Below are 875,400 nucleotides of genomic sequence, written 5' to 3' on the forward strand. Positions count from 1 at the left end.
GTTTTTCTTTGTGGCTATTATGCTTATTTAATGTCAAGTATTTTAAAGTTAATCTCCTTTATTTTGTTTTTAATTGCCATGGCCCTAGGGCTTAAATACATAAAACCTACTTATATCCATTGATTTTCTTTAAATAGATAGGAGTTCTGTGTGTCCTAGCTTCAGTAAATTTAAATGTAATTGTGAGACCAGGGATTACAAAGTAGGTGAAAACTTGCAAATGGACCTCTGGTATCAATAAAAATTTGTAAGAAATGGATATCAATTTAAAGATTAAAAATAAACTGTTAGAAAACAAAGAAGACTAATGAATAAACAAAAGTATCCCTTTACAACCATTTAATGAATTGTCACAAATATTGGTCACCCTTAAGATTGAAATGAACAAAGCTTCAATTATGAATCCATTTTCCTTTAAACAGACTGAAGGGGCAAACCTCCAAGCTTTGACAAATTCAATCTCACTTTTGGGCAATCTCACCTTTCCTTTTCAAAGGAAACTTTCTTTGGATGTTTCCAATCCAACTAAAAACAACAGGGACAGCATCAGGTACAAGTGATCTTCTACTTAGCCTACATACCAAAGGGGAAAACATGCATCTTTATACTATAATTTACCTCCAACCTGCCTAATGTGTAAATATATAGCCAAAATTATGTAGTTCCAATGTATTCTGTCACCTGTTACCTTTTCCGCCATTCTTGCTTTGTTGCAATTGCTTCAATTAACAGGGAGTTAAAGGTTGAGGGATAGATTGACAGAATCAACAGGTAACATGTAACTTCAGCTATATATTTCTATATTAGGAGGGTTGGGGGTAAAGTAGAGCAGGACTGCATGTAAAATTATGTAAGCTATAATTATTGTGCAATTATAAAAATCGGTTTTCTTAACATATTTTTCTCTAGGCCTACAGGTCCTTTCTTTGGTTTATGCCACATCAAACATTGTATTCCCAGAGAAAAATAAGTAGCAACAAGCTATATATATACAAGCACATATTATTTATCAATGAGGACTCTAGTGCTTATCTGTGACCCCTCAGTAATATTGACAAGAAATGAGCAAAAGACAAAATGAAATTTAAATGGCTATCAGAAACTGGATACAGGCTTAAGGGGGGTAAAAAAAAACAGGGCTGTATAATTGAAGTTCAAAAATAGGTGGTGAGTTTTTAGTGGAATAAATATTTCCCTAGCAAATTTCAACTATAGGTCATGAAAGGAGATTAATGTGAAGCTTGATCATTTTTAAACAATAATATGCACATAAAGAAAGAGAGTATAGCCTAGAGGGTTGTATACTCAACCATGCAGCTTGCCAAGACAATTTTAAGCTCCCATTATAAACTATGCACTCATAGCAGCAAATAGCAGCTACATCAGGCTAAAGGACCAATTACTACAACTTATCTTGAGGTTTTTGTGCAAGTCAACATGGGATTTGTGTTTTATTTTGGTGAGAATAGAAAAAGCATAAAAGGCGTTTCAGACTTAAATTCCATACTTTACTCATTGTCAGACCTTTTGCCACTGTTGAAGAAGCAGCAAGCAAATTCAAGTGTTTTGACTCCCTAGGTAGGCTAGTTTGCTTTATACAGGCATTTTAGCTAATATCTTACCTCATAATGGCAATTTTAAAAAGCAATTTTTTTGCCCCTGTATAATTAGAGCATATCTAAAATTTGAAGGATGTTTTTTACCAGACAGATAAAACGTAAAATTCTAGTTGAGTTACTTCTTGCTATCTCAGAAAGAAGTTAGGTTAGGAAAATGAAACTTTCAGGGATGGGTCTATAGGCTAAAGTATATCCTGGGAAGGTATTTTAAAGTACCCACCTCCACTTCTTCTCCCTCTAGAGAGCCCAAAAATTTGACTCCATGACAGGTCTATACCTATTGAAATTTTGACAAAACAACATTTTACCTTAATTTTCAGGTACCATTTGCTTTTTCTCTGCCTTTAGTTCTGAAAATTCAATTCCTTTTATTTGAGTAGAATTCTGAGCCATATCAACATTTTTTTTTTTTTCAAAATTTAGGAAATGTTTTTTCATATCTTTAAAACCTTATAAATTGGGATTGAGCAAAGTTGTTAAGCTGAGAACAACTTTGTTGTACTTCATTTCAGCAGAAGATCTATTTTGTAAGGTTTCACTTTTATAACACAGATAGCCTATTTTTGAAGGTCATCAAGGGTCAGGGCCCTCTAGAGCAAGAATGAGTAGAGATATGTACTTTGAAATACCTTCCCAGGACATACTTTAGCCTGTAGACCCATCCCTTAAAGTTTCATTTTTCCTAACCTATCCCCTTTCAGTGATATTTCAGAGAAAATTTCAGTGATATTTATATCACTTATATATTTCTCATATTTTATATCACTTTATATTTCAGTGATATTTTTCAGAGAAAAATAATTCAAATTTTTTCTCAAAAGAAGCTTGATTTTTAAAAATAAATGTATGTTTAACAGAAAGCAACTGACATCATATGAAATCCAATAAAAAAAAAATTCATGGAGAATAAATAATATCTGCAAAATATTTAACCTATAGTGAGGTGGCATAAAAGATTATTTCTAAATTTAGAAAACCCAGTGTTATGGCAACAACAGTATGGCAAATCAACAGGAATTGTCTTTTCAAAACTAAAGCCAGAGAAAAAAAAACTGATAACCCAAAATTTCAGGACCATTTAGAGGGAAAAGAAATGGAGGTAGGTACTTCAAAATACTTTCCTGGGACATACTTCAGCCTGCAGACACATTCCTGAAAGTTTCATTTTCCTAACCTAACCTCTTTCAAAGATAGTCAAAAGTAGCCAAAGTAAAATTTTGCCCCTACTTTATGTTAAAAATCTAGTTTAAACAGCAATCTCAATGAATACAGACTATATAACTAGGGAAAAGGGTAAAATTGGTGCAAACAGTATTACTGGCTTTCATATAAAGTGAATATACCACTTGATGCCGGTTTTAATGCTGTTTACATGTATAATAATCGCTTTTACTGCAAATTCAGATTTAAACAATTTTTGGCCTCTTAAAAATGACCTAAATATGGGGTATAAAAAATCTGTAATAGATTAGAAACAAATTTGGGCTATATATTTGCACATCAGGGGGGGGGGGGTAAAGCATAGCATATATTAAATAAGAAAACTAATCTTTGCCATATTTTTTTTTTATGTGTTTGTGCACATTGAATTTTAATGAGAAGAGAAATCACCAGTGCAACAGCACAAACACAAAAAAAATACACCAATGGTTAGTTTACGTATTTAATATATGCTATGCTTTACCCCCCACCCCTTGATGGACAAATATATAGCCCAAATTTGTTTCTAAGCCATTACAGATTTGTAATGACCCCACATATAGGTCATTTTTAAGAGGTCAAAAAGTGCTTAAATCTGAATTTGTGGTAGAAGCAATTATTATATTTATAAAGAGGATAAACAAGGGCATGGAGTGGTATATTCACTTTATTTGAAAGCCAGTAATACTGTTTGCACCAATTTTACTGGGAAAAGAAGCCAATAGTTTTTAGTTTTTAACTAACCTATAATATAAAGTTACAAACCAACCTATAATTTTAAATTTTTTCATCTAAAAATTATAGGTTGGTTAAGAAACTAAGCCTGTTAGATTTGGTAATATTAGAATAACTCACCAATGTGATAGCTGCCTTCCTGAGAATCAACGTTTTTAACAACATAAAATTTTTCTTTTCATTCCTTATTAAGCTTAGCCTATGCAAGATAGGCCTAGAACACCAAAAACCCTTTAAATCCTAAGGAATATGCATAAGATTACTTACAGGTCACTGAAAAGCTAAGATTATTTCCACTAGGCCTATTAACAATTTCCTTGTCTTTTCTTTAGACTAAACAATTTCATATTTCTAAATTTTTTGCCATTGAAGCGTTCGATTCGCAATTCTGTGTTGACTTTCTAGGTCAACTTTTTACTAAATAAAACGGCAGCAGAGAAAAAAGTCAACTTTTAAGTTGACTTTTTCGAGTCGATTCGAACGCAACTCTGAGTTGCGTTCGAATCACATTCCAAGTTGACTGAAACCAGCATTCTGACGTTTTATTTGTGATTCCGAGTTAACTTTTAGCGTTCGATTTGTAAAAGTTGACTGAAAGTTAATGAAAAGTTGACTTTTAACAACTTTTACATTTTGTACGTTCGTCTCAAGTTAACTCGGAAAGAGGGCAAAAGTTTCAATTATAGGTAATCATGGAGTATGTGTTCAGATGGATCCAGGATGAAGGCACCACTTTTGTGTACCAGTGTGGTGAGTTATTGAGCCAGATTTTTTGTTGTTGGGTAGGTTGCACTAAAATAGACTTAGAAACTATGTTATTATCCTTGTTAAAACTGGCTTTTTTCTTGTGTGGGTGGGTGGGTTTTATCTTTTACTGGGTGGGGGGATAAATAGATAATAAAATGGTTAAGAAAAAACTTATAAAGTTATTGCAATATTAGTTAAAATTACTGCAAAGCTACTTGAGCAATTATTTCAGAGCTGGGTATCCTAATACAATTTGTGTGGCCAGAAGTTTAATTGTTAGATTGCAAATTGTGATTTTCATTTGTCTTCTTTTAGTCCTTCCATTCAAGATGCCTTGGATATTTTTTTTTTTTTATTGTGATGGATTGTCTTAATGCTCTGGAAAGGTAAAATATTTCAATTGCATAGGATAGGTAAATTCCAGTAGGCTAATCAATTTAAAGTCCTAAATTAGCAAGGGAAGCGTTTAGTTCACTAAAAAATCACTTATATACAGTGATTTTTTTTTAAATCACTGTATAATTGGAGTTCTTTGTTCCAATTATACAGCCCTGTTTTTGGCCCCCTTTAGCCTGTATCCAGTTCCTGATTGCCATTTAGTCCAAATTGAATTTTTTCTGTTACTCATTTCTTATCAATATTGCTAAGGGGCCATATTTAAGCACTAGAGAAGTATGCAGCTCTGCTTTACTTTAGCACCAACCCTCCTAATATGGAAATCTAAGGCTGAAATTGCATATTTCCTATTGATTCTGCCAATCTATACCTCAACCATAGTACCTGATAATTGAAGCAACTGTGGCAAAACAAGAACTGGAAAAATAAGTAGGCTAAAAGGTGGCAAAATACATTTAAAATTTATAATTTGGGCTATATATTAGCAAATTAGGCAGGTCGGGAGTAAATTTTTTGTTTTTTTCATATTTTGACTTAAAAATAAAGTGAATATACTACTTGATGCCTTTTTGTATGTTCTTTAATGATATAATTGCTATAAGATATAATTGATATAATTGCTTATGTATATATGTATAATATAATAATATAATATAAGATATATAATTGATATAATATACAGATATAATTGCTTATGGGTGTGTTCCAGCTGATGGTTTTTCAGTAACTGCAGTTACTGCGTGGTAACTGCCCATTTTTAACTGCAGTAGAGCCAGTGGGAACAGCACAGTAACCTGACTAGCAGTAGCATCATTTTCAAATTAAATACATGTGTTCAAATTTAAGGGACAGTTTAATGCTGATTAGTATAATTTTTTTTTTAATTCCTGCTGTTTCAGAGCATTTAGAGAGGTTCTAAGCCAACCATGGGCATTTGGCTGTCACAAATGAGTTGGTGAAAAATAAATAGAAAATATAAATTTTCTCTTTTTTTTATTATTTCAAGACTAGAATATCACAAAGCTGAGCATTCACATAGCTTGATTGTATTTTAAGCAAATACAATACCTGATGGAGTTTTGTTGATACCTGTCTTAAATTGATTTGTCTAAATAAAATGGGCATATAGCATTTATAGGACAGTAGTGGGACAACTATAGCAATTTTTTTTTCAAATAATTATTGTTCTCTGGTCAAATTTGTGTTCCTTGCTAAGTGGTAGGCGCTTTGGGTCGGAATGCTTTGTCCAAGGTGTATAGGTTTAATTCCTGGCATTGCCAGTTTATTTGGTTTTGGATAGGGGTTGGTGATATGACTAACTTCAGCTAGAATTGGCCCAACTTTAAATGAGTACAGATGGAAATCTAGGGACAGTAAGGAGGAAGGGCATGCAAGAGAATAGGCTGGCTGGTCCTTAGCTTCCTATTGCACTACCTGGCTAAAGGACCACCAGGTCCTTTACTGGCCTACTGACTTAGCCATAGAAACTTTCTTTCAAACCCATTAAATATAAGTAGAAATGAAGAATACCAATGTGATGGTCCTTCCATTTCCCTGAAATGTGGATGTATGGACAAATTTGTGGGTCATGAGAGATAGCTTGTGAATGTAATGGGGGTGAATGTTCTGTAAGATTTAAAAATTTATGACAGTTGCTCAGGTTGGCAACTGAACACAGAAGTATAATTTTGTTATTTGTTTTTCTTTGTGGCTATTATGCTTATTTAATGTCAAGTATTTTAAAGTTAATCTCCTTTATTTTGTTTTTAATTGCCATGGCCCTAGGGCTTAAATACAATAAAACCTACTTATATCCATTGATTTTCTTTAAATAGATAGGAGTTCTGTGTGTCCTAGCTTCAGTAAGTTTAAATGTAATTGTGAGACCAGGGATTACAAAGTAGGTGAAAACTTGCAAATGGACCTCTGGTATCAATAAAAATTTGTAAGAAATGGATATCAATTTAAAGATTAAAAAAAAAACTGTTAGAAAACAAAGAAGACTAATGAATAAACAAAAGTATCCCTTTACAACCATTTAATGAATTGTCACAAATATTGGTCACCCTTAAGATTGAAATGAACAAAGCTTCAATTATGAATCCATTTTCCTTTAAACAGACTGAAGGGGCAAACCTCCAAGCTTTGACAAATTCAATCTCACCTTTCCTTTTCAAAGGAAACTTTCTTTGGATGTTTCCAATCCAACTAAAAACAACAGGGACAGCATCAGGTACAAGTGATCTTCTACTTAGCCTACATACCAAAGGGAAAAACATGCATCTTTATACTATAATTTAACTTTAACCTGCCTAAGGTGTAAATATATAGCCAAAATTATGTAGTTCCAATGTATTCTGTCACCTGTTACCTTTTCCGCCATTCTTGCTTTGTTGCAATTGCTTCAATTAACAGAGAGTTAAAGGTTGAGGGATAGATTGGCAGAATCAACAGGTAACATGTAACTTCAGCTATATATTTCTATATTAGGAGGGTTGGGGGTAAAGTAGAGCAGGACTGCATGTAAAATTATGTAAGCTATAATTATTGTGCAATTATAAAAATCGGTTTTCTTAACATATTTTTCTCTAGGCCTACAGGTCCTTTCTTTGGTTTATGCCACATCAAACATTGTATTCCCAGAGAAAAATAAGTAGCAACAAGCTATATATATACAAGCACATATTATTTATCAATGAGGACTCTAGTGCTTATCTGTGACCCCTCAGTAATATTGACAAGAAATGAGCAACAGACAAAATGAAATTTAAATGGCTATCAGAAACTGGATACAGGCTTAAGGGGGGTAAAAAAAAACAGGGCTGTATAATTGAAGTTCAAAAATAGGTGGTGAGTTTTTAGTGGAATAAATATTTCCCTAGCAAATTTCAACTATAGGTCATGAAAGGAGATTAATGTGAAGCTTGATCATTTTTAAACAATAATATGCACATAAAGAAAGAGAGTATAGCCTAGAGGGTTGTATACTCAACCATGCAGCTTGCCAAGACAATTTTAAGCTCCCATTATAAACTATGCACTCATAGCAGCAAATAGCAGCTACATCAGGCTAAAGGACCAATTACTACAACTTATCCTGAGGTTTTTGTGCAAGTCAACATGGGATTTGTGTTTTATTTTGGTGAGAATAGAAAAAGCATAAAAGGCGATTCTGACATATTTCTGTTGAACTTCTGAAGATTAAAGATATTCATACATTACACCTCTCTTTCATTGCGTTTCAGTATTTCCGTGGAGACCTTCCATCAAGTTTTTCCGGGCTTTTTGAAATTGTTCGAAATGTCAGTCCTTATGAAACTAGAAACAAGGATGATGTGCTAGTGCCATCCACCCCTGCAGTGCGCTCGGACTTTGGTCTGATAGTTGCTGTCGGACGTGCCTGGAATTCCATTCCTGTTGGGATTCGATGGTCCTGTACGATAGGATCCTTCAAGAAATGGTTGAAGAATTTTTTAATAAAAAAAAAAATAAATTAAATTATAATATTGATCAGTTATTTATATTGTTTAGTTATCAAGATTTAATTTATTTATTTAATTATTTAGATTGAATTTATTTATTTAGATTTGGGTGGTGTGAGTGTTGGAAACGGGCCATTGAACCCTTTGGGATATTTTTTGTTTATAAATGGATGGATATTGGTAATAAAAGGAACTTGAACTTGAACTTAAATTCCATACTTTACTCATTGTCAGACCTTTTGCCACTGTTGAAGAAGCAGCAAGCAAATTCAAGTGTTTTGACTCCCTAGGTAGGCTAGTTTGCTTTATACAGGCATTTTAGCTAATATCTTACCTCATAATGGCAATTTTAAAAAGCAATTTTTTTGCCCCTGTATAATTAGAGCATATCTAAAATTTGAAGGATGTTTTTTACCAGACAGATAAAAGGTAAAATTCTAGTTGAGTTACTTCTTGCTATCTCAGAAAGAAGTTAGGTTAGGAAAATGAAACTTTCAGGAATGGGTCTATAGGCTAAAGTATATCCTGGGAAGGTATTTTAAAGTACCCACCTCCACTTCTTCTCCCTCTAGAGAGCCCTAAAATTTGACTCCATGACAGGTCTATACCTATTGAAATTTTGACAAAACAACATTTTACCTTAATTTTCAGGTACCATTTGCTTGTTCTCTGCCTTTAGTTCTGAAAATGCAATTCCTTTTATTTGAGTAGAATTCTGAGCCATATCAACAATTTTTTTTCTTTTTCAAAATTTAGGAAATGTTTTTTCATATCTTTAAAACCTTATAAATTGGGATTGAGCAAAGTTGTTAAGCTGAGAACAACTTTGTTGTACTTCATTTCAGCAGAAGATCTATTTTGTAAGGTTTCACTTTTATAACACAGATAGCCTATTTTTGAAGGTCATCAAGGGTCAGGGCCCACTAGAGCAAGAATGAGTAGAGATATGTACTTTGAAATACCTTCCCAGGACATACTTTAGCCTGTAGACCCATCCCTTAAAGTTTCATTTTCCTAACCTATCCCCTTTCAGTGATATTTCAGAGAAAATTTCAGTGATATTTATATCACTCATATATTTCTCATATTTTATATCACTTTATATTTCAGTGATATTTTTCAGAGAAAAATAATTCAAATTTTTTCTCAAAAGAAGCTTGATTTTTAAAAATATATGTATGTTTAACAGAAAGCAACTGACATCATATGAAATCCAATAAAAAAAAAATTCATGGAGAATAAATAATATCTGCCAAATATTTAACCTATAGTGAGGTGGCATAAAAGATTATTTCTAAATTTAGAAAACCCAGTGTTATGGCAACAACAGTATGGCAAATCAACAGGAATTGTCTTTTCAGAACTAAAGCCAGAGAAAAAGAAACTGATAACCCAAAATTTCAGGACCATTTAGAGGGAAAAGAAATGGAGGTAGGTACTTCAAAATACTTTCCTGGGACATACTTCAGCCTGCAGACACATCCCTGAAAGTTTCATTTTCCTAACCTAACCTCTTTCAAAGATAGTCAAAAGTAGCCAAAGTAAAATTTTGCCCCTACTTTATGTTAAAAATCTAGTTTAAACAGCAATCTCAATGAATACAGACTATATAACTAGGGAAAAGGGTAAAATTGTTGCAAACAGTATTACTGGCTTTCATATAAAGTGAATATACCACTTGATGCCTGTTTTAATGCTGTTTACATATATAATAATCGCTTTTACTGCAAATTCAGATTTAAACATTTTTTGGCCTCTTAAAAATGACCTAAATATGGGGTATAAAAAATCTGTAATAGATTAGAAACAAATTTGGGCTATATATTTGCACATCAGGGGGGGTGGGGGTAAAGCATAGCATATATTAAATAAGTAAACTAATCTTTGCCATATTTTTTTTTATGTGTTTGTGCACATTGAATTTTAATGAGAAGAGAAATCACCAGTGCAACAGCACAAACATAAAAAAAAATACACCAATGGTTAGTTTACGTATTTAATATATGCTATGCTTTACCCCCCACCCCCTGATGTACAAATATATAGCCCAAATTTGTTTCTAAGCTATTACAGATTTGTAATGACCCCACATATAGGTCATTTTTAAGAGGTCAAAAAGTGCTTAAATCTGAATTTGTGGTAGAAGCAATTATTATATTTATAAAGAGGATAAAAAAGGGCATGGAGTGGTATATCCACTTTATTTGAAAGCCAGTAATACTGTTTGCAACAATTTTACTGGGAAAAGAAGCCAATAATTTTTAGTTTTTAACTAACCTATAATATAAAGTTACAAACCAACCTATAATTTTTAATTTTTTCAACTAAAAATTATAGGTTGGTTTAGAAACTAAGGTTGTTAGATTTGGTAATATTAGAATAACTCACCAATGTGATAGCTGCCTTCCTGAGAATCAACGTTTTTAACAACATAAAATTTTTCTTTTCATTCCTTATTAAGCTTGGCCTATGCAAGATAGGCCTAGAACACCAAAAACCCTTTAAATCCTAATGAATATGCATAAGATTACTTACAGGTCACTGAAAAAGCTAAGATTATTTCCACTAGGCCTATTAACAATTTCCTTGTCTTTTCTTTAGACTAAACAATTTCATATTTCTAATTTTTTTGCCATTGAAGCGTTCGATTCGCAATTCTGTGTTGACTTTCTAGGTCAACTTTTTACTAAATAAAACGGCAGCAGAGAAAAAAGTCAACTTTTAAGTTGACTTTTTCGAGTCGATTCGAACGCAACTCTGACGTCGTGTGCATCTCAAAACGCTTGGACTAGTCGGATAAGTAATCGGACAAGTAAAAGAACACGGGGTACATTTCCTTAAAGTAGAGACAAATTATTTGAATATCATAGCCTAGCTCATCAGTTGGGGCAAAATCTAGAGAGAAAAAATAGGTCCTGGACATTGTTGAACTAAACCTTAGGCCATTGTCAAACGGTAGGCCCTGTAAACATCTTGTCCCAACTTCTAACTCACTTTTTTTACAGGCTAGTTTAAATGAATCATCACTATGTATAAATTTGCCTAGGCTATCTGTCAGCCTACTTTTTCTAAAAGAGAAAGTTAGGGTCAAAAAAATAGGATTAGCAGGATTTGGTAAAATTCTTGTTGATTGACTTCTTGCTATCTCAAAAAGGGGCTAGATTAGGAAAATGAAACTTGGGGATGGATCTACAGGCTAATGTATGTCCCAAGAAGGTATTTTGAAACACCTACCTCCTCTCCTTCTCCCTCTAAAGGGCCCTGACCTTTGATGACTTTTAAAAATACATGTATTATAAAAAAGTGAAATCTTGCAAAACAGATCTTCTGCTTCAGTGAAGTACAACCAAATTGTTTTCAGCTTCACAACTTTGCACAATCCCAGTCTAGCCTATAAGGTTTTAAAGATTTAAATATATTTCCTAAATTTTGAAGAAAAAAAAACATTGATATGGCTCTGAATTCTTCTCAAATAACAGGAATTGCATTTTCAGAACTAAAGGCAGAGAAAAGCAACTGGTAACTGAAAATTAAGGTAAAATGTTGTTTTGTTTAAATTTCAATAGGTATAGGCCTAGACCTGTCATGTAGGCTAATTTCAGGGCTCTCTAGAGGGGGAAGGAGTGCAGGCGGGTACTTTAAAATACCTTCCCAGGATATACTTTAGCCTGTAGAACCATCACTAAAAGTTTCATTTCCCTAACCTCTCCCCTTTCTGAGATAGCAAGAAGTTACTCAACTAGAATTTTACCCAGGATTCTTTGTGTAAGATCTCGTAAAATTCTAGATGAGCTACATGTTGCTATCTTGGAAAGTGGTTATGCTTGGTTTGGAAAGTAAAACCTCCCCTAATGAATCCATGGCCAAAAACATACTCCAGGAAGGTATTGCCAAAATACTATCTTAACCCTCAATAAATGTTGAGGGTAAATATGTCAATACCAACATCTGGTAATTGTATCACAGTTCATATAAATGGCTTACCAATAAAGTGAACATACCACTTGATGCCTTTTTGGTAAAATTCTAGTTTAGTGACCTTTTGCTATCTCTAAAAGGGGTTGGCCTAGGAAAATGAAACTTTCAGGGATGGGTCTACAGGCTAAACTATGTCCCAGGAAGGTAATTTGAAGTACCTATCTCTACTCCCTCTAGAGGGTCCTGACCTTTGATGACCCTTAGAAATATGGGTAAAATTCTAGTTGATTGACTTCTTGCTACCTCGGAAAGGGGTTAGATTAAGAAAATGGAACTTTCAGGGATAGATCTACAAGCTAAAGTATGTTCCAGAAGGTATTTTGAAGTACCTACCTCAACTCTTCCTCTCTCTAGAGGGCCCTGACCTTTGATGACCTTCAAAAATATCTATATTATAAAAGTGAAACCTTGCAAAATAGATCTTCTGCTTGAATGAAGTACAACAAAATTGTTTTCAGCTACACAACTTTACTCAATCCCACTTTATAAGGTTTTAAAGATATGCAAATACTTTTCCTAAATTTTGGAAAAAAAAAACATTAATATGGCTCTGAATTCTACTCTAATAACATGAATTGCATTTTCAGAACTAAAGGCAGAGAAAAGGCAACTGGTAACTGAAAATTAAGGTAAAATGTTGTATAGATGCAAATGTTGTATGCAAAATGTAAAATGTATAGATGCAAAATGTTGTATGCAAATTTCAATTTGCAATAGAACCAATTGTTGAACCAACTTTTACAAAATGGATTCATAATGAAATAGTGAGATTGAAACAGATGTTTTGACCCAATTTTATATTCAAAAAATACAGAAAGAAATTATCATTTTAATGGGTCCTAAAAGGGCTCAAATTTGAATTTGCAAGAAAATCAATTATTTTATTCAAAAAAAGTATAAAAATGGCATTGAGTAGTATGTTAACTTTATTTGTAGGTCAATTATATAAACTGTTCTATATTTACCTAATCCTCTTCTGATTTCTATGTTTTTGAAATTCAACTACTTCACAGGCTGTGTGTTGGAAGTTTTGACAAAACAGCATTTTACCTTGATTTCCATTTTTCAGTTTCTTTTTCTCTGGTTTTGGTTTTAAAATTGCAACTCCAGTTATTTGAGTAGAATTCCAAGCCGTATGAATTGCTGTTTTCTAAATTTAGAAAATTATTTGCAGATCTTTGAGACTTCATAAATTGGGATGAAGCAAAGTTGTGAAGCTGGGAATAATGTAATAGTGTGAATAGGGAATAGTGAAGCTGGGAGTACTTCATTTGAGTTGATGACCCATTTTGCAAGGTTTGACTTTTATGAAATAAAAAATTTTATGAAATAAAATAAATATTAAAGGTCAGTTCCCTTTAGAGAGGTAAGGAGTAGAGATAGGTACTTCAAAACAATAAATATCCTGATTTACCAAGTATTCAAATAGCTAAGAAACAAACTTAGCTATCTATAGGATCAGAAATTTTTCCTGAATCCAAATATGACATTTGTTTCTGTTGCAAAGTCAATTTTAACCTAGCCTAACTTAACCTAAATTTTCCTTTCCAACCTTGTCCAAATACATATCCTATACTACATATTTTCCATGCATTTATTGATTCTTAGTTATGTTGGTGCTGATTCAATTTGTGGGTAAACGATTTTAACAAGATTGATGCTAACACAGGTATATAAGCTTTATCTAATCTAAGAAAAAAGGGTCCATCTTTGTGGGTCTGTAAAGGGATTAAAATTGAGTTTACAACAGAATCAAATGTCATTTTTAGATTCAGGATGAAACTCTGATTACAAAGTTAAGTTACTTTCTTAACTATCTGAATGCTCTGTTAATCAAGATATTTACTTTGAAGTTCCTTCCAGGACATGCTCTAGTCTGTAGTACTATTTTGAACAATTAAGGAGTATATAACAATGGGCAAAAGTCTAGAATATTGGCTCACTTGAAGGAGACATGCTATAAAAAAAACCTTTTTTACCACCCATGCAGCCTTAGTGGGGGATTTGTGATTGTGCTAGTGAGTTTTTTTTGGGGGGGGGAGGGGATTGAAATATATCATACCTATCTAACTGATTTTCTGGATAAGGCGTATCAGGGATCGGACCAGATGAAATTAGAAATAATCGTTTTCCCGATTTGACCATCTGAGGGGAGGGAGTAGGGGGCCTGTTAATTCAGAAAAAAATAGAAAAATTGAAGCATTTTTAACTTACGAACAGTCAATCAGATCTTAATGAAATTCGATATTTTGAAGGATATCGTGTCTCAGAGCTGTTATTTAAAATCCCGACCGGATCTGGTTATATTGGGGGGAGGTGGTATGGGGAAACCTAAAATCTTGGAAAACACTTAGAGTGGAGGGACCGGGATGAAACTTGATGGGAAAATAAGCACAAGTCCTAGATACATGATTGACATAACCGGAACGGATCCGCTCTCTTTGGAGTAGTGGGGGGGGGGGTAATTCTGAAAAATTAAAAAAATGAGGTATTTTTAACTTATGAATGGATGATCAGATCTCAATGAAATTTGATATTTAGAAGGATATCGTGTCTCAGAGCTCTTATTTTAAATCCCGACCAGATCTGGTGACATTGGGGGGGAGTTGGGAGGGGGAAACCTAAAACTTGGAAAACACTTAGAGTGGAGGGATTGGGACGAAACATGGTGGGAAAAATAAGCACAAGTCCTAGATACATGATTGACATAACCGGAACGGATCCGCTCAATTGGGGGGCGGGGGTTAGTTCTGAAAAATTTGAAAAAATGACATATTTTTAACTTATGAAGGAGTGATTGGATCTTCATGAAACTTCATATTTAGAAGCACCTCGTGACTCAGATCTGTTATTTTAAATCTCAACTGGATCCAGCGTAACTGGGGGGGGGGGCAGTTGGGGGAACTGGAAATCTTAGAAAATACTTAAAGCGGTGAGATCAGGATGAAACTGGATGGTAAGAATAAAAACCTGTCTAAGATACGTGACTGACATAACCGGACCGGATCTGCTCTCTTTGGGGTAGTTGGGGGGGGGGGGATAATTGTGAATAACTAAAAAAATGAGGTATTTTCAACTTACAAATGGGTGATCGGATCACAATGAAATTTGATATTTAGAAGGATATCGTGTCTCAAAGCTCTTATTTTGAGTCCTGACCAGATCTGGTGACATTGGAGGAAGCTTGGGGTGGGGGAACCTAAAATGATGGATAACGCTTAGATTGGAGGGATCAAGATGAAACTTGGTGGGATAAATAAGCAGAAGCCTTAGATACGTGATTTACATAATTGGAACGGATCCGCTCTTTGGAGGGGGGGGGTTAATTGTGAAAAATTAGAAAAAATGACGTGCTTTTAACTTACAAAGGAGTGATCGGATCTTCATGAAACTTCATATTTAGAAGGACCTCGTAACTCAGATCTCTTATTTTAAATCTTAACCGGATCCAGTGTAATTGGGGGGGGGGCAGTTGGGGGGAACCAGAAATCTTATAAAATACTTATTGTGGTGAGATCAGAATGAAACTGAATGGGAAGAATAAAAACATGTCTAAGATACGAAACTGACATAACCGGACCGGATCTGCTCTCTTTGGGGTAGTTGGGGGGGGGGGGTTAATTCTCAAAAACTAAAAAAATAGGTATTTTTAACTTATGAACAGGTGATCAGATCCCAATGAAATTTGATATTTAGAAGGATATCGTGTCTCAGAGCTCTTATTTTAAGTCCCGACGGATCTAGTGACATTGGGGGGAGTTGGGGGTGGGGGAACCAAAAATGATAGAAAACGCTTAGATTGGAGGGATCGGGATGAAACTTGGTGGCAAAAATAAGCAGAAGTCTTCGATACATGATTTACATAATTGGAACGGATCCGCCCTATTGGGGGGGGGTGGTCATTCTGAAAAATTAGAAAAAATGACGTATTTTCAACTTACAAAGGAGTGATCGGATCTTAATGAAATTTCATATTTAGAAGGACCTCGTAACTCACATCTCTTATTTTAAACCTCAACCGGATCCAGCATAACTGGGGGGTAGCTGGGGGGTACCAGAAATCTTTGAAAATACTTAAAGCGGTGAGATCAGGATGAAACTGGATGGGAAGAATAAAAACCTGTCTAAGATGCGTGACTGACATAACCGGACCGGATCTGCTCTCCGTGGTTGAGTTGGGGGGGGGGGGGTAATTTTGAAAATTGAGATATTTGTAACTTATGAAAGGGTGACCAGATCTTAATGAAAATTGATATTTAGAAGGATCTTGTGCTTTAAAGCTCTAATTTTAAATTCCGACCAGTTCCTGTGACATTGGGGGGATTGGAGGGGGAAACCATAATTCTTGGAAAACGTGAAAATTGGGGTATTTTTATCTTACGAATAGGTGATTGGATCTTAATGAAATTTGATATTTAAAAGGAATTCATGTCTCAGAGCTCTTATTTCAAATCCCGACCAGATCTTTTGACATTGGGGGGAGTTGGAGGGGGAAATCTTGGAAAACACTTTGAGTGGAGGAACTGGGATGAAGCTTGGTGGATAAAATAAGCAAATCTCCTTGATACGTGATTGACGAAACCTTACTGGATTCGCTCTCTTTGGGGGAGTTGGGGGGAAGGGTTCAGTGATTTTTAGAGTTTGGTGCTTCTGGACGTGCAAGGACGATGAAAATTGGTAGGCGTGTCAGGGAGCTGCACAAATTGACTTGATAAAGTCGTTTTCCCAGATTCGACCATCTGGGGGGCTAAAGGGAGAGAAAAATTAGAAAAAATTAAGTATTTATAACATACGAGTGGGTGATTGGATCTTAATGAGTTTTGATATTTAGAAGGACATAGTGACTCAGAGCGAGCTCTTATTTTAAATCCTGGCCGGTATTAAGCCTCTTATTTTTGTTTTAAATCAATCTATTGATTCATAGAATTTTATTAGAGTTCATTTCATATGATCTATTGGCTCTTAGCTCTTCATGCCTCGTCACAATGCATAGGATATATAAGCACAGTTTGTCAACATAGTGGAAATTTTATTCGGGGTAGGCTATATATTTGCACATTGGGGGGGGGGGGAGGATAAAGCTCATTTCCAATAAAAATGAATGTTATATTTAGATTCAGGATGAAATTCTGATTCAAGAGGTATTTGTATATCTCTGCTTTGTTATTAGTGAGTTAATGAGAAAATTTACCATTTTACATTCATTTTCAAGGTGTTATAATGAATTTTGATAATTGGTATTAAAGTAATAATAATAATAATGCTATTTAAGATTTAAATAAGGTAAATAATTCAGTATTTGTAAGGATTGTGACTAGCATGTTTGGATAGGATGCTAAAGGTGCATCAAGTGGTATGTTCAATTAGTAGCCAGCAAATTAAAAGTAAAAGCACACAAATCCACAAAAACATCAACCTCAACCCCTTCCTCCTCCAAAGGGGCCTGACTTTTAGTGAATATGCACAGGCTTTGTGTTGTTAAATAAAACTTCCAGGAAAAGATCCACCACAAACATCAAGGTGCATGGAAACCACATGTTCTGAGTCCTGTAATATTTTCAAATCTTGGTTTGTAAGAGTTTAAACCATTTTGAAAATGATGCCTTGAATTGGAAAATAAATCGTAATACAGCTTAAGTTCTTTTCAATTGTATTTTCTAGGTAAATATTTTGTTGTTCATATTATTGACTTACAAATAAACTGATCATACCACTAGATACCTTTTTTTTATACTCTTTCTGATTAGTATAGTCACTTTTCTTGCTAATTCAATTTTAAGCCCTTTTAGGACCCTGAGTAAAATAACTTCATTCTATTTTTTTTTTTTTTTTTACATAAATGTGGGTTTTAACATTTGTTTCAAACTTGCTATTTCATTATAAATCCATTTTGTGAAAGTTGTAAAATTCAAAACATTGATTTGTTAAGATTAGGTCAACTAAAAAAAAAATCAAAACAAGTCTGTCATGTTCTCTTCTTTTTCTGTAATGCTGCTTAAAAACTGCCATTACTCTTTTATGTCAAAAAAATACCAAAGCCAACAGAAGAATCATGGCGGACAGAAAAACGGAGAAAATGTTTTGAATATTTTATCCAACTTATTCATGATAAATCGATGCTTTTGGATTATATAACTTCAAAAAAATGGATTTAAAATCAAAAAGTTAATTTGAAATCCCTAGTTTAAGCCTTCTTTACACCTACAAATTAGAAATACCTGGTTATTTTTAAGAGTTCAAAAAGGGCTAAAATTTGAATTTGCAAGAGAGGGGGTTACTGTATCCATAAAGAGCATTAAAAAAGGCATCAAGTGGTATATTTGCTTTATTCGGAAGTCAATAATATGAACAACAAAATATTTACCACTTTATATGCCTAGAGTTAAAAAAAAGGAGACTCAAACCAAATTTGTAGAAAAATATGATATTTTCAAAGTTAAGCTGGGTGTAGACATCCTCTCTGTGCAGTATTCTAAGCCTTGAAAATAGGAAAGGGGTAGAGATGAAACCTGGAAAACACTAGCATCCCTCTTTTCTATGGGCATTTTCAAAGAAAACACTATAGTAACAATAGAATAGCAATTCCATTCCCCAATCAACATTCTTTCCTAACATATTTGCTATCAGGACAAAAGTACGCCCCACCTAATAAGGCCAGAAATAGCCCTAAGCTACATACAGAATAACAAGAAACCACAATCATAACAAAATTCTTACTGTATTGTCTGCAGAAAATGTCTATTAATTAGGTTCTTCATTTCCTTTACTTCCCATCTAATTTTCTAAATATAGTATCTAATTCTCTTTTAAGTGCGTTTATCTAGCTGTTACATTATTTTATAATGTCAATATGCTATTAACCAGACTAAGAATAAAACGCCTGTTAATAAAGAGGTGTACAATGATCCAAGCAATGGACAAATGTATTATTTAGGGCTGTATGTAGCAATTATTTAGTACTTTTTCTGTTCTGTTTTTTTTTCTTTGTGTCTTGAAGGGCACTAAAACATCATAGAGGGTTGTTTAAGGACTTGTCTAAAAGCTAATTTGAATATCTAATTTGTTTTTAACTTTACATTGTAGTCTAAATACTATAATAAGTTACGTTTTGGGGCTCAATTGAGGGTTCAAAATGAAATTTGCCCAGAAATAAAGGGACTGTCAAATTTAGAAAGAACATTAAAATAGGCATCAACTGATGTATTCACTTTCTTCCTAGCTAAATTATTTGAAAAAGAATAAATTTGTGGGGTATTTTACATTTTATATCTTCAATACATCCATCTTCTGTATTAATAATAGTACTCAGGTAAGTGAAGCTGATCATTTTTCTTGTTGCCTAATATTACCTCTTCACCCTTATTTTTTCCTAGTCTAAACAAATGTGTCTTCTTACGTGAATCTTCAAACTTAGCTTTGCATTCCGGATCTTCAAAACCACCAAAAGTCTGTTAATTTTGCTAAAAAAAATTTATCTGAGGTACTACAATCATTTGTGAAGTCCAAGTCTAGGAGATTTTTTCACCTTGTCATTTCATACCACGTGCTTCTTTAGCTTTAGTCATGTTCCTTAGGACAATATCATTCAAAATAATCCAGGTAAATAGGAATAGGACAAAACCTTGCTGAACTCCTGATCCCGCACCAAACCAAGTACTATTATCACTTTATGTCTTACCTTTCTATAGAAACCTGTTTCTCAGTTATAAAGACAAAAGAAAATACTTGTCTGTGCTTCTTCAGGTTTTCCAAATACCTACTTCAACACCTTGCAGTCTGAAATTCATTAATTTTTTTAGTCTCTCAGGAAGCTGTAACCTCATCAAATGGAAAATATAATAGAACAATATTGAAACTCCCCCTTGGCACTATGGTTGTGTATAGCTAAGTTTGTATTATAATGTAAATATAGCTTGCTGTTGTTTTTTATCTGTGAAAGTGCAATTTCCATTTTTTTTTATGAAGTCAGTTTCTTTTCTTTCCTCTTCGTTTTCTGTTGTATTCAGTATATACCAAATGAGCGCCAATAGTAATAAGAAGAAATTAATAAATCATTGAGTGAAATAATATTACTCTTTTTAACTCTAAATAAGACATCAGCATCCAGTAGTTTTCAAGATAAAAATGTTTAAGTATTATAATGGAAATCATGAAATAAGGCTGGGTATCAGTGCACTTTGTGCTGTAATAATTAGGTGTAATGGTAATGAATGAAAGCACTCTGAATATGCTAAAAGATATTAGTCTTTCTTAAAATATCAATTATTTAGACTTATATCAACCTGAGGAGAAAGGAGGCAAATAACCTGCAGCCTAGCTCTCAAAGTAAAGTTTTTTTTTTTTTTTTTTCTTACTAGGGAGAATTTCCCTCTGTCCCTACCCCTGCTGGTATCTTTACACCTTGTAAAGTTGATAGAAAAAATACTGCTTGAGTCAAATAACATGTATTTTTTTTTTTTTTTTTCTGAACTCATTCTGAAGAAGCTGATGCAGTCAAATAAAGCATCTGACAGTTCAATACCATGTTAAGGGAAAATAGAGAAAGAGTATAAAGCGCTGCTTTTTGGAGAAAAAAGGGATTTTCAGAGCAAAAAGAAGCTTTTAAAGGAAAAATAGTGTTTTAACAACATTCTTCACATACTGTTTTCTGTAAATGGTAGGCTAGCACAATACTAAACCAAAATTTCATGACATCCAACACTACTACCAATATTTCATTAGATTTGATGATGTTATGATGGTGATGTTAGATGAGGATCAGTACATGTGACCTGCTATTGCAACTAACCACTATGGGGTTTGGTGTAAGATAAAAAGAAACGATTAAAAATTACAAAGTTGGAATGACCATTGGTTTTCTTTGAGTCCTTATATTCTGCTGAATGAAAAATCTGTTGTGAACTTGTTGTCATGTTTGTATCAGTCATGTTGCCAAGGCATATGTCTCAGGGTAAAATGAGCCCTCTCTTCTGCTACTATATATCTCTGAAGAATGTGCTATTTGCATAATTTTGGGTCCCTATTAATTTGTCACTGCACTTGTTATAAACTATTTTTTAATAGTATTGTAGTACTAATACTAATTGTGTACAATGAGTTTACAGTACAAGCATAATACTTTTACTTGGTATTGCTTCTATATTTTTCTTCTGGGCTCTTCATGGCTGTGGAATTTCTTTTAGTATAATTTGCTTGTTTACAATATAGTATATTTAGTTTATTAGTTATTTAGTATATTAGTATATTTTTTACAATATATTTCTGCTGCTTTTTTATTCTTGTTTCTTCTTCTCGATGGTTGGCTTGCATTAGCCTGACTTGGAAAATACAGTCATTTCTAAATTCTCTGACAAATTTTAAATTCTACAGTCTCTTAGAATTGGGTTTAATAATATAATGTGAAATATTATTAAAGTAATTGAAATAGTCAGAAATGTACGCAGGGACTGGGAATTTCCCTTCCAGAAATATTGGAAATAGTCCAAAAATGATTTTTTTTTTCTCTGATAAATCTTTTCTTTCTTCCATTATTCCTTGATTACTGTTTGTTTGATTATCTCTATTTGTTTTAGATCATGAAGAATGTAGTAATAGCATACATTCTTTTCTTCATTGGTGGTCTGTTTGGACTCCATCTGTTATACCTAGGAAGACTAAAACATACGGCCTGCTTTCTCACAACTTTCTGTGGATTTTTTGGTCTGTCTCTCATATATGACCTCTTCTATATGCCATACTATGTCCGAGAAGCCAACTTTGAAAAGGAATTTCAGAGGGAATGGCGCACATTGAAGGTTTCTAACCCAAAGGTAAATGTCTAGATAGGTCCATGGATATACCAAGATTGCCTCTCACCCACTCCATTATGTACTTAATGTTATACAAACGCCATTTCTCTGACCTGTCTAGGCCTCATGTCTAGCTATAGTATATTGGAAAAGGCTAGATGATTTTAAAAGTATTTAGAAACAATTTATAAAAAAATAGAGAGATAAGGAATACATTTATTGAAAAAAAAGACAAGCAAAATACAAGCTACTAAGAAAGGCTGAAAAAAGTCAATAAAAATAAGGTATAAGATATATAATATATAGTATAATATGATATAATATAATATGATATATAATATAAATATGAGATATATAAGCTAGCTGTTCAACAAAAACTATGCACCTTGTTTCAAAACTGTCACAAAATTATGTTATAAAATTCAATCGGTTAAAATCAAGAAGCTATTCTGAAAACCCTAGATTATGAATTATATTGAGAAAAATAAACCTGTTTGAAATCTGTTTTCAAGATATTAATCACAAGAAGGAATGCTTAATTTTGTGTCAAAGCTATAAATGATTAAAACTGAAAAAGGTCAAAATTGTTGTCCCAACAAGGAGGAAGAGTTGCAGTTAAAACTGAAATAGCCAAGAATTAAAATAAAAAAGTAGAAATCATAAAATTAGGTAAAAGTTCAAATCAGGAAATAAAACCAATATCTTATTAATAGTTACCAAATAAAACCCTGTCAGTATTTCCCCAATGTTAATAGATTTGTATATGGAGAGAAGAGGGGTTAAAAAAATCTGTTATATACAGCCCTTTTTGATTGATATCCTTTTATCATTCTTGAACAAGATTTGTGACTCTTTGCTCATGAAAGGATGCCTCCCACCCCAGGCGTGAAACTAAATAAGCGGAAAACTAAAGAAGGAGTAGATGTCATATTGCAGCAGAAGTTTAGAATTAGCCAAACAAGTGGAATGCTGACGATAATATACTATTACTGCTAACAACAACTCACTACAGCACCAAGACGCATGAGACCAACACAGCTACATTCGCTCTTCCTCCATCCCAATTTATTTAAAAGCCTCCCTCTTTACAACCTCCCTGGAAGTTTCCCTTTTCCTTTAATCTTTCTTTATGACTTCCTCCCACCCCAGGCGTGAACCACCTACTTTCTGTTTAGCCATAGACGGGTGGCGAATAAGCACAATCTTTGACAATCTGTCTTCATTCATCTGCAGATCGTGCACTAACATTTTTATCATAATAGCCCTAGAAAGTGGGATTCAACTACATTTTTTCGTACAGCCCACTGTTTCAAATATGGTCAGTCAGCTGGGTACCCAGAATAAACCATAGGCAATTTCTCTGGAAAGCATCTAGCAAATCTTCATCCGCTATTCGGAGCACCCATGTTTCGGAACCATAATTGACCACTGTCATCACTGTAGTTTCTAATATTCTAATTGTGTAGTAATTGTTGTAGTTTCTAATATTTGTGTAGTAATTGTTGTAGTTTCTAATATTCTTGATTTGCAGACATATCTTCCTATTCCTCCAAACTTTTTTTTTCAACCAAGAAAAAAAAAAAAACACCCTGAGTCTTGGCTATTCTTCTTTTAACATCTTCCTTGCTCCCCTATTCTTTACTGATAGTACTACCAATGTAGGTGAAGGTGTCCACCTGATCAATCTTTTTGTAACCCAAAGTAACCTTTTCATCTTCACTTATTCCTAGCCTTAGCGACCTAGTCTTTGTAACATTATTCTAGCACCCTGAACCCCCCAAAACCTCTATTGGCTCATTCATTTTGCTCACACTTTCCTCTAGGATGCTTAAATCGTCAGCATAACATAAGTATAGGATAGTTTTTCCTCCCCATTTTATTCCGTGGTCACCCATTGCCTTTCCTGTGATCCCTAGGACAGAGTCCATCAAAATGATCCATATAAAGGTGGATAAAGCGCAATCCTGCTTAACTCCTGATTTAACACGAAAGCTGCTTACCTCATTTCCAACTTTACTCGTAGTAGTGTTATTCTCGCACACATCATTTCTCTGGTATACCATACAGGGATATGACCTTCGCTAAAGCTCTGCAACAGAATCGAATGCTTGCTCATAATCTATAAAACTGAGGACCAAAGGTGTTTGATAACTCAGGCACTTCTCAGTCATTAATTGAAGAGTGTAAATTTGGTCAACAGATCCTCTTCCCTCGTTAGTTTTCGTTAGTTTTTCGTTAGAGTGTTTTTATTGCCTCCAAGTTTTGGAAGCTAAACAGGTGCGTGGTTATACACTTGTCCCTGAACATACATGGAGTGTATAAAAATATTATTGTTAAAATAGATCATTTATACAATAAAACTAGCAGTTATACAGAATCGCATGGTTGCACAGCAGCTCTTAGGGGAGATCTCTTCTCTCTAGCTCTTTCAGCTGGACCACGCATTTTCTGCCTCATCTGGCATTCAAGAGTAATGTTGCGTGGTAATTTATTTAACCGTGGGTTCCCCCGACTCAAGGCGGTTGAGCTTGCAGAGTTACACTATAGTCCCCCACCTCAAGCCAAAGGATGTGCTACATCAAGACTCGAACGCTCGCCCAAAGGACATAGGATTAGAAGTCCAGCATGGCATCCACTCAGCTTGGGTCGACCCCAAGGGAGCGGGCCCAGAGGATCAGGGGAGCCTATTAGGGTAGATTTTAGAACCATATTAGCAAACTTTGAATGAGAGGTGCTTCAGAAAATTAAATGGTATTCAGATTATTATGAGTTTAATCTTAGTCTTCTTTAATTTAGAAGAACATAGATATGGATGAATTGAGGATTGAGCGTGAAGGTTGCCAAGGGAATAGACACTCTTGGGATTGCGGAAACAATACTTTACATTGAAAAAATCATTTTATTTTGAAAAGATACAATAAATAAGCCCTTTTTCAGCGTCGTGTAAAAGTTGAAATTTAATTTAAAGAGCGGTGGTTGGGAGGTGCTAGTCTCCTTATATTTAGGATAACCCGAGATGCGGAATTAAAGAAAAGAGAAAGTAAGTTTTTAAAAGACGAGTTTTTTAAACGAAAATAAAGAGCGACATTCCAACTTAAAGTCAGCGGAATTTATCTCATATGTAAGGGGACTGCCCCGCCCCTCAACCTCTGCCATTCGCACTAATGTTTCTCTACTTAGGGGTTTCTTCAGCAATTCGTCAAGAACACCTACTCGAACACTGAGGCAGTGACATGGGATAAAATGTATTTTTTTTCAGACAGCTCTGAAGAATGGAATGACTTATGAATGTGCAACGGCTTTAAAAAATCGAATGTTTAGTAAGTATCTAGATAAGCATTTGATAAGAGAAACACTTTCAACTACCAAGTGGCTATATTCGCAGTATTCACAAATGGTCTCAGTTTAGCTGTACTAAAGCTTAAGCGTATAGAGCGGGGCTTTGAGGGGGGTGTGGGTGAAACTATCTTCGCATACAAGGTATTCTAAGCGTTAAGTCTTAAACAAATCACCACGCAACATCAGTTTTGAATCCCAAGTGAGGCAGAAAATGCGTGGTCCAGCTGAAAGAGCCAGAGAGAAGAGATCTCCCCTAAGAGCTGCTGTGAAACTATGCAATTCTGCATAACTATTGGTTTTATTGCATAAATGATCTATCCTAACAATAATATTTTTATGGACTCGATGTATGTTCAGGGACAAGTGCCTAACTAGTGTATACAATGTATTTTTAGCGTTAATTTTTATTACCGCCATTTAATCTAATTAAAGAAAAATACTGTTCAGTTTACTTTTTTTTATTAAAGGGGATGACTCAAGATGCAAATTAAATCACCTGTACTTTTGCAGTCTTTGAGGTTGATTTCATTTTTTAATGGCATAAGAAAAAGTTTTTAGTTAAATTTATGTAATTTAATTTTTTTATGCCACCCGCCCCCAAATTCTAATAATATAATTTCTGTTTTTCAGCTTAAAACAATTTAACTAACTATTTTATTACTCTTTCGGTTAATTTGCCTCACTTGAAAAACAAAAGGTATGTTTGGAATCGATCACCAAGAGACCAAGACTCCAAGACTTGAGTTGGTTTCATAGGCTTAAAATCTCATACAGCAGAACCAATCAGGAGGAACTTAACTTTTTTTCTTTTTGTTGTCTTAAAATGTCTTTCAGGAAATTTTAAAACCAAATAGGTTTTTAAAGAGCGGAGTTGTTCGTTTTTTCAGTAAATAAAAAATACTTACGGAAATGTGTCACAGATGTATACCAATTAAAATAAAGCATAATTTTTACCACGTAGCTATAATATAGGAAAGTAATATCTCTTCTTTTCTTTGCTGAAAGTCTGTAGTAAAGTTAAAATAAAAGATTATGTTTTCACAGCCACCCATAGACTGGGCAAAGCTGATATGTCAATTTTCAGTGGGTAATTTATGGGCAAGTCTTTTCGTTTTGGCTATCCCTCTTGAAGACTATGAAGAACGATTAGTAACAACCCTTGACTGGTTTGCGCCCCTCGTTTGTGCCTTAGGTAAGTGCTTGATGATCATTATAAATTTTTTTTACTGCTTTTTGACTACATTAACCCTTGGCTCACACAACTGAAGTGAATTGAAGTGACAAAGCCATGTACCAATTTTCTGAAATTTGATGATTATGGTTAATGATAGTATTAATTGTCGAAGCAACAGTAATGTTAAAAATTTAGAAGCGTCGAATGTGGATTTTGAAGTGTTTTTTACGGAGCAACTCCACCGAAGCTATGATGTTGGGATAGCTGGTCAGTATGTTTCTTTTAATTCGGAATATTTGTTTAAAGATGATATTAATCTTTAATATCTTAATCTTTGGACATTAATCTTTAGATAATAAAATCTTTAAAAGATTAAAATCTTAAAAGACAAAAAGATTAAACTCTTAATCTTTAATGTATTAATCTTTAGATATTAAAGTGACCTTAATATAAAGTGTAACTTTTATATAAAGTGTTTTAGTTGATCTCTTAAAACGCAAACAGCAAAATTTTACAGCAAAAAAATAAAAATTTTTGGATTGCTTAGGAAGCTATTTGTTTTTGTTTTTTTTTTGCTTCTTTTCGCCCCAATTATGTAAATATTTCTCTATTTGTGGTTTAATAACAAATCAAACGTTAAAAGTTCCAAAATTAACCTCAAGATGTTTATAAAATTGAATGCAAGTTTATTCTTGAAGTGGCTCATGTGTGTATATGTATTAATATCAATGATTAATGTATTCTGTGCAAAGAGTATGGAAAACTGATTAGTGTAGAAACTGGCGGTAGTGTCGGCGAAACCATCAACACCATCTAGCATTTGACGTTTTTGGAATTCTGTCCTTGTAATAGTAAGGCAAATTTTTTTAATTAGTGTAGTTGTGTATTTTGCACAACTACACATACGTCCTGTGATGGCGCAGTGGATTTGACCTTAGCTTGGTAATACGGGACCCAGAGATCGAATCACGCTGGAGGATTGCACTGCAGGGCCGACGCAGGGACCGTAGTAGTCAAGAAGCGTCGTTAATTCTTAAATAATAAAAAAAAAAACATTACTACACAAGCTCTATTAGTCTAGTTATAAGTGACTGATCTCAGTGTCTGAAAAAAAATCAACACAATTACGAACCTTGAAAAAATGCCAAGAAAATGTAAATGCTAGATGGTGTTGGTGACTTTTTTGTCGGTACAACCATGCTTACTTTCTTGAAGGTCAGTAAGGAATTCTAAGACCAATCGTATCATAACTCTTAGAGAAATCCACAGTTTGTTCTTACACAAAGGTCATATATTCTATCAACCACTTTTGCATTGTTAATGCTTTGTTAATTGGTCTTTTTCTTTATTAATCCTCTATTCTACTTATGCCTGCACATGGTTATGTGATGTACGTTTTATACAAGAAGATCATTAAATTTTTCTGCTTTTCTTACTGCCTCAGAATTTGACATAGTAGTAAGGTGTAGTTACCAGTAGGACTAATTTGACCAATTAACGAAAATGTAGCTGCCAGAGAACAGGGATTTTTTTTTAATGAAGAAACAAAAAAGTTTTTTCAGGATCTATGGTGGGTGGGGGAGTCATTAGAATATTTTCTATTTTGACAACGAAGTTTACCAAAAAAAAATTCATCTCAATTTCTGAATCGAAATTGATGAAATTAGTAGATCTGAGTAGAAACGCTGGAAGACAGAAGTTTTTTTTTGTTGATAGTATATGACAGTATCTTATGTATTCAACATATCCTGACACTTTATGTATGCTAATCTATTTGTATATCATTTTTCAGGGATATACACTGTTGGTAACATTGGGCTTCAAGAAAGCGGGCTATTGGCCCCAGTCGTTGGGGCATACATTCCAGCTATTTTGACTGGAACACCAACTAGTTCATTGACGCTTGAATCCTTCTTTTCTTGCTTGGGTCAAATTTTGTTTTCGCGACGCTGGAAAAAAGAAAAGGTATCCGGATTTTCTTTGAAGTAAGAGTTTTTTTTTTTTTTTTTTTTTTTTTTTTTTTTTTTTTTTTTTAGTTCAAAACTAAATTAGTCTGGACGACGAATTTGTGTCTTAGGTATGATTCACTTCTCCGATCCTTATGCCGTTTTTTTATTTAAAACTCTATATAAAAGCAAATTTGAATGTTGTTAATGTTAAATCCGTGAACACACTTTTGGCTTAACAGTATTTTGGTAGTCAGCACAGAAATAAACACAGAAATAAACATACACCATAAAAAAAAGAAAAAAAAATAGGCAGAAGGAGAAAGGAAGACTGTTTTCCTACATTAGTAATTAATATAGATCAGTACTTGAATGAGGCCTTAACCCTACTCATCCATTCAATTACATAGGTCAAACAGCATAGCCATACATAATCAACCATAAAGAATAATCCATAGAAAGGCAGTCGTGTCGTAAGTAAATATAAGTCATCATTTACCAAATATTAAAAACAATAAAAAAGACAAATAATTCAGAGGCGACAAACCAATACAAGGGCGTATCAGGTGTATACACACCTCCCATATAGGGTTTTGGCACTTTAAATTTCCTACCCAGGCAAGTGGCGTGCCTAACATAAATTATCTATGGTATCTCCGTGCTAGGTATCATTCCCAAAATATACGCCTATAAAAAAACAAATGTAAACAACCAAGTAACTCCAGAACTAGCTTATCGTACCTTGGTTATGTCCCTCGTGTATTCATAGTAATCTGAATGATCTTACCCATCTAAAATCCATACTAATATTGAACAATTATTAAATTTTTTTACACCATATCAAATCGTCTCTATTGATGCAAATGTGACCTAAATTAAATTCAAAGAAATGATTGTGCTTAAAAAATGTGGCTGCTAAAACGAATAAAATAATATCATTATTGAAACAAATCAGTTAAATCAAACGTGCCGCAGAAATGATCGAAGAGTCAAAGAGGCGATTGAACCCCTTGATTTTGAAAAATACCTGTATCGACGACATCAAAATGCCCCCCCCCCCTAGTTTGTAAAAAACACCTTTATGGATCTTCATAAAAGAGATGGTGACAAATCCAAAAATTAAATCATATTCCAATGTTATACAATTAGAAATATATGATAATACGATATTGCAAGTAAATTTAAACCCCAATTGATTAAAACATGGTAATTGAAAAGATTAAAGTTTGTTCTTTACTCTAAAATAGTGAGAAGTTTCACTATGAAAATTTTCATTTTTTCATAAATTTTGGTATTTTATAATAAGTTTGGGATTTTCTTTTTACCTATTTAAAGGATATTTACGCAAGTTTTTTGCTACAAACATTCCCTCATTACTCAGACGATTCTTTAAGTAGTTTTGAAAAGTTCCTTAATGTACTTTTGTCGAGTACAAACTAAGCTTTTCTGTGAAAAAGGGTCCTATTAGAAATTGAAAAGATGACAGAAAAAACGAAATATTCTTTTGGCAAATGAGAATACTTTGGTGGTAGCCTATTGGAAAGTTCTAGGCCGTTCAATTTTTTTTGTCCCTTTTGTTTTCAGCTTAACTATCCCACCTCGCTTCAGCTTATCATTACGAAAGTTCTTGGCCTTTTCAGGCCCATTAATTCTAGGACCCATTAGTAGGTAGGTTCTAGGACTATTGGAAACGTCTAGGCCTTTCAGTTTCTTGGCATTTATTTTGTTTTCAGCTTACTAGTTATTCAGCTGATCACACTGATAATCTTTTCAGTGTTTTTAGTCACTCGTCAGCTCGCTTCAGCTTATTAGTAGGAAAAGGATTCTTTGTAAAAGTGATAGCTATTCCCCACTAATTCGAGCAACACAACTAGAAGTAAAAAAAAACAGTAATAAAACAAATAAAGTATTTTAACTGTAAAACTAAGCGAACATAGATGAACTCCAGGCTAAATACTATTCAAGACATCAGTTGATCAGTTAATTATTATAAGTTTCAAATTGCGCGCCAACTTGTGGTCAAGGTACCTGCCGCGAGTCATCTAATTTTGCTTATCATCTAAAAGATCACCAAAATTCGTCGGTAAATCACCTGAGTTGACCACCTCGTAAAATAAAAAATTACTGAAGCTCTCGATGTCTCTAGAAAAATCTTGTTTACTATTTTATTCTAGTTTGTCATATCATCTGATTCTAAAAAAAAACTTTTTTTAAGTGCTATTTTTTTCGATCGCCACGAAAACCGCCAGAAATGTATTTTTGTATGCTAAATTTGGCAACGCTTTGTCATCCGTACAAGTTCAAACATTTACAATATGTTGATTCCCATAGGCTACTACACCTTCAAAGAAAGGTTGCACCTTCTTGAACTGTTTTTCCCAGATGTTTTAGCTTATTTTTTGCTGATTTTCAACCCATGTTTTGCTGTTTTTTACTTAGCGCCCTTTGCTACAAAAAGCTGAATGTGGAGATTTTTCTTTTTGCAAAAATTGAATTCCCGATTTTTATTAATTCTATTAAGGCATATACGGTCGTGGAGGTATTAGCTTAAACAAAACTAGATTTAATTTTTACTGTCCTTGGTGCTTCAAATACTCAGTTTTTTTGCATGGTCTTTTTTTAGGAATGTTTAAAACGGATTATGGTCTTTGGATACTTTAAAACATCTGACAATTTATCAACTTCAGTTGAAGTATTGGTTTTGAGTTGTTGTTTAGCCCTTGGTGGAAGCCTATCTGTGTTTTTTGTTAGATTCTTCTTTAATATTTTTTAGGAATGTACTGTATTTGATAATTTGTCTAATGGCGTTTTGGGGGATGATTTTGTCCTACTTCTATTTCAACGCTGAAATCCTTGACGGCGAAACGGGCGAATCAGTCAAAGTTCGAGATGCCCTTCGACATTTTTTCAATTCACCATTATGGAAGAATTTCTATCGTCTAATGGAAGAATTTTTTCATATGCTCAGAACCAAAGGATTCAGTGAAGCATTTGAATTCTTATCTAAAAAATTAGACCCTTCTGGCCGTCACCACGCCTTAGAAGTAAGTAAATTATACCAGTTTTGTTTCTTAAAAGCAGCCAGTTGCAGCATAAAATATTCCTTCTTATTTTACATATTAAAAAAGCATGTGATTCATTTTAGCAAATAATATTTCTTTGATACTGCCAAAACGAGAAAACATTTTTATCGAAGAAAAATTAGGTGCACCAAAGTCTGTGAAATAAAAAAAATGCAAAAATTTTCGGCCGAGACTCAGCCATCCGTAGTGGAGAAAAAAGACTAAATAAATATAAGATTGTCCTTTTTGACCACAGTTATTAGAGGGGAAGTTTTGGTCCCAAGTTTGCTGGACCAGTAGTGTGGAATTCTTTACCAATGAGTATAAGGTTATCTGAAAATGTTAGCCAGTTTAAGAGTAGACTGAAGAATCACCTTTTGAGTAGAAAATAAATAAATAATTCAAATGGGATGGCTTATTGATTTGTTTTTTTAAGTTTTTTTTTTTTTTTTCTTATTCTTTGTTTTCCTGTTGTTTTCTTTTTCCCACTTTTTTTGTTTCATTTTGTTTCTTTTTTTGTTAATGTTGTTGGTATTGGTGCTCATTAATGTTTATCAGCCACTACTAACAAGTCTCTGACTTTCTAAAGTGGCTGATGTGGTTTTTTTGTATATTGATGATATGTATAATAAAAAGTGTCTCTCTCTCTCTCTCTCTCCTTTTTGACCAACTAACTGGGGCTAAATAGAAGGTAGGTCGTCCTCGTCTGGGGTGGGAGATGTCATAAATAAAGATTTAAAGGAAATGGGAACTTCCTGGGAAGGTATAAAGAGGGAGGCCTTGAATAGATTAGGTTGGAGGAGGAGTGTGCGTAGCTGTGTTGGCCTCAGGCGGCTTGGGGCTGCAGTGAGTTAGTAGTAATAGTAGTAGTAGTAGTAGTAATTTATAGATATATATATTAATATATGAATTGTTAAAAAACTGCCTACAAGGATGGTGTTATGGTGAAAACTCAAATGTTTGAGTGGTTTCCCATTTTAAAGGTGGTGAAATGTCAGTTGACGATCAAATTCGCTCTGGAGGTCCTCCAACAGCCTGAACTGACACAAATACTAGACCTACGTTGCCTGAGCAACGTGAAGTGTTGCGGCAATCTTTCTCCGGCTTCGCCGAATAAAGTGTTGCGAGAGCAACACTTTGGTTTTGTTTCTTTGTTATCGGTTAAACGCTGAAGTCGTCAGCCTATCGAAGCTTTTAAAACGTTATGTTCAAAGAAGAACGCGATAGTAATCACATGATCAAAGGCTATTCCTTAGCGTTGAAAAAACAACAATAACAAAAGAATATCAAAAGAAGGGACTAAATTGACTTTGCAGCCAGTTGAACTTTATCCTTTTCAATCGTAGACATCGTGACGGATCAAGACTTGGAACAATATCTTATACAATCTAGTTGGTATTATAAAGCTATCCGCCGACCACTCGTCTAGGATGGCTGAATAAAGGTTTTTTTCTGTCGCCTCTCGATCTGAACTGTCGATTTTGAACTGTCGCCTCTCGATCTGGCAAGTGCATTGTCACCTCTCCAGGTGGTTTTTTTTCCAGCTTCCAAACCAAAATTTACCTCTCGCAAGAACCAAGCTTTACAACAAGATTCCTTTCAGGAATGAGGCGAAAAGATTAACCCCTCGAGACTGTATCAGGAGAGCTATGAGTATAAATCTTCAAAAAAAGGAAAAGAAAAAAATTCTTCAGCTGGTGACTAGTGGCCATAAAGAATATAGTATATAGAGCAGATAAAATCGATTTTAAAGGAAGCCTAAGCTTGTCTCGAGAAAATAAAACATACAAATGTACATGAACATACTATCTGTATTCATTTGTTTTGTTTTTTTCGCTCTTTTTTTGCTTTTTCCTTATATTTGTTTAAGAGTAAAATATTTACTTGATTTTTAAAATGTAATTTTGATTTTTAATTTTTTTTTTTTTTTTTTCAACACAATTTGACAATTTTTCTCATTTTTTTTGTTTGAAAACGTATTTTAAACTGTATTGTTTTTTCTTCTGGGTGGTCCATTGTCGCCTCTCCGACTGGCTTTTTTTTACCATCCTTTAATTTGGCTGCCAAAGCAAAATTCGCCTCTTGTAAAAACATAGCTTTTCGACAAGATTCCTTCCATGGATGAGGCGAAAAGATTAACTCCTCGAGACTGTATGAGGGTACTTACGAGCATAAAAAAAAAAAACTTCATCTATGACTAGTGGCCATGTAGAATGCTATATAGAACGAGAAAATAGATGGTAGAGGAAGCCCAAGTTTGACTTCAAACTTGGAAACCCCAGTAGTAGTGTACACATTCGTACAAACGCCGTATTTGTTTTATTTTTTGTAATTTAGTTTTAATTTAGTTTTTTTCAGTTTTCTAAACAAATTGACTATTGTTTTCCAAGTTTACTATCGTTTTTATGGCACTTGGTATTAACCAAGTGACATATAGCAATCGCCAATTCTGTCGGTCTGTCTGTCTGTCAGTCTGTCGGTCCCGGTTATGCTACTTTAGGCACTTCCAGGTAAGCTAGGACGATGAAATTTGGCAGGCGTATCAGGGACGGGACCAGCTTAAATTAGAAATAGTTTTCCCAATTTGACCATTTGGGGGGAGGAGTGGGGGGCCGGTTAATTCGGAAAAAAATAGAAAAACTGAAGTATTTTTAACTTATGAATGGGTGATGGGATCTTAATGAAATTTGATGTTTGGAATGATATTGTGTCTCAGAGCTCTTATCTTAAATCCCGACCGGACCTGATGACATTGGGGGGGGGGAGTTGGGAGGGGAAAACCTAAAACTTGGAAAACACTTAGAGTGGAGAGATCGGGATGAAACTTGGTGGGAAAAATTAACACAAGTGCTAGATACATGATTGACATAAACGGAACGGATCCGCTCTCTTTGGGATAGTTGGGGGGGGGGGGGTTATTTCTGAAAAATTAGAAAAAATGAGGTATTTTTAACTTACGAACGGGTGATCGGATCTCAATGAAATTTGATATTTAGAAGGATATCGTGACTCAGAGCTCTTATTTTAAACCCGACCAGATCCGGTGACATAGGAGGGTGGAGTTGGGAGGGGGAAACCTAAAACTTGAAAAACACTTAGAGTGGAGGGATCGGGATGAAACTTCGTGGAAAAAATAATCACGAGTCCTAGATACATGATTGACGTAGCCAGAACGGATCTGCTCTCTTTGGGGTAGTTGGGGGAGGGGTTAATTCTGAGAAATTAGAAAAGATGAGGTATTTCTAACTTAAGAACGGGTTATCGGATCTCAATGAAATTTGATATTTAGAAGGATATCGTGTCTCAAAGCTCTTATTTTAGATCCTGACTGGATCTGGTGACGTTGGGGGAAGTTTGGGGTGGGGGAACCTAAAATCATGGAAAATGCTTAGATTGGAGGGATCGGGATGAAACTTGGTGGGGAAAATAAGCAGAAGTCTTACATACGTGATTTACATAATTGGAACGGATCCGATCTATTGGGGGGAGGGGAGGGCGGTTAATTCTGAAAAATAAGAAAAAATGACGTATTTCTAACTTACAAAGGAGTGATCGGATCTTCAAGAAACTTCATATTGAGAAGGACCTCGTAACTCAGATCTCTTATTTTAAATCTCAACCGGATCAAGCGTAATTGGGGGGGGGACCAGAAATCTTAGAAAATACTTAAAGCGGTGAGATCAGGATGAAACTGTATGGGAAGAATAAAAACCTGTCTAAGATACGTGACTGACATAACCGGACCGGATCTGCTCTCTTTGGTGGAATTGGAGGGAGGGGTAATTTTGAAAATCGAGGTATTTGTAAGTTACGAAAGGGTGACCAGATCTTAATGAAATTTGATATTTAAAAGGATCTTGTGCTTTAAAGTTCTTATTTTAAATTCCGATCAGATCCTGTGACGTTGGGGGGAGTTGGAGGGGGAAACCGGAATTCTTGGAAAACGTGAAAATTGGGGTATTTTTATCTTACGAATAGATGATCGGATCTTAATGAAATTTGATTTTTAGAAAGAATTCATATCTCAGAGCTCTTATTTCAAATCCCGACCAGATCGTTTGACATTGGGGGGAGTTGGAGGGGGAAATCTTGGAAAAATACTTGGAGTGTAGGAATCGGGATGAAGCTTGGTGGATAGAATAAACAAATGTCCTTGATACGTGATTGACAGAATCGTACTGGATTTGCTCTCTTTGGGGGAGTTGGGGGGAGGGGTTCAGTGATTTGGCGAGTTTGGTGCTTCTGGACGTGCTAGGACGATGAAAATTGATAGGCGTGTCAGGGAGCTGCACAATTTGACTTGATAAAGTCGTTTTCCCAGATTCGACCATCTGGGGGGCTAAAGGGAGAGGAAAAATTAGGTATTTATAACTTACGAGTGGGTGATCGGATCTTAATGAATTTTGATATTTAGAAGGACATCGTGACTCAGAGCTCTTATTTTAAATCCTGACTGGCATTAAGCCTCATATTTTCCTTTTTAAATCAATCTATTGATTCATAGAATTTTGTTAGAGCTCATACCATATGATCTCTTGGCTCTTAGCTCTTCTCGCCTCGTCACAAGTGCCATATGAGCTCTTAGCTCTTGTTCCTTTTTTATTTCTTTTTTTATTTACTTTTGGAAATTTATTTTTAACTGTGCTATTTTATTTCGACTTGGCAATGGGGCATTGGTAGGGGCCCTAGTAGTTATAATTCCTTTTAAATTTATGTAGTTCTAATTTTCTTCTTTTCAGTTTCTCGGAAGCGCTCCAAAGATTCCTTCCTATTTAGTTTCCTTGTAAATTTCACTCAGGGAACTAATATTTCCAAAAAAAAATTTTTATTCCTCTAATAAGAGTTTCAATCGTTTAGTTCGGGAAAAAATTTATTAATTACCAAAATAACAAAAGCAAAAAAAAAAAAATCCTCTGTACTCAAGCATGTCGCAGTTTTCCCAGCTAGATCCACTATGGTTTTTTTGTAGATTTGCTAATATAGGGCTCTGTGCCATTCAAATAATTGCCCTGTAAGATATTTTCTCTTGATGCACTCGCTGAAATGGAATCCGAGCTACCTCCCTGTTCAGAACAGACCTTTAGTAGGTTTTTTTCAGGTCATGAACTTGACAAAAGATGTTAGCATGGACGAAATTCGACAAAGATGGCGAGAGTTGTCTAAGGTGTGGCACCCTGACCGGTTCCAAGACCCCAGGGAAAAAGATCTGGCACAAATCAAATTTATTGAAATTAATGAAGCCTATTCTGTGTTAAGTTCCAAAAAAATGAAACGATCCTAGGCTATTACCTTTTTTAGTTACTATTTCCGTCCATTCTCAGTTTTTTAAATTATTTAAACAGTCTTTGGTGATTTTTTAATTTGGTGTTTTGTGATAAGGTGCTTATTCTTTTATCATCCTGCACTACGCATGTCGCTATCTGCACATAGGGGATGTGGCATGTATTCCAGCAATCAAGCTATTGAAAATTTCTTATAACAAGTTTTAGTAAGAGATCAAAATTTCTTCCGAAACTCAAATCCTCCTCATCATCCTCCTCCCCCCTCTTTAAATCTTAAAGCTTTAAAACTTTATTTTTCCTGTAGATTTTGACTTATTTTGATAAACCTAAACCTAAGTTTTATATCGTTCATTCCAAAATGGACTATGATGGCTACTTGTTTTATAGTTACAATCGCAGTCGGTCTGAAAAAATGGTTAATAAAATTATTTATTACGAAGTATATAGTCAAAATGTGAAATTATTCTGGGTAGTTTTTGAGCTAAAAGTACAAATTCCAACACAACTGTGGCTTGTTACAATCTCCGTCCATTCTAAAAATTTTTAATTATTTATAAGATCTTTGGTGCTTTTTTACTTTTGTATTTTATGTTCAGTTATTGGTGCTTAGTGGTTATTACCAGATATAGCTGCATGTAGGGGCTTAGGAATGTAAATTCTTCCGCTACGAAAAAGGGTTATACGGCTCTTATAGAAATATTGACAAAGAACAAAAATAAGTAAAAAAAAAAAAAATTCAATGCGACTGTTTAAAATCCAGAAATAGTAGATACAAAAAATATTGCCTGCAAGAAAATATTGAGATATTTCTATATTGTTAATATAGATATGTTGTTAGTATGGAAACTTTATTATTTAAAAATTAAAAAAATAATTTAATTTTTTTAGTTTAATTTTTTACAGTTTTAAAAGAAATTTTATATAAAATTGTATTAATATAGAAATTAATGTAGAAAGTTAATATAATTAAAATAGAAATTTTTACTGCAGATAAATATACTGCAAGAATATTAGCTTGTGAACTTGAAACTGAAGAATTTGAACTAGCAACAATCTAAAATGGCTTTTAATATGTGCTTCATGGGTAGGCTTTTTTGTGTGCAGGTATTACTACTACTCCTAATGTTCATTTAAGATCGTTTTACTCCGAGGTGTGTCCTTTACCGGAGTGCAGCCGTTTTTGTTAGATTTATTTTTGCGGGAATAATTTTAATATGTATATGGGTTGAAAATAACAGGTCTAATTTTTTAGGCCCAAATATCGCTGCAGCATGCATTTCAAGGTACCCATTTCAAATGGGTACCTGAAGAAATCTGGGGAAGGTAAACAGGAAGGGTGTGCGAAAGCACAGGATGGTTGGCCCCCAACCCCCCATTGCACTTCCTGGCTGAAGGGCCAAGAAACGGAGATCAGCACCGCCGGTAGGGACTGTAAAGTCTAATGCCGTATCCTTTACCTTTTTCTTTGCCTTTTATGCATTTCAAGGTCCAAGTATCGCTGCACTTAAGTGCAACGGTTTTAGTTAGCTTTATTTTCATGGGAAGGTATTTGTTGAAAATACCAGGTCTAGTTTTTTTTTTTTTTTCAAATCGCCCACTTATTTCTCTCCTATTCCTTTGTGAATCCATTTTTTAGGCTTAAGTAGTTGAACGTTCAGGCCTACTTTTTGTGTATTGCGCACAAGTGTCGGAGCAGCATGCGTGTCAATTGTTCCATACGCAACTATCGATTTACTTATTTTAGTATCTAGGTTTAATGCGTCTGTTGAACAACGAGGAATGACGAAGGACCTCGATGAGATTGTCCCCCAGAGTGTTCACTCTGAGGGGCTCATCTCAGGGTGCTTCATATCCAAATGGATGTATAGAACCAAAAAAAGATTTTTTCACATACTTATTTCTCTTGTGATTAATCACGTCGAGCTGTGTTGCTTAAAGTCAAAAGATAAATGCCGAAAGATGTAGCTCTTTGATTTGGATACTAAAATTGGTGGGATAATGTCATGATATCCAAACAGGTCCATATGTAGGATTTTGTTGGGGGTGGGTGGGTAAGATTTTCAACTTATCTTCTTGATATCTCAAGAAGATAAGAGAAATAGCCTTTTTGCCTGCAATTTGCGACCAACTTACCATTCGGAGAAATTGTTCCGAATTCAATTGGAATATTTAATGGGGGAAAGGGGAGGAGCTAAGCATGGTACCCCCCTCTCTTGGATATGTCTGTGCATCCAAATGAAGTCTTCTATACGTTTCTAGATTTCTTAGTTTTAAATATGCAATTAATTTACCCACTCCTCCCCCCTCTCGGTAAAAATCATCTCACTCCTTTGCAATGTTTTGACTGTGTGGACCCTTGCTGCCAGAGATGTGCTTACAGTGTAAAAGAAAGAAAGACCCCCCCCCCTGCACTCCGGTTGATGTCAATGATATTTCGAACTTTTATTTAACGTTTTTCCGTATGTGATCCCTCCCTCCCTCAATACACACACACATAAAATCCTTTCTATACCGCATGTGCTCGTAATAATATACGGACTTTAAAATATATACCAGTATGTGACTAATTTCATTTCAATTGGTTTTATGATTAGACTAAAGAAAATTAGACAGACACTATTTCTGTTGTGTTTAGATTTTTCTGTGATTAAAATGGTGAAACAAAATTTCGAATGAGATAGCTTAGGTTAAAGTGGTGCCTTAGTGGTGCCTTTCCCACAAAGAGATTACTGGTCTACCAAGTGTTTAAACAGTATTTAAACAGTATTTAAACAGTTAGACCTACTTCTCCCGTGATTTTTTTGGGTGAATATTCGAGCTGTCCCCGAGATGAATTTCTCCCTATTTTTCTTTATTTAGGCATTAATGCTAGCTCTAAAATTCGTGAATAGATTTGTGTGTGTATTTGGGCCGAAGTATTAACACATCTAAGACTAATTTTTCCATGTATTCTTAGAGGGAGTCTTTGGGGGGTCAATGGAACTGAAATTTCCGTATGTCGTCTCTGTGCAGGTAGCATTGCTAAACTAATTGTGAATCTTTTAGGCCCAAGTATTTGTACATTAGGCCTAATTTTGCACACTTTTTTGGGAAGGAGTTTATCGTTGGTTCCTGGAATGGGTTTCTACCTAGTTTAAGGGTATTATAACTACCCCTTAATATTCATTTAAGATTATTTATTTAGTTTAAACGTTATGCCGCAAAAGGCTATTCTAATTTCTCTTCAATCTACAACTGTCTTCTGCACAAGATGTATCAGTAAGAAAAAAGAACCATAGAAAGATTAGTTTGAGATGTTATGCCGTAAAAACATTATTATTATTTCTCTTCAATTAAGAACGTATCTAGGATTACAGGACAAAAAACGCATACAAAATTTCATATTCATTTTTGTTTTTTTCATATTCAAGTTTTTATGAGAAGGACAAACCTTTTCCAGGAGGGCGGTTCAAACCCTCTCATGGATACGGCCTTGTCTTCAATGTACGACTGTTTCCTACAAAAGATGCATAAGTAAGAAAAAGGGCCGTAACGTTTCTACGGCATAACGTTACTCTTATTTCTCTTCAATCAAGAATGTGTCCAGAATTTTTTTTTTGGGGGGGGGGGACTTACAAAAAAAATTCAAAAAATGCATAAAAAAATTGTTCAAATTCATTTTTTTATGTTTTTTTACGAGTAGGATAAACATTTCGGGGGAGGGGGGGAGTTTGTAGTTAAAACCCCGTAACCCTCCCATGGATACGGCCTTGTCTTCAATGTAGGACTATTTTCTACAAAAGATGCATAAGTAAGAAAAAAGGGGTGTTAGAAAAATTAATTTAAAGTGAAAAATCAATTAGTTTTTAAGACTAATTTAAATAAAGTTTTATTCTCGGTGTTTGTTTTTGTGATGGTGCTAGACGATATAACTCCCGGAAAGAAAGCTAAAATAGTCAAAAGGATCTATTTTAAATTGTGTGTTTTCTCCAGGCGGCAGTCGTTTAGCCTTGCAACAAGTGTATATAAAATTGTTGGTTTTTGATGAATAAAAAGTTTAATATTTTTTTGTCTTATTTGTAATGTCTTAATCACTTCACAAAAAAATGTTGTGTAGGCGCAGACTTCAACTTTTACGCATTTGTGTATAAGGTTTTTAAAGGCTTAATGCAATGATAAAAAAGATGAAAAAAATAATAAAGAAGTTAAGCAGAAGATAAAGGAGTTAGACAATAAAAAGTAATAAAAAATAAACAGTTTAACAAAGAACCGACCAAAGTCAGTAAAAAGAAAATATTGTGATGAATATTTCGGTCTAATCTTAGGGAGGTTATTTCCGCTATCCACGAAGCGGAAGTGAAAATAAATCCTGGGAAAGCAAAGCAAAAAAATGGACAAGGGAAAAAAAGTTCAAATTGAGTTGGTCTAGCTAAAAGGTAAGGTTACTGTAGAACATTTAATAATAATTAAAAAAAAAAAAAAACTGCGAAGACCATACTACCTTTTCCATTAACAAGTTAAATTTAATTCCAATAATGAATTTTGATAAATCTTTTGGTTATCAGAAATTATCCTATATGAAGAAGGCTCCTATCCCTATAAACCCTAGTCTTTACGCTAAGGTTTTAATTTATGCTTATTTGAAAACATGATCAATATCTATAATGCAGGTATAATATAATACTTATGTTGGGAGGGTGGGGAGAGCCCAGGGGTGTAATTTGCTATGGGACAGGAGCGGGTGCAACTGCCCCTCCCAGTCCTCAGCCCCCCCCGGCCTGATTCCGCCCAGCCGAAATTTAATTTCTTCAAAAATTTTCTCAAAACTAACAAGCCTGCATAATTCAAAGGTCAACAGAAACGGATCAGTTTTCTTTAGTATATATTTACTTCTATAGTACTGAAAAGTATCTTTATTGTACTTATATACTACTATATAGTACTGTCATGGTACCAAATGGCTCATTTTTCAGTTTTTACTGTCATTTTTACTTGATCTGGGAAAATCTGGCTCCATCTTTGCCCTCTCCCCAGGATTTTGACGAAATTACGCCACTGGGAGAGCCCCCTCCTATGAAGGACAATTCCAGTCTACTAAGGTTTAATGTCGCTCTAGATCTTAATTTTAAGCTTCCGAGTCCAATTAGTCTAACAGTAAATCTTCTATATAATTTTTTTCTATGTCCTCGGTTATGGTTACTTAACGAGAAATACAAGAGAAACAGAGCTAAACGTTATTTTAGGTGCCTATTAGTCCATATTTTGAAAATATTTTTAAGTTTAAAGGCTCCACAGATGGGGAGAGAGAGAGACTTTTATTTTAAAAACGATTTCCACAGCGCGTTGCGCCGAATTAGTGCTTTACGTCACGTATTACAGTCAGATAAAACTTGTCAAATAAAAAAAAAGGGAAAAACACAGAGATCCTGTGGAAGCGCTTGGTGATAGCATTAACAAAATTAAATTTTTCATTCACTTTGGCAAAATGGATAATCTCTTATCAAACTGTTCGTGGTGACAAACTGTAAGTAAGGAGTGTGTTGGGTCAATAGCAACCGAAACACTAAAAAACGAAAATGAGGCAAAACTATAGGTTCTATCACTATATTAGCTCTTTGACTATCTACCTTGGTTCTACTGTTCTAGCAATGATGCATGGACGGTTAATAAATAGGCATATCTATTAACAAATGAACTAACTTCCTTTTTCTACAATTAGCCATGAATTGATGCCTACAGCTATTTCATTTTAATTAAACATTTTAAATAACAGGTTGAGAAATTTGCCTCATTTTTGAAATATGGAGGAGAACCCCGGAAAATCTCAAGGAATCTTAATGATAAACGTACTACCAGATTCAGTGTATCAGAAAACCCTACTGTTGAGGCTTCAAGCTCCCACTCGTTTAATGTTTGTTGTTGTTTTCGTTTATTTTGCCCAGGGGTAATCGTACTGAATTCAATTGTCCTAGAATATCGAGAGAGGGCTCATTGAAACGGGAATCAAAATTTCTAGCGTCCTTTCTAAATGACCGATAGATTGGAGGCAGCTAGCCCCCTCCCATGTCCCTTATTTCCTCGGTCGTCTGGTCAAAATTTTTAGATAGCCATTTTGTTCAGCATAGTTGAAAGGTCCAATAACTATGCTTTTGGGGATAACATGACCCCCAGAGCCTTCGGGAAAGTCAATCAATCAATCAGCCATTTTGTTAATATTAAAACACTATTACAAACGTAAAAGAGATCTGTAAGTTAGGAAATTCGCCCATTATTTACGCATAGTATTCGTTATTAGAAGTGTGCAGACATTTTTCGGGAAGGAAGGTGATTCTTCTGCGAGTTTTTTCAAGGGGATAATTTTCTGTTGGTAGGAAAGTTTCGGAGGGGGGGTGTAAACTTACCCCCCCCCCCCCAAAAATTGCCCGAATTTCCATATGAGATTTTCCTTTACCGAAGATTTTTCTTACTTTCTCTTTACCGATTCAGTTTTACATGTGGAAATGTTAAAGATAATTGTCCAGGAGAAAATTTCAACGGTTTGGAATTATTAGAATGGTTTTGCTTCAGTTTAACATTTTCTATCGATCATACGGTGATTTTTGAAATTCCCTTACGCTAGGTTCACACGGATGCAACTTTGTTTCAGCACCAAACCGCTCACTGGTAGTGGATGGAGAGGAATCACAAACATTTTCCACACAGAAACGGTTCATTGCAGCCGTCGAAGTGCGAAAACTAGTAAGGCAAAATTAAAAATAAAAATCAAATTCTGGAAGTTGAGAAAAATACTCAAACGGCTAGCCTGTATTAGTGTAGGCTAGCTATGCCTAATTACTAATTTCACAACACAGTTATTTGTATTGTACAGATCAGAAAACCGTAGGCTCAACAAAAATAAAAAAATGCATTTTTCAATTGTTCTGTCGAAATGTTTTGACGCATCACGTAAAAACGGTTGTTTTTGCTTGAAAATACTGCAGTGTGAAAGGATTGGTCAGTACAACTAAGCATATAGCTAAATTTTCTAAGGCTCATAACGCTGAAAACATTGATCAGCCCCAAAATTTCATTTTTGAAAGGGCGACCAGTAGCATTGTGTTAAGACCTACTATAGATGAACTCTAGAGAGCATGTTATCTCATCCCAAGAATAAAACTTCGAAGCAATTGTGTCTTCTGGAAGCAATTTTTGTATTAACGTGAGTTTCCCAGGAGTGTGTTTTTCTTAGGGGGAAGTTTTTGGGGTTTTGTTTCATCGAAAGTGACGTTTCTTAGCTGCAATTTGCCTAAGTACAAGTTTGTAATTTTTAAAAGACCCTTCTTGTCGTTTCAAATAATTTTTCAATTGAAATTTACTCACTGAAATGTTCTTATCAGTTACCCCCGACTAATATAGACATTACCCCCGACTAATATAGACATTATCCCCGACTAATATAGACATTATACCCGACTAATATAGACATTACCTACGACTAATATAGACGTTACCTCCGACTAATATAGACAATACTCCCGACTAATATAGACATTTCCCCTGACTAATATAGACATTACCCCCTACAAATATAGACATTACCCCCTACAAATATAGACATTACCCCCTACTAATATAGACATTACCCCAAAAATTTAATATATTGGTTTTAGTCTTGGATTTGTACCTTTGGTATAAAAATATTTGACGGTGAAATAGCTTTCAAGTCATTCACTAATCGGTAAACTGTCTATCAAAATAAAATTTTTAGCAAAATTGCAGCAAATACTAAAAGCAAGAAAACATGGATGAATCATACTTATGAAAGATACTAAATATCATACTCACCGATCTCCCGAGGCATAATTTTCACAGTCAATGCCCCCGCACTGAGTTTGTTTTGTAACGCTGCATGGATGAGTCGTTTATGCTTGGCTTTTCCTATTGGCTTCCCAAATATCCATCTCAGCAGAGCAAGTTCCATAGTAGCCTTTATCAGAGTTGGGATCTGTTGGTTAAGGCTCCCAGCTCCCACTATTAGCTTTTCCGTTTAAAACTTAATATCACGAGGACACTGTGCATCACAATAGCCAGCACCATATTTTGCACCACCTTTTTTTGTTGTATATTTGGTAGCACCACCATCTTAACGAAAAGCGCACCCATCATGCCACGAGCAGCTTGAGATACATCATCGTCACAAGTTAACTCACGGTTGAGAAGGTTGAGCATATAGTACCTATGAAACACAAAGGATATTACTGATAACCAAGGTTGCCACCCAGTGAGAAAAAATCATTGTATTCTAGTGATCTTTTGTTTGATTTAGTAATTTCCTTCAATTACATAATGGTTTATGTGCTGATTTACTGATTTTTTTTTGATTTTTTTCTTTGGTTTAGGCAACATAAAAAAATCACTAAAAATAGTGATTTTAGAATAGAGAAAACATTATGGGTGGCAACCCTGCTGCTCCCTTGCCCCAAAAAGTATTACTTTTTAACGCATTCGGAAAAATTTTCTTTGTTTTAGTTTTCACTTAGCTTATTTTGGGAATACGGTTTATATGCTATAAAGAGCAAAAACATTTTCTATTACTTTACTTACGCGCTTCTACTACAAATAAAATTTTTTTAAATAATACTAAAGGTGTTATTAGCAGGTTGTGGAGCAAATATTTACTAAAACTCCGACTCCACAGCCCTGGTGATAAAATCAATCCCCTTACATTCACGGGTTTTACACTAGCTTTGAAGCTTGACCTAACTACAAGGAAAGGTGATGCAGTCATTAATAAATTAGCATTTGCAAGTAAACAAGGATTTGAAAAGGTATATTGTTAGACAAAATTTACACCACGGAAATGTGGTGAGGTTTGGAGAGCAAACACACTTTTTATATCAAACCCGTCCCCAAGGGCGCATCCAGAATTTTTGCTCGGGGGAGGGTGCAATAAAAACTTTAAAAATATCAGAAAAAAAATTATATGCATTTTTGTTACATTTTACCAGTCGAAAAAATATCAAAGGGAGATAAAGACCCATACCCCCCCCCCTATGGATACGGCCTTCCCGTCCAAAAAAAGGTTACACCACAGACATATTTTCCTCTCCAACTATAATGTCACGTTTTTACTTCTTGATAACCACGTTGGAATTTAATAAGGTGAGGGGAAGGGGTAAAACTGAAAGTAATTAATATATCCTTAGGGACAAATTAGACACAATTAAAGGAGCTTTTCGACAATATGCATTTGAAAGCTAAGCACTGAAGTTCAAAAGCTTCTTCTCTAAATATGAAGTTCAACATTGTGTCTGTTCAAACTGAGAGAATAATCAAAATGATGAATTAACTTAAAAATTTTGATCTGAAAAAAATCGCCCGAGGCTTTAACCTCATTGATTTGACTTGAAGTTGAGGGGGGGGGGGTATCATTACATTTTCAGTTATTGATTTCCCCTGATTAAGCAAGTTTTGCAGGTTTAAAACTCCGAAATTCCAGGAGATAAGAAGCAAAAGTTGGAAAACTATAGATTAACAGAACTAACTAATTCAAGACTCAACATTCAAGTAAAAGAACTCTGCGATTTACAAGTTTGTATTTTATCGAATAACTAATCCAAGGTGGTTAAAGAAGATTAAAATAAAAAAGATATTAATGGCAAATTATTTAGTTTCAATTAGATACACTAAATCGATCTATGCGATGTAGAAACAAGTGAATTGATATATTTTTATGATAAATCTGCTGAAGGTTACTTTATTCTTAATTCTCTATTTATTATTCTTTATTCAGGTTCTTCGTTTATTATTCTTTACTCAGAAGATCCTAAAGTGGGGGTTATTCTTTAGAGGCTCAATTCATTATCCCAAAACTCCTTAAATGAATTACACTTAATGGGCAGGCTTATCTGAAAGAGTTGGGTATTTTACACGAGAACAGTTGAAAAAAACTTCGTAAGAAAAGTTTCTTCGACGACTAAAATAAATTTATAAAAAAATGTTTTTTAGCTGCGAATTTTATTTTGGTAAATTACACAAAGACTTTCAACTGTTTAAGGTTGTTATGAAATAAGTATTTATTACATCATAATTATTTATTACATCATTGCTATTAGTACGCTGATACGTTTTAAGCAAGATCCGTCATGTGTTTTGGAAAAGGGACACAACTGAAAAAAAACGATACTTTTAGATTGCACGAAAATAATTTTGTCCTTTTATAGTAATTCCCGTATAAAAAAAAAAGTTATTTTACTTTTTTACAAAGATCAATAATTCTGATAGAAATATTTCGAAGACCACAGTGCCTTTCTATGATGCACAAATAACCATTCAAATAGGGATAATCCTTTTACAAGAGAGTTAAAAACAATGATAAAAATTCTGAATATTTCGATCCCAGCGACCGTCATCAGCAGATTAATTCGATTCTGCTGATGACTGTCGCTGTGTATGTGATCGAAATATTCATGATTTTTATCATTGCTTTCCACTGTCTAATAAAAGAATTTATCCCAATTTGAAGTGTTATTTTTAGGACTAATTATTATATGTGGGATTTTAGACTAGGGTGACTCTAAGGCTGCACTTTTCATTTCTATCTGATACCAATTTTCGTGTTGTTTCAGGGAATTTTTCTAAATTGCCATAGTTTTTGTTTTGCTATAAAATTTTACCATTAAGATTAATCGGAATAACAGTTACCATATCTGGATCATATCCAAATTGTAACTTTCCGTTACTTGACAGTTTCTTTTCAAAACTTTTTTTTTAATTTCCAGTTACTATGGGCTGGAGCTCGCTCTGTTCTAGATTGCGTTAGACGCTGCGGCCATGATTTTTTCAACAACCCTGATGAATATTATTTTGTTCAAATCAAGTTTATGATAGTATATTAACAAATAATTAAGATTATTTGTGAGAATAGTTGTTATTTTCATCCTTAAAACCATGAATCAAGCAATTATGATAACTAATTATAATAGGCTGTATTTAATATAACCCCCCAGTTCCCCTTAATGCGGATAAAATATATTTGGTGGATTGATAAGTGTTCGTATAAAACAAAACCTATTTTTTCACTTCTGAAAAATGTGTGCGACGCACAATAATATAGAAAGCTTACTTTTGCCTACTAGAATCAAGTAAATAAGTTCTGGCTCCGACATTCCTTGAATATTAATCCTGGGTCACCATCTGATGGATAATTTGTTCCCAGTGTTTCCAACACTTTAAGTTCCACTCCATTTATTCTGATAATTTCCTTCAATAACACAGTTAGTGGTAGAGGAGGCAGGCTCAGGATAGAGGGCGCTATCCCAAAGATTACCCGTATAACAGTTGAGTAATCACTGACCTGAAATATCATAGGAAGTTAACGGCAGTAGCGGCTTAGGCCTCGTGATCTAGGGGGTCAAGGTACACTATCGGAGTGTAATATACAAAATAAAAGAAATTCAACGCCAGATGTTAAAGAGACTCAGGAGGGGGGTAGCTTCCTTCTGCCAGGGGCCTAAAACCGCCACTGACTAAAGACTAATAACAGAGTAAAATATTTTAAATCCCTAATAAACAGGGGTGCCAATTGTGGGACAAGCGTTTGGAAAGTACAATGTATTTTCTTGTATGTTTATTTTTGTAATAAAAGAGTCATTCCTTGATTTCGGAAATCATCTTTTGTGTACCTTTATTAACAAAGACACAAGTGAGACCCCTTCCCCAACAGGTCTGTGAATTGGTGTCACTTCTAATAACTTTTTTTTTGACAAATTCTAAAATAATTTTGACAATTTTATTGTTGCACGAAAAAGATAGGGTACCAACGAACAACTATTTTAAAATGATAATAAACAGTGCTAATAAACCAGAACCTCTGGGTCTCGTAAAAAGCACAATTTTATGTTATGAATAAAAAATAAAAATTTCTTTTATAAATGAATAAAAACACTAAAATTCAAACAGATAGTTCTTTGTATGCCTAAGAATATATTTTGAAAATCAGTCAATCTACTTACCTTGTGAGTCCATCTCCGGTTGGCATCTAGAACTACGCCTCCTGCTTCATTCTGACAGCTTCCTGGGGCGTAGCAGACCTGCATGTTCATAGAAAGAGGAGTCTCTAAATTGCCCGTAATTTGCGACGTGCCCGTAATTTGTATGTCCTTGCGAACGTGCCCATAATTTGAGACGCACACAGCGTGAGAGATATAGCAATAACTTATGAGGAAAACATGGCTGTTTTGTCCTCACTAACCAATTCTTCTTTTCATAAATATTTATATACACATACGTGTTATTAAATTAAAATAAAAGTATGATCTAGTCAAATATAACTTATAACTTTCGCTTTACGACTTTTTCAATTCGTTTTACAACGAATGAAGCCAGAGGCTGGAAAGGGACGTCAGCAAATTTTGAGGTTTACCTGAGTTCAGAGATCAGAGACTTCAGAGTTTATCAATTCATCAATAAATTTACAGCAAGAGCACATCAACACAGTCTCCCTCGTAAGGCTCTATGACCAGCAAAAAAAACAAGAGAGAAATAAAAATGAAACAAGTACATGAAAAAAAAACATTTTCAACACAATGCATTCATGCCTTCAAGAGACTCGACACGCACACAAAAAGAAAACCCAATCATCCACCTCAAAGATCCCAAGTTTAAAATGAGGATTATTTAAACAGATTTGCAAAAATAGCTAATTTTGGCAAATTGAAAATTGTAACAATCCATGTAAATTTCCTGACGATTTTCCTCTTTAGGATACTTTTAGATTATAATTCTAAGAACCTGAGAATTTAGACTACAACAATTCTCTAGATTTAGTTGGTTCTGTCAGCGTAATGATTTTATTTTTCCATGAATAAATAATAATTGACCATAATTGACCCTGTACAATATTAAAGTTTTTAATAATAAATGTAAACTTGGGAAGCTAAGTAAAGAACGATGTGGGCACAATGTATTAATTATTTCTTTGTATCTTGTGACCAAGGCACTTTGTATAGAAGGAGTTGTGTAACAAATTCGAAATGGGCTCATTCGAGTGAAAATAGAAAGTTATATCGCCATTAAGGTTTTTATGGAATAGGTGATCGTATAAACATCGGACGGGGCTAATTTGAATTTTAAAAAAAATGAAAGTTATGGTACCATTTTTAAGAGTGAAGGCAACTACCCCCCCCATCCCCACCACGCTCATCATTTCCTAAAACACGTCCAATCAAAATTTTGAGACAGCATTTTTTTTATTAACATTTTGAAATTAACATTATTTTGATTAACATTATTGAAAGGTCCAGTAATTATGCATTTAGGGGTGTCAAATCCTCCACAGTCATAATGGCTTATTGAGAAAGGTGAGCGTGTCTGACCTTTACTTTCCAAAAAGACGAAGGGCATTTAAGTGACCTTTCAGAGAATGTTGAGGGGAGTGTTGAACTAATTCAATACACGTTATGTGCAAATCGGTTGTCACAAGGGCGTACCTAAAAAAAGACTAAGTGTATTAACTTGGAACTTTCATGAAATGACAAGCCAGATGATCATTCGACCCAAGGTAATATTCGCACGCTACTACTACTACTAATGCTTCGACTACTACTACTGCTACCACAATTACTACTACTACCACTAAAACTAAAGCTTCTGTTGCGAGTACTATCAAGACTGAGGATATTGAGGATTTTGGAATAAACATCTGAGGTAACGTTAAGGGGAAATTTGAACTAAATCAAAACATACTCTGTACATACAGATTGCTGATACGGACGGACATATCAGCAATATTTTTGGAACGGCTTATCGTATCAAGAGAAGAACTTCTGGGGCATCGTGAGTTGGATGTTCAACTGACCAAAAGGAAACATTCAGTTGCTACTAATGCTATCAATACTGCTGCTGCTACTGTTACTACTATACTAATACAGAACTATCACTGCTCGTACTGTTCCTACTACTACCAATACTATTATGATACTAGTCTATGAAAATGAAAATTTTAGAGAACAGTGGAAAAAAATTGGAAGTAAATCGAAAGACTTATGTGTATTAAGATTGGCAAAAGGGCGTATCTCAAGAATTTATTTTGGTATTAAGTTGGAACTTTCAGAGCATGCTCAAAGGGGCAGATCAATGGACCAAAAGGCAATATGTACACGCTATTGCTAAAACTACCAACACCGTCATATTTACTAGTTCTACTACTACTCCAGTTACTACTTCTATTGCAACTACTCGTAAGACTAAGACCATTAAGATGAAAATTTCAAGAGAGTACATGAATATACAGGTTATCAAAAGGACCAATCGACAATGTTATAGCAATGGCTAATCGTATTAAGTTGAAACTTCCAGGAGTTGTTGAGAGGGATGTTCAACTGACTAAAAGGTAATATGTTAATACTACTGCTGCTACTTGTACTAGTGCTGTTTTTATTATACTACTACTAATATTACTACTGTGGCTACTATTACAAATATGCCAGCCTTCAAGGCAGGGGCTCTAAATTATATTAGTTGCCCATTATAAACATGTGAGGTTTTATGGAAGGGGTGGCTGTGTAAGCTTGAGATAGAACTCATTCGGTTAGAAATCAGAAGTTCTAGTGCCCTTTAAGAGTCAAAAATGGTCGGAGGGTTACTAGCCCCCTCCTCTCCAAGTCCTCTTTTCCTCAAATATATCTGTTTGAAATTTAAAACCTAACCTTCAGGGATGAAACTACCTCCAAGAGCTTGGGGCAAGGGTTGTAAGTTATGGCCCGGGGGTGTATAAGGTTTTTGTGGAAGCGGTGACCGTTAAAAATTTTTGAGGAGGCTCATTTGATTGTAAATTCTAATTCCATTTTAGAATCCAAAAGTGATGGAGGGCAACTAGCCGCTCCCCCCTCTTTTCCCAAAGCGCATCTGATCGACGTTGTGAGATAGCAATTTTGATCCAAATAGTCCAAAGACCAAATAACAATGCCTTTGGGGATGACACAACCCCCCAGAGACCAGTGACAAGGGTAGCAAGTTATCCCCGAGGAATATAAGGTTCTTATGGCATAAGTGGTCAGTTAAGGATTTCAACTACTGATTCCTTAATTATTTTTTTTTTATTCATCGATTTGCTTACTCACTTAAAAATATGCAAATAAGCGGTAGTGGTGGTAGCATCAACAGATCTGTGAATTAGTAAGCTAGGCTTAGATATAAACCAAACGTTTGGCCAAGTTGACCTTTTGTAAACCAACGCATTGTCAACAAAATTCTTAATAAGATGTTTTTTAAATATATAGGGGTAAAAAAAAATGTTGGGAAGGGAGGTGAATGCCCTCAACGAGGTCCATGAAGGAAATTAACCAACGATCGTAATTACCAATTAATTAGCAATAGGGTCTATCGGACAACAAGCAAAGCAAAAAAGGAACTGCCAGCATAGTCTTTTGTGAAAACTGGAGAAAAAACATTCTGCTCCCTTCTCCCAGGGCCAAAACTGTAAGTCCCTTTATTCATGCTTTTGAATATGAACTAAACGTTTGACCACGTAAGGACGTTTTTTTTTTATTGTACGTCATTTTTTTCAATTGGGTGGGGTTTTTTTTCGTTCAGATCCACAGAGAAATTCTACTCCGGTTAGAATTTAAATTGCCAGCTTTAACTATTCGCTTTTAACTATATAATGTACCTTTTCTTTACTTTAAGTCTTACCATTGACATGTCCTATAGCTTATATTTGGCACGCACAATCAAGACTTGTACGCGCCTAAATTAAGCTATTCGTTGCCAATTTTTATATCTTTGAGCTATTTTACCCTTATATAATGGATCTTTCCTCATTCTTACCTGTAACCACCCTTTTTCCACAAATAAACTTTACCATTATCTAGCAGACTCTGATCCTATATACCTTCGCTGCAATATTCCTTAGTATGCTAGATTCTCGGCTTTCAGACTCCCCTTCTTCCATATCGATTTACCCCACTGTTGCGATAATTTTTATTCTGTATTAATTTTAAGGAAATCTTTCCAAAAAAGAAGCTTTTAAAAGAAAAGTAAAAAGTCATATTAAATTTCAGACGAGCAGAAATAAAGTCACATTGTAAGTCCAATTTGAAGCGGCAGAAATAACTGTCTAAGAATAAATGAAACCTAAAAGGATCAGAAATTAAAATAAACAGCCGTACTGAATATAAAAGATGCTGATATAGATGAATAAATTAATCCAAAATCGAAATCGAGCACTCAAATCAAACTCGAAACGAACAAAAATAACTTCAGACAGGAGTTTGGCTACTCGCTTCCCTTTCCTTCCCTAGTCGTAAAAGTTCTAGGGCCTATTAAGTCTTCGTTTCAATGAAAATAATATGCATTTGGAAAAGGGTTTTTTAGTTTTAAAAATATGGAAGGAAAATAGAAAATAAATCACAGTATTAATGAAGACGGCTCAAAAAAAAACTCATGAAAATGAACTAAATATTTAATATAGAATGATGTTACTTCTGGAAATCTTTGCAAACCACAACTTTATTTAGCTGCATTTTTTTTCGATGTTATAAATATAAAGAATGTTTGTTATACACCTTATTTTCAGCTAAGCACAAATGGTGCAATAGGCTTTAGAACTTTTACGGTTAGGGAAGGGGAGTAGTATCCAAATACCTGTTCGTTGTAATTTGTACTCGTTTTGATTTTGACTAGAATATTCAATTAAAATTTTACTCGTTTTAGCTTTATTTATTCATCTGTATCAGTATGTTATTTTTATATTTGATTGTTTGTTTTAATACCTGTTCGTTTTGGGTTTCATTTATTCTTTAATAGTGATTTTTGGTCGTTTTAAACTTGAATTATTACGGAACTTCATTTCTGCTCGTCTTAATTTTAATCTGGCTCTTTACTTTTCGTCGAGACCAGTTTTCTGGAACTTTTTTTTAATTAATTTCTATTTCCTTTTGGTCGCCAGTGTTTTAATTGGTTAATTTAATGAATATTTTTCCAGTTTTTCAGCTTTATAAAAAAAATATCCTAGCTTGCGAGATATTCATTGTCCTTATGTTCAACCATCACTTGAAATTTACGAGTGAAAGTATTCAAAAAAGTAGAGTTGGAGTATGGTTTTTCTCAGGGAGGAGAGGGGGGCAAATGCAGAATTTGCCGCCCCCTGCCGTACCGTCAATGCTGTAAAAGTTCAATTTTTAACAAGAAATACTACAATTTAATCTGTTTTGACAGCCGAGGCGCTTACCCCCTCTGGCCCCCCTAGAACCAGCCCAACAAAAAAGGGCTCTGGAAATTATTCTCGTTTTTTTTCTTTACATCTTATCAAGATGGTCTGAATCAGCTTCATCTAACTTCCTTGGAAATACTTACTTGTCCTTGTTGCACGTTCAAGCCACATCCAGGCTCATCATGACGTCCAGAAGACGACGACATGTCTCTTTCCAGAGATTGCGGTCGAGGGTGGCAGGCTCCATAATTTCAAGCCAGTGACGATCCCTGGGTCACCCCAAGTTTTCAGAAACCGTCAATAGGCTCTAAGCCAGCCTTGACTGTCGCAAGCCATGTTTTCATCTGTCCTCCTGCTTTCTTCTTCCATGCTGGTAGTGGAAGGCATATTTTGGTAATATGCTCTTCTGATCTCCCCAATGTGTGGCCAAACCACCTCAGACGCCTCATTTTGACAACATCAGAGACAAGTGGGCGGTCACCACCTCTTCTTCTGACCTCTTCGTTCGAGACTCTCTCTGAGACGCGAATGCCTAGTATATATCACAGGCATATCTGATGGAATACGTCCAAGTGTGACGTTTCTGCTGCTTTTATTGACCAAATTTTACACCAATAGAGAAGAATAGAAGAACAATAATATAAACTTACCATGGATTTGGACTGAAATACCTACAATCAGACTTTCAATGTTAAATTCTTCCTCATTTGAATTGGTCAGCCAATCAGATAATTATGTGAAAAATTTTATGGGCTCAAAATAGCTGTAACTCTCAGTATTAGTAAAACTTCATTGCGAATGGGCCAATATTCGACTAACTTGAAAGAATGGACTATTAATCGAAAGCGGATTTCTTTAACAGAAAGTAGACTTTTACTTCGAGGGAATTTCACTACGGCAACAAAACGATACCATAGATCCTGTGCACAGTATTTTGTTCAATGATTTTAAGTAACGATTTTATTGCTTGGCGTTTCCTTGGACATTATTGTATTGACCAAAGTAACACACAAGAGTGGAAAATGGCAATGGTGTCGAAAAAGAAAACAACGCCATCTAGTATTTGGCGACAATTGGTATTTTCTCAAGCTTTGTACTCGTTTTTTGTCAAGAAATGAGATCGAGAATTTAGTATATATATATATATATATATATATATATATATATATATATATATATATATATATATATATATCATAATATTATCATAATTTGGCTAATTAAGTTGTGCTGTTACATCCAAACTCGATTATCCAGTCTATAGGAGTAATATTCGCCCTGTTTAAACAATAAAGAGAAAAGTTGATTCAATACTTTTCTATGAAAGGTTGAACTACACATTAGAATCACCCAGGATACACACACCCCTCCTCTTATTTTTTCATCGTATAAACTCTGGAGGAGGCTCATTCGATTGGAAATCAAAATCTCTAGTTCACTTATTAATAATCAAAAATAATCGAAAGGCAACCAGCCTCTCTTTTCCAACCGCTATTTTCCCCAAATGCATCCGGTCAATATTTTGAGACAACAATTTTATTTAAAACAGCCTAAGCTTAATAACTATGACTCTAGGGTCCAAAACTTCAAACCCGTGTTGCAAGGGCTATAAGCGTTGCGCGGCACCTATTGTTAACATATAAGATTTTATATCAAGAAATAAGGGCACGTTTGTACCTGCTTTGTACGGTGTATTCCCAGGCGAAGGCAGAGAACCAGGAGACCGGTAACTTTGCTGTGCTGACTGTTGCTCAGCATGGGATAAAAGTTTACAGGTCGTATGAATATTACAGACTAAAACAGGATTGTCTCTTGTTAATTTTTCCTGTTGCTTGGTTTTCTGACTTAACCAATTTGACTTTCGAAGGGACTACCGAAGAATCTATTTTTCCTGTTGCTTGGTTTTCTGACTTGACCAATTTGACATGCGAATAATACATCAACTCTTAAATAAGGGATCACCGAAGAATCAGGGTTTTGTCAGAATCAGAATCAAGAGTATAGCCTCAACAATCATTTGATTCCAGATATTTGTGCCTAAGCCATATTAAAGCCACATCTGCATATAATAACCAAGATTACCGTGATCTCCGTTGATTCGAATGCCACATTCTACGTATCATCGAGCATTATTCCTGATATTGAAAACATCAGGATGTGGCTTTATTCCAGATAAACATCCCCCCCTGGATACAATACAGCCTTGCCTCTAGTGGTTATTTTCATAAACGTCTTAAAATTTATTATTACAGTCTCACAAACTTGATTACCATAAATTTTCTTTTTTCTTATCTGGTACTGTGTTAAATGTAGCACTTTCATATATCGCGCTGTTTTTAGTTGCAGAATTACGAAATAAAATAAATAAACAATTAATGTAGTATGACATGTTTACACAAACATGTGTTCATTAGCCAAAAACAAGTTTATAATATTTATTAACCAAATAATCGAGGCAATTGTGTTTTTATCTAGGTAACTGTGCTTACATCTAGGCAACTACTCTTTTATCTAGGCTACTAGATATTAAAATATCTTGGCAACAGTTCTTTTAATCTATGAATTATTCAGTTGAGATCCCTAGCATTCAAATCAATTAATGCCTATGTTTTCTTAGTAACTTTTATGTATTACGACAATTTTGATATTGTTCAATTGCTAAGACTCAGTTTTATCAATCTATCAAATTATATTTGAAAAGTTCGCCTGCATTTTGAAAATTGAAAATAAAACGTTGAAAAAATACGAAAAAGGGAAATTTTTTACTAACGATTTCAAATCATCTCCAAAGAATAAGCGTAAGCAACATCAAAATTTTGGGCTGGGTGAACATAAAGATCTGAAACTAATGAACGAAATGACATAAGTACCTTGTCCCCTTAGTTCCAATTACAGCTTTAAAATTGCCTATTTCACAGGGAAACTTAATCTTAAAACACTTGTCACATAAGGCAATCTGTGTTCTTTTTATTCCTATTATTCTACCAGCTAAATCACAAAGATCATGGAAAGACATTTTTTTTAGGAGTGGGGGGGAGGGGCGTATAAATGAAGAAACAGGTTAATCAAATGAGAACAAGAGAAACATAATAATGTTTGAGGATCCTTTAAGCAGGGACGTGATTTGCTATGGGGGATGGGTCAACTATTACCCTCAGACTTCTATTTGCCCCACCCCCTTCCTATATGAAATTTAGTCTCCTCAAAAACCTCGTCAAAACTAAGATAAGCCTGCAGTATTCAAGGATCCACAGAAACGGGTCAGTCTTCTTTAGTACATCTTTGCCTTTATGATATATATATATTTATATGCTTTATATATATCCATATATATATATATATATATATATATATATATATATATATATATATATATATATATATATATATATATATATATATATATATATATATATATATATATATATATATATATATATAATCGAGTGCTTGTCTTTTTGTCTATGCATCCTGTTACTACGCTGTTAATCCGATCGCGAAAAAAAAAAAAACAAGAAATTATTGAGTATGCTCTTACGAAGGTTTTAGGGCACCTCTCCAAGGCTCTTAATACTTTTCGCGCAGACTAAATTTTCCGCGGCGAGGGGGAGGGGATTTCAGAGGATGGTCCACGGAAGGACTTTTGGGGGGGGGATTATTCAAACCCTTTTAAATTAAAAAATGCGGCTGTTATTAATATGTGGCTGTTATTAATTTTCACGGGGAAGGGGAGTGAAATTTTCCGCGGGGAAGTGAGGATTTCAAAGGAAGAAAAGATTTTCGGGAACAATTTTCCCTGAACTTCCTTTCTTCTAAGTTTGCAGTAACACTCGACGAGAAAGCTAGATAATGATGAAATCTAATGTCATGAAAAAATGTTAGCTGATAGAATACATTAATTTGTTACAGTGAAAATGTTAATTAATCATTCACAACACAAGAGGACAAGATCATATTCTAACAAACCCGAGAGACCAGTGAATTTTCATAATATATTCTTGACAAAATCCTGTGCCTACAAAAATTCAAAACATGTTGATTAATAATAAGCAATTGGAATGTACTCTAGTAAACCAAAACCCGATACATAAATAAAAGGGTTAGTACTCTAAGTACAATTTATAACTAGGCACTCTCGATAACATTTAAAACAAATGGCGCAAAAGTACAAACAAAATCATAAGGAAAATACATTTTAGATACTTATTATTTTAGTATCCGAAAGCATTGAATATCAAACTTTGGCAGCTCTTTAGTAGAAACTTGGGAATTTTAATTTTGTCAGTTTCTTAACGAAAATATGGTCTTATTTAAAATAAAATTCCGGCGAGAAGGGGAGAGGTCTCCTTCTTGAATAACAATCCAATTAGTTATCAATAAAATTATCCTTCATAATTGATAGTTATTAATAGTCAAATGTCACACAAAAAGTCAATTTAGGGAAAAAGAAAGAGAGAGAGAGAGAGAGAGGGAGAGAGACCAGGGAGTAGGGCTAAATGTGAACTAAATTGAGAGGCTTGAAAAATATTCATAATTCTTATTAGATTATGGATTGTTAGGGTTGAAACAGAGTTGAATTTTTAATTTTAAAAAAGGGAAGAATTTTCAATTATTGTAAAACAAAACTTTAAGTCTTAATCGTTTCAGATTTTTTAAATATGTGAAAAAGCCAAGTCAAATCTGCTAAAAAATTGACGTTTTCCGATTTAAAGAAGACACAAAAAAGTAAAGTTAAACCATAAAGTCTAACAATACAATCTTGATGTATAGATTTGACCGCAAACCTTATCGAACCTTTGCCTTTGTCTAACGCAAAAGCAATGTCATACAAGAGAAATTAAATCAGAGTGAAAGATAAAAAGGCTAGAACAAAACTTCACATTTCGCCACTTAAATTAGCAACAAACTCAGCTTCGAATTCACTGTTCATCTTTATCGACGGCTCCGTGCTTCAGAATCCGAGTAAATTCAATGTAGTCAAACATTCCATTTCTAATTGGCGCTTCTCTATACATTTCATCGACCTGTAAACCAAACTTGAATCAACATCTAATCTACATCATGCGTAATCTGCTTACTCTACATCATTCATAATATGCTACCAATAGATGGTAGCATGCATCGGCACTGTTTTTGTTTTTCAGAAAAACCGAAACGAAAAAAAAACAGATGAAAAAAAAATAAATAAAAACAGAAGAGAAAAGAAACGGAAACAGGTCCGTCAAAAACAGATGACCTATTTCTACTTTCTGTTCTTTTTTTTGGAAAACAGAAATAGAAGCAGGTTAGACAAAACAGAAGTAAAACAGAAACGAAAAAATAGATGAAAAAAAAAGAACAGAAACAGGTCTGTCAAAAACAGGGGACCTGTTTCTACTTTCTGCTCATTTTTTTTTTGAAAAAATAAGATAAACTAGAAACAGAAACAGGTTTGATAAAACAGAAACAGAAGTGAAAACAGAAACGGAAAAAAAACAGATGAAAAAAATAGAACAGAAACAGGTCTGTCAAAAACAACCTGATTCTCCTTTCTGTTTTATTTTTTGGAAAAATAGAAACAAATCAGACAAAAACAGAAACAGAAGTAAAAACACAGTCGATACTTAGTTGATTGTAGCCCATGGCTTCCCTAAAACACTACCTGACTTCTCTTACTTCTTCCTTAACCCACCACCTCACTTCTCTCACCTTAACACACTACCTTACATATTCCTTAACATACTACCTCACTTCACTCACTTCTTCCTTAACACACTACCTCACACCTTCCTTAACACACTACCTCACTTCATTCACTTCTTCCTTAACAGATTCCTCCACTATTTCCCAATTGGTAACATTAGGGCAGGTTCCTGTTTAATGTTTAAGTGCTTGATGTTTTGTATTAATGAAAAGAGTCTTATTTGTTTTAAATGAGTTTGCTTACTATATTAACATCATTGGGATCATTTTCTAGATTAATATATGGTTAACATAGGTCCAAGATCCTTGGGCCCCAAAGAACTTTACCTTTCCTGAATTGGACTTGGGTGCTGGGGCTAAATTTATTATATAAATATATAGGAAAATCACAAATACACGCACAAACTGAACAAAAATCACAACTTAAAACGTATCTTTCTCCAATTTTATTAAAATTAAGATTTTTCCACTGAGAGGTAGCAAATAATTTACTGACAATATATTTGTAAAACAGTTCATATTTTTTACGATATACTAGAGTATCAAAAACGACTATATCATTGAAGAGTTCAACCAGTGTAATAATAGACGAAAAATAAAAGAAAGAAAGAACTTTCTTTGTCGATAACATGCACCGACTTTAATGATGGCCCAACAAAAGCTTTAATTTGGGAATGGAGAGGGGGTAGAGGGGGGGCCTTCCCTCTAGATTTTGTTAAGTTCTAGGGGTATTTTCGTCGAAAACTCGCCTTGTGAAAACAAGAATGTCGTAACCGCAATTTTTAAAATTCCGAGAAAAACGCAATTGAAAAAATCCGTTTTTGTCGAGCTGAACGTATGGCAGATAGAAAAACGAATGAAACACCAATTTAAAGTCACTAGTCAGGGAGACCTGTTGGTTGAATTTTGGTCCTGTTGGATGAGATTTACTAGGTCAAAACGTCGAACAAAAACAGGATATGACATTTTAGCCCACCCTTTTCCGCTGCTAAAGTAGTTACGATAAAGTGCAGACAGTGCTTGCGTTCCTTTCCATTTTGTTACGACAATTTATCACCAATATTGCCTCAGGAATAGGCAAACCTTATTTTCGAGCCCAAATGTGGCGTTTCCACCTTTTTGTACTACTTTGGTCTTTTAAACTAAATTTAATACCAATTGATTATAAAACAACTTCAAAAATTTCGACTACTTGGTAAAAAAAAAATGCAAGGCAACTTATTTAGTCTTTACTGGCTGCCTTTCCCATTTCTCAGATTTTTTTATGAAGGGAGGGGATGGGGGTTTTAAGTATATATACTTTTTGGTATTTCATATTAAAAAAAACGACAGCTCCCTCTCCTAGATAAAACAGCTATTGATTGTATCAGAACCCAATACTGTAGGTTCAATGTCCTAATAAGCCCAGTCCCATTTAATTGAATTCAGTTAAGCTTATCATAAGTAGCCTGCTTGGGTACTGATGCCAGATTCTGTCTGTTCACAAAATGAGTGATGCTAGAAATGACATCCATTTGAATCTATAGTTGCTGGATCAGTTTAGTTAAAAGTAAAGACAGTTTAAACAAGAGGGTAGAGTGGAGCTAGAATCGTTAAAAAAAAACAATATCAACCCTCTTATATCATTCGTCAATACCGAATTGGTATGATAACAAAGTAGGTATTAAAGAGAAAGAAAATGAAGTAAGTTAAATTTTGCTAAATTCTAATGAGAAATGTTTGCTTGTGATAGTCACAAGTGTAAGAAAACGTAGTTTTAAGAATTGGGAAAATTCTTGATCTTTTGGAAGATTCCCAGTTTTTATTGTAGGATAAGAGATGACCATGACCGTTCGTTGTGCTTCTTACTAAAAACAATTTTAAAGTATTGCGCACAATTTCAAGATTTCCGCAAAGGTTTTTGAGGTTAAAGTATTGTGACTATGGACAAAGCTAAGGATCTTTCTTAGGGGGCAACCACCCAGCTGAGGAGGGGGGGGGGCTTTCATATCCCTCAAAACTTCGCTTTACATTCGCGTTTGAAATTCCGCAACTCCTTCCTAAAATGTTCTTTGCCATGCACATAAGCTGAAACTGAAAAAAAAAGGTTTTGGCTGGGCTCAAATTCTGGTAATTTGAAAATATTTAAAGAACTATTTTGTGCCTGAATTGTAAATTTACAAATCTATAGGTTTTGGGCTCTGAAATAACAAACAAGGCTTGAAATTAAACGACACCTAGTTATACTACATAAAGTAAATTGTAATCCATTTTTTTCACACTAGAACGCAATTTAGCAGAAATAAAAAAAGAGCCTAAGCAGCAGAAACTCATCACAGGATAAAGCCCCCAGAGGCCAACTCAGTACCCCAAAATAGCGTTAATTCGGAGAATCAGCTTTCCATACTCTTTTTCGACAGGGCTCTTATTTAAATAATATTTTTGGTTTTCTGATGCCACATACCGTCAATATGCACTATATGGATTAAATCTGCCACATTAGGCACCCTTAATTAAGCCAAATTAATATTTTTCGTACAAGGTGCGACGAATATTTTTAAATATAAAAAGTTGGCATGACAAAAGTAGATTAAAAACTGTTTGCGGTCGGAAGCAAGATAAAAAAAAATCCCTAAGCATCATTGCGGTTGAAATAAGAAATACCTCAAAAAAGCAATAATAATTAAGATAAGACGCAGGAGATTTTTATATAATTGTATCGCAAATAAAACTTGAATTGTTAACGCTATACTTGCTTTATAAATTGAGCCTGACCAGTTTCAAGAGAGGAAGGTATCTTTCTACGCTTCTAAAAATTTATAAATGGGTTTTTATCAAGGAAAAAAGAACAACTATTCATTGTTTTTAAGGATTACCTTTCCTTGTTTTAGGTTAATTTACTTTTTAATGTTCAATATGGCTAGGCCACGTTCTACGGATGAAGGATGACAGATTACCGAAGATTTTCCTTTTTGGCCAACCGTCCGGGGCTACACGGAAAGCAGGTCGTCCTTGTCTGGGTTGGGAGGATGTCATAAATAAAGATTTAAAGGAAATGGGAACTTCCTGGGAGGGTGTAAAGAGGGAGGCTTTAAATAGATTAGGTTGGAGGAGGAGCGTGCGTAGCTGTGTTGGCCTCAGGCGGCTTGGTGCTGCAGTGAGTTATTATTAGTAGTAGTAGTAGTAGTAATTTCATGCTGGTAACTGGCGTAAATCACCCACTTACACCTAAAAAAAAAAAGATCCGAGATTTGAGCTAATTTGGGTAGAGCCAAGACAGATTGTCTCTGTGAGAGGCAAAGCTAGTATAGCTTTTTCAGAGTTGTTGAAATATCAACCTTATGGAAGCGATGAAAGACTTGAGAACCATAGCTAATTTAAGTAGAACCAAGACAGATATTGTCTTCGTGAGAGGCAAACTGCCCAGGGGTAATAACACCTATTTTTAACATGGTATCTAGCACTAGCCATGACGCTAGCAGGAACACTACTAATTGCCTAGTTAGGATATTTGCCCAATAAATGTCCAATGCACAATATGTAATTGGCCGCATCTGTGAGATTCAGGCAGCAAATGGCTAAACTGAAAACTACCGCCTGATGCTATATAGCTGTTACTGAACAGCTTCTCATGACGGCGGAGATAAGATCAGTCAGTTGGTTTCTGAATCCTCATATGGAGAGCATACGGTTCTTTCTCCCTTTAATCTTGCCTAAAGGTAAGTTTGTTTATGTCATTATAAAGATTTTATGCGATCAAGATTTAAATAAAAGACCATAAATTTTATAAGTAGTTTGGTAAGTATAGTTCGTTTTGTCTCACAGCTTGGGGATCGAATCTGAACTTTCAGATAAGGGCTGTGTTTTTTCAAGCGGGGGTATGAAATGGGCAAACTATTTTTTTGCTGGACTAAAGAAAATATAGGCTACGCTGTTTTTCAGCCTTTGGTCCGGTAGGCTTTTCGGTTAATTTACTATGTAAAGTATTTTTTTTCCCTTAGGAGGGTAAGAATAGGAGGGGGAGGTAAATATTCTGATATTGATAACGAGAGTTATATGATGTCTTAATTAGAAAATCTGATAAATAGAAAATGACGACTGCAAGTCGTCGAAATTATGCCTAAAGATCGTACCTGTCACTTTTACACGTTGGAGATAATTTCCAAAAACCGTATGCTATGCTGTTCTCAAACGGATGGCCGGTTTGCTTGTCCTGTACTAAGAAATAGTAGGAAATATTCACCAATTTCAATTTTACGACAAAAAGAAAATGGAACTATTTTTTCTTCAACAATGATAATTTTAATTTAAAAACGATAATCAAATTTTACTTTCGCCACTTCCTCTGAGGAGTTTAATAAACGAGCTCCATATTACACGTTTCCTACATGAATTACCAAAAGATACCAAATTACCAAAAAGATTACCAAAAGGTACTTGCAGGGTCGACCACAAAAGTTTTGGTTTGATCCCGCATCACAACAGTGCCGCATCAGCACATTAGTGATATTCCTTATCGCGATGATGGGTTTATATATTGCGGTTCAATTGTTAATGATAATTCATTTTTGTGTATAATTCATTTGATTGAAACAAATTTTGCACTTGGGGTCTAAGACAGTGTTTAGAAAAATTGGAGCTCTACGGGAGCAAGTAAAATGTGAAACTTTGGGCCAATTGGGATAGAGAAGAAGCGTGCGCGACTGCTGAGGTGGCTTGTTCTGTAATGAGTATTTAGTGTGTTGCGATTACTCATTATTTGCGAATGAATCACTTTATTCTGAGGTTGTCATAAATTCCTTGAGGCAACGCCAATAGGTCGAACAGTTGCCCAGTCAAACATGGGAAATAATCTAATGTTCCAAGTGTTATGACTGAAAAAAACCTTACCATAATTTTAAGTTGTCTGCAGACAACGTAGTGCAGAGCACGCCCCCATTCCTGCTTCATTTAAAACCAGTTTAGCAAACAGCAAACAAATGACCAAAAAGTCTTTTTAAAAAGTCCAAGTGAAATCTCCCGTTTGCATACAAGAAGACGTTAACTATACAAACGCTTTGGAAAGAAGAATATATCATTTACCCTCAAATTTTCCCCACCTTCACTGTCTAACTAGAGTGAGAATACCCAGAAACACCCAGGCAGTACAATTTCATTTCATTTGACAAAATTTAAACATTTCAATGATCTACCTATTTTCTCCTGCTTTGATAAACCCACCCATCTCCCCCAAAAGATAACTTATATATGCAACACATATTTTTCTGATTTTTTGATTAACTGATTTTTCTTCAAGGTTTTCTTGCCCTGCATTCTACCTTTTAAGAATTTATACAAGTTTTATTCGCCCTGTTCTTGAATATTCTTGTCCGGTTTGGAATTTTGGCTTAACTACTTCCCTATCTTATTCAATAGTCAGTCCAGAAGCGAGCATTAAGAATTATCTATGGTCAAGGTAAACTCCCATATCACTTTCATCTTAAGCATTTCCAGCTCACTACCTTATCAGAGAGAAGAACCCTCCTGTGTACCCGGTTTGGCAATAAAGCCATGACAAACCCCTGTTTCCAAGTTTTATTCCCGCCCTTTCAACCTTTAAGATCCCGACCTTTCAAGATATCCAACCTTTAAGTTGGATATTCTATAAATGAATAAAATATCCAACTAGTTTCTCCCTTTTTTGTAAGGTGATGCATAGGTCGTTGCACTTATTTTCTTCCCCCCCCCCCCCTGTTTTTGGTTTAGTTTCCCTTTTTATTCATACGTGCTTTTCATGTGTTTTATGCTTTGTTCTTTTTTTGTGAGTTTTTTGACTTCTTTTAGTGTCTCTTTCAATTTGTAGGTATACATATTTATTTCTTGTTCTTTTTTGTATTATTTGATTATTTTGTCCCCTTCCTTTTTTTCTGACTTATTTTGTTCAAGTTTAGTTTGACTTGTTTTTTTGTTTTTTTTTTGCTTTGTTAGTCGACTCCAAAGTCCGAATTCGGCCCTTTGAGGGCTTGATAGAGATTTTTTTTAAAATAAATATCTTATCTTATCTCTTACCTCAAAGACCCAATTCCAAGAAAGTCCCAATCCTTCGACCTTTCCCACCAATCCACAAGAGATACAGGAAGGGTTTCATTCCTGCATTTGTAAACATTATTAATCAGTGAATTTGTTGTATTGACTCAGTTTTTTAGATGATGATCGGTTGTTTTAATCTGACATGTGTCTGTCTGACACTGTGTTTTTCCTTTTTTGTTATTTGATAAGTTTCATCTGACTGCAATACTTGACTTAAAGCGCTAATTCGACGCCACGCGCAGTGAAAGTCGTTTTAAAATAAAAGTCTCTCTCTTACATATTTTCTGTGGTGCATCTATGAGCACCATTATGGGGCACCATAGAATTTTAGATCTTTAGTCAAGATCAAATTCATTCAAAAATATTTTGGGAACTGTCGTGATCATGTTGCTTAAATTATTAAGCTATGTTTTCCTATTTTTACCAATCACATTTTTGAAAAATAGGGGAAAAATAAAAAATCCTTTGTAAAACTTTCAAATTTCAAATATTAATAAAGTTGAATAGCTTAATTTTAACAGGGAAAACTATTAGCATATATGGAGACCCATTATCATAAAATTTGACATGCATCAAGATTGAACCCAATCAAAACCTGAATGAGGCATACTAGTGCTCAGGTTATAATAACTATTTTAAAACTGAAACAACCTATACCCTAATTTTCCATTGAAACTTTGATACGCCAGCTAATCAGAATTTTTATGAAAACTTTTTTGATTGGTTGAACCAAGTTCATTAATTTGGACAACAAGTTCATAATAATAGAATTTGTATTGTTGTTATGACAACAACGCATAGAATATGTTCTAATTTATTCAAGGGGGAGACTTTGGATGCTAAGATACAAAAGCAGCAACTAGCCGCCCTACAGTAATAATTCATAATTTATAATTATTAGTGAATTACTAAGAGATAAACCAACAAGAGACACAGATCAACTACAACCCTAAAATTTATAAGTTGATTATCTTACTACAAAAAAAAGTCATTATGTTCATAGCACTTGACAAACAAAAAATAAAATATTAAATAAAATAAAATGTTATATAAAATAAACACATAAATACCTCTTCATCAGTAAATCTATCTCCCATTGTTGTAAGAAGCTCTCTGAGTCTGTCCTCAGTAATAATACCATTGTTTTCTTCATCAAAACAGCCAAATGCATTTTTAATAACTTCCTCAGGGTCAGTGCCTTGAAGTCTTTCGCCAAAGAGCGTTAGAAACATGGTGAAATTAATTGGACCTGGGGCTTCATTCATCATACCCTCTAGATAATCTTCTGTTGGATTTTTACCTGAGAAAAAATTAGTCAAGTACTATTTTATATTTTGTATATTTTCATCAATATTCTATATCCATCCTAATTGTATTCTTCATGTCATTAAACACCAATCAAAACAAATAAGATCTGTCACATATGATTTGATCTGTTTTCTCTTCTTTTTTACTAAAGGTTTTCATAAGCTTTAGCAAGCCACAATCCCATACCAAAGAAAATTGCCTAAGCACCATGTTTACACCCCTCCCCTCCCCCCTAAAAAAAACAGTTCTTAAACTGTACATGATCCCAGGGTTGCATCCAGGAGAGATAATGTCTAGGTTTATCCCCACCCTCTCCAGGAAAGAAAACAGATTAATTCACAGCCAAGTCAACTGAATATCTCATAGCATGCCGCCCCCCCCCCTTCTTGACAGGGGTAAGAAAGTTTAGCTAAAACTCTCCCTTTTTACTGCAGGAATACTAACGAGCAAATCTGTCAGTTTTTTCTTGTATTATGGCATTTTACACGTTTTAACAGCCAATCTCCCATAACACAAAACACTGTCATAGTATATTCCTTATCTGACACCACTAAGTTATTTAATCTGTGCTTAATATCAAAATGCAACCCTGGAATAAACCCCATTCCTCATAAAAATAAACAATTAGACAGCAGACAAAACTAAATGTTTCACAAAATATCACCGCTTAAAATGTATGGCTGTTTGCTTGACTAGAAAATCAGCACATGTTTTGTGCAATTTTTTTGTGTTTTGTGCACATGTTTTGTGCTTTTTCTGTTGTGTTGTTCCATGTTTCAGAAAATGTCACTGCTTAAAATATATGGCTGTTTGCTTGACTAGAAAATCAGCACATGTTTTATGCTTTTTTTTTGGCAGTGGTTTACAAGTTTTTGCAAGAAATTATTTCTTAACCCTTAAAATTGACCCAACACTCTCCTTTTCCAACATTGTGAGACAAAGGATCTTAAGGATGCACCCTGGATAGACAGGACCAGGCTTACTCATCACCCCCCCCCCCCCCCCCGAAAAAAAAAACAGAACATACTTGAACTATAAGAAACAAAATATTTTGCAGCACACCTCTGTTTAAAATTGGGATGTATGGTTTGCTTTAAATTCTCATTCATTCATTTTTTTTCATTCATATTTATTTATTTAAATGCAAAAAAAACCTACAAAATATGACATTCCTGCCAGGAAAGCATTAAATGAGTGCTTGGATAGGGCATGGAAATAACTAATATTAATTAAACAGAAAACAACAAACGGAACAAACAAACTGAACACTAAAAAAAAAGAAGTTATAACTTCACATAAAAAAGAGGAAATTATGGAAACAGGTAACCAGAAATAAAGACAAAAATCGGGGGGGGGTCTAAATGAAGAGAGCACTAAACGACTTTATAGTAATGACCTTCAAATGCTTGCTTGAACAAAGTAAGATGATTCAAATTCTCAGTTCATTGAGACAAAATACACCAAATACCAAAGAAATTGATTTCTAATGTTTCAGGGTTTTCAGCACCAAATTTAACTAGACAAAGACAAAAGAAAGACAGATGAAAACTCATGTACAAATAGAGGGAGGGGATTTGAGCCCTCAGAATGGTATAAAATACTCCTTCAGAAAAGACTGAAAAATGGTGGCACAAAATATTAGGCTACAAATTTCATATATTAATCCTCATCCATTTGTGCATGACAAGTAAATTTAAAAAAAAGAGGTATTACCCAAGGAGGCAAGCATGTCATGAAGATCTTCTTTATCAATAAATCCATCCCTATTTTGGTCAATCATGTTGAAAGCTTCTTTAAACTCTTGAATTTGAGCTTGATCAAACATAGCAAATACATTGGAGGTTGCCCTTTGAGCCCTCTTTTTTGTTGTTCCTCTTCTACCAGCTGTTTTCCTTGATGACATTATAAATACTAGAGATTGTCAATTAGCCTGAAATATTGAAAATTGCTATAATTATGGATACATGAAAGTGGATTAATAGCACCAACTGCAGAAAGCTTGAAACCAATGGGTGATGAAAGCTTAGGTGGCTAAAACCAATCCTCCAATCAGGGATGGGATGGTGGGAATTCCCCTAAGCTTTTCCATTTCCCAAATTTTACCTTTTACGTACCACATTTCCACAGAATAAATATTCTGGTCTTCCTACTAAGAATGAAATCTAGGTTCATCTATGCCTTGGAGATGCAACCAGGATGAACAAAAACTATAATTTTTTTTAAATAAATACCCCTTAACAGGGTGGAATAAAGCTGGTTCAAAGAGTTTGGGAGACTGACAGGATAAATCTTTGGTAGAGGAGTTTTATTGGAATAGAAAACTAGTAGCATTAGTGACAATGCAGCATCACCAAGAAGAGCTAGAAAAATTCAAAACAAGATTAATGATAATTCTACCAAAACATGAATTCAATCTAAAGTTATTTTTTATTCAATCTGACACCTTCTGAGAGTAGCTGGATTCTTTTGCTTCTAAAATAGTTTTTTAATAGTCTAGGCCAGTTTTTTTTCATAAATATAGGCTACCTTCTATGACTTTTGACAAAAGATGTCCTCCTTCTTTAGCTCAATGTAAAACAAAAGTATGAATTAAATATAAAAACAAACCATTTGCTGGGACATACAAGATTGAACTTTTTTTTTATTGAAGTTGAACTTGAGTCTCCTCTCTTATTTACTTCCCCTGCTCTTGGGGATAGAACCCTTCTGATTCTGCTAAGTGATCAACAAGAGGTCATGCCCACCCCAGATTTTCCAGGGGGCCCAAGCTTCCACCAAAAAGGGTCCTTTGCCGGCCATAATAATAACACTATTTGCTATCAACCATTGTAAACTTTGAAAGCAGGTTAGATACATAATCTAATTCTCAAGTTCTGTCAAATGCCTGTTTCCTAGAGGATTATATTAATATTATAAATTCTGAATATTTGCAGTAATTTCTCTAAGCTGATAGACCAAATTAGGTCAGTTCCTGGCCTATCATTTCTTGATGGAATCATTCCTTGTTATCTTCCAATTGCAATACATAGAAGCAATTATGCGAGCAACAAAATCGCTGTCTCAGCAACTCCATGCCATCGCCGTCGACTTGGTTATTTCTCGATCGTGCACCTTGATTCAGGCCACAAGAAGCAAACTCACCGACCTGCATTCAGATGCTTCATTTGTATCGCTTTTCAAGAAGGCTAAAGAGTTTGCAACAGAACTCAAAACTGAAGTACCTGCTGTGAATGGACCCGTGACTAGACCCTCCTCTGTTGGTCAGAAAGGACGACCATGAAGAATTCAAAAGATCACCAAGCATCGGAAACAATTTGTGACAACTTTGACACAAGGGAAGAATTTCATCGAATCTGGGAATTGGACTACTACTTTGGCAGATGAAATGAAGCAAGAATACTTTAAAACTTTTGACCAACTACTAGCCGAATTTGACAGAAGGTTGACAGATAACTTGCCAGTGCTGAGTACGCTCGAAGCCTTGGATCCAAGCTCAACCAAGTTTATGGACACAGAGCTGCTTAAGCTTTTCTCTTCTCTTTATGGCGAGCTGGATATCGACAGCATTCTTCTCGAATCTTAAGCTGGTATTGCCAAGCGTTTCTTGCTCAATGAGGAGAAAAAGCCGGAAAACTTCCTAGACATTGTCGACCATCTTCAGACATTACCAGTGGCTTACTCAGAAGTAATTAAAGTACTTTGTATTGCTGCCACACTTCCTGAAACAACAGCGAGCAATGAGCATTTGTTTTCTAGCCTAGAAATAGTGAAAAACTACCTGCCGTCTACAACAGGAGATGATTGTCTCAGTCACCTCCTTTTAATATTTGCAGAGAAGGATTTAGTAAAAAATTTGGACTACAACCAGCTTGTTGACAATTTTGCAAAGATGAAAGCTCGGCGGTTCCCCTTGTTACCTTGAATGTTGTCATATTTTTTTTTTCTTGTTATGTTTTTCCTTTTTGTAAATATATTTGATCTAGAAGATTTCTGCTGAAGGGACACTGAGATTTTGGTTACAACCCTCAGCATAACAATGAAGGTTACTTTCACTGACGTATCGTTTACTTAAATAAGAAAGTTTCTGGCCAAGGAATGCCAGCCTGTAGTCTGGTTGAATTTTCCACTTTCAGTTTAGTCACATAACCTTGTTGATTGTATTCTTTGTTGTTATAATTAATCTTAGAGGTCAGTGTGGCCGAGTTCCACATTTGGTTCCAGTACATTTCCAAGCAACACATGGATGCTGAAAATGCATTTTTACTTAGAATATTCAATCAATGTGCTGCCAAAACCCAAATTTTTCTTACGCAACACAAAGTGAATTGGGGGGGGGGGCAGATGGAGTTCATGCCCATCCCAAGATTTGGCCCAAATGGCGCCTCTGTACAAGCCCTTTGTCAGACTGGAAAATTGTCTCAAATTTATTTGAGTTATAACAAGTAAACTCATAAATTAAATTGATACATCTTCAATGCTACAATCAGACAGGCAAAAATCAACAGACAAAACATTCAGGCTAAGTACCATTCAGCAGTCCTCAGCAAGCTAGACATGTATTCACTTTAATAATGTGCAGCTAATTAGGCAAAATATACTTGATATCTTGGCTGATTTTTTTATCCTCCTACACAGGATGTGGGCTCTTTAACAGCCACTGATTAGTAATAATCAGGCTGTGAGAAAGTATATTGTTTCTGTTATGCCTATAAGTCATACTTGACATTAAAATTCTCAGTTGAGTGGGAAATTGAAATAAATCAAAATGCACTATGCACCTCCAAGGTTGGCAAAAGGATGTATCTTCAGTGTCTCAGGAAAGTTTACAGGAATTAAATTGAAACTTTCACAGCATGTGGAGGTGGATAGTGCACAGAGACTCCTCCTCAGAATAAAACATTGTAAAGCTGAAAACAACTTTCATTTTTTTAAAAACACTGACTTATACCACACACAAACGCAGTTCCCTTTAATTTATCCCCCCCCTTAATGTGGAAAAATAGAGGTTAAATTATGTATTTTCTCTGCTTTCTTCTAGTTCTTCATTTTACTTCTTTGCTGTTAAATCTATTTGATGAAAATAGAAAACTATAAAATAGTTCAAGTATAAAATGAAAAGTGATGTATAGAAAAGTTTAAAATAGTAAACTAGTTAGCTATCAAAGTTATTTGAAATGCAAATTAATTTATATTTTTGTTCCCCATCATTTTTCCATGATTGGTTGGGAGAGGTCAAAGGTGGGGATTCAGAAAATGTTGTTTCCACTCATCATCTCTAGATAATATCTAGACTACTTGGCTAATATCAAACTGCTTTATATATATACATCCTAAATACACACAGCCAGTCAGGTATTGAAAAACAGTTTTCCTTCCCCATTATTTTTCCATGATTGGCTGGGAGAATTCAGAGGTGAGGATTTGGAAACTGTTGCTTTCCACTCATCCTCTCTAGATAATATCTAAACTACTTGGCTAATATCAAACTGCTTTATGTATAAACATCCTAAATATACACAGCCAGTCAGGTATTGAAAAACACTTTTAGCATACACAAAAATATAAAATAGCAAACAAATTGACTTCTGAATTGTGTCTATCTATATACTGAAAAAGAAATTAGCAAACAAGGATTGTCTACCAACAAGTGCTGACAAAAGGGGGTAAGGATAAGGTTGTTGACTTGACTTCATTTAAGTAAAAGGGGGTAACAAAAGGGTTAGAAAAACGGGGTTTAGAAAAGAGGTAGCCAAGATCAAGAAAAAAAGTATTATTTTAGCAGAATGCAAATTATAATTGAGTTGAAGTGCTTGTTAATTTAAATTTTTTCTTTCCTATCATTTTACTATGATTGGCCAGCAGGTGTTAGAAATGGGGATGTGGAATATCTTGCTTTTTGCTTGTTCACATGATATTTGAACTACTTGGCTAATATCAAACTGCTTTATGCATACATATCCTAATAATAGCCAACCAGTTGGCTATTGAAGAACAATTTGAGTAAAATAGCAAACACTGGCCCACAGCTAGGTCTTGAATGATGAATTATATTGGTCAATTTGCAACAGAATTGCTTCTTCAGGGTTGGCAACACTGTACTAGCACATAGCATACCTATTGCTTGTCCACAGTGGTAAATGCAGCAAAAACTTTGCATACTTGTAGTACATTGAGCCTAATTTCAGTTTTTATCTGTAGCTGTAAAAATGCACCAAAATGGGCAAGGTACATATAATGAGGGAAAATCATAGCATTGTCCACCTGGGCCAACAGACAACAATCAAACTTCCACTTATATGCCACTATACAGCTATATGTAAAAGAAGACTGTTTCTGAAAATGAGAAAGCAGTAACTGCTGTGTCTCTAGTATTGACTGTCCAATAGGGAGGCCCAGATATACAATATCATCCACAACCTCAACAATAAAATCACCAAGTGTGACACTCCAACCAGCATCTGATTTTGAGTCAAAAAGCAGCACTTCAGACTTTTCAGTATTAAACTGGAGTCCAATATGGGTATACTCTTGTTGCAACTTAATAAATTTAGCTTCTAGCCCATGTAGAGACCAGCTCAGGATCAGCACATCATCTGCATAACCTACCAAAGAGAAATCAATGCCATGCAGAATGTAAGTCATAAGAGACTTTGTGGTTTTACAATGCTGTTATTAAATACTATCAGTGACAAAATTGCACCTTGTCTTAACCCCTTTTTTACTGAGAGAAGGGGATTTCCATACAGAGAAAGAGTAGAATCATATAAGAGAATAGTACACTCTTTAGCTAGCAGAGGGATCCTAAGTTCCACTTTCAGATTTTCATACATGTCAGCCAGCAGGGCTAGGATGCAGGGATCAACACTAGCCAAACCCAAATCAAGTCTAATCTCCTTGTGGAGAAACAAATCAAATGAGTGTCTTACATCATGGGCAGCTAAAGCAATACTTTCACTATATATTTCTGTATCAAATAAAGCAGAAAGGGCATGACTATACCCAAGGCAAGAATGAAAACCAAACTGGTAAGCCTGAACTGTACATTTAGTTCTCAATTCATCAGTTATCAATATCTGAAAAATTTTACAAAATAAAGTTTCAACTCCTATTGAACAAAAAGACAAACATTCAGAAGGAGGTTGATTCTTCTTAGGGATAGGAGTCAAACATCCAATTGAAAAAGAATCAATGACAAATCTTAGATTAAATATCATTTGGAAAAGGATTACTAAGTGTTCCATAAACAGTTCACCACACAACAACAAATTCTTTGCAGATATCACATCAAATTCTCTAGACTTTTTTTCTTCAGTTTACCAATTGCAGAAATAATCAGGCTCTTTGTAATAATCAAAGGTTGATTCTTCTTAGGGATAGGAGTCAAACATCCAATTGAAAAAGAATCAGTGACAAATCTTAGATTAAATATCATTTGGAAAAGGATTACTAAGTGTTCCATAAACAGTTCACCACACAACAACAAATTCTTTGCAGATATCCCATCAAATTCTCTAGACTTTTTTTCTTCAGTTTACCAATTGCAGAAATAATCAGGCTCTTTGTAATAATCAGTCCTAGACTAAAAGAATGAATGTTAAAAAAATTAAACAGAGGGGGAGGGGAGGAGTAGGGACAAGGGTGCTGACTTGACTTTATTTAGGGAAAAGGTGGTAAAGGGAAAAGGGGATTACAAGAGCAGTGACCAGGATTAAGAAAAAATGTGATTGTTTTAGCAAAGCATGGATTAATACTGATTTGAAGAGCCAATTAATTTAGATTTTCTCTTTCCCATCATTTTACTATGATTGAGCAGGAGAGGTCAGGGATATGAAATATCTTACTCTCTTCTTGTCAACTCCAGACAATATTTAGACTCTGGCTAATATCAAGATGGATATCCACCACAGAGAAGTATAGTTTATGCATAGAGAAAAAATTGATTTTTTTTTTATGGGGAGTTGATGAGCCAACAGAATTTAGTTTTGGGAAAGCAAGCTGTAAAAGGGCATTATCAAGCCAGGATTGTCTACCATAAAGAGAAAATACACTTGCAAATTGTTTTCTTTGTGAAGTAAAGGGGGTATCTGGTGGTATCCCTATTAAACAAATACAGAAGTCTTTGTCAGTATTTGGTAAGCCTATTGATAAGCCACTTCCAGTACTTAAATCAATAAATTCAGAAAGAATTCATTAATCTATTGTGCTGGGATATGTAGGCCTATACTCTAAAAAAATTTAATGGGGACAAATGAATAAAAAAAGATAATGCACTTTTTATTAAAACAAAACAAGACTGAACAATATCTTGAGATTCTTGCAAACAAAGAGCATGTTCAGAAGTAATGGGGTAAATATTGTGCTGGTCTTCTTCCACTTGACAAAAAGAATATATTATTGGTAAAGTTTTTTTCTCTCTTACCCAATTTAAAACTAAGAAAGACAGGTAATAGTTTTGTTAGTATAGTGGAAATAGAATTGTTGAATAAAACATCTCCAGAAACAATGTTAGCTAACAAATCACAGAAATGTAATAATTTTGTGGATTAGCCAAACTAGTTAGCTAATTCTGCATATACACTGTTAGAAGCTATATGTTTTTTCGTGTGTTTTATGCTTTGTTCTTTTTTTTGTGAGTTTTTGGACTTTTTTTTAGTGTCCCTTTTAATTTGTAGATATATATGTTTATTTCTTGACTTTTTTTTGTCCCCTTCCCTTTTTTCTGACTTATATTTTTTTACTTTTTTTTCTGACTTGTATTTTTATACATAATTTGATTATTCATTATTATTAGTGTTTTTTGCTTTGTTTGTTTTATTGGTCGACTCCGAAGTCCGAATTCGGCCCCCTGAGGGCTTGTGATAGTGATTTTTTTGAAATAAATATCTTATCTCTTATCTTATCTATATATATCATTCAGGTTTTTTGCAAAGAGTTAATATTTGTGATTTGGTAAAATTTATCACATTTGGTTTACCTACTGTTGCTAAGCAGAGGAATATATTAACAGGATAAGCTTGTTTTGGTGTTGCTTGGTTGTTCTACATTTGCTTGTTTTTTTTTTTTCATAGGCATATATTTTGGGGGTGATGCCTAACATGGGGATACCATAGGTATTCTATGGTAGACACAACACTTGACTGGGTAGAGAATTTAAAGTGCTGAAACCCTATAGGCAAGTGTGTATTCTCCTGATGAGCCCTTGTGTTGGGTTGTTGCCTCTGAATTATTTGTCTTTACTTTTTTTATTGTTTGGTAAATGACAACTTATACTTATTGACGACATGACTGCCTGTCCATGGATTATTCTTTATGGTTGATTGTATATGGCTATGCTGTTTGACCTATGTGATTGTATGGATGAGTAGAGTTAAGGCCTCATTCAAGTGCTGGTCTATATTAATCACTAATTTAGGAAAACAGTCTTCCTTTTCCCCTTCTGTCTTCCTTTTTTTTTTGTATATGTATGTGTATATATGTGTGTATGGTAAGTGATGACTTACACTTATTGACGACATGACTGCCTGTCCGTGGATTATTCTTTATGGTTGATTGTGTGTGGTTATGCTGTTTGACCTATGTGATTGTATGGATGAGTAGGGTTAAGGCCTCATTCAAGTGCTGGTCTATATTAATCACTAATTTAGGAAAACAGTCTTCCTTTTCTCCTTCTGTCTCTCTTTTTTTTTTTTTTTTTTTTTTTTTTTTTTTTTTTTTTTTTTTTTTTTTTTTTTTTTTGTGTTTGTGTTTGTGCTGTTGCATTGGTGATTTCTCTTTTCATGATATGTGTATGTATATATGTATGTGTATGTATATGTGTATATGTATATTAGATATGATGTATAATGTGTATATGTATATGTATGTGTGTGTTATGTATGTATATGTGTGCATATATATATATATATATATATATATATATATATATATATATATATATATATATATATATATATATATATATATATGTGTGTGGCCTGGCCTATATGTATGTATATGCATACATGTATATGAGTGTGTATGTATGTGTATATGTGTGTATATGTATATGTGTGTATGTGTATATATGTATGTATGTATGTATATGTATATGTGTGTATTAAAAATATGTATGTAATATACATGTATGTATATATATATATATATATATATATATATATATGTGTATTATGTATGTATGTGTACAATTATGTATATATATATATATATATATATATATATATATATATATATATATATATATATATATATATATATATATATGTATATATGTGTGTGTGTATCTATATATGTACATGTATATGCATATGTGTACACATACTTATATGTATGTGTGTGTATGTGTATATATATGTGTGTATGTGTATGTATATATATATATATACACGTATGTATGTGTATATATATATATATATATACATTGTAAGGGTGTATATATGTGTGTACGTATGCATGTATATATTGGGTTATATATATATAATATACTAATTTTTTTTTTTTTTTAATGTGTTTGTGCTGTTGCATTGGTGATTTATCTTTTTGTCATATATATGATATATGATATATATATATATATATATATATATATATATATATATATATATATATATATATATATATATATATATATATATATATCATATATATAATCATAATAGCCAACTACTTAGCTAATTCCTTAAGTATAATAGAAACTTTATGGATACCAGACTTGTTTGCTATTTTAAACTAAAGTTTATATATGCATAGGACATTAATAGCCAACTAGTTAGCTAATTCTATAAAGTATACAGGCTAAAGTTCTCTTATTATCTAACTAGTTGGCTAATTCAGGCTGAAGCATTTAGCCTAGGCCTATATAGGTGAGATCTAATAGCCAACTGGTTGGTTCATCTAAACATGTGGATATAGGTGAGACTTTAGTAGCAAATGAGTAAGCTAATTATAGTGTGTATTAAAAACTGTATTGATAGCTGACTAGTTTGCTTTTTGAACTAAAGTTTATATTAGGCTAGTTAGGCTACCTGGATAATAATAGTTGGTAAAATTCTAGTTGAGTGACTTTTTGCTATCTCAGAAAGGGGTTAGGTTAGGAAAATGAAACTTTAGGGATGGGTATACAGGCTAAAGAATGTCCTGGGAAGGTATTTTGAAGTACCTACCTCTGCTCCTTCTCTCTCTAGAGGGCCTTGACCTATGATTACCTTAAATTGCAGCTTGGAGCGATATAAGGATTATCCATCCTTGCGATGCTCCATGAGAAAAAAAAAGAATTCGTTTGGTGTAGATTGTGGCTGTTAGATTAGACTCTTGTGGAGGATTCTTCAGCTTCCCAATTGTAAAGGAACTCCTGGCAGAGCCATTCCCTATCAAGGTGGGACTTGAACATGTCAATTGAAGTAGCAGAAACTGTTTCTTCAGAGAGCTGGTTCCACATATTGTTGATTCTTTGGCTGAAGAAGTGGCTTCTATGTCTACTCGTGGAACGCTGCATGGAGAGCTTCAAAGAATGTCCTCTAGTACCAGAATGCAAGGGCTGTGCAAAGAGACTGGGAAGGGTATTTTTAGAGAGGATTTTTTTGGTTAAAATAATGTCACTTCTTTTCCGTCAGCATGTCAGCGTTGGCAGCTTCAAACGACATAGTCTTTCTTCGTATGGAAATTTATTCATGTTGGTAACCATCTTAGTGGCATGATGCTGGACATCCTCAAGCAACTTCCTATATTTTTTGAAGAAAGGGGCTACCAATGACATTCCAACCTCCAGGCATGGATGTACAAGCGCCTTATATAACTTCATAAGAACTCTAGGGCATTGGCTGGAGATGGTTCTTTTTATGATACCAAGGGTTTTATTTGCGGAAGATGAAACAGACTTAGCATGGCTGCTAAACTTTAATTGGTGATCTACAATAACCCCAAGATCTCTTTCATTGGAAACAGCAGAAAGGAAGTTGTCTTGAAGGAAATACTTATGATGCTTGTTATTTTTGCCAAAATGAATTACATGGCATTTGTCAACATTGAAAGTCAGAAGCCACATGTTAGCCCATCTTTCTAGACTATCAAGATCTGTTTGAATTGATTGCTGGTCAGAGGGAGTAGCCGCTTTTCCAACTAGTTTTGAGTCATCAGCATAAAGGGTAATAAGATTTGAAAGAAGGGTGGGTAATTCGTTAATATAGAAGTTGAAAAGTGTTGGTCCAAGAATAGTGCCCTGGGGCACGCCACTTAATACAGTTGTGGGAGAAGAGAAATGAGGAGTTCCTTGCAAATCAAAAACTCTGACACTCTGTGATCTTTCAGAAAGGAAGCCCATAATCCACTGTACAAAACCTTTGTTGACACCTGCAGCCCTCAATTTGATTATGAGGAATTCATGACAAACTTTGTCAATTGCTTTGGACAGATCAAGAAGAATCATGTCAACAGGAAAACCCTCATCAAGCAGTGTAGTCACTAATTCATATGTTTGGGTAAGGTTAGTGTCCACAGATCTACCAGATCTGAAACCATGTTGTGATGTGGAAAGGATATTATTGACCTCAAGATGTTCAATTAGAGCTTTATTAACAAATCTCTCAAGCACCTTAACAACTGCAGAGGTGATGCTTATGGGATGGTAATTCTCTGCTGAGTCTCTTCGTCCTTTTTGTGGATCGGGGTTATATAAGATGTTTTCCAATCATGTGGTAGTTCCCCATTTTGAAGAGATAACCGGAACAGCATGCACAGGGGGTAGCTGAGAGCTTTTCAACACTCCCTAAGAAGACATGGATGAACACTGTCTGGTCCCTTTGACTTATTTACATCAAGCTTCTCAAGGCTATTGAAAACCATTAATTCACCTACTGACAGATCAGGCATAGGGAAAAGCACTTCATACAATGGAGGATCTGGTGAGGAGACCTTTAAAAATATGTGTGTTACAAAAATTAAACCTTGTAAAATAGATCTTCTGCTTGAATGAAGTACAACAAAATTGGTTTCAGCTTCACAACTTTGCTCAATCCCAATTTATAAGGTTTTAAAGATATGCAAATACATTTCCTAAATCTTGAAGAAAAAAAACATTGATATGGCTCAGAATTTGGTAAAATTCTAGTTAATTGACTTCTAGCTATCTCAGAAAGGGTTTAGGTTAGGAGAATGAAACTTTTAGGGATAAATCTACAGACTAAAGTATGTCCCAGGAAGGTATTTTGAAGCAACTACCTCTACTCCTTCTCCCTCTTGAGGGCCCTGACCTTTGATGACCTTTAAAAATATGAGTGTTATAAAAATGAAACCTTGCAAAATCAATCTTCTGCTTAATTGAAGTACAACAAAATTGTTTTCAGCTTCATAACTTTGCTCAATTCCATTTTATAAGGTTTTAAAGATATGCAAATACATTTCCTAAATTTTGAAAAAAAAACATTAATATGGCTCAAAATTCTGCTCAAATAACAGGAACTGCATTTTCAGAACTAAATGCAGAGAAAAAGCAACTAGTAACTGAAAATTAAGGTAAATGTTGTTTTGTCAAAATTTCAATAGGTATAGACCTGTCATGTAGGCAAAGTTCAGGGCCCTCTAGAGGGAGAAGAAGTGGAAGTGGGTACTTTGAAATACTTTCCCAGGACATACTTTAGCCTGTAAACTCATCCCTGAAAGTTTCATTTTCCTAACCTAAACCCTTTCCAAGATAGCAAGAAGTCAATTAACTAGAATTTTACCCAGAATTCTACTCTAATAACAGGAATTGCATTTTCAGAACTAAAGGCAGAGAAAAGGCAACTGGTAACTGAAAATTAAGGTAAAATGTTGTTTTGTCAAAATGTCAATAGGTATAGACCTGTCATGTAGGTGAATTTCAGGGCCCTCTAGAAGGAGAAGGAGTGGAGGTGGGTACTTTAAAATACCTTCCCAGGATATAATTTAGCCTGTATACCCATCCTCAAAAGTTTCATTTTCCTAACCTAACCCCTTTCCAAGATAGCAAGAAGTAACTTAACTAGAATTTTACCTAATAGTTAAATAGTTAGCTACCTTAATAATGTGTATTCGATATAATTTTATTATTAGCTGACTAGTTGGCTAATTCAGGCTGAAATTCATACTGGGATGAGATCTAATAGGCTAGTCAATTGGTTGATAAATTTAAAAATTGCTATATATATATTTACTTTCATCAATTTTAGCCACTTAGTCAGCTAAAGAATATATATATATATATATATATCATGATTGGCTAGGATTTTTTATCTATATGTTAACTGTAGCCTACTATTTTATATGAATAAAGTGAACATACCGTTCTAATGTTCAGAAAAGGGCAAAAACTGCACTATTACCAACAAAGACTAGCCTATTATCACATTAAATTTATTAAATGAGAAGCATTTCAATAGTAATTACAAACAAACGATTTAAGAACACACCCAAATAATCTTCTTCTTATTCAGCAGACGGGCTTTTCAGTAGATACTATTTAGCCCTTTTCCTTTTGGCTCACTCTGTGAGATCGACAGAGCTATGGAGCTGGTTTGTCTTGTATGATTTGTATCTGCTCAGATTTCTTGGAGTATATCTTTTGATACCAGCAGTTGAATTATAAGAGAGTATATATTGATCTCTGTGCTCTGCGGGAGAGTATGGTCAGCAAGACTCTTGGCTGTTAGTGGAATTTTGTGGTGTTTGAAGCATTCTACCATTTTACGTCGCAGGGTATACTGTGCAGACGTCAGCATATTACATTCAAATAGGCAGTGATCTATTGTTTCATTCTTAAGATTACATGACCTGCAAAGGGGGGACGAGGGAACTTCGCCACTTGAATTAGGAATCTGATATGAAAATGCCTGAAAATTTAGCCCATTTGAACCTGACCGAATCCTATGATAAATCTTGGAAAGGTGCTTACTTGGGAAAGGTGATGGGGTAGGATTCTTATTAATTATCAGTACCTCTGTAAATCTCCAGCGGTAAATATCTCTAATGGGGATTGGTCTCCCACTTGGCTGGTCAATATTTAAAGCATTTTTGGCTATTTCATCTGCCTTATGGTTACCTATTATACCTGAGTGGCTTGGAATATACTGTATATGAGTTAAAATACCTTTTGAAGCAAAAATATCAATAATCCTAAGACAAAGAAATGTGTCAATATCCATCTTATTTTGAGAAGCTGACGAAAGAAGTTCTAGGCTTGACAAAGAATCAGAATATATTATAATATTATTAATATTAACTTTCATATATTCATTAACCATGAGGAAATCTAGTGCCATGATTATGGCGTTTATCTCGGCAGACATTACAGATGAATTATCTTGTAATCTCTCTCCTAAAGCGATATTATGGGTTGGGAAGAAAGCTCCGCTTGCCACTTTCTCATTCATTTTGGACCCATCTACAAAAATTTGGAAATAGTTTTTATAAGCAACATTATTTAGTTCGGCAAATTTTTTCTGAATAAAAGAAATGGGGGTAAGTTCTTTGGTCCACTTTGAGAAGTCAGTCTTTATTATGGGGGTTGACCAACTCCAAGGGGGGGTTTGGGGGAATGTGGGTGCAATAGATTTTACTGGCACTGGGAACTTCTTCTGGATATTTGCATATTCATTTGCAACGCCTCTAAACATAGATGGATTTCTTAACCAGTTATGCAGGGTATGAGAATCATTGGCTTCAATTTTTGTAAGGTACTTAATTAGTAGAGATCTTCTTCTTTCATTTATTGGTGATAGTCCACTCTCAGTAAGCAGAAACTTAGTTTTTGTTGGTTTCCTAAGACCAAATATAAGACGAATTATATCATTTTGTGTCGTTTCGATTTTTTGCATGTGGGTCTTAGCACAAGCACCATACACTATGAGGCCATAATCAATATGGGGTCTTATATATGATTTATAAAATTGGATTAGTGTTTTCTCATTACAGCCCCAAGGTGTGGCTAGTAGCCTTTTAATTATTCTTGTTTTTCTATAGCACTTTTTTATTGTATTTGTGATGTGGAGGTGGAAATTTAGTTTTTGGTCAAGTATGAGCCCTAGGTAATTAATTTGATTGTCCTCTGGGATAAGTATTCCATTTAATGTTAGCCTAGCATCATAATGATTTCGCTTATGGTGGAATTGGATAATTTTTGACTTTGTGGGTGCAGTAGGTAAAATGGACTTTTGGGAGAACTTTTCAAATTGGAAAAGTGCATTTTGCAACTTTGAATGCGTAATCTCGAAGGTATTGCCAGTTGCCCATAATACCAGATCGTCAGCGTACTGTAGATTGGTATGTGGGAGGTTCATGTCCCACAGAAAAAGTGAAAATAGGAGGCAGCTCAGGACTGCACCCTGTGGAAGGCCTTTGGTTATTGAAGTTTTGGGTGAAGAGGCTGAACCTACACAAACAATGAAACTTCGGTTTTCTATAAAGGATTTTATGAAGGATACAAGTTTGGGGGGTAGTCCAAGGTTTGTAAGTTTAACTAATAGAATCTGGTGGTCAACATTATCATAAGCACCTTCAAAATCTAGGAATGCAGCAGTTAAGACATTATTTTTTGATAGGGATTCATTTATTGCATTTGTTAACACTATGAAAGCATCTGTTGATGAGTGGTGTTTCCTGAAGCCAGTTTGAGTATGAGGTATCAGATTATTCTTCTCAACAAACCAAAGCAGCCGATGGTAAATCATTTTCTCCATTAATTTTCCCAGCACTGGGGTAATCATTATGGGTCTATATGACTGAGGGTCATGTTTAGGTTTATTTTTCTTTAAAATTGGTATGAGAGATGAACATTTCCAGATGTTAGGGAATGTGGATGTAGCCCATGCATGGTTATAGCAATTTAGGAGCTCCTGTTTGTACAAAGGGGAAAGATTCTTTATCCATATAGGGTGTATATTATCATAGCTACTTGTAGCATTGGCCTTGATATGCTGAATTGCATTATTCAATTCATGTATCGAGAAGGGATGGTTTATATATTCTGAACCTGGTCGGGGCTGGTAAATAGGATTTGTCATGATTTGTGTGGTGATATTTTGGTTTTTTGATGTTAGCTTTTTTGAGAAAAGGGAGGCAAATAATTTTGCCTTATCAGTGTCGTTATCATAGTGGGAATTCTCATGTATTAGTTCATACATAAGGGGGTTGGAGGATGTTTTTTTCCCACAGATTTTGCTTATAAGTCTATGTATTCTTGGCTCAGATATTTCTCTGGAAAGATTATTTGCAAAATTATTCCAATAATTATATTTGGCATTAGTTATTGTTCTCTTGAGGTTAGCCTCTGCTTGTAATTTACTTAAATATGTGTCAGGGGATGGTTTTCTTAGGTATGCTCTCCTAGTTGCACTTTTTATTCTCCACATAATTTGGCAATCTTTTGTCCACCATGCTTTAGGGGTGTGTTTAGGGATGGTTTTCCTAGGTGAAGTTCTGGGGATAGCTTGATTAGCTGCATTTGTTAATATTGATGTCATAGCTTCAGCACACGTGTCAGCAGTTACAACTGAGGTATGAGATTTCTGGGTTAAACTTAGGACTTCTTCATTAAGCTTATTTCTAAACATGGTCCAATTTGCTTTGGTGTTGACATATTTAGGGATATGTGGGAGAATGTTGGCTGGTTCATTTAAAGAGGATACTATTGCAAAATGGTCAGTGCATAGATTTTCAATTTTCTTAATATAAATTTTATTTAGTATATTTATTGAAACAATTTGTAGGTCAATAGTTGAAAATTTACCACTTTTGGGGTTAAAATATGTATTTAGATTAGGAGGGGTAGCAATTGCTAAATCGGCATTATTTGAAATCAATCTTTCAATGAGCTTACCAGCTTTATTTGCTGGCTTATCCCCCCACAGAAGACTGTGGGCATTAAAATCCCCGCAGATGATTATGTTTTTTAGCATATTAGAATTAGTAATATAAGTGAAAAAATCCATGGCATCTGTAGTCTGGCCATTGGGGTTATAAAGACTTAATATGTATGTTTTTGTATTATTTATCCAAACATTGATGCCAATAACATCAACATCATTTGAAAAATCTGGGAAATTAATACCGCAGAATTTAATATTATTATTTAAAATTATAGCTACGCCACCTCCTTTTCTCTGAGAAGACCTATCCTTTCTCAGGATAGTATATCCTGGAAACTTTGTTTGTTGGTTATTAGTCAAATGGGTTTCTTGAAGGCAAGCAATATCAATGGAATTTTTATTCATAAAAGATAAAAGTTCATTTAACTTATTTTCTGAAAGTGATCTTACATTCCACTGAAGTATTGAAATATGCTGCTTTGTTGTTTTAATTTTCATTTTGCTGTGTATCAATCTTTAGCTTTGCTAGGAGCAGAGCAAGATCTTTTTTTGCTTGGATATGCATGTGATTGGGTAGGTACAACTTTGCCAATTCGCTTATTATTTTTGCTTTTTGTGGTTGTTTTAGGTTCATTGACTGTACTGCATTAGAATTTAGTATAAATAGGCACATGTTAGGTGTTAATTCATTTGGATATTCATCTGGCTTTTTGTTGATAATTTGATTAATACCCGTTAATACTTCTGATTCATTTCTACTCGGGAGAGGTGGCCATTCTGTTATTCTATCATTACTTGTAGAGCCTGGAAGGTTTGTCCAGGGTGAACCTCTCTTATAGGAATGTGAGCTTGGTTGCTTTGAGGAAGGAGTTTTATTGGGGGTGCTTGATGCTTTTGGTAGAATGGTTGGTCTGTGGGTGAGAGGGTTGGGTGGTTTCATAAAGTTTTTGGTCAGGTGTGATTGAGCTGCATTTGCTTCCATTGCTGCAAAAGGGTAAGGTATGTTTTTTTCTGTTGCTATTTGGAGTGTTAGTGCTCGTTTTTTATATACAGGGCATAAAGTTTTATTAGTAGAATCGTGGGGACCATTGCAGTTGATACATTTTGGCTGATTGTTTTTACAATTTATCATTCCAGTGGGGTGGGAGTTTTTACAAGAATTGCATTCATGTAATGTTTCACTGCATGTGTTTTTTGTGTGTCCTAGTCTTAGACATTTTTGGCATTGGATAGGTTTTGGCTTGTAGGGCTTGTGGGGTTTCCTTTGTCCAAATAGGAATATCTGATCCAGGTTATTATTTTCTTCTCTTAGTGTGAATAAGAAAGACTTGCTTAACTTTTGGCCATTGGCATCTGGTTTACCCAATTGGGTTACATCAGCTACTGGGATTGGGTTACCAGTTCTGTCAGAGAGTCCTTCTTTTAGATCCTGAATAGGAATTTCTGGAGGGATGTTATACACTACTATTTTAGTTGGGTTTTGGTTTGGGGACCAGAGAACAGATTTTATTGGTATGTTAAGAAGAGATTTTGAATTCTGTAATATGTCTGCTGATTTAGAATCTTGAAGGGCTATTAGCAGAGATCCATCACGGTTAATGTTTAATGAAAACATTGATTTTAACATTTTAAAGATTGCAACCCTCAAAAGAGCTACCTTTTTTATCTCAAAGGGGGTATCTGGAGTGATTTTTAAGTAAATTCCAAGGTTTTGTGAGGGGAATGTTGGATTATGGGAAGGGGTATTATTTTTGATTGGTGAAATCTTTTTCCTTTTTTTTGATTTTCTTGATAGGACCTCTTGAAATTCATTTTCAGTATCATCCTGTATTGTGACATACGCCCCGACTTCCACCATTGTATTATTCAATGACCCCTCATGTGAGCTTTGAGAAAGTTGACTTGACCAGCCAAGGGGTTGAATGTTTTCAGTGGTACTTGGGGTAGGGTCAGGGGGGATTTTTTTAGGTGGTGTTCTATGCATTGCCTATTGGAATAAGCTTTAATACAATCAAAAAAAAGAAGGGAAAAATTGATAATATAAAACCAGACTGTCTGCCACTCTTTCAAAGGGAGGACTTCACCATCCACAAAAAAACACTATAGTGTTGTCTAGAAGATGGTTTGGTATAAGATTGGTTCAACTGACTGCTGATAAATCTGGGTAAATATCACAAGAACTTTTGTTATAAATTTCTTTAAGCGTTGCTGCATAAATGCATAAATTTGCATAAAATATCAAGTAAGTTATTTTTCTTTTCTTTCTTCAACCAAAGAGCTATAAAGTCGAAATCAAAAGTAAAATAACTAACAGCTTGAGAAAAATCACTAAATGACCGAATTTATAATTTAAACATTTTTTTTTATAAACATAATTAACCCAATGTCAATTTCTTTAACATAAGGTATTCCAGAAAAAAATGATTTTTGCTGTAACAATCATTTGAACAACCAATCGATCATCTAGCTAATGTGTTTGGAAAATTTTTTGGTAGCTCTTGATGCCTCTGGGGTATAGAATAGTTAACCCTTCATTTTGTTAAAAAGTATCTGGGTTTCAATTATAGAACCGTATGTTAATTTTTTCAGAATATAGTTCTAAGGTAATCTATTATTTTAAAAACTATGATCAGAATCTCTGATTTCTATAGAATCCATGCCTTTTTCCAACCACACCTTAGACGTCTATAGCATGGAGAAAAAACTTCCGGTCATTCAACGAGGCGGCTGTAGAATATAGAATCGCCTGCAACAGTGTTAATTCACATTGCCAAGGTTCTTGGTCAGTTGCCTTTTTTGTTCTCCTTACGACAAAATTTATCAAAATTGTACATTTAAATGACGACAGAATACAGCCCTTTTAACTCCTGATTTAATATATAGCCAGCTACCATCCTCATTTAATGCTTTTGTTGCAACAGTGCAATTTTCGAACAAGTATTAATCACTTTAATGTATTTGTCTGGTACATTATTTCTCCCCAAATTTCTCCAGATACCCATTTAGAACTTGGTCTGCTCTGGCTGAGCTTACAGAATTACACCATTAACCCCCGTCCCAAACCAAACAATTGGCTACGCCAGGGATCGAACCTGTGCCCCTTGGACAAAGAATTTTCAAACCAGCGCGCTAACAACTCAGCTAGAACCGCGATTAGCATAAGATTATGGTCAAAAAGATGCAAAAAAGAATATAAGACAGATCTTTGCTTTCTTTTGCTGACTTTTCAACGACGTTTTCTTCGTTTTTAACCTCTATTGCTGCAGAGATAAATAAAGGCCAGGTACAGTTTTACTTATGGCTAGACAGTGCTTCCGCATATCCTTGATAGTAAAAACGTTAACCACAAGGGTTTAATTAAGGTCTATAAAATAATAAGTCAGTTATAATTGGTGGATTATTTTTAGTAGACAAATCATAATCCATTTTATTTTGGTCATTTTACCATTTTTTTAAGCAGCTTGCGCCGTAGATGGGTAAATTTTTCAATGAAATGAAGTTGGCAACAACAGCTTTACATAGGAATAAATTCAAATCCAAAAATAATGATCGTTTTGTTATGGAAGGAAATTTCAAAATTCAAAGAGTTTTAAAAGAAATTAGAGATTCTGAAGAAGCCTACTTAAAGCAACTTACACTACTTAAAACAGTAAATTTTGTTAAACTTATTAGAGTGCAATTTGAAACAGGCTAGGTTCAATAAATAATTATCAGTTAGGCTATGGTAGGCTATCCTATTTTTGGATAAGTTTGAATGTATAATATTTGGGCAGTCAATCTTCTTTTGGGTTCAACAAGGGTGTGAATATATGAACTTCCACTATATAAGGAGACATGTTAAGAAAACAATTCTTACTTCATAAAATGGAAAATAATCCTAGTTGAAATATTTTGCTGTGAGAGAACCTTTATCATGACTTCATTCACTATTGTATACATTTTTAACAAATTTTTGAAAAATAAACATAGTCTTGACTGCACTTATCCATTTTCAAACAGTCCATACATGAAAGTTAAACACCATTGCTGCATATACCAAAAAGATATTAAGCCTAATAGGCATATATTGATAAATAAGGTTAAGTTCAATTAGATTAGCTAGATGGCTCTTAGGTGTTTGTTTTATAAATGATCTTCATGACTTGGTGAATAGACATCAATATCAGAAATATGATTGAAAAACTAGAAATACAGTGAAAGAAGTGAAGATGAAGGTTCTCCTGCTGGAATATATGTTAATTAAGATTGTTTTGCTTATTATGAACTAAGAATTGTTTTCTTAACATATCTCCTTATGTAGTGGACTGGTATTGCATTTATACCACAATATGTACTTGAAAACATGAAGACTATTTCAACATAGCTAAAAACTTAGTAAACAGTTACTAGACCTTCAAGAGAGAGCATTAACTTGGGTAAATATAGAGCAATCCATAATTCTGCCCTATGAATAAAGTGAACATACCACTGGATGACTTTTTTATGCTCTTTCCAAATATAATAATTGCTTTTGCTGCAGAATTTAATTTTAACCTAACTCTTTGGATCTTATCCCAATATATAGCCTTGATCCTCAATTTTTTTCTCTGTTGATTCAATTTGAGAGTAAACCAGTTTTAACAAGAGTAAAATTAAAAAAAGCTATCTTCTTTGAGGATCTGTAAAGTGATTAAAATGTAATTTGCAATAAAAGCAATTATTATATTCCAAAAGAAGATAAACAAAGCATCAAGTTCTGTGTTCACTTTATTTGTAGAGCAGAAATAGTCTATGGACTGCTCCATATTTACCAAAACTTGAGTACTTTAAGGCCCAGACTAATAAAAAAATGGTAGCCAATTAGTTCATTGGTTAATCAAACCTAAAGGAAACATGATAAAAAAATATACAAAACTAGTACCATTAAACCCCTTTGTTTGTGTTGTTTCCAAATTATCATGGTTGCTTTTCTGAAGACTCAATATTGTTAGCTCTGAATATTATAGAGTAGGGGCTATTGAGAAGAAAACATGTTAAGAAACCAGCTCTTACTTTATAATATTAAAAATAATAATATGGCTAACAGATCTACTTTACCCAACCTCCCACCCCCTAATTTGTAAATACATAGTCCAAATTATATATTTCCCATGCATTCTGCCAATTAGTCTTTTGTTTCAATCCATGTACCCATAAATTATGGTAACTGTGACAAAACAAGAGTTATAGGTGACAGAATATAATGAAAATATATGTTTTGGGCTATATACTTGCACATTAGGGGGGCTGGGGGTAAAGTTTAGTGGAGCTACAGTCAAAGTGTGTTAGTTATACAATTATTTTGCATATTACAAAGCAAGAATTGTCATCTCAACATGTTTCCTTTTCAATAGCTCTACTCTAGACCTTTGCCAAATAGGTTTCTACATTGCAAACTGGATGATATCCAGTTTTGTCTATAATTTATTACAATATTTGATGTAAACACCTGAGTAACTGCAATTGAATTATGCATAAAATGCTATTTGAAATGATTTGAATATGCAGAAAAATGGAAGGCAAAATGATAATCTAGTTCATAGAAATATACTGGAATTGTAAATTATCTTAATTACCTTAATTTGAACTTCAGAGCAAAAAAAGGTCCAATGTTCAATCTGTCTGGCTATGTTGTTGAGATGGCAGTTAAAACACTTTACACAAAACATCAAAACAGGATTGTGACTGAGTTTACAGCCCAGTGACATGCCTTCCAACTAAGAGTTGGCTAAGGTAAATGCAATTTAAGCCCACTTGGTATATGTAACTACAGATAGGTATGATCAAGGGGACCATTCTTCTGTAGTTTAGAGTAGAAACTGCCACACAACATCAACTCCTGATAGAGTATGTGAGTTGGTTGGGTATTGCAAGCAGCATCAGCATCCTAGCACAACTCTTTTGTATATACATATATACTAATCACTATTTATGAGACACAGATGATAGACAGCTCCAGTTCTATCTTGAAGGTTTGGCTTCCCATTCTTTGTTGAGTCTCCTTTTAAAATCTTCAGCTGATGTTGATACACTATATCCTCACTTAAACAGTTCTAATCATTGATGACCCTTTGGCTAACAAAGTCTTGTCTTATTCTATAGTTACTCTGGGCTTATGAAGCTTCTTAGAATGGCATTGTGTTTGTCTTTTGTGGGGTAACTGGCTAAAGAGCTTATTTTGGGATTGGTTGAGTTAAATGTTAAATGAGGTTGATGTTAAAAGAGAGAAGCCATGTAAGGTGAGGATAAGGAGAAGAGTAAAGATTTCATTGTTTTCTTTTAGTTTTTATACATCCTAGGTTAATTTCTAGGACCATTGGTGAGGAAGTTTGGTGCTGTGTTAGAAAAGCAATCCTGATATTTAGAGAGAACATAAAGTAAGGAAACTAATTGTGCTACTTATATCTTATTAGCATGCTCCCTTCAGAGAAGATCTTATTCTACAGTGTTACCCAGAAAAGCATACCCTGAAGTTCTACATTCAATCCAGTTTCTAAGTAGCCAAGCCAATAGTAAAATTCTAGGTGTTGGACTGTCGTCTGTTGTGAAAAGCAGTTGGGTAAACCAAACAAGACTCTCAGGAATAGATTCAGAGCCTTAGTAATCTTTTAGCTAGGTATTTTGAAGTACAGTCTCTCTTTCTTCTTCTAAAGGGTACTAACTTTTCACATATTTATGTTATAGAAGCAAAAACCTTAAGAAATATATTGATGCTGAAATAAGGCACAAGGAAAATATTATGAGCCTCACACATTTGCTTGACCCTGATTTATAATGTCTACAGATTTGTAAATATATTTCTTAGATCTTAAAATAAAGAAATAACATTTAGCATAAAAACATTGTTGACCAAAAATCATGTTCTAATAACCAATAAAGGTTTTTTTTATTAACATTATGGATGAAAACAACCCACAAGTGAAATCATTGTTTGTCAGACTTGTTGGTCAAATTTAAGCAGGAAATTTCAAGGATATATATAATTAGGGAATATTGTTTTTGTTTATACAATTTTATAAGAGAAAAAATAGTTAACAGGCAAAAAAGATTGCTGTATTTATTGAGTTGATTTCTTATCTAAAATAAGACAAAAGAAAGTAATAGTAAATGGTCAAATGGTAGGTTTGAGCTTAGGCTTTAGCCTATACAAATGTTGGGTGATTTTGCAGGTTTGGTGTTGTTTTGTGCTCATCTCTGAAGAACAGTTTGTGTATAATGCCCAATAAAGCCAGTAAAAGGGGGCATTTTTTTTTCCAGGATTCCAAAAGTCTATCAGAAATATAAAGGCAGTAATTCAGTGGTATATAATGAACTTTCAACAAAGCTGTTAAAGTGCATTGCTGGCGCAGTTTTTAAACCAGTTATTCATATCTTCAATTTATGTATTAGTTCAGGTATATTTCCAAATACATGGAAAATTGCCTGGGAAATTAGGTTATACAAAAAAAGGCAATTACCTTAATTACCTTAATTCGCACTTCAAGCGAATTAGTTGCGAGAATTGTGATGCTCCGTAGTTGATGATGGCGATAGATCTGGTCGCTGTGCTAAGGTCAAGCAACAAACCATAGGGACTAGAGAGTGCTGGAGAGATGCAATTTAAGCCCACTCGGTAACGGTGATCACATGGTAGGTATGGTTCAAGGACCATTCTCCAGTGATTTAGAGTTGGCACCACCGCACAACAGCAACTTCGGATAGAGTGTGTGAGATGGTTGGGTATGACAAGCCGCATCATCCTCCAAGCTAACTCTCTATTGTCTTCCACGACTGTTATGGTAGTGAGGGCTGGGAGGGGTTTTCCCACTGGAATCTCCATGGTTTGGCCTCCCATTCCTTGTCGAGCCTCTTTTTGAATTCCTCAGGCGAGGTTGCCAAGACTGTCTCTTGGCTTAGTTGGTTCCAATCGTTCACCACTCACTGGCTGAAAAAATCTAGTCGGACTTTGGTGTTAACGCTGGATTTGAACAGCTTTTTGGAAAGTCCTCGTGTTTGCTTTTGGTGGGGAGAGAAAGTGAACAGCTTCTGATCCGCTTGCTGGAGGTACCCGTAGGTGAGCAGCATGTCGTTACGCCTACGCCGAAAAACGAGTGTTGGGAGGTTAACAGATTGTAATCTTCTGCAGTAGGGCTGACTGCGTAAACCGTCAATGCATTTGGTGGCTCTCCTCTGGACACCCTCAACAAGCTGGATGTCACTCTTGTAAAAAGGACCAGCAAGACATGTTCCGAAATCTAGGATTGGCCTGACCAGAGCTTTATATAATTTCAGAAAAACTGTGGAGGATCGACTACTGAGGGTTCTGTTCAGGACTCCCAAATTTGCATTTGCTTTCGAAACTGCTTGGGCGGTGTGCTCGTGGAATTTTAAGCTGTCATCCAACAGAACTCCCAGGTCTCTACCACTACTAGAAGTAGGAATCAAGACTGTCGATGACGTTTTGCCGTTGTACTAATGTACTGGTGCTGCGGATTACCACGGCCGAAATGAAGAGTGACGGACTTTGAGATGTTGAAGGACAGAAGCCATTTATCTGCCCATGCTTGAATTTGGTTGAGATTTGCTTGTAGGCTAATGTTGTCCGCGGTACCAAATAGCTTGAAGTCGTCAGCGTACAGAGTCAAATGGTTTTTTTGTTTCAGCTACCAGGTCATTGATATAGATGAGGAATAAGGTCGGTCCGAGGACAGTTCCTTGAGGGACGCCGCCCAGAACTTGGCAAGGTGTTGAATAGATCTTTTCTCCGTCCGTGGTAAAGAACCGAACCTTTTGCGTTCTGCCACCGAGGAAGTCCATTAGCCAGTCGACTAGTTTTTTATCAATGCTCGCGGCTGTAAGTTTGGAGCAAAAACGACTATGGGGGACTTTGTCGAAGGCTTTGGCAATGTCTAGTAGAATTAGGTCGACAGGAAATCCTCTGTCAAGAAGCTGAGTAATTAGCTCATAAGTTTCGAGTAGGTTGGTTTCGACTGACTTCCCGGGAGGAAAACCATGTTGTTTTTCCGAGATAATGCTGTTGGAAACTAGGTGCTTGAGAAGTGCGTCGTTGACAATTCTCTCTAAAACCTTAGCGACAGCGGACGTAAGGCTTATAGGTCTGTAGTTTTCAGCTTTAGACCAGTCACCCTTTTTGAATATGGGTATAACATAAGCAGTCTTCCATTGTGAGGGAACAACTCTGCAATCGAGAGAAAACTGAAATAGATGGCACAAAGCGGGGGAAATCTCGATGGCTGTTTCTTTGAGCAACCTCGGGTGGATTCCGTCGGGGCCGGCTGATTTGTTGGCATCGAGGTTTCTTAGCCTCTTTTCCACTATAGGTACAGTGATAATATCCGTACTCATGGGAAACGGTATGACGTATTTAGGAGGGGGTGGAGGCTCACTATCTGGTTCTGTTGAGATGACGGAAGCAAACTGGTTGTTTAGTAAGTTTGCTAGTTTCTGGGTGTCAGTCACTTCTCCTCCATCATCAGTAGTGAGGCGTTTAATACAGCGCCTAGCGTGGTCTTTACTAGAGACGTAATTCCAAAACTTTTTTGGGTTACTCTTGCATTCATTGGCAAGTCCAAGCTCAAAATTTTGGTACAGTTGTTTAGTTAAGTTTCGTAGTCTGTTCCGAGCTTGAACGTACTTTTCATAGTGACCAGGCTTATCTCTTTTTTTCCAGTGGCGCAATTTGCGATTTCTTTGTCTTTTAATGCTAGGGGTCATATACGGTAATGTCTTCGGTACGGGAACCAGCCTTTCTGTCGTGTTTCTACTCTGAATCTCAGTGACAGCTGTCAGGAATTTCTCCCACTGGTCGTCGACATCGCCCTGAAGTAGCTCATCCCAGTCGATAAGTCTTAGCTCCTTTCTGATCGCCTCGTAATCCGTGTAGACCTTTCTTTTGTATTTACTTTTCACTGGACGTCTAGAGGTGATAATTTCTATGGCAAGATGGTCGCTTTTCCCAACTGGTGGGAGATAGTTTACCTTCTGAATCGCTTCGATTCTGTTTACAAACACCAGAATCTGATATAAATATCTATTGTTCAATTGCAATTTTATTGCCATTATCTAACATGTTTGCAACATTTTTTAAAGAAAGGGCCTGTTTGAAATAATTATTTGGATATTTTTCTTCCCAAATGTTAGTTTGGATTTAATGCAAGGCATTTTACAGAACATGCAGTTGCACCTCTTATTAGAAATAAATGATTGTTTAGATGGCAATTTCCATCTGTCAAATGTTTTTATGATGTTATAAAGCATTTGACCCTTTAAACCATGAAATTCTTTTTGATGAATGGACGATTGGGGAACAAGAGGGAAAGGACTAGAAATGTTAAAATCATTCCTATGTAAAAAATCATCATTCCTATGCAATAAAATCATTCCATTAAATTGTAGTAGATGTTGATAGAGCAGGAAAATATTAGTCTTGCAATTATATTTGCAGATGACACAGCTATGACTGTTAAAGCAAGGGGTTCATCTGAAGTGATTGAAAATTTGATTAGAAATGTTTCTTCAGTTAATTTATGGTTTGTTTCCAATAATATAGTACTAAATTTGGCAAAAACTGGATTTATGGTTTTGGTTCTTCAAAACGTGTCTCTCAAGAGATTTTTTGTCAGGAGCTTCAGGTTGGTGAACATAATGTCTGTTGGGTTCAATCATGTTGTTATTTAAAAGTTTTCCTTGATCCCATTTGTCATTTCAAAATCATATTGATCATTTAAGGGTAAAATTCTCTCAAAATATTTGTTTAATGTATTGTGTGAAAAATGTTTTTCTATATTAAAAATAGTTTACCACTCTTTAATTGCTTCTTATTTGAATTACTGCTCAATTATTTATTTTAATACTTTTTGAATGAATATAAAACCATTACAGGTTCTTCTAAATAGGGCAGCAAGAATACTTGGAAATTTTTTCATGTCAACCTTCAAAACTTGAAAATGCATCAGAAACAAAAATGATATTTTTTTCTTAAATTTGTTAGATTTGAAACATATATGAGCAGTTGTTATTTCCATATGGAATTTTTTAATACAAAACCATAATGATTAGTTCTATAAAAAAAAATCTCTGCAGATTTTGCCCCCTTTTTCAGCTTGTTGGCAGTCTGGAGCATATTGAATTATTGTTGTAAATTCTGAAAGGTCAATGTTTTACCAGGAATATTTGATTCCCAACAAATTCTAGATGAAAGCTAAAAATTTAATTGATTCCAGAATATTTCTAAAAAATGACATACTAAAGATTGTTCATTGATCACTGATGATGGGATATTAAAATATATTATATATTTCTGTGTGTCTTTTGTGTCCCAGTGTTGGGATGACCTCCCACGCCTCTCCTGCCCAGCATTTCTTTATTTCTTTATTTCTTTGTTGTTTTTTTTTATGTTTTTTTGTCATTGTTTTTCTTTTGGTACTGTTTTTGCTTTTATTATGAAAAGATGTATTATTTCTTCTATATGTTGCACTATGTGTATACCCCAACTTTATGAGCTCTGTTCTATGATGGAGTTTAGTGTTTTTTTTTGCATCTTTAAATAAATTAAATAAAACAGTATAACCTAGGGCAATCATTATTCTTCAAAAATGAATTGGATTTAGAATCTAACAGTATTTTTATCTGATTTCTGACATGTACAATTAAATACTGAAACAGAGATATAAGAGCTTAAAAATACTTTTCTCAGGCATGACTTAGACTTAGAGTCCATTCTCGAATGTCTTACTTTCTTATTTGCACTCCTTTTCAAAATAGCCTAGCCAAAAATTGATGAAGAAAAAATAAGAATTTAATGCCCAATCTTCAAGGTTCTTGACATAAATATTTGCCAGTAGCCTGGATAAAGGTACCCTCACAAGTAACCCGTTTTTTTGGGTTACCCATGAAAAAAATGGGTTACCCATGGGGACACCTTTATCTGGGCTACTGGCAAATATTTATTTCGAGAACCTTGAAAATCGGGCATTAAATTCGTATTTTTTTAAAACACTTCTATTGGGGTTGCTATATGGATGACGTAATTTCACTTTGAAATTATTGGGAAGCTGAACTTCAGGGCTTTGTAGATCATCTTAATACTTATGACCAAAATTTGCAGTCTACCCTAGAAGTTGAAATTGAAAATAAACTACCGTTTTTAGATGCGTTAATTATTCGTAATACTGATAAACTGGATTTTACTATCTATCAAAAGCCAATGTAAGAACAATATATATTTATATATTTTCATTTTCATTCAAATCACCCCCCACAAGTTAAAAGAGCAGTTGCAACTTCACTCATTGATCATGCCCTGAACATTTGCTCTGAATCGTATAGAAATATAGAAAAATTTTTTATCAGAGATATTTTTTTTGGTAATGGATATCCCATTCGTTTTTTTCAATAAGATAATTAACCGTAGACTAAAAAGACATTCCCGTAAAATCGAAGATACGTCACAATGTGATGCTTCTGATAAGCCCTGAATAATATTTATCTTCCATACACCCCAAAAATCACAACAAAATTAAAAAATGTTTGCACAAAAATAATCTGTATGTAGTGTTTACTGATAATTTTTAAAATCATTAATTTCTTAAATTCTGGTAAAGATAAAACCCCAGTTACTTGCCAAAGAGGGGTCTATTCAGAATCCATCAGGACCCATCAGAATCTAGAACAAGAGCTCATATGGCACTTGTGATAAGGTTGGAGGAGCCAAGAGCTCATATGGCATTAGCTCAAGCAAAATTCTAAGAATCAATAGATTAATTTAAAAGGAAAAATCAGAGGCTTAATGCCAGTCGGAGTTCAAAGTAAGAGCTCTGAGACACGAGGTCCTTCTAAATATCGAAATTCATTAAGATCCAATCACCCACTTGTAAGTTAAAAATACCTCATGTTTACTTATTTTTACTCTCCCTTCAGCCCCCAAGGTGGTCAAATTGGGAAAAGCAACTTTATCAAGTCAATTTGTGCAGGTCCCTGACGCGCCTACCAATTTTCATCATCCTAGCATGTCCAGAAGCACTGAACTCGCCAAAGCACTGGTCCCCCTAACTCCCCCACAGAGAGCGGATCCATTCCGGTTACATTAATCACATATCTACGACATTTGCTTATTCTACCCACCAAGTTTCATCCTGATCTCTCCACTCTAAGCGTTTTCCAAGATTTCCAGCTTCCCCCTCCAGCTCCCCCCAATGTCACCAGATCTGGTCAGGATTTAAAATAAGAGCTCTGAGACATGAGTTCCTTCTAAATGTCAGATTCCATTAAAGTCTGGTCTCCCATTCTGAAGCTAAAAATACCTCAATTTTTCTAATTTTTCTGCATTAACCCCCCTCCCAACTCCCTCAAAGAGAGCGGATTCAGTCGGGTTATATCAATCACGTATCTAGGACTTGTGCTTATTCTTCGCACTAAGTTTCAGCCCAATCTCTCCACTCTAAGTGTTTTCCAAGATTTTCTGTTTACCCCTCCAAATCCCCCTAATGTCGCCAGATCCCTTCGGGATTTAAAATAAGAGCTCTGAGACCCGAGGTCCTTCTAAATATCAAATTTCATTAAAATCCGGTCACCCATTCATAAGTTAAAAATACCTCATTTTTTCCAATTTTCCTTCCCCCTCCAGCCCCCCAGATGGTCGAATCGGGGAAAAGACTGTTATCAAGTCAATTTGTGCAGGCTCCTGACACGCATACCGATTTTCATTGTCCTAGCATGTCCAGAAGCTCTGAACTCGCCAAAGCACTGGAAATCCCCCCCCCCCCAACTCCCCCAAAGAGAGCGGATCCGTTCTAATTATGGCAATCACGTATCTAGAATTTGTGCTTATTCTTCTCATCAAGTTTCATCCTGATCTCTCCACTCTAAGCCTTTTCCAAGATTTCCAGTTTCCAAGATTTCTTCCCCCCCCCCCCCCCCTCTAACCCTCTGTGTCCCCGGACCCGATTTGAATCTAAAATAGAGCATCTGAGATATAAACTCTTTTTATATGTCAAGTTTCATTAAGATCCGATCATCCATTCATAAGATAAAGATACCTCAATTTTCACATGTTCTAAGATTTCCGGTTTCCTCCTCCAACTCCCCTGAATGTCACCAGATCTGGTCAGGATTTAAAATAAGAGTTTTGAAGCACAAGATCCTTATAAATATCAAATTTCGTTAAGATCTGATCACCGATTTGTAAGTTACAAATACCACTTTTTTTTCTAATTTTTCCAAATTACCCCTCCCCCTCAACTCACCCAAAGAGAGTGGATCAGGTCTGGTTATGTCAGTCACGTATCTTCTACATGTGCTTATTCTTCCCACCAAGCTTCTTCCTGATCTCTCCACTCTAAGCATTTTCCAAGATGCCCCCCCCCCCCGAATCCCCCCAACGACACTGGATCCAGTCAGGATTCAAAATAAGAGATCCAAGTTACAAAATCCTTTTAAATATGAAATTTCATTAAGATATGATCACTCCATCTTAAGTTAAAAATTTTCTAATTTTTCAGAATTAATCCCCCCCCCCCAACTCCCCCAAAGAGAGCGGATCTATTCCGGTTATGTCAATCACATATTTAGGACTTCTTCTTATTTTTCCACCAAGTTAGATCCTGATCCCTCCACTCTAAGCGTTTTCCAAGATTTTAGATTTCCCCCTCCAACTCCCCCCAGTGTCTCCGGATCATGTCAGGATTTAAAATAAGAGCTCTGAGATACGGTATCCTTCTAAATATCCAATTTCATTAAGATCCGATCACCAGTTCGTAAATTAAAAATGCCTCATTTTTCTAATTTTTTCAAATTAACTGCCCCCTATCATTATAATCAAACTTAATAAAAATGGATCTAACAAAATATTTCACCATACCAATTTATAATAGTATTGAACCAGTTACAAAAAAAACCTTTGAGGTAGACTGCAAAAAAACGCAAGGTTAGCTTTGAAAACTTGCATTTAGTCATTTTGTTCTGTTTTGTTTGAATGAATTTATCATCTCACTTCATTCTCTTTATCAGTTCTGGTTGAACTTTATTGAAGTAAGAATGATAGGGCTGTTTTTAAAAAGTTTTTAAAAAACATTATTAGTTTTAATTCTCACATTTCAATGTAAGTTTATATATATATATTTTTTTTCTTTCTCGTGTTGTGCTGGTGACGGCCCTTGGACATAGGGCCGAAATATCTACTGAGTTGAGTTCTACTGTCTTGAAAAGAATTTTCCTATCGTTTCTACTTTGTGTTTGTTTGTTATGGAAAGGCAGTGTGGTCTTCATCGCTATTTTTTAGATTTATATTGCTGAAATTCAGATCTTGAAACATATCATTTAGCCTGTTAAAATTAAAATTTCCTTTTTTTCAACTTAAAGTAAAGAGTGACACTACAATATTCACTTAAGTTTTATTTTTCTTATGCAGCAATGGTTCTTGTGTCTGTTGTATCAGCAAGCCAGGGTATGCAAAGGAATACAAGCAATATAAATGCTCAAATTCTGACACCATTTATTCTGCCTCTGTACCCTCATGCATAAATCTAGAAACAAAAAATCTACTCTAGAAACAAAAAATGTAAAATTTACAGCTGCCATAAATATATTCAGAATTTAAAGGTGGCTGGCCTATTGAGTTTTGTTCTGTTTTGCTTAAAAATGTTCCATCCTGCCTGAATAGTTAGTATGCTAGATTCACAAGCAAAGGGTAACTGGTTCAAGTCTTACTACTACTACTACTAACAATTCACTGCAGCACCAAGCCGCCCAAGGTCACTGTCATCACTGTAGTTTCCAATGTTCTATTGTATCAAGTAATCTGTTAATCATAATTTAGTTTCAAAAAGTATATCTGGCTTGTAATTGCAGGTCTCTTATTTATGTATTACATTGTCTTTTTAAAATATTTTAGCTGACAATTTTATTCTTTTTTGTACAGCATTATTGAAAATCCTAGATATTAAAGCAAGCACTACTAAGTTAGTTGGTTCATTCCCAAAGGATTAGGGATAAAAAAAAATACATGTTTGAAAATATGTTTTACAAAAACTCTTATTAAATTTCAGTGTAAAAAGTTAGGGCTGTTAGCCACTAACTTGAGGGCTATTAACTTGAGGGATATTAACTTTCAAGAGGGCATTAGGGTAAATTAGCCTCTTGATATTTAGGACAATTTATCTTAGATTTCACATTACCATTTGCTTTCATGTGAAATTATTTTTAATTGATACTATTACAGTTTGTTCATGTGAGGTATGCATGTCATGTTTGTGTGGTAATTAATTTGTTTTGTATGACAGTTTATGGAGCACCAGCCACAAATTCAGAAATATTGAACATGGAATGGATGAATGTAGAAAAAGCATGGATTTTAGAAATGCTGTCAAAATGCTAGATTTTTTAGGGGGGGGGGCTTAAACCCTTTTCCCATTGTTATATGCCTGACATAGGCACTGAAATGTCCTTCTTAGATTAAAATTCAGGCCTGAATACATAGGATTAAAGATTGGTTCAAAGCTGTGAGGAAGAGTGATACCAAAGTAATAATAGTCGAAAATAGAATCTTGAAAATCTAGAAAATAGAGATAGCTTTAGACTAAGTAGGGTTTAAACATATAAAGCAGTAAAACTTGACATACTCCTGAGAATAAACTGAGAATATTCCAAAGAGCATACCCCAACAAGTATTTTTCTAAATCTAGGCATTGACAAAAAAAAGGGGACACAGGCCCCTCCACCCCCCCCTCTCAAATGATGCTGCTAAATCAGGAAACTGAAAATGTAGAATATAGAATACAAAAATGTTTTCAAACCCAAAAATCTTAAGCATATATACAGCCGTAGACTAAGTAGGGTTTAAAGATATAAAACAATAAAACTTGACATCGCAATTGTACAGAAACCTCCATGAACCCTAAATTCCCAAATTCTGGTTTAATAGATAGTAACTAAGATCTTTGCAGATATTAAAGGATTGTAAAGAGGGCCAAAAGGAACTATTCCTTGACGAAAAAAAAAGATAGAAAATGAGTTTCGTTACATTATGAGCTATGCGAGATAATAAGATATTTATTCAAAAAATCTCTATCACAAGCCCACAAAGGACCGAATTCGGACTTCGGAGTTGACAAATCACATGGTTGCACTAAAACTGGTAAAAATGTAAAAAACAACAACGAAAAAGAAAAATCATAATGAATAATCATTTATGATTCAATAATTAAAATGTAATAAGTCAATTAAAAAGTTAAAAAAAACTTATCAACCTAAACTTAAGGAAATACAAGTAAGAAAAAGTATTGAAATAAGCTAATAAATAATAAAACCGAATATAAAATATATAAAACTAAAAATGAAACTAAATAAGCAGAGGGGGAAAGAAGCAAACAGGTACAACAGCCTGAGCAGCACCATCAGCCAATAAAAAAAAGAAAAAAGAGGGGAGAAACTAGGGGGATATTTTATTAATTTTTTCTGTGATGAAGGGGACAAAAGTTTTTCATATCTGGAAATAACACAGCAAATCGGGTACAAAATAGGAACGGGCTCAGAAACAGCTCGAGGGGGCCGTAATCTGGATGGGGAGTGACGTTTGGGAAAAATACTTGCCGCCCAAGGGTTTGCTGTTGCATTTTTTACAGAATGAAGGCACAGCGAAACCCTTCTTAACTCAAGGGTTTCCAAACCAGCTTTTTTAAGAGCAGAGAGTATGGTACCTTGCTTCCTTCGAAAATTATTCACAAGGCTCTTTTTTGGATTGATTCAATTTTTTCCGATTCTTCCCAAGAGATACCAGGGTGCCAAACTGGACAAGCGTATTCGAGATGCCGGCGGACGAAAGATGTGTAAATCCTTAAGGAGTGGGAAGGGGGGACGCTAAATTTATTTAGGAGTTTAAGGAGGGCGATAGACACATTAGATCTATGGATGATGTGTTTAACGTGGATATTCCACCTTAAATTTGAAGAAATTGGGACGCCAATTAGCTTAAATGAGGACATAAAAATTTCACGAAGGGATAGGATTAAGAAAACAGGGCGAAGATTTGAAGAAACAAGTCAGCATTATCATGGACTTAGAGGGGTTTACTGTCATGTCAAAGTCCAAGACCTCATCTCCAATTTCATTGAGGATGCTCATGGGGTCGCTTATTAAACTTCTGAGGCAAGTTTCAACAACTGTTAGGTCATCAACAAATTTCCATCGGTCAGAAAATTCCTTCGTGAGGTTGTTAATCATGACTGAGAAAAGGAGGGGACCTAGGAGAGTACTTTGGGGTATCCCATTATAGACAGGGACAAGATTTGAGTAATGATGCTGGTATTTAACAACCTACAATCTATTCGTTAAGAAAGAGGCAACCAATTTCACATGTAAATTGAATGACGTTAAAAATAAAACTTATCAAACAGTTCGTGGTAACGAACTGTAGTAAGGAGCGATCCGGCTCAATAGTAACCAAAACTCAAAAAAATTGAATTTTGATATCAATAGCTACATCAAAAGAATCGCATTTTAATGCTGATTTTAAATATATAAGTTTCATCAAGTTTAGTCTTACCCATCAAAAGTTACGAGCCTGGGAAAATTTGCCTTATTTGGGAAAATAGGGGGAAACACCCCCTAAAAGTCGTAGGATCTTAACGAAAATGACACCATCAGATTCAGCGTATCAGAGAACCCTACTGTAGAAGTTTCAAGCTCCTATCTACAAAAATGTGGAATTTTGCATTTTTTGCCAGAAGACAAATCACGGGTGCGTGTTTATTTGTTTGTTTGTTTGTTTTTTTTTTTTTTTTTCCCAGGGGTCATCGTATCGACCAAGTGGTCCTAGAATGTCGCAAGAGGGCTCATTCTAACGGAAATGAAAAGTTCTAGTGCCCTTTTTAAGTGACCGAAAAAATTGGAGGGCATCTAGGCCCCCTCCCACGCTCATTTTTTTCCCAAAGTCAACGGATCAAAATTTTGAGATAGCCATTTTGTTCAGCATAGTCGAAAATCATAATAACTATGTATTTGGGGTTGACTTACTCCCCCACAGTTCCTGGGGGAGGGGCTGCAAGTTACAAACTTCAACCAGTTTTTACATATAATAATGGTTATTGGGAAGTGTACAGACGTTTTCAGGGGGATTTTTTTGGTTTTGGAGGTAGGGTTGAGGGAGGGGGCTATGTGGGAGGATCTTTCCTTGGAGAAATATGCCATGGGGGAAAAAATTCAATGAAAAGGGCGCAGGACGAATCTGGTCACGTTAGAAAAAAACGTTAAATTCAGAGCTTAATATACAATGCTGGGTGTTCGGAGCCTCTCTATTATGGAGTATAATTTGAAAATAACACAACTATACGAGCGATAAAACATATATACCACAACCATAACTCAACTAACGAAAGAACTGCTAAGAGATAACACAACTATAAAGCGAAAACAGGTGAAAACTAACGGGAAAATAAACGAACTAAGAGGTGGAAGGGGCCCAGAGAAAAAATATAATTCTTTTTCAATTTTGAGCCTAACTTCCGCAAAGGAGTAATAATGTCAGAAGCCCCGAAATACCGAATTATTTTCTTTTCAAACAGTTCGTGGTAAAGAACTGTAGTAAGGGGCGACCCGGCTCAATAGTAAACGGAACTCTAAAAAACAGAATTTTGATGCTAAAAGATATATCAAAAGAATCGAATTTTCACGCTGATTCTAAATATATAAGTTCCAATTAATTTAGTCTTTGTCATCAAAAGTTACGAGCCTGAGAAAATTTGCCCTATTTTGGAAAAAAGGTGGAAACATCCCCTAAAAGTCATAGAATCTTAACGAAAATCACACTATCGCATTCGGCATATCAGAGAACTCTATAGCCAAAATTTCAAGCTCCTATCTACAAAAATGTGGAATTTCATATTTTTTGCCAGAAGACAAATCACGGGTGCGTGTTTATTTGTTTGTTTGTTGTTGTTTTTTTCTTTTCCCCAGGGGTCATCGTATCGACCAGGTGGTCTTAGAGTGTCGCAAGAGGGCTCATTCTTACGGAAATGAAAAGTTCTAGTGCCCTTTTTAAGTGATAAAAAAATTGGAGGGCAAATAGGCCCCCTCCCACGCTAATTTTTTTCCAAAAGTCAACAGATTAAAATTTTAAGATAGCCATTTTGTTCCGCATAGTCGAAAACCATAATAACTATGTCTTTGGGAATGACTTACTCCCCCACAATTCCTGGGGGAGGGGCTGCAAGTTACAAACTTTGACCAGTGTTTACATATAGTAATGGTTATTGGGAAGTGTACAGACGTTTTAGCCAAAAAAAATTAATATACTAATTTCATTTCAATAATTTATGTGCGGAGAGCCAAAATCAAACATGCATTAATTCAAAAACGTTCAGAAATTAAATAAAAAAAACTAGTTTTTTTAACTGAAAGTAAGGAGCGACATTAAAACTTAAAACGAACAGAAATTACTCCGTATATGAAATGGGTTGTCCCCTCCGCAGTCCCTCGCTCTTTACGCTAAAGTTTGACTCTTTGCCACAATTCTACTTTTTAAAACAATTAAAAACTTTAGCGTAAAGAGCGAGGGACTGCGGAGGGGACAACCCATTTCATATACGGAGTAATTTCTGTTCGTTTTAAGTTTTAATGTCGCTCCTTACTTTCAGTTAAAAAAACTAGTTTTTTTTATTTAATCAAATAAAGTTTGACAATATAATTAACTAAAGAACTTTTTACACCACACAAGATTCCTGATTACTATGTCAGAATGTTTCCTTCCTGAGGGAGGAGAAGTCCTGGGTTTGCACGGATACATTAGAGGGCAGCCAGTCCTTGCCCCCCTCCTTGCACCTCCTATTCCCCCATAGACAATTTTTTGTAGACAAACACTTTTCACCATAGTTAATACTTCCAATAACTATGCCTCTTGGGCTGAAAACTCCTCCCCCTACCCTTGGAGCAAGAGCCGCAAGATATGCAAATCACTCATAGTCTACATATAGGCTTGCAGGGTCGTTGCTAGTGACATTCAAATAGTAAATAGACAGTTCATGTCACTGTTTTATTGCTGTTTATTTAACCAAATAGAAAATTGTGGCACCATCTGTAAAATCATGGCAGGAGTCAGCAAAACTGCTGCTTTTACCAGCTAAGTTTGAAATTTCTGTACATGACATGTCAGTATTTTCGTGGTTTTTATTGAACCAAACAAAGAATTTTAGTGGCGTTCGTGGCGCGAAGCGCCACGGTTTTTCTGACTTCTTTTTTTTCTCATATCTCAGGAAATGCATTGGGTATTACGTTGGAACTCTCAGGGACTAATGAGGGGTGATTAATTGACCAAAAGGCAATATGTGCATGGTACTGCAATTACAACTACTACTTTTGCTGTGACTGCTGTTAAGGCTAAGAGTATTAAGGTGATAGTTTCAGGGAGTGTCGAGGGGGAAGTTGAACTAAATAAAAACACACTATGTGCATAAAAAGTGTTTTTAAAAAGGTTTTAAAAAGAGTATATCAGCAACATCATATGGCTTAGAATATTAAGTTGAAACTTTCAGGGCATGAAGAAGGGGATTTCAACTGACCAAAAGGCAATGTGTGCATATTGCAACTGCCACTAGTACTGCTGCTACTACTCTTATTACCACTGCTACTACTACTATTGCTGCTACTGCTACTAAGGCTAAGTGTATTAAGATGAAAATTTTCGGGAATATTGAAAGAGAAGTTTAACTAAGTTAAAACAAACTATGTATTGCGGGTTTTGAAAAGAGTGTTGTAGTTATATCTTTGGAACATCTTAGAGTGTTCAGCTGAAACTTACAGGACATGTTGTGGGGGATGTTGAGCTAATGAAAAAACAATGTGCATGCTACTACTGCTATTGCTACTGCTGACAATACTGCTAAAGCTGAGAGTATCAAGGTGCAACAAAAAGGAAAAGTTGAGGAGATGTTACACATTGTAAGTTGAAACCTCCAGGGTAATTTGAGGGGGATGCTGAACTAACCAAAAGGCACCATGTGCATACTACTACTGCTACTATGATTACTGCTACTATTGACTCTAATGGTATTAAGGGGAAATTTTAAGGGAATGTTTAGGGAATGAACTGAATCAAAACGTACTATATGCATGAATGTTGTCAAAAGGGTGTATCAGCAATTTCTCATTAACAGCTTAGAATATTAAGTTGAAACTTTCAGGACGTGTTAGGGGGAAGTCAAACTAACAAAAAAGGACCTGTGCCCATGCTGTTACTACTACTTCTACTGTTATTCTGCTTCTTTTACTAAGGGTAAGGGTACTAAGGTCAAATTCTCTGGAACTATTTATATGAATGTTTGGGGAATGAACTGAATCAAGACATGCTATAGGCTGTCAAAAGGAGGTATCAGCAATATCTCAAAAATAGCTTAGAGTATTAAGTTGATACTTTCAGGGCATTTGTAAGGGGAAGGTTGAACTAAGCAAAAGGCATATGTGCATACTACTACTACTGCTGCTGCTGCTTCTACTTGTAGTGCTGTTACTTTGGCTAATGGTATTAAGGGGAAACTTTTGAGTATTGTTGAGGGGGAGGGGGATGTTGAATTAAGTCAAAACAGTATGTGCATGCTGGTTATCAAGAGGGCATATCAGCAATATCTCAGGATCACCTTAGGCTATTAAGTTGGAACTATCTGGGGATGTTGAACTAACCAAAAAGGCACTATTTGAATATTGCTACCGCTACTACTACTCCCACAGCACTTGTTCCCACTGCTACTATGATTACTACTATTGCTAATTTTTATTAAGGCAAAATTTTTGAGGAATTGTGATTGCAGTGTTGTGCTAAATCTAAACGCACTATGTTCATGTAGGCTGTCAAAAAAGCACGTCAGTACCCTCTCAGGAGCAGCCTAGAGGACTAAGTTGAAGCTTTCAGGTCATTTTGAGAGGGATGTCAGACTAAATTAAAGTAACATATGTTCGTTATTGAAGGGGTGTATCAGCAATATCCTACCCTGGCCAGTCATGCCTTAGGGTATTAAGCTAAACTTTCAAGACTACTAATATTACTACCCCTTTTGCTACTGCTTCTTTACTATTTCTACTGGTACTATTGAACTAAATCAAAATAGTTTAAGTACATCCAGGTTGTCAAAATGGTATAGGCTGTATATTCTATGACTGGAATAGTATATAAAGTAAAAATTTCAGGAAAGGTGTACTGGTATGCTGCTATAAAAATATCAAAAGGCACTATGTGCATGTTTGTTGTAAAAAAGATGTACCAGTAATATCTCGGGAACCACTGAGTGTATTTAATTGAAACTCTCAGGGCTAATACTACTACTACTCTTACTACTACTGCTGCTACTGCTAATGAGTTAAATTGAAGGGTTTAAGGGAATTCCGATTGTCAAAGCTGCATAAATACAATGCCCCAGGAACAGAAAAGGTCTTTAAGTTTTTATTTTCAGGGAAACTTGAGGTGGTGTAAATTAAATCGTAAGGTACTATGTGTGTCCAGATTGTCAAAATGGTATATGGGCAATATCCAAGGAATTGCTATGGGTGTTGCGTTGGAACTTTCAAAGCATGTTACTGGGGATATTGAATTCTATCGAAAGACATTATGTCCACTCATGTTTTTCATAAGGGTATATTTGCAATATCTTAGGAACTGATAAAGTAATTGAGCCCAAACTTTCAGAGCATAACTAAACTTTAATTATATAAGGATATTAGAAGGGCGTATCTGCAATATCTCTTGAATGGTTGAGGGTACCAAGGTGAAACTTTTGGGGAATGTTGGGGTGTATGTTGAAAAAAACCAAAACGCATTATATGCATGCAGTTTATCAAAAGAGCGTATCAACAGTATTTCAGGACGGCTGAGGGTATTAAATTTAATTTTCAGGGCTACTGCAACTGCTACCTATGCTACTACTATCAATTCTACTGTTGTTGTAATTATTTAAGGCTGTGAGTGTTTGCGTTTGTGACTACTTTTGACTACGAATGTTTGTGACTGCACTAATTGTTACTCTTACGCCTTGCAACTGTGACTCCAACTGCTTGTGACTGCAAATGTGACCACTTGACACAGTGACAGTGAAAACTTGTGACTACTTTAAACTGCGACTGTGTCACATGAAACATTAGGCTAGAGGATGCTAAACATTTTCTTTCCAATTAGATCTTATGACTCTGCGTTAACATATAATTAATAATTATTTCTTTCTAGTTTTTTGCTGAGCCCTCATCGGATATCTTGGATAAGAAAGATCATTTGTTGATATTTGGTCACTTAGATCCAATATACGAAACTAATGCTGTATTAATTCATGCTATGGACACCACCATTGAAGGCATTTCTAAAGCCTTCATATCAACCGGACCCTTTTTGAAGTTATATTCAGCATATGCACAAGACTATGAAAGGATAATTGCTCGTTTAGAAGTAAGTTAATGGCTTTTGATTCCTTAATATTATTTGTACCAGTAAAACTCTTTTTTCTTGTTGATCATGGAGCACAAACATCTGGGGCATTATAACAGGAGAGCTAAGCTAAGTTTTGTGAGAAGAGAGTCACTTTATTAGAGCCAAAATTACCATGGGAATTCTCGATGGAATTCCTGACTAATATCTCTGAATGAAAGCAAAATCCGCTGAAAAAAAAAAAAAAACCTTAAAGAAACTTAAAAAGGGATGTCTTTGAAGAATAACTATATTACATTTTCACCAATAGCTAAATAAGAATCTTTTCTCTATTTGAGAAAAATTCTTTAGCTAAAAATGTTCATTTTAAGAGGCTGATCCAAAAAAGTTGCAAAACTAGATACTTGCCTGCATACACAGCCGTTCCTAGGGTTGGTAGTGCCCTGTGAAAAAGTATTTAAAACGCCCCTCATAACTCGTAAAAGACGACTCGTGAAGAAAGAAAAGCCAAATAAAAGTGAACAATTTGGTCAAAGTCGGCAACCCCTCAGCTGCAGTGTCCCCCCCTCTACTGACATGACGCCAGGGCAGCTACCCAGGTTCCTCCTCCCTCCTTTGAACGGTTTTGCCTGAATGACGAAGTTTTTGATGCAAAACTTCTCGAGCCGTGCTTAAGATTGCTGCACTTATATTGACTCATTTGAAAAATAAAATAATGGCACCATCTAAAAATAAATTTGCCGCATAGAAGCTAAGTTTTGCTCTGTCATTAGGAAGTTTTGCTCTTCAAAGTCAGGTTTTGAAGGTTCATTATGGAGTTTTCATTGGCATTATAAACACATAATTGGAAAACTAAAAAGCCACAGCTTGAATTCGCCACTGTCATCTGGTTGCTGTATCTCGAAAAGGATATTGACAGAATAGAACGAGTTCAGAAGCTCTTTGTAAAAGGACTTCAAGGATTCAGAAACCTTCTGTATGACGAAGCTCTAAGAAGGCTCACTCTCCATAAGACAAGAAGAACGGTCTTAGACTTAAAACCCTCTTCAAGATAGTCCACGAGAATTTTGGGAACGTAAAAGACAAGCTTGTTCAAATAACTCCCCAAAGCAACTCAAGATCGTACAGTCTGCAATTGGAGCCTGTGAAGATCAAGATTGCAAGATCTAATTCTTACCATCATTCGTTCATACCCTGGGTCATCAGGACCTGGAACAAACTGCCATTCCCAGTCGAAAAGATGAAATCACTGGAAGCCTTCTCCAATAGGCTAAACATAAATATACCATGTCTCGAGACTTTCAACGTAGGACGACTTTAAATGGCAATCGTGCCGCAGTCGATCCGCTCTTCACCCTGCCATAACATTTTTTTTAATAAGGTGTCAGTTATGTGAAAATTTTGTATTGAGAGGCATGAGGAATAAATTATTATTATTATTATTATTACTATCTTAATATTTGATTTGTTAATATTGTATTGTGTTTAGTACTGGCAGTAGCCTCTGGGAATTGTTTTAATGTATGTATTTTTTTATGAATTAACCAATCATAAAATTAACAAAGAATTAGTGTTTGCATCTTCAATGCCTCATATTCCCTAGTGCAACTGGAAATTAATAATTATATGTTCCCAGTTTTTGGCATAAAAATTATCTTGCACCCCCTGAAGATGGGATCACAAGTTGTAGGTCATGTTTGTTTTAAATTGCAAGCTCTCTAAGAGGTTGCATATATTGACATATCTCTGTGTATTTGGAAGCTTGTCTATTTAAAGTACCCTATTAACCGGACCCCACTCATATTTAAAGTAATTATTTAAAGTACTTAACCGGACCCCACTCATATTTAAAGTACTTATTTAAAGTACTATTTAAAGTACTTAACGGGACCCCACTCATATTTAAAGTACTTAATCGGACCCCACTCATATTTAAACTATTTAACCGGACCCCACCTTTGCTGTTTTCAAATCTTTTTGAGTATCTTTTATTGTGTAGGGTGATAATCTTTTGCTTCTGAGTTGGCCAAAATTTCCTTTACCAAAGTCGGGTTTAGTCGTCTCATATACCAATGAATCGGCTCAAGTCTCAACGCTGAAAAATGTAAATACTTACCCTTGAATTCTAATTCCCAGTTGACTCTTCGATTTTTTATAATTTCTGTGAAGCGTGTCTATAGTTTTCATTGGCCTGTAATGAAAATTTGCAGATTGACATCGTCATTTTGTTGACTGGCATCTTCACTGAACTGTCTGAGCTGCGGAATGAATGTTTTGGACGATTGTTTGAAAGTGAATGTGTTTGAGAGTGAGTGAATTGAGCGGATGTCGGAGAGGAACGCGTGTGCTATTGGACAGTTGTGTAAGTTTCTTCGTTTAGTGATTAAACATAGAGAATTGTGTTTGAGGGGATAGTTGGTTCAGGATTTTAAAAATTGAGTTTTATTGTGTTTGTTGTTTGTCGGTTAAAATGTTGGACCTTGTGTTTTTTTCTTGGTTTGTATTGTTTAAAAGTGTATTTTGTTTCTTGTACTCTGTTTTTAGGCTGTATTTTGTGTTGCTAGGGCCCACATGCATTTTGCAATAAATCTTATCTTATCTTTCGACTATGACCATGAGCATATATTAAAGGTAAGCTGAGACTAAGACACGTTAAAATTATTGCAGTTCGTGGAAAATCAGTAGAAAGGTGGTGGCTAAACATGACCATGAGCATATATTAAAGATAAGCTGAGACTAAAACACGTTAAAATCATTGCAATTCGTGGAAAATCAGTAGAAAGGTGGTGGCTAAACTATTCTCCAGCTTTTTGCTGGGCCTGCAGATTCAACTTTAGTAAGGTTACGAGGCCTTCTGTAACTCCTGATATTTTAAGTTATTCTGCCAGACAAAGCACCAAGCACAAAAAACAAGTCTACTCTGATCTGAGTGTTTTACATTTCCTTATCTAGGTAGTCTGGGTCAGCTCAGCAAGTTAGTTTTTATGTATATTTTGCCTGATATTTTTATTTTGGTGCATATATTAATGAGATGTTTATTTACACTGTGAAATGATATGTTTTGCTTAAATTGATGAAATACTATGCAATGAGTTTTTTTGCTATTTTGTTGGTACTTCACTTGTTAACTTCTATAGTGAGTGAGAAATAAATTACTATTATAAAGCTTTCTAACCTAAACAAAACTTAGAAATCTTTTCAGTCACAATGGATCTTACTCCCTCTCTATACCCATACCGGGCCTATTTGAACACGAAGTGTGGCTATCAAGTAACGAAGCTGGTGTTGTAGTTTTTCTTAGATAATTGATTATTATATTATATATATTTTTTTATTATTATTAATCTTATTTATAGGAATCTTATATATTTTATAAAAATCCAATCTTATTTCTTATTCTTGTTTTATACAGTACACTATTTGTTTCAAACATTAGACATATATATTGTTAATATTTATACATAATTAATTATTATAAGGTTCAATGTGCATTGCTTTTATATCCATACAATGCTCCATGTAATTTTTCCATTGTTGAAAACAGTGGTGGAAGTCAGCTTCTGTCAGCTCCTTCAGTAGTGACAAAATTGCCACATTTGATCAGTAGTTGCAGAATTTTGCAGAATTCCAGAATTTTGTCAAAATTCTAGGGTGAGGGCAAAGTTGGAGCCAATTTTCCCAAATCAAGCGAAAATGACAATGCAAACTAAAAAACGAGTCATATATTGCTATAAAGGCAAAGATATACTAAATAAAACTGACCTGTTTCTCTGGGTACTTGAATTATGCTGGCTTATCTTAATTTTGACATTATTTTTGCAGAAACTAAATTTCAACTGGGAGGGGGGCAAGCTGAGGTCTAGAGTGTTTAATGTAGGTTTTACCATAGGGAACAGAATAAGTCACATGGTGCAAGATCTAGTGAATTAGATGGATGTTCTAACAACAGGATGCTGTACTTGGCTAGGAACCTCTTGACAGATACCCCGGGTTGGTATGGCTCGGTATCTTGGTGGAAAATCCGTGATTTGTGCTTCCATCTTTTGGGTCGTTTTTTCCTTTCTCTTCACGTAGTTTGGAAAGTAACTAAATAACTAACAAAGTAACTCAGGAACCCAATGAAGATGCATAATCCAATGGATATAAAAAAACAATCATTATTGCTTTAAATTTTAATTTGATCATTCGAGCTTGTTTGGCTTTCGGTAAAGTTGGGCTCTTTCAAGGAGGCACACTCGTGCCTCTTTAAAGAGGCGAACCACGACAATGTTAAGCGATCTTCGGTTCTTGTGGTCGCAGAGGGATGGGGAGGGATGCATTTCGTAGCCCGAGCTCCAACTAAGAAACCTGCCAAATTTCATCCCCCTCCGACTTTTCCTTCGTGGGGAAAATCTGGCCGAAAGTTTCGACCTGCCAACCCCACCCCCCCCTTTAACGTTGTCCGATCGGGCTGAAATTCACAAGTTAAGGTCCCCTAGGGCCCAGGAGCTTATCCGATAACTCCTTCCCTGTTTTCCAGAAACCACGCATAGCCACTTAATGTTCATGTTCTTTTTTTTCGCCACGCCTGCAGGTCACAGCCGACATCGGATCTGGGTGTACGAAGACTCATTCGACGCGGAATTCTCCGAGTAATTTTCCTGGAAAGTTTTGTCGGAAAATCTTAACCCCCCGATTTTCTAGCTTAGAAAAACCCATTTCCCCATAAAAGCCCATGTTAATTTTTGAAATTCTTAAAAGTTATTTAAAAGTTATATTTATACCCATGCAGGTATTTCGACTTCAAACATGCCCGGTTAGCTCAGTCGGTAGAGCGTGGGACTTTTAATCCTAAGCTCAAGGGTTCAAGTCCCTTATCGGGCGGTTTTTTTTCACAAAATATGAAAAAAACTTCGTTTTCTTAAAGAGTTAAAGAGGCTGCGTCCCAAAGTTGAACCTTAAAACGTACAGGAATTAGGAGAGGCAGTCCTAATTCCTGTACGAGTAGTACAGGAATTATTAAATCACATCCACCATGGATTGTAGAAAAACGTACAGAAATAATATGAAAAAAACTTCGTTTTCTTAAAGAGTTAAAGAGGCTGCGTCCCAAAGTCGAACCTTAAAACGTTCAGGAATTAGGAGAGGCTGTTGGGGGGCCACCGCCCCCCAAACCCCCCGCTTTTAAAGACTCTTTTGTACATTTTTTTTTGTTTTGTTAATTAAAAGAGGGCCTTACCGAAGCCAAGATCGGGGGGTTAGGGGGGCGGTAGCCCCCCACAACAAAAAAACTGTACAAAAGAGTCTTTAAAAGCGGGGGGTTTGGGGGGCGGCAGCCCCCCAACTGCCTCTCCTAATTCCTGTACGTTTTAAGATTCGACTTTGGGACGCAGCCTCTTTAACTCCTTAAGAAAACGAAGTTTTTTTTCATATTATCAATATATGGATTCAATTGGCGCTTCGTTTCCGGCGATAATGGAAATAATGGACATAGGTGGTTCCAGAGAAAACCAGACATTGGCGCTTTGTTCTTGTATATGAATTCTTTATAATCTAAATTTATGTTTTTTAGCCCGGGAACGAAATTCTAAAACACCAAATTCCTTCAATATTGTAGCGCATCATGTCGCAATTTTCTTATTATTTAAACTATTGAAAGCATCATGAGCAGCAAACGACCCCTGGCTCCTCCAAGAAATTAGCCACTTCTCATATCTGCACAAAGCACTCGAGATAGCTTACGCCTGGGGAGAAAGCTATATTTAATTTTTCAGGGTGGGGTTGGCCTGAAGACTAGAAACCCACCCCTACTGTCTACTATCCTACCTGAAGGACTCTGTGCCATCAACAATTTTCATCAAGAGATAGTTTTAGAGCCTCGCACAACCCAGTTGATAAAAAACATACATCGCTTTATTAGTCTCAATAATAGTGTTATTTTGCTAAGGAGCACGTTATTCACTAGATTTTGATGAACGCGGTTGGTAATGTTGGTCATGCTGACAGTGGAGTAACTGGTCATGTTAAAACAACAATAATGGTGGTCGAGGTTCAAAGCTGGATCCTCAACCATCACTAGTGTTGGTGATGGAAGTAAAGGTTATAATGTGGTGGTTGCTGATGATGCTTCTTGGAGGCGGAGGAGCAGTTATGATTTTTCTGAAGCTTGATTTTTGAAAATGATGTTGCTGAGCAATAGTTATGCTGTTGCACCGTTTGCTGTATTATTTAGTTCACCAGGGTCCATCTTCTCTTTCTTCACCACATTCATCACGCCTCTACTACGAACTTATAAACCACGAATTAAAAATAGTAACAAAGAAATTGGACTAGACTTGACCAACAAAAGAATTCGATGGTACACTGCAGAAAAAGTTTTTAATTCAGGAACTTTAGGAACTTTAATTCAGAATCCTTTCCTTTCAGGCCTTAAAGAAGACAAGGAAAGACTTTTTATGCTTTTTACTGCGTCAAGAATCTCGACCAGAAGTTGGCTGCAAGCTCGAGTCTCTGTTGATAACACCAATCCAGAGAATACCCCGCTACAAACTACTTCTCAGTGAGCTCCTCTCTCTATGCAATGAGGACGACAGAGGCTATTTCCATGGACTCAAAGGTAAGATATTTTTGACCCGAAATTGGTTTGTGAAGAAGATAGGGGTAACTTTGAAAAGAAGAGAACAGAAAATATGTGAAAAGGTAAATTAGCTACTGAAAATATAAAAAAATTGTAGGTTCCAAAAATTTATGACAGAGATTTAGAAGGCTTTGGGACCAAAGCCTCTTCGCCTCCCTAAATACATGCCTAAATCTGCCATACACAGCTTTCATCCAACTCTTGTCATTTGTAGGTATCTAAAACCTCCAGATATATCGATTCCAATCAACTTCAGTACTCTGATAGACTATCATGGCGACAAATTTTATATCCCATCCTAGAGCCGTTCTTGTCGAGTTGTTAGCACGCTAGACTTAAATCCTTTGTCCTTGAAAACGGGAGTTCCAATCCTGGTGTCGCTGATTATTTAATTTGGAATGAGGGTCGGTGGCTTGACTCTGTAATCTCAGCCAGAGTCGACCCATCTCTAAATGGGTACCTGGAGAGATCTGGGGAAGGTAAGTAGGAAGGGTTAGCAAAAAATACGGTACTGCCTAACTCCCTAAGTCTGGGCCATATCCAGGATGTTTGTTTCTAGGGGGGGGGGGGGTAGACAAAAAAACTTTTAAAAACGCATCAAAAATTTGTTTCTGTTCACATTTGTTACGTTTTTGCGAGTCGGGTAAACACTTTCGGTGGGGTAGGGAGGAGTTTCAAACCCCTAACCCCCCACCGAATTATACTTAGATTATTGACTATTAGAATATATTATTAGATAGATTAGATTATCGATTATACTTAGTTTATTGTACCTATAAGACTGTAGCGGTCTATTACCTTTGCTATTTTCCTTCTCTGTGCACAGTCTGTCTGAAATAGTATGCCATCTCCTCATTTGCATTGGCCTGACTTACCACTACTACTACTACTACTAACAACTCACCGCAGCACCAAGCCGCCTGAGGCCAACAAAGCTACATACGCTACTTGTCCATCCCAATCTATTCGAAGCTTCCCTCTTTACCCCCTCCCATTTCCCTTAAATCTTTCTTTATAACATCCTCACACCCCAACCGCGGATTACCTGCTTTCCTTTTAGCCCTTGACGGTTGGCCGAAAAGTACAATATTCGGTAATCTGTCATCCTTCATCCGCAGAACGGGTCCGAGCCGTCTCAACCTTTCGCATTATACCCCTAGAAAGCGGAATCGAACCGCACTTTTCGTACAGCCTATTGTTTGAAATATGGTCAGTCAGCTGGGTGCCCAGAACAATCCGTAGGCAATTTCTCTGGAACACATGTAGCAAATCTTCATCGGCTTTTCGGAGCGCCCATGCTTCAGAACCATATTTGATCACTGTCATTATTGTAGCTTCCAACACTATAATCTTTTTTTGCAGACTTATCTTCCTATTCTTGCAAACTCTTTTCAACTTCGAAAAAACACCCTGAGTCTTGGCTATTCTACTTTTAACATCTTCACTGCTTCCACCGTCTTTACTAATAATGCTGTCAAAGTAAATGAAGCTGTCCACCTGAGGAATCTCTTCGTTGCGCAACGTCATCCTTTTATCTTCACTTATTCCTAGCTTTAGCGACTTAGTCTTATTAACATTAATTTTCAAACCTATTCTAGCACCTTAAACTCGTAAAACCTCTAAAAGCTTATTCATTTTGCTCACACTTTCATCTAGGACGCTCAAATCATCAGTATAATCTAAGTCCAGGAGAGTTTTCCCTCCCCATCTGATTCCTTGTTCTCCCATTGCCTTTCCTCTGCTCCTTAAGGCAAAGTTTGTCAATATGATCCATATAAAGGTGGATAGAACATAACCCTGCATAGTTCGAGCCATTAGTAGTCTCCAACGTGTTCTGTCGTAGGTGAGGGTTGGAGCTTCATCGGGTTTGACGCTCCTGATAGTGAGTCGAATGCGTATGACTTCCGCCCAGCTTGTGCGTGGCCTACTTCTGGGGCGTTTCCAGTCATTTGTAGTTGGATCGAAATTGAAGATGGGTCAAGCGTGCGTTTGTGTAGGCAGGCTACCCGTGCCAACACAGTGAGCGAGACTCGAGCTGCTCAGAAAAGGGTTGCAATTCAAAAGATCAAAGCAACCGAAGGACCGAAATTCTATACCAAAACATCTAACGCGTTCGATTTTGCCGAGGTGTTTTGTCTGGACAGAATCTACCTTGATCATCTGCGTCTGAGTCACTGGCCAAGTCTCTAACGAGTACAGCATAAAGCTAGCTTCCGAGACTGAGTAGATTTTCATTAAATTGCTTGACTTTTTGGTGGTTTTTCCCCCTCTTTCGAAAATCAGGCAAATTTTCTGAGTCTCATAGCTTTTGGTGAGTAAAATTAAACCTAATGAATTTTAAATGTATTTGGAATCGGTGTAAAAAGTCTTGAATCGGTGTAATACATCAAATTCTTTTGATGTGTTTATTGATACCAAAATTTCTTTACAAGCATATCTGATTAGTTCCGCAATGAAATAGTTTTGTTTTCGATATTCTAAAACTTAACAAAAGAAAAAAAAGCAGTCCCGAAGAAAAGAAACTGGGCATGTTTTGGAACTTTTGTTTGTTGGTTATTTTGGTAACTGTACCTCTCAATTTTTAGTCAATCTTTCTTCCTCTTCATTATAGCCGCTCTTAGTAACATCGAAATTGTAGCTAATCATTTAAATATGTCGATATGTCGGCACGACGATATTAAGAGAATGGTTGAACTTCAAAAACGACTGCAGGATAACGACCCCCAGATTATTGCTCCTGGAAGAAAAATCGTCTATGAAGGGAAAGTCCTCAAAGTGAGTGAATTTTTATTTTTTTTTACTAGAAATTCGTTTTAGTTTTTTGTTTAATATTTTGTTTTTATTTGTATTTACTAGAAACATTAGATCATTTAATCCATAGTACCTGGCTTCTCAAGATTACCCGCAGAGCATTTGTATATGGCATAAGATTTGGTTCATCAATGCTTAAATTCATAGGCTTTCGTACAAAGTATTTTAAAACCAATACAGCTGTCACAATCTGTACCAAGCGTTCTAGTTGAGGAATGGAGGCAATTATGCCTTAGATTTTGAAAATAGCCCTAGCCCTTAGGTTATATTCATTTAAGAAAATTGGCAAAAAGCCAAATATGCTCTATTCCACGCTAAATTCTGAAAAATACCTTTTTTGTATCTTTTTAAAAAGGTTGAAAAAATTCTAACCCCCCCCTACAGTTTTGTTATTTGGTGATCCTGATTGTTCCTCGTATTATTGGTGTTTCGATGAGCTGACATTTGGGTTGCTTCAAAAATAAATGACAACTTTAATCATTTAATTATAATGAGTGTAGTCAGTAGGTTTCATTAAAAATGGACGGATGTTATACGTAACTTGGTAAGTCTATTTTGTTCTGCGCTAAGACGATAGAGTTAGAACCTTTAGGAAAGTTTTCAGGGGGGAGGGGTTAAAGAGGCTTAGGAATCTGGGGGAAGAGGGCAAACTTTTTTTTCAGTCACGACTTACGGCACTTTTTTCTTTTATGCCCTAAGTCTTTTAAGGGTCTTTTAAGGCTCTTTTGCTAGTTGTGGTCAGTTTACAGGCCGATTTGACCAAGCCTGAAAAACAAAGAATATGATATATGATATGAAATGAATAAAAGAATTTAATAGAAAAAGAAAGAAGTTTCATTAAAATCAGAGGAATGAGTCTAAAACTTGCCTTGTGCACTAAAATCATGTCTACTTTTAGATTTCTAAAACTGGCTGTGGTAAACAGGAGAGGTATATATATCTATTCAATGATGTTCTAATGTATACTAAGAAGAAGCAGAATAATGGCCTTGAATGTTGCTGCTTATTACCCCTGAAAGAGTGTACAGTTGAGAAATATGCCGGATCAATATTCAAGGTAAGAAACAGAAATCCAAGTCGACAGGTTTAATGGTCATATTTCAAGAAAGAAAAGGAGAAACGCTAACCACTTAAATTATTACTAAATTCAATACTGAATGATAATGCCAGTCATTGACATTTCAAAACTGTCATGGTTATGTCAACTGATAGTCGAATAAATTTTTTTCATATAAATTAAACTTTAACCTTAATCTTAATGTTAAATTTATCCTTAAATTTTTTAATTAAATTTGACCTTCAATGTAAGATTAATTTTTTATGTTTTGTCCGTAGGATAACTCGTAATTGTTTTGAAAGCTACTTAGGTGTAGCGAATGTTTGTTTTATCGAGGTTAGCATTAGATTTAAGGGGATCTAAGTAAACAAGTTTATTACTAAAGATTGTTCTATATCTTTGGTAAGAGACGAGAAATAAAATTAGCTACATTTTGTTGTTTGAATATATAATTTTAGACACTTTTTACTTTGTTACATATTTTTCATTATATTTTTTTGTAATATGTTTAGTGTAAAGTAATATATTGAATAATGCTACAAATATGTCTAATATATGACATTCATAAACACAGAGAAGTGTGAATATGTAACATAAATTAAATAGTATATATAAGATAATATAACATATTTTCTTATATATATATATATATATATATATATATATATATATATATATATATATATATATATATATATATATATATATATATATATATATATATATATATATATATATATAGTTTTATAATTTATTTTATGTGTCAAATAATCTAAAAAATTTTTTATCCTGCTAAAGGGTCAAGGTTCTTTCGTTTTGAGAGCTTAGTTAACATTGCAAAGAGTCAATGTGCTAGATATGAAGGAAATTTTCCCATAAAGTCGATCCGAAAACCTCCCCTTGAAATTTCTACCCTAGAAAGCATTATTTTGTACCTCCTCCCCTTGCAAAAAATCTCATACAGTACAATCCCTCTAATCTCTAAAAAATGTAAAAATCATGGATTTGAATTCTATGTGACAGTTCATATGTTTCGTTTATCTCCATTGATGTTTGTGTGGTCTTTCAACGACAAAATGAAATGTTTGTTCGAATCTCTGATGACCAAGAAACTTTTTATTTTGGCAAAGGATTCAAAGTTATATATCCTTTAGGTTATGAAATATCCTATACGTAGCTTTCGTAGGGTACTTAAGCTGGACTTAATTAATTATAATTTGTTGAATTTCTATAATAAAATATAATATAAGTATTGTACTACGTAGATTATGCTAATTGTGTATAAGTTACAAATAACGGATCATTTTGGGTGCCCGACTGACTAACCATTGCTCAAACAGTAAGCCGTATCAAAAATGTTCTCTAATCTTACTTTATAGGGGTGTAATGAGAGAAAAGTTGAGATCCCGGTCGGGATTTAAATCCCGACCGGCATTAAGCTTCTGATTTTCCTTTTAAAGCAATCTATTGATTCTTAGAATTTTGCCAGAGCTCATACCATATGAGCTCTTGGCTCTTGGCTCTCATCTCAACAAACAACCTTTTGATGGCTTAATAGCCGTCTTCTTTTATGACTTCTGTAATGTTATCAAGTAATCAACAATGTTTTGAAATACAGAAAATGATGTAGTTCACTTATCGTTTCTTTAAGGGTGCCGGTTTCTTTAATGCTGTTTCTATAAGGCTGTGGCAGTTTTCACACTAATCAGATCTGATTCCATTTCTCTGCCCTTGATGTTTAAGTAACAAATTCATTAATTTTCACTCAAACTCTTGATTTTGCTTCAATTGTAAATACAAACCTCTGAAGGAGACAGTATTCTTAAGATACACAATATTCAAGATTATTTAATACTATGAATAACATTACGTTTCGAATATAGAGGAATTGTAGAAGAGTATAAATTCTTAAGTTCTACTGGAAGAACAACAGCGCCATCTATTAGATACACGATTTGAAAAATTGATGCATTAGAAGAAGTTTAATAGTCAGTTTTAACTAAGATTCTTCAATGTAATACATTCCCAAATAAATATACTACTACTAACAGCTCACTTCAACACTAAGCTGCCTGAGACCCACACAGCTACATACACTCCTCCTCCGTCCCAATTTATTCATAACTTTCCTCTTTGCACCCTTTCAAGAAGCACCATTTTCCCTTAAATACTTGCTTACGACCTCCTCCCACCCTATTTGGGGATAATCTGTTTTTTTTTGTTCGGACCTTGATGGTTGGCTAAAATAAACGATCTTTGACAATCTTTCAGGCTTCATCCGCAGAGCGAGTCCTAGCCATCTCAACTTTTTTCTCATTATGGCCCTAGAAAGTTGGAAAGAACCGAATTTTTCGTACATTTAAAAATTTGGCTGGTCAGACGGGTATCCAAAAGAACCTGTAGACAATCCCTTTGGAAAATATTCAACAAATCTTCCTCCTATTTCCGAGCGCCGAAACAAACAGCCCCAAAAAAGCCCACCAACACAAAAGCTCACAGGAACTGCCCATCAGTCAGAATCCTGTGCAAATGGCGTGTCATCGAATAGGGTATAATTTCCTCGAGGAGTGCCTTTCCGTAAAGTCGTCCTGCAGAGCCGTTTGCAGTCACGGTTCTGGTTAGGCAAACTCGTGAAAGGTCCGCCCGAACGCAAGTATGAGGCCACGCAAGCAGGATTTCCCTTTCGGGGATAGGGAGGGAGGGAGGAGCTTCTTCGGAAATGAAGGCCCCAAGCTATCTCACAACAACAAAACAGCTACTGGCGGCCTTGAGGAGCGGCACTGCTCAAGGAAAACATAGCCTCGTAAACGACACAGTATGACGAGATGCGAGTTGAAAAATAACTGTCTCATAATATTTAATCCTATTATAGTCTAAAGTGCTGAATGATTCTAAAGTCCCTTTATTTGAGTTTCTAAGAAAAAATGTAATTCACATTAATATTAACTGGAGAAAATTTTGCAAAACTGGTCTGATAATATTTTCCAAAAATAAAGGTGGGAAAAATCCTCTTTTATTTCCTATAAAGTTGTATGTCTTTTATTGCCTGATTATATGGACGTAAAGTTTCCCTGCTTTTCTGAGGTTACTTCCCAAAGATTTACGATAAAAGTAAGAAACCTGACTATGGAAACCTGTTCAATCTTAAGTAGTTGCGGTTGTATGTGAGCACAACTCAAGTATTTCCGATAAAATTTGTGGATTTTTGTAAAGAAAATTATCATTTTGTTCGATTTTTTGATTTAGTTGTGCCATAAATGAATTAGTGTTTTTGAGGTGGATTGTAGCCTGTCAGCTGGAGTTATTGTTTCGTTTGGTTTAATTGTAGGTATGTACGTGTTGGATGTCGGGGTTGGCTTAACGAACGGAAAGATACTTTGGCTTTTATTTTTTGTAAATGTGTCTAAGCAAAGTAATATTCTAGGAACTGAATCACTTTTTTTACTCTTTATTTTGCATCTTTTATATATATATATATATATATATATATATATATATATATATATATATATATATATATATATATATATATATATATATATATATATATATATATATATATATATATATATATATATACACTATATATATATATATATATATATATATATATATATATATATATATATATATATGTGTATATATATATATATATATATATATATATATATATATATATATATATATATATATATATATCCTAAGAGTTTAGGAGAATAGAAACAAGAAGACCAGATCAGACTCAATAAACCAATGTCTGATAGGGATTGAATATCGCTTTGGCTGCCTCATTTCACCGTTGTAACCTGATTTCACCCGACTGTAAAATTGATCGGATTAGGTATCCGTTTCTTCTTTCTTTTGAAAATAGAAGCTTTCTGTTGATACACTGGTAAAATGTACCATTTGCATTACTTTGTAGACAGGGATTCAAAGAACACATTTATTATCGATATTTTGGGAGGGAAATTTTAGAGAAATCAGTTTTCAGTCATACATACCAGCTTTTGGCATTGCTGTGGTGTTGGAATTTGAATCATATTATGGCACTGCTTGATTGTTTTTACTGTTATTTACGAACGTTTAATTATAGGTTGATTTTCCTTCAATTTTTTACTTTCAATTTCAATTTGTCTACTCAACAGGTTCAGTGCAAAGACGAGACTCTAATATTCCTCCCAGAAAAGCCTGAAGATGCTGTTGAATGGATTAAACAAATACAAAATGCTATTGATCAAGTAAGCCATTTTTTAAATTTCAATTAACAGGATTTTCTTAGGGTAGGGACTGAAAGTAAACTACTTTAATTAACTTTGGGTCACAACAACCCAACCGCATACATTCGTTGACAATGCTACAAGTAGAAAGAGCATGATCGTGCCTGTAGCTGAGGGGTCAAGCACTATTAGTGCAAATCTTACTTGGGACCGCTAGAATTTTCCGTTAGTGCATACTGCTAGCCTAAAGTGTTATAAAATCAGTTTTGTAGTAATTTTTTAAAACAGTCTCTCTCTCTCTCTCTCTCTCTCTCTCTCTCTCTCTCTCTCTCTCTCTCTCTCTCTCTCTCTCTCTCTCTCTCTTTCTTTCACTCTCTCTCTTTCTTTCTGATCCTCTCTCTCTCTCGCTTCCCGTCTTCCATTCTCTCTAATTCTTGACGATCTTGGTCGTTTTTGCTTTCGTTTTCTGTTCTTCTCTGTTCAGCAAATCTCAATATGCTTTTCTTAGGATGTAAGTTGACGAAAGATAGTAATAATTCTTGAGTAAAATATCAGAGTTTTTACCGGACCCCCTAATACCCTCCTATTATCAGCTCAAATGGAAGGATAGCTCTATATATTGCTTGTGAATGGTTATCTCTTGTGTAAAGTTATTTTAGTTTTTTAAATTAAATTTGTTCTGTTACTAAGTTTTAGACAAAAGAAAAATAAAGGTCATAAAACGGACCCCCTAATATCCTCGCATTACCAGCTCAAATGGAAGGATAGCTCTATATACTGCCTGTGAATCGTTATCTCTTGTGTAAAGTTATTTTAGTTTTTTAAATTATTTTTTTCTGTTACTAAGTTTTAGACAATAGAAAACTAAAGGTCATAAACCGGACCCCCTAATATCCTCCTATTATCAGCTGAAATGGAAGGATAGCTCTATATACTGCTTTCGAATGGTTATCTCTTGTGTAATTTTTTTTTTTTTTAATCAAAATTTTTTCTATTACTAAGTTTTAGACAATAGAAAACTAAAGGTCATAAACCCGATCCCCTAATATCCTCCTATTGGCAGCTCAAATGGAAGGATAGCTCTGTATACTGCCTGTGAATGGTTGTCTCTTGTGTAAAGTTATTTTAGTGTTAAAACAAGTTTCTGTTACTAAGTTTTTGACATTAGAAAACTAAAGGTCATAAACCTAACCCCCTAATATCCCCCTATTACCAGCTCAAATGAAGGATAGCTCTGTATACTGCTTGTGAACGGTTATCTCTTGTGTAAAGTTATTTTAGTTTTTAAATGGATTTTTTCTGTTACTAAGTTTTAGACAATAAAAAGTTAAAGGTCATAAACCGGACCCCCTAATGTCCTCCTATTAGCAGCTCAAATGGAAGGATAGCTCTATCTATTGCTTGTGGATGGTTATCTCTTGTGTAAAGTTATTTTAGTTTTTTAGATTAAATTTGTTCTGTTACTAAGTTTTAGACAATAGAAAACTGAAGGTCATAAAATGGACCCCCTAATATCCTCGTATTACCAGCTCAAATGGAAGGATAGCTCTATATACTGCTCTCGAATGGTTATCTCTTGTTTAAAGTTATTTATTTATTTTATTTTTTTCTGTTACTAAGTTTTAGACAATAGAAAACCAAAGGTCATAAACCCGACCCCCCTAATATCCTCCTATTCCCAGCTCAAATAGAAGGATAGCTCTATATACTGCCTGTGAAAGGTTGTCTCTTGTGTAAAGTTATTTTAGTTTTAAAAAAAGGTTCTGTTACTAAGTTTTTGACAGTAGAAAACTAAAGGTCATAAACATAACCCCCTAATATCCCCCTATTACCAGCTCAAATGAAGGATAGCTCTTTATACTGCTTTTGAATGGTTATCTCTTGTGTAAAGTTATTTTAGTTTCTTAAATTAAAATTTTTCTGTTACGAAGTTTTAGACAATAAAAATTTAAAGGTCATAATAAATATATTCGCAAATTTGATGGCAGGCCGTTAAGCCTCTACAAAACAAAATCTTAATTTGCATTTCTTCTAAATTTGCATAAGGAGAAAATGTCACTTGAATAATATTCATCAACTTCCTTCTTGAATGTCCGTAGGTTTGTGGAGCAGATTACTCTTTCTGGTAAGTTGTTCCAATGCTGAACAACTCGGTTGCCGAAAGTCCATCGGCCCATGTCCTTGTAAAAACGTTCCATACTCACTTTGTACTGATGTCCTCGGAGATGATTTTTATTGAACTGCACGATTCTCTGGGCTGGTACGTTATCATAGGCTCCATTGCAGAGCTTGTACATTTCAATAAGATCACCGCGATGGAATCTATATGCGAGGGTTGGGATTTCAAGCTTTCTAAGCCGCTCTTCGTAGGGAAGGAAGCGTAACCTGGGAGAGAATTTAGTTATCCTCCTCTGAACATTTTCGAGAGCATCTATGTCCTTGTTGTAGTATGGTCTTGTAGAACAATGTCCATACTCAAGAATCGGGCGGACAAGGGACTTATAGAGCGTAGCAAGCATTTTGTCGTCCTCGCACGAGAAGTTTCTTCTGATCATACCAGCAACTTTGGAAGCCTTCTTGACGACAGCTTCATAGTGGCTACTGAAGTTCAGTTCAGAATCCACTAAGATGCCTAGGTCTCTTTCTTCTCTACTAAGAGTGAGTGCAGCGGAACCAAGAAAGTATGAGGACGAAAAGTTTTGTGGACCCAGAGTGAGGATATGACTTTTCTGGGTATTGATTTCCATGATCCACTTCCTCATCCAGTCATCGATTCGTTGGAGATCCGCCTGCAGGTGGTGAATGTCTTCACATGACGAGATGACGCGATAGAGCTTTGTGTCGTCCGCGTAGAGAAGGATGTCAGATTTGATGCCCTCAACTAGGTCGTTGATGTAGAGATTAAACAGAAGGGGGCCGAGAATTGACCCCTGGGGTACTCCGCTAAGAACTTCTTCTTCGACATTGCTGAGACAACCTTCTACGCACACAACTTGCTTTCTGTCAGTTAAGAAGTCCGTAATCCATTGAAGAAGACTGAATGAGGACCCGGATGATGAGAGACCGTATTTCCTGAGCTTCTTGACGAGACGCTTATGGGGAACTTTGTCAAAGGCTTTCTTGAGATCCAAGTATATGAGATCAATCTGGAACCCCTTGTCGATGTTTTTCTTCCAATCATCTGTGGCACAAAGCAGTTGGATCTCTGCAGATCGTTCCTTAAGAAAACCAAACTGCTTTTCGGTAAGTATTTTTTCTCGTTTTAAGTGTTCTAGGGTGTGGTCTGCAATGAGAGACTCAAGTACTTTACACGTAATACAAGTGAGGCTTATAGGTCTGTAGTTTGATGGGTCTTCTCGTTTCCCACCTTTGTATATTGGGACGACAATAGCTTTTTTCCAAATAGTGGGAAGCTCACCGAGTTCAAGAGACTTTCTGTAAATGTAGACTAGTGGCTCTGTTATTACCGTTGCAAGTTCTTTGAGCAGTTTTGGATGTAGATTGTCTGGGCCTGTGGACTTGCTTGGGTTAAGTTCTCTGAGTTTTTTTAGAACATCGCTATGTTTGATCTCTATTGGTCTTATCAATTCGCTTATACCCTGAATTGGTTCCTCGCGGCTAAAGTGGTCTTCGTTCTCAGGTTCCTGAGTAAAAACAGAAGAGAACTGGCTGTTGAGAAAATTTGCCTTGTCCATGGGGTCGTGTACCAGCTTTTGTTTCACGGGATCGTAAAGAGATGAGACTCCACCTTTGTTTTTCCTTTTGCTGTTAACGTATTTCCAGAAAATTTTTGGGTTTTCTTTCAAGGAGAAAGCTAATTTACGTTCTCTAAGCTTTCCTTCTCTTCTTGTTGCTTTTCGAACCCTGTTGCGGAGCCTCTTGAATGTTTTCTCTCGGTCGTTACTTAGTCGATTACTTTTGTAGTCTCTCCATGCTTTTTAGACCTCCATGCTTTAGATATTAGGGATCCGGTCATAGACCGGATCCCTAATATCCTCCTATTAGCAGCTCATATGGAAGGATAGCTCTATATATTGCTTGTGAACGGTTATCTCTTGTGTAAAGTTACTTTAGCTTTTTAGATTAAATTTGTTCTGTTACTAAGTTTTAGACAATAGAAAACTGAAGGTCATAAAATGGACCCCCTAATATCCTCGTATTACCAGCTCAAATGGAAGGATAGCTCTATATACTGCTCTCGACTGGCTATTTCTTGTTTAAAGTTATTTATTATTTTATTTATTTTTTTTCTGTTACTAAGTTTTAGACAATAGAAAACTGAAGGTCATAAAATGGACCCCTAATATCCTCCTATTCCCAGCACAAATAGAAGGATAGCTCTATATACTGACTGTGAATGGTTGTCTCTTGTGTAAAGTTATTTTAGTGTTAAAAAAAAGTTTCTGTTACTAAGTTTTTGACAGTAGAAAACTAAATGTCATAAACCTCACCCCCTAATATCCCCCTATTAGCAGCTCAAATGGAAGGATAGCTCTATATATTGCTTGTGGATGGTTATCTCTTGTGTAAAGTTATTTTAGTTTTTTAAATTAAATTTTTTCTGTTACTAAGTTTTAGACAGTAGAAAACTAAAGGTCATAAAACGGATCCCCTAATATCCTCTTATTACCAGCTCAAATGGAAGGATAGCTCTATATACTGCTTATGAATGTTTATCTCCTGTGTAAAGTTATTTTATAGTTTTAAATTAATTTTTTTCTGGTACTAAGTTTTAGACAATAGAAAACTAAAGGTCATAAACCGGACCCCCTAATATCCTCCTATTACCAGCTCAAATGGAAGGATAGCTCTATATACTGCCTGTAAATGGTTATCTCTTGTGTAAAGTTATTTTAGAAGGATAGCTCTATATACTGCTTGTCCCGGTTTGTCTGTCTGTCTGTCCCGGTTTTGCTAGTTTAGGCACTTCCAGGTAGGCTAGGACGATGAAATTTGGCAGGCGTATCAGGAACCAGACCAGATTAAATTAGAAATTGTTGTTTCCCCCATTCGACCATCCGGGGGGGGAGTGGTGGGAAACCAGAAATCTTGGAATTTGCTTTAAGCGGAGAGATCAGGATGAAACTTGGTGGGAAGAATAAGCACAAGTCCAAAATACGTGATTGACACAACCAGACCGGATCCGCTCTCTTTGGTGGAGTTGGGGGGGGGGGGAGTAATTCGAAAAAAATTAGAAAAAACGAGGTATTTTTAACTTACGAACGGGTGATCGGATCTTAATGAAATTTGATATTTCGAAGGATATCGTGTCTCAGAGCTCTTATTTTAAATCCCGGATCCGCTGACATTGGGGGAGTTGGAGGGGGAAACCAGAATTCTTGGAAAACGTGAAAATTGAGGTATCTTTATCTTAGGAATGGGTGATCGGATCTTAATGAAACTTGATATATAGAAGGATCTTATGTCTCAGATGCTCCATTTTCGATTCAACTCGGATCCGGGGACATAGGGGGCTGGAGGGGGGAAACAGAAATCATGGAAAACGCCTAGAGTGGAGAAATCGGGATGAAACTTGGTGGGTAGAATAAGCAAATGTCGTAGATACGTGACTGACATAACCGTACTGGATCCGCTCTCTCTGGGAGAGCTAGGGGGCGGGGTTCAGTGCTTTGGCGAGTTTGATGCTTCTGGACGTGCTAGGACGGTGAAAATTGGTAGGCGTTTCAGGGAGCTGCACAAATTGACTTGATAAAGTCGTTTTCCCCAATGCGACCATCTGGGGGGCTGAAGGGAGAGGAAAGATTAGAAAAAATGAGGTATTTATAACTTACGAGTGGGTGATTGGATCTTAATGAATTTTGATATTTAGAAGGACCTCGTGACTCAGAGCTCTTATTTTAAATCCCAACCAACATTAAGCCTCTGATTTTCCTTTTAAATCAATCTATTGATTCTTAGAATTTTGCTAGAGCTCCTACCATATGAGCTCTTGGCTCTTCCGGACTCGTCATAAGTGCCATATGAGCTCTTAGCTCTTGTTTAAATTAATTTTTTTTTCTGTTACTAAGTTTAGACAACAGAAAACTAAAGGTCATAAAGCCAATAAAGTTTCCATGTGTTATTGTTTTTTTTTAGCTGTGCACTAAGATTAGTGAAAACAGGGCTACTACGGGAAGCCCCGCCCACCCCTTAGCATTAAACCCGACCCCAAATATCCTTTATATTATATCTTTGATATTTATATAATAATATAAATATCCATTTATATTATAAATATATATAAACTATATATTCCATATGTGGGACCTGGTACTACCAGGGAAGGGTGCATTTGCGAGTGAATGTATAATTATATTTGGCAAGAGTATAAAAAAGATAATTGAGTAGTGTTTTCTCTTGTCCCTGTGTATGTTGTGAAATGCCGTATATATTTCAGAATCAAAATTTTCTTTCAGCATCAAATGTTCATCATTTATCAAAACTAGTATCAAAATAACGATATCAAAGTAAAAAATAACAAAGTAAAGAAAGCATCAAAGTAAATAAAGTTGCCACGTAAATCACTAAATCCAAGTATTGAAGTAAATAAAGTGTCAAAGTAACAATAAGCAAGATCCGTAGCTCAGAGCCATTTCCTCGGGGTTGGGGTGGGGGTTTAACCCCGGAAGAATAGTTATTTGGCTTTTGAACTTTTTTGAACAAAATGGTAATCTCCAATTTTGACCAGGTGTAAGGGAGGGGTGGGGGTTGGTAACCCTTTCGTAACTTTTGACTCTTAAAAGGGAACGAGATTACAAGTCAAATGAGCTGTTTTTAGAAAAAGACCCAATAAAACATCAAAGCCTTATGGTCTTTATGTTTTTTAGTTTTCTATTGTCTAAGACTTAGTAGCAGAAAAAATTAATAAAAAAAAACTAAAATGACTTTACATAAGATATAACCATTCATAAGCTGTATATATAGCTATATACAGCTTATGTAAATACTAATATAGTATACTAATATAGTATAATATATATTTATAATATAAATATATATTATACTATATTTTACTAGGAATATATAAAAGCTGAAAGAAAACAGCGCCCCTCCCGACTCAAATATAAGCAAAAAAAAGCCGAATCAGAGTGAATTTTCATTGAATTGGGCTACCCCCAGCTGTGGCGCCCCTCAGCCTTTTGATAATGGAAGGCTCCCATTATTATCCACTTTTTTTTAAATCCTTTCAAATAATCTTTTGGTAAATTACGCACTCATCCCACACGGAGATGAATTCCAGACCGACTAGATTTATGTAATGGAGAAATACATTAGTAGAGCCATTCATGGAACCACTAGGGGAGAGGGTGTGTTAACGAGGAAATTAATTATTATATTTGCAAAGAGCATAAAAAAAGGGGTAAAATTCTAGTTAATTGACTTCTTGTTATCTTGGAAAGGGTTTAGGTTAGGAAAATGAAACTTTCAGGGATGGGTGTACAGGCTAAAGTGTGTCCCGGGAAGGTATTTTGAAGTAATAAAGATTTATTCTTGGCATGGAGCAATTTTCGCAAGGAGTTGCGGTTTTGGGAGGATCAATTTGGAGAAAGTATTTTTAATAAACAGCTACATATTATATCTTACTGTTTACATGTAATCCCATATGGTCTAGTGGCTAGGATAGCTGGCTTTCACCCAGCAGGCCCGGGTTCGATTCCCGGTATGGGAAATATTTTTAGATAAAATTCTAGTAATATGGACTAATCTTGCTTTTTCGACACTATTTCCAGAGATGTTAATTTAAGAATAAAGACTCCTAATTAAATTAATTAAAACAGAACTTCCTGAAAAAGAAGTTTTTCCAAGAAATGATCGCCATTTTAACCTTAAGATCAGCAGATACAAATATCTGTTAAAATTCAAACTCAAAACAACCAGCAATTACTATTAAAGAATAAATGAAACCCAAAACGAACAGAAATTAAATAAAAAATCAAATAGCAAAAAAACATACAACAAGTAATACTATAAATGATTAAACAAATCTTAAAGCGAGTAATGCTTAAATTGAATATGCAAATCAAAGCTTAAACAAAAAAAAATATTTTGCTATTGAAGTATAAATGAAACCCAAAACGAACAGAAGTTAAATAAAGAATCAATGCAAACAAACATACAATAGATACTAATATAAATGAATAAATAAATCTGAAAACGAGTGAAACCTAAACTGAATATCCGAATCAAGATTGAAAGAACAAAAGTCACCACAAACAAGAGTTTGGGTATCGCCTCCTTCTCTCAATGTAAAAGTCTAAAACCCTCTGCGTGATTGGCGCTTTACTGAAAACTATATGTGTCTTGAACAGTCTTGGAAAGTATAAAGAAAATCAAATTGAATATTTGATATATAATGGTATAAATTGTTGAAATATCCATCAGTTCAAGACATTATTTTCATTTTCAATGCTGTAAGAACTGGAAAAGAAAATAATTGTAACATAATTCGTTTTCAGTGAAGCACCAATGACGCAGTAGGCTTTAAGTTTTTACAGTTAAGGAAGAGGGCAGTATCTAAACCCTTGTTTGTAGTGGAATCACTGTATTTTTCCCAAGTCTTGATCTTCGTTTTTTCTTTATTTCTTTATTCCTAGTCTTTCTTTTCTGCCATTTTTTGCAGTTTTGCTTGTTCCCCTTTTGTATTTTTGTTTGTTATTTTTGTTTTGTTTCTTTTCCTTTCCTGTTTTTAATGCTCCTTTTTTCTTTTTTTTTACAGTTTTGTATAGTGAGTGGAAACACTGAATTATTATTTGAAACGTATATTTAAGTTTCAAATCCCAATTCCGTTAAATTTGAGCTATAATACACATTTCAGGTACAAGAGAAGAGTAGAACCTTATTGAAAGATGATAGCTTCACAGAACCCTTACGAAATGAGAACCTAAAGTCAGTTAGACGTGCAGCAGAAGTTGTTCTCAGACACTCCTTTCACTTCTCACCTACCAGAACACGGAATAGTGCTGAAAGTCCACGACCTTCCAGTCTGATGGCAACGAGTTTAAGTCGGCTAAGCTTCTTCAGTGAGGTTAGCTCTCTTTGTTTTCAATTTTATCTCTCCTAGACTTCCTCTAATTATGCAAGTTGTTTAGTATATGCAAGTGTTAACGGTTATTTTCTGGTATTAATAATACCACGACTACTCCTGGCCATGGCTACTAAAGCCATGACTACCATTGCTACCATTATTAATTAAAAAAAAAATTCCACAAAACAAGTTTTTCCAAGAAAAGAAAAGAACTCCATTAAGCCAAGAATAAGCAAAAATAAATTCAAATAATCTTCCAAGAGCAAAACAACCACAAATAACTATCAATAAATAAATGAAACTCAAAACGAATAGAAATTACAATAAATAGCCAATTCAAACTCAAAACGAATAAAAATTAACATGAGTAGGGCTGATAACCCCCATGGCTTCTCAAGACCAGAACAGAATTTGCGCTTTACTGAAAAACAACAACAACAAAACAAATGACCGTGGATTGTCAGTTTAATTGACGTATATTGATATTTATACCTTAAAAGTTTTGATATTTTTTTATTTATGAAAGTAAGAAAAGTGAAAACATTTTAGACGTAATTTGTTTTCAGTAAAGCGTAATTTATGTTCTGATCCTGAGAAGCCATGGGGGTTATCAGCCCTATTCATGTGCCCTGCTCTAAAAAAAATAAATAATAATAATACATTGTGCCCATATTGCTCTTTACTTAAGCTGCAATATTCCTCTAGGATTATGGGTATGTGTACTTTAAAGTCAGTCCTATCCCATAGATAACTTCGAAGACCACACTGCCTTTCCATGACAAAATTATAACAGTTCAAAACAGGTATGAGCTCTATCCCAATGTACTATTGAAGCTAAAAATCCTCCATATCCCCTCAATTGGTTTAAACTTAGCCCTATCCCGATGTACTATTGGAGTCGATAAACCCTTGTATCCCCTGAATGACTTTAACGACAGCCGTATCCAGGGCTTCCACTTGAAAATTGTCAAAAACATGTTATCATAGCCAAAAAACATGAGAAAACATGAGAACGTTGAAACTTGAAAAACATGAGATTTCGCATGAGAATTTTCTTTTGTTTATATTTTGAATTCAGTGTTCAAACGAAACCCAAATTTGGCAGCAGATCATTATATCACTCATTTCTATTTAAACTCAGTTTTCAACTAATAGGCACGTATTCTGCGCTCTTAATAGTGTCTGATTTTTACTCACTGGAGTTTGGTGCTGGTTTGGTGTTGCACCTACAAGGGAGATTCTTGGTCTCACCTAATTACCATATCCCACTTACTTCTTACTAGAACCTGACTCCCGAACAAGTTTTGGGAAGTCTACAACGATGAGGAAAGACTAGCCACTAATGAGCCCGAAAATTGGTTAAAGAAGTCACCGGCGAATAAAAAAAGCATATATAGGAAAAAAACAGAGTACCTTCAGTTAGTTTGCTCGTTACTAAAGAATACAGTTAATATAAACTTCCAACTAAGATAATAAATATAAATCACCGGACTAAGGTTTCATAATAGGGATTCCCCTAAATTCTTCAGAAGTTCTTCTGAAGAACTTCTTCCCCTAAATTACCCCTAAATTCTTCCCCTAAATTATTAAGAAGTTGCACTGACTTTTCGTGAAGCTACTCTGAGATTGCAGACATGCACCTAAAGATTCAGATGACAGAGAGTTTCTATTGTCTGTCTTGATGTTTTGTAGAGTGCTGAACAACCTTTCCACCACTACATTTGAAAACGGAAGTGAAAGAAGATACCTTCTGAAGGTTCTTAAATCTCAGTGATCCACAAGGTGATTTCATTGACAAGATTTTTCGCCAGAAAAGCAGAGGACTTTCTAGTTACTTAAACGGAATTTCTAGTGTACTGATGTTCCTCAACCCACTCTATTCTCTTCTTGTCCCAGTCTGGACTGCTGTAAAAGTGGAAGAACGGTAGCAGCGTAGGTGGTTCCATGTTTGCAGCCTTACATGGTTCTAGCATGACCAAGTGCTTAAATATAGGTGCTGAAAAATCGAACCTAATCTGCACTTGATTAATAAACTCCTGGTAGAACTCCCTTGCTGTTGTGAGAACAATTTGGACATTAGCGTCCTCGTATGTGAGGTTGCTTTCTTCGACATACTCTTGAAGAATTGTAGCTGCCTTAAAGCCAATATAGATATCCTTAATTGGCAAGAATCCAATTTCAGTGCTTACATCCAAACACATTATATCAGATCCTTTGATATAATTGGATAACATCAAAGAAGAAGCGAAAGTACGAAGCAACCCTTCCGTTTCCATTTTGAGTTTGAACATAAGAGGCTCTTCGGTCTGGAAGGTCTTATTGTATTCTTCTTCTTGTATCTGGAACATGAACCAGTCCGAAAGTATATCAAAGTAATCCGGAAAAAAAGGGGCTTTTGAACTTCCAGGTTTCCGGAATTTCGGGGAATTCCGGAAAAAGATGAGGGGGGCTGTACCCCCGGTCACCCGTTTCAAATTTATGCATGGCTCAATATTCAGGATTCCCCCGTCCTCCACTCCCCTCATGACTATCAGACCGAGTAAAGTTTTATTTACAAGTCAGTTTGATTGGATTCTTGATGCACCGATCCCTTCATTCTAACCGTTTTTCGAGATTTCTGGTCTCCCCAAAACAGACCAAAATACCACACTTTGAAAAGCAAAATAATGCACTTTGAACACAGTGACTTAAAATTTAAACCTATCGGCACTTTGAAAACAGATTTATTCCTTTGAAAACAGATTTGGTATGGCCTGCTTTGGCTTACATTTTAAAAGCCATCCTCCTATATTGTGAATCAGATTTTACTGGCACACGAAATCATTATTTTGATATAGACTATGCTATTAGTCTGACAAATACCGAATGTCTTTAAGATCCGTAAGAATAGTGTATTCGAATTTGTACTATATAATTCTTGAACTGGCAACAGGTTAAGAACTGGTTTCAAGTTAAAACATGTTATTTTGGTTAAGAAACAGATAATCGAAGTATAAAAGCCGCCTAACCCCTTAGAATAGGTCAGTAGCCTGCACACGTGCAGGCATGTATAATTGTCCAGTTCCAGTAAACTTGGTACTTACCCTAAAAAAAACCTTTCGCGTAAGGTAAACCACGTCCTTATTCTACACAAATTATCCAGTGAACCTGATCTGGTCAGATCAGATGAAGTTATGAACACAACAGTGGTGAGTCACGGGACAAGCTGCCGACTAAGTCATTAATTAAGGTTCGCGGGATTGAAATTCCCCTTTTACGGGCAATAAAGACATATTTTGTAGTTTGCCAGAAAATTGCGAAAGATCATAAACTTCAAGCTGGACAGAGCTCAAATCAACAGAAATCGGGAGATTATATCGAATGAAGGTAAACATGAGAAAAAAAACCCTGAATATCTCTAAAAGTGTGAGAAAAACATGAGAAAACCTCTAAAAACATGTGAAAAACATAAGAACATGAGACAATTTTTTTCCCACGAGAAATCTTCCGAAAACATGAGATCTCATGGGAAAACATGATAAGTGGAAGCCCTGGCTGTATCCCAATGTGCTAATGGAGTTGCTAGTTCCTCATATCCAGCTAAAAACGTTTATGAGTTTATGACAGTATTAACATTTTCTTGGAGCAATATATGCATATTTTCTCGGTGAAACCCTTCAATGAGTTTAACGACAGCCCCACACATGTGAGGCTATCTCAACTTCCGGGAAGTATTTCCCGGAAGTATTTTAATACTTTCTGAAGGAAATTTCTGGAAGTTGTGTTTGTCAAGTATGTTGTTCAATAATTGAAATGAGCTTGAAGTGACATGATGTCTGATAAACGAAAATTTGATATAAATTCTAATGTACAATTGAAAGAGATCTTTTTGTACTCTAGTGGCATCGAGCCGATTATTGATTATTGTTTATTTATAATTGATTATGACTACAACCGGCCAGGTGTCGTTTTTGAAATGTATTGGTCCTGAGCACATCTGCTTCCATTACCGGGGCTTGCGCATGAGCTTGGGTCCCTACATTCCCATCCAGGGCCCCAATGCCCCCCCATGATTTGTCCCCCATTTTTTCAAATTTTTTACATGTCTGAAAATCACATTAAGGTTCTTAGAAATACATTCTAATACAATCAATGTATTGCTTCTGGGACGCTGGGCAACTGATGTTAAGCGTCAGAATATCGTAACAGGTTAATTGCATAATCTATTTCTCAATTTGAGCTGGATTTTTGGTAAATGCTACGAGTGATTTGTTTCTGGACACCTTTTTTAGCATCATTCTGATAATATGCATACCATGGTGATTTGAGATGCTTGCTGGACAGACATATTCTTTTGACGACCAATGGAATTTGTTTCGATCTCTAAAAATTGTAATGAGTACAACCGGCCAGATATCCCTTTTCTAATGTAATGGTACTGAGCACATTGGTTTTCCATTACCATACTTGCGCATGAGTTTGGGTCCCCAATTCCCATCAGTGGCCCCATGTCCCCCTCTAGGGTCCCAATGCTCCCTCTGAGTATTCTTGGTGACCGAGTTTCAAACATTAATAAAACAAAGCACTTTTGCATAGAACAAACTAAGTCACTTGGTAAATCCCAAGTCTTTTAATTGGTGATTGAGCATCAAAAATTAATAAAAAAAAAGGCACTTTTGAATAGAATAAACTCAGCTACTTAGTAAATTCCATGTCTTTTAATTGGTCACTGAGAACCAAAATTAATAAAAAAAATTAAATAATTTTGCATAGAACAAACTCAGCTGCTTGATAAATTTCAAGTCTTTTAATTGGTGACTGAATATCAAAATTAATAAAAAAGCACTTTACATAGAACAAACTCGGCTACATTGATCCATTGATCGTCAAAAGAGTATGTCTGTCCAGCAAGCATCTTAAATCACCATGGTTTATATGTTCTCGGAATGATTTCGAAAAAAGGGCCCGGAAACAAATCACTGCTAGAATTTGCCAAAAATCTAACTTCAATTGAAAAATCGATTGCGCAACTAACTTTTTACTATATTTTGAAGCTTAATAACTATATATATATATGTTTATTATGTTTATTATTCATTGATAATCTGAAAAAAAATTGATTTGAACTTTTTTTCCAGAAAGTTAGAATTTTGAATATTTCAGGTTTTAGTTTGGCTTTATTTATTTTACATTTTATCTCATTATTTAGCTAATAATTTTGTTCAGTTGCGTATGAATTTTTGTGACGATGGTTATGGCTGTGATTATTTAGAGACCGCACAAAGCGTTTGATAATAAAATTGTTTGAGCTTGAGTTGAGTTTGAGAAGAAAAGTTGAAACTAAAACAGTGTCGTTTAGTGCATTTTTTATGTGTCGCTGATAGCTGTTTTGATTTAATGATTCTTATTCTTTGTAATGCTTCAGGACTGGAAATCAGCAGAGAACGAGAGAAAAACAAAAGAAAGATAAAATGATATAATTGTGATAAAACTTAGAAAAAAAGATGCTGCCATCATTCAACAGTTGTTACTTCCAATGCTATTTATATAAGCCAATAAATGCACTAACTTACTAATACTTCTAACAACCAGCATTAAGACAACCATCTAACAACCTGGGGCCACACAGCTGCACACGCTACTCCTCCATCCCACAGAAGAAAAACAATAACCCCTAACCTGCCTTGAAGATATTAATTAAAAAATTAAAGAAAAAAGATGAAAAAATAAAACCAAAAGAAGTTTATGCCTGTAAACGGGGGGCTTGCTTTGGTGTTAATGACTGTCTTTATGTGATGAATTTAAGTCATAAAATAAAAACTGTTATAAAGTAAATAAATATGTAGGTACAGTGCTAACTTCGACCACCTGCAATGTAAATAAGTAAGGTGGCGCTTGAAATATAACATTGTTTGGGCACGTACTTATAATCCAAAATAGTCCTCATTAGGAGTTTATTTCGTTAAAGCCACCTATTGGTTCTTTTAAGTGAAGGTTTAACGAACCCATAAATTATAAGTTCATTACTATTATACGTCATTTTTTCAGATTTTGTCATAGCACTGTTCGTTTTCAGTTATTAATTTCTAATCTATTTGTCTAGCTATCTTACCTTTTTTATCTAATTGTCAACTTGGTCTTCTGACCGTGGTTTCTGCTTTTTCTTATGTCTAATTTGAGCGGGGGTTTTATGCAGTAATGAATATCTTGTCAAAATAGATATATTATTAACTATATTTATCACATTTTATAAATATATATATATTTTGTATAGTACGCTTTAAAATATATAATATGCAATACGACTATAATAATATAAATAATATATTATTTATTCAATAAATGGATAAATATATTATTGAAATAAATAAATATATTGATTAATTTTTTTCAGGGCTTAAGTGAACTGCCAAAGGAATCAAACACGGACCCTCAGAGGAAGGAGTTTTCATCTCCTAGGATAGTAAGTGAAGAAGAAAAACTAAAGAGACCTGTATCTCCTGTGCAGTTGCCAAAGTTTTTCCCTGTTTCGTGCCCTGGAACCTCTCCATTGAAATTTTTTTCCCCAAAGCGAAAGAAAAAGAAAGAGGAAAATGCTACAGACACAAAGAGTTCCTTTCCAACGGTATGTTCATCATGTAAACCAATCCCTTGAGTTCTAAATAAAAGATGAGAGATTAGCATGGCAGGATACAGGGAGGAGGGCTAGGGGGTTCGGACCCCTACCCTTCCTCCCTGAAAGGTTTGTCCGACTCACAAAGACGTAACAAAAATGTATGTAAACAGAATTTTGATGTGTTTTTTATGTTTTTTTGTGTGTGTAAACCCCCCTGAAAATAATACTCCCCCCAAACAAAAATCTTGAATACGACCTTGGAGATTAGTCAGTCGTCTAAAAAATTTATTCTGATTTCGTAGTTCTTTATTAACCTATTTCAATGGTTGAGTATACTCACCTTCTTTGTAATTGGACTAAAAAAGATCTGTGGAGATATACTTAATCCTTCCCGAGAGTGAGCTGCATGGACATCTATACTGGAAGATAGTATCGTAATGCCCACTCAGTCATACTAGAAATGTGTATGACGAGGAAACTATTTCGGTGTTTTACGACAATTTTTTTGCTTAGAGATCCCCCTCAAAAGAGCCTGAAGCCTCTCAAAAATTAGGCCAAATTGAAATAAGAATTAGTACACCACCGAAATTGTTATTGTTTAAAATTGTAAGTCGCGGGTACGCACCCCACTCCCTCTCTTAGAACAAAAAAAATCACATTTTTGAATGGGTAGTACTAATGTCCTTGTTTATTTGTTTGTTTTTTTTGTTGTTATTTTTTTGTCGGAGATGATTGTACCTAGCCAGTGGTCGTGGAATACCACGAGAGGGCTCGCTCTTTTTAAAGAACAAAAAAAATCCAATATGCAACAAATTGGTGTTTTCTGCCTTTTTGTGCCGCGAAACATGAATTTTGACCTAAATAAAGCCGAAATGCTGGAGAATGGAAATTCTGACATTGCAAATTGATCTTTAATGATCTTAAACGATTAATCGGGTGAATGAAACTTCTTTTTTTTAAACCATGGGAAATTTTACTTCAGCATGTTGTTGCGTTTCCTTTTTTGCAACGGGTTTTAAGGGAGAAATATTCATTTCAGAAAAAAACAAACTTCATATGGCAACTATATGGAGCAGTCCCTTTTCCGAAGCATTTCTAGGAAGCGTATCTTAACTGTTCTGTACGGAATTATAATATTAGAGTAAAGTAGAAAAATAGAAAAAACTAAAAGATTTTAGTATGTATTTTGCTGTGGCGTTCTCACGCTGGAGTGGCCTTTTCTATTATCTCCTACCTTGTATGTTTTTTTTTGGTCTTAGTTTTTTTTTGCTTTTTGGAATTACGAGCTCTGCTCTCTGTTGGGGCATAAAATAGTTTTGTATATTTTTAATTTGAATTAATAAATATTGATTGATTGATAGAAAATAAAGGAGTAGAAGTAGTTTATTGTAGTGTCGAAACAAAATACAGTATTTGACGTTTTCGTAATTTTACTGATAGCAGGAATCGAGGTTTTCGTAATTTTCGTTGGAACAGTTTTTTGTTAAAGGCTTTAAATTAAGAAAACATATAAAATCCACAATTAAAAAAATTTATAATGTATAAATGAAAAGCTAAAATTCGATAAATTCTATAGCAGTTATTTGGTTACCTGGTGATTAGTATTTTACTTTGTATTTTACTAGTATTTTACTCAACTCTAAGTCACCACGATTAACTTAAAAAAAATTTCTTTGCATGAAGACCAATGGTCTGCGTTGTGCAGGTATCGATCTCCTGATTCACCGCCTTCGACCGTGATTACAACGTGTGATTGGGGACAAATCATTCGACGCATCCCGTATTCCCCCCCAGATTTCTCCAAGTATCCATTTAGAGCTGGGTGACTGAACTTACAGAGTCCCACCATTGACTTCTGCTATAAACCAAATAACCTGCGACACCAAGACTCGAACCCCTTGTTCTCAGGAATACAAGTCCAGTGCGCTAACCACTCAGCTAGGACGACTCATCAGTAATTTTTTCTTTTCTAGGTTGTTTTCAGTTCCCCTTCTATTGATGATTGGTGAAACCGGGCAAGAGTTTGTGTCAACTAGGCACTCCATTCCTAATGTAAATACACTTTTTTCGACCCAGCCTCTATTATCACAAAGAATGATCTCTAGTTAGTTTTACCTCACTGAAATTCTGTGTTGTAGCAGCCTTTTTTACAGGTATATGTATCTGGTTTAAATTACATATATTTTACAATAAACTGTATTCTTTTTGTAACCAGCCTCCATTATCACGGAGAATAATCTCTAGTTAGTTTTTTCTACTGAAATTTTGCGTTTTAGCAGCCTTTTCTCGGGTATATGTATTTGGTTTGAAACTACAAATATGATGAAATAAACCGTATTCTCTATGTTGAATAAAACGAGGAAGAAATCGAGGACCCTTTTAGGATGTAAAGCACATTGCAAGCCGCATGGGGGAATGTGGTAAGAAATGTAAAAGTGTAAAGATCGGGATGGATTTAATAGATTGGAATGGAGGAGGGGAGGAATGCATATGCAGTTTGGTGCTGCAGTGAGTATTAGTAGAAGTAGGAGTAGTATTAGGTTTTACAAAGTAGTCATACTTACCTTTGGCTAGCCAAACTAACGATTTATAACCGCTGCCGTTAATGTCAAGACGATAAACACAGTTCGGTTCGACTTTCTAGGGCTGTGAAAGAAGGTTAGGATAGCTAGGCCAGATGAAGGACTATAGATTGCCAACGTTTCCGCTTTTCAGTCATCCTTCTGGGGCTAACGAAAAGCAGGTCGTCCTCAAAGTGACAGGAAAAGGTCACTCCCTCTTGCGAAATTGATCCTCCTTCGCTTCTAAATTATGAATTTTTTTCCATTCTTTGTTATACCACTCCCAAAAAAGCTTAACAAATTTCCAAAAAGTTCTGTACATCTCCTTTTAGAATCTCCTTTTACTACATCTCCTTTTTTGTCACTAATTGAACTCCTGTTCGTATCTTTAATTGGACATTTCAACTGGCTGCTAATATATTATTTTAGTCCTATTGTGTCGCCTGAGCGTCTTCCAGATCCTCAGCAATTTGTCCATAGCCTCCATATCACATCTGCTTTATCAAATTTTAGTGCATTCTCTGTTTCCCTTTCTTTCCTCCTATTTCTATAATATCTATTAATTAGAAACTTCTTATACAAAATTTTTCTCTTCTCTATTAAGCTTCAAGCGTTTTCGCTAATATTCCTAGCTGATTTTCTAATTTTCCACAGTAATACACCTTTTGTTACTTTGCGAACCACTTTCTAAAGTCTTTCCTACCATCTTCTACATTGTCATGTTCTTAACTCTTCATTTTTGTATCCGAATGTTCATATAAAATTCCTTTCAAATTCTCATCCTGGAGCCTATTGACATCATAATTACGTGACAGGATGTTACCGCTTCTGAATTTCAACTTCAGATTTTACCCTAATTACTACTAGATCTTTACTTTTAACATAAAAATACCATTCCTATCTACTCTAGCGCCTTACATCGATCCTGCCAATTCTCAGTTTGCGACAGTATGATCAATTATATTAGCCCTTTTACCATTATCTGATTACCGTGTTAACTTGATTATTGAAGTTATTGCACCCAAAAAATTGTAGCAATTCTATTTTCCTTATTATCTTCCTTCGCTACAAAAAGTTTGTCTAAGTCAGGATTCCATCTAGCCCTATTTATATCAGTCTGGTCATTATTCCACCAATAAAAATTTTGTGAATTTATTTCTGTAACAGCATGCAAAATTCCATCCGAGTTACAAGTGTTTCAGTCAGATGGTCCTGTTGGGGCACTTACCACTGTGATTGATACCTTGCACTTTTGATGAAAGTGCGCAAATACAATTCTATTATTAACACATTCCTCACCTAAACAAGACTATATACTCAATGGCGACAATTAATGAAATATCGGGAGGGGGAATTATTTTTCAAAATCTAGGGGATGGAGCGGGGGCAGTTTTTTTCTAATTTTGTTTTTATAAAATGCCAAAAATGGTATTTTCCAATGATAATACCAAAAAGGGTATTTTTCAAAATCTAGGGAGAAGATGGTGGGGCAAGGGACCCCAATTGGTGCCACTGTGCCTAACAATCCTTCCTACCTTAATAACTAAATTCTCTATCACCTAATTGTATGTCCTCCAATCCTGGGAGACCGGTTTCGAAGACTTAACAAGTCTAGTTCATTACTTATGAATTTGTCAGTCAAAAGTCAATATAACAGCTGTATTTAAATGCTATAACATTCCCTGTAATAATTTTCATATGATTTAAATCATTGGACTTGTTATGGCCTTAATAAAAGCAGTGGGTCCCATCAGTACAGGTCAGGGACTGATATCTCCTTCTCAAGTCTATGCAAAGCTAGCTCACAACCGAGAGGCAAGAACTCTCGGGGACCTCAGGTTTAATACAGGCTTTGTGCAGGCCTGGGCCCATCTTATTCACTGCGTATTCATGCCTGCAAATATTATTCTACGATGGGAAGGCATCGATAATAAATAAAGTCGCCAAGCAGATTTTAAACAGCCTAACCAAAATAAACAAAACACAGAAGAACACCACTCCTCAAGGTCAACCCGTGGCGCTGTTCACATTACGATTCTGGTTATGAAAATGTTTTAAAAAGTTTACCCAGGCACCATCATGAGGCTACAGAGTTAGGGTTTCCCTTCCAGAAAAAAAGATGGGAAAAAAACTTTTGGCAGAAAGGAGAACTGTAACCATCTCTTAACACCGAAACAGCTCTATCCTATCATCTACGGTATTTTTTTTTTTACCGGAGCGACAATACCTTGAGGATGTACCCTTTCAGGAGTGATTACTGAAGCGCTGCTGCAAATTCCAGAGGGTCGAGATGGACAGAACCTCCCCTCAAATTTGAAATAAAGTGGACAGAACCTCCCCTAAAATTTGAAATAACCCTAAAAAGATATTAAAATGAACAAAAAGTTTTCAATTCATTGAAGTAAAGAACTATATTTTCAGCTTAAAACTATCAAAGATTATCTTACATATAAGGGCTGCTGTCCCTCTAACACCTTCTCTTTACGCTAAAGTTTGAATTATGGTTTACTAAGAGTATATTAGAAGCTGAAACTTCAGCGTAAACCCCGTAAGCCCGCCTCATATCAAAAAGTTGGTGGTTGACGAACTGGAAGTATAGAGTGACCACTGCTAACACTAACCAAGTCTGTAACAAAAGTTTTGACCACAACATGTCATGGTTGCAGTGGTAGCCGTAATCTAGTAAATAGCAATCCACGGCTCATAGTAACCAAAAATTTAAAAACGTGTTTAACAAATATGGCTTGTACATTGAAAGAACCTATATTGAAAAAATCTATGATGATTCCAAATCTGTAAAAAATATCAATTTTAAATATGCCCACGAAAAATTATTAGTGTAATTAAGTTTGCATAATTTTATTAAAAGGCTGTGCCCCCCAACCCCCGTTGTGATGTGATGGAAAATTGCACCGTCAAATTCTTTATACCTGAGAGTCCATAAGAGGAATTTCGAGCCCCTAACTGCAAAAATGGGAGATTTCATATTTTCCTGTCACGGAATGGTTCTACCAGTCGGAGCTATGTTGAAATAATATGGATTCATTTTTCTTCTAATGAATAAAAGTTTTTCTTCTTCTAGAATCACTTTTTATTACTAAATTAATATAACAGCAAACTAGGCCTATTAGGATAGAAAACGTGACAAGTACCAGGAATACATGAGTATATAATGATGAAAATGTATTCAATTTTACTAACCTTTGTTATCGAATAAAAAATAACAATTTGTAAGTAAGTAATCTGACTAACGATGCTTCTTGACTACTAAGGTCCCTGCATCGGGCCTGAAGTGTGGTGCTACAGCCGGGTTCGATCCCTGGATCCCATATTATAAAGGTAAGGTCAAACCACCTGCGCCACAACAGGACATAATCATTTGCATTTATTTGTAATCAAATTTTAAAATTCACATGCGGGCTCCAAAGCTGGGTAACAAGTTTGAGCATGCTAAAACACAAAGCAAAAAAAAAATAAAAAATCAGGTAAATAGAATCAGATAACCCACTTTTTAATAACACATCTATCAGCCTTGAAAATTTATGATGGATACATTAATCTTGGTGAAGTGATTGTAAATATCTAAGTATTGAATGAAGTTGCAGTCAGTATGGCAGCAGTGACGAACGAAATATGGATGAAAACCCCATCTAGGTCGCTTCAGTTTTTTTCTTGTATTTTGAGACATGTTTTATAAGATTTTATATCTTATTATGTTTCCTGTTATGTTTCCTTTCTTAAGACTTAAAGCGGCACTTAGGCTTAAAGAACTACTCTATAGGTCGTATTCCACACCTCATAGGCATGAAGCTGACTTTGGGGGCATAAGAAGTAAACCCAGAGACATGCATCCATAAAGCAGACTTATCGTCCACCCCCAGAACTATCCTCTAAAACAGCAAATCTTTGTTAAATTGATGGACAACACATGTTCAAACAATTTATTTTTTAAGTTAACATTCTAAACTCTCCTGTTTCATTTCCAACTGTTCTTAGAAAATTCCTCTTAAAATTCTCATCCTTTAATTTACAGCTGTTCTCCATCCTCAGGGAAATTCGTTATTTCGTTTTGTTTTCTCCGACTCGAAAAAAATAATTGTTTGAACATGTTTCGTGAGTCAATATACACGAGACATGTTAAAACAATTCTTCTCAGCAGTTCATGTAGAAATTTATGTTGATTTTACATAATTCGTAAAACGATTCTTCTACATTATCAAGTTCTAAGCTCTCCAGTTTCATTTCCAACTGTTCTTACAAAATTCTTCTTAAAATTCTCATCCTTCATTTTACAGATGTCTTCTATTTTGAGAACAATCTGTTCTGAATTACACAACTTTATTTAAAAAAATGCACAAGACATTCTCAAACATTCCTTGCTTGCACTTGATATAGCGAAATCTGCAAGTTGAGCACAATCTATAAAACGAGACGTTTTTTTGTTCAAGCTAAAAATCTATAGGTTTGTTCATCAGCTTATTACCTTAAAGTAAAGGCTAGAACAAAAAAATACAGGCTAAGAGGTTCTTTATAAATCAAACTATGGTATTTAGATTCTGGACAGAATTCAATTTATTTATATATTGAAGATTTATGCAGTTAAATTGATAAATGCTGTTTCTAATTATGGTTACTTTTAGTGCTTATGAAACATAAGTAACTTAATCCTACCTAGGCCAAAACGAAAAGCAGGCCGTCGAATAGAACAAAGACATATAGGAAATAGAAACTTCAAGGGAGGAAGAAAAGTGAAGGTTTCAACGTCTTGGGGTGGAGAAGTGCGCTCTTGGGTTGCTCTCAGGTGGCTCGGTGCTGCAATGAACTGGGTAGCAGCAGTAAAATTACCAAGTTGCTGTCAAAACTAATCACAGTAGCTTCTAAAGAACTTGCTTAATATAGCTTCAGGATTTTCCTAGATTTCGAGAATCTTAAAAATAATTAAACATCCTAATTTTATTCAGATATAACAACGAAATGCAACTAACAAGAATTGTATACTGGAAATAAAGAACTTCAGCAAAAGAAAAAAAGGTAACTAAGATGATAAGATAGGTCCAAAGAAAATGGGATACTTGTAAGAGTGGAAACTGGCACTAAAGTAAACAAAAATCACTAACGCCATCTAGCGTTTGGCGACTTTGTTTAAACCGAACTGCTACATGCCTGTCTTTTCAGGTACTTTAGAGCTCAACAGAGCGTAATGAAAAGTGGAAATATTTATAAAATATAGAATTATATATAAAATATAAAATGTGTAAAAAATACAGAATCCCTTTAGGTTTTTAAAAGAGAGCGGGATTGTTTTGAAAAACTATAGCATACTGTTTAAAATGCGTAGAGTTTTCAATAAAGCGCAAATAATGCAAAAGGCTTTAGAGATTTTACGGTTAGGGGTAGAAGTAACCAAACTCCTGTTTGTAGTAATTTCCGTTAGTTTTAAGTTGGACTTGAATGTTCAATTTAATTTTTAATCGTTTTAAGATTTATTTATTCATCTAAATCAGTATCCGTCATCTGTATGTTTGATATGATTATTTAATATTTTCGACCGGCTTGCCATCTTAAACCCAACTAATCTGCTTAACCTAGCAGGATTTTCCAAGCCCTACCTTGTACAGATTGGATTCTGACCTTTAACATTTCTTGAAAATGGAAAAAATCTGATTAATTATCGTTTACGGAAAAATTTCAGCTTTAATCCTAATGCATTGCATTTTGATCTTGTTAAACATCCAAAGTCGCCAGACGCTACAATATAGATGACACCAGTAGTTTTAATTCCTATCTTCTTATGTTAGATCGCCGAGGATCAAAATCTTATACGTTTCCCATTCTATCTAGGTAGGCCTACAACTAATTTTATCGACTTCATACACAATATAATAAAAACTACAAATATTTCAGTGGTATGTTATCAAATAGAAGTTTTACGTTAGCATTCTCCAATAAAACTAAAAAAATGTATATTTATTAACTCTCACACTTTTCTTTAGTCATTAGGTACAATTCTTAAAAACAAAATGGAAATCATTCTATACTAAATTATTAAGCTAGAAATGATCAAGAAAAATATCGGGGATAAACATAATGAACGAAAAAGTTTACATGGATAAATGATTCGATTAAATTACCACCAAATGAAAATATAATAAAAACCATCAATATGCCACAATTGTACCACGCTGGCTACTTCCGGTCTTCAACTGCATTGCAACTAATTTATTTGAAAAAGTGTTCCGATTGAGGCAAAAGAAGGGTCCATCTAATTTCTGGTCCTTAAAACGAAACAATGCCTTTTTCAGTCGAAATTTAATTTTTAGAATTATGTATTTAATTTTTTACCAAATAAAGATAAAAGCGTACGAGATGAAGAACATCGCCCTGTATAGGATACATTACTACTACTACTAAGAACGCATAACTGCACAAGAGGACATGCACCAGTACAAAGCCAATAGGTGCAAGGAGAGAAATCATGGTTGCAACTGCTACTTTATCCTAGCAAAGATTTAACCACAATCCCGTTATAGCTGAAAGATCAAAATCACATTTTGCAAAAAAAAAAAATATCTTTTGTGAAAAAAATTGCCTTTTAAAGCTGATTAGGGAATGGTAACTACTATTTGGTTAAACTTAATATAAAAAAGTCTCTCACAAAGACAAATTAAGAGGATCTACTTAAGGTAAGGGTAAGTTAAAAATTGAATTATTTCAATTAAGGTAAAAAAAAAATTTCTCAATTGAGAAATCTTGGAATAGTTTTGAAGAAAAACAGAGAAAAGGCATTTAAAACATGAATATCATTGATTCAGTAATTTATACAAACTATAATACCAAATAAATAGGTTTTAATGCAATCGATAACTTTTCTCCCAGAGGATACAACCAGAAGACCTAACCGGGCTTATCACTTTACATCACACTTCAAGTCAGTAGTATACACACAAAAACTGCCAAAATCAGATCTGTAGCGACTTTAATTATGGACATATCAATAAGTATCGATGAGCAAAGTCAGGATTCTCGTGCTACAAAAGATACCGTCATAATTCACAGTTTGAAATCGAAAATGTCATAGTTAACAAGGCGAAGTCATAGAGATTGGAGTCCCTTTTCTAACTGAAAGCCAAAGTAAATTTGAAACCGAAAAAAGTGCGTCTGAATAATTTCTAGGGTAGTCTTTTTAAGACGAAATAACTTCCGTGTCCTAAAATGTAATTATTCTGATCAATAACCTGATTTATTTAGTGTCGAAAGGCATAAATGACAACATTGAAGGATTGGGGCTGCATTATTGGGATTGCGATTGGACCTTAAAAGTCTTTTACCGATAAAGAATATAATCAGTGCTTCTAATATCCATGAATTTTGGGTGTTTCCCACAATATCCCCAAAAGAAATTTGGGTGCTCCAAAAATCTACCCAAACTAAATATTAACGAAAATTTACGTCAATTGACGTCCACGCACGTCATAAAAGATACAGATGAAATAAAAAAGAAAATAAGAAGATAAAATAAGGAAGAAATTAATCGGTAGCTACAGTCAATTTTTTTCGATATTTGAACTCACTTCTGTCTCATGTTAATATTAGTCCATTTGTAAAGTCAAGAGCAAGCTCAACAGATGGCCAAGGGGGCTGGACCCCTTTTACAGAATTGGGGTGAACCATGTGGTCATTTTAAGACGATACGGAAGGGATTATAAAAATCGCTAGATCACGGAGATCACTCTGATTAAATTTCTCTAAGGGAGTTTCTTTAAAGAGAAACGTTTGGATTACACTTAGTGTTCCTTGATGGATTAGCCCCGTGTGTTATCCACCATTTCCTAAAATGTCTCTTATATGCTCGAAAACCCCACTCTGTAGACGTTTTCAAATTAAATATTCATGAAAAACGTCATCTAAGGCATTATTGAGAGACACTGTATATAGTAGGAACACTTGAATCCTTTCATTTTGACCAATATTTCAGAACAGGCACATACGTCGGGTGGGGTGGGGGGTAAATGCCAGAAGTAAGTTATTTGATAACTTGAATAAGAAATGCCAAGAAATTAAAAACAGATGATTTCAGGGGGACCCGGGGCCCTTCTCCTGCATAATTTCCTATTTCATAATATATGATACAGTTTTATTTCTAGGGCCATATTTATAGATATTGTATACACAGATGTCGATGAACATTATGATTCGTATCGTAACAAGTAGGAAACTTTTCAAATAGTTATAAATCTTATGCTTATACCCAAGGCCAAAGAAAATAGGTAACTTATAAGAGTGGAAAATGGCACTAGTGTCGATAAAAAACTATTAATGCCATCTAGCGTCTGGCGACACTTGGAATTTTTCAAGTTTTATAATCGTTTTTCTGTCAGGAACAGAGATCAGACAATTATTACTACCCCAATTTTACCTATTGCACTAATAAAATAAATTAATTATTCTAATAATAACACTGAGAATAATGTCAAGTGTCGCCAAATGCTAGATTGTTTTTTTATTATTTTTTTTTATCGACCCTAGCGACGATTCCCACTCTTATAAGCTAAACCTCCTCTTCGCCCAAGGCTGCATCCCATTGCGTATAATAAATCCGTCAATTATAATGGTTCCTAGGATACAAGAAGAAATTTTTTCTAAATAGCAAATAAAAACAACCATTCTTAAATAACAAGGTCCTCCTAAGTCTCCAAAGCCCTTGGTATATTTTTTCGATCAAAACCGGAGTTGTCAATTTACTTTTTAACAGAAAATTCGGCCTTTTGACAAAAATTTGACTTGTACAGCTTTTGTTTGACGCTACTGAAATGGCTTATGAAGGCCAAAACATCGACAATCCAGAGTTGTCAATTTATCAGATGCCAGTTGTCAACAAACCGGTCAGCAATCAATCAGCTGTTAACAAGCCGGAGTTGTCAATTTACTTTTTAACAGAAAATTCGGCCTTTTGACGAAAATTTGACTTGTAAAGTTTTTGTTTGACGTTACTGAAATGGCTTATGAAGGCCAACACATCGACAATCCAGAGTTGTCAATTTATCAGTTGCCAGTTGTCAACAAACCGGTCAGCAATCAATCAGTTGTTAACAAGCCGAAGTTGTCAATTTACTTTTTAACAGAAAATTCGGCCTTTTGACGAAAATTTGACTTGTACAATTTTTGTTTGACGTTACTGAAATGGCTTATGAAGGCCAACACATCGACAATCCAGAGTTATTAATTTACCAGTTGCCAGTTGTCAACAAACCGGTCAGCAATCAATCAGTTGTTAACAAGCCGGAGTTGTCAATTTACTTTTTAACAGAAAATTCGGCCTTTTGACGAAAATTTGACTTGTACAGTTTTTCTTTGACGCTACTGAAATGGCTTATGAAGGCCAGCACGTCGACAATCCAGAGTTGTCAATTTATCAGTTGCCAATTGTCAACAAACCGGTCAGCAATCAATCAGTTGTTAACAAGCCGGAGTTGTCAATTTACTTTTTAACAGAAAATTCGGCCTTTTGACGAAAATTTGACTTGTACAGTTTTTCTTTGACGCTACTGAAATGGCTTATGAAGGCCAACACATCGACAATCCAGAGTTGTCAATTTATTAGTTGCCAGTTGTCAACAAACCGGACAGCAATCAATCAGTTGTTAACAAGCCGCAGTTGTCAATTTACTTTTTAACAGAAAATTCAGCCTTTTGACGAAAATTTGACTTGTACAGTTTTTGTTTGACGCTACTGAAATGGCTTATGAAGGCCAACACATCGACAATCCAGAGTTGTCAATTTATTAGTTGCCAGTTGTCAACAAACCGGTCAGCAATCAATCAGTTGTGAACAAGCTGGAGTTGTCAATTTACTTTTTAACAGAAAATTCAGCCTTTTGACGAAAATTTGACTTGTACAGTTTTTGTTTGACGCTACTGAAATGGCTTATGAAGGCCAACACATCGACAATCCAGAGTTGTCAATTTATTAGTTGCCAGTTGTCAACAAACCGATCAGCAATCAATCAGTTGTTAACAAGCTGGAGTTGTCAATTTACTTTTTAACAGAAAATTCGGCCTTTTGACGAAAATTTGACTTGTACAGTTTTTCTTTGACGCTACTGAAATGGCTTATGAAGGCCAACACATCGACAATCCAGAGTTGTCAATTTATTAGTTGCCAGTTGTCAACAAACCGGTCAGCAATCAATCAGTTGTTAACAAGCCGGAGTTGTCAATTTACTTTTTAACAGAAAATTCGGCCTTTTGACGAAAATTTGACTTGTACAGTTTTTGTTTGACGCTACTGAAATGGCTTATGAAGGCCAACACATCGACAATCCAGAGTTGTCAATTTATTAGTTGCCAGTTGTCAACAAACCGGTCAGCAATCAATCAGTTGTTAACAAGCTGGAGTTGTCAATTTACTTTTTAACAGAAAATTCAGCCTTTTGACGAAAATTTGACTTGTACAGTTTTTGTTTGACGCTACTGAAATGGCTTATGAAGGCCAACACATCGACAATCCAGAGTTGTCAATTTATCAGTTGCCAGTTGTCAACAAACCGGTCAGCAATCAATCAGTTGTTAACAAGCCGAAGTTGTCAATTTACTTTTTAACAGAAAATTCGGCCTTTTGACGAAAATTTGACTTGTACAGTTTCTGTTTGACGCTACTGAAATGGCTTATGAAGGCCAACACATCGACAATCCAGAGTTGTCAATTTATTAGTTGCCAGTTGTCAACAAACCGGTCAGCAATCAATCAGTTGTTAACAAGCTGGAGTTGTCAATATACTTTTTAACAGAAAATTCGGCCTTTTGACGAAAATTTGACTTGTACAGTTTTTGTTGACACTACTGAAATGGCTTATTAAGGCCAACATATCGAACGTCAATACTGAAATGGTAATAGCCGAAGCAAAGTTTATAAACTTAAATTTAGTAAATAATTTTAAAACAACGACATCAGAGATCAAAACAATAAAAAAAAAAAACGCAAAATTTAATTTACAACAAATCACAATCAGTAAAAATCAACGCGAGTAGGTAGCATGTGTCAGCGTAAAAAGACTGTTTATCCACTAACTTCTTAGGGAAAAAAGTAATGTCAAAATTAGGGGGCGTACCAATTGGGGGACGGGGGAAAGTGCCCACCTAGATTCTAAAAAAAGCAATTTTTTCTCTTATTCTATTTTTAAAAGTTGAAAAATCAATGCCCCCCCCCCCCACAAACCTTACATTTTAAAAAATATATCTTTAAAGCGCAAAATATATTTTGTGCTGTCAGCAACGATTTTAATGAAGATAGAAGAAAAGGATATTTTTCAAAAGGGGAGGACAATATCCTTCCTACCCCAATTACCACCCCTGCCACCCATACAAGAAACCTTGCCAAAAATATCACCAACGAGATGTGTACAAGATCACCACAATAGGTTTTGGCGATTACAGAATACATCTGGGGAACATAAGACTAGTCAGATAAGCAATCCTTTTGACGCTGAAACTCACTGAGACTGAACCTTAATTTTGACCAAAAAAGGGGGTACTATCCGGCACCAAAAGGTAATAACACACATTACAAACTTTTGCAGATCGCCGATTTGGGCCACTGTAGACGGTATACTTCAGACAATCGCCACAGAAAATATGCCCACAGTGCCTGCATCGATGCTGAAAGTATGAAAAAGCCAAATTAAAACTCTTAATAAGTGTATTGTGAAGGACAGATTGAGGATCACCGGATACAATGAAAACATTCCCTAAAAGCAGAAAACCAATGAAATATAGCAATTGTACATCACTAAACCAAGACATTTTTCGGTCAGCATCTCTCTATTTTTCAAGGGGACTATGGGACCAATCAAGGGAGGAGAATGTTATTTGTAAGGGAACTCTATAGCAGCTGGAAAGAAATCAATGACCATTGACAAAATTTGGTTAATGTAAGGATAATTTCCAACAAAAAAAAAACATATTATAAACAAGTAACTAATATGAAATTACAATTACAAATGTGATGCCCTAATCAAGGCCGTATTTAGAGGCGAGGGGGGGAGGGTAGGGATTTGAACCCCCCCCTTAAAAAGTTTATCTGACTCGTAAAACAAGAATCAATATAAACAAATTTTTAAAACATTTTGTAAAGTTTTTTTTATAAGCCATCCACCCCCCGAAAAAAGATAATGGATACGTTCTTATTCCTAATAATAAAAAGTTCTAAAATAAATATTGTATATGTTTTTGATGTTTTATTTTTGTACAACCCAAAAAGAATAATTGAAGCATCAAAAATGAATTTAAAGTCAAAATTTTTATCTTTCAAGGGACTGGTTTGTCCTTAGAAGGGATCGCTTGGAAAACGCTGATATTCTCCAAGAACAGAAAACCAAGGAAATATAGCCATTTTATAACAGCAGAGAAGGAGACAATTGGACCAACTGAGGGAGGATTCCACGGTACTAAGAAAAAAGAATATAAATATAACACTTAATGTATTGCATATATATATATATATATATATATATATATATATATATATATATATATATATATATATATATATATATATATATATATATATATATATATATATATATATATATATATATATAATTGCTATTGCTTAATATATAACACTTAATATAAGTATATTGCATTCGCAAAATAGCGACCCGAAATTTCAAAATAATTACAATTTTGAGGGCTGAGTTTCCATTTTTTTTTTTTTTTTTTTTTTTTTTTTTTTTTTTTTTTTTTTTTTTTTTTTTTTTTTTTTTTTTTTTTTTTTTTTTTTATTTAAAGATTGGACGTAATAAGTTTTTGTTGTTGTTCGCCAGGTATTCGCAATGTTTCGAAAACTCGTTTTTAATCCTTTTTTTAAGTGTTTTTATATTTGTCTTTTATTAAGAAAGAAATGCTATTTTGAATATTTTTATTTGTTCAAATAGATATTAGGAATTCATCTTTCTTCAATTCATGTTTTTTTGTAAATAGTCTTTTTGTATAAATTTTGAAGGTGCAGTTATTATCATTATGACTCTTTACTGTCATAACTATCATTACTCTTTATCATTATTATCATTACTCTTAAGATATTATCATTTATTTATCAATTAGATTTATCAATTATTATCATTACTTTTAAGATATATTTACTTCCTTGGGTTATGGTCATCAATAAGAAACGATTAGGACTAATCATGACACCACAATTCCAGTTTTATTTTGTTTTATTGCTTGTTGTCACCTCCTCAACGACCCGCTCTTTACGCCAAAGTTTGACTCTTTCACACAGCTCAACTTTTAAAACAATAAAAAATTTTAGCGTAAAGAGCAAGGCGTTGAGGAGGAGACAGCCCCTTTCATATACGGAATAATTTCTGTTCGTTTTCAGTTTTAATGTCGCTCCATCCTTGCAGTTAAGAAAAACTTTTTTTTTCCATTTAATTTCCGAACGTTTTAGAATCAATGCATGTTTTGATTTTGTCTCACCGCACATCAATAATCAAAACGAAATGTGCACATTAATGTTTTTTTTTCTAAATGGCTTTCTCAAAGTTTTGATCGGACGATTTTAATAAAAAAAAGGGGTGAGGTACGAGGCCTAGTTGCCCTCCAATTTTTGGTTTCTTAAAAAGGCAACAGGAACTTTTTATTTTTTTACGGATGTTTTTATTCGTAATAAATATACGTATTTTACGAATTAACTTACGTAACAAACTTCTATATTTGTATATTTTTATTACGTATATGAGGGAGTTCGCCCCCTCGTCAATACCTCACTCTTTACGCTAAAGTTTGAATTTTGTCCCAATTCTTTAAGAATGGCCTCTGAATCACAAAGGCTTTAGAATAAATAGTTGAAATTTCTAAAAATAATTTGGCGTAAAGAGCGAGGTATTGTGGAGGAGACGAACCCCCTTGTATACGCAGTAATTTCTGTTCTTTTTAGGTTTTAATGCTTCTCCTTACTTCCAGATGAAAAAAACTTTATTTTTATTTATTTTCTCGTTTTTTTTAATAATGCTAGAAAATCTTTGTGGCCCATTCATGGAAATTCTCTTCCCTCATGACAAATTCCTCCATGGAAAGATTTACATTTTTGTAGATAGGAGCTTGAAACTTCTATAGTAGGGTTCTCTGATACGCTGAATTAGATGGTGTGATTTTAGTTAAGATTCTATGACGTTTAGGGGGTGTTTCCCCCTATTTTCTAAAGCAAGGCAAAGCCGGGTCCTTCCTTACTATAGTCCGTGAACTGTTTGACTATACAAGTGGCAAAACTGTCTGAATCTCACCTTTTTTTTCATCATAGAAAATCCGGTGTTACACGTTGGACAGTCAACGGCATCATCTTCGTGTTGCCACCTAACTTCTTTTTCAGATAGCCTCAAATTTTCAAGCTGCATTTGTAAGGTCTGAGATAACTTCACAAAATCTCTTTGAACTTCTTCACTTGTCTGCAAATCCGTTTGAAGCGATGCAATTCGGTTCTACGAAAACCAAAAAATGTTAAAAATGTCTGGCGAAGCACAAAGACAAATAAAACCCTATAACTAACCAAGCTAATCTTTACTAAAGGTGTAAATTCACGGAAAGCTACAAACAAACAACAAAAATCAGAATTATTATTATCATGTTCATTATCAATAGTAATCATGGTCATTGCCGAATCCAAATTAAATGCCTTTTTTCTGAAGAACAGCACTGTAGACTCTGATGTTATTACTTTTAGTAAATTTTTACTTTTAGTATTATATTACTTTTGGTATAAACAGTGTTTCATTTCTATTTATTAATTGTTTTAATCTGCTTCTTTGTTCGATGCTTTGAATTAAGTTAGTTCATCTCAATGTCCCAGTTTCTATTTCTTGGAAAACCAAAGTCGGTATTGAACCTTGAAAGCCATGTCTTTTGGGGTTAAAGAGAATATAAGAGACAAGTGTCCTTTTGTGTAATTAGTTTTGATTATGTCCTCAAAATATGAAAAGTTACTCTTCAAACTCTATTATATATATATAATAAATAATTTTATGCTTCACGAAAGTTAGAGACACTAGAAATCCTCCAATGTTTGAACCCTCTATTGTTGGCCAACGCAACCATAAGACTGACAGAGAATACGCACATATTAATAGGAATGTAAACGAGAATATTAAAGAAATGAATGACATAAGGAAAAACTTTATAGTAAAATAAACTCCTTTCGGCTTTTAACAGGAATTTCTTTTGATGCTTATTCTTATTACTCTATTCTATAACTTTAATGTATTACACTAATGCCATTACTCTATTTATTCTTTTATCCTAATGCTTATTCTATTATTTCTATTACACTAATGCTTAACGTAGATAACTTCGAAGACCACACTGCCTTTTCATGACAAAAGTAAAACAGTTCAAAATAGGGATGATACCTTTTTATTGACAGTGAATAGATATAAAATTATTTAACTGGATATTTCGAACACATATACAGTGTTCATCATAAGCAGTAAATGAACACTGTTTTCAGTAAATGAACACTAATGTCAGCTGATGATGAACACTGTATATGTGTTCGAAATACCCAGTTAAATAATTTTATATCTATTCACTGTCAATAAAAAGGTATCATCCCTATTTTGAACTGTTTTACTTTCTAATGCGTAATCTTCTGAATTTTCTTCTGATGCTTGCATCATCAATACCTTTTAGATGTAACAAAATTGTTTTTTTTTATTTGCTTCTATTACCAAAATAATCTTGATAAAAACTAAAATGCTATTCTTTTTTTCCTTTTTTTTAGCCATTCGAGTATGAAAGATTATAATCCTTCTGGTTAACAGATAAAAAACCTAATAACACGAAAAGGGAATCCAAAGAGAAAAAAGAAATATCTACGATATATTATATTTGCTCACATTTTTGAGTTAGATTAAATAATCAAATAAAATTAATGAACTTAATTTATCACAACTTATAATAACTTAATTCAGTATATTTGGCTTTTCACGTTTTTGTTAACCATGACATGTTCCACTCTCCCAGTCCCCTATTACGTATCTTCTTTCTATCTTTCGCCGTTTTTTTTTTCCTGATTTTTAAAGTACCTTTTACTTTTGGAAAAATCAGACTATGGCATTCTTCATAGCTATTTTTGACTTCATACGAGTTTCTAGACACTATCTAGAGGCTACTCAACTGCTCCTCCATATCCTTTTCCATTTTCAATGGTTTTCAACTTCACAAAACATTTATAATTACTTAATTAAGTATTATAATCAATATTAACTAACTATAAATATATAAATAATTAAATAGCTATAAAATTCCCTGAGTTTCCTCTGGTTTTCGCGTAAGAAATGTGATATCTACGATATATTATATTTGCTCACATTTTTGAGTTAGATTAAATAATCAAATAAAATTAATGAACTTAATTTATCACAACTTATAATAACTTAATTCAGTATATTTGGCTTTTCACGTTTTTGTTAACCATGACATGTTCCACTCTCCCAGTCCCCTATTACGAAGCAGAGATTGATCCCACTGCGCCACTATAAGAATTGCACTTAGGAACGAAATGGGCATAACCATGACATGTTCTACTCTCCCAGTCCCCTATTACGAAGCAGAGATTGACCCCACTGCGCCACTATAGGAATTCCACTTAGGAACGAAATGGGAATAACCATAACATGTTCTACTCTCTCAGTCCCCTATTACGAAGCAGAGATTGACCCCACTGCGCCACTTTAGGAATTCCACTTGGGAACGAAATGGGAATAACTATGATATGTTCTACTCTCCCAGTCCCCTATTACGAAGCAGATTGATCCCACTGCGTCACTATAGGAATTCCACTTAGGAAAGAAATGGGGATGTCACAATTTGTAATTCAAATTCCTCTAAGATTGAAGGAAATTAACTTTTTTTTTGTCGATATGTATGATTATCCCTCCTCCATATAATAGGATATCGTCACCCTGTACCATATCCTGTACTGCAGCATTTGAAGAGGATATGGTTTTGTTAAAGTTTTTTGTTAATAACTGATATAAAATAAATGTGCTATATGTAACTAGAATCTTCCAAGTTCATCACAAAAGTTTGAGCTTTTAATACCATCTGTTGGCTTATTTGCGTCCAAAAAGTCATACATGTCAGAACGAAGATGGCGCTAACGTCAAATGTACGTGAATTTGGTCATGATAACTGGGCTTTCTCAAACCATGCAGTCATATTAGTGTAATAATGAAAACTGGGGTACTGATCATGGAACTGAAGTGAACCTCATTTAGGGAAATATTGCTACCGTAGTACCATAAAAGGCTGTAACCTTAAGTTTGTACGGCACAATATATAACGGCAAAACTCAATAATAGCCACTCGAGCTGCAAGCTTTTCCTGTTAAACTCAAGGATGAACCACAAGACCCGAACCCGGAATTTCAAAGAATATTTGCTTACCGTCCAACACCTTGCTGGGCTGAAACATTGACTTTGTATAGTCCAATGAGAACAGTAAAAGCTCAAAAATACCTTTACACCTGTTCTTATAACCATATCAAACATCAAATTAAGTATAAGACAATGAGAACAATAAAACTACCAATGCCATCTAGCGTTTGGTGACAGTTTTTCAATCTCTGTATATTGTTTTTCTGTCAAGAACTGAGATCAGGCACTTGTTATTACCCTAATTTTACCAATCAAACTAATTATTTTTATTACTACTCTGGAAAGAAAGCCAAGTGTCGCCAAACGTCAGATGATGTTGATATTTTTTGTTATATGGAGCGCCAGTTCCCACTCTTGTAGGTTACACGTACTCTTCAATAAGAAGTACAATCGTCACAGAGAATCTTTCGAAGAAATCCCATCTTTGGTTCTAAATTCCACTTACGTGTGTAATGCTAGGATTTGTTTTTTTTTTATCACAAAAGGATCTAGACCTGTGCTCATTCGGTAAATTAAAAAGCTGCAACGCCTACATTTTTCTAAAAAAAAAAACGAATTTGTCAATGCAAATTTGCCGAATTTGTTTGGCCTTACCTCCAGTTTGAGGTCGTTTTTGTTTCCACCAGATATTAGGAAATACGTTTGTCCGCATTGTTCCAATGAGAACAATAAAAGCTCAAAAATACCTTTACACCTGTTCTTATAACCATATCAAACATCAAATTTAGTATTAGACATATTTGGACTCTAATTCATGAAGATTTTCTCATCGAATTAAGGTTGTATAATGTCCTACCAAAAAAAATTTGAATTATTGAAGTTTAATGTTTTGAGATTTGATGCGTTTTTCATAGCCTTCGAAAGTCTTTTCTTTCTTCAATAGTAGTTTCTGGTTGTTTTGGGTTTGAGTTATTGTAGGTATATATTTCTTCTGGTCTTATGGTTATTATGGCCTTTACTTTGCTTTAGAAATTTTTTTCCGAATTGTTTTTTAAATTAATACAATGAGAAATAAGATGTTTTATATTGCTCAGAACATCTATGCTTTTACCGTTTTATTACCGTTACACCGTGTGTTTTTTTTTTACCGTTTTATGCGTTTTCTCTTCTTTACTCTTGTACAAGAGTACTTGCCTTCCGAAAAGGTTCTAAGGAATATGAAAAAGGGTGCCTATGCTACGATCAGTTCTTTTTAAAGTCCAGTAAGCACAAGATAAGTGGAAAGAGTAAGCACAGGGAGACTTTCGTCAAGTTTGAATTTTTGGTGCTCCTCGGCAAATTACGGAGAGCGAGGAAAATGCGAACCGTAAAATTACACATCTATTTTTCTTCAGAAAAGAATGAAAATAAAATGAGGGTTTGATTTGATGAAATACATTGCCATGGGTTTGAAGCGGGTACATAGACTCGAAAGAAGTACTTTCTAAGGATTTTGCATGAGTGCTTGTAGTTTTTTCCTTGTTTTCTTAGTTTTATGTGGCCCCCGTACTTTTTCTTCGGAAAACGGAGATTGGTAAGTATTTTGTTTCGTTTTTTTTTTCTCTAGTTTATCTAAAAAGAAAATACTACCCCCCCCCCCCTAACAGCTTATATGTCTGAGGCTGGGCTGTCTTGAATATGACATCTCAAACCTTTCTCTATAATGATGCCAAAAAGTCTTTAAGTGACAAAAATTAGTTCTGTAACTTGTGCACATGTTAGCGCAGAGGGGGGGGGGGGGTAATTGGGAAACGATAAAAGATTAGCTAAAATTTACCAAACTCCCAGGAAGATAAATAAGCCAAAGCGTTAAGATGGAGGATATAAATATTTTTATGCTTGAAGATGGAAAATGATAATATATTTTACGATGTATAACTACCTTCAATTCTTTTTTCTAAATTGCTAATTTTTTTATTATGCAGAGAATTCACAAACTGCTATAATAAATCGGATATTTGAGAATTACCTTAGTTATCATGCAAAAGTGTTATGTTTCTAGCTTGCTCAATTTAAAGAGGGCCAAGCTTGTCATTGGTAAAAACGCTTTGGCTTATTTACTTTCACGGCTTACCGTGGCAAGGTAGACGAAAATACGGTACTGCACTAAAAATTCAATAATTTTGAAACAATCAGTGAAAAATCTAAACAATTATTATCTAACCTTGGACCCTATTAGATGGTGATCTTTACTTTTAACATCAATTAAGGCACTCCTATATATCCTAGTATCTTATGTTGATCCGGCCAATCTTTGGCTTACTATAACATAATCAATAAGGTCTGCTGTCTTACCATCATATGAATTTCATGTTAACTTATGGGCCATATTATGACCAAACATCGGATTGGTTTTAACTACATTGTCATACCTGCAAAATTGCAAAATGTCTGTTGATATTGCTCATGTTTATATTTATTAGGTGGCAACTCGGACCGAATCTCAATGTCCAGCAGCAATTTTTGTCTAAATTTGATCAACCCCTTTCACTTTTTTGTGCAAATTTGAGGATGAAATCTACCATCTTTAAAAAAAGCAATTTTTTGCTACGATACATTATAAGAAAGAGTGACAAGAAATTAAATGATAAAAAAAAAAACAAAAAACAAGTTTTTTGTCAAAATAGTAACAACCTAGACTGAGTACAGGCATTAAAATTCACCATAAATTTTACCCATTTCATTAATGATTTTTTTTGAAGATCAGTCTTAATGGTTGTTACTAAAGAAGTTTTTTTTTTTTTTTTTTTTTTTTTTTTTTTTTTTTTTTTTTTTTTATGAGTGATAGTGTGTTTGCGAGGAGACTTCATTACTATCTTTTAGTATGTGTTGGATATGTTTTTTGTCTTGATTTTTTTTTTGTCGGATGACCGTCAGAATGTTTGCGCGGAGACTTCATTACTATTTTATAATATGTGTTGGAATTTTTTTTTTTTTTTTTTTTTTTTTTTTTATGACTTGCAGTGTGTTTGTGAGGAGACTTCATTACTATCTTTTAGTATGTGTTGGATATGTTTTTTTTGTCAGATGACCGTCAGAATGTTAGCGTGGAGACTTCATTACTATTTTATAATATGTGTTGGAATTTTTTTTTTTTTTTTTTTTTTTTATGACTTGCAGTGTGTTTGTGAGGAGACTTCATTACTATCTTTTAGTATGTGTTGGATATGTTTTTTTTGTCAGATGACCGTCAGAATGTTAGCGTGGAGACTTCATTACTGTTTTATAGTATGTGTTGGAAATTTTTTTTCTTTTTTTTTTGTTGGATGGCTGACAGTGTGTTACCATGGAGATTTCATTACTATTTTTTAGTATGTGTTCGATATGTTTTTTTTGTCAGATGACCGTCAGAATGTTAGCGTGGAGACTTCATTACTGTTTTATAGTATGTGTTGGAAATTTTTTTTCTTTTTTTTTTGTTGGATGGCTGACAGTGTGTTACCATGGAGATTTCATTACTATTTTTTAGTATGTGTTCGATATTTTTTTTTTGTCAGATGACCGTCAGAATGTTAGCGTGGAGACTTCATTACTGTTTTATAGTATGTGTTGGAAATTTTTTTTCTTTTTTTTTTGTTGGATGGCTGACAGTGTGTTACCATGGAGATTTCATTACTATTTTTTAGTATGTGTTCGATATGTTTTTTTTGTCAGATGACCGTCAGAATGTTAGCGTGGAGATTTCATTACTATTTTATAATATGTGTTGGATTTTTTTTTTTTTTTTTTTTTTTTTTTATGACTTGCAGTGTGTTTGTGAGGAGACTTCATTACTATCTTTTAGTATGTGTTGGATATGTTTTTTTTGTCAGATGACCGTCAGAATGTTAGCGTGGAGACTTCATTACTGTTTTATAGTATGTGTTGGAAATTTTTTTTCTTTTTTTTTTGTTGGATGGCTGACAGTGTGTTACCATGGAGATTTCATTACTATTTTTTAGTATGTGTTCGATATGTTTTTTTTGTCAGATGACCGTCAGAATGTTAGCGTGGAGACTTCATTACTGTTTTATAGTATGTGTTGGAAATTTTTTTTCTTTTTTTTTTGTTGGATGGCTGACAGTGTGTTACCATGGAGATTTCATTACTATTTTTTAGTATGTGTTCGATATGTTTTTTTTGTCAGATGACCGTCAGAATGTTAGCGTGGAGACTTTATTACTGTTTTATAGTATGTGTTGGAAATTTTTTTTCTTTTTTTTTGTTGGATGGCTGGCAGTGTGTTACCATGGAGATTTCATTACTATTTTTAGTATGTGTTCGATATGTTTTTTTTGTCAGATGACCGTCAGAATGTTAGCGTGGAGACTTCATTACTGTTTTATAGTATGTGTTGGAATTTTTTTTCTTTTTTTTTTGTTGGATGGCTGACAGTGTGTTACCATGGAGATTTCATTACTATTTTTTAGTATGTGTTCGATATGTTTTTTTTTGTCAGATGACCGTCAGAATGTTAGCGTGGAGACTTCATTACTGTTTTATAGTATGTGTTGGAAATTTTTTTTCTTTTTTTTTTGTTGGATGGCTGACAGTGTGTTACCATGGAGATTTCATTACTATTTTTTAGTATGTGTTCGATATGTTTTTTTTTGTCAGATGACCGTCAGAATGTTAGCGTGGAGACTTCATTACTGTTTTATAGTATGTGTTGGAAATTTTTTTTCTTTTTTTTTTGTTGGATGGCTGACAGTGTGTTACCATGGAGATTTCATTACTATTTTTTAGTATGTGTTCGATATGTTTTTTTTGTCAGATGACCGTCAGAATGTTAGCGTGGAGACTTCATTACTGTTTTATAGTATGTGTTGGAAATTTTTTTTCTTTTTTTTTTGTTGGATGGCTGACAGTGTGTTACCATGGAGATTTCATTACTATTTTTTAGTATGTGTTCGATATGTTTTTTTTTGTCAGATGACCGTCAGAATGTTAGCGTGGAGACTTCATTACTGTTTTATAGTATGTGTTGGAAATTTTTTTTCTTTTTTTTTTGTTGGATGGCTGAGAGTGTGTTACCATGGAGATTTCATTACTATTTTTTAGTATGTGTTCGATATGTTTTTTTTGTCAGATGACCGTCAGAATGTTAGCGTGGAGACTTTATTACTGTTTTATAGTATGTGTTGGAAATTTTTTTTCTTTTTTTTTGTTGGATGGCTGGCAGTGTGTTACCATGGAGATTTCATTACTATTTTTAGTATGTGTTCGATATGTTTTTTTTGTCAGATGACCGTCAGAATGTTAGCGTGGAGACTTCATTACTGTTTTATAGTATGTGTTGGAAATTTTTTTTCTTTTTTTTTTGTTGGATGGCTGACAGTGTGTTACCATGGAGATTTCATTACTATTTTTTAGTATGTGTTCGATATGTTTTTTTTGTCAGATGACCGTCAGAATGTTAGCGTGGAGACTTCATTACTGTTTTATAGTATGTGTTGGAAATTTTTTTTCTTTTTTTTTTGTTGGATGGCTGACAGTGTGTTACCATGGAGATTTCATTACTATTTTTTAGTATGTGTTCGATATGTTTTTTTTGTCAGATGACCGTCAGAATGTTAGCGTGGAGACTTTATTACTGTTTTATAGTATGTGTTGGAAATTTTTTTTCTTTTTTTTTGTTGGATGGCTGGCAGTGTGTTACCATGGAGATTTCATTACTATTTTTAGTATGTGTTCGATATGTTTTTTTTGTCAGATGACCGTCAGAATGTTAGCGTGGAGACTTCATTACTGTTTTATAGTATGTGTTGGAATTTTTTTTCTTTTTTTTTGTTGGATGGCTGACAGTGTGTTACCATGGAGATTTCATTACTATTTTTTAGTATGTGTTCGATATGTTTTTTTTGTCAGATGACCGTCAGAATGTTAGCGTGGAGACTTCATTACTGTTTTATAGTATGTGTTGGAAATTTTTTTTCTTTTTTTTTTGTTGGATGGCTGACAGTGTGTTACCATGGAGATTTCATTACTATTTTTTAGTATGTGTTCGATATGTTTTTTTTTGTCAGATGACCGTCAGAATGTTAGCGTGGAGACTTCATTACTGTTTTATAGTATGTGTTGGAAATTTTTTTTCTTTTTTTTTTGTTGGATGGCTGACAGTGTGTTACCATGGAGATTTCATTACTATTTTTTAGTATGTGTTCGATATGTTTTTTTTGTCAGATGACCGTCAGAATGTTAGCGTGGAGACTTCATTACTATTTTATAATATGTGTTGGAATTTTTTTTTTTTTTTATTTTTTTTTATGACTTGCAGTGTGTTTGTGAGGAGACTTCATTACTATCTTTTAGTATGTGTTGGATATGTTTTTTTGTCAGATGACCGTCAGAATGTTAGCGTGGAGACTTCATTACTGTTTTATAGTATGTGTTGGAAATTTTTTTTTCTTTTTTTTTTGTTGGATGGCTGACAGTGTGTTACCATGGAGATTTCATTACTATTTTTTAGTATGTGTTCGATATGTTTTTTTTGTCAGATGACCGTCAGAATGTTAGCGTGGAGACTTCGTTACTGTTTTATAGTATGTGTTGGAATTTTTTTTTCTTTTTTTTTGTTGGATGGCTGACAGTGTGTTACCATGGAGATTTCATTACTATTTTTTAGTATGTGTTCGATATGTTTTTTTTTGTCAGATGACCGTCAGAATGTTAGCGTGGAGACTTCATTACTGTTTTATAGTATGTGTTGGAAATTTTTTCTTTTTTTTTGTTGGATGGCTGACAGTGTGTTACCATGGAGATTTCACTACTATTTTTTAGTATGTGTTCGATATGTTTTTTTTGTCAGATGACCGTCAGAATGTTAGCGTGGAGACTTCATTACTATTTTATAATATGTGTTGGATTTTTTTTTTTTTTTTTTTTTTTTATGACTTGCAGTGTGTTTGTGAGGAGACTTCATTACTATCTTTTAGTATGTGTTGGATATGTTTTTTTTTGTCAGATGACCGTCAGAATGTTAGCGTGGAGACTTCATTACTGTTTTATAGTATGTGTTGGAAATTTTTTTTCTTTTTTTTTTGTTGGATGGCTGACAGTGTGTTACCATGGAGATTTCATTACTATTTTTTAGTATGTGTTCGATATGTTTTTTTTGTCAGATGACCGTCAGAATGTTAGCGTGGAGACTTCATTACTGTTTTATAGTATGTGTTGGAAATTTTTTTTCTTTTTTTTTTGTTGGATGGCTGACAGTGTGTTACCATGGAGATTTCATTACTATTTTTTAGTATGTGTTCGATATGTTTTTTTTGTCAGATGACCGTCAGAATGTTGGCGTGGAGACTTCATTACTGTTTTATAGTATGTGTTGGAAATTTTTTTTCTTTTTTTTTGTTGGATGGCTGACAGTGTGTTACCATGGAGATTTCATTACTATTTTTTAGTATGTGTTCGATATGTTTTTTTTTGTCAGATGACCGTCAGAATGTTAGCGTGGAGACTTCATTACTGTTTTATAGTATGTGTTGGAAATTTTTTTTCTTTTTTTTTGTTGGACGGCTGACAGTGTGTTACCATGGAGATTTCATTACTATTTTTTAGTATGTGTTCGATATGTTTTTTTTGTCAGATGACCGTCAGAATGTTAGCGTGGAGACTTCATTACTGTTTTATAGTATGTGTTGGAAATTTTTTTTCTTTTTTTTTTGTTGGATGGCTGACAGTGTGTTACCATGGAGATTTCATTACTATTTTTTAGTATGTGTTGGATATGTTTTTTTTGTCAGATGACCGTCAGAATGTTAGCGTGGAGACTTCATTACTGTTTTATAGTATGTGTTGGAATTTTTTTTTCTTTTTTTTTTTGTTGGATGGCTGACAGTGTGTTACCATGGAGATTTCATTACTATTTTTTAGTATGTGTTCGATATGTTTTTTATTTTGTTTTTGTATGACTGACAGTCTTTTTACGTGGAGATTTCATGATTATCTTTTAGTATGTGTTGGATATGTTTTTCTTTTTGGATGACTGATATTGTGTTTGTGTGAAGACTTCATTACTATTTTAAAGTATGTTGGATATATTTTTTGTTGTTGTTGTTGGATGATTGACACTGTATTTGCACGGAGACTTCATTACTATTTTTAAGTATGTTGGATATGTTTTTGTTGTTGCTGGATGATTGACAATGTGCTTGCGTGGAGACTTCATAACTATTTTTTAATGTGTTGGATATTTTTTTTTTGTTGGATGACTAGACTCCATTACTGTTTTTAGTATGTGTTGGATATGTTTTTTTTTGTTAGATGACTGATAGTGTGTTTCCGTGGAGACTTCATTACTATTTTTTAGTATGTTTTGGATATGTTTTTTTTTTGTTGGATGACTGACAGTGTGTTTGCACGGAGACTTCATTACTATTTTTAGTACGTGTTAGATATCTTTTTTTTTGTTTTAGCTGGACGACTGAAAGTGTGTTTGCGTGGAGACTCCATTACTATTTTATAGTATATGTTGGATATGTTTTTTTGTTGGATAACTGACATTGTGTTTGCGTGAAAACTTCATTACTATTTTTTAGTAAGTATATATGAGGCTAATGATAATAAAAGTCCGAAAATTTCGGCTTTAACCTTAATGAACCGAAAAATAACAACAAAAACCAAAATTATTAGCTTTAACAAGCATTAAAAGGAAACTGTGAAAAAAAATGAACAAGCAGGATGTGTTTTTTTTCAATTTACTTCCGATGTTTGGATTTTTTTCAATTTACTTCCGATGTTTGGATTTTTTTCAATTTACTTCCGATGTTTGGATTTTTTTTCAATTTACTTCCGATGTTTGGATTTTTTTTCAATTTACTTCCGATGTTTGGATTTTTTTTCAATTTACTTCCGATGTTTGGATTTTTTTTCAATTTACTTCCGATGTTTGGATTTTTTTCAACTTACTTCCGATGCTTGGATATATAAATAAAGTCTAGTAGGCGCACCATCCACGAGGCAGGAAAATCAGGTTGGGCTTCTGCATACTAAACAAGATACTAGTTTTTCACAAGCTATAGCTTCTCACAGGCTATATCCACTGACGTATGTTTTATTGATAAATGAACCCACATATATAACCGCACGAGGCTCCGAGTCGGCTTTTTCTTTTAGCATTATACTATAAGAACTTTCGAATGATGTCTATTCAAATACCTGGTTAAACCAGATTGATGTGGTTGACGGTTGAGTCAGTAGATTGATGGCTACTTACTGATCTATTTACGCATAATCTAGATCCGACTATGTAAGCTACAGCTAATTTTTCAATTACCTTAAATGAGATCCATAGTCAGAGCCCAATATTGGTCTGATTTGGAAGATATGTTTAATCATTAAAAACTATGGTATTTTAATTATCAGGTCCTCAAAAAAAAAAGAAAAAAAGGCTATGGTATGAAATAGTGAATGTGATTTTTCCTTTATGTGATTCCTCAAACTAAGTATAAAATGTTTCCACGTTTTTCATAGTGTTCCAATATGACCGGCATACTACCCCCCCCCCCCTATTATAAATGCACATTAGTCTAACCTTTATGCGGTGTAAGGGAATTTAAAATTTTAAAAACTAAGTCACAACTTTTAGCTTTCTGGGAAGGATTTTCGGGGGAAGAACAATATGTTACTACCCAAATGTCGTGCTAAATATTGATATGTACATGTTTGCATGTTTGATGCGCCAAACATTGTGAAATTTGTAAATAAACGATACTTGACACCATAAGATACATAAGCTAATACATACTCCCTTCAAATGACTAATAAAACTGTATCCAACAAATATATCCAAACTATATCTTATAATTATATCTATAAAACTACAATTATAACTAGTAAGCTACATCTAAACAGGGCCATACACTGAAAACTCTCTATTTTACAACAACTATGAATAATCATAGTTGTTATTATACAATAACACTTACTATAGGGGAACCCTGCTCTCTTATCAATTTGAATTTCCGTTTCTGACAGCCGGTCAATGTATTTAGTTAATGTCTAACGTATAAAAGCGAAATGCTTTATTATTCATCCCCAAACACAAAATCTAGCACCTTGAACAATCCATTTTCTCTGGTCCTTTGCCCATAAGTTTTATGCAGATTCGAGGAAAAAAAATTGGAGGTCGGAGCTTCTAAAGTTCATCATTGTCATATGTATTAGTTTAAGGTAATTATCCTATGAAGTTTATCGTGATCAGTAGAAAAAAAAAAGAAAAAAAAATATGCCTTCGATCATACAGATATAGTAATTCTTACGGCGAAGGCGGAGATATTTGCAAAGAATCATGGGCCATTTTATGCCTGAAATTATACAAATTGAAAATCTTGCACGTTTTCGATTTAAAAAAAAGGTGGTATATGTCTACCCTTCCACTATAGATTTGGAGGTGGGAGAGGTGAGGTTGTTTAAAGGGCAATTACCCAACCTTTGTTATCCAATACTGAAGACTGAGAGTCTCTGGGAGGTTCCTATTCAAAAATGTGCGACATACCAATCGATAGGCAAGAAAGAATAAAAAGAAAAAAAGATTGGCATAGCAAGGGCAAAAGGGTTTCAATCTGAAACCCCTTCAAGGGAGGGGTTTGAAGAGTTTCAGGACCCATCTATGCTTTCATCAATACAGACTGAGAATTTTTGCATGAACCCGCTTGAAACATGGAGTGACGAAAAGTATCGGAGGAGCCGTTTTTTTTCCTTTAGCTGAAAAAATTAAAATCCTCATATGACTCCAGTTTGAAAAGTCACAACATAACTTTAAAATAAAACGCTGCTGTAGGAGCTTGGATTATTTTTAGAGGTACAAGGTTCTTTGGTCCTCTAGTCAGCAAACAGAAATTCCTTCCACAGTTCCATTCAAACAAGGTGCAACATGCCAGTCTTGACTATATACCTAAATCGACTATATCTTTGGTGATACGTTTTAAAACCCGGAAGGTGACGTTAACTCCAATGTTATATACCGTGACTCAGCTCCAGGATAAAGCATTTTGGTTTATCTACTCTTAAACTATCCCTTTTCACAGAAATGTCTAAAAATCCCTAAAAACTAAACTTTTCAGGAAAAAGGGGAAACGAATTTCTTACCTAGACAATGTCTTTAGTTAATTTCTCACATATAAAAGCTAAGTGTTTTATTAATTATCCCCGAACATAAAATCTAGCACCTTTAACGATCCATATGCTCTGGTCCCTTACCCATAAGTTTCACGCAGATTCAAGGTAAAAAAGAAACAAATTGGAGGTCGGAGCTTCTAAAATTCATCATTGTCATGTGTATTGGTTTAAGCTACTTGTCCTATGAAGTTTAATGTGTTCAGTAAAGGAAAAAAAAAAATATGCATTCGATCATAAAGATACAGTAATTCCTATGGAGAAGGCGGAGGTGTTTGCGAGGAATCGAGGGCCCATTTTATGGATGTACATTGAGGAAAATGTGAACCTTGGAAAATCGGAGTGTTTCCCCTCAGAGGAAAGTCATAAAAAATGTCATCCCTGGAATAGGCCTCAGTGGCGCTGCCATACCCCCCCCCTTTGCTGTATATGATCACATTTTGAAATTATAACTCAAAGATTGTAGATGGGTCAAATGACAGAGCAATTAATCTCCTGAAAGAACTCAAACAAATAAACCTTCGAATGGAGAATTTGAAGATTTGAAATTTAACGTGATTAGTAAATAAAATGGTTCAGGAAAAGAGGAAAACGAATTTCTTACCCGACATCAGAAATTTGGACATTTCAAATAACTTTTAATGCGAAAAATTATTGGTTTAATACTTGACTTTTTAGTTTCTCGAAACAAGAACGACTTCAAACTGGATATAAGGCCAAACAAACTCGACAAATTCGCATTGACAAATTTTTGACAAATTCGATAACGTTACAATTTTATTTTAAAAAAAATGTAGGAGTTACAGTCTTTTAACTTACCATGTGAGTATTGGTCTAGATCCCTTAGCACTGAAAAAACAATTCCTAGTATTACACACCTAAGGGGAATTTAGAGCCAAAGCTGGGATTTCTTCAAAAGATTCTGTGTGGCGGTTGTACTCCTTATCAAAAAGTACGTGTAAGAGTGGGAACTGGCGCTAGTGTCCATAAAACAAAAAAATATCAACATCATCTTACGTTTGGAAACACTTGGCTTTCTTTCCAGAGTAATAATAAGAATAATTAACTTAATTAGTTTGATTGGTAAAATTAGAGTAGTAATAAGTGCCTGATATCAGTTCCTGACAGAAAAACGATATGCAGAGCTTGAAAAATGACAACTGTCACCAAACGACAGATGGCGTTGGTAGTTTTTTTTTGTAGACATTAGCGGTAGCCCCAACTCTTATAAGTTACTGATACTCTTTGCTTCTTATGGAAACATGAGCCTACTTACCTTTAGCACAGCTATTTCTTATTTTGGATAATATATATTAGATAATATTTTGGATGATATATAATAATAAATTTTTTATTATATTATATTTATATATATTATATTTATAATATATAAATATAATATATTATATATATTATATATATATATATATATATATATATATATATATATATATATATATATATATATATATATATATATATATATATATATATATATATATATATATATATATATATATATATTATATTATATATATTATATTTTTTATTATATAAATATTTTATTATTTTTTTGGATAATAATAAATTTATTATTATAATAATAAATTTAGATTATTTTGGATAATATATTTATAGATAGACATATTTATTAACAAACGAACTAACCTCGGTTTTAAACAATCCTAATAAAGGGCGATTAATGCCAGAATTGCCTCTCACTCAATTGGACTATTTATCTTGGCTTTTTCTGCAATTAGCTATGACTTGATGCCCACAACTATTCCATTTTAATTCAAAATTCACTTACCTTTAATTCACTCTTTACTCTTAATTCACATTTTAATTCACTTACCTTTAGCACAGCTATTTCTTTATCCTTTTCTTCTTTGTCCCCTTCAACATCTTTCAAATCAGACATTAAACGTGACACCTGATCCTTTAAATTCTTTAAAGTTAATTTAAGAGATTCACTTCTTTTCACTTCTTCTTCCCACTGGCTCTGATAGGAGCAGGCAATACCCAACTGCTCTCGTAAGTTGTCCACTTCAGCCGTTAACGTCTCCTCTCTTTGTTCACGAGATGATGTTTCGGATTCAGCTGAATCCTAACATATGAAAAGAAGAATTTTAACCAATATTTCAAAAGATATATTAAAAAGGGCATTAATAATATATCCACTTATATATATCCACAATATATTAATATATATCCACTTCAGCCGTTAGCGCCTCCTCTCTTGTTCACGAGATGATGTTACGGATTCAGCTGAATCCTAACATATGAAAAGAAGAATTTTTAACCAATATTTCAAAAAAAGGTATATTAAAAAGGGCATTAATAATATATCCACTTATATACATCCACAATATATTAATATATATCCACTTCAGCCGTTAGCACCTCCTCTCTTGTTCACGAGATGATGTTTCGGATTCAGCTGAATCCTAACATATGAAAAGAAGAATTTTTAACCAATATTTCAAAAAAAGGTATATTAAAAAAGGGCATTAATAATATATCCACTTATATACATCCACAATATATTAATATATATCCACTTCAGCCGTTAGCGCCTCCTCTCTTGTTCACGAGATGATGTTTCGGATTTAGCTGAATCCTAACATATGAAAAGAAGAATTTTTAACCAATATTTCAAAAAAGGCATATTAAAAAAGGGCATTAATAATATATCCACTTATATACATCCACAATATATTAATATATATCCACTTCAGCCGTTAGCACCTCCTCTCTTGTTCACGAGATGATGTTTCGGATTCAGCTGAATCCTAACATATGAAAAGAAGAATTTTTAACCAATATTTCAAAAAAAGGTATATTAAAAAAGGGCATTAATAATATATCCACTTATATACATCCACAATATATTAATATATATCCACTTCAGCCGTTAGCACCTCCTCTCTTGTTCACGAGATGATGTTTCGGATTCAGCTGAATCCTAACATATGAAAAGAAGAATTTTTAACCAATATTTCAAAAAAAGGTATATTAAAAAAGGGCATTAATAATATATCCACTTATATACATCCACAATATATTAATATATATCCACTTCAGCCGTTAGCACCTCCTCTCTTGTTCACGAGATGATGTTTCGGATTCAGCTGAATCCTAACATATGAAAAGAAGAATTTTTAACCAATATTTCAAAAAAAGGTATATTAAAAAAGGGCATTAATAATATATCCACTTATATACATCCACAATATATTAATATATATCCACTTCAGCCGTTAGCACCTCCTCTCTTGTTCACGAGATGATGTTTCGGATTCAGCTGAATCCTAACATATGAAAAGAAGAATTTTTAACCAATATTTCAAAAAAAGGTATATTAAAAAAGGGCATTAATAATATATCCACTTATATACATCCACAATATATTAATATATATCCACTTCAGCCGTTAGCACCTCCTCTCTTGTTCACGAGATGATGTTTCGGATTCAGCTGAATCCTAACATATGAAAAGAAGAATTTTTAACCAATATTTCAAAAAAAGGTATATTAAAAAAGGGCATTAATAATATATCCACTTATATACATCCACAATATATTAATATATATCCACTTCAGCCGTTAGCACCTCCTCTCTTGTTCACGAGATGATGTTTCGGATTCAGCTGAATCCTAACATATGAAAAGAAGAATTTTTAACCAATATTTCAAAAAAAGGTATATTAAAAAAGGGCATTAATAATATATCCACTTATATACATCCACAATATATTAATATATATCCACTTCAGCCGTTAGCGCCTCCTCTCTTGTTCACGAGATGATGTTTCGGATTCAGCTGAATCCTAACATATGAAAAGAAGAATTTTTAACCAATATTTCAAAAAAAGGTATATTAAAAAAGGGCATTAATAATATATCCACTTATATACATCCACAATATATTAATATATATCCACTTCAGCCGTTAGCACCTCCTCTCTTGTTCACGAGATGATGTTTCGGATTCAGCTGAATCCTAACATATGAAAAGAAGAATTTTTAACCAATATTTCAAAAAAAGGTATATTAAAAAAGGGCATTAATAATATATCCACTTATATACATCCACAATATATTAATATATATCCACTTCAGCCGTTAGCACCTCCTCTCTTGTTCACGAGATGATGTTTCGGATTCAGCTGAATCCTAACATATGAAAAGAAGAATTTTTAACCAATATTTCAAAAAAAGGTATATTAAAAAAGGGCATTAATAATATATCCACTTATATACATCCACAATATATTAATATATATCCACTTCAGCCGTTAGCGCCTCCTCTCTTGTTCACGAGATGATGTTTCGGATTCAGCTGAATCCTAACATATGAAAAGAAGAATTTTTAACCAATATTTCAAAAAAGGCATATTAAAAAAGGGCATTGATAAATAAGGTATACTATACAGGACTGAACAATATAGATAACATACAGGCTTAGGTAGGTTTTTAGGTGGGATAAGGATCGCTACTTCTAAGACTCAGTAGCAAAATAAATTCGTATCAGCACTATTAGCAGGAATGGACATTCTTTCAGATTGTCAAATGGCTTTTGAATTCTACAACTGAACTTGAAACACTTCAAAATGAGAAATGCATAACATTTCAAAAGGAGAAGAGTAAATAATTTAAAACTATAATTTAATAATAATTTAAGTAACAATAATTCAATAATAATTTAATAAATAATAAGTAATAATAATAAAGAGTAAATAATAATTTAAAGAATGAATACCATCGTATGATAGTATGATACCATTGTATGAGCTTATCGTATGATACCAGATTAATTTTTCCCTGCTTGTTCATAAGATGTATATAAAAAAGTAAGTAAGTAAGACGGCACTAGACCCTTAAGGTCCAAACTGGCGGTGCTTATCTCTGTTTCATGGCCCTTCAAAGACGTATATTTGACTCAGCTGAGTCCTAAGATATAAAAGAAGTATGAAAAATTACTGTAAATTCACACTTTCAAATTCATTTTCACCTAATCTCCAACAATACTTCAGCGTATGGTATTAAACATTATCAGATACATTGTAGTCATATCGTGAGACTAGGAAAAAAGATTCTTGTGCAGGTGTTTAAAATCCTTGTGCAGGAACTTGCAATGCTCCTGATGAAAGACGTTAAAAGGTCCTTACATGCTTTGCACCACCCTCGACAAACCAGGTTTATGGAAGCAAGATTGAAAGCTGAAAAGAGACACACAATTAGATCGATGGTTGTCAACCCCCTGGGCTTCAACCAAAAACCAAAGTTTTACAGCTTATACAGTTTTCGTCGACTTCTTTTCTGTCGTTGATACTGTAGACAGACGAACCTTACGGCAAATCCTGGAAGCTATAGGCCTACCTAGAAAAATAGATAGTCTCTTTAAAGAACTCCGCCGCAACCCAGAAAGCGCCGTTCGGGTTTCTTCTTCCTCCTACATCAAAAGTGAAGTACACCAAGGATGCACTGCTGCACCTGAGTTGTTTAACTCACAGTCTGAAAGTGTGTCTACCCTTTCGCCAACAGTTATGCCGGGAGGACTCTATCTGATGTCGACTTCACGGGTAATGTAGCTGTCCTTCGTGACAATCTGGACCAGCTTAAGTCTGTTACTCAAGACATTCTCCTCTATAGCTTCAAGAGTTGGGCTGCAAATCAACTGGAAGAAAATGAAGAATATGTCTATACATAAGAGTGCATCGGCGTCAACAATAATTGTAGATGTTAATGGCCGAGTTGTCGACATGGTAAGGCAGTGCACATATCCCAGTTTAAGTCCATCACAACATGACACACTTGACGCCAAAATCTCTGCCGGACAAGTTAAGGCAGACTCTGGATTCCAACAACTCCCGAGAGCCGTCATTCTCAAACTCCATGTTTGTCGTCACATCAAAGCTAAAAATTACAAGATTGCAGTGTCAAGCATCATCGCTCTTCTGAGATGTGGTTGATAGCTTAGCCACAGCAAAAAGAAAAGTTCAACCTAACCACCTGGATCAATTTTAAGGCTTGAAACCGAATGAGAAGATCCACAAAACTGCGATGCAAATGACCTTGAAGCTGGCAAATATGTCTACTCAAGTAGGAGCCCGTTGTTTAAGGTGGTGAAATCTCCTACTCCCTGTCCCGACACGTACTCCTCAAGGATTATTTATGAATTTCAATCCGTCAGAAGATGGCTGGTAGCATCCTGGAGAAAGGCCATACACTAGATGGGCTGATGCAATACACTAATGCCTCCTTAAGCTTAATTTCAACACAAATGAGGCCCTATCCCTATCCCTGACGGGACTGCCAACAAGTTCCCTCTACGCTGGCAACCCTGTTGAACCAGAGGGTTACGTCAAATTCAAGAAAGTCAAGACGAAAGAAGCACTTAAAAAAAGCACAACGTCCATAGAAAAGATGCAATATTGGTAATAAGGTGTGTTAAAAGTGTGTAAAAATAACTGCGTAAAAGTGCGTCAAACAATGGTAGAAAAATAAGGCGTGATAAAATGTAGTACCTTGTAATATTGGATTTCGGACGACAATTTTTCTTCGGTACATTCTCTGGCAATTTTTGCCGCTATCAATTCGTCTCTCATTTTCAGCAGCTCTTCTTGCAGCTCAGTGACATCAGACGGCAAGTTAATTTTCTCATTACAGAGTTCCCTAGAGGTTTGACTGTGTTTACCAATTAATCGATCATTTTCTTCCTGCAATCGAGCCATCTCTCTTGATACTGAACATCGATCAAATTTTAATTCCCTGGAAAAAAAACAATATTTATTTTAGCAAACCCATTCCAAAGTCCAAGGAACCTTTAGTAAAAGCTATTTTTCATTTGGGGTTCATAAGAAATAATCAGCGACGATAACGAAGACCTCCAATTTCCATAGATCACGGGGTCCACCACCCATAGTTCCAGTAATAAACAACGATCTTTATAATAAAAAAATGAAAATAAAGCACGGTTTTATAATGTCTTCATTGTTAAATTCTTTGATTAGAATGTTGGTTTATAAAAAGGAAACAAAGCTACCAGTAATTTTGCAGCCAGGTAAAAAAAAAGAAAAAAAAAGTAACAGGGGCAACAAAAGACGATGGGATGTGGAGAAAAATACCATAATTTTTCAAAGTTTCTCCATGATTTCATTTGGTATTCGTGTAATTTGACTTATTTCAAATTCGTCATACTAATCTTTTTCGGCAGTTTTACCCCCCCCCCATCCCACAAAAAAATTATAGACCAGCAATCGACAAATCTAGCTTCAAAAATAATAAAATACTAGCTCAAAGGGATTTGAACCTGGTCGTTTACAGAAGTAGCAGCTATCGGAGTAAGCTACTGCGAGCTAGGTGGCTAATATTTTCGTTGGTTAATTGGGATTTTATTCATTAAAAGTGCTAATTTTCATGATGAATTTTCATCTCCTTTTTCCAAAATTCAGCACGAACTCTTCCATTGCCCAAAGTTTTACAAAAAAAAAAAAAAAAAAAAAAAAAAAAAAAAAAATCCAGTGCTCTGACTTTAAAAATCCGAAAGATATTTTTCCGTGTTTTAGACTTTTAAAAAGTTTAAGTTTTTAGAGAAGTTTAGCAAATCAAACTCCAAAATATGGTTTACATGTCCTAGCCCTAGAAAACGGGATTGAAGTACACTTTACGTACAGCCTACTGTCTGAAAAATGTCAGTCAGCAGGATACCCAAAACAATCCGTAGTCAGTTTCTCTTGAAAATATCTAGCAAAATATCAAGGCGCCTATGCTTCAAGACCATACTTGACCGGTGTCATCACTATTGGTTGCAATATTCTAATCTTAGTTCGCATACTTATCTTCTATTTTTCCAAACTGTAACAAAATACCTAGATTGGCTATTCAACTTTTAATATCTTCGTTGCTCCCATGGTCTTTACTAATAATGCTACCAAGGTAAGTGAAGCTGTCTGAATCAATCTTTCCGTTACCCGACGTCACCTTTTCATCTTCACTTCCAGCCTTAGCGACTTAGTCTTCTTAAGATTAAATTCCAAACCTATTCTAGCACCTTGAACTCGCAAAACCTCTAAAACTTCATTCCTTTTGCCCAAATCTAGAATGCTTAAATCATTAGGACAATCTAAGTCCAGGATAGTTTTTCTTCCCCATTTGATTCCGTGTTCTCCCATTGTTTTTCCAGTGTTCCTTAAGACAAAGTCCGTCAAAATGATCCATATAATGGGGGATAGAACACAACCCTGCTTAACTCCTGGTTTCATACGAAACCAGCTGCTAATCTGATTTCCTACCTCAATAACCTTAGGCAGTAAGTAACCTACCTTAAGTAGTGCTATTCTCGTACATAGCCCTAACCACTTTAATGTATTTGTCTGGTATACTATAAAAGGATAAGACCTTCCAATGCCTCTATAATTACCACACTCACTCTTATCACCTTTCTTATACGGTGGTTTAATTATGGCTTTCCTAAAATCTTTAAGAAATTCGTTTAACACACTATCAGCACCTGGGGCCTTGTTATTTTTGAATATACTTTGAATGTAACTATGCATAAAGAGAATGTATTAGAAAATTTGTCCGATTCAATAGAGATAAAAACTATCGTTGAAGGGATGTGAAAAGGAATTTACAAAATTTGATGAACAAGACCCTCTGTGAAATTATTTGAGATTACCATATTCGCCCTTATCACCTTTCTTATACAGTTGTATAATTAGGGTTTTCCTACAATCGCTAGGTACTTCCCCTTTTTCAAAAATCATGTTCATAATCTTCAGTAGCTTATTTCTAACCTCAGAGCCACCATATTTAAGAAACTCATTACCACACTATCATCACTTTTGGCCTTATTAGTTTTTAACCCTTTTAGTAACGTTGCTTAGTATCCTCGCAAAACAAATCTTCCTTCACATCTAAGGTATCACAAACTTTTTCATTTTCCTCTATATCTTTTCCTGCAACTCTATCCCGAATTAGCACATTCTCAAAATGTTCTGCCAATCTCTCTTTAACTCTCCCCTTATCATAATTATGGCCCCATTCCTATCTTTCACAGGGACAAGTCTGGATTGTCCACTCCCTTTCAATTTATTAACATGCCAGTACAATATTTTACTATTATGTCGTCTAGCTGCATCTTCCAGATCCTCGGCAATTTTATCCATGTTCTCCGCTTCAAACCTCGTTAGTACATATTTTAATGCTTTCTCCAATTTCTTTACACTTCTCTTATTTTCATAGGATCTATCACTCACATAATTCTTGTACAAGCCCCTTCTCCTGTCTATAAAAAATAAAGCCTTTTCACTAATATTCCAAGCCGCGTTCTTAACTTTTTTCCTTAAGACACAGTCAGCAACTTCAAAATTATTTTCCTAAATTGTTATGTCCATCTTCTACATTGTCAAGTTTTAAGCTTTCCGGTTTAGTATTCAACTGTTCCTGGAAAGTTTCTCTCAAATTCTTATCCTGGAGCCTACCAACGTCATAACTTCCCGAGAGGTAGTTACCCTTCTGAAATTTCAGTTCTATATTAACCCTATACACTACTAGATGCTAACCTTTACTTTGAACAGCAATAACATCACTCCCATAAGCTAATGTATTGTATTGATACTGCCAGTCTTTGGTTTACAGTAACATAATCAATATGGTTAGCTGTCTTATTACCATGTTAACTTATGGGCCATTTTATGACCCAATACTGTATTGGTTATAACTAGATTGTTACACCTAAGAAATTGTAGCAGTCTGTAGCCACTACTATTTTCCTCTTTCTACCAACCTGTGCGTTAAAATCTCCTAATAAAACACCAAATTTCTACCTGGGACCCTGTCTATTAAATCCTGTAACTGCAAGTAAAGTTCATCTGAGTCATTACTATCTCCATCAGTCGATTCTACAGGGGCATATACTACTACAATTGATACCCTGCACTTTTTAATCATAAAATGAGCGATTAGTATTCTATTATTATATCTTCCCAGACTAAACAAGACTTAGCAGCTTCCTTATTCATCACGAGGCCTACTCCCACTCTACATACTCCATCCTTCCTGCCTGAGTAAATAGATTCTATTTCACCTAATTTCATGCTTCCTATCCTTAGGATAAGACTTTCTGAAATTCCTAATACGTCCATTTCGAATTGTCTGAATTTGTCAGTCAAATGTATATACGAGAGTTATTTTTTAACGTCACAACATTTTAAGTTACAATTTTCTTATTGTTTAAATCATTTAAATTATCTTGGCCTCAGGAAAAGCACTGGTCCCGGATATCAATGCAGGACGGGAACCAACACATCTTCTCAAATCTATACCGAAACGCTTAAACCGGTTTAGAACCGGACAGCAAAAAGTTCCAGGGACCTCCAGTATGAATGGAGGCTATATGGATATATATATATATATATATATATATATATATATATCTTTATTCTGTTTTCAGCTTATTCTTTGCTGATTTTCCTCAGGTTTCTTTTTTTAATTGACACCTATTACTGCTAAATTGTATTTGGTTTGTTTTTCATCAAAATTGAATTTCCTATCAGCCAATTGAAAAGAAATCTGGTCTCACTTCTACTGTCCTTGATACTTTAAAACTTGCTTCCGCAAGAACCAAAGGCGTTGGCAAGGTGAGGTGTACTACAAATAAGGACATCCCTTTCTCTTCAGTCCAACTTAGGCTGTATAGCAGCTTACAGTACCCAACTAGCTATATGGAATTAACTGAAATATCACAAGGATAAAAGTGATATTTATTTATATGAAAAACTGTGAATGGGGGGAAGGGAGGGTGGTTGAATTTGAGCTTTGGCCCCAAAATTGGATATAGCTTTTTCTTTGGTCTTAAATTTATCTGCGTTTTAATTTTAATAAGACGTAGTCTATAGTCTAAAAATACGCCATAGTAAGAAAGAAATTGAAGAAAAGTTGAGAGGTAAAAGAAAGAAACTAAAGTTTTATAGGCTTAAACATTTCTGCTGAAAAAAAATGCGACAGCAGCGGTTACTTTTCATAGAAGCAAATTTGAATAGTGAGTAAATAGTCTTTTTTATTTGGAACTTTCGGGCTGGATAAAAGTGTGAGATGAATTAAGAAAACTTTTTGCCATTATTCTCGACTTCGAAGAATTAGCCATCATATTTGGAATCAAGGCATTAAAGGAATTTCATTCAGAATTCCTGCTGGATTAATTTCGTAATTTGCATATTTAAAATTCTCGAACAATTAAGAAATTTATTATACAGGTTTTTATTCATGAGTAAAAAAAAAGAAGAGGCCAAATACAAAAAAAACATATATCTCCGTGGGCGGGAACGCATGCGTGGTGGAGGTAACTCCAAAAATGCTGCATCCCCTACAATTTTCAATTTTGTTCAATTTGTCTGATGTTTCTGAATAGAAATTACCCCCTCCTCCAAAGAGCTACCCTCATCTTCCAGAATCTTATAGATTTTTAAAATTGTTTATTAGTCACCTGGTTCTTAATTATACTTCGCCTCATTTTTGTGCATTGGAGTTACGTTTTGATGATTTTTTCCACCTTCCCCAGTCACTATCCTTTAGTGTGCTATCCCAAATTGAGAGGTATATACAATGAATAATTTTCTGTTTTTTGGTTTGCTAGCCATCAATATTTCATCCTAACCAGGATATTAAACTTTGGTTTTATGCGCTTGTAAAAGCGCTTATTAAGAAGTTTCTTTTTTTTTAGATAGCCTTTTTGCTATCAAGGGGAAAGTACTTTCAGACTAAGTTTCAGAAATGTATTTAAAGAAGCATGAAACTTAGAAACCAGGCATTTTAATGAGTCATGCCTACAAAAAACAGTTTTTATGGCACTTGGTATTCAGCTTTACTTTAGCTACTTTGCGAGGTACCTCGCAAAATGTACCTGCCTCAATGAAACATGCTATTCCGTTTGAAAATATCCCATACTACATTGTTTTTATTGACCATTTGAACAGACTCAGAGACAGTTAGCAGGGTTGTTGTGAACAGTTCCATGGTGCTAAAGCTGATTTCCACCTCGCAAAATGTACCTGCCTCTATGAAACATATTATTCCGGTTGAAAATATCCCATACTACATCGTTTCCCCGTGACCAGTTGAACAGACTCAGAGACCGTTAGCAGGGTTGTTGTGAGCAGTTCCATGGTGCTAAACCTGATTTCCACCTCGCAAAATGTACCTGCCTCTATGAAACATGCTATTCCGGTTGAAAATATCCCATACTACATTGTTTTTATTGACCATTTGAACAGACTCAGAGACAGTTAGCAGGGTTGTTGTGAACAGTTCCATGGTGCTAAAGCTGATTTCCACCTCGCAAAATGTACCTGCCTCTATGAAACATGTTATTCCGGTTGAAAATATCCCATACTACATCGTTTCCCCGTGACCAGTTGAACAGACTCAGAGACCGTTAGCAGGGTTGTTGTGAGCAGTTCCATGGTGCTAAAGCTGATTTCCACCTCGCAAAATGTACCCACCCCTATGAAACATGTTATTCCGGTTGAAAATATCCCATACTACATCGTTTCCCCGTGACCATTTGAACAGACTCAGAGACCGTTAGCAGGGTTGTTGTGAACAGTTCCATGGTGCTAAAGCTGATTTCCACCTCGCAAAATGTACCCCCCCCCCCCCTATGAAACATGTTATTCCGGTTGAAAATATCCCATACTACATCGTTTCCCCGTGACCATTTGAACAGACTCAGAGACAGTTAGCAGGGTTGTTGTGAGCAGTTCCATGGTGCTAAAGCTGATTTCCACCTCGCAAAATGTACCTGCCTCTATGAAACATGCTATTCCGGTTGAAAATATCCCATACTACATCGTTTCCCCGTGACCATTTGAACAGACTCAGAGACAGTTAGCAGGGTTGTTGTGAGCAGTTCCATGGTGCTAAAGCTGATTTCCACCTCGCAAAATGTACCTGCCTCTATGAAACATGCTATTCCGGTTGAAAATATCCCATACTACATCGTTTCCCCGTGACCATTTGAACAGACTCAGAGACAGTTAGCAGGGTTGTTGTGAACAGTTCCATGGTGCTAAAGCTGATTTCCACCTCGCAAAATGTACCTGCCTCTATGAAACATGTTATTCCGGTTGAAAATATCCCATACTACATCGTTTCCCCGTGACCAGTTGAACAGACTCAGAGCCCGTTAGCAGGGTTGTTGTGAGCAGTTCCATGGTGCTAAAGCTGATTTTTTGCTACTTTAGGCACTTCCAGGTAAGCTAGGACGATGAAATTTGGCAGGCGTATCAGAGACGGGACCAGCTAAAATTAGAAATAGTCGTTTTCCCAATTTGACCATCTGGGGGGGAGTGGGGGGCCGGTTAATTCGGAAAAAATGAAGTATTTTTAACTTATGAATGGGTGACGGGATCTTAATGAAATGTCTCAGAGCTCTTATTTTAAATCCCGACCGGATCTGATGACATTGGGGGGAGTTGGAGGGGGGAAACCTAAAATCTTGGAAAACACTTAGAGTGGAAGGATCGGGATGAAACTTGATGGGAAAAATAAGCACAAGTCCAAGATACATAATTGACATAATTGGAACGGATCCGCTCTCTTTGGGGTAGTTGAGGGGGGGGGGGGGGGTAATTCTGAAAAATTAGAAAAAATGAGGTATTTTTAACTTACGAACGGGTGATCGGATCTCAATGAAATTTGATGTTTAGAAGTATATCGTGTCTTAGAGCTCTTATTTTAAATCCCGACCGGATCTGGTGACATTAGGGGGAGGGGGAAACCTAAAACTTGGAAAACACTTAGAGTGGAGGGATCGGGATGAAACTTGGTGGGAAAAATAAACACATGTGCTAGGTACATGATTGACATGAACGGAACGGAGATCCACTCTCTTTGGGATAGTTGGGGGGGGGGGGGTTATTTCTGAAAAATTAGAAAAAAATGAGGCATTTTTAACTTACGAACAGGTGATCGGATCTCAATGAAATTTGATATTTAGAAGGATATCGTGGCTCAGAGCTCTTGTTTTAAACCCAACCAGATCTGGTGACATTGGGGGGGGGAGTTGGGAGGGGGAAACCTAAAACTTGAAAAACACTTAGAGTGGAGGGATCGGGATGAAACTTGGTGGAGAAAATAATCACGAGTCCTAGATATATGATTGACATAACCGGAATGGATCCGCTATCTTTGGGGTAGTTGGGGGAGGGGTTGATTCTGAAAAATTAGAAAAAATGAGGTATTTTTAACTTACGAACGGGTTATCGGATCTCAATGAAATTTGATATTTAGAAGGATATCGTGTCTCAAAGCTCTTATTTTAAATCCTGACTGGATCTTGTGACGTTGGGGGAAGTTTGGGGTGGGGGAACCTAAAACCATGGAAAACGCTTAGATTGGAGGGATCGGGATGAAACTTGGTGGGAAAAATAAGCAGAAGTCTTACATACGTGATTTACATAATTGGAACGGATCCGATCTATTGGGGAGGGGGGTTAATTCTGAAAAATAAGAAAAAATGACGAATTTTTAACTTACGAAGGAGTGATCGGACCTTCATGAAACTTCATATTTAGAAGGACCTCGTAACTCAGATCTCTTATCTTAAATCTCAACCGGATCAAGCGTAATTGGGGGGGGGGGCAGTTGGGGGGGGGGCCGGAAATCTTAGAAAATACTTAAAGCGGTGAGATCAGGATGAAACTGGATGGGAAGAATAAAAACGTGTCTAAGATACGTGACTGACATAACCGGACCGGATCTGCTCTTTGGTGGAATTGGAGGGGGGGGGGGGGTAATTTTGAAAATCGAGGTATTTGTAACTTACGAAAGGGTGACCAGATCTTAATGAAATTTGATATTTAGAAGGATCTTGTGCTTTAAAGTTCTTATTTTAAATTCCGACCAGATCCTGTGGAGTTGGAGGGGGAAACCGGAATTCTTGGAAAATGTGAAAATTGAGGTATTTTTATCTTACGAATAGATGATCGGATCTTAATGAAATTTGATTTTTAGAAAGAATTCATGTCTCAGAGCTCTTCTTTCAAATCCCGACCAGATCGTTAGACATTGGGGGGAGTTGGAGGGGGAAATCTTAGAAAAACACTTGGAGTGTAGGAATCGGGATGAAGCTTGGTGGATAGACTAAACAAATGTCCTTGATATGTGATTGACAGAATCGTACTGGATTCGCTCTCTTTGGAGGAGTTGGGGAGAGGGGTTCAGTGATTTGGCGAGTTTGGTGCTTCTGAACGTGCTAGGACGATGAAAATTGATAGGCGTGTCAGGGAGCTGCACAACTTGACTTGATAAAGTCGTTTTACTAGATTCGACCATCTGGGGGGCTAAAGGGAGGGGAAAAATTAGAAAAAATTAGGTATTTATAACTTACGAGTGGGTGATCGGATCTTAATGAATTTTGATATTTAGAAGGACATCGTGACTCAGAGCTCTTATTTTAAATCCTGACCGGCATTAAGCCTCTTATTTTAATTTTTAAATCAATCTATTGATTCATAGAATTTTTTAAGAGCTCATACCATACGATCTCTTGGCTCTTAGCTCTTCTCGCCTCGTCACAAGTGCCATATGAGCTCTTAGCTCTTGTTTTTTCATTAATTTTAAATTGTTTATTATTCTGATAAGTGATCACATTCCATCACCCTGTTCAGGACCGACAGTTAAAACAAGTAGGAACATTCTGAAAACTCCTGTACAACCCAGTGTGTAACACAGCATGTTAATTTTCTCTAGCACAAATGTGTGATTTTTCCAATTTGACCCCCCTCTAGGAAAGATAACATACAGTCAGTAGGAATAATCATTTTTAAGATTTCTCAAAGCAAACTTTCTTAGTATAGAAAAACTATTCTACTCAGGAATATTTATAACATAAAATTGCTGAAAAAATAAACAATTAAGATTGAAAATATACAGGCTCAGTATTGCAGTATAGAAGCACTCATTACTATACAAAATTTTTAATGTCTATCTTTTTAATAGTTATATTTTCGCAAATAGTTTACGGGTTATTTTTCTTTCCACAGAGAATTCGATTAAGAGATGTGAGTTAAAAAGTGTGTGTGTATCATGAAGATAAATAAGGATATGTGCAATCATTGTAAAATAAATTATAGAAATTATATCACACGCATTATTATAATTAAACTAGAATAAATATTAATTAGTCATTAACATAAATTGGGTCATAATACAAAAAATAAAATTAATATATGAGATTTTGGATACTTTTAACTATTCGTAGATGAGACAGTCAGCCAATCAAACAGTTTTAACAAGCCAAAAAAAATATATCCCCGTAAGAAAAAGTCAAACCTTGCTATGAAACTATTAGCATTCATTAATTTTTGATTTACTATATCAGCTTCCCAAAGTATTCTTTGCTATACTTTTGCAAAGTCGCGGAATTGTACGTAAAACGCAAAAATCTGCTGATCCACGGAATTCCTAATAAGGATAGTGAGAATATTGAAGAGACAGTCCACGACTTTTTATCAGGAATGCCAGTACAAAACTTGAAGGATATAAAGTTCACGGCAATGTACAGAATTAGAAACAAGACCAAGCGCCCTTCCCGCTCAAACTCTAGCCCCGTTTCGGACCCTATTTTTGTCTCTGTTCTGAATCTTAGGCATAAAGATAATATCATGACTTGTGTTAGTAGCCTAAAAGGCACAGGAAAGAGCATCAGTAATGACCTACCATCTGAACTTGCAAAGCGTCGGAAAGAACTTTTGAGTACGGCTTACAAGCTTCGAAATTCCAAAGTAACCGCTGAGAAAGTATCTCAAACTAAAGTCATGCAACATGATACTAAACTATGGCTAGAAACAAAAAAAACTTCTAGCTCAAACTGGGTTAAGTTCAGTGATGCATGCCATGACCCCCTCGCCTTGGTTTTATCCGCAGTTATTAGTGATGGTGCTTCTGACAAGTGACATAAACTATCGAGTATTTTCGCCTCAGTAAAGTGAGGGGATGCAATTTTGCTGCTCTTTTTTTGCAACGTCCGTATCTGTGTGTGTTTTTTTAGTTATTGTCTTATTTTTCCTTTTCTCTATTTATTATATTATTTACTCCTTTTTTGCTTTCTTTTGCAATGTGCATATTTATGTTTTTTTTTATTTATTTTCTTATATTTCTCTCTTTCCATGTTATTTACTCTTTTCTTTACTTTTTTACTTGTAAATATTTTTCCGTTCCAGAGCGAAAATTCAAGTTCGTGCCTTCGCCTTATGAATTTGCTGTCATTAGGATGTCTGCGTCGCCCGTGTTCACTCGACTACAGCGTGGTCTCTATTCATCACCTATATTGGTAAGTAGTAATGTATGAAATTAGGTTTTCATCGAGGACTGACGCTAATCTCACGAAAAGGAAATTAGATGAATATTAAAGTCGTAGCTTAAATTTTAATGAAATTTTGAATAACCCGATAGGAAGAACACCGAATATGAATTTTGATGAAAATTTAGATAATATTATTGATAGTAATTTTGTGGAGGAGTTTGGGTTATGGGATGTTGGAGCTCGGTGGGAGGATGTCCTCCGGGTTGTGCATTTGAATGCTCAAGGGCTGAATTCTTCCCTGGATGATATACAGCTTATATGTAGGAATTCTCGCCCTGGAATTATTGGCTTATGTGAAACTTTTTTAAATGAAAAGAACCAGCTACTTATGGATATACCTGGATATAATTCAATATTTCTAAATAGAAAGATAGCAAAAAGGGGGGGGGGGCTAGGATTTTATGTATTGAGTAATCTGGCAGTTGTAAGAAGAGATAATCTGTCTATAAACGTTGAACGGGTATTTGAATTTCTGTTCACATAATTGGCTACTAGCTCCAATGAAAAGATAATAATTGGCGAAATATACAGATCTCCAAGGGGATCAATGAAACAATTTATGGAAATATTAGAGATTGTTCTTGGGAAAGTATTGTCTGAAAAGGCAGAAATAATTTTAATGGGTGATTTTAACGTTGACATGATGGATATGTCATCGAGTCAGGCTTGTGATATACTGGCACTAGTATTCTCGTCTGGGTTAACTCCCTGTATAAATATCCCTACACGAATTTCGAACCAATCTGCAACCCTAATTGACAATGTGTTCTCATCTATACATTCTGTAAAAAATGAAGTGCTACTATCAGATATATCGGATCATTTCCCGGTATGAGTTTTACTTCCACTCCCCCGGCTTGCCCGCCGAATAGCCCCTGATAATAAACCAAGATTCCGATATACACCAGCAAACATCGAAAAGCTCAAAGATGATTTATTCACTACGTCATGGGAGTTTACAATACCTGAGAGGGTGAGCTTAGAAAATTATAATAAGGTATTTGATTTTTTTTATGAAACAGTAAAGGAGAAATTTATCCACCATTGCCGAACACCTCAACCAAGTCTTTCTAAGAGATCAACACCCATAGCCCCATGGACTACAGCTGGAATACTGAAGTCAATAAAGAGGAAACAGAACCTTTGGAAAGAGTACAGGGACAGACCAAGTGATGCTAAATTAGAGGTTTTTAAACTATACCGGAAGATACTTAAAACTCTGATTCGAAAAGCTAAAATTACATATTTTTCCCGAAGATTTGCGGATTGCGGCAAAAATTTCAAGAAAACTTGGGATGTAATTAAGGAAGTTACGCAACCATCGGCAAATGACCTAGAAAGATCCCTAAATCACTTAATGTTCAGAATCAGCTTTTCTTGGATGAAGACCAAGTGCGACATCAGATGACAAAATTTTTTGCTGAGGTTGGGAAAACAACGGCGTTAGGTGTGGTTCCTTCTTCAAGTTCTCGATCTTGGAAGCAGTTCCTCGGTCCTTCCTGTGCAAAGTCGATGGTTCTTGAGTCAGTTCCGGAGCAGGAACTGATAATAATAATTTCGTCATTGAAAAATTCTTCATCTGGATTCGACCAAATTCCTGCCAAATTAATTAAACAAATTCTTCCCTCAATTATTACACCACTGTGCCACTTGGTTAACCAGTCATTCAAGCTCGGAATATTCCCTCAGCGTCTCGAGTTGGCACGAGTGATAGCACTATTTAAAGGAGGTGACCGGGAGGACCCGGGGAACTATAGGCCTATATCTCTTCTGTCTGTTTTTTCTAAAATATTTGAAAAGACTATGCTAAAGCGTTTGCTGAGTTTCCTAGACGCGAAGAAGTTTTTTCATCGGCACCAATTTGGTTTTCGGGAGAAGTGCTCAACAGAACACGCATGTAATATGCTTCTTCATTTTGTACGACAGTCTTCAGACTTCGGCCTTATCCCTGCGGCAATATTCCTTGATGTGAAGAAAGCTTTTGACAGCCTCACACACGAGATACTTATTGGTAAGTTGTCGCATCAAGGCGTTCGTGGAGAAGCTCTGTCCTGGTTTTCTTCATTCCTAACTGGCCGATCCATTGCAGTTGAAGCTTCTGATGAGCATGTTCCAGTTGAATATGGAGTGCCACAAGGCTCAGTTCTTGGGCCAACCCTTTTCCTCATATATGTCAACGACCTCTATCGACTACTTAGCAACCCACGATCTGATTTCTGTTGTCATTTGTGCCAGAAAGGAGATGCTGTGGTTGGAGCCTTGGATACGCCTGGTCAACATGAAAAACTCTTTGCATTCGCCGACGACACCACCCTGGGGGCTGCAGCACCTGATGAATCATCTCTTATCCTCAAGCTACAATTGATGACAGAAAACATATATCGTTGGTTTGATGCAAATTTGTTAGCTTTGAATGTAAAAAAATCGTTTCTTCTTATATTCCCCCGCATAGGCAAAAGCTGCCCTACAGTGACAGAGCTTAAAACATCTAAGGGATCCATATCCCGCCCAGCTGACCGGTTTATTCGATTCCTTGGGATACATCTGGATGAAAATCTATCTTTCAAACGGCATATTGAGTCAATGAGATTAAAGGTTTCTCGAGGTCTTGGAATTATTCGGAAGCTGAAGCGAGTCTTTCCTTTCTCTATCATTCGTCTATTATACTTATCTCTTATTTACCCTTATTTATGCTACTGCTCGTCAGTGTGGATGTCAACATTTCCATCTGTACTTGCACCTTTACATAATCTCCAACTGAAAGCAGCAAAAGTCCTTCAATCTACCACCCATATTTCTGTTGAACTTCTGAAGATCAAAGATATTCATACATTACACCTCTCTTTCATTGCATTTCAGTATTTTCGTGGAGACCTTCCATCAGGTTTTTCCGGGCTTCTTGAAATTGTTCGAAATGTCAGTCCTTATGAAACTAGAAACAAGGATGATGTGCTAGTGCCATCCACCCCTGCAGTGCGTTCGGACTTTGGTCAGATAGTTGCTGTCGGACGTGCCTGGAATTCCGTTCCTGTTGGGATTCGACGGTCCTGTACCATAGGCTCCTTCAAGAAACGGTTGAAAAATTTTTTAATTAAAAAAAATTAAATTAAATTATAATATTGATCAGTTATTTATATTGTTTAGTTTTCAAGATTTAATTTATTTATTTAATTATTTATATTGAATTTAATTATTTAGATTTGGGTGGTGTGAGTGTCGGATCCTCGATGTATATTTTTTTTTATTACTATTTTTTTTTTAAGTAGGTGGTGCGGAGACCGGTTGTACTCGGGTGAGGATTGGTGAGTAGACTCTAAATATATTTTAAGTGTGAATGTATTTAATAGTTATTTATGTTTTTGTTTTGTTGTTTTTTTCCCAAATAACGGGCCATTGAGCCCTTTGGGATATTTTTGTTTATAAATGGATGGATATTGATAATAAAAGGAACTTGAACTTGAACTCTGAAATAAATTAATAAACTCATATAAACCAAAAAGCGTGAATCTAGACAAAGGCTTCATATAATTTAAAAAGCGACAGGGGGAGGGGGGAGTCTGGTAGAATGATTATTCAGAATTTCGGTCAAACATCCGAAAATTAAGAGAAAAAAATATAAGTAGGTAGAAAACTTGACGTCTAGGGGAAAACTAAGTCGTAAACTGTAGAATGTAAAAAGACCTCCCCAAAAAAGGAAATTGTTCCCATAAATAAATTGAACGATTTCAAGATCCTTTTTTAAAAAAGCTTTTAAACAAGCATTGCAAGATCCCTTCTCTCCCCTTCACTGTTCAACTCGCTGAAATCTTAAATATACAAACCGCAATGATTCACCTCAAATGTTGATGAACTGTCTTTTTAGTTGACGCTAATTCTTTTTGTAACACCTCGTATTTCTTGAAAAGGTCATTGTATTTACTTGACAAGGAGCAAACAATCTTCTCACTTTCGCGAGAGCCAGCCAACCATTTTTCCTCGTTGTCTCGGAATAGCTGCATTGCACTAGATAATTCTTTTTGAATTCGATCTGATTCAGACTCGGCCTTACTGCTTCGACTGGTTAAGCTAATTTGCTGTTCCTAAAAAGTAAATAAGCCACATAAATAAAGAGAAACTGTGCCATTCGGAACTTGGGTAGTATGGTTGAGTTTACTGTATGGTAGGTTGGTGGTACTAGTTTGGAAGATGGTATACGGTAGTTGGGAGGTAAGAATCGGTCTTACTGCTTTGACTGGTTAAAATAATTTGGTAGATAAGATGGTAGATGGTATACAGTAATTTGGAGGTAAGACTCGGTCTTACTGCTTTGACTGATTAAGATAATTTGCTGTTCTTAAAAAGTAGATAAGTCACATCAATAAAGAGAAACTATTCCATTCCAAACAAGGATAGTATGGGGAAGTTTAGTGTATGGTAGAATGGTGATGGTAGTTTGGTAGATGGTGTATGGTAGTTTGGAGGTAGTATGGTCAGGCTTCCAACAGCATGCAAAATGGGTTTGAAGATGATTTTCTATTCATGAGAGTCTTAAAAGATATTAGCAATATTGTAGATGTCAGCAGATGTGTTCTTATACCAAGGACATTCAAATAAAAACATCTTTTACCCCTAGAACCATCTCAGGTTTATTCATAGCAGAAAACTGCAATGTTTGAACTATTTATACCCCTTTTCTACAGAATTACAAATTTTTTTTAAGGCAGTATCATATTTCTGTTAGCGTTGCCACATTAAGCCGTGAAAAATAAATACACAGAACTGATTAGCAACATTTGGCAGCACTTTTCGTCCATAAAAATGCAGACATTAACATTCTGTTGATTCCCAAAGACAGCTATACATTCAAAAAAAAAAAAAAAAAAAAAAAAAAAAAAAAAAAAAAAAAAAAAGCACCTTCTTACGCTGTTGGTGTCGTATGTTTAGCCTTTTTTTAGTTTTTCACTCACATTTCCTTATCTTAAATTTGGCGCCCACTGCTAACGAAAACTACTGCATATCCAGGCCTTTTCTATGAATGATTGAATTATTTTTTTTTTTTCCTATTTTTAAGAAATAAATGGTCGTGTATGTTATCAATAAATCAATTCAATCAATCTGATTCCATTTTAAATTTCCTTCATACTTTTGGTTCAAACGCCGATTATGAGCTACCCGTGTAAGCAAACAATATATTGCCTATATCTTCGTAATCAACCGGGCAAAAAACGAAGTTTGGGTAGATGCAGTGTTCAAAGATGCGAAATCTGTAAGTAAATAAATAAAATAAATCTATAAATAAAATAAATAAATCTATAGGTAAATAAATAAAATAAAATAAAGTAAATAAATCTGTAAGTAAATTTTGAAATGTCTCTTCAATTGATACTTCTTATCATAAGTAGAAACATTACGGAATTTTAGACAATTAGGGGAGGATGAAGGCTGTTAAGAGGATGGTTGGGGGGTTGGGACAAACCCACCAAGACTCACCCCAAATTATTGGCAGCGACATTTTATGAAGAGGGTATTGCAAAGCTTGCTCACAGATGCGACAAATATCTCAACCGTCAAGGTGATTATATAGAGGAGTAACCTTGATTATATGTTAGTTCTGACAGTAAAATCACCATGTTACATTTATCATTCTTCTTTTTTACTGTGAGTCGGAGGCTGAAAAAAAACCTTGTAGAAAATTATCTAGATATAGTCCAGGTCTGCAAAAAGGGTTGCAGTCTTATAGTTGACAGGTTGACACTATCGAAAAAGAAATACAAGGAAGTACTAAGAAACTCAAATTTCACAAAAAAAATACTTTTATAATAGCCCAATTTATAGATTTTTGAACAGCCAATATTATTTCCTTAATTACTACTTACTACCATTACTAATGATTAATCACAGAACAAATAGATCTGAATCCAATGCATCTGCAAAATTTCTTTCCCCTTCCTCCCCATACACTACTCTGCCGAAAGCCACATAATTTACCCTTTCCCCTCAGTAAGACTCTACTTCTTTTCAATCTTTCTTATAACATCTTCGTGCAACAATTTTCTTCTTCGGTAAAAACCGCACAAACTGTCTTAATCTTTCTTTAATCAATTTAATATGAAAATTGAACATAATCTCCACTAATAATCTTAATCTATCTTGGTGTTAGAGATCTAGGCCAATGAGATCAAACCAAATCTATATTCACAAAATACCAGCAATTATGCTTAGACAATGCTGCTTAAAACATCTCAACGCTTCCACCATGAAACATCAACGTTTCGGAACAATACAAAACATCTATCACCAACACAGCTCACCAGCACTATAACTTAATTTCTCACGTGCATTTCCAAAATGAGGGTACTCCAAAAATTGAAAATAATCCGTATATTTTAGCAAATTTTTTTTTTTAAACCTTCCCTAAACTTCTTTTTTTACTTTGTTTTCGTTTGCTTTGTTTTTTTCTTATCGATTTTTACTTAGATCTTTAATTACATTTATTTTCTTCCGTGCCGTTTTCCTCCTTCATTACTAATCGTACAATCTGTAACAATGCCCTAGTGTCTAAGCCCCGTGGGTTCTCGCGTCTAAGTCCCGCGCATTAGCGCGAAGGCTAGCAAGGATGTATATACTACGAAGACTGAAGACTTCAGGAATCATTGGAATACATAGGTTAAGCAAAGAGCTTTGGCTATCTTTATTTTCCAGGAGTCAACTTTTAAGAAATTAGCAAAAAAAAGAATCGTAGCTTTAAGCATTCAATACTTAGGGCATTTTTTTTCTATTTTTTCAATTTGAATTTTCTACATAGAATGACATCTTCTCTTCATCTAATGAAGATAAAACTTCGTCTAATTTCAACTTACGTTCCCATGAAACTTCATCCATAAAATAGCATAAAACTTCATCTATTTCAACTTACAGTTCCATGAAATTTCATCCATGAAACAACATGAAATGTCATCTAATTTCAACCTACCTTTCCATGAAACTTCATCCATGAAGCAATATGAAATTTAATCTAATTTTAACTTACGTTTCCATGAAATTCTATCCAAGAAAGAGCAATAAACTTCATCTAGTTTGAACTTACCAATTCAATTTACGTTTCCTCTTTGCAGCTAAATATACTTTTTTCGTTCGCGAAGCGCGGAGCAGAAAGCTTTAGGAGTGAGGTGAAGAACTCTAAAACTCTTTTTGCCAAACCGTAGATGAATTTTTTTTTGTTGACACTCGGTTTGCAAAGCCGATTGGTGAAGAATTGGTTAGAGATCTTTTGGATAAGCCATCAGATTATACACGATTTATGCCCCAAAACGAAGATAAATCACTGTATATGCTACCAGTATCATTTGATGAATACCAAAAAGCTATTAGTGATTTAAAGAGAGGAAATTCGGCTTCAGTAGATGATATATCGACAAATCTCTTAAAGTAAATATCAGGAGTAATATATAAACCTCTTGCAGATGTTATAAATAAGAGCATAAAAAATGGTGTTTTCCCTGATCTTCTGAAAAAGGCTAAAATAATCCCTATATTTAAAAAAGGGGAGGCTCAAGATCCCAATAATTACCGTCCTATTGCACTCCTTTCCCCACTGGCTAAAGTTTTTGAAAAAATAATGAAATATAGACTTACATCATTTCTGGAAAAGATAAATTTTTTTTCGAAGTTCCAGTTTGGTTTTTTAAAAGAAAGATCGACAGAAGATGCTGTCGCCGCAACACATATTTTCATTAATGATGCTTTAGATGATGATTGTTTAGCAGCTACATTGTTTTTTGATATTAAGAAAGCTTTCGACACTTTAAATCACGAAATTCTATTTAAAAAACTTGAAAATACGGGAATAAGAGGAGTACCTTTAAAATTAATCAAATCATATTTGCACAATCGAAGGTTTGTGGTAGATATTGATGGTGAATATTCGTCTGAGACGTCGAATAATAATATCGGTGTACCGCAAGGCTCAATTTTAGGACTTCTATTATTTTTAATATATATAAATGATCTCCCAAATTCTACTACTGAAAATGCCTTAACAATTATGTTTGCGGATGATACTGCAGCAAGTTTAAAAGCACCAACATTAGATGCACTGAAAGAAAAACTGATTGAAGTTGCAAAATCCGTCACAAATTGGTTCCAAATTAACAAACTTGTCCCTAATTTTGTTAAAACAGAATTTATTATTTATGGAAGATCAAATCAAAAGTTGAAAAATATTCTCTGAATGAAATTACCATTGATACTATTCATGAAATCAAAAGAGTATACACAGCAAAATATTTAGGTATCGTTTTTGACCCTACCATGAATTTTAAAACACATATTTCGTTGTTGAGATTAAAATTATCAAGATATATAGGTTTGCTCCACGACTAAAATTTTTATTCTCATATAAGGTTCTAAGAATCCTATATTTTTGCCTAATTGATGCACAAATCCAATAGTGCTCAGCTATATTTTTGCTGACTTTTAAATCACATATTAAACCACTACAACAAACCCTGCAAAACAAAGCTATTCGAATTCTAGATAAGTTTTTACAACACCCAAGGAGTACAGATATCCACTCTGAAACACGTACCTCTTACCTGTTTCTAGACATAATGACTCTCACACAGAAATCTCATCTCCTATTATCTAGTTGGTTTTTTAAGATTCAATATGTACATAATTTCTTTTTTGACCAGAATTTACTGTCCAAACATCAAAATTCACTGACAACTAGATGTGTTCACCCATACAAACTTCCTCTGGTGAAAAATGAAAGATCCCGTTTCAACCTCCGGTATATGATCCCATCAATAGCCAACAAATATTCATTAAATAAATTTGTTGAGTTACCAAAAGGATCTTTCAAGAGACGATTAAAAAGTCTAATAATGGGATCTGCTTGCAAGAACGGTTGGTAAAAATTTTTAATTCTTAATTTTATTTTGGACTCACTCCACTTACTCCACCTTAAATACTCTCATTAAAGATACTCTTTATTTATTGATGAAATAGTGGTTTATTTTTTGTTTGTTGTGTATCAATCGAGGGTTGTTAAATTTTGTTTATATGTCTTGCCCAGTAGTCGAGCTTGTCTCTCCATTTGGGCAAGTTGAACATTTTGATGAATATGAATTTTTGAATAAATGAATCTGAATCTGAAAGCTCCGTTTTTACGTAATAACAGACAATCTGCGGTCGTCTTGGCGTTTTTTCAGCTGGGCTGAAACGTTATAAATGATTTGTTGAAAAGCCTATATGTTCTACAAGTTTAAAATTATATTGCAAAAAAAAAAAAAAAAAAATCACTTTACGCAAGCAAGGTAAGAACCTCAATTTTCGTTCTCGTAGAGCGTTTATTTCCATTTAAAAAAAAGAGACAGTCCTAATTTTTGCACACAGCCAAAAATCGTATTGCCAAAAAATGACCAAAAAGCAGCTATAAACACACAAAAATATTCTTAAAATATCGATCTTACCTCGAGTTTAGCACACTGATCTTTTAAAGTAGACAGTCGGTTACAAGTTTGTAGAGTCATTTTGTAAACTGATTTGAGTTCGTCTTGCAATGAGTCCCATAAACACACAAAAATATTCTTAAAATATCGATCTTACCTCGAGTTTAGTACACTGATCTTTCAAAGTAGACAGTCGGTTACAAGTTTGTAGAGTCATTTTGTAAACTGATTTGAGTTCGTCTTGCAATGAGTCCCATAAACACTCAAAAATATTCTTAGAATATCGATCTTACCTCGAGTTTAGCACACTGATCTTTCAAAGTAGACAGTCGGTTACAAGTTTGTAGAGTCATTTTGTAAACTGATTTGAGTTCGTCTTGCAATGAGTCCCATAAACACACAAAAATATTCTTAAAATATCGATCTTACCTCGAGTTTAGCACACTGATCTTTCAAAGTAGACAGTCGGTTACAAGTTTGTAGAGTCATTTTGTAAACTGATTTGAGTTCGTCTTGCAATGAGTCCCATAAACACACAAAAATATTCTTAAAATATCGATCTTACCTCGAGTTTAGCACACTGATCTTTCAAAGTAGACAGTCGGTTACAAGTTTGTAGAGTCATTTTGTAAACTGATTTGAGTTCGTCTTGCAATGAGTCCCATAAACACTCAAAAATATTCTTAGAATATCGATCTTACCTCGAGTTTAGCACACTGATCTTTCAAAGTAGACAGTCGGTTACAAGTTTGTAGAGTCATTTTGTAAACTGATTTGAGTTCGTCTTGCAATGAGTCCCATTGTTCAGTGGCAAGAGCAATTGCAGAATCGTCCGACTGAGAACCACACGAATTGGAACTAGTCTCACTAGATAGCTCAGCTTGATACTGAACACCAGGCGTTGAAAATACTTCTGAACTTATTGTGGACGCAGATTCGCCAGATGTAACTATAAATAAAACGAAAAATAAGACCAAATAAAGGGGGGTGGGTATCCACAAAATTTGCACGGGATCAGGGGGAGGGCAACATTTCAATGGATGAGGAACCTATAAAAAGCAATATCTTTGGAAAGTACATCTACTCTTCTCCGTGTGACAGCACTTAGGTTAGTTTCACAGTCTTGAATAAGCATCGGCACCGTTTCTGTTTTTCAGAAAAACATAAACGAAAAAAAAGATAAAAAAAAACAGAACAGAAACAGAAACAGGTCCGTCACAAACAGGTGACCTGTTCCTAATTTCTGTTCTGTTTTTTTTTTTTGAAAAACAGAAATCAGCTGTTTTTATAAGAAAATAGCTGCTTTGAACAGCATTTTTTTTTATTTTACTCTTTTTTAAGATGTTTCACCCTGTCATCTATACTATGCAAGTTATACGCTGTAAATCCCAAACTTGCATAAAGAAACCATCTTGAAACCATCCCAAATCCACGAATCCATCTTATTTTTAATCAACTATATGTGCATACAATACGACTCCGACTGCAAAAGCGATTCTAAAACCTATTAGAAGACCTGGGAATAGCACGATTTCGTTTTTGTCACCTCAAGATGTTGGACAGCCGAGTATTAAACAAAAGGAATAAAATTTTCTTTTAAATTGAATTAAAAAAAAGTTTGTTTTTAACTGAAAGTAAGCAGTGACATTAAGAATTAAAACGAAAAGAAATCGTTCCATATATGAAAGGACTGTCCTCTCCTCAACGCCTCGCTCTTTACCCTAATGTTTTTTTATTACTTTAAAAAGCAGAGTTGCGACAAAGAACCAATCTTTAGCGTAAAGAGCGAGGCGTTGAGGAGGGGATAGCCTGAGTCATATACGGAATAATTTCTGTTCGTTCTAAGTTTTAATGTCGCTCCTTACTTTCAGTTAAAAAATAACTTTTTTTTTTTTATTTAATTTCTGAACGTTATTTAACTAATGCAGGTTCGAATTTGGCTTACCGTGAGCGAACAACTAAACCAATTTCAGAGTTCAGAGTTTTATTTACCAATACATACAAAATGAAAATACAATACTCTTATTCCCCCAGAGTTTTACAATACTTACAAAAAAAAATACAATATAAGCAACAACTAAAAAAAAGAGAGAGAACAATAGTCAAGTAGCATATAAGATTAAAAAGAGAACATGAGCCCTGGGAGTCAAAAAGCAGACAAAGACAACCATACATCATGAAACAAACACTGGAGACGTCAGCTCCTCAGAGGAAAAGGAGAACAAAATGCTATTCTGTCTCATTCCTAACTAAATGGTCCTTAAGAATCCTTTTCAAGTCCCAAACGAGTTGCATCTCTGTACTGAAGAAGATGAATTCCAGACCTGTTGACAAGCAATGAAGGGATTGAAATCTGATCGAATAGTAGGGATAGGAGGAATGCAGATATTATATAGAGAACGAAGGCTATATGAACCTGAATCAAAAATAAACACAGGAGTTTTTTTTGAAGAGATTTAAGAAGATTGTCGTGAAGCTGATGAAAGACAAAAGCAGGTTATGGACATTGGTGTCCATAACCAGAAGCCGTACTTTATTATCCATGACAGAAAGCGACCGCAGCGTAGACAGAAAAGTAGACATCCATACAATGGGGCCATAAGAAACGTATGGCAGGCAGACTGGACAAGGCAGAAAAAAGAAGCTTCAGAATAGATCCAGGAAATGTGTGTCTAAGTTTTTGAATGATACCAAAACTCCACGAGACCTTAACCCTAATCATGGCTATATGGTTTCTAAATGAAAGTTTCTCATCAAGGAGGATACCAAGAAACCGGACCACCCGATAATCTGGTCTACATAAGGAGCCTTGTGACACCTGAATTTGTGTAAGCTGAGGGAAAGCTATACCAATTCGAGAAAAAATAAGAAAATGTGACTCACCAACATTCAAGGCAAAGTAATTTGCATCAAACCATGAAATAATCTCTCTCGAATATTGGCACAAGGTTAGACTTGATATCACATTCCGTCTTCCCAAGGGTCCGAAGAGTGATGTTATCAGCTAAAGCAACGAGAAAATCTTCATTACAAGTAGTATTGGAACACGAACGAACATCAGGATGACAGCATTTGATGATTTGTTTTTGGCAGGATGACGGCCGAAATCCAATCATTAAGATAAATCAGAAATAAAACAGGGCCAAGAACAGATCCCTGAGGGACGTCATGATATACTTCAGAAGGGTTCCGGAAAAGCGGATCAATTGAAATAAGCCTACCAGAAATATATGATACAAACCAAGAAAAACTGTTTGATGTTATACCAATTTGCGATAGCTCCCAAAGAAGAATCCGATGGGTCAAGGAACCAAGAGCTTCACGAAAATCCAAAAATAAAGTTGCCGAGATATGACCAGAATTTATTGCCGAATGAATGAAATTCAAGAGAGCTTCACAAGCATGCTCTGTAGAGTGATTTGCTCGGAATCCAAACAGGAAATCGGGCGAAAATTATTTTGCATCCAGAAAACTAAGAAGCCTAGATAACATAGCCTTCTCAAAAATTTTGCTGAAAACAGATAGGAGATAAAGTGGCCTATAATTAGCAGGATCACTCCGGGAACCACTTTTATACAGCATTATAACTTTAGCTCGCTTTAGAGATTCAGGGAAAATCCCTATTTTGAAAAACAGATTGAAAAGCTTAGCCAATGGTGACAGAATAGCTGGCAGAATGGCAAGGATAACCCTTGTAGGAATTCTGTCTGGCCCTGAAGACGATGATCCTTTAAGAGTATTCACGATACGAGCTCAAGACCATTGACTTTAAACATGAGGGTCCGAAATAGGCTCTGAAATAGCAACGAGAAGTTGCAGAGCTTGCAGAGGAAGCAGTTATCTTCCCTACATTAGCAAAATATATTATATTAGCTCTAGCTGACCATCTTCTTCTCCTTTGACGGTTTTACCATCGATTATCAGCGTTGTTGGAACTGAAGGCAGAGGGGGAGTAGGTCTAAGAACCAAATTAATTAAATACCATGTCTACCTAACATCCTTCCCACATTCAGATAATTTCCTATGATAATACTGAGACTTTGCCTTCCGACACAGAGAATTAAATATACTCCTATAGGCCTTGCACGGCTGATGATTAGCTAGAGATGATGAAGCCTTGTAAAGCTTCCACGAATAATTGTTCCTTTTCCAGCTTTTATGGAGACCTGAAGTCATCCATGGATTCAGCGGTGCTAAATGGGGCACTGGACCTTGATGGCAAACTTCCAGGATACCTTCTTTCACTAAATCATAAAGGAAATCAAAAGAGCGGTTAAAATCCGATTCAGAAACTAATCTATCCTATGGCTGATCAGTTAGAAGATAATTAAGTAGACTCAGATCAGTATCACCAAAATGGAAAAATGGGAGATTAGATGGTGAAGCTATACACTGCCCTTCATCAGCACTATAATATCGTGAAATAGCAGGAAAATCATCAGAAATATCACTAACCAGCACTGAATTATCTAAGACATCTAGTGACGAAAAAATATTATCAATAAGAGACGCATGCGTGTCAGTAACTCGGGTTTGTATACAAACTGAAGGTAGAGTTCCCGAAGAGAGCATCATAGACAAAAAATCTATAGCTGAAGAAGAATTTTGATCCGGCAGGTCGAGGTTGAAATCACCCATAAGGATTAGTTCACAGAGATACTTTTGGACTCCAAAACCTCTTCCAGAATTTTCATAAACAAAGGAATAGATCCACCAGGGACCTGTAAACCAAACCCACAGCTTAGCCCTTACACACTGACTTAATCTCAATAAAAAGGGATTCTAAGATTCCTTCCTCATTTCTACTCAAATCACTTCGGGCATTGTATAAAACAAGATCAGCAATATAAAGGACAAGACCACCTCTCACAATATGTTTCCTGTTCAGTCTCTCCATCCTATATCCTGGAATATCTAAAAGTATATCTTTATTTGAATCCAGAAAAGTTTCACACAATTCAATAACATCAGCAGTTCCACCACTAACAATCCGTTTCAGCTCATCAAAAGACAATCAAAGTCCCTGAATCTTAAGGTGAAGCACAGAGAAAATACCATCTCGTTTAGAGGAGACAGAACCATTTAATTGCGAAACATACTTACTTTTATTAGCCGAATTCCTCTGGAGAGTTCACCTCTAGAAACTACCTTCCAAACGTAAAAATTTTCCCCCATAAAACCAAAATTATTTATTATATGTATGAGGGGGCTGTCCCCTCCTCAACACCTCAGTCCTCACGCTAAAGTTTGCCTTTTGTCCCAATTCTTTATGAACGACTACTGAAATTTAAGGATTGTTTGAATAGAATAATAAGAACCTTTCTTAAAAGTATAGAAAAGCTTTAGCGTTGAAAATATTTTCAACTATATGTTGAATGTCGAAATATTCCAAGAGGAATGTAAAATAATATTAGCTATTCTTAAGCAGCGCATTGCTAAAAAAAAAAAAAAAAAAAAAAAATAAAGAAAAAAAAAAAAAAAAAAAAAAAAAAAAAAAAAAAATTAAGGAATGCCGGGAAATCCGGCTCCCCCTCCATGAAAATTCCTCCATGCAAAGTTCTTCTCACACCAAATATCCCCACTAAGAAAATTCCTCCCAGACAATCCCATTCTAGCTGAAAATACCCCTGGAATATTTCTTGCGGATGATTCGAACTGAAATTTTCCTTAGCCCGCTTTCATTTGAAAAAGACTTTAATTTCTTATTGTTTTTAAAATCATACCGAAAATCCCCCTTCGAGGAAAATTCTTATCACAAATACCCACCGCAATTTATCATATGGAAAATTCTCCCGTGGAAAATCCCCCCACCTACGGAAAGACACTTTAGACAATTCCAACTCGGTAAATATTTCCCCGGGCAATTCCCCTTAATATCTCCATATGTAAAACCGACTCGGCAAAGAGAAAGGAAGACAAATAAAAAGAATTTTGTACAGGAATCTCCTCCATTGTATAAATTTCCCTTGGAAAGTTCACCCCCAGGAGTTTCACTCCCCACGATAAATTATCCCTATATAAAATCGCCCCTGTAGAAAAGTCTCCCCACTCCCCGGAAAATGTCCGTATGCTTCCCAATAAGAAATACTGTATATAATTAATCTGCAAATTTCCTGACTTACAAACCTTTCCCCATGGGCTGTGGGGGTTATGATATCCTCAAAGACATAGATACTGGGCTTTTCAACTATACTGAACAAAATGGCTATCTCAGAATTTGATCAGTCGACTTTTAGCAAGGTGGGCTACTTGCCCTCCAATCTTTTTGGTCACTAAGGAAGGGCACTAGAACTTTTAATTTCAGTTGAACAAGCTTTTTTTCGATATTCTAGGACTAGTGGTTCAATGAGATCCCCCCTGAGAAAATAAAATATAAAAATAACAGCATCCGTGATCTTTCTTCAGGGAAAAACAAAAATTCCACATTTTTGCATATACCTCTACATCAGGATTCTCGGATACGCTGAATCTGATGGTGTGATTTTCATTAAGATTCCTTGACTTTTAGGAGTGTGTCCCCTTTTTTCAAAAATTCGGCATATTTTCTCAGGCTCGTAGCTTTTGATGCGTAACACTAAACATAATGAATCTTTTATATTTGGAATTAAAATTATAAGCCGATTCTTTTGATATGTCTATTGATATCAAAATTCCGTTTTTTAGTGTTTTAGTTACTGTTGAGCCACGTCGCTCCTTATTTACAGTTTGTTGCCACGAACTTATTGATACAAAAGCACAACATCTTTGAACAAAATTGAAAACAAACAGAAGTTCAAACTTTGAATTTGTCACTTAGAAACATTCTTGTTTCGAGTGTTCCATCAGTTGTTCTTACACATAGAATTGCTAGCACTATTCATGCCATGAATAATGGTTTTGGGGTGGGGACTGTATACCTCTGGTTAGGGTCTGGTTCTGGTATACCATGGCAATTTCAATGGTGTACTTTTTATTTCGATCCGAAGCCATATTCAAGGGGTTTTGGGCTTTTTTTTCGGAAATAAGGGAAACTTGTTTTTGTGCAAAGATTGACGCTCAATGAAGATAATAATTAACATTGCTGAATCAATATTAAATAGTTTTTTGCGTAGAACAGTTTTTCTAAAATCACATTTTTTTCATTTTCGGTTACTAAAAGCTGAGATTTGCCGTTTACTAGGTTGCAGCTACTGATGTATCCATGGTGTCTAAAATTTGTTGAATACAAACACTGATAAATCACTAGGGCCACTTTTTCTACTAACTTGTACTATAAAGCCCTTTCCACTTCATTGCAAACTGCCCAACCTTACTTATTTTGTTCTAAGATCTTATCTAAAAGTACTGCAAGCTTCTGGCTCTATTTAGGACCAGCTTTAAGGTTAATATTGAGCTACAGGTTCTCAATCTCCGGAGGATGTCTTGTAGTTAGACTAGAGCTTCTTCTTAGCTGAAAAAGCATTAGTTACAAGAGCTAGATAAATGAAATAAAAATTATGTCTCTAGTGCTGCCTCCAGAGTCAGATATAGTTTCAGCCCACTCACCACATGTATTTTCTTCGTCAAACTTGTCAGGGTCATCCATATCAGAGGCGGTATTAGAAATATCATCATTTATGACATCGGGTAGATCATCTTCGTCTGCATCAATTTCTTGCTCTCAACTCGAGTCTTCTTCAAGCTCATCATCATCGTCATCAGATTCACATGCTAAATTTGCTCTACATAGATTTCTCCCCAGAACTTGAGAGCATTGGTTAAACAAAGGTGAAGGAGGTGACCAAAGCAAGAAGACCTTTCAACACCCCAAGGTAGCAAGCTTTAACCATAGCGAAAACGCAAGCACTTGGTTAAACAAAAAACCTCGACCCCTTTTTCTGTACAGCTTTTTTGAACATATTCTGTACATATTTTTGTACGGTATTCTGTACATACATTTTTCCTTTTTACTTAATATACAGTCACCCGAGTGAATTCTAAAACAATTTTTAGAAATTGGCAATAGATGATACATATCACATTTTTCTCGACTTTTAACAGCATTTTCCAGAACGGCTATTTAAAGGGCAAGAAAATAGCAGTGCTTACGTCTTAAAATATATAGCTAGATCACTGTAAAAGAATTACTCACAAGAATTGGTCAAGCTAATGGAGCCTTCAATAGATTACAGAAGCTTTGGCGGTAAGCTTCTCTCTACGGCTGAAAATGCCAATTTTTCAAAAGCAATGGTATGGAGCCTTCAATAGATTACAGAATGGAGCCTTCAATAGATTACAGAAGCTTTGGCGGTAAGCTTCTCTACGGCTGAAAATGCCAATTTTTCAAAAGCAATGGTATGGAGCCTTCAATAGATTACAGAATGGAGCCTTCAATAGATTACAGAAGCTTTGGCGGTAAGCTTCTCTCTACGGCTGAAAATGCTAATTTTTCAAAAGCAATGGTATGGAGCCTTCAATAGATTACAGAATGGAGCCTTCAATCGATTACAGAAGCTTTGGCGGTAAGCTTCTCTCTACGGCTGAAAATGCCGATTTTTCAAAAGCAATGGTATGGAGCCTTCAATTGATTACAGAATGGAGCCTTCAATAGATTACAAAAGCTTTGGCGGTAAGCTTCTCTCTACGGCTGAAAATGCCAATTTTTCACAAGCAATGGTATAAAAGATCTCCTGTTCAAAGCCAAGTCCTGGCACCTGAACCAATAACAAAAGAGACGACTGTATGCTTTCGAAAACTCATGTCAAAAAAGAATCCTATATAACCACCGACAGCAGCAGCGTCTTGCAACAGATGCCACACTAAATCGTAGATTGAGCTATTTTGGACACATACTACCTATGGGCAGTGTCCAACTACCCAATGCAGCACACCACTTGCAACCAAAAGGTCCACACTGCAGAGGCAGACCCAGAAAGACCCTGTGACGAATATACCAGATCGACCTGCATTACCTCCACACGTCAATCTGATTTCTGTGGAGAACATTCTGGCAGCGACAAACCATCAGAAAAAATAAAAGATTCTTCTTGATGCTCTTGGCGCCTCAGGAGGCACAGGGGGATCTAGGGTGGATGCTGCAGAGGTAGACCCAGAAACACCCTGTGACGAATATACCAGACCGATCTACATTACCCGCATATGTCAATCTAACCCCTGTGGGAGGACATTCTGGCAGCAGCAAACCATCGGAAAGAATGATGGATCCTTCTTGATGCCCTCGGTGCCTCTGGAGGCCTTCTTCAGAACTTTGCAAGTGAAACATTATTTCGTCAAAACTATTTGGGCTATTACTATTTATCACTATTTTATTGCTACTTTATCACTCTAGTATTAACAATCTTTGCAATTGCTTTTATTAAGAATAAAATGGTCATAACCTGCATAATAAAGCACAGAATGGACCAAAAAGAAAATAATTTAGCCTTGATATCTACCTGATAAACTTTCCATCTTAGAAGTTTTCAGACAAGGTTTGGACCCTTTCAAAAATTGCTGCTCCTGGTCCCAAGATGTAACACTAACATTCTCCTCTTCTTCGTTTGTAACCACATCTATAAATAGCAAATTTATGATCATTTATTCACCAGAAACACAAAGCATAAAGTTTAAGGAAAAGGGAAAAATTGTGACTTTCCGCTAATGCATATGGAAATGGGCATAGACCCCCAATTACTGCCCAAGAAATTTTTTCAAGCTCTAAGAGCTTACAGTTACTCATTCTTATAAAGGATTCAATATAATCAAAATCTAACTTTATATATATATATATATATATATATATATATATATATATATATATATATATATATATATATATATATATATATATATATATACGACTAGCAAAAAACTATGCTACTCGCACAATACTAGATCGTAGATTTAGGGCGAGTGGTTCGATTTCGGAATTAAGATATTTGGCTTTTCAACTTTTAATTCTGCTAATTTTTTATTTTATCTGTTTGTTACTTTTTATGGTTTTCCGTGTTGCTTGGCTTCAAATTTTCTTTGCGTTTTGTCTGTTTTTATCCATTTTGTTTTGTTCTGATTTTTGTTTAGACAGTGTGAACGTGCTTCCTTCCAACTTTTATTTTTATAGTGCTGAAGAAGAGAGGCGACTGTCTTCTTGAATTTTCCGTTTTGTTTCATCCAGTTTTTTTGTTGGCCTTACAAAACCCCGTTCTTGCTTTTCTTATACTACTTTTTTCGCAGTATCCGTATAAGGCTTATTTAGTTTGCAATTTTGGTTCCTTCTAAGTACCAAGTTCCTTCTGGCCTACCGTGGAAATAAGTGGAATAGGGTAGTAGCAATGCTACTTGGCAGTTTTCATTGCCTAGTGAAATTTTTTACTCTGTCACACTTTTGACTTCTGTCAAATTGTTCGAACTCTGTCAAATTTTGCTACTGGCAGCTTTGAAACTTTTTTCAGAGCTGCTTCTAGCTCACCTCCAGAAGAAGGAAACAGAACAAGAAGTATATCAAGAAGCTGTAAGAAAACCAGCTGCTAGATTTTTAACATTATTGCTCTCTATTCACTCTCAAACTATTCTGGTCATAATATTGACGTTGTATGAAAAAAAATTGCAACAATATGCTATGATAGTTTGAATAAAGTCGTAGCTGAAACTGAGAACCACTGAGGACACAACACTGCGATGCGTCGGCCTAAGGCGGCTGTGCGCTACAATTTTTTTCTGGGAAATAGCAAAACAGAGTCGCAACAAGGATATTCTCTATTTAAACCATTTTTTCATCTGTTTTTATGGGCGTAGGACAGCCAATTTAGCTCTACTTTTATCGGGATCGGAACAGAAGTCAGATCGGAATCGGAACAGAACAGCCAACAACCATAAAAGATCACTAACATGCGCAACAAAGTCGGCACTTACTGAATATTTTCTTCTGGAAATGGCAAACAGGATGAAACCAAGGATTTTCTATTTTATTTCATCTTGTCATCTGTCTTCATGACCATGAGGGAGTCAATTCACCCCCATCCTCTCTTCTCGGGACATTATTTCCCAATTCTAAATAGCAGGGCAATAATAATTTATGGTCAAAAACAAAAATTATATCTCTAACAAAGGCGGAAGAGTACTTTGTTGAAGGAAAACAAAATTGTTCAATTCTGAAAAGTTATCATTTTAAAATGGAGATTATTTTCAACCAAATTCAAACTCAACACAACTATCTCTTTTTGGATTTTAAAAATACATAATGGCTACCGTAAAAATAATTTAGGTACCAGGGGTGGGGGCCTAACAAATCTATGCTGGGGTGCGTAACAAATCTGCACTGCAAAAGCTTGCATTGCATTTCAGCTATACCTTATAGTTGGAGTTTTCAGCCTGTAATGTTTTTAATGTGCCTAAACAGCCAATATCAGGTGGTTCGGAATAGCTCATTTTTCTCAAGATGACACGAAATAAAGTGCGGGACCCCACAAGGATCAATCTGAATATTCATCCTGGTCGTCAATGACACTTTGCTTTTCCTGACATGGCCTTCACTTAATGCTTTGTATGATTAAATAAAAAAAAACAAGTTTTTTCAACTGAAAGTAAGGAGCAACATTAAAACTTAAAACGAACAGAAATTATTACGTATTTGAGGGGGGTTGCCCCCTCCTCAATACCTTGCTCTTCACGCTAAAGTTTTTCGACACTTTAAAAAAAGTTACTTATTGGGACAAAATTTAATTTTAGTATAAAGAGTGAGGTTGAGGAGGGGGCAATCCCCCTCATAAACGTAATAATTTATTTTCGTTTTAAGTTTTAATGTTGACCCTTACTTTCAATTGAAGACTTGTTTTTTTTTATTTAATTTCTGATCGTTTTTTTAATAACGCCAGGATATCTGGCTGAACCTCCACAGAAAAATCCTCCTTCCATGGAAATATCCCCTGGACAATTCAAGCCTGGCAAAAATTAGCCAGAACAATTACCCTTAACATCTCCACGAGTAAAATTGAATCGATGAAGAGAAAGCAAGACATATAAAGAAGTTTCGTATAGGAATTCTGGTGAATTCCCTCAGCGTAAAATTTCCCCTCTGGAATCTCGACTTTCCATGTAAAATTCTCCCCGCGCAAAATACCCCCAGTAGAAAATTCTTCCTCCCCTCCCCACCCAAAAAAAGTATGTATTCTTCCCAATAATAAATACTATACGTAAACAACGGGCAAATTTTACAAATTAAGGACCTTTCCCCGGGAATTGTGTGGGGGAGGTCATGTTATCCCCAAGAGCATAGTTATTGGACCTTTCAACTATGCTGAACAAAATAGTTATCTCAAAACTTTTATCGGACGATTTTGGCAAAAAATTGTGTGGGAGGAGGCCTAGTTGCCCTCCAATTTTTTGTTCACTTAAAAAGGGCACTAGAACTTTTCATTTCCGTTATAACGAGCACTTTCCCGACTTTGTAGGCCCACTGGGTCGATACGATAACTGTGAAAAACAAAAACAAAAAAAACACAAACTTTCTTCTGGCAAAAATTACAAAAATTCACGGGTACCTGGAAAAATCTGATGAAGATAAACAGAAAAGGTGCGTGGAAGCACAGGATAACTGCCCCCCAATCCCCCATTGCACTTCCTGGCTGAACGGTTATAAAACGGGGATCAGCACCAAATTTCCGCAACGCGGAATGCCGAAAATGTCAGAAAAAAGGTCATGTTGCAGCAGCATGTCGATCCAAGCCTGACAGTGTTGCCAGAAAAGAAAAATATAAATTCAAAGTTCGCCATGTAGCGGAAACTGGAAAATTCGAGGAGGAGAAAACAGATTCGGCAAGTGCTCCTGATCTGAAGAAGCCTCCGAACGAGGATAACTAGACTATTTTCTCTATAAGTGGTGAGTCACCGGAAATTATTGTTGGACTTACAATAATACAGTCTAAGCTTGATTTTGAGCTAGATACAGGCGCGGCCGTGTCGTTAATCTCAGAACAGACTTACCGTAATTGTCTAAGTAGTGTAAAACTGAAAAAATGCGATCGGAAGCTGATTGCATATGGTGGCCACGACATCCCTATTCTCGGGGAAGTTAATGTTAAAGTGACATAAAAATAACGGCAATGTAAGACTGCTGCTGGAAATGGACCATCGTTGTTAGACAGAAATTGGCTGCAGGAAATCAAACTGGATTGGAATATGATTAAGGCGGTGAAAAAAATGCCTGATATCAAACCCCAGATTATGAACGAATTCAGTGAGCTGTTTTCCGAAAATTTGAGAAAAGTGAAACGGGTGAAAGCGCATCTAAATTTAAAGCCGGATGCGAAGCCGAAGTTTTTTAAAGCTAGAGTTGTGCCGTTGGCTATCCGTGAAAAAGTCGAATCGGGGTTAAACCGACTTGTGAAAACCGGAGTGTTGGAAAAGGTCGATTACAGTGATTGAGCCAGTCCGATTGTACCGGTAAATAAACCTAATGGTAGTGTTAGAATTTATGGTGACTTTAAAGCTATAGTTAGCCCGTCTCTAAACCCAAAGGAATACCCAATGCCTACGGCAGGAGATCGCAAATTTTCAAGGGGAACAAAAGTTTTCTAAGTTAGACTTAAATGGTGCTTACCTGCAAATTGAGTTAGATGATGAGTCAACACGCAGTGTCTAAGCAAAAGATAGTTTACCTGTAAATAACAGCTTCAACTGCCTTACTTCTCGGAGGCGACTTTTTTGTTGCGTTGCATATTGAATGCATGCTTTCTTCCACGCTTGTTGGAGTTTTAAATGTTGTTGCCTCTCTAGCTCTAGTGCTTTCTGCGCTTCTTCATATTGACTTCTACGAAAATCAAAGATTAGCACACTCTTGTTGACCAGAATCAAAAATATTTTGACTCGGATTTAAACAAAACAGATCCATATATCTGTCCGTAGGAAGAATTTTTTCTCCACTGGGCATAGTTGGCAATATCGGATCTGGCATCCGAAGAAAAATGTGACCGCTATCAAAACCTAGCTTTAAATATATAATTTATATTATTATAAATATATATAAATTATATAATTAAATTAAATTTAAATATATAGCTATATTTAAATATAGCCTTATACTACTAAATACGTCAAGTTCGAACTAGAAAACATTCTCTCTTCACTGAGGAAAAAAAAATCATTCTGAGTTTATTCATCGGCCTTTTCAATATATTTTGGGCTATAGCAAAGGAATTTTCAATTTTGCCACAGTATATGACTTGTATATATGCCACTTGTATGACAGTATAAGTACATTCTTTACTATTTAAGCCCCTCGTTCCCATTTTATCGCTATAAAAAATTATCGTTTTTCCAGAGAAGGCTTTGGCTCATCATTCGGATTTAGGTTTACTAGAAATAACCGTTCATAGATTTAAATACTCCTTTCAAGTCATGCGTATAGGGGACGAATAACCAACCCCCCTCCCCACTAAGAAGCATTTCAGAGGTTTCTTAGTCCTAAACTTTAAAAGTAGGTTCAGCGTCATAAAACCTACAAAAAAAAAAAACAATATGCTTACCTGATCTATTTTTGTAGTTTGCCAGTAGTCATGTCTTTTAGCAAATCAATAAGCTAAGATCTTTTATCTTTTAACAGAAAACAATTTTAACAAAAATCTGAGGACACTGATTTTCCTTCTTTCTTCAAACACCTATCTTTATTCTACATTGATCAGTGATCGAAAGACTTTGATGAGACTGTCATCCAAGTTCTCTCTTAAGTGTTGTATTTGGCAGTGAGCTTTAGGATCTTATCACTTTGAAGAAGCGAAAAACGGGCTTATTTTAGTCTTCGTCTTTACAACGTATTGCTTTCATGTGTTGAAAACTGTGTCTTCTCTGTGTTTTGAACGTGCTGATTTACTGTTTCCTAACACAGTTTTACTGTACGTTAAAAAGATAACCTGCTTTCTTTCTATATTGCTTTCATGTGTTGAAAACTGTGTCTTTTCTGTGTTTTGAACGTGCTGATTTACTGTTTCCTAACACAGTTTTACTGTACGTTAAAAAGGTAACCTACTACCAGCTTCCAAGTCACGGACAAATTCGTTCCTTTTTATCTTGGGGATAATTTTGGTGATTAATCCGGTATAGGATATCTTTCCACTCAAATTATTCTTCTCTGCTTTTTTGTCAATTAAATTTTTAGTTTACAAGCAGTTTGTCATGTGGAATACTGTGTTATCGAGCAATTCTCATGACCAACACTAAAACTAAGTGTTCATGGGTTTATACAATCTTTTCAAGTCCTTTGTAGAGGGGTCAAATAGCCCCTCCTCCTCAGAAGTGTTTCAGAGGTAGATTTAGTCACAACTTATCGAGTTCAGCGTCATAAAATTCGTAGCATATAAAATTTTTACCTTAATTTGACATTTTCTTCCTGAAGAATGGCCTTTTGGGTGTTGAGCATTCCGGTGTAGAGTTCTAGGTCTGCTATATTGGTGCCTACTTCATCTCCAACTGCCACCTGTGGGGGGATAAAAGACAAAATCTATGTTTATTTGATCATTAAAAAATTGTTTGAACTCCAAAAACTAATTGTATGTCAGAATTTAAATATGCGGTGCCCTAAACTTGGCAAAACTTAGGATTTCACGAGAGGCCAGCCCTGAAGCAGTCTTATTCAGGGAGGTTTTCAGGGTCTGAACCCCCTCCCCCATAAATTTGAAGTTCTAGGTGTGCTTAGGTCCAAGGTAAAAAAAATTGAAATTACACAGATTCTTTTTTCGTTAAATTATTATCCATTGACTAAAAATACTAGGGCTAAGCTAGGAAAAAACAGGGAATTTTCAAAAATATGCACAAATATACCTTTTGTACAATTTTGTTTAAGTTAGTCATTTTAACTTGTGACCAACACAAAGCAATAGTAAAAAAAAAAAGGTTAAAAACACATGCAACTGATAATAAGCTACTGAAGCACTTTTATTATTAATTTTTTTTACAAAAAGGGGATTGATTCATAAACAAAAACACAAGAAAACCTGAACTAAAGCTTGTCTAGGTAAATAATCATTTACCCAAATCAGCCAGAAGAAATGGACCCTAACAATCAAGCAGACAGCCAAAGAAGTCACCATGCCCAGCCAAAACAGAAAATAAATAAAATACAAACATTAAAGCTCTGTTTAAGCCCAATAAACAGATTAGTATTACTGATGGGATCAAAGGCAGATCAACTAAAGGCAGTAGAGTAGCTTAAAGGCAGATCAACTGACCGATAATTCAAAAATAGCAATGAGCAGGGACAATAAGGTAAGTCAAGAGTAATGCTGAAGCAGCAACACATGTACTATAAATGACGACGATTTAAATTGGTTGGAAATTACTTTTGTTCTAGGATTTCTTTTACATTTAAAAAACCGTAAATCGAACAATCAATATGTTTTTCACATTGATTTTAAACTTTAATATCGCCCCAAACTTGTTTATTAAGCAAGTTATTTTTTTTTCTAATTCAAGAATGAAATTTCACGTTTCCATAACAGGGCCGAAAATTCTAAAAACCAGACGGGAAGTGGCCTCAGAGAATATTTCATGCAGTCATAAGATTGCATTAGCTATATTTGTGAAAAGACCTTGGTGGGGACTCTTCTTCCCTGATGACGCTGAAATATCTTGGATGACGCTAATCTAACGTTCTGTCGTTCATACAAGAAGTTGCGTCTTTCATAAAACGGGACAATACTAAATCGTAAAATATTTAATCTCCTTAGCTCGGCCCCATTCTTAGTCCTCATTAATACAAACAGGATGAAAGAAAGTTTCTCAGGGACATATGTAGTTTATCTGTTTCAAAAATAAAGCTTGCTTCTAGAAACAGACATCCGTTAAAAAAAAAAAAAAAATACATGTCTTTGTTTTTGTTAGTCGGGGGGCACTCTCCAGTCGTGATTATTTCTTACCACATTAAAGACACGAGATATGTTCCTAAACCACGTAAAGATAGTGAATGTTGAATCAGACCTAATTGGATCAGAGGTAAGACCCACTGATCGGCAGATTCAACATCAAACTGTAGTTTAGTCACACTATATAAGAACATTTAGTGAAGCGGTGAATTAGGAACATTTATTTATGCTACGTTGTGACCATTATTGAGAATAAAGAGAAATTCGTTGAAAAGATTCTGATTCGTTGAGTATGTACGTCTATTTTTGTTTTTCAAGACTTTTGAAGGAAGGATTTTAAAACCAATAGAGAATGCATAGAGGAATTCAAAAGGTCTGATGAATTCTAGCCCCCAAAAATGCAGCCTGAGGGTTGGCAGCTTGGACGGCCGGTCGTCACAATCTTGATATTCTTTGGCGCTACATTTTTGGTTTCTATTTATTTATTTTTCGTTGTTTTTTTTTTAATTTTATTGTCTATTTTTATTTTCATGGTTCCAAAATTATTCTGCGTCAATTTTCACTTTTCTAGCTTTAACAGTTTAACGGCGATTTCATTTGAAGGATAAAGAAATTAATGAATTGATAGACATACGCTTTTACATTTATATGAAACCGAAAAAAAGCGAAGTTTTCCCATGAAAACCAAAGAGTGACTTTAAATCTTGAAACAGGTATAAATTACTTTATGTAAAATGTAGAGCGGGAAGAAGGAGAAGAACCTAGATTTACATTCTCAGGGTTGCAACTTCAAGTATTGGAGCAGTCTTTGGTCAGCTTCATAAATAAAAGATTCACGGGACCAAAACTTTTATTTGCTTCTTAGCCATCAATTGAACGCTGCAGTCCTTAAACACTCAAAACTTTAAGAGATTGTAATTCCCAGGAAGAATTGTTTAAGGCCCACTAAAGTGCGATTTTATTAAAGCTGCTATTTAGCTACAGCTAATTTGAGCTAATCAGACTTTTCAGCGGATTTTTATCAGCTGTAAAATTCAATAAGAATTTTGATTGGCTCAAATCACAGCTGGCTAAATCTAGGTATTGGTCTAATCCGGGCTGGTCAGGGCCGAGCTTAAAGCTTTGACGCTTCTAGGCCCAACCGTTTTTGCCACTCCGTTTTTGCAAGATTTATTGAAAATATCATTGTGAATGGGGTTGTATGCTCAAATATTACTAACTGAAATTCTTCGCATAATTCTGCTTTAAAGAAGGTACAACAACTCTGCCCCTTTACAAAAAAAAATGGCAGGGAGAGATAGACGAACTTTGGAGGGTCCAAGGACACATTTTATGCCACCAATCATAACAGCTGAAAATTATTGTGTTATCCTGGTTTAAACACGGCAAAATCCCTAAGTCCCTACTAAAAGCAGGTTACGCAGAATGGGGGTGTCGGAGGTTCCCTTGGTTCCCAGGTCATACAGACTCAAAGTACTTGCATGATTCCAGTTCAAACAAGCTGCGACACACCTGACTTTCTGCTAAAAAGTTGGCTGTGGGAGCAATGGGGAAACGGTACTGGAGGGGCCGCATGCCCAGTTTTCACCTCCAACAATACGGACGCAGAATGCCTAAGTGATTCTGCATCAAACAATCTGCAAACTACCTATCTTGCTGCTAAAAAGTTGACAGGAAAAGGAAAGGAGTGAATATGACAGAGGGGACAAGGGCCCACTTTATGTCTCCGTTTTCTCTGCGCTAAGTTAGGACTTGGATCGTTCAAGCATTGAATTAGGAATTAGCTTCGTTTTCCATTAATTCCTAATTCGACCTTTTTTCCCTGAATGCACCATAATAATTAAGTTATCAACCCTTAATACTTTCGTCAGTTCATTAAAGATTAACAGCAAAAAAAAAAATCATCTCCTATTTTTTTTCTTGTCGCTGGCTAGCTTGCTAACAGCACTACTAAGAAAGGAGCAAAGGGCAAGCTTTAATTTCTTAAGCAATTAAAGGACAATTGAGGTTCAGGAGGGATATGATATCATTTCCCCGCCTCAGTCCCAAACGCAAAAATTCAAACATAATCATAGGCAACGCAATAGCGCTGCATAAGTAAGAGCGATGCGGGCACAATGCATTATTTATTTATTTATTTTTGTTTAGACCTAGGCACTTCGTATCGAAGGAGCTGTCATAGAAACTTCGAAAAGGGCTCATTCGATTGGAAATTGACATGGCCAGTTCCCTTTCTAATTATGGAAAGTGATTGGAGGGGAACTAGCCCCCTTCCCACGCCTACCATTTCCCAAGCACATTCAATCAAAATTTTGAGATAGCCATTTTGTTCAGCATAGTTAAAAGATCCAGGAATTATGTCTTTGAGGATGACAGCCCCTCCACAGCCATCAGGGCGAGGGTTGTAAGTTATGCCCTCGGGAAATTTAAAGTTTATTTAGAAAGGGTGATCGTACAAACTTCAGAGGGGGCTCATTGGATCAGTAATCGAAAGTTCTAGTGCTCCCTTTTAGATTCAGAGCGATCAAAGGGTGGATAACCCCCCCACACCTCGTACTTTCCCGAAACCCATCTGATACGAATTTTGAGGTGGTCATTTGCTGTCGTAGAAACTCCTAAAAAGGCTTGGTTGATTGGAAATTGAAGTGGCTAGTGCCCCTTTTAATAGTCAAAACTGATTAGAGGGCAACGAGCCCCCTACCACGCCCACCATTTCCCAAAACCCATCCAATCCAAATTTTTAGATAGCCATTTCGTTTAACGTGATTGAAAGTTCCGGAAATTATGTATTTGAGGATGACGACCCCCCCCCCCCCCCCCATGAATCCTCAGGACAAGGGCTGTAAGTTGTGGCTGTAAATAAGCAAGGGCTGTAAGTTAGGCCCTTTTTAATATTCAGAGTGATCAGAAGGTGGATACCCTTCCATACCTCATATTTTCCCGAAATGCATCTAATAGAAATTTTGAGATTGGAATGGATCATTCGGTTGGAAGTTGAAAGGGTCAATGCCCTTTTTAATATCCGAAAATGATTGGAGGGCAACTAACACCCATTATGTTTTTGAAGATGACACCACCCACCAGCCCTTAGGGTAAGGTAATTTATGCCCTGGGGGGCATATAAAGTATATATATAAAAAGGGTGATCGTATAAACGTCGAAGGGGGCTCATTGGATTGGTAATCAGAAGTTCTAGTGCCCTTTACAAGATTTAGAGTGATCAGTGGGTGGATAACCCCCACCCCTCCAAACCTCGTATTTTCCCGTACTGTATGTGGTAGAAATTTTTAGATGGCCATTTGCTGTCGCAGAAACTTCGAAAAAGGCTCATTCGATTGAAAATTGAAAGGACTAGTGGCCTTTTATTAGTCTGAAGTTATTGAAGGGTAACAAGCCACCCCCCCGCGCCCATCAATTCCCAAAACAAATTTAGTAAAAATTTTGAAATAGCCATTTTTTCAGTGTAGTCGAAAGGTCTGGAAATTACATCTTTGACATCCCCCATTGACGACCTTCTCAAGATCAGACCCTTATTTGCACTTTACTGAAAAAAAAATGGCTGTGGGTTTTCAGTTTAGTAAACATAAACTGATACATACTCCTTAAAGTGTTAAGAATTTTTAATTTATTAAAGTTAAAAAGTTAAAACATTTTAAACGTATTTTGTTTATTTAAATAATACAATAAATAACCGAGTAAAACTCAAAACGTACAAAATTAAAATTATTCAAAATACCACATTTACACGGAAGTCACTTGAAGGTTTAATGTTCTGGTAGTTCCAGGACTTCATTTAGACCAAAGCCCATCCACAATATAATTGGTACAACAAAATTGGTATAACATAAAATTGGAACAATATACTGACTTAAACCACATTTAAGTAAATGTTAGGCACTGTGTATGTATTTCATGGTTGTGTTTCCCTATCAAGGAAAAAAAGAGCCAAACCTTTAAACAAGGTAGATTTTCACCCTAAGATTGACATGATCAAAAAAAAACGTTTAAAGCCAACGAAAACCAATATATTCAGATTAAAAACAGCCCTTTTGCACACGGGGATCGAAATAACCAAAAATCAAGCTCTACAATTTCAAAGTTTTTTTCCAGAAATCCCTGGAAAATCTCTTGACATCGATCCTTCATATCTTATTTTAAAGAATCAAATTGATTGCTTCAATCACCAAAATCCAACGTTGAAGTTCAAAATACCTTTTTAGACTATAAAATAAAGACATAATGTATTAACGATACTTTCACAACATGTTGACAATTCTTTATAACAAAAGAATACGCTGGGCTCATAGCCCTCTTTTAGCCCATGCACAGAAACAACGGTAAATTAGCCCTTCATGGGGTATAGCAGTTTAGAACAGCACCTTTTAATACGAAGCAACGATAAAACCAGCAGACATACTCGATTTACCCGAAAGTGAGTTACCTTAGACGAAATTTCATGAAGGATTTCTTCAATTGATCTGCCTTTAAGAATTTCTGCGGCGGATTCCACACCTCTAACAACACTCACCTAAAAGCAAATAAGCTTAAAGCAATTAAACGTGAGCAGTGAAATTTATTACATCCATTTACTATTAATTCATGGCATATGATTCAGATATTTAATTTAGTAGGGGGGGGGGGCAGTGGTACCAATTCACCAAAACGTAAGGAGAAGGATTTTTTTATACGGAGATACAAAAAAGGTAATTTTCCAAATTTCGGGGGGGGGAGGCATTTTTTCGATTTTTAAATAAAACATAAAACGATTATTTTTTCAAAATCTAGGCTGGTAATACCGTTCCTTTCCGATTGATGTCATGTGGGGGGGGGGGGTTTAAACCAATAAGTAGTCTTTCATTATGAGCTTCACTTTAGGACAAATACAGGCGATGAGTCTTAAAGTTACATAAGGTATGATGCATTCTGGGTAACAATTTCACAAAATATATAATTTCATAGCTATCTAATGATGTTCCGTAATTTTTGAGGGGGACTTAAAATCAGTTTCAAGAGAACAGATTTCATGACGAAATACCATAATGACTCTTCATTTTCGAACATTATTTCATTATATATTTTGTTAGCGACATACAAATTGATAAATTCTATACATTTTTAATAATTCGCTAGACAAGCTCATACTCAAATGTAAAAGCCTGAAACACTGGAGATAAAGGCCCTGAAACAAGCGCTTACTTGCAAACCCAATATAATTCACAATCTATCAATTTGACTACCATCTAAATGGCTGTCAATGGCTTTACTGAAATTAAATACATTTTTTCTCTCCTTCTCTCTATGTCAGACATAGCCTACACATTCCCTACAAATGTAGAGCATAGAACAAATAAAAGCATAATAATTAAGCAGGTATTACTCTTAAAGAAACAGTTGTACTAATATTTAGTTAAAAATAAGCAGAAGAGAAACACTACATTCCTCTGCTTTTTTACTTATTCGGCTTATTTTTAAACACGAAGGCAATGGGTCTCCGCTTTTTGTGGCCTGAGCCTCAACTCAATTTTGTGAGTCCATCCGTAATAATATAATAAACTTGGTTAGCAATGATAAGAACGTTGAAATGATTATCATAGTAATAAGGTTGTTTGGCAGGCCAGTTCGGCATGTCCTCACAAGAGCGGACGCTGGCGCAAGTGGCCTAAACAGAAACTGGAGCAAGTGTCGAAAAAAACTCGCCAATCTCATATAGCGTTTGGCGTTTCTTGACCTGTTTTTTCAAGCTTCGTATTTATGTTTTTCTCTGATTGAGATCATCACTATTTACTACACTAATTTTGCCAATTACATTTATTTTGCTTTATTTATATTTTTTTATTTATATTTAATTATATTGAAAAATGCCAAAAACACCAAATACTAGATGGTGCTGGTGATTTTTTTTGTCGACATTAGCTTCATTTTGCACTGTTATAAGGTACTCATGCTCTGTGGTCAAGAATTTTTGTTTTGAACAAAAGGCGTTTATTCCGAAAAGGGTATTGGTGACCTTAATACCCAAAGAGCATAGAGAATTGAAGAGATTCGGATCTCCAGCGGTAAAACATGACTTTTAATGCGGTCCAATTTTCCAGGTGAATCTTAGTATCTAAACTTTACATATTTTGTTTAAAGTAAATTCGACCGTGGAGATCTTTCAAATGCTTTCAACAAAATGCCATTTCTACTCGGTCTGGGTCTCGTCTGTTAATCCCTTTGCCAAAATGTGAGAGGTCAAGATTTACAATGCAGTAAATGGTTCCTTTGATTTGGTCGAGGTGTGCTGCATCTGCAGATAAAACATTGTCACTTACTGCCGTTAAATCTCAGTCCCGAACGTGGCTCATTCAACGCTTTAAAAATTAAAAACTTATTTCGGTGAAGGATGGTGTCATGTATTTATTGTTTTTATTATTTTGTGATTGTTTGGATATGATCTTTCTTCACTCCCTGTCCACTGTTGCCTAATAATTTATATTATTAAGTTAAGACTGTCTCGAAATAGACGCTTGTTGGCGGTAGGTCCAAGTGGCATGTCAAAGTTCAAAGTTTTATTATTAATACCATATTCACACAATATATTAATTTTTCGACAGAGAGAAAACTCGACAGATTCGGGAACATGTCAATGTTATTACTTTAATAAGAAAAACAGGCAAGAATGATTCTGTTTGTTTCAGTGATAAGAAATTTTTTTTTCTTGCTGGCATATGAGCTCTGCTCCGCACCAACGAAAAAATGTTTAAAATTCTGTAGTTTATTGCTATTATAATAAAGAACCTTGAGCCTCCAGAAAAAGGAAAAAACCTATAAGAGAAGCATTATAAGCGGAATAGCAATAGACGGTAAAATTTAACAAGCAGAGACAGCATGTCAAAGCTATTATAATAAAGAACCTTGAGCCTCCAAAACTAGTATCGTCACAGACAGTGGAGGAATGTCCTTTCGAAATAAAAAAAAGGAAAGAAAAAAACCTATAAAAGACCCATTATAAGCAGAGGAGCAATGGACGGTAAAATTTAACAAGCAGAAACAGCATGTTAAAGCCAAACACATCCCTCAGACTCTTTATTTACAGGACAAAATTGCAAATGTATTGTATGATAATTTAAGGAATAAAAGAAGTAAAACCTGTACTTCTTTTTTTCCCTTAAAAAAATCATGTTAATTTCTTAATCGCCTAAGATAAACAAAGATCTAACGTTTATTGTGTATATTGGAAAAACAAATTAATTAAAAAAACAAATTTTTCTTACGTAAAGAACAAATTTGAAACCCATTTCTAGCTTTTCCTTCACTGCTTTGTCTCCAGATAAAAAAAAAAAAAAAAAAAAAAAAAAAAAAAAAAAAAAAAAAAAAAATATCTCCTTCATTATGGAAAATAGACAAGACATCCCGCTAGTTTCCCTTTTTAATTATTTAGCGCTGATGTTGTCCATATTTTTGTATTTTCTCGCTTATCTTGTTTTCCCCTACTTTTATTTTATTTTGTTAAGTTTAACCAGTTTTTAAACTTTTTAATTTATTTTGATATTTCCCAGTTTAATTTATTGACTTAAATATAATTTTTTCCTTCTGATATATTTGGCATTCTTTGCCACTTTTTTCTTAGTTTTTGTGTGTGTTTTTTTTTTATGATTTTTTGTTGTCAAGTTGTTATTTACTACTGCTTGTAATTTGTATTTGTTCGCTTTTGCCCTGCTATTTACGCTGTTTATGACTCTTCCAAATTTATCAGTTTAATGTCATGACCCCTATATTGATATACATGTTTTTTAATTTCTTTTCTTTTTTTTGTGACGATATTGATAAAATGACAGTACGTTCGGCTGCCAGTTTTAAGCAAATTAAGTTTTAAATCTATTTGTGACGTTTGTTTGTTTTTTTTTTTTTTTTTTTTTTTTTTACTCTGGAATACAAATTCTGCCCAGCCTTACTCCCTAAAAGCGATAGCTATTTCTTTTAAATATATCTTATCCTAAACATGAAACGAACAAGAATTATTGCTTCGGAGATTACACAGAGTATACCTATAAAACTATCTCAAATAAATGGTCACTTTATAGCAGAAACTGGAAATGCAGTTAAATAAGCTCGGTTTACAGCCAGGGACGTACATATAGGCCCCGCCCCCAAGACATTCTAAATTTTTTCGAGCTTCTGGGCACTTTCTATTCAAATTATCAAATATTATTTAATATTGCCCTCCTCCTTATCCAAAAAAAAGCATGAGTACGTGCCTGTTAAAAGCAAACTAAGCTATAAGTTAACAGCGAAAAGCTAGAACTAAAGAAAAATCCAAGCTGTCGCCATTGAAAGCAGCCCACTTACGTGCTGAGATTCGTAGTGCTGCAACTGTTGGTCTTGAACTCGTATTTTGTCTTTAAGATGTTTCACTTCTTCCTCCAGGGAGGCTACAAGCGATAATTCATCGTCACTTTCAACCTATTGAACAAATGGATTAATGCTTTAAGAGAGTCAACACATAAATTGTTTAATTGGAGGATCGATAGAGCCTAGATCTGCATATGATATGTTAGTCTTTTTAAAAGAAAAACCAAATTATAATTTGGCAGGTTAAAATCTAATGTTATCACCAAATTTTTCAGAAGTCTGTGTGGCAAAAATAATCCTACGACGTTTGCCTCTGATGGCACAGACAATTCAGATCAATCATTTGAAGACCAACTGCTAAATAGTGTATAACTGGAGGATCAATAGAGCATAGATCTCCAAATGATATGCAAGTCTTTTTAAAAGAAAAACCAAATCATAATTTGAGAGGTTAAATTCTAATTTGATCAACAAATTTTTCAGAAGTATGTGTGGCCAAAACTATCCTACAATGTTTGTCTCTGATGGCACAGATAATTCAGATCAATTGACTGAAGATCAACTGTTGAATAGTGTTTAAATGGAGAAACCAATAGAACCTAGATTTGCAAATGATATTCTAGTCTTTAAAAGAAAAATATATATAATTTGGCGGGCTAAACTCTAATTTTGTCACCAAATTTTTTTGTGCGTAGCCAAAACTATGCTACGACGTCAGCCTCTGGTGGCACAGGAGATTCATCTTAATTGAATACTAATATCTATTATAATTTAAGGTCAATTAGTTGAAGATCAACCGTTAAATGAACAGTGTTTAATCAAAGCATCAGTAGAGCCTAGACCTAAAAATGATATGTTAGCCTTTTTAAAAGAAAATCTAAATTACAATTTCGCTGTTTAAACTCTAATTTGGCCACCAAACCTTTCCCAAGTCTATGTAACTAGTTCATCTGAAGACATCGACATTGATCGATTCATCGACATTGATCGAAAATCTGACTATAGGTGTTACCTCAGTTAATCGATGCTTTGTTTCTAATAATCTAGTACCAAATTTTAAGAAAACTAATTTTATGGTTTTTGGTCGTTCAAAACGTTCCACTTGAGAGATTTCTTGTGAGGAGCTACAGGTTGGTGATCAAAAAATTTGTAAGGTCCAATCATATCGTTATTTAGGAGTTTTTCTTGATCCCCTTTTGTCATTTCATAATCATATAGAGTATTTAAGATTAAAACTTGCTCAAAATATTGGATCGATGTACCGTGTGAAGAATATTTTTCCTTTTACCATTTTAAAAACAATTTACCACTCTCTAATTACTTCTTATTTGAATTATTGCTCAGTTGTATATCTTAATACATTTTGGAAGCATATAAAACCCTTACAGGTACTACAAAATAGGGCAATAAGAATACTTGGAAATTTCTTACATCGACCTTCAAAACTTGAAAATGTTTCGGAAACTAAAACATTATTCCTCTTCTTAAATTTGTTGGATTTAAATGATATACGAATATTAAATACTTCCATATGGCATTTTCAAATCCAAAATTCTAAAAATTATTTCTATGACAAATCTCTGTTAATTTTACTTCCTCGTTCAGATTGTCGGAGGTCTAAGATGTATCGAATTCCTTTTGTAAGCTCTGAAAGGTCAAGGTTTTCGATTAGATACCAAATACCCTTCATTGCTAACAATTATAAGCTGAATGATAAAATTCTGTTTGATCCATCCCAAAAATCTCAGCAAAAATCTCAGCTAAATTTAAAAAAGCAAATATTAAAGATTGTTTGCTAAAATTTTGATTATTCACCATTGATGATGGAAAATTAAATTATTTGATCTTCTTATTTGTGTGTTTATTTTTGTGTCCCTGTGTCTGGGATGGCCTCCCACGCCCCTCCTGCCCGATATTTATATATTTACTTATCTTTTATGAGTTTTTTTCCATTTTGTTTGTCTTTTACCGTATTATATTTTGAAATCATTATTACGATGAGATGTAGACGTTTTTTCTTATGTTTTTGCACTGTCCCAGCCTTACGAGCTCTGCTCTCTGTTGGGGCATAATATTGTTTTTGTATTTTTTGAGTTGAATAAAGAAAAAGTTGAGTTGAGTTGAGTTGAAGACACTTGCCTCTGGTGGCACCACGGAGGATTGTCCTCTGCTGGGCAATATGGGGCTCAATCCCTATTGATATAATTGGCTGACGCAAGGGCTTTTGTATTTAAGAAGGGTCGCCAATCGATGTACTACAGATACAACGATGTTTCTGTACTAAGCAGATTCAGGAAACATTTGATATCCAAATTAGGATTTTAGATGTCTTATTCGTGGATAAAAATTGGTAGTTGAATTGAGCAGAAAGAATTTCTACTGAAATTTAAAAGTTTTACATTAGCATTAGAAGTTTTCACAGACTTCACAATAATAATTAGGTTTTAAGATAAACATGATTATTAGAATACCATAATTAACAAGATTAGAATATTAGAAGCTACAGTGATGACAGCGGGTCAAATATGGCTCTCAAGCATGGGCGCTCCGAAAAACGGATGAAGATTTGCTAGATGTTTTTCAGAGAAATTGCCTCCGGATTGTTCTGGGTACCCAGCTGACTGACCATAGTTCAAATAGTAGCCTGTACGAAAAATGCGGTTCAATCCGCTTTCTAAGGCTATAATGAAAGAAAGGTTGAGATAGCTAGGGCGAGCTCTGGAGATGAAGGATGACAGATTGTCCTTTCGGACAACCGTATAGGGCTAAACAGAAAGCAGGTCATCCTCATTCGACGTCATAAAGAAAGATTTAAGGAAATAGGGACTTCCTAGGAAGATGTAAAGAGGGAGGCTTTGAATAGATTGGGATGGAGGAGAAGCGTGCGCAGTTGTGTTGGCCTCAAGCGGCTTGGTACTGCAGTGACCTGATAGTAGTAGTAGCAGCAGTAATGTAAACTTGAAGCACATACTTTAATAGAGCTTTAATTCAAATATCGGCGTAAAAACCCTAAAAAAAGTGTTAATCAAAATAACATTTCTGAGTCAAAAGAAGGCACACGTATAAAGAAATTGAGTAAATAAGTCGAATACAGATAATCGAGCGTTTGTAACGTTTTGACCGGCAGTCACATCGCCGTTCAGACTGAGCAAAACTCGTTTGTCATGACAATTTAGTTGCAGACTCTCTGCATACTTAGTTTTAAAGCAATGCTGCACTATGAAATGAAAATAGGAACTTCAAAAAAATTTATCAGGCCACAGGGCTTTCTCTCCCGCCATTTTTCTGAACAGGAGTAATAGACATGGAAGAGACAAGGATTGAGAGTAAAGTATGACGTAAAAGTCATGTAGGGTGCATTGTATGACGTGGTGGCAACTAATATTGCCCAAAAATGCAAGCCATAGATATTCCCTATCTTTTTCTCTTTTTATCTTTAATTCTTTTCTCTGTGCCGCGTTGTGTCCACAGTATCGTGGGCACAATTATATTTTTGTACGCGTTGTGCCCACATGTATGGGCAAATAATATTGCCCACACATGCAAGCCGTAGATATTGCCTATCATAGAATTCTTTTCTCTGTACCACGTTTTGCCTTTTTTTAATCACTTAAAATGGTGTTTTTTTAATCCAATATTCAATCGATCACTTAGGCTAAATCACTCACTCACTCAGTATAACTCAACTGAATCAATCACTCAGGGGTATCTTCGACCCTACATAAAAACTGCTCGTTTTGACGCACCAAAACATGGAAACAACAACGAAAAATTTTGTTATTAGGGCTGAGTCCACCAGCGGGGAGGGGCAAAGTCTGGGTAACGACTGTTATGTTGAAAAGGAGCGTAAAAAAGGAATCTAATGGTACTAACTTTATCTTGTTAAGATGTTTCTTTTAGAAGAGGCGTAACTCTACAGTGTCAACCTACAGTAGCTAATGATTTATTGACGCTTATCGTACTATTAAGCAAAATAAGAAAAATCGAGAAAGAAGTGACAGTGAGCACTTAAGGACAGAAAAGTTTTGGTTGTTCAGAGATTTTTGAGACTCCAAATAATTGGATTATTGATGAATGAATAATTATAAGGGAAGAATAAATACGAACTCAGGCTGTAGAAACTTGTCGGTCTTTTTTTTCCTAGCGTTCCCTGCAATTTTTCAAAAATATTTTTGGTGTAATTACCCTATTTTTACAGATTTTTCGATATTTTAAAGATTTTTAAGGATGTGAACTAATTTTATTCATTCCAAAATTAATTGGAATGAGCAATATACGCTCAGACTGTAGTCCAAAACAAAGAGCATCGAAAATCTATAAGAATGGAAACCGGCTATAGTGTTGGAAAAACACCAACGCCATTTAGCATTTGAAGCACTTGACTTTTTTAAACTATGTAATTGTTTTTTCTGTCAGGGACTGAGATCAGACGCTTATTACTACACTAATTTTACCAACAATTTAAATGAATTATTTTACTATTACCGTGAAAATGTCAACAAACGTTAGATGGCGTGGAAGAACTATTGTCGGCACTAGCGCCATTTCCCGCTTTTGTAAGTCACAGATACACTTTGGTCCAAAACAAAACAAAAAAAGCTAGTGAAAAGATAAACAAAAAGTTTCCAATAGGCCTAATAATTATGTCCAAATTTCAACTGTTATCTTAAAGCACTAAAGATAGTGAAAATGAAATCTGATTCGTAAAAATGGCCAAGTGGAAAATTATACAGCCGAGAACATTTGAAAAATTAGGAAAAAACTGGGGAAAAAGTGCTAATGAAAAAGACCCCCATTTACAGCTATGCAGTCTTTGGTAGTAGCTGGGATTAAATAAAAAAAAGCAATAAACATATGGTACCAGACCCCCAAGAAGGTACAACTTCCTTTTAAGGATGTAACAGCCTTAGAGATTCAGCAATTTAAATCAACATTTTGGTTGTCAAATATAACAAATCAGTTTTGCTTTTTTTTTCACGGTTCAGTGTGGCAACACTGACGAAATGTCAAACTGTCCGACAGGCTTCATAATATTGAGACAACCGAGACAAAAATCTTAATTACGGTGCTTTGAAATTACCTAAAATAATTTTGATTCAAAATAGTAACTTCTAAGAAATTAATTTTACTAGAATTCAAATGAATCTACCTTTTTTAAACAAGAAGCACTCAATTGCTCCTTGTCAATTGAATCATCTAAGGACAGGAAACTATTTGTTAGGGATGTGGCACTAAGCATATTGGGAGTTAAATTGCCAACTTTTCTTGCAAAAGTTTTCATTGTAGAGAATACGTTCGTGTCTTTATCAGCAGCTCTGTATTCCTAAAAAAAGAAATTTTGAGACACTCAATTGCAAAAAAAATCAAAAGTCAATAAATATGAATATGGAATTGATGGCAATTTCCAAAAGAGTGATTACATTACTTTTTTTTCTCTTTTTTTCATTTGGTAAGAAAACAAGAAGCTGATGTGGAAATTTCTACTTTTGAAATTTTAGTGTTTTAGAAACTTTAGGAAATACAACTTTGGCAAAATTGACTTGAAAATTGCTTTGGAGTGCTGCACTAGCAAAAAGACCCAAAATTATTATTTTACAATGAAATGAAATGAATGAATGAAATTATTTTTCAAGAATGAACAAATAAACGTTCAAATGGAGATCAAATTTTTATATTTTTTTTCAGGGAAAATAGGTATTAAAGTCAAGCTATTTCAATCACATATACAGCGATCGTCATCAGTAGAAATACTAAAGTATCAAAATTAAAAATAACATATTTATACAAAACAAAATAATAAATCTCTGGTTTATTCACAGATTTTTTTTTCTGAGATTATTTTCAGATTCTTGCACTCTCTCAGGAAAATATCTTATATGGGATGTGATTAGGCAATTGAGCTTTAATTACATACAATAACAAGAAGCATAAAAATATTTTCAGATTTACCCAATCGTTATAATAGAACCTGTAGCAATTGATTAAAACTAAAAATAGTTTGCATAGTGTGTATAGTTTGCAAATAGTATATATATGTATATATATGTATATATATGTATATATATATATATATATATATATATATATATATATATATATATATATATATATATATATATATATATATATATATATATGTATATATATATCATGAAAAGAGAAATCACCAATGCAACAGCACAAAAAAAAAAAAAAAAAAAAAAAAAAAAAAAAAAAAAAAAGACAGAAGGAGAAAAGGAAGACTGTTTTCCTAAATTAGTGATTAATATAGACCAGCACTTGAATGGGGCCTTAACCCTACTCATCCATACAATCACATAGGTCAAACAGCATAGCCACACACAATCAACCATAAAGAATAATATATATTATATATATATATATATATATGTATATATATATATATATATATATATATATATATAGATATATAGATATATATATATATATATATATATATAGATATATATATATATATATATATATATATATATATATATATATATATATAGATATATTGATATATAGAGATATATATATATATATATATATATATATATATATATATATATATATATATATATATATATATATATATATATATATATATATATATATATATATATATATATATATATATATATATATATATATATATATATATATATATATATATATATATATATATATATATATATTAAGCAATTAAATAAGCAAAGCCATGTTCTTATACGATTTCTACAAACTTGAACGACAAAGATAAAAAAAAGTTGTTTTTTTTTTTACTTTTTTTCAGGTCAAACTTTTGCAAAACTTACTGATAATTCAAGTTCAAGTCGGTTAACGATGCCTTTTAGTCTTCTTATCTCGCTTTCAGCTTCTAGCTTTGCAGCCGACCCAGCAGCTTGAACGTTTTCTAGAATAAAGCAAAAATAAGTAGGTTACCCAAATTGCGTAAGTGTGCTTGTCCTCTCCCAAGCATAAAGATGGAATTTGTTTGAAGAAAGATATATAAAGATATATATATATATATATATATATATATATACATATATATATATGTTCATTGCACGGACCTGATAAGCGGATGTGCATATAAAAGTTGCGCTCCTCAAGCCGGGAGATTAGTGTCCGATCTACCGGATTTACCTATACTCATCGTTCCGGCTATAAGCAGTAAACCGGATCACTCCTAAAAGTTATTAATACAAAAAGCTTTTCTGAGAGAAGTAGAGAGTAAAGTTGAAAGTTAAAACGAACAGAAATTATTGTTTCTCAGTCTATCTAATCTGTATCGATACAACTAGTGCAAATAAACCAATTTAATAATATTTGTGTGATTATAGAGAACTAGTGCTTGTTCTCCCAATCACAAGATTTACATAACATAAGACTCGGCATAAAAAGAGCGCATACATCGACAAATTATCGACAAAGTACTGAGATATCTAAATTCGCTCCCTTTGTGTCGATAGCCCGGTGCTGCAATCGTCACAAGGATCTTATTGATTAATTTACTTTTATTCAATTAATAAAAAGGAATCTTAAATATTATTTAGTTCAAAATTGTCTTTAATTTAGCGTTTATTAAATAAGCTAAAGTTGTTTGCATGGTTTGTTGCTCTGTTTGAAAATGGGCCTCTCAGCTATCTTCTAGTATTAATTAAATTAAAAAAAACAAGTTTTTCAACAGACAGTAAGGAGCGACATTAAAACTTAAAACGAACAAAAATTACTCGATATATGAAGAGGGCTGTTCCCTCATAAGCGCCCCGCTCTTTACGCTAAAGTCTGACCCTTTCTCACAACTCCACTTTTTAAAACTATATAAAAAAAAACTTTAGCGTAAAGAGCGGGGTGCTTAGGAGGGAACAACCCCCTTCATAAATGGAGCAATTTCTGTTAATTATTAAGTTTTAATGTCGCTCTTTACTTTCAGTTGAAAAACTTGCTTTTTATTTAATTTCTGAACGTTTTTGAATTAATGCATGTTTTGATTTTGGCTCTCCGCACATGAATAATTAAAACGAAATTTGCATATTAATTTAGGGCACTTGGTATTAACCCAGTGACATAAAGCGATCGCAAATTTTGTCGGTCGGTCTGTCTGTCCCGATTTTGCATGTTTAGGCACTTCCAGATAAGCTAGGACGGTCAAATTTGGCAGGCGTATCAGGGACCAGACCAGATTAAATTAGAAATAGTCGTTCCCCGGATTCGACCTTCTGGGGTGGAGTAGGGGGCGGTTAATTCGGAAAAATTAAAAAAAATGAGGTATTTTTAACTTACGAAGGAGCGATCGGATCTTAATGAAATTTCATATTTAGAAGGACCTCGTACCTGACCGGATCCAGTGTCATTGGGAGGGGGGACCGGGAATCTTGGAAAGGCTTAGGAGGGATCGGGATGAAAATTGGTGGAAGAAATAAGCGCAAATCCGAAATACGTGATTGACATAACCGGAACGGATCTGCTCTCATTGGGGGAGGGTTAATTCTGAAAAATTAGAAAAAATTAGGTATTTTTAACTTAAGAAGGAGTGATCGGATCTTAACGAAATTTCATATTTAGAAGGACCTCATAACTCGGATCTCTTATTTTAATTCTCGACCGGATTCAGTGTCATTGGGGGGAGTTGGAGTGACAGGAAATCTTGGAAATGCTTAGAGCGGAGAGATCAGGACTAAACTTGGTGGGAAGAATAAACACAAGTCCAAGATACGTGACTGACACAACCGAGCCGGATCCACTCTCTTTGGGGGAGTTGGGGGGGGGGGGGGCAATTGAGAAAAATTAGAAAATATGAGGCATTTGTAACTTACGAACGGGTGATCAGATCTTAATGAAATTTGATATTTAGAAGGATCTTGTGCTTCAGAGCTCTTATTTTAAATCATGACCAGATCAGGTGACATTGGGGGGAGTTGGAGGGGGAAACTGGAAAATTAAGGTTTCTTTATCTTACGAATGGGTGATCGGATCTTAATGAAACTTGATATATAGAAATATCTTATATCTCAGATGCTCCAGTTTCATTTCAAATCGGATCCGGGGATATAGGGGGTTGGAGGGGGAAACAGAAATCTTGGAAACCGGAAATATTGAAAAACACTTAGGATGAAACTTGATGGGAAGAATAAGCATAAGTTCTAGATACGTGATTGAAAATTGGAACGGATCCGCTCTCTTTGGGGGAGTTTGGGAGGAGTTAATTCGGAAAAATTAGAAAAATTGAGGTATTTTTAACTTAAGAACGAGTGGCCAGATATTGATGAAATTTGATATTTAGAAGGAACTCATGTCTCAGAGCTCTATTTTAAATCCCGACAAGATCTGGTGACATTGGAGGGAGTTGGAGGGGGAAACTAGAAATCTTGGAAAACGCTTAGAGTGGAGAGATCGGGATGAAACTTGGTGGGTAGAATAAGCAAATGTCGTAGATACGTGATTGACGCAACTGGACTGGATCTACTCTCTTCGGGGGAGTTAGGGAAGGTACAGTGCTTTGGCGAGTTTGGTGCTTCTGGATGTGCTAGGAAGATGAAAATTGGTTGGCGTGTCAGGGACCTGCACAAATTGACTTGATAAAGTTGTTTTCCCCGATTCGACCATCTGGGGGGGGGGTTGAAACGAAGGAAAAATTAGAAAAAATGAGGTACTTTTAAGTTACGAGTGGAGACGGACCTTGTGTCTCAGAGCTCTTATTTTAAATCCCGACCGGCATTAAGCCTCTGATTTTCCTTTTAAATCAGTCTATTGATTCTTAGGATTTTGCTAGAGCTCATGCCATATGAGCTCTTGGCTCTTCCGACCTCGTCAAAAGTGCGATATGAGCTCTTAGCTCTTGTTTTGTGGCTAAATGGCTTTCTCATACTTTTGATCGGACGATTTTGAGAAAAAAGGGGTGTGATAGGATGCTTATTTTCCCTCCAATTTTTAAGTTACTTAAAAAGGCAACTAGAACTTTTAATTTTTTACGAACGTTTTTATTAGTAATAAATATACGTAACTTACAAATTAACTTACGTAACGAGCTTCTATATTCGTATATTTTTATTACGTATATGAGAGGGTTCGCCCCCTCGTCAATACCTCGCTCTTTACACTAAAGTTTAAATTTTATCCCAATTCTTTAACCAATTCTGAATCACAAAGGTCGTAGAATAAATAGTTGAATATACAAAAAATACTTTAATGTAAAGAGAAAGGTATTTACGAGGAGATGAATCTCCTCATATGCGTAATAATTTCTGTTCGTTTTAAGTTTTAATGCTGCTCCTTACATTCAGTTGAAAAAACTTTTTCGTATTTATTTTTTCATTGTTTTTTTTTAAGAAATATCCTGCGCCCCCTTCATGGAATTTCTCTTCCCCCATTATAAATTTTCCATGGAAAGATCATCCCACGTAACCCCCTCCCCTCGACCCCATCCCCCCAACCAGAAAAAATCCCCCTGAAAACGTCTGTACACTTCCCAATAACCATTTCTATATGTAAATTATGGTCAAAGTTTGTGACTTGCAGGCCCTCCCCCAAGGACTGTGGGGGAGAAAGTCATCCCCAAAGACATAGTTATTAGGTTTTTCGACTATGCTGAACAAAATGACTATCTTAAAATTTTGATCCGGTCACTTTGAAGGAAAAATGAGCGTGGGAGGGGTCCTAGGTGCCCTGCAATTTTTTTGGTCACTAAAAAGGGCACTAGAACTTTTAATTTCCGTTAGATTGGGCCCTTTCGCGACATTTTAGGACCACTGAGTCGACACGATCACCCCTGGAAAAAAACAAAAAAGAAACAAATAAACACGCACCCGTGATCGGTCTTCTGGCAAAAAAAAATACAAAATTCCACATTTTTGTAGATAGGCGCTTGAAACTTCTACAGTAGGATTCTCTGATACGCTGAATATGATGGTGTGATTTTCGTTAAAATACTATGATGTTTAAGGGGTGTTTCCCCCCTATTTTTCAAAATAAGGCAAATTTTCTCAGGCTCGTAACTTTTGATGGGTAAGACTAAATTTAATGAAACTTATATTTATAATCAGCATAAATATTCAATTCTTTTGATGCATTTATTAGTATTAAAATCCAGTTTTTTTAGAGTTTTGGTTACTATTGAGCCGGGTCGGTCCTTACTACAGTTCGTTACCACGAACTGTTTAATTTATACATAATAATATTGAATTTTTTTATATTTATTTATGAATCCGGCTAGCTGCTACTTTCATATTACTGTTGTGTCATTATAACTTTGTCGTTGTGTCTATCTTTGTACTGTAGCGTTATTTGTTATTTTATTTTTGTCTAGGCCTAGTTTTTTTAGCTCGTCTCCCCATGGGCCGAGTCAAATATATACATGTATATGTGAATAATAATTGATTGATTGAGTGCTTTACTGAAAACCCAAAGTAATATAGGAGTTTTGGTACAGTAACAGCAAACCGATTAAGGACACTTTTTACAGTGTAAAAATAGAACATTTTAGGATTTCTGCTTAATTTTTTTTTCGTTTAATCTAGTATCATTTCTGCGTAATTTGCTCAGTCCATCGTTTTGGTTCTGAAAAGGACATTTCATGAATAGTTTGTGGACAAATTTGAAGTGAAGCCATCTTGACAGTATTAGGAATACAGACTAGCTTTAGAATTTTTATCATGACTTGAAATTTTATGTTAGAAATGACGTCATTTCCGGAGTTCATATTATGGTGTTCTTCATTTCATGAATCACCAGTTGGTTTGTTTGCACCAGCTTTATCCATATATGTTAGATACAGAGTGAAGCAACAACTTCTGTTTGTTTTAAGCTTCAGCTCTTCACGTCCCTCAAAAAAACTTCATTTTTTACTTAATCTTTTTCCGTTTTTAATTTAAATTTAATGTAGAAATAAACATTGTAATGATCTTTCTTATTTTTATTATTTACGGGGGGGGAGTTGCCTCCCTCATATACAGAATAATTTCCGATCGTTTGAAGTTTTAATGTTGCACCGAGAATTTTTCAATTTTTTTGAAAAAAAAATATTTAATCTAAGAAAAATGTCCTAGTTTCGAAAGTATATATGTATCTTTTTTAATCAAATAACTTTGAATATTGACGGAAGTTCATATTCTCTTCAATAGTCTAAGCAAAATTTCCATATCTCTCATTATTTTTGGTGGAATAATACTGCACATACTCATTTCGAAATATGGATATTCCGATTTTTCAAAAATTTTCGGGATTACCGTTTTAATATATCTTAGAGGTTTAATGCCATGCAAAGTAAGCAAGAAAACATGCAATCTTCTATATCAAAAATGAACAGCACACTAAGATATAATTTATTAAGTTGCTATAGCGCATCGATTTTTTTGGCATTCTAGAAGTAACTTTTTTTTAATCAAGAATTTCAAAACATAAACGAATTTCCGTATTGCTCATAAACTTTCACGAAATGATACCGTATAACCTGATTCCGAAACACAGAAGTTGCGATTATTTGTAATGGGTTACTTGATACCAACACAATTTTGCACATTGATCGCCCGCATCACTCAATTGTCACTCCTTGGTCCTAATTATCTCCGCGGTACCCCTAAATGCGATAATACAAGGAGCATTCCAAAAATACAAACTATTTCTGTCAACAAGATAATGGTAACCGTTTTCTACCACTGATAAGGACTTATATTTTGTTTATTACAAGGACTTTTTACAAGGTTGAGAAACTATCACAAGAGTCTATAACGTAAAGGTTTTGAGGAAATTGTGAGCCGAAAAATTGTTAGCAAAAAAGTGACCAGGAGAGCTCTATCGTGAGGACATTTTTTATCATGCTAAAAAGGTTTGAGAGAACTTTGGTGGGAATTGCTGGCACATCCACCTTATAGCCTAGATCTAGTTCCATCTTACTTTTGTATACTTTCTTTTATATCTTTTCTATTAGATAAATAAAACCAAAAGCACAATTTTTAGATTCATGAGGCACTTGCAGATGGTGGAAGTGATACAAAGGGATTAGACATGAGTAATAGCTTTTAAATGGGAGATTAAACATGTTTGTGATGTTCTGGTAGCCCTAATAGATAAGAGACAAATCAACGCTGCCCATGCGAAAAAGGGATTTTCTTTGTTGTTCAAGGTGAGACTGTAATTCTCCTTTAAATTGTTTTCGATCATGCTAATTTCAATGGGGAGGGGGTAGATTTTGGACTGTGGTTCACCCTTAACTAGGTTTCAGCTATTACTGCAACTTGGTCCCTTTTTTATCCCCTATTCAACATCACCTATTTTACTGTTCTTCCTAAATACAAAAACAGGTTAGGATAACCTTGCATCATGTTTTTTAATTACCGTTATTGACTACAAAAATAAAATGAACAACCTATTTTACTGGTCCTCCTAAATACAAAGACAGGTTAGGATACCCTAGCATCATGTTTTTTAATTACCGTTATTGGCTACAAAATAAAATAAACAAAGTACTTCAGAGATACATTTCATTTGCGGCCAGGGCCGAATCTCCAGCATTTTATTGGGGGAGAGGGGCAAGAGAGGCCTATATCTGGATAATCAAGGGGCATGGACTATATAACAATTTTTCTCTACGTTATTGGGGCAACTGCCCCCTCCATCCCCCCCAAAAAAACGACACTCCTGTTTACGGCTAAAAAAATATGTTTTTGCTCATTTAATGAAATTTTCGACAAAAGAACATGGGAAGCACATGGAGGTAATTGCCCCACAACCCCGACCTCAGAAAGCAAAAAAAAATTAATCGCATTTATAATGTTTTCACCTATCAGTGAAATGTGAGAGCTGGAGAGAAGTCATATGCACTTTGTCAGAGAGAAGTATCTGAAATTGTTTTCCCTTTTAGTCTTTAAGACGTTAAGTATTTAATTTGTTTATACGACTTTCTGTTTTGGCGAACAAGACGATTTCTATTAGAAAAAAAAAACTAAAGCTGAATTTCAGTAGAAAAAAAGAAAACAGTCACACCTTTTATACAATTTGATAAGTCAGGGAAAATCAGAATCCATCTCAGCTACAGAGATCATTTCGGTACTAAAGGTTAAAAATAAACATGTTTTTATATAGAACTTATTTTTCCTAAAACTTAAATTTCAAATAAAATGTAAAAAAAATGCGAAAACTAGTTTTAATTTTTTTTTCTGGTAAGAATATTATAATGTATCTTAGGTTGCATCAGATATTGATAGTACACGTATCTAACTAGAGTAAGCTTTCTTAAAATTTGATTTACGTGAAATTCAAACATCTTCTCATAAAACACAATCGGCCAGTGTATCGTTTCTTTGCTTCCTACTTATTCTTAATCCCTGATTATTAAAAGGTTTTTGCTTTATCAACTACCACTAATTGTTTATTTACAAAGCGTTTCTACCTTACGATTTCAGTTAATTGACGATTTAGCTCAAAAGGCAGATTAGCCTACTCCATTCAAGCCTTGGTCATCTCGTAAGTTTTTGCGAAGCTGAACCTTCATCAACATTCGGACCAAAAGACTTAAGAATAGACTAAAACACATATTTTTAAAAGGTTCTCCACCTATATTTTTAACGAAGTGACTAAATTCTAAAAGTTCTCTACCAGCAACTTCTTTCGCTATAACATAGCCTTCATGAATATCCAAGCCAAGAAAACTGGCTATCCAACTGATAAAACTACTTCGACACCACATTTGAGGATTGTCAATCACTTTTTGAGGAATTCAAGTGCCATTTGTTCTTTATTTGTAACTAATTCAATTCAATGGATTTGAGTTCTCCTCTGCTCTGTGATAGACACCTTGGGAACCAAGTCACTGGATCATATTACTTCCTCACTTCAATATATTTTTAGAATTTATAATCTTTTCCAATATCACTCAAAAACTGTACCAATATTCTCACTATTTCCAGGTTATCAGTTAATTTATTTGTGACTAATTTCATTCTTACGGAAACTGATTAAAAAAGGCATTCATGACATAGCTGACAACTCAATAAATGGGTCACTAACCTCATTTGGGATAACATTAAAAACAGGAATTTCCTTAATCATAAAGCACATCACTTAGCCAGATTTGAAGCAATGATAAACTTGAAAATGAGAACTGATATTTATCTATCTTCTACATTGTCAAATCTTGAACTTTGTATAAACTCTTCAGTATAGTATTCACCTGTTTCTCTCAAATTCTCATCCTAGAGTCTACCAGCATCATTACTTCCTAGGAAGTAGCTACCCTTCCGGAATTTCAGCTTTATATTAACGCTTGAAACTACTAGATGGTGATGTTTACTTTTAACATTAATAACAGCACTCCTATATACCCTAGTATCTTTTATTGATAGATCCAACCAGTCTTCGGTTTACAAGAACATATTCAAAGATTATCTATCTTTCCATTATGTGAATACCATGTTAACTTATGGGCCATTTTATGACCAAATAGAGTATTGGCTAAATTATAACGCCTACAAAGTTGTAGCAGTTTATAGTCATTACTTTTTTCTCTTCCTACACCAAATTATTTCTACCGACCTGTGTGTTAAAATATTCCGATGAAAAAACAAAACATTTCTACCTGGGAACCTGTGTTTCTGCTCCTGGAACTCTAAGTAGAATTCATTTGAGGCATTACTATCTCTGTCAGTCGGTTTTAGAGGGCATATACTGCTATGACCGATACTTCGCAATTTTTAGTCATAAAATGAGCGATTATCATCTTATTTTTGATTGAATAAAAAAACAAGTTTTTATTAACGGGAAGTAAGGAGCGACATTAAAACGAACAGATATTACTTCGTATAGGGAAGGGGCTGCTTCCTCATCAACACCCCGCTCTTCGCTAAAGTTTGACTCTTTCTCTTAATTCTACTTTTTAAAACAGTAAAAAACTTTAGCGTAAAGAGCGGGCCGTTGATGAGGAAGCAGCCCTTTCATATATGGAGTAATTTCTGTTCGTTTTAAGTTTTAATGTCGCTCCTTACTTCCCGTTAAAAATACTTGTTTTTTTATTTGATTTCTGAACGTTTTTGAATCAATGCATGTTTTGATTTTGGCTCTCCGCAGAGGAATAATTAAAACGAAATTTAAATATTTTTTGGGGGGACTAAATGGCTTTCTCATAATTTTGATCGAATGATTTTGAGAAAAAAAGAGCGGGGGAGGAAGCCTAGTTGCCCTCCGATTTTTGGTGACTTAAAAAGGCAACTAAAACTTTTAATTTTTTACGAATTCTTTTATTAGTAAAAGATATACGTAACTTATAAATTAGCTTACGTAAAGAACTTTTGTATTCTCATGTTTTTATTACATATATGAGGGGGTTTGCCCCCTCGTCAGTACCTCGCTCTTTACACTAAAGCTTAAATTTTGTCCCAATTCATTAAGAATGACCCCAGAATCACAAAAGCCGTAGAATAAATAGTTGAAATTACTAAAAAATACTTTAGCGTAAAGAGCGAGGTATTAGGAGGAGGTGACTTTTAGGGGGTGTTTCCCCCTATTTTCTAAAATAACGCAAATTTTCACAGGCTCGTAACTTTTGATAGGTAAGACTTTACTTTAAACGTTTTTATACGTAAATTTTGATAGTAAACTTGATGAAACTTATATATTTAAAATCAGCATTAAAATGCGATTCTTTTGATGTAGCTATTGGTATCAAAATTCCATTTTTTAGAGTTTTGGTTACTATTGAGCCGGGTCGCTCCTTACTACAGTTCGTTAGCTCGAACTGTTTGATACCTTTCCAGCCTAAATAGGACTTAGCAGCAGGGGCGGATCTAGAGCAAAATATTGGGAGGGGCTATGTGACAAGGGCGCCAATGAGACAAAGGTGCCAATATTGACCAAATTGACAAATTTAATCTAAAAAAAAGAGCGAAAAAAAGAAAGAAAAAGAGTGCATCAGAACAAATTAAAGGGGAAGGGGACCCACTGGATCTGCCGGTGCTTAGCAGATTCATTATTCATCATGTCTACTTCCTATTTATATACCCCATCCTTCATGCCTGAGTAAATAAACTCTATATCCCCTAATTTCATATTTCATACCCATTGGATATGAATTCCTGAAGCTCCTATAATAAGTCCAGTTTGAAGCGTCTGAATATAACAGTCAAAATGTTTGCAAGAACTATCTTTGCTTTTTAAAGTCGTAACATTGAAAGTTACAATTTTCATATTCTTTAAATGAATAAAATTATGTTGACCTCAGAAAAAGCAATGGTGCCAGAAAAGGAACGGGATGGGAAACAACACATCTTCTCAGGTCTACACAGAAGTGCTTAACTCGGCTTAGAACCGGACAACATTAAGTTCCTGGGACCTCCAGTTGAATGGGGGCTTTGTGCAATCCTGGGCGCATTTTGGTCACAATTTGGTTTTCGGCACTTCGGCTATGCTCTTCTATCAACAAGAGTCAAAATCTTGCACAGAAAATCTCAAGCCTATTACCTCCAAACCATTATATATTCATGCCTATAAATAATGTGCTACTAAGGGGAGGCAACCCATAGTAGATAGATTAGCTGGGAAGAGATTTTCCAGTCCGAAAACGCGCACCAAAACAGACAAGGCTAAGAATAATTATCAATTAATCCGAATCCCGTGCAAATGCTGTGTTGTTAATGAGTGCGTCACTCCTCAAGCGGAGATAGAGTAAACCGCAAGGTCCCCAGTCTTGCAAGTACCCCGACAGGGTCAAGGTAGCCCTTTGCAGAGGCCGCTGTCCTCCCCGTGCATTTACGGTCTCTGGGCAAGGGTGCCCCAGTTTTTATTATGGACCCCCAAGGACTAGGTTCCCCTTGTTTCACGCCTTCTACGAAGGTACCCTACATATCTTTATAGCATTCCCCTATCCACCACATGGGGACTCGCTGATTGGCCTGAGGGAGATCCCTACTGAACAATATACTCAGTAGTTCTTTGGTTTTTCCTAATTGTGTGCTTTTTATATGCAATCTTCAAATTTTCAGGTTTTACAGTTTTTTGCAAACCATGGTTGCCGATAGAGCAGAAAATAGGTGATTGAACCTAAATCCCCCCCCAAATTAAGAAAAAACACCTTGGTATAGAAAATACATGGAATTCTCATTATAAGAAAAATTCCCCTTATGGATTAAGATATATCCATTTTTTACATGTTTATTATTAGACAAATCCTTACCCCACACCATTTTTGTGAATTGGTACTCCTTCCTCCTACTAACAAATCCTTCCTCCCTCTCATTTTTGTGGATGTTTGAGGTTTCAAATGACATCCCTTGCAGGAATGCAAGAAAACCCTTCGCTAAATGGTACGGTAACTATTTTCTGTGAAATGCAATAGTCAATTCACAAAAATTTAAGGGATGGGAGCAAAGTGGCAATTATTTTGCCACTAGAAATAATTACAGTGACAGAATTAATGCGACTAGAATTATTGTCTAGTTTTTGCATTTTTTTTAAACTAGACATAATTTATCACTCAATGTGCGTACAGAGGGACTCACATGTAGGTTATTCAATAGAAACCTTAATAGTAGGTATTTTCAATGAGGGACACACATGCAATTTATTTAATGAAAACCCTAAAAATAGGTATTTTTTAATGAGAATAAAGCCGAAGAAATTTTCTTTTCAAGTCTTAGAGGAAGTGGCAATCGTATCTGGGAAGATAGCCCCCCCCCCCATTCCTTAAGTAAAGCTACACGTGAAATTTGGTTCTACACATTTCTAAGGTGTAGTGCAACTGTAAAATAAACATTTGGCACCTCTCAAAATAGCATCCAAATCCCAAAATCCCCAGAAAAAACACAAACAGTAATTGATATATGGGAATAATAATAAAATTGTAGCTATTGAAGGGAGTGAGTTGGACCACAAGGTCCCAAGTCATGCACAACTATCCACAACTCCTTGCAAATCCCTATGCATAATGCATTTTATTTGAGGGGAACCATATTTGTTGGGGAGTCAATCCGTCGCAGAAGCAGATAAATGGTGTATATCACTAGGAACCTTTAAAAACTGGACATATTTGAACATAATTCAAACATTTTGAACTTGTTATAATTTGAAGATGAACATATTTTGACTATAATGTTATTATGATTTGAACTTGTCATAATTTGAACACAAGACCTTTTGAATCACTACCCATCTTTAATTCTTCAATTATATACCAAAAATATGTAATTTTTCTAAATGATTTTGCATTTTTCCGGATCATTCGTCATAAGTTCAATAATCTCCAATGAAATTTAAGACTTCTTTCCCTATCAGCAGGCATTGTGCAATCAAATAACCTCCCTGGATGAAAAAAAATCCCGTGTTCAATGATGATTATTTGCTTTAAAATGTGTTACAATACGTTCTTAAGGCGTAGATAGAAAGCAAACACTTAGATATTCTTAAAACCCAAACTAAAAAATTGATTTCAGACGCAAACGTAATACATTACTTTTTGGGAAGAAACCAATCAAAAATCACAAAAAAATGGCAAATTAAGCAACAAATATGGAGAAATCTTCAAAACAGTAACAAATGGAGAGAGAGAGAGAGAGCGTCCACCAGAAGGTCTTACTAGGTTCATTATCATTCCTAGAAACAGAACATGTTTCAAACAGTTCGTGGTAACGAACTGTAGTAAGGAGCGACCCGGCTCAATAGTAAACAAAACTCTAAAAAAACGGAATTTTGATACCAATAGATATATCAAAAGAATTGGATTTTTATGCTGACTTTGAATATATAAGTTTCATCAAATTTAGTCTTACTCATCAAAAGTTACGAACCTGAGAAAACTTGCCTTGTTTTGGAAAACAGGGGGAAACACCCCCTAAAAGTCACACAATCTTAACGAAAATCACACCATCGCATTCAGCGTATCAGAGAACCCTGCTGAAGAAGTTTCAAGCTCTTATCTAAATGTGGAAACTTAGTATATTTTGCCAGAAGACCGATCACGGATGCGTGTTTATTTGTTTGTTTTTTGTTGTTTTTTTCCCCAGGGGTGATCGTATCGACTAAGTGGTCCTAGAATGTTGCGAGAGGGATCATTCTAACGAAAACTAAAAGTTCTAGTGCCCTTTTTAAGTGACCAAAAAATTGGAGGGCACCTAGGCCCCCTTCCATGCTCATTTTTTCCCAAAGTTAACGGATCAAAATTTTGAGATAGCCATTTTGTTCAGCACAGTTGAAAAACATAATAACTATGTCTTTGGGGCTCACTTACTCCCCCACTGTCCCCAAGGGATGGACTGCAAGTTACAAATTTTGACCAGCGTTTACATACAGTAATGATTATTTGGAAGTGTACAGACCTCTTCAGGATGATTTTTGGTTGTGGGGGGGGGTTGAGGGGAGGGGGCTTCGTGGGAGGATCTTATCTTGGAGGAATTTGTCATGGGAGAAGAAAAATCCCATGAAGGGGGCGCAGGATTTTCTATCATTATTAAAAAAAAAATGAAAAAATAGATATGAAAAAGTTTTTTTCAACTGAAAGTAAGGACCAGCATTAAAACTTAAAACGAACAGAGATTATTACACATATAGGGGGTCCATCTCTTCCTAAATAGGTCGCTCTTTACGCTAAAATATTTTTAGTAATTCCCACTATTTATTCTACAGCCCTTGTGATTAAATTATGGAAAAAATACAAATAGAATAGAGCATAAGAATACAGCTCGGAATTAGGGCTTGCATTGGCAGACTTTTTTTTAAACAAATCTATTTCTAAATCTACAGTATATATATAAATATATATAAATATATATATATATATATATATATATATATATATATATATATATATATATATATATATATATATATATATATATATATATATATATATATATATATATATATATATATATATATATATATATATATAAATATATATATATATGTATATAAATATACATATATATATACATATATATATATATATATATATATATATATATATACATATATATATATATATATATATATATATTTATATATATATATATATATATATATATATATGTATATATATATATATATATATATATATATATATATATATATATATATATATATATATATATATAAATATATATATATATATATATATATATGTATATATATATATATATATATATATATATATATATATATATATATATGTATATATATATGTATATTTATATACATATATATATATATATATATATATATATATATATATATATATATATATATATATATATATATATATATATATATATATATATATATATATATATATATATATATATATATATATATATACTGTAGAACGGAGTAGCTTTGAACGCTATGGGAAACTTTGAACAAAATCAGTAACGACAATGACCGCTCTTTTGCAGACAATAGTGGAATTATTCGCTCGTACTTGTTACTAGACAATTGACAGACGAGATCTTAATCAGTTGGTAATACTTGCATTCGGATTAACATGAAATATTAGCTTTTATTCTTAAAAGAATTCGAGTTATCCAAAATTGTCAAAAAGTGCTGAAAGTAAGTTACCCTTTTTTACTTTCATAAACTAAACTACATCTTTCAATCTTACATTTTTCTATAGCCAAGGAGCCGAATGGTTAGGTTTTTAGGTTAAATCATTTCCGTATTCCATGGATTCAAGATGGCAGTAGTGTTAAATGTTAACCGCAAATATTTCGTTTTTTTCGGGGTAACTTTTATATTGATTTCAGTGTTCTGTACTGGCCAGTTGTTCAACTTTGCATTGAATTGAGGTTTACTCTGTTGTTTAGACTTTCAGCAAAACTCTTTTATTCTATTGATCCTTAGGAAGGCGCAAATCAAATTCATCTCTTTAGCTATTGTTAAAATTTTTGACCATTTCCTAATTCCTTCAGACCTACTTTTATTTCTTCTTAGGGGAGAAGTCATTAAAGAGACATTAATGGAATTATAAAGTTAATTATAGTGTAAAATATAAAAAAGAGAAGTACGATTTGCGCTTTGAAAAACATGAAAATTAAGTTAAGGCAATTTAATTTGGGTCCTTTGTAATTTAATTTGATGCATTTAAAAAAAGACAGTTTTTAAAAATATTATTTTCAATTAAGGCTCATGCCTTCTGCTTTACCGCTAGAGGTTTACTTATCAGGTCGTGGTTTATCACGCAATATAGCAGAGTAAATACAGGACAAGTGAAATTATGTATAGGCACCCAAAATGGAAACAAAATCACAGAAACAATTAAATCCTTGGAACTGAGCCTACCAGTGGCAATGCTCTACCGTTGCCTGTTGTTAAAACAAAAAGCCTTCATTGTACTATTTTTGTTTTCAGTCGCTTAGTAGAGAAGCGATGGTGGTAAAAACTGTGAAAGAAAGTCATTTGAGAGTCTTAATCAAAAATTTTTATTTTGGTAAATGGAAGTAATTTGGTAAATGGCGATGGTGGTAAAAACTGTGAAAGAAAGTCATTTGAGAGTCTTAATCAAAAATTTTTATAGATGTCCAAGACATATAGGAAACCAGTGAATGCAAGAAAGTGTGCAGTTATGACGAGGAAGTGATGGAAAAAGCTCTGGAGGAAATAAAGAAAGGAGACCTAACAGTGAGAAGGGCTTCAGGGAAATACAGGATTACTTAGGGTACTCTTTGTCACCGAATGAACAAAAAACACAACAAAAAGGTAGGAAGACCAACTGTATTGACGGAAATTGAAGGAGAAACTATCGTATCCCATTTGCTTACATGTGCTGAGTGGGGGGTTTCCTGTTAATCGCTTCGAGCTGAAACTTATAGTCAAAAGTTACCTTGCATCAATTGAAAAAAACAGTATATTGCTTTAAGATCTATATACCTGGATAAGACTTTATGAATTCTTTTCTAAATTGACATAGTTCAAAGCTTCGAATGATAACCGTAGCGAACTACTCCATAAAAGAGCTTCTGTTTCATCTAAAATGTTGAACCAGTACAACAACCATTTAGAGATGACTATTCAGGATGTGTCTTTGTCGAATTTTTACCATTACGATAAGACTAACTTAACAGACAACCCCAGGAAAAACAACTGCATTGTGAAAAAAGGTGCCATATACCCCTCAAGAATAATGAATGAAACAAAGAGAGCAATATCCCTGATGATATGTGGAAATGCAGAAGGCGGACTGCTGTCACCCGGCAGCAGCTTTTGCTGCTGCGGACTTAGCTTTTTTCACATAAAAAGCTAAAGACATGTTTAGCTCGTGGCGTACAGGAGGCCCTAAAGAAGTTAGCTATGCTGCATTTAAATCAGGATGGTTTGAGAGTGAAATTTTTGAAGAGTGGTTTATGTCACTGACACACCAACACTTAAAAAAAAGAAAAGGGGTGAAAGTTTTTTTGGGTGACAGCCTCGATTCCCACATTTCTGCTAAAGTGTTGAAAGTCTGTAGAGAAAACAATATTCACTTTGCATGCTTTTCACCAAACGAAACAGATATACTGCAACCTCTTGATGTTACATTTTTTGCTCCAACGAAAAGAGCGTGGAGGAGAATGCTTGATCATTACAAAATAGATAGTTCACAAGAAACTGCAGCGAGAAAAGACAAATTCTCCCAGCTTCTGAAGCTACTCCTGGAAGGTCTAGCAGCAAACGGAAAGGCAAACCTAAAGATTGGCTTTGTCAAGCGTTTATCACGTTCCAGCACATCCAAGACCATCAACTTCCCGTCCAACAAACTCCACAAGAGGTTGTGGACAACGTCAGCAAAGTTTTATTAGATGTCTGGCAAGTCCACAGAGTTGGAATATCTGTAAGGAATATCACGCGCAAACATCTTAGCATCATACCAGGGAAAACCATTGGGGATGCAGAAGATGCAAGTTGTGAGTCTGATATGACTGACGCATCCCGATGCAAATGAGTCTAAAATGGAAGTTGATGAGTTGACGAGCGCTAGCCCTTCTAATCTGTCAAGCAAGGCAGCCGCTAATATGGGTTCAAATTATCCACCAAAAACCATGGATGGACGCTGTTTCATTGCAAAGTTCTTCGTGAGTTGTATTTATAATAATTTTGTAGTGTTAGAGGTAGATGCTCCTTCTTCTGACGGCTTGCTGAATGTGATATGCCTGCGAAAAAACAAGGATGGATTCTTCTATTTTCCCAGGGCGAAAGACTCAGCATCCATCCCTTCCGAAAAGGTAGTGGAAGATCTTCCAGCCCTTCGACTCACTAACGGCGGAAAATTTGTAGTTGATTATGACTTTGGTTATCTGCTACTTCACTAATTTGACTTTTTCTTTGCCTTTTTATTTTAGAAGTAACATTGTAGTTCTCTCAATAAACGAGTTTTTTTTACTTTAAGTTTGATGTCATATGCCTTCCAACTCCTCCAACTCTTGTTCAATATTACCCATCAAATTTTTTAGTGTTCTAAGTTAAACACCCCATGAGGTAACTTTGAACACTGGGGTAACTTTGATTGGTGTAACTATTATGTAACTATAGTTATGTAACTATTATGTAACTATAGTTACACTTTAGGATTGGTGTAACTATTACAAAATGAAGACCAGCAGTTTCGGACAGTTGCCATTCGACGTAAAATGACGTATTCCCCAGATGTCAAAAATATTATTAGTAAATTCTAGTTTAAAGAAAAACATAAAGAAATAACCTCGATTTTTCACGATTTTTAGTTCAAAGTTACTCCGTTCGACGGTATATATATATATATATATATATATATATATATATATATATATATATATATATATATATATATATATATATATATATATATATATATATATATATATATATATATATGGCTACAGTATCTTATCTGGAAGGCGTATCTTAACGGCAAGAATAATTTTCAAATATCAAATGGAAAGAGAAGACGAGGAATAAAACCGGCTGGATATTGAAAATTATCGCAAATATCTAATGAAACAGTAGGATATTTTAAAGTCGGCCTGCTTCCATTCCATAACAATTTCGTTAATCCTTAAGACCAAGCAGCTTCAACCAGCAGACCAAGTATGGGCTCTAGAGAGTACTTTAGTTAATGTAGAGAGGCCAATTTCTTATGCTGTGCTATTTATGATTAAATAAAAAAAACTAGTTTTTTTAACTGAAAGTAAGGAGCGACATTAAAACTTAAAACGAACAGAAATTACTCCGTATATGAAATGGGTTGTCCCCTCCGCAGTCCCTCGCTCTTTACGCTAAAGTTTGACTCTTTGCCACAATTCTACTTTTTAAAACAATTAAAAACTTTAGCGTAAAGAGCGTGGGACTGCGGAGGGGACAACCCATTTCATATACGGAGTAATTTCTGTTCGTTTTAAGTTTTAATGTCGCTCCTTACTTTCAGTTAAAAAAACTAGTTTTTTTTATTTAATTTCTGAACGTTTTTGAATTAATGCATGTTTGATTTTGGCTCTCCGCACATAAATTATTGAAATGAAATTAGTATATTATTTTTTTTTTTTTGGCTAAATGGCTTTCTCTTAGTTTTGATCAGACGATTTTGAGAAATAAGGGGTGGGGAAGGAGGCCTAGCTGCCCTCCAATTTTTCGGTTACTTAAAAAGGCTAGTAGAACTTTTAATATTCAACGAACGTTTTTATTAGTAAAAAATATACGTAACTTAAGAATTAACTTACGTAACAAACTTTTATATTCTTATATTTTTATTATGTGTACGAGGGGGTTTGTACCCTCGTTAATACCTCGCTCTTTACACTAAATCGTAAGTTTTGTCCCAATTCTTTAAGAATGACCCCTGAATCAAAAAGGCCGTAGAATAAATAGTTGAAATCACTAAAAATATTTTAGCATAAAGAGCGAGGTATTTATCTCCTCCTAAATACCTCGCTCTTTATGCTAAAGTATTTTTAGAACCCCTCATATGCGTAATGATCTCTGTTCGTTTTAAATTTCAATGCTATTCCTTACTTTCATTTGAAAAAACGTTTTCATGTTTATTTTTTCATTGTTTTTTTATAGTAATGCTAGAAAATCTTGCGCCCTTTTCATTGAATTTTTCTTCCCCCATGACATATTCCTCAAAGGAAAGATCCTCCCACAAAGCCCTCTCCCATCAACCCCACCCCCCCAAACCAAAAAATCCCCATGAAAACGTCTGTACACTTCCCAATAACCATTACTATATGTAAACATTGGTCAAAGTTTGTAACTTGCAGCCCCTCCCTCAGGGATTGTGGGGGAGTAAGTCATTCCCAAAGACATAGTTATTATGGTTTTCGACTATGCTGAACAAAATGGCTATTTTAAAATTTTAATCTGTTGACTTTTGGAAAAAATGAGCATGGGAGGGGGCCTATTTGCCCTCCAATTTTTTTGGTCACGTAAAAAGGCAACTAGAACTTTTCATTTCCGTTAGAATGAGCCCTCTCGCGACATTCTAGGACCACTTGGTCGATAAGATGACCCCTGGGAAAAAAAAAAACAAATAAACACGCACCCGTGATTTGTCTTCTGGCAAGAAATACAAAATTCCACATTTTTTAGATAGGAGCTTGAAAGTTTTGCTATAGAGTTCTCTGATATACCGAATGCGATAGTGTGATTTTCGTTAAGATTCTATGACTTTTAGGGGATGTTTCCCCCTTTTTTCCAAAATAGGACAAATTTTCTCAGGCTCGTAACGTTTGATGACAAAGACTAAATTAATTGAAACTTATATATTTAGAATCAGCGTAAAAATTCGATTCTTTTGATGTATCTTTTAGCATCAAAATTCCGTTTTTTAGAATTTCGTTTACTATTGAGCCGGGTCGCCCCTTACTACAGTTCCTTACCACGAACTGTTTGAAAAGAAAATAATTCGGTATTTCGGGGCTTCTGACATTATTACTCCTTTGCGGAAGTTAGGCTCAAAATTGAAAAAGGATTATATTTTTTCTCTGGGCCCCTTCCACCTCTTAGTTCGTTTATTTTCCCGTTAGTTTTCACCTGTTTTCGCTTTATAGTTGTGTTATCTCTTAGCAGTTCTTTCGTTAGTTGAGTTATGGTTGTGTATATATGTTTTATCGCTCGTATAGTTATGTTATTTTCAAATTATACTCCATAATAGAGAGGCTCCGAACACCCAGCATTGTATGTTAAGCTCTTAATTTGACGTTTTTTTTCTAACGTGACCACATTCGTCCTGCGCCCTTTTCATTGAATTTTTCCCCCATGGAATATTTCTCCAAGGAAAGATCCTCCCACATAGCCCCCTCCCTCAACCCTACCCCGAAAAACCAAAAAAAATCCCCCTGAAAACGTCTGTACACTTCCCAATAACCATTATTATATGTAAACACTGGTTGAAGTTTGTAACTTGCAACCCCTCCCCCAGGGACTGTGGGGGAGTAAGTCATCCCCAAAAACATAGTTATTATGATTTTCGACTATGCTAAACAAAATGGCTATCTCAAAATTTTGATCCGTTGACTTTGGGAAAAAAATGAGCGTGGGAGGGGGCCTAGATGCCCTCCAATTTTTTTGGTCACTTAAAAAGGGCACTAGAACTTTTCATTTCCGTTAGAATGAGCCCTCTTGCGACATTCTAGGACGACTTGGTCGATACGATGACCCCTGGGGAAAAAAAAAAAAAAAAAAACAAACAAATAAACACGCACCCGTGATTTGTCTTCTGGCAAAAAATGCAAAATTCCACATTTTTGTAGATAGGAGCTTGAAACTTCTACAGTAGGGTTCTCTGATACGCTGAATCTGATGGTGTCATTTTCGTTAAGATCCTACGACTTTTAGGGGGTGTTTCCCCCTATTTTCCTAAATAAGGCAAATTTTCTCAGGCTCGTAACTTTTGATGGCTAAGACTAAACTTGATGAAACTTATATATTTAAAATCAGCATTAAAATGCGATTCTTTTGATGTAGCTATTGATATCAAAATTCAATTTTTTAGAGTTTTGGTTCCTATTGAGCCGGATCGCTCCTTACTACAGTTCGTTACCACGAACTGTTTGATAACCATTTAAAAGGCTGTTTTAACAACAAAATTGCTACGCCTGTCCAACCCTTTAGATACCATTCAGTTCAGCTAGTGGAAACCTTAAATTAATACTAGCAATTAAGCTATCTATGACCCATCCGTATCGAGGGGATTTTGACCCAACCCCCTCCTCAAAATGTTTGTCCAACTCGTAAAAACGTAATTAAAACGGAAAAAAAATTGATGCGTTTCTAAAGTTTTTTGTACCCCCCCCCTCCTCTCAAGCCCGAAAAAACCTTTTTGTAACCTCCCCCCTCCAGAAAAAAGTCCTGGATACGACCCTTCCCACCATACAAACACTTAAGACGGAATAAAAATAATAACGTAGGGAACCAAAAAAAAAACAGAAATCGAAGATGTTTTAGCCATTTTGTTACCCAAATGTGAACAAAAATCAAATTTAAAACACAATTATCAATGATTTGCACAGAAATAGGGTTTCGGGTCTTCCCCCCCCCCCCTTATACCAAGGTATTAAACGATCTTTTATAGTATCTTTTCTATTTTATGGTAACCAAAATAGCTTATTCAATAGCATGTAATCCCAATTGGAAATAAAAATAAGTTTACCTTCCAGTAATGCCTGAATGGTTTCTAGTTCCTCTTTATATCGTCTTTCCACTCTCTGTATTTCATCACTCCATGTTAACTGGGCTATAGCGTTGATTTGCCTAGCTTCTTCAAGTTCAGACAACAATTTCTGAATTTGGTTTAGGTGAAGAGCACAGGCTCCTTAAAAGAACAAAAGTACAGCAACTTGTGTGTTAATCTTTTATGAAAATTTAAGTCCCTGAAAATGAAACTACTTTTTTTTATACAAAAGTATTGACAGTCTGAAGACCCTTTTATCCAAACAAATGAGTTTCAAAACTACAACACACATACAAGACCGTATCCAGGGGGAAGGGTTTGACTCCCACCCCATTTTAGTCCAACTCATAAAAGCGTAACAAAAATGAATAAGAACAATTTTTTGGTGAATTTTTAAACTTTTTTTGTACGCCGCCCCCAGAGAAAATATTTTGTACCCCCCCCCCCACCCAAAAAAGATATTTTGTACCCCCCCCCCCCCCCCCGATAACGGCCGTGCACACACACTTCAGAAGGTTAGTGTTTGTTTCTCGTATTTGTGTATGTGTTGAGCAACGACGGCTTGGCGGAGTTCCAATGTCTGCTTTTTATTTCGTTTAGCATCTTTTCCATAGACTGAACGTTATTCTCGTTACTTGTTTCTTTTAGTTATTTTTGTATTTCATCTGGGTTTTTTTTTTTTATTCGTTTTGATGGCACTTGGTATTAACCAAGTGACATCTAGCGATCGCAAATTCTGTCGGTCTGTCTGTCGGTCTATCCCGGTTTTGCTACTTTAGGCACTTCCAGGTAAGCTAGGACAATGAAATTTGGCAGGTGTATCAGGGACCAAACCAGATTAAATTAGAAATAGTCTTTCTCCCGATTTGACCATCTGGGGGAGGGGCGGTTAATTTGGAAAAACAGAAAAATTAACGTATTTTTAACTTACGAACGGGTGATGAGACCTTAATGAAATTAGATGTTTGGAAGGATATCGTGTCTCAGAGCTCTTATTTTAAATCCCGGCCAGATCCGGTGACATTGAGGGGAGTTGGAGGGGGGAGCCTAAAATCTTGAAAAACGCTTAGTGTGGAGGGATCGGGATGAAACTTGGTGGGAAAAATAAGCAGAAGTCCTAGATACGTGATTGACATAACCGGAACAGATCTGCTCTGTTTAGGAGAGTTGGGGGGAGGGTTTAATTCTGAAAATTAGAAAAAAATAAAGTATTTTTAACTTGCGAAGGAGTGATTGGATCTTAATGAAATTTGAAGTTTTGAAGAATATCGTGTTTCAGAGCTCTTATTTTAAATCCGGACTGGACCGGTGACATTGGGGGGAACTGAGGGGGGAACCTAAATTCTTGGAAAACGCTTAGAGTGGAGGGATCGGGATGAAACTTGGTGGGAAAAATAAGTACAAGTCCTAGATACGTGATTGACATAACCGGAACAGATCCGCTATCTTTTTGGGGAGTTGGGGGGGGGTAGTTCTGAAAAATTAGAAAAAATGAGGTATTCTTAACTTACGAAGGAGTGATCGGATCTTAATGACATTTAAAACTTGGAAGGATATCGTGTCTCAGAGATCTTATTTTAAATCCCGACCGGATCCGGTGACATTGGGGGGGGGGAGTTTGGGGGAAGGGACCTAAAATCTCGGAAAACGCTTAGAGTGGAGGGATCGGGATGAAACTTGGTGGGAAGAATAAGCACAAGTTCTAGACACGGGATTCTTCTCTCTTTGGGGGAGTTGGGGGGAGGGTTAATTCTAAAAAATTAGAAAAAATGAGGTATTTTTAACTTACGAAAGAGTGATCGTATCTTAATGAAATTTCATATTTACAAGGACCTCGAAACTCAGATCTCTTATTTGAAATCCCGACCGGATCCGGTGTTATTAGGAGGGGGGGGCAGAAATCTTGGAAAACGCTTAAAGTGGAGAGATCAGGATGAAACTTGGTGGAAAGAATAAGCACAAGTCCAAGATAGGTAACTGACATAGCCGGAAAGGATCCGCCCTCTTTGGTGGAGTTGGGGGGGAGGGGGAGTAATTCGGAAAAATTAGAAAAAATGAGGTATTTGTAACTTACGAACAGGTGATCAGATCTTAATGAAATTTGATCTAGAAGGATCTTTAGAACTCTCATTTTAAATCCCGACCAGATCCGGTGACATTGAAGGGAGCTGGAGGGGGAAACCAGAGATCTTGGAAAACGTGAAAATCAAGGTATCTTACGAATGGGTGATCGGATCTTAATGAAACTCGATATATAGAAGAATCTTATGTATCAGATGCTCCATTTTCAATTCGAATCGGATCCGGGGACATAGAGGGTTGGAGGGGGGGAAACAGAAATCTTGGAAACCGGAAATCTTGGAAAACGCTTAGAGTGGAGAGATCGGTATGAAACTTGATGAATGGAATAAGCACAAGTTATAGATACGAGATTGACATAATTGGTACGGATCCGTTCTCTTTGGGGGAGCTGGGGGTTGCTAATTTGGGAAAATTACAAACAATTGTGGTATTTTTAACTTAAGAACGGGTGACCGGATCTTAATGAAATTTGATATTTAGAAGGAACTCATGCCTCAGATTTCGTATGTCAAATCACGATCAGATCTGTTGACATTGGGGGGAGTTGGAGGGGGAAACCGGAAATCTTGGAAAACGTTTATAAATGTCGTAGAATGGCTCTTCCGACCTCTTCACAAGTGCCATATGAGCTCTTAGCTCTTGTTTTTTTCTGTTTGTTTTGGTTTTTTTTAACTCTTATTCGCACGATTAAAAGTGACGATATCCAGTTGATAGTATAAGTACCTGTAAAAAAACGGATAGCACCTCAAAGCAACATTAGAGAATAATTCAGACTTCAAATTACTCAGAATTATAACTGCTGGTTAAATAAGAAAAAACATTATTCCGTATTGTTGCCCCCCTCCTCAATTTCTTGCTCTTCACGTTGAAGTTTTTAGCACTTAAAAAAAAAATCCTATTCTAAATAAACAGCTGTTGTGTGTCAAGAGTCGTTATTGAAAAAAATCGGGACAAACAGTCAAAAATTAGCGTAAAGAGCAAGGTATTGAGGAGAGGAGGGGAGCCCTTCACACACGGAATCATTTCTGTTCGTTTTGAGGTTCAGTGTTGCTCCTTACTTTCAACTGAAAAACTTGTTTATTTAATTTATGATCGTTTTTCAAAAAAATGCCGGTAAATCTGGCTCCATAAAAAATTCCCCCCTCATGGGAAACTCCTCCGTGGAAACTTCCTTTCATGTAAAATACAATTCCCCCCCCCCTGAAATTTGCTGCAGAAGATTCAGCCTGAAAAATTCTACTTAGCATTCTTTCATTTGAAATACACTAATTTCTAATAGTTTTTTCTGATCATTCTGGAAATCCCCCTTCCGTAGATTTTTTTTTACCCGAAAATCCCAAATCCACTGAAAAATTTCCCCTAGAACATCTCCACATGCAAAATTGAGTTGACAAAGAGAAAGTAAGACAAATAAAATTAATTTCTTATAGTATTTTTTTTCCAATCCCTACCCCCCCCCCCCCCCACTGAAAAATTTTCCCTGAAAATTCGCCCTGAAAAATTTACCTCCCCATGGAAAATTCTCCCCATGGAAACCCACCCTAAGGACGAAGTCTCCCCCCACCAAAAAAAGTTAGTGTACTTCCCAATAACAAATATTATCCACTCGCTACTCATTCACTACTCCTTAGCTATAGAACACTAATGTTTTGTCAACCCTGATTTCAGAAGCAACGCTCTTGCATTGCCTATAGTAAGGCCATACAGCTCCAATGTTTTATTGTTACTATTTATTTTTGTCCCAGAGGCACTTCATATGGGAGAGGTTGTTGCATTTCGGAGAGGGCTCATTTGATTGGATATCGGAAGTTCTAGTGCCCTTTTTAAGAGTCAAAAGAGATCGGAGGGCAACTAGCCCCCCTTTACACCCTTTTTTCCTACAGCCCATCCAATAAGAACTTTGAGATAGCGTTTTTTAATGGTTCAAGGATCATATATAAAAAATCTGGGGTCGACACAGCCCCACAGGGCCCGAGGGTAGTAAGTTATGCCCTGGGGGCATATACGGTTCTTATGAAAGGAATGCTCGTAAAATCGAAGAGAGGGCTCATTTGATTGGAAATTGAAAGTTCTAGTTCAATTTTTGAGAGTCGAAATAAATCGCAGGGCAACTAGCCCCTCCCCCCACACCTCAATTTACCCAAATGCATCGGAAAATTTTTGAAATAGCCATATTATTAAAAATAGTTCAAAGGTCAGATAACAAAAACTCGGGTGTAGACACAAAACCCCATGGCCCGGGGGCAGGCGTTGTAGGTTATTCCCTAGGGGCATATATGGTTCTTATAAAAGGGATGCTCGTATAAACTTCAGAAAGGGCTCGTTTGATTGGAGATTGAAAGTTCGAGTTCACTTTTTAAGAGTCAAAAGAGATCCGAGGGTAACTAGCCCGAAACCAATAAAAATTTTGAGATAGCCATTTTTTATATAGTTCAAAGGTCAGATAACAAAAACTCCGGTGTCGATAACGCCCCCAGGGCCCGGGGGCAGGCGTTGTTAATTATGTCCTGGGGGTGTATATGGTTCTTATAAAAGGGATGCTCAAATAAACTTGAGAGGCCTCATTTGATTGGAAATTGAAAGTCCCTGCGCACTTTTTAAGAGTCAAAAGAGATCCGAGGGCAACTAGCCCCTCCACGCCCTTTTTATATAGATAACTTCGAAGACCACACTGCCTTTCCATGACGAAAGTAAAACAGTTCAAAATAGGGATGAAACCTTGCTTTTGACGGTGAAGAGATATAAAATTATTTAACTGGATATTTCGAACACATATACTGTGTTCATCATCAGCAGTAAAACTATCAGCATCCCTATTTGGAACTGTTTTACTTACGCCGTTTTCCCCCCAAATCCATCCGATAACAATTTTGAGATAGCCATTTTATTAAAAATAGTTCGAAGTACTGATAAGAAAATTCAGGTGTCGACGCAACCACCCAAGGCTCGGGGGTAGGCGTTGTAAGTTATGTTCTGGGAGCATATATGGTTCTTATGGAAGGGATGCTCGTATAAACTTCAGAGAGGGTTCATTTAAATGGAAATTTAAAGTTCTAGTTCAATTTTTAAGAGTCAAAAGATATCGGAGGGCAACTAGCCCCCCACGCCCCTTTTCCCCAAGCTCACCTGATGTAAATTTTGAGATAGGCATTTTTTTAAAAATAGTTCAAAGGTCAGACGACAAAAACTCCGGTGCCGAAATAACCCCTCATGGCCCGGGGGTAGCCGTTGCAAGTTATGCTCTGGGGGCATATATGGTTCTTGTGGAAGAGATACTCGTATAAACTTCAGAGAGGGGCTCATTTAAATGAAAATCGACAGTTGTAGTTCACTTTTTAAGAGTCAAAAGAGATCCGAGGGCAAATAGCCCCCCCCCTAGCATTTATCCCCAAACCCCTCCGATACCAATTGTGAGATAGCTATTTTTTTTAATGGTTCAATCATCAAATAACAAAAACTTCGGGCCGACAAAACAACCCGAGTCCAGGGGCGAGTTTTAAGTTATGCTCCTGAGGCGTATAAGGTTTTCATGTAAGGGGTGGTCTTATAAACTTCGAAGGTGGCTCATTTGATTGAAAATTGAAAGTTGTAGTTACCTTTTGATGAGTCTAAAGTTAACGAATGGCATCTATCCCTTCCCCCTGACATAAACAACCTCTTTTCCCCAACTGCACCAAACGAAAACTTATAGTCAGTTTGTTTAAAATAGTCCAACGACAAGACAACAAAAACTCCATGTCAGCATATCCTCTCCCCCCAGAGCCATGAAAAAGGTTGTAAATTATGCCGCAGCGGCATATAAGCTTTCGTTAGCTTTCTGAAAACATACAGTTTTCAGTAAAGCGCCAATGACGCAGTAGGTTTTAGAATTTTACAGTGAAAGAAGGAGGCAAAACCCAAACTCTTTTTTGTAGAGATTTTGTTTGTTTTAAGCTGGATTTGCATATTCAACTTCAGCTTTACTCGTTTTGAGATTTAATTAATTCATTTATATTAGCACCTGTTGTTTTTTTGCTCCAACCTATGGAGCTGCATTGCTACTTACTTACAGTTTGTTACCATCGAACTGTTTGAAATACTGCGTTGAAAAACAACAAACAAGACCATAAACAATAAACAAATAAACAGGATTTTTCACACCTTTTGGTCTTTTTCGATTCAAACGAGCACCATTTGGATTGTGTAATATGCCATCTACTTTCCAGAGGCTAATGGACAGGGTTTTCAAAAGTATTTGGCATAAGACCTTAGAATGCTTTTTAGACGGTCTCATATCTCATACGGAAAATACCGAACGCCATTTAAATGTTTTAGAACTAGTTTTTGCAAAGGTTCGTGAAGCTAACCTCCGTCTTAGACCATCGAAGTGTAAATTTTTAGCGGAATCGGTAGTAGTACTTGGGCATCTGGTTTCGCATGGGTCTATACGTCCAGACCCGGAACGTAAGACAAATTAAAAGAATTTCGTACAGGAGTTTTGGCAAATCTCCTCCACCCAACGAAAAGTTCCCCTCAAAAGTTCACCTCCGAAAAATTCCTGCCCCATGGAAAATCCCCCCGGCAGAAAATTAACCACCACAACGACCCTCCCCCCAAAAAAAAATGTGTGCAAACCTCCCAATAACAAATAATATACAAAAATGATGGGCAATAATAACTTTCCCCAGGAACTGTTGGAGTCATGCTATCTCCAAAGGAATAGTTATTGGGTCTTTCAGCTATGCTGAACTAAATGGATATCTCCAAATTTTCATCAGACGATTTTAAGGGGAAAAGGGGTGTGGGAGGTGCCTAGTTGCCCTCCAGCCTTTTAAGTCACTTTAAAAGGGCACTGTAACTTTTAATTTCCGTTCGAATGAGCCTTCTCCGTATGCTCTAACACCATTGGTTTGATATGATAACCCTTGGGAAAAATAAAAAATAAATAAGTAAACACGCATCCATGATCTTTCTTCTTGCAAAAATGCCAAATTCCACATTTTTGCAGATAAGAGCTTGAAACCTCTTCAGAAGGGTTTTCTGATATCTTAAACCAGATGGTTTGATTTCCATTAAGATTCTTTTACTTGTAGGGGGTGTCTCCCCCCTTTTTTGAAAATCAGGTAAATTTTCTCAGGCTTGTAGTCTTTGCCAGTAACACTAAACTTAATGAATCTTAAAAATTTGGAACAAGCATAGGCCTAATCAGCCAATTCTTTTCATATATCTATTGATATCAAAATTCAGTTTTTTAGAATTTTGGTTCCTATGGAGCTGCATTGCTACTTACTTACAGTTTGTTACCATCGAACTGTTTGAAATGCTGCGTTGAAAAACAACAAACAAGACCATAAACAATAAACAAATAATAAAATAAAATATATTATACACCACTTAATTTATTTCCACGGAATTCTCAGATGTTTGTAAACATAAAGCAAGGCCATACACTGGACTATTTAAGACGTTTTAACTCTTCCAACACTGAAAAGTGAAAAATTGTGTTCCAAATACAATTTCTTTATTATTTTAGTTGTGACAAATCTTATAGACCTTATTTATAATAGACACTCATCCCACAAAACCAAAATCCTTGGTACTAGGTATGACGCATTAGTTAAGAATGCTTGATTGCATTGTCATTAGCCTCGAAATGGCATAATGAGTTATTTGAGGAAGAACATAAATGGAATTAACCAGTACAGCAAATGGGGTTAGACCAGATATAAATGACTTACTTGGTGGAAGAGGTGGAGCTGGTGACATTTCACGATTTCTTGGTGGTCTGTCTGGGACTGCATCTTGAGATACTCCATTGCTGCTCAGGTGGGTAGTACATTCGTTTATAATACCATTCATGATTTCTTCAATGACTGATCTTCTGTCATCAGTGAGAGAAGCACCAGAAATCGATTTTTCACAATTGTCTGTGGGGTTGGTCATTAATGAATCTTTGTTCCCTGGGAAACTGGTTTCATCATTATTTAATTCATGGTCTATTATACATTCCACTTCACTGGAGGTATGTTCACTTTTGTCTTCCATGTTTTCTGATTCATCCATACGTAACACAAAATCAATGGTATGCTATTTCACTAAACAGCTTTGTAATGACAGCTTCTTAGGCATATTTCTTTTTTCTTGCTTTAGGAAATTTACACAATTGCACTATTTACAGTTAGTTATCAAGAAATTTCAAAAAAGTACTGTCAGATTTTCGGAACTTAGCATTGTAACCTTAAAGTGAATAAGAAAAGGGTATTAAAAACTAAATTCGAATTTTCGCTAGAATAGGCCTACTATTTATATATTAAACACAACAACAATGATAAATGAAAGGCTTTCTCTGGTCACCTTAGAGGCTAGAAGATACCTATTTATTTTTTTCAACAAGGAAGTATTTACAGCAAAAAAGTACTTATCAGAGCAAAACATATTGGTAAAAGGAAAAAAAGAAATCACTAATTGTAAACAATATCTCTATTTTCATGATAATGGAATGGGGCAGTTCATTATTCCTTAAATTCTAAAGCTCTTGGCTTAGATGGCAACTATAATAAAAATCACTTACACCAAATGTGGGGGTAAAATGCTTTTGGAATATTTAAGTTAGATTGGTATGTTTAGGGTTTTCCTATTTTCTAAATCACCTTAGATTTTAGAAAACATTGTTCATTCCAAATTTTGAGGATCAAAATTCGTTCGGATTTTGTAAGTTGGATTGGTACATTTAAGATTTATCAGCTTTCTGAACCAGCTTAAAAGAAAACTATAGCAAAAACATCATTCACCCCATATTTAGGAGCAAAATTTTATTTACAATGACGCCCAACCACCTAAATGAAATAAAAGAAAGGACAGAAAATGATTTCCATGCCAGTGGCGAAAGTAAACGAGGTAAAAAGGCAAAAGTAATACCCTATACACAGCATAGGTGCAACCGTCAATGTAAAAGCCAATTTTTATTAATGACATTGGGCTTGTATTTCACAAGTCACAAATCAAAATGGCAAGAAATTCATTTGAGATATTTGTACCAACACTAATAATTCGCTCCTAACTATTTTCTATTAATAATGTGTCTTTATATCTTCTATCAGATTCATGCTAGCCTACAGATAGAAAAACTGTTGTTTCAGGCTTCCATTTTCCAAGTTCCAAAAAGAATTCCTTAGTCTTGACTCTGATTCATAACTAAATATTTTTTGCTCAAAGTTGAACAATGTGATAGCTCCAGATCTACTGAACAGTGTACATAATTGGTGCTGCAGTTGTGTCTTTGAATTATGTCTTCATCAAAATGGCCTTAAGACATCTAGTAGGAAGTGTGGATATCCCCTGAGGCTCCATGAACATTCCTAACTATGTCAAAGAAAGCTTGAGCCTTGGACTTTTAAGTCTGAAAAACTTACATCACCAACCATTCATAGAAAATCTTCCTGGAGCTATACTAAGTCCTGGGCTTTAAGAACCTACCATAAAGGGCCCTTTTGAAAAATAGTGATAAAAAGTTATACAGCTAGCACAAACAGTCTAGCACAAGCTAGTGTAGTAGTACTCTAGCACAAGCTAGACTACAGAAGCACAAAAACTAAAATTCTATGGTATTTCAACAGTTGGTTTCAATACTTATAATAAGCAAATATCTAAAATGGCCCCTTTTTGCACATTTCCACAGCACAATTGTCTGTAATCATTTTTCTTTTATCTATGCTTAATTTTACTAGGTTTGACCTAGAAATTTTAAAATCCTTATTAAGGTTATTTATAAATTGGCCCAAATATTTTTATTAGAAGGCCTACTACTAACAACACACAACAACACCAAGTTGCCTGAGGCCAGCAGAACCATGTATGCTGCTCCTTCATTCCAGTCTATTTAAAGCCTCCCTCTTTACACCCTACAAAGAATTTGCTGTTTCCCTGAAATCTTTCTTCAAAACATCCTTCCACCCCATTTGGTGTCAAACTACTTTCAGCTTGACCCTAGTTGGTTGGCTGACAAGGACAACCTGTGGTAATCTGCCATCCTTCATCCATAGAATATGTTCTAGTTATTTCAACAATAGACAGATACCCAAAAACTGCCTGTAGACAGCTTCTCTGAAAAACATCTAGTGAATCCTTCTCTATCTTTTGGAGCACCCAAACTTCAAAACCATACTAGTTAAATAGTGCATTGTACTTTTACATAGAGTTTAATTCAATTCAATATTGCTATATGGGGTTTCTTCATTCATGTTATAGATATCTGTCCAACAAATCTGTAATCTGTCTAATCGTTGACTAGAACCAGCCCAACTTGAAGAATGCCAGAGCAAGGTTATACAAATATGCAGAGCAAATTTTGATGGCCCTCATACAGATAGGAGAAAAGAAGCAGAGACATCTTCAGTCCCTTTGTCATTACAGGTGGAACCACAGTGTTCTAACGAGTGCTCAAGCCTATTCAAACAGCATGCCAAGTCTGCTTTAAATTCTTTCTTTGACTCCTGCACATTTATCATTTATGTTATAGATGCTTTGGTTTGAAATAGAAATTAAGTGGAGGAATTCTGCTCAACAAATCTGTACTCTATCTAATCACTGACTAGAACCAGTCCAACTTGAAGGATGCCAGAGCAAGGTTATACAAAGAAAGATGCAGAGCAAATTTTCATGGCCCTTTATACTAAAACACTAATGCAGTGAATCATTCCTATCTTCTCACATGGATAGGAGAAAAAAGGCAAAGACATCTGGAGTGAAACTCCAGTGTTCTAATTACCTTAAATCATGCTTGCTATCAATATGGACAAATCCAATGTACTCCAGTTAGCAATGATGGGGCTGCTGGAAATCTGCTGCATCCCACCAAGTGAACCATGATATTGTTGTCCAGTCCCCATTGAGATTTTATTTGAAGCTATTGATTGCTATAGGTCCCTCTGTCCTCTTGCTTAGGCTGCTCCACAGATCTATGATTCAATTGTAGAAGTTGTTTCTTTTCTTGTCTTGGCATACTTGCAAAACAGCTTTGCTGAATGACCTGTGGTACTAATGAGTGCTTACCACTACTCAAACAGCATAACAAGCCTGCTTTAAATCCTTAAAACAAAGCTTGGAACCACTGAGCAGTATATTGCTAATCTCAAAAAATTTCAAAGAATCATAGCTATGATCAGCAGGATGAGTTGGTGAGAGATCAGTTTATTTTACAGTGGAAAGAAGATAAGCCAGAAAAACAGTTCTTGTTAAAAAAAAAAAAACAGAGTCTAGCATAGAATAAAACAGTCTATGGACATTCCAGCAAACACAAGAACAACTTGGAACCAAGCATTATGAAGCAAACCAGACAATCAAACCAGAAGTGGATGCATTTAATTAGTAAACTGAAGCATAAGTCAAAAGACTAAAGGAGATTAAATGGACTGGAGATTAAATTGCTGCTCCTATAGCAGTCTATATAGTAGCAAACACATTACCTGCAAAAGGGAAACAATCAAACATTGTAGATTAAACCACTTTGAAAGTGCGAGTAGGGAAAACCTGCATCATAAACTGATGGGCATTCAAGACTAAACAGCAACTTTAGAATTCTATATAGGTAAGAACATAACTGCTAAATACAATATTACTACTTCTATCAGATTAGATGAGCAATACATCTATAAAAACTCTGACATCAACACTGTCAATATCTTGACACTGTCAATATCTCGACACTGTCAATATCTGATGTCAACTCTGACATCATTGAAGTCAATATCTTACTATCACAAACCTATAAGAGCCTAAATGCAAAACCTTCAGAGCTAAATGTCTATAATATACTTACTTCATATTGTGATAGCAATCTTAAAGTAATAGGAACTTACAACCAGGAACTCTAGACAAAAGACAGCCAACATCTAGACATTCATAAATTCTCTATTGCCAGTACTACCAAAAAAAACATTTGTTAAGCAAAAGAATAGCCACAATGTTGGTAAATTAAGGTAACTACTATAAATTTAGACAGAATTAAAAAGCAAATCAAATCGACATGAACTCTACTTCCAAACAATAGGATAAACCTGCTACTTGATAGTGGTAGTGAGTTGACGGTAGTGAGGGCAATTACTACACTCTATATTTCAGAATTAATATATTACTTTCTGTGGTTGGTCTATATGTAAGGCTAGATTTAAAGCTTTGATGCTTCCACTCTTGCGTGTTTTTGCTGCTTTGTTTTTGCCTGATTTTTGGGGCAAAGAAACATAATTCAGAGCTAGTGGAAGCACTGAACAGAACATGACTGGGAAGTAAAAGGTAATGAAAGAGAAGTGATACCAAACTCTCAGCTGCCATTCTTGGGAGACATCTGACAGTTTACAAGTGGCCACAGAATTCCTGTGTTGTTTTGAAATCTCTTTTATGTGAATAGGCAGCCCAGCAGAGGACAAAACCTGGTACTTTGATAATAAGTCACACCAGTCCAGTTTTTTTTTTTTAAGAAAAAGATCACTCAGTGATAATTTATTGCACCCCATGACATTGGGCACCCTTAGACCTGGGCCTTTTGGAAAATCCTATCCTGCCTAAAATTACAATCCTTTTTCTTTGATATTCTTTGTAAAAGCAACAAATGTAACCTAAGATCTGTAAAGTTAAAGCAAAGTGCTTTTAGAGATAAAATAAATACAAGTCTATTTTAGAATTTTTAAGGGAAGGGTCCAGAGTAAGGGGCTATTCAGAAGGAAACATGGGGGTACTGATTTACTGAGGCTAGGGCAATTAAAAAGGAAAGAACTATTGAGGAAAAGAAAACAATACTTGATAAGCAAAATACTTCTTAATATACATCTTAATACTTTTTACTTCTTAATATGCAGAATAAATGTGATTAATACATTTTTGTACTTGTATATTATTCAGAACACACTCAATAAGAGGAGTTTTTTTGCAAATGAGGTTTTTTTTGCAAAACAAACTACAATGTAGGTATATTTTAATTAAATATTTGGCACTTGCTCATTATTCAAAACACTCTCAGAAATTTTGCTGAGAAAATATGGCTTCATAGCAACAAAGACAAGACTCAATTTAATTTGCTATGCATAGTGATAGAAGATAGTGTCTGAACATGGATTTTAAATTGAAGATTTAGGATTTGCCAAAGACTGAAAAAGAGGCAATCATATTTTTCAAGGATAAGGGGTTGTTGCCCACAACAAAACAGTATGTCAATGGACACAACATGACTTCATACTCTTACAAGATGGAACATTTTTGGAAGTGTAACAACAAGCCATGCTTGAAAAAAGTAAACTTGCATGTAAATACATGGTTTGCTGATAGTATAGACAAGAATACATAGTAGGGTAAGACAACCAGTACTGGAACACTTCAATCACTATGCCTATTCTGGGACAGAATCTTTTGTTGGATTGCAACATGTCCAACACTGGGACAAAAGACAACAGGTTTTTTGGAAGCAACCCAGAAAAATGTATAGATTGGGTGTCCAAGATTAAAGTCTTTTGTCCCAGTATTGGACATTTTGTAATCTAATCAAAGATTATGTCCCAGATTAGGCAGAGTGATCAAAGTGTCCCAGTACCAGTCGTCTTACCCTAATATACAAGTACCTGCATTTTATCTAAAGCTTTACTATTCCTTACCCCTCCCCCCAGTGTACAAAAAAATAAACTGTATACCTTTTCTTTAATTTGGCTATCTATCACTCTTGTTTTACTTTTTCTGTCACAGTTAATTTAATTTATGGGTTAAAGCAAGAGAGACACATTGGCAGAATATATAGAAAATACATAATCTGGGCTACATACTTGCACAATAGGCAGGGAGGGGGTAAGGCAGACTTATAGTTGAGCTGTAGTTAAAATGCATTAGCTTTTCTGGATATTGTGAAGTAAAAATTATTTTGCTAATTTTTTGTTTCTCAATTGTATCTACTCTAGAACTTTACTATTTAAAAGTTTGTTTCCAAAATTTTATAGTATTCTTTTATAAGAGCAATAATAGGCCTAAATTGGAACTGGTACTGATTTTGATTCACTGAGTGTTTTAGGCTGAAGGGGTAAAACTGAAGTGGAGGAATAATTTTAGCTTAGAAACACAGCAAGCTGCCCATTTAGTTCAAAAGGGTTCTAAATCAAAACATTTAATGCTCATCAAATTATATACTAGGCTAAGTAGCCTATTTTTCATTGGCAAAAGCATTTTTAGAAAAAAGTAGTTACTTAGACTTACCAATAGAAACATTAAGTCAAGAAAACTTGTTAATGATGATTTTGATTGGCCTAAACAGAGGACAATAGGGAAATAGCAATGATAGATGCAAAAAAGAGGTGAAAGGAAATATTTTTAGGTGACTGAATAAACACATTTGGCCTATAAAGAAAAATTAAGAACATGTCTATAAGAAAAATTAAGAAATATTAGCCTACTTGGGAAGAGGTCTAGGGCCTAGTAAGAGAATTGTTCCATTGGTTCCTTTGTCTAAAATTAAGTCATCTATTTGACTTGAAAACTGTAAGAAAAAGAAAAAGCGAGTACACTGACAGTGATTCAAAATTTTTAGAGTTGATTATTCAAGCCAAGTTCAGGACATAATGTTAATAGGCCTAAATGATAAGTTTGGTAGTTAAGAGTGACAAAATGTCACAAAGAAGGCCTAGATCATGGTACATTTATTCTTGAAGAAACAGTTTGAAACATTGGAGTGAAGAAGTTCAATGGACAAGGTAAAGTTGAGTAGAAGGCTTTGTTTTCAATTATGTTAAGAATGTTTGTCATATTTTGAAATTTTTAAAGGTATAAAGTTGTAGAGAGGGATGGCAGAATGGGAGCAATCAAGGAGACCTTTGAAGACGTCATAGGCTACTTTGAGAGAATTGTAGGAGCTAGGAAGTCATTAAACATTGGATGAGAGGGAGGTGGGTTGACAAAAAAGATTGGTGGATATTCACTGGAATATTCCACATGGAATGTAAATATTCCACATATCCATGGAATAGCATGCTATCATCAGTAGGAATAGGAATATAATCATGAAAACAAATTTAGGAACTTACAATTAGAGATTTGTCTATTCAAATAAATTCTCTCTAAAAAATAAATTTATGAGCAGATAATGAATTATAGGTAGTGCTCATACCACAAACACGGAGTTCCGCCGATTTATTCCGTTTCAAAAAAGAAATTTTTCAAAGAAAAATAAACAACAATATTAAATCAAAATATATAACAGAACAATACTTTATAGCATTTTCAGATCTAGATTGTTATGGGTGACTGTAGGTTCCGCTACACCGTCAACACTGTGAATATAAAATTTCCGTTTTGTGTGAAAGTTGAATGTAATTGCCTGGGGGTAATATTGATATTTATTCATTATATATATTTTACTGTTAAAAGTACAAGGTTTGTCAACTCACAGTTTATTACTAGAAACTATGAAAGATGCTTAATATTATTCATTGATGAAGAAATTTAGTGCCTCAAATATAGTCAAAGATTTTTAGGCCTAGTTAAATGGTTCTGAGCTAGAATAATAGAATGTGAAGGGTAACATTCTTAAATATACAGAATATATCAGATATACAAACTACTGCTCGTCTATTAGAATGGTTTATTGACCTTGGCTACATACAAAATAAATAAATATGTTGCATACCAAAAATAAAAATGATGCATCTTCCTTCTTATCAGTAAAAAAGTGACAAAAGTTTTTTCACTCTCACTTCTCTTAAAGTCTATCTCCATTTTTTTTTTTTTTTTTGGTTTTCTTGCAAGTCATTCGTATCTCATATGTGCTGTCGTTAGGTTGACACTAGCTTGCTGAGGTGGTGTTGCAGGGGTGCTCTGGTGGGGGCTAGGGGTTGATATCTATCCTGGATTGGCCAAAGGGACATGAAATGGTCCACCTGCAATGGAGAGGGTGATGGCTTGGCAGCCATCCCTGGCAGTATGACATCTTCAAGTCCTTTGTGGACCAAACTCGTGCTTTTTGGCCTTTGATGTGGGTGATCTGATAGGTGTTTGCAGTTCCTCCGCAGAATCCGTCCCTTCATTCGTCTGTACTTGTCCCAATTCCGGCTGCTTGGCATGAGCAAGCACAACAGCCTATTTCCACGGTCCTTACGGCGTTTTCTGAACGTAGATCACATCGCCACGGCTAAGCTGATGTAAAACCTTGGCTAATTTGTTGTGGTGAATTTATCGGCAATTCTGCATTTCAGTTCTTTGCTGGGTGAGCTGTCCAGTCGGGAAGACCTTCTTCTTTAAGTGAAGTGTGGTGCAGGGTGTGATGGATCTTAGTTGGCTGGACAAGGAGTTGAGCAGGAGATGCAAATCCATCGACCGGTGTGCTTTGGTATTCAAGTAAACCTAGGAAAGGGACTTTTCTGTTTTCCGTTGCCTTAATCAGGATATTTTTATAATCTTCAAAGCCTTCTTGGCAAGTTTATTGGATTTGAGATACCCTGAGCTGAATGTGCTCAGTGATATACTCCAGGATTTAGCAAAACCGATGAATTCTCTAGAAGTGAATTGAGGGCCATTGTCAGACGTTAGCTACGATGGTATGCCGTGCCGGGCAAAGTGGGCCTTAAGTTTCGTTACAATCGCATTGGACGATGTCGTTGACTTCGTCTGTTGACTTCGAAGAAACAGGAGTGTGTCTGTGCTGTAGTTGATCATCAGCTTCTTCGAATTGCTTGGAATGTGCTTGTCTGTTCTGAGGCCTGGCCAGTATATTAGCATTCTTGCTCGCTGTTGGTTTTCGTGGTTGCAATGTGGGCTGCATGTAACTCCTGAAGGACAGCTCGTGTTGGACGTTCCAATAGGCTAGGATGTTGGTTGGGCACTAATATAATACTCGGCCAACCCTCTTGAATCATTTTGACTAGGGTACTCAATGTTTTACCTTGTGCTGTTTCCGTCCATATCTCCACAAGTTTCTGATCACCGGCTGGTAGGTTTCGCACCATGTGGCGTAAATAGATATCGAGATCTTTTTCCAGTTTTGGATCTGTATTGCTAAGATGGAGGTGTGACAAAGTCAGCGACTGGGATTTCGGATCCTAGTCAGAACTTCAGACTCAGTCATAAGACTGGAGCTGAAGTATTAATCGTTGCATTGGTGGTGGGGATTCGCGAGCCTGATTTGCTACAACGGTTTTGAGAGGGCAGTGGTCAGTCACGACGTAAACGTAGTGACTGTGAAAATTAGTGTGGAAGACTCAGTCCTAAGGCTGGAGCTGAAGTATTAATTGTTGCACTCGTGGTGGGGCTTTGCGAGCCTGGTTTGCTACAACGGTTTTGAGAGGGCAGTGCTCAGTCGTGACGTAAATGTAATAAATCTAAAAATTGGTGCGGAAGTGTTTATAGCTGTACACAATGGTGTATAGCTCTTTTTCAAGTTGTGATATTTCGAATCCGTCCTACTGAGTAATCTCAACCCATGGTGCTGTAACCTCCCTTCCGAAACAAGCCGGACACCAAGCCCGTGGATGGAGACGTCGACAATGAGTTTGCCATTCTTGCTCTGATTGTTGAAAAACGGGGCATTTGACACTATAGAGCTTCTCAGGTCGACGAGTATTTGCGTATATTCCTCAGAGCGGATCAATGGGTCTGCTTTAGCTAGGTCACGGAGTGGTTGTCTTAGACTCGATAGGTATTTGGCGAGATAGTTGACCATCCTAAGGAGGGTTAGGACTTCCTCTCGGCACGATGGGTTTGACGTATGGCTTATGGTAGGACACCCCATTCACTTTCTTTTGACTCTATTCTTTTGTAAGCTCGACACGTCATTTCATTTCATTAATGTATTTTTTTTTGCTTGAGATCAATCATCCAATTGACGTAATTTGTGAAGTTTGAAACTGACACGTGAATCTCTTATGTTGGCGTCTTTTTCTTTACCAGACAAAGATCATAATCCACTTACTGCCTAACCTATTGCGACATACGACTGAGATTTCGCTGTCTTGTAAGTAGCTGGGACTAATTGACACTGAATGAGGTTTTTGGTCTTTGTTTCCTGCCAGTAAAACCCCTGCATTTACAAACCAGGATCGAGGTTTCAGTATGCACCCTGTTAATATTTTATCTTCTTTATTCAAGGTACAATCCAAAAAAAAAAATAAAGCATGAGTCAATAAAACCACTACCTTTTATTGACCAGGAACGAAGTTTCGGTAGATGTATTTTCGCGATCTTTATTTAACTGGATATAAATTTTGACATTTAGGAGGGGTCCATACTCCATACGTTTTTCTTCTACTTTTGAAAAACAGCACCTGGAATCTATAACAGAAATATTTCAGCTTATAGGACGGTTCTTCTAAATACGCAATTAATACATCGAAAATCAGTATAAAGAAAAAGGCTCTTTTTTGCTACAATTGTTAAGGATTATAATACTCTTCATTTTCATATAAAAAATACAATAATTCAGAACATAAGGAAAAGAAGAAACGATTGAATTGGATTGTTTCTGGGAAGTAAGAGCATTCGAGTTGCCTGTTCCCAGCAATTTAAGGCCTGTAGGCCGGTTGGTACCTATACAGCTCTTCCTACTTGCTGTCACCCTCTTCTGCCGTCACTTAACTCTCTTCAAATAAAATTATTATTCTTAAGAAAATAAATTAAGCTTTTGTGCACGTATCTTTCATCTGCTGCAATATAATTGGCTTTAAATAGCTCGTCGATATCTTTGTTTATCTTTAGAGTTTCAAATGTACGTTTTATATCTGCTGCCAGGTAAACTGTACTGTAGCATTCAAAAATTGTGTGTTGTAAAGTCTCATGCACTTTTAAACAAAATATGTAGCGTGGGTTGTCCCTTTTATTCTATTCATATTCTTCGTTTCTTAAAATCAGAGAGCCACTCTTTGTCATAGGCAGCACAATAATGCTGCTTAAGTAAATAGCGATGTGGGCCCAATGTCCTTTTTATAAATGTGTTGTTTTTTGTTCTTAGACCAAGGCACTTCGTATCGAAGAATTTGCCATAGAAACTTCCGAAAGGGCTCATTCCATTAGAAATTGGAAAGGCTACCGTCCAATATAATAGTCAAAAATGATTGGAGGCTCGAATTGTTTTCCGAAAGGAAGAGATGAGAATAGAAGGTAAAAACTATTTTTTAGGTATTCTCTGTCAGGTTGTGACACGTAGAATGAAAGACCTGGCGTTCATTGAAATGGACGCCTCCATTTCAATGAACGCCGACAAATTCTGTACATTTACCGATTTGTCGGCAAATGTAGAATTTGCCGACAAATCAGTAATTTCATAATAGTACATGTTCTGATGAATTCGAACGTTTTGGAACCAGATGATAGTATTTCTCTATTGAAGGTCAAAGAGAAGGCTCCAAAACGAGTGTAGAGTTGAGTGAGGTGCTGAATTGTGTACTTTAGAAATCAACTGTAAAGCTGACTTTGAATCTGAGAAGACAATGCGCTTTTTTGATTGCGGATGCTTTGCTTTAACTATTTTAAGTTCCTCAATTATAGCTTAGATCTTAGCTGTCAGGATAAAAGATCTATTTGGCGGCCTTTTACAAAGAGTTATTTGGGATAGTTGCGGCTGAAGCAGTTTTAAACCCTTATACAGAACCATCTGTATAGATTTGTAGGAAACCAGCCTAATTATTTATGACTTTCTGTCTGAAAACTACCTTAATCTGAATTGGGAGAAAAGTTGACCTCTTATCCATAATAAGCTCAGTGTATACATGAATAGGATTGAACTTCCATTTTGGAGGCTGAACGTGTAACATGTAATCCATTGCATCATTATTTCAGTTGGAAACTAGCTCGGTGAAAAGAATCCAATAGCGGGTATTACAGCTACTATTCAACAATGATTACCCAAGGTCTTTGAAAAAATCCCATGCACTTGACCAATTGCTTGCATTTTTGTGTAATACTTGATTACCAGCATGTTCCTCCTTTCTTGTTTTGACGCTATACCAGTTAGTGCCCGGGCTTTATGACTTGAGGTATGGTTGTGAAAAACAAAGGCTATTTTTATTGCCACATTTTGGAGGCTTAACAACTTTGCTGATCTTGTTCTACAACATCCTCCATATACTTCTATACCATACTCAATATTTGACCTTTTGATAGGATATACCTTTTATAAAAATCAAGCAGAACTCAGACAGTTCAGTTTTGATAGGATACCTAGCAAAAAATTTTCTTGTTTAGAATAAACAGAAGCTCCTGGCTCGTACAAGAAGTCGGAGTGTTTTGGTTTTTATTTTTAACTGCTCTGTAACTCTGAGCAAAAAAGAAATCTCTGATGTAAAAAAAAATATTTTATATGAATGTTCAGTTTCTCTCACGAAGATATACCTGCCGAAGACATGATCGGCCGTTTTATAACTTTTATAAATGTCGAAATTGACAACGCTGGAGAAATAAACCTGAAATTTGATTAGATAAAGCATGTCTTCCTATTCAAGTAGAATGCTTCCAAAACAAAGGAAATCTACGACGATACTAGACCATGAGCGGGAAAGTTTTGAAAAAAGCCAAGTAATTTTTTCCCAAAATAGTAGAATAACCCTCCTTAAGTATGGGAAACCCCATCCCCCTACAATGAGTAATACTAGGCCTAGGCATTTCCTGTGGTCATTCTTATTTCTTAAATCCAATAAAATGACTTCCAAGAGAAAATAGTTAAATTGTTTTGACTAGGAAAATTTTAGTTGAAGAGCTCATAGTGGAAATATAGCCTACAAGAATCCATTATTGACATAGGAACAAGTCCAGTAGGTCTATGCAATTGAGCAAAATGCCATAAAACTTAAACCCTCACATCCTGTTACCAAATAGAAATTGAAAAGAATTGTTATGGCCTATGTCAATAAATAGCTAAAATCCAAGCTATGCATCAATTTGGTTTTTATTATAATTATTTGAGACCAAACACTTGAAATTATTAATTTATTGGCTTACCTAAAAGTACCTCTGGTAAAATTATAGCAGTTCATATAACTGACTTACCATTAAAGTGAACATACCACTTGATGCCTTTTTTATGCTCTTTACAAATAGAATAATTGCTTGTACCATAAAGTCAAATTTGCTGCTATCACAAATTCAAATTTAAGTAAGCTCTTAAAAATGACAAATTTTCAGTAAAATTCTAGTTAATTGACCTCTTGCTGTCTTTGAAAGGGTTTTGGTTAGGAAAATGAAACTTTCAAGGATGGGTCTACAGGCTAAATTATGTCCTGGGAAGGTATCTTAAAGTACCCACCTCCACTACTTCTCCCTCTAGAGGGCCCTGAAATTTGCCAACTTGACAGGTCTATACCTATTGAAATTTTGACAAAACAACATTTTACCTTAATTTTCAGCTACCAGTTGCCTTTTCTCTACCTTTACTTCTGAAATGCAATTCCTGTTATTTGAGTAGAATTTTGAGCCATATCAATTTTTTTTTTCTTCAAAATTTAGGAAATGTATTTGCATATCTTTACAACCTTATATATTTGGATTGAGCAAAGTTATGAAGCTGAAAAATTTTTTGTTGTACTTCAATTAAGCAAAAGATCTATTTTGCTAGGTTTCACTTTTATAACACACATACTTTTAAGGGTCATCAAAGGTCAGGGCCCTCTAGAGGGAGAAGGAGTCTAGGTAGGTACTTTAAAATACCTTCCCAGGACATACTTTAGCCTGTAGACCCATCTCTGAAAGTTTCATTTTCTTAACCTAAACTGTTTCCAAGATAGCAAAAAGTCAATCAACCAGAATTTTACAGAATTTTCAATTAAAGTGTGAGTTATCACTCGTTTTCCACAAAATAATACTATGTTTTCTCATTGCCATCTTTTCCATTATTTTTGAAAAAATAATGCTACATTTTCTCAGTGCTAAAATTATTTATAAAAATGTTAGTTTAGGTTAGGTTAAAAAGTGCTTAAATTTGAATTTGCAGTAGAAGCAATAATTATATTTGTAAAGAGCATTAAAAAAGGCATCAAGTGGTATGTTCACTTTATTGGTAAGTCATTTATATGCTACATATTTACCATACCTTTTTTTGGAAATACCAATTGTTCTGTTATAGTATATATATATATATATATATATATATATATATATATATATATATATATATATATATATATATATAGGCTATTAGCAAAAATCTGATTTTCTTCTGATAAATGCAACTTTTAATGCTTGATGGGCTATTTATTCTATAAATCACAAACATTAAATATTATTATTCTTCTCAATTGCTTGTCAAAACAGAGACCACATTTTTAATCTATGCTGAAAAATTTTTGATTGAAATTTTGCCAGGAAGATCAATAAAAGGTAGTTTATTCAATTCACTTTTGTATTATTGTTCCAGATATTCTCCCCCCATATAGGTATTCTACCCCACCCCCTGTATATAGCCCAGCAAATTTTTACATAGCCTACCCACATAATTTGTCTAGAAAGAAAGTGAATACATCACTTGATGCCTTTTTAATGCTCTTTCTAAATTCAATAATTGTTTCTGGGGTATTTTGAGACCTTAAAGGAGCTCATAAAAACCCATAGTAACCAAAAGTTCAAATATATATTTCTAACAAACTGTCTAATGAGAATAAATTGCCATATATAGCTTATTCAGAGATGGTAACTTATTTTAATATCATTCTAAGAATTATTAATTTCATTCTCTAATTATTATTTAATTCAAGCTTTCTAAAGACACAAAACATTACAGGAAGGCAAGTGGTGAGAACAAGTTACTTCTTTATCATGACAGGTAGTGATGCTAGCTTCTCATATGATACATGTCTCCTAGAGTACTGTAAGGAAAAGCTTTATTAATACCTCAATTAAGTCAACTACTAAATCTTTAAGCCTCAAAATCATTTTATCTTAAATTGTATCTTCTAGCAACTAAGGTTGAAGAACCTGTAGATGTTCCAGGTACCATTGACTTAATATTCATGTCACAGTTTATGAGAGGATCATCACTACATCACTATTCAAAAATAGGCTTAATGGTGTCACTGGACATCATCTTTAATGCAAGAATGACATCTCTATCTATGGTATGTTAGGGTAGGCAGGTCAAGCTTTTGTAGTCATTGCTCATAGGAGATTTGTTGTTTAGTAAAAGGGAGCTTGGTTGCTCTATAGTGGACCTTCCCTAGTATCTCCTTTTCACATTTAAAGTGTGAGTTGGTAAACAACATCCCAAACTCAAGATGGGGACAAACAAGGGCTGTATAAAGGCAACAAAACACAAAGTATGGCCATCACAGCATCTATATTTGATCCATTTTGTGTTAATCAGAATATTGAGCTAGTTATGGTGCTTAATTATATATGTGCACCATTCATAACACTTGCTCCTGTCACAGAGAAGTCAAGGTCAGAATTGAACAGACAAATATATTTTTCATAAAACTGACCCAATCAGCAGTACTCTCTCCAACTCATGCTGAAGCTATTCAACTATTATTTCCTTTTGGCTCCAAAACCTGGAGCTAAGATTAAACTCCTTGGATTCAAAAATGTGTATTTGAGGTGTATTATTGATATCCATTGGGCCCAAAAATGGCAGTTGCTACAAAAAAGCCAAAGATATTACAACCACTAATTGTTGAAGTTATCAAACACCAGAAGTAGAGATACCATGAGTATGTAAGTTGGATAACAAAAGCTTGACTACCAATTGGGCATCCTCCAGTGGCAGCCATGCAGTACCAGAAGTAGAGGATAGCCCAAAAACTGCTTACAAAGCAGCTACTGAACTGTCCTTGCAAATTTCAATGTCTTACTCTATCCTGAATGGGAGGATCTGGACAATGATGAGAGAAGACTCATTACTCTTTTTGGATGCCCTAAGCATGTTTGGAGGCACAGGAGGGTCTATAATACAGGGGGGTGGGGGTACTAGTCTTGGTAATAACTAATATAATGAGACACTAGAAACAAAACATTTACATTAGACAAAGACAAACACTGAAGAAATTCTGGGAAAAAACGCTGACAACATAGCCCAAAATTATGGCTGGGAGTAGAGTATAAAACATGAGGACAGGAGTAAAAGAGCCCTTCTAGCATTTATAGCCTTCAGCACTTTCTCATTGTTAGTTTACTTTTACCAGAACTATGGGACAGAACAGATTACTTTGATTGTAAGTGCTGATTATTGATTAATTCATGATGTTTGTCTGTCCATATATTTGAAGTTGAGCTGTATTCTTGTTGTATTCCTTGAGCCAATAAATATCAAGAAATAACCTAGGCTCTCTTTGTTCAAGACTCATAGGAATCTTTGCCTAAGTGCAACTATCCTAGTTGACCCCTTGTTAGCTTCTAAAAATGAGATTTTGCAGCTAAGGTTGGGATAATGAAATAGCACCACCTTCATTCAATGCAATATTACAAAATTCAAGAATAGTTAGTGAATTTTGAATTCAATAGATCTGTAACCTACTTTGATTCTGAAATGAATTTTTGTTTAGTGTAAATATAGTTTGTTTTAATTTTGATATGTTAGTAATTCTGCTGATGATGATGACCAACTGTGTCTGAAATATTAGAGCCTTTGTTTATATTTTTTTTCACTGTTTAATAAAAGAACCTGTCCCTATTTCGAAATCTTATTTTTATTTGTCATAGAAAAGGCAGTGTTGTCATGGAAAAAAAATATACAAACTTTGTATGTATGGGGATGACAACCAAGCTTTAGAATCAGCTCCATTTCCTTTGCTATTTGAAGAACAAGATGATAAATTTAGCACCTATAAATTTAGAATTATTTCATTTTTAATAAGAAGAATATTCAATGCAGTATTACAGAATTCTTGAACAGCTGGTGAACTTTTTAAGTCAATGGACTGGTAAGTTGATGTACAATTTTGAAGAGAATTGTACCACCTTTATTCAATGCAATATTACAAGATCCAAGAACAGTTAGTGAGTTTTTCAGTCAATGGACTGGTAGCATGCTTTGACCCTGAAGTGAATATTTTGTTTAGTCAAACAGTTCAATAGTTGAATATTAATGGATATTTTGCACTGAGCATCTATAGTTCATATCTATGTATTGTATCCGTGAAAACTTCACTTGGTCCCCCAAAGCTAAAATTTGAAAGCTATTTGATCCACCCCCTCAACATATCAACTGGATACCTTTAGCTGTTAATCTCTATTTTCAAGACATTCTGTTTTGATAATCTGGATGCGTATAGTGTGTTTTGATCTAGATCTACCTTTGCCATTTCCTTTGCTATTTGAAGAACAAGATGATAAATTTAGCACCTATAAATTTAGAATTATTTCATTTTTAATAAGAAGAATATTCAATGCAGTATTACAGAATTCATGAACAGCTGGTGAACTTTTTAAGTCAATGGACTGGTAACTTGCTTTGATGTACAATTTTGAAGAGAATTGTACCACCTTTATTCAATGCAATATTACAAGATCCAAGAACAGTTAGTGAGTTTTTCAGTCAATGGACTGGTAACATGCTTTGATCTTGAAGTGAATATTTTGTTTAGTCAAACAGTTCAATAGTTGAATATTAATGGATATTTTGCACTGAGCATCTATAGTTCATATCTATGTATTGTATCCTTGAAAACTTCACTTGGTCCCCCAAAATTAAAATTTGAAAGCTATTTGATCCACCCCCTCAATGTATCAACTGGATACCTTTAGCTGTTAATCTCTATTTTCAAGACATTCTGTTTTGATAATCTGGATGCGTATAGTGTGTTTTGATCTAGATCTATCTTTTCTCAAAGCCACTGTTCAGCATCTACTCCTCCCTCAAATTTTTTTAAAAATGTAAATTTCTTGCTGTAAGCCATTTTTAAAATATCGCATATATGCCATTTTGACGGTCTGCCAAATCTGCCAAATAGCAAAATATCTATTTTGCTGATTAACCATGCATAATTTACAAATCTCATAGAATCTTATACTGCCAAACGATATCTCTGCTTGGATTGGAAAGAAAATCAGTTAACTCTTTTTTCCACAAAAGCATATGTAAATTTTTCTTGCTCTGTCCCCCTCCCGCCCAACAGGGCCGGTAGGTTTTAAGTTCATCCCAAAAACTCTTCCCAAGATATTACACTATACTCATGACGGCCTCGATTTCTGCGCTAACACATACCTTGTCATTTTCTCTTTCTTTATGTATAGTTATCAAGCGTAATGACTTGCTACTATTATTGTGTTTTGTGGCACCGAAGTAGCATCTTTAGCCCCTTGCACCATTTTGTCGCTCTTGTATATGTCTTATTTTAGTTATTAAATTATTGCATATTTTATTTGAGCCATGATTATAAATTGTCTTCTTAAAATTTTGGATATTTAGTGTCAAGGCACTTAGTGTGATCTTGCATTCTTGCATTCATAAGAAAATTGAACAAAAAGTGGGATTTGTGCCTGAAAAACAAAAGTTTTGACCATTTTCTTAGGAGTTCTTTTCACAGAAGTCAGTTTTGCTAAGGCTGCCAACAGCCCTTTGTGCCAGGCTGCCTATTTTGCTAGGGCTGCCATTCCTTAAAGCATCTCCCAAGATCTTGAGATAGATCCTCTAAGTTTGGATTCTTGGGAAAATACTTCCCCAAAGAGTATTATTAAGTTTCTATTTAATTCCTTGTGATTTTTGGAAATAATGAGTTGATACTTCCAGGTGTATTAAATAGAATGTCCCCTATGTTTGTTTGTAGAGTAGTAAGGTTTCTGGATTTTTTTTTTAATAAAAAAATATAAAAACAATTAAATATTACCCACAAAGAGTATTATCAGATTTCTATTTAATTCCTTGTGATTTTATTTCAAACCTTCGACTTTTCACAAGTGAATTTTTGGGTAATATGCTGGATGACTTTTGTCTATCTTGAAAATTAGTTACGAAGTTGATTTATAAAGTCTCAGGAATGAATCCAGAGCCTCAAATAAGTCAAAATAAACTAGTGGACAAAATAGTGTTGACTGGAAAGCCCACAAGGTTGGATATAAGAAGAATTTATCTTCTTTTATAAGAAGAATTTATTTTATAAGAAGATATAAGAAGAATTTATCTTCTATATAAGAAGATAAATAGTAATTTATCTTCTTTGTTACGATCTCTTGTATTTTATGGAGTTCCATCTCTTGGACTGAGGGTCATTTGTAAGTTAAGATACTTGCAATCTCAATAATGATAAAGCTTGTTAAAAAACCTGGAAGTTTTTTTTAATTATTTGCTTTAGTGTTTTTCAATTAGTTCCTATTCTTCACTGAAAACTGAAGTTCAATATGTATTTGAAATATTTGTGTAGGTTTTATTCTTGTCATCAATCTAGACTAGTCTAGTCCCACTCAACATAACTTCTTTTTTTTGTACTGGGAAGGGAAAGCTAAAAATGATGATATGAAATCAGGAGGAACTAGAGTGGAAAAATTTTATTTTCACTTGTATTAACAAACAAGCATTTTTGTTACAACAGAGACTTTTTTCTAGGCATCAAAGAAAAAGCACAAAGTATAAATAGCGAAAACAATATTTTTCAATTTGTTCTATATGCTATAAAAGGGCACAAAAAGTGTTAAAATTGAAAATAAAAATGATATGATTGATAACAAGCGATAAACGGGATAAAATGTATAAGAAGAAAAAAAAAAACAAACAAGAGCTAAGAGCTCATATGGCATTTGTGACGAGGTCATAAGAGCCAAGAGCTCATATGGTATGAGCTCTAGCAAAATTCTAAGAATCAATAGATTGCTTTAAAGGGAAAATCAGAGGCTTAATGCCGGTCGGGATTTAAAACAAGAGCTCTGAGTCACGAGGCCCTTCTAAATATCAAAATTCATTATGATCCTATCATCCACTCGCAAGTTAAAAATACCTCATTTTTTCTAGTTTTTCCTCTCCCTTCAGCCCCCAGATGTTCGAATCGGGGAAAACGACTTTATCACGCCAATTTGTACAGCTCCCTGACACGCCTACCAATTTTTATCGTCCTAGCACGTCCAGAAGCACCAAACTCGCCTCAAGCACTGAACCCCACCATCTAACTCCCCCAAAGAGAGTGGATCCAGTACGGGTACGCCAGTCACGTATCTACGACATTTATAAGCATTTTTCAAGATTTTTGGTTTCCCCCTCCAGCTCCCCCCAAATGTCAACAGATCTGGTCGGGATTTGAAATAAGAGCTCTGAGACATGACCTCCTTCTAAATATCAAATTTCATTGAGATCCGGTCTCCTGTTCTTAAGTTAAAAATACCTCAATTTTTCTAACTTTTCCAAATTAACAACCCCCAGCTCCTCCAAAGAGAACGGATCCGTACCAATTATGTCGATCTCGTATCTATAGCTTGTGCTTATTCTTCCCATCAAGTTTCATCCCGATATCTCCACTCTAAGCGTTTTCCAAGATTTCCGGTTTCCAAGATTTCTGTTTCCTCCCTCCAAACCTCTATGTCCCCGGATCCAATTCGAATTGAAAATGGAGCATCTGAGACATAAGATTCTTCTATATATCAAGTTTCATTGAAATCCGATCGTAAGATACCTCGATTTCACGTTTTCCCAAGAATTCTGGCTTCCCCCTCCAACTCCCTTCAATGTCACCAGATCTGGTCGGGATTTAAAATGAGAGTTTTAAAGCAAAAGATCTTTCTAGATATCAAATTTCATTACGATCTAATCAACCGTTCGTAAGTTAAAAATACCTCATTTTTTCTAATTTTTGGAATCCCCCCCCCCCCCAACTCCACCAAAGAGAGCGTGTCCGGTCCGGTTATGTCAGTCACCTATCTTGGACTTGTGCTTATTCTTTCCACCAAGTTTCATCCTGATCTCTCCACTTTAAGCGTTTTCCAAGATTTTCGCCCCCCCCCCCTAATGACACTGGATCCGGTCGGGATAAAAAATAAGAGATCTAATTTTCGAGGTCCTTCTAAATATGAAAGTTTATTAAGATACGATCACTCTTTCGCATGTTAAAAATACCTCATATTTTCTAATTTTTAGAATTAACCCCCCCCCCCCCCCCAACTCCCCCAAAGAGATCAGATCCGTTCTGGTTATGTCAATCCCGTATCTAGGACTTGTGCTTATTTTTCCCACCAAGTTTCATCTCGATCCCTCCACTCTTAAGTATTTTCCAAGAGTTTAGGTTCCACCCCCCCCCCCCCCCCCCCAACATCCCCTTCATCGGATAAGGTTGAAATTTAATATAAGAGCTCTGAGACATGATATCCTTCCAAACATCAAATTTCATTAAGATCCGGTCACTCCTTTGTAAGTTAAATATACCTCATTTTTCTAATTTTTCAGAATTAACCGCCGCCTCCCAACTCTCCCAAACAGAGCAGATTCATTCCGGTTATGTCAATCACGTATCTAGGACTTCTGCTCATTTTTCCCACCAAGTTTCATCGTGATCCCTCCACTATAAGCGTTTTCCAAGATTTCAGGTTCCCCTCCAAATCCCCCCAATGTCACCGGATCTGGTCGGGATTTAAAACAAGAATTCTGATACACAATATCCTTCCAAACATCAAATTTCATTAAGATCCTATCACCAGTTCGTAAATTAAAAATACTTAATTTTTTCTTTTTTTTCGAATTAATTGGCCCCCCACTCCCCCCCCCCCCCAGATGGTCAAATCGCGAAAACAACTATTTGTAATTTAATCTGGTCCGGTCCCTGATACGCCGGCCAAATTTCATCGAAAGAGTGATCGGATCTTAATGAAATTTCAAGTTTGGAAGGATATCGTGTTTCAGAGCTCTTATTTTAAATCCGGACTGGATCCGGTGACATTGGGGGGAACTGAAGGGGGAGCCTAAAATCTTGGAAAACGGTTAGTAGAGTGGAGGAATCGGGATGAAACTTGGTGGGGAAAATAAGCAGAAGAAGATACGTGATTGACATAACTGGGACAGATCCACTCTCTTTGGGGGAGTTAGGGGGCGGCGGTTAATTCTGAAAAATTAGAAAGAATGAGGTATTTTTAACTTACGAAGGAGTGATCGGATCTTAATGAAATTTGAAGTTTGGAAGGATATCGTGTCTCAGAGCTCATATTTTAAATCCCGACTGGATCCGGTGACATTGAGGGGGAAAACTAAAACCATGGAAAACGTTTAGAGTGGAGGGATCGGGATGAAACTTGGTGAGAAAAATAAGCACAAGTCCTAGATACGTGCTTGCATTAAGCAAAATGGATCCGTCCTCTTTGGGGGTGTTGGGGGGGGGGTCTAATTCTGAAAAATTAGAAAAAAAGAGGTACTTTAAACTTACAAAGGAATGATCGGATCTTAATGAAATTTGATGTTTGGAAGCATATCGTGTCTCAGAGCTCTTATTTTAAATCCCGACCGGATCCGGTGACATTGGGGGGAGTTGGGTGGGGGAATCTAAAATCTTGGAAAACGCTTAGAGTGGAGGGATCAGGATGAAACTTGGTGGTAAAAATAATCATAAGTCCTAGATATGTGATTGACATAACCGAAACGGATCCGCTCTCTTCGGGGGAGTTGGGGGGAGGAGGGCTAATTCTGAAAAATTAAAAATGAGGTATTTTTAGCTTACGAAGGGGTGATACAGGACTGACATAACCGTGACATAACTGAACGGATCTGTTCTCTTTGGGGGAGGTGGGGGGAGGTTTAATTAAAAAATAGTAAAATGAGGTATTTTTAACTTACGAAAGAGTGATCATATCTTAATGAAATTTCATATTTAGAAGGACCTCGAAACTCAGATCTCTTATTTTAAATCCCGACCGAATCCAGCGTCATTAGGGGTGGATCTTGGAAAACGGTTAAAGCGGAGAAATCAGGATGAAACTTGGTGGAAAGAATAAGCACAAGTCCAAGATAGTTGACTGACATAACTGGACCGGATCCGCTCTTTGGAACTGGGGGGGGGGGGTAATTCGGAAAATTAGAAAAAATGAGGTATTTTTAACTTATGAACGGGTGATCAGATCTTAATGAAACTTGATATCTAGAAGGATCTTGTTCTTTAGAAGTCTCATTTTAGATCCAGACCCGATCCGGTGACATTGATGGGAGTTGGAGGGGGAAACCGGAATTCTTGGAAAACGTTAAAATCGAGGTATCTTACGAATGGTGACGTCATTCAAGTTATATAAGACATATGTTCGCGTAGAATTCTATTAATGTTTAAGTTTACAATGACTGATGAAGATGCTCAAAGAGTCTATGCCAAAAAACTTGCTGCTGATAGAGAAAGTCAGAAAAGAAAGCGTGCCGAGGAATCAAAAGAACAGCAAGGAAACAGGCTTGAGGCTAAAGAACGCAAAACCGCGCAGTTAGATGAAGATCCACCTGGACAGCGAGAGTCAAAACATATTAAAACTGAAAATGATAGCGATGATGATTGGGTTTGGGATTTTGACTTGGATAAGGTCATCAATGACTACCAGATTTTAGTTAAAAAAACAAAGGTTCGGCGATATGTATTTCATAGTGAAGCTGAAAAATAAAGAAGAAAAAGAAAACTGAAAAAAGAAAAAAGAGAAATTACAGACTGGGATACCGGGACACAAATGACGACCGGGACACAGGGAATATAAATGACGACCAGGACACAGGTATTTAAGAATATCGTTCAAAGACAAATTTTTAATTGTAAGAAGACCGTTGAAAGAGAAATTTCTAATTGTAAAATGACTGATGACTTTCAGCGTACAATGGCAACGGTACCACCATCGAAGTAGATAACCAGTGGGTTTACGGCCAACCTACCATCTTCAAAGATACCACGATAGGAAGACTCTACACCGTTCACCCCAATCAACATGAATGCTTCTTTCTACGCCTGCTTTTGGTGAATGTACCCGGTCCGACATCCTTTGAGTATTTGAGAACTGTAAACGATACTATACATGACACTTACCGTAGTGCATGCCAAGCTCTGAATTTCTTGGAGAATGACCAACACTGGGATAACTGCATCAATGACGCGTGCGAAACGTCAACCCCAAGTCAAATTCGTACACTTGCTCTCCATCAGCTCCTACAGAGTTATGGGAAAAATATAAGTCAAAAAAGTCCGAAGATATACTCCATCGAAAACAGTTAGAGACGTCAGAAATGACTTTTGATTTTACATCAGAAATTTATAACGACACTTTAGTTATTATAGAAGATTTGTGCGTACGTATGGCAAACAAACCTCTTCAGGATTTGGGAATGCCTTCACCTAACCGTATCGCTGCTGTTTCGACAAGTGTAGAATTGGATCGTGAACAAAGTTACAGTACGAGTGATCTATTGTCGTATGTACAAAATAACATTTACAAGTTAACGTCGGAACAAAAAGACATTTATGATACGATAGACTCAATTTCAGGACGTATACAACTACCTGCTGATTTCTGTAGTTTAGTGACGTCCAAAAATGAATTGATTGAAAAAGTATTTCCGAATATTCTAAAAAATTATAAAAATAATAAATGGCTTTTAGTTATTATAGAAGATTTGTGCGTACGTATGGCAAACAAACCTCTTCAGGATTTGGGAATGCCTTCACCTAACCGTATCGCTGCTGTTTCGACATGTGTAGAATTGGATCGTGAACAAAGTTACAGTACGAGTGATCTATTGTCGTATGTACAAAATAACATTTACAAGTTAACGTCGGAACAAAAAGACATTTATGATACGATAGACTCAATTTCAGGACGTATACAACTACCTGCTGATTTCTGTAGTTTAGTGACGTCCAAAAATGAATTGATTGAAAAAGTATTTCCGAATATTCTAAAAAATTATAAAAATAATAAATGGCTAAGTGAAAGAGCGATTCTCGCACCCAAAAATATAGACGTCCACGAAATCAACAATATTGTTTTGACCAAGATTCGAGACCAGGCATTCCTTTGCAAGTCAGTCGACACAGTTTTGGAACCAAATGAAGCGGTTAATTATCCATCTGAATTTTTAAATTCCATATATCTTTCAGGGTTTCCACCACACGTGCTACAACTAAAAATAGGCGACCCACCAAAGCTTTGCAATGGCACGCGACTTGCCGTAAAAAAAACAATGGAAAGCCTAATAAAGGCGACAATCTTGACAGGGCATTTTGAGGGTAAGGCTGTTCTTATTCCTCGCATTCCCATGATTCCAACGGATCTGCCTTTTCAATTTAAAAGATTGCAATTCCCAATTCGATTAGCATTTGCAATCACCATTAACAAAGCTCAAGGTCAATCATTAGAAAAATGTGGTATAGATCTTAATACTGATTGTTTTTCCCATGGACAATTGTACGTTGCATGTTCGAGGGTCGGTAAACCTGACAATCTATTTATATGCAGCGACAATTGGACAGCGAAGAATGTTGTATATTCGCAAGTTTTACGCAGTTAATTTGTATTGTATCCATCTATCTATCTATCTATATAAAAACAAGTTGTGTGTATGCATGTTTGTTTGTTTGTAAAAAGAGCGTTTGCATATGACGTCATTATTAGTGCATACGGCTTTGTATATGCACAGACAATGGGAAAGCCAAGAATGTTGTATATTCGCAATTTTTACGTAGTTTAACTCCTGCAGACGAAATGAATGCTTGCCTGAAAAATTCTAATTTATGGGCACACGTAAAAATATTAAAATTAACTACAAATATGCGTGTCCGATTGCAAAACGATGATTCTGGCCAAACATTTTCAGATCAATTGCTGGCAATTGGAAACGGAAAGCTTCCAGTAGTGGGAAAGCCAAAAATGTTGTATATTCGCAATTTTTACGTAGTTTGAAACACATATATAAATCTATCTATATTCACAGGTGGGACACAGGGACACAACTACAATGGCGCGTAACTAATATGGCGCGTAACAACTTACGCGCGCGGGGGGGCTTGGGGGGGCGCGAAGCGCCCCACCAACTACTATAGTTGGTATATATATATATAGTATATATATATATAGTATATATATATATATATATACAGGCTATATATATATATATATATATACTAGCTGTTGGGGTGGCGCTTCGCGCCACCCCAACACCTAGTTGGTGGGGCGCTTCGCGCCCCCCCAAGCCCCCCCGCGCGCGTAAGTCGTTACGCGCCATATTAGTTACGCGCCATTGTAGCTGTGTCCCTGTGTCCCACCTGTGAATAGAGATAGATATAAATACATATTTTTAACTACGTAAAACATGCGAATATACAACATTCTTCGCTGTCCCATTGTCTTTGCATATAAATAGCATTTATATTCCCTGTGTCCCGGTCGTCATTTGTGTCCTGGTGTCCCAGTTTGTATTTTCTCTTTGAGTGTCCCGGTCGTCATTTATATTCCCTGTGTCCCAGTGTCCCGGTCGTCATTTGTGTCCCGGTCTGCAATTTCTATTCAAACAATCCCTGTGTCTCAGTCGTCAATTATATATCCTGCTTGTGCCCCCGGCGTCCCCGTTGTAGTTGTGTCCCTGCGTCCCGGTCGTCATTTATATTCCCGGTCGTGATTTGTGTCCGGGTGTCCCAGTCTGTAATTTTTCTTTGAGGTTCCTGGTCGTCATTTATATTCCCTCTGTGTCGGTCGTCATTTGTGTCCCGGTCTGTAATTTATCTTTGAGTGTTTTTTCTTTTTATTTTTTTTAGTTTTTTACCTTTTTTCAGTTTTTTTTTCTTCTTTATTTTTCAGCGTCACTATGAAGTACATATCGCCGAACCTTTGTTTTTTAACTTAATTCTGGTAGGCATTGATGACCTTATCCAAGTCATAATCCCAAACCCAATCATCATCGCTATCATTTTCAGTTTTGATATGTTTTGACTCTCGCTTTCCAGGTGGATTTTCATCTAACTGTGCGGTTTTGCGTTCTTTAGCCGCAAGCCTGTTTTCTTGCTGTTCTTGTGATTCCTCGGCACGCTTTCTTTTCTTACTTTCTCTATGATTCCTCGGCACGCTTTCTTTTCTGACTTTCTCTATCAGCAGCAAGTTTTTTGGCATAGACTCTTTGAGCATCTTCATCGGCTTTTGCCATTGTAAGTTCATCAGTCATTGTAAACTTAAACATTAATAGATTTCTACGTGAACATATGTCTTAAATATCTTGAATGACGTCACCGTCAAAGCAAAAATGACGACAACTAATTTCATGACGTCAGTCAACACAGAAACATGACGTCACCTGATCCACAGACAGACACACAGACAGACAACTTATTTTTATATATATAGATATATATATATATATATACATATATACATATATATGTATACATATATACATACATATATATATATATATATATATATATATATATATATATATATATATATATATATATATATATATACATATATACGTATATATATATATATATATATATACAGGCTATTAGCAAAATTCTGATTTTCTTCTGATTAAATAAATGCAACTTTTAATGCTTGATAGGCTATTTATTCTATAAATCACAAACATTAAATTTTATTATTCTTTTCATTTGCTTGTCAAAACATAGACCACGTTTTTAATCTATGCTGACAAATTTTTGATTGAAATTTCGCCAAGAAGATCAATAAAAGGTAGTTTATTCAATTCACTTTTGTATTATTGTTCCATATATTCTCCCCCACCCCCTGTATTTAGCCCAGCAAATTTTTACATAGCCTACCCACATAATTTGTCTAGAAAGAAAGTGAATACATCACTTGATGCCTTTTTAATGCTCTTTCTAAATTCAATAATTGCTTCTGGGGTATTTTGAGACTTAAAGGAGCTCATAATAGCCCATAGTAACCAAAAGTTGAAATATATATTTCTAACAAACTGTCTAATGAGAATAAATTGCCATATATAGCTTATTCAGAGATGGTAACTTATTTTAATATCATTCTAAGAATTATTAATTTCATTCTCTAGTTATTATTTAATTCAAGCCTTCTAAAGACACAAAACATTACAGGAAGGCAAGTGGTGAGAACAAGTTACTTCTTTATCATGACAGGTAGTGATGCTAGCTTCTCATATGATACCTGTCTCCTAGAGTCTTGTAAGGAAAAGCTTTATTAATACCTCAATTAAGTCAACTACTAAATCTTTAAGCCTCAAAATCATTTTATCTTAAATTGTATCTTCTAGCAACTAAGGTTGAAGAACCTGTAGATGTTCCAGGTACCATTGACTTAATATTCATGTCACAGTTTATGAGAGGATCATCACTACATCACTATTAAAAATAGGCTTAATGGTGTCACTGGTTATCATCTTTAATGCAACAATGGCATATCTCTGTCTATGGTATGTTAGGGTAGGCAGGTCAAGCTTTTCTAGTCATTGCTCATAGGAGATTTGTTGTTTAGTAAAAGGGAGCTTGGTTGCTCTATAGTGGACCGTCCCTAGTATCTCCATTTCACATTTAAAGTGTGGGTTGGTAAACAACATCCCAAACTCAAGATGGGGACAAACAAGGGCTGTGTAAAGCCAACAAAACACAAAGTATGGCCATCACAGCATCTATATTTGATCCATTCTGTGGCAATCAGAATATTGAGCTAGTTATGGTGCTTAATTATATGTGGGCACCATTCATAACACTTGCTCCTGTCACAGAGAAGTCAAGGTCAGAATTGAACAGGCAAATATATTTTTCATAAAACTGACCCAAATTCAGTTTAATCAGCAGTACTCTCTCCAACTCATGCTGAAGCTATGCAACTATTATGTCCTTTTGGCTCCAGAACCTGGAGCTAAGATTAAACTCCTTGGATTCAAAAATGTGTATTTGAGGTGTATTATTGATATCCATTGGGCCCAAAAATGGCAGTTGCTACAAAAAAGCCAAAGATATCACAACCACTAATTGCTGAGTTATCAAACACCAGAAGTAAAGATACCATGAGCATGTAAGTTGGATAACAAAAGCTTGACTACCAATTGGGCATCTTCTAGTGGCAGCCATGCAGTACCAGAAGTAGAGGTTAGCCCAAAAACTGCTTACAAAGCAGCTACTGAACTGTCCTTGCAAATTTCAATGTCTTACTCAATCCTGAATGGGAGGATATCTTGGCAATGATGAGAGAAGACTCATTACTCTTTTTGGATGCCCTAAGCATGTTTGGAGGCACAGGAAGGTCCATGATACAGGGGGGGGGGGGTACTAGTCGTGGTAACAACTAATATAATGAAAAGGGGAATAAAAATGACATTGGGTGGTGTATTCATCTTGTCCCTATGTAAGTAATGATAAATAAATAATAATGCAAATTTTCCTGGGTTGGATTTTAAGCCATAACATAAAGATTTGATTTTTTTTTTTTAATCAGGCTTTGGCAAAGTGGAGAGGCTCAAAGTGCTTTTTATGGTCATTTTGTGTGCTGTTGATTTATTTCTGAAAGTTATGTGTATGCTGTATCTTGATTAAAATATATCTTTAAAAATATGGACAATAGTCTTGAAATCTTGGACATGATGCATATATGCAATGAATAAGATCAACTATATTAAATGGTCAATCCCTTAATTTTTTGAAACAAAACATTTGCATCCAATATAAATAATAAAGGAAGCTCTTTGGTAAGAGCACTAGAAACAGAACATTTAAATTAGACAAAGACAAACACTGAAGAAATTCTGGGAAAAAACACTGACATCATAGCCCAAAATTATGGCTGGGAGTAGAGTATAAAACATGAGGACAGGAGTAAAAGAGCCCTTCTAGCATTTATAGCCTTTTGCACTTTCTCATTGTTAGTTTACTTTTACCAGAACTATGGGACAGAACAGATTACTTTGATTGTAAGTGCTGATTATTGATTAATTCATGATGTTTGTCTGTCCATATATCTGAAGTTGAGCTGTATTCTTGTTGTATTCCTTGAGCCAATAAATATCAAGAAATAACCTAGGCTCTCCTTGTTCAAGACTCATAGGAATCTTTGCCTAATTGCAACTATCCTAGTTTTTTTCTATCCTAGTTAATTTTGAATTCAATAGATCTGTAACCTACTTTGATTCTGAAATGAATTTTTGTTTAGTGTAAATATAGTTTGTTTTAATTTTGATATGTTAGTAATTCTGCTGATGATGATGACCAACTGTGTCTGAAATATTAGAGCCTTTGTTTATATTTTTGTTCACTGTTTAATAAAAGAACCTGTCCCTATTTCGAAATATTATTTTTATTTGTCTTAGAAAAGGCAGTGTTGTCATGGAAAAAAAAATATACAAACTTTGTATGTATGGGGATGACAACCAAGCTTTAGAATCAGCTCCATTTCCTTTGCTATTTGAAGAACAAGATGATAAATTTAGCACCTAGAAATTTAGAATTATTTCATTTTTAATAAGAAGAATATTCAATGCAGTATTACATTCATGAACAGCTGGTGAACTTTTTAAGTCAATGGACTGGTAACTGGATGTACAATTTTGAAGAGAATTGTACCACCTTTATTCAATGCAATATTACAAGATCCAAGAACAGTTAGTGAGTTTTTCAGTTAATGGACTGGTAGCATGCTTTGACCCTGAAGTGAATATTTTGTTTAGTCAAACAGTTCAATAGTTGAATATTAATGGATATTTTGCACTGAGCATCTATAGTTCATATCTATGTATTGCATCCTTGAAAACTTCACTTGGTCTATTGAAAGCTATAAATTTTAAAGCTATTTGATCCACCCCCTCAACATATCAACTAGATACCTTTAGCTGTTAATCTCTATTTTCAAGACATTCTGTTTTGATAATCTGGATGCGCATAGTGTGTTTTGATCTAGATCTACCTTTGCCATTTCCTTTGCTATTTGAAGAACAAGATGATAAATTTAGCACCTATAAATTTAGAATTATTTCATTTTTAATAAGAAGAATATTCAATGCAGTATTACAGAATTCTTGAACAGCTGGTGAACTTTTTAAGTCAATGGACTGGTAACTTGATGTACAATTTTGAAGAGAATTGTACCACCTTTATTCAATGCAATATTACAAGATCCAAGAACAGTTAGTGAGTTTTTCAGTGAATGGACTGGTGACATGCTTGGACCCTGAAGTGAATATTTTGTTTAGTCAAACAGTTCAATAGTTGAATATTAATGGATATTTTGCACTGAGCATCTATAGTTCATATCTATGTATTGTATCCTTGAAAACTTCACTTGGTCCCCCAAGGTGAAAATTTGAAAGCTATTTGATCCACCCCCTCAACGTATCAACTGTAATGTTGTCTATTGAATAGGTTTATTGACCCAGGCTACCTACAAAAAACATAACATGAAACTTCCATACAACGTAATATAAAAATACTACATCTTCCTTCTCATAATATAAAGCAACATACTAAACTTCCAAAACACTTTAACTTCAAGAGTGGTCCACTAAAGTCTTGGCTTGGTTCACTTCACTGAGTCTTTGGCCGCGTTGAGGCCGCAGCTTTTCATACTTTTATGTAATATAAAATACTACATCTTCCTTCTCATAATAAAAACAACATACTAAACTTCCAAAACACTTTAACTTCAAGGGTGGTCCACTAAAGTCTTGGCTCGGTCCACTTCACTGAGTCTTTGGCCGCGTTAAGGCCGCAGCTTTTCATACTTCTTTTCACTTCACTCTTTTTACAGGTTTAGCTTCAGGGGTCCTCTTACTATTCGACCGTAACGCGTGCGTAGCTGCAATGGTGTTTCGCTGGTACCCTGGGGCTGAGATACGGTGTCCGTCTCGTTGGGGCTCGGGCTGGCCTGCTGACCGTCTCGCAGTGGCAATTGGGACATGAACAGGTCTGGCTGTGAAGCTGAGGGTGGTGACTCAATAGCCGTTTCTGTTGTTGGTGGTGCTGCTTCATCGCTTGTCTCACTGACACGGCTCAAACCTTGATGGCTTTGATGTGGACGGGCTGTGAGATGTTTACGGTTTCTCCTTAGTACGGAACCTTCGTTGGTACGCACCCGGTAGGATCGTGGCTGTCCTGCATGGGATAGCACAACAGCCTGACTCCATGGTCCGTCGGGTGTCTTCTGTACGTAAACCGCGTCTCCAGGGGTGAGTTGTTTCAGTGATCTAGCTGATTTGTCATGATACAGCTTTTGGCGTTTCTGCATTTCAGTTCTTCGTCGGGTGAACTGTGTGGTCGGAATGACTTTCTTCTTGAGGTGTTGTGAGGTGCACGGCAGGATGGATCTTAGCTGACGCGACATTAGGAGCTGGGCTGGTGACGCGAACCCGTTGACTGGTGTATTCCTATACTCTAGTATACCCAGGAAGGGGTCTTCTCCGTTTTCTGTCGCTTTCGTCATGATGTTTTTTGAGATTTGTACCGCCTTCTCGATCAGTCCGTTGGATTTTGGGTATCCTGGGCTGGACGTGGTTAGTGAGATTCCCCACGTCTTGGCAAAATCGGTGAATTCTCTCGATGTGAACTGAGGTCCGTTGTCTGACATTAGCTGAGACGGTATGCCGTGTCGGGCGAAATGGGCCTTGAGTTTCGTGATGACTGCACTGGATGAGGTCGTCGGAAGCTTGTCGATTTCGAAAAAACGGCTGTGGTAGTCGACGGTTACCAAGAAACTGGTGCTTTTCCATTCGAAGAGATCGGTCGCAACCTTTTGCCACGGCAGCGTCTCGATGTTTTGGTTTATCATCGGTTCCTTTGAATTACTTGGCATGTTGTTGGCGCATGTTTGGCACTTCGCTATGTAGCGCTCGACGTCTGCGTTGAGTCCTGGCCAATATACTAGCATTCTGGCTCGTTGTTTCGTTTTCTCGATTCCGAGATGGGCTGTGTGTAACTGCTGTAGTGTAGCTGCCTGCATATTCTTGGGGATGATCAGCCTTTCTCCTTTGAGTAGGATGCCTTTTTCGAAGGAGAGTTCATGCTGCAAGTTCCAGTATGCTAGGATGTTGGTTGGGCAGTCTTTTCTTGCACTCGGCCACCCCGCTTGGACCGTTTTGATCAGGGTACTCAGTTCTGAATCCTTTGTTGTTTCCACCCGGATCTCTTCGAGCTTCTGGTCACTGGCAGGTAGGTTTTGTACAACTTGATGTACGTAGACATCTAGACTTTCTTCCAGTGTTGGATCCGCATCGCCCAGGTGTAGGCGGGATAGAGCATCGGCTACAGGAATTTCTGAGCCCGGTCGGAACTTCAGGCTAAGGTCATAAGGCTGGAGCTGGAGCATTAATCTCTGTACTCGGGGTGGGGCCTTGTGGATAGGGTTTGCCACCACCGTTTCGAGTGGGCGGTCGTCAGTAGTAACTTCGACATGCCGGCCATAGAGATAATGGTGGAAATGTTTGCAGCCAAATACGATGGCGTACAGCTCTTTTTCTAGCTGGGAATATTTCTGCTCTGTTTTACTGAGCGATCTCGATGCGTAAGCTGTGACTTTCCCCTCCGAGACCAGGTGTGCACCAAGTCCGTGGCTAGAGGCGTCAACTATGAGTTCCACGTTGTTACTCTTGTGGTTGAAGAACGGGGTGTTGGATACTATGGAGCTCTTCAAGTCTTCTAGGATCTGCGTGTGTTCCTCTTCCCAGATGAACGGGTCTGCTTTAGTCAGGTCACGGAGTTTTTTGTTCTTTGTTGAGAGACTTGGTATGTACTTGGCTAAGTAATTGATCATCCCAAGAAGTGTTTGGAGTTCTTCTCGGCATGATGGGCTTGGCATGTTGTTTATGGCACGGATCTTATCGGGGTCTGGCTGCATTCCTTCAGAGCTTATGACGTGTCCGAAGTACTTTACTCTGGATACTGAGAACTCGCACTTCTCTTCGTTGAATCGGATGCCCTTGACAAGGGCGCGTTCCAATATTGCTGCTAGGCGTTTGTCGTGTTCTTCTTGGGTATCGCCATACACGATCATGTCGTCAATGATGATTTCGAATCCTTCTAGGCCTTTGAAAGCGTCTTCCATTCGCCGCTGAAATTCATCTTGGGCTGAGATGATTCCGAAGGGCATTCGCTTGAAACTGTATCTTCCCTATATCGTGCTGAATGTCATGAGATAAGAAGAGTCGTCAGACAGCAGAATGGACCAGTAACCGGATCGGGCATCAAGTTTGGTGAATACTTTGGCTCCTTGTAGCTTCGAGGTGACATCGTCCAGAGTGGGAATCGGGTAGTGCGGTCGCTTGATGGACTTATTTAGATCAACTGGATCTATGCATAGTCTTATGGAGCCGTCCTTCTTTTCTACCATTACCATTGAGTTAACCCATTCGGTCGGGGTCACTACTTTTTCTATGATACCTAGGCTTTCTAGGCGACTGAGCTCTGTCTTGAGCTTATCCTGCATAGCGGCGGGGACTCGTCGGGCTGGGTAGACGGTTGGCGTAGCGTTATCCTTTAGGTGTATGTTGCATTCTCCGTCCAGCTTTCCAATTCCTCTGAATACTTCTTTGTACTTTTCCTTCAGGTGCGGTACTTGAGAGGTTGCTACGTCTATGTTTAGGACTAGCTTGATCAGGTCCAGGTTGAGGCTAGAACGGTAGCCAATGATTGGGGAGGATGAGGTCTCGACTACGTAGAACTGCTGCGTGCTGCTCACGTTGTCTTTGTACCTACAGGATAGTTCACAGACTCCTGTTACTGGGATCCGTGCTCCACAATAGCTTGTGAGGTGCTTATTGGTGGGTTTCATGGTGGGCTTTGGCGTGATGAGGTCAAAATACTTCTTTGGGATGATATTCACCTGGGCTCCTGTGTCGATCTTAAATTGTACAGGGAACTGGTTGTTGATAGTCAGTGGAATAACTGCTTCGTCTTTGTTCTTACTTTGCTCGATGGAGTAAAGGAAAACAGTTTCGTCGCTGGGGTTTGTATCTGCGGCGTCTTCATCAACTGCACTGACTGTCTTACTTCGACAGACCCTGGCAAAGGGGTTGGTCTTTTTGCATATGGAGCAGGTTTTCCACTTTTGCAGGACAGATGTGTGAGGGGGAGTATGTTCCGCCACAGAAGTAGCATGCTCTACTCTTGGAGCTGCTTGCTTCTGTTTGTTTGTTTCTACCACTGTTCCGGTTTTGGTAGCGAAATATAGCGTCGATCTCTTGTTTGATGGGGGCTGGTCTCGTTCCGTTGAATGTCTTGAGTTGAGCCTGGGTCGCTTCGTGGCTTCTGCACATAAAGGTTGCTTTATCCAGTGTGAGTTCATCACCTTCAGCCAAGAGCTTTTCACGCACGTTTTGGTTTTGGATTCCACATACAATTCGGTTCCGAACCATTTCATCTGGGTCTGAGTAGGAGCATGGTTTCACTAATGTCTTTAGATCTGTGATGTATTTTTCCACAGTCTCTGTGTCGTTTTGGTCTCGCTTCTGGAACAGGTATCGTGCAAAAACTGTGTTCTTCTGAGGTGAAGCATATGCTTTGAAGTTAGCGAGGTAAGGTTCAATTTTATGCAGCTCTTCAGGCGCGACGTTGAAGGTGTTGAATATTTCCCGACCTTTTGCTCCAGCCCAGATGAGTAGGTAGGCACACTATACTTTTTCTGTTTTGCCTGAAAGTGGCCCTGCAAACATCAGCTTAGCGTGTTCTTCAAAGCGGTCCCATTCCTCTGAAAGGGAGTTGACCTCCCAGTTTATTGATGGCTGAAGGACATCCATTGTTATTCAGATCCCACTTCTGACACCATGTAATGTTGTCTATTGAATAGGTTTATTGACCCAGGCTACCTATAAAAAACATAACATGAAACTTTCATACAACGTAATATAAAAATACTACATCAACTGTATACCTTTAGCTGTTAATCTCTATTTTCAAGACATTCTGTTTTGATAATCTGGATGCGTATAGTGTGTTTTGATCTAGATCTACCTTTTCTCAAAGCCACTATTCAGCATCTACTCCTCCCTCAATTTTTTTTAAAAATGTAAATTTCTTGCTGTAAGCCATTTTTAAAATATCACATATATGCCATTTTGATGGTCTGCCAAATCTGGATAACCCAGTGCCTTTATATCTATTTTGTTGATTAACCATGCATAATTTACAAATCTCATAGAAGCTTATACTGCCAAACGATATCTCTGCTTGGATTGGAAAGAAAATCAGTTAACTCTTTTTTCCTCAAAAGCATGTGTAAATTTTTCTTGCTCTGTCCCCCTCCCGCCCAACAGGGCCGGTAGGTTTTAAGTTCATCCCAAAAACTCTTCCCAATGTATTACACTATACTCATGACGGCCTCGATTTCTGCGCTAACACATACCTTGTCATTTTCTCTTTCTTTATGTATAGTTATCAAGCGTAATGACTTGCTACTATTATTGTGTTTTGTGGCACCGAAGTAGTATCTTTAGCCCCTTGCACCATTTTGTTGCTCTTGTATATGTCTTGTTTTAGTTATTAAATTATTGCATATTTTATTTGAGCCATGATTATAAATTGTCTTCTTAAAATTTTGGATATTTAGTGTCAAGGCACTTAGTGTGATCTTGCATTCTTGCATTCATAAGAAAATTGAACAAAAAGTGGGATTTGTGCCTGAAAAACAAAAGTTTTGACCATTTTCTTAGGAGTTCTTTTCACAGAAGTCAGTTTTGCTAAGGCTGCCAACAGCCTTTTGTGCCAGGCTGCCTATTTTGCTAGGGCTGCCATTCCTTAAAGCATCTCCCAAGATCTTGAGATAGATCCTCTAAGTTTGGATTCTTGGGAAAATACTTCCCCAAAGAGTATTATTAAGTTTCTATTTAATTCCTTGTGATTTTTGGAAATAATGAAATGATACTTCCAGGTGTATTAAATAGAACGTCCCCTATGTTTGTTTGTAGAGTAGTAAGGTTTCTGGATTTTTTTTTTAATAAAAAAATATAAAAACAATTAAATATTACCCACAAAGAGTATTATCAGATTTCTATTTAATTCCTTGTGATTTTATTTCAAACCTTCGACTTTTCACAAGTGAATTTTTGGGTAATATGCTGGATGACTTTTGTCTATCTTGAAAATTAGTTACGAAGTTGATTTATAAAGTCTCAGGAATGAATCCAGAGCCTCAAATAAGTCAAAATAAACTAGTGGACAAAATAGTGTTGACTGGAAAGCCCACAAGGTTGGATATAAGAAGAATTTATCTTCTTTTATAAGAAGAATTTATTTTATAAGAAGATATAAGAAGAATTTATCTTCTATATAAGAAGATAAATAGTAATTTATCTTCTTTGTTACGATCTCTTGTATTTTATGGAGTTCCATCTCTTGGACTGAGGGTCATTTGTAAGTTAAGATACTTGCAATCTCAATAATGATAAAGCTTGTTAAAAACCTGGAAGTTTTTTTAATTATTTGCTTTAGTGTTTTTCAATTAGTTCCTATTCTTCACTGAAAACTGAAGTTCAATATGTATTTGAAATATTTGTGTAGGTTTTATTCTTGTCATCAATCTAGACTAGTCTAGTCCCACTCAACATAACTTCTTTTTTTTGTACTGGGAAGGGAAAGCTAAAAATGATGATAAGAAATCAGGAGAAACTAGAGTGGAAAAATTTTATTTTCACTTGTATTAACAAACAAGCATTTTTGTTACAACAGAGACTTTTTTCTAGGCATCAAAGAAAAAGCACAAAGTATAAATAGCGAAAACTATATTTTTCAAATTTGTTCTATATGCTATAAAAGGGCACAAAAAGTGTTAAAATTGAAAATAAAAATGATGTGATTGATAACAAGCGATAAACGGGGATAAAATGTGTTAGAAAAAAAACAAGAGCTAAGAGCTCATATGGCACTTGTGACGAGGTCGTAAGAGCCAAGAGCTCATATGGTATGAGCTCTAGCAAAATTCTAAGAATCAAAAGATTGCTTTAAAAGGAAAATCAGAGGCTTAATGCCGGTCGGGATTTAAAACAAGAGCTCCGAGTCACGAGGTCCTTCTAAATATCAAAATTCATTAAGATCCGATCACCCACTCGCAAGTTAAAAATACCTCAATTTTTCTAGTTTTTCCTCTCCCTTAAGCCCCCAGATGTTCGAATCGGGGAAAACGACTTTATCAAATCAATTTGTACAGCTCCCTGACACGCCTACCAATTTTCATCGTCCTAGCACGTCCAGAAGCACCAAACTCGCCCCAAGCACTGAACCCCACCATTCAACTCTCCCAAAGAGAGCGGATCCAGTACGGGTGCGCCAGTCACGTATCTACGACATTTATAAGCATTTTCCAAGATTTTTGGTTTCCCCCTCCAGCTCCCCCCAAATGTCAACAGATCTGGTCGGGATTTGAAATAAGAGCTCTGAGACATGACCTCCATATCAAATTTCACTAAGATCTGGTCACCTGTTCTTAAGTTAAAAATACCTCAATTTTTCTAACTTTTCCAAATTAACAACCCCCAGCTCCTCCAAAGAGAACGGATCCGTACCAATTATGTCGATCTCGTACCTATAACTTATGCTTATTCTTCCCATCAAGTTTCATCCCGATATCTCCACTCTAAGCGTTTTCCAAGATTTCGGTTTCCCCCCTCCAACCCTCTATGTCCCCGGATCCGATTCGAATTGAAAATGGAGCATCTGAGACATAACTTCTTCTTCTATATATCAAGTTTCATTGAGATCCGATCAACCATTCATAAGATACCTCGATTTCACGTTTTCCCAAGAATTCTGACTTCCCCCTCCAACTCTCTTCAATGTCACCAGACCTGGTCGGGATTTAAAATGGGAGTTTTAAAGCAAAAGATCCTTCTAGATATCAAATTTTATTAAGATCTGATCAACCGTTCGTAAGTTACAAATACCTCATTTTTTTCTAATTTTTCGGAATACCCCCCCCCCCCCCAGCTCTACCAAAGAGAGCGGATCCGGTCCGGTTATGTCAGTTACCTATCTTGGACTTGTGCTTATTCTTTCCACCAAGTTTCATCCTGATCTCTCCGCTTTAAGCGTTTTCCAAGATTTTCGCCCCCCCCCCCTAATGACACTGGACCCGGTCGGGATAAAAAATAAGACATCTAAGTTTCGAGGTCCTTCTAAATATGAAATTTCATTAAGATACGGTCTTTCTTTCGCATGTTAAAAATACCTCATTTTTTTCTAATTTTTAGAATTAACCCTCTCCCCCCAACTCCCCCAAAGAGAGCAGATCCGTTCCGGTTATGTCAATCCCGTATTTAGGACTTGTACTTATTTTTCCCACCAAGTTTCATCCCGATCCCTCCACTCTAAGTATTTTCCAAGAGTTTAGGTTCCCCTCCCCAACATCCCCTTCACCGAATAAGGTTGAAATTTAATATAAGAGCTCGGAGACATGATATCCTTCCAAAAATCAAATTTCATTAAGATCCGGTCACTCCTTTGTAAGTTAAAAATACCTCATTTTTCTAATTTTTCATAATTAACCCTCCCCCCCACTCCCCCAAAGAGAGCGGATCCGTCCCGGTTATGTCAATCACGTATCTGGGACTTGTGCTTATTTTTCCCGCCAAGTTTCATCCCGATCCCTCCACTCTAAGCGTTTTCCAAGATTTTAGGTTCCCCCTTCAATTCCCCCCAAAGTCACCAGATCCAGTCGGAACTTAAAATAAGAGCTCTGAGACTCGATATCCTTCCAAGCTTCAAATTTCATTAAGATCCGATCACTCCTTCGTAAGTTAAAAATACCTCATTTTTCTAATTTATTCAGAATTACCCCCCCCCCCCCAACTCCCCCAAAGAGAGTAGATCTGTTCCGGTTATGTCAATCACGTATCTAGGACTTCCGATTATTTTCCTCACCAAGTTTTATCCCGATTCCTCCACTCTAAGCGTTTTCCAAGATTTTAGGCTTCCCCCTCAGTTCCCCTCAATGTCACCGGATCCAGTCGGGATTTAAAATAAGAGCTCTGAAACACGATATCCTTCCAAACTTCAAATTTCATTAAGATCAGATCACTCTTCCGATGAAATTTGGCAGGTGTATCAGGGACCGGAACATTGGGAACAGGGACTGGGGGGAATCTTGGAAAACGGTTAAAGCGGAGAAATCAGGATGAAATTTGGTGGAAAGAATAAGCACAAGTCCAAGATAGTTGACTGACATAACCGGACCGGATCCGCACTCATTGGTAGAGCTGGGGGGGGGTAATTCGGAAAACTAGAAAAAAATGAGGTATTTGCAACTTATGAACGGGTGATCAGATCTTAATGAAATTTGATATCTAGAAGGATCTTGGGCTTTAGAACTCTCATTTTAAATCCCGACCAGATCCGGTGACATTGATGGGAGTTGGAGGGGGAAACCGGAATTCTTGGAAAACGTGAAAATCGAGGTATCTAACGAATGGGTGATCGGATCTTAATGAATTTCGATATTTAGAAGGACCCCGTGACCCAGAGCTCGTATTTTAAACCCCGACAGGCATTAAGCCTCTGATTTTCCTTTCAAAGCAATCTATCGATTCTTAGAATGTTGCTAGAGCTCATACCATATGAGTTCTTGGCTCTTGGCTCTTCCGACCTCGTCACAAGTGCCATATGAGCTCTTAGCTCTTGTTCTTTTACAGCAAGCATTTCATCGGACCTTGAAATACAGCACCCTTTCTATATAAACCTGTTCTGCCCCCAAGACATAACTTGCAACCCTTGCCCTAAGGGCTCTGGGGGGATTTCATCCTCAAAGACATAATTACGGGACCTTTCAAATACGTTAAACAAAATTTTGATTGGATGTGTAGGAGAAATGGAAATAGGAAATGGTTAAAGAAAGGAAATGTTGGGCGTGGAGGGGGGTTAGTTACCCTCCAATCGCTTTCGACTCTTCAAAAGGTCACTAGTCCTTTCAGTTTACAATTGAATGAATCCTTTTGGAAATTTCTTCGACAACTCTTTTGATACGAAGTGCCCTGGTTTAAGACAAACTACACAAAACCCCCTCCCCCCAAAAAAATGTGTGCCCACATTTTTTTGTGGGCACAACTCTTTACTTAGGTAGCGCTATTGTGCTGCCTTTGATTACAATACTGAACACTCAGTAAATAAGTGCTATCATTTTCAATCAAATGATCTTTTTTCAAAAATAAAAAAATATAGAACCAAAGACAATCAAAACTGAACTCAAATGATAATCAAAACTTAAAAAAAACACTGTCGATGAATAATTGAGATCAAATTTAAAACAAATAGAATGTATCACAAACAGGAGTAGGATTAATGCATCCTAAGCTGTTGCTTTACTGAAAACGGTTTTATTTCAAGTCCTGCTGTTTTATTTCATAGGTATAGTGACATCTAAAGAATTGCATTTTAATGCTGATTTTAAATATATAAGTTTCATCAAGTTTAGTCTTACCCATCAAAAGTTACGACCCTGAGAGAATTTGCCTTATTTTAGAAAATAGGGGGAAAGCCCCCTAAAAATCTTAACGAATATCACACCATCAGATTCAGCGTATCAGAGAGCCCTATTTTAGAAGTTTCAAGCTCCTATCTACAAAAATGTGGAATTTCGCATTTTTTTTTAGAAGACAGATCACGGATGCGTGTTTATTTGTTTTTTTGTTGTTTTTTTCCCCAGGGGTGATCGTATCGACTCAGTGGTCCTAGAATGTCGCGAGAGGGCTCATTTTAAGGAAATTAAAAGCTCTAGTGTCCTTTTTAAGTGACCAAAAAATTAGAGGGCACCTAGGCCCCCTCACACGCTCATTTTTTCCCCAAAGTTACCGGATCAAAATTCTGAGATAGCCATTTTATTCACCATAGTTGAAAAACCTAATAACTATGTCCTTGGGGACGACTTACTTCCCCGCAGTCCCCGTGGGAGGGGCTGCAAGTTACAAACTTTGACCGTTGTTTACATATACTAATGGCTATTGGGAAGTGTACAGACGTTTTCAGGGGATTTTTTTTTGGTTTGGGGGGGAGAGAAACTGAGGGGGGGGGGTACATGGAAGGATCTTTCCATGGAGGAATTTGTCATGGGGGAAGAAAATTTCAATGAAGGGGGGCAGGACTTTCTAGCATTATTTAAAAAAAACAATTAAAAAATAATTATGAACAGTTTTTTTCAACTGAAAATAAGGAGCAGCATTAAAACTTAAAACGAACAGAAATTATTACACATATGAGAGGTTCACCTCCTCGTATTATCTCGCTCTTTACGCTAAAGTATTTTTAGTAATTTCAACTATTTATTCTATGGCCTTTGTGATTCAGGGGTCATTCTTAAGGAATTTGGACAAAAGTCAAGTTTTAGTGTAAAGAGCGATGTATTGACGAGGGGGTGAATCCCCTCATGTTCGTAATAAAAACATACGAATATAGAAGTTCGTTTCGTAAGTTAATTTGTAAGTTACGCATATTGTTTACTAATGAAAACGTTCGTTAAAAATTAGAAGTTCTAGTTGCCTTTTTAAGTAATCAAAAAATTGGAGGGCAACTAGCCCTCCTCCCCCGCTCCTTTATTCTCAAAATCTTCCGATTAAAACTATGAGAAAGCCATTTAGCCAAACAAAATTAATATTCAAATTTCGTTTTAATTATTTATGTGCGGAGAGCCAAAATAAAAACATGCATTAAATCAAAAATGTTCAGAAATTAAATAAAAAAAAACAATTTTTTTTTAACTGAAAGTAAGGAGCGACATTAAAACTTAAAACGAACAGAAATTACTCCGTATATGAAAGGGGTTTTTCCTCCTCAACGCCCCGCTCTTTATGATTAAGTTTTTTACTGTTTTAAAAGGTAGAATTAAGAGAAAGAGTCAAACTTTAGTGTAAAGAGGGGGGGGGGGTTGAGGAGGAAAAACCCCTTTCATATACGGAGTAATTTCTGTTCGTTTTAAGTTTTAATTTCGCTCCTTACTTTCAGTTAAAAAAACTTGTTTTTTTATTTAATTTCATTAAGATTTTCCGGTCACCCGTTCTTAAGTTAAAAATACCTCAATTTTTTTAATTTTTCCAAATTAACAACCCGCAGCTCTCCCAAAGAGAACGGATCCGTTCCAATTATGTCGATCACATATCTATAACTTGTGCTTATTCTTCCCATCAAGTTTCATCCCGATCTCTTCTCTCTAAGTGTTTTCCAAGATTTCCGGTTTCCCCCTCCAACTCTCCCCAATGTCACTGGTTCTGGTCGGGATTTAAAATGAGAGTTCTAAAGCAGAAGATCCTTCTAAATATCAAATTTTTATTAATATCTGATTACCCGTTGGTAAGTTACAAATACCTCATTTTTTCTAATTTGTTCGGATTACTCCCCCCCCCAACTCCACCAAAGGGAGAGGATACGGTCCGTTATGTCTGTCACTTATCTTGGACTTGTGCTTATTCTTCCCACCAAGTTTCATCCTGATCTCTCCGCTTTAATCGTTTTCCAAGATTTCCGTCCCCCCCCCATTGACACTGGATCCGGTCGGGATTTAAAATAACAGATCTGAGTTACGAGGTTCTTCTATATATGGAATGTCATAAAGATCCGATCATTTCTTCGTAAGTTAAAAATACCTCATTTTTTCTAATTTTTCAGAATTAACCCTCCTCTCCAACTGCCCCAAAGAGAGTGGATCCGTTCCGGTTTATTCAATCACTAATGGCAATGAAACGTTGAAACTTTTAGGGAATGTTTAGGGGGAGTTTCAATTAAATGAAAAAACTATATGCATGCAGGTATTAAAAGGGCATGTAAGTAATACAGGGCATATAAGGACATAGACAGCGATGCTCTTTCATAGCTAGTAATATCATTGATATTTTCAAGGAGCTAACTTGATTTAAAATTAAAAGTTCTAGTGTCCTCTTAGGAGTCTAAAGGGATTGGAGGGCAATCAGCCCTGTTCTTTAGCTTATAATTTTCCAGGTACTTCTAATCAATATTTTAAGACAGCCATTTTGTTCAGCATAGCTGAACAGTCTAGTAACTATATCTGTAGGGCTATTGGGTAGGTCATCCCCCCCCCAGAGTTATATAATTTGCCCTTTATGCTTAAAAACTAAATGTTGCTTTAAGAATTAAATCAAAACGCATTGTTTGTATGCTGGTTGCCAATAAGACATCTCAGCAATATACCAAGAATGACTAAAGGTATTAAGCTCAAACTCTCGGGGCTGCTTCCATTACTACTGTCTCTCTTGATATTTTACTAAGTCAAAAGAGTGTAAGTATATCCACGGGATCCCTTGTCTGAGAGGACGCGGGTTCGAATCCCGGTGTACCCAATTCCTCAGTTTAGGACGGGGGTCAGTGGCGTGACTCTGTAAGCTTAGCCAGAGTCGACCCAGCTCTAAATGGGTACCTGGAGAAATCTGGGGAAGGTAAACAGGAAGGGTGTGCGAAAGCACAGGATGGCTGGCCCCCAACCCCCCATTGCACTTCCTGGCTGAAGGGCCAAGAAACGGAGATCAGCACCGCCGGTACGGACTGTAAAGTCTAATGCCGTATCCTTTACCTTCTTTACCTTTTTTTAAGTATATCCAGGCTGTGCATAGATATATTTTTTTTGGGAATCGTATTAAGTTTTATTTAGTAGGTCATCTAGAGGATGTATATGCCTAAATTAAATACTACTATTTGTGTCATGATTCTCAAAAGGGGTTATGTTTTTAAAAATTGCTGAAAAAGTTAGTATGTCGAACTATAAATTCTTAAAGAAAAACCAGAAAGATTCAAACTGTTATTTAATTTTTCCCTGAAAAAGACTATGTCAGTACAAAAAGAACAGAAATTAATTGAAAAAACTTTTTCCACAAAACAAGTTCTTCAAAAAAAGTAAAGAACTCCATTAAACCAAAAATGAACAAAAAAAAAATTATCAAATAATCTACCAAGTATATAACTACCACCAATTAGCATCAATAAATAAATGAAACCCAAAACGAACAGAAATTACAATAAATAACCAAGTCAAACTCAAAACGAGCAGAGACTAACATGAGTAAGGTTCAAAACCCCTATGCTTTCTAAAAGCCAGAATCTAATTTACACTTTACTGAAAAAACTTTGTTTTAATTGTTTTCACTTTTATAACTTTAAGAAAAAAACAACAAAAAACATTGATATGGCTCAAAATTCTACTCAAATAACAGGAATTACATTTTTCAGAACTAAAGGCAGAGAAAAAGTAACTAGTAACTGAAAATTTAGGTAAAATGTTGTTTTGTCAAATTTTCAATAGGTATAGACCTGTCTTGCAGGCAAATTTCAGGGCCCTCTAGAGGGAGAAGGAGTGGAGGTGGGTACTTTAAAATACCTCCCCGGGACATACTTTAGCCTGTAGACCCATCCCTGAAAGTTTCATTTTCCTAACTTAAACACTTTCCGAGATAGCAAGAAGTCAATTAACTAGAATTTTGCCCCTTCAAAAACTAATTAAGATTTTAAGGAATAAATATCAGCATACAAAACATTTTTTTCATCAACAACAAAAGAAAAAGAAAGACAATCACAATTGCAGTAATGATTTATCTATTACCCACAAAAATACTGTACTATAAGATTTAGAATATTGAGTAAAAAAATAAAAAATAAAATGCAAACAAAATACAAAGCATACAAAAACGAAAAATATTTACATTAGAAGAAATTTGAAAAGACGATTATAAGGAGAAAGGCCATCAAGAGCAGTACTTGAGAGCTTATGTAGGAAGCTCTCATTCCAACGTTAGTTGTATGTCAGCTATATTACATTTATTAATTAGAACGTGTCTTTATAGAACTTTGCATTGAACTTCTCTTGGGACCATCTTCTAAGGTATTATCAACTTTGGTGGTAATTCTTGGGTAATTTTTCAAGTCAATTGCCTTGAAATATGAATTCTTTACCTAAGATACTTAAAAAACAATGTTTTCCTGGTGGAAACAAAAGAAAAGAGATGATATTTAAAACGAAAAAAAGTTACTGCTTTGCAGTTTATGCAACATGTATCTGCAGCATAGTTTTAAATAAACCGGATCTTAATACTTCCCTAAATTTGCAAAATTCTGAAAATCAACTACTTTTTCTGGAGACACAAAATCTTTGAACAAAATATTAATACCAGCAGAAACGTTTTTAAGTATCCTGTAACAAGTAAAACAGAGATGTACAAGGCAATCAACAGTCTTTCACTGGCCATGAAATTAGTAAATTTTAATCCACGATTCCTGTTCTTTCAAAACCACATGCAGGATCAGTTCTCTCACCAATCTTTTCAAAACATGTTCATAAACTTTTGGTTACTATGGACTCTGGTTTGCCCTTTATTGGGTCACAGCTATGGCTGCAACCATGATTGTTCATGTTCTTTAGCTATAATTGTAAGCTACATAATGCACACATAATAAGTACGTAAAACCCAAATGTTGTAGGGGGTAAGTGCACATGTGTTTTATCCTCAGCGGGTGGAAGAGGCAATAAAAACAATTTTCTAAAGGCTGTTCCACAATTCCTGAAAGGCTTTTTCCACAAATCTTTGGGTACATGTGATTCTGGTTAACTAGTTTCCTTTGTATGGTACCTGTTACTGTTCAGAGTCTAAATTTTAGACTTAAAAAAAATGCCAAAAAAGGTTAATTAATTGGAAGATATTGTAAAGGTTACCCAAATCTCAGAATTTCAGAGAAGAGTGGGGTATGGGTCAGAATGCGTCCGCCCCTTGTACATGCCTAATCTTTGAAACATTTGTAGTCTTATTTTTATAGATCTTATTCTATAATTTGTTTTATTTTCAGATTTCTTCAATATCCAAGGCAATAAATAATGTCGAAGTTCCCGCCAAAGAAAAACACATTAGGAGTAAGTCATTAATTTTTTCTTCATATTGACCTTATATTAGAGAACATATTTTTATTACTCAAATATAATAAGACACTAAGGAAAACCAACAGAGAAAGGAATATTCAAGTAGTGGAGCTTTAAACTCAGCAGATTGCATGGAAGAAATTCCAAAGGAAACGTAGTTCAATGTAAGTTGAAAAGTTGTTCAATTTATTGGTTTTACGGGGGGACAAGCAGGAAAAGAACAAAAGGATGCCATAATGGTTTGGTAATAGAAAATGGTAAGTTTATTAGCTCATAATTGAACCGGGTTTGTCACCAACCCGGATGGAGCAAGTACTAATTCAAGGTCAATAGAAGCTAAACAATCACAATGGTATGGAGCGGTTATAGAATCTTCGGAAGGGGCCTCATTCAAATGGAAATCGAATTTTCTAGTTTCTTCTAAAAGCCAAGAGTGATTGAAGGGCATCAAGCCCCCTCCCACATCCCTTTTCCCCTAAGACTTTCTATCCAAATTTTGAGATAGGCATTTTATTTAACACGCTTGAAATGTTGAATAACTATACCTCTTGTGATAACACCCCTCTCCCACCTAAGTCCTTGGAGCAAGGGCTGTAAGTTGTGCAATCCACCCATTGTTTACATTATTAAATAAAAAAAATAGTTTTTTTAACTGAAAGTAAGGAGCGACATCAAAACTTAAAACGAGCAGAAATTACTCCGTGTATGAAAGGGGCTGATCCCTTCTAGACGTCCAGCTCTATACGCTAAAGCTTGACTCTTGCTCTCATTTCTACTTTATGAAACAGTAAAAAACTTTAGCGTAAAGAGCAGGGCGTTCTGTGTATTCTAAATTGTGTATTCTGAATACACAATTAATTTAACGAAAAGCAATACAACCATCAGATAAACAAAATGGTTTTTTTTTGCCATCAACATCAACATAATCAATATGTGTTTTTTCATCTGCAATTGTTAAGTAATACAAAACCCTTGGTTTTCATATAACAAAAAAATTGATATAACAGAACAAAAGGAAAATAATAACCAATGGAATTGGATGGCTTGTGAGAAGTACGAGTACTCGAGCTGCTTGTTCCCGGCAATTTAAGGTCTGTAGGCTGGCTAGTACCTATATGGCCCTTCTTTCATAGAAAAGCCTGTTTAAATATTGAACAGAACTAATTTCTAGCCAAACATCTTCCCACTGGTCCCAGTGGGAAGCTACAGAGAGAAGACTTTCCTAGTTTATTATCAGGTGGATGCATATATAAGTTCGCCTGAATAAATCAATGAACGGGAAGACCTGGGCTTCAGAGAGTTTTGGTTGGTTAGTTTTCGGTGCTTCCAAAAGCTTCTCTAAGAAAGAAACAAAGTTGGAACAATATTCAGATTTCTTGAGATGGAGAACCTTCATTAGAGCTCATAAGATTTCAAAGGTTAAGAACTTAAAAGGTTCTTGGTTAAATTACTGTACCTCAATCTGCTGTCAAAAGTTCCTTCGACATGAGAAAGGAAAAATTTTAAAAGGAAGATAGAAAATGTTTATTTAATCTCCCAAGAATTATTACGAATTACTAAGGGTTCATTGCACCACAATGTCGCCAGGGGCCAGCACAGTTGCGCACATTCCTCTGCCACGCCAATCTCTTCAAATCCTAACTCTTTGCCCCCAACCATGGATTCCAATATGCCGTCTGCGTCGTAGATATAAAAACGATACGTTCACTCTAGGTGGGGGATGATATAATTTATTCTCCTGAAATGTACTCATAAATATGACATCAATCATATGATTTCTCTTGTCAATCATTTGTTTCTTGTGTAATTTTGCCTGCATCATAGACACTGAAAACGGTAGAACCACTACTGAGGCAAATATGACGTACTAGCTGTTGGGGTGGCGCATCAAGCCACCCCAACACCTAGTTGGTGGGGGCGCTTCGCCCCCCCCCCAAGCGCCCCCGCGCGCGTAAGTCGTTACGCGCCATATTAGTTACGCGCCATTGTAGTTGTGTCCCTGTGTCCCACCTGTGAATACAGATATATATATATATATATATATATATATATATATATATATATATATATATATATATATATATATATATATATATATATATGTTTTTAACTACGTAAAACTTGCGAATATGCTGTCCCAATTGTCTGTCCAATTATATGCTGTCCCATTGTCTGTGCATATAAATATATTGTCAGGTTTACCGATTCTTGAACATGCAACATATAATTGTCCATGGGAAAAACAATCCGTATTCAGATCTATACCTCATGATTCTAATGATTGCCCTTGAGCTTTGTTGATGGTGATTGCTAATCGAACATTCCCTGTGTCCCCGTCGTCATTTATATATCCTCCTGTGCCTCCCGGCGTCGCCGTTGTAGTTGTGTCCCTGTGTCTCGGTCGTCATTTGTATTCCCTGTATCCCGGTCGTCATTTGTGTCCCGGTGTCCTAGTCTGTAATTTCTCTTTGAGTGTCCCGGTCGTCATTTATATTCCCTGTGTCCCGGTGTCCCGGTCGTCATTTGTGTCCCGGTCTGTATATACATTCGTTTTTGAATTGGTCTTTTTTTTAGTTTTTAGTTTTTTACCTTTTTTTAGTTTTTTTAGTTATACCTCATGATTCTAATCATTGCCCTTGAGCTTTGTTGATGGTGATTGCTAATCGAACATTCCTTGTTTCCCCGTCGTCATTTATATATCCCCCTGTGCCCCCGGCGTCCCCGTTGTAGTTATGTCCCTGTGTCCTGGTCGTCATTTATATTCCCTGTGTCCCGGTCGTCATTTGTTTCCTGGTGCTTTTTTGATGGTGATTGCTAATCGAACATTCCTTGTGTCCCGGTCGCTTTCTCTTTGAGTGTCCCGGTCGTCATTTATATTCCCTATGTCCCGGTGTCCCGGTCGTCATTTGTGTCCCGATGTCCCGGTCTGTAATTTCGTCAGTCGACAAACATGACGTCACCCCTTATCGACATTTTCATCAGGTATTTCAGCGGAAATCACATCATGAATTTCGTTAGAAGTAATTTTATAATGTAGCCAGATTAGTATATGTGCGTGTGGCAAACATCGTTATTGCCATTCCACTGAGTACATCCAGCATCGCACTGACCCAAACACTTCAAGTTTTACTATGTAGTTTATCAGTGATTTCAAATTTTGCCGGAAGACACGGGCCGTAATGTCATGTCTATGAACCGCCGATTGTCCTTGAAGTAAAAGCTGCTGTATCTCCTCCCAAGATTAATTACATGTAAATGTAATAAATAAATCTGGACGACCATAGAGACGAACATACGCAATAGCATGTTGAGCATATTCATGCATATGACGGGGACTGCCAGCATATGACGAAGGTAAAATCGTTAATCATCCAACGTTTGTGGTATTACCGTCATTTACAACTGCATCTCGCAAATGAATGTATTGTACAGAGCGGAGCTTGGTCTGATTCAGACGGATATATAGCAAACGTTCTGATTCAATTTTTGCATACATATCAACGACGTATTGGTGAAACAATTGACGGCATTTTAAAATATAATTGTCTTCATCCTACCGAATCATTAGTCTATAGGAATAATAATGCATTGCACTGCATTTCTTATTCATTTCTTTGTTAGTGGCTGGATTCATCAATTTAATATTAAAGTGATAGCCGTCGGCTCCATCCCAAAAAATGATAGGATATTGTAGAGCATCGTAGCTCGATGAGTTTCAGCAATTCTTACCAACTGAGCGTTTCGCTTATAAAGAATAATATCTCGAGGTAAAAACTGATCACCGACCATAACGATTGCCACTTCGTCGATAGTTGGAGCATTGTATCTACGCACATGTTGGCCAGGAGGCGTTTTGTCAGCGGAAATAACAATTTTATGCATATCAGTATGCATCAAATCGATGGCTGTTTTGAACAGACGCACTAAATTATTATTTTCGTGGAAAAGATGTTGCAATTGGGAAACGATTGTCCTTTCAACGTTGGGAGAAATTTCGCAACGTGCATTCAATTCAGAATTTCTATCACTGATGAAGTACAATTGTAAAAATTTATGATTCTCGCCTGAGAATGGTAGAAGGGACCCTACTCTATGATAAATTTGCCCTTTTACTTTGAAAGTAGGCAAAAATGGATCTGGATTTTCGATTTAGGCACCAAACGACGTCATTTGGATACATGAGTTATATTTTCTGATCTGTGATAAAAAACGCTTAGATTCTGACGTAGTTCCAGTAAGCAAAGTCTTCAATGGCTCTGGTGCAGCCAATAGAGGAAGTTTAACTTTTCCTGAGGCGCAACACATTCCCATTGTTTCACCATTGAATTTCAAGGCCTTGCAATGGGGACAAATTTTAGACATAGTCCCGATTTGAACACATCTACTCAAGCTATAATCATCGACTGGGCTGTACCTGAATGCCAGGCGATAATTTTCAGGTTGCTCTTGTGATTCCTCGGCACGCTTCCTTTTCTTACTTTCTCTATCAGCCGCAAGCCTGTTTTCTTGCTGTTCTTGTGATTCATCGGCACGCCTTCTTTTTTCACTTTCTCTTTTAGCAGCAAGTCTGGTTTCGCGTTGCTCTTGTGATTCCTCGGCACGCTTTCTGTTCTTACTTTCTCTATCAGCCGCAAGCCTGTTTTCTTGCTGTTCTTGTGATTCCTCGGCACGCCTTCTTTTTTCACTTTTTCTTTTAGCAGCAAGTCTGGTTTCGCGTTGCTCTTGTGATTCCTCGGCACGCTTTCTTTTCTTACTTTCTCTATCAGCAGCAAGTTTTTTGGCATAGACTCTTTGAGCAGCTTCCTCGGCTGTTGACATCGTAGGTTCTTCAGTCATTTTACAATTAAACATTTTTCAGTGAACGAATGTCTTAAACACCTCTAATGACGTCATCGTCATAATGACGACATGACGACCTGATGACATGACGTCACTCGACACACAGACACACAGACAACTTATTTTTATATATAGAGATAGATGTATGCCTTTCGAATATATTCATAAACATGACGTCACTTATAATTTTTTTTTTCCAATTTGAGGCTTTTAACGAATTTTTTCAAACTTCTGACCTGTATAAATTGTTTTTTTAGATCAGAAAATCCTAGGATACCAATTTCTTTAAAAAAATGAAGTAAAAAAAAAAATCAATTTCTTAAAAAAAAATATGATAATAAAATTTTCTATTATACTCTCATATTCATATTTTCTCCTTTATTCAAGTAGACTTGTAATTGTGCCCGAAATTTAGACTTTCCTTCTTCTTATTATGAAAATAAGCACCTTGATTTTATAACAGACTCCTTTCGGATTTTAGGTGGTTTCTCCTAAATACACAATTAATGCAGCGAAAATCAATACAACCATCAGATAAACAAAAAGGCTTTTTTTGCCAAACACAATCAATATGCGTTTTTTTGAATTGTTACGTAATATAATACTCTTGGTTTTCATATAACAAAAAGATTGATATAACAGAATAAAAGGAAAATGGTAAACAATGGAATTGGATGGCTTGTGGGAAGTACGAGTACTCGATCTGCTTTTTCCCATCAATTTAAGGCCTGTAGGACGGCTAGTATATATGCGTCCCTTCTTTCATAGAAAACCCTGTTTAAGTATTGGAACAGTACTAATTTCTAGCCAAACATCTTCCCACTGGTTCTAGTGGGAAACTACAGAGAGAAAACTCTCCTAATTTATTTTCATGTGGATGCATATATAAGTTCGCTTGAATAAATCCATGAACGGGGAGACTGGGGCTTCAGTGACTTCTGGTTGGTTCGTTTTCAGTGCTTCCAAGAGCTTCTCTAAGAAAGAAACAAAGTTGGAACAATATTCAGGGTGCTTGAAATTGAGAACTTTCATTATAGCTCATGAGATTTTAAAGGTTAAGAACTTATGAGATTCTTGGTTAAACCAGGACACTCAAAGAGAAATTACAGACCGGGACACCGGAACACAAATGACGACTGGGACAAAAATGACGACCGGGACACAGGGAATATAAATGACGTCCGCGACAATCAAAGAGAAATTACAGACTGGGACACCGGGACACAAATGACGACCGGGACAAAGGGAAACAACAACAACGGGGACGCCGGGGGGGGGGCACAGGGGGATATATAGATGACGACGGGGACACAGGGAATGTTCGATTAGCAATCACCATCAACAAAGCTCAAGGGCAATCATTAGAATAATGAGGTATAGATCTGAATACAGATTGTTTTTCCCATGGACAATTATATGTTGCATGTTCAAGAGTCGGTAAATCTGACAATCTATTTATATGCACAGACAATAGGACAGACAAGAATGTTGTATATTCGCAAGTTTTACGTAGTTACAAATATATATATATATATATATATATATATATATATATATATATATATATATATATATATATATATATATATATATATATATATATATATATATATATATGTACATATATATATATATATATCTATATTCACAGGTGGGACACAGGGACACAACTACAATGGCGCGTAACGACTTACGCGCGCGGGGGGCTTGGGGGGGCGCGAAGCGCCCCCACCAACTAGGTGTTGGGGTGGCACGAAGCGCCACCCCAACAGCTTGTATATATATATATATATATATATATATATATATATATATATATATATATATATATATATATATATATATATATATATATATATATATATATATATATATATATATATATATATATATATATATATATATATATATATATATAAGAAAAAGATCGCAGCAGCATCTACTCAGAAATAGTAGACATTCCAAAATAGCGTCAAAGCAAATTGGGTGCAGCTTATAGATTATGAATTTTAGATATTATGCTTCTTTTATATTGATCTTTACATAGAACAAATGAATATAAGTCTTACAAAGCTTTGAACCTGCAAATTGCCAAAAAAAGCTATCGGGTATATCTGAATTCAATCTGAAATCAGATGAACTGATGCTTGGCATTAGTGGTACCAGATGACTATCTCGACGAACATTATTCTGGGAGGGACGTTAAGTCATTTTACCAATTGCACCAACCTCACTCTTATCAGTGTTAAATTTCAATCCACTCTTCATAAACTGTATATATAAAATATCAAAAATCTCTTCAACAGAAGGTAGCTAAGATTCGGTAGGTCAACTCATTGGCAATAAATTTCCTCTGAACTTTTCGTCTCCGCCTCCAAAACACTTGCTGCATAGAGGAGGTGAAGGCACTGCTCTGCCTAATACGTTTCCAAATACGTATTATAGTCTTCCAAGTTATGAAATCATCCCTCGTTGGATCCTCAATAATTATATATTGTACATATTGTTTATTGTACATATGCCTATGAACACGTATAGTTTAGCAATTTTGTCCACGATCTTTGATGCTAAGTAAAGTTTGTGCTAATTCAAACGCACGTGATCCATTGTGACTGGCCATAATTGCAATATCATCTTTCTCTGCGACCTCAGCTGAAATATTAACAATCAGTGTGTGCATATTCACGGTTGTAACTTTCTTTAAAGAGAAACTGATTGTCTGGTGTGAAACCAACCTCTGTTTCGTCAAAAACTGTCAGCTTAGCAATCTGCACTTTATCGTGATCGGCCGATACGAATTCAATTTGCTTTCATCTTTTCCTTTTTTTTTAGCCATTGGGAATATAACACTAGCACTAACCCATTTGGAACTAAGTAACAACTGTATGCCATTGGGAACAGTAGACCAAAGTGGTGTGACAGATTTGTACTTCCATGTCCGATGTACGCACCACATAACTGATCTATTCCAAATGAAAATTCAGTCTATTAATTTTGAGAATGTATTTCATTTCTTGAACAAAACCAAAAGGCATTAGATTTTGACATTTGACCGTGAAGATGGGACCCGATTCGCATTCACCCAATGTCGCATCAAGCAGTGAAGTGGAGTCATCCTTCGAATCGGCATCGGGGGAAGGGCTGTGAAAATTACCTAGTATGATATCTAACACATTCTTCCTCTGTCGGGGTCATATGAATTCTACGTACATGAGCGGGGATAGGACTCAGTCGTGCTTAACTCGTAATTTTACACCAAACCAGCTACTAGCCTCACTTTTTACCTTAACCGCAACAATATTATTCTCATGCATATTCCTGAGAATTGACGGAATTAGATCCGCGATCACTTCTAGTTAGGTTGAGAAATTCTTTCGTACTCATATATTCTGTATATATTCATATACTCATATAATTTCCTGACGACGCTAAGAGTCCGATATATATATATATATATATATATATATATATATATATATATATATATATATATATATATATATATATATATATATATATATATATATATACATATATATGTATATATATATATATACATATATATGTATATATATATATATATATATATATATATATATATATATATATATATATATATATATATAGGACTCTGAGCGTCGTCAGAAAATTGTGCAAGAAGGCAAGTCCTACCAGGAGCTTTGAGTTATCAAAATTTGGTTTGGAATATTTCTTGGTTTTATAATTTTTTTTAAATGTTCTTATTTCCCAAGGGTTGTCATTTCCCCGTGCCCTTCTCTCCTCTACCGGAGTCTATGGTTGTAATTATTTGGCTTAACAGGTCAAATTTTGACAGCCAATAATCTATTTGTTGTGCTTGTTTCGCTTTAATATTAAGCTTAGTAATTATTGGTGTCTTCATGTCACTTTTTATCAAACCTTGTGACTCAGGTCTAATGGGATATTTTTTATTAGTAAATGGAGCTATCAAAGGTTATTACGGTCTCAGGCAAAATAACAAATATTTTACAGTGATAAGCACTCCGGGCATTGATAAGGATTAATAGACAGTGCAGTTTTTAGATTTTCACTAAAAATTTTACATGGAACATTCATTGATCGATCCGGTGTTGAAACCACCTGACAATATTTTTTCTTTCATTTTGTCTTATATTTTATTTCATTTTCCACCTGAAAATATTTTTTTTCTTTTATTTTAATAATGGTTTGTCGGTTTGGCCTCAGATCTTTTATTTATTTTAAGGTAGAATTCTGCTCTAGTTTTGGTATAATTTCCTACTATTATTTCCTTAATTATCTGCAATTGGGTAATAATGATTCTAGAATCATGACGTCGGACAAAAATTTATTTTTGCCGACTGCCGATTTATCGTACTTTCTTGTTTTTGTTCAGTAATTAAAAAAAAACTAGTTTTATAACTGAAAGTAAGGAGCGACATTAAAACTTAAAACGAACAGAAACTACTCCGTATATGAAATGGGTTTTCCCCTCCGCAATCCCTCGCTGATGTATCTTTTAGCATCAAAATTCCGATTTTTAGAGTTTCGTTTACTATTGAGCTGGGTCGCTCCTTACTACAGTTCGTTACCACGAACTGTTTGATAATGGTCCTGTAGAAACGTCAGAATTTTATAAGTGCTATGGTTATTTGTGGATGATATTTCTGATTACCGTGTTGTTTTTTAATTTGATTTTTTAAACCTTTTTTTTATTTTTTTCATTGTTATTTAATTTTGCTTTTGCAGATCCGGAGCTTAAAATTGTATATATCAGAGGATTCAAAGTGCGACCAAATAAAGTGAACATACAAATAAGAATACCATTTGCCATAACACTAAAAACACCATAGATCTGTTCATTCATCAAAACCGCGATTTTGTCAGATACATTTTATTGTTGTTTTAAAATTATACTTATTTTCCAGTATCACATTTTTATCAGTGTTGCCACGTTAAGCCGTGAAAATAAATAGGCAAAACTAACTAGTAGAATATGATAACACTTTTCATCCATAAAAATTCAAACATTATCAATATTTTGATTTTCGAAGATAATTATACCTTCAAAGGTAAGCTGTACCTTCTTAAGCTGCTTGCTGCCATATGTTTTTAGCTTGTTGTCTGCTGATTATTCACCCACATATCATTTTTATAAAGTTGACGCCCGCAACGATTAACTTCATAGGAACGTGTTTTCATTCAAAAATTGAGTTCCCGATTTTTTCTTATGTATTTACGGTTGTTTTTGGTGCCTTCTTATCAATTCCTACAACCAAGTCGTTTTTTCCGGCTTTTGTGCTTCAAATAGTAATTATAACATAATACTTTTCCTGTGTTAAACTGGCTTTTTTTCCAGATATAATTATTGGAACATTTCAAGAAAAATGTGGACGAACATTTTGGACAAACGTCAATCAAATCCAGTTAAAAAGCCATCCCATTGCTGCGTGGAAGTTTTGCCACATTCTTCACAAGATCCTAAGAGATGGTCACCCAGATTTTATTCGAGACTCTATGCCATACATTCCTATGATTACAGACCTGGGGAAACTTTGGGTAAGCTACCCTAGCAGAAATTTTACCCTAGCGGAAATCACCCAGATTTTTTTCGAGACTCTATGCAATACATTCCTATGATTACAGACCTGGGGAAACTTTGGGTAAGCAGCCCTGGCATAAATTTTTTAAGAGAATGCCAATTATTACCGGTTTCCTAACAAAATTTTTGTAAAGTGTTGTTTGTCAACCTTGGACATTAGGAACATAATGCGCTGGATTCGGGATCCCTTGTCTGATAGGACGCGGGTTCGAATCCTAGCGTACCCAATTCCTCAGTTTGGGACGGGGGTCAGTGGCGTGACTCACTAAGCTTAGCCAGAGTCGACCCAGCTCTAAATGGGTACCTGGAGAAATCTGGGGAAGGTAAACAGGAAGGGTGTGCGAACGCACAGGATGGCTGGCCCCCAACCCCCCATTGCACTTCCTGGCTGAAGGGCCAAGAAACGGAGATCAGCACCGCCGGTACGGACTGTAAAGTTTAATGCCATATCCTTTACCTTTACCTTTTTTTTTGGACATTAGATACGAACGATAGTGTTGGTTTTTTTAGGCTCATATCTTCCCCCAAAAATGTTCAGCTTTTGGTGTCTTGGTAAACTTGCCCCTCCCCCTCACACAATGTATCCTTATGCATGTGCCTGCATTTCACTGTCGGATAGAGTTTTCTGTAATAAGATAAAATTTATTAAGTAAGGTGAATCAGTCACATGCCCTGGTGGACTGTATTCATATTATTAAGTTTAAAAAAACACTGGAGGAACAATTGACAAGAAAAAAAGCATCGTCAAAATCAGACTAAATAATGTTTACGCCAAAATGTCTATAAAGCTTTTGCCTCAAATTTTCATTCTTCTAATATAAGTCACGTACATAGGAAGTAGTCGAGGCAGGTCCGTCTCTCCTCAGAAATTTGCCTGTTCTTTTGCATGTTAAAGAACCTGCACCCCCTACGAAACAGATTCTAGTATGAATGTGTGTATTTCACTATTGGACAGGATTTGATCTCATAAATGTAAGCTACTATAAAGGGCCCAAGATTGGAAAATCCTTGGTTTCTCCATGAAGTCTTCGAATTTGCTAAAACTTGTAGAACAAATCCCTAAATAAGCCAGTAAATGACTGCATATTGTGTTGGTTTATGTTGGATGACATTCATGTAAGGGTACGCCCTCATTCAAGTGCATGTCTGTATTAGTATCAATCAAGGAAGTAGTTTTCTCACTTTATAATTCTTTTAATGAAGATATGTTTGTTCTGTTTTACTTTTATGTGTAGTACCATTTACTAGTTTGTCTTTTTTACTTTTTCTCCTTCCCTTACGTTTACTAGTTTCTTAGTTAATGCTTGATAATTACTTTCTAAAAATATTTCAGTAATTGCTGGCATTCGCCGGCGACCATGGTTAAGCACCCGAAATGAACTCTAACTTAACGCTTCGTGTAGACTGGAGAAGATGTGCTAGTCCCTATCCTACACTGGTTCTGGGACCATTGCGACATAACTATTTCAATTATTTAAATAACATGAAAATTGTAACTTGGAATGCTACGACGTTGAAATAAAAACTACCGTTTTACTAACGAATTCAGACACTTTGACCTTATTACGAGTTTTAGGAACTCGTATCCCAGAGGTAGGATACATGAAATTAGGTAATATAGAATTTATTTACTGAAGCGGGAAGGACGGGGTGCATAGGCAGGGAGTAGGATCCATGATGAATGAGGAAGCTGCTAAGTCCTATTTAGGTTGGGAAGGTATTAATGATAGAATACTAGTTGCTGGATACCAGTCATAGTAGTATCCAGTCATAGTACCAGTCATAGTAGTATAAGTAGCCTCTTTAGAACCTCAGTTAGAACCTCTTTAGTGACTCAGCTGAATGTTACCTACTTGCAGCTATAGGAACAAATAGTCTGGATCCCAGGTAGAAAAAAATGGTATTTTATTACGCTATTTTATTGCTAACGTCGGTAGAAGTAGGGATAGATGTTATCCTAGCCTAGGTAAATTTGATATCAGAAGAAAAAGTGACGGTTATAGAATGCTGCAACTTTGTCTGTATGACAATCTAAGTATAACCAATACAGTATTTGATCATAAAATGGCCCATAAGTTAACATGGTATTCACATGATTGGATTACGGCAAACCTTATTGATTATGTTATTGTAAACTGAAGACTGGCAGGATTGAAACCAGATTCTAGGGTATATAGGAGTGTTATTAGTGAAATTAAAAGTAAAAATCGCCATAGCGTATAGTTTTAATCTAAAGCTGAAATTTAGGAAGTTTAACTACCTTCAGGGAAGTTATGGTATTGCTAGACTCCAGGATGAGAATTTGAGAGAAACTTTCCAGGAAAAGTTAATACTAAACTGGAGAGTCTAAAATTTGATAAAGTTGAAGGTGGAGGGAATAATTTTTGGAAATAGTTTTGAAGTCGCAGATGGTTTCTTAGGAAGGAAAGTTACAAAAGCATATAGGAATATTTTCGAAGATGCTTTAAGTTTTTAGAGAAGAGAAGTGGCTTGTACAAGAATTATCTGAGTAATATATCGTATGAAAATAAGGAGAATTTATGGAAAGTAGGAAATGATTAAAATATGAATTAAGGAGGTGTGGAATGGAGGCCTGGGATAAAAATGCTGAAGATCTGGAAGATGCAGCCAGACGGCACAATAGTAAAATATTGTACTGGCGTGTAAAAAATTTGAGAGGGGACAGTCAATCCAGACTTTATCCCAGTTAAATATAGGAACGGGGCCATAGTTATTTATGAGGAAAGAGTTAAAGAGAGATCGACAGATCATTTTGATAACGTGCTAAATCTTGGTAAATTTACTGGAAAAAAATGACTTTTAGGGGTGGTTCCCTCTATTTTCTAAAATAAGGTAAATTTTCTAAGGCTTATAACTTTTGATGGGTAAGATTAAACTTGATGAAACTTATGTATTTAAAATCAACATAAAAATGCGATTCTTTTGATGTAACTGTTGGTATCAAAATTCAATTTTTTGGAGTTTCGGTTACTATTGAGCCGGGTCGCTCCTTGTTACAGCTCATTACCACGAACTGTTTGATTCACGACGGAAACTTTTTTGTCATTAAGAGCCAGCTTATTATGAATAACTCCCTGTACTATATTTCTCTGGGTACAAAGGATACAAGCCTTGTTATTTTCCTAAAACTTTATATTTGGAACACAAAACCATACTGGCCTTGGTTTGTGAAAGAATAGAAACAGAATATGTCATTAATGCAACAAAGGGCTATACATATGAAGTTTTTTTTCCTATCTGTCCTTATTGTTCTGGCTGATTTTTTCTTGTTTTGAACGATTAAAAACCCCCCATTGCCGTAGGCAGCTATTACAAATCCAGCCGTTTTTTTTTTTCATTTTGGTATTTTTCCGAAATTTACGCTCCTCCCCGTGCGTCTTATGATTGCCCCTTGACTTCACGACGATTCCTTCTGTTTTCACATGATTCGCCAAATTTTAGTCTTGTAAATTTCTCCTCCCCCTCCCCCTAAGTTTTTCCGTTTCCTTCTAGATTTTGAAAGACTCTTTTTTGCTGGTATTTTTTATTGAACAATACATTTTGTTTTTGTTATTTTACTGAGAAAATTGAAAAAACAACTAAATTCCCCACCCCCTAGATTTTGAAATATAAATTTTGTTCCCTTAAATTTTCGTGAATCGGTGCCACTGTCCTTCCCCAAAGATATTTCAGGGCTCCTTTTAAAACTAATTCGTTTCTAGGTGCTTTTACGTATCCGAGATTGTGCTAAGGATTGTCAGCTTCATTACTACACTTTGTCACACCTTCATTTACATTTTACTCTTGCTTAATTTTCCTTGGATTTGTATCTAATCGGACTCATTTTCCTTTATTGTTAGAGGAATCTAGAATGTCCTATTAAGATGCCTGATCACATACTTTTTTGTCTTTTCTCTTCACATGTCGTATTTCCTTGACACGCAATTAAGCTAATTAGATAAATATAATTACACATTTGACTCATATGAACAGTAATTATTTCCCAATGCAAAGCTTGCCAAATCAGACAAGTTACTGCTAATTTTGTTTCTTTATCTTTTTCGGGTTTGACGAAAATAGTTAATGAATATTGAAAGCGATGTTTGTATCTTGTAAGGATTTGAATGAATAGAATTTGATATTAATCACACAGAAAAAAAGGTTGATTTTACCTATTCCTCTCTAAGATTTATCCAAAGGACATCATCCCCTCTTGAAAAATATCGGTTTGAAAATGTTTCTTATTGTATTTTGACAAACAACGTACTCCCTCAATAAGAAAACCTCAGCCGGGGTTTCAATTTGCGTAGGGGTCCAATTGCGGGGTTTCGATTTGGGGATTGGGGGGGGGGGGCTGTCCACCTTCGATTCTTTGTCCTCCTCTTGGACTTAAAAACAACCTTTCTTGGGGCGTTTTCATTAAAAACTGATTTTGTTATGTTTTCGTTGAATGAAGGACAAATTCCCACTAGATTTTGGAAAATGCATTTTCGGAAATTGACGTCACTGAATTCCTACCTGCCCTATTTCTTTCAACGGGAAGATGTTATGGAACTATGCTTGAGATATACGCTACACACCTGTGACTTAGAATATAGGAACTTGACAGATAAAGGTCTTGGCTTAAGCGGGTTAAGTATATATATATATATATATATATATATATATATATATATATATATATATATATATGTATATATATATATATATATATATATATATATATATATATATTTGCACTTCCAGATCTTGACAAAAACACCTTGAATGACAAATGTCTTGACAAATATGGGCTCGACCGGAAAATAGCTGAAATTTTATTTATGTTTTACGGATCCTGGGTTCTTGGTCATCTAACTTGCTTTACTAGTAAAACTAGCATAGTACGTCAGGTTTATTTGGCCTACTGAGTACTTTTCACCATGACCTGTTAGATTAGACTGATTTACCCCGGCCACTGAGAAGCGGAAGTAGGTAACTTAGCGTTAAAAAATACTATAGAAAAAATATCTACTGATCATCACCTAATAATTTCCTATGATTATATGTGATCCCCGAATTACATTATAATTGTTCACTGTCAGTTTTACCTTTATCATTCGTTCAGCCAATTAATATTTGCATTACTATGTTATTATTGACATTAATCATTAGTCTTAATATTATTGCACCGTGTAGGCTTTCAGGTCTTTCCTTAAACCTTTTTATAGACCCTTACCAGTGCCCTTCGTCTCTTCTCTAAAGTTCACCACTTCTGAGCTTCCTCATTATAAAAATAGTATAAACTTAGAAATCGTTGGTAAATGGGGTATTGGGAACTTCATCCAAGCCTAATTTTGTATCTAAAAAACTAGAAAAAAAAATGTGAATTTAGTATAACAAAAAATGTTAATTTGGTTAACACTTTTAGGAAATCATTTTAAGCTTAATAAAATATCGCAAATTGTTTTTGCTCCTTGTTGTACACAGTTTTGTAACGAAATTGTCATGTCGTCATTTTTCCTTGAAAAATGTGCCACTTTTGACCATTAGAATTTAAAAGATATATTAGTATCAAATTATAATATTTGCCCAAAATCAAATAAGTTTATGGGAGTCTAAAAATAAATGTAAAAAAGAAGAATACGGCGCCGTTTCATGGCCTTTGAGCTAGAAAGTACAATGGGCGGTTGCGGGCCAACCATCCTGTGCTTCCGCACACCCTTCATACCTTCCCTAGATTTTTAGAGGTACTCGTTTACATCTGGGTAGTCTCTGGCTGAATCTACAGAGTCGCGCCACTGACCCCCGTTAAAAAACAAATCACCAGCGATACCAGAACTCGAACCGCTATTCTCAGGGACCAATTCATTACGTGGGCTATTTGCCAATTTTCTTATGTTTGAATTACGCTGAGTTTTGTACACACTGTAGAGAAGGTTCAAGGTTCAATCGGGTTAAAAAAAAGGAAAATAACTAAGCTTAAAGGACACAGCTCTGTGACAAAACTCACGTTGAGACCCATAAACATAAAAGATTCTTCACTAACACGCAGAACCGCCAGTAAAGCTGCTGCTTGGTCTGGAAATATAGTTGTTGACGTTTTTTTACAGTCTGGCCCTTTTTTTCATATTTTCTGGTGTGCTATGTTCTGTTTATATATTTTTCCCGTTTCTGACGGCTTTTTTTTCGAATTTGCTTTGGGTTGACACATGCGCAGTATTAAATTTGCTATTTTTTGTTTTACAGTAGGAAATCCAAGCACGAGCTAATTCTTTTTTAAGACTATAGCATTATTTAGAGACAAAAGCTTATATCCAAATTTGTCAAAGCATAGATAATTTGTTTTTTGGTCCAAGCAAATATGCATTTTCGCTTTTCAGGAGGGGGATCCAACCCCGTCTCAGAATTCTCCAAGTCCAGGGGGCGTAGCTACAGTATTTTTATTAGGGGGAAAGAGGGGGGCTATTGAAGTAGGTGCTATTAAAGTGTTAGTGAAGAAAATTAACTATTTAACAAACACGCTACTTGGTGAACTTAAAAGCATTACTCAACAAATATAAGTGCTGGTGCTTTGCTTTTACTAAGATTGTCAGTAATGAGCTGCTGCAGACGACAGTAGTATAGCATTGACAAGCTTTCGGGTGGGCGAATGTGAATGTCGTATACACTCGGCTTTTTTTTCAGCCAGGTTCACCGCTAATGCTGCAGTCCATATTCCCCCTCCGCCTCCCCCAACCCCCACGCACAGCCCAGGATCCTCAATCTAATAATTGAACCAAGCTCTATACTAATAGCCCAAGTATCATGCCAATCATTTGCTGTTGAATACCCAAAGTTCGTTAAATTCTAGTTCCCTATGCTCAGATAAAACTATGCTATTTATTTTTCTATTAGTTGAGCATGCGCGGCTGTATTGGCCTCAGGTGGCTTGGTGATGCATTGAGTCACTATTAGCATTAGTAGTTGTAGTAAATCTACAAATTACGAATTGGAGCCTTGTCGAATACCCAAAGTTCATTAAAGTCTAGTTCCCTAGGCTTAGATAAAACTATGCTATTTATTTTTCCATTATTTGAGTATGCGTGGCAGTGTTGGCCTTGGGTGGCCTGGTGATGTAGTGAGTTGACTAGTAGTAGTGGGGTTAGTTTTAGTAAATCTATAAGTGGCAAATTAGAGCCATCTTAAATACTTAAAGTCCGTATTATCTCTGGTTCCTTATGCTCTGATAAAACTGTGCTATTTGTTTTTCTTTTCCCGCAGGGACATCTGAAGGAGGGCTACGGAAGGCTGATAAAGTCATATTGTGAACTTTTGGTGGGTAAATTAGAGTTCCATAGACGGAATCCGCCTGTACCTGGGAATTTGTCTCTAACTGAAGAAGAAATTTGTTCAATAACAGAAAATGACATTAATAATTAGTAAGTGTATATCAAGTTTTATTTATGATGATAATGCATTCTTTTTGCTTCCTTTTTTTAATTATAAATAAAAGCAATCCTAACGACTATTTTTGTTAGATTGGTCATTTGCCTCCATTTTTCTCAGTTTGATAATGACTGTGCAAAAGCTATTACTCAATTTGCTCTCATTTGGAACGAAAATTTTGATTCTTATTATATATTGTTGACTTTTGTCGGACCTGGAACATATGTATATGTTATTCAATTAAATCTATTTTCTCCCCATACGAGCAAGGAGCGTAGACATGGAATTAAAATGTATAAGAAGTCAGTGGTGAATTTTCCAAAGCCACTAAAATACAACCTAAGTGAGTATTTCGGATATGGACTAATACCGCCATCTTCAGCCAAATATTAACCATAATGAATCATAGAAACCAATTAGATTCTAACTCACACAAAAACTCTCTTGAATGACTCAATTTTACATTCGGAGACGTTCCGGGGAAATTTTCAGCGGGGATGGAATTATCTGGGGTGTTTTTCGTAGAGGGTGTATTTTACACAAAAGGAAATTTTAATTGGGGGAGGGGGTCATCAACAGGTCAAAGTAATGCAAGATTAACAGAGTTAGAAGAAAAGTTTTTGGATCTGGAAGAAGTTTTTGATGTTGAAATTAGTAATGAATCAGATTCCCTTATGTTTGATAAGAGTAAATTTCCGAGAAGCCGATATGAAGAGGCATATAATGACACTAAGAAACGCTCTATCTCTCAGATCACTGTTCTCCAGCTTAACTGTCAAGGGTTATACTCTTTTTTTTCCGTTGTGGCGAATTTTTGGCTCCAGCTGCAGTCAGATGTAGTCGGGATTTGCGAAACTTTTCCAACAAGACACACCGATACCCTTAATGAATAGAGGAGGCCTGGCTATTTACACGTAGCAAGAATACTCAGTCTGTATCAATAAAGGATAAACCCCGGAATATCGAAGGAGTTTATGAATCTCTCTTCTTCAAAATAATTTCACCTTTGCAGAAGAAAATAACTCTTGGAGAAGTATAACGTCCACCGGCGGGATCTGTTTCATCGTTCTTGGAAAACTTAGGCCAAATATCTGATCATCTAGAGAGACAAGGGAACTTAATTGGGGACTTTAACATCAGTCTGACTCTTACTCTATCATCAGGTGCGATATATCTGCTCAGTATAATGTCTGCTTCGAACATGTACACCTCAACTACGATACCTATTTGAGTAACTAACAACTCCCACTCATTGATTGACAACATTTTTTTGACGCTGCATCTAATATAGGCCTCTGTCTTGCTACCTGACACTTCTGATCACTTCCCTCTGCTTACGAATTTTAAAATACAGCACAAAGATCCTAACCTCAATGCCAAGCCTAAGCAGGGATTTGTTACGTGAAAATTAAATGATGAGAACCTAGAAACCCTTAAACAGGTACTAGAGAGCACGTCCTGGGATAATGTTATGAATACAGAAGATTTTAATACAGGATTTGAAGAATTTCGTAACACTTTTATGAGAAAGGATACCGATTGCTACTCTAAAAAGCATAAAAAGAAGATTGGACGGAAAAATCACCCCATCAGACCTTATATCAGTCATGGACTGCTCCAGTGTATTAATGAGAAAAATAAGCTCTGGACTAATCACGTAAACGACCCTTCCATAGCGACGCTTGAGAAATATATTGAATATATAAATGCCTCTGATCAATTTTACGTAAAGCTAGGAGAATTTATTTCATTGGAAACATCGCTGAAAGTGGGGATGATTCGCGGAAGGTATTGAAGGCTGTAAACTATTTAGTGTGTCCCGGCAGCACCCCACCTGAGCTTCATTCGAAATTATCTGTAAATGGGGAAACTATATCGGGGTCAGGAAACGTTGCAAATGTAGTGGGATCAGTTTTTGCAGAGGTGGGAAAAAAGAAGCAAATCCCATTGAAAACTCCGCGAAGAGTTTTAAAGATTACCGTAGCCCAGCACGCACCAAGTCAGGCTATTGCTGCTGTCTCTCCATCTGAAATTCTGTCGATCCTACTAAATTTAAGAGAAATTTCTGCTTCTGGACTCGACCGAATCCACACTAATGTGTTAAAAGCAGTTGCTTCGTCAGTCATAGAGCCTTTTACTTACTTGATCAATTTTTCTCTGTAGAAGGGTACTTTCCCGGAACGGCCGAAGAAGGCTAGAATTGTTCTTGTGCACAAAGAAGGTTTTTTGAGCTGACCTGCAAATTGTAGACCCATTTCCATACTTTCTGCTGCTTCAAAGGTTTTTGACAAACCCATGCAGCAGCAGCTACTCCAGTTTCTGGAGAAAAATGGGTTTCTTCATACTCATCAGTTTGGGTTTAGACCAGGACACTCAAGCCAAAATGCATCAGGCTTTGAGTTTGTGGATCGACAAAATTCTGAATTTTGGCCTTCTACCTGCAGCGGTCCTGATTGATAACAGAAAAGCATTTGATAGTATATACCACCCTATTCTTCTTGGGAAACTGGAGCAAATAGGAATAAGAGACGAAACTCTGGATGGATCCGGATTGTTCTTGAGGGACCGAAGGATTTATTTGAGAGAAGATTGAGGAAATTACGTATTGACCAACTGTGGTGTTCCCCAAGGTTCAATATTAGACCACTACTGTTCCTGATTCATGTTAACGAGTAGCATATCAAATCCGACACGCACTATTCTTCGCTGCTGTAAGCTATGTCACGATGAAACTTCTTTTCAGCCTGCAGATGATGATGAGCTTGTGGCTTGTGCAAATGATACAACACTAGGCTGTTGTGAAAGGGATAAAACAGCGCTCATTTCCAAGCTTAGGGCTGTTCTTGAGCAGTCTAATCTCTGGATGGATTCTAACCGTTTTGTGATTAACGTTGATAAATCTTCTGTTCTATTTTTCTGCCGGGTCAGAAGGGTCCATCCGGAGATGTGTGGTATCAAAACATCCAGAGGTTTGATCAGTCGGCCAGAAAAGCGTGTTGCAACATACTTAGGAGTTCTGCATATTCAGGCAGTAGAGCTGAAGATATCCCGGAATCTTTGATTAATGCAGAAATTAAAGAACACTTTGCCGCAGGAAACACGGGTCCTGGTATACAACGCTCTTATCAAATCTCATTTACCCTACTCTGCAATGATCTGGCAATCGACTTTTAAATCTCACCTGCAGAAGCTCAAATCGATTCATAAGCGATCTTTGAAATCTGTTGAAAAAAAATGAAAAGTATCGGTCATGGAGTTGCTGCGTTATCAGTCATGCTTGACCTTTGTGTTTACGTTTCCAGCTGGTGAACTCCCATCTGCATTTAAAACATTATTTCGACCAATCTCGGACCAGCATAATGTAAATACCCGATCTTCTTCAAACCGGCAAATACCCTTCCCTTCGACTGTATGTTCGGATTTTGCTCCGATTTTAATTTCTGCAAGGTTACGGAAGCTGTTCCCAGAGAGAGCAGAGAGGTAGGAACTCCCTCGTGTCATTTAAAAGAAGTGTAAAAAATCATTTATTAGCATTAGAAAAGACTAATGGTGGTTAATAAAATGGTTTTTATATAAAGTATTAAATATAAATAGATAGAATTAAAGTAATTTTTTTTATGATGATGAGATGGTTTCCCCTGGGGCAAAGGACAGGAGGATAATTGGTAGTTTTTTTTTTATAAATGAGAGGTAAGGTTATTTCTGAGAGTGGAAGCAATGACCACGCTGCGTATTATGTTTAAAAGTTAGCGATTGCGGATCTTGGCGTCCAGGAATGGACTGAGTACTGTTGTTATGTTTAATTTATTTTTTGAATCGATAATAAACCCTATTGAACTTGAATATGACTAAAACCTAGTTGTTTTTTTTAGTTTCAAAGAAACTAAACAAAAATTTTTTAGTTTTCTCGCTTTAGTATTTGCATTATATATCGCTGAAGATGGCTGTAGCCGGAATGTTTGGCGTTTTGATCACTGTATCCAGAAAACTGCTCACTAACTTCTTGTATTTTCTATGATGAAAAGGTAGTGGGGTCTCTATCACAATTTACGCATAACACTGTTTTAGGGGAACTGGGGATACAGCCCATTTATTTTTAGGGGTGGAGGAGGGGCAGGAGCAAGAGACTTTTTTTCCGAGGAAGTGTATAATAGTTGTTCTGTCTTTTTTGGGTCGTCCCTAACGCGCTGATTTGCGTCGAGACTTATTGTAAATGTAATGTGGTAATGTTTATTTATGTTTTGTTATTATTATATGGAGATTTAACGGCTGTGTTTATTTCTGACCCAATTGTTAATAAGAAAACTTTGAAAATGATTCTATAAAAGACGAATTATACGGGAAGAACTTGGAAACAATAGGAAAAATTTCGATTGGGGATAGGTATAGACTTGAAGGCCCCTCTAGCCTGCAAATTATAATACTATTACATAAAAAATGTCTCTTTCTTTTGTTTGCTGACCTGAATGCGAAACTTTTTTTTAGTTTCCAGCTTGCAGTTGAAATGCTTGATTACATGGACGATATTTTGAAACTTGCCATGGACGTTTTTGCATCCTTAGACATGTCACGGGCAACATCAATGACAAACTCTGGACAATGTCGATTGGCTCCAATGATTCCTTGTATACAAGATTCATCACCACTGTATGATTATACTGTTAAATTACTTTTCAGGCTTCATGGAGGTAAGTTATTTTTAGTTTGAATTTCTTTCCTGGTGTATTGCTAAATTTGAAACCTTAAATTTTAAACTGTGCAAACTACCTAAAATCAGCCCAAAAGGCCCTTGAAAAATCTCTTCGATCCGGCCTGCAGATCAGGTGTGTGTGTGTACCATGTGTGCCAGATTTTTACCACAACTGGGCGTGGGTATGCTGGGTTACGTCGCAATCTAGATACATTGGACCGTACTTTTTGTCCGGAGATGTGGATTTTAAAAAAAATATTAAGGGTTGGATAGCCAAGATCCCAGAGCTATGGATCAATTATACAGGTATATGTTTTTAATAAGCCACCTTTGTTAATGCGGTTTTATAGTTTATACAATCCTCACTGCTGCCTGAGTGAAATATGGCCTGTGAACTTTATTTCAATGTAAGTAATTCAAGTGTGGAACTATTCAATCAGATTTTTAACGCAAATAAAAATTGTGTTTAATTATATTTAGCATATAACTTTCTATTACTGCTAATAACGCAGCAGTTAATCTATTATTCTTCTGCGCCAGTAATGTCAACCTCGATTTTTAGTATTGCTATTATTTAATTATATGGCTATAATGAATGGGTGACTGATTAGTCACCCATTATTTTTAAATAATGTAAATTGGTATTACGCAAAGTTTAAATTGACTGTCATAATTTATGCGTGGCCAAAAAATAAGGAAAAAAAGAATATCTTCTACTTCCAGCAAAAACAGCCCATAAACCACAAAATTCTGATTCTCAGAGGACAGATTATATTAGTTATACCCTCTCTTGAAATTGATGATCTGTAATGTAATTTATCGTAATTGGGACAAAGAAGGAGCGTGCGTAGCTTTGTTGGCCTCAGGTGGCTGGTTTTCGAGTGAGTTGTAAGTAGTAGTAGTTTGTCGTGATTGTAGCGTGATTGTAGTTTGAATCTTCAGAAGAAATACATAGTATCTGAAAACGAAATGTTGTTCCAAAAGGAAGCGATATTCAGTGTTGATACTTAAGTATCAAGTATTAACTTAAGTTTCAACTTAAGTATTAAGTTGATACTTAAGTATCAACTCAGTGTTGATATTCAGTGTTGATAGCTTGGATATGCAAAGAATAAAAGAACTTGAACTTGTTACTGTCTTGGGGACAATTATTGTTTACCCTATTTTCACAAGTAGGCTATAGTTTCCGATGGTTCATTTGCTTGCTCTCTCTTTTGTGACTCATTACCTTCCGTTAAGAAATTCCATGAAAAGTCCATAAAGAAAGTCTGTGAAATCTTCCATGAAATCTCATTTCCTGTCTCAAGGAACATGTTTGCGTTAACACTGAAAAAAGTAGAGAAATCAATCTGTCGTCAAGAATGGATGTGTATGTGCTATTTTATTGGAGTCTATTTAATCTGCTTGATTAGTTTAGTATATTCAGTCTATTTAGTTTTGTTTTCTGTAGTTGTTATTTTATGTATATTTTCTTTTCATCTCCTTTTTATTCTTCTCTCTGTTAGTAAGTGATTATTTTAATTTTTAATCTCTGAGTAAGTGACTCGTTTGTCTTCCCTCTTTTTTATAGGCCAATGAGCCTTTGGGGTAACAGTAAAATGTAACATTGTATGTGTATTTTATGATAAATAAATCTTATCTCATGTTATTGCTGCAGTCATGATACTAGTGTGTTCATATCCCCCCTTCCTGTCACCAGAAGGCTTAAATTCTTTGGCTTCTTAGGAGCTATTTTCGTCTGTTTATTTATCTAGTTTTTTTGTATGTTTATTATTATTTTATTGGATAGTATTTAATCTACTTAATTAGTTTAGTCTATTCAATCTATTTAGTTTTATTTTCTATAGTTTTTATTTTTTGTAAATATTTTTTTTCTTCTCCTGTTTGCTCTTCTCTCTGTGAGTAATTCATTATTTTTTTTTTCTCTGAATAAGTGTCTCGTTTGTCTTCCCCCTTCTTTACAGGCTACTAAGCCTTTGGGGGAGTAGTAAAGTGTAATGTTGTACGTGTATTTCATAATGAATAAATCTTATACTGCATCAACGAAATCTTCTGTCGTCAAATGGATAAGCTCGTCTGATATGTTTCATTCTATAGTCTCATTACATCTTTCCAAGAGATTTCAACCTGTTCTTTTTGTGTAGAAAAATAAATGAAAAATCGAATAGTTTCAAGAGGTTTAGTCAGTAAGGATGCCAGGACTGTTTTAATTTTTTTTTTTAGTTTTAATGGCCGTATGTTAATTTAAGTTTCTTTTATGTTTTCATTTGCAGTTTTGCTGAGGACTGCCCTTGAATATAGGGTCGAAATGTTCATTTAAGTTTAAAGTTCCACTGTTTTACGAAAAAAATGCCTATTGTTCTATTTTTTGTTTGTGTTTATGATGGAGAAGCAGTGTGGTCTTCGTCGCTATTTGATTTGGAATTTATTTTGGGACTAGCTAAAGAGCCTATGGGACGACATGCATTCAAAACAAACAAACAAATAAACATAACAACAACAAAAATTGAAAAGAAACTATAATGTATGCTACTTTATGAAGACAAGAGAAAAAAGATCCCCCTCTTACTCCTCTATTTCCTCTTAGTCCGTATTTCCCAGTAATTCAGCAGCATTATGAGCCTTATCAATTTTTTTTCCTAATTGAATACATAGGTTAAAAATCATTAAAGCCTTAAAAATCAGGCCTGAGCAAGGGCATAAGGGTCAAAACATTTTCCTTATGCCTTATTTCAGCAGTAGATCTATAAGGTTTTCATTTTGTAATACAAAGACTGTACAAGGTCATTACAGGTCACTGTACTTCAAGGGGGAAGTTCTAAAACTATTGCGTCAATTGTGTTTTATTGAAAATCATATGTATCATTGTTTGGATGCTGGGGTGCAGGCAGGTGGGGTCCTGCTGCTAGTAAGTAAGTAAGTATGTATATTTTGAATAGTGCGCTTTTGTTCAAACATCGATAACAAATAAAAAATAAATCATTATAATAATCAAGATGATTGAAAAGAAATAATGAAAATCAATCGAATGTTTAATATATAATGATATTAATTTTTTGAAACTCAGCAATTCAACTTTTTTTCTCTTTAATTTTTTTATTTTTCAATGTTTTTCAAAAATTAAAACTTAAAATTAAAACAATGATTTTATTTCATTGCATTTTTTTTTATTTTTCAATGTTATAAATGTAAAAGAATGTTTAAATATAGTTTATTTTCAATAATTTGCAAGTGACACAATAAGCTTTCAAATTTTTAAGGTTAGGGGAGGGGGAGGGAACAAAATCCAAATCGACATTTACTGAAAATTTCAACTTAACAATATTAACCGTTCCTGAGGTATTGCAGCTACGTCCATTAACAATAAGGATGCACATAATGTCTTTAAGTTCAACACCCCCCTCATTACTCTGGATTTTTCAATATTATTCCCTTCCCTAACTGTTCTGGAAATATTGAAGGTGTGTTATTTTGACAACCTAGATGCATATATTGTCTTTTGATTTTGTTTAATATCCCCCATAGCATTACATGAAAGTTTCATCTTAATACCAGTAGCCATTCTTGAGATAAATATAGACGTGCCTAGGTACGCCCTTTTGACAACTTGGACGCACCTAGTGTCTTTTGATTTAGTGCAACGTCTCGTCCATTAATCCTTGAAATTTTTAACTTAATAACTTTCGCCATTCATGGGATATTGCAGATAAGCCCTTTCGGCAACGTGAATGCACTATGCCATTTAGACAAGGAGGATGCAGTAAACTGCTTTGATTTGTTAATAGTTTTAATTATAATAGTACAAATTACACTTGTATTTGTAGTCACATTCACAATCGCAGAAGTTGCAGTCACGGGCTGTTGCGTCTGTCGCAAGTAGTCACAACTGCAAGTAGTCAAAGTAGCAGTCGAATTGTCTTTACATTCGCAGTCGCAAGTGGTTTCAGTCAAGGTTATAAGTTGTCGCAGTTGCAAGTAGTCGTAGTCGCAAGTAGTCAAAGTGGCAAGTTGTCACAGACGTAAATAGTCGAACTTGCAAGCAGTCGTAGTCACGAATAGTCATAGTCACAATCAGAAGTAGCCTTAGTCGATTTCAAGTAATTGTAGTCGCAAATAATCAAAGTCCCTAGTACTCACAATAGCAGATAAAAATAGTTGCAGTTGGAAGTAGTTGTAGTTACGAGTAGTCACATTAGCCGCTGTAAGTAGTTGCAGTTCCGGTCGCAAGTAGTCAAAGTCGCTGTTGCAGTCACAGTATCAGTAGCAATAGGAGTCCTGAAAGTTTTAAGTTAACCTTAGCCACTCCTAAGATATTGCAAATATGCCCTTTTAATAACCTGGATACACATACTGTCTTTTGATTTAGTTTTAACATCCCAATCGATATTCCCTGAAGTTTCATCTTAATGCCCTTAACCTTTTTTGACACGCCCAGGATGAAACATTCCCGTTCTTTGACAATGATTAATTCTGTATGTAAACAATGGGCAAATAGCGTAATTACAATTGTTTCCCCGGGGCTGTGGGGGGCACGGCATCCCCAACGGCATAGTCGTGAGACCTTTTGAGCAAAGTGTCTATTTCGTAGTCTTGATCAGCATTGAGGGGAATATCTAAAAGGGATAAGGAGGCCCGTGGCCCTCCAAGCACTTCTAACCATCCCTTGAAAATTTTAACTTAATACCCTCAGCCATTCCTGGGATATTGCTGGTGCACCCTTTTGACAATCAGCATGCATGTAGTTTTTTTTTTTCATTTTATTCAACATTTCCTGAAAATAGTTAGAAGTAGATATAGTCGGAGTCGCAAGTAGTCATAGTCGCAGTCACTGCCAGTCGTATTTGCAGCCGCAGTAGTAGTAGCAATGGCCCTGAAATTTTCATGCTTTTACCCTTGGCCGTTCCTAAGATATTGCAGAATGCCACTTCAGAGTTTACATAATGTCTTTTTATTTAGTTGAGTGTCCGCCCTCATCATTCTTTGAAATTTTACCTTAACTCCCATAGCTATTTTGGGCACACCCACTATCAAACATTCCCCTTTTTGCAATGATAAATCCTGCATATAAATAAAGGGTAATTTGCATAATTTGCAATACTTTCCCCGTGGGAAATTTTCATCAGTATTGGGGAGGGAATATCTAAAAGGGTAAGGAGGCCCGTGGCCCTCCAAGCACTTCTAACCATCCCTTGAAAATTTTAACTTAATACCCTCAGCCATTCCTGGGATATTGCTGGTGCACCCTTTTGACAATCAGCATGCATGTAGTTTTTTTTCATTTTATTCAACATTTCCTGAAAATAGTTAGAAGTAGATATAGTCGGAGTCGCAAGTAGTCATAGTCGCAGTCACTGCCAGTCGTATTTGCAGCCGCAGTAGTAGTAGCAATGGCCCTGAAATTTTCATGCTTTTACCCTTGGCCGTTCCTAAGATATTGCAGAATGCCACTTCAGAGTTTACATAATGTCTTTTTATTTAGTTGAGTGTCCGCCCTCATCATTCTTTGAAATTTTACCTTAACTCCCATAGCTATTTTGGGCACACCCACTATCAAACATTCCCCTTTTTGCAATGATAAATCCTGCATATAAATAAAGGGTAATTTGCATAATTTGCAATACTTTCCCCGTGGGAAATTTTCATCAGTATTGGGGAGGGAATATCTAAAAGGGTAAGTGGAGGTGAAGTTGGCTGCTTTCTGATCACTTTCGGGTATTCTCCTGCACATGCCCTGATAGTTTCAGCTTCATAGCCTAAGCCATCCCCGAGATATTACGCATATGCCCTTTTGACAGCCAGAATACACGTGTTATGTTTTGATTTTGTTCAATATCCATCTCAAAATTTCCCGAAGTAGTCTGAAATTTTGTGTTTTGATCTTCCTGAAAGTATTTCCAAATAAAAGTAGTTTCAGTCTCAAGCAGTTGAAGTCACAGTCGTCACAAGTCACAGTAATAGTCGCAAGTACTTGCAATTGCAGTCACAGTAGCAGTTGTTATAGCGGCAGCCCTGAACGTTTCCAGTTAATGCCCTCACACGTTTTCAAGATATTGCAGATACGCCTTTTGATCACTTGAATGCATATAGTTTCGTTTGATTTAACTCAGTATACCCCTCAACATTCTCGAAATTTTGCGTCAATACACTTAGCCTTCTCGGACACACCCGGAATTAAGCATTCCCCCATTCCCTAGTGATAAATCCTGTATGTGAAAAAGAGGGCTGTGAGGGAGGGGGCATGGCATCCCCGAAGACATAAACGGTTGTCCTTTTAACAAAAATATTTTTTCAATTTCTATTAGTGTCTAGGGGAGCATCTTAAAGGGTAAGGGGAGTGGAAAGGTTGCCCCCCGATCACTTCGACAGCCCTCTTAACATGCCTTAAAAGTTAGATATTTCTCTTGCGCCTTTTTGACTACCATCCTGCATATTGTGTGCTTTGATTTTGTTCTCCCTCGACATTTTCTGAAAGTTTCACTTTAATGCTAGCAGAAATAAAGTCAAATAATCTTTCAAGCATAAAACTACCATAAATCACCATCGATAAATAGATGAAACCCAAACAAACAAAAATTGCAATAAATAAGCAAGTCAAACTCAAAACGAGCAAAGATTAACATGAGTGGGGTTGACAGCCCCCATGCCTTCTCAAGACCAGAACATAATTTTCACTTCACGAAAAACAAAATACATAAAATATGTTTTTACATTTTTGACTCTAATAAGTAAAAAATCATTTAGACTTCATGGAATAAATATCAGTACGTGTACGTTAAACTGACAAATCCACGGTGTGTAGGGGTTTGAAGCCAGGGCTCTTTAACCAAAGTCCCAAATTTTCTTGAATCTCCGGGTACATCTTGTTCAAGTTATCAAATAATTTTTGCTTTATTACCCCCACCCTCACCCGAAAAACCAGCTAAAATTCCTGTTCCAAGATAATCAAATTTCGTTATTTATCCAATGCAATTTTTGTAATATGTTCAAAAGCTAATGGAGCTTTTTTTTATTTAAGAGCACATTTCTCTAAAGGTGATGGCTACAACTATTCTTTTAAAAAAAGTGAGTGAAAGATCACCATTAAATTCAAATTCACTACTTTCAAATTCACTATTTAAAAATGCTTTTAATTTTGTCTGTTAAAAAAATCACTATTGAACTCAAATTCACTATTGAAAAAGCGCTTCCAATTTTTACGATTAAAAAAATTACTATTAAATTTAAAATCACTACTTTCAAATTCACTATTAATAAAAGTACTTTCAAATTTCACTATTAAAAAAGTTCACTGTAAAAAAATCCCTATTCAATTTAAATTCACTACTTTCAAACTCATTATTAAAAAAGTGCTTTCGATTTTTACTATAAAAAATTACTATTATAAGTCGCTAATAAATTCAAATTCACTACTTTCAAATTCACTTTTGAAAAAAGTTCTATCAATTTTTACCATTAAAAAAAATACTATTAAAAAATAACTATTAAATTCAAATTCGCTACTTTCAAATTCACTATTAAAAAAAGTGCTTTCAATTTTCACTATTGGAAACATTCACTATATAAAAATTGTTTTCAATTTTCACTATTAAAAAAAACCGCTATTAAAAATTCACTATTAAAAAATCACTATAAAATTCAAATTGACTACTTTCTGATTCACTATTAAAAAGTGCTTTCAATTTTAGCTTTACCTTTGGATACATTAGCTGGACATCGAGAAAGATTTAATTCACAATTTGGAAAATTAAAGAAATTCTATGTTAACTCGAGCAACTTGCAATATTTCAAAAATCTTGTACAAGTTCCAACTTTGCCTGAGGTAAGCTTTTTTTTGCTATGTGAGGCTGGTTGGGGATAAATTGTTTCTGTAATTGTTGCTAATCGTTGCAAAAATTTGCTTAATATGCTTCTATATTCTTTGCTTTTATCATTATCTCTTAACCCCTTGACTCACCCTGTGTTTAGTGTGATTCAGATTTTAGACGCTCAGACTTTCTTTGAGCTATGGTTCATAAAATTGATCAAGTAATGGTGGAAATTCTCAATAGTTGTGCCTTATATTCTCACATAGGTCTTTCAGAGGCCACCCTGGTTTTCTCTACATTTGAATTTTGGGAGAGATTAAGCCACCAATGAGCTTGATAGACTCATGCCATTGGATCGACTCACGACTCTTTGGAAAGAACCGAATACCGCAAGATGAAATAACGTTTTCCCTTTGGATCAACTCTTCCCTTTGGATTGACTCTTGACTCTTTGGGAAAGAACTGAATACCGCAAGATGAAATGACGTTTTGCCTTTGGATCAACTCTCGACTCTTTAGGAAAGAACTGAACACCGCGCGATGAAATAACGTTTAGCCTTTGGATCAACTCTTGCCTTTGGATCGACCCTCGACTCTTTAGGAAAGAACTGAATACCGCAAGATGAAATAACGTTTTCCCTTTGGACCAACTCTTGCCTTTGGATCGACCCTCGACTCTTTAGGGAAGAACTGAATACCGCAAGATGAAATAACGTTTTCCCTTTGGATCAACTCTTGCCTTTGGATCGACTCTCGACTCTTTAGGGAAGAACTAAATACCACAGGATGAAATAATGTTTTCCCTTTGGATCAACTCTTGCCTTTGGATCGACTCTCGACTCTTTAGGGAAGAACTAAATACCACAGGATGAAATAATGTTTTCCCTTTGGATCAACTCTTGCCTTTGAATCGACCCTCGACTCTTTAGGAAAGAACTGAACACCGCAAGATGAAACAACGTTTTGCCTTTGGATCGACTCTTGACTCTTTAGGAAAGAACTGAATACCGCAAGATGAAATAACGTTTTCCCTTTGGATCAACTCTTGCCTTTGGATCGACTCTCGACTCTTTAGGGAAGAACTAAATACCACAGGATGAAATAATGTTTTCCCTTTGGATCAACTCTTGCCTTTGAATCGACCCTCGACTCTTTAGGAAAGAACTGAACACCGCAAGATGAAACAACGTTTTGCCTTTGGATCGACTCTTGACTCTTTAGGAAAGAACTGAATACCGCAAAGTGAAATAACGTTTTGCCTTTGGATCGACTTTCGACTCTTTAGTAAAGAACTGAATACCGCAAGATGAAATAATGTTTTGCCTTTGGATCAACTCTTGCCTTTGGATCAACTTTCGACTCTTTAGGAAAGAAATACCGCAAGATGAAATAACTTTTGCCTTTTGATCAACTCTTGTCTTTGGATCGACTCTCGACTCTTTGGGAAAGAACGGAATACAACAAGATATAATAACGTTTTGCCTTTGGATCGACTCTCGACTCTTTACGAAAGGACTGAATACCGCAAGATGAAATGACGTTTTGCCTTTGGATCAACTCTCGACTCTTTAGGAAAGAACTGAATACCGTGAGATGAAATAACGTTTAGCCTTTGAATCAACTATTGCCTTTGGATCGACTCTCGACTCTTTAGGGAAAAACTGAATACCGCAAGATGAAATAACGTTTTGCCTTTGGATCGACTCTTGACTCGTTGGGAAAGAACTGAATACCGCAAGGTGAAATAACGTTTTGCCTTTGGATTGACTCTCGACTCTTTAGAAAAGAACTGAATGCCACAAGATGGAATAACGTTTTGCCTTTGGATCGACTCTCGGCTCTTTATGAAAAAACTGAATATCGCAAGACGAAATAACATTTTGCCTTTGGATCAACTCTTGCCTTTGGATCGCCTTTATAAAAATATTTAGAAACAAAGTCGTATTTGAAGCACATATAAGAAAATAAAAATTAGTTAAGTTTGCGAGGAGGGGGGTTATGAGAATAAATAATATTAACCTATAACGTAATAATGTATTAACGGAATAATGTAGTATCTAAGAACTTCAGTATCAATACTTCAATGCCTCAATATGTCTTCAAGAATTTTTTGCTCTCCTGAAAAGTCGTCGATTTGAATTGTGACGGATAAAAAAGCGTGTTGACACCATCGCATGAATTAATTGTCAGTCTTCAAAAAAAAAAAGAAAATGAAGGACCGATATACTAAAAAGAAATCAAGAACAAGATTTTAGGCAGAAACCCGTTAGAACTTTCAGAATTCAGATATACTCTATGAACTAACATTTTAATGAACTGTTCTTAACCTTCAAAAGAGATTTTTTTTAAAGTTCTATGGCATTTTGAGTGATTGTATTGTCATTTAAAAATATTTTCAAAGTTATATTAATAATCTTTACATAACTGGACTTTTGTGCAAAGATATACTTGAGATTGAGGATGAAATGCACATAAAATATTTCTGCAAAATAAATAAGGAAATAAAATAAATTAAATATAAAAGATGAAAATACCAATTTTCAACAAAAAAAAAAAATTTTGGGGCCTACATGTGTCGTCACTGTTTTAAAATGTTTCTGCTTCAATGCTGGTTTATTTAGTAATTCAATAATCGCTCAAAACGCCATCTGTTTTGAAAATAACGCCCGTTGAACGTAAAGATTTTCTAGCTGAATAAGATACCGGATAACACAAAGTTACCATTCCAACAAAATTAACCTAAAGCAGAAAAAGGAGAAATCTTAAATCTTGTCCTATGGGAAAGCAACTTTTCACAGGGATTATTTGAAATGATTCATCTAGAAATTTTCATGGCGATCATTATGATTTGGCTCATGCGCGATCAGGTAAATAGCCATCATGAAGCTGTAGATAGTTTTTTAGACCACACTGCCTTTCCATATACAATTAAAACAAGAACATGTTAAAAATGAGTAAATTTTTTGATGGGACAGTCAAAAATAAAACTAATTTCAATGCAAAAATAATTATAAAAATCGTAATATTTCGACTTCGTATCTGTAAGCCTTTGTCAACTTAAAAATAAATAAAACAAATAGCCTAAACAAAACATATAAAGGAAAGCATAACGAAAGCTATGCAAAAAACAAAAATAAGAACGAAAAGTCACATTTATACAATATCAAGTGCGGTAAAGCATCAAAGCACAAACAATAAAGCCATATAATATAGCCATATATAGAAGCAATAAAGTCAAAATGTCTGTATATTTGTATTCATTGTACGTCCGAATTATCTTCTGATATGAATATATCTGATAGGATATCAGATCTCCCATTGATAAAGACATCCGTATATGAAGCCGAAATATTCGAACATTTATTATTACTTTCGTACAAAATTTTTTTTTGGTTTATCACTTTCCTGTAAAAAGAAAGTAACTCGCTTTAAATTATTATCTTTTCAATTGCGTCTTGAAACTGACAGATAAATATTAACTGGAAACGCCTTAGAAATAGATCTTGACTGGATTTGGGGTGGGGAAGAAGAAGTACACGGAGCGAGAGAAAAGCTGTGTTTCTGTAGTTCGTTACTAATTAATTAGTCTTAATTAGCAGGCATTGTAAAACAATGCGCTGAAGAATAAGTATTAAGCCAATGTAATTATCCATGTATTAGTAAATAATAAGTTATGTAATAAGCAGTTGTAAAAATGTAATAAGTGACAATGCAATAAGTAAAAAATGTAATAATGTAATAAGCAATGTAATTGTAATAAGTAAGTAGTGTAATAAGTACTAAGCAACTAATTTTTTGATCCTTATAACTCTGGAAAAGCTTGTCAGCCCCAGAAAGTGAGTAGAAAAGCTTATGATTAATTTTTAGTTACATTAAAAGTAAACTTTTGCCGTATAAGCGATGTGTATAAAGAAGTTTTATGCTTACGACAATACTTCCTTATAAGATATATCTGAATGCTGAATCAAAAATATTATGAATGCTCGATATTTGAAGGTTTATTTTTGTCACAGAAAAAAAGATACATCAAAGATACATCAAGTATATATATATATATATATATATATATATATATATATATATATATATATATATATATATATATATATATATATATATATATATATATATATATATATATATATATATATATATATATATATATATATATATATATATATATATATATATATATATATATATATATGTATATATATATGTTAAACCCAGGCTGCTTTTACTATTTAGGAACAAGATTATATTATATTGTCAATACCAAACCCGGAGGTTCTGAGTTCAATAGCCTATTTCTCAATATGAGATTCAATAGGAGACTCTCTCCGGAGGTTACAATAGCCTATTTCTCAAGCTTCATTATGTTCCTGAAGTTTGCTTGTTTCTCACTGTAAGTGAGTCACAACCCTAGTGGTTGCTCTTTGAAGTCTATAGTGTAAGTATTGTGAATATTTGACTAATGCCAGGGTTGCTAATGGGTAATAAAAGAAATCACTAGATTTTAGTGATTTTCTGGTTTATTTAGTAATCGTCTTCAATGATCCAGTGATTTGTGTACAAATGTGGTGATTTTTTTTGTTTAGGTAATATAAAAAATCATTAGAAATAGTGATAAATCACTTGGGATGGATATCCTGGCTAATGCTCTTTTGTATTTATAGAAACCTCCTAATTTTTTGGTGGCGAGTGAACTTTCAAGACATGTGACGCCAGTGGTCGTTGTTCCTGATCCTCCCCAAGAATCAGTTTTAGTTGATTTTGATTCTTCAGTTAGTGAAGCGTCTTTCGATGTCGAGAGAAGTCCACAGAGAAATGGAGCCGAATCGCCCGAACTTCTTGCAGAACGGTAAGCTAACCTAACGGTAAGCTAACTAACGGTAAGCTAACTGTGGTCGTCTCGTGCACACCTTGATCGTGGCAGTGCTGATCAAATTTAGTTAAGGGGCCTCTTAAAGTCGTATTTTCAAGCTTTTTCCGAATGGTACAGACCAAGAAAATGTGTAATATATTTATTAAATACTTATTATTATTTCAATTTCTATTAAATAGTTTATAAAAAATAGTTAAAAAATTGTTTTAGAACACGTATAATTAATTAAACGAATTAAAATAATTAAAAATTAAATATCTATTAAAAAGATATCACATCAAGAAATATTCTTGATTTTAATTAACCCTAACAAATACTTACGGATTTTGCGTAAAGTTTTCTACCGATGATCCACAAACTTCTATTAGTCTTTGAAGTGATAAGTTCATGGATTTACCTGTTATTTAACTCATATTTATACCTGTGCTGTTACTAATTTTGCACTGAATTAGTATTGGAATTCTCTCCATTCTATTCCTCTCTCTTCGCTCGGACTGCTCTGGAAGAGAAGAGAAATCCACGTCCGAATTAAATCCAGATTTATGAATATTTAGTCTGCTGTGTCCCCCTTCTTCTTTGTAGATGTGAAACATAAATTGTGTAAGTTTTTCCATGCATGATGTAATGCATGAAAAATAGAATATACGTCACATTAGCTCTTCACTTCTACTGAAAAACTGATTTTGTTTTACTCCATATGTGATGGTTATACGACAGTTAACCATCACAGATGCCTTTGGCCCAAACAGAGATGTGTCTGGGCAAAATGCGTGTGCCAATTTGCTAATAATAGTCTACAGATCATGTTTTAAGGCCATTGTTGTTGAAGTAACCTCCCAGAACTTAGGGGCAATGGTTGTAAGCTATAACCCGGGATACAAGGTTTTTATGGAAGGGGTGGTCGTATATACTTAAGAGGAGGCTCATTTAATTGGGGATAGAAAGTTCTAGCTCCTTTTTAAGAGTCAAAAGTGATGGAGGGCAACTAGCCCCCTGTCCATGACGTCTTCTTTTCCCCAAACGCTTCTCATTAAAGATTGTGATGTCTGCTGACTGTGTATGTTAAACATTTTTGCAAAATCTTTGCATCTTATGAGAAGCTGGTGTTTTTTCTCCATGTCTAGTCTGTATGTAGCAATTCAGATATGTATATATCTGAAGAGTTATATTAAACGTTATTTTAGAATGTTTGAGCTGCACAACATACTCAAATGAGAGAGTATAATTACTTGATGTGTAATTATAGTTATTACGGCTAAGAGCCTATAATACTTACATGTTATTTAACTTATATTTGTGCCTGTGTTATTACTAATTTTTCACTGAATTAGCATTGGAAGTCTCTTCATTTTAATCCCCTGTCTTCGCTCAGACCGCTCTGGAAGAGAAGAGAAATCCGCGTCCGAATGCAAATCCAGATTTATTAATATTTAGTACGCTGTGTCCTTCTTCTTTGTAGATGCGAAAAATAGCGAGTAAAAACCATTGAAATATAAGCTGTTGATTATTTTGTTTGCAAAATCATGGTTAATATTCTTGGATCTAACTGCCCTGAATGAAGTGGTAAATGAAACTATAAAAGGCGGACATAAATATGGCCTCTGTACTATCATCTATCGTCATTTCTCTTTTAGTTTAATCGTCCCTTCCGAATATCAGGAGATCCCCTTGTCTCAAACGCACTCTGATATGATACCCTTTCTGTATGGGAAGACACAATGGTGTCTAGACCAAATCTCCGCCCATTGAAACCCACTTAGAACCAATTGACGTCTTTTGCTGGTAGGGGAGTTGATTCCTCACGGCCTGAAAACCTGACACTCCCCGTGACCTAGGTGTATAATCAATAGAATTTGGTTGTATACCATCTCCAAGCGCCAGGGAGAGATCAGTTTGTTGTTCTGAACCAAATACAAGCAAGTAAGCAATTTCCTTTTGAAACTGTGATTTTTTCCTTTCTGTGCTGAATTATCAACAGTAATTTCAATTACTCAAGGGGTACTTCAGACTTATTTCTAGGTGGTTTGCTGTAAATACTAATGTTTAGACTCTTTGGGATTGGCTCTCAACGTTCTTTTCAGTACAGCCTAAAGGGTAACATCCGTCTCAGTAAAGCAAAATATCCAGAATAATTTTCAAAATGTATGAGGAGTATAAATACTTGAAACACCTTGAAGATCTATTTTAGTCCATTCTGACCTAAACTTATTATGAGACCAGACGCGAAGGCTTCACCGGAATCCAAAAAAATTCTTGTGATTAACTTATGTATATCGTGATCATATGCGAGCTTTTAGGTAAACCGGAATCAGGAGATATTCCCTCCTCTGTCAGATTTTTGAAATGTGTCGTTAGGCTCGACATAGTTTCGTCAGTTCATCGTCTGGTTTCTTTCGCCAATATGGCACAGGAACAGCTAGAAATGCTTACTTCATGATGCTGCCACTAGGTCTTCTCAGGACATGATCCAGCCAACTGCTCTGTTTGAATATCTCAGAATTGTAGCAGTGGCGGCATCCATCATTATCTGAGGTTCTGTCAGAGTACCTGTCAGGTTGACCTCGCTAATCTGGCACAGGAACAGCTAGAAGTACTTGCTTGATGATGCTGCCATTGGGTCTTCTCAGGACATAGCCCAACCAACTGCTCTGTTTGAAGATCTCAGAATTGCAGCAGTGGCGGCATCCATCATTATCTGAGGTTCTGTCAGAGCACCTGTTAGGTTGCCCTCGCTAATCTGGCGCAGGAACAGCTAGAAGTACTTGCTTGATGATGCTGTCATTGGGTCTTCTCAGGACATAGCCCAACCAACTGCTCTGTTTGAAGATCTCAGAATTGCAGCAGTGGCGGCATCCATCATTATCTGAGATTCTGTCAGAGTACCTTACTCTAACGATTTTTCGTTGACAGCGGTGGACATAAACTTCAATATCTTGGAGGTGAGACGCCTGCAATGGCCAACATATAAGAGGCAACACATATTTGACAACATATAAGAGAATGAACCTGTCAGCTGCTTTGTGAAAACAAACTTTAATCTTCATGCTGGTGAGATAAGATATTTATTTTAAAAAATTACCATCATGAGCGCGGAAGGGCTGAATTAAAAACAAGACAAATACAGAAGTATAGAAAATAATGAAAACTAAAAGATTGATAAAAAATGTCAAAATTTAAATTTTCAGAATGAAAATCCATTCATTAGTCACTATTTAAACTGGGATTGGTGATAACATGTTAAGAACATAAAAACAAATAAAACTCAGTATAACAAAAAAAAATCAAATCTAATTTTTAAATTAAGTTTAATCAGGAATAATCAAGAGGGGCATTAAAAAAGGAAGGGGAAAAAAATCAAGCGAAAAAATATAATTGGTTGTTTCTCCAATTCCGATGGTGTTTTAAGAGGAATTTTTTAGGAATAGTTTTAAAAGGGTGCTAAAGAGGGATTTTATTTATTTGGGTGTTAAATCAGCGCAGTAAAGGAGATCTCTAGGCATATAGAAGATTGTAATTTAAGGAGAAATAGATTAATAAATATGCTATTGAAACGTAGTTTAGGTTAGCTAACATGAGGATTCAGAAAAGAGTGTTCCAGACAAAAGTAGCTTCTAGTCAGCAGTTTCAGTCACGTTTTTTAGTTTCCCTACCTGGTATGACCTCCTCTTTTGAATTAGCTTGGCCAGTAAGATGGTACAATCAAAGGTGGTAATCTTTCCTCAAGCTGTAGATAGGTATATTGGAATCCATTTCAGAGTTTTTAGCAGACTTTCGCGAGAATTAGTTTGTATCAGGTTGAATTTCAAATTCAATTTGACTAATTATTTTCATAATTTTGACTAATTATACTACCAGCTATGACGTGTATCGCATCTTCTACTTGCACTCTGACTCGTACTTCTGGTTGCAATCTGGCTCGTACTTCTACCTCTTTTTGACTTGTAGACTATTTTTATGAGGTCACAGAGCTCAGCTGTTTGACGTGCGAGCATGTAATCTAGATGGTGGTTGTGTTAGCTAGAAAAATTAGTGACGTGCATGAAATATATCGATATAGTGCTATAACTGTTGTGACTATCTGGAAAACTGGACCGTAAATTTAGAAAACTTTAAGGTGAAACCAATCAAGATAAATCCTGATTGGTTCGGTGAACGTCTAAGAAGGGTAAATCCTACCAATCTCCAACCAGGCTTGTATCCATTGGTCGAGCCAGATTTTCCATTCTAGTTTCCTATGCAATACCACATTTTGACGTGCTCTTATACATCTTTCAGTATTTTCTATGAATAAATTTTAGTGTAGGTTTTAGTTTTTATGCTAATATAGTATCAGTTTTTATAATTATTATATTTTTCAGCGATCGGTATATTGAGCAACTCTTATACCAGATAGAACAGTTGACTGAGGAACTGCAGAGGGTCAAATCTGACTATCGTCGATACCTCGAAGAATACCTTGAAAGAATCCATGAACTAGAAAGCGTAGTATCTGATCGTGATCGTGAGCTTAATAGAGAAAGAGAGGCAAAGGTGGATATGATACGACAGCTTGAAGATGGCACTAAGATCGCTGAAGCTGAAACAATTCAAAGGATACAAAACGCAGAAGGTAGAATTCTTAGGATTGACCAACACTTTCAAACTTTCTTTTTGCTTTGTGACGCAATGTCCAATCTAGTCATTATTTAATTTCCTTTGATAAATACAATTTATGAAACAGAATTTAATTAAATAAGTTTTAGTAATGACTTATATTGTTAACAACCTTATGCCAGATTATTATGTTTTTGTGACTCCTTAGAGATACCTCAACTAGTGCTCAGAAAATTTATTCAGTTTTATAAAAGTCTTCCTTTTTTTAATTTTATAAAAGTTTATAAAAGTGCGTGTTGTTAAGGGTGAGTGCTCCAACAAAAACCTCAGGCTTTTCACTTCACAAAAGTTTCACCGTCAAATCAAAAGGTAAAAGTTACTGACGACCAAGATACCTCTTCCTTTCAGATGATTATTAATTAGTATTTTTTTTTTTGTAACTCGCTGTATAATACGTAGGCGCAGCTTACGTATTGTACAGCGAGTACATGCATATTGTACTGCGCCTAAATAGTGGCGCAGCACAAAAAAATAAAAAATAAAAAACAACAAATCTAAAAGTAACAAAAATTAATTACTAACAACGATAAATCACTCATAACAAAATAAAATCAGATAAGACTATGATTTGGAAAGACTATGATTATGCACATTATGTTGACTTTTTGGTTAATTTATGATACAGGACAAAAATCATATAGAAAAAAAATTATACCATTTGATTCCGCATCAAATTTTCTTTCCAAATGTAATAATCACTACGGTCGTAATTGTGCTCCAGCTTCCCCCCCCCCTCCCTTAATAGGGTCAGACATAGCCATATGCTATATGCAAATGGTTGCAGGTGTTGTGGATTTGTACGTTGGTCCTTATTTCTCAACAAAAGTTGGTTCGAATTGTAAAATAAAGCCAGTTATAAAAAGGAACCATACAAATTTGAAGAACTTAAGAAAAATGTACAAATGCAAGAAATTAAAAATGTGAAAGAACTTTATAATTCACGGTATTGGATGAAATAAAGTACGAAAAAAATAAATATATCATTTGGTTCCCCATTCAATGCTCAGAAAGGTCATAAAAACACTAACTTTGGATATAGCCTATGCCTATATCTAGCACCATTTTTTTTTGGGGGGGGGGGTTGTGACGCAATTTCAATGGCAGTTATTACTATATTTGTAAAAACAAAGTGAGAATTAAATGTTATGTTTCTTCCTTTCTCGTTTTTTATTTCTCTCCGATAGCATAAATTAGTTGAATTTTCTCTTACAAAAAAAAAAAAATTAATAATTACCCGGTTTCAACACACAGTTTTTTATCATTAAAGATAAAGCATTAATGTCTGCTCCTATTGGTTGACTTAATAAAATAATAGAAATAGATAAAATATAGAAATAGATAAAATATAATAAAATAATAGAAATAGATAAAATATAGATAAAATATAGAAATAGATAAAATATAATAAAATAATAGAAATAGATAGAAATTTCTATTTAATTGTATAGAAATTTAGCAAAAGTTATACAATTTTGACGCCATTTAAGCTGCTGATTAGATCAATTTCATGGGAGAGTCCTCCGCCTTTGGCCGGTATAAATTTCTTGAGGGGTGCTGGAAAGATTGATTTAATTTTCGTTTCTAATGGTTTGATTAAGCTTGGAAGGCGAGACAAATTTGGAGCCTAAGTCTATTTCATTTAAGAAATTGGGCCCTTCTGAAATATTTTTTATTTAAAAAGCGTGTAAAATCATTATATACATTTAAACATATAAAACGTATTAAACATACATAAGCATATAAAAAATATTATAACCATATAAAGTGCAAATCTTTGGTGAAGGCTTTATCTTGAATTCTTCGCTTTTTTTCATAGCAAAGATGTCAGTGTCAGGTCATCAGGCACTCTACTATTAGTTAAACAATTTCTTACACATATTTAGAATATTTTTCTTTTTTTATTACAAATCTTAAAAAAAAATCTTGATAAAACAAAATATAGAAAAAAACAGTTATTCTTTTTTTTTACAAAACTTTTTCGGCAGAAGTGTCAGAAAGAGAGCAAGCTGAAGGAACTCCCCTTAAGGGGGAACTATAAAAGATCATTGGAGACTAAAAAAGTAAATTATAGATACTGCTTTGTAATACCAACAGCAGTTTCTTGCGATATCAGTCGTTATCAAAATAACGTGACTATTTTATTTTAAAAATCAGTACATTAGAGTGATTAATAATAAATTATTTTGAATCCTCTTTCACCATAAAGAAGGAGGAGTAAATTATACTCAATGGAAAAAAATAAACAAAACAACTGAAACATATAACTCTGGCAAATACACAGAACAACTGTCCTGTGGTTATAAAAAGACCAACGAAATACAAAGACATATAAACAGTGGTCTCGGCGTTATGGATAGGGGGTACCGGGTTTGAGTCCCTCTTCCCTGAAAAATTTCTTCAACTCGTAAATTGTCCGTTAAAATGCCGGTAAGAAGACTGTTTATCTTAAAAACAACAATCAAACTAAACAGCGTTCTCGGTGCTAGTACTTATCAGAACAACCATATAACGGGGTGCAATTGAAACAGTTGTATTCAGGGGAAGACACCAGCTTTGAACCCCTCTCCCCGAAAAATCTCTCCGACTCGTAAATTGGCCATTAAAATGCAGGTAAAGAGACTGTTTAGACTAAAAACAACTAAAGAATATTTGTGTGGCTCGTTAATTAATATTAAACTTCACGAGGAAGTTTGGGACAAAGTCCACGGGAGTTAAAGTCTTTCTTCTCCATTCTTTTACCCCTCCCCCCCCCCGAAAAAGAATCCTGGAGACGGCTGAGGTAGTGGGCCCAAATTCAAACGTAACTATCTATACGAAGTCATTATATCTGTCGGACTAAACTTTGAAATAATTTTAAACTTTTTATACTACTATCGAGATAGATACAACAAATGTTTATTAAATATAAAAGTCTAATATCCTGCATATCATTAGCATTCAGATACGGGGGCAAACTTGACAGAAAAAGATGAAATGTTTTAAATTCATTGTATATTGTCTTCAATGTAGGGACTTTAATATAAAGAAATATTTCTTTGAATTTATAAAAGCAATTGAATGGTGTTCCGTGTTTTCTTTTCAAATTGGTTTGGAAACGTGACAAAAATTTTCTGTTTTTTTTAGACTTTTTCTACCTTATCATGTATAATGTTTTATCAAATGGTTTAATAGTGCTTTTTTTATAGAATTTGGTGTTCTAGAATGTTTTGTTAGTTTTATTTTCATTTGTTTATAATGTAACTACGTTTTAAAGGAAAAGCCAAAAACTTGGAAGACAAATTTATCAAATTAAAAGACGTTTATCAAAAGCTGCGTGAAGAGCACATCAGCCTTCTGCGACAGAAAGCGGATGTTGAAAAGCATTGTGCATTGCAGAAAGCTCAGCTGACTGAAAAAGAAAATCTTAAAGAGGAGGTGAAAGCGAAGAAAGCAGAATTGGAAAATTTAGCAAAGACCCTTGAAGAAGTAATGGGTGAATTAGAGTCGAGAAAATCTGATATAGCTACACTCGAAGTGGAAAAGAAAAATATGGAAGAGACAATAAAAGTAAGTGGGCTATGGGCAAAGGTAGTAGGTCCAGGGAAAACTGGCGGAGGAAATATTTATATTGCCAGAGACTTTATTTTTTCACTAGCGGGGCTAATCGCAAGAGCCAATCGTTACCCCAATTGTAGTGGGTGTTTTGCCTGGTGTTTAGTTGGAGGGGAGGAATCCAATATATTCTCAAGATTTTATGTATTCTCCCCCATAACTTCCCAAAAAATTGGTCTACCCAAGGTTTGATTAAGAAAATAAAGTATTTTAAAGTCTCCCTTCTCACTCAATATATTTTTTACAGGCTAAAATGAATACAGGTGGCGTACAAATAATATGATCCTTAATGTCTGCATTGTTTTTGTTGTTTTTTTTTCTTACGGAGGGCAAAGGTATGATAAAATTTCGCTTTGTCGTGGAAGCTAAGATGGAAATAAAGAAACAATCATGCTATAGGTAATTATTGAATAATGAAATAATAAATCGTTAAATTAAATTGGGTAAATAAGTTAAAAAACAAAACAAGTAGATTAAAATAAATAAATTTTATTTATTATAATAAATAAATAATAAATAATTATTAAGTTTGATAATAAATTGAATTAAATGAATAAAAAATAAATTAGATACTAAGTTATTGAATAATGAGCCATGATAAAAAATAAATCTTATAAAAAAATAAAATGAGTTACACAAACAAATAAGAATAATAAATATTAAATAGTGAAATAAATGAGTTACAAAAAATAATAATAAATAATGAGCAATAAAAAAAAACTATTGAATTTATATTTGAGCTGAAAAATATTCAAAACGAAATTACGTTGAGTAAAGTAAATTAACTTAGTTGACCTTTAAAATTGGGCCATTCAGCTCCCTACTTCCAAGCAAGGAAAAGATAGCCCTGATGTTTTCAGTTTCGTCAGGCTCTGGCGATCTAATAATTCCTTAAGATGTCGGAAAAAGCTCTCCTCAGATCTCTCTCCCCCACTTGCAATCCTCTCCCCTACTGAATATACAACTTGGCTCAATACGTCTAAAGAACCTTCAATTTCCCCATCTTCCGCCTATCTCAGGCTTCTCTCCAAACTTTCTTGCTCATTTTCTTCCATTATTTTCTACTGAAATGACTTTTACACCTTAGGAGACACATACTCTTCTTCTTTCCTATTTTCTACTGCCCTACTCTTACCCATTATCCTACTTTCCTTTTCGTTTGTCTCCACCTTTTTTTCTCTAAATTTAATTCTATCCTTGCTTTAATTGGTATATGATCAGGTATGGGGTTCTTGAAACAATAAAGATCGGGCACCAGGCAATAAGTGTCTTGTCTAGTTAGGTTACCGAGGCCAGAACATAACAGGTATTGTAATAGATTATAATATAGTAATTTTGCAGAAAAATCGGCTTTGTGTGCTTTTTTTACCTCCTTCCGCTTCCTCCGCGATTTTTGTGTAGAGAGGTGGGGTATTTTTTGGAAAACATATTTATTTGCCATTATATAGCTATTAATTTACGTAACCAACATTTTTGCTAGCAAGTTTTTACGTTATTTTGTTCTGTGTGTAGGTGGAGGTGGAAGGTGTGGGAATGATTGAAAATCACCTCCTCACTTTCAGGTTCCGATTTCTCTACGAATAAATTGTTCAAATATGTGTAGTATTGAAACATTTTGAGTATCCACCGTTCTGTTGTTTTTTTTTTTTTTTTTTTTTTTTTTGCATATTGACGCCTTTAATTACCTTTCATTACTTTCCCCATTTTTGTCTGTAATTTGAAATTGTTAAAACAGAGTTCAAGCGTCTGAGCTGCACGATGTGCAGCTCAGATGCTTATTGACACTTATAATTAATTGACGCTCAGACGCTTATTAATTAATTGTGCAGCCTAATGGATAAGAAAAAACACAAGTTTTCAAATGAAACTAAAGACACGAGGGGTATAATTAAGACATGGTTCCCGTCCCCTCAATCCTCCTCTTAATGGTACATTTTGTTCTCCTAAGAGCATTCTAAATGGCAAAAAGGTGTTATCGCTTTTTGCTAGAAAATAAGTAGATCGCTCTTAGTACTGGATCCATCTACCGAAAAGTGTTTTGGTATGTTCTTTTTGGGGAGGAGATGCATTTGAAATTTCATTTATCTCCATAAAAATGGGTATTAGTGGAAACACCAACGCTAACTAATTAACTATTCTGGTACCTACTCTGTAGCGCACGTCATAGATAGGGCACTAATAAATTAAATTTATGTTAGATTAAGCCCTTTTTGATATCTAATCGATACGATGATCACTGGGAAAAAAAACACCCATTGGTGACTTGGGAAAAATATTAAATATTTATATGGAAAGCCAGGATGATCTTTGGATAATCTTTGTAATAATAATCAACATTTCCTCCGCTTTTTCTGATATGTTCACTGGCTGAATGTATTCATCGCTTTGTGTTTCCTTGTTTGTTTCATTGTTAGTTTGAGCCAGTATAGTATTTTTTCTGGTTTTTATCCATGTTTCCTTTTTTTTCCACTGATGATGGCCTAATAGAAGCCAATGCCAAAATATTTTGTGCTTTTTTTACTTTTTTTTTGTTATGTCTAGATACTAAGGTCTTAGGAAAAACTTTTAACTTTCTAGTACGGCTCAGTCGTCCTAGGTGAATGGTTAGCGAGCTAAACTCGAAATCCTGAGGTTGGGGGTTTGAGTCCTGGTGTTGCTGGTTATTTGGTTTAGAATGGGGGTAGATGCTGTGATTCTGTAAGCTCCGTGGGAGTTGACCCAGCTCTAAATGGGGGACCTGGAGAAATCTTGGGAAAAAAAAACAGGAAGTGTCGGATTATTTGCCCCGAACTACGCAATGCACTCCTGACCGAAGGCAGAAAATCAGGTGATCGGTACCTGTCCTACGCAGACCATTGGTCAGCATGCGAAAAAGATTTTTTAAAGCCTATTTTGAGGCAATTCGTATTTTTGTATGAAAAATATTTTACATTTTTGTTTTAAGTTTAGTTCTGACTTTAAGTTTTTAAACAAGTCTTGTGACGCCTCTGGTCTGTTTTATAAGAGTCTTCATCTATCGGATTTTGCGTAAATGATGTTACTATGCCTTTTTAGGTAATTCTCTTTATTTGGGCTTTTTTCCGTACGCTCTATTTTTTAAAGGCCACTTACAATGAGATCTTGCTGATACCGAGATTTAACTAGCGCTAAAATTGAGCCAATCAGAAAATTGTATGAAAAATCTGATTGGCTCCATTAACAGTAGCTAAATCTCAGTACTAGCGAAATCTCATCGTGAATGGACCTTAAAGCGTTCGTGCAAATATGACATTAGCGAAATACTCATTGAAAAAATCCTCTTCGCAAGTAGATTCTAAGACCACGCTGACTATACATACATAATATACGGTAAGACGAAGCTTGGGACCATTATTGACTGGCCGCAAAATGCCCTCGTGGCTGAAAGCAAATTGCCCTCGTGGTTGTTTTTTTTTTTGAAAAATTGTCTTTTTGAATCCTTTTTTTTTCCTTCTCTTTTTTTTTGTAAAAAAAATGTTTATGTATCAATGTATCTTTGCCAGGGGGTGCCAATTCACGAAAATGTAGGGAGGGAGATTTTTTTCAATTTCTTTTCAAAATGAAGATGCAGAAAAGGGTTTCTCTCTAAATCTAGAGGGAGGGAGTAATTTTGCTTTTTCTCGATGAAGACACCAAAAAAAGAAAGGATTTTTCAAGAACTAAGCAAATAGGAGATCTAGAGGAAGATAATTGCAGCACCCCTTGGAACTAAACAAACTATTATCGAATAATAAGTTATCAAATAATGAAATAATAAATTCTTAAAATAAATTAGAAATATAAACTAAAAATGAGTAGATTAAAATAAATAAATGAAAAGATAATAAAAAATAGAAGAAGATAATTGCAGCACCCCTTGGAACTAAACAAACTATTATCGAATAATAAGTTATCAAATAATGAAATAGTAAATTCTTAAAATAAATTAGAAATATAAACTAAAAATGAGTAGATTAAAATAAATAAATGAAAAGATAACAAAAAATAGATGAAGATAATTGCAGCACCCCTTAGAACAAAACAAACTATTATCGAATTATAAGTTATCAAATAATGAAATAATAAATTCTTAAAATAAATTAGAAATATAAACTAAAAATGAGTTAGAGGAAGATAATTGCAGCACCCCTTGGAACTAAACAAACTATTATCGGATAATAAGTTATCAAATAATGAAATAATAAATTCTTAAAATAAATTAGAAATATAAATTAAAAATGAGTAGATTAAAATAATTAAAACGAAAGAAAACTGAAGAATAAATTAAGTTAAATAATAAATTGAATTAACTGAATTAAAAAATTGCTGAAAAAATATTTTTTTTTATTTAATTATAAATATATGCTCCCTTACCCCCAATGCCCCTGGTCTGTGTTTGTATACAAGAGCAGAGCATAGATTCATATAAGTAGGTTCTAGGACAATATTGGTGTTGTGAATGATGCATGAAATACGTTATAAATGAATGAACCAATGAATTGTTGTTGCTTTGTCGTTGTGCTTCTCCAATCACAGTGCAGACGCAACGCTTCAATGTGAAAGAGGCTTTGTCTTTAGCCTGCTCTATAGTTTTGCAAAGTTTTTGCTAACTTATTCTATCGCTTTTTATCGGCTTTGGAAGAAAAGATGCATGATGTAGTTACTAATATTAGCCAGCTTTAAACTAAAATCATTCAAAACGATTTTGAAAAACACTATATTTCTGCATTATTCTCTGAAAACAGATAATTGACATTTCTGATTTCTTTCTAACTTATTCTATCGCTTTTTTATAGGTTTTGGAAGAAAAAATGCATGATATAGTTACTAATAGTAGCCAGCTTCAGACTAACATCACTCAAATTGAGGCTGAAAAATCTGAAGTTTCTGCTTTAGTTTCTGAAATGAAAACAAAAAATCAAGATTTGTTAAAGAGAATTGATTCTTTGGAAGAAGACCTGAAAGTAAAAGATAAAGATACCTCTTCCTTGTTATCGTTTAAAGATGACTTACTGAAAGACAAGAATGAAATTGATAAGCAATTGTCTGAAGAAAGAGGGAAAAGCTTGGAGATGACTAAAAAAATTGAAAGTTTAGAACAAGAACTAAAAGAAAAAGTAACCGAGGCATCTACTTTTCTTACTAATAATGAGAGGTTGCATGTAGAGGTGGCAGAACTTAAGGTATGCATGGAGAATTTAGAAGCCCGAAAAAATGATTTGGAGGGTGAATTAATGGATAGCATCAACTGCCTCCATAGTACAGATAAACTTCGTACTGATCTGGAAAGGGAGGTAGAGAAACTAACAGTTAACACGAAAGCGCTTTTAGAACAAAAGACTAAATTAGCAGAAGAGCTCGATATTTCTCGCTCGGAATTCGATGAAGTTCGGAATATGATGCGGAGCTTGCAGTCAAGCTTGTATGAAAAGCTTGAAGAGAGGAAGCAGCTTATCGACACTCGAGAGAGGCTTGAATGTGAGTTGACTCATAGTAAAGAGGAGCTTCTTAAAGAACGTTCCTTGCGTTCAGAGGTTGAAAAGAGGGTGGTAACACTAACTGGTGATTTACAGGAATTACAGGTTGGAAAGGATGCGATTTTTGAAGAGAAAAGTTCATTGTCAACAGCTTTGGAAGAAGAGAAAAGACTGAAAGCTTTGACGATACAACAGATGGAAGAAGAAAAAGAAGAGCAGATGAAAAGGAATGAAAATTTAGAAAAAAATAATGTTGAGCTCTTGAAAAAATTGTATGGTAAGACTTTTATTTCAAAATAGTTAGCTTAAAGTTAAATATTTATTATGAATATAATATCCTTCCATAATTAGTATGGAAAAGATGTATATACTGCTGTTCCAGATTATTTTAAAAATAAACAATAATCAGCCAACAATTAATAAGCAAGTACTAGTCAAAAAACAATTAGTAATAATTGTGAAGCAGGGTCAAATCCATTTACCATTTGCAATAAATAAGTGCAAGTAATAGAATAGCTTAATTAAAAGGATGAATTAGACACTTAATTTTAAATACGATAATCAGCGTTGAAGAAAGCAATTAAGTATCAATCAGCTTTGGACTTCGGATTTTATTTTTTAGTCTTTTTATTTATTTTTTTTTAGATTTTTTTATTTTTATTTTTTAATATTTTTAGTCTTGACCACTATGAAAATAAGATTTTAATCCAACGACTCGTGGTAACGAGCTGCAAGTAAAGAATGACTCGGCCCAAAGATAACCGAAACTCTAAAAAATGGAAATTTTGATAAAGATTGGTACATCAAAAGTAATGGCTGGATTACTCATCATAAGCTACGAGCCTGAGAGAAAATTTACCTGAAATTGGAAAAGGAGGGAAACTACCTCAAAAATTTAATTGTTATGAAAATCATACTATCATATCCAGCATATCAGAGAACCTTACTGTCAAGTTTTCAAGCTCCTATCTACAAAAATGTGGAATTTTGTATTTGTTTGCCGGAAGAAAGGTCACGGATGTGTGTTTATTTGGTTTTGTTTTTTACACGGTGGAAATTCTGTGCGAAGGGAAGTTTCCCGGAGAAATTTTCTAGAGGAAAATTTACACGGTGAAGTGGTGGGTGTTTCCTCGCATGATTTAAAAAACGGTCATAAATTAAATGAAAAATAAGTTTTGAGCTTAAAACGAACAGAAAATTAATCCGTATATGAGGGGGACTGTCCCTTCCTCCACCCTCACTCTTCACGCTGTTTGAATTTTATCACAATTCTTAAGAAACACTGCTCAAATACACCGTTCAATTTGAATAAGAATGACACGATTGTTGAATTGGATGAAACGACCCTTGAAGTCGAATGAGAAGTATTTTTAAAGAACTTAAAGACTTTGGTGTAAATAGTGAGGGCTGAGGATGAAAGCTTGCCCATCATATACGGAATGACATCTGTTCATGCTAAGTTTTAATGTTGCTCCTTACTTTGAGTTGAAAAAACTTGCTTTTTAGTTTAATTTAATATGCAAATTTGGTGCAAAAGAAGGGCGAATTCTGATTAAGCCAAAAGTACAGTTTTTCTCATTTTTCTTAGAATGACGAATTTCGAAATTTCTCGAAATTTCAATAAATGATGGAGTAGAAAATAATTTTTTTTGTTATTTAGGGCGGTGTTTTAATTTTTTTTTTAAATTACAATTAGAAAGCATGAAATCAGAAACAGCCAATTTGCGTTAGCTTACAATGTAAAATGTACAATTAACTGGCAATGAATGTCTTTTGAACTTCGTGCGGAGTGGAATGAAACACGCTCTAAGTCATCGATAAGTCACCAATTCAAAACACAAAATTTTATAATTGAAAAACTTATCAGGATAAAATAATGTCAGTTCATAATTCAAACTTGTTGGGAATAATTGTTTTAAGATTAATACTTCTACCGTCCTAACAAAGACCGTTTTTAAAATGATGAATTTCGAAGAATGAAGAAGAAAAAATTTGGCAAAAACGTTTTTGGCAAATTTTTTGGCAAAAACTCAATTTTGGTAAATGATCAGATAGAAAGTCAAAGTGTTTTTTTTTTTTTTTTTTTTTACTTGAAAGTGATGTTTTAATTTAAATAAAGGTATGAAATAGGAATATAACAAATAAACCAAAAATAGTAGGAATGCAATTACAATTATATTAAATATTTCATTATTATTAATATTATACGGACAAAATAATTTCAGCATATAAACAATTCAATCTTGTTCTGAATAGTTGTTTTAGGATTAGCTCAATCATTATAGTCTTGTTTCTATCGCCCTATCAAAAAATTGTTTGTAGTAATTCCTGTAACAAATTTTTTGTTAATCTAAAAAAAAAAAATTAATTTATCTAAGAATTTTTCTACTAATTTATCTAAGAAATCGAAACATTGTTATAAAATGTTGCTTGGTGATTTTGACAAAAAAAAAAAAAAAAAAAAAAAAAAAAAAAAAAAAAAAAAAAAAAAAAAAAAAAAAAATCATATTCAAAGAACAAAGTTAAAAGCTTTCAAAAATAAATCTGATGATTGAAAATTTTGTAGTTTTCGTTTAAGAAACAATGGTGGATGATATTTTTACTTTGGACATTTTTTTTGGTACATTTCATGTCCATTTGTTAAGCTCGAAATGCCGTTTAGAGCCTTTTTTACATTTGATGGTTCTTCTTTTTAAGTTTAACGGCAAATCATGCTTTCTCAAAAAAATTTTGTATTGTTCATTTATTAAGTTTTTTATTCCTTTTTATTCAAAAATTAATTAATTCAAAAAAGTTTTTATAATTATAATTAATTGTAAATTATGATTATAATAAATAATTATATATATTTGTATGAATTTATTTGCAGATAATATCGTAGAGGAGGCCAAATCGGAATTATCGTCTTGTGTTGAAACCCTGAGCGAGCCACCTGTTGCTATTATTGCACTCTCTCCAGGTAAGAAAATCATAGGCTTAGCATATAATGCATTAAAGGTATATCAATCTCTTTACCAAAAATTATGTACCACACTCTATGTGTGTATAGGAGGGGGTTTAAAATGGGAGAAAGCACATTTTGGAGGGGCTATTTTGAATTCCCCTACCCCTGGATTTAGCTACTTAATTCTTGGCCCATATATTATAATAATAATAATAATAATAATAATTTATTTATAACCCACAAAATGCATAAAACTGTGGAGTAAACACACAAAAAAAGAAAAAACAATAAAAACAACATAACAACATAAACAACATAACAGCATAACAACATGCGTAATAAGATACGTAAATGCTTATATTATAAATAACAAAACAGTAGACCTTGCAATCTATTAGGCATTTATTAACTATTTTGCCAGGGTTGTCAAATATATATTTTACTGAATTAGCAATACTGTTTACAGTGATTTCGCTCCGAGAAATGTACGAATATATAAAGTGCCATAATTGCTCTAATATTTTTATCATCGGATGCTGAGTCTGAAAATTGAATCTTTTGCTGTGAAAGGGTTTTTGGCTCTGTGCTTGAGCATGATGAAATCAGAGCGTGAGCGCGTCAATCCTCTTCTAAAGATTGCGTCTGACAATAGCGACATGAATTGTCTATTATCCAGATACAAATCATAATAGCGACATAAATTGTCTGGAAGTCTTGATTGTAGAATTTAATCACCGAAATTTGTGAAAGTATGTTTTTGAGAAAAAATAGTTTAGTGGAATACACTTTTTAGTGGTATTTTTAACATAAAGCCGAATGACCAGAGGGAAGCAACAAAAAATGATGAGAAGGAAATGTGTTTTAGGCCCGGCCGTATCCAGGATTTTTGTTCTTTTTTTTTCGGCTTTATTTTTGTTTTTTGTTTTTATCATTTTTTTTCGTTTTTTTTTGGTTCAAAAAAGATTTTATACAACCCATCCAAGATTTATTTATGTGCATTCTTTACGTTTTTACATACAATTTTTTGGGATGGGGGTGGGGGTGGGTGGGGCGGGTTCAAACCCCCTTTTGGGAAAAAAGGTTAGCGAAACACCATTCTTTAGCAAGATTATCCACTTGAGCCCGAACGGCAAGAGGTAGGCAAAAAAAAAACGTGTAGGCCTATTGATAAGGAGATTTGTTTTAGGTCAAATTTATATGGAATAAATTCCTAAAGATCAGTTCCTGCGTTTAAGAAGCAGGGGTTTAACACTGTAAGGGGTTTAACAGGGGTTTAAAGTGGTTTAAAATGTTCTATGTGTTGTAAATAAACATTTGTAGGCTAAGTTGTAAAATTTGTAATTGCAAATATTTGAAGACGTAAATATGTTTTAAAATGTAGTAAATTTCATTTAATAAATAAAACTTTATAAAAACAGTTCTTACTACTCTACATCTTTGTGCTAAGTAGTTTACATATTTCTGCTGAGTAGTTTAACCTGAATTATCAGAAGCGTCTTGAAACTGTTTAACTATGAGACATCTATCAAAGAGTTTATGCTTTACTGCTACTACTAACAACTCACTACAGCACCAAGCCGTCTGAGGCCAACACAGCTACGCAAGCTCCTCCTTCATACCAATCTATCCATGGTTTCCCTGTTTAAACCTTCCCAAGAAATTCTTTTTTCCCTTAAATCTATCCTTACGATATCTTCCCACCCCATTCGGGGACGAGTTGCTTTTGTTTGGCCTTAGACTCTTTTTAAGTAGTGTTCTCTGTGAAAGCTTGTGACTGGACTGGTGACTGTTTTTGCTAAGTTTATCCAATATTACTTATTGAGATTGTATCTTGTACTTGCAGATATTTCTGTAACAAGAGCCGTATCGTCACTGAATAGCCTTGAAAATATCGTGCGGCTGTTGGAGAATCTAAGAGAAGTATTCAATGGATCATCGGTGTCCGACTCTGTAGTGAGTATAATGCAATTTACTGACATTGTTGCTACTTTTGTTATTGATGGCAAAGTTTTGGCAACGTCTTTCCCAGACATGGACAAAGGAGAAAGTAAGTATGAATTAATTAACAGTAATATATCTAAAATTAAGTAAAAAACAAGTTTTTTCAACTCAAAGTAAGGAGCAACATTAAAACTTAGCATGAAGAGAAATCACTCCGTATATGACGGGGAAGCTTCCATCCTCAGCCCTTACTCTTTACGCTAAAGTCTTAAAGTTCTTTAAAAATAATTCTCATTCAAATCCTATGGTCTTTTCATCCAATTCAACAATCGTTTCATTTTTATTCAAACTCAAACAGTACCAAACCACCTAATAGCCGCCACAAAGGGGACAGAAATCGATTTGCATGCCATGGGGGTTGCAAGTGAAGGAGACGGAGAGCCGAAGTAAACAAACATGAAGTAAATTAATGATTTTGTGTTCTAAAATTTGCCGATTATCAACCTGTTTCTACTTAGTTCTCATCCTGTTCTAAAATTTTTCTACATTTGAATGAGCAGTTTTGAATAGACACATCCTCCTCCCTCAATTTGTGGATCACATCAACTTAGTCCATTTATTAAAAGCTGTATCGTATTATCGTTTTATTTGATGAAGGTTTTTAGGTTGCTCAAGCCTTGTCGTATTGTGTTTTAAAACCATCTCAGCCCTTTCGTAACGCATCTCCTTCAAGATAGTATTTTTGAGATAAGCGGCTTCGAGGATTTAAATTTTTCGGTTTTTCCTTAATACAATTTTTGTTTGTTCTTTTTCAGCAAGGAAATTTAGGATAGAAGCACAAAATAATCGGTGATTATTCTGATAGCATTGTTCAATGATAGTACTATGTAGATATGGTTAGGAGTTACGATGGGCAGATATAATATGATATGGTTAGAAGTGGGGCAGCCCCATTCATATCAAGGCTTATTTTTTGTTTTTTTTGTTTTTTCAAGGGATAGGCAGAGGAAAAGTTGTTTGCATGTAATACCTTAGGGGTGGATTTAATCCAAAAGGAGGTATCTAATCAATCCATATATGTCACAAATCGACTCAGTGTGGCTAAAACTGTGATCCATCCGTCTGGGACCAAATTAGAAAGAAGTCATCCCTGATTGGGGCGAGAGTCATAAGACACGATTTAAAGGAAACTGGAACTGCATGGGAGTGATTGAAGCGTAAATTATTTGAATAGATTGGGATAGAGAAGAAGCGTGCGCTGAACTGTTGGTCTGAGGGGGCTTGGTGCTGCAAGGAGTTGTATTAATATTAGTAGTAGCCATATTTAGTGTGTTTGCTCAAAATTGTAAAAGATGCACTATGCGTTATGGAATAAAATAGGTGAAATGAATAAGCAAAAAATTAGCGAAATGACATAGGGAATGAAATGAAATGAATACATAAAAATGCATAAATTTTGGGAAAATTGACCTGTTTTCGAGACATGACACATTTAAACCAAATACATATTAACCTGAAAAGATTAAGCTTCTATTCTAACCTTGAAGGCAAAAAGGAGTTAATAAAACTTAAATAACCTAGCTGAGATATATTAACGAAAACTTTTAAATGATATTCCAGCAATGGAAACCTCAAAGGCCTTCTTAGAGACTTGTTTGTTTGTATTTTTTTGCATCGAAAAACGGTTTTATTAAAATAAGCAGATTAATAACAAACCCCAAGTTTATAAACTTGTGTGGGTAAACGTCACCCTTTACAAAACACTACACATGCATTCACTAATAGCAATCCTTATTCCCCCCCCCCAAAAAAAAATAGAATATAAATGTTGGTTTGAAAAGAATGTACTTTGAGGAAGAATGTACTATTGATTAATATTAACTTTTTTTATATTTAAGTTATTTTTAACGAAGTCAGGCCCTAATTATTATCTAGCTTCTTGGGTATGTTAACCTAAGCGTTAGAAGTAAATATTTAACGTTGGGGGAAAAGCAGAAAGTTAAAAAATTAACATCAGCCACAGGATCAAGGGTGTCAAATGAAGGGAGGGGGTTTTTGCTTCCCTTTAGTTCAGTAAGGCTTTCAGTAACGTTGGCGTTATTTGAAAAAAAAGCTCTGGTTAACACCCTGTGTTAAATCTTTTTAAATGAAAATAGCATTTTACTTTTGATAGATCCCATTTGCCAGTCCGATCTTATAGAGGAACATTGTCTAGAGATTTGGGTGTCTAGAGACCTCTAGATATCTTAGATATCTAAGATATCAAGAGAGAGGTTATAGAGATAGGATATTATCTGGAGGTGTCTTTTCTGTGACTACAGTTTTGCCGTACTTCGGAAGTTTTGTTAAGATGCGAGTTTTATTTATTTGTTTTATCTATTTTTTCCCCTTCTTTCGTTTGTGTTGTTCTTTGTATTTTTCTTTAGATTATTAACTAATTTTTCTCTTTTTTCTTTTCCTTTTTTTCCTTGATAAAGCCTCCCGGCTGTGGAATCGAAATATTCGATTTAAAGTACGTTGGTCACTGCTTTATTTAAATTTAACCCGTTTTTCTCTCTTAGACTCTTTTTTAAATGGAAAAGCAGGGCGATCTAAGAAATTATTTACATGATATACTACATTTGGTAATTATTTGTGTTAAGTACGGTAATTGATAAATAGTACGATGTATTGGATATACACATATAAATGTTAATTATATGCAATTTTTAGGTACGGCTTTGCTCTTCGCGTGGCAATAAGAGATTTTACTTTTTACGCGAAATTTTTTATTAATTTTACGGAATTCAAGATTGCCTTTTGGTGAATTCTTTCTGCATAAAATTGTCTTCATACCTACATACGACGGTAAATGGTAGTCTACTTGCCCCTCTTTAAAATGATCGAAGGGTCTCTCTTCAGGTGAAAAAATGGCCCTAATTTTTTTTTTGTTTTGACCCTCCCCTACACGTTCCAGGTGATTTTCTGGTACCCCTCCCCTCTTGCGTCAAGTTTTGAGTACATGTCACCTCCCTTTTGAACTGACATCGAAGAAACAAGATGTAAGTCTACATAAATCTATAAACAAAATTTCCCTTTTAGGCCTTTTGAAATCTCTTCAGGCTATTGGTGTACCACTTCTCGCATTTATTAACTCCCTAAAGAATGGATATATAACGAGCAAAAAAGAGGAAATAAATAGCAAGAGGGATAAATTACGCGAAGCTTTCCTTCAAGCTGATAAGAATATTGAAGGACTTAGTGAAATATTGAGAGGTAAATCAGACGGAGAAAACGCAGAGAAACTGTTGGAAGATGAACTAAGCGGTATGGAAAAAGCCATCGATGATGCTGCCGCTCGTTTTGAGGCAAGTAACTGATATTATTTTTGTTCCACCCCCCCACCGAAAAAAATATCCCCTCAAACGGCCCTGGGGATTATGTATCAATATCAGCAAACAACAAAGAGAGATAAAATTCAACAAAAAAAACATCAAACGAGACTGCGGCCAGTAGAGAAAAAAGAGATGAAAGACTAAAACAACACGGATATTTTGCCTGTATGTAAACTTGGCGTCCTCAGCACAAGATAAAAAGACAAAACATTAAACTAAAAACAAATAAAACCACCAATAATAATAATAAATACAATTGTCGCTGCTGATCCAAGTAGGGAAGAAGCTATTAGAGTTACTTCAATGAGAACATCAAAGCAACTTCCTTTATCTTCAAACTTTCACGGTATTATTATTGTTATTTTATTTATAATCCACTAATAACAAAAATGTAAATAACGGAGTAAAACATATAAAAGAAAGAAGAAAAGCACTAACTACTAAAAATTTATACTTTCAAGACAATGGAACGGAAGAAGTTTATTTTTTCTAATATCCGAAAGCCTACTACTTCGCACGGCAGCTTTACTAAAAACATCTTCCCATTTTTTGACAGAATCTTCCCACTCTGAAGGGAAAAAATATTAAAATATTGAATACGAAAAGAAGAAATATCAGATGATAGGTAATATTCTACATGATCAAGAGATACAGCAGCCTATGTGCTGCTGTATCTCAGCAGTATCTCAGCTGTAACTTCAGCAGTATGAAAGCAGCCTTCTCGATTCCCTGCGCCCTTCCGTGCCGGTGAAGGAAACACGGGGAGAAGGGGTTTTGTTTAATGTAAACTTAAAAAATGAGTAATTGAATAGGGGGGAGGGGATACTTTACCACTTGGGGTAAGAAGGCGGTATTTAGGGAGGAGGAGAGGGAAAGATGGTCCTTGCTTTTGCCCAATGTGTGGAAGTATGGATGAGGGTGTGGGTCATGTGATGTATGAGTGTGTAGAATTGAGTCAGTTGAGTGATGAAGTATATGGAAAGTCTAAGTTTGGTGAGAGATGAGTGGTGAATTAATGAGAGATGATTGATTTGCGGGTATTAAAAATTTAGGACGATATCTCAGGTTGGCAGTGGAGCACAGAAGTGGATTTTTGTAATTTGTGCTTCTCTTTTTTTTGGTGATTTGTGTTTCTCTTTGTGCTGTGTGATGGCTATGTTATGTTTCTGTAATGACAGTTATTCAAAAGAGAATTTCCTTTTTATTTTGTATTCCCATGCCCCTAGGGCTTTGAGTGCAATAAAACTACTTACTAGCTTACTTACATCTTATTTAACAGGATAAAACCCGGAAAGATAGAGAACGGAATGATCAAAAACGCAAAAAATAATTTGCATTAAGGCCTACGATTATATGTACCTCTGTTTGCAGCAATTCTCGAATAACCAATCTGAATTTTCGTCTTTTGAGTCGGAAATCAGCCGGGAACACAAAAATTGTAAATTTTTAATACCCAAACTTGGACCACAAAAGCTATTGATGCTGAAGCACTAAATGTATTTGACCACATATGCCAACGAATAATCCTAGTTCTTCACTGCACTGATCAGGGTTCGAAAAAATATTGGTACCCAACCACCTACAAGACGCCACAAAGGGGACAGAAAACGATTTGCATGCCATGGGTGTTGCAAGTAAAGGAGACGTAGAGCCGAAAGTAAGGTACTCGCCCTTAAGAACACCAATCCGATCAAAATTTACAGAAATTTACACATAAATAATCACAGAAATATTCTGTGAATTTAGACGAGAAAATGGTTGTAGGAGTAGATAGGTGCGCCTACTTTGCTTTAATTGAGGTTGCATGGTTGCAGGAAATATGTATGAAATAAAATAGAAATAGCAAGCAATGTTGGGCATTAGGTCAAAACTTAGTCTTTTGAGAAAACAATGATGGGTCTAGGGCCAAGGTGGCAAATATCACTCACTTTCTTTGCGCATGAAGCAGTTGACGTGCACATAGTATTTCTATCTTGAAGTAACGTTTTGGAATGACTTAGTCGTATTTCAGGCTGAACAAAGATCAGTTCTCTAGATATACCTACTTAATAGCCTTTAAATGGGAAAAGAACAGATTGAGATTGATTAGGCTGAGACAGAATTATAAAAAACATTGCTGATGACAGAAACTTTAAATAGATCGGGAAAGAGAAAGATCTTCACCCTTGAGTGACCTTAATTCGTGACAAGTTTATTGTAGATGTAGCATTAGTATACTTTTTTGAGTTTTATTGCTTTATATGGCCTAGGGCTGAGGTGTAACCTTTAAGTGACGGACTTAGGTAATATAGATACTTCGGCACACTCGATATTTGACCGGGGAAGGGAACTATTGTAGGAAGCTAAAAACTTTTTGAATCTATTAAAGACAAGAGAAAAGATGACCATATGTTTTTGTTTGCTTATTGTACATAAAAGAACAGGAATAATAATTTTAAGAAAAGTTATTATGCTTCATTAAATACTTCATTAAATAGATACTTCATATACATATACATATACTTCACTAAACATACAAGAATTTCAAACACTACTACCAAACACAAGTTGTTACTTTTAACTAATGCCGCGAATTTATTTGAGTGTTTTATAGCAATAGGTTTCTGGACTAAAAATGAGAAAAAACAAAGATTGATCAACAATATGTATTTTTGCTTAGAAGATAAAACTTCAAATATTTTTATAACATTTTCTTACACGATGCCTATAAGTCAATCGAACTGGCAGAAAACTTAGTTTATTTAAACTTAGCAGAAAACTATTATTATCAGTGCTATTGTTTAGCGTTATTATTATTAATTAGTGTTATCTTTAAGCAGCATACCGGAGCTAGTAGGCTCAATCAGAGTTAGTCTGAAAGTAGGCTTAAAGCTATAGCCTAACCTTATCAGATAGGTGGGTATTTACGAGGGTGGAATTGATGCAGTTGTGGTCTCTATCATCCTGCCTAGCACCAGCTGTTGAAAAACCTTAAGGTTTTGCAATAGCTAGGTTTAAAGAATGCAATGAATATTAATGATAGGCCTAGTTAAGGCCGTGTTTTTTCTTCCTGGGCCAATGGTGTTGTACTTTTTCTCTTTTTCCTTAACGTATTTACTTTTAAAAATATTACTGTCAATGTTTAGACAGATGTACTTGCGATGAAAAATTACCTATTAATCTTTTTTTTTTTTTGAAAAATCGATGCAAATTGTCGAGTAAAATGTCCTTTAAATTCAAACGTCCTGCAGAGACATCATCAAGATTTTTTTCTTTTCTTTTTCCTTAACATATTTACATTAAAAAATATCCAAAATTTTTTATTCCTTAAAATAGAACATTCATCTTAACCCCTCGCCCCCCCCCCCAAAGTGTGTTGTTCTGATTCAGTTGCTGCTAAGTGAAAAAAGGCTACAAGCTGATGGAAACATTTCTTTACTATCTGTTTTACTTATTTTTTATCTCTACACTACAATTTTTTCTTGAATATTATTTTTAATGACCAAAAGTAGTTGACTACGACTATTCGCAATTTGATTTTATTCAATTTTTTAGATAATACCTTAAACTAGGTATATTTTTTTTTCCAGAGCACACTGCCTTTTAATTACAAACAAATAAACTTTCAAATGGGCATACAAAAGTCTGGATATTTCGATCACATATACAGCGATTGTCATCAGCAGATATACTAAAGCATTAAATAATGTTAGTTATAATTTTAATGCTGTAGTATATCTGCTGATGACAATCGCTGCATATGTGGTCGAAATATCCAGACTTTATTATCTGTTTTCACTGTCTACTCAATGGACTTATCCCTGTTTGAAAGTTTATTTGTTCGTCACGGAATCAACAGACGGATTTTCAGGTGTAGCATTAGGAGATTATCCTGAATGGAGATGGAATGTCTTACGAAGCTGTTCTTCAAGGACTATGTGTGGAGTATTGTTTGAACGTTTTAACCATTTGAACGTTTAACCATTTGAACGTATATTAACCATTAGATCGTTTTAACCGTTTTAACGTTTATTTGTTCGTCACGGAATGAACAGACGGGTTTTCAGGTATAGCATTGGGAGACTATTCTGAATGGAGATGGAGTGTTTTACGAAGCTGTTCTCCAAGGACTATGTGTGGAGTATCGTTTGAACGTTTTAACCATTTGAATGTTTAACCATTTGAACGTATATTAACCATTAGATCGTTTTAACCGTTTTAACGTTTATTTGTTCGTCACTTAATGAACAGACGGGTTTTCAAGTATAGTATTGAGAGACTATTCTGAATGGAGATGGAGTGTCTTACGAAGCTGTTCTTCAAGGACTATGTGTGGAGTATTGTATGAACGTTTTAACCATTTGAACGTTTAACCATTTTAACATTTATTTGTTCGTCAGGAATGAAAAGACGGGTTTTCAGGTATAGCATTGGGAGACTATTCTGAATGAAGATGGGGTGTCTTACGAAGCTGTTCTTCAAGGACTATGTGTGGAGTATCGTTTGAACGTTTTAACCATTTGAACGTTTAACCATTTGAACGTATATTAACCATTAGATCGTTTTAACCGTTTCAACGTTTATTTGTTCGTCACTTAATGAACAGACGGGTTTTCAGGTATAGCATTGGGAGACTATTCTGAATGGAGATGGAGCGTCTTACAAAGCTGTTCTTCAAGAACTTTGTGTGGAGTATCTCTTGCGCAGGTAATTCGACCATACCATGGTATGGTCTCGTTTTACGATATGGTATGGTGTCCATTGGGAGACCATTCTGAATGGAGACGGAGCGTCTTACAACGCTGTTCTTCAAAGGACTATGTGTGGAGTATCTCTTTTGTAGGTAATTCGACCATACCATGATATGGTCTCGTAAACGTCAATCATCCACCACACTTTTCTTTTACAGGAAATGCTGAAGAAATCAAGAGGAGCTGATTCTGGCATTAAATTGGAAGTCAGTGAAAAGGTATTAGATTCATGCACATCATTGATGCAAAGTGTTCGTCAGCTTATTAGAAAGTCACGTGGTTTGCAGGAAGAAATCGTCCTAAAAGGAAAGGTGAGTGATTAAAAGTCTAGTGTAAACGAAAACTATTTATTTTTTAATCCATTGCTTTCCAATTAGGTTGGCCTAACCATAGAGCTATGATATGTAGATCAGCGTTAAAGCTGTTGAATCCAACCAAAATCAAGATAAATTGACTATTGGGTAATTAATACTTACAATTCAAAACTGACAATCCTTAGGAATTGAAAACAGACATTGGAAAACAGGCATTTGACGTTTAATATCCTTCAAATATTAGATAACGTTTAATATCCAGTCAAAAATCAAGATAAATTGACTATTGAGTAATTAATACTTACAATTCAAAACTGACAATCCTTAGGAATTGAAAACAGACATTGGAAAACAAGCATTTGACGTTTAATATCCTTAACATAATTTCGCATTTGGCAATCTAAAAGAGTAAAATGATTTGGCCAATTGTACAGAAAACTCGTAGAGATCCTTTCAAATAATTAAAAAATTTTAAAATAAATAATTAATAAAAATAATATAATTAAAATTAAATTAAATAATAATATAATAAAAAATATAATAAAAAAAATTAAATAGTAATTATAATTAAATAATATAATTAAAAATAAATAAAAATTTTCTTAGAGCACACTGCTTTTCCATTTCAGAATTTAAGAGAGAGAAAAACGAGTATAATTTGAATAAAACAGTGGAACAAAAAAAATATAATAAAAATCTGAATATTTCGACTCCAGGTCCGGAAGCTTTATCAACGAAAAAAAACTTAAATTAAACACACCCTATAAAGAAAAAAACAAAAAAAGCGAATAAATAAAACCCACGTCTTAATAACCTCCAAAATACTGCTACATTTTATATTGTTATTATTTTGTATTTATATCTGTTTTAAGCCATATTCTTGTGTCTATTTTTGAAGACTTAAAAGTTTCATTTGATTTTGGTTCTAAGAAAGGTAATATTCGAAAATTGTGTAGCGCGAAATAAACTAGGAATAATTATTGTATAATAATTATAACATTACCTAGAGCACAATGAAAGGTGGTTAAAATATAAGGCAATCGTGTATTACAGATAATCATTTAACATTTAAGTACAAAAAAGTATGGCGTTTCTATGGCAACACCGGAAGTCCTGTAGAAGATGCTTTCTATGGTTTGCTAAAAATGCGTATTTGGGTCTCAAAATGTGAAATAAGTGCAATATCATTGCATTTAAGTACTATTTTTTAGCTATTTACGTAAGAGTTTTTGCTTTGGGTGGGTGGGGATGGTGACAAATTAAAAAATGTGTAAATATTTTAAAGTGTGTCAGAGATATAGGCCATTATTGCTGTATGAACGTGCTTACTTGTGATTTCCTTTAAGTGATGTGTTTGCAATGGATGAATTCAGGGGGTGTCAGTGGAGGGAAGGAGGGAAATGCCTTCACTCCATCTTGGATTTTGTAAAATTCCTTTATTCGTGTTTTTATTGAAATTTGTTTGTGTAATTTCGTCGAAAAAAAAATCCCCCCTGCCTTCACTTTTTGTGAACTATTGACTTTAGCTCTTTAGCCGGGAAATAACTTTTGTGACATAGACAGATGAGAATGGCAACTAATGCTGACAAAACCTTCTTCATCAAAATATTGCAGCCAAGATACTTTCATCAAGATCTATAAAGAATCATACTTTGAATTCATACATTATTAGCTTCTAAAAATATCCCGGATAGGTCCTAGAATTTGTGCTCCCTTGGTGAAAGTAAATGTGCACAATATGCAAAACTTGAATGTAGCCTAGATAAATATGGCACCATTTTCAGGGAATTCACCGTATCCCCTCGTCTAGTTTGCGGTTCTTGGGCTGACCACCTTAGTGTTCTTTTGCAAGGGGGTAGTGGTACACGGGCTAGTCATTTTGTTCCTGATATTCTTCCGTTTTTTTTTTTTTTTTTATCTGCTATATTATAGTGCTGGAAATATCATTCTCTTATCTCTTTGTTCGAACCCTGATCAGTGAGGTGGAAACCTGAGATTTTTCGTTGGCATCTGTAGTCAAATACATTTAGTGCTTCAGCATCAATGGTCCAAGTTTTACTTCCATATGATAGTACTGACCTGACTGTCACTCCATAAATTCTTATTTTAGCGTGGAGGGGAGTTTGGCGTTTGCGCCACAAGGCTTTGTTGAGTTGGGCGAAAACGGTAGCTGCTGATGCTATTCTGTGTTGAAACTCAGATTTGTAGCTACCATGTATGTCGACCGATGAGCCTATATACTTTAAGCTTGTTACCATTTTGATTGCAATCGAGTCAAGGAGGATTCTCGGGGCAGTTAAACTTGAGCCCTTCGCCATCTTGTTTTGGCGGTATTTGTCTTGAATACAAGAGGTGCAGCCCTAATTAATTTTTGACGATTTTAATAGTTAAAATTTTGTTCTCGCAGTAAAATTTTATCATTAAGATTAATATAAAAAAAAATAGTTCCCATACCTGAAATCAGTTTGGAATGGTCAATCTTTTTCATTTGACAGTGTCACTTGACTAATAAAGATCCAAAAATCAAAAATCTGTGGTTTCTTAAAGACAATTGCAGCTTTAAAGGACAGCTATACCTTGTTGCTGAATTTTTGCTAACTGCATATGGAGGGTCTTTTCATTGGGGATTGAATTCTTAGTTTATCCCAACTTTGTAAGATATAGGTGTGTCCGTTTCCACTTAACCAATTGAAACAATCAGATTTGATTTTCACTGTCCTTAGCACTTTAAGAGTAGGTTGGTATAATTTTTATTTTATCGAAAAGAACTAGATCCAATATACCAAGAATTTGATTCAGTTATGTTAATACGTGTCTGATTTTTTGCTTAGTAGATTTGTTCGTACTATTTTGTGTCCTCCTATTGTCCGTACTATTTGTATATATTTTTTTTTAGTACAACACTTCGCTGTACCGTGTATAATTTGAATAAATATAAAAAATAAGAGACGAAGAAATAACTACAAAGAAAAAATGGGAATACTGTTATCAAGACAGCGGAATACGCAATTCAAGATATTATAAAATTTAATTTTGAGTTCAATTATACAATCGAAACTCGTCGTCAGCAACCAAATCGCCCATGAAAAATTCCCCCACGCATAAATAACTATCACATTTTCAAGTTTAATATATCTGAAAAATCCCACCATGGACAATACTCTCTCCTACAAAAAAATATAAACTATGTTGTTTGTTTGTTTTTTCTATGCCTGTCATCTGACAGACTCTGTTGCTAGTTTGATTTGAACCAATAGTTATGAAGCATGAAATAAAATAAGGTATTCCTCGAATCTAAACCAAAGAGAACACTCAACGCTATGTGCCCTTTGGCGACACTTGACTTTTTTTTTACTGTAATAATGAAAATAATAAATTTAATTTGTGTAGCGGATTAACTTAGTGTAGTAATAAGTGTCTAATTTTGGTTCCTGACAGTAAAACGATTAAAAAGCTTGCAAGAATGTCAAGCATTGCCAAATGCTAGATGGTGTGGAGGTTTTTTTTGCTGACACCAGTACCACTTTCCACTCTTGTAAGTAGCCCATACTCTCTCGTCTACACTTTCAGACAGCATAAGGTGCAGCTAGGTCATAGTTATGCAAACAAATCTGTTTTAGAGGGAAGGAGGCATCTTAAAGAGTGGGGGAATAGGAAAACAAAGTAAATCGTATTTAAAATCGTACAAATCTCAATAGTTGATACCACCAACCCCTCCCCCCCCCCCCCATTTGTGCCTGCTAAATCAAATCCTGGATTTTGGCGACCATAGACATAGAGCATACAAACTGGTAGCCAAAGTTTGCAGAAAAGCAAATTCTGACGAGCCAAAACGCTCTAGTCACCAGTCAAAATTGACTTACTTTTGGCTAATTTATGAAAGTTCTCCCGTTGAGAGTGGCCTAGCAAAGAATGAACCCTATCCCACATTAATTAAAAGTGAGAAACGCATTCCGAAAAAAAAGAAAAAAAAATCAGACACGTATTAACATAACTGAATCAAATTCTTGGTCTGTTGAGCCAAGTTCTTTTCGATAAAATGAAAATTGTACCAGCCTACTCTTAAAGTACTAATGAAAGTGAAAATCAAATATGATTGTTTCAATTGGTTAAGTGGAAACTGACACACCTATATCTTAAAAAGTTAGGATAAACTAGGAATTCCATCCCCAATGAAAAGGTCTTCCTTATGCAGTTAGGGCAGTTTTCAGTAGTAGCGAACTCCCTTAGAAAAAGAAACATGGGTGAAAATTCAGCAAAAAACAAAAAAAGCAATTACACCTCTAAAGGTGTAATTGTCTTTAAGAAACCGCAGATTTTTGAATCTTTACGGACGAAGAGTATTGCTAAATTAAATCAATTAGATTTGCTTATTCAGTTTCGCGGTTCAACTTGGCAACACTGAAAAAATGTGATACGACAACTTCATAAATGTGATAACAACTTCATAATTTTTTAACAACTAGAATAAATGTCTTTTAGAATCACCATTTTCAGTTTTAAATAGACTAGCTGGATCCAGGGGGTAAAAATTATTTTTACTTTGATATCCGTGGTACTTGATTACCAATTAGTTCAACACCAATCAATATATTCGATATGTTTATTGTTGTATTTATATGATAAATATAATGTACTTATGTCGAGTTTTGTTTTAGGGCTCAGCTACAAGTAAAGATTTCTACAAGAGAAATAGTCAATGGGCAGATGGCCTTATATCTGCTTCTAAAACAGTTGGATTTGGTGCATCGCTTCTTGTGTGAGTTTAATGCACAATATATTTATATAAGCCTGGTATATAAGACAATATAATGTAATAAGCCTGAAATAAGGAGAATATTGACTGAGCACTTGAAGGAAGGCAATATGCATCCACGTGGGACAGACTCCCGAGGGATGTTATAACCCCAAAATAAGTGTCTTGATTAATTTATAAGAAAAGATCAACAGACATAAGTCTAAGGCGAAAATCAAGGTGAATGGTTGACTAGTGGCATGTCAGGTACTAAGTTTTTAGTAACCTTGCGCAACGAATTTAAGCAACGAATGCTTAGAAAAGTAAGAGAAATGGAGAAAAATGCAAGAAAAAAGAGCGGGAAGAGAGAAAAGAAAAAGGGAGAGAGACATCGCAGAGTGGCAAGAGAAAGAGACTGTGAAAAATAAAACAAGAAATGGGTGCTAGCGATACATATTACAGGGCTCAGCCGACTTTAAATAGCAAAGCTTAAAGTACTAATATTCATTCACATACACGTAAACATATACACAGTAATGAAACGCCTTGGGATTTCCCTTAAGATTGTTGAATTTTATTTCTGAGCTTGAGATCTTATGAAAATTATATATATGTATTCAAATCTCAATATATGAATGAATGATTTTATTGCCCACTTTTAAGGTAAAAAATTGCAAGTGGAGTAACGAAAGAAAAAGGAAACAAATACAAGAAAAATACAAAAGATAGAATTAGATAGATGGATAAATACTTTATTCGTGATTGAACCAAAAACAGGTATTTCACAGAAAGAAAAAAAAAATCACGTACACACTGGAAAAAAAAGAGAAGAAAAAGAGAAGAAAACACACAATCGAAAACAAAACAAAAACACTAACTAAAAGTCAAATCTCTTCCAGCGGGATCAAAATCTGTTTACAATAGTCCAAGCTCTCCTATTTCTAATTATCAGCGATAAAGCAAACGGCATACTTATATTGTATTCGCTTAATTCGAACTCCATTACTATATGTGTTCTACAACAAACAGGGCAATCAAATATTATACCTGTTTTTCAATTATTATACCTGTGTTTCAATTATAAAGTTCTTGTTTTTCACACATTCATTTTTCTTTTTTATTTATGACGAACTATAAATGTGTAAAAAGCTGCTATGGATTAATTATTCTGTGGGATAGTTGTGCCTTGAAATGCTCCTCACTTATTTCGTATTCGCTTAATTCGAACTCCATTACTGTATGTGTTCTACAACAAACAGGGCAATCAAATAGAAGATGACCACATATTTTTACTAGACCGCACAAGCACAATGGGGAGTCAGCTTTCCCAATCCTACTCTAAAAAATGAAGCAATCCGCTATGCCCTGTAATAAGCTGTGTTAATCTGCTATTTGGCTGGATTTTTGATGGAGAGATAAGGTCATCTTTGTTTTCAAAAAGTTAGCCGGCCAAGTGCTAACAGAATTTTTAAACTCGCCAAACCATTTTGCATACTAAAGCTTATTTAAGAGCTTATTTATTTAAGAGCTTATTATTTATTTTAAGAGCTTATTATTTAAAGCTTATTTAGATTTATGGTATATCAAAGGGCTGAGATGCACTAAAGTCATTAAAGGAAGGATTAAAGAAATTGCAATAATTTTGTCGGTATAATGGCTATGATGTGCCGAATAGCTAATTCCATTCAGGGTAGGACTCAAAACCCTCGGCCAAATTTGAGGTCGACCATTTTTTTTTCGTATCTTAATATACTTAATTCTAATGCTCTGAAATCCATTGGAAGCACTCGTTTGAGAGCGGTTACCGCATGCGTTTGAACTATGTTAGAGGATTTATAAATGATCATAGAAGATCTTTGCGCCGACAATAGCATTCGCTAAATGTTTTTTTTCTCAATGCAAAGATCCAAATAGGACACGCGTATAAAATATGGCTTTCGATTACGGATTTATATAGCATCCTCAATGCATGTGGATTCAGGTACTCTTGGCAACCGTTAAAAGACGAGCAGAATATTGTTTTGCAGAGTTAATTTTATGTCTAACATGGTCAGTCCATAATGATTTTCTATCAAGAATAACGCCCAAATATTTAACCTTATTTTTTAACAGGTATTTCAATTCCATCATACATTAGCTGTATAGTCGAAAGCTGATGCTTCCTTGAGAATAAAATTGTTTCTGTTTTGGATTTGTCAAACACAAGCTTATTATCTACTGACCAAATTTGGAAATACGAAAATACCCTTGATGGCAAGGATTCTAAAGTTGCTATTTTCACTTATTGTGATAATCGCACAAAAATAATCAGCGTATGCCTGAATTTTTACATTAGTTCTAGAAGATCATTTATATTAACCGACCATAACAAGAGGGATGATATTGTACCTTGAGAATGTAATTGCTCTAAAATGCACGAATATTCACCCTTATACGTAACAAGTCTATCTGAAAGGTAACTATAAATTTCATTTAAAAGCCCACCAGGGAACGATTTAGCCTTTAACTTTTTCAGTATTCCAGGATGCCATGTGGCGTCAAATGCGCCTTTTATATAAAAAAAATATGCATAAAGTAAAGATTTTTTTCTGCATGTTTTCTTCCACCATGGTAACAATACTATCAATGAGATAGAAAAAATAATATCAAAGAAAAAACACTAATAAAGGATATCACTATTGCATAGATCAGTAAAGCTTAAATTATACATTATACAACTTATAAATTGCACTTTAAGAACCCAGAGATTTTTCACAAGTGAAATCTAGGATATTGCTTAGTTCTCAGTGACAATGCTGAACAAACACATGCAAGAATTTCTTAATTACATTTTTTTTTTCTAAAAAAGCAAGGATATACCAAAATTCGTTTTTTTAGTGGTGGTGGTGGTGGTGGGGGAGGGAGGAGATTGTAGAGAGGTGTTTTATTTCTTGGTGTTCAAAGTTTTCTCTCTTTCCTCTGGATGGTAAAAGGAGTGTACGGACGTGTCTGTAAATTTGAATCTGGAGATTTTAGGTTGAAGATTGTTCGATAGCCTTAGAAACCTACCAGATTTTATTCATTATATTGGGGATAGATCGGGTTTTACGTTAATAATCAGATCCTTTTAGATTTCTTCAGATCGAAATAATCTAATGGCTTGGTTATGGCCATGGGTATGGTTTAAACATTTCTCTTTAACTTGTTTAAAAATAATTAAAATCGAATGGTCAGTTTTTCACGCAAAATCAGATCTTTAAAAAAAAAGAAGGGAAAATATGCTATAAACATTTATTAGTTTACCCCCTAGCGATGACGGTGAAAGTAGTTAAATAGCAATTAAGTGTATAAAATGAAATAATGGGCATGCCCTTGAAAGTTTTTATTGGAGGAGGAGGGAGGAGGAGTTTGTAGAAAGAGCTTTGTGGAGGAGGGAAGGCAAAGGCTTGGTAAAAAAATGTTTTTTTAATATTGATAAATATCGTACTTTATACATAGTTTTTTTGTAGAATAGTATATATAATTTGCCATTGTTTTTATTATGTTTAATTATAATGGCAACTCATTCTTTAGTGCATTTTTTTTCCATATTTCATATTGTAAATCCATATAAATACTATTCAATTTTACATACTAAAAAAAAAATGGTCTTAAAGTTTGATAAAATTACCTGTGTTTCAATTATAAAAGTTCGTGTTTTTCACACATTCATTTTTCTTTTTTATTTATGACGAACTATAAATGTGTAAAAAGCTGCTATGGATTAATTATTCTGTGGGATAGTTGTGCCTTGAAATGCTCCTCAGGGTGTGTGCCTATGTCACAAATAAACTCGGATATCCTAAATAGTTTTGTGTGGCGCTGTCAATATCAATTTAAAATACCAGTCAATTAACCTTTAATTAATCAGTTACTAATGTATTAATCTTTACGAGCTTCAAATAATTGAATTCACCTTGATTGATTAATTATTGTTATATTTGTTGATTTAATAATTAGCCTTTATCAATTTGTATTAACTTTAATTTTTTACCTTTAATTACCAATTAATTAACCCATTAATCCTACTATTTATCAAAGACTTCGCTCATTATAGACCTAGCTCATGCTCGTTTTTTTTCCACCAACCCTTTCTTCAGCTGAGGCCTATTTTTTCCAACTTCCTTTAACTAGACTTTCTATAACTAGATATCAGTTTCAGATATTGAATTTCGAAGACCTGAATTTCCAGGATTTTCCGACTGAATTCAGAAAATTCTGGAATTTTCTACTGAAATTTATAACTTATTATTTACAACATTGTCTATGAACGCATATTAGAATTTCCCAACTGACTTTTCTTCAACTGACCGGTTAATTTTTTCCAATTTTCTACAAATGGATTTCAGTTCCAGAAAATGGATTTCAAGAACGAAATTTCCAGAACTTCCAGCCGAATTTTCGATTTAATTTTTTTTACTTAGCCTTTACAACTTTGTCAGTGAACATATGTAAGAATCTCCCAACTGAATTTTGTTCAATGGACTATTTAATGTTTTCCAAGTTTTTATAACTAAATTTCAGTTTCTGTAAATGAATTGTTAGTATTTTAGTCCCTGAATTTTAGTTTCAGAAATTTTCTGTATTAGTAATTTACAATCTTTTGTGCTTACTATTACAGCTTTCTTCACTTTTTATCGTCTTTTTATATATTATAAAAAGATAATTTAAATGTGATTTACATTATTTTGAAACCTCTTATATTAGCCTGTACCTCCACTTATTTTAATTTCTAAGGTACTTTTACAAGATTTAGTTCAATTTTGGATCCTGTCTTTTACCACGTGGTCTTTTTTGTTTTACTGCGTATTTTATTTGGGATTCTCCTTTTCTTGAACTATTTATGCTGTTGCTGAGATGGGCCCTGAAAGGTGGCCCTCCTCAATTAGTTCATTTATTCTATAGCAAAATCGCTTATTAGTAATGATTCAGTAACAAAGCACAGGTTAGGCCTGTGCTGACGAAAGGCTCAGCAATCTAACTGTCATAGTCTGCAGTAAAAAAAAATAAACTAACTGAACGAGGACGAGGTTATTTACTATTTTGCTGCGTAAAAAAAAGTGTTTCCCCTTTTTTAGTTTCTTTATCCACTTATTAGTCCACTTGTATTTTTGTTCTAGCTTGTAGAAACAGAGTTTCCTGGTAATTAAAGAAAAAAAGAAAACTGAATATTTCTGCGAGCGAACCACTTGACTGTTACTAAACAAAGACTGGAATTCTGCTGAGTGGGTTTGCTGATACAGGCTTGCGGGTTAGTACTTTTACCCCCCCCCCTCTATGTTTTCATGAAATGTTGGGCCTGAGCATAACTGTATAAATAAAAACCATCAAAATTAGTGCCAATATGTTCTTCTCGTTTGACGATCCTTTTGACTGACTTGTGCTGGAAGAAGGAGGTGTCATTCGTTCCCCGCTTCAAAAATATCAATTTTTGTAGAACGTATTCCAAGAATTTCTTATATCTGTCATATACTGTAACTTTCTCGGTTCTTTTTTTTTCGCTTAACTCCCTCCCCTCCCCTTCTATAAATATAGATTATAAGCTTAAATGAGAAAAGCTACTTCCTTGCCTACCCACCTTAGACCCTAAGACTTAGACTTGTACTCAATCCCAGACTCATACTCACACTTAGACTCAAATTAGACTCACAATTGCTAAAGATTTATTTAGGGAATGGCACGAAATAATAAAATGTTGTTTAGATAATTTGTGAGAGTCCTTAATTTTAGATAATTTGTGAGAGTCCTTAATTTTACGGTTTAATTGCATTTGATTTTAATAAGGCTGGTTAAGAAACCGAAGCAACACAAAGGAGCCAAACACATATAAAATATCGAAACGTAAAGTTTGAACGAGTTTTACCCGTCAGTTAGACTGGGAGATACGTCCTTTCTTATTTTTTGTTTTTTATTTCTTTTTGGTTAAATATTTTTTGATAATGGCTCTACGAGGTTGTGTATCTCAAACATAACCCCAAAAGACATTTAGAGCGGTTGGGTGTGTTAGAGTAAAAAAATTAATATTTTATTAGGGTTTGTGGATAGAAAAACGTTTCTTTTAACAGCTTTCGGAAGAAATTTATAAGATTCTCTTCTTCTTCTTTTTTATGACAAAACTGGTGGACCGTGGTCGTGAAAAACTTGTGGCCTGATCAAGACTGCATCCACGTGTTTTTTTTTGGGGGGGGGATTTCTGTTCAGGGGGTTAAATTAAAAAATTACAAAAAGGCATACAAAATTTTGTTTGTATGCGTTTCTGTTACTTTTTTACGATTCGGATTTTTTTTGGTGCGGTGGGGGGATGGATCAAACCCTGTAACTCCTCGCCCCTCTATATGGCCTTGGATTTGATATACCACTAATCAATCATTTACTTAGGCTTCCTCCCCAGAGCTCTGTCTGTTGAATTTCCCTCAAAAGGAATTTGAAAACATGTTTTCAATAATAAAGTTATTGCCTTTAAATTATTTAGAATCGTGAGACCATTCTAAAGGGAGGTGTAGCGTCTTACAGAACTGTTCTTCAAGTTCTTACGAGGGGGGGGGGGGTATCCCCCCTTGTAGATATTCATGTCATAGCATGAGACATTCAAATTGTTGCCTCCTGAGCTTGACTTTTTCGTCTATAAATTAAGCTAATTAATCTAAATGCTTATTAGTGATGCAGCAGACAAGGTTGTCAGTGGGCAAACGAAATTTGAGCAACTAGTCGTTTCTGCTCAGGAAATAGCTGCCAGCACTGCCCAATTGGTGTTTGCAGGCCGAGTCAAAGCTGATCCAAATTCAAACAAGCTCTATGAAGTAGCTCGAGCCTCAAAAGATGTCTCTGAAGCCACTGGTGGTGTGGTAGCAACAGCAAAATTGTGTAGTCAACTAGTGGAAGAAAATGGTGAGTCCTTTTTTTCTTGCCTTTAGCTATTACCTCCTTGTTTGCTTTATGTGGAGTGTTGAGCATACTCCTTTTCCCCTTCTTTTGTTTCCTTCAATATTTTATTCTTCCGTTTTGTTTTCTTTTGTTAAAATTTGTCCATGAAAAATTTTTAATGGTAACTAGTCGTTCATGGTTTTTTGCATTACTGATTTTTGCATAGGCCTGTGTAAGCGGAAGTTAGGTATAAACTTCAATTCAAAACTTCAAACTTCAATCAACAGTTTTGGCCTGATTAGTTATATTATGTAAGGTGGATAAACTGCTGAAAAGAAGCTTCTCACGCCCGAAAGTACCTCCACTCTGTCCTTAAAAAGTTTTTTTTTTGCAACGCTTATACATATATTTTGATCTCTTTGAGAAGTTGTGTGTCCCCAGTCTTTTTCTTTCTTTTGTACAAAAACATATGAGCGTTTTATTGCATGGCTGAATGTGTATTGAGGAAGGGGGTGCGTAAAATGGTGAAGCTATCAATTGCCTTGCACTCATAGGAAGAGGGTGCGTAAAATGGTGAAGCTGCTACAATTGCTGGAGCATCTACGCAAAATAAAATAACTGAAGCTTCAAGTGGTAAATTTTAGAAAGCTATCAATTGCCTTGCACTCATAGGAAGAAGGTGCTTAAAAAGGTGAAGCTGCCACAATTGCTTGAGCATCTATGCAAAATAAAATAACTGAAGCCTCAAGTGGTAAATTTTAGAAAGCTACCAATTGCCTTGTACTCATAGGAAGGGGGTGCGTAAAATGGTGAAGCTGCCACAATTGCTCGAGCATCTACGCAAAATAAAATAACTGAAGCCTCAAGTGGTAAATTTTAGAAAGCTATCAATTGCCTTGCACTCATAGGAAGGGGGTGCATAAAATGGTGAAGCTGCCACAATCGCTCGAGCATCTACGCAAAATAAAATAACTGAAGCCTCTAGTGGTAAATTTTAGAAAGCTATCAATTGCCTTGCACTCATAGGAAGGGGGTGCGTAAAATGGTGAAGCTACCACAATTGCTCGAGCATCTACGCAAAATAAAATAACTGAAGCCTCAAGTGGTAAATTTTAGAAAGCTATCAATTGCCTTGCACTCATAGGAAGGGGTTGCGTAAAATGGTGAAGCTGCCACAATTGCTCGAGCATCTACGCAAAATAAAATAACTGAAGCCTCAAGTGGTAAATTTTAGAAAGTTATCAATTGCCTTGCACTCATAGGAAGGGGTTGCGTAAAATGGTGAAGCTGCCACAATTGCTCGAGCATCTACGCAAAATAAAATAACTGAAGCCTCAAGTGGTAAATTTTAGAAAGCTATCAATTGCCTTGCACTCATAGGAAGGGGGTGCATAAAATGGTGAAGCTGCCACAATCGCTCGAGCATCTACGCAAAATAAAATAACTGAAGCCTCTAGTGGTAAATTTAGAAAGCTATCAATTGCCTTGCACTCATAGGAAGGGGTTGCGTAAAATGGTGAAGCTGCCACAATTGCTCGAGCATCTACGCAAAATAAAACAACTGAAGCCTCAAGTGGTAAATTTTAGAAAGATATCAATTGTCTATCGCGTGTTTATGGTGTATGTCCGAATTTGGGAAAAGGTTGCGTTATAGTGTTTTATCGTAGCTTTTTAGTATGTATGATGCAAATTTTCGAAAACATACGTTACTTTACAGATCACCATCGAACTTTTTCTGTATAACATTGTTTTGATGAGGATGTCATTCATGGCCAATGTTAGAAATTTTAGAAAGCTATCAATTGTCTTGAATGTGTTTAATGTCTATGTCTGAATTTGGGAAAAGGCTGTGCTAAAGTGTAGTCTTTATCGTAGCTTTTTAGTATGTATGATGCAAATTTTCGAAAACATACGTTACTTTACAGATCACCATCGAACTTTTTCTGTATAACATTGTTTTGATGAGGATGTCATTCATGGCCAATGTTAGAAATTTTAGAAAGCTATCAATTGTCTTGAACGTGTTTAAGGTCTATGTCCGAATTTGGGAAAAGGCTGTGCTAAAGTGTAGTCTTTATCGTAGCTTTTTAGTATGTATGATGCAAATTTTCGAAAACATACGTTACTTTACAGATCACCATCGAAATTTTTCTGTATAACATTGTTTTGATGAGGATGTCATTCATGGCCAATGTTAGAAATTTTAGAAAGCTATCAATTGTCTTGATCGTGTTTAAGGTCTATGTCCGAATTTGGGAAAAGGCTGTGCTAAAGTGTAGTCTTTATCGTAGCTTTTTAGTATGTATGATGCAAATTTTCGAAAACATACGTTACTTTACAGATCACCATCGAACTTTTTCTGTATAACATTGTTTTGATGAGGATGTCATTCATGGCCAATGTTAGAAATTTTAGAAAGCTATCAATTGTCTTGATCGTGTTTAATGTCTATGTCTGAATTTGGGAAAAGGCTGTGCTAAAGTGTAGTCTTTATCGTAGCTTTTTAGTATGTATGATGCAAATTTTCGAAAACATACGTTACTTTACAGATCACCATCGAACTTTTTCTGTATAACATTGTTTTGATGAGGATGTCATTCATGGCCAATGTTAGAAATTTTAGAAAGCTATCAATTGTCTTGATCGTGTTTAAGGTCTATGTCCGAATTTGGGAAAAGGCTGTGCTAAAGTGTAGTCTTTATCGTAGCTTTTTAGTATGTATGATGCAAATTTTCGAAAACATACGTTACTTTACAGATCACCATCGAACTTTTTCTGTATAACATTGTTTTGATGAGGATGTCATTCATGGCCAATGTTAGAAATTTTAGAAAGCTATCAATTGTCTTGATCGTGTTTAAGGTCTATGTCCGAATTTGGGAAAAGGCTGTGCTAAAGTGTAGTCTTTATCGTAGCTTTTTAGTATGTATGATGCAAATTTTCGAAAACATACGTTACTTTACAGATCACCATCGAACTTTTTCTGTATAACATTGTTTTGATGAGGATGTCATTCATGGCCAATGTTAGAAATTTTAGAAAGCTATCAATTGTCTTGAACGTGTTTTAGGTGTATCTCCGAATTTGGGAAAAGGCTGTGTTATAGTGTTTTATTGTAGCTTTTAGTATGTATGATGCAAATTTTCGAAAACATACGTTACTTTACAGATCACCATCGAACTTTTTCTGTATAACATTGTTTTGATGAGGATGTCATTCATGGCCAATGTTAGAAATTTTAGAAAGCTATCAATTGTCTTGAACGTGTTTTAGGTCTATGTCCGAATTTGGGAAAAGGCTGTGCTAAAGTGTTGTCTTTATCGTAGCTTTTTAGTATGTATGATGCAAATTTTCGAAAACATACGTTACTTTACAGATCACCATCGAACTTTTTCTGTATAACATTGTTTTGATGAGGATGTCATTCATGGCCAATGTTAGAAATTTTAGAAAGCTATCAATTGTCTTGATCGTGTTTAAGGTCTATGTCCGAATTTGGGAAAAGGCTGTGCTAAAGTGTAGTCTTTATCGTAGCTTTTTAGTATGTATGATGCAAATTTTCGAAAACATACGTTACTTTACAGATCACCATCGAACTTTTTCTGTATAACATTGTTTTGATGAGGATGTCATTCATGGCCAATGTTAGAAATTTTAGAAAGCTATCAATTGTCTTGAACGTGTTTAAGGTCTATGTCCGAATTTGGGAAAAGGCTGTGCTAAAGTGTAGTCTTTATCGTAGCTTTTTAGCATGTATGATGCAAATTTTCGAAAACATACGTTACTTTACAGATCACCATCGAACTTTTTCTGTATAACATTGTTTTGATGAGGATGTCATTCATGGCCAATGTTAGAAATTTTAGAAAGCTATCAATTGTCTTGAATGTGTTTAATGTCTATGTCTGAATTTGGGAAAAGGCTGTGCTAAAGTGTAGTCTTTATCGTAGCTTTTTAGTATGTATGATGCAAATTTTCGAAAACATACGTTACTTTACAGATCACCATCGAACTTTTTCTGTATAACATTGTTTTGATGAGGATGTCATTCATGGCCAATGTTAGAAATTTTAGAAAGCTATCAATTGTCTTGAACGTGTTTAAGGTCTATGTCCGAATTTGGGAAAAGGCTGTGCTAAAGTGTAGTCTTTATCGTAGCTTTTTAGTATGTATGATGCAAATTTTCGAAAACATACGTTACTTTACAGATCACCATCGAACTTTTTCTGTATAACATTGTTTTGATGAGGATGTCATTCATGGCCAATGTTAGAAATTTTAGAAAGCTATCAATTGTCTTGATCGTGTTTAAGGTCTATGTCCGAATTTGGGAAAAGGCTGTGCTAAAGTGTAGTCTTTATCGTAGCTTTTTAGTATGTATGATGCAAATTTTCGAAAACATACGTTACTTTACAGATCACCATCGAACTTTTTCTGTATAACATTGTTTTGATGAGGATGTCATTCATGGCCAATGTTAGAAATTTTAGAAAGCTATCAATTGTCTTGATCGTGTTTAAGGTCTATGTCCGAATTTGGGAAAAGGCTGTGCTAAAGTGTAGTCTTTATCGTAGCTTTTTAGTATGTATGATGCAAATTTTCGAAAACATACGTTACTTTACAGATCACCATCGAACTTTTTCTGTATAACATTGTTTTGATGAGGATGTCATTCATGGCCAATGTTAGAAATTTTAGAAAGCTATCAATTGTCTTGAACGTGTTTAAGGTCTATGTCCGAATTTGGGAAAAGGCTGTGCTAAAGTGTTGTCTTTATCGTAGCTTTTTAGTATGTATGACGCAAATTTTCGAAAACATACGTTACTTTACAGATCACCATCGAACTTTTTCTGTATAACATTGTTTTGATGAGGATGTCATTCATGGCCAATGTTAGAAATTTTAGAAAGCTATCAATTGTCTTGAACGTGTTTTAGGTGTATCTCCGAATTTGGGAAAAGGCTGTGTTATAGTGTTTTATTGTAGCTTTTAGTATGTATGATGCAAATTTTCGAAAACATACGTTACTTTACAGATCACCATCGAACTTTTTCTGTATAACATTGTTTTGATGAGGATGTCATTCATGGCCAATGTTAGAAATTTTAGAAAGCTATCAATTGTCTTGAACGTGTTTTAGGTCTATGTCCGAATTTGGGAAAAGGCTGTGCTAAAGTGTAGTCTTTATCGTAGCTTTTTAGTATGTATGATGCAAATTTTCGAAAACATACGTTACTTTACAGATCACCATCGAACTTTTTCTGTATAACATTGTTTTGATGAGGATGTCATTCATGGCCAATGTTAGAAATTTTAGAAAGCTATCAATTGTCTTGATCGTGTTTAAGGTCTATGTCCGAATTTGGGAAAAGGCTGTGCTAAAGTGTAGTCTTTATCGTAGCTTTTTAGTATGTATGATGCAAATTTTCGAAAACATACGTTACTTTACAGATCACCATCGAACTTTTTCTGTATAACATTGTTTTGATGAGGATGTCATTCATGGCCAATGTTAGAAATTTTAGAAAGCTATCAATTGTCTTGATCGTGTTTAAGGTCTATGTCCGAATTTGGGAAAAGGCTGTGCTAAAGTGTAGTCTTTATCGTAGCTTTTTAGTATGTATGATGCAAATTTTCGAAAACATACGATACTTTACAGATCACCATCGAACTTTTTCTGTATAACATTGTTTTGATGAGGATGTCATTCATGGCCAATGTTAGAAATTTTAGAAAGCTATCAATTGTCTTGAACGTGTTTAAGGTGTATCTCCGAATTTGGGAAAAGGCTGTGTTATAGTGTTTTATTGTAGCTTTTAGTATGTATGATGCAAATTTTCGAAAACATACGTTACTTTACAGATCACCATCGAACTTTTTCTGTATAACATTGTTTTGATGAGGATGTCATTCATGGCCAATGTTAGAAATTTTAGAAAGCTATCAATTGTCTTGAACGTGTTTTAGGTCTATGTCCGAATTTGGGAAAAGGCTGTGCTAAAGTGTAGTCTTTATCGTAGCTTTTTAGTATGTATGATGCAAATTTTCGAAAACATACGTTACTTTACAGATCACCATCAAACTTTTTCTGTATAACATTGTTTTGATGAGGATGTCATTCATGGCCAATGTTAGAAATTTTAGAAAGCTATCAATTGTCTTGAACGTGTTTAAGGTCTATGTCCGAATTTGGGAAAAGGCTGTGCTAAAGTGTAGTCTTTATCGTAGCTTTTTAGTATGTATGATGCAAATTTTCGAAAACATACGTTACTTTACAGATCACCATCGAACTTTTTCTGTATAACATTGTTTTGATGAGGATGTCATTCATGGCCAATGTTAGAAATTTTAGAAAGCTATCAATTGTCTTGAACGTGTTTAAGGTCTATGTCCGAATTTGGGAAAAGGCTGTGCTAAAGTGTAGTCTTTATCGTAGCTTTTTAGTATGTATGATGCAAATTTTCGAAAACATACGTTACTTTACAGATCACCATCGAACTTTTTCTGTATAACATTGTTTTGATGAGGATGTCATTCATGGCCAATGTTAGAAATTTTAGAAAGCTATCAATTGTCTTGAACGTGTTTAAGGTCTATGTCCGAATTTGGGAAAAGGCTGTGCTAAAGTGTAGTCTTTATCGTAGCTTTTTAGTATGTATGATGCAAATTTTCGAAAACATACGTTACTTTACAGATCACCATCGAACTTTTTCTGTATAACATTGTTTTGATGAGGATGTCATTCATGGCCAATGTTAGAAATTTTAGAAAGCTATCAATTGTCTTGAACGTGTTTAAGGTCTATGTCCGAATTTGGGAAAAGGCTGTGCTAAAGTGTAGTCTTTATCGTAGCTTTTTAGTATGTATGATGCAAATTTTCGAAAACATACGTTACTTTACAGATCACCATCGAACTTTTTCTGTATAACATTGTTTTGATGAGGATGTCATTCATGGCCAATGTTAGAAATTTTAGAAAGCTATCAATTGTCTTGAACGTGTTTAAGGTCTATGTCCGAATTTGGGAAAAGGCTGTTCTAAAGTGTAGTCTTTATCGTAGCTTTTTAGTATGTATGATGCAAATTTTCGAAAACATACGTTACTTTACAGATCACCATCGAACTTTTTCTGTATAACATTGTTTTGATGAGGATGTCATTCATGGCCAATGTTAGAAATTTTAGAAAGCTATCAATTGTCTTGAACGTGTTTCAGGTCTATGTCCGAATTTGGGAAAAGGCTGTGCTAAAGTGTAGTCTTTATCGTAGCTTTTTAGTATGTATGATGCAAATTTTCGAAAACATACGTTACTTTACAGATCACCATCGAACTTTTTCTGTATAACATTGTTTTGATGAGGATGTCATTCATGGCCAATGTTAGAAATTTTAGAAAGCTATCAATTGTCTTGAACGTGTTTAAGGTCTATGTCCGAATTTGGGAAAAGGCTGTGCTAAAGTGTAGTCTTTATCGTAGCTTTTTAGTATGTATGATGCAAATTTTCGAAAACATACGTTACTTTACAGATCACCATCGAACTTTTTCTGTATAACATTGTTTTGATGAGAATGTCATTCATAGCCAATGTTAGAAATTTTAGAAAGGTATCAGTTGTCTTGAACGTGTTTTAGGTGTATCTCCGAATTTGGGAAAAGGCTGTGTTATAGTGTTTTATCGTAGCTTTTAGTAAGTATAATGCCAATTTTCGAAAACATACGTTACTGTACAGATCACCATCGACCTTTTTCTGTATAACATTGTTTTGATGAGGATGTCATTCATGGCCAATGTTTCTAGATAAAGTTATTTGATATGATTAACAATTCACCTGAACTTTTTATTTTATCCGCTGTGCTACTTGTAGTGCTACTGTTTGAGCACAGCTTTTTAACAATTCACCTGAACTTTTTATGTTATCTGCTGTGCTACTTGTAGTGCTACCGTTTGAGCACAGCTTTTTAGTCCTCCTAAGATGACTAAAAACTGTAGACTGCTGTAGACTTTGTCATCCTAAGCCTTTTCTTGCCATATTGCCAACTATAGTTCGCCATCGTCTGATCTCCTTGTTTGTTTTGCGGATGACAGCATACTTAGCACTTCAGGAAATTGCGAATCAGAGCTTCGATTAAATTCGGAAAATTTGTTTGAGAGAGTAATTTTATGGCTTGATGGTAATTATCTTGCCATAAATTTTATGTCCAGTTTTTTTTATTGTTTCGTGTTTTTCTCAAATTTATTCCCAGTGATCTGAAATTCACCAGCCAAACACGATAATTTATAGATATAAAGATCAATATCTTTGTTTTTTGGTCATTCTTGTCGATGAAAACCCGTCTTTTAAACCTCACATTCGTTTGATCAATATGAAGCTATGCAGGAGTCTCGGTATTTTAAGTAGACTTAAGCATACTTTTTCTGGATCAATTTTGAAAATCCCTTTTCACTGCTTGATCCGATCTTGCGTTACTTGCTCTCCAATAGTATGGATCTCAACCTTTCCTTCACTGTTAAAACCACCTTCTAAGGTTTACAATAAAGCAAGAAACCTCATTCAGGAAACTTATCGTTCAGGAGTTATCCCATTACTTGATCTCGAGTCACTGTATATTCTCTCTTGTGCATGATTTACTTTTTCGCAGCTTCATGGTGACCTCACCCGGCCCCTAAGTGTTCCGCCATCTTTTACCTCTGATCAGAATGTTCATAATCTTCGTAAAACGAAAAAAACAAATCATATTTAAGTTCCTTTTACTCCTTGTGTAAGGTCAGATTTTAATCCTTTAATGACGAGTCATATTGTGTGGAATAAGTTGCCCGAATCAGGTCGAAGGTGCCACTCATTCGGTTTGTTCAAAATAATTGTTAAAAATTCTTTGGCTTCTTATAAGTTACTTTATCTATTCTTTATATATATTTATTATTATTTTATTGGAGTCTATTTGATCTACTTTATTAATTTAGTCTATTCAATCTAATTAGTTTTGTTTTCTGTAGTTTTATTTTATTTACATTTTCTTTTCTTCTCTGAGTAAGTGACTTGTTTCTCTTCCCCTCTTTTACATGCTAATGAGCCTTTTGGGGAATAGTAAAGTGTAATATTGTACGTGTACCTCATGATGGATATTATAAAAATTGCTTTCTTTTCTTTCTTCTTTTCACAAGCGCAAGTCACTTTCAGACAGCCATCGATTTTTTTTTGTAAAGCCTTGCTTTTATGAGAATTGCATTCATGGCCAATGCTCTTGGATAATTTTGTAGGATATAATTCACCATTCACTTGAGACTTGTTAATTGAATCTACTGTGCGTTGTTTCCTAATGTTACGCTCTAAGAAAAGGGTAGGTGCTAATTTATTATGCTTCGCTGGGGCATACTTTTCGTAGCCCTAATCTAAAATTGATGACTGCTGCTGGTTTTAGGTTTTAATCGCTGTTTAGGGGAAGAATTTGTTTTTAATATAATTTCTATTCTTTTTTATATAATTCCAGCTATAAAAATATTACCATTTCTATGTCAGAACCATTTATGCAAGTCAATGAGTTTGGTGCATTAAGAGCCACCTAATTTGCGAGGAAACCCTTGTAGTAGATAACCCCTTTTTTTAGATTGTGGCCTTTGCCATCGTAAGCAGCTGCTTAAAGGCTGAAACTAGCAGCCCATCTCATTAGCGACAGCTAAACAAATAAAGAAAAGAAAAATTGACAGAAAAGGCAAGCACATTTGGATCAGGCTTCTGTTGGATAATGAGGTCATATACATGTTATTGATTGGTCTGATCCTCAAGAGAGGAAGGAGTCTGGTAGCTGAATATGCTTTCTTGGCTCACATTTATTATATTTAATTTTTTAATTAATTCATCAAAAATGTTGCTGGTGGAAAGAGGATGGGTGGAACACCTCTTCTCTATATCCCCTATGTACAGGTACGAATCTATAGCATTAACCTCCATCATCTCAAACTAAGGTCTCAAATTACAGCCTATGCAAAATCTTAAAGTTGTGAGACATCCTATAATAGATAAAGTTGTGAGATATCCTGTAAGTATTTCAGACACTTTTGAAATTGAGCATCCCTTTCAAATGATCCTCTGAAGCGGTATGTGTTCCATAAATTTTATTTCTAGGACAAAGAGGGGGGAAACAGAACTTTGCTGGGGTACGATCTCTTTCAGCACTTACAGCTAGAACAGTAAATTTCCATTCAAATGAGCTCCCCCTAATAGGAACACCTGTTCGATATGATCAGTCTTGTACAAATCCAATTTCATTGGTACTTCCTACCGTTTGAAAATTATGTGTTTGGGACAGGGCTATAAGTGCAATACTTTTGAATATACTGTTCTCACATCTTTTGATTCTTAGAGTTTCAAAAGAAAATTGGTTTAATATTGGACTTGGGTCCCTCGTTACTGGACCTTTGTTTACTGACGTTAGTTGGACCTTTGTTTAGGCTAATATTAAAATAGCTGAACGTAAATACACCAAGTCCTAGTGTATCCAGAATTAATTAAGAAATATTTTCTGCTTCTGTTTCTTCCTTCTTCCCTTCCTTCCTTATTTCCTTTTCCCTTCTTTCTTCCTTCCTTCCTTTTTTTGCTTCTTTTTTCTTTATATGCGAATTTTTCAGCCCAAATGGATTTCTCCAAATTGACACTTCATCAAGCGAAAAAATTAGAAATGGAGTCGCAGATCAGAGTAAAGGAGCTAGAAAATTCTTTGGAGCAGGAACGCGTTCGACTTTCCACTCTTAGGAAACAACATTATCAAATGGCAGGAGAAGCAGCTGGGTGGGAGCAGGTATCTTTTCTGATTTTTTCTTATGTCAAAAGGAATTGTCAAACATAAAAATGGTTTCTTTCTTGAAGCAAGGATTGGCCTATCAATTGATTTAAAACCCTCGCTTGTCACGAATTAACAATAAAAAAAACACATTGGCTTTCTGCTTTTTTCTGACTTTCTGCTGTTTTTCTGCTTTTTTCATATTCTTCATGCAAGAGGGATTGTCATGCTTGGAATTAACAATAAAAACCACACTGGCTTTCTACTGTTTTATGTTCTGCTTTTTTGTGCTTTTTTGCTTCTTTTCTCCTTTTTTCTTCTTCATGTCAAGAGGGATTGTCAGAACTGGAATTAGCAATAATTACGACACTGGCTTTCTGCTGTTTTATGACTTCCTCCTGCTTTTCTGCTATTTCTGCTGCTTTTCTGCTTTTTTCTGGCTTTCTGCTGCTTTTCTGCTTTTTTCTTCTTCATTTCAAGAGAGATTGTCAGACTTGGGATTAACAATAAAAACCACACTGGTTTTCTACTGTTTTATGGCTTTCTCCTGTTGTTCTGCTTTTTTGTGCTTTTTTGTTTCTTTTCTCCTTTTTTCTTCTTCATGTCAAGAGGGATTGTCAGAACTGGAATTAGCAATAATTACGACACTGGCTTTCTGCTTTTTTCTGGCTTTCTGCTGCTTTTCTGCTTTTTTCTTCTTCATTTCAAGAGAGATTGTCAGACTTGGGATTAACAATAAAAACCACACTGGCTTTCTACTGTTTTATGGCTTTCTCCTGTTGTTCTGCTTTTTTGTTTCTTTTCTCCTTTTTTCTTCTTCATGTCAAGAGGGATTGTCAGAACTGGAATTAACAATAATTACGACACTGGCTTTCTGCTGTTTTATGACTTCCTCCTGCTTTTCTGCTATTTCTGATGCTTTTCTGCTTTTTTTGGCTTTCTGCTGCTTTTCTGCTTTTTCCTTCTTCATTTCAAGAGGGATTGTCAGACTTGGGATTAACAATAAAAACTCTATATATATAAAAATAAGTTGTCTGTCTGTCTGTGGATCAGGTGACGTCATGTTTCTGTGTTGACTGACGTCATGAAATTAGTTGTCGTCATTTTTGCTTTGACGGTGACGTCATTAACGGTATTTGAACGCAAAACCGCGCAGTTAGATGAAAATCCACCTGGACAGCGAGAGTCGAAACATATCAAAACTGAAAATGATAGCGATGATGATTGGGTTTGGGATTTTGACTTGGATAAGGTCATCAATGCCTACCAGATTTAAGTTAAAAAAACAAAGGTTCGTCGATATGTACTTCATAGTGACGCTGAAAAATAAAGAAGAAAAAGAAAACTGAAAAAAGAAAAAAGGTAAAAAACTAAAAAAAAACTAAAAAGAAAAAACACTCAAAGAGAAATTACAGACCGGGACACAAATGACGACCGAGACAGAGGGAATATAAGTGACGACCGGGAACCTCAAAGAGAAATTACAGACTGGGACACCCGGACACAAATCACGACCGGGACACAGGGAATATAAATGACGACCGGGACACAGGGACACAACTACAACGGGGACGCCGGGGGCACAGGCGGGATATATAAATGACGACCGGGACACAGGGATTGTTCGAATAGAAATTACAGACCGGGACACCGGGACACAAATGACGACCGGGACACCGGGACACAGGGAATATAAATGACGACCGGGACACTCAAAGAGAAATTACAAACTGGGACACCGGGACACAAATGACGACCGGGACACAGGGAATATAAATGACGACCGGGACACAGGGACACATCATTAGAATAATGAGGTATAGATCTGAATACGGATTGTTTTTCCCATGGACAATTATATGTTGCATGTTCAAGAGTCAGTAAACCTGACAATCTATTTATATGCACAGACAATGGGACAGCGAAGAATGTTGTATATTCGCATGTTTTACGTAGTTAAAAACATATATTTATATCTATCTCTATTCACAGGTGGGACACAGGGACACAACTACAATGGCGCGTAACTAATATGGCGCGTAACGACTTACGCGCGCGGGGGGGCTTGGGGGGGCGCGAAGCGCCCCACCAACTAGGTGTTGGGGTGGCGCGAAGCGCCACCCCAACAGCTAGTATATATATATATATATATACTAGCTGTTGGTGTGGCGCTTCGCGCCACCCCAACACCTAGTTGGTGGGGCGCTTCGCGCCCCCCCCCAAGCCCCCCCGCGCGCGTAAGTCGTTACGCGCCATATTAGTTACGCGCCATTGTAGTTGTGTCCCTGTGTCCCACCTGTGAATATAGATAGATTTATATATGTGTTTCAAACTACGTAAAAATTGCGAATATACAACATTCTTGGCTTTCCCATTGTCTGTCCATATACAAAGCCGTATGTACTAATAATGACGTCATATGCAAACGCTCTTTTTACAAACAAACAAACATGCATACACACAACTCGTTTTTATATAGATAGATAGATAGATAGATACAATACAAATTAACTACGTAAAACTTGTGAATATACAACAGTCTTCGCTGTCCCATTGTCTGTGTTGCAATCTTTTAAATTGAAAAAGCAGATCCGTTGGAATCATGGGAATGCGAGGAATAAGAACAGCCTCACCCTCATAAGGCCCTGTCAAGATTGTGGCCTCTATTAGGTTTTCCATTGTTTTTTTTTTACGGCAAGTCGCGTGCCATTGCAAAGCTTTGGTGGGTTGATATTTCTTAAAAGTATTATTGGTACGCCTATTTTTAGTTGTAGCACGTATGGTGGAAACCCTGAAGGATCTATGGAATTTAAAAATTCAGATGGATAATCAACCGCTTCATTTGGTTCCGAAATACAAATTAACTGCGTAAAACTTGCGAATATACAACATTCTTCGCTGTCCAATTCTCGCTGCATATAAATAGATTGTCAGGTTTACCGACCCTCGAACATGCAACGTACAATTGTCCATGGGAAAAACAATCAGTATTAAGATCAATACCACATTTTTTTAATGATTGACCTTGAGCTTTGTTAATGGTGATTGCAAATGCTAATCGAATTGGGAATTGCAATCTTTTAAATTGAAAAGGCAGATCCGTTGGAATCATGGGAATGCGAGGAATAAGAACAGCCTCACCCTCAAAAGGCCCTGTCAGGATTGTGGCCTCTATTAGGTTTTCCATTGTTTTTTTTACGGCAAGTCGAGTGCCATTGCAAAGCTTTGGTGGGTTTATATTTCTTAAAAGTATTATTGGTACGCCTATTTTTAGTTGTAGCACGTGTGGTGGAAACCCTGAAAGATCTATGGAATTTAAAAATTCAGATGGATAATTTACCGCTTCATTTGGTTCCAAAACTGTGTCGACTGACTTGTAAAGGACTGCCTGGTCTCGAATCTTGGTCAAAACAATATTGTTGATTTCGTGGACGTCTATATTTTTGGGTGCGAGAATCGCTCTTTCACTTAGCCATTTATTATTTTTATAATTTTTTAGAATATTCGGAAATACTTTTTCAATCAATTCATTTTTGGACGTCACTAAATTACAGAAATCAGCAGGTAGTTGTATACGTCCTGAAATTGATTCTACTGGGAGCTTTCCGTTTCCCATTGCTAGCAATTGATCTGAAAATGTTTGACCAGAGTCATGGTTTTGCAATCGGACACGTATATTTGTAGTTAATTTTAATGTTTTTACGTGTGCCCATAGACTCTTTGAGCATCTTCATCAGTCATTGTAAACTTAAACATTAATAGATTTCTACGCGAACATATGTCTTATATAACTTGAATGACGTCACCTTCAAAGCAAAAATGACGGCAACTAATTTCATGACGTCAGCCGAAACATGACGTCACCTGATCCACAGACAGACAGACAACTTATTTTTATGTATATAGATATATATATATATATATATATATATATATATATATATATATATATATATATATATATATATATATATATATATAGAATATATAATATTCTAAACGCGTTAATTAGAAACTCCTTTTATAATTTTTTCCCGATGCTTCTACCTTTTACTTTATTTTGTCTTTATTGTAACAAATTATAAGCTTTGTCAATTTTTAAATTTTAAATACTCCTGGATCCTACGGCTGTTAAAATTTTTTTTATATTTTAGCTTTAATTTTCACATTTTGGTTTAATTTCTTATTTATATTTATATATATATATATATATATATTTATATATATATAATATATATATATATATATATATATATATATATATATATTTCTCCTTCCGTCTCTTTTTTTTTTTTTTTTTTTTTTTTTTTTTTTTTTTTTTTTTGTGTTTGTGCTGTTGCATTGGTGATTTCTCTTTTCATGATATATATATATATATATATATATATATATATATATATATATATATATATCTATCTATATATATAAAAATAAGTTGTCTGTGGATGGATGGATGTGTCAGGTGACGTCACCTGAAAAAACTGGATCAGGTGACGTCAAAACTGAAAAAACTAAAAAAAGGCAAAAACTACAAAAAAAACTAAAAACTAATAAAAAAAATAAAAAAGCTAAAAAACTAAAAAAACTATAAAGGTAAAAACCAATAAAAAACTAAAAAAAAAACTGAAAAAACTAAAAAAAGGCAAAAACTACAAAAAAAAACTAAAAACTAATAAAAAAAGTAAAAAGCTAAAAAACTAAAAAAACTAAAAAAACTAAAAAAAGGTAAAAAACTAAAAATAATAAAAAATAAAAAAAAACTAAAAAAAAGGAAAAAACTGAAAAATAAGCTAAAATAAAGGTAAAAACCAATAAAAAACTAAAAAAAAAAAGGAAAAAACTAATAAATGACGACACTCAAAGAGAAAGCGACCAGGACAAAAGGAATGTTCGATTAGCAATCAACAAAGCACCGGGACACAGGGAGTATAAATGACGACCAGGACATAAGTAAAAAAAAAAAAACTATCTATATATATAAAAATAAGTTGTCTGTGGATCTGTGGATCGTGGATCAGGTGACGTCACCTGAAAAAACTGGATCAGGTGACGTCAAAACTGAAAAAACTAAAAAAAGGCAAAAACTACAAAAAAAACTAAAAACTAATAAAAAAAATAAAAAAGCTAAAAAACTAAAAAAACTAAAAAAAGGCAAAAACTACAAAAAAAACTAAAAACTAATAAAAAAGCTAAAAAACTAAAAAAACTAAAAAAAAGGCAAAAACTACAAAAAAACTAAAAACTAATAAAAAAAAATAAAAAAGCTAAAAAACAAAAAACTAAAAAAACTAAAAAAAGGTAAAAAACTAAAAAAACTAAAAACTAAAAAAAACTAAAAAAGGTAAAAACTAAAAGAACTAAAAAAGAAAAAAATAAATGACGACACTCAAAGAGAAAGCGACCAGGACAAAAGGAATGTTCGATTAGCAATCAACAAAGCACCGGGACACAGGGAGTATAAATGACGACCAGGACACAAGTAAAAAAAAAAATTAACAAAACTAAAAAGAAGGTAAAAACTACAAAAAAACTAAAAAGAAAAAAAAACTAAAAACTAATAAAAAAACTAAAAAATCTAAAAATCTAAATAAACTAAAAAAGAAAAAAAAGGAAAAAAATAAAGGAGAAAAACAAAACTAAAAAACGAATGTATATACAGACCGGTACACCGGGATACAAATGACGACCGGGACACAGGGAATATAAATGACGACCGGGACACAGGGACACAACTACAACGGGGACACCGGGGGAAACAGGGGGATATAAATGACGACCGGGACAAAAAAACTAAAAAGAAAAAAAACTAAAAACTAATAAAAAAACTAAAAAATCTAAAAATCTAAATAAGCTAAAAAAGAAAAAAAAAGGAAAAAAATAAAGGAGAAAAAATAAACTAAAAAACGAATGTATATACAGACCGGGACACCGGGATACAAATGACGACCGGGACCCGGGACACAGGGAATATAAATGACGACCGGGACACAGGGACACAACTACAACGGGGACACCGGGGGAAACAGGGGGATGTAAATGACGACCGGGACACCGGGACAGGGAATGGTCGATTAGCAATCACCATCAACAAAGCTCAAGGGCAATCATTAGAATCATGAGGTATAGATCTGAATACAGATTGTTTTCCCATGGACCATTATATGTTGCATGTTCAAGAGTCGGTAAACCTGACAATCTATTTATATGCAAAGACAATGGGACAGCAAAGAATGTTGTATATTCGCAAGTTTTACGTAGTTAAAACCATATATATATATCTATCTATATTCACAGGTGGGACATAGGGACACAACTACAATGGCGCGTAACTATTATGGCGCGTAACGACTTACGCGCGCGGGGGGGCTTGGGGGGGTGCGAAGCGCCCCCACCAACTAGGTGTTGGGGTGGCGCGAAGCGCCACCCCAACAGCTAGTATATATATATATATATAATTGTCTGTGGATGTGTCTGTCTGTCTGTCTGTCGAGTGACGTCATGTCGTCATTTTGTCATGAAGTTAGTTGTCGTCATGTTTGTTATGACGATGACGTCATTAAAAGTATTTAAGAAAATCGTTCAAAGACAAATTTTTAGTTGTAAGAAGATCGTGGACGAAAAAATATTTAATCGTAAAATTACTGAAGAACCTACAAGGGCAACAGACACACAACTTTCGAGTTACGTCATGTCATCATGTCGTAATGAAGTTAGTTGTCGTCATGTTCGTTATGACGATGAGGTCATTAAAAGTATTTAAGAAAATCGTTCTTAGACAAATTCTTAATTGTAAGAAGATCGTGGACGGAAAAATGTTTAATTGTAAAATGACGGAAGAGCCTACAATGGCAACAGACACACAACTTATTTATATATCTATATATATAAAAATAAGTTGTGTGTGTGTGTGTGGGTCTGTCTGTCGGGTGACGTCATGTTTCTGTGTCGACTGACGTCATGTTTTCGACTGACGAAATTACAGACCGGGACATCGGGACACAAATGACGACCGGGACACCGACACATAGGGAATATAAATGACGACCGGGACACTCAAAGAGAAAGCGACCGGGACACAAGGAATATTCTATTAGCAATCACCATCAACAAAGCACCGGGACACAAATGACGACCGGGGCACAGGGAGTATAAATGACGACCAGGAAATAAGTAAAAAAAAATTAGAAAAACTAAAAAAAGGTAAAAACTACAAAAAAAACTAAAAAGAAAAAAAAACTAAAAACTAATAAAAAAAACTAAAAAAGCTAAAAAACTAAAAAAACTAAAAAATAAAAAAACTAAAAAAAATAAAAAAAAACTAAAAAGAAAAAAACGAAAAAAACAAAAAAACTAAAAAAAAAGTAAAAACCAAAAAAAAACTAAAAAGAAAAAAAGGGGAAAAATACAAAAATTTATTTCATCATATACCATTTCAAAAACGAATGTATATACAGACCGGGACACCGGGATACAAATGACGACCGGGACACAGGGAATATAAATGACGACCGGGACACAGGAACACAACTACAACGGGGCGCCGGGGGGCACAGGGGGATATATAAATGGCGACGGGGACACAGGGAATGTTCGATTAGCAATCACCATCAACAAAGCTCAAGGGCAATCATTAGAATCATGAGGTATAACTAAAAAAAACTAAAAAAAAGGTAAAAAACTAAAAACTAAAAAAAAGACCAATTCAAAAACGAATGTATATACAGACTGGGACACCAGGACACAAATGACGACCGGGACACCGAGACACAAGGAATATAAATGACGCCCGGGACACTCAAAGAGAAATCACAGACTGGGACACCGGGACACAAATGACGACCGGGACACAGGGAATATAAATGACGACCGGGACACAGGGACACAACTACAACGGGGACGCCGGAGGGCACAGGGGGATATATAAATGACGACGGCAACAAAGGGAATGGTCGATTAGCAATCACCATCAACAAAGCTCAAGGGCAATCATTAGAATCATGAGGTATAGATCTGAATACGGATTGTTTTCCCGTGGACCATTATATGCTGCATGTTCAAGAGTCGGTAAACCTGACAATCTATTTATATGCACAGACAATGGGACAGCAAAGAATGTTGTATATTCGCAAGTTTTACGTAGTTAAAAACATACATATATATATATATATATATATATATATATATATATATATATATATATATATATATATATATATATATATATATATATATATTCACAGGTGGGACATAGGGACACAACTACAATGGCGCGTAACTAATATGGCGCGTAACGACTTACGCGCGCGGGGGGGCTTGGGGGTTGGTGCGAAGCGCCCCCACCAACTAGGTGTTGGGGTGGTGCGAAGCGCCACCCCAACAGCTAGTATATATATATATATATATATATATATATATATATATATATATATATATATATATATATATATATATATATATATATATATATATAAGAAATTAAACCAAAATGTGAAAATTAAAGCTAAAATATGATAAAAAATTTAAACAGCCGTAGGATCCAGGAGTATTTAAAATTTAAAAATTGACAACGCTTATAATTTGTTACAATAAAGACAGAATAAAGTAAAAGGTAGAAGCATCGGAAAAAAAATATAAAAGGAGTTTTTAATTAATGCGTTTAGAATGTCAAGATATACAGATTATAGCAGTTGATGTTCATAGTAAAACAGCTCGTAGTCAGCAAGTATCACCAGATCCATCAATAAATAAGCATGGACCCTAGAGAAGAAGGTATTTACCACCCCCCCCCCAGGATACGAATTAATTTACTACACAGTAATTGCACAGTAGATCTTTTGTTATTAACAAAAAAAATGACAAAAAAATAATGAAAAAAATAATGAATATAAATGACGACCGGGACACAACTACAACGGGGCGCCGGGGGGCACAGGGGGATATATAAATGGCGACGGGGACCCAGGGAATGTTCGATTAGCAATCACCATCAACAAAGCTCAAGGGCAATCATTAGAATCATGAGGTATAACTAAAAAAACTAAAAAAAGGTAAAAAACTAAAAACTAAAAAAAAGACCAATTCAAAAACGAATATATATACAGACTGGGACACCAGGACACAAATGACGACAGGGACACCGAGACACAAGGAATATAAATGACGCCCGGGACACTCAAAGAGAAATCACAGACTGGGACACCGGGACACAAATGACGACCGGGACACAGGGAATATAAATGACGACCGGGACACAGGGACACAACTACAACGGGGACGCCGGAGGGCACAGGGGGATATATAAATGACGACGGCAACAAAGGGAATGGTCGATTAGCAATCACCATCAACAAAGCTCAAGGGCAATCATTAGAATCATGAGGTATAGATCTGAATACGGATTGTTTTCCCGTGGACCATTATATGCTGCATGTTCAAGAGTCGGCGAACCTGACAATCTATTTATATGCACAGACAATGGGACAGCAAAGAATGTTGTATATTCGCAAGTTTTACGTAGTTAAAACATATATATATATATATATATATATATATATATATATATATTCACAGGTGGGACATAGGGACACAACTACAATGGCGCGTAACTAATATGGCGCGTAACGACTTACGCGCGCGGGGGGGCTTGGGGGTTGGCGCGAAGCGCCCCCACCAACTAGGTGTTGGGGTGGCGCGAAGCGCCCGCGCCACCCCAACAGCTAGTATATATATATATATATATATATATATATATATATATATATATATATATATATATATATATAAGAAATTAAACCAAAATGTGAAAATTAAAGCTAAAATATGATAAAAAATTTAAACAGCCGTAGGATCCAGGAGTATTTAAAATTTAAAAATTGACAAAGCTTATAATTTGTTACAATAAAGATAAAATAAAGTAAAAGGTAGAAGCATCGGAAAAAAAATATAAAAGGAGTTTTTAATTAATGCGTTTAGAATGTCAAGATATACAGATTATACCAGTTGATGTTCATAGTAAAACAGCTCGTAGTCAGCAAGTATCACCAGATCCATCAATAAATAAGCATGGACCCTAGAGAAGAAGGTATTTACCCCCCCCCCAGGATACGAATTAATTTACTACACAGTAATTGCACAGTAGATCTTTTGTTATTAATTATTCATTATTTGTTAATTAACAATAACGTTAATTAACAAATAATTAACATTATTTCTTAATTATTAAAAAAATTAATTATTTTAAAAACCTTTGTAAAAACAAAAAATATAGCATAAAATAAGCTAAAAACATTTCACTAACAGCTAATAACGGTATAGCTTTCATTTGAAGTTCCCGTTGTTTTTAAAAGGCAACAGAATGTTGACGGTAATTAACAAAATTTCATAATTTTGTTAATTTTGTAATTACTCATTAGATTTTTTCTTTTACTCAAGCTATCTAAACGGTTGTTTGCTTTTTTATGGTTTGTTACTAGCTTGAGATATTTTTATTTTTATTGGTTTAAACCTTGTGTATAATACTATTGTATAAATAAATAAAGGATAAATTCTGAACTACCTTTTATTTTGATGATAATGCTGCTTGATTTACATTTTTATTCAAGATAGTTAAATATCCGATTTATTAGTCGCAAATACAAGAGCAATTTTTACCTATCCACGTCTTGTAACATAAATACTTCTGAACTGCCCCAACGAGTTTGATGATAGTGATGTGTTGATATCTATTGATATCGATCTGTGAGTAATATGAGATTGATTTTTAGCTTTTTGAACTGCTCCAACCGGTTTAATGATTGTGATGTAATGATTTATACTAACATGTAACAACAGGAGGGGGTATTCCCCCCCTCCTATCACTGATTTTACTATTTTTTACCTTTTATGATTCACCAAAGTACAACTTAAATCATGGGTTCTCGTTAAATGTTTGAGGCCAAGTAGGTAAATTAACGAAAGAGTAGTATATTATGAGAAACTTAAATTTCAGTTTTGCGGTGGAATAGCAACATGAATGTAGCAAAAATAATATACAATTACTTACAACATATATTTACATATATAGTAAAATATATTCACTATACATCTAGAATTCTTTCGTTGCCTTCGGTTTTCTAAAAGCTCTAAATATTTCATGATGTACCATCTTCTTCCTCAACCGCAAAAAGTAATGGCGTTCCTGCATGAATGAAAAGATAAATAGATTTCATAATTAATTTTCTACTTAAATCTTGGCTTTCGAGAGGAAATAAATTCAACTACCTGGCCAATAAGACTAACAGCAAGATTATAAAGGATTGAAACTGCTGAAATTAAACTGATACTAAAATAGATCCCAGCACAGGGTCAAAAATCAATTTCCAGCCCAACATCGCTAGGTTTCATATTGAGCGGCTGGTGGGTTGTTAGGTGGGTGCGTGAGTGAGAAGGTTGATATAACTTGCGTGAACGAAAATGAATAAGAGGAATTTCCACTTACTGATATTTACTGATTTTGGTTTTACTGATATTTTATTGCACTGTTTTTGGAGGGCCTTTAAAACCTTAAGACTTTTGAAGCTCCCGAGCTGGTTTAATAATAGCGATATATCGATCTCTATTGAATATAATTCAATACTTGGTGTCTTGTTAGCAGCCGAAAATCCGAGAGCTTTTAGCTATTTGTAAAAGGTGAATCTTTGTCAATACATCAGTTATAACAAAATTTCTACTTCGGCTAACACAGAGCAGAGCTTGATGTGTTAGCTTGATACATTGAACATAAAGATAACAATAACACTTGAAAGTAATATATCTTGAGACGAAGATCAGAACAGATCGAGAAAACAAGCTGCAAAGGGCAAAAAAAGAAGACGAAAGAACGGAGAAAAAAGAGTATAGGCAGGGGTTTATCCAAGGAAGGCCAGCCCCCCCTCAAGATTTTTCAGGCACCCTGATTCGTTGCTTGTTTCCTGTTTTCACTCTTCGTTTAAAATAAATTTGTCAGTTTGGTCAATTGTTAGTGTCCTTGCCACATTGTCCCCCCAAGAGTTTGCTCTAGGTCTGCCCCTGCGTGGAGACCATCCCAGCACGAGTACTAAGTTAACCAAGACTGAAATAACATAAATACTTTTAAACCACCCCAATCGATCGTGATATATTTGTGCCGTTTCACGAACATATTTACATCTCTAAAATATATTTATCCTTTTAGGTGTCATAGGCATTCCCTTTGCTTGAGTTGGATTTGTGCCAAAGGATTTCTTTTTAATTACATTAGTGCGTAAAACTGGTGACTATTATTTGTGACTACTTTTTGTTGCTTTAATATTTGTATATTTTCCTCTTGTCGTTTTCTAATCATTTTAATGTTTTGTTTTCTTTTTTTTTTCGTTAGATTGCTTAAAACTTGCCTCTTTTTTTTCACCGCTGTCCATGGTCCGCTATAATTATTTAGGCCTATTTTGTTTGTTCTTTAGTCAAATGGATTATCTACGTTTATTAATCTTTGTCTCCTTTACTTTATTTCAATTGCAATTTTACTATTAATAATATCACTTTTGTATTTTCTGTTATTTAAATTCTATTAGTCTGTTTTATTTTATTTTTCTAGCATTTTGCTTTAACTTATTTATTCTTAATGTGACACTGACGAATAATTTTTGCTTGCCCTCTGTTTGAGCTATTAATGGAAGGCCAGTATATTCGTTTTTTTAATAGGTTTTAATTTTTTTTCATTATAAATATCAACCGATGTCGAGCTCGTATCCAATGGGGCATCGTGGTTCATTCCGCCTCTTTTCTTAAAAACTGTGGAATTTCACTTAATTTTTTTTTTTGGGGGGGGGTGCACTGATGCTTGAGGAAAATTGTAATTTAGCAATTTCTTTGAAATTCCTAATGACGAAGGTCCTCGCATCAACTTAAGAGGTGACACATCCTTGTGATTGTTAGGAAAAAGACTATTTGAGAACAAAAAAAAATAGGCTGTTCACTGTTCGACGTAAAATTTTAGTGAGACTATAGGGAAGTAAAGGTAATGCACAGGCTTGTACAGCGAAGATTTTTTCGGTGGAGGGGGGTATAACTTCGAAGAAATGCTGGAAAAGAACAAATAAACTTTCAAATGGGGATAAATCTATTTTTTAGACAGTGAAAAAAACAGGTAGAAACGTTCAGATATTTCGATCCGATATACAGCGACCGTCTTCAGTTTTTCTACTAAAGACGGTCGCTGTATATGTGATTGAAATATCTGGACTTTTGTACCTGTTTTATCACTGTCTAATTAAATGGATTTATCCTCATCTGAAAATTTATTTGTTCGTCATAGAATATTATTTATTCGGCAGTGTGGTCTAAGAAAACACTACCTAATTTAAGGTGTTATGTCGAAAATATGCTGGGAAAGAAAGTATGGCCGATATCCTAGAATCTCCGGAGGGTTTCAAAAATTGCCTTGTTTAACAATGCCCATAGACCAATTTGGGAAGGCAGATGATACTAAAAGAAAAGTAATTCTCTTTTTTTGCAAGTTGGTATTTTCATGCTAAAATTCTCCTTCTAGGACTCAATACATAAAAATAAAAAAAATAAAAATAGATGGATTTTGACTTTTTAGTTTTGTATTGTAATTGGATCTTTGTTCTGAGGTTTCAGACACTGTCAAAGTACCAAGTTCAGTTAAGATAATATTTGATGGTTTAAATTGATTAATTAGAAATTCACGCAACCATTCTTCTAAAATTAGAAAACATTAGTAATCCAATTTTTGAAAAGACCAATTATATACAGTTTTTGGTAGTGGTGCAGAAACACTATGGTCAAGGGGTCAAAAATGATTTTTAATTTTGATGTCCTTGGTAGTTAAAATCGATTTGACTTTTGAAGATTTTATTTTCAATTATACAGTAAATTATGTGTTTTTGCCAAAATTTACAGTTTCGAATATTTTCAATAACAATTGGGCAGCCATAAGCAGGAATAAAACTTGGTGCTTTATGCTCTCTTATTTAAGAGTTTTCGTAAATTAAGAAAATTAATTAAATTAAATTAATTCATTAAACTGCGGAAATTTAAAGTTTGTTCCCGCTTTTTAAAATAGTTTTTATATATTTTGTTTTTTTTAATTTATACTGAAACAACTTAATAAAGCTACCTTTAAACACAGATGACATTCTTTGAGGCAGCATTATATATGTCATTAACCATTTTTGCCTCAAAATATTTTCTTTTTTCTTCTGTTATATCTAATGACCTAAAAGCTTTACTTTTAAAAAAGGAAAAAAACCGTGCAAAATTTATGTCAAACAACTTAACGAGATTTATGAACAACGATTTCTTTAACCTGCCCGAGATGTTCCAAATAATCTAAAATAAAAGTCTTGATTTGTATTGTTTAGCTTCAGTTTATCGGTCTTTAACCCTATTGGTTTCTGATCTTAAAGGATGGCGAACTAAACTTGTAATCCTATGTCCTTTGGGATGCTATGTCCTTAGCTCTAAATGGGTACCTGGAGGAATCTGGGGAAGGTAAGCAGGAAGGGTGTGTGAAAGAATAGGATGGTTGGCCCCCAACCCCCTATTGACTTTCCTTGCTGAAGGGCCATGAAACGGAGATCAGCACCGCCGGTTTGGACCTTAAGGGTCTAGTGCCGTCTTACTTACTTTTACTACTTCTTTGGTATGGGGATGCAAGACCTTGGGCTTTTGATTATTTGGTTTGGAATGAGGGTCGGTGGTGTGACCGTAAGCCTAGCCACAGTTGACCCAGCTCAAAATAGTCATCTGGAAAAATCCAGGGAAGATAAATAGAAAGCATGTGTGAAATCATAGGATGTCTGACCCCCATCCCCCATTACACTTCCTGTTGAAGGACCAAGAAAAGCAAACCATCAGACCTGGTAGGGACGTTAAAGTCCAGTGTCGTGTTCTTTACCCTTTATATATTCCCAAGATTAATGAGGAAATCTTAGCTGTTAGATAATTTTTTCTGAAAAAGTAACTGTCTCGATAAAATAAGATTACGATAGAAAATTACTCTATATTTTCCATATCTATAATTTCTTGACTTAACTAGAAAGGTGCATTAAAACAAACTTTCTTTAGCAATGCAACATACTTTGTTGGCAAATCTTTGGCGAGTCTTGGGCAAATCGTTTGTTTATTTATTTATTTATTTTTAACTAAAGGACATATTTTGTTACTGTGGGGAATAGAGGAGGCAGTAAAAGCCCCAGGCAATAAGATAATTTAATTTTTCAATTTAAATTATACTGTTTTTATTCCTGGTCTTTACTCTTGTCTCTTTTTGTTTAAAGCCTGGAAAAATGATGCCATTTCCAGTTTCTAAATCCTTTTCAATGTTGCAAAAAAGTGAATTTAGGAAGAAATGGTTCCTAGTTTCCTAATTTCTTCATTCCCCTTAAAAATGAAATATTTGTAGGGCATTGTAAAGAATATTTTAGAATTTCGTGGGATGGGGGGCAAAATCAGCCGTGACTCCTCATTTATAAAGTATCTTGAACTAAACAATGGTAATAAAATTTTGAGATTGCACTTTCGCAATTTTGTTTAATCTGTGCTTTTTTTTTTAACCGTGGTTGCTTTTTGGTTTTCATGTGTCGTTTACTCAGTGTGTAGGTCTTCCATAGAATTTCCATTAGGTTTATATAGATGGCCGAATAAGCGAGGAATTTTAGGACCAGGTTTCATCTTTTCTGGTACCACAGGATTTCGGCAATTAATTGTGATCAGTTTTATAACAATTACTTTTATTGAAGACTAAAGATTCTTGGTGGCAGACAAAAATAAATCGAAAATCACTGCCATCTAATAGACTACTCCACAAACTCTATGTTTGGCCGTTATTCTCAAAAAGAAATCTTTGCAAATTAAGCTAGGAAATACTTCGAAAGTTCCAAGAACATTTTTGAATCACAATGTATGCTTATAGTTAAATTTTCAGTAATATCTGATTATATTTGATTGTAGTCAATATATTTTCAAATATAGAACCCAACAAATTGTGATTCTTCTTAAAAACCAACATAAATTAAAAAACAGGACTTTGCCTATGCTCCCAGTTTTGGATGTCATTCCTTTTGTGAAATTATTCGGGATAAATAAACTCTTTATTACATGTTGTAAATTGACTCCTAGTATAAAGTTGATAGGATTCTATTCTTGATCTTGCAGTATGATCTGGCGTTTCCTGCCTCATATGGCATCTGAAATTCCGATTTTATTTGGGAATTTGTTTAACCGTAAGCCCCCCCCCCAGACTCACGGTGGCTGAGCTTCGAGGGTCACACCACTGATCTTTATCCCAAAGGACATAGGCCTACAAGTCCAGCGCGCCATTCAATCAGCTAGGGTGATTCGGATTCCATATTTCATGTCTAATTTATAAAGAACGGTTTCCGATATTTCAAGAAGAAATACCAAAATATTAGTTCCATCTGTACAAAATCTGTCGACATCTGGGACTCGAGCTCTAACTGCATCACTCTTTTTTTTGTGGCAGGGTATTTTGAATTAGAAGCTGAAGCGTGTTGCTGTTTCTTGTTTTTTTTTATTGTTTGCTGAAATCCCTAAATTCAATTTGTCGGCTTTTTTCATATTGGGATCCTCCGAGCTACATAACCTTTACACACGGGTTGTTCTTGGCCAGAAACTTGAATATCAAATGGCTCGGAGTAAGCCGTATCCAGGATTTTTTTTGGAGGGGGGGGGTATTTTGGTTCGGGATCGGGGGGAATAGAAAAATAATTTATACAAAGCAACAATTTTTTTATTTTTGTACGAGTAGGGCGGAAATGGGGGGTGGGGATATTCAAACCGGTATCCCCACCCCATGGGTAAAGTCCTGGGTCGGGGACATGTACTTCTCCCTCGTTGTTATAAAAAATAGGACCTAGTTTAGGTAATTAAATTGAAGGTTGATCGTAACTATAAATAGAATGTAGTTCCTCTTCGTTATAGTGATTTGGACCTACCTCCGCTAATAAATTAACTCCGTTGTAAATAGTGACCAGAGAAATCATAACTGTATTTATAATAACTGGCCAGATAGATTATCCTAGATTGTCGTAGACAAATACACAATTATTAAATTGTTTGACCTTATTAGCTATTATTTATAATGACCAAGCATTATGAAAACAGTCCTGAATATCAAATTGGCCGTAACATATACATATCTTAAACATTTGCTATACAGTGATAATTTCTGACAATTAATTTTATTTGTTTAATATTATAAGCATTGCTTCAAATTCTCTTGCTGGGAGTCTAAATTCATCCTAATTTTGACTTTGTAATATTTGAGGGTTTTATCCCTCAAAGTTGGCAGGGGAAGTTTAAAATACCATGAATAGTAAACATGGAGTCTGTTTGTTTTAATTGGTTGGGCGGAAACTTACGCAACCATACATATCTTAAAAATAAGGATAAATTGGGAAATGAATTTTAATGAAAAGGACCCATCACCAGTTATTTTTAAACTTATCCTAATAGTAGCGGACGACAAACTAAAAAAAAAGAAAACGTGGAAGAAAATTCGGCCAAAAACAAGCTAAAAATGGCACCAATCGGTTTAAGAAGCCATAGTTTTCCTTTGAAGGATTAGTTCTCTTTGTATGAACCAACAAATTTTAATGTTTCAATTTTTTTACTTACGAAAAGCTTTGTCATATGTAAATTACTAATTCTGCTGACATGTATTCATGGTTCAGTGGGGCAGTACTAACGAAATTGTAATGCTGCCTTAAAAAACCTTAAGCAGCCAAAAGAAAAAATCGTAGAAAATTGCGGTTTTCTTGTATGATCAGACGTAATATGTGTCCCGGACGTACAAAATCTTTTTATTGTGATGTCCTTGGTCAAGGACGTATCGAGGATTTTTGCTTGGGGGTGGTCTTTTTTCAGGAGAAGGATACAAAAAATAAAATAAAAATGCGTCACAATTTGATTATATGCATTTTTGTTAGGTTTTTAGGAGTCGAAAACAAAATTGAAGGGGGAGAGAATGGCTCAAGCCCTGAAACGTACTCCTGGATATGGCCTTGTCCTTTGTACTTCGAACGTCAGTTTCGAAATTCTTTCTATCCAATTCGTTTTGTGATCGGAACTTTACCTTTGTCACGGACTAAACGAATAAAAACAGGTTTTTTGCATCTAACATGTGACCTGGACTTACCCCCACTCACGAAGCTTCTGTGTCTTTTTTTTTGGGGGGGGGGGTCATTTTCTCTTATGTTTTGAATAGCCATTTGGAAAATCTTTCTGAAAAATGAATTTAAGGATTTCGAATACGCATTGACTGACAATCAAAATCTCGTAGATTTTCGCAAAGTGAAATACCCTAAATAATATATATACCCTAAATATTTATAGCCTAACCTTTATAGCCATACCCTAAATATTTATAATACCCTAAAATGTATATTCAAAAGATGAAACGGTCCTCATTCAGTAGAGATTTTTCTGAAATAGAAGCATACTTGATTATCATCAACTTAAATTAGCATGTTAAAAATGAAGCTTGCAAAATCCTAAGTTTATTTTAGTTTTTAAAATAAATGCAATGAAAATTGTTCTGAAACAAATTCCCTGTATTACCTATTCAAAGAAAAGACATTGACAAGGTAAACTTTTATTAAAATAATTTTTTTATAATTAATTTTTATTAAAGATTAATTAAAATATTTTATTAAAATAATTAATTTTTATTAAAGATTGCAACTTCAGATTCCGAAAATGTAGACGAAGTCTTTCTCTTGTTTTAATGAATTATGTTTGGCTAAATACGTTCTGAGACCATACTGGCTATGCATGACATATGAAAACAAGAAAGGAAATAATGAATGAAAAGAGAAAAATCAAATAGAAGAAAAACGAGGTCAAGTCCACTGACGGACTTGGCGAATGAGGACGACTTAGCAGAGGTCCTTTTCGAAATATTTGCTTGATTTTCATTTACATATTTTGCTAACTGGCTGACAAAATACTCCTTTTCACCTATTTGATTTTTCTCTTTTCGTTTATTATTTCCTTTCTTGTTTTCATACGTTATGTTTGGCTACCCGAATCTTAAAAAATTAATTGAAGGTATGAATTTGGTGTAGGTGACATTAGAAACAAATTTAACTGAAATAATTATTATGTCGCCGAGTGGAGAGGAGGCAGGATTTTTAATTTTTTTTAAATAACGGCTTTTATTGTTATTTGACTCCGTCATAATGCCCTAATATAACACGAGCGAAATGTTAAATGTGTTTCTGTAACTTTTTTTTTTAATAAGAGACAACATAATGTTGAAGGTATCAGAAGTTGCAATGGTGCATGCTTGTATTTTAAGCAAAAAAAAAACTTTCATTGAAAATAAATTAAATACGTAATTTTGCTCCCAATTTATAGTAAATGTAATTATTACTCGTTGTTCTTTCATTGTATGCCACTTAATGTCAATTGTGACTTTAAATAAGCTTGCCGTATCTTAGGCCACTTTTTTTATTCTTTATGAAAACATAATCTTAGAAAATTTTATGAGAACTTTTTTTTATAAATGAAAAGTTAGAAACGTTGTTTAAAATATCGGATGGAGGTGAATATATTAGTTTCTATCTTGACATTGAACCGAAATTTTGGTATGTTCGAACTGCAGTAGCAAATTTGAGTTTCCGCTTTTTTTTGCCCAAATGTTTATTTTTCCTTGTATTTTAAATTTTCATGTGATCTTAAGATATCTTTGAAAAGAAAAACGTATCCCGTTAAACTATTTAGCCTAATAAATCAATATCTATAATCTTAATTTGATTAATTTCTATAATCTTAATTTAATTAATTAGAATTAATTTAAAATTTACCAAAAAGAGAAATAAATGGCTGGTAGGAACAATTTTTCATTAAATTATTGGCAAGTCAGAAAATTTGCAGTATAGTCTATAAAACTACTTTTGCATATTTTAAAGGAAAACAAATATCAATTATCCGATTTGTGCAAAATTCCTCTTTGCGGAAACTACGAAAATTCTTCTTATACTATTTGACTAGTGCTTGGTTCTATGGCAAGCTTGCATTAAATGTTGCATGAGCGCAGTAGATAATTTCGCTTGTTATTATGAGTCAGCATTTCTTGACAACGTTTAAAATCATTGCTTTTACTATCCCCGATTTTTTTGGACTTTCCCAAATTTGCCCGAAAGAAAACTGGGTTTCCCAAACCAACGTAGGTAAATTCATTACTCTTCACAAAATAAAAATGGTTTATTTTTGTTAATGTTATTGTAAGGGAAGGTTTTGGAATGGTTTGATAAAAAAAATAATAATAATACAGATGATAATAATAATAAAAAATATAAAAATGATAATAATTGATAAAACCAAGAAATGAGGATGATTTTCAGTTCGTTAAAAAAGCGAGAGAGATATTTCGAAAAGGACCTCTGCCAAGCCGTCCTCATCACTGGGCACAGAAAAAAAAATAGCCTTTTGAAGGGAATTTTAACAGTGGAAACACTAAAAAAAAATCCAGAACAAATCAAAGACTACTTGAAATTAGATTGAGCAAGAATTTAATACAAATAGAATCAATTAATATCCCTTGTTAGTTTAAAACAAGTTCAATTGACCGTAGTAACAAAAATCAGGTAATAGACAGGTTGTGTTAATCGCTAGGGACAGATTCTTACTCAACTAATTTTGAATAATCTTCATTTAATCTGGTTTGCTTCAATGATTTTTATGTTTTCTTATAATTCATTTCAAAAAGTTAGTGTTCTTTGTTTTTTTTTTTTTTAGCAGTGCTTGGTGGAGGTCCCGCCGAAATATTTGGCTTTCAACTAGCTGAAAATCATCCTCGTTTCTTTGTTTCCTAACTTAACTTTACATTTTTATCAACGTCGTGTATAGCCAGTTTGGTTTTGAAACATATTTACGGTTTTAAAGAACCCAATTCTCTTTCCAGAAAATTCGGAGACTGCTTAGAATGGCAGCTTTGGGGTCTGGGTTTCAAAATTTTGTTCGGGGTCATTTCACTTTGTACAGTTGCCTAGGTATTTTCTATTTATTTTACTTTCTTACAATTGTGGCTTATGAGCGTGATATTCCTTATGTTGGGTGATTTAAACTATCTTTTTGGGTATTTTTTCCTTTGATAGTGTCATTGTAATTTTGGTCTTTATGAAATATATAATCCTGACACTTTTTTACTCCTTAATATAGGCTCTGCAATTGCCATTTTCATTCCAGTATTTTGGTACGGAAGAAAAAGGTCAGAAGCTAATAGTAACCAAGTTTGTTCATCATAGCAGTATACCGCCACGTGCTTGGGGGGAGCATTTTCGAGGCCCCAGCCCTTTGATCCCCAATTTTTTTTTATTCTTTTTGGAATTTTCAAATTTTTATCTCGTACTTATTGGACTACCTTTGGAGGTTCGGGTTTATATATTTATATATATTACCATGCATGTCCAAAGTCTTATGCAAACTATGATTTAAAAATTTAAAGTTAGGTTAGGTCTGACCATGTTAGTTTACGTAAGGTTAGGTTAGATTAGGTTAAATTTTGTTCTAAATATCAGAAATGGGTTAAAAACCTAAGCTAACCAAACTTAATCTGAGCTGTCATCATCAAACATTGCATTTAATTGATAGAGTTAACTGACAACGTTAACTAATTGACGTATCGTCAACTAATTACGTATCGTCAACTAATTGACGATACGTAATGTATCGTCAATTAGTCTTTTGTTGAGATGATTGATTTTTATCCATACAGGTGGCACAAGGACACTGCCAGGAAATTTCGCCTATGGGGATAGCAATTCTTCAATGAATATGCCACCTGTCTTGGCCAAACCCTCTCCTACCTGGGTTACAAACAGATTTCATTGGTTTTAATGGTTGCAGCGGTAGCTGCAACCTAGTAAATAGCGATCAACAGCCCATAGTAACCAAAAGTATAAAAATATGTTTAGAAAAATACTGTCTTGTGGGAAAAAAATTGTCATCTGACACTGGTTCAGGAATGATTCAGGAATTCAAGAATGGTAACTATTATTTTGGTTCGCCTTAAAAGTAAATTTTCTGCGAAAAAAAATTTATGATGATTTCAAAAAAGCCTCAAACCCCTCAAAAATGATGTCAGATCAAAAAGAAAAGTGTACCTTTGGAATCAGCATAGTCGAAAACCTCATACAGGGAAATTAAAGTCCCCAACCTTTTTTTGCGTGGGCTGCACTGATTTGTCCCCCGATTTTTTGTTCTTATTTTTTTTTTCAGGGCTAACAATTTACCAAAACTTTATAGAGAGATGCTTAATGGCTCATTCAAAAGCTATTTCTCCCATATTCTTGCTTTTTATAAATTCCACCATTTGCGAGTGCCATATGGCACTAAAATGGCACTTTCTGTGCCATTTCTCAAGAGGTGGGGCTTGTGGGTTATCAAAAACATCGTAGACAGATTTTTGATAGCTCACATAAAAGCTATTTCTCATATCCACTTGCTTTTTATAAATTCCACCACCTACAAGTGCCAAATGGCACTTGCCAAGACTTCGTTGCTAGTGGGCTACCAGGACTTCTTAGAGAGATGTTTAATGGCTCATTTGAAAGCTATTGCTCATATCTATGTGCTTTTTATTAGTTCCACCATCCGTAATTGCCATTTAGCACTAGAAACCGGACTTTTTGTGCCACGTCTTAAGTGGAAAAGCTTAGAAGTATAAAACAGTACCATTATAATAATTATGGTTCAAAAACCTTAACTGGAGATTTCCAAGAATCCCTCTCGTATAATCCCCCTCCCAGTCCCCTTAGTAAATCTCATTAGTCCATTAGGAGAAGTCACTATGAACTCTTTAACACGGTCAGTCGACGTTGACGCTTTCAAAATGATTTTTGAACATCGAATGATTTACATTTTAAAACATTAAAATGGTTTTTAAACATTGATTTTTAAAACATCGAAATTTATAGAATAACAAATAATTAAGTTTTGAAATTCCAAATGACTATTCCTTGACGTACCCCCTCCCCTCCTGCTGTTCGCAGAAGTTCAGCTTTATCAAATATAGTTTAATACTCTCATTGTTTATAATAGAAACTTCTATTAGCTCAATGTTCTATAATAGCCAATTACAAATGCATTTGCTGAATAAGGTCCAATAACTATGCTTTTGTTGATGTCATAACTCTCCATAGTCTTTCAGAAAAGGACTGTAAGTTATACAATTATGGTCCTGCAAGAACAAATGATTGAATTCGATCGTCACCCACCGTAGTCCAGTTACTGGCGTGTTAAAACTTGAATCAGAATGGCAATGGTTCAATACCTTAATCAGACATTTTTTTCAATCGTGGTCTTGTGCCTTATATATGATTATTTTTCAGCTAATTCACTATTTTTGTTAATTTTTTTGTTAATTATGAAATGTTCCACACTCTATTTTTGGAACTAATTACGCCCGGAACCCCAACACCTTGCCATTTGGGGTTGAAGAAGCGCAAGCATATGGTTCTGGAACCCCTCAAAGTTGTATCTTCAAAGAAGGATTACTTATTGTTATATTTATTTATTCATATTATTTCCTTTTTACTATTTAATAGACATAATAAAACTATTTGTAGTGTATATAGAGAAATCATAGCACTAAGAACCTATTTACATTTTTCTTTCTACGATATTTTTCTAGTTGTCAGGTTACTTTCCAACTTTTTCTTGTTTATTGCTATTCCACACCCGTATGTCTAAAGTTTTTTGGTCTTTATCAGGGGGGGGGGAGATGTTTAGTGAAATAAGTTACACATACCAATATTTTGCTTAGGTTTTGAAAACCTTCAAAAATCGTGTTCACCATTTTGTGTTTTATAGATTTCTCGGCATTATTTGAAAAACGATCAGAAATTAAATAACTTTTTTTCAACTGAGAGTAAAGAGCGACATTAAAAATTTAAACGAAAAGAAATGGTTCCGTATGAGGGGGCTGGCGCCCTCCCCCCTGAAAAAAAAATCATTTCATTGTTGCTTCTGCAGTAAACTTAAATTAAAAACGGGCAAATATTAATTTTAAAAAGCAAAAGTTTTTTGAGGGAAGTAGAGAGTGAAGTTGAAACTTAAAATGAACAAAAATTATTGCTTCATAGTCTATCTAACATATATCAATAAAACTAGTACAAATAAACCAATTAATTATATTTCCCTATGTTTGTAGCAGTAGAGAAAACTAGCGCTTTACTGAAAACGCAAAGCAATATAGTTTTGGTACAGTAAAAACAAACTGATTAAGGACACTTTTTACAGTATAAAAATAAAGCATTTTAAGATTGTTGCTTAATTTTTCTTTTTATTCAATTTGGTAACACTTCTGCACAATGGTTTAGCCCTATGATTGGTTCTCGTTTTGGTTCTGAAAAGGATATGCTATGATTAGTTTGTAGACTGGTTTTGAAGTAAAACCATATTGATAATATTAGGACTATAGACTAGCTTTAAATTTATATCATAGCTTGAAATTTTCTGTTATATAGAGAGAAATTAACGGACTTCCAGAGTTCATATGATGGCTTATTTAATCTTCCTTTTGATTAGTACTAAAGCGTATTTCTTACAATTTATTGTTTATTACTCAATATTGGTTTGCCCCCAACCCCCATTGCACTTCCTGGGTGAAGGGCCAAGAAATTGAGATCGGCACCGCCGGTACGGACTGTAAAGTCTAATGCCGTATCATTTACCTTCTTCTCTTTACAATATTGGTATTATAGCTGTTGAGACCAAAATGTTATCTGATAAATCAATCCAATATTTCTGTATGCTGTTCAGTGACTTTGCGGTTATTAAAAAGTATTTATTTTTATGCTTATGTTTCAAGATGATTTTAATTGTATACTGAAATTTACTGATATCACAGCTGGTCTAAGACTATGAATAGCTTTTTAGATTATTTTGTTGTTGTCGTGCCACGTACTCACTTTTAACTAATAAATCAACATTCTTGTTTTTTACACTTGGTTTTTGTGTTTTCAGTAAAGCGCTACTTTTCTTTAACCGTACAAACACAGGGAAGTATGATTATTTGCTTTGTTTGTACAAGTTTTGTTGATATATGTTAGATAACCGGTGAAACAATAATTTTTGTTTGTTTTAAGTTTCAACTTCGCTCTCTACTTCCCTCAAAAAACTTTTGCTTTTTTAAATTAATAACAACCAAAACCTAATACGGACATGCTACACTAGTAAAACTGGTTTATACGCCCACCTGACAAAGGGGTGGCAAATACGGAAAGAAGTCAGATTTTGATAAACCTGTCGTATTTATGAAGTTCCGTATCTTCATCTATTTTTCCTGCTTCAAAAACGAAGTAAAAAATCATTATTTTGTGATTTTCTCCATAATTTGAAAAAAATTCAGGTATTTGGTTCTGCCAGGGGGGAGCCTAGATGTTATGGTAATAGTATGTATGTGGTTGATTTATAGGTATGTAGTAGTATGTTTATTGAAATGACAATGACTCGAAAAGATTTAAGGACAAACGGGACAGATACACAGAGGGCCTAGGTCTCAGACTGAAGTTTTGTTGTCTTCCCATTTTTTCTGGGGGGGGTCTTTATCTTCCTTCCTAGAAGCGCCCATGTGATGGTAACTGCGTAGTATCAAGACCAGTGCAAAGTCATCAAGTAGTTAATGAACCCAAGAATCATTATTAATCATAATTTCTGGACAATATTTGATCGTCCAGAAAATGAATGATATTCTATATTATCGAATATTTCGGTGGGTTATCAAACTGTAAGTCGTTTTTCATTTATTAGTATTTCATAATAATTTTTTAACTTGCAGAAATACCAAAGCGAAAAAGAGTGATTACTATATATTTCCGTACTAAAAAGTGTACTGTAACCCCATCAACTTGTTCTTGTGGCTCGTTTTTGCAAGACAATCCCTTATTCGTTGAGATAAAGGCAGCCCCGCCTTTTTAAAACCAGGTTCAAGGAGTAACCTCTCAGTTTCCCCCTGGTGATGTATTTAGCCTTCATGCTTGCTATTTTCAAGTACGAATATTTTTTTTATTTTTTTTTTAAATAATTTCTGAGACCACAATGGTTTAGCATCATAAGATGAGAAAAAGATATTCGTAAAGAAGAAAAAGAGCTAAGAGCTCATATGGCACTTGTGACGAGGTCGGAGAAGCCAAGAGCTCCTATGTTATGAGCTCTAGCAAAATTCTAAGAATCAATAGATTGCTTTTAAATGAAAATCAGAGGCTTAATGCTGGTCGGGATTTAAAATAAGAGCTCTGAGTCACAAGGTCCTTCTGAATATCAAAGTTCATTAAGATCCGATCACCCATTTGTAAGTTAAAAATGCCTCAGTTTTCTTATTTTTCCTCTCCCTTCAACCCCCCAGATGGTCGAATCGGGGTAAACGACTTTATCAAGTCAATTTGTGCAGCTCCCTGACACGCCTACCAATTTTCATCGTGCTAGCACGTCCAGAAGCACCAAACTCGCCAAAGCACTGAACCCCACCACCTAACTCCACCAAAGAGAGCGGATCCAGTCCGGTTATGTCAATCACGTAACTACGACATTTATGAGCGTTTTCCAAGATTTCCGGTTTCCCCCTCCAACTCCGCCCAATGTCAAAAGATCTGGTCGGGATTTGAAATAAGAGCTCTGAGACATGAGTTCCTTCTAAATATCAAATTTCATTAAGATCCGGTCACCCGTTCTTAAGTTAAAAATATCTAAATTTTTCTGATTTTTCCAAATAAACAACCCCCAGCTCCCTCAAACAGAACGGATCCGTACCAATTATGTCAATCTCGTATCTATAACTTGTGCTTATTCTTCCCATCAAGTTTCATCCCGATCTCTCCACTCTAAGGGTTTTCCAATATTTCCGGTTTCTAAGATTTCTGTTTCCCCCCTCCGGCCCTCCGTGTCCCCGGATCCGATTCAAATTGAAAATGGAGCATCTAAGACATAAGATTCTTCTGTATATCAAGTTTCATTAAGATCCAATCACTTATTCGTAAGATACCTCGATTTTCACGTTTTCCAAGAATTCCGGTTTCCCCCTTCAACTCCCTTCAATGTCACCGGATCTGATCGAGATCTAAAATGAAAGTTTTAAAGCACAAGATCCTTCTAGATATCAAATTCTATTAAGATCCGATCACCCATTAGTAAGTTACAAATACCTCATTTTTTCTAACTTTTTCCGAATTACTCCCCCCCCCCCCCCCCAACTCCACCAAAGAGAGGGGATCCGGTCCGGTTATGTCAGTCACCTACCTTGGACTTGTGCTTATTTTTTCCACCAAGTTTCATCCTGATCCCTCCGCTTTAAGCGTTTTCCAAGATTTCCAGTCTCCCCCCCCTGATGACACTGGATCTGGTCGGGATTTAAAATAAGAGAGCTGAGTTTCGAGGTCCTTCTAAATATGATATTTCATTAAGATACGATCACTCTTTCCTAAGTCAAAAATACCTCATTTTTAATAATTCTTTAGAGTTAAACCTCCCCCCCAGCTCCCCCAAAGAGAGCAGATCCGTTCCGGTTATGTCAATCCCGTATCTGGGACTTGTGCTTATTTTTCCCACCAAGTTTCATCCCGATCTAAGGGTTTTCGGAGATTTTAGGTTCCCCCCCCCCCCAACTTCTCCTTCACCGGATCCGGTCGGGATTTAAAATAAGAGCTCTGAGACGCGATATCCTTATAAAAATCAAATTTCATTAAGATCCGATCACTCCTTCGTAATTTAAAAATATCTCATTCTAAAAAAAATAGCGACGAAGACCACACTGCCTTTCCATAACAAACAAATACAAAGTTGAAACAATAGGGAAAATCTTTTCAAGACAGTGGAAATCAATTCTGTGAATATTTCGGCCGTATGTCCAAGGGCCCTTCAGCACAATACGAGAAAGAGAGAGAAAAAAAATATGTATATATGAATAAACTTACATTAAAATGCGAAAATTAAAACTAATAATGTTAAAAACTTTTTTAAAACAGCCCTAGCATCCTTACTTCAACGAACAGAACTTCGAAATGGCTTTCTCATAATTTTGATCGAATGATTTTGAGAAAAAAAGAGCGGGGGACGAAGCCTAGTTGCCCTCCGATTTTTTGGTTAATTAAAAAGGCAACTAGAACTTTTAATTTTTTACGAATCTTTTTATTTGTAAAAGGTTTACGTAACTTATAAATTAGCTTATGTAAAGAACTTTTGTATTATCATGTTTTTATTACATATATGAGGGGATTCGCCCCATCGTCAGTACCTCGCTCTTTACACTAAAGCTTAAATTTTATCCCAATTCATTAAGAATGACCCCTGAATCACAAAAGCCGTAGAATAAATAGTTGAAATTACTAAAAATACTTTTTAGTAATAACTTTTCATTTCCGTTAGAATGAGCCCTCTCGCAACATTCTAGGACAACTGGGTCGATACGATCATCCCTGGGAAAAAAAAAGCAAAAAAACAAATAAACACGCATCCGTGATCTGCCTTCTGGCAAAAAATGCAAAATTCCATATTTTTCTAGATAGGAGCTCGAAACTTCTACAGTAGGGTTCTCTGATACGCTGAATCTGATGGTGTGATTTTCGTTAAGATTTTATGACTTTTAGGGGGTGTTTCCCCCTATTTTATAAAATAACGCAAATTTCCTTAGGCTCGTAACTTTTGATGGACAAGACTAAACTTGATAAACTTATATATTTAAAACCAGCATTAAAATGCGATTCTTTTTATGTAGCTATTGGTATCAAAATTCCATTTTTTAGAGTTTTGGTTACTATTGAGCCGGGTGGCTCCTTACTACAGTTTGTTACCACGAACTGTTTGATAGGCAAAGCATGTTAACAATATTTATTTAAAAATATATTTTTGAAGGTTACTCTTAGAATAACTAAAATTTTAGAAAATTTATGTTGTTGAGACGTTTTCCTCCGTTAGCTCAAATCTGTATCATCCAATTGGATGGCAAGTGGGATTCCTTCTTCAGTACGTGATGTCTCCGTGACGAAAATCTCCGCCACAATCCACATGATAACCATAAGAAGGCCATATTGGATCATTTCACCTGAAGAAAAATAGAGGCGTTATATTCCTCGTTGATACACAACAAATATACTGAAAAAATATGTCAGATTATAAATGAATATTTTGCCCCTTTTTTTCTTGCCCAAACAATACACCACAAACCAAAACAATATGTCGTGAACACCAAAAGTGTGATGGAATCTTTCTTTTTTCAAAATTACTCAATATAAATTCGAAATGGAGACAATTTCTGACTGTATTCTATTGGCTTCTAATTAACTACGAAATATACGGTAAAAAATTTAAAAATGTACCAAATAAAACTTTAAAGGCTATTTTTTACAGTTTTTAAGAGTCGAACAAAAATTTCGAGGCCGGTTCGAACCCCTTTGCTGTTTTAATTACATGTTTGATCTTGGTGTCGTATTTCCTCTCTGCGATCAGAGATAATTCTCAGGGTCAAGAAGCAGAATGTTTGCGAGTGATAAGCTGTTAGGGGGGCTAGAAATGTATAAAAGCTTTCTGTCATTGACCACCGAAACTTACAGCCATGAGGGGTGGAACCAAGAAAAACCTAAATATACAAAAAAAAAATGGAGACATTCTCTGGCGGACCCAGGGAAGTGGGGAGACCTTGGGCCCCAAAAACATTTTTCTGGTGCCCTCAATCCTTTTTTTTCTGTTTTTCGCTTTTTTGAATAAACCTGTCAATCTAGTCAATTGGTGCCCTTGTCACATTGCCCCCCCCCCCAAAAAAGTCTCATTGATGCCCTTGTCATTTTAGGCCCCCTCCCCAAGATTTTTGCTCTAGATCCACCCCTGGGGACACTGAACTCAAAAATGGGGCTTGAAAATATTTTATCTTCTCAGGTCAAAACTTAAAGAATTTTTTTTTTATCACATTCAACCTTAAGACTGTAGCCCATGGCAAAGGAAATCCTAATGAAAAAATAATTTTAATTTGATGGCATAAAACCCCCGCCCCCCCCCCAAAAAAAAGGATTTACTGTGCTACGAATCGCCACAAACCAATTTGTGTACCGAAATTTGTTGTCCTTCTTAAAGTTCTATTGGTCCAATCTATTTACAATGAAATTCTTATGTGAATTGGAGAAAAACAGAATTTGGCCAATTTTAAGGTGTCGCGAAGCAAACAACCCAATTTTTTCAGAACATTTTCCTTCTTAGGTTTGTTTATCTTGCCCAGTGTGAAAATTGTAATCTTATCGAAAAAAGAACAAACATGGGCCTATTTCGGATGTGACGAATCAATACAACAAATTGTTTTCAATAGTTTTTGTTTTCCTTGAAGTCTCCATGTCCCAGTCTACATGCCCTGCAAGTTCAAGCCAATCAGAGACAAAAAGACTTGTTTCTCGGATATAACCAAGGTCATATCCAAGATTTTTTGGGGGGAGGGGAGTATTTCTTTCGAAGGGGGGGCTACAAAAAATGAGTCAGACAAAATATTGGCATAGGGGTCAAACCCCCTACCCCCTTGGATACAACCGAGCTTCAAACTATTTCGTCTTCGTTGAGGTCTACTTGACCTTGTCTGCATCCACTGTCAGTTTCAAGCCTATCATAAATGAAGTAGATTCTAGATGTATTTTCAAGCGTCATAAGTCGATACCACTATATAGAGATATAAACTAAACAGTATGATCATTCCCTATCTCTACCATTAGACCAAGCCGGGTCGAGATGCAACTGCTCTAGAAAACATATAAACAAGTATATACATAGGCGACATTAGATTTTTTCACAGGTAGGCACGCATACGGCATCGGTATTCACAGTCTGGAAAACAGGAAAAGAAATAAGAGGAATCGAGCATCTAGGTGATAGGGAAGAATGCAATACCTTGAAGAGATAAAAAGGAAAAACGAAAATAATTGGTATGGCTGTAATAATGCAAAAGGTAAAGATAACATTGGTTTGAGAACGGAAAGGAAAACAAAGAATGAATTTATAAGAATAATCAAAGTAAAAACAAGTTTTATTTGAACAATACCCTAAACTGACGTCATATGATTAAGAAGAGCCCCATCTGTAGTTTATGTAACCACTTATTCCATAAAAACCTTACAAGCCCCTACGGCATAACTTACAGCCCTAGTCCCAGGGTTGTCGGGTGAGAATTTCCTTCTCATTTTGAAAAAAAAAAAAATATTGTCATAATAAATACTACTTTTTGACTGATAGAAAACCCTACTCCTAGAAATAGAAGTGACATAACTATTTTTATCAATAATCAAGAAAAAAATTACGCCAATTGCACAACTTGTCCGGAGGTCAAAAGGATCTTTCATAGCGTTATGAATAAAACTTTGATTCTTTTTGTGCATCTTATGAGAAACCAAGAGGATTCCAATCCTTAAAACTGAGCATTCCTTGAAATGCCAAATAATGGTGTTAGCCGTAAAGGTGGGTAAGACACGGATATTTAAAAGCTGAAAGGGGCATTATAAAATTCAATTAGCTACCGTTTAAAGCCTAAGCGAGGACATTGAAGACTTAAATATGAAATTTTAAACATTGAAGACTTAGAAAGTGAAGCTAAGTTAGCCAAGACAGCTAAAACGAGAACTGACTATAAAGAATCAAAGAGAAAAAAATTCAACCCCGCCCGTTTCTCCAAAAGAAAATCCAAAAAAAAACAATGGAAAATACAATCCGCGGAGAATACCCCACCTCCCAGCAAATACCCCTTCCTCCCCGAAAAATACCCCCTGTGGATAATAAGGCTTTCCAAATTTGAAAATTTTATTTGAGTTTGCTTTTTAATTTCCGTAGAAGGAGTTCTGGTACTTGTGTATAATGCGTCACATACTCAAGTTTCCGCTGTGTAAAACTTGAGAACAAACCGGTTTCTTCGTTTTTTTCAGCTTCGCACGAGACAAGACAGCGACAAGTGACAGAATATATGGGAAATATATAATTTGCGCTATATATTTGCACATAGGGGGAGGGGTAAAGTATTTGGCCAGTTTGAAGTCACAAAACAATTCTTAGTTCATAATATGGCGAATAATTGTACCTAACACATTTTGCATGCAGACCCGCTATACTTTACCCCCCCCCCCTAATGTGCATATCAATAGCCTAAATTTTTTTCTAAAGTAACGAAAAAAAAAACAACGAAAAACCAGTCTGTCCTCTAGTTTTACTCAGCGTCAACTGGAATGAATGGCACATAATCCACAAGTACCAAAATTCTTTCCCCCTATGGAAATTAAAAAAAAAACTCAACTAAAACTATCAAATTTAGAAAGCCTTGTTTTTCACGGGGAGGGGGTATTTTCCGGGGGGAGTTAAGACCAGCCACCTGTTAAAGGGCAAGTAACGTTTAACAATGGACGCGATAAACTACATGGGGTGGTTGAGGGAGACACCGGAACTATTGCACATAGACTTTGATCTCGCGAATCGACACAGCCTAGTTTTTCGAAATGTTTTGCCTTCATTAAAGCTTGCTTAGCCCAGTCTACATCTAACTTAAAAGTGACGCAAAATGAGATCTCTGGGGGCAGTTCCCCCTGCTCCATATTAATTACGCCCCTGTTTATATATTCCCATTTTGTTTTACAATACTGCTACTCTTTTCTTGCTTTAATAAACAACATCTCCTTTCTAGTGCTAGCGTTCGCCGTTCAATATTGTAGAATATAATGAAAATATATAAATTCTGCTGGATGTTTGTCCTCAGGGGGAGGGGTAAATGAAGCATTGCACCTTTAGGTGTGAAACATGCAAGTATTTATGCTTGTTGTAAAGTAGTTTTCAGAATTCTTCACAGTTTTTTTTTTTCCAATTATATCCCTGGTTTTAACCTTTACCCAGGATCTTACAGCTGTGACCTTAAAATTGACAAAGGAAAGCAAGTTTTTAGCCCATTCAGGAGCTCCCTAACCTAGCACCTTCCCCAACAAAAATGTATGGTTAGCAATTCTGGAAACTTTGAAACAATTCAGAAGAAAGAGTATTTGGCTCTTATTTAGGTCCCATTTACAGCGATGGGGCGGGGGGGGGGGTAAGACCATACTCCCAAAATAAAAAAAAATTCATGTACATTAGTATCCAGGTCACTCAGTGACTTATGGCTTTAAATTTCAATTTGTTCGGAAAAAAGTTTGTTCGCCCTTTGTCGGAAGAATCAGCCTTTTTTTCTGTTTTCTCTTGTGTGATAGAGTTCTCATTGCCCAAGGGGTTTGATTGTGAGCTAATTAAAAAAGAAAATCTTGTGCCTCATTTGAGCACTAGATCTATTTTGTAAGATTTCACTTTTATAACGTATTGATTGCTAAAGGTCATCAGAATAACCATCATCAGAATGCTTCAGAATAACCTCAGGAAATCAGTTAATTTCTGGATGCTCTCCTGAAAGTTTCATTCGTTTAACTCAACCGCTTTCCAAGATAGCAAAATAGCCCTAGACTAGAATTCTACTAAATAAGTCATGAGCTTCAAATTTTTGTCTTTCCAGGTCAAGAATTTTGGGGTTACGCGAAAAGTGTGGTTCAATCCCACTTTCTAGGGCTATAACGAGAGAACGGTTGAGATGACTAGGGCATGTTCTGCGAATGTCGGATGACAAGTTGTCATGTTTGGCCAACCGCCTAGGGGCAAACGGTAAGCAGGTCGTCCAAGGTTGGGGTGGGAAGATGTCGTTAAGAAAGAACAAAGTGAAAGAGGAACTTTCTGTTAGGGTGTAAAGAGGGAGTCTGCGAACCGATTAGGATGGAGGAGGATCGTGCGTAGGTGTTGGCTTCGGGCAGCTTGGTGCTGCCATGAGTTGTTAGTAGTAGTTGTAGTAGAAAAGCAATTTTGGGGCCTGGGATGTATTTAGGGAAGCCTCAGGATCCGGTTCCCATCCCTCTCTCCATAAAATTAAAGTTTACTGAATTTCTGGGTTCTACTTATTCAAATTATGGATGTTTTTACTATTACTCTCCCCCCCATCTCCTTCTAAACTCCTGAATAAGAGCCTGTTCTGGGTTGACCTTTTTAAGCTTTATAAGATCCTTATATACTTCCATCAAACACATATGAAGTCTCTAAATCCTTTCAGGCTTTGTCAGGAGCCTCGAAGCTGGACTCCGAGCTATTGCATATTCAATTATTGTGATAAATATAACGAAATAATGTAATGGGAATAAAACAATTTTCGATACCTAAAAGGGTTTTTTTATGGAGAATACTGCTCATTCTACATTAAGGAGCAGAGAGATTTGGGGACGTGAGAAAGCGGCTCAGCTAAAGAGTATTCAATTAGGGTACTTTAAGAGATTGTTTGGGCTGCATAGAATAACTCATTCCCAGTTTTTAAATGGCGATCTAGGTATATGGCCGCTAATAAATTACAGACTTGTCTCAGTGACAAGTCTGTAATTTTTGGTTGAGAGTCGTTCAGTTACTGAGTGACAGGCTGCTTAAGGCAGCTTATGTACATTTACTTCCGCAGGGGAAAAAAGATCATGACCACTAAAAATAAAAGACATTTTAGACAAAACACGGTTTTCCCTTTTTTGGAGTGAAGGTAGATGACCAATGGATATAAATGAAAATTGGGAGAATGAGATTAAGATAGTACTTGAGAATCAAATGATTCCAAAATTGATTTGGGAGATAAAATAAATCAGACACATTACAGTATTATAAGGATGTTAGGGTGGTTTATGGGCAGGAGCTCTACTTTAAGCTGTATTTACCGGCTAGATATTTGACGTTGAGCTCAGGACTAACTGCCTGCCAATTAGTGCAAGATTTTATAAGGTATTCTAAAGAAAGATGTTGCAATTAAGAAAGATATATTTGCCCGCTTTGCAGAACTAAAAACGATTATTTAGTGCATTGCTTTAGCCGGTACCAGGGTGTCTCTAGATATTTGGAAATAATGAGTTGATACTTCCAGGTGTCTTAAATAGTAAATCGCCTCAGTTTATTTGTAGAGTAGTAAGGTATTTGGAAATCTTGTTAAATAATTTAAAAAAAAAATCTTAGCGTAAAGTAAACGTAATGTTTTGTTTATGTATTTTTCTGAGTGCTAATTGTTCTTTTCAACGACCGTTTTTTCAAGTCATAAGTATTAGTATTAGGTTAATCCTGTAGAAATAACATAATATATTCGTATAATAATATATAATGGAATTATATATTACTCACAGATTAACGTCTTAGACTCTAGTACCGGAAGTACCTCCTTTGAGTATCCGAAAGGTATTAAAAGTATTTAAACATTAAAATTGTTGGTAAGGTGGTATTTCTTAGCAACTTAACTTGGCATTATATTTGATGTTACCTGGAATGGCCCATTTCGACAGAATTGTGTTGTTGTTTTTTACAAACATTGATTGTCCTTGAATTTTATCTGAGATGTTTAGCATACAATTTAAACCCGGAAGAATAATTTATCCACTTTGTTTCCAAGAACCGGAATACTTCCGCATAGGAAAAAAAAAAAGAAATTTTGTATTTCCAAAAAGAAATTCAAAGTTTCTGGAAAAAAAAATGCAAACGCCTTAGATATTACGCCTAGTTAAAATCACTTGTTTGAATTTATTAATTGAATAGCTATGTAATATTTAATACATATTATATATATAACGTAATGTTAAATGAAAATTGTAAATTATAAATTTTAAGCAACTGTACTTCTAAAATTAGGCTAATCCAAAATCAAGTTTCCTCGTTCTTAGCGTTTTGACTTGAGAGGTGCTAATTCACGAACATTTGGAGGGGGGGCAAGGATTTCTTAAATCTTTTTAAATGAAGATACGAAAAATACCCAATATACCCAAAAAAGTACTGGTCAAAATGTAGAAGGGTGTGTACTTATTGGCTGCCCTTAAATTTTTTCAACTAAAATGACAAAATTAAGATATTTGAAAATCTAGGTAGGATGAAATGGCCCTTTTTTAATAGATCTTTTAACCTTTAGAGAGAATCTAGAAAATGCTACAGGGATGGGAGTCCGAACGTGGTAAGATTATTCCGAGGGTTGTCAAGGTTTTATATGTTTTGAAATAGATCTTTCAACAATTTCTAGTATTTAATTGAAATCAATGTTGAACTTCAAGAACAAAGAAAAAGTTAAGCAATTATTATGAAATCTAATACATATTAGATAATAAAATCTACACAAAGCTAGACAATAAAACCAAATTGTGCTTAAGAGAGAGAGTTTACGTAAAAGGGAGCAATCTTGTGAAAAAATCTATCAAATTGTGGTAAAATTTCACCAAAATATTTGAGTTTAGTCAGTTAAGTCGACAAAAATGAGAATTTTGTCACAGAGAATGTGTGTTTTCAATAGCAAAACAAATTTCTTAAACAAGAATCCAAATTACTAGCAGAACAAATAAGTTTATAAGATCATTTTCTAAAACTGGTTTGTCGAATGGCAGATTATAGAGCAATATCTTTTTTATAATCAACCCACAACCTTACCAAATCTACGATTCAATTCCATTGCTTTTTTTGCTGAGCTATAGAACTCACAGCACAGCATGAATATTATACAGTATGGAATATTTCTATACTCTCCGTTAATGATTTTTGGGACTCATCAGTCGCACACCTTTCGCAATGACAGTAGTAACGCCGTAGTGATTTTAAAGAGACCCATAGGGTCATGTCACGTAATAGGATTTGCTTATTTATGCAAATGATCTGTAACGGTAAAGTATACATGTATATCACGTAATAGGGTTTGTTTACTTTCAGTTGTTGCGTAATAGGGTTTGTTTTCTAAGAAAAGCAGCTGTTAATTACTTAAAAACATATGAGGGGAAGTAAAAAAACCTTCAGGGCACCTCTCAAGTAGCGAACCTGAAAGATACCGGGTCCTAGCAATAAATTCCAACGTCGGCTCCTAGTGAGCAATTCCACTGGGCCCTAGTGACCAGCCCTGACAAGATCCTAGCATCCAATTTCACTGATCCCCTAGCAACCGATTCCAACGGATGCCTTAGTGAGCGATTCCACTGGGATCCTAGCAACCAACCCTACCGGGGGCCTAGCATCCAATTTCACCGGGCTCTAGCAGCCAATTGCAACGGGAGGCCAACTAGTCAAGTCAGAAAATCCCTGGTTGTAACTGAAGATAGCGCATATGTGGTATGTTACGTCCGTACACCTGTACGCTACTTAATAGGAGATTGTTTATCTATGTTAGCGATGACGTATTCTCACGTGGCATGCTAGAAATCAGGGCTAGTGGGAAATCTCTGGTTGTAACTGAGTACAGTACACTCGTGGGTTATTACATAATGGTGGCGCACACATTACTGTTACATAATGGAGAGGCACACGTGGGATGTTGCATAGTGACGGTGTATACTTGGGTTAACGTAATGGTGTTGCAAAGTGAGATCTTAAATAATTACGGCATACTCATGGGATGTTACATATTGGCGTCAGCCTTGTAGGGTGTTACGTAGGGTGTTACTTACATGGGTGTTACAAAATACTTTAAGAAGTTTCATTTTCTTTCAATGTATTTTTTCAGGGAACCTTTATAATCTAAAGATTTCGGTCCGCATTAGGATTCGAAAAATATTTCCGCCCATTGGAATGGAGTGCTAGACAACTGGACTATGAAAGCCATCCTAATATTATTATTCGAGAAATACTTTCTAGGTGTTATCCTATTCCACCCACGGGGGAATTCACTGCCCGCTTCCTAGAACAATTAAATGGATCACTTGTTTCCAACCCTTTCCACATGCGAGCACACAAGCATTCTAATGCTATTGATCTTTGATCTATTAGATGCACCTGCTTGAAAAAAAGCGACACAATCTTGCGTTCGGTTATTTCTGAGAGGTTTTAATGAAAATGCCCCTTACTTTGACCTAAGACTATGCTTATTCACGCTACCGTGACAATATGTGGCAGGTCCGTCCTAGCAAGCAATTCCAGAGTGGGAGAGTTTTTATTAGAGGTAAATTTAAGCCATATTAATAAACATTTCTGATAGGTGTTAATGAAACTAAATCGTTACTATTACCCTATTATACGCACATACAAGAAAAAAGGGAACACGTCTTTGCAGTCGATTATTTCTGAGAAATTCTAATGAAAATACCACGTTTCTTTGAGCAAAGACTATGCATATTCACGCCACTGTAACAATATAAGGCTGGACCACCCTATGAAGCAATTCCAGAGGGGAGAGAGTTGTTATTAGAAGTAAATTTAAGTCATATTAAGAGACATCACAGAGAGTTTTTAATGAAAATGCATTGTTTATTTTGCTCTATTAGATGAACCTGCCTGTTACATTCAATAGATTTAAATCATTATACTAGCAAAATTGCATTTTGATAATGAAACACGCAAACGCTGGAAAAGACAGATTTTTTTATTCGGTTATTTCTGAGAGGTTTAATGAAAATTCTACGTTTCTTTGAGCCGAGACTATGCAAATTCACACCTTCGTGACAATATGCGACTGGCCCACCCCAGCGAGAAATTCCACAGGGTGGAGGATTGTTATTAGAGGTAAATCTAAGCCATATTAAGAGACGTTTCTGAGAGGTCTTAATGAAAATGCATCGTTTTATTTCTTTATTAGATGTACCTGCCTATTCATTAATTTAATCTTGATACTAGCCAAATCACATATTGAAAAATGAACACTCAAACGATGAAAAAGAGATATATTTTTGCATTCACTTATTTCTGAGTAATTTTAATGAAAATACCACGTTTCTTTGAGCAAACACTGAAAATGTCTCGTTTCTATTGCTCTATTAGATGCGATTGCCTGTTACATTCCAGTAATATCTTGTTACATTAAATCTTGATGCTAGCAAAATCACATTTTGAAAAATGAAACACATATTTTTTTGCATTTGACACATTTTTTGCTTTCCGTTATTTCTGAGAGTTTTTAATGAAAATGCCTTGTTTCTCCGATCTAAGACTGTGCCCTCTGTCACCCTCTGGCACCCTTCATCATTCCAAAGGCGTTTTTCAGACATTTTCATGATCAAAATGTGCTTTAAATCCGTTGTATCGTGTTTCTGCAAGCCAGCCTCAACTTTTTAATTCAAGGTAATTCACACCAATGTGGCAAACTATAGTTGGCACACGACACTCTCTGGCACCCTTCATCATTCCTAAGACATTTTTAGGTATTATCCTGTTAAAATATGCTTTAAATCCATTGTATCATGTTTTTGTAAACCACCCTCAACATGATTCACCATGTCAATTCGTACCACTGTGCCACATTTTGACTGACCCTCTCGCATGTTCTGGCAACCATTATCACGTCTATCACGTTTTCGGACATTTTTCTCCAAAAATGTCCATTTACACTAGAATCGATCATTTAAACTTAATGAAAAATCCCCAATAACGTTTCTTTTGATGAATCCTGGCAATTGAGGCCAACGTGGCACAATCTACCAGCCCGATGACAGCTAAAAGCTCATCCACCTTTTTTCAAAAAAATAACTCTATTAACTAAAAATGACCAATTTTTTATTTGAGCAGCGGAAACGTGCCATTTCATTGCTAGATTACGATATTCCATGCCAATTCCCTGCCTATGACACTCAATGGCTGACACACGGCCCCCTCTGGAAAGCATTATCACACGTTGTGTAATTCCCCAAAATAGAATATGTGACATCTCATTAGAACATATAATGAAGTATTTGATGAGATAGATTCAAAGCATTCGTTTTTGTGATGACATTCCACATACCATTATTTCAATAAAAACATTTATTGCATTACTTTCTTATGTCTCCGTTACTTTTAGGGTCTGCTAACAACTCCAACTTTTAGAATTTTTATTCGAAAGTCTATGTGAAGGTGTTGCTCAAAATGTATTGTCTCTTGAAATGAGATAGAAATAAGCAAATACATTCTTCGAAATTCGAAATGTTTTTAACAAAGTGTTTCGCTGCTTGAAATAAGATGAGGAAAATAAGTGATGATGTTGATTAAATATATTGGTGCTGGAAATAAGAAGGAAATAAGCAAGCACATTATTCAAAATACAAAATATTTACTAAAAAATGTTTTGCTCTTTGATATAAGAGGAGAAAAATATGCGATATTGTCGTTCAAAATCTGTTGCCTCTTGAAATAAGATGTAAATAAGCAAATGCGTAATTCAAAATGTGAAATATTTTCTATAGATATTTTTTCAGCTTGAAATAAGATAAGGAAAAAATGGGTATGGTTGTATGGTTTCTTGAAAATAAGATGGAAATAATCAAATGCGTTATTCAAAATAGTAAATATTTTCTACGAAATGTTTTGCTGCTTGAAATGAAAAGAGTAAAATATGTGATAGTATCGTTCAAAATGTATTGTTTCCTGAAAATAAGATAGGAATAAGCAAATGTGTTATTTAAACGTGAAATATTTTTTACAAAATGTGTAGTATTTAAAATAGGATGTGGATAATATGTGATGGTGTTGTTTAAAATGTATTTTTTCTTAAAAATAAAATGGAAATAAGCAAATGTGCTATTTCAAAGAAATATTTCCTAAGAATGTTTTGCTCTTTGAACTAAGAGAAGGAAAATATGTGAAGGTGTTGAACAAAATTTATTAGTGCTTGAAATGAAATAGGAATATCCAAACGCATTATTCAAAATGCGAAATATTTCCTACAAAATATTTTGCTGCTTGATGAGGAGAATATGTGATTTTGTTGTTCAAAAAAGTACTGTATCTTGAAAAAAAGATACGAATAAGCAAATACGCTATTAAAAATGCGAAATATTTTCTAAAAACTTTTTTGCTAATTGAAGTAAGATGAGGAAAAAATACGATGGTAATGCTCAAAATGTATTGCCTCTTGAAATAAGATGAAATAAGCAGATGCGTTATTCAAAATGCAAATTATATCCCACAAAATGTTTGGCTGCTTGAAATAAGAGAAGGAAATTATGCGAGGGTGTTGCTCACAATGTATTGCTTCCTGAAATAAGATGGAAATAAGTCAACGCATTATTCAAATTACGAAATATTTTCTACAAAATATTTTGCTGCTTGAAATAAAAGGTAAAGTACACGGCATTAGACTTTACAGTCCGTACCGGCGGTGCTGATCTCCGTTTCTTCGCCCTTCAACCAGGAAGTGCAATGGGGGGTTGGGGGCCAGCCATCCTGTGCTTTCGCACACCCTTCCTGTTTACCTTCCCCAGATTTCTCCAGGTACCCATTTAGAGCTGGGTCGACTCTGGCTAAGCTTACAGAGTCACGCCACTGACCCCCATCCCAAACTGAAGAATTGGGTACACTGGGACTCGAACCCGCGTCCTCTCAGACAAGGGATCCTGAATCCAGCGCACCAACCCACTCAACCCACTGCTTGAAATAAGATGAGGAAAATATGTTAAAGTGTTGCTATAAATGCATTGTTTCTTGAAAACAAGATGGAGATAAGCAAATGCGTTATCCAAAATGAGCAAAATTTTCAAAAAATGTCTTTGCTGCTAGAAATAAGATAAAGAAAGCATGCGATGGTACTGTTCAAAATGTATTATATCTTAAAAATAAGATGGAAATAAGCGATTGCGGTATTCAAAACGTGAAATATGTTCTACAAAACGTATTGCTGCTTGAAATAAGATGAGTAAAATATCTGATGGTGTTGTCTAAAATGTATTGTTTCTTGAAAATAAGACGGAAATGAGCAAATACGGTATTAAAAATGAGAGTTCTATACAAAACGTTTTTCCGCTTGAAATAAGATCGAAACAAGGAAATGCATTATTTGAATGCAAAATATTTTCTACAATATGTTTTATTGATTGAAATAAGCTGGGGAAAATATGTGATAGTGTTGATCGAAATGTATTGGTGCTTGAAATAAGATGGTAATAAGCAAATGTATTATCTAAAATATGAAATATTTCCTATAAAAGTTTTGCTGCTTGAAATAAGAAGAGCAAAATATGCGATGGTTTTGATAAAAATTTATTAGATAAGCTATATTACACTGAGTTAACTGCTTTCAAGTTAGGCTCGTTTAGATTCAATTAGCGTGGTTCGTAACTCGAATGCATAATCTCCATTCCATTCCTTGCTCTGCTCCAACTGAGATCGAACTCTTGGTCCAGTATTACCAAGTAGTGATCAATTCATCCCACTGCGGCATCATAGGGTAAATTTAATATTTCATTGAAATTTGTGAAGTAAATAAGAGCTTTTAAAATTTAAGCTCTTAGAACAGTTATAACATTCATCACAAGTAGAAATATACGACACAGACACAGATTCTAGTTTGGATGGTAGGGGATTGCTTGATTGCTTGGATGGTGGGAGGGTTCTATATTTTCAATTTATATGGCTGTTTTTGTCAAAAAAGAATAAACCTACCAAGTTTGGTCATTTTACTGTTTGGAGAAAAATAATGCTTAATCTCTATCCCTGAGGCAGCTGAGGTTGAACCTCGAGTCCCATATGACTAAGCAGAGATTAATCTCGCTGTGCCATGAAAGGATTAGTTTAAAACCTCTGTAAAAATTTGTGGAATAGGCTATTATAACATTTATTACTTATTTAAGTTTTACTATCATGCACAGATCATGCGTTTTAATTTCTACGGTTACTTCTATCAATAAAAGGAATAGAGCTATCAAGTTGGGAGGAAAGTTGAGACAGTGGTTGCCATGGCCTGGCTAGCGTTAGATGGAACTGGGGACGTAAACAGGAGGAAGGCTCAGGACCCATCCCCTCCGCCTAAAAACGAATGTAATGAATTTTCCTGAATGTCTTACACTTTAATTAAAAAATAAAATGATTTTCTTTCATTACTACCCCTACCGCCCCCCTCCCCCCAAAAAAATATTAGCCTTCGAAATTTTGCTGGTGTATATGTATGTATGAAATGTCATTGTTGCAGCAGTAGATACAATCTAGTAAAGAGCGAACTGCAGGCCATTGTAACCAAAAGTTAACAAACGCGTTTTGGAAAAAACTGCCTAGTGAAAAAAATTGCCATCATCTCATTCAGCGATAGTAACTATTATTTCGGTTCGTATTAAAAGTTAAAGTTTATTACCTTCCCTCAAACTTGGATCCGCACCTTATAACTGTTTTTATTGAGCATTTTGCAGGGTTGGTCCCTTCTCTTTTTTCGGAAATGAATTTATTCTCCAAGGAATGAATATCACTATATATTTAATAATCAGTCAAGTTGCACTAGTTTTTCAGTAATCTTGAAGGTTTTGCGATGTCGTTTTTTTTGTTATTGATGTTTTGGCAAATAAACATACCGCTGGATATAATAAAAAAAATGTTTTCAGTAAAGCGCAAATAATGCTATGGCTTGTAGAAAGCTTAAGGGCATTAGTCCCTCTCCTGTTTGAGTTAATTTCTGGTCGTTTTGAGTTTTACGTGAAAGTTAATTATATTTTGTGCTCGTTTTGGTATCAATTATTTATTGATAGTGACTTCTGTTCGTTTTAAGTTAAAATATTTGACTTTATTTCTACTCGTCTTTGGTTTAATGTAGCTCTTTACTATTCATCGAAAAATTCTTTTGTGGAAAACTTTTTTTTAATAATCCTCTTAAAATTGAAACAAACAAAAAATGTTATTGCCATAACCAAAGTAATAAAAACCCTTAAAAAGGGTGGGGGGATGTCGTAAGGAAAGATTCAAGGGAAACAGAAACTTCTTGGGAGGGTGTGAAGATGGAGGCTCTGAATAGATTAGGATAGAGGAGCGCGCGATGCTGTGTTGGCTAGGAGATGAAGAGAATTGTTAATACTAATATTAGTAGGCCTATGCCTTCCAAGAATCGCTACAAAAGTTGCGCGGGTATCTTACACACCAAGTCTTTTTTAAAAACTAAACTAGTTATCGCCTTTATCACATACCGATTCAACTGTAGATAAACAAAAAAAAACAAGTTTTTCGAACAAAAATTACTCCGTATATGAGAGGGGCTTTTCCTCCTCAACGCCCCACTCTTTATGCTAAAGTTTGACTCTTTCTCTTAACTCTACATTTTAAAACAGTAAAAAACTTTAGCGTAAAGAGCGGGGCGTTGAGGAGGAACAGCCCCTTTCATATACGGAGTAATTTTTGTTAGTTTTAACTTTTAATGTCGCTCCTTACTTTCATTTAAAAAACTTGTTTTTTGTTTAATTTCTGGACGTTTTTTAATTAATGCATTTTTTTATCTTGGCTCTCCACGCATAAATAATTCAAACGAACTTTGCATATTGATTTTTTTTTGGGCTAAATGGCTTTTTCATAGTTTTAATCGGAAGATTTCGAAAAAAAGGAGCGAGAGATGAGGCCTAGTTGCCCTCCAATTTTTTGATTACTTAAAAAGGCAACTGTAACTTTTAATTTTTTACTAACGTTTTCATAAGTAAAAAATATATGTAACTTACGAATTAACTTACGTAGCAAACTTCTATATTCGTATGTTTTTATGGCGTATATGAGGGGGCTCACCCCTCGTCGATGCCTCACTCTTTACACTAAAGCTTAAATTTTGTCCCAATTCTTTAAGAATGACCCCCTGAATCACAAAGGCCTTCGAATAAATAGTTGAAAATACTAAAAATACTTTAGCGTAAAGAACGAGGTATTACAAGGAGGTAAACCCCTCATATGCGTAATAATTTCTGTTCTTTTTAAGTTTTAATGCTGCTCCTCACTTTCAGTAGAAACAACTTTTCATATTTATTTTTTCATTGTTTTTTTTTAAATAATGCTAGAAAATCCTGCGCCCCCTCCATCGAAAGTCTCTTCCCCAATAAAGCGTTCCAATGAAAGATCCTCCCACGTAACCCCCCCCCCCCCCTTCAACTCTCCCCCCAAACCAAAAAAATCACCCTGAAAACGTCTGTACACTTCCCAGTAACCATTATTATATGTAAACACAGGTCAAAGTTTGTAACTTGCAGCCCCTCCCACGGCGACTGCGGGGGAGTAAGTCGTCCCCAAAGACATAGTTATTAGGTTTTTCGACTATGGTGAATAAAATGGCTATCTCAGAATTTTGATCCGGTGACTTTGGGGAAAAATGAGCGTGGGAGGCCTAAGTGCCCTCCAATTTTTTTGGTCACGACTAGAACTTTCAATTTCCGTTAGAATGAGCCCTTTTGCGACATTCTAGGACCACTGAGTCGTTACGATCACCCCTGGGAAAAAAAAATGAACACGCATCCGTGATCTGTCTCCTGGCAAATTTTTTTGCCAGAATTTTCCAATTTTTTTGGTCACTTTAAAAAGGTACTAGAACTTTTAATTTCCGTTAGAATGAGCCCTTTTGCGACATTCTAGGACCACTGGGTCGTTACGATCGCCCCTGGAAAAAAAAATGAACACGCATCCGTGATTTGTCTTCTGGCAAAAAATGCTAAATTCCACATTTTTGTAGATAGGGACTTGAAACTTCTACAGTAAGGTTCTTTGATACGTTGAATTTGATGGTGTGATTTTCGTTAAGATCGTATGACTATTAGGGGGTATTTCCCCCTATTTTCTAAAATGAGGCAAATCTTCTCAGGCTCGTAACTTTTGACGAGTAAGACTAATCTTGATGAAACTTATATATTTAAAATCAGCATTAAAATTTGATTCTTTTGATGTAACTATTGGCATAAAAATTCCATTTTTTAGAGTTCCGTTGCTATTGAGCCGGGTCGCTCCTTACTAAAGTTCGTCACCACGAACTGTTTGATAAGTTTCTCAAGAAGCTTTCCAATAGTCAAACAAATGGTTATCAATGTAAACATGTCGCAGGTATTCGAATTTTATTTTATTTTTTTTTTCAGGAATACGCGTTACTAGACATTCACATAGCGCGTATTCACGAGGTATATGCTGCTGGGCGATGCAGGCCTGGAATAAGATGGCAAGATGTGTTTTTTTTTTTTTTTACAAGACGTTTATTTGAAACCGCGTTTGCTAAATTTCTACTACTTTGGTCTTTAGTAAAGTTTCAAACTTGGGCGACAGATTTCATATTTTTACTTCTTTTTTTTCAATTTAAATATTATTTTAAAGCTGATTCCAAGCTTGCAAGTCGTGCCACTTATACCTAATTTTAAAATCTTTAACAAGGGAAAAAGCTTTAACAAGGAATTATCTGGTAATCCCTCTTTCTAATACATTTTTAATAAAAAATTTTGCAAGTTGAAGCTCTGAAAGCAACAAAAATTAAACGCTCAAGATTAGCTTAAGAATCAAGAATAAGAAAAGTCCAAAAAAAATTTGAAATGTTTTTAAAGTAAAAATCATAAAACTGGAGTCACTTCAGAAAAAGTTCCCTTTAAATCAACAGAATCCAAACTGCGTACCGATATTTGTTTTTTAATCTTAGGGACTAAAAAAAATAACTGTTAGTTTTTTACATGTTTTTTAAAGAATAAAGCATTTTGCAACACCCATGTCGAATGCATAACATATTACTGCAGTAGCGTTTTGTGTTATTGTTTTTGTTTTTCAATCCTGAAACACCAGTTATACTGAAAAGCAAAAAAGATTGTTTTTTTTTCATGAGTTCTTGTTCAAAAAAGTTTCAAAGAGTTACTTTCCCAAAAAAGGTATAATTCTTTTTTTCTACAGTGCTATAGAGTTAAGGTTAAATTTCCACATGTGATTAAAAAGAATGTATAAGGGCCTTTGATATCTTGAGATTTCTGAAATCCCATTCCCCTCAAAAAATCCTGTGTGTTTCCCTCTTTTCAAGAAACTCAGAGGTTTTAGGTATTTTAAAATGCGTTCTGGCTTCATTTCTCATCTGCAGAACTATTTGGACTATAATGATTCTGGCACCAGATTCTTTACCCATTTCTTGAAGGTCTAAAGAGCAATCACATATCAGTAACAAGTCATTGAGTATCAATAATCAGTAGCCCTAAATTTTTTTTTTGCCCTCTTATAAAGTTTTTGACGAAGTGCCCACTTTCAGAAATCACCCACACCAGGTGGCACGTGCCAAGCGTTGCAGAAACTATTCAAAATGTGGCGGAGATGTGTGACACCCGTGGCATATAAGACGCGCACCAGGTGGCTGAAAGAGGGTGCCTCCTCAAACTTTTGTATCTTGAAGTCTTTTGGATTAGTAGTATATACAGAGGTGTAGGTTAAAACTGTAAGTTGATTTAAGTATATTCGCTGATGAGCAAATAATTTAATTTGAGACAAAAAATTATAAGAGAAAAAAATCACAAGATACAAAAAAATATTAAGTTGCCATCTTGCTACTCTTCACAGCTGGATAGGACCTCGTAGCCTTCTTTGGCGATGAAATCATCTTCTTTGTAAACGACGATCCCGACTGGAATGCCTTCAACAGTTCTTGAAGTTTCAGCAACAAAAATGCCTGCAACGATCATCATCACAACGACCACTAATCCGTATGGTAGCATTGTTGTGTTTCACACCCCGGGACCTAAAGAAATATATATTAGATAACAATATAAATTAGACAGCACAGAGAGAAATGACCTTCGAAGCTGGCCAAAAGCGTAAAAAACTCAAACCAGAATAAATATCCAAAAAGAATCGTTCGTCGTAACGACTGTAAGTAAGAACCGACTTGGCCTAGTTGCAATCGAAACTCTAAAAAAAAATTGATAACAATTAATACATGAAATGAATTGGCTTTTAAGTTCATTAAATATTAAAAAAAAACACTTTTTCAAGAGAAAGTTTTTCAAAGACAAGTAAAGATAAGAAATAGACTAAGGCTAAGCAAAGATAAGAAATAAAGATGAGAAATAAAGATCAGAGATAATAAAGTCGATTATCTTTTCAAGTCTAAAACTACCGTAAATAAAAAAAAATACATAAATGAAACCCAAGACGAACAGAAAATATAATAATTAACCAAGTAAAACTCAAAACAAGCAAAAACTACCACAATCTCCATTTCGAGATGTTTTTAATTCTCTTAACATCAAAAACAATGGAAAAAAAAAATCACCGTTATAACCAAGATTACTGAAACACAAACAAAAACAAACAAATGAATGAGGATTGACCGTTTAATTTATATGCTAATATTCATTCCTGAAATTCCTAATATTTTGGAATCATTAAGGTTAAACAAGAGAAAATTTTTAAAATACATTTTGTTTGAGCAAAGTGCAAATTAGTCTTTAGAAGGCACAGGGGGTGTTAGTCCTATTCCATTTTGTCGCAGTTGCTGCTCGTTTTGAGTTTCATCTGTTTATTGATGCTGATAGATGGTGGTTTTACACTTGGAAAATTATTTGACTTTTTTTCTGCTTATTTTGGTTTAATGTAGCACTTTACCTTAATAATTTCTATTCGTTTTTAATAGTCTTTTTATTGATATGGTTTTTTTCATTGGTCTGTATAGACATCTTTAAATCTTTTCGGTTTTTCTCTACAAGAATCCAGATCTTGGTTTACTATTTATATGTTGGACAAAATTTTGCAACAATTTTAAATAATAGTTTTACTATAATTCTTTGAATTGACATCTACAGAGAAATATACTCAAACATACGGGTTTAAAATCTGCATAATCTTTGGGGGTTTTTAAGGCTGACAAAATTCTAACCCTCACCATGTTACAGCCTTGAGCATAGACAAATATTGATCAACTGTTCCCCTCCACATGCCCTGAAAGCGTCAACTAAATTTCCCTAACCTTTCCTGAGAGTAATTAAAAAAAAATTTCCATGAAATAAGTTGCTCAAAGAAAAGTAAACAGCTACAGTAAACCAAAATGAACAGAAATAAATTCAAATAATTTTCCAAGTGTAAAACTACCAAAAATAACCATTAAAACAAATAAAACCCAAAACGAAAAGAAATTGAAACAAATAACCGAGTCAAACTCAAAACGAGCAGCAACTAAGATGAATTTGGCTAACGCCCCCTCCCTATATCTTGTTAAGAACAGAACGTAATATGCACTTTACTGAATAAAAAAAAACTTGATTAAAAAGAAACTTTTATACTTGGGACCGAGTGCTCCACCGCGCGGTATTACTGTCACTGAAACTGGAAAGGTCAACGGATAGTTTTTTGATAATTTTGAATCAATCGCGTAACTGAAAATTTTCATTTGATGGATTTATAGTACTTTTTGAGTCAAAACTGTTATTTTACGCCACAGAATGGCAGAAAATACAACTCTACTATGGCACAATATTTTTTTGTTACTTACACAGGTGAGTAAAACTTTAAATTTACTTTCTAATGAACATCCGGAATTATTCTGGAGAATATCCAGGGGGTTCAACGGCGGGAATTTTCCGGGGGGGGGGCCTAGCACTGTGTTACCATAACTGTTTCTTTGACTACTTCTACGACTATTACTTAACTTGCAGAGCTGGGTTTTGGGGAAACAATAAGCCAAAACACGAGTAAAACATTTGACTAGATCCGACACCTAGCCAACTTGTACTCATATTCTTTGCCCCTCAAGTCATTGAGACACTGAATAAGGGCTTAACTCACTACTTGTATCCCAAATCTCGCCCTCATAAACCGCAACCGAAAATTGATTGTAGTTTCACATTTTTACGAATCACTTTGTTGATATTGTCAAAAAAAGGAAAGGTCAAAATTTTTCTTAATGTCAAAAACAGCCAAAAATCAAGCAGCCAACTCAGATGACAGAGCATTAAAGTGATAGAGCAAAGAGCAAAGAGCAAAGTGATAGAGCAAAGATAGATTAAAGTGATAGAGTAAAGAACAATTTTTTTTTTTCAATTTAATAGAGCATTAAAGTTCCAGTCACAATGTCAGGATTTTGAGCCTCCTGTCATCTTTTTTTCTTTTTTTTTCGGAATATTTTCACTTTTGTGTAAAAGTTAAATTTGTGGGTAAAAGGGGTAAAAATAAAGTGGTTAGCCATTCCCGAAGAAAATACGCTAAACAAATAAAAGTAGTACCATTAGATGCCTTATTTTAACTCCTTCCGAATATCATTGTCACTTTTCTGGAAATGCAACCCCCCACCCTCCCGAAGTTCCCAGATTAACCACCGACACCGGAATAAAATTAAATATATATATATTACATGCCCCCCCCCAAAAAAAAACAAGAGCTAAGAGCTCATATGAAGCTTGTGATGAGGCCAGAAGAGCTAAGAGCCAAGAGCTCATATGGTATGAGCTCTAACAAAATTCTAAGAATCAATCGATTGATTTAAAAGGAAAATCAGAGGCTTAATGCCAATCGGGATTTAAAATAAGAGCTCTGAGTCACGATGTCCTTCATCCACTCGTAAGTTATAAATACCTCATTTTTTCTAATTTTTCCTGTCTCTTAAGCCCCCCAGATGGTCGAATCTGGGAAAACGACTTTATCAAGTCAATTTGTGCAGCTCCCTGACACGCCTACCAATTTTCATCGTCCTAGCACGTCCAGAAGCACCAAAGTCGCTAAAGTGCTGAACCCCTTTCACCAACTCCCCCAAAGAGAGCGAATCTGTTACGGTTACGTCAATCACGTATCTACGACATTTGCTTATTCCATCCACCAAGCTTCATCCTGATTCCTCAACTCTAAGCGTTTTCCAAGATTTCTGATTTCCCCCTCCTACTCCCCCCAATGTCAACAGATCTGGTCGGGATTTGAAATAAGAGCTCTGAGACATAAATTCCTTCTAAATATCAAATTTCATTAAGATCCGGTCATCCATTCTTAAGTTAAAAACACCTCAATTTTTCTGATGTTTCCAAATTAACACCCCCCAGCTCCTCCATAAGGAATGGATCCGTTCTAATTATTTCAATCACGTATCTAGAACTTGTGCTTATTCTTCCCATCAAGTTTCATCCCGATCTCTCCACTCTAAGCTTTTTCCAAGATTTCTGTTTCCCTCCTCCAACCCCCTATGTCCCCGGATCCAATTCGAGTCAAAAATGGAGCATCTGAGACATAAGATCCTTCTATATATCAAGTTTCATTAAGATCCGATCACCTATTCGTAAGATAAAAATACCCCAATTTTCAGGTTTTCCAAGAATACCGGTTTCCCCCTCCAGCTCCCCTCAATGTTACAGGATCTGGTCGGAATTTAAAATAAGAGCTTTAAAACACAAGATCCTTCTAAATATCAAATTTCATTAAGATCTGATCACCTGTTCGTAAGTTACAAATACCTCATTTTTCCGAATTACCCCCCCCCCCAAACTCCACCAAAGAGAGCGGATCTGGTCCGGTTATGTCAGTCCCGTATCTTATTTTTATTCTTCCCACCCAGTTTCATCCTGATTTCTCCGCTTTAAGTATTTTCTAAGATTTCTCCCCCTTCCCAACTGACCCCGCCCGCAATGACGCTTGATCCGGCTGAGATTTAAAATAAGAGATCTGAGTTACGAGGTCCTTCTAAATATGAAGTTTCATGAAGATCTGACCACTCTTTCGTAAGTTAAAAATACGTCATTTTTTCTAATTTTTCAGAATTAACCCTCCCCCCAATTTCCCCAAAGAGAGCGGATCCGTTCAAATTATGTCAATCACGTATCTAAGACTTCTGCTTATTTTTCCCACCAAGTTTCATCTCGATCCCTCAACTCTAAGCGTTTTCCATGATTTTAGGTTCCCCTCCCCAAACTCGCCCCAATGTCACCAGATCCAATCGGGATTTAAAATAAGAGCTTTGAGACACGATATCCTTCCAAATATCAAATTTCATTGAGATCCGATCACCCGTTCGTAAGTTAAAAATACCTCATTTTTTCTAATTTTTCAGAATTAACCCCCCCCCCTAACTATCCCAAAGAGAGCGGATCCGTTCCAGTTATGTCAATCACGTATCTAGGACTTGTGCTTATTTTTCCCACCAAGTTTCATCCCGATTCCTCCACCCTAAGTGTTTCCAAGGTTTTAGGTTTCCCCCTCCCAACTACCCCCTATTGTCACCAAATCCGGTCGGGATTTATAGTAAGAGCTCTGAGACACAATATCCCTCCAAACATCAAATTTCATTAAGATCTGATCAACCGTTCGTAAGTTAAAAATACTTCTTTTTTTCTATTTTTTCCGAATTAACCGGCCCCCACTACCCCCCCCCCCAGATGGTCAAATCGGGAAAACAACTATTTCTAATTTAATCTGATCCGGTCTCTGATGCGCCTGCCAAATTTCATCGTCCTAGCTTACCTGGAAGTGCCTAAAGTAGCAAAACCGGGACCGACAGACAGACAGACCGACTGACAGACCGACAGACAGATCGACAGAATTAGCGATTGCTATATGTTACTTGGTTAGTTGCCATAAAAATCAATTCCTAACAGCACGGTTTCTCTGTTAATTGAATCTTGTGATGCATCGTGGGTTCTTTGTTAAAAGGGGTTTCATCACTCTCTACTCAGTGAAATTTAGTTTTACCTAAGTGATAACAATAGATTGTGAATACAAAAACTATTTGAAATGGTTCAAAAAAGAATATAGTAGTGGAAGTAAACATGCTCAACCTGGTCAATGGAAACAAGCCTCAAGTAAAAACCAAGTTTAGTTACTTTTTGATACTTTAGAAAGCAGTTACGTTAGGAAAACGAAACTTTCAGGGATGGCTCTACAGATTAAAGCGTGTCCCGGGAAGATATTTCAAAGCTACTACATCCACTACTTCTCCTTCTAGAGGACCCTCACCTTTGATGACCCATAAAATATTTTTGTTATAAAAGTGAAACCTTGCAAAAAAGATCTTCTGCTTGAATGAAATACAACAAAATTGTTTTCAGCTTCAGAACATTGCTCAATCCTAATTAATTAGGTTTTAAAGATACTATTACTACCACTAATAACTCACCGCAGCACCAAGCCGCCTGAGGCCTACACAGCCATGCAAGCTCCTCATCCAGCCTAATCTATTCAAGGCCTCCCTCTTTACGCCCTCCCAGGAAGTTCCCATTTCCTTGAAATCTTTATTTATGACATCCTCCCAACCCAGACAAGGACAACCTGCTTTCCTTGTAGCCCAAGACGGTTGGCCAAAAAGGACATTCTTCGGTAATCTGTCATTCTTCATCCGCAGAACATGGCCTAGCCATCTCAACCTTTCTTTCATTATAGCCCTAGAAAGTGGGATTGAACCACATTTTTCGTACAACCTTCAGTTTGAAATACGGTCAGTCAGTCGGGTATCCAGAACAATCCGTAGACACTTTCTCTGGAAAACATCTAGTAATTTTCATCTGCTTTTCGGAGCGCCCATGCTTCAGAGCCATATTTAACCACTGTTATCACTGTAGCTTCCAATATTCTAATCTTGGTTTGCAGACTTATCTTTCTATTCTTCTAAACTTTTTTTAACTGTGAAAAAAACACCCTGAGCCTTAGCTATTCTACTTTTAACATCTTCACTGCTCCCACCGTCTTTACTAATAATATTACCAAGGTAACTGAAGCTCCCAACCTGATCAATCTTTTCGTTACCTAATGTCACCTGTTCATCTTCACTTATTCCTAGCCTTAGTGACTTAGTCTTCTTAACATTAATTTTCAAGCCTATTTTAGCACCATGAACTCGCAAAACCTCTGAAAATTCATTCATTTTGCTCACACTTTCATCTAATATACTTAAATCATCAGCATAATATAAGTCCAGGAGCGTTTTTCCTCCCCATTGTATTCTGTGGTCTACAATTGCCTTTACTGTGCTCCTTAAGACAAAGTCCATCAAAATGATCAAGGGGGATAGAACACAACTCTGCTTAACTCCTGATTTAATACAAAACCAGTTGCTAACCTCATTTCCTATCTTAACCGCAGCAGTATTATTCTCGTACATAGCACAAATCACTTTAATGTATTTTCCAGGTATATCATGTAAGGATAAGACCTTTGCTAATGCTATTACTATCAACAGAATCGAAAGCTTGCTCATAATCGATAAAACTGAGGACCAAAGGTGTTTGACAACGAAGGGACTTCTCAATTATTAACCTAAGAGTGAAAACTTGGTCGACATATCCTCTACCTTTTCTAAAACCTTACTGTTTACAGATATGTAAATACATTTCCTAAATTTTGAAAAAAAAATTGATATGGCTCAGAATTCTACTCAAATAACAAGAATTGCATTTTCACAACTAAAGACAGAGCAAAAGCAACTGGTAACTGAAAATTAAGGTAAAATGTTGTTTTATCAAAATTTCAATAGGTCAAATTTCAACCTGTCATGTAGGCAAATTTCTAAGACTTAAAAATCAGAAGAGTATTAACATAGAAACTTGGCAATACATCTTAAAGTATGTTTCTGGCCCTGAATTCATTACTAAAAGTTTCATTTTCCTAACCTAACCCCTTTCAAAGATAGCAAAAAGTAGCTAAAGTAGAATTTTACCCATGCTGCATATTTTATAGCGAAAATTTCAGTGTTTTAGCGGTTTCTTTTGTATACTCCTAGGAATTTATTTGGGATCATGCGGGGGTGGGGGTATAATTAATTAGAATAAACCTAACTTCTTGAGTGTGGTCGCTATAATACATAAGTGTCAACTTGCTTTATGATTCACAAAAAATTTCTATTAATCACATTCTCAAGTACCAGGTATTTTATTAGTGTGGTGCTTTCTTTACAAATTTTGTACATAGCCTAGGACTGGATCCGATCTGGTAAAACTTTAGTTTCGTCACAAGCTGTCTAAAATGGAAACTATGCCGCGAAGCAGCATAGTTTCCATACTATAGCACTTAGAAATAATAGCACTTTCACTTTCGAACAAAACAAACGTCCGATTTTGCATAGAGGTAACATTACCTATAGAGCGAAGCGTATTAGTCCATGAGCCCCGCGGGCAACGGGGCGAGGTCTTTACACTGGCCAATTTGCGCATTTTTAGTTTCTTTGAAGGGGATTTTAGAAAGAAAAAAATGGATGCGCTTCTAGATTTAGCATTTCTAAGTTCTATAGCATGGAAACTAAGCTGCTTCGCGGTATAGTTTCCATTTTAGACAGCTTGTGGCGAAACAAACGTTTTACCTTAAATCTGGCCCAATTGGGGAAAGGGCAAAGGTTCTGTTAGGAAAAATTATACTCAGGGAAGTGTTGATTGGGTAATGTATTGGTGCCAGGGGCGGATCCATGGGGCCGGGGCCCCCAAGATTTTGCTGGCGCCCTCATTCGCGTTCCGTTCTTTTTTTATCGTTTTTTAAGTATACTTGTCAATTTGATCAATTATTCGTAGGTGATTTACCCAATTAACAAGAAAAAGTCAAGCTTTCCTATGAATGTAAAGAGCAAAGTTGAAACTTAAAATGAACAAAAATTATTTATCTTCAGCCGGTTCAGTATATATCTGCAAAATTGTCATAAAAATCTTTGATTGCTGCAAAGATTTTTCTACAAACATGGAACTTTCCCCTATTTCACGAAAATGGAAACACCTGTTGAAGATAAAACTGGTATCTTCAACTCGTTTCATTAACGTGGTAACACAGCTATAGCTATTTGTCTATTCACAATGACATATTGAATAGTAGCCTTGTAGCTAAAAGTTCAAAATGGATAAAAATAAAAAATCTGGACGTGAGCATAGAATGGATAAGTGACAAAGACTGATGGCTGAATGTGCAAGGGGATCGAAGGATATTTCCGGATATTTTGGTAAAATATCTGAAAATACCCAAAATTCAAAGGTAAGTTTTGACTAATAATAAACCCCCTCCACCCTCAAAAAATCCTTAATTTTAGTTTTGTGACTAATTAAATAGCGAATGGCCCAATAGGGCTTTCGTGTGAGTAAATCTATCTATCTATTTATTTTAACTATATAACTAATTTGGTGGAAACCAGATGAATGAAAGAATTAAAAGCAATTTAGGCCAGGAACAGATACATGAGGTCGGAGGGGGCGACCCACCTCCTAAGACACTTCTCGCACATCTATTCCGTTCTTTTTTCTTTTTTTAATCTTTTTTAAAATCAACTTTTTAATTTAATGCCCACCTCAAGTCACATTATTGCCCTTGGTTCAGCAGCCCCCTTATCCAAGATTTTGCTCTTGATCTGTTAGAGATTCAGACATAAAACTGCTCGCACGATCAGTTTACGAATCATTTCGTCATAAAATTATAAGATAAACCTCGTTTTCATGAAAAATTAATCATATAATTAATTTTGCTTGCTAGATCTTCATCTTCAGAATGCGTTTTCTGTTTTTCTTTTTTGACAGATTTGTTTTATTCTCTTTCTTGTGAAGGTGCATGTTGTCTGGACCTCTATAATTGGGATATGACAAGGCAACTTACAACATTAATTCATGCTAAGGAATAATTTTTTGAACTGCCCCTGTCCATTCCCCACTCAAAAAAATTCTAAATTTTAGTTTTGTGACTAGTTAAATAGCAAATGGCCTAATAGGGCTTTCGTGTGATAAATCTGTCTATCTATTTATATAACTATATAACTAATCTGGTTGAAGTTAGATGACTGAAAGAGTTAAAAGCAATTTAGGCCAGGAACAGATCCAAGGGGTCGGGGAGACCCTTCCTCCAGGATATTTCTGGTGCCCTTATTCTGTTCTTTTTTCTTTGTTATAATCTTTTTCAAAATAAACTTTTTTAGTGCCCACCTCGAGTCACATTGGCACCCTTGATCCAGTGGCCCCCTTACCCAAAATTTTGCTCTTGATCTGCTAGAGATTCAGACATGAAACTGCTCGCACGATCAGTTTACGAATCACTTCGTCATAAAATTACAAGATAAACCTCGTTTTGAGGAAAAAATTAATCATATAATTTAACTTGCTTGCTAGACCTTCTCTTCAGATTGTATTTTCTTTTTTTCTTTTTATGGGAGATTTTTTTATTATCTTTCTTAAGAGCCCATCGATTTAGGGTGTGGTTTCTGGGAGTCATTTATAGGGGTATGATAAGGATGGTTCACGGGAGGGAGACTATTTCTTGCTATTTCTGCTCTTACACTATAAATAAATAAAAGAGTGTAAGTGTCTCCTGGTTGTGAAAGAGTCAAAAATTCCAGGTTGTCAAAAATTCTTTGGCAATGATAATAAATTTTAGGTAAAACTCTAGTTAATTGACTTCTTGCTATCTCGGAAAGGGTTTAGGTTAGGAAAATGAAACTTTCAGGGATGAGTCTACAGGCTAAAGTATGTCCCGGGAAGGTATTTTAAAGTACCCACCTCCACTCCTTCTCCCTCTAGAGGGCCCTGAAATTTGCCTACACTACAGGTCTATTACCTATTGAAGTTTTGACAAATAAATTGGTAAAATTCTTTACCTAAACGTTATTTTCCCCTTTTTGATTTTCCCCACTTGATTTTTTTATCCAACTCTAAAGAAAAAAAATTGGTCCGGTCTACTCATTCAAAAAGTCTCAATGAAGCCATAGTAATTTATCAAACAGTTCGTGGTAACGAACTGTAGTAAGGAGCGACCCGGCTCAATAGTAACCAAAACTCTAAAAATTGGAATTTTGATACAATAGCTACATCAAAAGAATCGCATTTTAATGCTGATTTTAAATATATAAGTTTCATCAAGTTTAGTCTTACCCATCAGAAGTTACGAGCCTGAAAAAATTTGCCTTATTTTAGAATATAGGGGGAAAAACCCCCTAAAAGTCATAGAATCTTAATGAAAAAAACACCATAAGATTCAGCGTATCAGCGAACCTATTCAAGAAGTTTCAAGCTCCTATCTACAAAAATGTGGAATTTTGTATTTTTTGCCAGAAGGCAGATCACGGATGCGTGTTTATTTGTTTGTTTCTTTGTTTTTTTTGTTGTTTTTTTTTTCCCAGGGGTGATCGTATCGACCCAGTGGTCCTAGAATCTTACGAGAGGGCTCATTCTAACTGAAATGAAAAGTTCTAGTGCCCTTTTTAAGTGACCAAAAAAATTGGAGGGCACCTAGGCCCCCTCCCACGCTAATTATTTTCCCAAAGTCAACGGACCAAAATTCTGAGATAGCCATTTTATTCAGCGTAGTCGAAAACCCTTATAAATATGTCTTTGGGGACGACTTACTCCCCCACAGTCCCCGTGGGAGGGGCTACAAGTTACAAACTTTGACCAGTGCTTACATATAGAAATGGTTATTGGGAAGTGAACAGACGTTTCAGGGGGATTTTTTGGTTTGGGGGAGGGGTTGACGAGAGGGGGATATGTTGGGGGAACTTTCCATCGAGGAATTTTTCATGGGGGAAGAAAATTTCCATGAAGGGAGCGCAGGATTTTCTGGTATTACTTAAAAAAAAAAAAACAATGAAAAAATAAATATGAAAAGTTTTTTCAACTGGAAGTAAGGAGCAGCATTAAAACTTAAAACGAACAGAAATTATTACGCATATGAGGGGCTCACCTCCTCCTAATACCTCGCTCTTTACGCTAAAGTAATTTTAGTGATTTCAACTATTTATTCTGCGGCTTTTGTGATTCAGGGGTCATTCTTAATGAATTGGGACAAAATTTAATCTTTAGTGTAAAGAACGAGGTACTGGCGAGGGGGTGAGCCCCTCATATATGTAATAAAAACATGAGATTACAAAAGTTCGTTACGTAAGCTAATTTATAAGTTACGTTTATCTTTTACTAATAAAAACATTCCTAAAAAATTAAAAGTTCTAGTTGCCTTTTTAAGTAACCAAAAAATCGCAGGGCAACTAGGCTTCCTCCACCGTTCCCTTTTTTCTCAAAATCATTCGATCAAAACTATGAGAAAGCCATTTAGCCAAAAAAAAAAAAACTTGCAAATTTTGTGTTAATTATTCCTCTGCGGAGAGCCAAAATCAAAACATGCATTGATTCAAAAACGTTCAGAAATTAAATAAAAAAAAACAATTTTTTTAGCTGAAAGTAAGGAGCTATATTAAAACTTAAAACGAACAGAAATTACTTCGTATATGAAATGGGCTGCTTCCTCATCAACGCCCCGCTCTTTACGCTAAAGTTTTTAACTGTTTTAAAAAGCAGAGTTGAGAGAAAGAGTCAAGCTTTAGCGTAAAGAGCGAGGCGTTGAGGAGGAAAAGCCCCTTTCATATACGGAGTAATTTCTGTTCGTTTTAAGTCTTAATGTCGCTCGTTACTTTCAGCTAAAAAAACTTGTTTTTTTATTATTTTCCATCAAAGAATCTGCTCGCGTCTGTTGTTAATATGCATTTTACTGCTATAGGAAAATATTATTGGCTTTCAAAGAGGTTTCTTTGTCATTTTACATCAGCACCAACCAGAATCACACAAATGAACTGGTCTGAAGAAAGCGTTATCTACACCCCCTCCCTCTTTCATTACGCTTGAATCATATTGGCACCCTTGGTCCAGTGCCCCCCTCCCCCAAGATTTTTCTCTAGATCCGCCCCTGATTGGTGCTACTCTCTTGGTGTTATAGTGTTTTCTTCATAGAAGTAATCTTGTTACATAATTACTGAGTTTAAATCCCCCTCCCCTGTACCTCACAAGAAAGCGAAGAATAGAGTAGGCCTATAAATAAAAAGGAGTATAATTCTTACCTGGTCCAGGTACTCTTCCAAAATCAAAAACGAGCAACACTATTACGCTTCGTGACGTCAGTTTTGCCCTGAAAAAGGTCGCCAACTTGCTCACTTTTTCTACCTCTGCAAAAAAAATATTTCTCCTTTAAATTTTTCAACCCTGAGTCATAAGATTATGACATTAACTGCGGATATGCAGGTTAGCACAGGGATGATGCTTGTTTTCACCCTTCGCGAGATTTTGGCTAAGAATCAAAAGGAAGGGTTGATTGCTTAATGCGCATCCCTAGCAGGTTAGCTGTAGCAAAATGAACTTATTTGCCATATCTCCTAACTCACAAGCACAAAGCTCCGATCACAAAAATCAATTGCAATAAGTTTGTTGAACGAAGCGTTATTTTCTATCGTACTAATATATAAGCATTTTAAATATCTGAAGAAATTATAATTGAATAGATGAAATGGTATAAATTACAGGTACTTGTGCATTATTTCGAATACACTCAAGAAGTTTGCTTTCTGATTTGTTTGATCTGATTAAAACCTGTTTTTCCCTCGGGTTTGGTTATACTTTTCTCATTCTTTTGTGAAATAAACTACGATGCAGGTATATTTTAACTAAATATTAATATATAGAGGTGGTTAAGTTAGGTTAGGTATTTAATATAATGCATTGTGGGCGGCCTGCTATCCATAATGCTCGGTTGTAGTTTTCATAATTTTGTTTCTAAAGTATTATATTTTCATCGTATTTTCTTATATATCATTATGAACCTAAATTCACTTCTTGATTGTGTTCGGTATATTATACAGGTACCAAATTATACAATATCGTGTAAATACAGCACAATAAGATAATAAGCGCTATTTTGGTCGCTCCCTTCTTTCAGTTGAAAAAACTTGTTTTTTTTATTCAATTTCTGAACGTTTTTGAATTAATGTATGTTTTGATTTTGGCTCACCGCACTTGTATAATTCAAACTAAATTTGCATATTAATTTTTGTTTTGGCTAAATGGATTTTTCATAGTTTTGATCGGATGATTTTGATTAAAAAAGTAGGTGGGGGAGGGGGCCTAGTTACCCTCCATTTTTGGTTACTTAAAAATGCAACTAGAGCATTTTATTTTTTTAAGAATGTTTTTGTTAGTAACAAGTATATGTAACTTACGAATTAACTTACGTAACGAACTTCTATATTTGTATATTTTTACTACGTATATGAGGGGGCTTTCCCCCCGTCAATACCTCACTCTTTACACTGAAGCTTGAATTTTGTCCCAATTCTTTATGAATGATCCCTGAATCATAAAGGCCGTAGAATAAATAGTTGAAATTACTAAAAATACTTTAGTGTAAAGAGCGAGGTATTGAGGAGGAGACGAACGTCCTTATATACGTAATAATTTCTGTTCGTTTTAAGTTTTAATGCTGCTCCTTGCTTCCAGTTGAAAACACTTGTTTTTATTTATTTTCTCATTGTTTTTTTTTTAAATAATGCTGGAAGACTCTGTGTTATGGAAATTCTTTTCCCTCATGATAAATTCCTCCATGGAAAGATCCTCCTACGTGAACCCGTGACCCCATCGCTCCTTACTACAGTTCGTTACCACGAACTGTTTCCGGTCATATAGTGCCAATGAATGACAAAAATTGTCACAATGACGGAATTTGTGGAAAAATTCTTTGATAATTTGAATATTTAGAAGAATAGTGTAGCTAGGGGGCAAGGGAAGTGCACTTGTCTCTGCGCAGAGAATCGGTTTGACGTCATTTAGTCAATATGTATAGGATATATTTCAGGAAAATAGGCCTAATTATGTCCTCAAGTGAGTGGGGGGAAGCGAACATTGCCCTGGTCATATAGTAAAATATCATCTTCAAAATTTTTATTCCATAGATCAGCATGTTTTGAATATACTTCGAATATACTTCTCACTATTCTAGTTTCAGGACAATGCAGCCCAAAGAGCAGATTAAAGGCTGGCCCCACCCCCCCTGGTAATACCAATTACGGATTAAGTATAAAATTCTGCAATATTTAGGGTAGGCCTATGTGGAAAGCCTTTCTGCCAAAACGTCTTATTTAAACCTGTTGGCAAAACGCCTGAAGGCTCGTCCCACCCTTTGAAAGTAAAATCTAAATGACCATTTGCGTCAAGACAATTATCACAGCAACCCATGTTTATTGCATCATTTAAATATATCATAAATTTTCTCTTTGTTGAAAAAAAAATCAAAATGCAATAAATTCCTTTCCTATGCAATAAAATTATAAAGGATGAAGCAAACACTAAAGTTTTTCTCTATACTTAATCTTTATTTCCGAATGGCAATAAAAAAGATCAATTTAGCTTAAGAGTCTCAAGTGTCTTACGCTTCTAAACTAAGCTTTGTGATTTTGAACATATTAATATTAAATTATTATTGGAAAATTTTCTGCTACCGTAAATTAGAAATCTATTGAAGATATGTTTTTCAAGTAAATTAGTTCTGACAGATCCATTTATTTTTGTGGGGGGATGGGGACAGGCTATAAAACTAGATATAAAAGGGGGATGTCATCCAGGCTTAGAACCCCGTGCCTTGTAAAGAAAAATACAACAACACAAAATAAAACCCTGAATCTCTACCTATTTTCATAAGAATAAGTTCTTTTTTTGTTCCGGACTCACGTCTGTCCGACAAATGAACTTTAAGATAAGAAACGATTCACTTTGTCTCTTCAGACTTTATCGTGCATTTAGGATTCTTTGGTGTATGTGATTTTTGGCAAGATACAAATAGATCTCTCGTTCTAAAAAAACCACACACATTTATCGCATGTGTTCAATTCATCAGTTTTTCATTTTATGTTAAAGGTAATCAACCGCCATCTGTTATGTTTTCTAGTGTAAAAGGTTTCCTGTTAAACCAGGTAAGATATCTTTATTTTGCAGCTTCTGTCGATTTTTTTTCTATTCAAATTCTTTAACGAGTTAAGTTTTAAACTGCAAATAAAGCTAAACGACTGATAGCTAATTTGTTGGCAAAATTACGCTAATCTTTTATTTCACGCCATCTATTTCGCAAATATGAGGAAAATGGATTTTTTCGTTTAATGAGTTGATTTGACCGCACTAGACCAACATTAACTTGTAGACTATTATTAGGACCAAATACATCAAGTATTATTGATAAGGAAAATTGTTGTGTTATACCCGCTTATTTCAGTTGTTAGTATATTAGTAACTATAAACTTATGCTGATCTTTGCCAACGTTCTTTTTAAAGTAGGATGGGGCCTCCGAAGCTTAAATCTAATTATGTCTCCGCTTAAGTTATAAGATATTACTCTATTCGCTCTTTAAGCATTTTCTATCTCCCTGTATTTTAAATCAGACAGCTATATTGGAAGTACGAGTTTTTTTTTATACTAACAGTGAAGTTTGTCGGACAACAAATATGAATAAAGAAAATGTGTAGCGTCAGGGCCGTATCCAGGATTTTTTCGAGCAGAAGGGGTTTACAAAAGGTTTTTTTTCGTGGGTGGAGGTCTTACAAAAACTTTAAAATTTGACCTCTACAAAACCTTAATTTTGACCCCCACAAAGATATTTTTGGCCCGAATTGGGCCAAAATTCCGGAAACACTAAATTTTGAGAAACATAATTGGTTTTCGTCGTTCTTATCCCTTAATTTAAAGTTTAAGTTCTTAATCCTGAAAGTCCAGAAAAATGGTTTTTTAGCATTGGTAGTGCGATTGGTAATGCAACTTCCATTACCAATGGATTTCGATGAGTTTTATATCTACATAGTATTTTGATAACGTGGATGTCTATGCTGTCTTTTGGTTTAGCTCTACCCTTTCTCCAAAATCTTACTTTGATGCCAACGAGCCCCTTCCTCAACATTCCGTGAAAGTTTCAACTTAATAGTCTTAGCCGTTCTTGAGATATTGCAGGTATGTCATATTGACAACTCGGCATCACATAATGTCTTCAATTCATCTTGCTACTTAACAGTGGACAAATCATGAGTCTCAATAAAACATACAGTGTAAAAGTATTATTTTGCCTAGATTGCAAACAAAAATTGCTTTGCCACTTCCCCCTTCCCTAACGCTATATTTGAATTTCCTTAGAGCTGTGTAAGGCAATGAAGTCAACTTTCCACTCTTTTTTCGCCTAAATGGTAAAAACAATCAGAAATTACTTTAAAAAACAGAAATTACTATGGATGACTAATAAAAACCTAGAAATTACCACAATGAGGAGGGATTTTCCTCTAAAATTCTCTAAATGACTGGGGTTATTTACACTCCACTGAAAGCAAAAAATATTGCACAATTCATTTGTATTTGTCAGTTTTTTGTATAACATTAGAATAGCTAATACGGCGGATATTTATTGGAATATCTTTTTGATATCAGTATACCTCTTGACCTAACACACACACAAATTTTCCTCTTTGTTTTCTTTCTTTCAAAACTCTTCATGTATAGAAATCGATTTGGTAAATGATACTTTCGATTTAGCTCTATTATTGGGTTTTCGGAAACGCGCAAATAGTATTAAAATCGGTTCTTACGTGTTATAGCGACCACGCCAAAGAAGTGACGCTAGGTTAACCGTAATGAAATATACCAGAGTATGATGAAAATATAATACTTTAGTAACAAAATGACGGAAAACACAACAGAGAATTATGGAAAGCAGGCCGTCCAGAACACTTTCTATTAAATACCTAAGATAATATATTCTAGCTTAACCAACTCTAGCCATTTAATATTTAATTAAAATATACCTGGATAGTAGTTTATCTCACTGAGACAAAACTAATTATCTCCGATCCGAATGCAAACATAGAAACTGGTTTTACTCAGATCAATAACAGCTGTGTGGTGAGGTTGCTATAACACATAAGTCCCTTAAAATATTTTTTGAAGTGGGGGCTGGGAGGGTTTGGTTATTTTGTTTTGTTTCATTTTTTTTTTATTCAGAAGAATTTCTCTCATTATTTTTATTTTTAATCTCCCATTTTTCTTTCTGGGTTTTTTAAATTTAACCAAAAAAGTCTCATTGCTTTCAATTATGCAATACATATGCATCAAATTATTAATCATGGATCCAAGTCCGGAAATCTGATTGAATCTTTAAAAGATGCTGATGAATGAATAGCGGAGATTCCAATTTACATAGTTGATCTCAGCTAAAATTGATCCAACGGAACCAGTCAAAAAGTTGAATGTGGATTGAGCTGTTTATTTGTGAGTCTTCTTCCCTTTTTTTTTCGTGTATACTTGAATTCTGTCGTTTTTATGCTTTCACCAGTGTATCTGAATTTTCTAATCCTCGAAAGTGTTCAGGAATTCATTTTGGGGGAGCTTCACATTTCAATGGGCTCCAAGCCCAAAAATCCCCTCCTCCCTAAAAAGTGAATTATGAGAATAATTTAGGAAAATAAGAAACACCGAAAAATGCTCACATTCAGGGAGAGGGAATGGCACGGCCTATAGGACCTTGGGCCCAGGAACATTCCTGATTTTAACTCTTCGGACTGCAACATTTGTGAGTTCAATACAATGTTCTGGTGTTACATATTTCCAATTTGTGTGTGAGTTTTCGCAAACCTTATTTGTAAACTCGCCTGACTTTAACTCTTCGGACAGTAGTATTTGTGAGTTCAATAAAATGTTCTGGTGTTGCATATTTCCAATTTGTGTGTGAGTTTTTGCAAGCCATATTTGTGAACTCGCCTGGCTTTAATTCTGCGGACTGTAACGCTTGTAAATTCAAATCAATGTTCTGGTGTTACAAGACCTTACATTAAGTTTATCCATAATTTCAGTCAACTAGATTTCTCTGGGGATCATCTCGGTATGTAATCCTATCCTTCTAAGCGCTTACACTTTGAAATTTTCGAAAATATATTGTTGGAGCCCCAAAGATGAGAATACATTTCTACTAATTAGTAGAAATTAGAATTTCTACTAATTTCATGTTGAAGTACTGATCACCAAAGGTTATTTTGCTGGAGTAATCATTTAATCATTCTAGACCTGCAAGTTTATCTGCTTCAGCAATGTGGGGGGTTCAAATTCTGATGTCGCTACTCAGTTATTTTTGGACGGGGGTCAGTGGTTTAACCCTTTAAGCTCAGTCAAAGTTGACCCAGCTCCAAAATGGGTGCCTGGAGGAATTTGTTAAACGTAAACTGGAAGTTTGTTCAAAAATTCTGGATAGGTGACCCCCCCCCACTGCATTACAATTTATGGCCTGAAGAGCCAAGAAACAGAGATTAGCACAGCCAGAATAGATTGTGAACTCTGATACCGTATGCTTTACCTTTTTTTAAAGAATGAATCAAGGATTTGTTCTCATCGCACCTAGTTTAGAAGGAGAATGATCCAATAAGATTGTCACATTAACCTCCACTCCCTCTCCTGACACAATTTTGGAAAAGTCATTTACAGGTTTTTTTTTCCGATTGGCTTAAAAGTTACATTTAGACATAGCGAAGAGAACCGCCATGAAGATAAAAAAAAACTTATGAAACGACAAGTTGTATCGGTTTCCGACGTCAGAAAATAGTTGCAACATTTTTGCAACATTAGTTGTAATAGTCGCAACAATAGTCTCTGTGTTGATCCTATTGTCTACTACCCGATAAAGTATATCACGTGAATAAGCTTTGCTTAAACGGAAACTAAAAAATTCTCCATCAGCGGAAAAATAAAACGAATTGGCTGTACAGTAGTCCGAATTTAGTAACAATACAAAAATGGACCGATCCCTGACTCCCAGTCCTAAGTCTTAACTACTAAAAAACAAAAACCATATAGTCTTGAGAAAGAGGTGTGTTTGAAGAAAGCAAACGCAATTTTTTGAAGAAAGCAAGACAAAAATTGAGAAAGCAAGAAAAAACCAAAAACCATATAGTCTTGAGAAAGAGGTGTGTTTGAAGAAAGCAAACGCAACTTTTTGAAGAAAGCAAGACAAAAATTGAGAAAGCAAGAAAAAACCAAAAACCATATAGTCTTGAGAAAGAGGTGTGTTTGAAGAAAGCAAACGCAATTTTTTGAAGAAAGCAAGACAAAAATTGAGAAAGCAAGAAAAAACCAAAAACCATATAGTCTTGAGAAAGAGGTGTGTTTGAAGAAAGCAAACATAATTTTTTGAAGAAAGCAAGACAAAAATTGAGAAAGCTTGAAAAAACCAAAAACCATATAGTCTTGAGAAAGAGGTGTGTTTGAAGAAAGCAAACGTAATTTTTTGAAGAAAGCAAGACAAAAATTGAGAAAGCAAGAAAAAACCAAAAACCATATAGTCTTGAGAAAGAGTTGTGTTTGAAGAAAGCAAACGTAATTCGTAAAGACAAAAATTGAATTGGCTTTGACTGTATCGGCTCGTGACCCTTGGAACATAGGCCTAAAATTTGTTTCACCTTTCATATTTGAAAGCTACAGGGCTAGGTAGACTTCAATGAAGGCAAAGCATTTTGAAGTTTCACTGTATCGATATGTGATATGTATATGTATATGTATATGCATGTATGTATATATATATATATATATATATATATATATGTATATATATATGTATATATATATATATATATACTAGCTGTTGGGGTGGCGCTTCGCGCCACCCCAACACCTAGTTGGGGGGGGGGCGCTTCGCGCCACCCCAACACCTAGTTGGGGGGGGGCGCTTCGCCCCCCCCCAAGCCCCCCCGCGCGTGTAAGTCGTTACGCGCCATATTAGTTACGCGCCATTGTAGTTGTGTCCCTATGTCCCACCTGTGAATATAGATATATATATATATATATATATATATATATATATATATATATATATATATATATATATATATATATATATATATATATATATATATATATATATATATATATATATATATATGTGTGTGTTTTTAACTACGTAAAACTTGCGAATATACAACATTCTTTGCTGTCCCATTGTCTGTGCATATAAATAGATTGTCAAGTTTACCGACTCTTGAACATGCAACATATAATGGTCAATGGGAAAACAATCCGTATTCAGATCTATACCTCATGATTCTAATGATTGCCCTTGAGCTTTGTTATGGTGATTGCTAATCGACCATTCCCTGAGTCGCCATCGTCATTTATATATCCCCCTGTGCACCCCGGCGTCCCCTTTGTAGTTATGTCCCTGTGTCCCGGTCGTCATTTATATTCCCTGTGTCCCGGTCGTCATTTGTGTCCCGGTGTCCCAGTCTCTGATTTCTCTTTGAGTGTCCCAGGCGTCATTTATATTCCTTGTGTCCCGGTGTCCCGGTCGTCATTTATATCCCCCTGTGCCCCCCGGCGTCCCCGTTGTAGTTGTGTCATTTATATTCCCTGTGTCCCGGTCGTCATCCCGGTATACATTCGTTTTTGAATTGGTATATGATGAAATAAATTTTTAATTTTTTCCCTTTTTTTCCTTTTAGTTTTTTTTTATTGGTTTCGACCTTTTTTTAGGTTTTTTAGTTTTTTTCTTTTTTCTTTTTAGTTTTTTTTGAAGTTTTTATCTTTTTAGTTTTTTTATTTTTATTTATATTTTTTTAGTTTTCTTTTTCTCCTTTATTTTTCAGTTTTTTTCCTTTTTTTTAGTTTTTTTTCTTTTTAGTTCTTTCAGTTTTTACCTTTTTTAGTTTTTTTTAGTTTTTTAGATGAAATTTTTTTTAGTTTTATTCCTTTTTTTCTTTTCAGTTTTTTATTGGTTTTTACCTTTTTTTTAGCTTTTTTAGTTTTTTTTCGTTTTTTCTTTTTACTTTTTTTTTAGTTTTTATATTTTTTATTTTTTTTATTTTTATTCTTAATTTTTTTTATTAGTTTTTAGTTTTTTTTTGTAGTTTTTGCCTTTTTTAGTTTTTTCAGTTTTTTTTTAGTTTTTAGATTTTTACCTTTTTTAGCCTAACCAGGATTTGAACCTGGGACCTTCATTCTCCGTTCTGACACCCTCTCTCACCGAGTGACTACTCCAGCATGTTCATTTTGGTGTTTTAAATGGTATATTATTAACCAAATTAATGTGTTTTACAATATACTAAGCATCGTCATAACAAAAATGACGACAACTAATTTCATGACGTCAGTCAACACAGAAATTAAGTTCTGAAATTAAGTCATGAAATTAGTTGCCGTCATTTTTGCTTTGACGGTGACGTCATTCAAGTTATATAAGACATATGTTCACGTAGAAATCTATTAATGTTTAAGTTTACAATGACTGATGAAGATGCTCAAAGAGTCTATGCCAAAAAACTTGCTGCTGATAGAGATTAAATAAAAAAAAACAAGTTTTTTTAAATGAAAGTAAGGAGCGACATTAAAACTTAAAACGAACAGAAATTACTCCGTATATGAAAGGGGCTTTTCCTCCTCGACACCCAGCTCCTTACGCTAAACTTTTTTATTGTTTTAAAAAGTAGAGTTGTGAGAAAGAATCAAACTTTAGCGCAAGGAGCGGGGTGTCGAGGAGGAAAAGCCCCTTTCATATACGGAGTAATTTCTGTTCGTTTTAAGTTTTAATGTCGCTCCTTACTTTCATTTAAAAAAACTTGTTTTTTTTATTTAATTTCTGAAAGTTTTTGAATTAATGCATGTCTGATTTTGGCTCTCCGTACATAAATTATTAAAATGAAATTTGCATATTAATTCTTTTTTTGGCTAAATGGCTTTCTCTTAGTTTTGATCAGACGATTTTGAGAAATGAGGGGTGGGGAAGGAGGTCTTGTTGCCCTCCAATTTTTCGGTTACTTAAAAAGGCACCTAGATCTTTTATTCTTAACGAACGTTTTTATTAGTAAAAAAAATACGTAACTTAAGAATTAACTTACTTAACAAACTTTTATATTCTTATATTTTTGATTATATATATGAGGGGGCTGGTCCCCTCGTTAATACCTCGCTCTTCACACTAAATCTTGTTTTATCCCAATTCTTTAAGAATGACCCCTGAATCAGAAAGGCCGTAGAATAAATAGTTGAAATTATTAAAAAAATTTTAGCATAAAGAGTGAAGTGTTTATCTCCTCCTAAATACCTCGCTCTTTATGCTAAAGGATTTTTAGAACCCCTCATATGCGTAATAATCTCTGTTCCTTTTTAAGTTTTAATGCTTCTCCTTACTTTCGATTGAAAAAACTTTTTCATGTTTATATTTTCATTGTTTTTTTTATAGTAATGCTAGAAAGTCCTGCGCCCTTTTCATTGAATTTCTCTTCCCCCATGAAATATTCCTCCAAGGAAAGATCCTCCCATATAGCCCCCTCCCCTGAACCCCACACCCAAATCAAAAAAATCCCCCTGATAACGTCGGTACACTTCCCAGTAACCATTACTGTATGTAAACATTGGTCAAAGTTTGTAACTTGCAGCCCCTCCCCCAGGGACTGTGGGGGGTAAGTCATCCCCAAAGACATAGTTATTATGGTTTTCGACTATGCGGAACAAAATGGCTATCTCAAAATTTTGATCCGTTGACTTTGGGAAAAAAATGAGTGTGGGAGGGGGCCTAGGTGCCCTCCAATTTTTTTGGTCACTTAAAAAGGGCACTAGAACTTTTCATTTCCGTTAGAATGAGCCCTCTTGCAACACTCTAGGACTACTTGGTCGATACGATGACCCCTGGGAAAAAAAAAAAAAAAAAAAAAAAAAACAAATAAACACGCACCCGTGTTTTGTCTTCTAGCAAAAAATACGAAATTCCACATTTTTGTAGATTGGACCTTGAAATTTTTTCTATAGGGTTCTCTGATACGCTGAATGCGATGGTGTAATTTTCGTTAAGATCCTATGACTTTTAGGGGGTGTTACCCCCTATTTTCCAAAATAAGGCAAATTTTCTCAGGCTCGTAACTTTTGATGACAAAGACTAAATTTGATGAAACTTATATATTTGAAATCAGCATAAAAATCCGATTCTTGTGATATATCTTTTAGCATCGAAATTCCGTTTTTTAGAGTTTCGTTTACTATTGAGCCGGGTCGCTCCTTACTACAGTTCGTTACTACGAACTGTTTGAAAGTCAGAAAAGAAAGCGTGCCGAGGAACCATCAGCAGCAAGTTTTTTGGCATAGACTCTTTGAGCATCTTCATCAGTCATTGTAAACTTAAACATTAATAGATTTCTACGTGAACATATGTCTTATATAACTTGAATGACGTCACCGTCAAAGCAAAAATGACGACAACTAATTTCATGACGTCAGCCGACACAGAAACATGACGTCACCTGACAACTAATTTCATGACGTCAGCCGACACAGAAACATGACGTCACCTGATCCACAGATCCACAGACAGACAACTTATTTTTATATATATAGATATATATATATATATATATATATATATATATATATATATATATATATATGTATATGTATATGCGATATGTGAAACCTGGATCTGGGCACAAATTTTGCCAATGGGCTTGAACTTACCAGACATGTAGACAAGGACAATAGGAATCAATGGAACACAAAAAAAAAAAAAAAAAAATGCTCAAATAGTTCGTTGTAGTAAGTCTTAACACGCCCAAATAGGCCAATAATGGACCAAGTCAACCTTCATGAGGGCAAAAGATTTTGGAAGAAAATTTTGTCGTGTCAATTCCTACGATGAAAAACTTTTGTTTGCTAATTGGAATGCAAATTTAAGAGAATGTAAACAGGGCCAAGGCCTCCACTAGAACACATATTAAGGAACCAAAGTTGGTTGCATTACTTTGTGACGACCGATTTTTGTAAGACAACAAATCAGAACTCTTTTTTATAAATGATCTATTTAAGAAGGCATTCATTTAAACAAAAAAAACAGCTGAAGTCAAATCGAGCATAACACAGATTCCCTTATAAAATGGTGAATTAAGATATGTGTTTATTCAACGCTGTTTACACAACAGTTTTAAGGATAGTTTCAGTCCCATTAAAGATAAAATAATATACATTTTCGTTAATTATAAGAAAATACCCTCCCCCATCAATCAGATATTTTATAGTGAATATCGAAAATACTATTTAAACAATAATTGGGTAGAACTAATGTTGATCAAATATCGTAATTATAATTCAAATTTTATCCAAATTTAAAATACAATCACATATTTAATTCTTCAGCAGAATAACCGGAAAAAAAAATCGGAAAACCGAAAAAAACTTCGAAAAGTATATTTTATTTGCCTAAAAATCAACAAAAAAGTAATATCTCAAGGCTAGTGAAGATCTACAAGTAAGAGCCGCCGCAAATAAGAGTGGGGCTACCCACTTACCCCTCTCTTAAACCCTCTAAACAACTTGAGGTTCACTTGAGTTTTACTGAAAACGTTACATATTAACAGTGTGGTTTTCTTGTTGGAAGATCGATGAGAAAAAAGAAGAAAAGCTCGATAATAATCAAGATTACAGCAAAGGACTAATGAAAGTAAATTAATTAATTAATTTATTAATTCCTAGAAATCGTAGCAATTCTTTTAAATAATAATAATTATAAAAGCAAAACTCTTTTACAATATATTTTATTTTTAGTTAAGCGCAAATAGTGCACTTAGGTTTCGGGGGGGGGGAGTATTTTTACTTTTATTTTTACTAATTTCTGGCCGTTATAGAACTCGCTTTTTCATCAACAGGAGTATCTGTTATCTTTTCGTTGGATTTGATTGTTAACTAATTTAATAGTTAATGAATTTGATAATTAGTTAATTTAATAGCTAATAGGTAATTAATTTAAGAGAAAGAAGAAGAGTGATAAAAAAGAAGAAAATCTCGATAATGATCAAGATTACAGGAAAGAACTAATGGAAGTAAATAATTAATTTATCAATTCCTAGAAGTCGTAATTTTTTTAAAATGATAATTATAAAAGAGAAACTGTTTACAATATATTTTGTTGTCGGTAAAGCACAAAAGACGTGCCTAGGTTTCGGAACTGGCATTCTTACTCTTATTCGTACTAATTTCTTTTTGTTACAGTATTCGTGTTTTTATCCACAACAATATCTGTTATTTTATGTTTGATTTGATTAGTAATTAATTTAATAATCTCCTCTAATATGAATTGAAACCAAATTTTTGAATTTGTAACATTTTTTGAAGTTTTTATTAATACCTCGTCAATCATTTATGAATGTATTTCTGCCTTTTTAATTTCTTAGAATTCATAGACAATACTTCACAATTATTATTATTTCAATTTCTGGTTAAAGATCGGTAGAAAGAAAACAAACGTGAGACAGAATATTCTTTTGCAATTGTGCAATTATATTCAAGACATAATTGCCAAATAATTCTGAATTAAATTTTTTTTTTATGCAAACATTGTTTTAGAGAAAAAACGAATATCATTCTAAATTAAAACATAAACACAGATAGATATTTCTTCGAAAATGTCTTAAGGCCATGAGCAGAGACCTTACTGAACAAATAAATTAGCGCCGTAATATGCGAATATTTGGAAAACCAATACTGAATTTTGGTTGGTGAAAGATGAGCCAGCTGTTTTTTGGGGGGAAGAAGGGGGCTGTCTTAACTTTTGAGAATCGCTTTGCATAGCCGATATATAAACAAAAATATTTAAGCTTTAATTTCAAAACATAGTCCCAAGAAACATGAAAAAATGAAAAAAAAAAATATTTAATCCGAGGAAAACATCAGATCTCATGGGAAGGGGAAGCCGGAATTATTTGGCTAGTACTAGCTAATACTTAGCTAATTAGGCTTACTTAGCTAATAAAAGTAAGTAGATCGAAATTAATTAAGGAAATTGTGTATTGTTCAGACCATACTTAATAAGTGAAGTTAGGTTCTTTCGTGAAACGAACTACGATGCAGGTACATTTTGATGAAATATCTTATATATAGAGGTGGTTAAGGTTAGGTTAAGTTAGGTATTTGATATAATGACCTCCCCCCCTTAATGTGCAAATATATAGCCCAAACTTTTGATAAAGCTAATGAAATAAAACAAAATATGATGAAAATATAGTCCTGGAAAAATATAATTGCCTCTTTTCAGTCTTTGGCAAATCCCAAATCTTCATTTCAAAATCCATGTTCAGACACTATCTTCTATCACTATGCGTAGCAAACTAAATTGAATTTTGTCTTTGTGGCTACGAAACCGGATTTTCTCAGCAAAATTCTTGAGTGTGTTCTGAATTGAATTGAATCAGTTGAATAATGAACAAGTAATAAGTATTTAATTAAAATGTACCTGCATCGTAGTTTGTCTCATGAAAGAACCTAACTTCACTTATTGAGTGTGTTCTGAATAATACACAAGTACTTTAATTAATTTTAACGTTTTTAGTGATATATTGTGTTCAAATTTTGTTGGAAAATGGAAATGTCTGTTAAAATTTGGCCTGAAAATTTTTGGCAGACAGGAGGAGGGGTCAAGAACCGCCACTTGGTAATACTTAGCTAATACCAAAAAGAGTGGGCAACATATATGGGCGGGATCTTCGGTAATTTAACACAGGAGGATAATGATTGAAAAGTTAGCTGACGGCTTTATTAAAAAAGTAGGAAATTTTCAAGAAAATTCTATATTTGATATGTTTAAATTTTTTACAATAGGATTGAAGCTAAAATTGCTCTCTAAGTGATAATCAATCAGCATTTTTATTACAAAAAACCTATTTAAGCTCAAAATCCAGTCTGGACAAAATAAAGCACCCCATATCTTAGCCCTGTCACCTCTGATCCGTGTTTACTTTTGATGAGAACCTAGTGATACCTAGTCTACCTAGTGATATATTAATTCAAATTGTTCGTTCATTAGTTGTGTCTGCTGTTTTCTCTTTGCTTCCCATTTTTTCATTTTTTCTATATTCATTTTCTTACTGAAATGATCAACAAAATTCATTCATTCATTCAAAGGCCAAGCCCAACACAGGAAAATCTTGGCAGGCTATGTAGGCTACTGGCTACTGGGTAGGACCTACTGGGTAAAGAGTTTTACGTTCTCTTTCTTCTTTTACATTTTAAAGTACATGGAAAGAAAAATGCAGCAATTTTAGGTCAAATATAGTTGCCAGACGCTATAGCGTTGGATATTCTGCCTTTGGGCGCTAGCGTCAGTTTCCTATCTTATAACTTTCTCATGACTCTGGTTCACACTGATGCGTTCTCGCGCAGAAACGGCTTTTTTTGCGACCGTTTGGATTTTTATCGTTATTTTTTATTATTATTATTTTGCACTAAAGACAATCAAACCGAGGTCTTGATCGAAATATTTGTATTGCCCTCTTCGTTTTTTTTTTTTTTTCACTTGTTGTTATTGTATTCGTTTTTCTCGTCTTTACGGTTGTTTCGTTTTGTCACGCTTCAACTGCTGCAATGAACCGTTTCTGTTTGAACGTTCTTGTGGTTTTCCTGCAACCACTATCCGTGAGCCGTTTTGTGATAAAAAAAAAAATCACATGGGTGTGAACTAAGGGATTCTCTTTGGCTCGTGCTACATAGTATATTACGTTTAGATATGCCTTAGTGCCAACAAACAAATGACGGAGGGATGCCTAGATCTTTTTGCTCAGATGACTATCCATCTTAAAATCGTAAATTTTATTTTATGTTTACACAATTCTTCCAAGTCTGAAATTAGTAGATTCGGCAATCAATTATTTACATTTGTTTATGGAGATGCATTGTAAGGTTATGTCAGTAACTGTATTTTATTATCTTTAATAGACGGTTCTTATCTTTTTATAGCTAAAATTTTAAATACAGTCCAAATCATGTACAGTGAAGATGTAGCAAGCTATATGGCTAAATAGTTGTAAAAAAGTATAACCGATTTTGCGGTATAGTTAAAACACGGACAAAGTGGAGGCACTGCTATTATTATTTACTTATTTCTTTCTTTCTTCTGCATATTTCATTTACTTTCTTCTGTGTCTATTTTGCTATCCACATAACAGAAAATGGGTTTTGCAGATATAACAGTTCCGAAAGAACAATTGGGAGAAAAGGAAAAACCCGAAATTATTCTCAACCCCACCACAATGACAATGTATAACGGAATACCCCTGAGCGAACCAATTTCTGTGATAGTACCGGAAACAAAAGTGTATACAAAACGATGGTTAATGTTAGCCCTTTTTATATTGACCTCTATGATAAATGCTTTTCAATGGATTCACTTTTCAATCATTGCTCCGGTTGTACAAAGGTTTTACAATGTTGAATCCCATGCTGTAGATTGGACTTCTATGATTTACATGGTTACATATATTCCGCTCATTTTTCCGGCTTCGTACCTGCTTAACAAAAAGGTAATTAATTTTTGCTTTTAATCTGATTTAATACCAACATTATATATTTTAGGCGCTGCAATAGTACTACTTTAGTTGTTGATCACTTCTAAAGCAAACATGTTAACAAAATAGAATTAACGGCATTAGTTCCTTATTTTACGTTCTTTCCAAATACCATCGTCGCTTTTCTCACAATGCCCCTGCTCTGGCGGTCTCAAATACAGATATGATGCTTTATCGATCCTTAAAAGTACTGCCTGAGTGATTTCAATGGTATTTTGGATTCAAATAATAGGTACTTACGTGTTATAGCGACCAAACTCAAGAAGTGAAGTTAGGTTAATCATAATGAAATATACCAAAACATGATGAAAATACTTTAGTAGCAAAATTATGGAAAAAAACAGAAAATTATGGAAATTAGGCCGACCAGAACGTATTACATTAAATATCTAACCACCTTTATATATTAAGTATTTAATTAAAATATACCTGCATAAATACCGTTTATCTCGCTAAGGATAAGCTGATTATCTCCGAGTGGACACAGAAAACCAGTTTCATTACAGATCAAGAACAAAGTGTGGTCGCTATATCACACAAGTACCAAATATTATTTTAAAACGACTTAAAAATTCCGTTAAAAAAAGGGGACAAGTGAATCTGATTTATAGAATCACATTGCATATTATAAAGTAAGAATTCAATTGCGGCGTCAGAAAAGCGACCATGATATTCGGAAAGAATATAAAATAAACAATCTAATAGAACTAGTTTTATCTAATTGTTATTTGGCTTTAGAGGCGGTCAACCGCTACAGTAGCATGCCATACTTTAAAAATAGAATGTTGAGCAAATCCATATTTTAGTCGGTTAACACATAGCAAAAACAATACTCTAGACCAATTTTTGGGTAAATATTTGGTAGCTTCAGCACACCCATTAAACTTAACGACATTATATTTAATTGCATGCGGGGACATGGATGATTGGAAAAGTCTTAGGAGGCTAACAACCCTTATCTTAAACCCGAAGTTTTTTTTTTATATTTCGTCTCGATTTGATGTTTTAATTTGACATTTTATCTGGCCAGATAAACCAGATCATGGCCATAATAAACCAGATCTGGCCAGAAAAGTGGACATCACTTTTTTCTCTTACCTAAGGTTTAGCCCTCCCTCTCTAAGGGAAGGAAGGAATGAGGTATTGCACACTTCAAAGAACAAATTTAAAAGGTGGCACAAGCCAAGCGTGAAGGCTGTGTGTCAATTATACTGTTACGACTGCTACTAAGAGTTACTGTAGCACGAAGCTGCCTGAGGCCATCACAGCTACGCACACTCTTCATCCATCTGACAAATTCGATGGGGGCAGCCCCACTCTTTATGCCCTCCCGTAAAGTTCTAGTTTCCCGTAAATCTATCCTTACGGCCTTCTCCCACCCAATTTGGGGACAACTTGCTTTTCATTTGACCCCAGAAGATTGGCTGACAAGGACAATCTTGGGCAATCTGTCCTCCTTCATCCGTTGAATGTGTCCTAGCCATCTCTTTTTGTCATGATAGCCCTAGAAAGTGGCATTGAACAAAATTTTTCGTATAGCATACTGTTTGAAACATGTTCAGTCAGACCTGTACTCAAAACAACCCTTAGAAAATTTTTCCGGAAAACATCTAGCGAACCCCCCTCCGTCTTTGAAAAGCGCCCACGAATCAGGACCATACTTGACCTCTGTCATCGCTGTTGCTTCCAATATCCTAATCTTGGTTCGCAGACTTATCTTCCTATTTTTCCAAACTTTCTTCCTGTGGCAAAATACCCAGGGCCTTGCTTATTCTACTTTTAACATGTTCACTGCACCCACCTTCTTTACAAAAAATACTACCTAAATAAGTGAAGCTATCCACTTAATAGGTCTTCTTGTTACTCAATATCACATCTTCAGCTTCACTTGTTCCCAGTTTTAGCGACTTAGCCTTCTTAAAATTAAATTTCAGACCTATTCTAGCACCATGAACTCGCAAAACCTTTCAGAGTTCATTCATTTTAATAACATTTTCATCTAAAATGCTCAAATCGTCAACATAGCCTAAGTTTAATAGAGTTTTACTTACCCATTTGACTCTGTGCTTTGACACGAAAATATTTCTCAATGCAACTCAGATAATATATTTATACGGTACATTCACATTGTCGGGCAAAATTAAAAACAATTGTCTAAAACAAGCTGAGCTACGAAATTTATTAACTTGCTTACTACCTACTAAGGTAAATGCATGGATTAAACAGGTTGAGAAGTGGATTGTCAAATAGATACCTCAAGACAATGAATGAGTTATAGCCATAGCAGTCGAGTTAACTTGACCATAAATGAATTCCGGCGAGGGAGCCAATAAAGACAAAAGAAGCAATTAGAGAATCCATTTTAAAGATGAAGAAACCCACCTAAGTTTGGGCTTTACACTTTGTTGTTGTTGGACCTCAAAGCTAGTCAATAGTTGTTGTGTCTATCCAATGGAAAATTTTTGTATAAATCTTCCGAACAATTTTGGGAAATTTCACTTGCTCTTTCCCCCCTTAGTGTAGCTGCCATTCTCACTAAAAGAGAGTTGTTTGTTTTAAATAATGATTATTTATTGCATACACGCATAACGGTTGCTTGGAAAACTTTTCGCAACTTTTTTCTGATGCAGGGAGTGCAACCTATAAGTCTACGCATGCAAGGGGAGTGACAAAGATCAAGAACAAGTCCCAAAAGACCGATCTGAAGTAAAGCGACTTACTAGTTTTACAAACATGGGCCTATATATGCCCTTTTCTTAGACTTTAATATCTACGGAAATAGTCCGTTATAACACATTAATATTCTGGCTGCCCGCAACCATGCATATATTTGTTGAGTTTTTGAAGTCAAAGAAAAAGAAGGTGTTATCCAGAGCTTTACACAGGATAAATACTCCCACTCGAGACCCCAATTGACAAAATTTGCCCTTGAAGTACAGTTTTTATAGAATCTAATTCTATTTTTTTTAGGGTCTGCGTGTAGTGGTGCTCTTAGGAATACTAGGGACAGCTGCAGGAGGATGGATAAAAGTTCTTTCTGCCGCACCGGATAGATTTTGGGTGGCTTTTATTGGCCAAACAGTAACAGCAATTTCGCAAATTTTCATTCTTGGTACGCCACCTCATCTTGCAGCTGTTTGGTTTGGTGCCGATCAAGTTTCTTCTGCAACAGCAATGGGTGTTTTTGGCAACCAGGTAACTAGAAAACGTCAAATAAGAACACAAAGTTCCAATTAAAATCTTCTACTAGGAAAAGTCACGTAACTAGAAAAGTCCAAATAAGAACACAAAGTTCCAATTAAAATCTTCTACTAGGAAAAGTCACGTAACTAGAAAAGTCCAAATAAGAACACAAAGTTTCAATTAAAATCTTTTGCTGGAAAAGTCACATAACTAGAAAACGTCAAATAAGAACACAAAGTTCCAATTAAAATCTTCTGCTAGGAAACGTCAGGTAACTACAAAAGTCCAAACAAGAACACAAAGTTTCAATTAAAATCTTTTGCTGGAAAAGTCACATAACTAGAAAATGTCAAATAAGAACGCAATATTCCAGTTAAAATCTTCGGCCAGGAAACGTCAGGTAACTACAAAAGTCCAAACAAGAACACAAAGTTTCATTAAAATCTTATACTAGGAAACGTCACTTAACATGAAAATGTCAAATAAGAACACAAAGTTCCAATTAAAATCTTTTGCTGGAAAAGTCACATAACTAGAAAATGTCAAATAAGAACACAAAGTTCCAATTAAAATTTTCTGCTAGAACGTCAGGTAACTACAAAAGTCCAAACAAGAACACAAAGTTTCAATTAAAATCTTCTACTAGGAAAAGTCACGTAACTAGAAAAGTCCAAATAAGAACACAAAGTTTCAATTAAAATCTTTTGCTGGAAAAGTCACATAACTAGAAAATGTCAAATAAGAACACAAAGTTCCAATTAAAATCTTCTGCTAGGAAACGTCAGGTAACTACAAAAGTCCAAACAAGAACACAAAGTTTCATTAAAATCTTATACTAGGAAACGTCACTTAACATGAAAATGTCAAATAAGAACACAAAGTTCCAATTAAAATCTTCTGCTAGGAAACGTCAGGTAACTACAAAAGTCCAAACAAGAACACAAAGTTTCAATTAAAATCTTCTACTAGGAAAAGTCACGTAACTAGAAAAGTCCAAATAAGAACACAAAGTTTCAATTAAAATCTTTTGCTGGAAAAGTCACATAACTAGAAAATGTCAAATAAGAACACAATATTCCAGTTAAAAGCTTCGGCCAGGAAACGTCAGGTAACTACAAAAGTCCAAACAAAAACACAAAGTTTCATTAAAATCTTGTACTAGGAAACGTTACTTAACATGAAAATGTCAAATAAGAACACAAAGTTCCAATTAAAATCTTTTGCTGGAAAAGTCACATAACTAGAAAATGTCAAATAAGAACACAAAGTTCCAATTAAAATTTTCTGCTAGGAAACGTCAGGTAACTACAAAAGTCCAAACAAGAACACAAAGTTTCAATTAAAATCTTCTACTAGGAAAAGTCACGTAACTAGAAAAGTCCAAATAAGAACACAAAGTTTCAATTAAAATCTTTTGCTGGAAAAGTCACATAACTAGAAAATGTCAAATAAGAACACAAAGTTCCAATTAAAATCTTCTAACGACAAAAGTCCAAACAAGAACACAAAGTTTCAGTTAAATTTGTATACTAGGAAACGTCACGTAACTAGAAAATGTCAAACAAGAACACAAATTTTCAATTAAAATTTTCTACTAGGAAACCTTAGATAACAAGAAAACTTCAAATAAGAACAATGCTCCAATTAGAATCGTATACTAGAATCAAAATCGTAGACTATTAAAATTTAAGAAATTACCAGAACCACCCAGTTATCTGATGCTGGATAATCATGTGGAGGTATGTTCAAGTACATGACTTTTCTAGTAAGCAAGTATACAATTGCTGAGGCATCACTAAAGAAAGTAGTTCTGTGCTTTGCCCGACTTTTATTCTACTAATCAAATTTTAATTATCTCTGTACTACCTCTTTTTGGATTATTTCTAATTTTTATTTTTTATGTATATATTTTTTCATGAATTTTAAATTATTTAGGAATATTAATATAACCAACTTGCTGTAATAGTTTTATCGCAGATTATATGGTTACAAAATATAGCAGAGGCATACACATAGAAGGGGGGGGCTATGTGTATAAACAGCCAGTGGTCGGTGAAATGTGCTGTGTTATCTTTGAGTACGAATTATTCTGGTATGCTGTATGTTGGGATCAGCGCCGTTAGTTTTGAAATCGGTCTCTCTACTAAACTAGAAAAATTTGGTAAATCCTTTGACCTATATTCCTGGAGATGCTCTGGGGCACCTTTCATTAGATGCCCTGGTTCGACAACTAGTAAATTTACTGACACAATTTTATTAATCTTCTGAGCTACACTCCAAAAGATTTCTTCATGAAATTTCACAGAACACAACTCCATAGATTCCCAACTTATTTGAACTAAATTTCGGTAGTCTCCAGTAGCAGAGTTCTGATCTGGTAGGTTTTTTGAGCAAATTGAGCACTGAGTAAAATTATGGCCTTCTTCCTGAGCTGGCTTCTGGTACATTTCCTATATCAAGTTTCAATAGATTCCCTAAGCGAATTTCCGGCAGATTCCTTGAGTAATAATCCAATAAATTCCTTTAAAGTTTCAGCAATATTTGACCAATTTGACTGATAAGCTTGAAAAAATTTGACCCTCCTCCCCTTCAGCCTGCCTTTTGTACTGACATAAATTTCTTAGAGAGAGCTATGCGAAGGCTAATATCTTAAGCTTACAGTTACATATTTCCAGAATTTAATCTTTTCTTCCTTTTAGGTTGGAATAGCTCTTGGCTTTGTTTTACCTCCGTTATTAGTGCCTTATTCAAGCGAAGCCTACAATGAAGAATACACAGCAATTAATTTGCGTAATATGTTCCTGGGCGTTGCCTCCTTTGCAACCGCAGTTCTGCTGCTTGTAATTGTTTGTAAGTATTTATCCTGTATTTGTAGACCAGAATTTTTTTTACATTTACCATGTAAGTTAAAATTCAGATCAGTTTTCTGTTTTTACTACTACCAGTACTACTACTAACAACTCGCTGAAACACTAAGTTGTCCGAAGCCAGCACAGCTGCACATGCTCTTCCTCCATCCCGATTTATTCAAAGCCTCCTTATTCAAACCCTCCCAAGGAGTTCCAATTTCTTTTAGATCCTTTCTTACCACGTCTTGTCTTCCCACTACATTCAGCGACGACTTTCTTTTTGTTTGGCCCTAGATGGTTGACTGAGAAGGACGATCTTGGGCAATCTGTCACCCTTTGTCCGCAAAATATGTCCTAGCCATCTCAACCTTTCTCTCATTATAGCCCTAGAAAGTGGGAGAGAACTATCTTTTTCGCACAGCTTATGGTTTGACCGTAAATACGGCCAGTCAGGTACCCAAAACGATCCTTAGGGAATTATGAAGCTCATTATTGGTTCTATGAAGCTCAAGGGTCGCCACTGTTCGAGGTCGAAAAACTTTTGCCAAGCAGGACTGAGCCTTATTTTGATTGGACCAGTTCAACCATTATCAAAATGTGTTCAACGTATTTTTAAAGAAATACAAACATAAAATTTAGTTGTAAAGTGACTTTCACAAACATAAATGTCGGATTACTACTTCTGTATAACAAAAACAAACGAACATTACGAGTTAAGACATTAAAAGAGGTTAATTATACCAGGTTGAATTTTATTGAGGTTGAACTGCATAATTCAGTTTTATGGGAGGGTTGAATTTGTGCTAAACTGTGAGTGGGTTGACCATTCAGGGATAATGTCATTGTTTATGAGATTTGATTATTTTCAGATTCTATTGAATTTGAAATTTCCCCTCGGGGGTAACTGCATCAAACCAATAGTCGTATAAAATTACGAGAAAGCTTCTTCAAATGAAAATTTTAATTTTCAACAACAAAAGAGATCGTACTAGTAAATTACTGTTGTGGTGAGTTTTTACTGTAAGATGACAGTTTTGGCCCAAAACATCTTTATTGGAAATTTCAGAGCCAATTGCTATTAACTTTTAAATGCCCATGGTAATTCAATGAAAATACAAAAATAGCCTATTGCAAATACGAAACTGATCTTTGAAACTCACTTTTTTTTCATCGCAATGTTAGTCTTTGCTGAATCAGCTGAGTATAAGCTTACAATAAAAACTGCTCAATTAGCTCTTTTTTTGGAAAAATCACCGTTTGTATTGAATCGTTTCTTTTCTATGTTTATAAAACACTAGCTGTTGGGGTGGCGCTTCGCGCCACCCCAACACCTAGTTAGTGGGGTGCTTCGCACCCCCCCAAGCCCGCCCGCGCGCGTAAGTCGTTAGGCGCTATATTAGTTACGCGCCATTGTATTTGTGTCCCTGTGTCCCACCTGTGAACATAGATAGATATATATATGTTTTTAACTACGTAAAACTTGCGAATATACAACATTCTTCGCTGTCCCATTGTCTGTGCATATAAATAGATTGTCAGGTTTATCGACTCTTGAACATGCAACATATAATTGTCCATGGGAAAAACAATCCGTATTCAAATCTATACCTCATTATTCTAATGATTGCCCTTGAGCTTTGTTGATGGTGATTGCTAATCGAACATTCCCTGTGTCCCCGTCGTCATTTATGTATCCCCCCTGTGCCCCCCGGCGTCCCCGTTGTAGTTGTGTCCCTGTGTCCCGGTCGTCATTTATATTCCCTGTGTCCCGGTCGTCATTTGTGTCCCGGTGTCCCAGTCTGTAATTTCTCTTTGAGTGTCCCGGTTGTCATTTATATTCCCTGTGTCCCGGTGTCCCGGTCGTCATTTGTGTCCCGGTGTCCCGGTCTGTAATTTCTCTTTGAGTGTCCCGGAGGTCATTTATATTCCCTGTGTCCATTTATATTCCCTGTGTCCCGGTGTCCCGGTCGTCATTTGTGTCCCGGTGTCCCGGTCTGTAATTTCTCTTTGAGTGTCCCGGTCGTCATTTATATTCCCTGTGTCCCGGTCGTCATTTGTGTCCCGGTGTCCCGGTCTGTAGTGTCATCTTATAATGACGTCATATACAAAGCCTTATATACTTATATCTTGCGAATATACAACATTCTTCGCTGTCCCATTGTCTGTGCATATAAATAGATTGTCAGGTTTACCGACTCTTGAACATGCAACATATAATTGTCCATGGGAAAAACAATCCGTATTCAGATCTATACCTCATTATTCTAATGATTGCCCTTGAGCTTTTTTGATGGTGATTGCTAATCGAACATTCCCTGTGTCCCGGTCGTCATTGTATATCCCCCTGTGCCCCCTGGCGTCCCCATTGTAGTTGTGTCCCTCTGTCTTAATCGTCATTTATATTTCCTGTGTTCCTGTCGTTAATTGTGTCCCGGTGTCCCAGTCTGTAATTTCTCTTTGAGTGTCCCGGTCGTCATTTGTGTCCCGGTGTCCCGGTCTGTAATTTCGTCAGTTGACAAACATGACGTCAGTCGACAAACATGACGTCAGGCGACAAACAACTTCATGACGGCATAATGCTCAATCCTTATAATGACGTCAGTCGACAAACGTGACGTCAGTCGACTCGAAAAAATTCAAACAAAATTCGAAAAAATTCATAGTAAATCTACATAGTAAACGTAGGGGAAGGTAGCTGTAGTACTTTAAATGGTAACAAGTTTTATAGAGAATGCAATAAAGTAACTTTAATGTTCTTTATCTGTTAATAATAGCCTGTTTATCTTCTTTTTTTTTATAAGGAATATGCTGTAGATTCCAAAACATGGCAGACATCATTTCGAATTAAAAGCAACATTTAAAAAAATCGTGCACGTGACAAATACGCCATATATGACGCAAATACATGACACCATTTAAAAAGAGAGAAAACGTTGTCTCATAAGCTAAATGAACCCTCGGGAATTTAAGTTGACAATCCTATGTGCTTAGTTTAGGGTAGTAGTAGTTTAGGGGGTTGAATATACGAAGATGACAACAGTGTCTTAACTCCCTCTGAACTATCTGCAGCAAAGGCTTGTGAAAGAGTCTTTACAGTCAATCTATAGGCACATACAGCTCTTTGACTCAGTTCACAAAACATTTTCCACTTTCTCGGAGGTAGTATTTGTTTGCACAAAGAGGGCGGGGAAACTCTTTTGATTTCGTCATTTTCAGTGGCTTGGGAGCTCAGTGTGTGAGTTGAAGTTGTGGCCATCCCAGTGACCTACGGTAGCATAATGGATTTACCCTCTGCTTGGCAGTGTGGTGCCAAATAATCCGCCCCTGTTGCGGTAAGGCTGAGCTACAGGCTTGTTACTTGCCCCTGTAAAAATACCCAGTAACTGAAGTGTCGATTTGACACCCTATACACCAGTGATGATTCTGGAGAATCTTTATTGGCATTTTTTTTTTGGTATTGCTTTCTTTAATATTCAAATATTCTTGTATACATAGCCATAGAAAAGGAACGGGGAATATATTTGCGTCTGTATTTTCATTTCCAATGCTTTAAACAGATTAAACAACTTTTTAGTGTAGCGGTAATTGACAAATAATTTAGTGACTACTCCGGACCAGAGTTGCCAACGCTTTGAAGTCAACTGTACTAGTTTTCCGGCTAAAATTATACCATAAGAGGTTTATTTGTACCGCATGAACAACAGGTTAAAAACTTGCCGTGGAAAGAAGTCAATTTTCGATAAACTAAAGCTTGGAATAGCCAAAAAGGGGCAAGTAAAACTCAAATGTAACGGAAAATTTGATAGTGCCAAAAACTTTCTAAAGGTACAGCATTGTACCGGGACCTCTAAATTGAACTAGACGTGAGCCAAAAAGGAGCAAGTAAAACTCAGATGTAACAGAGAATTTGATTGTACGAAAAACTTTCTAAAGGTACAACATTGTACTGGGACCTCTAAGTTGAACTAGACGTGAGCCAAAAAGGAGCAAGTAAAACTCAAATATAACGGAAAATTTGATTTTTCCAAAACTTTCTAAAGGTACAGCATTGTACTGGGACCTCTAAATTGAACTAGACGTGAGCCAAAAAGGAGCAAGTAAAACTCAAATGTAACGGAAAATTTGATAGTGCCAAAAACTTTCTAAAGGTACAGCATTGTACCGGGACCTCTAAATTGAACTAGACGTGAGCCAAAAAGGAGGAAGTAAAACTCAAATGTAACGGAAAATTTGATAGTGCCAAAAACTTTCTAAAGGTACAGCATTGTACCGGGACCTCTAAATTGAACTAGACGTGAGCCAAAAAGGAGCAAGTAAAACTCAGATGTAACAGAGAATTTGATTGTACGAAAAACTTTCTAAAGGTACAGCATTGTACTGGGACCTCTAAATTGAACTAGACGTGAGCCAAAAAGGAGCAAGTAAAACTCAAATGTAACGGAAAATTTGATTTTACCAAAACTTTCTAAAGGTACAGCATTGTACTGGGACCTCTAAATTGAACTAGACGTGAGCCAAAAAGGAGCAAGTAAAACTCAAATGGAACGGAAAATTTGATAGAAAACTTTCTAAAGGTACAGCATTGTACTGGGACCTCTAAATTGAACTAGACGTGAGCCAAAAAGGAGCAAGTAAAACTCAAATGTATCGGAAAATTTGATTTTACCAAAACGTTTCCAAATGTGCAGCATTGTACCAGGGCCTCTAAATTGAACTAGACGTGAGCCAAAAAGGAGCAAGTAAAACTCAAATGTAACGGAAAATTTGATAGTGCCAAAAACTTTCTAAAGGTACAGGATTGTACCGGGACCTCTAAATTGAACTAGACGTGAGCCAAAAAGGAGCAAGTAAAACTCAAATGTAACGGAAAATTTGATAGTGCCAAAAACTTTCTAAAGGTACAGGATTGTACCGGGACCTCTAAATTGAACTAGACGTGAGCCAAAAAGGAGCAAGTAAAACTCAAATGTAACGGAAAATTTGATAGTGCCAAAAACTTTCTAAAGGTACAGCATTGTACTGGGACCTCTAAATTGAACTAGACGTGAGCCAAAAAGGAGCAAGTAAAACTCAAATGTAACGGAAAATTTGATAGTGCCAAAAACTTTCTAAAGGTACAGCATTGTACCGGGACCTCTAAATTGAACTAGACGTGAGCCAAAAAGGAGCAAGTAAAACTCAAATGTAACGGAAAATTTGATAGTGCCAAAAACTTTCTAAAGGTACAGCATTGTACCGGGACCTCTAAATTGAACTAGACGTGAGCCAAAAAGGAGCAAGTAAAACTCAGATGTAACAGAGAATTTGATTGTACGAAAAACTATCTAAAGGTACAGGATTGTACCGGGACCTCTAAATTGAACTAGACGTGAACCAAAAAGGAGCAAGTAAAACTCAGATGTAACAGAGAATTTGATTGTACGAAAAACTTTCTAAAGGTACAGGATTGTACCGGGACCTCTAAATTGAACTAGACGTGAGCCAAAAAGGAGCAAGTAAAACTCAAATGTAACGGAAAATTTGATAGTGCCAAAAACTTTCTAAAGGTACAGGATTGTATCGGGACCTCTAAATTGAACTAGACGTGAGCCAAAAAGGAGCAAGTAAAACTCAAATGTAACGGAAAATTTGATAGTGCCAAAAACTTTCTAAAGGTACAGGATTGTACCGGGACCTCTAAATTGAACTAGACGTGAGCCAAAAAGGAGTAAGTAAAACTCAGATGTAACAGAGAATTTGATTGTACGAAAAACTTTCTAAAGGTACAACATTGTACTGGGACCTCTAAATTGAACTAGACGTGAGCCAAAAAGGAGCAAGTAAAACTGAAATGTAACGGAAAATTTGATAGTGCCAAAAACTTTCTAAAGGTACAGGATTGTACCGGGACCTCTAAATTGAACTAGACGTGAGCCAAAAAGGAGCAAGTAAAACTCAAATGTAAGGGAAAATTTGATAGTGCCAAAAACTTTCTAAAGGTACAGGATTGTACCGGGACCTCTAAATTGAACTAGGCGTGAGCCAAAAAGGAGCAAGTAAAACTCAAATGTAACGGAAAATTTGATAGTGCCAAAAACTTTCTAAAGGTACATGATTGTACCGGGACCTCTAAATTGAACTAGACGTGAGGCAAAAAGGAGCAAGTAAAACTCAAATGTATAGTGCCAAAAACTTTCTAAAGGTACAGGATTGTACCGGGACCTCTAAATTGAACTAGACGTGAGCCAAAAAGGAGCAAGTAAAACTCAGATGTAACAAAGAATTTGATTGTACGAAAAACTTTCTAAAGGTACAGCATTGTACTGGGACCTCTAAATTGAACTAGACGTGAGCCAAAAAGGAGCAAGTAAAACTCAAATGTATCGGAAAATTTGATTTTACCAAAACTTTCCAAAGGTACAGCATCGTACCGGGACCTCTAAATTGAACTAGACGTGAGCCAAAAAGGAGCAAGTAAAACTCAAATGTAACGGAAAATTTGATTGTACCAAAAACTTTCTAAAGGTACAGCATTGCACCGAGACCTCTAAATTGAACTAAACGCGAGCCAAAAACGAGCGAGTAAAACTCAAATGTAACGGAAAATTTGATTGTACCAAAATCTTTCTAGAGATACAGCATTGTACCGGGACCTCTAAATTGAACCAAAAAGGTACGATTGTACTGCCAACGCTGGTATAGACTACGGATAAAAACGAAGAAGGTGCACATTCTGTTGATCCTTTCGAGGCCAATGAATTTAAGACGTCTGTACTCTTGGTTAATAAAATTTTTAAATGGTAATTCCTTTGTGTTGAAAAAGCAACGAACTAATTATTTTTACGTTTTCAGAGGTAAAACTTATTACGAAAAAGGAAATAAAATTTCCATAGAATTTTAGGTTTTTCGTAACGGAACCTCTCAAGAAGAGGGAAATTTTAATAAGAAACTTAAAGTAACTTTTTGTATTTTGATTTTTCTCACATTCAGTAAATATATTCCTATATGTAAAGGGTTATATTGAAACTTGGATCATTACCCTTTTGTCAACTTGTGTTCAATTTGAAACTTGTTTCAACCGTTGTCTGAAATTCGGCTATGAAAATAACCGATTTCATCGTGAACCAAATTTAGTCGTAGCACGAAGCAATACGGTTGCGTCCAAGAAGCGATTTTTGGGTTAGATTTGTCACGTGATAGTAATTTTTGATCTGGCTCATTTAATTGAACGCCTAGCCTAGTATTTTACCAGTAATTTTATTTTCGGTTTCGTTGAGACTTGCAGAACGAGATATAAATAGGCAAAGCAAATACTCATCTGACGTAGGTGTTGAATTCTGTACGTGTCGTGTCGTACACATGCATTTTTGTTTCCTCAGCCGTAGATTTTTAGCTCATTTTCGGTCTCTAATATGGAACGTTGAAAAAAAATGTGTTGCAACCTTGTTCGAATACAACTCAAATAGAGATTTGGTCCCGAGAACAAAAACTGTTTATTTGCATTTTGTGTTAGTCTATACCACAAACTAAAGAGAAGATGTTTAGTGGATAGTGCTTTAGTGTTTAGTGGATTGAGACCAATGTCGTCTATAATTTGCTATTTTAGGATGTTAAGGAAACATTTCAGTGGCCATCCTTTTGGCGAAGAAGGAGATAGGAGAAATAAATCAGTCATCCATACAAGGGGCCTTTGGTCTCATTCCCTTTTGAGGTCTGAAGGTTTTACATATTACCCCCAAATTATTCTATATTTTTCGTGAAATTCACCTATTTTGTATTTCTTTTTTTTTTACTAACTTTCCCTCCTTCGAGATAGAAAATTAGCTACATCGTGTTTAATTTTGCCGGGTTTGAATTGAGTAGCATTGGTAAGTTTTCTGGGCTCTACCTTTTATGTGTGTTGAGCTGTGTGTGTGTGTGGGGTGGTATAGCCTAAGGAAGACAAAGGGGAACAGATTTAAGAGCGTAATATTTCTAAAACCAATAAAGTAAAAAAAAAAAAAATATCTTTTTTCTATTACTTGTATCCAAATGAAGACAAATTAAAGTCCCTTTTAAAAAAAGATTATTGTTATTTTCTTTGTGACACATTGCTTTGTAGAATTCGAATTATATTTTTTTTTCTTGGTTCTGTATTATTTTCTGTATCCTGCATTATTTTCTAATGTATTTTTGCCATCCCCTTGGACAAGTTTTTTACTTCTTAGGGTGGCTCTTATTACTGCTTTTGCTTTTTTTGGTATAATAAAGATATAAATCTCTCTATAGATTGTTAATAGTTTGAAATAGGCCAAAAAAATTTTTCCTCATATTTTTTTTGAAAATCCAGCGAAGGAAGTTGAAATCTTGCCGGTTATCACAAAATCGTTAAATTGGGGAATAGGAGGGCTAGCCCTACCTCAAAGAAAAGAACCGGTTGAAACCTGGGACAATACGTTTTCGATTTACCTAAATTTGATGTAGAAACAAAAAAAAAGAAAAAAATAACCCGTACTTGTTAACTAGTCAACCTAGACTTCTTTAATATGCCAACGAATTTCGCTGTAACGTGTCTTAGAAAGTGGGGATAAAGTAATTCATACTCGGTTTGGCAACACTGGCGCACAAAGAGCCTAATGTTCTTAAGAACCAATTCAAATTTATTTTAAAAATATATGTTATTCGAAGAGTTGATAGAGAGAGGGAGGGTGAGAGGCAGAGCAGAGGAAAATCTCATAAAGCATTCTTCTCTTTGTCCCTCTTTTCGAAGCATCCATGAATGACATCTCCGTATCATGCATTCTGATTACGTTTCTTTTTTTAAGATTGGTCTAAGGCCTAGACCATAATAAATTTTTTAAGGCTATAAGAATGTTAGACCGTTTTATCCAATTTAAAACATGCTGCTAATTTTAGTCATAATCCGTGTATACATTTATACCTTGAACCTTCATTTCTTGATTCATGGTCAGGCGTTTTCTAAATGAACATTTTTAAATCAGAGCTTTACTCTTTGTACCAAATTAAAGATAAAAAAGATCGCCTTTTATCTTTTTAGCAGAAATATTTTTAAAAAATAACAGATCGCCGTTTACATTTTTAAAGGAAGTGTTTTTAAATTCTCCCTTTAAGATTTTCCTATCCCACAGCGTGCGAATTGAGCTTTTTTATTCTTCCAGTTAATCTTTAGGTTAATTTTGTCACACAAAAACAACTTTTAATTTTGGTTTATTCACCTTTGTTATAAAAAAAACCCTAAGTATATGCAGAAGACAAAGGTTTTGCCCCTTGTTCATGTGATCAAATGGGTTGTTCTTTTTGCGTTTTGATCATTAAAATTGCTGATTTTTCTATCAATACTGAGAGATTTTTTAGTTTATATTATTTTTCTAACTTTTGTTGTTGAATAGATCTGTAAACATAATTTTTTCAAATAAAATTAGAGAACGGTTATGTTTTTAAGTGGGCCGGAATTAGAGGGGTTATCCCATCCCCCTCCTGAAAACCTAGCTGTATCTAAGATTGTATATTAGCTATATATAGTTTTAATTACAAAGCTGCCACTCGTTTGGTATGTTCAAAAATTATGTTAGAGATTTTCTAGCTAACAAATAATTTTTTTTTGTTTTTTGTCTCTTTATTTTATATTCCGGTTTCCCTTGGAGTTGATGTCTCTGGATTGAGTTGGATATTTAATTGAGTTGGTGAAATCATGTGCTACCCCCTGCCTAGCTTGTCATTTTTTGGGGATTATTAAGGTGGGCGACTCAATTGTGTTTTTTGATTTTGTTTATATTTTTTGTGTGTGCTGGTATTTTTTTCTCCCCTGTTCTTTCCTGGCCATGGAGCCTTATGGGGGAGATTTTCTTGAAGCAATTTTTTGTTTATGGATTTTATTGTTAAATAAAGAATTCAGAACTCAGAACTCAGAATTACTGGTGTGTATGCTACATAATTGAATATTTATTGTTTTCAGTAAAGGTCTTTATTATACCCTATTAAATATTATTATATTTATATATATCATCTTTGATAATATTATATCACAATATTATTCATATCCTTATTATTTAATTTTTATTTATATATTATAATATTATATATCTATATTATATTATCTCTAATTTTGTTTCTGAAACCTATTAACAAATTAAATTATCAATACCTAGTTTCAGTATCAGAAAAAAAAAATATAAACGTATTAACATTCGATGAAAAAGAAAAACAGAAAAAATCTATTTACCTACCAAAGACCATGACATTGCTGGCGAGAGTAAGCTCCGCAGGAAAAGTACATCGCTTTACTCAAGCTTAAGATCAGAATATATATCCCCTTCAAACAAAACTATTCAAAACTAAACAATAATTCTAACTTATTTATTGAACAAATATTTATTTAATTATAGAATAATGATGTAAGAAGTTATTTTTTCACAGTTTTTAAGGAAAAACCGTTGATGCCCCCGAGTTTAGCCCAGTTGAATTCTAACTCCAAAGAAGAAAGTTTCCTAAAGACGATTATGCGACTTCTAAAAAACAAAGCATATTTATTACTATTAGTCACTTATGGAATAAATACAGGTGTATTCTATGCCATTTCTACTCTTCTCAGTCAGTTCATCGAAGTTCATTTCCCGGTAAGATTTTATTTTTATTAGGCTATTTAAGTTCAACATATATTTTTGACTTTCTCTGATATGAAACGCTTTTATTCACGCAAAAGGAAATATTCGAACTTGGACTTGTAGAGAATAGCTGCTATACCATGAATTAAAAAAATGAATTAAAAAAATGAATAAAAAAATGAATTAAAGCTCACAAAATTGGATCTAGGTTTCAAGGTAAACAAAAAAAAAAGAAAAAAAGAAAAAGAATATGTACTCAGTAAGAATTGATTTCTTACTTTTACAATAAAGCAAGTAGAGCAAACAACTACATTAAAAATGAAAAAAAAAAAAAAAAACTTAGCCATATTAATGTAACAAAAATGAAAAACAGCCTGAGTAAATAACACTAAAGAGCGAAAAAAATAAAAAGGCACACAAACAACAGTTTCAGTTCCAGGCCTGATCAGCACAATTATATTACATGATGAAATGGACCTAATCGTGGGTAGGCTTCCTCCTTCAACTTTGAACGCAACTTTTCGTTGAAGGTCAATACTGTCTATAGCTATGGTAAGCTAATGCAAGCTCAATATTGCCTAAATTACCTCTTTAAGTTAAGAAAAAGAGAGAGAGAGAGGGGCGGGGCGGCGGAGGGGGTTAATGATAGACACTGTCTAATGGTCATTTCTATTTGGTCACTGAAAAAGAGTACAAGAACTTTTAATTTCTTTCCAATGAGCCCTCTCTCGACCTTCTTGGACTATTATTTTGATACTTTCACAACAATATATTCTTAAAACATTAAAAATAATTGGGAAGTTGGTTTTCAAAGAAAATGACCTCGTATTCAGTTGTTGGTAGTAGTGGGTACCCAATAAATGAAAATTGTGGGGAAAAATCAGCAAAATATAATCTGAAAACATAAGGCATCAAACATAAGACGTATCAAAGGTTCCGTGACAAGCAAAGATTCCTTATGTTTGAATTTTTACGAACGAAAAACGTTGTCAACTTTAACTAATTAGTTTTGCTAATTTTTTTCCGTGGTTTAACGTGGCAACACTGACGGAAATTCAATACTGACCAAAGAACTATATAATAAAAAAAAAGAAGAAATCGCAGAAAATTGCAATCTCCATGAGTGAATACACCTAAGATGGGTCCAGCGGAAAGAATATATATTTTTTTTTTTTGATGTCCTTGGTTCTTAAAACAAACAGAGAGGAAAAAAGACCTGTTTCTATCGTTGAAGTAATGCACACCTTGTCTGATTTGAAAAATGTTGAGAATTTCCTGGTGTTTTCTATTGTGCTTGAGTGCGGAGACTGTTATCTGTATGTTTTGTTTTGTAATTGACTTTAACGAAATTAATTATTTAATGACCAACAACAAGGATTTCTTTCCGAATTAATCGTTATTTTTATTTAATATCCTTGTGACTCTATAAAATTTAATTAACAAGAAAATTAAAATTGAAATATTTTTTTAATTGAAATTTCAAATTGAAAATTGAAGATTTTAGGACAGTGTTACATTTTCGTCAATGTTGCAACATTGAATCGTTGCAGGATATATAAACGAAAGTAATCCGGTAGCACTTTCCGTTTGTATTAAATAAAAAAAAAGTTTTTTAAATGAAAGTAAGGAGCGACATTAAAACTTAAAACGAACAGAAATTACTCAGTATATGAAAGGGGCTTTTCCTTCTCAACGCCCCGCTCTTTACGCTAAAGTTTGACTCTTTCTCTTAACTCTACATTTTAAAACAGTAAAAAACTTTTGCGTAAAGAGAGGGGCGTTGAGAAGGAAAAGCCCCTTTCATATACGGAGTAATTTCTGTTCGTTTTAAGTTTTAATGTCGCTCCTTACTTTCATTTAAAAAACTTTTTTTTTAAATTTCTGAACGTTTTTGAATCAATGCATGTTTTGATTTTGGCTCTCCGCAGAGGAATAATTAAAAATAAATTTGCAGATTTATTTTTTTTGGCTAAATGGCTTTCTCATAATTTTGATCGAATGATTTTGAGAAAAAAAGAGCGGGGGAGGAAGCCTAGTTGCCCTCCGATTTTCGGTTAATTAAAAAGGCAACTAGAACTTTTAATTTTTTACGAATCTTTTTATAAGTAAAAGATATAAGTAACTTATAAATTAGCTTCCGTAAAGAACTTTTGTATTCTCATGTTTTTATTACATATATGAGGGGGTTCGCCCCCTCGTCAGTACCTCGCTCTTTACACTAAAGCTTAAATTTTTTCCTAATTCATTAAGAATGACCCCTGAATCACAAAAGCCGCAGAATAAATAGTTGAAATTACTAAAAATACTTTAGCTTAAAGAGTGAGGTATTAGGAGGAGGTGAGCCCCTCATATGGGTAATAATTTCTGTTCGTTTTAAGTTTTAATGCTGCTGCTTACTTCCAGCTGAAAAAAAACTTTTTCATATTTATTTTTTCATTGTTTTTTTTAAGTAATGCTAGTAAATCTTACGCAAATTTTCTTCCCCCCATGACAAATTCCTCGATGGAAAGTTCCCTCAGCATATCCCCCTCTTCTCAACCCCTGCCTCCAACCAAAAAATCCTCCCGAAAACGCCTGATTTTCGTTAAGATTCTATGACTTTTAGGGGGTGTTTTCCCCTATTTTCTAAAATAACGCAAATTTTCTCAGCTCGTAACTTTTGATGGGTAAGACTAAACTTGATAAAACTTATATATTTAAAATCAGCATTAAAATGCGATTCTTTTGATGTAGCTATTGGTACCAAAATTCCATTTTTTAGAGTTTTGGTTACTATTGAGCCGGGTCGCTCCTTACCTCCTTACCTTACCTTACCGTTCGTTACCACGAACTGTTTGATTTTTAGATATTTATTGCTGTGAGATTCCAATTAACCAGTTCAAACATTCAGATTTCCTATTGCTCCCCATGGCAGTTGAAGAATCAATCAAGTGCCGTAGCGCCTAGATCCGATAAAAATGGTTTGCTTGATCAAATTTGCCTCTAAAGTGTTAAATAAATTAGGCTAATTAATTAGGGTCGAAATGATTAGCCCATCGGTCACTCATTTGCTTATTCAGTTTATAAAATTACTTCGAAATGCATCTCAAGGTTGTTCTTTTTTGAAAATCACATGAACAAAATTTTTTTTTTACCGTGGAAAGCAATTTAGAGCCCCTTCCCTCCCCTACTCACAATCGAATTTCAAAAACGACATCGACTGAACGTCAAATAGATCATAAAAGAGGATTTACCCTATCTTTGTCTGGCAAAGTTTAGTTATGTCTGGTTTTCTCACTTTTATCCGTTTGCTTAGAGATTTTCGGAAGCTAAGTAAATACATCTATCATATCAACATTACATTCTATTTAATAAGTGTAAACAAACAAATTAGCTATTATAAAAGAATCAAATTTGAAAAAACATGCTCTTTGCTGTTCTGATTTTTGCATTAATATAACAATACTGATAATAAATTTCTGGAAATTTTACCAAGAGAGGAGGGCAAGTGCTGCCAAGAATTTTGTTTGCTAGGAACTAAATGGAAAATTTTATCATTTTGCAAATTTTTATCCATTTTTAAATACCTTCTTATTTTCGAGGGGAACATCACCCCCCTGGATCCCCTGTCGGTGACTTTTATATTAGTAATCTGCCATTCATCTTTTTGGCTTTCTATTTAAAATAAAACTTCGGCTTGAAAACCACTTATGATTTTATGATAAAAAAAACAAAATAAAAAAATGAAAAAAGTGTAAATTAGCAAGAATAATAAAATAAACGACAAAATAAAAAAGTGTAACCTAGTATAAACGAATAATAATTGAAATTAGCGAGTAACAAAATAAAAGAGTGTATTTAAAATTATAGCAGCCTAAGCACCACTGAGCAGGGACTACCCCCACTTTGGGGGTAGGTAAACAAGAAAAATTGTAGGTAAACAAGAAAAATTGTATTGGTAAACAAGAAAACATTTGAAACATGCGTAAAAAGAAGAAAATAAAAAATGATTTGGATGTCGTATACATTACGTACTAACTTATCATATACCTAAGACTTTTTTTTTGTCACTTACATAGAGCAGTAGATGTATGTTTTGTCTCACTAATTTTAGAATTTAACAACTTTCTTTAGTACGATGACCTCAGCGCCGAACGCTATCTGCTCTTAACCAATGCACTGACATGAAAGTCTTAGGAATCCGGAACGGTACACACTGTCACCTATTTTGAAGTAATTGAAAATTATATGATGGCATTTCAAGTGTGTGAAAATCGTAAATTTTCAGTTTCTCAATGCGTGAAGTTTCTAAAGGTATATATTTATTGAACTATAGTAGACTGCGAGTTAATAGATTTTTATTTACTATCAAAGACATTATTTTTAATACCTCGCAACTAGTATACTATGAGTAGTGCGACTTAAATGTAACGTAGATAAAAACGAACCTAAAAACGAATAGGTAAATTCAAAAAACGAAATAGGTTTAAACGAAACTTTTGGTAATACTTGCCCTTCCCCTCCTGGAAACTAGTCCTTTTTTTTAGACAACTAGCTATTCATTTGAGCAAACATAGGTAATTTACGAATTGACGGGTATTTTTAAAGCCAATATTTTCTCTTGTGTTCTTTTGTACTTAATAGTGATGAGTTAAATTTTAGAAGGGAGATACTACATTCTTTTCCTTTTTACAGAACTCTTCGGAACAAGCCGGCTTGATTGGACTGACAATGGTGGTTAGTGGTGTATTAGGCTCTGTCGTTGGTGGAATAATCCTTGATAAAACTCATAAATTCAAGTAAGTACCCTTTCGACATGGCTGCAATGATAGATACAACCTAGTAAGGGCAAACCATTCCCTATAGTAACCAAAACTTTGAAAATATGTTTTGAAAAAAAATTGTCATTTGAGAAAAAATAGCCATTTGTAGCTGATTTAGGAACAAGGACTATTATTTCAATTAATATTAATAGTAAAATTTACTGCAAAAACGAAATCATATGCATTTCAAAAAAGAGACTGAAGCCCCTGAAAAATGGCTTTGGCCCGAAAAATAAAGAATACCGTTGGAATTACTACTGTCGAAAAACCCGGTACACTGCCTTAAAATCTTCAATTTTAAATTTTCCATTTAAAATTCAATTTAAAATTTCAATTAAAAAAACGTTTCAGTTTTAATTTCCTTGGCAATTAAACTTTATAGAGTCACAAGGATATTAAAATAATGACCAATTCGGAAAAAAAAATCCTTGCTATTGATCATTAAATAATTAATCTTGAATAACAAGGAAAGTCACTTTTTTGAATGGAAAGCCATCATGTGTCCCTTGTCTTTTTATTTTCTTCTTCACTGCTTGTGGAGCACTAGGACATCTTAGAAAACCATTTAAGGGTTAATTTGAAAGGTATTTTTTATTACGTTGTGCTATTTATAAATTCGATTTAATAACGCCACCATAATATGCTGTATGCCACTTGGCACCGTTATATGGCACCATATGGCACCATGGCACCATTATAAAAATGGCACTTTGGGCACCATTTCTTAAATGGAAAGGTTGAGATGCATGGCAAGGTTGGCATCATAATCTTCATTATCGAGAACCCTAAATCTAAGCTTTGCAATCCCTCATCTTGTATACTTCCTCTCCGAGCCCTCTTAGTAAGTTTCATAAGTTTCATCTGCTGACTAAACAGAACTAAGATAGTTCTAGTGGATGGAATAGGCTAGACTAGTGGCATCAGTTCAGAAAAAATTATGTGGGAGGATGGGGGTAAAATATGTATTTCAGTAACTAAGGGGAACGACAAATTTAGAAAAGACATTTTCTAAATCTAGTGGAAGATGAAAAAATTCAAGGGGGCAGAAATTCAAGGGGGCGAGGGGATCCCAAAAAGCAGAAACCCTATCCTCCCTCCCACTTGAGGCTAATCGAATTAGTACGTGACTACAGCATCGTAGAAAGAGCTTAATTCAAAGCTCTTGCTCTTATCAACGTGCTTTTTGTGGATCTACATTTGAAAAGAACATAAGAAAGTCGCATCGATTGGTGATGGAACTCCAAGCTCTAGACTATCTTTTTGTCATAAGTTTCTAACATGTAATAAACGAGTTTTTAGAACAGCAAAACGATAAAACAAGCGGGTTTTTAAACAGGACATGGGGTTCTAATGGTTAGGGCCCTTTGTTGTGGCCTTCCTGGCCTTCCTTCTTGTGGCAATCCTAATCCGAATTAGAGTAAACAAATTTTATTTAAATGGGTATTCATTTTCCTGAATTTCAAAATTCTTATAGTATTTCAGCAGAAAAATTGTATTAATTATAAGACACATTTCCGTAAATTATATTAACTTTCCTTCTTAAATCTTTTAATTCCAATCCCACCTCCCTTTTCTTTTAATCTCACCTCCTCTCCTCTGTGTGGCACCAATAATTCCAAATACAAAAAAAAAACTATTTAAACACTTACAAAAAGTAAATGCTGCTTACACTTTAAATTACTTAAAAATAGCAGCCGAAGACAGGTCTTCGCATTAATTTGCTGCTACCTCTAAACTACATTAAAAAAAATGCTCTCCCGCAGATAGGACGTCCTTCTGCTACAGGAAGTCCCCGCTTACTGCTACCACATTTCACCATAAAAAACAAACTTTCAATTCCAATTCTACAAAGATGCCACTAAAACAATCAAACCAAAAACAAAAAAACAACAAAAATATTCCTCCACCATCCAAAAAACATTCCAAAAAATCGTTACAGTATCATTTCAGCTTATTTTTACATTGCATAAAGACACTATTATATACGAATCAAATAAGCTGAAATGACGACATTGCCCAGAATTTAATTTTCATTTTTTTTTTCCTTTTCTTTCAATTTTCTCGTTCTGGATTTTCGGCTGCTATGTAAAAAAAATATATATTTAATCTAATTTCTATTTGCCTAACTCACAACTCTGTTCTCACTCATACACACACTCCACTCAGAAACTCAAACTCTCTTTCTTACTCCTTTTTACCACACACATATTTACATTTATAATTCAAAATTACAAAAATATTTTCTCCACTCATTACTTGAATTTAATAATACAATTTTCCTTTCAATTCCACTCTTAAAATATTCAAAACTCACTATTTTCTTTCTTCCTCTTCTACTCCACACGGAATGGCACATTCCGTGTGGCACAGTTTCCAATAATATAACACAGAGAATTGTTTTTTCCTCTAACTCCAAGTTTATATCAAATTTCACCAGCTACTTTTTTTCTCCATCACTTTGAACTTTAATTCCGTTCCTTTAACTCAAATTCAGAAGGAACTGAAAAATTCCTTTATTTTCTTTACATTGGACGAACTCGTGGTCTAAACCATCACCCACTGCTTCCAAACAAAAGGAGCACTTTTTATTTTCGTTTCTCGAGAAACGCAACATTCAATTTAAGTATGGTAAAATCATATGTTTTACTGGAAACAAAGGCTCCCTTTTTTTGGCTCCATAGGGAATGAATGGAGATTCCTTGATGCACTTTCAAAATTTATAAATGGTTCTTCTTCTTTTAATAGTACTGGGGCTGCTAGGACTACTGGTTTTACAATTAATACTACTACTAGCAACACCAATACTACTGCTGTGACTACTGTTACAACTATGCCTAGTGGTATGAAGGTGAAATTTCCAAGAAATTTTGAGGAGGGAAGGTCAACTGAATTATAATACGCAATCTGTATGTAGGCTGTCACAAGGGCGTAACAGCAATATCTTAGGAGCAGTTTGGTGTGTTAAGTTGAACCTATCATAGCTTGTTGTGGGGGATGTTGAACTAATCAAAAGAAAATGTTTGCATCCTAATGCTACTATTTCTATTCATACTACTGTTACTGCTACTATTATTGCCACTTATACTACTACTACTGCCACTAAATTTAAGGCTACTACTATTAATTCTGCTGCAACTACTACTACCACTACTGCCATTAAAACTAAGGGTATTAGGGCGAAAAATTTGGAATGTATTGAAACTGTATGGAACTAAATCAAAACACACTATACCCACACAGGTTGTCAAGAGGACAAATCAGAAAAGCTTAAGGTACGGTTGATGGTATTAAGCTAAATTTTCAGCGTGTGTTGAAGAGATGATGAAGAAGCCGAGGATACTGTGCGCATACTGCTATTAATGCTTCTACAACTATTGCCACTATACAAGCTAAGATTGTTAAGGCGAAGCTTTTAAGGAATATTTGGGTGGATGTTGAACTAAATCAAAAAGAATATGAGCTCGTAGATTTTCAAAAAGGTAGCAGAAAAAATATCTCAAGAATGACTTACATTATTAAGTTAGACCTTTAAGGGTAAGTTTTGGGGAATTTGAACTAGCCAGAAGGCACTATGTATATACTATTAATGCTACCACTACACTTACTGTAACTCATCACTCTATAATAGCTAGAAATATCATTGAAACTTGTTAAGGAGTTAATTCGAGTCAAAAAATTATAAGTTCTAGGGAACTTTTTATGAGTAAAAAGAAAATGGAGGGCAAACAGTCCTTCTCGCATGCTCATTCATTTTCCGAACACATCCAGGCAAAGTTTTAAGACAGCTATTTTATTGAGCATAGTAAAACGGTATATATCTCTAGGGATATTGGTTATGTCAATTCCCCAAAATTATGCAATTGACATGTTATGCTTTAAAACTAAAGTTTCTTTAAAACTGTGTGCATTGTCGGATTCAAAGCTTTGACGATTCTAGACCCAAACGTTTTAACCGCTCCGTTTTGGCGAGATTTCTGGGTAAATACGCGAAAATCTGGAGATATGGGAGCACTGAACAGAATGCAACTGGTGAGCCAAAAGTAATGAAAGAGAGAGAGGTGATAGTGAACTCTCAGATGCCATTGTTGGGAGACATCTGATACATAAGTGGCCACGGAATTTCTGTGTGGTTTTAAAATCCCTTTTCTGTGACACAGAATAGCGTCAAAAAACGTCAAAGCGTGGCGGCAGAGTGCACCTGACACTTTGACGATGAATCACATCAGTCTCGTTTTTATAATGAAAAGAGAAATCACCAATGCAGCAGCACAAACACATCAAAAAAAAAAAAAAAAAAAAAAAAAAAAAAAAAAAAAAAAAAAAAAAAAAAAAAAAAAGGGGGGGGACAGAAGGAGAAAAGGAAGACTGTTTTCTTACATTAGTGATTAATATAGATCAGCACTTGAATGAGGCCTTAACCCTACCCATCCATACAATCACATAGGTCAAACAGCATAGCCATACAAAATCAACCATAAAGAATAATCCATGGACAGGCAGTCATGTCGTCAATAAGTATAAGTCGTCATTTACCAAAAAATAAAGACAATAAAGACAAATAATTCACGAGGCAACAACCCAACACAAGGGCTCATCCCTTGTGTGTCCAGATTAGAAATTGTTGGAAAAGTTTCTCCAATAGACAAATAATAAGACAAAATATAGATTCTTATAGAAAAAACGAAAAGAAATAAAAAAAAATGTTTTCCATAGAAAAGACTACGTCGATTGAAAACGAGCAGAAATTAATTTAAGAAACTTTTTCCACAGAAAGAGTTTTTCTAAGAAAAGTAAAGAGCTCCGTTAAGCCAAAATTAAGTAGAAATAAATTTAAATATTCTTCCAACCGTAAAACTACCACAAATCATCATCAATAAATAAATGAAACCAAAACAAACAGGAATTATAATAAATAACCGAGTCAAACTCAAAACGAGCAAAAATTGACATGAGTAGGACTAACAACCCCGATGCCTTCTCAAATCCAGTACATGATTTGCACCTTACTGAATTTTTTTTAAATAAATTTTAATAAATTTTAATAAATTTAATAAATTTTCACTCGATCTAATAATTTATTTTTTATTTCGCAGAGAGGTAAATTGTAAGTATATACTTTCCTATGTTTGATTTATAGGCTTTTTGGCTTGACTTTTTTCACGCCTGTGCTCACGTATTTACTGATAGCACCAATTTTATATTTACCCAACCTTTTTATATGGAAACTTTAGCCTTTAAACAGCCTCTTTCTTTGTAGAAAGCTCATCTTTTTTTTCATAGATAGTTAACCTTTTTATTTAAAGAGCAAGGGTAACTTATAAGTGTGAAAACTGGCAATAGTGTTCAGAAACTGAGGTCAGACACTTATCAATACACTAATTTATCAACACCAATTTTACCTCAACCCAGTGGTTTCCAACCTTTTTGTACCCCCCCCCCCCCCTTTAAAAAATTTATTGTGCTCCCCTTTAAAAAACAAATTGTTGTGTCCCGTTAATTCATCTAAAAATCAAATTCCGTAAATACTCAACTGATATTATAATATTATTTAATGGGGTACAAAATAATATACAATATTATGTAAGAATACAATATATTTGTTATAAGAAATATAATAACGGTCGATTAATATAAATTAATCTCGATTAATCACCGATTAATATAATCGGTGGTTTATTTCATTTTGGGTGTTTAATTGGCTTAAAATTTTCAGGGAGTATGCTCTTGGTAAAAAAAGAATTACACATTTTTATTTTGAGAGGTTTGGGAGGGGGCTAGGGACCCAGAAGTGGATCAGAAAGCTGCTCGTTTTGGATCAGGTTGGGAATTACAACATTTTTCGGGCCAAGAAGGCATAACATACAAAAAACTGACTTGGGGTAAGGCCCCTGCCTCCCAAAAATTCGAACCCTAAAACGAAACGCTTTTCGCGATCAGCTAAAAATTCTATACTTAAGTCCTTGGACTAAGAGGACCCCAGTGCCGAAGGGATAATAGAATAAATATTGGTTCCCCCATGACGGTGCCTTACAAAGGACCAGAGAATGGCCAAAGAATTTTGCTCCCTGGGCCTGTTGCATAAGTGGAAACAAAATTTCGATGTTCATACCCCCAGGTGCAATGGCCCTGAACTATATAAAATGTCTACTGTTAGCAAATAGATTTTAGTACAAAGACGACTTTATTTGTTATTTATTGGCTGATCAGTTAGCAGCTCTTCGGAATCGGTCGCTGGACAAAGATTCACAAAGTTTCCCAATGGCATTACCTAGAATACGTACCCGAGTAAATAAAAAACCATATGCTCAGCCGTATCCTCATATTATTTGCAATAGTTAAGGATTGACTGGGGGATCGCTCTAAAACCTTCAGGGAATGCTGGGAAGGGGGTTAAGTGGATCTCAAGTTTTTATTTGGGGGAGGGGTAGAGGTAAATCAAATAACGATGGATGGATTCAGGTCACTAAAAAGCCATATCTGCAGTATATTTAGAATGGCCTGAGGGACTGACTTAAGAGTTACAAGAAGTGTTGAGGAGAAGGGCAAGAGCACGCTGAATTATGATTTGGGTAATATATTAGAGCTAAATCAAAAGAGACTATGTGAATCCAAATTTTTGAAATACAGTACTTGCAATATCTTGGGAACGGCTCTGGATATGGAGCTGAAACTTCCAGGTAGTGTTGGACAAGGAAGGTGGATGAGCAGTGGAGATTCACATTTTGCATTGGTTGGAAGGCTAAGTATGTTTAGCTTTTTTGCACTTTACTGCTATGGGACATAGAGTATATTTATGGTCAAGTAGCAAGGTAAATCAAAAGACACTACATGTTGCCTGGTTACCAAAATAGCCTGTATCTAATATCTTTCGAACGGCTTGGGAGATCAATTTGAAACTCTCATGGATATTTTTTTGCGGGGGATATGGATCTTGATTTTTAGCTCAGAGGAGGGTTAGAAAGGGCTAAACTTGTTTTGTTTCAAATCTGCCCAAAAGTTTTTGTCCCTATTGGGACCGGAATCTATTGATATCTACGTAGTGAGCCAAACCAAATGACACTCTGTCATACCAAGCTATCAAAACAGAGCATGTGTGATATCTTGGAAGCGGTGAGAGGTATCAATTTGAAATTTTCAGGAATGTCAGGAGAGTCAATTGGACGCCAGGGGAAAGGGACGGGGCATAGGTGAGGGCCAAAAATGTTTTTTCTCCGATCTATCTAATCGCGTTTGCATTGTAAGCCCCAACGGGGCCTATAGTATACTTAAGGTGAAGTAAAGGCTTGTAAATAAAAAAAAAATTATGTATTTTAAGCTGATCAAATTGTATATCCGCTATATCCTGAGAACAGCCCTGGGATTCAAGTTAAAGCTTTCAAGAATTCTTGAGGGGAGACGCAGTTCAGAAGGATATATACCACCCGAGACCGTGTTTGGTGAAAGAAGATGAAGAAGGGAGGAGGGGAGAGGTGAACTTTCGGTAGGGGGATTTGATGAGAATTCTGGGTATTCGGTTTTATTAGGTTTCAAAAAGTTTTATAGGCTACTTAACTCTATGTGTTGATAGTTAATCATTAGCTCTTTCTAAAAGCCTTTGTATCAATTTTTAGTGGAAGTAAGAAAAAAATTATAATAAATAGAAAGCTGAAGTTAATTCTTGCCCAACCGCTATCTGTAAAGTAGAATTTAATCACTTCCCGTAATTATTTCAGAGAAACAACTATCGCCATCTATGCACTGTCATTTCTTGGGCTTCTAGCATTTACTCTAACTATAGGAGCTGGACATATAGAAGTAGTTTTTCTCACTTCAGGATTATTAGGGTGAGTCCTCATTAATTTTACCATTCTTTTGAATTTTCTGTCTCTCTTCTCCTGTATGTTATACTTTTCCGTATTTTCCTTGGTACAGTTTTAGAGAAGTTAAGAAATTTTGTTATGTCGTAATGTTCAAAGTAAAACATTTTACTTCAGCACCTCTTATGGCTAATGGTATCAGTAAAATCATCAAAAAGAAATATGTCGGACCTTTTTGGAAGTCACTTTAAGTCTAAGATACCCGGCATGATGTGCCAACTAAACGGATGAGATGCTCTTAAATCAGTACTATAACACTCTATCATTTGTCTGAAGCAAATTCATGAAACAAACTACATCCAATAGCAAATACTTCCTAAGGTGTTATTGTATAAATAGATTGAAATAAGCATCAAGTGATTTAATTTATCTCTCGGTACATGTTGGGTTCTTCAGTAGGAGGGCTCTGAAAGGAGGTTAATATCTGTAAGAAGGAAATAAACCACGATGAGCTAGAGAGTTGCAACAGCTTAGTCCTAATCGATATGTCAACTCACGTCTACGACAATCTCGTGAATTCAAGTTGTGTTTTTTCAGTGCATCATCGTATGTTCTCTATTTGTGACCAGGTATGACTTTCAAAGCTCTTTTTTGTGCCCCCTAAAGTCAGTCTGATTAGTTTTTCGTCAGCTGAAGCAACTTAATCCTAGACCAAAGCCATAGCTCTTGTTTTCCTATTAAACGGGATAGGGTAGGGGAAACCTCCTTAAACAGAAGTTGCTTGAGTTCCATCTCCTTTTATTTGTCTATTGTCCGCTGGTATGAATGGATTGGACCCCCTCCTCCAAGCCCCGGACTTTAATTAAGAAATTCCAAGGATGTCCTTGCATAGCTGCTGGTTACTGAAGTGAAGCTATGCAACTTTTCCTGGTGTTTAAAATCTGAAAAATCATTTTTCAGAAATGCTCAATAGATATGCTCAGGAGTTACCGCAACTCTTTGGTAACAATTCAAAAATACTGATTCTTTTTTTCATTTTGCAATTTATCAAGTTTATTCCCATTTATGTCTCAGCTCTTACTTATATATATAATGAAGAAATCGAAAATATGATTGTGTGAACCACCCTTCTCTCCAGAAAGCCAATATACAGCCAAAAGACATTTTATTTGGAATTTTAATAAAAAAAAATTATGATTTTATTTTTATATTTTTTGCCAACTCCCTTAAAAAACAAATAATTAAGTAAAGCTCTTATCTCCGAGAAACCGAAACACATTCTTAATCTTTTCAAAATTTAACTTTGTTCTCTTGTTTTTATGGGCTCTAATGCATTTCTTTTGTTCTTTCATTTCTTTTTTTGATAGTTTGAAAATTTAGACAAATTGTCAAATGTGTCAATTCTCATTTCGGAAATCTCAGGAAAATGTTTTTCTTCACCTCTTCGAAATACTCCTTTATTTTTTTGCTATTTAGTCCATGGTACTTTACTTTTTAGTAACTTTCAAAGAGAAGGATATTCTTTCAAATTTGAAGCTGTTTTTTCGTTTTTTTTTAACTAATTTTAGGATTTGAAAAGCTTAGGATCACGGCCTAGTTTATTTTCAGATTTTTCATGACTGGCTATCTCCCAGTTGGCTTTGAATTTGCAGCCGAGCTAACCTACCCTGAGCCAGAAGGTACCTCGTCTGGACTGCTCAATGCATCAGCTCAAGTTTTTGGCATTCTTCTCACTCTTTTGGCTGGCTATTTACTCACTTCAGTTAGTGACTTAGTATCAAATTTTGTTCTATGTGGTCTTTTACTTGTAGGTTCTGCTCTAACATTTTTAATTAGGTCTGACTTGCGGCGACAGGCTGCACAGACCATACAAACTACTGCAGTAGAGACTGTAACAGAGAAGATAGTATAACATATGTCTTAGCTAGGAATTATCAAGCTGTTTAACTAGTTGGCGTGTCAATTGGGTGAGTGGAGGAGGTAGGTTTTTTTGCCTCTACTTCCCTAGATTTTGAAAACTACCTTTTCTTTGGCATTTTCATTGAAAAAAAAAATTGAAAAACGAATAAAACTGCTCCCCCTAGATTTTTTAGAATATTTTTTTCATCTTCATTAAAAAAATCGGAGGAAATATCCCCCCCCCCCTACATTTTCTGAACTGATGCCCGCTCTTAACTAGACAACTGTTTTTTCTGTGTAAATGGTTCATCTTTCAGCAGGGAAGCCGTTTAAGGAGAGGGCTGGAAGGGAGGGGGTGTTAATACTATGGTATGAAACTGATATTTATCTATCTCAGTAAAAGAAAACGATAGCGAATCTACAGTACAGTCACAGATCCCACAAAGGTTTCATGGCCCGTAAAGTAAGAGAATCACGAAACAAAATAAAAAAGATATAATGTATACAAACATTTACAGTAACTTGAAGTTACTATAGCCAAAACAGTAACTAAAAATAATGTGGTCCTGACCCAATTATAGTCTAGTAGAAATACTGAAATACAAAAGAATGAAAAACAAAACGAAAACTACTAACAAAATGCTTAGAATCCATTGAAGACGAATCCAAAAACAGAAAGAACAAGGAACTAATCAATAAATAATGTAATATTAATATTTCGATCAGATTCACAGAACTAAGTAAGAGCTCAGGCCACAAAGGCCCATGCCTCCTTGCCGAAATAGCCACTGGGCTATTGGTACCTCCTTGGGCGTGGTAATTTGAGGTAATACCTGTGCATCTTTTTCTTTTGAGAGCCTACTTGGTAAAGTCAAGATATATACCTTTGTTTTCCCCGTCTCAAGATGCCCATTCACCAGCTTCAGGTAAGCTTGGGACATTCAAAACTGGAGGGGAGAGTCGCTCAAAACTTGGCGGCCGTCCATGGCAAGCTGCAGTTGACCCTCAGAGCCGGTACTAAAAAGAAAAATTCTTTTTTCTCAGCTCGAAACGCTCCTCAAAGGATCTTTTCGTGTGCCACAGCTTGAACTTCAGATATCCTGGGATTTGACCTCCCACGCCTGATTTTGGCAGTGATTGCTAGCTTCAATCCATTCTTTTTCGACAATATATTCCATAAAATACCCTGCCTCATGGTCAGACCCTGGCCAGGACAGCCAATGGATAGACGGGGAATGGAATTGGAAGTAATGGGCCGGTCTCTATCTTTTCCTGCTATCTCCAAGGTCACCGTGAGAAAATTATCACGATTTTTTGCTTTGCATAATTCTAATTTTATTGATATACTAAATCAGTTTCCAAAATAAGAACTTTTGTGCTTTTCTTTAAACCGCATTCAAGGGGGGTGGGTCATACAAGAGGTATTTTTGGGGGGAACAAGGGGTAAAAAATTCAAAAAACGTAAAAAAAATTTGTTTATACTCATTTTTGTTACATTTTTACGACTCGAATATACATTTTCTTTTTTTTGTTGGGGGGGGGGGGAGGTTAAACCTCCTGAATACGGCCTTGACCGGATTTTCCTCTTATTTTCTCATTCCCTGAAAACCTGATTCCCTTTATTATCAAAAAACCTATCTCCATACCTTTAAATCAGCAGAGGTGTATTTTTTGGTGTTTATCGACCTCCACTCGTCTGTTTTCTGTTTTTTTTTTTTTTTTAATAATTAAAATTCAGCTACAAGCGTCATTTTCAATATTTTATGCATAAGGGATAGACATAAAAAAAATAAATTAAAACATAGTATTGAGTGATATAAAAATAAGCATGTGACTAAAAATCAATAATTAAAATGATCAAGATTAGAATAATCAGAAAGATTAATAGTCAATTTTGAATTTCAAAATTATACATCGTGTTAGATTGAAATTTCAAATCTTATTTTACATCCGAAAATGGACACATTAAAACTAAATTTTGTTAAAAGATTTTTTTCAGTTCTATTTGATGATTGGTCAACTTATTTTAGATTGTTTAGCTTTTAAAGGAGAATGTCATTTTATTGAATTTTGAACCTATTTCCATTCAAACTATAACTGATAAATTATTTATTAAAGATCATTTTAGGTATAAATTTTCTGTCTTATTTTAAATTTGATGCATTGAAATCAAATCGTATTGAAAGAATTTGTTTTTGTTTCTATTTAATAAATCAAAATATAGTCAGTGTTTGGTACTTTTTATTTTTGAAATAAAAAATCTTTTTGTTGACATTTGAACCCATTTTATATCAGAATTACTGTTGAATAAAAAGGTTAAAAAAAAATTTGCAATTTCAAATATCTGAATTTAAGATTTTTATAACATGATTTTAAATTTGGCAATAAAATTTTTGCAGAGGTCTAATGCAAGACTAGTGCGCAAGCCACACCATAGTTATCGACACCAAAGCCGATATTTATGATTGACTTGTACCTATATTTAGGTTTAACGTCACACATGTACTACAGAAGTGAGAAATTGAAATGTCAAGATATTGAATAGAAGAACTTTAAACCGATACTATCTATACTAATTTGTTCCCAAATACTACCTTTTGTGAGTAAAAGCACAGGATGACTTGCCCCCAGCCCCCATAGCTCCACGTGGCTGAAGGGATATAAAAAGGAGATTCAAAACTTCCTGTCTTGACTATGAAGCCATTTCTTCAATTATTGTCTCCTAATACCATGCATTTCTTATCACTTGCTAGACCCATATTACAGATAGAAAGACTGCTATTCTAAGCTTCCATCTTTTCTATTTTCAAAAAATGTGCCATGAATCTTGACTCTCACTGACCATCTTTCCCAAAAAATGACTTAAACATTGACCCTGATTGGCATTCTTTTTGAAAGCATGCTTTAAGTCTTTACTCTTAGTAATCAGATTAACGATGCTTCTTAACTACTAAGATCCCTGCTTCAGCCCTTTAGCTTGTTGCTGCATTACGGTTCGACTTCTGGGTCCCAGGTTACTAGGCTATGGTCAAACCTACTGTGCCAGTACAGGACAATCATGACTCGTCATCGGCCATCTTTTCTATTTAAAAAAAAAAAGCCGGAAGTCTCAATTGTCATTGGCCATCTTTTCTATTTTCAAAAATATGTATTAAATCTTGACTCTCATTGGCCAGTCCCAGATTTAAGCTTGAAAGTTGAATAAATTGCGCACATTGTAGTTGTGCTCAATTTTGATTTTATCGACAGTTGTGATATAATGCGGTTTGAGCAACCGGGGAATCGGTGAGCTTTCCGTAGATAAGACAGCGATATTTTTGTAAAATAATGATATTAGTTATTACCTAAAAAAGAAAAGATGCAAAGTTTTAAGTGATTCAAAGAGGAAATAGTAGCTAAGAACTGATTTTGAAACTCTGTTTTATAACTTGTGATAATTTATTTACTTTTTGGAAAAAGCGATGCAGAATCAGTTGCGTTTTTTTTTTTGCAAAAAATTTGCGAATTCTACAAATAAATTTACCATAATTTGACCCTTGTTGTATTGTTTATAATTGCAGCTCATTTGCGCACCTTCCTTCAAAAACTGCTTATACATGTGGCAGCCAAGGAAGATCTACCGGTTTTACTACTACTACTGCTACTGCTAACATCTCAGCAGAACAAAGCCGACAGAGGCCGATACAACTGCACACACTCCCCATCCTCCGGCATCCAACAATCAATTTAAACCTTCACTCATTATGTTCTCCTACAGTCTCAAATTCATTCTATTGTATTTCATTTTTTTAATCCCAATTTAACTCTATCTCAATTTCATTGAAATCCTTCTTTATAATCCCCATTTGGGAACCATTCATACCCTTCATACCCCATTTGGGAACCATCTACTCTTTGAAATAGTCCACGTAATGGATTCCTTCTTTTTTTCAAGGTCCGTTCTATACCTCTTTAAGTTTTCTATGCTGATATATATTCCTTAAAGTTTTTTATTTATTAGAGCTAAAAAAATTAAAGCATTTTAATCGTATTTCGTTTATTTAAAATCACACACTAAAAACCGAGTCAAATTCAAAACGAGCAAAAATTAACATGAGTAGGGCTGACAAAACCATGCCTTCCCAAGACCAGAACATAATTTGCAGAACAAAATACATTTAAAATGTTTTCACTTTGTTTTTACTTTGTTTTTACTTGTTTAGAAAGTTTTTACAAGACATATCAAGGGGAATGCCTCCCCCCCTGCACCCCAACTACAGTGTGAGTGTCTGATGCACTAAAACAACTAAGACTAAAGCAAAAAAGAGCAAATAGGGGCTCTTCAATTTAACAAATTCGTTTTCTATTACTATGATTTTGAAAGAATCACAATCGTTTTAACTGAAAAGCTATTGAATAAAACACAAAACGTGTCTTAATCCCATTGTTTATCAAGATAATAACGGTCCCAGGATACGTTGAGGCAGCTTATTCCATGGTAATGGCTACAAGCGGTGGCGCAGAAAAAGTCAATCTTTTAAAAGTGCATCAAAGACTACCACCGTCACCTTTACAGTTGGAGTGATTCAGTTTCAGAAGCTTTTTAGGAGCAGGAGGTGTATTAGTCATAATGGGTATATAACTGTTCAACAACAGTTTCCAGTCCCGGTCTTCAGGTACTAAAGTTGTTGCTGAGCGCAGCCATGTCATTATTTGAAAATAAACACGCAGGTAGTGCTGTAGCAGACGTGGGCAGTAAGTGTTTGGGGTGAACAAAGCTAACCTCACTGATTATTTTTTATATAAACAGAAGGTGTCGGAGTACAATTAAGGATTTGTCAGATATCCCTCTGTACGAGCGTAGAAGAGCCTTGTCGCCTGCCACAATCGGTTCTTCCTTGTTCGCTGAATAGCAGTCAAACATGTGAATGGCTTCAAAAACTTGGTGTCAGCTGTAGTGTTCCGCATGGAAAGTTCATTAACACGTGCGATTGCAAAGTATTTTCATATACTGAAAAGCCGATGACGAACATCAGAAACCTCGTAGCCTCTTAGGGTAGCTTTATCTTCCAATAAGATGTGTCAATTTAGAGAGACAGCAGAAGCTCCAGTCTGGAAACAAAAAAGGGCTCGCTCGGGTTTTGCATAGTATATCAGCAAGACCAACAAGTTGGTATAATTTCTAATCAAATGGGTTTCTCCCTTCTCGGCTGAAACGGGTTTTGCCATTAAACGTCTGTATTATCTTCAGTTTCTTGTACTTGACACACGAGTTCCAGAAATATCCCAGCTACCAGCTTTATGATATTCGACTTATTGTATGAGTTCGAAAGAAAGTCTTCTTTCTTACGAGCAAGCCAAGTGGCAGAAGTGAAACTTACGACAGGGCATGTGTTTTCTTTTGTTTGCTTGGGATGGGTGTGATCTTTGATGGTTGGAGCACTTGCATAGCCGTCAAAAGGACATCAGCTAATGAGAAATGTTTCTATACATAAGCTACATAGGAAGAAGCTACCTAACTCCGTATGGGAATAAAGTTCCCCATCGTACCGATGAAGTAGCCAACCACCATCCATGACATAATGGCATGTTTCTTTTGACATTAGTTGAACCTCAGGTTTCTGATGCTTCTACATATCAGCTGTGAGTGCAACCTTATCAGTCGGGCACGTAGCTTCATGAGACTGGAATAGAGGATGTTGGAATTGGGAACTGGAATGTTGATAGCTCGTATTTGAGCATATCGGCCAGATTCAAGCCATCTATTGTCATTAGAGAAGATAGCTGTTGACAAAATAGTGAAGTGTCTATTAGAATGATTTCGCTAATCCTTTCACTAAAACTGTGAAAAGAAAGCAGTTTTCTTTTGCTAATCAAAAGAAAGCAGCAGGCTTGGAGAAAGTTTGCCACAATTCGTGCCGACGAAGACTATAAACAATTCAGCTGCTTAAGAAATATACTAAGAAAACTAACAAGCTATTTTGCTGCTCAAAGAGAAAAACAAGTCACCAAAAATATAAAAGAAAATCCCAAGGTTTCTGGAATTGTGTAAGTTCCAAGCGACATAACCGACCTAACATCTTAAAGACTCCACTGAAAAAGCCAATCTATTTAATTATCATTTTGCATCACTTTTTACACGACAATCGGAGGATAGAAGTGAAGCAGCACGAATAGAGGAAGGAAATGTTGGCTTCTCAGTTATAGATTTCAATGAAGAGTCCACCTACTGAAAACTTAAAAAGCTAAACACAAATAAATCTGAAGGCCCAGACGGCATACATCCTCGCATTCTTAAAAAACTTGTAGCAAAGGTCACAAGACCCTTATCTCTCATCTTTATGGCATCTACAGATATAGAAAAACTCTCTAGTATCTAAAAAAGGCAATTATCACACCAAAAATGATTTTTTAAACCCTATTGACCTGCCATAATATAAAGAAAGAAAAGATAAAAAATGAAGATAAAAGAAGATAAAAAATGGGGTAAAAACGTTATGCTAGGGAAATTAAGATAGTTATACAGATAGAAAAAAAAACTTTCCCTGATGTACTACCTCCACCCACCTTTCACCCAAAAACCGAAAATTTTTGTAGTTCTAACTACTGAAACATCGAAATAATCGAGCAATTCTGTAGTTTTTCGATTTTTTTCTACGAAAATACCAAAATAAGTATTTTTCAATGAATACACCAAAAGCAAGTATTTTCAGAATTGGTAGGAGGGAGCAAAGCCTCGCATCCCCTAATTTATGTATCCTTGTCCCTTGATGTATCCTTGATTATTCCTTGTCCCCACTGTGAAGAGCAGCATTTCTAAGAGGCTTGATTCGAACTGAGTAGTTGAAACATTTTTTGAAAGATTTCTTTGGGCAACCTCTAATAATGGTCAAAACTTCAATTCCAAATGACTTAATTATGTTTTGTCCAACTCATATATCTAGCTGAACCGTTCAGAGAATAAGTCTATGAAACCAATAACGGATGAAGGAAAAGACTGGTCGTTAGCTACGATCCGTTTTTGGATGCAAAGAATACACAATCGTCGTTGCATTTGTGAAGTTTACCGATTCAAAAGTTAGGAGATGGGTTCAAACCCGAAGGAAAAATTAAATGAGCATGATTAGTTAGTGACAATAGAAAGTAATATGAAGCAGGAGATTCACCCTAACGCTACTATGAATACTGCTTACTAAATTTTCGTTTTTCTTTATGAAACAGCCACTGGAAAAACCATATCGTTTTCTACAACTTCAGCAAAGACAAGGTGAATTAAGACGTAAACACAAGGTTGTAATCGCCGGCGGGGTCTGATTTTAGTGACATGTGCCCCCCCCCTGGAAAGTCGAAAGTTGCACTGATTACTGGTATGGAAGGACAAAAAATACCAATGAGAGAGCCCAAGTTTCGTTGGTGCCCCCCCATATTTATCCTATAACCGTCCTTGGTTCGAGGAGACTACTTTCTCGCAGATTTATACATATATCAATTCAATGCAACCAAATTATTTGACGGCAACATAATCATTTACATAATTCGTGCCACATAAAAGGATTAATTCCTATCAAATCACAATTTTTTCAACCGTCATCGCCAGTTACAAAAACTAATAATTAATTTATTTGAATAGGGATAAACTTTGTGATTAGAACATTAAGAGTCAATGTTCAAAGGAGAAAAAAATCAGAATATTTACCATGAAATGTAAAGCGTTATTACAATACGCTATAAAGCGTTAAATTACGCAATAAAGCGTTATTTTACAATTCCTGGTATGATGAATAAATGAGGGGAGGGGATTTACCGAAACTGAACTGCTAGAAGCACTGAACTCGTCTATGGCAAATGAAATGATTGTTAATTCAAAACAAAATCAACACAACAATTTTCGGTCCATTCTAAGATACAAATCGACAAATTCTAGAATTAATTTTTATTACATTGGAAAAAGAGAAACTTGGAAAAAGAAAACTTGGAAGAAAAAAAGAGAAAACTTGGAAGAAAGGGAAAAAGAGAAAAACAGAAACTCGGCAATTTGATCTTAACAGACATCTTAAAGACTTCTTTCAGTGTTAAGTTCTGGCACCACTCAATTTAGCCTACATAATTCCCTCTCCCTGGACGTTTCGTAGCAACTGCCACCTAGACCTTTTGCCTTCCCCTAGATTTACAAAAATACATCATTTGGTATTTTCATTGAAGAGGCAGAAAAAGTAACACAATTGCACCCCCCCCCCGCTACATTTTGAACAAAATACATCGATGCACAATCCAACCTATGCACATACTCAAGACGGATAAAATCTATACATATTTACTACAAAACAAGGATTTTCTCAACAAAATAATTAAAAAATGGACAACAAATAAACAACAGCAACATATAAATTAAGACTAAATGGCAGCTTATACTTGGTCAACTAGGGTGGGGCGGGATAAATTAAATAATGTCATAAAACAAATGACAACAAACAATCTGCCAGTGGGGGAGGGAGTAACCTTAAAACCATCTTAGATAAGTCAAAGCAGCCTCTTCTCCTCATAAAAATAATATTAATAATAATTATAATATTAAAGCTAATTAAATAATAATATTTAATAATAAAAATATTAAATACTCTTCGTAGTCAAGGACAAGGATTATACGGTATATAAGAGTATATAAGAACTTGTAGGACATTTGATAAAAAGACAAAATCAAAATATTTCCCCGGGTAAGGGCAGAAATCCCAATGCTTGGGTGTAACTTTGAAGAGGGGAATCCCGGAAACTAATCCGAGAAAAATGTGGGAGAAGAGGAACAGTTGGAATCAGGGAGGGAAAATATGAACAAGAAATAACCAGGAAGAATGAGAAGATATGGATTAGAAACTATTAGGGCTAATTATTGTGTAGCATCTGGTGTTGTTTTACCTATTGATATGTCTGATAATTAATATGTCTAATTTTAATACAATAGGATTAAAATTTAAATTGGACGACAATTGATAATTAATCAGCAATTTTTACTTTCCAAAATTAATTAAATCAAAATGCAGTGATTAAAGAAGGGCTAGATTAGCTTTGTAAATCCTGTTAGGCTATGCAGATTAGGTGACTTTGAGATGGTAGGCCTATTAGGAACAAATATCTGCAATCTTTGGCCTCCCCTCCATTTTCAAGTACCTGAAAAGGCAAGTGTATAGCAATTTGGATCAAATGCTAGCTGGCATAGGTGATTCTTCTTCTCGACACTAATGCCAGTTTCTGCTCCTAGGAATTTTCCATACTCTTTGTCAATAACTTTCATCCTCTTCAATCTGAACAATTTTAACACTTGGAAAAGCGATTCAAAGAAATACAGTTCAATTTGAATTACTGTTATAGTAATTTCATTATATAATTAATCTTTACGAATTGAACTTTAATTGGGTTTGAGGGTGTCGATTTATAAAAATGCACGGGGGGGGGGATGTTTTTTTCAAAATCTAGGGGACAATTTTGCTGTATTTTGATTCTAAAAATACCGCCCAAAGGACCAGATCTGACTTGTGGTGTCCATTTCAACCCACCCCAGAAGAATCTTTAACAAAGGCATTTTTATTGTTTGATGTATTAACTACACGGAATTATATATATGTGATGCCTGATTCGGTCCTATTCGCACTGAGTTGGCGCGGAATTTCTTTATTTAAACCCTGGGTACACTAAACTTATTTACTACTACTTGTTTACTTGGCAAATCCGAACAATTTTAAGTATTTTTAAAAGTAATTCCGCAAATATGAACAATTTTAACATTTTAAAAAGGAACTCAGAAAAATCAGTTCAATTTGAATTACTATGATAGGAATTTTATAATATGATTCATTTTTAGATCACGAACTGAGCTGTAATTAGGTTCGAAAGTGCCGATTTATAGAAATACAGGGGGGAGGGGAATGTGTTTTTCAAAACATGGGGGGGGGCAATTTTGTTGCATTTCAATTTTATTAAATAAATATGCCAACAAATGGGTGCTTCTCAAATTCTAGGAAGGGAGGGATAAATTCAGGGGCAGGGTCTTCCCCAGTTGTCGCCCTTACTTTAGTCTATTTACAACACGTAAAGTTAAAATAATTACGTGGAAGTCTGACAACTGAAAAAAGGCACTGTAAGCATAGACAACGACGAAATGTGTATCATGTCAAGGCTCTATGAATTTTATTTTTTTATAATTATTGGCTAGCTCCTTGGGGCAGAACCCAAAGAAAAAATTGCTTAAAATACAAAAATTGAATATTTCTCACAAACGAGAATCAAATATTAAGGAAACGCATTTCCTTTAAAATATCTCTTGGCTGTTTGCATTTAAGACCATGATATTTTAACATTTTTTGCTTTTAATAACACCATCAGCAACTCTAGCATCTCAAAAGGCAACAAATACCCACAATTGAAAAACAAATTATCTATTATAATTACTGATAGGCATTTCAACGTATTTATGATTTACTGAAAATTTCAACTTATTTCTCCTTATCAAATTAGTCTCAGTTCTACAAATACCGCTCAAAGGACCGGATCCGACCTGTGATGTCCATTTTAACCCACTCCGGAAGAATTTTTATTTTTTGTTTTTTTATGTATTAGTTACACAGAATTATATAAATGTGATGCGTGATTCGGTCCCGTTTGAACTGAGTTGACGCGGAATTTGTTTATTCAGACCCTGTGTACACTAAACTAATTTACTACTATTTGTTTACTAATTTGTTACTTATATAAATTATGTTATATAGTTCTATTGACTTAAATAAAGTTATATTCCCCAATTCTCATTAGCAGGCTTTAAGACTCGATCTCGTTTTTTTTTAGTGCAAAGGGACATTGTTTTCAACAAGGGAAATTGTTTTCAAAGTAACTCCTAGCATCCATAACCAAAATCTTGGCTCCAAATATTGAAATTTATAAATTAGCCAATAATTAAAAACCAACAAATAATTTGCACCCAAAAATGCAGCAATAAGCAAGATAAGCACCCCAAACAAAACATAAATGGACATACAAGCTACAACAACCTACACTTTGCACTTGTCGAAGAGATACCTCCGAGTCATACAGAAATAATAATAACACCTCGGAAATTACAATAATTAAATTGACTAAGATTCAGAGCCATTTAGCAATTAAGCGCGCATGCAAGCGAAAAATTAAGATGCAATTCGCCCAGGAGGAGTTCAACACTACTGGCAGATTAGCCCGTTGTATTTCATCATAATCATCATGAAATTACAGACAATCGTAATAAAATTCCATATTTTGCGTCAAATAATGATTAGAAAATTAACTTATATTTTCAAAGGAAAATCAATAAAAAATATTGATTACTTTGATTTTAAGGGTAAAGTTGGAATTGGTTTAAATAAATTATTAAAGAAATTATTCTGCAACTAGTAATGAAAGTGAGGAACCGAGCGACTAATAAAAATTAATCCACCAGGTGGGGCTGGTAAGATCAAAGTAAAAATTTATATCGTGAACATAAAAAAGATAAACTCCTGTAATTTTGTAATTCTACAAAATTGCTTATAAATTAATTTATGACGCGGCCTTGTTCCCGTCAACAAATAATGAAAAAGACGAAAAGTTTAGGCCCGAGACACACCATAGTTATACAAAAAAGGCCAAGTTTAAAACAAAAAAGGACAGGTTTTACAAATGACAAGGTATTTCTTGACTTTAACATATTCCAAAAGCAGAAAATTAATTGATTCGTAGTAATGTAGTAATTAAAGTACTGTAGTAATGTTTGAATTGAAGTAATTTGTTTGAATAGCTTGTATCAACACTATTTTGTTCGCAACTATTCTCTACTAATGCTCTGTCTTTGGATCTTTCTCAGATAGAAAAAGATACTTGTCAAAACCCCAATTTTTCATATATCTAAAAAATTGTGCCTTACCTCTTGACACTAATTCGTCAATCCCAAATATTACGATTTCGAGTTGAACATGTTCAACTCGACGGCACACGTAATTGGCCCTGTAAGCGTACGTAACTTTTACTTTATTGACAGAAATAACTATAAAATGACTCAGGTATTAGGTCATTTAGTTTAAGCACCATTCCAATGTAAACTAACCCTGTTCATAACAGGCAACCAATCATGAAAAAAAATTTTTGCAAAGACCTTCTGAGGGGCAAAAAATTTATTCATAGATAAAATTAAAATGATTTGTGAATATGTGCAGGGAGGCGGGGGAGGAGGGGGGTATTGTTGTTCGTCAAAATTAAAAACTTTCCCAATCTTAGGGGATTTCTTATTCTAGATCACCTAATTTCATTAATTATTATTATATTCTCATTCTCTAATCCGTAATTCTCCTTATTCTCATTTGTTTTATGTGATTAATTTGTAAGTGAATCAACATGAAGGATTTATATGCGACGGATTACCCAATAGATAATTGGGCAACTCTTCAATTAGCTTCATAAGTGAAAAAGGAGTGATTTAAAGCAACCGGCGAGTCATGTAGGTTGTTATACTGAATGATGGCAGGGTTGTTTTTTTCCCTGTGTTCTGGACCACCCCTTATGACAACCCGGATACAGTTTCTTGAGTAGCCAGGAATAGTAGTTAAAATAGTTGATTCATTGATTAAGTATATTGTAAATATTGTGTTTGTTTTATTCATTAATAAATAAAACGAAATAAGCCTAAATATGACAGACTTTCAAACCACTTACGGGTAAGAGACTTGTTGAAGCACATTACTAATTATTTGTCGATGGAATGAAAGGGGTCTCAAAGTAAAAAGACTGAAATCCCACCACAATTTGCAGGTGGTTCTAGTTGCACACATCAGATCTAAAACACCCTTGTTTAAAGCTGGACAATCCTTGGCTACAAGAATTTAACAACTATATTGTCACACCAAAACCTAACACAAAAACACTAGCACGTATCAAAGGCCCAATTTTAATTGAAAATATCTAGATTTTTTGTTTTCTAGATCTTCGTTTGTTCTTCTTTGAATGTATTGTTTTATCATACGATTGAGCAAGGGAATTTATAATCGACACAAGAAAATACAAGATCATTGCTATGAAGAGGCCTTCAAACGCCATTCCCAACACCGACTTTTGCTGAAAAGAAAAAAAATAATTAACAACAAATAAACCAGTGACGTTCAAAAAGTTAGTTTATATAAATTAGAAAAGGTTTAAAAGCATTTTTAAAAATTTAAATAAACATTATGTTTATTTACCTTTAAAGCACCAATATCAGTGAAAATGAAATTGGATTGCTTTAATTGGTCAAGTGGAGAAAAACCTTTTCAGTAAATATCTTAAAAACTGTCTAAAAAAAACTAATCTAAAATATCAAAATAATCTATAATCTAAAAAACTAAATCTAATATCTAATCTAATATATCAAATCTAATAATATCAAACCTAATATCTAAAAAAATTATATCTTAAAAATTAGAAAAAGTGGGAACTCAATTTTCAATGAAACCTCCACTTGCGGAATGCAGTTTTTGGTAGATGGCGAACAAGATATAAATAATCTATACCTAAAAGGAAGCCTATCTCTTAAAAAAGTAAACACTATATATATTTTTTTCAGCCAAACCCTCCTTTTGGTTACTATTTAAGTTCTTACTGCTGTCGGCGGTTAAAAAACAACTTTAATACACTAGAATGTGACAAAAAAAATTTGCAGCTAGAATACATTTTTTTTACCGACCTACATATTGAGGAGTCAAACAGAAATTTTTTTCCAACTTAAAAAGTTTTGACATCCACACTTCTGAATAAAATAAAAAAAATTGCCACCAACACTTACGTCCCCCCCCCAAAGCAATGGGAAAGGCACGACTATGCCTCCAGCTTTTACTTCCCATAAAGTTGAATTGTTATCCAACGTCCACTCCTTGTATATCCGCTAATGACAATAATTTAGGGCCCCCTTTCCCTGTCCGTAGCAGAGTGATTCGGACCGAACTTCGAAAAGTCTCAACTAAAATTTGCAAATCTTATAAAAAAGGGTAATCCATTCTTCTTTTAATCCTGGGCAAAGTTACTTATTGAATTACTCTAGATTATTTAATTTTGTGTTTTGCTCATACACCTGTTTTGCAACATGTTTTAGTGTTTTTTACCGTTTTAGCATTATTTTGTTTGTACACAGTTTCAAAGCGCTTAAATACAATATTTTTATTAACATGCAAAACAATTAATTGCCACGGAAAAATAAATTTGAGTTTAAGTCAATAAGTCCGTGCTATTTGTACTTAAGGGAATTCTCCATACTGGAAAAAACATCAAGAAGTTCATTAATAGTTACTAATACCCTTCTAATAGAACTCTCTCTACTTTCAATCTTATTTTAATCGACTTGGTCTGTTTGACCTCTGTATGGTTAAGTAGTCTGCATAAGTTACGTCTAATGAAGCAAAGACCACCGTTAAAGAAAAAGAGTTAACAGTTAAAGTACCTCTCTATTTGCCAGAGTATATAAATATGCAAATTATTGGTGTTATTCTTTATAAGCCTATTTTAGAGTTATACCCATAGTTTTGTTTGTACACGGCTTTAAAACTTTGATTATTCTTTATAGTAAAGAAGTTGTCCCCTCCTCAACACCTCACTTTTTACGCTAAAGTTTGACTCTTTGTCACAACTCTATTTTTTAAAACCATAAAAAAAAAACTCTAGCGTAAAGAGCGAGGTGTTGAGGATAGGACAACCCCTTTACTAAAAGGAATAATTTCTGTTCGGTTTTAGTTTTAATGTCGCTCCTTACTTTCAGTTAAAAAAAACTTGTTTTTTATTTATTTAATTTCTGAACGTTTTTGAATTAATGCATGTTTTGATTTTAACTCTCCACACATAAATAATTAAAACTAAATTTGCATATTATTTTTTTGGGGCTAAATCGCTTTCTCATAGTTATAATTGGAAGATTTTGAGAAAAAAGTAGCGGGGGAAGATGCTTAGTTTCTTCAAATTTTTTTGGTTACTTAAAAGGTAACTAGAACTTTTAATTTTTTACGAACGTTTTAATTAGTAGAAAATATACGTAACTTACGAATTGACTTACGTAGCGAACTTCTATATTCGTATGTTTTTATCACGTATATGAGGGGGTTCACCCCTTCGTCAATACCTCGCTCTTTACACTAAAGCTTAAATTTTGTCCCGATTCCTAAAGAATAACCCCTGATTCACAAAGGATTGAAATTACTAAAAATACTTTAGCGTAAAGAACGAGGTATTACAAGAAGGTGAACCCCTCATATGCGTAATAATGTCTGTTCGTTTTAAGTTTTAATGCTGCTCCTTACTTTCAGTTGAAAAAACTTTTCATATTGATTTTTCATTATATTTTTTAATAATGCTAGAAAATCCTGCGCCCCTTTCATTGAAATTCTCTTCCCCCATGACAAATTCCTCCATGGAAAGATCCTCCCACGTAACCCCCCTTCAACTTCTCTCCCCCCCCCCAAACCAAAAAATCCCTGTGAAAACGTCTGTACACTTCCCAATAACCATTACTACATGTAAACACGAGTCGAAGTTTATAACTTGCGGCCCCTCCCACGGGGACTGTGGGGGAGTAAGTCAGCCCCAAAGACAGAGTTAATAGGTTTTTCGACTATGGTGAATAAAATGGCTAACTCAAAATTTTGATCCGTTGACTTTGGAGAAAAATTAAATAAAAAAAAACAAGTTTTTTTAAATGAAAGTAAGGAGCGACATTAAAACTTAAAACGAACAGAAATTACTCCGTATATGAAAGGGGCTTTTCCTCCTCGACACCCCGCTCCTTACGCTAAGTTTTTTATTGTTTTAAAAAGTAGAGTTGCGAGAAAGAATCAAACTTTAGCGCAAGGAGCGGGGTGTCGAGGAGGAAAAGCCCCTTTCATATACGGAGTAATTTCTGTTCGTTTTAAGTTTTAATGTCGCTCCTTACTTTCATTTAAAAAAACTTGTTTTTTTTTTATTTAATTTCTGAAAGTTTTAATTCTTTTTTTGGCTAAATGGCTTTCTCTTAGTTTTGATCAGACGATTTTGAGAAATAAGGGGTGGGGAAGCAGGTCTAGTTGCCCTCCAATTTTTCGGTTACTCAAAAAGGCAACTAGATCTTTTAATTTTTAACGAACGTTTTTATTAGTAAAAAAAAACGTAACTTAAGAATTAACTTACGTAACAAACGTACATAACTTACGTTACGTTTTATCCCAATTCATTAAGAATGACCCCTGAATCAGAAAGGCCGTAGAATAAATAGTTGAAATTATTTAAAAAATTTTTAGCATAAAGAGCGAAGTATTTATCTCCTCCTAAATACCTCGCTCTTTCTGCTAAAGTATTTTTAGAACCCTTCATATGCGTAATAATCTCTGTTCGTTTTAAGTTTTAATGCTTCTCCTTACTTTCAATTGAAAAAACTTTTTCATGTTTATATTTTCATTGTTTTTTTTATAGTAATGCTAGAAAGTCCTGCGCCCTTTTCATTGAATTTCTCTTCCCCCATGAAATACTCCTCCAAGGAAAGATCCTCCCATATAGCCCCCTCCCCCTCCCCTGAACCCCACACCCAAACCAAAAAAATCCCCCTGATAACGTCGGTACACTTCCCAGTAACCATTACTGTATGTAAACATTGGTCAAAGTTTGTAACTTGCAGCCCCACCCCCAGGGACTGTGGGGGGTAAGTCATCCCCAAAGACATAGTTATTATGGTTTTCAACTATGCGGAACAAAATGGCTATCTCAAAATTTTGATCCGTTGACTTTGGGAAAAAAATGAGCGTGGGAGGGGGCCTAGGTGCCCTCCAATTTTTTTGGTCACTTAAAAAGGGCACTAGAACTTTTCATTTCCGTTAGAATGAGCCCTCTTGCAACACTCTAGGACCACTTGGTCGATACGATGACCCCTGGGAAAAAAAAAAAAACAAACAAAAAAACAAATAAACATGCACCCGTGATTTGTCTTCTGGCAAAAAATACGAAATTCCACATTTTTGTAGATTGGACCTTGGAATTTTTTCTATAGGGTTCTCTGATACGCTGAATGCGATGGTGTAATTTTCGTTAAGATCCTATGACTTTTATGGGGTGTTACCCCCTATTTTCCAAAATCAGGCAAATTTTCTCAGGCTCGTAACTTTTGATGATAAAGACTAAATTTGATGAAATTTATATATTTAAAATCAGCATAAAAATCCGATTCTTTTGATATATCTTTTAGTATCGAAATTCCGTTTTTTAGAGTTTCGTTTACTATTGAGCCGGGTCGCTCCTTACTACAGTTCGTTACCACGAACTGTTTGATGAGCGTGGAAGGGGGCCTAGGTGCCCACAATTTTTGGTCAATTAAAAAGGACACTAGAACTTTTAATTTCCGTTAGAATGAGCCCTCTCGCGACATTCTAGGACCACTGAGTCGATACGACCACCCCTCGGGAAAAAAAAAACAAATAAAACGCATCCGTGATGTGTCTTCTGGCAAAAAAAATGCAAAATTCTACATTTTTGTAGATAGGAGCTTGAAACTTCTAATTAAGGTTTTCTGATACGCTGAATTCGATGGTGTGATTTTCGTTAAGATTTTATCACTTTTAGGGAGTTTCCCCCCTATTTTCTAAAATAAGACAAATTTTCTCAGGCTCGTAGCTTTTGATGGATAAGACTAAACTTGATGAAACTTATATATTTAAAATCCGCATTAAAATGCGACTCTTTTGAAGTAACTATTGATATCAAAATTCTAGAGTTCAAAAATTTTAGAGTTTCGGTTGCTATTGACCCGGGTCGCTCCTTACTACAGTTCGTTACCACGAACTATCTGAAATACAATGTTATTATCATAATACTAAACAATTATTTGACATGGACAAATAAATCCTTGCAACACCTACCATTGCAAAAAAAGGAGTTAACGATTAAAGTGCGTCTCCACTTACCAAATCATGTATATCTGCAAAACCAATATGCAGATTAGGTTTCAATGGAGACTTGCTTACCGATTCCGAATTGCCAGTATACAAAGTTTGGAAGAACAGGAAGATAAGAATGCGAACCAAGATTATATCAAACAGTTCGTGGTAACGAACTGTAGTAAGGAGCGACCCGGCTCAATAGTAACCAAAACTCTACAAAATGGAGTTTTGGTACCAATAGCTACATCAAAAGAATCGCATTTTAATGCTGACTTTAAATATATAAGTTTCATCAAGTTTAGTCTTACCCATCAAAAGTTAACGAAAATCACACCATCAGATTCAGCGTATCAGAGAACCCTACTGTAGAAGTTTCAAGCTCCTATCTACAAAAATGTGGAATTTTATATTTTTTGCCAGAAGGCAGATCACGGATGCGGGTTTATTTAATTTTTTTTCCCAGGGGTGATCGTATCGACCAAGTTGTCCTAGAATGTTGCGAGAGGGCTCATTCTAACGGAAATGAAAAGTTCTAGTGCCCTTTTTAAGTGACCAAAAAATTTGGAGGGCACCTAGGCCCACTTCCACGCTAATTATTTTCCCAAAGTCAACGGATCAAAATTCTGAGATAGCCATTTTATTCAGCGTAGTCGAAAAAACTTATAACTATGTCTTTGGGGACGACCTACTCCCCCACAGTCCCCGTGGGAGGGGTTACAAGTTCAAAACTTTGACCAGTGCTTGCATATAGTAATGGTTATTGGGAAGTGTACAGGCGTTTTCAGGAGGATTTTTTGGTTTTAGGCAGGGGTTGAGAAGAGGGGGATATACTGGGGGAACTTTCCATCGAGGAATTTGTCATGGGGGAAGAAAATTTCCATGAAGGGAGCGCAGGATTTACTAGCATTACTTAAAAAAAAAATAATGAAAAATTAAATATGAAAAAGTCTTTTTTCAGCTGGAAGTAAGCAGCAGTATTAAAACTTAAAACGAACAGAAATTATTACCCATATGAGGGGCTCACCTCCTCCAAATACATCGCTCTTTACGCTAAAGTATTTTAGTAATTTCAACTATTTATTCTGCGGCTTTTGTGATTCAGGGGTCATTCTTAATGAATTGGGACAAAATTTAAGCTTTAGTGTAAAGAGCGAGGTACTGACGAGGGGGCGAACCCCCTCATATATGTAATAAAAACATGAGAATACAAAAGTTCTTTACGTAAACTAATTTATAAGTTACGTAAAAAATTCAAAGTTCTAGTTGCCTTTTTAATTAACCGTAAATCGGAGGGCAACTAGGCTTCCTCCCCCGCTCTTTTTTTCTCAAAATCATTCGTACAAAATTATGAGAAAGTCATTTAGCCAAAAAAATAAATATACAAATTTTGTTTCAATTATTACTCTGCGGAGAGCCAAAATCAAAACATGCATTGATTCAAAAACGTTCAGAAATTAAATAAAAAAAAACAAGTTTTTTAAATGAAAACGAACAGAAATTACTCCGTATATGAAAGGGGCTTTTCCGTCTCAACGCCCCACTCTTTACGCTAAAGTTTTTTACTGTTTTAAAATGTAGGTTAAGAGAAAGAGTCAAACTTTAGCAGAAAGAGCGGGGCGTTGATGAGGAAAAGCCCCTTTCATATACGGAGTAATTTCTGTTCGTTTTAAGTTTTAATGTCGCTTACTTAGACTTAGGTCCTCCCACGCCTGAGGGCGCATAAGGCAGCAACAGTGGTTCGCCACGACGACCTGTCCTGAGCCTTCGACCAAAGCTCCTCCATCGAAGACCTCGCCAGCTTCGCCTCCTTCTCTAACATCCTGCCAACTGTCATTTTGGGTCTCCCTGACTTGCGGAGGCCGGGGGGTATCCAACACCATATGTCATGAGGTAGCCTTCCATCACCCATTCGCACCACGTGCCCCCAATACATCCATCGTCGCTTTCTAATGGTATCAAGGATGGGGGTATGATTTGTTATGGTATAAATCTCATCATTTCTTATTCTCTCAGTCCAATGTATATTCAAAATATATCTTAGGCAGTTATTATCGAATGCCCATAGTCGTTTTCTTAGTTGCGCAGTGATACTCCAAGTTTCACAACCATATGTAATGACGGAGAGGACATTGCTATTATAAATTCTGAGTTTTAGCTTCTGGGAATATTTACTATTTCTCCAAACATTTCTGAGACAATTGAAAGCAGAGCCAGCCAATGCTATTCGGCACAAAATTTCTCTTTCAGGATTGGCATCTTGCGTAAGAATGCTGCCTAGATATTTGAACTCGCTCACTACTTCAATTTCCTCATTGTTGACCAAAAGTCCCTCAGCTAAGTCAGGAATGACTGCATTTGACATTGATTTAGTCTTGTTAGCGTTTATGGAGAGTCCAACAGCATTTGCCACACGCTCAAGTTAATTTATATTGTGTTGTATATCTTCTGATTCGTGAGCGAAGAGTGCAATATCGTCCGCAAAAACACCATCATGGAGGGTTCTTAGTGGGTTTAATTGTAGACCCCCACTGAAGCTACATCCACGAAGCACAAAATCTATGACTATGGCAAATAACAGTGGCGATAGAATGCAGCCCTGCCTTACACCCGACTGAACGGTAAACCAGTCCGTTAGGCCACCCTCGGTTTGTACTGCACACTTAATATCGAGGTAAAGCGCTTTAATTATATTTACAATTTTAATCGGGATCCCGTAATGTATTAAGATTTTCCACATGGTCTCGCGGTGTATCGAGTCGAAGGCCTTGAGAAAGTCAATAAATACTACGAGTAATTGAACCTGCCACTCGTTAGATTCTTCGAGCAGGATTCTCAGGCTAAATTCCTCTGCGGAGAGCCAAAATCAAAACATGCATTGATTAAAAAACGTTCAGAAATTAAATAAAAAAAAACAAGTTTTTTAAATGAAAGTAAAGAGCGACATTAAAACTTAAAACGAACAGAAATTACTCCGTATATGAAAGGATTTTAGCTCTTTACGCTAAAGTTTTTACTGTTTTAAAATGTAGAGTAAAGAGAAAGAGTCAAACTTTAGCGTAAAGAGCGGGGCGTTGAGAAGGAAAAGCCCCTTTCATATACGGAGTAATTTCTGTTCGTTTTAAGTTTTAATGTCGCTCCTTACTTTCATATTAAAAACTTGTTTTTTTTTATTTAATAGCAGATAAGGATGAATTAAAGAATAATACAGTGTTCTTAAAATATCCCTTGGGAAAATATACTTCAACTTTCTTAAAATGCCAACATTCCTAGCGAGTTTAAGACTAATATAATCTATATGTTCTCTAAAACTGAGACATTCATCAATTAATACTCCTAGATATGTTCTACAATTTATTCTTAAAATACTCATATCAGCAATATTAAGTCTGTCTATCCAAGGGTAATAATTTGAGCTCCTATCATACAACAAAAAGCAAGATTTACTATAATTCAAATTTAACTTATTAAGCTTCATCCACTTTTGTACAAACTCCAGACAAGAACTAATACGACTCAACAGCTGAATTCCTGTTTGTGCAGCCACAGTTATATGAGTGTCATCCGCAAAGCTGGGAACAATTACTTTTCCCCCGTCACATCCAATGTCAAGATCATACGAAACCATATTAAAAGCTCTACATAAATCATTCATAAAAATTAGAAATAACAGGGGACCAAGAACAGATCCTTGAGGTACTCCAAATTTAACACTACTGACTGAAGAAACATTATCCCCTAGTTGTACATATTGAGTTCTTTCTTTTAAAAACGAAGACAGTAATTCAAGAGATGGTCCTCTAAAACCTTAATTTTCTAATTTGTGTGGAAGTGTGGAAGTTTGGTCAAAACACCTTCTTCATTACCTAAAACTCATTAATATTCCTTAACAGCAAGCTGTACTAAAAATACGGTTCAACTCCACTTTCTATGGTTATAATGAGAGGAAGGAAACGATGGCTAGGAAACATTCTGCGGATGAAGGATACGAGATTTCCAAAGATTGTCCTTGTCGGCCAACCATCTAAGGCTAAACAAAAAGCTCAAGGGCTCGAAGGATATTGTAAGGATCGGTTTAAGGGCAATAGCAACTTTTTGGAAAGGTTTAAAGAGGGGGGCTTTGAACAGATCGGGATGGAGGAGGAGCATGCGTAACTGTGTTGGCCTCAGCCGGCTTAGTACCGCAGTGTGTTGTTAGTAGTACTAGTATACAGATTGGAGTTCATAAGCTTTCCGAAATTGGTATGTTGACAAAATCTAAAAAACACCAACAGTTTTTTTACTTACAGTTTATTGTTGGCAAACAATAAATGATTTGGTATATTGATAAAATCAATAAAACATCAACAGTATATTACTCAAAGTTTACTGTTTGCAAACAATAAATGAATAGGTATGTTGACAAAATCTACAAAACATCAACAATATTTTACTTACAGTTTACTGTTGGCAAACAATAAATGAATAGGTATGTTGACAAAATCTACAAAACATCAACAATATTTTACTTACAGTTTACTGTTGGCAAACAATAAATGAATAGGTATGTTGACAAAATCTACAAAACAGCAACAATATTTTACTTACAGTTTACCGTTCGCAAACAACAAATGAATTGGTATGTTGACAAAATCTACCAAATGGCGACAGTATTTTAATTACAGTTTTACTGTTCGCTAACTATAAATGAATTGCTATGTTGACAAAATCTACAAAACAGCAACAGTATTTTACTTACAGGTTATTGTTCGCAAACAAAAATGAATTGGTATGTTAAAAAAAATCGACAAAACATCTACAATATTTTACTTACAGTTTACTGTCCACAAAGAATAAATGAATTGATATGTTGACAAAATCTACAAAACAGCAACAGTATTTTACTCACAGTTTTACTGTTCGCTAACTATAAATGAATTGTTATGTTGACAAAATCTACAAAACAGCAACAGTATTTTACTTACAGTTTACTGTTCGCAAACAATAAATGAATTGGTTTGTTGACAACATCTACCAAATGGAAATAGTATTTTACTTACAGTTTTACTGTTTACTAACTATAAACGAATTGGTATGTTGACAAAATCTAAAAAACAGCAACAATATTTTACTTACAGTTTACTGTTCGCAAACAATAAATGAATTAGTACGTTGAAAAAATCAACAAAACATCTACAATATTTTACTTACAGTTTACTGTCCGCAAACAATAAATGAATTGATATGTTGACAAAATCTATAAAACAGTAACAATATTTTACTTACAGTTTACTGTTCGCAAACAATAAATGAATTAGTATGTTGAAAAAATCTATAAAACAGCAGCAGTATTTTACTTACAGTTTACTGTTCGCAAACAATAAATGAATTGGTATGTTGATAAAATCTACCAAATGGTAACAGTATTTTACTTACAGTTTACTGTTCACAAACAATGAAATTTGGATATGAGGAATAATTACATACCTGAACAGCTTCTCCGGTTGCTCCATGCATTTTGGCTTTCTGTTTTGCCAAAAGTTCTTTGAATGGTTCTTGCATTTTACCTCCAAAATACGGTAAACTTCCAATAAGGGCGACAGCAGTTTCAATAAGAGTTTCACTGAATGCTAATATCACAAATCCTTGTTGAATATGGGTTTTGATGACAGCTTTACCGATTAAAGTAGCGCCGAAAAACGTCCAAAAGGGAACTAGACAGAGTCCACATGTTATTCCTGCCAAATCAAACAGCGGGTTGGGAATCTGGAAAAAAAATGTAAAGAAAGAAAATTAACCTACAAGCACTTGACAGACGTGAGACTTTTCAAGCTAAAAGCCACCGTTCTGGTATTTAGAGTAGGGGGGCAAAATATTTTTCTCTAGTTCTAATAAACAATCCATGCCATAGCTTTTTTTATGCCTCCCGTAAAACAGGACCCTTGGTTAGATTTTAGGTAAAGACTAAAATAAAATATTGCAGTAACGGCTTTGTATTATTGCCCCTCCCCATCAGTAAACATCTATATCAACAGACTACTCAGATAGCTAATAAACATATATATATTCACGGACTATTCAGATAGCTAAGAAACAAACTAATCTCTAGAATCATACTTTCGTCCTGAATCCAAATGAATATGATATTCATTGAATATGAATCATTTAATTATGAATCCTGAATATGAATCCATCCTGAATATGATATTCGTTTTCGGTGTTCAATTTTAACCAAACATACCCTTTCTAACCTTACCCCAATATATAGCCCGTAGTTATATATTTCCCATGCATTTATTGATTTTTGATTTGGTCACTGTCAATTCAATTTATAGGTAAACCAGTTTGTAACAAGATTGATGCTAAAACAGGTATATATACCGTCTGTAAAATAAGAGAAAATGGTATCATCTTTGAGGGTCCGTAAAGAGCTTAAAATTGAATTTCCAACGGAAACGAATATCTTATTTGGATTCAGGATCAAGTTCTGATCCTAGAAGTGAGTTTGTTTCTTAGCTATCTGAACAGTCCGTCAACATAGATATTTATCCCTCCCCCATCAAATCTAAGAGTCCATAAAAAAAACGCAATGCTTTTTTCGGCCCTACTTCTGGGCAAGCGATTGGTCCATCAAATATATCTGATTTTAGTACAATAAAGGGGCTAAGGTACTTATCTGTTTATCTGTTCAATGTTCTATTATATGTTTATCTGTTCACCTCATCTGTTTTATAGCCCTACTTCTGGACAAAATTAGTCCATCGAATATATCATTTTAGTAGAATCAAGAGACTATTTATCTGTTCAACTTGTCTGCTTTACAGCTCTACTTCTGGGCAAGATTAGTTCATCGAAATTATCATTTTAGTAGAATAGAGGGGCTAAAGTACTTATCTGTCTGTCTATTATATGTTCAATGTTCTGTTATCTGTTCAACTTATCTGTGTCAAAGTCCTACTTCTGGGCAATACTGGCTCATCAAATATACATTTTAGTAAAATAAAGGGGCTAAGAAACTTATATGTTTATCTGTTCAACGTTCTGTTATCTGTTTATCAATTCAAATTATCTGTTTCACAGCCCTACTTCTGGACAAGATTGGTCCATCGACTATATCATTTTAGTAGAATAAAGGGGCTAAAGTAGTTATCTGTTTATCTGTTCAATGTTCTATTATCTGTTTATCTGCTCAACTTATCTGTTTCATAGCCCTAATTCTGGGCAAGATTGGTCCATCGAATACATCGTTTTAGTAGAATAAAGGGGCTAAGGTACATTTCAATATAGAGGCTCTTGTAGTTTCAGTGAATGTCTACGTTATTTGCTAAAAGTTAAACCATATTTTTTTTTTCGCATTGGGCCGAAGGGTAGTTTTTTCACGCCATTTCCAAATTTTCAATTACGTTCACATTTTGTTTTGTCCTTGGTTCCTACGGGAATTAAGATTTTTAGATGACTTACTGGATTAAGATTTACTAGAATATTGAAGTTTGGTTAATGCTAATGAAATAAAACTAAATATGATGAAAATATAATACTTTATTAGCAAAATTGTGAAAACTACAACGAAGAATTGTGGAAGAGGGGCCAACCAGAGTGCATTGTATTAAATACGTAACCTAAACTAACCTAACCCAAATACAAACTAAATATTTACTTAAAATATAGCTACAATGTAGTTTCCCACTAGACCGCAGTTAATTGTCTAGTATGCACAGCGTGATAACTCGGCAATGTCTCATGTTCACGATCCAACTTCTCGAGTGTTTTTCGTATAATTTATAAGTACCAAAAATTTTTTATATGCATTTTTGCTACGTTTTTACGAGCTGGCCTGACATTTCGGGGGAGGGTTCGAACCCCCCTCCCAGATATAGTCTTACCGTCGATAAGCATGTAATCATGTAACTGATGAATTTTGAAAATTCTCCACGGAAACAATTTTTTAGGCCAAAATCTTGATGTATTATACCCACTTTAGACGTAATAAAGAGGGCGTGTAAGAAGTATGCACACAGGGCCTGCCCTATTTTATATATTATTAATTTTGATTCAGATCAGACAAACAGATTTTTTTACGGCATGCTTTTTAACGTTTACAAACTCACCTTACCAAAACTATTGTCCGACCTAAACAGTCTTTTAATACCACCAATTTTACAGTAACTGGTAGAAGAAATAGAATTATGATTGTTAAATTAGTGGAAGCAATCCATAGAAATACTTAATTTGTATTTGTACTTTTTGTTTAAACGTTTCTAATTTCTTTCTTTCATTCATTCTGATTTTAGTTTATTTCTTTTGATTTACTTTTGCAGTCATATTAGCTACAAAAAGAAAAAAAGGATTGCCGAATAGGTGCAAAAACTAGTTTTCTATTTTAAATTTTTGTATTTGTAATTTGTATTTCAAATTTGTAATTTGTGGACTAAAAATAAACGAGTATCGGTCGTCGTTTCAGAAACTAACTGATTTCGATGATCAGTTTTGCATAAAAATACTTTACTAATAAAAAAATTCTTTGGCACCAGAAAAGACCTTAACGAGGGAGATCAACGGCGATAAAAATCAAAAAACAAGAAAAAGGTCTCGTCTGCAGAAATTCCAACTGTAGTTTATTCCATAGCATGTATATATTCATAAAGAAAGATTTAAGAGAAATGGTTACTTTTTGGGAGGGTTTAAAGATGGAGGCTTTGGATAGATTGGGATGAAGGAGGAGCGCAGCTGTGTAGGCCTCAGGTGCTTGGTGCCACGGTGAGTTTTTGTACTATTAGTATATAGATTGGAAATCCAAATAATAGTCACCATTCCTGAATCAGCTAAAAATCGCTCTTTTTCCAACTTGCCAGTTTTTTGTAACGCGTTTTTGATTGTTGGTTACTATGGGCCGTGGTTCCTTCTTCACTAGGTTGCAGCTACTGCTGCAACCATGATATCAGTTAGCGACTTATCTGCTTTATTTTGTACTAGTTAGTACCGGGAGACTGAGCTTCACCTGGTGAAAGGAAAGGCGTTTTTTTAAAAATCTCTTTCGCAAAACAAAGTTAATGTCATTTTATTTTATTTAGAAAACGTTTTACATTATACCGACAAATTATATAGACAATCAAATTAAACTGTAAAAATCTTTCTAAAATATTAAGCACAGATGATCTTCTTCTGCAAAATATTGTTATAACTATTCCATATACTATTCACATTGTTATAACATATCCACTATAGTATTTGTGACTCATATTTGTCACTCATATGGATAGTATTTTTCACAACTAAGACCCTAAAATTTTTTCTTAAAGTCATGACTTATCTAGATCGCTTTTTCACACCGGAAAATGGTAGAATGTCAATTTCTAGACGAAATTGTAGTGCCATTTTCAAAAAAAATTTACAGATAAAAAAAATATACATGCATATAAACCCCCGTCCCAAACTGTAGAATTGGGTACAACGGGATTCGAGCCCGCGACCTCTCAGGCAAGGGATCCCGAATCCAGCGCACCAGCCCATTCGGCCAGGACGATTATATGCATGAATATAATTACATGAATATAATTATATACATGAATAGTAGATAGCAAAACGTAAATAAAATTACTAAATTGTTTGTAAGCCGCTGTTTACAAAGACAAGATTTGCTTAGACATGAAACATATGGCGAATCCAAATATGGCGTATAACGTATGGCGAATAAAACATATGGCGTATAACGTATGGTGAACCCAATATATGGCGAAATCAAATATGGCGTATAATGTTTGGCTAACCCACCATATGTCGTATAACGCAAGGCGAACCTAACATATGGCGTGTACCGCACGACAAACCCAATACACGGCGAAGCCAAATATGGCGTATAACCTTTAGCGGGCACAAACATGTGCCGAACCCAGGTAGGGCAAGTGGTGAACGATACAAAAAGCTCATATTCCAACTGATTTTTGTCAGTGAGGAAAAGAAAACAACAAAGATGATTCCGAAGAGAAAACTTTTAAATATACTAAGAACAAATTCAGATAGGAGGAAACCAATTGAACCGATCATCAATATAACTTTTTTTTAACCAGATGGTTCTTAAGTTTTTCTCATCCCAAAAATTCACAACCCGTATTTTGAAGTAACACAAACCAATCTTAATCAACTTCATACAGTTATTAATTAGATCGGATACCAAATAATTTATTATTATTGTTTTATTTTGTCTCTTATTTTAACATATCGCAGTTAATACTTTGACAGAGGCGTTGAAAAATTCTTTGACAAATGAAGCAACTTCGGGTCTCTCAGACCTTGTGAGAGTCTTTAAAAGAAACCTTATTACATGTTTACTAAAATGCGGAATATTACCGAAAATTCTGAAAATACAAGAATTTGAATGGTGGGTTAACGATTGCTTGTGACAGTCAGTTGAAAAAAAAAAGTATAAACAATTGAATAGTGCAAACGTTACTTGTGACACCCATTGAAAAACTATCGTCTTAAAATTATTATAACTTAAAATATCCGGCTAAAATTCCGAAACTGTAAAACTTGAACCGAGTAACATTGTGCTGAATGGTGCTTGAGATGGAAAGTTTACAAAAAGGTAAAGGATGCAGCACTAGACCCTTAAGGTCTGAACCCGCGGCGCTGATCTCCATCTCAAGGCCCTTCAGCCAGGAAGTGCAAAATACGGTTATTAAAACTTAAAAGATTAGCTACAATTCTGAAATAAGAAAAATATGAACGTTGTATTGAAGGGTGCGTGTGGCATCCCTTAAAATTTATTAGGTTATAATTATTAAAATTTAAAATATAACTAAATGGTTAAAATATATAAAAAATTCAATGGCCCGAAAGGTACTTGTCACAGCATTAAAAAATTGCTACCTTATCTTTATTAGAACTTAAAATATAAAACTTAAACCATGTGAACGGTGTGCTGAATGTTGCATATGATAGCCATTAAAGTAAAAAAAAAAATCATCTTATAATTATTATAACTTAAAACATTAGCTAAAAGTCTTAAAAACTATGTAATCAGTGACACCAAATGGACCCCTCCCCTTTTTCCCTAAGATTTGGAAAACACTTTCTTTTTGGTGTTTTATAGAAAAATATCATTTTGGTAATTCCGTTGAAAACACTGAAACACAACAAAATTACCCCTCCAAGATCTTGGAAATATATCCTCCCCCCTCCTACATTTTCGTGAAATATCACCCCTCTTTGCGATCAATGATAGTGGTTAGAAGAAGTGAGACAACCAAAAGTTATCTTGGAGAATTTCATTAGTTATATTAAGTAATAACTTAGTAATATTAGTTCATTAGTTATATTAAGTAACTATAATAAGTAATGTCCAAATGAGAATGTTAACAGACAAAGACAGAAGTACTTTTAGTAACATTTTGTAATTTTTTTAATAAATTAAGATTTATTAAATATATCACTAAATTTGCATCCCAAATTTACAAAGGGAGTCTTCAGAGAATTATAAAAACCCGTACGTCAGCTTTAACACCGAACTTTTAAGACATCTTAAAGCTGAAAGGATAAAACTGGAGTATAGTAAATCTTCAAATAACAAAGTTGTAACCTGTTTTTATGGCACTTGGTATTAACCAAGTAACATATAGCAATCGCAAATTCTGTCTGTCTGTCTGTCTGTCCCGGTTTTGCTACATTAGGCAATTCCAGGTAAGCTAGGACGATGAAATTTGGCAGGCGTATCAGGGACCGGACCAGATTAAATTAGAAATAGTCGTTTTCCCGAAAAAATGAGGCATTTTTAGCCTACGAACGGGTGATCGGATCTCAATGAAATTTGATATTTAGAAGGATATCGTGTCTCAGGACCTTATTTTAAGTCCCAACCGGATCTGGTGACATTGGGTGGGGGGGGGGGATTTGGGAGGGGAAAACCTAAATCTTGGAAAACACTTAGAGTGGAGGGATCGGGATGAAACTTGGTGGGAAAAATAAGCACAAGTCCTAGATGTATGATTGACATAACCGGAACGGATCCGCTCTCTTTGGGGTAGTTTCTTAATTCTGAAAAATTAGAAAAAAATGAGGCATTTTTAACTTATGAACGGGTGATCGGATCTCAATGAAATTTGATATTTAGAGGAATATCGTGTCTCAGAGCTCTTACTTTAAATCCCGACCGGATCTGGTGACATTGGGGAGGGGGAGAGTTGGGAGAGGGAAACCTAAAATCTTGGAAAACACTTGGAGTGGAGGGATCGGGATGAAACTTGGTGGGAAAAATAAGCACAAGTCCTAGATACATGATTGAAATAACCGGAACGGATCCGCTCTCTTTGGGGTAGTTGGGGGGGGGGGGGTTAATTCTGAAAAATTAGAAAAAATGAGGTACTTTTAACTTACGAACGGGTGATCAATGAAATTTGATATTTAGAAGGACATCGTGTCTCAAAGCTCTTATTTTAAGTCCCGACCGGATCTGGTGACATTGGGGGGAGTTTGGGGTGGGAGAACCTAAAATCATGGAAGACGCTTAGATTGGAGGGATCGGGATGAAACTTGGGGGGGGGAAATAAGCAAAGGTCTTAGATGCGTGAGTTACATAATTGGAACGGATCCGCTCTATTGGGGGGGGGGGTTAATTATGAAAAATTAGAAAAATGACGTATTTTTAACTTACGAAGGAGTGATCGGATCTTCATGAAATTTGATATTTAGAAGGAATTCATGTCTCATAGCTCTTATTTCAAATCTTGACCAGATTTTTGACATTGGGGGGAGTTGGAAGGGAAATCTTAGAAAACACTTGGAGTGGAGGAATCGGGATGAAGCTTGGTGGATAGAATAAGCAAATGTCCTTGATACATGATTGACGTAACCGTACTGGATTCGCTCTTTTTGGGGGAGTTGGGGGAGGGGTTCAGTGATTTGGAGAGTTTGGTGCTTCTGGACGTGCTAGGACGATGAAAATTGGTAGGCGTGCCAGGGAGCTGCACAATTTGACCTGTTAAAGTCGTTTTCCCAGATTCGACCATCTGGGGAACTATAGAGAGAGGAAAAATTAGAAAAAAATGAGGTACTTCTAACTTACGAACGGGTGATCGGATCTTAATGAATTTTGATATTTAGAAGGATATCGTGACTTAGAGCCCTTATTTTAAATCCTGACCGGCATTAAGCCTCTGATTTTCCTTTTAAATCAATCTATTGATTCTTAGAATTTTGTTAGAGCTCATACCATATGATCTCTTGGCTCTTAGTTCTTCTTGCCTCGTCACAAGTGCCATAAAAGCTCTTAGCTCTTGTTAAATGGTAAAAATCCCTTAATTTTAGAGTTGCACTCTAAACGAGATCAGTAACATTAACAGATATACCCCTCCCCCCCTATTCTCACCATGACCAGGAATTTCAAAATATTGAAGGTGTCATTGTCTTTGAAAAATATGGATTTCCTTTTAAAGAGTTGTCGCTTTTTTTCAGCACTAATCGACATTAATATTTGTTGTTATTATTATTACATGTGTTATTTATTATAATATTTCTCATTATAACATTTATATTGTAACATTATATTATTATAACATTATTATAATATATTTTATATTATAACATGCATTATACATTTATAATTATAACAATTATTATTACTTATTATAATCAACATTAATTATTAGTGGTGTGACCAGAGATGATCGTGACGAAAAGGGGGAAAATAATAATTAATCCATTAGATGACACTGAACTGGGCTCCAATCATCGCTTTTAGCAGAAATTAAATTTATTGTTCGTTTGTCAATAGTGTTAATATTAATTCTCGAACCAAGTCTAGGAATTGTAAAAAAGGGTGTAAAAAAATAAAATAAATTAGTAATCTTGAAGTAGTTTTTGAAAAAATAGAACACAAAGGCGCATTGCAGTAAAATACCAATAACTAGAATATTTGGGCCAAAACCAAATTTTTTCCCTTTTCCGCATTAAAATTATCACAGTTTTTGTTTATTTTTCTCAATACAAAATTTGATAATAGCTTTCAAACACATAACCACTGTCTTAAACTTTCGCTGACCCTTGACCGCAGCAACCCGGAAGTAATTACCATTAGAAATCAAAGGTCAGGAATCTCTATAGGTTGGTTCATTAAGAACAGATGGTGTACAAGAATTTTCATAGATAAGGAAATTTTAGAAAAGGTATGACTTACCGACGCACATGCAAGAATGCCAAAAAATCCAACTTTCTCTACAAATCGCTCCACGGTTAGCTTCATCTTCTCGTAAAAGCTCTAAAACAGACAAATCATGCATTAGCTCCATCATGTTGGGTCGACCTCATGGTCAACTCTTCTTCTTCCACAGTACACCTTACCAAATTACCAAAAATTACCAAATTAAAATTTTTCACGATACTACGCTCTCACCACCACTGCTTCCTGCAACCTAAACATTTTTCACAGCCAGTTTCATATATCGCCAATTGAGGGGGGGGGGGGGGTAAGGAAATGTGTTTCAAAACCCAGGGGGGCAAGTTTGTCCTTTACATTAATTTTTCCGATGAAATTATTAAAGAACCGGTGTTTTCTACGAAAATATCTGATAAACAGTATTCTTAAAATCTAGGAGGATAAAATCCTATCTATTTTATCTATCAATGAAATTGCATAATTATATTAAATTCTATAACCTATTCTTTCTAAATATACATTATAAACATTAGCATTTTACCCTCTTCACCTCTCTTCTTCCTGGAACCGGAATATTTATCGCACCCAGTTAAGATAGTACCAAAGGGAGAGGTTTGTCATTTTCAACACTTTTTAATGATAATATTCAAAAACAGCCTTTTCAATGAAAATACCCCCAAACAGATATTTTTTTTAAATCTATGGGAGTGGGGCGAAAAATCTAGACTGGTGAATGTTACATCCCCCCAATTTAGGCTAATGGATACTTCTCAGCCCGTTCGGTAAAGGGTCAAATAAAATGAATTCAAATTACAAAAGTAAAAACAAATTCCTTTAGCCATGCTGCTTACAAAAAGGTGAAATAATCAATCAGTAAATTAATTCATTTAAAGAAAACATAGAAAAATAACAAAGGTTTAGACCCCTACAAAAGCTTTTTGGCATGCGAGAGTGGGACACTAAACATAACATTAAATAATACCTTACCTTAGACCTTAGATCCTCCTGTGCCGCCAGAGGCACCCAGGGCATCCACGAAGAGCCGCCAGTCATCCCGCATGTGCGCCGCTGCCCAAACATCTTCCCACTGGGGCTGGATCGTCGTGTGGATGTTCGAAAAATCCCGTTGGTAGGTGCGACGCAGCGTGTTCTTGGGTCAACCTCTCCTGCGAGTTCCCTGGGGTTGCCACTCTAGGATCTGCCTAGGGATCCTGTCTTCCTTCATACGGATCACGTGCCCAAGGTATAGCCATCTACGTTGCCGGATGACGTCTGTGACCCTGGGCTGGCCTGAGATAGAGCGGACTATCTGGTTTGTAACGTGATCCCTCCAGTCGATGTTCAGGATCCTCTGAAGGCAGTTGTTTTCGAAGGCTAGGATCCGTCTTTCTTGTAGCTGATTCAACTTCCAGCACTCACTGCTGTAGAGAAGTGCAGAAAGGACGTTGCTGTTAAATAGCCTCAATTTCAGCTTCAGGGAATACTTTTTCGATCGCCATACTGGCTTTAGTCGGTTAAAAGCTCCACTGGCTTGCCCAATCCTCTGCTGCACTTCTCGCTCACTTGATCCTGAATTCTCCACAGTATTGCCGAGGTACCTGAACTCCACGACCTGCTCGATGGTTGAATCTCCGCATTTCATGTCCAGAGGGGAATCGGTTGTTGCCATACTCTTTGTCTTCTCCGTGTTGATCTTGAGCCCAAGTCGGCTAGCATTTTCACGGATAGTATTAAGAAGATCCTGGAGTTTGGCCTTGTTCCACATTAAATAATAGCACTACATTAAACAGAAGGACAAGAAAAAAATATTTAAACAACAACAGCAAGAATTCCATGCCAATAAAAATAAATTAATTAAACAAACTGAAATGGAAAGATAAAGGGGGAAAAGAGAAGGGAGGAGAGAACTAACTCTCTAGCCATACGAGGTGGTCAGGTAATATCATTAACTCAGTCAGAAAATATTACCATTTTCTTGATGTCTAAATTGAACTAGTTAAGCCGACTGGTTCAGCTGATTAGTAAGTCCACGGTTACCCAGAATCACACAATTTGATATATCTTTTGAATTAAGACCAATAGCACGATTAGGATTAGGTTGCAACATACTGGACCAAAAATTTAGAATTTAGTCTCAATCGTAACTAGAAATTGTGCTGATAAAAAAAGAAGTTATAACATCTAGTTGGAAAACCTGTGACCGATCTCCCTTAAATTAACCCTATAAAATAATTCCTAAGAAATATTTTTTTAGTTCTTTTTTTGTTTGGAATATATATATATATATATATATATATATATATATATATATATATATATATATATATATATATGAGCATAAAAACGTATGCATTTTGAGTATACTTAATAAATATTTAAATATCTATCTATCTCACGGTAAATTAACATTAAAAAAGGTACCGAAAAAAGAATACGGGAAAATGTGCGGCGTACTTAGCGCTCCGAGATGTACATTAGGTGGCAAAAAGTGGTTTACCTCTCCCCCCCCCCGGAAGACGTCAAAATTATATCACATGATGCTTTTAGAAATTCCAAACATTTTCTCTGTTGGTCTTGATCAATTGATATCAGGAAGCGAAGAATATTATTTAGTTCCGAGCAAAATGGAAAAAAGGTACCGAACTCTAAGTTAAAAAGGCGACATTGAAACTTTTACAAAGTTAAAAGATTTTACCATTTATAATTTTACCAGTTACCGATTTTATTCCAATTTTGTCAATTTTTACCGGAATCCAAAGTCTTAGCGGTTATAATAGTTGATAAAATAATTACCATTAATTTAGTAGAATACCCCCCCCCCCCAAAGATTTTGAATAGTTAAGCTTCGAGTCTCGTGGACTAAGACTGGCTATTGTCTAAGTCAAATATTTGCTTTGAGTTTAGCTATCAAAGTAATTAGACCACAACATAGGCCGAACTATAGAAATGCATAGACGTCGAAACAACAGGAGGTTCAGTCAACTTCTTTTCAAGGGGAGAAGGGATTCGATTAAGGAAAAGGGCGTTTTAGTCCACTATCAATTTTGTCAGAGAAAAATTGCTTCTTCCAGCCAATTCAAGGAAAGAAAATGCCCTACTGTACCCTCCCCTCCGATTAGGTATGAACTGCTAAAAAGAGCAAAAAAAATGAATACCAGTAAAAAGCGACACATATCTTTGAAACAAAAGGTCTAATAAAGGGATTCTGGTAAAGGGATCTAATAAAGGGATACTCTAGTCTAATAAAGGGATCACAATATGGGACTCAAAATTATAGCCAAAAACCCACCAACATACTCCTGTACATGACACTCCTTCATACTAGATCAAGATAAAAACCTGTCTCCTGTCTTCAGATTTACTTTTCTGTCCATTCAATTTCTGCTGTACACAACTTACGCTAATAGATTGTCCACCTGTACAATTTTTGTACATGTACAATTTTGTACAATTTTTTTTTTACAACTTTATTTTGTACAATTTTTGTACATTTTTGCTATACATTTTGCTATTCTCTTTCTGACACCTTTCACTGATGTAAGGAATACCCTATGACGCGTGTCTTTTTATTTTTTGCAGAGGATTGAACATAGTGTTTCTGAACCCAGACCTTAATTAACGAGAATTAAGGCTGAGTGAAGTTAGATGCTTCAATTTTTAAAGTTTATATTCCCTGTACAAGATTTGAATGCTATCCTTCTGTAGTCCTACGGTTTTCATGGTTGAATCCAGAGACAATTTTATTATCATTTCATAGCTGTAATTCAGCTTTGTCTGAATGTCATCAATTCCATTTTTGAGCTCCGCTTTCCAGTTTTTTTTTTACAAAATTTCTTAAAACATGCCAATTTCGGTAAAATTTTGGTTTCTACGAGATCAAAGTATTTTTGGCTCCCCCCCCCCACCTCGGGATAAGACGGTACACTCCAATGGGTACACAGAATTGCCGGTAAATCTAATCAAAATACAGAAATATATAACAACTGATAGAACTTTTCTTTGAGGTCTAGACAGAGACCTCATTTACACAGAATTACTCATTCACACAGAATTACAAAAGCGAGTTGACTTTTTCTTTAAAATAGCCCAACCTTTAGAAATGTCAAATAAAATATTTTCTTTAGTTATGCTCAAATGCTCAAAATAGGTTCAAGAAATCAAAAAAAAATTCTTTCTATTTATTTTTTATCTTAGATCTTTTATTATTTTTTTTTTCTAGTAAAATTCAAAACGGCAGCAATGACGTTTTTATATGCGACTGGTTATTTTGTCTTTAACTTATTGGTCGTACAGTAAATTCGGCATGGACAAAAGTAAACGTATGAAAAAGACGTATCTAACCAGAGACCTACCCAAAAAGAGGGGTGGCTCAGGGGCTCCCTTCCCCCAAAATCCTATACTTTCTGAATTGCTGTGCGCTTCTTACTCAAATTGTAATTTGTTTTTCATTAACCTTTCCCAAAACAAATCATGCATGCTTCTCTGTACCCAATGGCATTATAATTTCTCCTTAGATAGCCAATTAGTTAGAAATCAAATATTCGAAGTTTAAACTAAAAGTCGGTTCATTTACAAGAGAATAGCAACTAAAAGAATTGTTGCTCATCTTCTTTTTTCGCTTCAATTGTTTTCCTAAAACCAAAAACTTACTAATTTCTCGTGTCTGCTAATTTTTATTTGCAGCTTCGTAAATTCTTCCAATTCTTCTTCGCCTTCAATTTCTTCACCCGAGCGTCGTTTGGCAAGGGCAAAAAAATATGGGGGTAATTCACCAATTGCTGTACCTGCTCCCCACATCATGGCTTCTAAGCGAACTTTTGACATAATGCTCCATATAGTTATGGCTGCTTTGTTACCACCATCATCGTCAGGACAGATTATCCTAAAAATACACACTAAGCAATACCCTACTTTGGACTAAAGAGACCAAAGGACCGAAAAACTGACCTAGTCTTGAGTCTTTGGACCAAAGAAACTGATGGGGTAAAATTCAAGGTGACCTTTGAGAAGAAAAAAGAACAAATCTAAATTTTATCCTGCTTTCTAGGGCTGTAATGAGAGAAAGGCTGAGCTGGCAAGGGCACCTTTAACAGATGAAGAACGACAGATTGCCACAGATCGTCCTTTTCGGCCATCCAGCTAGGGCCAAACAAAAGCAGGTCGTCCCCGATTAGGAATGGGAAAAAGTCGTAAGAAAAGATTTAAAGAAAATAGGAACTTCTTGGAAAAGAGTAAAGAAAAAAAGCTTCGAATAGACTGGGACGGAGTAGGAGCTTGTGTAGCTATTTTGGGCTCAGGTGACTTGTTGTTGCGGTGTCACTTGTCACTGCGGTGAGTTGTTAGTCGTAATAGTACTGCAGGGACGTACGCAAGGGGAGGGGAGTCCAGGGCTCAGACCCCCTAAACTCTTAAAGTACCTAATTTCTCGGGATTTTTTGTTCAAATTATATCTAACTTATTTTTCCATTACAACAACACGCACAAAAAATTCTGTTTATAATACAAAATATATACTGAAGAAGGCGTAGTGTCTCTAAATTGTTAAAAAAAAACGAATTATCTACAATTTACTCTATCCCAGGAAAGTAATCCCTACTTGTAAGTTTATTCTTAAGGAGGAATGGGAGGTTTAACGACAAAAAAACGAACATTTTTGATGCAAAGCTAGATTTTAAAAGTATTTTTTATGTTTTTCAGGAAATGTTCTTAAAAGAGCAGAGTAAACGGAGGGGGTGACATTAAAAGGTTTAAAACTGATCCTCAATTTTCATTTCGTTTCGAATATTTGGAGAACATTAGAAACCCTCTGGATCTCAAAAAAAAGTCTGTTACGGATACAAAACCATAAAGCGCTTAACGATATTACTGTACAAAAACATCCAATTTATCATCGCAATAATTTTTATCGTCTAAGTTTTCAGTTTCAATTTTTCTCCTTTTTTTTCATCAGAAACGGTGTTTTTATTGCTTTTTTTTGGAACTAATCAGATTTTACTGGAGTAGGTCATCACCAGTTTCTACATCAATAGCGACTTTTTGTTGAATTTTGGATTAATGTTAAAACACAAGTTTTCACGGAACCAATCAGGTTTTACTAGAGATGTTCATCACTAGTTTTTACATCAATAGCGACTTTTTGTTGAATTTTGTATTAATGTTGAATACAATACTTTTTACGGAGCCAATAAGATTTTACTAGAATAGCTCATCACTAGTTTGTCGATGTTTTTGTTGAATTTTGTATTAATGTTGAATACAATACTTATTACGGAACCAATAAGATTTTACTAGAATAGCTCATCACTAGTTTTTATCGATGTATTTTTCCTTTCAGTGATGAAAAATCATCCCTTACCTAGATTGCGTATCAAACGATCGGTCCCTGTCCTCTCTAAACTACCCTAAAACCCTCATGCATGTCAGGACAATTCAAGCACATGCCCCCAGCACAACTGCCCAAAATAGCCTCTATAGGAGGTATTAATGCCTCTCGCCCAAGAGAACGACCTCCCAAGTGTTGACACGAAAATTTTCCGACCATTCCTTCCCAGTACTTCCGAGGGCTGTGCCAAATAGGGAGACATACTGAAAATACTGGTATTATGCCATTAGAAGAGATGCCCCGAGTGGGTCAACCAGGCAGGATGGGAATTAATTAAGTCAGTAAAGCCAATATTGGTAGAATAACAAAAATAAAACAAACATAATCAATGGCAGTATGAAAAACAATGGTAAACAGGCAAAGACAGAACAGTGTAGGAAACATTTTTAAAATAAAAAACAGGAATGACATTCATAAATCAATTTCGAAAGGACGTCTTTTTTGAAGTGCCAGATCTAATCCCAGCCCTTTGGAAAACATCTTACACCCACCTCTCTACAACTTCTGGCTGCTTACAGCTACGCACTACCAGAATTGGCTCAACATTCCACTTGACTAACAGGGCAAAGCTCTTTAAGACTCGAAAATTATCTCCCCTTCCACTCTACTACACTCAACAATTCTGTTTCGGACGGTTCGAACTAAATTCATTGGACTCTACAAAAAAGACAATAGCAAATAAATCTGTAGAGAATTCTTACTCGTCAGGATACGGTGGTTCCAAAAAGTTCAGGGTGCCGCATTCGTGGGCAGCTAGTGTTACTTTGGCTATGTGTGGGCCAAGATAGAGAAGAAAAGTATGAAGTCCAAATCCAAAGCCGGCAGATGATAAAAATCCTAATCCTATCCAGTACAAACACCATAACACCTTCTTTTCCACTGATTGGACTACCTAAAAGGATTAAATGTAACTAATAAACAAATTTTAAATTAGATTATAATACCTTCAAAATACAAAAATACAGTGTAAAATGTTGAGTAGAAATTAAGGCTTTCTTGAGTAAATTAGACAAAGAAAATAAGTAAATTAAGGATAATATTTATCAAAATTGAATAAAAACAAATTAGACATAACTTAGTTTTTATTCTAAGTGAAAACTAGAAGAAAAAAAATAATTAACAGAAAATTCGTGAACAATAAACAAACTACTATGAGCCAAAACTATAGGTTCTGTCACTATATTAGCTCTATGACTATCTACCTTGGTTCTACTGCCCTAGCAATGACGCATGGACGGATAATGGATAGACATATCTATTAACAAATGAACTAACAACATTTTTATACAAGCCTAATAAGGGGGGTATTAATGCCAGGTTTGCTTCTCACTCAATTGGACTATCTGTCTTGGCTTTTTTTACAATTGGCCATGACTTGATGCCCACAACTAATCCATTTTAATTCAAACTTGTCACATAAAAAAAGGAAAAAAAATAGAGACACAGAGACACAGTGTCAGACAACACTTGTCAGATTAAAAAAAAAAACCGACCATCGACTAAAAAACTGAGTCAAAAACCGTCAAAAACAGCTCATCAAACGATACATCTGCAAAAAATAATAATGATCGTCACACTGATTTTGGCGTTGATACGACAAAGTATATATTTACACATACCCAACTTTGTAAATACAGAGATGATTACTGGAAGACTAAGATGGCAGCAAAAACCCAAGCTCCGTCCAGAACAACATAACCTAAAGAAAGGTGGCTTCACGCAATAAGACGCAGGGTCAATGTTCGGATCAACTTGGACGTGACAAATGTAACGTAACGTGGGGTAACGTAATTTAAAAAATAGTATAAAATAACGCAAATCACGTAATAAAAAAAAAGGGAACTCGGAGAAAAATACATTTATCGTCCAGGGGGGGGGGATAATTGTTTTTCAAATTTTTTTTAATGAAAGTGCCAGGAAAGAGCGATTTTCAATGAAATTGCACTGAAATAAAAAAAAAAAATCAGGATCTGTCAAAATGAAGTCGCCTTTTTAGAAGCAGATGAGAGAGAGAGAAATACTTTTATTTTAAAAACGACTTTAACAGCTCGTGGCGCCAAATTAGCGCTTTACGACAGGTAATACAATCAGATAAAATAAAAATAAAAGAATAAAAGAAATAAAAGAAGAGAAAAACAAAAGAAGTGTGAAAAAAGAGAAAAAACAAAAGAAGTGAAAAAACAAAAAAAAACAAAACAAAAAAAACAAAAGAAGAGTCAAATAAAAGAAGAGAAAAACACACGACACATAGTGTCAGACGACACTTGTCATATTAAAATAACCGATCATAAACAAAAAAAACAAAAAACTGAGTCAATACAACAAATTCACTGACTACTAATGTTTACAAATGAAGGAATATAACTCTTCCTGTATCTCTCGTGGATTGGTAGGAGGGGTTGAAGGGCAGGGAAATCTTGCACATTAGCTTTACTTATTCTTTTGTATGGAATAAAACATCAACCTCATATGCTATTTAGTTGATAACAAGCCAGACACGAGCTTTCTGAACTTTTATCCTGACTTCTGAACCATTTATGATTCTATATGAAAGTTAATTAAATACTTTTTATTTCATAAGTTACAGTAAAATTACTGTCCGGGCTATAGTTAAATATACTAACTATAACAAAAATAAAGTTATTTTTTCTTGTTTTCAATTCAGAAGCCTAACTCTCTCCAGAATTTTAAAGTAAAAAGTAATTTTACTTTTATTAACGAATTTTAAGAAAAAGTAAGAAACGACAGTGTCAATAAAAAAATATTTTAATTACATTCTTAATTTAGTGAATATAATTTAATTTAGTAAATACAAAAATTTGTATTTTTAAATATAAGTAAATACAAAAATTGTAAATACAAAAATATTTAGTAAATACAAACATATATTAAATACAAATATTTATTAAATACATGTATTTGTAAATACATTATTATTAAATACATTACATTATTATCATTAAAATTATCATTATATCATTATTATTATATCATTATTATCAATATTATTATAGTAAATACAATTATTATAATATTATAGTAAATACAAATATTTACAAAAATGTTTAGTAAATACAAAAAAATTGTATATAATTAAGTAAATTACTTAATTTAGTAAATACAATTACATTGTATTCTTAATTTAGTGAAGGGCAACTTTTAAAATTAAAAAGAGCAGGAATTTACTCATAAAAAGTTTAAAGGTTCAAATCCAATCTCCGTTTGGCATCTATCTATGAACAAAATTTATGACAGAAATAGACTTAACAATGAAGTAAAGTAACAGCTTGATATGAAATAAAACGGAAACATCAGCGAGGCTGCATCAACGAGACACCGGGTTGGGTAAAAAATTGGGTAAAAACTGGAGGTAAAATGGGAAAAATACTGTTGAAATCATAAGAAGACAACAAAGTGTAATGATAGCCATAGTAATTAATGGAAGGATATTCTGAACCTTCCCGAAGACTTTCGGGGGAAAAACGTAGACTTTTCTCATAAAATACGTCAGATTTTCATAATTTTTAATCCATATTTCATCAGTATTTTCATTTCAGAAGTTACAGCAAAATTACTGTCCGGGCTACAGTTAAATATACTAACTATGACAGAGATTAAGTTATTTATTCTAAATATCAATTCAGAAGCGAAACTCTCTCCAGATTTTTAAGCAAAAGTAAAAAATGACGGTGTCAATAAAAAGAAAAATCTAAATAACGCATTGTTTTCTTAATTTACGCAAGCGAGTTCAACAATTCTATGTATTATCCAGAGAACCATTGTTCATAAATGTATACAAATCGTATAAAAAGAGAATTTGTCTAGGTAAGAAACTCCAGGAATTGTAAAGAGGTGGGTATAAGATGTTTTTCATAGGATTGGGATTAGATCTGGTACTTCAAAAAAGACGTCCTTTCAAAATTGATTTATGAATGTCATTGTGGAATATAAGAACAAATTCTTTGCCCAAACTTCAAGTGAGAGGGAAATTCACTAACGCTGTTTTATTCTTTAGTTTCAAACTTTGGTATTTATAATACCTCACGTGTTACCTACTCAGTTCAGTTCGCTTTATAATCCAAATACATATAACTAATATCCCAGTACCCGCCCCAAGAAAGATAAAAAAAAAGCACTTGCGACTGGGCGGGTACATAAAACTCATATTCTAAAAACCAAAAGTAAAAAAACATTTTTTTTTTCTTGTTACAGGCTCCATGTTAATACAAACTCATCTTCTCATTATATTTTACTTCATTTTCTCCTTTATTACTGTCCTTTTTATTATGATAACCCATCTGACTTACACTTACATTAAAATAATAATGATAAATCTTTCAGTATGGATATCTAACCTTGGTACATTAGTCTATAATGAGCGATCATTAATCACGAACTGTCAATTACTTAATGAGGAAGGACGTTATTGGTGTTAAATAAATTCAAATTTCCCTGGGTAACTTTTCAGATGACTTTAAACAACAGTAACAGACACAAAGGATGAGTGATAGGTTAATAAAAGAAACCTGTTCATGACTAAAAAGTTTGAAGATTACGGCAATTAAAATAGCTAATTAACGCAGTTGACGAATATTGCTCATCCCAACATTCTTTTTTTATTTGAACCTAGAGTTATAAAAATAATTAAATCTGATTTTCGTATTAAAACTGATTATCGTTGAGAATGACCTGAAGTAACGCAGTGGATAATAGCATGGGGTCCTTGCTCGATCTCAATTGAAAAAAAAAACGACGGAGGACAGGTTCCGGCTAAATAAATCTTCACAAAACATCTACAGATGCCCTATGAACCACAAGTGGCCCAAAAAGAAGTATTTACTTTATATCGTTGGGATTAGGTGACATAGAATTTGTTTACTCAGGAAGGAAGGATGGGGTACATAGACAGGGAGTAGGGCTCATGATGAATAAGGAAGCTGCTAAGTCTTGTTTAGGCTGGGAAGGTATTAATAATAGAATACTAATTGCTCATTTTATGACTAAAAAGTTTAGGGTATCAGTTATAGTAGTATATGCCCCCATTGAACCAACTGATGGAGATACTAGTGACTCAGATGAATTTTACTTACAGTTACAGGAGCAAATAGACAGGGTACCAGGTAGAAATATGGTGTTTTTGCTAGGAGATTTTAATGCCCAGGTTGGTAGAAATAGGGATAGATGGTATCCTAGCCTAGGTAATTTTGGTGTAGGAAAAGAAAACAGTAATGGCTATAGGCTTTTGCAATTTTGTAGGTATAACAACCTAGTTATAACCAATACGGTGTTTGGTCACAAAATGGCCCATAAGTTGACATGGTATTCACGTGATGGTAAGACAGCAAACCTTATTGATTATGTTATTGTAAACAGAAGACTAGCAGGATCAATACAAGATACTAGGGTGTATAGGAGTGCCGTTATTGATGTTAAAAGTAAAGATCACCATCTAGTAGTGTCTAAGGTTAATTTAAAGCTGAAATTTCGGAAGAGTAACTCCCTCCCGGGAAGTTATGATGTTGGTAGACTTCAGGATGAAAATTTGAGAAAAAAATTCCAGGAACAGTTGAGTACTAAACTTGAGGGTTTAAAATTTGACAATGTGGAAGATGGATGGAATAATTTCAGAAAAACAATTTGTGAAGTTGCTGATGGTGTCCTAGGGAAGAGTGCTAAGACAGCAACTAGGAATATTAGTGAAAAAGCTTTAGGTTTAATAGAGAGTAGAAGGGGTTTGTATAAGAATTATCTGAGCGATAGGTCGTATGAAAATAAAAGGAATGTAAAGAAAGTGGAGAAAGCATTAAAATATGAACTAAGGAGATGTGAAATGGAGGCGATGGATAAAATTGCTGAGGATCTGGAAGATGCGGCTAGACGGCATAATAGTAAAATATTATACTGGCATGTTAATAAATTGAAAGGGAGTAGCCGATCCGGACTAGTCCCAGTTAAAGATAGAAATGGGGCCACAATTAGTGATAAGGAAAAAGTTAAAGAAAGATGGGTGGAACATTTTGAGAATGTGCTAAACCGAGATACAGTTGCAGGAAAAGATATAGATGAAAATGAAAAAGTTTGTGATACCTTGGATGTGAAGGAAGATTTGTTTAGTGAGGAAGAATTAGCGACAGTACTAGAAGGATTAAAAAATAATAAGGCCCCAGGTGCTGATAGTATGATTAATGAGTTCCTTAAATATGGTGGCTCTGAGGTTAGGAATAAGCTACTGAAGATTATGAACATGATTTTTGAAAAAGGGGAAGTACCCAATGATTTTAGGAAAACCTTAATTAAACCACTGTATAAGAAAGGTGACAAGAGTGAATGTCGGAATTATCGAGGCATTAGTCTGGTCTCTGTAGGTAGCAAATTACTGAGTAATATGATACTTTTTAGACTGAGACATGCTGTAGATAAAGTTTTAAGGGAAGAACAATGCGGTTTTAGAAAAGGTAGAGGATGTGTCGACCATGTTTTCACTCTTAGGTTAATAATTGAGAAGTCCCTTCGTTGTCAAACACCTTTGGTCCTTAGTTTTATCGATTATGAGCAAGCTTTCGATTCTGTTGATAGAACAGCGTTAACAAAGGTCTTATCGTTATATGGTATTCCAGAAAAATACATTAAAGTGATTTGCGCTATGTACGAGAATAATACTGCTGCGGTTAAGGTAGGAAATGAGGTTAGCAACTGGTTTTGTATTAAATCAGGAGTTAAGCAGGGTTGTGTTCTATCCCCCTTTATATGGATCATTTTGATGGACTTCGTCTTAAGGAGCACAGGAAAGGCAATTGGAGACCATGGAATCAAATGGGGAGGAAGAACGCTCCTGGACTTAGATTATGCTGATGATTTAAGCATATTAGATGAAAGTGTGAGCAAAATGAATGAATTTTTAGAGGTTTTACGAGTTCAGGGTGCTAAAATAGGCTTGAAAATTAATGTTAAGAAGACTAAGTCACTAAGGTTAGGAATAAGTGAAGATGAACAGGTGACCTTAGGTAACGAAAAGATTGATCAGGTTGGGAGCTTCAGTTACCTTGGTAGTATTATTAGTAAAGATGGTGGGAGCAGTGAAGATGTTAAAAGTAGAATAGCTAAAGCTCAGGGTGTTTTTTCACAGTTAAAAAAAGTTTGGAAGAATAGAAAGAAAAGCCTACAAACCAAGATTAGAATATTGGAAGCTACAGTGATGACAGTGGTCAAATATGGCTCTGAAGCATGGACACTCCGAAAAGCAGATGAAAATTTACTAGATGTTTTCCAGAGAAATTGCCTACGGATTGTTCTGGGTACCCGGCTGACTGACCGTATTTCAAACAGTAGGTTGTACGAAAAGTGTGGTTCAATCCCGCTTTCTGGGGCTATAATGAAAGAAAGGTTGAGATGGCTAGGCCACGTTCTACGGATGAAGGATGACAGATTACCGAATATTGTCCTTTTTGGCCAACCGTCTGGGGCTACACGGAAAGCAGGTCGTCCTTGTCTGGGTTGGGAGGATGTCATAAATAAGGATTTAAAGGAAATGGGAACTTCCTGGGAGGGTGTAAAGAGGGAGGCTTTAAATAGATTAGGTTGGAGGAGGAGCGTGCGTAGCTGTGTTGGCCTCAGGCGGCTTGGTGCTGCAGTGAGTTATTAGTAGTAGTAGTAGTAGTAGTAGTATCGTTGGGATTGAGGGGGCTATTTACTAGGAGGAACTATTTAGTTGCGTTTCGAGAGCAACACTTTGGTTTTGTCCTTTTTTTTCTCCTATGCCGCCGATGTCGGCTTATTCCTGGAAACTGATAAGGGTCTAACCTGTGCGGTTTTTACGGAAAGTGTGGACCTCAGGCCGGATTGATGAATATGGCATTACATTTTGGAAAGCTCCGTAGAACTCTTGCCTGGGCTAGAAAGTTGGCCTATGGCAAAAAAAATCAACTTTTGAACTAAGACAGATAGAATTTTTTTTCGACGGCAATCGATAGCTCTTGATAAGCTGATCAAAGTAAATGTCATCCATTTTTTGGTACAAAATTCCTTCATGAGATATACTAGTTTGAAAGTTTCAAGGGGTTGACAACTTCAGTAGTAGGGTACACACTGAAACCAAAAATAAGCCGATACCAATTGTGAGACATGTAGAGGACTTGTAAGGAAAGGTCGGCTGTTAGCTCATAATCATCTTCGGCAGTGAGGGGTTTGCAAATTTTGCTATTTGGTGTACCTATTATTTGTTTCCAGTGTATTTGATGGTAAGACATGCAGGGGACTTGTAAGTAATAATCGTCTGTTAGGCTACAATCATCTTTAGTGAAGAGGGGTTTGTAACTTTTGCTAGTTGGTGTAGCCTACCCATACTCACTGTAACCTAGAGTTAAGTGTTTACGCAACGGGTACAAACGATAACGTAAAACAACGAGGCAGTTTCGTAATAATTAATAGAGTGTTATTTATGGTATTTTGATCGTGAAAAGCTACGGATAGCTTTATAATATCAACTAGATTATATAAGATATTGTTCCAAGTTTTCATCCGTCACGATGTCTACGATTGAAAAGGATAAAGTTCAACTGGCTGCAAAGTCAATTTAGTCCCTTCTTTCGATAATATTTTGTTGTTGTTTTTTCAACGCTGAGGAATAGCCTTTGATCATGTGATTACTGATCGATAGCGAAGAAACAAAACCAAAGTGTTGCTCTCGCAACACTTTAGCCGGCGAGGCCGGACAAAGGTTGCCGCAACACTTCACGTTGCTCAGGCAACGTAGGTCTAGTTTTATATTGTTGAGAATGAGGAGGCTATACACCAGGAGGAACTATTTACTTTTATATAATTGGGAATGGAAAGCTAATTACCAGGAGGAGCTATTTACTTTTATATAATTGTGAATGAAAAGCTATTTATCAGGAGGAGCTATTTACTTTTATATAATTGTGAATGAAAAGCTATTTATCAGGAGGAACTATTTACTTTTATATAATTGGGAACGAAAAGCTATTTACCAGGAAGAGCTATTTACTTTTATATAATTGGGAACGAAAAGCTATTTATCAGGAGGAGCTATTTACTTTTATATAATTGGGAACGAAAACCTATTTATCAGGAGGAGCTATTTACTTTTATATCGTTGGAAATGAGGAGTCTATTTACCAGGAGAAACTATTTACTTTTATATCGTTGAGAATGAGGAGGCTATTTACCAGAAGGAACTATTGACTTTTATATAATTGGGAATGAAAAGCTATTTACCAGGAGGAACTATTGACTTTTATTTAATTGAGAATGAAAAGCAATTTATCAGGAGGAGCTATTTACTTTTATATAATTGGGAACGAAAAGCTATTTGCCAGGAGGAGCTATTTACTTTTATATAGTTGGAAATGAGGAGCCTATTTACCCGGAGGAACTATTTATTTTTATATCGTTGAGAACGAGGAGGCTATTTACCAGAAGGAACTATTTACTTTTATTTAATTGGGAATGAAAAGCTATTTGTCAGGAGGAGCTATTTACTTTTATATAATTGGGAACGAAAAGCTATTTACCAGGAGGAGCTATTTACTTTTATACCGTTGGAAATGAGGAGTCTATTTACCAGGAGGAACTATTTACCTTTATATCGTTGAGAATGAGGAGGCTTTTTACCAGAAGGAACTATTGACTTTTATATAATTGGGAATGAAAAGCTATTTACCAGGAGGAACTATTTACATTTATTTAATTGGGAATGAAAAGCTACTTATCAGGAGGAGCTATTTACTTTTATATAATTGGGAACGAAAAGCTATTTACCAGGAGGAGCTATTTACTTTTATACCGTTGGAAATGAGGAGTCTATTTACCAGGAGGAACTATTTACTTTTATATCGTTGAGAATGAGGAGGCTATTTACCAGAAGGAACTATTGAGTTTTATATAATTGGGAATGAAAAGCTATTTACCAGGAGGAACTATTTACTTTTATTTAATTGGGAATAAAAAGCTATTTATCAGGAGGAGCTATTTACTTTTATATAATTGGGAACGAAAAGCTATTTACCAGGAGGAGCTATTTACTTTTATATCGTTGGAAATGAGGAGCCTATTTACCCGGAGGAACTATTTACTTTTATATCGTTGAGAACGAGGAGGCTATTTACCAGAAGGAACTATTTGCTTTTATATAATTGGGAATGAAAAGCTATTTATCAGGAGGAGCTATTTACTTTAATATAATTGGGAACGAAAAGCTATTTACCAGGAGGAGCTATTTACTTTTATACCGTTGGAAATGAGGAGTCTATTTACCAGGAGGAACTATTTACTTTTATATCGTTGAGAATGAGGAGGCTATTTACCAGAAGGAACTATTGACTTTCATATAATTGGGAATGAAAAGCTATTTACCAGGAGGAACTATTTACTTTTATTTAATTGGGAATGAAAAGCTATTTATCAGGAGGAGCTATTTACTTTTATATAATTGGGAACGAAAAGCTGTTTACCAGGAGGAGCTATTTACTTTTATATTGTTGGATATGAAGAGCCTATTTACCCGGAGGAACTATTTACTTTTATATCGTTGAGAACGAGGAGGCTATTTACCAAAAGGAACTATTTGCTTTTATATAATTGGGAATGAAAAGCTATTTATCAGGAGGAGCTATTTACTTTTATTTAATTGGGAATGAAAAGCTATTTATCAGGAGGAGCTATTTACTTTTATATAATTGGGAACGAAAAGCTATTTACCACGAGGAGCTATTTACTTTTATATCGTTGGAAATGAGGAGCCTATTTACCCGGAGGAACTATTTACTTTTATATCGTTGAGAACGAGGAGGCTATTTACCAGAAGGAACTATTTGCTTTTATATAATTGGGAATGATAAGTTATTTATCAGGAGGAGCTATTTACTTTTATATAATTGGGAACGAAAAGCTATTTACCAGGAGGAGCTATTTACTTTTATATCGTTGGAAATGAGGAGCCTATTTACCCGGAGGAACTATTTACTTTTATATCATTGAGAACGAGGAGGCTATTTACCAGAAGGAACTATTTGCTTTTATATAATTGGGAATGAAAAGTTATTTATCAAGAGGAGCTATTTGCTTATATATAATTGGGAATGAAAAGCTATTTATCAGGAGGAGCTATTTACTTTTATATAATTGGGAACGAAAAGCTATTTACTTTTATACCGTTGGAAATGAGGAGTCTATTTACCAGGAGAAACTATTTACTTTTATATCGTTGAGAACGAGGGGGCTATTTACCAGAAGGAACTATTTGCTTTTATATAATTGGGAATGAAAAGCTATTTATCAGGAGGAGCTATTTACTTTTACATAATTGGGAACAAAAAGCTATTTACCAGGAGGAGCTATTTACTTTTATAAGGAGGCTATTTACCAGAAGGAACTATTTGCTTTTATATAATTGGGAATGATAAGTTATTTATCAGGAGGAGCTATTTACTTTTATATAATTGGGAACGAAAAGCTATTTACCAGAAGGAGCTATTTTCTTTTATATCGTTGGAAAGGAGGAGCCTATTTACCCGGAGGAACTATTTACTTTTATATCGTTGAGAACGAGGAGGCTATTTACCAGAAGGAACTATTTGCTTTTATATAATTGGGAATGAAAAGCTATTTATCAGGAGGAGCTATTTACTTTTATATCGTTGGACATGAAGAGGCTATTTACCAGGAGGAACTATTTACTTTTATATCGTTGAAAATGAGGAGGCTATTTACCAGAAGGAACTATTTACTTTTATATAATTGGGAATGAAAAGCTATTTACCAGGAGGAACTATTTACTTTCATTTAATTGGGAATGAAAAGCTATTTATCAGGAGGAGCTATTTACTTTTATATAATTCGAAATGAGGAGGCTATTTACCAGGAGGAATTATTTACTTTTATATTGTTGAGAACGAGGAGGCTATTTTCCAGAAGGAACTATTTACTTTTACATAATAGGGAATGAAAAGCTATTTATCAGGAGGAGCTATTTACTTTTATGTAGTTGGGAACGAAAAGCTATTAACCAGGAGGAGCTATTTACTTTTATATGGCTGGAAATGAGGAGCCTATTTATCAGGAGGAACTATTTACCTTTATGTCGTTGAGAATGAGGAGGCTATTTACCAGAAGGAACTATTTACTTTTATATAATTGGGAATCCAAAGCTATTTACCAGGAGGAACTTTTACTTTTATATAATCGGGAATGAAAAGCTATTTACCAGGAGGAGCTATTTACTTTCATATCGTTGGAAATGAGGAGCCTATCTACCGGGAGGAACTATTTACTTTCATATCGTTGGGAATGAGGAGGCTATTTAACAGGAGGAACTATTTACTTTTATATGGTTTGGAATGAGGAGGGCTATCGGGAGTATTTTGGAACTGTTCATATGCATTTTGCTTCTAGAATCACTTTAAGAAAAATAATATGCATATGCTTTTCGTTTTTAGTTCTTTCTCACAATCTCATCCACTCTCGTTCATACTCTAGTTCTTAGATGTCTCGACAATTACAAAATTGCATGACAAAAAATGTAAGCTGATCTGAACATCAACAGAACCCAATTTACAATACGAGAATGGTATTTTATTTAAGAGTCTCCACAAAATTGAAGTTTTAATTTTTAAATGTATAATCAGAAATCCTCGGCAGCCAGGAGTGATTTGGTTATATGTACTTAAAAAAAGGTAAATAATTTGAGCATTGGTCTTTACAGTTCCTACTGGCTGTGCTGATCTCCGTTTCAGCCAGGAAGTACAAGGAAAGGAGGGGGGGGCTGGAAGCCGGCCATCCTGTGCTTTCGCACAACCTTCCTGTTTATCTTCCCAAGATTTCTGGATCGACTCTGGCTGAGCTTACAGAGTGAAAACACTGACCCCCGTTCCAAACCAAAAACCAGCGACACGAGGAGCATGAATCGTATTTATCAATAGATGGCAAAACAAACTCTGAATGGCACATCAGGTCTACTAGAACAAAAAATTATTTATGAATATCCTAAGATATATTTAAGCAAAAAAAAAGAAAAGAAAAAAGGAGACACAGACAAATTTGGAAGGATTATTAATAATTCTATATAATTTAGATGCTGATAATTCTAATGATAAAGACCTTCTAAATGATAAAGCGATGAGTGAGGAAGTATAAAACCAAATTAAACAATACTATTTGTGTCAGGATTTAATATAGTGGAAAAAGTTTCTCCAAAATATAAATCGCAAGCCCAAATATGGATTCTTATAGAAAAAAAAATTGGAAAAGATATAAATATTATTTTCTTTTTCCATGAAATTGACTGATTCAATAAAAACCATGTCATCAAAATCAATATTAACAAATGTCAATAAGAAATATTAATAATTCCGTGCATAACTTACATGTTGATGAGGTCCTTCTAAATGATAAAGCGATGTTGCAAAGACTAGCAATAACACACTGGTTGCGGCTGATTTTCTGAAGTCGAAAATTCTGAAAAATGATGATTTTATTGTACAAAACAGCACAGGTCTTCAGCAATTGCCTAATAATTTAATACCAAATTAGCACCACAAATTTAATATAAAGCCAGAGAAAATTGAAGACCTAATGAACCCATAAGGTCAAGATGTTTATTAGTACTGAATGTGTGCTTACATATGTTAAACTTTTATGTTCTTCAATGCTGCATCTGTCTTTAAATCTGTTACATTACGTGTTTGTCGACACTGCATTTGTATCTATTAAGAGGATTCGATACCTCAAAAACCATTTCGCGAGCCTCAACACCGGCTGATCATCTTAAAGATAAAGGGTCCAATAGGTGGTTCTCCCAGGGACTTGTTATCATTGAAAGCTGTTGAGGATTTGTGGTTTGACAATGAAATTTGATTGAAAAGGCAGTTAAATTTTATTTTCGTGTGCCAAAAAGGCTTTCGACCAAAACGGGTAACACCACAGGGAATTCCAAAATCTGCCAAATTCATAAAGTGACAAATTCCTCAAAGCTAAATTTCGGCGGTTTCTTTTTATGTACGCTAAAGCAGTTTTAGGGACTTTCTTTTCCTGAAAAAGAAAATTCTGCATGGGTTAATGGGAAAATAAAATTAACACTTTTGAATGATATAAGTTTCGTTCCAACTGAATATCTCAATCTCCAGCAGAAAACGAGAAGCTAAATATTTGTTTTCTTAAAATTCTGGAAAAGTAGGAGTCGGCTTCTAGTTTCCTGTCGTTTATTCGGATCTCTTACCCAGCTCTACAAGTTATGGCAAGACCACTCAATTAGTTTTAAATAATTTAGCCACACAAACTAAAAAGTTTATAATGAATAAGATAGGGTGATCTCTTAAATTTTATTTTCCGTGTACCACCACAGTTCCTTGGAGCTAATTTTTGGCGTTCTCCTAGAAGGTACGCTAGAATATTTTTAGAAGCTGTCATTTCCTGAACTTTAAAAAGAAAATTCTGCACTGTTTAATAATTATAAAAAAATATAATACTTTCGAATGATGTAAGTTTCGTTACAACTGAAAATATCTATCTCCAGCACAAGACCACTCAATCAATTCTAAATAGTTTGGCCACGCAAACTAAAAAAGTTTATAATGAACAAGATAGTGATCTCCTAAATTTATTTTCCGTGTGCCACCAAGGCTTTCAATCAAAACGGGTAGCAACACAGGATTGCCAAACCTACCAATGATAAAATGACAATTCCTTAAGCTAATTTTTGGCATTCTCCTAGCAAGTAAGCTAGAATATTTTTAGAAACTGTCTTTTCCTGAACTTTAAAAAGAAATTCTGCACCGTTTAATGAAAAAAAATAATAATAACACTTTCGAATGATATAAGTTTCGTTACAACTGAAAATATCTATCTCCAGCACAAGACCACTCAATCAATTCTAAATAGTTTGGCCACGCAAACTAAAAAAGTTTATAATGAACAAGATAGTGATCTCCTAAATTTATTTTCCGTGTGCCACCAAGGCTTTCAATCAAAATGGGTAGCACCACAGGGTTACCAAATCTACCAAATTGATAAAATGACAATTCCTTTGAGCTAATTTTTGGTGTTCTCCTAGAATATTTTTAGAAACTGTCTTTTTCTGAACTTTAAAAAGTAAATTCTGCACCTTTTAATATAAATACAAAAAATTAACACTTTCGAATGATATAAATTTCGCTAAAATTGAATATATCTATCTCCAGCACAAGACCACTCAATCAATCCTAAATAGTTTGGCCACGCAAACTAAAAAAGTTTATAATGAATAAAATATGGTGAACTCTAAGGTATCAAATCCCCTTAAATGTTCATATTCGTCATTGCTGCATTTGTGTGGGTATTTGCCAAATTTGAAGGTTCTCCAATGCTGTATTTCTTTGTATATCTGTCAAACTTTAATGGTCTTCAATGTTGCACGTGTCCGTCAAACTTTTAGGTTCGTCGAAACTGAATTTATGTTTATATTTCTTAAACTCTTATTCTCGTTGGTGCTGCATTTGTTTATTTTCGTCAACGCTGCATTTATGTTTATATTTGTTAAACTCTTATATTCGACTGTGCTGCACTTGTTTATATCCGTCAAACTTTTATGTCTGTCAACACTGCATTTATGTTTAAATTTCTTAAACTCTTATGCTCGTCGGTGCTGCATTTGTTTATTTCCGTCAACGCTGCATTTATGTTTATATTTGTTAAACTCTTATATTAGACGGTGCTGCACTTGTTTATATCCGTCAAACTTTTAGGTTCGTCAACAATACGTTTATGTTTATATTTATCGAACTGGTATGTTCGTCGGTACTGCACTTGTTTATGTCTGTCAAACCTTTATGTTCGTCAACGCTGCATTTACATTTATACTTGTTAAACTCTTATGTTCGTCATTGCTGCAATTCTTTATATCCATCAAACTTTTAAGTTAGTCAATACTGCATTTAGGTTTTTATTCGTTAAACTCTTATGCTCGTCGGTGCTGCATTTGTTTATGTCCGTCAAACTTTTATGCTCGTCAACGCTGCATTTATGTTTATGTTTGTTAAACTCTTATATTCGACGGTGCTGCACTTGTTTATATCCGTCAAATTTTTAGGTTCGTCAAAAGTGAATTTATGTTTATATTTCTTAAACTCTTATGCTCGTCGGTGCTGCATTTATGTTTATATTTGTTAAACTCTTATATTAGACGGTGCTGCACTTTTTTATATCCGTCAAACTTTTAGGTTCGTCAAACTGAATTTATGTTTATATCTCTTAAACTCTTATGCTCGTCGGTGCTGCATTTTTTTTATGTCCGTCAAACTTTTATGCTCTTCATCGCTACATTTATGTTTTATATTTGTTAAACTTTTATATTTGACGGTGCTGCACTTGTTTATATCCGTCAAACTTTTAGGTTCGTCAACAATACATTTATGTTTATATTTATTGAACTGGTATGTTCGTCGGTGCTGCACTTGTTTATCTCTGTCAAACCTTTATGTTCGTCAACGCTGCATTTACGTTTATACTTGTTAAACTCTTATGTTCGTCATTGCTGGAATTCCTTATATCCATCAAACTTTTAAGTTAGTCAATACTGCATTTAGGTTTTTATTCGTTAAACTCTTATGCTCGTCGGTGCTGCACTTGTTTATATCCGTCAAACTTTTAGGTTCGTCAACAATACATTTATGTTTATATTTATTGAACTGGTATGTTCGTCGGTGCTGCACTTGTTTATCTCTGTCAAACCTTTATGTTCGTCAACGCTGCATTTACGTTTATACTTGTTAAACTCTTATGTTCGTCATTGCTGGAATTCCTTATATCCATCAAACTTTTAAGTTAGTCAATACTGCATTTAGGTTTTTATTCGTTAAACTCTTATGTTCGTCGGTGCTGCATTTGTTTATGTCCGTCAAACTTTTAGGTTCGTCAACGCTGCATTTATGTTTATATTTGTTAAACTCTTTATGTTCGTCAGTGGTGCATTTGTTTATGTCCGCCAAACTCTTAGGTTAGTCAACGCTGCATTTATATTTACAATTGTTAAACTCGTATGTTCGTCGGTGCTGTATTTGATTATGTTCCTCAAACTTTTAAGAAATCAAAATATTGAAGCTACGAAGCTGTTGGGCGCAAATCAATTTCCATAGGCGGCACCATTTAAAGAGTGGCGTCATTTTCGAATATATGACAATATCTAAGTAGTGATGTCGCATACTGTTTCAAGCTATAAAAACTTCACAAACGATAAAACGTGGCATAAAAAAGCTAATAAACAACTCTATTTTCTTATCCGAAGCTTCTGATACGATTTTCTTTTCAATAATTCCATTAAACATAAAAATACACAAACTATAAATACAAATAAGCTCCTAATGACTCAAGTCATATTCAAGTGAGAACTTCTAAGGAATCATTTAGCAAAATTTAAACCACGTGTCAGAAAACAGCCTGCACTACTTATAGCTTCCTACTATATAGATCGAAGAAAGCCTTAAGAAAGGCAATTACGTTAAGACACACAAACGCTCCAAGGCTGGGGAAGAAGGGGTTGCGAATTGTGTTTTCAACAAACAGATCATTCACAGGATTTACTCTGTTTTCCGGCAGTTCTTGGCCCTTTCATCCTTGAAATATTCAGAAAATCAGGGCCTAGACCAAGGACGTATCGAGATTTTTTGTTTGGAGGGGGGTGTACAGAAATAAAATTAATATAAGCATTAACAATTTGTTTATATGGATTTTTTTTTACATTTTTGTGAGCCATACGAAAATTAAGGGGATGGGGGCCAAACCACCCCCCTGGGTACAGCCTTGCCCCACACCAAGCTTTGATTAAACAACCATTTTAAATCTAAAAGTGCATCTCAGTTGCTAAGGGAGCCTGAGGGAAGAGTAGGCCTTATTTACTGGTAGGAAATTCTGCTCTTTTTGAATTTGACTCAATTATTCCTTTATTTTAAGTTTGTTTCGAGTTTAATTTATTTACTCATAGTAATTTCTTTTTATTCTGTATTCAACGTATCACTTTATTTCAGTTTTTCTGTAGAGTTTAAAAAGTTCTTTCTGTGAAACATATTTTAAAAATAACCAAATTCTAGGCATTTCAAGCACTTCTTTTTAAGTGCACTTATGTAAATATCTTACATCTTACAATATCTTTCCAGAAATTTTCTAACTATAGCTTGAATCCCTTGCTGTTCTTGGTGCAAAAATGATTTTTAAAATTAATTTAAATAAAAAATAATAATAAAATGAAAAAAATAATAATAAAATGGCGCATGAGCTACATTTACATAAAAACATATAGAAAATTACATTGCCAATTCATAAATCGGGTATAAAAGGTTTGGCTAAGTGCAGAGTTTGACTCGTAAAATTCAGCTGTTATTATTACAACACTCCCATTCCATAACTACAATGTTCTGATGTTACCTGTAACTACTGATAAGCTAATTCTGGTTATCCTTCATGCCAATACCCCCCCCCTCCAAAATTTCCCACTACACCAATAAAAACAGAAATAAATAAACACACTTTACTTACTTTGCACTATACTTCTTAACTTTTTGAATAACTTCTAAAACGAAATAGTGAAGAGTGGTAAATGGATGTCGCCACAACACTAATGAGTCTCTACTAATTTTATTATTCATGCTATTTGAAAAGGTGGGTGGCACAGGTACTGCATGTGGCTTGAGATGAACACCGTTTGTTTCAGAGGCTTTTTTCTTATTGGCAGTCTTGTTTCTATGCACGGCATTGTTTTGGATTTCTCCGCCTTTCTTTCCTTTAGCCTACAAAGATATAATTGTAGATCAGTGTTGCCAACAGCGGTACAATTGTACTATTTTTGGTACATTTCACCTCTAAAGGTAGATTCTGGTACAATCACAAATTTCCTGGTACATTTTATAAAATGTGGTACAATATGGTACAATAAGATTTGACTGGGCGTCAGGACGCAGGAAGCGGAGGGAATTGTAGTTTTTATTTGTTTTCTTTTTTCCTTTAAGTTTTCCTTTACATATTTAAGTGCCTGTTGTTTGCCTCTTGCGGTCATAATATAGCGTGAATCAGCACAGCCATCTGCACGGTAAGTACAAAATAGGTGAGCAGCTATTTGGAGGAGCGACACCAAAATGGTCTCTGCAGGGGAAAGGAGGTCTCCCAAATATCTTTGAAAGAAGATATCTCATACTTTGTTCTCTTTATTATGTAATTCTTTATTTTTTAATGTAATTTTCCGATCGTCCACGTGCGGTGAGTAGCGAAAAAAAAAAATTCGTCTTGCCCGTAGCACAACACGCAAAAAAATTATATGGTACAATTTTTGAATCAGTGGTACGATTTTAGAGCGTTTTGTGATACTTTTTCTTCCAAAGCGTTGGCAACACTGTTGTAGATTAATACACAATTGTCAAACAAAATGTGGAACAAAATGGAAAATATAGACTAAATAAAATAAACAAACGAATAAAATTAAAAAAAATATTAAAATGAAATATAAAATAAACAACCAAAATATGAAGCAAAATTATATATTGAACCTTTAAAAAATATAAGAGGATTAAGAAATAAAACCTTCTAATTTAATCATAAATGATTAATTAGATACGTTTCCTTATTTTTACAAAGCCATCTCAAGTGAAGAGGAAGCTAAACATGCCCATATAGGTAGGCCACAATAAGCTTTTTTTGCAACAAAATGTAAAATCCAACCAAATATATACTAACTGTTCATCCCTAATAACTAATGTTTGAAGGAAGCCCCCCCCACCCTAAAGTTATTACGGTCCCATTTCAATACCACGTTATAATATCCACTGGAGGGAGCCCTCCCGAGTAATAGGGCATTAAATATCGTAACCATGGCGAGCGATTTGAATAATTACTATAACAACAATAGTCAAAAGGTGAGCTGCCAATATCGTGCAAAAATGACCTGCTGTCTGCACCCCTGATATTTATCTCTACGCGGCAGGTTAATTGCCTCTATCAGCGACGTAAGTAAAGCGCATCTATGATTTTTTGGTTGCTTTGACTCAATTATTTGTGAGCTGAGACAGTGAATCACAAAAATTTACCACCATTGCTCTGGGATTTAACTTCAACAAACAAGTCTCTTGTAAGGCTTCTTGTCCACGGGTTTCTATGAATGACATCAGATCATGGAAACAATGTGAGGAGTATTTTATTTCAATTGTTTAAATACAAATTCCAAAAGCTAGTTTTAAGAATAGAAGGGGAGAAATACTCTCCCCGCCCCCTCTGAATTGACGTCCCTGGTTTCTGTTGGGCATTCTGTTCTTTTATTTTTAGCTAATTCTCTAAGAATATTTCCAGTCACCAGTAACAAACCTTTTTTAGAGATCTACGTCCTCGTAACAAAATATCCCTGATATTTTGTTATGAATAAAATCAAAATACAACATGCTCAATTTCATGCAAATACAGTTCATTATATTTGAAAAGCTATTGTGTGGCTATTTGTAGACTTGTCAATATAAAACAAACAGAACCAAATTAAAAAAAAATACATTTTTCTACAAAATAAGTTTTTCAAAAAAAAGTGAAGAACTCCATTAAACCAAAAATGAACAAAAATAGAATTAAATAATTTATCAAGCACATAATTACCACAAATCAGCATCAATAAATAAATAACCAAGTCAAACTCAAAACAGGCAAAAATTATTTTGCTTATTATGACTGCTCATCTGTACCAGTTATATGTTCTGGGTTATCTTCATATGTTAGGAATAAACTTAAATCAAGTCAAGCTGAAATTGTTCCAAATCATGGCCGTTATTCTCCTAATGCCTTGGCTAGACTTTGTTCAACATATTGTTACCATTTCATTGTTTTTATGTAAGGTGTGTAATTTTAATCCTACTGATATGCAGGATATTAGAGCATTGTATTTTAGTTACTGTAAATACCTTTTATATCTTTTTCATTGATATAGGAATCGTTATATTATTCGAATGTTTAGTGCAACTGATATATCATAATAGATAGATATCATCAAATCATTTTTTCTACTTACATGTCGTTTTTTCTTCTCCTTACAGGTCTCTTGCATGATGAGTATACATCATGACAGAGTAAAAGTAAAAAAAGAAGAAATTATCCATAGTGTCTTGGAAAGATTTAGCTCTAATCCAAGAAGATTAATGCTGAAGGTTATTCATTATTGATGATAGAACTTGCTGACAATGTAAGGCTTTGTGAACTGCCAATATAACTATAACTCCCCCCTTCATCACAGTATTGGCTGCCTCCCCTCTAGGCAAAAAGCTACCTACACCCATGGCCAGTTACTTCTTAGTAGTAAGTCTTTTGACTTTTTTTATGCTTGAATTGCAAGGGCCCTTCATGGGATATCAAATGGAACTGTTATGCCCAATGATGGAACAGACCAAGGACTTTTTCAAGAAATTCTCAAAAGTCAATTTATATAAGCAATACCTGATAGCATGACAACAGAATTTTGCACTAAAGTTTGATTCTTTCTCTCAACTCTACTTTTTAAAACAGTAAAAACTTTGGCGTAAAGAGCAGGGCGTTGAAGAGGGAGCAGCCCCTTTCATATACGGGATAATTTCTGTTCGTTTTAAGTTTTAATGTCGCTCTGGTTTTTAAGAGTCTTTTAAGTTTTAATGTCGTAATATGGTCACATTAATTTACCAGAAAGCTACTTGGACAAGGGTCTATGACTTGTCTGTTGCAATAATACAGCCAAGCAAAACTAGAGCTTCATGAAAAAAAAAAAAAAACAATGAGGAGATGCCAAGCTTGAGAAGATGCTAGTAAGATTCTTTGATATTCTGATGACACTTGATAAAGTTCAATAGAACAATGTTCAAAGAGAACTACCAGACAATTTTGTATAAGGCTTGACAAACTGCTAACCTATACTCAGTCAAAACATATCAATACAATGGAGTTGTACAGGTAGCTTGCAGTTACTTCAAGGACAAGCAGTCATCCCAAAAGGATGTAATTTATTTTAGTTTAGTATGAGATTTCTAAATTGCTTTGTAGGTTTTCTTATGCTAATTGTGTACATACAATCAGGTGTCCATGATCTAACCTAAGCTTTAACCATTTCAATTATAATAGAGCCCTAGAATCTGAAATCAATAATGAAAACTGCAGTGATCCACTGAATGGTAAACAATGATTTGATGAATGGTAAAAATATTTGTTATATTTATTGCCATTACAAATTCAGGGAACAATCTTGCACATAGGCCCACACCTGAATATTCTGTATAAGATGTTCCTAAAACTTAAAAGACTGCAAAGTTTTACTACTTGACATATGCAATACTGCTTTGGCTACTCAAGAAGTCATTTTCCTAATTTACCTTAGTACACCAGCTTATCAGAAGCTGTATATTGTTTGCTAGAGATAAGGCTGTCTTATAGCCCTGAAAAATCTGTCTGTCATGGTTATTATTTGTGCATCTCTAAACTAAAAGTGTTTTTAAGGGCTTCAGGCACTTTATTTGTGGAAAGTTTTGAGTAATACAGTGTCAATATACATTGGAGAGGGGCTAGTTCTTTTGTAGAGAATTTTTTTAAGCGTCAGAACAGTGTATAATTGGATCAGGCGAAGTTGGAGAGGACACAAGGGATTTATGCTTTGAATTGTTGATGGAAAATGTAAATTTATGAAGTTTCATCTTTTGATGTATGAAGGTTAATCATATTAGAAATTAATGCAATCAATTGATATGGAGGTAAAACTTCTTAGGAGTCACTTCCATTTAATATTAACCTTGCTTAGCTCATTATGATTATAAAAATTAGCAATAAGAGTAAAATTTGGAAAAAGGTTGGAACTAGTGATCAAGATCAACAGTTTTTTTCCCACAGGTGTGGTTTTAGGGTCTAAGTTAAATGAGATTTTTATAACCACATTTTTTTTCTTTTTCTGGATAAAACAGGGTCTTGTGTCTGTGTATGAACTTATGGAATAGCAATGACAGTACTCTTAAGATAACTACTCAAAGTTTCAATCCCTCAATTTTACACAAGACTTTTAGTAGTGTTGAAAAAGAACATTGGAAAATTTTAATTTCACTTGCCATAACTTCATTAAGTGCATGGTGTTGGCGATTTTCTTTTAGGTTTGCTTTATGTTCTGGTGAAATGTCAGTTATGTTAGGATCATAAGAGTTCATAGCCTCAGCTAAACCTGCATTACTAATACTATTTGAGCTCTTATGAATGGAATACTATGTAATTTTATTGGGCAAGAGAGGATGGATTTGTTTTTGGTGGTACAATTTTGAATAAACATGGGGAAGTGGGGGAAATATACTGATGGAATCACAGATTGGTTGTCAGACTGCTTATGGGGTATTCACAGGGGGGGTGATTATGTGATTAAGGGAGGGGAAAGGGAAGCTAAAATTATAATGGCAGTTTACAAAATCTTACATTGTCAGCAAGTTCTATCATATCTATAAAATCTTTATTAATAGTAATTGCCAAAAATCATAAGTCATCAGTAAGTTTCAGCATTAATCTTCTTGGATTAGAAATAAATCTTCCTAAGACAGTATGGATAATTACTTCTTGTTTGACATTTATTATGTCATTCTAGCTGTTTATTTGTAGCTTTTTCAACAATCTACCTTTTTATCAACTACTTTTTGGCCATATGTAGTGTGAATTTGCGGTTCTAGGGGGGAGGGGGCGACTGCCCCCCGCCTCCCCCCTCTGTAAACCCATGGATCAGGAGAAGGGAAGGAAAGACCATAAATTTTTATTTAAATTATTGATCTCAGATAAACCATAAGTACAAATGTACCACAGATAAATTGATCTTTGGGATGTTATTGTCTTTTCAAGTTAACTGCTATAGGTTACATTTTAACTTTTAATATACTGGTTATATATATACATACTGTAAGTATTTTCAAAGCAAATCTAAAAATAATGTGGAATTAACCTTATTATTATATCTTTTTTTTTACGTTAGACTTGTTTAGAGCACAAGGTTGTCTCTTCAAGCTCCAAGATAAAACAAATTTGTGCATCTTCTAGCTTCTTGGAAGGAGATCTAGAAAAATAAATTTGGAAAACCAATGTTCTGATTTCTTTCTTGCAACAATAGTGCAATAATAGCTTTCTCAAATTCAAATTTGGGTTGCTTATCCTACCCAAAAATTTTAACAGTTTTGAAGCAAATAAAAGTCATAGACAGTGAAGGTTTTCAAGTGCTAATAGATCCAAAAATGGGTCTTGGGGGAGGGGGAATGTTCTGAGTCATCTGTTTTTCATTAAAACTTCCTCAAACTTTTGATTTTGATCAAATGTCCTGAAATAGAGGGTAATGATGAAGGTTTTGACACTGGGTCCAGTGGGCACAGTTTTGACCCTAGATTGGATTCTTCTGAAATGCTACAGCTAGACAACATTGGATGTGAGGCTGGATATTCCAATGATATGCAGCTGCTTTAGATCTAATGCTTAATAGCATATCCACAATGAACACATTCTTTGAACTTTTACATGGAAATCAAGAGACAACTATACCCATGCTCATATCAATTACATATTGACTCACTAGAGATGGAGGTTATCAGTAGTCACCTGCTGAGTATTCAGAAGAGCCAACACCAGGTCAAAGAACAGCTCATGTCATTTCCTTCTTGCTGCTACGCTAAAGCTGATTTATCAAACTGCAAGAAACCCAAGCTAACTCCAAGATATAATGCTTAGAAACTTGAAATTTCAAAAGTCAAAGCTGAGGAATGACTCCTTATTACCAGAGCAATAGCAACAAGAAAATGAGAGTCTAGAAAAGGAACTTCACAGAGAGAGCATGGCCAAAGATGAAAGAAGTCACTACTTAAGTTCTTGGAGAGGGGACAAATGGCACTAAAGTGGTGAAACACTCATTGTCCTGCATGAGAAGAAAAATGCATTGAATAAGACAGTATTCAGACAGCTCTGACAGAAATTACATAATCTGCCAAGGAGAGATGAAAATGACAACTGATCAAAGGTGGCAAAACATTCGGGATAGGGTGCAGCTAAAAATCAGGCCAATAAATAATATAGGATCCCAGCTTCTCAATGCTGATTTGGTCTGAACAGTCTGTGTCTCATCTTGAGCAGTTAATATACAAGTTTACTGATTTTATGGGTTTGTGTTATTTTTTTATGCTATTTCTCACAAACAGTTGAGTTATAATCCAAATGTAGCAAATTTCAAAACTGCAAACTTTTTGGTAAATATTTAGTAGTTCATATAATTGACCTACAAATAAAGTGAACATACCACTAGATGCCATTTTTTATGCTCTTTCGGATTATTATAATTGCTTTTCTTACAAATTCAGTCTTAAACATTTTTTGGAACCTTGAAAATTATAATTTCTTTGGTATAAAAAGGGTTAAAACATCCTTAATATTTTATTACAAAATTCATTTTGTCAAAGTTATATAGGTACTTCTGTATTAGCCAGTACATTCTTGTAATTCAAGAACTTAGGTTTATCTGGTACTTGTGTATTACATGTCACTCAAGTGCTTCACATATGTAGAACCAATTTTGAAAATTTCATGTATGAAATTCCTTCAGTTTACAATCTGAATTAATAGAGAACAGTGTAATACCATGGATGTTAAAATGAAAAGTAGTTCTACTTGAGTTCTATTTATATGAAGCACTGAGTAGCATACAATAAAAGTACCAATAATTCTAATGAAATATACCAAATATGATGAAAATATAGCACTGTATATATATATATATATATATATATATATATATATATATATATATATATATATATATATACATATATATATATATGTGTGTATTAAGGGGTGGGGGTAAAGTAACCAAACCTTATCCCCACCCTAATGTGCAAATGTATAGCCCAAATTATACAAGTACAATGCATTCTGTCACCCATCATTTGTCTTTGTGACTATGAAACAGTTTTCGTAAATCTTACATTCACCAAACTTTTCATGTGTGCACTGGTTAATACACAAGTAACATCATATAATCTGCAATCATTGATTTGTCACAATTAAGTTGGACAAAAAGAAAATCAAAACAATTTTTTCATTTTTCTATCTGCCATGTTTCTTCTGTCAGCTTTGACATATATATGAAACAGCAGTTTTTAAGCAGCCTAACAGAATAAGAAGAAAACATGACAGAATTGTTTTGATTTTTTTTTTTTTTAGTCAACTTAACCTTGACAAATCAATGTTTGGGAGTAATACAATTTTTACAAAATGGATTATGGCTTGGTATTTCTCTGCAAAAAAAATCTGTATTGGGCGTGTATCTAGAACCTGTAGTACAGCCAGTCCTGACAATCATGAAATATATCTGAAAACAATCACTGATGAATTAGAATCTACAGTAACTGACTTGATAATTATTGGCAATTTTATTTCCTATTAATCAAGTGGATTGATGGTCTTGGTCATGCAGCAATGGAGATTCACCATCTGTATCTTGCTTATCTGATAACTTCCTTCATCAAATTATTGACAAGGCATCATGGCAACCAGAATCCTTCCTTGTTAGATTTTGTAATTTTGAGCAATCAAGATTCCCTCATCAGAAATGAATTTCTTCCTCCAGATGGCAACAGTGACCACTCAGTCATCCTCTCTGTGTTATTTTTTAATAGACATAAGTAAACTAATCTTTGTCCTCAGGCTTTTGTTGACTACCAAGCAATACAGAAGGAACTAGCCTAAATAAATTGGTCAGAACTAATCATTTCTGATGTCAGCATATCATGCATAAATGTTAAAGAAGCTCTCCTACCAACTGAGAAAAATCACTCCTGTGTCATCAACCAAAAACACTTCTGTTCCTCACAAAGGAAGCAAAAAGAATAATCAGCAGGAAAGCCAGAGCCTGGAAAAGGTACAACAAAGAAAAACCACAAGAAAATTGGCAGAGGTACATGAAGGCCTGGAACCTTGCCTCCAATGTAGTTGGGAAACTGATGACTGAACATGAGAAGAAGCTTGCCACAGATATCAAGGCAAACTGGAGAAATGTTTCTGCTGCAAATTGCAACCATCACACTATTCCTGACCTCAAAAATAATAGCATAACCCACTCATTGCCAATAAATAAGACTAATGTGTTGAACACCCAGTTTACCTCTGCCTTCACCATCTGATCTTGCCCAACTATTTCTGCAGCACCATCAATTTTAATATATGATCCAATGCTTAAATTGTCAAATACTGAAGAAATTGTCTTAGCTAGCCATGATAAACTTGATGTTAAGAAATCAAAGGGATCAGATGGGATACACCAAAGGCTTTTCAGGGAGTTCCAAAATGTTTTCAGTTCTCCCCTGTGTAGACTCTTCAAGCTGTCCCCACAAAATGGAGAACTACTGTCAGATTGGAAAGCATCCTATATCACACCAATCCACAAAAAAGGCCCTGAAGATCATGTAGAAAATTACCATCACATCAGCAGTTATAAAAGTGCTTGAGAGATTCATCAACAGGGCTCAATTCAGTGCTTGGAAAATTAACAACATTCTCACTTCTACTCAACATGGCTTCTGATATTTAAGATTCATTGATACTAATCTATGACAGACATATGAGTATGTTACATCATTGATGGATAAAGATTTCCCTGTTGACGTAGTGCTCCTGGACCTCTCAAAAGCAAATGACATGGTTTGTCATAAATTACTCAGCACCAAACTAAAAGCAGTAGCTGTTGATGATGTTATTGTCAAGTGGATACAGAGTTTTCTTTCAGAAAGAATGCAACTTGTAAGAGTTCATGACTCCCTTTCAACAACTGTTTTATACAGTGTTCCCTGGGGGACCATTCTTGGGTCAAGTCTTTTCAACTTCTGTATAAATGATACACCCTATCTTCTCTTGGACCTTCTCACTCTTTATGCTGATGATTCAAAACTTGTTAGTAAAGCAGCCACATCCTCTGACCTACAATCTATCCAAAAGGACTAGGACTGATACATGGCTCCTCTCTTTCAACAGTGATAAATGCCATATAATCCACTTTGGCAACCACAACACACATCAGCAGTCTCTTAAGAAAGAGATCTTGGAGTCATTGTTGATTGTCAACTATGCAAAATCTGTATTATCAGCACCAAGAGGTTGGAATGCCCCTGGCATCACCCTACTTCAAGAAAAACAAGGAAAAACTAGAAAGAGTACAACAAAGAGCAACCAAAATGGTCTAAGGCCTTAAACAAATCCCATATGAAGAGTGTTTATGTCACTTCAAGCTTCCTACCCTCATATACCAGAGGAAAAATGGTAACATGATTGTAGCCCATAAAATTATTCCTAAGAATATTCTCCCTGGTTTCCTCCCCCCCCCCTTCTGAGTGTCCTGCAACAAGAGGAAATTCCAAGAAAATCTTCAAGAAACACTGCTCAATCTGAGGAAGAAGCCATTTCTTCAGCAAGCAAGTAACAAACTTGTGGAATCAACTGTCTGAAGGTACAGTGGCTGCTGATCCATGGGTGCATTCAAGCAAAATTTTGACAAAGATTTTGGCAACAGCCCAAAAATTTTTTGGCAACAGCAAGAGTTCTTCTACAAATGGGAAGCTTTTGAGTCTTCAATTCAAACATAGCAAGCAATTGCACCAAACAACCTGTAGAAGTCAAAACAGAGGTTTACAAGGATGAAAAATTCTTAGATTTGCTCTAAATAGCAATTTAAGGAAATAATGAAATAAGCCTAGTAAGTTTGAAACAAATGTTCTAACCAACTTTTATATCTAAATATACAGAAAGAAATTATTTTCAAGCATCCTAATAAGGCTTGAAATTGCACTTGCAAGAAAGGTAATGGTAAATGTTTAATTTAGAGCACTTAGAAATACTAATTCTAGAAGTGCATCCATTTCTGCTGACCCTCCTCCTTCATGGGGCAAACTAAAAATGCAAAAAGTGGGGTTGCTTACAGGTAACATTACCATTAGAGTGAAGTGCACTGGTCCATGAGCTCTTCAGGCAGTGGGGTGAAGTCTGTATTCTATATTTATTTAATAAACCTTGTTTGAGGGTTTTTTTTTGTTTTATCACTCTTTGTTGAATAAATATAGAATACAGACATTGCCCTGCTGCCTGCATGGCTCATAAACTAATATGCATTGCTCTACAGATAAAGTTACCTGTAAGCAAGCCTAAATTATGAATTTTTAGTCTTGTTGGAGGGGCTTAAAAAAAGAAAGCTAAAAAGAGAAAGCTGAAAAATGGATGCATTCCTCTAATGATGACAAAGAAACAAATAATATGCAATCATCTTGCTATATGCAGCAGTATGCACTTTAGAGCACTTGGAACAATACTAAACATTTATCAAAGTGATCAGACCTAGGCCTATTAGCCTATGTTTAGAAAGAGCATAAAAAGTGGCAGTAAAATTCTAGTTAATTGACCTCTTGCTATCTCAGAAAGGGTTTAGGTTAGGAAAATGAAACTTTCAGGGATGAATCTACAAACTAAAGTACGTCCCAGGAAGGTATTTTGAAGCACCTAACTCTACTCCTTTTCCCTCTAGAGGGCCTTGACCTTTAAAAAAATATATGCGCTATAAAAGTGAAACCTTTCAAAATAGATCTTCTGCTTAATTGAAGTACAACAAAATTGTTTTCAGCTTCATAACTTTGCTCAATTCCATTTTATAAGGTTTTAAAGATATGCAAATATATTTCCTAAATTTTGAAAATAAAACATTGATATGGCTCAAGATTCTACTCAAATAACAGGAATTGCATTTTCAGAACTAAAGGCAGAGAAAAAGCAACTAGTAACTGAAAATTAAGGTAAAATGTTGTTTTTTCAAAATTTCAATAGGTATAGACCTGCTATGTAGGCAAATTTCAGGGCCCTCTAGAGGGAGGAGTGGAGGTGGGTACTTCAAAATACCTTCCCGGGACATAATTTAGCCTGTAGACCCATCCCTGAAAGTTACATTTTCCTAACATAAACCCTTTCCAAGATAGCAAGAAGTCAATTAACTAGAATTTTACCAAAGTGGCATTGAATGGTAGGTCAAATATATGAACTACTCAATATTTACCAATTTCTGCATATAGCCTTGGGCTATTCCTGGCTGTAATACAAGGGGGATCTAACTTCACCCTAGGTTGTGTCAGGTAGATGTAATGTATAGGTTTTTATAGGCTATGTGGAATGTGTAGGTTGTCCTATAACAATGTCCATCTCTTATCCAGAAAATTAATTAAAAGGAATCGAGATATACCATAACAGGTACACTAATTTAAATTATAGAAATAAAATTTCACAGAAATCAATTGATTATCCTAGACCTTGCATAGGCTACCCAAATTAGGCACAAGGACTTCCCAGGTTTTCGACAATAAGCCAAAATCTAAGCTATTTGACTTAGTATTAAATTCACAAAAATAGACCGATACAGAGGTAAATAGTAATTAATTTTTTTTTACCATTTTATGAATCACTAATTAGACTATGTTGGTGTTAGTGCTGAGTTGAAATTTGTAATTTGTGACTTGAATCAGACGATGCCATCTATATATGCTCTAAATGCACGCTAACTTATATGGTATTTAGAATATAAGTTCTGCTATGTTACCGTTAAAAGACCATTCATTAAAGCACCGAGAAATAAGTTATATTGACGAAAATTTTTATTTCCTTAGTTGTAAATTTTTCTGATATTTGTATACTTTCCAAGGAAAATACAATTGACATCCCTGAGAGTCCAATAAGCGTTGAGGTTCATGCCACTTACTGTGTAATAAGTAGACATAATTAGCTTTAATGCAACCTCTGTACTGTCTTACTCGAAAAGTCACAGTGCTACAGAACGAGAATTAACTTAAAATTTAATTAAAATTTGTTGACCGTTGAAACGAAGATAAGAATTATTACCTAAATAATATTCAGTACGTTTATTTATTTCAAGCTTTCAATCTTTACTTAGGTCAATAAATAGTTTCAAATACCTAAACATAGGAAAACGTGTCTTTCCCAAGAACAATGATGTTTTCTGGATGTACTAACAGCTATAATTCCTAAATTAAATAAATATTATATTTAATTGAGATATTTTGAATTGAAATTGTTAGGAGTTTCAGAAACTGATATCCCACCGTTGAGAAATATGGTGATTAGAATTCAGGTTATTATACGGTAATATAATATCAGGTGATTAGAATTTATTCCCTCAGGCAGGAAGTACGGGATGCATAGACAGGGAGTAAGGCTTATGATGGATAAGAAGCTGCCGAGTTTTGTTTAGGTTGGAAGGTATTAATAATAGAATACTACTTGCTCATTTTACGATAAAAAAAAGGGTATCAATCATACTAGTATCGCGGCTTGGAATGCTATAACATTAAAAAACAACGATTGTATTTTGACTGACGAATTCAAACGCTTTGAACTGGACTTATTAGGAGTTTCAGAAACTCATATTCGAGGGGTGGGGAACATGAAATAAGGCTATATACAATTTATTAACCCACGCTGGAAGGATGGGACACAAAGCCAAGTATAAGCTCTTATGATAAATCAATTAGAAAAAATAAGTTTTTTTTTCAAATGAAAATAAGGAGCAGGATTTAAACATTAAACAAACAGAAATTATTAAGTACCTAACGATTTTAGGAAAACTCTAATTAAACCCCTTTACAAAGAAGGTGATAAAAATGAGTAGGTTAATTCAAGAAGTTCTTCATCATTCTTTAGCTATACACATTTAAAACTATTCACATAATATCCCCGGCAGTGAGACTGGCTCGAGAGCCGAGCGTATTATTATTATTAATTGTATTAGCTTGGCCAATAGCTTGGTCTCTGTAGCAAATTGCTCAGTGAAATGTAACTTTTAGTCTTAGCAATGCTAAAGATAGACTTAGTCTGATTAAGTTTTAAGAGAAGAACAATGTGAACTCAGGGAGTGGAGATGATGCGTGTACAAACTTTCATCCTTAAACAAACAGTTGAGAAGTTCCAAAGTTATCGGACTCTTTTAGCCATCGGCTTCATAAATTAGGAACAAGCGTTTGATCCAGCCGATAGAAAAAAATTAGCGAAGGCCCTGTCCTTGCATGGTATACCAGATAAATGCATTAGAATGATTAGTGCTATGTGTGAGGGTAACATTACTGCGGGTAAGGTAGGAAGTGAAATTTTTTGCTTTTTTTATTGCGTCAGAAGTTAAACAGGGTAGTGATCTATCTCTTTTTATGTGGATCATTGTGATGAACATTTTCCTAAGGAACACGGCAAAGTCTATGAGAGAACATAGAACCAAATATGAAAGTAAGACATCTCCTTGCTGAAATTACGATGATTGGATGAGAAAAAGATATGCTCTAATCATTTATTAACATAATATAATAAATCCCAGCGAAAGTTCGGTTGCTACTTCCTATTAATCAAACAGTTCGTGGTAACGAACTGTAGTAAGAAGCGACCCGGCTCAATAGTAAACGAAACCCTAAAAAACAGAATTTTGATGCTAAAATATACATCAAAAGAATCAGATTTTCATGCTGATTTTAAATATATAAGTTTCATCAAATTTAGTCTTTGTCATCAAAAGTTACAAGCCTGAAAAAATTTGCCTTATTTTAGAAAATAGGGGAAAACACCTCCTAAAAGTCACAGAATCTTAACGAAAATCGCACCATCGTATTCGGCGTATCAGAGAACCTTGTAGCAAAAGCTCCTATCTACAAAAATGTGGAATTTCGTATTTTTGCCAGAAGACAAATCACGGGTGCGTGTTTATTTGTTTTTTTTCCAGGGGTTATAGTATCGACCAAGTGGTCCTAGAATGTCGCAAGAGGACTCATTCTAACGGAAATGAAAAGTTCTAGTGCCCTTTTTAAGTGACCAAAAAAATTGGAGGGCACCTAGGCCCCCTCCCACGCTCATTTTTTCTCCAGTCAACAGATCAAAATTTTGAGATAGCCATTTTGTTCCGCATAGTCAAAAACCATAATAACTATGTCTTTGGGAATGACTTACTCCCCCACAGTCCCTGGGGGAGGGGCTGCAAGTTACAAACTTCGACCAGTGTTTACATACTATGTAAACACTAATAATATAATAATGGTTATTGGCGAAAGTAAATAACTATAAATTTTGTTTATTTCTGGCATTAATCCCCCCCCTTTATTAGGATTGTATAAAAATGATGTTAGTTCATTTGTTAATAGACACGTCTATCTACTATCCGTCCATGCGTTCTATATAGGCTGTGGAATCCAGTTTCCAACTGCGAAAATGTCTGGTTTTGATGCATCGCCAGTTAATGTCGCGACGACAGTTATGTGTTGCTTTTGAAAAATGTTTACACATCTGGTGTCTATATAGGCTATGGGTGTGACTGAAGATGGTGAATTAGCTGCTTCCAATACACAGAACAACCTATCCTCATTAGTTTCTCGTCCTTTTTCCGCACAATGTGATGAACACCAGTGATAAAAGCAAATGCTGGGGAGCAGTAACTGGGATATAGCCGCACCAGGCCTCTTCTATTGAAACGTGCACGATTAGGAACAATCTCACTGTACGAAATTCGTTGGTTCCGGAGAGCCACACTAACAGTAGAAGAACATGGAGAAGTTAGTGACGAACCGAAGATAAGGTCATACCAATTAAACTGCTCAGGACACGACATGGACATTATTTCCATTAATAATTGGGGACAGGAGGCCTTACCATTGAAACATACAAACTTGCACTTTGACATATCAAACAGTTCGTGGTAACGAACTGTAGTAAGGAGCGACCCGGCTCAATAGTAACCAAAACTCTAAAAAATGGAATTTTGATATCAATAGCTACATCAAAAGAATCGCATTTTAATTCTGATTTTAAATATATAAGTTTCATCAAGTTTAGTCTTACCCATCAAAAGTTACGAGCCTGAGAAAATTTGCATTATTTAAGAAAATAGGGGGAAACACCCCCTAAAAGTCGTAGAATCTTAACGAAAATAACACCATCAGATTCAGCGTAACAGAGAACCCTACTGTAGAAGTTTCAAGCTCCTATCTACAAAAATGTGGAATTTTGTATTTTTGGCCAGAAGATGACGGGTGCGTGTTTATTTGTTTGTTTTTTTCCCCAGGGTTCATCGTATCGACCATGTGGTCCTAGAATGTCGCAAGAGGGCTCATTCTAACGGAAATGAAAAGTTCTAGTGCCCTTTTTAAGTGACCAAAAAAATTGGAGGGCATCTAGGCCCCCTCCCACAATAATTTTTTTCCCAAAGTCAACGGATCAAAATTTTGAGATAGCCATTTTGTTCAGCATAGTCAAAAACCATAATAACTATGTCTTTGGGGATGACTTACTCCCCCACAATCCCTGGGGGAGGGGCTGCAAGTTACAAACTTTGACCAGTTTTTACATATAGTAATGGTTATTGGGAAGTGTACAGACGTTTTCAGGGGGATTTTATTTTGTTTGGGGGTGGGGCTGAGGGGGAGAGGGCTATGCTGGAGGATATTTCCTTGGAGGAATCTGTCATGGGGGAAGAAAAATTCAATGAAAAGGGCGCAGGATTTTCTAGCATTATTATAAGAAAACAATGAAAAATAAACATGAAAACGTTTTTTCAAATGAAAGGAAGTAGTAGCATTGAAACTTAAAACGAACAGAGATTATGACGCATATGAGGGGTTCTAAAAATACTTTAGCATAAAGAGCGAGGTATTGGAGGAGATAAATACCTCGCTCTTTGTGCTAAAGTATTTTTAGTAATTTCAACTATTTATTCTACGGCCTTTCTGATTCAGGGGTCATTCTTAAGAATTGGGACAAAACTTACGATTTAGTGTAAAGAGCGAGGTATTAACGAGGGTACAAACCCCCTCGTATACATAATAAAAATATAAGATTATGAAAGTTTGTTACGTAAGTTAAATCTTAAGTTACGTATATTTTTTACTAATAAAACGTTCGTTAAAAATTAAAATGTTCTAATTGCCTTTTTAAGTAACCGAAAAATTGGAGGGCAACTAGACCTCCTTCTCCACCCCTTATTTCTCAAACCCGTCTGATCAAAACTAAGAGAAAGCCATTTAGCCAAAAAAAGAATTAATATACAAATTTCATTTTAATAATTTATGTGCGGAGAGCCAAAACCAAACATGCATTAATTCAAAAACGTTCAGAAATTAAATAAAAAAAAACTAATTTTTTTAGCTGAAAGTAAGGAGCGACATTAAAACTTAAAACGAACAGAAATTACTCCGTATATGAAATGGGTTGTCCCCTCCGCAATCCCTCGCTCTTTACGCTAAAGTTTGACTCTTTGCCACAATTCTACTTTTTAAAACAATTAAAAACTTTAGCGCAAAGAGCGAGGGATTGCGGAGGGGACTTTAAGAGAAATGGGAACTTTCTGGGAGGGCTTAAAGAGAAAGGCTTTGAATAGATTGGGATGGAGGAGGAGCGTTGCTAGCTGTGTTGACCTCAGGCGGCTTAGTGCTGCGGTGAGTTGTTAACAATAGTATATATTCTTCCCCCAGCTTCCTTTGCTCGATAAGGAACATGTACTGTGAATATATATCCAACATATCTAACATTTCGTTTGGTTTCGTTTTAGTGGCCTTTATATGTAAAAAAAAAAAAAAAAAAAAAAAAAAAAAAAAAAAAAAAAAAAAAAAAAAAAAAAAAAAAAAAAAAAAAAAAAAAAAAAAAAAAAAAATCGTAAAAGGATATCATTGACTGAAAAACGGGCCTTGTGGGTCAATTACATAACTATGCTGAAGACATGGAAAATGTAATTTTTTGAATTTCCAGAAATTACCGTTCTAAGTATATCAAATACTTAAAGATAACAGGAAAACTAAATAGTTAAAGGAAAAATTATAATAGTACGTATTTTTTTAGACAGATGGAAGGGTCCAAAGCCCCCAAAGCCGTCTTGATTACATACATAATGATTTAAGATACCACATGCATAATTATGTTAATCAGACAATTCATTTTACGGAAAATTAGGATGAAACGGCAAAGAAATTGCATGGCATGAGCTGGGTTGCCAACCGGTTACAGAGACATCACTAGATTTTTGCAATTTTTTGGTTGATTTAGTGTTTTTCTTCAATAATCTAGTGATTTATATACAACTTTAGTAATTTTTTTGTTTAGGCAATATAAAAAATCACTAGGAATAGTGATAAATCACTAGGGTGACAACATGAGGTCTACTATATTTTTTTATGCCATTCTCAGGAAACACTCTGCTTCCCCTCAAATAATCCCTTGGAAGCTTAATTCCAGCAACAAACACAAATTACAAAAAGAAAACCGCAACTGATTTATTAAGAAGCACATAATAACTTACAATAAGAAATCAAATCATCACAAAAGATAAAAAATAAAATTTTGCCTGTTATTTTTTACAAATTTTGATGACAGTCAAGATATTACAGAAACCATAAGATCAACCATCTCCGCTTTCTAAGCTTTATATTGCTAAATGAACTATTATAGACACATATTAGACTAGCTACATAATACATAGGCACTTGGTAGAGAAGAACACATACCATTCACGAAAAAATATTTATCTATCAATTCTGAATCACTGATGTAGTCAAGCTTGAAAAAAGTTTTTTTCTGTTTGGTCCTACTAGACAGGTTCAATGAACGTCTTTCTTTAGCAAACAAGAGTTAATGATGGAATAGAACTTCCTGACAAAAATTGTTATATTCGTGTATTTGTGATTTCAAAATTGTGCATTTAAACACTAAAATCATCTTAGCTATATTACTTTACTTTTAGGGGCAGTGTTGTCGTCAATTTACCTCTTAAAAGTCGCTTCCTTATTTTGAGACTAGCATTATTCTTGCAAATTAGTTTCAGCATTTGAGTGAGGATATTTTTTAGGAGCCCTATCTGCCCCTCCTGACGCTTTTGACATTTAAGGAGAGCGCTTAAGTAATTTCTGAACAATTCAGGTTTGACAGTGCTGCACTTATCGGGGAGAGTTAAAAATGGCCCTGAAACGAGTTTTCAGGGATAAGTGAGGCTAAAGATAAAAAAAGACATTTTCATTCAGGGATGCCAATAGGGGGGGGGGGACAAGTGAAAAATATTTTTTTTTGTATACTTAGTGGCCCCCACTCGATTTTGAAGAATACGTTTTTTTTGGTATCTTCAGTATGAAAAAACAATTAGAAAAAAGTTCGTTGTGCCCTGTTTTAATTTTTATTGTTCAATTTTGCTTGACAAACAGGCAAAGTCTCGTCTAAAATTTGGGGGGAGGGCGGTCAGAAAGAGAGAGAGACTATGTATTCATATCACCCCCCCTAAACCATTTTCAATTAGTGTGTATTCGTAGATGCATTCAGCTGAAAGCCCTAGTGAATAAAGGGATTCACTTAGGGGGCAGAAGCCAACAATACTGAAAAATGCGTATTTTTAGACTCAAATATTTCACTTTTCTGTTTTCAAAAAAAAAAAAAAAAAATCAAGAAACTCCCTTTATCCTACAAATGTCTATAGTTAGGCTGTGGCAATCTATGATTGGGTTAAACAACAGATATTTGGATACAATGTATTTAAAGCCCACTCCTTCAAAATAAACAATTTCTATCTACTGGTCCAACCGCTTTTCTTATTTATTCGCTTCTCGAGAAATTTAAGAGGCTAAATTTTTCGAGAAATTTTGTCCCCTCAGATTTTGAAATATACTTATTTTGGGATATTCTACCTCTTCTACTGAACATTATATTATTCTTCTTTTTTTGTATTTGTGTTGTTTTTACTTTGTATGTATTAAATAATATATATCTTAAAACAATCTCATATTTTTTCAGATTTTTTCCGCTCTCCTGTGTAGTAGGGCTATGCTATAAATTTAAGAGGCAGTTATAGTCATTTCTCTCCTTTCGTCCCCATTTTCATCTTCTCTTAAAATTATAGCTTCCATACTAAGATTAGTATACGTTTAAGAGAAATTAAAATAAATAACCAAGTCAAACCTAAAGTTATCAAATAAGTAAAGAAACAAAATCTAAAACAAGTAGAAAATGACATGAATAACCAAGTCAAGCTCAAAACGAACACAAAATATATATAAAACAAGACTGGGGTTACCACCTCCTCAAACTTCCCGAAAGCTATAGTGTTAATCCTGCTTTAATGAGTGGTTACCTAAAATTTCCACCGCTCCCCTGTGTCGCAGGCCTATGCTTTAAATTTAAGAGGCAGTTATAGTCGTTTCACTCCTTTTTTTCCCATTTTCATCTTCTCTTAAAATTATACCTTCCATGCATGATGATATACAAAAAGTAGAGTAGACAGCCTAATTCAAAAAAGGGTAAAAGTAAGATAGATGCTCAATTTAATGTTAGTAAAGGGCTGGGTTAGGGAACTATTATTAGCCCTTTTTAGATTCAATTCTAAAAAACCAGGAAAGGGCAACGAGAAAACCAGGAAGCACTACGTAACCAAAAAACGTTTTTAGAACCATAAAACACAGTCATTCCGACAAGCATGTTTCCAATTTAAACGTTTCTATGTTTTCTCATACTTAAAGCATTTGCTTTTTTTGTGTTACTTTTTTTTGGCTAGGAAGAGATAATTACAACACTTTACTTAAATTTTGAGAAAAGGAAAATTCTTTTATGAGCTTTAATGAGAGGTTACCTAAAATTTCCACCGCTCCCCTGCGTAGTAGGCCTACGCTTTAAATTCACGAGGCAGTTTCTCTCCTTTTCCCCCCCGTTTCCATCTTCTCTTAAAATTATTGCTTCCATGCAGGATGATACACAAAAAGTAAAGTAGGCAGCCTAATTAAAAAAAGGTCAAAATAAGATAGATGCTAAATTTAATGTTAGTAAAGGGCTGGGTCAGGGGGCTATTTTTAGGGCTAAAAAATGAAGCACATATGTAATTAAAACCCTAAAAAGTTCCCGAAGATTGAAAAACAGTAGGCTTTTCTTCATTCTCATCACCTCACAAAATTTTGGCTTTTGGAAATTACCACTAATTTGGATGAATTACCGCTAATATACCGCTTTTAGAATTGCCAAAATAATAATAATAAAAAAACTTAAATTCCTTAAAAAAAAACTTAGCTTCCATGCAGGATGATATACAAAAAGTAGACAGCCTAATTCAAAAAGGGTCAAAATAAGACAGATGCTCAGTTTAATGTTAGTAAAGGGCTGGGTTAGGGGGCTATTATTAGGGCCAAAAAAATGAAGCAGATATGTGATTAAAACCCAAAAAAGTTCCCAAAGATTGAGCAGAAGTAGGTTTTTCTTCATTCTCGTCACCTCACAAAATTTTGATTTTCGGAAAATTACCGCTAATTTGAGTGAATTTTACTATTCTGCTTGCTCATATACCGCTTTTAGACTTGCCGAAATAATTAAAAAAACTCTTCTGTCATGAACAGATAACACGTTCAGTCTAAACTTCACATTGGGGGGAGGGGGGTCTTCTAGCTCATTTTATTGATATGGCGTAATCATATAAAATATATATAGAACGCCTTTCAGAATTTTTTTGTGTCAAATACTAGTTAAACAGAGTTTCAAATCCGAATACACAAAAAAAAACAAAAAAACACTTGAACTATCCTACTTTATCGCTCCCATGTTGGTAAAATTAAGAATATATTTCTCAATTTTAGTCAAAATCATTAAATAAAACTGAACTGTGGCAACTAATTGTTTAATCAGCGCTAAATACCGTAAGTGGTACCAATAACTTTGAAAGACTCATGAACTAAAAAATCCAAGATTTAAGAAAAATCTAGGTCAAATAAGTATAAGAAATACAAAAGAAGTAAAAAAAACATAACTACAAAAAAATGAAATGAAACTGGACATATTCAAAGTGAGAACAGCCAACTCGAAAAAAAAATGAAGCATTGCCTTACTCAGTCGGCTAATTTTTAAAAGATCCCAGCCAATAGCTTTATTTGTACATAACCAATAGCCTCTCTTGTTTATCAGGTAACTAAATATACCAATTAGCTTTACCGAATTTTGTATTTCTTTGTAATATTTTGCTGTAATCCCAGGAACGCCCTCATGTTGAAATATATCAACATTAAGGGACAAAGGAAAGCCTTTCTTTTGCACTTTTCATATCAGTCTAGAAAATGAATAAGAGGGAGAGAGAATTTTATCAGAGTCAAGATTTAGCAGAACTGAGGGGATTTTTTGGTATTTCTTATAGTAGCATTTGTTCTAAAATAAAATATTATTTTCCACTATCTCTATAAAAAAACCGGAAACATAAGCCTTATGCTGCCTCTGCTAATTTAGGCATTAATTATAATATTTTATTAAGTATTAAATAAATTATGTTAATTTAGTTGTCTTCTCTAGTCCTGTAGTTTTCAAGTTTTAACATAAGATGACAATCATTTCCCGAATTACAAAAGTATCCTTTCGGTGATTAGTTAAAGCTATAGGCTAGTCACAAAATGACATATTTCAAACGGAGCATAAACATTAAAAGGCATAGCAGCTAATGTAAGACACATTTTTCTTTTTATGGACCAATTTGCATATATTAAACAAATTTCACGAAAATCGGTGACATGGTAAACATGACAACTGAATATAATAATTTCAACAAAATCTAACATATACATTGTCTCACACTACGGCCACAATAAATTTTAGACTGTGAATGCAAAATTTGAGCCAGATTTTTCGATGACGACTATAATAACATACTCAGCAGCGTTGCCAACGATTTAAAATAAACTGTACCAATTTTCCAACTAAAATTAATCGCGAAAGATTATTTTGTACCTTATGAACAGAGGGTTAATAATTAGCCGTGACAAGAAGAAAATCTTCAATACACTAAAATTTTAACAGATATCCGAATCTCAAAGGAGCCGGTAAAACCAAATGTACTGAATTTTTTTTATTGTACCATCAAATTCCCAACTGTACCGCACAGTACCAGGATCTCTAAATAGTACCAAAAACGGTGCAATTGTGTCGCGTTAGCAACGCTGATGCTCAGCGCAAAAGATACATATAAATTTTTTCCTGTCTAAGCACCCATATGGTTATCAGCCCTCTAAAAAGAAAAGCGGTAATACACTTGGACGAGATTCAAACACTACTAACAACTTATCTTAAGTAAACACAATAGATAACTTGATTAATATGTTGATTACCCGTATGTAAAGTTGTTGAGATTTATGATACACCTTCAATATATAGGATGTTTTGATTCGCACAAAAAAAAAACTAAATCAAATAGTTTCACAAGTGGCTCAATAGAAGGATACATGTCAATAGTTCAGGAGGTTGTGAGTTTCATTTCCATCGATGAAAATTTTTTTTAAAAGCAATTTATTTTTGAATTCTTTTGGACTTAATTTCCCCGTTCAACGTGTTTGGCTGCATGACCACGCCACCACTTTGTCTAACTACCAGGTGTAGATTTGTCTTTCGGGATGTGTCAGCTTCAATAACGTCTTTTTCATCAACAACAACAGCTACTATAAACAAGTCACCACCTAAGGCCACACAGCCACCTGAGGCCAATACAGCACTTCAAAACTGAGTTTGTTTCTTGGCTGTATTTACCTTAAGGATTGCAACTTTCAAAGAAGGCCTTACAACAGGCAGGTATGAGCAAAAGCGCCCCCCCTCCAAGTTCCCAGTTATGGGTATATCTACGGCTACAACCTGCTAGAATTATTACTTTATGGTCTCATTAGCTTTCAACTATCACCACATTGCATTAAAAAAAACTTATAGAAGTTATAATCTTATAGAAGTTATAGACTCTTATAGAAGTTATAATCTCAAACTGAATTTTCTTAAAACTATTACTACTTAGGTAATTACTTGTAGTATTGTTGTAATTACTACTTGTAGTAATTACTACAATCTCAAACCTTTCTTACTTCTGTCAGGAGATGACGATTAAATATTACAATTAGTCACATTTCCTGAAAAATAAAAGGACACTTATGGTTTATTGAGAATCATAGCTTTTCTCAGTAAAAATTCTAAAAAGCAAGAAAGGAAATCTCCAGGCATACACAATGTATATTTCAAATTCAATTAGGAATCATATATTTGTTACCTAATTGATGATATACGTCTTGAATTTTTTTAGCTTGGGCTTTATTGCAAGCCTTCACCGTTCATTATGCATCTGAGAAATTCAAGCTCCTCCTCCCTTTATGAACAAAGCTCCTCCTCCCTTTATAAAATTCAAGCTCCTCCTCCCTTTATGAACATAAGCATAAAAAAAGAATTGAAATGGGACTACCAACAATGTTCACGTACAAAATTAAACGTTACAAAGAACAGCAGGTAATGCATATATGAATCACATAAAAAATAAAACATAATTCTTGTAGAGGGTGTAGGAGAAACAGTTTTTTCACATTATTACAGAATATTACGTTGGAATACCAAGAATTTGCAACAAAACATAACAATTTTCAGAAAATAATAGCAAGTCTCATTATGCGAAGGTAAACGATTTAATCCAGATATAGAAGAAGTGGAGCTAATTTAAAATTTAACAGATTTTTTTCTTTTAGCAAAAAACCGGTAAATCTATTCACTTATAAGGATCTTAAAAATGCAAAAAAAAAACAACTGTCAAAGAAGACAGTGATGTTAAGTTGAGAGGCATGAAGAAAAGCCGCAATTTGAAGAGGAGGCGGGCCTGGAAACATTTTTAATTTGAAAAGATGGATTATGTGGTTTAGTGTTGGTGTTTTCGATTATTGCGCGAAAAGGCAATAGAGAAAACAGTCAGGTCATATGGAGGGAAGACCTAACCGACTGAATGGAAAAGGTGGCGAAAATCTACACAGCGAGACGTTTGCTAGACATTGAGCTGATGAAGCTGGGACACAAAGGGGGAGTCGAAACCAGTATTCAACAATCTATGTACATAAAGGTATATTTATTGGTATGAGCAGAGGAGAGGGGAATGGTATTAAAAATTACTTCTTTGGCTGTATTAAAAATAGAAAATTTAAATTCTTTGGCGCAGATATTCGAATTTTCACAGGAGGTATCCACGAGCAATTCTTTGGGGAAGGAAGGGATGGCACAAAAGTTAAACTCTTAGAGAGAGCAAAGAAAAGGGGAAGTATACTGGATTATTTTCTGGGGCTGTATTAATTGCCTGACTCGAGGAAATTGGTCAAAAGAAAATGTTACTGGTAAGTTGAGGTAGATGAAGAATAGTCGAAATTGTAAAGACAAGGTGGATAGAGGAAAAGTTGGAATGCGAAATTGAAGTGAATTTAGAAATATTTTTTTAAGTTGAAAAAATGAATTATGTGGTTTAGTTGAGGTATTTTTAAACGTCTGAGCAGTTGAAAAAGGTTGGTTATGTGAAAATGATAAAAAGAGAAATTAAAAAATTGAAAATAAAAAACTTTGCCCAAATTATTCTAGAGTGTAGTGATATGTAAGATGTGGTAAAGATACGGCTTTTCACTTTGGTCAATTGGGGGTAGTAGTGAGTAAATTGGGAGAAGGGAACGTAAATCGAGCCTCATTTATTGTTTTTGATTAAAAAAAGATAAAATTATTTTTGGTACTTGTGTATTACCCAGTAAGCACTCATTAATTACGCTTAGGTTAGATCTCAGAAAACCGACTTCATAGCTACAGAGACATGTGACGGGTGATACAAAGCATTGGACTTATATAATTTGCGCAATATATTTCCATATTAGGGGGGAGGGGGAGGTTAGGGGCACTGTCCAAATACTTTACCAACAACCTTTGCTCCCCTTATGTACAAATATACAACCCAAATATTATTATATAAACTTAAGGTTAAATGAAAGTTATATTTCATTAGGATTACCCTAACTTCACTTCTCGAGTGTGTAATGGCTAATACACAGGTACCCTATTTTTAGTAAACGAATACATCTTTTTTCTGGCATGGAATGAAATTTCCTATCAACGTTAATGTACAAAGTGAAGAAGGAAACACTTATCGTAAAAACCCTTTTCCGTTCTAAAAAAACTTAAAAGTAATCTTTTTCGTGGATTTGGTATTTTTTTCTTCACTTCAAAAGAAATAATTGGCACAAATTTATAAACAACATGCACGTTGAAATTAACTAGTCATGTTAAAATTCTCAATACATTAATAAAATAGCATTTAAAATGAAATTAATAGAACTAATAAATTACGCATTATTAGTTCTTCCAAAGTAACTGAAAGATTAAATGAAAAGAAAAAGAAATTTTAAGATTAAGCCAAAAATAAATATTATTCGAAAAGTCATATATACTAATATATACCTTTTTCTGTGTCACTAGGCCTTAACTCGAAATTAAGCCCTAACTTATTAAGACATTCACGAACGTCTTTAAGTCATTCTTGAATGTCTTCCATGTCTTAAAAATCAAAAATCCAAATTTTTAAGGTTTTGGACTTGTTTCGTCACTAATGCGTCACTTACAATTTTTCATAGTTGGTTTACATTGCTCAAGCACGAGTTGCAAGATAGTAAAAATAAAATTGTTTTCTTAGAGTAACTTATTTTCATATGGTAATCGTGCTATTAAATTAAAACTGATTTATTAAAAGTGAAATTTTAGTTATTTGTTGCGAATTTGCTGAGCTACAAGAGAAAAAAAGACAACGTGTGAGTAAGTATTTGGATGGTATAGATGCTTCATGGAATTAGCAAATAGCTACACTTCCAGTATAAAATTCAAAAATTTTGTAAAAAAAAAAAAAAAAAAAAAAAAAAAAAAAAAAAAAAAAAAAAAAAAAAAAAAAAAAAAAAAATTCTAGATCAACTTTCAGCACCGATCACGAATTTTTTACATCCATTTCTTTAATAACAGCAAGGCGATCTTTTATTTGGGACACTACATTTCTGGAAACTCTAAAAACAGAAACCATATTTCGTATAGTACTGATTATTAATTAATCTTTAAAGTAGATTTTGAAAGCCATTTTAAGGATAAAGTTTCCAGGATTGTTTAAGTCAGGGGTTCTAAACAAATTTTGAACATCACTAAACCAAAAGAGCTCAATTTGATTATTTTTTCTTTTAGAAAACTATTATGACCAAGCCCGCGAAACAGAGGCTAAAGATTAAAAAAGAAGACTATTTGCTGATTTTAGACTTCATTACATCCATCGACTTCTGAAAAAATATCTGGAATTTAATACTATTCTTGGAATGGTGTTTGGAATGCCTCCAAAGACAGAGAATACTCCTAAGTGTATATTGACATAAATAAGTAAGATTTTGTGAATTTATGTCTATTCTAACTAATTAGTGCTTTTTTGCAAGTGCTTAAATAAATTTTAGCATTAATTGTGTTATTTTAGTGTCTTTTTTAGAAAAAATTATTTTGAACATAATTAGGTGAATACTAAATTAGTCAAATAGAGTTCTAAAAAAATAAAATTAAAGAATTTGTTTATATTAATCTTAAATTTTTTTTATATAGTTTTCCCTGGTTATCCCCGCTGCTCTATAGAGTTGAATCAATTAAAAAAAATAAATATGCTTACATATGCTAGCAAATCTTAAAATTCAAAATCAAACTTGGTAGGAATAACTTCTGAAGGGCTAAGTTATAAACAAATAGTAAGAATAATGAAATCACAATCAACATTAATTGCAGAAATTCTATTGCAGAAGTTGACCCCCAGGCCGGGGTAAAAACTAGAATGAAGTTAATTAATAAAAAGAAAGAAAAATATGCACAAATACGCAAGTAAATATTAATGTCTATAGCCAAAGAGGCCGCGCATCTAAAATACAGTTATCGAGGATGGAAGCGGAAAGCCGAGGTTGGAGCCCCTTCAAGAGGTAAAAAATTCCACATAAAATACCCGCTTTTCCTCCGACGCCAAAATTCTAGGTACAGCCCTGGAATCAAAACCCTGGGTCTGGCATTGATCCAAGATACAAACATATTCCGACTGCTTCTAATTTCGTCCTTGGATTATAGGTTATTGAAAATTACTTGGATGAAAAGTAAATCAAACTAGCCCTCCCCAGAGTAACCAGGAATCAATATTGAGAATATACTTTTATAATTGACATCTTTCAGACATCTTGAGATGCCAGGTAGCTAAAAGTTTATAGGCCCACGTTCATTACCCCCACACAAAGCTGCAATAGAGCTTATATATGGCAAATAAGAAAGCAAAAATAAATCAAAGTTCGAATTTCAATCAAATAACATCAAATTTAAATGAAACTGAACAAAATGGCCTGGAATATCACTGAAGTAAAAATGCAACGAGAATAACAAATGCACACACTAATTCGTATTGCTAATAATTAAACTAACCATCAACTGGTTGTAATTAAACTAAATAAGCACTTGGGAGTTAGCGATTAGGTTCATTTTCTGCTACTTTCCGCAAATTTGACGTTTTCCTCAGAAGATGTTGTCCAAACTAAAAGTAGACAAATAAAATTAAAGTCACATAAATGTCGAACATTCTGAAGAAACGACAACTGTATTGTACTACCACAACGTTTACTCTATGTGAGGTAATAAAAATCAAAGAGCATAAGTAGACAAAAAAAAAACAGAAAAAAAAGAAAGAAAAAAAAGGAAAAAATGGCAATAGACGGTGAAAAATACCAGCGGTCTCCACGTAAAAAGCTAAAGATGTTGTCCAAACTAAAAGTAGACAAACAAAATCAAAGTCATATAAATGTCGAGCATTCTCAAAAAAAGACGACTGTATTTTACTACTACAACGTTTACTCTATGTGAGATATTAAAAATCAAAAAGCATAAGTAGACAAAAAAACAGAAAAAAATAAGAAAGAAAAAAAAGGAAAAAATGGCAATAGACGTTGAAAAATACCAGCGGTCTCCACGTAAAAAGCTAAAGATGTTGTCCAAACTAAAAGTAGACTAACAAAATCAAAGTCATATAAATGTCGAGCATTCTAAAAAAAAGACGACTGTATTTTACTACCATAACGTTTACTCTATGCGATATAATAAAAATAAAACAGCATGAGTAGAAAAAAAAAATGGCAATAGACGGTGAAAAATACCAGCGGTCTCCACGTAAAAAGCTACAGGTAAACTAAGTGAAATAATAGTAATTAAAGAACACAAGAAGAAAAAAGAAAACAATGTGGCCATCGATTATGACGAATACTGGTGATCTCTAAGTAAAAACCTACAGGTAAGTTGCTCTATACGCCTATTACAATTAAAAACACCAGTACAAGTAAAAACACCTATTATTGCTCCTAAACTAAAAACTGGACTCACGAAATTAAATTCATGTAAAAATTGGGTATTATAAGAACACAGCTTGTATTTTACTGCCACAATTCCTATTCCTATGTGAGATAACAAAAATCGAAGAACACAAGAATAAAAGAACGAAAAAACGGTAAAGAAGGCGGCGGTCGAGGATAACTGCCATTACATCATATGAAAAATACATAGAATAATAATAATGATTAATAATAATGGTAATAATACAATAGCGAGTATAATATTAATAACATATAATATTAATAATACAATAATATAAATAACAATAATAAGGTAATAATAATAACAGTATAATCGTAATAATACATTCATAGGCAGCACCATAGCGCTGCTTGAGTAAAGAACTATGTCGGCACAATGTATTTTTTTTTCTTGGGCTTGGACCAGGGGACTCCGTATTGAAGTTGTCGTACAAACTTCAAAAAGGACTCAATCGATTGGAGATTGAGAAGGCTAGTTCCTCTTTTGATAGTCGAAAGTAATCGGAGGGGGAATCCCCCCCACCAAGCCCATCATTTCTCCAAACACTTCCGATCAAAATTTTGATACAGCCATTCGGTTCAAAGTAGTTGAAAAGCCTGAAAATTATGTCTTTGAAGATGACCCCCCCACAGCCCTCAGAACAAGGGTTGTAAGTTATGAACTTGGGGCACATAAAGTTTTTATAGAAAGCGTTGTCGTAGAAACTTCAAAAAGGACTCATTCAATTGAAAATTGAGAGGGCTAGTGTCTTTTTATTAGTTGAATGTGATCGGAGGGCAAATCCCCCGCACACCCACGCCCATGACTTCCTAAGACACTTCCAATCAAAATTTTGAGATAATCATTTTGTTCAACTTAGTTGAAAGTTCCAGAAATCATGTCTTTGAGGATGACATATACCCCCCCCGCGCTCAGGGCAAGGGTTGTAAGTTATGCCCTGGGGACATATAAGGTTTTTATAGAAAGCATAGTCATATAAACATCGGATGGGGCTCATTAGATTGGTAATCAGAAGCTCTAGTGCCTTTTTTAAAAGAACGGGGGCAGCTAACCCCCCCGCCCCCTACACACACAAACACGTCGTATTGTCCCGAAATGTATCTAATAGAAATTTTGAGAAAGCCACATTATTCAAAATAGTCTAAATATCATATAACAAGGCTTTTGGGGTTAAAACCAACACCTAGAGCCTGAGAGCAAGGGTTGTAAGTAGTGATGCCCCTTTGTTTTATATGACACACAAATCCATGGATTCTATTACACACACGTTCCTGGATCCCACGAGTGCCTTATCCTGTCCTTCAATGACAGCCGGTAGGTGTTTGTTACGTCATAGGGAATGTTTTATAAGAGATGCAGGCGTCTGTTACGTAATAGTTTCTTTTTTTAAAACCTTCAGGGCTTCTTTACTCCACGATTTCTAAGATTGTTACGTTATATTCGTAATAAACGCGATAAAAATCACATTTATTTAGTATTGTCTATCATAGTCTGATTCTTTCTTTTTTTCTCTTCTCTTTTTTTCCTTTACTCCATATGGGCACTTTTGTGTCATTTTATATGGGTCAATAAAATTATTAATTGATTGATTGAAAAAAAAATCTAATGCGAAAACACGTTACAGTAAGAATGTTTTGGCTAGACTCTATAACGCTTACACAATCCCTCATATCCTAGCCCTAGCTCCTTTTTGGAAGCTATTTACCATGACTGATTTGCGGACAATCCGTAAGCTATATTACAAGTATGCAAAGTATCTTCTAAGTCTTCCTTTTTGGGCTCGTAACCGCAAAGTTACGTAACTATATGGTGTTACTGATCCATTTGTAGCTGTGGACCAACGACGTGCTGAATTTGTCTCATCTCTAGACCGTAGCCATCCATATTATAGTGCGTTTATTTAGTATTGCTTATCATAGTCTAATTCTTTCTTTTTTTTTTCTCTTCTCTTTTTTTCCTTTACTCAATATGGGCACTTTCGTGTCATTTTATATGGGTCAACAAAATTATTGATTGATTGGTTGAATAGTCTTTTAAAAACCTTCAGGGGCTTCTTTACCCCAGGATATCTATGAATGTTCTTTTAAAGACCTACGAGACTCCCGCTAAATCATGATCTCCTTTTAAAAACCTTCAAGGGCCCCTCCCAAGTAAGGGCATAGTCCATATATCATCCCAGTATTTTCATGCTTATTCGCCATTTCAGGTTAGCAGTCTCCGCCATTTTCTATGAGAAGAACAATTATAGATACTATTGATTTTATGGAACAAAGGACCCCGTTGTTTCTCGTAAAACAGAAACATCATCTGATTCTATTATAACGGGGATCCGAGTAATTTCAATGTCCTGGGGGGTATAAAAACGGCTATTAGAGCGGAAATGTCATTAGTCTTACGTAAGACATTGAACATGTCACGTCAACTTTTAAAAAACGGATGTCTCAAAGATATCCACTGATGAGCCTCTCTTTCCATACCCTCCCACCACCAAATTCAAGCTACTATTTCTCTCTATATTGAATTAAAAGCTAAAACCCTCTCCCCCTCCCTCCTGCTATTGCACGATTCTAAAAAAATAGAACAACCTAATTTTCTCGCAAAATTCGTTAAAACGCGTTTTCAAGCAAGTTGGTAAAAAAAGCTTATGCTGGGTTAAACCCTTAATGGTGTAAAGCCCTATCATCTACCCAACAGCAGCTATTATATAGGAGGGGAATCATCCCACTGTCTGCTAAATTAATGCATTCAAGCAGATAGTAAATAATTACCTTAGGATTGCTACCATACATACCGTCAAATAATTACTAAGAAAGACTCGCATTTATACCCGCTCCTTTCGTCTGGAAAATATCAGCCTACACGCTTACATAAATGTATTTTTATCAATGAAAGGGAGTGGATAATATTCTTTCATTATACTAAAAAAAAGCAAACAAGCACCCTTTTTTGAAAATAATGATGAGCCCCCTCCTCCCTTAGTTGTAACTCTGAAGTTTAGTAATTCTCTAGCTTTTTCCCTCTAGCATATTTCTCATAAAATTCTAGTTTAACTACTCTTTGTTATCCTGAAAAAAGGGGTTAGGAAAATGAAATGAATCTACTGGGACTTGTGCTTATTTTTCCCACCAAGTTTCATCCTCATCCCTCCACTCAAAGCGTTTTCCAAGATTTTAAGTTTACCCCTCCAACTCCTCCCAATGTCACCGGATCCGGTCAGGATTTAAAATAAGGGGTCTGAGACACGATATACTTCTAAATTTCAAATTTCGTTAAGATCCGGTCTCCCGTTCGTAAGTTAAAAATACCGAATTTTTTCTAATTTTTCCGAATTAACCGTCCCCCCCCAGATGGTTGAATCGGTGAAACGATTATTTCTAATTTAATCTGGTCTGGTCCCTGATACGCCTGCCAAATTTCTCCATCCTAGCTTATCTGGAAGTGCCTAAACTAGTAAAACTGGGATAGACAGACGGACAGAATTTGCGATAGCTATATGTAACATGGTAAATACCAAGCGCCATAAAAAATCGAAAGAGGCTATTGAAATACAATAGGGTGATAGAAGACTTTTCCTGTTTATATATTTTCATCATGGAAAATTAGACGGTAAAAATACAAATAAATGAAATATAAAAATAAACACAATATATTATATATTAAAAGAAAAAGTTTATGTATATAACATATAAATAAAAATAATGTTGTTTTATGCTTAATACCAAAGAGGAAAAGAAAGATTCCGTGGCAAACACGTTTGAGTTTCATATGTTTACGTCCGTTATTATAATTATTTTCGTAAGCAGGCAACCTAATTCCTTATTTCCGCAGAAGAAAATAGCTCCTCCTTTTCAAAGCCTTAATGGTTATAAAACCGCCAGTGAGCAATTTTAAGCCAGTAAAAAGGACAAAAAATTAAACTCCACCTGATTGGCTCACCTGTGTGAAATTCTAAGCCATTTGGAAGAACAAAAACATTTTGAGTCATTATTCTTTTTGAAATATTTTTTTTCTCGGTGATATTACTCGTTACTTAACTTTATTTCGTTCAAGAAAACTAGTTCTCTGATTTGGACGCGTATTTGCTGTAAGCCTACGTGGCATTTTGGAGGCATTAGATGATTTCTTTGGTCAACTTTAGTCAGAGCAATGTAATCTGAGTCTTGGAAAAACATTATTTCTCTCAAAATATTGCATAAGAATGCTAGGTCTTTGTAGACATTTAGAGTGCATTCAAAACCAATAGAGGTTTAACCGTCAAAGCGGCAGGAGGGATAAAATTTTTTTGGTGTATGGAGTCAAGTACCAAGAAACAAAGCAAAATTAAGTCAATATTTGAAAATGCTCTGAATGAGGCTTTTTGACATACCTTGCAACAGGGATGTACGAACGTTGGGGAGGGGAGGGACAAAACCTAGAATTGCACTTCCGAGTACTTATATCCAATTTGTTTCTTTTAACCCCTTCCCCGACAAAAATTAAAAGATTAAAAAAACTATAAATGCTCTGAATGGGTTTCATTGACCTCCCTTATGACAGGAATGTAGACAGGATTGGGGGGGGGGGCAAAATCCTAAATAACACTTCTATTCAAATTTTCAGATATTGTTTTTTTAACTATTATGCCCTAAACCGACAAAGATTCCTGTGTACATGTCTGCCTAATGATACCCCACTTTCCTACTAGTTAGCTTTCATACATTTTTCTACATTTTCTCTTTTTATCTGTAGCCTACATAATACATATTAAGCCATAATGTGAATAAAAGAAAGAAAAAAGGAGAAATAATTTTATTTTTGCTTCATTTAAACTGAAATTGATAAGCAGAAAAATAAATGAAAAAAATATATCATACCTCATTGACCTCCAATTAAGTTTCGGTAACTAATAAGTTGAAAGATAGATTAGAGACAGCAAATATACAGTTAAACCTAGATTAGTTAGATAGTTTGAAGAGAAGTACAACGAGAAAGAAGATAATTTTTTTTAGAAGGTACTAGTTTATCCAAGACACAACTATATACATAATTATACCTTGGAAGTAGGGCTCTAGCATGTTAAAAATAAATCTGATTTTTATTTTTGTTTTTTCAAACAAAGAAAATAGGCTTTGCTGCCTTTGTGAATGATTGCTATGAGAAACATTTAACGAATTTTAACTACGAACGAATTATCAGCTTTCTGCCATTCAACTCAACACCATCTTACAACTCCGATTAAATCGGTCATTACGAGATGACTCAGATCAGCTTATCCGCCCTGATGTTATTTGGAGACCACTGGAAATATTTAGCTTTTGGTCTTATAGTTTATAAATTTTTTTTACCTGTTTATTTCAAAATCTGAAACAAACAATTAAAATAAAAAAAAAATAACTTATTTCATTGTCCATCCTTATTTCCGAAAAATAAGCATTCCGTCAAATAGGGGAATAGCAAAAACTATTGTTAAGTATTTTCCTCTTCAAGGATAGCGGGCGTCTATACGCGACTGGAAAAGCCAATTGAGAGGTTTTCGACAATCCATCTCTAAAAATAAATTTATCCAAAATTTGCAATTTCTAACCAGGAAACATACACATGAGGGTGAGAGATATTTGAAACTTTTTGAGTATCTTATTTTGCGAATGCTCATTTAACACTTGCTTCGAAGAAAAAGATAATACATTAAATGCATTATTTCTTTATTCGTACGATTATAATATTAGCTTTTGGCCTTATAGCTTATGGACAAAGAAGAAGATGATTTATTCAACTGATGAATTCATTTTGTTTAGACTATAGTACTGGTTTTTAGAATTTCTCTTATCAAGTTATTTTCTAATATTTTGACATTAGAAACAAATGATGTAATTATCAGGTTCCACGCGGTTCATTCCAACAAAACAGATTCGGATTTATAGGAAGGTTGACTTTATTAATCGAAACATTAAAAACGAAAGGAAGAAACAAGGGAAAAGTAATCAAGTCCGACATTAGTTCTTTTTTATACGGCCAAGATAAGACACAAAAACACTTTATCAGGCTGCAGCGATAGCTGAAATCGGGTAAAGAACGAACCACAGCTCATAGCAGCCAAAATTTTTAAAACGCGTTGAAAAAAAATGTGTAGTGAGAAAAAGCTGCCAAGCTTGAAAGAACCAATTACGCCAGTACCTTTGGGATTTATAACAATTCTATTTGCAAGGAAACGCTTCAAAGCTTGCTTAAGATGCATATTCACAACTTTGGCATCATTGCCAACCTGAAAATTGCCCATTATGTATTTGAGAATGGCCTGACGGCTAGGTCCCCTGATTCAGGTTCCTTTTTGTACCTGATTCAGGAATGATAATTATTATTTCAATTCATCTTATAGTAAAGTTTGTTGTGAAAACAAATTTAAGAGAATTTCGAAGGAGGCTGAAACACCTCGATAATAGCGTAGGGTTGAAATATAAACTACACCGTTAGAATCGTAATTCCCAAAAGCCGACATGTTGAACAACAAGGAAAAAAAAATTCACATGTATCCTCTTTTTCTTTCTGCTTTTTATTCGCTTGAACAGATAGCAAAAGCTGGAGTCCAAAACTTGACAAGTATTGATGAACAATGATTTTGAGAAAGACAATTTTTGTTAGTAAGTTGAAATCATTTAAGAGATGTAATCTTTTATATTTGGGGGTAAACAACCGGTTTCTAGACAGACTTTCTTTGATATTTCGAAGATAAGAAAGTGAACCAGGTCAATGAAATTTTCGAAAATTACAGAATCCGATACTGAGCTGACACTTTGAAAGATTTGTTCACTTAGCTCTGCTATTTTCTTTAAAATAACGAAAAACTGCCCAGAAAGCGACCGTTTCCCTTAATAGTATACAATTTATATAAGTAATTCATTCTAAAAAAGATAGGAGACTTAAAACAAAAAGACAGGTTATTTTTAATCTTTTGCTCTTATTTGGCCCCCCCCCCCTCGCAGCTGTAAGGTTACATGTGATAATTTTTGCTTGATATCCTAAGATAGGATTCACAGGTAGATCTAGCTACACGTCCATGCTTCAATACGGATGTACGGACAGGCATGCATTAACTTCTTAGACTAAGATGTCAAGCCATACGCGTAGTTAAGCAAAAATAATAATTATGATGGCGACAAAAATGATGATGATAATGGTGACAAAAAACCTCTTGATGTTTGACACAAGAGTTCTAGACTCTAGAATTAAAAGCTAGAAATTTTTTCGGTAAAGCAACGAACTTTTGGATGAATGGGAGCTGCCTGGACTTAGTCTTAGACTTATTTTGGACTTGATATATATTTGGACTTATTTAGACTTGTTTGGGCTTATTTTAGACTCATTTAGGCATTTAAATCTGGATGGAAGTAAGTGTGGATACGATTTTGTGCTGACTTGTTCATAAGAGTTTGAAATACATTTCAAACACTAAACCATCTTTCTACAATGTGGTTAATTAAAAAAAAATGAATTCACTTTTTTTCTGAATTCATTCGCATTTAATCATTCTGAAAGATTTTATTGATGTAGGTCTGGAAAACTTGAAGAATAAACAACTAGAAACAAGTCAAAAATGAATTCTTTACCGGTGGAGGTGACGAAGGAGACTCGTTTGACTTGTCTGGTACTTTCAGCTCCCTTTTTACAGACCTCTTTAATCCCGATGACCCTAAACTGAACGATGTGACAACCATGGACGCCCGTCTTTGTGGCTTTGAAGATTCGTCAGGAGAATCGAAACCAGAATCATTTTCTAACTTTGCCCGGTCAGGTGAATCCATCTAAAAAAAAACACAAATACTGTTTGAGATCAAAAGTCCGTGATTTTACCATGATTTATTTGTAGTTAGCAGGACAAAGAGTCTTTGATAATTAGGAAAAATCGACAGTTCGATTTTTTGACAGAAGACCTCCATTTAAAGTTATACAGCTTTTGGTAGTAACGGCAGCCAAATTAAAATGGCTAAATAAGGTATAGCTTCCCTCTGAAAGTGTAGTTTTCATTGGGGATTCATAAATTTTTTATGTTTTAACTTTGGGTCGACCAAATGAAAAATCTTAGAAAACAATAGTTTTCAGGTATGAATGGACTCAGGATGAATAAGTTCTGGGTTTTCATGAATGGATGGAAAAGAACTTTTCAGGGATGAATAGACCTAAAATAGGTTCCGAGGACAAGAAAGGTTTTTATTTTAATGTCCTTGGTACTCTAACAATTAATATCTCAGAAAAGTTTCAATAAGAAATGTCACCAATCTACGAAACTAACGATTGCTAAAAAAACAAACTAAGAATTATGAAACGTCAAAAAGTAGAAAATCACGAACGGAGCCGCTAAGGATTTAATACGGTAATAATGACCCCCCCCCAGCACAGTTACGTATTGGTTAGAACTAACATTAAAGATAGTTACTTACTTAAATCCTCTGACGCCTAGTGACGTCTAGGGCAGCAATGGTTGGTCCCCACGTCGGACGATCCTGAGCCAGAGACTCCAAGCTCATTGAGGGATGATCGCATTACTCTTGCCTCAACTTCAAAGGAACGACCGACGGTGGTTTCTTGTCTACCACTCTTCTGGAGGAGTCCAAAAATCACAAGGCAGTTGTCCTTGCTCCATCTGAGTCATGTGCCCTCACTATAGCCACCTTCTCATTCGACCTTAGTTGGTTATTTGAGATTGCTTGGTGAGATACCTGATCCCAGTGTTGGGTAATTAGCCCAACATATCGCTAGCATTGTTCACAGGTAATTATTCTCAAATCCAAGTAGCATTTTCTTTATAGCTCTGGACAGGTTCCAAGATTTACATCCATAAGTCGATATGAAGATTACTTTGCTGTTGAACAGACGCAGTTTCAACTTAAGAGATACTTGCTGGATCCCCAGACCATCATAATAACCTTCTTTTTTATACATTTTTAATGTCTTACTGTTACCAGGGGGGAAGAGGGGGATACTAACCCCTGTACGAGATTAGCAAATGCTAATTCTCAAATCGAAGTAGCATCTTATTTATAGCTCTGGACAGGTTCCAAGATTTGCATCCATAAGTCGATATGGAGATTACTTTGCTTTTGAATCGACGTAGTTTCAACTTAAGAGAAAACTTGCTAGATGCCAAACCATCACAATAACCTTATTTTTATACGTTTTTAATGTCTTACAGTTACCAGGGGAGGGGGGGTGCTAATTCTCAAATCCAAGTGGCATTTTCTTTATAGCTCTGGACAGGTTCCAAGATTTGCATCCATAAGTCGATACGGAGATTACTTTGCTGTTGAACAGACGCAGTTTCAACTTAAGAGATACTTGCTGGATCCCCAGACCATCATAATAACCTTCTTTTTTATACATTTTTAATGTCTTACTGTTACCAGGGGGGAAGAGGGTGATACTAACCCCTGTACGAGATTAGCAAATGCTAATTCTCAAATCGAAGTAGCATCTTATTTATAGCTCTGGACAGGCTCCAAGATTTGCATCCATAAGTCGATATGGAGATTACTTTGCTTTTGAATGGACGTAGTTTCAACTTAAGAGAAAACTTGCTAGATCCCAAACCATCACAATAACCTTATTTTTACACATTTTTTAATGTCTTACTGTTACCAGGGGGGTACTAGTCCCTGTACGAGATTAGCAAATGCTAATTCTCAAATCGAAGTAGCATTTTCTTTATAGCTCTGGACAGGCTCCAAGATTTGCATCCATAAATCGATATGGAGAATACTTTAATTTGGATGGACGCAGTTTCAACTTAAGAGAAAACTTGCTAGATCCCAAACCACCACAATAACCTTATTTTTACACATTTTTTAATGTCTTACTGTTACCAGTGGGGGGGGGGGGGGGGTACTAATCCCTGTACGAGATTAGCAAATGCTAATTCTCAAATCGAAGTAGCATTTTCTTTATAGCTCTGGACAGGCTCCAAGATTTGCATCCATAAGTCGATATGGAGATTACTTTGCTTTTGAATGGACGTAGTTTCAACTTAAGAGAAAATTTGCTTGATCCCTAACCATCACAATAACCTTATTTTTACACATTTTTTTATGTCTTACTGTCACCAGGGGGGGGGGGGGTACTAATCCCTCTACGAGATTAGCAAATGCTAATTCTCAAATCGAAGTAGCATTTTCTTTATAGCTCTGGACAGGCTCCAAGATTTGTATCCATAAGTCGAAATGGAGATTACTTTGCTTTTGAATGGACGTAGTTTCAACTTAAGAGAAAACTTGCTAGATCCCAAACCATCACAATAACCTTATTTTTACACATTTTTTAATGTCTTACTGTTACCAGGGGGGAAGAGCGGATACTAACCCCTGTACGAGATTAGCAAATGCTAATTCTCAAATCGAAGTAGCATTTTCTTTATAGGTCTGGACAGGCTCCAAGATTTGCATCCATAAGTCGATACGGAGATTACTTTGCTGTTGAACAGACGCAGTTTCAACTTAAGAGATACTTGCTGGATCCCCAGACCATCATAATATCCTTCTTTTTTATACATTTTTTTATGTCTTACTGTTACCAGGGGGGAAGAGCGGATACTAACCCCTGTACGAGATTAGCAAATGCTAATTCTCAAATCAAAGTAGCATTTTCTTTATAGCTCTGGACAGGCTCCAAGATTTGCATCCATAAGTCGATATGGAGATTACTTTGCTTTTGAATGGACGTAGTTTCAACTTAAGAGAAAACTTGCTAGATCCTAAACCATCACAATAACCTTATTTTTATACGTTTTTAATGTCTTACTGTTACTAGGGGGGGGGGGGGGGGGTGCTAATCCCTGTACGAGATTAGCAAATGCTAATTCTCAAATCGAAGTAGCATTTTCTTTCTAGCTCTGGACAGGCTCCAAGATTTGCATCCATAAGTCGATATGGAGATTACTTTGCTTTTGAATGGACGTAGTTTCAACTTAAGAGAAAACTTGCTAGATCCCAAACCATCACAATAACCTTATTTTTACACATTTTTTAATGTCTTACTGTTACCAGGGGGGTACTAGTCCCTGTACGAGATTAGCAAATGCTAATTCTCAAATCGAAGTAGCATTTTCTTTATAGCTCTGGACAGGCTCCAGGATTTGCATCCATAAGTCGATATGGAGATTACTTTGCTTTTGAATGGACGCAGTTTCAACTTAAGAGAAAACTTGCTAGATCCCAAACCATCACAATAACCTTATTTTTACACATGTTTTAATGTCTTACTGTTATCAGGGGGGGGGGGGGGGTACTAATCCCTGTACGAGATTAGCAAATGCTAATTCTCAAATCGAAGTAGCATTTTCTTTATAGCTCTGGACAGGCTCCAAGATTTGTATCCATAAGTCGATATGGAGATTACTTTGCTTTTGAATGGACGTAGTTTCAACTTAAGAGAAAACTTGCTAGATCCCAAACCATCACAATAACCTTATTTTTACACATTTTTTAATGTCTTACTGTTACCAGGGGGGGGGGTACTAATCCCTGTACGAGATTAGCAAATGCTAATTCTCAAATCGAAGTAGCATTTTCTTTATAGCTCTGGACAGGCTCCAATATTTGCATCCATAAGTCGATATGGAGATTACTTTGCTTTTGAATGGACGTAGTTTCAACTTAAGAGAAAATTTGCTTGATCCCAAACCATCACAATAACTTTATTTTTACACATTTTTTTATGTCTTACTGTTACCAGGGGGGGGGGGGGTACTAATCCCTCTACGAGATTAGCAAATGCTAATTCTCAAATCGAAGTAGCATTTTCTTTATAGCTCTGGACAGGCTCCAAGATTTGCATTCATAAGTCGATATGGAGATTACTTTGCTTTTGAATGGACGTAGTTTCAACTTAAGAGAAAACTTGCTAGATCCCAAACCATCACAATAACCTTATTTTTACACATTTTTTAATGTCTTACTGTTACCAGGGGGGGGGGGTGCTAATTCTCAAATCCAAGTAGCATTTTCTTTATAGCTCTGGACAGGTTTCAAGATTTGCATCCACAAGTCGATACGGAGATTACTTTGCTGTTGAACAGACGCAGTTTCAACTAAAGAGATACCTGCTGGATCCCCAGACCATCATAATATCCTTCTTTTTTATACATTTTTTAATGTCTTGCTGTTACCAGGGGGGAAGAGCGGATACTGACCCCTGTACGAGATTAGCAAATGCTAATTCTCAAATCGAAGTAGCATTTTCTTTATAGGTCTGGACAAGCTCCAAGATTTGCATCCATAAGTCGATACGGAGATTACTTTGCTGTTGAACAGACGCAGTTTCAACTTAAGAGATACTTGCTGGATCCCCAGACCATCATAATACCCTTCTTTTTTATACATTTTTTTATGTCTTACTGTTACCAGGGGGGAAGAGCGGATACTAACCCCTGTACGAGATTAGCAAATGCTAATTCTCAAATCGAAGTAGCATTTTCTTTATAGCTCTGGACAGGCTCCAAGATTTGCATCCATAAGTCGATATGGAGATTACTTTGCTTTTGAATGGACGTAGTTTCAACTTAAGAGAAAACTTGCTAGATCCCAAACCATCACAATAACCATATTTTTACACATTTTGTAATGTCTTACTGTTACCAGGGGGGGGGGGTACTAATCCCTGTACGAGATTAGCAAATGCTAATTCTCAAATCGAAGTAGCATTTTCTTTATAGCTCTGGACAGGCTCCAAGATTTGCATCCATAAGTCGATATGGAGATTACCTTGCTTTTGAATGGACGTAGTTTCAACTTAAGAGAAAACTTGCTAGATCCCAAACCATCACAATAACCTTATTTTTACACATTTTTTAATGTCTTACTGTTACCAGGGGGGGGGGGGGTACTAATCCCTGTACGAGATTAGCAAATGCTAATTCTCAAATCTAAGTAGCATTTTGTTTATAGCTCTGGACAGGTTCCAAGATTTGCATCCACTGATCAATATGAAGATTTCATTGCAGTTGAACAGACGCAGTTTCAACTTAAAAGAATACTTGCTAGATCTCCAAACCTTCGCAATAACCTTTTTTTTTTATAAATTTTTCAATGTCTTACGGTTACCATGGGTGGGGGGGGGGCACTAATCCCTGTACGTGATTAGCAAATGCTAAATAGTGAGGTTAGAATCACAAATATACAAAACTAAGAAAGTCCAAGGTAATTAGAGCCAATAAGGGTCAAATAAAGATTAAACAGGTAATAATCATCTCTCTTCCGGTACAATTACGCCTTTGATAGAATAAATATTCCTAAAAGCCTTTTTGAAGGTGTCATTAAGTAAAAACAAAATGTTCCAGGTTCGATGAACTTTATATCATCAATATTGGTTTGTGATCCTAGGTGATCTTGAGCTTCATTTGTTTCTATGCCATCTAGCAGCTGTGTTCAAGGAGAGATGTTTGTGATATTTAGTCCACTTCGGAAAAAATTGAAAGGACAACTGAGACAAAAAATCTAGAATTTCACCTTTGATTGAAACTGATTAATATTATTCCAAAAAATTGAAAATAATATTATTCCCAGAAATAAAAAATGAGAATTTTATAGTGCCCTATATTTTTAGAAAATGTTTCGAAAAGCGAAGATACCATATAACCATGTCACACTACGTACTTTTTAGAATGATTACAACGTAATCGCTTCCATAGTTTTTGGATTTTTAAATGTGACTGGGTGTATCTGTATACATACAAACATATTTGCACCAGAAACATATTGCTCCAGAAACCAGAAAAATATATTTGGGTGTATCTGTATACATACAAACATATTTGAACCAGAATAGTCTTTTTTTCAAAGGTTTGATAAAATGTGAAAATAAGAGAGGGTTTATTTTGGTATGTTTTTTATCAAGTTATGTTTAAAAGCTTAGATTTCAAACAGCATTACCAAAGTTAATATATTTTCCTATAGCATTATAGTCGAAAATTTTGTCAAAATAACTCAAAACGCCTTCTGCAGTTAAATTAAAGGTTTCAATCACAGTAATTGGTGATATTAAAAGGTAATTCAAATTGCTAACTGACAAATTTATTACATGCACATAAACGGGGGGTCGGCATCCACCCCTCCCCACCCCGTCCAAGAATATTCCTCCATATATAATAACGGCGTAGACCAGAAATATTCCCAGATATAAAGATGCGTAATATAAGTCGAGTGTTACATAATTTAGTTTGTTTGTTGTTGTATATGTATATATACGGCCTGAAAAATGGCTTTAAATACAGTCATTGATTCACTCATTCATATATCAATTTCTACCTCCATATTCCACTTCTTAGAACCGATTCTGTATTTATCTGATGGTTCAATGTGAAATAAGATGTTCTCGTATTAATATACATCATTTGAGGCGTATTCCCCACTCAATAACTACAAAAGGATTAAAGAACCCTAATGGAGAGGTTTATAGCTATACATCTACAAAAATTTGAAATTTGTAATTTTTTTTGCCAAAACGATCACAGATGTGGGTCGTTTCCCCAGGGATGATCGTATCGAACCAAGGGTCCTAGAACATCGGGTAAGGGCTCATTCAAACATAAATCAAAAGTTTAAGCGTTATTTTAATCAGCCAAACAGATTGAAGGGCAAATAGCCTCTTTCCCGTATCCCTTTTTCCCCAAAGACATCCCAATGAAATCTTGAGATAACCGTTTGGCTCATCATAGAAAGTCCATTAAATATACCTGGGGAGGGGGGGGGGGTGTGTGTTTGCACTCCGATCGCTTTTGACTCTTAAAAAGGTGACCAGAACTTTTGATTTACAATCGAGTGAGCCCCCTCCAAAGTTTTTCGACCACCCCTTTCTTATAAAGTGCCTTTTGCAAAAAGAAGAAAAAAAAACCCGTAAGGTCCTTTATTATAGACAACGCAAGACTGTTACCTAATGATCTGGTTTGTTTTGTTCGAATTTTCGCTCAGAAATGGTGATAACTGGTTGACTCAATTTTTTTTTTCAGTTTTGTAACTGGAAAGCCTTCTTAAATTTCATTAAAAAATCAGATATCTAGTCATTTTGCTACCCCCTATGACATCTGATGGACATTTCGAGGTATACATTTTATAGCTTTTCTGTGGCTGTCCAATTTTGCATGTGGGAGAATTTTCAGTGGGCAAGGAGGGAGGGGGGGGAGCTAGCACCTTGGTCTTTGTCGTTATTTACACAATAATGTAACGGCAAGGACACAGTTATTTTTTTCATTTGTTAAACAAATCATGCACCATTACATTACTGTTATATAGCCTACCAGAATGACAGGATAGTTATCCTGATTTTGTTTGATTTTATTTCTAGATGAATATTTGTCATATTAGATATTATTAAGATGTGAGTTCTTTTGCTTTTTTTTTTATTTGTATTTTTATTTTGTGTTTTCCTTTTATTACATGTTATTTACATATCTTTTTGTATTTATATAGTTTTTTATGTAATTTTTTTCCCCTTTGATAAAGGCTTCAAGACGTAAAGCAGAGGTATACTTGTAAAAATTAATTCAGTCAATCAATCAAAGAGTAAGGCTCTGAAACAGGGTGGATGAATGAGCTTGCGCAGTGGTGCAAGGACTCATCGCACTATTCTCACCCAATCGGATTAAACTCTGCATTATAAAGAAAGAGTTAGATTATTTATTTATTTGTTTGCATTTATAATTTACTTATTAATATATGTATTTTATTACTATTATTTGTGAATGTTGAATTTTATATTTGATTTTCATTAATTTTACTATATTTATATTAATCTAATCTCGTTAGACAAAAAAGAAAAGGAGTTTTATTACCTTTTTTGGTTAAGAGTGTGTTTGTACTGAGTAGATTGTGGTCTAGACTTGTTTAATTAGGTCTTTTTATAATATTTTCGTTGTCCAAAATTCAATAAGAGGGACAAGTTAATTGTTACCTGTTGGTTAAAGGACTTGAACCTCTTTGCCAGGGCCTTGGCGAGTATAGCACCATGGTCATTGGGATCAGTAGTTTTGTCCTTAACAGGTGTTCCATTTGGAGTCCTAGAATAAAACAAAAAATCAGTGCTGCTAGAAAAACAGAAAAATTGTCGTCAGAACTGTCATATTTCAATTTCCAGAAAATTTGCCTAAATGGAAAGGTTTACTTTTGCATATTATGTCTCTATCTGTGTTTAAGTAATTAAATTCTCAACAACATTGTCAAAATACAGTCGATTCGTCTAAGCATTTTTTATTAAACATCACTGACAAAACTATACACACATTTTTGACAACCAAGTTCCAGTACATATTTTTTCTAGATTGCTTCCAACTGTTTTGAAATTAAACTAAAAGTTCTCATGGGCTTAAGAGTGAAAAAAAAATTAAAATAATGAACTTTTTTTTTATTTTGATATTGATATAAAAATCAATGAGGCAACAGTAGACATAAATTGAAATAAAATCTTTTGATACGTAAATGAAAAGATGTAAAACTCTGTTTTGTTTCTCCATTCGCTTATTTCGGAATGTTAATTTTTGAAAAGATTTTGGAGAGCCCTGGTTTTTTTGGGAAGAAAAAAAAATCTGAAGAAACCCTGAAAAATTAAATGATAGTGAAAGCACTCATAACGTTACATAACATTCATTTTTTAGGAGCGAAGGAGGTGGTGTAGTTCGTCCGGAGTGATACAGACCATACCTACTGACCACCTAACTCTAAATATGGAGTTTCCCCACCCACCTCATGAGGCGGGTGGGACCTCACCCTAGGGTTGTCCATATTCAGGTAAATCCTGGCACTAATGAGAATCACGGGCTAGGGTTGGTGGAGTGGTGCTTACGACTCTACCACATCCTCTAGTCTGGCCAGGCAACAACTAGAAAAAACACAATCAGGCTTGTTCATGATGACAAGTGTAAGTAGTGTCTAATGAAATAACCCCCGTCTAGAATATAGTCATCAATGCTCGGCTCAGTCACGAGCAAGGAAAAACGCCGGTTTTTGTATGCTATGCTCCAAAAAACAAAGCCAACACCAAAGCAAAAGACACTTTCTACTTCAACCTGACGAATGAACAGTCAAGGATATCCCCAAACGACATTGTCATCATGCTGGGTACCCTCAATGTAACTGTGAGCAGCAGCCACGAGTTGTGGCGGAAAGTCATTGGACCAGTTACGCTATAGTCTCCAAATGACAATTCTCTAAGGCTCCTAAAACTCTGCCATATGCATAACTTTATGATTATGAGCGCTCTGTTGGCAAGGAAGGACATCCACAAATATACACTGTGCAGCAATGACTGCTGCATCAAAAAAATGATCGACCACATCATTGTCTCACGGAGACGCAGGTCTTCAATTAGTAACCAAAGGACGTACAGAGCGGCTGAGATGGGTAACACCTAACTTCGCTTCGTCGTCGCTAACATAAAATTAAGGCTCAAAGCCCAGTGCACAGAACCAAGACCAGTCAAGATAGATGTCTCTCGCCTCTGCGATCGGGAGACACAGTCCAAATTCACCGTTAAGGTCTTTATCCGCTTCGACACACTCCTGCCATTTAAAAATTATAAGGACACATCGTTTTCGTTCAAAAAGAATGTCCAGAGCCAGTAACAGCAAATGTTGGACGTAAAAGGTGTCCTAGTAAAGCATGGATTCAGTTGGATATGCTTGATGTCATACAGCAGAGATGCAATGCGAGGTAGCTGGGTGATACGCCAACCTACAGAAGCCTGAATGGTGTCCCAAACAAACTATTACAGCGAGACAAGAAGCTATTTGTGGAAAGGAAGGCGAATGAGCTGGATGGTTCAGGATAGAAAGGTGACGTTGCTAACCTCTACAAGCACCTTTGTGATCTCACAGGCGATAAAGCTTCCTCGGTTGCATCTGTTGTCCAGTTTGTACTGCCGTGTTATATCTGTTATAGTTCCTTCACAGTACCCTTATGATTCCTAAATACATTAATAGATTCCTAATCCTAACAGAAAACCGAGAAACCTAGCAAACCATGTTTTGAGCAAAATCACGTAACGTTTCTAGCTTGAATGGTGCGGGTGCAAATTCACTGGAAGGGTTGATATACAAAAAATTCAACTCATTTTAAGCACAGAGGTGATACATATATGACTAACACATTTAAGCACGAGGAAGGGGCCAAAAAACCTGGTTCTCCACCGACATTTTCCAAAATCGAAGTTCATTTTCTAAATTTTGCAGAATTTCTTGGCACCTTATATAATTTATCAAATAATGATCTTTCTCATCCCCCCCCCCAAAAAAAAATCATGTGTACGTGCCCGATATGGCTCATACAGACCCTTGACAAATCTTATTGGGTATTCCATCACCCCCGTGTGAGAGTACACATAATTAAATATACAACTGCATTTAAAATATTACAATATATCTCTCTGATAATTATTATTTGTCAAAATATTCCCTTCTCCTAATTACCCTTTCTCTCATGTCTCCGTTTCATTTTCCCTTGCTCTATCCCACTATATTTTCTAACTTGGTGTTTCCTTGCGTATTTAGCTTTTTTTATTCTCCTTACCCTCGTTGTGTATTTGTAGCACCTCAGCCGTTGGTTCAAATGAAGAAAAAGTTCCAAGTTGAGCTAGAAATGAACCCGACCCGAAGAATGGGACCCGCTACTATTATATTTATCTTCACCTCTTGTTTTTACCTTTCAATTTTCTTCAGCTTTATTTTATTCTATCTGGGATTAGGATACAGAACCTATCTGTATAGATTATATAAATCTATCTCGCCCAGTAATGGGGCAGTGGGTTTGGTCTCAGCTTGGTAATACCAATTGGACCTCAATAATACCAACTGGACCCAGAGTTCAAACTCAGCTTTGGCAACACATGGCAGGGCACTGCCTTTGATTATGGCGACGAAATTACGCGGAAGCGTCTCTATAACAGTCCGAGGAAGAGGAAGAAATCTATTTGTATAAAATAGATCACGGAATCCATGATGAATAGAATATATGAACAGAGTTGCATATTATAGGATATAGAACAGCATATCTAGAAACCATCTGTGAATAGAAGACAATATTCTATTATATCACTTTATTCTACTGAGTTAGTCTTTACTTCTTGTTCTTACCTTTCAATTTTCTTTAGCTTCACTTTATTCAATCCTTTTAGAACATCAGACATATTAGGTACGCTGTTGCCACGCGCTATAGGTACAGGTGTCACAGAACTTGCAGACTTTAAACTTTTGGACTGCAACATATCTGCTAATGAAGCATTACCTCTTTTTGGAGTCCCGACAATGGTAGAGGAAGGAGTTGGAGGTGGAGCCGGGCAGGTAGCCGACAGAAGAGGGAGTGGTGGAGGGGGTGGTGGAACACCCAAGTTCGGCAAGGGTAGAGGGGGTGGTGGAGGAGGCATACAAATAGGAGCAGCTTGAGCACCATGAGGCGGGGATAATGAAGTCGGCAATGGAGTCGATGGGGCACTCCCATAATCTGAAAAAAAAATTTGACCCAATTACATGTATCCTTGATAATATAATCTTTTCAGAGGCAAGGGAACAAAGAAGAAATCAAAATATTTTTAATTAGCTTGAATAGAGTAGGAGATAACTTTCAGGTTTAAATTATAATAAATTACAATTAATGAATATTTGTTTTAGATCTTCTACTGCATACAGCTTTCCTGTTTAGTATCATGGTCTAGCAAAAGATAAATACATGAAAATATTCAAAAAGCCGGTCCAAAAATTATTCTTGAACCACCATATCAAGCTTACCAAGACGACTGTTTCCTCAACACTCTTTTTTTAATATATTCACAAAAGTAGTCAAGCCAGACGAATATTTTCAGGAATAACCATAGATATAAATTCCTGAAAATTTCTAGAGTTTTCATTTGCCAAGTTCAACTACTTTCTTTAAAATATTAGAGGGAGTTAGTCCACGAAGTGATTATTTACTTTACAGCTACATACAGAGGTGGGTTAGTACTCTTGACCCACTCCATGTAAATGATGGGTCCTCCAATCAAGCTATTATTCACAGACTTTAAAAGCAGCTCCTTCCAAGACGCCCCAAGAGGATGGACAGAGCCAGTGGCAGATCGAGCAGAGCGAGGCAGTTTTTCTTGCATTAAAAAAAAAAATCAACACTAAAAAATTAAATCCTTGGGATCTGTTTGGGATTGGCTGCCACCCTTTGGGATTTCCCCAAGATCTTCGCATTTTAGTCCTGACCTTGGGATTTTGAGAAAAAGTGGATCAAATATTTATATTGTCATTACCAAATACCTTATGGCTTTTCAAAGCCTTGGGATTTTTCACAAATAAACCTTCGGAGTGTTAAGAAGAATAGGAAAATCAGTTTGTGCACCAATACTAGAATTTTGGAAGCTATGGAAATGAGACAAGGGTCTCCAGAAGAGTGGTGGACAGCGGATCACTATTGGGCGCCCCCTTGATAATGAGGCAAAAGTTCTGTGAAAATCTCTCAGTGAGCCGTGGACTCATGTTCAGGATCGCGGGATGTGGAGGTCAACCTTTGCTGCCCTATACGCCACTAAACGTCGTAAGATCTAAGTCTAAATAAGTAAGATAATGATAGTTGTCAAGTATGGTTCTGTAACGAGGACGCTTTGGAGGGCAGAGGAAGATTTGTTAAATTTTTTCCAGAGGAACTGTCTACGGAGTTTTAGGTGCCCGTTTGACTGAACGTATTTCAAACAGTGAGCTGCGCGAAAAATGTGGATTGATCCCACTTTCTAGGTAGAAAATGAAAAAAAACTGATGTGGTTAGGATGGGTCTAACTGATGAAAGCTGACAGGATTACCAAATATCGTGGTTTTTCTCCATCCATCTGGGGCCGAACAGAAAGCAGGTCGTCTTCAAAGGGGGTGTGAAGAGGTCAAAGAGGGAGAGGGTAAGGAGGAAAATTCCGAATATACCAGGGTTGCGAAGAATGTGCACAGGTGTGTTGGCCTCAAAAAGCCTTGGTGCTGCAGTCAGACGTCAGTAGTAGAAGTAGTAGAACCTTGGGACACTCCTCCGTGGCAACGCCGATCTCATACACCAGGTTTTTCGAGTTATAATGATTTCCCCTAATAAAATAAATGAGACCATCCTTCGGATGAAAAAAAAAGTATTAACTAAACCAATTCAAAAACACTGCGACGAAAATAGTCTCATTATGGTTTGGTTTAACGTGTGTATTATGTACTTGGTTTAACTGCATGTATTTGTCTACTTTGAGAAAAAATTGTAATATCAGTTCAATTTTTTTAGATTAACGCAGAGATTTCTCAGACTAAAACTTCCGCCAATCTTGGAATTGCCTTAGATGGAATTTAGCATGGTGATTAAATCGAGAAATTTAAACTCACACAGAAATTAATTTAATTCAGTTCTATGTTCCCTGTATTGTTGGCATGAACATATAACACAAGCTCAAAAACATAAACAAGTTATTCGTTTGACCTACGTAAGGTTTGTGTTCCCTATGCAAGGTTTGTATGTCGTTTTTCTGTAGCTCAAGGGGAGAGCCATCTCAGGTCACCAAAAAAATGATGTCTCACTAGCCACTCGGCTAGGATTCCCACCTACAGGCTACAGGAATGACCTATTCTTAATTTTCCAACGCAAGGTGACAATTTTGAGATCATTTGATAGCCGAGATTCAGCTTTATCTATCTAACAATCTACATTTTTTAGATTACTTTGTATTTTTTAGATTAAAAAATATTTTGAAAAAACGCGACCACAAATAAATTTTCCTTTTTTAATGCATGCTTAGATATCATTCTCTAACAAAGTCTAAGTAACATCACAATTCCAGATTAACAAATGGATAGACATAAGATTAATGAATCAAATAATGTAAGTTCCTTGCCCTCTCGGAACTTACAAATTTCTAAGCATTGTTAAATCTCTATAGTTGTAGTATTTTTAATGAAAAAAGTGGCAGGGAGATTAAATAAGAGAAGAAGGAAAATATGAAGGAAAATTACTTACATTACCCTAGCTTAAATTTAGGTTAGTTTAGATTCGGTTCACGGTGAAAATAAGATGAAAAACTACTTACATTACCCTAGCTTAAGTTTGGGTTAGGTTTGCGTTGCTAACCTATCTTAAATTAAAGCTAATTTACCTAATTAAACCTTTATTAACCTAAAATTAACCTAAAGCTTAAATTATTCTTAGGCTAAATTAGTCTAAATTATGTGATTTGTTTGTTATTAAGAGGGCAAGGTTCAACTCACCTGAGCTGGACACTCTGGAATCAGCTACCACAAGCATTTTGAAAACTTGTTCTTTCAATCTTGATATTTCTTCTTCAAGAGCTGAGATTTTATTCATAGCAGCCGTATCAACTGTGCTTTGACTATGTCCAGCGATACTAAAATCATCTACACTAACTGGCGATTCCGATATATCAGATTGCGTCTCAGTCAGATCTTCAAATGGTAACTGATCTTCAACTGGAGAACACCGAGAGTTTCTGATTCTGAAAGTAAAAAGAAGAAGAAAGAACTATCTAACTTAAGAATAGGGAATAAGAAAAATCTGAGATTTTGGACAAGGAGCGATGGGAAAAGGCTGGCAAATGTTAGGGACAAAATACATATTTTTTGGGCTGATGTTGACGTTCAAACTCAGTGTTAGCAAAAGGAAATACAGAGACAAGTAAAAAGAAAAAAAGAAGACTAAAAACCCAAAAACAAAGACCATAGATCAACAAAATATACAATTATTTTACTTAACAATCGCTCTTACACACACTCCATATGCAATAATTCAAAAGACGTTGTGCGATATTGTTTGCAAACTTTGGACTTACACCTAGTCACTTAAAAAAAAAAATAATCAAGATTTACAGATTGGTTAAATCCGGTTTCTCCTACCTTATTTTGTTCTGAAGATATTTAGCAGCTATTTTCAAGATGATCACATAAACATACATTTACAGTAAAATTTAAGAAAAGTGATCATTCAAGATGATAAAGTGATCATTTCAAGATGATCACATGATCACATAAACAGAACTGCCACTGACAATTTGGTTTTATCCCAATATTCCCTTGCACAAAATCTCAAAGCTGGAGAGTATACTAAATAATAATAAATTATAATAAAATACTAGAACAATAATAAATTACATTCTGAGGATAACGCTTGATATACATATTTTTCCCAGGAGTTAAAGCTCACGACTGACTATTTAAATCCGGGAAAAATCCCAAAGAACATTTTTTATACATTTCCTTGAAGCATATAAACCTATCTTCCCTTTCAAATTTTCATACCTGAAATACACATTTTCCCCAGATTAAAGCTCATGTCTGAAAATCTGAATCATAGGAAAAATTCTAATGAGCGTATCTTCATATTTTCCTTGGAGTATGCTTTATATTTTCCTTGAAGCATATTTTCACATTTGATATATATATATATATATATATATATATATATATATATATATATATATATATATATATATATATATATATATATATATATATATATATATATATATATATATATATATATGTATATATATATATATATATATATATATATATATATATATGTATGTTATATATATATTGTCTCCAGGAACTGAAATGATTGACAATACAAACCCTAGGAAAATTCTAGAGGGGCAGCAAAACTTCACATAAGAAGTTAGAATGCAAGGCTTCTGATAATACACTTTTTCTTCATGGTTTGCATATTTAAATAGCTTTATTTTACAAATACAAGATATATATATATATATATATATATATATATATATATATATATATATATATATATATATATATATATATATATATATATATATATAGAGAGAGAGAGAGAGAGAGAGAGAGAGAGAGAGAGAGAGAGAGAGAGAGAATAATTATGTGTTTTATTTGTGTTGCGAGAGCAACACTTTGGTTTTGTCCCGGTTTTTTTTTCCTATGCCGCCGATCTCAGCTTATTCCTGGAAACTGGTAAGGGTCTAACCTGTGCGGGTTTTACGGAAAGTGTTGACCTCAGGCCGGATTGATGAATATGACATTATATTTTGGAAAGCTCCGCAGAAATCTTGCCTGGGGCCAAAAAGGATGGTCTTTGCTTGTCCACGAGCCAGAGCCTATGGTGTCCGAAGTGAAGTGGAGTTATATAGTCCATGTCAGAGAAGAGTATCTGAAGTTGTGCAGCCAAGCTTTCGTTTCATCAAACCATGTTTCTGCTTTCGAGTGGAAAGCTCCGTTCTAGCAGGCAAGCAGACAGGGATCAATTTCAAATTGAAGAGGGACTAAAATCTATAAGTGTTACATATATACGGCAGTTACCCGGCCCCACAACCGATACACCTTCTTTGAGTGATAAACAGAAATATTTACAGAAGCAAAAATGTGGCATTTTCCCACGGGCCCAACAGTGCTGCCATCTATTGTTTCTACCCATTTCTGTTCGTGATTTCAGCTGAGTTTAACATTCGGTTTTTCGGACTTGGGATTGCGGTAGAGAAATGGTATCAGATGTGCCTAATGAACTTTAAAAGTTCTCTCATTGCTAAAGAAACTGGAACTTATCTTTTGCTCCTTTCCGAGTGGTGACGTTAGAAAGTTGGCCTACGGCAAAAAAAAACAACTTTTGAACTAAGAGAGATAGAATTTTTTTCGACGGTAAATCGATAGCTCTTGATGAGCTGATCAAAGTATATGACATCCATTATTTGGTACAAAAATTCCTTCATGAGGTATACCAGTTTGAAAGTTTCAAGGGGTTGATAACTTCAGTAGTAAGGTACACACTGAAACGAAATCTAGGCCAATACAAATTATGAGACATATAGAGGACTTTTAAGCAACAGTCGGCTTTTAGGTAATAATCACCTTCGGCAATGAGGGGTTAGTCACTTTTGCTAGTTGGTGTATCTATTATTTGTTTCCAGTGCATTTGATGGTAATTGGTTCCAGTGGTAATTCCAAATTGGAACCCAATTTGGTTCCAACTATGCTAGTTGGTGTACCCATTTATTTGTTTCTGGTGAACTTGATGCCTATCACGGGAGAGGAAATTATAAGTAAGAATCGGTTCACTTTGGGCAGGAAACGGCCGTTAGCAGCTCATAATCATCTTCGGTAATGAGGGGTTACCCACTTTTGCTAGTTGGTGTACCTATTATTTGTTTCCGGTGTTTTTGATGGTTAAACCAATTTGGTTCCAGTGAAAAGACATGTAGGGGACTCGTAAGTAATAATCGGCTGTTGGGTTACAACCATCTTCAGCGATGAGGGGTTTGCAACTTTTGCTAGTTGGTGTACCCATTTATTTTTTTCCTGTGAACTTAATGTCTATCACGGGAGAGGGACTTGTAAGTAAGAATAAGTTCACTCTGGACTAAAAATTTGTGCAAATTGGTGCACACTGTATTCGATCTCTTTAAATCTGAGAGAATTAAGTGTTTACGCAACGGGTACAAGCAACAACGTAAAACAATGAGGTAGTTTCGTAATAATCAGTGTCACCTATGGTAAATTAATCCTGAAAAGTTACGGATAGCTTTATAATACCAACTAGATTATATAAGATATTGTTCCAAGTTTTCATCCGTCACGATGTCTACGATTGAAAAGGATAAAGTTCAACTGGCTGCAAAGTCAATTTAGTCCCTTCTTTCGATACTATTTTGTTGTTGTTTTTTCAACGCTGAGAAATAGCCATTGATCATGTGATTACTGATCGATAGCGAAGAAACAAAACCAAAGTGTTGCTCTCACAACACTTTAATCGGCGAAGCCAGACAAAGGTTGCCGCAACACTTCACGTTACCCGGGCAACGTAGGTCTACTTTCTGTTCATTTTAGGTTTCACCTATTCATACATAGTAATATCTGCTATATCATGTTGATGTGATTATTTACTTTAATTTCTGCTTGTTTCAGTTGTTTGTTTACTGGTCTTGAAAAAATGGTTGTTTACTTTTCAGTTAATCGCTTGTTGAATGGAGATCTGTAAAATCATTAAGAACGAGATGAGCATAACTCCAATATTATCAATACAAGAGAAAACTTACTGCCATTCAGTGACAGCATTCTGTTTTCTTTCAATAACATCTTTTCTGTCACCAACAACACTTCCAGCTAAACTAGCGTCTGTGAACGAAGTATTCCTTGCAAATTTGAAATGAACCCTCGTGATAGGTCGTAACGGGAGTTTTTGTCCAACCAGACGAACTAAGGATCTATGACAGCCATGAACGTGACCATTTTCACCCTAAAAATAAGCAAACAACATTGAATATAGTAAAGAGCACAGACATCCTACCAGTTCCACATCCAAGATTTTTATTCTAGGGGGGGGGGGGGGGGTATCAAAATAATTTTGGTCGTGGAGGGTATACAAAACGAATTTTTGAGGGGATGGGATGGGGTTGAGGGTTTTTCCTGCATTTAAAAAACAAATTTACAAGCTGTAGAAACTTTTTTTTAGGTTTGTTAGAAGAAATAGTCGTCTTATAGCCATTTTCTAACCAATTCAGGACCTGAAAATCATTTTGGGTGGGAAGGGGGGTTCAAAACTAGTAACCGACCACCTATTTCCCTGGATACGACCCTACAGCTTACATTAAAGATGGGTAAATAATAGCTTTGTTATTTTTCTTTCTGCCCTCAACCAGTAGATTATTATGGAGGCAAGTCTCTGTAAATTACTAGGTATTATTTCATACCTAATCATTATGAAACCCCTAAAAAGGAAACAATTTCAAAACAATTCAGGCAAAATAGCCTGAGTAAATGATGAATTATACTACATAGGTCAGACAAATAGAAAGAGATTTCAGTATTTTCTTGAAAAAAAGGGGGGGGAAGACACACAAAATGAAATCTTAAGCCCATGTGTTCATGGAAGGTATGGGCATAAGAGAATTCCCCTTATTACTCGCGTGTCTGGGTATTATTAGACAAATACTGACAAGGATTCGAAATTGTAAACAGCTTTCAGTAGCTAGAAAGTTAATAGCATTAATTAGTAGCTTTAAAGTTAATCATCTTTTTCTTTTTGCACTCCAGATGCTATTACACAGACATTTACCAAGAAGGGGGCTGTACTCCCTGGTTTCCAAAGAAAGCTCACAGCTGTATACAACAACTGAAAGTAAGAGATTTGATTATAGTCACTTGCCTTCAGCAGCTTTATTCTTCAAAGCAACTTTTAAAAATTAAAAGTATATTTTAAAGACTAAAACTTGTCAATGCCAATGACTTGAAAATGCCAAATGTCAAGTTTCTGGTGGATGATCCATTCCAGCGGTTCTCCTAATAGCTAAATAGGAAAAATAGACAATGAGCAATCTTGAATATTAATTTGTCTTTTTACTAGGATGTGCCTGAGCCGTTCTAGCCGAGCGGTTAGCGTGCTACACTTGAAATCTTGAGAACAGAGGTTTGGATCCTGGTGTTCTTGGTTATTTGGTTTGGAACAAGGGTCAATTGTATGACTCTCTAAGCTCAGAATCGATCCAGCTCTAAATGAGTGTCTGTACAAAGCTGGGGGAAAAGCAGGGGAAGCGTAGGATGATTTAACCCTGAATATCGCATTCCAGGCCAAAGGCAGAAAATCAGGAAATCGGTACCTACCCTACGCATATCATTGGTCAGCAAGCGAAAACAGAAATTAGGATACGTGGCACAAAATTTGGGTTTGCTCTGTATATTAGCTTAGCTCCACAAAAGGACGGACAAGGGGCAAAAGACTAAAAAACACTAAAGAAGTTCTAGGAGAATCAAACAGTTTGTGGTAATGAACTGTAAGTACGGAGCGACTCGGCTCAATAGAATCGAAACTCTAAAAAAGAGAATTTTGATACCAATAAACATATCAAAAGAATCGGCTTATTATGCTGAAGGAAAATACATGAGTTTCATTAAGTTTAGTCTTACTCAGCAAAGGGGACGAGCCTCTGAAAATTTGCCTGATTTTCGAAAAAAGGGCGAAACACCCCGTAAAAGTAACATAATCTTAATGAAAGTCACACCATCAGATTCAGTCTATCAGAAAGCCCCATTATAGAGGTTTTGAGCTCGTATCTGCGAAAATGTGGAATTTTGTATTTTTAGCCAGAAGAAACACCAGGGATGCATGTTTATGTTTTTTCCCAGGGGAGAAAAAGGGAAACAAGGGCATCACATAGAGGGGGATAATTGTTCACCGAAGGCAATTAAAAATTTCTTGTTTGAATTTTCATTAGAAACATAAAAAAAACTACTTCTCCTAGATGTTGAAAAACATCTTCGTTTTGCATTTCCAGAGAAAATGAAAAAATACCCTCCTCCTCCCCCCATTAGTTAAAAATACCATTTTTTATTTTCATATTGAAAAATCGCAAAATTATCGTTGCCTTCCTTCCCTTTACATTTTCGTGAATTGGCACCCCTGAAGGGTAACATTACAGAAAAATCAATTTGAAACCATTAAATCTGTTTTGATACATTCAACTAGTTCTAGGAGGAGGGAAGACCTGTCACGCTCAGCGTAAGGCCCCAACTTCCATAATCAACAATGTCAGCAATTAATCTATTTCTAGATACCCATAGAATTAGAACAGTTTGGCCTCCAAGCCACCATCAATTCTTTTCTTAAGAGCTTAGAGGGAGTTATATACCTGACCATTTCGTAGAATTTGTCTTAATGTTTGATAGCCAAGTATCTCCATAAGGAATGTGACACATTCTTGTACATCAACTGACAGCTCTTGTACTAGTCCATAAACTAATTCGGTTACTGCTTCAAGGGCATCCATTCTAGAAAAAAAAACTAAGAAAACAATTTTATAACCAATAAAATATCGACATTTAACACTCCTATGTCCAGATTCCACACAAAAAGTTTCCCAAATCAGAAACACTGCTATTGGAGAATATCTGGCAATGAGTAGATATTTGTGCTATGAATTTAGTTCATGTTTTAGTTCAGTGGAGAGTACCCAGGATACCTTGGAACAAGAGATTAGAAAATTAAGAAAACTAATAAAAAAAACACATTTATAACAAATCAAATTTTGACATTTGACACTCCTATATCCAGATTCCACACAACAATTTTCCCAAAACATAAACAGTGTTATTCTATTCTAAAAAAAAGACTAAGAAAAACACCTTTATAGCAAGTAAAATATTGATACTTCTATGTCCACATTCCACTCAAAAAGTTCCCAAAATAGAAACAGTATTATTGGAGAATATTTGGTAAAGAGTAGACATTACACCAAATAAATCATATGCTTCAGTTCAGAAGGTGTTCCAAGGAAACTGAATACATGGCAGCAAGAGATTTTAAAAAAAATTAAAAAAACATTGCATATCTGCAAGTAAATGATCACTGAAGTCAACTGCGGGACTTCCAATTTTTGCGTTCATCACAGTCTGTCTCTTGACTTGTGAATAATTTCTTTGCAAAATTGTCAGGACAACTGGGCTGTTTAGGGGTTTTCAAAATACTTTACAACTCTCAATAGTAATGGTTGATCTGCACTGGATTTGATGATAATTGGCATACATGTCATTCTTAATTTTTACTTCTCATATTAACATTGAATTTGTCATCCCCTTAGAAGACAAAAAATGAGTCATATTCAAACTTCTCGGAGTTTCCATTCTTCAAAAGAAGCAATATTTGACTTTTACAGTAGATTTTTCTGTTAAAAATTACGGAATTTTTTAGTCGAAGATTATTTAGACTGATCCTTTATCCTGTCAATATAATCTGCGTTGAACTATTACAGATTGCTGCAATTTATATGCCTTGAAATACCTGCTTGGATTCCAGAACTGGATAATCCAGGATTATATTTTGAGCCCAGTACTTTTTTTGAGCGTGTGGCCAGCCACGTTTTCAACTGATGGTAGTAACTTGCGGTGTTCGAAGTACTTTAACAGTTTATTTTGAAGGGTATGGTTTCTTAATCCAGTAACATCTTCTTTTTCTTCAGTTTAGGTTACAGTTTAACATTTTCGTTTATTTCTGATGTCAATAAATGAATAGTTGAAACTTCATGACATTTCTTTGTTAGATGGATAGAGCAATACCTTCGCTCTAATTTCGATAATATAATTTAATATAAGATAATTTAATATAATTATATAATAACAATAATATAAGATAATACGATAAGATAATTTCGATTTCTGTTTTGGCTCAAGATCAACACAGAAAAGACAAGGAGCATGGCAACAACTAATTTCCCTCTGAACATAAAGTGTGGAGACTCAACTGTCAAGCAGGTTGTAGAGTTCAGGTACCTTGACAACACGGTGGAAAATTCAGGGTCAAACGAACGGGAAGTGCAGTTGAGGACAGGGCAAGCCAGTGGAGCTTTTAACCATCTAAAATCAGTATGGCGATCGTAAAAGTATTCTACAAATTCAAAAATGTTGCTATTTAATAGCAATGTCCTTTCTGCACTCCTCTACAGAAACGAGTGGTGGAATTTAAGTCAACAACAAGAGAGACGGATTCTTGCCTTTGAAAACAATTGCCTTCAGAGGATTCTGAATATCGACTGGAGAGATAACGTCATAAACTAGAAAGTCCGATCTACCTAAGGCCAGCCCATGGTTACAGATATCATTCGGCAACGAAAGTGGCGATACCTTGGGGACGTGATACATATGAAGGACGATAGGATCTTAAGACAGATCTTGGAACGGAAATCTGGAGGAAACCACAGAAGAGGTCGACCAAAAAACACCTTGTGTAAAAAATATAAACAGGACCTGTCCAACATTCACGCGACGATACAACCCCCATGAGAAGATGTTTTGGCGAAGGCGTACATGCGGGACGACTGGCGGCTCTTCATTGATTCCCTAAGTGCCTCTGGCGGCAGAGGATCTAAGGTATCTTTTATGTTATATTTCATATTTTTTATATAAATAATAATATATTTTAGATAGAGAAGATAGAATTGAATATTTTACCTATATTTATTTTGGATGCACATTGTTTTATTATGCTTTTGGAGGAAAGGGTTAGCTTGTTTGACTTAATGGATTGCACAAACTAAGTTGAGCTTCTTTTTGCTGTGGAGAACAAATACTGCATCCAAAAAGGCACTATTCTACAGTTTCACTGAGCCATTATATATTTAATACAATGCAGATGAAGGAGTAGGTCCTGCAAATTAGGAATTGAGAATAAGAATAGCCGGGAAATCTAGATCAATAACATTTGCCCCAGATCATATAGTATATAATTTGAAAAGCACCTACTATTGGTAATAACAAATGTGATAGCAGCCATTTAAATCTTGTTTGTTAGAAAGTAGAAGTAAAAGTAGGCTACGATAAACCTCAGTGCTTGGCTTACAGGAGAGACCAGATACAAGTAGGATAAAAAAATTAATCTCATTTCAACACAGATATCACAAGCAAAACATACCTCATTTGTGTCTTTCATCAATTAAAGATAACAAGAGGGATCATCACTAATGTACATCATACATAATTAATATAGATATCTATGTACTATTGATATCTAGGATCTATGATAAAATAAGATTTATTGCAAAAAAAAGCCTGCGGGCATAGCAACACAAAATACAGTCTACAAACAAAGCTCAGGAACAAAATAAAACTTTAGGAGAAGAAAAAACAAAAAACACAAAAACGCCAGGATTCAACATAATAGCCAGCAAACCCCAATCACAAAAACCCTTATAAGCTACCGACTCAAGCATGATTTCCTATGTTTAATCCCTAAACGAAGAAACTTGCACAACTGTTTAACAGCACTCAATTAACCAGCATTCACTCCAAAACACTTGTCCAAAACATTCATTCCATAAATCAGACAGCTCTTCACACTCGGATACAAAATGAAATAAGTTTTCATTTACACTTCCACACATAGGGCAAAAGTAGAGGCCAGCCGCCAGCCTAAACTTTACCAAAAATGTCCTTCACTCACCTAAATCCAAACTATCCCCTCTTACCAACAACAAATTCTTCAAATCCTCTTTATTCAACCCAAATTGAAAATAAACCTCCTCCCCCCGACAATCTTCAGCTCGGGAAGAGAACCTCAAAGACATAGGTTGGCCCTTATGAGATTGCCAATCTTGGATTTCTCTGTCATTTAGGGTTTGCTGGACTTCCTTCCATACTGACACGCTTTCACCCATTGGGCCTTTTCCTCCATTTCATATGTCCGAAAGGCCACACAGGTCCAGTAATTTCTTGACTTGATTTGGCCACAAATCGCGTCTACCGTCCTTCAAGCTCTCCAAATAAGCTGCCTTAAGAAGCCGAACTCTAGGAAGCCTAATTATTTTCTCTCATAATTTCACCATTCTTACCAATCTAACAATACGCAGATATCTATGTACTACTGTACATAGATAACTGGGTAACCAATGCAATAAAAGACAAAGAATGTAAAAATAAATCAATAGGCACTTAAAAGGAAAACTCAAAAAGGTCTGTCAAATAAAACCAATACAAATAGGTTGAGGACACATTGGGAGTTAATGTAGATACTGTTTTGAGTAATAGATGGCCTCAAAAAATACTAGTTTCCTCTATATTGGCAACTCTGCTAAGCAAGAATAATCGACTCAAGTAAGGAGTCGATTACTTGAAATCGAAACAAGTTTCGATTTCAAGTAAATATAAATCCTGGATATATAAATCCTTTGGGCTCAAAATATAATCCTGGATTATCCAGTTCTTGGAATCCAAGCAGGTATTTCAAGTCATATAAATTGCAGCAATCCATAACAGTTCAACGCACATTACATTGACAGGATAAAGGATCAGTCCAAATATTACTAAACAAGTTGAAGTCGACTCAAGTAAGTCATAGTAATGGAAGAAAATTTGGTAGACATTACACAAAAACAAATAATTTTCCAGGAGCAATGACTCAAGTGGGGGAAAATATACAAGAGGTAACTTACTTTCCCAGTTTCTAACTCCCCACAGAGACAAGATGGCGATTTTTATAAGCTTGAATAGTTACAGAAGTATAAGGTTGAATAGTATAGAAGTGAATTCCACTGCGGTTTGAGCAAATTCCTAATAACCTAACCTTATGTTACCACACGAAACTGCCAGGTATATTGAAGAATGTATATATGTGTAAAAGAGTTATACGAGTTAATAGAGCATAAAAGGAATAGGGATCCATATTTTAATATCGGCAACTTCACAAGCTAGGAAACCTTCACCAGTAATTATTGTGTCAGTATCAATCTTACAAAAAAAAAAAAAAAAAAAATAAAAGTTGATGAGGAACTTCTAGAAGACACTGATTCAAATAAAACTTTTCTGAAGGTAGTCAATAATAGTGTGTAAACCAGCTGAGCTTGTTTCTAGTGATTGCTTAGTGTTTGCCTCAAAGAAGTGTGGGTCTTTTTCAAAGGATAAAAGAAAGAAGATCCAGCATCCTGCTATGCTTGTGCTCCTCTACCATGCTTAAGCTTATATAATACCTGTGCTTACTTTATGCTTACGTTTGTACCATTCTCATGTGCTGCTTTATTTGCATGTAGCCTGGGTCGTTAAACCTTATTATTACAAATATTGTACTCAGAGCTGAATCAAAAGAGAAACCTCAATATGAGGTTTCTCTTATACTGTCACTGTGATGCCTTAGATGATTTCCTAAGTTTTGATATATTCTAATGATGTAATAGCTCCTGTAATCGCATAATATTTGATATGTCTCTCATGTGCAAGTACCTGAAGTTCAATCTTTACCAAAGACAACGAGATTCATAACATTTGAGTTACTTTTAAAAGTAATAGAAAAGTTATTTTGTAGACAAACTTTTTTTTTTGCATTAACCTTGGAATGTCAGGGAGTTAAACCATGTTTGAGGATTTGATTTTGGAATCCTCCACAAGTATGAGACTTCTGATTTCAAGAAAAAGTCAGCTTAGTCTTTAAGCAATTACATTATTGGTGAAAGAGACAGTATAACCATTCTCAAAAATATGTCTGTTAAAACATGATTATTGTGAATATATGGTCTAAGTAAATATTAAGGACTCTATCCACAAGACATCACAATGCCTCTTTTAACCTGTAGAAGAAGGTTATATTCAATGTGACGGTATCTACTATTTTGCGTGGGGTTTCTATGGACTTTTCTAAAACAATTATCACCTAATCAAAAAATAAGCTTAACTTGAAGTGATGTTTCAATGAACTTTGTTAGATTGTACAAAAAGTATTTCAACTATTTTCAGTTTTTGACTCATTTTATGGACAAATAAAGGGTATCCCTTTGGTAGCCCCTCTATCAGGTTTACTTACAGATACTTATGTTGAATATTTTAAGAACTGTACATTAAATTCATATTTTATGTATTATATTTGTTGAGGGCATTTCATGGATGGTGTTATGTCAGTTTGGAATTATGGTAAAAGTGAGCTTACAGAATTTCTAGACCATCTTAATGCTTATAATAGAAACCTGAATTCACTTAGAGACAGATTAAATACAAAAAAGTAGTTTACCAACTGAAAGTAAGGAGTAAGATTAAAACTTAAAACAAACAGATATGAATGCATATGAGGGGAGTTGCCCCCCCCCTCTTCAATATTTCACTTTTTACGCTAACGTTTGAATTTGTATTCCAATTATTTAAGAATGACTCCTGAAACACATGAGCTGTTTGATTAGAATAATAAGTTTTTTTTACATTATAAAAACATTTTAGTGCAAAGAGCGAGGTATTGAGGAGGGGGGCAACCCCCACATATATGTATTAGTTTCTATTTGGTTTAAGTTTTAATCTTACTCCTAACTTTCACTTGAATTTTTTTCTGATCATTTTTAATATAACTACAGGAAATCTGGCTTCCCATTCATGGAAAATTTGCTTCCCCATGAAAAATTTCTCCATAGAAAGATCCTCCCATGTAACCTCCCCCTCATCAGAATAATATCCTCCCAAAATATGTCTCTCTACTCCTCAATAACAAATACTGTTTGTAGCTTTCAGTCCAACCCTCAAAGAAATACTTTTTATATCTTTTGACTAGCAAGTTGGGGCCAAGTTTAATCTGGAAAAACGTATATTCCGATCTAGAACCATGCCATAATTTGGACATTTGGTTACTACAGATGGCATCAAACCAGACCCTTCCAAAGTTGAAGCCATAAATGAGATGCCACAGCCAGCAAGCAAAGATGAACTGATCACATTCTTTGGAATGACCAACTTTCTGTCAAAATACATTCCACACTGGTCATCCTCAAACTTTCCATTCAGGAGAAAAGCAAGCAAAGAGCCAGAAGTGCTGTTTACTGACCAAATATTAATTCAGCTATTGAAGATCTGACCCAGGACTGCAAAACCCGTGGGAATTTTTCCAGAGAAAATCAGAAAGAACCACTAATATTGAAGCCAATCCCACAGTATCCTTGGGATTGTGGGTCTTGATTTTTACAAAATCAAAGGAAGATACTACTTGGTAATCAGTTGCTTTATAGGAATTGATTGAGTCAAACTGGCAATGGCTGCAGAAACTATAAAGAAGCAAATAAATACAGCAATGGATAAAATCGAAACTTCAATTTGTAATAGCCTGACAACTTTCAATGCTAAGGCAAAATCTATTCAGCTGAAAACAGATGCTTCCAGGCATGGACTTGGAGCAGAATTTAGTATTGGTGGGAAAATTGTTGCTTTTGGGTCGAGAGCTCTAACATCAACACAATTATTCCCAGATTGAGAAAGATCTTTATGCCATTCTCTATGGCTGTAGAAAATTCCACCAACTTGTCTATGGTAGAAGAATTGCTGTACATACAGATCATAAGAAATTAGAGGCCATATTGTCAAAACTACTATGTCAAGCCCCTCCTAGACTCCAAAGGATGATGCTAGAGTTACAGCCATATGACATTATGGTTCAGTGTACTAGAGGGAAGTATTTGCCTGTAGCTGACATGCTGTCAAGCCTGCATCCACCACACTTCAACAAAAAATACTCAATGGATATTGAATTCCATATCCAATCTATTGTGAGAAGCATACCTGTTAGTGATAAGAATGAGGAGAATAGAAGATACCCAGTTATGATAGAACTTGGCTTGATCATACAAAAAGAATGGCCAAATCACTAGCACCAGCGTTCCACTGCCATACAAAATTATTGGAATGTTAGAGATCGTTTTGAAAGGAAGTAGAGTTGTCATCACTGGAGCACTGCAAAGGGACATACTGCAGCAATTGCACATAACACACCAAGGAATGGAGAAAAGCAAGCAAAGAGTCAGAAGTACTGTTTCTGAGTTCTTTATTTACATTAAAATCCATAAACAAAAAAATTACTTCAAGACAATCTCCCCCGTAAGGCTCCATGGCCGGGAAAGAACAGGGGAGAAAAAAATACCAACAACAAAAAAATATAAACAAAAACCAAAAATTGAGTCGCCCACCTTAATAATCTCCAAAAAATGACAAGCTAGGCAGGGGGTAGCACATGATTTCACCAGCTCAATTAAATATCCAACTCAATCCAGAGACATCAACTCCAAGGGAAACCGGAATAAAAAATAAAGACAAAAAAAAAACAACAAACAAACAAAATTGTTTACTAGCTAGAAAATCTCTAACATAATTTTTGAACATACCAAACGAGTGGCAGCTTCGTACGAACTCTGGGAGTGTGTTCCAGATCCTGTTGCAAGCTGTCAGAGGGTTGAAATCAGACCTCACTGACGGTGTGTGAAGAAGCAGTAAATTGTTGGAAGTGCGGAGATGATAAGTCGATTGATCAGAAACAAAAGATATATTATTACATAGGACAGCAGGAAGATGGCCGTGCAACTGTAAAAAAACGAAAGAAGAACAAGAAAGAAAATAGAGAGATTTCAAATCAAGCAAGGGTTTAAGTGAAAAACGATTAGTTTCCTGAATAAGAGTCCTTGCTTTATCATAAAGTTTTGAAAGTGGCTTCAGAGATGAGGGAAAAGTTGACATTCAAATAACAGAACAATATGAAACATAAGACTGAACTAGGCTGCAGAACAAGAGTCTAAGAATTGACCCTGGAAATATATATTTGAGCTTTCTAAGGATTCCAAGACTCCTGGAGACTTTCATTTTAATCAGGTCAATATGATACTTGAACGAAAGATTTTCGTCAAGCAAGATGCCTAGGAATCGAACGTAACGATCCTTAGGTCTACTTAGAGAACCTCTTGATACATTTATTTCATTTAAATCAGGGCAAGCCTTTGAGACTCTGGAGAAAATGAGAAAACATGACTTTTCGACATTTAAGGCAAGATAATTTACATCAAACCACTGGATAACTCTTTCAAAAAGGGCTATCATCCTTGAACGAAGATCAGACTCAGTTCTACCAGTTGTGCCGAAAGTACTGTCATCAGCAAAAGCAATAAGTGTATCCGGTAAGGACAAACTCTTGTCACAGCTAGTAACGAATACTGGTTTACAAAGACGACAGCAAATGGTAGGTTTTAAATTTTTAACCACATTAATAAGGTCATTGACATAGATTAAAAAGAGTATCAGCCCACTGACAGATCCTTGTGGAACACCAAACTCTATTCCAGAAGGATTAGAAAAGTCCGGATGAACCGAGATGACTCGACCAGATAAATATGATAGAAACCATGAATAAGCATTCCCTCTTATTCCAATATGGGACATTTTCAGAAGAAGAATCTTGTGTGTTAATGAGTCAAACGCTTTTCGTACATCAAGAAAAAGAGCAGCAGGTATCAAACCAGAGTCAAGAGCTGAATTTAAATAATTCAAGAGAGTTGCACATGCATGCTCAGTTGAATGTTTGGCCCTAAAACCAAACTGAAAATCATGAAAAAAGAGTTTAGAATTAAGAAAATCAAGAAGTCGAGAAAGCATAGCTTTTTCAAAAATTTTACTAAACACGGATAAAAGAGATATGGGACGATAATTTGCAGGATCATTCCTTGATCCACCTTTAAAAAGGATGATAACACGAGCACGCTTTAGAGCACTTGGGAAGACACCATTTTCAAAAGAAAGATTGACAAGTCTCGTGAGGGCACACAAAATGACAGGAAGAATGAACTTGACAACCTTAGTCGGAATACAGTCTGGGCCAGAGGATGAAGAACCCCTCAAACAATTGACAATTTTGGCTATTTCAGCTTCAGAGACAGGTTCCAATGCCATTGATTTAGGACAAGGTGGTCCTAGATAAGACCTAAAATCAGGTAGAGAAGAAGAAGGACTTACAGAAGAGGCTGTAGTTTTGCCGATATTAGCAAAATAGGAAGTAAACGCATATTGAACTTTTAGCTCACCCTCTACATTTTTCCCGTCAATCACAACACTTGAAGGGACAGAAGGAGGCAGAAAAGATGGCCTGATAACAGAATTGATTACTTGCCATGTCTTCCTAATGTCTTTACTGCATGCAGAGAATTTTCTATGATAAAATAACGATTTAGCCCTTCGGCAAAGCGAATTGTAAACTCTTCTATAAGCTTTGAAAAGTTGAAGCCGAGAATCACGCGAAAATGGCTTAGAGCACCTGTAAGCCTTCCAAAGATAATTTTTCTTCCTCCAACTTTTAAGAAGTCCAGGGGTCATCCAAGGATTCAAAGGGGTTGTTCTTTTTGATGCTGGATTCAACTGGGGTGCATTACATGTATCAAAGATAACTTCTTTCAAAGAATCATAAAACGAATTAAACAAAGAATCTACAAAGAACTGCAAAACTTGTGGGAAGTTTTCCAGAGACAATTAGAAAGAAAAACTGATATTGAAGCCAATCCTACAGTATCCTTGGGAATAAGTGGGTATTGATTTTTGCTAGATCAAAGGAAGAGACTACTCAGTGACCAGTTGCTATTGTAGTTCCTTTACACAAAATTGATTCAGTCAAACTGGCGACGTCTGCAGAAGCTATACAGAAGCCCAAGGCTCATTTTGCCAGAAATGGCATTCAAGAGAAAATATAGTCCACAGTTAACATTAGAACCACAGTTTACATCAGAAGAATTCCAGTCCTTTCTAAAGAAATGGAATGTTCAGCATCTGACTTAAAGTACAAATTTTCCACAGTCCAATGGTCATGCTGAGAAGGCTGTGGACATAGCCAGCAGGATCATGTTCAAAGTAATAGAGTCCAACACAGACCCATATCTTGGTATATTGGAATACCAGAATACTCCTACAGATGGAGTTGCATCCCCTGCACAGCTCCTTATGAGTAGAAGTTTAGGGTCTATCATTCCCTGCACTCAGCAGCAATAAAAAAGGAAGCACTACTTAAGCAAGCACAAACACAAAACACTACAAAGGGTACCTCAGCAGATTTGGTAGAGGTGGCTCTATTGGTACTGGCTTTATGTACATTATGCTCAAAAGTATGAAGAGATACAGAAAAGAAAGTTTTTAAAATGTTCGAACACCAGCTAGGGCAGATGGGCTTGGTTCAAATGTTTCTCAGTTTCATAGCTCTATAGGCTACTTGTCCAGTACACAGCTAAGTGTTGCATAATAATCAAATAACTAAGTACTCTCCAAATCATGAAATTAGTCATAAAACAGCACATAGTAGCTTGAAATAGCTTGATGATGTGGAGCACGAGAAATGATTAAGCCGGGTTGTATTTCAAGGCATGGTGCAGTGATTGGTAACACTTTTAGGTAGAATTGCCAAACCTCAGGATGTTTTTTCACAGTTGAAAAAAGTTTGGAACAATAGAAAGCCAAGTTTACAAACAAAGATTAGAATATTGGAAGCTACAATGATGACAGCTGTAAAAAACGGTTCTGAAGCATGGGCACCCCAAAAAGCACATGAAGACTTGCTAGACTTTTGCTAGACAATAGTCTAGACAATAGACAATTGACAATTTATATAGACAATTTGTACATTTATATTGTAATTTATTGTAATTATTACAATATTAATTATTACAATATTAATATTAATTTATTGTATATTGTAATTACAATTGTAATTTATATAGACAATTTATATTGACAATTTTTGACAATTTTATATAGACAATATATAGACAATTGACAATAGTCTAGACAATTTGCTAGACAATAGTCTAGACTAGACTATCTTGCTAGACAATGGATTGTTCTTGGTACACAGCTGACTAACTCTATTTCAAACAGTAGGCAGTATGAAAAGTATGGTTGAATCCTGCTTTCTCTAGTTATAATGAGAGAAAGGTTGATATTGTTAGGGCACGTTTCCCAAATGAAGAATGACAGCTTGCCAAAGATTGTCCTTTTTGGCCAAGCATCTAGGGCTAAACAGAAAGCAGGTCATCTGCAGTTGGGGTGGGAGAATGTAAAGAGGGAGGCTTTGAATAGATTGGGATGAAGGAGGAGAATACATGGCTGTGTTGGCCTCAGGTGGCTTGGTACTGCAGTGAGTTGTTAGTAGTAGTAGTTGTAATTGGATCAGGACCTGGTAAAAAAAATTAACGAAGACTATTAATATATGAGTTCAACAGAAACCTTTGTAAAACAGACCTCCAAATCAAAATGTAGTCCTAAGTATCTTCAGCTTAACATAAAATGGTTAGCAATCACTAACACTTGATTATTGGCACACAAAATGCCCTACTGTATTGTAAGACTATTACTTCTGAACATTCAATCGATTTACCAAACTTTGTTCTCATGCTGTTTTCTCTCATTTTTTGCCCTGCAAGCTACAAATACAATTTCTCTCCCAAGTACTTCAATCACATGATTGAGTGTGATGCATGCAAGAGTAAAGCAGCAATTTTCCTTGTAGATTGTGCACCAAATTTTCTTGGGAGGAAATCAATAACAAAGTTTAGACTATGTTAGGGCAAAAAGTGGATATGAATTGTATAAAGTATCTTCGATTTCCAATCATTCATGTTAACAGTTTTGTGAAAAGATGTTTTAACATGGCTGTTCTTTACTAATAGCTCATTTTGACTTTGGAGCAAATCAGAATGACAAAGAGTTTTCTCACAAAGTTTGGCAACAAAAGAGCCAACTGCTTGTGTAAAGCAATGTAAGGGTCTTCCAGCCTCCAAGTGTGGATTAAATGTTATTATGGGTAGGATAGAAGTTTCTGATTTGTTGTCAACAACAATACTGTGTTTCTATTAAATTGATACTGCTTTTACTGATTTGGAGGGCTGCAGTAAATGTTCAAAAGTAGAACCAAAACCATAAAATTAGCATAAATATAGCAATTTACAAATATCTACTTTTGTTGTTATGTCTCATTCTGGAAGGCCACTACTCTAAAGCTTTAGCCTATTAAACGCCCTTAAAATTCTGGAAGGCAATTTAAAAGTATATATAGTCTTACTTGAGTAACTTGAGTCAGTCTTACTTGAGAGTCTGTTGGGTAAATACCTTAGTTTTGGATATAACAATACAGTAAGCTCAAACTTGTGATTTCCTTATGGACATTTATTGAGAATTCGTTCATAATTGGATTATTTTCATTTGTTGGCTAATTGATAGTTTTGATATTTGAATGTCAATTCCCTAGGGACTTAGTGACTTACTAAGTACAAAGATTTTCATACAAAGACTTAATAACTTGGATATGATTCAATTTTACTAGTATTTTTGTTGGTGAGATATTATCTGCAATAGCTATGTTGGAGAAATTAGTTTGGAATGTGATATTGAACTTTTAAATTGTGCTTGAAAATCTGAAAATAAGAGGGATGAGATAAGCTGTAAAGCATGTGAGTTTATTGATGAAGGACAATATAATTAAGGCTAAGGAGATACTGTGGTCTTCTGCTCACTACACCAATAGAATGTCAATTAAAAAAAGTGCCAAAGATAATATTAACAAAATGTTAATGTACTTGAACTTTGTGAGCAACGTAATGGTGAGCTACCAGTCTTTGTGATAGTTGAACCTGACAAAGTCCCTATCTCTCCACATAAGATAGCAGCAGTAATCACCAGAAAAGTTACAGAGGTTTGTAATAAGCGAGACAATTTCTTGAATAAGGACCCTCCTGCCGCATTGATTGTTCCTACAGTTACTGAAACAAAGCCCTCATATGCACTGGTACTCAAGAATTTGCCCTCTGACCTCACAAAGTCAGATTTGAGGAAAGACTTTTTGGAAAAAGTTTGTTTCAGAGAGTGCTTTAAAATTGTCGAAGTTCAGGAAAAGATAATTGGTGAGTTGTTACAGCTAAGGCTGATGTGGAAACTCTTATCATGGTCTTTCAGAATGGTGATAAATCTCTTTCTGTAACAATCAGGAGCCCCTCTCACTTTGGTATTGCTTGATTTGTCCCCAGCAATACAAATGACAATGAACTTTACACATTGATTCCAAAATTTGTCAATTCAAAACAGATTGGCAATACCCACTCATTTTGATTGAAATTTGAAACAAAAGTTGACCTTATGAGTGCCATAAAAAATCCCCCACTCACACTATATGAGAGGATCAAAGTAGCTGAGTATCTCAACCTCCCAGTGAGATGTTTCAAGTGTCAAGCTTACAGGCATATATCCAGTAGCTGCAAAAATGAAGCTGCTTGCTGAGTCTACAGTGACCATGGTAATTCATGCTCCAAAACATCTCCTTGTCAGAGTTACAAGAAATGTGCATTCTGCAAATCACAGGATCATCCCTGTTAAAGCTTCAGATGTCCAGTTGCCCAAGGACTTTTAAGTAAAGTTAGGTCAGCATAATGGCTTGAGCCCCAAGTCTCTTATCATGGAATATCAATGGCAAAGTGGTTGACCAAGGCCTAGTCCTCACTTATATTATCTCACTTACATTCGACCAATTTTAGAGTATGCATGTCCTGTATGGGGCCCACAAGTCAATAACGCCTTTTACCTAAGTGACTAGCTTGAGTCAATACAAAAAAGAGCAGTCAAAGTATTATTGTGCAATGCTTTTACCGAATATAAGTTAGCATTATCCACTTTACACAGTCCCTCTCTTCAAGAGCGTCGTCTCAGTTTGATCCTTGAATTTGGCCAATATCTTCTCAGAAGTGATAAATACAGATCGATACTACCACCAGTTTTAGTGAAACATCGAAGTAGTAGGTTGAAGAAAATTGACAGATTAGCAGCACCTCCTTCACACACAAATCGTTTTTCCAACTCATTCATCCCTTTCTTTGCATCAAAGTATAACAATTGTTGATTTTATCCTATTTGTCTTCTGTTTTTTTTTGTCGTTTGATTTAATCCTTTTTTTGTAAGCACAAGCGCCATTTAGTTTTATGACTACGAGAGATTGTGCAAATAAAACCGATTCTATTCTTCTATTCTCTCTGAACTTCTAAGTACAAACAAAATAATTTTTCTGCAAGAACATATTTTATCTGATGAAAGGAAAAATCTACTCAGTATTTCAAATAATTCTTATCTCTTATTTCACCCAGCAAAAATGAACAGGTGTTGTGGCCAACCTTCAGGCATATTAGCTATCATTTCACAATTTCCTGTCAATCTCCTTGAGTTTTTGGACCTAATTTGTATAAGCTTTTATCTGCCAACTAATTACTACTCTTTGTAATCAGAGAATAAGTTCATAAATGCTTGCAAAAGCCTAGCAAATTCCTACTCAGTTTCTGCCAAAACAAAAACATTTGGACAAATAGTATTCCTGAGCCTGAGTAGATATAACTATTATAAGCATGAATTTTCTTCTCCCAATCCTGCTCTTGAATCAAAATTTGAAAAAAAATTAAGGGCTTGTCCAAAAAAATATGAACCTCCAACATTTATAATTAAGCTAAGTGATGTATTGTTTTATTGTAAAAAACTAAAGAAAAGAAATTCTATAGCAGTTGATAGAATTACTGACAGACATTTTGATTATGCAAGTGCTTTTCTTTTTAATCATTTATCTCTACTTTTTCAAATGTTTATTGAAAACAGAGTTATTCCTTATCAATTTACAGTTGGTCAAATAACACCTATTCCCAAAAAAGGCAAAAAGGATTTTACAGCATGTAATTTGTTCTGATCTATAACAGTTTTTCTGAACTGTTTTTGAATTATTTGAGTCTGTGATTTTGGATGAAATTGTTTCTAAATGTTATGTCCCACTCCACAAGTTTGGTCATCATGAGAATATAAGCCAGGAGCATACCCTTTTTGCTATAATGAATGTTCTTGCAGATGTAGCAAGAAGTAGATCCCATATTATCCTTTGTGTTTTAGATGCTGCTTGAGCTTTTGACTCATGAATTTTTCAAGTTTTACTTGAAACATATAAAAGAGGGTTAAATTTGTGTATAGTAAAATGCCTTCTGTATATGTACCATCACCTTAAGGCAGAGTTAAAGGAGGTATCTTCCCTTTTTGATATTCTGAGAGGAGTCTGTCAAGGTGGCCTTAACTCATTATTTTTACTTAATAACCCTGTTTTACATGCCCAAAATTCTGTTAATTTAAGTTACATTTACCATGGATTTAAATTGTCATTAATGACTTTTGCAGATTAAGTTTTTAATTTAAGCTGTACTTTTAGTGGGTATGAAAAAGCAGTTGGCTTTCTTTCAATCTAGAAAAAACTGCTTTTGTAGCTTTCAATTTTAAAGAGACAAATACTTTTTCATCTTTAGCTAATATTCAAGTCCCCCTTTCTCAAAAATTAGTTTACCTTGGAATGCCTATTGAAAAAAAATATGAAAGAAACTGTAAAATTATCCCTTGCAAATTTGAAGAAAAAACTGAGAATTGCTTATGCTTCAATTGTATCTAATTTTAAATGCATAAATAAACTATTTTTGCAAAAATTTATAATAGCCTAATTGTACCTCATCTCCTTGCTTTTTGCCTGGTTCGGCAGTTTTTTAGTGAGCCTTAGAAACTATCTGTTCATAGAGCATACTTTTGTTATGCTAAATTCCTTCTCAGTTACCCACCTTGGACTAGAAATAGTTACTTAATGAATAAATTCCACCTAGTTTTGCCTAAAATAACAATGGAGACCACACTGCCTTTCCATAAAAAACAAACACAAAGTAGAAACATTAGGGAAAATCTTTTCAAGACAGTGGAAATCAAATCGGTGGATATTTCAGCCCTATGTCCTAGGACTGTCTTCAGCACACTACAAGAAAGAAAAAAAAATATGTATATAAACAAACTTACATTAAAATGTGAGTATTAAAACTCAATGTTTTTTTGAAAGAAAACTTTTTTAAAACAGCCCTAGCATCCTTACTTCAACAGAGTTCAACCAGAACTCATTTTTTTTCTTTCTGGGTATTTAATGTAATTTATATCTTAAAGACTTGGAAATAAAGTTTTCATTTCTACAGGATTCTAAAAATCTTTGTTGATTGATAATATTAGCATGTTTTTTACCTAAAGTAACAAAATAAAACATATTATAGGTCAACTGCTCCCCATAGGCTAGACAAAATAGCAGCAAAGACCACACTGCCTTTCCATAACAAACAAACACAAAGTAGAAACAATAGGGAAAATCTTTTCAAGACAGTGGAAATCAAATCTATGGATATTTTGGCCCTATGTCCAAGGGCCATCTTCAGCACAATACAAGAAAGAAAAACATATATATATATATATATATATATATATATATATATATATATATATATATATATATATATATATATATATATATATATATATATATATATATATATATATATATATATATATATATATATATATATATATATATATATATATATATATATTTATATATATATAAATAAACTTACATTAAAATGTGAGAAAGATTCACTGTCTTGAAAAGATTTTCCCTATTGTTTCTACTTTGTATTTGTTAGTTTTGACTATATGTCTTATTGATAAAAAGCTACATGATTTTTGTTCTTCTATGTCAATTGTACCTCATCCTTGGTCAGCATTATTTATTTGATTATCTTTTGGTGTTGATTTGTATTTATTTATAGGTTTTTTATTATTATTTTAATTATGTAATTATAGTTGGAATTATTGTATAATTCCAAACTATATTTGTTCAATAGTGATGTGATGTAACACCTAATTGATGGTTATAATGCCAAAATATACAGATTAATTGGGTGCTATAACCATTTGCTGTTGAAATATTTAACCCTAGGTTTGTAACTCTGTCTATATGGCAGGATGATAAAGCAAAGCAATGCACAGCATAAGCCTAGAATTGGGTCCATTGAAAGGAAATAGGCCTCTGTTAAGAAGACAATTCTTGCCTCACAATAGCCTATAAAGAAAAATTTGCAGTTAGACCATTTTCAAGGCATTTCCACTATACTTTACCCCCAGCCCCCTTAATGTTGAAATATATGGCCAAAATTACTTGTTTTCATGTGTTTTTCTATTTCTTGATTTTGCTAATATTGGGATCATGTTATAGCGTTTCTGGTAAAATTCTAGATTAGCTACTTTTTGCTATCTGGTAAAGGGGTTAGGTTAGGAAAGTGAAACTTTTAGGGATGGTCCTACAGACTAAATTATGTCCTAGAAAGTACTTTAAAGTACCTACTTCTATTCCTTCTCTCTCTAGATGGCAATGACCTTTGATGACCTTTAAAAATTTATATTTTATGAAAGTAAACCTTGCAAAAGAGATCTCCTACTGAAATGAAGTACAAGATAACTGTTTTCAGCTTCACAACCTTGCTTAATCCCAATTTATGAGGTTACAAAGATCAGCATATGGCCTACATTTCCAAAATTTAGAAAATACCCACTGATATGCCTTAAAATTCAACTCAAATAACAGGAATCGCATTTTCAGGACTATAACTAGAGAAAAAGAATGTGATAACTGAAAATTAAGGTAAACAATATTATATCAAAATTTCAATATGCATAGACCTGTCAAGCTGGCAAATTTATATGACTTAGAAATCAGAGAGGAACAGATTCATTTTTGGTCCTGGATTCATTACTGAAAGTTTCATTTTCTTACCTTAACCCCATTCCAAGATAGCAAAAAGTACAGATAGGAATTTTACAGATTAAGGTATTTATGCTAGGGATCAATGATTGTTTTAGGCCTGAAGGGGTTTTCTTAATTGTTTAGTGCTTCCTCCAAATGCACCTCTTGTCTAAACAATTGCCAAACCTCTTATTTTTTGCATAGCCTAGACTATAAATTTTAGACCTATAATTGGTAAAATTCTAGTTTAGTGACTTTTGACTATCTTTAAAAGGGGTTAGGTTAGGAAGATGAAACTTTCAGGGATGGGTTTAAAGGATAAAGTATGTCATGGGAAGGTATATTGAAGTACCTATCTCTACTCCCTCTCCCTTTAGAGAGTCCTGACCTTTAAAAGTATGTGTGTTATAAAAGGGAAACCTTGCAAAATAAATCTTCTGCTTGAATGAAATACAAAAAAATTGTTTTCAGCTTCACAACTTTGCTCAATCCCAATTTATAAGGTTTTAAAGATATTTAAATACATTTCCTAAATTTTGAAAAAAAAAACATTGATATGGCTCAGGATTCTGCTCAAATAACAGGAGTTGCATTTTAAGAACTAAAGGCAGAGAAAAAGCAACTGGTAACTTAAAATTAAGGTAAAATGTTGTTTTGTCAAAATTTCAGTAGGGATAGATCTGTCATGCAGGCAAATTTCAGGGCCCTCTAGAGGGAGAAGGGGTGAAATTCTAGTTAAAGGGTTTAGGTTATGGAAATGAAACTTTCAGGGATGGGTCTACATGCTAAGGTATGTCCCGGGAAGGTATTTTAAAGTACCCACCTCCACTCCTTATCCCTCTAGAGCGCCCTGAAATTTGCCTACATGACAGGTCTATTACCTATTGAAATTTTGACAAAACAATATGTTACCTTAACTTTTGGTTACTAGTTGCTTTTTCTCTGCCTTTAGTTCTGAAAATGCAATTTCTGTTATTTGAGCAGAATTTTGAGCCATATCAATGTTGATTTTTTTTTTTTAATTTAGGAAATGTTTTTGCATATCTTCAAAACCTTATAAAATGGAATTGAGCAAAGTTATGAAGCTGAAAACAATTTTATTGTACTTCAATTAAGCAGAAGATCTATTTTGCAAGGTTTCACTTTTATAACACACATATTTTAAAAGGTCATCAAAGGCCAGGGTCCTCTAGAGGGAGAAGGAGTGGAGGTAGTTGCTTCAAAATACCTTCCTGGGACATACTTTAGTCTGTAGATTTGTCTCTGAAAATTTAATTTTCCTAACCCAAACCCTTTCTGAGATACCAAGAAGTCAATTAACTAGAATTTTAAAGAGATAGGTAGGCTACTTTAAAATGCCTTCCCGGGACATACTTAAGCCTGTAGACCCATCCCTGAAAGTTTCATTTTCCTAACATATACCCTTTCTGAGATAGCAAGAAGTCAATTAACTAGAATTTTAACCTATAGTTGTTAACTAAATGTGACTAACCCCCTCAAAAAAAGTGTTAGCCAAACTACTTGGGAAATATACAAACCAAACAGCTCAAAATCAAATGATAGGCTACAAGCTTTACTGATAAAAGCTGTTAAAAATAAGCTAGACTAACTTTAAAGACTATTTGTGTAGAGCTAATTATATGTCCTCTGTTTCTTGTTTAATCCTGGACAATTCTTTTCTATAATACTGAGACATTAGAGGCTATTATTTGAACTTCTCATAAGTTAATTCACAGCGTTGGCGCTGAAAAGCGGAAAATCATGCCAGTCATTTGGTCTGATCTACATTCTGGCACCGCAAGAACCACAAACAAGACTCAAGTAATTATGATGTCCAATTGAAATAACTGTTTTGTACTAATATTTTTGGTGCTTGTGCTCACACACCCTCATTTTTTCAGGCTTCCACAACACATTAACGTCATCAAACATGGTCAAACAGTTCGTGGTAATGAACTGTAGTAAAGAGCGACCCGGTCAATGGTAACCAAAACTCTAAAAAATGGAATTTTGATGTCAAAAGCTACATCAAAAGAATTGCATTTTAACGCTGAGTTTGAATATATAAGTTTCATCAAGTTTAATCTTACCTATCAAAAGTAACGAGCCTGAGAAAATTTGCCTTATTTTAGAAAATGAGGGAAACAACCCCTAAGAGTCATAAAATCTTAACAAACATCACACCATCACGTTCAGCATATCAGAGAACCCTATTGTAGAAGTTTCAAGCTCCTATCTACAAAAATGTGGACTTTGTAGTTTTTGCCAGAAGGCAGATCACAGATGCGTGTTTATTTATTTTTTTCCCCAGGGGTGATCGTATCGACCCAGTGGTCCGAAAATCTTGCGAGATGGCTCATCCTAACGGAAATGAAAAGTTTTATTGTCCTTTTTAAGTAACCAAAAAAATTGGAGGGCACCTAGGCCCCCTCCCACGCTAATTATTTTCCCAAAGTCAACGGATCAAAATTCTGAGACAGCTATTTTATTCAGCGTAGTCAAAAAAACCTTATAGCTATGTTTTTGGGGACGACTTACTCCCCCACAGTTTCCGTGGGAGGGGCCACAAATTACAAACTTTTACCAGTGCTTACATATAGTAATGGTTATTTGGAAGAGTACAGATATTTGGAAGAGTATTCATCCGCGGAGTCCCAAAATCCAAACATGCATTAATTCAAAAACGTTCAGAAATTAAATATAAAAAAAAAACAATTTTATTTTAACGGGAAGTAAGGAGCGACATTAAAATTTAAAACGAACAGAAATTACTTCGTATATGAAAGGGCTGCTTCTTCCGCTCTTTGCGCTAAAGTTTTTTTACTGTTTTAAAAAGTAGAATTAAGAGAAAGAGTCAAACTTAAGCGTAAAGAGCGGAAGAAGCAGCCCTTTCATATAAGAAGTAATTTCTGTTCGTTTTAAGTTTTAATTTCGCTCCTTACTTCCCGTTAAAAAAAACTTGTTTTTTTTTATCTAATCACTTAAACAGCATAATGGGTGTAATACATGCAAAAGTTGAGCAGCGATATTGCTCATGGATTGAACACCAAGTTTTCTTGGAAAGAAACAAATAAGAAAGCTCAGACGATGATGGGGTAAAAAAATGGATATGAACTGTATAGATTATGTTCAATATCCGATCAAACGTGTTGACATTTTTGTGAAGAGACGTTTTAACATGTTTGTTCTTTGCTTATAGTTAACTTTGATTTGAGTATATGATCATACATAGTCAAATGCAGCTAGATACCCGACTCATCTCTTAAACAATGTAAGATAGGACGGTTAAACATCTGTAGAGTATACTTATTGTATGTGGAAGGAACTAATGTTTTTGCATAAGCTCTGTTTGTGATTAAGCCCAAAATTCACAATTTGGCTGTCGTCCACTAAAAGAAGTAAAAACAACTGTAAATCTGCATTCTTCTAATTAAAACTTAAGGTGAAATGGACTCCTTTAAAAACGTTCCAAGCATAGAATACTGAAGAGAAGTTTCAGCGCACACTTAGCCAGGTTGGCACTAGAGGTAACAAAATTGCTAGCAAAACATCCAATAGGCCTCAGTCGTATGCCAGCATGCGGAACAAAATCCAAAAATTGCAAAATCTATGATTTCAGTAGCACCTGTATTCTCCACAAAGAAAACTGACAATTAGGATCCCGCTTAGAAACAGATCATTTAACACGGATTACTACAGAATCAAATACCATTCAGTTATTTACGATAAAGAACTTAACTGTATGAAATTTGAGCGTAAAATTTTGCGCATCCCACCACGTACATGAAAAATATATTCAACATATTATTTTTTATTGCCATTCCCCCTCCTGCAAAGGAAACAGCTTATATCCTTAATTAGAAGACATCACACTAGCTCAATTCCAACGTTGGTAGCTTAATTCTCAACAGTAGTGTTTCAAGCAAAAAGAAAAGGAAGTATGATTTACAGAGCCTTTCCTGCAGTTTCCAAAAATGCTTTTTGATTTTTGAGCATCTCCAAGAAGAGTACGAACACATCGGTTTGAGCTTTGATACTTATAAAACAGTTGTTCTACCATCAACCATAAAGGAAACATGAATTCAATAAGTCTATCCGGCTCTGAGGTTCATTTTTCTAGCAGCCTTACTTACCTGGGCATGCCTATTGGAGCAAACCTGAAAGAAACTGTTATCCTGGCAATGAAAAATTATGCTAGTGAAATCCGGGCTGTGTATAACTCCCTGACTTCAAACATTTCGTTTCTGAGTTTACATTATAGCCTAACAGCTCTTCACTTACTATCCCTTGCTCCTGTTTGGTCTTTTCTTAATCATGGTAAGAGAAAGCAAGTTCTTCACCTTTATCTTAAATTTGCGAAGTGTTTAGAGGAGCTTCCAACTTGGATAAGTACTCTTTTCTGCAAAGAAAGTATCAATTGGTAAACCAGGCTGGGGTAATTGAAAAGTGTATTTTGATTTCTCTAATGAACGCCAGAACTTTTCCCATATTTGGTCATTTCTGTTTGTGCTTTGTTTGTAACTGTTAAGAAGTGTTCTTATTTCTGTCTTTTCTTTTTTTTTACTCCCGCTTTTTCCAGGATCTGTCCCTTTTTTGTTATTGGTAATAAATAAAAAGATGATGATAATAAATGACTTTCACTCATAAAGATAAATGCTTTAAAGACAGGTCAAGTTTATATGCTCGTCTTTGCTTTTTCAGTAATGCTCCCCACCTGAATTATGCTATCATTGAGTCGTTTCCCAGCCTATTCCTTCATTTTCTCGAATTTTGATTCTGTATATATAGATAATAAAAATTATTTGTTCCCTTCATTAGAAAAAAAAAACATCACTCTAGTTTCCCATTTTATTATTTGGCATGTTTTTCACATGTCTACCCCGTTTTTTTTTAATGTCCAGTTTTTCGTTTTTAGCTTGCTACAATACTTCCAATTCTTAATTATTGCCTAACAAATGATTTTTAACTTTGACAGTTTTTATTATGGTATTTTTTGCTTGTGTTTTTATTATTTTATGTTTGTCATGTTTTTATTTATTGACCCCGAAATTTAAATTCGGCCCTTCGAAGCTTGTGAAAGTGTTTTTTTTTTTGTAATACATTGCTCGTGAAGAACTTTTGAAAAAACTTCGGTGATTCGCACTTTTGACTTTTCCATTTTATAAAGTACAATTTTTCAAAATTACCAGACGAGAGTAGTGACTAATTGAAACTCGGTGATAGAATCATCTGGAACCTAAATTAGCCTATAATCAAAAAAGACTATTAGAGGAAGCTGTAAAACTAAGTCGTACGAATCTATTTTGATTTTTCTCCATAGGCTGTGCTCTCGGTATATCTAGCTTAAGTCCTAGGCTAGGGCTGTAAATTGAGGGGGAAAATACCCCACTTCAATTGATAGTTACTAGGCTAAAATTATGCTCCAGTAAGATAATTCATATTTAATGTTGTAAAATAAATATTACTTGTTATTTTGAACTTTTCTGTATCTTGAATACAGGACTAGAGACATTTTTAGAGAGATTTTCCAATTAGCCTATGCTAGTAGCCTAAATATCAAGGACTAATAATTTATTAGCATTGTGGAGATTTCATTGATGGATTAAACTGCTACATAGGAATCTTGATGGATTTTCAAAAAAAAAACAACCATAAGCCAATCATATAGCCTACCCAAGGATTTTTTCAATGTAAGCAAAGAGAGTTTTGTTGAATCACAGGATAGCCTATGTTCTCCTTGCTGAATTTGGTTCCATCCTTCTTTTAAAGTAGACCATACAGAGCTGAGCAACTGAATTGTTATTCCAATCCTTTCCTGTCTACAATGGAGTGCTCTTAAGCCCCCTTCTTTTCTCAGTCATGATTAACACCCTGGCTAAGGAATTTCCTAGGTAGCCTAAATATTTATGTTAACAGAGTATACAGATAGCTAAGAAACAGACTTGTACCTCTAGAACCAGAATTATATGCTGGAATAAAATATGACATTTGTTTTCATGGTAAAATTATAGCAAACCATACAACTGGCTTTTATATAAAGTAAATATACCACTTGATGCCTTTTTTATGCTATTTTACAAATATAATAATCACTTCTACCTCAAATTCAGATTTAAGCACTTTTGGAGCTCTTAAAAATGACCTAAATATGTGGTATAAAAGAGGGTAAAAACATTTGTCTCAAACTTGAAAACATTGATCTCAAACTTACTGTTTCATTATAAATCCATTTTTTTAATGTTATATAATCCATAAGCACTGATTTTCCAACATTAATTTGGATAAATTAATTTTACCAATGTTACAGTGTTTTCTTCTTTGCACTGAGAAAATGTAGTATTATTTTGTCAAAAATGGCACAGAGAAAACATAGTATTATTTTGTTGGAAATGACAGATAACTTGTACTTTAATTGAAAATTTGTCATTTTTAAGAACTTAAACTTGAATTTGTGGTAGAAGTGACTATTATATTCATAAAGAACATAAAAAAAGGCATCAAGTGGTATGTTTGCTTTATTGGTAAGTTAGTTATATGAACTGTCATAATTTTTTGAAAATTTGTCATTTTTAAGAGCTAAAAAGTGCTTAAATGTCAATTTAAGATAGAAACAATTGTCATATTTGTAAAAAGCATAAAAAAGGCATCAAGTAGTATATTCATTTTATGCAAAAGTGAGTTATACAGTTTGCTATAAATTTATCATTTTCATTGTAAAATTCAGTTTTAAGCCATTTACAGATCCATATGGCCAATGGTACTTTTTTCTCTTATTTCATGTACAGCTGATATAACTGTATTAGCATCAGTATTGTTAAAACTGATCTACCTGTAGCCTAAATTGAATTGATAGTGACAAAATCAAGAATCAATCAATGCATAGGAAATAAATAATATGGGCTATATATTTGGGTAAGGTTAGAAAGGATAGGTTAAATTAGTTTAATTTAGAATTTACATTTGCAATAGAAACAAATATCATATTTAGATTCAGGATGAAATTCTGAATCTAAAGGTCAGTTTGTTTCTTAGTTTTGTGAATGCTCTATTAATATAAATATTTACAATTTCTGGACAGATACAAAATTTGTTGATGACTTTGCATGGTTGAAACTTGCTAAATAAATTCAATGAGCATCCTCAATGACACAACAGAAGGTTCCTTGTTTTCAGGCATGAGATTAAAACCCTCTAAGCATATGATATTGCCAATTTGCTTTCTTAAATTTTCCTTCATTTTCTTAATTATGTCCCTCCTGAAATTTGTGTGTCCTCCTTGGAATTAAATGGCATCACAATTTCTTTTAATTTAAAGTGGCATATTCATGTTAAAACCATCATCCATAAAGCTACTGCATCTATCTTCTCTTTCAAGCTCTTAAGTAGATTTTACACCCCTTTCCCACTTTTTAATGATGTATACTTCCTTTGTTTACCCCTTTCTTGAATTTCCTTATCAGGTTAGGCATTTTGGCATCATCTCCAGGGATGAGTAAGATAAATATCAATCTGTACAACAAAAACCTGTAAATAATTTTCAAAGAAGGTAAAGTTCCATAATAATTTCTTATAAAAAAACCAGGTTAGAAATGCTGTAGTGCAGGAGAGGTATGTTGTGCCTACATTTCTTTAAAAATATACAACAACAAACCCCACATGGAACTCACCTTTTGAAAAGACACTTACCACCTAGATTCTGTCCTCTTTGGGCTGTTTCCTTGTCTCCTTCTTCCTAGTTTCCCTTTCAAGGCTATTCTTCTGGATACAAAAAAAAATTTGTCACCTTCATTACAGAAAAAAATCACTCCCCTCCTTGTTCTCCTCTTTTATTATTAAATAAAAAAACTAGTTTTTTTAAGTGAAAGAAAGGAGCAACATTAAAACTTAAAACGAACAGAAATTACTCTGTATATGAAATAGGTTGTCCCCTCTGCAATGCCTTGCTCTTTATGCTAAAGCTTTTAATTGTTTTAAAAAGCAGAATTGTGGCAAAGAGTCAAACCTTAGCATAAAGAGCAAGGGATTGCAGAGGGGACAACCTATTTCATATATGGAGTAATTTCTGTTTGTTTTAAGTTTTAATGTCACTCCTTACTTTCAGTTAAAAAAACTATTTTTTTTTAAATTTAATTTCTGAACGTTTTTGAATTAATACATGTTTGATTTTTGCTCTCTGCATGTAAATTATTAAAATGAAATTTGCATATTAATTCGTTTTTTGGCTAAATGGCTTTCTCTTAGTTGTGATCAAACGATTTTGAGAAATAAGGGGCGGGGAAGGAGGCCTAGTTGCGCTCCAATTTTTTGGTTACTTAATAAGGCAACTAGAACTTATAATTTTTAACAAACATTTTTATTAGTAAAAATCATATGTAACTTAAGAATCAACTTACGTAACAAACTTTTATATTCTTATATTTTTATCATGTATATGAGGGGGTTTGTCCCCTCGTTAATACCTGGCTCTTTACACGAAATCTTAAGTTTTGTCCCAATTCTTTAAGAATAACCCCTGAATCAGAAAGGCCATAGAATTAATAGTTTAAATTACTAAAAATACTTTAGCATAAAGAGCAAGGTATTTATCTTCTCCTAAATACCTCGCTCCTTGTGCTAAAGTATTTTTAGAACCCCTAGTATGTGTAATAATCTCTGTTCGTATTAAGTTTTAATGCTAGCCTACTCCTTAATTTCAATTAAAAACTTTTTCATGTTTATTTTTTCATTGTTTTTTTTATTGTAATTCTAGAAAATCCCGTGCCTTTTCATTGAGTTTCTCTTCCCCCGTGACATATTCCTCCAAGGAAAGATCCTCCCACATAGCCCCCTCCCCTCAACCCACCCCCAAACCAAAAAAAACCCTGAAAACGTCTGTATGCTTTTTAATAACCATTATTGTATATAAAGACTGGTCGAAGTTTGTAACTTGCAGCCTCTCCCCCAGGGACTGTGGGGGTTAAGGCATCCCCAAAGACGTAGTTTTTATGGTTTTTGACTATGCGGAATAAAATGGCTATCTCAAAATTTTGATCCATTGACTTTGGGAAGAAAATGAGTGTGGGAGGGGGCCTAGGTGCCCTCCAATTTTTTGGTCTCTTAAAAAGAGCACTAGAACTTTTCATTTCCGTTAGAATGAGCCCTCTTGCAACATTATAGGACCACTTGGTCGATACAATGACCCCTGAAAAAAAAAAAAAAAACAAATAAACACGCAAAAAATACGAAATTCCACATTTTTGTAGACAGGAGCTTGAAATTTTTGCTACAGTGTTCTCTGATACGCTGAATGCGATGGCATGATTTTTGTTAAGATTCTATGACTTTTAGGGGGTGTTTCCCCCTATTTTCAAAAATGAGGCAAATTTTCTCAGGCTCGTAACTTTTGATGACAAAAACTAAATTTGGTGAAACTTATATATTTAAAATCAGCATGAAAATCCAATTCTTTTGAATCCATATCTTTTAGCATCAAAATTCCGTTTTTTAGAGTTTTGTTTACTATTGAGCCAGGTCGCTCCTTACTACAGTTTGTTACCACAAACTGTTTGATTTGGCACTATTGCTGTGGAGGTTTTGTATTCAATCAGTGGTCCCTCCCCTTTTTTTAAATGCCCAGTTTTTATGTTTTGAACTTGCTATGACACTTTCCAGTTTTAATTATTGATTAACAAATAAGGTTGCATTATGATTATTATAATTTTGGCAATTTTAGTGAAGTTTTTTTTCATTATGTTTTGTATTCGTATTTTTATTTATTGACTCCAAAATTTGGACTTCTGCAATTTTTTTGTGATAATAGTCTTTTCTTATGAAACTATTAATATATACTGTTTTGCAAAGCTGGAATTATGATTTTTAATGCATTAACTTAGATTGCAGCTTGGAGCAATCTAAGGATTTTCCTTATAGAAACTCCAGAGTTGATAATACATGACATGTAGTTAATATATGCACTTGACTAGTGGTTTGATGTTGCTGATTCAAGTGCTTCCCAGTTATTACCTTACCTTAATTACCTTAATCCATCTGAGAGCTTTAAGGTCTTCCAGACCTGTAGTGCTCTTGAGTTGATGACTGCCAGTCAAACCTCCACTGCTTCTTCTCCCACTCTTTGTCAAGTTGGTTTTTGAAGGACTGGATGGAGGGAGCACTGAAAGTTGAATCTTTCAGTTTATTCCAATGATTTACGACTCTTCTTGAAACGAATGTTTGGCGAGTTTTAGATTTAGATTGCTTGTAAGTAAGCATCATATTGCTGCGCAAGCATCAGTAAACCAAAGTAGGTAGTTTGAGGTACTTGAGGTGGTCCTCATATGTGGTTGATGATAGACTTCTTGTGCATTTTGTTGCTCGTCTCTGTACGTTTTCGATGAGCCTCACATCTTGTCAAACAGTTTGTGGTAACAAACTGTAGTAAGGTGTAATCCGGCTCAATAGTAACCAAAACTCTATAAAATGGAATTTTGATACCAATGGTTACATCAAAAGAATCGCATTTTAATACTGATTTTAAATATACAAGTTTTATCAAGATCAGTTATACCCATCAAAAGTAACGAGCCTGAGAAAAGTTGCCTCATTTCAGAAAATAGTGGGAAACACCCCCTAAAAGTCATACAATCTTAACGAAAATCACACCATCAGATTCAGCGTATCAAAAAAACCTTATTGTAAAAGTTTCAAGCTCCTATCTACAAAAATGTGGAATTTTGCATTTTTTGGCAGAAGACAGATCATGGATGCGTGTTTATTTGTTTTTTTGTTTTGTTTTTTTTTTCCAGTGGTGATTGTATCGACTGAGTGGTCCTAGAACGTCGCGAGAGGGCTCATTTTAACGGAAACTAAAAGTTCTACTTCCCTTTTTAACTGACCGGAAAAATTGGGGAGCACCTAGGCCCCCTCCCATGCTCATTTTTCCCAAAACTCACTGGATCAAAATTCTGAGATAGCCATTTTATTCACCATAGTCGAAAAACCTAATAACTTTGTCTTTAGGGAAGACTTACTCCCCTGCAGTTCCCATGGGAGGGGCTGCAAGTTACAAACTTCGACCTGTGTTTACATATAGTAATGGTCACTGGGAAGTGTACAGACGTTTTCAGGGGGATTTTTTTTTGTTTAGGGGGGAGATTTGAGGGGGGGTTACATGGGAGGATATTTTCATGGAGAAACTTGTCATGGGGGAAGAGAATTTCAGTGAAGGGGTGCAGGGTTTTCTAGCATCATTTAAAAAAAAATAAATATAAAAGCTTTTGAGCAGCATTAAAACTTAAAACGAACAAATAATTATTACACATATGAGGGGTTTACCTCCTCGTTATACCTCACTCTTTACGCTAAAGTATTTTTAGTAATTTCAACTATTTATTCTACGACCTTTGTGATTCAGAGGTCATTCTTAAGGAATTGGGACAACATTTAAGCTTTAGGGTAAAGAGCGAGGTATCGACGAGGGTTGAACCCCCTCATGCACGTAATAAAAACATACGAATATAGAAGTTTGTTACGTAAATTAATTCGTAAGTTATGTATATTTTTTTACCAATAAAACGTTTGTAAAAAAGTAAAAGTTCTAGTTGCTTTTTTAAGTAATAAAAAAATTGGAGAGCAACTAGGCCTCCTCCCTCGCTCCTTTTTCTCAAAATCTTCCGATTAATTGCAATTAATTAATATCAAAATTTGGTTTTAATTATTTATGTGTGGAGAGCCAAGATCAAAACCTGCATTAATTCAAAAACGTCCAGAAATTAAATAAAAAAACAAGTTTTTTTAAATGAAAGTAAGGAGCAACATTAAAACTTAAAACGAACAGAAATTACTCCATATATGAAAGGAGTTTTTCCTTCACAACGGCCCTCTCTTTATGCTAAAGTTTCTTACTGTTTTAAAAAAAAGTTAAGAGAAAGAGTCAAACCTTAGCATAAAGAGCGGACCATTGAGGAGGAAAAGCCCCTTCATATACAGAGTAATTTCTGTTCGTTTTAAGTTTTAATGTTGCTCCTTACTTTCATTTAAAAAAACTTGTTTTTTTTTATTTGATAAGAAGGACCAGCAAGACACATGCTAAAATCGAAATGAGGTCTGATGAGAGCCTTGTATAATTTTATAATTACTATAATATTATAATATACTTCCATTCTTTAGTTAACCATTTGTTGTGAAGAGGGTTCTTAAAGCTGTTTGTGGTTTGGGCAGCAATAGTATCTGGCAGTAGTTTGTTCCTGAGGTTGGCAACACAGTTGGTCAGAAAATGGGTGCATTGCTGCTTTGAGGAGAAATGCCTGGATAACTGCAAGTTATGTCCCCTTGTACAAGAATCCTGAGACGCCAGAGGAAGGAGATCAGGAAGTGCCTTTGGATTAATAAGTTTATGAACCATAACAGCATCACCCCATGTTCTTCTATAGACCAGAGTTAGGAGTTTCAGCTCACATAGCCTTGTAGGGTAAGGGAGTTCATACAGTCCACTCACCCTCTTAGTTGCTCTTCTCTGGACATCTTTGTGAATTTTAACATCTTTTTTTGAAAAAGGGGGATGCAAGGACCATACCTGTCTCCATTCTTGGCTGAACAAGTCCTTTATACAAATGGCTAAGAATTTTAGGAGAATAGGAGGAGAATGTTCTTTTATGAGCCCTAGTGATGAGCTAGCTGATGCTGCTGCCTTCTTTGAATGAGTGCTAAATTTAAGATGCTCATCAACAATTACTCCTAGGTCATGTTCTTTCAACGCTGGAGAAAGGTGCTAACTGTAAAGAGAGCAAGTTGTATTGATATTCTTGTGTCCAAAGTGTAAAACACAACATTTTGACACATTGAAAGCGAGTAGCCAAGATTTCACCCCCATGCTAAGGAAATCAAGGTCTTTCTGAATTTGGGAAGTATCCTCAAGAGTGCCAGCTGGACCAATTACCTTGGAATCATTGGCATATAGTGTCATTTTGCTTTTAAGCACTATAGGAGCATTGTTTATGAAAGTATTGAACATGGTGGGGCCAAACATACTACCCTGTGGAACCCCACTGATAACAAGCTGAGAGGAGGAGAGGATAGGATTGTTATTTGCATCAAATAGTCTCACTTGCATTCCTCAAGAAATTTAGAATCCGTTTAAGAATTTTTTCCTCCAAACCAATAGATTGTAGTTTATGCTCAAGTCTCTTATGACAGACTTTGTCAAATGCTTTTGAAAATCAAGAAGGGTCATGTCAACAGGGATTCCCAACTCAGTAGTTTTGTAATATAGTCATATGATTCAAGCAGATTAGTATCAACTGATCTGTTGCTTCAGAAACCACGTTGAGAGCTGTTGAGAAGATGATTCTGATCAAGATGCTCAATAACTGCTTTGTTGACAATACATTCACGAAGCTTAACAACAACAGAGGTAATTCTAATAGGCCGGTAGTTTTCTGCAGAATCTTTCCTTCCCTTTTATGAATAGGGGTAATATGTGCCACTTTCTACTCTGCAGGAAGCTTTGAGCTATCAAGACATAGTCTGATGAGCTTTGAGAGTGTGTATGCTATTTCTGTTCTGTGCTCATGCAAAAGAAGGGGATGGAGGTCATCTGGTCCTGCAGATTTATTTACATCCAACAAAGCAAGCTGTTTCAAAACAGACTCCTCAGTCAGCTCTAGAGGTGGCATTGGTTGAGTAACAGTATATGAGGGAGGAGTTGGGAGCTGGCTAGCAGTTTCTGGTGCTAAAGTTGATGCAAACTGGTTATTTTGGATCATGGCTTTAACAGCCAGGTCTAAAACTGTCTGTTCATGATGGGTCAGATCAGGGACAGAGTGTCTATTTCAACATTTAACAGAAGTATACTGCCAAAACAGCTTGGGGTTATTTTTTATAGCTAACCTTTCTTCATGACTCTTCTTCAGTTTTTTGATGGAATTGATGGCCTCATTCCTTGCCTTTTGATACTTCTGATAGTTTGCAGCTGTTTTCTTTTTTTTAAGTGTTTCTAGGTTCGATTCTTCCTGTTCAGTAGTTTGCTAGTTAGATAAGTCATGAAGGGTAGTGTTTTTGCCTGTTTCCTCCAAAATGTTCTAGTGTGAGCTTTTTCAAAAACTTGCAAAACAGCTTTGAATTTCTGCCAAGATTCTTTGATGTCCAAAGTGACTATGGTATTCCAATCAAAGTCAGCAAGTCTCTCAGAGATACGTTTGTAATCAATATGTTTGTGTTGTTTAGGAAGAGGTTCCTAAACTAGGTCCAGTATGTTAGATGTTTGACCATCTCTGTACTGTTTAGGTTGGTCAACAGTTTGGAACAGCAAATGTTCAGACAGGCACATTCTTTGGCTTTGGCTGAAAAACCAGAACCATCAACCCAATCATAATTGGGAAGATTGAAGTCACCAAGAATCACCACATGTTGGTTGCAAGAGTCTTGATAATATTAGCAATATACTGTTCAGATTCAAGGTGACAGTTTATTGTATTAGGACTACAATAAAGCACTCTGAGCACTATTGTAGAGCTACCACACTACAGTCTAACTCAGACTTTCTCAACCCAAACACAGCAGTGGGAAGAAGGAATCAAAGTGCTCACCTGAAGACTGCTTCACCTGAAGCATTGCTCTGGAAGAACTTTTGAAAAAAAACTTTGGTGATTTTGATGTCTTGACTGTTCTGAGAGCAAGTGTAAACTCTGTTGAATCCAGCAATACTTTTTAAAATTACACAATGAGAATAATGAATAGTTGAAGCTGGTCAATAGGGTCAGCTGCAATCTAAATCAACAGTAAAAAGTGATTATTAATTGAAGTTGTAACAGTCTGTGGTTCATCTGTTTTTCTGCATATTTTATTTTTATTTTTATCCACTTATAACAGAAGAGTAGAGTTACATAAAAAAAAAGAAAGAAAATTACAGAAAAACAAAAGCACTTTAGCACCAAAGAATAATGCTGGTCTTTCTTGCTTTATTTAGTCTAAGTCCTAGGCTAGGCCTGTAAACAAAGGGGGGGGGGGAACCAATAAACTTATCAGATGAGATAGAAAAAGGAGCAAGGTAACCTTGTAGAGTTACAGCTCTTCTGGTTGAAACACTCCAATCCAAAAATATTATTAGGGGTTACCATGGGAGTTTCTGTTTGATGCTCTTCTCAAATATCATATCTGCTTTTTGATGTTACACTCCCCTTCCCCTGAGGGTAACAGATACAGCCCAGAATGATATATCTGGTATTAGTGTACAATTAGGAACACTCAAAAGGAAACACTATAAATCCTGAAAACAATTTGAAAAGTCCTAGAACATTTACTTATATAATTCCTAAAATAAGTGCACTTTACTTTACCCTTATCTCCTGTAGTGCGTAAATGAACAGCCTGAATTATATATGCTTGATGAATTTTGCCACATGTCATTATCAACTGAAATAGATTTAAAATAATCTAAAATAATCTTTTGTTAAATAATCGATTTTATAAAATAATGAAATTTATAAGATAATCGATCATTTAAAATAATCTTGTTCAAATAGATTTATCAACAAAGAAACAAGGTTAACAAATCAAGAAGTGGAAAAATATGTGGAAAATGGATAATTTGGACAATGTGCTTGCAAATTAGGGGATAAATAGGGGTAAAGTAAAGTATAGTGATATAAGCAAGAAATGATATAAGCTAGTATTTTAGGATTTTCAAAATTGTTTTCAGAATATTATGGTGTTTTCTATTGAGTAGGCCTGTCTGTACACTAGTACAAAATATTTCTCTATTGTTTTCATTACTTGATGGATCTTATGTTTATTAACTGGGCAGCATATTTTTATTCTTAGCTTGTAAGCACCATTGTCTTATTGAAAAAGCATTTGGATCTGTTAAAAAATGTTGTCTTCTTCTTTAGAAGGAGAAGGTGTATTACAGTATTTATAAGTAGTTTAAAATTGTGGAAAACAATGGGAGTAATCAGGATTATCTGGTTAATTAGAATGTGCTGCATATTATAAAATGAGAATCTCATTAGTAGCTTTTTCTTTAGTTAACTTAGGGCAATATCTTGGGCCATTAAGGGGGGATGCATTGTTAAATAAGCAAATTTTATAGTTGAAAAGAGTGTAAATAAAATTATATTTTTTTGGGACTTCTTACTATCTTAGAAAACAATTGATTCATGTGAATGAAAATTTCTGGAATGAATCCAGGGCCAAAAGTATATTTTGCTAAACTACTTTCCAAGATAGAAAACACCTATGAAACTTTACCTTTGTTGCCAAAAAAAAAATATACTATATAACTGCTCTTTCTAAGCATAGCTATCACTGCCTTCAAAATCATATCCTAGCCCCTCCCTACAATGATACCAGGTATAGCCCAAGACTATATAGTGATGCTAGATATAGCCCAAGACAATATAGAAAAGCTACTAAGTAATAGTTAAGGCCTGGGACATTTGAAGGAGATTCTGGAAACTACTTTAAAGTAATCACAAAGCCTTGTCTTATTACTAAAGGAAATTATGCATTAGCATATGCATAATTGCTACAGGTAAATATGGATAATTCCCCCCTGTTCTTTCTTTTTCCCCTTTTAGACCTTGGTGGCCTCTTTGACTGTTTCAAGCATGTATGATTTTTTATGAATATGCCTTTATTTATGCTTCATTCAATAAAAGCTAAAATTTTATCCTATGCAAAACTTCAGCCTACATAAAGTCTATATTGAATTTAGATGTTACATCCAAGGGTCTCATTGATAAAGTAAATGTTGGAATAAGAGAATTTATTCGTTTTCTTTATCAGTAGTGTGCAATGAGTTAAGTAAAGATGATTGGTGATTTAAGACCCTGACAACCAGATAAAAAGCAAAGTTGGTAAATACTTTAGCAGCAATGGAAGCTGTGTAAAGTGAGATATTTAGGCTAAATTTGCCATTCAGTGTTTTATAAATATAAATTTCTGTCCTAAGCCTATGTTTACTTCTTGGTGCAACTTCTTAGCAATTCAAGTTTAAGTTTACAGCAGCATAATAATTGTTATGGAGCTTCTTGATTCTGCTTTATAGCTTCAGATTCAATGACAAATTGTAAATTCTCTGAAAAATCACATTGAAACCTTATCCCACAGTATAGAGGCTTCATTGAAAAAAAAGGGGGGGGGGGTAAGACTAAACTACATGTCTGATTTGTTTGACATATTTTTACTAAGAGTTTGGGAAGGGCTGAAGAGACCAAAAGAATATTGAACAATTTCCATTTTGAAAGACTGACTCCACTAGATTCCAGGTTTAGTGCAAAAATAAAGTGAAAAAGAGCCAAAATTTGTTTAAATTGACATCTCAGGGTTAGAATCACATTTGTAGTTTTATTTACTTATATATTTTATTTTGGCTTAATTATGTTGGTTTAAAACAAGTCAAATTAGTCAAATTAGTGGGTCACAGTATTGTTTAAGTAATTTGTATTATTTATTCTATTTTTCTATTTGTCAATGCTCTTCTTATGCCTATTGACAAATAGAAAAGCATAATAACAGGTAAAAATTTCTGCTTTACCACAAAACCCAACTTTTCGAAGTTAAATTGGCTTTTTTTTGCAGGACCTTCACTTTGCATCAATGTGCTTCATGCAACAATCTTCTGACTTGTATTGAGTTGCAAAATTTCTTATTTAGAACCTCATGACTTTTATTTTTGGACATTCTGATAATAATTAAACTGAAAAAGTACAATCTTTTTAATCCTTCTAAATTTTTAGGCTTGATGCGCTAAGTCACTCATCAGTCATTGTTGCTTGGATATACATTTTACCTCTATTAAGCTAAGTCTATAAATTGAAATTTAGAAGGGCAAAATTTGATCAGATTCATTTGGGAAAAGGGATGTGGGGAGGGGGGCTGATTACCCTCTGATCACTTATGACTCTTGAACGTCTGATTTCTGAAATGGGTCCTAGAACTTCTGATTTGCAGTTGGAAGAACCCTCTCCAAATTTTATACAACCACCTCTTCCATAAAAAACTTGTGTGTTAGTAATCGGCAACTAGCATAACTTAAATCCCTTGCCCTGGGGACGGGGTGCTTTCAACCCTTGAAGCATAGTTATATTGCCTACAGACTATTATGGACAAAATGGTTATTTCAGAATTTTGATCAGATCCATTTGTAGAAAAAGAGTGCCTGGAGATGGACTGGTTGCCCTCTGATCTCCTTGGAATCTTAAGTGGGGAACTAGAACTGTCGATTTCCAGTTAAATCAGTGTCCTCCAAAGTTTATATGACCACTCTTTCCATGAATCCTTTATTTGATAGCAATATGCAACTTGCATAACTTAAAACGCTTGCCTCTGGGCTGTATTTTTTTCAATCCTGGAAGCATAGTTAGTCGACCTTTGAACTATTTTGAACAAAATTTCTATTTCAAAATTTTGATTAGATGTTTTTGGGGAAAAAAGGGCGTGGGGGAGGGCGACTAGTTGCCATCTGGTCACTTTTGACTCTTAATATGGCACTTGAATTTTCAATCAAATGAGTCCCTATTGGAAAGGGACTCAGAAATCATGCTGCACTACTTACTGGAGAGGAAAGTCTCACTGGTTTCAAGTATTGTAATGGAATGCCTCGCAATTACCACTATTGTACTGTAAACACAGAACAAGTTAGTACCCTTTTACAGTATATCCTGTTCCAGGGTATGGTAACATTATTGAACAATCAAACAGGCCAAGGAGGCACCCAACCTGGGTCACCACTAATATCTCTAGCTATCTCTTTGGCGGGTAAACAGGCTCCTTTGTCGATATACTAGTGACAGTATTTCTCGCGAACTCTTTTCCTATCCTGTGTGGGTTCCTGGAAAAATAATATCACATGGCTGTAGAAAATAGCTTACTTGTAGTCTTTCAATGGTCATTTGACAAAACACACAAATATATCAACTCTAAAAAAAATAGACTCCCTAAACAGGGTCTCAATGTAGACTAAAAAAGAAAACGCCACTTCTTTACAAAAGCGCTTTCTGTAGGGGTGGACCTTAGATTGGCCCTGGCCAATCCACTAAATTAAAGTTCAAAACCCTGGCTTCTTTTGAATAATATTATCTTTCAATGGCCCAAGACAGAAAGACCAAAATAGAATATAGCTTGCAAGCTTTGCAAAAGAACTATAACTTAGCAATGAGACTTTAACTTATCATTGAACATTATACTTATGGCAAATCTAAGCAACTGTAATTATGGAAACGTAATTAGGTCATTTATCTGAAAAAGAAAAGAAACAGGGGTGAAACCTCAACACCTCCTCCCATAAGATAAATGACCACACAAACGCTACACTGGTCGACCCTTACAAACCTAAACACTGAACTTCAACTTTATAAAATCCATTTTTCTTCTTTCTTCCTCTGTTTTGGTGCTACTGCTTCCATCGCTTGGCTCTGGATCTGTCGCCATCCATACATCTCTGCTGCAGAACCATCATGGTCTTGATTGTATGAGCATCTGCATGAGGTTTTGAAAATTGAAGTCACCAGATTAGCAGAAAATAATCATGCTTAGCATGACTAAAAAAAAATTCTTTCCCTCACGAATTTAGATCTGAGGGAGCGTAGAATCGGGTTCTGGCATGTTTGATGATGCCAGTCATGAAAAATTGGCTGAAATAGCTTCTTACTCTCCATTGGTGGAAACAACACCACATCTAAACTAAAACGCGAATTGCCCCTTGGCATAATTTGAAATAATCCAAGGCCAAAAATGCAAAGGCCTATGGAAACAATAGGGGTACAGGGAAAATCAATCAATCAATCAATTTATTGATACTAAAAGAAAAAACTATTACAAAAGTAAAGCGGTTACTAGGCCCAAGAAGCTTTGCTTGTAATTGACCACAGAGAACAAGAATAAAACACTATTATAAAATATATACAAAAAAAATCCACTGGAACAAGACAAGGACATTGAACAGATAGGATATTTAACAGATAGAAGATTTAGAAGGAGATTTAACATATAGCTGAAAATGATTTTTAAAAGAAGAGAAGAGACATACAAATTAGGAAAGGATTAATAAAGAGAGAGAAAAATTATTGAATTGGAAAGACCCGACGAAATAATGGCTTTGCAGAAAGAAAAGAGGAACATCCGAAGGGATGGAGTTCCATAATAGAATTGATTGATATACTGGAGACCTCTGGGCTGCTGTAGAAGATCGTTTTGTTAAAATAAATCGTCGAGAAGAATTACGTAATGAAGAAAAGTACCTACTTGAGCCTGTCCGTGAGAAAAACTGCTGTAGGGGCGGTGGGAGAGTACCTAGAAAAGCAAAATGCGCAAAATAAAGAGTACTTTTACCTATAATATGATCCAGCGGAGCTATTCCAGTATCATTATAAAGATCAGAGGAAGGGTAAAGCCGAGGGAGAAGAAAAGTAGCCTTCACTGCCGTATTTTGGGCTCTTTGAAGTGAGCAGAGAAGAGATTTATTCGTATTACCCCAGACAGAGCAGCAATAAGAAAGGTAAGGAAATAAAAACATAATAAATAGAAATCATAATATCAGGAGGAAGAAATGAGTTAATCCGGTACAACATTGAAGACTGGCAAGGATTAAGGAACAGGTGTGAGTTGTATGTGGTTTAAAAGAAAGAAAACAGTCAAGATACACACCAAGAAATTTCACCATAGTAGCTTGTGGTATAATATTGTTCCCAAAAGTCAAGGTGATTGGCTCCTGTACGTCTCGCATACGGTAAGGGGTCCTGAAGTTGACAATGGCATTCTTTCGGCTGTTAAGAGCCATACCATTTGACCAGCACCAATCCTCTACTTTATCAAGAAGACCTTGAGCTATAGAAGTGGCAGATGGCAGGTCCACTGCAGCAATGAAAAAGTTACCGTCATCAGCAAAAAGAACAGGGTGAATATGGGTATGAAGACCATCAACAAGATCATTAATGTAAATTAGAAACAAAAGTGGTCCACGCACAGAGCCTTATGGGACACCTTTCAATACAGGAAAAGTAGAGGAAGAAATACGGTTAACCAAAACATACTGAGAACATACTGAGGTACTGAGAAAACGCCCAAAAGTTTGAGCAAAGCATTAATCAACTCATTCTGGGTCCCCTTCCCTGGGATAATCAAATGAAGAATGTGCAGTGATACCAACTGGAGACGAAATTGGATACGTTGCTCCCTGAATAAAGTTTGCTGGAAATAACTGTCAATTCCCATTAAGAGTTAAAACTATGAATTGGGTTACTGGCCAAAGGTTTGTGTGAAATATAAAGTGACCAGGAGAGTGTATCCCCCAAGGACTCCAGATCAGAGAAGCAAAATCATGGTAACAGGGTCACAACTGGCCAACCAGCTGTCTGTTGAGCAAAAAGTTCATCATTCATAGCTCCCCAAAGGGGATACTCCCCCAAAAGAGATTAAATCTTCCTTAGAGTTGATAAGACTCATCTCAGATTCCTTCCCAAGCCCTTCCATTCCAACCCAACATTCACTATCTCCCAACTTTTCCATAGCCCATCGTAGGTTGTTCACCTCTATTTTATGATCATCTTGTTTTTTTCTCAATGGGTGTTGGACCTCTTAGTTTCTCCCAAATTTCTTTTTTAATTCCCGGAAATTTTATTCTCCACAAACGCAGGCTAAATTTGTAAATCATGTCTCTTTTTTGTGTCTCTTATTTCTTCCTTACTTTCCTCCCATTTCTTTGATCCGCGAAATAGCTCATATTCAACTTTTATTGGGACCATAGTGTCCTTTTTCTTAGGTTCCATTGTTCTGTTATAGTCTTGTTTTATTCCCCATGGATCTTGGACCTCTTTGTCCCCCTAAGCTCTGTTTTGTTCTCGCCATTTTGTAATTCTCCCAATTGTTTTTCTTTCGCCACTGCTGGCTGAATCCGCACATTTTGTCTTTTTTTTGCATTTCTTTTTCCTTTTGACTTTTCTCAACTTTGTCAAACGTGCAAAATAATAGATCATCACTAAATTTGGATTGGACTCCAGTGTCCACGATCTATGACCTCATTTATTTATTGTAGTTCCTTTTGATATTTCTATTCTTTTTTTTTATTTTTGTTTTCTTTTGAAGTAAGAACTAACTCGTCGCTAAATGAGAATTAAATTTTTCAGTTGTAGTTTTGCTTTGTATCTTTCTTCTCACTTTTAGGCGTCTTTACTTTTACTGCGGAAACAAATAATTCGTTATCAAATGGGAATTGAATTCCGACATCTAGTTTTTTATATTATGCACAAGTGCATAGTATGCACTTGTGTGTTTTTTGTATTCGTTACATATGTTTTGAAGTTTACTATTTTCTGAAAATTCCCCGAAAAATCCACTTTCAAACGTTTTATTTTCTTATTATGTGGTCTAGCTACTTTGGCAGCTTATTTTTTGGATTATCAACATTTTGAACTAGAGTGTCAAACATTTCGTTTTTTGACAGGGTGGCTTAGCCTCCCATTTTGTTTTATGGGCCGGTCCGCCTTCCCGCATAGTCAACGAAGTGGCATGTTTTTCCGTAAAAGTATTATGAAGTTTTCTGTTTTCTGAAAATTTTCCCGAAAAATCAGTTTTGCGCGTTTTATTTTCAGTGTTGTGTGGCCTAGCCACTTCTGCATCTCCCACCGTTAAAGAAGTTGCTTTTAAGGCTATGAGATTTCCGATATCCCCAAAGTCTCCTCCTACCAAAACATCTACTGCAAGAGTAGGTACTAAGTCTACTTTCATCGTTTTTCTCTGGACTGCACCGTCCTTCTCTGCAATTTCTATTTTAACCCAAGCAGACGGGTATGGGTGCTTATCTCCATAATAACATAATGTTTGAATCTTATTTTTATGGTCCATCTCCTTTCTATAAATTAGCTCAGTTCGCACATACGTTTGGTCAATGCAAGAATCAATTGCCATTTCAACTAATTTCCCGTTCATTTTTTTGTATATTTTATGAAACTCGGCAAACGCGTAATTTTTTCGTTGTTATGGGCCATGGCCCAGGCTGTCGTTTTATGCGGTTTTTGATCATCTTAACTGGGGGACTTTCTTACAAAATGCCCTATAGTACCACAGTTGTAGCAAGTTACTTCTCTTTATTTGTGCTAAAATGCATTTTTTGCTCTGTGTTATAGTGCCTATTTGTATTATACTCTTTACATTGAAATATATTTATGTCCTCAGCTTCCTTTCTTATTTCGGTCAACCTTTTCGCGAGTTCCGCCATTTCTTCGCTTGTTTTCAGGTTCTTTTCTTTTAAATATATTCTCAGTTCTCTCTGGGTATTTCCAAAAACTGTTCCATTACCGTTTTTTCTATCACTTCCGTCATCTTTTATTTTATCTCTTCTGGGTCTTCTAACATTCTATATTTCTCTAGCTCCAGCCATTTTAAACACAAAATATCTTTCAGTTTATACCCCTATTCTTTGTAAGTTTCGTTGTCTCACTTTCTATCGCTTCTAAACATTCTTTGAAAGTGTAAGGGGGAGAGTTGAAACTTTTCAAAAATGGCTTGTTTTAATCTTTCAAAATCTCTTGAATAGTGCATCGGCCATCCGTTTTCTCTCGGCCATCCGTTTGATTCTGCCGTTTTTTCAAAATTGCATGGGTATAATGTACAGCTTCGTTTTCTTTCATTGTTTAAAGGGTTATTGCATGCATCAAATCTACTGTACACAGTCTCTAAGGCTCTTGGGATTTTCTCCCAACGATCATTTCCATTAAGCATTTTCTTTCCTCTCTATCTGCCTCGTCCTTTTTTCTTTGGCTATCCTATCACTCTCTCTTTCCTCTCTATCTTTCTCCTCCTTTTGTTCTCTGGCTATTCTTTCTGTCTCTTCCCTTTTTTCTCTGGCTATTCTATTAGCCTCCTTTTTCTACTCTCTATCTATTCTAATATTCTCAGCTTTCTGCTCTTTAGCTATTCTCTCTTTCTTTCCTATCTTCCTTCTCTTCTCTGTGCTTATTCTTTCTTCCTCCATGAAATTTACATGACTACTTTTTCGTGACCCCCTGCTCGACATTGAGCTTCTACTGCTCCTGCTACTGGGTCTACTTTGATTGTTTCTGTCATTATATCGTCTTATTTCTTTTCTTGAGTCTGTTCCTTCTCTATCTGTATTTTCTCTTATCGCAACTTCCCTTCACTTTGTCTAGCATCTGAGAGGCGAGTTGGTTTTATTTTCCTCGTGTTTTCATATAATTAAATAAAATAAAACAAGTTTTTTTAACGGGAAGTAAGGAGCAACATTAAAACTTAAAACGAACAGAAATTACTTCGTATATGAAAGGGCTGCTTCCTCCTCAACGCCCCACTCTTTACGCTAAAGTTTGACTCTTTCTCTTAACTCTACTTTTTAAAACAGTAAAAAACTTTAGCGTTTCAGTTCACGTATAGCATTCATTCAGTGACCATCTTAAACCGGATTTACTCTCACAAAGTTTTGATTATTGCGTCGGACCATTCATTTAGTGTTCAGCAAGGTTAATTTACTGTCGAAATTTTTTGGATAGATTCAGATGCCAATAGTACGCAAAGTGAGTAATTAAAGGAGTTTTATGTGGTAGTATATTTCTACAGTCTATTTTTTCTTGGAGTTCAATTACTATTTTGTATAATGGGAGGAAAGAGGAAGAAGGAAAAATCTGACGAGTTTTTCTCGCATCCAGTCCTATGGAAGGAATCTCATTGAAATCACTAGCTGATAGTTTGAGTCTAGTTTTACAGACTGTTAAAGAAAATTCAACTACGTTAAATGAGCTGAATGTTAATTATAAAGGATTAGATCAAAGGATTTCTAAGATCGAAGAATCTGTATTGGAATCGAAATTGGAGGTGGAAGGTATTAAGCCTAAAGTGATCAACCTTGAGGTAGAAACCAATGATTTGAAGAGCCACATTTCTGTGCTGGTTGATGAAAATTCTTTACTTAAATCGCAGTTATCTAGCCTAAAGCATACAATGATGAAGTTGGAAAGTAAAGAAACTGATAAAAATATCAAACAGTTCGTGGTAACGAACTGTAGTAAGGAGCGACCCGGCTCAATAGTAAACGAAAGTCTAAAAATCGGAATCGGCTAAAAGATACATCAAAAGAATCAGATTTTCATGCTGATTTTAAATATATAAGTTTCATCAAATTTAATCTTCGTCACCAAAAGTTACGAGCCTGAGAAAATTTACCTTATTTTGAAAAATAGGGAGAAACACCCCCTAAAAGTCATAGAATCTTAATGAAAATCACACCATCGCATTCAGCGTATAAGAGAACCCTATAGCAAAAATTTCAAGCTCCTATATACAAAAATGTGGAATTTCGTATTTTTTGCCAGAAGACAGATCACGGGTGCGTGTTTATTTGTTTTTTGTTTTTTTTCCCAGGGGTCATCGTATCGACCAAGCGGTCCTAGAATGTCGCAAGAGTGCTTGTTCTAATGGAAATGAAAAGTTCTAGTGCCCTTTCTAAGCGACCAAAAAAATTGGAGGGCACCTAGGCCCCCTCCCACGCTCATGTTTTTCCCAAAGTCGACGGATCAAATTTTGAGATAACCATTTTGTTCCGCATAGTCGAAAACCATAATAACTATGTCTTTGGGGATGACTTACTCCCCCACAGTCCCTGGGGGAGGGGCTGCAAGTTACAAACTTTGGCCAGTGTATACATACAGTAATGGTTATTGGGGAATGTACAGACGTTTTCAGGGGGATTCTTTTGGTTTGGGGGGTTGGGTTGAGGGGAGGGGGCTATGTGGGAGTATCTTTCCTTGGAGGAATATGTCATGGGGGAAGAGAAACTCAATTAAAAGGGCGCATGATTTTCTAGCATTACTATAAAAAAAACATTGAAAAAATAAACATGAAAAAGTTTTTTCAATTGAAAGTAAGGAGTAGCATTAAAACTTAAAACGAACAGAGATTATTAAGCATATGAGCGGTTCTAAAAATACTTTAGCATAAAGAGCAAGGTATTTGGGAGGAGATAAATACATCGCTCTTTATGCTAAAGTATTTCTAGTAATTTCAACTACTTATTCTACGGCCTTTCTGATTCAGGGGTCATTCTTAAAGAACTGGGACAAAACTTAAGATTTAGTATAAAGAGTGAGGTATTAACGAGGGGACGAATCCCCTCATATACATAATAAAAATATAAGGTATTAAAAGTTTTTTACGTAAGTTAATTCTTAAGTTACGTATATTTTTTACTAATAAAAACGTTCGTTAAAAATTAAAAGTTCTAGTTGCCTTTTTAAGTAACCGAAAAATTGGAGGGCAACTGCGCCTCCTTCCCCACTCCTTATTTCTCAAAATCGTCTGATCAAAATTAAGAGAAAGCCATTTAGCCAAAAAGAGAATTAGTATGCAAATGTGCGGAGAGCCAAAATCAAACATGTATTAATTCAAAAACGTTCAGAAATTAAATAAAAAAAACTAGTTTTTTAACTGAAAGTAAGGAGCGACATTAAAACTTAAAACGAACAGAAATTACTCCGTATGTGAAATGGGTTTTCCCCTCCGCAATCCCTCGCTCTTTACGGTATAGTTTGACTCTTTGCTACAATTCTAATTTTTAAAGCAATTAAAAACTTTAGCGTAAAGAGTGAGGGAATGCGGAGGGGAAAACCCATTCCACATAAGGATTAATTTCTGTTCGTTTTAAGTTTTAATGTCGCTCCTTACTTTCAGTTAAAAAGCTAGTTTTTTTTGTTTAATTCTAGCATGGAACGTGACAGCGATTGATTCTGTAAACGCTAAGGCGATTTTCGATAGTATAATTTCGTCATTCCTTGGAATCCATGAGGTATCCAAATACGCGATAGCTAATGTTAAGCCTGAAAAAAAGCTGATAAAGGTTATCATGGAGAACAGGGAGCTGAAAGTGGCAGTTCTAAAACAGGCTCGAAATCTTCGTGGAAAAACTATCATGTCCAATCAAAATGTTTTTTTATCCGATGATTCTCCCCCGTCTGTTCGAGAAGTTCGAAAGAAACTTTTAGCTATCCGAACCAGTATTGTATTGTATCAGATTAACGACGCTTCTTGACTGCTAAGGTCACTGCGTCAACCCTGCAGTGCATTACTGCAGCATGATTCGATCTCTGGTCCCGTATTACCAAGCTAAGGTCAAACCCACTGCACCACCACAGGACTATCCGAACCAGTATTCGTGAAAAAACAGGTTTTGAAACTTGGATTGCGAGACCCATGCCACCATCTCTATGTATTCGTCGCCTTAAGGAAGGGCCAGTGGAAATGTTTTTGTTTGATGAAATCCCACCAGATATTAGTAGCCTGATTCAAACGCAACGACAGCGAAGGCAAGGAAATGGCCGGGGCAATTCTATGGACTGGATTACATGACTGAATAATTTTTTTTCTTTTTTTGTTTAGGGAGTTTGTGGAAGCCCGGACACTTTTTGTGTTTTGATAAGAAAAAAGTATTGCTTGAATTATTTGTTGAGTTAGTTTGGTCCGATGCAATAAAAATAGTAATAGTGACTTATATAATGGTATCTTCTGCTTCAACAAATATTGCGTCTTTTTTTTGCATTGCTATTTGTTTTTTTTTGCACCAACAGTATAGTATTAGAACAGACCCATTTACTGTGAGTTTTAGTGCTTTTACTTTTCAATGGGAGAGGCATGGGGGAGGAGTACTCCTTGGCGTGAGGTCAGTGCATGATAGTGGTTTGGGTGATTTTATTATTATGATTATGAATGAATGGTTTATATTACCAGTGCTGATTATTTGTTTATTTCTTAGTTTTTCCTTTTCTTTTTTCTTCTCTTTCCCTCTTTTTTCTTATTTATACTTACCTTGATTTTATTATCATTATTTATCCATACCTTGAATATATTATTTTTTACTCTTCTTTCCTTATATTTTTTCCTTATACCTGTGGTCTGGTGGGCTTGGTCGTGGGGTGGAACTGCCATCCACCATGAGTAAATCGACGATTTCTGTTAGTGGCCAGCCTGGTATCAACTCTTTGGGGGATCGTTTACTTGATTTAAAAAATAATCCTTAAGATATTGAAAATATAATTAATAATCCAATTGGAAGTAGAAATCTCAAGAATATTGATTCTAACTCGGCTTTTAAAAGTAAGTATGTTTCGCAATTAAATGGTTTTGCCTCCTCTAAATGAGATGATATTTTCTCTGTGTTTCATCTTAACATTCAGGGACTCTGCTCGTCTTTTGATGACCTGAAACGGATCGTTTGTGATGGAACTCCTGATGTTATAGGATTATGTGAAACTTTTCTGGATTCAAAAAAGGATATCCTTTTAGATATTCCAGGATATAGGATAGAGAGGCCAAATAGGAAACAGATGGCGAGAGGTGGCCTTATGCCTTATATTGCTGATCGTCTTGCATATAATGTCCGAAACGATTTGAGCAGAAATGAGGAAGGAATATTTGAATCCCTATTTATTGAGATTAAATCAATGCTTAAGTATTTAGTTGTGGGTTTGGTTTATAGGTCCCCCAGTAGATCTATTCCTTCGTTTTTGAAAATTATGGAAGAAGTTTTGGACTCAGCTATAAACTAATTCTTATGGGTGATTTTAACCTCAACCTGCTGGATGAAAATTCTGCTTCAACTATTGATTTTTTGTCAATGATGCCCTCTTCAGGAACTCTACCTTCAGTTTGTATACCAACCCGAGTTACTGAAATACAAGCGTCTCTTATCGATAATATTTTTTCGTCACTAGATGTCTTAGATAATTTGGTGCTGATTAGTGATATTTCTGATCATTTTCCCGCTATTTCCCGATATAAGAGTGCTGATCAAGCGCAGCGTATAGCATCACCATCTAATCTCCCATTTTTCCGTTATGGTGATACTGAGCTAAGTCTACTTAATTCTCGTCTGGCTGATGTAACATGGGACAGTTTGGTTTCTGATTAAGATTTTAACCACTCTTTTGATTCCTTTTATGATTTAGTTAAAGAAGGAATCCTGGAGATTTGCAAGCGGGGTCCAGCGCCCCATACTTCGAAAAGGATAGCACCACTGAATCTATGGATGACTTCAGGTCTCCATAAAAGCTGGAAAAGGAAAAATTATTTGTGGAAGCTTTACAAGGCTTCACCATCTTTAGCTCATCACGAACGATTCAAGGCCTATAGGAGTATATTTAATTCTCTCTGTCGGAAGGCAAAGTCTCAGTTTTATCATAGGAAATTTTCTGAATGTGGGAAGGATGTTAGGAAGACATGGTATTTGATTAATTCAGTTCTTAGACCTACTCCCCTTCTGCCTCCAGTTCCATCAATGCTGATAATCGATGGTAAAACCGTCCAAGGAGATGCAGATGTTCAGCTAGAGCTTACCTCTTATTTTGCTAATATAGGAATCTCGTTGCGATTTCCGAGCCTTTCTTGGACCCTCATGTATGAAGTTGATGGTCTTGAATTCTTTTTCTTAATTTGAGGTAGCTCGTATCGTGAATGCTCTTAAAGGATCATCCTCTTCAGGACCAGACAAAATTCCTACAAGGGTTATCCGTGCAATTCTGCCTGCTATTCTGTCACCACTGACTAAGCTCGTCAATCTGTCTTTCGAGAAAGGTATTTTTCCTGAATCTCTCAAGCGAGCTAAGGTTATAGTACTCTATAAAGGTGGTTCTCGGAGTGATCCTGCTAGTTATAGGCCAATTTCTCTCCTATCTGCTTTCAGCAAAATCTTTGAGAAGGCTATGCTATCCAGGCATCTTAGTTTTCTGAATGCAAAGGATTTTTTGCATGATTTCCAGTTTGGATTCCGAGCGAGTCACTCTACAGAGCATGCTTGCGCAGCTTTATCGAATTTCATTCATTCGGCAATAGATTCTGGTCATGTCCCGGCAGCTTTATTTTTGGATGTTCGTAAAGCTTTTGATTCCTTGACTCATCGGATTCTTCTTTGGAAAAGATCGCATTGGTATAAGATCAAACGCTTATTCTTGGTTTGATTCATATCTTTCTGGTAGGCTTATTTCAATTGATCCGTTTTTCCGGAGCCCTTCTGAAGTATATTATGGCGTCCCGCAGGGACCTGTTCTTGGTCCCATTTTATTTTTGATTTATGTTAATGATTTGATTTCGGCTGCAAAAAACACCAGGCCTATGGCTTGTTGCAAGCTGTGTCAGCCTGATGCTCATCCAATACTTCTTCTAATGAAGATTTTTTTGCTGCCTTTGCTGATGATACCACTGTTGGGACCCTTGGGAAGACGGAATGTGATATCAAGTCTAACCTTGTGGCATTATTCGAGAGAGTTATGTCATAGTTTAATGCCAATTACTTGGTCTTGAATGTTGGTAAATCATATTTTCTTATTTTTTCTCGAATTGGTATAGCTTTCTCTCAGCTTACACACCTTCTGGTGACACAAGGATCCTTGTCTAGACCAGAGAATCGGGTGGTCCGGTTTCTTGGTATCCTGCTTGATGAGAACCTTTCATTCAGAAACCATTGGTTATGGACGCCAACCATTCTTCACCAACACCGCTCTTAAGTCTACGGTCTATTTAGATTATTTCTTGTGCTTCTTTTGTCTTTGATCAACTTCATGGCAATCTTCCAAAATCTCTTCGGAAAACTCCTATGTTTATTTCTGATTCAGCACCATATAGCCTTCGTTCTTCAAATAATATCTACATTCCGCATACCCCTACTATTCGATCACATTTCAATCCCCACATTGCTTGTCAGTGCAGAAATGCCACTCGTTTGGGACTTTTAAAAGGATTCTTAAGGATCATTTAATAAAGAATCAAATAGATTAATTTTTTTTCCTCTGAAGAGTTGATGGCCCCTGTGTTTTGTTAGTGGTGTTTGGTTTTCCTCTCTGCACTTTGCTCCCAGGCCTCAGGTATGTTCTCTATGTTTTGCTGTTTTATTTTCCTTCTAGTTGTTGCTTATATTGTATCCCCCATAAGCATATTGCCTGTGAACTGCTATATGTGATTGCCTATATTGAATTTATTGCTTGTATAATAATTGTTTTTTCTTATCCCCCTTGTATCCCTAGCCATGGAGCCTTTCGAGGGGAATTATGTGTATTGTAATTCGATTTTGAATTGTATTTTGTATTGTCTTCTATTTAATATTAATAAACTTATCTCTCTTTCTCTCTCCCCATGACAAATTCCTCCAAGGAAAGGTACCCCAACATATCCCTCTCTTCTCAACCCCCCAACCTAAAAATCCCCCAGAAAACGTATGTACTCTTCCAAATAACCATTACTATATGTAAGCACTGGTTAAAGTTTGTAACTTGTGGCCCCTCCAACGGGGACTGTGGGGGAGTAAGTCGTCCCCAAAAACATAGTTATAAGGTTTTTTGACTACGCTGAATAAAATGGCTATCTCAGAATTTTGATCCGGTGACTCTAGGAAAAAAATTAGCGTGGGAGGGGGCCTAGGTGCCCTCCAATTTTTTTGGTCACTTAAAAAGGGCACTAGAACTTTTTATTTCCGTTAGAATGAGCCCTCTCGCAAGATTCTCGGACCACTGGGTCGATACGATCACCCCTGGGGAAAAAAAACAAACAAATAAACACGCATCCGTGATCTGCCTTCTGGCAAAAAGTATAAAATTCCACATTCTTGTAGATAGGAGCTCGAAACTTCTACAACAGGGTTTTCTGATACGCTGAATCTGATCATGTGATTTTCGTTAGGATTCTATGACTTTTAGGGGTTGTTTCCCCGTATTTTCTACAATCAGACAAAGGTAACTTTGTCTGATTTTAGCTTTTGATGGGTAACATTAAACTTGATGAAACTTATATATTTAAAATCAGCATTAAAATGCGATTCTTTTGCTGTAGCTATTGGTATGAAAATTTCATTTTTTAGAGTTTTGGTTACTATTGAGCCGGGTCGCTCCTTACTACAGTTCGTTACCACGAACTGTTTGATAATTGTTCTTCGTGTATTACCGCCACTGTTTGTGTTTCATGTTCTCTCATAATACCGTGTGCGCTCCTTCCCGATCGTATTCTTTGTACCCCCATATCTATTTCCTTTATCTGGGCCTCTATCTGGGAATAATTACTTCTGGAAGCGCAGTGTATTCTTTTCTCCCTCTACGGTTCTTACTGGAGATCGTTTTATTCCTGATTTTGTTTTGAAGTTCCCCCTTTTGCATGTGTCAGAAATGTCTATTTCACCTCCTGAAAGATATAGGGTTCTACTGATGGTAAATTCCCTTGGGTACTTCTAGCGGAGGTTGCATATAAATGTGAATCTGAATACGATTTTTTTTTTATTCACCGCGGTAGCTTTTTTCGGATTCATCTCTAATTCTATTAGTTCTTGTCCCTTTTCTGATCTTGTGTGAATCATCTGTCTGTCCACCATTATTTCAAAATTCAGTTAATCATCAAAGTACTTCTTCAAATCGTCAACTGTACATCTGGTGCCATCTCGTGATAAATTTTTTACGTCTCAATTTTCTGATTATTTTCCAAAGCTAATTAGTCGTGTGAAATATTAATTCATAAATTTCTATTATAGTCCAACTAGGCGACGCCCATTAAGATTTTCGTAATATTTTTTATAGCTTATTACTTCTGTGCCAAATCCTACCGTAGTTGTGTGATATATTAAATCGTAGAATTTGATTTTTCTCTGACTAGGCAACGCCCATTCAGATTTTCGTAATTTTTAATTGATTCCGTCTATTTCCCGCAATTTTTCGTATGTACTTATAGTAGGCTACTGCGTAGGCTAAATTTAATCGTCTTTTCGGAAAACGCAGATTCTTTTACTATTGGTGTAATTGATAGGTCCTTTAGCTGCTGCCACCAGATACTGGAATGGTAACCATGACTGCTAACAGAATTTGGCGCGGAAACGTTACTTCACCACTTACTGTAATGGAATGCCTCGCGGCCAAGGTATGGTAACGTGATCAAACGGGCCAAACTCTTGGCCAAAAGGTGCGCCCAACCTGAATTACCACTAATATCTCTAGCTATCTCTTTGGAGGGTAAACTGGCCCACATGTCGATATACTAGTGACGGTATTTCTCGCGAACTCTTTTCCTACCCTGCCTGGGTTCCTGGAAAAATAATCTCACACGGCTTTAGAAAATAGCTTACTTTTATTCTTCCAAAGGTCACTTGACAAAACACACATTTATATATAAACTCTGTAAAAACAGCCCCCCTAAACGGGCTCTAAATGTAGACTAAAAAACAAAACACCACTTTTGTACAAAAGCACTTTCTGTAGGGGTGGACCTTAGATTGGCCCTGGCCAATCCGCTAACTTAAATTTTAAATCCCTGGCTTCTTTTGAATACCATTATCTTTCAATGGCCCAGAACAGGAGGACCAAAATAGAATTTAGCTTGCAAGCTTACTTATTGCAAAACAACTATGTCTTAGCAACAAGACTTTAACTTATCATTGAAAATTTTACTATATTCAAATCTAAGCAATTGCAATTTTGGAAACGAAAATGGGTTATTTATCTGAAAAATAAATGAAACAGGGGTGAAACCCTAACATTCCCCTTCAAAGCTCATGTGACCAACTCTTCCATAAGAAGTACCTCTGGAAAAAAAAACACTTCAGCTTTATGACTCAGTACTATAAACTACACTATAGCGTTATATCTGATTTAAAAAATTCATACATGCACAAATGCAGCATTGAATAGTATTGTACTGTGATAAAACTCAGAAATTCCTTCAGTGAATCTTTGAGGACCAATTACTTGTGCAAGGAAGGTTTTGTCATTTGAGATAGGACCAAAACAATATTAATATCCGCACAATATCTGTAGACTCTACCAAGTATGGCACAAACAAAATTGTTTTCCTATATGAATACCTCAGCATATTATAAATTAATTGTCGAAAATAGCGACGAAGACCACACTGCCTTTCCATAACAAACAAATACAAAGTAGAGACAATAGGGAAAATCTTTTCAAGACAGTGGAAATCAGTTCTGTGGATTTCCACTGTCTTGAAAAGATTTTCCCTATTGTCTCTACTTTGTATTTGTTTGAAATTAATTGTCAAGATTTGAACATAATAATAATATGACAAGGGGAAAAAAAACCCCTGCAAAATAAACCTCCAAAAATTAGTAAACTTGTACGAAACTTGATTTGGATGATTCTCAACCAACTATTCATCCTTGCTATAAACCGAAAGATTGTTTAGTTATTGGATATTTTAAATATTTATTTCTAGATGTCTGGAATTGCTGTTTTGGGAGCAGGGATTGCTCTTATTTATTTCTAAGAAATAAATGTTATTAGAAATGAATATTTATTTCTAGATGTGTGAAATTGCTATTTTGGGAGCAGGGATTGCTCTTATTTATTTCTAAGAAATAAATATTATTAGAAATGAATATTTATTTCTAGATGTGTGAAATTGCTGTTTTGGGAGCAGGGATTGCTCTTATTTATTTCTAAGAAATAAATGTTATTAGAAATGAATATTTATTTCTAGATGTGTGAAATTGCTGTTTTGGGAGCAGGGATTGCTCTTATTTATTTCTAAGAAATAAATATTATTAGAAATGAATATTTATTTCTAGATGTGTGAAATTGCTGTTTTGGGAGCAGGGATTGCTCTTATTTATTTCTAAGAAATAAATATTATTAGAAATAAATATTTATTTCTAGATGTCTGAAATTGCTGTTTTGGGAGCAGGGGTTGTTGGGCTTACAACAGCTGTTCTACTTCAAAGTGAAATACCTGATGCTAAGATTACTGTTGTAGCTGACAAATTTACAATAGATACCCTAAGTGATGGAGCTGCTGGAATATTCAGACCGGGAACCAGCTTTAGTGGGCCAAATCCAGAAATAACAAGGTAAAGTTTTTTTTATTAATGCTAAAAATCTATAGTTAAAGTTTATTGGAGTAAAAAAATATCGAGCATATGAAAGTTTTGGTATTTCCTTTGAAGTTGTTTTTTGGAAGCCTAAGAAAAATCAATATTAAAAAAAAAACTTCACATAAGTCTTTTCTTATTTTGTTTTCTTGGTTTATGATTTCAAAATTCCTCAATATTCCTGAAGGGAATTAGTGTTATTTGCATTTTTGTAATTTAAAGGCTTGCGTCAATTATGTTTATTAGAAAAGAGCGAGAATATTAAGAATAGTAATATGGTAATAGGAGAGTAAGAATAATACAAGATAGTAAGGATAACACATAATAATAATTGTAAGAATAATAGTATGAATAATAAGTAAGAATACATAAGAATAATAGTAAGAATAATACAAGAATAGTAAGAAATATAGCCAAAACCTACGATAAAAAAGAGCTATTAGAGTTGTATACGGTGGTTAAGAAGAGAAATTATAAAAAATGAAAATGTAGATAGAAGTTTACTATAGTAGTGCTTTCATTAACCGTCTCACAAAACTTAATTGCCAAATTTTGAAAAACTTTATGGTTGGAATAGGTATTAAGATTGAAATAAAAATCTGTTTGAAACAATTCTGATTCTGATTGAATCATTCTGAGTGAAATACAATGATTGATTATAATCTGTTTTAATTACCTGATTGAATACAATTCTGATTGAAAAAAAATGAGCTATTGAAATTTTGAGCAACTGCAATTACTCTAACTTTTGAATTTGAAAATGTATGTATAAACCTGAGGAAGAACTAGTCTAACTAGTTCTCTTTGATGGTATTAAATTGAAAAACAAGTCTTTTCAACTGAAAGTAAGAAGCAACATTAAAACTTAAACAAATAGAAATAGTTCCTTACATGAGGGGGACTGCCCCTTCTTCAACTTTCAATCTTTACGCTAATGTTTCAAAGTTCTTTAAAAATATTTCTCATTCAAATTCAACGGACACTGTGTCTGAACAGTCTTTCTTTCTTTAGCGAGAAAAAGTTAAGCTTTCTGACCGTCGTTCATATCATGCCAGGAACTCCCCTTCCTTATCCCCTTTAAAATTTCTCCTGGAAAATCCCCTCGGAAACTTTCCTGCCCATGAAAATTTCTCCCCTGGAAAAAACTTCTTGTAGAAAATACCTCCCCCCTCAAAATTTCTGTATGTTTCCCAATAACAAATGCTGTATGTGAGCAATGGGCAAATTGCGTAACTTACACCCCTTTCCCCAGGAACAATGGGAGGTCAGCCATCCCTAATTATATATAGTTATTGGACCTTTCAATTATGCTGAATCGAATGGCTATCTCAAAATGTTGGTTGGATGCTTTCTGGAAAAAGGAGCGTAGGAGGGGCTATTTTCCCTCCAATCTCTTTGATCACTTAAAAAGGGCACTAGAACTTTTGACTTCTGATCAAATTGGCCATCTCTCAATCTTCTACGACCTTTGATTTGGTACGATAATCCCTGAAAAAAAAGTGAAAATAAAAATAAACACACATCCAGGATATTTCTTCTGGCAACAAATAATTCAGAATTGCTGATTTTTGTATATAGGTGCTTGAAATCTCTACAATAAGATTCTCTGATATGCTGAATCTGGTGGTGTGATTTTCATTTACATTGCTTGACATTATGAGGGTGTTTCCTCCCTTTTCCAAAAATTGAGTAAATTTTCTCACGGTTGTAATTTTCGATTGGTAAACGTAAACTTAATGAACTTTATATAATTGGAATCAGCATAAAAATTCAATTCTTTTGATATGTATATTGTTATCAAAATTCTGTTTTTTAGAGTTTCGGGTACTATTGAGCCCAGTCACTTCTTACTCACAGTTTGTTACCGCGTTGCTGATTGAGAAAGGAATTTCTCCTTCTCCCTATTGTTAGTAGCTCAAGATTGCTTAGGATAAGTGTTGTAACATTGCCGTTAGAGGTTCCCTTCTCAACGCCCCGCACTTTACGCTAAAGTTGACTCTTTCTCTCAATTCTACTTTATTAAACTCTTTCTCTCAATTTTACTTTATTAAACAGTAAAAAACTTTAGCATAAAGAGCGGGGCGCTGAGAAGGGAAGAGCCCCTTTCATACACGGAGTAATTTCTGTTCGTTTTACGTTTTAATGTCGCTCCTTACTTTCAGTTAAAAAAACCAGTTTTTTTATTTAATTTCTGAACGTTTTTGAATTAATGCATGTTTGATTTTGGCTCTCCGCACATAAATTATCAAAATGAAATCTGTATATTAATTCTTTTCTTGGCTAAATGGCTTTCTCTTAGTTTTGATCAGACGATTTTGAGAAATAAGGGGTGGGGAAGGAGGCCTAGTTGCCCTCCAATTTTTGGGTTACTTAAAAAGGCAACTAGAACTTTTAATTCTTAACGAACGTTTTAATTAGTAAAAGATAAACGTAACTTAAGAATTAACTTCTATATTCTTCTATATTCTTATATTTTTATTATGTATATGAGGGGGTTTGTCCCCTCGTTAATACCTCGCTTTTTACACTAAAGCTTAAGTTTTGTCCCAATTTTTTAAGAATGACTCCTGAATCAGAAAGACCGTAGAATAAATAGTTGAAATTACTAAAAATACTTTAGCATAAAGAGCGAGGTTTTTAGGAGGAGAAGCCCTTATATGCGTAATAATCTCTGTTCGTTTTAAGTTTTAATGCTACTCCTTACTTTCAATTGAAAAAAAACTTTTTCATGTTTAATTTTTCATTGTTTTTATATAGTAATGCTAGAAAATCCTGTGCCCTTTTCATCGAATTTCTCTTCCCCCATGACATATTCCTCCAAGGAAAGACCCTCCCACATAGCCTCATCCCTCAACCTTCCCCCAAACCAAAAAATACCCCTGAAAACGTCTGTACACTTCCCAATAACTATTACTGTACGCAAACACTGGTCAAAGTTTGTAACTTGTAGCCCCTCCCCCGGGGACTGTGGGGGAGTAATTCATCCCCAAAGACATAGTTATTATGGTTTTCGACTATGCTGAACAAAATGTCTTTTTTATTCATCCGTTGACTTTGGGAAAAAAATGAGATTGGGAGGGGGCCTAGGTGCCCTCCAATTTTTTTGGTCACTTAAAAAGGGCACTAGAACTTCTCGTTTCCGTTAGAATGAGCCCTCTTGTGACATTCCAGGACCACTTGGTTGATACGATGACCCTAGGAAAAAAATTAATAAATAAACACGCATCCGTGATCTGTCTTCTGGCAAAAAATACGAAATTCCACATTTTTGTAGATAGGAGCTTGAAATTATTGCAATAGGGTTTTCTGATACGCTGAATGCGATAGTGTGATTTTTGTTAAGATTCTATGACTTTCAGGGGATGTTTCCTTATTTTCCAAAATAAGGCAAATTTTCTCAGGCTCATAACTTTTGATGGACTAAATTTTATGAAACTTGTATATTTTAAATCAGCATGAAAATCCGATTCTTTTGATGTATCTTTTATTGTCAAAATTCAGTTTTTAGAAGTTTCGTTTACTATTGAGCCGGGTTGCTCCTTACTACAGTTCGTTGCCACGAACTGTTTGATACATCAGCAATTGGACTGTGCCTGATTTCGGAAATCCATCTTGTCAAAAAAATAAATAAATAAATAAAAAATCAATCTAATTTACATGGAGTAAGCATTTTTTTTCTACATTTCAACCTTAGAAATGTTACCCTAAGAGCCTTCCAAATTAAATATCCGCATACTGCCACATTCCACATATCATATGCATGTTATTTTAGTATCATATCATGTACATGTACCGAATACAAGTAAAAAAGAGGCGTGCAATATTTTGATAACTTAAATTAACTTCTAATCATAATAGTGGAACATCCAGTCACTTTCACAGTCACTAAGACTGTCTTCAATTCGATTTACTAGCAGATCCTCTCCTTCAGAATTACAGACTTAGATTCTGTTTCAGGTGATTTTGCCTGTTCCGACCCCCCCCCCCAAAGGTCCTGAAACGGCCTTGAGGATTACATATCAATTTTTACCTGCATCCTCCCATTGTCTCTCTCTTAGAGCTAATTCTGTATTTATCTAAAGATTCTTTCAAAACAACTACTGAAACACAAGGGCCGATAAACTAGAATAAGAATTGCTTTAGATACCGTAGTCTGTGACAACTCATTTGGTAGTAATTGGTTGAAAAGTAGGCTAAATCTTAGAAAAGGACACTGGAACTTTCAATTTCCAATTGACTGAACCCCCTACAAAGCTTTTCGACCACCCCTTACACGGGAAGTGCCATTGCAAAAAGATAAACCAACTAAAGGGTAACTTAGTTATCATCTAAAAAATAAATGATAATAAATAAATGAATATATTGAACCCTTACTGGTCTTTACTATAGGTAATGGATTTATGATTGCCTCTGACTTACAGAAGAGTAGAAATTTCAATTTCCCTTCTAATGAAAATTCGAAATTTCCAAGGAGAAAATAGGGGAGGATTTTCTGAGGGGATTGGGATAATATTTCATTGGGGTATTTTCCGGGGGAGGGGGTAAACACCGGCTCCCCGGGAATAGGCGGCATGAATACAAATTTTTTTGAGATGTGAAATTCAAATTAAAAATGAGGATTTTGATTCTGCTTTGGCCCTTTACATTGTTGAAAATTCAGATCATGTAGGTTTTTTTGATGAGACAACCTTAACATTTAAAGCAAGTGGCTTCCCACGTTCTTTTAGTAAGGCAATAGGTATGAAAAAAAATAAAAAAATAGAGACCTTGCTTCAAATATAGATACTATATAGATACTTCAAATATAGATACTAAATATATAGATATTCCTGTAAACCCAATTTACAATTACTTAAAACTAAAGGATTCAAATAAAATTTTTCTTGAGTGCAAATTAAGATCGTCTGATCACACTTTTAATGAAAATTAGGTCAGTAGACAAGCTAAGTCAATCACTAAACAGAGAATTCTTGCCTAATCTAATTGATGAATAGTCTTTCATTTATTCTGGCTTGGTTTATTTGTTTAGTTTGCTTCAGTCTTTCTTCTGCTCCGTTAGAGTTAATTCAAAAGTTTAGTTTCCTTCCTTTTTTTTCTGAGCGCTGAAGACAGCTGAGCGGAAGTTCCTGACGAAATATCTGTCTCTATCATTTTCGCTTCTTTTTTGTCCACTGGCTGACATTATCCTAATTTTTCTCGTCTATTTGATTTTATTATCTTTTTTTGTAACGTGTCATTCGTGCTTGTAGCTTTTTCTGTCTTTAACAGTTTACAGAACTGTCATAATTTTATTTCAGCTGTTGTTTTATCATTTTAAAATTATAATTACTTGTATTATAATATACTTTGTTGTTCTGATAACAAAAGACCTAAGTCTACAGACGGCCTTATAAACTGGGGAACATAGCTATACACAAAACAAAATCAGTCCTTTTTCTGCCAGGCTCTTCGCGCTTTTGGTCTCTGAAAATTGCAAGGCGTCGTAAAATGTGTCATTAAAATATTTAAGATACCGGTAAAATACCGGTAAATTACGTAAAATAGATAAAATACCAATTCTACGGGGTCAGTAAGATTACGGTAAAATACATAGAATGCCCAATTTTACCATGATTAATTTTACCAGTTACAACACTACTTTGGACGGCTCCACCCATCCAGAATGCTAGTAAGCATTCAGGAGCTAGTAAGGGTAACTTAAAAATAAGCTTCAAACCTTTTGTAGGAAATTCTAAGATTTTTGAGGAATAAACGTAGCCTATCTATTCTGATCTATAAAATGGTATTAACTCTTTCTAATTTTTTGCTTTTATCTGACCAAAGAAGGACTGAAAAACAGGTGAAAAATTTCATTATATCTTAAATCATCCATATAAGGATTGCTAAATACCAAAAGGCAACAAGTCAAAACATAATTTTTGTAAAATATGATGGTCGGGTTATCTCTAGTTGACTTAAGTATATAAGTTTATCAAGCAAATCTTTCTTGTTGAGTGAATACTACTGTTAACCAGGCATATGCAAATAAATTCATGGAAGGGGAATGTGAGGAGGGGGGAATTCTTAAAAAAGTTAAAAACTGTCATATATTTAAAAATATAAACAATAAAATGTCAAAACTATGGGATTACTTTTGGGGAAGGCTCATATTTATTAAGACTCTTGTCAAGATATGGCAGTGATTTTTTAGACGTAGAATAAGTAATAAGAAGTCATAATTTTGAAGGAAACAGTACAAGTCCTTTAGCAATCTGGACAAGTTTCTTGATTATAAGTTCTCAGATACACTTTAAGCAGTGTTTCATTGAGTGGATTCGTTTAGTTCCTTTTGATATGTTGTTGTTTGATTAGAGTCTCAGGTCAAGGTGTTTTCCTATCGGTAGCACATGTCTTGAAGGATTGAAGCCACATTGTACGAGGGAGCTCTTCCAAGGATAGATTGTTGGTCTCCAGCATCATGTTTTGAATAGATCCTGTAGTGTGTAATCTATTGACTTCCAGGGCTACAGCTTACTGTTTTCAAGCCTGAGCCCCTTCCTGGATAACTATCTTGCCTCCTCCACCCTAAAAATTCTGGTGTTTTTATCTATGCTTAAAGATATAGTAGGATTTGTACATTTTATTTCAATGGGGTTGGACCAGGCACCAGGTGTGCCAATTCAGGAAAATTTAGAGTAGGGAAAAATTTATTTTTCGAAATATAAGAAGGTGGTAATTATTTTTTCAATTAAATTCTCAAAAAAGTTGTTTTTCAGTCAAAATACCCCAAAAAAGGCATTTTTAGAAATCTAGAAGAGGGGAAAACCTCCCTTCACTGCCCCATGCACAATTGGTGCTCCCATCAGGCACATGGACGGAATATACTTTTTTGGACGTAGGATATGCTTGTCAATGCAGCAACTAAATGATGCATTTTTAAAATTATATAACAGGCTTTTGAAGATTGTAATGAATGATTGATTGGTGAAAAAGATTGTCTTACCTGACATACTCTTTTCTTGGAAAATCATCTTATTTCACTTACCTTAAAATTTGGGATCTATATTTGAAGGTATAACAGTGTCTGAATATATTGTTTTGTTTGTGTTGGACCAGACACAAAGTTAGGAAATTTTTTCAGTGGGTGGGTTGAATATTCTCATCAAAGTAACAGCTTAAAGATGTAATATGTGGAATTGTCGTTCTAGTTTAAAAAAGATAATTGAGATATCAGGATGGGGACGGCCCAAAAGCCCCTCCGCTAAGTGCTTGTCTGGGTTAGAGGTTTCTTAGGAGGCATTATCTCATAAAAACAGTCCCGGAAGATAGGATCTTACGCCCTGCATTGAACGCTCCCGATCCGAATGGAGAGTATCCTTTTATGGTAATTTCCAAAAAAAGAACGTAACGATTATTTTAAACTTGAGACTGCTCTTTTATTATCAATAAGTTGATGTTTTTTTCTCAAAATTTTGCAGGCAATGGCTTTTCGATTCATATCAACATTACTACAAGATATACAAGTCATCTGAGGCAGCAAAAGCAGGAGTTATAGAGGCTTCTGGATATGTTTACTCTAAAGAGTTTCCTGAAATTACAAAGGTACATTTAAGGTACATTAAAGGTACATTAAAAAGGTACATTAAAAGATCTACTTAGGAGATAGATAAGATAAGATATTTATTCCAAAATATCTCTATCACAAGCCCTCAAAGGGCCGAATTCAGACTTCGGAGTCGACAAAATACATGGTTACACTAACAAAGCAAAGAAAAAACAACGAAAAATGAAAATCATAATGAGTAATCAAATTACTAGTAAATATAAAAACTGTAATAAGTTAATTAAAAAGTTAAGAAGAAAAAAAAAGAAACCGGTCAAACTAAACTGGAACAAATACAAGTCAGAAAAAAAGGAAGGGGACAAAATATGCAAATAATACAGAAAAGAACAAGAAATGAATATATATATATCTACAAATCAAAAGGGACACTAAAAAAAGTCCAAAAACGAACAAAAAAAAGAAAGAAACATAAAGCACACGAAAAACACATAAAAATTAAAAGGGAAGCCAAACCAAAACAGGGGGGGGGGCAAGCAAATAAGTACAATGACATGGGCAGCACCTCACCAAAAAAGGGGAGAAACTAGTTGGATATTTTATTCATTTTTTCTGTGATGATGGGGACAAAGATTTTTTTCATATCTGGAAGTAAAGCAGCGAATGGGGGACAAAACTGGGACGGGCTCAGAAACAGCTCGGGGCTGTCTTAATCTGGATGGGGAGTGACGTTTGGGGAATATACTTGCCTTCCGAGGGTTTTTTATTGCATTTTTTGAAAAACGGAGGCACAACGACAACCTCCTTCGCTCAAGGGTTTCCAAACTAGCTTTTTTTAGGAGCAGAAAGTATGGCACCTTGCCTTCTTTGAACATTATTCGCAAGGCTCTTTTTTGGATTCACTCAATTTTGTCTGATTCTTCACGAGAGATGTCAGGGTGCCAAACTAGACAAGTATATTCATGATGCGGGTGGACAAAAGACGTTTACAACCTTAAGGAGTGAGAAGGGGGGACGTAATATTTATTTCGAAGCTTTAGGAGGGCGATAGACGCATTAGCTTTATGGATGATGTCTTTAACGTGGATATCGCACTTTAAATTTGAAGAAATTGTGACTCCAAGTAATTTAACCGAGGACACATAAATTTTAGGAGGGATAGGATTAAGAAAACATGGCGAGTATTTGAGGAAACAAATCGGTATTATCATGGACTTAGAGGGGTTTACAGTCATGTCTAAGTCCAAAGCCTCACTTCCAATTTCATTGATTATACTCATAGGGTCGCTAATTAAATTTCTGAAGCTTCAACAATCGTTAGGTTATCAACAAATTTCCAACGGTCAGGAACTTCCTTCGCGAGGCTGTCGATCATGACTGAAAAAAGGAAGGGGCCTAGGAGAGTTCCTTGGGGTATGCCATTGTAGATAGGGAGAGGATTTGAGTAATGGTTCTGGTATTTAACCACCTGCGATCTATTTGTTAAAAAGAAGGCAACCAATTTTACAAGTAAGGGATCGATATTGAACTCGCTTACTAGTTTCTCAATTAGAATATTGTGGTTAACAAGGTCGAAGGCTTTCTGAAGGTCAATGGAAATTAAGTTTAGCCAGGAATTAGGCTTTTCGAGGATTTTTCCGATGTGGTCAATAAGAGAAACGAGGTAGTAGGAAGTAGAAGTTGATTTTAGGTTTCCGTATTACTTCAGGTCAGTAAGAGGTAAGATTTTTTCCTTTAGCAAATCTGCAAGGAATCCTTCATACAATTTTGAGAAAATAGGAATAAGAGTAATAGGTCGAACGCCTTCAAAGCCAGGTTTTCCGTTTTTCTTTTTCAAAGGGGTAATGAAACCTTGTTTCCAAATTATTGGAATTACATTAATCATCTTTCAGTGCATAAAATATTAGTATTTAATAATCTTAGGGAGTGGAAACATTAATAAACTATGCGTAATCTGGCTGTATTTACTACAGACACTTCTTTAAAAGTAAAAACATATATAAAGTTATATGATCCTGCAAAAGCAGGAGTTGTAGACTTCTGCTTGCGTTTATCCTAAGCAGTTCCCTGAAGCTCGCAGCCTGAAGTAGTGGCCTTGAGTGGTTTGCCCCCCTACCCCATGGCACTTCCTCGCTGGAGAAGCATGAAAACGGAGATCAGCACCGCTGGTTTGGACTATAACGTCTAGTGTTTTTAGGAGCCCATGCCTTGCATCAGCACATTAGGACAGAGAGGGCGTTACCATTTATGAGTCGTAGCTTAAGACTCAGAGAGTATGCAGTATTTCTTCCAGAGTTTATTTAGTTTGGTAAAAGCTTCATCTGCATAAACAGTGCATGTAGTAATTTCGCAGTCCTGACTTCCGTCAGATTTATCTGACGTTATCTTAGTTCTGATCAGACGATTTTGAGAAAAAGGGTGGGAGAGGAGTCCTAGTTGCCCACCAATTTTTGGGTTACTTAAAAAGGCAACTAGAATTTATAATTTTTAACGAACGTTTTTATTAGAAAAAAATATACATAACTTACAAATTAACTTACGTAACGAACTTCTATATTCGTATATTTTTATTATGTATATGAGGGTTTTTGCCCCCTCTTTAATACCTTACTCTTTACACTAAAGCTTTAATTTTGTCCCAATTCTTTAAGATTGACCCCTGAATCACAAAGGCTGTAGAATAAATAGTTGAAATTACTAGAAATACTTTAGCGTAAAGAGCGAGCTATTTAGGAAGAGATGGACCCCCCATATGCGTAATAATCTCTGTTCGTTTTAAGTTTTAATGCTGGTCCTTACTTTCAGTTGAAAAAACTTTTTCATGTTTATTTTTTCATTGTTTTTTTATTGTAATGTTAGAAAATCCTGCGCCCTTTTCATTGAGTTTCTCTTCCCCCATGACATATTCCTCCAAGGAAAGATACTCCCAAATAGCCCCCTCCCCTCAACCCAACCCTCCAAACCAAAAGAATCCCCCTGAAAACGTCTGTACATTTCCCAATCACCATTACTGTATGTAAACACTGGTCAAAGTTTGTAACTTGCAGTCCTTCCCTTGGGGACTGTGGGGGAGTAAGTGAACCCCAAAGACGTAGTTACTATGTTTTAGACTATGCTGAACAAAATGGCTATCTCGAAATTTTGATCCGTTGACTTTGGGAAAAAATGAGCGTGGGAGGGGGCCTAGATGCCCTCCAATTTTTTTGGTCACTTAAAAAGTGCACTAGAACTTTTAATTTCCGTCAAAATGAGCCCTCTAGCGACATTCCAGGACCACTTGGTCGATACGATCACCCCTGGGAAAAAAAACAAACAAATAAACTCGCACCCGTGATCGGTCTTCTGGCAAAAAATACCAAGTTCCACATGTTTGTAGATAAGAGCTTGAAACTTCTACAGTGAGGTTCTCTGATACGCTGAATGCTATGGTGTGATTTTCGTTAAGATCGTATGACTTTTAGGGAGTGTTCTCTCCTATTTTTCAAAACAAGGCAAATTTTCTCAGGCCCGTAACTTTGATGAGAAAATTTGATGAAACCTATATATTTAAAATCAGCATAAAAATCCAGTTCTTTTCATATATCTATTGGTATCAAAATTCCGTTTTTTAGAGTTTTGTTTACTATTGAGCCGGGTCGCTCCTTACTACAGTTCGTTACCACGAACTGTTTGAAAGAACTAACGGATGGTCAACTATTTCGAGACGGAATGTAACGTTAGCTGCTTTTTGATCTCTATTCATTTACAATAAAGGAAATTCTATTACAATAGTATCTATAATAGGAATATATTATTAGCTGCTTTGAAATCTTCATTAATTCACAATAGAATGAATTCATTTTTCAGTTGGTTTACAGTGGGATTTATAATAGGAATATAAAATTACCTGCTTTTCCATTTTCCAGGTTTCCCCCCGTTGACAATAAAGTGAATTCATTTACAATAGGATTATAATACTAGCTGATTTTAGATCTCCATTCATTTACAATAAAGTGAGTGCATTCACATACATTTATAATTGGATTTTCAATAGGAATCTAATATTAGCTGCTTTGAGATCTCCATTCATTTACAATAACGTGAATTCACTTACAATCAATACTTACAATACGATTTACCATAGGAAAATAATATGTTCGTTCAAGGAAACCCATTATCTCTTTAGCTTTTCCAACTAACCAAGAAGTATTGGAAATCGTTTACGCCAGCCTTGTTTTTTTTTTTTTTTTTTTTTTTTTTTTTTTTTTTTTTTTTTTTTTTTTTTTTTCTTATTCTGACATTTGAAGCTACCGACACGTTGGCTAAGCAAGATGTTCAGAAGTAATAAATCTTAATTTTTTTTTGGTAAGCACCGTTGGTGACTGTCCGAAAAACTTGGTTCTACCCGACTTTCTAGGGTTCTAATAAGAAAAAGACTAAGATGGCTAGGATACGTTTTGCGGATTGATGACAGATTGCCCAAAGATCATCGCTTTCGGCCATCCAACTAGGGCCTAACGAAAAGGGTCACGCCCAAATAGAGTGGGGAGTTGTAGCATGGAATGCTTTAAAGGAAATTGGAACTACTTGGGAGGTGGTACAGAGGGAAGCTTTGAATAGAGTGAGATGAAGGAGGAGCTTATGCAGCTTTATTGGCCTCTGGCAGCTAGGTACTGCAGTGACTTGTTGGTAGTAATAGTAATGATAGTTGATGACTGAGAGCAAGCACGTCTATGATGTTTGAGTTTAAAAATTGGGTTTTAAGTTAACATTTAGAACATACTAAATCGGGTCTGAAAGTTTCCATAATGACAGGGTGTATTACCTTCCCCTGCACCAGCCAGTGCTAACCCTCGTCACAACATTTGAGTTCGTTGGTGCCTTTTATTCTCAGTGTTTTTAACCAAGAATGACCTCTGTGTTTCTTTATTTTGTTTGTAAAAAGAAACATTTTAATCTGGCGTTAGTTGTAACTATGATCATTGCTTTTATTAATAAATATTGTTAATGCAAATATTTTAACGATGATAATATTCAGTTTAGTATTATTTATTGTGTATTCAAACCAATAATAAAATCTTGATCAATTAGATTGCTACAATGGATATTAAATCACAATGTGATTTTTATTTTTAGAATCATTTCCTTGAAGGACTTCTTCCTGTGTATCGACCAGCCACGCCATCTGAATTGAAACTCTGCCCAGGAGACTGGAAATACGGTGCGTTTTTTACGACACTAGTCATCGAATCACGCTATCATCTTCCTTGGCTCACAAACAAGTAAGGAAATAAATTCAGGTTCAGGTTCTTTTTAATAATAAAATAAATAACAAAAGGCCCAGAGCCGTCTAAGATTTGTCAAAGAAGACAATTCGTAATGTACGGAATAAAAAACTTCTTTAAATAAATACAACATCCATACTTCACTACATGCAATTCATACAAGTGTAATTAAACAGATTCTCCCATCATTGCCCGGTCAACAACACCACCCGTTCACACATCCAGTGAAAAAAAAAAAAAAAAAAAAAAAAAAAAAAAAAAAAAAAAAAAAAAAAAAAAAAAAAAAAAAAAAAAAAAAAAGACACCAAGAACCCTGGAGAAGCCCAGGTCCAGTATCATCAAAAACCAGAGAAAATGGGAACAAACTTAACATCTCAAAGGTAATTCTCATTAACTAACAAAAATTCACTTATCACAAACAATTTATATATTTACATTTGCTTAATACAATTAAACACGATACAGCTAAATTTAATACAATTTTCACATTACTTAATAAATTGCACTTATTTAATGAATTACATTTCTTATGGTGCTTTCTTTGAATAAATGAATAAATTATCTTGAATTAATAAATGCAGTGCTTTTTTTGCGACATTGGTCATTGAATTACGCTTTCATCATCCTTGGCTTACAAAAAAGTAAGGCAATAAATTAAATTTATATATTTACATTTTCTTAACACAACTAAACACAATACAGTTAAATTTAATACAATATTCACATTACTTAATAAATTGTATTTATTTAATGAATTACATTTTTATGGTGCTTTTTTTGAATAAATGAATAAATTTTCTTGAACTAATAAATTTAGTGCTTTTTTGCCCCATTGGTCATTGAATTACGCTTTTATCTTCCTTGCCTCGCAAAAAAGTAAGGAAATAAATTAAATTTATTACATTTTCTTAACACAACACAACTAAACACAATACAGTTAAATTTAATACAATTTTCACATTACTTAATAAATTGTATTTATTTAATGAATTACGTTTGTTATGGTGTTTTTTTAATAAATGAATAAATTATCTTCAATTAATGAATGCAGTGTTTTTTTTTGCGACATTGGTCATTGAATTACGCTTTCATCTTCTTGGCTACCAAAAAATGAAAGGAAATAAATTCAATTTATATATTTATGTTTGCTTAATAAAATCATACACAATACAGTTAAATTTAATACAGTTTTCTCACTACTTAATAAATTGTATTCATTTAATGAATTACATTTGTTATGGTGCTTTTTTGCATAAATGAATAAATTATCTTCAATTAATAAATGCAGTGCTTTTTGCGACATTTGTCATTGAATTTCGCTTTCATCTTCCTTGGCTACCAAAAAATGAAAGGAAATAAAATCAATTCATATATTTACGTTTGTTTAATAAAATTAAACACAATACAGTTAAATTGAATACAATTTTCACATTGCTTAACAAATTGTATTTATTTAATGAATTACATTTGTTATGGGGCTTTTTTGAATAAATGAATAAATTATCTTCAATTAATAAATGCAGCTTTTTGCGACATTTGTCATTGAATTTCGCTTTCATCTTCCTTGGCTACCAAAAAATGAAAGGAAATAAAATCAATTCATATATTTACGTTTGTTTAATAAAATTAAACACAATACAGTTAAATTGAATACAATTTTCACATTGCTTAACAAATTGTATTTATTTAATGAATTACATTTGTTATGGGGCTTTTTTGAATAAATGAATAAATTATCTTCAATTAATAAATGCAGCTTTTTGCGACATTTGTCATTGAATTTCGCTTTCATCTTCCTTGGCTACCAAAAAATGAAAGGAAATAAAATCAATTCATATATTTACGTTTGTTTAATAAAATTAAACACAATACAGTTAAATTGAATACAATTTTCACATTGCTTAACAAATTGTATTTATTTAATGAATTACATTTGTTATGGTGCTTTTTTGCATAAATGAATAAATCATCTTGAATTAATAAATGCAGTGCTTTTTTGTGACATTGGTCATTGGATTACGCTTTCACCTTCCTTGACTCACAAAAAGTAAGGAAATAAATTAAATTTATATATTTACGTTTGCTTAATAAAATTAAATACAATACAGTTACATTGAATGCAATTGTCACATTACTTAATAAATTGTATTTATTTAATGAATTACATTTGTTATGTGCTTTTTTGAATAAATTATCTTTAATTAATAAATGCAGTGCTTTTTTGCAACATTTATTTATTTTATTTATTTATTTGTTACCCACTTGGAACAGCAGAGTATAAAAACAAACACACACACACAAAAAAAACAACTTCTGATAACACATTAAATTACTGTAGGAAACATTTTAGAATATCATGAAAAGTGTTAATAGTAAAATGTAAACTACACTTTCATCTTTCTTGGCTCACAAAAAGGTAAGGAAATAAATTAAATTTATATATTTACATTTTCTTAACACAACTAAGCACAATACACTTAAATTTAATACAATTTTCACCCTACTTAATAAATTGTATTTATTTGACGAAAATAAAACAGGTCAAAATAGGGATGCAACCTTTTTATTGACAGTGAATAGATATAAAATTATTTAACTGTATATTTCGAACACATATACAGTGTTCATCGTCAGCAGTAAAAATAAAAGACATGAATAAAAATAAACAAAATTTATACCTAATAAACTAATTACATATAGTTTATTGCTCTTATTTTTTTTTCAATGCAACAGCGGAAGCAAATCTCTTTGACCTTTTCGGTTCTAGTTCATTAGATTTATCTGACATACGTGGACACAGGTCATAGCTCTTAGGTGAGGTGATATTTACTTTATTTGACCTCAGTAAATAATCATAAATTGAGTTCAATCCAAATTCACCTGTATCTCTGTCTATGGAATTATTCTTGAATAATTTTTTTTTTAATTTCGATTGTTTCCGTTTGCCTTTTGCTTTAATTTTGTTTTAAAACTAATGAAGTCCCAGTAGAAGAAATTATCTCTTCACTAGAAACATCTTTACATAGAAACCCCATCCTAATCAAAGATGTTAGCCTAGTAAGAGCTTCTACAGTTAAAACCCTGTCAGAGTTTGCTTTAAAACCAGAAATCCCTAACAATTCTATGAAAGACATAAAGATTCTTAATAATTTAAGAAGGGATAAATCTATTGTTATTATAAAAGCAGACAAGGGTAACACTTTAGTGGTAATGGACACCAAGGACTACGATTCAAAATTAAACGCTTTACTGAAAGATGAAAAAACATACAAAAAACTTTGTTTTGACCCGACGGACTCATACACAAAGAAGTTTAAGAACGAGTTAAAGAGTTTGAAGGAAGAAGGGAAGACTACACCTCAACTTTTCTACAAATTCTTACCAAGAAGTTCTTTGTGCCCTAAATTATATGGACTTCCAAAAATACATAAGCCAAATCTGCCATTACGACCAATTGTTGCGAGTACAAAGTCACCAATAAGCGCTCTGAGTAAGTGGCTAGTGTCATTATGTAAACCACTCATGTCTACACAAATTTCTTACATTAAGAATTCGCCAGAACTTGTAAAAAACTAAAAGAAGTGGAGGTTTCTTCAAATTCTATAATTTCAAGTTTCAACATAGTGTCAATGTATACGAGTATTGATGTAAAAGCCGCAGAAATTCTTCTTGAGAGAAAGATATTAAGAAATTTGGACTGAATTATTCGTGAAACAGTTTTGGAAGTCGGTGTAATTATGAATTGTGTTGCGAGAGCAACACTTTGGTTTTGTCGTGTTTTTTTTTGTTGTTGTTCCTAGCACCCCGATTTCAGCTTATTGCTAGAAAGTGGTAAGGGTCTAACCTCTGCGGTTTTTACGGAAAGTGTGGACCTTAGGCCGGATTGATGAATATGACTTTACATTTTGGAAAGCTTCGTAGAACTCTTGCCTGGGGCCAAAAAGGATGGTTTTTGCTTGTCCTTGAGCCAGAGCCTATAGTGTGTGAAATGAAGAGGAGTTGTATAGCCTATGTCAGAGAAGACTATCTGAAGTTATGCAGCGAAGCTTTCGTTTCATCAAACCATGTTTTTGCTTTCGAGTGGAAAGCTCCGTTCTAGCAGGCAAGCAGGCAGGCACCAGTTTCAAATTGAAGATGGACTAAAATCTATAAGTGTTAAATATATGCGATAGTTACCCTGCCCCACAGCCAATATATCTTCTTTGAGTGATAAATAGAAAAATTTAGAGAAGCAAAAAAGCGGCATTTTCCCACAGGTCCGAAAGTGCTGCCATCTATTGTTTCTACCCATTTCTGTTCGTGATTTCAGCTGAGTTTATCATTCGGTTTTTCGCACTTGGGATTGCGGTAGAGAAATGGTATCAGATGTGCCTCTTAAACTTTAAAAGTTCTCTCATTGCTAAAGTAATTAGAGTTTATCCTTTGCTCCTTTCTAAGTGATGACGTTAGAAAGTTAGCCTACGGCAAAAAAGTCAACTTTTGAACTAAGACAGATAGATTTTTTTTTTCGACGGCAGTCGATAGCTTTTGATGAGCTGATCAAAGTATATGTCATCCTTTTTTTTGTACAAAAATTCCTTCATGAGATATAATAAATAAAATAAATATATTGGAAAAAACCCGTCACAATTGAACAAAAGACGGATAAAAAACAAAGGAGAAGAAAACGCACATACAAAACACAACGAAACTTCTTGAAATGAAAATAATCACGAAGGAACTATAATACAACTATGTAAGAATGGCGGTCCACTGGTGGTTACTCGCTTCTACTCTATCACGGTACTTTTCAAGACACGCTTCCACCGCAGTAAATGGGTCAGGTACTGAATACCGCCTCGTTAGGTAAGAATTACTTGTTCTTAATGGCATCTCAAGTAGGAACTTGAGGTACCTGAAGAATATTCTTCTTATAGTTACTTTATTCGAATTTGTAAGTAACTTCCAGAACGGCGAAACGTAAAGAACATGGGGTAAGGCAACAGCAACAAATATTTGTGCACGCAGCGACCTATTTAGATTACGCTTGGAGGAAACCGAAGCTCCATAAGCTGACCTGATCTTCTTCTCGATGTGCTTTACAAGCAGTGCTCGTGTATGCTGAAGAGTTTCACCGATCGGCAGACCCAGGTATACAATTGACTTAGAGGGCATGACCACCTGTGACCCTAGTTGGATTTCGGGTTGAGAGGCATTCCAGTTAAATAACAGTACTTCACATTTTGTCACATTAAAACTCAACCCAATTTCATCATACTCCATCTCCAAAATTTTAAAGTTAGATTCCAAAGAAGACAAAATTCTTGAAAAGTTTAGAAGGTCATCTGCAAACCCAACTAGGGACACGTCAATGCCTTTAAAAATACAGCAAGGGGCCACTTTTGACTGGGCCGTCGATATGCTGTTGTTGAACAGATCAGGTGATGATACGGCTCCCTGTTTTATACCTTTCTTCACCACAGCAAACCTACGACTTAATTTACCTGACAGTTTAATACGGACCTTGAGCCTACTATACATGTCGTTCAAGGGTTTGACAATAGCACGGTCAACTCCGGACTTTCTCAGCTCAACCATATTCTGAGAATGGATACCCGAATCAAAAGCCCGCCGTACATCATATTCACCTATAGCTAGGCTTTCTTTCGAAATGACAAACACAATAAAAATCCAAGGTAAGTAAGTATAGTATAACACTTTAGGGTCTATTAATAAGGAAAATAACACACTAGGTATGGAAAAATGTCTTTGACTCACTATTTGAGGCAATAATCCACAATTAGAAATTCGTAAATAACACATGGGTTTGTTGACAAACAATATACCAGTTTGAAAGTTTAAGGGGGTTGACAACTTCAGTAGTAAGGTACACACTGAAACCAAAAATAGGCTGATACCAATTGTGAGACATATAGGGGAGTTGTAAGCAACAGTCGGCTGTTAGCTCATAATCATCCTCGGCAATGAGGGGTTCGCAACTCTTACTAATTGTACCTATTTTTTGTTTCCGTTGTATTTGATGGTAAGACCAATTTGGTTCCAGTGGTAAGACATGTAGGGGACTTGTAAGTAATAATCAGCTGTAAGGCTACAATCATCTTTAGCAATGAGGAGTTTGCAACTTTTGCGAGTTGGTGTACCTAGTATGTATTTTAGCATCCTTACAGATTAACAACTTCAGCGTTTAGTCGCAGCGAGGAAACAAAACCAAAGTGTTGCTCTCGCAACACTTTACTCGGCGAAGCCGAGCAAAGGTTGCCGCAACACCTCACGTTGCCCATGCAACGTAGATCTAGTTTAGTTAGGTTTTGTAACATTTTCTCTTATTTTTTTTCAATTCAGAGAAGGTTTTTTCGAACAAGTAAATTGTTTACCCATGGGGGCCCCTTTAAGTCCTTTATTAGCAAATTGTTTTGTAGAAAATATTGAAACAATAGCGTTAGATTCATACTTTTTAAAAAATAAATTTTGGGGGAGATATATGGATGACATAATTTCAGTATGGAATTATGGGGTGGAGGAATTAAAAAGATTTTTAAGAACATCTTAATTTTGGGGAGGTGTTTTAAAATTTACAATGGAAGTAGAAGAGGATAATAAACTTCCTTTTCTTCATGATCTTCTTTTAAAAAATGAAAATAGTCTGGATCTTAAGATTTACAGAAAACCTACTAACAAAACAGATTTTGTCGTTTTTCTCCGGTTATGCTCGCCAAGTAAAAATTGGCTTAATCATATCCTTAACTGACCGCATTTTTAGAATTTGCTCTCTAAAATTCATTGAGGAGGAATTATTGTTGTTAAAAGAGATTTTAATAAGTAACCATTAACCAGGCTGGTTAATTGACCAGGCTTTTTCGAAAAGAAGGAAAAAATTTCTAGGATTTTCTGACGATATTCTAGAAACAACAGAAAAGAAAGATATTTTTTTGTTCTCTACCATATGTTCCATAAATAATGGTTTAAAGGTAGCTTTAAGAGGTGGTAATACTTTGGCTAGTTTTTTAAATTCTGGAAAGGATCTGACTTCCGTAGAGCAACAAAGTGGGGTGTATAAAATCCCTTATACTTGTGGAAGCTCTTATGTGGGACGTACTAACCAGAATTTAAAAATGAGGTTGCTACAGCATCATAATTCTATTTCATCGTCTTTAAAGCAAAATACCAAACCTGAAGATTTCACGTTGGTCCTCTCGGAACATATTTTTAATTATCCAAATCATTTTATTTTGTTTGAAAATGTTTCTTTGATTTCTAGGGACCAAGGTTTAAAGCAAATTTTCAGGGAAACAATCGAAATTAAAGAAATTTTATTCAAGAATAATTCCATAAACAGAGATACAGGTGAATTTGGGTTGAACTCAATTTATGATAATTTACTGAGGTCAAATAAAGTAAATATCACCTCACCTAAGAGCTATGACCTCTGTCCACGTATTATGTCAGATAAATCTAATGAACCGGAACCGAAAAGGTCAAAGAGATTGGCTTCCGCTGTTGTATTGAAAAAAATAAGAGCAATAAACTATATGTAATTAGTTTATTAGGTATAAATTTTGTTTATTTTTATTCATTTCTTTTATTTTTACTGCTGATGATGAAAACTGTATATGTGTTCGAAATATACAGTTAAATAATTTTATATCTATTCACTGTCAATAAAAAGGTTTCATCCCTATTTTGAACTGTTTTACTTTCGTCATGGAAAGGCTCTTCGAAGTTATCTTAATACAGTTAAATACAGTTTAATACAGTTAAATACAGTTTACAACATAATACAGTTAAATTGAATACAATTGTCACATTACTTAACAAATTGTATTTAGTTAATGAATTAAGTTTGTTATGGTGTTTTTTGGAATAAATGAATTAATTAGCTTGAATTAATAAATGTAGTGCTTTTTTGCGACATTGGTCATTAAATTACGCTTTCATCTTCCTTGGCTCACAAAAAAGTAAGGAATTAGTACATTTGTATATAATTAGTTTTGCTTAAGGCCGTGATTAAGTGAACTTGAAAACATAGAGCTTCAAAATTGAAGTAAGGTTAGCCTTCTGTCTTTTAATTCTCTAGAGACCGTTGGTTGTCAAAACTTCAAATAGCACCAATTATCAAGTCTTATCAAAGGTTTTGATTGACAGCTTCCTTTGGTGAGATGTTTCAGCCGAGAAATAGTAATATATTTGGCTGGGTAAAAATAAGATTTTATTATTTAAAGTAAAATAAAAATTTTAAGATTTAAAATTTTTTAAAATTTTTTTATTTTTTTTAATTTTTTACTTAAAATTTAAGTAAAAATAAATTTTATTAGTTAAAGATATACACAATTTACAAATTAGCTTACGTAAAGAAACTTCTGTATTCTCATATTTTTATTGCATATATGAGGTGTTTCACCCCCTCGTCAGTACCTCACTCTTCACGCTAAAGCTTAAAATTTGTCACAATTTCTTAAGAATGACCCCTGAATAACAAAAGCCATAGAATAAATAGTTGGAATTTCTAAAAATACTTTAACGTATAGAGCGAGGTATTAGGAGGTGAGCCCCTCATATGCGTAATAATTTCTGTTCCTTTTAACAGAAATTATTATGGAATATTTACAGGAATTAATATTTACAAGAAAATAATAACAGGAATATTCTGTTCCTTTCAGTTGGAAAACTTTGCCATATTTATTTTTTCATTGTTTTTTTAAATAATGCTAGAAAATCCTGCGCTCCCTTCATGGAAATTTTCTTCCCCCATGACAAATTCCTCCGTGAAAAGTTCCCCCAACATATCCCCCTCTTCTCAACCCCTGCCCCCAACCAAATGAAAACGCCCCAGAAAACGTCTGTACACTTCCCAATAACCATTACTATATGTAAGCACTGGTCAGTGTTAGTAACTTGTAGCCCCTCCCACGGGGACTGTGGGGGAGTAGGTCATCCCAAACGGCATAGTTGTAAGGATTTTCGACTACGCTGAATAAAATGGCTATCTCAGAATTTTGATCCGGTGACTGAAAATAATTGGCGTGCGACGGGGGCCTAGGAACCCTCCGATTTTTTTGGTCACTTAAAAAGGGCACTAGAACTTTTCATTTCCGTTAGAATGAACCCTATTCTAGGACCACTGGGTCGATACGATCACCCCTGAAAAAAAACAAACAAAAAAAACAAACAAATAAACACGCATCCGTGATCTGCCTTCTGACAAAAAATACAAAATTCCACATTTTTAAACAGTTCGTAGTAACGAACTGTAGTAAGGAGCGACTAGGCTCAATAGTAACCAAAACTCTAAAAAAAAATGGAATTTTGATACCAATAGTGATATCAAAAGAATGGCATTTTAATGCTGATTTAAATATATAAGTTACATCAAGAATAGTCTTACCCATCAAAAATTACGAGCCTGAAAATATTTGCCTCATTTTAGAAAATAGGGGGAAACACCCCCTAAAAGTCATACGATCTTAACGAAAATCACACCATCAGATTCAGCGTATCAGAGACCCTTGTTGTAGAAGTTTCAAGCCCCAATCTATAAAAATGTGGAATTTCGCATTTTGTGCCAGAAGACAAATCACGGATGCGTGTTTATTTGTTTTTTTTTTTCCAGGGGTGATGGGAAATGAGAGGGCACCTAGGCCCCCTCCCACGGTCATTTTTACCCAAAGTTACCGGATCAAAATTCTGAGATAGCCATTTTATTCACCATAGTCGAAAAACCCAATAACTATGTCTTTGGGGACGACTTACTCCCCCGCAGTCCCCGTTGGAGGGGCTGCAAGTTACAATCTTTGACCTGTGTGTACATATAGTAATGGTTACTAAGAAATGTACAGACATTTTCAGGGGGATTTTTTTTGGTTTGGGGGGGATATTTGAGGGGAGAGGGTAGGATTTTTCCATGAGGAGCTTCTCATGGGGGAAGAGACTTTCAATGGAGGGGGCGCAGGATTTTCTAGCATTATTTAAAAACAAAAACAATGAAAAAATAACCATGAAAAGTTTTTTTTTCCTACTGAAAGTGAGAAGCAGCATTAAAACTTAAAACGAACAGAAATTATTACGCATATGAGGGGTCTACCTCCTCGTAATACCTCGCTCTTTACGCTAAAGCATTTTTAGTAATTTCAACTATTTATTCTACGGTCTTTGTGATTCAGGGGTCATTCTTAAAGGAATTGGGAAAAAATTTAAGCTTTAGTATCAAGAGCGAGGTATCAACGAGGGGTGAGCCCCCTCATATACGCAATAAAAATATACGAATATTGAAGTTCGCTACGTAATTTAATTCGTAAGTTACGTATATTTTTTACTTACGAAGACGTTCGTAAAAATAATAAGTAAATGTTGCCTTTTTAAGTAATCAAAAATATGAGGGCAACTAGGCCTCCTCCCTCGCTCCTTTTTTCTCAATATCTTCCGATGAAAACTGTGAAAAAGCCATTTAGCCTCAAAAAATTAATATGCAAATTTCGTTTTAATTATTTATATGTGGAGAGCCAAGATCAAACCATGCATTAATTCAAAGACACTTTAGCGTAAAGAGCGAGGTATTAGGAGGAGGTGAGCCCCTCATATGCGTAATAATTTCTGTTCCTTTTAAGTTTTAATGCTGCTCCTTACTTTCAGTTGAAAAAACTTTGTCATATTTATTTTTTCATTGTTTTTTTTAAATAATACTAGAAAATCTTGCGCTCCCTTCATGGAAATTTTCTTCCCCATGACAAATTCCTCCAGGAATAGTTCCCCACAGTAGGATTCTATGACTTTTAGGGGTTGTTTCCCCCTATTTTCTAAAATAAAGCAGGTTTTCTCAGGCTCGTAACTTTTGATGGGTAAGACGAAACTTGATGAAGCTTATATATTTGAAATCAGCATGAAAATGCAATTCTTTTGATGTAGCTATTGGTATCAAAATTCCATTTTTTAGAGTTTTGGTTACTATTAAGCCGGGTCGCTCTTTACTACAGTTCGTTACCACGAACTGTTTGATAAAGTTGGAGGACAAGCAATATAAACAAAGGTATTTTATTTCAAATTATAATAAAATTAAGTATATAAATACAAAGAAGGATAGAATGTCAGGAAAATGAATTTTCTTGTTACCGGTACTAGACCATTAATCTTATAAGTACGGCTTTCGTATTGGAAGCCCCCGTGGAACTCTGGGATCGACAAGCTCTGGGATCAAAGCATCCATGAAGAATCCTTTAAGCCGGATCGCGGTCTATCTTTTCAATGTAGAAGTCTTTCTGGGTAAAAATCATGAAAAAGCAAGTATCTAGCTGAGCACATTCAAGCTGACATTGTACTTGGTAAAAGTAGTCGTGGCCTCGTTTGAGGTTGACCAGTCCATTCTTTCCAACTTCCATGCAACAGTCCGCCTTAGCCTCTTTTCGGTTCTTTATCCACTCGCCTATCTCCATATTTTTCGCAGTTTCTGGACACTTTATTTCCAAAAGTGCTCTTTTTCCGCACGGCATAATTACTAAGTAATCTGGACTGGCACCAATGAAGCCATGCTCATAGTGCACAAAAAAACCGCATCGCTCCACTTTAAATCTGGTCGATTCTTCAAACTTTTTTGCAGCTACTGGTTAAAATATATGCCCGTAAATCATTGCTTTAGTCACTTTTGATGGCGCATAAAGAAGTTTTTGCACCAAGGGGGTTACAATCTTCGTCCTTCGCTTGGCTATAGTTCCGGCCCATGAAGCCGTTATTCTGTCCCTGCGTACTGCTGACCAACTTCCGTCGTCTTCTCCTTGTAGGCGAGTCGCAGCTTCTATTTCTTGAATTTGTTCAGTGCTGCACTCTAGCCGTTGTAAAAAGGCACTCTTCATTATTTCGAAGTCAACAGCTGCAAGATCAGGAGTTGTTGCGTTTGGCCCATACTTCCCATCAGGTTCATTTACTTTCTTCTGCTTCAGTATTTCATTGCGACAAGTCATTGACTTTCGAGCCCTCTTCTTTAGAGCTCTTAGCCTAGATTTTCTCATTGAAAGTTTTGTCATCGCTCGAGGTGGTATCCTTCCTGTGATTTTTCTATATATATGAAGCCTTCCTAGCTCTCCTTTACTATATTTAACACCAGCAGCTGCTACTCGAGAATTATATCGACCATTTTGAGTCACGAGGAATTGCTTCCCTCCTATTAATTTTGCAACTATACTCATAAAGTACTCAGCTAAGTTGCTTGTATTATTCCCAATCAGTAGTCGCGCTCTTCTTGTTAGAGTTTCAAATGCTTGTAGGACATGGCAGAGGAATATCATAGAGGGACAATCCGTAAGAGGCACTTTGCTACCTGAGTCTTTACAGAGCCCAGGGCATTTTGTGTGATCAGCACTGAAGAAATGGTGAGGAATGGCATTAAGAGCCTCTATTAATTCTTTTGCGCCTTTGCCTTCTTGGCTAATTCGGATGATCGTTGCCCGGGCGTACCCACTTAGCTTTTTAATCATTATTGGAGTTAGCCTTTTTGAGCATTCTTGGCCACCAGTCTTCCTTTTGTTATACAATCGCGATGTAAGGCATTTGCAGGCATGATTTACGCATTCCACTTTCTCAATCATCCGTCCGTATGGAACCTTAGCGATCAACTTATTATACAAGTTGGAGTCTCCATCAGCAATGAACCTCTTATATTTTAGTTTGTGCATTGTTGGAGCTAAGCGAAATGCCTCTACTATTATGTCCGCTTCCATTCCTGTTGATGGTCCATCCCAGTTCAAAAAACACTTGTGATGGGGTTTTTCCAAATTTCTGTAACGAAAGCACATAGCACAAAACTTGTTTCGAACGCCAATATGGAGCAGCTTCTTAGAGTAGTATCCAATCACCACACCACATCCAGATAAAGCTCTGTAACGAGTCCCGTAGCTTCGCGTGCACCAACTTCCATTAACAATTACAGTTGTCTGCACAAGACCCTCGTGGTCGAACCCTTCTCCAGCTCTCAAAGCTGCCTCTCTTTCTGCTTTTCCATTTTGTAATAAATATTCGGCAAGGAGTTTTTCTGTTTTCTCGCAGATTTCACGCTCGTACTTTGAAAACACTGCAGACGCTGGAATATGTAGTCCTAATGTACAAAAAAGCTCCTCAATCTGGGCATGCGTAAGTCCAGCATTTATTGCTCCCAGGACCATCTCACAATTTAAATTTTTGGTCTCTCTGTCATCTGCTTGCGGTGCATTTTTATCTTTTTTTCGTGATGGAGGAGCTTCGGTAAATACTGACTCCTCCTCTTTGCAGGATTCACATCTGAATACAAATCTACTTCGGAGTCCTTGTAGATATACTTTTTCAAACATCATGTTTGGGACCTCCTTGATGTCTTTGCAACTAAAAAAAATAATATATATTTAATAAAATAAAATGAATGAGACTTTCCCAAAAGTTTTAGACTGAAGAACTTGCCAACATATAGACCCTTTCCCAGGATCTTATTTTTGGGGGCGGGGATTTAAACAAATGTCCCGGAATCGTAAAGGCCCTGGGTCGTCATGCTTCGAAACCGATCCATCGTTCGATAAACATTTCTTCGTTTTGTTCGACATTTCAAATTGCTGAATAGTGGAAATACGCCACCGGCGCAAGGACCTTTGTTGTCACAAGTGTCGTTAATCCCAAAAACGAAAAGGATTCACAAATCAAAAACTATAAGCAATGACACGAAGTCGTCGATGCCGTTCCACTGCGAAATTTTTAGATGTTATTCATAACGAATGAAAATTGGAGGACACAAGCTTCAAAAAAATTACTCAAAAACGAAAAAATAAAAAACGGAAGGAGTTCGGAGGTGATAAGCGAACGGCTGATCAGATCTTAATGAAATTTAATATTTAGATGGATCTTATTGTTTAGAACACAGGTTTTAAATCCCGATCAGATCCAGTGACATTGGAGGGAGTTGGACGGGGAAACCAGAAATCTTGGAAAATGCTTAGAGTGGAGAGATCGGGATGAAACTTGATGGGAAGAAAAAGCACAAGTTATAGATACATGATTGACATAATTGGAACGGATCCGTTGTCTTTGGGGGAGCTGCGGGTTGTTAATTTGGAAAAAATAGAAAAATTGAGGTATTTTTATCTTACGAGTGGGTGATCGGATCTTAATGGATTTTGACATTAAGAAGGACCTTGTGACTCGGAGCTCTTATTTTTAGTCCTGAGCGGCATTAAGCCTCTGATTTTCTTTTTAAAGCGATCTGTTGATTCTTAAAATTTTGCTACAGCTCATGCCATATGAGCTCTTGGCTCTTCCGACCTCGTCACAAGTGCTACATGAGCCCTTAGCTCGTGTTATTTTGTCACAATCGACCATTATAATAAAAGTATTGTTTTTCACTATTATTATTCTGTAATGTTTTTACTGTTGTAAATCGTCAGTATATCTACTTCCTTCTGCTTATTAAGTACATATTATGGTATATCAAACAAAAAACTTCTTATCTTTCCTGCAAATACAGTCTCTTGGTCCTGATTTATTTGACCTAATTAATAAAATAATTATTTGACCATTTCTCTAAAAAAACATCTCCCTCTCTTCCTTTTTGGGCTAGAACATTTGTATCCAAACTTGACATGCTGCATCGTCTAAGGCATAATTGGTTCAGTTTTCTAAAATAATTACTAAATTTTGAATCTTTGAAAATAATAATAAGTTTTGATAATAAATTTTGAATCTTTGAAAACTTTATCAAGACCCAGAAGAAAAATCTTTCTTGGATTTTTAAAAACATTTTAAATGAAAACGCATAAGAATTCGGCTTAATAAATAGAGTATAAAATACCTGTGCTTCCAAACTTTAATCTCCAGATCGCGCATGAAAAATGCAGGATCAAAAATCCGTCGGCAATCCTTCAATTCGTCGCAATCCAAGTTTCTACCACCAGTCACGATCCGGTAGGGCAACGGGGAAGAAGCTAGGGGGTTCTGCTCCATCTCAAGGTTTGTCGCTTGACCTAAATCTCTTGACTTGTCTAGTTCTTCGGCGTACCGCATTATTAGGTATTTTGGATATTTGCATCTACCAAGCTCTAAATACTTTTTACAAAGGCGCTGTCTATGTGTGGTAACACTTTTGAGATGCATACCTCGCTTTGATTTAATTTTCCCCATGATTTCGGCTTTGTGTGCACAACTTTACTGAAGGTTCCTGACTATTTCTCATTTCTAGGTTACTTCATTGCATTGAAATAATTTATGAAAATTTCACACTATTAACAAGCAGCTGATTATATCAGCTTGTCATTTTGGTCTCTAGGGGCTATTATCGGCGATCTGAAACGATTCTTTGTGGTAACCGACTTGTAAAAATTTCAGGTAGCTGAAAATATTCTAGGGGACTGTTAGAAAACAGGAAAATACATCGAAAAATGGTTCCAATCATCTTACAGGTTATTGTCTTCTGCTCATGATAGTACCGATTTTGTTCCAAAAGCAATATCCTTCATAGAGTACACTTGTGAAAAAGACCTAGACATTTTCTAAGATTTCTAAGCAATTAGAGGAAATAGAGCAAAATCCTTTCAAACATTTTGTAGCATCTTCAAGAAGCTATGGCCTGATATTAAAAGCGGCATCTTCCGCCAATCAATACTTGAGTACTTTTTAAATATAAATTTTCAATTTAACATGGGATTTTCGAGTTCCATCAGTTCACTTAATCACCGCCTTAATGCAATTAAATACAATACAGTTAAACTTAATACAATTTTTACAGTATTTAATAAATTATTTTTGTGTAAAAATACAAAATGAATTTTTTTGTTTACTAAAAAAGCATCTGCTTGAAGATGAGCTTTATTTCATTGAAAAGTAATTGTCATGACTATAGCGAATCTAAGAAGGCAGTTCTGCCATGTTTAGTAAACGGTCAATCTATTCATCAAGGAACAGATTGACCGAATGAATAGATAGATTTAAAAGATAATATTGATAAGATTGATGGATTGATAAGAAACGTCAATAATTTGTATATGTTACTATGGAAGACCGAAATCTGGTAAATTCCGAAATTCCTTCTTCTCAACTTGGATTCAGTCAGCTTTGTCAGTCATATGCAAGGTTTGATGGTAAAAGTTAAATTTAGGTATTATGGCATAAATCTCAGAAATGGGTTAAAAGCCTAACCTAAACCGTCACCATCAAACCTTGCATAAAACTGAATAAGCTGTCTGGCAAAGGCTGTCTAAATCCAAGGAGAAAATTGACCTGTTTCGGAAAATTAATTTCCGACATTCATCGGTGAATGTCGACATTCATCGGTGAATGTCGACATTCTCCAATTTCGGTATTTCATGGTAACATATGTATAGCAATAACCAGTGTTAGTGACTTTTCGTCACCTTCTCCGCTCGCTCGTGCCCTCAGCCCTTGCAAATATGGCCCGACATGACGTTCCTCCGTTTGCTTCACTTGCTATAATTGGGAGATTGGGCCTTTGGCCCTTGTACCCATATATTTACGTTTATCCTCTGATTTCAGTGTCTGTGATTCGTCTTGAAGAGAGTATTTCTATTAGTTTTCATTTCGACATGTTTACTGTATATTTCGCTTTTATTGGTTCTGCGTTTCTTGTCTTGTTTCCTTATGTCTTTTTTGGCAATTACTGCAATTGCTTTGCTATTGAATCGATTTTCTTTTTATTCCCCTGCGTGGTTTATAGCTTAGTTGTTACTCCACATGCGACTCGATAAGTTCTCAGTAGCAGAAATGCCAGGGATCGCGGAGGAAATGAAAATTAATTTGTAGTAAAAAGAGTAATATCATGAGTGCTTAAAGACAAAACTATTGGCGAATCATAAATTTTTGTTTAAGAGAAAAGAGGATGCTTTAGTTAACTTAATTGGTTACTAAGCGAAAGTAGAAAAGAGCCCTGCCTGTGAGGCTTGCGATGCATAGATATGAATCTCAGATCCGACTGATTTGAGCCAAGTGGCGGGGTAGAATTATCATCTGGGTTGGGAATTTAATAAAAGCTTTTTTTTGAGAAAACATATAAACATAAAGTAACGCTTTCGCCTAGTGACCTTTGAAAAATTTTGCAGTCGATTCAGTATTTGAAAGATAGTATCCTAATCTGCTAACTATGTATCTAATAGTTCGCTTGTCACCTTGCCAATTTGCTTTTTTACTTGGGAAAAAATCCAAAAATCTTAACATAAAGAAGTTTCCGAAATTGTGCAGACTTCGGGTCGACACTATGAATATAACCTGAAAAATACCATGTCATAATGAACTATGAAAATGTTTAAAACTAATAAATTTTGTGCCGAGACTTTGAGTCTGGAGAAAAGATCCCTGCCTCTAGACCTTGTACGTAATTGACTTTATCTAGCATTGAGCTATTTTTTCATAGTTGGCCTAGTAAAATTGTAATTTGGCTTTAAACAAATAGGTTATCAAAAGGGCATATTGGCAATATCAAAGCAACGAGTAATTGTATTAAGCTGAAATTTTCTAGGTTTGATGAGGGAGATGTAAAACTGACCTTAAGGAGGAACATATTCCTCCAAGGAAAGATCCTCCCACATAGCCAACCCCACCCCCAAACCAAAAAAATCCCCCTGAAAACGTCTGTACACTTCCCAATAACCATTACTGTATGTAAACACTGGTCAAAGCTTGTAACTTGCAGCCCCTCCCCCAGGGACTGTGGGGGAGTGAGTCATCCCAAACATAGCTATTATGGTTTTCGACTATGCGGAACAAGATGGCTATCTCAAAATTTTCTAGGTTTGATGAGGGAGATGTACAAATGACCTTAAGGCAATATGTTAATACTACTCCTGCTATTAGTACTAGTGCTGTTAAAGGCTTACGCTACTACTAGCCCGTCCTACAACTACCATTACTAATACTCCTACAACTACTTCTGTGACTTCTATTATAACTATGGCTAAGGGTAAGAAGGTGAAATTTCCAGAGAATATTAGGGGGGAAGTTGAACTGAATCACAACGCGCCGTCTGAATGCAGGTTGTCAAAAGGGTGTACTAGCAATATTTTAGGAACGGATCAGTGTGTGAAGTTGAAACAAACAGGGCTGCTGTGGGGCTACTATTACTACTACTACTATCACTACTGCTACTACTAATACTGCTACTAAATCCAAAACTATTAAGGTAAAAATTTGGGGAGTTTGAAACAGTGCTGAACTAAATGCAAACACATAGTGTGCATACAGGTTGTCAAGAGGACGTGTCAGTAATGCCTCAGAAATGGTTTGTAGTATTAAGTTGAAACTTTCTGCGTGTTGAGGGGATGTTCAGAAAAACCAAAGGTGCTCTATATATACTGCTACTAATGCTACCACTATTATTACACCTCTTGCTACTACCGAAGCTAAGGATATTAAGGTGAAGCTTTCAAGGAAAGTTTAGGTGGATGCTGAACTATTTCAAGACAAACTAGGAGCATGTAGATTGTCTAAAGGGTTGAACAGCAATATCTCAGAAACGGCTTTTAGTATTAAGTTGGAACTTTCAGGTTATATTTTGGCAGATTTTGAACTAACTAAAAGGTACGATGTGTGTACTGCTAGTAGTGCTATTATGACTGCTGTAACTAATGAGGCTATTAGTATTAAGATGAAATTTTTAGGAAACGCTTATTTTAATTAAAAAAAGTGGAAATAAAGGAGGAGCTCCAATTAATCAAAAAATCTATATGCATGTATGTTTTCAAAAGGGCATATAAGAAATATCATAGGCAGCCAGTGCCATAATGAGCTTATTCGATTAGAAATAAAACATTGTAGTGCCCTTATTAAGAGTCAAAAGTTATTATTGGAGGGTAAGAATCCCTCTTCCCAAGCTCATTAATTCTCCAAACACATTTAATAAAAACTTTGAGATTGCCATTTTGTTTAGCATAGTTAAAAGGTCCAACAACCATGTCTCTATGTATACATACATATACAGTTATTGCCTCCTTAAAGAGAGTAAATTGTTACCATTATCTACTCTCTCTATTAAGGTATAAATAATATAAGTATAATATAATACAATTAATATAAGTATATATATATATATATATATATATATATATATATATATATATATATATATATATATATATATATAAAATATAAATAACATATAATAATTATAAATATATAAATAAAATATATAAATATAATAATATAATATATAATATATATATATATATATATATATATATATATATATATATATATATATATATATATATATATATATATATATATATATATATATATATATATATATATATATATATATATATATATATATATATATATAAATAAGTTGTCTGTGTGTCTGTCGAGTGACGTCATGTTTGTGTGTTGACTGACGTCATGTTTGTCGACTGACGAAATTACAGACCGGGACATCGGGACACAAATGACGACCGGGACATAGGGAATATAAATGACGACCGGGACATTCAAAGAGAAAGCGATCGGGACACAAGGAATGTTCGATTAGCAATCACCATCAACAAAGCACCGGGACACAAATGACGACCGGGACACAGGGAATATAAAAAACGACCAGGAAAATCAAAGAGAAATTACATACCGGGACACCGGAACACAAATGACGACCGGGACAAAAAAGACGACCGGGACACAGGGAATATATATGACGACCGCGACACTCAAAGAGAAATTACAGACTGGGACACCGAGACACAAATGACGACCGGGACATAGGGAAACAACTACAACGGGGATGCCGGGGGGCACAGGGGGATATATAAATGACGATGGGGACACAGGGAATGTTCGATTAGCAATCACCATCAACAAAGCTCAAGGGCAATCATTAGAATAATGAGGTATATATCTGGATACAGATTGTTTTTCCCTTGGACAATTATATGTTGCATGTTCAAGAGTCGGTAAACCTGACAATCTATTTATATGCACAGACAATGGGACAGCCAAGAATGTTGTATATTCGCAAGTTTTACGTAGTTAAAAATATATATATATCTATCTATATTCACAGGTGGGACACAGGGACACAACTACAATGGCACGTAACTAATATGGCGCGTAACGACTTAAGCGCGCGCGGGGGCTTGGGGGGTGGCACGAAGCGCCACCCCAACAGCTAGTATATATATATATATATATATATATATATATATATATATATATATATTTATAATATAATACAATATATAATATAATATAATATATAGTATAATATAAGTATTATATAATAATATAGTATAATTAAAGTATAAATAATAGCATAATAAAGATTAAAGAGTAATTTAATAGGATAACTATTAAATTTTGAATTTTCAGCGAGTGAGACTTAAGGAATGTTTAGAAAATTTGAGATAATATGTTTTCAAGCTTCGTCTATTCGAATTCGTAAAGCCTCCAGAGCGTTAAAGTGGAGTCAAAATGGAATATGGAGAGCCATAAAGCTCCTAGGATTTGATGACGAAACTTCTGTTTCTACAAACTAATAAGGCATAGGACCAACCATACTCAAGAGTTGAGAGGAATTTCGCTTTGTAAGTTATCGAATAAGGGGCAAAGAGACAATGAGATAATAATTCGAAGTGACATTCTTAGGCCAAGTTTCCCCCTTCTTGAGTGTTCCTTTGAAGTTTCTTTCATGTCAGTTATGATTTCATAATGCAGGGTGCCCAATTCAGCTTTATTATAATAAGTCCTTTGCAGGTTTGAGAAAGCTGGGGGAAAAGTTGTCATCCGAAATGTGGAGAGGCTGGACGAGTTGGCTGGTCAATTTGATGCGGCTGTCAATTGTACTGGATTTGGTGCGAAGAAGCTTTGTATGGATAATAAGCTTGTCCCTATCCGTGGTCAAGTGTACAAAGTAAGAAAAAATACTATTCTGAGGGATTGAGATGCTAAAGTTGATAAACAATGGGGCAAATAGTCTGAGAAGATGTAATGCTGAATTTGATTGTCGATGGGAAAAAGTGTTCAGAGATATTATTTTTATGTTTGCTTAGGTCTTGTTTTTAGCCAGATGTAAATGTTTAGACATTAGCACTTTGTCTCATAGTGCTTAAAAAAGGAAAAGTCTATGACTGCTCAAAAAGATTTTTTTTTCAACAAATTTCAAAAAGATTATACCGGGATATTGATGTCTAGGGTCAAAATTTATGTTTCTAATGTTGGAGGTTGTGATTTTTCACAATTGTGCGTGTGCATGTGAATGTCCATTTTCGTAGGGACTCATTCAAGACGTTTTCTAGGACGATCATCTGCTATCTAATTTCAAGTATTTTGTTTGTTCATGACTGATTGTTTTCTTGCGATTTTTCTCAAGATTTTACTAAACTAGGGCAATCAAGGGCTTTAACCTAAAGAGTATGGGTAACTTATAAGAGGGGGAACTGGTGTTAGTGTCGATAAAAAACAACTATCAACGCGATCTAGCGTTTGTCGACAATTATTATTTCAGCGTAATAATAAAGACAAATTATTTAATTAGTGTATGTGGTAAAAATTAGGGTAGTAATAAGTGTCTGATATTATTTTCTGACTGAAAAATGATTAAAGAGCTTGAAAAATGTCAAATGTCGCCAACTGCCAGATGGTGTTGGTATTCTTTTTTGTCGACACTAGCGCCAGTTTTTACTCTTATATAAGTTACCCATGCTCTTTGCTTTAATCCTTAAAGCAAAAAAAAAAAAAGATAGTGGAGCTTATTAATTTGGTTTTTACGACCTCAGATTACCTCTACTTGTTCTCATCAATGACGCAGTTGCAACTCAGTTTTGGCTGATAATTTTGATTGAAATTATCTTAATCACAATTTTAAATACAATGTCCAAAAGTTTGAACATAACTAGAAAGTAATGCTGCTTTATATCTTTTTTTTACCAGATGTTTTAACAAATGTAGCGTAACTAGCTAGATGTTTTCCAGAGAAATTGTCTACGGATTGTTTTGGGTACCCGACTGACTGACTGTATTTCAGACAGTAGGCAGTACGAATTGTGTGGTCCAATCCTGCTTTCTAGCGCTATAATAAAAAAAAGCTGAAACGGCTAGGGCACGTTCTGCGGATGAAGGATGGCAGATCACCTTAGATTGTCCTTTTTGGCCAACCATCTAGGGCCAAACGGGAATCACGTCCTCCCTGGTTTGGAAAGGATGATATAAAGAAAAATTTAAGGAAAGAAACACGAACTTCCTAGGAGGGTGTAAAGAGGGAGGCTTTGAATCGATTAAGATTGAGGTGAAAGCGTGAATATTCAAATCAAACTTAAAACTAACGAAAATAACTACAAACAAAAGCTTGGCAACTGCCCTCTTCCTCCTCCCCTAATTGTAAAAGTTTAAAGCCTACTGCGTCATTTACGCTTTACTGAAAACGGATTATATAACAAATATTTTCTTTTTTATTTACAATATTGAAAATAAAAATTAAAGTGAAATAAAATCTTGAATTGTTGGCTTTCAGCAAGTAATATCATTATAAATCAAATATTCAGTTGGATTTTATTTGTTCTTTTGAAGGACTGTTCACACATAGTTTTCAATAAAGAGCAAATGACAAAGTAGGCTTTCACCTGAGAAGTGCTGGGACAGACAGTTCGATTTTTTTCGTTGCTTTTCCCTTCTTGCAAGCAAAGCAGTAGTAAAGTTGCAAACCTCACCATTGAGGGAAAAATATGATAGCTATCTCAAAAACATTTTTGTAACTAAGATCGAGCTAAACTTAAATAAAAGTCGAAAGATAATTCGTTTCAACCCTCTGAAGCGGAATATAGATATGCCCCTAGTCCCTTTCCCGATTGTGAACGAAATAAAAATCTTAGGAGTAACTTTTACTAGTGACTGTAGTTTCAGTGCCCATATTAATTTAACCGTCCACAAGGCTAATGCAAGCCTTCAGACACTTACCAAAATGAGGCGTTTTGGGTGTGATACTAAAAGCCTTCTCCATGCCTGCACGTGTTATGTTCGCCCGTTGCTCGAGTACGCGTGCCCGGTGTGGGGTCCATCTGCTATCCGCACAGCGTACCTATTACGCGACATAGAGTGCGTCCAGAAAAGAGCAACAAGGATTATACTCCGAGACCGTGGCATACCCTACGATCAAGCCCTCGCTAAATTAAATTTATCTCCAATTAAAGTCCGGCTGGAACACCTTATTCACCTATTTGGAAAATTCATCCTAGCCAATAAGAGCCACCGATCTTTACTACCCGAACCAGCCCCTCCCAATAGCCGAATTCGATTACGGAATAAACTTGTACCCCCTAAAGTACGAACCAATCGATACGCAAACTCATTTGTGCCTTTTTTCACATCAGTTTTTAATGCTGAGTTGTAGTGTGTGATTTTTGTTTAAATGTATGATTTTTGTGAAAAAACTGAATTTAGCTCTATGCTACGATAGTTTTTAAATATACCGATCTCTCTCTCTCTCTCTTTCTAAACTTTTGTTTTATTATTAACATTCTGCTTTTTGAAGTTTCTTTTGTCAAGCGTTATTAATATTTTCATTTTTGGATTTTGAAATTCCCCAAAATTGAGCTACGAAGTCCTCTTTAAATCAAACAAAGCTGGACAAAATTGACATCTCGTTTAATAACGCCGAAAAATCCTAAAATCCCTTGAAGAACATATTAGATTTAATGCTAACCAAGCGTTTCCTCTAAAATTTGTACAGGTTATCAAATTCTCCACTTCTATCTCCCTGTCAACAACTCATTAAGATCTCATTAGCTTGAATAGCAGCATAGAAAGTCGGGATAGGGGAAAGTCGGAGAAAACAACAGCTTTTGAAAGTGATGAAACACGAAATCCCACTTTCATTTTCAGTGTATCTTCTTAATATAGAAATACGTGACCCAGGGATTATTAGAAATGCTTGTTAAAATCTAGGACTAATTGCTCTTTGCTTAGAAAAGATGTGAGATGTGTTTTGTAAAGGGATTTATTCAATAGGCCTAATTGGAAACGATGGAGGATGTTGTCGATAAAGTTGATTCGGCTTGGAGGATTACGGGCGTTGAATCAGAGGAAATTGTATTCCAAAGTTTATTAGGGAAGAGACAAGCTGAACACCATAATTCATGCTTAAGTTAGGTTCTGGCAGAAGACTGTACATTCCGTTAAACAAAAACGGTCATTTAACGCGGTTATTTGAATTCTGGCTTGTATGTCCAGTTGAAAACAATATTTTTTCAATTTTTTTCTTTTGTATAAAATTTCGAATAAAAGACTCGCTTGGACACCTATTTACACAAGAATTCTAACAAACAATATCGACTTGATGCAGAAACAATTTTTTCGAACACTACTACTATTACTGCTAATAACTCACTGCAGCACCAAACCGCCTGAGGCCAACACAGCTACGCACGCTCCTCCTCCAACCTAATCTATTCAAGGCCTCCCTCTTTACACCTTCCCAGGAAGTTCCCATTTCCTTTAAATCTTTATTTATGACATCCTTTCATCCCAGGCGAGGATGACCTGCTTTCTGTTTAGCCCCAGGCGGTTGGCCAAAAAGGACAATCTTTGGCAATCTGTCATCTTTCATCCGCAGAACGTGGCCTAGCCATCTCAACCTTTCCTTCATTATAGCCCTAGAAAGCGAGATCGAACCACATTTTTTGTACAACCTACGAAAAATATGGTTTTCAAACACTGATATGACGCAAAAGTCAGCCGAATATTCGTTTACATGAAGAAGTATGTTCATCGGGTGACGTAAAATCCGGCTGCCTGCCTAAGTCAAATTTAGCTCCTATTGGAATCTGGAGCTTTAAACTGCTTGTACGCTCGCGATTTTTTCCGATTTCCTTCTCCAGTGTCAAATACCTTAAGGAAAGTGGATTCGTGACCTGATTTGCTTGGATCACAGTTTTAATTATGTAGGCCAAACTTGAAATGAAAGATAATCATAGGTTGTGTTGTGGCTTTAGGTTCTTGCGGACGAACTGTTCCTATATGTGCTTTCTCATGAAATCGGCTTCAATGCCGATTAGATATGCATGTGGTATTGAAAAATTAGTAACAGATCAGGCAGCTCCTTCACTCCACGTTAAATAGTTTATCTCTTATGTATTGGATTCAAACCATAGCAAATGATACAATGGATGCTCCTAAGGTTTTCATACTTAGAATCTCTAGGAATTTAAACAGTCATAAGTGTATTAAACCTTGAGTGATTTGCCAAACAAGTTCCAAAAAGTTCAAAGACGATTCTTCCCCTTCATCAGTTCAAAACATGCAGTGTTCTCTTAGGGGAGGGTATGATTTGGAAATTTGAAATTAGGCCTCCTGTTTTATCCAAAAATTTTTTGGATAAAAAAGATTTGATGCCCTATACGCCAGCAGTGGCTTGGAGGATCTTTGTCCTTTTTTTATCCGAAAACTTTTGGATAAAAAAAGATTTGACGCCTTATGCGCCAGCAATAGTTTACAAGGATCTTTATCCTGTTTTATCCAAAAATATTTGGATAAAAAAGATTTGACGCCCTATGCGCCAGCAATGGCTCGGAGGATCTTTACCCTTTTTTTTATCCAAAAATGAAAGTTCTTAAGCCGAACTGGCCAGACATGACAATAAACAACAAAGAGAGGTAAAACTCCACAAAAAAAGAACCTCAAACGAGACTACGGCCAGTAGAGAGGAAAGACTAAAATAACGCGGATATTTCGCCTGTATCCAAACTAGGTGTCCTCAGCACAAGATAAAAAAAAACCCACCAAACTAAAAACAAATAAAACCACCACCAATAATAATAAATACAATTGTCGCTACTGATCCACGTAGGGAAAAGAAGCTATTCGAGTTACTTCAATGAGAACATCAAAGCAACTGAGGAAAAATTATAAAAATTGAAACTTAGTTAACTATTCTGTTGCGAAATAATCCTCTTGTAAGCTAATATTGAAGCAACTCTTTTTGGTCTAGTAGGTAATCTTGTCCCCTGGTGATTGTTTATAATTTTAATTCCCTTATTGATTATTGAAATTCCACTGATCTTACTAATAAGTTAAAAAATTTCACATTGGAGGAGAATTCAATTCTCTGTAGTTTTGATGTGGTGTCAATGTATTCAAATTTTAACGTGAAAAAGCGCTAAGATATATTAAGGATTAAATTGCAAAAGCACTTTGATTTGATACAAGATGTGACCATGGCTAGTTTGGAGATTGAAGTCATTATGAAATTGGTTATCCTTGCCATTGAACATTCTATACACAGTTTTAGGCTCTCCCCTTGTTTCTGGGGGAGATTCCTTGGGCAGATTCATGTTTCCTTGGGCAGATTCATGGATGATATGGTTTACATTTGGAAACATGGTTTAGAATCCTTTGACCTTTTCCATAAACATTTAAATAATTTTGACAAAAATGTAAAACTTACAGTGGAGTTTGAAGAAAATGACAAAGTACCTTTTCTTGATGTCTTATTAATTAAAAGTGATTTCCATTTACTTTTTTCAGTATATAGAAAGCATACACACAGTGATAGATATTTGAACTTTCACTCTTGCCATCCTATTTCAGTGAAACGAGGGGTTGTGAATCCACTTGGGGATAGAGCTTTCAGAATTTGTTCCCAGGAGTTTTTAGATTCTGAATTGTTGTATTTGAGGGATGTTTTATTTTGTAATAGCTACCCGAATAAATTCATTGATAAAATAATAAAAAATAGACGCATTAAACACAACAATAGGGTTGTGTTATTGGGGTTTCACAGTGCACAGAATTAAACAGATTCTTAAAAGAATTTTAGGTAAACATAACATTGATACTTGTTTCCAATCAGTGAGACCATTAGGTAGTTTTCTTAATTCTGGGAAGGATTTAACCCGGGGAGATTTATTTAGTGGGGTGTATAAAATTCCTTGTTCTTGTGGAAAGTTTTATATTGGTAGAACTTACCAACAATCTACTGAAAGATTTATTGAGCATCGCAACTCAATAGAAGAAACCCTACAATTAAGAAAGCCTCCTGAAACTTTTGTCTGGGCTCTAGCTGAACATACATTCTTTCATCCCGAACATTTTATACAATTTGATGAGGCTACAACTATTTCTAATGATAGAGGTTTTTCTCAGTGGGCGAGGGAGGCTATAGAAATAAAAAAAAAACACATATATTTGCTAATCTTTCAATGAATAGAGACACAGGGAATTTAAATATTGACCCAATTTATGATTTTCGTTTGAAAAATGAACCAATAATCAATAAGGGAATTAAAATTATACACAATCACCAGGGGACAAGATTACCTACTAGACCAAAAAGAGTTGCTTCAATATTAGCTTACAAGAGGATTATTTCGCAACAGAATAGTTAACTAAGTTTCAATTTTCACAATTTTTCCTCAGTTGCTTTGATGTTCTCATTGAAGTAACTCGAATAGCTTCTTTTCCCTACGTGGATCAGTAGCGACAATTGTATTTATTATTATTGGTGGTGGTTTTATTTGTTTTTAGTTTAGTGTTTTTTTTATCTTGTGCTGAGGACGCCTAGTTTGGATACAGGCGAAATATCCGCGTTGTTTTAGTCTTTCCTCTCCACTGGCCGTAGTCTCGTTTGAGGTTCTTTTTTGTGGAGTTTTATCTCTCTCTGCTGTTTATTATCCTAAAATTTTTGGGATAAACACAGATTTGACGCCCTATGCGCCGGCAGTGGCTCGGAGGATCTTTATCCTTTTTTATCCAACAATTTTTGGACAAAAAAGATTTGACGCCCTATACGCCAGCAATGGCTTGAAGGATCTTTGTCCTTTTTTATCCAAAAACTTTTTGGACAAAAAAGATTTGACGCCCTATGCGCCAGCAATGGCTTACAAGGATCTTTATCCTGTTTTATCCAAAGATTTTTTGGATAAAAAAAAAAGATTTGACGCCCTATGCGCCAGCAATGGTTCAGGAGAATTTTCGCCTTTTAAAAAATTTTTTTTTTTGAAAAAAAGATTTGGAGCCCTATGTGCCAGCAATGGCTTGGAGGATCTTTATCCTGTTTTATCCAAAGAATTTTTGGATAAAAAAAAGATTTGACGCCCTATGCGCCAGCAATGGTTCAGGAGAATTTTTGCCCTTTTTTTATATTTTTTTTTTTTGAAAAAAAGATTTGGAGCCCTATGTGCCAGCAATGGCTCGGAGGATCTTTATCCTCTTTTATCCAAAAATATTTTGGATAAAAAAAAGATTTGACGCCCTATGCGCCAGCAATGGTTCAGGAGAATTTTTGCCCTTTTTTTATAATTTTTTTTTTGAAAAAAAGATTTCGAGCCCTATGTGCCAGCAATGGCTCGGAGGATCTTTATCCTCTTTTATCCAAAAATATTTTGGATAGTCAAAGATTTGACACCCTATGCGCCAGAAACAGCTCACGAGGATCTTTATACTTCTTTTATCCAAAATTTTTTTGGATAAAAAAATATTTGACGTCTTATGCGCCAGCGATGGCTCGGAAGATCTTTATCCTTTTTTTATCCGTAAATGTTTTGGATAAAAAAAAGATTTGGTTTATTTCAAATGATTTCTGAGACCACACTGGATAAGCATGGCAAGATGAGAATAAACTCGAAAATAAGAAAAAGTAAATATTTTTATACCCAGTTGAAATGAAAATGCAATGCCAACATTTCGATCGAGACCCTCCTCAAAGCAAGGGTGAACAAGACCGTAAGAAACAACCACTAAATGAACAAAAAGAAATAGTCAAAAATACCATTAAAATAAAAGTAAGAATGCAACACTTTTATTTAGTGGTGTTTTTTACGGTTGGTTTGGTGCTATTTTTTACCATGCTTGAACGTGCAACTAAATAAGCAAAGTAGTTATTTAATTTGACAGTGCCATTCGTCCGTAAAATTTACAATATTATAGATGTCTCTATAGATGTAGATGTCCTTGAATTGATTCTCAAAGAATCAATCTACCAAAAGAAGGTCATCTACCTTCAAAAGAGAGCCACACCATTTTAATCTGTTTTTGTGCCATATGTTTTTAAGCTTATTTTTGCTGTTTTTTCTCTCATATTTTTTCGATTTTGACGCCACTGCTACTAAAAGAAAATATGAAGGTCTTTTTTATTTTATTTTTTTTTGTATGGCTGTTAAAGTATCCACAACATTTTCAAGCAATCAGATTTTATTTTCTCTGTCCGTGGCACTTAGGGTGCATAATATACGATTATTGATGAAATATTGAATACAATGAATGAAACCGCATATAGCAGAATGTATATTCGATGTAAATTTTTCGCGGTTATTTAAAAGTATCTAATCAACGCAAAGTAATTTCATAAGACAGAGAGAGAGAGAGAGAGAGAGAGAGATAGAGAGAAAAAGTAAAGACTGAGTAACTTTTAGTTCGGCTATTGACATACTACTGCTACTAAAAGATCACCACAACGCCATATCGCCTGAGACCGATACAGCTACACACACTGCTTCTCCGTCCCATTCTATCCAAATCCTCTCTCTTTAACCTTCCCAGGAAGTTCCCATTTCTCTTAATTTTTTCTTTAGACATCCTCCCGCCTCTATCACGGACGACCTGCTTTCCTTTTAGTGTTAGACGGTTAGCCGAAAAGGATAATCTTCGGCAATCTGTCATCCTTCATCCTCAGAACTAGCCACCTCAACCTTTCTCTCATTACAGCCCTAGAAAGGGGGATTGAACTGCACTTTATGTACAGCATACGGTTTGAAACACGGTCAGTCAGTATGGTACCCATGATAATCCGTAGGCAATTCCTCTGGAAAACATCTACCAAATCTTCGTCCGTTTCTCGGAGCGCCCATGCTTCGGAACCATATTTGACCATTGTCGTCACTGTAGCTTCTAATATTCTAATCTTCGTTCGCAGACTTATCGTCCTATTCTCCCAAACTTTTTTCAACTGTGAAAAAACACCCTGAGCTTTAGCTATTCTACTTTTAACATCTTCACTGCTCCCACCATCTTTACTAATAATACTACCAAGGTAGTATTATTATATAATATTATATTAGTAGAATATTATATAATATTCTAATCTTCGTTCGCAGACTTATCGTCCTATTCTCCCAAACTTTTTTCAACTGTGAAAAAACACCCTGAGCCTTGGATATGCTGGTTTGAACATCTTCTCGGCTCCCACCATCTTTACTATTAGTAAAGTCGCCCTTATTACTATTAGCAATTGTCTTATGTTTAATTGTTTTGTAAGTAATGACGCCTTTTATCCCTAGCTAATAAAAAAACCTGTCAGTGAGGTATTGACATGTCAGACGACATACATAAAAAAAGTGTAGCGTGTGCTGTTTAGTGAGGACAGGGGAAAGTAGTTTTTCACCCTCCCCTAAAATTATAAGTACGCTTACCCCCTCCCCCCAAAAAAAACAATTCTGCAAGTTCTAACAGAATCCCCTAGCTGTGTAAATGAACAGGGTATGCCTACCAAACTACGCACAAAATTCGTTTTTTTAATCCTGCTGACTGGCCGCAACCTCTAACTGCTGTTGTTACATGTTTTCATGTTCTCATTTTAGTATCACGTCATTATTTTCCGATTAGTTATTGGCTGGGTAGCATTCATCAACACTGTCAATTATATAAAGTAGACAAATTAAATAAGCTTTGATTTTCAGGTGAAAGCACCATGGGTAAAAATGTTCTTTTACGGTGATTATGATACCTATATAATTCCCGGTGTCGATTACGTCACTCTGGGTGGAAGTCGTCATTTCGATAGTTACAGGAAGGATTGGGATGACCATGATGGCGCTGGAATCTTAGAAAGATGCTATGAAATACTACCAAATTTGAAACAGGCTGAAATTGTTCGAAAATGGTCGGGCTTGAGGCCTCATCGAGATCCAGTTAGAGTTGAAAAGGAAGTACTTCAAGTAGGGAACTCTACTCTCAAGGTAAGTGCAGTTTGCGCGTTATGTCGGAGTAGTCAGGATTATCTTTTACTATTTTTTTTTGTCTAGTCAGTAATAGGCTGCCAATAAAGATCTAATTTGCAATTTAAAAATCTTCATTTTAAATATTCGCGTTCAAGCGACTATCTTGATGATTGGAAAGCTGACCCAGTTATAGTTCAAGATTTTACACTTTTTCTCACCAGTTCACTGGTTCATAAGAGGTTCGGTGTATCGACTGTTTGCTTCCCGGTCCCTTCGCACTTCTTGTTCTTTTGAGATTCAAATCCCTTCACTCTTTCATCTCCAATTTTGAATTTTTTCTTGGGAAGAGGGCTATTCTTTTAGAGAAATTGAATAAGAAAAACAAGTTTTTTGAACTGAAAGTGAGGAACAACAGTAAAATTTAAAACGAACAGAAATTATTACGTATATGAGGGGGGTTCCCCCCTCGCCAATACCTCTCTCTTTACGCTAAAGCTCGAATTGTGTTCCAATTATTTAATAATTACCCCTGAATCGCAAAGGCCGTTTAATTAGAACGGATTGCTTTTTTGAAAGTACTAAAAAAACTTTAGCGTAAGAGCGAGGCATTGACAATGGGGCGAACCCCCTCATATATGTAATAGTTTCTGTTTGTTTTAAGTTTTTATGTTGCTCCTTACAGTCAGTTGAAAAAACCTGTATTTTTATTTAATTTTGATCTTTTTTAAATAATGCTGAGAAATCCGAAACCGCCTACCTAGAAAATTCCCTTCATCCATGAAAAATTCCTCCATGGAAAGATCCTCCGTGAGCCCTCTCGCGATATTCTAGGACCTCTGTGTTGATACAATCACCCCTGAAAAAACAAACAAGAAAAAAAAAACACAAATAAACACGCATCCGTGATTTTTCTTTTGGCAAAAAATACTTGTTCCACATTTTTGCAGATAGGAGCTTGAAACCTCTACAGTAGGATTCTCTGATATGCTGAATCTGATGGTGTGATTCTATGACTTTAGGGGTTATTTCCCCCTTTTTTGTAAAAAAAAACTTTTTATGGGTAAGACTAAACTTGATGTAACTTATATATTTGAAATCAGCATAAAAATCAGATTTTTTTTTATGTCTCTATTGTTTTCAAAATTCCGTTTTTTAGAGTTTCGGTTACTGTTGAGCCGGGTCGCTTCTTACTAACAGTTCGTTGCCACGAACTGTTTGAAAGTTAATTTTTACGAAAAAAGTTGATAATCAAATAAAAATTACTGATCGTTTGGTTACGTTTTATTATGAACGCTGTTTTAGATATTCCCATTGTTCTTGAGCGCAGGAACTGCCTAAATCTCTTTTTACTTCAGTTAAAAACAGTTATTTTTTGTTTAAGATCTGCTTTAGCGACATTTGTCAACCACAAAATTGAAAGATGTTTTATTTTTATTTCTCTGTGAAAACCTACAGATTATTACAATTCAGGCAAAATATAATAACAAACAGTTTGTGCTGACGAACTATTGCAAGGAGCGACCCGGATCAATAGTAACCGAAACTCTAAAAAACGGAAGTTTTATAACAATAGTTACATCGAAAGAATCATATTTTAATGCTGATTTTTAATATATAAATTTCACCAAGTTTAGACTTACTCATCAAATTTATGAGCCAGAGAAAATTTGCCTTATTTTAGAAAATAGAGGGAAATACCCGTTAAAGGTTATAAAATTTTAATGAAAATAACACCGTCAGATTCAGCGTATCAGAGAACCCTTACTGTAGAAGTTTCAAGCTCCTATCTACAAAATTGTGGAATTTTGTATTTTTTGCCAGAAGGCAGATCACGGATGCGTGTTTATTTGTTTGTTTTTTGTTTTTTTTCCGAGGGGTGATCGTATCGACCCAGTGGTCCTAGAATGTTGCGAGAGAGCTCATTCTAACGGAAATGAAAAGTTCTAGTGCCCTTTTTAAGTGACCAAAAAAGTTGGAGGGCACCTAGGCCCCCTCCCACACTAATTACTCTCCCTAAGTCACCGGATCAAAATTCTGAGATAGCCATTTTATTCATCGTAGTCGAAAAACCTTATAATTATGTCTTTGGGGACGACTTACTTCCCCAAAGGGAGGGTTACAAGTTATCAACTTGGACCAGTGCTTACATATAGTAATGGTTATTGGAAAGTGTACAGACGTTTTCAGGGGAATTTTTTGGCTGAAGGAGAGGGGTGAGAAGAGGGGGATATGTTGGGGAACTTTCCATGGAGGAATTTGTCAGGGGGGAAGAAAATTTCCGTGAAGGGAGCACAGGATTTCCTAGCATTATTTAAAAAAAAAACAATGAAAAAAGTTTTTTCAACTTAAAGTAAGGAGCAGCATCAAAACTTAAAATGAACAGAAATTATTACTCACATGTGGGGCTCACCTCCTCCTAATACCTCGCTCTTTACGCTAAAGTTTTTATTGTTTTAGAAATGAGAGTTCTGAGAAAGAGTCAAACTTAAGCGTAAAGAGCAAATCGTTGAGGAGGGGACAACCCCTTTCATATGCGGAATAATTTCTGCTCGTTTTAAGTTTTAATGTCGCTCCTTACTTGTAGTTAAAAAAAACTCATTTTTTTTAAATTTAATAACAAATATTGACGAGTTTTATTTGTGTTAACAACTGTTATCTACGAACTTAATTTTTTTGGAAACAGCAATGATTCTCTAGCGCCCTTTTTTTTATATAAAAATTAGGGGATAATAGAAGCAATGCTTAATATGTTGTCATCAATATAATTTGAAATGACATTGGAAAATAACGTCTATGAGTTTTATTCCATTCACATATCCTTTACTCTCTATATGTTTTCCTATTTTGCTAGCGATATGTTATATCGTAAACAGGACAGACTAAGATAGACGGAATAAGAGAGCCACAGCCTTGCAGCAACGCTTTTACTATTGATTCAGCCAAAGGAAGAAATAAAGGCAAAAATTATTGATAAGTGTTTCTTAGGGATAATTCTAGGATTTAGTGGCATAAAACAGATTCAACGTCCGTTGTCAGGTGCAAGAAACGTTGTTTAAGAAGAAGACAAAATCAAACGAATGGGTGGAAATTCTCTTAATTGTTGGTAAAAACTTAGTTTGCTGAATTTCATCTCGTAGATACTTTTTTTAAGGAGACGTTTTGTAGAGGCCTTTCGTTTTCTTAGAGTAGTAGGAAAAAAGACAATGTTTTAGTTTTAGTGCTTTCCAAGCTTTCTACTGAAGTTTTGAATTTCAATGTTACAATTTCGGTTTACTTTGTCCACATAATCTTGGATTATGGTCTTTGGATACTTTAAAACATCTGACAATTTATCAACTTCAGTTGAAGTATTGGTTTTGAGCTGTTGTTTAGCCCTTGGTGGAAGCCTATCCGTGTATTTTGTTAGATTCTTCTTTAACCATTTCCCTTGTGTGAATTCAGGTGCTTTGTCTTTGACATATTTCTTAGACACCTTATTATTATATTTTTTTTTATATCTTTGACATAACTGTTTCTTCTGCAGTCTTCAAAAAAGTTGTACAGAAATGGATTATTCACTAATGATTCTACACACACGGTTTTCATGGCACTTGTTATCTACCAAGTGACATATAGCGATCGCAAATTTTGTCGGTCTGTTGGTCCCAGTTTTGCTAGTTTAGGCACTTCCAGGTAAGCTTGGACGATGAAACTTGGCAGGCGTATCAGGAACCAGACTAGATTAGATTAGAAATTGGATGTCACTAATTATCAGGGTATGGCGCATAAACGGTCACTGTCACTAATTATCAGGGCAAGGTGCACAAACAGTAAAACAGATTTAATCTCGTTTTCTACCTCTAGTGTTGATACAAGCTGGCCTTTCACAGAAATCATCGCTTTTTGGCCACCCCTTACAAAGATAAAATCATCTTGAGTAAATCCTAAGTCACCACAATGGAAACAACCAGCTTCATAAATAGCTTCAATTGCTTTGTTTTTGTCACCAAGATCAATATGTTTACATATTTACGTCACCTTAAATATGTTTCTTTCGCTTAATCTAAGCTGACCAGGTGGCAGAACAGAAACTAAGGGGCTTATGATGGTTTCCTTATCACTTTCAGAAAAAAATAGCCCATCTATTTTGGCCCACAATTGGGGCCCACAAGTCTTTTTCATGCTATAATATTCCAAAATTGGAAGACCCAGCTCTTTAAAGCCGTCAATGATGTGTTGAGATATAGGTGCCCCACCAGAATAACAATTATTTCACTTATCAAGTCCAACCGTTTTTCTTTGGTATCTGAACATGTATGTTATTTTTGTAAGTATACTCTTGGACTTCTCTGTTTTAGTGTCAGTAATCTTTTCATAGTTTTTCCCATATCAATGGAACAGCAAAGAAAAAATATAGGTCTAACTTTTTTCAAAATGTCAATTAATTGAAACTCTCCCTGAGTGATATCCAAAAAATGAACAGTAGCACTACTAATAAGAGAGACATAAATATTGGTTGCTAGGGCATTAATATGACTGAGTTGCATTAAACTAAGAACAGTTTCGTTTTTTCCAAAGGAAATATTCTTTTCTGTTACATGGGAGTTCAACTTTTTTTCTATTAATTGAGCATTCTCAGTTAGATTAATGTTACTTTAGCATAACACCTTTGGGGAATTAACTCCTGATCCGTCTGTATCACAGCTTAGATACCAATACAGTTATGAAAACTTGATTTATTTTTGGGATACAGTGCGTGGTAGCGATACTAGCGGCTGGAGACAGGAAACTGGCAGCACAGCTTAGATACCAATATTGGTATCTAAGCTGTGGTATGCAACAAAACAAGATTGCGTTTCCACCTATGGTGTTGTAGTACGATCTACGCGTCGAAGCGCGGGCTTGGAGGAGGAGCCAAGCTCAGAGCTCTGCACCAAAAGCTTCTCATGGGTAAGATAGGAGTTTTCATAACTGTATTGGTATCTAAGCTGTTTTCTGTATAAATGATCAAACAACATGAATTCAATGACATTCTTTTCTGCCTGGCTTGCTTTTCTTTGCTTTTTTCCCGTCTTTTCTTTGCTTCCTGGCTTCAACGATATTCTTTTCTGCCTGGCTTGATGGCCTGCCTGGCCGTCAAGCTACTCTCGTTTTCCTTCACACCCAAGTCTAAGAATATTCTCCAGGAATAAGTATCTTTCTCTTTTGTGTCTAGTTCTTCCTCCATCTGAATAATAGCTTTTAATTTTGGTATATCTTCCTTAATTTTCAGTACTTTAGCCAATAGCTCCTTATTTTCTGCTATATGGAAAGTAGCTTTGCAGTTTTGCGTGCAACGTGAGATAACTTCAGACGTATAATTAGTGCAAATTACTACCGCTATTTCACCTGCTTCAATAGCACTAAATGCGTAAAGCGCCATTCGAGATAGTTCGAGGAAACAATACATAGGCTGTGGAGAGGTTCTAATCCAAGTATTAAAAAGGCTTTTGCAAACTTTGTCACAGTTTCAGAATACTCAAGATATGTATTTTTTTCCTCTGAGCCTCCGTTTTCTATATCATATGCTACTCTATTTTGGTAGTGGGAAGTCCAATTCTAAAAATATTGGAACTGAGGTTGGAGAATTAGCAGATCTACAATCTGCGTATTGGCAGATCTGTAAACACAACTGGCGGGGTCCCAAGCTGCAACTCTGTCAACATCAATTTTTGATCCGGACCTTAGACGTCCTTTGTGTAATCTTCTTGACTAAATGAGGCAATTGACTGATTATTTGTTAGATCAGTGTCTGCTTTTAATATAGCTTTTTCGTGATCACTCATTTTAGATACGCTATTTAAATTACGCTATTCAAAAAGATAACGCATATCTTTAGGTAATGAGTTGCCTCTATGGAAAATAAATGGTTCTATTCTTTCAGTTGATATCAGTGGTGTAATCTCGTAAAAATACTGGGGAGAGGGCAAGGATGGAGCCCATTTTCTCAAATCAAGTGAAAATGACAGTGAAAACTGAAAAATGATCCATATTTTACCATAAAGGCGAAGATTATACTAAAAAAAACTCACCTGTTTCTTTGGATTCTGGAATTGTGCTGGCTTATCTTAGTTTTGACAAGATTTTTTGCAGAAATTAAATTTCAGCCGGGGGGACTGAGGTCTGGGGGGCAAACTTGGGTCTGGAGGCAATTGCCCCCTCCCCCTTCCCCATAGCAAATTAGTGTGCATTTTTAGTGTGATGTATCTTCAAAGATACATTTTGATTGACATAAACAAACATAAAGAAAAACGAACTGTTTTTGTTTACATTGTTGACTGTTTTATATAATAACGTAAACAATAAACATAACATATAACAACATAACATAAACATAACAAAACATAACAAAAACATAAACAATTAACATAGCAACATAAATGAAGTGTAACAATAAGGTGAATAGCCCCAATGACCACACTGGCTTTCAATGGGACTGTGGATTTAAGACTGCTAGAACTGAATTAAAAGATTCTAGTTTTAATGTCGTGTTTTAATGTGAATTTCTTTTATGCTTTCATTTCTTTTGCTGAGGACGGCGCTTGGATATAGGGTCGAAGTATTCGTTTAGGGTTAAGGTTCCTCTGTCTTAGGAAAAAATTCCTTGTTGTTTCTACTTGTTGTTTGTATTTAAAAATAATATAATTTTATATTCTAAAATTTTGCATGAATTTCAATCACATTCTTTTCAAACAAGTGTTGACATTCTTAAAAGTTTGTGCTTGTGTTTCGATCTGATACCCTTATTGGGTCCTGGTTGAACTTTGCTGAAGTAAGGATGCTGGGGCTGTTTTAAAACATTTCATTTTAGTTTTTTTGGTCGTATGCTGTTGTAAATTTTTCTTCTTGTATATATTTATGTTTTGCTGAGGACAGCCCTTGGACATAGTGCCGAAATATTCAGATTAGATTTCCACTGTCTCAAGAAAATAATTCCCCATTTTTCTTCTTGTTTTGGATGCTCGTTAGGGGTTTAAGACTATTTTTTCAATATTATTGGTCGTGTTCGTCTTTTATTAGGTTGCAGCTATCGCTACAACAACGAAAAGGGTGTTACCAAATTATAGGATTTCTTAAATACCGAGGCAGTGAGACATTTGATAAGTAGCTTGTTCTTTTACAGTAAAATATTTTGAAGAATGGATGAAATGTACTTTGTACGCTTAAAACTGCAATATGTGTCTTTAGACATGTCCTTGGGAGAAGGGGTAAGCATAAAGAATTGTCAGGCTGAACGTATAGAAAAAGTTCTTTTTGGCCAGAGTTTCTTTAGCATTAATAAATAATTGATTGATTGGTTGATGTTTGACTGCTATTTTGTTGAAAAAAAAATTAAAGTCAAATTGACCTGACTTTTGATCGTAAGCAGGTAAACACCCAAGTTTCGTCTTTGATGTTGCGGGTGAAAATGAGTATCCTGACAATCTCTTGAATTTTGTCAGAAAAAAGACGCAAGTGGAGTCCAATTGCATGTCAACAAACCTTTATCTGGAGGTAAATTGGAACTGGAAGTACTCTTTTTTGGGTTATTTTTAAGAAAAAAGTGGAAAGGCTTGGTAATCTCAGAAAACCGATTTCATAGCCAAGTGACGGGCGACACAATGCATTTAGAAAATTTTGCATCACGTGTATCTTGCTATTTTCTTTTAATTTGCTTTATTCTTGAAAAATGTTGTTATTTTAACTTAAAAAATTGAATTACTGTGGAAAATTCACCCCCGACGCAATTTCTTGAGTTGATGTCGTCTTGTTTTTCTGGCCCTCACCATTTTGTGCAACTGATTTTGAGCTATTTTTTTTGTGGAACACGAAATAATACACCAAAAATATGAAAATTCTTATGAAAAAAATTTTGTTTGTGGAATAGTGTTTTTGTATTTGCATTAAAATGCGAAGAACTTGAGATTTCCTAAATTATATCACACGTATCGTTAGATGATCCTAATCGTAAAGATAACCCACTGGACTTATAATTGTGTGTCCTTTAGGAGAGGGGCTCAAGTCCTGATGTTGTAAATCATTCTGCTTGGGGTGGGGGTCAGTGATGTGACTGCAAGCTCTGCCGCCATGAGTCTGGGGAGCTTACGGTTAGACATGTTCCCATGAAAAATCTGAATTTTAGATACCCGGTGAGGGGGAACACGCCTAGTCCTACCGCAAGCAAGAAATCAATCTTCAGTGTGAATTTGGCCAACCAAGCTAACTATTTACGTATCCATTAATTTCTCATTCCTGATAGACGGGTTTAGTCTTATATGTGACTAGATGGCGTTGCATTCTAAAAAAATTCTGGAGTTTTGACTCCTCGACTATGGTAACTAAAAAGGTGTCGTGTTACATGGATTTTGATGGGAAACATAAAAGATTAAATTTTTTAATTTTTTTGTAGAAATAAGCAAAATGACCCATAAATTTGGTTCTCTGCTCAGTTGCAGCTCAGGTTGTCGACATTCATTATTTTTATTTTTTTATACTTTCAGAAAATTAAGCTTAATCACTGAAATATGATACCCCAGTAAAGCCCCCCCAGAAGCAATTTTTTTCAGTTACATTTTTTATATTTTTATTCAGTTACAGTTCTATTTTATTTTTCAGTAAAAGAATATTCACAATTTGTTTCTTCTTTTTATATTCTTTACTAATATTCGCGAATCCCCAGCCAAAGAACTAACAATTTTAACTAACATTTTATTACGTTTTATAATTTATTTTCAAGGAATTTTTGTGTTCAAAGATTTTTCTATTTTAATTTTTTTTTTAATTTGTTTTTGCAATTAAAATTATTATACATTTTTAAGTTTAAAACAATGTTTTTGGAATAAAAAAAATGTTTCAGTTTCTTTTACTCTACTTATAGACCAATGGTCAGTTAGAAGAAATTATTTTTAGACATTAGCTATTTCTTTTTCCTGCTATTTCTGTGAGTAGGAAAAGCAAACATCACGTATTTTGTAAAAAAAAAAAAAAAACAAAAAAAAAAACATCGAACTTGCTGAGCTCTTTGAGAACCAAAAAGATATGTGTAAACGGATTAAACCAAACGATCAAACATCGTACAAATAATAAAAGGCTATGAAAAAAAAAAACAGACCCGTCATGTTGCAAGAGATTATCTATGAAAAAGTTATACCAAGTTCTGTCAAAATCTGAGCTTTGGGTATCAATACCTGTATAAACTTCCATGGAACGATCTGTGCCAAACCATTAGGTTTTTATATTTTAGTTACCGGAGATACATTCTATCCTATCTTACCTAGCCATCGTAATCACATTTACTTTTTCAAGTATAAAGTCAACTTTAAGCCTATGCCATTTTTTTAAACTCTATTAGAATAATTAAATACTCTTTTCAAATGAGACTGATGTTATTATTTTTTTTTAGTGACATTTCCTCTCTTCTACAGGAAAAATATTTTCCATGAAGGCGCATGGAAAATACATTCAAGCGTGAAAAGTTAGCATTAACTTGAGACTTCTTTTTCTGTCAAGAGAAATAAGTCTTCTTCTTTTTCCAAGAATTTCTTCAGAAAAATGTTAGAAGTGTAAATGAACGTCTATTGCATGTGAAAAAACTCTTATACAAATATGAATATAGACTGAAAGATTTTTTGATAGAAATTTTTAAGAAAGTAAAGTTGCGGATTCAAACTAAAAATTTCCTTCTTTGCTTACGCTAGTCGATTTTTAATACTATTATTAATATGTATTAATATTAATAACATATAATAATATTAATTTATTAATCAATTAATAATTTATTAATAAATTAATAATATGAATAATATTAATAGCATTAATATTAATAATATTAATATGTATGAATATTCTTAATATTATAAATTTAATACTATTATTAATAATTATATTAATATAATAATTATTAATATTATTAATTATTAATATATGATTTTTAATACTTGAATAATTATTTGGTGTTGCACTGGGGCTAGTGAAAGTATTATGTCATTATAGGGCATTTTGGGCATTTGATACAGGGTATTTCTTCAATTTTACGAAACAGCATGTGATCTGTTTCCTAAAAGAAAGTTGTTCAAATTTTAAAATATATCGAAGGAAGGATGATTTTCTAGAGACACATATGTACTTATGTGCCACTAAAGTAACGCTTGGTTCAACAGCTCAGTATAGATTTAATAGACCAGCACTTTGGGAAAAGGGGGAATGAACACCCCGGGAGGGTTGTTATCACCACAAAGGAATTTATAACAAGAGGTTATAGGCAACTCCTTAGAATAAAAAGTAAATATCTACTTTTAAAGAAGGATTGGGTTAAAAGCCCGCTTTTTGAAGCGGTCCTCGTAGAAACATCTCCCGATAGGCCCTCTCGGGTTGTACCTCGGATTCTTATTCGTTGGGAGAAAAAAAAACCTTCGAAAAAAGGTCTTAGCTAAGCAGCAACAAGAAAGTTGATTTTTCTTGTAATTTTTATATTGGCGCCGAAAGATTCAACTCTAGTGGTTCTTCGTGGAGACTGTCTTATTCCCCTAGAATTTACCGTGTGCACGTATGATTTGTGCTACATTGGTCTTTATTCCTATTAGTTGTTATTATAACTTTATCTCTTGTACTCATGCTGAAACTGCACTATTAGTTTCGTAGTCAAATGTCGCTCATATGTAACAAAAACACAGTTTCGACATAATTTTACATGGGTGGCTATGGTTTAATACGACAAGTATTGAATACCCCTTTTCAAAAACGATATCAAAAGATACTTTTGTATTAAGTGCTTAGAATATAATAATAACAGTAATAATAGTTGTATTAAAAATCCAATAATCTATAAATTGAAAAACTTCGCGGTAACATAATAGTACTTTTGAAAAAAAATAACCCTGAAGCACATTGTTGGAAATCATGAAATGAAACATTTAATTTACTTGAATAATTAAGTTACCAAAGCCGATTTTATACCTTGGTGACGCTGAAGTTAAGATGGAAGATAGATGTAGATTGCCACCTGCGATTGGGGTGTGAAGCAGTGGCGTAATTTCGTCAAAATCCTGGGGGGGGGGCAACGTTGGAACCAGTTTTTCCAAATCAAGCGAAGAAGACAGTAAAAACTGAAAAATGAGTCATATATTACCATAAAGGCAAGGATATACTAAAGAAAACTGACCTGTTTCTCTGGAAACTTGAATTATGCAGGCTTATCTTAAGACAAATTTCAGCTTGGGGGGCCAACTGAGTTCTGGTGGGAAAACTTGAATTTGAGGGGGTATTTGCTCCCTCCGCCTAATAATATCCAGGATATTATGCCCCTGGTGTGAAAGGTACTTACCATGCTCGAATAAACTTCCCCTTTATATTTGAGGTCTGTTGACACATGAACAAAATATAACACATACCTTTGTCACGATTTACAAAACTGGCGGGAATGCCCCACTTCCGGACCTGACACTTTTCTTCTCTTGTAATTGTTGGTAAGATATTTGCCAGAGTCTGGTGCCGTATGCATTTATTGCGCTCAATTTAAATTAAGCTCTTGGCCAAAAGATGTCGCAATTCTATTACATAGGTGAAGATTTACAGATTCGTTTGGGTTATAATGCTTCTTTTTTATGCGTTGGTCTTCCAAGGGTTATCTAAGGTGGCTGAAAACTCATCACTGCTGCACCTTCCTTCCTGATAAATGAAAAGCCAGTGCTGTCAAGTATACAATTTTAAATGGTCCAGAGTTTCTTTGCTCGGGCATAGCATTTCTAAACATGCATACTGCTTTCCCGCTTTATATTTCACCTGATGATGTATTCACCTGATTGATGATGATCGATGCATTTTTGATGATGATCGTCACCCCTGATTAGGGTGGGGAGAGATCATAAGAGGGGATTAAAAGAAATTTCTTGGAAGGGGAATAAAGTGTGAAGCTCTGAAAAGGTTGGGGGAGGAGGAGAGTGCCCAGCTGTGTTGGCCTCAGGGGGTTTGGTGCTGCAATCAATTGTTTATTGTAAAAGTATTAGTAGTTATAGTAGTATTTGCTATTTTTTTCCCATTGATTTTATTCAATCTTTAATCTCCGTGATGTTTTTTTCTTTTCTGTTTTTATGCAGTCCCTCAACTTGCATGCATCCCCTCTCACAAATTGTACGTTAATAAAATTCCGGTTAAGAATAATTTCTCTGAGAGGGTATAAGAAACACCTGCTCCTGGAAACTCTAAACGCTGGGGATCAAAGCTTCCTGTCACAAGGAGATCTCCCTCAATGCGAGGTGACTCTTCAGATAGCCAAATAAAAAAATTGCTATGGCTTAGAGAATTTCAGGTGAATTTGTGTTGCAATGAGTGTTGACCACAGCATGTATATGAACAGTAACAAAAAGTCCTATGCTCTCCATTAAAGATTTTTGAAACACATCATCTAGACTTCTGTTCATGACTATGCCTCTTCGCGCACGCGCAATGTCACATCTTTAGCGCATTATGACGGGCTTATGCTGTGATCTGACTGTGCTAAGAAGCAACTGAAACTATTGCATTGAAGCCCCTTCCCCAATGCGTACGTCTCTGAGGGACTTGCGTGTCATATTTTTATGGATAATTCATGGACTCTGTCCAAAAGTACACAGCAAAGACTATGGCAGAACAAGACCTCAACTGGGGTGATCAAACTTTCATAGACTCAGATTATAGTGAGGATTTTGAGTGTCGTTAAAAAAAATTCGTTAAGTTTTTTTTTCGATTCGTTCTGATCCTCGTTGTCGCATGTCTTGCAACCGCATTTTTTTGTTCTTCATTTTCGACTTTGAGTGTCGTTAAAAAAACTTCGTTAATGTTTTTTTTTAAACGTTTCGTAATTTTTTTCAACGAAACGAGTTGATTTATGTAGGTTTTAAGTCTTTAGGGTGCGACAATTAGGCTTGAAAATTATATTATGATAATATTCTAATCAGTCACTTGACTTGTGCAACATGGAATCTGGTCGTCGATATACTACAGCAGTGACGCCGCTAGGTCTTCCGAACGTAAATTGTGGCTTGGCCCCATGCATGAAAATTGAGGACTGAAACAGAGTAAAATTTGTCCTTGGTAAGCAGGTAACTGAAACAGAGTAAAATTTGTCCTTGGTAAGCAGCTGCTCTGGTGCATAGATTACATTACAAGCGAGGCAGATCCCACTTAGATAGTTTGTTTTCACGGCGTTGTCGCCGTAGATGTTTTAGCAAAAGACATTTAACTTGTTCATTTTTGAGGCTGAGACACTTTGTTCATAGATATTTTAATATCTGGGAAAAATTGGCTATAGCATGGGTGATCATTCTTTCTGTTGGGACACAGGACAAATTTGACACTGCTCTATCGACATGCAGTTTCTCTCGTCGATTCATTGGGTCCTGCACAACGATGACCATATTGTTGGTTACTGTGGTTCTGAGCCAAATGTTTGAACGATTAACACCTGGAGCATCTTTTTGGAAATTTTTTCAACGCCATTGCTTTCACGTGGGTGTACTCGACTTTTCTTTGTGGTTTCTCACTTCACTGTCAGATATCTTGGATAACTCATCGCTCAAGGCTTCAGTATGAGAGTCAGTTTTGGTATAAGCCACTAAGCCAGTTTGTCTGCTGAATCTTCTGCGTACGCTCAGGTATCATGAAGTCCCCGATAAATCGTTCTTACTTGAACATGAATCAGTCTTTTCAGGGACTAGACCAATAATGAAAACCCGATTGAGCGGTTTTTAGCCTGAGGGAGCGGGGGCCAATCGGAAGGCTAGAGTGGAGCAGCTTTACATGGATCAACCGTTGTTTCTAGCTTTTTGAGACTGGTTTACACAGACTGTCATAGATGTGACCTTGTCCTGCAGGATACGAGGGAGTTCAGAAGTATTCAATACCGTGTACCTGACTTTAAACTCCCTGTTGTTGTCAGAATTTTCATCGTATCATACATATCGCTGAACTGCATACTGCAGCCAGTTTGAGACTTTCTTTTTTTTTTAGACAGGTTTGCATCATAGGCATCCGAAATATCACTCAGTACATGCTTCACAAATTTTTTCGCAAGTTTAGAATTTGACGCCAGTGCTCATTGTTGAATTTTTCGTAATGTTCTGATGCCTCAGATGAGTTTCAACGAAGTTCAGTACCGGCAAATATGTATAAAGATAATTTTCGATGACCGACAAATCACGTAAGCATTCCCAAAATCAAACCCCAAGTCCAGGCAGTTTGTTACATAGTTTTAATATTCAGGAATAAGGGAAGCGCCGGCACCCATTCACCTATTCTTCTCAGTTGAAGGGGAAATAAATGCTTCCCGGAACCTACGCTGCTTGCTGCAGGTTCCCTACCCTATTCTGTTTGTCGCCTAACAGATTTGATCGAGATAGTTGATGCAGCTTGAGACTAAGAAATGTAGGTGATGATGCAAATATATTTCAAAAATAATATAGATGACGTTGTTATTGTAGTACTAGATTGCGCGAGTAAATAAATTAAAGAGAAAAATTTACAGCAATACTTGCTGGAGGATAAGAAAAATCAGCACAAAACCAAGCAATATCCGCAGAGGTACTAAATAGATAGTACGAAAATGTTATGTGGATGAGCAAAAATGTCCGATCTTCAACAGCAAAAACGCTTTGACACAATGTAATTAGAAGCAACTGCTGAATGATCTTAGATTAATAAAGACAACACATGAATTCTTATTTTCCAGGCTGACTAATAGTATTTGTTATAGTTTTCATACCACGTGTATATTTTATTGCATTGACGAAACAACAACATCCCCCCCCCGTCTACTTGAATTTGAATCCCATAAAGAACCTACCTCAATACATGTCTGGAATACGCACTCCAAGGTGGATTGTATAATTTTAGGTGTAGTGGATGGGTCTTACTCTGCGCGAAGTAGGTCGTGCTCAAATGTCGAATTTCCTTAAAATCAGTCAGACTACTAGTATTTGTTATAGTTTTCGAAGGTCAAGGAACTAAATGAAGGCTTGGAGACGAAACTGTTTGATGTTTATATTCATATAGCTATTTTCTTCGAGTGTGGAGATAATAGTAACAGATTCAAAATTTACTTTCGTGACAACTTTCACGGTCAAAGCTGATTTATAGATTCTTTTTTGTACAGCTACGGGCCTTTTAACTTTTCCCTTATTTAAAAAAAGGCTCAGTATAACATTGAAAGGGGAACGGAAGACACGCCCTTCAAAATAATTATGTTGTTCCAATTGTATTTATTTTTCATATGAAATGCCTAAGTTTTTCAGTTTTTTAACACATGCCACCCCCTCATATTTCACGGACTTTTATCCAACTAAAAACTGCGCACCGCAATATACGCCGGGAATGTGGTTCTTACGCAGCACAATGACCCCTGCAAGAAATGTCTTATGCTGCATGAAGTGTGTCCTGCTTTCATGTCGAATTTCCTTAAGTTTTATTGGGTTTTTCCAAAATGTTTCTTGGTCCCCTTCTTGGGGATTTTTAGGTTCTCTTCTGTGTGGTGTAAGGCCCAAAACTGCACTGACGTAACATTAAGAGTAAGGGACTCCCCTCTAAGATTGAACCTAAGGATCCGTTGAACATTGTGAAAACATGGGTTCTTTATATACATGTTCTTCAGGGAGATTAACCTATAGGAAGAGGTCTATGAAAATTTACGGGTAGAGCTTCTCATAGTGGACCTGGAAAACAATCCTTTTCTTATTCTTTGTCCCTCTCTCCCTCTTCTTTTTGTCGCTTTCCTATCTCTTTTTCAAACTCTCTCTCACTTTCATTTACTCATAATTTTGAATCATATACCTTCTTGAGCCTATGGCATATTGTAGTTAAGTCGTATTATGTCTTTTTGTAAATGAAGGAAAACTCTCTACTTTAAGCTCTTTAATTATTGCTATTTGATGTAGAAGGCTCGCGAGCTACCTCTGTTTGGTATGGTAGTCTATAGACTACCACTCATTGATCTCTAACGCCACACCAGTGCCGCTGGCGGTGCAGCTAGAGTATAATAACGTAATCGAACGGTTTCACAAGGGCTCTACACTTTATTCCCGTACTGATTTTACGACCAGTGCCGGTTTGCAAATTGTACTCCCATAGTATGTGAGTGCCACGCTGATCGACCCAAAACGCTACTGGCGTCACGCTCCAAAAACTCTCTTTTCTTTCCCTCACGGAAAGATATCTTGCTTCGTACAGGATTCTCTCCCTATACCGAACCAATCCAATCTCAGCCTCTCTCTCTACGCTCCCGACCCTTGTCTATACCTAGGTGAAAATAAGTCAAAGGTAAAGCAGGAAAAAGCTTACTATTGGCAACACATCTTTACACAGTTATACTTTCAAATCGATGGCAAGATTAATTCAACAATGCTCGAACACATCGCAGGTAAACTCTCGCGCGGAGGTAAGCGCCTAGTTCTGACCCTCCGGCTATGAATGGCAAAATGAAATTGAAGTTACCTAGTATCCTTCGCTGCTGTATTCGTTATTCCCATCTGTCTTTTTCAAGTGGTGATTTATTGACAAATTCTTTTAAGATGTCTCATAGTAACAGCTTGGCCCAGGGCTTAAATATTACAACTGACGATAATTGAAGTTAAATTTGCAAAAAGGGTTTAAATATTGACCCAGGGTTTAAATATTACAACTGAAGATAATTGAAGTTAAATTTGCAAAAAGGGTTTAAATATTGGCCCAGGGTTTAAATATTACAACTCAAGATAAATAAAGTTAAACTTGCAAAAAGGGTATTTTTCTGATAAAAAGGACCAAAGATCCCAACAATTGCTCTCTTTCAAGAATTGTGGAATAGTTAGCTAATACCTGTCGCATCTTATATTAATTGTGTGCTTCTTTCTTATGTTTATTTATAGCTTGTTTTTTCCTATACTCTGTTATCATTGCTTATTATCTTTATTTGGAATTAGTATATCTTTTTGTTTTCTTATCTCTGACATCATATTTCTCTATTCTCTTTGGCGTAGTATAAAATTTTGTTTCACTAAAGGCCTTAAAAAGGAATGTTTGGCTCATTTTCATGCATAAGCATAGTAAATCACACGATGTTTGACACATTTTTGTGAATTTCTTCTAGCGCTAAAACCTCAAACAGTGACTGGAATGTCACATAATTTCTACCAAATATCAACATTATTGTCCATTTTCCTTATTTCTGAAGTCGTTCCACACATTATGTTAGACCATATTTTCTATAAATTCCCATTTTTCTAAGAATTTCGTTGAACAGCTCAAGCTTAATATTGATTATCACTAATGGAATATTTTGTTTCGAAACCGCTGAAGTGTTTCTGGGATCTAGAAAGATATCCTGGAAAAAGGATGCTATAAAATGAGAAAGTGATTTAGGAATAGAGCGTATACTTTCTAACGAAATCTTTTGACACTTGGGAAAGATTTTCAATTTCCTCGCCTGAATAAAAGCCAAGGGAAAAAAAGAAGTTAGAATCACGGTTGAAAGCTAACAAAGTTCCCCTGAAAGAAAATTAAAGGGCCCGCTTTCTGGGAAGTGCTTTCATTTTGAAAGGAGATGTATTACTTTAAGCTCTCATTTTAATGATATGGCCTTGGATTCTTATAAAAAGTAATGGAAAGCAATGTGATGGAATGTAATTAAAGCTTATCTCAAAGGTCTTAAATTGCTTAAGCATCCCTTACGCTTGTGGTTTTACCCACCAGAATTAAATTAATTAAGTACCTTGCCAGTGATGTAGCTATGTTTTCAAATTCAGAGCTTCCCTATGTTGTTTATAAATAGCTTAAAGAAAGTTTTCAATTAATAGTTGTTAAAAAACGTTGTTAAAAAATGAATAAATAGAAAAATGAATAAAACAAAAAGACAAAAACAAACGTGGATGCTTTTCAGCCAGAGAATAAACTTTGCAGATATTTCGACAAATACTTCCGATAAGCTGCAAACCTCTTTGCATATTTATACCGACAATTGTATACTGTCGACAATCAAACTAAATTTTAATGCGCTTTTTACAATTTAAATACCAGTTAAATTTTATTGTTGATATTATAGAATATTTTTTCGGTACAAGAATGCAAAAAGGTTTGCCGAATAACATAAAGTGAAACTAAAGTTGTTTTGCGAATGATCTTATAAAAAAAAAAACTGTCTTTGTCTTAATCGAGGAAAGTTCGGTCAGGGTTGCCACATTTCTAGTGATTTTGACTCATCTAGAAGATCGTGACCCATCTAGATCGTTTGTCACACCGAAAAATGGTAGTACACCAATTTGAAGAAAAAATTGGAGTGCCATTTTCGAGAAACAATTTGTATATATACGCATATACAGTTATTGATCATTCATTAAGCTAGATACTATAAAAGAAAAGAAAACATTTGGAATTATCCGTAAAAAAAGCGAAAAAATTAATGTTTAAACATAATATAAATGAAATACCATTCAAAAATTATACTGGGCATGAATTCTTGCTACTCAAGCAGCCTGTCTATTGATTCAAATTGTATTAAGACAACTTATTTTTTGTTTGTTTTTATAATAAGAAAAAATGTGTGCTGAATCTTGTTCTATTAAGTTGCATTAAATAGGGCTATAAAAATATCCCAAGTCTATTTGTTTAAAGCATGGTCTGTTTATGTATCTTTTTTTAAATTGCTTCCCTCAATCATTCCGGTAAACTGTTTACTCTGTACATTAAGGTTATGTAATCATAAAGGGCTAAATGATCCGTATTTTCTAAAGCGAGGAGGGCTAATGCAGAACTAAGTTCATTCTTTTACCTTGAGACTGTAGAGATTTTTGATCATTGAATAGACGGTTTAGTGGAGGTCTTTGCTGGAGGTCTTTACTAGTTAAAAATTATCCTTTTTTTATCTCTTTTGTTTTTCGTTTTTCCGTACCTCATGCATAGCTAGTGTTGTCTCAGAATCGCCAGTTTAAAATTTACTAGTTTGATATTTAAAATCATAAATCTCTCTTTTGTATTTGTACTATTTAAAATTGACATGGTATCTAATGACTTCAACTGTTGACTTTTTATCTCAAATATCAAATTCTCAACTTCACAGAGTTTCAGTGCAAACGTATTAACAATAAATATCTGAAGCCTTTTGCAATTGTCAATGCCAAATTGCTGATTTAAGTAATTGCCAATGCTTTTCAAATAAATACTAGCAAAAGTATTGCTTCAGAGAGTTTTTCTCTACCACTGTTTTTAGTAATTGATTTTGATTTCGATTGACACAATCTATATGAAAAGTTTCAAGACTGGTGTACTTCTTCAAGATGCAACTCGTGCCATCCAACGGATGACGATAGAAATGACGGTGGTTTTTGTGAAATGACGGTGGCCTAGAAATGACGGCACGGATGACGATGGTTTTTGTAAATTTTCATGCTAGATATGTACAGGAAACACAAGTAGGTCAACTTCTTGGGTGCTTTGGGAGCTAGGACGTGTTTTTATTGTGTTTCAGGGATACATCTATTCTTTAACTTATGGGGAACTTTCTAGGGAAAACTTTCTAAAGAAAGTTTGTGATGGCTAGGTCACATGGTAAGGGATTACATTGCTAGGAACCGTGCATTTTGGCCATCTATCTCAGGTCAAAGAAAAGCAGATCGTCCATCTTGTTGGGGGGTAAAGACTTCATGGGAGGGGACAGATTTTAAAAATTCGGGTGGGGGGGGGGGGCAGCCATGCTGGCCCAAAGTGACTTGATGCTTCAATGAGTTGTTGTTATTAGTAGTTGAATTTTTGCTAGTAAAGTTTTTTTTTGGCTTAAAACGTCAGATGAAGACTGCTAAAATTAGAAAACAATTAGTGTTCCCAGAAGTTTCTGTGGTAGTACCGGTATAATGTTTCTACTATATTTTTCTCATGGGGGCAAAATGTGGTAGTATTGCTAGCATCCATCTGGGGTCAAAGAAAAGCAGATCTTCCCTCTGGTAGGAGGTAAGGACTTCATTGCAGGGGGCAAAGAGTACAACTTTTAACAATTCATGTGGGGGGAGGGGTAAGCGTAGTCGTGCTACGCTAATGGTACCTGATAATCCATTGAGTTGTTAGTATTGTTATAGTTGTTATTAGTTGTTTTGTTATTAGTTGTTTAGTTATTTAGTTGTTTTGTCATTAGTATTAGTTGTTATTAGTTGTTTAGTTGTAGTTGCATTTCGTTGTTATTTGAATTTTTGTGAGTAAAGTTTGGTGGTCTGGCTTGAAACGTTGGATAAAGACTCTTAAATTAGAAAACATTTGTGTTCTCAGAAGGTTCTTTCGTAGTACTGGTAGTCATTTTTTTAAGACCTTTTTGTCATGGGGGTAACATATAGAGAATTGAATGCAAAACTCGGAAAACATTGAGATTGTGAATGGTCAATTTGAGAATTGTAACATATAGAGGTATATAGGTATACATATATATATGTATATATAGAGGTATCATATAGAGGTATAGAGGTATATAGAGGTAACATATAGAGAATTGAATGCAAAACTCGGAAAACATTGAAATAGTGAACGGTCAATTTCAGTATATCCAACACAAAAGAGCTATCAGGCACCCAGTTATAGATCCCCTGTTCACATCATAGACATCTTTAAAGGGGTAGCTATCAAGATAATTGACATATTATATCTACTGGGAATACATTTAGGGACACTGGTAATAAGTAAGGGTATATTTTGTATAATATATAAACGAGGCAACAGTCGTCTGCGAAGGTAGCAGTAGATGAGAAGAAGCTGCAAGAATTTTATCGCAAGCAGTGTAGCCCCATCTATTTGATTCTGGAAGACAAATATCTGCTAATTTGAATTTGGTGTGACTATTTTGACAAGGCATTAACCTTGTTATAGCAAACCAAGAGTTCTCCAGTATTGCAAAATCTCCGAGACTGATCCTCTCTAATGTTGAACGACTTCTGCATTAGACCCATGATTGAGTATGCTATTCCTCTTTTTCTGGGCTGAAAGAATCATATAGCTTCTTTTGAGGGCCTACAAAACCCCCTTGTTGTGCATCATATTTTAGTGATCGTCCTGTGTCCTTTTTCAAAAATGTTTTGACGTAGTTGGAATGTATGTTTTAGCCTTGGGAATGTTTTTCGTATAAATCAGGTGAACGGAATGAGCGCAACTTCAGCTCACTTATCACATTCATCAAGAAACTAGTAAGAGGGATAATTTGCCAGAGAATTTCACCCGCTAGTTAGTTGATTTATGCAAGGAAATCAGGAGAAGTAATCCTCATAAAACAAATGTAAAACATCCTTTTAGGGTAGTTAGGTTCTAATCTATTCCTTTTAGGATAGTTAGTTTTAGGTTCTGATCATTTTATGAGCCTACAATTATCAAATTCCACCAACTGTCAGTGTTATTTCTGGTGCCCCAAATCTTGATGAAATGAAAGCATAGAATGTGCTCTTCCAGAGTAATGGATAAAGACGGTAATCACGGTTTGACTGTTAATTATCTTTTCCTGAATCCATATTACAAAATCCATCTTTGAAAATTGCGTTCGATTTGCCTGTCTCGGGATTGATATCTAACGCAGATGATCTTATGAGTCTTGCAAATACTCTTTAGAAAGGCAGCTAGAAAGATTCTTTTATTCTTGGTCCATCGGTTTCGTTTTTTTAGACAAAGCCTCAATTTCAGTTATGTTGTAAAGCAGTTATAAAGTTATAGTAATTTTTATCTTCCCTCTACTCAATTCAATTGACGCTGTTTTCTTTTTGTGTTTCAGCTGATAATGTAATACAAACTATTTTACAACTTTGCTGAATCTGTTATCTGTCAGCAGCTCTGCACCAGAAAATAAATCCCATTTCTTTTTTCATTTGCTTTACAACAGGCGCTGTGAAGAGATTTTTTTAAATTATTTCTTTGTGTTGAAAATCTACGGTTCTATCTTACTTGTTAATAAATTTTCTGCATAGAAAATAACGAGGTTCTTAGCGTTTTTTTTTTTTTTTTTTTTGTGGGAAGAATTTTTTTTCTGAGATTTGAATAAGGAAATTCTTTAGAATTATGTTAGCTATTTGAATGTTCGAGCTTGATTTGGTGACTTGGTTAAACAGCCAGAACTGATTTCTATTTCCTATACATTTAAGTCACCTCTGCAAATTTGATCACTAGAGACATCTACAAAATTATAGTGTTTAGTTGAATGACTGGGCCAAAGAGAATTGGTAACTTAAAAAAGTGAAAATTGGCATTAGTATTGACAAAAATACCATTAACGCAATCTAGAGTGTGGCGATACAGCATGTTTTGTCAGTGTAAAAATATGAATAATTAATTTAATTAGTATTATCGGTAAAATCAGGGTAGTTGTGAGGGTCTTATTTCAGTTCCTGATAGAAAGGATTACATAGCTTGAAACAATGCCATGTGTCGTCAGAACGTAGATAATGTTTCGACTCTGGCGCTAGTTTCCACTCTTAAAAGTCAACCATCTTTGAAATGGGCAAATTGATTGAAATGGGCAAATATACAAAATTGTATTTAGGACAATCATGCCTGGTTTCTCCTCTTTCTCAGCAAATGAAACAAGTAGAGGTCTCTATAGAATTATAGGGTGTAGTTGAATAATTGGGCTGCATGTTAATAGCCTATATAACATTACCTTTGGTAGTTTGTGAGTCTTCGTAATGGAACAATTGGTGTAAAAATCAAAGCTAGTTTCTCAGATTTCCTATGAATTTGAATTACCTCTGTAAATGTGACAAGCGGAGGCAATTCATTTGAGAACTGTTTCCCTTTTCTTGATAATTTGTGAAAAAATCTATTTCCTGCTGGTCCATTTGGAGAAGAAACAAAAGAGCAATACCAAATAATATAGTACGTATGAAATAAAAATAATATGAAATAATAAAAATAATTCACATGAGTGAAATAGACACTGCACGACAAATAAACAGCCGTTATTGATGGTAACGTTTTCAAATAGACTGTCTATGACACATTCAGAAGCAAAAATTTTAACTGCGATATTGGGCTGGTGGTTTTCATATCATGTATAAAATAAGTGTTTTAGCTGCATATATAATGTATAAAACATGTAAAACGTATGAAATATAAAAAAAGGAAAATACGCTACAACACCCTTGTATACCAAACCGGCGGTGCTGATCTCTGTTTTATGGCCCTTCAACCAGGAAGTGCAATACGGAGTTAGGCATCAGCCATCCTGTACTTTCACACACCCTACCTGCTTAGCTTTCCCATATTTCTCCAGGTACCTATTTAGAGCTGGGCCGACTCTGCCTGAGCTAGCAAATTAAACCCTGTGACCTCTGTTCCAAAGCAAATAACCGGCCACACCAGGAATGAAATAGATTTTAAAGAATACATACAAACACGTATTTTAGGTGTTGAGAAACTAAATTCTTTCTTCTGCAACATGTCTGGTTATAATTATGACCAACCTATCATCAATAGAAAAATATTCACAGTTTTGTATGTTTGCTGATTGTGATCAATCAATTTTCTTGTGTGTGATCAATTCTATTCTAGTGTCAATTGTATTTAGTAATAATCAATTATGGGTTTGGTAAAATGTACAACAACCTCCGTGCTATACGTCTTTTACTACTGTTTTAAAAATTCTCTAGGCAGCTCAATTTGGAGCTCATGTGGGGATAGCCTCTTTCTTTGTGTAGATTACATTATGCGGAATTGTAATAGATGAGCCACCCCAACCGAGTGGTTAGCGCTCCAGATTTGAAATCCTAAGGTCAGGGGTTTGAGTCCTGGTGTCACTGGTTATTTGGTTTGGAACGGGGATTAATGGTGTGACTATGTAAGCTCATTCAGAGTCTACTCAGCTCTAAATGGAAATCTGGGGGGAAAATACGGGAAGTGTCGGATGATTAACGCCCAACCGCCCATCGTACTCCCGGTCGAAGGTATTGATTCAGTAAATCGGTACCTGCGCACCGCAGACTACTGATCATCATGCGAAAATATTTTTAAGTTTTAAAGAATAGTAAGAAATCAGATTTGTTTTGTAAGCACACTAAGCTCCAATTAGGCTCTAGTTAAGGTGGCCTCTACAATAATTATTTAATAATTGAAAGCCAAAAAATTATTTTACTATTATCAACTTATTGGAATCCATCCAATCATTCTTGGGAGTGATCTAACGATCATGCGATGATAATCAAGTGCTCCAATTAGGAAAAAAGCTTAGAAAGTTAAGTTAGTCGATTTACATTCTAATGACATTAAACGTGCAGTTGAAGTTTGTGTCTTTATTTGATTGTAATCCCTTGGGGGTTGTCTCGGAAGATCCAATGTTCTCTCAGTTTTTTAAATATTATTTCATTTTCCTTTAAGTTTTTGTACAGTCTCATTGGAAAATTATATCTCTATTTTAGTGCAATATTTTTGCGGCCGTTATTAATATTTGGAAGGATTTTCTAAGTCAATATGTCATGCAGTATTGACCATTAAGCAGACTAATGTATCACTTGTCATGAAGATGTTCACCATTTCCTTTTCTCTCTCACTTTAAGTATGTAGGCTTAAGAGAAGTAAGACGTTGCTGATACAGACATTAACTTAGGCTGGATTATCCTCAACTTCCGTTAGTTCAGGAGTGTAGTCATTAGAGACAGACAAAATTATTTCTCTCTTAAGATTATTTTCGGATCAATGTTGCCAAGTTTTCCTTGGTTACACTATCGTAAATGCCCGAAATTATCCAGGTTGAGTTATTTTGGGCTAACCTCAATATCCTGAACGTCTGTTGGTTTATGAGTACATTCATAATAGACTAACAAAAATTATTTTGCTATTGAAATAGCGTGGAACCACCACTACCAGTTTGCCGGGTTTTCTTACAATTTATTAGCCCAAATAGTGGAAATCATTCGCTCAAATTGGTCAAGTTGGGCTAGCTTCGGCTAGTTTCAAAATAATCCTTTCCCGTTAGATAATGAATACAATTTTTTTTTCATAAGTTGATAAGTTTAGTATTCCACATTCACAAATAAATAAACAAAATAACACTTTTGCGTTGGAGACTGTTTACCTTCCCCAGATTTCTCCAGGTACCCATTTAGAGCTGGGTCGACTCTGGCTAAGCTTACAGAGTCACGCCACTGACCCCCGTCCCAAACGGAAGAATTGGTTACACTGGGATTCGAACCCGCGTCCTCTCAGACAAGGGATCCTGAATCCAGCGCACCAATCCACTCGGCCAGGACAACTTTATTTGTTTCAAAAGTCAAATTCAGTTTTTACCGGGGTAACTTGTTAGAAATTCACCTAAAGTGACAACACTGTCTGGGAATGATATTCTTCTATAACTGTCAGGATGCCTGTATCTGGTTGACAATTTTTCATTTCTGGTCTTAAAATGAAGCTGTGTCGAAGGAAGCAATAGGGGCGCCTGTGTATTAAAATATAGGGGAGATTTCCTTTAATGAAAATACTTAGGCAGGAAGGAGGGCAGTAATTGTGATTTAACATTTAAAAAAATCATATTCTATAGGAATATGGTGTCTGTAAAAGATTTCGATTTAGTTTGTCGAGGTCCATTATTTTAGCTATGTCTAATCCGTACGTAAATAAAAAGACACAAAACACAAACACCCATGAACAATAAGGCACCCAGAAACATTGAGTTTATTTGTAAAAAATGTTTCGATAAAACTTTACGTTATTTTTACTGTCTTAATTTCTCGCATGAAAAACATAAATCAAAATTTAAAAAGAATTTTTTGTTCCTCTAGAAATTGTGCTGTGATTTTTCTATCTGACTCAAAAAAATTCTCTCCAAAATAAGCAATAATTCTATTGGCCTCCCAAAATATGTAAAAAGAATAAACCAGTGGAATTAAATCGCAATTTTTAACAATGAAGTACTAGACAGTAATACTTTATTTTTGCTTTGATTAAAGTTTTATGGTTTTTGTTTTTGCATCTTGATAGTTATCTGCTTGAAGTTGTGCAAAGTCAGATTCATTAACTGATTATTCGTTTAATAAACTTTTGTGTAATTTTGAGGATGCCTAGGGTCTTCTTTGTATATCATTATTCATAATTCAAAAAATATACTGTGAAAATTGAACAAGCTCAAAAGAAAACGAAACGCCACATGTTGAATGCAATGCAGTAGGAAACATTTTGAAAATTACGAAATATTGGACAAAATTTTCAAACAAAACCAAAAAAGGGCGATACCAAATTCATAAACTAACTTTTCTTTTTGTAAATCCTTCTACAACCTTTGGGAGTCTAAGGGCCTCAACTTTCCGTACCCTTATGCATAAATTCCACTTTTTGGAGAAAGAGACTGAGAATTACCGTTTATACTATTTCTTCCCTTCATAGATTGGTGAACGCTGCACTATGGATTTTGCATTGATAAACAAATAGATTATTTTATTGCGGAAAGTGGTATAATGGCACGTTAAAAAAAGAAATATAGTCTCAGCAAAAACCGTTTTTGCAATTTTTTCCATACAATTTTTTTTCAACATAATCTTATAGCTGATGAATATAACGTCCTATATGAGTTAATGATGTAAAGAGTATGGTAACGAAAAATATCAAAGAAAATAGCAACTAAGGGTATAAAATTTTAAACCTTTTTACATTAAAGGTCCAAACAATTTAAAGGAATAGTTTTTTCCTTGAAAAGTTAAAAAGGAAGTTTTTTTTTGTTCAAATAAAAACCACTCAAGAAGGCAAGAGCTATGAATTCCCTGAAGAAAGGCTAATTTTTTTATTTGTATTTTATGAATTTTCCGTATAAAGGGACAAAAACGTTGAAGAAGGAGGGGGCTTTGGGCCTATACGGCAACAAAATTTTTTTTTTTCAATTTGACTGTTCTTTGACGGTTTTTTTTTTCCAATGATATGTAACCATAAAGCTAGTTGTTGAAAGAAAAAGAATTAAACTAGTAATTATTAAAAATTATTTTTGTTCTTAAAAATTACTTTATTGTTTATGGCGGGATGGCCTAAAAAAACAAAACCGCTTCCTTTAAGTTTAAAATCACATTTACTAAACTGTCTCTTTTGATCGGTGGTATTTCCAACTATTTCCAGTATTCCCAACTCCTCGTACTATGGAATCGAGGTGACAAGGACAAATGATGATTCTGATTTGCAAGCCAAAACCAGAATTTAGGTAGACTGACCTATCATAAACTTAGAGCATTTTTGTGTTACGGGAGCACAACTCTCAAAAATGTATCTACAATCCAAATTAGGTCTTGGAATGATATTAATGATAACGATCTATTGGCTAGTGTAATAGTCTTCTCACACATTTCAATGTCAGTTTCGTCAGTTTACAAAAAACAAGGGATACCCCCCCCCCCCAATTGAATCCACTGTACACAGTATTTCCAAAACTGGTTTCAGAATTGCAGTGAGAAAATATGTAACTTTACCAAGAAGGGAGTTTAGACTACACAAGAAAAAAAATTCGCTCGAGAAGAGACAGACGGAGAAAGAAAAAACAGAGAGGACAGAAAGGAGAATCTACTGACAAACCCATGAAATAGTTGAAAAATAACATTAAATTTTAACACGAAGATAAATCAGAGTCTAGCATACCAGCAGCCGGTTCCCAGGCCAGCTTGGCTGGTCCTTCATCTATGAATTCTGATGTCAATTGATGTCAAATAAAGTCGTATGAATTCTGTGAAAATATTTTCAGTGTCATGAATCTCGAGATGCTTTGAAAGAGGAAGTAGAAATCTTACGAGTTCACATTAATTACGAAGGGCGTGAAATATCAAAGAAGAAATGAGGTAAAAGCCCTTTAAAGGAAAGGAATAAGTAAACTTGTTGAGGAAGAAAGAGAGAAAAAATTAAAAAAAAAGAAATATAGTTCCAGGGAACTGGAGATTATGATTAATGTCTTGTTTCGTTAGTTGGAATGTTTTGTTACAGAAAGTGTATTCTCATCGTGTATTTAACCAAATGAGTTGAAGAGCTCTTAATTCTGTTCTTTGATCATTGCTGTTCAAGAATCCTCATTAACTTGAAAGCTTTTTTCTAATATTATAGCTTCTGGGATATTAATTCTATCTTGTTTAGAGTTAGTAATATTTTTTTTTCCAGAGAAAGTTCAATCGTTTAGAAATACTGGTTGAATGAACCGGCAGATTGGGAAGCCTTAGGCTCTTGCAGGTTGAAAAAAAAGAAAAAAACAAATTAGGAATGTATTTAATTTGAAGGGTGAAAAAGAATAACGTTAGTTGAGAAGTAACGCATGACTATGGAATTAAAAATCTTAAATCGAAAATAAAAATCTTAAATTTAAAATTCACTGAAAGTTTAAGTTGTCATATTAATTTGAAAGAAAAACTCACTTTTAACAATGTTTTACTTTCTTAATCTCATCTGAGGTTTTAACACGAAAACAGATAGATGAACGTAAATATTAAGGTAAATGTGAATAAACTCTAACAACCGTTAAAAAGTATTTAGAAGTGTCTTGTGGTTGTTATTTGAAGGTCATCCACAATGCTTTTACTTAAAAAGGGGCTAAACAAACAAAAAAGGAACAAAGTTTTAAAAATTGAAAATAACTCAAACGTTTGATAAACGGCAGTATGAAATTTAGAACGGTATTCATTTTGTGTAAAATATTTGTGTAAATTTAAGCCCCCCCCCCTGTTTTTTACTAAAAAAGGGGCTAAACAAATAAAAAAAGGAACAAAGGTTTAAAAATTGAAAATAACTCAAACGTTAGATAAACGACTGCATGAAATTTAGAACGGTATTCATTTTGTGTAAAATATTTGTGTAAATTTAAGCCCCTTTTTTTTTACTAAAAAAGGGGCTAAACAAACAAAAAAAGGAACAAAGGTTTAAAAATTGAAAATAACTCAAACGTTAGATAAACGGCTGCATGAAATTTAGAACGGTATTCATTTTGTGTAAAATATTTGTGTAAATTTAAGCCCCGTTTTTTACTAAAAAAGGGGCTAAACAAACAAAAAAAGGAACAAAGGTTTATAAATCGAAAATAACTCAAACGTTTGATAATCGGCTGCAACGGTATTCATTTTGTGTAAAATATTTGAATGTATGGTGGAAAATATAGTTAAGAAGTCCACCACACGCACTGTTATAAATCATACATGTTTCGTTTCGAATTTCTAAATGATGAAATCGCTCTACTTTATTCGTGTATTACAAATAAAGAAACTTTGTCAAAAAAGTGTTTTGTCAGTTTCTAGAGAAATGAATTAAGTTGCATTGATTACTAAGCTCATATTGGAAAGCCAAAACTCTTAACAATAGCCTACTCCCCAAATTATCTTTATAGATGATGCTTTTGAGAAAAAGTGAATGACGTTAAAATGAAAAAATCAACTCTTGCAGTGAAATTCAAATGAAATGAAATATGAAATGAAATGATATGATATGATATGAAATGATATGAATGATATGAAATGAAATGAAAATGAAATATTCAAATGAAAGTTTATTTATACAGATTTTTATTTTGAATTGGCAAAACTAATTACAATCTATAATTTTTGGGTGTGTTTATTGTTATTACAAATGAAGTAGCAACCCCGATTTCTACGTAAAATTAAATTCCTCCGTTAAGGACAAGAAACCAAAGGATTTATCGTTGCTTAAGTTGGCTGCCCAAATTTGTAAAGAGCAATTCGGCACAATAGTAACCGAAACTCTATAAAATGAAATTTTAATAGCAATAGATACATCAATAGAATTTGCTTTTTATGCTGATTCTAAATTAATAAAATTCATAGAGTTTAATATTACCCATCTAAAGCTACGAGCCTGAGAAAATTTGTGTGATTTTCAAAAAATGGGAAACACCCCCCAAAAAATCAAGTAATCTTAAAGAAAATCACACCTTCAGATTCAATGTACCAGAGAACTCATTCTTTCTCATTCTTTAAGGTCATTCTTTAAGAACGACCCCTGAATCACAAAGGTTGTTTAATTAGAATAAATAATTCTTTTGAAATTATAAAATACTTTGGCGTAAAGAGTGAGGTCTTGAGGAGGGGACGAACCCCCTCAAATAGGTAATAATTGACGTTCGCTTTAAGTTTTAGTCTAGCTCCTTACTTTCAGTTGAAAAAGCTTATTTTTTAAAATTTAATTTCTCTTTGTTTTTTTTTAGATAATGCTGAAAAATCCAGCGCCCCCTTCATGGAAATTCTCTTCCCCCATGATAAATTCCTCATTGGAATAATACCCTGACGTAACCCCCTTCCCGCGACCCCTACCACCAGAAAAAATCGCCCCTGAAAACGTCAGTATACTTCCCCATAACTTGCAGCCCTTGCCCCGGGGACTGTGGGGGATTAAGTCGTCCTCAAAGACATAGTTATTAGATTTTTAGACTATGCTGAACAAAATGGCTCTTTCAAAATTTGATCCAGTGACTTTGGGAAAAAATGAGCGTGGGAGGGGGCCTAGTTGCCCTCCAATTTTTTGGTCACTTAAAAAGGGCACTATAACTAATAAGTTTTGTTAAAATGGGCCCTATTGTTACATTCTAGGATTACTGGGTTGATACTATCATCCCTGGGTAGAAAACAGCAAAAATAAAAAAATAAAAAAATAATCATGCACCCGTGATCTTTAGAGGTGAATGGAGTTCGTCCGGAATGAGGCAGACTCTGTCTGCTGACCACGTGCCTCTGGATATGGGGTTTCTCCCCTAACTAAACACTCTGATCAGGACGGCCGCAACCTCATGTGGCGGGTGGAGCCCACCCCGGGAATCTCAGTACCTAGGTTTAACCTAGCTTTAATCAGATTCCAGACCTAGGGTCGGTTGGGCTAGCGACCCTCCACCCGAAAATAAAGTGCTACGAAAAGTGAAAATATAGCCTCGGACCCGGATTCCCTTTTAAGATCTCGACCATCGCGCGTCAATGGACATGCTGACGACGTCAGAAAGACTGACAGACTAAACCTTATGGACCGAAGGGGGCTACGAATAGCCACCTGGAATGTCTTGACTTTGAATAAACCTGCGTCAAAGAACCTACTCTCTGAAGAACTTCGCAAGAATAAAGTGTCAATTGCAGGTCTTACAGAAACACGTCTTACCGGAAGCGGAGAAGAGCGAATAGGTAACAGTGACTCATTGCTCTGATCTGGAGGAAGCTCGAGAAGGAATGGTGTTGGCCTTGCACTAAATAGCCTTACAAGAAAGGCCTTACTTTTACACGAAGCTGTATCGGACAGATTAATGAAGGCCCGCTTTGGACACAAACATGGCAAGATGACTGTCATCATATGCTATGCCCCGACCAACGATTCTGATGATGCAACTAAGGAGGATTTCTACTCTGCTTTGTCCAGATGCCTTGCAACAGTTTCCCCCCATGATATAACTGTTCTCCTTGGCGACTTTAATGCGACAGTGCGCGATGATATGGGTTTATGGCGTGGCACAGTTGGTCCTGTATCCCCCGACCCACTTAACGACAATGGGCTTCGCTTACTTGAACTGTGCCGATCTCACGACCTCTACATTGCAAACACCTACTTCCAACGCAAAACTATTCATCAGTACACGTGGTATAGTAATGACGGTCGTACAAAGAAGATGATTGACTACGTCATTATTTCCAAACGCTGGAGATCATTGGTGAAGAACTGCAGAACTTACAGATCAGCAGAGCTTGGAAACGCAGACCATAGGATTGTGTGCGCCGATCTTCGGCTTCGCTTCCATGCACAACGATCGAAAAGAAAACCCGTCGCTGCAGATATTGGGAAACTAAAGGAACCAGATACTCGCCAGAAGTACAGTATCGAGATATCGAATCGCTTCGAGGCCCTTGGCTCACTTAATAGCAGCGAAGATCTCTGGAAGTATTTTAAATTGCAGACCTGTGAAGTAGCACAACTAGTGCTTGGCAAGAGGAGTTATCCAAAGAAATCGTGGTTAACTAATGAAACACTGCAAGTCATAGAGCAAAGACGGAAGGCAAGACTTCTTGGGGATATAACCACATATCGGAGGCTCAATGGAGTGCGGAACAGACTCATTCGCCGGGATAGAACCCAGTTTGTTGCAAGGAAAGCCGATGAAATTGAGCTAGCTGCAAAAAAGAAAGACATGGGCAGCCTATTCAAGCATCTCCGAGACCCCACTGAAAATAAAACTCCCACCTTGGGTCCCGTCCTGTCAAGGGATGGTGCACTTCTCTCTGACGAAGGTTCTTGTCTTGAGCGGTGGAAGGACCACTTCTGTTCGCTCCTCAACAATACTGGTCCGTCTGCGCCTCCTAATGATAGTCCCAGCCAACCTCGCAGTCAAAGACCTGGAACAGATGTTCCTCCAGATGAGCCTTTCAGCCCCTCAGAAATTGGACATGCAGTAAAAAGACTCAAGAATAATAAAGCTGCGGGTATCTGTGGCTTAAACTCAGAGCTGCTAAAATATGGAGGTCCTGCAATGCTCCTGTTTCTACACACCCTGTTCTCTACAATCTGGCAAACAGAGATAATTCCTGAGGATTGGCGGAAGGGTGTCATCATCCCCTTATGGAAGAGAAAAGGCTCGAGAAGCGACTGCTCCAACTACCGGGGAATAACCCTACTGTCAGTCCCTGGCAAACTGTTTTCAATGGTCCTGCTGGATCGATGTCGGAGCATCATTCGAAAAATCCGGCGACCGGAGCAAGCTGGTTTTATGTCGGATCGTTCAACCATCGAGCAGGTTTTCACGATTCGACAAATAGTAGAGAAGACCACAGAGTTCCGACAGAAAGCATTTATTGCCTTCGTTGACTTCCGTGCTGCATTTGACTCAGTCGATCGAAAAGCTCTTTGGCGGATCCTAGAGTTGACTGGCCTACCCGAGAAATATTGCAGACTTCTCAAGGCGCTGCACCATGGGACGGAGACAAGTCCCATGGAGAAGTAAATGGTCAGCGCAGCCCGTTCTTTCAATTCACGACAGGGGTGCGCCAAGGATGTGCAGTGGCCCCAGAGCTCTTCAATGTGATCATAGATTACGTTATGACAAAAACCACTTCACGTCTCAGCTTTGGGCTCAAATTCGGAGATCATACCATCACAGATGTCGATTTTGCCGATGACTTGGCCATTCTGGCGGACTCCATGGAGCAGCTGCTGGAAGCGCTCCGAATTCTGCGAGAAGAGGCTGCCAAAGTAGGACTGCATATAAACTGAAACAAAACTAAAATTATGGCCATAGACGCGTCTTCTCCTGCTGTTAACTCTCCAGTTAGCCTGGACAGCAGCACTAGCATCGAGGTTGTCAAAGACTTCACCTACCTGGGCTCCGTAATTTCTTCAAATGGCTCACTTTTCCCCGAGCTGCAGGCAAGATTATCTAAAGCGTCTTCTGTCATGGGTAGACTGAACCGTCACCTCTGGCGAAAACCAAATATCAGTCGCACAACGAAACTGCGGATCTTCAACGCTCTAGTCGGTTCTGTGATGCTTTACGGAGCTGAGACATGGCAAGCATCAGCTGCAACCCTCAAGAAAATAGACATATTTCATGCAAAGAGCCTGAGGAGGATTGAGGGCCTGCGATGGTCAGACTTCGTCAGCAATGAAAAGCTTCTGCAGCTCACAAAGCAGTCTTGGTTTTCGTCTCAAGCAGCCGAGCGAACCTTACGATGGCTTGGGCATCTGCTTCGAATGCCACCACATCTACCAGCAAAGATGATCTATGACTTCGACCCAATCAAAGTTGGTTGGAAGCGACCTCGAGGCCGACCGAAGAAACGTTGGTCCGACAGCCTGTCCGAGTTCTTAGCGATGGCAAACATCAGACAGGGCGAAGAGCAAATACTCGCCATGGACCGAAGTGGGTGGAGGAGGCAGACGTCACTCTCTACGCCGAGCAGTGCCCGGCAGGAGACTTAAGTCAAGTCAAGTCGTGATCTTTCTTCTGGAAAAAAATACAAAATTCCACATTTCTGCAGATAGGAGCTTGGTATCTCTAAAGTAGGGCTCTCTGATATGCTGAATCTGATGGTGTAATTTTCATTGAGATTCTATGACTATTAGGGAGTTTTTTTCCCCTTTTCTTTAAATAAGGCACATTTTCTCAGGATAAGGATAAACATCAATAAGGCTTTTCAGTCGGCTGAGTAAATTGCCCATTCGTAGTATGCACGACTCTAATCTTCACTTACAACTTTATTTACATCTTTCATAGTCTAATAAGTGTGAGCGATAAAATATACTAAAATAAGGTTTTATTTTAAAGTGGTTACCACTTTAAAATAATACACCAAACAGTTATACACCAAAACGTAAAACGAGCAGGAATCATCCGGCTTTCTGCAATCCCTACTACGTAGAATCCCTCGTAGTCCATAAATGACTTTGAAAACATGGAGTTATTCAATTCTAAAATTTGACTAGCTCTAAGAAAATCAATCTCCCCCTCTTATAAATTTCAAAAGATTATTTGCTTGTATAGTCTTGAATTAAAGATTTCTTTTTTATGATCGACTCCAAAGGTTATAAGCTTTCTTTTAATTACTTGATGCCTTTGAAAATTGAAAAGTGGCCAGAAAGATGGTTTTTAATCTCATGTATCCACACAGGGGTGAAGTTAATGTTTTTGAAAATCGAGAATTTAAGATTTACTTTTAGTATTATTAAGTCTTATCAGAACCTTGCCGGTTTTTCGAAAGAGGGGAGATTGAAAAACAGGGGAACATCTCTCTTCAGTGATCAGGTTAGGAAAATTGCGTTCGTATAATCCTTCCAGAAAGGCATTTTCCCTAATTGGGGAATTAGGGATTTTAGTTTTGTAGGAGAAAATATTCGGCCTTTAATACTGCTTTAGGCTAAAAATATAAGTGTTAGATTTTGTTAAGAATAGAGGCATCGATGAAGTGGTGTTCCAGCCTGGAAAACGGTAATTGGAAAATAATATGGAATTCGCAATGTGGTAACCTTGCGACAGGAAGATTTGAAAACAAAACTTAAATTATGATAATGGAATTTCTAAAATGGACGTTTTAGCCCCTCTCCTAACTTTTTATATCCTTCTATTTTAATTATGATCAGCTCTGTAAAGAAGATACTCTTGCAGCAAGTGAAACATGACGTGTCATTCCTGAAATGGGCTAGATTTTTCTGGTATGACTTTATTGACGTTTCAGTCTTTTGATAATGGGTAGCGGTCCCAATTTTTCTGATGGCATGTAATTTTGGGTATTAATAAAGCTTAATTAGGTTGTAGTGAGGCCCGCATGAAAATCCGAATATGATCACGCTTCTGCGTTTAAGTTCTTTTTTATTTTAACTACATTCAATCTTCCGCATTACATTCAGATTCTTATTCAAATCCTCGTTCAGATCCTAAAATTTCTACTGTATCTTTCAGATTTTCTAATTGTTTGGTGAAAGAAATGAGAATTAAATTTTTTGAAAAAATCTATGATAATCATCACGGGTACTTTATACATGATTATTGTTTTTTTTCCGTCGGAAAAAATTTTCTACTTTCCCTAGAATCGCCTCTTAGAAACGCCGCGCCTTGGATGCTCTATTTTTCTTGTATCCTCACTGCATATTACCGTCCTTACTAATAATGCTACCTAGGTAAGTCACATTTACTGCATTGTCGATTTTCTTATTACCTAATTTCTCCTGTTCATTCTCATTCATTTCTATTTTTTAAGTGACTTAAACTTCTTAGACCATCTATTGCACTCGAGTCATTCTGGAATTTAAGTCTTGGTGAATCTTGTCTTCCAATTTGAAATCATGCTCTCTCCTAGCCTTTGCTGTTTCTTAGGAAGGCGTCTATCAAACTTGTCCATTTGGGCAGGGATAGGGCAAAACCCTGCCTATCCTTGGTTAAAAACCGAAACAACTGCTACCTTACTTCGCAGCATAACCCGGCAGTTCTATTCTCGGAACTATATTTTTAAACTTTAAAATAATCTTAAATATTTTTTTAAATATATTACTTTTAAATATATTTTTTACTCTTTATTCCATACCATTCAAGGATAGGACCATTAATAAAGATTTCTAATCCGCTGAACTACTTTTGCAAGTAAACCACTCCGTCTTTCTGTGGTCGAAGTCTCTTTTAGGTTTCCGCTTGACTACTTTTAAAGGTGAACTCTCTGATTATGTGTGGTTGAAGTCTCTTTTGGGTCTCCACTGAATTACTTTTACAAGTAAAGTCTCTTTTTTTTCTGTGGTCTAAGTCTCTTTTTGGTCTCCGCTTACATACTTTTACAAGTAAACTCTGTTTTTCAACAGTTGAAATCTCTTGTGGGTCTCTGCTGAATTTTTTTCCCAGTAAAATCTGTTTTTCTAAGGTCGAAGTTTTCTGAAAGTCTGCTTAACTACTTTTATAAGTAAACTCTCTGGTTTTCTGTGGCTGAAGTCTCTTGTTGGTCTCTGCTGAACTACTTTTACAACTAACCACTTTGTTTTTCTGTGGCCGAAGTCTCTTGTGGGTCTCCGCTTAAATACTTTTACAAGTTACTCTCTGTTTTTCTATTGTTGAAGTCTCTTGTAGGCCGCCACTGGACTACTCTTACTATTAAACTTCTTTTGTGGTCAAATGCACTTTTTGTTTTTCTGTTTCTTACATCGGGTAATCTACAATTAACTCAAGAACTAAGTTTGTTTAACTTGTTGTGCATGTCCTATTTTCAACGATCATGGTTAGGCACAAGGCTTAAAAGCAAATATTAAAACATGTTGCTATCAAATCCGTTTGAATTAATTTGCGGTTGGAAACTTCCTTATTCATTAAGTTTAGTTTCTCTCTCTAATACTAGACTAAGCATTGTCTCCCTATTTATAACGAATACAATTTTCATAATTCTTTTTTCCCCTTTGGCACCATTCCAAGACATTAAACATTAAAGGCATAAAGTAAGTCTCTTTTGTATTCCCTTCCCTTTGAGTTGGCTTCTAGTCTTTCAAGTCAAGACTTTTTTGCTAATTTACTAATTGCTCTTCTTGGTTATTAAATAAACAAAACAAGTTTTTTTAACTGAAAGTAAGGAGCGATATTAAAACTTAAAACGAACAGAAATTACTCCGCATATGAAAGGGGCTGTTACCTCCTTAACGCCTCGTTCTTTACGCTAAAGTTCGACTCTTTCTTTCAGCTCTTCTTTTTAAAACAGTAAAAAACTTTAGCGTAAAGAGCGGGGCGTTAAGAGGTTTCAGCCCATTTCATATGCGGAGTAATTTCTGTTCGTTTTAAGCTTTAATGTTGCTCCTTACTTTCAGTTAAAAAAACTTTGTTTTTTATTTAATTTCTGAACGTTTTTGAATTAATGCATGTTTTGAATTTGGCTATCTGCACATGAATAATTAAAAGGAAATTTGCAGATTAATTTATTTTTTTGGCTAAATGGCTTTCTCATAGTTTTGATCGGACGGTTTTGAGAGAAAAAAGAGCGGGGGAGTAGGCCTAGTTACCCTCCAATTTTTTGGTTACTTAAAAGGCAGCTAGAACTTTTAATTTTACGAACGTTTTTACTAGTAAAGATACACGTAACATACGAACTAACTTACGTAACGAACTTCTAAATTCGTATGTTTTTATTACGTATATGAGGGGGTTCGCCCCCTCGTCAATACCTCGTTCTTTACACTAAAGCTTAAATGTTGTCCCAATTCGTTAAGAATGACCCCTGAATCAAAAAGGCCGTAGAATAAATAGTTGAAATCAATAAAATTACTTTAGCGTAAAGAGTGAAGTATTAGGAGGAGGTGAACCCTATCATGTGCGTAATAATTTCTGTTCGTTTCAGATTTTAATGCTGCTCCTTACTTTCAGTTGAAGAAACTTTTTCATATTTATTTTTTCATTGCTCTTTAAAAAAATGCTAAAAAAAATCCTGCGCCCCCTTCATGGAAATTCTCTTCCCCCATGACAAATTCCTCCATGGAAAGTTCCCCCCGTATAACCCCCTCCACTCAACCCATCCCCCAACCAGAAAAATCCCCCTGAAAGCGTCTGTTCACTTCCCAATAACTATTACTATGTGTAAATACCGGTCAAAGTTTGTAACTTGCAGCCCCTCCCACGGGGACTGTGGGGGAGTAATTCGTCCCCAAAGACAAAGTTATTAGGTTTTTCGACTATGCTGAATAAAATGGCTACCTCAGAATTTTGATCCAGTGACTTTGGAAAAAAATGAGTGTGGGAGGGGGCCTAGGTGCCCTCCGATTTTTTGGTCACTTAAAAATGGCACTAGAGCTTTTAATTTCCGTTAGAATGAGCCCTCACACGACATTTTAGGATCACTGGGTCGATACAATCACCCCTGGGGAAAAAAAACACAAAAAAAACAAACAAATAAACACGCATTCGTGATCTTTCTTGTGGCAAAAAATGTAAACTTCCACATTTTTGTAGATAGGAGCTTGAAACTTCTACCGTAGGGTTTTCTGATACGCAGAATTGGATGGTGTAATTTTCGTTAAGATTCCATGACTTTTAAGGGGTGTTCCCCCCTATTTTCGAAAATAAGGCAAATTTTTCCAGGCTTGTAACTTTTAATGGATAAGTCTAAACTTAATGAAACTTATATATTTAAAATCAGCATAAAAATGCAATTCTTTTGCTGTAACTATTGTTATAAAAAATCTGTTTTTTAGAGTTTCGATTACTATTGAGCAGGGTCGCTCTTTACTACAGTTCGTTACCACGAACTGTTTGATTAGTTTCGTTCTTTACTTAGCAAATTTGGCGTGCTTAGGGTTGTGATTTCCTTGCCCTAATGTTTTCTGATCTTTTGCTGGCAGTTTAAATATCTACAATTTATCTTTTGTTTCACAATGGTAAAGGTTAGACTCTGAGATTTCGTAGAAGACGATTTCACGCCTCTTCCTTTTATGCTCGTTTTTTTTTTTCAAAAATTTGGTAACAGTTCTTTTGATGATGTACCAGCTTATGGATAGGCTCTGTTTTGGGAAATGATAGGTGCGGAGGAGAGGGCTGGCTGCCCTTCAACCATTTTTTAACATATTAGTGAAATCTTAAGAACGGCTTACCGTATCGAGCTGAAACTTCCAGGGCATAATGAGGGGATGTTCAACTGGCCAAAAGGCAATATTTGCACGCAACTACGTCTACTACTACCACTACTACCATTACAACTACCACTTCTGTAGTGATTATTGCTAACGCTGATGTTGTTAGTCAAAGTCTGAGGAAATGTTGAGGAGAAAGTTAAACTAAATCTGAAAATTGTATGTGCATAAAGATTGTAGACATAGTTGATTAGATTTGTTTTAAGAATTTATTGGTGTGGGAGAAGGGAGGGAGGGTAATGACCTCCAATAAATTTTTACTCTTAAATGTGCACTTAAAACTTTCAAATTCCAGTCGAATGAGCCACCTCCAAAGTTTATAGGACCAACCCATCCCCAAAAACCCTCTTTTATGTTAACAATGGAAAACTTACATTAGTTTCAATCCTTGCCCCAGGGGTGGGGGGGAGTGTGGAAACCCTTGAATTATAGTTATTTGACTTTCAGACTGTTTTGAACGGAATGACTTTCTCAAAATTTTTATCGGATGCATCTGAGGAAAAAAGAGACGAGGGTGGGGGGGGGGCTGGTTAACCTTCGATCACTTTGACTATTAAAAAAGGCCCTAGAAAACTCGATTTCCAGTCGTATGAGTCCCCTCCAAAGTTTACACGACCACCCTTTCTTAAAAATATTATGTGTTAACTGTGGGCAGCTAGCATATCTTATAGCCTTTGCCTCGAGGGCTGGGGAGGAATTGTCAAACCTGGAACCATAGTTATTTGATCTTCAGACTATTTTGAACAACATGGCTTTCTCAAAATTTCGGTCGGAAGCATTTGGAAGAAAAGGGCGAAGGGGACTGGCTGCCCTCGGGTCACTTTTGAATGTTAAAAAGGCAATTAGAACTTTCGATTTCAAATCGAGTGAATCTCTTCCAAAGTTTATACGACCATCCCTTCCATAAAAAACATTGTACGTTAACTATGGGCAACTTGCATAACTCATACCCCTTGTCCTGGGGTTTGGGGGGGGGGGGGGTTTGTCATCTCAGGAGGCATAGTTATTTGACTTTTTGACTATTGCGACAAAAAAAATATCAAAATTTTGATCGGATGTATATGAAGACAAGAGTGCATGAGAAGGGGGGCTAGTTGCCCTCTGATCACTTTTGATTCTTAAAAAGGACACCAGAGCTTACAATTTTTAATCAAATGAGCTCACTTTAGATTTTATGCGACCACCCATTCATAAAAACCTTACATATCGCCGGTGAATAACTTACAACCATTTTCCCTTGGCTCTTGGGGTGTGTCAACCCTGGAAGCATTGTTTTATGATTTTTGGACTGTCTTGAACAAAATGGCTATCTCAAAATTCTGATAGGAAGCATTTTGGGAAAAGAGGGCCGGAACGGAGGCTAATTGGCCTTCGATCACTTTTTACTCTTAAAAAGGGTGCTAGAACTTCCGATTTCTAATCTAATGAGCTCCTCTCGGAGTTTATACGACCACCCATTCACAAAAACCTTATGTGTTCCCGGGGTATAACTTACAACCCTTTCCCCTTGGCTTTTGGGGTGTGTCAATCCTGGAAGCATTGTTCTATGATCTTTGGACTGTTTTGAACAAAATTTCGATCGGAAGCATTTGGGGAAAAAACGGCAGGAACGGGGGTTTGTTGGCCTTCGACAACTTTTGATTCTTAAAAGAAACTTGAACTTTCAATTTCCAATCAAATGAAAATCTTTCAAAGTTTATACAACCACCCTTCCATAAAAACCTTATAATTGGTAATTAGCATAATTTATGGCCCTTCCTGAGGGCTTGGGGGGTTCAACGTCTCCAAGACGTAATTGCTGGACCTTTGAGCGATGTTGAACAAAATGGTTATGTCAAAATTTTAATTGGATGCGTTTGGGAAAAGGATGTGCGTGGGAGAGGAGGCTGTTTGTCTTCCAATCACTTTTGACTCTTAAAAAGGGCACTAGAACTTTCAACTTCCAATCGAAAGAGCTCTTTCGGAAGTTTCTACGACAAATTCTTTCATATGAAGTGCCTTGGTCAGAAGAATAGTAATACATTGTTCCCACTTCCTTTCTTATTTAGGCAGCCCTATTTCCCTGCCTATGATTGCAAAATGTGTTCATTTTAAAGTTACTAATCATTCCCATTTGCACATGAGAATTCACATATTTTAGAAGTTTAAATTCATTAAAAGGGAATGACTGGATGTATTTTATGGGAAAAAGAGCGTAGGGGGGTGGGGGCTAGTTTTCCTCCGATTACTTTTGGCTCTTAAAACAGGTACCCTAAGTCTTTTGGAGACACAGGATCAGTCATGCACCCCTTTTCCAATGACAAAAGAGTTGGCGTAATTTAGAGCCCTTGCCGTAAAGATTTTGAGGGATCATGTCATTTTTTGAGCCATAGTTATTGGAGGTTTTTATTTTTTGAAACAAAATGGCTATGTCAAAACTTTGATCGGATGTCGTTTTGGGGAAGCCCAGTTAAGATGCTGGTTGCCCTCATATTTTTTTAATTATTAAAAAGGGCGCTAGATCTTTCAGTTTCTAATTGAATGAGCCCTCTCTGAAGTTTCTATGACAACTTCTTCCGTACCAAATAGCATTTGATGAAATATAAATAAAAAACAAATAGTACATTGAAGCCTTGTCTGTTGCGCTATCTATGATAATATTCAACTTTTTGATTTTTCGATCATTTCCTCAGAAACATTTAGATAAGCATATTGAATTTGGTTCATGGCGTTCATTTGTATAAAAAGAATGCAACAAAAAAGCATAGATCTCCCTCGTGATCCATGACCTATAAAAGAGGGGGATATACATGTTATATTTATACACAAGCTCATAAAAAAGACTTGTTTTTTTTATTCTTTTGGACTTAGAATGGCTTCTTTCCAGAATAACCCGCATTAATTTTACTGGTTGATGAATTACCTTGTTTTCTTCTTTTCTTATTCGGTTCTATCATTAAAATGCCCCAGACTGCAGCGAAGGCTTTTTCTTTTCCAAGCTTGGAAAACGGACTTTTGTCAATGTCCTAATTATGATTCCATGTCATTAGTTTCTTGTCTCTAGAGTTTTCTAAAATTAGACTTGTAAATTTCTAAGCTGAATACTATTACATTACCTGTCTAGAGACTAAGGCTTATAGGTTAATTTAAAGAATTGCTTCTGATAAAGGTATTTAGACTAGCCTTAATGATTAAAGCCTTAATGATTCTATTAGTACTGGTGATATTTCTTTTATTATTCTGTTTGTATTTCAACAAGTGTTCCCCAGCAGATAGGTTTATTTATCGTTCTATAAACCCTTCATTGACGGAACAAGATCCCAGTCGTGTTCTGCAGGACTAACCCTGCACGTACACCAGGATTAAATTAAAGTGAAATGCTTTTAAAAATGATATAAGTAAGTAGGCCTATTTTCGATTTTTTTTTTTTTTTTAGCTTAAATCTTTTTCCAGAATCTCATAGTAGCCTACTTTCTTCTCTTAAAGAGTAGTTGCAAACTGGGACTCTGTTCTCTTTTAGCCTACCTTTCATGCATTATTAGGGCTATAGCTTGGACTATCAGGGAGGGGGGAGGGGGTTGCATTATCAGAAAAGTGGCCACATTATTTGGAAATAGCAAAAAATAAGGACACTAATGGTACCATTTTTATTTTTGTGCATGTTTCCATCAGAAGAATCAATAGACTAAAATGATGCAGCCTTTTCTCTCTGATTTCTGTCTTATAAGTATGCTGCTTTTAGATATTAAAGTTTTTTCAAGTGGAAGCAGGAACAACAGCAAAACTTAAAACGCAAATTTTTCCACATCTGAGGCAGGGCTCACCCTCCTCAATCCCTCGCTTTTTACGCAAGATTTTTGGTGCTTTTAACAAAGCTTGTTATTCGGATTCAGCGACCCTTGTCTTTCAGCAGTCGTTTTTATGGAATTGCGATAAAAAGTCAAACTTTAGCGTAAAAAGTGAGGGGCTGAGGAAGGGGAACTCCCTCTCATTTACAGAATATTTTCTGTTCGTATTAAGCTTTAATGTTATTGCTTACTTTCAGTTGAAAAAACTTGCCATTTAAGTTTAATTTCTCAGCGTTTTTCAATCATGCCCAGGCTTAACCAAGATATGATGCGGGGTTCCTGCTTGATAAACCCTGACTTCTTGCTGAAAAGTTGTATATAGCAATAATTGTAAATTGATTGGTAGCGGCAGTAGTGGTTAAGAATTAAAATTTTGGGCTGTATTTAAATTTATGAACGAAACTTGAATATTTAGTAGAATAATCGGTTGACAATAGTTTTGTCGAATAAGTCCTTAATAATGTTTGTACTATAAAATTTTGGGTGGCGGAAACGGGGTATTTTTGTTCACACGAATGAAAATTTTGCATGATTTTTGATGGTTTACGAGGCCGAAGCTATCGCGACTTCTACAATTGGGTTATCTGATGTTTGAATAAGGCTCATTGTATACATATGTTTAAATACATCATAACATTGTATATATATATATATATATATATATATATATATATATATATATATATATATATATATATATATATATATATATATACATATATATATACTATATATATATATATATATATATATATATATATATATATATATATATATATATATATATATATATATATATATATGTATATATATATATATATATATAGGATTAAACAAATATTAGCACTTAAAATCGATGAAAACAAACCTCCTGGTAGTACTTGTTAACCCCATCCCCCAAATAAATCGCCAGGCAAGTCTCATGGTGTCCCGCCTCACCGTTTCTACCCATGTGCTGGTAGCAGGTAAATGCAGTACTGTTTTGCTACAGATTTTTGCAATGAGAGGTGTGCTACTACCCCCTCCCCTCATAGCATCAATAAATAAGGTGTAGACCATAATTACTCCTGGGAATCAAAAGGGATTAATGTTATTTTCTAACGCATCCCCTCTTTCCTAAAATTCATTCTATATTTATCTCAAAGCCCACTGAGAGTTAGGATATTTAGGCTCTCTTTGAGGCATCTCCCCCTCCCCAAACTTAAAAAATGACCCACCTTAATTCATAGTAGTTGATATACACTTACACATCACAGTGTGTAATTCTATAAAATATGGAGCAAATCAGTTTGGTTGAAGGAAGCTACCCCATTGAACCCTTGATCAGGCCTACATTTATTTGAAGAGATAATAGAGAGTTAGATAATTTGCGCATTGAAATGTGTTTTTTCAGGCATCTCCCCCCTCCCAGCCCATTTAAAGACCTACCATCCATCATTTGTATTAGCTGGCGCAAAATTAAATTTCACGAAATATAATTTAATGAAAACTATTGTGAATCAACTCGGTTGAATCAAGTATTAAGGTAAATTAATCTTTTAGGGACTACGGGACTTTCTAGGAATGACTGCTCCACTTTCCGTCATTACTTTCTATGCAACTATCTCATAATTTTTAATCGATAGTAACTTTGTCCTCTTTGTGGTAAAATCTTAGTTTAATGCCACAAAATGGCATTAAAGACTACTTTCCCATCGCATAATCTTTTTGATCATTTAAACTAGGTACTAGAACGTTTAATTTCCATTCAAATAAGCTCTCTCCCGATATTCTAGTATCATTTGTTCAGTATGATCACCCCTGGAAAAAAAAATAATAAATATGCATTTATGATCTTTCTTTTGGGGAGAAAAATTTGCAAATTCCATATTTTTGAACATAGGATTTTGAAGACTCTACAGTAGTGTTTTCTGACATGGCCAATCCAACCGTGTGATTTTCGGTGTGATTTTCATCAATATCACATGGATTATGGGCTATGTTTCTCCCCTGTTTGGAAAATCAGACTAGTTTTCTCTGGCTCGTAGCTTTTCATGGGTAACGTTAAACTGAATAAATTTTATATGATTCAAAATGAGCATAAAGGGCCGATCCTTTTGATGCATTAATTGTTATCAAAATACATTTTTTCAGAGTTTTTGTTCCTATTGGTCCAAGTCGCTCCTTACTTACAGTGCTATGTACGAGAACAATACTGCTGTGGTTAAGGTAGGAAATGAGGTTAGCAGCTGGTTTTGTATTAAATCAGGAGTTTAGCAGGGTTTTGTTCTATCCCCCTTTGTATAAATCATTGTGATGGACTTTGTCTTAAAGAGCACAGGAAAGGAGACCACGGAATCAAATGGGAAGGAAAAACTTTCCTGGACTTGAATTATGCTGATGGTTTAAGAATCCTAGATGAAATTGTGAGAAAAATGAATGAACATTCTAGGGTGCTAGGATGGGTTTGAAAATTAATGTTAAGAAGACTAAGTCACTAAGGCCAGGAAGAGGTGAAGATGAAAAGGTGACGCTGGGTAACAAAAAGATTGATCAGGTGGGCAGCTTCACTTAACTGTTACCTGTTAATGTAGTATCATTAGTAAAGAAGGTGTGAGCAGTGAAGATGTTAAAAGTAGAATAGCTAAGTCTCAGGGTGTTTTTTCTCAGTCAAAGTTTTTTTTGGAAGAATGGGAAGATAAGTCTGCAAACTAAAATTAGAAAATTGGAAGGTAAAGTAATGACAGTGGTCAAATATGGCTCTGAACCATGGGCGCTCTAAAAAGCGGATGAAGATTTACTAGATGTTTTCCAGAAAGATTGCCTATGGACTGTTCTGGGTACCCGGCTGACTGATCGTATTTAAATCAGTAGGTTGTACGAAAAATGAGGTTCAATGCCGCTTTCTAGGGCTATAACGAAAGAAAGACTGAGATGGTTAAAGAGTGTTCTGCAGATGAAGGATGACAGATTGCCGAAGATTGTCCTTTTTGGCCAACCGTCTAGGGCAAAACGCAAAGCAGCTTGTCCTCGTCTGGGGTTGGAAGATGTCATAAAGAAAGATTTAAAGGAACTTCATGGGAGGGTGTAAAGAAGGATGCTCTGAATAAATTGGGATGGAGGAGGAGCATGCGTAGCTGTGTTGGCCTCAGGCTACTTGGTGCTGCGGTGAGTTTTTAGTAGTAGTAGTAGTAGTAGCAGTTCCCACATGCTGCTTGAAAAGTCTTCAAAGGTTATGTTTAACATTTGGCCATGTTACCACATAAGTGATTTGGGTGATTTTAATAAGAGTTACAGTTGTGATTCAGCATCAAGACTTATATCTCTCTTATTCTTCGAATCTAAACGCCATCGTTCAGACCTGGCTTTTTATTGCATTATCTGTGCAGATATAAGTCTTGTCTAGATATAAGGAGGGCGCTACAGAAGTCAGTGATTAACAATGACCATTAGTTTTTGTTATTATCTACAGCATAAAATGACAAATAACAATAAATTTAGCCCTTTAAATGTTAATGATATATAAAAGGAGTTAACATTGTAGTCCATTCTGTACTTACAGTAATTCACATTGTTTTTGTTTGCTATACCTTATCTTCGAAAGAAGGAAAATATTAAAATTAATTACCGTCAATTTTTTATAGCACTTTTCTTGTTATAAAATCATTCGTGAATCAAGTATAAGCAAACCTGTTTCCAAGAATTTCAAGAATGATACGCTATCTGGTGTTATCTATCTTAAATGTTAATGATATATAAAAGGAGTTAACATTGTAGTCCATTCTGTACTTACAGCAATTCACATTGTTTTTGTTTCCTTTACCTTATCTTCGAAAGAAGGAAAATATTAAAAATTAATTACCGTCAATTTTTTTATAACAAATTTCTTGTTATAAGATCATTCTAAGAATGAGCAAACGAGTTTCTAAGAATTTCAAGAATGATACGCTATCTGATATTGCGTAATCATTCATGTTGTTGGTGAAACAATACAACGAATAAAAGCGGGCCCATATTATGATTTCCGAGAATTTCTTGGCATGTTTTCGAGAATTTCAAGAATGATACGGTATCTGGCATTGTGTATCATTCGTTTTCTCGATGAAACAATACAATTTATAAAAGCGGGCCCATGTCCTGATTTCCGAGAATTTCAAGAATAATACATTATCTGGTGTTGCGTAATCATTATGTTTGTCGGTGAAACAATACAATACGTTCTGTGACAGCCCTTACATCTGGTCATTTGAGATAATAACTGAGCCCACAACATTTTTAGTTTCTAAACAGTTTTCCATTGATTTTGTGAAATTAATGTCTAGTGTATCAATCAAACGTGAATCAAACCTAATTTCCTATGGTAAAAGAATGACATGTTACTCGACTCAGCTAACAATTAAAAATTGAAAATTAATTACCGTCATTTTTTATAACAAATTTCCTCGCACCAAGCTGCTGAAAACCTAGGGATTGAGTTTAGTCAATCATTTACCCGGGTTTTCCCCCTAGAGTTGCATCGGTTGAACTTCCTTTAAAGGGAACAACTGATGAATTTTCAGGGGTAAAAATCCCTCAGGAAACCATTCCAAGTGACGGTTCAGCGTCTTACAATCCTTCTTTATAGCATTTGTGTGTGTTTGCCGTATCGGCTTGGGGATTTGCTGTAGAAGTAGAGACAACTCGTCAGAAGAAGGGTAGTGGTTTTAACTGCAGAAAACAGCCATTGACACTCCATCAAGTCTCTCACTGAGAGGTTGCAGACTGGAGCCACAATTTTCCCTTTAAACCCCTCTGGAGCGGTTTGAGTAGTATGTTTTGGATTGTTTGGAGCGGTCTTACTAGGGTTCCTAAAGTCCTTACGTAAAGTGGGCATCCATACTCCTTAATAGGCATGATAGTTAATGGTACAGAGATTCTAGAACTTATACGAATTATCCTCTGTGTATTTATTTCACATATCGCCCGAGTGGTATTCATTGAAAAATAAGTTCAGCCTTGCCAGAAGCAAGATTGTAAATCGCCAAGTGCTTCTCCTTTAGAGACAACAGTATTCAAAGATAAAATTTTTAGTTTTGTTCTGGTTTCTTCAGGTTTTGGGTTCCATTTTCGTTGGTATCGGAAGGTACCGACTCAAAGCCCTTTCAGGAATTGTAACCACTTTTTCGGAGGATAAGCCAACATCATACCTATAACCAACCAGAATGGATGGGCTTCATACCTGCAGGAAACTTGAGGGATAACCGGTGGCTCTTTCTTGATGCCTGGATGCCTCTGGTGGTGCAGACAATGGTGTAGGTGGTGCTAATAATAAACTGAATATCTTTTGTCATCTTTATTTGTACGAAGAAGTCTCATTTCTAGAGATTTTCCCTCCTTTTCTAGACCTTGTTCTAGCAATGATTCATTTCTTGATAAATGAACCGATCACACACATAGGATTTTTTTGTGGGTAGAGGAGGGGAATAATTAAAAAACGAATTTTATTTGATAATTTGAACAAGGAGTGTCAGAAATTTGAAAATTTAGGATTTTGGAGGGGGCCAGGCACCGTGGCCCCTTGTGCTCGTTCCTTGACTGAAAGAGGATTGCCTGCTTTACTGGTGTATCTGCGTTACTATAGGAACCACAAAGCCTGCTATATAAAAAAACCTACTGGCCCTAACAGTCATTTGTTACCAGCAGTGGGGCCAAGATGGGTTTAACCGGCTAGTATCTCCGATGCCGAGAATTTGTTTTTCCTAAATAATATATTTCAAACGAAAATGTCCAGAATACACTTGGAAACACTAACAAAGCCAACACAGACAAGCTAAACCATGAAACAGCAGGACTAGACAACTTCTTTCAAAATATTCTTTGAAAAATCAACAAAGCTAAGACAGACAAGCTAAACCACGAAAGAACATAACTAAATTACTTCTTCCAAAATACTCTTTGAAACATTAACAAAGCTAACATAGACAAGGTAAACTACGAAACAAAACAACTAAACATCCTAAATCATACGTTTCAAACGAAGAATTTCTGAAACACACTTTGAAAAACCAACAAAGCCGACGCAGACAAACTAGATCACAAAACAGCAAAAGTAGACATCCTAAATCATAGTTTTCAAACAGAAACTTCCTAAATACATTTGGAAGCACAAGCTAACACAGACAAGCTAAACCACGAAACAGCAGAATTAAACAATTTTTTCCAAAATACTCTTTGAAACATCAACAAGGCTAACACAGATAAGCTAAACCACGAAAGAGCACAACTAAGCATCCTACGTTTCAAACAAAACGTAGTCTTACGTTTCAAACGTCAAGTCCTACGTTTCAAACGAAGAACTTCCAAAATACACCTGGAAGCACCAACAAAGACTGACAAGCTAAAACATAAATAGGATAAGTGAAGATCCTAAATCATATGCTTTAAACGATAACCTCCAAGATACACTTTGAAACATCAACAACGCCAACACAGACAAGCTAAATTCAACTTTTCAACTTTTTCTTTATTCAACTTAAAAAATACAAAAAAATAATATGTCCCAAAAGAGAGCAGAGCTCGTAACGCTGTGACAGTGTAAAAACATAGAAAAAAACATTAACATCTCATTATAATAATAATTCCAAAATTTAAAATGGCAAAAAAACAAACAAAATAGAAAAAAGACACAACAAAAGAGAAGTAACAACTAAACCACGAAACAACATAACTAAACATCCTAAATCTTACGTTTCATACGAAAAACTTCCAAAAAACACTTAGAAACACCAAGAAAGCTAATACAGAGAAGCCTAACCCCGAAACAGCAAAACTAAACAACTTCTTCCAATATGCTCTTTGAAACACTAACAAAGCTAATACGGACAAGCTGAATTACGAAACAAAACAAGTAAAATCTTATATTTCAAACGAGAAACTTCCAAAATATACTTGGAAACACTAATAACACTAACATAGACAAGCTAAACCACGAAAAAGCAAAACTAGACTTCCTAAATCATATGTTTCAAACGAAAACTTCCAAAACACATTTGGAAATACCACCAAAGCTAACACTGACAAGCTATAGCCCGAAACGGTAGAACTAAACAACTTCTTCCAAAATACTCTTTGAAACACCAACAACGCTAATATAGACATGCTAAACCACGAAACAACACAACTAAACACCCTAAATCTTTCGTTTCAAATGAAAACTTCCAAAATACACTTGGAAACACAAACAATGCTAACACAGCCAAGATAAACCACGAAACAGCATAACTAAACAATTTCTTTAAACAACTCTTTGAAATACCAACAAAGCTAACACAGACAAGCTAAACCATTAAAAAGAACAACTCAAGATCCTAAATAATACTTTTTATTCTGCTTGGGTATTGGTATTTTTGGGAAAAAAGCCGAACAACTCTGGTTGAAACAGTAGAATGAGAAATGAAACAAAGCAATTCTACTTAGGCATTGCTATTTTTTGGAAAAAAAAGTCAAACAACCCTGGTTGGAACATAAGAACGAGAAAAGAAACAAAACAATTGTGCATGTTTTTGTTTTTTTGGGGGAGGATGTCGAACAACTCTGATTGAAACAATGGGATGAGAAAAGAAACAAAGCAATTCCGCTATCGTACTGAAATTTTTGAGGAAAAAGTCGAATGATTCCGGTCGGAACAAAAGAATGAGAAAAAAAAACAAACAATTCCACTTTTATATTGCTGTTTTTCGAAAAAAGGGAACAACCCTGGTGGGAACATAAGAACGAGAAAAGAAACATAGCAATTCTGCTTGGGTATCGCTATTTTTTGGAAAAAAAGTCAAACAAGCCAGGTCGAATCAAAAGACTGAGAAAAGAAACGAGGCGTGGAAGATTGTGTGGGTGTGGCCTTGGTTGCACTTACTAAAACAGCCCCGTAAAGGTATTTTAAAAGATACAAGAATCGCTGGAGTTGGAAGTGTGGAATTGGAGGGGGGTAGAAGTGGGGGAACTGGGATCGGAGCGTGCATCCGATCATTTTTGTCTATTTCAGTTGAACTGAAATTAAATTCTATTTGAGTTGAGTCACACCATGATTTCAAACTGAATAAAATTTAAAATAAATTGAAATTAAATCAACGATTGGAATCGGGGCTTAGGGTGTATCCCCACTCTGCAGGATATGTTGAGATTGGTCAGGTCATTTTATATTCAGGTGCCCACGTCTAGCCCATTATAGGTGTCATGTCTTGAAAGAAAAGGGAGCAATATGTACTATTAGGAACTATTGAATGACGAGTAAAACTCTTATTTCTGTCTATTTGCCATTGAACTGAAATTGAATTCGAATTGAATGTCAACATGGTTTCAAACCGAATCAGTTTCAAATTTTACTGAAATCAAATCGGTTATTGGAATTGAAACTTAGCATACTTGGCCACTCTGCAGTACTGTTAAAGATGGGTCAGTTCATTTTCTCTTCAGGTCTCAACATCTAGTCCATTATAGGTGTCAGATCTTGAAAGAAAAGGGAGCAATATGTACTATTGGGAACTATTGAATGACGAGTAAAACTCTTATTTTTATCTATTTGCCATTGAACTGAAATTGAATTCGAACTGAATTTCAACATGGTTTCAAACCGAATCAGTTTCAAATTTTACTGAAATCAAATCGGTTACTGGAATTGAAGCTTAGCATACTTGGCCACTCTGCAGTACTGTTGAAGATGGGTCAGTTCATTTTCTCTTCAGGTCTCAACATCTATTCCATTATAGGTGTCAGATCTTGAAAGAAAAGGGAGCAATATGTACTATTGGGAACTATTGAATGACGAGTAAAACTCTTATTTCTGTCTATTTGCCATTGAACTGAAATTGAATTCGAACTGAATTTCAACATGGTTTCAAACCGAATCAGTTTCAAATTTTACTGAAATCAAATCGGTTACTGGAATTGAAGCTTAGCATACTTGGCCACTCTGCAGTACTGTTGAAGATGGGTCAGTTCATTTTCTCTTCAGGTCTTAACATTTAGTCCATTATAGGTGTCAGATTTGGGGTTTCAGTTAGTTTCTTCAATCTTCGATGAGTGCTTGTTATTTTGCTTTAGTTTATGTTGGTTTGTTTTCCTTAAAATTCATCTTGAATTTGTTATATACATGACCCTGCACGCACGTTAAGTAGATCTGTATGCCTATTTATAGCACTTTCCCACATTAAGATCTAATATTATTCAATATGCTTTTTTCTTTCCTGAAGGTTGATCCTGAATCCACCCTCATGAGTAAATGAGGATTTATTACTTTAGACTTGATTTTGTGTTGGACCATCTAAAAAAAAAAAAAAAAAAAAAAAAAAAAAAAAAAAAAAAAAAAAAAAAAAAAAAAATGTAGGTCACGTTTTCTCCCGGGAAACTATCTCTTATATTTAATCGTAATCTTGTTAGTATTCTAGTTATATTTAAGTTTTTGTCTCAATCTGTCAAGATCCTCCTTTGGCATTATTATTGCTGCTAACGTAGTTCGGAGATAAAGTGATACGTGACTATCTTCTACATATCTTCCCTATAAAAGTTTCACTGGAGAATCAAGCTAGCGTGAGACGCTGTTATTAATAGTAGGCTACTTTCTCCATGCTTTGAGAGGAGTCTTTAAAGATAAATTGTCACCGTTGCTGGTATGGGTCAATCGTTAATTCTCCATTACATTTAATGCCTGCCAGAGAGCGGCATAGAACACTATTGATGTTGAAATATGGTTAAATGAATTAGGTTATTCAAGTATTAATTTACTGATTTAATTACTCGGTCATTGGCACTAGCCGATGGCTGAATTTGGGTTATTCTTCTATGGTAGAAGTTTGTTTTAGACTGTTGTTAGACATATGAGGCTGTGGGTAGCCTATCATATCATGTGGGTAGGAATCATATTTGCTGGTTATAATCTTCTGTAAATACCCCTTCTCTATACCTATAACGCTCCATACTAAAATTCCGTGTTCGAAATAGTGCTGAAATTTTTCTTATATCACCTCCTTCAGGCCGTGTGTCACTTTTTTTTTTTCAAAACTTCAATTGATAGATACCTACATGTTTATAGAAGCGGGAACCACTATATTCCAAAGAGAAGGTTTCAAGCTGTTTTCTATCAGCTGCGTTAGAATGCTTACCGCTTTCTTTTTAACATCTTCAAGAGACTCGACTCAGTAAATATCGATCTTTTAAGAGAAGAAGGTGCCACCGTATTCCGAAAAATATTTTAAAATCACACCAGTGACAGTTATTTGAATTGTTTTCCGTGGGAAGAGGCTCAATTTATACTGTTAGTTAGACATATGGTGTTGTGGGTCTTAAATAATTAGACCGGTGATCAAAAAAACACTATTGAACACACATTTGAGGATTACCACCTTCACTATTCACCCTTCTCTACCCCTCTGCGAAGCTTTATAAAGTCTTACTGTGTTCAAAGCAAGTGTTGGAAGTTGTCTTCTATCAACTCCTTCAGGACGTGGTCTGTTTTGTTTTTCACATTTTATCAGACTCAAAACGATAAATACCGTTGTTTACAGAAGTGAGAACCACTATATTCTATTCTATCTATCAACTTCTTCACGTTTTATCAGATTCCAAACAATAAATACCGATTTGTTTACAGAAGTGGGAACCACTATATTCGAAAGAGTGGATTTCAAGCTGTTTTCTATCAGCTCCGTCAGAATGCTTACCGCTTGGTTCTCAGAAGTGAGAACCACTATATTCTATTCTATCTATCAACTTCTTCACATTTTATTATGCTCAAAACGATAAATACCGTTGTTTACAGAAGTGAGAACCATTATTTTCGAAAGTGTAGGTTCCAAGCCAAACAGCTGCTAGTCATATAAGTTTTTAAAACATTGCTAGAAGTTGTCCTCTATAAGCTCCTTCAGGACGCGTGACGCTTTCTTTTTGCATTCTTAACGGTTTCAAGTCGGTAAATACTGATATTATTGTAGAAAGAAATCGGAGCCCCTGTCTTTGAAAGAGCACAACTGTTGGTCATGTTTGTTGTTGAAACAGAGCAGGAAGTTTCGTTCTGTCATCTTCTCAGGACGCGTGACGCTTTTTTTCTTATCTTCATTAGCCTCAGTTGGTAAATACTGATATTATTGCAGAAAGAAATCGAAGCCCCTGTCTTTGAAAGAGCACAACTGTTGGTCATGTTTGTTGTTGAAACAGAGCAGGAAGTTTTGTTCTGTCATCTTCTAAAGACGCGTGACGCTTTTTTTCATATTTTCATTAGCCTCAGTTGGTAAATACTGATATTATTGCAGAAAGAAATCGAAGCCCCTGTCTTTGAAAGAGCACAACTGTTGGTCATGTTTGTTGTTGAAACAGAGCAGGAAGTTTTGTTCTGTCATCTTCTAAAGACGCGTGACGCTTTTTTTCATATTTTCATTAGCCTCAGTTGGTAAATACTGATATTATTGCAGAAAGAAATCGAAGCCCCTGTCTTTGAAAGAGCACAACTGTTGGTCATGTGTGTTGTTGAAACAGAGCAGGAAGTTTCGTTCTGTCATCTTCTCAGGACGCGTGACGCTTTTTTTCATATCTTCATTAGCCTCAGTTGGTAAATTCTGATATTATTGCCGAAAGAAATCGAAGCCCCTGTCTTTGAAAGAGCACAACTGTTGGTCATGTGTGTTGTTGAAACAGAGCAGGAAGTTTCGTTCTGTCATCTTCTAAAGACGCGTGACGCTTTTTTTCATATTTTCATTAGCCTCAGTTGGTAAATACTGATATTATTGCAGAAAGAAATCGAAGCCCCTGTCTTTGAAAGAGCACAACTGTTGGTCATGTGTGTTGTTGAAACAGAGCAGGAAGTTTCGTTCTGTCATCTTCTCAGGACGCGTGACGATTTTTTTCATATCTTCATTAGCCTCAGTTGGTAAATACTGATATTATTGCAGAAAGAAATCGAAGCCCCTGTCTTTGAAAGAGCACAACTGTTGGTCATGTGTGTTGTTGAAACAGAGCAGGAAGTTTTGTTCTGTCATCTTCTCAGGACGCGTGACGCTTTTTTTCATATCTTCATTAGCCTCAGTTGGTAAATACTGATATTATTGCAGAAAGAAATCGAAGCCCCTGTCTTTGAAAGAGCACAACTGTTGGTCATGTGTGTTGTTGAAACAGAGCAGGAAGTTTCGTTCTGTCATCTTCTAAAGACGCGTGACGCTTTTTTTCATATTTTCATTAGCCTCAGTTGGTAAATACTGATATTATTGCAGAAAGAAATCGAAGCCCCTGTCTTTGAAAGAGCACAACTGTTGGTCATGTGTGTTGTTGAAACAGAGCAGGAAGTTTCGTTCTGTCATCTTCTCAAGACGCGTGACGCTTTTTTCATATTTTCATTAGCCTCAGTTGGTAAATACTGATATTTTCACTGAAGAGGGAGTCACTGTATTTCACATACACTGTTTGTTATTTGATTTTCCCAAAATAGTGCTGGAAGTCTTCTTCTATCCGCTCCTTCAGAGCGAGTGTCCCTTTCATTTTCACATCTTCAGGAGATTTAATTGGTAAATACAATTAATGTAAATGTATTTGTAATTGTAATTTAAATGTAATTTAGTTGTAATTTAATCGTAAATGTAAAGTAAATTTAATTGTAATTATAATTGTGTTATTTTAAATGTGTTTAGAAAACTGGGAACCACTGTATTTTGAATAGTAGGAAGCAAGGCAACAACTGTGTTGGAATTTTCTTTCTAATAGTCAGACAATTCTCTATTTCTCTATTCTCTAATAGTCAATATTTAATTTAATTAAATAATTTAATAATTTAATAATTTAGTTAATATTTAATATTAAATAATCTAATAGTCTAATAGTTAACTCTCTAATAGTCAGACAATTTCTTCAAGTCAGACAACTATTGTTCTTTTGAATTTATACACGCATAGAATTTAATAGAATTTTTGGATTTTTCAATAGAATTTTTGGAATAGCACTGATTCTTGCTATTTAATCAAATTGTTCAAGAATTAATATTTTCTTCCTAGTTTTCGTATACTTATCAAACAGTTCGTTTTAACGAACTGTAAGTAAGGAGCGACCCTGCTCAATAGTAATCGAAACCCTAAAAAACGGAATTTTTGAAGCAATAGATATATTAAAAGAATCGGATTTTTATGCTGATTTCAAAAATGTGTTTATACTAAAGTCTGAATTTTGTCCCAATTCTTTATGAATGACTCTAGCGTAAAGAGGGAGGTGTTGAGGAGGACGCAACTTTCTCCGTATGCGTAATAATTTCTGGTTGTTTTAAGTTTTAATGTTGCTCCTTACTTTCAGTTGAAAATTTATTTAATAGTTTAGAAAATCAGTTATATCAAGGAAACTAAAATATTAATTTCTAATACCACCCTGATTCATTTTATAATTAAAATGAAATGTAAGTTTTTACTAACAGGTAGAAATTTTGATGAAGGCATTGAAAAAACTAACTATACAAATATATTGGCTTCATGTCTAGAAGTCTTTATTAACGAAAAAAAGGAAAAAAAAACTAAGAGACTTACGCCTAAAAAATTATAGTTATTTTAGTCCTAAGAAACTGGAGCTTGTATTTCTATTTATTCAAGGCTTCTTTCGTGATTCTCTTATTGCTGTTGATGTTGTTTGGAGATAAAGTGTCCCCCAAGCACTTTTTTATTTATTGTCTCATAAAACATTCATTGAAGAATCAAACTTACCAGAAGCATTATTTTAGATAGTGCTTTCCCCATGTTTAGATAATAGTTTTTGAAGATATTGTTTTTATTTGTCTTTGTTGCCACATGACTGGAGCTGGGATGGTTTTCTGTAGATTAGGATTTGGTTTGGACCATTTACGAGACATATGAGGAATTTGTTTGTGATTCTGACCCTCGGATATAGAAGCATTTGGGGAATAATTGATGATTGCCATTTGTCAAGGAAAATCCATGATCTTGCAAGCTTATCGAGAAAGAAGAACGTATAAAAAATCTATATAAAAAAGTGTCATTTATTATTATTGCAAAGAAAAGATGATAGTTCGAATATCGTGGGGATTCCGTAAATCTGAAAAGGACAACGAAATCTAGGCTGCTAATTTCCAGTAACTGAAACCATAGCTTCAAAGATTCAAATCATGAATGTCCGTATGACTAATCAAGAAAGCATTTTAAATCACATCAGTAACTCAATTATTAAATAGTTACGCTTGCTGTTATTAAACAGCTGTAATACTTTTATTTTCCCATAGAAATGTTTCTAATGTTCTATATTTTCCATATAATGTTCCATATAATAAGTATGGTCAGCAAAATCTAAATTTAAATAATTTTTTTTACTTTTTTACTGGGTTCAATAATTCAGTAATTTTAGAAGTCAATGAAACTAAAATGAATATCATTTTGTTTTGTCCCTCCTCATAAAATGAGACTGGTCAGTAAAATTTAAACGTAAATTCAATCTGATATAGCCTCGATAACTCAGAATTTTAAAATGGTTAATAAAAGTGGTCGAAAAAAATAGTGTTTTTATTTGTCGCTCTTAAAACAAAACTGGTCGTAAAATTTGAACTAAAATAAAATTAAAATCTTTTTTATGTATATATTTTACTGCTTGCTTCAGTTATATAACAATTTTACACTTACATTTTTATAAGTATATTTACCTGTAAAATAAATTAGTCAGTAAATTTTACTACAAGTCAAAATATTTTTGTTTTGTGTCATATAATTGTTACTAATAGCTTCAGTAACTTAATAGTATCAAATACTCAGAAAAATGTTTTTTAGACTAAAGTAAAGATGTAGAATTTTATCTTTTCCCATAAAAGAAAAAACAAACTGGACAGTAAAGTTGGATATTTTGCTTAACATTTGTTTTCATAATTGTGTCTACAAATTTAGCCTACATCTAGCATATTTCACATACTACTAAAACCGGGCTATTTTTTCTTTATTCTTATGTCCTTGACGTTGCACGTCTTTTATCATTTCGTTACTAATTAGTATATTAATCTGTTCCTTATTTAACCGAGGTTAAACTCTTTATTAAAGGGTAATGCCGAACGTTAATGCACGCCTGTAACAATCGGGTATCAAGGATAGGGGGCTAGGGGGTTTGAAGCCCTCTGAAATGTTTTTCCGACTCATAAAAACGTAACAAAAATGAATATAAATAAATCTTTGATGTTTTTTAAGTTTTTATCCCCCCTCCCCCGCCGAATAATTCCTTATACCCCCCCCCCAAATGAAATCCTGGATACTGCCCTGGTCTCGCGTGTTTAATGTTTTTAGAAAGTTGACAAACTGATATTTGACTTTTTCAAAGCAAAAAATATTAGCTTCAATTCTTACAAACAATTCTTACAAACTTCTGCTCTAGAAAATTCAGGTGATATGGTTGGAAACCTCTTTGGCTGAAATAAGTTGTGTGCTGTTGAGTCATGAAGTCTCCCTTCCGAAGATTGGGTATTCAGTAAAAAGTTAGCCCCATGAAAGAGGAATTGGATGTCATCACTGTAGCATACTTGTTGTTCTGTTGGGTCTACAGGTCAAGAAAACTATTAGAAAGACCAGTATAAATAAAATGAACTAGACATACTGACTATTGCTTTTTCATGGCTTTAAGTGCGTAATGATATCACTCGGTCACTGATATCAACCCTGCCCATGAAGTTATTGTTGTTGGCTGGGCCGTATTCAGGATTTTTTTCGGGGGGGGGGGGGGGTTACAAAGAATTTTTCGGGGGGGGGGGGGGGGTTGGTTTGCAAACTTTTTTTTAAACACATCAAAAATTTGTTTATATTAATTTTTGTTACGTTTTTTACGAGTTGGACAAACATTTTTGGGGTGTGTTCAAACCCCCTAACACTCCCCCCGGATATGGTCTTGGTTGTTGCCTACAATTCTAGAGCACTTGATTTGTAAGTTAGTCTTTAGGCTCTTGTCCTAGCATTTAATATGTTCCTTCGTCTACCCTTTTTGAATTAGATGCAAGCAATACAGTTTCGTCGTCAATCCACTTCGTGACTGCTATTATTTGACCTGAGTGAAGGGGCCAACCCAGCAATAAATTTCGGGGGGAGATGGATAAACTGACTAAAATCAAGCCGCCTTTTTTTGTGGGCTAGTTTATCCCAAACGTTTTCTGTATTGACTGGAAAATCCCTGTATATGGATAATAAGGCCAATCCATTAAGCCGTTTCTGACCTGAGGCACTCTTGGTATAAGAATTCACTCTTCTAATGGTAAAAAAAGAACACTCGCACGTCGCCGTACTGACGAGAATCGTTACACTAATCTTCAAAATAGATGTAATTTGGGGAAAATGTTCTTATCGTATTCTTTTAAGCTTGCTATGAAATGTTTTGGTGCCCCTTTTCCGTACTTTATCCCCATCCTCCTCCACAGAGCTTACTCAGCAATTTTCTGTGACTAAGGAATCACTGATGCAGCTGCTGTAGAAAGTAGTCCATAAATGGGATTAACACAGGAGGTCGGTAATACGCTTTCAGATCCTCTAACGCTGTTGCGTAATTATTCCTAAACCTTTGTTTTGGAGCCCATCTGGGCACTTTAAGGTGGATTTCAGTATCTCAACTCAGTTCAGATACTTCAGGAAAAATTGGAGGAAACGTAGCGTTACTCCTCTCTCTCTCATATGTCTCTAACCTTGCTCTAAAGATCGTCAGAGTGTTCGACAAAGTATACGAAATCTATAGTTTCTGATTCAAATATTTCGACAAATTGTGTGACAGACTAAAAACCTTACTGACAGAAACCATAGCTGCAACAAAACTGCATCTCTCAATAGTAGATAGCAAAGAATAAGCTTTGCTTGAAGATTCAGAATCTGAATCAATCAAAAATTAATGAAAAGGCACTTATGAATAGAACAAACTCAGCTACTTGGTAAACTCCAAGTCATTTAATTGGTGATGGAGTATCAAAAATTAATAAAAAAGTACATTTGCATAGAACAAACTCAGCTACTTGGTATGTTCCAAATCTTTTAATTGGTGACTGAGTATCAAAATTTATAAAAAAAGCTAATTGGTGACCGACGATCGAAAGTTAATGAAAAAGTACTCTTGCATGGAAAAAACTCAACTACTTGGTAAATTCCAAGTCTTTTAGTTGGTGACTGAATATCGAGAAATAATAAAAAAAGCACTTTTGCATAGAAAAACTCAGCTACTTGGTAAATTCCAAATCTTCTAATTGGTGACTGAGTATCAAATGTTAATGAAAAAGCACTTTTGCATAGAACAAACTCAACTACTTGGTAAATTTCAAGTCTTTTAGTTGGTGACTGAATGTCAAAAAATAATAAAAAGAACACTTATGTAAAGAACAAACTCAGATACTTGATAAATTCCATGTCTTTTGATTGGTGACTGAGCATCAAAATAAAAAAAGCTAATTCGTGACTGAGTATCGAAAGTTAATGAAAAAGTACTCTTACATAGAACAAACTCAACTACTTGGTAAATTCCAAGTCTTTTACTTGGTGAATGAATATCAAAAAATAATAAAAAAACACTTTTGTATAGAACAAACTCAGATACTTGGTAAATTCCATGTCTTTTGATTGGTAACTGAGCATCAAAATAAAAAAAAAGCTAATTCGTGACTGAGTATCGAAAGTTAATGAAAAAGTACTCTTACATAGAACAAACTCAACTACTTGGTAAATTCCAAGTCTTTTATTTGCTGACTGAATATCAAAAATAATAAAAAAAGCACTTTTGCATAGAACAAACTCAACTACTTGGTAAATTTCAAGCCTTTTAGTTGGTGACTGAATGTCAAAAAATAATAAAAAAACACTTTTGTATAGAACAAACTCAGATACTTGGTAAATTCCATGTCTTTGGATTGGTAACTGAGCATCAAAATAAAGAAAAAGCTAATTCGTGACTGAGTATCGAAAGTTAATGAAAAAGTACTCTTACATAGAACAAACTCAACTACTTGGTAAATTCTAAGTCTTTTACTTGGTGAATGAATATCAAAAAATAATAAAAAAACACTTTTGTATAGAACAAACTCAGATACTTTTTAAATTCCATGTCTTTTGATTGGTAACTGAGCATCAAAATAAAAAAAAAAAAGCTAATTCGTGACTGAGTATCGAAAGTTAATGAAAAAGTACTCTTACATAGAACAAACTCAACTACTTGGTAAATTCCAAGTCTTTTACTTGGTGAATGAATATCAAAAAATAATAAAAAAAAACACTTTTGTATAGAACAAACTGAGATACTTGGTAAATTTCATGTCTTTTGATTGGTAACTGAGCATCAAAATAAAAAAAGCTAATTCGTGACTGAGTATCGAAAGTTAATGAAAAAGTACTCTTACATAGAACAAACTCAACTACTTGGTAAATTCCAAGTCGTTTATTTGCTGACTGAATATCGAAAATAATAAAAAAAGCACTTTTTCATAGAACAAACTCAACTACCTGGTAAATTCCAAGTCTTTTACTTGGTGAATGAATATCAAAAAATAATAAAAAAAACACTTTTGTATAGAACAAACTCAGATACTTGGTAAATTCCATGTCTTTTGATTGGTAACTGAGCATCAAAATAAAAAAAAAGCTAATTCGTGACTGAGTATCGAAAGTTAATGAAAAAGTACTCTTACATAGAACAAACTCAACTACTTGGTAAATTCCAAGTCTTTTATTTGCTGACTGAATATCAAAAATAATAAAAAAAAGCACTTTTGCATAGAACAAACTCAACTACCTGGTAAATTCCAAGTCTTTTACTTGGTGAATGAATATCAAAAAATAATAAAAAAACACTTGTATAGAACAAACTCAGATGCTTGGTAAATTCCATGTCTTTTGATTGGTAACTGAGCATCAAAATAAAAAAAAAGCTAATTCGTGACTGAGTATCGAAAGTTAATGAAAAAGTACTCTTACATAGAACAAACTCAACTAGTTGGTAAATTCCAAATCTTTTAATTGGTGACTGAGTATCAAAAATTACCAAAAAAAAGCACTTTGGCATAGAACAAACTCAGGTACGTAGTAAATTCCAAGTATTTTAATTGGTGAGTGAGTACCAAAACTTAATAAAAAAAAACACTTAATCGTAGAACAAATTCAGTTAGTTGGTAAATCCCAAGTCTTTTAATTGATGACAGACTATCAAAAATTAATAAAAAAGTAATTTTACATAGAACAAACTGAGCTACTTGGTAATTTCGAAGTCTTTTAATTGGTGACTGAGTATCGAAAATCAATAAAAAAGCAATTTTGCATAGAACAAACTCAGTTACTTGGTAAATTCTAAGTCTTTTAATTGGTGATTGGGTATCAAAAGTTAATAAAAAAGGCACTTTTGTATAGAAAAATTCAGCTACTTGATAAATTCCAGGTCTTTTAATTGGTGACTGAGTATCAAAAATTTATTGAAAAGAACTTTTGCATAGAACAAACTCAGCTTCTTGGTAAATTCCAAGTCTTGTAATTGGTGAATAAGTATCAAAAATTAATAAAAAGTACTTTTGCATAGAACAAACTCGGCTACTTGGTAATTTACAAGTCTTTTAGTTGGTGACTGAATATCGAAAATCAATAAAAAAGCAGCTTTGCACAGAACAAACTCAGCTACTTGGTAAATTTTAAGTCTCTTAATTGGTGGTTGAGTATCAAAAGTTAATAGAAAAGCACGTTTGTATAGAACAAACTCAACTACTGGATAAATTCCAGGTCTTTTAATTGGTGACTGAGCATCAAAAATTTATTAAAAAGAACTTTTAATAGAACAAACTCAGCTACTTGGTAAATTCTATTTTTTTATTTGGTGACTGAGCATCAAAAATAATTAAAAACACTTTTACATAGAACAAACTCTGTTACTTCCTAATTTCCAAGTTGTTTCAATGTCTTTTACTATTCTAACAGACTTTTAGTGTTCTGCCTTTTCCTTGTTGAGCCCTGTTTATTGTAGCTGTAAATTCCTAGTATTAAATATTCTAATTAGCTTGGAAGACGGCACTTTGCGTATTGATAGCCATTTGATTCCGGCACGTTTAACAACTTCTTTTAATAGGAAATTCCCAACAGGGATCTAGTTTAGGTTCTTATGACCTTTCGTGAACGAGGTAGGAGCTGCTATTAAATTAAAGACCGAGCCTTTCATTACATCCGGCTGACATTTTATAGCCTTTTTAAAGTTTCTGAGCTGTTTCTACTTGAAATGTAAACTTTACTTGTAAGTAAGGACCAAGAAAAGGTGGCATACAGGGTTCTTTCAGAGATTATTTTTGCAAGGTCAAAAGGTGTTAAGGTTGAAAACAAGTTTTAAACATTTTTTTAAAGTTTCTGCGTTGAAATTATGTTACATACTTTTTTGGGAGGATTGTCAATTAACGCAAATGTATTACGGGTGAGGTTTACTTCCTTTTTTTTAAGTAAGGACACAAAAAGAGCCATTTTCCAAATTTAGATACCTACTGTTCGTTTCAACTTTGAGAAAGGCAAAGATTATAGCCTAGTATCGTCACGTTACTAATTAATACAGCATAGTCGGTGACTTTATTTGATTTATCTAGTTCAAAACCTTGGAAAACTGATATAAATTGTTTTGTTTTTGTACGGCTGGGTCTTGCCATAGTACATCATTATGCTCTAACACTTCGTATACCTAAGTCACCATCTAAACATCAAGGGATGTATTTCTTATTGACAGATTCATAAGTCTTTCGCTGTACCTTCTTCCTTGAAAAGAGAGTTTTAGTATATATTTTTTGTGTGCTTGTAATTGAGGTTTTTGAGAATTTTGATACTCGAAGAAAATAAAAATATCGTTTTTGATTTTACAAAAGAATTAGGCCAGAGAGTTAGTCCCTAGAGCCAACTCACCGTATCTTCAGAAAATTAGCATCACTGGATAGAGTGAAATAAAGGGTGGTGCAGATAGGAGATGGAAAGCCGTGCTTAATGTCCCAGAAAATCTGAATACTGAAAATGTGTCAGTTAAAGAGTATTTGGGCCAGTATTGAACGTGAGGCTGGTGATGTTTTTATTTTTTTCATCTTAAAAATACTGATCAAAGGGGTCTTGACTATTTCATGCAGCAATTTAGCATTTGAGAGACTGTTCAAGAACATGAAAGTGATCGTCACAACCGTATTGAAAGAGACAACATTTCTGTGATATAAACTAAAAGCGGCAAAGCTAACGTTATTTACAGAAGAAAAAATCGTACTGACGTTGCAGTGTGAATGATCTTCTTAATTCCACTCGTTCATAAATCTTACTATTGATACTATCAAGTTTTCGTTGCTTATAGAGACCTCTCCCAAACTATTTCTCCGGGATTTTTTTTTCTTTTGAAGAGCTTAGTCTCTGGCTTGTACCCTTTTTCCTTTATAATCTGTTTAATCTGTTTTTCTTTTTAAGGGAAATTTCCCCAGGATTTTCTCTGAAGAGCTTAATCTTTTGCTTGGGCGCTTTTTCCTTTATAGTTTGTTAATCTATTTTAAGTGTCTCACAACGATAAAACTTCTCCTCACCACAAACCTTAATGATAAATGCAAAATTGTTTTGCCGCTTCACAGCATTTGACATTCAGTTTTAGTCAATTAAAAGTCAGAGGGTGACATTTTTTCACGCTTCATTATAAAATTTTCTTGGCCGTGTAATAATAGTCCTTTTTTGAATATTTTCGCTTCATAAATTCGATGTTTGAAGAGGCAAATATAAAAAGAAGGCACAGTATAGTTATGTAGTTTTTTTTAGTGCTGTGTGTCTGAAAATTTTGTTCTATTCGAGACCGCCATCTTTAAAATGGCTGTCTAATAGGGAAATAAACGAATAGCGCACCTTTTATTGATATAACCATGAATTGTCTGGCATAGACTTGTTTATTCAGTCTATACCCCTATCGCCAGGGTAGAAGCATGAATGGTTTTACTTACAACTAGAAGTAGTCGAGACAAAAGTTCAATATTTTTCTTACCATAAACCCCATCCCTTTTCCGAAATCCCGAAATCCTGGATCCAAGCTTGGTTTTTGCAATAAAAACCCCAGTTTTTCATGCGTCCAATAAAAAGAACTAGTGAGTGGACACGTCCGCAGCGCATGTGCAACTGTGGCTACACCTAAGCCCCGAGTTAATGGCTGCTTGGTGGTTATGAGCTTTTCTTGTGGAGGGAGAAGTAAAGGTTCTATTGCACGATAAGGACAACCAGGTGGTCTGAGGACCACTTGGTTGAGGTTGTGGATGAGGACCAGCTAAATCATGTGGTTTAGCTGATAGATTCAATCAGCTTTGATTATAATTTTAAACAGTAAAAACTAAAACACTTTTTAGACAGAAATATGGGACAGTAATCCCGCTTTTAACTCGTTTTCCGCAAGTCGCCGACTTGTCTTTTTGTAGGCAATTTGTACTTTTGTGTGATAGATTTGTTAAATTTGTGGGTCATTTTTCGACCATTTCCAAAATGATCAATTGTTTCCAAATTTCAACAGTATATGTAATCCGATGACAGTGAAATAATACAACAGAAGATTCCCTTCTTGTACAATCCCCCTTGTATAAATAAAACAACGCAGATCTGTGATTAAGCACATCCGAAATTGTAAAACAAACATCAAACAGCTCGTGGCAACGAACCTACTGTAGTAAGGAGCGACCCGGCTCAATAGTAAACGAAACTCTAAATACTAGTAGATACATCAAAAGAATCAGATTTTTATGCTGATTTTAAAGTTATGAGCCTGAGAAAAGTTGCCTTATTTTGGAAAATAGGGATAAACATCCCCTAAAAGTCATAGGATCTTAACGAAAATCACACAATCGCATTCATATTATCAGAGAACCCTACTGTAAAAGTTTCAAGCTCCTATCTACAAAAATGTGGAACTTCGTATTTTTTTGCCAGAAGACCAATCACGGATACGTGTTTATTTGTTTTTTTGTTTGTCTTTTTCCCAGGGGTGGTGGTATCGACCAAGTGGTCCTAGAATGTTGAGAGAGGGCTCATTATAACGAAAATTAAAAGTTCTAGTGCCCTTTTTAAGTGACAAAAAATTTGGAGGGCACCTAGGCCCTCCCACGCTTATTTTTTTCTCAAAGTCAATGGATCAAAATTTTGAGATAGCCATTTTTTTCTGCATATTCAAAAAACATAACAAAATCTTTTTGGGGCTGACTTACTCCCCCACAGCCCGGGGGAGGGGCTGCAAGTTATAAACTTTGACCAGCGTTTACATACAGTAACGGTTATTTGGAAGTGTACAGACCTTTACAGGGGAATTTTTCGGTTGAGTGGGGGCGTGAGGGGAGGGAGTTACGTGGGAGGATCTTCCCTTGGAGGAATTTGTCATGGGAGAAGAGAAATTCCACGAAGGAGGCGCAGGATTTTCTAGTATTAGTTTTAAAAATACAATAAAAAATATACATGAAAAAGGTTTTTCCACTGAAAGTAAGGACCAGCATTAAAACTTAAAACGAACAGAGATTATTACACATATCGGGGGTTCATCTCTTCCCAAATACCTCGCTCTTTACGCTAAAATATTTTTAGTAATTTCAACTATTTATTCTACAGCCTTTGTGATTCAGGGGTCAATCTTAAAGAATTGGGACAAAATTAAAGCTTTAGTGTAAAGAGCGACGTATTAACGAGGCGGCAAAACCCCGCATATACATAATAAAAATATACGAATAGAGAAGTTCGTCACATAAGTTAATTTGTATGTTATGTATATTTTTTGTATACGTCCGATACAAAGTCGTCCGATCAAAAATAAAGAGAAAGCAATTTAGCAAAAAAAAAAAGAAAAAATTCGCAAATTTCGTTTTAATTATTCATTTGCAGAGAGCCAAAATCAAACATACATTAATTCAAAAACGTTCAGAAATTTAAAAAAATTTAGTTTTTTTTTACCTGAAAGTAAGGAGCGACATTAAAACTTAAAACGAACAGAAATTACTCCGTGTATGAAAGAGGCTGTTCCCTCCTCAAAGTCCTGCTCTTTACGCCTAAGTTATTAATATTGGATACGGCAGCGGTAAGAGCACTTGCCTGTGGCCGTCGTAACTTAGGTTCGAATCTTACATAAAACAAATTTTTTTCTTAGAGAACACTGAAGACTTTCGGTCGTGGAAAAGACTAAAAAGTCGAAAATGATAAATCCATTGTTTCAGGCTGTTTTCAAAATAGAATAAAAAGTAGAAATTTTTTTTTCTTGAGAATCTATATAAGTGAAAATGAGAGGCACAAAATGAGTGGAAGAATTTTCCTGCATAATATTTTAAATTTTAATGTCCAGTTTCAGGTAACATAATATTATGTCGGCTATTTAACATAAATAATGCTACTTTAATAATAGTTACGAAACTTTTAAATCAAAAATATTGTTCAATATGCAATGAAAACCGTATGGTCATCTTAGCTCGTTTGACACAAAATCTGGAGGTACTCTAAATTCGAGGTGGAAAAATTCGTGATAGTGATTGCTTAAGAGCTTACAAGATCTGATATTTTCTACTTCTAGACTTTTACTTTAGGTCATTCATTTTATTCATTAGCACTTAGATAACTTCGAAGACCACACTGCCTTTCCATGACGAAAGTAAAACAGTTCAAAATAGGGATGGTACCTTTTTATTGATAGTGAATAGATATAAAATTATTTAACTGGATATTTCGAACACATATACAGTGTTCATCGTCAGCAGTAAAATTCAAGTAAAACTGTGTTCGAAATATCCAGTTAAATAATTTTATATCTTTTCACTGTCGATAAAAAGGTATCATCCCTATTTTGAACTGTTTTACTTTATTCATTAGCACTGAAACGTGTATCCAATATCGGTTTTATAGGAGCGTGTATTACTCCTTTTTACAGTTTTTGCAGAAGCAAAAGGGGAAGCGCTGAATAAATCTACCGATAGAACTTCGCACAACTTCGCACAACTTTCGAGAACGTTCGAGAACTTCGTACAACTTTGCACAACTTTCGAGAACTTTCGAGAACGTTCGAGAACTTCGTATAACTTTGCACAACTTTCGAGAACATTCGAGAACTTCGCACAACTTTCGAGAACGTTCGAGAACTTCGCACAACTTTCGAGAACTTTCGAGAACGTTCGAGAACTTCGCACAACTTTGCACAACTTTTGAGAACGTTCGAGAACTTCGCACAACTTTCGAGAACTTTCGAGAACGTTCGAGAACTTCGCACAACTTTGCACAACTTTCGAGAACTTTCGAGAACTTCGCACAACTTTGCACGTTGCTACTAAACCCCAATCTTTCCAAAGCTTCACTCCTTACCTCAAAGACCACGAAGTCCGAATATCCTTTAAATCCGTCATTAGGAACTTTAACCGCCCCATTCGGGAACGACCTGTTATTTGGCCCCAGATGAATGACCAAAAGGGCACAATCTTTGGTAATATGACATGCTTCACCTTAAAACATAGCCTAGCCATCTTCACCTTTCTTTTTCATTATAACCCTAGAAAACAAGACTAAGATAAATTTTTCGCACAGTTTATTGTTTAGCATATAGTCAGTCATACGGGTACTAATCACAACTAATGTGTAAATCACAGTTATGAATTAGCATGTATCCCCTTCATCCCCTCTGTAACAGTAAACAAAAATAAATACTTAAATATTACCAGCTTAGTTTTACTTCGTCTTACTATATCCTATTAAGCTGCTTTATATAACCTCTTTCGGGCCAAACAGGAATCTATTCTGATCCTTCAGGCTTGGGCAACGATGTATAATTCCAATTTAAATTTAGTTTTAAACATGCTTCCAAAACTTCAGTCTACATTGGTAACCTTCTTGATAAAGCCTTTAGTATGACTTCTTGAAGAAGTTTGCTAAATGTTGACTTTAGTTTCATTCCATGGATTTAATTAAAATGTAGCAAGATCTTAAATGAACACAGAACATGGTAATTTGAAAGAGAATTTTGGAACAAAAGAGGGTGATTTAATTCTTGTGATGAAGAATCTAGCAAGGGAATGCTTAAGAAACCTTAGCAACAGGGAAACCTCTTCAAATATGTGCTTTTTTTCAAAGTTATTAACTTCCAAAAAATAAATAGTAATTACGATGAGAAAATCGTACAAAGCCTGATTGGTTGTATATATATATATATATATATATATATATATATATATATATATATATATATATATATATATATATATATATATATATATATATATATATATATATATATATATATATATATATATATATATATATATATATATATGTCATGAAAAGAGAAATCACCAATGCAACAGCACAAACACAAAAAAAAAAGAAAAAAAAAGAGAAAAAAAAGAGAGACAGAAGGAGAAAAGGAAGACTGTTTTCCTAAATTAGTGATTAATATAGACCAGCACTTGAATGAGGCCTTAATCCTACTCATCCATACAATCACATAGGTCAAATAGCATAGCCATACACAATCAACCATAAAGAATAATCCATGGACAGGCAGTCATGTCGTCAATAAGTATAAGTCGTCATTTACCAAACAATAGAAAAAATAATGAAGACAAATAATTCAGAGGCAACAACCCAACACAAGGGCTCGTCAGGAGAATACACTGGCCTATATAGGGTTACCGTGAACGTCCGCAAATTGGCGAATGTCTGAAATACCTTTTTTCTCCTTAGATTTAGTCAGTGTTTTTAGTCAACTTTTTCAATTTAATGCAAGGTCTCATGATGACACATTAGGTTCGGTTAGATTAAGTTTGGTTAAGTGAGGTTAGGTTAGGTTAGCAAATGTTAGGTTTTTAACCCATTTCTGATATTTATAACCAAATTTAATCTAACCTAATCTAACCTGACCTAAACTAACATAATCTAACCTAATTTCACCTTTTACCATCATAGTTTTCATAAGATTGAAAAAGCTGACTCGCAAAGCTAATAGGATCCAAGCAGAGAAAAAGGAATTTCGGACATTCACCGTTGAATGTCGACATAAACCAGATTTTGGACATTCGAATGTAAACTTCTATAGCCACTTGTAGCCTTTACCTACCTTATTTTAACCCTTGATCCATACATTATTTCTAAGTGAATTTGGAAGTACCAGAAAAGGATTTTCATGAAGAGAATAAAAAAATGTTATTAGTAAAAGAAGAAGAAAAAAAGAAACCACGGCTCTATTCAACAGTCTCTACCACGAGCTGATCGATTGTTGTGATTTATTCTTGTGACAATCTTAAAGGGGATCCATTCCTTCAAATTCTTGATAAGCTTTGAAGACAATACGAAATTGTCCTTGTGAGCTTATCATATTGGGGGATTTCAACCTCAACTAATATGAACTAAAAAGAACAAGTATTTTTCAGCTGAAAATAAGAAGCAACATTAAACTTAAAACGAACTGAAAATACTCTGCATATAAAGGTTCTTCCCCCTCCTCAATCTCTCTCTTTCTCCTTACGCTAAAGTTCTTTTTACTTTAAAATACTTGTTATCAAACAGTTCTTGGTAACGAACTGTAAGTTAGGAGCGACCCAGCTCAATAGTAACCGAAACTAAAATAAAGAATTTTGATACCAATAGATATGTCAAAAGAATCGGCTTATTATGCTAATTTCAAATATACGAGTTTAATCAAGTTTCGTCTTACCCATTAACGGCTACGAGCCGGAGAAAATTTACCTGATTTTCGAAAAAAGAGAGAGTCACCATATAAAAGTCATAGAATCTTAAATGAAAATCATACCATCAGATTTAGTGTATCAGAAAACCACTCTGCCAGGTTTCAAGCTCTTATCTGCAAAAATATGGAATTTTGTATTTTTTGTCAGAAGAAAAGTCAAGGATGTGTGGGTTTTTTTCAGGGGTTTTCGTATTGACCCAGCAATCCTAGAATATTGCTATGGCGCTCATACGAACGGAAATAAAAAATTGTAGTTCCCTTTTTAAGGGACCAACAAGATTGGAGGTTAACTAGGCCCCGCTCCTTTTTCCTCAGAATCATCCGATCGAAATTTTCAGATAGCCATTTTGTGCATCGTAGTTGAAAGGCCCAATAGTTATGCCTTTGGACATAAAATGACCCTCACCCCTTACCCCCAAGGGAAAGATCTTTAAGTTATACAATTCGCCCATTGTTTACGTATAGTATTTGTTATTGGGAAGTATGCATACGTTTTAGGGTGAGGAGGTCGAATTTTATGCTGTGGTTTTTCCACAGGGAATTTTCCATGGGGAGGGAACGCTTTCAGGGAGTGAACTTGTCACAGGAAATTATAGAATTTGCAAGCATTCGAATACAACATTCTTTTTATATGTCTTGCTTTCACTTTTCTGTCTTAATTTTACGCGTGGAATTGTTAAGGGTAATTGTACTGGGTAAATTTTCACGGGTTTGAATTATATAGAGTATATTTCTGTAGAGGGGGGGGTATTTTTCCGTCGAGGTGGGGCCAGATTTCCTCAGATTATTTAGAAAGATCAGATATTAAATATAAAAACAAGTTTTTTTCATCTGAAAGTAAGGAGCAACGTTAAAACTTAAAATGAACAGAAGGGATTGTCTCCTCTTCAACCCCTCGCTCTTTACGCTAAAGTTTCAGTTTCTGTCCCAGTTCTTTAAGAATGACTCCTGAAACACAGTGGTCGTTTCATTAGAACAATAAGAAGCTTTTTCGAAAGAACTAAAAAACTTTAGCGTAAAGAGTGAGATGTTGAGGAGCAGACAAACCCCTTCATAAGCGTAATAATTTCTGTTCTTTTCAAGTTTTAATGTTGTTCCTTACTTTCAGTTGAAAAAAAACTTTTAAAATTTTTATTTCCAATTAAAGACCCTTGTGTTTCAGAAGTTGTTTTTAAAGAACTTGGATAAAATTCAAGTATTTAGCGTTAAGGGAATGAGGAGGGGACAGACTCGCTTATATACGGAATAATTTCTGTTCGTTCTAAGTTTTAATGTCTGGCAAATTCAAACTCGTGTAAATCTCCCCTGGAAAACTCACATCCGGAAACTTTCTTCCCACGGAAATTCTTTGTGTTAAAAATCCCTCTCCCCGCAGATAATTCCCCCTCGCCGAAAATGTATATACATTTCCCAATAAGAAATCTATATATATAAAAATAAGTTGTCTGTGGATGTGTCTGTCAGGTGACGTCATGTTTGTGTGTCGACTGACGTCATGAAGTTAGTTGTCGTCATTTTTGTTATGACGGTGACGTTATTAAAGATATATAAGACATGCGTTCACGTAGAAATCTATTAATGTTTAACTTTAAAATGACTGATGAATTTACAATGGCAACAGCCGAGGAAGATGCTCAAAGAGTCTATGCCAAAAAACTTGCTGCTGATAGAGAAAGTCAGAAAAGAAAGCGTGCCGAGGAATCAAAAGAACAGCAAGGAAACAGGCTTGAGGCTGATAGAGAAAGAAAGAATAGAAAGCGTGCCGAGGAACTACCAGAGCAACGCGAAAGCAGACTTGCTGCTAAAAGAGAAAGTGAAAAAAGAAGGCGTGCCGAGGAACTACCAGAGCAACATGAAACCAGACTTGCTGCTAAAAGAGAAAGTGAAAAAAGAAGGCGTGCCGAGGAATCACAAGAACAGCAAGAAATCAGGCTTGCTGCTGATAGAGAAAGTAAGAAAAGAAAGCGTGCCGAAGAATCAGAGCAACCTGAAAGTTATCGCCTGGCATTCAGGTACAGCCCAGTCGATGATTATAGCTTGAGTAGATGTGTTCAAATCGGGACTATGTCTAAATTTTGTCCCTATTGCAAGGCCTTGAAATTCAATGGTGAAACAATGGGAATGTGTTGCGCCTCAGGAAAAGTTAAACTTCCTCTATTGGCTGCACCACCAGAGCCATTGAAGACTTTCCTTACTGGAACTACGTCAGAATCTAAGCGTTTTTTGAAACAAATCAGAAAATATAACTCATGTTTCCAAATGACGTCGTTTGGAGCCCAAATCGAAAATCCAGATCAATTTATGTCTACTTTCAAAGTAAAAGGGCAAATTTATCATAGAGCAGGGTCCCTTCTACCATTCTCAGGCGAGAATCATAAATTTTTACAATTGTATTTCATCAGTGATAGAAATTCTGAATTGAATGCACGTTGCGAAATTTCTCCCAACGTTGAAAGGACAATCGTTTCCCAATTGCAACATCTTTTCTACGAAAATAATAATTTAGTGTGTCTGTTCAAAACAGCCATCTATTTGATGCCTACTGATACGCATAAAATTGTTATTTCCGCTGACAAAACGCCTCCTGGCCAACATGTGCGTAGATACAATGCTCCAACTATCGACGAAGTGGCAATCGTTATGGTTGGATGATCAGTTTTTACCTCGAGATATTATTCTTCATAAGCGAAACGCTCAGTTGTTAAGAATTGCTGAAACTCATCGATGCTACGATGCCCTACAATATCCTATCATTTTTTGGGATGGAGCCGAAGGCTATCACTTTAATATTAAATTTATGAATCCAGCCACTAACAAAGAAATGAATAAGAAATGCAGTGCAATGCATTATTATTCCTATAGACTAATGATTCGGCAGGATGAAGAAAATTATATTTTAAAATGCCGTGAATTGTTTCACCAATTCGTCGTTGATATGTATGCTAAAATTGAATCAGAACGTTTGATATATATCCGCCTGAATCAGACCAAGCTCTGCTCTGAACAATACATTCATTTGCGAGATGCAGTTATAAATGACGGTAATACCACAAACGTTGGAAGATTAACAATTTTACCTTCGTCATATGCTGGCAGTCCCCGTCATATGCATGAATATGCTCAAGATGCTATTGCGTATGTTCGTCTCTATGGTCGTCCAGATTTATTTATTACATTTACATGTAATAAATCTTGGGACGAGATACTGAAGCTTTTACTTCAAGGACAATCGGCGGTTCATAGACATGACATTACGGCCCGTGTCTTCCGGCAAAAGTTGAAATCACTGATAAACTACATAGTAAAACTTGAAGTGTTTGGGTCAGTGCGATGCTGGATGTACTCAGTGGAATGGCAAAAACGAGGTTTGCCACACGCACATATACTCATCTGGCTGCATAAAAAAATTACTTCGAACGAAATTGATGATGTGATTTCCGCTGAAATACCTGATGAAAATGTCGATAAAGGGTTACATGATATTATTGTAAAAAATATGATACATGGACCTTGCGGTGCACTGAACGAAAATTCACCATGCATGGCCAAAGGAAGGTGCACAAAGCAATATCCTCGACTTTTAGTATCCAACACAATTTCTGGCAATGATGGTTACCCACAATATAGAAGAAGATTTTGGCGAATTCTTTCATTTCCGATACATGAACGTAGTCCAGCTGTTGTTCACTTAGCGGTACATTTACGGAATGGTCAACGTGTTTATTTCTCGGAAACCAACGTGCAACAAAGAGCCCTGAATCCACCGGATACATTGTTAACCGGTTTCTTTTCGCTTTGCAAAAATGATTTTTTTGCAAAAAAACTGCTGTATACTGAAGTGCTTTCGTATTACACGTGGAATACTAAAAATAAAGTATTTGAACGTCGAAAACAGGGTAAGTCAGTCGACGGCCAACCTACCATCTTCAAAGATACCCGATAGGAAGACTCTACACCGTTCACCCCAATCAACATGAATGCTTCTTTCTACGCCTGCTTTTGGTGAATGTACCCGGTCCGACATCCTTTGAGTATTTGCGAACTGTAAATGGTACTATACATGACACTTACCGTAGTGCATGCCAGGCTCTGAATTTATTGGAGAATGACCAACACTGGGATAACTGCATCAATGACGCGTGCGAAACGTCAACCCCAAGTCAAAATCGTGCATTGTTTGGCATCATTTTAACAACTTGCTCTCCATCAGCTCCTACAGAGTTATGGGAAAAATATAAGTCAAAAATATCCGAAGATATACTCCATCGAAAACAGTTAGAGACGTCAGATATGACTTTTGATTTTACATCAGAAATTTATAACTACACTTTAGTTATTATAGAAGATTTGTGCGTACGTATGGCAAACAAACCTCTTCAGGATTTTGGAATGCCTTCACCTAACCGTATCGCTGCTGTTTCGACATGTGTAGAATTGGATCGTGAACAAAGTTACAGTACGAGTGATCTATTGTCGTATGTACAAAATAACATTTCCAAGTTAACGCCGGAACAAAGAGACATTTATGATACGATAATGCATTGTGTCGATAACAACGTTGGAGAAATTTTCTTTTTGGATGCGCCAGGAGGTACTGTTAAAACGTTTGTGATAAAACTGATTCTGGCATCAATTCGATCAAAAAATGATATAGTGTTGGCAATTGCGTCGTCCGGAATAGCCGCAACATTGCTGCCTGGTGGAAGAACTGCTCATTCCGCTTTGAAATTGCCTCTGAATTTGCATTCTACAGAAACTCCCACGTGCAATATTTCCAAATCATCTGGGATGGGTAAAGTATTGCAGCAATGCAAACTTATTATTTGGGATGAGTGCACAATGGCACACAAAAAATCGCTCGAGGCTCTGGATCAATGCTTGAAAGATTTGCGAGGGAAGTCGAAACCATTTGGCAGCACATTAATATTGCTTGCGGGAGATTTCAGGCAAACATTACCTATAATACATAGATCAACTCCTGCAGACGAAATGAATGCTTGCCTGAAAAATTCTAATTTATGGGCACACGTAAAAACATTAAAATTAACTACAAATATGCGTGTCCGATTGCAAAACGATGACTCTGTTCAAACATTTTCAGATCAATTGCTGGCAATTGGAAACGGAAAGCTCCCAGTAGACTCAATTTCAGGACGTATACAACTACCTGCTGATTTCTGTAATTTAGTGACGTCCAAAAATGAATTGATTGAAAAAGTATTTCCGAATATTCTAAAAAATTATAAAAATAATAAATGGCTAAGTGAAAGAGCGATTCTCGCACCCAAAAATATAGATGTCCACGAAATCAACAATATTGTTTTGACCAAGATTCGACACCAGGCAGTCCCTTTACAGTCAGTCGACACAGTTTTGGAACCAAATGAAGGGGTTAATTATCCATCTGAATTTTTAAATTCCTTGGATCTTTCAGGGTTTCCACCACACGTGCTACAACTAAAAATAGCGTACCAATAATACTTTTAAGAAATATCAACCCACCAAAGCTTTGCAATGGCACGCGACTTGCCGTAAAAAAAAACAATGAAAACTAATAGAGGCCACTATCTTGACAGGGCCTTTTGAGGGTGAGGCTGTTCTTATTCCTCGCATTCCCATGATTCCAACGGATCTGCCTTTTCAATTTAAAAGATTGCAATTCCCAATTCGATTAGCATTTGCAATCACCATTACAAAGCTCAAGGTCAATCATTAGAAAAATGTGGTATAGATCTTAATACTGATTGTTTTTCCCATGGACAATTGTACGTTGCATGTTCGAGGGTCGGTAAACCTGACAATCTATTTATATGCAGCGACAATTGGACAGCGAAGAATGTTGTATATTCGCAAGTTTTACGCAGTTAATTTGTATTGTATCTATCTATCTATCTATCTATATAAAAACGAGTTGTGTGCATGCATGTTTGTTTGTTTGTAAAAGAGCGTTTGCATATGGACGTCATTATTAGTACATACGGCTTTGTATATGCACAGACAATGGGAAAGCCAAGAATGTTGTATATTCGCAATTTTTACGTAGTTTGAAACACATATATAAATCTATCTATATTCACAGGTGGGGACACAGGGACACAACTACAATGGCGCGTAAACTAATATGGCGCGTAACGACTTACGCGCGCGGGGGGGGCTTGGGGGCGCGAAGCGCCACCCCAACAGCTAGTATTATATATAAACAGTGGGAAAATTACATAACTTTTAGCCTTTTCCCAAGGGCTCTGGGGGGGGGGAGTGATCTCATCGTTAGAGGCACATTTGTTGGATCTATCAACTATAATAATTTATTACAAACCCGCTTATAAAAAAGAAGCATGAAGAAGCGGAGCAAAACAAAAAGAAAAGAGAAATTAAAGACGAAAACAAATCAACCGAACATAATAATCACTAAATACAAACAAATCACACTTCAACTATCAAGCAAAAAAGTCGCTGGGAAATCAAATAATAGTGCCCTGTGTTTCACGAGAGCTTGTTTTTCAAAATTCGGCATGAACTCAACAGGATCAGGTATATGATACTTTTCTAGCAGACCAGTGTTACGGAGGTAAAGTGGCAGACCAAGCAGAAACTTTAAAATATTTGCAAAAGCCTGAACGGATTCGCAACATATCCGAATTCGACAGCCAATGCCAAACGGGTGAGATGTAGTGAGCAAAGGGAAGTGTAGTGAGCTATGGCTATCTCAAAATTTGGATCGGATATCTGGGAGAAAAGGGGCGTGTTAGGGAGCCTAGTTGCCTTCCATTTTCTTATCACTCAGATGACACTAGCAATTTCAGTAACCGTTTGAATGAGCCCTCTTCCGGTATCCTAAGACCATTGGGTCGAAAGGATCACCTCTATACATTGAAAAAAAAGAAAACACTCATCCTTGGTTTTTCATCTGAAAAAAAAATATACGAAATTTCGCATTTTGATGATAGGGGCCCGAACTCCTATAGTACGGTTCTCTGATATGCTGAAACGAATGGTTTGCTTTTCATTAAGATGCCTTCATATTTTGGGTATATTTCCTTCTTTTTGGAAAATTAGAAAATTTTTCTCAGGCTCGTAGATTTTGATGGGTAACATTAAGCTTATTTATTTTTATATATCTATAATCAGCAAAAAAGCCGTTTCTGTTGATATAATAATTATTATAACAATTCCCTCTTTTTTTAGTTTTGGTTACTGTTGCGCCGGTTCGCTCCTTACTTACAGTTCGTTACCATTTACTCTTTGATTATTTCGCATCTTTATTGACGGTGAATTTTCTATCAACTTTCCTCACAGCTGGAACCGTTCTCACTTTATGCATTCCGACTCGTGTAATTATGACTTAGGTTTTCTTTATCGAGAATTTGTTCTCTTTTTTAATTTAGTGCAGGATCTTGTACCAGTAAATGATCTATAAGATCATCTTCCCTTCTTTTCTGTATCCAGTTCTAACAAAGTGGTGAGTCGGAAGACCCCTTCTTTTAGCTGGTTTTAAATTGTGTTAGAGTGATCCGACCCTCCATAGATCCCGGTAAGCAGAGATTCCGGATCACATTTTTGACAAAGATACGGATTTCCGCCCACTGTCGTACGGCTTTTATGAATTGTTTAACACATCCATTGTCGATAATCTGTTTATGGTCTAATGTCTTAAAGGTTTATTCCTTTGAAACCATGGATGACCTCAGGCGTTCTTAGTAGTTGGAGTAGGTAAAATAAACTTTGGATGTCATATGAGTTATCAAAGCCATTATCGAATGTATCTGCTGCTGGGCATCGAATTGGCAAGTGATCAATCTCGTCTCCGCATTCTTATATCCCTCTAAGTTTGATGATTGATGGCTCGATCGTTCAGGGTGAATTTGATTTTCGAGATGTATATACGTCTTTTTTTTTGATAATAGTGTAAAATCACCTGTTTTTTCAGTAAATTCCCATACTTCTGGAAGCTCAAACCGTATGGACTTGAAGCCCATATCCCAAGAGTCAGTTCATGAGACTTGTTAATGGGCTCATAGGCTGAGCATCTCCTGGACCTAATTGTATACCTAACGAGCTTGTAAATTTCGCTCTTTCTTCAGCTATTTCTTCTTTGACAGAACATGCAAATCTGTTTTTCGAGAACTGTTTTTTTTTCAGTTCTCTTAAGTGTCCTTGAGCGATTGTTTTAGGTGAAGGTTGGCCTCGGAGTGATTCAGCAAATTATCGGCCGATATCTTTAGTGCCTCTACTTAGGAACTTTTTTTGAAGAAGCTTTTCTGTCCTCTTTGCTTTTTAAAAGTAATTTTTTTTTTCATGCCTACTTTTCTCCCTGCACTCCCAGCCATGAAGCCTTGCATATGATGTTGTGTGTGTTTTATTGTTTATTCTTGTTTTTTTTTGTTGTATATTATTATCCCATTCTTTTCACGACGTCTTGATGAATCATGACGAGTTCTTCTTGGAACTTGTCTGAAGTTATAAAGTTCAAAGGAACTTGTTTATTTCTTCTTTTTATTATTATTCCTTGTTATTGTCTTATTAACGTTTGTGCTACCTTCGGATGTTATTTTTTTAAATTCCCTTCTTTATAGCCTTCTTATCGTTGAAGTGCTTTTTTGTTTTGGTGGTTTGTATTTACATCTTCTTTTTTGCACGGAGCAGAGATCTCGGTCAAATTATTTTCATTTTTTCTTTTTTTTTATTGATCGTAAATTACCTTGTGTCCCTCCTTACGTTTTCTCGTGTAGAAATATAATATTGTAATACTAACCCTTTTCCAAGGCCAGGGTGATGCATTGCTCTAAAATTAAGCAGGACAACGTAGTAGACCGTCGGGTTAATACCCATACCTTGTAATTCTGGAACAGTGGTGATAAGCTCAAGGCTCAGTCTCATCCAACTCTATTGATACCATCTCCGTACCTTGTTTGTTTTATTAGTACAAATAATGTTAAGCATAATGCTAGGATTACCGCCCATAGTGGTATATCACTATTTCTAGTGATTTTTTTACATTGCCTAAACAAAAGAATTGCTAAATCAGCGTGTAAATCAGTAGATCTTTGAAGAAATTCACTAAATCAACCGCAAAATCAGTAAAAAGTAGTTATCCTTTTTCAACGGGTGGCAGAACTGCATAATACCTATCGCTTAAAACAGAATAGGATCATAGAGATACATCACAACACGAATTTTAATAATAATAATATCTTAGTAATGTTCTGTAAGTTGAGTCTCATTTTCAATGACATCACTTCATTTGAGTTCATCTTATCCATAAAAATAGTAAGATATGAAGCACAATGCTTGTGGCTGAAAAACAAACAAATATCTAATTTGATGATTTGGTGGGTCTAAAAATTTGATTACAATTTTTTCCGATTTTAACTTTTTTCCATTTCTTATGCCAAACAAGAGCTAAGAGCTTATATGGCACTTGTGACGAGGCGAGAAGAGTTAAGAGCCAAAAGATCATATGGTATGAGCTCTAACAAAATTCTATGAATCAATAGATTGATTTAAAAAGGAAAATAAGAGGCTTAATGCCGGTCAGGATTTAAAATAAGAGCTCTGAGTCACGATGTCCTTCTAAATATCAAAATTCATTAAGATCCGATCACCCACGTGTAAGTTATAAATACCTAATTTTTTCTAATTTTTCCTTTCCCTTTAGCCCCCCAGATGGTCGAATCTGGGAAAACGACTTTATCAAGTCAAATTTCGCAGCTCCCTGACACGCCTACCAATTTTCATCGTCCTAGCACGTCCAGAAGCACCAAACTCGCCAAATCACTGAACCCCTTCCCCCAACTCCTCCAAAGAGAACGAATCCAGTACGATTCTGTCAATCACGTATCAAGGACATTTGTTTATTCTATCCACCAAGCTTCATCCCGATTCCTTCACTCCAAGTGTTTGTCCAAGATTTCCCCCTCCAACTCCCCCCAATGTAAAAAGATCTGGTCGGGATTTGAAATAAGAACTCTGAGACATGAATTCCTTCTAAAAATCAAGTTTCACTAAGATCCGATCATTTATTCGTAAGATAGAAATACCCCAATTTTCACGTTTTCCAAGAATTCCGGTTTCCCCCTCCAACTTCCCCCAATGTCACAGGATCTGGTCGGAATTTAAAATTAGAACTTCAAAGCACAAGATCCTTCTAAATATCAAATACCATTAAGATCTGGTCACCCTTTCGTAAGTTACAAATACCTCAATTTTCAAACTTAAAATTTTGAAAATTCCCCCCAATTCCACCAAAGAGAGCAGATCCCGTCCGGTTATGTCAGTCACGTATCTTAGAGAGCTTTCTATTCTTCCCATCCAGTTTCATCCTGATCTCACCGCTTTAAGTATTTTCTAAGATTTCCGGTCCCCCAACTGCCCCTCCCCCAATTACGCTTGATCCGGTTGAGATTCAAAATAAGAGATCTGAGTTACGAGGTCCTTCTAAATATGAAGTTTCATGAAGATCCGATTACTCCTTCGTAAGTTAAAAATACGTAATTTTTTCTTATTCTTCAGAATTAACCCCCCCCCCCAGTAGAGCGGATCCGTTCCAATTATGTAAATCACGTATGTAAGACTTCTGCTTATTTTTCCCACCGAGTTTCATCCCGATCCCTCCGACCTAAGCGTTTTTCATGATTTTAGGTTTCCCCGCCCCAAACTTCCCCCAATGTCACCAGATCCGGTCAGGATTTAAAATAAGAGCTTTGAGACATGATATCCTTCTAAATATCAAATTTCATTGAGATACGATCACCCGTTCGTAAGTTAAAAATACCTCATTTTTTCTAGTTTTTCAGAATTAACCCCTCCCCCAACTACCCCAAAGAGAGCGGATCCGTTCCGGTTATGTCAATCATGTATCTAGGACTTGTGCTTATTTTTCCTACCAAGTTTCATCCCAATCCCTCCACTCTAAGTGTTTTCCAAGTTTTAGGTTTCCCCCTCCCAACTCCCCCCCCCCCCCAATGTCACCAGATCCGGTCGGGATTTAAAATAAGAGCTCTAAGACACAATATCCTTCTAAACATCAAATTTCATTGAGATCCGATCATCCGTTCGTAAGTTAAAAATACCTCATTTTTTCTAATTTTTCAGAATTACCCCCCCCCCCAACTACCCCAAAGAGAGCGGATCCGTTCCAATTATGTCAATCATGTATCTGGGACTTGTGCTTATTTTTCCCATCAAGTTTCATCTCGATCCCTCCACTCTAAGCGTTTTCAAATATTTTAGGTTTCCCCGCTCCAACTCCCCCCAATGTCATCAGATCCGGTTGGGATTTAAGATAAGAGCTCTGAGACACCATATCATTCCGAACATCAAATTTCATTAAGATCCCTTCACCCGCTCATAAGTTAAAAATACTTCATTTTTTCTATTTTTTCCAAATTAACCGGCCCCACTCCCCCCCCAGATGGTCAAACCGGGAAAACGACTATTTCTAATTTAATCTGGTCCGGTCCCTGATACGCTTGCCAAATTTCATCGTCTTAGCTTACCTGGAAGTGCCTAAAGTAGCAAAACCGGGACCGACAGACAGACCGACAGACCGACAGAATTTGCGATTGCTATATGTCACTTGGTTAATACCAAGTGCCATAAAAAGAGTCTTAATATGACCAGATACTTTTTGAATATATTCCCCCAATCAAAAGAAATTCATTTCGAAGAAAGTTATCTCCCATTTTCAATGAAGTTTCCAAAATCATTTTGTTTCTAATTACTAAATCTTAGTTTGAAAATTTATATGTTCTAAGACAATTTTATATTTGTTTCACTGAAAAAGGGTTAAAATCTGAAAATAATCTTCTAAGGAAAACCAGTTATTTTTGAGTTAGCAGAGAAAAGTTTTTTGGAGTTAGCAGAGAGAGGAGATATAATGGGCCAATTTTTTTCTGATACCTATACTTGATTCTAAGCCAAAAACTTTTCTTCTAAAAAAAGTCTTGAGGAGTTCTCAAACTGGAACTTGTTTTTTTTTTCAGTGCAGATATGTTCCCCACATGCTCTGAGACTTCAACAGAGAAATTTTAGAGAATATATTAAACGTATTTTTCGATGTTGGAAAGTGCACTTGTGCCCTATTGATTTTTTCTTTTTTTTAGTATTTATCGTTGCTTGTTCCATTTCTGATATTAAATAATAAAAAAAAATAATTTTCTTAACTGAAAATAAGGAGCGATATTAAAACTTACAACGAACCGAAATTACTCCGTATATGAAATGGGCTGTTCCCCCCTCAACGCCCCACTCTTTACGCTAAAGTTTGACTCTTTCTCTCACCTCTACTTTTTAAAACAATAAAAAACTTTAGCGTAAAAAGATGGGCGTTGAGGGGGGTACAGCCCTTTTCATATACAGAGTAATTTCTTTTAAGTTTTAATATCGCTCCTTACTTTCAGTTAAAAAAAAACTTTTTTTTTTATTTAATTTCTGGACCTTTTTGAATTAATTTATGTTTTGATTTTGGCTCTCCGCACATGAATAATAAAAACGGAATTTGCATATTAATTGGTTTTTATGGCTAAATGGCTTTTTCATAGTTCTGGTTGGACTGTTTTGAGAAAAAAGGAGCGGGGGAGTAGGCCTAGTTACCCTCCAATTTTTTGGTTATTTAAAAAGGCAACTAGAACTTTTAAGTTTTTACGAACGTTTTTATTAGTAAAAATAAACGTAACTTACGAATTAACTTACGTAACGAACTTCTAAATTCGTATGCTTTTATTACGTATATGAGGAGGTTCGCCCTCTCGTTAATACCTCGCTCTTTAGAAAAGCTTAAATTTTGTACTAATTCCTTAAGAATGACCCCTGATTAACAAAGGCCGTAGAATAAATAGTTGAAATTAATAAAATTACTTTAGCGTAAAGAGCGAGGTATTAGGAGGAAGAGAACCCCTCATATGTTAATGCAATTATAATTTCTGTTTGTTTTAAGTTTTAATGCTGCTCCTTACTTTCAGTTGAAAAAAACTTTTCATATTTACTTTTTCATTGTTCATTGAGAAGAATGCTAAAAAATCCTGCGCCCCCTTCGTGGAAATTTTCTTCCCCCATTAAAAATTTCTCCATGGAAAGTTCCCCCTGCATAATCCCTCCCCTCAACCCCTCCTCCACAGCCAAAAAATCCCACTGAAAGCGTCTGTACACTTCCCAATAACCATTACTATATGTAAACACTGGTCAAAGTTTTGTAACTTGCAGCTCCTCCCACGGGTACTGTGGGGGAGTAAGTCATCCCCAAAGACATAGTTATTAGGTTTTTCGACTATGCTAGATAAAATGGCTATCTCAGAATTTTGATCCGGCGACTTTGGGAAAAATGAGCGTGGGAGGGGGCCAAGGTGCCCTCAAATTTTTTCGGTCACTTAAAACGGGCACTAGAACTTTTAATTTCCGTTATAATGAACCCTCTCACGACATTCTAGGACTACTGTGTCGATACTATCATCCCTGGGAAAAAAAACCCATTAAAACAAACAAATAAACACGCATCCGCGATCTGTCTTGTGACAAACAATGCCACAAGATCTACATATCTACATTTTTGTAGATATGAGCTTGAAACTTCTACTGTATGGTTCTATGATACGCTGAATCTGATGATGTGATTTTCGTTAAGATTCTGTGACTTTTAAGGGATGTTTCCCCCTCTTTTCTAAAATAAGACAAATTTTCTCAGGCTTGTAACTTTTGATGGGTAACTTAAATTAATGAAACTTATATATTTACAATCAGCATTAAAATGCAATTCTTTTGATGTAACTATTGTTATAAAAATTCCGTTTTTTAGAATTTTGGTTACTATTGAGCCGGGTCGCTCCTTACTACAGTTCGTTACCAGGAACTGTTTGATTGTGCTATCGTCTATAAACGGTGTTCAGTAAGAATTTATTTTTGCCATAGTGTTCAACCATGTATCTGGACAGTGTGAGAAACGAGCTGTCTGTCCAAGGCAAAAAAACGCTTACTGAATGGAAAATCAAAACTAGCGGATGAATTTAAGATTTTAGTTTGGATTTTTGGGAAATTACATAAAAAAAACCAGTTTTTTTAACTGAAAGTAAGGAGCGACATTAAAACTTAAAACGAACAAAAATTACTCCGTATATGAAATGGGTTGTCCCCTCCGCAATCCCTCGCTCTTTACGCTAAAGCTTTTAATTGTTTTAAAAAGCAGAATTGTGGCAAAGAGTCAAACTTTAGCGTAAAGAGCTCTTTAGCGTAAAGAGCTTTAGCGTTCTGTGACTTTTAGGGGGTGTTTTCCCCTATTTTCTAAAATAAGGCAAATTTTTCGAGGCTAGTAACTTTTGATGACAAAGACTAAATTTGATGAAACTTATATATTTAAAATCAGCATGAAAATCTGATTCTTTTGATGTATATTTTAGCATAAAAATTCCGTTTTTTAGAGTTTCGTTTACTATTGAGCCGGGTCGCTCCTTACTACAGTTCGTTACCACGAACTGTTTGATTAAATTAAAAAAAAAACAAGTTATTTTAACTGCCGGTAAGGAGCGACATTTAAACTTAAAACGAACAGAAATTGTTCCGTATATGAAAGACGTTGTCCCCTCCTCAACGCCTCGCTCTTTACGCTAAGGTTTGAATCTTTGTCACAACTCTACTTTTTAAAACAATAATAAAATATACTGATCTTTTGAATATATATATATGATCGTTGCTTTTCCTGAAGCCAAAACAATTTCAATGATTTAAAGAATGTGAAAATTGGAAGGAGTTAAGTAGGGCTGTATTCTTTCCCCCTTAAACGGATCATTTTGATGGACTTTGTCTGAATCAAATCGGAATCTCTCCTGGAATCAAATCGGAATCTCAACTCTCCTGGACCTCGATTATGTTGATGATATAAGCATCCTAGATGGAAGTGTAAGCAAAATAAATGAAGGTTTAAGGGTTTTGCCAGTTCAGGGTGTAGAATAGGTATAAAAATTTATGTTGAGAAGACTAAGTCACTAAGGCTAGGAGTAAGTGAAGATGAAAAGGTGACGTTGAGTAACGAAAAGATTGATCAGGTGGGCAGCTTTACCTACCTTGGTAGTATTATTAGTAAAGACGGTGGGAGCAGTGAAGATGTTAAAAGTAGAATAGCCAAGGTTCAGGGCTTTTTTTCACAGATAAAAAAAAAAGTTTGGAAGAATAGGAAGATAAGTCTGCAAACCAAGATTAGAATATTGGAAGCTACAGTTATGACAGTGGTCAAATATGGCTCTGAAGAATGGGCGCTCCGAAAAGCGGATGAAGATTTGCTAGATGTTTTCCAGAAAAATTGCCTACGGATTGTTCTGTGTATCCGGCTGACTGACTGTATTTTAAACAGTAGGTTGTACGAAAAATGGTCCAATCCCGCTTTCTATGGCTATAATGAAGGAAGGGTTGAGATGGGTAGGGCGTGTCTGCGGATGAAGGATGACAGATTGCCGAAGATTATCCTTTTCGTTCAACTGTCTAGGGCTAAACGGAAAGCAGGTCGTCCTCACCTTGGGTGGGAGGATGTCATAAAGAAATATTTAAAGGAAATGAGAATGGTCCCTGGAAGTGTGTAAAGAGGTACGAGTCGAAATTTCAAGATTTTGCTTAGAATTTCAAATAAACATCATACCGTAAAATTCATTAGACTCGCTGGAGACTGGCTGTTATTGTCCTCGTTTCTCTCTTCTTTGCGATTTCTTGTTTTGTCATGATTAGCCAGTGTGGTGTCAGAAATTATTAATCTAAGCAATATATTAATACTCTAGCTTACTCATGGCTTTCCTTCTTTAACATTTTCAGAATTGCATTTGCCGTGTCGGGGATGGATCTTGGGGGTGTTTGCCTCTCCACAGATGGTCGAAATTTGCACCAGTTACAGGGGGTGAAAATACATTATATGTTTATGTATTATAGGCGTTGATGAACCCTTTTCACATACGAAGTAATATCTGTTCGTTTTAAGTTTTAAAGTCACTCCTTACTTTCCGTTAAAAAAACTTGTTTTTTTTTATTTAATTTCTGAACGTTTTTGAATCAATGCATGTTTTGATTTTGGCTCTCCGCAGATGAATAATTAAAACGAAATTTGCCTATTTATTTTTTTTGGCTAATTGGCTTTTTCATAGCTTTGATCGAATGATTTTGAGAAAAAAAGGAGCGGGGGAGGAGGCCTAGTTGTCCTCCGATTTTTTGTTTGCTTAAAAAGGCAACTAGAACTTTTAGTTTTTTGCGAATGTTTTTATTAGTAAAAGATATACGTAACTTACAAATTAGCTTACGTAACGAACTTCTGTATTCTCATGTTTTTATTACGGATATGAAGGGGTTCACCCCCTCGTCAGTACCTCACTCTTTACACTAATGCTTAAATTTTGTCCCAATTTCTTAAGAATGACCCCTGAATCACAAAAGCCGTAGAATAAATAGTTGAAATTAATAAAAATGCTTTAGCGTAAAGAGTGAGGTATTAGTAGGAGGTGAGCCCATCATATGCGTAATAATTTCTGTTCGTTTTTAAGTTTTAATGCTTCTCCTTACTTTCAGTTGAAACAACTTTTTCATATTTATTTTTTCCGTTTTTTTTAATAATGCTAGAAAATCCTGCGCTCCCTTCATGAAACTTTTCTTCCCCCATGACAAATTCCTCCAAGAAAAGTTCCCCAACATATTCCCCTCTTCTCAACCCCCCAACCTAAAAATACCCCAGGAAACGTCTGTACACTTCCAAATAACCATTACTATATGTAAGCACTGGTCATACTTTGTAACTTTTGGCCCTTCTTACGGGGACTGTGGGGGAGTAAGTCGTCCCCAAAGACATAGTTGTAAGTTTTTTTGACTACGCTGAATAAAATGGCCATCTCAGAATTTTGATCCGGTGACTTTGGGAAAATAATTAGTGTGGGAGGGGGCCTAGGTGCCCTCCAATTTTGTTGGTCACTTAAAAAGGGCACTAGAACTGTTCATTTCCGTTAGAATGAGCCCTCTCGCAAGATTCTAGGACCACTGGATCGATACGATCACCACTGGGGGAAAAAAAACAAAACAAAAAAACGAAAAAACAAATAAACACGCACCCGTATTCTGGCAAAAAATGCGAAACTGACCGCATTTTCATAGATATGAGCTTGAAAATTCTACAATAGGGTTCTCTGATACGCTGAATCTGATGGTGTGATTTTCTTTAAGATTTTATGACCTTTATGGGGTGTTTCCCCCTATTTTCGAAAATGAGGCAAATTTTCTCAGGCTCGTGACTTTTGATGGGTAAAACTAATCTTGATGAAACACATATTTAAAATCAGCATTAAAATGCGAATTTTGATGTACCTATTGGTGTCAAAACTCCATTTTTTACAGTTTCGGTTACTATTGAGCCGGGTCGCTCCTTACTACAGTTCGTTACCACGAACTGTTTGATATTGTATAATTCATAGTGAAGAGGGAAGAAGAAATGTGGTGTAAAAATGTTGTACTTATAAAGAAAATTTTAGAATCTTTATAATGAACGTTTTGTAACATTCTTAACAATGAGTAATCTTGCAGTAATGCACGGAGATGTACAGATTTTGCGTTGACAGAATAAGGGACAGACTACTAAATGGTCAATGAGATGGTATTAGTACCTAAATTTTGAGGATTTCGCCTGATTTTTTTTTTTTTTTTTTTTTTTTTTTTTTTGGTATGTGCTAAGTGTGTTTTTGTTTATTTATTTTGTCGACATACAAAATTTCCGACAGATACCATGAAAACTGTTTCGTTGACCACTATGTGAGTGCAGTGATTCCTTACGCAGTATAGGATGACCAAGTATAATCACTGAATAAATTAGTGCCAATGAGTTCAAGCCAAGGTAATTGCTTAATCATGGGATTTAAGAAATCCACATGTTCTTTACTTTAACTTAATTAAAATTAGACCCTCGCGCAAAGGAGGGGGCCTTTGGGACCATCCCTTCCCCTGAATACCTTGGTTTTTATTTTTTTGTTCATACTTTTCTCTTCCATTTTTTTTTTGTGTTTGGCCCCCAAAGCTAGAAAAAAAATTCAGTAAAGTTGTCAATACCAAGGAGAAGAATTTAAACCCTCCAAAAATTGTGGTTTGGATCAAAAATTAGAAGGACATCCTCTAGACCCGTCTTGGGGGAACTCAGGGGCGTCAGTTGTTGTGGCATTGTCCCGTTGTTTTTTAAGAAATCCACATGTTCTGTACTTTTAATTAAGATTAGACCCTCGTGCAAAGGAGGGGCCCTTGAGACCATTCCTTCCCCCTAATATTTTGGTTTTTATTTTTTGTTCATACTTTTCTTTTCCAGTTTTTTTTCTGCTAGGCCCCCAAAACTAGGAAAAAAATTCAGTAAAGTTATCAATAAATTATACCAAGGAGAAGGTTCTAAGCCCCTCGGAAATTTAGAAGGACATCCTTTAGACCAGTCTTGGGGGAACTCAGGAGGATTGTTCTTGGGGGAGTTGTGGGGGGATTGTCCCATTGTTTTTTGCCCTCCCCCTGGAGTTTGAACATTACTTTTATTTTTCGTATTTTCATAAAAAACGCCTTTTTTATTTTCAGGCGCCCCTGGGGGAATTATCCCATTGCCAATCCTGCCCCTTTTATCGTTAGTAAGGATATGAATAATCAGAAAATCTGCCTACGCTTCGAGTTTGCCAATCGGCACTTAGAACGGGAAACAAGTTAGCTAATGTCTTAGTTTATTTTGACTAAATATGTCTTCTCCTTTCGCTCAAATCACTCAAAATACTTAGTGTTTGACAGCATCCTGAAATTGGTTCCATTACGAGATCTTAATCAGTCGTCAATTCCCTTTGATATGATAATCGTTTCACATCTTCAATCTTATATATAAAGCGGGTCTAATTCCTTTGCTAGAAATAGGGGGAAATTAGATCTGTTCCAGATTAATGACAAATAAGCCTTCCTCGCTTTTGATCCCTGGTTTTGTAAATGAAATTATATTGAGAAGATTCTCTGGAACTTAATTAGCATATTAATTATTTCCTACCCGTTGCTTCTCAGAGAAGGGTGACTTTTCTTTCGTATTTGGAATTTGCCAAACGATGTCAATTTATATAATATAATAATATAGTTTTGTAGAATGTAATATAATATCATTATGATAAAGAACCTATAAAATAAAACTTTTAACTGTGTAAACCCAATAATTTAATTTGAAAAAATTAGTAATTTGATTTAATTAGTAATTTGTAATAGTAATTTAAGTAATAAATTAAGTAATAGTAATTTAATAGTAATTTATAATTAGTAATTTGAAAAAATTTAAGCATCAAGGTTGTCGAAATCCTCCGGTCATAATACTCGTTTCGTGAAGCTTTTTTTTTAATTGGGATAAAACATGCTCATTTCCTTCCAAATGAGGAACATTTGTTTACATTATCAAAATTTTATTATACTTTGGACACCTAATAATGTTATTTAAGTCTTCTGCGCGTGTTTTCTTTGTCGGCAGAATAAATCTTATATAGCCAGTGTAACCATTAATTTTTTACCCATATATCCAATAACGTAAATTTTATCACCTTAAGATCCAAATCCTTCTGAGTTTTTCACTAGAATTTTACCGACTTTTGAAGTCTAGTGTTCTAAGGGCTTTAATATTATATGAGGTTATAGTCAGAGCGCCAGATTCTGTATCGTGCAACCACCCATGCCGGAAGGTACAAAATGCTGGAACGGATCCTAGGTTAGTCGACCATGCTGAAAACGAATATCGTAGGGCGCATGTTCGCTGTTGGGGCGTTTCTGAGATATAGGCCAAAACGCCAAATTTAGCCTATAGCTAAGTGTGACGATTCAGGATTTTTTTGTGAGTTATTGGGTTGAGTAATCCGGCGTAATGTTATGTCAATCTAAAGAAGGGATCTAGATCTACAAGAATAAGGTTTTTAAACTGAAAAAAAAACACTATTTTTTTCTCTATTTACTGCAGTTTCAAAATAAGTGCTGTAAAATTCGACAAATATCTCAAAGAAAGGTTAAAAACTCGAAATTTCTTCAAGGTAACAAACTTTTTTTTCATATTCGAAAAGAAAGTTCATTCAGTTTTGAACAATTTGAGCTAAAAAAAAATATAAATCATTTTTATTTTTAAAAGGTTTGCTATTTTTTTTTTGTAGTGTCACTGAAATGATCACTAGCCGTATCGTGAAAAGGGACATAATTTTTTTCTTCAAAGGGTAAGAATACTTCAAACTTCCTAACTGTTCAAAATTTATAGCTTTTACTTAAAATAAAAATAGGTTTAAAAAAAAGCTGACTAAAAACAGTATTTTTTATTTAGAATGGGCTACTATGTTTTCTGGTGTACTAAGGCGTCTGTAATTACCTTTTTGGGACCTGTTTTGCCACTGATACAACTGAGATATTTACTACATGAAAGAATTCTGCTTCGCAGATGGATTCAGTCGGCGCACCGGAGTTGTCTTACTCAGCCTACACGTTAAATTGGGTAATAGTAACTGATTAGGGACCTGTTGTAATTAAAAGTAAAAGGTATCAAATAAAACTTTCAAAAATATTCGTCATTTTCTTCTTCCGAGAATTCAGATGGGGCAAGGTCAAACTCCTTGCATGCCCTCCTCGTTCCGCGGCAGGAGCATAAGCTGCAGCATCCTTTCATTTTTGAGCAGCTACAGTCTTTCCTACATCTTCCACTTTTGCATCTGCAGTAAGCTTCCAGGCTTGATGCTTCTCTACAGCTTGAGATGACCGCATCTACTCCCCCTTCAGCCATCTTCCATCCATGGAAGAGTGGATCTGGAAGGCTCGGTCGAGTCTGTACTGACGACAAGATTATCCGTGTAGCGAATATGGCTCTTCGTACGCGTGGCTCGAAGGTGTTGTCAGAAGGTGATAGTCTTCTCACATATTGTTTCTGGCACCAAATGTTAGCCCTTACACTGACCAGTGAATTGAATCCGGCCTGTTTACCGTACATTTCAATGACCAGGGATTTTGATAGGTCGTAAACTTCTCTAAAGCTTCCTCTAAAGTCTAAGCTTCTCTAAAGTTTCGACTGAAAGCTTCCCTTCTGCATCCTTGATCCGCTCCGTCACAGACACCATTTTCAGGCAAAAGTTGGAGACGCCGCGGTGTTTAAGAAAGAAGCTTTCTCGACGCTGAAGAAAAAGTTCGTTGTGGCCCACCCTGACAGACAGTGCACGAACGGTAACATAATCTTCTCCTCTTTGGACAAGTGGACTCCATCCGCCTGCTCGTGTACGGGGATAATGTAAGTCAGGAACTTCAAGAAAAGTTCGCTCAGTCCTTCAGCTTGAAGCTCTTCAAAAAAAAAATGAACGCAGGCTACTGCCACGTCTGTGTCGTTGGCATGCACAACGATGCTACAAGCGTAACGGCTAGCGTGCTTGGCATGTGTCATAAGGTGTTGGTCAGCCTCTTCGTGGCTTGAGGACAGGGATTCCTCGTAGTCACAGTGTTCTGGTAAAGTTAGACCACAGCCACGCTTGACCAGAGACACTTTGAATCTCTCCTTGAACCCAACTGAGAAAAAAGGTTGAGTGCGTTCAGAAGCTGATCACCCATCTCCTCCCAGGTTTCATACAAAATTTCGAGGAGCTGGCTTTTAGACGCTGAGCTTGCAAGTAAGGCATTCCATTCTTCGATTGTGCTAAGAGCAGAAATCTTAAGGTTTTTCCTTTCCCTCTTCAGAGTCTGCATGCTGATTTCAAGAATTTCGACTCTCCGGTGTCCGTGAGCTTCCCAAACTGCCCGTCGTACTGATCTCCGACAATGTGGAGTTAAGGAATATCCACTGGAAGATCATTCAGCAACGATAGAAGCAATCTTTCCGCGAAGGATTTGACAGTTTCAAACCTGGCTGGCCGATATGACCTCATCTTGGACATTAGGTTAATGATGTGTACTGTAGCTGATGTTGTTTCTTTGGATTTCAAAGTCGCCGGCCAAGCTGCAAGTCCTCCTTTTTTTCTTAGCCAGTTCAACAGCACAGCCTTGTTCCCTGTCCTCATTTTCCAGCCAGAGGATGTCTTGGTTGACTTTTGCGGAAGATGTTCAAAAATGGATGGAGGGAAAAGAAAAATATCTTTCTTGAAGACCTTTGCAACTGCTTTCTCCTTTTCTTCACCGTAGCTCAACTGAGCAGTAATGATTCTCTTCAAGGCTGTTGCTTCAGAGCTCAAGAGATCGGTTCTAGGGACATACTTCACTTTCTGAGTTTTTCTCTCTGAAGAGAAAGTTCGGAGTGCAACCTTTTTCACATCGTCTTTCCTGTTGCACAGAGAGTCCTCAGCCACCTCTTTTCCTTTTGTGGCTATGCGAGTAATATCAGAAACAATCTTCTCATCGTCCACAACTTCTGACGTCACAATATTCACTAGGTCGAAGTCAACTCTGCTGAACTGATTGCTACATGTAGGGAAAATGTCTCGAACTCTAACTCGCGAAAGTTGTTTTCGCGTCACGTTGACTGCTTGTCTTCGTGATGTTTCAATGTCTTTGTGGATACGTTGACTACTTGCAGGAAACCATTGCTGATGGCAGCAGAAATCGGTAAGGGAAGAATCAAGCTTCAGTCTGTCTCTCATCCATTTGTTCTCCTATTATTCCGGCCGTCGTCTTTGCATCCTTGTTCACTGTACATTCCAGTATCAGATTGGACCAGATGGTTATGAACTTGTGTGCGTTCTCTTCACTGCGAAGTATCCTTTCATGAACTTCCTGTGTACAACAGGAAAGGTTTGTGGTAAACTCTGCATGTCTGATAGGTACTGTATGAAACATCTTGTATACTGAGGATGGTCAGCCTCCGCCAAGTATGGCAACATCCGAGCTGTTGCTGTCAAATGAGACTCCCAGTCACAGTCTCGTTCAGCATGAATGAATTGCATCGCTATTTCAAGTATTTCCAAGAACTGCCGCCAGAAACTAAACGTGGGTGACGCATTTCGCAGGGTGTCGAAGGCATTCATTATGGGAGCCAAAGTGATTAAGGTAGCGTTTGCCTCCTGAAGTGCAGTTTGCGCGTTATCACCGTTTGCCAATGAAGTCCTGAATAACTCAATGGCACTACCCAGCTGATTCAGACGGGATAAGTCTTCTTGTGCCTCGGAGTAATACTCTTCCAAGGACTCCCAGAAGAGTGCTAGCAAGACCTCGTACAGTATGCAGTAGGCATTGATAGCTTGGTAGTGGCCTTTCCCTTGAAATACCTTTTCGCAAGTACCAGGAAGCAGTAGCTTTGCCTGCACTATAATGTCTTTGAGTCTGGAGCTGTCCATTATCTTACCAACTGCCTTGAGATGGTTGAGCAGGAGGTGGAAGCCTCCCATCCATAGGATTACGTTTTTGAAGTCATCCGGGTATTTACTCTTCACTCCCTGTGCTAGCTGATAAATGAAGAGATCTTGCGTGACGACCGTATCGTCACATCCGACAGCTTTACTTGTCGCCATGAACTGTTGCAGAGATTTTTTGACTGTTGCATGGTTGTTTGGTGCTTCATGAAGAAAAGGCAAGTAAAACACGTTGCTTTTAGGAACGTTTTCCTTCGAGACTTTGAGACCATTTTCCTTCGAGACTGTATTTCATTATGATATAATACATTAGATTATATCTAATAATACATTAGATTCATAACCAACTTTTGTTGTTTAAACACACATTTCATCTCTGGAACATGTATTGCATTATTTTTTTTTTTAGAGTAAACACAGGTCAAAAAATATACATCAACTGGTCAGAGGTACAGCATATTTCATGTACCTTTGGCCACTTTGTTTTGTAATTTTGACTACTTTCATAAATAAGTACAAAAACAAACAGGAACACATTTACTACTTGTTCTCCAGCAAGTATCAACTATTGTAGATTAAATATTGACAAAGCAATTTCAAATCATGGATGTTCTATAGGACAAGCAGTCCCACGGGTTTTCACTAGAACTGGGAGTTCCAATACTAGATCTGATTGATCAATGTAACATGCCTTTTGATCAGTTCTTATAAATCTAAAGGAGTCAGTATCACCTAGTTTCTTGTGATATTTAATTTTGTAAATTACTTCCATTAAGTCTCTTACTTCTGCAAAAAAAATTAAACTGCTTTTGCCATCCAACTTTGTAACACCAAAAGTGCTTTTAAAAATTCAATTTCTTTCTTTTTTTTTTGTGATCTTCCAAATTTGTGTCATATTCTTCATTATCATCCATCAGCAAATCAGTATTTGCGTCAGAATCACATGTTGAATCAACCTGAAATAACTGTTTTTTTATTTATCTTGGCCTACCTGACACACATTTCTTTTTCATCTTCTGCTTATCAATTTCTTCTGCTTAGCTTATCAATCAACTTCCCGCTAGGTAGCAGGTTACTAAACAAAATTCCCATTATCGGGTACACTCGCTAAAAAAGTTGCGGACCCCTCAGATACAACGACAAACTTTTTTTCCTAGCTCAATGTGTTCGGTATTAAACGGGCTTTGTTTTTTAATATAAAAAAAATACTTCATCTTGAAAAAATTTCGAGTTTTTAGCTTTTCTGTTAGAAATTTGTTGACAAAAATCTAATTTTCTTTTAAAACTGCAGTGAAAAGTGTACTATTTTTTATTTTTTTACAAACAAAAATCATATTCATGTAGCCCCTAGTCTCTTCTTTCTATTGATATAAGAGTACGCTGGATTTGACCAATCTTATATGTATAAAAAAGTTTAGAATCGTCGAGCCCCATTATAGGCCAAATTTGGTGTTTTTGGCCTCTATCTCAGAAACGCCCCAACGGCGAATATGCGCCCTATGATATTCGTTTTCAGCATGGTCGACTACCATGTGATCCACCCTTAACATTTTTGTACCTTCCGGCATGGGTATTAATCGAAATAAGCGAGATACAGAATCTGGCGCTCTGACTATTATAATGACACACGTTTGCATGAAATATAGCTGAAATATAGTAATCAAGCGCAATTTTCGGTCAAATTATAAGGTGTGAAATATAGGTGTATTTGAAGGATTGAAGGAAGAACGGCTATTAGGTAATTAAAGTCCTTATTTAGATCATATTATAAGTTAATATAAGACACCAAAGTTTCTAGCCGACGTAAAAGATTGTCACTTGTATTGGCCAATGTTCTCCCTGGACAAAAAAAAAATCCTGAAAATAGTTAATTTGCTCTCAGATAATTAAGAGGTGGCAATTTCTGGGATATTTATGGAGTAGTGGTTGTAGTAAGGCATCAAACTACAGCTGCCACTACTAACAACAACTCACTGCAGCGCCAAGTTGCCTGAGGCCAACACAGCTAAGTGTGGTCGTCATCTACGACAATCTACTCGAATCTTCACTCTTTGTTTCTCCCGTGTAGTTCCGATTTCGTTGAAAACCTTTCTTATGCACTTTCCATCCTACCCAGGGACCAAGGACGACCTACTTTTCATTAGACTCTGTATGGATGTTCAAAAGCACAACAGTTGACATTCTTTCTTCTGTCACCCGCAAAACTTGGTATATCAATCTTAACCTTTTTTTAATTACAGCCCTAGAAAGTGGGATCAAACAATTTTTTTGGTACAGCCTACTGTTTGATCATACAGCTTACAAACACTTAAAACTGTCCTTAAATAGTTCATTTGGAAACATTTAACAAATCTTCCTTACCCTTTCAAAGCGGCCACGTTGCCAAGCAATGATGGACCACTGTCGGGTCAGTGGCTTCTTACTTCGCAGACTTTGCTTCTTCTTCCAAGCTCAACTGGGAAAAAAGATCCTGCTTCTTAGCTATGCTGATTTTACATCTTGTTTGCATCGATCATCATTACTAAATATGGTCCACTACCCATAGGAAGCGAAACTATCCATTTGGCTCATTTTTTCGTTGCTTAACATCATCTATTCATCCTCATTAATTCCTAGTCAAATTGACTTGGTCTTCTTAATTTATTCACTGCCCCTATTCATCGTCTTTCATTCCAAACTTATTCCTGAACCATGATTTCTCAAATCCTTCAAAAATTCATGAGTTACGCTTACTTTTTTTTTTAACTAGGGCGCTAACATCATTTTAATAAGTCATGTCTAATAGCATTTTACTTTCCAGTTGTTACCATTTTCTCCTTTAGCCTTTGCTGTGTTTCGTAGGACAAAGTGTACCAAATCATCTACATAAACGGGAATGGGACACAACCTCGCTGAACTCCTAATTTCACTAACCTTACTCCCTACCTTAACTGCAGAAATGTCTTTTTTTTGTATTTACCACTAATCGCTTTACATACTTATTTGGTATGCCATTGGATAAGAGCTTCAATGAATTCAACAATCAAATGCCTGTCCATGATCCCTACATGTAAGGACACAGACACTTTTCATCTGTTAACATATTAGTGAATATTTGTCGACTCCTCCCTCTCCACTTCCTAAAACCGTTATGGTCTTCCCCAAAAATTTTTCTTCAGCATCTTCTGGTTTAATAAGTACCATCGTTCTAATTAATTTCCCCTCTCAGACGTTCATGTAACTAAGAGGTTTACTTTTATCACTTTCCTTAAAAAGAGGTTTAATTTAAATTTCCCTTAAATAAGTAGGTGCTTCCTTTTCTTCAAAAATCATATCCATAGTTTCTTTAGCTCGGGTCTAGGCGTTTATACCCCGCCCCCTCCCACAGAAAATAATCCCTGCATGAAGTCCCTCCGATAATTCACCCCATGGAAAATTCCCCCACATGCAGAATTGAGCAGTCAAAGAGAAAGTACAAAATATGGACCTCAAAATGTCGATTAATGTCCTAAGGAGTAACAAAAGGACCATTTGTCAAAAACGGTTTTAGTACAAGGGCTGGCTAGTCTCCAATCCGTTTCGATTTATAAATGGGACTATTTTCCGTGGGGAATTTTCCCAGGGGGTATTTTCCAGGTCAGTGTTTTCAGTAGGAGGGGGGGGGTTAAACGCCAGCTTCCTTGTAATTCATCCCTAACTTTACAACCACCTTATTTCAAAGCGCATTTACCACACTGTCAGTGCCCGAGGCCATATTATTTTGCAGTGCTTTTAGCACCCTCCAACTCCCTCCCCGCAAGGTAAATCTTTCTTTACTCACAAACTGTAAAAATATTTTCGCATGGTTTCTATAGCGTTTCCTACAATTTTCTCACGGTTTAACAAATTCTAAGAATGTTCTTCCTATCCTTCGTTAACACTTACTTCTTATCATTAATTGATATTTCATTCTGATATAGAACTTGGGACAAGTCCAGACTGACTACTTGCTTTCAATTTTTAAACATGTGAATACAATAGCTTAGTATTATACTATCTGGTTACATGCTCCAGATCCCCTCGACAATTTTATACATGACATCAATTTCGTGCCTCCTTAGTCCACACTTTAATGTCTTCTCTGCTCCCTTTACTCTCTTTTTGCTCCTTGATTGTTCCTACTAAAGTAGCACTGTGGAGTCTTTCAGCGCCTTAATTATCCTGAAGATAGTTGTTCTTCCTGAATTTCAGCCTAAAATTAACTTTAGACACTAATAGAAGATGATATTAATTTTAATATCAACAACAGTGCTTATATATTGCCTAGTGTCCTTTGTAGATCCTGCCAATCTCCAGTTTACAGTTACACTGTCAATAAGGTTGGCTGTCTTACCGTCGTGTGGGTACCATGCGTATTTTCTATAACCAGATTATCGTACCTACAAAATTGTAGCAGTCTATTAGCATTGCCGTTTTCCTTCCCTACATCAAATCTACCTATTAATGAATGATGCCGTCTATCCCAATTTGTACAAAACTGGGCATTCCAATGTCTAATAAAAACACCATATTTCTATCAGTGGTCTTGTCTATTGCTCCTATATCTGTGTGGCAAATTCATAGTAGTGATTGCCGTCTCCATCAGTCGGTTCAATAGGGGGTATACCCTTATGACTGATACCTGGAACTTTTTGATCCTGAAGTAACCAACTAGAGTTCTTTTATTATCTTCCCCCAACTTTAAAGCTTAGTAAAACTAAGTCTCTAGATTCGTCAAAGCCCTACTCTTTACCTATGCACCTAACCCTTCCTATCTGAACAAATAAGTTCAAAATCACCTAATTTTCCAGTTTCCTAACCCTTTCAGATGACTTTCTGGAACGCCTATCAAGTCTAGTTCAAAACATCTGAATTTATCAGTCAAAATGTCAATATGATAGTTGTTTTTCAACATAGTAACTTCCATGTCACAGTTTCATATTATTAACATCACTGAAATTGTTATGGCCTCAAAAAGAGCAATGGGTCCGTCAATTTATGTCAGGTACTAATAAAGTATTCTCAAGTCTACATGGAGTGATTAACCTTGCTAAGAACCGGATAGCGAGAAGTCTTTAACATCTCCAATTGAATGGAGGGTTTGTGCAACCGTGGGCTCATCTTGGTTACTAGTATTTCTTTGTACTTCGTGGTACTAAATCTGCAAGATTGGGCTCCGTGCACATTCAATTCTAAGTCTATTGTCTTCAACTCATTTTTATATCCAAGCCTTCTAGTATTATGCTATAGTAGGGAACAATTCATAATGAATAATGTTGCCAGGAAGAGATTATTCATCCAAAAAAGACCGACCTGAAACTAACCGATCCTGAACCGACCTGAAACTGACCTGAAACTGAGATAACTGACCTGAAACTGACATAAAACCGAACTGAAACTGAAACTGACCTGAAACTGAAACTGACATAAAACCGACCTGAAACTGAGGTGCGACTCCTCAGGGTCACCATGCTGTGCTGTTTTCAGTCACGGTTCTGGTTAAAAAAAACTCGGGAAAGATACATCCCAACGCCATTATAAGGCCACATAAGTAGTGTTTCTCATCAAGGAATAGAGACAGAGGAAAGACCTTATGACAAAGTGAAGACCCAAAGATTGTAGGTTCGAGTTCTGCAAGGGTGGCCGTAAACCATCTTAGTTGGATGGTTATTACGCTAGACTTGAAATTCTTTGTCCGTCAGGACGGGCATTCGAGTCCTGGTGTTGCGATTATTTGGTTTGGAACGGTAGTCAGTGGCATGTCTCTGTACGCTCATCCAGAGTCGACCCTGCTCTAAATAAACACCTAGAAAAATCTGGGGAATGGACAAAGAAAGGGGGTATGAACACACAGGATGGCTAGCCCCCAACCCCTATTGCAATTTCAGGCTGAATGGCCATGAAACGGAGATCAGAACCGCCAGGAGTGACTCTAAAGTCCAATGCCGTATTCTATACCCTTTTCTTATCCTCGTTAGGATGTTTTCATGAATTTAACTAATGTCCAATTTCTACAGTCACTTTGTAAAACCCATCCAGGCGTAAATCTATCCCCTAGTTTTGTTTTTATTGGCTCACAAAAACTATCTATTTTTCAAAAAAAAAAAAAAAATCAAAGAACTTCATGCAGTCATTTAATTAAATTTACATTATCAAGTTTCAATTGTACGGTAAAACTTAGCAAAGCGTTTATGCCTTAATATTTTGTTTTATAGTTAAATGCTTTTCAAACAGTTTGTGGTAACGAACTGTAGTAAGGAGCGACCCGGCTCAATAGTAGCCAAAACTCTAAAAAATCGAATTTTGATACCAATAGTTACATCAAAAGAATCGCATTTTAATGCTGATTTTAAATATATAATCAAGATTAATCTTACCCATAAAAAGTTAAGAGCCTGAGAAAATTTGCCTCATTTAGAAAATAGGGAGAGACACCCCCTAAAGGTCATACAATCTTAACGAAGATCAGACCATCAGATTCAGCATATCAGAGAATCTTATTGTAGAAGTTTCAAGCTCCTATCTACAAAAATGTGGAATTTTGTATTTTTTGCCAGAAGACAAATCCCGGATGCGTGTTTATTTGTTTGTTTTTTTTTGTTTTTTTTCCCCAGGGGTGATCGTATAGACTCATTGGTCCTAGAATGTCGCGAGGGGGCTCATTATAGCGTAAATTAAAAGTTATAGTGCCCTTTTAAGTGACCAAAAAAATTGGAGGGCACCTAGGTCCCCTCCCACGCTCCTTTTCCCCAAAGTCACCGGATCAAAATTCTGAGGTACCCATTTTATTCATCATAGTCGAAAAACCTAATAACTGTGTCTTTGGGGACGACTTACTCCCCCGCAGTCCCCGTGGGAGGGGCTGCAAGTTGCAAATTTTGACCTGTGTTTACATATAGTAATGGTTAATGGGAAGTGTACAGACGTTTTCAGGAGGATCTTTTATTTAGGGGGAGAGTTTAGAGGGCGGGTTACGTGGAAGGATATTTCCATGGAGGAACTTCTCATGGGGGAACAGAAAAAGCAGTGAAAAAAATAAATATGAAGTTTTTTCTACTGAAAGTAAGGAGCAGCATTAAAACTTGAAACGAGCAAAAATTATTACGCATATGAGGGATTTACCCCATCGCAATACCTCACTCTTTACGCTAAAGTATTTTTAGTAATTTTAACTATTTATTCTACCGCCTTTGTGATTCAGAGGTCATTCTTAAGGAATTGGGACAAAATTTAAGCTTTAGTGTAAAGAGCAAGGTAGTGAACCCCCTCATATACACAATAAAAACATACGAATATAGAAGTTTGTTACGTAAGTTAATTCGTAAGTTACGTGGATTTTTTACTAATGAAAACGTTCGTAAAAAATTAAAAGTTCTAGTTGCCTTTTTAAGTAATCGAAAAATTGGAGGGCAACTAGGCCTCCTCCCATGCTCCTTTTTTCTCAAAATCTTCCGATTAAAACTATAAGAAAGCCATTTAGCAAAAAAAAAATATGCAAATTTGTTTTAATTATTCATCTGCGGAGAGCTAAGATCAAAACATGCATTGATTCAAAAACGTCCAGAAATTAAATAAAAAAACAAGATTTTTAAATGGAAGTAAGGAGCAACATTAAAACTACTTAAAACGAACAGAAATTACTCTATATATGAAAGGGGCTTTTCCTCCTCAACGCCCCGCTCTTTACGCTAAAGTTTTTTACTGTTTTAAAAAGTGGAGTTAAGAGAAAGATTCAAACTTTAGCGTAAAGAGCGAGGCGTTGAGGAGGAAAAGCCCTCTTCATATACGAAGTAATTTCTGTTCGTTTTAAGTTTTATGTTGCTCCTTACTTTCATTAAAAAAAACTCTTTTTTTTAATTATGTACAAACACTGATCATCACCATGCCTCATCCTAATGTTCAGCCATTATAAGCCCGACATTCGCTTTTAAGTCGATCCAGGCTTAAAGTCTTATCTTCTAGATTCAGTATTTTAAGCTCACAAAAAGTGTTTACATGTAAGCTATTTTACGAACCAGAAATAAGAGATGCTGTCTGGAAGACATTAAGCTGGATTTGCATTTAAATTATTTTCTTTATTTTCATTCTGAATATCGTAGTTACTTCAGGAAATAAATCAAATTTGTTTTCAGCGTTGGAAAGTGACAATTATGTTATCTCATTGCATAATAACAGTATGTAATGCTGTCCAATTGTGTCCGATTTGTTTTTATAACTGATAGCTTTTTGCTTTTTGTGCTTTCTCTTACAACTCCCTTGTAAAAATATTTTTGCTATGCCATTTGAAACTCTATTTAAAGAATGTAGTTATAACCAAGGGCGTGAGAGTGGAGATGCTCTTCTTATCTAAAAATCAGCGTAAAAATAAGGTGATCAGTGTACTACTACTACTACTACTACTACTAATAACTCACTGCAGTACCAAGCCGCCTGAGGCCAACACAGCTACGCACGCTCCTCCTCCAACCTAATCTATTTAAAGCCTCCCTCTTTACACCCTCCCAGGAAGTTCCCATTTCCTTTGAATCTCTATTTATGACATCCTCCCAACCCAGACAAGGACGACCTGTTTTCCGTGTAGCCCCAGACGGTTGGCCAAAAAGGACAATCTTCGGTAATCTGTCATCCTTCATCCGTAGAACGTGGCCTATCCATCTCAACCTTTCTTTCATTATAGCCCTAGAAAGCGGGATTGAACCATATTTTTCGTAAAACCTACTGTTTGAAATACGGTCAGTCAGCTGGGTACCCAGAGCAATCCGTAGGCAATTTCTCTGGAAAACATCTAGTAAATTTTTATCTGCTTTTCGGAGCGCCCATGCTTCAGAGCCATATTTGGCCACTGTCATCACTGTAGCTTCCAATATTCTAATCTTGGTTTGCAGACTTATCTTTCTATTCTTCCAAACTTTTTTAACTGTGAAAAAACACCCTGAGCCTTAGCTATTCTACTTTTAACATGCTTAGCTTTTTAACTACTTTTAACATATTTTTAATGAGTTGCTGCAGGCAACAGTAGTATAGTTTAAAAAAGCTTTTGCGTGAGCTAAGGTGAATTTCCTGTACATTTGACTTTTTTCAGCAGGCTTCACCACTAATGTTGCAAAACCTAAAACCCCCTCTCCACTTCCCCAACCTCCCATCCTAACACAGGAAACTCTATCTTATAGTTGAACCAAGCACAATTCTAACAGCCCCGTGTATCATGCTATTCAGTTGCTTGCAATTTTGAACAGATTTTGACTCTTTGAGATTAAATTTGTTGTGTTAAACGTTTAATATGCTTGATTCATTAAAATATTACTTGTGACTTTTTATTAAATTGATTTGGTAGTGTGTTCGCTGCTTTATATCAAACAGTTCGTGGTAACGAACTGTAGTAATGGGCGACCCGGCTCAATAGTAACCGAAACTATAAAAAATGGAATTTTGATACCAATAGTTACATCAAAAGAATTGCATTTTAATGTCGATTTTAAATATATAAGCTTCATCAAGTTTAGTCGTACTCATCAAAAGTTACGAGCCTGAGAAAATGGGAGAAAACTCCTCATTTTAGAAAATAGGGAAAACACCCCCTAAACATCATACAATCTTAACGAAAATCACACCATCAAATTCAGCGTATCTGAGAACCTTATTGTAGAAGTTTCAAGCTCTTATCTACAAAAATGTGGAATTTCGCATTTTTTTGTCAGAAGACAAATCAAGGATGCGTGTTTATTTGTTTATTTGTTTTTTTTCCCAGGGGTGATCGTCTCGACTCAATGGTCCTAGAATGCTGCAAGAGGGCTGATTCTAACGGAAATTAAAAGTTCCATTGCCCTTTTTAATTGACCAAAAAGTTGGAGGGCACCTAGGCCCTCTCTCGCACTCATTTATTCCCCAAGGTCACCGAATCAAAATTCTGAGATAGCCATTTTATTCACCATAGTCAAAAAACCTAATAGCTATGTCTTTGGGGACGACTTACTCCCCCACAGTCCCCGTGGGAGGGGCTGCAAGTTACGAACTTTGACCTGTGTTTACATTCAGTAATGGTTACTAGAAAGTGTACAGACGTTTTTAGGGGGACTTTTTTGGTTTTGGGAAAAAGTTGAGGGGAATAGGGTTTACGTGGGAGGATCTTTCCATGGAGGATTTTTCTTATGGGGGAAGAGACTTTCAATGATGGGGGCGCAGGATTTTCGAGCATTATTTAAAAAAAGAAAAAAACAGTGAAAAAATAAATATGAAAAGTTTTCTCTACTGAAAGTGAGGAGCAGCATTAAAACTTAAAACGAACAGAAATTATTACGTATATGAGGGGTTTACCTCCTTGTAATACCTTGCTCTTTACGCTAAAGTATTTTTAGTAATTTCAACTATTTATTCTACGGCCTTTGTGATTCACAAAGGCCTAATGATTGTGATTCATAAAGGCTTAATGATTCTTAAGGAATTGGGACAAAATTTAAGCTTTAATTTAAAGAGCGAGGTATTGACGAGGGGTGAATCCCTTCATATACGCAATAAAAACATACGAATAAAGAAGTTCGCTACGTAAGTTAATTCGTAAGTTACGTATATTTTTTACTAATGAAAACGTTCGTAAAAAATTAAAAGTTCTAGTTGCCTTTTTAAGTAATCAAAAAATTGGAGGACAACCTTCGCTCTTTTTTCTCAAAATCTTCCGATTAAAACTAAGAGAAAGCCATTTAGCCAAAAAAAGGAAATTAATATGCAAATTTCGTTTTAATGTTTTGTGTGTGGAGATCCAAGATCAAAACATGCATAAATTCAAAAATGTCCAGAAATTAAATAAAAAAAAAAAACAGTTTTTTAAATGAAACTAAGTAGCGACATTAAAACTTAAAACGAGCAGAAATTACTCCGTATATGAAAGGGGCTTTTCCTCCTTAACGCCCCTCCCTTTACGCTAAAGTATTTTATTGTTTTAAAAAGTAGAGTTAAGAGAAAGAGTCAAACTTAAGCGTAAAGAGCGAGACGTTGAGGAGGAAAAGCCCCTTTCATATACAGAGTAATTTTTGCTCGTTTAAGTTTTTATGTCGCTCCATAGTTTCATTTTAAAAAAAAACTTGTTTTTTTTAATTTAATAAATAAATATCATTGAAATAAGTGGGCCACATAAATAGAAAAAAACCGGATAGTTCCAAGTTTTATTACATATAATTCCAAATCTAATATTATATTGTACCATGAATTTTATGATATTTCAAAATTAGAAGAATGTACATATAAGATAGACCTGTAATATACACAGACATGTTACGAAAATTGTAGTTGTCTATGTTTTTCCATATTAAACTACTGTATCACTTTATCAAGGTCAATTTGTACTTCTCTTTCAACTGCCAACAGTGCAAGAGAAAATAATCTTTCTTGCCCTGGGGTATTGCAGAAGTACGTCTTCAACCCTCGAAGGCAAGAAAAATGTCTTTCACACGACGCAGAATTCATAGGAATAGTGAATTACTGATTGAATAGATCAAACATCAGAGGAAACACGCACTTCAAGCGTTTTTCAGCAAAAACAGATGCTCTGTAGTGCAGCTGCAGTCAAAATGTTTTAACTACAATTATTCAACACATTATGAAGCAGATCTAAGACTTATTTTTAACATATTTCCTTCTCACTTGCCTCAATTCTATACTTGTAAACAATTTAAGAAGGGGGGGGGAATTTTCTTTTTTCCCCATGAAAATACCACATAAAAATTTCTTTTGATATTAAGGAATGGGGGCAAATCTAGGAGGTAACCACTCCGCCGTGATTGGTGCCCCCTTACCCCCCCCCCCCCCAACAAGGTCACTACTCTGAATATAAACACAAGTACCACGCTTGCTGTTCCTCATATTCTCATTATACATACTTAATTTTCATATCAAAATCAGTATTTCAACTTGTGTCTTCCCTGTATCAGCAAAAATATGATAAGGCTGATAAATGTAGTGGCATTGTCAGATACACGAGCATTGACTTTGTCAGTTTTTAAAAGGGAAACTTGTTCTTATTGTCTGCCGCGTGCTCTCTTTGTCTGTTTAGGCTTTCTTTTAATCTTCCATTTATATAAATGCCATATAGACTGATCAAATCCCTAAGAGCCTACGATGCATTCTATCTTTCCTCATCTGGAAAAAGCACTCTTTTCTCTAAAATTTTCCTCTGCTGATAAGCGAAGGATTACAAAAATAGGCCTGGAGCGGTTTAGTTTGTATGAAATTTGAGCAATTTCCTTAATTGAAGTTGTTAGTACGTTTTCGTGCCCTGGAACATAATATCACTTCAGTAGTTGGGGCTTTGCTCGCATGGTAAATGCAGGAAATTGGATTTTATTTATTCAAAAATCCTTTTTGGAGTTTAAAATAGGTCGTAACTCAATGTTTAAAATAGTCAATATTTCCACAGGCTAAGACTCTAAATCATAAAACTTGCGGTATCGAACAGTACGTAAGGAATGCCCTGTGTTAATAGGAACTGGACTTGTAAAATTAAGAATTTTGGTAACTACATGTGCATAAAAAAAAATTTCTTTTTGTGGCGATTCCAATTATATAGTAGCCATTAAGTTTATAGTTACCCGTGCAAAGAAATGAGCATGAGAACGTCTGCCTAGTTTTCGAAATAGGAGATTAAACCACAAAAAGGGATTTAGTCTAGATTAGAACTGTACTTTAAAACTCAACGTATCAGACAATTCTATTGCAATGGGTTTGCGCGCCCATTTACAAATATTCAAAATTTTGTGATTTTTCTAGACCAAAATTTTTAGAAGAATTTTTATGGATGCGTTTTTATGTTTTATTTTTTATCTTATGTTTTGCTGGAAACGAACCGGGGTTCATTTGGTGGTCTTTTCATTACTTCGTTTTTTCATTATTATATTTTTTCGAATTCAGAATTCCCCAACATTAAAAGGCTAAATCACAATTGCACAGCTTTTGAGTAAAATTTTGGGTGTGATGATCTCATTTTAAAACTGGAAAATAGGCTGCACATTTATCTTTCATTAAAAAAGTAATTCATTTATTATCATTTATCTTTCATTTATCTTTCATTTTTTCATATATCATATATCATTTATTCATATCATTTTTTCATATTTTTTTTCATTGATTCATAATCATTTTTTTCATGTATCATTATCTTTTTCCTGAAAACGGCACTAAATATTTTTTTTTTTCAAAATTGGCGTATTGTCATTTTTTGGTTTGAAAAAGGATCTAGATAGGTGACGACTTTGTAATTTTTTTTTCTCCCTCCCAGTTCTAGTTACATTTTTCAGAAATCGTTTCCTGACTGAAACTAGAGACCCCTGGAGATTGAAAACCTTAAGGAAAAATATGAGTAGTTTAAGCACACAGTTGTTTGTTGATAATTATCTAATACCCATATTTTAGAAAAAGGTATTACGGTTTGATACCTGTTAAATGAGTCTAAGATTCGTAATTATTTTGCATTGAATGCTGCGCATTGCGGCAGTATAATTACAGTGATAATTTTTATGCTTGGGAACTGGGCTTCACTCGGTGATTATTATTGTTCATTTAATAAGTTTGTTCGTTTTCTGGCTGGGAAAAATGATCTAGATAGGTCACTACATCAGAAAAATTCAATTGGGCCTTAATTAATTTTGGAATAATGTTTTCGTATAAATGACATCGTAAATACCCATAAGTCCAATACCCTAATGATTTGCTTTCTACATGGTTTCACTTTCTACAGCGAATAAAATAAAATGAAATCGCTTTTGTTTGTAAAAGAGACTAGAAAAAAATGTCTTCCCTGTCACCAAGTTGAACTCAATAGCTCCTACACTACGTCTTAATAACAATACTTACCTTATATTGCCAAACTGATTAGGTGTTAGGTAGCCTGTTGTAGAATAGTTTCTACAATAGGTTGTAACAAAGATGCTGGATCTTACAATGTTGAATGGAATACCTGTTAGACAGCTGAACTGAATAGCTGTTACAATACGTTGTAACGACAATTCTTAACCTCATAATGCTGAACTGAATAGATGTTAGGTAGCTCAACTGAATCGCTGATACAATAGGCTGTAACAACAATAATGAATCTTATAATGTTTACTGAAATAGCAGTCAAGTAGCTGAACTGAATAGCTGTTACACTAGGTTGTAACAACAATGCCAAACCTTGTAATGCTGAACTGAATAGCTGTTCATTAACTGAACTGGATAGTAGTTACGATAGGTTTTAACAATAATGCTGAATCTTATAATGTTGAGTGGAATAGCTGTTAGACAGCTGAACTGAATAGCTGTTACAATACATTGTAACGACAATGCTCAACCTTATAATGCTTAACTGCATAGCTGTTTCAGATGGTTGTAACAAAACTTAACCTGATAATGCCAAACTGAATTGCGGTTAGGTAGCTGAACTGAATAGTTGTTACAATAGATTGTAACAGCAATGCCTAAATCTTACAATGCTTACTGAATAGCTGCTAGGCAGCTGAACTGAATAGATTTTTACAATATGGTCTAAATAATAAAGAGCAATTAAGGAAATGGTCTTGATTACTAAGTGACATAAGACATACTAGCGAATACTCTTTTAATAATAAAAGAAATATAATAATAGATTTTAGCATAAGTATGATAATAAGCTATCAAATATAAACAATGAAATGATCTTGTGTTATCAATTCGGTTTCAACTTTAAGTCCTCACTTGCTAATATGGGTTTTTTCGCCTTGAAATTAAATTTGAAATAGTACAAATCAAAACAAAGATCTTTTTTAAACAATTGCATTTACAGTCTTCTTTTAATGCTTAAAACATCTGTTAACATAACCTTTGAAGAAGAAACATGTAGAAGAAGAATTCTGGTATCTATAAAAATGAATTCAGGAATAATTTTTGGAGACAGTTAAAAAAACATGTTAATCCCTACCTATTTTCCGGTCATTGGGTCTATGTTGCTGTGCTGTGCGGTTTAGTCTTACTTTTCGTTTTAATCATTCTTTAATAAAGAACTCTAAGGAGTGTGAAATGAGAGCTGACTATTTTGGGTTTAAATACATTGACGAGAAATAAGGAAATCATCTTTCCATTGTCATCCTAGGAACTTAGCTACCTTTTTTTGAAAAAAACGTCATATCAATACAAAATATAGAAATTATACAAAATGTTGAAATTACACAAAATATAGAAATTAAATCTAGGGAACTGAGTCGTATTTTTTCAAGTGCTGTTTATTTTTGTAATATCTTTTTGCTATATTTTTTTGTGAAATTTAGTCTAAAATAAAATAAACAAATAACGCGCTGTTTATGCTTTTGTTCAAAAGAAGATCATGACCCAGAATCTTTCCAGTGACCTAATAATGAAGGAAACCTTACTTTTATCCCCTTTAGGACATCTTTTCGCCACATATGTTTTTATTAAACCTAGTGGGGCTCCTGGCCCTTATTGTCTTAGGATAGTGGTTGAATGTTTTCCCAGCAGCTTAAAACTAAGCTTGGCAGTAATATTGTCTTTTCAACATAATTTTTATTCAGGTGGAGGGTTTTTATAGCTTCATCTGCCTTTTAATGCCATACTTGCAATTTTTGTTTATATGAAACTAATGAAACTTGATTTCCTATGATTTTCTCTCCTATAAGTCTGTCCTCTTTCTATTTCTCTATTTTCTTAACTAAATCTGAATGCTACTATAAAATTTATAGACCAATATCCACTCACTTGGTCTCCTGTTATGATTATCTTTTCTCTGAATAACAATTTTTTTTCTCGAAACCTCTGACATTAGTATCTTTTCTATGCTGGAAGAATTACAGGCTGTAATTTTCAGACTGGTACTTAATGGTGACCGTTTGAGAAAGCTTTCCATTGGATTTAGGAAGATTAATCAGTTTCTCCCAGAGAACAAGGGAAACATTAAAAGCACGAGATAATCTTGGAAATAGAAATCCCTAAAGATCCTAAATCCAAATATATTGCTTTGCTACCAATGTACTCGTAAAATTATTGGCACATTACAATGAAGATTGTAAGACTAGGAGGGGCAAAAAGATAGAGAATGTGCCGTCTTATTTATCTTCCAACAAAAAACATTTCATTTGGGATTTGCTGTCTCCTCAAGTTCTAAAAGCAATTAGGGAATGTATTTTTTTTTTTCGAGGAATCAAATGGTCATGTGTGCACGTAACCTAACACTTATCTTGGGAATGAGGATTATAAAAGATTTTTCTTACGTGGAGGGTAGTTGGGACAAGGCTACTAAAAAGTGTGATTTTCGGTCCAAATATTCAATTTTTTTTTTTTAATATTCCAAATAAAGGCACCTTAGGGATAATTGTTGAAGATTTATTAGATATGTTCAAGTATCTAATAGCTTGTGATACGACTTTTATGATGTAAAACAATATCGATGTTTTTTTGTTTTTTTTTTTGACGTAACTTCCAAATATATGAGAGTTCTAAATAATATCCTTTTTATCGCTTCTTATGCCAATCACTAATCTAGGCAGCATTCCTTGAAGTATAGGCTCAACAAACAGACAAAATAAGATATGGAAAAGAGTGGTGGGGTTTTTGTATCGGGTTTTTTGATCGTCTTTTACACCACAAAACATGATATAAAAAATAAAAAATGAAGTATTTTGAAGATTAAAATATTTGAAAATTATACATTCTGAACAGAGAGTTAAAGAATTTCTATGAGAAGCCCCTCCATATTGAAGTTTTCCAAAATATATTTTCTATAATTAATCACATTATAAAAGCCAAATATTCCCTTTAAGCTGTTTTCGTTGAATTATTGATAGAAGATATATATATATATATATATATATATATATATATATATATATATATATATATATATATATATATATATATATATATATATATATATATATATATAAATATATATATATATATATGTTTTTAACTACGTAAAACTTGCGAATATACAACATTCTTCGCTGTCCCATTGTCTGTGCCTATAAATAGATTGTCAGGTTTACCGACTCTTGAACATGCAACATATAATTGTCCACGGGAAAAACAATCCGTATTCAGATCTGTATCTCATTATTCTAATGATTGCCCTTGAGCTTTGTTGACGGTGATTGCTAATCGAAAATTCTCTGTGTCCCGGTCGTCATTTATATATCCCCCCTGTGCCCCCCGGCATCCCCGTTGTAGTTGTATCCCTGTGTCCCGGTCATCATTTATATTCCTTGTGTCCCGGTCGTTATTTGTGTCCCGGTGTCCCAGTCTGTAATTTCTCTTTGAGTGTCCCGGTCGTCATTTATATTCCCTGTGTCCCGGTGTCCCGGTCGTCATTTGTGTCCCGGTGTCTAGGTCTGTAACTTCGTCAGTCGATAAACAATTTCATGACGGCATAATGCTCAATCCTTATAATGACGTCAGTCGACAGTCGACAAACATGACGTCAGTACACATACAACTTATTATATATATATATATATATATATATATATATATATATATATATATATATATATATATATATATATATATAATACTATCTTTATAAATGAGCAATAATTGTTCATGTATGTATGTATGTATTTTTCTCGAAAATGACTCCATATTTTTTCGGGGAAATTGGTATCCTGGGATATTCTGGCCCAAAAAAAGATCTAAATGGGTCAGAAGTTAGCCTTAATTTTAGGGGGGGGGGAAATGTGTGAGTGACGTCATTTTTAATGCTTCAGTGTTTCAATGATGTTGCCACACTTGTCACACTTCTGTGGAAAATTGAAGATTTTCTTGTATGGAGAAGTTTATATTAAATTGCTTAAAGAGCCAGAAACTGGTAATTGTAAAAAATTTTGCATTTCTTTTGACAATGAATTACAACAACTAAAAACCCATAAAAAAGAAAACAAAAAGTTTAAGTTTAGCAGAGATCTTTGTTAGAAATCGGACTTGTGCGAATTATGAAATATATTTGAATAGACTATAGCATGAAAAGACATCAAATTGCGCAAAGAGCAAAAACTGATAATTGCAAAATATTTGTATATATTTTAACAAAGGACTGCATTAGTTCAAAAACCTTAAAAAAGAAAACAGAAGTTATTAGTAGAAATCGTTGTTAGAAAAACATCATTACCAAATTTATTTTCTTATAAGCGTAAGTAATGTCTTTTCAAGACATGAAAAAAAAGTTGAAAAATTTTTGAAGTTCTTCTCAGAATCGCTAAAGTTATTATGTAAACAGCAAAAATATTTACGATGTCTGAGTAATAATTTTGATGTTTTAATTCAAAGTAATTCAAACTAGAAAAATACCTGAAAATTTTAAAATTAGTATATTTTTTTTTTTTTTTTTTGTTAGATAAACCCACTCGCTACGTGATTAACCTTACAGGTATGGACGTAATCAGTTATATAATGTCAGTAGGAAGGCCCAAAAATACGAAAGTTGGCAATTATTACAAATGATGATTCTCTATTTTGACAAGAGATTACAAGTCCTGTGGTGGCGCAGTGGATTTGACCTTAGCTGGGTAATACGGGACCCAGAGATCGAATCACGCTGCAGGAATGCACTTCAGGGCCGACGCAGGGACCTTAGTAGTCAAGAAGCGTCGTTAATTCTTAAATCACAAGAGATTACAACAATTCAAAAACCTTAAAAAGGAAAACCAAAAGTGTCAAGCTTAGTACATATCGTTGTTAGAAATCGGGAAAGCTTCAATAAGAAATATTTTTGAAAAGAATTCAGTACGAAAAGACATTAAATTGGATAAAGTGCCAAAAAATTGCTGATTGCAAAAATATTTGTGTATATTTTAACAAGGGATTACAACAATTCGAAAACCTTAAAAAAGAAAACCAAAAATTTGAAGTTTAGTACATATCGTGTTAGAAATCGGACTTGAGAAGTTTATCCCGTGTCTCTATTGAGAGTTACCCTTTGGTGTATGTGTCTCAATAGAGATACGGGAGAAACTTCTCTAAGTCCCATTTATCCCAAAATTATTAACTCTGATCGTTTTCACATAAATCCACAAATTTTTTGTTGCACAATCAAATAAAATATCTGATAATAATCTACCTGGAAAGCGTTTAGCCTTTAAGAGTGCTGTATGTAGGATGAAATTGTGAAATGTCCTTTAGATTTGTGTTTTTTATTCAGTTACCCTTTCACTGGTACTGAGAAAGGGTCATCATGTTTTAGTTTTGTGTTTTGTTTTAAGTTTTTTTTTTTTTTTTATCAGTTTATTCTGCACTGAGGACGGTCAAGCGGAGGTCTTGATTGAAATATTTGGTTAATTATCAATTTTTTTTCACTGGCTGTGTACTGTCCTCGTTCTTCTTTTCTTTGCGATTTTGGGTTTTGTCATGATTAGCCAGTGTGGTCTCAGAAATTATTTATGAATGTCCAATAACCATGCCTTGGGGATAACATAACTCCCATTATCAGTAGGGAAATGGCCGTGAGTTATGGATTTTGCCCATTGCTCGTGTATAGTTTTGATTTTGGGAAATATACGATTTTTTGGGAGGGAAATATTTTCGGAAAAATTTGCGAGAGGAACTTCTCCTGTGAGAATTTTCTGTGGGGTGGAAAGTTTCCAAGGGGGAATTTTCCAGGAGAAATTTCACGAGTTGGGGGATTTCCTGGATAGTTGTTTTCAGCTGAAAGTGGGGAGTAACGTTAAAACTTAAAAAAACATTATTCCGTATATGAGGTTGGCTGCCCGTTCCACAACCCTCTTTCTTTAAGCTAAGCCTTGACATTTGTCACAATTCTTTAAGAAAGACTGCTCAAACATGAATAAATATTTTTAAAATAACTTTAAGACTTTCCGGGTTGCAGCGGTAGCTAGCAAGCTAGTAAGAGACAATCATGTCCAATACTAAAAAATACAATAGCCCACAAATCCTGAAAAATTAGTGTAAAGAGCGAGGGTTGAGGAAAAGGCAGCCCCCCTCACATACGAAATAATTTTTATTCGTTTTCAAGTTTTAATGTTACTCCTCACTTTCAATTGAAAAAAACTTTTTTTTTTTGGTTTAATCTCATAAAGGCCAAAAACTAAGTAGGGGATAGAGGTTTCTACTGTAAAATCAGACAACTTCTAAGATTGTTTTCAGCTGCTACTTTAGTCTAAAATGAATTTTTTTTTTTCACTATGCATTATCTAACTCACTATGGCCTCTGCTATCTTTACAAAATTAGATTATTCAAATAAATATTTGTTCGTAATGATGACAGCTCAATGCCTACGTTGGTGATTTCCTATTTCCAGAACTATAAGTAGGATACTTCTTTGGGATATATCCAGTACAGAAAATTCTTATCCTTTTCACGAATGCCAGGAAAAATTAAAGCTTTTGATATTAAGTTTATTTCGCATTCTCATAAATTAAAGAACAAAACTAAACACTTCCCCGAAGAAAGGGAGGGGAGGTGGATTATCATTATGATAACCCTAAAATTATTTTCAGATTTCCATCTCGTGTGAAATTAATGTTTTGTAAACATGCTTTGACTTACTCAATGTGGTCACTGTCATCTTTACAAAATAAAATTTTGCAAGTAAATACTTGTTCGTGAAGATGACTGTTAAATTTCTACGCTGGTTAATTTTTAGTTACAGTGAGAGGCATGATCACAGGGTGAATTTTTAGTTACAGTTACAGAAACTATAAATGCGTTACTTCTACGGGATGTATCCCGTATAGCATAGCTTTATCCTTATCACGAATGAAAGGGAAAATTAAAACTTTTAATTCTGATATTATTTCGCAATCTTTCTAATTCAAGATCAAATATAAATGTTTCTCGAAGAACGGGAGGAGAGAGGGATTATTATCGTAAAACCATGGAACACTAAAAATATTTTCAGGTGTCCCTCTCGTTTGAATCAAATATTACGAAACTACGCCTTCACAGACTTACTCTGGCAACTGAAATCTTGCATAAAATCGAATTATACAAGTAAATATTCGTTCGTGAAGATGACTCGTCAATCCTTACTTTGGTGACTTTTTATTTACAGGTAATATAAGTTGGTTGCTTCTCTGAGAAATTAAATAAAGAAAAGTTTTTTTTTTAACCGCAAGTAAGGAGCGACATTAAAACTTAAAACGAACAGAAATTACTCCGTATATGAAAGAGGTTTTCCCCTCTGCAGTTCCTTGCTCTTTACGCTAAATTTTCACTCTATCACAATTTTACTATTTAAAACAATAAAAAACTTTAGCGTAAAGAGCGAGGCGTTGTAAAGGGGATAACCTCTTTCACATACGGAGTAATTTCGGTTTGTTTTAAGGTTTTAATGTCGCTCCTTACTTGCAGTGAAAAAAAACTTTTGTTTTACTTAGTTTCTTAACGTTTTTGAATTAATGCATGTTTTTATTTTGTCTCACCGCACATGAATAATTAAAACGAAATTTACATATTAATTTTTTTTAGCTAAACGGCATTCTCATAGTTGTGATCGGGTGATTTTGATAAAAAAGGGATGGAGGAGGAGGCCTAGCTGCCCTCCAATTTTTGGTTATTTAAAAATGAAAACGTCATAATAACCATTACTATCTGTGAACAATGGTCAAAGTTTGTAACTTGCAGCCCCTCCTCCGGGGACTGTGGGGGATTAAGTCGTCCCAAAAGACTTAGTTATTAGGTTTTCGACTAAGTTGAAAGAATGGCTATCTCAAAATTTTGATCTGGTGACTTTGGGGAAAAAATGAGCGGGAGAGGGGGCCAACGTGCCTCCAATTTTTTGGTCACTTAAAAAGGACACTAGAACTTTTAATTCCCGGTAGAAAGAGTCCTCTCGCAATATTTTAGGACCACTGGGTCGATATGATCACTCCTAGGAAAAAAAAAAACAACAAATAAACGTATCTGTCTTCTCACAAATGAACGCATCTGTAATCTCTTCTAGCAAAAAATACAAAATTCCATATTTTTGTAGATAAGAGCTTGAAACTTTTACTGTAGGGTTCTCTGATACGCTGAATGTGATGGTGTGATTTTTGTTAAGATTCTATGACTTTTAGGGGATATTTCCCCCTATTTCTAAAATAAGGCAAATTTTATCAGGCTCGTAACTTTTGATGGGTAAGACTAATCTTGATGAAACTTATATATTTAAAATCAGCATTGAAATGTGATTCCTTTGATGCAACTATTGTTATCAAAATTCTGTTTTTTAGAGTTTTGGTTTCTATTGAGCCGGGTCGCTCCTTACTACAGTTCGTCACCACGGTCTGTTTGAGAAGCTTTATACTAGCTTCTTATCCTTTTCACGAATGCAAGGGAAATTGAATCTTGTAATATTAAATATTTTTTTCATTTGTTAAATTAATGGCCAAAACTAATCGTTGCCTATAAAAAAGAAAACAATGGGTTGTCAGGAGACCCAGACAACCGTAAATTTTTTTTTACTTTTTGCTCACGTGTAAAAAACCTTTTTTTTTTACTACCAAATACCCTTTTTAGTTAACGTAGTTACTATGTTTAAAAAAAAAAAAAATCAAATTCTTTGAGAAGACATTTCTTCATAAAGATGATTATGTGTACGACTATATTCAGACGTGAAGACGTTGTTAGCCAGTTCTTATTTCTTATAGAAATATAAGTAGGTCATTTCTTTGGAAGAGATCCAGTATAACTTCCTATCCTTTTCAAGAAATGATGCCATATCTTACTGCCATAAAAAATCTTAGAACATAAATTATCATTTTTTATCGTACATACAAGTGCTTTAAAGGTTCTCAAAAGAACTGCCCAAAGCTGACTAGCTCCTTTTTTCCTTAGCAGAAAGAATAATGGCATTTCAGTCCATAGAACCAACTTTTCTAAAATGGCTCCACTTGTAACATTAATGCTTATGGGGATTGTATCTAATCGTAACAAACACGAAGCGGAAACGTAGGGAAACTTTTGATGAGAAGAGATAATGAGCAGAAATGAAAGTTCTCACTCAAAGTTAAATGGGACTGTAGAAACGCTGTTCGACAAATTGCAACGTCTTTACTTTGCGCTTACTTGACTGAAGTTTTGAGTCCGTTACTATCGCTCTTGCTCCTTGGAAATCTTGTAAAGTGAGTCAAAAGCTGTATTTGATTGTACTGCATATTTGACCATGAGATGAACAAAACTCTTAAGAAATTCCCTAAGGAGACTGTCTCTCTGGAAATTTCTCTGGGTAAAGCTCAAGCTAAAATCTTAGTATTTATTTTAATGATTACCATAAGAGTAATATGACGAGGTTAATTCAAAGGACTAAGTTAGTATACCCCAGATCAACTTCTCACCAAACGACCACAAATAAGTAACGAAGTCCGACTAAGAAGGTGGTGGCACCGGGGCCATATGAATCAAATAAAACAAGGATGACTACTGTACGATTTTGGCTGTTGACTCCTCCAGGCCTTCAGATGAGAGGTAGACAACGAATGACAAAGGTCTATCCCTTGAAGATAAAAGAGTTCTCAACGAGCTTTGGTCTTTTACTCAAGATCGTCCGACGTGGAGGTTAACCATTGCTGCTCTGTGCGCCACTAGGCGTCGTAGGAACTAAGATTAACATAAGTTAGCATTTTAATTCAAGGCAAAACACGAAAATGAAGTGAATTGTCACATTAAAATGGCCCACAAATTGTCATAATTGTCATATTTAAGTTATTTCTTGACAATAAGTTTGTGTATCTCAAGGGCCTCAAAGGGGATAAGGGCTTGGAATTGAATAAAGCTTTTTTACATGTATTAGATGAATATAAGTCCAGAATTTAAGAAAGCATATCGAAGTCGTTTTAATCGACAAGGGATACTGGGTTGTTTCCAGCGAGGGATCGATGGATATTGAGGGATGGGTATAGTTGAAAAATCCGTTGGGCACGGTTTATATAAAGATAAGTTGTTCCGATCGAACGTTAATTGTATATACTTTACGTATTTGCAAGAAAAACACTTCTGTAATATACATTTTATATTCAAATCGAGAATTTCTTTGACAAGGAAAAACGCTATGTTGTCTATTTGGGACCAATTGTGCCTTGAATTTTCTACCATAGGTTGCCATTTGCTGCTAAATTGATATAATCATTGGATCTTAGGCTTATGCCATCGATACCAAATAATAAATAATTAACAGGGTCCAAATAATTATCAGAGAAATAAATATTTTTAAAAACTATTCAAAAGCGTCACTTTTTTGCAGTATTTTTGGGGGCACTATTGGAGGTATATGTCCCTAGGCTTTTATCGAGTGGCTGTATTCGATTTCAACTGCTGTTTTAATTTCCTGTAGTTGATGTAGACACTGCAGGAGAACTTCATAATTATATTTTTCAACATTGCTGCTTTCAGAAATTTTTAACACACTGCTTTCCGAAGTTTAGGATTCTTTCTATTATTAAATTAAATAAAAAAAAAACAAGTTTTTTTAACTGAAAGTAAGGAGCGACATTAAGACTTAAAACGAACAGAAATTACTCCGTATATGAAAGAGGCTGCTTCCTCATCAACGCCCCGCACTTTACGCTAAAATTTTTTACTGTTTTAAAAAGAAGAATTGAGAGAAAGAGTCAAACTTTAGCGTAAAGAGCGGGGCGTTGATGAGGAAGCAGCCTCTTTCATATACGAAGTAATTTCTGTTCGTTTTAAGTTTTAATGTCGCTCCTTACTTTCAGTTAAAAAAACTTGTTTTTTTATTTAATTTCTGAACGTTTTTGAATCAATGCATGTTTTGATTTTGGCTCTCCGCAGAGGAATAATTAAAACAAAATTTGTATTTTTTTTTTTTTTTTTTTTTTGGCTAAATGGCTTTCTCATAATTTTGATCGAATGATTTTGAGAAAAAAAGACAGGGGGAGGAAGCCTAGTTGCCCTCCGATTTTTTGGTTAATTAAAAAGGCAACTAGAACTTATAATTTTTTACGAATATTTTAATTAGTAAAAGATTTACGTAACTTATAAATTAGCTTACGTAAAGATGAGGAGGTTCGCCCCCTTGTCAGATCCTCGCTCTTTACACTAAGCTTGAAGCTTCTACAGTAGGGTTCTCTGATACGCTGAATCTGATGGTTTGATTTTCGTTAAGATTCTATGACTTCTAGGGGGCGTTTCCCCCTATTTTCTAAAACAACGCAAATTTTCTCAGGCTCGTAACTTTTGATGGGTAAGACTAAACTTGATGAAACTTATATATTTAAAATCAGCATTAAAATGCGATTCTTTTGATGTAGGTATCAAATTTTTAGGTTCCATTTTTTAGAGTTTTGGTTACTATTGAGCCGGGTCGCTCCTTACTACAGTTCGTTACCACGAACTGTTTGATAAAAAAAAAACTAATTTTTTTAGCTGAAAGTAAGGAGCGACATTAAAACTTAAAACGAACAGAAATTACTCCGTATATAAAATGGTTTGTCCCCTCCGCAATGCCTCGCTCTTTACGCTAAAGCTTTTAATTGTTTTAAAAAGTAAAACTGTGGCAAAGAGTCAAGTTTTTAATTGTTTTAAAAAGTAGAATTGTGGCAAAGAGTCAAACTTTAGCGTAAAGAGCGAGGGATTGCGGAGGGGACAACCCATTCATATACGGAGTAATTTCTGTTCATTTTAAGTTTTAATGTCGCTCCTTACTTTCAGCTAAAAAAATAAGTTTTTTTATTTAATTTCTAAACGTTTTTGAATTAATGCATGTTTGGTTTTGGCTCTCCGCGCATTAGTTATTAAAATGAAATTTGTATATTAATTCTTTTTTGGGCTAAATGGCTTTCTCTTAGTTTTGATTAGACGATTTTGAGAAATAAGGGGTGGAGAAGTAGGCCTAGGTGCCCTCCAACTTTTAGGTTACTTAAAAAGGCAACTAGAACTTTAAATTTTTAACGAACGTTCTTATTAGTAAAAAATATACCTAACTTAAGAATGAACTTACGTAACAAACTTTCATAATTTTATATTTTTATTATGTATACGAGGGGGTTTGTACCTTCGTTAATACCTCGCTCTTTACACTAAATCGTAAGTTTTGTCCCAATTCTTTAAGAATGACCCCTGAATCAGAAAGGCCGTAGAATAAATAGTTGAAATTACTAAAAATACTTTAGCATAAAGAGCGAGGTATTTATCTCCTCCTAAATACCTCGCTCTTTATGCTAAAGTAATTTTAGAACCCCTCATATGCGTAATAATCTCTGTTCGTTTTAAGTTTCAATGCTACTCCTTCCTTTCATTTGAAAAAACGTTTTCATGTTTATTTTTCATTGTTTTCTTATAGTAATGCTAGAAAATCCTGCGCCCTTTCCATTGAATTTTTCTTCCCCCATGACAGATTCCTCCAAGTAAAGATCCTCCAACATAGCCCCCTCCCCTCAGCCCCACCCCCAAACAAAATAAAATCCCCCTGAAAACGTCTGTACACTTCCCAGTAACCATTTCTATATGTAAACACTGGTCAAAGTTTGTAACTTGCAGCCCCTCCCCCAGGAATTGTGTAGGAGTAGGTCATCCCTAAAGACACAGTTATTATGGTTTTCGACTATGCTCAACAAAATGGCAATCTCAAAATTTTGATCCGTTGACTTTGGGGAAAAAATTAGCGTGGGAGGGGGCCTAGATGCCCTTCAATTTTTTGGTCACTTAAAAAGGGCACTAGAACTTTTCATTTCCGTTAGAATGAGCCCTCTTGCAGCATTCTAGGACCACTTGGTCGATTAGATGACCCCTGGGAAAAAAAAAAAACAAACAAACAAATAAAAACGCACCCGTGATTTGTCTTCTGGCAAAAAATACAAAATTCCACATTTTTGTGGATAGGAGCTTGAAACTTCTACAGTAGGGTTTTCTGATACGCTGAATCTGATGGTGTCATTGTCGTTAAGATTCTACGACTTTTAGGGGGTGTTTCCTCCTATTTACTTAAATAAGGCAAATTTTCCCAGGCTCGTAACTTTTGATGGGTAAGACTAAACTTGATGAAACCTATATATTTAAAATCAGCATTAAAATGCGATTCTTTTGATGTAGCTATTGATATCAAAATTCCATTTTTTAGAGTTTTGGTTACTATTGAGCCGGGTCGCTCCTTATTACAGTTCGTTACCACGAAATGTTTGATTTGCCTTAAAAAATAGTCAGAAAAAGGAAGTACTCGAGTTTGAAAATTTAACATCGAAATCATGCATGAAATAGCCATAGACTCTTGCAGTGTCAATGAACCTTCCATCATCAAAACAAATTTTCTGTCCAATTATTTGCCTTAAAGAGAAGGGTTCTCTATTATATTCCTTAAAAAATCGTCAGAAAAAGGAAGTACTCGAGTCTGAACATTAACATTAAAATCATGTATGACATAGCCACAGATTCCTGCTGTGTCAATGAACTTTCCATCATCAAAACAAATTTTCTCTCTAATTATTTTCCTTAAAGAGAAGGAATCTCTCTATTATTTACCTTAAAAAATCATCTGGAAAGGAAGGACTCGAGTTTGAACATTAACATCGAAATCATCTATGAAATAGCCATAGATTCCTGCTCTGTCAATGAAATTTCCATCATCGAAACAAATTTTCTCTCTAATTACTTGGCTTAAAGAGAAGGATTCTCTCTATTATTTGCCTTAAAAAATCGTCGGAAAAAGGAAGTACTCGAGTTTGAACTTCAAAATCGACCGTATGAAATAGCCATAGATTCCTGTAGTGTCAATTGACTTTCCATCGTGACAACCAATCGTCTTCACAGGAAGCGCAGAAAAGTTTCTTGGAAGATTCCAGATGGCGGGAAAATAAGTATGATTGGTTCTAGATTTTCAGAAATATATACAGTTTCAACAGCAGAAGATTTGATTTAGACTACATAATAATCATATATGAACTTTGGTGCATCTCTGCAAGCAGAAGTAGCCTACAAAAAGGCACACAGAAATTCTGGATACCGTATTTACCTACTAAAGAACCTCTCTTCAAATAAGCTGCCGAGTATTCACCTTCTGGAAGGTCCAATTGATGAGAAAATTGACCAAATAGTAGATGAAATCGAATCCGTAACCAGGGAAACTGCTAGTAAAGATTGGGCTGTCGAGATCCTGTCGGGGATGTCCCTGGGATTATTTGTATCTGAGGAGAGAAGCTTAGGGATACTAATAAAGGTGACTGACAGTGAGGAAACAAATAAAAGAGGCTAAAAGGCGTCTTGTCAAAAAGGAAACATCTAATCCAAAAAGAAAATAAAGCAGGCTATGTGACGTTTAAGCAATGAAGGGTGCTGAGAATTAAAGGTACCTTCAAGGAGGATGGTAAGCATTGTTTATATAAGAAAATTCGTTAGATGAATGAATGACTGACTGTATTTAAAGCCATTTTTCAGGCCGTATACATGCATATATAACAACAAACAAACTAAATTATGTAACAATCGACTTTCGAATAACAAGACCCTTCCGGACAAAATTTGCCACTGCTACTATATTTATTTTCGACGTCGACTTCAAAGCTCCAAGAAGGGGCTCACGACCATCCACCCTAAGAAAGCTCCTTCTTAGCTCATTTAGCCCCTGACACCTGAAAAGAAAATGGTCTAGCCCATCAAGATCACCACAAATTGGACAAGTATACCGCATTTCCGGTTGACACCTATTTTTCCAAATACTGTGAAGAGGGAGACAGTTTGCTCGCACCTGCATCCAAGACCTCAGGGATTGTTTTGGAATCCCTAATTTAAAATATAACTCTTCACCATAATTTTCTTTCATCTTATAGTAAGAACTTAAGCTTTCCGACTGGCTAAGGTCATTCCACCATTTCTGAATTTCTTGGTCTTCCAGCCTTATTTGGATCTCTGACAGAAAGGCTTTTTGATCTGAGATTGGGCCCTCTCCTCCATTCCATGCACACGATAGACCTTTGCTGTCCAGTAGTTTTTTGACTTGGAAGGGCCATGACGAGTTTTGTCCCAGGGTAAGTAATTCATCATACGCTGCTCTGATGAGTCTTGAGGAGGGACATTGCAGTATTTTCAGCCAAAACTTAATTAATTGGATCTGTCTATGTTTTCTCATGGAGAAAAGTCCCAAATCTCCCTTGATGAAAAGTGTGTGAGTTGTGGCGTGCAGACCTAGCATTCGTTTATAATATTGTAGCTGTAGAGTTTGTAATGAATTTGCCACTTCTAGGCCCCATAATTCCCCTCCATAGTGGAGGATTGGCCTTATTTTTGAGTTGAACACGTTTTTGTGCATCTTTAAGTCACCTATTCCCGTCAAATTACTGTTCCTGAACAGCGTTGCCATTGCTGCTTTTCCTCGATTTGCCATCTTTGAAATATGATTGCTCCATCTTCCGTTCGATGCTAGATGGAATCCTAAATATATTGCCTGAGACACAACCTTCACAGCTTCACCATTCAAATTAAAACTTTCTTCATCTTTATTTCCTGTTGATTGTCTACGGCAAAAAATCATCACCACTGTCTGTTTTGTGTTAATTTCCAGTTTATTTTCCTCTAAATATTCAGCTGTTAAATCTAACAGAGTTTGTAGCTCCGAATTGGATCTGGCGAACAAGGCAATATCATCGGCAAATAATAGTAATGATAATACATTATTTCCAAGGTGTACAACCGGTGCCCACCTTTTTTCAAGGTATTCGGCAAGATCATTTATAAAAATAGCAAAAAGTTTCGGTGATAGGGTACTACCCTGTTTTACACCTTTTACATTAAAAAAAAAACTCTAGATGTTGTTAAAAAGGCGCTAGTATGGAACTTTTTGTTGAAAAAAGGACATTTTATTATAGACACTGAAGATAGACCACAAAGGTATGAAGAAGAGAAGCTGTATCCCTCCGTTGCATCGATTTTAGCATCTCGATGCCAAATTACCCAATTATTCTGAGTCTTTTATCGCTTAAAAAGAATGAATTATTTAAATAGGGTTGCTGAAGTCAAATGAATATCCTCTTCGTTGTAGAGTTTAATTGCGATTGTAAAAAATTTGCTTCAAGAACTAAAAGAAATTTACAGCAAAGTTATCACAAAAATATATATATATTTTTTTCCTTTATCCGAAAATATTTTTTTATCCTGGGTGAAAGTCTCTATTATGCTGATTAGACAACCCTGCTAAACTCCTTATTCCACTCCAAACCAACGAACAACCTCGCTTCCTACCTTAATCGCAGCAAAAAAAAATTCACGTATAGGCTTGTCTATGTCTATGAAAAGTTAACTTATTTATTGAACACCCATCATTAACGTAACAAGATAAGACGGATTAGAGAAAAAAAAGAAGAAAAAACAAACAAACAAACGAAAAAAAACACACACATAAGGAACCAATTACTGTAACACTTGTCATAGCAACAAAAATTAACTATAAAAATAAAACACGAATTAGAATCAAATTTAACTATTACTGTACTAAATACTATTACAATCATTCTGTGAAGAATTAAGCTTTGGGCTATGCTTTGCAATTAATTTAGAAATTCTAAAATCAGGGTCAGCGAGTTTAAATTTTCTAATCAAAGGAAAATTTTGATGCCAAGGGGGTAACCGAAGAAAATACTTAGCGAAACGAAAGAAAATGGACCGGGCTTTTAGAAAAACAGCTCTAGTGAGCAATTTCCAGAAGGGAGCAATATACAAAATGTGAGGGAGGGGGAGGCTACAGCATTGAAAATGCTAGCTAATAGTAGGTAGTTGAATCGATATCTTGCTGCCATAATCGATCATAAGAAGCAGGTACGTCGTACTAGATGGTCTATGAGCACGGATTGGGTGCGGAATAGTGATAAACCAATGGGAAGACGTAGATAAACCAGATGGTCAACGGCTCGTAACAGTGGTATCACCAGTCCCTATAGAGGATGGTGGCTCACTTTTCCAATTAAAACACACTATTTCTGACTTATCAGTGTTGAAACGAAGGCCAAATTTAAGATACTCCTGTTCAAATGTGACAAAGACCTTATTTAACCTTTGGAAGATACGGCTGAGATTTAAAACGTCTTCTCATAACAAACTAGAACCAGTTTCAATGAACATAAAATTAGGGATATGGGACGGTCTTGAGCAGCCAACATGTAATTATTTCAAAAAATTGGGAAAAACTACTATTTGATGCACACCTTTCAAAACAGGAATAAATTTCCTATGTTGAACAGGGACATATTTTTATCCAGAGGCAGTTCCAGGCTAATACATAATCGAAAGTGCATATGTTGAAGACAGTGAATCACCGAGGGATTAGTCCACGTTTGGCAGCTTTGAGCTCGGTGGATGTGGGGATCAAAGGCGCGTCTGATATTGTGACTAGCGAAAGTAGACATTCTCCTGAAGATTCGGCACCAATTAATGCAATGACTGGAACTGTTAGGGCATCAGCACAACATATTCCCCGCTAGAACCCGAACTGGTGATTTGGAGTGAAATATATCTGCTCAAATTCATATAGGAAAAGAAGCTCGAAGACTTTGCAAAGGGAAGTTGTAATCGCAGTAGACCGAATTGATGAACATTCTGTGTTTTGTTTTTTACATCCACCGAACTTAGAGCTCGGTGAATTTGGGAATCAGAGGCGCGTCTGATATTGTGATTAGCGAAAAGTAGACATTCTCCTGATGATTCGGCATCAATTAATGCATTGACTGGAACTGTGAGGGCATCAGCACAACATATTCCCTGCTAGAACCCGAACTGGTAATTTGGAGTGAAATATATCTGCTCAAATTCATATCGGAAAAGAAGCTCGAAGACATTGCAAAGGGAAGTTGTAATCGCAGTAGACCGAATTGATGAACATTCTGTGTTTTGTTTTTTACATCCACCGAACTTTGAGCTCGGTGAATGTGGGAATCAGAGGCGCGTCTGATATTGTGATTAGCGAAAAGTAGACATTCTCCTGATGATTCGGCATCAATTAATGCATTGACTGGAACTGTGAGGGCATCAGCACAACATATTCCCTGCTAGAACCCGAACTGGTGATTTGGAGTGAAATATATCTGCTCAAATTCATATAGGAAAAGAAGCTCGAAGACTTTGCAAAAGGAAGTCGTAATCGTAGTAGACCGAATCGATGAATATTCTATTTTTTTTCTTTTTGGGAATTGGGATAAGATTTCCAATGCAAAAAGAAGAGGATATTGTTGCTGTGTAAAAATTATCTGCATTAACAGTGTCAAGTGTTGGACTAATGCCTCCCCCCAAACTTAGAATGCATAGCACTTATGCGGTCAATGCCATTGGATGATTTAGTTTTTAAATGCTCAATGACGTCTTCAATTGATGATGTGCTAACAACGAACTCTCTGTTAGGACTGATAGCAAGGAAATTATCTAACTCATTTTCATAAAAAAGAGATAATTCTGAAAATGCGACTCATATTATTTTTAGCACGTGCCCAATTGATGTTTAATAGGTTTTTACCATGAAGAGTCACAGCCTTAGAAAAACTTCTCTTTGTAATCAGATGAACAAAATTCACAGCACCAGTCGAAGGAAAGCTCCAGCGTTTAACGGATTAGAAAAAGGAGCTAGGGAAAACACCGGGAAATATTAGTTCCTCTAAATTTATCAATATGCCACTATTATAACTAAATAATATGCCTTATTGCTACCTCCTTCCCATCTCCAATAGTTTTTACTCACAGCCTTCATTCTAAATATACTTAATTTACACCTTGATTTCTCCTTTATTTCCTTTTTTCTCGCAACAACATCTTCTCGGAAAATTCTCATGCTCAACCCCAACTCGTATACTCCCTCTTAAGGCTTGAGGTTTTTCACTAATCAAATTTTTTTAATATTAATAATTTTTTTTGAATTTACCCGAAACAGCCATAAATAAAGGTAGAGTAAAATTTTGAAACAAAGACAAGAGAAAAATGCAAAATCAGCGAAAAAAGCCGGATAAGACGGTAGTGAAGAGGTAAACGCGTATAGCCCATGATTGGGAGTATTCAATATCGTATCATGGGAGGGAAGTTTCTAGGGGGTGAATTTTTCAAGGAAAATTTTACATTGGGGAACTTGCCAGAATTCCTATACGAGATTCTTTTTATGTCTTGATTTTTCTTTGCCGACTCAATTTTACAAGTGGAGATGTTAAGGGTAATTGTCCGTGGTAAATTTCCAACAGGATTAAATTTTATAGAGGATATATCCGTGGAGAGGAGGAATTTTTGCTTGGAGGTGGAGCCAGTTTTCCAGGTAATATTAAAGAATGATCTTAAAATTTATTTAAATTTTTTTCAACTGAAAGTAAGGAGCAACATTAAAATTTAAAACGAACAGCAATTATTACGTATATGAGGAGGGTTCCCCTTTTCAATACCTCGTTCTTTACCTTAAAGTTTGAAATTTTTCCCAACTCTTTAAGAATGGCTCCTGAAAAACAAGGTTTGTTTAATTAGAACAATAATAAGCTTTTTTAAAAGTGCTAAAAAAAAAAACTTTAGCGTAAAGAGCGAGCTGTTGAGGAGGGGGTAGCCTCCCTCATATACAAAAAGATTTATGTTCGTGTAATCTTAATGAAATTTTGTATTTAGAAGGACCTTGTAACTCATATCTCTTATTTTAAATTCCGACCGGATCCAGTGGCGTTGGAGGAATTTGGTGGGGGGAGGGGTCGGAAATCTTGGAAATGGCTTAGAGTGGAGAGATCAGGATGAAACTCTGTGGGAAGAAAAAACAGAAGTCTAAGATACGTGAATGACATAACCGGGCCAGATCCGGTCTCTTTTATCTGATTCGAAAAAATTAGACAAAAATGAGATATTTGTAACTTACGAACGGGCTACCAGATCTTAATGAAATTTGATATTTAGAAAGACCTTGTGCTTCAGAGCTCTCATTTTAAATTCCATCCAGATCTGGTCACATTGGAGCGAGTTGGAAAGGGAAAACTGGAAATCTTGGAAAACGTGAAAATTGAGGTATATCTTACGAATGGTTGATTGGATCTTAATGAAACTTGCTATATAAAAAAATCTTATGTCTCAGATGCTCCATTTTTAATTCAGTTTGGATCCGGGAACCTTGGGCCTGGAGGGGGAAACAGAAATCTTGGAAACTGGAAATCTTGGAAAACGCTTAGAGTGGAGAGATCGGGATGACACTTGATGGGAACAATAAGCAAAAGTTATAGATACAGGATTGGCATAATTGGAACGGACCCGTTCTCTTTGGGGGATCTCGGGGGGGGGGGGGGTGTTAATTTGAAAAAATTCGATAAAATGAAGTATTTTTAACTTACGAACAGGTGATTAGATCTTAATGAAATTTGATATTTAGAAGGAAATTATGTCTCAGAGCTCATATTTCAAATCCCGATCAGATCTGTTGACATTGGGGGGAGTTGGAGGGGAAACTGGAAATCCTGGAAAACACTTAGAGCAGAGAGATCGGGATGAAACTTGGTGGGTAGAATAAGGAAATGTTGTAGATACGTGATTGATGTAACCGGACTGGATCTGCCCTCTTTGGGGAGTTAGGGGGTGGTGTCTAGTGCTTTGGCGAGTTTGGTGCTTCTGAACGTGCTAGGACGATGAAAATTGGTAGGTGCGTCAGGGAGTTGCACAAATTGACTTGATAAAGTCGTTTTCCCCGATTTGACCATCTAGGGGGCTGAAGGGAAAAGAAAAATTAGAAAAAATGAGTTATTTTTAACTTATGAGTGGGTGATCGAATCTTAAAGAATTTTGATATTTAGAAGGACCTCGTGACTCAGAGCTCTTATTTTAAATCTCGACCGGTATTAAGGCTCTGATTCCTCTGAATTTCCTTTTAAATCAATCCATTGATTCTTGGAATTTTTCTAGAGCTCGTGCCATATGAGCTCTTGGTTGTTGGCTCTTCCGGGCTCGTCACAAGGGCCATATGAGCTCTTAGCTCTTGTTATTTAATTGGTTAAAAGAGCCTTTACTGTTTGAGAAAAAGAAAAACAAAAGGACTGACCGGTGCTTCCCATGAAAAAAGTGATATTCTTTGTTATTTAAGCCAGGGGACTGTCAGTTTCGTGTTTCAGGGTTTTGGTCATGGTAATTCCAATAGTATCATCTTCAATCCGCGTCTTTTTTAGGGACTTTAGCAATGATCATCCAGGGTTTCTGTCGGCGGGTAGGGGTTCTAACGCGGTAACCCCTCCCTTCCGTCCCTGGACATGGCTTTTGGTTTCAGGCTGTTTCTCGAAGTTTGCACGAATTTGTTTTTGAAATGACATTTTACAATTAAGACTAATCGATATAATAGGTACTATTCCTTATTCAGCTGCAAATTGCATTTTTTGTCATTAGCCAGCTCTTTTTTAAACGCGTTTTTTTGTTACTATGGACTGTGGTTAGTTCTTTACTGGGTTGTAGCCACCTCTGCAGCCTTGATTGTTAACAGTACTCATAATCGCCGCTGTTATACCACAAGACCGTATCTGACATTTTCGCATTTCTAGGATGATTCAAAACTGCTGGCTAAATTGTTCTTAAAGGGAGGATCAGTAAGAAGCCAAGTAATGTTGTAATAGATCATAACTAGTATTTGATGCGGTAACTTTAGGCCAATGTCTTGTTTCTCTGCCATAAGAAATTGTCTAATTCTGAAAGGGATTTTGTATATAAGCTATTTTGGTTGCTTTGTTTTTTTTTGTGCTAAAACTTACATTCAAACTGCTTTCTAAACGGTTCTTAAAGGGAGGATCAGTAAGAGGTAACATTATGTTAAATCACAGCTAATATCGAATGCGGTAACTTTTGAACAATATTTTGTTTCTTTGACATAAGACATTGTCAAATTCTGAAGGGCATTTTGTATATAAGCTATTTTGGTCACTTGTTTTTTTGTTTTTTTTTTGCTAAAACTTGCATTTTAAGCCACAAAACAGCGCGAAAAGTGTGTCAATGCTGTTTATTTTGCAAATAATTAATTCAAAAAGTTCTGGAAGTCCCTAAACTAAAAATAAATTATTTCGTCACCGTTTTTAATAAGGAGAAACTTAGTCTTCAGATTTATCTTGTGATGCCATGATACAAGGACTTCTGAGAAAATCCTGAAAGCACTGTTTTCTATTTCCTTGTAGAAAAACGTTTCTTGTGTTTTGTTTTCGAATTAGTTCCGCTTAGCTTCTTCTTCTTCTATGATTACAGGAAAAAAGGTGTAGTGGTTTCAAGACGAAAACAATTTCCAGAAAAGATTCTTCTAGTTAGCTTATTAGATTGGTTAGGAATTAGGTTGAAGGCGAGTTCGCCCAAAGGCACACAAATTATATCTACAAGATATAAAATCAATTTATTACTTTTCCCAAATAATGACTTTGCCACTTCGATAACTTTTTCCAATTAGATCCCAATGCTGTAACGTACATCATTAGGCCTTCGGAGAGTCTTAATACATTTTTAGAAGGTATATAATACAAGTGGCTGTATCCTGTTGGTTATCATTGGCACGTGCTATGAATAGTTTCAACGGTTGGTAGGACTTCGATAGTATTTTACTTTAAAATTAATAATTTATAGCGAATTAATAGTATATTAGTATATAGTATATTAGTATAGCAATTAGTATAGAAGTAGCAAGAAAGTCTTAGGGAAAAAATTCAAAGAGCAGCTAGGAATATTATGTTCCTAGAAAAAATCTATAAAGAGGAAATGAAGAAGATAAGGTCCAAACCTATTCTTAAGAATAGCAATTTAAATCAAATCCAGATAAACTATTTTAAATTTTATGAATTTCTTCTTTATCTTCCACCATAGACAAGAAACCATTACATAAAGGAGAGAGGTTGCGTATATTAGGTTTTCGGGTAATTAATCTTTACGAGAATAAGGGAAGTAGAGAGGAATCGAAGTGTAAATTAAGTATATGTAGAATAGGGGCCATGGATATAATTGTTTTGGATCTGGGGTATATGGCCAGATGGTGCATTAGTAAGATATTATTCTGACAGGCTGAGAAATCAAGAGGAAACTATTTAGTCCCATTGTTTCCACTAGCTCTTTCCTATAGTCCATTAAATGTCGAAAATTTTCCGAAGAAAACCCGTTGATGGCACTTTGGCTTCAACAGAATTTTCCTTAAGCCACTAGGTGCCACAGAAGTCTCATAGGCCAAGTATATGACCTCAAAAACTCGGCAGCTCTTTTTGTCAGAATCGTTTACTGGTACGAGACTGGAACTTCGCCCGGGTTAGAAATATTTATCTTTTGGTGACCAATTAGGTTCTCCAAAACCTCCTGTTTTCAAGTTTTTTGTCCGCAATCCCTTTTTGCATTTTCCTTAATGAATTAATCCATCTCTTCAAGATATTTTACGGTAAAAATACATTAGATTCAGTGATGATATGATGTTAATCAAGGACGATTTTGTCAAAACATGACATGACCATTAGATAATGGTTTGAAGAAAGTTGTCAGAAGAGTCTGAAGAACCCAGTAAAGAAGATCATTTTTAGAATCCTTTTTGGGACTAGATTTATAATTCTTCGCATCACCCCAAGACCTCTGCTTATTTTTTCAGCTATCGATCTTGAATGGTTTTTCCACGACAGGTTTTCATCAATTAAAAACCCCAAATACTTCGTTGTTGCTACTCTTTTTATCACATTTCCTCGAACCATGATCTGATCATTTCCAGCTCTTGACAAAAGTCTAGAAAATGTCATGAAAAAAGTTTTAGAGAAGTTAAGGTTAACAGATTTTGTTAAGGAAAAGATAGAAAGTCAGACGCTGCCAGAAAGAGCAAAATGTCATCTGCAAACAGGATTACACAAGCCTCCGACAGGTAATGCTTTTCTGAACTCTCTGATACTGATTGTGTAGATACGATGAAAACCACTCCAGGCTTAAACCCTTGACCCCCATTGAGTCAAGAACTCGAATAAGCTCTATGTGGTTAACCGTATCGAACGCTTTTTTCATATTCAAAAACCCAGCTGCAGGGATGAGACCAGCTTCAACTGTATCATTAATCTAATAAAAACTGCCATACCGTAGATAGCCCTTTTTTGAACCCAAATGGGTTCTCCACTAGAATTTTGTTATTTTCAATATAATAGCTTAAATGAGCATGTACCGCTTTCTCATATAGATTAGAGAAAAATGGAAGAATAGATATAGATCTTCAATTCGATGGGTCATCTTTTTTCCCTCCTTTATGAAGATGAACCACTCTTGCAATCTCTAGAGCTTCCGGGAAGACTCCAAGATCCAGAGAAAGGTTGATAAGGCTCGTCTAGACAAGTAAGACACTAGTTTTTGCGGCTTTTAAGAGTTCCAGCGAAAACTCATCCATCCCGCTAGAACATGACTTCATCGTAGCCAGGAACCGTGCCACCTCCCGTTCCGAATCTTGCAAACTCACAAGAATTCTCACTTGCAGGTTGTCTTTGTCTTTCAAAACAGATCCAAAACCGGCAGGTGTGCCAGGTTAGCGAGCGCTTGATCGCATAGTCTTTTTCTTTCATTTGCAAAAAAAACGTACAGAAATTCAGCTATACGTTGAGAATCAGTAAGACGACCTCTTGTCGTCTCCTTGGTTCCACAATAGGTTAAAAATGAGGTGCACTTTCTATCGTGCTGCAAAATAAAACAAATATAATAAATATAAAAAAATATAAATATAAAAATTTATAAATATAAATAAATGCAAAATAAAATAAATCTCATTGCTTTGGCCAAGTAAAATTCGTAGCATGTGAAAGAAGCCAGTTTAATTTTTCTTTAGCTTAATTATTATAATTTATTTTATACAATTTTTTACCTTTCAGGTAGTGCACAACTACGGTCACGGTGGTTATGGTGTTACAACTGCACCAGGAACATCGAAGTATGCTGTTGCCTTGGTCAAAGAATTCTTAGAGAATAAGATATCCTCTAAGCTTTGAACGCATCACAGTTTCAAGTTTTATAAATCTTTGTCTTTAGTTATGTATTTTATTATAAAAAGGTATATTCTGTTTGGAGGCATAAGGGAGCTTGATGTTTCATGATTAATTCTGAATTGATATTACTAATTGGAGCTCAATCTTTCGAAGCGTGCATCCTAAACATCAGTTGCTCAGAGAATAACTATGGAAAGCTGTCATAAATTGAAATATCTATTTAGTAAAGTTAGGTCAGTATTTCTTTGCGAAAGCTCGTCCTCGCAAACAAGTAAAAATTAATTAAATAATTAAAAAATAATCAACTAATTAATTAAAAAATTAGTGAATCGAATTAATTAGTTCAATCTTACGTCTCATTATTTGCTTGGTGGGTGATGGGAAATTCTCAAATTTAAAAGGTTTCTGTGCCCTGCTTAAGATCCTGACTAGCTGCTATCCTCAGGAAAAAGCAAGATCGCTGCCTAGGTATTTCCCTGGCAAGAATAGAATTTATTTTACGGTGGTACAATTAATGTCAGTTTGTATGTTAATCAGGCAAGGTAGTAGTAAAAAAAAATGCCTCTATGGATCTAAAATTCGGGCAATATCTTCCTATTTTTGGTGCCCAAGGAATTTTCAGGTACCTTAAATCAAGGGCACCGATTGCTAATTTCGGTGCTCAGTAAAACCAATAAAGCAGTGCATATAAAATGTAGTATATCCGATGGGTACCGATGGAACTATTACTTACAAAAATCGTTTTGCAAAGTCAATAATATATATGAAAGAAAACAGAGAACAATTATTCGTTGAAATACTACCTCAATTCCACTTCCCCTGAAAAAAAAAGCCAAAAATACAAATTCCTAAAAATTAAAAATTTACGGTTGCTACAAAGTATCCATGGTTGCTCTGATCGAAGAAAGATACAAGAAACAATCCTCAGAGGCTCCATCTCTTGGAATAAATAATAATAATAAAAAAAATATCATGATTGAAATACACCTTGACTAATTTCCGTTGGTACCAGAATTAGCCAGCAAGTGGTAAAGAATTTGCTACGAAACTTTAATTTTACTGGGCAAAGGAGAAAATGAAAACGAGTTCTCTGCATCTGAGAAAAGGTGATACAATGCGTTAAAAACAACAGGAAACTACCTTTTCTTAGGGTGCCAACTGTGGAGGGGGAGGGGAAATGCCTTTTTTCTAGCATTTTCGTTTAAAAATTGAAAAAGCAAAACAAAAATCCCCCGTCCAAGATTTAAGAAATACCCTTTATATTACCCTTTATAAAAAACTTGCGGCAGCTTGACTGGTTTTGTGAAGTTTTGAGGCAAAAAAAGTTATGTTTTGCATCCTAGAAAATTACAGTATACCTTTTGAATAAATGAATGCAAAATTACTTAAGACAACATTAGCGTTCTGTTTCATTTGTTTTGGGATATTAGAAATATAGAGATTTTTGGGAGATAATTGGGAAATTTGGGTTAAAGATTTCTGTGATAATATTTTTTTTTGTATTATGTGTGTTTTCTTGCATTATTCTGTTTAGATTACGTGTATAATCTCGTTTACGTTTTATGTTCCGTGTGGATCCCAGTGATGGAATAAAATCTATTTAAACGGAAAATATTATTGATATACTCAAGCTAGTGAAAAATAATACTGTTTTAGGTAATTTGGTTTGACTCCTCGTAGCCTTAGTTCTCGCATGCGCTTTGAGAGAAGTGGAATATCGAGCAACCTTTTTATTTATTTTTTTTTTTTTAATTTTAAAAATACTTGGAAAATCGCAGAAATGTGATAGAGATAAATTACGACTACCCTTATCTTGTGTTACAGAAGATGAGTTTCAATCCATTTGTTGCTGTTCAACTTCTATTATTGCTACAAAGACGAGAAATAATGAAAATATCCAAATTACAGCATATAGACAATTTAACAATTTGCTATTTATTTAATTCCTGAGCCCATTTCTCGCCTGAATTAGAAAATTGTAACGCATGTGGTTTCACGCATTCCTGCAAAAATGCTAGAAAGTCATACATAATCCATAAAATCGTTTCAATTTTTCCGCAAAACCCAGTATTTGGGAACTAAGGTAGGATAAAGATCTGTTATCGTATTCGCGTGTCCGAAGTCACTTGTGTTTAAGTATTTTATTAGATTTCAGCCAGAGTCAAGTTGAATGAAAATATGTCAACAGTGGTCACTGGCTTCGACCTTTAGCTTTTTGTAAAATGGGGAAAGTTGTGAATTTTGTGTTATTGTAGAAATGTTTAAATACACGCATGTAAATGCACAGTTGAACACTCTTTTGAGAAAAAAATGCATGAGAATACCTGGCATGGAAGCCATTTATAAATCCTATTTAAATACTTCGCTAGTTTTGATGTAAAAAATAAACGCTTTTTATTTCGATTTTTGTAGCACATGCTACAGCCGTCCTGGCCGAGTGGGTTGGTGCGCTGGATTCGGGATCTCTTGTCTGAGAGGACGCGGGTTCGAATCCCAGTGTACCCAATTCTTCAGTTTGGGACGGGGGTCAGTGGCGTGACTCTGTAAGCTTAGCCAGAGTCGACCCAGCTCTAAAGTGGGTACCTGGAGAAATCTGGGGAAGGTAAACAGGAAGGGTGTGCGAAAGCACAGGATGGCTGGCCCCCAACCCCCCATTGCACTTCCTGGCTGAAGGGCCAAGAAAAGGAGATCAGCACCGCCGGTACGGACTGTAAAGTCTAATGCCGTATCCTTTACCTTTACCTTATTTTAATACGCTCATGAATATTTTCTTTTGTGCTGGCTAGGCTAGCACTATTTTTTAGCACATTATTTTAATACGCTCATGAATATTTTCTTTTGTGCTGGCTAGGCTAGCACATTTTTTTAGCACATTGTTTTAATACGCTCATGAATATTTTCTTTTGTGCTGTGCTGGCTAGCACAAAAAGAAGTAAAAAAAAATCCTTGTGTTCTATAGGCGTGATTCAATTTTGGATACACAATTATCGAAGATTATTAGGGAAGGCAAATCAAAAATTTATAATAAGTAGCACAATATAGCGACAGTAATGTTGTGATCTTACAAAAAGCTGTGATCTTACAAAATGAAAAATGCTCGATATGGCTGACGTTTTTCGTAAAGTAGAACAATCGATGTGGTGAGTTAGGAGAAGCCAAATTATTTTATTTTTTTTGTATTTCAATGTCTTTTTCGATTTCTTTAAATAAAAAGAATTATTTATTCGTTTTAATAAAAAAAAAATAAAAAAAACTAATAGAAGTTATTCTTTTTGATAAAAAGAATGTTTTTGTATTTCAATTTCTATTAATAAATCGTGTCTATTTTTGCTGCTTTATCAATATAACAGCATTTTTGAATTACCTTGAACACGCTGGATATAGGACATTTCTCCTAGTCCTGAAGAACAACAAGAAAAAGCTCAACCTGGAGAATCAGCTTAGTCAAAGTATTTGAAGACTTTAGAGTAAAGCCAAGACAAATAGTCTCTGTGGCAGGGAAAGCTGCCATAACTTTTTGAGAGGTGTGTAAAAATGATTATTTTCACTTCTTGATGATGGTCTAGCATCCTAGGGTAGAAGTAAGACAGATGGTCATACAGTAAGGGTAATTCAGATAGTCTACTATTATTTTGAGCCATTTGAAGGCGATTGGGAGACCAAAAAGTGACTCAAAAGCTTATGACTGACCCTGTCCACAGAACTTACAGGCAAGTGGGTCACTGAGACTATTTAATATCTTATGGGCTTTACCTCCTGGGAAAGCCCACTGGTTTCTGGGGAACAGCGTCAAATTACTGAAAACTTTTAGAGGAGGGGTGTCCCAGCTCTTTTGATAATTTCTGGCTGCAGAAGATAGTCACAACCCCTTAGTCTCCTTAGAACATTACCGATTAAAAGTAGCGGAAGCCTTAGGCAGGCATGAGGTTAGTAACAACGATAAGACCTCCAGGTTTCTTGCAGGGGGGGGGGCTTTAAATATAAGAAAGGACATAAATATAAGTGACCTGCATCGTCATAAATGAAAATAAAATACACTGCCCAACTGCAGAGTTTAAGGAGTGCTGGAAGGATTTTTCAAATTCCAGTGAACATTTAAAGGTAACTATTCCTTTTTTTTAATAGGTCATATTGGTTGCAATATCGACAGGAAAGGACCAGTAACCTCCCTTTTAAGTATTAGAGACCTCCCTCTGTAATTTCTACAATATAAGTGAATGTTCTGTAACACTATATGATAGAATTTCTTTTAAAATCGGTATTCTGATGTCTTTGTCCAGAGATTTCAACCTCAAAAGGACATGGTATATGTTCCGTACATTCCGAGATAGATTTTCAATCCTCATTAAATCTTACAACAAAATGTTCTTAGTTGAAGGAGAGATTCAACTGGACAGGAGAGACAAACCATCCTTCAACATGATATCTCTACAATCGAATGACTATTCTGTAGAATTTCCACTATTCTAAATTTACGTTAAGATTACTCGACCACAAAACACAACTCAAAGAAATTTAACGGTTCATTGTCGCATGGTACACTGTTATAAGAGCCGATAGAGGGGAAACATGCTTCAATATCCTTATAAATCTCAGGCCTCTTGTTATTTCTGCTGTAACTAGGTTATTATGATGCTTCCAAGCTATCTTGCAATCAAGAAAGATTCCTAGGTCAAATACCTCATTCACCTGCAACAAAGCTTTATCATTAAAAGATACATTTTTATCATCATTTGCTAGACTTCCAACTCTATTATATACAACAAAATTGGTTTTTTTTCAAGTTAACTGTCAGAAGGTTTAAACTTTTAAGCACATGAAATGCCCTCAAAACCCGGTTTAATTTCATCAGCAAATCCTACAACGTTTGACAACAGACAGTGATGGCAGTGTCATCCGCGAAGGATGCAAGAAAACCATTCAGTCAAATTAAATCGATTGTGCCAACATAAGCCAGATACAATAGCAGGCATAAAACTTATCCTTGAGGAACACCACAATTAATTTCAAAAGGAGATGATAAAACACTAATACAGACAACTTAAATAGACGCACCTTATGGAAAGACTCCCAAACTAATTAAGTTCATAGTTCTTTAACTGGAGACAGTGGAGGCACATCCAAAGTAAAACAATCACAACTAATTATCTATTCGTCATATACACTTTGCTATCTTGTCTAAAAGTAATTTTATCTCTTCAGACAGTTAGCTCAAGTTCGAGCTCTTATCAGAAAGTGACGACGGTTTTCGAGCTCAACTTTGAATTTCTCAGTCAATAAAAACAAGAGATTGAGCAGCTTATATGCGTATCCATTAACAAAACTGTTTTTTATTAGGATAATGTTCCTTGCTTACTTCCGCCCCATGCTGAGAGGCTCTTCTGATCTTACGGTGACATAGCTCCCTTGTTTCTCTCTTGAAAGAGAGAGAGTCAATTGATTAAAAAAAAAAAACAAGGAAAAAATGAAATCTATATTAGAAAAATAGTTAGCCATTAAGCTCTAAACCCTACTAAACCAGGCAAATACATATATTACTATGCTCGCTAGAGGATATGAAATGACCATCAGAAAGGTAGTTTTACCTAAGATAATCCAAAAAGGGAATTTATATCTGGTCTTGCAGAGACGAAATAATTTCACTTATTGGAGTAAACGCTAAACCCTGGCCACAGTTTTTTTTTTTTTTTTTTTTTTTTACTCTAGCCGGAAATCAAGGGATAAATACAATGATTGTAGCTGAATATGACCTAAATGAATATTCGAGGTTTTAATAGTTAATTTTGATGTAAACAGTTAAATTGTAAACACTCTAGAAGACCTACATTCATAAACGACATTATTGTTTACACTTTTTTTCAGGAGTGATTGGCCTCTGTGTTTCAATGCTTCTCCTAAAAGAACTTTAACACCACCGGAATTTAGAGTCATTTGTCTTCTGTTATTAGCTGGCTTTGTATAAATTGTACCCGTCATTGAAGAGCAAAAATGTAAAATATTGCGTACGGAGAATATTGTATTTTCAGAGTACTTCAGTTTAAAATTCTACAAATCATGTAAACGATTATGTTATCCGTTTCTTTTGAAGGACTCTGCAATCTTTGACATAGTAAGCTGCGTTATTTATTGCCAAAAGACTGAAAACAAATAATATTATTTGTTAATATATATTATTATTATGTAATATCATATATTATTATGTAACATAATAATATAATATATTATATAACATATTATATAGTATATTATATAAAATAATATATACTATATATATAACATAAATATCTATATATATAAAAATAAGTTGTCTGTGTGTGGATCTGTGGATCTGTGGATCAGGTGACGTCATGTTTGTTCGCATATGACGTCTGAATTATTTCACACTAATACAAAAGAAGAAAAAAACTAAAAAAGGTAAAAACTACAAAAAAAACAAAAAAGAAAAAAAAACTAAAAAAGCTAAAAAAACTAAAAAAACTAAAAAAAGGTAAAAATCTAATAACTAAAAAAAAACTGAAAAAAATAAAAAAAGGCAAAAACTACAAAAAAAATAAAAACTAATAAAAAAACTAAAAAAGCTAAAAAACTAAAAAAACTAAAAAAAACTAAAAAAAGGTAAAAAACTAAAAAAAACTAAAAACTAAAAAAGAAAAAAACTAAAAAAAAGGAAAAAACTGAAAAATAAAAGAGAAAAAGAAAACTAAAAAAATATGAATAAATATATATAAAAATAAGTTGTTTGTGGGTTATGTCTGTCTGTCTGTCTGTCGAGTGACGTCGTGTTTGTCCGCATATGACGTCTGAATTATTTCACACTAATACAAAAGAAGAAAAAAAACTAAAAAAGGTAAAAACTACAAAAAAAACTAAAAAGAAAAAAAACTAAAAAAAGCTAGAAAACTAAAAAAAAACTAAAAAAAGGTAAAAAACTAAAAACTAAAAAAAACTGAAAAAACTAAAAAAAGGCAAAAACTAAAAAAAAACTAAAAACTAATAAAAAAACTAAAAAAGCTAAAAAACTAAAAAACTAAAAAAACTAAAAAAAGGTAAAAAACAAAAAAAAAACTAAAAACTAAAAAAGAAAAAACTAAAAAAAAGAAAAAAACTGAAAAATAAGAGAAAAGGAAAACTAAAAAAATATTAATAAATATAAAAAATATAAATATAAATATAATATAAATTAGCAATCAACAAAGCACCGAGACACAAATGACGACCGGGACACAGGGAGTATAAATGACGACCAGGACATAAGTAAAAAAAAAAAAACTAAAAAAACTAAAAAAATGGTAAAAACTACAAAAAAACTAAAAACTAATAAAAAAACTAAAAAATCTAAAAATCTAAATAAACTAAAAAAGAAAAAAAAGAAAAAAGGAAAAAAATAAAGGAGAAAAACAAAACTAAAAAACGAATGTATATACAGACCGGGACACCGGGATACAAATGACGACCGGGACACAGGGAATATAAATGACGACCGGGACACAGGGACACAACTACAATGGGGACGCCGGGGGGCACAGGGGGATATAAATGACGACCGGGACACCGGGACACAAGGAATATAAATGACGCCCGGGACACTCAAAGAGAAATCACAGACTGGAACACCGGGACACAAATGACGACCGGGACACAGGGAATATAAATGACGACCGGGACACAGGGACATAACTACAAAGGGGACGCCGGGGTGCACAGGGGGATATATAAATGACGATGGCGACTCAGGGAATGGTCGATTAGCAATCACCATCAACAAAGCTCAAGGGCAATCATTAGAATCATGAGGTATAGATCTGAATACGGATTGTTTTCCCATGGACCATTATATGTTGCATGTTCAAGAGTCGGTAAACCTGACAATCTATTTATATGCACAGACAATGGGACAGCAAAGAATGTTGTATATTCGCAAGTTTTACGTAGTTAAAAACATATATATATATATATATATATATATATATATATATATATATATATATATATATATATATATATATATATATATATATATTCACAGGTGGGACATAGGGACACAACTACAATGGCGCGTAACTAATATGGCGCGTAACGACTTACGCGCGCGGGGGGGCTTGGGGGGGCGCGAAGCGCCCCCACCAACAGCTAGTATATTATATATATATATATGTATACATATATATATATATATATATATATATATATATATATATATACATGTATATATATATATATATATATATATATATATATATATATATATATATATATATATATATATATATATATATAATATATATATTATTTTATACATATTATATAACATAATATATTATATAACATAATATTATTATGTAACATAATCATGCTGAGAGTTGCACTTCAAGGAGAAAGCTACAAGGTCAATATTTGTGCTGAGGCAACCTTACTTAGCTTGGAGAGTGAGTCAAAATTAGCAGTGACAAAGAAACGTGTTATCGAAGTCATATAACAGTCGTATAAAATTTAACAATTATATAACAAATTCACGTCCTATAGAGTGTCCATAGTTTCACTAGTCACGCCAGTCATGGCACTTTTGTAGCTTTGACAGGCTCTGATTTTATTTATCAAATTTGCTTTTGTCTCATAAGAATTTTTCGAATGCAACAGCATCAATGACCAGTATTTCATCTGCTCAATCTTAAAAATATCCCGTAGCATCTTAGTGAATTAATATCTGATTGACAATACGAGGTTTTTGGAAAGATCTCTGCTGCCGCAAAGCTGGGTGACAAGCTTACCACCTGTCTTCGTAAAAACCACCTGTTAACTGAAACATCAGGTTATCGATGTCCTATTTGCCATACATGGGTTTGGAGGCTTTTCATCGTTTTTATTTAACGTTAAAACACGGTTATACAATAAGAATTCAAACAAAATGTTTCAAAAGGAAGAAAAAAACCACTCCAATTGCTCTAAGTCGTTGTAGTCTCAAGATATGCCTGTAGAAATGAGAAAGCAAATGTAATACTTGTGATTCAAATTTAAAACGAAGTTTGCTTTGGTAACAGCTAAAGTAGCAAGTAAATCAAAATGGCTCTGGTGCAGATCCTAAATCATAGAAGATATCAGAAAGATGTGGCTCCCATATCACTCTGCCCTAAACATTGATGTTCATCATTACAATTCATTACAATTCTCAGATTAAGTCATTGTGTATACTTACGGCTGTTGCACTCAGTCGGTGAGTATAAATGCCTCGAATCCCTGTAGATCAACTTTATATTTGTTGTGCATTAACTGAACCTTTGTGTAACTGAACTCTCGTATAACTGAACCTCATTTAACTCAACCCCATGTAACTGAATCCTGATTCAACTGACCCCGGTGCAACTCGACCACATTTAGCTGAGCCCTCGTCCAACTGAGCCCGATGCCGCTGAACCCCATTTAACTGAATCCCATTCAACTGAGCCCCATTTAGCTGAACCTCCGTGCAACTAAACCCCAGTTAACAGAATGCCGATGTAACTTAGCCCCATTTAGCTGAATTCACGTTAAATGCAACCCTCATCTAACTCGACTCTCATTTTAAATCAAGCCCTGTTTGACTCAAATCAACCCAAGGTCTAAGAATAGGTTTGAACTACCATTGATTAGAAGCTCAAAATCTGCTTCTTGATTTGTTCGCAGTTTTTAACTTATCTGGCTGAACCCAAAACTTTTCCAAATTGAAAGTTTTTTTTTTTTACTGCAAGCTATGAGTATTCATGGTAAATTTTTTATTTTCTTTGTTTTGCTTAGATTTATCGGCAATTTTTATGACGCCATTTGAACTATGAATTAACCTTCAATATTGCAGTGCTTTCAACCTTTGAGCCTGATACAGAATCCCCAGCAAGGTACGGATAATTCTCAACCCTGCTTTGTCAAAGAGATTGAGGTAGAGATCATCTTTAAAGTAAAGTTTGTGGTTTGCGTTGTAGCACAAACTTGCAGGGCGCGTGACCGAGAGGAAATTTATCCCAAGGGAACAAGTTTCAATGATTTTCATGCATGGGAGGTAAGGTACTCATTAGCCCCCTCCTACTTTCCTTGTTAGAACATAACCATTTTGACATGACTGATGTGTGGTCGTGCCTTTTACTTGTATAAGCCCATGGCTTTATATAAAAACCAAGTAATTTTTAATCTATGAAATATTAATCTAAAAAAAGCACTTTCCAAAATGGAAACCTGAATGAGACTTGAGCTGCATAGGGTTCAGTTGAGCGGAGTGGAGTTGATCGACCAGAATGAAAGCTAAGTTCGCGAAAGAAGCATTTTATACACAAAAAACTTTTTTTTATCGTGGTTCCAAATATGTAAAATTCATTAAGTTTAAAGTTGAGAGCCGGATAAAATATACCAGATTTTCGAGAAAGGTCTAAAACGCCTACAGAAGAGTGAGTGATTTTGGTAAAACTTACACCTTCAAATTCAGCATATCAGAGAACACTTACAGAGGTTTTAGGTTTATCAGAGAGCTTTGAGGTTTCAGAGGCAGTCATGTTGCGCGGTAATGCATTTGTTCCCAGAAATGCACGTAGTTCCTAAAAAATAAATGGTCAGTATTATTTACTACCACTACTACTAACAATTCACCGGACCACCAAGCCAACTGAGGCCAACACGGCTTCGCATGCTCCTCTTCCATCCTAATCTATTCAAAACCTCTCTCTTTAACACCCTCCCAGGAAGTTTTCATTTCCCTTAAGACTTTCTGTACGACATCCTCCCACCCCAAATCTGAACGGCCTGCTTTCCGTTTAGCCAAAGACAGTTGGCCGAAAAAGACAATCTTTTGCAATTTGTCATCCTTCATCCTGCGAATGTACCCTAGCCAACTTTTATAGTACCAACATACCCTACTAGTATGTTGGGTACTAGTATGTAGGGTACTAGTACCAACTAGTACCCTAGCCAACCAACATACCTAGTCAACTTTTCTCTCATTATTGCCTCTGATAGCGGGATTGGACCAAACAAAATTATTTACTGTTGTGTATGATTGTGCATCAGCTATTGTGGAGGAGGTCTGGTAGAATCTTTTGTAGGTAGGGGAGGGGGGCTCCTTACAGAGGTTTTAGGTTTATCAGAGAGCTTTGAGGTTTCAGAGGCAGTCATGTTGCGCGGTAATGCATTTGTTCCCAGAAATGCACGTAGTTCCTAAAAAATAAATGGTCAGTATTATTTACTACCACTACTACTAACAATTCACCGGACCACCAAGCCAACTGAGGCCAACACGGCTTCGCATGCTCCTCTTCCATCCTAATCTATTCAAAACCTCTCTCTTTAACACCCTCCCAGGAAGTTTTCATTTCCCTTAAGACTTTCTGTACGACATCCTCCCACCCCAAATCTGAACGGCCTGCTTTCCGTTTAGCCAAAGACAGTTGGCCGAAAAAGACAATCTTTTGCAATTTGTCATCCTTCATCCTGCGAATGTACCCTAGCCAACTTTTATAGTACCAACATACCCTACTAGTATGTTGGGTACTAGTATGTAGGGTACTAGTACCAACTAGTACCCTAGCCAACCAACATACCTAGTCAACTTTTCTCTCATTATTGCCTCTGATAGCGGGATTGGACCAAACAAAATTATTTACTGTTGTGTATAATTGTGCATCAGCTATTGTGGAGGAGGTCTGGTAGAATCTTTTGTAGGTAGGGGAGGGGGGCTCCTGAAGCCTCAAAAGCGAGATTTTCTAAGTCTTCTTGACCCTTCAGAATAATATAGAATGAGATTTGGTGTGGGAGCAGAAGAGGTGACAATTGATTTCTAATATCTCTTCATTCCCGGGATGGCTTTTTGACTAAACTTACAAAATGGGTGCTGCGGGTTGATAGCCACCTCTTATTGTGGAAAAAAATTGCCTCTATAACATACAGGAAAAGGAGGAGGGGATCATTAGTGACGCAAAACAATTTCCTAGGGAAAAGGGAACTGCTATCAAGAGCTTTATTGGTAAATGTTTACTTTCTTTCCAAGTGCTCCAAAGTGCATGTTACTGCATATAGCAAGATTCTGACGATCACATATTGTTTCCTTGTCATTATTGGAGAAGAGCATCCATTTCTGGTTGACCCTTCTCCTCCATGGGGCAAACTAAAATGCATCATGTGGGCTTGCTTATAGGTAACATTACCTACAGAGCGAAGCGTATTAGTTCATGAGCCCCGCGGGCAGCGTGGCGAGGTGTGTATTCTATATTTATTCAACAAGGAGTGATAAAATTCCAAAAAAAAACTAAAACAAGGGTTAATAAATAAATATAGAATATAGACCTCGCCTCGCTTCCCGCGTGGCTCATGGACTAATACGCTTCGCTCTATAAGTAAAGTTATCTGCAACCAAGCCCACTTTACGCATTTTTAGTCTCGTTAAAGGGGGATTTTAGAAGCCTAAAAATGGATGTGCTTCTCTAATAATGACAAGGAAACAATATATGATCGCCAGAATCTCCCTATATGCAGTTAATACGCACTTTAGAGCACTTGGAAAGAAAGTAAACATTCACCACTTTATCTTCAACAAGGATTAAATGGGGCCACTCCTCGTTTTCCCATATATTTAAGTTTTTAAAGCCTTTCTAATTCTAAGGGGGTCATTGGCCCTGACCTCCCTGTCGATATCTATGGAGGACATCCCTATAAAAAAGGACGGGTTGAACAATTCACCTTTTAGAACTGTGGAGCTCTGGATAAAGGGGGGAAGGCTTGACCATGATTGACAGCTTGCCCCCCCCCCCGAAAAATACATTGTAGAACCGCCAGGGAGACCCGAAATCGGTGTACTAATTTGGTTGATATGATTGTTCAACCCGGAACCGACCATGGACTATCTTTTGATAATTCAACACTTGGAAGAACTCGGAGTGCCCCGCACACGACATATAGCCTAAAGGCACCTGGATACCAAGTGCTATTTTTAACATTGTAAGAAGGGGTACAGCACGAAACCTTCTATTCTATTTGCTTTCTGTCTGTAGCCTTGATGAAGAGGAATAAGGTGAAACTCTAGAATCTCGCACAGCATTATCCTGGCAAATAGTAGCCAATTTGGATTCAATATTAACATAGGGAAGACGAATTGCACGGCAAAAGCTTATTTTGCCTGAATACAAAGTTTGGAGAGTCATCTATCGAGAAGTTCATAAAGTCAGGTTCCTCGGCAGCAGTGTGGAATATTATGGATTAAACGAGTGGAAATTGCAGCTAAGGATAGGGCAAGCCTGTGGACCTTTAACCGGTCAAAGCTAGTATCGTAACTGTAAATTCATCTTTGTAGCTGAAATTGAGACTATTTGATAGCAATGTCGTTCTCCGCAGCATTAATTGCATTACCTCAATCAACAACAAGAAAGACAGATTCTTGCCTTCAAAAACAACTTAGTTCGGAGGACCCTCAATATTGTTCACTATATGTCAGCCTAGGCAAGAGCCACAGACGTCATTTGGCAACAATGTAGTAATACTGTGGTTACATGACCTTTAGAGAAAATGATAGGATGCGGGTATCTGTCCAGCTCTAGCGTCGTGCCTGTTAACGGAACCTATTTTACATTCACATGACGATCCAACCCCAGGGGAAAGTTTTTGGGGTAGAGGATATGCAGGACGACTGGAAGTTCTTTGTGGATGTCATGGGTGCCTCTGGTGGTACAAGTGAATCTTAGCACCAAGGCACTTTTACATGGATAATTTTCATTCTGGTAACATTTTCTACGACTATTAAATTTTAATATAAAAACGGAATTTGAAGGAGAGAGGAGAAGCTTCCGTCGTATATAAGAGACTTTGGATCAGACGGTCAATTGCAACAAACTGTAAGCAAATAGCAATCCTTGTCAATAGATACTGAAATGCTAAAGAACAAAGTTTTGATTAGTATTATGTGCAATAGCAAAATCAACTATTTTTCGGATTCTAATATATATTGAAAAATGTGTTCATTTTACAGTTTGTCATTTCTTTTTGCATATGAGATGTACAATTTTAAAAAAAAGAGATGAAATTTTTCAAAAGGGGTGTGATCTTGATGGAAATCATTAACGAAATTTTACATGTATCTGAGCCATTAAGTCGCTATCAACAAAATACGAAATTTCTTATTTTTCCGAATAAGTTGTAATCTGTTGAAAGAGATTTCATTCGGATGAATATTTACTGATCTAGTGCAGTTTTTTAGTCAAACAGTTCGTGGTAACGAACTGTAGTAAGGAGCGACCCGGCTCAATAGTAACCAAAACTCTAAAAATAGAATTTTGATGCCAATACATACATCAAAAGAATCGCATTTTAATGCTGATTTTAAATATATAAGTTTCATCAAGTTTAGTCTTACCCATCAAAAGTTACGAGCCTGAGAAAATTTGCGTTATTTTAGAAAATAGGGGGAAACGCCCCCTAGAAGTCATAGAATCTTTACGAAAATCACACCATCAGATTCACCGTATCAGAGAACCCTACTGTAGAAGTTTCAAGCTCCTATCTACAAAATGTGGAATTTTGTATTTTGCCAGAAGGCAGATCACGGATGCGTGTTTATTTGTTTTTTTTTTTTTTTTGTTTTTTTTTTCTTTTTCCCAGGGGTGATCGTATCGACCCAGTTGTCCTAGAATGTTGCAAGAGGGCTCATTTTAATGGAAATGAAAAGTTCTAGTGCCCTTTTTAAGTGACCAAAAAATTGGAGGGCACCTAGGCCCCCTCCCAAGCTAATTATTTTACCGAAGTCAACAAATCAAAATTCTGAGATAGCCATTTTATTCAGCGTAGTCGAAAAACCTTATAACTATGTCTTTGGGGACGACTTACTCCCCCACAGTCCCCGTGGGAGGGGCAACAATTTACAAAGTTTGACCAGTGCTTACATATAGTAATGGTTATTGGGAAGTGAACAGGCGTTTTCAGGAGGATTTTTCTGGTTGGGGGAGGGGTTGAGAAGAGGGGGATATGCTGGGGGAACTTTCCATCGATAGTTTGTCATGGCGGAAGAAAATCTCCATGAAGGGAGCGCAGGATTTACTAGCATTATTTAAAAAAAAATGAAAAAATAATTATGAAAAAGTTCTTTCAGCTGGAAGTAAGGAGCAGCATTAAAACTTAAAACAAACAGAAATTATTACCCATTTGGGGGGCTCACCTCCTCCTAATACCTCGCTCTTTACGCTAAAGTATTTTTAGTAATTTCAACTATTTATTCTACAGCTTTTGTAATTCTGGGGTCATTCTTAATGAATTGGGACAAAATTTAAGCTTTAATGTAAAGAGCGAGGATCTGACAAGGGGGGAACCCCCTCATATATGTAATAAAAATATGAGAATACAAAAGTTCTTTACTTAAGCTAATTTATAAGTTACGTAAATCTTTTACTAATAAAAATATTCGTAAAAAATCAAAAATTCTAGTTGCCTTTTTAATTAACCAAAAAACCGGAGGGCAACTAGGCTTCCTCCCCCGCTCTTTTTTTCTCAAAATCATTCGATCAAAATTATGAGAAAGCCATTTAGCCAAAAAAAAAAAAAAATGCAAATTTTGTTTTAATTTTTCCTCTGCGGAGAACCAAAATCAAAACATGCATTGATTCAAAAACGTCCAGAAATTAAATAAAAAAAAAACAAGTTTTTTTAACTGAAAGTAAGGAGCGACATTAAAACTTAAAACGACCAGAAATTACTTCGTATATGAAAGAGGCTGCTTCCTCATTAACGCCTCGCTCTTTACGCTAAAGTTTGACTCTTTCTCTCAATTCTTCTTTTTAAAACAATTCTTTCTCTCAATTCTTCTTTTTAAAACAGTAAAAAACTTTAGCGTAAAGAGCGGGGCGTTGATGAGGAAGCAGCCTCTTTCATATACGAAGTAATTTCTGGTCGTTTTAAGTTTTAATGTCGCTCCTTACTTTCAGTTAAAAAAACTTGTTTTTTTTATTTAATAACAAAAGAGATGAAGCCACAGGAAAGCACCGCATTCTAGTATTTTAGCCAAAATATGGCCAGAACTCAAAAATTCTGAAAACTATTAAAAGGGTGTTAATATAGCCACCCAGTCCCGAGGTCATTGTAAGTAAATATGCTGTATACAAATTGTTCCTAAACATAGATGCAGTCCATAATAACAAATCGTTATTATAAACCGGCTACCCAATAAAAAAAATGGTCATAGAGTTTTGCATAAATATATCCTATTTATAAGGGTGCTGGCCATTGTATTTTCTTTTTAGGATGGGGGAGTGTATTTAGGCCAAAAAGAGATATTTTAGGCAGGGTCTTCCACTTTCCTATGAGATGTGCTTCAAAACATTTGAATGAACATTCAGATCATTTTCATTTACAAAATGATCTACCTTTATTAGGAAGAATATATGTGTATATAGTTCAGTTTGGGCAACAGTCATTTGGACAATAGAGATAATAGTTCATTTGGGAAAATTATATTATTTTGTACTTTTTCGTCTTTTTTTAGGGGGGGGGGCAACTACTATTAAAAGTAAATGTACGAAGTGGGCTTTTTGTCTCGAAGCATTGTTCTGCAAAAGTTAAACATTAACTTAGTCGGGTTTGACTGGACGCTACCTCTTGTCACATCTAGGGTAACCGCGATATATGTTATTGAAAACAAAAATAAATTAAATTAAAAAAAAAACAACATTCTCAAAAGTAATAAAATAAAGAGGGACACAAAAATTCAAAACGAAAGAGAAACTATTCTATGTGTAAGGTGGACTGACCCCCTCTCCTCAACCTCCTGCTCTATAATTGAGCTATTAGGATTTAGTGAATGAATTTGACTTAATTTATTTACGGTTTCAACTAGGACAATTAGAACATGAAACTATAAAATAATTCCTTTTTATTTTATCTGTCAATGCTATTCTTCGGCAGAGTGAGGATTTTGAGAAGGTGGAATGAGGGAATGTGGTTGGATCTGTCAAACTAAAGAAGAGAATAGAATTTATATCCTGGCGTATTCAATGCTTTAAAGAGGATTATGTGTATCCTCAAAATTGATAAAGCCTAAAATACAGTTTTTCAAAAATGATTCGATTTTTTTATTTTAAAATTATTGTTCGAAGAGAAAATCATTATTTGCTCGTCAAAAAGGGGTAAAACTGACGCTTTAATACGTTACCAATAATAATTAATTAATTAAAAGTGTGTTTGTGCAAATGTTCGCTTTCAACAAGTATTTAGACAATTCTCTACGACCATTCGCGCAATGACAAGTGGGAAAAAAAGAGTCAAGCCAGTGTTGTTTCTAAGCTGGATTAAATAAAATAAAACGCGTTTCTTTAACTGAAAGTAAAGAGCGAAATTAAAAATTAAAACGAACAGAAATTAATTCGTATATGAAAGGGGCTGCTTCCTCATCAACGCCCCACTCTTTACGCTAAAGTTTCACTCTTTCTCTCAACTCTACTTTCTGAAACAGTAAGAAACTTTAGCGTAAATTAATGCATGTTTTGATTTTGGCTCTCCGCACATGAATAATTAAAACGATATTTGCATATTATTTTTTTTTTTTGCTAAATGGCTTTCTCATAGTTTTCGGACAAAGAAGCAGGGGAGGAGGCCTAGCGTTACTTAAAAAGGCAACTAGAACTTTTAATTTTTTACGAACTTTTTCATTAGTAAAAATATACGTAACTTACGAATTAACTTATGTAACGAACTTCTATATTCGTATGTTTTTACTACGTTTATGAGGGGTTTTGCCCCATCTTCAATACCTCGTTCTTCATACTAAAGCTTAAATTTTGTGCCAATTCCTCAAGAATGACCCCTGAATCACAAAGGCCGTAGAATAAATAGTTGAAATTACTAAACATACTTTAGCGCAAAGACCGAGGTATTAGGAGGAGTTAAAACCCTCACATGCGTAATAATTTCTGTTCGTTTTAAGTTTTAATGCTGCTCCTTACTTTCAGTTGAAAAACTTTTTCACATTTATTTTTTTATTTTTTTTAGAAATGCTAGAAAATCCTGCGCCCCCTTCATGAAAATCCTCTTCCCTCATGACAGATTCCTGCATGGAAAGTATCCCCCAAATAACCACCTCCCCTCAACCACTCCCCCTGCAAAATAATCACCCTGAAAATGTCTATACACTTCCCAATAACCATTACTAAATGTAAAGACTGGTCGAGGTTTGTAACTTGCAGCCCCTCCCACGGAGACTGTGGGGGAGTAATTCGTCCCCAAATACATAATTATTAAGCTTTTCGACTATGATGAAAAAAATGGCTATCTCAGAATTTTGATCCGGTGACTTAGGGAGGAAAATTAGCGTTGAAGGGGGCCTAACTGCGCTCCAATTTCTTGGTCACTTAAAAAGGGCATTAGAACTTTTCATTCCCGTCAGAATGAGCCCTCTTGCGACATTTTAGGACCACTGGACGATACGATCACCTCTGAGAAAAAAAAAACAACAAATAAACAAACAAATAAACACGCATCCGTCTCTGTCTTTTGGCAAAAATAAAAAATTCCACATTTTTGTCGATAGCAGCTTGAAACTTTTACTATAGGGTTCTCTGATATGCTGAATCTGCTGATGTGATTTTCGTTCAGATTCTATTACTTTTAAGGGGTGTTTCCCTATTTTCTAAAATAAAGCAAATTTTCTCAGCCTTTTAACTTTTGATAGGCAAGACTAAACTTGATGAAACTTCTATATTTAATATCAGCATTAAAATCCAATTCTTTTGATGTAACTATTGGTATCAAAATTCCGTTTTTTAGAGTTTTGGTTACTATTGAGCCGGGTCGCTCCTTAACACAGCTCGTTACCAGGACTGTTTGATAAGTCTGTTACCGTGCCTTGGCCTTTCCAGCAACATATTGCACGGTAGGAGCATAGTACATCATAATGCTACATTGTAATACTGTCATTTATTATCAGAAACAAAATAGTAAGACTTCTTGCTATTACACAATTCATTCAGCAATTTTTTTTAACTATATGCTTGCTCTTGTAAAAGAATTCCAGTAAAGTTAAAAGAAGTTTAGTTAAGACAAAAAGTTATTTCTTTAAATTGTATTCTTTTTTCATTTTTACAATATCAAAAAAATAATACTAGCAGAAGCACCTACAAAGAAAAATGAGAATGATCCCCAACCCCTTAAAAAAAATCAATTACTTTCATAAATGATTCAGTGAGTAGCGGAAGAACCCTAATGGCTTTCGATAAAAAGTAATAAAAGGCACAAGATTAGAAAGATATGATTCTTCTATTTTTTTTTGTCATAAGAGCCTTTTCCAATCAACGCTTATAGAGATGATTTCAGAAGGAGCGAGACAATAGAGTAGAAAAAGTTAATGGCACTGTGAATTGTTTGGGATCGCTCAATCAGTAGATGAGATTTTCTAAAAGGTTCTCAGACTTTTTAACATCTATAAAAAGAAAAACGAAAAAAAAATTACAATGGAATCTGAAATGAGGTTTCTCGTAATCACTATTCTTGTAATTCAGATAAAGAAAAAAAGCGATATCTATAGTAATGAAGGAAAGAAAAAGATCTGATATTCTATTCATAACCATGACATTCTATTAGTTTACCTAATGCTTTATTAATGTTAAATTAAAAATTTTACAACTTTAAAAATTTGAAGTTGTAAAATTTAAAATCATTAACTTTACGCTATTTAATTTTATTATTAAAATTTTAATTATAAAATTTAAATTAAATTTTACAACTGAAAGTATGGGGCTACATTTAAATTAAATCGAACAGAAATCATTACATATATGAATAGGGTTATCAAGTAACTGACAACGTAGTGAATCAAACTAGCATAGTATCTAAATGCAAAGGGTATATTTCAAAAGTTTTTATATGGAAAGGGTAGATTGAATGTGTGTCACAATTTTTTTAGAACGACTCATGAAATACAAATGCCGTTTAATTAGAAAAGGAAGTCTAGTCCTAAACTTTAGCGTCTTAAAAACTTTAAAAGAAGTCCTAAATTAAAGTCCTAAAAACTTTAGCATGAAGAGCAAGGTGTTGAAGAGGAGGGTGACTCCTTCATAAACGGAATAATTTCTGTTCGTTTTGAGTTTTAGTGTTGGTCCTTACTTTCAGTTGAAAAAACTTGCTTTTGATTTAATTTTATATATTAATTGTACTCTGGTCTTTTTGACTGTCTGTTTTGGGCCAAACAAAAAGAATGTCACTCTCGGATTTGGGGGTAAAAATTATAAGAAAGGATTTAAAGGTAATTGGAGCTTCATGGAAGGGAGAAGCTTTGAATAATCTGGGGTTAGGAGGACCGTGTGCATTTGTATTGACTTCAGGTGACTTAGGGCTGCAATGAGCTATTAGTATTAGGCTTGTAGTAGAAATTTTACTCCCAATAAATTACAAACTTTGGCGTAACAGGGGCACTACGCTTTAAAATGTTAAAGAAAAACTATATTGTCTGTTCTTCTCCTGACAATCGTCTATAGGACGTTTATCGTCTAATACAGGTTTATAATAGGACGTCATATTTTACTATCTTTATAATAGATATTAGCGTTGCCAGATGGGGTGTATTTACACTATTTGGATACTCTTTTGCGCACTGAATTCTTCAAACTACCAAGTTTTTTACAGTAAACTTTTAGCCAAAATCCACCTACGATGCATTTCCGCATAAAAAAATGGTACTTCTGGAATATTTTCGCTTTCATAGCTTGGTTATTTTACATATTATCCCGTAAAAGTGGTCAATGTTACTATTTCATTACTTCAGCGGATTTCTGTCTACTTACATGAATTATGTAATTACTAATTATGGGAAATCTTGTTTCGGATTTATCGTCAATTTCTTTGGTACTTATTAATTAAGCGAATCACGCTCAAGGATTGCGCTTAGGTTAGATCTCGGAAAACCGACTTCAAACCCCAAAGATAAATGACAAGTGATAGAATGCATTGGACTTGCATAATTTGGGCTATATATTTGAACATAAGGGGGAGGATAGGTTAGGTTATATTAGGTTAACGGCGCTTTCAAATACTTTACCCCTGTATACCCCAAATTATATTATTGTGAAAACTAAAGGCTATATGAAGGCTATATGAATACTTCACCTAAATATATACCTCAAATTATATTATTGTGTAAACTAACGGTTATATGAACGTTATATCTCATTAGGATTAACCTAACGTCACTTCTTGGGTGTGTTTTGTTTAACTAACAAATACCGTTTGTTTTCTTTTTCCTTTTGAAGATGTAAAAATGATGTGAAATATTTGGATCGGTAAAATCTAAAGTTCAAATGATTAAGTTTAACTGAAAAAGTTAAAAGATAAGTTACTAAATGACCGTTAGAAAATATTTATAAGCTTTCATAGCTCACGAAGACTCCTGTATGCTTTCAGTTTATTAAAATCACTATTGTGTTTAGAAGATAAGTTTTTATTATGAAAGGTGCTCAAGACTGGATTTTAATTATGCTACTAAAATTTTACGAATTTTACGTTCTCCTAGTAAAACCATGACGTATGGGTTTCAAATAACGGAGGACGAACCTGTGATACACGTGAGAAAAATATGAAACACGGGTGAAAATATTAAGGGTTAAATAATTAACAACAAACTATAGAAGTACTTTCTCAGATAAATCTACTAAATTTCTTGGAAATTCAGATTCGTTTCTCCCAAAAGTACCGAGGTTGCAATCTTTTCATAAATAAAAACCGCAACTTCTTGCGACCAAACCGCAAGAAGAACACCGAAAGCAGCCGAATTGTTTTATTGCTGTTATGAATGTTTTGTTATGCATATATATTGTATTGTTTTACTGAACAGCTAATTATGGGTTTCTGTTGTTTTTTTTTGTTTTGTTTTTTTTTTACCAGAGAAGAAAAGTCATGAATACAAACTATATTGCATTGCTCCTAGAATTGAGCCTTGGGGTGGGCCATAATTTCTGAGACTATACGGAAAAATAGGTCAATCTTAGTCATTTACTAGCCAAACAAGATTTTAACCAAGGAAATGCACCATTTTCTCCTCATACAAAATTGATGTAATTTTGACAAAAAAAAGACATCCGTGGATCAATATATTTAATGGTTTGAATCCAGAAACAAAGGAGCAGAAATTAATCAAGAACCTAGCATAAAATGTTGAAAATTTAAATGAGCTTGTTCTTTTAACCTGTTATGATCAACATGATCTCTTCTAATCACCAAGATCAGCATAATCTGTTCTGTGATTGTTTCGAAAACCATATTGAAAGTCATGAAAAAGTAAACCCTAGAATCTTCAGCTGAGAAACCAAAGCCTTACAAAAATTTAATCAACAAGGTCAACGGGGAAATTGACTGATAGTTCACTGGATTAAGCGAATCGAGTTCGCTTGGTAATGTGCTGAAAAATATCACGACCAAAAGATAGACTAAATTTGTTTTAGGAGAGGAAATTACAGGTCCCGATGAAGACAAACTTTTTTTTTGTAAATAACTAACAGCCTTATAAGTTTTCATATCTTACATCAGATCCGGAAACTGAGACTTGAAGTAAAGCGGCAAAAGGTAAGATCGTGGCAAAAGGTAAGGTGGCAAATGGTAAAGGTAAATCCAGTTAAAATTGAAAAGAGGTGAGAAGAGAGACACTCCTTTTGCCGATATCAGCAAAAAATGAATTACTTAAACATTGTACTTACCCATTTGTTAATTTCATTCATTTTGACTAAAAATCGTACACCATTATGATACAAACTAGAGGGGGGAGTTCAATTTTCCTCAAATATCTTAGAAACTATTTATGCTTTAAAAAAATTAAAAAGAAACCCACTAGCATCGATATAAAAATGGAGACGGGAATGTATTTGTACAAGTGTCTTATCTTGCCTCCCTTTGCAAAGCCTTCACATTTTCTTAACTCCTAAACAACTATCCAGGTACTTCCACAGATTGCCTTCGAATAAACTCTCTCCCTCATTCGAAAGTTCAAGATTTTTTCAATTTTCTCATATTTCATTGTATAATTCGTGGAACTCTCTTTTTTAGAGGATTTTCACAAATTAAAGATCCTCCACAAATTTGAACTGTTTTTTAATCATAATCGTAAATATTCGTGGACGGTCACAACCCAAAAAGATAAAAACATTTCTGTAAGTACAGCGTTGGGGCTCAGGTTTTTTTGGCAAATGAAGATTTTTAGACGTGCTAAATCTAAAAGCGTCTATCCATCTACTATTTTTGTTTTTTTAGTTATTTATCAGGGTGAGATTGTCACTTAGCACAGTGAGGTTATTATAACAGAAATCGTTACAAGTTTGATATTTACTTTTGAATAAATAGTTGCACAAGTTTTAAAATTTAGCAAAAAAAAATTCTTAGCAAAACAAGTGCATAAGTATGCAGGTAGAATCAAAATATGAGGTAGAATCAAAGAGCAGGTAGAATTAAACAAATCAACAATAGAATCAAAATAAAATCAACAATATAATTAAAATAAAATCAACAATAGAATCAAAAATAAAATCAACAATAGAATCAAAATAAAATCAATAATAGAATCAAAATAAAATCAACGATAAATTAAAATAAAATCAACAATAGAATCAAAATAAAATCAACAATAGAATCAAAATAGAACAAAGCTTAAGAACCAATAAAAGATACCGCTGAATCTCAGTCGGTAGAGTACTGGACTCTTAATTTAATTGCACAGTGAAAAGCTGTAGAACTCAAACAGTGGGTTTGAGTTCAATATTTTTTTCCATCGTTAAAAGTGCAAATGTATGAAAGGAAAATTGTTCCGTGAAAGTACGCGAGAGTAGGAAAAATTGTTGATGATAACCAAAATATGAGCCTAATTTACATCTCCACCCTAGATTTGGAAAATACCCTACTTTTGTCATTTTCATGAAAAACAACTGAAAATTAATTTTTCCCACCCCAAATTTTTTTAATAATTAGCATCAATGTGGCAGTGTCGCAATTCTGGTTAATAAAGCCAAAATCTTGTTCATCTTCTCCAGTTAAAGTTTAAGAACTAAAGTTTAAGAACAAAATTTTGAATCCCCAATAAATTTCAAGCATTAGTATTTTAGATCGAAACAATTTGCTGAAGATGGAAGATCCACAGCCTTTGAGACTTGAGTATTTTTCTTTAATTTTTTTTTTAGTTTCCATATAATTCTCTATTTAAATAAAACAATTTTCCAAGACTAGCAGTTGATCTTGACGAAGTGACAGTCAAGCTTGACAATATGTATTAATGGCATCCCTGTATTGGCTGTTTATAGCCTCATGCCTGTTGGCAGAATGGGAATAAGTGTGTGCATTGTTTTTTATTTTGTCAATAAATGAAGTCAAATCACAAAATTAAGAAAACACTCAAAAGGAATGTAGAGGAGATTTAGCAAAGGTCTTATCCCTGTATGGTATGCCTCACAAATACATTAAAGTGATTAGTGCTACACACGAGAATAACACTGCTATGGTGAAGGTACGAAATGAGGTAAGTAGCTGATTTCTTATTAAATCAGGAGCTTAGCAGAGTTGTGTTCCCAATTTACAGGGATCATCTTGATGGACTTTGTCATAAGGAGCACAGGAAAGGCAATGGGAGAACACGAAATCGAATGGGGTAGAAAAACTATCCTGGACTTAGATTATGCTGATAATTTAAGCGTCCTAGGTTAGCAAATTGAGGGTGCTAGAATATGTTTGAAAGTCAATGTAAAGAAGACTAAGTTTGGAGGAGTAGGAAAATAAGTGTGCAAACCAACATGGGAGCATTGGAAGCTTGATCGATGACAGCGGTCAAATATGGTTCTAAGACATGAGCGCTCCAAAAACTGGAGGGAGATTTCTAAGATGTTTTCCACAGAAATTGCCTAAGGATTATTTTGGATACCCGGCCGACTGACCGTATTTCAAACAATAGGCTGTACGAGAAGTGCAGTTCAATCCCCCTTTCTAGTGCTACAATGAGAGAACGGTTGAGCTGGCTAGAGCACGTTCTGTGAATTAAGAATGGCAGATTCCCAAAGATTTTTCAACCAACCGTCTAGGGCTAAACGATGAATAGCGCGTCTGCGATTGGGGTGGGAGGAAGTCATAAATATAGACTTAAGAGAAATAGAAATTTCCTGGGAGGCTGTAAAGAGGAAGGCTTTCAATAAATTGGGATGGAAGAGATGTGTGCGCAGCTGTGTTGGCCTATTGTGGCTTGGTACTGCGTTGATTTGTTATTAGTAGTAGTGATAGCGGTAAAAACGAAGAATACAATTTAAATTGTTTTACCAAGACCTCCTCTCAACCGTCCTCAGTGTAAAATAGAGAAATTAAAACATACCGTACAAAACAGCCACTTAAATAATTAAAAACAAACCAAAAGAAAGACAACCGGTAATTAAAGAATTCCTTCACAAGGCAACAGTTAAAGTGTGATTGAATAATAAATCCGGTTTTGAATTAAAACTCAAGATTCTACCTTCAAATGTCCTTATTTCATATGCTTCGACAAATGTACAAGTTTGAAAAATCATTTTATGATCATAGACGGTAGACTTTTTAAACCAAGTTGCTTAACGTTGGTTTTGTTTTACTGACCCCCCCAAGGGTAAGGGTATATGATCTTGCAACTTTTTTGAGGCAATATAGGTACAACGTGGCCGTTACCTTGAGTATGTACCACTCAGAATGGATTCCACTACCTAGTATAAATAAAGAATTTACTATTAAAATATTCAAACAAGTCAAAATAAATTTTAGCAGTATTTACGCACAAATTGGAATTACAGCTCTTTATATTATGATATCCAGGCTGGAAAAAATTTTTGGAAGCATCTGACCTTAATGTTGTAATATGCCTTAAAAATCATTTTGAAAGCCTCGGCGTTGGCTTACCGTCTCAGAGACAAATGAATCATTTTCAAATTCTCTCACAAAACTAACTATCATCAAAAGTTGTCGAGAATTTGAGTAACTGGTAAACTTGACTGAAAAAAAGTGAGATTTAGCTCTCTTTTGTCGAAAATCAAACAGTTCGTGGTAACGAACTGTAGTAAGGAGCGACCCGGCTCAATAGAAACCAAAACTCTAAAAAATGGAATTTTGATACCAATAACTACATCAAAAGAATCGCATTTTAATTCTGATTTTAAATATACAAGTTTCGTCAAGTTTAGTCTTACGCATCAAAAGTTACGAGCCTGAGAAAAGTTGCGTTATTTTAGAAAATAGGGGGAAACACCCCATAAAAGTCATAGAATCTTTTTACACCATCAGATTCAGCGTATCAGAGAACCCTACTGTAGAAGTTTAAAGCTCCTATCTACGAAAATTGGAATTTTGTATTTTTTGCCAGAAGGCATATCACGGATGCGAGTTTATTTGTTTGTTTTTTTTTGGGTTTTTTTTTCCCAGGGGTGATTGTATCGACCCAGTTGTCCTAGAATGTGCGAGAGGGCTCATTCTAACGGAAATGAAAAGTTCTAGTGCCCTTTTTAAGTGACCAAAAAAACTGGAGGGCACCTAGGCCCCCTCCCACGCTAATTATTTTCCCAAAGTCAACGGATCAAAATTCTGAGATAGCCATTTTATTCAGCGTAGTCGGAAAGCCTTATAATCTGTCTTTGGAGACGACTTACTCCTCCAAAATCCCCGTGGGAGGGGCTACAAGTTACAAACTTTGACCAGTGCTTACATATAGTAATGGTATTGGAAAGTGTACAGGCGTTTTTAGGAGGATTTTTTGGTTGGAGGGAGGGGTTGAGAAGAGGAGGATATACTGGGGTACTTTCCATCGAGGGATTTGTCATGGGGAAGAAAATTTCCATGAAGCAGGATTTACTAGCGTTATTAAAAAAAAAAAAACGAAAAAATAAATATGAAAAAGTTTTTTTCAGCTGGAAGTAAGGAGCAGCATTAAAACTTAAAACGAACAGAAATTATTACCCATATGAGGGGCTCACCTCCTCCTAATACCTCGCTCTTTACGCTAAAGTATTTTTAGTAATGTCAACTATTTATTCTACGGCTTTTGTGATTCAGGGGTCATTCTTAATGAATTGGGACAAAATTTAAGATTTAGTGTAAAGAGAGAGGTACTGACGAGGGGGCGAACCCTCTCATATGTGTAATAAAAACATGAGAATAAAAAATTCTTTACGTAAGCTAATTTATAAGTTACGTATATCTTTTACTAATAAAAAGATTCGTATAAAATCAAAAGTTCTAGTTGCCTTTTAATTAACCAAAAAATTGGAGGGCAACTAGGCTTCTTCCCCCGCTCTTTTTATCTCAAAATCATTCGGTGAAAATTATGAGAAAGCCATTTAGTCAAAAAAAAAAATATGCAAATTTCGTTTTAATTATTCCTCTGCGGAGAGCTAAAATCAAAACATGCATTGATTCAAAAATTTTCAGAAATTAAATAAAAAACAATTTTTTTCAACTGAAAGTAAGAAGCGACATTAAAACTTAAAACGAACAGAAATTACTTTGTGTATGAAAGGGGCTGCTTCATTATCAACGCCCCGCTCTTTACGCTTAAGTTTGACTCTTTCTCTCAACTCTTCTTTTTAAAACAGTAAAAAACTTTAGCGTAAAGAGCGGGACGTTGATGAGGAAGCAGCCTCTTTCATATACGAAGTAATTTCTGTTCGTTTTAAGTTTTAATGTGCTCCTTACTTTCAGTTGAAAAAACTTGTTTTTTTTATTTAATGGAGAAAGCATTAGAACATGAACAAAGGATATTCGAATGAAGACCATGGATAAAATTGATGAAGATCTCGAATATGTAGCCAGATGGCATAATACTAAAGTATGTGCTTGTATATAAATCAGTTAAGAGAATAGTCAATCTGAACTTGTCCGAGTTAAAGGTAGGAACGGGGCGACACATATTAAGAAGGACAGACTTAAAGAGAAATGGACAGGACATTTTGAAAAGGTGCTAAACTGTAATAACGTTACCGTAAAATATATGGAGAAGAATGAGAAAGTTCTTGACAGTTTGGAAGTAAAGAAAGAATTTTTTTGTGAGTATGAATTAGTGGCAATACTAAAAAGATTATAAAATAATAATTCCCCAGGTTCTGAAATTGTAATAAATGAGTTTCCTAAATATGGTCGTTATGAGGTTAGTTAGCCTACTGAAGGTTATGAATATGCATTTTGAGAAGGGGAATACCTAGTTAAATGTTCTAATTGAAACGCTCTATGAAAAGATGATAAGAGCGACTGTGGTAATTACAGAGATATTAGACTGGTGTCAGTAGGAAGCAAATTACTTAGTATGATGATACTGCTTAGACTTAGAGATGTTGTATACAAAGTTATAAGAGAAAAATGACGTGGTTTTAGGAAGGGAAGAGGGTGTGCCGACCAAATTTTCACTCGTAGATTAATAATTGAGAAGCACCTGAGTCATCAAACGTTTTTATTCCTCATTTTAAAGGATTACCCATAAGCGTTTGATTCAGCTGATAGAATAGCTTTAACGAAGATCCTATCCTTGTATCGTATGCCAGATAAAATACATTAAAGTGATTAGTGCTATTTACGGGAATAACACACCTGCGGTTAAGGTGGAAGTGTGGTTAGTAGCTGGCTTCGGATTAAATCAGGAGTTAAGCAGGGTTGCGTTCTATCCCTATTTATATGGTAGAACACGGAATCAAAGTAAAATTCTCATGGACTTAGGTTACACTGATGATTAAAGCATTTTAGATGAAACTGTTTGCCCAATGAATACGCTTTTAGAGGTTTTGTGAGTTCAAGGTACAAGAATTGGTATGAAAGTTAATGTTAAGAAGACTAAGTTGCTAAAACTAGGAATAAGTGCAGGCGAAAAAGTGATTTTGGATTACGAGAAGATCGATCAAGTGGGCAAGTTCATCCAACTAGGTAGTATTTTTAGTAAAGATGATGGGTCGTAAGATAAGTCTGTAAACAAAGATTAGAATATTGGAAGCTACAGTGACGAGAGTGGCAAATTATGGTTCTGAAGAGTGGGCGCTCCAAAAAACGGAGGAGGGTTTGCTATATGTCTCCAGAGAAATTGCCTTAGGATAGTTTTGGCTACCCGACCGACTGACCGTATCTCAAACAATAAGCTGTAAAAAAATTTGGTCCAATCTTGTTTTCTAGGGCTATAATGAGAGAAAAGTTGATATGGCTAGGGCACGTTCTGCGGAAAAAGGCCAAAGATCGTACCTGGTCGTCCCCGAATTGAGTCGGAGAATGTCGTGAGAAAAGATTTCAGAGAATTGGAAACTTTCTGGGGAGATGTAAAGAGGGATGCTTCAAATAGATTGGAATAGAGATGATCTTACGTATCTATATTGACCCCAGGTGGCTTAGTGCTACAGCGAGACGTTAGTGGTTGTAGTAGTGAAGTAGGTTGTAGTAGGGGGTTAAAAGACTTATAAAAATGGATAGATAAAAGATACCATCAAGTTAGGAGGCCATCAAAAATATGATCCAGAAAGCAAAATTAATAATAGTCTGCTATAAGAAGAAATAAGTATTTAAAAAAAATGTGTTTTCAAATATATTGCTGCTAAAAATGTTTTTTCTAATCGATATTAAAAACACTAATTTTCTTAATTAGTAATTGCTTAATCACGCCTTAAATCTCCTGATATATACTGCCCTGATAATATTTCCTTTGATAAAAAGTTCGCAAATAGTATTGACAATTATTCCACAACTATTGAAACACCAGAAACAATATTATATGTGAAATTCAAGGCAAAATTCAGGGGAAGGGGAACTGGTTCTGAAACCACTCTCCAAAAATTTTGTCTGACTCGTAAAACATAACAAAAAATATATATAAACAAATTTTTGGTTGATTTTATTTTTTTTTGTGTAGTACCTACATCCCTTTAAAAATACCCCCTCTTCTAGGTGCTCTTGTATTTCTGGAGAGGATGTATAACTATTTACCTAAATAACCAGTCATCTGTCATAACCAGCCATCTGTCAGCCATTTCAGTCTTCATTTAGATCTTGACCTGTCAAGACGTCTCTTTTTTTTTAATAAATGACACCTTTGATCTTTAAGTGAAGACGCGAGATCAGCCTTGCTGAACTTTTCTCTAGCAAGTACCAGTGCTAATCCTGGCTTAGGCAACCGGGTTTCAGTTGAAGATATAGTTTCTAATTCAAGGTCTGTGTCTCGCTTTTGTTCCTTAGCCTAGAATGTCCCATCCTTGTAATGAATGCTACAGAAACTGTGGAACTGGGTCGTTCCAGTGTTCTAAGTGCAATGCATGGTTGCACCCAACTTGTGCTGGCATCACAAAAAGTATTCGCCTAAAAAACACTAAATGGTTATGCGTACAATGCCGATCAACAATGGTCGTAAATGACGAGATTATTACCAACGAAAACCAACCTGAAGTGATCCAACCACCCGAGGTTAAAAAGTCCCACCTTATTTATATTGAAGAAAATTCAACTAATTTCAATGATAATCAACTAGAAGTGATCGTTCCAATTGGTATTGTTAATTCCCCATCCATACCTTGTGTTTCGAATAATGATAAAAATAGTTCCCCTGGATCGATTGATTCTGCAAAAATTATCACCTACCATCAACCCCAAATTACCCCACAAATTTCTTGCTCCAGTAAAGATGAATTGACGTGCAATGCAAAAAAGGCTAGTGTGTTTGAGCCCCATACCTGTGAAGATTGCCTAAAAAAAGATGCAGAAATCGTCAATCTCAAGAAACGGATTATTAATCTCGAATTTCTTTATGATAGCTTGTCTGATCTTTACGAGCGCCAGAATAGTCATCTCTTCAAGGACAAAGAAATCAAATTGTTAAAAGTCGGTTTTCAGCTCGCAATTGTTGAAGGTATACATAATTTAAATTCCCCTACACAGCCCAGAATTCCTCATTTAGCTGATACTTCCACAAATATTCATTACCAAAATGTACTTCCTTTGTCAGAATTTTCTCAAGGGTTTAAAAAGGTTACGCAACTTAATCATACTGACCTCGCTTCAACCGAAGATAATTTATTGTTGAAATCCAGTGATAACGACAGATCTTTGAAAAGTGACAATGCAGTTGAACTGACTTGAAGCGGAAATTCTTACACAATGCAATCAAATATTCAAAAAAACGAGCTTAAGGATTTTACGCGTAATAAACCTAATGTGTGTTTTAACTTCTTAGATAGTAGATGTATTTCTAGTAATTGTAAATATTTACACATTTGTAAATTTTATGTTTTTAGCCGTTGTACAAATAATCTGTGTAAATACCCCCATTTTGATATTTGTAAAAAGTTTTCAAGTGGAAGGTGCTTTGGCTGTACAAAAGCTCATATTGGTTTTTTTAACTTTTCGTACAACCTACTGTTTGAAATACGGTCAGTCAGCCGGGTACACAGAACAATCCGTAGGCAATTTCTCTGGAAAACATCTAGTAAATTTTCATCTGCTTTTCGGAGCGCCCATCCTTCAGAGCCACATTTGACCACTGTCATCACTGTAGCTTCCAATATTCTAATCTTGGTTAGCAGACTTATCTTTCTATTCTTCCAAACTTTTTTTAACTGTGAAAAAACACCCTGAGCTTTAGCTATTCTACTTTTAACATCTTCACTGCTCCCACCATCTTTACTAATAATACTACCAAGGTAACTGAAGCTCCCAACCTGAATCTTTTCGTTACCTAATGTCACCTGTTCATCTTCACTTATTCCTAGCCTTAGTGACTTAGTCTTCTTAACACTAATTTTCAAGCCTATTTTAGCACCCTGAACTCGTAAAACCTTTAAAAATTCATTCATTTTGCTCACACTTTCATCTAATATGCTTAAATCATCAGCATAATCTAAGTCCAGGAGCGTTCTTCCTCCCCATTTGATTCCATGGTCTCCAATTGCCTTTCCTGTGCTCCTTAAGACGAAGTCCATCAAAATGATCCATATAAAGGGGGATAGAACACAACCCTGCTTATCTCTTGATTTAATAAAAAACCAGTTACGAACCTCATTTCCTACCTTAACCGCAGCAGTATTATTATCGTACATAGCGCAAATCACTTTAATGTATTTTTGTGGTATACCATATAACGATAAGACCTATGTTAACGCTGTTCTATCAACAGAATCGAAAGCTTGCTCATAATCGATAAAACTAAGGACCAAAGGTGTTTGACAACGAAGGGACTTCTCAATTATTAACCTAAGAGTGAAACCATGGTCGACACATCCTCTACCTTTTCTAAAACCGCATTGTTCTTCCCTTAAAACTTTGTTTACAGCATCTCTCAGTCTAAAAAGTATCATATTACTCAGTAATTTGCTACCTACAGAGACCAGACTAATGCCTCGATAATTACGACACTCACTCTTGTGACCTTTCTTATACAGTGGTTTAATTAAGGTTTTCCTAAAATCATTGGGTACTTCCCCTTTTTCAAAAATCATGTTCATAATCTTCAGTAGCTTATTCCTAACCTCAGAGCCACCATATTTAAGAAACTCATTAATCATACTATCAGCACCTGGGGCCTTATTATTTTTTAATCCTTTTAGTACTGTCGCTAATTCTTCCTCACTAAACAAATCTTCCTTCACATCCAAGGTATCACACACTTTTTCATTTTCATCTATATCTTTTCCTGCAACTGTATCTCGGTTTAGCATACTCTCAAAATGTTCCACCCATCTTTCTTTGACTTTTTCCTTATCACTAAGTGTCGCCCCATTTCTATCTTTAACTGGGACTAGTCCGGATTGGCTACTCCCTTTCAATTTATTAACATGCCAGTATAATATCTTACTATTATGCCGTCTAGCCGCATCTTCAAGATTCTCAGCAATTTTATCCATCGCCTCCACTTCACATCTCCTTAGTTCATATTTTAATGCTTTCTCCACTTTCTTTACATTCCTTTTGTTTTCATACGACCTATCACTCAGATAATCCTCATACAAACCCTTCTACTCTCTATTAAACCTAAGGCTTTTTCGCTAATATTCCTAGTTGCAGTCTTAGCACTCTTCCCTAGGACACCATCAGCAACTTCACAAATTGTTTTTCTGAAATTATTCCATCCATCTTCCACACTGTCAAATTTTAAACCCTCAAGTTTAGTACTCAGCCGTTCCTGGAATTTTTTTTCTCAAATTTTCATCCTGAAGTCTACCAACATCATAACTTTCCGGGAGGGAGTTACCCTTCCGAAATTTCAGCTTTAAACTAACCTTATACACTACTAGATGGTGATCTTTACTTTTAAAATCAATAACGGCACTCCTATACACCCTAGTATCTGGTATTGATCCTGCTAGTCGTCTGTTTAGAATAACATAATCAATAAGGTTTGCTGTCTTACCATCATGCGAATACCATGTCAACTTATGGGCCATTTTGTGACCAAACACCGTATTGGTTATAACTAGGTTGTTATACCTACAAAATTGCAAAAGCCTTTAGCCATTACTGTTTTCTTTTCCCTACACCAAATTTACCTAGGCTAGGATACCATCTATCCCTATTTCTATCAACCTGGGCATTAAAATTTCCTAGCAAAAACACCATATTTCTAACTGGTACCCTATCTATTTGCTCCTGTAACTGTAAGTAAAATTCATCTGAGTCACTAGTATCTCCATCAGTTGATTCTATGGGGGCATATACTACTATAACTGATACCCTAAACTTTTTAGTCATAAAATGAGCAATTAGTACTATTATTAATACCTTCCCATCCTAAACAAGACTTAGCAGCTTCCTTATTCATCATGAGCCCTACTCCCTGTCTATGTACCCCATCCTTCCTGCCTGAGTAAACAAATTCTATGTCACCTAATTTCATGCTTCCTACCCCTGGGATATGAGTTTCTGAAACTCCTAATAAATCCAGTTCAAACCGTCTAAATTTGTCAGTCAAAATGTCGATGCGATAGTCATTTTTTAACGTCGTAACATTCCAAGTTCCAATTTTCATGTTCTTTAAATCTTTGAAATTATTTTGGCCTCAAGAAAAACAGTGATCCCAGATACCAGTGCAGGATGGGGACCAACATATCTTCTCAAGCCTACACCGAAGCGCTTAAGCCGGCTTAGAACCGGACAGCAAGAAGTCCCTGGGACCTCCAGTAAGTTGGAGGCTTTGTGCAATCCTGGGCCCATCTTGGTCACAACATGGTTTTCAGCACTTGGCGATGCTCTTCTATCAACAAGAGTCGAAATCCTGCACAGACAGTCCTAAGCCTATTACCTCAGACTCATTATATATTCATGCCTGCAAATATTATGCTACTACGGGGAGGCAGCCCATAGTAGATAAATTAGCTAGGAAGAGGTTTTTCAGCCCGAAAACGCCCATCAAAACAAACCAAGCCCAGAAAATTATCCAATAATCAGAATCCCGTACGAGTGCTGTGTTGTTTACTAGGCTATAATTTCCTCGAGGGGCGCCACTCCTCAAGTGGGAAAAATTGACCGCAAGTTTCCCAGTC

At 35.2% G+C, this 875,400-nt stretch overlaps 9 protein-coding genes, 2 long non-coding RNA genes and 1 other non-coding gene across 29 annotated transcripts; 6 read left to right on the forward strand and 6 right to left on the reverse strand.

The window, feature by feature from the left end:
* Positions 1 to 10,979: 10,979 nt before the first annotated feature.
* On the forward strand, positions 10,980 to 40,793 carry LOC136033595 (uncharacterized). Of its 6 annotated transcripts, none has more exons than XM_065714370.1 (6): positions 10,980 to 11,006; positions 21,730 to 21,966; positions 26,329 to 26,476; positions 28,251 to 28,443; positions 31,178 to 31,448; positions 36,565 to 40,793. In XM_065714370.1, the coding sequence occupies exons 2-6, from the start codon at positions 21,733 to 21,735 to the stop codon at positions 36,745 to 36,747; spliced, it is 1,029 nt and encodes a 342-aa protein (XP_065570442.1). In that variant the 5' UTR covers positions 10,980 to 11,006; positions 21,730 to 21,732; the 3' UTR covers positions 36,748 to 40,793. The 6 variants fall into 6 exon arrangements, with proteins under 6 accessions (XP_065570442.1, XP_065570444.1, XP_065570441.1 ...); XM_065714372.1 differs by having other exon boundaries at positions 10,990 to 11,714; XM_065714369.1 differs by having other exon boundaries at positions 10,993 to 11,021.
* Positions 40,794 to 57,896: 17,103 nt separating this feature from the next.
* On the reverse strand, positions 57,897 to 81,386 carry LOC136033600 (myosin regulatory light chain sqh). The gene is made up of 4 exons (XM_065714380.1): positions 81,250 to 81,386; positions 68,670 to 68,886; positions 66,719 to 66,948; positions 57,897 to 58,942 (listed from the first exon to the last, which is right to left on the reverse strand). The coding sequence occupies exons 2-4, from the start codon at positions 68,857 to 68,859 to the stop codon at positions 58,838 to 58,840; spliced, it is 525 nt and encodes a 174-aa protein (XP_065570452.1). The 5' UTR covers positions 68,860 to 68,886; positions 81,250 to 81,386; the 3' UTR covers positions 57,897 to 58,837.
* Positions 81,387 to 88,301: 6,915 nt separating this feature from the next.
* On the forward strand, positions 88,302 to 141,721 carry LOC136033598 (putative protein tag-52). Of its 2 annotated transcripts, none has more exons than XM_065714378.1 (9): positions 88,302 to 88,418; positions 108,987 to 109,202; positions 115,587 to 115,776; positions 118,409 to 118,572; positions 119,507 to 119,665; positions 123,811 to 123,903; positions 132,698 to 132,907; positions 139,281 to 139,511; positions 141,476 to 141,721. In XM_065714378.1, the coding sequence occupies exons 1-9, from the start codon at positions 88,329 to 88,331 to the stop codon at positions 141,509 to 141,511; spliced, it is 1,389 nt and encodes a 462-aa protein (XP_065570450.1). In that variant the 5' UTR covers positions 88,302 to 88,328; the 3' UTR covers positions 141,512 to 141,721. The 2 variants fall into 2 exon arrangements, with proteins under 2 accessions (XP_065570450.1, XP_065570451.1); XM_065714379.1 differs by lacking the exon at positions 88,302 to 88,418 and adding an exon at positions 105,908 to 105,924 and having other exon boundaries at positions 141,476 to 141,720.
* On the forward strand, positions 131,480 to 131,551 carry Trnae-uuc (transfer RNA glutamic acid (anticodon UUC)). The gene has a single exon. It is a non-coding gene; the product is annotated as a tRNA-Glu (tRNA).
* A 5,277-nt stretch (positions 141,722 to 146,998) lies between the features above and the next one.
* Positions 146,999 to 266,327, reverse strand: LOC136033601 (rab GTPase-binding effector protein 1-like). Its single transcript, XM_065714381.1, has 15 exons — positions 266,229 to 266,327; positions 258,912 to 259,410; positions 251,092 to 251,253; positions 229,334 to 229,431; positions 227,665 to 227,838; positions 222,513 to 222,626; positions 212,694 to 212,800; positions 210,987 to 211,138; positions 206,787 to 206,903; positions 198,075 to 198,322; positions 191,777 to 192,021; positions 177,102 to 177,345; positions 172,427 to 172,678; positions 156,346 to 156,540; positions 146,999 to 153,718 (listed from the first exon to the last, which is right to left on the reverse strand). The coding sequence occupies exons 2-15, from the start codon at positions 259,234 to 259,236 to the stop codon at positions 153,569 to 153,571; spliced, it is 2,583 nt and encodes an 860-aa protein (XP_065570453.1). The 5' UTR covers positions 259,237 to 259,410; positions 266,229 to 266,327; the 3' UTR covers positions 146,999 to 153,568.
* Positions 266,328 to 271,580: 5,253 nt separating this feature from the next.
* On the forward strand, positions 271,581 to 437,622 carry LOC136033602 (huntingtin-interacting protein 1-like). Of its 4 annotated transcripts, none has more exons than XM_065714382.1 (18): positions 271,581 to 271,704; positions 305,769 to 305,832; positions 316,034 to 316,233; positions 323,519 to 323,676; positions 328,169 to 328,371; positions 336,059 to 336,192; positions 340,855 to 341,039; positions 345,422 to 345,672; positions 348,970 to 349,262; positions 354,101 to 355,058; positions 357,651 to 357,740; positions 359,569 to 359,772; positions 362,748 to 363,013; positions 367,929 to 368,081; positions 372,743 to 372,843; positions 379,496 to 379,725; positions 390,328 to 390,497; positions 437,428 to 437,622. In XM_065714382.1, the coding sequence occupies exons 1-18, from the start codon at positions 271,615 to 271,617 to the stop codon at positions 437,599 to 437,601; spliced, it is 3,924 nt and encodes a 1,307-aa protein (XP_065570454.1). In that variant the 5' UTR covers positions 271,581 to 271,614; the 3' UTR covers positions 437,602 to 437,622. The 4 variants fall into 4 exon arrangements, with proteins under 4 accessions (XP_065570454.1, XP_065570457.1, XP_065570455.1 ...); XM_065714385.1 differs by having other exon boundaries at positions 354,878 to 355,058; XM_065714383.1 differs by lacking the exon at positions 437,428 to 437,622 and adding an exon at positions 402,670 to 415,464.
* On the reverse strand, positions 419,332 to 425,790 carry LOC136034182 (uncharacterized). The gene is made up of 2 exons (XR_010619127.1): positions 425,685 to 425,790; positions 419,332 to 419,559 (listed from the first exon to the last, which is right to left on the reverse strand). It is a non-coding gene; the product is annotated as an uncharacterized LOC136034182 (long non-coding RNA).
* Positions 437,603 to 450,222, reverse strand: LOC136033605 (uncharacterized). The gene is made up of 2 exons (XR_010618965.1): positions 449,923 to 450,222; positions 437,603 to 437,910 (listed from the first exon to the last, which is right to left on the reverse strand). It is a non-coding gene; the product is annotated as an uncharacterized LOC136033605 (long non-coding RNA).
* A 2,413-nt stretch (positions 450,223 to 452,635) lies between these two features.
* LOC136033603 (uncharacterized MFS-type transporter C09D4.1-like) lies at positions 452,636 to 500,794 on the forward strand. Of its 6 annotated transcripts, none has more exons than XM_065714390.1 (8): positions 452,636 to 452,764; positions 465,855 to 466,192; positions 469,208 to 469,432; positions 472,120 to 472,270; positions 482,665 to 482,864; positions 487,527 to 487,630; positions 495,367 to 495,477; positions 497,059 to 500,792. In XM_065714390.1, the coding sequence occupies exons 2-8, from the start codon at positions 465,923 to 465,925 to the stop codon at positions 497,360 to 497,362; spliced, it is 1,365 nt and encodes a 454-aa protein (XP_065570462.1). In that variant the 5' UTR covers positions 452,636 to 452,764; positions 465,855 to 465,922; the 3' UTR covers positions 497,363 to 500,792. The 6 variants fall into 6 exon arrangements, with proteins under 6 accessions (XP_065570462.1, XP_065570459.1, XP_065570461.1 ...); XM_065714387.1 differs by having other exon boundaries at positions 452,670 to 452,820; positions 497,059 to 500,789; XM_065714386.1 differs by lacking the exon at positions 452,636 to 452,764 and adding an exon at positions 455,035 to 455,150 and having other exon boundaries at positions 497,059 to 500,790.
* A 9,357-nt stretch (positions 500,795 to 510,151) lies between these two features.
* Positions 510,152 to 566,290, reverse strand: LOC136033606 (vacuole membrane protein 1-like). The gene is made up of 8 exons (XM_065714392.1): positions 566,197 to 566,290; positions 554,267 to 554,517; positions 549,127 to 549,217; positions 536,449 to 536,639; positions 534,016 to 534,247; positions 529,387 to 529,467; positions 520,704 to 520,982; positions 510,152 to 510,435 (listed from the first exon to the last, which is right to left on the reverse strand). The coding sequence occupies exons 1-8, from the start codon at positions 566,197 to 566,199 to the stop codon at positions 510,283 to 510,285; spliced, it is 1,281 nt and encodes a 426-aa protein (XP_065570464.1). The 5' UTR covers positions 566,200 to 566,290; the 3' UTR covers positions 510,152 to 510,282.
* A 14,228-nt stretch (positions 566,291 to 580,518) lies between these two features.
* LOC136033607 (mitochondrial fission regulator 1-like) lies at positions 580,519 to 631,555 on the reverse strand. The gene is made up of 8 exons (XM_065714393.1): positions 631,431 to 631,555; positions 611,585 to 611,723; positions 608,996 to 609,195; positions 605,187 to 605,431; positions 602,058 to 602,424; positions 598,886 to 598,991; positions 590,560 to 590,754; positions 580,519 to 582,146 (listed from the first exon to the last, which is right to left on the reverse strand). The coding sequence occupies exons 2-8, from the start codon at positions 611,720 to 611,722 to the stop codon at positions 582,078 to 582,080; spliced, it is 1,320 nt and encodes a 439-aa protein (XP_065570465.1). The 5' UTR covers position 611,723; positions 631,431 to 631,555; the 3' UTR covers positions 580,519 to 582,077.
* Positions 631,556 to 634,955: 3,400 nt separating this feature from the next.
* LOC136033608 (D-aspartate oxidase-like) lies at positions 634,956 to 842,555 on the forward strand. Of its 4 annotated transcripts, none has more exons than XM_065714396.1 (7): positions 634,956 to 635,110; positions 664,431 to 664,621; positions 672,100 to 672,223; positions 677,298 to 677,443; positions 698,135 to 698,291; positions 708,046 to 708,324; positions 840,830 to 842,555. In XM_065714396.1, exons 2-7 carry the CDS (start codon positions 664,431 to 664,433, stop codon positions 840,944 to 840,946), a joined length of 1,014 nt encoding a protein of 337 aa, XP_065570468.1. In that variant the 5' UTR covers positions 634,956 to 635,110; the 3' UTR covers positions 840,947 to 842,555. The 4 variants fall into 4 exon arrangements, with proteins under 4 accessions (XP_065570468.1, XP_065570469.1, XP_065570466.1 ...); XM_065714397.1 differs by lacking the exon at positions 634,956 to 635,110 and adding an exon at positions 644,497 to 644,573; XM_065714394.1 differs by lacking the exon at positions 634,956 to 635,110 and adding an exon at positions 654,288 to 654,320.
* Positions 842,556 to 875,400: the final 32,845 nt, after the last annotated feature.

The sequence above is a fragment of the Artemia franciscana genome, chromosome 12 (genome assembly GCF_032884065.1).
Source record: "Artemia franciscana chromosome 12, ASM3288406v1, whole genome shotgun sequence".
NCBI classification, from domain to species: Eukaryota; Metazoa; Arthropoda; class Branchiopoda; order Anostraca; family Artemiidae; genus Artemia; species Artemia franciscana.

Coding starts and splice junctions, on each gene's coding strand:
- LOC136033607 (XM_065714393.1), bottom strand. CDS start 611,722: ATGGATGCCCTTGAAGCAGTAACCGAATTAGTTTATGGACTAGTACAA. Junction 602,425..605,186: donor TTCCAGAGTGTCCAGCTCAG/GTGAGTTGAACC, acceptor TTTTTTTTTCAG/ATTATGGGAGTGCCCCATCG. Junction 590,755..598,885: donor TCAAGTCCTTTAACCAACAG/GTAACAATTAAC, acceptor GTTTTTTTTTAG/ATGGATTCACCTGACCGGGC.
- LOC136033598 (XM_065714378.1), top strand. CDS start 88,329: ATGGAAGGAAATTTCAAAATTCAAAGAGTTTTAAAAGAAATTAGAGAT. Junction 109,203..115,586: donor GGATAATTGCTCGTTTAGAA/GTAAGTTAATGG, acceptor CTTTCCTTTCAG/GCCTTAAAGAAGACAAGGAA. Junction 123,904..132,697: donor TACAAAATGCTATTGATCAA/GTAAGCCATTTT, acceptor TACACATTTCAG/GTACAAGAGAAGAGTAGAAC.
- LOC136033606 (XM_065714392.1), bottom strand. Junction 529,468..534,015: donor TTAGCAGACACGAGAAATTA/GTAAGTTTTTGG, acceptor TGTCTGTTTTAG/AGCTTTTACGAGAAGATGAA. Junction 520,983..529,386: donor GCATTCTTGCATGTGCGTCG/GTAAGTCATACC, acceptor TTTTTTTTCCAG/ATTCCCAACCCGCTGTTTGA.
- LOC136033608 (XM_065714394.1), top strand. Junction 664,622..672,099: donor CCAAATCCAGAAATAACAAG/GTAAAGTTTTTT, acceptor AAAATTTTGCAG/GCAATGGCTTTTCGATTCAT. Junction 677,444..698,134: donor CTTCCTTGGCTCACAAACAA/GTAAGGAAATAA, acceptor AGTCCTTTGCAG/GTTTGAGAAAGCTGGGGGAA.
- LOC136033602 (XM_065714382.1), top strand. CDS start 271,615: ATGTCTTCCTATTCAAGTAGAATGCTTCCAAAACAAAGGAAATCTACG. Junction 357,741..359,568: donor TATTATTGCACTCTCTCCAG/GTAAGAAAATCA, acceptor TTGTACTTGCAG/ATATTTCTGTAACAAGAGCC. Junction 390,498..437,427: donor AAGCAGCTGGGTGGGAGCAG/GTATCTTTTCTG, acceptor GCCCACTTTCAG/AAATCACCCACACCAGGTGG.
- LOC136033603 (XM_065714386.1), top strand. CDS start 455,129: ATGTGGATTGAGCTGTTTATTT. Junction 455,151..465,854: donor GTGGATTGAGCTGTTTATTT/GTGAGTCTTCTT, acceptor TGGGTTTTGCAG/ATATAACAGTTCCGAAAGAA. Junction 487,631..495,366: donor GATAAAACTCATAAATTCAA/GTAAGTACCCTT, acceptor TAATTATTTCAG/AGAAACAACTATCGCCATCT.
- LOC136033601 (XM_065714381.1), bottom strand. CDS start 259,236: ATGGATGAATCAGAAAACATGGAAGACAAAAGTGAACATACCTCCAGT. Junction 222,627..227,664: donor GTGCTTCTTGTTTAAAAAAG/GTAGATTCATTT, acceptor TTTGTTCAATAG/GTTGAAAGTGACGATGAATT. Junction 192,022..198,074: donor ATCAGTGTGCTAAACTCGAG/GTAAGATCGATA, acceptor TTTACTTTTTAG/GAACAGCAAATTAGCTTAAC.
- LOC136033600 (XM_065714380.1), bottom strand. CDS start 68,859: ATGTCATCAAGGAAAACAGCTGGTAGAAGAGGAACAACAAAAAAGAGG. Junction 66,949..68,669: donor TGACATGCTTGCCTCCTTGG/GTAATACCTCTT, acceptor ATTTTTTCTCAG/GTAAAAATCCAACAGAAGAT. Junction 58,943..66,718: donor ATAGATTTACTGATGAAGAG/GTATTTATGTGT, acceptor TTTGGTTTACAG/GTCGATGAAATGTATAGAGA.
- LOC136033595 (XM_065714370.1), top strand. CDS start 21,733: ATGAAGAATGTAGTAATAGCATACATTCTTTTCTTCATTGGTGGTCTG. Junction 28,444..31,177: donor GTATCCGGATTTTCTTTGAA/GTAAGAGTTTTT, acceptor AATATTTTTTAG/GAATGTACTGTATTTGATAA. Junction 31,449..36,564: donor GCCGTCACCACGCCTTAGAA/GTAAGTAAATTA, acceptor GGTTTTTTTCAG/GTCATGAACTTGACAAAAGA.